Below are 1149733 nucleotides of genomic sequence, written 5' to 3'. Positions count from 1 at the left end.
TTTCCCTTTTCACTTTCATGCATTGGAGAAGGAAATGGCAACCTGCTCCAGTGTTCTTGCCTGGAGAATCCCAGGGACAGGGGAGCCTGGTGGGCTGCCGTCTATGGGGTCACACAGAGTCAGACACGACTGAAGCAACTTAGCAGCAGCAGCAGTATAATTACAGAACTGTTTTTGTCATAACTTTTTAAAGCCAACTGTAGACCTGGGATATGGGATAAAGCAAAGGGAACCCAGGACCCTGCTTTCACTCCTGACAATGGGAAATAAAACAAGATCAGCCTGAAAACATTAGAAAAACCTAATAAGATCATGTGATATTGCCAAAACAATACATGAACAAGAATTGGTACAAACATCAGACAAGAGAAAAATATTGAGAGATACTCCTAAATTGCCAGGCATAGGTTCCTTAAACTAGTATAATTTAAAAAGAAAAGAAAAAGAAAACAATAGTGAGATACCACTGCACACTTATTAGAATGGTTACAATCCAAGAAATTGACATCAATTCCTGCTGAGGATGCTTTCATTTGTTGCTGATGGGATGCAAAATGGTGTAGGCACTTTAAAAACATTTGGGCAGTTTCTCACACAGCTGAATGTGGTTTTACCATATGATCCAGCAATCACACTCCTAGGTGTTTAACTGATTTATAAAAATACACTACCCTTGACATGCAGTATATAACCCTCCACTCCTTCAGTCTCATCAGCACATAGTGACTTCCTCACTTGCACACACTATCGCCACCAGGTGAAAGTCAGTATCAGCAGTGATAAGTCATATTGAAAGTACGTACCGTTCATATGATGTGCTGAAAACGGCACTTGACCTCTGTGATCTTCCTCCCCCAAATTTCTAACTTCACTCTAGTCATGACTTCTCCAGTCACACAGATCTAAGCAGATGGAGTTTTTACAAAATACCTGACCAGTAGTACTCCTCAAAACTCTCAAGGTCATCAAAAACAGTCTGAAAAACAGTCACAACCAAGAAGAGCCAAGGAGACCTGACGTAATGTAGTATCCTAGAAAAGAAAAGCTACATTAGATAAAAACTAACAAAATCCGAATAAAGCATGGGCTTTAGTCATTCAGTTCAGTGGAATACTCATTAATTATATATGCAGTAAGTTCCTCCTCTCTGCTGGCTCTATGTCAATGGCATTCCTTTTCATCAGTTGCTGGACATTATAGATGGATGCTCCAATTTTCTTGTTTTTCCTCTCCTTTTGTTCATGTCTGAGTTTTTCTTCTCTAGGAAACATTTAAAATGTTTCTCTAAGAAAACATTTCGAGCTTATCTTCTAAATTCCTGTTGAATTTTTATTTTGGCTATCATTTTTTAATTTCACAGAGCATTTTGTAGTACCTTCCTGTTTTCATGACTCTTTTTGAAATTATGTATGCCATTTTTGAAATTATGTATGTAATCTTCCTACACTGAAAGATACATAATTTGCTTTTTAAAGGTCATAGAAAATATATTAATGTTGAATTTTTATTTTGTAACAGATGACTTATTAAAGTCCTTTCCAGTACTCTTGCCTGGAAAATCCCATGGACGGAGGAGCCTGGTGGGCTGCAGTCCATGGGGTCCTTAAAAGTTGGACACGACTGAGCGACTTCACTTTCACTTTTTACTTTCATGCACTGGAGAAGGAAATGGCGACCCACTCCAGTGTTCTTGCCTGGAGAGTCCCAGGGGCGGGGGAGCCTGTTGGGCTGCCGTCTATGGGGTCGCACAGAGTCGGACACAACTGAAGCGACTTAGCAGCAGCAGCAGCAGAAGCAGGCCCTAATAATTTTTTAGTTGATTTTTCCTGGATTTTCTAGGTAAGTGAGCTTTTTGTAACAAATAATGATAATTTCATTTCTCACCTTTAAACTAACTTGATCTTGAAGCCAGTAATCATCAATAGTGAATAGTAGCAGGTATTGTTGTTTATTTTAATGAAAATGCCTATAGATAACAATGTTGGCATTTGATATAAGGTAGGTATTTTTAACAGTAAAAAAAATCCTGTTCCATTTGACAATTTTTTTAATTGGCAGTAGGTGTTGAATTTTATCAAATGCCTTTTGCTACCAGTGTTGGTCAAGGGGGCTAACTGCTATCACAAACAATTCTCAAAATTTTAGTAGCTCATACATAGAAAATAGGTAACTAATAAGGACCTACTTACAGCACAGGGAACTCTTACTCAATACTCTGTAATGGCCTATATGGGAAAAGAATCTAAAAAGTGAGTGCTGAGCCTCTTCAGTCGTGTCTGACTCTTTGTGACCCTATGGACTGTAGCCCGCCAGGCTCCTCTGTCCGTGGGGATGGATACATGTATAAATGATTCATGTGGCTATACACCTGAAACTAACACAACACTGCAAATCAACTATACTCCAATGATTTTTATTTTAAATTTAGTATTCTAAAATCTGTTACCACACTTCCCTGGTGGCTCAGATGGTAAAATGTCTGCCTGCAATGCAGGAGACCTGGATTCGACTCCTGGGTTGGGAAGCTGCCCTGGAGAAGGAGATGGCAACCCACTCCAGTATTCTTGCCTGGAAAAATCCCCTGAATGGAGGAGCCTGGTAGGCTACAGTCCATGGGGTCACAAAGAATTGGACAAGACTGAGCGACTTCATTACTTCATTACCACTCACATGACAAATGCAGATGTTCTTGAGTTAGTCTGCCAAGTGAGTCCTCAAGCACCCATCATTTCTGTCTGGTTTCTCTACTGTCTGTTAGGGCTTCAGATTCTCCTCCAGATTTCTCTGCACCCCGCCAGCAGGTGGAGGCAGAGTGAGAAAGAGCAACCACCTGCACACAGGAAAATATGGCTTGAGCAGGGAGTTGGCTTGCTTCACTTTCAGCTACATTCCATTTGACAGAACTCAGGCACAGATCCATACCTAACTCCAAAGGAGGCTGAGAAATGTGGTCCAGGTGTGCATCTGAGAGGGTGAAGAAACAGCCTCAATGAGCAACTCAACAGCAATGTTTTAGTCTACAATTGTGATATAGTCAGCACTTTTCCTAATATAAGATTTCCTTTCATGCTTTGAATAACTAATTGATCTTAAACACTTTCTATATCCACCTATGTTCTAAATGATGTCTGAACCATGGGCATAATGTTTGTAATCAGTAAGCTTGAATTTTTTTAAGTATTCATTTTTAATAACAAACTTTAAAACCATCTTCTTAATTCAAAAGAAAAAAGCAGTTTCTCTTTTTCATGGGACCAGCATCTCCGATGTAAAAAGAGCCTGCTATTTCAGAGTAAGTGACATAAATTTTTTTTAATCTTTATTGAATTTATTATAATATTGCTTCTGTTTTATGTTTTGGATTTTTTGGCCATGAGTCATATGGGATCTTAGCTCCCCAACCCAGGAATCAAACCCACACCCCCTGCCTTGGAAGGCGAAGTCTTAACCATTGGACCACCAGGGCAGTCCCAGTGGTGTTAATTTTTATAAGAATTTACATAACCTTTTTTAAACAAGAAAGTTGACCTAAATTACATACTATATTTACATTTACAATAATGAAGTTGGCGTGAGCCATGTGCAGCTAAATTCAACTGCAGTTAAGATATGATAAAGCAGCATTTATCACTATGAAAATCAGCCACAAATCCTGAACAGAACTTGGTGGAATGCCATCTTTCAAAAAGACAGACACTGTTGGGATCCATCGTGGCTATTCGTGGTACTGAAAGAATCTTCCCTAGACTTTCGTAGAAAAACTAGACCAAAAACAGCTTGTAATTGCCACCCATCATCAAAGTCACAGTTTTAGTGCCTCTTTACTTCTCAGAAGTGTACCACTGGTGGGTGTTTCCCACCAGTACTGCTGGAAAGTTTAAACCTTGCCAAGGCAGTTAAACACCAGTACTCAGGAAATGAAAGATGTAATTTTTTAATAACCGCAGGAGCTCTGCTGTTACTTTTCTGCCTGAATATTATCATCTTTAATACCTTACTGCTCACATGTCAAAGACTTAAAATTCCAGATGCTAAAGGTTTTAACAGTGACCACTGGGACTTACCATGTGCAGAAGAATCACATTTTCATTAACTCACAATGGCAATGAATCAACAAAGAGGAAAGAGAAGAAAAGATTAAAGGGCTAATATAAGGAAAGATTCCTCAAAGTCCCTTGCGCAGCAAGGAGATCAAACCAGTCCATCCTAAAGGAAATCAACCCTGAAAATGTATCGGGAGAACTGATGCTGAAGCTGAAACTCCAATTCTTTGGCCATCTGATGTGAAGAGCCGGTTTATTGGGAAAGACCCTGATGCTGGGAAAGATTGAGGGCAGGAGGAGAAGGGGGTGACAGAGGATGTGATGGTTGGATGGCATCATTGATTCAATGGACATGAGTTTGAGTAAACTTCAGGAGATAGTGAAGGACAGGGGAGTCTGGCGTGCTGCAGTCCATGGGGTTGCAGAGTCAGACATGACTTAGAACAACAATAAACAGCTCATACAGCTCAGCATCAGGAAACCAAACAGCCCAATCAAAAAATGGGCAGAAGACTTAGACATTTCTCCAAAGAAGACATACAGAAGAGTAGCTTTGAAATGTATACACTACCATATGTAAAATAATTAGCCAGTGGGAATTTGCTGTATGACACAGGGAGCTCAAATCTGGTGCTCTGTGACAACATGGGGGTGGCGGGGATGATGGGGTGGGAGGTGGAAGGTGGGAGGGAAGTTCAGGAGGGAGGAAACATATGTATACCTACGGCTGATTCATGCTGATGTATGGCAGAAACCAACACAACATTGTAAAACAATTATCCTCCAATTAAAATAAATTGAAAAGATTAAAGGGCTAATCCCAAAGTTCAGAAGACACTGGGACCCAGAGCTAAACAGTAATGAAAATGGCATAGTAAGTTTGTCATGAACATAACCAGAGGAGCAGAAACCAACCGAAACAATATGAAAGAAAGATGATAAAAGAAAAGGAAGGCAGAGGAACTTCCCTGGCAGTCCAGTAGTTAGGTAAGACTTCACCTTCCAATGCAGGGGGTTCAGGTTTTATCCCTGCTCAGGGAACTAAGATACCATATGACTTGGGCCAAAAAACCAAAGCATAAAACGAAAACAATACTGTGACAAATTCAATAAAGACATAAAAAATATATTTTTAAAGAAGATACAAAAAGAAGGCAGAACTGGAACTAGAAATTGAAAAGAAAAGGTAATTGCTAGATGAATACATTTAGCAGCCAAATCGGAGGTTTTTCTTTTCCATCCCAAGAAGAAAATAAGGGAAAATTAGGAAAATGTTCTAAGAATACATTTTCTAATTCTCCACCACAAAAGGAGGAGGTGAGAGGGGGATGAAGCTGAATTATTTCCTTGGGGGCCTCTTCTAGGATCGAATTAGTTTCACCGTCAGGAAATGTATGAATCTGAATATATAGAGACTCCAGATTTTATGTAGGAAAAGTCACCGACAAAGTACTAGCTCCCCTGGTGGTTCCAGTCTTTCTGAACAGCCGGTCTACTGCCTGAATGAAAACTGGAAGCTCCAGAGCCTGTAAACCAAGCTGACCATTGGCAAAACCCCTTGCTGGCATTTCTAGCCTCTCAGCTGCCACTTCTGTCAGTGCAGAGTCCAAGTGAAAAAGAATAGCATGCTGTGTTTCTAGAGCTGACCTTGTTGGCAGGCTGTGAGCAAATAAAAATTACAGTAAAACAAAACAGGAGGACTGTGTTTCCTCGACTGACAGTCATCACTGCCTCTTTGTCACTAGTTCTGAGACTCCAGGTAGGGCTTTCCAGGCTGGCCTTGCAGACGCTGAAGAAGTCCACAGGTTTTCTTTAGGAAAGCACAGACCAGGAGAGGTGCGTGCTGTTGCTGCTGCTGCCAAGTCACTTTAGTTGTGTCCGACTCTGTGCGACTCCATAGAGGGCAGCCCACCAGGTTCCCCCGTCCCTGGGATTCTCCAGGCAAGAACACTGGAGTGGGTTGCCATTTCCTTCTCCAGTGCATGAAAGTGAAAAGTGAAAGTGAAGTCACTCAGCCGTGTCTGACTCTTCGCGACCCCATGGACTGCAGCCTACCAGGCTCCTCCATCCATGGGATTTTCCAGGCAAGAGTACTGGAGTGGGGTGCCATTGCCTTCTCCGAGAGGTGCGTGCAGCACATCCCAAACCGAGGAGTTACCAGTCAGGGTTCTTGGAGTCCTTAATCAATAGAAATGGCTAACAGGCAAGACAAGAAGTTCAGACAAGCCTTTATCAAGACACACCCTGCAGCACCAGCGAGGGGAAAACAAGCAATAGGTGCTCCTGATTGCTCCCTGAGTCGGGTGAGAGTGGGGGCAGATTGGCCGGTTGGCCTGGAGTGGCTTAAGTGGTCTGGGTGGTGCTGTGTGCAGAGATCACAGTGCAGTCCTCTGCTTTTGCTCCCAACAGCTCAGATGCAGCAGCTGAGTTTTGACGCTTTGTATTTTATTGTTCACTATTTGCCCCATCTGCGCATGTACCGGGCTTCCCTGGAGGCTCAGTGGTAAAGAATCTGCCTGCAATGCAGGAGACGTGGGTTCAATCCTTGGGTCAGGAAGATCCCCTGAAGAAGGAAATGGCAACCCACTCTGGTATTCTTGCCTGGAAAATCCCATGGACAGAGGAGCCTCCAGGTAACTGGGAGCGGCAGTCTATCCAGGTCCCAAGGAGCTGGACACAACTTAGCGACTGACCACCATGTGCATGCACGTGGTCATTTGTAGTCCATTATAGCTTCTTTGTGGGGCTTCCCAGGTGGCTCAGTTGATAAAGAACTTGCCTGCAGTGCAGGAGACACAGGAGATATGGGTTCGATTCCTAGGTGGGGAAGATCCCCTAGAGGAGGGCACAGCAACCCGCTCCAGTATTCTTGCCTGAAGAATCACATGGACAGAGGAGCCTGGCAGGCTACAGCTCATGCAGGTGCAAGGAGTTGGAGACGACTGAAGTGACTGTGCACACAGGCGTAGCTTCTTCGTAATCCATTGCTCAAGGAGACGTTCCTTCCGGTGCAAGCATTGCAGCAAAGGGTCCTGGGTTTCAGCCTGTCTCAGGGGGAGGGTACCTTAGGGACTGTGGAGGCAGGGCCCAGCCTGGCTACCCTGGATGCCCTGAAGAGACTGAAGATGAAGCAAGCTCCTGTCCTCTGAGTCAGCAAGTATACAGCCTGGCGGAAGAGACTGACTCTGCACAGGCAAGAGGTAAGAACATTTGAAGAATTAGCAGTTAGTTACAAGGCATGAAATCTAAATACATTGACATGGAAGTCTTCCAATATAATGCTCAACACAAAAAAGCAAGTGGCAAAACTATACTTCCAGGATATCACCATGTGTGTAAACAACTGTCACCCCACAGGACAGTCTATATATTTCCTCTTGTTATACTGACATGTATCTAAATACATAAGGGTACCACGCATGTGAACAACTCTCACCTCACAGGATGATGCTCTATGTTTTCTACAGTTACATAATCAGGGGCTCTGGAAAATGTGATAATATTTTCTGTGGAGGGGATCAGCATCATAGGTGATGATCAAAGCAGACTTGAACCTGATCTATAATGTTTAAGGGCTTCCCAGGTGGTGCTAGTGGTAAGAAGAACCCACTTGCCAATGCAGGAGACGTAAGAGACGTGGGTTCGATCCCTTGGTTGGGAAGATTCCCCTGGAGAAGGCAAAAGCAACCCACCCCAGTATTATTGCCTAGAGAATCCCATGGACAGAGGAGCCTGGGGGCAACGGTCCATAGGAACACAAGGATGTGACTGAAGTGACTTAGCACATGTGTAATGTTTACATTTTTATAAGGAATACCTATTAATAGATCACCTAGTATAAGCATTAATTTTTTAATAGAAGATCTACCAAGCACGTGTCTAGCTAATGATGACACAGTGGGTCCAGCCACATCTGGCTGCAAGGGTCTTCGTGTCACTGATGTGCATGCCTGGGGGCAGGGGAGGGGCAGCCCACACCACCGAGACCTGGAAAGGCCACCAGCTCATCTGGTTTAGGCTCCGTTTGCTTCCTCCCTCCTGTGCTTCTCTGTGTCCCTGAAACAGTCTTCTATTTGGCTGGCAATCAGTACAGGGGCTTGAGTGTCCATGGACACAGAGAGTGTCCATGCTTCAGTCCCTTCTCCAAACCCTGCTTGCATCCCCACAAATAAAGCTTAGGCCTGCTGACTTAACCCAGCACTGGGAGATGGAGGATGTCCAAGGACTAGCCACACAGGATGTGATACGGGAGACATGAGCAAAGGAGGAGAGGCTGCCATAGGCTGGATTCAGCTGAACGAGCACAATGGCAAATCCTTTCTCTCCACCGCCCCTCCACCCCTCACCCCCATACACAGACACCCTGCCTCGAGTGCCCCAGCAGAGGGTAGTTCCACATACCATTTGTTTCTGTGTTCATGAATTTCAGGTTGAAAAGCTAGTCAATAGTGAAAGCTAAAGTCTGGGATCTGAAGGTCCGGGTGAATCTGAAGTGTATGTGACTTTCTGATGAAGGTGGACCCCTGCTTTTCTCTAGCGACTTTGCCCCGTGTGTTCACCCATCCCTTAAAGCCTGGCATGCTGCAGTCCATGGGGTCGCAAAGAGTCAGATGTGATTTAGCGACTGAATAACAACACAGAGCCACGCAGTCGGCCCAGGCTCCTGAGGCAGAAAAGTGTTCTAAGCGGCCAAGCGAGGGAAAGAGGCAGGGAGAGGGCCAGAGGTGGCCACTTCCCCCACATTCCCCTAGGCTCTGTTGCCTCATGGAAGGGATCTGGAAATGTCAAGAGCTCCTAGTAATAACAGCAGATAATATTCACTGTCCTGGGTGCTAGTATTATAATGAGAAACAAGAGACAAACCCCTGCTCCATATCCCAGGGGGGCGTAAGGCTACACGCAAGTAACTGAATAAACAAACAAGGTAAATTCAGACAGTGATAAGTAAGCTTTATACTAGAATATTAGTCAATGGTGTTAATTGAAGTATCTTTTATAACAGAAGGCTTCCCTCATAGCTTAGTCGGTAAAGAATCCACCTGCAATGCAGGAGACCCCAGTTCGATTCCTGGGTTGGGAAGATCCACTGGAGAAGGGAAAGGCTTCCCACTCCAGTATTCCTGGGCTTCCCTTGTGGCTCAGCTGGTAAAGAATCCACCTGCAATGCGGGGGACCTGGGTTCGATCCTTGGGTAGGGAAGATCCCCTGGAGCAGGGAAAGGCTACCCACCCCAGTATTCTGGCCTGGAGAATTCCATGGACTGTATAGTCCACGGGGTCACAAAGAGTCGGACACGACTCAGCAACTTTCACTTTCACTTCACTTATAACAGAAACTTAGGTGTCTACAAATATGCAACTGGTTATATAATTCATTCCATTCAATGGACTATGTGAAAATATTATAGAGAACAAAGTGGAACTCTAAGTATTCATAGGAAAAGAAGTCCAGGAAATATCACAGGTGAAGAAAACAGATTATAGGAAATATGTGTATTTTCAACACCACTAAGCAACTAATTTAATTCTGACACCCTCTATTAGGAGATGGAAACAGGTTAAGGGTTCAGTCCCAGACTACTGCCTCCCACCTTCAGGTGCTAGTCAGAAGTCCAGGTGGTCACTTCCAACATACCAGCTATAGATTGGAGGTTCCCCTGATCCCTCCTCAGGCTCAACTGATTTGCTGAAGTAGCTCAAGAACTCCAATAAACATTTACTTACATTTAAAATGTCCTCTGGGGAAGGAAACGGCAACCTACTCCAATATTCTTGCCTGGGAAATCCCATGGACAGAGGAGCCTGGTTGGCTACAGTCCATGGGTTTGCAAAAGAGTTGGACATGAGTTAGCAACTAAACAATGATAATATTAATATAATAATTTATATTATCATAAAGGATTCAGAAGAGTGGCCACAGGGAGCAATACAATATATAGAGTGAGGTATGTGGGAAAGGGTAGTGAGGCTTCCAGACTCTCTGAGCAACCATTCTTCCAGCATCTGCCTGTTCACAAACCTGTAAGTTCTCCAAATCCCATCCTTTTGTGATTTTATGAAGGCTTTATTATGTAGTCAGGACTGATTAAATCACTGGTCACCAGTGACCTCCAACGGAGGCCGGGGATGGGACTAAAACATCCAGCCCGCTAATCTTATGGTTGGTTCCCTTGGCAATCAGCCCCTATACTTAGGTACTTTCTAAAAGTCCCCTCTTTAGCGTAAACTCAGATGTGGTTGAAAGGAGTTTGTTATGAACATTAAGACACCTTTATTGCTCTTATCACTTTGGGAAATCCTAGGGCTTTAGGGGTTCTGGGTCCAAAATGGGGACAAATACCAAATATACACTTCTTAGTAAAAGTCACAATATCATATGTGTATACAATTATCCTATTTAGTTTATTTTTTAATTATTTTTTAAAATATAAATTTATTTATTTTAATTGGAGGTTAATTACTTTACAATATTGTATTGGTTTTGCCATACATCAATATATTCACATCTGTTGTATGTGTTTAACGACTAATGGAACTAGGGCAACAGGTGGACACCCCTGAGGGAGGAAGGTGTCTCTGACGACTCAGCCAGGTCAAAAACGTTTCCACACTTACTGGCTCCCAGCGGCATCAGGGCTGAAGGTTCAAGTCTCCAGGGCGGTGCTGGCCGTGCGAGGCTGCTGGTCGGTAGGGCGGCCCCAGTGAAACGCCCCACCTTTGGCTCCCTGACCCCTCCCTCCACTGGGGAGCAACCCTGTTCTCCGTTCCACGCCTAGACTGAGCATCTCGAGGTCACCTCTGTACCTCTGTCCATCTCACACATGTGGCCCCCACCCTGTACCCACCCAAGCCACCCACCACAGGGCAAGGACCAGGCCAGAGCCAGGATGAGATCTCCAAAGCAATTGGATGGCAGACCATCCCTCACCACCCAGACACCAGCAGTTGTTGCCTTGTGGTTGCAGAAAAAAAAAAAAAGTTATTTTAAAGGAGTGAGATTTTGGTGAGGGTTAATAATAAACTTTGACTTTCTGCTTCAGACACTGTATTGTCTGATTTCAAAATGAGCATATGGTATCTCCCACCCACCTGCAAGATTGGTGAGGGGGTGCTCCAGTTGGTAAGAAACAATAGCCAGTTTTGCTAACTCATATTACCTGTTTAACTACTTTGGCATTTCAGGTAAATAAAGGTATATTGTATTTTAAGATGTACATGAATACAAAAACAAGCAGCTTTATGAATTTCACTATCTTCAATATTATTCTAGCACTTTCCAAATTACTACTCACCATATATATATTTTGGAGAAGGAAATGGCAACCCACTCCAGTATTCTTGCCTGGAGAATCCCAGGGACAGAGGAGCCTAGTGGGCTGCCTTCTATGGCGTTGCACAGAGTCAGACCCAACTGAAGCGACTTAGCAGCAGCAGCAGCAGCATATATATATATATTTATTTTTTTCCAATTTTGTAAAAGACACAATATGCTTGTTTCTACATGCATAAAAATTCCCAATAGCGTGTAAATTTTAATGCATTCCATGTGTAATATTACTGTATAAAATATACAGTTGGTCGGTTTTACTTCCTACTGTAACTTGTTTTAGAACTTGACTTGAGTGATCCATGTCTCTGGATAGAGATTATTAGAAATAATTGGCATGTTTTAGTCCTATCCTGAATTCAAAGTTAAATATTTCAAGATGGCTTTGGTCAGCCAAGCCTGATGGCTGGTATGCAGACATGAGCAAATCACTAAGAAAAACAATTAAAACCCTGACTTTGGATATTCAGCTTGGAGACCAGAGTATCTGTTGAATGTATTAACCATGACTCATAACCACATGAGTTAAATATATTGAGGAATTAAATGTTTAGCTCATAGTTCAGCTTGTGCTGAGGTCTAGAATTACTGTAACTCCAACAGAAAATTGGAATTGAAATAGATACACTGGACTTGACTCCTAACTTCAAGGCCAAGAGTTTGCTAATAATGCACCCTGTTGGGTTGACCCTGGAGGGGAGCCTCCCTGTCTCCCTCTGCCTTCTGTTTCCCAGGATTCTGTCAGGCAGAAGGGGGAAAAGTTCTTTGCAGCAGCCCATGGTATAACTTGGATTCTTGCTCCTCATGCAAAGTCCAAAAACCTCAGAACAAAAGGAGTCCTGGTGACAAATTATAAGGAGAGGGAAATCTTTTACTTTTTCACCGTGTTGGGGAATCCCCTGGAGTCCCCCAGGGTGTGCGTCTGGGGCCCCTTCACTGGTGGAGGCAGCTCCCTGGCATACTCGTCTGCCGGCACACTCTCATCTGCTCTCAGCACATTCCTGGCCTTGGGGGTCATCCCTCTGCAGTGGGAACACCCCAGAGTTCCAGCCTCCAGGGCCAAATCCTGCTCTTTGGAAAAGCGCTGATACACTCACTCGTTATTGTTGTTTAGTCACTAAGTAGTCTCTGACTCTGCGACCCCGTGGACTGTAGCCCACCTGGCTCCTCTGTCCATGGGATTCTCCAGGCAAGAATACAGGCAAGAAACTAATACAATTATGTAAAGTTTAAAAATAAAATAAAATTTAAAACAAACAAACAAACAAACAAAAAATAAAGTAAGGAAAGTAAAAAAAAAAAAAAAAGAATACTGGAGTGGGTTGCCATTTCCTTCTCCAGGGGATCTTCCTGACCCAGGGATCAAACCCAGGTCTCCTGCATTGCTGGCAGATTCTTTACAGCTGAGCCACCAGGGAAGCCCCATACTCATTCAGCCTAAATTATAAATGTTAATGGGGAGTAATCTCTGATAAATGGATAAACAAACCATGCAATTTTGCTCAGTGATAAGAAGAAGCAAACTACTGATTTTGTAATAATAGGTGGATCTCAAAAATATGCTCAGCAAAGGCAGCCAGAGCCATGAGTTTACAAAGAGCACACTGTCTGAAGGGGGTGCCTATGAGGCTAGGCCTGCTAAGGAGTCAAGTGCTGTGCTACAGGCATTTCTAGCCTCTCCCTGCAGACGTGTGGGGTGTGCCCTCTACTCAGGCTTTATCCGAAGTTCTGAGGAAAAGGGAAGAGTCGTCTTTACCATCCTGTTTTACATAGCTGTAGGCTTCCCTGGTGGCTTAGATGGTAAAGAATCTGCCTGCAATGCAGGAGACCTGGGTTCCATCCCTGGGTTGGGAAGATCCCCTGGAGAAGAGAATGGCAATCCACTCCAGTATTCTTGCCTGGGAAATCCCATGGACAGAGGAGCCGGGTGGGCTACAGTCCATCAGGTCGCAAAGAGCTGGACACGACTTAACGACTAAATCCCAACCACATACATACTTGCATCTTCAACCAGAAGCTGTTGGCCACCAACCCAGCATTCATTCCTCCACCCATTTTCATTACCAACTACCCCTCCTTACTTACATAGCAAGTCTATTCTACTTGGAGATTCTTCTTGAAGTGCTGAAGTCTGTGGTTATCAACTTCCCCTTGTTAAAGATTATTTTAAGGTTGAGTATGTAACCACCCCAGTCTTCTGGTCAATGAGATGTAAAAGGGCTGGAAGCTCCTGGAAAATATTCTCTTCCTCCTAAAAAGGGGATATCACAAGAGTATGTCCTTTGCTTCCTCTTGACATCGTTGCATCCAGCAGGGACGCTTGGACCAGCTGTCTCCCCTCGGTGAGTAATGACATGAGAACAAAGCCAAAACCCTGAGTAGAAGAACAGAAAGATGGAAAAAAACCTGAACCCTTGATGATGTAGTTGAGTCACATGAAACAGCCCTTGCAAAAGAAATTTCCTTATTAAGCCACACAATTTTCTGTTACTTGCTGCTAAAAGCATCTTGACTGATGTAAGAGTCAACTCCTTGGGGGTGATACATAGCCCCCAACATAGAGTGCTTGTCACACTAAAGACATTCAATAAATGTTTATTGAAATATTATAAGAATATATATGTCAGACCTCTGACGATCTCCACTGGAGTTATGTCATTCCACCCAATATGACTCAGTTTGAGCTTGTTTATACTGCAGAACGAGTTGCAAAGTAAGAGGACATAGCAGGGTTTATGTGGAGTGAGCTCATCAGGGCATCAGTCATGATCAGGAGTCAGCGGGGAAGGCAGCAGTAACCAGCTGTCTGGGGGGATGTGGTTTACGTCTACAGGGACTTCAACCTTCAGTATGAAATCCTGGGAAAGTCTGCTATAAACATGGTGAAATGATGGCAGAGCAGAATAGTTAGTGATAAGCTGAAAGCTTATTCTAGTCTGAGGTCTGGTGAGAACAAACAGAATGGATACAGAGCCTTAGATGAGAGATTTAAAGCTGTTGGCTCTGCCCTACATTCCTTGCTCTTTTCTGCATTCTTAGAGCAGTGCCACTCCATACAGATCTGCTTTGCCTATTGCTGTAGCCAAAGTGATTTTTGCAGTGGAGGAAATGGCAAGTCTAGGAAGCCTTTGTTCAAACAGTGACCTAGAGCCATAATTTCATGGGGACCTTAATCAACACTGTACTAGTCTACCCAATCATACCCAATTAAAAAAAAAAGCAGACTTTTAAAAGAACAGTTTTAAGTTCACAGCAAAGTTGAACAGAAGGTACAGAGGCTTCCTGCATACCACCTGCCCCACATGTGTATAGGTTTTCCCATTGTCACCGCCACTCGCCAGAATGGTACATTTGTTACAACTAGTGAACCTACATGGTTGCACCATTCTCACTCAAAACCCCATACTTCAATTTAGGGTTCATTCTTGGTGTTGTACATTTTATGGGTTTTAACAAATAATGTCATGTATCCACCATTTTAGTATTATACAGAATAGTTTCACTGCCCTGCTCAATCCTCTGTGCTCAGCCTGTTCACCCTTCCCTCCTCCTCTAACCCTACCATTCCTGGAAACCACGGATCTTTTTACTGTTTCCATAGTTTTGCCTTTTCTGGAATGTTATTTACTTGGAATCACCCACTGAAGAGCATTATTGATGCTTCCAAGTTTTGGAAATTATGAATAAAGCTGCTATAAGTATCTATGTGCAGGATTTTGTATGGACATCAAGCTTCAACTCATTTAAATTTGTATAAATACCAAGGAACATGATTGCTTGATCACATGCTAAGACTCTGTTTAGTTTTCTAAGAAAAAACATTATCTTCCAAAATGACTGAACTATTTCGCATTTCCATCAGTAATGCATGAGAGTCCTAAGGCTCCACATCCTCATGAACACTTGGTGTTGTCAGAGTTCTGGATCTTGACCATTTTAATAAGTATGTAGTGGTCTCTTTCTGTTGTTTTAGTCTGCAGTTCTCTGATGATGTAAGATGTGAACATCTTTTCATATACTTATTTGTTATCTATACAGCTTTGGTGAGAATCTTTTGCCCATTTAAAATCTTTTCCTCAATTTAAAATTGGGATATTTGTTTTCTCATTGTTGGGCCAAATTTAAGCATTACTTTGGTGACAGATTTCAAAACAAACTGATCCTCATCCATCTGTTTTGCTTACTCTGCAACTCACAGGAAGGCAAAGTCAGAATTTCAGTTCGATATAATACACATTATTTAACATCTACTATGTGCCCACACACATTGTTTTAAGCACTGTGGAAGATACAAATACATGTCAGATACAGTCCTTGCCATCTTGGAAATCTTCAGGGAAATCAAAAATATGGAAGCTAAAATAACTAGACAACACTGAAGGTATAAAAGATTAATTGCCAAATGTGTGTTATCCCAAGTACTTACTGTGGACTTTTTTATCTAATTAAAAATCAAATTTTCTACTTTCATACATTTAAAATACATTTTATGAAAGGTGATGATCAATTGAGATGGTACTTTACTGAGAACTATTACTCTATAAACTTATAAACTGCATATACATATCATTTTTACTGGTGTACTGAACTACAAGAAAACAGAATAGAAGAAGGAATGAAGCAATCATCTGATACCTCTTTCAGAAAGACAAATTGGTGGAGAAGTTCTATAAAGTGGAAAAAACATCACAAGGATTCATAGTTTCTTATTGGGTTTGGAAATAAAAACCACATCATCAGTGGGGGGAAAAAAAGACTAGTGTGGAAACAATCAACCAGAGAACCACAGTACAATGGTAATTATTATAGCAGAAGCATGATAACCATCTTTGATAGCAATTTGGAAACCAATGCCTCATAACTGAGTTTCTACCAATGGACCAGCCCTTCCAGAATATGGAAACTGTAATCAGCCAAAGAAAGAATACAAGCATCAGGAAAGGGCCTAAGTTTCATCTGAGGCTTTATCAAGAGACAGCAAAATCCCTGTGGAAGAAGATTTGACCAAAAAGTTCTCACTCGTTGGTGACATTTACCAGATTTACACAGGCTCTTTGGAAAGTGCTCCCCCTCCACCACCACCAATGCTCATCCTAGGAAGAAAAGGCACATTCCATTGAGATTAGAACTGCTGCAGAGGCGGAAAGCAAATATTACAGACAAGACGTTGAATAAGCAGAGCAAGCTTCTTGGATTTTGCATAAAACACTCATAAAAATGGATCTTCTCAGGAACTTTCCACTGCAACCATGGTGAGTTGGTGCTATTTCCCTAAAAATTGATCTGGTTTTCTGATTAGCCTTTGTGTACTAGAAACATTACCAGTTCAAGAAAAGAGTAGGTACCATGAATTTATATCTATGAATGGAACTTGGTGATACATCCTTTGAACTTAAGGGTTTACTTACTCTGGTCTTTTGTCCTAAGACTATGCACTTGAACTGCAAGGGGCTCAAATTTGATCCCTGGCCAGGGAACTAAGATCCCACATGCTATGCCGTGACAAAAAAGACAAGATAAAAACAAACAAGCAAAAAACCTGTAATCCAGGAATCTCCCGTTTCCAAAAGACATCCAGAAATGAAATGACTGATTGTAGGTTGGATAAGTAAACCAAGGACTTTCCAAAGGTTGACAGGAAGGGGGAAATGGTAACTGTGAGGATTTCATTTTATCTTATTTTGTGGCAGATACTCTCAGGTCTATCCAACAGTCAACCAACTATGCCTGCCACTCACCCTTCTTCCTTACTAATAGAACCCAAATATTGTTCCCTGTCCTCCAAAAAGCCATATTATTTAGGGGGGGCACAATCTCTTTCTAGCCCCAAGGAGTTAATGTCTCTTGCCAAAGACACTTGTTTTAGATAACATGCATGTGAGACAATCCTGGCCAATGAGACTGGAAGGAAGTCTACAGGGAGGAGTCCAGAAAGCATGTTGTTACCCTTAAAAGGGAATGCATAATGGTCATTCCACATTTTTGCCTCTGGAAGAATGCTAATCTGCCGGGGTCCAGCCCCAGCTGATCCAGGGTATTCGAAGGAGAGACGGCGTAGGCGAAGGTCAGGGAACAACTGCTTAATTAAACGTTAATTAAGGATATAAAGAGTAATAGAATGAGGATAGCTCAGTAGGAAAATTCAGTGGAGAAAAGAGGCTGAGTAGCTTGGTTTACGCGGGGGACCAATAAAACTTCAAGACAAGAAGTTTGCACCACTTACGTAGGCCACAGGCGTCCTTCCGTTCTCCCGAAGGAGAGGAGACACTGAGGCCTCCCCGGTCGGATCTTAGAAGCCCAGGCATAATTAGTAAGCTTGGTGGGTTCTGCGCTCCAGATGGAGACTCAACCAGAGTGAGAGAGAGAGAGACATGGGGAGACCAGTCTTTCGAGGAACTGATCCCAATTCTTTATTTTCCATGGTCTACTTTTATACACTGAGATGTTATGCAAAAGTCACGCGGGGTCAGCAGTCCTGACTTTTATCAAGGTCAGGTGCTTCATACAAATGTATACAGAGGTCTTAGGGGTGTTACATCATCTTCTGGCCAGGGGGCCTGCTGACAATTTACGACCCTCTCCTTGTGACAGCGGTCAGTCAACCAGGACACTTATTTCTCCAGGGGTGATTATTCTTAAAACAGATGCCACCCAAATAAAGTTACATTCCTATAGGGTGAGGGTGTAGTGGGTTTTAGTTAAGGAAAGAATTTACTTAACCTAAGGTCTAACGTGATTTATATCAAAGGTTAATACTTATTTCTTCTATATATTCATTAATGTGTATAAGGGCAGGGGATGTGGAGACTTAGCAGTAAACATTGGCTCAACAAATGAAAAACCCTTCACCAATACGATTTTCTAATCAGCCCATTATACTTATACTAATAATTTTCTAACTTTTCTAAAGAACCTGTTTTTAGAAGGTTTAAAGCATCTCGTGCCTCTCACGGTTGGGAGGCTGTGAGCAATCACATGTGGCCGGACAAGCCTGTCAGGCAGGCTAGAGAACCTTCAGAGGAGTTTGTAGGTTAAAACATTCCTATCACACCCAGGAATTTACTGGAGCTCTAAGTTAACTCCTTCTCCGAAAGAGGTGGTGGGGGACAGCCCCCCGTAAAGTCAGAGGTGTAGGTGAGAGCACAAAGTAGTAAAGTAGGCAGGCTCTGGTTATGGGGGTAGATGCTCAAGGATTTCCAGGGGGACTCCTGAGGCTCGATCCCGCCTTTGCGTATGTCGAGCCTCCTTCCTCATGACCTTTGCCATGGGCGGAGTGCCTCACGCCGGCCCCCAACACTAATCTATATTTGGTTATTCAACTGATACATCTTCATTGCCCAGCATGTGTCCTGAAATCTAAAGTCTATCTGTCCTTGAACTGGAAGGGACCAGCTTTTAAAATGTAGGTGAGTTTCAAAAACACAATCTAATAAAGTCATGTACTTTAGAAATAGAGTGGGAATGTAAAGGAAATAGCAGACCAGAAGTAAGGGCTGGATCTCCAGTTAGACAGTTCTGAAAGCCTAGTTCGGTGGAGAGGTTGGAGGCAGGGGAATTTCTATTTCTGGAATGTAGTCTTGGTCTTCCATATCAAGTGCAATTGCCCTATGCAAACCAACCCCAGAAAGAAGGTCTCACAGAGGTACCACTGCACCTTCTATCACACCTCTGCTCCTGCCTACTCACACCCAGGAGACCCTGATGTCTCTTGCAATGCAAGCATCATCCTCAGTGATGACTTCCACTCTTAGCATTTCCTGGAACTTACTCTCAAGGAAATTTACACCAGCCTCTTGGTACAATAGACCAAGGTTCTTCTCTCACTTTTGTGACAGCCCTTCGTATTTTTGCATCTCGTCTGCTCTTAGCCACAAAGCTCTGATTTTCAAATGTTCCTTCTTTGAGGTGGTTCCTAAATCCCCTTACAATCATGCTCACACTATATAGAAACATTCCTGTGCTATATTTGCCAATATTCCTCTAAAAATACTGGGTTGGTCTAAAAGTTTGCGTTTTTGTGTAACATCTTAGGAAATACTGAACAAACCTTTTGGCCAACCCAATATGTTGCCTAGAAGAGAATACAGTGCTCCAGCAAGTCTTTCACCATGGAGGACATGTATATCTGTCAATGAATTTGTTTCTTATAGTGGCTATAATGCCATTAAGTTTAGCTCACCTGGTAAAGAATCCGCCTGCAAGGTAGGAGACCCCAGTTTGATTCCTGGGTTGTGAAGATCCCATGGAGAAGGGATAGGCTACTGATTACAGTATTCTTGGGCTTCTCAGGTGGCTCAGCTGGTAAAGAATCTGCCTATAATGAGGGAGACCTGGGTTCAGTCCCTGGGTTGGGAAGATCCCCTGGAGAAGGGAACAACTACCCACTCTAGTATTCTGGCCTGGAGAATTACATGGACAGAGGAGTCTGGCAGGCTACAATCCATGGAGTTGCAAAGAGTCGGACACAACTGAGTGACTTTTACTTTCACTTTCAAGGTTACCTTGGTAGTTCAGTTGGTAAAGAACCTGCCTACCCTGCAGGAGATCCATGTTCAACCCCTGGATTGGGAATATCCCCTGGAGAAGGCAATGGCAACCCACTCCAGTATTCTTGCCTGGAAAAATCCCATGGATGGAGGAGCCTGGCAGCCTATAGTCTATGGTGTCACAAGTGTTGGACATGACTTAGCAACAAAACCACCACCATAGCAGCCATATCATCCTGGCCTTGGCTAATTGTGAGATATGAAGCCATATAATTGTAATCAGAACAGAAATTCAGGACATCACTTTGCCTGCATGCATGAATACGAGCTGGGGAAGCAAGGTAACTGGGAGATCGCCAGGAATCTGATATTCCAAACACAACTTTGACATGTCATCAGACACTTCATAAAGGATTACCAAGAAGTAGATGCAGAGATGTGGCCTGGCTCTCAGAAGAAGTCTACCTAAACAGAAGGAGTAGAAAGGACTAGGGCACTAGTACAAATTTCCTGAGATACTCAAGGGAGCAATCCCTTAAAAATTAAGGTCCATGCCAAACACCCCAGTTACCTAATGAAGAGATTTCACAAAGAAACCCTGGGGGGGGGGTCCAGCTTCCAGGCATTTCTTATCACTCCTGGTATGGGGGTCACACACAGCTAGTGGCAGCATCTAATTGGTGGATTTAAGATCCAAAAGAAGGGATCAATAGACGTTTCTATCTGTTTAGTGAGTAAGTGAGACTTTTTTCTTTGGCCACACAGGCATGGCATGCAGGCTCTTACTTCCCCACCCAGGGATCAAACCCTCATCCCCTGCAGTAGAAGCACAGAGTCTTAACCACTGGACCAAGAGAAAAGTCCCTAAGTGAGACTTTTTATTTTCTCTTATTATTCAGTATCAGATGTACAGTTCTTCTGTACAGTTTTTTGGTTTTCACTTAGTATTGCTCAGTCATGTCCGACTCTTTGCAACACCATGGACTGTAGCCTGCCAGGCTCCTCTGCCCATGGAATTCTCCGAGCAAGAATACTGGAGTGGGTAGCCATTCCCTTTTCCAGGGGATCTTCCCGACCCTGGGATCAAATCTGGGTCTCCTGCATTGCAGGCAGGTTCTTTACTGTGTGACCCACCAGGGCAGGTACAACATCTACCCTGCTCCCCTCACCCCTAGACCTAACCTCCCTGTTCTTTTTCTCAGAAACTGCTACAAGTCAGATCTTTCCCATCTGGCTTTAGTGCAAGCAGCTTCAGCTATCTTTTCTAGCTTTGGGTCATCTACACATTTCAAACAGAATCCATGAATAAATGGGGAGGGCACTGTCCATAAAAATAGGAATCATTAATCTACCTGAGTTAGAAGGAAACGTGGTTAAGAGGATATTATTGACAATAGTAAGAATTCTGTAGTTGTGGTGATTCTGCTAATACTGCCAAAGATTATCAATGTTGCCAAAGGGTTATTTTCAAATCATGGTAAGAAGCCTAGGAAGAAAGTTTGCCTAGATTTAATTTTAAAATTCTACACAGTGGGTAGCAAGTCTTATAACAACTAACTTCTATTAAATATGTTATAACTGACAATACATTATTCCAAATTGTGTTTTTTCTTTGGACATTTGTATTTTGTACCCAAACTTCTTGATCTCTTTCTCTCTCCTGTCACCAGTCAATTTCCATCTTATCACTGTTTAGCATCCTCTATTGGCAACTTTAGGGACAGATCAAACTGTATTCAGCTTGCTTTGTCATTTGGTAAAAACTCTGATAGTTAAGGAAAGAGATGAATATTAATGGCTTATTTCTATTTAATTACCGGCTATGGTCTGACTTTATATCAACAAAGCAATTATATCTGTAGTTGTCAGGAGACCTGGAGAAAAAAAACAACAACCAGAAACCACATTTTAGCTGATGGAGTTTGAGATCTATGGAGGGAGACAGGAGACCTGGATGTATTTTGTAAACCTAAATGTTTAAGATGTAATTCCAAATATCCTGCTTACTTTGGCTTTCTTTTATCATAAAACAGGCAGTTCTTTGTGCCTTGAAAGAGACACAGGCTGCAAAGAGTCATCTGAACTGCCCAGAAATGTCTTTAATCTTGACCATTTTCAAACACAGATTTCCATGGTGGAGAATTTTCTGAGGAATTCGTACAATGCAGAGTCTGTTCGGAGGATGCTGATTTCAAAACCTCTGTACACAGGGCATAACGAAGAGGAAAAGAAAACACATAACTTCCGGTAACTTAAGAAAAAGGAAGAAAATTGGACGGGAATGAAAGACTACCCAAGTAGAAAGCATGTGGCAGGCTCTGACTCAGAATAACTGAAATGTTAACTCGAAATGTAATTTAACCTCCTCTGGGCTAACACAGAGCAGTGCTTGCCCTCAAGCAGTGCAAAGGATGCCAGCTTCTAGTTATATCAGTTCAGTTCATTTCAGTTCAGTCACTCAGTCGTGTCCGACTCTTTGCAACCCCATGAATCGCAGCACGCCAGGCCTCCCTGTCCATCACCAACTCCTGGAGTTCACTCAGACTCACGTCCATTGAGTCAGTAATGCCATCCAGCCATCTCATCCTCTGTTGTCCCCTTCTCCTCCTGCCCACAATCCCTCCCATCATAAGAGTCTTTTCCAATGAGTCAACTCGTTACACACATTTGCACAAATAAAACAGGATGCATGTAAAATGTACTTGCCATGATCACAGGCAAGGGACTCTTTCTCCTCTTTCATCAGTGACTTTTAGGTTCTATAATTTTCCATCAACTTTTATTCTTTTAGAAATATAAAAATTCCAGTCACTCATGAGCTGGTAAAGGAAGTGTGTATTTAATGTCTATCAGTGCAAGATGTGGGTAGATGAACCATTTAATACTGATCTGAACAGTTTGGTAATCAAGGGATTTAGGAATGCAGATGAAGCCACTGCATTGCTGGATTTTTTGCTGTGTTTGCACATGCGAACATGCCATGCCAGTGGAGGAAGGAATTTAGCCCCTGTTTCAAGACATCACTGCTGTTTGCCCTCTGTACCACTGTTTGTGCTTCCCCTGCCCTGGTCTATATCCCAGGAGGGTGGCCTCTGCAGGATGTTTCCAGGCTCCTCTCTGCTTCCCAGATAGCATTGACATCACTGCTTATCGATAAATTTCTTTCTTCCTTCCTTATCCCTTCCTTCTTTCCCTACCTTTCTCTCTTTTTCTTCCTTCCTTCCTTTCTTTTTTCCTCTAGCTGCATTTAGTCCCTCAGAGACTGGAGGATGGCAAGAGGGGAGAAGCCAGGTACTGATCATCTTTCCTCTCTGGTACTGGCTTTGTCTCTTTCTTGGCTCGAGCTTCCAATGGACAAGCCCAGTACAATTCCAGCTTTGACTGGGCACCTACGTTCTCTCCAGCTTAGGGGTGGTAGCAGCTTACAGCTATGGCCAGTTTGGGCTGGCTTCACTGTCCCCTGTTGAGCTTCTAGACTTTGTGGTCAGTTTCCTACATTAAATTCCTTTTCTTTCAAATACTGAGAGTGGTTTCTGTTTCCTAATTGGATCCTGAGTGGTAGAACTGTTTTGTGGGTTGTGTAATCTATTAAATCATGGTTTCCTTTAATTGTATACATAATCTCCTTTTTTTTTTTAAGATTTAGGTATTTATGTATTTTTTGGTTGTGCTGGGTCTTCCTTGCTGCAGTCAGGCTTTCTCTGGTGTGGGTGCGTGGGCTTCTCAGGGCGGCGGCTTGCCTTGTTGGGCAGCACTGGGTCTAGGCACGCTAGCTTCAGCTGTTGCAGCCTGCAGGCTTCAGGAGGTGGTTCACGAGCCCTGAAGCACTGGTTCAGTAGTTGTGGCATGCTGGCTTAGTTGCTCTGCGGAACGTGGGATCCTCCGAGACCAGAGATTGAACCCGTGTCCCTTGAACTGCAAGGCAGATTCTTAACCATTCAACTACCAGGGAAGCCCCCAAATCCCCTACTTTTATAATAAGATAATAACAGCTAATGTGGGAGAAGAAAATGGCAACCCGCTCCAGTATTCTTGCCTGGGAAATCCCATGGACACAGAAGACTGGCGGGGGTTGGACACGATTTAAGGGCTAAACAACAACAACAATGGCAGTTCTAGTCAATATGTAGGAACAAAAAGTTGTAAGGAATTGGGGATTGGGGTTAAAACAAAAATCCTATTGTTTACAGATGTGATTGTCTATTTAGAAAAACCAAAATAAACTGCAGGCGAATATTTAAAGAAAGATAATAGCTAAAGTGTATTGAGCACCTTATAAGTACCAGGTAAAAGTACCTAGTAAGGATCTCAGCAGAGGATAGTTACAGTTCTGCCTCCAGCTTCCCTTGACCATGCTACACTCCCTCAGAGGTACAAGCACCAGTTACCCATGACCTCCTTGGTGGTCCAAATACTATGAACTCAGTGTTCCAACCAGAAGTCTAAGAACCAGCTGTGCACCCCTGAGATGGGGTTGCTGCTTCCTCCAAGCTCTAGCTTCTAGGACCTCCCCCAGAGACTCCTGTTTTGGATTCCAGCCCTAGGGGTGGTAGCTGCTTCCTTCAGTCTGGTTTACCTCCAAGGCCTGGCTTTCCAATATCTAGGTGACCAATCTCCTGTATTAAACCTCCTGTGGTTGAAATATCTAGTATGGTTTATGCTATCCTGTCTAGACCTTGACTGATAACTAAGTTCTTCTACCTCAATTCCAGTAAATGTCCCATTGATTCTAAAAAATTGGCACGTTTAGACCATTTATTTCTATATTTATTTCGACTATACTGTTTATGAGTGCTTATTAATATCACCACTTTTCTTTTTTTCTGCTCTTTAGAAGAAAATACAAAAAACAAGTAAAATAATTGCACAAATAATGTTACAAAGATAGAAATGCTGCTGAAATGAAAAACTTGACTGTCAGGGAGTGATCATGTGATACTTTGAAATGCTTATCATCAACTGATGCATCAAAGATACACCTGGCATGCAAAGGGTGATGGAGAGATATGTGAATGCTTAACCAGTTTAAAAGCTGAGAATTGCCTGTATTTGTTTTCCTACAAAAGAAGTATAGAACTCTGTTGGCTGACTCCAACCTCTAGTGTAATTAGACTACTTTTTTTTTTAAGATTTTTTTTTGATGTGGACCATTTTTAAAGTCTTTTTTTGACATTGTTGTGACATTGCTTCTGTTTTTTGTTTTGGTTTTTGGCCATGAGGCATGTGGGATAGCAGGTCCCTGACCAGGGACTGAACCCTCACCCCATGCATTGGAAGGAAAGTCCCAACCACTGGTGCACCAGGGAAGTCCCTGGAATACTTTCATTGGCCTTTCTGACCTTGCCACCCACCAGGCTGGTTGCTTTCTATAAGTGCAACTGAACAGGACCCTATTGGGCTTTCCCTAGGTGGGCCCTTCCCCCATATCCTCTGCTGTAGCTCCTTTCTGAAGTACTCAGATAATAATATCTGATGCAGAGTTTTTCAGATGCTAAAAACCACCACCAAATAGAAGAAATTAACTACTTGATGATAACAAATACATAGCCCCTGACCTACTGGCACCTAAGAACTGATAATGTTCGTAAACCACTCTGTTACCTAAACATCAACCAACCAGAGAATTGTGCATGAGCTGACCACATATCCTGGAAAACCCCTCCTCACCTGGCCTTTATAAAGGCTTTGCTGAAACCCTTCAGGGAGTTCAGGGAGGTTGGGGGTATGAGCTACCTTTCTCCTTGCTTGCTGCTGCTGCTGCTGCTAAGTCGCATCAGTCGTGTCCAACTCTGTGCGACCCCAGAGACGGCAGCCCACCAGGCTCCCCCGTCCCTGGGATTCTCCAGGCAAGAACACTGGAGTGGGTTGCCATTTTCTTCTCCAATGCATGAAAGTGAAAAGTGAAAGTGAAGTCGCTCAGTCATGTCCGACTCTTAGCGACCCCATGGACTGCAGCCCACCAGGTTCCTCCGTCCATGGGATTTTCCAGGCAAGAGTACTGGAGTGGGTTGCCATTGCCTTCTCCTTGCTTTGCCCTACAATAAACCTTTCTTCTTTCCAAACTCCACATTTCAGTATTGTCTGGCCTCACTGTGCATCAGGCACAAGAACTTGCTTTTGGTAGCATAAGGAGGCAAGTGATAAAAGTCAAAAGCTGCCAGCTATAGCCAGTTGATACATGTGGTAGAGAGAAATCTGAAATGACCACTAAGATTTCTGTCCTATGGTATATAATCCCCTCTCCTTGAGTATGAGCTAAACTGGGAATATGATGGATTTCACTCCCTTGTTACATTATATGGCAGAAGGGATTTTGCAGGTAGAATTAAGTTCCCTAATCATTTTACTTTGACTTACTCAAAAGGGAGATTATCCTGGGCAAGCATGACTTAATTGTGTGAGCCCTTAAAAAAGACTGTACCTTTCTTGAAGTCAGAGATTCAAAGTGTGACAGAGGATCTGTGAAATGGGGCCATATGACATAGACCTGACACTGGCCTCTAGAAGCTGAGAATGATCCCCAGATAACAGACAACAAGGAAGCAGGGACCTCAGTCCTATAACCACAAGGAAATGAGTTCTGCCAACAACTTAAGGAAGCTTGGATGTGTATCTCTCCCCAGCCAAGCTTCCAGATAGGGACTCACTCAGCTGACACCTTGACTTCAGCTTTCTATGATGACTTCAGCTTTGTACGATGCTAACTTGTGCTGGACTCCTGACCCACAAAAATGGGAGGTAATAAAATTTGTGTTAAGTCACTAAGATTGTGGCAATTTGTTACACGGTAATGTAACAATAATATAATCAGTGAGGAGGTGTAGATTCCCTTTGCAACAGCAGCAAAATACATAACAGCCAGAATGAGGAATATATAAGACCTATATAAAGAAAAAGTTTACCTATGCATAAATGAGGATTTGGAAAAACAGGGAGCTATATTATGTCTCTAAATGGGAAGATTAAACATTTTAAAGATGTCACTCTTAAAGGAGTTTTTATGACAGATAAGAAATGCATTAATAGTTCAATAGAAAAATATTTGAACAGAAAATATGTAGACATTTGGAAATCTTTGGGAAGGATCACTCTGGAAATAGCACCTAGGACTCTGAACTAATCCAGAATCCCCAACTGGAGCTAAAACCTATTAAGTTAGAATGGACCTAAGTTTTAAACCAAGAAAACTCAAATTTCAGAGGTAGCAAGATAAATGACTTTGCAAACCCATGGAGTTATAGGGTCTGGGAGATCAGATATGTGAGAGCTGTAAAGCACTTATACATTATTACAGATTATCTTTGAAAAATAGACAATGATATCTGGTTTACTTGTCTTACAGTGTAACTTAATTAGCTATGTGTAGATTAAAAAAGCATAGATGTTGGAACTTCCCTGGTGGTCCAGCGGTTACGACTTCACCTTCCAATGCAAGGGGTGTGGGTTTGGTCCCTAGTCAAGAAGCTAAGATCCACATGCCTCATGGCCAAAAAAACCAAAGCATAAAATAGAAGCAATATTGTAAGAAGTTCAATAAAGACTTTAAAAATGATCCACATCCCAAAAAAATCTTTAGAAAAAGAATGCATGGATGTTAATACAGTATTAGCTAATTGCTGAAGCCCCAATCTTGACCTCAGATTTACACAGAGAGGGGCCATCTGAAGTCACTGGGTAGTAGTGACAGCAGCAAGAACTGTGCTTGAACAGAAGACAGATTCTCTGGTGTTGCCCACCTCTCCTCTGCAGCCTGTGGACTGCTGCCACTACACTGGTTTGGCTACATAAGGGCATCACCTTTACACGGGGCTGGTTTCATGGGTAAACAACCCATGTGGCTGCACTGAGAAGGATCCCATGCCTAGTGGATTGCTCTGTTACCACTATCTTGAAATTCTTAATACTTTTTTAACAAAGGACCCTGCATTTTCAGTTTGTACTGGGCCCCACACAGGCAGCCAGTCCTGGCTTTAGAACCCATTTGGATGTTTGCTTCTTCCGACGAACAGGAATGGAACTTACCTGAGATTAGTCACTGGCCCAAGATGAGCAATCCTAGAACAGCCCTGAGCTGCTCCTCTGCTAGACTGTTCCTTCTCGTTAATATCCATCTGTTGAGCCCACCATAACTTCCCAGAATCTGGCTGGGTATGTAAAGAGAATCCTGCTGCTGAATCTGACCTCAGTAGCATCACCATTCTGTTGGAAACTTCCACATTGCTATTATTGGTATAGCAACACTTCTGTCCTGCCTAACTCCAGCCAGAGGTGAGGAAAGTTGCTCATACTCCAGCCTGATCCTAGCTGGTGGGTGACCAGGGTATCTGAGGATGCTTTCTTCCAGAATGCACAGAGGACAGAAAAGGTTAGAAAAAGATAATTATCAATGAGAAGTCAAGAGTGACTTCTACCACTGAATGTTGCTTAGCCTCCTGAACCTCAGTTTTCTCATCTGTGAATGGGGCAAGCAGTTGTTGTTCTGTTGCCAAGTTGTGTCCAACTCTTCGTGACCTCAAGGACTGCAGCACACCAGGCTTCTCTATCCCTCACCATTTCCCTGAGCTTGCCCAAGTTCATGTCCGTTGAATCAGTGATGCCATCTGACCATCTCATCCTCTGTCGCCCTCTTCTCCTGCCTTCAATCTTTCCCAGCATCAGGGTCTTTCCAATTCCACAGGCTTGCCAAGAGGACAGAGTGTGTGTGTGAAAGACTATTTGGTTCCTGGAGTTTTGCAAGTTTTACCACTCATTATGAAGCAGGGGTTCTTAATTTTTGAGTCATGGGTCCCTGGGATGATGTATTCAGAGGTAGTAGGATCAATGCTTTGAATCCGATGATACCTATGATTCCTTCTCATCTCCCTTATCCCCCCCACCCCGCCCTCAAATGTCATCTCCTAAAAAAGAACTTGTCCATGGTGCCGGGGTTTGATCCAGGTGTTCCTGGACCCAATGTTTCTACAATGTTCAGTTAAGCCGTGCCATCTCCACGCTGTCCTCAAAGCCTCCACCTGTGGGTTCGCTAACCTCTGCAACACCGCCCTCCCCCGCCACCTCCCCCGGCTCCGCCGGCCACTGATTCACGCGGTCTGCACAGCCCCGCGAGGGTCCCGGCGGGCGGGGCGGCCGCAGGACTGGGCGGGCTCGGCTGTCGGCCCGCCCCACTTCGGGATCGGGGTGGGGGCTCCGACCTATTACTGGATGGAAACTCTGGTGTCCGGAGGGGCGGGAGGGAGAGGGGGGGAAAGAGGGAAGCGTGCGAGTGAAAGGCGCATTCATGCAACCGGCGGTGGTGGCCTCGGAGCGCGGCGGGGCCAGACTGTGATCACGTCGTCCGGGCTCCCGGGTCTCTCCTCTCCAGCTCCGTGCGTCCCGGGGCCGCCGTGCGCCATGCGCCCCCAGGGCCCCGCCGCCTCCCCGCGGCGGCTCCTCGGCCTCCTGCTGCTCCTGCTGCTGCAGCTGTGGGCGCCGTCGAGCGCCTCCGACACCCCCAAAGGGAAGCAAAAGGCTCTGCTCCGGCAGAGGGAGGTGGTGGACCTGGTGAGTCGGGTGGAGGGGACAGAGCCGCGGAGCAGGGCCAGGGAAGGGGGTGGGGGTCTTGCGTGCCCCTGGGGGGTCCCGCTTTGTCTGAGTCTGCGGGTAAGAAAGGACCCGGGCTCTGCGGATGGTGGAGTCCTGGAACTCGCAAGGGAGACTGATCTGAGAGGGCCATCGTGGACCTCAGATGCGCCGTGGGTTGGGTGGGACGCCGGGAGTACAAGGAGTCGCCCAATAATTTCTGACCTCTGCGCCGCTCCCCCTCGGCCCCCGCCCCTAGGGACGGAGAGGGTTTGGGCTACAATGAGAGTAGAATAAGGAGCTTGGGAGGTTAGAACGTAGGCCAAGGAGCTGTCAGCGAGACCTTGGATTCGCTAATCCCCTGGGTGGGCCTGGGCCAGGGACTTGCAACGTGTCCTTTGTTGGGGCTGGTGGCCACGTCTGCCAGCAGGATAGAATAACAACCCTCACCCAGTATCGGTCCAACTCTTTGTAACTTGATGATAGTGAGTCATGTTGGGTCATCTTCCTAGGGAGTATGTGCTGCAATTTACTTTGTCACAGCTGGGCCAGGAATAGCTCAGAGGGTTTATAAATGAAGGGGCCCAGCACTAGCCCTCCAAGGACCCATTTCGTTGTTGTATTTAGGCAGATGGGCAGTCAGTCCTTCCAGACAAGCTGGGTCTTCAGGTGCCAACAGGTAGGAGCATGACAACTGAACGGAGGGATCAGACAGTTTCCAGGAAAGCAATAAATAGCCCAAGTTCTTTCTTTCTTTGGTGGCCCCCATGGCATGCTGTATCCTAGTTCCCTGACCAAGGATGAACTCATGTGCCCTGCACTGGAAGTGGGGAATCTTAACCACCGGACTGCCAGGGAAGTCACCCAAGTGATTTCTGAGGGGCTAATCTATGGGCAGGTCTGTTTGCTTAAAGCTCTTTCCTTCTAAAAGTCAGCAAACCCATTGGAGGGCAGAGTGGTTTTCTGCCCTTGTAGCAAGAAGGATCCTTTCAAAACTATCACATTCCTTGGCATATAATAAACTTCAGTCATTGAGCAAATATGGGTTATACAATCACTGCAGGACATAAAAGGGGCATTTAAAAAAATTTTTTTAAATAAAAACAAACTGTTTTGAATTTTTTAAGTTGCCATTGTAAACTGAGCTAATAAACCAAGCTCCCTGGCAGCTAGTTCTATGCCAGATTCAAAAGCTCAGGAAAAAAATTCCTGCCCTTCCACACTGCACTTTTTGGTGATGTACTATGTAATTTTCCTCCACAAAGCAGACTATGTGTTCAGGGCTATAGTTCTATTTTGAGTGTCTAAATTGTTTTAAACTGTACCAAATAATGTGGTTCATGTGCAGTCTGCATTTTACGAGTCTGTAGTTATGATACACAAAATACCCTTTTTCCCCATAAAGCTAGCAATTTTTTCCCCTTTCCCTCCAAGGATTTACAGAACCTGAGGTTTCCCACAACTCTCGCCCGACTTGGAAAAGTTTATTGTGCAGCCAGGCTCAGGTGCATCCTGTAGATTGGATTTGGTTTTGCTGGGGGAAAAGAATCCTCGCAGTCATTAAGGTTTCAACCGATTCTATAAAGCAGCTTCTTTGTACAGGGTCTTTCAAAGCCTTCCTTTCAAGCGTCCAGCAAGCTCTGCCCCCTGGTGGCCAGTGAAAGAAACAGGGATTCATTCCGCAGACCTTAGTGGAAGCCCTGCCTGGTACCAATCATGTGCTGGGTTAGCATTTCAAAATGAAAGAAGACAGATTAATACCTGTGGAACCGAATTCAGTAAAATTATGCGGTCTCTAAATGCAGTTTTTTAGATTAAAAAGGTGAATAGAAATTCTCAACCATAGCACAGTTGACTTTTGGAGCCAGGTGATTCTTTGTTGTGGGTACAGTGCTGTGCATCTGGCATGCTTAGCAACATCCCTACCACCTTGGGCTTCCCTGAAAGCTCAGTTGGTAAAGAATCTGCCTGCAATGCAGGAGAACCTGGTTCGATTCCTGGGTCAGAAAGATCCCCCGGAGAAGAGATAGGCTACCCACACCGGTTTTCTTGGGCTTCCCTGGTGGTTCAGCTGGTAAAGATTCCTCCTGCAATGCAGGAGACCTGGGTTTGATCCCTGGTTTGGGAAGATCCCCTGGAGAAGGGAAAGGCCACCCACTCCAGTATTCTGGCCTGGAGAATTCCATGGACTGTATAGTTCATGGGGTAGAAAACAGTCCAACACAACTGAGCAACTTTCACTACCAAGTGCCAACAGCAATCCCTCCTTCCCAAGTTGTGACAACCAAAAATGTCTTCAGACATTGCCAGGTAGCCTCTGTTATCCAAGTATCCAATTTTGTCCCCCGCTGAGAATTTATATATAGAAAAATAAGATGTGTAACATCTTGCTCTCAGGGAAATAATAGTGAAAAAAATTTTTTTTAAAAATACCAGAGATGTTATTATTTCTCCCTTCCCACTTGAAATCTGTGTCTGAATATTGCATATATCTGCTACTGAAAGTAGCATATCTACTAAATGAAAATTAAAGTATATCTACTAAATTAATCTACAAAATAAGATTAAAGTATATCTATGAAAAAAGTGAAAATTAAGCATAAAATAAACCAAACTATAATGTTTTGTACTTTGGCATGTCTTCAGATACTTTTACAATTTTGTTAAATACATTTCTTATTTCTCTGGCAGCAAATACATAGAAGTGTCTCTTTTTTTTTGTTTAAAGTCAGGAAAATATCAGTAGTTGAAGTCACAAAAATCATTTAGCAAAGTAAAATTCAAATTGGTGATGTGAGGAGATTGATCAGCAAACATTAGATAATAAGGACCTTTTCCAGGTAGTATCATTACTGACTTTTTAAAAGCATGTTTATTTATTTGGCTGTACTGGGTCTTAGTTGCCATATACAGGATCTTCCATCTTTGTTTTGGCATATGAAATCTTTCGTTTCGGCATATGGAATCTAGTTCTCTGACCAAGAATCAAACCCGGGTCCCCTGCATTGGAAGCTCGGAGTCTTAGCCACTGGACCACCAGGGAAGTGCCTGAATTTTATAATATGACCATATCCAATCCTGGATGCTAAAATTCAAAAATAAGATTTGAAGTTATTTTAATATGTAAGGAATCTTGATTTTTTTGTTGTTGTTCTCACTGGACAATAGATTTATACAGAATAATAGTATCAGATCATTTATACAAATAGGGATTGTTAAAGTAAAATTTTAAATAAATTGGGTTTGGGGCTTGAAGGGTCTAATAAATGGAGCAATTCAGGGATAGGCATGGGAATTAGGCAGATGGAGATGCAGTTTTACCACTGATGCAACTGTTGTGTGGCTTATGGCTTACGTGTGTTAGCTGGCAAGTTTGCTAATGCTCTCTTCCCCAGGTCTGGTGCCCTGGGCAACTGCCTCACACGGTCTTGGGGGAATAATAAGAAAAATCATGGCTGCAAAATATAATATTTACTGTGTGCCAGGCACTGCTCTAGCACATTTTATGTATCATCTCACTTAAATCTCCTACAGGGTAGGAATCTTTATTATTTTCCCCTGCATTTTAGATAAGGAAACAGACGTTGAAGTGTTGAATGACTTGTCCTATCTCACATAGCTTGTAAGTGGTGGAGCCAAGATTAAAATCCAGAGAATATGACTCTAGAATCCATCGCTTAACCTCTATATCATATTACTGCACCACTCCCCAAGAGAAAGAGAGAGAATCATAGCACTGAAGAGTTTGATAGGGGCTTCCCTGGTGGCTCAGTGGTAAAGAATCCGCCTGCCAATGCAGGAGACACAGGTTCGATCCCTGATCAGAGAAGATCCCACATGCTGCAGAGCAACTAAGCCTGTGCACAACTGTTGAGTCTGTGCTCCAGAGCCTGGAAACCACAACTACCGAGCCTATGAGCCACACATACTGAAGCCTGTGCGCCTAGAGCTGGTGCTCCGCAACAAGAGAAGCCACTGCAATGAGAAACCTGGGCGCCTTAACTAGAGAGTAGTCCCCACTCGCTGCAACTAGAGAAGAGCTGGCACAGCAGTGAAGACCCAACACAACCATACATAAATAAATCAAGTTACTGAAAAAAAATTTTGATAGATTACTGTTCCCCTCTAAAGACTAATGGACACTTGCAATGAAGTCACTTACTCCTACTCCTTGGCAGGGTGGGCTAGGTGGATTTGGAGGCCAGAAGTGTTCCCCTAGTGACACTTCCTCCACATGAAAATAAGAGAAGAAGAAGGTTTGCTTATCCAGCTTAGAGACATTGCCAGTATGAAATAAATATTGAGTTAAGATATTATTTTATAATTATATCTCTAAGAATTTATCTTAGGGAAATAATTCCAAAAAAGAATAAAGCTATGTAGATAAAGATTTTCATTATGATAGAACTAATAGAAATAGCAATCCCAAACTAGTGCAATGTTTGCATAAAACTGTAGTTCTGAAATCTAAGTCCCTTTACAATATATAGGGTTAGAAAAATAAGCGTTATATCAAATTATGTTCACTTTGGAATACAGCCATTTAAAAATTATGTATACTTTTAATGAGCAGTTGGAGAAGGAAATGGTAACCCGATCCAGTATTCTTGCCTGGGAAATCCTGTGGCCTGGTAGGGTACAGTCCATGGGGTCACAAAACAGTTGGCCACGACTTAGTGACTAAGACAACATGACAATGAGCAGGAGGGAAAAGCAGACAAATGAAAACATTTTCTCTTCTTTTTTGTTTGATTGTGTGTGTGTGTGTGTGTGTGTGTGTGTGTAAAGTCTGTGCAAAAAAAAAAAAAAAAGAATAGGAAAGACATTCCATTATTTTAGGAATAACTTTAAAAATCAGTTCTTTATGTATATGGGACTTCCCTGGTGGTCCTATGGTTAAGACTCTGAGCTTCCAATGCTACAGGTGCAGGTTTGATCCCTGGTCAGGGAACTAAAACCACATACACACACACACACACACACACACACACACACATATTGACTTATCTGGAACATTGGCAACTGGTTCCGGCTGAAGGGATTCTTGACTCCTAGGGCTCAAAATAAATGCAGTTCTAATCAGACTGAGTCTTTGAATCTTAGGTGGTGAGAGATTTTCCCTCTTTCTTTTTTCTGCTGCAGTACAATGGCATGTGCTTACAAGGGCCTGCAGGGGTGCCTGGGCGAGACGGGAGCCCCGGGGCCAATGGCATCCCTGGTACCCCTGGGATCCCAGGTCGAGATGGATTCAAAGGAGAGAAGGGGGAATGCCTGAGGGAAGTCTTCGAGGAGTCCTGGACGCCTAACTACAAGCAGTGTTCATGGAGTTCCCTGAATTATGGCATAGATCTTGGAAAAATTGCTGTAAGTCTAGTCTGAATTATTTTAAAGTTGAAATAAAACTTAAAGGTTTTCATAGTTGAGTGATCATTTTAGGTGAGATTTTATTTTTCCTAAAAGACAAAAAATATTAAGGAATGGGTACCATGTCACTTTCAACTTAGAATTAATGAAAAAATTGACAACTTCAGAATTAATTGTATAAAAGTATTTCTAAGACAAACATGTCACTGAATTATTTCAACCCTAAGAACACTTAAAATAACTTACTCTTTTTTTTTTTTTTTTTAATGGAAACTGTCTGTGTTGGACAGTAAGTAACTTTCCAATCTTGTCCTAAAGTGAATTTAAATTAATTCAAGGAATTCTGCTATGGTTCCAGACATAAAGGTGGAAAGAAATCTCCAAGAAATTCCTGCATGATTGGAATTATCTAGAGGTGGGAAGTCCAGTGGTATTTGTCCTTAATCTGGGTAGCAGACGCAGCTTAAAATTCTTTGGCCTGGGAGTAGAATGGACCAGAGATGTACTACAATGATCATTTAAAATTATTCTGCAATATTTAGGGAGAATAATTACTTTGTTTGGTGTTTGCTTCCAAAGTAACTGGCAAGTCCCTTGGATGGCGTAGAGTTGAACCTGGTGCCATTTCAAGCCTCTTTCTTCTTTTGCTGATCAACTCTATACATGGTTCCATATCCACAATATTTTATTCCTTGATATTAACCACTACTACCATCAGGCAAATAGAAGAAGTTTTATTTCCCAAAAACTCTCAGGTTCTAAGTAGCAACCTGTATATTATCCTTGCTCCTCATCTCAGCTCTTTAATATCTGCTCTGTTACTTATAAAAATGTTTGAAATGGTCTCGATTGGATTTCTGTGTCATAGAATATCTGTTTAGCTTTCATAGTTTAGGGACTATGACCAGTTATACGTTCATATATGATTTCTTAGAAAGCATTTTGTTAAAGTGTTGCCTACTTCTTTAAACACTTGACATTATAGATTGGTTGCTTTTTTATAGTTCATCAAAATTAAAAACTTTCCCTATGGACTCTGAATTATTAATATGCTTCCAGTTTCTTTTTGGTGGTCAGAATGGGTTTGGGAGCCTTTTGCAAGTAAAAGATAGTAGCACCATGAGTCAGTAGGCAAATTTTGCAAAGACCAATTAGAGGAAAAAACCCTGGGTCTTATCATTGTGTCAAAGAGTTAAAGACTGAAAACCCCGCCTGCAGTTTACTCCTGATACTGTTTTCTAGTGCTTGAAAAGAAACAGGTCAGAGTAATATTTTGGGCAGTGCTAGTCTAGAATGTAAGGGAGAAGGCAATGGCACCCCACTCCAGTACTCTTGACTGGAAAATCTCATGGATGGAGGAGCCTGGTAGGCTGCAGTCCATGGGGTTGAGAAGAGTCGGACACGACTGAGTGACTTCACTTTCACTTTTCACTTTCATGCCTTGGAGAAGGAAATGGCAACTCACTCCAGTGTTCTTGCCTGGAGAATCCCAGGGATGGGGGACCCTGGTGGGCTGCTGTCTATGGGGTCACACAAAGTCAGACACGACTGAAGCGACTTAGCAGCAGCAGCAGCAGCAGCAGCAGTCTAGAATGTAAGTTCCATGATGGCATGGATTCCATTTTGTTTACTGCTGTAATCTGAAAGCATCCAAAATATAGGAAATAATTTTGGAAGAAAAGGAAAAGTAAATATATAGATTGGTTTAGTCTAAAATTCTGAAAACTGGCTGTTTTTGTAAAACTGAGAGATACCCTCAATGGAGTGAATAATTCTAAGAAAGCCATAATTCAATTTTCTTAGAGTTTCTAATATCAGTGTCTCTTACCATCTTGCAAAGAACTGGTTTCCCTCTGTAAAAGCTAAGTTTTTTAGATGTACTTTGGGGAAAAGAATAGTTGAATAAAATTCACAATACAGTTTGAAAGCATCTTTTATATTTAAAATGAAAATGCTAATTAAACCCTATTTCTGTGTTTGCGATAGGAATGTACATTCACAAAGATGCGTTCGAACAGTGCCCTAAGAGTTTTGTTCAGCGGCTCACTTCGGTTAAAATGCAGAAGTGCATGCTGTCAGCGTTGGTACTTCACGTTCAATGGAGCTGAGTGCTCAGGACCTCTTCCTATTGAAGCCATAATTTATTTGGACCAAGGAAGCCCTGAATTGAATTCAACAATTAATATTCATCGCACTTCTTCTGGTACGTAGAATAGTGATGTTGCACGATGTGCCTCAGATCTTCAGAGAGCAAAGATCAGTTCTGAGTCCACTGTGATGGTAGGTCATCACAGGTTTTCTGTGTATAGTTCTCCACCCTGGTTGCACTTCAGAATTTCCTGTAGATCTTTTACAAAAATATGTGGATGCCTGAATCCCATCTCTGATCAACTGCATCAGAATCTCATGGTTAGAACCCAGCTGCTGTATTTTTTTCTAAAAAGATCACAAGGTTGAAAATCACTGAGTTAGATGAAATGGCAAAATAGCCAGTATTGCCATAGAGCAGTGGTTTTCAACCTTGTCTCTACCTTGTGTTCAGCTGGGGAACTTTGAAAAATCGCCGTGCCTGGGTACCACTCTTCTATAGAGTCTGACTTAATAGGTCTGGTTGCATCCTAGGTGGCGGGACTTCCCAAGTCTCTCCTGGTTATCCTAATGTCCTCCAAGGTTGAGAACCACTGGCATAGATTGATAAAGAGGCTGATTTCTCTGCCTTGTTCTTTAAAATAGTAGGCACAGTCTGCTGCATTTGTAAGAGAGAACTTTTCTATATTGTTTCTGTATTCGCTGCTTGCTTCTACTGGTATGAGAGAAGGGACATTCAGTTAAACCAGTGGTTACTTAGGCTCTTTAAAACAAAAACAAAAACAAAAAAAACCTTGCACTTCGCTGGTGGTCCAGTGGTTAAAATGCCATGCTTCTTCTGCAGAGGGCACAGGTTCCATCCTTGGTTGGGAAGATCCCATATGCCTCTCGGCACAACCAAAAAAACCAAACAGATAAACAAAAAAAATGTAAAACTGTTGGGGTTTTTATGTTTTTTTGTGGGGGGAGGGTTGATTTGTTTCGTTGTATTTTAAGGTTCATTGATAGAGTTTAGAAGCCAGGAAAAAGCAGAAGGGGGAGAAAACTACCCGTTAGGTTGGTGCAAACGTAATTACAGTTTTGGATGGTGAATTTTAAATCATTATAGCTAGACTCAGACACTTCTTTATTAATCAAAATAGGGACCATTATAATCAACACATTTTTGCCAAGGAGAAACAAGTTTGTTTATCCTTTAGTGTAAAAATCTGTGCTTTGAGATTTGATGAACTCTTGGAAAGCATTTTTTGCCTCTTGCTGGTTGTGGAAGTGTTTACTCTGCAAAAATTCTAGATGCTTGAAGAAGTGGTAGTAGATTGGCAAGAGGTCAGGTAAATACGGCAGATGAGGCAAAACTTTGCAGCCCAATTCATCCAACTTTTGCAGTGGCGGTTGTGCAATGTGCAATCAGGCATTGTCGTGGAGAAGAACTGTGCCCGTTCTGTTGACCAGTGCCAGCTGCAGGCGTTGTAGTTTTCAGCGCATCTCATCAATTCTCGGGCTTCCCAGGTGGCTCAAATGGTAAAGAATCTGCCTGCAATGCAGGAGACCTAGGTTTGATCCCTGGGTTGGGAAGATTCCCTGGAGAAAGGCATGGCAACCCACTCCAGTATTCTTGCCTGGAGAACTCCATGGACAGAGGGGCCAGATGGGCTACAGTCCACAGGGTCGCAAAGAGTCAGACATGACTGATTGACTAACGCTTTCACTTTCATCAAGCACACTTCTCAGAGGTAATGGTTTCCCCAGGATTCAGAAAGCTGTAGTGGGTCAGACCAGCAGCAAACTACCAAATAGTGACCATGACCTCTTCTGTAGTGCAAGTTTGGCTTTGTGAAGTGTTTTGGAGCTTTTTCTTGGTCCAACCACTGAGCTGGCCATTGCCACTTGTCATATACAATTCACTTTTCCTCCCACATCACAATCTGATTGAGAAATGGTTCATTGTTGTTGCATAGAATAAGAGAAGATGACACTTCAAAAGTGACAATGTTTTAAATTTTTGGTTAGCTCATGAGGCACCCACTTATCAACCTTTTTCACCCTTCCAATTTGCTTCAAATGCCGAACAACCATAGAGTGGTCGACATTGAGTTGAGCTTGGCAACTTCTTGGGAAGCTGTAAGAGGATCATCAAAGCTGGTCATGGTCAACTTCCGATGGCTGGCCACTGCACTCCTCATCTTCAAGGCTCTCATCTCCTTTGCAAAACTTCTTAAACCACCACTGCACTGTGTGATCATTAGCAGTTCCTGGGCCAAATGCATTGTTGATATTGCAAGTTGTCACTGCTGCTTTATGACCGATTTTGAACTTGAATAAGAAAATCACTCGAACTTGATTTTTGTCTAACATCACTTCCATAATCTAAAATACATAAGATACACTACAAGTAATAAGTGATTGGAGAAGGCAATGGCACCCCACTCCAGTACTGTTGCCCAGAAAATCCCATGGATGGAGGAGCCTGGTGTGCTGCAGTCCATGGGGTTGCTAAGAGTCAGACACAACTGAGTGACTTCACTTTCACTTTTCACTTTCATGCATTGGAGAAGGAAATGGCAACCCATTCCAGTGTTATTGCCTGGAGAATCCCATGGACAGAGAAGCCTGGTAGGCTGCAGTCCATGGGGTTGCACAGAGTCGGACACGACTGAAGCGACTTGGCAGCAGGCAGCAATAAGTGATTACTCTACGTTCAGAAAATTAAGATCATGGCATCCAGTCCCATCACCTCATAGCAAATAGATGAGGAAACAAGGGAAACAGTGAGAGGCTTTATTTTTGGAGGCTCCAAAATCACTGCAGATGGTGACTGCAACCGTGAAATTAAAAGACGCTTGCTCCTTGGAAGAAAAACTATGACCAACTAAGACAGCATATTAAAAAGCAGAGACATTACTTTGCCAACAAAAGTCGTCTAGTCAAGCTAGGGTTTTTTCAGTAGTCATCTATGGATATGAGAGTTGGACTATAAAGAAAGCTGAGTGCTAAAGAATTTATGCTTTTGAACTGTGGTATTGGAGAAAGCTCTTGAGAGTCCCTTGGACAGCAAGGAGATCCAACTAGTCCATCCTAAAGGAAATCAGTCCTGAATATTCACTACAAGGACTGATGCTGAAGCTGAAACTCTAGTACTTTGGCCACCTGATGCAAAGTGACTCATTGGAAAAGACCGTGATGCTGGGAAAGATTGAAGGAAGGAGGAGAAGGGGATGACAAAGGTTGAGATGGTTAGATGGCATCACCAGCTCAATGGACATGAATTTTGAGTAAGCTCCGGGAGTTGGTGATGAACAGGAAAGCCTGGCGTGCTGCAGTCCATGGGGTCGCAAAGAGTTGGATATGATTAAGCAACTGAACTGAAGAATGTCATTAGCAAAAGCGCATAAAGTAAGAAGTGCACATTAAAATGATGTCTAACATAACCACATTTATTTAAGAATGTATTCCAATATCTAATGGCAAAGTTCAACAATGCAAAACCACAACTACTTTTGCATCAACCTAATATTAATGTCATCACTGAGATACACCACTATCAGTATTTGGCTGCCAGCTCTTTTGCTTTCTTGAGTTGTTGTGTGTATGTGGTGTGTGTGTGTGTGTGTTTGTGGCAGGTGAGGTGTGGGAGTGACCTACCTTAACAGCACGTACTAGGGGAATCACAAGGTGTATATATCACTAGCTTCATTTCCCAAATTTCTTGAAAAAATTTCTCTCTATCTTATACTTTAGAATGGAGAGGGAAGAGAAGAGATACCCTCACTGCTAATCAGAAGAAATATTTCAGCATTCTTAGGGACTCAAGCCAGATGATCCCCAAAATTAATAGAGCACATTTATTGCTAAGGAATCAAGGGCATTCCTTCCATTTTCTTCTTCAAATCCACACAATATCCTCAAGACATAAAGAAGATATTTTAACCTCTTCTCTTTGCACATAGAGAAGGCCCAGGGAAAGAAAGTACCCTGAATAGGAGAATCAGTGTCCTGGTGAATGGAAACCAAGCCGTGCTCTCATCTCCCAAGACCAGGTTTGATCAGAATGAAAAGCCTCTTCACTAAGTTCTGTGCTGTAAAGGAAGACGTGCTTTCCATCTGAGAAGCAGTCACTAAAATTTTAAAAATTGTAGTATAAAATCTAAAATTTGATTAGAAAGTTGGTATGTGTTTAAATAGTAGTCGAATGCATCTAGAGATTATCAGACTCAGTGAAGACAAATACCATCAGATATCTCTAATATGTGGACTCTAAAACATGGCACAAATGACTCTATCTACAAAACAGAAAGCGACTCGCCAACATAGAGGACTGACTTTTGGTTGCCAAGGGGGAGGAAAGGACTGGGAATGTGGGATTAGCAGATGTAAACTATTATATATAGGATGGATAAACAACAAGCTCCTACTGGATAGCACAGGAAACTATATTCAGTATCTTATGATAAACCATAATGGAAAAGAATGTGAAAAAAAGAATGTGTATAACTGAGTCACTTTGCTGTACTGCAGAGACTGGCCCAGCACTGTAATTTAACTATACTTAAATTTTAAAGATTAAATTATAAAGTTCAAAAGATAAGTTGTAAAGTAACTATGCTCCAATAAAAGTTAATAAAAAATGAAATCCATACAAATAAAAAAAATAAAATAGTTTATATAAGCAACTTACTTTCTATTATATTATCTTTAAAGTTTTTATGTTAATATCTTTCTATAATGGAAGCCCTCAGGCCTAGGAACTGTCACCTATACATACACACACTTCATAAATTATTTAATATAGCATTTACCAGCCACGTTGTAGAAACTCATTTGGTATGATCACTGGGTAAAATGTCAGAAGTAATTTGTTATTCATAACAAATTTTGTCTTAAGATGAATTAAAGGTTGCCTCAATAGTGGATTCACTTTCCTTGCACACTGATACTCTCTTGAGAGAAAGAAAAGGAATACACTTATATTTTGCACATCAGAGGATGAGATTAAGCCTTAAACATTAAGCCTTAAATATCCCATCAGAGTTTAGGATATCATCTTACCTGGATCTAGGAGGAAAACAGGTTGAGAACCTTTAATTCAACATCTTCTAGGTGCTTAATAAGCTATTACTACCTTATTACAGCAAAAAATGTTCATTTGTTCAAAAAACATTATTTTATTTGTTAAAGACCATGAAGTGACCATTTGACTCTCCCTGTGTGAGGATGATGCCAGACCCAACCTTGTCTGACCTGTGGAGGGAAGTGAACACATTTCTAGGCCACGGGTATTGCGGGCACACACAGCTTAGTTCTTCCAACTTGGAAAGGGTCTTGAACCAGAGACAGGTACCTGGATTCAGTGGGACTTGCCTTCAATTCACTGATGTCACAGCTGGTAGAAGCAGATTGTTTCAGGCCTGCATCCCTGGGCTCAGCTCGAATATACTAACCTCAACCAGATAGGAAGATGATCCAGTCACAGGCGATCATCCCCACCCTACTTATGTGGCAGTACCTGTTTTCTTAAAGAATCCGCCAACCTGTGGTTCCTTTTTGCCCTGACACAGACATCAGAGGGGTATAACTTTTGCCTATTAAAATGAACAGTAGGGGGAATATTTTTTTAATGTTGGAGAAGAGGCTTGATAAGATGGAATGCAGGTTATATATATATATTAGTATGTCAAAGTCTGGAGGACCTGTGAAAAGGCACATGTTTATAAAGCAAAAAACAAAACACAGAGGAAAAACAGGATTTAGTTAGCTTGTTTTTTCACTGTGGAGGAATTTCTATGTAAAATGGGATTCCAGGTTGAAGGACTAGTATAATGATTATGCTAGGATTTCTTTTGACATTATGGAAGTCCTTTCTTCTACTTAGTACTATCAAGTATATATAGGAAAGGGCTCTCTTTATTTTTTTTAACTCTTAAAATGAGACATTATTTTAATTACTTAAAATTTGATCTTTTATAAGATGTTTTCAGTTTGGTCTGCTGATAGAAAATTAAAATATGGAGGCTTCAAGTATAACAACTTGTCTCAAATGGTTACATAAATTACTGATTCAGCTTATAATCAGAATTGTATTTTCATTTTCCAGTGCTCTTTTCTTCAGATGGAAAGGTCTTTCTTTAAAAAAAAAAAAAAAGCTTACATATCGCATCAACATCTTTTTTTTTTTTTAAAGAAAATACAACTTTGTTTAATTTTTTATATATATATATTTTGTGGGGGGGGTGCTGAATTGAGTGTTGGTTGTGGGACACAGGATCTTCCTTTGCGTCATGTGAGATCTTTTTTTTTTTTTTCACATTTTTCAAAGGAATTTATTAAGAAACGGGGGGGAGGGGAGGAATATAAAGTACACAATCAAAGGAATCAGAGTTTACAACATAGCTTCTTCAGGCCAGTGGCAACTAAGAAATATTTGCTGAGCCGACACCAAGGGTACGGAGGCCCCAATTCCATTTTCAATCCCATCTCTCTTGGCTGCTAACCCAATCAGCTTGAAACTTCCTCCAAAGAGAAGTCAGATTGCCTTCCCAAACCTCCCCAAACTACTTCCCAATTGCCTTTACAGCCCTTCTCTGCCTGGTCCCAGATTCCTCACCTAGGCTTTGGGTGAGGTCAGCCAGACCCTGCTGAGCCTTCTCCACTCTTCTAGTCACTCTAAATCTATTTCTGTTCCCATCTGGATTCATGTAATTGAACTATATTCATGAACCAGTTGGGCTGGCTTGATCTGCTGCCTTTGGTCAAGTTACCTATTTTTCTAAGCCTACATCTGAACCTGATCCTTCTGTGGGGAACAACTTCTTGAGCAGTGTCTCTCACAGCTCCCTGCCCCGGTTAGTCCAAGGCTACTTTCTCCCCCAGACAGAACTCTGCACCTGCGTCCAACCTCCCACTTAACTTCCAGGTGGCTTTAGTTCTCAGCTAACCCTCCTGGGTGGTGGTGTAGTCGCTAAGTTGTGTCTTAGCGACTTGAGGCCTCATGGACTGTAGCCCACCAGGCTCCTCTGTCCATGGGATTCCCTGGGCAAGAATACTGGAGTGGGTTGCCGTTGCCTTCTCCCATGTGAGATCTTTTGTTGAGGTGCACAGACTCTCTAGTCACGGCATGGGCTCCAGAGCACGCGGGCTTCAGTAGCTGCGGTGCAGCAGTTTACTTACCCTGGGGCTTGTGGGACCTTAGTTCCTTAGTGAAGGATCGAATCCACATCTCCTGCATTGCAAGATGGACTCTTAACCATTGGACCACCAGGGAAGTTCCCTTGGTGCAGTGGTTCAGACTTGGTGCTTTCACTCCTAGTGGCTAGGGCTAAGATCCCACAAGCCGCATGGTGTGGCCAAAAGAAAAAAAATAAATGTAGGCTTCCTTTATTTAGTCATAAATAAATTACTTTTTTTGTTTTAGGTCATCTCCATAAGTAAACAAATTCTACTTTTATGGCTGAAACCTCAAAGAAAATTTCCTGTGAGCTTATACCATAGAATGGATATGTATATGTCTTTTTTTTTTTTAATTTTTAAAAGTTTACTTATTATTTTGGCTATGCTGGGTCTTTGTTGCTGTGTGGGCTTTTCTCTAGTAATGGTGCGTGGGCTTCTCATTGTGCAGGCTTCTCTTGTTACAGATCACAGGCTCTCGGGACATGGGCCTCAGTTGCAGCACACGGGCTCACTAGTTGCGGCTTGTGAGCTTAGGTGCTCTGTGACACATGGGATCTTCCCAGATGAGGGATCGAACCCGTGTCTCCTGCATTGGCAGGCAGATTCTTCACCACTGAGCTCTCAGGAAAGCCCTGGATACGTCAGACATGACTGAGCAACTTCACTTTCACTTTTCACTTTCATGTATCGGAGAAGGAAATGGCAACCCACTCCAGTGTTCTTGCCTGGAGAATCCCAGAGACGGGGGAGCCTGGTGGGCTGCCGTCTCTGGGGTCGCACAGAGTCGGACACAACTGAAGCAACTTAGCAGCAGCAACAGCAGCAGCATATATATTTAAATACTTATGAGCTAGGAAAATGAGAACTTATCTTTATAAGACCCTTATTAAATATTAGCATTTTAAATTTACTGTACATTAACTTGCTTTAATCACTGGTATGCTAAAATGATAAAATTGAGCTGAAAGTTTTTGCCTTTTTATTCCAAAGAGGTTTGTAACTCTCATCTTTGTTTTGCAGTGGAAGGACTCTGTGAAGGCATTGGTGCTGGACTAGTGGACATTGCTATCTGGGTTGGTACTTGCTCAGATTACCCGAAAGGAGATGCCTCCACAGGGTGGAATTCGGTGTCTCGCATCATTATTGAAGAGCTTCCAAAATAAATCCTTTCATTTTTGTTCCCTACCTCTTTTTTATTATACCTTTGAATGGTTTGTTTTAGTGACACCTTATATAATTTTTATGTGTACACTGTTGTTGTTGTTCAGTGGCTAAGTCATGTCCAACTCTTTGCCACCCCCTGGACTGCAGCACTCCAGACTTCCCTGCCCTTTATTATCTCCCGGAGTTTGCTCAGCGTCATGTCCATTGAGTCGGTGATGCTGTCTAACCATCTCATCCTCTGCCTGTACTTTTCCTTTTGCCTGCACTTCTGAGTGAAGGAACATGACTAAATGTGTTTACAGACCAAAGTGTGATTTCACACTGTTTTTAGATCCAGTATTATTCGTTTTCGTTCAATCAAAATTATAGTTTTGAGATTTTGTAGTTGATTAAAATACTTTCTTCATTTTCCCTTTCCCTGAACCTGTAATTTGAAATGTTATTATGGTCTTCATTTCTTTCCTGTTGTCTTAGTATAGCACTTTTTAAAATATAAAAGCTACCCGTCTTTGTACAAGTTGTAAATGTTCAGAATTGTTTTATATCTGTGAAATAAAACTTATTTCAAACAACCTTGCTATCTTTAATGTAATTGCTACTAAAAGGAGGGTTTCTGGTACTTTATATCTGGAAAGTTGAGGATAAGCCTGACTTTGTATTTATCCAATTAACAATCTTATTTTCAATTTAGTACATGTATAGTACTGTTCCATATTTTAAGAGATTCAAAAAGAAAGGAGCATTTATGTGCCAGGAAATATGTTAATACTAGCACCTTAGAAATCTTTATTTAACAAAGAGTAAAGGGCTCTGGCGATGACCATCAATGACCGGTAACATTCCAAAATAAGAGAAAGGCTATGTGCCCCCTAAGGAATGCACGTAGCGCCACCCAGGAAGTTGTTTTGCAAAGAAAAAATCAAGCCTGGACCTGATTTAGCCTCCAGATATAACCATTAAATTTTAGGAAATACAGGGGATAGAAGAATATGTTAATTGACATGTCAGCCAATCAGGCCTATGGAAAACTTGAAAGACAGCTGGGTTTCTTCAATATATTGCAACAAAAGAGAAAAAGAAAAACAACATGGATTGAAAGAGATTTGAGAGATACTAACTCATTTCAATGTTTGGACTTTATTTGGCTACTTGGGATAGTCATTTCATGGTGTAAAATAGTATTGTGGTTATTTTAAAATAGCATTTATCATTTAGAGATACTGAAATATTCAAGATAAAGGGATATGATGTCTGGAATTTGCTTCAGAATGACCTTGAAAGGAAGAGTGGGTGACAGGAGGTCTAGATGAAATAACGTTGAAGATAGGTAGAAGTTGACCAAGGTGGGTAAAAATTGTGACTGATGGAGACTGGGATTAAGGACATTTTGAGTGGAGACCAGAACATTAATTAAGATCTCTTTGAATTGGCACAGATTGTGAAGACATTTGTATCCCATGTGAATGCCCACCAAAGGACACCCACTGCAGAGGAGGCTCTTAATGACAAGGTGGACAAAATAACTCGCTGCGGATGTGAGTCGGCTTCTTTCCCCAGCGCTCCAGTGCTTGTTCAATAGACCATAAACAGAGAGGCTGTGGTGGCAAGGATGGAGGTGACGTATGGATTCGACAACATGGAATTTCCCATATTGAGGCTGGCCTGGTTAGTGTCAGTGCTGGGTGCCTAATGGGGCAACAGCAGAGTCCAAAATAAGCCCGTAATATGGCATCATTCCCAGAGGGGACAAGCCAGTCACCTAAGTGCAGGCAGATTACACTGGACTTCCATCATGGAGGGGCAGAGATTCAGTCTCATGGAAATATATATTCTGGATACAGACTGACCTTCCCCGCTAGCACTACCATCCGTGGACTCACAAGAATGCCTTATCTACCATCTTACCTTCTGCACAGCATTGTTTCTGATCAAGAAACTTCATATCACAGCAAAGAAGTGCAGCGATGGGGCTTGCCCCATGGAATTAACTGGTCTTACCACATCCCCCCACCACCTGGAAGTGACTGGCCTAAACAAAAGGAGGAATGGCTTACTGAGGTCTCATTATGGTACCCGTTGGTAGACAGCATCCTGCAAGAATGGGGTTCTGTCTTATAGGTGCAGTGTATTCTTTGGATCAGAAAGGTGTTCTCGCTCCTACAGCCAGAATGCAAGCAGCAGTAGTGGGAGTGGCTTCTCTCACTGTTACATCTAATAACCCATTTGCAGGCTTTTTGCTTCCTGTCCTGATAACTTTGAGCTCTGCTGGTCTGGAGATCTTAGTATCCAATAAGGGTAAGCTTCCACAGGGGACATAATAACAGTTCCGCTGAATTAGAAGATGAGAAAGTGTTAGTCACTCAGTCGTGCCCAACTTTCTTAAGACCCCATGAACTGTATAGCCTGCCAGGCTCTTCTGTCCATGGAACTCTCCAGGCAAGAATACTGGAATGGGTTGCCATTCCCTTCTCCAGGGGATCTTCTGGACTCAGGGATCAAATCCAATTGGTCTCCTGCATTGCAGACAGATTCTTTACCCTCTGAGCCATCAGGGAAGATGAGACTGTGTATTTAAAATAACAGAAAATGTGTTTATCCCATGGCTTCTATTGATCAAGGACCTAGGTACAGGTTAGCTGAGTCCTCTGCTCAGGGTGTCACCACTCTGAAATCAAATTGTTGACTTAGGCTGCAGTCTCATCTGGGGCTCAGGGTCCTCTTCACAGCTCACATGGTTGTTAGCAGAATTCAGGGCCTTGCAGCTGAGTGATTTATGTCCCTGTGTTCTTGCTGCTGCCTGAGGACAACTCTCAGCACCTGAGGTCAGTCTCAGGGCCTTGCCATGTTCTACATTTTTTGGATTGTTGTGTTTGCATTTGTCTCCAGGTATTTTTTCCTCTTTAATGTCTTCAATGACCTATTGGTTACTCAGTAGCATACTGCTTAGCTTCCAGGTGTTTGTGTTTGGGGTTGGTTTTTTTTCCTTGTAGTTGATTTCCAGGCTCATAGCCTTGGGGTCAGAAAAGATGCTTGCTATGAAGTATGGTCAGGCCACTCAAGATGGCTGTTCTCTGGCTGTCTGTACAGTCTCTGCTCAACCGGTTCCTGCTTTACTTGCATGACTCTTCAATCCTCTTAATTATAGGGCTTAATTAGTAACTGCCCAGGTGCTTGCTCTCTGCCCCATCTGCTGGTTTCCTTGGTAATTGATGAGCCAATCTGACGTCATTTCCCCCTATAACTAGTAGCCTCTTTCTCCCTGGAGTAGCGAGGATGGCTGCCAGCTAGCAGTCCTGTCTGCCATCTGCCATACACAGCGGTGGTCTAGGACCTTCCTTCAGACTGTAAGCTGCTCTGTCCAGTAAGTCACTGATGTCTCTGCTGCCCTCTAATGATGAGGAAACCCCCAGGAGCTGAGATTAGGACACAAGGATGGGGGAAAAGAAGGCTGTGGGGGCGATTCCGAGGAGGCCATCCAGTAGCATGCGGGGCCCTGTGGCAGCTGTGTGCCACGAGAGATATCTTTTTCTTCTATCATGTTGATAATATCCTGTTTAACCTCAGTTTTTTTCCAATTTGAAAGTAGCAGCCCTGTGCTCTTTGGTTCATCTGACTGCACAGGGGTGGCTGGTGAATACAGACAAAATGCAAGGGCCTGGATTATCTACAAAATTCAAGGACACTTCCAACCTACCACCCCTAAACAATTACAGACACAGGCTTTAGGGCTTTTGATTCAGAGACAGATCTGTGAGTTGAACATGGCCAGTTACCCGGAAAGGTTTGGTTGGAGCCTATAGCAACCGCAAAATAGCAAGAGTGCCCTTGGGCTTCTGGTTCCAGGTACAGCGTGATTGAACAACAGCTATATGCAGTCTATGATGTATTACAACAGGTGGGAGACATTACCAAAAAAATACTTGATTCTTTGAGTGACACAAAAAACCACTATTCATTTATGTGCGACATATAGGGTCCCCATGGACATCAATAGTGACCAAGGAATCTACTTAATTCTTGTGAAGTTCAGGAGTGAAAGCGAAAATGAAGGTGCTCAGTCATGCCCAACTCTTTGCGACCCTGTGGACTGTAGCCCACCAGGCTCCTCCGTCCATGGGATTCTCCAGGCAAGAATACTGAGATTCTCTAGGCAAGAAGTTCAGGAATGGGCCATTATAAATGACATACATGGGCATTTGCACCTGCCTTTCAATTCCACTGCTGCTGGGCTATGAATAGACTACTTAAACAATAGTTGAGATGGGAAACTCACTCCCAGCACGTGGGCACATCCCAGGAGCAATCATCTCAGTGCCAAGGCCATGTTAATCCAAAGACAAACAGTCAATACCACTCAGGTTCAACTGTTGATCACTGAAGAACTGTTGACAACTATAGGTCAGGGCAATAACTCAGTTTTGCCTTTGCCACAGGATCTACGCCCAGAGGAACAGATTATAAATAGCCCTTGGGACTGGCAGATAAGTCCCTGGTGATTTGGGTTTACAACCTTGTTGGAATCAGAAAGGGACTTATACCTGTCCTCTACCTGGTCCCACCTGGAAAAAGGCACTATTATACTAACTCTGTGATCTGGTCTGTTACACTGCCTCTTCAGTATTTGACACTGGTTAGTGGAAACAGTGTCAGACTTTATTTTTGGGGGCTCCAAAATCACTGCAGATGGCGATTGCAGCCATGAAATTAAAAGACGCTTACTCCTTGGAAGGAAAGTTATGACCAACCTAGATAGCATATTCAAAAGCAGAGACATTACTTTGCCAACAAAGGTCTGTCTAGTCAAGGCTATGGTTTTTCCAGTGGTCATGTATGGATGTGAGAGTTGGACTTTGAAGAAAGCTGAGCACCGAAGAATTGATGCTTTTGAACTGTGGTGTTGGAGAAGACTCTTGAGAGTCCCTTGGACTGCAAGGAGATCCAACAAGTCCATTCTAAAGGAGGTCAGTCCTGGGTGTCCTTTGGAAGGAATGATGCTAAAGCTGAAACTCCAGTACTTTGGCCACCTCGTGTGAAGAGTTGACTCATTGGAAAAGACCCTGATGTTGGGAGGGATTGGGGGCAGGAGGAGAAGGGGATGACAGAGGATGAGATGGCTGGATGGCATCACCGACTTGATGGACATGAGTTTGGGTGAACTATGGGAGTTGGTGATAGACAGGGAGGCCTGGCGTGCTGCAATTCATGGGGTCGCAAAGAGTCGGACATGACTGAGTGAACTGAACTGAACTGAACTGATGGGCACTAAACATAGGCAGGTGGTACAGTATTGCAGGCCAGGACAAAACCCTTAGGCAGGGGTGCCGTTATCTCAGAATGGTGTTACTGCTTGTATTTGCTTAGTAGTTAGTAGTTGTGATCTTCTTGTATTGGGCCTGTTAAACATCTTGCAACTCATCCTACTCTGAGTGAAGGGAATCTGTTTGTGAACTGGGTGACCATGATGGCCTCACCACAAAATGAGGTGATTGGTGAGTCTACAGCAAAAGGAGCTATTGTCGACCTCAGAAGTTCCCCGAAAAATTGACTTGATAAGCACCTGACTCCAAAGCTTGCCTGCCTCTTGGATGGTCTGTATGGCATTTCTGGTATTTGGTTGCAATGCACCTCTATCTACCTATCCTCAGGGATATTGCAGAAGAGGGATGGGCTGAGATTATAAGGGTCATACACGTATGGGTGGAATGTATGACTAGGCAATTCAGGATGGCTGTTTGCTGTCTGTACATCTCCTCCTCAACCAGGCCCTGCTTCACTCATATGACTATTCAATCCTCTTAATTATAGGGCTTAATAGTAGTTGCCTACTTGCTTGCTCCCTGTCCCAGCTCTGGTTTCCCTGGTAATTGATGAGTCAGTCTGACATTAATTCCCCCTATAAATGGTAGTCTCCTTCTTCCCCGAGTAGCAAAGACTGCTGCCACATCCTGTCTGCTGTCTGCCACACACAGTGAGGTGCTGCTCCTGGACCTTGCTTCAGATGTGTAAGATCCTCTATCAAATAAGACACTGATGACTCTTGCTACCTTGAGGCTCTTTCTTCAGTCCTGAGGCTGGGCAACTGCAAGACTTGCAGGCCTGCAGGGTACAACCCAATGTGTGATTTAAATCTTCAATTTAGTGGGACTTGTTTTGTGGTCTAGCATGTGATATATCCTAGAGGATAGAACTTTTGTTTTTGGAAAACTTGCCTGGTTAGATAGATTGGATCCACCCATGATAATATCCCTTTGGATTATAGTTGACTGATTAGGGACCCTAATTACACCTGCAAAATTCTCTTTGCTATATTGTTATATAATCATGGAGATGATATCCAACTGTATTTACAGGACCCTACAATGTTCAAAAGGAAATTATACTGGTGTTTACCCTGGGGTCAGGAATTGTGGGGTCCCTCTTAGAATTTTGCATACCACATATGGTCACCTGACCCTTTTACATGCCTTATACCACGAACCAAAAGGTGAAAAAGGCTAATTTAACTGTAATGATCCCAAGTATCAAAGGAAATTGGTTGCTACTATAATGGAAGCAAGGAGGACTTTGTCTGGAACCCAGGAGATTTTCTGAGGTTCCTCTCAGTACTTCCATGCCCACAGTGAAGGTCAATGAAAAGCTACCGGAACTGAAAAAAGAAAGGCAGGGTAATTGAGGAGTCAGACCCTTCAGAAGGGAAGGATAGAATCATTCTCCCTGGTAAAGAATCTAGAGCTGTGGGTTCTGGCTGGGGGCAAGAAAAACAGGGAATAAGCAGGTGAAGTGGAAGCTGTAGACATCAACTCTGACGCCATGAACAATTACAGAAACCAGGAAGGGTAACTGCATATTTTCTGTTATTTGTATGTGCTTGTATATTCTAACCCTCTTCTACTTCCCATTTTAATTTTATATAAAACTAGGTGGAGGTCAACTTTAAAATGTAGTCTTTAGTGGAACCAAGACTGAGATTGAAGCATAATTAATATAGGCAGCAGTGAATTCACTGACCATTGGGGTTTTGGGTCTTACTTGGGTGAAGGGCAGGGAGGGCAAGAATTTCACTTATTACAGGGTTAACTGTTTCTTGCTAAAAATGTAGTTAATTGTTGTGCAGGTATTGAAACAGGTGTAGAATGGTGCATATGAAAGTTGAAGAGTCAAAGGGATCGACTGAACTGGTTATAAGCTTAAGCTTCCTAGCTCTAAATTCTTTCTCCAGTTGCACATCCAGAATGTGCAGTCCTTCAGCTATCTTGCAGCCCCAGCCCAGGAGGCCTGGTGATCACCTTGCTAAGAGTCTTGTAAGAGGCACACCACATGCTTCTGGCCTCAGGCTGTAGCAACCTTCTGTCTCCCATTGCACACACTCCCAAGCATGACTCCTGACTTTCTTGCCCACTACAGGGTTGTTCCTGAGACCTTTCCAAGGCGGACAATGCCTGCTCTGGTTTACCACCTGCAGAAACATCTTGGCTTCCTCAGCAACCAGTTCACATTCCTTGGCTTGCCTGTGCCCTCAGTGATCACTGTTTATCAGATGATTCTAAACAAGTTCTGACACAGGCAACCTGGCAAACTCTCACCACCTAGTGTCATCTGCAAATACACATTTTCCAATGAAAAAAATTCAACTAACGAGTAAGTTTAAAAAGGAATTCCATTTGAGGCAAACTGAGGATTCTAACCCAGAAAGCAAATTCTTAGAAAGCTCTGAGAACTGTCCCACCGGTTAGAAGTTGAAGGCATAGATACACATTTTTGAGACAAAGAATTGTACATCAAAATGACATGCTGATATTTTACATAAAATTCATGAAGGACATATAGTCTGGGTAAGCACAAACGAAGTGAGCAGCAAGTCACCATGACCCCCAGCAGAGCTGGAAAAGAACATTATTCTTTGGAGAAGTTACCTTGCTCGGGACTTCCCTGGCAGTCCAGTGGTTACGACTTTGTGCTTCCAGGGCAAGGGGCACTGTTTCAATCATTGGATAAGGAACTAAGATTCTACATGCTGTGTGACACAGCCAACAATTTTTTTTTTTTTTTTTTAAGTTACATTGTTAGTGTCAGAAGAAAGAAGAAAAAATTGATCTTTAGGGTCGAGCAGGCATTCCTGTCTTTGAGCAGGTCTGGTTAATGTGTAATGAAGGCCTGAACAGGATTTTGGGTTTAATGTTTTTTGTCCTGCCTTTAAATTTGATTCCATCAGAGGTATGAGTGCCAGAGAGCTTCCAAGCTTGGAACTTGTCAAGGACAAATGGATATGTTGTGTCTTTTCCATAAATATTAGTAAAAACTGTGATGACCCAAGGACAAAAGAGCAGATAAAACCAAGGAGGGTCTTGGAATGCAGGAACGGGAAAACTAGACCCTTATCGTCCTTCCCTCCCCCATGTTGTAAGGTCCTCCTGAGCAGTATAACCTGTCTCCCCTCCTACGCCATAGGGAGAAGGTATTTGCCTTACTCTCCCCCCAGCACCTAGTATTCGTGCCTCATCCAATCAGCAAATGACCCGCAAGACCCCTATCCCACTCCTTTACGCTGGGTATAAAAGTGGACTAAGGACCCCTGTTCAACCTCAGTTCTCCCCTGAGCTGGCCTGCTATTCTAACAGCGTCTCCTGTTCTGAAAAAACTTTACTTCCCTCTCATCCTGTCTCTTGTCTGGAAATTCTTTTCCAACCTGTGCACGGACCATGACAGAAAGGAGTTAGCCATATACCCAGGTGACATTGATTTGTTCCATTTGTCAGAAACCCAATTTGAGTCTAACCTGTTTTGTTATATTGTTGTACCTGATTCTGAAATTTCGGAATGGGAATGTGGGGTCTTTTTACTGAGTCCAAGCTCACTCTGCTTGCTACACAACAGGCCAATGAACCCAAGACTTGAGGTGTTGAGGCAAGGAAGAGACTTTAATTGGGGAGCTGGCAGACCTAGAAGATGGCAGGCTAGTGCCTCAAAATAACCATCTAACTGGGGTGTGGATGCCAGGTTCTTTTATAGATCAGAGAGAAAGAAGCAATGAGGAACTAAAGTCAAAAGGCAGAATAGGAGGGAGAGGCAGTGGGGAAGTAAAGTGAAAGGGTCTTCAGTCTTGCAAAACATCCCCAAGAGAATGGTCAGCCTTTGGAAGGGGTGTGTTAATCTCTTCTATTCACAGGTTCAGTTCAGTTCAGTTGCTCAGTCATGTCCGACTCTTTGCGACCTCATGAATCGCAGCACGCCAGGCCTCCCTGTCCATCAACAACTCCCGGAGTTCACTCAGACTCACGTTCATCGAGTCAGTGATGCCATCCAGCCATCTCATCCTCTGTCGTCCCTTTCTCCTCCTGCCCCCAATCCCTCCCAGAATCAGAGTCTTTTCCAATGAGTCAGTTCTTCGCATAAGGTGGCCAAAGTACTGGAGTTTCAGCTTTAGCATCAGTCCTTCCAAAGAAATCCCAGGGTCATCTCCTTCAGAATGGACTGGTTGGATCTCCTTGCAGGCCAAGGGACTCTCAAGAGTCTTCTCCAACACCACAGTTCAAAAGCATCAATTCTTCGGCGCTCAACCTTCTTCACAGTCCAACTCTCACATCCATACATGACCACTGGAAAAACCATAGCCTTGACTAGACGGACCTTTGTTGGCAGAGTAATGTCTCTGCTTTTCGATGGTGTGATCACTCATCTAGAGCCAGACATCCTGGAATGTGAAGTCAAGTGGGCCTTAGAAAGCATCACTATGAACAAAGCTAGTGGAGGTGATGGAATTCCAGTTGAGCTATTTCAAATCCTGAAAGATGATGCTGTGAAAGTGCTGCACTCAATATGCCAGCAAATTTGGAAAACTCAGCAGTGGCCACAGGACTGGAAAAAGTCAGTTTTCATTCCAATCCCAAAGAAAGGCAATGCCAAAGAATGCTCAAACTACTGCACAATTGCACTCATCTCACATGCTAGTAAAGTAATGCTCAAAATTCTCTAAGCCAGGCTTCAGCAATACATGAACCGTGAACTTCCTGATGTTCAAGCTGGCTTTAGAAAAGGCAGAGGAACCAGAGATCAAATTGCCAACATCCGCTGGATCATGGAAAAAGCAAGAGAGTTCCAGAAAAACATCTATTTCTGCTTTATTGACTATGTCAAAGCCTTTGACTGTGTGGATCACAATAAACTGTGGAAAATTCTGAAAGAGATGGGAATATCAGACCACCTGACCTGCCTCTTGAGAAATTTGTATGCAGGTCAGGAAGCAACAGTTAGAACTGGACATGGAACAACAGACTGGTTCCAAATAGGAAAAGGAGCCGTCAAGGCTGTATATTGTCACCCTGCTTATTTAACTTATATGTAGAGTACATCATGAGAAACGCTGGGCTGGAAGAAGCACAAGCTTGAATCAAGATTGCTGGGAGAAATCTCAATAACCTCAGATATGCAGATGACACCACCCTTATGGCAGAAAGTGAAGAGGAACTAAAAAGTCTCTTGATGAAAGTGAGAGAGGAGAGTGAAAAAGTTGGCTTAAAGCTCAACATTCAGAAAACGAAGATCATGGCATCTGGCCCCATCACTTCATGGCAAATAGATGGGGAAACAGTGGAAACAGTGTCAGACTTTATTTTTTTGGGCTCCAAAACCACTGCAGATGGTGACTGCAGCCATGAAATTAAAAGATGCTTACTCCTTGGAAGGAAAGTTATGACCAACCTAGATAGCATATTCAAAAGCAGAGACATTACATTACTATTCACAGGTGGGCAGGGACAAATTATCTTTCCAGGAGCTGAACAAAGGCACTTTAGTTTACAGTCAAGCAGAATGGCAGGGTCCTCCAGACAAGCCATTGAGTATAATTACAATGACAAATGTGATGAAAAGCAAGTCAAAGTAACAGTTTGAAACGGGGAGTCAGAATTGGCTTTCTCCCTGTAACAGTCTCTGTAAGTATCTCTCTGTGTTGTAGATACATGCTATTGTCAAAATTAATTTTTAAAAGAGCTCTATTTAATTGACTTAAAGGAAATTAAATGCTTATATAAATACTTGGAAAAATAAATGAAACTGGTCAGAATGAACTTCAGGTTCATATGATCTGGAAAATATTCAGTACTGAATTAATATTTGATTAAGTTAGCTTAAGCTTGTTGGTTTGATTAATAAAGACATGTCTTTAGAGTCATCAATATTAAATATACTTTTACTGTACCTTGGTTTACTAGAAATCAAATAAAACCTTATTACTGTTACAAAATTTGTTAGCAAGAAAAATAACAATAACTTTTAAGTAAATAGAGGTAAATGAGATAAGAACTTTACGTAAACTCTTAAGGAATATCTGATTTAGGAATGTCTACTCTAAAGACAGTATCTCCAGATTTTGGTAACCTGAAACAAAACTAAGTTAAACCATGAAAATTCCTTCACTGTCTGGGTCATTATAAGTAGGATGAAATACTGTGCCATTAATTGCTGGGCAGGTCTAAGTTCACCTACTTTTGTCTTATGAGAAACTAAAGTTGTTTGGGCTTATTAGATACATGTTTTTGTACCACATTGTGGAAAGAAATTCTAAGGAAGATGTATGTTTCTAAAATACAGTCATAAATGCCAATCAGGAAACGCTGGTATGACAGTTTATAATTACTTGCTTCTTGGATTTTGCTAGAGACTAAGGTTTAAGGTAAAGAATTATAAGGGAAACATTTCAGTATGCAAGGAAAGTAGGACGCGTGTTTTCAGCCAAGAAGGTAAGAGGAACAGAAATACATTTTGTTTAAAAAAAAAAAAGTGGTTTTGTTATAGAGCTGGTTGTTTCTAAATGGATACATCAAGTTGTCAAAGATTTGTGGAAACGAACACTAAGAGGTTTGTACATGGTCAGGACTGGCTTAGGTAATATTGAACTTCATTAAAAAAATCTTCAAAGTGGCACAAAACCTGAATTTGATTATCTAAGAGGATAAAGTTTTCTTAAGATTTTGGATTGTTTTTGGTAATAGATTGTGAGTTTCTTCGTGTTTAAATGATCTGTATTTGCCAGTGAGATCTTTTATTGTCACCTTGGTTGTGAATACGTATTCATTTTATTTAGTGACCTGTGTTTCTATTTGACCAAGTGTTTTAAAACTTCTTGATATTTTTGACAGAATTCCCAAAGATAAAATCCTAAATGAGGCTCATGTGACCTCCAGCTAACTTTGAAGTTTTACAAAGGGTTCCTGGAACACATCAAAATCTGTTTTCTCTCCATCTCAGAGAGGAATATTAAACTAATTAGGCTTATTTGGTATGTCAAATTACATGGAAAGCATTGTCAAATAAGTAGTGATAAAACTTCTTAGACTGTATTCTATGGGTAAATGTTATTAATGTCAAGAGAGTGTATAATTTCCTTGGTTCTGTCCTGCCGCAGCAAAAATTTGAAGCGATGAACAGACCAGTGTTACAGCTTTGTTTTACTTGGCAAACAAAGGAAAATATATCCTCGAGGTGTGAGGGTGGGCCAACCCAAAATACGCGAAGAGAAGAGAAGCCCCCGGCTCAATTTTGGCTCCTGTTCTTACATGTTTTTCCTCCTACCCCTGAGCCTGCCCTCTGTAAACTGGGCTAGCCAGGAGGTTCTCACTCTGCTCCTCGGATTTTCTTTTGTTCCATTTTCATGGGCTTTTCCTTTGTCTTTTAGCCACCACCATTCTGGACTCCCTTTTCCTATTCTAACTACCTAACCTTCCTCCCTCAAGAGATGGGAGGCCCAATTCTTTGGGAACAGGGCCGTTGAGGTCTCTCTGGCTACTTCCTGCTGAACTGGGACGGCGAGGGGTATTGGGCCTCCCCCTCTTGCTAGTCTCAAGCCTCAGAGTCCTTATAGTGGTGTATGCTCCATCTAAGGGTGAGTGATATTTTCCATGGTTGGGTGTAGTTTTATATATCCTTTTTGAACCGGCACGGCATGTTGTATCTTGTTGACCTGGGCAGAGACAAAACAGGTTAGACAATTGATAATACACAAAGCAATCATAAGCAGCATCAATACGGTGATGACAGGGATTAGTAGGGGCATTAGCCAACTACAAATTCCCTCTCGCCAGAAGAAGGATTTCCTCAAAGAGAGATTGTAGCCACTCCGAGAACTCTCCAGCTCGTTCTTTGAAATCCTGTAGGATCTGAATGTTTTTCTTGAGGACTGTGAGACTTTCTTTAACTTGGCTGGAGGTATTTACCCTGAAACAACACGTCTCATTCAAGATGGCTCAAGTCCCTCCTTGTTCAGGGATTAGGAGATCTATCTCCTGGCTATTTTGGAGTAGAACCCCTGCCAAGCTGTGTTGCCTCTTTAGAGCTGTCCTGAGAAATCTTATCCCCAGAAACTTAATTTTGAGGGTGTTCATTAGAATGGCACTCATTTGTAGTTCTGAATAGGTACCCAAGATCTCCCAGGGGCTCCCAGGTGTATTGAGTGTCCTCTTATGTTTTCTTCCATGGCTTGACTCATGAGTAGAGAATCCAGGAGTTGTGTCCTGGAACCCTGACTGCTGTGGGGGTAGAGAGTATTACAGGTTAGGGGCCTTTCCATGTGGGCTGGAATGGAGCCTTTTGACCCATCTTTCCAGACTCTAATTAGGACTTGAGTCCCTGGAGCATACAGTGGTGGCTCTTTAGAATATTTGGGGTCCAGTTGACACCCCACAAGTGTATACTGTGTTGGAATTGCCCAATGACCATGGTATAAGACCAGAGGATCTGAACCTCTGGATCTAGGAAGAGGTCATTGACATAAACAAAGGTCTCCCATATAGCATCTCATAAGGACTAAGACCAACCTGTTCCTTAGAGGCAATATGGGTGTGGAGGAGAGTTATTGGTAAAACCTCCTTTCATCCCAGGGAGGTCTCTGGGGTTATCTTTTTTATCGCTGATTTTAAGAATTGGTTGGCTCTTTCCACTTTTCCTGAAGACTGAGGCCTCCAGGCACAATGGAGATAATAAGTAATGCCCAATGCTTTAGAGACCCCTTGGGTGACCTTAGAAGTAAATCATGTCCCATTGTCATTTTGTAATGACCTGGGCAGACCAAATCTCAGAATGATTTCATGGAGCAGTTTTTTTTTTTTTTACCTCCTCAGCTTTCTCAGTCCGGTGGGAAAGCCTTTAATCCATCCTGTGAATGTATCTATCATGACTAATAGGTATTTATACCCTTGAGAAACTGGCATCAGGGTGAAGTCCATCTGCCAGACCTCTTCTGGGTAGGTCCCATGTCATTGGATGTGCTGGGCCAGCTGGGGTCTTTGAGCTCCTTGGGGGTTAACTGGCAAGTGGGACAAGAGGAGACCACTTGCCTTATAGTCGTTTGGAGGCCTGTTTCTCTGAAGGACCTTTCTAGTAATCTTTGGAGGGCCTTCTCCCCTAAATGAGTGGTGGCATGTAAGGAGTTAACCAACTTTCATTGGAGGTTCCAGGCAGAAAAAGGAGTCCCTCCTTTTGGAACCACCCTATATCATCTTCTTGAAAGCCCTCACTCTTAGCTTTAAGAGTCTCACCTTCAGTATAAGAAGGAGTTTTGGGCAAATTAGTCTGTGGAACTAAGGTGGCAACCCCCTTTAGGGCATTGTTCTGTAATTCTGCTCTCTTAGCTGCCTGATCAGCTGCTTGGTTCCTTTGTGCCACTTCCATGCTTCCTTTTTGGTGTCCTTTATAGTGGGAGACTGAAACCTCAGCGAGCAGATGGACAACCTCCAAGAGCCTAAGGATTTGATTACCATATTTGATTGGGGACCCTCAGGTGGTCAAGTGGCCTCTTTCTTTCCAAATAGCAGCATGTGAATGTAGCACCAGAAAGGCACATTTGGAATCAGTGTAAATGGCTACTTTTTTTCCTTTTCCCAGCTCTAAAGCTCGAGCCAGGGCTAAAAGCTCGGCTAATTGGGCTGAAGTAACTGGTGGCAAAGGTTTAGCCTCTATGGTCTCAAAATTGGGAGACTCTTGCATATCCAGCTCTTCTTTTTCCATCCAAGACAAACCTGCTTCCATCAATGTACCAAATTTCCTCAGGATTGGTCAGAGGATCTTCTGACAGTCCCTTTCAGGGTTTTGTCCGTGGTCCAAGGTTTCTAGGCAAGAGTGAAAGGAGAGAGAGCCTTTGGGGGTAGGCAGGAGGGTAGCTGAGTTAAGAACCTCACAAGGGGATATAGTCAGGCCTGGATTTTCCATCAGCACTACTTGGTATCTGAGGATTCTTTGATCAGACGTCCATAAATGGCCTCTCCCATTCAGGAGTTGTTTTACTTGATGGCTGGTAAAAATAGCTTGCCCCCAAGAGAGAGTTTTAAAGCATCTTTTATCAGGACTGCAATAGCTGCAAGATTTCAAAGGCAGAGAGAGATCCCTTCTCAATAAGCAAGTAGGACACTCAGGAACCACTAGAAACTGATGGGAAAATATTTGTCCATTGCAGCAACAAAGAAGTGATCAGGTGAATCTTTTTGTAATTGTTTTTCCTGTAGCACTCAGAATGGTACAGGTTTGGGGGGAGAAGGCTCTGGACCAGGAGGTCAGGACAGGGTAGGTGTCAACCAAGAAATTCTCAGACTTACCTGCCACATCCAGTTGCACCCTTGGCTCCAGCCCTGTAATGGTCATCTGTGATAGGCGGGCTGGTGGAGCGGGCTGCTTCAGTCCTGTTGAATCATCATGAGGGAAGGCTTGGCGCTTGACCTTGAGGCTCTTGGGTCCCTAGGGCAGAGTGCCGCCCAATGTCCCAACCGTTGGCATTTGTAGGAAGCTGTTTTAAGAGACTTGCCATAGTTTGGACACTCTTAGGCCCAATGTCCCACCTGTCTACAGATTAGGCATTTGCCTCATGCCTTGTCCTTCAAGGACTCGGGGTTTGCCATAGGGCTTCCCTGGAGGGCGGCCAGCATCTGGGCATGGCTTGTCTCTTTCCTTTTCTCCTTTTCCTGGGCATTGGCTTTCCTCTCCTGTTCTCTGTTATAAAAGGTATTGGTGGCTATTTGGACCATTTCATCTAAAGAGGCAGCAGGGTCCTGCTGCCGTAGCTGTTGTAACTTTATTGTGATGTATAATGCACATTGGGACACGAATTTGTCCTTTAAAATCACTTGTCCCTTGTAAGAGTCTAAGTCCAGATTGGTTAACTTTTGGAGGGCCTCTTTTAGACTTTCCAGAAAGGCAATAGGGTTCTCCTCGCACTCCTAAGTTATTGCTGAGACCAGGCACAGTCCCACAATTAATAAGCTTCTTTCTATTTCCATGGGTGCACTTCCTTAGGGGTGAGTCTTTCCGAAGCTTATCCTACCCAGTATTGTTGCAGCCTGAGAGCCAGGCATCCCTGGGTCAGGATGCGGATCCCCATGCGGGTCGAGACATGATAACCTGCTGGAGATCGAATCCCTGGCAGGTCGAGGCATGTCGGCCTCCTGAGAATTGGGTCCCTGGGCAAGTCGAGGCATGTCGACCTCCTGGCACCCCTGGACTGTCGGATCCCCAAGCAGGCTGAGGCGTGGCAACCTCCCAAGGACCAGACCCCTAAGCGGGTCGAGGCAGGTTAACCTCCTGGGACCCCCGGATTGGAGTTGGCATCCCCAAGGTCTCCAGTGTGACCAGTGCTGGGTAGGATTAAGGGGTTGTAATCTTAACTCATTGCTGGCTTGTCCACCAGGGATAGGAATAGATATCATGATGTAAAGCAATGCAGGTCTGTGCCTTGAGACTGGGAACCTGGTGAAACAGCCATAAGACTTATCCCCTTATTGCTCTAAGGGAATGTAAGTCACTGATTTCTTCCCCTAGTCTTTCATAAGGGCAGTTTAGGGTGGCTCCAATGGTAAACATTTCATTGTCATAGACCCAGTCTAGGTACTAACAGAAGTAATGACAAAGGAGTGGGTTATCTGGTCCTGTTTGGGGCATTAGGAGTATTTTAATAAGCAGGGTGGAACAATGTTGCCTACAAGGGGGCAGGGCCCTGGTTGTAGGAGTTAGTAAGTGGCTTAAGAACAAATTGATAAGAGGCAACAAACCAGATGTTCACAAAAGTGGAGTGGAGATTTAATCTGGGGGTATGTTTGTAACTTTAGGAGAAGGGTGGTAACTGTTTGGGCCCAAATGGCCTGCAGGGCTACTCCCAAAGTGGCAAACATTATCCCCAGAAGCCCAACTGCCCTTGGAAGGGATGCCACCAACAGATGACTTCTAGCAGGCATTGTGTGCCTGTCCCCCACACTATTGGGTCCACTGAGAGGTGCTGTTGTCGCACATGTTGTAGGAAACATGGAAGATGAAGGCCTGAATATCTGGAGAGATTGGATATTACATAGTATTTCTCACCCAAGGGCCAGCTATTTTCTGGTTGTCCCTCCAGAAGATTGTAGAGGCAACATTGTGGGCCTGGAGGGGGCTCAGGAAAAGATCATGAAACAGGAGGGAAGGGGGCAGGGCACAACTTTTGAAAGAATGACATAGCCCAAGGGCATAACATAAACTGATTAAAATCAAATGGGTCCAAGATGACAAGTCAAATTCAACTAAACCTTGATCCTCAATCTGCAAGCTAAATGACACACCCAGAGGTGCCAGGACAGTTCCAAGTCACTGTCAAAAGATGGAGGAGTGGGTGGTTCCCCAATGGAATGATCTTCCCACCAATTAGCATATGAAATCACCCAGCCCTCAAAAACTAACATCATATTCCATGGCCTCTCCTCTGTGATGGCCCACACTCTTGGCATGTGCTTCTCTCTGAATTTGAACCAATTCACCTCTTACCTATTGCTGTCTCTCTCACTGATTTTTTTGCAATGAGACATCAAGAGTTTGAGCTTCATTAGGTCCTGAAACCAGGCACTTTGGGTTTTGGCCAGGCTCAAGTCCCAGTAGAGAGGAGCTGAAGGACAGGAGGAAAAAGCAGTGGGAAAATGTGCTGAGGAATCCCCTTCATAACCTGCTGGCTGCTGCTGCTAAGTCGCTTCGGTTGTGTCTGACTCTGTGCGACCCCATAGACAGCAGCCCACCAGGCTCTGCCAATCTGGGATTCCCAAGGCAAGAATACTGGAGTGGGTTGCCATTTCCTTCTCCAATGCATGAAAGTGAAAAGTGAAAGTGAAGTCGCTCAGTCGTGTCTGACTCTTCGCCACCCCATAGACTGCAGCCCACCAAGCTCCTCCATACATGGGATTCTCCAGGCAAGAGTACTGGAGTGGGTTGCCATTGTCTTCTCTGTCATAACCTGCTGGAAAAACTGCTAAATACCTGACCTGTGCTCACAGTTTTCACTGGCCTGATCCTTGGCACAAAGAAGATTAAGGACAGAAGAACCCCTACCCTCATGGGCAACAGTTACTAAGGCAGGGCAGATAGTAGAGCCTTTGGGACACCCTGGGGCACCCACTGCCACTTATCTGTTCACAGGTTCGAGGAAACAAGGAATGAGATATTGTAAAGGAATTAAGATTTTGTTAGCCACACGTCTTTCCAGCCATAGGTGCAAGAACTTCCTACCCCAACCGGAGGTCTCCTGGAATCTGAGACTGAGCCGTGTGAGCGTTCTGCTGAGTTTGTTTCTGCTGTCCTGCTTTCTTGCACGCTGGGCTTCTTGTCACTTCCGCCGTGCTGGGTGTTCTTCGCATCCAGCTTCCACCACAGGAGCTTTCATTCTGCTGTGCTTGGTCTCTGTCTTGTGGGGGCAGAGCTGAGGTTGTTTCAGCCAGGTTAAATCCCAGTCACAGCACTGTATCGGCGGAGTGTGTAATTTCCTTGGTTCTGTCTCACCGCAGCAAAGATTTGAAGTGATGGACAGACCAGTGTTACAGCTCCATTTTACTTGGCAAACAAAGGAAAATATATCTTTGAGGCGTGAGGGCAGGCCGACCCAAAAGATGCGAAGAGAAGAGAAGCAACCCCCCACCTCCCTCAATTTTGGCTCCTCTTTTTATGTTTTTTCTCCTCCCCGTGAGCCTGCCCTATGTAAACTGGGCTAGCCAGGAGGGCTGTTTGTTTCACCTGAGGTCCTCGCTCCGCCCTTGGACCTTCATTTATTTTCACAGGCTTTTCCCTTTGTCTTTTAGCCACCGCCATTCTGGATTCCTTTTTCCTATTCTACCTACCTAACATTAATACACCAGAGAAGGCAAAGGCACCCCACTCCAGTACTCTTGCCTGGAAAATCCCATGGATGGAGGAGCCTGGTGGGCTACAGTCCATGGGGTCACTAAGAGTCGGACACGACTGAGCGACTTCCCTTTCACTCTTCGCTTTCATGCATTGGAGAAGGAAATGGCAACCCACTCCAGTGTTCTTGCCTTGAGAATCCCAGGGACAGGGAAGCCTGGTTGGGCTGCTGTCTATGGGGTCGCACAGAGTTGGACACGACTGAAGTGACTTAGCAGCAGCAGCAGCAACATTAATACACATACTCTAGAAATCATATGGAATTCCTAAAATTCTGATAGGTCCTAGTAAATGACTGTCAGTCATTTTAGTAATTATCTTAAGTTGTTGTATGTCACAGCAGTAACCAAGTTTTTCAATTGCATTATAATCATATGTTTAACCTTGACTTTTAAAGTCTTTTGTCATTTATAGACAGTTATCATTGTACTTTGCTTTTTGCAAAAAAATGTTTTATCCTTAAAGAAAATTCACAAAGTACTTCTTGACAAGTACACATTTCTGATTAATATTCATATCATACTGCTGAACTGGGTAAGAAAGAATTCTAATGAAAATGGATGGCTTCATGTAACTGTTAACAGAAAATAAAGGTCAAGGATTAGTCACATAGGACTGGGTGAACTGAGTATGGTTATAATTTTTGTCTGAAATATTACTGCTGACACACCTTTGGAATGGCTTTCCTAACCTTGAGGTTTTTAAAGCTCAGTCTGAGAGTCTTCACGACAGGTTCCAGCATAGCCAATTTAGAAGTCTCCGTAGTCAATTAGCCAGACTTATTTTATGAACAAGTCAATTTCAATCTGGCTATATTTGGTAGAAGTGAGGGTACCTTTAGAAAAAAAAATTGTTTCAGTGAACACTGAATTCTAGTTTTGTTAATTGAGGTCTGTGTTTACTAAGGTGACTAAGACTCACCTTCCAGATAATGCCTTGTAAAGTTTAGTCATTAAAAAGACCCTCTGTTTCCAAAGTTTATCACAGTAATCTAACTTTGGAAGAAATCAATAATGCACCATGACCTGCAACCAGATTATGCATACTGGAAGAGACAGACAAAGGACTTGGCCACTTTTGAAGGGACCTTATAAGGTCTCTGCTGAATGAACTGCAACTCCTGTTTCCAACACTTGACTTAGATAAGACTAGCACTACCAGACCAGTTTGAGAAGATATCTGAAGTAGACAGCTAACCCCAAATGTCAGCGAAGGCCTGTATACTGACTACTCTGACAACTGCCCACAATTTTGCTAATGAGCCAACTGTATTTCTTGGGCTCAACCACATGCAAGTTTCAAATATCAACTCAAGTGCTGGATTTGTGGACAATTAACTACATCCAGTATTCCCAGGTTGCCTTGAAGGATTTCTCTTCTCCAAAATGGTCCCTAAACATTTTAAAATTAATTCTAGCACTGTGCAATCTAAAGTTACCACCAATACCACTAAGTGATACCATCTTATTTGTTAACTCATCTTATGACCCATGAAGTGTCAAATTTTTGTTCTGAACCATCTTCTTACTTCAAGTTTAGGGAAAATACTAGGAAAATGATTTGATTCAGGAGGATTTTGGCTTAAATCTTTGCTGATGATATTGCCATCACTATCGATTTAGCTTCTGGAACTTGTATGTTGATATTTTCCTGCCTTTCAAGCTGTGTCACCTACTTATACTAAAATAATGCCCAAATGACTTGAAATTCTAGACCACGTCTGCAGTTCTCTATAAAATCATGCATATATACAACACACATGTGAGGAAAGTGGGCTTAAAAGGCTTACGGGGCAACTTAGAATTAAATGTCAGTTCTTGCCAAACATCCTGCTAGTACAGTTCCCCGGAAAGGAGAGAATCGGGTGATTAGAACTTGACATGGAGGGACATGACAGACCCTAGGACAGGCAAGCAGTGACCCTGGTTTTGAGTGACCAAACAGTTGATCACCTAATACTTTCTAGTGGAAAGATTACTTCGCAGTTTCCCCCCATGGATCATTAAATTTCCTGTTTTATGGCAATACAAGAAAAATTTAAACAATTTTTTCTCTGCCCTTTGGTAGCCTCTGTCCCCTCTACTGTGCATTGTGTATCTGCATTATGCATCCACCAAACTTCCTCATCAGCAGAACTACCTGCTCAACCATAAAGAGAAACATTCTCTTAGCATCGCCAAGACAGCTCCTTAAAAGATAACATTCCTTCTTGATCTTATAAGGGGCCATGATGATGCTTAGATCTGGATTGTATAAACTGTCAATAATACATCACTTAAGGAACAGCTCTGTCTCAACAAGCTTCCAAAACTGTGCCTTTACTTCACTGTGAGAGCTTTCTGATATGCTCCTCCTGGGTTTAATCCTCAAATTTGACTCAAATAACAGTTTCCATTTCTTAGATTGACTTGTTTTCATACATTGACGTATCATAGTGACTTGCTTCCTCACTTATGTCAATGTTTCAAATACTACCTCCTCAAAGAGACCTTTCCCGACCTCAACCGGCCTACGTGACATAGCAATGCTATTCCCACTATTCCTTAGTTACTTCTAGCATTTAATATCTGAAGTTATATTATGCATATTTTGATCACTCACAAAAATGAGCGTTCCCTAAAGGCAGGAATGTTGTGCAGCTCACTCACTGCTCCATCCTCATGTGCGGCAGCATACATGGATGGCACAGAGCAGCAAGGGATGCTGTAACCGTTGTTCGAGGGGAATAAATGCTCAGAACTCTTGCAGGGTTTGTAGAAATCTTCCATGTTCTTAATCTAGAACTGTAGTTATTTAATGCTGATTCATCCTGCAAGTCTGTATGCCCTTAGAGAACAGGAATTATGCCTTATTAATTTAGGGAGGCATTCAAATGACACTACCTCTAAAATCCCAAATGCCAACCCAACTTGTCTTTCCGTACAGGGACCACTATCAGGATTTTATATGAATTATAGTTTAATTCAAAAGTAGGAAAATATATCACATTTATAATGCATTTCTCTGCATATAACAAAGTAAATACAACTAAGTACTGATCATTTCATCTTTATTTTTAAAAGCCATTTTTAAAATATAAAAAATAGACCTCTTTTCCAAGAGCCATTTAAATATGGCTTTGAAAACCACAATATTTACAACAAATAGATGGTAGTGCAAAAAAGCATTCATATGTAAATAAAAATTACTTACTGGAGTAGCTAATAGGCCACCTTATATAGATACTAGATGATTGAGGGTATATTTCTTGACATTTGGATCATTCTGGCATCCTTTTGGGGCAGAGGCCTTTATATTTATAGACAATTACAATAACTCAAAATCAAGAATGGCCTTTAGAGTAATCTGTATTTAAACCTGATTCTGAGCAACCAATGTAGATTGATCAATTATTTGGGATCTGAAACCACATATCTGAAATCTGAAGTGAAAGTTATAACTTTTTGTTTTCAGTTTGTCAACAAATATACCCCTAATCATCTAGTATCTATATAAGTTTATCTATTAGCTACTGATTTATGGTCAGGAAGGCTAAATAACGGCTGATACTGCTGGATTTTGTTCTGATTTTATAAATAAAAAAGACAGTAAGTATCTATGCCAAAAAATAATAGTGGGATCCAGGATTACATTTTAAATTATGAAACCAGCCTCTGGGAAAAAAGTAGTGATGGAATGACAACACATGTCAGATATTTCTCAAAGTAAAAGAAGTATATAACTTCTTGAATTTTTCAAACTTCAAATGCATTCCAGCTGAATTAAAACTAAAGCACATTTATGGAGGATTTTTTTTTCCCCCCACCAATCTTTCCCAATTCAAAAATGGTCAGGATTTGGGGAATATCTTTCACAGTAAATCTTTAACGTTTAATTTACTCTTCAAATATCAATGACATCTTTTAAGAGGCCATTTTCTTGCTATTGCACAGAGGTTGATTTTTAAAGCCAATCCAGGCAGATGAGTTCAGAAAAAGCAGTGCATTCTTCAAATCCATGCAGCAAATGCTGCAAATCAGCTTCTACTTGGACAATGAAATGGAGAAAATTTGCGAAATTCTCCACTTGGTGTCAATTTTACTGTTATGTTGCTGGCAGCCATTTCAGGGAGAGGTAGCCAAGTCCCATACCCATGGGGAAGGCAAAAGCAGAAAAACATAGTGAAGACTGAGCTGTTCTGACTTCTAATGATTATACACCAAGTTTGATTATGAGCCATGTTGCTGTGCAGTAATCTTCTGAGTTTTATGTCTCAAATACAAAGGAGCATGTTGCTGCCTTGGGCAGATGTACTGTAATTATCTTCTCTTAGTTTATGTCGTCTTTTCTAAGGCCAAGTAAAAAATGTGAGACATTTTCATATACCACAAAGGTAATACAGCAGGCTGGAGTCACTCGAATCAAATTGGGGGCAATCCCTTTGTAAAATCCACTGATGCCTTCTTTCCTTTAGAGAGAGAGGAAAAAAAAATATATATATATACACACACACACACACACACACACACACACACACACACACACACACTTAATTTCCTACAGAACTAGTCTGAAGACACAGAAGTTTAGCAGACAGTGCACAGAGCCAGCATTCAAACCTCTGGGATTTGAGTTCATGTTTTCAATGTCCTGAAGTAACAGTTTATGAACCATTCGTAGGGCTTACATGCCTTTTGTGGGAATGAGGAAGAGAGGGCAGGGACACCTCAAAATGAACTAAAAAGCACTTTAATCATAACCATCTTCCAGATGCCTTTAAATGTATGAACATATAGGAGTATTAACTGATCTAACACAAGCATTAAACATTTCATAAATAAATGCTCAGTTCAGTTCAGTTGCTCAGTCGTGTCTGACTCTTTGCGACCCTATGAATCGCAGCATGCCAGGCCTCACTGTCCATCACCAACTCCCGGAGTTCACTCAAACTCACGTCCATCGAGGTGGTGATGCCATCCAGCCACCTCATCCTCTGTTGCCCCCTTTTCCTCCTGCCCCCAATTCCTCCCAGCTTTGGCTCCATCCCTTCATTCTTTCTGGAGTTATTTCTCTACCAATCTCCAGTAGCATATTGGGCACCTACCAACCTGGGGAGTTCCTCTTTCAGTATCCTATCATTTTGCCTTTTCATACTGTTCATGGGGTTCTCAAGGCAAGAATACTGAAGTGGTTTGCCATTCCCTTCTCCAGTGGACCACATTCTGTCAGACCTCTCTACCATGCCCTCCTGTCTTGGGTGGCCCCACAGGGCATGGCTTAATTTCACTGAGTTAGACAAGGCTGTGGTCCTAGTGTGATTAGATTGACTAGTTTTCTGCGATTATGGTTTCAGTGTGTCTGCCCTCTGATGCCCTCTTGCAACACCTACCATCTTACTTGGGTTTCTCTTACCTTGGACGTGGGGTATCTAGACAATACTAAATACAGCACACACAAAAATAAAACTTTATTTCCTTCATGCCTACAGTTGGAATACAGCCTTGAAACTTTTCACTTAGGTTCTCAATACAGATTTACTGAAGTGAACTGAATTGAAATGCTGAATATTCTGTTCTGACCTTTTAGAATTAAAAAGAAACATGGGGATGTCTACCTAAAACAGTTTAAGGATCCCCATACCGAAGAACAAGCGTCTGTTCCACATACAGAAACAAGTTACTTGCAAAAGTCCTGATACCAGTAGAGATGTGGGGCCTTCTTAATTATATTAAATTAGGTTTTTTTATGACTCCCTATGCTCAATGCCATCCAAATAGTTTAAAACACCTAAAATTTAATTTGTCAAAGCACTTTCACATATCTCATTTGATTTTTATAAACAACTCTGTTAACACAGAAATTCAAATTTTACAAATGAAGTCAAGTCTCATGTAGTAAATGGGATATGTTCAGGAAGGAGCCATCAGCCATGTCTTCATCACAGACATGGTCTTTGCTATAAAACTAACGTCAGTTGGATAGTTTAAGATTTATAAGGTACCTCCTAAGAGCCATTCTAACATACACGTGCTCTTACCTCCATGTCTTTGTCATTACATCCAATACACCATTGTAAAACATATGCTGATCTTGCAGACGAGCTCTTATAACCTGGTAAGGGTATGTTGCTGCCACAGCAAATATTTTGGATAGTGCTGCAACCGATATATATTCTACTGTGCTCTAAAATGACAATATAAGACATTTTTTTTTTTTAGATGGAACTTCTTTAAAAATAAAGATGGGAAAACACTGAAGTGGATCCGTAAGTGAAAATTGGTTTCCTCTCTTAACACAAACTCTGTTTTTAACATTTATCTGCTCTATTTTTAACATTTATGTGTCATTAGCCTATAAAGTATTTAGCTATAAATTAAATTAGTGGCTGAGTTGGTACTCATTATCATAGCAATACTACTAAGCATGATAAAATTTCCATCTATTAAATGCCCATAAAAGTAAATACCATTTTTTTTTTTTTCAAATTCATCTTACCAATTGTGCTTCTGGTAATCTATTGATATGTTGGTTGTATTTCAACTTCAATAATTCATATGCCATAAACTGAAGGGCACCATGTGATGTTCCAAACAACCCTGGAATAAACCCCTAAAAAAGATAAAGAAAAAAAGGCTAGACTAACCAAGTTCTCAAAGGACCACAGCTTACGGGGAGGGGAGTAAGGAACGGGTGACCTCAATGTGTGACTTAGAGAAATGGTTATTCAAAGTTTTAGACAGTGCTTCTCACCCACCAGTGTCATGATACTGCTTTTGGTAATGAGGACAATGGTTTAAAGTACAATTTCAATGCAGACTTCAGTTTTCATAAATTGTTCTTTGCCCAAATTTGGCTTCTTCTCAGGACTGACTACAGGTCATTATGACCAACCTAGATAGCATATTCAAAAGCAGAGACATTACTTTGCCAACAAAGGTCCATCTAGTCAAGGCTATGGTTTTTCCAGTGGTCATGTATGGATGTGAGAGTTGGACTGTGAAGAAAGCTGAGCACCGAATTGATGCTTTTGAAGTGTGGTGTTGTAGAAGACTCTTGAGAGTCCCTTGGACTGCAAGGAGATCCAACCAGTCCATCCTAAAGGAGATCAGTCCTGAGTATTCATTGAAAGGACTGATGCTGAAGCTGAAACTCCAATACTTTGGCCACCTGATGCGAAGGACTGACTCATTGGAAAAGACCCTGATGCTGGGAGGGATTGAGGGGAGAAGGAGAAGGGGACAACAGAGGATGAGATGGCTGGATGCATCACCGACTCGATGGACATGAGTTTGGGTAAACTCTGGAAGTTGGTGATGGACAGGGCGACCTGGCATGCTGCGATTCATGGGGTCGCAAAGAGTCGGACGTGACTTAGTGACTGAACAGACTGACAGGTCATTCAGAACTCAGACAACAGAGCCAAGGGAAATTACAATTGTCAGCTATTAGAAATATGTTGATGATAATTTATTACCTTATACAATCCACGCACACCTTCATACTTATATATTTTCACAAGTGTATCAAACATTCCTTTATACTGCCGCTGTGAAGCATTAACAACACTATCATACTGTAACATGAGGCGAGTTTTTGTTACCCATAATGGGTTGGTGATGCAGAGGGTCATGGCTCCTGAAATCAGATTTAAATACTATTATTACTCAGCATACAGGTACTTTCTCACTTCTGACAATCCGAATTAAGAACAGTCTGTTTATATAAAGAATGGGGGATGCTTGGGGGTGGTACCTACAACTGTAAGATGTGGTCTCTGAGGCACAGACCTAGGGTTAACAAATGGATAGACATAGTTTTTGGTGGTCTTAAAAAGTCCTCCATGTAGTTAGAAGTAAATTTAAAAGGAGATAAAATGTAAAACACTCCCTTTGAGAGGTGTGAGGACAACAAAGATGTCCTGGCTCCTAAACCAGGTGTGGAGAACGGATGGAGGTCCTGGGAAGCAGAGGCTGATGAAGAGATAGAGACGCTTAAGAGGAGGACACAGTACAAGCCAGAGGGACTGAAGACTGGGGAAAAGGACCAGGAAACCAGCATCTCAGCCATCTGTCCATGTGTACACATATACCCACCTCAACTGCATCACAGTCTTCCTCAAACCCACTCAAAGTAGCCTCTATACCTCAAAAATTAAATAACTACCTAAAGACAAAAGTAATATTTACATTCTTTACAGAAAGTGACAAGTTTATAAATAAATAAATAATCTGGTTTAGTTTCTCATTTGCTGCATTTCCTAAGTAGTTTTTTATTCAACAAATATTGAGTCCTATGTGACTTAGGTCTCTGACAGCAGTTAGGTATTCAAAAATGAGCAAGATAATTCTTGCCTTAAAAAATCAATCAGTAAATGAGGGAGGGAGGTTCAAGAGGGAGGGGACGTATGTATACCTATGGCTGATTCAAGTTGAGGTTTGGCAGAAACCAACAAAATTCTGTAAAGCAATTACCCTTCAATTAAAAAATAAATCTAAAATTTTGAAATTTTAGTAAACATTCAGTAAACATTAAGAAACCAGGGTGGGGAAATTTCCTGGTGGTCCAGTGATTAGGACTCAGCGCTTTTACACCTGGTGGGGGAACTAAGCGCTCACAAACTGCATGGCATGACATGATGTTCCTACTCCCCCCGCCAAACCCCCCCAAAACCACCAAGAGAACAAGGTGTCAACACAGGACTTATAAGTCCTACTTTGTTTTAAGACCACCCATTCATTAACCCTGTGCCTAAGGGACCACATCTTACAGTTGTAGGTACAACCCCTGAGCACCCCCATGAGTCTGAATATTATACATACATGAGGCAATTAAACAAGGCTACTAAATTGTTTAATTTGAAGATTGAAATCATACTTTAATTGAAGAACACTATATCAAATCATCTTAAATCAGAGTCATAAGCACTCTAAATGTTATATCCTTTGTGATAAGTAAAATTCTTGAAATCTACTCAGGGTATCCATCAGTATACCTGCCTTCTAAGAAATTTCATGTGATAACTGATTAGCATAGTTAGAGGAGCATATTTAAACTCAGATGTTCACAGGAAAAAAGGCAAATATAGAACAAAAGTGAACACCAAGTTGAAAGCTGATGTTTTATATTTCACACACCGCCTTACCAGCTTCAGCAGCTGAGATGAGATATTCTGTTGCCTCTAACCGTTCAGCTCTGCCTTCTGTCTTATATGACTTGATGGCATTGTAACTGGAAGAATAAAACAAAAACACCTGGATAAATATTTGAATGGGAGTCACAAAGCAGGAAATACCATTTTCAACTGTGGGTAATTTAACAATATCCAAAAAGTAGAAGTCAATGCATAATCCAACTACAAAATTAGACCTTTCTCAAATAATGGGTTTACTGGAAGACTACACCATCTCTCCCCCCAAATATGGAAGGCTGGCAATACATATGTAAAATATTTTCACCACACACTCAACTGTTAATCATAACAAAAGAAAACACAGATGATATCATGAGAGATTCAGAAATTACTACTGATCAGAGAAGGCTCTGTGGAGGAGGCAGCACTGAGCCAGGTATGGGGAAACAGGAGCACGAGTAAAGTGATGGGAAGACCTGGTTAGTTGAGCCACACTTGAATGAAACACTGACATTTCTGCTTTACTTGGCAGAAAACAGCCACAAAATACTTCTGAGTTAAGGGAGTTATCAATCTCCTTTTTTCTCTAACTCCAATTTCCATCTTCTTCCAGGAAGACAACTTCAACTAAATAAATCTTTTCAAACTTGACCAATCCATTTCGTCATAAAACAAGTATATTGTTTTATTATATGATGATTTCAACACATTAAACCTTACATGGCTTGCCCTTACAAACTGTTTAAAGAATCCACACAACTCTAAAGTTATTAACACAATAAATTTTATACATACAGTTTCACCCATCTAAGCATTCCTTACAACTGAAAATAAGAAAAATATTTAAACAATATTAAGGCTGGTTTTTATTTTGCTTTCACTTACAAAACATTTTAAGGTTGGTTTGGATACTGCCATAAGATTATAAGAGATCAAGTAAACTACAGGACACAAAAGAGGAAAAGGCAAATATACCAGGAGAAACAGTGGAAACAGTGGCTAACTTGATTTTCTGGGGCTCCAAAATCACTGCAGATGGTGACTGCAGCCATGAGACAAAAATATGCTTGCTCCTTGGAAGAAAAGTTATGACCAACCTAGACAGCATGTTAAAAAGCAGAGACATTACTTTGCCAACAAAGGTCCGTCTAGTCAAGGCTATGGTTTTTCCAGTAGGCATGTATGGATGTGAGAAAGCTGAGCACCAAACAATTGATGCTTTCGAACTGTGGTGCTGGAGAAGTCTCCTGAGAGTCCCTTGGACTGCAAGGAGATCCAACCAGTCCATCCTAAAGGAAATCAGTCCTGAATGTTCATTGGAAGGACTGATGTTGAAGCTGAAACTCTAATGCTTTGGCCACCTGATGCGAAGAGTTGACTCATTTGAAAAGACCCTGATGCTGGGAAAGATTGAAGGCGAGAGGAGAAGGAGATGACAGAGGATGAGATGGTTGGATGGCATCATTGACTAAATGGACATGAGTTTGAGTGAACTCCGGGAGTTGGTGATGGACAGGGAGGCCCGGCGTGCTGCAGTTCACGGGATCAGAAAGAGTTGGACATAACTGAGCGACTGAACTGAACTGATGTTTCCCTAAAATGCCATGTATTAAACAAAAGCCTCCCCATTCATGGATTCAGTTTCAAACATCAGAGGCAAGCTCAGGGCAGCACACGCTCCTCCACCGCAGGGTTATAACGCTTTGTTTCCTCACCCTTGAACACTCAGTAACTTGAATGTGGCTGCCACAGGCAGTGCCTGTGGCTTCTTCAGTAAGCATCCACTGGCAGGTATAACAAATCGTGACGCCAATAAAGGAGTGAGGAAATGAACGAGCTCTGAAGATGAAGGAGCAGGTCAAACAGGAGATAAGAAGAAACATGCCTCAAGACTCTTTCAGTCATGCACTGGTTTTGACTTTCTTTTCCCAAAGTGCTGTCCTGTGATACATGTTCTGATGAGGGCTCCAAGATCTGTCCACTTCTGCTCTTTCAACTTCAGTATGAATCACATGTATTTTGGGAAGCCACCTTCCTGATTCATTTCACAGAAATGGTTTCTGGAAGAGTGTCCATCTCATCCTTTTACCTTCTTCCTATTAAGAACTTTTTCCCAAACCAAATGCCTCTGATAAATGATTAAAGCCTACAGAAAATGAGACTAATAAGGCATTCTATGCTTCCTAACTCTTGAAGTCAGAGAAACCGCTTAAATGATCATTTTGCTTCACCAACAGATTTTTAAAAAAATAATTAAAAACAAAAATTCCTTTTTATTTACAACTGTAAAATCTCCCAGAGCTACTCACAAAAAAAAGTAGAGTCCCCAGGATAAACCTGCACCCCACACATTTGGGGTTACTCCTTGGTAAAGTCCCCGTAGTCCATCAAGTTTCCAAATGGTGGTCAAGCAATGCAAAATTCCTTTATATTTTGGTCTCAATTCCAATCCGTCACTCACTGCAGTAAAGGATACACAGAGTTAGGTGGAAGCAAAGTTCTAGCTCTGAATTATAAACATATGTCACACAACCAGTCATATAAAGGAGGTAAATTCAAAAGAAAATCATTTTTTGTTGATAAAATTATTTTCCAGGATTTGACATTTTAAAACTAATACATTCATATATTTATCCAAGTTTTAAGTGCTTAGTATGCTCTCAATAAAAGCTTGGATAAAAATATGCGCAGTGATAAAGAAAGAAAATATAGAGAATGGAACAAATGTTTCTGGAAATTCTCTTGCCACCATCCCCACCAACACACACATCAACAGAAGAGAAAGTAGAAAATCTCATCCATTCTTTTCTCTCAAAAGTTCTAAATTAATAAAACATGATAGGGTAAAACAAAAACTAAGTGATACAATATACATTCTATGTTTTTTAAATAAGAATTCCATAAGAATGTTTTGGAAGTTTAAAAGATAACACTTATTTTAAGTAACTTCTGTTTTATGAAAGATTCCACAAACCAAGAAGAGATTGAAAAGAGTAATACAGACCTAATATATCTAATTTACAAAAAAGGATTCACAAATAAGAAAACGACAAACAGTCCCTAAAACTTTTATGGGCAAATTACATAAACTGCTGATTCACAGAAAATTACACACGGTTAAATGGAATAGAATGGACAGGCCAGAAATAAACCCACCCGCTTATGGCCAATTAATTTGTGACAAAGGAGGCAAGAACGTACAATGGAGAAGACAGTCCCCTCATAAGTGTGCTGGGAAAACTGGATAGCTACGTGCAAAAGAATGGAATTAGAACATTCGCTAACACCATGTACGAAATAAACTGAAAATGGATTAAAGACCTAAATTTAAGAATGGATACCATAAAACTCTTTAAGAGGGAAACATAGGCAGAACACTCTTTGACATAAATTGCAGCAAAATCTTTTTGGATCCACCTCCTACAGTAATAAAATAAAAACAAAAATAAACAAAGAGGACCTAATTATACTCGAAAGCTTTTGGATCTGGCAATCTCATTCCTTGGCAAGTATCTGGAGAAAACTCTCATTCAAAAAGATAAATGCACCTCAATGTTCACTGCAGCACGATTTACAAGAGCCAAGACACAGAAGCAACTTAAATGTCCAATGACAGATGAATGGATAAAGATAATGATATATATATACATGCAAAGAGTCAGACATGACTGTGCAACCGAGCACACACACACACACACAGATATACATACACACAATGGAATAATACAGAAGAACGAAATGATGTCATTTGCAGCAATATGGATGGACCTATCATACTAACTGAAGTCAAAGACAAATACCATATGATATTGCTCACATGTGGAATCTAGAAAAATGATACAAACCAACTTATTTACAAAACAGAAATAGACTCAGACTTGGAAAACAAACTTGTGGTTACCAAAGGGGAAAGGTGAGGGTAAGGGGTAAATTAGAAAGCTAGGATTAACATACACATACTACTGTATATAAAATAATCAACAAGGACCTAAGGGTGGAGCACAGGGAACTCTACTCAATACTCTTTAATAACCTATATAGAAAAAGAATAGATACATGCATATGTATGTAACTGAATCACTTTACTGTGCACCTGAAACACAATGTTGTAAATGAACTATATTCAATATAAAATAAAAAAATTTAAAAAAGAATATCACACATACAACATGAGAAATTAAGCAAATATTTTATAAATGGAGTATAACCTCTAAAAACTGTGAATTACTATGTTGTACACCTGTAATATATAATATTGTATTCGATAAAAAAGCACTGAGTTTTCAACCTCACCAATAAAATACAAATTAGACAAGGTAGATTTTTCTCATTTTTTACCTTCAGAATTAAAAGAGCTTTATGATTTGTTATAGCGAAATTTTCATGGCCTTTTTGAGAGAAGTTTAACACTATCTAGTAAGACGCTTACTCCTTGGAAGGAAAGTTATGACCAACCTAGATAGCATATTAAAAAACAAAGACATTACTTTGTCAATAAAGGTCCATCTAGTCAAGGCTACGGTTTTTCCAGTAGGCATGTATGGATGTGAAAGTTGGACTATAAAGAAAGCTGAGCACAGAAGAATTGATGCTTTTGAACCGTGGTGTTGGAGAAGACTTGAGAGTCCCCTGGACTGCAAGGAGATCCAACCAGTCCATCCTAAAGGAGATCAGTCCTGGGTGTTCATTGGAAGGACTGATGCTGAAGCTGAAACTCCAATACTTTGGCCACCTGATGCGAAGAGCTGACTCATTTGAAAAGACCATGATGCTGGGAAAGATTGAGGGCAGAAGGAGAAGGGGACGACAGGATGAGATGGTTGGATGGCATCACTGACTCAATGGACATGGGTTTGGGTAAACTTCGGGAGTTGGTGATGGACAGGGAGGCCTGGCATTTTGCGGTTCATGAGGTCGCAAAGAGTCAGAGACTACTGAGCAACTAAACTGAACTGACTGAATAAAAATTCAAATGCAATTATTCCTTGACTTAGAAGTTCCATTACAAATATATCCTATTTAAATATGGCCCCAAATTTACAAAGATACACATACAACGAGGTTCACTGAAGCATCTTCTGTGATTGCAAAAGTGAAAGTAATTTCAATATCCCAAAACAGGGAAATGTTTAGATAAATTATGATATATTTATACTGTGGACTACTCTAAGTATTCAGAAAGATTGACAGCTATAAAAGGAACAGACTGAAACACTGCATATGGTTAATAGTAGCTATCTGCAGAGAACGAGACTGGCTATGAGTAGTTACAGGGGAAGAATGATAACGACAATTCAACAATACAAATTTGACGATGTAAAGTAAACAATAATGACGTACCTTTTGTAATAAAATAAAACAAAGCAGGTCTAGGGAAAACTTTTTAACTTATTTCTGTTACCCTTCACCCAAGAACATTTTCAGATGCTTCACATCTCCAATAGAAGTACTTTTTAAAACCTTCTTCATGTAATAAGTATTAAATTAGCATACAATTGGGCTTCCCTGATAGCTCAGTTGGTAAAGAATCCGCCTGCAATGCAGGAGACCCTGGTTCGATTCCTGGGTTGGGAAGAACCACTGGAGAAGGGATAGGCTACTCACTCCAGTATTCTTGGGCCTCCCTTGTGGCTCAGCTGGTAAGGAATCTGCCTGCAATGTGGGAGACCTGGGTTTGATCCCTGGGTTGGGAAGATTTCCCTGGAGAAGGAAAAGCTTCCCTGGTGGCTCAGATGGTAAAGCATCTGCCTGCAATGTGGGCGACCTAGGTTCGATAACTGGGTTGGGAAGATCCCCTGGAGAAGGAAATGGCAATCCACTCCAGTATCCTTGCCTGGAGAATTCTATGAACAGAGGGGCCAGATGGGCTACAGTCCATGGGGTTGCAAAGAGTCGGACACGACTGAGTAACTTCACTTTCACTTTCAGCATACAATCACTAAAAATGGTGTTTAAAAAAGCAAAACATGTATGCTGCAGAACATTTACAAAATATAGGAAGGCATGTGCTCAGTCACTAGGTCGTGGTCAACTCTTTGCGACCCCATAGACTATAGCCTGCCAGGCTCCTCTGTCCATGGAATTTTCCAGGCAAGAATACTGGAGCGGGTTGCCATTTCCTTCTCCAACAGGAAGGCGTAAAGAAAATAAAAACCACGCACAATGCCACCACTCCAAGATGACTGCCCTTATTGTACTCTATTTTCTCCCTTTCTTTTGTCTGTGGATATAAATGCCAGTCCTCTACCTCTAGACCAGACCCTTTTGTTGATCTTCAAATCTACATAAATAATGCAACTAACAAACATTGCAGCTTGAACAAATCCAAAACTGAACTAGTTTTCTCCACCCCTTTTGAAGATGCTCTTATTCACTACTCTGTGTTAGTCAATAAACAGGGATTCTCTGGTAGCTCAAACAGTAAAGAATCTGCCTGCAATGCAGGAGACCCTGGTTTGATCCCTGAGTCGGGAAGATCCCTTGGAGAAGAGAATGGTATTCTCCACTCCAGTATTCTTGCCTGGAGAATCCACGGACAGAGGAGCTTGGCAGGCTACAGTCCATGGGGTCTCAAAAGTTGGACCCGGCTTAGCAACTAACACATCATCTATACAGATGCTCAAGACAGAAACCTTGAGACTCCTCCTTTCACAACCTCTTACCAATTAAGACACCCTGTTGATTCTACATCCCAAGTCTTTCCTGGACCCGTCCATGTCTCTCAGTTCACACTGCCGTTGCCCATTTAGAACACCATCACTAGCAACAGAAATTAAATTAGCTTTCTCATCTCCAGTTTTGCTGCCTCACCCCACTAGTTGCACTGCAGGTTGAGAAAGCTTTCTAGAAATGTGCATTTCAGTAAGTCACTTATTTATTATATTTAAAACTATTCTACACCCCAAACAATAAAGAACATTATTCATTAACACATTACATAAGACCCTCCATTACTCTTCTGCCACAAGCCCCAGTCTCCTCTTCATTCTCTCTCTCTGTTCAACAAAGCTGCCTTAGGGAACTTACTGCATAGTACTTGGCTCACTGAAACCTACACTTCAAAAATACTTGATGAAAATTGCTAGAATGTTCAACAGTTTTCAGTTCGTACACAGCCTCTGACCTTAAAACTTTGGCACAGGCTATTGATGGTCTGCTACAAAAACTCTCTTCCTACCTATTCCTTTACACAGGTAACTCTGATTCCTCTCTCAGGTCTCAGTTTAACAATCATTTCCTTTGGGGAGCCCTTCATTCCCTCTAGATGTGGTTTCCCATGGCATACCATACATTCCCTACCATAATAAAATACTCTTTGTTGCAATAATTTGTGGGATTGTTTGTTTTGTTCAATTATCCTGGCTTCTCATTGCTCTGTGAGAGCAGAGACTACTTTTTCATTGCAATATGGACACTCCAATCATAGTGCTTTGTATAATGTAGGCTCTCAAAATATACGTGCTCAACTGATATAGCCTAAACGTCTTCCATTTCCTTTCCAGAACCAGAGTCCACTCTTCTCTACCATGTTCTGCCCTAGAAGTCTGATGTTGCCTCTAGCTTCTAGTTGAGTTGGGTTGGTGGTGAGCCCAGGCAGATGAAAGGGAAAGAAGAGAGCAGATGCAGATATTAATATTTATTCTTGCAGAGGTTGCCTTTGGTAGGCTGCATTCTTCTACTGAAGGTCACAGTTCCTCTCAAGGTGGCCCTCTCTCAATGACTCTCCCTGTCCTGGGGTCCTTCAGGTGACAACAGCCCAAACTGTTTCTAGTCCCAAAATACTGCATTATTCCTTGTGGTTTTCCTATAAAATGCGTTGTTTTTGTTCAGTTCCTAAGTCATTCTCTTTGCGACCCCATGGTTGCAAGGTTTCCCTGTCCTCCACTATTTCCTGGAGTTTGCTCAAATTTATGTTCATTGAGTTGGTGATACAATCCAACCATCTTATCCTCTGCCACCCTCTTCTCCTTTTGCCTTCAATCTTTCTCAGCATCAGGGTCTTTTCCAGTGAGTCAGCTCTTCCCATCAGGTAGCCAAAGTATTGGAACTTCAGCATCAGTCCTCCCAATGAATATTCAGGGTTGATTCCTTTAGGATTGACTTGTTTGATCTCCTTGCAGTCCAAGGGACTCTCAAGAGTCTTCTCCAGCACCACAATTTGAAGGCATCAATTCTTTGATGCTGTCTTTTTTATGGTTCAACTTTCATATTTGTACATGTCTACTGGAAAAACCATAGGTTTGACTATACAGACCTTTGTCAGCCAAGTGATGTCTCTGCTTTTTAATACACTGTCTAGGTTTGTCATAGTTTTTCTTCCAAGCAGAATCTTTTAATTTCATGGTTGCAGACACCATCCACAGTGATTTTGCCATGAAATGATGGAACCAGATGCCATGATTTTAGTTTTTTGAATGTTGAGTGTTAAGCCAGCCTCTTCACTTTCCTCTTTCACCTTCGTCAAGAGCCTCTGTCATTCCTTTTTGCTTTCTGCCATTAGGGTGGTAGTGTCTGCATATCTGAGGTTATTGATATTTCTCCCTGCAGTCTTGATTCCAGTTTGTGATTCATCCAGTCTGGCATTTTGCATGATGTTCTTTCCATATAAGTTAAATAAATAGGGTGAGAACATACAACCTTGTCCTACTAACCTGCTTCCATCTTTGTAAACAGTCCTTTTGCTGCGCTCAATATGCCAGCAAATGTGGAAACTCAGCAGGAGCCACAGGACTGGAAAAGCTCAGTTTTCATTCCAATCCTAAAGAAGGGCAATGCTGAAGAATTTTCAAACTACTGGGCAATTGCACTCATTTCCCATGTTAGTAAGGTTATGCTCAAAATCCTTCAAGCTAGGCTTTAGCAGTATGTGTATCAAGAACTTCCAGATGTACAGCTGGATTTAGAAAAGGCAGAGGAATCAAAGATCAAACTGCCAACATTCACTGGATCATAAAGAAACCAAAGGAATTTCAGAAAAATATCAAGTTTTGCTTCACTGACTACGCTAAAGCCTTTGACTGTGTGGATCACAACAAACTGGAGAATTTATCGAGAGACAGGAATACCAGACCACCTTACCTGTCTCCTGAGAAACCTGTATTTGGGTCAAGAAGCAACAATTAGAACCTTACATAGAACAACTGACTGGTTCAAAACTGGGAAATGAGTACAACAAGGCTGTATATTGTCACAGTCAATATATATACAGTCAACAAGGCTGTATACTTATTTAAGTTATATGCAGAGTACATCATGTGTAATGATGGGCTGGATGAAGCACAAGCTGGAATCAAGATTGCTGGGAGAAATATCAACAACCTTCGACATACAGATGATACCACTCTAACGGCAGAAAACGAAGAGGAACTAAAGAACCTCTTGATGAGAGTGAAAGGGGAGAGTGAAAGGCTGGCTTAAAACTCAACATTCAAAAAAGTAAGATTATGGCATCCGGTCCCATCACTTCAAGGCAAATAGAAGAGGAAAAGGTAGAAGCAGTGACAGATTTTCTTTTCTAGGGCTCCAAAGTCACTGTGGATGGTGTCTATAGCCATGATATTGGAAGATGCTTGCTTCTTGGAAGGAAAGCTGTGACAAACCTAGACAGCATATTAAAAAGCAGAGACAGCACTTGTCCAACAAAGGTCCATATAATCAAACCTATGGTTTTCCCAGCAGTCATGTATGGATGTGAGAGTTGGACCATAAAGAAAGCTGAACACTGAAGAATTGATGCATTTGAATTGTGGTGTTGGAGAAGACTCTTGAGAGTCCCTTGGACTGCAAGGAGATCAACCAGTCAATCCTAAAGGAAATCAACTTTGAATATTCATCCGAAGGACTCCAACACTTTGGCCACCTGATGTGAATAGCAGGTTCATTGGAAAAGACCCTGATGTTGGGAAAGATTGAAAGGAAAAGGAGAAGAGGGTTGCAAAAGATGGGATAGTTACAGGATCACTGACTCAATGGACATGAACTTGAGCAAACTTCGGGAAACAGTGAAGGACAGGGAAGCCTGCAGTGCTGCAGTCCATGGGGTCGCAAAGAGTCAGATATGACTTAGCCACTGAACAACAACAATGCTCCAAGAGCTATCCTATTTTGAATGTGTCTTCTGTTTCCTACAGGGAAATGGAATGAAAGAGAATGCCAGATTTATAATACTGATTATGTTTTTATAAAATAAATATATGGTAAAATAGGATTTCCAAAAGATCCCCCCGTTCTCCCCCCAAAAAGATTTCTAAAGCCTTTCAAAACTAAGATCTGAACAACGATATGATGGTGCTGCCTCTCACAGATATCCCATCATTCGTACAAACAGTCCTCTGGCTGACATGTGAATTGTTTTTGTCTCTTCGCTATTATCAAAAGGTCTCTAAAGAATATTCTTGTCAACAATTTGCACAAATCCTTTTATACTTAGAAGGGGGAATTAGAAGGGGTTAAAGGGTATAAATTTAAGGTTACAAATTTCACACTGAAAACTGTCCCCCCAGAAAATTTATACAAATTACAGTCCACTAGTCAAATCCAGGCATGCCTAGTTCAGTGTGCCCTTGCCACTACTTTTGTGCATACTGCAGCCTGGCAAAGAGACACTATATACCAATGCCAGGCAAAGGGGGAAAGCCAGTTTCTTTCATCATTAACCTAACAATGTTACACCATGAAGTGAGATAAAGTACACTAGGCTTTGTTAGAAGACCCAGGTTTTGATATTTAACTTCCCTCATTAGCTACCTGGTGTTTTCTTCCTGAGCTTTAGAATCCTCAGCTAAAGCTTTAGCATTCTTAGGCCACAGGACTGGAAAAGGTCAGTTTTCATTCCAATCCCAAAGAAAGGCAATGCCAAAGAATGCTCAAACTACCGCACAATTGCACTCATCTCACACGCTAGTAAAGTAATGCTCAAAATTCTCCAAGCCAGGCTTCAGCAATATGTGAAGCATGAACTTCCTGATGTTCAAGCTGGTTTTAGAAAAGGCAGAGGAACCAGAGATCAAATTGCCAACATCCGCTGGATCATGGAAAAAGCAAGAGAGTTCCAGAAAAACATCTATTTCTGCTTTCTTGACTATGCCAAAGCCTTTGACTGTGTGGATCACAATAAACTGTGGAAAATTCTGAAAGAGATGGGAATACCAGACCACCTGATCTGCCTCTTGAGAAATTTGTATGCAGGTCAGGAAGCAACAGTTAGAAATGGACATGGAACAACAGACTGGTTCCAAATAGGAAAAGGAGTTCGTCAAGGCTGTATATTGTCACCCTGCTTATTTAACTTATATGCAGAGTACATCATGAGAAACGCTGGACTGGAAGAAACACAAGCTGGAATCAAGATTGCCGGGAGAAATATCAATAACCTCAGATATGCAGATGACACCACCCTTATGGCAGAAAGTGAAGAGGAACTCAAAAGCCTCTTGATGAAAGTGAAAGTGGAGAGTGAAAAAGTTGGCTTAAAGCTCAACATTCAGAAAACGAAGATCATGGCATCCAGTCCCATCACTTCATGGGAAATAGATGGGGAAACAGTGGAAACAGCGTCAGACTTTCTTTTTTTGGGATCCAAAATCACTGCAGATGGTGACTGCAGCCATGAAATTAAAAGATGCTTACTCCTTGGAAGGAAAGTTATGACCAACCTAGATAGCATATTCAAAAGCAGAGACATTACTTTGCCACAAATGTTCGTCTAGTCAAGGCTATGGTTTTTCCTGTGGTCATGCATGGATGTGAGAGTTGGACTGTGAAGAAGGCTGAGTGCCAAAGAATTGATGCTTCTGAACTGTGGTGTTGGAGAAGACTGTTGAGAGTCCCTTGGACTGCAAGGAGATCCAGCCAGTCCATTCTGAAGGAGCTCAGCCCTGGGATTTCTTTGGAAGGAATGATGCCAAAGCTGAAACTCCAGTACTTTGGCCACCTCATGCAAAGAGTTGACTCATTGGAAAAGACTCTGATGCTGGGAGGGATTGGGGGTAGGAGGAGAAGGGGATGACAGAGGATGAGATGGCCAGATGGCATCACTGACTCGATGGATGTGAGTCTGGGTGAACCCTGGGAGTTGGTGATGGACAGGGAGGCCTGGTGTGCTGCAATTCATGGGGTCTCAAAGAGTCGGACACGACTGAGCGACTGAACTTTAGCATCCTCTTTTATAAAAAAGTGGGAATAAATATTCCCTACCTCGCAGGTTGTTGTGAGTTTTATAAAAGATAAGTTTAAAGGGATGTAGCTGAGTAACTAGTTCTCAAGAAATGTTTTACTGTATACTTTATAATCTTTCTGGTGGTTCCCTTGGATTTCATGGCTCTCATTTTCCTGTATTAAATGCCTTCTAAGTAAGTTTTCCTTTCAATAAGCTCACAACACAATTTTTCTTTTGAGATTAAAAAAAACAAAACAAAAAGAAATCACACAAATTGATTGATTCATATATGAACCAATGATTCCTTTGTTTTGAGAAGTCATTTAATCCTAGAAATAGAGTATGAAGTATCTCAATAATAGGCAACATCATTCTGTACCCTATACTTCATTAATACTATAACCTTATCTACTTTATCATATATTTAGGATCAAATCTTTAATTTTGAAAAATATTCCTTTATTCACAGATAATTTTTTGTTAAAAAAAAAATTTAAGAAAACAATGTATTGATTCCTTATCATTGCCAGGCAAAGAAGGAATATAAGCCTAAGTAGGACACAAACTCTGACTCTGAGGAGGATATAATTCTCAAGGCAAAATGGACAATCTCATGACAAACTCATAAGCACTGTGGTACACCTATGAAGAGCTATAAGAATAAGGAAGAACCATGATCACCACTGTATATAGGAGCACCTGGAGAGAAGCAGGAGGGTGACAGGGAAAGTGAGGGAGAAGATAAAGGGGAGAGTCCTGAAGATGATTAGAAACTTCCCTTTGGGAAATGGAGAGAAAATTTCTCTCTAGACAAGTAGACAGCTCATACAAATACATGAAGCATCACAGCACCTGGCGTTGTTGGGGAGAATCCTGGACATAGTACAGCTGAAGCACACAGCTCTTAGAGGGAAAGGATGGTAGGAAATGAGCTTATGAAGAAGGACAAGGGCCTCTTTAAGGACAGAACTGCATCCTTCCTCTAGTTCATATATTGAAGCCCTAACCCCCAATGTGAGTGTACTTGAGATAGGGCCTCAGTTCAATTCAGTCACTCAGTCGTGTCCAACTCTTTGCGACCCCATGAATTGCAGCACACCAGGCCTCCCTGTCCATCACCAACTCCCGGAGTTCACCCAGACTCACGTCCATTGAGTCAGTGATGCCATCCAGCCATCTCATCCTCTGTCATCCCCTTCTCCTCCTGCCCCCAATCCCTCCCAGCATCAGAGTCTTTTCCAATGAGTCAACTCTTTGCATGAGGTGCCCAAAGTACTGGACTTTCAGCTTTGGCATCATTCCTTCCAAAGAAATCCCAGGGCTGAGCTCCTTCAGAATGGACTGGTTGGATCTCCTTGCAGTCCAAGGGACTCTCAAGAGTCTTCTCCAACACCACAGTTCAAAAGCATCAATTCTTCGGCACTCAGCCTTCTTCACAGTCCAACTCTCACATCCATACATGACCACAGGAAAAACCATAGCCTTGACTAGAGGGACCTTTGTTGGCAAAGTAATGTCTCTGCTTTTGAATATGCTATCTAGGTTGGTCATAACTTTCCTTCCAAGGAGTAAGCATCTTTTAATTTCATGGCTGCAGTCACCATCTGCAGTGATTCTGGAGCCCAAAAAAATAAAGTCTGACACTGTTTCCCTATCTATTTCCCATGAAGTGATGGGACCGGATGCCATGATCTTCGTTTTCTGAATGTTGAGCTTTAAGCCAACTTTTTCACTCTCCACTTTCACTTTCATTAAGAGGCTTTTGAGTTCCTCTTCACTTTCTGCCATAAGGGTGGTGTCATCTGCATATCTGAGGTTATTGATATTTCTCCCGGCAATCTTGATTCCAGCTTGTGTTTCTTCCAGAACAGCGTTTCTCATGATGTACTCTGCATATAAGTTAAATAAGCAGGGTGACAATATACAGCTTTGACGTACTCCTTTTCCAATTTGGAACCAGTCTGTTGTTCCATGTCCAGTTCTAACTGTTGCTTCCTAACCTGCATACAGATTTCTCAAGAGGCAGGTCAGGTGGTCTGATATTCCCATTTCTTTCAGGATTTTCCACAGTTTATTGTGATCCACACAGTCAAAGGCTTTGGCATAGTCAAGAAAGCAGAAATAGATGTTTTTCTGGAACTCTCTTGCTTTTTCCATGATCCAGCGGATGTTGGCAATTTGATCTCTGGTTCCTCTGCCTTTTCTAAAACCAGCTTGAACATCAGGAAGTTCACGCTTCACATATTGCTGAAGCCTGGCTTGGAGAATTTTGAGCATTACTTTACTAGCGTGTGAGATGAGTGCAATTGTGCGGTAGTTTGAGCATTCTTTGGCATTGCCTTTCTTTGGGATTGGAATGAAAACTGACCTTTTCCAGTCCTGTGGCCACTGCTGAGCTGTCCAAATTTGCTGACATATTGAGTGCAGCACTTTCACAGCATCTTCTTTCAGGATTTGAAAGAGCTCAACTGGAATTCCATCACCTCTTCTAGCTTTGTTCGTAGTGATGCTTTCTAAGGCCCACTTGACTTCACATTCCAGGATGTCTGGCTCTAGGTCAGTGATCACACCATCGTGATTATCTGGGTCATGAAGATCTTTTTTGTACAGTTCTTCTGTGTATTCTTGCCACCTCTTCTTAATATCTTCTGCTTCTGTTAGGTCCATACCATTTGTGTCCTTTATCGAGCCCATCTTTGCATGAAATGTTCCTTTGGTATCTCTGATTTTCTTGAAGAGATCTCTAGTCTTTCCCATTGTGTTGTTTTCCTCTATTTCTTTGCATTGATCGCTGAAGAAGGCTTTCTTATCTCTTCTTGCTATTCTTTGGAACTCTGCATTCAGATGCTTATATCTTTCCTTTGCTCCTTTGCTTTTTCCTTCTCTTTTCACAGCTATTTGTAAGGTCTCCCCAGACAGCCATTTTGGTTTTTTGCATTTCTTTTCCACGGGGATGGTCTTGATCTCTGTCTCCCGTACAATGTCATGAACCTCATTCCATAGTTCATCAGGCACTCTATCTATCAGATCTAGGCCCTTAAATCTATTTCTCAATTCCACTGTATAATCATAAGGGATTTGATTTAGGTCATACCTGTATGGTCTAGTGGTTTTCCCTACTTTCTTTAATTTAAGTCTGAATTTGGCAATAAGGAGTTTATGGTCTGAGCCACAGTCAGCTCCTGGTCTTGTTTTTGCTGACTGTATAGAGCTTCTCCATCTTTGACTGCAAAGAATATAATCAATCTGATTTTGGTGTTGACCATCTGGTGATGTCCATGTGTAGAGTCTTCTCTTGTGTTGCTGGAAGACAGTGTTTGTTATGATCAGTGCATTTTTTTGGCAAAACTCTATTAATAGTCTTTGCCCTGCTTCATTCCGTATTCCAAGGCCAAATTTGCCTGTTACTTCAGGTGTTTCTTGACTTCCTACTTTTGCATTCCAGTCCCCTATAATGAAAAGGACATCTTTTTTGGGTGTTAGTTCCAAAAGGTCTTGTAAGTCTTTATAGAACTGTTCAACTTCAGCTTCTTCAGCGTTACTGGTTGGGGCATAGACTTGGATTACTGTGATATTGGATGGTTTGCCTTGGAAACGAACAGAGATCATTTTGTCGTTTTTGATATTGCATCCAAGTACTGCATTTCGGACTCTCTTGTTGACCATGATGGCTACTCCATTTCTTCTGAGGGATTCCTGCCCGCAGTAGTAGATACAATGGTCATCTGAGTTAAATTCACCCATTCCAGTACATTTTAGTTCACTGATTCCTAGAATGTCGACATTCACTCTTGCCATCTCCTATTTGACCACTTCCAATTTGCCTTGATTCATGGACCTGACATTCCAGGTTCCTATGCAATATTGCTCTTTACAGCATCGGACCTTGCTTCTATCACCAGTCACATCCACAGCTGGGTATTGTTTTTGCTTTGGCTCCATCCCTTCTTTCTTTCTGGAGTTATTTCTCCACTGATCTCCAGTAGCATATTGGGCACCTACTGACCTGGGGAGTTCCTCCTTCAGTATCCTATCATTTTGCCTTTTCATACTGTTCATGGGGTTCTCAAGGCAAGAATACTGAAGTGGTTTGCCATTGCCTTCTCCAGTGGACCACATTCTGTCAGATCTCTCCACCATGACCCGCCCATCTTGGGTTGCCCCACGGGCATGGCTTAGTTTCATTGAGTTAGACAAGGCTGTGGTCCTTTAAGGATAGGGCCTATAGGGAGGTAATTAAGATTAAATGGGATCTTAAGGGCGGGACCCTAATTCAGTAGCACTGGTGTCCTTATAAAGAGGAGGACACAGAAGGAATGCATATGCACAAGAAAAGGTCCTGTGAGGACATAGTCAAAAGGCAGTCATTTGCAAGCCCAGGATAAAGGCTCCACCTGTAAACCACCCCTGCTGGTCCCTTGATCTTGGACTTCAAGCCCCCAGAACTAGAAGAAAATCAGTTTCTGTGGTTTAAGCCACTCTGCCTGTGGTATTTTGTTATGGTAGCCCTAGCAGACTAATACAGGATAATTGTGAACATTCCTGAAAATCACGAAAGAACATTTGCCTATGATCAAATCTATGATCAAAGTCCCATATTTCTCAAACTTGGGTTCAGATGTGCCTAAGATAATCAAATATGTGTTTAGAAAGGAGAGCCTGGTACCCTGGGGGGAATGCATTTGAAGGTGGAAAACCTGGAAGCAAGAAAACAAGAGACAACTGCACAGTTACTGAGAAGAAGAGGGTCTGAATTTGGGCCTCTCTAAAGTTGAATTACAATTGCTATATAAATAAAATACAGTGAATATTTTGGCCTAAATGGCCTCGTAATTGTCTCAAAAACACTTGCCACTGAGAATTTTGTAGTTACATCTAAATACTTCCTGCGTAACTGTTACAGTGGCCTATGAAAGTACTAAAAGATGCCAACAGACACAATCGTGTGCGTGTGCACTCAGTCGTGTGTGATTTTTTGTGACCCCATGGACTGTAGTCCACCAGGCTCCTCTGTCCACGGAATTTTCCAGGCAAGAAATACTGGAGTGGGTTGCCATGTCCTACTCTAGGGGATCTTTCTGACCCAAGAGTCAAACCCAGGTCTCCTGCATTCCAGGGGGATTCTTTACCAACTGTGTCACAAGGGAAGCCCAACAGACATAACTGGAAGACAGAAAAGTTTGCTGAGCAAGAGGGAGCCCAGACAGGGGACACTAATTTTAACTACCCTATTACAACCTGTTTCAGTTGTTGCATGCTAGTTTTATCCCTCCTTTCCTCTGTCACACTGAAGAGCTGGTCCCTCTTAATAAATAAAACCAATCCCCTCTACTTGTACTCTATCTCAGCATTTTGAAAGCTGGGTCCAGAAACTGATTGAGCAGATTATTAAAAAAAAACCCAAAAAAACGAACAAAACAAAAACCACCACCACCAAGAGACTGGAGTAGAAGACAATATAAGTGATATCACAAGCAGTAAGAGTAAGTATTGCTTTATGAAACTTGTTTCAGTAATATGTGTGTGCTCGCATCAGATAGCAAAGATAAAAATTTATTTCCCAGAGACTCACAGATTTAGAAAATGAACTTATGGTTGCTGGGGGGAAGGGATAGTTAGGGACTTTGGGAAGGTCACGTACACACTGCTATATTTCAAATGGATAACCAACAAGGACCTACTGTATAGCACATGGAACTCTGCTCAATGTTACATGCCAGCCTGGATGGGAGGGGCATTTAGAGGAGAATGGATATGTATAAGTATGGCTGAGTCCCTTCACTGTTCACCCAAACTACCATAACACTGTTCATCAGCTATACCCCAAAAGAAAATAAAAAGTTTTGGGGAAAAAAAGAAAAAAAAAGTTCCTACTGAGGGTTGTGGCCAGAAAAGTTTGAGAGAGACTGCTCTAGATTCTCTTTGCTTAGAACCCCTTCGAAATCTCACTAATTATCTTCTTGCCTCCATCTCGAATCTCTTCTTCATATTTAGTTTTTTCCCAACAAAATAAAAACTAAATATCTCATCTCCTGAGTGTCTCCTTTCAGATCCCAGTGCCTCCCTGTCAGTCAAGCTTCTGGAAGAGAAAACTACAATCTCAGCTTGGACTTTCTCACCTCCATTGCTTCTCAATCCACTGGAGGCTGGTTTGGCCTCCACCTGCTACTGCAGTTTAAAGACCTCCATGTGCACTTTGGGATTTCTCTCTTTTTATCCCTTGACCAGTATCTGACATAGTTACCTAAAACATATTTCTTTGGGCTAGTTCCACTCTCTTCTGATTTTTCTCTTACTTCTTTGGCCGTTAAATTTTCTTGCAGTTTCCTTCTCTTCTACCCATCCTTTAAAAGCTGGTTTTTAGGCACTCTTTCCACTCAACAGGGGTAGTCTCTCAATCACTAAGTAGTTTCAATTTCTACCTTCATGCTTTGGTATCTACAACTCCAGTTATGATCTCAAACTGTTTTTGAACTGTGGTGCTGAATACTCTTGAGAGTCCCTTGGAGAGCAAGGAGATTAAACCAGTTAATCCTAAAGGAAATCAGTCCTGAATATTCATTGGAAGGACTAATGCTGAAGCTGAAGCTCCAATACTTTAGCCACCTGATGAGAAGAACTGACCCACTGGAAAAGAAAGACCCTGATGCTGGGAAAGATTGAAGGCAGGAGGAGAAGGGGGTGACAGAGGATGAGATGGTTGGATGGCATCACCAACTTGATGGACATGAGTTTGAGCAAACTCTGGGAGATGGTGAAGGACAGGGAAACCTGGCGTGCTGCAATCCATGGGGTCAAAAAGAGTCAGACATGACTTAGCAACTGAACAACAGTCCTGATCTCATTCCTAACATCCATTTTTACATGGCATAAAAGATGTGTCAATCTGGAAGCTTAACTTTCTGGAATCATTTCATTTCAACCTCTAGCATTTTACCCTTTAGATATACCAAACTACCCATTTAGGGTTTCAGTCTAACAGCAAAAGCTATGGAATCAGACTTCCTGAGTTTGAATCCCTATTTCAACACTTTGTAACCCCAAGTAAGTTACTACATTACTCTGTGCCTGAGTTTTCTCATGCACAAAATGGAGAAAAATAACAGAAACTAACTCTCATAAAAGAGAGAATTAAGTGAGTTAATACATATAAAGCAAGTCTTAAAAGCATGCCTGGCACATGGCAAGCAATCAGTAAGTTATTATTTATGCTATCAGGTCCTGCAATACCATATACATACAAAACTTGACTGTATGCTATTCTCATTAAGGGCGCTCTACATTTAGGTTCCTTAGATTAACCTACACATTATTAGGATTTCAGGTTAATTTAGAAAATTACTATTTTTACTTCACATTCTTTGTTGAGGCACCCACTCAACATTCTTGATGGCTTAAAATGATATCTTGAAGTAATAAGGGGCCTCAATAATCACCTCAAGTGACCTTTCTGCCCAACACGAGAATGTTTTCTAGCCACTGTCATCCAACGGCTGAACCACTGGCATTCACTGCCAGTGTCACGTCTGAGCACCACCCACTTTGCCAGGCCAAAAGCTGCTTCTCTGTAATTTCCACCCAACCTCTGCCTTTCAGATTACCTGCAATAAGGCACCCTTTCTCACATGGCAGTTCTCTAAATACCTTACGTCCCTCCCATGTCCTAAGTTAAACTAGTTCCTTTAGTTATTTCTCACAAGAAATGATTTCTACTCCTTCCACTATTGTGGACACCTCTGAATTCCAATTTGCACCTGAACTCATTGAAATATTGCAGGTTTGGTTTAATGGTCAAGACTAACATCCCCATCACCAGGTATTGTAATTCTATTAAAAGGGCTTACTTTAATGAAAGCATTAAAAATCCTAGCATTAATGCTAGTGGCCGGTCAACTATATAACATTTTGATTTCAGTTATCCATCTTCCTAAGTTTTCTTTTCTATCACCATTTCACAGCCACACTGGGGGTTTCTTGTAACACAGTCCTGCTTCAACTCCTAGATCTTTAATTTTGTCCTCCTATCTTGATTACCTTAACTGTCACTTCAGTCCTACTGGTCTCCTAATATGCTCTCCATTTAATTAATATTACCAATATTCTCAGGTACAAGAATCCCCTTTTCTCAGGCATAGTCTGCACCACAGCAGATTGTCTTAAACTCACCAGGCCAAGCACTCTAAAATGATCATCTCAACCATCACCTCTTTTGCTCTTACATAAAATTGAGAAATACCAGAGTCATATAGGTCTGCACCTGCAGCCAAATCCAGAATTTCTGCCTTCATGTTCAAGTCACAGTATACCAGGAATTCCTGGGGTAAGGCTTAAGGGCCAGAGGGTTTTGAGTTAGACCTAATTCAGATCTAGATGCAAATCTCAGATAACTTACGACTTGGGCACGTTAGTCAACTCCAATTATCCTCATCTGTGTATCGGGAATAATAAATTCACAGCGTTGTTCACAGTAGTAAATGATCTAATGCAAGAAAAGTTCTTAGTTCATTGCTCTTATTGCAAGTAAACACTCAATGAATGTTCCTTGTTGTCGTATGTCTTATTTGTGCATGTATGGAACTCCATGGAAATTACATGTCTTTGTGGGTTCTCTTCTAGGGAGAACCCTCCATAATTTTCACTAATTTTCATTGGCTTCTTATCTCCTCTCCAGCTGTCAAAATTTTAGTCCTTCTCTGGTGAACCTCAAGACTAATCAGACTTTTACACATACAGAAAAATATGGCCATCATCAATCTATAACTTTCTTAACAGTCTACGACTACTCCTGTTTTGGTAATTGGATTTATTCCATTTTGACCTTAATTTTATGTTGTCTACAGTTACTTTTTATTTGACTGAGTTTCAAGACTAAAATTTGGAGAAGGCAAGGGAAACCCACTTCAGTACTTTTGCCTGGAAAATCCCATGAATGGAGGAGCCTGGTAGGCTGCAGTCCATGGGGTCGCCAAGAGTTGGACACGATTGAGCGACTTCACTTTCACTTTTCACTTTCATGCACTGGAGAAGGAAATGGCAACCCACTCCAGTGTTCTTGCCTGGAGAATCTGAGGGACGGTGGAGCCTGGTGGGCTGCCATCTATGGGATCGCACAGAGTCAAACACGACTGAAGCGATTTAGCAGCAGCAACAGCAGCAAGCCTAAAATTACAATGTAAGTTTCCTGAGGGCAAGAACTTTATTTAGGTGCTTCTATAACCTATACAAATGTTAAAAGGCTAAGATTTAAGTGAACAGAAGACAATCTCCTAACTCTATGAGATAAACCACTTCTGCAGATCTAATTCTCAAGGTAGACCTTAACTTGTAGTAATTAAATAGAGCAGGACTGTCTAGTCTTTCCCTTCCTCCAACTCCATTCCCCACCAGCCTTCTATCTGTAGAAAAACTTTAGTCAAATAAGTTTAATCGAAAAAGTGAGAAAATAAAGAAGCAAAGGACAACAGGACCAAATACTAATAGTGTATCACTAAGCAAAGTCAAGGACCTTTCATTCCTCTTCAAGGGCTATAGATAATATTCTGAGCTATATCCTTTAAGCAGTATTATCTAACCTAAATCAAATCCCTTATGATTATACAGTGGAAGTGAGAAATAGATTTAAGGGCCTAGATTGGATAGATAGACTGCCTGATGAACTATGGAATGAGGTTCATGACATTGTACAGGAGACAGGGATCAAGACCATCCCCATGGAAAAGAAATGCAAAAAACCAAAATGGCTGTCTGGGGAGGCCTTAAAAATAGCTGTGAAAAGAGAAGGAAAAAGCAAAGGAGCAAAGGAAAGATATAAGCATCTGAATGCAGAGTCCAAAGAATAGCAAGAAGAGATAAGAAAGCCTTCCTCAGGGATCATTGCAAAGAAATAGAGGAAAACAACAGAATGGGAAAGACTAGAGATCTCTTCAAGGAAATTAGAGACACCGAGGGAACATTTCATGCAAAGATGGGCTCGATAAAGGACAGAAAAGGTATGGACCTAACAGAAGCAGAAGATATTAAGAAGAGGTGGCAAGAATACACAGAAGAACTGTACAAAAAAGATCTTCACGACCCAGATAATCACGATGGTGTGATCACTGACCTAGAGCCAGACATCCTGGAATGTGAAGTCAAGTGGGCCTTAGAAAGCATCACTACGAACAAAGCTAGAAGAGGTGATGGAATTCCAGTTGAGCTCTTTCAAATCCTGAAAGATGATGCTGTGAAAGTGCTGCACTCAATATGCCAGCAAATTTGGAAAACTCAGCAGTGGCCACAGGACTGGAAAAGGTCAGTTTTCATTCCAATCCCAAAGAAAGGCAATGCCAAAGAATGTTCAAACTACTGCACAATTGCACTCATCTCACACGCTAGTAAAGTAATGCTCAAAATTCTCCAAGCCAGGCTTCAGCAATATGTGAACCGTGAACTTCCTGATGTTCAAGCTGGTTTTAGAAAAGGCAGAGGAACCAGAGATCAAATTGCCAACATCCGCTGGATCATGGAAAAAGCAAGAGAGTTCCAGAAAAACATCTATTTCTGCTTTATTGACTATGCCAAAGCCTTTGACTGTGTGGATCACAATAAACTGTGGAAAATTCTGAAAGAGATGGGAATACCAGACAACCTGATCTGCCTATTGAGAATTCTGTATGCAGGTTAGGAAGCAACAGTTAGAACTGGACATGGAACAATAGACTGGTTCCAAATAGGAAAAGGAGTACGTCAAGGCTGTATATTGTCACCCTGCTTATTTAACTCATATGCAGAGTACTTCATGAGAAACATTGGACTGGAAGAAACACAAGCTGGAATCAAGATTGCCGGGAGAAATCTCAATAACCTCAGATATGCAGATGACACCACCCTTAGGGCAGAAAGTGAAGAGGAACTCAAAAGCCTCTTGATGAAAGTGAAAGTGGAGAGTGAAAAAGTTGGCTTAAAGCTCAACATTCAGAAAACGAAGATCATGGCATATGGTCCCAACACTTCATGGGAAATAGATGGGGAAACAGTGGAAACAGTGTCAGACTTTATTTTTTGGGGCTCCAAAATCACTGTAGATGGTGACTACAGCCATGAAATTAAAAGACGCTTACTCCTTGGAAGGAAAGTTATGACCAACCTAGATAGCATATTCAAAAGCAGAGACGTTACCTTGCCAACAAAGGTTCGTCTAGTCAAGGCTATGGTTTTTCCTGTGGTCATGTATGGATGTGAGAGTTGGACTGTGAAGAAGGCTGAGTGCCGAAGAATTGATGCTTTTGAACTGTGGTGTTGGAGAAGACTGTTGAGAGTCCCTTGGACTGCAAGGAGATCCAACCAGTCCATTCTGAAGGAGCTCAGCCCTGGGATTTCTTTGGAAGGAATGATGCCAAAGCTGAAAGTCCAGTATTTTGACCACCTCATGCGAAGAGTTGACTCATTGGAAAAGACTCTAATGCTGGGAAGGATTGGGGGCAGGAGGAGAAGGGGACGACAGAGGATGAGATGGCTGGATGGCATCACTGACTGGATGGACGTGAGTCTGGGTGAACTCCGGGAGTTGGTGATGGACAGGGAGGCCTGGTGTGCTGCGATTCATGGGATCGCAAAGAGTTGGACACGACTGAGCGACTGGACTGAACTGAACTGAACTGATAGATACTGAAGCACCCAGCTTGGTGGCAGAAGATAATTACATGATGACCAAAATTGTAGCCATGACATTAGCTGCCACAACTGGCCTCAAAGAAATGAGAACAAATGGACCCTTGAACTGAAGACTAGCTGTACTTAAAACAATCAAGATTATGCTGCATGACCAATTTCAACAAGATTGGCTGGCTGCCTGTGCTGTTTTTACATGTAACCCACTTCCTCCACCTATAAACGTCCCTTTCCCACTGATTGTCAATTGCAGGGAGGGAATTCAGCCTTGGGACATGAGTCTGCCCCTGCCCCCAGTTCAAACCTCCAAAATAAAGCAAAGTTTCCTTTCTATCAACTTTGCCTCTTTATTTGCTTTTGAGCCGAGAGTAGCTGGACCCCACTTTCAGTAAGAGAACTGAAATGCCAGAAAATAGTTTGCAAATAAAGTTATGAAAGACATTTTTTGAAGCTATCTTTTTCAGAATTTTATGTTGAGTTTAACTTTTAAATTATTTTCTTAATTTCCATACAGTTAATTCACTTAGTGCACTTAATTCAATAAAGCTAAATAAAAACCTGTACTATTTCGATTCTAGCTACTTATTCCTTCACAAGGACCAGTACCATACTACACACGACAACAACAAACTTTCAAGAGAATTCTGTACCAACCCCATTCCTAGCAAAGGGATTCCTCCCTACTCCAGGATTTCCCTCACAGCCCAGGGGGCAAACACGTGTCTATTCTAAGATTTCCAAGTACAGGTTTCCCGGCTATGCTAAAGTAAAGCATGAAAGCGTTAATATAGGCCAAAAGTGCATAATGTGAAGGAGCAATTACCTTAACACGCACTTTGCTAAAGGATGCACAAAATAAATCCAGATAAAGCACAGATGCTCACAGAAGCAGTTCAAAGCTATGATTGACGCTGAGATGTTGAGTGTAGTTTCCGGGAGAGGAGCTGGCGGTGCCATTCGTGCTGCTGGCGGTGCACGCTGCCTCTCAAGGGCTTGGTGCAAAACAAACGCTGAACTTGCTATTCTCCATTTTCGCCTTCTTTTTGTAATGGCGAAAATCCTTTTCGATTCTTGGCGATTTGAGGGTGAGCGGGAAAAGGCTTACTAATGAAAGCCTTTCCTAAAAGCTAGGTGGTGTGAAGTGAACTTTCGAAAGGCTGGGGGTGGGGGTGGGGGGTGGCGGGTACTTGTATCTCCAAGGGTGAACGATTTGCACGTGTGAGGTTTTAAGCCCTGAAATGTGATCAATCCTTTCTTATTTTATAAAGCATGCTTTTGAGTTCCACGTTCTATACCAATGAGGACCTTTCTCACACTTTTATATCCATTCTCCTCATCCCTCAGTACCGGGGGAAAGGGGACGCCGGCAGCCAGACCACTTAAACCAGACTCCCTTTCCTCAAATCTGGCCCCACGGGAGCCCGGGCAAACAGTATTCTTCAGCTCTCGCCTCGCCTGCAGTACGCAAGAGGCAGGTGAGGACGAAGCCCTCCCTCTGCGTCTTTATCACTCGGTTCGGGGTGACCGCAAGGAGAAGCCCAGGGTCTGACTGGTCTCTTACCGGCGAAGCGGATCTTCACGAGGTCAAGCGGGTGCAGCGCGAGGTTGGAAAGGACCCCGCCGCTCACGCCCGCCACCAGAGTCTCGTAGCGGACGTGGCGGAATATTGTGCTGCTCCACGCCGACAAGCCGGACGCCGACTGGCCCTGGCCTGTCATGGGCTCAGGGTCCGCTGATACCGCGGGCGTGGGACGAGATGCAGTGGCCGCCACCGTGGCGACAGTCGCCGCGCTGGAGCAGAAACCGCAGGGCACGAGGCCACTTCCGGCACCCGCGCGTGGAGTCACACTCGCGAAGGCGAGGGTGAAGCCGAGAGACCTAGGCGCACAAGTGACTGACTAGAGAAGCGCCGCCGCACGTAAAGCGGACAAGGGAGAGTGGGCAGCGGAGCGGGGCGCCTCGGGGAGCCTCGGCCAAGGCCCCGCCCCGCCTCGCCCACCTCCGCGGCTGGGCTTTGGCTGAACTGCGTGGATCTGAGAACACAGATGAAGCACCGCCCCCGGCCAACCTTTGTCCGCACGACTACGGAGCGCCGCAGAGCCCACCTGAAGCCGGTTTCCGCTCCGCGGAAGTCACGTGACAGGAAGTAGTCGGGAAGAAGCGGAAGTGGCATGTGTTGGTGGGGAAGGCGGATGTGGTGGCGGTAACTGGGGCCGGGAGAGAAAGGGTTGTGAGATCCCTGGAGAACTGGCAGCAAGATGAAGGTGAAGATGCTGAGTCGGAACCCCGACCACTATGTCCGCGAAACCAAATTGGACTTACAGCGAGGTGAGACAAGTTAGACAGCCTTGGATCCGGCCTGGGCTCCACCGAGTAAAGCTGGTCCGGGAGGGGAGGCTGGTATTCCACTCTCGTTGTTTACCTGTTTTCTTTCGCTAAGGCTCTTGGTTTATAAAGCGCTTCTGGCTCTTCAAATCCCTTTCCTCATAACTTTTGTCTAGTGGTCAGTGGCAAGTTAGTTATATGGGGAAATGATTCCGTCTACACCGCTTTCAGCTGCTGCTCTCTGATGGTTCTCAGGGTCCTGTTGGGGGGAACGTGGACTTGAATGAGCCAAACTCGTGGATTGTGAAGGAATTAACAATTAAGCAAACATCTTTAAACCTCTCCTTGTTATTCTCTAACTTTCGATAACTTTGCTGCTTAAAGTTATGTACTTCGGGATGTGGGAACAGACAAAGGTGACACTTAAAGCCGTCAGTTTTCTCTTAAAAACTCTTGTGGAGAAGTTTAGTGGGGGAATGACTAAAATGAAATTAATGGGTTTTATCTGTACTGGTCTGTTCCCCCATTAACTTGCTGACTACTTAATGAATTATAGGTAAGTGACCAAGCATGTGTGAATAAACTATTCTAAGTGAAGCGAATAACAAGTGCAAAGGCCTTAAGGCAGGAATAAACTTAAGGCATAAGAGAAGGGCCATATCTTTAGAGTTTGAGGTAGGGGTGAGCCATAGAAGGGGAGGCTGGAACAATATTTCCGTATGATTGAGTCATATAGCTTATCAGTATATATTGTGAGCAGTGCTAACTAAATGGTCTCTGCTCACAAGATGTTTACGGGTTAAGTATCAAAACAACAGTGTTCTTAAAATGCAAAGTAGATTATGTCACTCGGACTTGACATCATCGCTACTCCTTGAACTTGGTCCCATCTTCCTCTCTTCTTTCATGGGTGACTACTTTTCCCACAGCTAGTGTACATGTGCTTTTGTTAGTCTGTGCATTTCAGGCATGCAATGGCACACACCTCTACCCAGTTACTGTCCCTTGCAGATTTCCCCCCATCCTGTACACATATAGGCACTCTCCTATGCTTCTGTTTCATATTTTTATACTAATATCAGAGTGTTTATTACATTGTCTCATTTTTATTGTGACTATCAGTCTTTTTTTTTTTAAAATCAGATTGAGCTTGCAGAGAGTGGCCCAGTTGTGTTTGTTTCTATGGCCCCTGTGTTTAGACAGCACCTGGCACCTAGTAGTTGCGTTATTAATGTCTGAATGAAGGAATGGGTAACTGGTTGGTCATAGATTTTTTTGTTTAAGTGGTCTTTGTAAATTTTGTGCAGTATTCAAATACTTATTTGAGTATTCTGACTCATAGATCTGGGGTGTGGGCATCAGGGAATCTGTAAAACTCTGTTGGTAATATAGCTGATAACATACAAATGTATAAGAACAACATACATAAATATGTACCATGAGTTTGTTTGCTCTGATGTCCTGAGTGCTTGTGGTATATGGGAGGTGTTCCATATATCTTTGTTGAATGTTTATTGTTGACCACATCGAATTTAGAGGTGGGCATAATTATGGGTATTTGGAAAAATTTATAGAAGATACACGATTTAAGCTAAATTTTTTTTAAAGGATGTGTACGGTTCACATGGGTTTCCCAGGTGGTTTGGAGGGTAAAGAATCTGCCAGCAGTGTGGGAGACCCATGTTCAATTCCTGGGCCAGGAAGGTCCCCTGGAGAAGGGAAAGGCAACCCAGTGGAGAATTCCATGAGCAGAGGAGCCTGACAGGCTACAGTCCATGGGGTCCCAAAGAGTCGGACCCAGCTGAGCGACTAACACGCACACACAAAATCAAACACTGAAAATGCTCAATAAATAGTATAATCATCATCACAACATTGTATACTTATCAGTACAGTGATCAGCACTGGAGATTATTAGTGTTCCCTGCCCAGTAAGGGGGTTTCCCAGATGGCGTTAGTGATAAAGAACCCATCTGCCAGTGCAGGAGATGCAAGATATATGGGTTCGATCCCCGGATCAGGAGGATCCCCTGCCTAGAGATTCCCATGGACAGAGGAGCCTGGTGGGCTATGTTCAATGGATTGCACAGAGTCAGACACGACTTAAGCAACTTAGCATGCATACACACACCCAGTAAGGAGCTTAAGAGGTCAGTTGAGCAAATGTTCATGATGCACTTGTTTTGTGCTCGGTATAAGAAATGTAATGAAGAATGTAGTGGAAGCCCTGCAGGTGAAGGCTTATAACCCAGTTGAAGAGCGTAGTAGGACATAGAAAAGGAAAAGTTGTGTGTGTGTGTGTGTGTGTATAGAGTCTAGTTATTTTGCAAGATGTATGTGTTGTATCACTTTCTGTTCATTTTGGAAAGGTTCTGGACAAAAGGTCTTCAATGTTTTTAGTTTTAGTCCTCTGCATTGTCAGTGTCCCTAATAAAGACTTATTGAATAATATATTGAATGATTAGCTGAGGAATACCACAGGAGGTATTAAATGTGAATTATTTTATTAAGAGGAATCATTCTTATTTCAGTTCCAAGAAACTATGATCCTACCTTACATCCTTTTGAGGTCCCACGAGAATATATAAGAGCTTTAAATGCTACCAAACTGGAACGGGTATTTGCAAAACCATTCCTTGCCTCCCTGGATGGTCACCGAGATGGAGTCAATTGCTTGGCAAAGAATCCAAAGAGCCTGGCTACTGTCCTTTCTGGGGCATGTGATGGAGAGGCAAGTATCACTAAACACTGACATTTTAAACTAAAAATAGTTATGTTGCAAATATTCTTCCTTTAATTGTGAGTTACTGTGGGTTTTAATTGGTTTGATTTCATTTTTCTATGTCCTGTTTTCTTTTAATTCTCAAGACTAAATTTTCTTTGAATCAGCAACTTCAGTAGTTTCTTATCTAAACCTAAGAAATTAAAAATGTAGTCGCTTTTGGCTGTTTGACAGTAAGTAATAAGGCATGTTTACAATACAGATATTTAGCTGAGTTTTTTCACAGGGTATGTTATTAACAATTCAACACAATTATTTCCCACTCTGCCAAGGAAAGAAAAGCTTTAAAGCACTTTTACACTAGAATCAACAGAGTATTTAAGAGATTCGGTTTTCTGCTTGTTGATGTTCGTATCCATAGACATTGCATATTTTTTTTTCCAATGTGCCCAACAGACATTCTGTGAAATTAAAAAAAAAAATTATTTATTTATTTATTCTGTCTTTGGCTCTACTGGGTCTTTGTTGCTGCGTGTGGGCTTTCTCTAGTTGCCACGGGTGGGGAAGGGGGCTACTGTTTGTGGTGCTGGGGCTTCTTGCTGCAGTGGCTCCTCCTGTTGCAGAGCATGGGCTGTAGGGTTCACGGGCTTCTGTAGTTGCTCTGTGCCGTGTGGGATCCTCCCTGACTAGGGTTGAATCCGTGTCCTCTGCATTGGTAGGCAGAACCCCAACCATTGGACCACCAGGAAGGTTCAGCATTGCATTATTTTGATCTAGAGGATTTTGTTTTTAGCCCTCTGGTAGAGTGATTTACAGCCTTTTCAGTGTTGAACTTATTTTTCTTGGAATGTAATACTTCTGTGCCTGAACATTTTTTATTTATACTTCACTGAAATTTCCTAGTATGTTTTATTATAGGTTAAAATTTGGAACTTGACCAAACGAAAATGTATTCGTACGATACAAGCACATGAAGGTTTTGTACGAGGAATATGTACCCGCTTTTGTGGGACGTCTTTTTTTAGTGTAAGTATAATACAGTTAAGTCATTAACTCTTTACAACATGTGTAGAACTAATCTAATTGAATATTTTATGAGTTCATTTATGTGATCCAAGGCCCTTTCTGATTTTCACAATGCAAAATAACATTAAAACTCAGATAAGTCTTGGTTTTCTTTATGTAATCCAGCCTTTCCCATACTTTAAAATTTATTTATACCTAACTACATATTACATGTGTGCGTGCTAAGTCGTTTCAGTCATTTCTGACTGTTTGCGACCCAATGGACTGTAGCCAGCCTGGTTCCTCTGTCCATGGAATTCTCCAGGCAGCAATAGTGGAGTGGGTTGCCATTCCCTCCTCCGGGGACCTTCCTGACCCAGGGATTGGACTCACGTCTCTAAGGTCTCCTGCATCGGCAGGCGGGCTCTTCACTAGTGTCACCTGGGAAGCCCAAATACATGTTACTGAACTAATATTCTATAGAACAGTTAGAAGTGAGATTAAAACAAGATGAGTCATTTGTACTTCCTTTGTCGGTTAGCAATAAGTCATTGAAGGATTTTTGTGTATGATAAAATATACCTAACATAAAATTTACCATTCTAGCCATTTTTAAGGGTACATTTCAGTGGCATTAAGTACATTCACATCATTGTAAATCCATCACCACTATCCATCTCCAGGACTGTTTCACCTTCCAAACTGATACGGTGTAACTGTTAAACACTGTAACTCCACATCTCTCACCCTTACCTCCTACCCTTGAGTAATTTACCTTGTAATTACTGTTGTGCTTTATGTCCCTGTATGTCCCTATGTGTCTGATAATTTCAGTTAATATAATGTCCTTAAGGCTTATCCATTTTGTACCATGTGTCAGAATTTCTTTGCTTTTTAAGACTAATGCTCCATTGTGTGTATATACCACATTTTGTCTATTCACTCATCCATTAATGGATGTTTTGGTTATTTCTACCTTTGGCCTTTGCAAATAATCTACTGTGGTGTGCAGACATTGAAAGTTCATTGAAAGCTTTTAATAGGAAAATGACGGAGTCTGAGTTGAGCTTTGAGAGGATTAATTTGACAGCTTTGAGTGATCAGTTTGGAGGCAGTTTTAATAGTCTGCATAAGCAATAATAGAGTCAACTCTGGAGAGTGAAAGCAATTGAAAGTAGTTGTTAGGTTTAACAACATTTTTATTTTTAGAATTAGGAACTGTTTTATTGCAGTGTAGCTGACATACAGCACCACATTAGTTTAAAGTGTACAGCACAGTGGTTCTATGCATCCTGAAGTGATCACCACAGTGAGCTTCCTGAACATTCATCATCTCATATAGATACAAAATTAAAGAAATAGAGAGAAAGTTTTTTTTCTTGTGATAGGAACTCTTAGGATTTAGTCTCAGCGGTTTTCCTATGTTACATACAATCATGTTAATTTTATTTGTCATGTTGTACATTACGTCCCTAGTACTTGTTTGTCTCATAACTAGACGTCTGCACCTTTGACTGCCTTCTTCCAATACCCACTGCCCCAACCCCACACCTGTGGTAATCACAAATACCGTCTTTTTTTCTGTAAGTTTGTTTTTTTGTTTTAGAAGTATAATTGATCTACAATACTGGGTTGGTTCTTTGTGCGCAACATAGTGATAATATTTCTGTGCATTTCAAAGTGATCACCACAATAAGTCTAGTTGCAATATGTCACCATACATAGATATCCATAGTTTTTGACTATATACTCCACTCTGTACACATACTTTGCAGCTAGAAGTTCATACCTTCTAATCTCCCTCACTTATTTCTCTCATCTCCCCACTACTCTCCCTGCTGGAAACCACCTATTTGTTCTCTATATTGACAATTCTGTTTGTATTTTGTAATGTTTATTCATTTGTTTTTTAGAGTCCACATGTAAGTGAAATCATACAGTGTTTATCTTTTTCTGACTTACTTCACTTAGCGTTATACCCTCTAGGTCCATCAGTGTTCTTTCAAATGGTAAGATTTCATTCTTTTTTCAAGGCTGAGTAATATTCCATTATGTTTATAGAACACATTTTTTTTATCCATTCATTTGTTGTTAAGCACTTAGGTTGCTTCCCTATCTTGGCTGTTGTTACTAATGCTGCAGTGAGTATAGGGGTGCACATATCTTTATATCTTTTCTAATTAGTGCTTTTGTTTTCTTCCAATTAATACATAGGAGTTGAATTGCTGGATCATATGGTAGTTCTATTTTTAATGTTTTGAGGAACCTCCATACTGTTTTCCATGGTGGCTCTACCAGTTTACATCCACCAGCAGTGCACAGAGGTTCCCTATCTCCACATCCTCACCAACACTTGTTACTTGTTGGCTTTGATAATGATAGCTTACCATGAATCGTGTCCGATTCGTGATCTCCGAAGATTTAGCTTCAGGACCAGGGACCAGGCTTGATCACTCAAGCCTTGATTACTTTGTATAGCAGAGTTTTACTAAAGTGAAAAAGGGACAGAGAAAGCTTCTGACACGGACACAGAAGGGGGCCAGAGAGCACCCTCGCTCACTAGTCTATGCAAGGCCTTATATACTTTTACCAGACCTCCTCCTACAACATACATCTTAAATTAACAAGATTAGAACAAACAATAGAAAGATGTTACCAGACCCACTCCCATAGATTTCAAGATGACAGGATTAGTCAGAAGATTCTTAAGAAGGAGAAACATCCTGGAGCAAGATATATTGTTATATTACTAAGACAAAGCAATGTGGGAAAAAAAATTTGTCCTTTTCTCCTTCTTGAGATCCCCAGACCCCTTTCTCCTCCTAAAGGACTCTGGACTCCTTCCTCTTCCTTGGGGACCCTGTACTTCTTATCAACCTACCTAGGAATTGACTCTCTCAATAATAACCATTCTCCATTCTGACAGGTATAAGGTGATACCTCATTGTGGTTTTGATTTGCATTTCCCTGATGAACAGTAAAGTTGGGCATCTTTTCATGTACCTATTTGGCATCTATGTGTCATTGAAAAAAATGTGTATTCAGAGCCTCTGCCTATTTTTTGAGTTTTTTTGATGTTGAGTTGTATGAGTTCTTTGTATACTTGGATATTAATCCGTTATTGTATATATTGTTTGCAGATATCTTGTTTTTTTTACTTTGTTGATAGTTTTTTTATGCTGTGCAAAGGCTTTTTAGTTTGATGGAATCCCGTTTGTTTTCCTCGCTTGAGGAAACATATTCAAAAGAATTGAGTAAAATCGATGTTTACGTGACATCTTGAACATATCTGCCATGTCCCAAAGTCTGAATTACCGAAGTTTGTTTCCTTAGCTTTCATTTGGGCTAAGGTGCCAGCAGTTCTGCCCACCATTTCTTTCACCATCTCTGTAACTGTCAGGGCCAGTGAAAAGGCAAGCAATGCCTATACTAACATTATGAAAATAATATTATCCTAATGGACTCCTGAAAAATTCTCAGGATCCTTCAGAAGTCTACATTTTACAGTTTGGAAACCTCTGCCTTAATATTGATAGTTTCTAGAGTTTTGAGTCATACAAAGAAAGACTTTTCTCGTGCCAAGATTATAAAAATGCCTTGTCTCTAGTATCTTTATGGATTTTGTTGCATGTTTTACATTTAAAGTTATCTGGAATTATATTTTTATATCAGGTGTCACATTGGTTCATACTTTTTAAATGACTAACCTGATCTCACAATACCATTTTATTGTAATTCATTTTTCTTTCTAATTTGAAATGTCATCCTTATTACAACATGCAGCTTTTACCATCTTTATGATGTAATATTATTTCTACCCTTAACTCTTGTTTTGCTCTATTCATCCTATTTTATTTTAAATTTTATGCGTTTTATATGTTTATCACAAATCTTTAACAAGGTGGGACATAAATGAATCAATAAATACTTTACTGGAAGAATGTGGTATATGTTATTTTTTAAACTAAAGATGTTTATAATTTGATGTATGTGTTGGCAAGCTTACCGTTTATAACTGTTCTTCATTATCATTGTAAATATTTCTAGGTTGGTGATGACAAAACTGTGAAGCAATGGAAAATGGACGGGCCAAGCTGTGGAGAGGAGGAGGAGCCATTGCATACAATATTAGGAAAGGTACAAAAATAAATTGACCCATACTTGGGCTACTAAAATTCTTCTCTTTTACCTACAATTATTTCATAGTTTCAATTTCATAAAAAGGTGTAAGAAATCAGACAGTTTAGGCTGCAATACTTTACCTGTTTTAAGCAATAGTTAATGCAATCAAAGGGTCTTTGCAGTTAAAGAATGTGAACAGTTCTTTGGTGTTCGTTTGCAATAGGGTTCTGTTTCTATTTTTAGTTAGAGGAGGCAGTGAAACATTTCCTATAGCAAGAACATGGGTGGAAATCTATAAAATAAAAGGTCAGAAAAAAGTAGTGCTTCAGCTTCTCATTTATATCATGGATCTTTCCCAGAGCTCAGCATTTACTTGAAAGTATTCTTTAGGAAATTAATACATTTAATAGTGTGCTTTCTATATAAATCTTATTTACATTTTTTAACAGCATTCTGCAAATCACTTGATATAGTTTAGTTATAACTTTAAGTTATAGCTTAATAATTTGGATCATTTGCTCTACCTATGTTTTTTAATCCTTATGTTTTGATACTAAGGGAAATTCTAAAATTAGAATTAATCTTTAAATATTTCATCTTTAAAATTTTTTTGTCATTTTAGTATTTAGTATATATTTAGATTCTGCTCTTCAGGCTTCAAGAAGTTCTAAATTTTTTTTTTTTTTTTTTTAATGAGAGGTTTGGCCCATGATCAGGACTTTGCTGAATTCTAATGGTCGATCTAAATGTTCTTGAAGGATGTGGAGGTGGTATATTAGTGTGAAATGGAAATAGTTTGCAGATGGTAAAAAATTAGTAATTCCTGAAAGAAAATTTGTTTCATTGTTGTAAAATGTCTTTTTGCTAGGAGTTCCAAAGATTTTTGAAATATTTAGTGTTACCCCTTCGCTGGGGTACTGGGGGTTAATTCTTACTGTGCAGAAGTTTGTAGAGACTTGAATAGAAATAATTCTAAATCTGCAGATGCTGATAAGAGTTCTTAAAAGCTTAAAGTATTGGCTAAATAGTGGCCTTTAATTTGCTTTCCAAACATTTTTTACTGTCTAGTACAAAGGTAGATTTTAATCTGGCCCTGAATAGATGAGTCACATATTTTAAGTAAATAATACCAAATTTATGAGATTTTATTGCTTTTGACAACCTTAGCATCCACACTTGCTAATTTTGTTTCTCTCTCCAAATTTTGATACGGTTGTTTGTATCTGTGTTTCTTTCCTGGGACTCAGTATTTCATATGTTAAATGTGGAATTAAGTTTTTTAGAAATTGCCTTTTGTGTTTCAGTAGTTGATTCCAAGATCCTTCAATACCCAGTAAGATTTAAAGATTACTTCTGTGCTGTGTGTTCAAACTTAATTAAATACATCCCATGTTAACATTTTTCTTTATTCCCAGAATGTATGATAAGGAACATCACTTCTTATGGTAGAATTTTCTCCTTTAATTAAGGGCTTTAAAGAAATTTCTTAGTGAACAGGGATTTTCTTAAGCACATGAGAGTGTAGAGAAATATATTTTAAGATATTATTCTGTAGAGTTGAAGTACCAATGAAAAGACTCATCTGTAACAACCTCTCTGCTTCTAAAGACAGTGTATACAGGAATTGATCATCACTGGAGAGAAGCTGTTTTTGCCACATGTGGACAGCAAGTAGACATTTGGGATGAACAAAGAACCAGTCCTATATGTTCAATGACTTGGGGATTTGACAGTATAAGCAGTGTTAAATTTAACCCAATTGAGGTAATGCTCCTTTTTGAAATATGTTCTGCTTATTGTTTCTTTATTATCATATAATTTCAACTCTATTCAGGAAGAACTTGAATGTGTGATCCAGGAATTTTCTGAATTTTAGTGGTGGTCTCCCATTTGGTCTGAGTTCCACTTTCTTTGGTCAGGTCTCGACATGCTTGACCACAGTTTAGCCCCGGACACTGGTGTTCAGCATTGTGAGAGGCAGTGTATGCGTGTGCTTGTGGGGGTAGAACTCAAGCACACACGGTCCTAAGAAACTTTGAGTTTTATTTGTACCCTCAGCACTCATGTTCCACAAAGTGAAAGTCGCTCAGTCATGTCCGACTCTTTGGGACCCCATGACTATACATGACTATATACAGTCAACAGAATTCTCCAGGCCAGAATATTGGAGTAGGTAGCCTTTCCCTTCTCCAAGGGATCTTCCCAACCCAGGAATCGAACCCAGGTCTCCCGCATTGAAGGTGGATTTTTTACCAGCTGAACCACAAGGGAAGCCCCATGTTCCACAGATTACCTTAAAAAAAAAAAAGTTAATTCTTCTTAACTCTCTTGGAGGTCAGAAGAAGAAGTGTTGAGCATTGTTTTCTTTAATTATTTGTACATTACAAGGGCATCAGTGCTTCCAAATAATATGCGTGGTTATTTTTCTACTACATGATAATTCGTTATAATTCTATTTTTCTTCGCTCAGAAGACTAAATTGTGATTCCTAATTCTTTCCAGATCTAAGGGAAGAGTTAGAGATTAGCCTACTTATTTTTTATTTAGGTCCAAACTTGGTAACGGAGGCTGCCCTGAAGGCTAAGCCAGCTCCTGGACTCCAGGCCTTCCCCTGGGCTTTTTCTGAATGCATAATAACTGATAAACTCACTGTCGAGAAGACTCAGTCGACATGCCTTTTCCTGAAGGAAGAAAAGGAAATCACTGTGTATGAGCTGGTTTTAGAAGTTATCAGGAGATTATCTTGTTAGGTGGTCCCAGAGAAAATTCTCATCTGCAAGTTTTGCATTTACGAGACTCTAATTGACAAAAGGAGGAATAAAAGGTTGAGTCAAAGTAGCAGGGTATAAGACTGAGTGAGGGGCTTCCTTGGTGGCTCAGTGGTAAAGAGTCCACCTGCCAGTGCAGGAGACATGGGTTCAATCCCTGATCCAGGAAGATCCCACATGCCAGAAAGTGCTCTGGAGGCTGGGAGCCTCAACTACTGAAGCCCACGCACCCTAGAGCCTGTGCTCACAACAAGAGAAGCCACCGCAATGAAAAGCCCCTGCTCACCACAACTGGAGAAAACCCTGCATAACAAAGAAGACCCAGCACAGCCAAAAATAAACAAATGAAATTATAAAAATAAAAGTATTTTTAAAAAAGAGTGAGATGCTGTAGTATGATGTGAACTTGGCTTTGAAGTCCTGCTGAGAAATCAGTCAAAGGATACCCCCTTCCTTCAGCCCACATGGGTAAACACACTTCTGGGAGAGGCTGCAGGGTTAGAGCAGGGGTTAGCAAGATACAGTCTGTGAGGCCACTGCCTGTTTCTGGTTTTTAAGTTTTTTCTGGAACACAGCTGTGCCCTTTTGCTCATGTATTGTTTGTAACTGAGTTTGCACTACAAAGTAGAGTTGAATAAACTGCAGAAACCATATGGCCCTACAAAGCCTAAACTATGTCCCCTATCGCCCTTTACAGAAAAAGTTTGCCGATTGCTGGGACAGAATATCTGTCTGTTTTGTCTGTATCTTCCTCACGCCACCCTCCATCTCCCTTCCCTGGGTTCCCCTTGATTGGCGAAATGAGCCTTGTAGACCAGGCCACAGTGCCACTGGGCAGAAGCAGGCTACAAACACAGGTGACCTGTGAGAAGATTTAATCTCTTACCTTGCTGCAGACCTAGGCTTGAACTGTATTTCCTGCCAGTACGCCTTTGTGTTGACCTTTCACAAGTCATAATTTTTCTCTTTATTTGTCTATTTTTAAAATGAGATTAATTATGTCTTCCAGTGTACTTCTTAGGTTTGTTGCAAGTGTCAAATGTGATAATATATGTGAATATTTTTAAAAGGTGCTACCCAAGTTTAAGATGGTGGTGGTATGCTATTAAAAAAAAAACAAAACAGAAGGAACAGGTACTGATTTCCTCCCTAGTGGGTAAATGAGATCTTTTGTTTCTCTGTTTTGGTGAACACCTGTGTCAGTAGAGCTGATGGCCAATCCTAAAATCATAATTAATGATTAGTGATGACCTGGCAACCATGTTTCTCAAATTAGCCTGTATAAAAACTCTTATTTGTTCAGCTAGGTGTGTATGTGTGTTTTATTAACCATATGACCTTGACTTGGTGGTAAAAGCAAATGGTGTGGATGTCTCTTACCCTGACCCTTTATTAAACTTAATGGGGAGGGCATGTTGCTGTGAACAAATGGAGTATATTTGTCTCCTCTAATCATCACTAATTAATTTTCTGTAAAAATATTGAAGCTGAGGGTTCTGATAAAGCCAAAAGTTTATTCTGAGAATTGCTACACTTTACAGCATTAAAATCAGCTTTCCTTCTTGGTAGAATTTTTTGCTTTGCTCAAATTCAAGTCTTTACTTTTTGAAAACAGTACCTGGTCAGACCTTAGAGTGAAATAATGAGAAACTAAGAAAGGTTGAGAGGAGTCATTCAGTAGGGGAAAAGCTCAGAGAGGAAGCAGTTTAAAAAGAGTATACACAAATGTGGCTATATAGCAGTGTAGTAAGTAACTCTTCTGGTTCCTCTTATGCTTGCGGTGGGAATAATATAAGTAGAAGACAGGAGTTACATCAGGAACGATGGGTGAGGAGGAACGGTGCTACAAGGGGTGGGATTTGGGATTCCATTGGAAGGTGGAGAGCTTATTTTCACTTAATACCAAGAATCATGTAACCACTTGACACATTTATAATTGACTTACAAATAAATATTTGAAACATCTTGAAACCACAGTTGGACAAAAGGACAGGCCTAGTTTATACAGGGTTAATAACCTTGAGGAAATGTCTGACTGTTAATAAAGCAATAATTTATACAGTTGACCCTCCAAATCCATGGGTTCTGCATCTGTGGTTACAGAAGGCATTTTTATATGATACTTAATATTGCCGCCCAGTGTAGTAAAATTAATATATTTCCACATTGCAATGCTTACTGCTATAACTCTGGAAAAACCATTACCTCTAAATAGCATAAGCCATAGAATTATTCATACTTTTTGATTAGGGTGATGCCACTACTAAAATCTTACCCTTAGGAAAAGAAGATCTAAATGTATTCAAATGTTTACTGAAGTGTTATTTATAATATGGAAGAACAGGAAACAGGTCTAAGTGAAGAAGGGGTAAGTAAAATATATTGTTATAAAATAGAATGCAGAATACCTACAGTATCATCTCAGGCATCTAAAATACAGGCATGGGCATTTAATCATGAAAATCTTTGGCTTTGGTTGCCAAGATTATGAGTGATTTGTTGTACCCTCTTACAATGGACTTTAGTGTTACAACTTTGTATCTTAAAGGTAATTAAATCATTTGTTCAGGAATGGACATGGTTTGCTGCCAAACCTGGCTTTTAACTGATAATTGTTACACTTATTTTTAGACATTTCTCTTGGGAAGTTGTGCTTCTGACAGGAATATAGTACTATATGATATGAGACAAGCTACTCCTCTGAAAAAGGTGAGTTTCAATTTGTCTTTTACTTTATACAGTTGTTAATGCATCCTTTTGTGAATCGAGTGACTGAAAATACAGAGCAAATGTTTTTTCAGAATTAAAAAAAAATTCTTTTTAATAGAGATGTTCTTAGAACCCAAGTGGTCGTAATGGCATTCCCTCAGTTCCCTGTTGCTCTTTAGAGACCCGTCAATTTCCAGGAGTTACTCTATTCTAGTCTTCCGTTTTCCATACTGCCAGAATATTGTAGACATCTAGTTTGTACTCACTGAATTGGAAGTTCTTAAGTATTGCATCCTATTAGTCAGGCCCTGTGATTATCATAGTGACACACACATGGTATTTTATTCCAGAAAGTTTTATAACATTCACATAATCACTTTATTTGTTAAGTTACACACCAGTGGGTACCAGTTTGACATTTTATTTAGACAGGCACTATCCTGTTCAAGGTGTCAGATTTCCCAGCAGTTCTGAAGCAGTCATTCCAGGACTTAGGTATCAGAGTTAATGAAACCTTAAGCTGATTATAAAGAGGGAGGGAATATTATTAGTAAAGAGACAAGTGCCATTATAAGTAAACGAGTATACAGTTGATTGCAAGTGCTGGAATTGAGAGAGTACCAGAAGAGCTATGCCTTGTTAATGGACTTCAGGTCTGTTATCTTAGACATCTCTGTGCCATACCTAACAGAGATGCTTTTCATATTTTTGTTGTTACCAAATCATTTTTATAACATGTAATAAATTCAGAAATATTAGAAGTAGAATATATTGATTGACATTTGAGCTAGATAAGTAGAATAATCTTTCCAAATTTCACTCACCCATGTCATATGGTGGGAATAACATGCATGAACTTTGGTGTTAAGACTTTAAGCAGGTAACTTAATCTGTGTTTCTTGTGTGAAATGGTGATATTAATAACTGCCTCACAGCCCAGTGGTAAGAATAAATTAAGCATTTAGCAGAATGTTACCATGGAAGTGCTAGTTTTTGTTTATTTGGTTTTTGTCTTTTTTATTGGGGTGTAGTTGCTTTACAATGTTGTGATGGTTTCTGTTATGCAAGTGAAGCAGCTGAGTGTGTACATACATCCCCTCCATCTTGGACCTCCGTCCGAATTCCTTTCATCCCACCCACCCAGGTCGTCACAGAGCACCACGCTGAGCTCCCTGCTCTGTGCAGCAGGCGTTCCCACTTAGCTGTCTGTCTTACACATGGTAGTGCGTGTATATGTCAGTCTCCATCTCCTACTTGATTCCACCCCTGCACCAAAGGACTAGTTTAATGAAGAGCAGTTTCTGCCACTTTCAACCCTACCTTCTCAGTTGTTAATAATATATTATACTTTACTACTTTGGGGTTGAACTTTTCTTACATATGTCTCATTTTCCCAACTACACTATAAGCTTTTTGAGGTCAAGGGGCCATTTATTAAGCATTTTTATATTTTTCAGTATTTAGCACTGCCTGTGTGTTCAGGAAATTAATTATTGATTTTCTTTTCCTATTGCACTGAGCCAAATTCTGTGCAAATGATAGGTGTTTACTGAAGTATTTGCTTAAATCAGTGAAAAATGAAGAAAAGGAAATGAAGTAGGAATTTATCCATTTTAGAGGGACTTAATTTCATAGTAATGGGTTAGTGTATGTTTCTCAGGTCATCTTAGATATGAGAACAAATACAATTTGCTGGAACCCTATGGAAGCATTCATTTTTACTGCAGCAAACGAGGATTACAAGTAAGTTTCCCTTTTCTTATAACTTAATTTCTATCAGAAGTGACTCAACTGTATATGTCTTATTAATGAAATATATTTTCCTAGGTAGTATTCTTTCATACACATTAGAAAATTACCATTTGTTTTGCTTAAAATTAAAAAAAAAAAAAAAAAAGATTTCCCAAAATAGAGAAGTGCTTCTTAAAAAGTATTCTTAGTTTTCAAAATGATATGGATCAGGGACAATAAAACTTTGATCTGTGGACTCAATGCTGTCTGCTACCTGTCTCTGTAAAGTTTTATTGCAATATAGTCACATTTATTTATTTTTCACTTTTTAAACTTTTTATTTTGTATTGGCGTATAGCTGATTGGCAGTGTTGTGATAGTTTCAGGTGAGCAGCAAAGGGACTCAGCCATACATCTTCATGCATCCATTCTTCCCCAAGCTCCCCTCCCATCCAGGCTGCCACATAACATTGAGCAGACTTCTATATGCTATACAGTAGTACATTTCTCTTTTTCTGACTCACGTCACTCAGTATGACAATCTCTAGGTCATCCGTAGACACATCTATTTACGTATGGAATATGGCTGCTTTTGTGCTATAATGCCTGAGTTGAGTAGTTGGAACAGAGCCCGTATGACCCACAAAGCCAAAAATGTTGATTATTCGGCCCTTTACAGAAAAAGTTGGCTAATCCCTGACATTGACCATATATCAGTAAATAATGACTGATTCATACATGTTTTAAGAACCTAAAAATGTCTGCCTGCAAAATGTGTAGGCAGGTGATTGTTATTCATATTGTCATGTTATTCACCACCACTAATTACTTCAGTAAGACAAAAGGAAAAACTGAAGTTTCAGTCTTTACCTTAATATTTACAGATACATTTATCTGTGACTCTTTGTAAAGGAGTAACTTAGCAGCCTTATGTTCTTGACCTGGATGGAATTTTATGATTTCTTATATACTGCTTTAAAACTTGCTGAAGCATTTGACATTAGCTCACTTTATCTTTTCAATATCCCTATAAAGTGAATAAGACATGTATGTTATTCCCTTCTTATAGATAAGGGTATTGATGTAGGGAGTTTAATCTCCTAATGAGGAAAGAACATCTTATTCATATTTTTTTATCCAAGCATTTATTGTAGTGCTATGTATATGATGGATTCTTAATACATGTTTTTTTGTAGAAGGTGGAAATTTGTCATTGGATTGAACTTTAGATCTTCTGTATTTAAATTCTTTGTTCTTTCCACTACTGTTAGATAAGAAAGCATAAATTAGCTCAGAAATAGGATTCATTACATGATGCTTTAGTGGCATTAAACTAAAAGCATCAATTACGACTTTTCTGTACTAAAACGAAGCTCTCATCAACTCAAACCACTTAATTGAAGTTCTTTTAGCCTTTATTAGTATTTGAAATTAAATGCCCTTGTTCCAGTTAAAAGCAATAAAAAAAAGTCCTGCTGACCAATCTTACTAACATTTCTAAAGTTTGCTCTAATTAGTTATTTGGGGAAAATAATCTTTTTTTCAGAGTATCTTTAGAATTTCTCAATTTTTGCCTTGGAAATAATTATATATGGAAGCTGAAACAAGAGTACATCACTTGTAAGAAGTGACTGTTAGAGTACCGTAATTGCTCTTACTTGAATGTGATTTTGCTGTGTAAAATATCTTTTAACATTTTATTTCTTTTCTTGCCCTTTAAATAATCCTGTTGTGATTTAGAAATCCAAGTTCAAGTGTAGACCCAACCAGTAACTATTGTAAAAATTTAGACAAGTCATGTAAACTAGTCTATACCATAGTTTCATCAGGTAATAGGGTTGAACTGTGTTATTGCTGAAGAATACTGTGACTTGAAACTTTATTTACAAAAACATTTTGCATCTAGATGGGTTGATTTGCTTGGAATTCTAATAAGTTCTTAAAATTAAAACAATTTACTAAAAAAAAAAGAAAAGAAAAAAAACCACAAAGATTTTGCTAAAAACAAGCCTGGTTGAAAACCACTGCTCTGGATAGGGAATATACAGCAGTTGTCAGCTCAGAAATTTAACTTCAGTGATCAGTATCACCTTGATTGACAATCCTGTGTTATGTTTGAAGATCATAAAAGAAAGCAATGACTCATCTCTTGATGAGAATTTCATGGTTATTTGAAAATTGTTACCTTTAGCATCAGTGACTTTTTCTAATAATGGTATTAGAAAATAATCTTTATGAAGTTTTTTTTTTGAATTTTTGTTTTTAAGTAATCTTCAGTTCAGTTCAGTTCAGTTCAGTCGCTCAGTCGTGTCCGACTCTTTGTGACCCCATGAATTGTAGCATGCCAGGCCTCCCTGTCCATCACCATCTCCTGGAGTTCACTCAAACTCACGTTCATCGAGTCGGTGATGCCATCCAGCCATTTCATCCTCTGTCGTCCCCTTCTGCTCCTGCCCACAATCCCTCCCAGCATCAGAGTCTTTTCCGATGAGTCAACTCTTCACAAGAGGTGGCCAAAGTACTGGAGTTTCAGCCTTAGCATCATTCCTTCCAAAGAAATCCCAGGGCTGATCTCCTTCAGAATGGACTGGTTGGATCTCCTTGCAGTCCAAGGGACTCTCAAGAGTCTTCTCCAACACCGCAGTTCAAAAGCATCAATTCTTTGGTGCTCAGCTTTCTTCACAGTCCAACTCTCACATCCATACATGACCACTGGAAAGGCTTACTGAAAAGTTACAAAAAAGGTACCTGTAAGACAATTTTCCCAAATGTTAATATCTTAGGTCACCATAGTCTAGTTAGCAAAACCAAGAAATTAACATTGGTACAATATTGTAAACTGCAGACTGTATTCCATCACCTGTCTTTCCACTAGTGTTCTTTTACTGTTGCAGGATCCTACATTGTATTTGCATTTGATTACCATGTCTGCTCACTGACTTTCTCAGTCTTCCCTTTTCTGTTATGACCTTAGTACTTTTGAGAAGGACTTCCTTGTCAGTTATATTGTAGACTGCCTTTAACTTGGGTTAACTGGTGTTTTCTCATTATTTCATTGAGATTATGCATCTTTGGCAAGAATATCACAAAATTGATATCCCCTTCTTGGTGCATCAAACCAGGAGTACATAATGTCGGTACATCTTATTACTAGTAATGTTGACCTTCATCACTTAGTTAAGGTGGTGTCTACCAGCTTTCCCCACTAAAGTTACTATTTTCTTCTTCTGTAATTAATACATATCTGTGGGGAGATAGTTTAAAATTTTGTGGATATCTTGTTTCTCCTTAAACTTTTCCCCTTGCTAATATTTGCATCTGGAAGTATTTTGATGTTAGAAACTTGGTTACAGTAATTCTGTATTACTACTCTCCATCATTTATGTTGGTTCATTTTAAGCACTGTTCTTCTAGCTGTCAATTAAAAAATTTAAACCTCGAAAATCATGAAGTCATTGTTCTTGCCAATTGTGCACGAAGTATAGTTTTCTAATTTTAGTACACCCTTTGAAAAGCTGTGCTTGCTCTCATGTATCACTGATAGAGTATAAATTAGTGTGATTTCATTGGAAGTGATTTATCAACTCAAAAACCTTAAAAATGTTCATGCCTTTGAACTTAATTCTAATTTTAGGAATTTGTCCCATTAAATATCAAAAGTTAAAACATGGGAAACTTTACTAACAAATAGATTTAAATATAAATTTAAACAGATTATTAATTATTTTAACTCATTTACATATGAAAACATTAAAATATGTTCAGATATTAATAAATGCTCATAATATGCTACATGAAATATCAATATAGAGCTTTATACAGTAATATGTTAATTGTATTAAGAGGCATATAATTAAATAGCATGGTTAAAAGAAACATTTACACTGTGCTGACTTTCTCTGGGTAGTGAAATTAAATACAAGTTTTGTACTCTTCATGGTTTTGGAGTTTGCACATTTTCTACAATGAGATTTCTGTTTGTAAGGATTAAAGTGTGTAAGTATATAATCTTAAGGAATAATAAAACTGTTGATATTTTTCCCTATCCCTTATCTGCCATGTGAAGAATTGAGCTATGTATTTAGATGTGCTTTATTTATTAGCTAGCCCTCTTAAGTTCAGTAATGTCTCTTAGTACTGCATGTGCATTTTTTAATAGAAACTTGTATCAAATAATTAAAAACTCTTTTACAGCTTGTATACTTTCGATATGCGTGCCCTGGACACTCCTGTAATGGTGCATATGGATCATGTATCTGCAGTGCTTGATGTGGATTACTCTCCCACTGGGAGAGAGTTTGTGTCAGCTAGTTTTGATAAATCTATTCGAATCTTTCCTGTGGACAAAAGTAGAAGCAGGTATGTTACTACCAGTAAACATTTGTTTCTGTTTGACTTTTTTTCCCTGCCTAGATCATCATGTATCTTTTTCTAAAGGTTATTTGGTGGACAGAGAAGCCAGTGGACTCCAGTCCATGGGGGTCACAAAGAGTCTGACATGACTGAGTGACTTAACACACACTGGTTTTGTGTATATGATGGGACTCACACTCAGGTGTTGTGGGCTGCCACCTTCTGCATCATCTGTCAGCAAAAACATCGGCCTACAGGGCAGATTCTTAGGATATTCAGTTCAGTTCAGTCGCTCAGTCGTGTCCGACTCTTTGCGACCCCATGAATTGCAGCATGCCAGGCCTCCCTGTCCATCACCAACTCCCGGAGTTTATTCAGACTCATGTCCATTGAGTCAGTGATGCCATCCAGCCATCTCATCCTCTCGTCCCCTTCTTCTCCTACCTTCAGTCCCTCCCAGCATCAGAGTCTTTTTAGCTTTATATAATTTATTGATGTGAAATCTTTGCCTTAGGGCAAAACCTTTTGAGTGTTTTATACTAATTTTTTTAAATAAAGGCTTTTTTTTTTTTTTAGGGGAATTTTAGGTTTACAACAAAATTGAGAGGAAAGTTGAGTTCCCATATATTCCCAGCTTCTACGCATGCAGAGCCTGTTCCATTATCAACATTCCAAATAGGGTGGTATTTTTGTTACCTCACCAAAATGTAGGATGAACCTACACTGACCCATCGTAATCACCCCAAATCCATAGTTTACCTTAGAATTCACTCTTTGGATCACACATTCTATGGGTTTGGATAAATGTATAATGACATATATCCATCATGATAATATGCAGAGTATTTTCACTGCCATGAGATAGAGTAAACTTTAAAAAAGATTTTAATTTGATAAGGAAGAACTTAAAGTTTCCCCTAATACAGTTTAAGAGCAGTTAATAATACCTTATATTTGCTCTCATACACTAAGGCAAAAATGAAAAAGAGAAAAATTACGGTTTAAATGGTCAGGACAAGTGTCCCTCCATCCTCATCTAGACACAAGCTCTGGAATGACCAGGAGACGGGAGATCGGAACACTCAGCTGTCCTGTGCTCTGTGTGTGTCACTGTTTGTGTACAGTGAATGTAACTAGTGTTTAAGGTGTTCTGTTTCATACAGCTTGGCCCTCTGCTGCACACATTACTGAATGTAGTGTATATACTTGTACCACCGTGTTATATTATTTCACATGTTATTGTATTGAGGTAGTTTATAGTAAACTGGCATTTAAAGGTTTTCAGGAATACTTTTTGACTGCATTTGAGTTTTTGCCGACTTTAAAAACTAACTCGTGTAAGACACAGCCCCTTATATTAGTATGCTGTGATTTACAGAGCATTTTCTGCATATTCAAGGCAAATCCAAGTAAACTAGACGATATCTTCCCATAAAAATGATAAAGGATTATGGTGGTGTCACTCACTCTTGAAGATACAACCACCTCCATTTTGATTCAGTAAAAGTAGGAACATTAGAATTTAAAAAGAACGTATATTCTCTCTAAAATACTATACATATGTACACATATGTCATGTCATGATATATGACATATATATGTCATATATACACATATGTCATGTCCATCTATCTTGCGACCCCATGGACTGTAGCCCGCCAGGCTTTTCTGTCCATGGAATTTCCCAGGCAAGAATACTGGAGTGGGTTGCCATTTCCTTCTCCAGGGGATCTTCCCAACCCAGGAATCAAACCCACATCTCCTGCATCTCTTGCATTACAGGTGAACTCTTTACTGCTGAGCCACTAGGGAAGCAAGTTTGGGAGAGCAACCACCCAACATACACAAGACATGTGTGCATATACATTTATATGTATACTTGCTTGGATGACCTCGTCTTGATTCAGTGTTGGAGAAAATGCACATGGTGAAAGATAACAGAATGATTGGAAGCCATAGAAAAGGAAAGGAGAAAACTAAGCAGAATCAGGGAAAAGAAAGACCAGAGAACCTGTATACTGAGGCTGGAAGGTGAAGATCTGTGCTAGAGAACAGCAGCGTGGAGCTGGTGAAACAGTTTCCCCAGCTTGGTAAAGACTGATTAGCAGTCTTTATGGGACCCTTCCTTCACTTAAAGCTAGAGAAAGAGCATTCAGTTTGGTGTTGTAACTATAACAGGGTGAATAAATTTCACCATTTAAGTGCAGTGATGAGAATTTTGATCGTTACTCTTAATGATAACTAACCTAGCGTCTACAGTGTTGAAGGGGTCTGATCTTCCTGAGCAAGTGATGCTTGTTTTTGCAGGCACATCCTCCTGACTCAGGACTCTTGCAGGTGCCTAGCCTGTATCTGCATCACCCTGAAAGTGACAGCCTCCTTAGAGTATACACTGTAGGCACCTCATTTGCCTCACCCTTGTCCCAGCCTTGTGTTCACAACCACAAGATCTTGCCCACAGAGCCTCTTCAGGGTCACACAGCTCCATACGTTTTTTGGTCATAGCCAATCTGCTTGTTTAACTCTTTGGTGTTTTTTCATGTGATGGTTGTATCTTTCTCTTCTCTAACTTGAGGAAGCCATATTAATTCCTAAACTTTTTCATATCATCATGAATTGCTAGCAGATAGATAACTGTCGTCGTCATCATCGTGTGTATGATTAAAAAGGTATTTGAATCAAAAGTATACTGAGTGGGTGTTCTGGTGACTTTGATCCTGGACTCTGGGGTTGGTTCCTATGTGACTGTTGAAACTAACTTGATACTCTTTAGTAATTCATGATACTCTTGTTGGTAATGGTAATTGTTCAGTTAGGCCCAAGGCAAGGCTGATAGTTTCTATTTTTCTCACTTCTCTGGAAAAAAAATCAAGAGATTGTGGTCCTCCATCATTCTTGACACCAGGACCTCCAGAGGTATTAAGTAGGACATTTCTAACATGATGCATAAGCAGACATAAGGATCAAAGGAGGAGTACAAGAAATGGGAAGTTTAGGCACCCGTGATGCCAAGAGCCCCATAGCTGAGTTCAAACTGATTATTCTAAAACCAGCATGGGCAATTAAATGCAAGTCTGGTTAAAATCTCAGATTATTCCAAAATTGTATGAAGTGAGTTCTTATATCCCATTTCTAGGAATTGTCTCTTGATGTTTTTTGAAGATTTTGTAATCACAGTTTAATACATGTTACTTCCTGTTGGTTTTAGTTATAAACCATATAAACAATATTCTTTCTGACCATTACTGTCATCTGCTGGAAAGCTGCTTCTGGTTTGTTTCCATGGTCTGCTCTAGTTTCCTATCATTACAAAAACATCAAATAATACAGGCAGTGCTTTGAATGATCTGTATTTTTAAAAATATTTTCCTTTCAAAGAACTTAAAGTCACTGAAATATATTTTTAAAGTAAATTTTCACCACAGCCAAAAAATAAAAATAAATCTTTTTTAAAAAAATAAATTTTGAGTAGGTTTTCAAAAACTACAGTTAAATCAATATTTGAAGGTAACTTCTATGGATTTTATTCAGTATTTACTAGCAAACAAGTAAATTCAGTTGCATTCACATGGAACAGTTCTTTTAGCTTGACTGTGTATGTAAAGAATTTAAGTTTTTAAATTATTTATCTCCACAAATAGCATAATTTATAGTGAACTTTATGTATCTGTTCTATGTACAAGCATAAACATATCTAGATATTAAACTCTGTAGTTTACCATTAAGGAGGATTCTCAGTTGGCCAAGTAACTGTCCACTGGATTTGTCTGGTCTAATATCAGTACATGAACTGATGTAATATATGCAGGTTATTTTTAGTGGTTACCAAAGCCTAATTGAATTTCCTGATATTTAAATTCAGTATATTGCTATGGGGAAATGGGGTCTTAAATAGGTAGAGGTTGTAAGAATTGAGTCTTGTAGAAGCAGAGCATTGAGAGAAGAAAAAGCAGTCTGTCTGATCTACTTTTTCTTTCAATAGTATGTTCGTTCTAACCATCCTCTCTTTTAGAATTGTGTCATATGGTTTATCTACATATTCATTCAAGAGCTCAAAATGCATCCGTTAGAAATAGCGTAATAGACCACTTTTCTGAGTGCACTTCAGAAATGTCTTTACAGATAACAAAATCTATTGATTCCATCATCCTACGTGTTTTCTTTTACTGTGCAGAACTGGCTGAGTGTGTTTCCTTTGTAGTCTGCATTCTGAATCACTTAATCCAGATAAGGAAGTTTTACTTTTCCAGGAGTCTCATGTTTTAATTTTTTCTGACCTTGTCTTTTACTTGCTTTTTAATGCTTTGCTTAACACTTCCTAATATAGTATCTTCTGTGAATTCACTTAGCATGTTTCACACCTTTCCAAATAGGTATGATATTTGACATCTCCATTTACTAAATGATCCTTACCTCAACTCATCACTTCTGTAGCCCTCTCTTTCTTGTCACATATGTAAGTCATCCACTCTCACTTTAATTAATTACACTTTTTCAACAATTTGACCAAAACAGAAATCAGACATTAGGATCAGCATATCAGGATATGTTCTTTGAATGCCGTTGAGTATTTTTTTCCCAGTGAAATGAAACCCAAAGAAGTGTGGTGGTTGATCTTATAGTTATTCCAGCTTCAGTGTATTTTATTTGTGTTATATGCCCACAGTTATTTTGTGATCTTTTCTGGATATCTAGTTTTGCTTGGTTTGTTTATATTTATTTTTCTTACTGGATTATAACTTCTCTGGGGGCAGGACTTTTTAATATGTTCCGCAGCTCTTAGCATAGAATCTTAGCAGTATGGTTCAATAAAAATACATTTGCTGCTAAGTCACTTCAGTCATGTCTGACTCTGTGCGACCCCATAGACGGCAGCCCACCAGGCTCCCCCGTCCCTGGGATTCTCCAGGCAAGAACACTGGAGTGGGTTGCCATTTCCTTCTCCAAAAAAATACATTTAAGTGTATTTTAATTTCTCTTTTATACTCTTTCAGGACTCAAAAAATGTTACCCTGATACTTGATAGGTAGTTGGTTAAAGAAAATCTGTACCAGATTCCTAAATGTTTTAACTTAGTTCCTCTTCTGTAGGGAAGTCTATCACACAAAGAGAATGCAGCATGTTATCTGTGTAAAATGGACTGCTGACAGCAAGTACATTATGTGTGGATCTGATGAAATGAACATTCGTCTATGGAAAGCTAATGCTTCTGAAAAGTTGGGTGTGGTAAGAGATCCTATTTTCTTTCATTATCACGCAACTTGTTTATAGTGTTATTGAATATCATTCTATTATAAAGAGAATTTATTTCAAGTGCTTTAGTTGTGATGAAAGGAAACAGACAAGGGTGTATCGACGTTTACGTTTTTCATGTCACAGGCACCTTCAGAGTTCTTTGTTTTTGTTTTTGCTGTTGGCCACACTGCATGACTTGTGGGCTCTTAGTTCCCCGACCAGGGGTTGAACCTGGATCCCCCAGCAGTGCAAATGCTACGTCCTAACACTGGACCACCAGAGAACTCCCCCACAGGGCTTTGTTAATTCAAATGTTTGATTGCATTTGAGCCTTCTTGTTTCTTTGTATTTTCCTTGAGGTAGGGAGAGAAGATGTAGGGACTAGAGGCTTAGAACTTGGAATATGTATTCTGTCAAAGGAATAGTAATCAGGCAAATCAAAGGCTGCAAGCCTCTGTGGGGTATTAATATTTTAATATCAAAGACACAGTGAAACACTTAAAAAAATGCACAGCTTCAGACTTAAGCAAGATTTCATGAAAATATAACAAATATTACTGTTGACTAGCAACCTCTGGGTTGTGAGTTAAGGTTGATTTCTGTTCTTAATGTTTTTCTAAATGTCTCATGTTTTCTGTAAGAAATATACAGGGTGTTTATATCTGAAGCAAATAGTAAGTTTAATAAGGAAAGGTTAAGTGTGGTTTATTTTCTACTTAGCCCTGGAAGGAAAAGCAAGATATGAAAATAAGTAATTAAAGATAAGTTTATTTTAGGTTTAATGATTATTAAAGTACTACACTATGCCTAGGTTTATGTTCATCATTAAATATTCCTCTAAATCATACCATCCTTAACAACTGTTAGACAAAGGCTGGTTATTATGTCATCACTTTTGTTTCTGTTTCAATAATTTTTACAGAAAAAATTTTTGAGTGATTCATTAAGTGCTTTTTCGGTGTTACGTGGACCCGCTCAGTGGTCCACAGATCCTAACTCCCTAGGCACTGCTCTTTTGCACTTGGTGGCATCCATCCATCAATACATTGTAGGCACCCTGACTAAAAGGAAATAGCAGAGCTGGTATCAATAACATAACCTTATAATGAGTACAGTTTAATATAACTGTACAGTTACATTAGTAATTTTGGTTACATGTCATAAATGTTGATAGTTTTTTGGGGAAACGGTTCTTCCTAACTCTGTTGTACTGAAGCAAAAAGAACACATCCTTCGTGAAAACATCAAAATGTATTTTTTTTTCAGCTTACATCACGAGAAAAAGCAGCCACAGATTATAACCAGAAGTTAAAGGAGAAATTTCAACATCATCCTCATATAAAACGTATCTCTCGTCACCGACATCTACCAAAATCTATCTACAGCCAGATTCAGGAACAGCGCATCATGAAAGAAGCTCGTCGACGAAAGTATGTTTTGGAGCATTTGTGTCTTTCTCAGTACCGTTTTCTAGCTCTCCCCTCACATCCCACCAAAACCAAACAAAAAATGTGCCCGTCAAAGGAATAGTTTATGTGCTGTTATACATCAGAGGTGGTTTTGAATACTCCTCTGGGCTTTTTCCTGATAAAAGGGGAAGCTATGATTATCTAACACAGAATTTTCATTACCTATCTTTGGGAATATGTTTAAAGGGCAAACAATGTCAAAGACATACATATCAAAATTAGAAAAGGCTCTACTCACACTAAAGAAACTATTGTAAATAGTGTAAAAAAATGATTTCCAGTGTAGCTGGAATTGAGGTAATGTGTATTTTCTAGCTTAAAGACTGGCAAGAATATTTGTTAGATAAGAATTTATCAAAAAAAAAAAAAAAGAATTTATCTAATATGCTTGCTTCATCATAGCATTTGGAATCTAGCATTTTGGCTCTGAAGCAAAAGTTTCCACCATCACCATCATTTCCCCTGTAGAATATTCTTCTCTGTGCAATCCTTGAATTCATGTAATATATTATAGAAATTCTAAGAAAGAGTTGTTTTTTTTAATTAGGCAATGCAAATTGTTATTTTGTTATGTTGGATAGATGTTGGAGTTGAGTCAGTTTTAAACATTTTAATAACTTGGAGCAGATACTGTTGCCCGGAAAATCCCATGGATGGAGGAGCCTGGTAGGCTGCAGTCCATGGGGTCGCTAAGAGTCAGACACGACTGAGCGACTTCACTTTCACTTTCCACTTTCATGCATTGAAGAAGGAAATGGCAACCCACTCCAGTGTTCTTGCCTGGAGAATCCCAGGGACGGGGGAGCCTGGTGGGCTGCAGTCCATGGGGTCACACAGAGTTGGACACAACTGAAGCGACTTAGCAGTTGCAGCAGGTTTTTAAACTTAGTAAAGGACACTGATGTAGTAAGAGAAGAAGCCAGTAAGTTAACAAAAGTTGATTTCTAAGTGAAAATTGCTCAGTCGTGTCTGACTCTTTGCGACCCCATGGACCATACAGTCCATGGAATTCTCCAGGCCAGAATTTTGGAGTGGGTAGCCAGTCCATTCTTCAGAACTACTTCTTACCTACTCTGGTGAAAACTTTTTTCCAGTGGGTAGTTTTCTGGTGAAAGAAAATGCCATGTAATTTTTCTGAGAAAGTTTTCTTTGGTTAAAGTGACTTCTCATAAACTTAAAATTTGTGTATTTTGTTTAATTTCTAGGGAACTGAATCGTATCAAACATAGCAAGCCTGGATCTGTGCAGATGGTGTCAGAGAAGAATAAACACGTAGTGGCAGTTGTGAAATAACATTTGGTGTTCTTACCAAGACTAATGTATGATTATTTGTTACATGTTGATTCGTGAACTCTATAAATAAAAGTACTGCCCCTCTTATAACAGCAAATGTTTTAGTTATATGTGTAAAGCTTAATTGTTGCACATTTTTGCTGTCTTGAAAACTTATCTTTAAAGGTGATAAGACTATCCAACATGTTATCCTTGATCTTCTTTCTTCATTGAAGAATACAGAATTTACAAACTAACTTATTTTTTGCTGTTAGAAATTACAGATGTACTTTCACTTTGACCTGTTATTTTAGACACTCTACATTTGAATTTACATCTAAGACCAAACATCTCTTTTGTTACCTTTAATGTTACTTTGGATAATTATTGCAGTGATTCTTCCTAGGATTCCATATGACACATAGAAGAATTTTGTCTGAACTTTTCTCAGTTGAACTTCTTTTTTGTGTTTTATTTACATTGGGCTTTTTGAGACTGTATAGATGATTAGCCTACATTTATATAACTTTTATAAATAATAATTATAACTTACAAACAAGATTATAAAATATCCTTTTTCTCAGCATTATAACTTTGTTCCATTTCTGCTAAATCATTTATTTTTAATCTCAGTAATCATAAATAGCTCTGTGTGACATAGATTGGGGTTTTTTTTAAAACCCATCATCAGCTTAGTATTATAAATACATACAAAACTAATTTTTAGGAAATTATGTTTAAAAGAAATTAAAAATCCAAAGGAAAAAATATGTTAAGAATACTTGTAGTAAAAATATTTAAAATACAGAAGCGATGATAAATATCAAAATCTGGAAAGTGAGAGCAGGATTCAGTCAGGGTGGGATACACGGGAGATTTTAACTCTTGATAAGGTTTCTTTCTTCAGCTGTGTGTACATTCTATTTTTTATGCTTTCTTGGCTATTTTAAATATTTCATCGTGTTTTTCTCAAAGCTGATAAAGACATCACCCATCTATCTTTTAATCCTTTGGAGGTATTGTAGGACTCAAAATGCTTGATTTATAAGGTGAACCAAGTTCTCTTGTACATCTTCCTCTGCTGTTAGTTTGGGTGTGGTTTCAAAGAAAATACACTGATCCATAAACATGAGCTTCTGTGTCAATTTGAATCCATCAAGAAGCAGGTGCCTACGGAAGACATGTGAGAGATTTCCTGGAGGGGACTGTCTTTGAAGGATAAAGAGGAGAAGTGGGAAGAGGCAGGTAGAGACTTCCATCTGTACTGTAGGCTTGACCTTTGGGGCAGGAGAGCAGGAAGGCAGGAGGACCCTTCCCTGACGTGGAGCCTCAGACTACAAAGGTTGGACCAGGTTGTTGGGGTGTTCTTGAGCGCAAATTGCTTGTCAGACGAGTCCCACGTTGTGCGAGACTGGTTCAGTGCTGCTGCCCCCTCTGGGCCCGGCCAGTGGCAGGGAGCAGCCCCAGGGGAGCCTGGCCATGCAGCAAATGCAGTGGTGAGTCCAGAGGGGTGGCAGCAAGGACCCCTCAGCTGGGACTCAATCAGCTGTGCTTCCTGCAACCAGTTCTCTCAAAGGAATTGCAAACAACATTTCTGTAGCTGTACCTCTTGCACCACACAGACCCACTTCTTGCAGGATTGGGGAGCAACTCCATGACTTGAGGAATTGAAGAGGATCATCAATGTTCCCTGTCACTGAAGGGCAATGACTGGTATTCACCCTGTCTTCCATCATCCATTTTAAATATTTCTCATCCACAGGTATTACTTTAGCAGAATTTGGTGACTTACCTAATCTTGTGACCCAAACCTTCATTCCCGAGGGGTCCAAACCTTTGTTGATCGTACCCTTATCAGGCTGGGGTTGTTACACATATCTGTTTACAGTTGCAGTGGAGCAAGGGAATACCAGTAGGCACAAAATGGGTCACCTGTGTTCTGCACAAGTTCTCCCATTCCCCACCCCCACCACTACCTCCTGCTGATAAAGCCAGTGACCTCTGCCAGGAGGGTGACTGCTTTTCTAGCTTGTTGGTCCCTGGACATAAGTACAAAGTACGTTGGTGACAATGACATGTAATTCAGTAGGACTTTTGCTGTGTACCCTACTAAGAGTGTGCCCCCTTTTGGTGACCAGTACTTCTGACTCTGAAAAGCCCAGTTTCAGGAATGGTAACCGGAGTCCTCCAGTGAGTCACTGGAAGTGATGGTAATTGGAACCATCACATGTATCCTCTCATCTTGTGAGTTAATGCATATACTGCATCCCGAAGGATGGCACCCTGTCCTTTGCGCATGTTGCCTCTGAGCTGGTGCTGTGTCTTTAGTAGGCCACTCCAGGGATCTGTGAGATGGCATATTTCTGGATTGCCTTTATGTGATAACGATCAATGGGTACTGTGGTTGGGCACACTCTCACTTCTTTACTGGATGTCAAGGAGTACCCTCATTGGATGCTCATCTGTTTTGCCTAAAGGACATCATGCTTCTTTACTGAAATAGATCCCCTGATAAAAGCTATTGGGGGGTGGGGGACTTCTCTGGTGGTCCAGTGGTTAAGAATCCATCTCTCAATGCAGAGGATATGGGTGCAATCCCTGGTCCAGGAAGGTCCCACATGCCACGAGGCAACTAAGCCTGTGCGCCACAACTACTGAGCCTGAGTTCTGGATCCCACAAGCTGCAGCTCCTGAAGCCTGCACACCTAGAGAGCCTGTGCACCGCAAGAGAAGCCACCGCTGTAAGAATCCCACACACCACAGCTAGAGAGTAGCCCTCACTCAGCAAATAGAGAAAAGCCCTTGTGCAGCAACAAAGACCCAGCACAGCCAAAAATAAATATATAAACAATTAAGGAAAATTGTATTGGGGTGGGATTGATGCCTGAGAATTAGGCATTCCATTAATATCCAAATAGAGGTGCTGGCTGAGACATGAGCTCTGGTATCTGGGGATATCAAAACAGATGTCCCTGTGAAGTTGAGTTGCTAGCCCTTCTAGAATCAAAAGGATCCAGTGTAGTAAAGTTGACACCAAGTGGCCTGTTGTTCTCCTAAAGGAATAGTGCCATATTGGGGGCATCACATCTCTGTTGCCGACAGATTGAATAGAAACACAATAGCTAGATCAGCTTTGGTAAGGGGGAGTTAATCTGTTGGGCTCATTCAGAGCCTGTCTTTGCCACAGGCCATTCCATCCACAGGCCCATTGTACCTCTTCGAGGCTGGCCATTATCAAGTGATGGAATCATTTTATCTACTTGGTTGTTTTTGTGCCACCTCTATGGTGGATGCTTTCTTGTGGACATTAACAGGTTATACAAACATTTATTCTTTATGCCCACATCTTCATCCATCCACATACTTGTACCACAAACCATGTCTCTGATCTTCAAGCTGTTTGTTACTCTTCTACACCCTCACCAAAGGGCCAGCCAAAGACCACTGCCCAGGAATCTCCCCTAAGTCCACTTCTACATAAAGCTACAACCAGGTGCTTGTTCCTAGATCTGCCCATTGGGAAGATTTTTCCCTCACTACTCTCTTTCAAGGCCCACCCCTTTATATGTCTCTAATACAGCCACCTTCACCAACAAAGATCCATATAGTCAAAGCTCTGGTTTTTTTCAGTAGTCATGTACAGATGTGAAAGGTAGACCATAACGAAGGCCAAGCACTGAAGAATTAATGCTTTCAAGCTGTGGTGCTGGAGAAGATTCTTGAGAATCCCTTGGACAGCAAGGAGATCAAACCAGTCAATCCTAAAGGAAATCAACCCTGAATATTCATTGGAAGGACTGACGCTGAAGCTCTAATACTTTGGCCACCTGATGTGAAGGGGTGACCCATTAGAAAAGACCGTGATGCTGGGAAAGATTGAAGGCAGGAGGAGAAGGGGTGACAGAGGACAAAATGGTTGGATGTCGTCACCAACTCAATAGACATGGGTTTGAGTGGACTCTGGGAGATGGTGAAGGACAGGGAAGCCTGGCATGGTGCAGTCCATGGGGTTGCAAAGAGTCAGACAGGGCTGAGCAACTGAACAACAACAGCAAGATTTACCTTGGTTGGGAGGATGGGGTGGAATTAAAGAAGTTTTTACTTGTTTTTCCTTACTGTCTTAGCTCTTACCTATAGGACAAGATTCAATATGGTGCTTACTCCACTATATCATTCCCATTTATGCATTTGAGAACTGAGGAAATGACAACTGGGTAAGTCCATGGACTTAAAACTTACCCAGTCTATAACGTATAGACTTACCCAGACTTGTAACTTACCCAGATTTTAGATAGATCTCTACTTATTAAGTGGCCCTCATGAGCTGCCATGCTAACAGGGTCATGATGACTCTAGGTCTTCGGGAATCCAACTCTGGATCCCATAGTCCTTGCAATATCTCGGTATTCCCCCTTTCTCACGGTTCCCTGAATAAATGGTCAGAGGCCCTTTGGGGGAACCATTGCTGCATACACTTGCAGTGGTTTTGCAAGGTCCTTCCTCTGAGGGACTCAGCCACCTCTCCAGTCTCTGATTCCAGATATGAAAATTAGCTCAGGTCTGGCAACAGCAAGAGATTGCATTTCTTATTGTGACTCCTCCTGGGCCCCTACTCCACCCTACTCCTCCAGTCTTGCCCTTTTCTGGTTGTGGATGTCAAGGAGTACCCTCATTGGATGCTCATCTGTTTTGCCTAAAGGACATCATGCTTTGTTTTCACAATTCCCTGCAGATTAAGACTCTTTGCCTGTCCCTCAGCCTTGCTGATCAGTATAGTCACCTGGCTTCTAATGCTGAAGCACCACCCCCTGACCTCTGTTATTGGTAAATATTTGAGGGCAAGGGTTTGGATACCACAGATATTTTAAATTGTATTTCTTCATTTATGTTTGGCTGCCCTGGGTCTTCATTGCTCCTCATGGACTTCCTCTAGTTGCAGCTGGTAGGGACTACCCTCTAGTTGCGGTGTTTGGGCTTCTCACTGCGGTGGCTGCTCTTGTTGCAGAGCACGGGCTCAGTAGCTGCGGCTCATGGGCTCTAGAGTGCAAGGTCAGTAGTTGTGGCTCACAGGCTCAGTTTCCCCCACGGCAAGTGAAATCTTCCTGGACTAGGGACTGAACCTGTGTCCCCTGCATTGGCAGGCAGGTTCTTAACCACTGGACCATCAAGGAAGTTCCAACACCAAAGATTTTAATGAGCCCAGTTCTGGCCTGAAGAGGAGCATTTTGGTGATTTAGTACTCCTCTCACCAGCACTTTCCTGTTGACCTTGGTGAATGGTGTGTCTTCTAGGCTTTCCCATGGTACATCAGGTCATCTTTTAGCCTAACATATCCATCCAGCATGCCAAGTTCCTTCAGCTCTTTGTTTCTTCCTTTATAGGCTACCAAAACAATACAAGTGTTTCCACTTTGCTCAACATCAGCGATCACTTTCTCTAGGCTTCTAAGAGTCATACCTGTTGGCTCCATCTCTTGCATCCTTGCCAGGGTGCTAAATCCCATGACAAAAGAAAGTGCCCTTAGTTAAATGCATTATTCCTTTTTCAGTGTTATGTTCCTGTCCCCTTAATCAAGTATCCTCAGAATCCAATCCCAGCAGCACTTGCCTTGCTCCTGCCAGTGTACACTAGCTAATTCTCACAGCTCCTTTGGCGTGGAATCCCTAGAAAAGAAATGCTGGAATGTAACTGTAGTTGTTGGGCTGGTAGCATGCAGTGTAGATGGAATGATCTCCATACCTGCTGTGTGGCAGGGGAGAAGCTTATACAGTATCTTCCCATATGGGGAAGTGCTAGCTCCTGCTAGAGTGGACCACCACTCCAGCCTCTAGGGATTCAAGGAGGTTCAATTCAGTCGCTCAGTCACGTCCAACTCTTTGCGACCCCATTTACTGCAGCACGCCAGGCTTCCCTATCCTTCACCAACTCCCGGAGCTTGCTCAAACTCATGTCCATTGAGTCGGTGATGCCATCCAACCATCTCATCCTCTGTTGTCGCCTTCTCCTCCTGCCTTCAATCTTTCCCAGCATCAGGGTCTTTTACAATAAGTCAGTTCTTTGCATCAGGTGGCTAAAGTATTGGAGTTTCAGCTTCAGCATCAGTTCTTCCAACGAATATTCAGAGTTGATTTCCTTTAGGGTTGACTGGTTTGATCTCCTTGCAGTCCAAAGGACTCTCAAGGGTCTTCTCCAACACCACAGTTCAAAAGCATCAGGGAGGTTTGCAGTGCCCAAATCCTTGTGACATCATTAGAGCACCCCATATTTCAAGGTCCTGTTTTTTTTTTTTTTCTCTACCTGAGTCTTGTCCTCAGCATAACAGACCTACATTGATGGACCATTTAAACGTCCCAGGGGCTCTACAACTCTCATTATCAAATCCTTTGTCTGCTTCTCTGCTTTGTCTACACTTTCACTGCAGAAGCTGAGGGCCTCTTTGGAAGCTAGCAAAGACTCGGGTCTCTGGCTCTCATATTTACATATAATTGTCAATGGTCCTCATTATTGCCCTGCAGGGCATCAGTACAATTTAATAGCTGGTGACTCTGCTATTCTTACAGACTTTATGCCCCTCATATCTTTCAGATGGCTTGACTCATCACACTTGCAATGGTAGTTTCTTCTATCAGGATATTTTTCTAGGTCATCACCACTGAAATCGTCAACAGTTGGGCCACTCAGGATAGTTTTTATCAGCCAGGCAGTGAGCCTACTTCCAAATTCCATCTTATTGCCTATGTATTTTCTTGAATGGCTCCCAGTATCACCTGGTTCTGTTCAAGTTCTCTGAGAAACAGGTGCCAATCAAGGTTAAACAAGCAAGAGATCTATGGGAGGGAACTGTGTGTGAAGGTGAAGGAGCAGTAGGCAGTGAGAGCCTTCTACCTGTATGGAAGACTTGACACATGGGACAGGAGACAGAAAGAAGGTCTGGGTAGGAAGCGCCTCGGACTGCAAGGCAGCTTTAGGAAGGCTTTAGCCAGGCCAAAGGAGAGTCCTTTAGCCAAAGTTTTCTTCAGAGAAGCCCTGAGTCGGAGAGGACAGGCTAAGACCCCTGCTATACTCAGTCACTGAAACAGCTCAGGAAAGTATAGCTTGACAGAAGCCTGGTGGTAGATCCAGGGGGTTGCAGCTGGGGTTCTTAGAAAACGATGCTCGCCACTGCCAATTCTCTTGAAGGAAATCCTAGTGGTACATTTCCATGGCTGCCATAGCCACCTACTTTCATTTTCGTTGTCATGATTTACTATCAACTTGTATTGCCATATAGGAAATATCAGATCATTGCTAAGTGCATATTTAATATTTTTACTTATCCTGAAATTAAGTAAAAGTGCAATTCATTTGCAAAATGCTATTTAAATATTGGTCTTAAGTGGTATTCACTTAAGTGATATTAATTTAATATTGACCTTAAGTGATATTAACTGTTATGGGATTGGAATTGACTGTAGAGAAAGGAGCCAAGCTCAACACTTAGCACTTGGCACATAGTGGGTGCTCAGTCAGTGCTGTGGACATGACAGAAACCCAGACTTGTGTTCTTGGTAGAATATTTGCTGATGATTTTAGTTATATATTTTCATGACTTAACTCTTTTTCCTTAATGCCTTTGTCCTCCATAAGCCTGGGAATGCAGAATGTCCCTATTTAAGAAGAATGCTGCCCTAAAATATATTTTGTCCTAAAATGTTAAAAAGTATTGTCCACAAGCATGAATAAAAAACATATGGCTCAATTTTTTGATGGTTTTAATATCAAAAAATATATTTGATAAAACAAACAGTTGATTAAATTCAAGCCACCGAACTATGTGTTGTGGCAGTGTTAGTCACTCAGTTGTGTCTGACTCTTCTTGACCCCATAAACTGTAGCCGCTTGGCTCCTCTGTCCATGGAATTCTCCAGGCAAAAATCCTGGAGTGGGAAGCCATTCCCTTCTCCACAACTGGTTAAATTATAACCGGTTAAATTAATTTTAACAAAAATATTCAAGCTATTTTTTCACCCTTATCACACCTCAATTTGAATGAAATAATTGATTCAAATAATTGAAAATATATACATGAACAAAAATGGAGTCAAATATTTAAAGTTAGCCCAAATAGATGTTTAAAAAGTGCCTTTCTGATGTCATTGTTCTGTGGAAGAGTAATCACTATAACTGAAGCAGAACCCAGCCATGATTCCTACTAGAGAAGGAAGTGGCAACCCACTCCAGTATTCTTACCTGGAAAATCCCATGGACAGAGGAGCCTGGCAGGTTACAGTCCACGACTTAGCGACTAAACCACCAGCATCATGATTCTTAAGGGAAAGGGGATGAGAGTGTTTATATCAGGTCACATAGATAAGAAACAAAGTCCTAGTATTCCCTTCTGTTTGATTTCTTTTTAACCACAATATATTTTTTCTTAAATTTTACAAAAAAAAAGGAGGACTACAGATTTTTTTTTTTCTTTTTGGATGTGCAAGGGTCTTCAATAGTGGAAAACTACTGGTGCAAGTTTCTGTCCTATCAACAAGCCATTTGACCACTTTGGAGTTTCTATATTTGCCATCATTCTCTCTCATTTTTACTTTGGGGGGGTGTAAAGAGGAAAAATGGACATGAATGATCACAGAGCTTATTGTCAAGTATGATGATAGAGTTCTCAACTTAAAGTGAAAGAGAGATGTTGATAAAATGAATGAAAAGGAGAAGCATTTTTTAAAGTATATAAAGTTATTATAAATATTATATATATATATTATACTTGGTACATATATTGCAAGTACCCAGGATAACTCTGGCACTGAAACTTCAGTTCAGTTCAGTTCAGTTCAGTTGCTCAGTCGTGTCCAACTCTTTGCGACCTCATGAAATCGCAGCACGCCAGGCCTCCCTGTCCATCACCAACTCCCAGGGTTCACCCAGACTCACTTCCATCGAGTCAGTGATGCCATCCAGCCATCTCATCCTCTGTCATCCCCTTCTTCTCCTGCTCCCAATCCCTCACAGCATCAGTCTTTTCCAATGAGTCAACTTTTCGTATGAGGTGGCCAAAGTACTGGAGTTTCAGCTTTAGCATCAGTCCTTCCAAAGAACACCCAGGACTGATGTCCTTTAGGATGACTGGTTGGACCTCCTTACAGTCCAAGAGACTCTCAAGAGTCTTCTCCAACACCACAGTTCAAAAGCATCAACTCTTTAGTACTCAGCTTTCTTCACAGTCCAACTCTCACATCCATACATGACCACTGGAAAAACCATAGGCTTGACTAGACGGACCTTTGTTGGCAAAGTAATATCTCTGCTTTTTAATATGCTATCTAGGTTGGTCATAACTTTCCTTCCAAGGAGTAAGGGTCTTTTAATTTCATGGCTGCAGTCACCATCTGCAGTGATTTTGGAGCCCAAAAAACTAAGTCTGACACTTTCCACCGTTTCCCCATCTATTTCCCATGAAGTGATGGGACCAGATCCCATGATCTTCGTTTTCTGAATGTTGAGCTTTAAGCCAACTTTTTCACTCTCCTCTTTCACTTTCATCAAGAGGCTTTTGAGTTCCTCTTCACTTTGTGCCATAAGGGTGGTGTCATCTGCATATCTGAAGTGATTGATATTTCTCCCGGCAATCTTGATGCCAGCTGTGCTTCCTCCAGCCCGGCGTTTCTCACGATGTACTCTGTGTATAAGTTAAATAAGCAGGGTGACAATATACAGCCTTGACGTACTCCTTTTCCTATTTGGAACCAGTCTGTTGTTCCATATCCAGTTCTAGCTGTTGCTTCCTGACCTGCATATAGGTTTCTCAAGAGGCAGGTCAGGTTGTCTGGCATTCCCATCTCTTTCAGAATTTTCCACAGTTTATTGTGATCCACACAGTCAAAGGCTTTGGCATAGTCAATAACAGAAACAGATGTTTTTCTGGAACTCTCTTGCTTTTTTGATGATCCAGCGGATGTTAGCAATTTGATCTCATGTTCCTCTGCCTTTTCTAAAACCAGCTTGAACATCTGGAAGTTCACAGTTCATGTATTGCTGAAGCCTGGCTTGGAGAATTTGGAGCATTACTTTACTAGCGTGTGAGATGAGTGCAATTGTGCGGTAGTTTGAGCATTCTTTGGAATTGCCTTTCTTTGGGATTGGAATGAAAACGGACCTTTTCCAGTCCTGTGGCCACTGCTGAGCTTTCCAGATTTGCTGGCATATTGAGTGCAGCACTTTCACAGCATCATCTTTCAGGATTTGAAATAGCTCAACTGGAATTCCATCACCTCCACTAGCTTTGTTCATAGTGATGCTTTCTAAGACCCACTTGACTTCACATTCCAGGATGTCTGGCTCTAGGTCAGTGATCACACCATCATGATTATCTGGGTCGTGAAGCTCTTTTTCGTACAGTTCTTCTGTGTATTCTTGCCACCTCTTCTTAATACCTTCTGCTTCTGTTAGGTCCATACCATTTCTGTCCTTTATCGAGCCCATCTTTGCATGAAATGTTCCCTTGGTATCTCTGATTTTCTTGAAGAGATCTCTAGTCTTTCCCATTCTGTTGTTTTCCTCTATTTCTTTGCATTGATTGCTGAGGAAGGCTTTTCTTATCTCTCCTTGCTATTCCTTGGAACTCTGCATTCAGATGCTTATATCTTTCCTTTTCATTTCTCTTTTCACAGCTATTTGTAAGGCCCCCTCAGACAACCATTTTGATTTTTTGCGTTTCTTTTCCATGGAGATGGTCTTGATCCCTGTCTCCTGTACAATGTCACGAACCTCCGTCCACAGTTCATCAGGCACTCTATCAGATCTACAAAACTTACTTTTTTTCCTCAAAAATGTTAAAGGAGAATCTGGATTCACAGCTCCCAATCAGCTGGGAGTAAGACCTTTTACATCTTGTCCTGTGGTTCTCAACTAGGGGCAGTTGTATTGCCCTGGGGACATTTGAGAATGTGTGGAAACATTTTTTACTGTTAAAACCAACTGGGTAGGGCTAGAAGATTGTAATAGGAGCAGGTGCCCGGGGCAGAGGGAAACAGTCTCCCTCAACCATTGGGCTGTGTCACAGTGGGCCCCTCCCCCAAGCAAGTGACCAATGGGAGCAACTGTCAACCAGCAACCGTTAGTGGTCCTGTTCAGCCATTGGTTGGAACGGCAGTGGGCCCCTCCCCCTCCCCTTCATCTGTATAAAAGTAACTGAGAAATTCAGAGTCGAGCAAAGACAGTTTTTTGAAATACTAGAGTGTCATCTTCTCCATCTGCTAATTTTCCGATTAAAGTTGTTATTCCTTACTCCAACAACTCATCTCCCACTTTACTGGCCTGTCATGTGGCGAGCAGAGGGAGCTTGGGCTTGGTAACATTGTCACTGGCATCTGGTGAGTAGAAGCCTGAGAGGGAAGCTGCTAATATCCTACAATGCGTAAAGCAGCATCACCATGAGGAAGAATTATCTGGTCCAAAAACGTCAATAGTGCCACTGTCAAGAGACTCTGCTTCATATTTAGCCAAGCTGCTATAGAAATTCCAATGGAGACCCTTACTTTATATATACATAATTTTATTTATTTACCTATGGCTGTACTGGGTCTTCGTTGCTGTGTAGGCTTTTCTCTAGTTGTGGTGAACTGGGGCTGCTCTCTGGCCCCGGTGGTGGTGCTTGGCTTCTCACTGCCATGGCTTCTCTTGTTGCAGAGCACAGCCTCTAGGTGCGAAGGCTTCAGTAGTTGTGGTTCCCTGGCTCTAGAGAATGAGCTCAGTAGTTGTGGCACAGGCTTAGTTGCTCTGAGACATGTGGGATCTTCTAGAATCAGGAACTGAACCTGTGTCTCCTGCATTGGCAGGCAGATTCTTCACCAGGGAAGCCCAGATTCTTCTTTCTTTTTTTTTTAATCAAAATTCAAAACTGCAAATGTTTAACAGCTTATAATTCATTAAGAAAAAAAAAGATTCCAGGCAGGAAAGAGCCTAACGTGAAAGCGTGTCTCCCCTTACTGCCTCCCCAGAGTAACCAGTTTCAATCATTGAGGCCAACTTTCAAGTGATTTATAAAACTGAGTAGAATGGTAGCTTGCTTAACTTTTTTTCCCATTCTTGTTCACCACTTGTTTCGGGTCTTTCTCTTTGTTGTTTTTTTTGTCCTGCTTGAGTTTGGGCTGGTCTAAAATCTGGTTGCATCTGAGCCCAGTGAACATCAGAGTATATACCACCTAAAAAATGCAACACCCGTAGTGTGCTGTTTGTCTGGCACCTTGTCAGGGCGCTAGGTACTGTTGACTTGAAGGCAAGCACCACCTGCTGAGTCACTGGCACGACCTCCTGATACAACCCGTGGTTTCCATAGTGACATCTCAGGGAATAGCTCTTAAGAGAACCTGACTGGTTAGAGATATGATCGATTTCCTTTAATTTGAGCTTTTTACTAATCTAGAAACGGGAGCATGATTTTGACCATAATAACTTTTCCAGTCAAAATCTTTTGGAGTAAAAGGCACAGAGATGTTTGAAAAGTGAGGTAATCAGGATAGAACACTGAGGGAGAAAATAAGAATGGTGGTGATATGAAAGTGTTCCTTAAGAAGATAGAGAAATGTTAGTAAATGCAAAGGATTTACAGTAGCCCACTAGGAAAGAAGTGAAAGTGAAGTCACCCAGTCGTGTCCAACTCTTAGCGACCCCATGGACTGCAGCCTACCAGGCTCCTCCATCCATGGGATTTTCCAGGCAAGAGTACTGGAGTGGGGTGCCATTGCCTTCTCCAAAGGAGAAGAAAGGTTGCATCAACTGCCTTGTTATTATTTCTTACCACTTAGTCACTGGCAGGACAATTTTCTCTGATAGAGCCAGAGGACGCAGATTGTTCTTGAATGTATTTTTTTAAAAATAATCTCCACTCATTATCTTGTTTTCAGAAAAAAGAAAGGGAAAAGAACAATTTCCCTTCCTTGCCACCCACTTAACAAAGTGAACATAGAACAGTCTTTCTGTCTTTTCTTTCTTTCCTTCCTCCTCCCTCCTTTCTTTCTCTCTTCCACCTCCCCCATTTCCTCCTTCTCCTTCATTTTCTTCTACAGTTTTACAATTATGGAACAGATTATGGAGAATTTTTTATAACTAGTGTGACATCTACGTACTAAGGAGACTTGAGGACTGGTTATGGTCAAGGGATAATCAAGAAATCAGGCATCTTAAGCTCTTAGAGAACATTCATGGTCAGTTTGGATGTTTGAGTAATGAATCTAAAATTGATTGCTACTCAGTGAACATGGATGATTTATACAGGATCTTAAAGCCCCATGTCAGAAGGTACTAAATAAATATTTGATTATTTGGAGAAAATAATTTGAAAATGTTTAATTGACCAGTGTTGTTCAGTTTTTTGGTATTATAATATTCATAATAGTGCTAATAGTATATACATTTAAAAATAAATGTTACATTTACTTTGATCCTGTCCCATAAAGTTACTGAACAGCTAGAGTTAAATCAGGGCCAAGAACTCATTCATTGAACAAATGAATGAATGACCATTCTCTCAGAGTCAGCATTTATTCCAGCAAAGGAAGTGTGTGTTTTTAAGTTCCTTCACACTTGGGTCTCTTCACAAGCACTGAAGCTAATATCCCCAAACGAACTCATTATTTTACTCCAACTCCCAAATTTCACCTCCTTTTTAATTCCCTATTTCTGAATGGCACATCACCCACAGAGATATCCAGACAGAAACCTAGGTGGAAGGAAGCAAACTTTGTAATTAATAATAATTGGAATGGTAATAATAGCTGCTAATGTTTATGGAACACTCACAACATTGCAAATGCCTTGCATGCTTTTAAATTAATTTACTTTCAATTCTCCTAAGAACCCCCCAGAAGAAGGCCATCAGGAGGAGCACAATCTTAAAGGACATGTACATGAAAACAAATCACTGCAGTACATTTTGATGCCTGTAGGATACTATGGCAGCTCCCAAGAGGAAGGGCCTAATTTCCTGCTGGAGATGAAGAAGCCTCCAGAGGTGAACAAGGACCATCCAGTGCTGCTAGTTCTGGCATGTTGCCTAGTGAGTAGAAACACAGCAGGGCTGTTTTCAAAATAAATCTGTCGTTCCTCATTCAGATATATCACTATGAAGGAAAGCAACTGTTACAGCAATGCTATGTTACCAACAATTCATTACCTAGGGCTAATATATAAGGTTTGGGTTAATATTCTCCAGGAAGATAAGAGAGTTAGGGATAGGCATTTGACTAGGCACTAAAGATTAAGGATCAGAAAGCCCAAAAGCATATTGGTTGGGGGGGAGGGTCTTAGGACACAGGACAGAAAAGGCAAGCGGTAGGGAAAGATAAAGGTTGGTGTGAGCAGTGGAGGTGCTGAGCCAGAACAGGGTGCTCCGCAGGCTTGGGTGGATGGCCCGGGCAAGCTCAGCAGCCAGAACAGGGTGCTCTGCAGGTCTGGGTGGATGGCCCGGGCAAGCTCAGCCAGTGGCAAATGCCTACACATGCAGCTGTGTGCTCAAAGGATGAGGGAGCAGGCTGGCTGCAGGGAAAAGGGAAGACGTCTTCTGATCTTTATACCCATAATTCATCCAAACAAAGGAGGGGGGCAGTTTTACTTTTAGGGTCAGCTTTAAAAATAGGCCTAAATGATTTTGTGGTTCCCCTCCTCTGCCCCACTTAAAAAACAAAAACAAAAACAAAAAAACCTCTTTATTGTAATTAAACACAAAGACTGAAAATACAGGGATTGTCTAATACATCGGTTTAAACACACTGTAGTTTTGTTGTAGATTGAGGGTAATGTTGTTACAAGACACAGTATTTTCCCCAAGGCAGTTCAAGAAATTCGTGGGAAGGAATCTTGCAGAAACCCAAGGATAAGACCCCAATACAGCTGAGTCAGAGGCCAGGGCTCTGGAGCTGGGCGCTGGAGAGCCACAAGGAAATGGGACTCCTTCAGCGTCTGCCCCGTCTGTTCCCTACCAGCTGCCTTATCATTGCTTGTAATTTCTGCTCTTTTGTAACTTCAACTCTTTAAGTCCACAAATGGCTTCCCTGGCCTGATCCAACATGGCTTTTCAATGACCCATCAATTGGCTCCTTACCCAAGTCTCTCAACTTCAGTTCTCAAGAGAGGAAAACGCCTTAGTTGGAATCACTTACTTGGGGGCAGAGTCCTTTGTTGCAGAGTCACATCAGAGACCCTGGTCAGCAGATCTTGCCCTTGACCACTCTCGCAGCGTGGGTTAGAGGTGGGACAGCTTCAGAATGAGCTCTGGGGAGGTGAGTCCCTCAGATGCTTAAGACCATTCACTTACTTACTTATTGAAACAAATAGCAATCAGTATTTTGCAATAATATCAGCAATCATATCAAAATAAACCATATCAGTATTTTGATATGGGTGAGGAGGTGAAGAAAATAGGAGGTGAAGAAAATAAGAAGGACTTGGGAGTGTACAGTGTGGGACAGGTCACTCCTGAGTTGATATAAGGGCACAGAAAGAGGAGATTGATGTCTGCCTCAACTGACTTTGACTGCCTCTGCTTTCTTAGCCCCTTGACTCCAGGTCTCCTGGTGCTCCCCCGAACACATCCCAGTCTTGCGTTTGCTGCTTCTAACTGAGATAGGAAATACAAGGAAGGCTTCAAAGTCAGTTAGACTCTCTAAGACCCTCAATGTCTCCCTGGGTTTGGATGTAGACCCCAGTCCTTTCTCCTTGTGGCTTTACCCTGAGTCCCAGTGGTAAGTACTGCCATGGAACTCTAACTAGTTCCTATTAAACTGGCCTCCCATATGGCTGAATCCTGCAAGCTGGGCCCCACTCATGGGCAAAATAGACATTGGTAGGTGTCCTCTCTGGCTCCTACATTGAACACCATTTGGAAACCCTCCCTCTGTGCTCTGACCAACTATGAAAGAGCCCCTGAATTCTTCTCAAGCTTGCTAAACCACAGCATCTCTGAGAGCACTACAGCATTACCAGCACCTAGAGCCCCTGTGTTGTCAGGTCAGACCTTCTTACTGCTCAGGTCCCAGCAGGTCTCGCACCAGAGAACAAACTTTCCCAACTTCAGAATTACCTCAAAGGAGATTTTATCTTCACCTTAACAGGGATAAAATAGAAACTCTGTACAGAGGTGTTGTTGTCCTGCTAACACATTCGGGAAACCTTGCTTTGCATGATTTCTGAAGCTTTTTGTTGGCTTTAACACCTTGAATTTCCTTATGAAGAAACAGTTCCCTAAGGATTCCTTAATCAAAAATCACAGTTTTGTGAAAAAGTTCCCTTCAACAATTAGAATTGGTAGAGAATTTAAGCTGAAATATTGAGTTTGGCAGGATGGTAATATACATTCCTCAGCTATTTTTCTCATCATCTGTAATTTTAATTAAAAAATTCATCCGGACTTACATGTGTTATCACTGTACATAGAATCCCAAATATGAAAGTTTCAAGCTCAAATATAATAACTAACTAGAGCAAACACATTTGAGTCATTTCAATTCTATAAGGAACTAGGTCAGAAATTAATTTATAAAAAGCACTCTTGTTAATTAGATTCCTTCCAGGTGAAATGTGAAGCTTTGAATAGCATTATCCATTCTGATTTATAATTAATGGGCTCAATTTCTATTGTAGAGAAGAAATTTCCTATTCATCCATCAAGGATTTTCAAAACACTACTATTCATTTTATGAAGAAAAAATGTGAAATGTTCCCTATAGATGAAATATATATTTGAAAGTAATTTTATTAATCATGTTTTACTTAGAGTATATAGGGTAGAGAATTAATTACACAAATCTGTTTATATTGCATAATACCAATTAGGCCTATAGTTTGTGATTATAGGTAAAATGCTTTATCCTCCCTGAGATTCCGTCATATCCTATGTAAAATGGGTATATAAAATGATATACCTATAGCTTCAGAGTGCTGAGGGTTTCTAAGGAGACAATGCAGCATGGAGGCAATGGCAATCTTGACAAAGAATTGTGTTTCAAGATCTAAGAATCCAAGTCAAAGGTAAACATGGGTGGTGTTTGTTATTTGAGTCAGCCAGTGGCTGACCCTTAGGCAAAACGTCTTTGGTGCTCTTACAAACACTTGTGAAATCCTTGGCTGAAATTTGGCATTTTCATTAAAATAACACTTTAGTAAATTACCAGAAGCAGAGTACAGGGTGTCCTGTTTGTGGCTGCCGGGTATCTACTCTGACGAAATCCACACTGTGTGATTATTGAAAGCGATGGAGCCAGGCATTTCCTCTCCCCATTCCCTTATGGGAAAAGCCAATTGGATGCTCCTGATCAGTGCTTTCAATTTGAGGCTAGTGAAGCTATTATACAGGGGCAGTTTTGAATTCACACGTGGAGGTGCATCTAGCAGCAGCCTAGGGCAAAAATGGCAGTCATGTCCACTGAGATATCACAAATAGACCTTTCTTGCAGTGGGATTTTGGCCTGGTTCCTGCTCCCTGACTTTTTCCGGCTCCTCTCAAATTTCCAAGCTTGGAGTCTAGCCCTCCCATCCAATCTGTAACCTATCCTCTATCTTTCCAACAAAATTCCTTTTCTGCTGAAGTTAGCAATAGTCAGTTTCAAGAACAAGCATATAGCTTTTGGCTAATTAATTTAATAAGAGATTGCCTTTTGGTTGTTACATTAGGAATGATTCTAATTTATTAGTTTTCCTTAAGTAAATCTTGCCTTTTGGAGAATTAATTTTCTTAAAAAAACAACAATGACAACTATGAAACAGTTGAGTGAGAACCTTACAAGGAACGGGAAGCCCTGTATTGATTTGGGGGTATGTTGCATATGAACAGCCTCCTCTTCTGACGTTTTTTTCAATTGTGCTGGATCTTCATTGCTGATCAGGCTTTTCTCTAGTTGCAGAAAGCAGAGTCTACTCTAGTTGTGGTGTGCAAGCTTCCCATTGTGGTAGCTGCTCTTGTTGAAGAGCACAGGCTCTAGAGTTCTCAGGCTCAGTAGTTGCTTTTCCCAGGCTCAACAGTTGTGGTACAAGGGCTTAGTTGCTCTGAGGCATGTGGGATCCTCCCGGACCAAGGAATGAACCCATGTCTCCTGCATCAGCAGGCGGATTCTTCACCACTGAGCCACCAGAGAAGCCCTCCTCTTCTGATTTCAATGGGGATTTTTTTTCCCCCCTATTGGGGATGTATTTTTCCTTCTCTTTTCATTTGTAACTCTGCTTCCCTAGTGGCTCAGACGGTAAAGAATTCGCCTGCAATGCAGGATACCTGGGTTTGATCCCTGGGTTGGGAAGAACCCCTAGAAGAGGACTTTGCAACCCACCCCAGTATACTTGCCTGGAGAATCCCCATGGACAGAGGAGAATGCTGGGCTACAGTCCATGGGGTTGCAAAAGAGTTGGACATGAGTTAGTGACTAAACAATAATATTAATATAATAATTTATATTATCATAAAGGATTCAGATGAGCAGCCTCATGAATCAATACAATATATAGAGTGAGGTATATGGGAAGGGTAGTGAGCTTTCCAAACATGACTGAGCGACTAAGCACAGCACCTCTTGCTTTTGATGCCTTTGAACTGTGGTGCTGGAGAAGACTCTTGAGAGTCCCTTGGCAGCAAGGAGATCAAACCAGCTGATCCTAAAGAAAATCAACCCTGAATATTCATTGGAAGGACTGATGCTGAAACTGAAGTTCCAATACTCTGGCCACCCGATGGGAAGAGCCGACTCATTGGAAAAGACTGAAAGATTGAAGGCAGAAGCAGAAGGGGATGACAGAGGATGAGATGGTTGGATGGCATCAACGACTCAATGGACATGAGTTTAAGCAAACTCCAGGAGATGGTGAAGGACAGAGAAGCCTGGCGTGCTGCAGTCCATGGGGTCACAAAGAGTCAGACATTACTGAGCAATTGAACAACAACTTGCTTTTCTCAAGACTATTTTTTCTCATTGCTCAATCACTGCCCTACTCCGCATTCCTGCCAGTGATCCACAGATTTACCCCAGATAGTCCAGGGAGAGAGATTCCATAGAGAGAATGAGCATAAAGGAATTTCTGGCAGCATCTGGGAAGGAGAGAAGGGGCAGGAAGGAAAGTCTATCACATTTACCTTTACTAAATTTCACTCTCTTGCATTCCCTGGGCAGTTTCTGCTTTTCACTCTTGGGGTAGGGAAATGAGAAAGGGGTAAATGTAGAAGAGTAAAGAAAACCTTCTTGTTGTCATCACTCCTATTCTCAGCCCTTTATTTCCAACTAGACTGCGAAGACCTTTGTATTGTTCATTATTGATTTCTCAGCGCATAAATAAAATCTAACAGATGCTTTTTGGAGCTTGTTGAATAAATGTGATGGATCTCTTGGACATGATTTATATAGATTCTTATTCTAGCTGTAGCAAGCAAGTAGCAAGTGAAAGTCGCTCAGTTGTATCCAACTCTTTGTGACCCCATGGATTATACAAAGAGTCAGACACGACTGAGTGACTGAACTGATCTGGACTATACAATCCATGGAATTCTCCAGGCCAGAATACTGGAGTGGGTAGCCTTTCCCTTCTCCAGGGGATCTTCCCAACTTAGGGATTGAACCCAGGTCTCCCTCATTGCAGGTGGATTCTTTACCCACTGAGCCACAAGTGAAGCTCAAGAATACTGGAGTGGGTAGCTATCCCTTCTCCAGTGGATCTTCCCAACCCAGGAATCAAATCATGGTCTCCTGCAATGCAGACAGATTCTTTACCAACTGAGCTATCAGGGAAGCCCTGATATTCTATTCTTGCTGTATTAAGGCTTAAAATAACTTTTTACAAGCTGGTTTGGGAACTCATTCACGATTTATAACTTGTTCTATTAGAAATTGTTTTCCAAGGTTCAAATGTAGTCTTATAAATAAACTTTTGTAAGGGAATTTCAGGTAAAATAGACACTGCTCTTTCAGTGCCGATGTTGGCAGTGATGGTCTAGTAAGTAAAAGAGATTTCAGCTCAAAGTTTATCCCTGGGTTGGGAAGATCTCCTGGAGAAGGGAATGGCAACCCACTCCAGTATTCTTGCCCCACCCCCCAGAAAAAGGGGCTCAAATAAAATATTAACAGGATCTTGTGAACTGTGAATTTCCAGATGTTCAAGCTGGTTTTAGAAAAGGCAGAGGAACCAGAGGCCAAATTGCCAACATCTGCTGGATCATAGAAAAAGCAAGAGAGTTCCAGAAAACATCTATTTCTGCTTTATTGACTATGCCAAAGGCTTTGACTGTGTGGATCACAATAAACTGTGGAAAATTCTGAAAGAGATGGGAATACCAGACTACCTGACCTGCCTCTTGAGAAATCTGTACGCAGGTCAGGAAGCAACAGTTAGAACTGGACATGGAACAACAGACTGGCTCCAAATAGGAAAAGGAGTACGTCAAGACTGTATATTGTCACCCTGCTTCTAACTTCTATGCAGAGTACATCATGAGAAATGCTGGGCTGGAAGAAGCACAAGCTTGAATCAAGATTGCTGGGAGAAATATCAATAACCTCAGATATGCAGATGACACCACCCTTATGGCAGAAAGTGAAAAGGAACTAAAAAGCCTCTTGATGAAGGTGAAAGAGGAGAGTGAAAAAGTTGGCTTAAAACCCAACATTCAGAAAACGAAGATCATGGCATCTGGTCCCATCACTTCATGGGAAATAGATGGGGAAACAGTGGAAACAGTGTCAGACTTTATTTTTTGGGGCTCCAAAATCACTGCAGATGGTGACTGCAGCCATGAAATTAAAAGACGCTTACTCCTTGGAGGAAAAGTTATGACCAACCTAGATAGCATATTCAAAAGCAGAGACATTACTTTGCCAACAAAGGTCTGTCTAGTCAAGGCTATGGTTTTTCCAGTGGTCATGTATGGATGTGAGACTTGGACTGTGAAGAAGGCTGAGTGCCGAAGGATTGATGCTTTTGAAGTGTGGTGTTGGAGAAGACTGTTGAGAGTCCCTTGGACTGCAAGGAGATCCAACCAGTCCATTCTGAAAGAGATCATCCCTGGGATTTCTTTGGAAGGAATGATGCTAAAGCTGAAACTCCAGTACTTTGGCCACCTCATGCCAAGAGTTGACTCATTGGAAAAGACTCTGATGCTGGGAGGGATTGGGGGCAGGAGGAGAAGGGGACGACAGAGGATGAGATGGCTGGATGGCATCACTGACTCTGTGTCTGACGTGAGTCTGAGTGAACTCCGGGAGCTGGTGATGGACAGGGAGGCCTGGTGTGCTGTGATTCATGGGGTCGCAAAGAGTCAGAGAGGACTGAGCAACTGAACTGAACTGAACTGAATATATGAATTGGCTAATGACTTCTCTCCATTTAAAAATACCTGCTCAAATTCTACCTTTATCAGTATATCTGCACCAGGGAGCTAAAGTGAATTTTAGTAAAATATTTAGAAGTATTTTGGAAATGGCCAAGAAGCTTTAGGAACCTTCCCACCCAGACTTCTCTTCCTATTGTCATCCTAGGCATCAATCCTTGCCTTCTCCCCCACCTGTCATACCATCATCTACATGCAACCTCCGGCTTCTTCCATCTGCTCTGCAACTTGGTAGCATTGCTCACTATTACCCAAATGTTAGATTTCTACCTTTGGATGTCTCTGGCTCTTCCATATTTTTTCATTAGTGATTAAGTCCTTAATATCTTCTAATTATATTTGAGTCTTTTCTCTCCTCTGCATCTCCCCTGTCAACATCCCAATCTAGCCTACCACCAAACTTCACTCAAAGTACAATTAGGAAGCAGTGGCTCCCTAATAGGCCTTTTTACATAAATTTCTCCTTCTTTTAACTTGTTCTCTACTGTTTGGCCAAAGTAATCTTTTCAAAAAGCAAATTTCACCATGATTCTCCTACATTTAAAAACCTTTCTGTAGCTGACTATTGCCATTAGAATAAAGTCCAACGTTCTCAGCATGGTCTGCTCTCTCAACCAACATCACATCGCCATCTCATGCCAAACTCCTCCATCTCTGTGTTCAGACAACTGATCTTCTCTCAGTTCTTTGATCACATTGAGCTTTATCCTGCCTCAAAATGTCCACAAACTTTTTCTTCTATCCTAAGGGCTTGTCCCAAATTCTTCAGATTTTCTCAAGCACCATTTCCTCAGAGAAAACTTTCTGGACCCCACAAGTCAGGAAGGCCTCTCATTATGAAATCTCTGAGAGCTTCTCTAACTGAGTGCTCAAGAGTGGTGTAGACCATGCTTGTTTTATCCTCAGCTGTATTCTCAGCTCCCTGACTTCTCTACTTTGTTGCATCCTTCAAAACCCCCATCTTCCTTATATCCCAAGTAGATGTTATCTCTTCCATTCTTTTCTCATTAGGACTTTCTCTAAGCAAAATGTATCCAAAAGTTATCCAACAGTTCTGAGAGTCAATGAGAGAGGTCTCTAATCAACCTATTTCAACAAGCAATTTCTCAATAAGAGAAATAATAGTGCAGTATTAAGATCATGGTCCCTCAAGTTAGAATGCTGCTGCTGCTGCTAAGTCACTTCAGTCATGTCCGATTCTGTGTGACCCCATAGACAGCAGCCCACCAGGCTCCCCAGTCCCCAGGATTCTCCAGGCAAGAACACTGGAGTGGGTTGCCATTTCCTTCTCCAATGCATGAAAGTGAAAAGTGAAAGTGAATACTTGGGTTCAAATTCCTGACTTTGCCAATCCACAAGGATTATAACCTTGGGTAAATTACTCAACCTCTAGCTCTGACTGAGTTTCTTCATCTGTAAAGTGGTAGGGATGTTGGGAGAATTAAATGAAATAACATCTGTCAAAAAAGTGCCTAGTATGTAACACATACTGCACATGTATTAGCTATTATCACTTCTTAAACATGGACTCTATACTACATTAGATTAGCAAAGTTAACCCTTTGAAGGTAGGGTTTATATTGGTCTTTTTTTTTTTTTTAAAGATTTATTTATTTGTTTTTGGCTAAATTGTTTTGGCACACCAGCTAAGCTGCCTTGAGGTATGTGGGATCTTCCCCGACCAGGGATTGAACCTGTGTCCCCTGCATTGGTAGGCAGATTCTTAACCACTGGACCACAAGGGGAACCTGTGGTCTTGTTTACTTTGGTTTTCCCAATCACGAGCACAGTACCTAGCACTAAGCAGTTGTCCGTTAAATACTTACAGCATGAAATCAAGAATGACTGAATGAATGATCGTAATTTGTTAGACAATCATGGGCTTCCCAGGTGGCACGGTAGTAAAGAATATGCCTGCCAGTTTAGGAAATGCAGGGCATGTGGTTTGATCCCTGAGTCAGGAAGATCTCCTGGAGAAGGAAATGGCAAACCACTCCAGTATTCTTGCCTGGGAAACTCCATGGACAGAGGAGCCTGGCGGGCTACAGTCCATGGGGTCACAAAAGAGGGGCATGACTGAATGACTAAACGACAACAACAAAGTATGAAAAATATTTATCCCAGTGCCCAGCACTCTTAGCTCGCCATTTACGGGCTAGCTATTATTAGTCTCCAAGTCTGGAAGCTAGTGGGTCTGACTCTTTTTTTCTCTTGTTTCCAGTATTTGAGTCTCCCTTCTGCATCTTTGGCTGTCCTTCTTTATTATGGAATTTGCCACAAGATGATTTTCTGTCTTCTTCTGATTGTTGTAAAAAAAGGTCAGCAGACTCTTGTGCCTTCAATAGTAGCCAACGCTTCCCCTGTCTGGAGCTTACTCCATTCCTACGGATATTGGAAAGATAAATGGGGATGATTAGGATGTTCTTTCCAAACATAAAGCATTGGACTATAAGAGTTCGTCAAAGGGAATTAATATAACCAGATATCTGGAGAAGAACTTTATGAAGACCCTGTGTATCTCTAACCTTAATATCTGAGATTGTAGATATGATAGAAATCTGTAAATAGCATGTAAAAGCAAATTTATTGAAGTCTGAGACAACTGCATTACCCAGCTGTTCGCAGTGTGTTCTTTCTTCAGACACTGAGATAAATGAAGAAAAAAAAAGGTTGCCACAGAGATAGTTAAAGTATGCCCTTTGGCTAGCAGATTAGAAGTGCATTTGAGCCTTGGAGAAGAGAATGTATTTTGCCTTTGAGTGACATTTACAGATTATTTATATCACAGTTGCCACCCAAGTTATTAAAGCTCAAATGCACTTTATGAAGACTTTTGTTCTTTTGCTAAAACTTATTTTAACACTTACATTCAAACCTTAAAGCTACTATCTTTTTGCCTCAGAAAATGTATTTTTTAAAGTTCCTCACCCTAAGATAGTATTAAACTCTTCCTTGAAATCTATTCTACCACACAGTTGGCTTCATTTTCTTTGAGGCTCATATTTTATTTTTGAATCATTTGTCAGAGGCAATATGTAGTATCACAAAGGACACACCCGCACAGGAAATGCCTATGAAACATGGAAAGCCCACTTAATGATAACTCATAGTAATCAGTTAGCAGAAAAATTTGTGGATGATAATATTCAGATCCTTATGCAGCCATTTAATCTGTTCTTCAAAATTAAGAAAGTAATTACAATCCATAGCTGGGAAAATCTGCCAGTTGATGCAAGCATTTGCTTCAGGGAGACAATTCGTCAAGGTTAAGCTTATTTTGCCTGGTTGGGTAAGATAGGTTCTGTGGATAACAAAGAGGAAGCTGAATTTTTTGGTAAATTCAATGAATTTTATGTCATCGTAAATCTGACCACTGTTCCCTGAAATATTGCTGCATAAATCCATTTTTAAAGTGTGATAACTTAAAAGAGATTTGTATTCCCTAGGGAAATAATAATTTCCCTCTTTTCCTGGCATTGGGTATTCAGTCACGACCTTCTTTTGCCCAGGCCAAGGTTTAGGTAATTGCTTCTTCTTTTCCCTATGCTGGTGGTGATTATTTATAATCTCTGTGTGTGTGTGTGTGTGTAAGTGTATGTGTTTAATTGGGCATTTACAGGGAGGAAAAATAGTAGAGACAAAATACTTTGCTAAAATACCCTGAATTCCAGATCTTAAATTTCTGAATTTGGTGAGTAAATTGTTTCTCATCTCTCCATCATCCCCAGTCTCCACTGTCTTTCTCTTAAGTATAGGAAAACCAAATGAGTCAATATGCATGAAGATCTTTTATGACCTTAAAAGGAAGGCCACAAACTACTTAAGGTAGAATATGTTTTCTTTTTTTCTGAAATGAAGTGGAAATTTAAGCAACCTCACACCTTCCTAGATTAAAACAGTTGGAAGAGGAGTCGTACAGTGTCCACATTCTTGTTTATTACCCATAAAATCAGTTATTTTATTTCCTCACCTAAGAATCTTTTTAGTGTTTGTACAAGAAAAAGTTTGGCAAACAGTAAGATACAACCAGCCTAAATCCCACTCCCCTCCTCTTCTTCATTCCCAACTCTCTATTGGAGAGGTTAGAAATGCAAAATATTTTTTTTCTACTGGTCTTACACTTGCAGCTGGCCATGTGACCCATTCTGGCCAACATGGCCTAAACAAGGATCTACTATGAGGCTTCCAGGAAAGCTTTTCCTTTCTAAAAATAGAGAAATTTGGTTGATGCCACCTTGTTCCTTCCCACCCTCATCCATCTTTCTTTTATGTTTTAAATGTGACTGTGGTATCTGTTACTGTGGTAGACATATTATGAGTCCAAAGTGTAAGGTTCAAAGTGTGAGGCTAAGTATGAGGGAACAAAAGATAGAAAAGGCCAAGGTATCTGATGACATCATTCAGCAGGAGATCTGACCTCTTGTCTTCTAATTCTAGAGACAAATACATCCCTACTGGTTTAAGCCACTGTTAATTTGATTTTCTGAATACTTACAGCCAAAAAAACATACTAACTGATGCAAGACTTGGTTTGAGTTTCAATCTAAGCATCCCCTACCCCACACCAAAGGATAAACTATTTATTTCCTGGCTATTTTGGGTGATATTGTTCCATCTGTAGTAATCATCATTATAAGCTTCTTTTTTTTAAATTTGGTAAGTAAACTAGACTCTTACAAATGGTGGAAGAGAGGCAATAGTTTAGTGCTATGGAAACATTATGCTATGTTATGGAAACATTATTTTATGTTATGGCAAAAAGATAGGACACTGAAAGATGAACTCCCCTTGATAGGTGCCCAATATGCTACTGGAGAACAGTGGAGAAATAACTCCAGAAAGAATGAAGAGACAGAGTCAAAGCAAAAACAATACTCAGTTGTGGATGTGATTCATGATGGAAGTAAAGTCCAATGCTATAAAGAGCAATACTGCATACAAACCTGAAATGTTAGGTCCATGAATCAAGGTAAATTGAAAGTGGTCAAATAGGAGATGGCAAGAGTGAACATTGACATTTTAGGAATCAGTGAACTAAAATGGACTGGAATGGGTGAATTTAACTCAGATGACCATTATATCTACTGCTGTAGGCAAGAATCCCTTAGAAGAAATGGGGTAGCCCTCATTTCTTCTAAAAGTCCGAAATGCAGTACTTGGATGCAACCTCAAAAACGATAGAATGATCTCTGTTCTTTTCCAAGGCAAACCATTCAATATCACAGTAATCCAAGTCTATGCCCCGACCAGTAATGCTGAAGAAGCTGAAGTTGAATGGTTCTATGAAGACCTACAAAACCTTCTAGAACTAACGCCCAAAAAAGATGTCCTTTTCATTATAGGGGACTGGAATGCAAAAGTAGGAAGTCAAGAGATAGCTGGAGTAACAGCCAAATTTGGCCTCAGAGTACAAAATGAAGCAGGGCAAAGGCTAACAGAGTTTTGCCAAGAAAATGCATTGGTCATAGAAAACACATTCTTTCAACAATACAAGAGAAGATTCTACACATGGACATCACCAGATGGTCAATACTGAAATCAGATTGATTATATTCTTTGTAGCTGAAGATGGAGAAGCTCTATACAGTCGAGAAAAACAAGACCAGGAGCTGACTGTGGCTCAGATCATGAACCCCTTATTGCCAAATTCAGACTTACATTGAAGAAAGTAGGGAAAACCAATAGACCTTTCAGGTATGACCTAAATCAAATACCTTACAATTATAGTGGAAGTGACAAATAGATTCAAGGGATTAGATCTGATAGACAGAGTGCCTGAAGTAATGAAACTATGGACGGAGGTTCATGATACTGTACAGGAGGCAGTGATCAAGACCATCCCCAAGAAAGAGAAATGCAAAAAGGCAAAATGGTTGTCTGAGGAGGCCTTACAAATAGCTGTGAAAAGAAGGGAAGCAAAAAGTAAAGGAGAAAGGAAAGATATACCCATTTGAATGCAGAGTTCCAAAGAATAGCAAGAAGAGATAAGAAAGCCTTCCTCAGTGATCAATGGAAAGGAATAGAGGAAAACAACAGAATGGGAAAGACTAGAGATCTCTTCAAGAAAATTAGAGATACCAAGGATGGGCACAATAAAGGACAGAAATGGTATGGACCTAACAGAAGCAGAAGGTATTAATAAGAGGTGGCAAGAATACACAGAACTATACAAAAAAGATCTTCATGTCCAAGATAATCACGATGGTGTGATCACTCACCTAGAGTAAGACATCCTGGAATGCGAAGTCAAGTTGGCCTTAGGAAGCATCGCTACGAACAAAGCTAGTGGAGGTGATGGAATTCCAGTTGAGCTATTTCAAATCCTGAGAGATGATGCTGTGAAATTGCTGCACTCAATATGCCAGCAGATTTGGAAAACTCAGCAGTGGCCATAGGATTGGAAAGGGTCAGTTTTCATTCCAATCCCAAAGAAAGACAATGCCAAAGAATGCTCAAACTACTGCACAATTGCACTCATCTCACATGCTAGCAAAGTAATGCTCAAAAATCTCAAAGCCAGGCTTCAACAGTACATGAACCATGAACTTCCAGATATTCAAGCTGGATTTAGAAAAGGCAGAGGAACCAGAGATCAAATTGCCAACATTTCTTGGATCATTGAAAAAACAAGAGAGTTCCAGAAAAACATCTACTTCTGTTATGCCAAAGCTTTTGACTGTGTGGATCACAACAAACTGGAAAATTCTTCAAGAGATGGAAATACCAGGCCACTTTACTTGCCTCCTGAGAAATCTGTATGCAGGTCAAGAAGTAACAGTTAGAGCTGGACATGGAACAACAGACTGGTTCCAAATTGGGAAAGGAGCGCTTCAAGGCTGTATATTGACACCCTGCTTATTTAACTTATATGCAGAGTATATCATGTGAAATGCCAGGCTGGATGAAGCACAAGCTGGAATCAAGTTTGCCGGGAGAAATGTCAATAACCTCAGATATACAGATGACACCACCCTTATGACAGAAAGTGAAGAGGAGCTAAAGAGCCTCTTGATGAAAGTGAAAGAGGAGAATGAAAAAGTTGGCTTGAAACTCAACATTCAAAAAATTAAGATCATGGCATCTGGTCCCATCACTTAATGGCAAATAGATGGGGAAACAATGCAAACAGTGAGCGACTTTATTTTTGGGCTCCAAAATCACTGCAGTCATGAAATTAAAAGACGCTTGCTCCTTGGAAGAAAGGTATGACCAACTAAAACAGCATATTAAAAAGCAGGGACATTACTTTACCAACAAAGGTCGGTCTTGTCAAGGCTATGGCTTTTCCAGTAGTCATGTGGATGTGAGAGTTGGACTATAAAGAAAGCTGAGCACTGAAGTAGTGATGCTTTTGAACTGTGGTGTTGGAGAAGACTCTTGAGAGTCCCTTGGACTGCAAGGAGATCCAACCAGTCCATCCTAAAGGAAATCAGTCCTGAATATTCATTGGAAGGACTGATGTTGAAGCTGAAACTCCAATACTTTGGCCACCTGATGCAAAGAACTGACTCATTTGAAAAGACCCTGATGCTGGGAAAGATTGAAGGTGGGAAGAGAATGGGATGACAGAGGATGAGATGGTTGGATGATATCACCGACTCGATAAACATGAGTTTGAGTAAGCTCCGGGAGCTGGTGATGGACAGGGAAGCCTGGAGTGCTGCAGTCCATGGGGTCACAAAGAGTCGGATATGACTGAGCGACTGAACTGACTGATGGAAACATTAGCACATTATCAAGATGTACATGTAACACAGTTCAAAAATCATTCTTAGGGTGATAATAACTTTTAACTAGTTTGGGAAATGAGGCCAGGTACAGAAAAGAGCAAATTTAAAGTTAATCCCTTTAAATCAGAGGTTCAGTTGGCTCATTTAAGGCATTCCTTTGTGTGTAAGTTAATGAAACTGACTTTATAGAATAGAAATCCCTGTTAGGATTATTAGCTTTTCTGCCCCAATTCTGTATACCTGGGAATAGAACCTGCTGTCTTGGCAGACTCACCTGTTTTTGGTCGAGTGATGTACATAACTCTTCTAAAGCACTCCTCTTGATTCTCCTTGGCTCTAATTAGCACTCCTCAGAATAGTGGATATACTTCTATAGTTTCTAAGCTGTCAGCTGCCCTGCCACGGATCTATCAGCTTCATCACTTAACACTATCAATTTCCCCAGGATCTCCTAGTCACTTTGGTCAGCCAGTCACGTTCAAATTGATGTCACTTGTTCTGAATCAATTCTTTATCAGCTATGGGGAAACAACACTAAATAATTTATACTGCTATTTAACAGATATCAGCTAAACTTTGAGCATACACACTCATAAAAAGGATTCCCCTGAAAAGATAGATTTTTATGATACTTTGAAAAATTATTTCAATTCAATGAACTGTATATGTCAGCAGAAATTATGGAAATAAGAATGCTGCATTCTGTTGATTCTGGCTTCAAATTTGCATGTCAGATCATTAAGTAATAATCATCAATGGCTTTTGTTTTAAACTGAGGTTAAATCCACATAACATCAAAACAACCAGTTTGAAGTGTACAATTCTGGCAGTTAGTATATTCGCAATGTTGCGCAGTCACTACCTCTATCAAGTTCCAAAAGGTTTTCATCACCCTAAAAAAAAAAAGGGACTTTCCTGGTGGTCCAGTGGTTAAGAATCTGCCTTCCAGTGCAGGGGACATGGGTTTGGTGCTTCATCTGGGGAGATTTCACATGCTGTGGGGCAACTAAGCCCATGTACCACAACTGCTGAAGCCTGTGAGCCCTAGAGCCTGTGCTGTGCAACTAGGGAGTAGCCCCTGCTCATGCCAACTCGTGAAAGCCCGAGCACAGCAATGAAGACCCAGTGCAGACATAAATAAATTTAAACAAAAATAAATTAATTTAAAAAATCCTATTAAAAAAACAGAAAGAAAACCCATGCTCATTAATAGTCATTTACCATTACCTCTCTTCAGCCTGAGGTAAGCACCAATATGCTTTTTGTCTTTATGGATTTTCCTATTCTGGGTATTTAATATAAATGGAATCATACAATATATGACCTTCTGTGTCTGGCTTCTTTCACCTAGCAACATGTTTCTGAGGTTTATCTACATCATAGCATGCACCAGTGCTTTATTTCTCTTATGGCTGAATAGTATTTCACTGTATTCATGTACTACATTTTGTTTATCCATTTATTCATCAATAACTTCCCTTGTGGCTCAGCTGGTAAAGAATCTGCCTGCAATGTGGGAGACCTGGGTTCGATCCCTTGTTTGGGAAGATCCCTTGGAGAAGGGAAAGGCTACCCACTCCAGTATTCTGGCCTGGAGAATTCCATGGACTGTATAGTCCACGGGATCGCAAAGAGTCGGCCACGACTGAGCGACTTTCACTTTCACTGCCACTTTCGGGCTATTGTGAATAGTACTGCCGTAGACATTTAAGTAAAAGCATCTATTTGGGTACCTGCATTAAATCCTTTTGACTACATACCTTGGAGTTGACCTGCTGGCATATGGTACCCTACCTGGGCATATGGTAATTTTATGTTTAGCTTTTTGAGGAGCTACCACATGATTTTCCACAGCAGCTGCCAATTTCAGAAATTATAGAATTTATATCTACCCAGATGTCAGCATTGGCTATTTGCTCCAACTTCTTTTCTTAGTGGTAAATCCAATTGGGAGACAAAATGTTGGTGTGACATCTTGGCAGAAATAAAGTAATGATGTGTGTTGTGGGTCCAGGTAGGAAGGATCTTTACCTGTTCCTCATAGTACGAGGGTGCATGCGTGCCTGCTAAGTCACTTCAGTCATGTCCAACTCCTTGAGACCCTATGGACTGTAGGCCTCCAGGCTCCTCTGTCCATGGGGATTCTCCAGACAAGAATACTGGGGTGGGTTGCCATGCCTCCTCCAGAGGCTCTTCCCCACCCAGGGATGGAACCCGCATCTCTTGCATCTCCTGCTTTGACAGGAGGGTTCCCACCACTAGTGCCACCTGGAAGCCCCCAAGGATACTTGAATATAAATATTTTCTCCAAAGAGAGTCTGTCTCTCAACAGGTACACTGTTCATTCCCATCCACAGCTTTTCTTTTTGGTGGGTTGTAGCTTGAATAAAAGCATACTTAGTGTATCGAAGAGCAACAGCTCTATCTGCCTCTCAGCTGATGTACAGTCCCTTCCATACCAGGGGAGAGATTTCTCTTCTATCAACTTAAAGCCCTCTTACAAATGGCTACCCCATGCCTTACACTTTGAGCAATCTGGTGGTTTCAATAATTTAAAAATAAACCCCTGAGCCACTCGTTAACTGGAGGAAATTAATGATATTATATTTTTCCTCTATTTTTTCCCCTCTCAAAAGGCAACGAACTTGAAGAAAAAGTGACTCATAAAGTGCATTTAGTACTTCCTTTCTTACACACTAAACCACATCACTGTAGACAAGCAAAATACATATATCTTAGGGTTTCTCAGAATAGGATCTGTGATCACCAGTTGTACACAAGTTGATTTCAGCTGTTGCATGGATGAAGAACTTTTATTTTTAAGGTTATATATTTATGCTAATGTATGTTAGAAAACGATACAACTAGCTTATCAAACTCATGGGGCTACAGATACTATTGCTTAGGATGAAGCTAAAGTGAGAAAAAACTGTTTTAAGAATTACATGAAACAATGTACAAATGGTATGAGGATATGGCAAAGATGATAAAGGTAGGGCCCAAAGGCTAAAATTTTGAGACCCTGAATATATTGATTGTATTAAGTAACAAAGTTTTTGCAGCATTTATGCAATGTCTTGATATCTTATTTAATACTTCCAACTAATCACATGCTATTCCCTATCTTATATGTTGGTTCTAAATACTCACCCCTCAATTGCTTGACATCACAAAGTATCAACTTCATGGGGAAAAAATGCTTACTATGGCAAGTTCTACATGGGATGTCTTCTTCCAATTTTTCTCTTCATTCAGGCATTTAGATTCAGCTGTTATCTACAAATGCACTCCCTTGTGATTATGCCTCATCCTTACTTTCTCTTATCAGTAGGTCAACCTTGCCTTTTTCCTAGTCTTTCTTTCTTTTCATCCACTCCTGAGCTGCCTGTCCCTTAAAACTTCCATTTAGCAATTTATTTTCCTATCCGGCACTAAATGTACATTAGTCTCCCCATTCATGACATTCTTATCCACTCCTCTTCCTAGTTCTCTCTGCCTCCTGCAACACATGGTGAAAATAATAACAACAAAAATAGTTAGATGTAATTACTGCTATTTTTATAAAATTAAGTGTAGCTTGCCCCTGCTCTATTCTAGGTATCTTCTAACTAAATAATTGACATTGGTCCCCTCAAGTCAAGTGTCCTGCCATCAGGGGATCCTGGGTAAAACTAATATCAGTTTGCTCTCTGGTCTTCCTTTCCTAAGGTCTAAGGCAGACTTCCAATCCTCCTGTTATGACAGCACAATAGAAATCTGAGGCATTTGACAATATCACTGGGTGGACTACAGTTTGTTTTTTGTTTTTTTTTTTTGAGAAATCCAAAGAATTTCTTAATTGAACTAAGAAACAATGGCTCCATCTGGGACATCGTATTAAATCAGTGAAAGTGTGTCATTTCTGCAGATACAGGCCTATCCAAATTTTTTTCTGTTTATCAGAAGCTAACCTTCCCTTGATCACATCCCCAAATTCTGGAGCTGTATTTTATATGGGACTTAATGAATTACTATACTCTCCCTTGTGGTTCCTAAGCATCTCTGCATCGTGATCCTAGTCCATGCCCGATGATAGAGTCTTCCCTTCTTAATCAGATGCCCAAATGTAAAGCAATCTTGACTTAGCAGGTTTTTTATAATTAAAGTTGTGACTAAAAAAACATAACCCTTCCCCAGTGAAGGTGTAGATTTAAGGATATGGTTCAGTTCAGTTCAGTTGCTCAATCGTGTCTGACTCTTTGCAACCCCATTCACTGCAGCATGCGAGGCTTCCCTGTCCATCACCAACTCCTGGATCTTGCTCAAACACGTGTCCATTGAGTTGGTGATGCCATCCAACCATTTCATCCTCTGTTTTCCCCTTTTCCTCCTGCCTTCAATCTTTCCCAGCATCAGGATCCTTTCCAATAAGTCAGTTCTTTGCATTAAGTGGCCAAAGTATTGGAGTTTCAGCTTCAACATCAGTCCTTCCAATGAATATTCAGGACTGATTTCCTTTCGGATGGACTGGTTGGATCTTCTTGCAGTCCAAGGGACTCTCAAGAGTCTTCTCCAACACCACAGTTCAAAAGCATCAATTCTTCGGCTCTCAGCTTTCTTTATAGTCCAACTCTCACATCCATACATGATTACTGGAAAAACCATAGCCTTGACTGGATGGACCTTTGCTGGCAAAGTAAGGTCTCTGTTTTTTAATATGCTGTCTTTTTGGTCATAACTTTCCTTCCAAGGAGTAAGCGTCTTTTAATTTCATGGCCACAGTCACCATCTGCAGTGATTTTGGAGCCCAAGAAAAGAGAATCTGTCACTGTTTCCATGTTTCCCCATCTATTTGCCAAGAAGTGATGTGACTGGATGCCATGACCTTAGTTTTTTGAATGTTGAGTTTCAAGCCAACTTTTTCATTCTTCTCTTTTACTTTCATCAAGGGGCTTTTCAATTCCTCTTCATTTTCTACCATAAGGGTGGTGTCATCTCCATATCTGAGGTTATTGTTATTTTTCCCGTGAATCTTGATTCCAGCTTGTGCTTCATCCACCCTGGTATTTAGCATGATAAGTTAAATAAGCAGGGTGACAATATACAGCCTTGATGCACTCCTTTCCCAATTTGGAAACAGTCTGTTGTCCCATGTCCAGTTCTAACTGTTGCTTCCTGACCTGCATATAGATTTCTCAGGAGGTAGGTAAGGTGGTCTGGTATTCCCATCTCTTGAAGAATTTTCCAGTTTGTTGTGATCCACACAGTCAAAAGGCTTTGGCGTACTCAATAAAACAGATGGAGATGTTTTTATGGAACTAGAGAAGGGAATGGAAGACCACTTCAGTATTCTTGCCTTGAGAACTCCATGAACAATATGAAAAGAATATGGCACTCTTATCCATATGGGAGAAAGAATAATTGAAATGTAAATGGGTTTTATGTTTTATCAAGAAGGATAGGATGAAGATTCTGTTATAACTATAAGAGGAAAAGATGGAAAAATGAAAGGTAGAAGTTACTTAGACACACTTGGGGAAAGTTCTCACTTGGGGAAAGAAGCATGGGAAACCAAAGTGGAAATAGTAGGTTATAAGGCTGCCAGGAGAGTCCACAGGGAGAAATATATTAGCTTTATACAGATACGTTATCTAGAAAAGGCTTGGAAAGATGGAGAAGCAGCTTCAGTCACATCACCTGAATAGGCCTAGGGCTTTTGAGATGAGAAATTTGATAAAGAGATTTAGGATAGACTCTAAAGAGAACTGTTCAAGTCATATCCTGAAGTTGCAGAGGGAACGCTGTTTTCAGTTGTGACCAAGGGCAGTGCCTAGTGGCCAGAACAGAGCTGAATCACCAACTGACCTGGCAATGAATTTTGAATAACAGTTAAAACTGGATTTAATGAGTTAAGAAGTATCAAACTGGTTTAAGTAGCCAGACTGTACTCCGATCACTCTGGATAATTTATATACTGAAATTTCACTGCAGAACCAAGCCATGCTGAAATCTAAGTGACTGACTGTCCTGAGCTAACAAGACCCAGAAAGGAGGGGAAATTAGAGACTTAATTAATCAATTAAAGGAACAGCCACAGTCCATATGACAGGTGGCGATGCTGAAACTTACCTGTCAGGGAATTCTAGGATAATACTTTCTAGGGGTTATTCTGATATATTTTTGTCCCAAGAATAAAAAGGATTATTTGGAAATATGAGGTCTTTCTAGTTACCTTCAAATCATGCTGTGTCTAGTCTTGAGAATGAACTGAATGGATCAAAATGCATCTTTTTCCCCCAATGCACACCAAAATCCAATGTGTAACTGCAGCATAAGTGAAAAGTTTTAAATATATTTTCCTTCAAATCAAATTTTCCCCGCATCTGAGGTTAAACCAAAGAAACATAGGTCCCCATTCTTTATTCTCTTTCTTTCTACCATAATTTTTCTGTTCTTCCCTACAGGTAGAGGTTCATGTAGCCATTTAGGTTTGGTGAGCAATGGTATGTTTTTGATTGCTTATACTTCAAGTATACTTCAAGTGACTTTTAAAAAAAAATTATTTTTAATTGGAGGAAATTGCTTTACAATGTTGTGTTGGTTTCTGCCATACAACAATATGAATCAGTCATAGGTATACGTATATGCCTTCCCCCTTGAGTCGCAACCACCTCTCTAGGTTGTCCCAGAGCACTGGGTTGAGCTCCATGTGTTACACAGCAACTTCCCACTAGCTATCTGTCTTACACATGGTAATGCGTATGTTTCAGTGCTATTCTCTCAATTCGTCCCACTCTCTCTTTCCCCATCTGTGTCCACAAGTGGGTTCTCTACAGTCTTCATGTGACTTTTAAACTGTTTTGTCAGTTGTATGGTTAAACTCCAAATACATTTTTCTTTGAGTTCATCTTCCCCCAAGACCAATTCTATTTTAAAATACAGGTTTTGTTTGTTTTTAAAACAAAGCTGTTAATTGAAGCCAGTGGTTAACGTAGGCACAAAATTTTGATTTTAGAATGTAGAAAAGATTTGGAACTTTATTATGACCAAGTGACTTGGGTGGTAGAAACAGCTCTCTAAGTGAACAAAAGAAAACAGGGCATATGACACTATGCTATCTCAGAAATGGGAGACTGGTATCTGTGTCAAGTGTCAGTAAAAGATGGCGTCTGGTCCAGAGACAGCCATCAACCAGATAAAGCAAACCTGAGAACACTCCCACGCTCTTATTTGGTGCCCTGCCCCCACGCACTGCAGTGGGATGAAAACCCAGGGGGCAGTCAGACAAGGGAGGAAGAGATGGTTCACATTGCAGGTAATAAGACAAGAATTTCATAAACATACACTTGGCACAAGAAGTGCAGGTAGAAATTGACATGTAAGTCTAAGGGAACAAGTGGAGTGGGTAGGGGTGATGGATAAGGCTTTTGCTGAGAAGGGAACAGCTACATAGAAAAGCTGCCACACTTTGGTCTCAACTGCTTCTCAGTCTTGATTTCACACTGCTTCTTCCCATCATGGTTTTAACAACCACCAACTTTCATTATAGAGCATTATTGAAGAAAAAAAAATAGAGTCACAGTATAGCTGATACCTAAAACCTTCATCTCCAAGGAAAACTGAGAATTCATGTCCCTCTCCTGCCTCCTCCAATTTCCTTCCCAAACACAAACACACGTGTGTACATGATGTTCAAGCTGTTTAGTCCTCTGTGACTTCTTTTTCCCCCACCATGGTGTCACTGATGCTCATTTGTAAATGTTTCCTGTCCCTATAGAATGGCCCCATTCAGACACCATGTATTCTCCACTACCTGTATATTGATACAATCAGTGCGAATTCATGGAGAAGAACCTGCAGGTGGCTGTGATCTCCCTTGGTGTCTGCAGCTTCGAGGGGCTCTAAATTCTCTCACTAGCCCACACTAGACTTTAGGGATTCCCTAAAAAAAAAAAAAATTATCTGTAGCCTTCTTACCTGCTTGTGCTGTACCTGGAGTTATTTCCTTTTGTGCTCTGCCACAAGTGAGCCAATGTTCTCAGCTTCTCTCTCCTTGGAAGTTTCTGTCTTTCTTTGGATTTCAGTGTACTTTTTTTTGCCCTATGATATCAGTTGTTTGATGGGCTGAAGAAAAGGAATGATTATGTTTATTACCCTGTTTTCTCTTTTCTTTTTATTAAGGTGGAAATAATATTCTTTTCAGCTCTCTGTCCTAGATAGAAGTGGAATTATGTTTCCTTTTAAATATAGTTTATTTGGGCTGATGGCAGGATAATATGCAGATATTCCTAAAAAGTAATTACAAATGTTAGACACACAACATGAAAATTCAGATGTCACCTGTAGATGTGGTCATCAAAATGGATAGAATAGATGATATTTTAGGGGAAGAATAAACTGGTAAAAAAAAAAAAGCTAATAGAGACAAAATTAAATAATTGAACTTACTGTAAAAAGAATGTTTGTGTATCTGTGTGTATTTGACAGGAAGTGGATGGTTGAACAAAATAATAATTATGCTTTCTTTATAGACTACTACCATTCCAGTTTTATATTTGTTTCCTGCTATTTGAGCCTTTTAGTTAAGTAGAACTATTCCTAGAAAATCATCTCCAAGTTTTTCCTCTCTTCCTTCTTAGCTAGTTTATATTGATACATCCTGGCTTTATCAGCAAAAAAAGAACACACTAATTCTTTTATTTTTTTCATTCAAATTTCATTAATTATTTAAAGTGGTGCCGCTCCAAATAGCTAAAGACTAACAAGAAAACCTAATGGTGATTCATTAATTTCCTCCACCAGAGTCACATCTCAGCCCAAGGGCTCATGATGGCAGCAGCAGGAGGTTAATTCTGGAAACACAGGCTGCTTGCCCAAGAATTGTTAGTTTCACTGCTCTGCTCTTCTGAGTGGGGAACTCCCACTGTTCGCATACACAGAATGATAGATAAGAATTAGGCTTTCTAATTGGGAATTAATTTGGGCAAAATTAAGGATGATGTAGGTAGGGTGGATTAGGTTGAAATGACACCCCCTTCCCCAACAAAGCCCTTAAAATATACACACATATACACACACACTAGATAACAAAGCCAGTATCCACCCTCAAAAACAAGGTAAATCACCAAATATCTGCAGTATCCTACTAGTTTCCCAGAAATAGTAACATAGTATGAAAATTAAAGTAATTACTTTAATCCAGACTCAGGTCTGGACTCTGAGTCTAAATACTGGCTGCATCACTCGCTAGCTATATAACCTTGAAAAGTTATTTGATCTCCTCAAGTTTCAGTTTCCTCTCATATTATATAGCAGTTAATAAGTACAACAAACACGTGTCAAATACTTGCTATGTACAGAATATTTACTCATTTATTCAGTTATTTTTTATTTTGAGAGTGCACAGAGTTATCTATTTAGACAACAAAGTATCTGTAAATATTTATTTTTTGTTTTAACGAATTGGAAGAAAGATCAGAAGACAGTACTCTGACGTAAGCACCAAAAGGGATGAAAAAGAGAGAAAAAGATAAATGGAACACAGAGAATAGGTTTAACTTGCATAGCTGGAGTCCTAAGAGATAAGAGAGAGAGTTTATTATTGCCAGTCCCTGCTCGAAGTACTTTACAGACATAACTAATTAAATCCTCATAAAAGCTGTTTAAGTTAGGTACTCTTCTGGCCACATTCATTTTACAGAGGAGGAAACCTTGTCCAGGGCCACTTTGCTCCTAAGTGATGGAGCTGAGATGTAAACTCAAATAGCCTGGCGTCAGAGTCCACACTCAAAACCAGTCCAAATTGGAGGACATTATATGTATTAACTCATGAAATGCTCACCCAAAACCCTGTGAGATAAGTCCTATCATTATCCTCATTCTGTGGGTGAGAAAGTTTAGGTAATTTGCCCATGATGACACAGCCAGCTGGGCTTCCCCAGTGGCTCAGCAGTAAAGAATCTGCCTGAAGTGCAGGAGATGTGGGAGACACAGGTTCTATCCCTGGCTTGGGAGGATCTCCTGGAGGAGGGCATGGCAACCCACTCCAGTATTCTTGCTGGGAAAAATTCCATGGACAGAGGAGCTAGGTGGGCTACAGTCCATGGGGTTGTAATGTGTTGGACATGACTAAGCAACTGAGCACGCACACAAGACACAGCCAGTCAATGACAGGGCCAGGATACAATCCCAGGCAAGCCTGCCTCTAAAGCCCTCAGCCAAAATCATCATGCAACATCCCCTCTCGCAACAGTACCTACATCAGAGCATTCTTGTGAGAATTAAATGGTATACAATATTTAAAGCACTTAGCCCATTGCCTGGTACACAGTAAGATGATGTTCCTACTACCAGTCCTATTTACTGGTTGTCCTCTGATGGCTGGTAGCACAAGGAAAAATTGCAGTGAGGTAGGAATAGCAGGAATGTATAGAACCGTATCTGATATGATCCCCTGCACTCTTGGGCTCACTGTGTAAGAAGAGGGTCTTTGCTGGAGAATCTTTGTATCCCTCTTCATTTGCTTCCAAGGCCAAACTACAACGGAGCAGGTGACCTGATCCCAGAAAAACTGCAGGAAAAGGGGAAGGCCCATAAATATTCTGCTGGGCGTTTTAAAATTTGATAGAATTCCAATCTATCTTAATTGATGGCAAGGTAACATAGAATACCATGTCCCCCTTCCCAAATGATGCCAAGGTATTTATAACACTAAGAGGTTTTATATAATCTTTACTCTGTGCCACCTACTTTTCTAAGTGAATATGTATTAATTTACATATTCCTTAGAAGAGCCTTATGAGGTGAGTGCTACTATTCTGTCCATTTTGTAGATGAGGAAACTGAGGCCCAGTTCCCAAGACCACGCAGTCAATAAGTGATAGAGCTGAAATTTGAATCCAGTTTGGGTCAAGAATCCAAGCTCTTTTGTTTCTCTCACATCAGTACTAGATTTAACATTCTTTCCACATTGCTAACAAAGTGGAAATGAAAGGTTAAATATATAATTTAAAATACAAAGAGGGCATTTTTTATGAAGTTTTGGAGTCCTCCCAAATTAAGGATGCTTTCCATCTTTTTTCATTAATTACATTCTAATTCTTTTACCTTGAAGGCTTTCAACCCTTCACCAAAGGTGAAACTCTTGATAAAATGTTCTGGATCCCTTTGGGAGGGTTTGCTTGGTTATGAGGTGCTTGGGTGTTGTCCTGTTTTTTTTTTTTTTTCCCCAAGCTGCACAGCTTTTGGAATCTTAGTTCCTTGACCAGGAACTGAACCTGGGCCATGGCAGTAAAAGCAGTGAGTGCTAACCAGTGGACTGCCAGGCAATTCCCCTACCTCCGCCTTTTATTACTTTTCCTAGGGTAGAAATTGTTGGCACATACTAGCAACCAATGACAACCTCATTTTCCTTTATTTGGAATCCTAAGAGATCTATTTCTCCTAATCAATTTGTGAAGAAATATAATGGCACCCCATTCCAGTACTCTTGCCTGGAAAATCCCATGGACGGAGGAGCCTGGTAGGCTGCAGTCCACGGGGTCGCACAGAGTCGGACACGACTGAGCGACTTCACTTTCACTTTTCACTTTCAAGCATTGGAGAAGGAAATGGCAACCCACTCCAGTGTTCTTGCCTGGAGAATCCCAGGGACGGGGAAGCCTGGTGGGCTGCCGTCTATGGGGTCGCACAGAGTCGGACACGACTGAAGTGACTTAGCAGCATATATAATATAATACATACTGTATATTATATATTGTAGGGCTCACATGTTTCTCTTCCTTGGTGCAGATATACAGCTTATTCTTTTTTTGGAAGCAACACAGAAAAATTTACTCTATGTTGCTAAATAGCAGTAGACAATCGTCATGGTCCGCTGATCCCATTTGCTTCTCATGAGAAGAACAAAGGTCTGTGAGGAATTTGCCCACTCCTGTAGGAGGTTTTCCTGAGGGTTTTATGTAACCACATGTTTTGCTTGTTGACTGCTCAGTGGTACTGGATTGAACAATCTAGGCTGAAATGTAACACAGAGATAATCCATTTTTCAAACTCATTGCCAGTTCAGAATATTTCTATAGATTAGATTTTATAATACAAACTGTAAATATAAATGTATACTATTTTGTAGAATTTTAAGAGATATTCATGAAGGACTTGAAAATTAAGGACAGTATAATGCCAAAACTTTCTCTTTGGATAGTTGTGGTTATTTACTAATGTGAATTTGTTAATACTACGTCTGATGCTAATGGTAAATTCTCTGAAGGTAAGGTTTTTATTTTGTAGCCCATAGTGAGCCTAATATAATAATTTGGATGTACTAGGTACTTCATTTATATTTGTTGGACACGTGGTGATTAAATAAATATAAATACAGATAGATAGATAGATCCTCTTGCTTCTGCTTCTCTGGAGAGCTCTAACTGATACACACCCTCATACTCAGGTCCAAGGTGGCATCTATATTTCAGCAGCAGCATGCAGAAGGGCCTGTAGGAAGAGCCAAGGGCAGGCTCCAGGTTTCTCTTGAGAGGTTCCCAGAAACTGCCAACAAGGACATTCCCACTTACATTCCATTAGCCAGAGCTTAGCCACACAAGCCACATGAACTATAAACAGGGCTGGAAAATGTCATCTTTATGTATGCCTAGCTAAATGTTCTAATACTAAGTAAGCAAGGAAAATGGATATGGGGTTCAATTAACAATTTCTCCTGTTACCAAACCAAACTCGGGTCCACTTGCCTGAGCACGGTGAAGTCAATCTACTGACCTGGGGTTGTGAGGAAGGGAAGTACAGTGCTTCCTGCAGGGCGCCAAGCAAGGAGTTCAGGACAACCTGTGCTCAGAAAGCCCAAACTCCCCAGTAAGGTTCAGGAGAGCATTTTTAAAGCCCAAGTGAGGAAGGAGGTTTGCAGAGTGTGTGATCGGGTTGTGCACAATGCTCTGATCAGTCATTGGTGAGGTAATAGAGTAATGTCACAGGGGTTAATATTATCAGTACTTAGGCTCTAGGAGGTCATCAGGTAGTTAATATCTTCCATTTGGTGTGAGTTTTCAGCCTGTAAAACAACTCAAGAAATGTGCATTAGATGCTGTCATCCAGGTACTTCAGAGACTAAATTTGTTTTTAAAAATGAAATTTTACTTCTCTCAATGTAATTTTAAAGAGTTAAATAATAATGAATTCTTGGGTGAGAGGTTAAATTATTGTAACAAAGATAATGCTGAATACAAAGGCTCAAGTAAAATAGAAATTTATTTTTCTGTCATTTACAGTCTAAGAGGGTGGGTAGCTCTGTTTCAGAGTCATCCGGGGACCCTTCTACCATGTTACTCCCAAATCCTCCTGAAGTATTTTTCTTTTCTGCATGGTTGAAACTGGCTCACCACCAAGTCTGAAGGAAGAGGAAGCAAGGAACACCGAGCAGCTTCCTTTTAAGGACATAAATTCGAAGGAGCCTCCCCTCTCTTTTCATATCCACTGGCCACGTTAGCTGAAAGGGGAGCTGGGAAAGAGTGTTTAACTAAATATTCATGTGTCCAGCAAAAATTCAGGAGGTTCTATTACACAAGAAAAAGGAGAAGAATGAATATTAGCAACGATCGGCGGCTCTGTCCCAGGTGCCTGAGGCCTTCCTCCAATGCCTGGTGGCTCTCAGCTATCCATTTCTAAGAATGAGGCACTGGGGCCTGACTGGAAGACTGAGCTGTGGTAGTGAGCAGTACGTGGGCAGACTTAAGCTTCACTGTTGGTTCACTTGACAGCTTTTTCCTTGTATGTGTTAAACTTCTAAATGTCAATATTTGTAAGGCTTTTCTCTGGGGCTGATCAGTTTTTCCAGAAAATAGTCTTCCAGTTCTGCCTAAGGACGGATGTATTGGTTTCCTTAGGGCTATAGTAACAAATTACCACAAAGTGGGTGGCTTAAAACTGTGGAAATCCGTTCTCTCACAGTTCTGGAAATTGAAAGTCAGAATTCAAGTGTCAGACTTCCTGGTGATCCAGTGGTTAAGACTCCATGCTTCTACTGCAGGGGGCACAAGTTCAAACCCTGGCTGGGAAAGTTCTGCGTGCCCTGCTGTGCAGTCAAAAAAAAAAAAAATCAAGGTGCTGTCAGGGCCATGCTCTGAAGGCTCTAGCGAAGACTCCTTCCTTACCTCTTCTTGCTTTTCAAATAAACTTTTTTCCCCTATCAAAGTAATTTAAAGTACTAAATAGTACTGAATTAGTAGGTGAGAGGCTAAGTTATTTTAACAGATATCCCCCAATACAAGGCTTAAGGATTAGCCATTGTGTTTGATGGCTCCCACTGGAAGGACTTTATTTTGGGGGGGCTCCAAAATCACTGCAGATGGTGACTGTGGCCATGAAATTAAAAGATGCTTACTCCTTGGAAGGAAAGTTATGACCAACAAGACAGCATATTAAAAAACAGAAACATTACTTTGCCAACAAAGGTCCATCCAGTCAAGGCTATGGTTTTTCCAGTAATCATGCATGGATGTGAGAACTGGACTATAAAGAAAGCTGAGAGCCAAAGAATTGATGCTTTTGAACTGTGGTGTTGGAGAAGACTCTTGAGAGTCCCCTGGACTGCAAGGAGATCCAACCAGTCCATCCTAAAGGAGATCAGTCCTGAATATTCATTGGAAGGACTGATGTTGAAGCTGAAACTCCAATACTTTGGCCACCTGATGCAAAGAACTGACTTATTGGAAAGGACCCTGATGCTGGGAAAGATTGAAGGCAGGAGGAGAAGGGGACGACAGAGGTTGAGATGGCTGGATGGTATCACCAACTCAATGGACACGAGTTTGAGCAAGCTCCGGGAGTTGGTGATGGACAGGGAAGCCTGGCATGCCGCAGTGAATGGGGTCACAAAGAGTCTGACACGACTGAGCGACTGAACTGAACTGACTGATTGGAAGGACTGATGTTGAAGCTGAAACTCCAACGCTTTGGCCACCTGATGTGAAGAACTGACTCCTTGGAAAATACCCTGAAGCTGGGAAAGATTGAAGGCAGGAGGAGAAGGGGGCAACAGAGGATGAGATGGTTGGATGGCATCGCTGACTCTATGGACATGAGTTTGAGTAAACTCCGGGAGTTGGTGATGGACAGGGAAGCCTGGCATGCTGCAGTCCATGGGGTTGCAAAGAGTTGGACACGACTGAGTGACTGAACTGAAATGACTTGATGGCTCCCAGAAATCTTTGATTGATGGCTCCTGGCAATCTTTGGAATTCCTTGATTTGTAACTGTATCACTTCAGTCTCTGCCTCCATCTTCACTTGGTCTTCTTCTTTTTAAAAAATATTTACTTATTTATTCAACCATGTCAGGTCTTAGTTGTGGCATGTGGGATTTTTTGTTGTGGCCCATGGACTCTCTAGTGGTGCGTGGGCTTAGTTGCTCTACGGTATGTGGGACCTTACTTCCCTGACTAGGGATCAAACTCAAGTTTACTGCATTGCAAGGCAGATTCTTAACCACTGGACCACCAGGGAAGCCCCTTCACTTGGTCTTCTGTGCATGTGTCCCTACGTGTCCTCTCCTCTTATAAGGACACCAATCACTGAATTTAGAGCCCACCCTAATATAGTATGGCATCGTCTTAATTACCTCTGCAAAGACCCTATTTCTAAATAAGGTCACATTTTAAGGTTCTGGGTGTACATAAATTTTTTTGAGGACACATTTCAATCAACTATAAGGTATTGGTGCCTATTTTCCTGGAACTAGGGGAGGGCAAGGGGGTCCATTAGATTTGCTTAGTCTCTTCTGTTAGCCCTTTGTTTTCCTACTTCACCCCTAAGCCTGGACAAAAGTCAGAGCCTCTTTGGTTCGGGGTCCCCATATAGCAGTGGTATCTGGATGGAAGTGTTTGGGAATATGGTATGGGTGGAGGATGGGGGGTAGTGGATGTGGAGTCATAAATTACATGGGGTTTTCAACTTCAATTTCAACTTTCCTAGGGAACCTAGGACGTCTAATCATTTTCTGTCCAGATTTTTCAACCAATCCTCCTTTCAGCCCCAAACTTTACTCTGCCATTTGTTTTATCTTGGACAATCAAGGAGAAGCCTTTCCATGGTTCTAGGGTTGAATCTCCTTCATTCTCTTTAATACCTTCCCTTCCTGAAGCTCTTCCTCCACCAACTTCACCCCCAGCAAGCACTTGGGTGTTGGCCTAATCCACACTGCAAAGTCTGTTAACACTTCTTCTTTCTTCCCCATGGTTAGGCAGACGTTCAAATTATATTAAAAGATAAAAGAAAGGTTGAGTTTGTGTGGGCTCATGAGAATCACATGAGATATTTTGTCTGAAAACACTAGGCATATGATTGTCATACAGAAAGAATTTGAAAGATATTACTTGAACCTGAATTTCTTACAAAAGGGATGTTTGCAGAGCAAATTATTATGTCTTAATTATCTTTTCTGTAAATCTAGATGTTCATATGTTGAATTTGTATCAAGCAGGCTAATATTTAAAAATTTGCCTCTTTCATTTAGAAATATTCTCATAAAAATGTATAAATATGTTTTAAGGAATCTTTAATTTAGAATAATAGGGCCAGATAAATTTTATAATATTAATTTGTTTTTAAATGAATGATTACTTTTAATATGACATGTGATAACTATAACATTGGAAAAATATATTGCCTGAAGATTTTCATATGCAAGGGAGTGTTGGCCTAGTCATGAAGTCATGTCTGACTCTTGTGACCCCAAGGACTGTAGCCTGCCAGGCTCCTCTGTCCATGGGATTTTCTAAGCAAGAATACTGGAGTGGGTTGCTATTTCATTCTCCGGGGGATCATCCCAACCCAGTGATCAAACCCAGGTCCCGTGAATTGCAGGCAGATTCTTTATCGACTGAGCCACCAGGGAAGCCTTAGCACTAAAAAGTTGTTCAGTATATTAAAGATTCTTAAGGAATCAACAGATTTATAATTCTAGTTAATGTGTTTATACAAATGTACTAATATTTAGAAGATGATACTACTTTAAAACTTTTAAAATAAATTAATTAAAATCTCAGAATATGCTAGTTAGGAAAGAAAGATATTAGTAGTAATTAGTGTAGTCATTTGAAACTTTTCCATCAAATTCTCAGTTTTACTTATGATAATACTTGATAAAAGAAAAAAGTTACTTCATATAAATTACAAGTCAATTTAGCCTTTAATTAGGAAAATACTTAGTACTTAGATACTTTGTTTTCCTCTTTTGTACACAATTCAACATTTCTATTCACATCTTTTCTTTAAAGAAAAGTCTGATAGCAAATCATTTAACTTGGGGAGTGTATTCATCTCTCCTACTGCTTCCCCCCACTTAGGCCAGAGAATACTGTCATTCAACCATATGATATAAATCTCAAAAAAGTCTGAGCGATTATGGGTTTGTTAATCACTAGACCATTCAGGTATGACCTAAATCAAATCCCTTATGATTATACAGTGGAAGTGAGAAGTAGATTTAAGGGACTAGATCTGATAAACAGGGTGCCTGATGAACTATGGACGGAGGTTCGTGACACTGTACAGGAGACAGGGATCAAGACCATCCCCAAGGAAAAGAAATGCAAAAAAGCAAAATGGCTGTCTGGGGAGGCCTTACAAATAGCTGTGAAAAGAAGAGAAGCGAAAAGCAAAGGAGAAAAGGAAAGATATACCTATTTGAATGCAGAGTTCCAAAGAATAGCAAGGAGAGATTAAAAAAAGCCTTCCTCAGCGATCAATGAAAAAGAACAGAGGAAAACAACAGAATGGGAAAGACTAGAGATCTCTTCAAGAAAATTAGAGATACCAAGGGAACTTTTCATGCAAAGATGGGCACGATAAAGGACAGAAATGGTATGGACCTAACAGAAGCAGAAGATATTAAGAAGAGATGGCAAGAATACACAGAAGAACTGTACAAAAAAGATGTTCACGACCCAGATAATCACCATAGTGTGATCACTCCCACTCACCTAGAGCCAGACATCCTGGAATGTGAAGTCAAGTGGGCCTTAGAAAGCATCACTACGAACAAAGCTAGTGGAGGTGATGGAATTCCAGTTGAACTATTCCAAATCCTGAAAGCTGATGCTGTGAAAGTGCTGCACTCAATATGCCAGCAAATTTGGACAGCTCAGCAGTGGCCACAGGACTAGAAAAGGTCAGTTTTCATTCCAATCCCAAAGAAAGGCAATGCCAAAGAAGGCTCAAACTACTGCACAATTGCACTCATCTTACACACTAGTAAAGTAATGCTCAAAATTCTTCAAGCCAGGCTTCAGCAATACGTGAACCGTGAACTTCCAGATGTTCAAGCTGGTTTTAGAAAAGGCAGAGGAACATGAGATCAAATTGTCAACATCTGCTGGATCATCGAAAAAGCAAGGGAGTTCCAGAAAAACATCTATTTCTGTTATTGACTATGCCAAAGCCTTTGACTGTGTGGATCACAATAAACTGTGGAAAATTCTGAAAGAGATGGGAATACCAGACCACCTGACCTGCCTCTTGAGAAACCTGTATGCAGGTCAGGAAGAAACAGAACTGGACATAGAACAACAGACTGGTTCCAAATAGGAAAAGTAGTACGTCAAGGCTGTATATTGTCACCCTGCTTATTTAACTTCTATGCAGAGTATATCATGAGAAATGCTGGGCTGGATGAAGCACAAGCTGGAATCAAGATTGCCGGGAGAAATACCAATAACCTCAGATATGCAGATGACACCACCCTTATGGCAGAAAGTAAAGAGGAACTAAAGAGCCTCTTGATGAAAGTGAAAGAGGAGAGTGAAAAGTTGGCTTAAAGCTCAACATTCAGAAAACTAAGATCATGGCATCTGGTCCCATCACTTCATGGGAAATAGATGGGGAAACAGTGGACACAGTGGCTGACTAGATTTTTTGGGGCTCCAAAATCACTGCAGATGGTGATTGCAGCCATGAAATTAAAAGACAAATACTCCTTGGAAGGAAAGTTACAACCAACCTAGACAGCATATTAAAACACAGAGACATTACTTTGTCCACAAAGGTCTGTCTAGTCAAGGCTATGGTTTTTCTAGTAGTCATGTATGGATGTGAGAGTTGGACTATAAAGAAAGCTGAGCGCCAAAGAATTGATGCTTTTGAACTGTGGTATTGGAGAAGACTCTTGAGAGTCCCTTGAACTGCAAGGAGATCCAACCAGTCCATCCTAAAGGAGATCAGTCCTGGGTGTTCATTGGAAGGACCGATGTTGAAGCTGAAACTCCAATACTTTGGCCACCTGATGCAAGAGCTGACTCATTGGAAAAGACCCTGATGTTGGGAAAGATTGAGGGCAGGAGGAGAAGGGGAAAACAGAGGATGAGATGGTTGGATGGCATCACTGACTCAATGGACATGCGTTTGGGTAGACTCCAGCAGTTGGTGATGGACAGGGAGGCCTGGCATGCTGCGATTCATGGGGTCGCAAAGAATAGGACACGACTGAGCGACTGAACTGAATTGAACTGAACCCTATATATTGGGGCTCCAGGTTTCATAAGACAACAGCAAGGATAGACTAGCTGCTGAGGGGATTTAGTTCCATGCTGGGACCTGACAACCTTGCCTATACCCACATAGGCCACACAAGACTGAAGAAGATTGAACATCAGCAATCCTGGCAGAGGTCTTGTGATTTTCCCAGAACATAGGAGCATGGGAGGTTTGTGAATTGTTTCTATATGGCCATTTCCTATTCATTCCTATCTCCAGGGAGAGTGTCATGAAAACATTTCCTGGTTCTGATGAGGTATGAGGCTTTCTGCCTTATCCCAACCCCCACCCCTTACTTAGGGCACAGCCACAGCCTGTAAAACTGCTTAGTTGCAAGGTAGCATTGGCTTCTCAGCAACACGGTGTCCCATCATTTGCGTGGCAGTCATCTGGCCTTTTATGTTTTGGTGTTGCCATGAACAAGGTCCATGGGGAGCTGGCACCTTTATATACTCTTTCTTTTGCAGTCTATGTAAGTCATAAATGGTCTGAATCTAATAAAAAGGCTTATTGTTTCTTTTCTGGCTGGTTAGTCAGATCTTGTTTTGTGCTCGACAGTAATAAAATAGCTAATAACACAGTTTGCTAACCTGTATATATATATGTATGTGTGTGTGTGTATATATATATATACACACACATCATAAATATGTCAGGAAAGATGGATTATCTAATAAATCATTTTTGAACAATTGGCTCTTTAGAAAAAACGTATATTTCATTTCATACAGTGCCCCCTTCCCCAATTCATATAGATAAAATAGTTAACCAAAGAAAAGAGAAAGAAATGAAACCATGATAATTCCAATGAGAAAATGGATAAATTCTTGAAAATACTTTTAAAAATGAGAAGGCATTTACTATGGTACAAAGTACAGACTACATAGCTCAAGAATGCTGATATAGTTGACAACATAAAAAATTGAAATGGTAATATGAGAAAAATACCATAAATATATTTAAAAGAAAAAAGGCAAACTGGAAAACACATTCGCAACACATAAGACAGAAAAAGACCAGTTTCCATCATATGCAAGAATGTTGAAAAATCAGTAAGAAAAAGACAAAAAGGGAGTGGCAAAGACATTTTGCAGTAACTCTCCACAAATGACCTATAAACACTTGTTAGTCATAATTAAAGAAAAGCAGGTGGACATTACTTTTCAAATACTGGACTGGCATCGATTACAGTGCCCAGTACTGCCAAGGGTGTAGGAAATAAACACTCCTGCACAGTTGGTGGGAGCAGAAGTTTGTGTGATCTTTTTTAGAAGACAGCGTTGGCAATTATTAAAAAAGGTAGCAAGGAATTCTCTGGTGGTCCAGTGGTTAGGACTCTGTGCTTTAACTGCCTGGGCCTGAGTTTGATTCCTGGTTAGGGAACTAAGATCCTATGAGCTGTGTGGTGCAGCCAAAAAAAGAGAGTAACATATGTTTACCATTTCACCTAGAAACTTGCTTTCTAAGGTATTCTTGCATGAGTACACAAAAATGTGCAAAAAGAATGTTTATAACATTCTTTAAACTATAACATTATTATAACAAGGTTTAAATAGTAGCTCTGTTTATAATAGCAAGAAAACTGGAAATAACTTTAATACCCATCAGTAGGGCATTGGTTCAATAAATTATGGAGCTTTGATATAAATGGAAAACTGAAAAATATTAAGAATGATGGAAACGTACAGTACTAACATGGAAAGAGTTCCAAGATATACTTTTAAATAAAAATGTAAATTGGCAGAACAGTATGTAAATTATGATCTCATTTGCCTTAAGTACATATTGTACATGCATAGATATATTCTGAATGATTTTGGAAGAAACTGTTAATAACGGCTACCTATGTAAAGTGAAACTGGGGACAGGATGGCTGGTGATAAAAAGGAAAACTTGAATTTTCTTTTTGCTATGAGTATAGCAAAATAGCTTTTAATAAACTTTTAAGAAATCTTGCTCCTTGGAAGAAAAGCTATGACCAACCCAGACAGCATATTAAAAAGCAGAGACATTACTTTACTGACATAAGTCCATCTAGTCAAAGTTATGGTTTTTCCAGTAGTCATGTATGGATGTGAGAATTGGACTATAAAGAGAGTTGAGTGCCGAAGAACTGATGCTTTTGAACTGTGGTGTTGGAGAAGGCTCTTGAGAATCCCTTGTGTTGCAAAGAGATCAAACCAATCCATCCTAAAGGAAATCAGTCCTGAATAGTCATTGGAAGAACTGATGCTGAAGCTGAAACTCCAATACTTTGGCCACTGATGTGAAGAACTGACTCACTGGAAAAGACCCTGATGCTGGGAAAGATTGAAGGCAGGAGGAGAAGGGAATGAGAGGATGAGATGGTTGGATGGACATGAATTTGAGCAAGCTCCGGGAGTAGGTGATGGACAGGGAAGCCTGGCATGCTGCAGTCCATGGGATCACAAAGAGTCGGACATGACTAAGTGACTGAACTGAACTGAAAAAGTTATTTAATGTAAATGGTAAAAACTTATACCACACAAATACTGAATACATTTCTGCTGCTGCTGCTGCTAAGTTGCTTCAGTTGTGTCCAACTCTGTATGACCCTATAGACGGCAGCCCACCCGGCTCCCCCGTCCCTGGGATTCTCCAGACAAGAACACTGGAGTGGGTTGCCATTTCCTTCTCCAATGCATGAGAGTAAAAAGTGAAAGTGAAGTCGCTCAGTCATGTCTAACTCCTAGTGACCCCATGGACTGCAGCCTACCAGGCTCCTCCGCCCATGGGATTTTCCAGGCAAGAGTACTGGAGTGGGTTGCCATTGCCTTCTCCGAAATACGTTTCTAAACTGGTACAAATTCCTAAAAAAAATTTTCCTAAATTATAATCTTCAAACTTCAATTTCAACTTTTCTGTGAGTCAAAGCATTAGGAAGAAACAAAGGCCCAACTCATTTTATACACTATTGGAGAAAAAAGGAATTAAAAACATGACTTTAATTAGCTTACAATCTTCCTAGTAAAGCATTAAAAAAAAAAAAAGAAATATTTGTTTTCACTAACTCTAAGGATAGAATGATTTCAGGAAAAGGATGAATCTGTGTTGTAAGAGCCAGAGTACCTGAAAAAGGCCTCATTCTGGCAGTGGGATTTGAACTGAACTTTAAAAATGAGACAATTTAGTGAAGAGGGTAGTAGCAAGGTCATTTCAGCAATACACTGGCACTTGCACAGGCGTTAAGGCAAGAATGGGCTTGGCATTGTGTGGGAAGCGCTTAGATAAATGTCCCTGTCTGAAATGAGTATATGTTTTAGGCAGTACTGGGAAGTAAAATTTATGCAAGCAGGGTAAATTTGGATTTTGGAGGGCTCTTATTTCTCAGAAAGAGGAGCATGGCCCTGATATCCTAGGCAACGTAGATTCTTGAGACAATGAGTAGCAACATGATGAAAATAATTAGGAATATCAATCTGCTGGCCTTTTCTAAGACAGATTGAAGTAGGGTGAAGTGGCAGTGGAGAAAGAAAGAAAAAAGTAAAAGTAGAGAAAATGGTTAAAGAAGAAGGATTTAGTGATAGTACAGACATAAAGGACCCAGTGGAGGAATCAAAGGTAGTTTTCATTTCTAGTCTGTAAAAGTCTAGGCTTGCGAGCCTAGAAAAATTTATTAAAATGCTCTAGATGACATTGTCAACTGATGTATTGAAACTAATGAGGATCATATTTCTCCGTCCTTTTTGTACCTCTTGAGTATAATTTCTTCCCTTCAAATTCAGGAATATATAGACAAACGTTTTTTTCCCCAGACATTTCTTATGTCATTTCCCCCTCAGTTATATTTGTAAAGATCTGACCCACAATTCCTCTTGATCTCAGCGTTACTTCTTTTTACTCCTCTTAACTTTCCTCTAACTGAATGTTATATCTTCTTTTTCTATCTCTCAATATTATTTCAACTCTGTAAAATCTCATACTCTCAATCATTACTACATATTTGAAGCCACTGGGGACTTATTTTTGTACCAGCCTAGCACAGCATCATGTGGAGTAGAAAGCAATCATCAGGCATGATGGGGATCTATAATTAAATGATGGTGATGGTACTAGTCTTGTTTTGCTGAGATTTTCTTCACAATTTTTGCTACTTCCTCCTCTTAGAGAAATGTCATGAGTTAAGAGTACTTAACTCATGCTTAAGAATTATCTTATAAAATATTATAAAAATATTATATGTCATGTCACAACCATTTTCTTATAAAAGCTAAAACACAAAACCTGAAGTTCTTTCAGTGAAAATTCTGGAAGGAAAATATCTAGGAGAAGCCAAGGAAATGATCCTAATTATTTCACCTCCATTTTCATCTTCCCTTGGGAAGATTTGTGCTGTCCCACTTTGAATTATGCTGGGTACCTAACTCGAGTCCAAATGTGAACAATATTTCCTTCCTTGGTTCTCCACAGGACAGAAGAAATAAGTGGTCATGTTGAAAACTTCACTAAATATTAAGATAGAACAAAAACTCGGGGAAAAAAGCAAAAAAAAAAAAAACAAAACAAAACAAAAAAAAAACTACCTCAAGTGTAAAAGATGTTTTTTATTATGAGGTAATTCTAACTACAGGCTTCCCTCATACTCAGTTGGTAAAGAACCCACCTGCAATGCAGGAGACCCCGGTTTGAGTCCTGGGTGGGAAAGATCCCCTGGAGAAGGGATAGGCTACCCACTCCAGTATTCTTGGGCTTCCCTTGTGGCTCATCTAGTAAAGAATCTGCCTGCAATGTAGGAGACCTGGGTTCAATCCCTGGGTTGGGAAGATCCCCTGGAGAAGGGAAAGGCTACCCACTCCAGTATTCTGGCCTGGAGAATTCCATGGACTGTATAGGTAATTATAACCATACAGCAAGCTTACAGGATTAGATCAGTTTTGCAAGCACAGTTCCCTTCTCTTTCATCTCCCTGCCTCCATATGACAAGGCAACTCATTTACCCTCACAAGAGAGCTCTTCTCATGACATACTGACTCATTCTTGGACTAAGGTTTAGGAGACTGGTTTAAATGTCTCAGACTAATTAAGGTCTTCTCACACAGTTCAAGTTTTTAGCCTGAGGTGTATACCTTATCTGTAGGGGATTCTTGGAATTCATACAATATCTAAACTTTTCTGGCTGAGGTTAACAGATCTGCCAACTTCTAGAACATTCTGTGAGGAGTGATCTAAAGGGTTATCATCATCACAATATGACTTTAATCATATCACTATAACACATACACACTAACAAAAGAATAGTCCTTTCATAGAAACACACAGGGATGAAGAATGAAAATAAATATCAGCAATCCTGTAGCAGAAAATTAAGACCTTCTATATTCAGTGTTAGAAAAGAATTTAATCATTTTTTTTCTTTTTCTAAAAAAATAAAATTAAATGAAAAAGTACATTAAAACTAAATGAAGGTGAGTTAGAATTTGATAATGTGGTTATCACTAACCAGATATATATATATATTTTTTTGTTGTTTTCAAATTTATTATAGATTTATTTCACATAAAAACAGTTTTAGTTTAGAATTTTTGTATTTTATCTAAAATGATCTTGGAAGTTATGGTGATCACCTCGATTGATTTGATGGCTATCATTAAATCATAATAAGTAAAGCAGAATAAGATTCATAACCATTTCTGGACTTTGATGGCAAATTAGACTCTTAAGCATAAACTTCTATTTTCTTCTTTTTAAAGAAGATTTTTAAAATGTGGCCCAGGTTGTCTCGAGTAATTATTTGGTTTATGACAGATAGTCCAAAAATTATTTCACATTAATGTATGTTTCTGAAAGTATGGAACTTACAAGTATAGTAATATTTTTCAAATTTCAATTATTGTTTGCAGGATACATCTATATATTTTAATATACATATATATGTTTAATACATATAATGTATATATGTACTTTCAATGCCTTTTCTCTTGAAAATTTATGTAAAGAATATATATTGTAAGCCACTGGTTCGTAATAACTTGAAGAGAGTATAATCTACAAAAATATTGAATTGCTATGTTGTACACCTGACATTGCTGCTGCTGCTGCTAAGTCGCTTCAGTCATGACTGACTCCGTGTGACCCCATGGACTGCAGCCCACCAGGCTACTCCGTCCCTGGGATTCTCCAGGCAAGAACACTGGAGTGGGTTGCCATTTCCTTCTCCAATGCATGAAAATGGAAAGTGAAAGTGAAGTCGCTCAGTCGTGTCCGACTCTTAGCGACCCCATGGACTGCAGCCTACCAGGCTCCTCCATCCATGGGATTTTCTGGGCAACAGTACTGGAGTGGGGTGCCATTGTCTTCTCCTAACCAGATATATTGACACACTTTTTCCCCCCAATATTTATGTTGACAATAAAGATTAAAAGTAAAAGGAAAAAAAATTCAGCTTTTTTTTTTCAACTTTTGGCCACACTGAGGATCTTTTGTTGGCCAGCGGGGATCTTAGTTTTCTGCTCAGGAGTAGAACCCTCACCTGCTGCAGTGGAAGCTCAGAGTCTTAACCACTGGACCTCCAGGGAAGTCCAAAAATCTCAACATTTTAATTGAGGAAAATCACATTCTTATGCTTAGATATTTTTCTTTCAAGTGTCAATATTTTAAGTCAAAACACTGCCTATCTACTGTTGGTTTATTAGCAGAGCTTATTGATTTTTAATTAGATTCAATAAGCATTCAATGGTGTAGAAGGCACTATGCTAGAGAATTTGGTGAATAATAAGAATAAGGCATTTCACATACCTGCAGGCATTCAAAATTCAGTGGGGAAGACAGAACAACTTTGGAACTATTACCTAAAAATCAGTACTTATTTGCATACTTATTGCTTACTGAAACTGTTTTTAGAAATGAGTTTTTTCCTTTAACATATTATTAATAATTCTTACCTCTATACTTTGCTATGTTGCTCCGGTGAATTTAACATTATAAAGAGCCTTTATTTTATTTAGCATTATTAGGAATATACTTAGTAGAAAGAAAGCATTAGGTGAATGCTAATGGTCTCAATTTATAAATAAAAGATTGTATCATCATTAAACAGCTGGATTTGCTTTCTTCTTTTGAAATGCAATGATCCAAGGAGAATTTTTCTTAATATTTCAGATCAGTCATATTTAAATCAAAAAGTGTGAATTAAAAATTAAAATACCAGCCAGCTGCAGATCTACAAGCAACAGTTGTACTGTGAAGCCTTTATTATTAGAGACATTAGATACTCAAATTTCAAGTCATAACATTTCAATATAACATAATGTGTGGTTTCCATTAATAAAATATTTTGTATAGAAATAGCAAAATATTTTTATACAAAGCAGTGGGTCTGTCATCACTTCCATCTGCAAAAGATGAAGATTGTCAATAATAAGTCCTGTTTGCAAGCACATCTTAGGTTCTAATGGTTAGGGAAGCAATAAAGAGTTCAAGGGAGCCGTTATGAAGTAAATGAATAGAATATGTTTTCTCAGATGCTCAGATGTGAGGAGAAACACTTCACAAGATCCAAAGGGATAAAAAACTTAAATTGAGATTGTCAAGACTAAGAAGGCACTTGTGGAGGCACAAATTTATTTGATGATTAAATATGATCATCAAACACAGCTATTAGAAAATCTGCAAGTAGAAATGGGATTCTGTGGGCTCCTGTCTTGGGGAGTGAAACCGCCTGAGTTATTTTACCCCAGGATCCATTACCTAAGTTGTGCCTCTCCCCTAGACCAGTTCTAAGAGCTGTGATATTCTTTTTTACCCACTCCACTTCTTTCAATGACCTAGTTCCACTTTCCAAATATATAGCACTGATTCCCCACCATTCAACTATTTTATCCTTTACTCAGTGCTCTCTGTATGTGCTTAGTGCTTGAGTAGGGATATAATGTCCCTGATTTCAAGGAACTAATAATCCACTGAGGGAGGCAAGACATATACATAGTATAAAGCAAGTCAAAGCAGCGTTTATAAAAACTGACATTTTCAAAGAGATAGTATTTTTTTTTTCAGTTTACAAGATAATTTTTACTGAAATCATGGCATTGCAGCCTGTCAAAAATTTTGTGAAGGAAGAACTATTACTTCTAGTTTAGAAACCAGGACACTGAATCACAGAGAAGCCAATGCCTGTGTCTAGGGCAACACTGTGAATTAATACAAGAGACAGTCTTTAATTGGGCCTTAGGGATGGTGGAGTGGACATTCTTGGCTTCATACCAGTCTTCATTACTTGCTTTCTCACTATTAAGAGAATTCAGACTTGAGCTTGGATAATAGCTTTTACCATAAACTCTAGTATTTGGGGGGAACCTGATCCCATCTCAAGCTTTAGGAAGATCTATGGTGGTTTAAGCTAATGGTTGGCACATTCCATTTTTCCTGGTCATATTATTGTTCTGTTGGGGCTGAGGTTGGTGGGGTAAGAAGAGACTATGAACCAGTCTGGTTGAATTTTAGGACTCTTATTTGTAATGCTGGGAAGAATTTCTCTCTTCCACAAACAACAGGAATAAATCAGACTATATCCCAATAATTCTTATGCCATCAGTTCTTTCTGATTCTATTTCCCCCACTTTTTGTGGCTGCAGTAAAAATTAAATTGACCTTCATGCCATTGTTTTCTTCCTTATGCTTTCTCTAATGTGATTTTTTTTTTCCTGTGAATCTGAAACCTCATTTGCCCACTTTCAAAGTTTTTTCTTATCAAGAAAAAAATGACTTGGAATGTAAGGATTTAAAAAATAAGTTGATATAAATGAGAACCAAAAACTAATCTTCTTTTTCTGGTGACACAGTAAACATTGTTTCTTTCCCCAACACTTATTTCTGTCTTCCTCTTTTATATGGCAGCCATGTGGTTTGAGTGGACCAAGCTTCTTGCTACAATGATGAATTCAGATTAGTCAGACTTAAGTCATCAGAGCAGTCATGGACTGCCCTGGCCACAGGGATGAATGAGAATTGCTCTAATCAGTGCACAATTTAGAACTTCTATTGAAAGAATATGGGAGCAGACTAGCTTAGATATGAAAGTGAAAAAGTGAGAGTGTTAGTCGCTCGGCCGTGTCTGACTTTTTGCAACCCCATAGACTGTAGCCCTCCAGACTCTTCTGTTCATGGAATTCTTCAGGCAAGAATACTGGAGTGGGTTGCCATTCCCTTCTTCAGGGGATCTTCCCACCCAAGGATCGAACCGGGGCTCCCGCATTACAGGCAGGTTTTTACTGTCTGAGTCACCAGCGAAGCCCCAGCTTAGATATAAAAAGGCCCTGATTATTTTTGTCAGCTATGTCAGTGAAAGTAATCATTGTTAAAATTAAGTCAACAGCATGGATAGATTCAGAATGAAATTGAGTCCTTGATAAAAGAAAATAGCTAGACTGTTAGACCCATCAATTCTGAAATCACATACACTTCTGGCTTTTCTGGTTAAATGAGCCAATAAGTTTCTTTATTTATCAGTTTGTGTTGAATTTGTTTGTATACATAACAGAAAGCATATCTTGAGGTAAAGCATTCTTTCTCCATTGATAAGCTTATAGTTGTTATGGGGAAAAGTCCTGGAACTTTCCCAGTGGCTCATCGGGTAAAGAATCCACCTGCAGTGAAAGAGACACAGGAGACTTGGGTTTGATCCCTGGGTTGGACAGATCCTTTGGAAGAGGAAAACGACAACTCACTCCAATGTTTTTGACTGGGAAATCCCATGGACAGAGGAGTCTGGTGGGCTACAGTTCAAAGGGTCACAAAGAGTTGGATATGACTATATGTTAAGCACAGACTCTATCTTTAAACATCAATACTCAGTTTTTTATTCTTGACTAAATTAATCATGGCAATTGCATAAGGTTTTGAAACTTAGTCTTAAACTTATTTACTGTTTACATATGGGGAATAATGTATTTGTTATCATTCTCACAGACTTACTTACAAATTAGCTCATTTTCTCAAGGGTGCTATGATCTTGAGACATCTTCTGGGAGTTCCAAATTTTGGTGTTGTTTCTCAAAGGAAAACGATGTTGTTGAGTCTGCCAAGATGTCTTCACCTTCAATATGGTTTTTAAATGTTCCCCTTTCTTAATTCATTGTCACATTTAAAAAGTACTGAATAATCTTTCAAGAAGGAGAGGATACATTCTAAAAGAAAGAAATAATAGAGATAATGGGATGTTTTTCATAATGTTGACTCCTTAGACTACAGATGCCTAGCTGAGCCTCTGTTAGTGCTGTGCAATAGAAATTTCTTCTGAGTTGAAAATGTTCTATATTGATGCTGTGCAAAATGGTAGCCATTAGCTATGTACAGCACTTGAAATGTGTTTAGTGTAATTAAAGAAATGAATTTTTAAAAAAGTTTTATTGAAATTTAGATGATTTACAACATGTTACTTTCAAGTGTACAGCAAAGTCATTTAGTTATATATATATACGTGTGTGTGTATGTGTGTATATATATATATATATATCCTTTTAAAGATTATTTTCCATTATAGGTTATTACAAGATAAAGAGTATAGTTCCTTGTGCTATATAGTAGGTCCTTGTTATTTATCTATTTTATATATAGTAGTTATATATTTTAATTCCAAATTTCTAATTTATCCCTTCTTGCCTTTCCCCTTTGGTAACCATAAGTTTGTTTTGTCTGTGAATCTGTTTCTGTTTTATAAATCAGTTCATTTGTATCATTTTTTAGATTCCATCTATAAGCAGATACATTTGCCTTTCTCTGACTTACTTCACTTAGTATGATAATCTCTAGGTCATCCATGTTGTTGGAAATGGCTGAGTAACATTCCATTGTGTATATATACCACATCTTCTTTATTCATTCATCTGTTGATGGACATGTAGGTTGCTTCCATGTCTTAGCCATTATAAATAGTGGTGCTGTGAACACTGGGGTGCATGTATCTTTCTGAATTATACTTTTCTCCAGATATGCCTAGGAGTGGGATCACTGGATCATATGAGGAATTTAATTTTCTTATTTTGGCTGTGTCGTGCTGCATGTGGGATCTTAGTTCAACCAGGGATCCAGCCTTCACCCCCTGCATCGGGAGCTTGGGGTCTTAACCACTGGACTGTCAGGGAAGTCCCCCAAAACTGAATTTTTTATGTTACTTAATTTTAAGTACTGTAACAATAAATTAATAAAAATTTAAATAGTCACCTGTGGGTAGTGTGGTTATGGCTGGTAACTACCACATTAGACAACATAGCTCTAGATCAACCTTAGACTATTAAAGAGTTAAACAGGAAAATGGCAAAAGATTGTTGTAGCAAAACAAGTATATTTTTTTTGGGGGGGCAATTCTACATGGCTTGTGGGACCTTAGTTCCCTGACCAGGAATCAAACCCATGCCCCCTACAATGGAATCCGAGTCCTAACCACTGGACCGCTAGGGGATTCTCAAAACAAGTGTACTTTTACAGGGTTTTCTTATCTTTGAGATGCAGTTCAACATTGATCTAATGAGATTTTATTCATTTAAATAAATTAATTGATGAGAGTTAATAGCTTCCCAATTTTTCTTCTGACTACCATACTTATTTTTCTTCATTTCCTACATTTTTACAGGGTGCGTCCTGCTCAGTTCCCCCTGGGGATCTTCCCGACCCAGGGATCGATCCCGCATCTCCTGCATTGTAGGCAGATTTTTTTATTGCTGAGCCACCAGGGAAGACCTTTATAGAGTAACAGTTTTTAAAAACAACCTCACCACATCACATCTCTGCTTTAGAATACCCTTCATGCTCAAAATAGATCAGCAGTATAGGAGGCGTTGCTCGGAGCTCATTGGAAATGCAGAATCTGTCTCCACCCAAACTAACTGAATTAGAATCTGCATTTTAATGAAATATATAGAGATGATTTATATGCACATTCAAGTTTGAGAAGCACTGTTGCAGGATGAAGTCCAAACTCTTTAACATATCTTAGAGGTTCTGGTCTAGCTCAGTTTCTGGTATCATCTCCAGCAACTGCCCCTTCCCAATCTCTTAAAACCCATATTCAATCTTGTACAAAATGATTTGCAGTTCTGGGTATTCATCTTTGCTCTGCTGCATAACAAACTTTCTTTCTGGTCTTCAATACCCATTAAAAGTTTTCTTTCCATGGTTTCTCATAAGAGTTAGGTATATCTGTACTTTGCATAATTTTATAGATACCTTTCTGACAGCATGTATCAATGGATTATAAATATTTGCATGTCTATCATACTACACTGTGAACTTTTTGAGGTAGACATTTTATTTTTCATATAGTTACGCTATTCTCAATAGTTCCTGATCCATGCTTGCTGTTTGAATGATGTTCCAGAAGTGAGCATTAGATAATAGCAATATTTCATAGAATGACTACATTTGAAAGGTAGAAAAGATTCCTTGTAGAGAAATTTTATTTTACAAGAGAGAAACTGAGGCCCCAAAGTTGAATGACTTTCTCCAAGTTATTAGCATGGTGACATTTTTCTCTGTAAATATTAATAGCACGTGTGTGTACATGCTAAGTTGCTTCAGTCCTGTCTGACTCTTTGTGACCCTATGGACTGTAGCCTGCTAGGCTCCTCTGTCCATGGGATTCTCCAGGCAAGAATACTGTAGTGGGTTGCCATGCCCTCCGTTAGGGAATCTTCCTGACCCAGGGATAGAACCCGTGTCTCTTATGTCTCTTGCATTGGCAGGCAGGTTCTTTACCTCTAGCGCCACTTGGGAAACCCATACATTAATAGTAGGCACCTCATAAAATATCCAGCCAATAAACATGATAAACTGATTTTTCTCTCTCTGGGTTTTGGATGAACTAAATTTCCCTTGACTAAAGGTAAAGACTCTAACAAACTTGGATTATTCTGTATCTCTTCTGCTAATCTTTTCCTCACCTTTCCCTTGTGGGAAATGACAGGACTCTTTTCTCTCTTTCAGTTTAGTGTTATATGACGCTAATCAGGAAGAAAGTGAAGTAATTAGGGATGCAGTACCATTAGTACACAGCTGATAGTAAGCTTTGCATCTCCTTTCATCAGATCTAAGATGAGGTTTCTTGAATTTCAGTGTCTGGTGGAGTAAAGGACATGGACGAAAGCAGTTGGACCAGGTACCATCTTGATAAGACCAAAGCAATTCTCGTAGGCAGAGGGAGACATTTGAAGTATACAGTAGTCAGTTCATGTTGCAAAAGATAAACCCACCCTTTGTCTTTGAGAGCCACAATATTGTAGGAAATCTTGGATTACAGGCTATTTCTACCTCATTAGATTTTGGCCAGACTTCTAGAGTCCCTTCTTAACCTGCTCTCAAATAAAAACGGTTATCTTTTTTTCTAGTTGGGAAGATTCCTAAAACTTATCTTCTTGTACAGTATTTCAGCCTATATTGATGAGTTCTGTATCAATTTATTACGCTTGTCTTACAAATCCTAGGCAGCTTCATTCGTTTAGTCATGATTCTTTGTTAAAAGAAGGGCTCCATTTTCCTGGTATTCCTTTTAGCTATTTCTGGATTCCAGCTTGGGTTAAAAAAAAAAACAAAACAACTTGTCCGAGGGGAGAACATTAATATTAGTATTAACCAAAGTGATTTACTTAAAAAAAAAATTTACTCTTTTGTAATGGAGAACACAGTAACTCTACTTCAACCAAATTTATTAAATGTCTAGCATATACTATGGTATCACAGGATGGTTATGACATAGACCTGGGGAATACTGTTTGAATTTTATTTACATATTGTCCAACTGAGATATTACACTAATATAGCATGATCATAAAATTTGGGGTGAAAACTGGGATACTTTGAAATGAGTAGCAACAACTAAACAACATGGAAAAGAAATGCAAAAAAGCAAAATGGCTGTCTGGGGAGGCCTTAAAAATAGCTGTGAAAAGAAGAGAAGTGAAAAGCAAAGGAGAAAAGGAAAGATATAAGCATCTGAATGCAGAGTTCCAAAAAATAGCAAGGAGAGATAAGAAAGCCTTCCTCAGCGATCAATGCAAAGAAATAGAGGAAAACAACAGAATGAGAAAGACTAGAGATCTCTTCAAGAAAATCAGAGATACCAAGGGAACATCTCATGCAAAGATGGGCTCAATAAAGGACAGAAATGGTATGGACCTAACAGAAGCAGGATGTATTAAGAAGAGGTGGCAGGAATACACAGAAGAACTGTACAAAAACGATCTTCAGGATCAAGATAATCATGATGGTGTGATCAGTCACCTAGAGCCAGACATCCTGGAATGTGAAGTCAAATGGGCCTTAGGAAGCATCACTACGAACAAAGCTAGTGGAGGTGATGGAATTCCAGTTGAGCTCTTTCAAATCCTGAAAGATGATGCTGTGAAAGTGCTGCACTCAATATGTCAGCAAATTTGGACAGCTCAGCAGTGGCCACAGGACTGGAAAAGGTCAGTTTTCATTCCAATTCCAAAGAAAGGCAATGCCAAAGAATGTTCAAACTACTGCACAATTGCACTCATCTCACATGCTAGTAAAGTAATGCTCAAAATTCTCCAAGCCAGGCTTCAGCAATACGTGAACTGTGAACTTCCAGATGTTCAAGCTGGTTTTAGAAAAGGCAGAGGAACCCGAGATCAAATTGCCAACATCTGCTGGATCATCGAAAAAGCAAGGGAGTTCCAGAAAAACATCTATTTCTGTTATTGACTATACCAAAGCCTTTGACTATGTGGAGCACAATAAACTGTGGAAAATTCTGAAAGAGATGGGAATACCAGACTATCTGACCTGCTCTTGAGAAACCTATATGCAGGTCAGGAAGCAACAGCTAGAACTGGACATGGAACAAGACTGGTTCCAAATAGGAAAAGTAGTACATCAAGGCTGTATATTGTCACCCTGCTTGTTTAACTTCTATGCAGAATACATAATGAGAAACGCTGGGCTGAAAGAACCACAAGCTGGAATCAAGATTGCCGGGAGAAATATCAATAACCTCAGATATGCAGATGACACCACCCTTATGGCAGAAAGTGAAGAGGAACTAAAAAGCCTCTTGATGAAAGTGAAAGAGGAGAGTGAAAAGTTGGCTTAAAGCTCAACATTCAGAAAACGAAGATCATGGCATCTGGTCCCATCACTTCATGGCAAACAGATGGGGAAACAGTGGAAACAGTGTCAGACTTTATTTTTTTGGGCTCCCAAATCACTGCAGATGGTGACTGCAGCCATGAAATTAAAAGACGCTTACTCCTTGGAAGGAAAGTTATGACCAACCTAGATAGTATATTCAAAAGCAGAGACATTACTTTGCCAACAAAGGTCCGTCTAGTCAAGGCTATGTTTTTCCAGTGGTCATGTATGGATGTGAGAGCTGTGCTGTGAAGAAAGCTGAGCGCCGAAGAATTGATGCTTTTGAACTGTGGTGTTGGAGAAGCCTCTTGAGAGTCCCTTGGACTGCAAGGAGATCCAACCAGACCATCCTAAAGGAGATCAGTCCTGGGTGTTCATTGGAAGGACTGATGCTGAAGCTGAAACTCCAATACTTTGGCGACCTCATGCGAAGAGCTGACTTATTGGAAAAGACCCTGATGCTGCCAGGGATTGGGGGCAGGAGGAAAAGGGGACGACAGAGGATGAGATGGCTGGATGGCATCACCGACTTGACGGACATGAATTGGGTAAATTCCGGGAGTTGGTCATAGACAGGGAGGCCTGGCATGCTGCGATTCATGGGGTCGCAAAGAGTCAAACATGACTGAGCTACTGAACTGAACTGAACTGAGCAACAACTAATACCTACATCTGATCAACAGATTAAACAAGGACCACAATGGCACCCCACTCCAGTACTCTTGCCTGGAGGATCCCACAGATGGAGGAGCCTGGAGGGGTGCAGTCCATGGGGTCGCTGAGGGTTGGACACGACTGAGCGACTTCACCTTCACTTTTCACTTTCATACATTGGAGAAGGAAATGGCAACCCACTCCAGTGTTCTTGCCTGGAGAGTCCCAGGGACGGGGGAGCCTGGTAGGCTGCTGTCTATGGGGTCGCATAGAGTCGGTCACGACTGAAGCGACTTAGGAGCAGCAGGAGCATCCTGGGCAAACTAGAACATTAAGAAAACATTAGTTTCTGTTGTAAATTTTTTTGGCATTTTAAATATTACAGTTACTAGGGACTGCTGCTGCTGCTAAGTCACTTCAGTCGTGTCCGACTCTGTGTGACCCCCATAGACGGCAGCCCACCAGGCTCCCCCGTCCCTGGGATTCTCCAGGCAAGAACACTGGAGTGGGTTGCCATTTCCTTCTCCAATGCATGAAAGTGAAAAGTGAAAGTGAAGGCGCTCAGTCGTATCTGACTCTTAGCGACCCCATGGACTGCAGCCTACCAGGCTCCTCCATCCATGGGATTTTCCAGGCAAGAACACTGGAGTGGGGTGCCACTGCTTTCTCCTACTGGGGACTAGCTTGGGTTAAATATAACTATGCCTATTGTATGTCAGACACTATAGTAAAGTGTACTGAGATTTTGGGCTTTCCCTGGTGGTGCAGCGGTAAAAGAAAACCCATCTGTCAATGCAGGAGACGTAAGACGCTGGTTCGATCCTTGGGTCAGGAAGATCCCCTGGAAATCTTCCTGGAAATGGCAACTCACTCCAGTATTCATGCCTGGAGAATTCCATGGACAGAGGAGCCTGGCGGGCTAGTCCATTGAGTCACAGAGTCAGACACAACTTAGCGTTGACTTGCACATGCACGTACGCACGCACACACACATACACACACAAATTTTAGTCAGGGAAATGGAATATATACATACCGCTATAATAAACAATTGTGTATAGAGGCATAAATACTGGATTGAAAGTCAGACTGAAAATTTGCCTTAAAATTCAATCTCTTCCTTTGATTGAATCCCTAAACCTCTCAGGCTGTTTCCTTACCTATAAAATGTAATGATACTTATTCTTCGTACGCTGGTAGAAGAAGGTGGTAATAAAATGTGAAAGCACTAACATAGTATCTATTCATCAAATAACAAATGCTTGATAAAGGATTATCTGATTTTGTTGATTTTCTAGTTTAGTGAAGGCAGCTAGAGTGGAAGATAGAGATGTCTTTAGAAAGAAAATATTTCTAAAAACGTTTATTTTAAAGAATTTTATTTTTTACTATATTTCATGGCCAGTTTTGCCCCATTCGCACCTCCATCCATATTATTTTGAAGCAAATCTGATATCACACAGTTTCATCTATAGGTATTTTAGTATGTGTCACTAAGGATTCTTTACTTTTCTAACATCATCACTTTATCATTATTAACCAAATAAAGCAACAATGATTCTCCATTATTATCAGGTGCCTCGTTACTGTCCAAATTGCCTGGTCTTTCATAAAAGTTTTCCACTCATTTTAAGTTTCATTTAAAGTATAGATCCCCTCTTCACCTCTTTTTAATTTTTTTCCTTGAAATTTATTTTCTGTAAAAAAAACTTGGTTTTGGGGAATTCCTTGGTGGTCCAATGGTTTGGACTCCACGTTTCCACTACTGGGAACTGGGTTTGATTCCTGGTCTAAGAACTAGGATTCCACAAGTCTCTCAGTTCAGTTCAGTTCAGTTCAGTCGGTCAGTCATGTCCGACTCTTTGCAACCCCATGAATCACAGCACGCCAGGCCTCCCTGTCCATCACCAACTCCCAGAGTTCACTCAGACTTATGTCCATCGAATCAGTGATGCCATCCAGCCATCTCATCCTCTATTGTCCCCTTCTCCTCCTGCCCACAATCCCTCCCAGCATCAGAGTCTTTTCCAATGAGTCAACTCTTTGCATGAGGTGGCCAAAGTACTGGAGTTTCAGCTTCAGCATCATTCCCTCCAAAGAAATCCCAGGGCTGATCTCCTTCAGAACGGACTGGTTGGATCTCCTTGCAGTCCAAGGGACTCTCAAGAGTCCTCTCCAACACCACAGTTCAAAGGCATCAATTCTTCGGTGCTCAGCCTTCTTCACAGTCCAACTCTCACATCCATACATGACCACAGGAAAAACCATAGCCTTGACTAGATGTGGCAAAAAAAAAAAAAAAAAAAAAAACCAAACAAACCCCAAATCTGGGTTTTGCCCTATAAAATATTCTGTAGAGTATTCTACAGAGTGCAATCCCCTGGTGCAGTTTACTCGCAGAATAAATTTTATTTGACTCTAATACAAGTCTTATTTAAGTAAGTTTTGTTATTAACATGCACATTTGTATGTCTTATATGGTAACTCATACATTGGGTCTACTTGCAATTTTCAAAGACTCCCATGGCATTACTACAATGTGCCTGAGTGGGATAGAAGTACCGTGCTTACGAGAGCAGAGATTAGAATTGAGATACTTCATTGTTAATTCTGGTTCCATCACTCACTAGTTATTTGAAATACACCCCCCTTTGTAGGTTTCTAAAATGGGGTTAATATCTGAGTTGGTCATTGTTAGGATTAGGTAAGTGAAGAGCTTAGCATGCTATCTGACACACGGGATGGCTCTTAAGTGCTATTAATATTGTTTACAATGAGGAAAGTAAAATTTGGCCTTGAATTTAAAATGAGGTTGGGGAGATGAGACAGATACCAAAACCTAAATAGGTATAAATAAATATAGTCAAGGGATACAAAAACCTAAACAGGTATAAATAAATATAGTCAAAGGGATCATGGAAACTGAGATATGGAACTTGATGGAGAAATAGCTTTGAGAAGGGATTCACTCACTTTTATTCTATGTCTGCTATTCTGCATAATGCTCTCAGCACACTTGTTCAGTCCTCAGAACTACACTGTGAGGAGACACTCCTTACAAGGTCATGTGTGAGAAGACCGAGGCTCCAGGAGATCAGTCTTGCTCCAGGTCACCAGTTAGTAGGGGACCTTGGTATAGTTTAATATGTTCCTCTGCTCTATTTCCTATAAATTGGTTGATGTATTTAGAAGGTGTTGTAAATTTAGGTTTGATTTTTTTTTTGGTGGGGGGCAAACAACTTCTACACATAGTTGTATAATTTTTCTATCAGGAAGCACATAATGCCTGGTTGATTATCTTTTATGACGTTAGCAGCTGTTGCTATTTAATTGATATTTAATGCTTAGCTATATTTGTTCATTAAGGGTTTTGTGTTTATTTCTGATCTCATAAAATTCACTTGTTTTTTCACTTCTGAAAGTGGTCAGAGTTGTAATTAAGATGAAGATGTAATTAAGAAAGTATTTACATTAATTATGTCTATATGGCCCAACCTCCAATACTGTCCTATATCACTTTAAAGATGTGCTTATTGATTGCTAGGAGGGAATAAAAATAGAAATAACTTTATAATGCTATAAATGAAAGATGATTAGAATATGATTTCCCTTTTTTAATATAAATGGCTCTATGGGTTTTATGACATAATAATTAAGAAATAACTTCCTATATTGCTAGATGCACAAAAAAGTAATTAATAAGCTTATCTACACCAACATCCTCTAAATTTTTCATTACTTCTTGGCTTCAATTCTAATAATTAAACTGTTCTAATCTCTAGCTTATTTTCTAGGAACAAGCAATATATTCTTTCCCCGATGCTGTGCTCTTTTGTTATCACTAATATAATACTGTTATTTTGATTTAAAATGACAGTATGGTCCTACAGTCATAGCTAAGCACTTTGAGTTATTTTTCCAATAATGCTGATTAACTTTTGATGAACCAGTCATATCCTTCCACCCAGTTCCTGGTCAAGAAATAACATGTTGTCATCTGACAACTGGCAAAGATTAACAGTCAGCTGTGGCCACTGCACTGACTGACTCACCCAGGGATTTAAACCACGACCTTGGCCTCATTATCATGCTGTTATAATCTACTGAGCAACATAGCCAGAAAAATAAATTCTGAAGACAGGAAGTAAAAAATTCTGCTATTTGTGTCTCCATGCCTAAATCACTGCACATCTGTGTCCTTTCAGTAATTCTATTAGCAGGTGTTTTGGATATGCATGAAGAAGTGAAGGCAGGATATTCTGAAAATCAAAGCTGATCATGTCAGTTCTCTGAATAAAGAAACCTCCACTCTCTATCTAATGACTATAGGATAAGTTCAAATTCTTCAGCAGAGCACATAAGGTTATAGCATAATGTTGCCACTGCCTATTCTTCCAGCTTTATCTCTTGCTGCAACTCTCTGCCTCATTCTCCAGCAACAGTGATTTTTCTCATTATTTTGTGATTGCTCATGTAATTGTGCATATATTTATCAAGAGTTTGTAATAAATGAGACAGTCTGATAGGCCCTGGGGAAACTGGAGTGAAAGGCATATTCCTTGCCCTTAAGCATTCATGGCCTAGTTGATGAGCCAGACAGGGAGATAAATGGGTCCAGCCCTGTGTGACATGTGCTATCTGTGAGTAAGGTAGTACAGTGCTAAGAGAGCCTGGGGCAAACAGGAGGAAGCACAAAAAAGGAAGGGATGAGCACACGGTGGAGAAGACAAGTTACTGACAGAGAGGACGGTTATGGCAGACGGAGCAGAAAGGGTGGTTCAAGTTGGGGGAATATAAAAGAAAGTCCTACAGATGAGAAACTTTTTATGTTCAATAAAGTACAAGTCAGTTGTCATGGCTGAAGAGAGGTGTGTGTTGGTAAGCTGAGTTGCAGATAAGGCTACGGAGGTAGGCAGTAGTGGAATCCTAAAGACTTTAGATCTTATTTCTTTCCACCTATGTTTCTTCCTTTCGAAGCTGCTTTTTCCTTTTCTTGGACTTCCCAGGTGACCCAGGGGTGAAGAATCCACCAGCCAATGCAGGAGACACAGGAGACATGGGTTAGATCCCTGGGTCGGGAAGATTCCCTTGAGTAGGAAATGGATAACCCAAAATCAGTATGCTTGCCTGGAGAATTCCAGAGAAGGGGCAGAGAAGTGGGCAGAGAAGGCTGGTGTGCTACAGTTCATGTGATCACAGAAAAGTCAGACATGGCTGAGTATGCACTCATTTCCTTTTCTCCCACCCAACTTAAACCAATCATGACAAGATTCTCTCCCCAGAAATTAACTCAAAGAGTATTTATTTGTTGGAATACCTACTACATGTGATGTACTGTTCTAGGTCCATATGCTACATTAGTAAAAATCTTACTTTGTTCACGTGCTTAAATATTCTTGTGCGGGAAGTTAAAGATTAATGATAAACATAAAAAGCGGGGGTATTATTCAACTTGGAGTAAAAGTCGGAGAGTGGCAAATGTCATGGAAAAATCAGGGTAAGGTAAAGGAGACTAGAGTGACCAGGAAGCAGGTGAAGCAGGCTGGAATATTAAACAGGATGGATAACTGAGCAGAAATGTGCAGAAGGGGAGTAGGCTGTGTGAATATCGGGGTGAACAGTATTTTGGGCAGAAGGAACAGCCAGAGGAAAGCCTAACAAGAGACTAGTAGATGAGGTCAGAGAGGTTATGTGGGACTTGCAGGACATTTAAGGGGTTTAATTCTGACTGAGTCAACTAGGGATCCACCACAGGATTTTGACCAGTAGAGTGATATGATTTGACTAGTATTTTAGGAGGCGTTGTCTTTATGCTGTGTTGAGAAAAGACTGAAAGCCGCAAGGACAGAAGCAGGGAGATCTGTTAGGAGAAACTGAGGGCTGCAATGATTCTAAGCATTGTGAGGCAGCCAGATTTGTTAGGAGAGTACTACTGCTACTGCTAAGTCACTTCAGTTGTGTCCGACTTTGTGGGACCCCATAGACGGCAGCCCACCAGGCTCCCCCATCTCTGGGATTCTCCAGGCAAGAATACTGGAGTGGGTTGCCATTTCCTTCTCCAATGCATGAAAGTGAAAAGTGAAAGTGAAGTCACTCAGTCGTGTCTAACTCTTAGCGACCCCATGGACTGCAGCCTACCAGGCTCCTCCATCCATGGGATTTTCCGGGCAACAGTACTGGAGTGGGGTGCCATTGCCTTCTCTGGCAGAGTACTGAGTCCTCAGTAAATTTTACTGATTATTATAGTTTTGATTTTAGTTTAGATATGCCTCCTATAACTTATTTAGTAGATTACAAGTAATTAGCCCTCGTTGTTATTGTTTAGTCACTAAGTTGTGTCCGCCTTAGTGAACCATAGTTCGCCAGGGTCCTCCGTCCATGGGATTTTTCAGGGAAGAATAATGGACTGGGTTGCCATTTGCTTCTCCAGGGAATCTTTCTTACCCAGCAATCAAACTCATGTCTCCTGCATTGGCAGGCAGATTCTTAACCACTGAGCCACCATGGAAGCCCTAATTAGCCCTTCAGTTCAGTTCAGTCTCTCAGTCGTGTCCGACTCTTTGCGACCCTATGAATCACAGCACGCCAGGCCTCCCTGCCCATCACCAACTCCTGGAGTTCACTCAGACTCATGTCCATCGAGTCAGTGATGCCATCCAGCCATCTCATCCTCTGTTGTCCCCTTCTCCTCCTGCCCCCAATCCCTCCCAGCATCAGAGTCTTTTCCAATGAGTCAACTCTTCGCATGAGGTGGCCAAAGTACTGGAGTTTCAGCTTTAGCATCATTCCTTCCAAAGAAATCCCAGGGCTGATCTCCTTCAGAATGGACTGGTTGGATCTTCTTGCAGTCCAAGGGACTCTCAAGAGTCTTCTCCAACACCACAGTTCAAAAACATCGATTCTTTGGCACTCAACCTTCTTCACAGTCCAACTCTCACATCCATACATGACCACAGGAAAAACCATAGCCTTGACTAGACGAACCTTTGTTGGCAAAGTAATGTCTCTGCTTTTGAGTATGCTATCTAGGATGGACATAACTTTCCTTCCAAGGAGTAAGCGTCTTTTAATTTCATGGCTGCAGTCACCATCTGCAGTGATTTTGGAGCCCAGAAAAATAAAGTCTGACACTGTTTCCACTGTTTCCCCATCTGTTTGCCATGAAGTGATGGGACTGGATGTCATGATCTTCATTTTCTGAATCCATACGCTTATGCAAAACTCAAAGTCCACAGGCTTACAGGCTTCACAAACTTATGCTCCTATAGGAACTAAAGAAAGGATTTGCATTTCTGAGTTAGTTTGTGGCCTGTCAAGAAGACCTTGAGAACTCAATGAAGGACGAAGATGAACATGGAGAGTTACTCCTAAAACTAAGTAAGAACAATTCACTTTCAACTCAACTTCAAATGTGTTCATATATTTGAGGGACACGCTTAAGTAAAACATAATGCCTTACAAGATATAATGAGATGAGATAAACGTTTTAGGTTAAATACTAAACCAGAACAAACAAAACAAAACAGAGATCAAAAGACAAGAGAATCTTTGGAAGGTGTTTTAGTTCTCAGCATACCAATCTTACTTTAACTTGGGTCTACTGCTTTGAAAAGTAGCCCATTTCAAATTCTATGGGATTCTGTATGTTATATAAATACTGTGACAAATTTTTATTTTCAAAAGGTGTATGAATCAGAGTGGAAGATGATTTTAAGATACCTCCACTGCTAAGCATTCCCTTTAATAGGAAAAACACATGTAGTTGTTTGTAGTAAAGAAATGTAAAAAGGAAATACACTTCTGCTTTATCTAATCCTATAAGAAATCAGGTGTCCCCGTGATACCAGCTTATGCACATTGAGTTTTATATGCTGGCATTATCTCTAGGCAGGTGAGAGGTAGGAGGGGTTCTGGGAGACACAACTGCAGGCACTCAGCATACTTTGTGACTGGTAGAAAACAGTGCGTGGCCCAAGGTGTGACTCTGCTATAAGATAAGCCAAGTTGTTCAGTTTGGACAACCTCTTCTAAGTTCACATTTTATGTACTCCGGGTAGTCTGTTTCTCGGAGAAGGCAATGGCACCCCACCCCAGTACTCTTGTCTGGAAAATCCCATGGATGGAGGAGCCTGGTAGGCTGCAGTCCATGGGGTTGCTAAGAGTTGGACACGACTGAGCGACTTCACTTTCACTTTTCACTTTCCTGCATTGGAGGAGGAAATGGCAACCCACTCCAGTGTTCTTGCCTGGAGAATCCCAGGGACGGGGGAGCCTGGTGGGCTGCCGTCTATGGGGTCGCACAGAGTCGGACACGACTGAAGCAACTTAGCAGTCTGTTTCTACTTGGGTTGATAGCTGGCTGGGGAATGGAGGTGGTGGTGCTTCAAATCTGGCTCAGAAATAGGTGAATAAGGTAGAGTGTTCCACCCATCCTTTTTGGTTTTAGCTCTGTTCTCCTTTCTTTTAAAGGAGCTTTTAGTGTATTTTAGTGGCAGTGAGGTAAAGGTCATAGATATGTGTATTTACTGTTACCTGTCATTGCATATTAGTGAAAAGGAAAGTGTGGATGTTATTTAAAAACTCAATATTCCAATTTTAGGTAAAAAAATCAGTCTCACTAGAAGTGTTCTTTTTGTTTTCCACTTCCCAGTTTCTCCTCCATTATCTTTTATTGTAATGCACTTAGTATAGTTTCCAACCTTTGCTATGTTTTAGTCACTTAGGAATTTTCAAAATATACTCTTGACCAGAGTCCTTACGCCAGAGACTGATTCATTTGATCTAGGGTTAGCCTCAGGTGATATTTTAAAAAAGGGCAGCTAGGGTTTAAAATTGCCATGGTTTCAAACAGGAGTAAAAGTATCTAGGTTCTAGTTGCAGTGCTGCCATTTACTAGCTGGCTGACCTTAGTCCTCTAGTTCCCATAAAATGATGAGGGTGGATTAGAGATATATAATAATCCCCTAATTCTACAACAAAATCACATAAATTTGGATTCATATGATCTCACCAAACTAACTCCAAAGAGATGAAAACTGAATTACTTGGGGGTGTGAGAGCTTGATTTGAAGTAGGTGAGTAATATAAATAAATGAGTAAATAAATAAATAAAAGCACTTAAGTAAACTTTTCCCTTACAAGGTGTGGGAGAAAAGAAACAGAAGACATTGATGCTTAGAAATCACAAGAGACTTCCAAGGCAGCTTTGTGTATTCCCAGGTCTCTTAAATTGGGAGCTAGTCAGATGCTACCCGGGGAACGGAGAGCGGGAGGAGGAGAGAGTTTGCTACACACCAAGAAGATAAATATAATACAAGTCCCCAAGGCCTTACACTACTCATCAGACGATAATCTGGCCTGGTGCTAAACAAAGCTAGCGTGGAAGGCGGGGTAGGGGTGTGTACGTATACGTAGATACACACACACGTACACGCACCCCACCTCAGTCATCCACTGCGCTTGCCAAGAGCAGGCAGAAGGGGTGATCCCTGGCAACCAGTCCCCCTGGCCTCAACTCTACCCCTCTCCACTAGCTCCCAGTCCCGCCCCACTCCACCCTACCCAGAGGGTTGTCAGAGCAGGGCTCAGCCCTACCCAAAACACAGGGCAGCGGCGGCCACTGCCATTCTCCAGGAGCTGGTTTTCTGTTCACTCTCAACCTCTTCCATCTTACCCGTCCCTGTGCTTGGAAAACCAGACTCTCCCACTAACCCTATCCCCTGGCTTCCCTGCCACTACTCTCTAGATAAGGCCCGCCAAAGAGGGCCAAACAGAACGAAGCCCTTGGCCCAAGCACGGGCTGATCTCATTCTCCGACCGATCCTTAGTCCTTCGCCTTCACATTTACAGCCTCCGGTCTCCTCCTCATCCGCACACCTTTCCCAGACAAACCCTAACTCTCCCAGTGTCACCTCCCACTTCTCCAGCCTCTCCTGCGCTTTCTTCGCCATGAGGATCCCCCGAGGAACCAATCCGCCCCAACACTTACAGTCTCCCTCCTTCCAGGACTCCGCCCTTGGCAGCTCAAGAGCCCCTCCAAGCGCTCATACTTTTCCCCCTCCAGCCTGACACCTTGCGCGCCGCCAGCCCCCCGCCCCGCCCGCTCCCGCCCCATTCCGGGTTCAAAACCTCTGCGAGCCCTCACTCCCGGATCTCACTCAGTCTCCGGATCCGACACGCCCGTCGCCGGTCCCTGCGCTTCTGGTTCTCTACCTCTCCAGCTGACCCACAGGGCTCTCCATCCACCTCGATTCTTAACTCTTCCCTCTCTCCCGACGCCGGCTCTCAAGCTCCCCTCTCCACACCCCCGCCCTTGAAACTCCCGCTCTCCTCCTCCGCCCAGCTCACTCTCTTCTCTTCCTTCCCTCCCTCCCACCCTCCCCAACCTCTCCCCGCCCGGCCCCAGTCCACTGATCGCCTTGGGGAGGGTGGGCGCCGCCCGCCGGGCATCCGCGGTGTTCGGGCCTCCACGGCTGGGAGGTGACGCGGGCCCCGCGGGAGGAGCCGGGGAGGCGGAGGAGGCGCGGGCGGCGGCACCGAGCGGCGGCGGCAGCAGCAGCGGCGGCGTAGGGAGCGGGCCCTCCGCACCCACTCCACGGACCACAGGGGCGGTGGCAGCTTGAGGGACTCCAGACGGGCGCGTTGATGTGGAAGGACCCGCGGCCGACCCTGCTGCGCGTCGGAGGTCGCTGGGATCCGGGCGCTGGCAGCCGCGAAGCACCGGCCTCGGGACTGTCCGCCACTAGCCCTTGTCATCCCTTCTCCGCTTTCGCTTCCCCGCTCTAGCCCGGAGGGGTGGTCTTCAAGGCTACCCGCCCCGCCCCCCGGCCCTCTCCTCGTCGTTTCTGGAGGGGGGGGTCCTCCCTCCGCGGAGCCGGGAGCCCAGTGACGCGTCGGCCGGTGGGACGGCTCGGCAGCTTCTCTGGGAAATTCGCCCCTGCTTCCTCACTCTCCCCTGCGCTCCCGCCTCGGCGCCCCTCTTGGCTCGCGGGACGCTGCCTCCCCGGCACTCGGAGCGAGTACCCGGGACTCCCCCCAGGGGGCTGGGTCGCAGCCACCCCTGTCTCCGCTCCCGAGCGGCGCGCGCGGGGCCCCCCGCCTCCGCCGCGGCCGGACACCCTTGCGCCCCGGGCCGGCGCGCCGCCCTCCCGCCCGCTCCTTCCAGTCACCCCACCCTTATCGCTGTCCCCGCCACCTTACTCCACCACTCTCCCCGCGCCGCTCCGCGCCCTCCGCGGCCCGGCCCGGCCTCCCGCTCCTCTTCTTGCCCCAACAGCTCACTTGCCAGCCCTTCGCCACCCGGGGAAAAAGAAACATTTCTCGGAGCGCACTCTTCAGCCCTGCCTTCCCCCGACCCCGCCGCGCTCGCCCTCCCCTCCCCTTCCCCCCTCCCTTTTCCATCTTGGGGGAGGGGGGCCGTCGCCTGGGATTGAAGGCCATTGATTTGTATGTATTTGTCCCGGCGCCGGAGGCTGCCCCAGCCGCCCGCGCGGGTGCCGCCGCCGCCGCCGGTGGAGTTGCCTCCCGGCTTCCCTAGGGTGGTTGGACTTCACCAAACATGTCGGCTCCTGTCGGGCCGCGGGGTCGCCCGGCTCCCACCCCGGCGGGCTCTCAGCCGCCTCTGCAGCCCGAGATGCCCGACCTCAGCCACCTCACGGAGGAGGAGAGGAAAATCATCCTGGCCGTCATGGATCGGCAGAAGAAAGAAGAGGAGAAGGAGCAGTCGGTGCTGAAGTAAGGATCTGACTCCATCTTCCCGCCTCCCTCCCTCCCTGCCCTCCGCCGTCCCCCCCACCTCGGTCGCTGCCCTGCGGCCGCCGGCGCGCCCGGGGATCGCCGCCCTCCCTTCCCGCTGGCGGCGCCTGGGCCACGAGGGTTGCGACCACCGCCGGCCGCCGGGGCTAGCTTGCTTGGGCTGTCAGAGCGCAGGGGTGTGTGTGTCGGGGAGGGAGAGCGCCGAGGCCGGCAGTGGCGAGCCTGTGGGCGTTGTAATCCCCCCCCGGCGTCCTTCCGGCTTGCCCGCCGGGCCAGTTAGGCTGCGGGCCCTGGCGGGGCTATGGGCTGAACGCTCTCTCCGCGCGTCCCTGGTCGCTTCCCGCCGCCCCCGCGCGGAGGCAGTGACTGGGGCGAGGAATCCAATATGGCCGTGCACAGGTGCTCCCCGGGCCGGGACCCGGGCGGAGGCGCGCCGGCCGGGGAGGAGGGCGCCGCCGGGGGGCCCCTGGGCCCCGCCTCCGCGGGGCGCTTCTGCCCCCCCCCACCTCCTCCACTGCGGGAAGAGCAGCGCTGCCCACTGTCGCCCCGGGCAGGAGGGCGGCGGTGCGGGCGAGGGGGGCCTGTAATAAGCGCTGTCGTGTCTCGGGTGGGTGTGCGGTCGCCGCCATCTTCCAGCCCCTCCCCCTCGGCGGGTGTGTAACACCCTGCTCTCTGCCACTCTTCTTATTTGCAACTAGTAAATCTGCTTATTCTCGAAGAGGCTCCGAAAGGACTCCAGTTCCTCCCGTCACTGCAGCTTGGGATGCTCCCTACCTTGTTAAGTTCTGCTCCTCGTGCTCGTAGTCTAGGCAGCGGGATCTTGCGGAGGGTGGGACAGTGAAAGCAGCACCCAGGCACCCAACACAGTTTAGTGACGGTGTAACTTCAGCACCAGGGAACTGTCCAGAGAGAGAGCGAGAGATCTGTAGGCGTTTGAGATTCCTTTTCTTGTCAGTCTAGCAAAGAAATGTGTTTCAGCAGGTTTGCTTTTAAATGTTTTACGGTTCTTTGACTTCTCTGTTACTACGTGAAGGAGATTGTGCAGAGCATGTGCAACCTTTTTTTAAAAAATATTTTTCCAGCTCAATTCTTTCATTTTTTTGCTAGAAATGCATTATTCATTAAGATTGATTTGTACAGTTGATATACCAAATATGCGACAATTCTTTCGTGTCGCCTATTTCTAAATTATGCTTTTCCCATATTCTCCACAGAAACACATAGTTGAAAGTGTAGAGAGTTCCTCTGGGACGGAACTAACACACTGGCCTCTAATCATGTAAATTCCAAAAAACAGGTAGTTGAATTCAGTATTCTTTAGCACTTAACAAAGAAACAATTCTCTCCACACATATATATTTCCATATTTTAATGAAAAATACTACTTTAAATTATATAGCAAACTTATCAAATATCTTTACATGTCCAAGAAAAATACTAGTTCTCAAAAAATACTGAAGGACTAAGAGCAAATGTGCTTCTAACATACAAACTGAAATAAAGAATTGCTTCTTCAAAACTAATTTCTGGGTTTGAATAGTTGTTTGGCAATGTGACTTACTAGTAGGCTTGGGAAATGAAAAAATAGTAAGAGATTTAAGTAGCTTGTTTCAACTAGTAAAAAATAAAACAATTATTTTACAGAGCTTTTTGAGCATACTTCTAACTTTTGCTTAACTTTACTAACAATGTCAAGCTTTTGATGACTTAGAGTTTGATATTTGGATATATGAATCTGTATTTTCTTATAATGTTATAAGTATTGCCAAAATGATGCTCAAATTAAATGTGGTTTTATTTGTTTGACTCATATTTAACTGTAGGAAGTTAACTGTTAACTCATATTTAACAGTTTTTATTTATTTATGGCATGCAGAATTATGGTATTTATTGGCTAGTTCACTGTAGTTCCAAATCTATTTATTGTTCCAATACATAGAAACTTAAATGAACTTTTGAGTACTAAATTAAGAATTTCTTAAGGTGAACTATATGTTATATTAGGAGAACGTGAAAGGGTTTTTTCAGATAGGTACGTGTGAGTATTTTACTTTCCTGTGTAAACCTACATACTGTGTAAATGCATATAAAGTTTGTGCATTCATATTTGCATAGTTTAGGTAGAAACAAGCATTCTCTAAGAACATAGTCATACAGTCTATGAAATTATATTGATGAAAAATCTGTTTGTGTTTATGTAAAATATCTATTTGCATCTTTACCTAACTTAGACTTGGAAGGAGTCATACCTCAAAATGATATACATGGTTTCAGAATTATTTTTGTATTCATTTTAACAAGAAACTTTTTGGAGTTAAATTATAATATATTTGAAACTTTAATTTTTAATGTTCTTTAAAAATACTTTTGCAGAAACCAACATAATATTGTAAAGCAATTACCCTTCTATTAAAAGTAAATAAAAACTACTTTTGGCTTTCATAATAAAATAAGATTAGACAAAGAAGATTAGGAAAAGAATAGACTTTATAATAGAATGATAAAAATGAGACATTGTTTTGAAAATTTTGACAATTTACTAATATTTTCAATATTGGCTATTAAGTTACAAATGCTATTTATAAGAAAAAAATAGTACTAATATTCTTCAATGATTGCTATTTGCCATTAAATTTTAGGGGCCATTTGCTTGGTCATGACTATACTTTGTTTCTCTTTAGTGATGTCTGTTTAATTGCATGTTAACATTTATTCTGAGAGAAGGTCATGGGCAGAGAGAAATAAACTGAAATTGAAATTAATGTCTGCTGCCTTTTAACAGCTATGCTAAAAAATGAGTTTGCTGTGTGAAAAATTGAAACCATTAGATGAAAATATTTTTGCATGGGCTGTGAGTTTAAATATTCATATTAAGTACTCATACAAAGCAGAATGTGGATACCCAAGGGCATCATAAGATGATGTACTAGATTACAAGAAGAAAATAATTAAAACTTATATTTACATTTTTGTCTGTGTTTGAAAAAGACAGAAATTAAGTTTTATTGGTACTTAATATATAGATTGACAATGTGAAGATGCATATAAGTAAATATACATATTTTAAGAAGTTAATGCCTGACATATATTTAGTGAGAAAGGTGAGTGATCAAAACTGATTGAGACCATTGCAGTAAATTCTCTTCTAAGGAGCGTGGATAATTAAAATATTTATATTTAATCATTAGCAGTTTCTTCATGGCCTAGGTGAATATTCACATATTCTGGAAGTCTTTGGTCATCATCAAATGTTACAGTTTTACATATGAGTGAGATATTAGGACTTTGGAAGCATTTTTATATCCAATAGATCCTTCAATGGATCAACAATTACTGTTTTTTAATCCTTACATGAATGCCTTTAACAGTTTTAGTTTGGATAACTCAGTGTATCAGTAAAATCTATAATATTCTTTTATTGATTAAAGTTTTAAAGCCTTGTCTTTCAAGACTGTAAACTTCTTGAGGGCAGGAATAAAAATGTACTCCTCTTTGGAGTCTCTGTTTTGTAGTGTCCTTAACACCTGCACATGGTAGGTATCTAGTAAGCAATGTTGATTTAACTTCGAGTAATGTTCATTAACAAGTAGTTTACCAAACTTGTTGGAAAAATGAAATTTTTTGGACAAAGTGTGTAATTTATTTAAAATTTATATTTTCCAGTGAGTTTTTGTTCTTGTTACTATTTTTTGTTTGTTTTGGGTGTGATGTGAAAAAAATTGATGAGTAAAGTAAACCCACTGATATCAATAGAAAAGTATTTTCAGTAAATATTTATTGAGCTTTCTGCTATCCTTGTATCATAGTCTTTTAGATGAGATGTTTTTGAAACAAATTAGAAATTATGTGTTTCTTGCCATGTAAATTATCTTTTCATCCACAGTTTAGATTTTCTGTTAATGTCAAAGGGATAATTTGCTCCTCTAATAAAAGAAAATGATAAATAAAAATTTGCATGATAGATCAAGGTAATGATTTAGATTATATTTAAAACATAGGTAAGAAGTTTTATATTTTTTAATATTTCAATTTTAAAGTACTTTCTAAAGTCAGTTTATAAACTTCTTTACTTAATAGGTAATATATACATATGGTACAAAATTTTTAGCTACCTATTTTCCCTTTCCAGAGGCAACTCCTATTGCCAGCTTGTTTTATACTCTTTCAGAAATATTCTGTGCTTAAGAGTAGATATGTGTGTATATCAAATATTGTGTGTCTATATATGTATATATATGTATATACACATGTATGGACTTATATGTATAAACATAAAAGGTACAAATATGTCTTGCAGTTTAATTTTTAGGAGATCAATTCCACACCCATGAATATATAACTCCCTAATTCATTTTAGGGATATGTTAGGGATATTAAGCTCAGATATGCAGATGACACCACCCTTATGGCAGAAAATGAAGAGGAACTAAAAAGCCTCTTGATGAAAGTGAAAGAGGAGAGTGAAAAAGTTGGCTTAAAGCTCAACATTCAGAAAACTAAGATCATGGCATCTGGTCCCATCACTTCATGGGAAATAGATGGGGAAACAGTGGAAACAGTGTCAGACTTTCTTTTTTGGGGCTCCAAAATCACTGCAGATGGTGACTGCAGCCATGAAATTAAAAGACCCTTATTCCTTGGAAGGAAAGTTATGACCAACCTAGATAGTATATTGAAAAGCAGAGATATTACTTTGCCAACAAAGGTCCGTCTAGTCAAGGCTATGGTATTTCCAGTGGTCATGTATGGATGTGAGAGTTGGACTGTGAAGAAAGCTGAGTGCCGAAGAATTGATGTTTTTGAACTGTGGTGTTGGAGAAGACTCTTGAGAGTCTGTTGGACTGCAAGGAGATCCAACTAGTCCATCCTAAAGGAGATCAGTCTTGGGTGTTCATTGGAAGGACTGATGCTGAAGCTGAAACTCCAATACTTTGGCCACTTCATGTGAAGAGTTGACTCATTGGAAAAGACCCTGATGCCGGGAGGGATTGAGGGCAGGAGAAGAAGGGGACAACAGAGGATGAGATGGCTGGATGGCGTCACCGACTCGATGGACATGAGTTTGAGTGAACCCTGGGAGTTGGTGATGGACAGGGAGGCCTGGCGTGCTGTGATTCATGGGGTCGCAAATAGTCAGATACGACTGAGCGACTGAACTGAATTCATTTTAATGGCTGTATGTGTGCATGTGGGTACATGCTAAGTCGCTTCAGTCATGTCCCACTCTTTGCAACCCTATAGATGTAGCCCGCCACACTCCTCTGTCCATGGGATTCTCCAGGCAAGAGTAGTGGAGTGGGTTGCCATGCCCTCCCTTCTCCAGGGGATCTTCCCAATCCAGGGATCAAACCCGAGTCTCTTACATCTCTTGCATTTGTACATATGTCATTTTCCATATGCATGAATTTGTCTCGAATAAATTCCTAGAAATGAGATTGTTTGATCAAAAGGTCATAAAGTGTAACCTTTATATTTTTATAATATATACAATAAAAAATTTAAATTTTATTATTGTCACATTTACTTTCATAAAGGAAGTATGCATAAGTGACAAATGCTAGGGAGATTTTCATATATCCTTGCTAACTCAGTATGTGGTAGTCTTGCCAATAGTTTTGGTGGAAAATATGCCATTCTAAAATTTAATTGCAGTTTTCTTATTATCAGTGAGGTTGAGAGCTGTTTACATTTGTTTAGAGCCTTTTGTATTTCTTTTTCTGTTGGTCATTTTCAGTGATTTGTGGAAGCTCTTTATTTATCATTTGTTTTATGACCTTGTTTATGCCTTTTTTTTTACTAGTCAAGATTTTAAAAAATGTATTTAAATTTATTATTATTATGATTGCCTTTGGGTTTTGTGATATGCTTAGAATGATCTTCCTCTTTCTGATATTTAAAATACCATATTTTTTCTTACAGCTAAATGAAATTTTAAGTGTGGCATGTCATCTAAATTATGTAATTTAATCATGAAGACTTAAATAAAAATCATTGTTGTACATGCAGTAACCATGGTCATTGCCAAAAATTGAAACTCTGTAGTTTCTAAGGATTCAAAATGCATTTTAAAACATTGCCATTTTATGAGAAAATACCTGATAAATTTTTCATATATATTCTATATTTTAAAGTAATTAGGACAATTAAATAGTATCTTCTTGTTGACAATATATATTGATAAAAATTGATTGTACAGTATTATGAAGAGGGAGGTAGTGGAGGCAAGTGTGATAGGCCAGATGAATTTTGACTTGAAACCTTACTTTACTAATTAATAACTGTAAGGTCTTGCTTACGTTAATAAGCTCTCTGAGGCCATGTTTCCTCATCTGTATCGTCTGAGTAATAACACCTGTCCTGAAGGATTGTTGTAATCAATATATACCAGGTGTCCTGGCACAAGTAGGTATGCAATAAATAATTGCTACTAACTGACTATAGATAGGGGTCTCTAAACCTTAATTCTATAGCACTCTTGGACGAAATCTGTCCCCCTGCCCTTTCTTTTGAGAGATGCTTTTTTCTGCCTACTAGGAAGTCAAAATATGCCTGGAGGACTTTTAGCTGACTTCATTCTTTGTCAAGGGCTTCCCTGGTAGCTCAGTTGGTAAAGAATCGGCCTGCAGTGCTGGAGACCTTGGTTTGGTTTCTGGGTTGGGAAGATCCCTTGGAGAAGGGATAGGCAACCCATTGCGGTATTCATGGGCTTCCCTGGTGGCTCAGATGGTAAAGAATCTGCCTGCAGGATTTGATCCCTGGTTGGGAAGATCCCCTGGAGGAAGGCATGGCAACCCACTCCAGTATTCTTGCCTGGAGAATCCCCATGGACAGAGAAGCCTGGTGGGCTACAGTCCATCAGGTCCAAAGATTTGGACATAACTGAGAGACTAAGTACACACATTCTTTGTCTAGAAAGCTAGGGACAAGGAGAGGGAAGGTGAATTGGAAGCAGTTTCCCTAACAGAAACCATTATTAAAGAGCCTGATAACTAAGGTGGTGGTGGTGTTCAGTCACTCAGTTGTGTCTGATTATTTGAGACCCAATGGACTGCAGCACACCAGGCTTCCCTATCCTTCACCATCTCCCAGAGTTTGCTCAAACTCATGTCCATCGAGTTGATGATGCCATCCACCATCTCATCCTCTGTCGTCCCCTTCTCCTCCTGCCTTCAATCTTTTCCAGCATCAAGGTATTTTCTAATGAGTTGACTCTTCTTCACATCAGGTGGCCACAATATTGGAGCTTCAGCTTCAGCATCAGTCTTTCCAATGAATATTCAGGATTGATTTCCTTTAGGATGGACTGGTTTGATCTCCTTGTAGTTCAAGGGACTCTCAAGAGTCTTTTCCAACACCACAGTTCAAAAGCATCAGTTCTTCAGTGCTCAGTGTTCTTTATGGTCCAATTCTCACATCCATACATGACTACTGGAAAAACCATAGCTTTGACTAGACGGACCTTTGTTGGCAAAGTAATGTCTCTGCTTTTTAATATGCTATCTAGGTTGGTCATAACTTTTCTTTTTTTTAACTATTACACAATATTTATTATATATGTTGGATTTAACTAGAACAAATTTTCTTTTTTATATATCTTCTTACATCACTTCCAATGAACTTTTGGAAATGTGAATGTATTTTAGGAAAATATAGAAAGGAGATTAGCCTTGGAAATGATATGTTACAGTTGAAGATTCTCTTTCTTTTTATATGAGCTTACTGAATTACTGCAGAATTTCAAAAAGTGTTTTATTATGAAAGGGAGATAATTTTTGTTGGATTTTGTGATAGGAAATTCTAGAAATATGATTAGAGGTAGGGTTATTAGAAAGGGAAAAGTTGAGAATGGGTTTTGACCCAGGAGTGATATAATATTGTTTCACCTACTTTCTGTCTAAAATTGTTACCAAAAAACTGGTGGACAACTAGATAGTATAAATTAGTCTAAGAATGAATGACTTTTATATACATGCATCTCAAAAGCTCTAATTTATATTTTCCATACAACATAATGCTAGCTAAATGCTTTTTTAAGGCATTTAGAATTGAGAATTTTATAGGGTTTATATATTATAAACATTTAATATTTTTGTGTAACACACATATAGGTTCTGCTAAACAGAGATGCTGGATAAATGCTCCTTTATGCACAGGAAGAGGATGGAATTCTCTATGCCCTTTAGTGTTTTTTCTTCCAAGAAAACTTACGTTCATCTGGAGGGAGAAATAACAGTTTCACATATCCTACAACTAGGCTTCTGGGATGCTAACACTGGGAAAAAAGGATACACTAAATAATATAGCTAGGTAGCAATATAATCACAATGGTGTTTATTGATACTTAGTACTTTGGTATTGTTCAGCTGACAGATGGAGATGATGCTCACAGTCCTCTTGTTTTGTTGGCGTATGAGGTGTCTATTACAGTAGTTGCTGTAGTGGCTTGCTTCTCGGGCACATACATGAACCTCTGTTTCATCACACATCACTCACACATAATTCCTTTTGACCCAAAGCTGAAATAGTTAATGCTTTTATTAACACAATTTTTTTTTTTCTGTCGAAGTGAATTTTGTTGTGGAGGTAGCTAGGTGTTCCTCAAAGATTTATATTCCTTTTTCATAGAGTTTCTGTGCAGTAGCTGTCTAGTCCTACCTTTTCCATCTCCCCTTGTATCTAGATGAGTTCATGTAATTAAGTTCTGGCTGATGACTCTTTGCAACACTATGGGCTGTAGCCTGCCAGGCTCCTCTGTCCATGGGGATTCTCCTGGCAAGAATACTGAAGTGGGTTGCCATGCCCTTCTCCAGGGGATCTTCCCAACTCAGGGATTGAACTTGCATCTCTTGCATCTCCTGCATCAGTAGCCAGATTCTTTACCAGTAGTGCCACCTGGGTACTGAATTTTATTATCACAAGTTGACCTCTCTTCAACGATTGTCTGGTCTAAGCTAACCAAAGTCTTAACGCAGCCATTGATTCTTGAATGCAGAATTTATCAGGACATGTCTTTTCCATCCTCTTGGTGACAAGTTGCTGGCTGTACCCCAACTGAGGATTTGTTGTTGAAGGTTTGAGAAAATGCTTACACTGTACCTTAACAGAGATAGTTGCTCAGGGAGTTAAAATAGCATATAGACTTATGATGAGACAGAAGAATTCACAATGCTAAGGATCCATTTTAGAACAAATTGAAGCTTCATGTTAAAAGTTTTGCAGGTTGAAGGCTGTCTCCAAACTGAAGTGTAGGAAGAGTTATAGAACTGGGAGTTGAATGTTGTTGAATTTTATCATTGCATGTTACATATTTCCCCATTCACCATTCCAGATCTACTCACTTTCCCCCACTTTGCTGAATACTATAGGAGCTGACTTCTATGGATTGCACCAGCAGGTCTCCTTGTTCTTAGACTTCCAGTTGGTTTCTGTTGATGTGAGACATTGGCAGATTGTATGGAAGGAGAATGACATCAGGTTATTTGTTCCCAAGTTTCCTCCATGCTAGTCTGGTGGCCCTCTTAGTACAGCTATTTTCTTCCATTTCTGGAAATTGCTTTCCTGTGTTGCTAGCTGTCATGCTGCACCATCTCTTGTTGGTTTCCTTAAATCCTGCTCACATCTTTGTAAAACAGTACCTTTATTAAGCTCTCCTTAGTTACTCAGTTTATGCCATCTGTTTCCTGTCAGGACCCAGACTGATACACTGTAGATCAGTAAAAATTTATTTGGATTATGAATGTGAATGAATCATGACTTTAGGCATTCACAACCCACCTCCTTCTATATAATCATAGTAATCTTTTTACAAATCCTTCTCTGTATCATGTCCTTTGATTATGCACATCCTCTTGCTCTTTTCCCGATGTGCTGTTTTGTGTCCAGCTCCATTGCTGTGAAGACATACATCTCTTTGATGTATTTCCACTAGTTGGGTGTCTCTCCTTTCAATTTTCGTATCATTCTGTAAACAATTTTTATAATGTTTCTGATATTCAATATTAGTTACTAATCTCTATGTTCTTCTTAGTATAACTGGTTTCTTTGATGTCAGGGACCAAGTTTTAATCATCTTTTTATGCCTAGTATAGTACCAGGGGCATAGTTGTCAGTCAATAAACATTTGTTAATACAGCTTGGTGGTCATGGTAGTCATTCTAACTTCCTCACCCTTCCTCAGCCCTCAAATATAATCAGTTACCAAATCCTATCTTTATTTTCTCCAAAATATCTTTGAAATCTGTTTCTCTTCATCTTCATTGTCACTGCATTGTTTCATGCCTTTATTGTCTTTTCCTTAATCATTTCTAAACAAGGATCTTTAGTTGAGGCTCGCTTCCTCTAGTCCAGCCTCTCTGTAATAGTACTACACTCTGACACAGTTTAATTTTAATATCCTTAGTATTCTTTAGTGCCTTCCCATTGCACTTATGATATTGTCCAAACTTCTAGGTATATCATGGAAGTCCCTTTGTAGTGCTTTATCAGTGTTAAATCCTGGTGATCTTTCATGGGCACTATCTGTTTTAATTGTATTGAAGTAAGTTCCCTGTTCTTTTTTTTCATCTTCTGTTGTAGTTTGGCATATACTGTTCTCTTTGACTAGAAAGCCCTAACCGCTTTTCTCTGGCTAAGTCCTATTGATTCTTAACTGAGATTCATCTCAGGTTTCCAACTTTTAGAAACTGGGTTAGATGACTCTTTGTGCTCATATAACTCTTATTATATACTTTTATTATACTCTTACTACCTTAATACTCAACAGCCAACATTTGTTGAATGCTTACTGTGCTATTTTATATATTCGTTATCTGATTCAACCACTACAACCATCTTATGAGATAGTTATTACTTTCCCAGTTTTACAGATGAAAAAAAATGAAGACTTAAGTTGGATGCTCAGAGTTTTCAGTAGGGAGCTAAGATGTAAGCCCAAGCAGACATATTCCACCAGAATTTGTACTTAGAATCCACCTGCAATACAGGAGACTCGGGTTCGATCCCTGGGTCGGGAAGACCTCCTGGATAAGGGAATGGCTCCCCACTCCAGTATTCTTGCCTGCGAAACCCAATGACTGAGGAGCCTGGCAGGCTACAGTCCATGGGGTCGGTCACAAAGAGTCGGACACAACCGAGGGACTAAGCACAGCACAGCATGATAGATTAAGCCACCTTTTGCTGATGTTCTAGTAGATACTTGTTTTGCTATAGTGTCAAGTATGTCTTTATTTGAAATAGTAGTTAGCATTTTAGAAAATTCTACCTCCCTCAAAAAAGATTTCTCTGGGCAATAATAGTGGTGGTATTGCAGGGGTAGGCAGCCTTGGGGACAAAGCATCTTTGTTAAGACCAGGTTCACTGTCTAGAATATGAGATGCTAAAGTTAATTTCTAGGTGATAACAAATATAAAGAATATTAGCATAAAGAGTATTAATATATGGCCAGTGACCACTCTTCAAACATGTTAACAAGAACAAGGTAAAGTGAAAGTGAAGTCGCTCAGTTGTGTCCGACTCTTTGCGACCCCATTTGAGACAAAAAGTGAACCAGAAAGTGCGTGTAATAGCTGTTTAATTTCATTCTATGGCTAAGATTACCTTCAATCGAAAAGACTTTACCTTTACCTCATGTTTAAATCTTAAAAAAAAATTTCCCCCTTTTTTTGTAATTTTGTTTTTATGGTAAAATTCCAATATATTTTTGTTGATATGATAGTGAGAGCCTAGAGTACCCCTAGAAATGTGTTGCTACACCATTGGTTGTCTTAGCTGAGATCTGAAAAGTAATGTGTAAACCTGAGGAAAGAGAAGTGCAAATTTGGGAGTTAAGATTAGTGTTCAGTTTTTTTCTTAAGCCTATTCCATATAGGGTTTTCTTTGAATTTGAATGTATCTCTACACTGGAAGCAGGAGTTGAAGGAGGGAATGAACATTTCTTTAGTGTCCATTTATGTGCTAGGATCCAGGTTACAAAGCTTATGAGTAATAGAATACAGATCTATGCCTAGATCTTTTTAACTACAAAACCCAATCTCTTTCTATCACATTGCTGTTGCATCTGGTATGGAAAATAGTTAGCCTAGTGCAGAAGCACTTGAATTCTGGAGTCAGTCAAGCTTAAGTTTGAATCCCAGCTCTGTTACTTGATAGTGGTGTACCTTACTGTCTTTATCTGTAAAATGGGGATAATACCTACTTCATAAGCTGTTATGAGGATTGAGTTTACATTTGTAAAGCCCTTGGAAGAGTTCTTAGCACATAGTAAACATCATGTATTTGTTAAATAAATAATTTAGCTGAAAGAAGGAAGCATTGGTAACTACTTTATCAATCTACTTTATCTTCAATGAATATTTTTATGAAAGGGGCTTCCCTCGTGGCCCAGAAGGTAAAGAATCGCCTGCAGTACAGGAGACCTGGGTTCCATCCCTGGATGGGGAAGATCCCTTGGAGAAGGGAATGGCTACCCACTCCAGTATTCTTGCCTGGGAATCAACCTACCTTATTTTCAGTAAATACTTTTATGAACGTCCAATATTTTAATACCTGTTGAAAAGACATTGCTACTTTCTTTAATAAAGTGTGACCAAGATCTTCCAAGGTTATAAATAGTGTCCCTTGTATTAGTTTTCTGCTACTAACAAACTTACTGGCTTAAAACAACACAAGTTTATTATCATACAGTTCTGTAAGTCAGAAGTCTGACATAGGTCTTACTGCATAGAATCAAAAGAACTGGCTATATTTCTTTCTGGAAGCTACCTAGGGTGGGGGTGAAGGTGGGGGGGGGTGGCGGTTGGGGGCTGAGGTGGGAGGGAATGTTTTCTTGCTCCTTTGGGCTGTTGAAAGAATTCAGTTCCTTGAAGTTAAACGACTGAGAGTCCCATTTCCTTCAGCTATGAGCCAGATGCTGTTTTGACCTCCTAGAGACCTCTTCTCTAGTCTTGCTCATAGCTTCCTACATCTCAGAACCAGCAATGGAGCATTGAATTCTTGTCATGATGCCATCTTTCTGACCCTTCTTCTGTCACTGCCACTCTTTCTGTCCACAGCTGGGAGAGATTTTTCACTTTTAAGAATTCCTATGATTAGATTGGGCCCACCCAGATAGTCCAGAATAATCTTCCTATCTTAGTCACATCTCAAAAATCTCTTACCATGCAAGGATACATATATTCACCTTCCTGGGATTAGAAAATGAACTTCTTTGTGGTCAGTATTCTCCTTATACTTCTTTAGTAAGTGCCACTAGATATAAGTTTGGATATATGTCTTTTATAAAGGAGACATTGAGCTACTCATTTAAAAAAATGTATTTTGTATTAGAGACATACATTCTAGAATATCTCTGAAATAATATTTTATAATTTTACTTTTCCATAGGTTTATATTACTTTATTGCCCTCAAATTACTGCCAACGTGGTCTTCACTTTTCATTTGTTTCCTCCTGAATTAAAATACTGGTCTAATGGGAAGTGGGGTCGGGGGCAAGCAGTGAGAATTGTTTTTGGCTCTGCACATAAGAAACACTTAAGCACTCTTCCTGAGTAGTCTTTTTAGTTAATAATTGGATTTATTTTTATAGATTGAGGAATATGTAATTTTGCCATAAGACTAACATAGTGAAGAGTATTGAAACCTTTCCAAATGCAATATTTTCATTATCTGATTTTAAAAGACTCAGTATAAACTGATTTAAAAAGACTCAGTATAAACTTTTTATTGTAGTATGAATAAATAAAGATTTAAATTTAATCTTTTGACAGGAATATAATTTTCATTGACAAGTTTGGTTGAAGAACTATTTCTTACCCCACAATAAATGTGCTTTCATATATTATTTTTATTTCTTATAATTTTTAGCCAATAAGTCTGATTTAACGAACGCATGTAGTATTTGAAAGTGAAAGTGAAAGTAGCTTAGTCCTGGCCAACTCTTTGCAACCCCATGGACTATACAGAGTCCATGGAATTCTCCAGGTCAGAATACTGGAGTGGGTAGCCTTTCCCTCCTCCAGGGGATCTTCCCAACCCAGGGATAGAACCCAGGTCTCCTGAATTGCAGGTGGATTCTTTATCAGCTGAGTCACAAGGGAAGTATTTAGTATTTAGTATGATTTACTACAGATGGTGACTGCAGCCATGAAATTAAAAGACGCTTACTCCTTGGAAGGAAAGTTATGATCAACCTAGATAGCATATTCAAAAGCAGAGACATTACTTTGCCAACAAAGGTTCGTCTAGTCAAGGCTATGGTTTTTCCTGTGGTCATGTATGGATGTGAGAGTTGGACTGTGAAGAAGGCTGAGCGCCGAAGAATTGATGCTTTTGAACTGTGGTGTTGGAGAAGACTCTTGAGAGTCCCTTGGACTGCAAGGAGGTCCAACCAGTCCATTCTGAAGGAGATCAGCCCTGGGATTTCTTTGGAAGGAACGATGCTAAAGCTGAAACTCCAGTACTTGGGCCACCTCGTGTGAAGAGTTGACTCATTGGAAAAGACTCTGATGCTGGGAGGGATTGGGGGCAGGAGGAGAAGGGGATGACAGAGGATGATGGCTGGATGGCATCACTGACTAGATGGACGTGAGTCTGAGTGAACTCCGGGAGTCGGTGATGGACAGGGAGGCCTGGCGTGCTGCGATTCATGGGGTCGCAGAGTCGGACACAACTGAGTGACTGATCTGATCTGATCTGATGATTTAAATTCTATATCAGTGGTCAAAATACAATTAATTGCTTTAACTTTGATACATAAAATATTAAAAAGAGCTATGAAATAGCTAGAAAAAGAAAATAACCAAAGTTATCCTTCAAAACTACTAATACAAATTCATGTTACAGCATGAGTTTTATATGTTGGAGTAGACTAGATATCACAGTCCAATCGGAAAACAGAAACTGCAGTAATAATTTGAATAGGGAAATTTTAATATAAAGGATTATTAACTTGTAACAGAGAGCAGCCACCTTCTTTAGAGCTGAGGCTGAATACTCAAGGAAAGAACAAACTTGGACGAGGCCCTTTCCCCCATGGCTAAGGCTGAAATTCAGCCCTTGTTAGAAGGTGTGACGATGTCCCATTGAGCTGCTACCAGCTGGGACAGGCAGGAAATCATCTGTGGGGGTGTCGGTAGGGCTGCTGAGAGGTTGGCTAATGGGCTTAGCCAAAGTCACTGGGAAACCACCTATAGGGTGTCTGTGAGACTTATTGGGATATTGCCTACTGAGATGCTATTGAAATTTCTGAATCAGTTCCTGCTGGGTGCTGGTGAAACGTGTTGCGTGCTGGTGAGAGTGAGTGCCCCGAGTGAGTGCCGCTGGGTATCCTGTAAGCTCCTGACAGCCAAGCATCGCAGGGAAAACAACAGAATTCCGGAATCCAGAAAGAGAAGCCCCTTCTTCCTTTTGCTCCAGCTCCCTCTACTGACGAAGCTTAAAATTGCGCCAACTGGTAAAGGAGAAACGGTTGTAGAGTCCGGATTCAGTATTACTAAGTAGGACGAAGAAAGATGGATTAGGAGCTAAGAGGCAATACATTGATAAATTAACAGTAGGCTTTGCTGTCCTCAAATTTCAGTAGCTTAAAACAATACAAGTTTCTTTTTCATGTTGTATGTTTTTATCTGGGTTGCTTGGGGTCTTTACCCCGTGTCATTCTCATTCTGGAACACAGGCTGATGATGGAGAAGATGTATGGAACGTTGAGAGCAGATGAAGAGAGGAACTAGTGAATTGCAGATTGTCTCTTAAAGTTTCCTCTCAGAAATATATATGTAACTGCTGTTCACATTTCACTGGCCATAATAAGTTACATGATCATGCCTAATTCGGTAGAAAAGTGTAGTCCTACCATGGTTAGAAGGAGAATCTGAAGTATTTGTTCAAAAATATAACTACCACAGAATTGACAGGATTGGTATTAGAAAGTTTGTCAATTCCTAGGATAATTATAATTCTCTTTTAAAATTGTTTAATTTGTTATGTAGTGTTTAGGAATTTTAGTGAAAAATAATATCAACATTAAAATTGATGGTGCTCTTAACTTCTGGAAGAGTGACCCCAAATCTGACAATGTCTTTACTCCTTTGTGTACAATAGGGTGAAACATTAATATTTAAGCAGCAGGAAATATATTTTTTGAAGATTAGATACAGACTTTGTTTTTTAATTTTTTCATTAAAATTTTTATATTAACTTATGCTTACATGATATTATGTGAACTGTGAGATGTGTCTTTTTATGCAGAGAAAGGTTTCTTTTTTCATTTGTGGTCTGTCTTGGATAGGGGATAAAACAAGACTTAGGTGTCTGGATTAGAGTCCTGGCTCCACCATTTACAAGCTATGTTATCTTGACGAAGTCACTTCAGCTCCTTAAACTCTGGAAATGGAGATTGAAAACACACATCCCAAATTCCTTAGCTGAATTCCGTGGTGCCAGATGTGGTTTAGAGTTCAGGTATTTTGAATTCTATTTTGGGGCTTCCACTGTGGCTCAGCGGCAAAGAATCTGTGTGCAATGCAGGAAATGCAGGTTTGATTCCTGGGTCCGAAAGAGTCCCTAGAGAAGGAAATGGCAACCTACTTCAGTGTTCTTGCCTGGGAAACTCCATGGACAGAGGAGCCTGGTGGGCTATAGTCCTTGGGGTCGCACAAGAGTCGGGCATGACTGAGCAACTAAATAATAACAACAACAACCCTTTTTTTGGTTTTAGAAACATAAAGGTGCAACCACAGAAGTATGTAACTCTCAGTGCATCAGGACAGCAGCCCCTAAGCAAGTGCAGTTATGTTTCTCTAGTGAAACATGTGAATATTTATAAGTAGGTTAAATAGAGATTACATAAAGCCTCGTGCTATTAATAATTCATTTAGATCAAGAATTTTGTCCCAAACTTGCAAAAAAAGTTCTGTTTTCAGAGCTTTTGGGTTTTGGAATCATGGGTAAGGAATTAGGGTTTGTGGTATCTTTCTGACAGGGTTACGCTGACACTGTAAATGAAAGTGCCCACGAGCCATAAATTGCTATAACATGTTGATTGTCATAACTACAGTGGCCGGCTGATGTGCTCATTGTCACCAGCCATTTAGAATATTCCTATATTGATAGGTGCATGGAAGCTAGTTGGCAGGGGTCAGTTGTAAAGGACCTTGTATGAAGGACTGGTGTTCAGCTGTTATGTACTGGTAACAGAGACCCTAGTTATTAAAATATTGAATCACTTTCGTGCATATTGGTGCCTTTTATTGAGAGAATGTTACGTTGTGCAGTGCAGTCTGTAAGCATGGTGTGGATTAACACGGTCCTTGGAAGGCCCATAGTGACTGGAGCTGGAACTTTGGAGCCTGCCTAGTGTGTTCCCTGTTGCTGGAGGTCATGGGGCAGGCTGCAGTGCAGGTGGTTTCTGTGGCACCATTTTTTGGGGGAGGGGTCCTGTGACACGGGTTTCATGCGCTGTGGGAAGCACTAGCCTCTGTAGGCTGTGTGACAGTGACATACAGGCAGCAGGCCCAGCTGCCTTACAGCTTCAGCAAAGTGCAGGAGCAGCGACTGGTGACCGTCGTTTTAATGAGCAAGATGTTGGGAAAAGCTTAGTATAGTTCCCAATATCAAATCATGGCCGCTTTAGACAGGTTAAATCAGCACTTGTAAAATTTAACAAATGGTTTGGAAACTGTTAAAATGACTAGTGTATAATGTTGCTATAGCTCTTATTACAGTAGTCCCCTTTAATCAGCTGTGGATATGTTCCCCAGCCCCCAGTGGAAGTCTGAAACTGTGGATAGTGCTAAACCCTATATATACTATGTTTTTTCCTGTATTATATAGTTTCTATATTATAAAGTTGAATTTATAAATTAGGCACAATAAGAGATTAACAATAACTAATAATAAAATAGAACATACAACATTATACTGTAATAAAGGTTATGTGAATGTGCTCTGTCAAAATTCTCTATAAATTTAACACTTTTTCCGTCTTATGCATATGGCCGAAACTTTTGAAGTTTGAGGTACGACAGCAAAACTAGCGCAAATTTCTTTCTCCTTCTTCACAATTTCACAGAGAATTTGATCTCACAGTAGATCTTAGCAACTTCAACCTACTGTTTTTTCTTTTATTATTAAGTTAAGAACTTTCACCATTTCACATAAAGAAACCCTTTATGGCTTCTCTTTGGCACTTACAAATTACCAGTATCACTACTCTTGTGCTCTGGGGACATTATTAAGTAAAATTAGGGTTATTTTGAACAGAAGCACTGTGAGAGTTGATCTGATAACCATGCAGGCTACCAAGTGACAAATTGGCAGAGTGAGCTTGGCAAAGGGATGATTCACATCCTGGATGGGACAGAGCAGGACAGTTTGAGATTTCATCATGCAGTTCGGAACGGTACACAGTTTAAAACTTACAAATTGTTTGTTTTGAAATAAACATTTTCCATTTAATATTTTTGGACTGCTGTTGACCGTGTATCACTGAAACTGCAGTAAGCGAAACTGCAGATAAGGAGGGACTACTATAACACAGCAGAATTCTATACAGTTTATTTGGAAAAAAGAAATTTATTTTTAATGTTAATTTATATATTGACACATATTTTATGTGGTTGTTTCAGTTGTTAAATATTTAGAACCATCTATACGTTATGCTTGGAGAAGGCAATGGCACCCCACTCCAGTACTCTTGCCTGGAAAATCCCATGGATGGAGGAGCCTGGTAGGCTGCAGTCCGTGGGGTCGCTAAAAGTTGGACACCACTGAGCGACTTCACTTTCACTTTTCACTTTGCTGCATTGGAGAAGGAAATGGCAACCCACTCCAGTGTTCTTGCCCAGTGTTCTTGCCTGGAGAATCCTAGGGACGGGGGAGCCTGGTTGGCTGCCGTCTATGGGGTCGCACAGAGTTGTACACGACTGACGTGACTTAGCAGCAGCAATAGCAGCAGCATACGTTATGCTTTGTTAAGAAATTTGAATTTGTCTCACTGGCGCATTTAGTTTAAGATTTGGAAATAAGAGCACAGTAGTGCTTGTATGTCTGTACATTCTATTGGTTTACTGTCAGAAGATCCAGCTAGTGTGAGAATTCTCACCAGTGTATTTCCACTGGTATTGCTATTGTCTTGTATTCTGGGATCTTATGGTTCTTTTTTTTTTTTGATCTTATGGTTCTATCCTGGATTTCTTCTCTGTATAGTTCCAGAGTACTGTCTTAAAAATAAAATTTAAATCATTCATCTCCTAGTCTAAACTAGGATGAATTCTTTAGGCTTCCTCCTTCTTTGGATAAAATCTAGACTCCTTCCTTTTGTATACAAGTTCCTTCACAGTCTCTGCCTAAGCCTTCTTTCCAGCTCACTGTCCGCCTTTCCCTTTCATAGATCTTTCTTTTAGCTACAACATTTTCACTCTTCCTGGAACACTGAAGTAGGGAAAGGGGGACCCTATTATAAGGGGGACGAGTATGAAATATATAATTTAGTGAGTTAATATACATACTGTGTATATTAAATATTTGAAATTGGGGATGATTCAGTGGTGCCTTCATTTAAAAAGTTTTGCTAAAACCATCTTTTGAAGGGACCACTCAGATACCGCTAAGGATGTAAAACTTTCATTACTCATTTTCTTCAACTTCAATAGAAATCTTATGGAATTATTTTGGAACACATGCTTCCAATCTGCCACCAGATTTTGCAGCAGGAATTTATATAACCATGCCATAGCTCAAACTGTCTCACAATTTACCATATGTTTCAATATTTCCAATGTTTTCAAACACTCTCCTCTTTCCCACCCTTTCTAGTTCACATTTCTCAGCTCTGTCCCAGCTTTACCCTGTAATTCTCATTCATTTCTGTGATTCATGAAAAATCTTTGTTTTATAGCCTTCCAGTTTAGAATCAATTCTCTATTGTTCCTCGTTTCCTGGACCCTTTTCTAGGCTATTAACATAAGCGATGCTTTATCCTCAGAACTCTTGATTCCTGATCTATGTTCAGCAGTCTAATCTCAGTTCTTCAGAGCTTGCCACTTGTCTTTTACTTCTGTTGAAAGTAATCAGAGTCAGAAACATTATGATTTAGAGCTGAGCTGGTTCCTTTAATAATATAGGATGGAATTCTAGTAAAAATTTCTCTTGCGGATCCTGTTTTTATCTGGCTAGAATTTAGGGGAAATTATGTACTCTAATTCAATTCAGATAGCTCATATAAGTAGCTGGATTTTTATGACTGAAAATATGGATTTTTCTGCTTATTTTAATTCTATGTTCCCTTAGCTGGTTTCAAGGAGTTATGTCAGCAGTGTAAAGAGGAGGCTTTGGCATTAGTCAGCTCTGGGTCATATCCTAGTTTGCCAGGTACTAGTTGTGGTTCAGTTGCACAGTTGTGTCCGACTCTTCACAACTCCATGGACTGCAGCATGCCAGGTCTCCCGTCCCTCACATCTCCCCAAATTTTGGGAATTTGAGTTTGCCCAAATTCATGTCCATTGCATCAGTGATGCCATCTAGTCATCTCGTCGTCTGACACCCTCTTCTCCTTCTGCCCTCAATCCTTCCCAGCATCAGGGTCTTTTCCAGTGAGTTGGCTGTTCGCATCAGGTGACCAAAATACTGGACCTTCAGCTTCAATATCAGTCCTTCCAATGAGAGTATTCAGGGTTGACTTCCCTGAAGATTGACTGGTTTAATCTTGTTGCTGTTCAGGGGACTCTCAAGAGTCTTCTCCAACACCACAGTTTGAAGGTATCAATTCTTCTGCAGTCTGCCTTCTTTATGGTTCAGCTCTCACAACCATACGTGACTGCTGGACAGACCATAGCTTTGACTGTATGGGCCTTTGTCGGCAAAGTGACGTCTTTTGCTTTTCAACACACTGTCTGGGTTTGTCATGGCTTTCCTGCCAAGAAGCAGTCGTCTCCTGATTTCATGGCTGCAGTCACCATCTGCAGTGGTTTTAGAGCCCAAGAAGAAGAAATCTGTCACTGCTTCCACCTTTCCCCTTCTATTTGCCATGAAGTGATGATGTGGCTGGACGCCATGATCTTAGTTTTTTTAAATATTTAGTTTTAAGCTGGTTTTTCATTCTCCTCCCTCACCCTCATCAAGAGGCTCTTTAGTTCCTCTTCACTTTCTGTCGTTAGAGTGGTATTATCCGCATATCTGAGGTTGTTGATGTTTCTCCTGCCAGTCTTGATTCCAGCTTGTAACTCATCCAGCCTGGAGTTTCTCATGATGTGCTCAGCGTGTAAGTTAAATAAACAGGGTGACAACAGATAACCTTGTTATACTCCTTTCTCAATCCTGAACCAGTCAGTTGTTCCATACAGGATTCAAACTATTGCTTCTTGACCTGCATACAGTGTGACTTTAGGCAATTCACTTAATCTCCTTGTCTCTCTGTTGCTTTAACTGTAAATTGAGGACAATAATGCCTGTTTCATAGGGTTGTGGTGAGATGCAAGTTTAATGTACCTGGTACACTGAAAATTTATGATAAACATTAATAGGGAATAATAGGCACCATGCTCTTTAGATTACTTTTTCTGCTACCAATCTTGTGCTTGCCATTCCTGTATGAAATTATATTTGTTTATATGAAGGTCAGTTTTGAGGTTAGAAGATGAGACTAGGGTGAGAGGAAGTGAGAAGGACATAGGTGAAATTCATCTGGGCATTTGTCCTTGAACATTTTCTTCACTAAAGGAATTTTTAGATTGTTTGAGTATAACAAATTACCTTTATGAGTCTGAAAGGTGGTTTAAAAATTTTTTTAATATAAATTTATTTATTTTAATTGGAGGCTAGTTACTTTATAATATTGTATTGGTTTTGCCATGCATTGACATGAATCCACCACGGGTGTACATGTGTTCCCCATCCTGAACCCTCCTCCCACTTCCCTCCCCATACCATCCCTCTGGGTTGTCCCAGTGCACCAGCCCCAAGCATCTTGTATCATGCATCAAACCTGGACTGGCAATTCATTCCACATATGACATTATACATGTTTCAATGCCATTCTCCCAAGCCATCCCACCCTCACCCTCTCCCACAGAGTCCAAAAGACTGTTCTATACATCTGTGTCTCTTTTGCTTTCTTGCATACAGGGTTATCGTTACCATCTTTCTAAATTCCATATATATGCATTAGTATACTGTATTGGTGTTTTTCTTTCTGGCTTACTTCACTCTGTATAATAGGCTCCAGTTTCATCCACCTCATTAGAACTGATTCAAATGTATTCTTTTTAATGGCTGAGTAATACTCCATTGTGTATATGTACCACAGCTTTCTTATCCATTCATCTGCTGATGGACATCTAGGTTCCTTCCATGTCCTGGCTATTGTAAACAGTGCTGCGATGAACATTGGGGTACACGTGTCTCTTTCCCTTCTGGTTTCCTCGGTGTGTATGCCCAGCAGTGGGATTGCTGGATCATAAGGCAGTTCTATTTCCAGTTTTTTAAGGAATCTCCACACTGTTCTCCATAGTGGCTGTACTAGTTTGCATTCCCACCAACAGTGTAAGAGGGTTCCCTTTTCTCCACACCCTCTCCAGAATTTATTGCTTGTAGACTTTTGGATAGCAGCCATTCTGACTGGCATGAAATGGTACCTCATTGTGGTTTTAATTTGCATTTCTCTGATAATGAGTGATATTGAGCATCTTTTACAAATAAGTAACATGCTGAAAATAGTTAATCAGAATCCTTAGCTTTTCTCTACTTGCCATTAGTAACCCGATATTTATATCTTAAAATCTTTTTATAACTAAAAAGTAATAGAATTTAAACAATTGCTTTTTAAATTCTGCAGTTTATCCAAATCTAAGCCCTCTACGGAATTAATTTGTGGTTTGACAAGTATGTATTTCGAAGCTGTTAATAACTTTTTCAAATTGATCAAAATAGTAGTATTCCTAAATTTATATCAATTCTCTTTGACCATCCTAGGTGCTGAAATCACCATCTTTTAAATATATTCACCTAGATCACTGATTATGTTCTATACAAATAAAAATTTAGGGACTTCCCTGGTGGTCCAGTGACTAAAACTCTGCACTCCCAATGCAAGGGGCCTGGGTTCAATTTCTGGTCAGAGAAACTAGATTCCACAGGCTGCAACTAAGAGTTCACACGCTGCAACTAAAGATCTTACATGATGTAACTAAGACCTGGTGAAGCCAAATAAATATTTTAAAACTTTAGAGACTATTTGTTTTATCTCAGTTTTAATTATAAAGCATAATAATAATAAACATTTTTGAAAAAAGGCAAAATTTTGTATATTCTCACTGCCCTCTACAATTGTTCATTTTTTATATATTCTTTTATCATATTTTTCATTTATACGCATAATATGTTTTACATATATGCAGTTATGGTGAATGTGCAATTCCTTTAAAATTTTATTTTTGGTTTCACTGGGTCTTCGTTGCTATGCACGGGCCTTCTCTAGTTGCGGAGAGCCGGGGTTATTCTTTGTTGTGGTGTGTGGACTTCTCGTTGCGGTAGCTTCTCTTATTGCAGAGCACAGGCTCTAGGTGCGTGCGCTTTAGTACCTGTGGCGTGTGGGCCCAGTAGTTGTGGTGTGTTGCTCTAGGGTGTGGCATGGGCTTCAGTAGCTGTGGTGCAGGGGCTTAGTTGCTCTGAGGCATGTGAAATCTTCCCAGACGAGGGATGGAACTCATGTCCCTTGGATTGGCAGGCAGATTCCTACCCACTGTGCCACCAGGGATGTCCTGCATGTGTAATTTTATATTCTACTTAGTACTTGCTTATAAATGTTTTTTACTTAATAGGGTATCATAAATGTTTCTCCACTTGGGAATGACTTCTTTGAGCATTTACTGCTGTCCTATTCTTTAACCTTCTCCATCTATATGTAGAAAAAGAGTAATCAATCATATTTTCTCATATGGCAAATAATAAAAAAGAACCTTAAAAATTCCAAATGGCTAATAATAAAGTTATAAGCTTAAGCAGATACGTATTTATAGGTTAAGCCAGTTATAGTTATGAGTATGAGAAGACTGAGGGCAAGAATTTGTATGATAGATAACTCTATTCCTTTTTGAGGTTAGTTAGCATAGTACCTAGCACATAGTAGGTGTTCAGTAATAAGGTAATGAAGGAGCTAAAGATGCTTTGTTTAGTTTGGGGTTTCAAGGTACTGGTAGAATGTATGAAGGGGTACAGTGACAGGGAATTTTATAGTAGTATTAGAATATTCTAAAAGCTGACCCTGAAGGTGAACCAGAATTAATCGTTTTGGTGTAGCCAGAAATGAGGGGGTGTGTGTGTATGTGTATGGGAGAGACAGAAAGACAACATACATACATAGATACATATGGGGGAAGCTCATGAGAAATGGTTTACTCTTCACCATAGAGGAGTAAGTATGAATCTCATGAATCTTCAGTATCCATTCTATGTTAATGGATTTCTTGCTGAACTATACAGGTTCCATCAATTTTGGATTAAACATTAACTTACTTCTCACCTATTATTTGTCTAGAAAACATGTGATTGACCTTGATTTCTATCCACTTTTCTGGATGAGGGGAACTTAGGGTGCATAGGAGGGTCTTGCCCGAGGACTGATAGGGATTTTGTGATTTTGTGCATGCATGCGTATGTGGGTGTGATGAGTTAGGATTGAGTCATTCTGTGACTGTTGGTGATTTTCCTTATCTCTGTGCTGAATAAGTTAAGTGGATAAGTTGAGGATGGACCAGTAGGCAGGAGCCAGGCAGAGATAAGACATGACAAAGAGTTCAGTTGTATTCTAAATAGAATGACAATTTAAGTGGATGGAGTTGAGTGGTATGATGTGGGGGAAGTGGTGGTGGAGAGTGTTTTAGAGCTGGGTAAGAGAAGTAGCCGAAAAGACCTTGATGCTGGGAAAGGTTAAAGGCAGGAGAAAGGGATGACAGAGGATGGGATGGTTGGAATGGCATCACTGACTTAATGGACATGAGTTTGAGCAAACTCCAGGAGATGGTGAAGGACAGGGAAGCCTGGCGTGCTGCAGTCCATGGGGTCACAAAGAGTCAGACATGACTGAGTGATTGAACAACAACAAGAGAAGTAGCATACTTCTCTCCCAAGCAGGAGTTCCGTTTGGAACAAATGTAAAGTTTGATTGTGATCTCAACTGATTTTTTTTTCAACTTTTCAGATGAGTTAAAATATTAACATTGCCTTATCACTATCTTCTAAAATATACACTGAGTTTTTCTGGTTTATTATGTGATAATGATGATGCATTTGAAATGAAACATGAACTTAAAGCTATGAATCATAATTTCTATTTTAATTACAGTTGTTACTTGGCTTAAGTTTTTTGGGCTAAGATGATGTTACTTACTCAAGTGGTGAGTTGTGGTACTGTTTATAGAAAATATTTTTTAGGTATTGACAATTGTAATTATAATAAAAATTGGATTCTAATAAAGAGTTATGTTTTCTAGAAAGTTATTGGGTTTTACTTGTACTGTTGATTATTTAAATTTAAATGTTCCACCTTTTTTTTGCCCTGAGTGTCATTATATTAATGACATAAATATTATTGATATACTTAAGGAATAGGTCCAGAAGAAAGAAAAAAAAAATGAAGAGAGAGGATAGAGAAATGGAATGAATGAATGAATGAGAAAGAGAAAGCATGGCCAAAAAAACTAAAAAATGGAGTAATAGAAAAAGAGGCCCATGCCACTGAAAATTGTGCAACTAGGAAAACAAATCTGCTGTAAATATTTCAAATGAAAGGAATTTAATATAGAGAATTAATTACCAAAGTATTGGCAAGGTTGAAGAAACAAAAAATGAATAATGATTTTACCAAAAGATCAGCAACTGCAGGAAGTCAATACCATTTCTAGGGCTAGGAGAGAAAGAAAGAAAATGATGTTATGTAGAGCTCACATGTACTGAAGTGCTAAGATTGTTGAAGTACCATTGCTACCCTTGGGAGCTGCTGCTGCTTTGCAGGAAGCCCAGGAACTTGTGCTTCTAATGATGTTTGAAAACCTGTAAAGTCTGTTGATGATGCAGGACTCACCAAAGAGGATGCTGGAGCCTGCAATCACCCACTACTACCCTTACCAGAACTGCATTTCTGTTGTAGTAGTCAGCATTTGCATGATAGTTATCTGGTGCTGCTACTGCTTCTGGAGCCGGAGCCCATGATCAGACTTTTGCTGAGGATCTGAGACTACTGCTGATGCCTCTGCAGGAACTAGAAACAGAAGGAAGAAAGTAAAATGGTTTATTTTCTCCTGCCATCTGCTTTTCACCAGTGTTTCCCAGTGGTAGAACTTGATTGGAAACCAGCTATTAAGGAAATGTAGTCTGCAGTCTTCTAGCCCCTAGAAGTACAGAAGGGAATGGAAAAGCAGGAATGAAGCTGAGAACCAACAAAGAACTGGCATAGAGAGAAGTTATAGGATATTGATTCTTTAGTCATAAGAGAAAAGAATCCTTTTTGCAACTTTTCTGAGTAATGTCAAGATCCTTTTTTTCTAGTTGAAAGAAGTTATAGGGATGGTAGAAAACCTTTGAAAGTAAGAGAGTTTTCCATTGAGATTTCAATTAGAGTATTTTAATTTCAAGAACAAAAAAAAGTTCCTGGAAAAGATAGAAATTGGGGTAGCTATGGATCTGGATAGACGCTAATGGATGCCTCTTCAAGGTGTTACTTGCTTTTTGTATGGACTGGCTTTTTTGTGTATGGTTCACATTACCAGTAGAGAAGCAGACTGGCCTACCTTTGGTTGGCTACCCACCATTGGTCAGAGGATGACATGATACCTTGACTGACAGCTACATCAGGATTATTTGATTGTTGAAGGGTAGTTTATTAAAGGAATTTTGAGCTGTTAGAGGAGAATGAATACTCAGCAGGTAAAACCACAAGATAACTATTAGCTGGGGCTTGTTTGCATTAGTCATAGGTAGCTTGAGACAATAGTCAAGGTTCTTGAGCACTTAATATACAATAGGCACTCTGATCTCCTTTGATAATATATTTGAGGACATTGTCATTATTATCCTCATTTTACAGATGAGAGAAATTGAGAGGTGCACTTCTGGTGATGGTGGATTAGGCAATTTGGACTAACTCTCCCACTGAGAATAACTAGAAAAGCTGGATCAAATATAAAAAATCATCTGTTTGAAGGTATCAGAGAGCTAACACATCAGTGAAGACTGTGGGGACAAGATCCTAGAGAAGAAGGAAGTCCAAAGAGGTGAGCGAGGCATGTGAGACTTTTTCCCCTTAGGAGAAACTTATGTTTCAGGTAGAGGTGGCTGAACATCTGAGAAGCTGAGAAGAGTTTTCAACATGCTCATAGGGTGGACTAAGGGAGCAACAGTTTGAGTCCAGGGTCCACCAAGAGGGGAGATTTCCTGCTAAATCATCCATGCTTTGGTTTGGGACCCTGAAGGGCCATGCCTTAGGAGTAAGGGTGAGTCAGAAATAGAATGATCTACTAATAAAATAAAATCTAATTTAGAACCATCCATGTCATTGATTAGATTAAATATTTCCAGGATTATAGGTGATTGTAGCCATTTGTTATAAGAAAAATGAATCTTCTCTGAAGGAAGATAACATCATCCTAAGCCTCAAATAATTTCTGTAACTTGCATAAAATGTCTTGGCATGCATACAAAAAATAACTGGTCATACAGGAGACAGGATATATGACTGCAAGTCAGAGAAACAAAGATCATAGCAACAGACTCACAGGGATTCAGATAATGGAGTTCTCAGGCAATAGATCAAGCAGACAAAAAATTAATAGTAACCTAGAACATGTGAACAAAATGATTAATGTGCTATACCTTTTGACATATTAGAACACTGCACCCAACAGCTGTAGAGTGCATACTCTTTTCAAATTCACTGCTGCTGCTGCTAAGTCGTGTCAGTCATGTCCGACTCTGTGTGATGCCACATAGATGGCAGCCGACCAGGCTCTGCCATCCCTGGGATTCTCCAGGCAAGAACACTGGAGTGGGTTGCCATTTCCTTCTCTAATGCAAGAAAGTGAAAAGTGAAAGTGAAGTTGCTCAGTCATGTCCAACTCAGTGACCCCATGGACTGAAGCCTACCAGGCTCCTCCGTCCGTGGGATTTTCCAGGCAATAGTACTGGAGTGGGTTGCCATTGCCTTCTCTGTTCAAATGCACATGGAATACCAAAATTGGCTATATGCTGGATCATAAGGGCTTCCTTGGTGGCTCAGCAGGAAAGAATCCACCTGTAATGCAGGAGACCCTGGTTTGATTCCTGGGTCTGGAAGATCTGGAGAAGGGATAGGCTACCCACTGCAGTATTCTTGGGCTTCCCTTGTGGCTCAGCTGGTAAAGAATCTGCCTGCAATGTGGGAGACCTGGGTTCGATCCCTGGGTTGGGAATATCTCCTGGAGGAAGGAACAGCTACCTACTCCAGTATTCTGGCCTGGAGAATTCCATGGACTGTATAGTCCATAGGGTTGCAAAGAGTTGGATATGACTGAGCAACTTTCACTTTACTTTCACTGGATCATAAAGCAATTCCCAAAAAAATCAGACAGTTTAAATATACAAGGTATGTTCTCTGATCACAGTGCTGGAAATCAATAACAAAAAGATAATTAGAAAAATCCCTTATATTAGAAATAAACAAATCCACTTTCAGAAAATTCAAGGATTAAAGAAAAATAAAAATAAACATTTAAAGATATTTTACCTGAATGATAACACAACTTGTCAAAATTTGTATGATGCAGTGAGGGTACTTTGAAGGTAATTAATAGCTTTAAGGGCATATATTATGAAATAAGAATGTTTGAACATTTATCATCTAAGCATTTATCTCAAGAAAACAGAATCCCCAGCAAATTAAACCCAAAGAAAGCAAATTAAGAAAAGAATAAAGATTAGAAAGAAATCATTGAAAGGAAAAGGAAACCTAAAATAGAGAAGATCCACAAATAAAAAGTTAATAAAACTTTTAAAGACAGTATCATGGATATCACTGTTAAAACAAGGAAAGAGAGAGAAGGCAGAACTAACCAATATCAGAAATGCAAAAGGGTGCATCACTATAGACGCTATGGACATTAAGTAATTAAAGGATATTATGATCAACCTTATGACAGTACAGTTAATATTAATTCGTATGGTCAAATTCTTAGATTAAAAACAATTTACTAAAAGCTTACTAAAATTACTAAAAGAAGATAATTTTTAATGAAATTGAATATGTAATTAAAGGACTTTCTCACAAGGAAAACTTCAAAATGAGATGACTTACTAGACATTTAAGAAGGAAATAATAGTTAAAACTCAGAAAATAGAAAAAATGAGAATAATTAAAAAATTCATTTTATGAGGTAAGCAAAACTTTGATACCCAAGCCTGACATTACTATCAGATCAGATCAGATCAGATCAGTCGCTCAGTCGTGTCCGACTCTTTGTGACCCCATGAATCGCAGCATGCCAGGCCTCCCTGTCCATCACCAACTCCCGGAGTTCACCCAGACTCACGTCCATCGAGTCAGTGATGCCATCCAGCCATCTCATCCTCTGTCGTCCCCTTCTCCTCCTGCCCCCAATCCCTCCCAGCATCAGAGTCTTTTCCAATGAGTCAACTCTTCGCATGAGGTGGCCAAAGTACTGGAGTTTCAGCTTTAGCATCATTCCTTCCAAAGAAATCTCAGGGCTGATCTCCTTCAGAATGGACTGGTTGGATCTTCTTGCAGTCCAAGGGACTCTCAAGAGTCCTCTCCAACACCACAGTTCAAAAGCATCAATTCTTCGGCGCTCAGCCTTCTTCACAGTCCAACTCTCACATCCATACATGACCATAGGAAAAACCATAGCCTTGACTAGACGAACCTTTGTTGGCAAAGTAGTCTCTGCTTTTGAATATGCTATCTAGGCTGGTCATAACTTTCCTTCCAAGGAGTAAGCGTCTTTTAATTTCATGGCTGCAGTCACCATCTGCAGTGATTTTGGAGCCCCAAAAAATAAAGTCTGACACTGTTTCCACTGTTTCCCCATCTATTTCCCATGAAGTGATGGGACCAGATCCCATGATCTTCGTTTTCTGAATGTTGAGCTTTAAGCCAACTTTTTCACTCTCCACTTTCACTTTCATCAAGAGGCTTTTGAGTTCCTCTTCACTTTCTGCCATAAGGGTGGTGTCATCTGCCTATCTGAGGTTATTGATATTTCTCCCGGCAATCTTGATTCCAGCTTGTGTTTCTTCCAGTCCATTGTTTCTCATGATGTACTCTGCATATGAGTTAAATAAACAGGGTGACAATATACAGCCTTGACGAACTCCTTTTCCTATTTGGAACCAGTCTGTTGTTCCATGTTCAGTTCTAACTGTTGCTTCCTGACCTGCATACAAATTTCTCAAGAGGCAGATCAGGTGGTCTGGTATTCCCATCTCTTTACTATAAAGGAGTATTATAAAATATTATAGTCTAAACTTTTCTTAGGAATGTAAGTCCATAAATTATATAAAAATGAAATCTATCAAGAAATAAAAAAGATAATGGAACATGATTAGATTGTACATGTTCTGGGAATATAAGGTTGAAAATCAAAGTGATTCACAGCTTTAGCAGAATAAAGAAGAAAAATACTGATAATGTCACTAGATGTTGAAAATATATTTAACAAGATACATTATGCATTTTTGATAAAAAGTCTTAGAAAATTAGTAATTTATAGGAACATTATTAATCTGATAAAAATATTACAAAGATTCTGAAGCAGATATCCTACTTATGTTAATATGCTGCAACATTCTCTTTGAGATAGGGAATGGAAAAAGGATGCCCACTCTCACCACTTCTGTTGAGTCCTAACTAGTACAATAAGGTAAGAAAAAGAAATACATTGTATAGGGATGGGGAAGGAAAAAAACAACAACAACCCTGGAGTTGTTAGTATGGAGAGAATTAAAAAAACAACTAAAAATATACTTTTAGAATTAATAAGGATTTTAGTAAGATTTCTGGATACAAAGTTAATAGATAGGAATCAAGTATATTTCTATATAAAAACAGCACCAGAAAATAAATCTAAGATATGATGATTTATGGGCTTCCCTGATAGCTCAGATGGTAAAGAGTCTTCCTGTAATGAAGGTGAACTGGGTTTGATCCCTGGTTTGGCAAGATCCACTGGAGAAAGGAATTATAACCCACTCCAGTATTCTTGCCTGGAGAATTCAATGGACAGAGGATCTGGGCAAGCTACAGTCCGTGGGATCGAAGAGTTGGACATGATTGAGTGACTAACACACACACACACACACACACATACACACACACACACACACACACACACACAGTGCTAGTGGTAAAGAACCCACCTGCCAATGCAGGAGACATAAGAGATACAGGTTTGATCCCTGGGTTGGGAAGATCCCCTGGAGAAGGGCATGGCAACCCACTCCAATATTCTTGCCTGGAGAATTCCAGGGACAGAGGAGCCTGATGGAGCCCTCTGGGGTCCATGGCGTTGCAAAGAATCGGACATGACTGAAGCAATTTAGCATAGATTACTGTATGATATGCATTATATCAGATACTTTATCTAATGACCTATTTTTTTACATTCATTAGTACAGTTGCTCAAATGGGATCTTAAGAAGTTCTTTTATTCTGGTAAAGCACCTACTTTATTTAAGTATTCTATTAAATAACAATATATTTAATCCAAAGGGATTGTGCATTTTTACATTTCTACTTATGTTACTATAATGAGTCTCAGATACTTAAGATATTTGCTCTGATTTGTTTATTACATGGGCTTCCCTTGTGGCTCAGCTGGTGAAGAATCCACCTGCCATGCGGAAGACCTGAGTTCGATCCCTGGGTGGAGAAGATACCCTAGAGAAAGGAAAGCTACCCATTCCAGTATTCTGGCCTGGAGAATTCCATGGACTATGTAGTCCATAGGGTTGCAAAGAGTCGGATATGACTGAGCGACTTTCACTTCACTTCACTTCGTTTATGATGTAGTTTTCTGTTTTATTTATTATGTAGTTTGAACTCATTATTGTTTGATAGATAAATGAATAATACCGACTTAGACTGGCAATGATACCGCTAGTGGCAAATGTAAGCATGATTATTGTAAGTTACACTTCTGGTTAGCCAAACTTGATTTACTTGCATACTGGAAAGACAGCTTTTATACCTTTATATAGGAAATAGTAAAGAGTTTACACAGTCTCCTTTGAGAATTGTAGTTGTAAATAAAGAATACAAGTGACGCTTGTGCTTTAGGAATCGGGTCATCTGGGCTCTAGTCCCACCTCTTCCCTCCATTAGTTCTGTGGCCTTTTACACCTTCATTTGTAAATTTAAGAAGCTGGGTTAGATTATCTCTGTGATGTTTTCTTCACTTCTAATATGCTATAATTCTATTAGTAGAAACTTGTTTAGTTTTTACCTGCTTCTTGCATTATGGAGCCAATGAATTTTACTTTAGATTTTTTTGATGATTGAAATGTAACTTTTAAGAGTACATGTCCAATTTCTGTTAATTATTGGAGCATTCTGTGTTCTATGGTTATGACTTTAAAAATTGTATCTGCTACAGAAGATACTTTAGTATCACTACTTCATGTCATTTAAATTGTTTAAAAACTGTAAGAAAAAAAATGATCATGCTTTGAACAGCAGGACATTTACTATAATGTTGATTTGCTTTATTGGATTCAGATAAACAACACTGGCTTTATTTATTTATTTTTAAAAACATTATGTATTTGGCTGTGCTGGGCCTTCTGCAGTTGCTGTGAGCTGGGGCTACTTTCTAGTTGCAGTGCACAAGTGTCTCTTTGCAGTGGTTTCTCTTGTTGCAGAATATGGGCTCTAGGTGCATGGCTTCAGTAGCGGTGGACTGCTGGCTTAGTTATCCCGCAGCATGTGGAATCTTCCTGGACATAGGATTGAACCTGTGTTCCCTGCATTGGCAGGTGGATTTTTTACCAGTGAGCCACCAGGGAAGCCCCTGGTTTTAGAAGCAGACAAAGCTGGTATGGAATATTTCTTCTGCCATCTATTAGTTTGGCCTTTAATAAGTTATTTACCCTGAGGAACTGTAATTTAAAGTAAAAATATCTACCCAGGGCTGGAAGAATTAAGTGATAAACTGTATCAACTGCCAAATACAGTGTGTAGCCACAGTATTTACAGTTAATAATTATTTATTTTGTCTTCTGTTCTCTCCGCAATGCCCCAGGGGCTCTCTACCTGAGGTTACATAAAGACGAGAAATATTTAGAAATGACACACTATGCAATGTTCAATAAGGTTAATTTAGGTATATATATATAGTCAAACACAATAATGCACAGATAAAACTATTGTGTGCTCCTAGTGTTAATTTGCAATTATTCTTCATTGAGTTATGGAGAAGTGCTCAGCCAGGTGTGGCTGAAGGAAATTGCTTTATTACGGTGCCAGTCAGATTGTCTTCTTTCATATTTTGGCTCTTTATTGTCCAGAAATATGATCCTCTGTTTCGTTCAAATTATACCACAAACTTCATGATTCATTATGTCTAAAATGTGGTCCTAGGAGTGAAGGAAAAAGTTCTCTAGGACTTTCTGATTTTTCAATCTCTCCATAGATGGGTTTTGGCTAGAGGTTAGCAAAGTACTGCCATAAGCTAAATCTGCTTCACTCATTTTGTATGACCTATGAGTTAAGAATGCTTTTTACATTTTTCAGTGTTTAAAAAAACTTAAAAGAAGAATATTTTATGGCTCATGGAAAACCGTGTATGGAATTCAGATTCCAGTCTTTATAATTAAAGTTCCTTTGGAACACAAGCATGCTAATCTGTTTGTCTTGTCTATGGACGTTTTGCACTGTAACGCCAAAGTTAAGTAGTTGGGACAGTGATTAAATGAGTGCTATGTGTCCTGCTATATTTTGATGTTTGCTGCTGCTGCTAAGTTGCTTCAGTTGTGTCCAACTCTGTACGACCCCATAGACGGCAGCCCACGAGGCTCCCCTGTCCCTGGGATTCTCCAGGCAAGAACACTGGACTGGGTTGCCATTTCCTTCTCCAATGCAGGGCAGTGAAAAGTGAAAGTGAAGTTGCTCAGTCGTGTGCGACTCTTAGCGAGCCCATGGACTGCAGCCCACCAGGCTCCTCTGTCCATGCGATTTTCCAGGCAAGAGTCCTGGAGTGGAGTGCCATTTTGATGTTTAGTTGTATTTATTTTTTACTTAACCAGTGCATATGCATCTTGTCAAAACAAGAAGAGATGAGAAATATAGACTTCAAATGTTGTACTCTTAAAGCCTAGTAGAGTGTGGATTATTTTGTTATCAAGTTAGATGACAAAACATTGTGTTTATTATGTATTGAATATATGTATGCTAAAAGAATACAATATATAAGAGATATTACCTTACTAACCACCTATCACAATCATGCTAGCTAGAGAAAATTAGAAAATTTTAAAAATGAAAATGAGTCTTGAATCAAAAAGTTTCTGAATGACTAATTCGTTAGCCAATCCATTTACCATGGTGATTTAATTAAATAACATTTGATTGCAGCAACTGAAAAAAATGTACCCAGAGAAAATAAACTTGTTTAAGACTGTTAACCCTTTCGATGAGAACAGATTGTCAGAGTTGAGTGCATTAGCAGCAACATCTTATGGTCAATTGAAAAACAAGGCAAACAATTTTGAATCGTTTTTCTTGGCCCATGCGAAGTTGACAGGTGTTACTGGTACTGCTCTGCTGTTTATTTGAGAAGTCAGTACTGTTTGTGTTGCAGGAAGAGGGACTGCTTCTAGGGCCCAAGAGGGGCTCGTGTTTAACTTGGAAATGAATTGTCCAGGGAGGCATGTGCTGACAAAGCAAGGGACTTGGGAAGGTGCACCCGAGCGGAGAGCAGCAGGGTAAGGAACCCAGGAGGACTGCTCTGCCACAGGGCTCCCAGTCTTGGGTTTAAGGTAATAGGGTTAGTTTCTGGGTTGTCTTCACATGCTAGCAAAGTAATGGTCAAAATGTTTCAAGCTAGACTTCAGCAGTACATGAACCAAGAACTTCCAGATGTACAAGCTGGATTTAGAAAAGGCAGAAGAATGAGAGATCAAATTGCCAACATCCATTGGATTGTAGAAAAAGCAAGGGAATTCCAAAAAAAAATCTATTTTTTTCTTCATCGACTATGCTAAAGCCTGTGATTGTGTGGATCACAGCAAACTGTGGAAAAATCTTAGAGATGGAAATACCACACCACTTTACATGCCTTCTAAGAGACCTGTATGCAGGTCAAGAAGCAACTGTTAGAAATGGGCATGGAACAACAAATGGACTGGTTCAAAGTTGGGAAAGAAGTATGACAAGGCTGTATATTGTCACCCTGCTTATTTAACTTATATTCAGAGTACATCATGAGAAATGCAGGGCTGGATGAATCACAAGCTGGAATCAAGATTTGCTGAGAGAAATATCAGCAACCTCAGATATCCAGATGATACCACTAATGGCAGAAAGGGAAGAGGAACTAAAGAGCCTCTTGCTGAGGGTGAAAGAGGAGAGTGAAAAAGCTGGCTTAAAACTCAATAACAATTCAAAAAATTTAAGATCATGGCATCTGGTCCCATCACTTCATGGCAAATAGATGGGGAAACAGTGGAAATAGTGATAGACTTTAATTTTCTTGGGCTCCAAAATTACTGCAGGTGGTCACTGCAGGTGGTGACTGCAGCTAAAAAATTGAAAGATGCTTGCTCCTTGGAAGAAAAGCTATGATAAACCTAGACAGCCTAAAAAGCAGAGACATTACTTTGCTGACAAAAGTCTGTATAATCAAAGCTATGGTTTTTCTAGTAGTCATGCATGGATGTGAGAGTTGGACCATAAAGAAGGCTGAGCACCAAAGAATTGATGGTTTTGAACTGTGGTTCTGGAAGAGACTCTGAGAGTCCCTTGGACTGCAAGGAGGTTAAACCAGTCAGTCCTAAAGGAATTGAACTCTGAATATGCATTGCAAGGAGTGATGCTGAAGCTGAAGTTCCAAAACTTTGGCCACCTGATGTGTAGAGCTGTCTCATTGGAAAAGACCCTGATGCTGGGAAAGGTTGAGGGTGTGAGGAGAAGGGGACGACACAGGATGATATGGTTGGATGGCATGAATGACTCAATGGACATGAGTTTGAGTAAACTCCAGGAGGTAGTGATGGACGGGGAAACCTGGTGTGCTGCAGTCCATGGAGTTGCAAAGAGTTGGACACGACTGAGTGACTGAACAACAACAACTGGGCTAATCATTCTGACTCGGGATCTTTCCTGGTGTCCTGTGCATCTCTCAGCCAAAGTGAATTTCAATGAAAAAGATTCTGGGAGGTTTGTAGGATCATATGGATTGGTGTCTCCTCTCTCCTTTTGACCTTCATGAATTCTTCCAGTTGGTGGCAGCTTATTAGTTCCAAATTCCTTTCTAGGACCTCCTGTCATGCAAGTGGCTACTGTCTTGCCTGGCCAGGATGGGCGGTTTCAGTTAGTGTTTAATGTTTGAAGGGATTGAAGAATAAACCTATATGAACAGTCAATGTGGTGAACAGCAAGAGACAACAGTTTAAAAAAAAATGACAAAACATGAATTCTGTATCATCTGAAGTGAAATCTGCTAAGATGTGTTAAAAATGATGATGATAAAAATATATATAGATAGAAAAAGGCTAAGTTGGACACATTTACACAGACTGAAAATAGAAGTTGTTTAAAGCCCAGGTTATTTACTGTATTATTTGTGAGTGAGTACTTGGCAGAAAATATTTAAATCATCATGGATTATTGAATCAGTGTCAACAGTAAACTTCATTCTGTCTTGTGCATATAAACATTAGTTCTGTGCATTTTTGTCAGCAATAGAAACTGACTATCATGACTTACTCCATTACACAGAAGTTTAATGGCCCAGAAGTGCTAACATTTTATTATGATGTTTTGAACTCGGGCTTACACTTGAACTGTGTCTGCATGAGATAACACCCTTAACCACTGTTATTGAACACTGAATGGCTTTGGAAATTTGCTTTTGCTGCAGAGTTAATAAAGTTTCTGAGTTCAGTCTATAATTACAAGGCAGAACTGTGCTTATATGTGGAACTTATACTATGGTAAAGTCATTTCAATGACAACTAATATTTATCACAAATAATTTCAGTTGCTTTATATGCTTCCAAAGTTAAAACAAGTATGTTGTCAAAAGTCAAAGCAAATATCAAACTCTTCATTCCCATACAAGTTTTTTGGTGGATCTGTTTTCTCAGGTCAAACTTTGGTGCCAACAGTACTTTTCTGGCTTTGATGCAAATGCAAAAAATTTACATATTTAAAGCTTCTTTTTTGTTGTTGTTGTTGTTCAGTCGTTCAGTCCTGTCTGATTCTTTGCAACCCCATGGACTGCAGCAAGCCAGGCTTCCCTGTCCTTCACCATCTCCCAGAGCTTGGTCAAACTCATGTCCATTGAGTTGGTGATGTCATCCAACCATCTCATCCTCTATCGTCCCCTTCTCCTCCTGACCTCAATCTTTCCCAGCATCAGGGTCTTTTCCAATGAGTAGGTGCTTCGCATCAGATGGCCAGAGTATTGGAGCTTCAGCCTCAGCATCAGTGCCTCCAGTGAATATTCAGGATTGATTTCCTTTCGAATGCACTGCTTTGCTCTTGCAGTCCAAGGGATTCTCAATAGTCTTCTCCAACACCATATTTCAAAAGCATCAATTCTTCAGTGCTCAGCCTTCTTTACGTTCTAACTCTCACATCCATACAGGACTACTGGAAAACTTCATTTAACTATACAATTGAAGAGCTATCACTCAACCTTAATCTGCAATGTAATGACATGCTAAATGGCAAATGTCAAGAGAAGAAGCTAATTCAGTTTCCTGTGTCCTTTTAGTGATGAATGTAGTCAATTAAGTCATATTCTCATGGATTGATGTCAGTACTTGATATTTCTTATCTGTGTGAAAGACATTTTTAACATGAAATACTTAAAATTGTATTACAGATCTAACACACACACATATTACAGATCAGCATTAGCAGAAGAACATTTTCTATTGATTTGGATGATCTGGAGTACTAACTCTGAATCCCAACTAAAGTGTTGTTGTTTAGTTTCGAGTTGTGCTGGAATCTTTTGTGACTCCATGGACTGTGCTCCTCTGTCCAAGGGATTTCCCAGGCAAGAATACTGGAGTGAGCTGCCATTTTCTTCTCTAGGGGATCTTCCCAACCCAGGGATTGAACCTGCATCTCCTGCATTGGCAGGTGAATTCTTTACCACTGAGCCACCAGGGGAGCTCAAATTAAAGTGTTATTCTCCCCTAGAAGAATTCCATATATTCTCATTAATAGACCTGTATTATTGCACTCAACTGTTTGAATTTTGTCAATAAGGATACTTGGAAATGTGTTTATTCTTTTGTTATGTTTGTAGTATGTATGATCCCCAGTTTTGTCTTTTGACCCCAGAGCCTAAAATATTTACTATCTGGCCCTTTAAAGAAAAAGTTTGCTGACTTTTGATTTAGACTGATAAATATCAGTAGATACGAATCTGAAATCTGTACATTGTGTTGGTTTTCTTCTTTGGGTAATCAAGAGGAATTTTAAATTTGAAATACCCAGTTTACTGTTGCCTCTTTCTGGCTAAAAGAATTTTCTTGAGGTAACTTTGAATGTAAATTGTTATTTACAACTACAGAATATAATTATATATGGTTGGTTTCAACATTATCACATCCTTGTTTGTGTATTTTACAAAGTGTGGACTAACCAGAAACGACTGTAAACTATGGACAGAACTAGGACAACCGTCTTCATCATCAGTTCTGAAAGTCAGAGCTCCTTTCTCCCGATGACACTTTATCCTCTCAGTGTGAGAATTAGCTCTAGTAGAGATTAGGCTAGTAGGAGTAGAGCAGGTGTGGAGGAGTAGTATAAGTACTTTTTCCCTCCCTTGTTACACAACCTATCAGTTCACCTTTAATTACATATAAATAGTTTAGCAATGAGCTGCCCTGCTAGAAAAGCTTTATCTACACCATATTCTAAGTTTTGACTCTGATATTAGAAACTACCAACAGCCCTGTTCATAAATGTGTTATCATTCCATAAATGGCATATCAGGCTCAGATACATCTCCAGCATTTCAATATTATGTTTAACACCATCATTGAGGTGATCACAGCCAAAAGAACTGCTTTGAATGCCTGCAGAGCTTTGCCAGAATTCTATATTAGCTTTTGACTAGTTTCCAAGAGCCAGTGGTAAACCTTGGCCATCTGGTCTGCTTCTGCACTTTCAGTTCTTGCCAAAAGGTGAGGCAAAAATTTGGTGCATTTTGATGGGTGATAGGGTTAGCAAGGGGTGATGAGTTAGGCTTTTCGGTAGTTAAATGTGACAGGATGACTAGGGTTCAACTTTGACAATCTTTTTTTTTTTTCCTTTTTTTAACTTTTTATTTTGTATCAGGGTATATAGCTTATTAACAGTGTTGTGATAGTTTATGGTGAACAGCGAAGGGACTCAGCCATATGTATAGATGTATCCATTCTCCCCTAAACTTCCCTCCCATCCAGGCTGCCACATAACATTGAGCAGACTTCCATGTGTTATACAGTAGGTCCTTGTTGATTATCCATTTTAAATATAGTAGTGTGTACATGTCCATCCCCGACTCCCTAACTATCCCTTTTCCCCATTCTTCCCCCTGGCAACCATAAGTTCATTCTTTAAGTCTATGAGAACTTTGACAGTCTTCTGCATGCTCTAATCTTAGAGTGAAAGAGAGAATATGAAAAGGCTTAAGAAGCAAAGTTAAGGAAGGACTGAAATTTATAACGTGGCAGACACTGTGCTGGTGCTTTACATGTATCATTTTATGAAATTACAGCAAAAAATCTGGGAGTGAGATACTACCATGCAAGTTTTATAGATGAAACTCAGAGATCAAGTAATTTAAAGCAGTAACTATTAATAGTAGATTAGAACTTAGTCCATCTGTCTTAAGTACTTGACTCTTATGATACAGTTGTGACAAGTAGATACTATAGCAGGAGAAATAGCCAGAAATCAAACAGCAGTTTGGTACATCTCTGACTTCAGCTTCATCACATATTGTTTCACTGGGAAGTCCAGTTGTGTTTGATCCAAACTTTTTTCCTGGAAATGGAACTGCAGAGAATATTTTGACTCTATTTCGGTTGTTAAACTCTAGGAGGACAGTCTTTTGACTTTGCCTTAGTAGAAACACATAAGGGCACTTATGTGGGTATGGGATTGAAGAGAGCTTTTACATAAGAAAAAATTTAAAGTTTGTTTATGTGTTTTTGTAGACGTGCTATATGTGTGAGGTTTAAGCAGTCTCCAGGCATCTAAGGAAAAGCAATAAGAAAGAATTAATGAGATAGTATTAATATAGTATGTATAAATTGTGGAATAATCTCAAGATATGCACTAGTCAGACTGACTGTGTAATGTCTATTTTTGAATTGTAAAGGTTAGAAAAGATAAAAGGAAATCAACCAAAGGAAAGTCTCAGATGTTAATAGGCTGTAAAACAAAAACAGTTGATTAATTAATTCACTGATCTATTCATCTTTTATCTCCACCAAGCAACAGCATCTTTGTCAGGTGCTGGGGAATACAAAAATGAACAAGACATGGACTTTGTCATAATCTTACTCATGGTTTTCTCATTCTTGAAATTAGTTTATAATACTTAACTTTAAAAGATTTTTGTGTGAGTTTTGCATAAGATAATATATTAAAATTCTTATAAAGCACTTGGTCACATAATAGTCAATTAAAAACATAGTTCTAGCAAAGGAGACCAAGAAGTCAACAGTGATTATAATTATAATATGTATTGATTTAATCTCTTGGATTTGGATCCAATTACCAAATTCCAGTTACCTTCAAATTACGTAATTTCTTTAGCCTCAGCTTTCTCATATGAAATGGGGCTGATAGTACTTAACTTAATAGGGTAGTATTTAACATGCCTGATCTGGTAGACAGTAAAGGGGCTGTCTAATTGTAATTTTTAATACCTTAGTATCGATACTTGGTAGTAGCCTGCTGCTGCTGCTGCTGCTAAGTCGCTTCAGTCGTGTCCGACTCTGTGTGACCCCATAGATGGCAGCCCACCAGGCTCCCCCATCCCTGGGATTCTCCAGGCAAGAACACTGGAGTGGGTTGCCATTTCCTTCTCCAATGCATGAAAGTGAAAAGTGAAAGTGAAGGCGCTCAGTCGTGTCTGACTCTTCGCGGCCCCATGGACTGCAGCCCACCAGGCTCCTCCGTCCATGGGATTTTCTAGGCAAAAGTACTGGAGTGGGGTGCCATTGCCTTCTCTGTGGTAGTAGCCTAATGGTCCCCAATTTCTGCTTGATTATAGTCTTTCCCCTGGTCTCTTTCTTTAACTTTTCAACTAATGGTGACATTCAAGTGTTAGTCTCCTGTGGCATTTTTTTTCCCATCAAATGGTGGGGATGGGAGATGTTTAGCTGTACAGAAGTAACCCTGTGGCAGTCTGGTGTTATATTTTGGTTATTTGCCAAAAAAGAAAGATAACTGTAGAAGTTTATGGCCAGTGAAGTCAGTTTCTCTTTTACAGAGAATATGTGAAATTAGCCTTATTGTATTTCTTTAAAGCAGGAAAAATAGTTATTCTTATTTTACAGATGAAGAAACAGACTTAAATTAGCTAGGTGACATCCAGTGTCATTCTGGGAGAGCCAGGGCTTGATCAAAGTTTTTTGAGTTTATATATGCTTCTCCTTCATGGGAAATTTATGTATTAGCTCAGCCAGCACATGCTATGTCCAAATCAAGTTACTTATAAAACTCAATATTCTGCATATTATCTTATTTCCTTTATGTTGTTGACAGTTCATTACCCAGCAATTAGACATGTTCTCAATATTTCTGTGTTTGTTTCCTTCATACACCATACTTGTATTTCTGAAGGAAAAAGATGTTATTGATAAAAGTTTAGGTGAACAACAACAACAAAAAAACTTGCCTAATAAACAGTGAGACTTCTAAGCAGGATTTCCTGCTCTCATTCATCATAACCTTATAGTATTTAGCAGTAGTTTAGTTTTTGTGGGCAGGTCTAGGGACTAAAAGATACTTCTATGGGAATATGAATTCTAGGTTACAAACAATTTAAGAAAGATAATTTTGGAGTATAATCCATTTGAAGACTGGAGACTGTCTGTACAAATAGAGTTTGGATCAGTGATACAGGAAATACAAATTAAGATAGAAGCCTTACCTTTCCCTGGTGAGAATAAAATGAGATAATATACATAAAGTACCTAACATAGTGCTTTCCTCTGTCCTTCTTGTAGATTCTTAAAAAATGATAACACCTTTCTTCTTTTTACCCATAATTCTGATCCTTAATGATTACCTCCACTACTTTTATATAATCTCCATTATGTCTCCTGACTAGGACAGAATAACCTTATCTTTTTAATTTATTTATATAATATGTTTTATTTTTTCTTTTTAAAAAAAATTATTGGAGTAAAGTTGATTTGCAGTGTTGTGTTTCAGGTGTAGATAACTGGTAAGGACCTCCTATATAGCACAGAGAAGGCAATGGCAACCCACTCCAGTGTTCTTGCCTGGAGAATCCCAGGGACGGGGGAGCCTGGTGGGCTGCCGTCTATGGGGTCGCACAGAGTCGGACACAACTGAAACTACTTAGCAGCAGTAGCAGCATATAGCACAGAGAACAACCTTATCTTAACACCAGGCTGCTTGACAGTATGTTGTCAAAAGCTTTTCAAGGCTCTTCTTAACTGCCAGCATCTAATGGTCCATTTGTTTTGACCATTTCCTTATTTGTCTTTCTTGACAAAAATGTCTATAAGTATTCCTTCTGATTTTCTTATTCTTCCCCAACTTTAGGCAAAATAAAAATAGTAAACATAGTAATATATTGGTGTTAAATGTGATATTTTAAAGCATCATGGTTTGTATATAACTTAGCAAATATTTATATTCTAGGTATTGTTCTAGAACTATGGGACACTGTAATGGACGAAGCCATCACATAAACCCTTCAATAATTTCTCCCTTTGTGGACTTTATATTCTATACCAATATTATTTCCTTAAGTAATGACAGTACCAATTTTCTGACTATACATTTTTGCTTTTTTCAACACTCAGTTATAATTCAGACCTAACAGGCCACAATTTTTAGAAGTATATATAAGTCAAGCATAACAAAATAGTTTGTATTTGCATGTATAGTGTATTTAGGTATTGTAGAAAGAGTACTGGAAGTGGGTTATCTGTGCTCTAGTTCTCTCTTCTGACTAAATGTACAGCTTGGGCAGGTTATATCAACTCCTCCAACCAAGTGTAAAATTGGATTGTCTCTAAGATTCCTTCAGCTCTAAAAAATTTCTGTGATTCTAAAATTTTAATAAAGGTATATACAAAGAATAGCTTCTCTTTGGAATGTGTTATTGTTCTAATGATACTATCATCTCATTGAGGATCCAGGATTCAATCTTACTCTTTGTAAGTTAAAATTGTATCAACTACACCAGCTATACTGAATGAGAAGCAAAGAGACTAGGTAAAAAGGCTACTGATAAACCAAAATCCTTATATCTTTGAAGTTTGTATACTTCAACATCTCTACTTACAATTTTTCCATCCTGGTTATAGGTAAGGATTTAACCAAAGATATAATCATGGAACATTATCTTTTATGATAAATACCCAAGAACCTCAATATTGGTTAAATAAATTTGGTAAAAGCATATAGAGCAAAAAAAGGTTTGGTAGAGAAGCACGATTTTAAAATGATGCTACATTCTTTAGCTTTTAGGTTTAAAGAAATCCCTTTCTCTGTTGCTGGCCATACTGCATGTTTTCAAGAACAGGTGAGTGTGAATAGAAATTTTAAAAAACCAACCCCATATTACCTAGCATAGTACTAAGTGCATAAAAGATATTCGATAAGTACTTACTGATATTGAGTCAGTGGATTGTCTATGAACGGTCTGAGATTTTTCTCTAGTTACAAGTTAGCCTGCTACAGTTTCACGGATGCTGGTAGAAAATATGACACTCTGGGTCAGAGAGGAAGGACAGTTATTACTTATAGTGATAGCAGTAGCTAGACTGTGATCATTTGTGCCAGTCTCTGAACTCCTGTTCTCACAAGGTGGTATAAAGAGGGCCAGATAATATGGGAATTATAGGAGAGGAACTCTGAGCCTTGGAACCTCCAGTTTTTTATTCTGTGGAGTAAGCATGCTTTTCCTTTGCTCTGGAAGGAGACGTTCTTTTCTTCTCAGGCTGTAACGGTATCTGCCCTTGTCTTTCGAGGCAGATCTTATCTTCCAGTTCCATTTTCTGTACAGACATCCTTGAGAAGCTAGTACAAGAGAATGAGAAGTCAGTGCCTCTGCTCAAGAGACAGGCTGAAAAGAGGGACTCATGGAGAACTGTCTCTCAGCATAAATTCTATACTAGAATTATTGTTATATAAAAGGATAAAAAGGCACATTCACGAGACAGCAAAAGAGACACTGATGTATAGAACAGTCTTATGGACTCTGTGGGAGAGGGAGAGGGTGGGAAGATTTGGGAGAATGGCATTGAAACATGTAAAATATCATGTATGAAATGAGTTGCCAGTCCAGGTTCGATGCACGATACTGGATGCTTGGGGCTGGTGCACTGGGACGACCCAGAGGGATGGAATGGGGAGGGAGGAGGGAGGAGGGTTCAGGATGGGGAACACATGTGTACCTGTGGCAGATTCATTTTGATATTTGGCAAATCTAATACAGTTATGTTAAGTTTAAAAATTAAAAAAAAAAAAAGGCACATTCAGATTTCATCTCTATCTCTATTCACTAGAGATACTAGAAATACTAGAAACTGATAAACATATGACCTTTATATAGAAATCTACAGAAAAGAGTACACTCTGAAATTAGTATTTAAGTAAGTTCTTGAATGTTGTTGAATGCACATATCAAACATTTGATTATATTTACATTTTGAATCAAGGGAGGTGGAAAGGTAGCTTATATAATAATTCAAGTGATTTACATATAAAGTAATGAGATTGCATGTCACTGGGGATTTAGAGAGTGTTCAAAAACACAAGCTGAACATATCGTACAATCATGAAATTTAAGATGTTTTAAATTAAAAAACTTATTCAAGACTTTCATTCACTTTTTCAAATACCTCAATGAAACGATACCCCAGATGCTATGTTTATGTTCTTTTGAGGTTCTGTTAATGAATATAGATATAACTCTGTGAAACATTGGCATTGGTTAGCAGTTTGACTAGTATTGCTTGCAAACAAACCAATAAAAACAACAACAACAACAAAACTCTGCATATCAAAGACCAATGAAAACAAACCAGCAACCAAAATTACTGTCTGTATCTTTAAATTCTTAAATGTGTTTTGGAATTTGTTTGACAAAGTTAGGTTGGTTTTAAAATTTAGCACAGTGACTCAGTTGCAGCTGTTCCAAATAATTGGTCATGAGCTTTTTATACTATGTAGCTTAATTTAACAGAGCACAGCTTCCTGCCGTTTTTTTCTTCTCTGTGATCCAGAATCTGAAATATACACATTTTAAGGCATTATGTCAGTTGTTCATATTTAAGAATAACAATCTAGAATAGGCTTTATGAAGAGCAGTTTTTATGCACTTTTAATTTTAGATACTTTCATCTAGATAGATAGAAAATAGGAATTCCAGTATATTTTTAGAATAAGAAACCTGTGCTCATTGTGTCAATTTAGAAAAGTTAGGCATAAAAGAAGTAATGCTTACACTTACCGACAGCTACTTCAACATTTGGTATATGACCCAATCACTACATTTCTTTTAAAATTTTTTTCTTTTTTCTTTTTTTAAATTAAGTTATTTATTTTATTTTTTTGGCTGTGCAAGGTCTTAGTTGCAGCATGTGAGATCTAGTTCCCTGACCAGGAATCGAACCTGGCCCCCCCTGCATTGGGAGCTTGGAGTCTTAGCCACTGGTCCACCAGGGAAGTCCCTAAGTTATTTTTTAATTGAAGGTTAATTGCTTTACAGAATTTTGTTGTTTTCTGTCAAACATCAACATGAATCAGCCATAGGTATACGTATGTTCCTTCCCTCTTGAACCTCCTTCCCATCTCCCTCCCAATCCCACTCCTCTAGGTTGTTACAGAGCCCCTGTTTGACTTTCCTGAGTCATACAGCAAATTCCCATTGACTGTTTTACGTATGGTAATGTAAGTTTCCATGTTACTCTCTCCATACATCTCACCCTCTACTCCCCCCTCCCCTGCCCCCGTGTCCATAAGTCTGTCCTCTATGTCTATTTCTCCATTGCTGCCCTGCAAATAAATTCATCAATACCATCTTTCTAGATTCCATATATATTCATTAGTTTATAATATTTATCTTTGTCTTTCTGACTTACATCACTCTGTATAATATGCTCTGCGTTCATCCACCTCATTAGAACTGACTCAAATGCATTCCTTCATGGCTGAGTAATATTCCATTGTGTATATGTACCACAGCTTCTTTATCCATTTATCTGTCGATGGGCATCTAAGTTGCTTCCAGGTTCTAGCTATTGTAAATAGTGCTGCAATGAACATTGGGGTACATGTGTCTCTTTAAATTTTGGTTTCCTCAGGGTATATGCCTAGGGGTGAGATTGCTGGATCATATGGTGGTTTTATTCCTAGATTTTTTAAAGAATTTCCATACTGTCGTCCATAGTGGCTGTATCAATTTACATTCCCACCAATAATGCAAGAGGGTTCCCTTTTCTCCACACCCTCTCCAGCATTTATTATTTGTGGACTTTTTGATGATGGCCATTCTGACTGGCAGTCACTACATCTTGACATCTGATTTATTACTTTTGTAATATATTACTGTTATGGAAGTCAATAAGTACATAAACAAAGTCCTGATCCAGTAAGAAACATTTCCCTTAAAAAAAAAAATCCCAAACAATGTACTTCCTTACTCACATTATCAGCAACAGAAATACAAACACAGCAACCAAACAAAAAGGTGTGCCCCTAATATATCTTGACTTAATAAATATTAGCTATTTGACAGCCATAAAAATGAATTAGCCGTGTCCTGACTGGGTTACTCAGGATCTTTATGTAGGCAGATCTTCGTGTCTTCCCCGGCACTGTTTTTGTGTCCTCAAAGCAGTGTTTATGTCTGTTGCACATTCTTGGTCCTAATTCTGCTGTATGGAGAAGGAACATAGCATTTGTAATACATGCATTAAAGTTAATCTCTCTGTTCAACTCTTAGCTCATGTATATTTATTTGAAATATGATTATAGGGAAAAATGAACTGGTTTTTAAATAAATATCAGATCCTATACCTTTGAACGAATATATATTCCTTTAAAGTGACCATCTTGGGAGACTATAGGTTTATTCCAACTATTCTGTCATTACTGTTCACAATTGTAAGGGATTAGACCTGGGCCTCTTTCGTAAGAGTGAAACCAAGAAAGACAGAATGAAAGAACAGAAAGAGTAAGAGTGAAGCAAGAGAGTCCCACTGTTGGGTGACGAAGTACCATCTTCCTGTTTTCAGCCAAACTTTTAGAGAAGCTTTGTACTGGGCATGCTGACTGGGTCCTGTTTGGACTCTTAACTGAGACTTGATGGACATATGGACTAAAGACATGTATGTGTATAGAAGTTGATTATATCTGATCAAGATTTATATTTAGCATAGGAGTACATAGACAGCATATTAAAAAGAAGAGACTACTTTGCTGACAAAGGTCCGTCTAGTCAAAGCTATGGTTTTTCCAGTAGTTTGCATGGATGTGAGAGTTGGAGCATAAAGAAAGATGAGCGCTGGAGAATTGATGCTTTTGAACTGTGGTGTTGGAGAAGACTCTTGAGAGTCCCTTGGACTGCAGGGAGATCAAACCAGTCAATCTTAAAGGAAATAAATTCTGAATATTCATTGGAAGTACTGATGCTGAAGCTCCAATACTTTGGCCACCTGATGTGAAGAACTGCCTCCTTAGAAAAGACCCTGATGCTGGGAAATATTGAAGGCAGGAGAAGAAGGGGAATGACAGAGGATGAGTTGGTTGGATGGCATCATCGACTTGACGGACATGAGTTTGAGCAAACTCCGGGAGATGGTGAAGGATAGGGAAGCCTGGTGTGCTGCAGTCCATTGGGTCTCAAATAGTCAGACATCACTGACTTGATGTACATGAGTTTGAGTAAGCTCTGGGAGTTGGTGAGGGACAGGGAAGCCTGGTGAGCAACTGAACCGATAGGAATACATAGCATCAGTGCACTGATTAGGGACAGACTAGTCTAGATACATTTTCACAAAGTTGTCTTCCAGCAACTCTCTTTAGTTCCAGTGGTTTTTGTTAGGAGTAGCGTGCTAAAGTGAAAGAGGGAGAGAGAAGGAAATCTTGATTCTGATTTTGTGACATTATTTAGTTTTTCAGCAAAATATTTTGACACTTTACAATTGTATTAGTAAGATGGCATGCTAAGTTGCTTCAGTCGTGCCCACTCTTTGCTGCCCTATGGACTGTAGTCCCCCAGGCTCTTCTGTCTATGGGATTTTCCAGGCAAGAATACTAGAGTCGGTTGACATTTTCTTCTCCGGCAGATCTTCCCGACCAAGGGATTGAACCTGTGTCTCTTGCATCTCCTGCATCAGTAGGTGGATTCTTTACCATTAGCACCACCTGGGAATTCCACTTTACTGCTGCTGCTACTGCTAAGTCGCTTCAGTCGTGTCCAACTCTGTGCGACCCCATAGACGGCAGCCCACCAGGCTCCCCCGTCCCTGGGATTCTCCAGGCAAGAACACTGGAGTGGGTTGCCATTTCCTTCTCCAATGCATGAAAGTGAAAAGTGAAAGTGAAGTCGCTCAGTCGTGTCCGACTCTTAGCGACCCCATGGACTGCAGCCTACCAGGCTCCTCCACCCATGGGACTTTCCAGGCAAGAGTACTGGAGTGGGGTGCCATCGCCTTCTCCGCTGTACTTAACTCTAAAAAATAGAACATTGAGAAGACTAAAATGTAGATTTTACTAAGGGTGAAAAATCATCAAGATTGGTGCTATAATCTTTTAGAGTGTCAGAAAGCAAGAAAAGGGTTCTCTTTTCCAAGTCTTTCAGGGACAAACAAACTTTTATCATTCTCTTTAAATTTTCACCTCCCTTCCCATACTCTTCACTCTCAATTGGGACCTGACTTCGTACTTCATTGGGAAAATGGAGTTCATAACACATGAACTCTCTCATTTTTATAATTCTATTAAATGTTTGCTTGTATATATTTACCTATATTTATATTTTGTGGTGAACATTTGTTTGTTGTTTCCCCCAGGATATATTCCTATTTCTCCTAACCATCCTATGTTTCCTAATCTTACAGTTTAGGATTTGATTACTCTGGAATAAGATTTAGGGAATGTTCAAGAGCAGTGGTGATCTTGTTCTATATCCTTGTTCTGTATGTTGTTTTGATTATTCCTATTTTATACTAACCCTTCATTTTTGGGGCTAATTCTTAGTTCTCTCTGTCTGCCTCTCTCTCTCCAGCTTTATTGCAATATAACGCACATATACAAATCATTCTTTCAAAGTGTACAATTCAGTATTTTTTAGTATATTCACAGTTGAGCCATCACCATGGTCTAATTATAGAACATTTTTGTTCTCCTAATAGGATCCCTGTACCTACTGGCCCTCATTCAGCACTTGCCCCTTCCTAAGGGGGCACTTGCTGTTCATGGATTTTCCTGTTTGGACATTTTGTATAAATAGAATCATACAATATGTTGTTTTTGTGACTGGTTTCTTTAACTTAGTGTAACTTTTTCAAGGGTCATCCATGCTGTAACATATATCAATACATCATTTCTCTTTTTCCCCTATTGGGGTGAAACACACATAGCAAAATCTACCATTTTAATAATTTTAAAGTACACAATTCATTGGCATGTAGTACAGTCATGATGTTGTATAACTGTCACAGCTATCTAGTTCCAGAACATTTTCATCACATAAAAAGAAAAACCCTGTATCTGTTAAAGCCTCACCCCATCACCCCCTCCCCCAGCCACTAGTTTGACAACCACTAAACTGCTGGAGAAGGAAATGGCAACCCACTCCAGTGTTCTTGCCTGGAGAATCCCAGGGACGGGGGAGCCTGGTGGGCTGCCGTCTATGGGGTCACACAGAGTCGGACACGACTGAAGCGACTTAGCAGCAGCAGTAAACTGCTCTTTGGATTTGCCTGTTCTGGGTATTTCATATAAATTGAATCATATAAGATGAAGTCTTTTGTGTTTGATTTTTTGTAAAATTAATTTTATTGAAGTATAGTTGAATTACAAGGTGTCAATTTCTGCTGTATAGCCAAGTGATTCATGGGTATATATATAATATATATATTCTTTTTCATATTCTTTTCCATTATGGCTTATCACAGGATATTGAATATAGTTCCCTGATAGTTCAGTAGCAGCTTGCTGTTTATCCATTCTATATGTAATAGTTTACATCTCCTAACCCAAAACTCCTGATCCATTCCTCCTGCCTTGGCAACAACAAGTCTGTTCTGCATGTCTGTGAGTCTGTGTTTCATAGATAAGTTCATTTGTGGCATATTTTAGATTCCACATACAAGTGATATCATATGGTATTTGTCTTTCTTTTTATGATTTACTTTATCATTTTTTTTTATCTGTGGAGATTTTATTTATTTTATTTTTTAACTTTACAATATTGTATTGGTTTTGCCATATATCAAAATGAATCCGCCACAGGTATACATGATTAGTGTGATCCTCTTCAGGTCTATCCATGTTGCTGCAAATGACATTATTTCATTCTTTTTTATGGCCGAGTAGTGTTCCATTGGAAAAGACCCTGGTGCTGGGAAAGATTGAAGGCAAAAGGAGAAGAGGCACCAGGGGGTGAGTTGGTTAGATAGCATCATTGACGCAATGCACATGAATTGCAGCAAACTCTGAGAGGTAGTGAAGGACAGGGAGGCCTGGGGTGCTGCAGTCCACGGGGCCACAAAGAGTCAGACGTGACTTAGTGGCTGAACAACAACAGTGTTCCATTGTGCACACACACCACATCTTCTTTATCCATTCACGTACACCACACATGCACACACACCACACATGCACACACACCACACCTTCTTTATCCATTCATCTGTTGATGGACATTTAGATTGTTTTCATGTTGTGGCTAATGTAAATTGTGCTGCAGTAAACATTGGGATGCTTATATCTTTTCAAATTACAGTTTTCTGTGGATATGTGCCCAGGATTGGAATTTCAGGGTCATATGGCAGTTCATTTTAGTTTTTTGAGAATCCTTCATATTCTTTTCCACATTGGCTGCACCAACTTACATTACCAACAACAGTGTAGGAGGATTCCCTCGTCTCCACATCCTCTCCAACATTTATTTATTGACTTTTTAATGATGACTGTTCTGTGTATATGAGCTGGTACCTTATTGTAGTTTTGATTTGCACTTCTCTAATAATTACCAGTAAGCATCTTTTCATGTGCCTGCTGACTATATGTATGTCTTCTCTAGAGAAATGTTTATTTAGATTCGCCCATTTTTAAATCAAGTTGTTTTTTTTTGGTTATTGAGTTGTATGAGCTATTTGTATATTTTGGAAGTTAAGCCCTTGTTGGTGACATCATCTACAAATATTCTAGTGCATAGGTTGTCTTCTCATTTTGTTTATGGTTCCCTTTGCTGTACAAAATATGTCTGGCTTCTTTTATTTAGCTTAATGTTTTTAAACTACATAAAATAATAATGTTTAATAATTAATTATTTTTTAATAATGTTTTCAAAATCCACCCATGTCATATTTATATTTTATTTTCTTTACATGCGGAGAATAGTCCAGTTAATTGGTATACTAAATTTTATTTATCCATTTCATTTTTTTATTAACATTTAAAAAGTTCAAGTATATTTGACTTAAAATATTATATATTACTTTCAGATATATAACATGGTGATTAGTATTTTTGTACTTCACAAAATGATCACCATGATAAGTCTAGTTACTATCTGTTACCATACAAAATTATTACAATGTTATTGACTGTATTCACTATGCTGTATAATACATCTATGTGACTTATTTGTTTAATAACTAGAAGTTTGAACCTCTTAATCTCCCTTACCTATTTCATCCATCTCTTCCCACTCCCCTACCTCACCCCCCCACCCCCCTGCCCCTGGCAACTGCAAGTTTGATCTCATTTTCTGTAGGCAGCACTTTTTCTATTTTTTTTTAAGTTTGAATTTTTTTATTTTTCAAACAATTAAAATTTTTTCTATTGTTTTTCTTTCTTTAAAAAAATTACTTATTCATTTATTTTTGGCTGTGGTAGATCTTCACTGCCTTGAGCAGGATTTCTCCAGTTGCACAGAGCGGGGGCTACTCTTTGTTGCCGTGCACGGGCTTCTCACTGCTGTGGCTTCTCTGTTGCAGAGCCCAGGCTCTAGGTGTGTGGGCTTCCACAGGCCCAGTAGTGGCAGCACGTGTGCCCGAGAGTGTGTGGGCTTCAGTAGTTGCAGCGTGCAGGTGTGGTAGTTGTGGCTTTAGGTCTCTAGAGCATGGGTTCAGTAGTTATTTTGCATGCGTTTAGTTGCTCCACTGCTTGTGGGATCTTCCCAGAGCAGGGATCCAACCTGTATCCCCTGCTTTGGCAGGCACATTCATATCCACTGCACCACCAGGGAAGTCTCTGTGCTCTGTACTCAGTTGTGTCCAACTCTTTGCGACCTCATGGTCTGTAGCCCACCAGGGGCCCCCGTCCATGGGATTTTCCAGGCAAGAATACTGAAATGGGTTGCCATTTCCTCCTTAAGGGGATGTTTCCCACCCAGAGATCGAACCCATATGTCCGTCCTGCATTGCAGGCAGGTGCTTTCCCACTAGCACCACCTGGGAAACCCTAGGGAGGTACTCTATTCTTTTTCAAATTCTTTTCTCCCTGCTTTTAAAAATCCATTCAGCCATTATTGGTCTTTTAATTGGTGTGTTTAGTCTATTTAAAGTAATTATTGGTGCGACTTTGCAGCAGCAGCAGCATGTACTTACTGGAGTCTTCCCAGGTGGCGCTAGTGGTAAAGAACCTGCCTGCCAATGGAGGAGGTGCTGGAGACACCAGTTTGATCCCAGGGTTGGGAAGATCCCCTGAAATGGCAATCCACTCCAGTATTCTTGCCTGGAGAATCCCATGAACAGAGGAACGTAGCTGGCTACTGTCATAGAGTCTCAAAGAGTTGGAATTGACTGAAGTGACTTAGCATGCATGCATGCATATACTTGTCATTTTAGTGACTAATGATGATGAGTATCTTTTCATGTACTAATTGGCCATTTAAAATAATCTTTTTCATAAAAATACTTATTCAAAGTCTTTGCTCACTTTTAAATCAAGTTATCTTTTTATTATCAAGTTTTATTAATTAAAAAATGGTTGTATATTTTGCATACAAGTGCCTTATTAGATTTGTTATTTGCAAATATTTTCTCCCAATCTGTGGATTGTTTATCTACTTCATTGATGCTGTCCCACTGATATACAGACGTCTTTAATGTTGATGTAGTTCAATTTATCTTTTTTTTTTTTTTTTTAAATCTTTACTTTTAGTGAAATATCCATGAAATGCTGCTTAACCTAGGGTCATGAAAATTTGTGTGTCTTTTTTTTTCTTTCTGAGTTTTATTGTTTTATCTCTAACATTTCGGTCTTTTTATCCATTTTGAGTTAATTTTATCATGTGAGGTAGGTATCTTCTTCTGCATGTGGATATACAGTTTTTCCAGCACCATTTGTACACCATGGGGATAAAGTGGAAACAATGTCAAATTTCATTTGGGCTCCAAAATCAAAGTGTACGGTGACCTCAGCCATGAAATTGAAAGACACTTGCTCCTTAAGCAGAGGCATCACTTTGCTGACAAAGGTCTGTCTAGTCAAAGCTATGGTTTTTCCAGTGGTCATGTATGGATGTGAGAGTTGGACCATAACAAAGGCTAAACATAGCAATGAAGAAGATGCTTTCGAACTGTGCTGGTGAAGACTCTTGAGAGCCTCTTGGACAGCAAGGAGGTCAAACCAGTCAATCCTAAAGGAAATCAACCTTGAATATTCATTGAAAGGACTGATGCTGAAGCTGAAGTTCCAGTATCGTGGCCACCTGATGTGAGGAGCCAACTCATTGGAAAAGACCCTGATGCTGGGAAAGATTAAAGGCTGGAAGAGAAGGGGGTGACAGGATGAGATGATTGGATGGCATCATTGACTCAATGGACATGAATTTGAGCAAACTCCAGGAGATCAGGAAGGATTGGGAAGCCTGACATGCTTCAGTCCATGAGATCACAAAGAGTAGGGCATGACTTTGAGACTGAACAACAACAACAACAACAACAGATAACAAATATTACCACCCAGTTATATTCAGCTTTTTACTATCTGGGTATGTGGAATAATGATGCTTTCCTTTTGTGTGTTTGTTCCTATGTGTGTTTGTGTATATACACTGTAGCAACAAATAATTAAAACCCAAGTATTTGATGTGTATGTTTGTGTACATTTTCATTCACTTTGTGATTTCTAGACATAAAATGTTTTAATAGTCAGTACTTTTTTCTTTGAATTAGAAAAATTGTTAGTTTAAGGGAAAAAAATTATTGCAAGTCTAGGAAGTGGTTGGATCCATGGCTTCAAAGAAATGTGTTTTCTCTTCTCCTGTATTCTCTTGGTTCTGCTTCCTTTTTTTAGTTGGCTTCAAAATTTTTTTTTCTATATGGCAGAGGCTGATTTCTGGTGTATACAAGGCATGTTGTCTAAACTTAGCAATCTTACAATTTGTTTATAACGCTGATAACAAAAGTAATAACAATAGTAATAATAATGTCATTAGTAGTTAATATTAACATTTATTGAATTATTTTTGTATGCCAATTACTATACTAAGTTCTTTATGTGTTTCACAGTATTTATTCTTCATAATAGCTCTGTGTTGTTGTTGTTGTTTAGTTACTAAGTTGTGTTTGAACTCTTGTGACCCACCATGGACTGTAGCCCACCAGGCTCCTCTGTCCATGGGGTTTCCCAGGCAAGAATACTAGAGGGGGTTGCCATTTTTTTCTCCATTTTTTTCCCTCTCTTCCCTTCCCTTCCCTACCCAGGGATAAAACCTGCATCTTCTTCATTGACAGGCTGATTCTATACAACTGAGCCATCAGGGAAGTCCAATAACTCTGTGAGGAAAGTATTATTTATAAATATGAGGAAATTAAGAGACAGACCAGTGTAGTAACTTGTTTAATCATTCAGCTAGTCAAGTGAAATCCAGGCAGACTGTATGTGCTTACTACTATGCTATACTGTCTGCCCAGTATCAACTCATGGGAAAACTCATTGTCTTTGCATTTGTAATGTGCCCATTCTCAGACCAATCACTCTGCGTAAAGAAATAATGATCCCATGTTTACTCAGAACTGAGTTATCTTCCTAGCCTATTGACAGCCTTATTAGAACCACATAGGGTAGGGGAGGGTGGTTCCCTAAGGAAAGGGATCTGGGACGTATTAAAAAAACACGTGTCCACTAAACAAATATTTTATTAACCGTGCTGCTTAGCAACAGAGAGCTCCATATTAAACATTGGAAGTTGCAACTGCAACTGTCAGAGGCCAACAGTATTGTCAGTTTTGATTACGGACTTCTTAAATGTGTTGTGTTTTTTTGAGACTATTTGCTAGTGGTAGGTTGTTTACACTGTTAAATTATGAAAATCTTAGACTAGTGAAAATTTTAAAATAAACCACAAAATACTTTATTTTGTATTTTGTACAGCTTTAAAATCTGTATTTTAAAATAAATTTGATTTATAATAACTTTGTTTTGGATGGAGAAAAGGAAAATGAAGCAGATAAAATTTGGACAAAAGATAGTTTTCAAAATATTATTTATACTTTAAAAAATATTGAAATTCAGTCTAGATAAGATCAAGCTTGTTTAAGCAAGTGACTAGAATAAGAAAATTGAGACAAGATTTGTCTTTTGCCTTTACACAGAACTTTTCTTAGATATTTGTATTATTTTCAACTAGTATGTCAATATTGTCTTTATGTGTTTCAGGATTCTGTATCTTTTCCATGAATTTCCTCAATTGGTCATTGATTCCAGTAAGCTGTTTTTTTTTTTTTTTCCTTCCTTATGAAAAAGACTTTCCTCTGGCTAGTGTATGTAGACTTCATTCTTTTGTGAAGTCAGCTGTTCACTTTTATTGTAATCTGTTTGGAACTATTGAAGAGATAGCACTTTTGGATGCTATTCAAGGAAAAATTGCATATTTGTCCTACGCTTCCCCTGTTTATTAAGTATAGAGATACTTGAACCAAAGGTATTTCTAAAAACCATAATAATTCTGGTGTGGAATGCTTTTATTATTCTTACAGGACTCAATCTTTAGACCATGCATCCCTACACCAGTCTTTCCTTATATATTTTTCATTGAAACTTGTCTCATAAAAACAGGTATCACTTAGTTGTAATGTTGTTCATAGCCTTATCCTGAACTCCTTGGCCCAGTTTATTATGATTGAATTGTTCCTATTTCAAGAGATTCATTTTCTTTTTTATTTCCTTACTTTACTCCTCTGATGTGTAACTACTTTGATAATATCGTTAATGTTTGTATTCACTGCAATTTTATTCTCTTTTTATAAGATGTCTTTGATTACCCTGTAAAAATATGTTTTTTTGTCCTGCCTGGTTCCTGGGATTTCCTGGTACTTGGCCTGGTGTATACATTTACTTGAGCTTCAGTACTTAGCTTGTTACCAGGAGGTCCTTACTTTGGAATATAAATGAATTGTTTACCTTCGGAGACTTATTTTTATGCACACTTTGTTGTTGCTGTTTAGTTGCTCAGACGAGTCCAAATCTTTTGTGACCCCATGGACTGTGACCCACCAGGCTGCTTTGTCCATGGGATTTCCCAGGGAATAATACTAGAATGGGTTGTCATTTCCTTCTCCAGGGAATCTTCCTGACCCAGGGATCGAACCTGTATCTCCTGCACTGGCCAGTGGATTCTTTACCACTGAGCCACCAGGGAAGCCTGTATGTATACTCAGTGTACACTAAATGTACACTTAGTGTTTAGGATCTTCAGAGTAAACAAAGGAGATAGAAATTTTTAGTCCCTGCTCCAAAGTACTTTTTAATCTAGGCTTTTTAGCCATTTTACAGTGAATGCTTATGATAGCAAATCATGTCAGTATTGTAGCTTTTAAAGCTTTTTATAAGTAAGGATAATAATAATAATAATAAATGTGACAATACCAAGTGTTGCAAGGATATCAAATAACAGCAGTTCAGATACAAATTTTGGAAATTTAAATGAGTTCAGCTGCTTTGGAAAAACATAGAAAATATGTGCTAAACATGGACATGTGGTATCCCATGACCTACGTATATATAGAACAGAAATGAGTGTGTAACTATACTAAAAGAAAAGGCAAGAGCATCCATAGCAGCATTGTATGTAATGTTCCTATGTTAGTCTGCTATTGCGGCTGTAACAAATTACCACCAACTTAGTGGCTTTTTAAAGCAACACAATTTTATTTTAGAGTTCTTGATGCCAGGAGTTCAGAATGGGTCTCACTGAGCTAAACTCAAGGTGTTGTCAGGTTTCTTCTTTTTGGAGCTTCTAGAGAAGAATCCCTTTCCATTACCTTTCTAGCTTTTACAGGCTATCCTCATTCCTTGGTTTGTAATCTCATATTGTGTTGCCTTTTCTCCTTTTGCTCTTGTTGTCACATCATCTTCTCTGACTGTTTTGCATCTTTCTTATAAAGACCCTGCTGATTACATTTAGCTTGCACAGATAGTCTAGGAATATGTTCTCATCTCAAGATCCTTAACTTAAACAAACCAGGAAAGTTCCTTTTCCCACATAAGATTATATACTCACAGAGTCTGAGAATTAGAATGTGGACATCTTGAAAGGTCATTATTTGGCCTACTGCAGTCCCCAAACTGGAAACACTTAAATGTTCATTGAGAATAGAATGGATAAATGCACAGTAGTATATTCATAAAATTGTATGCCAAACAGTAATGCAGATGAAAGAACTAATACTAAAGCCCAAAATGTGGCTAAATCTTTCACAAACATAGTGTTTATAAAAGAATCCAGATATAAAAATACATACATATATACATATATGTATATATATATATATATAGTGGTTCTCTTTATATAAAATTCAAAGGAAGGCAGAAAGAACCTATAGCTATTGAAGTCAGCAAAGTGGTTAACTCTGGAAAGTGTTAACAACAGAGAGCACAAAGAGACCCTTTGGAGTGCTGGCAATAATCTACTTTATGATTTTCATTCGGATCACATGGGTGTAATCACTGTGCAAAACTTAATTGACTTGTACACATATGATTTATGCACTTTCATATTATATTCCAGTAAAGGAACTCTGCTATGACTACACTTTATAAGTGTTTGTTTAGGGGAATTACCAATTCTTTTTCAGTCAACTTTATGGAGGTAAATGTCACTGATGAGGGGGCAAGAGAAGTGAGTTATAGAGAGTAGGGAAATGAAATTAGTTGAAATGATGTTTAGGAAGAGAACATAGTTATGATACAAGTAGAAAAACCAATTTTGGTGGCATTGTGGCAGAATAACTAGAGAAGGAATCTCGGGTTGGATTACTGAGGAAATAGATTCTGAGACAGAGATTTGTCTGCAGGAGTTTACTGGAGAGTGCTCTTGGTAATCCTGGACAGGGAATGAAAGAAGCAGAACTAAGTAGAGGAAGAATTTGAAATGTGATGCCATTGTAACAAGGTCCTTAACTGAGTCCAAGGTTGTTCTGGAGGTGAAATGGCTCTTCAGAGTTGCCCTGACTTGAGACAAAGTTGCTGGATGTTTGTATGTCCTTATCCATGTGTCTTTGGATGTGAGTTGCTCTTGGTTAACTTGGGTGAGGAAGTTAACTTCAACTGAGGGAAGTTTCTGGGGAGGCATTTCATTGTAAGCTGTCAACAGACAATACTCTTGAATGTATTAGCGTGTTGCCTGCTGAGGAGGCACCTGAATAGTAGTGTACCACAGCGTCTACTACAAAGAGGTACAGAATCTGCTTGATTAAAGGCATGTTTGACAGTACTCATGAAATATAAGCATTAAAAAAGCCAAATAACAATAAGAGGGAACAAGAGAAATTATGTAATGAAAATAGACCTGGAATTGACTAAATTTCAAAAGTCAAGTATAGTGAAGAAATGGACATGTGTTGGTATCTTTTATTGTGATTTGGATAGTGAAGGGAAAATTTGAATCCTAAAATTGTAAAAGGAGCACCCAAGTATCTAAAGCAAATGTAAAAAGACCTGAAGAGAGAAATAGACATCAATACAGTAATAGTAGGGGACTTTAGTTCCCTGCTTTTAATAATAGATCATCCAGACAGAAAAATAAATAATGAAACTTTGGACTTAAATTACACATTAGACCAGATGAACCTAACAGACATTTACAGAACATTCTATCCAATAGCAGCAGAATACACAGTCTTTTCATGAGATGGTCTCCAGGATAGATTGTATGTTAGGCCACAAAACAAGTCTTAATAAATTTAAGAAGATTAAAATCATATTGAGCATCTTTTCCAACCACAATAGTGTGAGACTAAAATCAGTTATCAGAAGAAAACTGGAAAACTTATGAATTGTGGTGATTAAACAATATGTTATTGAACAACAAATGGGTCAAAAAAGAAATTAAAAGGAAAATTGAGAAATATCTTGAACAAAAGTAGAAATATGACATATAAAAACTTAAAGAATATAGCAAAAGCATTTCTAAGAGGGAAGTTCATTGTGATAAATGCCTATCTCAAGAAACAAGTCTCAAACAACTTAACATTACACCTCCAGGAATTTTAGAAGAGGGAGAGCAAATATAGACCAAAGTTCGTAGAAGGAAGGAAATAACAAAGATCAGACAAGAGCTAAAATAGAGACTAAGAGACAATAGAGAAGATCAGTAAAACTGGGCTGTTGCTTAAGATTAAAAAAGACAAATCTTTAGCTGGATTCACCAATTAAAAAAGAGAAAAGACTTGAATAAATAAAATTAGAAATGAAAGTGAAGATGTTACAGCTGATACCACAGAAATACAATGTATCATAAGAGACTGTTATGAGCAGTTATATTAGACAACCTACAAGAAATGAAAAAATTTTTAGAAAGTACAACTTTCTGAGACTGAATCATGAAGACAGAAAATTTGAACAGACTTATTACTAGGGAGGAGATTGAGTCAGTGGTCAAACATCTCACAGCAAACAAAAATCTAGGACCAGATGTCTTCACTGATGAATTATACCAAAATTTAAAGAATTAATACTGCTGCTAAGTCACTTCAGTCGTGTCCGACTCCATGCGACCCCATAGTCGGTAGCCCACCAGGCTCCCCTGTCCCTGGGATTCTCCAGGCAAGAACACTGGAGTGGGTTGCCATTTCCTTCTCCAATGCACGAAAGTGAAAAGTGAAAGTGAAGTAGCTCAGTTGTGTCCGACTCTTAGCAAGAACACTGGAGTGGGTTGCCATTTCCTTCTCCAATGCGTGAAAGTGAAGTTGCTCAGTTGTGTCCGATTCTTAGCAACCCCATGGACTGCAGCCTACCAGGCTCCTCTGTCCATGGGATTTTCCAGGCAAAAGTACTACTAATCCTTCTCAAATTCTTTTAAAAATTGAAGAAACTTCCAAATTGAAAGTACTTCAAATCTCATTGTATATGACCCGCGTTATTACCCTAGTACCAAAACCAGACAAGGACACTACAGGAAACACAGGCCATTATGAGTGATGAACATAGATGCAAAAATCCTCAACAGAAGTAGCATGCCAAATTAAACAGTATATTACAAGTGTCATACACCATGATGAAGTGGGATTTATTCATGGAATGGGAGGATGGTTCAACACATGGAAGCCAAATAAATGTGATTCACCACATTAACAAAATGAAGAATAAGAATCATATTATCATCTCATTGTATGTAAGAAAAGCATTTGATGACATTTAACATCCATTTATAATAAAAACTACCTACAAACTATGTAGAGAGGGAGGATATCTTAATATAATCAAGGTCATATTTGACAAGCCTACAGCTAACATCATACTGTTGGTGAAAAGCTAAAAGCTTTTCCTTTATGATCAGGAATAAGACATGGATGCTGGGCTTCTCTAGTGGTCTAGTGGTTGGGAATCTTCTTGCCAATGTGGGGGACATGGGTTCGATCCCTGATCTGGGAGGACCCCACATGCCATGGAGCAACTAGACCCACATGCTGCAACTACTTAGCTCACACATCTAGAGCCTGTGCTCTGAAACAAGAGAAGCCACCACAGTGAGAAACCCTTGCACCACAATGAAGGGTAGCCCCTGCTCACCACAATAGAGAAAGCCCATGTGTAGCAATGAGGACCCAGTGCAGCTAAAGCAAAACAGAATAAAATAAATCTTAAAAAAAAAAAAGGCATGGGTGCTAACTCTCACACATTTATTTAACATAGTACTAGAAGTCCTAGCCAGAGCAATTTGACAAACAAAAGGTATCCACATCAGAAAGTAAGAAAGAAGTAAAATTGTTACTATTTGAATATGACATGATACTCTATATAGAAAACCATGAAAATCCACCAAAAAGCTGTTAGAATTAATCAGTGAAATTGCTGGATACATTATCAATACACAAAAATCAGTTGTGTTTCTATACACTAATAATGAAATAGGAAAAGAAATTAAGAAAACAGCCCCACTTACAATTACCTCAAAAAGAATAAAATTGGATTACATTTAACCAAACGTGAAATATCTGTATACTGAAAACGATAAGATATTGCTGAAAGAAGTTGAATACAAACACATATAAATAGGAGGATATTCTGTGCTCATGGGCTGGAAAAATTAATGTTAAATGTCTGTACTACCCAGAGCCATCTATAGATTCACATCAAATATCAAATGACATTTTCCTCAGAAATATAACAATTCTAACATTTGTATGGAACCATAAAAACAGCCAAAGCGATACTGAGAAAGAACAAAGTTGGATGCATCACATGTCCTGATTTCAAACTATATTACAAAGCTGTAGTAATAAAAAGAGTATGGTATTGGCATAAAAACAGACACATAAATCAATGAAACAGAAGAGAGAGCCAAGAATAAACCCATGCATATATATTGTCAATTAATTTATGACAAAGGAGCCAAAAATGTGTGATGGGGAAAGGATAGTCTGTTCAGTAAATGATGTTGGAAAAAAGGACAGCCACATGCAAAAGAATGAAATTAGTCATCTCTCTTCTAGTGTTTACAGCAACTCAAAATGGCTTAAATGTAAAATATGAAGCCATAAAACTCCAAGAAGAAAACATAGGAGGTAAGCTCCTTGACGTCGGTCTTGACATTGATTTTTTGTTTGGATATGAAACCAAAAACATAATGACAAATGCAAAAATAAACAAGTTGGGACTATGTCAAACTAAAAAGCTTCTGCACAGCAAAAGAAAACAGTTAACAAGATGGAAAGGCAACCTATGAAACAGAAGAAAATATTTGAAATGATATAATGGATTAAGTGTTAATATCCAAAATATTAAAGAACTCATACAACTCAATAGCAAAAATGCAAACAATCCAGTTTAAAAATGGGCAGAAGAATTGAATAGACATTTTTCCTGAGAAGGTATACGAATGACCTACAGGTCCATGAAAAGATGTTCAATGTTGCTAATCATCAGGGAAGTAATAAATGAAAACCATAATGGGATATCAACTGATTATCTGTTAAAACAGCTATCATCAAAAAGACAAGAGATAACAGACATTGACATGAATGTGTAGGAAAGGGAACTCTTGGCACTGTTAGTGGGAATGTAATTTGGTACAGCCACTCTACAAAACAGCATGGGGGTTCTTCAGAAACTTCAAAAACTAAAACTAGAACCATTTATGATTCAGCAGTTCCACTCCTGGATATATAGGCAAAGGACATGAAAACAGGGTATCAGTGAGATATCTGCACTGACAATTTAAAAAAGTTTAGTTTTATTAGAGCACCGTTGGTTTACAGTGTTGTGTTAGTTTCAGGTGTACAGCAGAGTGATTCAGTTATACAAATACATATATTTATTCTTTTTTAGATTCATTTCTCATATAGGTTATTCTAGAATATTAAGTAGAGTTTCCTGTGTTTTAAAGTAAGTCATTGCTGGTTATCTATCTTATATATAGTAGTGTGTGTATGTTCATCCAAATCTCCTGACTTATTTCTCCACCCTATTGCTTCCCCTTTGATAACCGTAAGTTTGTTTCTGACCTGTAAATCTTATTTTGTTTTGTAAATAAGTTCATTTCTTTTTTTTTTTAAGTTAGATTCCACATAGGAGTGATATCATATGATACTTCTCTTTTGTCTGTCTGACTTATTTCACTTAATATGATAATCTGTAGGTCCACCCATGTTGCTGCCAATGACAGTATTTCATTCTTTTTTTTTTTTTTTGTTAACTGTTGTTATTGTTATTCAGTTGCTAAATCATGTCATACTCTTTGCGACCCCTCAACTGCAGCATGCTAGGCTCCTCTGTCCTCCACTATCTCTTGGAGTTTGCTCAAATTTATGTCCATTGAGTCAATCATGGTACCTAGCCATCTCATCCTCTGCCGCCTCCTTCTCCTCCTGCCTTCAATCTTTCCCAGCATCAGGTCTTTTCCAGTGAGCCAGTTCTTCGCATCAGGTGGCCAAAATATTGGAGTTTCAGCTTCAGCATCAGTCTGAATATTCACGACTGATTTCCTTTAGGATGGACTGGTTGGATCTCCTTGCAGTCCAAGGGATTCTCAAGAGTCTTCTCTAACACCACAGTTCAAAAGCATCAGTTCTTCGGCACTCAGCTTTCTTTATAATCCAACTCTCACATCCATACATGACTACTGGAAAAACCATAGCTTTGACTAGATGGACCTTTGTTGGCAAAGTAATGTCTCTGCTTTTGAATATGCTGTCCAGGTTTGTCACAGCACTTTTTCTAAGGAACAAGCATCTTTTAATTTCATGGCTGCAGGCACCATCTGTAGTGATTTTGGAGCCCAAGAAAATTAAAGTCTGTCACTTTTTCCATTGTTTTCCCATCTATTTGCCATGAAGTGATGGGACCGGATGCCATGATCTTAGTTTTTTGAATGTTGAGTTTCAAGCCAGTTTTTTCACTCTCCTCTTTTACCCTCACCAAGAGGCTCTTAGTTCCTCTTCACTTTCTGCCATCAGAATAGTAGGTATCATGTGCATATCTGAGGTTGTTGATATTTCTCCTGGCAATCTTGATTCCAGCTTGTGACTCCTGCAGCCCAGCATTTAGCATGATGTACTCTGCATGTAAGTTAAATAAGCAGGTTGACATATGTAGCCCAATTTTGAACCAGTCAGTTTTTCCATGTCCCATTCCAACTGTTGCTTCTTGAGCTGCATACAGGTTTCCCAGGAGACAGGTAAGGTGGTCTAGTACTCCTTCAAGTATTCTTAATCTCTTGAAGAATTTTCCACAGTGTGAGCCAGCACCACACCCCTTCCTCTCCTTCCTCTCTCCCTCCTTCCCTTCCCTTCATCATGGATGACCAGTGTAGATGACTCCAGCAGCAACTGGGCTCAAGTGGTGAAGAAGCCGTAGCCAGTGATCCAAGGACGGTGAAACCTCAGAGCCCACAGGGCAGGGGGGAGGTCCAGGCCATGGAGATTAACTTTTACTTCTTTTGATGAAAATTTTTCCTTTGGTAGTACTTGTATTATTGTGCTGTTATTTTTTTGTACTCCATTGTATCAAAGATCCTGAACAGAGTGGATGTTCACAAGTGAGGGAAATTTTACTCTACTGTGGGAATGCTGTCTTCAGATCTTTGATGGAGGCCAACTCATTCAAGGGCAATATTGTTCATGTTTAACTACATCACTGTGGTTAATGTAAATAGATTTAGGAAGTAAATGCAGGCCAGAGGTGTTGTGATTAGAGGAGAGGGAGGTGACATCAGCAGCAAATTCTTTGGGTATTCCCTTAAGAATGAAATAATCTTTTTTTTCCTATGGCTGAATAACATTCCAATGTATATATGTGCCACATCTTCTTTATCCATTCCTCTGTTGATGGGTATTTAGGTTGCTTCCATGCCTTGGCTATAGTAAATAGTGCTGCAATAAACATTGAAGTCTGCATTCCCAATTTCATTGCATGATTATTCACAGTGACCAAGATATGGACACAACCTGTGTGTCCATCGGTGGATGGATGGATAAAGAAGATCGACTTTACTCACACACACATACACACAGGTAGTGGAGTGGGAAATCCTGCCTTTTGTGATGACATGAATGGACCTTGAGGGCAGTATGCTAAGTGAAATAAGTCATACAGATAAGGTAGTGATTGTATGCTATCACTTATATATGAAATCTAAAAAGCCAAGCTCAAGTAGAATGGTCATTACCTGGGGGTGTACATATTGGGGAAATGTTCAAGAGTACAAACTTACAACTAAAAGTCCATTGACAGATGAATAGGTAAAGAAATTGTGGTACATATACACAATGGAATATTTATTATTCAGCCACAAAAAGGAACACATTTGAGTCAGTTCTAATGAGGTGGATGAACCTAGAGCCTATTATACAGAGTGAAATAAGTCAGAAAGACAGAGATAAATATCATATATTAACACATGTATATGGAATCTAGAAAGATGGTACTGATAAATTTATTTGCAGGGAAGTAATGGAGAAATCTATTGCAGAAACCTATATGCAGGTCAGGAAGCAACAGTTAGAACTAGACATGGAACAACAGACTGGTTCCAAATAGGAAAAGGAATACGTCAAGGCTGTATATTGTCACCCTGCTTATTTAACTTATATCCAGAGTACATCATGAGAAACACTGGGTTGGAAGAAGCACAAGCTGGAATCAAGATTGCTGGGAGAAATATCAATAACCTCAGATATGCAAATGACACCACCCTTATGGCAGAAAGTGAAGAAGAACTAAAGAGCCTCTTGATGAAAGTGAAAGAGGAGAGTGAAAAAGTTGGCTTAAAGCTCAACATTCAGAAAACGAAGATCATGGGATCTGGTCCCATCACTTCATGGGAAATAGATGGGGAAACAGTGGAAACAGTGTCAGACTTTATTTTTGGGGGCTCCAAAATCACTGCAGATGGTGATTGCAGCCATGAAATTAAAAGATGCTTACTCCTTGGAAGGAAAGTTATGACCAACCTAGATAGCATATTCAAAAGCAGAGACGTTACTTTGCCAACAAAGGTCCGTCTAGTCAAGGCTATGGTTTTTTCCTGTGGTCATATATGGATGTGAGAGTTGGACTGTGAAGAAAGCTGAGTGCCGAAGAATTAATTGATGCTTTTGAACTGTGGTGTTGGAGAAGACTCTTGAGAGTCCCTTGGACTGCAAGGAGATTCAACCAGTCCATTCTAAAGGAGATTAGTCCTGGGTGTTCATTGGAAAGAATGATGCTAAAGCTTAAACTCCAGTACTTTGGCCACCTCATGTGAAGAGTTGACTCATTGGAAAAGACCCTGAAGCTAGGAAGGATTGGGGGCAGGAGGAGAAGGGGACGACAGAGGATGAGATGGCTGGATGGCATCACCAACTCGATGGACATGAGTTTGGGTAAACTCTGGGAGCTGGTAATGGACAGAGTGGCCTGGCGTGCTGCGATTCATGGGGTCGCAAAGAGTCAGACACGACTGAGCGACTGAACTGAACTGAATGGAGAAACAGACATAGAGAACAGATGAACAGAGAATGTCCATAGAGAATGGACATGGGGAGGGGGTGAGATGTATGGAGAGAGTAGGAAACTTACATTGCCATATGTAAAATATATAGCCAATGGGAATTTGCTATATGTCTCAGGGAACTCAAGCAGGGCTCTGTATCAACCTAGGCATTGCGGGGGTGGGGGGCAGGTGGTTGGCGAGGGAGATAGAAAGGAGGTTCAAAAGGGAGAGGACATATGTGCATCTATGGCTGATTCATGTTGATGTTTGACAGAAAACAACAAAACTCTGTAAAGCAATTATCTTTCAATTAAAAAATAAATAAATCATAAAATAAATTATATTTATTATGTTTTATATATAAATTATATTTATAGAAATAAATTATAAAAAAAGATGAGTAAGTTCTGGAGACCCAATGCACATCATAGTGATTATGGTCAACAATGCTATATCATATGCTTCAAAGTTGCTAACAGACTGGATCTCAATTGTTCTCACCACACATACACATAAAAGATAATTATGTGATGTGATAAAGTTGTTAGCTGATGTTAAGTTTGTGCTCAGTATACAAATGCAGTATATAAATGTATCAAATCAACATGTTTTATTTCTTAAACTTTCATAATGTTATATGCCAAATATATTTCAATAAAGAACCCAAACCAAATACACAAATAAAAATAGTGAAGTGGTTATTTTTTGGTAACCTATTTCCTACTACAGATTATTTCTAATATTTCTTTCTTATAAACCTGTGGCAGTGCTCGTACATTCTTGGATTGTAGGGTATTTGCAACTTTCCCTCCTTTAAGTTTTTCTAAATTGCTCTTCTGACTTTTTTTTAAATTGAATTTATTTTTATGTCTTTCTTTCTTTGATAAAAACTTTTTGCTTGTAAAAGTTTTTGTAACTTCCTGTATGTGTGTGTGTGCTCAGTCGTGTCTGACTCTGTGGCCCCAAGACTGTGTAGCCTGCTGGTCTCCTCTGTCCTTGGAATTTTCCAGGCAAGAATACTGGAGTGCGGTGCCATTTCCTACTCCGGGGGTCTTCCCGACCCAGGGATCAGTCCTGCATCTCTTGTGACTCTGCATTGGCAGGTGGATTCTTTACCAATAGATCCATCTGGGGAGTCCCCTTTATACCTTTCTGTTTAAATGTCAGTTGATTAGGGACAGTTTCTACATTTTAAAATTGTTAATATTATTAGTGCTATAGGAATTTTATTTTGTGAGTCTTAATTATCTAAATTTGGTATTTGTTTTTATTCTGTTAGCGTGTTACTGAAATTTGACTGTGAATTAATTCTTTGCCAGTTAATTTAAGTTAAAGTGTTAGTCGTTCAGTCGCGTCTGTGTCTGACTCTTTGTAACCTCATGGACTATAGCCTACCAGGCTTCTCTACCCATGGAATTCTCCAGGCAAGAATAGTGGAGTGGGTAGCCATTCCCTTCTCCAGGCGATCTTCCTGAGCCAGGGATCGAACCTGGATCTTCTGCATTGCAGGTACATTTTTTACTGTCTGAGGGATTTCATTTAGTTGTTCATTAGTTAATATGATAGCTAATACCACTTAGGCCTTTTATAAAATTTGTTTTTGGAACATTTGCCTAATGATAAACTTGAATGAATAGATTTTGGTGAATTGTACTAGGCGGTGATTTAGTTTTTCTCATAAGTATAAATGTCTGATTGATTCTGTTTAAGTTAAATCTGACCTCAATTTAAACTTTCCCTTAATTTGTTACAAAGTTACTGATTCTTATTCTTTTCTAAAAAAATAAAAAAAATCCAGTTATTTATCAAAGATACAACTTAAGTATTGGCAAATAGTGATAAGTTTGTAGCAATTGCATCACTAATTTATTGAATTATCTTGCAAATAGTTTTTTTATTAGTAAAGACTAAGAATAAGATAAATAAAAATTAGCTCCTTGTCATATGAATCTTAGACCTTCCCTGTTGGCTCAGTGGTAAAGAATCTGCCTGCAGTGCAGGAGACCAGGGTTCGATCCCAGTTTGGGAAGATCCCCTGGAGACGGGCATGGCAACCCACTCCAGTACTCTTGCCTAGAGAATTCCATGGACAAAAGAGCCTGGTGTCTACTGTCTGTAGGGTGGTGTCTATAGGGTGGCACAGTGTCGGCCACGACTGAAGCGACTAAGCAGCAGCAGCATATGAATCTTAATGTATTTTTCCAGCAAAACAGAATAGGTATTTTCATAGCATAGTTGTATGCATGAAGTATTAAAGAAACTAGGAAACTGGGTTTGTAAGGAATTATAAAACAATGTGGCAGAAATTAAATTTGATTCTAAATTCTGGCAGTTGAAACTTATCAAGTAGATAAAGAACATATGCTTATTTACTCGAGTAAGCATTTTAATTAAAATAGGTCAAAATTATTGGTAGGAAAGAAATGCTAATTAATAGAGCATAATAAACCAAGACCATATTTTTTGACTACACTGAATTTTAGCTGCATGGAAAGTTCTAGTTCTCTGATAGCCTGAGAGAACACATGTAGTAGCACATTCCATGCTTTTCTGCTCTCATGCATGAGGCAGCCAAATGCCATCAGCCTTTTTTCCTTTCTGGCATAACACATTATTTTCTGTTGGCCTTGTTTCCACTTGTGTGCCTGTTTTTGCTTTCCCTTCTGGCTCTGGCTCCATTTAGCCTCCTGCTTCAGGTTCTACTTGTTTTCCTGGCTCTGGCTGTGTTTATCTTCTATTCTTTGCTTCCTTTGTCTGCCCAGTGGGTCCCACACCTCCTGCCTCTCAGCCTACTTAATGTTTATTTCCTTTTTCTCTGCCTAAAGCTTATGTCTACCTTATGGCCCTAGTAAGGCCTCCTCTTGTGACTTACCCTCCTTTGCACTCCTGCACACATAGAATTGCAATGATTTCAACCTGTAGGAGGACCCAACAACCTATCATATCTGCATGTATGTTAGGTGATTATAAAGGCACCCTCATGTTATTTGGTTGTTTTTGAATCTTAACTTGCTCTCCTAAATAAACTCTGGGGATATTCTGAAGGTCATGAGGAACTCAGAAGAAATGGATTTGGCCTGAAGTTATAAGATATAATCAACTGTAGTTGCTATTGTTGTTTAGTTGCTAGGTTGTGTCTGACTCTGCGACCCCATGGACTGTTGCCCGCCAGGCTTCTCTGTCCATGGGATTTCCCAGGCAAGAATTCTGGAGTGGGTTGCCATTTCCTTCTCCAGGGGATCTTCCTGACCCAGGGATCAAATTGGCATCTCCTGCCTTGGCAGGCAGATTCTTTACCACTGAGCCACCAGGGTAGCTAGAAGAGTGTTTTTCAAACTGTGGGTCATAAAATCAATGTCTTGGAAGTACAACTAGCAATTAAATAGGACTTCCCTGGTGGTCCAGGGGTTAAGAATCTGCCTGCCCAATGCAGGGGACATGGGTTCCATCCATGGTCTGGGAGGGTTCCACGTGCTGTGGGGCAGCTAAGCCCGTGTGCCATGACTACTGAACCTGCATCCTAGAGCCCAAGAGCAGCAACTGCTGAAGCCTGTGTGCCCTAGAGTCTGTGTTCTGCAACAAGAGAAGCAACTGCCTTGAGAAACTCGCTCATTGCAACTTGAGAAAGCCCATGCACAGCAACAAAGACCCAGTGCAGCCAAAAATAAAAATAAATAAAATAATAAAACAAATAGTAAATTGAAAAAATAGACAATATAATTATGTATTACACTTAGGAAATATTGTGTTAAGGAATTATATGCACTTATATAACCGTATATGCTTTGCTGTGCTTAGTCGCTCAGTTGTGTCCAACTCTTTGTGACCTCATGAACTGTAGCCCGCCAGGTTCCTCTGTCCATGGGCATTCTCCAGGCAAGAATACTGGAGCAAGTTGTCATGCCCTTTTTCAGGGGTTCTTCTCAACCCAGGGTTCGAACCCAGGTCTTCTGCATTGCAGGTGGATTCTTTACTATCTGAACTACCATGAAAGCCTAAGAATACTGGATTGGGTAGCCTATCCATTCTCCAAGGGATCTTCCTGACCCAGGAATTGAACAGGGGTTCCTGCATTGAAGGCGGATTCTTTACCATCTGAGCTATCAGGGAAGCCCCATAAATGTGTATACTATATGCAAAATGTATTTCTTACTGTCATGTTAAAAGTTTTTTGAATGCCATTGAGTAGACAATTTACTTTGGTCTGGCTGCTTTCCGATTATACTTATTCAAAGAGGTCAATCCATATAGTTGTGATCAACTTTACAAGAATATATATAAAAAGACTTGAAAGAGTGGATTTGAACTAAATTAGTTTTACAGTAGAAGCCCTTGAATTCTATCACAAACTTTTGCTTGAGCCCTAGAACAACATTACTGTCTCTGAGATGCCTGATTCAGCATTTAATTTGGTGACACCACCATGGAAGCTGGGATTCCAAAGTAATTTAGCAGCATGCGGGTATTTAAAGCTCTGTTGCAGCTCCTTTGATCCTGTGCTACATTTGGAAGTGACTAGGTTAAGAAAAGTATGCTGAAAGATGTGCAGATATTGAAGTCCTATTCACCTTCCTATTCATAGCCTTACAAAATTAGATTCATTGAGGTAATGATTTTTTTTTGTCAGAAAAATATGCGGTAGAGGATTGTGTCCTGTGTTAGGACCAGAAATTTGGCTGACTCAAGTGGCAGCAAATTTCCAACAAATAAGAACAAATAGTGTCAGAAACAAAACTTTATCCCCATGCTCTGTCCTGGACTAGGATGTAATTTGTCACCTGCCTGAAAAAGGAGTGTTCTTTGACCCTTACACTATCACAGGAACGTGATTTTAAGCTGCAAGTCCTATTTTCAAAAAATTTCAAATCAAGAGCATTTCTTCCATAGTTTAAGGTACAGAAATCTGGAGTTTCAGCTAAATACTTGCTTAAAACCTTAAGATAGAGCTTCTTTTAAAAAAAGAAAACAGTCTTAATGCTGACCACAGGTAGTTCTGTGGCCTGCTTTTATACTGAAATAGGATATCCAAGATGGAACTCTTAGATGTGGAAAGATTTAAAGTAATTTATCTAGTATAACCTCACATATTGTACTTATATGTACATGTAATAATCAATATGGACTTCCCTAGTGGCTCATTGGTAAAGAATCTTCCTGCCAGTGCTGGAGATGTGGGTTCAATCCTCTGGGTCCAGAAGATTCCCTGGAGAAGGAAATGGCAACCCACTCCAGTATTCGTGCCTGGGAAATCCCTTAGATAGAGGAGTCTAACAGGGTTGCAAGAGTTGGAAACAATTTAGTGACTAAGCAGCAACAACAATAAATATATTAATATATCTTTATATATTAATATATTATATAAATTATATATTTATATATATAAATAATATATATTAATAATTAATATATCTAGTATTTCAGTTGAGTGATTTTTGTGTGTGGGCCATACTTTCTTATTTCTTTGCATATCTCATATTTTTTTAATTAGAGTATAATTGCTTTACAATGCTGTGTTAGTTTCTGCTGTACAACCAAGTGAATCAGCTATATGTATACATAGATGCCCTCCCTCTTGGACCTCCCACCCCGCCCCCCACCCCTTACCCTACCTCTCTAGGTCATCACAGAGCACTGAGGTGAGTTTCCTGTACTTTATAGCAAGTTCCCACCAGCTATCTGTTTTACAAATGGTAATATATATATATGTCAATCCTAATCTCCTAATTTGTCCCACCCTCCCCTTACTCCCCTGTGTGCTGATGTCCATTCTCTACTTCTTCATCACTATTTCACAAGTTTTTGATGAAAACTGACCATAATATATTGCGGCAGATTCAGAAATTAGATTCTCCCCCTTCCTCAGGGTTTGTTTTTTCCTGTTTACTGTTGTTTGTTTGTTTGATGACTTTTCTGAACTAATTCTGTAAAGTCTGTTTTCTGCGTTATGGATGATTACTGACGTCCCTACTTGATTAACTTGTGTGTGCTGTACTCAGTGGTATCTTACTCTTTGCAACCCCGTGGACTGTAGCCCACCAGGCTCCTCTGTCCATGGGCTTTCCCAGGCAAGAATACTGGAGTGGATTGCCATTTCCTTCTCCAGGGGATCTTCCAGACCCAGGGATTGAACCCATGTCTCTTTCATCTCCTGCCTTGTCAGGTGGATTCTTTACCATTGTGTCACTTGTGAAGCCACTTGGTTGGCTTGGTGGTCAGCTAATGACTGGACAGAGATTTGTGACAGAAAAATCCCCAGTGTTTGCTAAGGGTCTCTTGTGGTTGTTGAGGTGTGCCATTAACATTCAGCCCAGCAGGTTGGCAACTCTGCCTTTGCCTGCACTTTCTGCTTGCATTGTCCCAAAGAGCAGCCAAAAGTGAGAGCTTAGAGCCTTCTCCAGTCTTTCCTGAGCTCAAGCACAGGCCTATGCACATGTATGGCCTTCTAGAGTCCCTGGAATATGTTAGAACTTTTGAAGCCCCTGTGAACATATCATTCCTTTTGAACTTTCTGGTTAGCCTATTATTTGCTCCAGTTGTCACACATTGCTTCTAATTGATTTTGACAGAATCCTCCAGGGAAAAGGCTTTTTTTTTTTGTATGGGGCCAGCTCCAAGTCAGGTACAATAAAGACAGCCTTGCAAATGGGGTCTTCCATGGTACCACCCGACAGGTCAAATAATGACACTTCTCTGGAAAGGAAGCTTTGAAGGCCTTCCAACCCTATTCTGCCCCTTCTTCCATGTTGTTGTTGTTGTTGTTTGTTTGCTTATTTTAGCATGTACTTAACCTGTTTAGGTTCAGTATATGTACCTCCTGGCCCACTTTTTTTGGATTATGGTTAAAATGTCAGTTTAGTTTCTGAAACCTTTCCAGTGTTCTTCTGGTTTGCCTTACTGATACGTTATCCAGAGGTCAATGTGGAACTTGGGTGGTTCTCAAAGTGTTTGCTGTGTTAATTTTGGTTAACTTTATGCAGTGGCTGTACAAAGATCTGGCCAGGGCTTCCTATGCTGATTTAGAAAATCCCTTCCTCTAATCCCTTCCTCTTGACAGTCTTTCCTCCAGTCTCCACTTGGGAGGGAAGTGGAGACTTTACATCATATATATAAAGGAGTTTGTTTTTTCCTGTTTACTGTTGTTTGTTTGTTTGATGACTTTTCTGAACTAATTCTGTAAAGTCTGTTTTCTGCGTTATGGATGATTACTGACGTCCCTACTTGATTAACTTTTTGGTTAATTAATGATATAAAGGAGAGGGCTCTTACCTCTCTGCAATAGCCAGAGCAGGAAGAAAGGTGTACTGTTTCATTGTTGCAAAGCAAGGATACAAGACAAGTCAGAGCCTGTAGCTGGGGAGAGGTACTGTTTCATTATTATAGGATGAGGCTAGAAGACTGGACTCTTCTCACAATCCCCACAACTGGGGAGGGGTACCGTGGAGATACCAGACATGATCTCTGCCACGGTAGTGCTTAGTAGAGAGTGGAGAGATGTAGTCTGTCTTTTTTTTTTTTGGTGCTACTTGCCTGGAGTAGGGCAGATTCTGTAAATGTTTGTTCTGCGGGACTGCTTTTCCCCTGATCCTTTGACTAGAGGTATCAGACTTTCTTGGGACTTTTTGTTGTTACTGTTGTGCCTGCTGCTGTTTCTGGTTGTGAGTCTCTTTAGTGCTCATGTTACGATATACAGGACACGAGTCTGGGGGGAAAGGCCTCGGGTATCTTATTCCTAGAGAGTTTTCCTTGAATCTCAAGGTCCTTATCCAGTCCATGTTCTTTTCTTTGTCTACTAGGGTCTTCTTCAGTTGCTTTTTGAATTTTATTGGGAGTTCACAAATTGTAATTAGTAGGACAAATAGTATGGCATGTGTTTATTCCATTTTGTCTGGAGTTAGGCATAGTTTCTTTTTTGTTCTTTTTTTAAAGCTTTATTTTATAATGGAGTATAGCTCATTAACAATGTTATGATAGTTTCAGGTGAACAGCAAGGGGACCCAGATCAGATCAGATCAGATCAGTTGCTTAGTCGTGTCCGACTCTTTGCGACCCCATGAATCGCAGCACACCAGGCCTCCCTGTCCATCACCAACTCCCGGAGTTCACTCAGACTCACGTCCATCGAGTCAGGGATGCCATCCAGCCATCTCATCCTCTGTCATCCCCTTCTCCTCCTGCCCCCAATCCCTCCCAGCATCAGAGTCTTTTCCAATGAGTCAACTCTTCGCATGAGGTGGCCAAAGTACTGGAGTTTCAGCTTTAGCATCATTCCTTCCAAAGAAATCCCAGGGCTGATCTCCTTCAGAATGGACTGGTTGGATCTCCTTGCAGTCCAAGGGACTCTCAAGAGTCTTCTCCAACACCACACTTCAAAAGCATCAATTCTTCGGCGCTCAGCCTTCTTCACAGTCCAACCCTCACATCCATCCATGACCATAGGAAAAACCATAGCCTTGACTAGACGAACCTTTGTTGGCAAAGTAATGTCTCTGCTTTTGAATATGCTATCTAGGTTGGTCATAACTTTCCTTCCAAGGAGTAAGCGTCTTTTAATTTCATGGCTGCAGTCACCATCTGCAGTGATTTTGGAGCCCAGAAAAATAAAGTCAGACACTGTTTCCATTGTTTCCCCATCTATTTCCCATGAAGTGATGGGACCGGATGCTCAGCCACACATAAATGTGAATCCATTCTCTCCAAAACTCCCCTCCCATCCAGGCTGCCACATATGATTGAGCAGGGTTCCGGGCACTACATAGCAGGACCTCGTTGGTTACCCATTTTAGATGCAGTGGTGTGTACATGTCGGTCCCAGCCTCCCAGCTGTCTGTTTCCCTCACCCTTACCCCCGTGCTTCCCTCCTGGCAACCATAAGTGTGTTCTCTAAGCCTGTGCGTCTGTTTCTGTTTTGTACACAAGTTCATTTGTATCTTCTTTTTAGATTCTGCATGTCAGGGATATTTCTCCTTCTTTGTCTGACTTAATTAACTCAGTATGACAATCTAGGTCCATCTATGTTGCTGCAAGTGGCATTATTTCATTCTTTTTCATGGCTGAGTAATAGTCCTTTGTATGTATGTATCACATCTTCTTTTTCCATTCCTCTGTTGATGGACACTTAGGTTGCTTCCCTGTCCTGGCTATTGTAAACAGTGCTGCAATGAGCATTGCAATGGATGTATCCTTTTGGACCATGTTTTTCTCTGGATTTATGCCCAGGAGTGGGATTGCAGGGTCATATGGTAACTTTATTTTGAGTTTTTAAAGGAACTTCTATACTGTTCTCCATACTGTCTTTTTGTTCTTTTTATCTTTTGTTTTCTGACCATATTTGTTTTCCCTAGTGCATTTCCATGTGCTATGTAATTTGCAATAATATTGGATTCATTACAAAGAAGTCACAGATAATACTGGATTGTGAAATTGTTAAATGGATCTAGTTAATATATATCCAATCTCTCTAACTTTGCAGAGCCAGTACCCATGAAAAGAGTTGCAAATTGAGTACCCAGTTATATAAAAAAAGCAGGTGCATTTAGGTTTTTCAAAGGCACTGCTGCTGCTGCTGCTGCTAAGTCACTTCAGTCATGTCTGACTCTGTGCGACCCCCTAGACGGCAGCCCACCAGGCTCCTCCATCCATAGGATTCTCCAGGCAAGAGTACTGGAGTGGGGTGCCATTGCCTTCTCCATTCAAAGGCAGTAGATTAGCATACATTTAAAGCTTTATCTAAACTTGAAGCATAAAAAGTATAATTACTTTCTACTCTGAATAAAATGGCCTTACCTCAGTACTGTTTTCTATTTTGATTTGACTGTGTTGTCTTACAGTAAACAAGAAGTCAGTTGTTCATCATTGTAAAATTGACAACTTTTTTTTTGATGAACTGCTGAAAGACATCAGTATTTTTTATATTATAGTGATATATACTTTCTTGAATATTAATCAGCTGTATTGTCTTTATTTGAAACAGCTATTTTGAATGTTTTTAAACTTGTTTGTAGTTTTGTATATTGTGTGCATACCACATAATTATAATAATTTTTAGCCGATGTTCAGATTTTTGCAGTTGCACTCCTTTATTTGCTTTTATTAATAGACTACTTTGTTATTATTATTTTCTTTCTTGTCTTCTGCTAGTGTATTCTTCAATGACTACCCTATTAAGTTTCTATACAGATCAAAGAAAAATGGGCAGGAGTAAATGACTGTAATCAGTTGGTAACAGAAAAGGGTGACAGCTTTATAATCATGCTTTATTATGAATTGATTATCTCAGTCTATGAATCAAAATTCAAGTATTATACTTTAAAAATTATCTTAATAAAAATATTTGAAAGAGATACCTCTTAGGGGTTAACCCATACATTTAAATCTATCCCCTTTCTGATAATGTACTACTAAAAGTATTAAAATATAGGGAAATTAATATTTCACTCATTCCTTTAATCTTTATTTAGCACTTATTATATACTAGACATTGTGTTAGGTTTTAGAGTCACAAAATGACTAGGACATGGTCCCTATTCTTTTTCTTTTTTTAAAAAAATTATTTTTTATTTTGGCTGTGCTGGGTCTTTTCTGCAGCACACAGGCTCTTCATTGCATCTCACAGGCTTCTATTCTTGTGGAGCATGGGCTTAGTTGCCCTGTGGCATGTGAGCTCTTAGTTCTACCACCAAAGGTCGAACCTGTGTTCCTTGCATTGGAAGGTGGATTCTTAACTGCTGAAATGAGTTCATACCCTATTGAGGAATATAAATATTTCAACAAGAAGCTCTAGTAATGTGTATCCATATGTATATATATTGTTGTTGTTCAGTTGCTAAGTTGTGTCCCACTCTTTGTGACCCCATGAACTGCAGTACTCCAGGCTTCCCTGTCCTTCACCATCTCCTGGAGTTTGCTTAAATGCATATCCATTGAATCAGTGATGGCATCCAACCATCTCATCCTCTGTCACCCCCTTCTCCTCTTGCCTTCAATCTTTCCAGTCATCAGAGTCTTTTCCAGTGAGTCCTCTCTTCATATCAGGTGGCCAAAGTTTTGGAACTTCAGCTTCATCATCAATCCTTCCAATGAATGTTCAGGGTTGATTTCCTTCAGGATTGACTGGTTTGATCTCCTTGCTGTCCAAGGGACTTTGAAGAGTCTTCTCTGGCACAACAGTTCGAAAGCATCATTTCTTTGGCACTAAGCCTTCTTTATTCATCACCGTTATGATTATACAGTGGAAATGATGAAAAATGTATATATATATATATTTATAAAATAGTGTTAATATATAACATATAAAATGTATGTATGTACATACATAAATGTGTATGAATAGAATCATTATACAAGGCCAGCAGATATATACAATATATTTATATATTTTATCAATGTACACCTATACATCTGACACCTATAAATATTAATGTCAGACCTGTGTACACACAATAAATACTTCAAGTGTTAACTGAATTAGCATAGATAATATTTAGTTATTTTGCCTTTTGTTAAAAGTCATTATACCCATTAGCAAAACTGTGATCTTGAAGATACCATTTAAAGTATATGATCATTAGTTTTCAATATAGATTGGGCTTTGTTAGAAAGAATTAAATTAAAGCATGGGAGAACATTTTAATAAACTTTAAGGTACTATGTTAGTTAATATAAAGAATCCTATCCTTTACCTTGTATATGAATACAAAGGCAGAAAAGCAAAGTGTCCTACTTTAAATCCGTTTTCTCAGTTTCTGCCTTTGCAGTACTCTGATCTAGAGTATAACTGTTAAACTAGAATTTGAGTTCTTTGAGTAGCATCTATTTTAGTTCTAGACAGTAAGTAGTTCTAGACAGTAAGTCATCTCTTAGGCACTAAGGATAGAGTAGTAATCAAAACAGATGAAGACAAAATACATCATTATCTGTCATGGTTACTACTTTATCCTTACTGCCTAGAACTATGCTTGATATAACAGGTGCTTGAAAAATATTTGTTGATTGACAGCTTTGTTTTGTAGTTAGAAGGTTTCATTATGCTCTGAAACAAACAAAATCACTCAGCCCTTTACATACTCATCACCTTATCCCTCAAAACACTTATATATGTTTATAGCAGAAGGAACAGGAAAAGTAGCCAAGTTGGAAACAGAAAACAATTATATACAAAGGTGTGATGAAGCATAAACTCAAGTCCTATAGGTGTTGCGTTAAAATCCTGTACTTCCCTTGGCCCCTTCACATTCCTCCCCCTAAGAGGACACAGTGTTTTTCTATATATTTCTATATATTTTATTTATTTCTGTGTGGATATGTAGGTATAAATGTATATTGCTTAAAAGTTCGAAAATAAAGAAAAGTATAAAGACAAAAACTGCTCATAAGACTCATCTTCAAAATGAGGATAATAATAGTATCTCTTTTAGAGTTAAGAGAGTAAATGAATTAGTATTTGTAAATTACTTAGAACAGTGCCTGGTACATATGAATCACTATGTAGTTGTTTGTGTACTAAAATAGAATAAAATCCTACAAGTGGATGACTTCCTCTATTCAGATTACTTCCTCTATTATATTACATACACATATACACCAGAGGCTAGATTATTCCTTTAAGAATTTCTAATAATGAACTCTGTTAAATAAAGCAGAAAAATATTCTTCCTCTTGTTATTCTGAGAGTACATGGCATCAATCAGTTTTCAAATACAATTGGGTTTCCCTTTTTTTAATTGATTTATGAGTTCTTTGAATATTCTAGACATTATTACCTTTTTAATGTTGCAGATACTTTCCCTCAGTATGTTACCTTCCTGTTATAGTAGGTGTTCCATGATATCCTTCATTTGACAGATATCTTTAATTTTTATAATGTCAAATAAATAATTTTTTACTTTGCTGTCGTATTAAGAAATCTTTATTCACTGCAAGATGTTAATGACATGTTTTTCTTTACTTTCTTATGTTAGTTTTATAGTTTTATCTCTCTCATTTAGTACTTTATAACCAATTTGAATTTTTTTTTTTTCTTTTTAGTGTGAAGCAGGACTTGTCAAGTTACAGTCCGCTGGCTCAAATCTGACTGAATTCTTGTACAGCCCACAGATAAACACTGGCTTTCTATTTTTAAATGTTTTTAAAAAATCAAAGATTAATAATACTTTGAGATATGTGAAAAGTATATGAAATTCAGTTTTCACTATTTCAGAAGTAAAGCTTTGTTGGAACACAGCCCTGTTCTTTCGTCTATGTATTGTCTGTGGCTGCTGAAGTGGCAGCAGTGGGTGGTTGCAGCAGGGACTGTATAACCTGCAGAACATAAAACGTTGACTCTCTGGCCCTGCAGAATAATTTGCCCACCCCTGGCGTAAAGATACACATAATTTCGCTTTTCCTCTTACAGTGAGTTAGTTTCTGTGATATCATCAATGAAAATGTTACATGTTTTTCTCCTATTCATTTGTGATACTACCTATTCTATGGATTTTGTTTGTTTTAATTAGTATGGCTTTTGTTAAGTTTTAGCCATTTAAACTGCAGGAGTCCTTAAAAGCAGGCTACTTTTTACAATCAGCATCAACTGTGTGTATTAAATTGGTAAGTTAAATAGATTTAACTGATCAATGTTTTCCTATTTGTGATCTTTTTTTCTTAGGCACTGAGAAAAGTGCCTCTTATACCCTGTGCTGAAAGTCATCAGATGATGTTTATTTAATGTGATAAATCAGCCTAGAGGTCTGAACTTAGTGACCTTCTTCTGTCCCTTCCTTTTTTCTTTTTTAAATAAAAATTCTTAGGTGTATATCAAGGAAGGGAGCCAACATTTATTGAGAGTCCATTGTGGCACTCAATGTAATGCATGTTTTTATAATATCCCAAATATATAGAAACGTTTAGAGAATAATAAACATGCAATTTTGCCCATTGTTTTACTTAATCCTAACTACCACTCTGTGAGGTTGTTTGCTATTCAGTCACCAAGACATATCTAATTCTTTGCAACCCCATGGGCTTTATTTAGCACACCAGGCTCCTCTGTCCTCCACTATCTCCTGGAGTTTGCTCAGATTCATATCCATTGAGTTGGTTATGCCATCCAACCATCTCATCCTCTGTTGTCCCCTTTTCCTTTGCCTTCAGTCTTTCCCAGCATCAGGGTCTTCTCCAGAGTTGGCTATTTGCATCAGGTGGCCAAAGTATTGGAGTTTCAGTTCCATCATCAACCCTTCCAGTGAATATTCAGGGTTGATTTCCTTTAGGATTGACTGGTTTGATCTCCTTGCAGTCCAAGGGGCTCTCAGGAGTCTTCTCCAGTACCACAATTCAAAAGCAGAAATTCTTTGGAGCTTAGCCTTCTTTATGGTCCAACTCTCACATGACTAATGGAAAACCATAGCTCTGACTATACAGACCTTTGTCAGCAAAGTGCTTTTTAGCATGCTATCTAGGTTTGTCATAGCTTTCCTTCCAAGGAGCAAGTGTCTTAATTTCGTGGCTACAATCACTGTCCTCAGTAATTTGGGAACCCAAGAAAATAAAATCTGTCACTGTTTCTACTTTTTCCTATCTATTTACTATGAAGTGATGAGACTGGATGCCATGATCTTAGTTTTTTGAATGTTGAGTTTCAAGCCAGCTTTTTCACTCTCCTCTTTCACCCTCATCAAGAGGCTCTTTAGATCCTCATCACTTTCTGTCATTGGGGTGTTGTCATCTACATACCTGAGGTTGTTGATATTCCTCCTGGCAATCTTGATTCCAGCTTGTGTTTCATCCAGCTCAGCATTTTGCAGGGTGTATTTTGCATGCAAGTTAAATATATAGTGACTATATATAGTTGTCTTACTCCTTTCCCAATTTTGAACCAGTCAGTTGCTCCGTGTCCTGTTCTGTTGCTTCTTGACCTGCATACACGTTTCTCAGGAGACAGGTAAGGGAGTCTGCTACTCCCATCCCTTCAGGAATTTACCACAGTTTGTTGTGATCCACGCAATCAAAGGCTGTAGTGTAGCCAGTGAAGCAGCAGGAGATGTTTTTCTGGAACTCCCTTGCTTTCTCCATGATGCAGTGAATGTTGGCAATTTGATCTCTGGTTCCTCTTCTTTTTCTAAACCCAGCTTGTACATCTGAAAGTTCTTGGTTCACATACTGCTGAGCTTGAAGCCTAGCTTGATTTTGAGCATAAGCTTGCTAGCATGTGAAATGAGCATAGCTGTACAGTAGTTTGAATATTCTTAAGGTAGCTAGCTATTTAGTTCCCATTTCTACAAGTGGGCTCCCCTTGTGGCTCAGCTGGTAAAGAATCCACCTGCAATGTGGGAGACCTGGGTTTGATCCCTGGGTTGGGAAGATCCCCTGGAGAAGGGAAAGGCTACGCACTCCAGTATTCTGGCCTGGAGAATTCCATGAACTGTATAGTCCATGGAGTCGCAAAGAGTTGCACATGAAGGAGCGACTTTCACTGTTTTCTACAAGTAGATTATAAAATGGTTAAGTAACTTCCAGGTACTGAACATTGGAGCTGCTATTCAAACTTCAGTGTGCTTGACTCGAAAGGCCATACTGTTCCATATAAAAACTGAAAAAGTAAATTGGGATATCATGTTATTAACCTCCAGAATGTCAAATCAATATGTTTATCATCTCATTGTCTTTGAGAGCATATTGTGAATGGGATCAGACACTTAGTGTCTTTATTTATTCCTTTTAAGTTTTTTTTTTTTAAGTTTCATTATTTTAAGTCCTCTCATATGTTGTAACAGCAGGTTCCTTTGTCAGCCATCCTGTTCAGAATAAATAAACTGTGCTATGCCAACATGATTTATTGCTCCTGCTTCCTTTCTTTATGTTTTGGGTAATTTTATCATAAAACGATATAAAGTGTTTTAGACGTGTGCAAATGCCTGAGTGACTAGAGCAGGTCACCTGGCTGCTTGGCTACCTGCCCGTGGACAGTGTTTCATTTGATAGCAGAGAGGGCAGGAGAACAAATTAGGATTCTCTAATAGGACTGGTGTACTGAATCCTATCACCATTTCTCCTCTAACCATCTCCACGGAGCATTTACAGAAGGTTTCAGGGGGCCAGAGCACAAATACATATGATTTATTTATGTTCTTTGAGCAAATCTAAGTCACTGTGATGAAGGCAGGAAGAACCTGTTTAACAAGTGCCCTTGCTGAACAGGTGGTGCTAACTGTGCATCCCTTTCCTTGGGTACTTTCAAGCTGGGTTATGTATCTGTGTGTCAGATTGCTTCATCTGTAAACAACCTATAAACACAGGGTACACTGGATGCTTTCTTTTTTAAACCAGGTAATATCTTAAAAATACCATATATATATTATTATGAGAAAATTATTAATACATTAGAGAAAATTTGGGAAATAGAAGCAGGAAGAGTAAAATCACCTGCAATCTTGCCATCTAATAAGAATATTGATATTTTGTGCTTTTCTTTAAAAAAAATCTTATGCATTAAAAACCAAAAAACTTAGAGCTAATCTTCCAGATAATATCTTAACATCTCTTTTAGACCCAAGGATATATGACTTATCATGATGATGCCAAGGATTTTCAAAACGTGTATGTTTGAGTCATGGACTAATTTATTGCTTTGTCCAGTCTGAATTATTAATTCTTGTAATTTGCTGTAGAAAAAGAGTTTTCATTTTTTATGAATTACCTGGTTTTCTCAGTTACAGAAGTAATGACATTACTTGTGAGCAATTTTTAGAGTTTTGAGAAGTGTATTTTTCTCTATAAATCTCTAAAAATTAATGGTAGTTTAAAAAAATGTTTGATTTTTTTTACCATATATTTTATATTGTTTCTCTGTATACAGCTGTTAAATTATATCATTAGGGGATCAATTATTTTTGGTTTCCCTGATAGCACTGCTAATTAAGTTGTCCTCATATTCTGTTATGTAATTTAGGTAGCTAGAGAGCCATTTTAAGTTTCATTTTTGCTACCATATAAATATGATCATAATGTACATAGAAGTCTCAACTATGCATCTATTAATCCTGATATTTTTGAATATTTATTATGTACTTAGCATTGTTTAAAATTCTTGGGTTCCAGAGATAAATAAAACATAATTTCTGCAAGTGTCTTACATAAAATTATTAGGACTTAATATGCTACATTTATTCAATAGTTTTGAATATATTGGTTTACTATTTAATTGATTTATTTTTAATACATATATATAATATAATAAAATGCAATATAGTACAAAAGTTCTGAAATATACCATGAAAAGTTTCTTTTCCAAAACTTTTTCTCATTTATCTGTTGTTCTCTCCTAAGAGAATATATTCATAGAAATGAAATGTAAATATTTTAAAGGCAGAGATAATTTTAAAATTTTGACTTTAGTTTTGAAAAGGATCAGATCAGATCAGTCGCTCAGTCGTGTCCAACTCTTTGTGACCCCATGAATCACAGCACGCCAGGCCTCCCTGTCCATCACCAACTCCCAGAGTTCACCCAGACTCACATCCATCAAGTCAGTGATGCCATCCAGCCATCTCATCCTCTGTTGTCCCCTTCTCCTCTTGCCCCCAATCCCTCTCAGCATCAGAGTCTTTTCCAATGAGTCAACTCTTCGCATGAGGTGGCCAAAGTACTGGAGTTTCAGCTTTAGCATCATTCCTTCCAAAGAAATCCCAGGGCTGATCTCCTTCAGAAAGTTCAGTTTAAAAAAGTGTACTTTTGTTTATTACATTACCACTGTGTGCCAGATACTTTCCAAATATCTTATTTAATCCTTTATCTAGTCTTGTCACAATTTTATTAATTAAAAATGGAGGGTCAATGAAATAAAATAAGTTGATCATGATCTCATGAATACCAGGTAATATAGCTAAGAAATAAGAACTGCTGCTGCTGCTGCTAAGTCGCTTTAGTCATGTCTGACTTCGCGACTGCATGTATTGCAGCCTACCAGGCTCCTCCATCCATGGGATTTTCCAGGCAAGAGTACTAGAGTGGGGTGCCATTGCCTTCTCCAAGAAATAGGAACTACTTTCATCTAAATTCTCCTGACCCCTTCTCTTTGTTCATCAGTTATCTTACACAAATTAATGCTTTGGAATTTCAATTGCATTTACATTAAAAGATTATCATTGTTTTTCCCTCAGAAACGGTCAAGAAATAGATTTTTACCCTAAACTGATAGTGATAAATGAGTAACTAGTGAAAGAAATTTGGGAAAAGATGTATGAAAAAAAGATCATAGTTTTTAAATGACCCAATATTTCATTGTTCATGTTAATATAAAAGAGGAAATAAAAATCATCTTATCTTAAATTTACATTCTATTATGGATTCATTGTTGTCTACATATTTAAATTTAAAAAAATTTTAAGTTTGCACTCCTTGAGCAAATACTATGTGGCAGTGAGGGAACATCTTTTGGTGTCGGGGGAGAACAATTTGGCATTGAAAAGTGGTCACATATATAATCCAGACTGATTGTGTAAACGTTTCTCCACTAAACTTAGTATGGAAAGGACTTCAGCATTCATTTACGATCACTCGTTTGACTAACAGCTTGACAAATGTTCCCTTCCATTATTCATAAGCAGAGTGGCTCATTCTTACAGACAAAGGTAGTAACAGCCAAGGTTCTGGAACCATCATTTCTAAAACACTGATCTGCTTGCTGTAACATGCAAAAAAAAAAAAAAAAAGGTCCATTTATAAAAGTATACAAATATTAAAATATTTGGCATTATATGGAAAGTTATGTGGTTATTAATGGAAATATTCATATTTTCCCCCTGAATAAGTCTGGATATTTACATAGATCTTATGGCAGAAAGGTGCCTGACCTGTTTTGGGAACTGAAAGAAAGCCAAAGTGACTGAAGTATGAATTCAATGGGATCCAGAACAGATGTGGGCAGGTGGTGTGTCAGCTTTAAATACTGATGGAAGAGGCAGAGGCAGAGGCAACTGCTACGTTTTTGGTCTCTCTTCTGTCTTACTTCATTTTGTTTACATTTATGTCAGAGAGTAGAAGTCTTTTGTTATTTGGTTTCTTTTCTTTGATCCTTCTCCCTTTTTTGTAATTCTGATATTATAAATACTTGGTGGATTAATTTTATTTCACTATCTTGTCATAAGATCCTTAGCCCCCTCTTTCTTTAGGCGTTGGTTCCCTTCTAAGATTTGGGAAATAGCTGGGCTGCTTCCTTGAACTAGATTTCCCAGAGCAGGATCTTCCAGACCTAATGCTAGAGGACATATGCTTGGCTGCTAGTGCCATGTTGGTAAGCTAGAGTTTTAACATTCATTTTATAAGATTTTACTGACCTTCTCTGTGTCAGTGTTTGTTCTTGCTCTCATCTCTGCTTGGTATCCACTAGATTAATCACTCTCTGTTTTACCCTCTCCAGAGAAGACGCTGCTAAACTTCTGCTGAGGTTGGGGAGAGGCATGGGTTGAGTGAGGGAATCTGGGTCCTGATCTTGTTCTTAAGAGACTTCATTTTAGTCCCAATTTTAACTCTCTACTTCTAGAGATACCCAGTGCAGCCAATTTTTGTGCCTAAACGGGTCCCACGATATTAATTTGCTCCTTTGCTTTCTTCACTGCTGCCTTAAGTTTCAGCTTTTGGGGCCTGCTGAAGTCGGTTACCAGTTGTCTGCCTGCTTTGCAACTCATGAATTTTGCTACCATTGGATCTGCTGGGGCCTAGGGCAGGCTGCCTCAAAATATGCCTCCAGGCATAATGATTATTATAAAGTGACTTGAGAAACAGCAGGTAAAAAAAAAAATGATATTAAAAAAATCCTCTGAGCTTCTCTTTCTGGCTCAAAGGAGGAAATAACCTCCCTTGAGAAGGTGTCTTTCCTATAGCAGGAGACTAGAAAGCATCTTTATTATCAGTGGTTAGGGAATTCAAGGCTAAGAGAGCTGTATAAACAAATTTGTTTACATCTTCATGAGCCTGCAACTCCAAACACAAGTCGTTTTGTTTTATTAAACCTTCACAAATAATTGTTTCTTTGTTTAAGAATGATAAATAGCTTGCTTTTGTTACTTCAGAGCAACCATTTCTATGGGACTTTCATGCATAGGCATTAAATAGTTTTTTCCTCCTATTAATCTGTCTTATATTTAATTATTAGAGCAGCCCAAAGAACTTAAAAGGCGTACTGGGAAAATTTCCTCCTCCCTGAAAGATCTGAACCCATTCCATTGATAAACAAGCAAACAAACACTATTATTTTTTTCTTTGGGGTAGTTTTTGGAACAGAATGAAACCAAATACGTTTGTTCATAACTTCATTCTTGGTTAATCTATTAACTTGAGCATAATAGCTCTGGCTTATTAGTTACATTCTATCTATCTATCTATCATCATCTGTATTCCTCTCTCCCTCCTTTTTTCGTTCTCTCTATTGTGTATCTACTTGTTTTAGCAGTTTCCGAGATGACTGTGCTTACGTTTTCAGTTATAATTGCTGATTTTTCTGTTTATTCTTTGATGTATTTGGATGGATACATATATGAGTAAGATGCCTATGTCTTCTTTTGTTGTTTCTTATGTAGATTAAGTAGTTTTTTGTCCCCTTAACTGTTTGGTCAGCTATCAGTCAGGGTCCAGTCAGGAGATAACAGATGTTTCAAAAGGGAAGTTTTCATATACCAAGTGAACTATATATAGGGAAAAGTGTTCAGTTCAGTTCAGTTCAGTCACTCAGTTGTGTCCAACTCTTTGTGACCCCATGAATCGCAGCACGCCAGGCCTCCCTGTCCATCACCAACTCCCAGAGTTCACTCAAACTCAGGTCCATCAAGTTGGTGATGCCATCCAGCCATCTCATCCTCTGTCGTCCCCTTCTCCTCCTGCCCCCAATCCCTCCAAGCATCAGAGCCTTTTCCAATGAGTCAGCTCTTCGCATGAGGTAGCCAAAGTATTGGAGTTTCAGCTTCAGCATCAGTCCTTCCAAAGAACACCCAGGGCTGATCTCTTTTAGAATGGACTGGTTGGATCTCCTTGCAGTCCAAGGGACTCTCAAGGGTCTTCTCCAACACCACAGTTCAAAAGCATCAATTCTTTGGTGCTCAGCTTTCTTCACAGTCTAACTCTCACATCCATACATGACTGCTGGAAAAAACCATAAACAGGGATAAAAGAGAACAGCCTAGGATTGAAGGAGTGCTCAAGGAAAGAATAAACTTGGAAGCCAGGGTCTCTCCTCAAGGCTGGGATCCAGAGCTTGTTGGAGAGGGTGGAGTTGTAGTGCATTGGATAGTGGAAGGGATTTATTAGATTGCCCTAGGCCAGAGCTGGCCCACTGTCAGTAGGGAGAATGGTGGGAGGAGAAGCACAGGCCAGGGTTGGTGGGCTGAAAGCTTTCCACTGAGGTGTGGGCAGGATGAGGGGTGGGCAGGATGAGGGGTGGGCAGGATGAGGTGTGGGCAGGATGAGGGGTGGGCAGGATGAGGGGTGGGCAGGCTACCACGGGCCAGCACAGTTGTAGGGAGGAAACCCTCCATTGGAGGCTATTGGGAGCGAAACTGCATGCTGGGCTATTGATGAAATTCACCAAAAATCTGCTTTACAGAAAGTGCTGTTGCACTTTCTGGAAAGGGGGCTGGGGTACTGGCTGACTTCCTGGAGAGCTGCAAGGAAGTCCCTTGTGGAATGTGCTATTGAATCTTATGGAAAACGGAATAAATACCCTCAGAACTCACTGGATATCTTTTCTTGGGGTTTCTGCTGAACTCACCACTGAGAAGCCAGTTGGGGTTCCTCTGGATCTTATTGAGAAACTGCCTGTTTAATGTGCTGACTGCTAGTTTTGTTCTTAGCATGTTTGCTGTTATCTTGAGACCCATAGTCATGCTTGCTTACACATCCAAACACATTGCAGAACTTTGCTATTCTTTGCAAGCATAAACAGACAGTGGAAAGAAAAGGAAATGCATAGTAAAATAAGTGCAAGTTAAAATTACAATAAAATTGGTAAAAATTAAGAAGTTGTATACATTGTCTTGTTGAGGATGTGGGAATGAGCATTCTCATGTGCTGTTAGTGGAAATACAAATTAATACAGCTTTAGGGAGGGCGATTTGGAATACTGAACAAAATTTGAAGTGTTCTGCAATTCCACCTCAAAGGACTTATCTTACAGGTGAAAGTGAAAGTTGCTCAGTCGTGTCCGACTCTTTGTGACCCCATGGACTGTACAGTCCATACAGTCCATGGAATTTTCCAAGCCATAATACTGGAGTGGGTAGGCATTCCCTTCTCCCGGGGATCTTCCCAACCCAGGGATCGAACCCAGGTTTCCCACATTGCAGGCGAATTCTTTACCAGATGAGCCACAAGGGAAGCCCAGTCTTACAGGTATTTTGCACGTATGCAATGTGACATGTACAAAAGAATGTTTGTAATAGCAAAAGATCAGTTATCATCTAGTTAAATAAATTATGACATATCTCTACAAAGTAATAGTGAATTTATTAATATAAATGTGATAATTCTATATGCATCAATATAGAAAAAAATCCAAGATATACAAGGAAGAGATAAAATTAAGGTACAGACCATTTGTGTAAAACCCTATGTCTATATATAATAACTGTCACAATATGCAGAAGAAAATGTTGCTAACAAGAACATGAAGCAGGAGGAAAGGCAACAGAAAGCACACATTTTGAAAAACCAGGAAGGTTCAAGTTCTTTCTCTTCCAGTCTTGTAATCTCCAACTAGCACTTCCTAGTGGCAGAGCCTAACATGGGGCCAGCTGACAAAGCAGAAGTGGGTGGTGGAGATAGCCCAGCATCAGAATCAGAGTCAAGTGTAGAGGGTAGGTTTGGAGCTGGGAAATAATAACTCAGTAACTGGCACATCTTATCTGTTTCAGAACTCTGATCAGATGGTACATGTTCTCTAGTGTGTTCTGCTTTTTAGATTGTAGGCCATCGTAGTTTTCTTTTCTTGAATTGACTGTTTCAGAGTGATAATGCTGGCTTTACAATACGAGATGGAAAGTGTTCACTTCTGTTTTGAGAGATGTATGATTTTATGAAAGATGAATATCTGTGAAAAACAAATATTTATTCCTTAAATTTTTAAGAGAATTCAACATCGAAGCCATATAGGCTTGGAGTTTTCTTTATTGGAGGGTATTTCCGCACCCACCCCCAAATTTTCATTTTGAAGTAATTTTTGATTTTACAGAAAAGTTGCAAAAATGGTATAGAGAATTCTTGTATCCCTTTCACCTAACTTTCTGCAGTGTTAACAGTTTATATAACCTTGATGTATTTATCAAAGCAAAGAAAAAAGTACTGGTAACTAAACAATAGGCTTTACTAGAATTTTACCATTTTTCTTGTTAATGGTTTTATTCCAGGATCCAATCTAGGATACAGATTTCCATTTAGTTGTCATGTCTCTTAAGGGGTCTTCCAATTTCTGACAATTTCTCAGTCAATTTTTGTTTTCCTGATTTTCACTTTTCAAGGAGTACTGACTAGATAGTTTATAGAATGTTATTCAATTTTTTTTTGATGTTTTATTATATTAGACTGGGATTATGAATTTTGGGAAGAATTCCATGGTGGTTTTACATTATATTGAGGGTTAATTTTGACCTCATGGTTAGAGTGATGTCTGTCAAGTTTCTCCACTATAAAGTTACTTTTTTTTCCATTTCCATTTTCTTTGTTAGAAGTAAGTCATTAATTCTAGTCCCCATTTGGTGGGAGAGGTTAAGCCCCACCATTTTTGATAGAGGAATATCATAAGAGTTTGTGGACATATATTACAACCATTGGAGAAGGAAATGGCAGTCCACGGGGTTGCAAAGAGTCAGACATGACTGAGCAACTTCACTTTCACTTTCATTACGACCATGGTAATAAATATTTTGGGGCTATTTTGAGGCTATGCAAATATTTTCTTTCTACTTTAAGTTTTGACCACTATATTATTTGCAGCAGTGATTACTACAGTATTCTAATGGTGATTTTCTATTTGCCTTGTACTTTTTACATTTATTATTTGGAATTCTTCTGTAAGGAAGATATGTCCCTTCTCTATTCATATCAATGTGTGTTTGTGTGCATGCCTGGTTGCTCAATTGTGTCCGACTCTGTGACCCTTTGGACTGTAGCTGGCCGGGCTCCTCTATTCATGGGATGATCCCAGCAAGAAAATTGGAGTGGGTTGCCATTTCTTCCTCCAGGGGATCTTCCTGACTCAGGGATCGAACCCATGTCTCTTATGTCTCCTGCATTGCTAGGCGGATTCTTTACCCAGTGAGCTGTTGTGGAAGCCCATATGTGTTCATGGATATCTATTTTTGAGGGGTTATGGTCTCCCCAGGTGGTATAGTTGGTAAAGAATTAGCCTGCCAATGCAAGGGTTGCCATAGATGCGGGTTCCATCCCTGGGTCGGGAAGATCCCCTAGAGGAGGAAATAGCAACCCACTCCAGTATTCTTGCCCAGGACTTTCCATGGGTACAGAAACCTACAGTCCATGGGATTGCAAAGAGTTGGACATGACTTAGCAACTAAATAACAACAATAATCATCAATATTATTATTTATTTTGTTCTCAAATTGTTACAGCTTTGGCCAGTTGGGAGCTCTTTCCAGTTGACTTTTATGTCTTGTTAATATGGTCAATTTCTTTTTCTTTCATTCTGGCATTACAAGACAGTCTATGTTCAATCATATTTTTCCTTTGTAACCCCACATTAGCCATTTCTTCAAGTGGTCTTAGTTTCTTTGGTTGGAAGATGGCATGTATTAGGTTGGTGCAAAAGTAATCGAAGTTTTGCATTGTTGAACTTTGCTATCTGATATTGGAATACATTCTTAAATGAATGTGGCTATGTTATACATCATTTTAATGCATATTTCTTGCTCTATGTTTTTTGTTAATGACTTATTACTTGCTGTGTATTTTATGTTTATTTTAGGCTAGGGAAATGATGTTAGACAAAAAGCCAATGTGAGGGATTTTCTTATTTGAGTTCAAAATGGGTCATAAAGCAGGGTAGACAACTTGGAACATAAGCAGTGGATTTGGCCCAGGAACTGCTAGTGAATGTATGGCACACGTTGGCTCAAGAAGTTTTGCAAAGGAGATGAGAGCCTTGAAGATGAGGGGTGCAGTGGCCAACCATTGGAAGTTGACAACAACCAGTTGAGAGGATCATTGAAGCTGATCCTCATACAACTACACAAGAAGTTACCCAAGAACTCAGGGTCAACCATTCTATGGTCAGCTGGCATTTGAAGCAAATTGGAAAGGTGAAAAAGCTTGATAAGTGGGTGCCTCATGAGTTGACGGCAAATCAAAATAATTGTCATTTTGAAGTGTTGTCTTCTCATTCTGTGCAACAACAAACCATTTCTTGATTGGATTGTGGCCTGTGATGAAAAGTGGATTTTATATGACAACCAACAATGACCAGCTCAGTGACTGGACCGAGAAGAAGCTCCAGAGCACTTCCTAAAGCCAAAATTGCACCCAAAAAAAGGGTCATGGTCACTGTCTGGTGGTCTGCTGCCCCTCCGATCCATTACAGCTCTGAATCCTGGCGAAACCGTTACGTCTGAGAATTGGGCTCAGCAAGTCGGTGAGATGCGGTGAAGACTGCACCAGCTGCAGCAGTTCCGGTTGACAGGGAGAGCCCAGTTCTCCTCCATGACAACGCTCCACTGCGCGCCACACAGCCAGCGCTTCAGAAGGTGGGCTACGAAGGCTCCTGTTCTGACTAATAAAGGTGTGTTTGAGCCTACTTATAATGATTTAAAATTCATGATCCAAAACCGCAATCACGTTTGTACCAACCTAATACAAATGAAGATCAAATGAAGATATGTCTGTCCATTGGCATACATCATTTTATTCTGCTTCACTTTACTGTGTTTGCAGATAGTGAGTTTTTTACAAACTGAAGGTTTGTGGCAGCTCTACCTTGAGGAAGTCTATTGATGCCAGGTTTGCCAACTACATTTGCTCACTTCATGTCTCCTTGTCAGATTTTGATAATTCATGCACTATTACAAACTCTTCACTAGCAAAAAGATTATGACTATGACTTGCTGAAAGCTCGGATGGTGGTTAGCATTGTTTGGAAATCAAGTATTTTTAAATTAAGGTATGTACATTGTTTTTTTAGATATAATGCTGCTGCTGCTAAGTCATTTCAGTCATGTCCAACTCTCTGCAACCCCATAGACGGCAGCCCACCAGGCTCCCCCATCCCTGGGATTCTCCAGGCAAGAACACTGGAGTGGGTTGCCATTTCCTTCTCTAGTGCATGAAAGTGAAAAGTGAAAAGTGAAAGTGAAGTCGCTCAGTCGTGTCCGACTCTTAGCGACCCCATGGACTGCAGCCTATCAGGCTCCTCCATCCATGGGATTTTCCAGGCAAGAGTACTGGAGCGGGGTGCCATTGCCTTCTCTGAGATATAATGCTATCAGACACTTAATAGACTATAGGAAAGTATAAATGGATGTTTATATGCACTAGAAGACCAAAAATTTTGTGACTTGCTTTATTGGGATATTTGCTTTATTGTGGTGGTCTGGAACAAATCCAAAACCTCTCTTTCTCTCTTTCCTTGTATCTACCTACTTATTATTCATCACTTTTACCTATAATACATAAATATACATGACTACATAAATATACGTACATAAATATACATAATATCTTTGACTATCATAATATCATGTAGTCATAATATCATGACTACATAAATATACATACATAAATATACATAATATTTTTGACTCTAACCCAGCAGGGCTGACTCTAAACCCAGCAGGGTGGGCAGGGTCCATTCTAGCCTCCTTTCTTTGCTTATTTGTAACTTCTTTCCCTGACGGTGAAAAATCTGGTACTTATTAGTAACGATTTATTTACTTATTGTTCAACCCTGGCTTACCTGTGCAATAGAATCAGAATTGCTAACCTGTGCAGTGTGAAACAAATTTGCCAGTTAGACTACAGTATTTATGTATAGTTCTTTTTAGGCTTTAGTGTTAGAGTTTTCTAAACTTTTCTTTCCTAATGTTAATTAGGTTAGCAACTTTCCCCACCCATCCTTGTCAGTGAGGTTATGTTATACATTTTCCATGCAAAAATTCACTTGTCATAGTCTTCATTCCATCCTAGGATTCTCCTGTCCTTGTTGGCTTTTTAAAAATTTGCATACATTAAGATTTACTCTTTGTCATGTTTTTGTTGGTTTTGTGATTTTTTTTCCCTGTGAGTTTTGACAACTATATATTGTCATGTATCCAGCCACACAGTATTATACTGAACAGTTTCAACAGTTATCCTAAAAATTCCCTTGTGTGACCTCTTTGTTGCTAACTCCTCCTGGATCTTAAGGGAAAAGCTTTTAATTTCTCATCATTCAGTCTGAAGTTAGCTCTAAGTTTTGTTGTTGTTGTTGTTATCAAATTGAGGACATTTCCTCAATTTCTTGTGTTGAGAGTTTTATCATGGATGGTTCTTGAATTTTGTCAGATGCCTTTTCTGTACCTCTTGATGTAGTCATATGATTTTTATTCTTTAGCCTGATGATGCAATTGATTACATGGACTGATTTTCAAATACTGAGCTAGCATACCTGGGTTAAATCCAGCCTGGTCATGCTATACAATTGTTTTTATACACTGTTGGATTCAATTTGCTAGTATGTAGTTGAACATACATTCATTGGTGTTCATGAGAGATGTTCATCATAAATTTCATTTCTTTTAATGTCTTTGCCTGGTTTTCATAAGAAGGTGATGCTGCTATAGAGAATGAGTTTAGAAGTGTTCCCTGGGCTTCCTTTTCTGGGAGAATGTAGAGGATTGGTACCATTTCCTCTTTAAATGGTAGAATTCACTGACGGAACTGTCTAGACCTTGATGATTTCTGTTTTGTATGGTTATTAGCTACTGATTCGATTTCTTTAATAGATGTAGACCTATTCAGATTATCTGTTTCTCCTTGTGTGAACTTTTGTAGATTATATTTTCTAAGAAAATGGTCCAGTTCAGAAAGTTATTAAATTTTTGGGCATATAATTGTTCTTAATATTTTTAGATCAGTAATGATAGGCTGCCTTTCATTTCTGATATTAGTAATTTGTGTCCTCTTTTTCTTGACTAGCTCTAGGAGTTTATAATTTTATTGTTCTTTATAAACAGGCAACTTTTGGTTTTGTTGATTTTTGTCTGTTGCTTTCCTATTTTAAATTTCACTGGTGATTCCTCTAATTTTTATTATTTCTTTTCTTCTTGTGTTAGACTTAATTTGCTTCCCCACCCTGCTTTCCTAGGGTGGAAGTTAGTTTTATGGATTTAGATCTTTCTTTTTTCCCTAGCATATGCATTTAGTAATAGGAATTTTCATCTAAGCACATATTTAACTGCTTCTTGCAAATCTTGATACATTTTCATTTTCACTTTAGTTCATAAAATTTCAAATTTCTCTTGATAATTCATTGACCTTTGCATTATTTAGAAGTGTGTTAGTTTCTAGACATTTTGATTTCCCACTACAGTTCTGTTTTTTATTTCTAGTTTAATTTGATTGTGAACTCAGAACATACTATGTATGACTTATGTTCTTTTAAGTTTGTTGAATAGTGTATTATGGTTTAGTATGTGGTCTGTCTTGGCGAACATCCCACTGAGCTTGAGAACAGTATGTATTCTGCTATTGGATGAAGTATTATAGAATGTCAATTACATCTATTCTATTGATGATGCTCTTCAGTTCTGCTATATCCTTGCTCATTTTCTGCCTACTGGATCTGTCAATTACTGATTGAAGTGTAACATCTTTAACTATAATAGTGGATTTGTATATTTCTTGTGCCTCTTGTATTTTGACATTCTGTGGTTAGGTTCTGCAAATTAAGGGTTATTTTGTGTTCTTGGGAAACTCACTTCTTTATCATTATGGAGTGCCCCTCTTTATCTCTGATAATTTTCATTGCTCTGATGGTGACTTTGTCTGAAATTAATGTAGATTCTCCAGCTTTCTTTTTATTACTGTTAGAATGGTTTATCTTTCTTCATTCCTTACTGTGTCTACTTCAAGTGGTTTCTTATAGAAAACACATTGTTGACACTCTTTTTTTTGTTTGTTTTTGGTTAATCTACTTTGACAGTTTCTTTTAATTGGTGAATTTAGATCATCCACATTTAAAATTATTATTGATATAATTGGGTTAATAGCTATCATATTTGTAATAGTTCCAATCATTGCCTTTGTTCTTTTGTTTACTTTTTTGGTCTTCCACTATTTCTCTCCAGTCTCTGGTTTGAGTTCAGCATCTTACATGATTTGATTCCATTTTCTTTCCTCACTTAACATATGAATTATGCTTCTTTTTTAAAAAAATAATGTTTTTTAATGGTTGTTGGAGAGCTTGCTACTGATTCATAAATTAACAACTCATCCAAGCCTACTTTCAGATAACACCATACCACCTCAGGGGTAGTACAAATACTTTATAAAAGTGTATTCCTAATTTTTCCCTCTTGTACCTTAAAAATTGGTATTAGTCATTTCACTTATCCTTAAGCTATAGTCATTAAAAACTGTGTTACTACTATTATTTTGAACAAACTTCTGTTAGATCAATTAAGAATAAGAAAAATAAAATATTTTTTTTTTACCCTCATTTATTCCTTTGGCAACCCACTCCAGTATTCTTGCCTTGAGAATCCCAGGGACGGGGGAGTCTGGTGGGCTGCCGTCTCTGGGGTCACACAGAGTTGGACACGACTGAAGCGACTTAGCAGCAGCAGCAGCATTCCTTGCGAAGAGTTGGGCATGATTGAACGACTTCCCTTCCACTTTTCACTTTCATGCATTGGAGAAGGAAATGGCAACCCACTCCAGTGTTCTTGCCTGGAGAATCCCGGGGATGGGGGAGCCTGGTGGGCTGCTGTCTATGGGGTCGCACAGAGTCAGACACGACTGAAGCGACTTACCAGAAGCAGCAGCATTCCTTCACTAATGCTCTTCCTATATTTTATATAGATGTTAGTTTCCAACTTAGATCATTTTCTTCTCCCCTTTTTACATTCTTTGAAAGGCAGGTAAACTAATGACAAATTACCTAATTTTTTCCTTGTCTGAGTAGGTATATTTTTTGATTAGTTTTGAAGAATAATTTCATTGCACACAGAATTCGAGGTTAGTGGATCATTTTTTCTTTCAACTCTTCAAATATTTTATTCCACTTTCTTCTTTCTTGCTTGGTTTTTAAAAAGAAGTCCAAAGTAATTCTTATGTTTATTTCTCTGTAGATAAGATGTTTACTTTCCTTCCAGCTTCTCAGAATTTCCTCTTTGTCTTTGGTTTTCTGCAGTTTGAGTAGCATTTGTCTAGGTGTATATATATATATATTTTTTTTTTACTATTGATCATGCTTAGTATTCCTCATGCTTCCTAGGTCTATGGCTTGGAACCTGTCATTAATTTTGGAAAATTCTCAGTCTTTGTTACTTCAAGTATTTCTTCTGTCCCTTTCTTTCTTCTCCTTCTGACATTCCCATTTCATGTATATTATACCTGTTTTTAATTATCCCATAGTTTGTGGACATTCTGTTCCATCTTTTTCTTTTCTTTGTCTTTCAGTTTTAGAAGTTTTTATTGGCATATTTTCAAGCTCATTTATTCTTTTTCAGCTGAGTGTAGTCTACTGATGAGTCTATCACAAGCATTCTTCATTCCTATTACAGTGTCACTAATTTCTAGAAATTCCTTTTCATTCTTTCTTAAGCAGTTTATTTCTTTGCTCACACTACTCATCTGTTCTTTTTTTAAACTTCTTATTTATTTATTTTTAATTAGAGAATAATTGCTTTACAATATTGTGTTGGCTTCTGCATGAATCAGGCATAAGGATACACATGTCCCTCCCTCTTGAACCTCTCCCCCACCCTCACCCCATCCTGCCCCTCTTGGTTGTCATACAGTACCATGTTGAGGATATATTTGCAAATGAAGCAATTGAAGAGGGATTAATCTCTAAAATATACAAACAGCTCATGTAGCTCAATTTCAGAAACAACCCCATCAAAAGATGGGTGGAAGATCAAAATAGACATTTCTCCAAAGAAGACATACAGATGGCTGACAAATACATGAAAATATGCTCAACATTGCTCATTATTAGAGAAATGCAAATCAAAACTATAATGACCTTCCACCTCAAATCAGTCAGAATGAGCATCATCAAAAAATCTGCAAACAATAAATGCTGGAGAGGGTGTGGAGAAAAGGGAAACTTCTTACACTATTGGTGGGAATCTGAAGTCATACAGCCCCTGTGGAGAACATTATGGAGGGTCCTTAAAAAATAGAACTACCATATGACCCAGAAATCCTGTGCCTGGGCATATATCTGGAGAAAGTGAAAGTGTTAGTCACTTAGTCATGTCTGACTCCTTGTGACCCCATGGACTGTAGCCTGCCAGGCTCCTCTGTCCATGGGATTCTCCAGGCAAGAATACTGGAGTGCTTTACCATAGGAAATCTTACCAACCCAGGGATCAAACCTGGGTCTCCTGCATTGCAGGTGGATTCTTTACCATCTGAGCCACCAGAGAAGCCCCTTATCTTGAGAAAACCATAATTTGAAAAGACACATGCACCCCAATGTTCACTGAAGCACTATTTCCAAAAGCCAGAACATGGAAGCAACCTGCTGTTCACCAACAGATGAATGGATGAAGTTGTGATACCTATATACAATGGAATATTACTCAGCCATAAAAAGGAATGAAATTGTGCCATCTGCAGAGATGTGGATGGACCTAGATCATACAGAGTGAAGTCAGAAAGAGAAAACTATTATATGTTGCTTGTATTGTAATCTAGGTAAATAATACAGATGAACTTATTTGCAAAGCAGAAATTGACACATAGATGTAGAGAACAAGCTAAAGTAGGTTCTTTTCTTGCCTGGAGAATCCCATGGAACATTATGGAGGGTCCTTAAAAAATAGAACTACCAACAACCCAGCAATCCCATGCCTGGGCATATATCTGGAGAGGTATTTCTTGTTGTTGTTTTTTTTTAATGTAATTGTTTATATCTAGAAGTTTCTTGCTTAGCACTGCTTTAGCTGCATCTAATAAAATTTGGTACATTTGTTTTGTTTTGTTTTCATTTGTCTCTGAGTATTTTCTAATTTTCCTTGTATTTTCTTTTGCTCATTGTTTTAAAGTATATGTTCATTAATTTCTAAAAATTTATGATTTCTCTAGGTTTCCTTTTGTTTTCAATTTCTCACTTGATCCTCTTGTATTTTCAGGCAGTTCAGTTCAATTGCTCAGTCGTGTCCAACTCTTTGTGACCCCATGGACTGCAGCACACCAGGCTTCCCTGTCCATCACCAACTCCCGGAGCTTACTTAAACTCATGTCCATTGAGTCGGTGATGCCATCCAACCATCTCATCCTCTGTCGTCCCCTTCTCCTCCTGCCTTCACTCTTTCCCAGCATCAGGGTCTTTTCCAGTGAGTGAGTTCTTTGCATCAGGTGGCCAAAGTATTGGAGTTTCAGCGTCAGCATCAGTCCTTCCAAAGAATATTCAGGACTGATTTCCTTTAGGATGGACTGGTTGGATCTCCTTGCTGTCCAAGGGACTCACAAGAGTCTTCTCCAACACCACAGTTCAAAAGCATCAGTTCTTTGGTGCTCAGCTTTCTTTATAGTCCAACTCTCACATCCATACATGACTACTGGAAAAATCATAGCTTTGACTAGATGGACCTTTGTTGGCAAAGTAATGTCTCTTTTTTAGTATGCTGTCTAGGTTGGTCATAACTTTTCTTCCAAGGAGCAAGCGTTTTTTAATTTCATGGCTGCAATCACCATCTGCAGTGATTTTGAAGCCCAATAAAATAAAGTCTATCACTGTTTCCATTGTTTCCCCATCTATTTGCCATGAAGTGATGGGATTGGACACCATGATCTTAGTTTTCTGAATGTTGAGTTTTAAACCAAGTTTTTCACTCTCCTCTTTCACTTTCATCAAGAGGCACTTTAGTTCTTCACTTTCTGCTGTAAGGGTGGTTCCATCTGCATATCTGAGGATATTTCTTATATTTTAGAAGATACTTTATATGATTTCTCTATTTTAAAGTCTACTGAGACTTAATTAGTGGCCTGACATGTGGTCTTTCCTGGAAAATGCCCCATTTCCACTTGAGAAGAATGTGTTTGATTTTCTTTTTGGGTGTAATAGTCTATATATGTTTGTTTGATTTAGTTGGTTTATTGTGTCTTGGTGTGGGTCTCTTTGATTTCATCTTATATGGAATATGTTGATCTTCTTGAATGTTTATATTGATGTATTTTATCAAATATGGGAAACTTTTAGCCGTTATTTCAGCAAATATTCTCTCTCTCTTCTTCTGGAATTCCTGCAACAAACCTATGTTGGTCTACTTAATGGTGTCCCATAGTTCCCTTAGACTCTCTTTTCTTCAATCTGTTTTCTTTCTGTTCTTCAGATTCAGTGCATTTTATTGTTACATTTTCAAGTTTGCTGATTATTTCTTTTCCCTCTTGAAATCTGCCTTTGCATTCTTCTAGTGAAGTTTTCATGTCACTTTTTGTACTTTTTTTTGGGAAGGGGGAAATTTGTCTGGTCTAAAATTTGATACAAGGCAGATTGACAGGAGAAAAAAAATTTGTTTGCACAGAGGTCACATAGAAATGAAACCCTTAAAGTGACCAAGTCAGGCTGTTTATATATTCATTTTACACAAAGACAGTTATTTTTGACAAGTTAACATAAGGGCTTTACTTGTAGTGGCAGACCAATGAAGAAGTCACACAGATTTTTTCATACAGCTTTCTTTTGCCTTGAATGCCCTAATTCTGTTGATGAGTATGTTTTCTGTACTTTGGGTATGGGGGAATACCTTCATACTGGAGATTTCTTTCTTACTTTTGGGGGAAAGAGAATGATCAGAGTATTATTTTTCTCTCAGTATCACTTTTTTCTCATTGTTTGTCAAGTAGCTTTAATTCAAAATAATCTATATGCCATTGTGCATGTCTTGGGGCAGCCTGCTCTCAGTCAGGAAACTGGTCGTATTAATATAAATATGTGGTAAGTCTGGAAATCATATTTCCCCCTTCACTCATTTTTGTTACTTTCTGTTATTGTTTTTATTTAATTTTATTCTTTTTTGTTGTAGGCTGTGTCTTTCTGAGGATCAGGCTTGTGTTATAAACTTGAGATCTTCTCAGTCTTTTCTGAATTTGCCCCTTTCACTGGACAAGTGTAGTGACTTTCTGTTTTTTCTCATGTATGCAGATACTTTAAGTTTCTTTAAAGTCTGGCTCCCAAAGCAGGGAGGAATTGAAAAATGAAAGTTGTGGGGAAAATGCACTGGTCCTTTATTTTTTATTTTTTTTAATTTTATTTTATTTTTAAACTTTACAATATTGTATTGGTTTTGCCAAACATCAAAATGAATCCGCCACAGGTATACATGTGTTCCCCATCCTGAACCCTCCTCCCTCCCCATACCATCCCTCTGGGTCGTCCCAGTGCACCAGCCCCAAGCATCCAGTATCATGCATCGAACCTGGACTGGCGACTCGTTCCATATATGATATTATATGTATTTCAATGCCATTCTCCCAAATCATCCCACCCTCTCCCTCTCCCACAGAGTCCAAAAGACTGTTCTATACATCAGTGTCTCTTTTGCTGTCTCGTATACAGGGTTATTGTTATCATCTTTCTAAATTCCATATATATGCGTTAGTATACTGTATTGGTGTTTTTCTTTCTGGCTTACTTCACTCTGTAAGGATTGTTCAAGAGAGTAGAGAGCTCTGGGAGTATTTCAAAAAAATATTTTTCCCCCGCTCCTGCTGCTGGATGCTGGAGGAAGTTTTTCTCTGATCTTCACAGTGAGCAGCTGGTAGGGTTTTGTGGAAGTATGGTGGTATGCCTAAAACTTGGACTCCTTGGAATTTTAAACTTTTTATCTAGTCCGAGGAGAGTCTCTAATGGTTGGTCAATTATGTTAAAAGTCTTCCAAAAGACACTGGCCCCGTGTGTGGGCCTCTGCTCCTGGGCTTGTACTGTTGGTAAACACTGATAGCCTGTCCCCATTTGTCTGTTTTTCTAGTTTTCAGTTTGCCCACTCCAAAATTGTTTGAGTTAAGAAGAGTTGTTGATTTTCAATCTGTTCAGCATTTTTACTTGTAAGGATGGGAGTGATGATTTCCAAGCTATTTATATATTTTATTGGAAACTGGAAGCCCCTCATAGTTTCTGGAATGCAGGAATGTAGGAGTTTATTGTTAATAATGTTAAGGTACTGTCCAAGACATATATAATTACTTTTCCATATTATCTCAGCATGAATTTTAAGTGTGGTCAGATACTCTTGAGGTTTGATTTCATCTAATATATTGGACAAAAGAAGGATAATTTTATATTCTTGATTGTATTTAAAGATGATAAATATTTATACTGCTATGCTTGTGATACATATTTTATTTGGGAAGCTGATGCAAATGTTTATATATTTCACATATATTTTACAAAGCCCATAAACAATTTCTGAATTGGTAATTTACATTTTTATGTCTGTTAATTATTTCAACTTACATTTTAAAATTAGAAACTGATTTATAATTAATGTAAATTTATGATAAAAACATTTATCACTAATTAAGAGCAAATATGATTTCTTGTAGAGAATCACCTAGGATGTCTTCAGATATCTTCTCCTCTTTCATGAACTTATTTTAATGTTTTTGTTTTTAACATACATATTATTTGGTGAAGGATAATCTTGAATTGTTCTCCATTTTGATAAGCTGGTTTGGTAAATTTTTTATATAGGACCTATTTTGTTCTAAAACATTAAGAGATTTTTATGTCTTATTCTCAAAGAAATACAATGATAAGTTTTCTAGATAGATTGTCACTATAGTTTGCTTGTATTTGTTTGCTTATATATTTGGTGCTAAATATAATCCTTTATTAATATTCCGTTATATCTCTATTTAAATACTAAATGATGTTGCCTTAGATCTAGGCTAAAACTGTTGTACTTTTTGAAGTTTATGCAGAGAACAGAAGATATTCTTTTTAGTTAATATAGAGATATATAAATACCAATTATATTCATTGAGACACAAAAATGTATAAGGGTATACCCTTTCATTAAATCATTAGATCATTTAAAATAAAAACACACTGGAAAAAATCAGTTTAATTTTAAAAAAGAATTTAATTTACAGTGTTAATATAGTTTCCTAATGAAAGTCCTCGATTCTGGGGATCCATTTTAGTTACCAATCCTTAGTCTTTCTTTGGGTAAGTAAAACTAATCAACTGATCACTTATCACAGGTTTACCTCTCAGGACCAGTCCCAGGCAAAGTGTGGGAACCACATTTCAGAGGCATCCCTATCCTTGTGTTTTAGCTTTCTCTACTTTTAAATGTCCAGCTAAACAGTGAAGCACTGAGTTGATTACAGGGTAAATGCATTTTCAGTCTTTTATAGTTTTATGAATAATTTACTTTAGCTTATGAATATTTTAAATTTAATACACATAATTATCTTAGTAACTATTTTTAAGTATATTGGATGCATAACTCCCCAACTTCTTTATCTGCTCCTTTGTGAAGTAAATAAATCCATTTGGAAGGCTTTAAAAATACATTTATAAAACTTTACATTTTATTTAAAACATTTATACCTTTACTTCAATTATATTAAGGAAGAAATTTTAAAATAAAGAGGAAATCTGTTCATCTTCAGTAGACCAAATGTAACTATTTACTATAATACTTTAAATGCTTCAGTTTCAATATTAATACAAGTATGCAGAAAACTTGAGGACAAATCATGGAACCATTAAGACAGCAGAAGAATTTTAATATTAGCCCTCTAATAAAACAAACGATTCAACTTCTCCTTTTGTGTCATATTAATTCAAATTCAAATATATGGCATAATTCAAATATATGGTATAATTCAAATATATGGCAAAGCATTAAGCTTTTCTATGTAACACACCTCATTTTTCATTTTTATCTGACCACAGATCTGTAGATAGAAATTTCTTCCTAGTACAGTGCACTCAGTTGTGCAAACTTATCTTTTTAGGGTCAAAGAAGAACACAAACCACAGACGACACAGTAAGTAAACGTATTGAAGAGTTCAGTAGGCTTGACTTCTGTAGCTTTGCCCCATTCTGCTTCCTGCGCCTTGGATGGTATTAGCTCACACTAATACTGGAGAGGCTGCAGCTAGTGTGTCTCTGCTTTCTGACCCTCTGGCTTGTAAGAGAGCTGCTGCAGCTTCTTAACTTCATCCACACACTGACTAGATGTAGTTTTTTGCTGCCTGCTTGTGGACTGATTAAGTGTTCAAACTTAATTTCCCTATATTCTGACTGCCTGGATGATGACTGAAGCTCATATTTCCATTGGCTGTAGCTTCTGTGCCTGTGTATTTTTATTAGTATGGATAAGAAAACATTTTCCTACAGTTGTTTTATTCATTTGGTTATTCAGTCACATTATTTGCTTATTTAAACAGGTGGTTTCCCTTTAGTGGGATCACTGAACTGGTAAATAACGTTCTTCAGCCCCAGCAAAAACAACAAAATGAAAAGGAGCCCCAGACGTAAGTAAGCTGATCTGTACAGACTAAATATTATCTCTGATAGCATAACATACTGAAGAGTAGGTATTAAAATACAGCCCTCGAAACAGCATTCCTCAGAAATGTTGTTAGGTAACAATGGTAAACATTGTTAGGTTATGAAGATGATATTTTCACCTTTTATGCTTCATATTCCATGGAAATATTAAAAGAAAACAGGGTAATTTATAGGGTAGTAAGAATAAAGAGGTAATTCTCTCCCCAACTTTAATATAAATTACATTATGTGTATTTATCCAGTAAAATATTATCCCAATAATGCAATATATTCCAAAGCATGTTTCTTTAAAAAATAATTCCTGAAGATATAAGATGTATTTACCCCCTCCCCCCACCCACAGCCCCTGATTCAATCTTCGTTCAAGTTTATACAGGTGTTTTTTTTTTTAAAGGCTAGGAGAATTTCTTTATTGTAATACTTCTGACTGTCTAAATATGCTACAAAGGTGTTAGTTAGAATATATAATCTTAACTAAATTTCTGTGACTACTAAGTCCTGTTTTCACTGAACATTTCATTAGATTATGAAACATAATTTGGGAAATGCAGCAATTTATTCTCACATTGGTCTGAAACATTAAAATATGTCAATTCCATTTATTTCAGTTATTTCTAGATTGAAACACATTCTTTAAAAAGTTGTTCATACTTGTATCTTTTTAACTTTGTGCAAGAAATATTATTTATGTTGTAAAGTGGAAGTTACTCGGAGAATGTGAGAAAGATTGCGTAGATATAAGTTCCACTCTCCCCATGATAATTGCCATCTTACTCAGAAATGCTGTTACCAGTCAGCCTTTGTGCTTTCCAAAAGTAGGAATTATGTTTGTGGAGAAGATGGTTTGGTTGTAGGAATGGGCAGGTTGAAAGTGACACACGCTCTAGGAGAGAACAAGAATAGCTACCAGGAACCTTAAGATGAAACATTCAGAAAAACATTAATATTTTTGCCTTTAATCCAAACTAGAAGGTAATGTCTTTTTGTTTTGCTATTGTTGAGGGTAACCCCTCATCCATTTTGTGTTCTCTTGTATGCATTTTATTTTAGCTTTTGTCAGTGTTTCAGTTTCAGTTGAAGTAGAAAACTGTATTGTGATATGCTCCTCCTAATAGTTGATAATGTAGATGTATAGTTGAGACTGTTGCTATATTTAAGCCAGTTGAAATCAAGACCCGTGTTTGTCTTGTCTACATTTTATCTTTGACATCTAGCAGAGTGCCTGACCCACAGTAAGAACTCAGTAAATGTGTCTTCACAACTGATTTTATGTTTTATCCTCTTATAAGAATAATATGTTCCAAGGGATAGAAATAATTTCTTTAATCAGCAAGAATAGTGTTAAAATTGCACAAAATATTATTGTTTTGCTCATTTTTCTCTAAGGCACTGAAACATGGTAACAGAGTAAAATCAATAGCAAAGTATAATTAGATGCAACTTTGTCTCAATTTAAAATGATGTCAGTTATGTATCTTCTTTGTATGTTTTAGAAAATAATAAAGATTAAATTACATTATTTAGTAGATTACAGTAGATATTAAATAAATTAGATATTTTGTTAGTAAACTTAAGAAGTGATTTCTAATTACTGAAACAAAATAACATTTGATTGGCATAAGCAAAGATCAAGGCATATTTGAAATGAAATAGCTTTATTTCAAAATAAAAATAATACAATTTGCTTTGATTTTTGGCTAGGAATATTTTAGGAGAAGAGACTAGTACTTTGTGATGTTTTAAAAATTAATTTTATATTAATAAATATTATTTCCATTAAAGTTTTTTGGACAACTAATTCATTTTCCTTGTTCTGTGACCTATACAGTTTAAAAAAATCAGAACTAATAGGTTCTCTTACATCTCTTCATCTTACAGTCTTATTGTGCTAAAGATTTCTGATACATAAGTTTTTAGTAGCTTTCCTTTTATCTTTCTGATCTACAGATGAGGGTTTCTTCTGAATCTTCTTTAATTCATCTTCTTTTCAATCAGAGTCTAGGATTTCTTATTTCCAAATCATCTCAAGGTTTCTCTCTTTGACTACCATTTGAGTGGGATAGCATCCAATCTGCTTGTTCACTTATCTATTAAATTATTTTGGAGCATTGTATTCTAGGTATTTATTTTAATTTATAAATGTCAGAAAGTACAACTTATGCTTTTCATATTTTGTATAAACATTTCACAGTAGAATAAGTAAGTATTCTCTCAGTATTGAAAATCTAATATTTCCTGAATAGTAATTTCATTTTAATGAATTCCTGTAAATCCCATGATGTGATTATTTAAAAGTTTAATGATGTAGGTTCTTTGAAGTCCATAATTTTGAAGCTTGTTTATTTCATAGATGTTTTTAAAAAATGTAACAGGAATGTAATTTTGAATTTTGAATATAATTTTGATTTGGGTATTTCATGTGAAAATGTAGGTATAAGTATAATAATGTATCCAACTTTGACTTTCCATAAATATTAAAGTATAGATAATGGATTGAGCTGATTTTCAGTTGTCAGTTCATTCAGCCTTTGCAGAAATTGCCTAATATACAAATTAAGTAATTTTAAATTCTTTTCTTTCTTTCACTACTTTTTTGGTTTAACATCAAAATGTAATTGTCTGTAAGGCAATGTAATATACATTATATGTAGAGTGTAAAACAAGTCTTTGAATAATTAAAAAGGGTATACTCGGAAAAAATATAAATGATTTTTAATGCAACTGTTATTTTAACTTGGTGCTCCCAATATGTAACTTAGTATCAAAGATACAAATAAACTAACCAATTGGATTAGTTTGACTTTGAACCATCGTGTTTTATTCAGATTGTGACATGTTAAATAATAAATGTACTTTTGAAATAGTAGGGAAAAAAAATGGTAAGGGGAAGAATTTTTTAAGCTTAGGGAACATGACAGGTGAAAGTTTTAGTAGTGAAGGGTTTGAGAGACACAAAGAAGACTAGTGTGGCTGGAATATAGTGGACAAGAGGGAATGCGAGACCAGGTGTAGAACTCAGACAGGGCAGTGTTCTTCTGGAGAGTGAGAAGGAGTTTAGATCTGAATCACAGTATAAAGGGAACATACTGAACAACTTTAGACATCAGAGTGATATGATTTAATTTATGTATAAAAATCAATCTGGCTGTTCTATGGATAGCGTGCGTGAGGATGGAGGTTCAGAGAGTAGCGAGGAGGCTTTTGTGAAGGACTTGGCTAGAGATTATGATGGCTTGGACCAGGTTGATTACACTGAAGAGGGAGGGAAGTGGATTGAGGGTATATTTGGGGATTGAAATGATGTAATTTGTTAGTGGAGTAGATTTAGAGGAAGTTAGTAAGGAAGATGAAAGAACCAAAGAGGACTGCCAGATTTCTGACTGGAAGAATTTATTGGGTGGTGATACCATTTACTATGATCAAAAAGCAGAAAGGGTGAACTGGTTAGAAGTAGAACTTAAAGCTGAAGTTTTAAATTTTAAAAGTCTAAGACGCTAATAAGTCAACCAACTTTAAAGGAACGATATGGATTAACTGGAGATAAAACTTCTGGAGTTGTCAGTATGGTGTATAAAGCTTGAAGAGTAGAGAAGATGACCCAGTGAGAGAGTGTGTGATGAAGAGCAGATAAGAATGTCCAAAACTGATGAGCCCAAAACAATTCAGGTTACTAGGAATCCAGGGATAAAAGGACTATGGTTCCTGCTCTGAAAGGTTTGACCTTCAAACATGCTGATAAGTAATGAAAAACAATATTGTGGAGACTTCTGGTTTCCTCCTTGATATACAAAGAATTTGGAAGCTGTCACTCCTATCCTTACAAGAAAAGAGCTGGATAAATGGAACAAACTGAAAATCAACTCTTCTTTGATCTATCAGAAAAGTGAGGTCACGGGACAAATCAGTGCCCTGACAACTGAAAGGAGAGGTAAATAGAGAGAATTTCTAGGAGTAGAACCCACTGGGGCCAAGAACTGGTAGGAAGTTGTTGAAATACGGAAAGCTGAGTGTAGAATAACTTAGGAGTTAAAGATTCCTGGAAGTCCAGCCTTTAGGGAGCCCCCACCCTAGATTTATGAGTTTTACTTCCATGAAAGTAAAAGTGAAAGTTGCTCAGTTGTGTCTGACTCTTTGTGAGTCTGTGGACTATACAGTCCCTGGAGTTCTCCAGGCCAGAATACTTCTTCCAGGCCACTCCTTCTTCAGGGAATCTTCCCAACCTAGGAATGGAACCCATTGCATTGCAGGCGGATTCTTTACCAGCTGAGCCACCAGGGAAGCCCAAGAAAGTGAAAGATGCTCCCTTTCTTTGTGAGTCCGTGGACTGTATAGTCCATGGGATTCTCCAGGCCAGAATACTGGAGTGGGTAGCTGTTCCTTCTCCAGGGAATCTTCCCAACCCAGGGATCGAACCCAGCTCTCCTGCATTGCAGGTGGATTCTTTACCAGCTGAGCCACCAGGGAAGCCATCCATGAACTCTACCAAATTCTCAAGCTCAGTGAAAAATTCTCTCTTACTTCCAGCAATGGACGGGATAAGCAACCATTTTTGACATATTCCAAGAGATTTTCATTCTGAAAGGAAACTACTTAACCAGAGCCCAACCAACATGAGAGTAGAGAAATAACCTAATTACAGTCCTCTCTAACCTTCCTATTTCTCCCAAAGGGAAAAAAAAGCTGAGAAGCATTTGTGACAGTCATAGACCAGGGGCAGTAGCCCCTGAAAAATTTAAGACTTACTTATGGGATTCTAGAATTCTTCTCTTCCCCGTGGCAGTTTAGCAATCCAGGCTGCTTCCGTCTTGTTGGCAAGCCAATTAGAACTCATAGCTATTAGGTTTGCTGCATCTGAGCAAGAGAGAGAAGGGAGAACTCACATTCATTCTTAATTATGTAAAACAGGAAGTGAGGTAGGTTACCTTTACTCACAGTTCATTGCCCAAAGCTTGTTACAAGGCTCTTAACTAACTGCAAGGAAGTCTAGAAGGTCCATGTCCTCATGAAGAGAGGCGACTCTATTTATAGTGAGCACTAGTAACATCGACAGCTTCCCAGGTGGCTAAGTGGGTAAAGAACCCACCTGCAATGCAGGAAACACAAGTTTGATACCTGGGTCAGGAAGATCCCCTGGAGGAAGAAATGCCAACCTACTCCAGTATTCTTGCCTGGAGAATCCCATGGACAGAGGAGCTTGGGGGGCTATAGTCCATGGGGTTGCAAAAGAGTCAGCCACAATTAAAGTGATTGAACCCACACAGTAATATCAACTGCAGTTAGGTTTCGTTTGATTCTCATTTATTGCAATGAGGTGTTAATTTCTGGATGCCAAACAACTTGCCAAAAGAATGCTGCTGTAGCAAAGATAACTCCAGTCCCCACTCTTAGTTCTCTTGGTTCTTCTGAAACTGCTGTAATGACTTGAGATCAAGGTCTGATTTGTACAGTACTGAAAGTTAAGGTTAATAATGTGAAGAAAATTCAAATACAGAAGTATCCTCTCACAGAAAGGAAATTAATGGTATATGGTGTTTCAAGGAGTACCCCTACAATTTTGTCAGTGGGATTACAAGGAGATCTTTTTGCATTCTCCTAGGTGGCAGGACCCTGGCGGGCTACAGCCCCCGGGGTCGCAAAGAGTCAGACAGCTGAGGCTGCACATGTGCAGGTGGCAGTGAAAGGAGATTAAAAAGGGTTAACAGTGAAAGTATATGAAAGCATACTGAGAACATTAGAGATTCCAAGGAACAATAATAAATAAGATAGTTAACAAAATAATTTTTAAAGGAGGAACAGAGATACTAGAAAATCATTCTTCTGTTCTTGGATGGAAGCTGTCTACTTTGGTGTGTTATCTGCTTGATCCAAGAGTTGGTTAGCTCTTTCTCTTCAAAGACTATTTCTGGGAGATTCTTAAGACTCTTTTATTTAAGGTCTCCTGACAGAGCAGATTTCCAACAGTTCATGCAAAATTGTTTGTGTCTTTTTAGTTGTGAAACGTGAGTCAAAGGATCAACATTTTTGAGGCTTTTGCTGAAGTGCTAATTGTTAATGTGACTTATTATACAGTCTTTTCCATCATAACACTGAGGTAGTTTTTCTCTCCTTTCTCTTTAGAAGACGAAATCTGTAGATTTCATGTCATAGAGTGTCCCTTAGAAGGAGAAGGCAATGGCAACCCACTCCAGTACTCTTGCCTGGCAAATCCCATGGACGGAGGAGCCTGGTAGGCTGCAGTCCATGGGTCCCTAGGAGTCAGACACGACTGAACGACTTCACTTTCACTTTTCACTTTCATGCATTGGAGAAGGAAATGGCAACCCACTCCAGTGTTCTTGCCTGGGGAATCCCAGGGACAGCGGAGCCTGGTGGGCTTCCGTCTATGGGGTCGCACAGAGTCGGACACGACTGAAGTGACTTAGCAGTAGAAGGATGTTTTGGAAATCCTGCTTATACCTTTTGTTGATAAGACTAAGTGTATAACCTGATCCCTTTGCTTAATCATGTTAACTTGCAGTAGGGCTGATTTTAGGGTCAAAAGTGAAATTTCTTAATGTGTGGGCAGCTTATTATTAAGTTATATAAGAAAGCTGATGGACCTGCCTCAAAATTGATTTTATTCTTTGGAAGGCTAATGACAATGGAAATTGAAGGGTCACTGAAAGTATTGTTAATTTTACTTAAAAACCTGGAGAAGGCAATGGCAAACCACTCCAGTACTCTCCCCATGGATGGGGAGCCTGGTGGGCTATGGTCTGTGGGGTCCCAAAGAGTCAGACACAACTGAGTGACTTCACTTTCACTTAATTAAAAAAATTCTACTTGTATTTTTTTGAAGATTGAGGATGATATGGACAAAGATGTTTTCTTGTAAGCTATTGATGCTTGACTGATCAAAGCAGTTGATCGAACTTGTGACATAGTGAAAGCAGTTTCTCCACATAAATATGTTTCCAGGTCCAGCATAGATATTCTTCAACCTGAGTGGTCTAAAATTGACTACATCTGTCATGTACCTTAGGTTAGAACCACCTTAAATTCCTTTTGGCTCCAAAAAAAAAAAAGAGAGATCAATAAATAAAGAAAAATGGTGATGATAGATCACTTGTTCAGACAGTGCATTTAGAAAAATTGATAAAAGTATCAAAGTGCTTATTGCCAAGTAAAGTTTTTATTAAAACATAGTATATGTAGTGATAAGTGCACAGTTTGAAAATATATAGCTCACTGAATTGCCAGACAGTGAATATATCTGGAAACCATCACTGAATGCAAAAAGAAGAACATTGCCATACTTCCAGGATCTCTTTCTCATGCTCTCTTCCACAGAGGGCTCTCTCTCACCCCTGGGAGTGACTTTTTAACTTGAATTTTTTTAACACCACATAATATTTTGCGTATTTATATTTAGACTTCAAACAAATAGAATCATGTGGTATATTGTGTCTATAATATTTTGTTTAATGTGTTTGTGAGATCCATTCATATGATTGCATCTAGTTGTATTTCATTCATTCTCATGACTGTATGGCACTCTAGTATTTGGATATACTACAATTTATTTTTTACTATTTCTGTGCAGTGGGATTGTTTCCAATTTTTGGCTGTGAGTAGTGCTGTGATATCGGAGAAGGCAATGGCACCCCGCTCCAGTACTCTTGCCTGGAAAATCCCATGGACAGAGGAGCCTGGTAGGCTGCAGTCCATGGGGTCGCTAAGAGTCGGACATGACTGAGCGACTTCACTTTCACTTTTCACTTTCATGCATTGGAGAAGGAAATGGCACCCCACTCCAGTGTTCTTGCCTGGAGAATCCCAGAGATGGGGGAGCCTGGTGGGCTGCCGTCTCTGGGGTCACACAGAGTCGGACACGACTGAAGCGACTTAGCAGCAGCAGCAGTGCTGTGATATATGTTCAGATGCCATTATTTCTCATATTATTTGGAAAATTTTTCAGTTATTTGGAACAGTGAAGTACTTCAGCTATTTAAAAATATTTTCAAACATTAAATCTAGTTACTATGTCCGGGTCCCTAGTTTCCCACTTATTTATTTGATAATACTGTAGGTACTGTTTCTGTCCATGCCCTAGTGCTTGATGTTTCAGTGCCTCTGCCTCTGACCAAGAAAGAGAGAGAGACATTCCAGGCAGAGGAGCAGGATGGTATGATCAGATCTGTATTTTAGAAACACATTACATTTGTAATAGTCGCTTAGGCAGCTATTTAGAAATTCAGAGGAGAGACTTGGTATGTGACTGGGATGGCCAGCTGTATGACATATGTTTTTATTCTTTTATAATAATAATAATTATTATTTTATTATTATTATTACTCTTAGCTGATTATGAAAGCAGTAACTTTCATACTTTTTTTAAAAAGCTTGCATTCATAAAAAATATATATTTTGCACTATAACCCAGTATATACATACCTACATACATATATATGTAATAGAAATAAGATTTATAAGAAATCGTGCACTCTTTCCAATGTTTTGATCTAGTTCATTAAACTGTGAGTCCTGGCTTGCTAAATTTATTTTATGTCCTTGTATTGGGTTGCACTCTGCTGTTTGAAAAACACTCTGTAATGTGTGTGACTGCATTTAATGGTTACATTCTATAACTGTATGCCATGAGCTTATAGAAAGCACAACTTAAAACTCATCATCTGATGAAAGTCAGTGTTACACAAATCATGAACCCCACCCCCCAAAAAGATGAATGGGAAAACAACAACAGCAACAAAAATCTATGTGACTGGGCATAAAATTACCAGGAACGGCAGGATTACTGGGAACTAACAGATTGAATAATGTCTGTTTCTTAAAGAACTCAGAATGAAGAAATTACTTTTGAAAACACTGAATTCAGTGAGCTGCTTTGGTGAGGGTGGAGAAAATAGACACGAAAAATTTGGATGAAATAGCTTTTTGAATTAAAGTGGAAAAAACTATTTCTAAATTGATATATTATTGCATATGTCTTTAAATATTTGTAAGAAAAGTTTTAAATTAAATATGAGTATTATCTTTGACTCTTTGTATCAGGGATCTACAAAATATGACCTGTAGGTCAAATCCTGTCCATTGCCTATTTCTGTAAATAAACTTTTATTGGAACACAGTCAAGCTCATGTCTTTGTTTGCTTTTCTGTGACTATTCTCACATCTGTTTGGCAAAGTTGAGTAGCTGTGACAGATCCACAAGGCCTACAATATCTACTATCTGGGAATTACATATTTACCATTATATTTATATTTATAAGCTTAAATATATGTTTATATTCCTAAGATCTTTTATACCTTTCATTATATTTGGAGTTTGGATTCTAACAATGTTGTTTTGGAGTACGAACAAACCAAAAACCAATGAAACAAAATATAGACTCTATAAATAGACCATTGCACATGTAGGAACTAAATATATGATAGACTGCTATTACAAATCAGTGGACGAAAGGATGGGCTATTTAATGGTACTGGGAAAATAGAGTCTCTATGTGAAAAAGATTGAAATTAAATTCTTGCATTACATTACATATAAAAATAAACTTTAGATCAATTAAAAGCCTAAATGTGAGAGGCAAAATTATAAAGCTCCTAGAAGAAATTATAGAATTTTTTTGTGACTGACTTAGGGGTAAGTAAGAATTTTTTTTATAGCCGGCCACCAAAACCACAAACCATACAGGGAGAAACTGATGTATTGGAATGCATCAAAATTAAAGAATTGTGCTTAACAAAGAATTAGAAGTTATTTGTCAGACTAGAACTTTTGCTACGCTCAATTTATAAAGAATTAGCATACAGGCTATACAAAGTTCTTCTACAAACAAGCAAAACAAACAAAAAAAGTCCCCCAGGAAATCCAGTAGAGTTTTGGTAAAGGATGGCATGAGTAGGTAGTTTATAGGTGGGACAGTCCAACTGGCTGAACTTCATTAGGAGTCAGAAAAACATAAACTTAAAAAAATAAAACATTTCATATACCCAAGCTGTAAAATTTTGTTAAGTTGAATAATATCACATATCGGCAAGGATAAGAGGAAACTGGAACCGTCATACCCTGTTTGCAGGTGTGCTGAGTTAAGCCATTTGAGAAGGAAGTTTAGAAGTATTTACTGAACTTGAGTATATCTATTATATTCCTGCATACATTCCTTAGAGAAAAACATGTATGTGTTTGTAAATATGTCATTACAGAAATATTATAACTTATTGGAAATACTGGGTTGGCCAAAAAGTTCATTCATCTGTGAGATGTTATGGAAAAACCCAAACGAACTTTTTGACTGACACATGTTACAGAGCAGCAGTCCCCGTCATTTTTTGGTACTAGGGACTGGTTTTGTGGAAGACAATTTCTCCATGAACTGGGAAGTGGGGGGATGGTTTTGCGAGATTCAAGCACATTACATTTATTGTGCACTTTATTTCTATTTTGTGGCTGCTGCTGCTTCTAAGTCGCTTCAGTCGTGTCCGACTGTGCGACCCCATAGACGGCAGCCCACTAGGCTCCCCTGTCCCTGGGATTCTCCAGGCAAGAACACTGGAGTGGGTTGCCATTTCCTTCTCCAATGCATGAAAGTGAAAAGTTGAAAGTGAAGTCGCTCAGTCGTGCCCGACTCTTAGCGACCCCATGGACTGCAGCCTACCAGGTTCCTCCGTCCATGGGATTTTCCAGGCAAGAGTACTGGAGTGGGGTGCCATTGCCTTCTCTGTATTTTGTGGCAGTCTCATGATATTCTCCCTGGAGAAGGAAATGGCAGTCCACTCCAGTCTTCTTGCCTGGAAAATCCCGTGGATGGAGGAGCCTGGCAGGCTACAGTGCACGAGGTCTCAAAGAGTCGGACACACCTGAGCAACTTCACTTCACTCATGATTTTCTACCTTGAATGTTGGGTTCCAGTTCATGCTCCTATGCGAGTCTAATGCCACCTCTGGTCTGATAGGAGGTAGAGTTCAGACAGTAATGCGACCGATGGGGAGCGCTGTAAATTCATGTTTGTTTCACGTGTACAGCACAGTGATTCAGTTATACATGTTAAGTCTATTCTTTTCCAGAATAAAGTGCTAACTTTTAAAAAACAAGGGATGAATAAAATGTAAATAAGGAAAATTATATATCCATTCAAGTGTGAACTTCTAGTGGTTAGCACTCTGATTCTGCAGCTGAATTTTGATCTGGCTTTACTTACTAGCAGTGTGACTGTAAGCAAAAATAGCCTCTCTGTAGAACAGGAATAATAGAATATTTATAATAATATCTATCTATCTGATACAAAATAAGCCACAGACACATTGGCTATAGTCTATTTAGATTTTACTAGAAAAATTTAAAGACTGGTTCCTGAGGGAAAGGAAGTCACATTGGGGAAGGGGAAAACAATTAATTAAAATGGGAGCCAAGCATGAATCAGCGAAGCAACCTCATGATCAACTCTATTTTGGATACCTAAAGTTTAAAAAGAGAGAAAGAAAAAAAAAGGCATGTGTTGCAATCTATTCTGGGAGGAGGCAGGAGGATGTATAAAATGCATCCTGTAATGAGATGCACCATAGTGAGTCTAAAGGATGAGTAGCTTTAGCAGAAAGAAGGGAAAGAAACAGTGCAAAAAAATGAGGTTGAAGAGGTGAATGTGTGGGCGAACATTCAAGACTTTGTAACAGACTTCATAAGAAGTTTTTTCTTTTTCTTGAAAGCAGTCAGAAGCCATTAGAGTTTTTTAAGCAGTGAGATGACAAGATAATTTTTCTGTAGTATGCAGAAGGGGAGAAGTATGAATGTGAGTAGCCTAGCTGGGAGGCTAGGTGGGCATTGATGATAACAAGGCCTATGGTATTGAGCATGGATATAGAGACAAGTGGAAGGATTTAGGACACATTTAAGAAGTAAAATTGAAAGGACTTCATGATAGATTAATTATGCATTTGAAGGATAAAGGTGTTTCTAGAATAATTCTATATTTCAGGGCTGCATGATTAAATGGTGTCACAATTTATTGAAATAGGAAAAACTGGGAGGGAATTTGGCTTAATAGGAAAATTACAAGTTCACTTTGATATGCACTGAAATTCAAGTGGCGTCGAGACTTCCCAATACAGATGTGAAGTAGGCAATTGAATATTGAAGCTCAGAGGAAAAGTCTGAACTGAGGATTTACATTTATATGTAGGAGGAAAGTGAAGTCAGGCATGGGTAACACTGCCTAAGTAGACACAGAATGAAAAGAGAAGAGAGGCCTGAATCTTGACCTTCAAAGGAAAAAGAGCATGAAAGGCTAGAGAAACAAGGAGAAAACCGGAAAAATATAATGAAGGCCAAGTGGGCAGTGAACATAATTTCAAGTACTGTTGAGAACCCAGTAAGATGGAGACTAAAAAAATTTGTCCGTTAGTTTTAGGTACAGGGAGGCTGTTGGTAAACTTTGTGAGGATTAAGAAGTAGACTGGAAACCAGATTAGGTTGGTTGAAGATGACTGGGATGAGGAAGCAGAGATACAATTTGGTCTATGTATAAATGGGAAGGGGAAAAATGATCTCTTTGGCAAGGAACATGATTGAGCTCTTGAATCTGCTTGTACACCATCACTTCTACATATTGTAGTTTCTCATTTTATAGGACTGGAAGGATGACTACAAAAAAAAAAAAAAATCTCTGTAAAGTCCTCTCTTACCTCCTCAAACTATTGTAGATTAGTCCTGTCTGAACTTTTCACTTCTCTCTCTCTCTGCTCCCTACAGCAGGAAAGATTTGATCCCATCCCACAGCCCCAATAATGCTCCAGTGTCAGGGACTGTTACAGTTCTTATTGTGAGAGCGATTTCAATAGCTCTCATCTAGCACTTTGGGATACATAATCACTGATTTCTCTACTTATGTTACTGGCCTTCTCCCTATGTGTGAAAACTGGGGTTTCTATTTCCCTGGAGGCCCTACGTAGCACAGTTTGCTTCTACTTTTTGCTTCTACGAAAAGATTTCTACTTTTGTTCCAGTGTAACTTGACTTGGTAACTTGCCTAGTACTCCAGTGCCTCTAGAACTAAAACAGCATTTGCTCTAATTTTCTTCTTCTTTCTCTTTCTCCCAGAGAGGTTCAGCCATTTACTGAGCGATCATGCCAGAGATCATAAGTGTATAAACAGGTATACAGTAGAAATGTATAGTCACCTCACACGTAGAAAGATGATTCTTCCAAATGGTGGGAGAAGCTCTGATGCAGAGCTCATTCATGGTCCACTTAAAATCATGCTTGTTCTTGTACACGTTTTATGAACTTTGGTCTCTTGTAGTGATGCTTATTTTGTGTTACTAGAGATTCACTTAAACCTGGTGAAAGACCATCAGGGAAAAATAGTATGTTACCTGAAGTTATAGGAAAAAAAAACTGGCATAGCTGTTTGAATTTATTAATATTTGGTATGAAACTGGAAATATGCTTTTGTGGTTGCAGAGATAAAAGGACTTACATGGCTCTATTTTTAATTTACCTACTGACTTTAGGTTGGGGGCTTCCCATCTTATGCAGTGGTAAAGAATCCACCTGCCAATGCAAGAGGTGCAAGAGATGTGGGTCCAATCCCTGGGTCAGGAAGATACCCTGGATTAGGAAATGGCAACCTGCTACTGTATTCTTGCCTGGAAATTCCATGGACAGAGAAGCCTGGCAGGCTACAGTCCATGGGGTTGCAGAGTTGGACATAACTGAGCTACCGAGCGCACACACTGATTATAGGTTAGCACTTTGAAACTGACTGTTTTTTAAAAGTCAAACTTATTTAAGGTTATATTTATTACCAGTAAAATTCATTCCTTTGAGGCATACACTTCAGTAAATTCTAGAAAACATACACAGTAATATCTACCACCATAATCAAGACATAGGTTATTTTTCTCACCCCAAATGTTCCTTGCATCCATTTGTAGTCAGTCCCCTTGCTCTACTCCACTCCCTAGCAACCATTGATCTGATGTCTGTCCTTATAATTTTGTTTTTTTCTGTTACATAAATTAAATCATATCATATAAAATTGGACAATCTGTGATCCACAGGCCACATCTGGCCCACTACTTGTTTTTGTATAACCAGTGAATTACGAATGGCTTTTACATTTAAAAAATGTTGAAAAAAATTGTTTTTTTAATAATAATATTTTGAGATTATAAAAATGACATGAAATTCAAGATTCAGCATCCATAAATAATATTTTATTGGAGCATAGCTATATCCATTCATTTACGTATTGTCGTTGGCAGGTTTCTGGTTCACGCTTTTTAAATTGTGTTGAAGGTCTAGAGCCTATACCTTGCCTAACCTAGCTAAGAAGTCTTTGTTGAACCCAAGGCCACACTTTTCTTCAATGTTTTCGTTTACAAGTTTTATACTTTTAGTCATTGTATTTAGTTCTGTAATCTATTGTTTACAGTTTTGTAATACATTGAGTTAATTTTCATATAGGTATGAGGTATGGGTTGAGGTTTATTTTTTTACACAATGGATTTCCAATGACTATTTTTACACATGGATTTTCTGTTGTTTTAAAGGACTATACTTTATTGTTGAGTTACCTAGGCATCTTTTTAAAAAAGTAGTGACCATTTAAGTATTGGACTGTTCTGGACTCTGTTTTACTGTATGTGTTTATGCTTTACCAATATTTGATTACTTCTGTAGTTTTTATGGTAAGTCTTGAAATTAGGTAGTGTGAGTTCTTCAGTCGTTTTCTTTTTCAAAATGTGTTGCCTAATTGGAGAGTTTTGCTTTTCCATACAAATTTTAGATTTAGCTTGTCAATTTGTTTAAAGAATTCTTGCTGAGATTGTGATTTGAGATGACATTGAATCAATTTATAAAGAATTGATATCTTAATAGTACTGAAGCTTCTCATGATGAATATAGACTATTTCTCCTATTAATTAGATCTCTTTTAATTTTTAGTATTTTATAGTTCTTACCAAAGAAAGTCTGCTTATATTTTGCTAGATTAATACCTTAGACTTTTATTTCATTTTGATGCCATTTGCATACTACTTTAAAAAATTTTGATTTCCAACTGTCTATTGCTAGTATACAAAAAGGCAATTGTTTTTGTATATCGAGCATGTATCTTGTGACTTTGCTGCTGCTGCTGCTGCTGCTGCTGCTAAGTCGCTTCAGTCGTGTCCGACTCTGCAACTCCACAGACTGCAGCCCACCAGGCTCCCCCATCCCTGGGATTCTCCAGGCGAGAACACTGGAGTGGGTTGCATTACCTTCTCCAATGCATGAAAGTGAAAAGTAGAAGTGAAGTCGCTCAGCGACCCCATGGACTACAGCCTACCAGGCTCCTCCGTCCATGGGATTTTCCAGGCAAGAGTACTGGAGTGGGTTGCCATTGCCTTCTCTGTATGACCTTGCTAGACTCATCTATTATAGGAGTTTTTTTTTAATAGTTTCTTTGGGACTTTATACATAGACAATTATGCCATCTGCTCAGTTTAAAAATATTCCTTTCCAACCTCTATGGTTTAATTTTTATTGTTTTTCTTGCTTTAATGCATTAGCTAGGATTTCCAGTCTGGTGTTGATTAGGAGTAGTGAGAGACACCACCTTGCTTTGTTCTTGATTTTAGGGGGAAAGCACTCAGTATTTCAAATACAATATGATGTTAGCTGTAGACCCTTTTGTGGATACTGTTATTGAGTTAAGGAAGTTTCTGTCTATTCCTAGTTTGCTGATTTAGGCACTTTCTCAGCATATTTTGACATAATCATATGTTCTTTCCCTTTGTTGTTGTTATTAGTTGCTAAGTCATGTCCGGCTCTTTGCAACCCTATGAACTGTGACCCGCCAGGCTCCTCTAGCAGAATGGGATTTCCCAGGCAAGAATACGGGAGTTCCCAGCAAGAATACTGGAGTGGGTTGCCATTTCCTTCAGAGGATCTTCCTGACCCAGGGATCAAACCTGCGTCTCCTGCATTGCAGGCGAATGTTTAACCGCTGAGCCGCTGGGGTGTGAAATCACTTGTCAGGTCAGGGGCTCAGATAGGTCTGGATGGTGTTGGTATCTTTAGGGCTGTTTTCAGATTTCTCTAACAGAGAGCTCTTGCTGCTTTTTGCTTGGGGTGAATGCAGGCGTACTGTAAGTTTGTTTGTTTTTGTTTGTTTTGCTAAGCCTTCAGCTGTTCTTACCCACTTACATCACAGAGGGAGAGGGCCTCTCTCCATGTTCTTGCCCATTCCCCGGCAGCAGAATACTGGTGCTTATTTCTTGATACTGGGCTTGTGATAGGGTTGGGGTGTTCTGTTGTGTGTTTTCCATCTTCCATCTTTGACAGGCTCTGTCTACGAGGGCCTCAGGCCTCCTGCTCAGAGTACTTATTCCCTTTTCCCAAGTAAGGAAGTTGGCTTGGTGTCTCTGAATGGTTTAGGGCAGGAGTTTCTACCTCCCCCTTTGTGATAAAAGCCTTTGATCTGTGGGTAAGCTCTTGGCTGAAGATGATTTCCTGTCCCTCCTTCATGAAAAGAGGGGTTTTCCCCTCCCAAGCTTTTCCCTAGCTGCAGTAGATCTTTGCCTTTGTCCTGGGGATGACAGAGTTTACTGCCTTTTCCTGTGGCTTACAGCTTTGGCTTTTTTAGGAGAAATAGTCTGGGGAATTCCTGTGTTGTAGTAGCCACTAGTCAGTCACTTCTGTTATATTTGTACATATGCACCCCCAAAAGGTTCTTTTTGTTCTTATGTCCTGCTCTCATTGTTCCTCATGAATAACCAGTACAGGTATGTGGAACAGTGCTTGTGATCCTGGGCCCATAGCTATTCCAAATTGTCATGTTAGCCCTCACTTCACTAAAATTTTAGTGAATTTCCTGTAACTGTCTGGTGGCCACCTCTTTCTCCTGTGCTCTGCCAAAGGTGGAATAGTGTGTCCCGTTGTTCTTTGGAAGGGTTTGTCTTGGAGTTAAGATTATTTGCTTGTCTTATAACCCTCAACTCTCTAATGGGATCAAGAGAAGTTATGCTCTTGTAGATTATTTAGCCTTTTGTCCTTTTTAGGATGAGAGTGACATTATTTGCAGCTTTGTAAATCCTAAACATTAGTTCTGACTAGGAACTTTGATTTGTAAATCAAAATTATAGTTTTAATCATTTGAAACCATCTTGTATAAAGATAATAGTAAAAGTTTTATCACTATTTATTTTTAACTAGAATCAGGAAAGGCCTTACTTTTATTTCTACTGCCTAATTTGGTAGACTCCTAATATTTCAAGTGTCTTTGCAGCCAGCTTATGTCCAGACTGTTGAATAGATTTGGATAGTTAGTGAGACCACTCATCCAATGTTTTCCTCTCTGTTTTGATTCTTAATTGCATTCCAGTTGAGGTTCTGTCTCGGTGATTTGAAGTTGATAGGTTTTGGTTTCCCTGTGCAAGTCATATCGCTCAGTCTATTTCTGAAGCTAAACTCTTGAAAAAGTAACATTATAAATATTTCATGGTATATGATTGAAAACATTGCAGATAGTTGGTAGACATTTTACAATCACCTTTCAAAGAAGTATGTTAATTGTACTGTTTATCAAATTAGCATGTATATCAGAAGTTAGAACTAGTTACACTTTTACGATGTTGTGCACCATAAAAGATGTTATTATCAACAGAAAGTTTAAATTTTTATTCTTTATTCTTACATGGATTTTTCAGATATAAAATTGTGTCCACAGATTGTGGTAATTATTACTATTTTTTGAGACCATCAGGAAACCAAATTTTTCTTGTCTGTTTTCTCTGCAGAAAACTTCATCAGCAGTTTGAAATGTATAAGGAGCAGGTAAAGAAGATGGGTGAAGAATCACAGCAGCAGCAAGAACAGAAGGGTGATGCTCCAACCTGTGGCATCTGCCACAAAACCAAGTTTGCTGACGGATGTGGCCATAACTGTTCATATTGCCAAACCAAGTTTTGTGCTCGCTGTGGAGGTCGAGTGTCGTTACGCTCAAACAAGGTACAGGATGAAAGCTGAACTTCATAATTCTCTCATACTTAAGCTCATCGTGAATAAAATAGACAACTGAAATTAACATTCAGGTTAATCAATGAACAGAAACCTTCCCTAGTGTCTTCAGTTCAGATAAAAGAATTAAAAAAACTTTCCTCTGAATTAAAAAGCTATTTATCTCATTGTTTTTGTTCTTTAGCTTATGATCTTTTAGACTCATAGGATCTTAGACTTCCAAACATGAAGAGAATTTAGAGATCATTTGGCCTAATTCCTTATTTTATAGATGTAGATAACTCAGATCCAGAAGCACCAGGGTTCATTCTTAGAGTCACACAGCTGGTTAGTGTTTGAGTTCTGTCACAGCGTTTTCGATTACCTCACATGATTTTATCAGCTTGGTGGATCTGCTCTTCTTTTGGCCTATATTTCCTTTCTTTCTGAAGGAGGCTCTTTCTGGCTTTGAGATTCTATGTTTCATAATTTTATAGCTTTCGAGGCTACAATACCCTTTATGTTTGTTTTAACATTAATGAAAAAAACATTAGAATGTGGAATTTAAAGAAAAAATGTTAAGGCTGTGTTTCACACCTGTTTTAGATTTTTGTAGTTTATCCATCCACTTTAGGGAATATATTAAAATTTCCCAAAGAATGCTATGCTGAAATTAGCAAAAGAAGTGCTTTAAATGGTCTCAATTAGTTCTTTATAATTTGCATTTATCTCCTTCTTAGTAGGAGATATTTATCAATCAGTTCTTAGGGAGCTTAAAAATATGAAGCTGATGCTTTACATACATTACTTAGACATAATGGGAATTTGTTACCCTTTGTGATTTAATTTCTCCATTTTCTCATTGCTTCCCTTTTCTCATTCTTTTGTTTTACCCAGAACTAATAACTTTTCTTTATCTTTCTCCCTGGTTACCTGATTATTTTTCTTCTCCTTGACTAGTTGTGTTGGCTAGAAACTTTAGTATAATTTTGAGTGGAAGTGATGAGAAGAGACATTCCTATTTTGTTCTCATCTTGTGGAGAAAGCATTCACTATTAAGTATTATGTTAGCTGTCAGCTCTTCATAAATGTTGCTAAAAGTTTTTGTTTGTTTGTCTACCTTAAGAATAGATGTTGAATTTTGTCAAATACTTTTTCTCCGTCTATTGTGATTGATTATATGTTTTTGCTTTCTTTGTTAATATGGTGAACTACTTTGATTGATTTTGAAGTGTTAAACCAACTCTGTATTCCTGGAATAAATCCATTTGGTTATGATGGATTATATCTTTTACATGTTAATGAGTTAGATTAGATAAAATTATGTTTACAGTTTTTGCTTTTGTGTTTATGAAGGTTAATATCTGTAGCTTTCTTTTCTTGTGATGTTTGTCTTTGAGTTTGGCATTAGAGTAATGCTGACCGGATAAAATGAATTGGGCAGTATTTCTTTCTCTCCAGTATTTTAGTAGAGTTTCTGTAGAGTTGGTATCATTTATCCTTTAATGTTTTATAGATTTTACCAGTGAAGCCATCTGGGCAAACGGTTCTATTTTGGGGGGAAAGTTTTTAAGTACAGTTTCAATTTAGTAGATATAGGATTATTCAGGTTATCTGGTTTTTTTTCTTGAATGAGCTTTGGTAATTTGTATCTTTCAAAGAATTTGTTTAGTTCCTCGTACGTTGTTGACTTTATTAGTATCATATATTCCATTATCATTCTTTTAATGTCTGTATAATTTGTAGTGATGCTGCCTCTTGCATTCCTGATATTGGCAATTTGTATCTTCTCTCTTTTTCCCTCTTCAGACTGACAGATACTGACCTATTTTATTGATATTATCAAAGAACCAGTTTTTTGTTTTATTGATTTTTAAATTGTTGATTTCTTCTTTGATCTTTATTATTTGTTTTCTGCTGCTCACTGTGGGTTTAATTGTCTCTTCTTTCTTCTGGTTTCATAAGGTGGAAGCTGAGGTTATTGCTTTGAGATGTTCCTTCTTTTCTAATACAGGCCTCATGTGCTATTAATTTCCCCTAAGTACTGCTTCAGTAGCGTCTCTCAAATTCTAATATGTTGTCTTTTCATTTTCATGCAGTTGAAAAATTTTCTAATTTTACTTTTCTTTTTTAACTTATGAATAACTTAGAAGTATGTTATTTATTTTTTAAATATTTGAGGTGGAAGTTTCTAGAGATCTTTCTGTTCATGATTTTTAATTTCATTCTGTTGTGGTCCCAAATATACTTCATATGCCTTGAGTCCTTTGAAATGTACTGATACTTATTTTATGGCCCAGACTGTGCTTTATTTTGACAAATGTTCCATGTGTTTTGAAAAGAGTGTATACTCTGTTATTTTTTGACAGTGGTTTTAAATGTTCAGTAGGTCAAATTGTTTAATAGAGTTGTTCAACTCTACTAAATCCTTGTTTATTTTCCACATTGTTTTTTCTACCAATTATTAAAAGATGGGTATTCAAATATGTAACTCTCAGTTTTATCAACTTTGACTTTATATATTTTAAAGTTCTGTTTTTAGTTGCATAAGCAGTTGGGATCATTACATCCTATTAAATAATTGGCCCCTTTATAATTGTTAATGGAGAAGGCAATGGCAACCCACTCCAATACTCTTGCTTGGAAAATCCCATGGACGGAGGAGCCTGGTAGGCTGCAGTCCATGGGGTCACTAAGAGTCGGACACGACTGAGCGACTTCCCTTTCACTTTTCACTTTCATGCATCGGAGAAGGAAATGGCAACCCATTCCAGTGTTCTTGCCTGGAGAATCCCAGGGACGGGGGAGCCTGGCGGGCTGCCGTCTATGGGGTCGCACAGAGTCGGACACGACTGAAGTGACTTAGCACAGCATCAATTCAGTTCAGTTCAGTTCAGTTCAGTTCAGTCGCTCAGTCGTGTCCGACTCTGCGACCCCATGAATCGCAGCATGCCAGGCCTCCCTGTCCATCACCAACTCCCGGAGTTCACCCAGACTCACGTCCATTGAGTCAGTGATGCCATCCAGCCATCTCATCCTCTGTCGTCCCCTTCTCCTCCTGCCCCCAAACCCTCCCAGCATCAGAGTCTTTTCCAATGAGTCAACTCTTCCTATGAGGTGGCCAAAGTACTGGCGTTTCAGCTTTAGCATCATTCCTTCCAAAGAAATCCCAGGGCTGATCTCCTTCAGAATGGACTGGTTGGATTTCTTGCAGTCCAAGGGACTTTCAAGAGTCTTCTCCAACACCACAGTTCAAAAGCATCAATTCTTTGGCGCTCAGCCTTCTTCACAGTCCAACTCTCACATCCATACATGACCACTGGAAAAACCATAGCCTTGACTAGATGAACCTTTGTTGGCAAAGTAATGTCTCTGCTTTTGAATATGCTATCTAGGTTGGTCATAACTTTCCTTCCAAGGAGTAAGCATCTTTTAATTTCATGGCTGCAATCACCATCTGCAGTGATTTTGGAGCCCAAAAAAATAAAGTCTGACACTGTTTCCACTGTTTCCCCATCTATTTGCCATGAAGTGATGGGACCGGATGCGATGATCTTCGTTTTCTGAATGTTGAGCTTTAAGCCAACTTTTTCACTCTCCACTTTCACTTTCATCAAGAGGCTTTTTAGTTCCTCTTCACTTTCTGCCATAAGGGTGGTGCATAGCATAGCATAATTGTTAAATGACTTTCTTTATTCTTGGAAATATTCTTGGCTCTGAAATATTGTATTTTATCTGATCTTTCTGTAACCATTCCAACTTTGTATTGGGTAGTAGTAACATTGTTTATGTTTTTTCTTCTTGCCCAAGTGAGACTAAGCTTAAATCCCAGTTTTGTTATTTACTAGTTCTGTGATCTAGTATAAGATACTTAGTCTCTCTGCCTCAGCTTCTTCACCTGTAATAATAGTACCTATTTTACAAGGCTATTGTGAAGACAAAATGAGTTAATATTTGTGCAACACTTAGACATGTACCTGGCACATGCACTGAGTGCTTTTAAAGTGTTTTGCAGTAATTTCTATAGTATTGCTTCTTACCTAACAGGGATGTAGGGTCCCATGAAAGAACCTTTCACATATGTTTTCTTATTCAATTAAATGATCATATTTTATATTGGGTTAGTGTGTTCCTTGTTGCATACCTAAACTGATTCCGTCATTATGAATATATATGTAAAATATATAAGGTAATTCAAATCTTTAATCTTTGAAATGACCATTTAGTCTTTTTTTTTACATTTCTTTTTTTTAATTTAATTTTATTTTTTAACTTTACAATATTGTTTTGGTTTTGCCATATATCAAAATGAATCTGCCACAGGTATACATGTGTTCCCCATGATTCAATTGAAGATTCATTTGTAGTCATTTTAAAATATCCAGATTTTCTATTTGTTTAAAATTAAACTACTACTCCACAGCTGGTTTTTATTTTTCACATGAGATTTTAATGTCTTAAGGACCTTGATAATATTTCATATTTATACATTACCTTTGTTTTTCAAGCAACTCAATTCTAGTTTGATTAAAATCACTTTGGACAAATACAGTGAAACTTTAAATTGTGTTACTAAAATCTGATTAGAAGAGATTGCTAGTCCTTTTTTTTGAACTTTTTTTCCTTGGAGGCTTGCCAGTTCAAAGAGAAGAGGTATTTTGTTGATATTGGGTCATTATCCTTACTTTTCCTTTTTCCTTTAACAATTTCCTTGGGAGATTTTATTCATTTTCATAGCTTCAGATTCTATTATTTGCTGATGATTTACAGATGTGATTTCACTAGCTGGATTATTCTTTTGAGCTACAAGTCTATCTATGTAGCTTCCTGCTGAAAATCTATGCTTAGATGAATTAATAGTCACCTCATATTCACCTTATCTATACTTGCATTCATTATTTTCCACCAAATCTGCTTCTCATGTGTTTTTTTCTTTCAAGGAATTGCCTTCTTATTCTCCTGGTTGCTCAAACCAAGCTTTGGGAGTGCTTCTCTCTTTCTTCCTCAATCAGGTCTTAAGGGGCCATACTTCTCCGTATCTCCTAAACCAGTTTACTTCTTCTCTTGCTACTAATATGGTTCATACCACTATCACATATGTTTCTTACCTGAAGTATTGCAACAGCTTCCTAACTGTTCTTTCTGCTTCTAGACTTTTCTTCTTCCAGTCTGTCTGCACATTTTAGCAAAGTAAACACTTTATAAAATAGTAGCAATGTTGTGCCTTATTTATAAATTACATTGTAGATTTTGTGTTGACTTTTTATCCTTATTGGAAGATAGTAAAGATACAATGGTAGAGTAATATTTCATATGTGTATGATAGCTAAATTTTCCACGTATATGTTATAGCTAAAATTTAACCTGTATTATCTGTTAAGAGGGATTGAGTGTGTGCCAGTTTGCTTTAGTCGTGTCCAACTCTTTGTGACCCTGTGGACTGTAGCCCCCCAGGCTACTCTGTCCATGGAATTCTCCAGGCAAGAATACTGGAGGGGGTTGCCATGCCCTCCTCCAGGGGATCTTCCTGACCCAGAGATTGAGCTTGCATCTCTTATGTCTCTTGCATTGGCAGGTGGGTTCTTTACTACTAGTGCTACCTGGGAAGCTCTAAGAGGGATTAACTATTAGCAAATTCATTTATTAGACTTCATGTTTTTTTTCTTTTTTAAAACAATTTCTGCAGTGTGAGTTATTTTATGAAAGTATTATGCTTCTAAGCTTTTGCCAGATTATTAATATAGTTAACTGTGAAGACTTTAGTTCATACACATCAGTTATAATTTAGTCATTCCCAGCTGTGCTGTGCTTAGTCGCCCAGTCATGTCTGACTCTTTGCTACCCCATGGGCTGTAGCCCCCTGCAGGCTTCTCTGTCCCTGAGGATTCTCCAGGTAAGAATACTGGAGTGGGTTGCCATGCCCTCCTTGAGGGGTCTTCCCAACCCAGGGGTCATTCCCAGCTAACTTGTATCCAAATATGCCAGGCACGTTTGAGCTTTTGTACTTTTTACATATTCCATGTTCTTTGCATAAAATGTTCTCCCTCACTGGTCTTGCCAACATTCTCTTTATTACTTTAGAGGCCTACTTACATCTCAGAAGCTTTCAATTTTTTTTTCTTCCAAGTTCTGTTATCTCATCAGTCATTTGTGTTTCCGTAGTGTCTTATTCTTCACTTGCTTTCAGGCATCTTTCTGTTCTGCAGGGATTTGTTCAGTTCCCTCTCAATACATTTAGTTCCTTGATGGCAAGAACTGTCTTACTCACTTTTCATGTTTCATAAATCTAGTATAGTACCTGATACACATATGTGAGTGCTCCATAAATGATTTTTGTTAAACTAAATGGTCACCAGTAGTTTTCCTTGCCTGCATACAATTGCTTTTCTTTTTACAATAGCTTTTATATGACCTGTAGTTTTAACATTTGTAACAAATTAATCAGTCAAGATCATAATACAGAGGATGCATCTTATCCCTTCTACACAATATCCTGTGTTTTAATCAGCTAGAATATCAGATATAGAACTGTGTGTCAGGCACTCTGTATGGAGAGCTTTTCATATTGTTTAATTCTGAGGAAACTGTATAAAGTAAATATTAATTTCCTATTTTGCAGATAAGAAAGTAAAGGTCTAGAGAGTTTAAGAAAATTGCATAAGGTATACAACTAGAAATGTTTCAGAGAAACGATGATGCCTAAAAAGACATGATTTTAATTTTTAATTTATATAACTTATTATAATATATCAGGTCATTATTATTACATTATGAAGTATTATGATCATTATTTATGTTTAATTAAAGATGAATGTAATAATTTTAAACTTTACCCTATTTAAATATGTTCTCTTGAACAAATCATGCATCTTATTTATTTATTTAATATTCATTTCTATTATGGTTTATTACAGGATATTGAGTATAGTCCCATGTGCTATACACTAGGACCTTGTTGTTTACCCATTCTATATAAGTTTTCATCTGCCAATCCCAAACTCCCAGTCCATCCTTCCTTCATCTCCCCTACCCCTTGGAAACCACAAATCTGTTCTCTGTGTCTGTTTTTTGTATTGTAGATAAGTTCATTGTGTCATATTTTAGATTCTACATATAAGTGATATCATATGGTATTTGTCTCTTTCTGGCTTTCTTTACTTAGTATGATAATCTCTAGGTCCATGCATGTTGCTACAAATGGCATTATTGCTTTTTTTTTAATGACTGAGTAGTATTTCATTGTATATATGAACCACATCTTTTTAAATTTTTATTTTATTGAAGTATAGCTTATTTATCGTGTGGTATTAGTTTCAGGTGTACAGCTAAGGGGTTCAGTTATACACATAGTCATTCTTTTTTATATTCTTTCCTTAAAACTCAGGTATCTTACATATTATTTTATTGTCTACATTTATAATGTTAGGAAACTATGACCCCAAATTACCAATTGTGATCAATAATATTTTATCTTTAATGACTATTTCTACTTATTTTTTCTTTTAAGTTATAAAGTTTAGAAGGCTTAAATTAATGGGACAAATAACTTTTAGAAGTAATATGAATAATTCATGTAGAATTATATTTTGTCAGTTTTTGATAGTATATGATGAAATTAAACATTGATACTGTGTTTTATTATCTTTGTACATAAAAGCTTTTTTCCTTAACGTTTTTTAGTTTTTTCCTTTGAGTTAATTGAGTGTTCAATTAAGATTTTATTTGTGGAAAGAACATTCTCCTTTTTCTGATGTTTGGGTATTTACTTGCTTTTGTAGAAACTGTTCTCTTTGTATGTCTTAATATATTCTAGTATATAGCGTGCTCTTGCTTGAAATGTATGGAAAAGTTTTTCCTCTTAATGTTTATATTTTGGTCAAAATGTAGTTTAAAATTTTCCAGAATTTTAATTTCATTGTCTTAAAAAGTTTGTTTTAAGAATGGAATTAATTATTTATTTTTTGTTTTGTCTTTTCTGTCCTTTCTAACTTGCTTTCGTGGATATTCACACCAGGAGGACAAAGTGGTTAGAGTCTTTTTTCTGTCTAATATTATTTTTTTCTTATTGTTATTAATGCTAATTTAATTTTATAGTTATATTTAATTTATTTACTCAAGTGTTTAGTTACAGTTGTAGTGCATGATAATTGCTAAACAGTAAGATATATTTTAAGTATGCTATCTGAGTTTACTGAAAGACATTTAGTTTATTATATTATAGATGACAATTTGATTATTTTACTTGATTCTTAAAGAAGCTTGCCTCTTTAGAATTTAGTATTTTTTAAAGGAAATGTGTTTTTATAACATTTATAATATTTCTCATTGTGATAAGAATTCCTTTAATCTTATTATATCCCCTAAACTGATCATTGTACTGGTCAGAATTTTTAAAATAAGTTTCTGAGTTAGTATAAAGATTCAGTTTTTGTAATAATGAGTCACAATAACATTGAACATGGGTTTTCCGAAGTATATAATCATAGTTAAGTATTTAATATATTTTAATTTTTCTCAAAATATGTTTTAGAGATTGGTAAAATGCTTATTTTTTATCCTCATGTTAAATATTATATATAACTATAATTTACAAATCCTAAGAAATATAAAATTTGATAATAGATTATAATAATCTGCTGATGTCTATCTTTTAGAAGTCTGATTTGAATTTGGAACTGCTCTGGAGCCTGGTGACTTCCTGCAAACACAGATAGAATCTTTCTGTTCTGATTCTTTATGATGAATCAGACTAAAACTTGAAGTCTTTTCAAGTTTCCCAAATTCAAATTGGCATAAAACCCAAAGGGAATATCCTTTAGCTGAGGTCTTCTAAATAGTGCCTTCTTTCTTGTCATTTGGAGCCTCTTCATTCTCTTCAGTCTTCAGTTACTAGGTTGGAGATAATGTAGAAATTGGCAAATACTGATGTGAGTTTAGAATATGAACCCTCTGAGCAAAAGAAAAGATACCGTGACTACCCAGATGGTATAGTCTTTAACCCAGAGCAGGTCCTCTAAAAAACTTGCCAGCTTTCTACCAGTCACTGTATTATTTGACTCTCACATAGTACAATTCAGGCAATTCAAAGCCTTTTAGAGTCTCTGCTGCAACTTTTGTGTCTAGAGTTAACACAGGGTACATAATGGTTTGATTATTGTCTGTAGTTTTCACAATGAATTCTGACACCTATCCCAGTAATGAGACATATAGTAGTAGTTCAGCTATAGAAATTATTTTCATGTACTGACACAATTTCATAATGTAACAGTCTATATTTTAAGCCATGGATTGACTAACAGATAAAACAATACTAATTTTACGTGGATTTGGAGCATTGCGGTTAAAATTTAACAAGTCTTTCTGTGATATTCTTTTTGCACTGGTGTTCAATAGAACTTTCACCAGTGATGAAAATATTTTATGTCTTTACTGTAATACTATAGGTGCTAGTCACATGCAGCCATTGAACACTTGATTTGTGGCCAGTGTGACTAAGGAATTGAATTTTCAATTTTATTTAATTTTAATCAAATTTGAAGAGTTGTATGTGGCTAGTGGCTAAAGAGAGCCCAAGTCTGGATAGCAAGCACTGTCTGACTATTAAACCTCTAAGGCAGTTGCCTGCACTCAGAATAGCAGTATGATGTGTGTACTGTCAGTGGAGATGTAACTGGACAGAACACAGAAGGGTAAGTGTCATTGCCAACCTCATATATAGTCAAAAAGGATAATGGACAAGGGACATCCTCCCAAAGGGTAGAACCAGGGCATATGATGATAATAAGTGTAATAGTCAATGGAGAACTTAGATACCAGGTAGAAAAACCAAGGAAATTAAGGTGTTGTTTTTGTAGGGATTACTGTGTGCTACAGACAATCAGCCATGGGTATATTTCTCATTCTTCCTGCTTTTGAATGAGAGTTTTTGTTGCAGTTATATCATTTTGATTTGGATGTGCTGAGAACAGATAACTTGGCTTTCATTGTATCCTGCTGCTGCTGCTACTGCTAAATTGCTTCAGTCGTGTCCGACTCTGTGTGACTCCATAGACGGCCTCCTACCAGGCTCCTCTGTCCCTGGGATTCTCCAGGCAAGAACACTGGAGTGGGTTGCCATTTCCTTCTCCAATGCACGAAAGTGAAAAGTGAAAGTGAAGTCGCTCAGTTGTGTCCGACTCTTAGTGACCCCATGGACTGCAGCCTACCAGGCTCCTCCGTCCATGGGATTTTCCAGGCAAGAGTACTGGAGTGGGGTGCCATTGCCTTCTCATTGTATACAGTGATTTATAATTATCAGTTGTTTATAATAATCTGCACTTGACTGTATACAAAGATTTGTTCTGCTTCACAGATCCTACGTTCAGAGCTAGGTTTTATAACTAAGTGAGAGTTGGGAATTCTCTCCCTTGGGTGGGGGATACGTTACATGTAAAATATATGCATGGAAATTGTGAGTAGTTGAAAGCAGACTGTTCTAGACCCTGTTCAATCACTATCCGAACAGACATTTTAAAAAATATCTTTTAATTTCATGGCTGCAATCACCATCCGCAGAAAAATAAAGTCAGTCACTGTTTCCACTGTTTCCCCATCTATTTGCCATGAAGTGATGGGACCAGATGCCATGATCTTCATTTTCTGAATGTTGAGCTTTAAGTCAACTTTTTCACTCTCCTCTTTCACTTTCATCAAGAGGTTTTTTAGTTCCTCTTCACTTTCTGCCATAGATCAGTCACTCAGTCGTGTCCGACTTTTTGCGACCCCATGAATCACAGCACGCCAGGCCTCCCTGTCCATCACCAACTTCCGGAGTTCACTGAGACTCACGTCCATCGAGTCAGTGATGCCATCCATCCATCTCATCCTCTGTTGTCCCCTTCTCCTCCTGCCCCCAATCCCTCCCAGCATCAGAGTCTTTTCCAATAAGTCAACTCTTCGCATGATGTGGCCAAAGTACTGGAGTTTCAGCTTTTAGCATCATTCCTTCCAAAGAAATCCCAGGGCTGATCTCCTTCAGAATGGACTGGTTGGATCTCCTTGCAGTCCAAGGGACTCTCAAGAGTCTCCTCCAACACCACAGTTCAAAAGCAACAATTCTTTGGTGCTCAGCCTTCTTCACAGTCCAACTCTCACATCCATACATGAGGTGTCATCTGCATATCTGAGGTTATTGATATTTCTCCCGGCAATCTTGATTCCAGCTTGTGGTTCTTCCAGCCCAGCGTTTCTCATGATGTACTCTGCTGCTAAGTCGCTTCAGTCGTGTCTGACTCTGTGCGACCCCATAGACGGCGGCCCACCAGGCTCCCCCGTCCCTGGGATTCTCCAGGCAAGAACACTGGAGTGGGTTGCCATTTCCTTCTCCAGTGCATGAAAGGGAAAAGTGAAAATGAAGTCGGTCAGTCGTGTCCGACTTCGCACCCCATGGTCTGCAGCCTAACAGACTCCTCTGTCGATGGGATTTTCCAGGCAAGAGTACTGGAGTGGGGTGCCATTGCCTTCTCCAGATGTACTCTGCATATAAGTTAAATAAGCAGGGTGAAAATATATAGCCTTGACGGACTCCTTTTCCTATTTGGAACCAGTCTGTTGTTCCATGTCCAGTTCTAACTGTTGCTTCCTGACCTGCATACAGGTTTCTCAAGAGGCAGGTCAGGTGGTCTGGTATTCCCATCTCTTTCAGAATTTTCCACAGTTTATTGTGATCCACACAGTCAAAGGCTTTGGCATAGTCAATAAAGCAGAAATAGATGTTTTTCTGGAACCTCTCTTGCTTTTTTGATATCCAGCGGATGTTGGCAATTTGATCTCTGGTTCCTCTGCTTTTTCTAAAACCAGCTTGAACATCTGGAAATTCACGGTTCACGTATTGCTGCGGTTATTTTAAAACATGTTGCTTTATTTTCAAGTATTTGAATAATTTTTAGAGACCTAATTGAGTTCTAATTTAGTGCCATTGTAGTGAGAGAACAGCTCTGTGAATTTTAGACCCTTTAGGATTTACTGAGACAATGTGTGTCTTTTTTGGTGAATGTTCCATGTTTACTGGAGAAGCATGTGATTTCAGAGGACCTCAATCTATGGGTATCTTTTGCAGCCATTATTGGTGGTATTCTCTCAAGCAGTTAATTTGTTTTTCTTCCAATTTGTAAGATTGGAATTTTTTTGTAAAATTTCTGTCCTGTCATCAGTTTTTGTGATAATTTCTTGGTTTGTGGGTTCCTGGATCATGCTGCAGATTACAAACCTATGTGAGGTGCAGGCAATTGTTTTGAATTCTTAGGGGAGACTTTTTTTGTTTGTCCATTGTATAAGCAGAGACTTCATACTTCCTTGTGTTTTCCCTTGTCAGTAGATGAAATATTTGTAGTTTACTTTTTCACTGAAGATACAGTTTTCAGTATCTTGGATTGTACATCATCATAAATTCAATTCTTTGGCCTATATATGCCGAGGTTTTTATTCATTTTTTTTTAATCATTGTGTTCTCCATGCATAGGCTTTAACATTTTAAACTACAGAATGTCAGTTTTAAGCATACCACTCTGGTCCTCAAGCTCCCAGTTTCCTAGTCCCTCAGTTCTTTTCCCCATAGACAGTTGGCTACCACTTTTTTCTGTACGTTCTAACACATACTATGTAGACATGCGGTTTTCACACAACTGTTCTGTACCTTAATTTTATCTCTTACTTGTTTATCTTGGATTTTTCTACATTGGTGTATATAGAATTATTACATTTATATTAACAAGCTCATGATTCCTTTGGTTATGTCACAATTTAAATAATCAAATTATAGCTACTCTTTTGCTGGTATAAACATATTTTTGTACATGTCACATTGCATATGTGCCAGTGTACTATAGGATACGTTCCTTCACATGGAATTGTAGAGCATTTCAAAAATTTGTTCTGTATTCCACACTGCCCTCTCTAAAGTGGTATTAATTTCTGTTTCCACTAACGCCTGTGAGAATGCCCGTTTCCACATCCTTGATAATACAGTGTATCCAGCTTTTTAATCTTCCCAATTTTATTATAATTTTAATTTACATTTACTATGAGTGATGTTGAGCATCTTTTCATGTTTAGAAAACATTTGTGTTTTCTTTTTACTGCCTGTTCATGCTTTCAAAGAAGAGCAAGGCTCTGCAACGTGTTTAGCTTCTGAAATCATCAAAAGTACTTTTATTATTATTATGTATTCATATCGAAGCAAGTTTCTTTATAAAAACACTGGATGTTTCACTCTTTTTAAATATAAGGTTGAAGACCAAGGGGGCCAGAATAAGAGAAAAAAAGACAATTCCTCTCTGTTTTAAAAAATTCTATGATAACTTTCCATGTTTATTTTTCCTCATGACTATTTAAAAATAATTTGTCTAGCAAGCTCTTTGCAAAAGTATCTCTTAAATAAGTGCAATTTATGGACTGTTACTGTTAGCCATTTTAAGTGTTTTATGCCTTCCTGCCTTTATTTTTAAATTGTTTCAAATATTTCTAAAAACTTAAAGTATATACAATGTATACAAGATGGGATTTATATTTTTAAAGATTAAAGACACATTCAGTAGTACATCTGAAAGCTCTTTTCTTCTTTGATACTAAATGTCAGGAAAAATAAGGGAGGGTGAAACTCATGATGGGAAATAGTATATAGGAAAATCTCACTTGAATCAACACATTTGATTTTAGTCTAATTAGTTCAAATAATGGGTATTTATAACTAATAAGGCATTTACTAAGTCCCTTTAATAAAAATCCTATTCCTTTAGTAAAGGGAGACTTTAGTTCTGATTTCATATTTTTTCTAATCATGTTGCGGCTTGTATTGTTCTTATTCTTTACTGTTTCTTTGCTCATTTGTAATATATATATATTTTTAATGAGTCCTTTTTATGTTAAATAATGTAATTGTTTATGACATGCTGTACATCTCAGTTGTTGCTTTTTCTTTAATGTTTAATTACCTTGTAGTTAACTATATCTTGTTTTTTAGAATATATGTTTTATATCATACATCATAGTTACAGTTTAAATACAAAATTCCAAAAGCAAATTTTCCCATATTCTATCATGGCTTTTCTTGTTGGGGAGAGGTATTCAGTTTTTTTTTTTTTTTTTTTTTTTTTTTTTTCAAATGTTTAAAGATTTCATTTTAAAATGTCATAATTGAGCTTTCCATTATTTTGACTTACCAAAGAACTGTTAGATAAATGTTTTATTTTTAATTGCCTAAATTTGCATTCTATACCACAATAAAATGAAATTGAAAGGCCTATATTTCTGTAATATGTATATTTGTTTTTTTTTTTTTTTTTTTTTTTTATTTATTTATTTTTTTTTAATTTTATTTTATTTTTAAACTTTACATAACTGTATAGGACTTTGGCTTTACTCAGAATTCATTTTGGTGTAGGTTATATGGTATGGATCAACTTTATTTCTTATTGTGACTTATTTGTCATAATGATATTTATTGCATGATTCATTTTTTATTCACTAATATGCATAGCTACCTTTTTCACATATGGAATTCCCATAAACATTATGGTCCATTTCTGGTCTCTTTAATTTACATATTGATTTTTCTATTCTTGAGCCAGGACCAAGTAAAACATAGTTTAATGACTGTACCTTTTTAAAAATATGTTACTAATAGCTTGTAGTACTGGTCCAGTGGCATATTAGTGAGTCGTGGGCGTGGACCACCCTGGCTACAGACAATATGAGGTGGGGGAAGTGTCTGCAGAGAATATTAAAAAAGTAATAAAACTAACAACAATTGGCCTGCTTATGATTAATCTCCGTATTCAGGCAATTCTAAACCACTTGATACTAAAATACTCTTTCCCTTTGGAGCAGATTACATCACATTCCTAACTCCCTTCCACTGGAGCTGGTTTCCTCACTTTGCTCTTCTTTTCTTTTTAAAAATTTATTGGCTATTCTCTATTATCTCTCTCTCTCTCTCTTTTTTTTTTTAAAAGTAAGTGTAACTTGCAATCATATGCACAGGATTTAAGTATAGTTTGATGAATTTCAAGAAGTATGTATATTCCAATGTAACCATTGCACTCACAAAGATATATACTGTTTCTATTCTCTTGGGAAGTTTACCCACTCCGTCCCACAGTAGGCAGTCGCCTTCCTGACCATATCTATTACCGTAGATAGCCTGGCTTGTTCTTGAACTTCATATAAATAGAATCTTATAGCATGTGCTCTCTTCTTTTTCTCAACTCAGAGTCTAGAGATTAATGCATGTCATTGCCTGTAGCAATTGTTTGTTTTCATTGTGTGAATTGTGTAGATACACCATAATATATCTATCCACTCTCCTGTTGAGGACATGTGGATTTTCTCCTTTTCTTGGCTATGATAAATAAAGCTGCTATAAATTTTTGTGTTATGGGTCTTTTTCCGGGCATTTATTTTTTATTTCTCTTTGATAAACACCTTGAAGTAAAATTTCTGGGAAAGAATGTTAGATATTTGTTTAAATTTTATTACAGACAGTTTTCCAGAGTTAATGTGCAATTTTACACTTCTATCAGCAATATAAGAAAGTTCTAGTTTCTCTACAACCTTACCAGTGTTTGCTGTCATTTCATTGAAGTTATTCTAGTGAGTATGAAATAGTTTGGCTTTTATTTCCATTTCCCTAGTGTCCAATGATTGAGCATCATTAGTGTCTATTGGCCATTCATACTACTTCCCTTGTGAAATGTTTGCTTAATTACCTGTTTGAAAAGTTCTTTTTTGTCTTTTTATTATTGATTTGCAGACATTTTCCTTATATATGTTCTGAATATAAGTATCATATATATATGTATTGAGAATTTCTGCAGTCTGTGGCTTGCCTTTTCATTTCATAATGGTATATTTTTGAGAATGGAAAATTTTTAAATTGAATTATAGTGGATTGGGGCTTCCCAGGTGGCGCTAGTGGTAAAGAATATGCCTGCCGGTGCAGGAGATGGCAAGAGATGGGAGTTTGATCCCTGGGATGGTTAGATCCCCTTCAGTAGGAAATGGCAATACCATTCCAGTATTCTTGCCTGGAAAATTCCATGGACAGAGGAGCCTGTCAGGCTTAGTCAGTTGGGCTGCAGATAGTCGGACACGACTGAGTGACTAAGCATACACATAAGTGATTAACAGTGTTGTGTTAGTGTCAGGTATGCAGCAAAGTGATTTCAGTTTTTATACTTCAGATTCTGTTCCATTCTAGGTTATTATTTTGAATATAGTTCCCTCTGCTATATAGTAGGTTCTTATTGTTTATCTTTTTTATATAGTAGTATATATCTATCAGTCCCAAACTCTTAATCCCTCCCCTCCCCTTTACCCCTTTTTGTAACTGTAAGTTTGTTTTCTATGTCTGCTAGTCTCTTTCTATTTGGTAATTAAGTTCATTTGCATCATTTTTTAAGATCTCAAGAATAGCTGATATATCATGATAATTTGTCTATCTCTGTCTGACTTAACTTCTCTTAGTATTATTATTTCTAGGTCCATTCATGTTGCTGCAAATGACATTATTTCAGAGAATAGGAAGTTTTAATTTTTATGAAGTTGAAGTTACTAACCTTTTTTTCATGATTAGTGATTTTTGCAGTCTAAGGTATCTTTGCCTATCCCAAAGTTGCAAAGGTATGCCCTTGGCTATATTTGCTTATTTATTTTTCTGTCTACATGTTAGAATTAATTTGTTTAGTCTTAAATAAATCATATAGGGTTTTTTTTTTTATTGAGACCACATTTAATTATGGAAAAACTAGGAAAGAATTGTAATTTTTATGGTATTGTCTTCATATTCAAAATTAGAATATGATTTTTGATTTGTCTTCTCATATATCTGTCAGTAGCATTACTTATATTAATTTTGATATTTCTCAATAATTTATTTTAGAATTATAAATGAAATATTTTAGTCCTTTTAAAACTTATTTTTACCCAGTAATATATTGATCTTTGTATGTATGCACTCACCTTTCTAAATTATATTTTTATTAGAATTTTTTAGTTGTTTCTTTTGAGTTTTAACATTCTAAAACCATATGACCTGAAAATAATAATAACTTAACTCTTTTCTCATTTATTTCTCTTTTTATAACTGTATTAACCAGAACCTTGAAAACAATCTTAAATAAAAATATATTCACATTTATGATTATAATAATATATATAACTTGTCATTTGTTGTTTTTTAAAATTGTATAATTACTTTCAAATTACCCTCCTGCCCCCACTGCATGTTTTCCATTTCTGGTGGAGAGTTTTTCCAGTTTTGTTTGGAGGTTTCTTAAAGATTACTTCATGGTTTTTAAGGGTTATAAACCATCTAACTCTTTCTTATCTTTTGCTACCTTTTGGCTAGCGTCAGTTCTAAGAATAGCCATTGAGACATGCTGGTTATAAGATTTTTTGGCCACTTAATGAGGAAGTGGTTAAGATAGGGTTTGATGTATGAGGATAAAAAAGCAGATTTTTTAAACCTGATGTAAAATTTATACAAAGACCAAAGGGGATATTGAAAAGAAGTCATGAAATATTTTCATATTGATTTTGTTTCTATTTAGGATTTGTTTTCTTCATCTAGTGATATTGTCCCATGATTTTCTCCTTTAATCTGTTATGTGCTAAGTTACTTCAGTGTGCTGCTCTTTGCAACTCTATGCACTGCCTGCCAGGCTCCTGTGTTCATGGGATTCTCCAGGCAAGAAGACTGGAGTGGGTTGCCATTTCCTCCTCCAGGGGATTTTCCCGACCCAGGGATCAAACCCGCATCCTTTAGTCTCCTGCATTGGCAGGTGGATTCTTTACCACTAGCACCACCTGGGAAGCCCTAGTCTGTTATGTAGTAAACCAAAATTCTTGATTTTCATAAGAGCTTTGCATCCTTAGGACAAAATTCACTTGGTTATGATATATTTAAAAAATTATATATCTGCATTTGGATTTTATTTGCTAGTAATTTGTTAAGGATTTCTCCTGTTTGTCGAAAATATTGGTGTATAATTTTCTGTTCTTCTATGTTCTTTTCTGGTTTTGGTTTTAAGGTTATGATGACCTCATAAAATAAATGGTTTTATTTCTCCCTTATTTTTCCAAAAGAGTTTGTATTATTTCTTTCCTGAGCACATGATAGAGTTCACCAATGAGTCCGACTAAGTGTAGAGTTCTCTGCAGAAGTTCTAAATTATGTGTTCTATTTTTAAAAGATATATAGAGCTATTGAGATTATTTCTTGTTGTGTGTTTTATTTCTGATGGAATTTGTCCATCTTATCAAACTTGTTGAATTTATTGCCACTGAACTATTTGTTGGGCTTCCACAATGGCTCAGTGGGTAAATAATCCACATGCAATGTAGGAGACACAGGAGACATGGGTTCGATTCCTGTGTCAGATAGATCCCCTGGAGAAGGAAAAAGCAACCCACTGCAGTATTCTTGCTTGAAAATTCCCACAGACAGAGTAATGTGATGGGCTACAGTCCAAAGGGTCAAAAAGAGTCAGACACCACTGAGCAGCTAAGCCTAGCAAGCTGTTATATGTACTTGTTATCCATTAATGTTGATATGATCTTTAGAGATATCACTTTTCATGCTTGAGAGTGATAATTTTCATTTTCTCTCTCTCTGTTTCTGTTTGTTTCCACAATGAGCCATGTAGTGATGAATCAATTTTGGTTTTACTTATTTTTTGTTTTGTTTACTATTCATTCAGTTTTCTATTTTTATCTTCATTTCCTTTCTTGTACTTGCTTTGGGTTTGTTTTGTTTCCTTTTCTAGCATCTTAAAGTAGAAACATACCTTATTAATTTTATACTGTTCTTTTCTAACACAGGCATTTAAAACCATATATCTCTTACTAAAAACTGCTTTAGCACCTACGTTTTGATATGCATGCTTACATTTTGTCATCAGATAAAATATTAAATATTTTTTCCTTTTTAATTTTTAATTGGATCTTTCAGTTCAGTTCAGTTCAGTCGCTCAGTTGTGTCTGACTCTTTGTGACCCCATGAACCGCAGCACGCCAGGCCTCCCTGTCCATCACCAACTCCCGGAGTTTACTCAAACTCATGTCCATCGAGTTGGTGATGCCATCCAACCATCTCATCCTATGTCATCCCTTTCTCCTCCTGCCCTCAATCTTTCCCAGCATCAGGGTCTTTTCAAATGAGTCAGTTCTTTGCATCAGGTGGCCAAAGTATTGGAGTTTCAGCTTCAACATCAGTGCTTCCAATGAACACCCAGGACTGATCTTTAGGATGGACTGGTTGGATCTCCTTGCAGTCCAAGGGACTCTCAAGAGTCTTCTCCAACACCACAGTTCAAAATCATCAATTCTTCGGCGCTCAGCTTTCTTTATAGTCCAACTCTCACATCCATACATGACCACTGGAAAAACCATAGCCTTGACTAGATGGACCTTTGTTGGCAAAGTAATGTCTCTGCTTTTGAATGTACTATCTAGGTTGGTCATAACTTTCCTTCCAAGGAGTAAGCGTCTTTTAATTTCATGGCTGCAATCACCATCTGCAGTGATTTTGGAGACCAGAAAAATAAAGTCTGACACTGTTTCCACTGTTTACCCATCTATTTGCCATGAAGTGATGGGACCGGATGCCATCATCTTAGTTTTCTGAATATTGAGCTTTAAGCCAACTTTTTCACTCTCCTCTTTCACTTTCATCAAGAGGCTCTTTAGTTCTTCTTCACTTTCTGCCATAAGGGTGGTGTCATCTGCATATCTGAGGTTATTGATATTTCTCCCGACAATCTTGATTCCAGCTTGTGCTTCCTCCAGCCCAGCATTTCTCATGATTTACTCTGCATATAAATTAAATAAGCAGGGTGACACTATACAATCCAGCCTTGATGTACTCCTTTTCCTATTTGGAACCAGTCTGTTGTTCCATGTCCAGTTCTAACTGTTGCTTCCTGACCTGCATACAGGTTTCTCAAGAGGCAGGTCAGGTGGTCTGGTATTCCCATCTCTTTCAGAATTTTCCAGTTTATTGTGATCACACAGTCAAAGGCTTTGGTATAGTCAATAAAGCAGAAATAGATGTTTTTCTGGAACTCTCTTGCTTTTTCTATGATCCAGCGGATGTTGGCAATTTGATCTCTGGTTCCTCTGCTTTTTCTAAAACCAGCTTAAACATCTGGAAATTCACGGTTCATGTATTGCTGGGGTTATTTTAAAACATGTTGCTTTATTTTTAGGTATTTGAGTAATTTTTAGATACCTAATTGAGTTCTAATTTAGTGCCATTGTAGTGAGAGAACAGCTCTACGAATTTTAGACCCTTTAGGATTTACTGAGACAATGTGTGTCTTTTTTGGTGAATATTCCATGTTTACTGGAGAAGCATGTGATTTCAGAGGACCTCAATCTATGGCTATCTTTTGCAGCCATTGTTGGTGGTGTATCTCTCAAGCTGTTAATTTGTTTTTCTTCCAATTTGTAAGATTGGAATTTTTTTGTAAAATTTCTGTCCTGGCATCAGTTTTTGTGATAATTTCTTGGTTTGTGGGTTCCTGGATCATGCTGCAGATTACAAACCTATGTGAGGTGCAGGCAATTGTTTTGAATTCTTAGGGGAGACTTTTTTTGTTTGACCATTGTATAAGCAGAGACTTCATACTTCCTTGTGTTTTCCCTTGTCAGTACTAAAATATTTGTAGTTTACTTTTTCACTGAAGATACAGTTTTCAGTATCTTGGATTATACATCATCATAAATTCAATTCTTTGGCCTATATATGCCCAGGTTTTTATTCATTTTTTTTTTAATCCTTATGTTTTCCATGCATAGGCCTTAACATTTTAAACTACAAAATGTCAGTTTTAAGCATACCACTCTGGTTTGTAAACCCATTGTCTTTTTTGGCATATTGCCTTTTCCTACTTTGTGAGCCTACCTTTGTGTGCTAAGTTGCTTCACTTGTGTCTGACTCTTTGAAACTCTATGGACTGTAGCCCGCCAGGCTCCTCTGTCCATGGAATTCTCCAGGCAAGAATACTGGAGTGGATTGCCACATCCTCCTCCAGGGGATCATCCTGACTCAGGGACTGAACCTGAGTCTTTTATGTCTCCAGCATTGGCAGGTGTTTTCTTTACCACTGGTACCACCTGCGAAGCCCAAGCTTACCTATCAACCCTTTGTAACTCTTTACAATCCCATGGACTGTAGCTTACCAGGTTTCTCTGTCCATGGAATTTTCCAGGCAAGAGTACTGGAGTGGGTTGTCATTTCCTTTTCCAGGAGAACTTCCCAACCAGGGGATTGAACCCTGGTCTCCCACATGGCAGGCAGACACTTTACCCACTGAGCCACCAGGGAAACCCAGGCTTACCTTTCTGGTTAAAATAATTTGTGTTTTTGTTGTATATTATTTTCAGATTTTTTTCTGAATCATTTTCATATTTTTATGTCCATTGTGCTTGTTTTAAGTATGAATTTTGACTTGAGTTCCTTGTGGTGGTTAGACTATTTTTAGAGTCTTAATATCTATTTTGTTTTGATAATCTAGTTTTTTGTTTTTTTACATCAAAGACTTGTTACTCATAAAACCACATTTAAAAGAAGAGAACGTGTTTCTAGATTCCATATATATCATGTGTAAAATATATAGCTGCTGAGAAGTTGCTATAGAACTCAGGGAGCCCAGTCTGGTGTTCTGTGAGAAACTAGAGGGGTAGGACATGAGGAGGGGAGGGAGGCTCTGAGGGAGGCGATACATGTATAATTATGGCTGACTCATGTTGTTGTATGGCAGAAACCAACACAACATTGCAAAGCCGTTTTCCTCCTATTAAAAAATAAATTAAAAAAATAAAAGAAGAGACAGGTGAGAACCAAATAGCTTATTCCATTTTGTCACTGGTGTTGAAAGATCTGGCCAGAACAGACCTAGCTTTGAAATTACCCTTGTTGGGAGTCTATTCATTGAGAAAAGCGATATATTCAAGTTCTTTAGCAAAGCACAGAAACACCAAAGTCTATTCTGGTATTGAAGAGAATATGGCTTTGATCTCTTTTAGCCTTTACCTTGGATTAATTGGGGCTTCCCTGGTGGCTCAGCTGGTAATGTATCCTCCTGCAATGCAGGAGACCTGGGTTCGATCCCTGGGTTGGGAAGATCCCCTGGAGAATGTAACGGCTACCCACTCCAGTATTCTGACCTGGAGAATTCTGTAGACTGTATAGTCCATGGAATTGCGAAGAGTCGGACAAGACTGCGTGACTTTCACTTTCACTTTTCACTTTTGGATTCATTTTGACTTATGATGAGCAGTTATGGATTGATGGGAATAAATTTAAGAAACCTCTTTTTCTTTAGTGTTGCTCAAGGTTTGGCTCAGTTTTCGTTCTTGATTGATTTTAATTTGAGAATTGGTTTTTATATGGAAACAACATTTTGGTATACTTTTGGGAGAACTTAGCAGATTCTTTGATGCATAATACAATGGCCTAAAATTGAGTTTTATCACTAAAACTGACTTCTATGAAGGTTTTTTTCTTTTCCTTTGTGTTATACTCAGGGTGATATTTAACTAGAACAGAATGTTATAAGCCTTTGTGAACAGGAGTGTATAATGAATTACCAGGTTTGTTTTCCTTAGATTACTCCTCCATTTTACCTTTAGGATTAGCTGAATGTAAACCAAACTCGAATGATAAGAGAGTGGACTATGGGACACTCCAGTGGTTTTAAATATCATCTGTATTCTAATATCTTAGCCTAGCCTGGCTGCTGTAACAAAATATCATAGATTAGGCTGCTTCTAAGCAACAGGAGTTTGTTTCTCACAGTTCTGGAGGCTGGAAAGTCCAAGGTCAATGTTAGCAGATTCTGTGTCTGGTGAGGACCCACTTTCTGGTTGTTAGATAGTGTCTTTTCTCTGTGTACCATGTGATGGGAGAAATGAGCAATCCTCTGGGACCTCTTTTAAGAGCACAAATCCCATCCCGAGGGCTCTGCCGTTAACACTTGGTCACCTTCCAAAGGCCTCATGTCTTAATGCCATCACCTTGGGGGTGAGGATTTCAACTCACAAATTCTGAGGAAACACAGATATTCAGTCCATAGCAATTAATTTTTTCTGAATGTATATAGTCTAGTCCTGACCTGGACTCTTGAATCATATATCCAACTCTATTTGACAACTCTCTCTCTCTTCTTCCTTTCTCCAACCCAGTCTCCATATATGCTAGGGTGATCTTTTTCAAAACATGCAACCAGATTATGTCATTCTTCTGCTTAAATCCCTTCAGTGCTTTCTCACAGTTTCTTTCTGGGGCACACAGGGAAGGTAATTCATGATCTGGCTTTAATATCTTATCATACTATTTCTTCCCTCATTGCTTTTTATCCCAGGTATTTCTGTCCCTGAAATCACAAAGCTTTTTCCCACCTGTAGACATTTACATATGCTGTTGCTTCCACCTGGAGCGCATTTCACCAGCTTTTCACATGAAAGGCTCACCTTATCTTTGGTATCAGTTCACTGCCATCACTTCAGAGAGGCCTTCTCTGACCTACCCTTTGGAGGGTTTTACTCCCATTCAAGACCACTTTCTCTCTATCATATCAGTAATCGATTCTCCAAAGTAGAGGTGTATAGTTACCTTGTTTATATGTTTGTTTAGTTGTTTATTGTTTTCTTCCCCAGTAGACTGTAAGCCCCATAAGAAAAGAACTCTGACTTCTTTATCACTTTTTCTCTAGTAAGCAGAATAGGATGTGGCACATAGTAGGAGGTAATCAATAACTTTGTGAATCTGTGAATAACTAAGTGATTGAATGAAATAGATATTTTCTGATACCACTAAATTTTCTCTTCCCTCAACCCAAAATGAGCAGATGAAATAATAAAAAAGACATAAAATGAGATAATTATTCTATTATTTTAAAGAAATAACAGCATCATAAAGCCATTGAAGTGGACAGATTTTTAAATTTCAATTACTTTGATTTAAGCTCCAGTATTATTTCACATTTTAAATGTGTATATATTTAATATGGCATCAGGCATATCAAGTGAGCCCAGAGGAGACTACTGGCTGCATCAGGCCCAGTGACGACTCTTCTGTTAACATCAGTTTTTCAATTTTTGGTTCAGTCATTTGCTGTTAAGAGAAATGAGACAATAAAAGTGAACAGTTCAATTAGATATTGTGACTATGAGCTCTTTATTGTGTTTATCTCACTCCTCAGTATCGTTCTAAGGGATTTTTAAAATCTGTGTCTTGGGGACTGATAGTCTCCAGCAACAAAATACAGTGCTTTCCTTTCCTTGAGTCTGCTCATAGATTAGGTCTCTAAGTTCCATTGTCATGTATCTTAGGGTCTGTTCGGTTTTTGAGGGTTGCTCTTTTTATATTGCATGGAGACACTGGATTAAAATAGTCATCAATGAGAAAGGTTTGTTCTGGTCTGAGAAAGGTTTGTTCTGGTCTGGAGCCGTCTAGCCCACCAGAGTGTAATCAACCTGGGAGCTGACCAAATTGGATCTCTAAGAATAGCTCTGCGTTCACTCCAGGCAGCCACAGAGTAACTGAACTGGGCTTTGAGTGAATAGGTAGTGATTCCTCAGGGACTTGTGTCTGGGGATGTGCATTGGGTTATTTTTAGTTATTTACCATGAAAGAATTTGCTGAGTTGTTTGTGTGTGTGCCTTTTAAAAATGCCAGCACATTTTGCTTCTGGGAGTTGCTGCTAAGTCACTTCAGTTGTGTCTGACTCTGTGCGACCCCATAGACAGCAGCCCACCAGGCTCCCCTGTCCCTGGGATTCTCCAGGCAAGAACACTGGAGTGGGTTGCCATTTCCTTCTCCAATGCATGAAAGTGAAAAGTGAAAGTGAAGTTGCTCAGAAGTGTCCGACTCTTGGGGGTATGCTTATTTAGTTGAAGATGGCACCAGGTGAGGCTAGTGTTAATCTAATAGTGTTGAATTAGAATTTATTGTGATGTTGAAAAGGCAGGGAAATGGCCAGCTCAAAGTTAGATAATTTCACTAGGAATGCACCAAAAGTAACCCATACAAGAGCCAGACAGAGCTTATGAAAACCTAAGGACTACTGATTTGATTAAATATATTTAGTTTGAGGAGAGGACGAGGTCAAGAGAAAGCTAGTAATTGCTACTGGGATTTATGTGCAATGGTGAATAAGACCTTTCATAAATAGAATTTTTTTTCCTGGTTCTGTCCCTCTCTTTTAAAAAACATTTTTTTTTTTAAACTGTGGTAAAACACACAAACAAAATTTACCATCTTAACCATTTCAAAATGTACAGTTTAGTGGTATTAAATATACTCATAATGTACAATCATAGACATCATTCAACTCTTTTTACTTTTTAAAACAGTAATTCTGTATGTATTGAACAATAACTCCTCTCACCCTACAACCCTTGGCAATCACAATTCTGCTTTCTGTCTGTGATTTTGAGCACTCTTAAGTATCTCATGTAAGTGGAATCATATAATATTTGTCTTTTTGTGATTGGCTTATTTCATTTAGCATAATGTCATCAAAGTTCAACTGTATTATAGCATATGTCAGAACTTTCTTCCTTTTTAAGGCTATATAATATTCCCCTGTATACACCACATTTTGCTTATCCACTCATTTGTTAATGAACCCTTGAATTGTATCACATTTTAGCTATTGTGAGTAAAGCTTCTATGAACCTGGGTGTACAAATATCTCCTCAGGCCTTGCTTTCCATTCTTATGGGCATATCCCCAGAAGCGGAATTGCTGATCATCTGATAATTCTATCTGTAATTTTTGTAGGAACTGGCATACTGTTTTTCATATGGTCTGTACCGTTTTATATCTCAGCCAACAGTGCACAAACGTTCCAGTTTCTCCACATCCGTATCAACTGTGGCCATTTTCTGTTTCTAATGGGTTTGAGTGGTATCACACAAGAGTTTTGATTTGCATTTCTCTAGTGATTAATGACGCTGAGCATGTTTTCCTGTGCTTGTTGGACATTTGTATATCTTCTTTGGAGAAATGTTTATTCAAGTCCTTTCCCTACTTTGAATTGGTTTTTTGTTGTTGTTGACTTTCAGGAGTCCTCTGTAGATTCTGTATATTAATCACTCATCAGATAAATGATTTGCAAATGTTTTCTCCCATTCTGGGATTCCCTTTTTACTCTGTTTTTTTGATGGACAAAATCTTAAATTTTAATGAAGTCCTATTTGTCTTTTTTTCTTTCATAGCTTGTTTTTTGATGTCATATCCAAAAATCATTGTCAGATCGAAGGTTGTGCAGGTTTGCTGTATGTTGTAGTCTAAGAAGCTTACAATTTTAGATCTTATATTCAGGTTTTTGTTTGATTTTATTTAATTTTTGCATGTGGCATTAACTAAGGGTCCAACATCATTCTTTTGCATGTGGATGTCCAATTTCCTTAGCACTGTTTGTTGAAAAGAATGTACTATTCTTGTGGCAGGGTCTTGGCACTCTTGTCAAAAACCATTCGACTATATATGTAAGAGTTTATTTCTGGGCTCTCTATTCTATTCATTGATCTATGTCTGTCTTTATTGCCAGTATTGCACTATTAGACTAATAGCCTTGTAGTAATGTTTGTAATCAGAAAGTATGAGTCCTCCAGTTTAGTTCTTTTTCAAGATTGTTCTGGCTATTCAGGGACCCTTGAGATTCTATAAGAATTTTAAGAAGGGCTCTTGTGTTTCTGCAAAAAATGTTATCAGGATTTTGTTAGAAATCGCATTGACTCTGTAGGCCTCTTTGGGGAGTATTGGGATATTTATCTGTATTTTTCTTTTCTTTGTCTGACTTTGGCATCATGGTGCATGAGTGCTCAGTTGCTTCAGTCATGTCTGACTCTTTGTGATCCTATGGACTGTAGCTCGCCAGGCTCCTCTGTCCATGGGAGTCTCCAGGCAAGAATACTGGAGTGGGTTGCCATGCCTTCCTCCAAGGAACTTTCCAACCCAAGGATCAAACCTGGGTTTCCTGGGTCTTCTGCATCACAGGTGGATTATTTACCACCGAGGCACCGGGGAAGCCTAGTATCATGGTATTGGTGGCCTTAAAGAACGAGTCAGGATATGTTCTTTCTTCCTCAGGGAAGTTTGACATCTTAATAATATTAAGTCTTCTAATCCATAACATGGGATGTGTTCCATTTATTTATGTCTTATTTAATTTCTGTCAACAATATTCTGTAGTTTTCATTGTGTAAGATGTTCACACCATTGGTTAGTTCCTAATAATAAAAATATTTTTTGGATAAAATCATTATATTGGAATTATTTTTGTAATTTTTTTTTCAACCATTCATTGTTAATGCATGGGAATGGAATTGATTTTTGCGTGTTGACTTTGTATCCTGCTACTTTGCTGAAATCATTTATTAGTTCTAAGAGGTTTTGTGTGTGTGTGTGTGTGTATGTGTGTGTGTGTGTGTGTGTGTGTGTGAAATCTTTAGCATTTTCCACATAAAAGATTACATCACCTGTGAACAGAGATAGTATTACTTTTTCCTTTCCAATTTGATTGCCTTTTATTTCTCTTTCTTGCTTAATTGCTCTGGATAGAACCTTCAGTACTATGATGAATAGAAGTGATGAGAGTGAACATTATTGCCTTGTTCCTGATCTTAGGAGAAAAGCTTTCAGTCTTTCACCATTGAGTATAATGTTCACTGTGATATTTTCACATAGGACTTTTATTATGTTGAGGTAATTTCTATTCCTTGTTCACTGTTTTTTTTTTTAATCATGAAAGGATCTCATCATTTTGTCAAATGCTTTTTTCTACATCATTTTCAATAATCATATGTTTTTCCCCCCTCATTCTGTTAATGTGTGTATTGCATTGATTGTTTTTCACATGTTGAATCATTCTTATATTCCAGGAATGAACTCTGCTTAATTATAGCGTATAATCCTTTTAAAATGCTGTGGAATTTGGTTTGCTAGTATAATATTTTGCAGAGGATTTTTTTCATCAATGTTCATAAGAGATATTACTTTATAGGTTTTTTTCTTATTATGTCTTTGTTGTCAGGGTAATGATGGCTTTAAGTTAAGTGAGTGAGAAAGTGTTCCCTCCTTTTAAATTTTTTGGAAAAGTTTGAAAAGAATTGGCATTAATTTTTAAAGTATTTGATAGAATTCAGTATTAAAGCCATCTGCTCCAGGGCTTTTATTTGTTGTGATATTTTTGATTACTGATTAAATCTCCTTACTCATTATAGGCCTATTAAGATTGTCTGTTTTTTCTTGATCCTTTATTTTGTTAGATACATTTTTAGGGACTTGACTATTTTATCTGTGTTGTCTAATTTGTTGACAGACAATTGTTCATATTACTCTCTCAATCATTTTTATTTCTGTAGAATCAGTAGCAATGTCCCTACTTTCATTTATGATTTTAATAATTTGAGACCTCTCTCTTTTTAAAGAGATACTCTTTAATGTGTCTATTTTACACATTATTTTCTCTGTCTAGTGTCCCCTTCTCTATTTTGTCCATTTAAGAAATTCACCTAGTTTCTTCCAAATCCAGCCTAGATGTTTCTTCTTTCATTGGGAAAGATCCAGATGCTGGGAAAGATTGAGGGCAAGAGGAGAAGGGGGCGACAGAGGAGGAGAGGATTGGATGGCATCACTGGCTCACTGGGCATGAGTTCAAGCAAACTGAGGGAGATGGTGAAGGACAGGGAAGCCTCGCGTGCTGCAGTCCACGGGGTCGCAAAGAGCTGGACACGACTTAGTGACTGAACAGCAACAGTAGGGTTTTTTAAAAGTTCTTGTTCAGTATCTTCTGAATGTTATTATTACTGTCCTTATCAGATTTTACTATAATTTATTCATTTATCTATATCTCTTGCTTGTTGGTTTCCTGAGGGCAAAGATTACATTTTGTTAATTTCTTTATCATAAGCATTTAATATAATTACTAAGAGGAAATCTTACAGTTGATAGTCAAATTATTTTACAATTAGCAGACCTTTTGACATGAATGAGTCAGAATATATAACTGACTAATCAAAATAGATAATGACATTTATTCCATATTTTCATATACTGGCTGTGTATTCATTCTGGGTGCTTAGTCAGTGCCCACAGAGTGAATGAATGATGAATGGGCAAAACCTTTTTTCCTTTTCCTCCCCTTTTATGTAGTCATTCTGTATGATTGTTGTTCCTCCTGTACTATTAAATGACATTGCTAATCTTCCCTAATACTGCTTTAAAATTAATAGAAGAAAGAAGCTAAGATAAATAATTTTCTTTACTTCTATGGAAAACATTATAATCTCTCAATTTCTTATTTTTCTTTGTATGTATTTATTTTTTAAATTATTGTGCTCTATAGTAGCTGTGAACATGACTTGGCAACTAAATACCAGTAGGATCATAGGAGCTGTGAGGGAAAGAGTTTTAATGTTTCCATCCTTATTTTAACTCAAACATGATTAAGGTCTTCTTACACAATTAAGAAACAGAATAAATATATAATTGCCTCATCAAGCCTAATGGATAGCCAACTCTGTGGGTGAAAGAATGGCCTCACTTGAGCCTGAGACTTTTCTAAGAACTGGGAGATGTCAGGAATGAAAGGTAATTTTAGAAAGCTAAGTTATTTTCTGATTTATACATAAACTTGTTATTTTGTCTCTGCACTAAATATTACCACCAAAATTCATTTTATATGGATTCAGTTTGATTTTTTATATATTTTTATAGTAACAAATTCTTCCTTTCTAGTGGCAGAGTTATTAATAAAGATGAACATTCATTTAAGTGTATTCTGTATTATATTAAAAATGGTGTTAATACCAAGTCTGTTTTTTCAAATTGCACACCATGTGTACATCTTAAAAGATAAAAAAAGAATATGGTCTTGAAAAACTGTCTCTAAAGATAACTATATGTATTGAATCATTTTCCAGTGGTTTTCATTAAAAATGAAAGATGTATGTCCATTCTTAGAGTTCCTAAATATTATAGCTGTTGTAATCTATACTAGCACCGCCATTATGCCTTTATTAATACATACATGTACCAGTTGATAAGCATTGGTAGGTGAGAGCATTAGAGAAACAGTTTTTCTTTAATTGAGAATTTTTTGCTGTGCATTTAAAACATACTCCAGAATTTAAAATTCCCAAACAGTATGCAGGTATTCCTTAATAGAAAGAGTAGACTAAATTTACTTGTATTTAAGGATACCTAAATATGCAGTATATCAACAATACTTACTTAGAAGCTACTAATGACCAGGTTCTGTGCTCAGGATTATACAGCTGGATAAGACTCAGTCTTTCTTCCTCATGAGCTCAATTATCTGTGTATATCTATATCTATATATGTTTTCAAATATAGAAAACAGAGCTTCAAATAGTAATTTGCCCAGAATCCCCCTACCAAGATAAGGGCCAGACTTAGGAGTTCCCTAATGCTTATCCTTTTATTGGCTCTCTCAGAATTATCTGGGGAAGCTTTAAAATAAAATTACACATTTCTATGCACACTGGACTGACCGAATCAGAATATCTGAGTAATCCCCAGAATATTTATTTTTATAATATTACTCAGATGATTCTAATGCATAATCAAGATTCAGTTCAGTTCAGTTTAGTTGCTCAGTCATGTCTGACTCTTTGTGACCCCATGAATCGCAGCATGCCAGGCCTCCTTGTCCATTACCAACTCCCGGAGTTTACCCAAACTCATGTCCATCGAGTCGATGATGCCATCCAGCCATCTCATCCTCTGTCGTCCCCTTCTCCTCCTGCCCCCAATCCCTCCCAGACACCACTAATTTATGAGACTCTAAATGACCTCAGATATGCAGATGATGCTTCACCAATGTCAGAAAGTGAAGAGCAACTAAAGAGCCCCTTGATGAGAGTGAAAGAGGAAAGTGAAAAAGCTGACTTGAAACTCAACTTTAAAGAAACTAAGATCATGGCAGGTAGTCCCATCACTTCATGGCAAAAAGAAGGGGAAAAAATGGAAGCACTAACAGATTTTATTTTCTTGGGCTCCCAAATCACTACGGATGGTGACTGCAGCCATGAAATTACAAGACACCTGCTCCTTGGAAGTAAAACTATGTCAAACCTAGACAGAGTATTAAAAAGCAGAGAACATCACTCTGCCAACAAAGGTCAAAGCTATGATTTTTCTAGTAGTCATGTATGGATGTGAGAGTTGGATCATAAAGAAGACTGAGTGCCAAAGAACTGATGCTTTAGAAAGGTGGTGCTGGAGAATACTCTTGAGAGTCCCTTGGACTGCAAGGAAATCAAACCAGTCAATCCTAAAGGAAATCAACCCTGAATATTCATTGGAAAGACTGTTGCTAAAGCCAAAGCTCCAATACTTTGGCCACCTGATGCGAGGAGCCGACTCATTGGAAAAGACCATGATGCTTGAAAAGATTGAAGGCAAGTAGAGAAGGGGTTTCAAAGGATGAGATGATTAGATAGCATCACCAATTCAATGGACATGAACTTAAACAAACTCCAGGAGATAGTGGAGTATTAAGGAGCCTGGTGTGCTACAGTCCATGGTGGTCGCCAAGAGTTGGATGTGACTCAGCAGCCAAACAACAACAAACATCATGCCTTTTAAAACCTGAAGCACTGCCTTCCTGTCAGTGTTAATGTACTCAGAAATCAGTATGTCATGAATTCTAGATTTTCAAAGATAGAATATATGTGAAGAATAAAATTGTGTACAGATAACCTCTGGATTGATTAAACCTTTAAGCAAGGATGATTTATAAATATGAACCTTGTTTCTGGCTCAGAGAGCCTGTATGCTCTTTGTACCTTAATTCAGAATGTTTGGGAAATGATTGAATTAGTTTTTTGTTATTGTTGTTATTGTTAAAAATGTCAAGTTTGCATTCTGTTGGTGTTCAGGATTATGTAGCTTTTCATTTCTTGTCATAATAATCACTACTCAGATTTGGGGCCAGTGAAGGGAAGGAGGGGAAGAATATATATTCTTTACATGCCAAGTTGGAACTCAAAATATATTTTGTTGAAGAAGCAATTTTATAAGTGGTGATTAAATAGAATCTTACTGGGCATTACTGCATAAATCATACTGACTTAACCTAGATGCCTGCTGGCTTCTTGGCAGTCAGCTGGTGGGGAAGAGTAAAAAGGCCTCAACTGGCAAGGCCTGGCTCATAAGGGTTTGTTGTAGAGGATGATCACCTGTAGCCTACAGGACTCTGCTCAGAAAATACTGTGCACTTTAGCTCAATATAAAATGACTATGATCACTATGGATTGGAGAATTGATTAGTCTGAAATTTGGGAGTGGAGGAGGTTGAATATTACAAGCAGTAGCTGAAATTGTAGTTCAGACATTGATCTCGAAATGTGTTTATTTCAAGTCTCCAACTTAATTTTTAAAAACTTTTTACCTCATCACATGTATTTTAAGATGACATCTAACATTTTCATTGTGTGTTTAAATGGTTGCGGAGTATAGTTTTCTAGCATGTTATTGATAGTAATACCTACACTTTATAGTAAAGCTGTTATAGCTTCTTAAAAAATACATGTAATACTTTTAAAATAGTGCATGTTTGACAATTTCCATTATTCTTAAAAATCAAACAATGAATAAACTCATTTTCAACAACAGAAAGTTTTTCTTTCTTGTTTATCCTTGAAAATGTATTTACATTCCACTTCACTCATAATAGTTTATCCTCATGTAATATATTTTCCACTAGAGATCCTTAAAAAAATCACCTTTTATACTTTGTTCCAATAAAAAATATATATTAAATATATGTTTAAAATACTTCAGTGACCATAAGGCTTAAAGTTTTAAAAAATTTTTGATAGGGTTTAATTATGATAATTAATAATAGAAATATAATAAACTTATAAAATGATTTTAAATTATATATCAGGTGACCACTTATTTAGTCTATTATTAAGCTATTTTAATAATATTTATTAAATATTTTAATATTCTTGAATTTATTGAATATTCAATAAGTAATTGACTATTTATTATTATTACTTTTTAATTTAGAGACATCTTATTTAAACCAGTATACTAAAAATAATTTGGAAAATATTAACTTTAGTACCTCCAATTTTAATTTATAGTGATAAAATCATTTTGCCTTTCCATGTGTTTTAAATTATTTTTATAAATATCTTAGAACTGCATATTTAGCTTCACTTCAGTTCAGTCACGTAGTCGTGTCCGATTCTTTGTGACCCCATGGACTGCAGCACGCCAGGCCTTCCTGTCCATCACCAACTTCTGGAGCTTGCTCAAACTCATATCCATCGAGTTTAGCTTAGTTTATAGAAAATATGGAACATGTGAACTAATAGGTGGAGCTAGTCCATGTCATCAAATCAACTAGGAAAATGAAAATTTCTGAAAAAGTCTCACATTATTTTCCAGTTAAAAATATGTTAATACACATTCTTTAATAATAATAATGTGGTTTCTTAAGTGTGACAGAAGCTGTGTATGTTGCTGTTCAGTTGCTAAGTCACGTCCGACTCTTTGTGAGCTGATGGACGGCAGCATGCCAGGCTCCTCTGTCCTCCCACTATCTCCCAGAGTTGCTCAAATTCAGGTCTGGGCCACATTTATTTGTGCCACTTTAAAAAGATGTGAATATTACATATTAATATTATGGTAATAATATTTCCCATTTTAATGATAGCATCTGATACACAAAGACTCAGCTTTTGGGAACAGTTTCTTTATGAATAGATTGTTCTCAATAAAGAGTTTAAAGTATAGGTATTATCCATAAAGCTATTTCTTGGGGTTGCTCACTGAATCAACTCTATTCACAGAGGTCCTACAATGCCAACAAAGTTGTTTGGATCCTACGATCCAAACAACCTGAATGTTGGTACTCACAGTTTTGAAATCTCTTCACCAGCTGATTCCTGGGCAAGTTGCTGTGTGTTATAATTTCTTCAGTTATGTTGTTTTCAGTAAAACTGTGAGTGATTGGAGACATCTATAAATTAATCAGCATGTAAGTAATATCTTCTCTCGACCACAGTTATTGTTACAGTCTGCTGAACAATGCCACCTGCAAATTTATGACATCTACAAAGTATGGTGATATCTGTAAAGGTCTAATGAAATTGTGCTGATGGACTTACCAGCTATCATCTTTTTAGCCATTTACTTGTAGAGCAAAATAGCAACTTCTTTTGTCATATAGGATCTTCTAGTTTTAATATTGTTGCTTCTGTGAGCAATATTGATTTGTAAAAGTTTTCCAAAGTCAGTCTTGATTTCTGCTTGTAAATTGCTAATACTTTGAGTATTCTTCTTATATTAATAGCTTTCTTTAAGGTTTGAATGTTTTGCGAGTAAAAAGGATGTGTACAAGAGTGATGGGTTCATGCCATTGCTTTATAGTACTGTCTCAAGAGCAGAGTCTTTCTTTGTCTTTCTGGAGTATGCATTCTTTTACATTGTGGAGTCACTTTCCCAGAAGGGGTATATTAATATATCTGAGAGCATCTTTTTTGTATATTCCCATACCTCCTTTCTTAACTCTGTATGGATTTTAACAAATTGCAAGTTATTAAATGGCATTAGTTTATTGTTGGGTAGTTTATCACTAACAGGCTTTATAAGGAATGGTCTGCTTTATTAGCAATTAAAATATTTTTATAAAGAACATTGCTATTTAAAAATGATAATGTAGTTGCTTCTTACCCTTAAATTATATTTTTTAGTATTATTGCAATAAGAATTAGATTCTTTTCTATGGCTTTTTTCGAAGTTCAGCCAGTACCTTCTTTAGTCATAGTTGTGTACTTGTAGCGTCCCTAATGTTCTCTGAACATAGAAGAAAACTCTGCACATGTCAGCTAGTATTGGCATTAGCTGTTGACACATCTCTGTTTATATCAATATCTCTTCTGCATGTATATTACTTGTATCATGCATTTATTACAGGAAGTAGCCACATATTTCTTTCTTCTCAAGCTATCTGTCAGTTATCTACAATAAATACAGATTTATTGAGAAACTAGATTAAGAAAATCATGATTTCATGAAGAAAAAGATTTGCTCATCTGAAGTTTTTATTCCATCGAGGTGATGCTAGTGTTGATGTGAAAATTTTCTCTTAAAATTGGTAACTCCAGATTATTGGTATGACAAAAAAATCACATTACAGTATAGTTTATTTACAACTTATTCACTTAACAAGATCAGTAACAATATGACATAACTGAACTGAGTCTCATTTCTTTCATCTTCTGTAAACACGATCTATATTTCTGGATTATTTGTCTTTTGGTTCTGTTGATATTTCAGAGTCTTTGCATACTTTTATATTGCAAATGTATACTACTTTATACCCTAAGGAAGTATTGGAGAAAGCACAGTTCTATTTGGTCAGAGGTATCTAAAACTTTTCCTTTAAGTATAACCTTTGCTGAGGGTTTTTGATATATAATTTTTACCAACCTAGGGAAATGCCCTTTTATTCCTACTTTGACTATCAAGTTAAAGGAATACTAGTTTTTCAAGGAGTTAATTTAATATTCCTGATTTTCCAAGTTACTTTAAACCATAAACAGGTGTTGAATTATTAAATGCTTTTCTTCATTGATTGAGATAAGATTTTTCTTCTTTACTCTTTTTTATTGATTGCACAACTAGATTTTCTGGTATTGTACTATCCTTACATCCCTGGATTTAAATTGTGGTTGATAGCGATATAACGTGTTTTTGTCTTAGATTTTGTTTTTTAAGTTTTAGTTTATGTTTTCACCCTGTATATATGTGAATGAAGTTCACCTGTGGTTTTCTTGTTTTTTGTCATAATTACTTTTGCTTCAGAAAATGAGCTATATGACTTTTGTTCTTTTCTAAAATTAATTTTATGAAATAATTTATATCATAAATTGTAGAATTAATGGTCCTTTAAAAGTTTGGTGGAACTCGCCTGTAAAATTGTAGCAGTTGCTCTAGGTACCCTACTCAAAAGCCTTCAGCCACCCCAGATGACACCTACAAATGGTACCTGAACAAACCAAAAGCTTCCTGCATCTCTCTGCCTCAGGACATTTCATGACCAAAGAAATAGGCTTAACGTGAAGGAGAGGCAGAGAAGTGCCAGTGAGCTGACTGATAAATACCCCAGGCTCCTTGCCCTTAGTGGGATGATTTTAAGAGAGTTCCATCAAGACCAAGCTCCATTTGCCTCCAGAAATAACCTACTCTTTAATCGACTGTTTATTGGCTATTTTTCCATGTTGCACTTCCCTTCTCTGTCACTGTACTTCCTGGTATCCTTTTTCAAGTAAACAAACTACTTTGCATTCAAATCTTTGGCTTGGGATCTGATTGTGGGAGAAACCCCAAACAGGAAACACCATCTTAGCCTGAGATTTTCTGTAGAAGAGGTATTAACCATTTGTTAATTGAGATATAATTCATATAACATTCACCACTTTCAAGTGGCTTTTAGTATATCCACAGTGTTGTGCACCTATCACCATTACCTAATTCCAGAACATTTTCATCACCCTGAAAAGAAACCTTGTGTCCATTAGCAATCATTCCATTCACTGTACACCCAAGCACCCAGTAATCCACTCTTTTTTCCCTCTAGAAATTTGCCTATTCTGGACATTGTGTATAAATGGATTTAGACAATATGTGGCCCTTTGTGTCTGGCTTCTTTCACTTAGTATACTGCTTTTAAGGTGTCTTTGCTATAGCAAGAATCAGTACTTCATTCCTCTTATGGCTTAATAACATTCCATTGTGTGGCTATATCACATGTTATATATTTGCTCACCAACTGCAGGACATCTAAGTTGTTCATACTTTTTGACTATTGTAAATAATGTTGTTAGGACCATATGCTTTCAAGTTATGTGAACATATATTTCCAATTATCTTGGGTATTGCTTAGTAATGGAATTGCTAGGTCATATGGTAATTCTATTTTTTAATTTTTAAAGAACTGCCAAACTGTTTTCCACAGTGACTTTATATGACACTTTATATGTGTACCAGGAATGTACAGAGGTTAGAATATCTCTGTCTCTTCACCGGCACTTATTATTTTCTTTTTTAAAAACCATTGTATCTACCCTAGGGACTGTGCAGTTCTTTTGAGTTGATCTGCTGCCACCACTGTCCACTGTAGATGCGGCTGAAATCAGATGTGAGCCAAGGAGTATCCAAACCACCTGCAACATAGACTTAGGATGGACTTCATACCAAAAAATATAGTGTCCTAGGTCATAAGAGACCCGGGGTTTGAATTCTGGTTGTATTACTTATTGGCTATACGACCTTGTCTCTGTGACTTAACTTTTGCATTTTTCAGTTTCTTCATCCATTACCAAAGATTAAATGAGGTAATAGCAAGAATTAGAAGAGTGCCTAGAACAGAGGGAGAACTCAGGAAGTTTTGTTGTTGTTATTGTTGCTGTTAGTAGCAGTGACATTGGTGGTGGTGGTGTTAGTAGCAGTCGTACCAGGGTATTAGCTAAAGCCTAGAGTTTGACTCAAAGTCCAGTCTGTGCAAAGTGTGGTCTGCGGATCAGCAGAAGCAACATCACCTGGGAGACTGTTGAAAATTCAGAATCCCTGCCTCTCTGCCCCCAGACTTAGAAATTGGAATCTGCATTTTAACAAGATCCCAGGTGATTGGAATGCACATTACAGTTTGAGAAGCATTGGTCTATTACATCATTTTGCCATTCTCAACTTAACCACTGCCGTTCCGACAATTTTGTTTTTCATTTTTATAACAGCTTTTTTGCAGAACAGTTGTACAAAAACTGCACATGTTTAATGTATACAGTTTGATGGCTTTGAACTTATGCATATAGCCATGTAATCATCACCACAATCCAGGTGATAAACATATCCATCACCTCCAAAATGAACAGATACATGCACATCATTCAATGTGATCTCTCTTTCACCCCCAATAAAAAACCTAGTAATATTCTGAAATCTGTTGGGTTAGATCTAAACGAGGACATTGATTTAACAAGTCTGAATCCCCTAAGGTAAGCTATACATATTTTACTTTCATTTAAATATCTAAGGAATTTTAATACATATAAAATAATCTTCACATACTTGTACATTTTGACTTATAAGAAAATATAAATTTCATAATAGTACTCATATTTGGAAAATTCTTAAATGCTATTTAATTTTTTCTTAAAGACAATTTCTTGAGATTCATGGTATTTGGATTATAGAAATTTTTTAGGCAAACAGATTTTAAAGAAAGTAAGGTATAACTATTGTATCCTTACCATTAATACATTACTTCACTCACTTATTGAATATCTCTTGGTATTTTACAGGTGATTGGGATATAGCAGTGAACTAAAATAGACAAACATCTCTTACCTTTCTGGGGAGTATATTCTAATTAGGAGATGTACATAACAAATAAGATAAATATTAGAAGGTGTATGTGCCCTGGAGAAAATGAAAATCTAGATGCTTAATTTTGGATGATGTTGGAATATTGATTTGAATGGCCTTTGACAAATGACAGTTGAGCAGCAACTTAAAAAACTTGAAAAAATGATGGAGCTAGCATTGCAGATATTTAGGGGAAAAGCAGTTTAGACTTACCTAATAGTGGATACAGAGGTCCTGTGATAGGGGCATGCTTGACATGTTGGATAAATAGGAGGGAAGTTCGTGGGGCTGAACAGAGCAAGTGGGTGAGAATAGTGAGACACAAAGACCCAAGTGGGTGAGATGAGACTGCAGAGGACCTTCTGGATCATTGTAAGGACTTTGGCATTTATTCTGAGCAAAATGGGGAGTGTGAAAAGGTTCTGACAAAAAAAGTGACATGGCATGCTTCAAAACATTTTGAAGGGTTTGCTTTGATGGTTTTGTTGGGATAGGTTAATGAGAGTGAGAGAAGAATAGCATCTAGGAGACCACTTTTGAGGATATTTAAGTAATTTAGGCCTCTGGAAAAGGAAATGGCAACCCACTCCAGTATTCTTGTGTGGAGAATTCCATGGGCAGAGGAGCCTGATGGGATTGCAAAGTTCATGGGGTCTCAAAGATTCAGACATGACTGAGTGACTAACACTAGCAAAAATAATTTAGGCTGGCAGTGGTGGTGACTTAGAGTGGTTGTGGTGAAGATGATGAGATGTCATCTCTGTAGATATATTTTAAAAGAAGAATTTAAAAGATTTTATGGTGGAATGTATGTGGGATATAAAAGAAAAAGATTATTCCAACGTTTTTGGCCCCAGGTAAACCAGGAGGATGGGGAATTGCCATTAACCACTCTGAGTAAAACTGTGAATGCAGTAGTTTGGAGGTAAAGGTCTGGAATTCAGTTTTGACCTTTGAGATGAATCAAGATACAGATGCACTGAAGCTAGATAAAAGTCAGTGCTTTTAATTTTGCACTGTGATAGTGTTATGATACAGTTTAGCTTTCATAGAATAGTAGATCTCCCTTGGGTGGGCTGAGTTGAACTTGCCTCACATTGAACTGTGCTTTGAAGTAGATCAGATGACTGTATGATTAGTGATGCGCTCTTCTTGATGAAGGTGAAAGAGGACAGTGAAAAAGTTGGCTTAAAGCTCAACATTCAGAAAACGAAGATCATGGCATCTGGTCCCATCACTTCATGGGAAATAGATGGGGAAACAGTGGAAACAGCGTCAGGCTTTATTTTTTGGGCTCCAAAATCACTGCAGATGGTGACTGCAGCCATGAAATTAAAAGACTCCTTGGAAGGAAAGTTATGACCAACCTAGATAGCATATTCAAAAGCAGAGACATTACTTTGCCAGCAAAGATCTGTCTAGTCAAGACTATGGTTTTTCCAGTAGTCATGTATGGATGTGAGAGTTGGACTGTGAAGAAGGCTGAGCGCCGAAGAATTGATGCTTTTGAACTGTGGTGTTGGAGAAGACTCTTGAGAGTCCCTTGGACTGCAAGGAGATCCAACCAGTCCATTCTGAAGGAGATCAGCCCTGGGTGTTCATTGGAGGGACTGATGCTGAAGCTGAAACTCCAATACTTTTGGCCACCTCATGCAAAGAGTTGACTCATTGGAAGAGACCCTGATGCTGGGAGGGATTGGGGCAGGAGGAGAAGGGGACGACAGAGGATGAGATGGCTGCATGGCATCACCAACTCGATGGATGTGAGTTTGAGTGAATTCCGGGAGTTGGTGATGGACAGGGAGGCCTGGCGTGCTGCGATTCATGGGGTTGCAAAGAGTTGGATACGACTGAGCTCCTGAACTGAACTGCCTTTTAGCAGTTACAGGAGCTAGAAGGACAGTTTGCAAAAGGAAGTCCATATAGCAGTGCGTGGCTTCTGGCAGTTTACTGCAAGGATCTCAAATTGTTTTATCCATTCAAATTTTAAGCAATTATTAGTGAGAATGTGAGAAACTAGTAAATGAAACTTTATACTTTGAACTCTTTTCTCTGAATTAATGCCTCTTCCTTAAAAATTTCTGTTTCACTAGAGTGTTCTAGTAATTTCCATATCGCCATATTTTGTTAGTGTTTTGTTACTGTTTCCTCTAGTTTTCGAAGAAGGTGATGGCACCCCACTCCAGTACTCCTGCTTGGAAAATCCCATGGATGGAGGAGCCTGGAAGGCTGCAGTCCATGGGGTCGCTGAGGGTCGGATACAACTGAGCGACTTCACTTTCACTTTTCACTTTCATGCATTGGAGAAGGAAATGGCAACCCACTCCAGTGTTCTTGCCTGGAGAATCCCAGGGACAGGGGAGCCTGGTGGGCTGCCGTCTATGGGTCACACAGAGTCGGACACGACTGAAGTGACTTAGCAGCAGCAGCAGCCTCTAGTTATAGACCTCCAATTCTTTTCAGTTTAGATAAAGCATCATTTTGTAATCTTCATATAATTATGTTCTGACCTCTCCCTTTTATAAGATGTTCTCTTCAGAAAGTTGTTCTGTTCTCCATTTTAAGTGAAACCTATGCTTTCTATTTTAAGAAAAATTAAGCTTGCTTTCCATCAATTTAAGCCATAATTTGGGGCTTTCCAAGTAGCTCAGTGGATAAGAGTCTGCCTGCAATGAAGGAGATTCAGAAGACTCGGGTTCAATTCCTGGGTGGAGAAGATCCACTGGAGGAGGGCATGGTAACCCACTCCAGTGTTCTTGCCTGGAGAATCCCATGGACAGAGGAGCCTGGCAGGTTCCATGGTTGCAAAGAGTTGGACATGACTGAAGTGACTGAGCTCACATCAAGTCATTTACTTTAAATTTATTGAAATGATTTTATAGTTCTATAATTTATACAGCATAACTTTTAAGTTCTACATGTTGGAAAAGAAAACTGTCAACTGATGTTTATATTTATTCTCTTGAATTTTTGAGTAAGTTAAGATGCAATGGAAAATAATGATTCTAATTAATACCATCACATTTTATAATGTATAATAATGATACTCTTTCAACTTATTTTTAATTTTATGAAAGTTACTATATTTTTAACTGAAACATTTTATTTTTAGGGAAAAATTACATTAACAGTGTAGTGATAATATAAAACTAGCAGTTTAGATTGAACAAAGTGCTATAGCGCAGACTAGTGGGTAAACTTAATAATTGCAGAAATGTTCACTTCCCTTAAACTTGCTGGATATGCCTACTGTTTTAAGAGTTGTCTTTTCTTTAAAACACACAGACACACACACACACACACTTAGAGAAATTCAAACTTAAAATGCGATTCTGAATTAAGGTAAGATTTAAAGGTCAAATATTTATTATGAAGGCTGCTGCTGCTAAGTCGCTTCAGTCGTGTCCGACTCTGTGCGACCCCACAGAGGGCAGCCTACCAGGCTCCCTGGTCCCTGGGATTCTCCAGGCAAGAACACTGGAGTGGGTTGCCATTTCCTTCTCCAATTATGAAGGCAGTAGCTACCTATTCTGATAATAAGCAATACACAATTAAATTCTCCTCAATGACTAGTTTACTTTGAAACCATTTTTCTAGTTTTTTGATAAAATTTAATTTAGAACAGAGAGTTTATAAAGTGAATCAGGTGCTTTGATGGAAAGAAAATAAAAGCAAAACTACAAAATATGTAATTTTGTTTATATATTTGGCTAATTGGTACCTTTTTACATAAACCTAACTTCTTTATTCACATCATTCCACAAAAAACAAAACAAAACCCTGAAAGTAAGCTGTACTGTATTTTAAAAACTGTATTTGTATGAAAACTCAATGATTAGTTCTCGGTTAACTAATATATTTATTTTAATCTTAATTGGTTTCTAGTCTGACACCTGGTTACATACTCCTCTATCTCCTACCACTTTTCTCTTTTCTCTCTTTTTTCATTTTGAAATATTTCAAACATGTCAAGAAGTTTAGAGACTACCAAACAAGTTATACAAATCTTAAAATGTTCCCATGTTTTGTATTTTTTTTCTGAGAGAGCATAATTATCTTGAGTACTTATTATTCCATAAGTTTTTATTTGTATAGTTTATAAACACTGCTTATACCTAAACACTGCTAAACCATATAAAGCATTGTTTTACAAGGTTTTAAACTTTATATTATGGATCATACAGTATATATTTTTCTGAAACTTTATCTACTTTGAGATTTAGATCCACCTACATCTTCTAATTCGTTCATTTTGATTGCTGAATATAATTCTTCTGCATGAATATGCTAGATGTGGGTTCAGTCCCTGGATTGGGAAGATCCCCTGGAGTAGGAAATGTCAACCTGCTCAAGTATTCTTGCCCGGAAAATTCCATGGACAGAGGAACCTGGTGGGCTACAGTCCGTGGGGTCAGTCAGACATGACTGAGTGAGCATTTGCACACATCCTTATAAGAGGAGGATTACACACATAGAGAGAAGGTGATGTGAGGATGTAGCAGAGAGAGATCTGAAGATGCTGTCCTTACAGAATGGATTCATGTGACCACAAGCCAAAGAATGCTGATAGCCATCAGAAGCTGAATGCCAGAAAAGGCAAAGCATTGATTTTCCCTAGAGTCTCTTGAATGAGCAAGGCCCTGTTGATACCTTGATGTTGGTCCATTGATGCTGAATTTGAATTCAGACTTCTGGTTCTTCAGAACTCTGAGAGAATGTATTTCTAGTTTGTGTTAATTTGTGACAGCAGCCATATGAGGCTAATTTACTGCTCTTTTCTGATTTTTGCCGTTAAAATCTTTTTAGTCTTATAAATTGCACTGGGGAAGTTACCTTTTTTCTCCTTTCTATAATAGTTCAAAAAAGTTTGTGATCACTTTTTCAGTGTTTGGTAGGCATCAAATGTTAAAACCATCTAGACCCCATTTCTTTTTTGGTGAGATGATTTTTTTTTAAGTTTTCACTGTAGTTTTTTCCTTTTCTTTCTCTCCTCCTCTTTCCCTCCCTTTTGCCTTTCCCCTGAGCTTATGTTTTCCTTATTTGTGATTGCCTTCATGCAGTGTCTGGTCGTTCCAATGCAGAACCAGGTCTTTAGAAGTGAGCTGGGATCTTGTTTCCATCTTGATATTTAGTGATATTGCAAATTAACATATTAGTGGTATTTTTAATTAATGGTCTTGCAAATTCTTATATAGAAACCAAGGTCATGGTTGGCTTTGTTCAGGGTCTTGTTACAAGACTGTGTCCCATCTGTTTGAGCTCACAGCTGTGTGTGATCTGTAGGTTGAGGCAGTTTTCTATAGTGTTTTCCAGCTTCTTTTATTAATGAATCCTCTGGGCATCAAGAATTGAATCTTGACTCCAAGTTTTCATTTTACAAGGAGCATATTTAGTTCATTCATCCTAAAGAGCTCCGTTCTCAGCCATTGGTGCCTGCTTTTTGGCTGGGGGCACAGTGGCACTAAGGCTTTAGCTCTGCTCCTACCTTCATTTTGTTTTAATTTTACTTAGTTTATTTCTACTTTTTATAAGCTAAAATTGTGGGTGCAGAAACAAAAATCTTTCTATACAAGCAGTATCTATTTTAGCAGAAAAATGTTAAAAGTTAAGATTTATATCATGCCATGAAACAAAGTAATATATAAAAATGAGAGTTTAAGGAAAGTAGAAAGAGGCTTAAAAGTTTAAGTTTAGGCAGAGTGGTCGAGGTTACCATAGTTTTTAGTTCTCTATAATAATTTCCCTGAGGTTTTAGGGATAAGTTAAAATTTCATTTTTTCAGCAATTGTGTGTTTTGTATTGATAAAAGTACAGATACCTAAAATGTTTAATAATATTGACTGCATGGCAATACAATAAATGTATTTTCAACTTAATTGTCTTTCATTTTCACTTTATTTCCTGTCTTTTAAAAGAGTAGATTCCTTTTCTGTGCTCTGCAGCCTCCCACCCTGCCCAGAGTAGAGGAACCAGCCATTTTATCAGAAACTAGAAGTTCCCAGTTCTTCTTTCTCTAGGTGTGGTTCTGGTTCATACTTTGCACTTTGGCGAATATTGATCTTTGACCATAACTGACAGTATTCAGATCACAGAGAAATAGGTATAGTATATTCGAAGTGCCTCTTGGTTTAGATTATTTTATCAGTAAGCTGGCTTCTTTTGGGAAGCTTTGGAATGGTGAAGGGGGACGCCACAGTCCTAAGTCCAAGCCTGAGGGTTCTTGGGGAGAGTGTCAGGTACACAGAAAAGGTACACAGTTAAGGAAGAGTCTGCCGCTTCTATCCCTGTACATGATGAGGAAGAAGAACGGCAGTAGGAAGGCACAAATGATCAGAGTAATGTTCTAGTCTGTTCTTTCTAGTCTTTGACTCAGGATGAGGATGCTTATTAGTTAAGTCAAAGGGCAACTTTTACCCTTACTAATATTCGACATTCTTGGAAGAGATATCTTTCTGGATGTCCTTCCAGCATTAGCTTTCCAGAACTATCTTCAGTTCCAGGGTGGCATGGAGGACACAGAAGTAGCTGCATGTCCCTGCTGTGATACTCCCCCAATGGTGAGGGATGAGGGATGTGGCCACTTTTCAGTAGAGACTGCAGTACAGCTACCTTGGGCCATGACTGAATGGAGACTTGTTCAGAGACTAGGAGGAGTCAACAGAGCCTTGGGAGCTAAAGTGAGATCAAGTCAACAATGCAGCGCAGTCCTGTCTGAATAGAGTAGAAGAACCAGACTATGAGTTAGATGAGCTGCAGATTTTAGCAGCAGAAGCTCCACGGGACACCCAGATGCTTTCTTGGAAAACAGCAGGGGAAGGGGTAGAAATGTAAAGCATAGAGAATTTAGCCAAAGGAGCTATTTATCAAGCTAAAATTGAGTACATAGTTTTAAAAGAAATCTGGCTAATCTGCTGTTGAGGAAAATCAGATAAATAATTAGAGAAGAAACAAGCTATGTTTCTTTGTGAGTAATTTTTCAAAGCCATTATCAATAGCCAACTAAGACTTGGAGATGTTCCAAGTAAAAATTTCTTCTGTACTGCTGCTGTCTCCTGAGGGACTTAATGAAGACACCGCTGAACTCCCCTTTATCAGCTGACAAATATGATTGTATATTAGCTAGAGATGCCATGCTTGTGGTTCATGGGGAATTTGGCAAAGTCTGGCTGCTTGTCTTGGGGTATCAGATGGAAGAAATTTTCTGATACTTGTTTTGTAATCTATAAGCCCATTACATTGAAATTACATTGATCTCTTAATTCCTTAAGGAACATGTTTGAAAAACTTTCATCCTCTTAAAATATGGTCTGGTACTCCCTTGCCAGTTGTACCATGACAGCGCTAGGGAAGGTTCATGTAGGTTAGTAGCCTGCAGTGCCACTGAACTCTACCTTCTGAGGGACAGAAACACCACAGATGTAATCATGGGAGCAGTAGGGTAATGCTGTAATTGACTTTTCTGGATTTCCAGGCCTCTTGCAGATCTCTGCGTTCTTTTTTTCCCCAAATGCAGCCTGGGCCTGGGGAGAGGAAACATCAGGGATTTTTGGTGTGATTGTATTCCTTTTGTAGCATTTCTCATAATAGTAATCTAAAGAATATTTGTGTGGTCATTTGCAATTATTTGTCTTCCTTACTATACTTTAAACTCCACAGCAAAATCTATGTCTGCTGAGCTGTATTTGCCAGCTCTTAGGGTAGTGTCTGGCATACACTAGCCATTTAGTGAATACTGAGTGAATGAATAAATAATGAATGAATTAGTGTTAGTAGTTACTTGCACATCTATAAATAAATTAGAATTTTATGGTCTGAATTAATTTTATGGTAAATTATAGCTACATCGAAGTTTATCTTTTAATGCTAAATGTATAATCTTTTAGGAGATTATATTAGATACATTATATCCAGTGATGTACTGATAAATGCTAACCACAGGCTTTCTGTAAGAAAATGTCCTGGTTGGTGGTATTTTCCAATTTTCATAGTCTATAAAAACGTCCACAATGGCTGCTTTCAAGTAACTCAGGTTACTTCATCGATTGCAGAATTGAGAAGAAATGTGCGCAAGCTGTTCTTAAGACTCAGTGAAAGTTGGCTCCAGATCAACGTTGAAGCACATTTTTATGCCTTTTTAGTAATGCATTGTTCATATAAAGAGTATGCTGGTGACACATTCAGTAGAACATGTGCTTTAGAAAGATTTTGAATTAGTCAACTGCAAATGATAAACTTAGGAAGTTTCTGTAGCTCAACATAATAGAATTTTATTTCTCACAGTGTGAAGTCCACACTGCTGTCTGTGGCTGACCATCAGAGACTCCCTTCCAAGTAGTCATTCAGATTCCCAGCCTCCTTCTATTTTTTAATGGATCCTTTATCCCCCAGGGCCTTGAATGAAGAGCTTGATCATAGCATATGAGAGTTTTGAATGGTCATGAAATGGCACACATCATTTTGCTTGTAATCCATTGGCCAGAACATAATAATGGCCATCTCTACAAGGGAGATTGGGAAATGTAATTTTCTAAGAGACAAAGGAAATAAATTTAATAGCTAGTTAGATACGACTGAGCGACTTCACTTTCACTTTTCACTTTCATGCATTGGAGAAGGAAATGGCAACCCACTCCAGTGGTCTTGCCTGGAGAATCCCAGGGATGGGGAAGCCTGGCGGGCTGCCGTCTATGGGGTCGCACAGAGTCGGACACGACTGAAGCGACTTAGCAGCAGCAGCAGCAGCTTCCACAGTTTTCTAGTCATGTGATAGGGTCAAACCAATCAATTTAACACTGTATTTCTGACAAATGCACACATTGATAAGCATTATAGGTTAGTGGTAGAGCCTAGTCTGATTAGACTGGAGTTTAGTAAATTCTTTTATCCTGTGCAAAGTTAGCTGGTTTTATCAACTTTGCCTTGGTCTCATTAGCATCAGTGTCTAAGCAGTAATCCTTCATTTCTCTGGAATACTCTATTACTTATTATCCCTATTTAGATGAAAATAAGAGTTTTCAGAGGTTTACATTCCTTTAAGTTGTTGTGTGCAGTTAACATAGTTTTGTTTGTGACTATGAAGTTTAGCTATTACATTTACCATTTTTATGGTTTTGAAGAGATATTTCTATTTTCCTTAGTTTTTTCCCTTTTTAACCCCAACAAGGATGTTTTGGAATGGAACATATGGTAATAAGGGACAAATTTGGGTCACTAGTATTTCACCTCTTATATTGGTATATTACTTTGAAAATATTAGCATATTTAGAACTGAAAGTAATAATACCTTATAATTTTGAATCCTCTGTGTCTTTGTATTCTCAGGGCCTAGAATTTTTTTTTTTTTTTTTGATAAATGATGACCAGCCAAACTAATAAGCTTTAACCTTGGTGATTTATGAGCATATATATTTCTAAGATTTTTAAAAGCATTTATCATAAGGTACATTTGCTGGTTAACTTAACTGGCTAAAGGATTCCACTAACAAAAGTGCTGTTATTTTATCCCAAATTAGTTAATTTTTTTCCACAGACACAGAATTCAGCTCTAATAGACATCAATTGTTTCATAGCCAGTTAGTGAAAATTCACTTCACAGCACATATATGTGTTTATAAGATGTTGTTCAGTATCAGCAATTGATGAGTTGCAGTGTATGTAAAGGGCTTTAAGTGAAATTGTCAGTCTGTATTAATTTAAGTGAGTGGATTTAGGCTTTCTGATCCTTAAAGATTAATAGATTCTTAATCCGAAAGTAGGAGGAGATAGTGAGAGAAGGGTAACTGGGTGTTAGGATATGAGGATTACTAGAGGCCAGCAGTTTAGGAAGGAACATAAGATCTAGTCAGAATTCCCTGGTGGCTCAGACGGTAAGGAATCCACCTGTAAAGGGGGGAAACCTGGGTTTGATCCCTGGGTTCGGAAGATTCCCTAGGGAGGACATGGCAACCCACTCCAATGTTCTTGCCTGGAGAATCTGTGGACAGAGGAGCCTGGTGGGCTATAGTCTATGGAGTTGCAAAGAGTCGGACACGACTAAGCGATTAAGCACAGCACAATGTGGATAGCCCAAAGAGGATGGGAAAGTATTAATACATAGTGTCTTTAATAGAAATCAGACAGCATCCTTCACACCTTGCAGTCATTTATTTTATGTATTAATATCCACTGAGTGTTAACAAATAAGGAAAACTAAGCTCATAGTGCTTCTAGTTCTTCTTTTTTTTTTTTTTTTCATTTTGCGCTGCCTGGAAATGATACTGTTCGTACAATGAGTTAACTTAAATTTATAAATTTGTACGAATAGTGTCATACATTTACCTAGTTCACTGGGTAGGGCTGGTTAAGGCCTCCTCTAGCCTACCCCAGTCATTCTGAGGAACACACTTGTAACTCACTGAACACACTGAGTTAGGAATTGCTGCCCTGACGGCTCTCTTAACTTTACCAAACACTAGAATCACCTGTAGGATTTGGCAAATAAATAAAAGAAAATAACATATTTCTGCGTTCTTTCCCAGTTTCTGATTCAGTAGGTCTGGGGTGTAGCCTGAAAAGGTGCACTTCTAAAGTTTCCAGGTGATACTTAGGCTGCTGTTCTAGGGATACTCTTGAAACTCTCTGGAAGAGCTTAAGTAACCTGCTTACCTTGTGACAAATAATGAAGCAGCAGTAAGTTGTTTCTGCAAATAATCATGATTAGATAGTTGTCTGTCTCACAAACTCTCATTTCTGTTTCATTATCAATTACCAGGTGCAAAAGTATGTTATTCTTCAATATTCTGAGTGTGACTTAGTCTAGATAACTTCATATCATAAAATCATATAGATGTACTATCACGGTTAACATGAATCATAATTTTTTTTAAAAAAGCAGAAAAATTCAAATTTAATTTTTAATGTTATTTTCTGGTTCTATATTTAGTTGCTTTCACTTTTAAAAGAGATCTGCAGTACCTACATTTGTCACAAGATGGCATTTAAAGGCTGAAGATTTTAGTTGAAATTTGATTTTTGAGACTATTGATGAGTTAGATGTAGAATGTTTCATATTATTCAAACCAAAAGAAATTTGAACTATGATGTATTTTTTAAAATTTGAGTGAGATTTTGATATTTTAATATAAAAAATGCTTTCTTATTACAAAAATTAGATAGTAACAAAAATTATGGTATTGACGATTAATTCTTTCGGAAATGATGAAACATGAATCTTAGTGTAATAGCATAAAAATTTTATTACATTACATTACATCCCCCAGAAAGATTTCAAATGATTTCAAGTTAGCAAAAATTTAGAAGGTCTTACTGTTCTATAATGTATAAAGTCTTATTATGCAAATAGGGTTTCCCAGGTGGCTCAGTGGTACTCCTTCTGCCAATGCAAGGAACACAGGAGAACTGGTTTGATCCCTGGGTTGGAAAGATCCCCTGGAGTAGGAAATGGCAACCCACTCCAGTATTTTTGCCTGGAAAATCTCATGGACAGAGGAACCTGGTGGGCTATAGTCCATAGGGTTGAAAGAATTGGGCACGACTGAGCAACTGACTGAGCAAATAGATTCAAGGGATTAGATCTGATGGACAGAGTGCCTGATGAACTATGGATGGAGGTTTGTGACACTGTACAGGAGGCAGGAATCAAGACCGTCCCCAAGGAAAAGAAATGCAAAAAGGCAAAATGGTTGTCTGAGGAGGCCTCACAAATAGCTGTTAATAGAAGAGAAGCGAAAGGCAAAGGAGAAAAGGAAAGATATATCCATTCAAATGCAGAGTTCCAAAGAATAGGAAGGAAAGATAAGAAAGCCTTCCTCAGCGATCAATACAAAGAAATAGAGGAAAACAATACAATGGGAAAGACTAGAGACCTCTTCAAGAAAATTAGAGATACCAAGGGAACATTTCATGCAAAGATGGGCACAATAAAGGACAGAAATGGTATGGATGTAACAGAAGCAGAAGATATTAAGAAGAGGTGGCAAGAATACACAGAAGAACTATACAAAAAGATCCTCATGACCCAGATAATCATGATGGTGTGATCACTCACCTAGAGCCAGATATCCTGGAATATGAAGTCAAGTGGGCCCTAGAAAGCATCACTACAAAGCTAGTGGAGGTGATGGAATTTTCTATTTCAAATCCTCAGAGATGATGCTGTGAAAGTGCTGCACTCAATATACCAGCAAATTTGGAAAACTCAGCAGTGGCCACAGGACTGGAAAAGGCCAGTTTTCATTCCAATCCCAAAGAAAGGCAATGCCAAAGAATGCTCAAACTACTGCACAGTTGCACTCGTCTCACACACAAGTAAAGTAATGCTCAAAATTCTCCAAGCCAGACTTCAACAGTATGTGAACTGTGAACTACCAGATGTTCAAGCTGATTTTAGAAAAGGCAGAGGAACCAGAGATCAAATTGCCAACATCCGCTGGATCATCGAAAAATCAAGAGTTCCAGAAAAACATCTGCTCTATTGACAATGCCAAAGCCTTTGACTGTGTGGACCACAACAAACTCTGGAAAATTCTTAAGGAGATGGGACTACCAGACCACCTGACCTCTTGAGAAATCTCTATGCAGGTCAGGAAACAACAGTTAGAATTGGACATGGAACAACAGTCTGGTTCCAAATAGGGAGAGCAGTACGTCAAGGCTGTATGTTGTCACCCTGCTTATTTAACTTATATGCAGAGTACATCATGAGAAACACTGAGCTGGATGAAGCACAAGCTGCAATCAAGATTGCTGGGAGAAATATCAGTAACCTCAGATATGCAGATGACACCACCCTTATGGCAGAAAGCAAAGAAGAACTAAAGAGCCTCTTGATGAAGGTGAAAGAGGAGAGTGAAAAAGTTGGCTTAAAACTCAACATTCAGAAAACTAAGATCATGGCATCCGGTCCCATCACTTCATGGCAAATTGATAGGGAAACAGTGGAAACAGTGGCAGACTTTACTTTCTTGGGCTCCAAAATCACTGCAGATGGTGACTGCAGCCATGAAATTAAAAGATGCTTACTCATTGGGAGAAAAGTTATGACCAACCTAGACAGGATGTTAAAAAGTAGCGACTTTAGTTTGCCAACAAATGTCCGTCTAGTCAAAGCTATGGTTTTTCCAGTAGTCATGCATGGATGTGAAAGTTGGACTATAAAGAAAGCTGTGCACCGAAGAATTGATGCTTTTGAAATGTGGTGTTGGAGAAGACTCTTGAGAGTCCCTTGGACTGCAAGGAGATCCAACCAGTTGATCCTAAAAGAAATCAGTCCTGAATATTCATTGGAAAGACTGATGCTAAAGCTGAAACTCCAATTCTTTGGCCACCTGATGCAAAGAGCTGATTCATTTGAAAAGACCCTGATGCTGGGAAAGATTGAAGGCAGGAGGAGAAGGGGACGACAGAGGATGAGACGGTTGGATGGCATCACTGACTCAATCACTGACAGGGGGGTCTGGTGTGCTGCAGGCCATGGAGTCACATAGAGTCAGACACGACTGAGTGACTGAACTGAACTGAGCATGCAGGCATGCACATTATGCAAATAGAAGATATAGATTTTGCCTCCAGTGAGCTTTGAATGTAGTTGGAGAAACATGAAGAGAAATGTATATCCAGTTTGAAGAGAGAACAAAATAAAAATGATCAAGTACAGTGTTGTTTGATATAGACTGTACAAACAGTGTGAACTGAAATAATGGGCAATGAAGCAAAAATTTTAAATTGCATTTTACAAAAGCATCCTTGTATCAGTTGAAAACAGCATGTTGAATTTTTCTTTTACTGTGATTATCTATATTATTATAATTGATTCAAACCAAGGAGAAATGTTTAGCCATCTGGAGAGCCTTAGGATTCAGTATTTGACATAAATATAACATTAAAATCACTCGATTTTTTTTTGATTAATTGAAAAACATTTTTCAGAAGAAGATAAAAGTTTATCTGCCCATACAGATGTTAGTTTTAAAATTCTTTGATTCCTGGAGTCTGAAAAACGCATCTATTAAAAAATCAAGAGTAGGATGATGGTTACCAGGGGATGGGAGGGAGAAAAGGGAATTTGCTGTTTAATGGATATAGACTTTGAATTTTACAAGACACACAAATTTTGGAGATCTGTTTCACAACAATATAAATATACCTAATACTACTGAACTGTGCAGTTAAAAATGGTTAAATTGTGCATTTTATGTGAAGTGTCCTAGTAAAATTATGAAAGTGTTAGGTTTCTATTAATCAGCAATATTCCTAAGCTTTATTTTAGCCATTAAGAGCTACTCAAAAGAAATAAAAGCCCCTCAAGAAGCTGTAATATATTTGGTGATAAAAGATTAACCTATTATTAGTAGGTAACCTACTGAAAGTCCAACATAAACCAGGCATTGTGCCATGGTGCCAGACATTTTATATAAATTATTTCAATCCTCAAAACAACAACAGGAAAATGAATATTACTATCCCTATTTCTTATTTTATCTTAAGGGAACTAAGTTTTATAAAAATGAAGGTTCAGTACCTTGTTGAACTTTGAATTTAGTTGGAGAAAAATGAAGAGTAATGTATATCCAATTTGAAGAGAGAACAAAATAAAAATGGTTGCCAAGGTTCCTTGGAGTTGGTATTAAATCCAATTTTTTCTAGCTTCAAAATCCATTTTCTCTGTATTTTATTATGCCTCTAATTTAAATAAAAAGCAATTAAAGAATACAAAGAAACAAATAGTAATTATACGTTCTAGTTTGGTATTTTTACTGCCAGTAAATATTGTCTATTTCATTATAGTTATTTTGACAGAGTTAAAAGATACGTGATTTAATTAACAATAGTAGTTAATCCGGATTATGTTTTGACTTTAGAAAGAATGACCATACATACATATATATATATATACATATATATATTAGCTTGAGTTGTTGTCTCTCTTTTTACTTGCTTTTAACTTTGGAAACACTAATTTCTTTTCCCTGTATATTCACGTGCAGGTTATGTGGGTATGTAATTTGTGCCGAAAACAACAAGAAATCCTCACTAAATCAGGAGCATGGTTTTATAATAGTGGATCTAATACACCACAGCAACCTGATCAAAAGGTTCTCCAAGGACTGCGGAATGAGGAGGCGCCTCAGGAGAAGAAAGCAAAACTGCATGAGCAGGCCCAGTTCCAAGGACCCTCAGGTGACTTATCTGTACCTGCAGTGGAGAAAAGTCGATCTCATGGGCTCACAAGACAGGATTCTATTAAAAATGGGTCAGGAGTGAAGCACCAAATTGCCAGTGACGTAGCTTCAGACAGGTAAACATTTTGCTTAATCTTTAGGTAAATATTATTTTTAAACTTCATTCCAAACAGAAATAAAAATACACGACATGTTTAGGCAACAAATGAGTTGTCTAAATATAATGTAAATGTCCATATGTTTTATAGAAATGCTGAAAGTGATGTTAGGACTTGAGCGCTTGTATGTTTGAACAGTCTTAGATTTGATGAGGGAGTGTCAGATTGTTCCAGAATAAAGAAGTGAAATGAAACAGGGAGCGTTGGTAGGAGGTTATGATCCCAGGAAAGACAAATGGGCATAAGAGCAATGGGAATGAAGGAAATGGTTTTTAAGACACTTTGGAGAGTTTGGATTGATGGGACCAACTGGAAGAGGAATTGAGAGAATGGGGAAGATTAATTACTTTTCCAAAGGTTCTACCTCAGGTTGAAGCATGAAGTGGTTTTCCAGCTGATGAAAGGGTTTCATAGTTTGATTTTCCCATTGACTAACTCTGTTATTAACTCTTTGGCTCAGTTCAATGGGCTTCTCTATGTTCAAAGTGTTAGACTTTTAAAAATAGTTTATGAGTCTTAGATTTCCTAATTTTGGAAGGGGGAGATGAAAAATTTTGTTGGGAAGATTATTTTTCTATACCATATTGCTCTGTTTGAACTGACAATTTAAAAAAATCTAGTTTACACTGTTTGTTATCTGGAAGTGGCAGATGCATTTACATGTGAACAACTATAAAATCATACATTTGTTGAAACACAAATCTAAGCTGTGCTCACAGGATGGTCGGTTCAGAGTGTTACTAAAATGCAAGTCTGTGTGCCCCACGCACGTGAGGCCAAATGGTACCAAAGCTCCGGAGTCTGGAACAGAGAAAGATGTATTGCGATGCCATGAGAGGAGACAGGTGGCTCACATCCTCAGAACCCCAAAAGCTTTCACCAAAGCCCTTCATAGGAAAGGTGAGGGAGGGGTGTAGTTAGCGTCAGATCCTTTGTTCTTGAGGTCAGGTCATGGTTGGGTAAGAATATTCCCGCAAACCTCCACCAAAACAAATGATATTCTCTGTTCTGACAAGAAAAGGCAAGGTCCCGAGTCTCAACTTCTGCTCTGTGAGGTCCAGGCCCTGGCTAAGAGAAGGGGGCTGGTTACCCTGCCCAGGAGTGTTCACATCCAGCACCCGGTCTGGGTCCTCCTACTGGGGTCCGGGCCTGGCAGATGAGGCTGGCAGTGCTCTCAGGACTGGGTCCCCAGACCCTGCGTGGCCGTCATCACTGAGGGAACCCGGTGCCCAGGACTGCAGGCTTTTCATTTAAACTGGAGAGAATCATTTGTGGCAAATGCCAGTCAGATTAATTCCCAGCTCACAACAATTGCCCTTCTTTGAGAATAGCCCCAACCACAGAGGTGGACCTGAAGTAATGGTGTACAGTGTTCTTATAACTTAACCCCGACCTCTGGCCACCTCCTAGGGGTAGACAACTGATCAAGCTGTACCAGTTTTTGAAACTTGAATGGACAGACTGAAGCTGTTACCTTAATGACAGTATCCACATACTCAGGTGCTGAGAGGCCTCCATGGACTGTGACTCATGGAGACTGCCCCTGCCATTTGGTAAAGGCCTGGGCCCAGCCACTGGGCAGACTTGGCAGGGGCTCTGGAACTTTGCAGGGCACAGTCCTTAGCCTGTCCCAGGCCACCCCAGCTCACCTGCTGGTCCCCAGGCCAGAGACCCAGGAGGACCTGGACCAAAGGGCACAACCCACCTCTCACTGCCCTTTCTGCCTGGAGGATCACTGGAGTCTGATTGTTGGCAGAGGGGACCTCTAGCCACTGCTCTAAGGGTCTTGTGCTAATGGTCACACGCTGGCCAGGTAAGAGTGGTGTGCTAAGGGCTGCCTGCCCACACTGCCCCCATTACAATTTGAAGGCAAGGAACAAATCTCTCCTTTAAAGTTAACATCAGATTCTGCTCAGTAGGAGTTTCTTAGTAACAGAATCTGACTTACATTTTGTGATGTAGATCCCCCTCCAACTTGAGGACACCTGCTGCCGCTGCTTAGTCACTTCAGTTGTGTCTGACTCTGTGCGACCCAATGGACTGTAGCCCACCAGGCTCCTCTATCCACGGGATTCTCCAGGCAAGGATACTGGAGTGGGTTGTCATTTCCGTCTCCAGGGGATCTTCCTGACCCAGGGATTGGACAGCTGACCCCCGCCCATTTTCACAGTGACAGCTCTTAACTATCTTTCTGCAGAGCCTGGACTTTGGCCGCTGGCCTGAGGTCTGACCCAATGTAGGATGGTGATGCCCTCCAACCTCTGTCTGCCACCCCGTCAGTCTTCTCTGGCTGGACACCCTGCCAGGTGCCAGGAATGGAAAAGCTCAGGCTCAAAATCCAAAAGAGGGGAGCGTTGGCTGAGAACTGGAGGGCTGTGATCCTCCATGTCTGTGGGGTGGGGAAGGTGCTCAGCTGAGGCGGAAGAACCCAAGCTAGGCTGGTTACCAGCAAGACCTGTCCCCTGCTGTCCATGACCCTCCAGGCTCATGGCTGTTTGGAGTCTGGCCATCTCGACTCCTCTGCTGGCTCTCAGAGCCTTGCCTGCTGCTAGCAGACATGCCCCTGGAAGAGTGCCCTCAGCCCCATCACCCATGCCCCTTCTGTGTCCAGCTTAGCTGAGGCACACCTGCATCTATTCCATGAGCACTCAATTATAACAGGTAAGGTAACTATGAGTCACTTTGTTGTTGGTGTTCAGTCACTAAGTCATGTCTAACTCTTTGTGAACTCATGGACTATAGCCCACCAGGCTCCTCTGTCCATGGGATTTCCTAGGCAGGAATACTGAAATGGGCTGCCGTTTCCTTTTCCAGGAGGAGTCACTTTAGAAGATGCCTGAAGCCATCACCCTGGTGATGCTATGTCTTAGGAAAATAATGAAGTGATGGCTGTGCTGGTTGTTTGAAAACTAGCAGAAGTGAAACAGACAGTGTAAATCCTATCTTGGGCCAAACAGTGGTGATTTCATGGCTGGCATGCTGTGAACACGTCTCAGCGCAAAATCTCAGGAACTCAGGAATTTTAAGCTTAGAGGACCATCTTAGATTGAGGACCACCTTAAGGACACAAAAATTTAAGAGCAGGTAGTTTTATATGTAAGGCAATCCAAGGCATTGCCTGTAGGGATGTGAGAAATGATCCAGTTAAGGAAGGAATACAATATTGGATGCATTCAAGACCTTAACCTCTTAGCAATTGTGTCTCAATCTTACTGGTACTTTTGGGAAGCAAAGTATCATTTCCTCAGAGTTATCCCATGCAATGGGTAAGGAGGCTGGGGATATTTATCCATAACTTTCCTTTGTTGTTGGATTAAGACTATTTCTGGTGGGTATTAACTCTCTGGAACTCATTGCTCAAGCATATTCCTGTGCCAGAGAAAACAGTCAGGCAGAATATTACAAATACAGTAAGAAAGCATCACTATTTAGGGAACAGTGAAGGAATAAGGCAATGTGGGTTGAGACAGCAGCCGTGTCTGCTACACAAGGACTTCATGAATCAGGAAAAATTGTGAAATGGCAAGTATAATGATCAAAGTATATGAACTTTGATGAAAAAAATAGATAATAACCAATGGAGCTAGGATTTTAAATGAATAAATGGTAATAAAATGGATAATGGAAGCAGACTCCTTCAAAAACTCGATAGCTGAATGAGATAGTTTCCTTTGGACTCTAGAAAGTTAGGTTTAGGAAGAAAAAAGGAAATATTAGAAGCCTGGATCACATAATAGATTATTAAGCTTTGGAGTGCATATTGTTAAGAGGTTATGGATGTTAAAAATAAACCCAACAAATTTATGAGTAATTACTTCACCATTGTAGGGAAATTAGAAGCATATCTCTAATCTATGAAGAAGGTGGTAAAAACAAATATATTTCTTTCAATATTATCCCTTGATGCTTCTTTCACTGACAAAGGACTAGCCCAAATGAACAGTAGAATTCTGACACATTATGGGGAAGCATAATTCAGAATTATGAATGTTGAAAGCTCAACATTCAGAAAACTAAGATCAAGGCATCTAGTCCCATCACTTCATGGGAAATAGATGGGGAAAGAGTGGATGACTTTATTTTTTTGGGCTCCAAAATCACTGCAGATGGTGATTGCAGCCATGAAATTAAAAGACGCTTACTCCTTGGAAGGAAAGTTATGACCAACCTTGATAGCATGTTAAAAAGCAGAGATATTACTTTGCCAACAAAGGTCCATCTAGTCAAGGCTGTGGTTTTTCCAGTGGTCATGTATGGATGTGAGAGCTGGACTGTGAAGAAAGCTGAGCACTGAAGAATTGATGCTTTTGAACTGTGGTGTTGGAGAAGACTCTTGAGAGTCCTTTGCACTGCAAGCAGATCCAACCAGTCCATCCTAAAGGAGACCAGTCCTGGGTATTCGTTGGAAGGACTGATGCTGAGGCTGAAATTCCAATACTTTGGCCACCTCATGAGAAGAGTTGACTCATTGGAAAAGACCCTGATGCTGGCAGGAATTAGGGGCAGGAGGAGAAGGGGACAACAGAGGAGGAGATGGCTGGATGGCATCACCAACTCGATGCACATGAGTTTGGGTGAACCCTGGGAGTTGGTGATGGACAGGGAGGCCTGGCATGCTGCAATTCATGGGGTCACAAAGAGTCGGACACGACTGAACGACTGAACTGATTGACTGACAGTTGTGATTGGAGTGACTGGAGTTATAAATACCCTCTCTCAATAACTGATAAAACCAGTAGGCAGAAAATCATCAAAGATATAGTAGACTTGAAAAACAGTATCAATCAACCTGACCTAATTGATATTTACAGAACAATCCACCAAACAACAATAGAATATTCATTCTTATTAGTGGTACAAAGAATAGTAAGAAGATAGACCGTATTCTATCCTTTAAACAAGTCTCATTGTGCTGAAACAGTGAATATCCATTTAAAAATGAAAATTGAAGCTAGCTTTTTTACCATAAAAATAACCAAAAATGGATCATAGCTATAATAATAAAAATTAGAAGTATAAAACTTATCAAAGAAAATGTAGAAGAAAATCATTGTGACCTTGCTTTGGGCTAAAACTATAAAGCTTCTAGGAAGAACCAGAGGAGGCTATCTTCATGATATAGGCAAAGATTCCATAGATAAACACAGAAAGTGCTAACCATAAAAGACAAAACAATGACAAAACTAGACATCATCAAAATAAAAACTTTGTTCATTAAAAGATACTAAGAAAATGTATAACCAAATTAAACTTTAAGAAATTTCCAGAGAAAATATTTGCAATACATGTAGCTTAAAAAGAAATATAAAGAGCACTTACCTTTAAATAATATAAATAAGGGACTTCCTTGCTAGTCCAGAGGCTAAGACTCCAATCTCCCAATGTAGGTTATCTGGGTTCAGTCCCAGGTTGGGGAACTAGATCCCACATGCTGCGATTAAGAGTCACATGCTACAACTGAGAGGCCAGGCACAGCCCAATTAAAAAACAAAACAAAAGCCCTAAAAGCGCAAAAAGTATTTTCTTCACAACAGAAATGCACAAATGGCTGCTAACCTGATAAAGCTACAAGGAGAATGTCCTGTCTTTATTTATTTGAAAGATGCAAAACAAGGTGACAATGAGACACTTTTGATGCACTCACTTGGAAAAGCTACAATTTTAAAACAAAAACGAAAACTATGATATCATTTAACATCTGTGAGGATTTGGAGCAATTGGATCTCAAATACTTTGCTGGTGAGAGTATACTTCCTATACTTCATTTACTCTGCTGGTGATAGTAAATGCTTTCTGTTTTCAGTTGAATTAAACTTGAACCATTGTCAAGTTTCTTTCATTTAAGAGACATAAATAGAATTGCAATATATGCCAGTTTGCCCAGGACAGTCCAGTTTGCACCTGCTCTCCTGGCAGCCTGCATAGGTTGGCTTTTATCCTGGATTTTTTTATATGAAATATTTCATTGAGTTGCCTTATAAACTGGCTTGAGTTTGATAGGTCTCGACCTTATACTTTTAGCTTCTGACATGATTTAATTCTGTGTGGAACACATGTGCAGTTAACAAAGTTCTGATCTGAAATACAGCCACCAACAGTCTATCTTTTCCCCAACTTTTCAGACATAAGATAGTTAACATTCCTCTTTCAAGGACAGGATGTAAGCGCTTGTGGACAAAATGAAGTGTGGTTGAAAGGTGGTGGTGGGAGAAGTATTTAATATCACTGTCCCACTTACCCTGTGGTTATAAACCAACTTTCTCATGGCTCATTCTTTGGCATTTGAGATGCAGACATCAAAGTTTGCGTAGTCTTTGGAAAATTTAGATTATAGTTTGGATGTTTTTTATATAGTGGTATTGTCATTTATTGTAGACTTTAAATGTGTAAATGTTTATATATTTTATTATTTGGTAATTTAAAAAGCTTTTGCAATGAGTATTTCATCAGCAAGGTGCTAAAAATTGAAACTGTGTTTTAACTGACTGTGTATAACCCACACAAAATTTTTGTTTCACTTGCCATCCACTAGGGGGCTCATAGTCACCGAATACATCACTGCAGAAAACAAAATATCTGGTGAAAAAGCAACATCTATTTCAAAAATTAGTATAGTTATTTTAAGAAGAACCGAAAATCACAGAATAATACATATATAGATGGTATAGTTTACATGTCATTTTGAGAAACATTTACATGAAATGACTGCTTTAAAATTAATTTTACTTATTTTGAATTCCAAGTTTCTTTGTGCTCAAAAAGTAAATTACTGGCTTCATTAACATAAGAATGCCATTGCACTGGTAAGTGTTGACCTTTTAAAAAGAATTTTGAAAGTGGTGGTTATCAAGTATAAGACACTGAAAGTTCTCCCTACAAAAAGTAAGGGAGGAAACGAACAAACTAAACAGATTTCACGATGTAAGAGTCAGGTATCTTCCTCATCAGTGTAATCCTAGCGCCTTACACAGTAACTGAAACCGTGTGTTTAGTGAAGGGCTTCTCTGGTGGCTCAGTGGTGAAGAATCCACCTGTCTTGCCCCTAGATGGAAGTTTGATCCCTGGGATGGGAAGATCCCCTGGAGAAGGAAATGGTAACCCACTCCAGTATACTTGCCTGGAAATCCCCACGAACAGAGAAGCCTGGTGAGCTACAGTCAGTGGGGTTGCAGAGTTGTACATGACTTAGTGACTGAACAATCAATATCAATGTGCTCAGGGAACAGTTACTGAAAACCTGAATGAATGGAATAATAAAATAGCTTAAGGAAAAAGAAGGCTGATCTATAAGGGCATGGGGATGTCTGACAGAACCCCAGGAAAAGAATGAGGATAAACTTTATGAAAAATTGGAGTTATGGATTCAAATTCTACAAACTCTTATCTCACTGTCTTTTCTCTATTTCTCATCCTAACTGTTCTTTCTTGTGTCTTTCCAAAATGGTTTTTTACTATTCAGCTGTTCTGTGTGGTAGGAAAGACGACCATCAATAGAAATTTGTTGAACAAATGAATGAAGGGAATATTGTAGTAGCCTACATATTGAAAACCAGTATATTATCATAATTTTACATAATGCTTGGGGATTTATATGGTAAGTTAACTTAAAGAAAAGTGATGTAGAGAGATTGAGTAGTTAGGAAACAAAACTTTGCTATGAAAATGCAGTTACAAAGTGTAAGATAACGCATAGTTGAACTGGGATTTATGCTACTTAGGCTTGAGATAGAGCATGAAGTATAAATTCTTGCCATTTGAAACCTATTAAAATGCCTCAACATTTAACTATATAATGGTACATATATAAGAGTATTTTAGGAGGGGCTGTGTGCATTTTGTTCTGACATTCAGTATCAAAATTGATCTTGCCAGTGGCCCATAAAAATATTACCCGGTCTAAAAGGATATAAATAGCATTTTATGTTTCAGGTCTCTTAAACTGGCTGCAAAATCAAGAGCAACTTCTGAACTCATTCATAGCATATACTTCTTAGTGAAGTTAGATTAAATTTATTTTTAATTTATCAGCAAGTGTTAGAAATTATTTTCTCCTAAATGACCTAGTATTATTCTAGGTTCATTGAATTATTCTATAGAGATAGCTTTGATAGCTATTTGAAAAATATGTATGCTAATTAAAATACAGTTTATAATCAGCCACACTTTTTATGTGAATCTTGTTTTGGACTCATGATTTTTGAGTAAATCTGAAAACTTCTGAGGTCATAGGGAAAGACTGTCTTATGCTTCAAAGTGTATTTCTTCTGTGTGTTATGTCCCAGTTCTATATACCTACTCCATATTCTAGCCACTCAGTTTCTTTTTCTTCTACAAACACTGGTGCTATTTTTGTATGCATTTCTATACTTATTCTCTGCAAATACAATAATATATTCTTCATATATAAATACATACATACATTATTTTACATATAAAATATATGTATATATATTATATATGTGTATATATTTATGGGATTCCCTGGTGGCTCAGTGGTAAAGAATCCGCCTACCAATGCAGGAGATATGGCTGCAATCCCTGATTCAGGAAGATCTCCTGGAGAAGGAAATTGTGACCCACTCCAGTATTCTTGCCTGGGAAATCCCATGGACAGAGTAACCTGGTTGGCTACAGTCCACAGGGTCACAAAAGAGTTGGATACACTAAACAACAACGACAATATATGTTTTTTCCTTTAAAATGATAGCATATATATAGTATTCTATTTCTCTTTTTTCATTTAATAACATATGTTTACCAATACATAAATGACTGTGCTTCATTATTACTTTTTGGCTTTGCCTCATGGCTTGCAGGGTCTTAGTTCCCCAACCAGGGACTGAACCTGGACCCCAGCATTGGAAGCATGGAGTCCTAACCACTGGACTGCCAGGGAATTCCCATTTCACCATTATTTTTAATGGATGTGTCAAAATTATTTAGTTCCTAATGATGGAAACTTAGGTTATTGCCAAAATTTTTTAGTTTACAAACACTGTTGTAATAAATAATCTTATAAATATGTGGATACACATATATGTGTATATATAAAATCTTGTATAAGAGTAAATCTGTAAGGTAAATTCCCAAGTGGAATAACTTGGTCAAAAAATATGTGCAGTTTAAACTTTTTTTTTTGGCATTGGCAAATTGTTTACTATAGAGAATGTACCAATTTATACTTCGGTTCACAATTATTCAGTTCAGTTCAGTCGCTTAGTCGTGTCCGACTCTTTGCGACCCCATGAATCGCAGCATGCCAGGCCTGCCTGTCCATCACCAACTCCCAGAGTTCACTCAGACTCACGTCCATTGAGTCAGTGATGCCATCCAGCCATCTCATCCTCTGTCGTCCCCTTTTCCTCCTGCCCCCAATCCCTCCCAGCATCAGAGTCTTTTCCAATGAGTCAACTCTTTGCATGAGGTGGCCGAAGTATGGGAGTTTCAGCTTTAGCATCATTCCTTCCAAAGAAATCCCAGGGCTGATCTCCTTCAGAATGGACTGGTTGGGTCTCCTTGCAGTCCAAGGGACTCTCAAGAGTCTTCTCCAACACCACAGTTCAAAAGCATCAATTCTTCGGTGCTCAGCCTTCTTCACAGTCCAACTTTCACATCCATACATGACCACTGGAAAACCCTCAGCCTTGACTAGATGGACCTTTGTTGGCAAAGTAATGTCTCTGCTTTTCAATATGCTGTCTAGGTTGGTCATAACTTTTCTTCCAAAGAGTAAGCGTCTTTTAATTTCATGGCTTCAGTCACCATCTGCAGTGATTTTGGAGTCCCCCAAAGTAAAGTCTGACCCTGTTTCCACTCTTTCCCTATCTATATCCCATGAAGTGATGGGACCAGATGCCATGATCGTCATTTTCTGAATGTTGAGCTTTAAGCCAACTTTTTCACTCTCCACTTTCACTTTCATCAAGAGGCTTTTGAGTTCCTCTTCACTTTCTGCCATAAGGGTGGTGTCATCTGCATATCTGAGGTTATTGATATTTCTCCTGGCACTCTTGATTCAAGCTTGTGCTTCTTCCAGCCCAGCATTTCTGATGATGTACCCTGCATATAAGTTAAATAAGCAGGGTGACAATATACAGCCTTGACATACTCTTTTTCCTATTTGGAACCAGTCTGTTGTTCCATGTCCAGTTCTAACTGTTGCTTCCTGACCTGCATACAGGTTTCTCAAGAGGCAGGTCAGGTGGTCTGATATTCCCATCTCTTTCAGAATTTTCCTCAGTTTATTGTGATCCACACAGTCAAAGGCTTTGGCATAGTCAATAAACAGAAATAGATGTTTTTCTGGAACTCTCTTCCTTTTTCCATGATCCAGTGGATGTGGGCAATTTGATCTCTGGTTCCTCTGCCTTTTCTAAAACCAGCTTGAACATCTGGAAGGTCATGGTTCACGTATTGCTGAAGCCTGGCTTGGAGAATTTTGAGCATTACTTTACTAGCGTGTGAGATGAGTGTAATTGTGTGTTAGTTTGAGTATTCTTTGACATTGCCTTTCTTTGGGATTGGAATGAAAACTGACCTTTTAGTCCTGTGGCCACTGCTGAGTTTTCCAAATTTGCTGGCATATTGAGTGCAGCAATTTCACAGCATCATCTTCAGGATTTGGAATAGCTCCACTGGAATTCCATCACCTCCACTAGCTTTGTTCGTAGTGATGCTTTCTAAGGCCCACTTGACTTCACATTCCAGGATGCCTGGCTCTAGGTCAGTGATCACACCATCGTGATTATCTGGGTCATGAAGATCTTTTTTGTACAGTTCTTCTGCGTATTCTTGCCACCTCTTCTTAATATCTTCTGCTTCTGTTAGGTCCATACCATTTGTGTCCTTTATCGAGCCCATCTTTGCATGAAATGTTCCTTTGGTATCTCTGATTTTCTTGAAGCGATCTCTAGTCTTTCCCATTCTGTTGTTTTCCTCTATTTCTTTGCATTGATCGCTGAGGAAGGCTTTCTTATCTCTTCTTGCTATTCTTTGGAAGTCTGCATTCAAATGGGTATATCTTTCCTTTTCTCCTTTGCTTTTTGCTTCTCTTCTTTTCACAGCTGTTTGTAAGGCCTCCCCAGACAGCCATTTTGCTTTTTTACATTTCTTTTCCATGGGGATGGTCTTGATCCCTGTCTCCTATACAATGTCACGAACCTCAGTCCATAGCTCATCAGGCACTCTATCAGATCTAGGCCCTTAAATCTATTTCTCACTTCCACTGTATAATCATAAGGGATTTGGTTTAGGTCATACCTGAATGGTCTAGTGGTTTTCCCTACTTTCTTTAGTTTAAGTCTGAATTTGGCAATAAGGAGTTCATGATCTGAGCCACAGTCAGCTCCTGGTCTTGTTTTTGTTGACTGTATACAGCTTCTCCATCTTGGGCTGCAAAGAATATAATCAGTCTGATTTCGGTGTTGACCATCTGGTGATGTCCATGTGTAGAGTCTTCTCTTGTGTTGTTGGAAGAGGGTGTTTGTTATGACCAGTGCATTTTCTTGGCAAATCTCTATTAGTCTTTGCCCTGCTTCATTCCGTATACCAAGGCCAAATTTGCCTGTTACTCCAGGTGTTTCTTGACTTCCTACTTTTGCATTCCAGTCCCCTATAATGAAAAGGACATCTCTTTTGGGTGTTAGTTCTAAAAGGTCTTGTAGGTCTTCATAGACCCGTTCAGCTTCTTCAGTGTTACTTGTTGGGGCATAGGCTTGGATCACAATTATTAGGAATCTTATTTTCTAATTCTTTAGCCAGTACAATGTTATAGAACTTTGACCTTTACCAGTCTGACTTATGAAAAATGATAGTGCATTATAATAAACATATGCAGAAGTGCTCAACTGGATCCAGGTATAGGTTATTCTGGATCCTTGGCTCAGAGTCTCACTAGGCTGCAGGTAAAGTGTTGACTGGGGTTGTAGGTCCTCTGCTGCTCAGGGACCTTTTCCAGCCTCACTAACTGTTGGCAGAATTAGGTGTTAGACTGAGGCCCTCAACTCTTAAAGGCTACCCATTGTTCCCCTTGATGGCTCAGACGGTTAAGAATCTGCCCGCAATATGAGAGACTCAGGTTTGATCCCTGGTTTGGGGAGAGCCCCTGGAGAAGGGAATGGCTACCTACTCCAGTATTCTGGCCCGGAGAATCTCAGGGACAGAGGAGCCTGGCGGGCTGTAGTCCATGGAGTTGCAAGGAGGCTGACATGACTGAGTGACTAACACTTTGACTATTCCCTGCCATTTGTCCTTCCCTGTAGCATGACAGTTTTTCTTTACACCAACAGAAAGCCTATGCTGCTCTGAAACTCTCTGACTTCTCTCTCTGACCTCTGTAAACTCTCAGGCCCACCTTCCATAATTCTCTTTTTGATTAACTTAGAATAGGCTGAGTAGGTACTTCATATACAAAGAATCACCTTCCTTTTGTCATATGATGTAGCCTGATCACTGGAGTAAAATCCCATCATATTCACAGGTTCTGTCTGCTCTCAAGGGCAGGGGATAACAAGGTATGTACACTGGGTCGTGGGAATCTCAGGGGTTATTTTGGAATTCTGCTTTCCTTAGATTGCTTAGTATTTTTTCCCAGTTTGTTATCTTATGATTATGCCTATGTTTCTCTTTTTTGTATAAACATAAATGCATCTTATACTGAAGAGTATTTTTCTTATATGAGTCTCTATATTTAAACAAACAGAGATATAATTCACTTGTAAAAAATTCACCCCTTCAGAGTATAAAACTCAGTGGATTTTAATATATTAATGAATTTGTGCAACCTTTAATGCTGTCTAATTCCAGAACATTTCCATCATCCTCAAAAGAAACTCTGAACCCATGAACAGTCAATCCCATCCTCCCCTGCCATCAGCTCCCTGACACCACTGATCTACTTTAGATCTCTGTGGTTTTGCCTGTTCTGGACATTTCATAAAAAGAATCAATATGTGGCCTTTCGTGTGTGGCTTCTTTTACTTAGCATAATGTTTTCAAGATGCATGTCGAAGGACGCATTGGTGGTTTGTTCATTTTATGACTGAGTGTGGATATACCATATTTTGCTTTTCCCTTCATCAGTTGATGGACATTTGAATTATTTCCACTTTTTTGTCTATTATGAAAAATACTGTAACGCAAGTTTTTGTGTGGACATACGTTTCAATTCTTGTGTTTGTCTTTTTGATTATAGTCATCTTAGTGTGAAGTTTTGCCTCATCGTGGTTTTGATTTGCATTTCCCAATTCATGATGTTGATCATCTTTCCTTGTGCTTATTGGCTATTTATATATTTTTAATGGAGAAGTGTCTAATCCTTTGTTGTGGCCCTCATCTCACTAAGATTAAAAATTATCAGGATGATTTCCTCTAAAGCTATTATGATTTTATTTTTACACTGTGAAATAGTGACCTGTCTGAAATGTATTAAAGTATGATGTGAGATGCAGATCCATCCTGACTTTTTTTCACATGATTACTCCTTTGACTTCTATATTTATTTTAAATAATTTGTCCTTTCCACTGATTTGAGATGTCATTTTACCATATATTTAATTATATCTTAGAGTGTAGATATTCTATACTGTTCTATTGATAAGTCTGTTCAAAGCATATATCTAGTTTTAAAAAGCCATTTTATTCCTTAAACAATCCACACTATTATTTGTTGAAAGCAACACGAACTTTAGTAATACTATTAATTTCATAGTTACTTAACTGTCTTATGGAGTATTTAGACTATGGAGTGACTGAATTATGAAGTGGTGAAGTCCTGGAGAATTGGAAGGTTATGTTTTTGCCAATAATACTTCTTCCAGTTAACATATAATTTGAATGCATTAGTGGCCATACTAAAACATGAGGAGAGAAATAGTAGTTATGATAGAAATGAATAATGAAAGATCCTTTCCTTGGAAATGCTATTGCTGGAAATGCTATTGATAAACCACATGACAAGTAATTTGAATGATTACAAATTAATCTGTTTTTATTATTTTTGCCACCAGATGGCGCAGGTACTTCTCAAAAGCAAATCTAATTCTGCGATCACTCCACCTGAACTAGATAAATAGCTGGTTATAGACTAATTCTGGGCTTCCCTGGTGGCTCCGTTGGTAAAGAATCCGTCTGTAATGCAGGAGATGTGGGTTCGATCCCTGGGTTGGGATGATTCTGGAGGAGGGCATGGCAACCCACTCCAGTATACTTACCTGGAGAATCCCCATGGACAGAGGAGCCTGGGGGCTACAGTCCATGTGGTTGCAAAGAGTCGCATAGGACTGATCAACTTTCACTTTGGACACTTTGGACTTTTGATAGGCTAATATGAGGATTAAGTTGGCATTTGAGATTGTGAGATATAGGACTTCTTGCATATCATTGCCTTTCATATTCGAATATGATGTTTATTTCCAAAATGTTTATCTTCTGTTCTGAGGTCTTCATCTACCAGACTTGTATTTTCAACTGCAGGTTGTACAGTCTGAGCTTTTGTTCCACAGATACTTTCACAATCAGTGTTTTTAATTTGTGTCTATTCCCTCCCAAAGTAGCAGCTTCTTTGTCATTCCCTTATCCTGCTGGTTTTACCACCAGGCATCCTCTGACCGAGTTAAGATACTTAGATACTACTTCCTAATCCTCTCCCTGTTGATTTTCATATTCAATGACTATTTATAAAGGTTTTGGTCAATTCCACCTTTGTTACTACTCTGTTTAGGTATTACCTGTGTCTTGCTTTCTTTCTGACTTCCTGCTTCTCAGTTTATTTGCTTTTTTTAACATATTCTACTTTATTTTCAGAATTGTGTTTTTGAAATATAACTGTGATAAAGTCATTCATTTACTCACTGTTGATGCCTTCCATTTTGTACTTAGAGCTTCAATCCTTAGTTTTCTAAAGGAAACCAGCATTTATTGAATACCTACTCTGTTCTGTGCTGTGTGAAAAAATTTAAGGCGTTGAATTCTAATTTCCATGATGATGTTGTAAGGTGGGGTTTAAGAGATCCCTTTTTTACTGCAGTGATTTCTCAAGATTACAAAATTAGAAGTAAAATTTAAATTGAAACTATTTTTTTTTTCTGACTAAAAACCCTATCATTCTAATTTCTGAGGCTCACTATCATCTGTCTTTTTTAACCTCATCTCTCACCACTTTTTTCTCTCCCCCCACAACCTACAGCTGCAGTAGATAACTAATGAATTTTTAAAAATCCTTCATTATTAAAATTCTAAGTATTTGCTCATGCTATTCCTCTTTACCTAGAATTCTGTTCCCATTGGGTTTACAGTAATTCAACAGATATTTATTGGAATGTTAATTATGTGAGATATAGATTTCTAGGTGCTGAGGGTATAGAAATGAACAAAATAAAATCTGTCATGGAGATTGCTTTTCAGCTGGGGAAGACAAAGGAGTAAGAATAACTAATATCAATACATCGGAGAGCAATATAGCTTGAGGCCTGTTCATTCGACTTCATGGGCTGTGCGGAGAAGAACACTAGAGGGCGCCATTCACTTATTTGTGAGTGGCACAACCTGTAGCTGGCACCTCCCAGGCCGGGATGACAAGTGCTATGGAGAGAATTAATACTGGGGAGGAAGGAAGGGGATTTTTTGGGGCGGAGAGGGGGAGGTGGGTGGGGATAAGGTTAACAATTTTTAATTAGAAGTGAGGGAATGCCCTATATTGAGTTAAGACTTTAGGGAGATGACTAAGTTAAGTCATGTGGATATCTGGGGGAAGAAGACTCCAGGCAGAAAAATAGCAAGGGCCAAGATAGCTCAGTTGGAGAAGGAAATGGCAATCCACTCCAGTGTTCTTGCCTGGAGAATCCCAGGGGCGGGAAAGTCTGGTGGGCTGCCGTCTATGGGGTCACACAGAGTCGGACACGATTGAAGCGACTTAGCAGCAGCAGCAGCAGCAGCAGCAAGATAGCTCAGTGGTAAAGAATCCTCTTGCAATGCAGGAAATCACGGTTTGATTTCTGGGTCGGGAAGATCCCCTGGAGAAGGGAAAGGCTACCCACTCCAGTACCCTGGCCTAGAAAATCCCTTGGAGTCCATGGGGTCACAAAGCGTTAGACACAACTGAGCGACTTTCACTTTCAAAATGGTTAATTTAAGTAAGGGTATTATCTTGGTGTAACTGCCTAAATGTTACTTTTTCTTCAAAGTTCAACCCCCGTCTCTACTTACATGAGCGTGCATGTGTGCTCAGCTGTTTAGTCATGGCCAACTCTTTGCGACCCCATTGACTGTAGCCTGCCAGGCTCCCCAGGACATGGGATTTTCCAGGCAAGAATAGTGGAGTGGGTTGCCATTTCTTCCCGCAGGGAATCTTCCCCACCCAGGGATCGAACTCGGTTTTCCTGCATCTTCTACTTCGGCAGGGGGGTTCTTTACCATTGAGCCAGCTGGGAGACCCTACTTACATGAAGCCTTCTCTTATTTTTTTTTTTTCCAGTAAGAATTATATTTTTCTTGTACCTTTATATATATGTTGTATGTTTGGTACCTTTATATGTGTGTGTATACATAGACACATATATGTATACACATATATACATCTATTCTTTATATATTTGAGTTCTTGCCACTGTCTCATCTTCAGTGTACTTATCAGTGTTTCCTTCCCTCTTACCTAACTTTGAACAATTTGAGGGCATATTTTCTTTTATATCTTTGTGTCCATACATGTCTAGCTTAGGTTCTAGAAATCATAGGCATTCATTGAATATTAGTTGAATAGGAATGAAGTAAAATAAATTGAATCACTAAAAAGACAAGCAAATAGTTATCTTTTCCATAACTTTTATGTGCTGCAATTATCCTGTGTTTACAAAATTAAATTTACTCACAGAATCCAGTACTGTATTCTCCTCTGTCTCTTAGATCCCCCTGTTTATGGTAATGTTTCTGTAAAAGCATGTTAATCTGTATAAGAGAACTAACTCTTGGTTTGATACGTAATATTGATTTCCAGAATTTTATTGTTTTCTAGATACCTGCAACGGTGATGGGCAATTTTAAGTGCTTTAATATATTTTAAAAGAAGTTCTATGTCTGTTTGCTTTGACCTGTCACATTTTAGCTTCACTTTAGAGAATTTGATTTAATATATTGCTGTTTTCCACGTTCTTCAACATATTTTTGAGTAGGGTGACCTATGTCCCAGTTTATCAGGGCCTATCCTGGCTTATACCTTTTATTCCAGCATAATTATTAAGAATATCCATTTCAGTCTCAAAAGTATCCTTGTGTGGAGGATAAATTACACGATCTCCTATTCTTGGAGGATTTCTGTGTGGTAACTGTTGAAAACACTGTGTAGTACTTAGACTTATGGAAAGTTCCCCATGGAACTATATTGCAGCAAACACTACTTCGAGAGCTTAGCCTACACTATTTATTGAGTATATACTTTATTCATAGCACTAGTTTATATGGAGAAATACAAAGATAGAAGATGCACTGTGCCATAAGAATTTATTATCTAATAAGTATATTAGAATTCATGATGTAGTCATATAATCATAACTATTTGAAACTGGTAAAAACAAAATATTACTTAGAAATACATGGAACTAGAGAATTAAGTGAATAAATCTAAATGATGGAACCAAATATGGCAGCTTAGGGGAGGTTTTGTAGATTTATTAGAGCTTCAACAGAATTTTAATGAAGGAATTTTAAAGACAAGATAACAGCATGATGTAAAAATAGTGGGAAAACAATTTTGTGTAATGTATGTATTCCTAGGTCATCAGTGTCTCTTCTGCCACTCTTTGTTTTATTTGGTCCTCAGATGTAGTGAGTTTTGTTAATCATTTTTATCAGTTTATTGCACTTCAGTCATCTGTGTAAGGCTTCTATTGTGTATTTCTACCTAAATATGTATCTTTGACTAATAAAAAAAATTGTTTCATTGTGTATGTATGTGTTTTAAATTCCATAAATGAAATGGTGCTTTAGAGCTTGTATTTTAAAAGATTGATTCATGTAGGAATGCTGTACCATACTCTGAGGTAGACAGAATGGTGATCTCCAAATACATTCACCTTCTGATCCCTGGGAGCCTGTGAATATGTTAGTCTACATGGCAAAAGGGACTTTGCAGATACAATTAAGGTTATGGACTTTAAAATGAGGAGGTTATCCCGGATTATCTAGGTGGGTCCAGACTAATCCTGTGAGTTCCTAGAACTGGAGAACCTCTCCTTACCAGGTCAAAGAGAAATGATGGATGTACGGAAAGAGATTCAAAGCAGAAAACAGATTGACTGGCCATTGTTGGGTTTGGTGATGGAACAGAAGGACCATGAGTTAATTCAGCCACCTCTAGAAGGTGGGAACTACCTTCAGTTTACAGCCAGGGAGAAAAGGTGACCTTATTTCTACAACCCAAGGAACTGAAATCTGCCAACAACATTGTTGAGTGAAAAATAGATTTTTTTTCTAGAGCCTCCAAAAGGAACTCAGCTAGCACCTTGAAGTTTAACCCAGTGAGGCCTCTAGGAGACTTCTGATCTACAGAAGTGTAAGATGATAAACTAATGTTTTAAACTGCTAAATTTGTGGTAGCTTGTTAGGGCAGCAACAGCCATATTTGTGAAATTATGTTAGTGATGGGCAATGTGGGCTATGTGAAAACTCCTTATTACTACTAACAGTGAACCAATGAAAATCCTTGTAACATGTCTCCTTGTAGACCTATACCTATAGTCTGTATAACTAAATGTGGAGTTAACGTGACATAGGGTATGTGTAGGGGCTTTCCAGGTGGCACCTAGGGGTAAAGAACCTGCCTGCCAAGGTAGGAGATGCCAGAGACCCAGATTTGATCCCTGGGTCAGGAAGATCCCCTGGAGGATGGCATGGCAACCCCGACTCCAGTAGTTTTGCCTGGAGAATCCCATGGACTAGGAGCCTAGCAGGCTACAGTCCTTCGGGTCCCACAGAGTTGAACATGACTGAAGCAGCTTAGCATGCATGCACAGTGTGTATAACTTATGTCATGCTTCTGTTCTCAGTAATGATGCTATCCATACTTCTACCTGCAGTGCTGGAAGGTTTGTTATTCCCCTATCATTACTAATACTTAATATTATTCAGACTTTGGCTTTTTGCCAGTTTGGTGGATATTAAAGAATACTTGGGTTTTTATTTGCATTTACTAGTTTCATAGAGTGAAGCATTTCTTCATTTTTTCACTTGCTAGCTATTGGATTGATATTACTCTGAATTGTTTTTTTATTTATTTCATTTGCCCATTTGAAAAAAAAAATAGCCCCCTATCATTTTTGTCTACAGTCTCTTTGTAGAAGAGACATTCTTATTTGATGTAGTAAAGTGTATTGCTTTTTTACTTTACACTTTGAGGTTTTTAGTCATGATTAACAAGTCAGACCTCACTCAAGAGCCTAAAAATATACTTTTACAGTTTGTAGTGTTGGCCTTTAGTTCTGCCTTTTCATACATGTCTTTAATCAACCTGGAGTTCACGTGCAGATGTGGTAAAGTATGAATTCAAGTTTATTTTTCCCAGATAGTGAGTCGGTGTTACCAACAGCTGCTGTTAAGCAGTTTGTTTGCACACCGCTGGTGTTCGGTACTTCTGTTTCTAGCGTGTGCCTGACTGTAGTTTGGCCATTTCTGAGTTCCCTATTCTGAACTATTGGTCTAACTGTCTATCTTGTGATAGTACCACGCTCTTATAAACATGCTTTGACTTTTTTTTTTAAATAGATGATTATGTCACTTGTTAAAAAGACATCTTTATTTCTTACTTTTCAACTTGTAAGCTATTTATTTCCATCTTTTGTAGTGTTTGGCTAGTGCCTCCACGACAGTGTTAAATAGATATGGTCAGAGTAACATCTTTGTCTCATTTCCAGTCTCAGGGTGAATCCTTTGAGTCTTTCACAATCAAATGATGTTAATTGTAGGTTTTTCCATAGATGTCCTTTATGAAATTGAGGAAATTCTATTCTACTATTAGTTGGCTGAGAATTTTCTTTTTTATTATGAATAACTGTGGAATTTTGTCAGTTACTTTTTTTCTGCCTCTATTGAGATGATAATATGATTTTTCTTTTTTGGTTTGTTTGTAGAATGAAATGACACTGATTGTTTTCAAATGTACCAACCTTGTATTCCTGGGGATACTGCTTTTCCTCATGATGGTGTTACTCTATTTATTTATTGCTGAACGTGACTTACTAATATTTTATTAGATAATTTTTTATTTATGAAGGATATTGGTATTTAGTGTTCTTTCCTAAAACATCATTGATTTAAAATCAGGGGAATGTTGGCCTCAGAAGATGAGTTACAATGTGCTTTTCTGTCTTCAATCTTCTGCAAATTTGTATAGAAAGAACTTTGTGTAGAGTTTGTGTAGAACTCTCATTATTTCTTCTCTAAATGTTTGGTTTGTCTTTGATGCAGGGGCTAGGGGCTTTTGTGTGGCTAGATTTTTAACCTATGAAAGCTATTGAAGAAAGATACTTCTTCAATAGCTATAGAACTATTCAGGTTTCTTATTCTTGAGCATATGGATATTTTTACCATATAGTTTTATAAGCCATAGCAGCTGTATTCATTATGGGACTGTCTCACTAATCATTTGAAAATCATTCTGTCTTCCTTTTAGAAGATAGAATTCTGTCTACAGAATAAGGCATTTTGATACGATACTTCTTTCCACTTTAACCTTTTCCATTCTCTGTACTGATCTATGCCTTAGAATTTTATTTTATTCCAATTTCAACTCACTTTTATATCTGCTGGTATCTTTGGGATAATTTCGGTCACTATTCATTCCTCTGTGTCTCTGGATGGATTTGGTGGCTTTTTTACATTTTTGTGTATTTTCACATTTTTGTGTGAATTTTGTGTAATTCGATCATAATTACTTTGCCTTATAAAAGTTTTGCTTTTTAGTCTACAGTGTTTCACTCTTCTTATTCGAAGTCTAGGGAGGTTGTTATTCACTTCCTTTAAAGTAGACTTGACTATATTTGTCACTTTTGAAATAGTTACTCTTCAGTCATACTTCAAATATTATAAATGAATATCCATTCTCCTTATCAGTGGCATTTAATTAACTGAGACTCTGTACTTATTACTTACTATTTCTTGAAAGTGTCGATAAATTTATTTTTTAACAAGTTTCTTTTGAGTGCCTTTTATTCATTTGTAAAATATAGTTCTGTTTCGGTTTTTATAATATCAAGAAAAATGCTTTATTAGTAAAATTAGGAGAGGAAAGCTAAGAGGGCATTAAGATGGGGGTGATTTCTTGGCTATTGGTGGTAGTTTTGTTAGCCAGCAGCACTTTTTTTTATGCTCTTGCTGAGAAAACAGTCAGTTAAAACCAAAATGACAATTTTTGAGACTTTTTAAAAATTCCAACAATAACATGTATCTTGAATACTTAGGTTACTCATGCATTACACATATAAAATTTAATAAATTTTAATAAAGTTTTAATTATTATCAGCATAAGTGTTCATATAACATTTTTACAGATAAATTGGCAGTAGACGTGTATGTGTAGTCTCCACGGTCAACTGTGGGGGTATATTGCTTCTAGTCTGACTTTTAAGGCAATATTAATGTCATATACTTATTTACTTCTAGGGGCTCACCATATCCCCCCTTGCCCTTTGGCTCTCCTGATACATACAAGTGAAGCTGTTCTGATGTTGGTCAAGGATGTGATAGATATGGGCTACAAAATTGAACTGCGATATTGAGGTGGGATTGGTAAACGTAAAAGTGTCTCTTAGATCTTTTAGTAAAGTGAGTAAAGTGGTAATCAATGAAAGTGCTTGAGGTATTAATAAGTGCCTACTTTAATTTTTTTTCAGTATTTTCATCTCTTATAGCTGATGTGATAAGACAGGCCTGAGATGAAACAATTGGGAAGTACCCTTTGCTAGATCAAAGGAGAAGAAAAGGGTGAGAATAAGGAGCCAGTCATTAGGTTTGTCTTATCTAGTACTGAAGCTTCAGGAGCAAGAGTAGTCTTTTTAAGGCTCATATAAAGTCTAGCATCTCACTAGAGTTAAAAAATAGGGATTTGGAGTCCAAGCTTTAAATGAAGATAAAGATACATCTTCCTATTTGTTATATTTATTTGTTCAAGGATATGGGCATCTAAATTCATCAGTCCTTAATAACATGAATAATAGTAATCAGCCTCATGGTTGGGCCTTTGAATTTTTTTATACTCATTTACATTGAAATATATGTGCTCATATTGTTTACAGTCCTGCATTTTACTATAGACGAATGGTCCCTGTTCCAGTTATACATAGGACCCCCTATTTTTATCTACTCATAAAGGTTGCTCCTACAGTTCCCTGAAATGTGAAAGTATGAGATTGGATGGGGACTATTTAAACATTTGTAAAAATAAATGATTATTCAAATTTTCAAGCTAAATGATATGGAAAGCTAAATATCTTGAATCATTTACTCAATTATATACTCAAAAATTTACTCAAAAATTTCATTTTATATTGGGATCATAGGTACTGCCTGTTTGTTTTAAAATTAAAACAGTGCTTGCAGAGAGTAAATTTTCTTATCTGTGTGTTGAATATAAGAGGCAGCAAATACAAGAGGCAACTTAGATTAAAGCAATGGTTCTCAAACATTTTGATATTGAGATCTCGTTATAATCTTAAACATGGTTGAGGACCTCAGAGAGCTTGTTTATATGGATTAATTTATTGATATTTATCATATTGGAAATAAAAACAAAAAATTCGAATATACCTTTGCTGCTGCTGCTGCTAAGTCGCTTCAGTTGTGTCCGACTCCGTGTGACCCCATAGACAGCAGCCATCCCTGGGATTCTCCGGGCAAGAACACTGCAGTGGGTTGCCATTTCCTTCTCTATTGCGTGAAAGTGAAAAGTGAAAGTGAAGTCGCTCAGTCATGTCCAATTCCTAGCGACCCCATGGACTGAAGCCCACCAGCCTCCTCTGTCATGGGATTTTCCAGGCGAGTACTGGAGTGGGGTGCTGTTGCTTTCTCCGAGAATATACCTTTATTAAATAATTTAAAAATAACAATAAGCCCACTGCATGTTGACTAACCATATCGAGTAGATAGAATTCTAAGTTGAGTTGTAGTGAGTTTTACCCTTCCTTTGGGTATGTATGGAACTTGTGACTTGTTTCTATCTGGTAGAGTATGACAAGAATGATGAGATAGTCACTTCTGTGTTACATTACATTGTGTGAGACTCTGTCTTAGACTGAAGTCAGAGATTCTTCTGCTTGCTTTAAAAAGTAAGGTACCATGTTGTGAAAGGGCTGTGAGAGGATCACATGGCAGGGATCTGTGGCGGAGTCTCTGAGAGCATCCTCTGTCTGATGCATGCGTGTGTTCAGTCGCCCAGTTGTGTCTATTTGTGGCCCTATGGACTGCAGCCCGCCAGGCTTCTCTGTCCATGGGATTTTCCTGGCAAGAATTCTGGAACGCGTAGCCATTTCCTTCTCCAGGGGGTCTTCCCAATCCAGGGATTGAACCCACACCTCCTGCACCGCAGGCAAATTCTTTACCGATCAGCCACCAGGGAAGTCCTCCTATCTGATAGCCAGCAGGAAAATGGGGCCTCATTCTTAGAGCCACAAAGGACTTAACTCTGCCAACAATCACATGAACCTGGAAAGGGACCCTGAGCTTCAGAAGAAACGTGGCCTGACCATCACCTTGAGTACACCCTTTAAATCATGCTGGGCTTCCCTGGTGGCTCAGCTGGTAAAGAATCCGCCTGCAATGTGGGAGACCTGGGTTCAATCCCTGGGTTGGGAAGATCCCTTGGAGAAGGGAAAGGCTACCCACTCCAGTATTCTAGCCTAGAGAATTCCATGAACTGTATAGTCCATGGGGTTGCAAAGAGTTGGATACGACTGAGCGACTTTCACTTTTACTTCAATCATGCTGGAATTCCTGTCCTAAAACAAAGTGTGAGATAATAAATATGTGTTTTGTTAATAAGCCACCACCAAGATTGTGATGATGTGTTTTGCAGTAATATGCAATAACTATTTCAATATTTTAAATGAAAGTATAAATAAAAGCTAGTGTTTCAAGTATTGCAAAAAGAAAAGAAAAATTTAGTGAGAAAATTGGTGTTATTTTGCATTTTTTCATATCCCTTTAGTGTCTGATTTAGTGGAAGACAGCTGGACACTTTTATCTCCTTGTGTATTCATTATCTTTAGATACCACATATAATGTAGCCTCTGGAAAACCCCACTGTACACCCATGAGAGAATGAAAGTCCAAAAGGCAAATAATATTTTGGTATTATTATGAATATAGTTTGGCTCTGCAGATTCTCTGAAGGAGTCTTGGGTACATCCCCTGAGGTCACTAGAGCGCTGCAATTTTGAAAATTGCTAGACTATAATTGCTAGACTAAAGGTAGTCTCCCACCTTATCACCAACAGAGTATTTAATTGTGTATTGACAGGATTGTAGAAGATAACTCAAACTCTGTTACCTTGCCTATTTTTTGTTTGATTTCTGTTTTTGTCCTTGAGTTTGTCTATGCTTTGATTGTCATGATAAGCAAATGCAAAAGATCTTTGCTGAGTTTACTTTCTAAGAGGAATGGTGGGGCTAAGTTTAATATACAGTGAGTTGGGATAGAGGTTTTTCTTGAAATAATTCTGGCATCTTTTGACTGTAGGCTTGATTTGCAGAGTTGCTGCAGCCATTGAGAAATTTGGTTTAAAACTCAGCAACAGTTTTCAAAATGTATTTTTTAATTTGTAAGAAATTTATAGAAATTTTAATCTTTAATTATGCATATTCATTTTTGTATGCATGCTGTATTTAATAATGGCACTAGTGTGTATTTCTCTTAAGGGGTTTTGTTTTAATTTTGTGCAATCTCTTTTATCCAAAGAATGAATTAGTCTCATGCATCTCAAGATAGCTCAATACATGATAAATTGCTGTTGTCCTAAGATTTGAAATACAGTTTGCTGTTAGGAGCATTAATACAGAATCATGTGGATTTCTTCCTTAGTAATCTGTGGCTATTCTAGTTTTTTTAAACTAATAATGCAACAAAAATAGATAATGTAGAGAATCAAAATTGTTATTACCTATAACCAGCTATTTCTGTTTCTGTGATATATACCCAAGAGATGCTTGTATATATTATTTGACACAGTTGGAAGTCTTGTGGTATGATTTGGAGCTCTTTGTCTGGAAAGGTCTTTCAAGGTTGGTTTGAAGGTTATTGGTGGAACAGTTCTCACTGTGCTTGCCTAATTACACAGTGCTTGAACTGGAAAATTAAACTTAAGGGTGACCTCCCCTCTCTACTGATGCGGCCCTCATCCACTTCTTTCTTTTATTATGTTTCCACCCGAGCATTTTTGTTTGTTTGTTTGTCTGTTTCTTAGATGTTAGTTCTTAACTTGTTTTTTCTCAGAAATATTTTCAAATTCTTATTGAGTTTTCTATTTATCTAATCTTTAAAACTATTTTAGTTTTCCTTTTCTCTGTGTGAGAGTTGGTTAGTGTTCATAGAGCAGGATTGACAAATTTTAGTTACATCCATCTGGAAAAGTGTAACATTTTTTCATACAACCAAGACTGCAAGGCTGCAGAATATATGAACTCAAGATTGTTGTGATGTAAAATAACTTTTTCACTTTAGTGGTATAGATCTGAAATTCATTTGTATAAATTATTTGACATGGTTGAAAGTTTTGAGGTTGATTTATTATTTTTGTGTGGAAAGTGCTAAGACTCCCATTTCTTCTGGTTGACTTTGCTTAATAAAAATTAGAGTCATGTGAATAAGGAGACTTAGGAAAATTTGATTTTTTTTCATTGTGGTGTTTCCCCCTCTGCCTAAATATATTTTGATCCAGTGCTTAAGTGCACCTTAGTGTTTTGTTCTCTCAAAAACAAATATGAGGTTTGGTGGTTATGTTTATGTCTAAGGCCTAAATTGGTCTTTTGCTTGTATTTTCTTATTACCTTTTCTTTTTTGCATTCTGGGAACACTTATAAGTTATAAAAGTAGCTTACATTTTAAACGAGAGCATCCATAGGAGTTTCTGAATAACAGTGACATGGTGGTACTGTGTAAGGAGTAAGAGGTGACTGCCCACTCTAACTCTCACCAACACTAGGACAAAAAAAAAAAAGCATCTCCCTTTCTGTCAAGTGAGGAAGTTTAGATCTTGTTGTAAATGTAATAGGATACCATTGCAGGCTTTAAATATGGGAGTAGTGTGATATTATTTATATTTTCATAGGGTCATTTTGTTATGTAAGAATGGTTTGTAGGAGACAAGTATTAATACAGAGAGAAATTAGGCTATCGAGGTAGTCTAGGAGAGAGATGTTGGTGACTCGAGCTAGAATTATAGCAACAAGATGGATGTTGCTGGACTTGTGTTCCGTTTTGAATATGGAGTTGACACAATCTACTACTGATAGATTGAATATATGTGGTGGAATGTGAAAGAAAAAGATTAAGGAAAACTCCTAGTAGTGTTGTTCCAAGAAGGGAAAAACTGAGGAATTCTGTTTGGCCATGTTATGTTTGAGATGACTTTCTGACTTCCATTTGTTGATGTCAAGTTGATGGACACATGAATTTGGAGTTTGGAGTTTTAGGACACATGAGTTTAAAGTTCTCAGTAAAGGTAAGGGCAAGGTATAATGTGTATAAGATATTTAAAGCCATGGGATCTAAGTCACTTAGGAAGAGCAATTAGATTAAAGAACAGAAGCAACCTACAACATATTTCACAATAGAGCCTTGGACAGTTCCAATATTTAGAGATTGAAGGAGGGTAGTAAGAGTCAGCAAAATAGGCTGAGAAAAAAAAATGCCACCAAGAAGAGGAAAATAAGGCGAATATGTCTCAGGAGCAAAGAGTAAAGATAGTTTAAGAACTATGGATGGCATAGCATCAGTGTCAAATGCTAGAGTGAAGCTGTGTTAAGAAAAGAACAGAATTGTTTTGGAATATGGCAACATGGAAGTCAGCGATGAGAGCCATCTCAGTGGCGTATTAGTGATGGAAACTCTGTTGTTATAGATTGAGAAGAGAATGTGAAATGAGGAGGTAGACACAGCAACTGTTGACAACTTTTTCAAAACATTTTGCTGAGAAGAGGAGCATAAAAATGGGGCAGTGGCTAGAACAGAATATGACATCAAGGGAGGTCCTTTCAAGATAGGGAGTAATATATTAATCCAATCCCTGGTGACTTACTTCACACATAAAGTAAATATTATTCATTGTCATTACAAATATTATTCAAGGAGAGTGAAAAAACTGGTTTGAAACTCAACATTAAAAAAACACGGCATCCAGTTCCATCATTTCAGGGCAAATAGAAGAGGGAAAAGTGAAAGCAGTGAAAGATTTTTTTTCTCCCCCCTTGGGCTCCAAAATCACTGCAGACTGTGACTGCAGCCATGAAATTGAAAGACACTTGCTCCTTGGAAGGAAAGCTATGACAAACCTCGAGAGCATATTAAAAAGTAGAGACATCACTTTGCTGACAAAAGTCTGTATAGTGAAAGCTATGGTTTTTCAAGTAGTCACGTATGAATGTGAGACTCGGACCATAAAGAAGGTGAGCACCTAAGAATTGATGCCTTCAAATTGTGGTGCTAGAGAAGACTCTTGAGTGTCTTGCACTACAAGGAGATCAAACCAGTCAATCCTAAAAGAAATCAACTTTGAATATTCATTGGATATTCAGCTGAAGCTCCAGTACTTTGGCTACCTGATGCCAAGAGCCGACTCATTGGAAAAGACCCGGATGCTGGGAAAGATGGAAGGCAAAAGGAGAAGGGAGTGTAAGAGGATGAGATGGTTAGATAGCATTACCTACTCACCAACTCAATGGACATGAATTTGAGCAAACTCCGGGATATAGTGGAGGACAGAGGAGACTGGCATGTTGCAGTCCATGGGGTTGCAAAGGGTCGATACAACTTAGCTGCTGAACAAAAACAACAAAAATTACTAGAGCAAGAGGGTTCTAAAATAGAGTTAATAATAAGTAAGCTAGATATTTTAGGAAGGAGTTAGTAAGAAAAAAGGAAGCTAGGTGGAAAATTGCTAGAATAGCTCTTTGTTATGTTATATTTTAGTTTCTTTTCTACTTTCAAATTTGGTGCTTAAACAGATTCACTCATAAGTAGCTCTAGTTTCTCTGATTAGTATTGATTTCTGTCCATTTCTAAGGACCAGGCATATCTAACTAGATTTTTTAGTTGGTAGAATTGGATCAAAATACATGTAGATTTGCATTTATTTGCACAGAGTCTCCTGCTTTGGCTGAACAAAGACTAAACATTTTGTTTGCTTACCTTCTTCCAAGGTAGGAAAGAGGACTTACGAAGGAAGCTTAGGGATGTCTGCTTACAGTCCATTTTCATAGCTAGGCCTGGGTGCTATAGAGCAAGTGATTTCAGGTAAAAGAGCTGTTTTGTAATGTCTGTTTTTACAATGTCACCCCTTGTAATGAAGCACAGCATAACAAGGGGTGACTCTTCCAATTCCAGGTGACAGAATATATAATACAGAGTCAGTCATATCCTTCTTCTTAAAATGTTGTCTTTTATTGACTTAGAGGCCACCACGCTTTCCTGATTTCCTCCCACCTCTGTGGCTTCTCTTCATCTTTATCCTTTATGCTTCTTCTATATCTGATGACAGTGTGGAACTTAGTTTCCTGGTGCACTGTCTTACACTTTTTTTTTAAACCATTTTGAACTTTCTCTGGGTGATCTCATCTGCTTGCTTGGTTGAAATCATTACTAACATGCTGATGCTTCCTGAATTTATATCTTTGGCTGAGAACTCTTTTCTGAACTCTGGAGTGACATATCCAATTGCTTACGTATTTGTCTTTCTAGCTATCTTACATGCTCCTTAAATTCAGCAACTCATCATTTTCCCCTTTCCTTTCCCTCAATCTGCTTCTCCTTTAGCATTCTCTGCCTTAGGAAATGTTAAGACTGCTTGATTACTTAAGAAAGATATCTGAGAGTCATTTTTGATGCCTCTCTTGACCTTCATACACCCCCTCCCACTCCTGTGGCAAATTGTCATTGTGTCTTGTTGATTTAACATCTACTTTTTGTCTTCCTGTGTCTCCATTTTACTGCTATATTTAATTCAAGCCAACTATTATCTTGCTTTGGCTACTTTATTAGCTTTCTAATTGATGTTCTTGCATCCACATGTGGTGAGAGAATTTTTTGGTGTATTTATGATGTCTCCAACTCCTCCTTTATTTCATGAAATAATGAGTAGAAGGAAACTGTATGAAAGAAATGAAGTGTGTACATTCAATATCAATATGTTATCTTCCATCATGATGGAAAAGAATAAAAAAAGAAAGAAAAGAATTGTGGATGGGAACTCTTGGAGGCCAGTATTATTGCACAGTATTTCATTGTCCCCCTTATTTTGCTAAAACACATTTATAGTTGTGCCAGTGATTATCATTTTTCATTTTCATATGATGACAATATGCAGTCAGCATTTCTTTCATGAAGAATCTATGGATACTTGGAATTTACTAGGTAGTAGAGTGCCTTATGGAGGCAGTTTGCAAAATTAGGTTGAGTGCTTGGAGTCCCAAGGCTATCATCGTTTCTGTACTGTGGTTCCCAGACAGTGGAGCTATTAGAAGTGGAGTTGGACCTTATTCATATGGATCTTGCTCCCTGAAGTTGTAGTGTTGCTTCCAGTTATTCTCTTGATGGTTATCAAGGGAATATTTACTCAGAATGAGCAGTCCTAATACTGAAAGGACTTACCAGATTGTATTTTCTGAGATCTTGGTTCTCTTTCCTCTAACAGATAGACCTTTTGGGTGTCAGAGCAGACAATCACTCTGGGTGTTTTCATCCTGGAGTTTAAATCTAGAATTGGTTACCCTGTAGCCTAATTCTTGAATCTGATAGGAAACGTATTCCTGTTGTTGCCAGATTATAAGTGTGGAGACTCCTCTGGTAAGCGCTTCTTTGAACTGTTGAAGCGGCCCTGAAGTCCTTCTCCTAACTCTGCAACTTGGTTACAGCGCAGTGGTGTTAGCCTTATAGATTTGGCCTAGACAGAGGGATCAGGGAGATGAGAATGATGGTGGGACTTCATACATTTGTGGATGCTTTCACTGTTTTTCGTTTCCTTTCTGAATTAGATGGTAGAAACTGTTGAGTCTGTTCTGCTGCAGTGATCAAAACTAGGGAGATTGGATACAGAGTTTAAGCTCCGGGAAGAGTTACAGAATTTTTTTTTTCGTATGTCAGAAAACAACTGAAAACAACACTATCAACACATTTTAAAAAGCTGATTATGAAAACTGCTGTAGGTATTTTGAACTAAACTCCTTTCTGATTTTTGTGTGAAATCTTTAGACTTTTGTACTTATTTAGATCCGGGCTACTCTTCCTCTGTTTCTTTCCTGGATGTACTATATGGCCCACCCTAAGTTGAAGCAGAGGCCAGTTTACATTTATTGAATGTCTTTTCTTTCCTTTTTTTTGTTAGAAATTTCATCTTTTTCCTATTTCTTTGCTTATTTGTTATCCCTTAGGTAAATGGTTTCATGGTCTTGCCTTAGGGACATATTTACAATGCAGGACTTTTATTTGCAAAGCATATAAAGACACCTTGTTCTCTGGACCATCTTTCTTATAAGCCTTAGATTTTTATCAGATGCTTCAGAAAGTCAATGGACCAAGAATATTACAATAGAAGAGATAGTGCAGTTGTTATAATTATATAGATAGAACTACAGATCTATATTTTAAGAAAATGAAAGATTCTTTTAATGTTTCAGGGATTTTTCTTATGGATTATACATACTATATAACATAATTTCACTAGCTGATTAGTAATATTTAGATGTTTTCATGTGTGTGTAGCATTTTAATAGAAATACTTTGGTACTCTTAAACATTAAAAATAAATCCAGACATGTTTGGAACTAGACATCTTTAGAACATAAAATTTAAATATGCCGTAAGTGTTTGTGCCTTAGACACATGCACTGTTAAGAAGAGTATAATTTCCTAATTTTTACTAATTCACCTAATTTTTGAGTTTGCATTAAACTTCTTAAGATGTCTCACTTATTGACACTAGAAATTTGTAAACCAAGATTCTTAAATATTAATAATTTTAAGACTTATACTTCAAATATTTTTGAAGATAATGTAAATAAGTTAGTGCTAAATTTTGTTTTCTCATTCATTTGTATTTTCTTAGTACTAATTAAGCAGTTTTACTGATTACAGAATTTTAAGAACTTATTGATAAAGAAGAAAACAGATACCACTGCTAATTTGTTATTGTTTAATCACTAAGTTGTGTCTGACTCTGGGAACTCATGGACTGTAACCTCCCAGGCTCCTCTATCCATAGGATTTCCCAGGCAGACTAATGGAGTGGGTTGCCATTTCTTTCTCCAGGGGATCTTCCTGACCCAGAGATGGATATAGCCAATCATGTGAAAACTAATAATCTAGTATTTGATTTACTTGAGCATTGCTAAGCAAAAGTTTATGGGCTGCTGCTGCTGCTAAGTCGCTTCAGTTGCGTCTGACTCTGTACAACCCCATAGACGGCAGCCCACCAGGCTCTGCCACCCCTGGGATTCTCCAGGCAGGAAGACAGCATCATAATATATTATGGTTAAAGATTTCACTGTAATTGTAGAATTCTCCATGTTACATAGTTTACATTTTGGTCTTTCTTGTGGATAGCACACCAAAAGCTACAGAATAATGGAAAACAATTCTGTGATATTTTCACCCAGAAGTAGTCAATATCAACATTTCATTGTTTATTCTCCTAGTGTTCTCTCAGAGTTTGAGCATTTTAAAAGTTTTTGCCAAATACTATTTAATATTTCTCAAAAGGTTCTATCAGTATACAGTCCTGACAATAAATGCAGTTTATTTACGTGGCCATTCTCTGACTTTCTAGCCAATACTTTGCCAATTTAATAGGCAAAATAAATTATGTTATCATTTTTATTTGAAAATTTGAGATTGCTTAAAAAAGGTTTAACTTTTTAGTGTTGATTGACTTTTTTCCTGTCATCTTTAATGAAATTGCCTGTGCTGCTTAAAGTTTCTTAACATCTTCTGTGGGAACTCTAGCTAACACTATTATTTCCATTGAGGAGCTAAATTTTTTAATAGAATGGCCACAGAGAAAACAATTGCTACCAGCTACACCATTTGTGACTGTTAATGCCTCTGCAGGACTAGATGTAAGTATGGAACTGACCTTACTTGAAGGACACTGTGAATTTATCTCATTTTTGCAGAAAAGGGCAAGCATAAGCGTTTTATCCCTTCAACATCTAATGAACAGAGATACAGAACTTTGCACAAAGAAATCCTATAAATATTTGTTGCATAAATAAATATGATGAATAAAAGATACCTAATGCTATTGTTGGGCTTCCCTGGTGGCTCAGTGGTAAAGAATCTGCCTGCAATGCAGGAGCCCCTGAGCTGGTTTGATCCCTGAGCTGGGACGATCCCCTGAAGGTGGGCATGGCAATCCACTCCAGTACTCTTTACCTGGAGAATTCCATGGACAGAAGAACCTGGCGGGCTACAGTCCATAGAGTCGCACAGAGTCGGACACGACTGAAGTGACTAAGCAGCAGCAGCAGGAACGTCATTGTTAGAATCTTGGTTCCAATAATTTGATTCCTTAGTTCACAGTGAGGTTACTCCCACATACAGCATACTTTACAGTTTATAAAATACATTTGTTTTGATATAATAATACCCTAAGTAAGTGATGTAGTTTATTTTACATTTGAAGAAACATAGCTCAGATACATAAAGTGAACATCCTGAGGTTTTATGGCTAGGTAGTGTTGGAGTCAGTAGTTAAATCCAGGCCATTTGACTTCAAGTGTTATGTTCCTCTGTCCTTATGGAAGCCTCTGATATTTTATATTACTTGTGAGCCTTCAGTATATAGAAAATTTAAAACAAATATTAGCTATAAACACTCTTTATAATATTTAGGATATTTATAACAAATTACAAGGTCCATCCAATGCACAATGTTTTTGGTTGCGAATATTGGTTGTTCTTGTATTTATGAACCTTATAACATGATATGGCAGGCCAAAACAAAAAAACAAACACAGAAACTAACAACCAAATTAAGCCCTGAGCAGTTTCCTGTACTAATTTGTGATGTGACTAAAACATAAAATTTATAAAATTTAGGCTTCTTACTTATTAAACATCTACTCCCTACTAGGCATTGTGGTAGACAGATAAAACAAACGTGTGTCTTAATCTCATGGAACTGAGAGTGAAAGACTTTTTTCAAGTAAATATATAGTTATGCTTTTATCAAATGCTGTGAAGAAAAAGTATACGGTACCATGATAGTGGATAAGGGGGGACCTAATCTAGGGTAAAGAAAGTCTTCTTGAGAAAGTGACATTTGAGCCCCTCAGGATGAGTGTGAGAAGGTGAAAGGTGATAGTGAGGTAGGGAAGTGGGAGAAATCTCTTCTGGAATGCTGAAGAAACTGTGAGGAAGCCGACCAGTACTGCGCGGAATACGGTGACAGCTGGAAAACAAGGCTCCGAGGAAGGCAGCTGCTATATTATTTACTTCGAAGAAGCCATTTTGAGGCTCATTCCAGTAGTCTTTCTATTGCTTAGACCATTTTTGAAACTTGCTGTGAGCTTGCCTTAAGACTTAATTTTGAAACACAAAAGAAAAATTTTTTTAACGACAGATTATTTTGCAGTTTAGTCACCTTCTTATTTAATAGACTTGCTTTGAAATGGCTTTGGATTATTTATAAGAATTTAAAAAAATATTTAATGTACTTTTCTTATGCTAGGTCTTCATTTTTACACATGGGCTTTCTATAGTTGTGGTGAGTGAGCTTCTCATTGCTGGGGCTTCTTTGGCTCTAGGCCTCTGGGCTTCAGTATTTGCAGCACACAGGCTCAGTAGCTGTGGTGCCTGGGCTTGGTTGTTCCATGGCATGTGGAATATTCCCGGAAGAGGGAATGAACCTGTGTACCCTAAATTGGTAGGTGGATTCTCATCCACTGTACCACCAGGGACGTCTCCTGTTTATAAAAATTGAGTCTACCCACAAGGCGTTGGGTATATATATGTGTTTGTGTATATATATGTGTGTGTGTGTGTGTGTATGGATGGATATATCACAGATACTATAAGTTTCAGAAATTAAGAACTTAAAAATGTATATTTCCATTTATAAAAATTGACCTTTCATAGATGTAAAAATCAACTTGTAGTCAAAGGCTTAACAATTTGAAGCACATCAGGTTGCTTCTGTCTGAGTTAAATGGAAGAAACCCACTTAAAATTATTTGTGAATTTTAACAATTTGCATTGTTTACTTTGAAATATACTTGATTGCATCACTGGGAAATAGGTTTCTTATTCATGTATTGAGGCTGATTTATTTACAAATGGGCTTCCCTGGTGGCTCAGATGGTAAAGAATCTGCCTGCGATGCAGGAAACTTGGGTTTGATCCCTGGGTCAGGAAGATTCCTGGAGGAAGGCATGGCTACCCACTCCAGTATTCTTGCCTGGAGAATCCCCATGGACAGAGGAGCCTGGTGGGCTACAGTCTTTGGGGTCGCAAAGAGTCATAGTTGACTGAATGACTAACACTTTCACTTATTTTTTATTTACAAATACAAGTGTGTATGTGTGGGTACCCATGTGTGCACATGTATAGAAGATAGAATAAGAGGCAAGAAGCATATGAAATGGAGCCCAAAGTAAAGACCTTCATTCAAATACTCTTTTACAAGCTGTGTGATTTTTAATCCCTTAATACCTTAGTTTCTTTTCATCCATCAAATAGTAGCAATGATCACTTGTTCATAATGTTTTCTAAATATTAAAAAATTTAGAAGTATTAATACCTAATAAGCCAAAAATAGTTTATGATTATTATATGTGTATGTATTTCATAAGCATATTAGTGTATACCTATTAAAATCTAAAATAATAAGCAAAATAGGAGCACTCTTAAAGAAAGTGAAGTCGCTCAGTTGTGTCCAACTCTTTGTGACCCCATGGACAGTAGCCTACCAGGCTCCTTCATCCATGAGATTTTCCAAGCAAGAATACTGGAGTGGGTTGCCATTTCCTTCTCCAGGAGATCTTCCTGACCCAGGGATTGAACCCAGGTCTTCCGCATTGTAGGCAGACACTTTACCGTGTGAGCCACCAGAGAAGTCCTTATACCAGACCTCTCTTAGTTGAGGACAAACCCATTATTGAAGATCTTAATTTATTAAAAAAGTAAATTAGTTGTTTAAAAATTTATATTATTACATGTTTACTTTTTATCTTTTAAAATTTTAGTATTGTTTCTTTTATGTTGTTATTTTGTGACATGTTTATTCGCATCAAAAAGAATTCACTAGTTTATAAAAAAGTTTTAATGTATTTAAGTAGGCACTTAAGTGCTTATTTATTGATAGTGGTATGTGTATGGAAGGGGATAGAAGAAGTTAAGGCTAAAAGTTGAGAGAAAAGGGGCTAAAAAAGATGTATTTGTTAAAGAAATGTCATGATTTAGGAGCAATTAAAGATCAATTAAATATATTGATCATCCTATAAGTGAGTTGATTTTTAAAATTTGGTTTACACACTACTTATAGAGCATCTTTTGTAGAAAGATGAATGATCCTGCATGTAGAGTAACTTAAGATTTTAGTTAAATCAGAGTTACTCATTTAGAATGGATGGTGATCTGTGGTCCTCTAAGACCATTGGCGCCTTCAGGAAATATCCTTCTAAAAAATACTGTGACCACCATTATTGGAATAAATAATAGTTGATAAAGTCTCTCTAGCCTTAGCTGTATTTTTTTGATTTGTGGGCAAGTTCATATTTTATGTGTGCTGTTTCAGTTTTAATTGGTAAGGTACAATTTTTTTCTAGCATTACTTGAATAATCATGTAGATCATACTATGTATGGGCTTCCCTGGTGGCTCAGATGGTAAAGAATCTGCCTGCAATGAGAGAGACCCAGGTTTAACCTTTGGATTGGTAAGATCCCCTGGAGAAGGGAATGGTAACCCACTCCAGTTTTTATTGCCTGGAGAATCCCCATGGACAGAGGAGCCTGGTGGGCTATACCGTCCATGGGGTCGCAAAGAATTGGAAATGACTGAGTGACTAACACTTTCATACTATGTATGGCCTTTAAAAAGGGCCCAGCTGAACATTATTCACTTTCCTTTAAAAATAAGTAGATGAAGACATTCTAAAATTAAATAGGAAATTAAGACAGCTAAGTACATGTTTTCCAAATGTCTCTTTCGAAGTATGGCATTACAAATGCAGGCAATAAAACCCCTATTGTCTGTTATATTTTTATTTTGTGATATCAAAAGAAGGATCAGCTGCTTATTTTTTTAATGTTTTGGCCCTATGCAGTAGCCTATACACTAATGAGACCTATATACTCTGTTGCTGGAGTTATTCATTTTTCAGGGAAAGGGAAAAGGGTTGGGGAATGTATAATTTCTTCCCCTCTTACCCAGTAGTAACATTGGGAAGATACCTTGGCCCATTTTTATTACTTCTGAGATTTTATTGCTGGCAGCCAGATGTGCTGAAACTCCTGACGACAGCATCTATTCATTGCGTGTTTTTAATAGGCTTAGAGAAATATGAGTAGAGTACATGAAAGCAGCTCAGCTTCACACTTCAGCTGGGAATGCCCAAAAAGCTTACTGCTGTTTAGAATTCTTGCTACAGTCAGGAGAAAGCCGAAAGCCGCACGGGTACTGAATCTTCTACGACTGAATTAGAAGAATAATGACTGTACAATTAACTATCAACCTCTGCTCATTTAAGCACAGTTTTTACAGAGCTCAGGAGAAATATGGAACTTGATTGGCATGTTTTTATTTGATGGTGTCTGCAAATAGATGACTTTAAAGACAGGTGGTAAGGAAAAATAAGAGAAGGGAAAAAAAAAAAAGGAAGGAAAATGCAATTTGAGACATTGCGCCAGGTCTGCAATTCTGTTTTATCTCATTTTCATGGGGTTTTCTCATCCCCACCAAATATTTTACAAAATGAGCTTTTTGGACAAACGCTGAACAATGCAAGGTGAGTAAAACTAAACTATATTTTCTTTTAGAATTGATATTTTCAGAATAAGAATCTTAAGACTGTAAAATTGTTCTGTATTGAAATATTAGTATTATAAGGGTGTCATCTTTTTAGTCTTAAACATAAAATTTTATGTAGTTCTTCACTGATTTTTAAAAGGAAAATAAGCTTACTTCAAAGCACAAAAACATCTTAAATTTAACTAGCTTGACCTCTGAAATATAATACAGGCTGTTTCATGATTTCATTTTCTAATAAATAAAATGATTAATTTAAAATGTCTGGTAGGTTTTTTCCTTTGTGATCACGGCAGTGATCGCACTGCATGTGTGAGGATGGGGCTATCTAATCATATGTGATTTGTTGGAAAATGTGAATTAGCAGTCATGCATGCTTTTTGTAAGACATGCAGAAGACGTTTTCTAGTTTCAAGACATTTCTCTATGCAGGGTAGATCAATAATCACTTTAAAACAAGCTATGTTATGGAACTGCTAATAATGCTTTGTATGAGATCGGCTAGTTTGGAAGGATGCTTTGTTATAAATTCCTATTGCTTTTTCAACTTGCTCTTTTTCGGTGTGTGTGTATGTGTGTATGGTGAAGGTTGTTAAATCACGGACATATGTTTTAGATGGTTTCTCTGGCTTTCACTGTAACAGTTAGCTTATTAAAGAATGCTTTTGAAATGCAGTTTTATCACGCAGTTTTCCCCTCATTTAAGTTGTTTGCCTTTTGAGTATTACTGATGTTATATACCTTGTTTAAGAAAGACCCCATTTTAACTAAATATGTGTAGAGAAAGACTGAGAAAGAAATACTGTGAACATGATAATGTACTGAAACCTTCTGGAAATTGAGGGGGAACTAAGAGTGCATAGAATATTGAATGATTTTTGCTGGTCTCTCTAGGATCTCTGAACAGTGTGAGGCAGGCTATTTTAGGATTAAAAAAAAACCTATTACCCAGTATTTGTATTAACTTAGCGGGTGAAAGGAAGCTTTTAGAATTTATTGAAAATTAAAATGTTTACTGATGATAAATTTATCTATGACCTTTTCATGAAATATGGAATAACATCCGTTTTTTATAAAATTTCACTTCTTTCCACCTACTGTTCTGTTAAATTAACTAATTTGATTTTTTTTTTTTTACATTTAGTTTTTGGACTAATTAAAAATATATGAGTTATGAAATTCTGTGATATTCTAAAAGAGGCTGTCTATATTTTAAGATACTTTTTTTTTTTAGTTTAGAAATACATTGCTTGAGTTTCTGTAATGATAAAAATAATCTGTATTGCATTTTACATTTATGTAAAAGAGGCAGCATGGCTTTCTTAAGATTTCCATGATCTGAAGCTATCAGACTTTTAGGATGGGTGCTTATCCTTTATACATCTTTTCCTTGTTTGATTTCGGTTTCTTTTTTTGTAATACCAAAAACTTATGTGTTTATTAATGTTAGGACTGAGTACACATTCACTTTAGAAGTTGTGCTCTTAACAGCATGGTATGGAATTTGTTTTTAAAATAAATGTTAGTAGTTTTAAAATTTGAAAAAAATCTATTTCTTGAGGGAATTCTGTGTATCCTTACTAAGATTCTTTTGCTTGGCTTCAAGTTTCTATTTTAACGGGCATGTTCATAATTGCAATGCTTTCATTATTAAAATACCTGGAGTTTTAGGTTGCTGCAGTTAAATATCAAATTGTGAAGTTTCTAATGCTTCTGTGAGATCAGCCTTATTTAACTTTAAAAATATTTTATCTAAAAGTATCTGAAACTACCAGTTAGTAAATGAAGAATTTATTCTGTCTTAGGAGGAATAAATCCCCTGTCCTTATATATCTTTAACTTGTTAGTCTTAAGAAAACATGACATTTTTTACCTGTCAATCTATTGATCTTCATAAACTACTTGATTTACTTTTAGTAAGCAAAACCAGTTATGCAAATAGTTATTATTTAAGAAATATGATAGATGAAAATGAGTTTATATGAGCTTGTAGTTAGTATCTCCACATATTTTAATGTTTTGGTTTCTTTGTGTTTGAATCAGATACAGTAGTCTTTTAAAATTCTTACTTTGCTTAAACATTAAATCAGAAAGTAAGATGTAGAATAAAAAATCATCCTTGAAGAAAAATTTATAGAACTAAGATGATTTGAGTATGTCATCAGACGTACTCTTACAACAACTTTAAAAATGTATCTAAATAATAGGCCTTTCAGCTTTGTGGACTGGACATAATAATGATCTTAAAGTTGAAGCATCAATTCTATAAGTATCACTCTGGAAAGAATAGTGTTGGTTGTTATTACATGAATAATTATTGTTTAAAGGTATTAATTGAAATGGAATATTCAGTTATTGTATTGTGACATTAAGTATGATCTTTAAAGTGACAGAAACATAACATCATAGGTATAAACAATCACATTATATTTTATTCTGAATTACTTTCCAGGAGAAATTACTAGAATAGTACAACACGTCAATTGTAGACAATCTATTATTGAAAGAGGACTCTTTCAAATAGTTTTCTTGAGGCTTTTTCTAGGTAACTAATCTTGTCCCTAAATCTGCAGCTTAACTTTCATCAGATTTTCAGGTGCTAGGGCAGATTACCTCTATGACATATAGGCAATAAAAGGTTAAAAAATTAAAATCTTCCATAATAATTACTCCAAAAGCATTTTCAGGTTCAGCTTGTCAAAGAAGTGAAGATTTTCAATACAGATCAATATATGATGTATCATAAGTCACTAAACCAGAGATATGTATAGATTGATAAAATACTGTGTTATCTAATGAATATTTGAAATTTCTTTTGTTTGAAAATAATCAAAATATTTTAGATGGACTTTTTATTGGAAACGATATAATATAGCTCTTACATTTTAAACGGAAACTTCTTATGTGACTCTCCTATCTTGTGCTTCTTAAGTACCATTTTTGTACGTAAAAGAGGTGGCAGAGTACCATCTTCTTTTATAATTAAAATAACAAAACCAAAGGTCCAACAAGAAAAATAAAAATCTGTGTCTGCATCTGATGTAAATCAACTTGATAGGTTTTGATGAAATGACACTTTCATTTATATTCTTATTATCAAAATTTCTTACCCTAAACTCATTTTCCCCCAAATTAAATGACTTGATCAGGATACAAAGATAATTCCTTTTGTTACCAGCAACAAAATTCTGAAGTACTAAGTTCATTATGGAATCTAAATTTGTGATCTTATCTTTAGAAGCAAACAAAAATGTTGGGATGCTAGAAGGTGTATTTTTAACAGTGTTCAGTGCCTTGAGTAATCATTTGCTTTGAGCAGTATTTAAACAACATGATAATGATGATTATCTTTTGTAATACAATTTGCGGAGAAAATGTACTTAATATTTTCTAAGTTTTGCTTTTTCTGATTTTTAGTAATATTTCTTGTTCTTTTCCTCCAAACCTTGTAATTCTTTCTCTGTCACTTAATGTATGTCAGTGAGTTTGCTGTGCCGGCTGGCCACACAGGGGCATAATAGGGCTGTAATTTATTCAGAATGGATATTAAAGACACACACTCTCTCTCTCCTTTCCATCTGTATATAATGAGCTATGCACAGGCTTTAATATTTAAAAGTAAAATTTAAAAAACCTAGTAGATCAAAGAAGATTCAGATTTGTTGACATTTTCAATTACAAGTAAGGTTCCCGTATGATCAGATTTGGCTGGGCTGGCCTCCATTTATGCCTGCTGTCTCCCACTGATTATTGTCACTACTGCTTTTCCTCTCAAAAGTATTGTCATTTGACAATAAATTACAGATCCACTCTAATTATAAAACTGAAATGTAAAGCTTGAATTCACCTAGTGTAAATGAGCTCTTTTCCTCCAAAACATTCAGTTCAGTTCAGTTCAGTTCAGTTGCTCAGTCATGTCCGACTCTTTGCAACCCCATGGACTGCAGCACCCCAGGCTTCCCTGTCCATCACCAACTCCCAAAGCTTGCTCAAACTCACGTCCATCGAGTTGGTGATGCCATCCAACCATCTCATCCTCTGTCATCCCCTTCTCCTCCTGCCTTCAATCTTTCCCAGCATCAGGGTCTTTTCCAGTGAGTCAGTTCTTTGCATCAGGTGGCCAAAGTACTGGAGTTTCAGCTTCAACATCAGTCCTTCCAATGTATATTCAGGATTGATTTCCTTTAGGATGGACTGGTTGGATCTCCTTAGAGTTCAAGAGACTCCCAAGAGTCTTCTCCGGAGTCCCCAAAAATAAAGTTTCTTGCTGTTTCCATTGTTTCTCCATCTATTTGCCTTGAACTGATGGGACCGGATGCCATGATCTTAGTTTTCCGAATGCTGAGTTTTAAGCCAACTTTTTCTCTTCTCTTTCACTTTCATCAAGAGGCTCTTGAGTTCTTCTTTACTTTCTGCCATAAGAGTGGTGTCATCTGCGTATATGAGGTTATTGATATTTCACCTGGCAATCTTGATTCCAGCTTGTGCTTCATCCAGCCCGGCATTTTCACATGATGTACTCTGCATGTAGCCCGCCAGGCTGCCCTGTCCATGGTGATTCCCCAGGCAAGAATACTGAAGTGGATTGCCATGCCCTCTTCCAGGGGATCTTCCCAACTCAGGGATTGGACCTGAGTCTTTTAGGTCTCCTGCACTGGCAGGTGAGTTCTTTACCACTAGCACCACTTGGGAAGCCCTCTAAAACATTAATATTATCTTAAATAAAATTTGATTTTGCAATGTAAATATTTAATTGTTTCATCTAGTAGTATTTTTGGTTAGAAGTGTTTAGACCTTTATATAGCTTTTTACTATTGCTTTGGTTTGTAATGAAGCCATCAATTTGTGCTCAGAATTTTTGGCACAGACACCTGTTTTTCATCTTGGCACATTAACCACTACTTTGACATAGAAAGAACAGCAGTCTTAGTTTTCATAGTTCTGGGAGTACAGTGTGCTCAGTATGCATTGTTTTTAGTTGGTATGATCACAGCACATCAGTTTTTCATGACAGGAAGAGTGTTTCATGAACAGTCTATATTCTGAAAGATAAAGCACCCAAGAGGTGGATACGAATGTACATATGTGAATACACAAACATACACACATATCTATATCTATGCTGCTGCTGCTGCTGCTGCTGCTAAGTCGCTTCAGTTGTGTCCGACTCTGTGCGACCCCATAGATGGCAGCCCACCAGGCTCCCCGTAGTTGCTAAGTCATGTCCAACTCTTTTGTGACCCCATGGACTGTAGGCCACCGGGCTCCTTTGTCCATGGGATTTCCTGGGCAAGAATACTGTAATAGGTTGCCATTTCCTTCTCCAGGGTATATTCCTGACCCAGGGATCAAACCCATCTCTCCTGCTTTGCAGGTAGATTCTTTACTGCTGAGCCACCAGGGAAACTCCAGAGCGTATCTATAAACCTTGTTAAATATATAATAATTATTATAATGCTAATAGTTATATTACAGAAATAAAAGCTTATCTTAACAACTCTCTGTATTTCGAATCAGAATGTCTTTTGATTTCTAGATGTGTATGACTAATAATTTTACTGGAATATTTACTGTGAATCATAGCCATATGCCAAAATTATGATTATGGATACTTGATCTGATACTGATATACAGTCACTAAGTACTATTTTCTCTATTCAAAGAACTTTTATTTATAATGTTACTTTTGTTGATGACTGACAAGTAAAAGTTAGCTATACTTTTTTATTATCACCTTTTATATGATTGTAAGGAATCTTATAAAACTCGAAGAAGCTAATTACTGGTAAATTCATTTTGTTTAATTCACTGACTAGAAAAATGAATTCATTTCGTATATGCTATGGACCCTTCACATCCACTTATGAATTACTGACAAAGATTCATGTCCCCAAGAAAAGAATTCCTAAGGCTGATCTAGGAATTTAGCTTCTGCATTTGAGAAGTTTTAAGGATCTCAGAGGGCTTCCCTTGTGGCTCAGTTGATAAAGAATCTGCCTGCAACGTGGGAGGCCTGGGATTGATCTGAGTTGAAATGTTTGTGAGCAGTTCTTTTGGGGCAAAATTTAAAAAGTTATTACAAGTTAAAATTGTGGTATCTTCAACTATGAGGGCTCTTTGTCTAGTGTTTTTTAAGTCATGATTTTTGTATGTCTTTTGATTTTAGCTGAGAACATTTCCTTTAAAATCTAACTCAGTATGTAAAATAGTTAAAAGTAGAGCAGCTCTGGTTTAGAAATTGGGACATGGGACCCAAATTAGGCTCTAGGAAATGACAGTTTTCAGCTGCTTACTTAAACTCAGGACTTCTCAGTTAAGTTCCTTTAAACTTTCCATTTCATTGCATGACCTTTGACATGTCAGATATAGAGATAAAGGAAATTGGCAAGGAGAGCTGCCGTGTCTAGTCAGCAGGTGATTTGTGCCTGACTGTTCTACATATATTGGGGTAGCTTTATGTTGTGTAGTGTTGAACACAGGGATTGTGTTCATATCTTGGGTCTGCTACTTACCGACCATGTGATATTGGGGTAATCACTATAGGGTGAGCCTCTTGAATTAGATATCTTTTTTGGGTGTTAGTTCTAAAAGGTCTTGTAGGTCTTCATAGAACGGTTCAACTTCACCTTCTCCAGTGTTACTGGTTGGGGCATAGACTTGGATTACTGTGATATTGAATGGTTTGCCTTGGAAACGAACAGAGATCATTCTGTCGTTTTTGAGATTGCATCCAAGTACTGCATTTCAGACTCTTTTGTTGACCATGATGGCTACTCCATTTCTTCTGAGGGATTCCTGCCCGCAGTAGTAGATATAATGGTCATCTGAGTTAAATTCACCCATTCCAGTCCATTTCAGTTCGCTGATTCCTAGAATGTCGACATTCACTCTTGCCATCTCTTGTTTGACCACTTCCAATTTGCCTTGATTCATGGACCTGACATTCCAGGTTCCTATGCAATATTGCCCTTTACAGCATTGGACCTTGCTTCTACCACCAGTCACATCCACAGCTGGGTATTGTTTTTGCTTTGGCTCCATCCCTTCATTCTTTCTGGAGTTATTTCTCCAGTGATCTCCAGTAGCATATTGGGCACCTACTGACCTGGGGAGTTCCTCTTTCAGTATCCTATCATTTTGCCTTTTCATACTGTTCATGGGGTTCTCAAGGCAAGAATACTGAAGTGGTTTGCCATTCTCTTCTCCAGTGGACCACATTCTGTCAGATCTCTCCACCATGACCCGCCCATCTTGGGTTGCCCCATGGGCATGGTTTAGTTTCATTGAGTTAGACAAGGCTGTGGTCCTAGTGTGATTACATCGACTAGTTTCCTGTGAGTATGGTTTCAGTGTGTCTGTCCTCTGATGCCCTCTTGCAACACCTACCGTCTTACTTGGGTTTCTCTTACCTTGGGCATGGGGTATCTCTTCACGGCTGCTCCAGCAAAGCGCAGCCAGTGCTTACCTTGGACAAGGGGTATCTCCTCACCGCTGCCCTTCCTGACCTTCAATGTGGGATTGCTCCTCTAGGCCCTCCTGTGCCCATGCAGCCATGGCGTGGGTTGGTCCTCCTGGCCACTGCCTCTGGCCTCGGGCTTAGGGAGGTGGGGTTGCTCCTCCTGGCCGCAGCCCCTGGCCTCGGGTGTGGGGGTATGGGGTAGCTCCTCCCTACCGCTGCCTCTGGCCTCGGGCTTAGGGGTGGGTATCTCCTCTCGGCCACCCCCCCAACCTCAGACGTGGGGTAGCCCCTCTCGGCCGTTCTTGCGCCCTCGCAGCCTGGCACTCTCAGCCGCTGCCCCTGACCTCCGACGTGGGGTAGCTCCTCTCGGCCACGCTTCAGCGCGCCCGTCGCAGCCGCCTGTGCTTTAGCGCGCCCGTCGCAGCCGCCTGCGCTTCAGCGCCTGCCCGTCTGGTCAACACCGAAATCAGATTTATTATATTCTTTGCAGCCAAAGATGGAGAAGCTCTATACAGTCAACAAAAACAAGACCAGGAGCTGACTGTGGCTCAGACCATGAACTCCTTACTGCCAAATTCAGACTTAAATAGAAGGAAGTAGGGAAAACCACTAGACCATTCAGGTATGACCTAAATCAAATCCCTTATGATTATACAGTGGAAGTGAGAAATAGATTTAAGGGCCTAGATCTGATAGATAGAGTGCCTGATGAGCTATGGACTGAGGTTTGTGACATTGTACAGGAGACAGGGATCAAGACCATCCCCATGGAAAAGAAATGCAAAAAAGCAAAATGGCTGTCTGAGGAGGCCTTACAAATAGCTGTGAAAAGAAGAGAAGCGAAAAGCAAAGGAGAAAAGGAAAGATATAAACATCTGAATGCAGAGTTCCAAAGAATAGCAAGAAGAGATAAGAAAGCCTTCCTCAGCGATCAATGCAAAGAAATAGAGGAAAACAACAGAATGGGAAAGACTAGAGATCGCTTCAAGAAAATCAGAGATACCAAAGGAACATTTCATGCAAAGATGGGCTCGATAAAGGACAGAAATGGTATGGACCTAACAGAAGCAGAAGATATTAAGAAGACATGGCGAGAATACACGGAAGAACTGTACAAAAAAGATCTTCACGACCCAGATAATCACGATGGTGTGATCACTGACCTAGGGCCAGACATCCTGGTATGTGAAGTCAAGTGGGCCTTAGAAAGCATCACTATGAACAAAGCTAGTGTAGGTGATAGAATTCCAGTTGAGCTATTCCAAATCCTGAAAGATGATGCTGTGAAAGTGCTGCACTCAATATGCCAGCAAATTTGGAAAACTCAGCAGTGGCCACAGGACTAAAAGGTCAGTTTTCATTCCAATCCCAAAGAAAGGCAATTCCAAAGAATGCTCAAACTACCGCACAATTGCACTCATCTCACACGCTAGTAAAATAATGCTTAAAATTCTCCAAGCCAGGCTTCAACAATATGTGAACCGTGAACTTCCTGATGTTCAAGCTGGTTTTAGAAAAGGCAGAGGAACCAGAGATCAAATTGCCAACATCCGCTGGATCATTGAAAAAGCAAGAGAGTTCCAGGAAAACATCTATTTCTGTTTTATTGACTATGCCAAAGCCTTTGACTGTGTGGATCACAATAAACTGTGGAAAATTCTGAAAGAGATGGGAATACCAGACCACCTGATCTGCCTCTTGAGAAATTTGTATGCAGGTCAGGAATCAACAGTTAGAACTGGACATGGAACAACAGACTGGTTCCAAATAGGAAAAGGAGTACATCAAGGCTGTATATTGTCACCCTGCTTATTTAACTTATATGCAGAGTACATCATGAGAAACACTGGACTGGAAGAAGCACGAGCTTGAATCAAGATTGCCGGGAGAAATCTCAATAACCTCAGATATGCAGATGACACCACCCTTATGGCAGAAAGTGAAGAGGAACTCAAAAGCCTCTTGATGAAAGTGAAAGTGGAGAGTGAAAAAGTTGGCTTAAAGCTCAACATTCAGAAAACTAAGATCATGGCATCCGGTCCCATCACTTCATGGGAAATAGATGGGGAAACAGTGGAAACAGTGTCAGACTTTATTTTTCTGGGCTCCAAAATCACTACAGATGGTGACTGCAGCCATGACATTAAAAGACGCTTACTCTTTGGAAGGAAAGTTATGACCAACCTAGATAGCATATTCAAAAGCAGAGACATTACTTTGCCACAAATGTTCATCTAGTCAAGGCTATGGTTTTTCCTGTGGTCATGTATGGATGTGAGAGTTGGACTGTGAAGAAGGCTGAACGCCGAAGAATTGATGCTTTTGAACTGTGGTGTTGGAGAAGACTCTTGAGAGTCCCTTGGACTGCAGGGAGATCCAACCAGTCCATTCTGAAGGAGATCAGCCCTGGGATTTCTTTGGAAGGAATGATGCTAAAGCTGAAACTCCAGTACTTTGGCCACCTCATGTGAAGAGTTGACTCATTGGAAAAGACTCTGATGCTGGAAGGAATTGGGGGCAAGAGGAGAAGGGGACGACAGAGGATGAGATGACTGGATGGCATCACTGACTCGATGGACATGAGCCTGAGTGAACTCTGGAAGTTGGTGATGGACAGAGAGGCCTGGTGTGCTGCGATTCATGGGGTCGCAAAGAATCGGACACAACTGAGTGACTGATCTGATTTGATCTGATCTTGAATTAGAGGCTATATATTTATTAATCTCTGAATTCCCACACTTACATCTCCCATGATTCATTACAGTCAACACTGACTCCTTTCAGCCTCCAGAACCAAGTATTGATCTGATTATTTTTTTTTTAGTATAGATTGTTTTGTCTGTTCTAGAACTTCATGTAATTGAAACCATGTAGGTGATACACTTTTATGAAAGACTTTTGATTAGCATAATTTAAAAAATTCACTCATGTGCATATATGATTAGTTTTCCCTTTTCTTATGAGTAGTTTCCTATTTTATGAATATTTTATACTCATGTTAATCTTCTTGTGGACATACATTTTAATTTCTGTTGGATAAATATCTAGAAGAGAAATTATTGGGTCTTTGGAGAGGTGTATATTTAGTTTTATTATGCCAGATCATTTTTTAAAAATAATTAAACTCTCACCAAATATGTTTGAGAGTTTTGATGGCTCCTCACACTTTCTGATGTTTGTTGATATATGTCTTTTAATTGTTTGTCATTGTGATGAATTTATAATAGCAACTCCTTTGGTAGTATTTGCCTGGTGACTAACAATGTCACTTTTTCATATACCCATTGGTCATTTGTATATCTTCCTTTGTGAAGTGTCTGTTCAATTTTTAAAAATTAGGTTGTTTTTATTTTTATTAATGAGTTGCAAAAATTCTTTATCTATTCTAGATATCAGTCATTTGTCAGACATATGCTTTGTGAATATATTTCCCAGTCTGTGGTTTGCCTGTTTATTTTCTTAATAATCCCTTTAGATGAGCAGAAGTTTTAATTTTGATAAAAATAGAATTTACCGATTTTTTTACTTATGGTTTTTCTTTTCTTTGTGCTAACGGTTCGCCAATCCCTAAGTTGTCAGACTATCCTCCTATATATCTTCCAGAAGGTTTAGAGTTTTAGCTTTTCAGTTTAGGTATACAGTCCATTGAACATTATTTTTTGTGTGACTGGTGGGAGGTAGGGGTCAAGATTCGTAATTGGGGGAGGTAGGGGTCAAGATTAGTAATTTTCCTGGTTGTTATTCAGTGTTTTACCACAATTTGCTAAAAATACTTAAAGATTTTGTACTCTCTGTTGGATTGCTTTGTCACCTTTGTAGATATTGGATATTCTAGGCCGTTTGCATTTTCATATGTATTTTACAATCAATTTGTTAATTTTGATTTAAAAGTTTGCTAGGATTGAGTCTGGGATTGCATTGTATTTCTGTACATTGGTTAGGGAGAATTAACATCTAAAAACATTAATTTTTCCTATTGGATGTTTCTTCATTTATTTAGATCAGCTAAGAATGTTTTGTAGTTTTAAGCGTAGAGATCTTGAATGACTATTTTTTTCATAAGAATGTAAAGTATTTGATCATACTATAAATAGAATTATTTTTAAAATTTCAGTTTCTAGTTGTTTTCAACTTCTACGTAAATTTATTTTCAGTGTTAACCTTGTATCTTTTGACCTTGCCAAATTTACTTATTAGTTGTGATAATTATTTTAGGTTCATTACAATATCCTATGTAAACATTCATGTCATCTGTAGATAGATGTAGTTCTACTTCATATCCAGTATTTATGCTTTTTGTTTCTTTTTCTTCTTTTATAGGACAGATAGTACAGTATTAAATAGAAGTTGTGATAGCCCATTTGTTTATTAACAGTTTTTAGAAAGGTATAAATTTCATAATTTTCCTTTATTGTTTTTAATATCTATGGAATTGATACCGATAACCTTTCTTTTATTTTTGATATTGATATTTTTTAATTCATGAACTTCCTCTTGTTTGTTTGATTGGTTTATTTTTAAATTTTAAGCTCTGTTCATTTTCTCTCCTGTTTGTGTCAATTGTTTCACTAAGTGATTTTTTTTTTTTTTTTAGTGTACTGACAAAAGTTTTTATTTATTTAATTGAAGGATAATTGTTTTACAATATTGCATTGGTTTTTACACAAAGCTTTTTACATTAATGGCCACAAAGCACACAAGGCTACTCAACTCTGCTAAACTTTCTTTCTTTTTTTTTTTAATTTAATTTAATTTTATTTTTTAACTTTACAATACTGTATTGGTTTTGCCATATATCAAAATGAATCTGCCACAGGTATACATGTGTTCCCCATCCTGAACCCTCCTCCCCTCCTCCCTCACCATACCATCCCTCTGGGTCATCCCAGTGCACCAGCCCCAAGCATCCAGTATCATGCATCGAACCTGGACTGGCGACTCATTTCATATATGATATTATACATGTTTCAATGCCATTCTCCCAAATCATCCCACCCTCTCCCTCTCCCACAGAGTCCAAAAGACTGTTCTATACATCTGTGTCTCTTTTGCTGTCTCATATACAGGTTTATTGTTACCATCTTTCCAAATTCCATATATATGCATTAGTATACCATATTGGTGTTTTTCTTTCTGGCTTACTTCACTCTGTATAATAGGCTCCAGTTTCATCTCCCTCATTAGAACTGACTCAAATGCATTCTTTTTAATGGCTGATTGTGTATATGTACCACAACTTTCTTATCCATTCATCTGCTGATGGACATCTAGGTTGCTTCCATGTCCTGGCTATTATAAACAGTGCTGCGATGAACATTGGGGTACACGTGTCTCTTTCAATTCTGGTTTCCTCGGTGTGTATGCCCAGCAGTGGGATTGCTGGATCATAAGGCAGTTCTATTCCCAGTTTTTTAAGGAATCTCCACACTGTTCTCCATAGTGGCTGTACTAGTTTGCATTCCCACCAACAGTGTAAGAGGGTTCCCTTTTCTCCACACCCTCTCCAGCATTTATTGCTTGTAGACTTTTGGATCGCAGCCATTCTGACTGATGTGAAATGGTACCTCATAGTGGTTTTGATTTGCATTTCTCTGATAATGAGTGATGTTGAGCATCTTTTCATGTGTTTGTTAGCCATCTGTATGTCTTCTTTGGAAAAATGACTGTTTAGTTCTTTGGCCCATTTTTTGATTGGGTCATTTATTTTTCTGGAATTGAGCTGTAGGAGTTGCTTGTATATTTTTGAGATTAGTTGTTTGTCAGTTGCTTCATTTGCTATTATTTTCTCCCATTCTGTAAGTGATGTTTTTATCTTAACTTTCTTTTCAATTATTTGTATTTTAAACTATTTAGAAATTATCCCAGATATTGTGTAATTAAAATTTTTCTCTTTTTCAGATTATGTAATTTTTGAGTTCATGGGATCTTTCTTTCATAATCTCTATCTGATTACATGCTCATCTAGTGGATTTTTAATTTCAGAAATTTTATTTTTCATTCTAAAACTTCCATTTGGTTGTTTTGAATAGTCATCATTTCTCTGTTGAGATCCCCTATCTTTTCACTCATTATGAGCATATTATCATTAATTTCTTTACTACAGTTACTGTGGTCGCTTTCAGACCCCTTTCTGCTAACTGTAGCATCTGGGTTAGCTCTCGGTCTCTCTTGATGGTTTTTTTCTCTTGAGTAAGAATCATGATTTTCTATTCTTTAATTTATCGAATAAATTTTAGTTGTATCTTGGACATGTTTAACAATACTTTCTAGATAGAGACTCTGAAATCTGTTCTGAGTGCTGATTATTTTTAAAGCAAGTTAACTTGGCAGAACTTGAGCTACAGACTTTATTTCCCCTAAGGTACAACAGCTGAATTTTGGCTTAATTATTTTAATTTTAACTGAACTGTTTGAATTCTTCCTGTGCATACATGAGATTTGGACAGTGTTTATTATTCATGGAATGTAATTTTTTCTTTTTGTAGCTTTCTTTTGTCATTCTGTCCTCACTTTCTAAATGCTCTATTTGCTCAAACTCTTCTCATTTTCAAGCTAAAACTGAGTTTTCTAATATAGATTTAGCCTTTAGGTATTGATTAGATTTGACTAAAAGCCATAAAAATGGGAAACTCATCCAGTGTCATTCTCTCCTTCCAAATGTCAGTTGCACCCCAGTGTCTCTCTTCTTTTTGTTACTATCTAGGGCCTTCAAGTAGCTTTTGTTCACATTTTGCCCAGAACACATTATTTGTGGGATGGTTCATTTGATGGCAGCTGTTTGGCCATTATCAAAAGAGGTATCTGTTCTTTAGTATTTTTAATTGTATTTGTGAAGTGCTATCTTGGCAGAAATTATATCTATAGATTCTTCCATAACTTCATCTTCATGCTCTATAATTTGTTGTGCTTTTCCAAATATCATTGGCTAATGACTGATTAGGAATCTCATATATTAATTAAATTATGATAAGAATATCTAGAGAATATGTAACTTTTAAATTTTTCAAAATTAATTTTATTTTTTTTAATTATTTTTATTGGAGTATAGTTGATTTATAGTGTTATGTTAGTTTCTGCTGTACTGCAAAGTGAATCAGTTATGCATATACATACATGCACTCTTCTTTAGGTTCTATTCCCATATAGGTCATTATAGAGTATTGAGTGGTGTTCCCTGGAAATTAATTTTAGTAATATATTTTATTTAACTCAGTCTATCCAAAAACAAAAGGAGAAGGGGACAGCAGAGGGTGAGATGGTTAGACAGCATCACAGATTCAATGGACATGAATTTGAGTAAACTCTAGGAGATAGTGGAGGACTGAGGAGCCTGGCATGCTGCAGTCCATGAGCTCACAGAGAGCTGGACACAACTTAGCAACTGAACAACAACAATCCAAAGTATTGCCATTTCAACACATAATGGATGTAAAACAATAAATGAGCTATTTTAGATTATGGCTTTTTTGGTAAAAAGTCTTCAAAATCTGGTGTGTAATTCATACTTGCAGAGCAGCTTGATTTATACCAGCTACGTTTCAGAGCTTGGCAGCTATGACTGGTGGCTTAGTCTTTTTTTACTACTGTCCAGGCATGTGTGCTCAGTCCTGTCTGAGTCTTTGTGACCCCATGGACTGCAGCCTGCCAGGCTCCTCTGTCCATGGAATTATCCCCACAAGAATATTGGAGTGGATTGCCATTTTCTCCTCCACAGGATCTTCCCGACCCAGGGATCCAACCTACAACTCCTGCAGCTCCTGCATTGGCAAGCAGATTCTTTACCACTGAGTCACCTGGGAAGCCCACTTTACTGCTGTGAAAGTGGAAGTATTATTTGCTCAGTAGTATCCCTCTCTTTGTGACCCCGTGGACTGTAGCCCATCAGGCCCCTCTGTCCATGGAATTCTCCAGGCAAGATTACTGGAGTGGGTAGCCAGTCCCTTCTCCAGGAGGTCTTTCTGACCCAGGGAATAAACCTGAGTCTCCTTCATTGCAGGCAGATTCCTCACTGTCTGAGCCAACAGGGAAGCCCTTCCTTACTACTGTACTTGATCCATAAGAGCAGTGTATGCATAGGCTTTCTTGGTAGAAAACTTAAGATTGATATAACTGGTCTAACAGGCCAGAAAGAGAAATTGAGAAATTGTCTGATTGGATGACACAAAACTCATCATATTTATTCTTTATCTTTTAGTTGGATGAGCATCCATTTCAAAGATATTTTCCCTAGGGAATTTTTAAAGGAAATTTGATAATGTTTGTGATGACAATAAGTAGGCTAAAGATGAAGTTCATCTTTGTGAGAGTAGTCACCAATTGCTTCTTCAACTGGTGTCAATCACAATATAAAAAATAAAAACTATGTGATGAAAATTTGATAATGATTTGTAATTATGGCCTATTTTTTAAATTGATAATTTTTCCAGTATCACAGTGCATTTTTTGCATGAACATTTTTGTGAACATTACTTCTTTGGATCTGCTGAGTTATAGCTTAACTTTGAAACAACTTGGTGAACATAGAAGTGGCATACATTACCTTTTCTGAAGAAAGTGAAAAGTTTTCTTTTCTTTTTTATTAAACTGTTTGCAAAAAATATAAATCTGACAATGAAATAAGCTTAGAGCAATATGTATTTCAAAGACAATTACCATATTTTCCATGAAGTTCACAGAGCTTGAAAATACTCATTATATCCTTTACCATTGCAACAAATATGTAGATGAGCAATTTTAATGAAAAAGGCTACCACAATTTGATTATACTATCCAAAGATTATATGGAATTCTTCACTTGCATGAGTATATGAATCTTTTTTTCTCTCATTCAGTCAGTTCAGTCGCTCAGTTGTGTCCGACTCTTTGCGACCCCATGAATCGCAGCACTCCAGGGCTCCCTGTCCATCACCAACTCCCAGAGTTCACTCAAACTCACGTCCATTGAGTTGGTGATGCCATCCAGCCATCTCATCCTCTGTCGTCCTCTTTTCCTCCTGCCCACAATCCTTGCCAGCATCAGAGTCTTCTCCAATGAGTCAACTCCTCACATGAGGTGGCCAAAGTACTGGAGTTTCAGCTTTAGCATCATTCCTTCCAAAGAACACCCAGGGCTGATCTCCTTTAGGATAGATTGGTTGGATCTCCTTGCAGTCCAAGGGACTCTCAGGAGTCTTCTCCAACACCACAGTTCAAAAACATCAATTCTTTGGTGCTCAGCCTTCTTCACAGTCCAGCTCTCACATCCATACATGACCACTGGAAAAACCATAGCCTTGACTAGATGGACGTTTGTTGGCAAAGTAATGTCTCTGCTTTTCAATATGCTGTCTAGGTTGGTCATAACTTTTCTTCCAAGGAGTAAGCATCTTTTAATTTCATGGCTGCAGTCACCATCTGCAGTGATTTTGGAGCCCAGAAAAATAAAGTCTGACACTGTTTCCACTGTTTCCCCATCTATTTCCCATGAAGTGATGGGACCGGATGCCATGATCTTCGTTTTCTGAATGTTGAGCTTTAAGCCAACTTTTTCACTCTCCTCTTTCACTTTCATCAAGAGGCTTTTTAGTTCCTCTTCACTTTCTGTCATAAGGGTGGTGTCATCTGCATATCTGAGATTACTGATATTTCTCCCGGCAATCTTGATTCCAGCTTGTGTTTCTTCCAGTCCAGCATTTCTCATGATGTACTCTGCATAGAAGTTAAATAAGCAGGGTGACAATATACAAAGCTAGTGAAGGTGATGGAATTCCAGTTGAGCTATTTCTTTCATTAGTTATTAGTTATTTTTATTCATGTTGGCTTATGTAAAGAAAGTTCATTACTATATAAAACACTTAATATCAGTATTAATTTTATATTACCACAAGCTTAGTAAGTTAAAACAATACCCACTTATTAACTGTAGCTCTGTATGTTGGAAATCTAGGTGAGTTCTGGCTTCTCTACTTAGGGTTTCACAAGGTTGACTGAAGATATTGGCTAGCCTGGGCTCTTATATGGAAGATCATGGGAAGAATCTACTTCCAAGTTCATTAAGTTTGTTGGCAGAACCCAGTTCTTTGTGTTGTGGACTTGAGATCATTATTTCCTTGCTGGCTGTCAGCTGGGAGCTACTGTCAGCCTGTAGAGGCTTTTTATGCTCCTTAGTTAGTAGTTTTGTCCATTTCTATTTTGAAATTTTTGTTATTTAATAATCTGCAAAAATTGAGATATAATTGAAAAAATATTGTATTAGTTGTAGATATACAATACAATGATTGGATATATTTATGTATTGCAAAATGATTACCAAATAAGTTTTGTTAGCATCCATCTCCACAACAGTTGCAATTTTTTAAATTGTGTGATGAGATTTACTTTCTTAGCAACTCTTAAATATAAAATACAGTTTTGTTAACTATAGTTTCCATGCTGTATATTACATCCTCAGGACTTATTTATTTTGTAACCGGAGCTTGTTATCTTTTGAATCTCTTGCCTTCTCTCCCCTGTTCCCACAGACCTCAACTGGCACCAACCCATTTCCTTTCATATCTATGAATTTTAGATTCCACACATGAGATACACAGCATTTGTATTTCTCTATCTGAATATTTCATTTAGCATAATGCCCACAAGGTCCATCCCTGTTGTTGCCAATGGCAGAATTTCCTTCTTTAAAGGCTAAATAATATTGCATGGTGTATATATTGGACATTTTCCTTATCTATCCATCTATGGATACTTAGGTTTTTTCTGTGTCATGGCTGTTGTAAATAATGCTGCAGTGAATGTGGGGTTGCATATATATCCTTTTAAGTTGGTATTTTCATTTACTTTGCATAAGTACTTGGAAGTGGAATTGCTGATTCATATAGTAGTTCTGTTTTTAGTTTTTTGAGGCTCCTTTATGTTGTTTTCCACAGTGGCTGAAGTAATTTACATTCCCATGAACAATGTAGAAAAAGATTCCTTCTTTTCCAATTTTATGTCATCACTTTTTATTTCCTGTCTTTTGGATAATAGGTATTCTAATCGGTGTGAGGTAATATCTCATTGTGGTTTCCATTTGCATATCCTGATGACTGGTGATGTTGGGCACCTTTTCATGGACCTGTTGGTCATTTGTTGTCATCTTTGAAAAATGTCTATTTAGATCTTCTGTCCATTTTTTTAATTGGATTTTTTTTGCATTGAATAGTATGAGTTCTTTGTATACTTTGCATATTGACCTCTTTTCAGACATATGAGTTGCAAGTATTTTCTTTCACTACCTTCTCGTTTTTCCTGATAATTTCCTTTGCTGTACAGAAGGTTTTTAGCTTTATGTAATCCCACTTGTTTACTTTTGCTTTTTTCTCCTTTGCTTTTATTGTCAAATTCAAATAAATCATTGTCAAAATCGATGTCAAGGAGCTTATTCCCTGTGATTTTTTTCTATTAGTTTTATGGGTTCATGTCCTACATTCATGTCATCAGTCCATTTGGAGTTGGTTTCTGTGTATCATGTAAGAGAGTGGTTGAGTTTCATTCTTTTGCGTGTGGCTGTCTAGTCTTTCTAGCACCATTTATTGAAGAGACTATCATTTTTCCATTGTATAGCAGACTCCTTTGCCATAAATTAATTGACCACATGTGTGTGAGTTTATTTCTGGGCTTTCTATTTGGTTCCTTTGAATTAAATATCTAGTTCATACCAGTATTATACTGTTTGGATTACCATAGCTTTATAATATAGTTTGAAATTGAAGTGTGATGCCTCCTGCTTTATTCCTCCTCAAGTTTGCTTTGGCTGTTTGAGGTCTTTTGTGGTTCCATACTAATTTTAGGAATGTTTCTTCTCCTTCTGTGAGAAGTGCCATTGGAATTTTTATATAAATTGCATTGAATCTGTAGATTGCTATAGGTAACATGGAAATTTTAGCTATATTAATGCTTCTATCCCATAAGCATCAACTGTCTTTCCATTTATTTGTGTATACTTCAATTTTTTCTTTGTTATTCAGTTTCTTTCATCATTGTTTTATTTTTATTAATTTTTTTCATCATTAAGAATATTTATGTATTGAAATGAATAAATATTTATTAATGTAAAACATATTTGTGATTAAAAGTATTAAACAGAACCAATAGTCTCAAGATAAAAATAATAGACCCCTTGATCACCTTCTCTGTACCCCAGCCCCATTCTTCAGAGGTCAGTCACTTTTAAACTTCTATTTAGCTGTTTCTTCTGGCCCTTACCTCCATGCTTCTAGAGAATATACTTATACCATTATTTCTTTTATTTTTTTTTAATTTTTACTTTTTATTTATTTGGCTGCACTGGGTCTCAGTTGCAGCACACAAGTGCCTTGTGGCCTCTGAGATCTTTCGGTGTAGTGCACGGGCTCTAGATCCCAGGCTCAGTAGTTACAGTGTGCAAGCTTGGTTGCCCAGTGGCCTGTGGGCTCTTAGTTCCCCTACCAAGGATCAAACCACATCCCCTGTATTTGAAGGCAGATTCTTAACCACTGGACCAGCAGGGAAGTCCCTCATTATTTCTGTTTTTTTAAAAAATTAATTTATTTTAATTGGAGGCTAATTACTTACAATATTGTAGTGGTTTTTGCCATACACTGACATGAATCAGCCATGGGTTTGCATGTGTTCATCATTGTTTTATAGTTTTCAGTGTATAGGCCTTTCATCTTCTTGATCAGATTTTTTTCCTAGGTATTTTGTTTTTGGATGCAGTTGTTAATGGGGTTGTTCTCTTAATTTCTCTTCCTTATATTAATAGTTTGTTGTTTGTGTATACAAGTGTTGCTGATTTTTGTATATTGATTTTCTTTCCTGCAACTTTACTGAATTTGTTTTTTAGTTCTAACACTATTTTTGATAGGGCTTTATATATATATATATATATATATATATATATATATATATATATATATATCAGATCAGTCGCTCAGTCGTGTCCGACTCTTTGCGACCCCATGAATCACAGCACGCCAGGCCTCCCTGTCCATCACCAACTCCCAGAGTTCACTCAGACTCATGTCCATTGAGTCAGTGATGCCATCCAGCCATCTCATCCTCTGTCGTCCCCTTCTCCTCTTGCCCCCAATCCCTCCCAGCATCAGAGTCTTTTCCAATGAGTCAACTCTTCACATGAGGTGGCCAAAGTACTGGAGTTTCAGCTTTAGCATCATTCCTTCCAAAGAAATCCCAGGGCTGATCTCCTTCAGAATGGACTGGTTAGATCTCCTTGCAGTCCAAGGGACTCTCAAGAGTCCTCTCCAACACCACAGTTCAAAAGCATCAATTCTTCAGTGTTCAGCCTTCTTCACAGTCCAGCTCTCACATCCATACATGACCAGAGGAAAAACCATAGCCTTGACTAGACGAACCTTTGTTGGCAAAGTAATGTCTCTGCTTTTGAATATGCTATCTAGGTTGGTCATAACTTTTCTTCCAAGGAGTAAGCATCTTTTAATGTCATGGCTGCAGTCACCATCTGTAGTGATTTTGGAGCCCAGAAAAATAAAGTCTGACACTGTTTCCACTGTTTCCCCATCTATTTCCCATGAAGTGATGGGACCAGATGCCATGATCTTCGTTTTCTGAAGCTTTAAGCCAACTTTTTCACTCTCCACTTTCACTTTCATCAAGAGGCTTTTGAGTTCCTCTTCACTTTCTGCCATAAGGGTGGTGTCATCTGCATATCTGAGGTTATTGAGATTTCTCCCGGCAATCTTGATTCCAGCTTGTGTTTCTTCCAGTCCAACATTTCTCATGATGTACTCTGCATATAAGTTAAATAAACAGGGTGACAATATACAGCCTTGACGAACTCCTTTTCCTATTTGGAACCAGTTGTAGCCCACCAGGCTCCTTTGTCCATGGGATTCTCCAGGCAAGAATACTGGAGTAGGTTGCCCTTCCCCTCTCCAGAGGATCTTCCTAACCCAGGGACTAAACCTGTGTCTCCGGCATTGCAAGCAGATTCTTTACCATATGAGCTAAGGGAGTTCCTGTATGTATACACACACACACACACACACACACATACATATATATGATATCATGTCATCTACAAATAAAGACAGTTGTACTTCTTTCTTTCTGCTTTGTATTCCTTCCATATCTTTTTCTTGACTAATTACTCTGACTAGGACTTATAGTACTATGTTGAACTTACAGTGCTACATTGAACAAAAGTGGCAAGGAGGAGCACGTTGTCTTCTTCCTGATCTTTGAGTATAATATTAGCTGTCAGCTTGTCATACATAGCCTTTGTTATATTGATGTATGTTTTCTTTGAACTTTGTTGAGAGTTTTTTTCATGAATAAGTGTTGTATTTTGTCAAATGCATTTTCTATGTCTATTAGAATGATCAAATTTTATCCTTCATTTTGTTAATTGGTGTACCATCAGTTTTGTTGAATGGTGTATCACTTTGATCATGGTATATGTTTTTTTTTTAATATATTGAAGTCATTCGCTAATTTTTTTGAGGATTTTTGCATGTTTGTTCAGCAGGTATATGACCTGTTATTTATTTTTCTTATTGTCTTACATTTTCTATATCCTTACTAATTGTCTTTCTTTTAACACTGAATGTTAAAACTTCCAACCATGATTGGATATTTGTCTGTTTCTTATAGTCCTATGTCATTTTTTTTGCTTTATGTATTTTATTTTTCTATTATTGGATATATTAGCACTTAGAGTTATCATTTTTTAAAGAATATATCTATTGCTGTGAAATCTTCGTCTTTAACTCAGGTAATATTTTCCTTGCATTATATTTTACCTGCTATTATTGTAGCTGCATTGACTTTTTAAAATTAATTTATTTTTTTATTGAAGGATAATTGCTTTACAGAATTTTGTTATTTTCTATCAAACCTCAGCATGAATCAGCCATAGGTATACTCATTGACTTTTTTATGGTGAGTATGTGTGTGGAATATCCTTTCCCATTCTCTTAACCTATTGGATTCCTTATATTTAGAGTGTATGTGTGTGAGATAGAGAGACAGAGAGGCAGAGCAACAGCATATGATTTTTCTCCAGTCTCATTTTTTTTTTATTGGAATGCTTTCCATTTACATTTCATATAATTACTTATGTAGTTAGACTTAATCTATCAGCTAGCTATTTTATATTTCTTCCATTTTTTCTTCCTTTTCTTTTTTAAAAATCCTTTTGTTTGATTTATTAATTAATTTTTGGTATTCCATAGTATCTCCTTTAATATGTTTTAAACTATAACTTTTTAGAAGTGTTACTCTTGGAATTATACTGTGCATTCTTAATTTATAATTCTACCATGAATTAATATTAGAATCTTATAATTAAATAATTTCATTTTTACCTCCATTGTACTTTTGCTGTTGTCATTATATATCTTACCATACACAGGAATTAGAAACATTACTGTACATTCTAAATTTTCATCCAGTTATCAACATTTTTGGTTTTTAAAAAGAATTTTTTTTTATAATTACTCACATATTTTCTATTTTTGGTTATCTTCATTCTTCTCTCCATATTTGGGCCTCTTTCTGTTATCATTTCAGTTCCAGCTTCTGTTAGTATTCATGTTGTATGGTTGATCTTCTTTCAGCCTTTGTAGTTTAAAAAAGTCTTTATTCTTGCCTTCATTTGTTGGAAGGGTGCTTAATTACAGATTAGATATAGATTTAGGTGAACTTTTTCTTTCTCTCTTAAGATACATCGTTCTTAACATATGTCATTCTTAGGCTTCATATGGCATATCTTTGGACTTGTCATTCAGTTGTCTTCCGGCTTTCAATGTTCATGGAAAGAAGTCAGCTGTGATTTCATTTTTTTTTTTTTCTTATAGGTATTGTGTCCTTTTTCTCTGGTTGCTTTTAAGATAGCTCTTTGCCTTTTGCTTTTAGTAGTTTGACATATTTAGATGTGTTTTTCTTTATATTTTCATGGTTCACTGAGTTGCTTGGATGTATGAAATGATTTGTTACCAATTTAAAAAAAAATTGGTCATTATCTCTTTTAATATTTCCTCTTCTCCATCTGTTCCCCTTTTTCCTCTGTGATTCCAAAAATATATGTGTTTGAATGTTTGATACTGCCCCACCAACCTTGCATGCTTTTCTGTTTTCTTTTTTCTCTTTCTGTGTCTTTACTTTAATCTGTTCACTCTTTGCTGTTTTTATCCACTCTACTGTTGAGCATGTGTAATGTACTCTATACTTCTCTTATTGCAGTTTCAGTTCTAGAATTGACACTTTTTCCCCCCAAGCTTTAATCAATCTGCTGAACATTCCCTCTCTGTTTACCTACTGTATCCACCTCCCCACTAAATTCATTTTGACATATTCCCTGTAGGTATTTTGAGCTTCTTGTCCATGTTTAGAACTCCTTCTCTTGACTTTTTGTTCCCTTTATTATGGATTCATTTTATTCCCTCTTTTCACATTGATTAATACTTCATTGTATGCTGAACATTGTAAATGATTCATTGCAGAGATTCTATATTATGTTTTCATTAAAGAATTTACTTAAAAAAACATCTTGTCAGGCAGGTAAATCAAAGTGGGTCACCAAGGTTGGTTTTTGGGTTTGTTTGAACAGAGCATGCATGCTCAGGTGCTTCAGTTGTGTCTGACTCTTTGTGACCCTGTGGATTGTAGCCTGCCAGGCTTCTCATCAGTGGGATTCTCTGGGAAAGAATACTGGAGTGGGTTGCTGTGCCCTCCTCCAGGGGATCTTCTCAACCCAGGGATTGAACCTGGGCCTCCTGCATTGTAAATGGATTTGTTACTGCTGAGCCATCAGGTAAACGTTGTTTGTACTCATTCCTTTTTTGTCATGGGGTACTGCTCTTACTTCTTCTCTGATAGCTCAGTTGGTAAAGAATCCGCCTGCAATGCATGAGACCCCAGTTCGATTCCTGGCTTGGGAAGATCCCCTGGAGAAGGGATAGGCTACCCACTCCAGTATTCTTGGACTTGCCTTGTGGCTCATCTGGTAAAGAATCTGCCTGCAATGCAGGAGACCTGGGTTTGATCCCTGGTTTGGGAAGATCCCCTGGAGAAGGGAAAGGCTACCCACTCCAGTATTCTAACCTGGAGAATTCCGTGGACTGTATAGTCCATGGGGTCACAAAGAGTCGGACACGACTGAGCGACTTTCACTTCACTTCACTACTCTTACTTCTAGGGCATGGTTTCTTGCTCTTGATGCCTGAATTTTCTGGTGTCTCAACTGAAAACCTTGGATTTTTTGCAAATATCTCTCTAAGCCTACTTAATCAGTGGCTTTTGAAATTTCTCTTGATCTCTTAGCCTTCAATAGGTGCTACAGAATTCCTGCTTAAAGTAAGTCCAGTTAGGATTTGGGTAGGTCAGTCAGTTCAGCCACTCAGTCATGTCTGATTCTTTGTGACCCCATGGACTGCAGCATGCCAGGCCTCCGTGTCCATCACTAACTCCTGGAGCTTGCTCAAACTCATGTCCATCGAGTCGATCCAACCATCTCATCCTCTGTCATCCCCTTCTCCTCCTGCCTTCCATCTTTCCCAGCATCAGGGGCTTTTCCAATGAGTCAGTTCTTAGCATCAGGTGGCCAAAGTATTGGAGCTTCAGCTTCAGCATGAGTCCTTCCAATGAATATTCAGGACTGGTTTCCTTTAGGATGGACTGGTTTGATTTCTTTGCAGCCCAAGGGACTCTCAAGAGTCTTCTCCAACACCACAGTTCAAAAACTTCAGTTCTTCGGCACCCAGCTTTCTTTATGGTCCAACTCTCACATCCATACATGACCACTGGAAAAACCATAGCTTTGACTAGACTGACCTTTGTTGGTAAAGTAATGTCTCTGCTTTTTAATATTCTGTCTAGGTTGGTCATAGCTTTTCTTCCAAGGAGCAAGCATTTTTTAATTTCATGGCTGCAGTCATCATCTGCAGTGATTTTGGAGCTCAAGAAAACAAAGTCTGTCACTGTTTCCATTGTTTCTCCATCTATTTGCCATGAAGTGATGGGACTGGATGCCATGATCTTCGTTTTGTGAATGTTGAGTTTTAAGCACCCTATTTCACTCTCCTCTTTCACTTTCATCAAGAGGCTCTTTAGTTCCTCTTCACTTTCTGCCATAAAGGTGGTGTCATCTGCGTATCTGAGGTTATTGATATTTCTTCTGGCAATCTTGATTCCAGCTTGTACTTCATCCAGCCCGGCATTTTGCCTGATGTACTCTGCATATAAGTTAAATAAACAGGGTGATAATATACAGCCTTCACGTACTCCTTTCCCAATTTGGGTAGGAGCCTGAGTAAAAACTGTATTTCTGGAGTTTTTGCTCTTAGCTCTCTTCTCTGTAGTAACCTACATCACAAGTTGCCACTGCATTAGCAAGCCTGAGTTCCCTACTTTTAACACCAGATCGTTTCATATGCCTAGTAAATCTTGTGCTTTCTGCCTGGTCTTCCAATTCTTCATGCTATAGTTATGAAATTGTTTCCAGGCAGAAATCTAGAGTGAAGCTGATGTTAAATGGTGGTTGTTTCTTAAGAATTTCAATCTGTGTCATGCACTAAATTGATTGTGTCATCCCTTCTGCTCAGTTTTGCAGTTTATGGCAAGAAGGAAAACTTTATACTTGCTACTTGGGAATCTTTTAATTATTTTATAATAATTTAATAAGCACCTGTGAACCTTCCATGTCAAACAAGATATGGAACCTTGGCAGTAATTTAAATCGAATTATTTCTTTATCTCGTCCCATTTCCTTGACTCCTTCAGTTTGAGGCAGTTATTATACTGAACTCACATTCATCATTCCTTAGGTTTCTTTTTTATATAGGTTTCATAAATATCCATAGATAGATAAATACGTACCTGTTCTTAAACAGCACTAGTGTCCTTTATATAAAATTCTTCTGTTTTTTTTCATGTAATTTTACATTTCATCATAATTCTATGTGTTGTGGTAGTTCATTTACTTTGCCTACTGTGTGATAGTCCATAGTATTACTATATCACACTTTTTAATTCACTCTTCCACTGATGTGTATTTGGATTGTTTCTAAATTTTTACTATTGTGAAAAATGATGCTGTGACCATCTCTTGTTTTATGTATGTAGGAATTTCTCTTAGATGTATTCCATTTTTGTGTTCAACTTGAAGACATAATACCAAAGTGTTTTCTAACAAGTTTTTTAGGCAGTAATAGTTCAATGAATTCATAAGTGGAAATGAAACAATTCAAGAGTAAAACCTTAATAGAAAAAACTGAGCATTTTTTAAACATAGCTGTCTCCAGGAGGTGTGCTTGGTAATTAGAGGAAAATAATCATAGAATCAATATATTTCAAATGAGTGCTCATACCAGAAGTTTTCTTCCTCCCTTTCTCTAGTCCATCCTTCCTATCCCCCCTCTTCCTTCTTCCTTCCCCTTTCTTCTTTCTTTTTTCCCACCAAAGCAAGGTGTAAGACTCCCTCAGTGAGCTAGGACATCTGAAATAGGCAGGAGGAGCAGGTGTAGAGCAGGCCTTAACACCAGGTCTAGCATTTGTATAGAGAAAAGCTTCCAGATTGCTGAGAAAAACTGTGTTGTCAATAGTGATATTAAACTAGGCTCTCGGGGGCATACCTAGGTCTTTAATGCTGTCATCTGGGAATTATTTGTTTATTCTCAGTTAATTAGTTCTCGCAATTTCCCTCTCTCTACACATGTCTATTGGAAAATTAATTTCATCTTGATTTTTATCTTATTTTTATATGAAACAATAAATGAGAAATCTATAAAGCTTGTTTCCACATTTGAAATTGTTGTTTTATTAATACCTCTGGAAAATGTTTTTTTCCCCCTTTTTTCTCTCTGGTACCTGATGTTACTTTAGAATTATCTTTTTTATTTGGATGTTTATTGTGAAGCACTGAAAAAGCTAGACTTGTTAGTTTTCAGTCAGTGTGCATCCCCATTCTTAGCAGTAAGATGTAAGCAAGTGAGTCAGTGGAGGATTCTCAGTCCTCCCAGCCTGGTGGTGCACGGTCTCATTGCCTCTGGTGTAGAAATGCAGGTGAGCCTTGTTAAGCCATCTTCCTCCATCCAATCTTACAGACGGTTTGAATGTTTCTTAGCATCTGTTTAAAATTCTCAAACTGCTTTCTCCAAATTTATTTGAATCCCATTTGTGGTTACACTTGATTATACATCTGTAGACATTTGAGGATTGGCATTAAGAAATAACTTTGTCTTATCCAATACTTACATTACTTCTAGTGTAGCTATAATTGAACTGAAAAATAAATAAAAACAAACCTAAAAATGTATGAGATTAGAGTATTCAAAGAAAGAGCTTAACTTCATTTTGTGTGGGTTCATAAAATCTTGCACATAAAGCAATACCCTAGTTTTCTATTGATTTCCTTTATACTTTAAGTGATTTATTAATAGAATAATACTTTCTGACTTCCTTCACCCATGTCAAGTGAAAAAAGAACATTTATGTGCTTTTTGTTTTTGTTATACAAATAAGAAAAAAATCATAGAAAAAACAAATGAGGAAAAGATACCAAAATATTAACAGCAAATGCTTTGGGTTTTACAATTTAAATTTTAACTTAAAAATAATCAAGGTTACAATGAATTTTATGAAAATTGAATGAGCTAAAATATGGAAACATTTAGAACATGGCCTGGCAAATAATAAACACTGTGTAAGTAATAATAATAATAATGGTGCCTGCCTGCTAAGTTGCTTCAGTTATGTCCGACTCTTTGCCACTCTATGGACTGTAGCCCACCAGGCTCCTCTGTACTGGAATGAGTTGCCATTTCCTTCTCCAGGGATCTTTGCAACCCAGGCATCAAACCTGGTCTCTTAGGTCTCCTGCATTGGCAGATGAGTTATCACTAGCACCACCTGGAAAGCCCAATAATAATAATGGTAATTAATTGCTATTAATTACACCTTTTTCTGTATGCAGGATTTCACTCTGAAAGATTCCCTGAAGTCCAATTACGAGGTCAAACTCTATCATCTTTTCTAAGACTCCTATTATTGCCAAATTGCTTTCCTAAAAAAGGTTAAACTAACTACATTTCCACAATGAACACACAAAATTGCTTTTCATAATTGGCATTGGCTGCTTTCATGTTATCTTATTTTTAACTTTATTAGTTATTAAATTTTGAAATACTTAAAAAAAAAAGAAACACCACCTCATGTACAATCTGTATTGTATTAGTTTCCTAGGGTAGCCATAACAAAGTACTGCAGATGGTACCGAGTGGCTTAAACAACAGACATTTTTTTTCTCATACTTCTGGAGGCTAGAAGTCCAAGATCAAGGTGTGTATAGGTTTGGTTTCTTCTGAGGCCTCCGTGCTTGGCTTGCAGATGGGTCACTTTCCTTCTGTGAGCTCATATGGTCTTTCCTCTGTGAGCATGCATCCCTAGTGTCTCTTGGTGTGTTCAGATTTCTTTGAAAAGAACTCCAGCCAGATTAGATTAGGATACTATTCCTGATTCAGATGTTTGTTCTATGGCATGCACCCATTGCTGCTAGCTTGTTGGTAGCAGAAGGAAACATAATGGTTGGTTAAGTAAAAGAGAAGTAAGTAGATAATTTGGATCTGAATATACAGACTGCAACATAAAACAAATGCAGGAAAGAGCAGGAGAGGTCATAGTCAGAAAGGAATTCATAGCCTTTGCAAGGATATTTGATAGTCATTTATGCTATGAGTTAGAATTTATGCTATGAGTTAGAAAAAGAGGAGTTATCTTGGTGCAAATTGTCTAGGAACAGAGCCTGACAGGAATGCAGGTTATATACACTTTTCTGAGTGAGTGCTTTTTAGGAGAGAACTATAAGGGAATGAGTGAAGCAGGATGGGGCAGAGCTAGTCAAAGATGTGGTTTCAGGTTAAGTCTGTCCACTGGGGTGGGAGTCCCTTGAGCATGAGTCATTCCTCAGCGTTGTTCCTCCGGTCCGTGTTCTCTTCTCCTAGTCCCTCACTGGTTTAGTGCTATCTCTTGGATGAGGGTACCCTCCTGGGTGAGATGGCTGTCATCATTTGGGGACAGTTCTTTTGTGAAAAAAGGTAGCTGTGAGCAATTAGCAGCCAACACTCAAAGCAGCTGGAAAATGGGTGTACTGGCCTGACAAAGGGCATTTGGACAGGCCACCAACGACGTGTACTCTATTGTAACCCTTGCACCATCTGGAGACAGTTGCCTCTGATAATTAAGTTTACTCCATTCAGGTACAGGTCCACCAGGGTTCTGTGTTCACAATTTCGGTAACAATTTATAGGAGGACTCACTCTCTCTCCTACCACTGCAGTTGACTCTGTGACCATAATTGATACTTACCACCTCCCCTTCCCACCACCCCTGCCCCCTTTGTTTTAGTCTAAGTGACCTGCCTGGTATGTAGACTGACCTTCATAGTAAGTATAGTGGTACTTGCTGTGGCACTTGGACAGGAAAGGCAAACCCATACCTGAATGCCCGTCTATGCCTTTTTCAACAAATTATAGGCCCTTATAGGGTGTAAGAGAAGGCAGTGGCACCCCACTCCAGCACTCTTGCCTAGAAAATCCCATGGATGGAGGAGCCTGGTGGGCTGCAGTCCATGGGGTCACTAAGAGTCAGACACGACTGAGTGACTTCACTTTCACTTTTCACTTTCATGCATTGGAGAAGGAAATGGCAACCCACTCCAGTGTTCTTGCCTGGAGAATCCCAGGGACAGGGGAGCCTGGTGGGCTGCCATCTATGGGGTCGCACGGAGTCGGACACGACTGAAGCAACTTAGCAGCAGCAGCATAGGGAGTAAAGTATCCAGTGCAGCCAATTTATTACCCAATGTCCAGTTGTTCTCTTTGAAGAATGGAATCATATCACAGGTGCTCTGTCCTTGACAGGTCAGACATTCAGCAGGTGGAGTGGCTTTATCAACCATGGTAAAAATAGAACGCATGTATAGCTTACAAATCTGCCACCATGGTTTTATTTCACTTATGGAGGTAGGTGGGGTTGGTGAGAATACAGGCTGGGCCAATTCACTGGTCTACTTTTTAAAACATTTTGTACTTTAGTTTTGGTTGTGCTGGGTCTTCGTTGCTGCATGGCTTTTCTCTAGTTGTGCCGAGTGGGGAGTACCCTCTAGTTGCAGTGCATGGGCTTCTCATTGTGGTGGCTTCTCTTGTGGCAGAGCAAGGGCTCTAGGGTGTGTGGGCTTCAGTAGTTGCAATGCGTAGCCTCAGTAATGGTGGCTCCCGAACTCTCGAGCACAGAGCCACAGTTGTGGTGCATGGGCTTAGTTGCTCTGTGTCATGTGGTATCTTCCTGGGTCTGGGGTCAAACCCTGTGTCCTGCATTGATAGATGATTTCTTTTTACCACTGAGCCACCAGGGAAGCCCTCTCCTTGGTTACTTAATGCCTCTTTTGTAGCAGATGTAAAGATACCTTTAATGCACTCTCATAGTTCTATCCACAGGTTTCTTTATTGGAACTTCTTGTCTTACATGTTTCAGTCTTGCTTCTATTCTGGCCCCTAACCTATCAGCTAAGCTATTCACCACTATCCATCAGTCCATATGTTTTTTCCTCATCACACAAAGTGGATAAGGTCTGTCTGTTGAGAGGATTTCCCCTTATCAATGCCTTTCAGGGCCAACCTTGAATCTGAGGCCCAGCAGCACTCCATTTTTAGCTTATACTCACATACTGAGCTGACCCATTCATTATCCAGTGCCAGCCTTATTCTTTCCTCTTCAGCTGAATGTAAGTGAGCATGAACTTCAGAGGAAGCACTGATGTAAGAGCGTTAAGTGACTTGGTAGCCTGGGCCACCTCTCTGGGCCACTTACTCATGCCCTCCGCACCTGCTCAACCCTAATCCTAGGGGAATTGCTTTCATTTTATTGTGGGATGCTGCTGCGCCTGTCTGACCTTATGGTTTGCTAGTCTCTTAGTGGGCTTTTCTGGATGTATGGTCATTTGATATCTCAAGATCAGATGTTCTGTCTGCTCCAGGACCCGGTAGTATGACAGAAGCCATCTTTTTAACTCTGCTTTGATAGCCTGGGCTTGTTCTAGAATCCTGTGGGTTTGTGTTGCAGTTCTCCTGTTGGGACTTTCCAGAGACTCCACATGGCTTCTTTTTCTACCACAGATATCTCTCTACCATGCACTCTATGGGGTGGTATAGCAGCCTGGATCCACTGCAAGTCTCTTTTTTTTTGCTCTCGACCTACTCACAATACGCAGCCCCCTGTTTTCTCAGGGGAAAAGCAGTATTCTCAAGTACAGAATATGCTACCTACAAAACTGATAAAATTTGTCTAACAAATTTTAGACATTTTTTTCTTAGTGTTCAGAGGTCTAAGGTGCAATCAACATTCCTTTATGTTATAGATGTTCTGGAGTGTTCCATAACCCTGAAATCCTAAAAACTTAAGCTTTTGAGGTGTCTCTCTTACTTCCTCTTCTGGAATGCATGTGAATTACTATCAAGTTGCTGTTTTGGTGCACTTAACAGACTATTATCAAAATAGTTGGCCAAAGTGATTCTTTGAAACATGTATTTAGTTAGTAAGTTTCCTTCTGACTATATATATCAGAGAATAGGAAAATTAACATTTATTTAGGGTAAGTCTGAATGTATACAGTGGTTTGGCCTATGTGAATGTAAATTGCTTCAAATCTTCCTTTCTGATGGTGGAAAATTACTTTAACCAAATGAATAACAACATATCACTTACTCAATACTGTGTTAATCAATTCTAGTAGAAACACCATGGTTGGCACAGCAGTTGAATCTGGGGGTTACTGCTTGGTTATGTTTATAGTAGTATATCATCATCTCCCATGGTCTATTTGGATTGGCAAAGGCCAGACTGGTGAATTAAGTGGGCATGTTATAGGAGTCATAATATGCCACCATTTAAGTCTTTGAGAATGGTCCTAGTCACTGACATTTCCCTCAAAATGCAAATTGGTTCTCATTTACCATCTTGACGGTGGCTGTGAGGTAACAGGAGCTCTCCAGGTTAAAAATATCAATGTTATGCTTCTGCCAACTGCTGAATATGTCATCCATTCTGATTTTTATACATTTGGAAATCAGGTAAATAACCCATGGGTCCACTGTGAGATAGACATGGGCTGGGACTCCATGTATTATTGACACTACTCACCCCTTCTCTAACTGGTGGTGGTGGGGTTACGATGGTGCTTTAGATCCCTAGATGTCAGCATCCACATGGATCATTCCCATGCTTTCCACTGATACTAGGGAGCCCAGTTTTCAACAGCATCTTCTGCTTTTAGCCTGCGGCTGCAGACAACAGTTGCCTCACCAGTGTATTTTTGTACCAACTTGGTGAGTCCTCTGAGTTCTCCTGAGGAACATAGCCAGTACATTTTTCAGTCTTCTGTAGCTAAACTATTCCATCATACACACTTCACTAAGTTTTTTGATACCTCCTTCAACAATTTTCTAGGGCAGTGCTGGCATCTCTATTTCATTTAATGCGGATCATCACTTTTAAGCTTTCAGGAGCAATCTAGTTGCATATTAATAGCATCTGCTGTGGCCATTGCCAGAGTTAAAAATCCTGTCTTATCTAAATTCTCTTATCTAGCTTTATATTTTTTACCCTCTTTGACCTAGCACTTTTAGGATTCACTGCCAGTCATACTCTCCCAGCTCCTATTGGTATGTGTTGGCTAGGTTCTGTTTGGGGGTATAATCTCTGTTTATCCTTCACAAAGCCAGTACTGTCTCAATTGGGTTTTATTAAGATTTGACCCTTTTTGATCAGGTGGCAGATTCTGAGGGAAACCAGCACAGTGTTGGGAGGCCTGTATATCCCTTGAGCCCTCTTCATAGTCTTCAATCAAGGGGGTCATCTGTCTTTGAATAAGTTGAGGTGGGGACAGTGGGTCACTTCCATAGCTCTAAAGGATTCAGGGAATGAGTTTCAGTGATCTCTAGTTTATCTCCTTAGGGAGTCCCATCTCAAGTCTCATGTTTCTGTTGCTCCTCACTTTGACATGGAAAAGGCTGAGATTTTAGCTTTTTCTGAAATTCTTTCATTCTTATAATTAAATTCTGAACTAGTCTTCGGCTCTTTCATCTGGCTTTAAGGGAAGAGGACCCTTTAAATGAGGCTAGGGAGGCCCTTTGACTCTCACACTTTGCTTTATATTGGTGACTGGCTGCCCTGAGCTTGTCATTTTCAAATTTTCAGTGCATCTGTCTGGCATTCAGTAATAGCCATCCAATTTCAGTCTTTATAGTTAGTTTTTCTCATATTCTTTAAATGACTGAGATATTACACAATTGAATGTATCCCTTTCTACCTATAATCCAATGCAGTTTACTGCAGATGAAAATCTTTACAACTTCATCACCACTGCATGTCAAGGACCATCAGTGTTCCACTTATACCAGTAAGAGGTTACTCATTTCCAGTTAGCTAGTGAGTGAGTCAACTCCAGATCTTTCTTAGAGTCTGTCTCCTAGACTGACCCGTGGTGTTTATTGTCCCATGTATGTTAGTTGCTCAGTCATGTCTGACTCTTTGCAACTCCATATATGGTAGCCTGCCAGGATCCTCTGTCCATGGAATTATCCAGGGAAGAATACTGCAGTGGGTTGCCATTTTCTTCTCCAGGGGATCTTTCTGACCCAGGGATCAAACCCGGGTCTCCTGCATTGCAGGCAGATGCTTTACTGTTTGAGTCACCAGGGAAGCCCATTTATTATTTAGGTCAAGTTCATTAGAAGCAGAGCCTGAGACAGGGATTTCTGTGCGCAGGATTTGTTGAAGATCTGTTCTTCAGGAACAACCTTTAAGGAAGTGATAGAAGCAGGCTAGGGAAGGGGAAACAGCTGAAGAGGGATGGTCAGCTGAAGTGGTCTCTAGCAAAGCCTCGTCTTGGCTGAGTGTAGCCTAGCCTGGGTATGTGTATGTATGGGAAGGTGTATGTTTGGGGGCTTAAATCTTGAGTTAATCGTAAGACAGTGTTTTCTCCTTTGAGGCAAGAGTGGTAGACTTTGGCATCCCCATCTCAGTAGGGCACTGGCTCTGGGCCATACCTGGGATGGAAATGTCAGCACTATGTTCCAGAGAAGGTGACTCCTGTTAGTTGAGGAGGACAGTTTGCTGAAGTGGGGAATGCATGTCTTTATAGCTCTGGGGAAAGGATTCATCAGCCTGGTGAAGAGGGCTGGGAAGGACCATGACAGTCAGTGCCTGCCACAAGGAAAAAGAAAAATGACATGCACTTCTTGGGATAAAGAGACTTAAGGACTGATGTTAGTGTTTTATCCTTTTACATAGAATTGGCTGTTTTGGCTGTTTTATATGTATATAGCATAGAGTAGCGCGGAGAAGGCAATGGCACCCCACTCCAGTACTTTTGCCTGGAAAATCCCATGGATGGAGGAGCCTGGTGGGCTGCAGTCCATGGGGTCGCTAAGAGTCGGACACGACTGAGCGACTTCACTTTCACTTTTCACTTGCATGCATTGGAGAAGGAAATGGCAACCCACTCCAGTGTTCTTGCCTGGAGAAGCCCAGGGACGGGGGAGCCTGGTGGGCTGCCGTCTATGGGGTCGTGCAGAGTCAGACATGACTGAAGCAACTTAGCAGTAGCAGCATAGAGTAGTGAGTGACAAAAAGTGTTGAAAACAAAAAATTATCTAAATATGTGTTTACATATAACTTGAGTAAAGAGAATGAATGTAGAAAAAGTCAAATATTGAATGAATTTCGTACTGCAAGGATAGCAATATTTTAAAATTGGGAAACTTTTCAAAATCTTAACTAGTAAGTTGCTAACATTTTTTTTCTTTTCACTCACTTTTCCAGAAATTTTTCTTATACTTAAAGATACCATTAGTGATAGGATACTCACTATTTAAGTGTAGTTATTTTATCACATCACTACATATGAAAAATCTCCAACATGTGCACTGTTGGAGATATACCAAAAAAAAAAATACCAAATAAAATACTATCCTGTTTTAATAAAGCATTTTAATGAACTGGGTATTGGTATTTATTTTTTAAATGTGATATAAACTTGGCATTGATAATAAGTTGACAACCAACTTCTCTTTCCCTGACACTCTGAAGTCCCTAAGTCACTGACAGCTCAGTAATTTCCTCTGGTGTGTGTGCCATTTGGAGTCCTGTTACAGAGGCTGCTATCTTGGAGGAAGGATCATCTTCCTGGGTTGCTCCCTGGTGTCTCTTTAGTTCTCCAGTGAATGGCAGAGACCAAATGCTCTGGATTTTGGTTGAGGGTTAAGAAACTGGAGGTACCCTCATTGTGATCTTTTTATATTTAATAGCCACATATTCTTTCTGCATGACTATGACGTACTAATTTTACTTTGCACTTGTATCTCCTGTTAACGGCTCTAAAGGGAGCAGAGCTAAGAAAAGTAGGCTTGGGGTTTAGTAGGTAAGTCATGTATTTTTAATATGAATGATTGAAATATATTGGATCTGCCCTGTTGCACATGATCTTCCTATCTGGAAGTATATTTAGAATCCTGTGTTTTTTTCTTACTCAGTATCTACTACTGGATAAGATAACTAATTCTTGAGTATAAAGTATGTCAATTATATAATTTTCTATATTAAATCTTTGATGTCTTTGAGTGGGGCAAGGTACTGGCAACTTTTAGATAAACATTAAAGAACATCCTAGGTATTTATTCACTTTGTCAGAGTTTTGGAAAATCAATTTTAAACTCTCATTGTACTTTATAGTTTCATATTCTAAATTGTCTATTGTCACACCTGATGTGAGTTTTTACATTCAGACCTGAAGGGCACAGTGCTTAGTGAATAACTCTTTTTATATCATTTAAAGTTTTCTTCGTTATGAAGCAATATGGTAGATCAAAAGGAAGATAAAAAGTGCAGGCACAGTCAAGTAGGTGCATATCAATTTTCTTATTATTTTTTTGAACCAGGGACGTTGTTAAAATGCTTGTGAATTTTCTACTGGTATATTCTTGGTAAAAATTATGGGCTATTTGTTATTATGTTTTTCTAGTTATCTGTAAAGTTTCCCTGTATTTTGATAATTTAAAAATGTTTGTAATATCCATAAAATCTGAAAAGTCTGATAATGTTATGAGAAAGAATCCTTGAAATGAGTGGAATTAAAAAAAATCAAAGAAAAAGAATGTAAAAAAAAAAGTTGTTTTCTATGTAGATAAAACAATGAGCTTTCACATATGTGACTAACCATTGTGTATGTATTTTTTCTTTTTCTTCATATTCGGAAAATAGTCTAACTTCACTCTCTTACAGTTGCTACCTGCAGGCCAATTGTATATGTATATGTGTGTATGTGATATATGTAACACACACACATGCACATGTCCAGCCCAAAAGCTGAAGATTAAAAAGATAAATAAAGCCAAAGAGATTATAGTGATGTCAAAAATGGGATTGAATATATGTTATGATTTCGTTTTCTGTTTGTATTATTGATTGTATTATAAGGGTAAATAATACATGAATGTAATTATACTTTTAGAAAAATAATTAAATATTTTATTATTCAGCACTGCAAAGAGCCAATGAAAGGTCAGAGACATCTGGGTTGTATTGTAGCTCCCTATCTTTTCCTGTATAGATGCTGCGAGTGATATTCAGGCAGATGGATATTTAGAGCAATCTTCCACTGCAGTTTCTATATCCTTACTCTAAGATAGGATAGATACTAATGACTGTTTCCCCCTGAATTATTGGAGAGTGAAGAGGCTACTTTGACAGTTAAGACTGTGGTTGCAACTGGCAGCAAGACCAGGATCTGTTTTTGTATATTTTTTCTTATGACATAGCAGCTAGTTTGCCTGAGTGGAATCAGCACCAATAGAATTAAGAAACACAACTAGTGACAAACAGAACACAGTATGGATGTAATAGCCCTGGACTCACAGAGAACTGGACTAATTTTAGCAGTTTAGTTATCAATGAAATAAACACATAAAAAGTTTTTCTTTATCTGAATTTACTGGGAACAAGTTTGCCTGGCAATTTGAAAAGAAGGGATGAAACTGGACACAAGAAAGGAGAAAGTTGAAGACCTTTTATAGTTTTCAGGATGTATCTAAAAACATTCATTTTTATTTTTAAAAATATTTTAATTTTATTGGAATATATTTGATTTGCAGTGTTATCTTAGTTTCAGGTGTACAGCAAAGTGATTCAGTTATACATATACATATATTCATTCCTTTTAAGACTTTTTTCTCATAAAGGTTATCACAGACTATTGAGTAGAGTTTCCTGTGCTATACAGTAGGTCCTTGTTAGTTGTTTACCTTATATATAGTAGTGAAATACTCATTTTTAAATGACCAAAACACCAATTGCTCTCATGGTAAATATAGCTTATATCTAATACTAGCTACACTAAACATCAATTAAGTATTTCCATTAACTGAGTTACCAGCTTTAAGTTGGTGGCAAACTATAGGTCACACAGGTCTCTGTAAAAAACTTTCCAAAGAACTATGAGCTGAGGTTTTTTTCCCCTTTAGATATTCATGTAATAGGTAGAGACATTCAGTATTGCTACAGTAAACTTTGAGGTTTTTCCCCTCCAAATCTGCAGAATCTTTTCTTAGAAAATTTGATAACAGGTCACAGACTACTTTATACTTTTATATAAAATTTTGCTCAGGGAAATTCATGATTCTGTTACCAAACTTGAATAGAAAAGAAATCAAGAGTTATTAATAGCCAAATTCAAGTTTTCAAATATACGCTGCATTTAATGAAGACTCTGAGGACATGTCCAGTGCCTCAGTGTCTTTCACTGAGCCATTTTCTTATTTTAAAATGGAACTGTACACTTCTGGCTTGTTGAAATGCTTCTTCCAATCAGTGGTGTATAACCATGCTCACTCTCTTCATATTTGTGATTACTGTTAAGCAACTTCTTGCTCATATGTATTATAATAAAATCCTTTTTTCAACATTTAACTCAGTATTTAATATCATGCTTATTTTAAAGGTCTTCATTTAACAGTTTTTTGAGCTATGAAGGGATATATGGTTTGGGATATTTTGGTTTTATTTTTAAATGTATGTTTATATGAGGTTGTGTATTTTAACATTTAGTTTCATCTCACAGTGTTACATGATCATCAGTTTCCCACCTAGCTATGAATATTTACTATTTCAATTTTTACTATAATATGATTATTGTTGTATTCTATTCAGTTTATTATTTTTAGAATTACATTTATTTGGGAAATCAAAGTAATAGTCAACAGATCATGAGCATAAAGATACTCTTTGTGATCTTACTAAGTGTCCACTGTAGCTCTTTAGTTACTCTGTTCCTCTGCTATATATTCTTTTCTACTGTGGAACCTACAGAATGAAAAGCTCATCTTTTCGTTGTAGCTTTGGACAGCCTTGACTCAGTTCTAGACAAAGAGAGCCTAGTCTACTGGTGCAGCCACTCTGGCTTCTCCCTTTTTTGTTCCTGGCATATGAAAAAAGTACCTGAGGTGCAGGATCCAAAGTCCAGGGTTGTGGAGCAATATGTTATGGAGAGTTTGGTGCTTTGTCGGCATCGTTTAGTGCTGTACCAGCCCTGGACTGGCTTCTTGATGTGCCAGAAAGACAAATACCTCTCCTGTTAAAAATGCTGCTTGATGGATTTTTGGGAATTTGTAGCCAAATGTAATCTTAACTGATTATTAGATTAGCTTTTAGAGATGAGCTTCAAAATATGTATGTTGCTGCTGAAAAAGGCATGAGACATTGCCATGGGCTAGACCTGTGTAACCTTTTTATGTATAACCTCAGAAAACATTGTGATACAGTGAACACTATTTTATTAACATCTTTAATTCCAGTCATGTCTAGTACAATGCTTGGTGGCAGTAATTAATAAAGATATGTATAAAGGAATGAAACTTTGAGTGAAACAATATATAAATTGGGTATTGCCTACAATAAATTTTATTAATATGTTATTTCTGATTTTAACATTAAGAATATATTTGCCTTAAAAGCTTTTATACAGATTAGACTCTACATTAATTTATTGAATGAAATTATTTTATACACTAAAAAACTAGTGTTAAGAAAGTGACTTTACAGACTTGCTAATGAAATTACTAAAATACTCCTGCTTTAAGATAGACAGCTTATTTTATTGCACTGGTATTTTATCAGAAGAATTACAGCTGAAAATTTTTAATTTTTGGTCTGTATTGAGAAAATTGATGGTTGAAAGCTGAAAATTGAAAGTTGATGGTCTGTATTGAGAAAAAGAAGGCCCTGTTGAATGATTAAGAATCTGTTACCATCACAAAATCTACCAATTTCTACAAAAGAGTCTTTTGTTGAACTCTACCAATTTCAAAAAAAGACTGTGAAATGTAGTACTTGGGTGCAATCTCAAAAATGACAGAATAATCTCTGTTCGTTTCCAAGGCAAACCATTCAATATCTATGCCCCAACCACTAATGCTGAAGAAGCTAAAGTTGAACGGTCCTATGAGGACTTACGAGACTTTATAGAACTAACGCCCAAAAAAGATGTCCTTTTCATTATAGGGGACTGGAATGCAAAAGTAGGAAGTCAAGAGATATCTGGAGTAACAGGCAAATTTGACCTTGGAGTACAAAATGAAGCAGAGCAAAGTCTAACAGAGTTTTGCCAAGAGAACACACTGGTCATAGCAAACACCCACTTCCAACAACACAAGAGAAGACTCTACACATCAACATCACCAGATGGTCAACACCGAAATCAGATTGATTATATTCTTTGCAGCAGCCAAAGATCGAGAAGCTTTATACAGTCAGCAAAAACAAGACCGGGAGCTGACTGTGGCTCAGATCATGAACTCCTTATTGCCAAATTCAGACTTAAATTTAAGACAGTAGGGAAGACCACTAGACCATTCAGATATGACCTAAATCAAATCCCTTACAATTATACAGTGGAAGTGAGAAATAGATTCAAGGGATTAGATCTGAAGTGCCTGATGAACTATGGATGGAGGTTTGTGGCATTGTACAGGAGACAGGGATTAAGAACATTCCCAAGAAAAAAAATGACAAAAAACAAAATGGCTGTCTGAGGAGGCCTTACAAATAGCTGTGAAAAGAAGAGAAGTGAAAAGGAAAGGAGAAAAAGAAAGATATACCCATTTGAACGCAGAGTTCCAAAGATTAGTAAGGAGAGATAAGAAAGCCTTCCTCCGCGATCAATGCAAAGAAATAGAGGAAAACAATAGAATGGGAAAGACTAGAGATTTCTTCAAGAAAATTAGAGATACCAAGGGAACACCTTATGCAAAGATGAGCACAATAAAAGACAGAAATGGTATGGACCTAACAGAAGCAGAAGATATTAAGAAAAGGTGGCAAGAATACACAGAAAAATACAAAAAAGATCTTCATGACCCAGATGACCACGATGGTGTGATCATTCACCTAGAGTCAGACATCCTGGAATGTGAAGTCAAGTGGGCCTTAGGAAGCATCACTACGAACAAAGCTAGTGGATGGAGGTGATGGAATTCCAGCTGAGCTATTTCATGTCCTAAAAGATGATGCTGTAAAAGTGCTGCACTCAATATGCCAGCAAATTTGGAAAACTCAGCAGTGGCCACAGGATTGGAAAAGGTCAGTTTTCATTCCAATCCCAAAGAAAGGCAATGCCAAAGAATGCTCAAACTACTGCACAATTGCACTCATGCCACACACTAGCAAAGTAACGCTCAAAATTCTCCAAGCCAGGTTTCAATAGTATGTGAACTGTGAACTTCCACATGTTCAGGCTAGTTTTTGAAAAGGCAGAGGAACTGGAGATCAAATCGCCAACATCTGCTGGATCATCAAAAAAGCAAGAAATTTCCAGAAAAACATCTACTTCTCTTCTATTGACAATGCCAAAGCCTTTGACTGTGTGGATCACATCAAACTGTGGAAAATTCTTAAAGAGTATTTCATTTAGATTTCAGGAAATCTTGAGAGTCCCTTGGACAGCAAGGAGATCCAACCTGTCCATCCTAAAGGAAATCAATCCTGAGTATTCAGCGGAAGGACTGATACTGAAGCTGAAACTCCAATACTTTGGCCACCTCATGCGAAGAACTGACTCATTTGAAAAGACCTTAATGCTGGGAACAATTGAAGGTAGGAGGAGAAGGGGACAACAGAGGAAGAGATGGTTGGATGGCATCACTGACTCATTGGGCATGAGTTTGGGTAGGCTCCGGGAGTTGGTGATGGATAGGGAAGCCTGGAGTTCTGCAGTTCATGGGGTTGCAAAGAGTCAGACACTAGTGAATGACAGAACGGAATTGAGTCAATGCAGAAAAACTAAGAAGGAAATTTTCTGAGGATTTATTAGGAGGGGTTAAATCTAGTCTTAAAATTTGAAGAATCACAAAATTGTATATTATATTCAGTTATCACATGTGTGAAGTGAAGTGAAGTGAAAGTCACTCAGTCGTGTCTGACTCTTTGCGACCCCATGGACTATACATTCCAAGGAATTCTTCAGGCCAAAATGCTGGAGTCGGTAGCTGTTCCCATCCCCAGGGGATCTTCCCAACCCAGGGATCGAACTCAGGTCTCCCGCACTGCAGGTGGATTCTTAACCAGCTGAGCCACGAGGGAAGCCCTATTGGATGCGGACGCAGGTTCTAAGTTGCTTCAGTCATGTCTGACTCTTTGTTACCCCATGGACTGTAGCCCATCAGGCTCCCTGTCCATGGGATTCTGCAGGCAAGAATACTAGAGTGGCTTGCCTCTCCCTCCTCCAGGGGATCTTCCTGACCCAGTGATCGAACTTGTGTCTCTTAGGTCTCCTGAATTGGCACCATGGCTTCTTTACCACTAGCACCACCTGGGAAGCCCATATTCAGTTGTTAGTGCTGTTAAAATCCTTTTAATAAAGATTTGTATTAGGAAAATAACATTTGTACATTATATATGTATCAGTTCAGTTCAGTCGCTCAGTTGTGTCCAACTCTTTGAGACCCCATGAATCGCAGCACGCCAGGCCTCCCTGTCCATCACCAACTCCCGGAGTTCACTCAGACTCACGTCCATGGAGACAGTGATGCCATCCAGCCATCTCATCCTCTGTCGTCCCCTTCTCCTCCTTCCCCCAATCCCTGCCAGCATCAGAGTCTTTTCCAATGAGTCAACTCTTCGCATGGGGTGGCCAAAGTACTGGAATTTCAGCTTTAGCATCATTCCTTCCAAAGAAATCCCAGGGCCGATCTCCTTCAGAATGGACTGGTTGGAACTATTAACGAATAGTTTAAAATTCTGGGAGAGTACATTAGAAAAACCCAAATAGTATAATTACTCTTTTTATATTTGTAATGTTATGTTTTGGCTTTTTTTCCAAAAAACCAAAACATCCAAGACTCTATTAATTTTAGCATAGCCAGGAAAATATTAGTTTATAAAAATACCAACCTCCTACCCATAGTAGGAAGTTTAGAAACCCTTGAACACATGAAAGTTGCTGCTGACATTATTATTTACCAAGTACTATAGTTAATGTTAATTAACTAACTTTTTAAAGTTTGTGTTATGTATTTAAAAATTTGGTATTCATTTTGGTAGCTGTCATTGGATCTTGTGTGCCTTTGTGTGTGTGCTGTGTGTGTGTGCTCAGTGGTGGCTGACTCTGGAGTATAGCCTGCCAGGTTCCTCCTGTCCATGGGATTTCTCAGGCAAGATTACTGGAGTGGGTTGCCGATTCCTCCTCCAGGGGATGTTCCTGACCCAGGGATTGAATTTGCATCTCCTGTGTCTCCTGCTTGGCATGTGGGTTCCCTACCACTGAGCAACCTGGGAAGCCTCCTGTGGACATTTATTCAATCGTAAAGGAAAATGCTCATTAAATTTTAAATAGTAAAGTAAAAATGTGACCTTTCCAACTTGTTTTAATGTTGATATATAGAAAAGCATTGAATTATTCGCTGGGCTAACCTTAACTCAGAACCTAATTACCTAAAGTTATCGTGGTGTATTTCTCCTAAACGAGTAGTAAAAATCCTATAACATTGCATTTAGTATTATAGGATCATTATTTACAACAACAGAGTATATACAATGTTATAGGATTGCAAAAAGTAGAACTAGAAGGGATCTTCACTTTCTAGTTTGAATTATGGATCTTACAGAGAAAGGAAATAGAGGCTCCTTAGAGGATATTTTTGTCACTTATACATGTATATAAATGGATTCAATTGAGTGGTTATTTATTTATTTATTTTTACATTTTATTTATTTATTTATTTAAATTTTATTTTATTTTTAAACTTTACAAAATTGTATTAGTTTCACCAAATATCAAAATGAATCCGCCACAGGTATACATGTGTTCCCCATCCTGATCCCTCCTCCCTCCTCCCTCCCCATACCATCCCTCTGGTACAATTGAAATAGGTAATTGTGGCTTGAAGAAAATTTCAATATTGAATAAGCTCAAATAAGTACTAAAAATGATAGCTTGTGATAACATGAGACACTGAAGTGAATCTTTTTCTGTTGCTTTGGAATTAGAGACTGAACCTAATGTGTGAACACAAAGTATTAAATACCCCATCTTTAAACAACAATCTTGCCTATAATTGGGACCCAGTTCTTCTCTCAGAGTTTTCAATAGTAGATAAACTGGCAGCTACCTTCAGTCATCACCCCCAGGGGAATCTTCACGTTCTGTAGTAAGAGACTAGGGAGAAGGAAGGAGGAAGAAACTAATGCAAATAATCAGTCTGGAGCCTAGAGAGGAGTACAGAGACCTTCTCCTTCCCTTCCTACTACTTTGGGAAAGAATATACTATCCTTTGTGCTTCCTAGGTGGCGCTAGTGGTAAAGAACCTGCATGCCAGGGCAGAAGACATAAGAGACACGGGTTTGATCCCTGGTCAAATATACCCTGGAGGAAGGCATGGCAGTTCACCCCAGTATTCTTGGAGAATCCTATGGACTGAGGAGCCTGGCGGGCTACAGTCCATAGGATCGCAAAGAGTCGGACACCGCTGAAGCAACTTAGCAGACATGCGTACTATCCTTCTCTACCAAAAACCAAGTGAAGGGAATCTCTGAATTACTTGTAGTGATTAGAGGTTCTCATCAGGAGGGGGATGGTAACATTCTATTCTTTGGTTAGCTAAGTATTTAGGTAGTAGAGTTATTGATTTAACTAACCTGTGTCTGTTTCAACAGAGGAAAAGGTAATTGGAAAGAGAGTGGAAGTAGGGGATTTGTAGTCAGAGAACAGCCTGTATTTCCCTAGAAGGGAATATGTAAGAGTATTTATTCATGATTGGCAAGGTTATATAGCAGTAATGAACAGCTCTTAAAATCTCAATGTTTAATATAAAAATGTTTACTTCTTGGTCTTGTATAATACGGTGTCTGTAAGTTCAGTTCAGTCACTCAATTGTGTCTGACTCTTTGTGACCCCAAGCAGCACGCTAGGCTTCCCTATCCATCACCAACTCTCAGAGCTTGCTCAAACTCATGTCCATTGAGTCGGTGATGCTATGCAACCATCTCATCCTCTGTTGTCTTCTCTTCCAGCCTTCAGTCTTTCCCAGCATCAGGGTCTTTTCAAATGAGTCAGTTCTTTGCATCAGGTGGCCAAAGTATTGGAGTTTCAGCTTCAGCATCAGTCCTTTGAGTGAATATTCAGGACTGATATCCTTTAGGATGGACTGGTTGGATCCCCTTGTAGTCCAAGGGACTCTCAAGAGTCTTCTGCAATACCACAGTTGAAAGCATCAATTCTTTGGTGCTCAGCTTTCATTATAGTCCACTCTCACATCCATACATGACCACTGGAAAAACCATAGCTTTGACTAGCCAGACCTTTGTTGGCAAAGTAATGTCTCTGCTTTTTAATATGCTGTCTAGTTTGGTCTTAGCTTTACTTCCAAGGAGCTGCTGCTGCTGCTGCTGCTAAGTCGCTTCAGTCATGTCTGACTCTGCGACCCCGTGGACGCAGCCCACCAGGCTCCCCCGTCCCTGGGATTCTCCAGGCAAGAATGCTGGAGTGGGTTGCCATTTCCTTCTCCAATGCATGAAAGTGAAAAGTGAAAGTGAAGTTGCTCAGTCATGTCTGACTCTTTAGTGACCCATGGACTGCAGCCCACCAGGCTCCTCCATCCATGGGATTTTCCAGGCAAGAGTACTGGAGTGGGGTGCCACTGCCTTCTCCGATGTCTTTTAATTTCAAGGCTGCAGTCACCATCTGCAGTGATTTTGGAGCCCCCCAAAATAAAGTCAGCCACTGTTTCCACTGTTTCCCCATCTATTTGCCATGAAGTGATGGGACTGGATGCCATGATCTTTGTTTTTGAATGTTGACTTTGGTCTGGTTTTAGTGTAGTATGGTGCAGTGCGGTACTATGGCTAAGGGTAATTTTCCAGAGGAGTTTCTTCACATGTGATTCAGCCATACCAGTTCTGTAATCCTGCAGCTGTATTATCTAGTATCTGTGGGCAGAGGGAGAGATGCTGGAGAATTGTGCATGAACTTTTTTTTAAACCACCTCAGCCCAGAAGTGGAACACATTCTCTCAGTGCTCACTGGATGGGATCAATCACTTGGCCACTCCCACTGGATAAGGGACATGAGAAGTCTTCTGTGTAGTCAGAAGGGGAGGATACTTCGGTATCCCAGGACCCTGGTAGTAGGTACCACAACGAATTTCCCATAGGTCAAATCAACATCGTTAAAGGTGACTTTCCTTGAGCTATTCTAGATGTCATTATGGAATGAGGAAGGAAGATTCAACAGAAGAGGGTTGAATGCAGAGATTGGAGAAAAATATTAACATTTTCATAGTATACCCTGGGAAGCTGAGATAGCTCACTAAATTGCACATGTGAGGAAATGGAGTGTCTTAAGAGTACGGGTTCTAGTGTGAAATAAACTGGGTTCAAATTCAGGCTTTATTGATCCTTTATTGTTTTCTTTTACTTAATCTCTCTGAGTTTCACTTTCCTTATTTTCACCAGGTTATTGTAATAGAACTTTATTCATAGAGGTGTTATAGGTAAATGAAAGGGTATAGTAAATTCCTGTACCATTTAGTATTTAAGTATTCAATAAATGTTAATGGCTGTCATGGTGGTTAGATCTTTAGGGGCTAAAGGAAAGAGTAACTAAGTGTAGTTTAGGTATAGAGTAAAAGATGTCAGAAAATATGTTTCACAAATTCTGAAAGATTCAACATTTCTTTTAGGTTCAAGTAGAGATAAAAAGTTTGTTTTTTATACTATGTGATCTCTGCATTCCCAGTAAACAGAAACATCCAAAAATAATGCCTTTCATATACTGTGTGCCAAGTATTGTGACTGAATACATTTTGTCTCATTTAATCTTTTTTGTATTTCTTATTCCCATCAGTAGATCAGGAAACTGCTAATACAGAGCTAGGTTTAAAATAGATATTGCCTGTTATTTTGTTAAAATGTGACCAGATTTTCATTCTTTATAAGTAGTTATGAATTTAGTATATAGTTCTAATGTGGAATAAGACATTAAAAAATCTAGCATATAACATTTCATGCATCATCATTATTAATTTGTCCTATATATGAAACATTTAACTGCAAGTGCTTAAATTTTTAAGTCAAATCCACTGGTTTTTAGTTTTATTTGTTACTTTTCCCAGCTATTTAGTTGACTCTAAGAGTGACGATTTCCCTCATACCTTTCATGTATGAGGGGTGTTCACATACAGCATAGTGTTTAGGCAGAAGCCCTGGAGCCTGAATTGTTATCCATTAACCAAACCCAACCAAGAACACATCTTTAGTCAAGCAAAGTTGGTTGTTATTATTTGCTGCAGCAGGGAAAACCACATGCCTTGTCAAACTGTGGGCTATGTTTGCCAGAAGGGGTTAAGGGAAGCTTGTTACAGGATTTGCACTTGTATTAGGTGGTTTGGGAGAGGAGGTGGAATGAACAGAACCTTACTTAGCACTGCTACTGGAGAAGAAACAGAGTCATTTTGCATTTAGGGGAGGGGAATGTTTGCCCATTTTCATTACACAGTGCGTTTGCTTTTATCTGTGTTCAGACCTGATTATGGAGTGGTATTGTTTTTGCTTTGTTCCATAATAGTAACAGAAAGTGCTTATCTGATGGTAATGTTCTATGAAATTTTTTTCATTTACTGGGAGCATATAAGAGCCTAACCAATAGCAACTAGGCCAGCTACAAGCTGATAGCTATAAGGGCAGCCTTTTCTTTTACTGGTTTTAAATTCTTCCTGTACCCTTTCCTAGCTGTGTGGTTTTAGGCAAAGTTAAATTACTTTGTGATTATTAGTTAACCTATCAGAAAAATGGGGTAATGATAAGAGTGCTTCGTTCACAGGATTGTTTTGAAAGTGGATACATGTAAAATTATCTGGTACAGTCAATGCTCAGTTTACCTAAGCAGCCACCACCACCACATAATGATAAAATCAGTAATTTATAATACCCTCCAGGCTTCCCTGGTGGTTCAGATGGTAAAGAATCCACCTGCAATGCAGGAGACCTGGGTTCGATCCCTGGGTTGGGAAAATCCCCTGGAGGAGGGCATGGCAACCCACTCCAGTATTCTTGCTTGGAGAATCCCTATGGAACAGAGGAGCCTGGCTGGCTACAGTCTATGATGTTGCAAAGACTAAGCACATAATACTCTTCACCACACACATTAAGTTATGGCATAACATATTCAAGCACTCATATATGCACTATAAAAATAGAATCTACCAGTAGACAAAAATACTCATGTTGGATAGTTAGGATATCTTCTCTTTTGTTCAGTGATGGAGGAACACTGCCAGATTCATTTATGAAACACATTTATTCATTGGACAATAGAATATATATTTTCTTACAAACATTTTCCTTTTCCTGTGCTCTAAATCTTATTTATTCAATCCCTAAAGGAAGAAGAGAAGGCAATGGCAACCCACTCCAGTACTCTTGCCTGGAAAATCCCATGGACTGAGGAACCTGGTAGGCTGCAGTCCATGGGGTTGCACAGAGTCGGACACGAATGAAGCGACTTAGCAGTAGCAGTAGCAGCAAAGGAATAAAACTGATAGCCAGCTTTTGTTTCTCTCTCTTTTTTTTACCTCCTGCATAGAATCTGTCAAAAACTTTCACAATTTAACCTCCTAAATATATTTTTTCATTTCCTTCCATTACTTTATTAAGGGCCCCATAATTTCTTACCAGAATCAGTGGAATAATGCAGTTGATCTCCCTACCACTAGACTTACTCCTCTCCCTTGGTTTAACCAGATTACTGGTTGAGTTAACTCACTAACAGAAAACATCTGATGACCTCTTCTTTGCCTATGGTATATGAGCCTTCTAAATCTTCACCCAGCTTTTATTTCTGGCCCCCGTGTCACTGCCAAGTTTGATTCCAGCTTTATGTTTCTATGTAATTCTTTTCTGTATTTTAGTTTTCGTGCCATCTAAAATTATTAGTGCCAAGAATTACGATAAATAATTCCAATAAATAAAATGATGTAAAGGGATTTTATATACTATTCAAATCTAGAATAATGAAAAAAACAAGCATACTTCTTTATTTTGGGTATCTCAAGATGTAGATTCTGTTCTATAATATAGTGCCATCTAATGATAACCACTTTCAGTTTTCTCTGTATAACTCGTGAATCGAAAGTCGCTCAGTCATGTCTGATTCTTTGTCACCCCATGGACTGCAGCCCACAAGGCTCCTCTGTTCACAGGATTCTCCAGGCAAGAATCCTGGACTAGGTTACCATGCCCTCCTTCAGAGGATCTTCCCAATTCAGGGATCAATAACTCAGGGAACTTTAAATGCTCCTTGACACCCTCTTTCCCTGTCTCTGTCATTATACTGACGATTGGATCTTTGGAATCATGCTTGCTAAGGTTTTTTAAAGCTCCAACATGTTTTGACTTTATAAATACACTTAAACTCTGACACAACATGCAACTCAAAGAGAATAGTGTAGGATCAGGAGTGGAATGCACTTTCAAAGAATTGCAAAGATTTTCAGGTATCATTAAGTTAAAACCTGAGGAATTTGTTACCCTATTTTCAGTTCTTTTGAAATCTAAAATTAACTCTATAATAATCTATAACCGAGAGAGAATTGTTTTATTCTCCTTTGTTCTCTTACTTTCTCAAACAGTGACTGAACTCCTGCTAAATGTCAGGCTCTCTATTAGGTATTCTTTGCACTAATGAAGTCTCATATGAATCATGATAGCTCTTTGGCTAACCAATCCACTTTTTTCTAGGTTCTTGTTTAGCTGAGCAGTGGGGTATAACCAGTGATGTGCTGGTAAATATTGGACAATCAGCTTTCCAAAGGAAAAAATAAAGAAATCCTGATTTGCAGCATTTGCTAATTTTCATGATGTAAACATTGCCAACATGGCTGATTTTAAATTGCCAGTGTGACATCACTCAACAGAGTGGGGAGGAGATGTTTACAGTGGGCTCTTGGCTCCAGGGCCATGCTGGATAATGAATTAACATCTGCACTGTACTAGTCTGCTTCTTTCATTTGAAATCACCCTCCCCTTGGCTTATATGCATTACATAACCTGCACCTATTTTTTTTCCCTAGACCTTCTCATCTCTGGGAGCCTCTGATTTACTTTATTTTCTACTGAAATAGCAGCCAGGTTGCTAATGACCAGTTATCTTAGACTTCTCGCTGGAAGCAAATCTTTCTCTGACCTCAGCATTGTATTTAGCTATATGTAACACTTATAACTACAACATTTAAATACACGAGTTTATGTTTTTCTCATGTAAAAACAAATCTGGAAATAGACTGCTCAAGGAAATCAAAAGAGACCTAAGCATTTATTTTTTCTGTTCGTTTCCCTTTTCTTGCTCATTGCTCTACTACCTGCAGTGTGTGGCTCTCAAACTTATGATTAAAGAGGACTGTTGAATTATAGGAAGTAGGACCACTTTCCAGTCATAACGGAGGAAGGACAAAGTATTAATATGAAAGGTGCATGACAGTTGGGTCTATCTCTTACTTAGGAATAAATAGCTTTGATAGAAGCTGTACTTAGTAAACTTCTATCTAAATATTATTTGCCTGAATTATGTCATATAACCACCTCTAGCCATAAAAGCCCCTGAAAAATAATTTTTTTATTCTAAGCACACTGTTGATCTGAATAAAACTTTGATTCTATTTGTAGGAAAGAAAAGACACAACCAACTTTGTCTGCCATATTCTCTTTTGCCTTTAGTCCTGGTTCACCTCTATGAACTCTGTAAAGCTAAATCTCTACTGCTGTCTCATTGACTTACAGTTTAAGCAAAGTGTCTTTTGAACCCTACATCATGAAGTCCTATGTTTAATAGAGCTGCTTTAAGGTAACACAGTTCTAGACTTAATGTTCTAGGGTTTGTGTAGGTCAATTTTCCAATTTCAGCTTTATCAGTAATAGAAATAAGATGCCATTTGCTGTCTACTACCTCTTTTATGTATTTCTGAATTAGCTTTAAAGTTGGGTGGGAGATAGTTTCTTGTGAATTACTTTTTTAAAAAAAAAGTAGTTTGTTACCATCACTTGAGACATGTGGAATGTAATTTGTTTTTATTGCTTTCTAGCCTTAAATAGAATCAGTCTACTGTCATAATTATCAAATGAAATTTAATATCAAACATCCAGTCTTGTGGTTTTTGATCCCAGTAAAGATTTTGATCTCATTAGATGGCTGTTTTTAGTGTAAAGCTACTTTAAAGAAACAACATGACTATAGAATACAAGTCCCAGTGTGCTTGTTTTTCAAAAAGGAAAAACCAATTTCCATAGAAACAGAGTTCATAAACATCATGACAGCTGATGAGAAAGTAGTAAACAGATTTTAGAGTCTGTATTCAGAGAAGGCAATGGCAACCCATTCCAGTACTCTCGCCTGGAAAATCCCATGGACTAAGGAGCCTGGTAGGCTGCAGTCCCTCGGGTCGCTAAGAGTTGGACACCACTGAGCAACTTCACTTCCACTTTTCACTTTCATGCATTGGAGAAGGAAATGGCAACCCACTCCAGTGTTCTTGCCTTGAGAATCCCAGGGACAGCGGAGCCTGGTAGGCTGCCGTCTATGGGGTCACACAGTGTCGGACACGACTGAAGCAACTTAGCAGCAGCAGCAGCAGCAGCAGCAGCAGAGTCTGTATTAGAGATTGTGTGCCAACCAAGAAGATTTCAGTTGCAAGTAATAGAAAACTCAACTGTGACTGGCTTAAAAAATAAAAAAGAGTTTATTGGTTTACCAGAATCAAAGCTCCAGAGGCCCATGTTGCTTCAAGTGAGGATTGATCCTGAATATCATAGAATATGACTTAGGTTGTAATTTCCTTCTTTTCGTTTTTAATTTTTTTCTTCTAGTTTTGTTAAGATATAATTGACATACAGTTTAAGGTGTACAACAATAGTGATTTCACTTACATACATCATGAAATGATTATCACAGTAAATTTAGTGACCATTCATCATCTCATAAATACAAAATTAAAGAAGTATAAAAAATATCTTTCCTGTGTGAGAACTCTTAGGATGTACTCTCTTAACAACTTTCACATATACAGCAGTGTTAATTATCATTTTGTTCATTACATCCCTAGTACTTATTTATCTTACAACTCTACGTTCATAACTTTTTTGAAGGCATGTAACTCATTTTTATTATTAAAAAAAATTTTTAAGTACCTATGCAAGGCTTGAATACATCTTCAAATCTCTATGATCTTTCATCTTCTACCAGAATCAGGTCCAGACTTGTGGGCCTGAAGCTTACCAAATTTGTGTGACCCTCTTAAAGAAAAGAAATCAAAATCACAAATTCAAAATTAGGTGCAAACGTCAATATTTACTTAGAAAGGGAAAATAAATCATAGAAATCACAAATTTGAAAGGCTGACAAATATCATAGACATGGTAAAATCCAGAAAAATTAGCACATTTTAAATAATTGTCTGACATTTTCTTTAATCATTGAAGTCTTTAATTTTTGACTTGCCTTCTTCCAATTCCACATCCCTCATTTCTGGTAACCACAAATCTCATCTTTTTTTCTCTGGGTTTATTGTTTTGATTTTGAAGTATAATTGGTCTACAACATTGTGTTAGTTCGTTCTTTCTATTTTTAATTGTCACTAGGTGGATATTGACTCCATTTTGGGAAGACTTCCCCAACTCACCCCAAGTTGACTTCAGTAGCTCTGAGAGTTATGTGACTTCTCAATCACAAAACAGGAAATCTGTGTCACCACTGACAGTGAAATGTCCTTAAGAATAATGGCAATTGGTCCAGCTTAGGTCATTGTGCTGATCATTATAACAGGAATAGTGCATGCAGGGATGGTCTTTGCTAACCATGGCTCATCCCTAGGGCATGTGAGGCCGGTTCAGTTCAAACCAGACTACAAAGCTGAGAATGGAGGAGACATTTCTTCCTTTCTCAAGAAAGAAGAGAAGTAGATGACAGAGGGCTAGCGACAGTTATCATCACAGTTGTTAGCAGAGTGCATTTTCTATTCATTCAGAAGAATTTAAGTGACCTAAAAATTCACCTATTTTTAACTTGTTACCTAACACATTTTTAGAGACAAGGCATAAATAAAAGGCTATGCAACTAATTTCACTGTGTGGTATTATTTTCTACTAGTTACTTTTAACATCGCTAAAGAAACTTTGCTATAAAAGTGGTAAAATACATGATTTATCTGGATTCCTGCATTCAAAAGGAAGGCCTAACTCCAGTGTCTACTCTGGTGACTCATCATTTGCATGGTTTATCTCTCTATTAATGTGGTATTTAAAAGAGGATATCATGTTTTAAATATTATAAAACCACAGAACAACACTTGTTAAAATTTGACAGCCTTCCTTCATAACTCAGTCCCACCAGTGGCATCCATCACACTCTGTCTCATCTTCTTTGGGGCCTAGCATCAGCAAACATCATACTTTTTTTTCTCCTGTCTGTATTATATCACTGATAGGGAATTTGTAAAAGAGTGTGGGGGAGGGGACAGCTGATAAGAGGCTAAGAGAGATTTATGAAGGGAAAATTACTTCAAGTAAAGAAACAGAATTATTAAAAAGAAGATCTTCTTTACCTCCTTTGTAAAATTTCCTTATATTTTACATCATGTTTTAGTATTAAACTCATGTAAATATATGGGTTTGGGATAGACTTTCTGAGACTGGGAATGGAGTGAAAAGAATGGTAACCCAAGAAAAATTATATTTTACTTTCAACCTCTTTTGAAGACAATCTGCTAAAGATTGCACTTGACAGTCTTTTATTCATCTTGAAGAATTAAGAAATCAAGAGTATGTATATTCCAGAGAATACATTGCATATGTAAACAGTGGTGCTGATTGAAGCATGAGTTGAAGCAGTGCAATATTTAATATAGATAACTGAGGATCCCAAAGTATCATGCTAGATGCAGATGTTAGGTGCTATTTTCTCTGTTTGAGAAAGAGCATTCTTTAACTGGATGATAAATCCAGTTTCTTTAATAAATCTAATTGAGTCAGATCTGGAAGTGCAGATCATGTAGAAGTATTTTGTGTAAGTTTTTTCAGCTTTCTATCAAGATATACAACATGCTATAAGGGTATTTATTTGGTACATAAAATCACAGGAATCATATAGGAAAAATTCTGTTATCACAAATGCTGTGTAATGAAGTTTCCCACATTTAGATACAGTATATTTTGTTTATTTGGTTTTGATTTGTCATGGCAGTTGCTCCAAACAGTATGTATTGATTTGGTTGTCAGGAATTCTCTTCCAAGAAGAATCTTGTTCAGAAAGTGCTTTCTTTGTACCTGAAATATTCTAAAATAATATGAGTGAGTGGTATTCTCATGCAGATTAGTGGCAGGCTAATGGACAGAACTAGCTCTGTTTCTCTATTTTCAAATATTCTTTTTCTTCTACTATCAAGAAACAGATTTTCTTTAACTCCTCGCCTTTCCCTATTTCACCAATGCAGTTTTCTCTACATCTCTGAAAGATCACTTAAATTCTTAAATCACTCTTAAAAAGTCAACAAAATTGGACAAAAACATCCAGTAGTTGGGAGAGTGAAGAGGTCAGTATTCTCAAAACTCCTTCAATCAAGGCACATATTTGCTTGTTCACCTGAAAGTAATGTTTTGAGTACTTTGTCAGTGTATTTTTCAAGTTAAAATACAAAAAGGAAAACAAATGGTGTGAGTTTTGTCTAATCCTATTAAGTTTTTATTGTAGCTAAGTTGGGCAAGTTGGGTGAATGACATTTATGTTTAATCATAGTGTAAAAAATACTTTGCTTCTGTAGCTTTCTTTACTTATTCAATAAATATTTATTGAGCTGCTGCTGCTACTGCTGCTAAGTCATTTCAGTCGTGTCCGACTCTGTGCGACACCATAGACAGCAGCCTACCAGGCTCTTCTGTCCATGGGATTCTCCAGGCAAGAACACTGAAGTGGGTTGCCATTTCCTCCTCCAATGCATGAAAGTGAAAAGTCAAAGTGAAGTCACTCAGTCGTGTCCGACTCCTAGCGACCCCATGGACTGCAGCCCACCAGGCTCCTCCGTCCATGGGATTTTCCAAGCAAGAGTACTGGAGTGGGGTGCCATTGCCTTCTCCAATTTATTGAGCACATACTGGCAATGGCACCCCATTCCAGTACTCTTGCCTGGAAAATCCCACGGATGGAGGAGGCTGGTGTGTTGCAGTCCATGGGGTCGCTAAGAGTCGGACACGACTGAGCGACTTCACTTTCACTTTTCACTTTACTGCATTGGAGAAGGAAATGGCAACCCACTCCAGTGTTCTTGCCTGGAGAATCCCAGGGACGGGGGAGCCTGGTGGGCTTTTGTCTCTGGGGTCGCACAGAGTCGGACACGACTGAGCGACTTAGCAGCAGCAACAGTAGGCCAGTTATTTGGGAATAAAGTGACCAAATAACAAAAAACTGGAAAATTCTTAAAGAGATGGGTATATTAGACCACCTTACCTGCCTTCTGAGAAACCTCTATGCAGTTCAAGAAGCAACAGTTAGAACTGGACATGGAACAATGGACTGGTTCAAAATTGGGAAAGGAGTACATCAAGGCTGTATTTTGTCACCCTGCTTATTTGATTTATATGCAAGTACATCATGCGAAATGCTGGGCTGGATGAAGCACAAGCTGGAATCAAGGTTGCCAGAAGAATTATCTATAACCTCAGATATGCAGATAACACCACCATAATTGCAGAAAGTGAAGAGACCTCTTGACGAAGGTGAAAGAGGAGAGTAGAAAAAGCTGGCTTAAAACTCAACATTGAAAAAACTAAGATCATGACATCTGGTCCCATCACTTCATGGCAAATAGATGGGGAAACAGTGGAAACAGTGACAGACTTTATTTTCTTGGGCCCCAAAATCACTGCAGATGATGACTGCAGTCATAAAATTAAAAGATGCTTCTTCCTTGGAAGAAAAGCTGTGATAAATCTAGACAACATATTAAAAAGCAGAGACATCACTTTGCTGACAAAGGTCCATATAGTTAAAGCTATGGTTTTTCCAGTAGTCATGTACAGATGTGAGAGTTGGACCATAAAGAAGGCTGAGTGCCAAAGACTTGATGCTTTCGACTTGTGGTGCTGGAGAAGACTCTTGAGAGTCTCTTGGACAGCAGGGAGATCAAACTAGTGAATCCTAGAGGAAATTAACCCTGAATATTCATTGGAAGGACTGTTGCTAAAGCTGAAGCTGCAATACTTTGGCCACCTGTTGTGAAGAGCTGACTCATTGGAAAAAGCCCTGATGCTGGGCAAGATTGAAGGTAAAAGGAGAAGTGGGCCTCAGAGGATGAGATGGTTGGATGGCATCCGTTGGATGTCCATTGACTCAATGGACATGGGTTTGATCAAAGTCCAGGAGATAGTGAAAGACAGGGAAGCCTGGCCTTCTGCAATACATGGGGTCGCAAAGAGTTGGACACAACTAAGTTACTGAACAACAACGACAACAAAGTAACCAAAATGGTGATCCATGCCTGTGAAACTTATGCAAGAAGAAACAAACAGTAAACATGATAAATAAAAAATATATCAAGGACAAATTTATGGTTACTGGGGATAAGAGGGCAGGAGGGATAAATTGGAAGATTGTGATTGATGTATATACATTACTATATATAGAATAGATAGCTATTAATAATTAGAACCTACTGTATAACACTGTATAACTCGATACACTATAATGGCCTATAAGGGAAAAGAATCTAAAGAGTAGATATATGAATAATTGATTCACTTTGAGATATATACCTGAAACTAACACAACATTGTAAATCAGCTAGACTCCAATACAAATTTTTTAAAATATCATAATAAGAAGGTGAGATATGTTATGAAAAAGGTTAAAAAGTAAAGCAGGTTAAAGGGATTGGGATTTGGAAGGTGAGGGGTAGAGATGGAGATTGAAGTATTCAATAGGGTGACCAGGGGAAGCCTTCTTGAGACCAGGTTTCACTCTGAGAAAGTGAGATATGAGAGAAGAATTAAAAGAAGCTTTTTACTGACTAGAAGACTAGATGTCTCCGCTGATTTCTGGAGAAACAGCATTTTAGGCAGAGCAATGATCTTAAGTGAAAACGTACAGGGAAGCCAGCATGGCTGGATCTGAGTGAGCCGGGGCAAGCAGCTGGGGAGGAGGACAAGGAGCAATGGGTGCTGGATCCTATAGGCATGGTAAGCAAAATGGGAAGTTGTTGAAGAGTTTTAAGCATGTTAATGATATGATCTGAGGTACATTATTGCTGCTGTGCTAAGAGAGAGCTGAAGGGATATTGTAGAAGTAAGGAGACCACTCAGGAACTTTTCTAGTAATTCACATGAGAAATACTGGTGAAACCAGGCTTGTACTCGTGGAGCTGGTGAGAAGTGTTTGGGTTCTGAATATATTCAGAAAGTAGATCCAGCAGAATTTCCTCATGGATTGGGTGAACAGCTGGAAGGAAAGAATTACCCTTAATGGAAACAGAAAATGCCGTTCTTCCACTTATCTGAATTTTCCATATTTTAAAACACTGTATGGTTTTTTTTCTCAGTAAGGAATTAAGCATTTAAGATGAAAATTAATTATACATATGATTGATTTGCAGATAAACAGCATTTCTTTTTGAATTTGATGTATACTTCTAGATATGTTTGTTTCATTTTATAGGAAGATATTTCTCTTTTTTGTCTAAGTGTAATTACAGGCCTTAACCAAAAATCTTTTGTCCCTTTGGAGCAAATAGAAATAGGGGGAGAGAACAAGTATATGAAACCAATAGTTGAAGTTCAATAAAGGGACAGTAGCATTAAAAGAATATAAAGTTATCAGTAAAAAATAAAATGAAGTAACTCTAGAGACTTTTCTGTGATTATGGAAGGTAGTTGGTGGGTTAACTTATTTATTCTTTTTAAAATTTTCTGTTTTCCTATCTTGCTCATTGTACTTCTTTATATTGATTCCAATGAATCTTTATTTATTGTCAGATTGTTTTAAGGCTGCCATAGACGTAGATAGAGCATCTTCAGTTCAGTTCACTATTGGAGTTTCAGCTTCAGCATCAGTCCTTCCAATGAATATTCAGGACTGATTCCTTTAGGATCAACTGGTTGGATCTCTTGCAGTCCAAGTGACTCTCAAGCGTCTCCTCCAACACCACGGTTCAAAAGCATCTATTCTTCGATGCTCAGCTTTCTTTATAGTCCAACTCTCACATCCATACATGACTACTGGAAAAACCATAACTTTGATTAGACAGACCTTTGTTGGCAAAGTAATGTCTCTGCTTTTGAATATGCTGTCTAGGTTGGTCATAGCTTTTCTTCCAAGGAGCAAGCGTCTATAATTTCATGACTGCAGTCACCATCTGCAGTGATTTTGGAGCCCAAGAAAATAAAGTCTGTCACCTTTTCCACTGTTTCCCCATCTATTTGCCATGAAGTGATGGGAGTGGATGCCATAGTTTTCTGAATGTTGAGCTTTAAGCCAACTTTTTCACTCTCCTCTTTCACTTTCATCAAGAGGCTCTTTAGTTCTTCTTCACTTTCTGCCATAAGGGGGGTGTCATTTGCGTATCTGAGGCTATTGATATTTCTCCCAGCAATCTTGATTCCAGCCTGTGCTTCATCCAGCCCAACATTTCACATGATGTACTCTGCATATAAGTTAAATAAGCAGGGTGACAGTATACAGCCTTGACGTACTCCTTTCCCATTTTGGAACCAGTCCATTGTTCCATGTCCAGTTCTAACTGTTGCTTCTTGACCTGCATACAGATTTCTCAAGAGGCAGGTCAGGTGGTCTGGTATTCCCATCTTTTTAAGAATTTTCCACAGTTTATTGTGATCCACACAGTCAAAGGCTTTGTTGTAGTCAATAAAGCAAAAGTAGATTTTTTTTTTCTGGAACTCTCTTGCTTTTGTGATGCTCTAGCGGATGTTGGCAATGTGATCTCTGGTTCCTCTGCCTTTTCTTAATCTAGCTTGGACATCTGGAATCGCACAGTTTATGTACTGTTGAATCCTGGCTTGGAGAATTTTGGTCATTACTTTGCTCGCGTGTGGGATGAGTGCAATTGTGCAGTAGTTTGAGCATTCTTTGGCATTGCCTTTCTTTGGGATTGGAATGAAAACTGACCTTTTCCAGTCCTGTGGCCACTGCTGAGTTTTCCAGATTTCCTGGCGTATTGAGTGCAGCACTTTCACAGCATCATCTTTTAGGATTTGAAATAGCTCAACTGGAATTCCATCACCTCCAATAGCTTTGTTCATAGTGATGCTTCCTAAGGCCCTCTTGACTTCACATTCCAGGATATCTGGCTCTAGGTGAGTGATCACACACCATCGTGATTATCTGGGTCATGAAGATCTTTTTTGTATCCTTCTTCTGTGTATTCTTGCCACCTCTTCTTAGTATCTTCTGCTTCTGTTAGGTCCGTACCATTTCTCTCCTTTATTGTACCCATCTTTGCATGAAATGTTCCCTTGTATCTCTAATTTTCTTGAAGAGAAAATTACTACTGGTTTAAATTACCTTCTAGTATAGAATGGTGCTTAGTCTTCATGTATTTTTGACATGGTAATTTTGGGAAAGATAGTGGAGTGGGGCAGGCAATGGCACCCCACTCCAGTACTCTCGCCTGGAAAATCCCATGGATGGAGGAGCCTGGTGGGCTACAGTCCATGGGGTCGCTAAGAGTCGGACACGACTGAGCGACTTCACTTTCACTTTTCACTTCCATGCATTGGAGAAGGAAATGGCAACCCGCTCCAGTATTCTTGCCTGGAGAATCCCAGGGACGGAGGAGCCTGGTGGGCTGCCATCTATGGGGTCGCACAGAGTCGGACACGACTGAAGTGACTTAGCAGTAGCAGCAGCAGCAGTGGAGTGGGGCATGGCCCAAATATGTAACTATTAGGTAGCATCATTTGTGCATCATTTTCTAGAGATTTACATACAAGGTCTTCATTTTTCAAATATAAGTTGAAAATATTGTTATGGATAAAATAAAATTAAGCTGGTATCTAATTCCTAGAGTCTTTTTCTTATTTTGTACTTCTGAAGTGGTCAGTGGATACTAAAATCATAATAATCCCATGAAAACTGTTTAAACCCCAAATTGGACCTTCATAAATTTGAATGTATAGGTACTTACCTAGGGAATAATTGAGAAAAAACAGTCGAAGTAAAGAGTTAAAAAAGACAATATCACTGTCAAAGGGTTGGGAAGAAGAAATTGGAGACCTGGAACATTCTTTAGAGAGTAAAAGGAAAGCAGCAGTGATGTTAGAAATGATACATATGATAGTCTGAGATGGACAAATGAGAGAAGCAGGGTTGATAGGAGAGAGAAGAAGGGCAGCAGACTGTGCGTTGCAGTTGGGAAAATACTGCCAAGAGATCACTGAGGGGTTAAAAGTGAATGGAAGGAAAAGGAAAGAAGAGAGTTTGCTATCCATCAGCTGTGATGTTGTTTCTGAAATCTTCTGGAGTTAACTGCTTGGAAGAGTCAAATATTGTATGGAATTGTTTTTGTTCCAAACAATTGTTCCAAACAAATATTGTATGGAACTGTGGGGTCTAAGTGGTTGAATTTTATTATTGGTTTATATTCCTGTGAAAATGAATTAACTTGAATTTTTATTTCCTTTCTGTTTGATAACCTACAAATCTTCATTAGGAATCTTGGGGGGTAAAAATGACTTTGTCTGTCTCTACTCCTCCCCTCCCCTGCAGTGTTATGACATATTCCTAAACCCTCATTTAAACTTAAAATACTGGAGACGAAAACACAACACACTCCCTACTCTACAAATGCTGACTTTTTCTCAGTTTTATATGTTTATTTGGAATCACTTAAATATAATTCTCAAAAGGATAATATTAACATCTAGGTATTTGGCTTTTGGTAGAAAGAAATCCATGGTGTTATCTTTTTTTTTTTCTTTCTTTTTTTTAGTTTTTTGAATGACTAAATAGAGGCACTGAAGTGCTAAAAGTGAGCAAAGCTTGATTTAAACTGAGTGTCTAACCAAATTCTTAGCTCATGGAGCACATTTTTTAAATTAATTTTTTATAGAAACTGCTACTTTCTCTTTCATTACGCCTTTAGGGGAGCACTCTATTTTCATGAAGATTAAGAAACTTCTTACTGAATAATTGAAAAGAAATGACGGAGTAGTCCTGTTAAACCATCACCATCTTTTACTATCCCTCTACATTTCATCATGACAGCAGTGTGGTAGACTTATCAACGGCAAACGCAATGAATCCTGTTATTTTAGAAATACTGTAACTCATATAGGAGAGCATGGTTTATGATTTCTGAATCTGTCTGTTTTCAGTATAGTGCCCAGAAATGCCTTGGATGTAGGATGCATTTAGTTTTCAGTATTGTGAGGCACTAATCAGCTAAGTACCATAATCCTTCTTACAGAGTACATTCTTACTTGACCTGAGCTATATACAGCCACATAGTAACGACATAAAAGAATAACCTTTTTCTTAACAGGCCTATCACTAGAGGATTTTATGACTCCATCTGCGAATGAGTTTTGTTTTATGTGTAACTTTTTAGTAATTGGGTTTTTAAATATAATGATTGTAAGCAAATAGAGACTTTCAAATCATCTGATTAAGGATGGCTCCAATGATTTTGCCCGAGCTAGAAGGATTAAATGAAAGCACTCCCTGGAACAGTGTTGATGTATTTTTGTCAACATGATGCTTCATGCTCGACAGATGTGCATTGGTTGAGCGAAAGGTAAAACTATAAAAAATGTGTTGAATACTGTGAAATGTAAAAAAAGATTGATTTTTTTCTTGTTTTATGATGAATATAAATTGTTTGATTTGTTAAAATTCCTTTTTTGTAGGAATTATAGGGATAGAACCTACATATTTTATGTTTTACAGGATTGTATGCATCTGTTAAATCCTTGATTTAATGTGCCTTACCAGCTTCAAATTTTGGAATTTTATTACAGTGTTATGTTTAAACTATATGGTTAGCACCGTGTAGTTCAATTAAGGAAGTATCATTTCAATTTATTTTAGCATTATCATGCTGTATTTAGCTTCTAAAGTTGGAGACTTTTTCAGATTATTGACTCTTCAAATATAATTTCTATTCTTATGCTAATATAGTGATAATTATTCAGTAATCTCTACTAAAAACATGAGTAAGAGATTTTCATATAGGTAGTATTAATTGTAATAATACAGATTTGCATTTAGAGAAATTAGTAACTTTCAAGTTCTTCATTCTTCTCTCAATGTCACTATGATTCTTAAAAATTCCATAGGTTTTCAGAATTGAAATTTATAAATATTAAAGGTTAAGTTTTTTGTATAATCTTTCACTGTTCTTATGAATGTTTTCAAATGTTTACTGGATTACATTTTCAGCCACTTCATGATTTTATATATAGTAAGTATTGTAGGTAGTATAGTAACACAAACCACATAGGATGCTAAAGGGTATAAATATTAAAATAGAAACTAATGTTAAAAGCATCATGAATTAATATACAGTATATAAATTGAGCTACCTCTGGGATATTCTTGAAAGTGGCTTTATTTGAGGAAAAATCTTTTTATTTGGAGTTTTACTATTAGTCAATATGATTTGTAGACATGGAATTTTAAAGAGACTAATTAGAGTTTCTTGCTCAAACTATTATGCCTAGCATTTATAATGAAGTATCAGGTGTGAATGTATAGCTCGAATATTTAGAGATAGATTGACTCGTTAGTTCAGATGACAAAAATTATAAGCAGTGAACAAAGAATGCTGCTGATTAAAGTAGATTTAAGATATTTCTGCACGTGATTTTCTATAAACTAGTTACAGTTAAATTGCTTGTGTGCTCGGTCACGTCTGGCGCTTTGCCACTCCGTGGACTGTAGCCCACCAGGCTCGTCTATCCGTGGAATTTTCTGTAAGAATACTGGAGTGGGTTGCCATTTCCTTCTCCAAGTTCTAATTAAGACCACTATAATATGGTGAAAGAGAAAGTAATTGTATCAACTTAAGTTTCAATTAAGAGAAGTAAGATGAACAGATATTAGGTAAATACAGAGTAATATAAATAGATATTGATATTGTTATATATTAAAAATAGAGACTGATGCATAGTAGTGAAAATTAAAACACTGCATGATGTCACAAATACATTTTATTCTAAAAAAGTCATAATACTGGATTGTGCCTTTTAATTTTTCAGGGCCTTTGAAGGAAGAAGTGAAATATAACATCTTAGATGAATTGTTGCTTTCTTCTGAATTAAAATTTATGGGTTAAATACTGTTAAATGCTTTATGATTGTCTAGAGAAGTGTACAAGTTATCACTATATTCTTTTTCCTATTCAGTGTTTGCCACCTGATAATAATAAATGCTAAGGCCGGCTTACAAAGGCCAGTAGTGAAGGCAGAGTTAAGAGGTACAGTAGTTACATTTTCATGGATTTTCTTCAGTCCCTGAAAAAATATAGTGTCTGAGAAATATAGCAATTTTAATTTAAGGAAAGTATATATGAAATAATTCTAATGATATAATTGGTAAAAATTGTTTTGACAGAGTATTTGGATATTTTGGAATATCTGATAGCAGATTCATTGTTTGGTAAGAATATTCTTAGAGTATCTTGCCCTGCTTCTAGCATGGCTTTAATACTCTCAGGTACTCTGCCTCAAAGCATATTTTTAACAATCCAATTCCATGTTAAGTAACTGACAATAGTCAGCCCAATTTCAGAAATCATGACCAATGTTCAAGTTTTACTTAAATAGTATGAAAAATCAACATCCACAGTGTGATTCACATGCTTCAGGCAAATTTCATAATCTCTAGAACAAAGTAATTGTTGGCTTTAATATTGAATTCAGTTTTCCTAAGGTATGATTTTTAAAAACACTTAAATAGCTAGCTAAGTGACTTAGCAGCAGCAGCAAGGTGAATTCTGTAATGAATAAGTATTCTTATCAATACAACAGAATATATATTTCCTGGATTATAAAGTTTCACTGTATTCACTTTATACCCTTCTTACTTTCAGAAATTTAAGTTAACTCCTCAAGGGAATAAAATATTCCTTTTTCCTTCCTGTCTCTGTCCCGTAATAACCATAATGATGTTAAATATATTACTAGAAATTCCTCATTTCCAAAGAGATCTTGTTCTAAATGTTTAATTCTAAAGGGATTGGCACTCAAAATACATTTTTGCCAAAGAAATCATTTTATAGACAATAGTCTAAAGTCCAACAACAAAAGCAAAATTAACATATAATAATTAACATATAATTACTGCCTTGGGAGTAGTAGGGGAAAGAGAAGATCTAGACTGTTTTAGCATATCAGTGGATTTGTGTACTGAAGAAGAGAGCAAGCCATGAAAAGCAGAGATAACCTAAGAGCCAATTATTCAATCAGTTATTTCATTCAGCAGATTGAGCACCTATTATGTGCCACCCTCCTTAGATCCACGGTGCCTGTCTTCTTGAAATATAACATTTAAGCAGTATTATAGATATTTCTGGATAGAAATGGGTAAGATTACCTAGAGGAGTGCAGTAAATGTGTTTATGTGCTTACTGTCTTCCCCACTAGAAAGAACTTCTTGAGGGCAGACATATTATGTGCCTTTTCTCTGTTGTATTTCCAGCAACCAGCATCATAACTGGCCCATAGTCAGCACTAAATAAATATTTATTGAGTGATTGAACAAATAATGGAGATATAAAAGTATGTTAAAATTTAAGGTTTAGTGGATAGTACTTAAAATTAGGTAATTTAAAGTAGAATGAGTAGTATTATGCTGGGGAAATATGATCAGTACTGAATGCTAATTAAGTAATTATGAATGGAATGAATAGTATTTTGTGCTGGAGAAACACAAATTTCTATTCAATACACACTTAATTGTAATAAAATTAAAACTTAGTTAAGTACTCTTTAAATGAAACTTTAAAAATTCTTTTCTTATTTTTAGAGACAGATATATTTATTAACTTAGGTTGGAACAATTTGTTATTTAAACACTGAAATGTATTTGAATTCCATAAAGTCTGCATTTAATGGAGGTCAGATGGTCAGTTTGAGAAAGAGCTTATTTAATTGCTTATTCTTTAGAGTTCCCTAGAGAAATTTTCATTTATCTCAGTGTATATATTTGTAGTGTAGTAAGTAGATAAGTAGCTAGATAATGAGATGTGAATATTTTAAAAATTGGCACTAGTAAGTTACTTACATCTTGATAAGACTATCATTATTTTTTGCAATGCTTTAAACTTTTATTTAGGCATATTAACTTGATGAAGTTGTGGTACTGATATAAGATCATAATCTTAAGAAATGGAAGAGGATTTTAGAATCACTCAGCTTCTTGTAACAAAGGGTCATCTAATCATTTCTGTATTCCTAATTTATATTATAGTACATGGCATTAAGTTTTTATCTAATACATACTTGTTAAAATAATATTTGAGTTAAGGTGTATAATACATGGCATTAAGTTTTTATCTAATACATACTTGTTAAAATAATATTTGAGTTAATGTGTATAATCTGTATCTCTCACTTTAAAGTACATGCTCAAAGATTAAATGTCTGTAAAGGTTTGAGTAACTGGTTAATAGTAAAAATAGGACTAAGAAACCCAGGTCCCTTAACTCCAGTGTTCTTTTCATGATACATTGCTCCCATTCTAGTATATTTTTTCTTTATTCATATGTATAAAAATGACAAAAAGAAAATGAATTATGCATAATAGACACATAAATAGGATATTATGTAAGTTAATGCTGTATAATTTGAGTGCGCTGTTTTGATTGTATATTTTAAACTGTTGGAGTCTGGTGTTATGTAAATCACAAACCTAAAAGATTTGTGATTAAGTCCTAAATGTTTTATATGTAAGCGAATGTCCTTTTTTTTTTTTTTTAAAGTACATACACTTGCTTAACAATAAAACATTTAAGGCAACAGGCCAGCTCCTTCATTTACTATAGTACTTTTCCCTTTATGGTTCTAGGTTAGAGTCAACCCTAGCAATGCACATGTATGAGGTTTGAAAAGTAGAAGAGATGATAGAAACCATTATTGTCAAGCAGAGCTGCTGGCAGGCAGATGGCCAGATGTGAAAGTTTTAGTGGCTCCTGGGTTAAGCTTCTGTTAGTTGACTACCCTAATGTGGTAATCAGCTGAGATAATTGGTGGCAAATTCCCGAAGACTTTTGGAATTCACTGAAGTTTCCTAAGAGCCGTTTCCTGTCCTTGGTTCTCCAGGCTGAAAACAACATTAACATCTCTGACCTTCATTAGTTAGCAGGATCAGCGATTGTGTAGTTTTGATTTCTGTATTGAAACCCTGACTCTCTGGAAAACCTAGAGTGACTTTTGTTTTTATTAACAGACTCTAACTGATACATTGATGGACTGCATTCCTGATATGGGGGGTTGGTTATAGAAAAGAGATTTTTAGAGGAGAATGATAATTTTGTTATGTTGAGTCATTCCACATGTATCCTTTCTCTGCTCTTTCTTTTGGATCAAAAAATATTATCTAAGAAATTCTCAACTGAGCTCTCTAATCTTTGTCGTCTTTAACTGCAACTGACCCCACCCTTTCACGCGTCCTGGCAAAATCTCTATAACAGTTATTCTAAACCTTTCCTGACATCTTCATGATTCCAGTTCCGTTGCTTCTCATGTCTAGTGATTGCTGTTATTTGAGTTTGTGCCAGAGAAGAGGACAGTATGAACATTTTGTTGACAAAGAGTTATTTGTGTGATTGCAAGGTCTACCAGCTTGAATGGCGTTAGAGGGGCAGGTTGAAAACTGAATGAACAACTGTTTCTCTGAGGCTGTAAGGACATATAGATACAGAAGACAGAAGTGTCATGGAGCCAGCCTTAATTTAATGAAGATGGAATGAACGTAGCAAATCTTTCTGATTTCTTTTTGAAATGAATAAATTATCATAGTTGGTATTTATTTACACTGCTTATCTCAAGTTAAGGCAGTAAAGGGTTGGAAATATAATGATAAGATGAAGATTTAGATGAACCAGTACTAGCATGATCTAGGCAGATAATGAGTGAAAAATGACTTTTAAGAGTCAACTTTTTAGTAAAAAAATGTTTACTAAACTATTGACCAAACAACTAAAGATCAATCAGTTTAGCTTCATCATGTTTCCAAGTAACTATGAAATCAAAGTATCAGGAATAGAGAGAAAAGAAGATGAAATTTTTCTAAGCTTCTGAATAACAATTGGGAGATAGCGTAAGGGTATTGAGCCAAGCAAAAAAGTTAGAAAAAAGGCTATTTTGTAGCAGCAAGATGAAATGTTGATTATTTGATTTGGGGGCATATATATATTCTATACGGGGTATGCCACTGAAGAAGCATATTAAAAGTACCTTTTAAATTTCCTATTTGGACTGAATAAAATGAGTATCAGTAAAACTTTTGTTATGGCATGACTTCAAAATTAAAAAAAAAGAAGCAAAAGAACTATTTGAATTTATCCATCCAACCTTCCAGTGAATCAGTAAAATGTGAAATTGCTTAAATTCTGCTCTTTTTATCATTCTTTTTCTTTGGTTATTTAGGAAAAGAAGTCCATCAGTGTCCAGAGATCAGAACAGAAGATACGACCAAAGGGAAGAAAGAGAAGAATATTCACAGTATGCTACTTCGGACAGCGCAATGCCTAGATCTCCATCAGATTATGCTGATAGGAGGTCTCAACGTGAACCTCAGTTTTATGAAGAGTCTGATCATATAAATTATAGGGACTCCAACAGGAGAAGTCATAGACATTCCAAAGAATATATTGTAGATGACGAGGATGTGGAGAGTAGAGATGAATATGAAAGACAGAGGAGAGAGGAGGAATACCAGGCGCGCTATCGAAGTGATCCGAATTTGGCCCGTTATCCAGTCAAGCCACAGCCCTATGAAGAACAAATGCGTATCCATGCTGAAGTGTCACGAGCCAGGCATGAGAGAAGGCACAGTGATGTTTCTTTGGCAAATGCTGAACTGGAAGACTCCAGGATTTCTATGCTAAGGATGGAACGACCATCAAGGCAAAGGTCTATATCTGAACGTAGAGCTGCCATGGAAAATCAGCGATCTTATTCAATGGAAAGAACTCGAGAGGCTCAGGGACCAAGTTCTTATCCACAAAGGACCACAAACCATAGTCCTCCTACCCCCCGGAGGAGTCCAATACCCATTGATAGACCAGACGTAAGACGTACTGACTCACTAAGGAAACAACACCACCTAGATCCTAGTTCTGCTGTAAGGAAAACGAAGCGGGAAAAAATGGAAACAATGTTAAGGAATGATTCTCTCAGTTCTGACCAGTCAGAGTCAGTGAGACCTCCACCACCAAAGCCTCATAAATCAAAGAAAGGAGGTAAAATGCGCCAGGTTTCACTGAGCAGTTCAGAGGAGGAATTAGCTTCTACACCTGAATATACCAGTTGCGATGATGTTGAGATTGAAAGTGAGAGTGTGAGTGAAAAAGGTAAGCACTATATTCTAATCATACATTTGCCTGTAATTGATAAGAGTTTTTCTTTTAGGCTGTATTTCTGAGTAGTCCTTTAATAGGTATTACAACCTTTGTTTTTAAGTTCTTTAATGGTGCTCATTATGTAAATAAAATTTGAAGTTATAAAAAGTGAATTTCTTTGGTAATTAATTTTCATAGAAGAAAAGTCTACTGATTTTTTGAAATTAGTTTTTGTTTCTGAAAATGTTCTTGCATCACTTGATGGCAAATTTTAAAATGCCTGTTAGCTATAGTTGTAAAAATAACATCTTTTGTGTTTCCTTTTAAAAGGAACAGTATGTTTATTACAGAACATCTGAAAAATTGCTCAGTATAAAGAATTAAATACAAGCTATTCTTGGTCCTTTCTGCCAAATATAGCTATTGCTAACATTTTGTTGTATTCCCTCTTCCAGTTCATATATATTTTGCATATTTACAAAATTGGTATCATACTATTTAATTTTGTATTCTGATTTTTTTCAGTTGATCGTGTATCATTAGCTTTTCTCTAAGCCTTCAGATGTTCTTCAGAAATGTTTTAAATGACTGCATTAGTGTTCTATCATAAGGAAGAACCACAAACTAACTATTCATCTACTTGGTATCGTTGCAGTTGCTTCCAATTGCTAGTGTAAATGATATTATAATGGCTATCTTTGTACATAATTTTTTGCCTGTTTTCTGAGTATTTCACAGATACCTATTTGTGCTTTGAATCTTTTAAGCTTTTAATTCAGATTAGCAGCCTGCTCTCCAGAAAGATTATAACACTCCGTTCCGTCAGACGTGCTTGAGTTTTCGGTCTTAATGCTCCAAATTTTTGCCATTTGAATAGACCACAAAAAATACTATCTTATTGTCATTTTATTTTGGTTGTGAAGATGAATGTTTTGCTATATTGTTCTATGAATTGTCTGTTCTTTCCTTTTATTGCTTCTGCCCGAGATCCTATTGCATGTTAATTGGTTTTGCTGTTGTTGATTGATGAGATATTTTTAAATGGTTAGAATTTTACTCATTTGTCTGTCATATATTCCAAATATATTTCCCATTTTGATGTTGAGCTAGTAATTTTCTTTGGTCATTTGGAAATACTGAATTTAGTATAGCTAACTCTGCATATTTCATGATTTTTTTCCATCCTTTTATCCCTAGAAACTCTTTATTTATCACCAAATCAGTTAAATATTTAACTGTATACGCCTCATGTTTTTATTATTTCATTTTTAAAAAAACTTTGACTTTTCAATCTTTCTGAAATTTGTTTTAAAGAAAGTGAAAGAAAGTGTTAGTTACTCAGTCGGGTCCCACTCTGTGATTCCATGGACTGTAGCCCACCAGGCTCCTCTGTCCATGGAAATTTCCAGGCAAGAATACTGGAGTGGGTTGCCATGCCCTTCTGTAGATGATCTTCCCGACCCAGGAATCAAACCCAGGTCTCCTGCTTTGCAGGCAGATTCTTTACCATCTGAGCCACTTAGATGGTAAAATAATTGCTTAAATTGCTTAACATAATTACTTATAATTATTTAAAATAGTTACTTAGAAATATAAATGAAAGGTGGTTTCCAATCTGATCTGAAAACAGAAAATGTGATTTTAAAATAACTAATAAGAAATATGAGAGGCCTACATGAAGGAAGCTATTCAACTTCACTGAGCACCGTAAAAGAAGATGTGAGTAGAGATTCATTTTATGTTCCTTATTGGGAAGTCTAAATACTATAAAGATGCATGTTCTTTTCAAACAATTGTTGGGGGTAGTAACATTCTAGTCATAACCCAGTTGGTTGCCTGGAGTATCCTATTTCTAAAGTCAATCTGAAAGTTGTAGAGGAGAAAAAAAACAGCTCGTTTTGTTTCTGTCTGTGTTTTAGTTTCTTGTGTGAATTAGGCTGATAAAAGATTAATAAGAGAAAAACAAGTTTATTAAACATCATGTGCATTTTGCATACATATGCTCACTCAGCTATAAGAAACTCAAAGAAGTGTTTAGAATTTAGGTTCATATAGCATCTTAACAAAGAACAATACAGTTTTTAAAGAGATGACAGAAGAAAGGCAAGAGACTTCTTGAGTTTCTAGAGCTGCCAATTGTGGGAAGGTAAATTTGGAGGGGGAATCCAGTGGAAGATAAGGGCTAGCTAGTAAACTTTGTTATGCATATTCTTCTGGAGCCATCTCTGGGCTGATACCGAGTAATGAAATAATGTCCTTTCTGGTATAGAGAGCAGAGGGGAACAGCTTTATGAATTTATGTCCTGCTTTTAGGCCTATGTGGGTAGGACAGGGAACTTTCCTTATATCTGCTTCTTCTCAATTATCTTCAGCTCAAAATAATCCTTATGCCAGGGTTGGCATGTGAATGTATGGCAAAAACCACCACAATATTGTAAAGTAATTAGTCTCCAATTAAAAAAAAAAAAGAAACAAAAAAACAAATGAGAGATGCAGAATGCATTACAAACTGAAGGCAAAGATGTAAGTTATCTCTTGGGGAAAATGAATATACAGTGAAAAAAATCAAGTTAAAGCCTTATTTCATAGAAGTTGCATTTAAGTGATAAATGATAGGAAAATTGTGTTTATGAAAATATGAAAGTCTATAAAGAGAAGTTGTAGATCTTAATTTTATCATAGATCATATAGAAAATTTATTTCCCAGAAAATACATTACTTCCTAAGGTATATCTAATTATCATTATTTTGGTTACATTCCATATTTGCCTGAATGTATCACAATACCTAAGAAAAATAAGTTTTGTTATCTATAGTAGTTTGGTTTAGATTCTGTTATTTACTTATATTATTTTTTGCTAACTCAGTGCCTTTACTTTTACCACATAGATGGAAAAAGCAAAACAAATGCACCAGTCCAATTCTTGAAAGCTTTTTATATGTAATATTCTTCTAAGGGCTTATGCTTTGTTTCAGGATTTTGAAGTATACACTTATAAATATCTCACATAAATATAAAGCTATGTATGAGTTAAACTCAAATCCTATGTAATACTGCTTAAGCATGAGAAGAAACTATACTCATTCATATCACTTTTTTCTCCTAACTTGAAGTAGTAGAACACTTTTAGATGGTCTTTTTCATATACCTAATAATTTGTTTCAGAGTATGATTTCTGCCAACATGTTCTTCCAGTGGGCAATCATAATTTAATTCAGCTTTGGAGGAGGAAATTAAATAAAATAACCTTTTCCCATTTGACATTATCTCCAATATGAGGAGAAATTGTAGCTGTTGAGAAACTAGAATAATGTGGGAAAGATTGAATTGTGTTGTATCTTGACTTTTCAGCATTAGCCTTTTATTATTATTTTTGGAAAAAGTGTCAATGAGGCTAGTACAATTCCCATACCCAAATGTGACAACCCAAAGTATCTCCAGACATTGCCAGTTATTCCTTGTGGGATATTTGTGGGATATCCTCCATCCCTAGGCCTTCCTGTTATTCTCCTTCCCTTCTTCCTTTCAGAATCCATTGAGAGAGTCATGACTGGTATTAAAAAAAAAAAGGGAAACCAGAATAGGACAGAGTAGAAAATATCAAAGTGAACTGCACATCTGTAAAGTATTATTTTAGTGTTGCATGTGTTCTTTAGGCTCACAGTGTAAAGTATATATTTTTACTGTGGATCATGGCCAAGAATGTTTTAAAGCTACCTTTTTATTAGGATTTTGTGACTCACTTATCATAGTATTTCCTGCCTCTCCCATCTCTTCTACCAGACTTACCTGGGAAAAGGTCTAAGAATAGTGTTCAGTGGCTAATTGATGTATTGTGGACATAATATGTTTTCTTATTTGATATATTTTAATCTTAATGTTATAATATTAAAATGTTTAATAATAAAAGATGTTTATCAGTTTTCATAATCAGTAACAAGACAAAAATATAATTACAATTGCAAGCCATAATGGAAACATGATTAACCTAACAAAACAAACAAAATAATTACATACAATTTGAGGGGTCAAGCAGAGTGCTGTGATAAGTGGAAGTGCATAGATGCACACTTTTTTATTTCCTCAGCCAGTCTATGTCTTTTGATTGGTGCATGGAACCTATTTGCCTTTAAGGTAATTATCAATATATGTGATCCTATTACTGTTTTCTTAATTGTTTTGGGTTTATTTTCTGTAGGTAGAGCTTTTCCTTCTCTTCTTTTCTGCCTAGAGAAGTTCCTTGAGCATTTATTGTAAAGCTGGTTTGGTGATGCTGATTTCTGTTAGCTTTTGCTTGTCTGGAAAGCTTTTGATTTCACCATCAGATCTGAAAGAGAGTCTTACTGGGTAGAGTATTCTTGGTTATAGGTTTTTCTCTTTCATCACTTTACATATGTCATGCCATTCCCTTCTGGCTTATAGAGTTTCTGTTGAGAAATCAGCTGATAGCCTGATGGGAGTTCCCTTGTATGTTATTTGTCATTTTTCCCTTGTTGCTTTTAATATTTTATCTCTGTCTTTAATTTTTATCAGTTTGATTACTGTGTGTCTTGGTAGATTCTTCCTTGGGTTTATCCTACCTGGGAATCTGTGCTTCCTGGACTTGGTTGATTATTTCCTTTCCTATTTTACTGAAGTTTTCAGCTAACTCTTCAAATGTTTTCTCAGGTCCTTTCTCTCTCTCTTCTTCTGGGACTCCTATAATTCAATATTCATGCATTTAATGCTGTTCCAGAGGTCTCTCAGGCTGTCTCCATGTCTTTTCATTCTTTTTTCTATATTCTGTTCTGAGGCAGTGATTTCCACCATTCTGTCTCCCAGGTCATTTATCTGTGCTTCTCCCTTGGTTATTCTGCTGTGGATTCCTTCTAGTGTAGTATTCATCACTGTTTCTTCTTTAGTTCTTGTAGATCTTTGGTAAACATTTCTTGTATCTTCTCAATCTTTGCCTCCATTCTTTTTCTGAGATCCTGAATCATGTTCACTATCATTATTCTGAATTCTTTTTCTGGAAGGTTGACTCAATTCAGTTTAGTCACTCAGTTGTGTCTGACTCTTTGCGATTCCATGGACTGTAGCACGCCAAGCTTTCCTGTCCATCACGAACTCCTGGAGCTTGCTCAAACTCATGTCCATTGAGTTGGTCATGCCATCCAACTATCTCTGTCACCTTCTCCTACTGTTTTCAATCTTTCCCAGCATCAGGATTTTTTTCTAATGAGTCAGTTCTTTGCATCAGGTGGCCAAAGTATTGGAGTTTCAGCTTCAGCATCAGTCCTTCCAATGAACACCCAGGACTGATCTCCTTTAGGATGGACTGGTTGGATCTTCTTGCAGTCCAAGGGACTCTCCAGAGTCTTCTCCAACACCACAGTTCAAAAGCATCACTTCTTTGTGCTCAGCTTTCTTTATGGTCCAACTCTAACATCCATACATGACTACTGGAAAAACCATAGCTTTGACTATGTAGACCTTTGTCGCTAAAGTAATGTCTTGGAAGGTTGCCTGTCTCCACTTCATTTAGTTTTTTTTCTGGGGTTTTATCTTGTCCCTTCATTTGGGTCACAACTTTCTGCTTTCATCCCAATTAACTTTCTGTAATGTGGTTTCATTTTATTCGCTGTGGGATTGTGGTTCTTTTTGCTTCTTCTGTCTGCCCTCTGATGAAGGAGTCTAAGAGGCTTGTGTAAGCTTCCTGATGGGAGGGACTGGTGGTGGGGAAAACTGGGTTCTACTCTGGTGGGCAGGGCCTTGCTCAGTAAAGCTTTAATCTAATTACCTGCTGATGGGTGCAGTTGTGCTCCCTCCTTGGTAGTTTTATGTCCTGAGGCAAGCCAGCCCTGGGCTCTGTGGTCAGATTAATGGCAATCTCCAAGGGTGTTTACACCAAAGGGGACCTTTCTAGGCAGTTGCTGGCAGTCCTCTCATCCCTGCAGCAAGCCCCTGCTGGCCCACGCCATCACAGGCGACCCTCCAACACTAGCAGGTAGTTTGGCTCAGTTTCCTGTGGAGTCACTGCTCCTTTTCTCTAAGACTTGGTATGCACAAGGTTTTGTTTGTGCCCTCCACAACTGGAGTCCCTGTTTCCCTCAGTCCTGTGGAAGTGTTGTAATCAAATCCCGCTGGGCTTCAAGGTCAGATTCCCTGAAGATTCCCAGTCCCTTTGTCAGGTCCCCAGGTGGGAAGCCTGAAGTGGTTTTCCAAACCTTCACAACAGTAGGAGAACTTCTTTGGTATTATTGTTCTCCAGTTTATGGGTCAGCCACTCGGCGGGTATGGGATTTGCTTTTTTTTTAAATTACATGTTGTCAACCATTTGTCCAGTTGCAGAGAAGACATGCAGTTTGATCTTTTATCTAAGATCAATTGTGGAGAGTTTTAGTTTTCCCTGTCTTCCAGGTCCTGATCTGACTGATTTTGTTTGACTGTTGTAGGTCTCTTGTTTCTGTGTAAATTCTTGAGAGACTGGGGTAGTAAATGCAAGAAAAATGCATATGGCAGTTTCCTGAACAATAAATTGTGAAATATTTGATGTCGTTAGAATCTTTAAGGTGACACAGCTGCTTCCTTTTATTTATTTTTGGGAGAGAGTGTATGTAGATATGAAGGTGGGGTAATTTACAGAACAGACCAGAATAGGAGGAAGGGAAGACAGACTGCAAACCTCCAGATAGAAATAGGTGTTTTAAAATATTAAAGGCAAACCCCCAAAGATACCAACTTTATATATTTATATCTGAGTTTAGATGTCAGTATCCATTGTGAAATTTATCCCCCTGTATCATCTCAAGTTTCTTACAATTTTTAAGTAATTAATTTACTGTATGTCTTTATAAAGAAAAGAGACTATTGAAATGATAGGCAATATACATTAGAAATTTGAGGAAAATCTTGACTTATGGTATTTGAGACTAATTAAACATGAAGGGAATTGTTAACTATGTGAACTAAATTTTTCTTTTTAATAAGGTCTAGTAATGGGGAGATTTAAAAATCTTCAGTTAGGTGTTTATTACTAACACTTTCACAAGTAAAATTTTTTAGATTTATTACTTTGTTTTATATTCACTCAATCTACTGGTAAAATAATTTTATGCTAAGTAATTATTCCAATTGTAACATGAGTCTTAGAACTTCACTACGGAATTTAAAAAAAATCAATCACATCAAAGATATAGGTATATAATTATTCTGTTATATTGTGCAGCATTATACAATTGTTTCATTGTCTTTTCTAAAAGTATACTTTTTATGAGCTGATAAATCAAGTTGCAAATACATATTATGAAGGTGATTTCTGACTTGAAATTATGTAACATAAATATAAGCTGTTTAAGAGGCTAAACTGACTCAAAGTTAATTTGTGAAGTGACTAGACAGAAGGTAGATTTACAACTAGGATAAAGGAGAGTTTTTTGTTTCTTGATAAATTGCAACATGTAAAATGTTTAAGATAGTAATTCCTTCTAGTTGTAAAAATATTTTCTTGTTAATTATGGATATAACAGTATATTAAACATTTGCCTAAAGAAAAAGGATTATGTTTAATGGAAAACTTAGTATCCAAGAAATATGTCAGGTATATATATTAAGGGAAAATTTTCTTCAAATTTCAGTTTGTGGGATATTTGAAAGGGTGTTTAGCTAGTTGAATGAAAAATTAACAGCAAATTAAATTATTGACTAGTTGTTGAAATTAGTTTGGTAAATAGTAAAGGGTAACATTTAATTTATAATGAAGTCTCTGTTAAATTGAACTAGAATATAGTAGATAGTGCCTAGATATTTCTATTTAGTATGGCTTTAAAATTTTAATGATGAAATTCATTCAATGGATAGAAAAATACAAAATTTTGGAAAAGACATTGCTCTTAACTGGTAAGAAGATACCAGAGCAAATACCCTAATGGTGTTACAAATGCTGTACAAACCAATTTTGCTTGACTTACAAAGGGTTGAAATAGCAGAAAAGTTGCATCTATTTCAGTATTTTAAGAAGTATACAGTAGATTCATTCATTCATCCTTTATATCATTAAACCAAAATATATTAAATAGCAATGATTTAGAGTATTAGAGTATGAAACATGAACTATGAAAGCGTTGTTTTATCACCCTAGAATTGCAGCTTTGTGGAACAGGAGTAAGAGCTTGTGATCCAAATGACTGCATTTATGCTAACCGACTCATCCAAGAAAATTGTACATTGGATTGGCTTCTGTTTTTGTTAGTGTGTGCTTGAAGCTGTCTGTTTTCCTTTGGAGGATTTATCTATAGGAAGGGCTTCTTGAGAAATTATTTGGGATATGGGTAGCTGTGTTTCAGAGCAAAATGACAGTTCAAATTATTGCCATTCTTAACCCCATTCTTCCTTGTACTGATTCTCTGTCTCTTTTTGTAAAGCTTAGTGTGATTAAGATCTCTTTCAGGAGCAAATAAAGTGAGCCTGACACAATCAGCATGGAATCCTAGAGTACAAGACTTGTTTTTTTCAGCAGAGGATCTAATGAAATATAAGGAAAAGTTTCATTACATAGGAATCTAAGATGCTCCTGATACTTATCTTTTGTTCAAATCTTGAAATATATATTTATCTTAATTAATTCATGGAATAGATTGTTGAATTAAATAGTAAGATGTATGAAAATTGTGAACGTTAATGAATGACCAAAATGATAAGAACAAGTTGTGATATATATGGTGATATGTATGTTATGATATGTAAGATGAAAAGCATCAAAAAAAGAAAACAGAAAGAGAATACAAGGCTGCTAAAACTCTAGGTTTAGAATAAATGAATATGAATGGAGTATATTTCAGTCTCTTCAAACCAAATGCATTTTAGATATGATTATATTTTACAAAATAAACATATTCAGAAATATGTGTGTGCATGTGTGATGTGCACACAGTGTCAAAAGAGTCACCAGTTCAGTCGAGTTTCTTACAGATGATTGTAAAAGCCACTTTATTTCAGCATATCCTATTCTATATATGTTGAGAGTTTTTTAAAGAAAAAAGTAATTTCCAGTGGGACCATTCCGCTTTGCTTTTTTATTAAGGATATCTAGGTTTTAACCAGAAATTTGTGCCTTGTATTTTATTCTTTGAGACAATGAAAGGGGCCTGAGTCTCTAAATTTTACTGAGGAAACAGGAAATAAGTGTTTCTAATTGTAAACTTTATGTATTTTCTCAAAGGAGTAATGTTATTCAGTTCAGTTCAGTTCAGTTCAGTCGCTCAGTCATGTCCGACTCTTAGCGACCCTGTGAACCGCAGCACGCCAGGCCTCCCTGTACATCACCAACTCCTGGAGTTTACTCAAACTCATGTCCATTGAGTTGGTGATGCCATCCAATTATCTAATCCTCTGTCATCCCCTTCTCCTCCTGCCCTCAATCTTTCCCAGCATCAGGGTCTTTTCCAATGAGTCAGTTCTTCGCATCAGGTGGCCAAAGTATTGGAGTTTCAGCTTCAGCATCAGTCCTTCCAATGAACACCCAGGACTGATCTCCTTTAGGATGGACTGGTTGGATCTTCTTGCAGTCCAAGGGACTCTCCAGAGTCTTCTCCAACACCACAGTTCAAAAGCATAAGTTCTTTGCACTCAGCTTTCTTTATGGTCCAGCTCTAACATCCATACATGACTACTGGAAAAACCATAGCCTTGACTAGATGGATCTTTGTTGACAAAGTAATGTCTCTGCTTCTTAATATGCTGTCTAGGTTGGTCACAACTTTCCTTCCAAGGAGTAAGCATCTTTCAATTTCATGGCTGCAGTCACCATCTGCAGTGATTTTGGAGCCCCCCAAAATAAAACCATCCACTGTTTCCCCATCTATTTCCCATGAAGTGATGGGACCAGATGCCATGACCTTAGTTTTCTGAATGTTGAGCTTTAAGCCAACTTTTTCACTCTCCTCTTTCACTTTTATCAAGAGGCTCTTTAGTTCCTCTTCACTTTCTGCCATAAGGGTGGTGTCATTTGCATATCTGAGGTTTTTGATATTTCTCCTGGCAATCTTGATTCCAGCTTGTGCTTCTTCCAGCCCAGTGTTTCTCATGATGTACTCTGCATATAAGTTAAATAAGCAGGGTGACAGTATACAGCCTTGACATACTCCTTTTCCTATTTGGAACCAGTCTGTTGTTTCATGTCCATCCTAACTTTTACTTCCTGACCTGCATACAGATTTCTCAAGAGGCAGGTCAGGTGGTCTGGTATTCCCATCTCTTTCAGAATTTTCCACAGTTTATTGTGATCCACACAGTCAAAGGCTTTGGCATAGTCAATAAAGCAGAAATAGATGTTTTTCTGGAACTCTCTTGCTTTTTCCATGATCCAGGGGATGTTGGCCATTTGATCTCTGGTTCCTCTGCCTTTTCTAAAACCAGCTTGAACATCTGGTAGTTCACAGTTCACGTATTGCTGAAGCCTGGCTTGGAGAATTTTGAGCATTACTTTACTCACATGTGGAATGAGTGCAATTGTGCAGTAGTTTGAGCATTCTTTGGCATTGCCTTTCTTTGGGATTGGAATGAAAACTGACTTTTTCCAGTCCTGTGGCCACTGCTGAGTTTTCCAAATTTGCTGGCATATTGAGTGCAGCACTTTCACAGCATCATCTTTTAGGATTTGAAATAGCTCTGCTGGAATTCCATCACTTCCATTAGCTTTGTTCATAATGATGCTTCCTAAGGCCCACTTGACTTCACATTCCTGGATGTCTGACTCTAGGTGAGTGATCACACCATCGTGATTATCTGGGTCGTGAAGATCTTTTTTGTACAATGCTTCTGTGTATGACAATAAATTATCTTTTTATTTGCTTGATTCAGCAAATTTAAGGAACCACTTCCAGCCACTAAGTTAGGTACTTGGATCCTGTGGCGTAAAAGGCATATGACTATTTTGCTTTTGTTTTAATCTGGGAAATTTTTAAAATTTCACCTTTATTTTTGCAGAATAATTTCTTTGGATATAGAATTCCTGGTTGACAAAATCTCTCCCCCTCTTTGAGTGCTTTGTATGTCATTGAATTTTTTTCTGGTGATAATAGTTTTACCTTCTTTTTGGTCACTCCTGTGTCTGCATAGTCTAATTGTCAGCTAGAGATTTGAACAGAAATTTTGCTCAATATAGTCAGCTTTTAAGGCTTTCACTCTCTGCTAATCAATCTGTATGTGTGTGTATGGGGACATATTCAGAGTTCAGCCAGTTTTCAAGTCACTTGCTTGGATTTTGCTTTCTACTAGAATCTCTCCAGATCTACCCAGAACATGGTATAATTTCCTTATCAGTGTGATATGTGTGGATTTTATCAAGCTTTTTTCTGTGATTGTCTTATTTCCAGGGTCTCCCTATCTGCCATTCACCTTATATACGACTGCAGTCTTAACCTAATAAAGCTGCTGGTTCTCTTGTTGTTTCCTATTGGGTTTACTTCTTTTAGCAGACAGAGCCACGACTTTTTATCCCACCCCAAAACAAGGTGCAAAGCTGCTGGTAACAAAGCTGCTGATTTTCCCAGCCAGCCTTACACTGCTAAAGCTATTGATCCTTTGTGTGTATGTGTGCTCATTTGGGTTCGACTCTGAGACCCCATGGACTGTAGCCTTCCAGACTCCTCTGTCCATGGGATTCTCCAGGCAAAAATACTGAAGTGGGTTGCCATTTCCTCCTCCAGTGGATCTTCCTGACCCAGAGGTCATAACACTGTCTCTTGCGTCTCCTGCATTGACCTGCAGATTCTTTACTACTGGACCACCTGGGCAAATATTCTATACCGGAAGGCGGCTGTGGGGGCAACCCTAGGCGAGAAGGCTTCTGTTATTATCTGAAACTGTAACATTTTTTTCAAGTTTTTAATGAGCCTTTGATTTCCATAGCCATGCATTTGTTGTTTTTGACAATTTCATCCTGGCTTCTACTTGAATTTTTGTGAGGGAACTAGTAGACACTTCAAGCCACTAAGCCAGAAGTTCCCCCTGCCCGTTTTCATGATTTTGTGATCTGGAATTCAGGCAGGGTTCAACTACATAATTTTCTTCTTCATAGAGTGCTATGTGGAATAAAGTAAAAAAAGCTGTAATAATTTTTTGTATGGCAACAGATGGTAACTAGACTTACTGTGTTGATTATTTTGTAATGTATAAAAATATTGAATCTCTAAGTTGTACACCTAAAATTCATACAGTATTGCAAGTCAATTATACTTTAATAAAATACAAAATGAAATAAAATTGGAACTTAATGTGTTAAAAAATAAGGGTGAATCATCTTACATCCTTATTTTTTATTTAATCTTTACCAGTTAGGGAGGGTGTTTTCAGAGACTTCCAGTAGGCTTATAATGACGGTTCTTAATCCCACAGGCCAAGGAATCTTAGTTCTTCCAGAGGCCAGATCTGTCCATTTGGGGACTGCTATAGTGACCCCTGTTGTTGTTGTTTGGTTGCTAAGTCATGTCCGACTCACTGCGACCCCATGGGCTGTAGCCCAACAGGTTCCTCTGTCCGTGGGATTTCCCAGGCAAGAATACTACAGTGGTTACCATTTCCTGCTTCAAGGAATCTTCCCAACACACAGATTGAACCCATGTCTCCTGCACTGGCAGCCGGTACCACTGTTAGAACTTGATAAATTAGTAACAATACCTGTGAGGAAATAAGGGCAGGAAGATAATGGAAGAGAAATTAAACTCTGAGCAGGTAAACCTTCTCCAAACCCACTGGAGTTTGAAGCGGGTGTAGATCTGTAAGGATGACCTAGTTGAGGCAGGAGCCAGGAGGGCTCCACATAGCTGCCCCCTGGGGAGGGACCCTAACTTCTTACATAAAGGACTCTGCCATGAGCACTGAATATGCAACACTTGGGGCAGTTTGAGGAGTGAGTGCAGTTCTGAGGGGTTCATATGGATGAAATTCAAAAACATTCAATAAGATTTTGTTCTGAGTATTGTCCCCTTGTTTTTAGGAGAGGGATATAACAATTTTAAGCATCCTGTACTCAAATAACCTTTGGAAACTGAGGGAAACTTTTCTAGAAGCCTTCTCTGTATACTTCATATGTTTTGGGGCCATAATTGTTACTCACGCAGTTCCCAGTTAATCATTGACAGTAGTGCTGAAATTATCAAGATTGGCTTAAGTTCCCAGTTCTAAGGGGACAGAAAGTGATTGTTGGATAGAGGGCCAATTATGCCCGCCAAAAGTATTTATTGTAAGGGTTATAATAGTGCAAAACTGGAAAAAAAAAAAAAAAGCCAGCTGTCCAGAAATAAAGTGCTGGAGTTGTTTGGTACCAACTTGTGAGAGCCAATTGTTTGCATCTCTTCCCACATTCAATGACATAGTATTGGTAGGTCAAAATTGGCTTAAGTGAAAGTATTTGCTTTATGGAAATAGACAGACGTTACAAAACAAGTCTTGTTTTCACCCTGGGAAGCAGGTTGTTAAATTGAATTACCATATCACTGAAATCTATTTGAAATTTGGATAATTACGGAGACTGTGGTAACAAAGAATACTATCCAGGCAATAATGTAAACTTCTGTAAACAGAAGCTGAATTGAAAGTTATGTCTGCTATGTTAAAATGACATATGCATGTAGAACTAGAAAGAAATAAGGGTAAATTAAAAGTTTGGGGGAATAGTTTGTAAAAAAAAAATATAATGTAGAATTTTAATAATAATAATGGATTAAAATCTGATTCAAATATTTGCAAATATATAAAATAATAATGCTTTTTAGGTATGCTTAGTAAATTGTTGTTTTTGTTGTTGTTCATTCGCTGAGGTCATGTCTGACTCTTTGTGACCCCATGATCTCCTTGCTGTCCAAGGGACTCTTCATATGAAATATGCTTCAATATGAAAAAAATGTATTTCATGCCTGTTGTGTGCCTGTTGCTGTGCTCAGTGCTGTGTGTAAGATAATACAGTAGGACTCTGCTCAAGAGATAAGCATGTAAGCAAATGAGGAATATTGTATGATATATATGAAATAATTAAATATGAGATATTGATATAATTTAGAGAAGGAAGAGATAATTCTAACTTGACTTATTAGGAAGGACTTTACAAAGGAGTTGCTATGTGCATTGAGTTTTGAAAGTTGAATAGAATTTTCCAGCAGAACAAAGAAGGTATTGGTTGGGGACAGGTGGTCATTCTACACATTCGACTTCACCCATTATGTCAGTAAAAACAGTTTTTATGGAGCACTTACTATTTGCTAGACATTACTTGTGGAGAAGGCAATGGCACCCCACTCCAGTACTTTTGCCTAGAAACTCCCATGGATGGAGGAGCCTGGTGGGCTGCAGTCCATGGGATCGCTAGAGTCGGACACGACTGAGCGACTTCACTTTCACTTTTCACTTTCATGCATTGGAGAAGAAAATGGCAACCCACTCCAGTGTTCTTGCCTGGAGAATCCCAGGGACGGGGGAGCCTGGTGGGCTGCCGTCTATGGGGTCGCACAGAGTCGGACACGACTGAAGTGACTTAGCAGCAGCAGCAGCAGACATTACTTGACACTGGAGGGGGGAAAAGATGAAAAAAGCCATTTCCTTACCTTAAGAAATTCATAAGACTTTGAAGAGCTAGTGTGGTTGATGGATTTATTAATTATCCTTTTTTTTTTTTTTTTTTTTAAATAGAGAAGCAATGTGGTATAGTGGAACAGTGAGTTGAAAATACACACACCCATTTCTTTTCCAGGCTTTTCCAGTGATCCCATTGTAATCATAGAAAGGTTATTTGATTTTCTGGTCTTTTATTTCCTCTTAAAAATAAAGAAAATAGACTCAGTGTTTTAAAAACTATGCCAAATAGAGCACCAGATTTGTGTGGTAGTGTTTCCGGAACTGCTAAAGAGGATCAGAGGGCACTTGCACATGGGTGAGCATCTGGGATCTCTGAGTTTGTTTCGACCAGATTATGCTCTTAGTCACTTTTGTATTTGGCAGTTCTGTTAGAAAGAGACTCTACTGCATAAAGAAGTGTGAAAATGGTGACCTGATATTTCAGTTCATCAGCTAATTTATTCAACTAATTTTTATGCTCCAGGCACTTCTACATATGCCAGAGGCTACAACAGTTAAACAAAAAAATAGGCAGATTACCTGAGGTTGAAAATAGTAAGAGGCCAGATCATGTAGGGCTTTGTATATCATTTCAAGAACCTTGGCTTTCATTCTAACTGAGCTGAAAAGCCAAATGACTTGATCTGATTTACCTTTTGAGGATTACTCTTGATGCTGTATTGGAAACAGAGTTGAGAAGAGCAAAGATGAATTTAAGGAGACCAGTTAGGTGGTTACGGAGAAGGCAATAGCACCCCACTCCAGTACTCTTGCCTGGAAAATCCCATGGACAGAGGAGCCTGGTAGGCTGTAGTCCATGGGGTCGCGAAGAGTTGGATACGACTGAGTGACTTTGCTTTCACTTTTCACTTTCATGCATTGGAGAAGGAAGTGGCAACCCACTCCAGTGTTCTTGCCTGGAGAATCCCAGGGACGGGGGAGCCTGGTGGGCTGCTGTCTATGGGGTCGCACAGAGTCAGACACGACTTAGCAGTAGCAGTAGGTGGTTAATCCAATTGCTAATGAGAGGTGATGGCTGTTCATACCAATGTGGTAGTAGTGGAAGTGAAGAGAGGTAGTCAGATTTTGGATGTATTTTGGAAGTACAGCCACCAGAGTTTTCTGGCAGTTTAGAGGTGGGTGTGACAGTAAGAAAGGAGTAAGTTACGATTACTTCAGAGATCTTTGCCTAAGTAAGTTGAAGGAAAGAGTTGCCATTAATTAACATAAGGAAATTACAGCAGACAGTTTTGGGGGGATGGGCAGGGAGGATCAGCTGTCCAGTTTCATACATATTAAACTTGATTTTCCTATTATGTATCTAATGGAGATGGTGATAACCTAGTATATATTCTAATCTGGAATTAGATTTGGGGTACATTGATTTGGAGATCATCAGTGTATGTATGATGGGCTTTCCTGGTGGCTCAGCTGGTAAAGAATCCACCTACAATGCAGACCAAACCGGGTTCAATCCCTGGGTCGGGTCATAATGCTTTCTTTTGGTAGCTATATTGCTCTCCTTTCCTTCTCATTTAACACATTAAATGAGATTTGCATTAATAAGATGCAAGTTAAAATTATTCTAATTTAAAATTTACTCTATCAGAAACTTGGTGGCTTTCAAGTTCATATTTACCACTTTACAATTTCTGTTGTTCAGGGGTCTCAGCATGGCTTCACTAAGTATTTTTCTTAGGGTCTCAAGCTCCAATCAGGTTGCTGGCTGGGCTGTGTTCCTAGAGGCTTGATGAAGGGAGAATCTAACTTCAGATTCAATGAGATTCATTGGCAAAATTAATTTCTTTGTGACTGGATGCCACTTGAAGTTCCCAGATGGTGCCCATGGTTACTAAAGGTTGCCTGCTATTCCTTGCCATGTGGGTTTTTCATCATGACTGCTTACTTCACTGAATAGGCAAAGGGAGTCTTAGAGCAAGTTGACTCTTTAGGCAGATATTTTACTGATATCATAAGAGTGAAATACCACCACTTAGCCATTCCACCACCTTGATGAGGAGCAAGTCACAGATCCTGTACAAAGACATGAGGTGGGGATTATGGGCACCACCTTAGACTCAGTTCTCCACACTCACCCAATAGTTGTCTCTGAGGTAACTCCATGCAGCATGAAAACCATTGCCTTCAATAATATCCTCTATGTATAACTTTTTTTTTTAACTTGGGCTATTGTTGTTCAGTCGCTCAGTCATTGTCTGACTCTTTGTGACCCCATGGACTGTGGCACACCAGGCTTCCCTGTGCTTCACCATCTCCCAGAGCTTGCTCAAACTCATGTCCATTGAGTTGGTGATGCCATCCAACCATTTCATCCTCTGTCGTCCCCTTCTCCTCCTGCCTTCAATCTTGCCCAGCATCAGGGTCTTTTCTAATGAGTTGGTTCTTCACATCAGGAGGCCAAAATTTTCAAGCTTCAGCTTCAGCATCAGTCCTAATGAATGTTCAGGATTGATTTCCTTTAGGCTTGATCTTGCAGTCCAAGGGACTCTCGAGAGTCTTCTCCAACACCACAGTTCAAAAGCATCCGTTCTTCGACGTCAGCCTTTATGGTCCAACTCTCAAACCCATACGCAACTACTGGAAAAACCATAGCTTTGACTGGATGGACCTTTGTTAGCAAAGTATGTCTCTTACTTTTAATACGCTGTCTAGTTTTGTCAAAGCTTTTCTTCCAAGGAGCAAGTGTCGTTTTAATTTCGTGGCTGCAGTCACCATCTTCAGTGATTTTGGAGCCCGAGAAAGTGAAGTCCTTCATTGTTTCCATTGTTTCCCATCTATTTGCCATGAAGTGATGGGACCAGATGCCATTATCTTCGTTTTTTGAATGTTGAGTTTTAAGCCAGCTTTTTCACTCTCCCATTTCACCTTCTTCAAGAGGCTCTTTAGTTCCTCTTCACTTTCTGCCATAAGGGTGATGTTATCTGCATATCTGAGGTTATTGATATTTCTCCTGGCAACCTTGATTCCAGCTTGTGCTTCATCCAGCCCAGCAAAATTTAATATGATGTATTCTGCATATGAGTTAAATAAACAGGGTGAAAATATACGGCCTTGTAATATATATAGCCTTGTAATAACTTGGGCTATTAGTCTCCCTTAATAAGGACAATTTTGCTTGACTTGAAGGACTTCAGTCTTACCAATTTTAATGGCTATCTTGGGGAAAATGACCCTCCAGGATGGTTTCAGCATTATGGATCAAAATATAGTTCTTGTAACACTTGTCCTGTGAGAAAAGTTAGTGTTCCAATTAAGTCTGCAGAAGCTGTGTGTTAACATAATTCTTGTAAAGAAGTATATTGTCATTACTATAGGGAAAATTCTGCACTCAAAACATCTATTTAATTAAATTTGATCCAGAGTTTTCTAAGCTTATTTGACTAAAGGACCTGTATATCACTCAAGCCTATTAACATTTACAGAAGCAGTGTTTCTTGTTGGAAAATGCCAACACAGATAGCCTGACAAGCTGAGGAAGAAAGTAAAATAACAAGAAGAAAAATGAGAGGAAAAATAAAAGGGCCATAGATAAATTTCCCTTTCTATTTAGAATGAAAGTTATGGTTATTTTACTTTCATAATGATAAAGATGGTTATGATATCATCAACACTGGGATGACTCTATAATTTGCCAAGCATTTTCACAGTCATTATCTTACTTAAGCCTCTCAACAATCTGTAAGATGTCACAATTAATCTCTTTTTATACAAATGAGTAAATGAGGCCTAATGTATTGTGTGACTTGCCCAAGTCATTAAATTAATAAGGAGTGGAGCCAATAGTTTAATGTAGGTTTTGTGGCTCCAGCTATAAAACTCTTTCTGTTACAACATGCTGTGATTTTATAAACATGATTAAGTTAAAATGAAGATGTTGAAGATTACCTTTGTATAGTATGTGATTTAATTGAAAACATTTATTAACTTAAGCAAATGAAAAACTGTGACATAAAACAGTTTATAAGCTCTTGTATTCATTTAATGACTGTAGGAAAAATATTACAAATAGGACATCTGAACTGTTTTCCTCTGTGCATCAAACACACACACAACACAAACATGTACTATTGGGTTAGTTTATGTTTTGCAGTAGAGATATTTGAAGGAGAAAATCTTAGCATAGCAATATGAATCTTTTGATTCGTTTTCATCAGGTTTTATATTTAAACATATTTCGGTTCAGTTCAGTCGCTCAGTCGTGTCCGACTCTTTGCGACCCCATGAATTGCAGCACGCCAGGCCTCCCTGTCCATCACCAACTCCCAGAGTTCACCCAAACTCATGTCCATGGAGTTGGTGATGCCATCCAGCCATCTCATCCTCTGTCATCCCCTTCTCCTCCTGCCCCCAATCCCTCCCAGCATCAGAGTCATTTGAGTCAACTCTTTGCATGAGGTGGCCAAAGTATTGGAATTTCAGCTTTAGCATCAATCCTTCCAAAGAACCCTCTTATACTGTTGGTGGGAATGCAAACTAGTACAGCCACTATGGAGAACAGTGTGAAGATTCTTTAAAAAACTGGAAATAGAACTGCCTTATGATCCAGCAATCCCACTGCTGGGCATACACACCGAGGAAACCAGAATTGAAAGAGACACGTGTACCCCAATGCTCATCGCAGCACTGTTTATAATAGCCAGGACATGGAAGCAACCTAGATGTCCATCAGCAGATGAATGGATAAGAAAGCTATGGTACATATACACAATGGAGTATTACTCAGCCATTGAAAAGAATACATTTCAATCAGTTCTAATGAGGTGGATGAAACTGGAGCTGATTATACAGAGTGAAGTAAGCCAGAAAGAAAAACACCAATACAGTTTACTAACACATATATATGGAATTTAGAAAGATGATAACGATAACCCTGTATGCGAGACAGCAAAGAGACACAGATGTATAGAACAGTCTTTTGGACTCTGTGGGAGAGGGGTGGGGGGATGATTTGGTTTCTCCCGGCAGTCTTGATTCCAGCTTGTGCTTCTTCCAGCCCAGCGTTTCTCATGATCTACTCTGAATCATTGACTATTGAGAGTTCAGTAAGACTTAGTTCTCTTTTTAAATTTTTATTTATTTTTTTGTTGCACTGGGTCTTTGTTGCTACCCGTGGTCTTTCTCTAGTTAAGGCCGCTGGGGGGGTACTGTAATTGTTGTGTGTGGGCTGCTCATCGCGTGGCTTCGCTCGTTGCGGAGCGCTGGCTCTAGGGGGCGTGGCCTTCAGTAGTTGCAGCTCGTGGGCTCTGAAGTGCAGGCCCGGTAGTCGTGGCACCTGTGCCTTGTGGCTCTGGGGCGTGTGTAATCTTCCTGGATCGAGCCCGTGTTCCCTGCATTGGCGGGTGAATTCTTATCTGCTGTACCACCGGGAAAGTCCTAGTGCTCTTTTAATGTAACTTTCTAAAGCCCTGATTCCTCTTCTAAATCATGCTGACATGTGGTACTCCAGCTTTTCTTTAAATTCTGCCAGTGATGGAATTATCAATACCTATGAAGGCAGCAACACATTATTTTTAACTTTTAATTTTGAAATAATTATAGATATGCAGAAAGTTGCAAAGGCAGTGCATAGAGATCCCATGTGCCCTTTACCTAGTTTTCCCCAAAGGTTACATTTTATATAATGATACTGTGCATAGAATATCAAAAGCAGGAAAGTGACATTGGAACAATGTGTTTGTATAGGTTTGTGACATCTTATCACATACATGGATTCATGTAAGCACTACTGTTATAAAGATACAGAGCTACTATACCATCAGAGAGATCTTCCTTATGCTGCCCCTTTACAGTAACACCTTCCTCCCTCCCCCTCCTAGCCCTACCCTGTGCTGACCACTAGTTCATTCTCCAGTTTTATTATTTATATTATATAAATGAAATCATGTGATATGTGATTGTTTTTCACTCAGCATATTGCTCTTGAGGTGCATCTGTGTTGTATGTATCAATAGTTTTTTCCTCTTTATTACTGAGTAAAATTCCATGGTATAGTTATACCACAATTATTTTTTAAAATATAAATTTATTTATTTTAACTGGAGGCTAATTACTTCACAATACTGTAGTGGTTCCACCATACATTGACATGGCCATTTGCCTATTAAAGGACATTTTGCTTGTTTCCACTTTTTCACTATTACAAATAGAGATATTCTTTTTCATGAAATTTCTCTTCATATAAAGCACTTTGCCTTTTGCCTTTGAGTACTATATGATTTTAGCTGTAAGTTTTTGGTTGATGTCCTTTATTTATTTGAGCAAGTTCTCCTCATTTCTTGTTTTCTGTTTTTCTTATTCTGATTTTTTTTTCCTTCATCAATTAATAGGATCACGATTTTTTTTTTAAACTTATATGACAGCTCACACTGATTTTTAATATTCACCTGGCCTTGCATGCCAGCAATAAGTCCCATTTGGTCAGAGTGTTTAAATATTTTTATATATTGCTGAATTACATTTGCTAATATTCTACTAAGGATTTATCTATATTCATGAGGGGATTGGTCTGCATTTTTCTTGTTTGCCTTTTTTTTTTTTTTCTGTTTTGTCTGTTTTTATTTTCTTTTTCTTGCTATCTATAGGTTATTTGAACTTTTTTAAAAATTGCATTTTAATTCATCTGTAGTGTTTTTCATTGTATTTCTTTGCAAAGAATTTTATTTAGTTGTTGCTGTAGGTACTATGCGGCTTCCGTGGTGGCTCAACTGGTAAAGAATCTGCATATTACGTATGTGTAACTTATATCCTGCTGCTGTTGACATTTTACTAGTCAGAGAGAAAAGTGGAAGCCTTACATACTTTAATTTCTTTTACCTTTCCCTTCTTATAATGTAATTATCTTACCTATTTCTTCTATGTGTGTTGAAACGCATATCAGATGATGTATACTTCTTGTTTCAAACATCAACATAATTTGGAAAACTAAAGAGGAGGGTAGCCTATTGTATTTACCCATAGTTTTACTTACCGTGTTCTTTATTCCTTCTTGATATTGTCAGGTTCCTTCTTTTTGTTTTGTTTTAGTTTCCACAGCTTCCTTTAGCCATTCTTTTAGGGTAAGTTTGCTGGTGACACATTCTCTTCATTTTCTTTTGTCTGAGGATGTCTTTATTTCTCATTCATTTCTGAAAGATATTTTCACCATGTTTTGTGTTCAGAGTTGACAGTTCTTTTATTTCAACAATTGAAAAACGCTGTGGCATTTCTTTCCGGCCTTCAAGGTTTCTGATGAGAAAATTTATCACTGTCTTTGGAATTGTTTTTCCCTTTTATATAAGGTGTTGTTTCTTTCTTGCTGGTTTCCAAAAAAAAAAAAAAAAAAACCAAAACAGTTTGTTTTTAATTTCTAGTTTGTTTATGATGTATCTCTGCACAAATTTCTTTGCATATTTCTTGTTTGGAGGCTTATGGAGTTTCTTGAATTAGTAGGTTTACATGTTTTGCAAATTTGGGAAATTTTCATTCATTGTTTCTTTTTTTTTTTTTTTAATTTTATTTTATTTTTAAACTTTACATAACTGTATTAGTTTTGCCAAATATCAAAATGAATCCACCACAGGTATACATGTGTTCCCCATCCTGAACCCTCTTCCCTCCTCCCTCCCCATTCCATCCCTCTGGGTCGTCCCAGTGCACCAGCCCCAAGCATCCACTATCGTGCATCGAACTTGGACTGGCAACTCATTTCATACATGATATTTTACATGTTTCAATGCCATTCTCCCAAATCTTCCCACCCTCTCCCTCTCCCACAGAGTCCATAAGACTGTTCTATACATCAGTGTCTCTTTTGCTGTCTCGTACACAGGGTTATTGTTACCATCTTTCTAAATTCCATATATATGCGTTAGTATACTGTATTTGTGTTTTTCTTTCTGGCTTACTTCACTCTGTATAACAGGCTCCAGTTTCATCCACCTCATTAGAACTGATTCAAATGTATTCTTTTTAATGGCTGAATAATACTCCATTGTGTATATGTACCACAGCTTTCTTATCCATTCATCTGCTGATGGACATCTAGGTTGCTTCCATGTCCTGGCTATTATAAACAGTGCTGCGATGAACATTGGGGTACTCGTGTCTCTTTCCCTTCTGGTTTCCTCAGTGTGTATGCCCAGCAGTGGGATTGCTGGATCATAAGGCAGGTCTATTTCCAGTTTTTTAAGGAATCTCCATACTGTTCTCCATAGTGGCTGTACTAGTTTGCATTCCCACCAACAGTGTAAGAGGGTTCCCTTTTCTCCACACCCTCTCCAGCATTTATTGCTTATAGACTTTTGGATCGCAGCCATTCTGACTGGCGTGAAATGGTACCTCATTGTGGTTTTGATTTGCATTTCTCTGATAATGAGTGATGTTGAACATCTTTTCATGTGTTTGTTAGCCATCTGTATGTCTTCTTTGGAGAAATGTCTATTTAGTTCTTTGGCCCATTTTTTGATTGGGTCATTTATTTTTCTGGAGTTGAGCTGTAGGAGTTGCTTGTATATTTTTGAGATTAGTTGTTTGTCAGTTGCTTCATTTGCTATTATCTTCTCCCATTCTGAAGGCTGTCTTTTCACCTTGCTAATAGTTTCCTTTGATGTGCAGAAGCTTTTAAGGTTAATTAGGTCCCATTTGTTTATTTTTGCTTTTATTTCCAATATTCTGGGAGGTGGGTCATAGAGGATCCTGCTGTGATGTATGTCGGAGAGTGTTTTGCCTATGTTCTCCTCTAGGAGTTTTATAGTTTCTGGTCTTACGTTTAGATCTTTAATCCATTTTGAGTTTATTTTTGTGTATGGTGTTAGAAAGTGTTCTAGTTTCATTCTTTTACAAGTGGTTGACCAGAGTTCCCAGCACCACTTGTTAAAGAGATTGTCTTTAATCCATTGTATATTCTTGCCTCCTTTGTCAAAGATAAGGTGTCCATATGTGCGTGGATTTATCTCTGGGCTTTCTATTTTGTTCCATTGATCTATATTTCTGTCTTTGTGCCAGTACCATACTGTCTTGATAACTGTGGCTTTGTAGTATACTTTCCAACTCCATCTTTCTCCTCCCATGGAACTATGATGGCATGAATCATTCATTATTTTAATTATGTGATTATAAACCCTGAAGTCCCTGTAGCTCTGTTTATTTTATTTTTTACTCTACTATTTTCTCTCTGTTTTTCAGATTGTGTAATTTCTGTTCTATTTTCAAGTTCATTGTTGTTCCTCTGTCCTTTCCATTCTGCTGTTGAATCCATCCGTTTGATTTTTAAATTTCAGTCATTTTTTAAAACATTCTAAAATTTCCACTTGGTCCTCTTGTCTTCCATGTCTTGTTCTAGAGCTAGAAAGTTAAACAGTACATTTTTGTACTGCTACTAAAGGAAGGACATTTTATTATCTTAGTTCTGCCCTTTGAAGCTAAATAAAATAAGAATAGTAAGTGATAAGTATTATTATCTAAATATTAGCAGTCCTGAGGATTATTTTCTATATGTTTTGCACTGATAACCTTATTTAATTCTTAAAGTAACACTAATATTTACTCATGTAAGAAATGTTTACTGATGGCTTGCCATTTGTGACAATTTTGGGTTTTTTGTAGTCACATATTTTCAGTTTAGCTTCAAATGGTTACATGGCTGATTTCTTGGAAAAACTGTTTCTGCAGTTTCGGTAGTCTGTAGGCACAGGGGAAGAAGTGAGACTGCAAGCTGAATTCTCACATCTTCACATAAACCGGTCAAAAATGATTATTTATGATGTCCATCTTTATTCCAATTCAGAGATTTATCAGTGCTTTATTGTGGAACAATAATGTATTTTGAAAGAGTTACAAGTTTTCTGAGATTCAGATATGCTCAGGGTTTTGGGTAGCTGTAAACTCTTTGTCTATTTGTGCCATGAAAAGGATTGGGAAGCACTTCTCTAGTTTACAGGTTGAAGAATGGGTTCTTTTTCTGTACCAGTTGAACTTTGGGCATGTTAGAAAGTACAGCTTTATCATTCTTTACAAATAAACTTCTCAAAAAAAATTGTCTCCTGTTGTTCTCTAACAGTGAGATCATAATCACCTGGTGGACTGTTAAAACAAAGGCTACAGAATTTCTTATTAAAACACCTACAGAATTTCTGATTAAATCTAGGTGGTACCCAAGAATTTGCATTTTTAACAAGTCCCTGGGCAATGTTGATTATGTTATTTTAAGGATTTTGTGAACCAGTCATCTACACAGAATTTTTCTACTTCATCTTTCTTTGATTCTTCAGTTACTTCAGTTTGGTTTCAATTTCATCCTTCTATCCAGAGTGCTTTTTCTTTTTTTTTTTTCCAGAGTGCTTTTTCTAACATCCTTCCTGGTATTAATGTTGCCAAATCAAATGCATAATTTTCAGTTCCTTATCTTACCTGACATGTAGAAATCATTTTATTGCTGTTTTCTCCTCCTGTTTAAGAAACTCAGTTTTTATTTGGTCTGGAGACCTCTGTCTCTGCCTCCCTCCTCTTTTCTATCTTTGCATGGTCTTTCTCAGTCTCTCTCATTCCTTTATCTCGAATCAAACTCCATTAGAATTCATTCTGGGTCCTCTTCATATCTTATTTTACCCTCTCTTCCTAAATGATCTAGTTATTCCTAGATCAAATGATCTAATAATTCCCAATTTATGTCTCCAGCTCAGATTTTCCCTTTAAGCTTTATTATAATTTAACTGAGTTCCTGAATGACTTATAGGTGTTTGGAATAATACCTAAGATGCATATTTTATCATTTTAATGTGTTTGAATCTTACAGATTCCATTAAATAAAATAACTGTTTTCTCTCCCTTCACTAAAAAGTGCTTCTCCTTCTCATAAATGGTCTTTACTTCCATGTAGTTATTAATGTCAGAAACCTGAGGGTTATCCTTGATGCTTGTCTTGCTTAACACTCTCATTTATACCCCTAAAGCATCTCTCAGTTTCCTCTTTACTTACCATGTCTGGTACCATCACCTGTGTTCAAGTCATAATCACCGGTTGTGAGTTATTACAACTGTCTTTTAACTCATGGTGTCTTCCAACCCAATCACTCTTTAGTACTTAGATTCATCTTTTTAAAATGTAAATCAGATCATGTCACCATCTCGCTTAAAATCCGTCAGTTACTGAAATTCATAATCTTTAATGTGGTGTGAAGAAGGGCTCTCTAAGCTGATTTGTGTTGCCTCTGCAGTCTCAGCACCACAGTCTCCCTCATTCTTTTTGGTTCAGACACACTGGTGTTCCATCGGTGTTTTGTGCAGTGCCATCTTGTTACTTTTTCCTGGAATGCTTTCCTCCGCTTTCCATCTGCCTGTATCTTTATCTGTCCTTTATAGGTCACATATTTCTGTTCTCAAACATCACTTCTTTAGAGGTGTTTGCTGACCCCAAAATCTAAATTAACTGTTATTATACTCTTTCAGTGTTTTGCACATCCTATATGACACTGATGATTTATTTATGTTTATCTCCATTCTGCTGAATGTCTCATTGTTTTACCCCTTACCTTAAGGTTTAGCACAATGCACAGCAATATGAAGGTGTTTAGTAAATATTTTTAAATAAATGAAAATATGAATAGAGCTTAACAAGATGTGCACATATAGATGAAAAAATTCTTTTCCAAAGGTAAGACAAATAAGGAGCACATAAGTTTGAGAAATGGATATTTATTGTGAGTTGCCAATTACATAAATTATCTGAAAAATTATTTGAGTATAAAATTTATTTTTAGGAGAATGTGATTTCTAAAAAAAAAACTTGAAAAATTGCTTCAAAATAATATCAAGTAATTCATGATATTTAAGGGAAGTTTATATTTACTAACAGAAGTTGAGTGAACCTCTTTTGTCATTTTCATATAGATTTAATCTTTTGTGTAACCAATTCTTTTTTTTAATCAAAATTTTTAGGAGGTTTCAGCATTAAAGAATATCATACTATATTCCAGAAACATTTAATTACTTAATTTTTTATTATAGTGGTCATTAGCAATCCACTGTTTAATTTTTAAAATGCATCTTAATCTTTGGAGGACAAACTCATGTCTGTAGGCCAGCATCAAAAAAATAGCATGAGTAACAGACATTGCTGAACGTCTTTTTCTTTTTTTCAGAATATATAATTTTTTTCCTTTATATTCCTGTTTATTAGTAGCTGTTTCTCTTCTTTCAGCAGTTTTGTTCTGTAGGATTTGTCTAGAGTACATAAGTATTCTGCATTCTATAAGTTTACTCACTTGAAATCTTAGCTTTCTCTTGGTATATATAGTGAGTGCTTACAGATAAAGTAGTTGAAACTAGAGGGGATCACACAGTTTAAAATGTTGATTATGTCTTTGTCTGCCCTTTCTTTCGCCGTCTCCTTTACTTCCCTCTTTTGTCTGTCTGACTCACAGGAGACGTGGATCACAACTGGTTGGACCATACGTCTTGGCATAGCAGTGAGGCATCCCCAATGTCTTTGGTGAGACATGTGGGGCCTTACTATCTAATTTCTGTATCATTTCACTTTTCCTTTTGGATTTACACCTTTGCATGTTTTCTTTTTGTATCTTTTTTTTTTTTTTTTTTATCCCACACCTGTAGGGGACAGTCAAAAGGGAAAAAGAAAAACTAGTGAGCAGGCAGTTTTGTCGGACTCTAACACCAGGTCTGAGAGACAAAAGAAAATGATGTACTTTGGAGGCCACTCTTTGGAAGAGGATTTGGAATGGTCTGAGCCTCAGATTAAGGACTCTGGGGTAGATACGTGTAGTAGCACAACCCTTAATGAGGAGCATAGCCATAGTGATAAGGTACTGAGATCGTGGAGCCTGCCTTTTAACCTGCTCATTTGGTCTTCGTTTGCTCTCTGTCACTCATTCAAACAGAACATAATAAAAGGACAGGGCATTTCAGGGGTCAATATAGCATTTCTTAAGGTGCAGAAAAGAAAAACAAAACCAAAACAAACCGATCAACCAAAATACTTCTTGCTTGCTTTGCTGTTTTTGTTGTTTGACGGCATACCAAAAAATAAGTAAATGAAAATAAAAATTAGGAACAATGGAATGTTTTGTTTATGGTCGCTTGAAAGAACTTGGTAATGTTATTATAAACCACAAATATAAAGAATTTATTTTTGGATTGGCTTATTTGACTGCTTGCATATATTTTCCTTGGGATGAAAATTAAATTATTAACAGTTGGAATCCCAGGTAAAAGGGAGATAATTGGGTCTGTTTGCACAGAAAAGTTGTTTTTCTTTTTTCCCTTTCACTGTCATTTTGCTCTTTTGTTTTATTGTCATAGCATTTTAATGTAGTGTCAATTAGTATTAGAGCCATTGCCATCTGCTTTGGTATTTATTGTTTGCTTTTAGTATAGTGAAACTTTTGAAATCTTTTTATCATATAGATGTGATTTACTGGAACTTGTCTTTTGCCTGCTAAATTTTGCATGAAGATGTGCATGTTAACTTTTAGATAACTGTGGAACTGTGATTACACAAATCATTTACTTTGTTATTTGACATATAACATATAGTGGAATTGTGTCATGATTTAGAAAAGGCTTGAGAAAAACTAATATTTTCAAGGTTGTTGAACAGTGTTTAACAGTACCATTGAATTATCAAATAGTTCAGAAACCTGAAAGAGTCAAGAAATCTCCCAAAAATGAGCAATGTAATCTATCCTCATGTTTGAATTGGACCTGTTTCTCCCATGTACATTCATTTGGAAAGTTACCTAGCCCTGTTTATTTTTAATAATTTTTATCTAGAAACCTATTTCAAGAAAACCCTCTTCAGTTTTCTATTTTAATGTAGCTTGACCTTTTAACTTTTACTGTAATAAAGTCTTTCAAAGTCTTCCAGAAGTGTTTGAAGATTAAATTCTCATTTTTAAATGAATCCAATTGCATAGAATTAGAGTCTCTTTTCTGCCTATGGTTTTTTAATCTTTAGTATGTAGATAATTAAACTAGAGTCTGCATATATTTTTAAGGTTTATCAGTTTTTTTAGAACTATATAACTTCATTGTTGTGTCAGATCATGTTAGAATTTGAAGTAACTGATTTTTTGAAAAAACTTGAGATATTAAATAAGATTATAAGCATAATCTTATCATCTTATTAAATTTTTGATCAATGTTTTGACTGAAAGCTGATTTGTGTAATCATAACACTTTGGAAATTGCAAGTTTGGCTAGATTGTACAATAAAGGGTCATTTGTCATAAAAGAACATTAATTTTTGTGTTTATTGATGCAATATATCAGCACCCTGTGACGTGGCAGCCATCTAAAGATGGAGATCGTTTAATTGGTCGCATTTTATTAAATAAGCGTTTAAAAGATGGAAGTGTACCTCGAGATTCAGGAGCAATGCTTGGCTTGAAGGTATGTGATGAAATATGTGAGATGCTCTATATTCCTTATAGATTTATCAGAAAAGCAAAAGATATAATAACTCTATACCAACTTAGTGTTTTTTTACATTTTCAAGAATTCCTAAATATTTGCACTCATTTTTCAAAAACTTTTCATTTCCAAGTGTTATTTAAGAAGTTGCCATTATTTTACAATAATACATATTTATTTAATTTTGGACAATAGAACTTGAATTATATACTTGAATTCTAAATACAGTGCTCAAGGTTATTTTACCTATAGTTGTCCTTCAAGTCTATGTATGTGTTTATATTCTATTAAAATGATAGCTTTGTTCAATTATTAAATGTGCAAATGTGGGAAATATAACATATGTATTACATAGGAATATAATTTGTATTAGCGTAGCAAAATATGTATGTGTTTGTATGTGTGTGTGTGAGAGAGAGAGAGAGAGAGAAAGAGAATAATGTTTGAAGTCTAAAAACTCAGAAATACTTATGTTAGGGGATTTAATGTAAATGCTGATTTGTATTTTACTGTAAAATACCAGACAATTATTTAAGTACACCAGAGAAGGCTCTGTTGATTTTTTGTGTATCTGTAAGGTGAATTAAAAACTGAAATGTGAAGAGAGTTTTAGAATTGAGTCATTGCTACAGAAGTAGTTGTATAGAATCCAGGAAGAGATATTTGAAAATTTTGATTGTAAATAAAATTGTGCATCATTTATTGGGTGGTTGCCATGTGGCTGGTACTCATCTGAACACTTTATCATTTTACTGACTCTCAGACAAGAAATAAGCTTAGCAAGGTGTTGTAACTTGCTCATAGTCTCAAAGAAGGTGATGAAGGTGAGAATTAAATCCAGATCTGCCCAGTGTAGAGTTAGAACTGCAGTATAGTATAGAGGTCGGGATGCCTTGGCTTGACTTCTATTTATAGCAGTTACTAGCTATGTGACATTAGGCAACTAAACTTCTCTTAGCCTCAGACCCTTCATCTGTACAGTGGAGATAATAATACTGAGAATTATTATCTGGTAAGATTAAATAAAGCAATATACAAACATTTAGTACTGTGCCTGGCACTCTGAGATTTCAATAATAATAATTATAGTCAGTATAACTATTATTAAAATTTATGAAGTCAAGAAAATTTTAATATCTTAACATAGGGATTTCAACCCATATTATCTATACATGTAATTTTCAGAACCAAACATTTGAATAATTAGTTAATGTTAACTGAACTGCCACTGAGTGTTATTCACTGCAATTGGGGAATAAATAAATGGAGTAAGATAAATCAATAATTTTTAAATTCTGTGTCATTCAGTCAATTGAGAAGAGGGAAAAAAATCTATTCTAGTCAATGAAATTAGTTACTATTTTTTGCATAACTTGCTACAAAGTTGATATATTGATTGATTGGCAGTTCTGAGAATCAAAGCATTAATTTAGGAGACTAGTCTTACAGCTACACATATGATTCCACTGCATTAATGATAACCTTTGTTTATTTTCTTTTTCTGAAACATATGTGTTAATAGAAACAGAAAAATTGGGAGGCAGATGGTCTAAAGTTTACATTAATTTGGATGAGATTAAGTAAATTTTGTAATTTTCTCAGGAAAAATCCATCATCGTCATGCATGTTATCAATGTGCCCCAAAGATTACCAACTAATAAAATTTTTAGAAGATATCATAATTATAGTAAAAGTAACAAAATATGTAGTATGATACTTGACATCTATAACTAGAAATTTGTAGTTAGAAATGTTAATGTAATTATATGTAATTATGTAGTATTGTGTAGTAACATATTTTTAGAAATGGCAAAAGTAAGAATTCTGTAATAAAGGCAGAAATTATAAATTGTTTCTAAGGTATGCAGCATTTTCAACAAATAATTGCTTAAATTGTAAAATATTTGGAGTATGTAAAGAGTCTGCCCTTGACGTATACACAGTTCCTAATAATAACACTATATTATTTAAAAATTATTTTAACATATTAAATTATAGTTTCAAAACTTGCAAATTATCTAGTTATTTTTTACTTGAATCTTCAACTGTGTTCAATTGAACAATATGCCTGTTTTAACATTTTATTCTTTTAAACAGGTTGTAGGAGGAAAGATGACTGAATCAGGTCGGCTCTGTGCATTTATAACCAAAGTTAAAAAAGGAAGTTTAGCTGATACTGTAGGACATCTTAGACCAGGTAGGTTTCAATTTTTGGTTATTTACACTTAAACTGTTAAACTTCAGTTCAGTTCAGTTCAGTTCAGTTCAGTTCAGTTGCTCAGTCATGTCTGACTCTCTGCAACCCCATGAATCGCAGCACTCCAGGCCTCCCTGTCCATCACCAACTCCTGGAGTTTACTCAGACTCACGTCCATCGAGTCAGTGATGCCATCCAGCCATCTCATCCTCCGTCATCCCCTTCTCCTCCTGCCCCTAATCCCTCCCAGTATCAGAGTCTTTTCCAATGAGTCAACTCTTCGCATGAGGTGGCCAAAGTACTGGAGTTTCAGCTTTAGTATCATTCCTTCCAAAGAACACCTAGGACTGATCTCCTTTAGAATGGACTGATTGGATCTCCTTGCAGTCCAAGGGACTCTCAAGAGTCTTTTCCAACATAAACAGTTTAAAAGCATCAATTCTTTGGCGCTCAGCTTTCTTCACAGTCCAACTCTCACATCCATACATGACTACTGGAAAAACCATAGCCTTGACTAGACAGACCTTTGTTATGAAAAAGTTGTCTCATTTAGAAGTGACTTCACTGGTAACCAAAAGTTCATTTAACTTAAATATTAATTTTTATTCATCAATGCAAAGTTGTAACTATTAGTTCTTGAGTCACAGTAGATAAAAAGATTTTTATATTTACTGATCTTATTTTTTTGTTGATGGCTATTCCTAGTCTGTATCTCAGATTAGCGTAATTTGTTTCCCATAAGCCTTATTTCTTTTGAAGCACTTACAGTATAGTTTAGAAAGCAAATTTCAAGGATAAATATGTTTTTCCTGAAATGTGTCACTCCTTATGTCTATGATAATGATTACTATTGAAGAGATCCTTGAATGCCTTGGAGAGGATTCAGTGAATGGTCAGTGTTAAACTTTTCATAAAAGAGATTAGACAAGTGCTCAACTACATATATATTGAGAATCATAGAATACAGAGTTATACATTTTTCAAAGAGGCAACTGATCTTGATAGTTTCTAGAATTGTAATTTCTATTAAGAAATCACAGACAAGAGTGATGTCACCAAGTTGGAGACGTAGGTTGTTCCCAACTTGCTTCCCCTTGCAGGAACAACTAACAACTATTCAGGGACAGGACACTATTGAAAACAATTCCAGAAATCACAGAGATGACTTTTATGTTATTTTTTCCTCTGGCCTTTCGTTGTCCTTTTGTGTGAAATTTACTCATCATCCCAGTCACCATATTTTATGCCATTGGAGCTGTTCTCAGTATGTTTCTTATTCCATAATGGTGCTTGTGTTCTACAAAATTGATTGCAGTTTGAGATTGCATTTGTTTCGAGTGCATTTTGTGAAGTTAGGTTTTCTTTCTAAGATTATCATTGCTGACACACACCACAGGTGATGAAGTACTAGAATGGAATGGAAGACTATTACAAGGAGCCACATTTGAAGAAGTATATAACATCATCCTGGAATCCAAACCTGAACCACAGGTGGAGCTTGTTGTTTCAAGGCCTATTGGGTGAGTTGATCTGAATACTTTCAGTTCAGTTCAGTTCAGTTTAGTCGCCCAGTTGTGTCCGACTCTTTGCGACCCCATGAATTGCAGCACGCCAGGCCTCCCTGTCCATCACCAACTCCCGGAGTTCACCCAAACCCATGTCCATCAAGTCGGTGATGCCATCCACCCATCTCATCCTCTGTCGTTCCCTTTTCCTCCTGCCCCCAATCCCTTCCAGCATCAGAGTCTTTTCCAATGAGTCAACTCTTCGCATGAGGTGGCCAAAGTACTGGAGTTTCAGCTTTAGCATCATTCCTTCCAAAGAACACCCAGGACTGATCTCCTTTAGAATGGACTGGTTGCATCTCCTTGCTGAATACTTTACACATGTGTAAATTTGACTGTGTGTGCATGCTCAGTCATTCAGTTGCGTGTGACTCTTGTGACCCTAAGAACTGTAGCTCACCAGGCTCCGCTGTCCATGGGATTTTCCACGCAAGAATACTAGAGTAGGTTTCCATTTCCTCCTCCAGGGTATCTTCTCTACCCAGAGATCAAACACCTATCTCCTGCGCTGGCAGGTGAATTCTTTACTACTGCACCAACTGGGAAGTCATTAAGTTGACTACTATTAAACAATTTGTAATATGTAATTCAATAATATCTGATTGCTTTATAAAGCTAAATTTTTTGAGGACAGTGCTTTTTTCTCCTTTACTAAAAACACCTTATCAAAAATGACATCTTTTTATCTGATCATGCTAGAATATATAGTTAATTGCAAAGGAAGAAAATTTAGGTGTTTATAATTTTTCTTAGAGCTTCCCTGATAGCTCAGTTGGTAAAGAATCCGCCTGCAATGTAGGAGACCCCAGTTCGATTCCTGGGTTGGGACGATCCCCTGGAGAGGGGATAGGCTACCCACTCCAGTATTCTTGGGCTTCCCTTCTTGTTCAGCTGGTAAAAAAATCTGCCTGCACTGCGGGAGACCTGGGTTCAATTCCTCGGTTGGGAATATCCCAGAGAAGGGAAAGACTACTCATTCCAGAATTCTAGCCTAGAGAATTCCATGGACTGTATTTTTTTTTTTAATATTTAGGATAATTTTTATTATCTTAGTAACTCAGTAGATAGCTAAAGGATTAGCAGGAGGGGACTATAGTAACAGTTATTCTCAAAAGAAGTTTCATAATCTGTGGTTCTGTACATTGCACGAGAATCAGCTATATTCTATGCATTTTATGTTTTTTTCCAAAATGGAGATTTAATATAAAAAAAAGAGATAGGTTAAGGGCACACTATTTCTAGATGGAGGCAACCACTTAAGGAAAAATGAACATCTTTAAGTTAACAGATAAAAAGTAAGCAAACGTCAATTACTCTTTGACTTTTTTAAAATTGGCAATAAATATAACCCTTTTAAATAATTATTTTATTATTATTAATCATTTTATTATTTTATTATTACTTTAAATATAATCCTTTTTAATCTAGTGAATAATTATGTTTGCTTTTTAATTATGTTAGAATTACTCATGAAAAACCACAGCAGTATTTCCTTTACAGAAGCTTGTATTCTAAGCCAATGTAAAAGAGAAACCTATAACTTAAAAAAGCAATAGAAAATATATAAACTGACAGTGAATTATTAAATGCATGTCTGGTGTAAAAGTATTCCAGGGTAGAAACTGGAAAATTTTTCTTCTTATAGAATACTAATGCCTAGTTTTAAGTCATTTATATGAGTTTTTCATGATGAAATTGCTTCATGAAGGAAATTTTCATGAAGGAAATTACTTCAATTGGTAACTTAATTTTCAAAATGTTCCTTTCAAAAGTAATGAATCTATCACATGAAATTATATCTGTTTTTTATTTTGTCTTTTCATAGTTTTGCTATATGGTTAAACTGTTACCTTAGGATATTAATCAAATGTGTTTCTTGGTATTAAGGAATTCTCCAATTACATTTTTGTTTAATATTTAAGTATTATTGATGCAACTTTTTGGATGAGCTTAGCCATTAATGTGTATCATCCTTGGCAAACCTCAAACAAAAATGTACATACTTTAGGTGTAAATGCAATACAGAGCAATTATGTTAAGTCCAATAAAAACATGTTTACTTTTTTCTTAGTAGAATTATTATGTTTAAAAAAATTTCAGTCACAATCCAAATATTTTAATTTTTATTTTGGTGATATTTTATTTGAATTTCAATGTTACCGATTTGAACAAAAGCAGGTACAATGTAAAGAGTAGAGTATAATTAAAATATATCTCTAAAACTTACCTTGTTTTGAGTATAGAAATTTTTTGAATGGAAAATTGTATAGTAAAACACATAGGAAATGAATTATATATTTTCATAAATCTGCTCCAAATGCATGTAATTTTTCACTTATTAAAGTAGTAGGAGTCAGCCCCGAGAACTTTGATTAGCAATAAAGTGCTACAACTTTTTTCTCCTTATTTATATAATGCTTCTATCATACACAGTTTTGTTCATTTTGCATTGTCCTGTTATAATATAGATTGATAATTGTCATAATAACAGTTCCTAGTACTTTTTAAACAATTTCTTGTGTTTTTTTTCTTTTTCTGTCATTTCAGAGATATACCTAGAATACCTGACAGCACACACACACAACTGGAGTCCAGTAAGTTTCATTTATTTTAGGAGAAAATGTCATTAATAAAGTCATTCATCATCTGAGTCAAATGAACTCTTTATTAATACAAAGTAAGAAATATAATTATAGTACTGTTATCAAGTCTGCAGTTATATAAAGATGGAAGATTTAGTATTATTTCATGTTATTGTGGAAAAAAGTACAAAAGTCTATATCTTAAGATGATTTTTTTAAACTACACTGTCTTAACTACCATGTATTTTTTAGATAGCTGTATTTAGGTATATTACTATAAACTGAAGATATTTAAAATGCACAGTTAGGTAAGTTCACTACTCAAAATTTCACCCTCTCTCCAAATTTCACCTAATTTTAAAATTTACTACTTTGTAACCTAATCTTCAGTAAATGTGGGGAATCTTGAGGAGAATCTAGTGAATAATTACATGTATATTCTTATTTATATTTTCAGAAAATGGGTAATAGTTCTGATTTAACAAAGTAGTAATGGAACAATAGACATTTAAGTTGAAATAACATTAAATATATAGACATTTTAAATTACTTGTGTTTGAGTGCTACTTTCAGATATTAAGCAAACAAATTTTTTCCAATGAATTAAGTTCATTGACTGATTAATAGGCATGTTGTGAAGGAAGAGAGGAGGGTTGCAGTCTGAAATATGTTGATCGGGATAGACCACATTGAGATGGAAGAGTTGGAGCAAGATTGGACAGAGTGGCAATCTCAGGAAAAAGCTTTTCTGGTACAGTGGGCAGAGGTTCAGTGGTGCTAAGCCAGGAAAGCCTAAGATGCATTTAAGAAAAAGCAAAAAGACTGTTGTGGCTGCAAGAGTGAGCAAAGGGAAGAACGGCGGGAGGGAGGACAGGAAGGTCACAGGCAGCCAAACTACAGAGACTTTACGAGGCGCTGTAAAGAATTTGGCTTTCACTCTAAGGGAAATCAGGAGCTATATGGGATGTTTTTGGGGAGAAACATGTTTTACAGTCTGGGTGCTGTGTTGAAAATAGAGTAAGCAGAATGAAAGCAGAGAGAGAGTGCGAAGGCTATTTCAGTATTTGAGTGGTGAGCCAACGGTAACTTAGACCATGGTGGCTGCAATGAAGGTCGTGAAAAGTGACTGGATTCTTTATACACATGACAATTAACAGTATACTATTAAAATAGATGGGTTTTTTTTACATTTATATTATGAGTATAAATTTAAAAAAAAACTTTACCAGAGAGGTCAAGTCATTTTGGAATGGCTTTAGCTCTATATTTTAAAATTTGATTATATGATAGATTTGCTTTAGTACCTTTGGCTGATTGCTAAATTATTTTATCCAAAATAATATTATGATCACATAAAATTATAAGTGCTAGCATAATAATAATTATCATTATATATAATAATATCATCATCATCACTCCTATTCTGGATGCCTGGAACTGTGCTAGATATTGTTACTTATACTAATTTTCACAGCAGTCTATGATGTAGGTAAAATTTTTATTCACTTACATCACCCAGATATTATATAAGCAGTATGGAATCCTTTATCTTATTGTAGCTATTTGAAAAACCCCTAGGCTACAATTCCAAAATTGTTTCTGTTAGGGCAGGGGTCCTTTCTCAAATAAGATTGAATCCTGTTTGCTTTAGAAGTTGAAGAGTAGCTTTCTCCAAGGCCTATTTCTTAACCTCTATTTTTAGTTCCTCAGCAAGTTTTTCTCTTCATATAATTTTAATTGCCACATGACTCCAAAGTTACATTATCAAAATGATCTATCATTGTCCCTACAGCCCTGGATATTTAAAGAATATTGAAGAATATGTTCTAAGTGTCTGTCTTCCTGTTACTTGAAGCTTAGCTTATTTCTTAATATAAAGGCAGTATTCTTTCCACTTCTAAATGCTATGAAGGTATCACCATTACTTCTGATCCCAAGGCTTACCGTTTCCCCCTTCATTTTACACTATATTCTCTCTGGAAGTGAATACTATCCACTTAGGACCCCAATTAGAGTGACAGTTTGCATTTTAATTTCTAACACTAATATCTACTCAACATTTGGTCCCATCTGCATGTCTGTTACCTGCTTTACATTTCCCCTTGGATGTCTTTGTGGTGTCACAGGGTCACTGTGACAGGTTCCAAATTAACTTCTCCAACCATTCCTTTACACACAGAACTTCTCCAGAGTTCTGCATCCAGGGAATATCTGCTCTGTCCTGTGCAGAGAACAAGACATAGGGCACCATATCTGGTTATAACTCTTGAAATCTTAATGTCCCCCCCTTTTCCTTAATCTGGCATATCTAATTAATGAGTCCTCATTTTCTAATTTTGTGACATTGCCTCAATTCTTTCTTTTCAGTCCATTTTCCAATCATTCCTATTCTTTTATATTTTGTTGAATTCCACTTATTCTTAACTATTTTTCATCTCGCTCAATTCAGACACTTTAAATGAATGGTAAAGACATCGTCCTCAAATGCAGTTTTTATTACCTAACTCATAAAAATTTAGCATGGATATTTTATTAGTGCCAAATTTTGCAGCCCAGAATTCCAGGCATTTAATTCTGTTAGTATCTCATTAGCCCCATTTTATTCACTTTGCAATTTGTTCATTCCTTTCCATACAAATACATTCATACATGTAACTTCTAGGTATTGAAGTTCTGCTTTTCCTGATCTCCTATATCTTTTTCTCATAGCTCCTCACTTTCTTTTTACCTATATAATTTATTATATTCTTCCAGATATGGTTAGAAACCACTGCTGAAAACTTTTCACAGTTAACATTCTAGTAATTACGTTTTTAGCATTACAAGTTTAGACCATGTTTGAGTTGCTTTATTGATTTAGGTTTTGGCTTGGGTTTTTCCTTCTTAAGTTTCTATTTTTAAAATTTCCTAGTATATTATTGTATAATATCGCTCAGTCGTGTCTGACTCTTTGCGACCCCATGGACGGTAGCCTACCAGGCTCCAGGTCCATGGGATTTTCCAGGCAAGAATACTGAAGTGGGCTGCCATTTCCTTCTCCAGGGGATCTTCCCAACCCAGGGGTTGAACCCAGGTCTCCTGCATTGCAGACAGACGCTTTACTGTCTGAGCCACTAGGGAAGCCCATAGTATATTATTGTAAGATATGAGTTTAGAACACAGAACAGATGAAGTAACTAGGTTCTGAGGTCTGTCTCTACTATAATTGGCACAGAAAATGGTTCACCCTTGGTCTTTCAAGAATCCCTAAGCTGCACTTACGCTTTTAAAGAAACCCTTTAAGTATATTTAGAACATTGTGGCTAAGAAAAAGGTCTACATAATGGAATTTTGTAGGTGTTAAAAATAACTTAAGATATATTGTAAAGATTATTAAATACTAATGAAGAGTCACTGTTGTTATTCTTTATGTATAATTGACATTTCAGGTTCTAGCTCATTCGAATCTCAAAAAATGGATCGTCCTTCTATTTCTGTTACATCTCCCATGAGTCCTGGCATGTTGAGGGATGTTCCACAGTTCTTATCTGGACAACTTTCAGTATGTATTCACTAGACTAATTTCTCTTTTTGGGATAGCAAGTAGTATTTTTACTAGATGATGCCATTTTTTTGTGAACCAAGTCCTATTTAGAATATAATTGTGCTTTTTACCATCAACTTTGTCATTCTTAGTAATTTTAATTAATTTAAATTCAATTATAATTATCTAACAGAATACTTTCTTTATTAGAGCTACATTTTTCTGGAATTTGGTGAGAATTAGAATTTGTAATGCTATCTAAAACCTTTTTCAGTAAGTAATATTATTCCAAAATTCAAGGTCATGATTTTCACTCAGCTAAGAAAATTGGGAAATATATAATAGATTACTGAGTATATCATGTGGATTTCATATTAAGTGACCCCTAATTTGAATATTTTATAATAAAAGTTAAAAATTAAGTTATCCTTCATATACCCATATTAGAAGAGCTTTGCAAATTCAGGCCCTCACATTTTATTAATTTCTAAAGTTGTCATTCTGTTTTAAACCATTTAAAAATATTAAAATTTATCCACTTATATTATAGAAACAAACAGATTAATATTGATACTAATTCTGATGAGTTACTAACCTGAAATTTTATGAGTATTAAGAACTCTTTAATTCTCAAAATTCAGACATTGAATTTTGGATAATCGTTACTGTTCTAGTTAAAACAAAACTATTCTTGGTCTAATTTAAAAGCAATTTCTAGCTTTATTAAATTAGGTACAGATTTTGTCCTTTTATTTTCTGGGGGAAGGAGAAGTATTTTATTTTTCTTAAGAGTTTCCATTAATTAGATGAAGATACAGGAAATATAAGCAGAAATAACAGTAAAAGTCATTAGGCACATCTGTTCTGAGACTACTTTGATCACAAATATGAGAATAACAATATGAAATACTATTAGGAGATTGTAAATGTCTTACTAAAATGGATTTCTTCTTATTATTTTCTTTTCCTTTCTCTTTCATAAACAGAGTGAACTTTTTCATTTGAGGACAGTGGTGTTTTTTCCATTTTCACAATAAGTAGCATCTTTCTACTTATTCTCTCACATACATTGACAGCACAGATGTTGACATTTATGGTTATAAGTGTATGTGTATTTTTTTCCACCATTTTAGAAAGTGTTAGTAAATGTTAGCTTTTAATTTTTAATCATGGCTTCCCTTAGATAGCTTCGTGTATAAGTAAAGCACTGGGTGGCTGATGATGCCAGTATATATTAAATCTGTGTGTGTGAGTGTGTGTGTGTGTGTGTGTGTGTGTGTATTTAGTTAGCTTCAGTTGGAGAATGAGGGAGTGAAAGTTAGACTCCCATAATAAGTACGTACCACTTTGTTGCTGCCTCTTTTGAAATCTCAAGTTTATATTAGAAATTGAACTAGGAACAGAGGGTTCATAGTGTGGGCATTTAGACAGATTTCAAATTCAACTACTTTTCCTCATGGTTCAAAGTGAATTTGGTAGAAAGGTAAGACTGTTAAATATTTGGGGAAAACATAAACTTAAATGTATATAGTACTTGTGTTTGTAAGTGATGGTTTAAAATCTATATAATTGTAATTTAACACGTGTTCCATTTTATCATTTTTTATGACCTAGAAGAAGTGTGTTCCAGCAAGATAATGTTTATAAATATGATATATATTTCTTTTAGTAAATCGAGAAAGCACAGATAAATAAAAAATTAAAATCACCTATATTCTTGCCACCAAAGCATAATCATTCACATACATATAAAATTTTAAACAGAACTATAATAAATCTGTGTATACTATTTTAAAACTTGCTTTTTTTACTTAATGTATCATATACATTTTCTTTTAATTAAAAAAAAATCATCCTAAAATGATTTTAATTCCTATTTAATACCCCATTTAAACTTAATTTGCTATTATAGGATATCTTGCTTGTTTCTAATTTATAGTATTTTAAATAATGATGCCATGGAAATCCTTGAATACAAATCTTGCATATTTTGTTAGGACAAAATTCTTTTGTCAGGATAATTTTTGTCTGGATATAAAATTACAATGTGAAAGAAAAAAAGTTTAAGATTCTTGAAATCTTTTGCCAAAACTTTCCTCCAACATATTTTTGCCAAATTAAACTACAGTTATCAATTCAAGTAATATATGTGAAGATCTATCCCCTTGTCAGTTATAATACTAGCAGCTGAGAGAATACAGCAGAGGATTTTACCTTCATGAAACTTAATTTTGCCTTCATTCTATTCATGCAGCAAAACTAAGCAAGATACCCTTTTGGATATAGTATTTTCCTTTATATTTAACCCCATTTCTGCCAACTGGAGACAACTTTTGGTTTGCTCTAATGATGCAGAGGTTGGGAAAACATTTGTCCACGGAAATGGCAACCCACTCCAGTAGTCTTGCCTGGAGAATCCCATAGACGCAGGAGCCTGGTGGGCTGCAGTCCATGGGGTCGCTAAGAGTCGGACATGACTGAGCGACTTCACTTCCACTTTTCACTTTCATGCATTGGAGAAGGAAACGGCAACCCACTCCAGTACTCTTGCCTGGAAAATCCCATGGACGCAGGAGCCTGGTGGGCTGCCGTCTACGGGGTCGCACAGAGTCGGACACGACTGAAGCGACTTAGCAGCAGCAGCAGATCATCCTTCAGGAAAACACCCAGGAAGTCATAAGTCAACATTATGTTTCCTATATTCTTCTGTTCTACTTTTGGGTATTTTTGATTTTCAATGAGATTTTACCTGGGTCCATAACTCACTTATAAAATTATGACATTGTTAATGTCTGCTAATATAATATCTGACAAGATAATTTGTATATTATGTGAGCTTTTCTTCCTAATATATTTATGTCTGTTCATGGACTGGTATTTTCTCAAATATATTTATATATATATATATATATATATATATATATATAAAACACATTGTTTAAACTTTAATACACAAGGCTATTGTTGATGAATTTAAAACTATTATTCCATTTATTTCTTCATGCTTGACTTGTACTGCTAGCTTGCTATTATTCTCAAGCATAACTATGAAAGTGCCATTAATGTGTTTGGTGAGAAAATCTGTATGAGCTTAGGTTTATGACACCTGGACTGTATGTTAGTCTTTTCAGTGTCTGAAATCCCTTATTTTGATCCTTTTTTAAATTTGTGGTCTTCCATAATTTAGCAGTTTCCTTGTTTGAAGGATTGCTTCTGTAATTGTCTCAATATTTTAAAATTAATTTCAGCCTTTGACTAGTTTTTTGATAGAGTGTTTAATTAAGATATAGCCTTTAACTATTTCAAAAGTGAGAAGTGACTCAGAATTTTATCTCTAGGAACACACTAATTCTTATTGACAATCATTATTTTACTTCAGAGTCTGTGGCTAACTAATAGCTGCAATGTTTTTCCCTAAGTTACTTTGTTTTAATATTTTTCTGACTCCATTTTTAGTGATGAGCTTGTAAATATTGTACATATCCATTTTATGCCCATTTAAAGGGACTAAGTAGCTGAAGAATAGGTATGTATTCTTTATATCTACTTAGAAATTCAATAGCTGTTTTCAAATTTTCTATAAATGAAAATTTTTTCTTTGAGCTTTCATCTTTTATATTTCTTTGTTACACCCTTGTTATTTTAGAAGTATTATGTAAGAAGAATGTCCTGAAGTTGGTAGTGCAGAATGAAGTATGAAGGGACATTAAAAATGCAAAATAAATCATAGTGTGCAAAGTCAAATTCTTCATTTGTATGAAACTGAATTGTTACAGACATTATCAGACATTTCATGCTTAAAATAAATGAATTCGTATTAATCACAAATTGCAATGACATGCATAATACTTCACCATTTTTTGATGAAATATCCAGAATCTATATAGAGAGAAAGCAGCTTAGTAGTTGCCAGAAACTGGGGCAATGGGGAAATGGTGAGCGATTACTTGATAGATACAGAATGTGATGAATCATGACTCTTCTGATGTGATGAAAAAGTTTTGAAACCTGAAGAAGGTGGCGGTGCACAGCATTGTGGATTCTCTAAATGCCACTGAATCGTTCACTTTATTTATTTTTTTTTAATTTAAATTTATTTATTTTAATTGGAGGCTAATTACTTTACAATATTGTATTGGTTTTGCCATACATCAACACTTTAAAATGGTTAATGGCATGTTATTTTAATCTCATCTCAATTTAAAATAATCTGACAAAACAAAATACATTTACATAGCCAAGTTTAATGTATAAGCTTATGGGTAAAGGTTAAGTTTAAATTGGCATAGATTTTAGACAGTTGATTTAAAAAATCTATGAGTTGCTCATTTGAGGTCATTTTGGAAGATGGAAAAATGTTGACCTTAAAGGATTACTTTATTTCAAAGGACTATTTCTTTGAAAGTAAATGTTTTAGTTTTGAAGTAATATTTACTTGCAAAAATCTTTCATTACCTTGGTATTTTTGGTCAACAACAGGTAGGACAGTTGGGAAGGCAAAAAAAGTAAGATATATTTCTAAATTGAGTGTATTGTTAGTCCTTTTCTTCAGCATGCCTAGCTAATCTCTGTGAATTTCAAACATCCCTTACCCTTTGGCTGGAGAATTATCCGTTTAAGGTTATGCAGACAGATAACCAGGAACATACTCCATATCTAAACGTTCCTTTCTTCCTTTGGAAATGTCTCCTCATGAAAGAGAAGACAACTGAGATTTGAGACTGTCTTGGTTTTCGGAGATAAAGATGACTCAAATGGCTGAATGAAAGTCTGCTTTAAAGATTCACTTTCCTTTGGGTTTTAGATTATGTCTTAAACTATCATCAGGTTTTTGTCTGATGATGGCTGCATTGGACAGCAGTCTTCCTAGTACTTATTATCTGTTTCCGTATAGCAGTGGAAACGTCTGAAACATTTAACTGTTCACAACTGTTAATTAAACGAGAGACATGCATGAAAAATGTGAGAGATGGGATGGAATCTTGGTGAAAGAACAAAAAGTAAATGCCCTGATATCCATTTCCAAACCCAGAAACTTGAATCTGATTTTGTTCCTCTTGTAACTGTTGGCACGTCTTAATAGAGGCACAATGTCCCAGTGGCTGTGGTATCTTTGGGAAGCTGTTTCAAAATGAAAAAAAAAAAAAAAAAAAAAGCTAGAAGAGAAAAGAAATTTGATTTTACTCTATGAATTTGAAAGAGTGTTTTAACCAGAATTGAGCTTTATTATTTACCTTTAAAACTGTCTTACTTTTTGAGATTGGACAAGTCTGTCTAGGCTTTTTTTTTAATGTCTCTGTTTCCTCATCTACATACTGGAGATAACATCAACTACTTCTAGCGTTGTTTTAGGCAATAAACTTGCAATAAACTGTTATTGAAAGCTTGAAAATATATAAAGAATTGTATAAATAAAAAGAAAAATATTATTGTCATTAATAAGCGTGATTAGCTCTAAATAGTGTTATCTCAGGTGGTACATAGTAAATGTCTGAAAATAATGGTTAAATACTAGTTCCTAGTGTAGATTCTTAAAGTATGAAGCAACGAATTAATCCAGTGTGTTCCAGCACACTTTTATCTTTCTGTGTTTATTCTTTTAAGAAATGATAAAGCTGACTTGGCTAATATTTTTTAGACTTTTTTTCAGCCATATTCCTTTGGAAAGTTATATAATTACTTCTATAGATGACTTTTCACTAATAATTCTTTAATGTATTTTTATCTAACTTCTTCCTGGACCATGTTTTTTTCTATGTAGTGTGTTTAAGGCTGATATCTGAAATATCTTGACTCTCGTATTTTATGTTTACATTCATTCTTTCAGAATATATGAGCCCGATTATATTGTTTTACATTCAGTCTTAATTCCTGTTATGTTGATACATTAAAACTTCTCAGATTTTATATGGTTCTTAATCTGTTTTATAATTTGGGGAAAATTATTCATTATGTTGAAGTACTTAATTTAGATATATATTGTCATGGAAAAATGGATTTAAGGGATAGTTGTATGTGTTTTTTACTTTTGGTCTTTTAGTTCCAGCGTGTTGTCCTTTTTGGTTTTGTTTTATTGCTTTTTTCTTTAATTTTGCTTACCAGAGCCAAAGCCTTAGTAGAAGAACAACGCCTTTTGTTCCTAGGGTTCAGGTAAAGGCCTTGTCTGCCTGATAGAATCTAAAATTGTGTTTTAACCCTTATTTGTATGTTTTTGGAAAATGCATAGTAGGAAAACTTTATTTGGTATGTTGCTCCAAACCATATTATTGACTTCCAAATCATTTTATGAGCCAGCTTGTAAAATTCTGCATGGGGATTAAAATACAATAAAAATTTAAAGAGACAATCTTTGTTGGTGATTTTATATGGACTGAATACTAAAACTCATAAGTTTCAGGTTGGCATTTAATGTAGATTCCACTTATATCTGTAATATTGACACAAATAGCTGATTTTATACTGTTGACATTTTTATTACACTAAGGTTACTGTCTCTTTAAATCATTCATTATAGCACTTAACATCTACATTCACTTGCATTTTCCAAGCAATTACTCCTTGAGGAGACTGGCAAATAAATTTGTACCTTATCTAAAATATGAATTTTCTGCATATTATATATAAAGTTCAACTTTTGAAAACTATATGACTTTGATAGAACAAAATCACAATCCAAGTAAAATGTGTTGGGTTTATTTTGTTTACATTGTGTAATTATAATTCCATTTGCTTTTACTGCAATACTTGGGTACAAGTTCTTTGCCACTTTTCATTAGGAAACCCCTATATGGAAAAGTAATGTTAATATAGTGTTTTTTAAAAAAGTAGTATTATGCTTTCCTTGCTTTGCTGCATGGGTTTTTTTGTTGTTGTTGTTATTATTATCGGTTTTCAATAATGCTAATTTAAATTAAAAAAATTGAAGCTGTTCTAGTTAACACTATCTAGTGTAAAATATTTACTTAGACTGCTCAGAGTCTGCTTGGGAAACTTAAAAGTGGCACATGAAAATTGTATTAAAGCAAGTAAAATGATATCAATATTTTTATTAATGAAAATGATGTAAAATAAATATATCATATTTAGAACTGTGGAAATATATTTGTTTTATTTTGAGAAATCAACAGATATATTCAAACCATTCATTTAAAAAGCACATTTAGGAATGTGACTAATAATCTAGCAAATAAAATAATTTTGTTTTGATACTGTGAGCTGGATATCTATTAAAAACTTCAATGCAAGTCCCATAATATAAAATGAAAATTAGGGCTATTGATCAAATGCCCAGTTTGACAGTTTATTAAAACATATAATTTTCATCAAAAAATCAGTGCAAAGTGTGCCTGTTTCATATCTATATTATTTTAATATGTATATATTTATAAAGTATAATTTAATAAACTATAAAGTATTAATGTGAAAATATGAAAGCTAGTACCTAATATCTGTTTGTGTGAGGAATGAATATTATTAATAAATGATATTTTTGGTTTTCCATGGCATAAGAAAATCTAAAAATAATACTATTTAGCAAGCATTTGAAATATATATCTTGAGATTTAGGTGTAATGATTTTAAAAGAGCAAAAATACTGCCTGTGGAGATGACAACAAAGGTTTAGAGTTAATCCCTAAAAAAGTACTCACAGAAATCAGTAATTTGCTCCAATAATTAATTATGAACTTAGTCTAACAATACTTATTATTTTTCTTTGTTATTTAAATGCACTGTTTATTGGAAAACAATTTTGTAGCCTTTCAGAAGTTTTTTTCTTTTTTGAAGTGTCTAATATTGATGTCATGATGCTCCAAGAAGGATTTTTAACCTCATGGAAAATAAAGCCATAGCTCTTATTGCTATAGAAAATAAAGAATATAGAAAGTTAGTGTGATTTGGTCACAAACTTAGAGGAACTTCGAATCTTTCTGACATCTGTTTCATCTCATGTATGAAACACTTGTATTTCCTACTTTTTTCTTCCCACTCATATCTTTTGCCTGAATGTCTCTTTTTTCCATCTATTCTCATCTATATCTTTGTTTTTTTTTTCTTTTTTTAATAGTAATTTCTAAAAATTTTATATTGGAGTATAGTTTAGAATGTTCCAGTTAATTTCAGGTGCTGAACTCTTTTTTTTTTAACTTAAATATCAGATGTTTTTTTCCAGGTTGTTGCTTCCCTAGTCTAATGCAGTGGTTCTCAAGCTTTAATGGAAATGAGAATCACCTGAGGATTTGTTAAAATGCAAATTTTCTGGGCCCCATTCTGGTTCTGTAGCTGAAAGGTGGGCCACAGGAATTTGTAACTTTTAAACAGATGAGTCAGATAATACTGTGGCAGGAGTTTCATGAACCACAGTTTGAAAACCACTTGACTAGGGTCTGTACTTAGCAAGTCAATTCAAAAAACTTTTTGTTGTAGAGCCTCAAGATAATAATACCTACATTAAATATAAGGACTTAATATAAAGAGTAGTATTACCATTTGTAAAATTTAAACATTTCTAATAATTATTCTTATAAGAGGACTAATTTCATTTAACCAAAAAAAAGTGTATAAATAATTTTATATACTTTTCTGGGCCCTTAGTCTTCTGACTCAAAATTCTTGCTTGGCCTCTCATCTCTTAGGATATGAAGTGAGGGACTCAAGAACACCATGTTAAAATTGGAACTGAACTGCTAACGTATCATATATATATTTATCTGTATATTTTTTTTATGTGGATGGTCTTATGTATATAGCCTAGAGCTTGGCCCAGCCCTGACTGTCTGCTTTGGAGCGGAGAGGAAAGGACTGACATGAGATATGTATTTGTCTTCCAAGCTGCTGCAAACATTGTGCATCCAAATTAAAAGGAAAAAATCAAACCATTGAAAATAAAATATGCATATTATGTAAACAAAACTTTTCCCCAAGCTCCAAATTTCCAATTCAGTTTCAGTTTGAAGATAGTGGCCAGGGATGTGCTAAATTCTGAACCAAATGGAAATGAGGATCATAGTCATCATCGCTAGGTGTGGGAGTGGGAGCTGTGTGTGGGAGGTGACAGTCGTTAAGTCTAATGAATTCAACAGCTGGATGTGAAGATCTAATCCCTCATTATGGCACAGGCAAATTATTCTAATTTTCTCATCTTGAATTATAAAATATACCCTTTTATTCTAAGGATGAATACATTTGCTTCACAAATGAAAAAGAGACTATGTATAAAAAACTTTAAAAGATGAATTTATTATAGTTTTAAATACAAATTTAAGCAGTCTGTTTACAAGTCTTCTAGTAATTCCTAGTTACTTATAATCTTTGAAAGATCTTTGCTGTGATATAACATAAAACATTTGCTGAAAATATTCCCATGAATGCCATATGAGCAACTTATCTGTTCAGTTCATTTTGAGCACTTATTCTGAACTCAGTATTGTAGGGGAACCAAAATGAACTACAGTGATTCCTGCATAAATGTAGACAGAGAAGAATCCTATATAAAGTCCTTATTATAGCAATGTAATTATGTGCATGTTAATAAACTATCAAATTAGATTATAAAAATTTCAAGAGATTTGTCAAAGTAAAATATCTGAATTAAACTCTCCATTCATTGAAGTTATTATAGCATATCCTTTTAAGTTAACTGCAATTTACTAAGTGAAGTTTATATTCTGTGCTAATATCAGGATAAGAGAATGGGCCAAAGGTTGGGAATGTAAGCATTCTGTTATATTAGTAAATGGTTAAGCTGATAAATAAATATTTTTGCTTTTCAGATAAAACTGTGGTTTGACAAGGTTGGTCACCAATTAATAGTTACAATTTTGGGAGCAAAAGACCTCCCTTCCAGGGAAGATGGAAGGCCAAGGAATCCTTATGTTAAAATTTACTTTCTTCCAGACAGAAGGTAAGGATATGAAACAAAAGTAAATATTCTTGAAAACAGTTGAGAAATGTTAATAGCAGGGTGTGTTTTGATTTTGTGTCATTTATTTTTAAATATCATACCAGTTAGATACTTATAAAGTTTAACATAGGCATAATGATTCCTAGGAATCAAAACAGTGACAGTAAATACTTTGAGATTGTTTTTAAACCCATTTCAAATGTTTATAATATAGATGATTTTATTCTATATCAATTTTATATTGTGTGGATTGCTTCTTAAAGTATGTTTTTACTTATAAAATTCATTAAGAATTGTGCACCATTAAATCAAATACATTTTAAACAAACTACAGAGACAAAAAGCTGGAAATGGTACTAAAGGATATTCATCATGTTCCTCTACAATTTCTACTTTCTCTTACGAATATATTATTTCTCTACATTCTATAAAATTAATGAACATGCTTTATATTTAATTACCCATATCATCAAGGAATCTCTACCACTGGGCCAAGATTTAGCTTCCTAAAGTGTCATTTACTTTGTGTCCATGCTGATCAGTATGCATGTTATTAATCTACCCTGATTTAAATAGAGAAACCAGGATAGAGAAATAGCTTGTCAAAAATCATCTAATCATTCTTAATTTCAAACACATGCCAAGTGAAAGAAATTATTCAATAAACATCATGAAAAAGGAAAAAAGTAGTACACTAATTTCCCTTCCCTAGCTGTTCTGCATCCCTGGTTTCTAGGGCTGGTCTGATCATTTTTCTCAGGATGGAAGTGGCCAGGTACAGATGTGATTTTAAACATATTTGTATACTTCTGCACACTCTCTTATTTGGTTTAACTTAAAGTCATCAGTATTGATGCCACACTATCATCTGAAGAATAGCCTCAACAAAGAAAATAACAAGTAGGCAGTTAACAAAGGCCTTACACTTTGATACCTATTTTGGAAAAAAAATTAGTAAAACAAATTATTCAGAAAATATGTGAGGTTGCCACAGCCTCCTAAACTATTAGAAACTGTCTGCTGTATGATTTTATCTTATAAAGTTTACTTAGAGAAGATTGTTCTGTAACAACTTAGATTGTCTTTTGGGGAGGGATACACTTTGAACTGCAAGGGAAGATGAGGATATGCAATAGCTAAAATGGTAAATCCAACTTAAAACTTCAGTTGGATGACAGATGTCACAGCCATATTATCTACCATCTCACAGGGAGGCCACGTTACTTTGCTTCTAAGAGTGCAGTGAGTTTACTAGTCTAAGCATCCTTAGATTGCCATCATAAAAACTTGCAGAAAATTGTGCATTCCCACATATGCTTTTAAGCAAGCACATAACAAGTCATAGCTCAGTTGGTAAAGAATCCGCCTGCAATGCAGGAGAACCCGGTTCGATTCCTGGGTCGGGAAGATCCACTGGAGAAGGGATAGGCTACCCAATCCAATATTCTTCACCTTCCCTTGTGGCTCAGCTGGTAAAGAATCTGCCTGTGATGTGGGAGACCTGGGTTCAATCCCTGGGTTGGGAAGATCCCCTGAAGAAAGGAAAGGCCACCCACTCCAGTATTCTGGCCTGGAGAATTCCATGGACATAGTCCGTGAGGTTGCAAGAGTCAGACACGACTTTCACTTCACTTCAACATGTTTCTGTTTATTCAGAGCTCTGAAGAAAAATGCTTGTTTTTGAAGATGATAAAAGTCTCTCAGATTATTTGTTTTTTTTTGTTGATTGTTTAGTTTTAGTTTATTTTTCATGCCTCTCCCCACTTTCTGAGCAGACAGAGCTCAGATGGATGAGAAAGTTCCTTTAAAGACTCCTTTGTATTCCCCAATATAGAATTTTTATCTTTTCTCAACAGCAAAAAATTGAGAAAGTTTTGAAATTTTTTCTCAGATTATCTCTCAGCTGAGTTTTCTTGTCAGATATCAGGAATTTGAAGAATATTTAGGCAAGTTTGTTGCTCACTTTATTAATAGAGTTGTGTCAGGATTTTATCCGTAGTGGAAAACAGAATTCTCTGGTTAACTCACATAGCTACTTTATCATCTCAACCTTTTTTATTCTGTTGACGTAAGTTTTTACACATGAATAAAGGACTGTGCTTTTAGTTTGAATTATTTGTTTTTTGGAAGAAAAGCCACAGGTCGTAGGAAGCAGTATAAACCATTCTTGGATTAGATGGCAAGGTTCCATCTAAATATTTTCTTTCTGATGTTGGTGGAAGGAATTTTTATTTCTGACAGGGTGTTATAATTCATTCTTTTATGGATAGAATATAAAGTAGATGCTTTATAAATATTTGTTAAAGTTTTGGAAGGAGGAAGTGACAGTCATAAATCATAGTCCTTGTCATTATTTCTCTATTATTTAGTTGTTCTAATTTACAGCGCCACTTCTTTTTCATAAATTTGAATGGAGATAAGATTTCCTACATGGGTTTCCAAAGTTATTTTCCTAGGGAAACCATAGAAATTAATAAAGACACATTGCTTTTAAATGGCCACATTAAATACATGCTTTTGATTCATTAAGTCAAATCTCTTGCATCCCCTGTGTTGGCAGGAGGATTCTTTACCACTCACACCGTGGGAAGCCCTTGTATTAAACAGCAAGCTCTGCTTTCAGCTAGGAGGAGTCACAAAGACTCCCTCATTTAGAGGCACTCTATCCCTTCTTAGTTCAAACTGCTTCCTGTTTCCCAATACTCTTAGAAGTGTGCTGTGCTGAAAGAATTTGAAGAAGTTAATACAGTTCTACTTTCTGTTCATTGGCACTTCTCACTTCAAATAGCCTCTTCTGATAGCTTAACATTGCTTTCCTTGATGATTTTCTTTGTTCCTATTCAGCCATTGATCCTCCCTAATAAGCTAGAGTAGTGATCTCCAAAAAGAATGGATGTACCCAGGGAATGTATCAAACAATTCATTGGAGTTCAGAAAGAAATGTTTGTATTTTTATTTTCATCTATTTTTGATTCCTATTTTTGTATATTTACCAATGAATGCAATATATTAGTATAACAGTATAGTAATACATGCATATAATTTATAAATATATGTGTGTATAATGGAATGCATAATCAAAAACATTAATTTGATAGAAATATGCAGCAGAAAAAAGTACGAAAGCCTCTGAACTGGAAGTTCTGTCCATCAGGATGGCCAACTTGCATTTCCAGCCCAGACTATAGCGGCTACCTCACACAGAAATAGTTTTACTATGTTTATAAAGACCTATAAATGTCAAATGAGCAAGTGTGTATATATAAGAAAATAATTTGAGAATATGTAATTACAATTGCTCATTGCTTAACTGCATGGAGATAAAGACATGAACATAACAATTTATTAGATTTATTGTACAAAGAATTTCTATAGTTTAACTGAATAGTATATTGGTTGCAAATACTGTGTATAGAATTTGCATATGTATAAATATTAAAAGTAATAGTGTATGTAGCCAATAGGTTGATTTCCATTTTAAAGGTTTCTAGTAGGGCACTGTGTTAAAAAAAATGAGAGTTAAAGATTCTTTAGTCTGGTTTTATTTAGAATTTGTGAAAGACTGTTTTTAATTATTTATCATGGAAAATTTTCATATTTATTGTAATAGTCTGTTATTAAATCAAAGTTACATAATGATGTGCCTTATACATTTCAATAGTAATTTTGAAGATTACAATATTTTTAATATATGACAAATTTATGGGAAAACTTCACTTCTTTACTGCGAAATTTTAAATTAATACATTTTAGGGAAAAAGTTAAAATGAAGGTTTATGTAAGTTCATATATTCTTGTTTTCTTCATAGTGACAAAAACAAGAGAAGAACTAAAACAGTGAAGAAAACTTTGGAGCCCAAATGGAACCAAACATTCATTTATTCTCCAGTCCACCGAAGAGAATTTCGGGAACGAATGCTGGAGATTACCCTTTGGGATCAAGCTCGAGTTCGAGAGGAAGAAAGTGAATTTTTAGGAGAGGTATCTGGAACTATTTTAAAGCTTAGACTATTCATGTTATCTGGAATACTTTTGCTTATATGACTATCAGTAAAATATTATATTTTGAATACCTGAGAAAGTAAACATAATTTAACAGAATGAATTTAGCTGCTGTTTTAAGAAAAAAACTTATTGATGCTTTTATAGTATTTGTATATCGTTTTAGTTTACTAAACCAGTTGTACCAATAGTAATTCAATCATTTATCCATGGATAAATGGATAAATTTAGGGACTGAGGTTTCAAAGGCAGACTCTCTTTAAAGAATTTATAATCCACTAGAATACATATAAGAGAATGAACAATTATAACATAGCATGACAGATGTTCTATGGGAAAGTGCAGTAGGAATACAAAATTGCTGTGCAGGGAAGGGGAAGTAGGTGGTCCAGGGAAGGCTCCACAAAGAAACTAGAATTTAGCAAAGTCAGAGGGAATACAGGATACTAGAGTTATGGGGTTCTTGGACAACTGCATTGAAATTTGAAAGGAATGTGGTAAGAAATTAGACTTGAAAGCTAAACTGACGTCTGATTGTATCCATTCATGTATCATATTAAGAGGCTGGATTTTATCCTGTAGATAATGGGAACAAATGACAGGTTGGAAAGAGCATGACTTAATTTCCTTTATACTTGAGAAAATATTTCTATGTGAAAGGTAAAGGATAAATTGAAGGGAACAGATGAGAGGCAATTCTCCCACCATTAACATACTAAGATAACTGCTTTCAGCTTTTTTCAGCATGGTTGATTTTCCTGAGTGAATTAAATGGTAATATCATGGGTAAAACAACAATCCATAGAAATATTGAACTGAATGTTGTTAGCTAAGGAATCAAAGAGTTGGAAAGAAGGGGAGCATAATTGCTAGAATCAGAGACTAGCTTCTGCTCCCTGGTTGTGCATTCCTGACATTGCTACTTCCTGACTTTGGTACTTGAGCAAGTTATTTAATATATTTGTGCTTTAGTTTCCTCTTCAGTAGAGTGAGAAGGGCTAGAGTGAGGATTAAATGTGTGTGTGTGTGTGTGTGTGTGTGTGTGTGTAACCATTTAAAACACATGCCTATAATTTTGAAAATGACTAGGGACAGTTTAGGAAGAATGAAGAATACCTTAGTTGTTTTACGTTTTTACCTCCCATAGCTATATAGTGATTTATTATTATATAACAGTTCTCATATCCTTAGACACAGACCTTGTCGTATTTGCATGACTTTGAAAGATAATAAAAAGAATCATTTATTTCTATGGACTGACTTCCTTTTCAAATTTATTACATATTCGTGTTATAATATGTGATGACGTGATGTGGTTGTGTGCTTAGTTGTGTCCGACTCTTTGCAACTCCATAGACTGGTAGCCCGCCAGTCTCCTCTGTCCATGAAATTTTCCAGGCAAGAATTCTGGAGCGGGTTCCATTTCCTATTCCAAGGGAATCTTCCCAACCAAGGGATTGAACCCATGTCTCATGTATCTCCTGCATTGCAGGCAGATTCTTTACTGCTGAGCCACTTAAAAATCCATATTTTTTTCTTTCCTGTTTTGAATCCTTAGTATCATGATACATTAAACCAAGTTCTAAGTAAGACAGTCTTTGATTTATATTGCATCTCTTTCACTTACCAGCAATGCAGACTTAAACAAGTTTTTTAATCTTTTTCAACCTTGGTATGCTTATCTGTAAAAAGTTGACTAATAAGACCAACCTAGTAGTTTTTACCCAAGAATTAAGATAATGTATGACATGGTTCTTAACACACAGTAAGCATTTCTAATTTGTTTTTATATCCCTGTTTCAGAATTTGTAAAGATTAAGCTAATGAATGTAAGTGAAATGCTTTTTAAACCATAAAACAGTATACATATATTAGTTATAATTACCGACATTTAGTAATAAGTTCTCTTTCAGTTCAGTTCAGTTGCTTAGTCATCCTATTCTTTGCAACCCCATGGACTGCAACATGTCAGGCCTCCCTGTCCATCACCAGCTCCCAGAGTTTACCCAAACTCATGTCCATTGAGTCGGTGATGCCGTCCAAACATCTCATCAATGTCATATTTAACAGCCTCTAGTAGAGGGTCTGCTACAGCCTCCAGTAGTTCGAAGATCTACAAATAAATGTCTTAGGTATATAAAGCTATTAAATCAATAAGTTATAAATATTTATATATTTAACTAGTGTCAAGCATATGGGCAATTCTATTGCATAACCTTGCTTTTGACCTAACAACATTACTATTATAATGAAATCATTTAAGAGAATTTCTATATTATTGTCCTATGACAATTCTTTGTCTCTTGGCTTTGTAGATTTTAATTGAATTAGAAACAGCATTATTAGATGATGAGCCACATTGGTACAAACTTCAGACTCATGATGTTTCTTCATTGCCACTTCCCCATCCTTCACCATATATGCCACGACGACAACTCCATGGAGAGAGCCCAACACGGAGGCTGCAAAGTAAGTTTTCAGTAAAATTTTTCATAAATTTATTGAAACATCTTGAATGATATATATGACAGAGAATTTAAGGATACCATTATGGGTATTAACAGGTATCTATTAGTGTTTTCACAGCTGTTTTTAAAGCTTTTAAACTGATACACTTAACTGAATGCATGTTGTATTCACGCATCGCAGCATGACACACTGCGCTTCACTGTGTTAAAACTTCACCGTGTTTTAACTTTGCCTCTTAGAATCTAAAATATAGAAATGAAATAGTTAGTGTAGTAGAATTTGGTCATGTAGCTGTAGATATCTGAAATTATGATTTCTACCTTCATTAAGCCAAATATTTTAGGAATATGTAGGATAAAAGTATAGCATAGTGGTTGAAACCATGTCTATGAACATTACTCAGATAAACTTTAAGTTTTAATTCTCTCGTTTAACTATTGTATGACTTGAGGTAGGTCATCTCTCTCTGTTTCACTTTCTTCACTTAGAAAATGGGAATAATATGTCACAGGACAGTTCTAAGAGTTAATGTCAGAAGTACAAACTGATATTATTGTTGTTGTTAACAGCGTTTGCATTTTATCCTGAATTATGCACAGTCCAAACTATAAAATAGATTATTCAGAGAATCTTAAAGGAAACTTAGAAATATTTTCTGCATTGAAGATGGAAAATGGCATTGTTGGTTTGTTGATCTTGCAGCTCAAGTTTATTTGTTTTTTTCTGATGAATCTTTGTGATAGGTGAAGTGGATGCTTTTTGCTTTGGATAGTATTCATGGAGCCATCGCATTTCAGGTTTAGCAACTTTTTTGTCAAGTAATGGAGAACTGATTGAGATTAACTAAATTTCAGAAGTACAAATTTATAAGCATAAATGCTGTGTCATCATGACATCAATCGTGGTAAAGACACTTGACCATATAACAAATAACTTGTATAAATGAATCACAGCCTTTTTGATGCATAGAGGGCTAAATTACATATCAGAAGGTTGTTTGTTGAGTAGAGAATTAGAGCAAAGCATTGACTTTATGGAATAATTAGTCATAGGAAAGCATAGAGATGTGTATTAACTTCTTTTTAAAATGCTCTAATTACTGAAATTTTATTTCCATTAGATACAACCTCTTACCCTTGGAGGGGATTAATTTAACACTACTTTTGCAGCACTCACTTTTCTCAGATCCCCCCGGAGTGAACACCCACACCTTTATTTGCAGTTGTCATCACAACATTGTTTGTTGTAACTACATTATCATGAAATTTATGTTGACTAAATTTAGAGTGTCTGCTCTTTCTGACCCTGTAATCTACTCAGTACATTGTCTCTAAATCACAATGTAGGATGATGAGTTATACATGAAGGTTGCTAGTATAATTCATTTTGTACTAACTCCTGTAGATTAGGTTTATAGGCTATTAATGCTAGCTTCTATTGCCCTTTCTTGCAGCACTGGCCCCTTCTCTCTTTACTCGAGTTGTTATTGCAATAAAGAGTAGGTTTGATGACTCTTAGTATCTGAAACTCTTAAATCTATGAATAATTTTAATTTTTTCCCTCCCTAGCTAAGAATAGTGTATGTGAGGTATGATAATAGAAGACTTTCTAGTTATCTGTATAAATCATGGATATTCTTGAAAGTAATTTAATCAATTTTGCAGATATTAATATTTTCCATCCTTACAATGGCTCTTCTGTTGAGTAATCATTAATAATATTAAATTAACCCCTGGGTGAAATAATAACTCCATGTTGTACTGTATGAGTCTCGCCACTATCAATTAACTTCTAATAAAATTAATTTTCAATATTTGAATATATGACTGAATTTGGTGTTTTACATTAAAATTTTATTATAATTTACTAGCAATGTGTAGGCATAAAGATTGGTAAAAATGGTGTGTTAAAGGAAGATTAGGAGATAATACTCAGGGGTAGTCAGAAAGTTAAAGATATTACCATTGGCTAAGTATATGTTGCTCATCAATGACAGGTTCAAGTTAGGGTATTAGTAAGTAAGTATATTAATTATTTTAAGATTTTATTGATGAATAGAACCTCCTTTAGGTTTTTTCTCCATGGAAAGGTTTATATGGAAATTATTTACAAGTATGTTTAAATTGTCAAAGATCATATGATTAACTTATTTGAGGGAACATACATGTATGAATGGGCTTCCCAGGTGGCTCAGTGGATAAAGAATCTGCCTGTAATGATCGAGACACAGGAGAGATGGGTTCGATTCTTGGGTTGGGAAGATGCTCTGGAGGAGGGCATGGCAACTTGCTCCAGTATTCTTGCCTGGAGAATCATATGGACAGAGGAGCCTGGCAGGCTATAGTCCATAGGGTCACATGGAGTCTGACACAACTGAAGGGACTGAGCACGCATGCACATATGTATGAATAACTAGCCATCAAAAATGTATAATAACCCCTTATTTATTCCCTACATCCATATAATAAAAGTTTTGGTAATTCAATCTCTGAAGCTTATGAATAGCATTCTGAAGCTATTAGTTTATTAAATGTACCTGGACATTTGTTGTTATTTAAAGTGAATAAATGGTAATGTTGGGATTCTGTTCTTTCCTCTGATGATTTTCTATTTTAAATTTGTAGATTCAGATTATTCAAAGCAGTATCTCATTAAGAAGATATTAGTAATTTATCATTTAATAATATATTTTTAAAAATCTGAAAGCTCTTCTAAAAATAATTGTGTCGTGCATTTGTAGTTAGTTTAAATAGTCTGAAAAAATGTTTTTGAGATGCTGTCCAGACAACTTTGATTGTAAGCTTTAAGTGATTTCACAAATGATTGGTGAAAGTATTTGAAATAGATGACCTTTTATACCAGTATCCCTGCATGTTGCAAAATAAGAATGTTGTGTTTTAGAAAATTTATAGCAATGGTTACATGCTTGTTGTTCAAAAGTCTAATGAAAGTAGGCTGTCAGGAGTCAAAACTTTAATGATAAGGAATTAACATTTCTTACAACACTTTTTCTTCAGGCTACTGTTGAGCACTCCCTTCACAGACATTGTTATTTTGATAACACCAAAGAATGGGGAAGAGAGCAGTAGATATTTCAAAGAGTGATTAACTAAGCATCTTTAAAAATATGTCAGCAAGACTGAAGCTACAAGCTCAAATAATTAAAATGCATCAATAGAGAAATGAGGTTGGCAAAATAGCTCACATACTCACATTATTTTATTTTTGATTCATTGATGAGAAACTATTCATAACTTTCTTGAAACATAAAGAGATTGGAAAATATATTTTGATATTTACATTTTATTGTTATATTCTTTACTCTTATTTATTTAAAGTTTTATAGTATCTTAAGGTAAAAATCTTCCTTTACTTATTTATTTCTTGAGAAATAACATCTTATAACAAATAACATTATTAACATCTTATTCTCATCACAATTTGAACCATAAAGATCCAATCAGAGTTTTCTTTAATTTGGTACTTCATTCTTATTTTTCTCTCATAATAACCAGATTCTTCTCTTTGATGTCTCAAATGTTAAACCTCTTTCACTCTTTAAAGAAGAAAACATTATATCTACCATAGTTTTATTTACCTTCATGACCACAAGTCTTCATGGAAAAGTGAATGCAAACAAATCATAGAGCTAGAACTAAAACGATACTGTTGAAAGGTATTAGATAAAAGAGACATGACCTTATAATTAAAGTTTTTCAGGATTCCAACTATTTTGGGGGCATTGGGGTCAATATTTCTTTCAGTTCTGCACCCAGTTGCCTCCCTGCTCTCCTTTTTGGATGGGGTTACATATATAAAATCTTTTGACAGTTTTTCTTAGGTTGCTGAGTCTATGCTGTTGTTGTTTTATAATTTTTTCCTCTCTTCCTCAGTTTTGATTATTTTTATTTACTTATCTTCAAGTTGACTGATATTTCGTTCTACAGTGTTCAATTTTCCAGAAAAAAAAATTCTGTGAATTATCTTATTAAATACATTATATTTTTCATTTTAAATTTTACATTTGGTTTTCTTAGATGTTACTGTATTTTTCCTGTTCCCCTTGTTTTATTATATGTGTATATGTATGTACAAACAAATGTGTGTGGACAGATGTGTGCTTGCTTAGTCTCTAAGTCATGTCAGACTCTTTGCAGCCCCTTGGACTGTAGCCCACCAGGCTCCTCTGTCCATGGGATTTCCCAGGCAAGGATACTGGAGCAGTATGGATACTGCTGAAGGCCCTTTCCTTCTCCAGGGGATCTTCCCCACCCAGGGATGGAACCTGCATCTCCTGCATTGGCAGGCAGATTCTTTACCACTGAGCCACCTGTGAAGCCCATGTGTAGGTGTATGTCGATATATTAAAGAATTTATAGGATTATATTATATATACACATATGTGGATATAAATACATAAGTGATATAATATATAATTTATATCTATATGTATAATACTATAAATTCTTTAAGCTATCTATTAGTTCAGTCGCTTAGTCGTGTCTGACTCTTTGCGACCCCATGAATCACAGCACGCCAGGCCTCCCTGTCGATCACCAACTCCCAGAGTTTACCCAAACTCATATCCATTGAGTCGGTAATGCCATCCAGCCATCAAGCTCTATATAGTATTTATTTTAAAGTATACTAATTCCAACATCTTAGTCTTATGTGGGCTTATTAATATTTTTCTTTCTTTCTTTGCCTAGGGATCACATTCTGTATGTTTTATATATCTACTAATGTTTTGTGTACTGGACATTGTGTTTAATATACTTTAGAGACTGAATTTTGAAGAATATTGTGTTTTATTTTAGCAGACAGTGAAATTACTAAAGTATCACTTAAAATCAATTGAAGATGTGTTTCATTTTTATTTTTGTTAACTCTAGACAGAGTTCAAAATTTGGCCAAAACCTATAATTAATAGGATTTAAACTCCAAACTCCATTTCCTATACATCAGGGCGTTGCTGAAATCTTGCAGACCGTTTAGCCTTTCGACTGTGGCTTTCTGCTAGGTTTCTTCTTGTTTTTCTCTCTGCAGTTTATAATTTTAGGCAAGAATTTTGGGGACCATTAAGTGTAAGTTTTTGGTCTCCCCCTTCTCTGGCTCCCTCCATTCCAGGATTTCTGTACAATCACAGCTGCTCTCACAATTCTGAATTCTGATCTCTGGCTTCTCAGCCTTGTAAGACTGAAGTATTTTGCTGATCTGTAATTTCTCTGCAGTGAACCTTATGGGGAAGGCCATTAAGAGAAAACTGGTTAAATAGGTCCTTTTCTTGGGCTTCCCTGTAGCTCAGCTGGTAAAGAATCCTCCTGCAATGCAGAAGACCCCAGTTCGATCCCTGGGTTGGAAAGATCCCCTGGAGAAGGGATAGGCTACCCACTCAAGTATTCTGGCCTGGAGAATTCCATGAACTATACTCCATGGGGTCACAAAGAGTTGGACACGGCTGAGTAACTTTCACTTTCTTTCTTTTATTTCAAGGCTCATATTGCCAATTTCTGCCTGAGTTTGTTCTCTGCTATCTTTGAATAGTTTTGTATTAAAATATTTTTCCAGAATTTAGAATTATTACTGACAGAGTTAGTTTGATATAAGCTACCCAATTATTCTAAGAAGCAAAACTCTACATTTTTATTTTTAATTCGAGGATAATTGCTTTAAAATGTTGTGTCGGTTTCTGCCATACATAAACATGAATCAGCGACAGGTATACATATGTCCCCTCCTTCTTGAACCTCCTTCCCATCTCCCACCCCATCCCACCCCTCTAGGTTGTCACAGAACTTCCTGTTAGCTATCTGTTTTACACATGGTAATATATATATTTCAGTGCTACTCTCTCAATTCGTCCTACCTTCCCTTTCCTCCACTGTGTCCATAAATCTAGAACTCTACCTCTTTATGTAGACTTTTTACTGATGTATAGAATTCATATAGAAACATGTGTAAATTGTAAATATACTCATGGATCAATTTTGACTAAGAAGCCACAGCATGTAACTAACATCCACATCAAGAAATAAAATATCATCTGCATCTTTCCAGCCTCTCTTCTGCTCTCTTCCAGTAATTATTCTCACTGTCAAGATAACATATGACAGAATACTTTCACTTATTTTTAATTTCATATAAATGGAATACTCACACATATATGAATTTTGTAGAAACGAGATTACACAATGTATTTATATATTGTATCACATATATAGTATGTGACTTTTTCCATTACCACTATGTTGTATGAGTCATAAATATTGTTGCATATAACTGAAGTTGTTTATCATTTTCATTGCCATATGCAATTTATTTCTATAAGTATACACCAATATATCTTATTTTTAGGTTGGTTATGAAAGCTATTTGTCTAAGTGAATTTTTATGCTTTGGTCAGAGGTAATAACTATACAAAGGAATTGCTTATCTTGGCTTTAAAGTGTGATTTAAACTATTTACAAATTTTGATACACTATTGTTTATTAGCAGCCTTCTAAGAAGGTTATAATGTGAAGGTATTTAGTTAAAATCACTAGTTTGGGGAATTAAATTGTTTATTTAATTAAAAAAGCCTACAATTGATTGACAGTTTGCTTTCAGATTTTGACTGTTCCTGAGAGTGCTTATTGCACATGCCTTTTGGTAATCACATGTGTTCATTTTTGCTCTGGATATACCTAGTAATAGAGTAGGTAGGTAAGAGGCTGTACATATATTCAATTGCTGTAGATACTGTGTTACAGTTTCCCCAAACTATCCAAATGTATACTTCTTACAGCAGTGAATGAGGGTTTGAGTTTTCCTATATGCTTACTTTATATTTGGTATTTTTAGTTCTTTTCATTCACTCATTCAGGTGGGTGTGTAGTATTACCTCACTGTGGCTATAATTTGCATTTCTCTAATAGCCTTTTCTTAGGTTAATTGACTATTTAGATATCTTCTTTTATGGAGAATATAGTCAAATTTCTTGCTCATTTTTCTTTGGGATTATTTATATTTATATTACATTTATATTTCTTGATATTTTCATAAGATTTTTATGCTACTTTTGGAGATTCTGGAAGTTCTATTTAATACCTGGTTGAATGAAAAGTTTTAATCATGAATGGATTTGAATTATATCAGTTTTTTTCTGTGTATGTGGATATAAATATATGATATATAGTCTTGTTCTACTAATTGGTAAATTGTATTGATTTTAAATGTTAAAGTTATCTTGCATTCCTTTAATAAACCCAAGTATCTCATGATGCATTATCATTTTATCTGTCTCTGGATTCAGTTTGTTAATATGTGTAGAATTTTTGCATCTGTATTCCTGACAGAGAGAGAAGGGAGAAGAGTTTTCTTTCTTTTTATAACAACTTATTTGCTTTTGTTATCCATATTCTGCTGCTGGGTTCATACAAAATATTAGGAAATTTTACTTCTTTTTTTATTTGATGTCTTTCATTTTCCTTTTTTGTAATGTCCTTGTTGAGCTTTTATTTCAGCGCTTCTCTGGCTTCATAAATTCTTCCTCATTTTCTGTTGCTTGAAAGAATGTGTATATTATTGGTATTTTTTTCCTGCACATGTTTAGAAGTATTCACCATTTATGTTACCAGGGTTGGCAATTTCTTTGTAGGTGCTGAATTACATTTTCAGTTTCTGTACTAGATTTAAAACTATTCAAAATTTTATGTTTTCTTGTGTCAGGTTTGTTAGGTTGGATTCTTCTTGGAATTTGAATATTTCTCCAATTTTGAAAAAAAAATTTGCATTAAATTTGTTCATAATAGCATCTTATTGTCTATTTAATGTCTATTTAGAGTTTGTAGTCATGTCCTCTTTTCCCTTATATTGGTAATTTGTTCCTTTTCCTTTTATTGTTCTTGGTCAGATTTGCTGATGCACTATCAATTCTACTAGTCTTTCAAACAGTAAACTTTTTGTTTGTTTACTTTTTAGGCTGTATATTTCTTTTCTTTTCCGTTTTTTTTTTTCCTATTTACTGCTGCTAAGTCACTTCAATCGTGTCCGACTCTGTGTGATCCCATAGACGGCAGCCCACCAGGCTCCCCCGTCCCTGGGATTCTCCAGGCAAGAACACTGGAGTGGGTTGCCATTGCTGTCTCCAGTGCGTGAAAGTGAAAAGTGAAAGTGAAGTTGCTCAGTCGTGTCTGACTCTTAGCAACCCCATGGACTGCAGCCTACCAGGCTCCTCTGTCCATAGGATTTTCCAGGCAAGAGTACAGGAGTGGGGTGCCACTGCCTTCTCCGTTTTCCTACTTAAGTTCTCCTTAATAGGAAACTTTTCCTTTAAGTTTCATTTGTTTCTCATCATCTCTTCAGAAGGATACATAGATAATTTTTAATGTGGTGTGATATTATTGTACTTTCATTTACCTGTAGATTTTTTAGGAATATATTGTTAAATTTTCAAACTTTAGGGATTTTCTAGGATTTTGTAAAACATTGAAATTGAGCATAATAACCATCTTGTAGGAGTATTCACTTTGAATAATTTCAGTCTTTAACATTAACTGTTTGCTTTATGGTGTAGTATGTAATCAATTTTGGTAATTGTTCTTTAAAAGAATGTTTATCTTGTCATAGTTTGGTATGTGTTCAACATATGTTGTTTATTGGGTTTATTAACTTCATTTTTCAAATATTCTGGGTTTTTTTTCTTGATTTTTCATCTGATTACTTCATCAGTTATTGAGAGGTATATTAAAACCCCCACCCGTGATTTGTCACTATTTGTTATATATATTTTCAGGATATGTTATTAGGTGCCTACAAAACTAGAATTGTTATATTTTTTTCCTAATAGACTGATAATTGTATCATTACATAATGCCTCTCTTAGGAATACTTTTTCCTTAAGATATGCTTTGATGTTACTCTTGCTGCAGCTGCTTTTTTTTTTTTTTTTGGTACGGTATAACTTTCTCAATCCTTTTATTTTCAGCTCTCTGTATACTTGTATTTAAGATTTGTCTATTGAAAACAATGTAAACTTTATTTTCTAAAATCCATCTGGAAAAATTTATCTTTTATTGGGATAATTTATAAATTAACATGTAATTTCTTATAAATTTTGCTTAATATTTTATACATCATTTAATTTCTATTTGTCTTTTTTCTCCCTTCTTACTTTCTTTCAAGATCCACATTATTTTAATGACATCAACAAATAGTCACCTGTTATGCTTATGGTGCTTGACATTGTGATTGATCCAAAGATACATAATACCTAAGTAGCAAGCAAAACCATTATTTACAAACTTGTCTGTGAAATACACTTTTAAAAAAAATTTATTTAATCTGACTCTTAGGTTCCCATTTTTGTAGTCAAATAGCAGTCATTCCTTCTTCTTACCTACTCTCAACTCTCAACCGAGGTTCTAGAAAACCCTAAAAAAGGACAACATTCAGGAAAAACCTACTAATTTTTATTCCTTTGAGTTCACTGGTGTGTCCCAGTGTGCACTGGTTTCTGAAACCAGGTCTACACATAGAAATTGTTACTAATGCTGATTGCTATGGTGCTTAGCATCCAACTTCTGAGGTACTTCATGTAGCTACTATCCTGGAATCCTAAAATATTACTGGACTCTGGAGAAGTCTTAGAGCCTGGGTTCCTATTATATACAAGGCTCTTTAACCATTGTCTCCTTACAGATTCTGCCAAATCTTGTCCTTTAGCGGCATTTGCCTTCTTTTTAGCCATCTACACTCCTCTTTGTTTCCGTCTTTTAGCATAATCTCATTAGTAAGCCTGTAGTATCTTCATCTCTCATAGCTTTCCATCCTGAAAGATATATGTCCCTAATTCAAAGAAACACAAAAGTCTATAATAAAACATAATTTCTATCCCTGTATGTGGTCATGCAATAATTAATTTCTAACTTTGTATAATTTTTAAAATCATATATAAGAAGGAGGGTTATACAATTAAAACTGTAAGCTTTTGTGGAGTGGTGTAGTAATTTAGGAATATGAGAATAGTGCAAGTTGTGATGAGCATTTTAGCTATATATGAAAGATTAAGTAGAATTTTAATAAATGGAGGTAAGGGAAGTGAACTGTACGTTTGGGAAAGTAGAGACATAAGGAAATTTATTATGATGAGACTTACTGCAGAAAGCATTGTGTACCAGGCTAAGGATTAGGAGGTTTTAATTTTTAAATAGAACCTGAGGGTAGAAGAATGAAAGGAATAGCATCTTAACATGATTTATTACTTCTCCTGATGTGCTACAACAAGGGGAAAATGTGCTTTGAGGGGAGGGGATTCTCTTCATTGTATTGTATAAACAAATGTCTATCTTGCTTATAAATGTAGATGTGTATTTTGGAATTAGAGGAAGTTAAATGTAGTAAATATTAGAGAAAGCAGTAAATTGCAGTGAAAAAATTAGGGGGAAATGGCTTTCCTTTATTTGTCTATTTATTATGAAAATATCTGCAATAAAAATGTAAGCTTTAATTAGTATCTTGCAATATTTTTACATCTAATCTGTTTTCCTTATTTGAAAACCTTTTTTATAAATTGTGATTCTTAAAATAATGAACATAAATTTTAATTTTAAAAAGACAGAGGAGCTATATCCTTGACAGAAAACACTCATATTCACTCTCTGAAATCATTTAAAATATTAGGTATTTTACAATATTTGTGAAGAAAGAGCTGGAGTTTGAAAACTTTAGTGTCTTTTGTTCTGTATTGACTATAGTAATGCCCTTTATACAGTTTTAAGAAATAGTATAATCCTTTGATTATTTGTCTTAAACTTGTAAAATGCTTCATTCTAAATACTAACAGTGAAAACTTACATTGAATTCTTCCAAACTCTATGAGGCCACTATCACCCTGATACCAAAACCAGACAAAGACAACACAAAACAAGAAAACTACAGGCCAATATCACTGATGAACGTAGATGCAAAAATCCTCAACAAAATTTTAGCAAACAGAATTCAGCAGCACGTCAAAAAGTTCATACACCATGACCAAGTTGGGTTTATTCCAGGGTGCAAGGATTCTTCAATATATGCAAATCAATGTGATACACCATATTAACAAATTGAAAGATAAAAACCATATGATGATCTCAATAGATGCAGAAAAAGCCTTTGACAAAATTCAGCACCCATTTTTGATTAAAACTCTTCAAAAGATGGGCATAGAAAGAACCTACCTCAACATAGTATAAAGGCCCTATGTGATAAGTCTACAGCAAACATTCTCAATGGTGAAAAACTGAAAGCATTCCCCCTAAGATTAGGAACAAGACAAGGGTGTCTACTTTAACCACTATTATTTAATGTGGTTCTGAAAGTCCTAGCTACAGGAATCAGAGAAGTAAAAGAAATAAAAGGAATCCAGATCAGGAAAGAAGAAGTAAAGCTCTCACTGTTTGCAGATGACGTGATACTATACACAGAAAACCATAAAGATAGTATCAGAAAATTACTAGAGCTAATCAGTAAATTTAGCAAAGTTGCAGGATACAAAATCAATACACAGAAATCACTTGCATTTCTATAAACTAAAAATGAATTAAGCCTTATACTTCTTGGTAGTTGGACTGATTATTTCATTGTTCTTTTCTTCCCAAGGGCATATTTATTAGACCAATAGTAATAAAAAGAGAAAATCACATAAGACCATCTCTGAGTGGTATGTAATTGAAATAATGATATAAATGACTTAACAAACTATGAGGGGTCCTCTTAACAACAGAGTGCTTTACAGAAAATTCTCAAATACCTTTGAAATAAAGAAGGGCATAGTAAACCTGGTGGCTCGGACTGTAAAGAATTTGCCTGCAAAGCAGGTGACCCGGGTTCAATCCCTGGGTCTGGAAGATTCCCTGGAGAAGGGAATGGCAACCCACCCCAGTATTCTTGCCTGGAGAATTCCATGGACAGAGGAGCCTGGTAGGCTACAGTCCACCAGGTTGCAAAGAGTTTGACAAGACTGAGCAATTTTCACTTTCACTTTAGTAAACTTAGATCAGTTCAATCTGTCATTAACCCATAAAGTCCAGATCATTCAAGATGGAGAAAGGATATGAAATTATACTTTCATCATAATGTTCTTGAGAAAAAAGGCATTATATATTATCAATGCAGGTACTCTCAGTTTTATCAAGGACGCATTGTTACATCTGGACACTGTTCCCAAGAACAAAATTTTCTGATTCAAAGTTACCTTTGAAGAACACAGACAGCAGAATGACATGAAGAAGGGAGAACATTCCAAAAATATATTTTTATTTTTTACTAAACATTTCAAAAATATTTTTTAGTAAATATATATCCATTATAAATACTAGGGTTTGGATATATTAATATGATTTTGCCTATGGCAAATAAGTATGGTTATAAACATCATCATTCTAAATATTTGATAAACAGTATTTGATGTGATACTGATATCTACAGAGAATTTTAAAACCAGTGAAAATGTTAATTGTATCAGCATGTGAAATAGTTTTTTGATATAGATATTTAGTTAGATTTACAATTATGTTCAATGTTTTAAGGAAATATTATATAACAATTCATATTACAATTTAAAATTTTATTTGTTGTTGTTATTCATTCGCTAAATCGTGTCCAACTCTGCAATCCCATGGACTGCAGAACGCTAGGCATACACTGTAGCAATTAAATCTTTTATAAAGTAACATGTTATTTTTATTTATTAACTCTTATGATTTTCCTGCAATTTTTTGCTGCATGCTTTGTGATTACCTCTTTATATGACAATTTTGAAATATCAGCTATTTACTTGTGATATGTTTTTGTACAGTTTTTAAAATACTGCTTTTTCTTCGGCCTTTTTTCTTGTTTAGAAAATTGTTGCAATTTTATCTCTTCTTCTTTTCTTTGTCTTTCTTTTTTGGATAAAAATTGCTGTTACTCTCAGAGTTGTCTTTTTCCTTTGTGGTATAATAAGAATTTTAAACATCTTGAAGAATCTTTTATAAGTCTTTTTACTTTGTTTACCATAGTAATGTCCTCTGGGATTATTTCTTCCGATTATATTTTAATTTCAGTATGGTCAACAATTCTTTTCCTGTAGTATGCTGGACATAGAGCCAATTGTATATTCATCTCTTCCCTTCACATACAGTGACTTTGGTAGCTTGAAACTGGCTGTATGGGAGTTTTTACATTATGGAAATAGGCATGTGTTACAAGGCTTTTTTTCCACCAGAGAGATAGTTGTCTAACCTTTACCAGCACACCACTGCCTTATATGGTATTCTACAGTTAATTTCAGGATTAAAGAAATTTGAAATGTTAAGGGATTGGGAAACATAAATATTTAACCAAGCTGGTATATGAAAGTAATAGAAGGAAACTGAGAGAAGATTATCATAAACTAGGATTTTTTAAAAAACCCAACACAAACTTTAATTCATATGAGAAACACTATTAATCCATCTGGTTTCAAACTTACAAAATTTATGTTGAATATAGTCTTTCTTTTTTGAAAATGTTGTAATAGTGTTTCTAAAATGAATTAGAGTTTGTGTTGATTTTTTTTAAAATCCTAGTTTAATCGACTTGATTCAGTTTTTTGTTCATTTATGAAAATATGCCCTTGACAAAATGTTAATACACTTAAATTATTTAACTATTTAACTAATACACTTAAATTATTTAACTGTTTTCTGATTTCCACAATTTTATATTTATGTTTTATGAAATTCCTTTATAATGTCCAGAATAAAGTTTTTTTTTTTCTCAAAATACTATATATAATTCCAGCAATGTATACATTACCAATGGGACAGATTAATCATGGATAGTACTGGATAATGTACTACTTCTCTATCTGTTAAGTAAAGTTTAGAATTGTCATTCACATTAAAATTTTTAATTAAACATTAGAAACTAATTCCATAACAACTAGAGAACCTATTATTTTGTCCTCCTATGATTCATTGACTTTCAGCTAACAACATAGATGTGTTAAGATAAATATTTACTTTTTTCCAGATAATATGGCATTTTTTCACTAATTAGTATTTTGGGGGCATGTTAGTTCATAGACTCCTTTAATATTCAGATGATAATTTACTCTTCTTTTAAATGTAAAAACAATTTGTTAATATTATGCTACATTTTGAAACTTGGTAAATATTTAGAAATAGATGAATCTAACTAAATTTGTATTCTGCTAACTTAACTGTGAGAAGGCAATGGCAACCCACTCCAGTACTTTTGCCTGGAAAAATCCCATGGACGGAGGAGCCTGGTAGGCTGCAGTCCATGGGGTCACTAAGAGTTGGACACGACTGAGCGACTTCACGTTCACTTTTCACTTTCATGCATTGGAGAAGGAAATGGCAACCCACTCCAGTGTTGTTGCCTGGAGAATCCCAGGGACGGGGGAGCCTGGTGGGCTGCCGTCTATGGGGTCGCACAGAGTCGGACACAACTGAAGCAACTTAGCAGCAGCAACTTAACTGTGATGATTTCTATGAATTATATTTTTTATTGAATGAGAATGTCAAAGTAGCTTGTTCTTTACAATTTTTCAGTTTTCTTTGTACAAAAAGAAATCAGTTTTAAGATATACTTTTTCCAAAATCAGAAATTCCAAAATTAATAATGTTTCTCTATTATCTCTTCAATTTAAGTTTATTAGTTCTTCTTGTGTGCCAAATTTCTGTATGTAACAGTTATGTCTTACATTTAATGGTATGTTATATGGCCATATAATATAAAATAGAATTGATAATCATTAGTATGCAGAGCAGGCCTATTATTAATTTTTTTATTTTATGTACCTTCTCTAATTTGTGCTTCTCTCTTAGCCTCTAATAGTTTCATGTGTTCAAAGTTCCTACTAAAATTTATAATTCAAATTTTTACTAATTTAGATATGATGTGTCTTCCTTCATTATTTTATTCTGATTAGTATGGCCTTTAAATTTTTTAATGAAAATGTTAAATGATAGTCTGTAGTGTGAAGCAGAAATTAGATTTTAATATCCCTTTTGCATATAAAGAATTTTAAATTTATTTTGACATTTTAATTTTTTTCCAGATAAAGCCTTATGTTCATATAATTCAGGTAAATTTTAGCATGCACAGTGTTTAATGCATGAATTCATATGCACAGTTTAATTGGTTTGTTGTTTTGTGCTTTGTCTGGCTATTGTGCATATGTAAAATTACTAAACAAAATGTCACTAGCTTTCTTTTTCTACCTATAGAGCTTTTCCAGTATCTCCCATGTTGACATCTTTATTATTTGGTATTAAAAACCTTTTGTTGAAATGTAGTGATTTGTGATTTTAGTGTGTCTGCTCTTGTCTCATTTAGTATGGTATTATTTCATCAATGAAGTATGTTTTAGTGTATTATTGTGTTATCCTGTGCACTATTTCAGAACTTTTGAATATATACGGATGCAATTTGCTATATTTTTGATTTATGAAGGAATAGTGTTAAATGTTCTAAGTATGTTAAATTAAAATATAATTAAAACTGCAATGTTTGCTGTAGTTTCCATCATTTTAGCCATTTTTTCATATCTTTTAAGGAAAACTTAATAGATTTAGGTTTTTATGACTTTTAAATTCATACATGCACAGAGTGTATACCAAGCTATTTAAACTAATGGTAAGTTTTTTAACTGATTACTGAGCTTTTCTTGGTTTTTAACAACTTTAATAAGGTTAACATTTTAAATTTAGTCTAATGAACTTGTATGTTTAAAAAATTAACTTCTTAAGTAAGATTAGAAAAAAAGTTATTTAAAACCACAGGAATAGTGAACTGAATTTTCAGTCCCTAAATGAAAACGAGGTAAACGAAGAAGGACTTACTGTTTACAACCAGAATCGAGTAAAAGGGGCTGTACTTTTTCCCACCTTAAAACAACAAAAATGAACGAGTACAAGAAAAAACTGTTTGACACTGGGCATCAGGCTACTGCTAAGAGAACCCTAAGAACTACTGAGAGAACTCAGATGAGCTGAACCCTATAATTGCCCTTGCCTGATTCTGTTTAAGAGAATTTCCTGCACACACCATAGGGTGAGGAGCCCAGATGGAACCTACAGATTCCCTGAGTTAGGGCGATGGAGCTGAATTCAGGGAGAGAGACTACTGGAAAGGAGAGAACTATGCAGAAAGGTAACGCAAAGATCCACAGAAGATCCCTCTCAAGTGTTCAGACGAGTTTGATGAATGAATGAATGGAGGAATCTACCCAATGCTGGGGAAAGAACCACCCAAAATGACTAGAGGTAACAATACCTGAGAATAGGGTCTTTTTTTTTTTCCCAGTAAGTCTGGAAACATCAAGTTTCACAGGACATTGTGTTGAGTATGCAGAAATGTCTGACCTCAGTAGTGAAGAATAGTTAGCCATAGAACATGGTATAACATTAAAAAATTTTTTAAAGCACAAACTGAAAGGAACGAAGTGTTTCTATGAAAACTCCATGTAGAAGAAAGCTTAAGAATATTTAAAGGAATATAAAAGCATCCAACACACAATGTAAAATTCACAGTGGCTGGCATCCAGTTAAAAATTACCAGGCATGTAGAAAAGGAAAAAAGAATCATTAAAAGGACATAAATGAACCAAAATTAAATAAGAGCTATAACAATTCAGTTCAGTCGCTCAGTTGTGTCCGACTCTTTGCAACCCCATGAACTGCAGCACACCAAGCTTCCCTGTCCATCACCAACTCCTAGAGCTTACTCAAACTCATATCCATCGAATCAGTGATGCCATCCGACCATCTCATCCTCTGTCATCCCCTTTTCCTCCTGCCTTCAGTCTTTACGAGCATCAAGGTCTTTACCAGCATCAAGGTCTTTTCAAATGAGTCCGTTCTTCACATCAGATGGCCAAAGTATTGGAGTTTCAGCTTCAGCATCAGTTCTTCCAATGACTATTCAGGACTGATTTCCTTTAGGATGGACTGGCTGGATCTCCTTGCAGTCCAAGGGACTCTAAAGAGTCTTCCCCAGCTCCACAGTTCAAAAGCATCAATTCTTCGGCACTCAGCCTTCTTTATGGTCCAGCTCTCACATCTGTACATGACTACTGGAAACGCCATAGTTTTGACAATATGGACCTTTGAAGCTATCTAATACACAGATAATTTAAGTCCCTAAGTCCCTACAGGAGAGGAGATGGGGAAGCACAAAGATATTTGAAGAAATAATGGCTGATCAATTGCCCAATTTGATGGAAACCCATAATCCAACATATCCAGGAATGTCACTGAACTCCAAGCACAAGAAACATAAATAATATACCAAGGCACCTTAAAATTATGTTCTTTAAAACTAATCACAAATAGAAAATCTTATAGCATTGAGAGAAAATAAACTCAACACATAACTGAGAACTAAAGGTAAGGATGACTGCAGATTTTTCATAGGAAACAGTGTGAATACTCAAAGAAAAAATATCAATCTAGAATGCATGCCCATTCATATTTCCTACAAAACTGAAAGCAAAATAAAATCTTTTCAAATGCACAACTGCTGAAAGAGCTCATCACCAGAAGACTTGTACCATAACAAATGTTAAAGAAAGCCCTTTAATCCTTCTACAATCAAAAAGAAGAAGAATGATACCAGACAGAGATACAGAATATGAATGTATATAAAAGAAAGAGGAATATCAGAAATGGTAACTTCATGGATAAATATATAAGATTTTTTTCTTGTTTAAATATGTTTAATTGACTATTCAAACAAATAGCAATACAGTATAGGGTTTGCTGCTGCTAAGTTGCTTCAGTCGTGTCCGACTCTGTGCGACCCCATAGACGGCAGCCCACCAGGCTCCTCCATCCCTGGGATTCTCTAGGCAAGAACACTTGAGTGGGAATGCCATTTCCTTCTCAAATGAATGAAAGTGAAAAGTGAAAGTGAAGTCGCTCAGTCGTGTCCGACTCTTAGCGACCCCATGGACTGCAGCCTACCAGCCTCCTCCATCCATGGGATTTTCCAAACAAGAATACCGGAGTGGGTTGCCATTGCCTTCTCCAGTACATACGAAATACATGACAATAGCAGCAGAAAGGTAAAAAGAGGAGCAATAGAAGTGTATGACTGTAGTGTTTTTATGGATTACTGAGTGTATGTATTGAATGTAGATTGTAATAAGTTAAATATGTGTACTGTAAGCTCTCAAACCACAAAATAAAGTGTAAGTGCTAATAAGCCGGGATAGAAGAGAAAAATGAAGCCAGAAAATTAACCATTTCATCCAGAAGAATACAGAAAAAAAAGGAAAATGGAACAAAGGGACAAATAGAAAATAAATAGTAAGTTGATAATATAAGCCAATAAAGTCAATGATCACATTAAGTGTAAATAGTAAAAATACCCCAATAAAAAGGCAGAGATTGGATTTTAATACCCAGCCATATGCTGCCTACAAGAAACCCATTATAAATATAAAACACAAGGAGTTTTAGTGAAAAGGATAGGAAAGATATAGCATGCTAATATAAATTAAAACAAATATGAATTACCTATATTATATTAGACAAATTAGATTTTAGAGCAAATATATTACCAGGGATAATGTTTATTTTATAATAATAAAAGGGTAAACTGATCAAGAGATAATACCAATTCTCAACATTTAAACATGTAATAATAAAGCTTCACGTTACTTAGAGAAAATTTATAGAGACTGTTAGACTAGATTAATTTTTAAAAAACAAAAAAGGAATTAACTATTGTTTTTGAATAGCTCAACAAAATTGACCAAGAAAAATGACACAGATTACTGAAATGCTTTCGAAATCACTACTAATTTAACCGAATTTAAAGGGAATACTCTGGGGAATCACATAGGAATATAATGAACACTTTTATGCTATGAAATTAAACAACCTAGATGAAATGGGAAAATTTGTAGATTCATAAATTACAGAAACAGATTTAAAAATATGAATAAATGTATAACATATAAAGAAGTTGAATCAGTAATGAAGATTTCCCCACAAATAAAAGCCTAGGCTTCGTGACTTTACCAGTGATAAACATGATGAATTCTATGGTTCATGTAAAAATAAATACCAATACGACTCAAACCCTTTGAGAAAAATAAAAAAGGAATTATTTTCCAATTAATTCCATTCGGTCAATATTATCCTGATACCAAAGTCAGACAAATATGTCACAGAAAATCTAGAAGTCAAGATCCATGAACGTAACAAGAAATCCTCAACAAAATATTAGTAAATCAAATCCAGCAATGTTATACACTATAACTGAGAAGGATTTATCCTAGTAATGCAAAGTTGGTTTACTAACTAAAAATCAATTCACCATATTAATAGAAAAAAGGACAAAAAGCATATAATCTTATGAAAAGATGAAGTAGCTATGACAAAATCCAACACCCACTCATGAAAAAAGCTATCAGTGAAGTTGGAATAGAGGAGAACTTCCTCAATTTGATATAGTGAACCTACAAAAACTTATAGCTGACACCATTTTTAATTGAAAAAGACTGAATGCTTTTCCCCTAACAAAGCAAGGATGTCTCCTCTTAGCATTTCTATTCAGCAATGGACTGGAGACTCTAGTTAAAGTAGTGAAGCAAGAAAAATAAATAAAAGACATTCAAAATGGGATGGAAGAAGTGAAATTGTTTTTATTCACAAACAACATGATGCTGTATATAGAAAATTGTAAAGAATCCATAGAAAGCTACGGAAGCTAATAAACAATGTCAGCAAGGTTCCTAGATAATTGGACAATATCTTAACTCAATTGTATCTTTTATACTAGCCATTAACATTTTGTAAAGGAAATTTAGCATATTTTTATTCATTTTAAAATAAATAAATTAAAATACTTGTGAATATATTTCAAAAATAAGTGCAAACTTGCATACTAAAGAAGTCACAGAAATTGTTGAAAAATTAATGGATAATTTACATAAATTGAGAGATATTTCACATTCATGGATTCTAAGACTCAATATTATTAAGATGGCAGTTTTCCTGAGTTTGAGTTTTAGATTCAATGTAACCCATATCAAAATCTAAGCAGGACATTTTTTGCTTAAATTAGCAAGCTGATTTTTTTTTTCCCTTAGGAATAAATTTTTTTAAATTTTATTTTATTTAACTTTACAAAATTATATTGGTTTTGCCATATATCAAAATGAATCTGCCACAGGTATACATGTGTTCCCCATCCTGAACCCTCCTCCCTCCTCCCTCCCCATACCATCCCTCTGGGTCCTCCTGGTGCACCAGCCCCAAGCATCCAGTATCGTACATCGAAGCTGGACTGGCGACTCGTTTCATATATGATATTATACACATTTCAATGCCATTCTCCCAAATCATCCCACCCTCTCCCTCTCCCACAGACTCCAAAAGACTGTTCTATACATCAGTGTCTCTTTTGCTATCTCGTATACAGGGCTATTGTTACCATCTTTCTAAATTCCATATATATGCATTAGTATACTGTATTGGTGTTTTTCTTTCTGGCTTACTTCACTCTGTATAATGATCTTAAAATTTATATAGACACTCAAAAGATCCTGAACAGCCAAAACAAATATAAATTTGGAAATCTTATATAAAGCTTCAGTAATAATAATAGTATGGTGCTGGCCCAATGATAAACTACAAATAAATGTGATCTAATTTAGAATTTAAAAATAAGCCCTTATATTTATGGTCAACTGATTTTCAACAGAGTGCAAAGGAAGCCCAGTGAGAAAAGTATTATCTTTATAACTAACAGTGCAGGAACAATCAAATATCCATATGTTAAAAGATTATTTTAGAACTTATCTCACACCATCCACAAAAATCAACTTAAAAATGTATCAAAGACCTGACTATAAGCTAAGACTATAAAACTCTTAATAAAAAACATAGGAGAGATCTATATTACCTTAGACTAGGCAGAGATGTCTTTAATACAATACCAAAAACAAAATCAATAAAAGAATGAGAAATAAATTTGACTTCATAAAATTTTAAAATGTTTTGTTTCAAGACACCATTAAGAAGGTAAAAAAGGTGAGCCACTCCGAAGTATTTTGGAGAAAACACTTGCAAATCATATGTCTGACAAAGAACTTGCACCCACAATATATAAACAAAACTTAAAATTCAATAACAAGACAAATAATGCAATCAAAAAGTGGGCAAAAAAATATGTATTGTGTTTTCATGGAAGAAGATGTACAGATGACAAATAAGCACATGAAAAGATGCCCCAAATCATTATTTGCTAGTGAAATATAGTTTTTAACCACATGAAATTATAAATTCATACCAACTAGAATCAGTAAAATACAAAAGAAGAATAATAACAAATTTGGCAAGGATATTGAGAAGTTGAAACCCTAATGTATTTACCGCTAGAAATATGAAATGGTATAGTTCTTTGGAAAAGAGTTTGATGGTTTATTAAAAAAAAAATAAATTTACCATATAACCTAGCAACTCACTGACAGGCAGGTGACATGAAAATGAATATCCACTCAAAGACTTGTACATGAGTGTATAGCATTATTCATAATGGACAAAAAGTAGTATTCATACAGCAGATTACTATAAATAACAGGGGAAAAGTACTAATACATGTAACAATGTGGTTGAATTTATAAAACAATTATGCTAAATCAAGTGCCAGGTACAAAAGGTCAGGTGATTTTAAAAATGAACCCCTATCCACGTTTCACACCATTATAAGGTTTACTCAGAATAGATCAACGTAAACCTTAGAATTATGGAACTCCCAGGTGGTGCAGTGGTAAAGAATCTGCTTGCCAATGCAGGATCCCTGGGTCACGAAGATTCCCTGGAGAAGAAAATGGTGACTCACTCCAGTATTCTTGCCTGGAAAATTCCATGGACAGAGGAGCCTGGTGGGCTACAGTCTATGGGGTCAAAAGGAGTCAGACATGACTGAGCATACACACACACACAAACCTTAAAAGTATAAAACTCCTAGGAAGAACCTTTGTCACCTTTGGTTAGTCAGAGATATCTTAGGACCCCCCAAAATTGTGTTCCATTAAGTAAGAAACTAATGAATTGGATTTCCTCAAAGTAAAAAAAGGTTTTGTCTTTTTTCTTTAAAGGATACTGTTAAGATAATGAAGTATTTGCAAATCATAAAATTGAAGAATCTGAGTAGAATCATTTGCCAGAGGCCACAAAGTGGAGCTAGGGAAAAGTAGAGAAGTTCACCCAGTAGGGGGTCCCAAAGTTTATGGTTGGTCATAGGTCAGGTTGGAAAGAAAGCATGCATGAAAACCAGGTTAATCAAAGAAAACTAGAACCTATGAGGACAATTAGAAGCAGTGTCTGTCTCTAACGATGATCTTGTGGGTGACTGAAGAAGCCGGTGTCTTTTGTGTGCAACTGAGCTTGACACAGGCCTTCAGGAAGTGGCAGAAGCCAAAGGAGCCAAAGAAGCCGTAGGAGCCTAAGGAGCTGACTTGGTTGTCACACCTATTATAAAAATCAGAAAAAATTGAAATGAGAAGTTAAAAAAACAAAGTTATAGTAACAACCTCCCAGAAATTTGAACTACACAGTTAACCAACTTGAATTAATAGAACATATTCTCAACAAATAGAGAACATAAATGCTTTTCATCTACAGATTAAACATGTAAAATTTTGCTATTTTACATGTTTTTTTTTTTACTGATTTTAATTAATATATTCATAGGGTATAAATTCAAAAGTGTGTATAGTAAAAAAAAAATCTATTGCCCTTATTTTTTCAAACATCTAGTTCTCTTTTCCTGAATGAACCATTGTTACCAGTATCTGTATTTTTGCAGAGATGTTCTATGCATACACAAACAAATACATATATAGGTAATTATTTTTTCTAACATATTCTGTGCACTTTGCTTTTTTATTTTTAATCTTTATTCTTTTAGTATTACTATTGAAATCCTAACATGGGCCCTTAACAAAGTAATACTAACATTGCTACCTTTTTTCCTAACCAAATCAAAACTTTAAAAATCAATCTGATTCACAGCCACACTCCTACCATTTAAAACATTACTGCCAGGATTTTACCTCTGCTTCTACATTAGAAATTATTATAATTACTGACATTTTGTTAATTCAGAGTTTATTTCTATTTTTTAAAACTCTCTCTGCTCTCCTTTTTTTCATCCCTTTCTTCTGGGATTAATTTCTCTATTTTTAGGTACACATGTTTTAAGAAGTTCTTTCAATGAAGAACTGGAAACAGGCTTTGATTCTCTGCATGTATTTTTGTTTATTCATTCCTGGTGGAAAGATTCGCTTTATATAAAATTCGAGAATGATTTTTGTTTTCTTTTAGCCCGCTTAGAATGTTACTCTGACAACTCCTGGTTTCCAACTTTGCAGAAAAATCTCTCCATTTATTTAAATTTTCTTTAATTTTTAGCAGTTGTTCTGAGCTGAATTGTGTTCCCCAAATATGTTCTTAAAAGTCCTAACCAGTACCTTCAGCTGTGACTTTATGGGGAAATAGAGTCTTTACAGAGGTAATCAAGTTTTCCTGAGGCCACAAGGGCAAACCCTAATCAAATACAGTTGGTGACCCTATAAAAAGGGGAAATTTGGACATGGAGACAGACATGCACAGAGGAAGACAATCTGAAGACATTCAGGGAGAAAATGACCGTGTGACTGGAGTGATGGAGCTACAAGTGAAAGAACGCCAAAGCTTGGGAGAACACGAGAAGCCAGAAGAAACAGGAAGTATTCCTCCCTAGGAAGAGACTGAGCACATCAGAATAAGCATGGCCCTGCTGACACCCTGATTTTGGACTTCTACCCTCCAGAACTGTGAGACAATAAATTTCTGTTGTTTGGAACTTCACAGTGTTCGGTACTGTGTTACAGCAGCAATATGAAACTAATTCAGCCGTGTGCTGTGGTGTGGGCCATACGTGCTTTATACATTTCATGTTAAATGTATTCCTAAATATTTCATGTGTTTGGATATTTTTGTAAATGATAGTGGTTTTGAAAACAAGTTTCTAATTTTTCATTGTTCATTTTTGTATGTTGACTATGTATCCTAGAGTTTTGCTAAATTCATTGATTAATCAGTCTTAATAACTTTTTTATAGTTTCCTTAAGATTTTTAATTTACATGATCATGTTACATCTTGCTTTCTAGTCTGTATGCCTTTCATTTATTTCCCTTGTATTTTACTAGTACAATATTGAATCGAAGGGGATTGTAGTGGACATCACTGGCTTGTTCTTTCTTGTAGGGGGAATGCGTTCTGTATTTAATAATTAAGGGTTATGTTAGCTGCAGGTTTTTTGTAAACACCTCTTATCAGTTTCAAGAAGTTTCCTTCTTACTAGTTTCCTGAGACATTTTGTCATAATGGAGGTTAAACTTTTTTAAATGATTATTTATGTCTATTAAAATAATTAAAACTTGCATATATAAAAGAAACAGCTTCAGTAACCATTAATTAGAGCTAGAGAGAAAAATCAACAAATTTACAACCATTAAAAGAAAGTGCAGTATAATTCTCTCTCAACCATTTATTGGTCAAGGAAACAAAAATTTAGGGACAATACAAAATAAACCACGGAATTAACAAATTTATCTCATGGTTAAAGAACTCTGAACCTAACATTTAACAAATTCATATTCCTCTCTTATATACAAGAAACATTTTAAAGAATTATTAATATACTATTCAATAATTCATTTTTTGACAGATTTCAAAGAATTGATATGATTTAGGCTAATCAACTATGTCAATTTTTAAAGAAAGAGATATATTATACCCATACCCTTGATAAATTTTAAAAATAGACACATACTATAAAGAACATTTTTTTCAAAATCTGTTATATCTGCATCTGCCATGGATAAATCAGTCAATAGTGTCTTAAATTTAATCTAATACGGAAATATCTTCTAGACCCATGAAGAAAATTTAATGCATATTTACATACAAATATTTGTGTGATGCAAAGAAGTACTCAGGGGAATGCTTACATTAACAAAGTGTTCAAAGCTTGATAATTATAATGTACTCATCCAGTTTTTTAGGAAAAAGAATCAGTTCAGTTCAGTTGCTCAGTCTTGTCCGACTCTGCCTCTACATGGACTGCAGCACATCAGGCTTCCCTGTCCATCACCAACTTCTGGAGCTTGCTCAAACTCATGTTCATCAAGTCAGTGATGCCATCCAACCATCTTGTCCTCTGTCATAAAAATCCAAGGAAAGAAGGCCTTAAAGTAAGAGCAAAAATCAATAAAACAAGAAACAAATTTCTAGTTAGGATTATGAAGCCCAAAATTTAATTCTTTAAGTGAATTACAAAATAAACCTCTGATGAAATTTATGGCAGATTAAAAAGAAGGTACAGTTAGTATTCAAATGATAATATGATTGATATATCAGAAAATACATTAAAAAATAAAATTAGAAATGTTGTAGCAAACAGTTTGAAAACTTAAAGTGAAGAAATTCTTTTAAAATATATGATTTACTACACCTTGAATTAATACATCATTCTACATCTACTACAAAATGGAATTAGTAATTTAAAATATTCCCACAAAGGAATGGTAATTTTATAGATAAGTTCTATCAAAATTTCAAAGAAGAGAATTTTTTAATCTACAGATTAATCTCCCAGAGATTAAAATAGGACTAGTTTTCTATATTTAGTTGGGCTAGTGTAACTTTGATTTTAAGCTGAAAGGTTAGTACAAGGAAGGAAATGGGCCAGAATCAATTGTAAATAAAAATTGAAAATCGTTTATGAAATATCACTGAACTTACAAGATTTTCCTCAATCTGATAGGATGTAAATTCAGCAGATATCACTTTTAATGGAGAAATATTAGAAAAATTCTATTTAAAATCAGAATTAGAAAGAAATGTAAAAGTTCTTTTTCTTTCCAGTATTGAACTTACTAGCATAGAAAGACAAGAAAAAGGGAAAAGGCTTTAGGACTGGAAAGAAAGATTGTCTCCATAAGAAAATACTAACAAAACCATTAAAAATAAGGGGGGAGGGATATCTGAGGTGGCTCAGTGGTAAAGAATCTGCCTGCCCATGCAGGAGATGTGTGTTCGACCCATGGGTTGGAAAGATCCCCTGGAGGAGGAAATGGCAACCTACTCCAGTATTCTTGCTGGAAAAACCTCATGGACAGAGGAGCCTGGTGGGCTACAGTCCATGTGGTCACAGAGTCGGACATGACTCAGCCGCTGAGCATGCACGCGTGGTTAGTGCGCTAGTACTACAAGGAAAAAAGAGACTTGAACGAGTTGGCTGATTATCATTCTTTTACAATAAAACTGCATTTCTGTTTATGAGCAATTAGGTTAGAAAACATCATTTTAACAGTACTTCTAAAATCAATAGAAATGATAAGATACAAAGGATAAATCCAACAAAAAAGGAAAATTTGAATGACCAAAGTTAAAAAATTTCAGAGAGATCCTAAAGGCAGCTTGAATGAAGAGAATGCCATATTCATAGCTTGTAAAACAATGCTGTAAAATGTGTCATTTCTCCCTGATTGATGTTTCAATGTATTTATCAAGTCAAAATCCCAATAGAATGTTTGTTGTGCAGTTTGATAACCTGAATCTAAAATTTAAATGGAAGAGCAAAGAGTGAAGGAGAAAGATCAAAGATATGAATAATTAGAAGAATTATTTGCATTTCAATATATAACATTGTAATAACAAAGACAGTGAGTTATTGGTTTATAGATAATCAGCTTGTACAAGGAAAACAAGTAGAGAACCAAACAAGTCCTAGCAGATAGAATACATTTATTTATAACAGAAGAAGTAACATTTCAGATCATTGTGGAAAGAGGATGATTAAATAAACAATGCTGAGATATGTGTTATCCATATTGAAAAAGTGAATTTGCATCCATATCTCCTGTCATTCACAAACTCATTTCAAGATGGACAAGGATATAAATGCACAAAGCAACATTTTTAAACTTTCAGAAGGAAATAAGAGTATCTCTGTACTTGTATATAAGCTCAGAAAATTTCTTAAAGGAGACCCTGAAAACAGTTTTAGGAGAAAAGATTGATATATTCAGTGCCATTAAACTTAAGTACTTGAATTCATCAGAATATGAAAAGACAAGATCCACATAGAGAGAACATAACTGCAATATATTTAACTTCTGTAGGACTAATATCAAAATAAATCAAGACTTCCTTCAGGAAAGTGATCAAGAGTTGAAAGGAAGTAGCATTTACAAGCCACGTGTATGCCCTACCTCCGACTCCTACCCCCACTGTCGCACACACACAGGACAACACACAAAGGCTAATAAAATGAGCTTCATTCTTATGTTGGTGTCATTCTTATCTTACATCAGAGGCAGATCTGATCCTTGACCAAGACAAAAATCATGTAATCTTTATGCTCTATGCTGAACCAGTAGCATTAAAATAATCATTGCTTTTTCCTTGATCATTTACAAGGTGAAATCTTACTATCAGCTGAGCAATTCTTAACTCTCTCCTCCATAGCCTCATCTGTGTTATCCTTCCTTTCTCATAAGTTTATTTACAATGTCTGTCTTGATTCTATAACTCCTTTTGTGACCATTCTGTTGAGATGTTGTCAGATAACTGTGGTTTCCATATTACCCAGTGCTATAAGACCCTCTGTAGAAGGACATGGCAACCCACTCCAGTGTTCTTGCCTGGGAAGTCCCATGGAAAGAGGAGCCTAGCGGGCTACAGTCCATGGGGTCACAAAAGAATCGGACATGTCTTAGCGACAGAGCAACAATAAGAGCCTCAGATTCAATTGTGTCTAAAACGTTATGACATATGGATTTGTAAGGAAAATAGTGGTAAGTTACTTCAGTGGGACCACATGACCAAAAAAGATAGGTATTTTCTACCTAACCATTAAAAGGAGAAAAACAAGAACTGCCGTTCCTATAAAAAAAAAAAGACTCTTCCTCTCCCAAGAGGGCAGGGATTACAACAAACAAGCAAAATATAGAGAGAGCATATTTCTAGGGGGCAGTTGCAGATGTTGGAAGACATTCCTTGAAAGGAATTGCATCAGTGACTGAACAGTTTAATTATTGCTATTTTACACAACATGAGCTTTCAGTGTTTTATAAACCTTACAGGAAAGCATTTATTTTCTGCTAAGAGTTTCGTCTATGTAATGAGTAACGTGTTGTGTAAGTAGACAGACAAAACAAGTCCTCTTGACATAGAAACACTGTCTTCATTTGTCATTAAATATTTTCTGATACCAAGAAAAAAAAAGAAGTGGTTTAGTAAAAGATTCTCAGAAAAGATTACAAAATTATAATGTTTTTATTTGTATATGTGATATATGTCATAGTTAAGTGCAAGGGCAATCTGCTTTAGCCATTTAGTCAATCAAACTCTCCTTAATTCAGTTTAATGTGATTTTTGCCATAGCATGATTAACTTTTAAAGTTTTGTTACAGATTTGTAAGGAAAATACATGCAAGACTATTGATTTATAATAATTATTATTATTCTGTCTTAGGTTGTTTCTTAGAAAATATAACACAGTTCACAATGCATAAGTTAGTTTGTGGATGATTTATTTCTCATATCTTTCTTAAAGCAACAGAGAAACAACTAAAGTAATAGTAAAGGAAGGATGTTTAAGATATCTTAAATTATTCTTCCTCTCCATAAACGTGAAAAATAAAGAATTGGGTATATTTAATTCATTAGTCATGCATATTAGAAAAAGACACATGAATGTCTTTGACTATAACATTGTTTGTATTTAGAAATTTGCCTAGATTTAAGTGCATTTGTCTAAAAGCATCTAAAACTGATTGAGCTATTTTTGACTTGGCTTTTCATTCAATAGATTTTTATCAATTAGCATGAAATCACTAACATATTATTTAATGTTTAATAGTATTTCAAACTTTAATCCTTCTAGGAACTTTATCTTACACTTTTAAAAATAATATCCTCACATAATGAAATATATGTGAAAATGAGGGTTTGTGAGTTTATGATGACTTTTCTTCTTGTTTTTTATTCTCAAGTGTTCTCCTCAAAATCCTTTCATTCACTTTTTAGGTTGGTGAGGATTTTTCTTTTCCTTAAATGATCAGCGATTTTAATTATTGCTCTTGTTTGCTTCATAGGATCAAAGAGAATAAGTGATAGTGAGGTCTCTGATTATGACTGTGATGATGGAATTGGTGTAGTATCAGGTAAGACTTTTATAGTAATAAGAAGGAAGTATAATCATTATTTACCAATGAACATGTAAATAGATAAATATGAGTTACAAAGAACTATCCTGTTTATCTCCCACCCCCAAAACAGCCTTACGGCAGTTTAAACTGAATGATTCCAGTTGCTGGAATGCCTGTATGGATTGTTAGATTGAATATTCTTACTGAAAGATGTCTCATAAGTACTTACCAATTTTCTATTTTTAAATTAGTAAATAATAAGGATTTCATTCTAAGTTTGAGAAGTTACTGTATAACTAAAGCTTCTTTGTATTTCACTAACAATGTGGAAAAAATTTTTTACAATCACAAACAGCCACATGTATCAAATATTTGAATGCACTTTTTAAAAATTTTGTACATTGTTGTTAAGTATCAGGTACAGCTGCATTTTGAAATTGTGATATTGTAGTTTTAAAATGTTGCCTCACTTATGGCTAGAAATTTGTCTGATGATTTAATAATTTAGCTAAGTAGCTATTTTTAATAAATTTTGGAAATGTTTTTAAATGTAATATACTCTATTATAAAAATGTTTGATTCTCATCTGCTTAAAGGTTAATTAGCCTAGCAAATTTCATAAGCATATCCAATTTTATCATGAACAAAATATTTATGTTCTGTTGTACGTAAGATGTGCTACAATTGCATCAGTGACTGATAATTTTTTTTGGACAAATTTTGATAGAGTATGAGTCAGTTTGCTTGCTTTCAGTGTACTGCATTTAAAAAACTCAATACAATCCTTTTAGCCTTTATTTTTTGCACTAAGGTGAATAATATATTAATTCACTAAGACTACAAAAATATTTTTCATGTTTTATCATTTGTGAATTGAATCTTAATAAAGTCATATTTCTCATGATACCTTGCTTGGAGATTGTTAGCATTTTCCCCTACTTGTATTCTATTCATTTATTAATTGACTTTTCAACTTCTTCTCTTTATTAAATATCTAGCCACATCAGATTTTTTACCCAAATATTTTTCTTCAGGTCATTAAAGCTCTTTGTCTTGATATCATTTGGGGCATATCTCAGTTCTTTTATTTTCTACTTCCAGGATGACAAAAAAAGATTGTTATTTTTTTTCCATTTTATTAAAGAATATATCTTTTGAAAAAAAAGTTTTCAGGAATCATTCATTATTTGGGTTACTACTTTCTGGAATAATCTTTGCTATTGCAGAATATTATTTAGCAAGCCTACACAATACAAAGTGTTTATCCTGGGCTCGTTATTGTTTACCGCCATAAAACATCATTGTTTCTTGTCTCAGTATTATTAACTTTTTTTGCTATATGGTGATTCATTCAATAATCCATTGAGGGAAAAAAAATACTGCTGTATAATATCCTCTGTGTTGCTATTTTGAAATCAAGTGTAATTTTTGAGATAACTTCAAATACTTGGAATCAAAGTTTAAATGTTTACTTCAAGTGATTTTCAGAATGCTTTCTAATATTGTTTATTTCTTAAAGAAATATCTATATAGACTATAGAAATTGGGCTTCCCAGGTTGCTCAGTGGGTAAAGAACCAACTTGGCCCACGCAGAAGGCACAGGAGACTCAGGTTTGATCCCTGGTTTGGGAAGATCACCTGAAGCAAGGCATGGCCACCCACTCCAGTATTCTTGCCTGAAAGTAAAAGTTAGTCACACAGTCATGTCCGACTCTTTGCAGTCCCATGGACTGTAGCCTGCCCGGCTCCTCTGTCCATGAATTCTCCAGGCAAGAATACTGGAGTGGATTGCCATTTCCTTCTCCTGGGTATCTTCCCGAACCAGGGATTGAACCTGGGTCTCCTGCATTACAGATTCTTTACCAACTGAGCCAACTTTACCATTCTGGCCTGGAAAATCCCATAGATAGAGGAGCCTGGTGGGCTACAGTTCATGGGGTTGCAAAGAGTTGGACACGAGTTAAGCAACTGAACATGCATGCACTATACAAAGTAGGAACTTTTTGTCAGGTTAATTATTCTAAATATTTATAGTTGTTGAGAACTATTTGAAGCTCTTCTGGTCAATGAAGAGATGAAAATGTTTTTAGAATAAGCTTAATTCTTTTTGAAGATTACTAACTGTGTAAAAAAGTGAGCATAGTAGCTGTCTAAATATTTGAATATTTGTCATTCCTTCTCAATTTGTGTTTATAAAATATTATTTTATGTTAGCATTGTGCTTTATTCATTGTGCTTTACATTTACTATATTTAAAGCCTTTCACTAACATTTTATGTTTTTCAGTAAATTACAAAATACTAAAAATCTTAGTGTGTGGATAACTGTAATCTTAATATTTCCACCTTTAGATTATCGACACAATGGTCGAGATCTTCAAAGCTCAACATTGTCAGTGCCAGAACAAGTAATGTCATCAAACCACTGTTCGCCATCAGGGTCTCCACACCGAGTAGATGTTATAGGAAGGACTAGATCTTGGTCACCCAGTGTCCCTCCTCCACAGAGGTAAGACAGCATAACATTTTATAGGATGATATTATAAGCCTATTTATCTTAAAATATTATTAGAAATTTATAAAGATAGGTTCTTACAGAAAAAAGTTATTTAGGGAAAAACATATGTGCTAGTCAATAGCCTATATAATGAGAGTAATACAAAATATGGGCTACTTTGTAACTTTGGATGACTTAAATATGATTTTATTATAAGTTCATAGTCATAAAGAAGATACAAATTCCAGTCTCATATATATATTGAGCAGATCTAGTTAGACCCAACTAATTGTACTCATGAATGATATTGACATTTTAAGAAATAGGAAAGAATAAACATTTGTTGGAGCAATACAATTAAGAACAATCATGAGAAGACTAAAAGGAAATGCATGAGCAGTGGGAAGAATTGCTTGGAAATCTACAATTCCAGGTCTTATATTTAGAGGAAAACTCTAATCAATCCAGTTAAGTTAAAGAAATGCTTATTGGAGTAAGAACCATGGAAATAATGTTTCTGAATCAATCCAATTAAGTTATAGAAAGGCTTACTAGAGTAAGAACCAAGGAAATAATGTTTCTGAACAGGAAATATGTGCATAATTTCACATTTTATATACTTGCAACGTTTAAGGCAATTTGAACCCTTAGAATGACAATCTTAGAACACTTTTTTTAAATGAGTAATTGAGTTAGTTTTAGACATTTAGACTTAGAATTTTAGGTTGTCATCTTAATTTTATACATGGCATTAGACTGTCCAAGAGAACAAGATTTATTATATTTATAAATTTAACTTATTTAATTATAAGGATATTAAGTACTTAAATGTTTATTTAGACAATTAATTAAAGAGAAAAGTTAATATATTAAACTCATAAACATAGTTTAAAACATTTGAAGATTTAGGTAAGTTTGTAAATGGGACTAAAATTATTAAAAAGTCTTCTGAAAAGTAACTGTTTAAATGTGGTAGACTTATCAGTAGAATAAAAAGATTTGTAATCTGAAATTTAAAGTGCAAGAGAGAATAAGATTTTAAATTTGTAGTTTTAGTAAATTAAGCCCTTTCTCATTAAAAAAAAAGAATTCTTGACTTATCAAAGAATGAATATTTGAACACACCTGTAGAAAATAGGCATGGATTTTAGATTAGATTCACCTGCACTTAACAGAAAGCCTGTAGTAGCAGGAGCTTGTGTAGAAGGTTTATTCCATCATGGAAAAGAATGTGCTTAGTCACTCAGTCATGTCCAACTCTTAGGACCCCATAGACTATAGTCTGCCAGGCTCCTCTGTCTATGGGATACTCCAGGCAAGAATACTGGAGGAGGTTGCCATTCCCTCCTCCAGGGGATCTTCCCAACCCAGGAACTGAACCCAGGTCTCCTGCATTTCAGGCAGACTCTTTACCAACTGAGCTACAAGGGAAGCCTGTAAGATTAGTAAACAGCCCAGGCCAAGAATGGTAGCTTAAAAAAATAGTCAGTGATCGGTTATAAAAATATCAGTTTAGATTAAAAAAAAAAAAAACTATTATTATCCCTAAAATAAAATGGCCAATATATTGTCTATAAGCAACATTCTGAACTCATTTTCTCCACACAAATCTATACTTCCTCCTATATTTCATATTTTATTATCACTACTATACACCTGGGCTGCTGCTGCTGCTGCTAAGTCGCTTCAGTCGTGTCCAACTCTGTGCGACCCCGTAGACAGCAGCCCACCAGACTCCCCCGTCCATGGGATTTTCCAGGCAAGAATACTGGGGTGAGTTGCCATTGCCTTATCCCATACACGTGGGGGTCATCCATTAATAGTTTTCATAATCCCTATCTTCGTTCCCATTGATATTGCCTTAATTTTATGCCGGACCTCTTATGGCTTCCTGTGTGGCACTAGTGGGTACTGCCTACCGATGTAGGAGATGTAGGAGGGGTAAGAGATCCGGCTTCCATCTCTGGCTCGGGAAGATCCCCTGGAGGAAGAAATGGCAACCCACTCCAATATTTTTGCTTGGAAAATCCCATGGACAGAGGAGCCTGGAGGGCTACAGTCCATGCGGTCACAAAGAGTTGGACAGGACTGAAGCAATTTAGCAGGCACATACCTGTTACAGCAGCAATCTCCTAACTTTATTGTCAATCTCCAGGTGAAATTTATAGATTTAGCCAGAAGTGCAATTAGTTAAAACAAAGCAAAAATCTTGAGGCTGACATTACAGTGATCTTTTGTCTTTTTCTACTGTCTTTATTAAAAAACTTTATTTTTTAGTATAATATATGATTATGGTTTATTAAGATATTTAATGGATCTTGCTATTTCAGTCGAAATGTGGAGCAGGGACTTCGAGGGACACGCTCTGCTATAGGACATTATAATACAATTAGCCGAATGGATAGACACCGTGTCATGGATGACCATTATTCTCCAGACAGAGACAGGTAAATTTAATCAAATACTGTGAGACCATATTATAATTGCTGCCTACAGGAAGAAAGATTGCCATAAAATGTTTTCATCCTGAACTTGGGTATTTCTTATCTTAGTTTTTGAAACCATGTGCTTCGTTTACAACATCTACATTAATTCTTATGGCTATCACATCATTTTAAAAAGTTAAAGAAACAAAAAACAACCTTTTGTTTGCTAAGAAAAAAAATTCATTTTGCTCTTACAGTTTTGGTACTTTGTTAAATCAAGCCAGTTAAGTTAGTGAACTTGCACATGAAATTATAATGACAATCATAAGGAAAACAGGATGTTTTATTATTTTTACTTTATCATAACAAATTATTATATTGAAAAATACTTTCATGAGACTGTAGATTTAAAGTCTTTTACATTCATCTGGTAAATCAGTGTGACTTTTTATATATAGTCATGTTGAGACAAGTCTGGTTTGTTTAAACAGACAGAAAAACTGATTCATGAAGAGGTTTTTCCTCATGGCTTTCAGTAAACCTTTTAAACAGCTTAAAGAATTATACTTGTTGACTGCTGTGCTTGGAAGACTTCTCTGAATTTTCTCTATTAAATGTGATATACTTAGGCATGTTTCAGTACATACATTAATTACTAATAATTTTTTAACAAGCTAATTGATTAATCCTCTAGTACATTATTTGATTACATATGAAATGAAAAATGCTATGGTATTTCCCCAAAACTACCAAGTGGGTTTAAGATAAGGATTAGAATAGAAAGCTTAATTTGCTGTTCAGAGAATATTATGATGAAATAACAAGGGAACTCAGAAGTCTCTTTATATGCATCCTAAACTGATTTTAGTAAAAACACTGGGGGGAAGGGTAGAGATTCAATCAATTGATATGAAATTTTTTTGTCAATACTTATAAATTGTTTTGTCCAAATCTAGTCTAAATCTAACAGTTCATGCTTATAACATTGTGTTGGAGTACACTTTTCCAAAAGAAATATAGGGAATATCTTAGTCTTCAATAGTGTCAATCAACTATTGTCTTTTGTGTCTGAGATCTAAGAAGAAATAGGAAGTGAATAAATTAATATCTTAGTGTCAAATGAAAGTTAGTGTAGTGTTTTATTTATTTTTAATTTATTTGACTTTTTCATAGGGGTTTGTATTTTTAAAGTAATTATAGGCATGTTACCTACAAAAATGGATACTTATCAAGTACAATAATCGTGAAAAAGGTAACTCTATTAGAATGATTAGGAGTGTATCATATTAGGATGGATGAATGAGTTTTTCATTACCTAGTAGAAATTTTTAAAAATTGATAATATCTTGAAACTTTTCATGTAGTGACTCATAAACTCCTTGTTCATATTGAAGGCATGTTAAGCAGATGATCAGGGAGGAAAGTCTGAAATGACTTTTAATCCTCCAAGTTTATGTAAAATGAACTAGATATGTTCTCCGAAGGCCATATGGTCTGGGCCAAATCTTGCAGGGAAGAACAGAGTAAAATTGACCTCCAGAATTATAAACAAAAATAGTCACTGTCATGACAAGCACATAATATTTTACTGATATTTTGAGACAAAGAGCCCTAAGTTTAATGACCTGAAAGGTGCTATTCAATCCTTGGTATTAGTTAATATTTGAATTAGTCATAATTGAAATGTCATATTTTATTGTTTACTTTATAACATTATGAATCTTTTAATTTGGCAAAAACGTTCAAGTAATTCAGAGATTTTGTGGGGAAATTGATCCACATGATTTCATTTCTGTTTTTGAGTCTTATACATTACCAGATCATAATTACTCTTCATTGTGAGCTGCTTTAAATCCTTTTAGAAATAAATAAAATGGAATTTCATTTAAAAAGGCCTATAAAACCATTTCTATCTTAATTTTGAGTATTTTTGCAATCATTATTCATTAACATGAGGAATCAAAAATGAAAAGCATGGTATTATCCATGAATATCGTCTATCACATTATTAAACAATGAGTTCTTAATTTCTGTTTTATCCTAATATTCTAAAAGATTTTACATAATAGAATGCATATGAAGGCATTGTTATTTTTATGTACTATTTATAATAGATGGTAAAAATACTCTAAACCTCCTACAGTGAATTTTCATGAACTGTATTTTATAGAATTGATAAATAATACTGTTGATTTAAAAGCCTAAAAAATAATTTCCTTTGAGATGATAGGTAAAATTTAGTTATTTTGAGTAGTGCATTAATCTTGCTTGTCAGTAAGAATTGACACACTGGACTAGAATATTTCATGAAATGTATTCTTTTTCATGGGATTTGGAACCAAATGGCATTGGGCTTGAATTTAGAATTTTTTTACTACTTAATCCCTGTGTATCTTTGATTTGATTTCCTTATCTACTTGACTTCCTTATCTATAAAATTAGAATATTAATACCAACTTTATAGGGTTGTTGGATAGATTAAGTGAAACAGTGCCACCAATTGAATGGTATGTACTCAGAAAAAGTACCTCTTAACATTTTAAAAGGATCTTTTAGCTTATAAATAATTTACATTTTAATGTGCTCATCAATTAAGCAGAGAAAAGAGAAGTCAGTCAATTCAGTTGTTTTTTTAAAGTGGCTTGTAGAGGATGTAGGATATGTGTTGGACCTTGAAAAATGAGCATGTTTATTTAGGCAACAACAAAAGATACAGAGGCAGAATATACATATATTATCAGAAAGACCCAGTAAGAAGGATGAAAGACTAGGCGCATACTAGAAAATTGTGAATAAAGATAATAGCTTAAAAAAAAAAAAGATAATGGCTTTTACATCGGCCATGTTGGGTGATAAATGATACAACCCCATGGACTGTGGCTTGCCAGGCTGCTCTGTCCATGAAATTCTCCAGGCTAGAATATGGTATGGGTAGCCATTCCCTTCTCCATGGGATATTCCTGACCCAAGGATGGAACCCCAGTCTCTCACATTGTGGGCGGGTTCTTTATTGTCTGAGCCACCAGGGAAGCCCCAATAAATGATACTATATGACATCAATTTATATACGTCTTTGGGCTTCCCAGGTGGTGCTAGTAGTAGAAAACCCGTCTTCCAACACAGGAGACATAAGAGACATGTTTGATCCCTGCGTTAGGAAGATCCCCTGAAGGAGGATATGGCAACCCACTCCTGTATTCTTGCCTGGAGAGCCCCGTGGACAGAGGAGCCTGTTGAACTACAGTCCCTAGCATCACAGAGTCAGACACGACTGAAGCGATTTAAACATGCACACACACACTTGTTTAAACTTACATGGTGTAAGAAAGAGATATCCTTTTCTTATAGATTATATACGAAGAATTATACATAGAATTTTGATTGGATCTTTATTTCTCTGCACATCTCATTTTATTAGTACTAGTCAAATTCCTTTTCTCTTTTGAAAAGAAAGAAGGTTTATTAAAAGTAATTCAGAAACTTCCATACAGCGATATTAAATAAAAATGATTAATGTAATAGTCATCTTCATCTTCATTCCTCCTACTTTTTTGTATCATTATTTCTCTGGTAAATCCTGATAACTACTACAACTAAGAACATCATTTTCTGGAGCAAACTATGTGACTTTAGTATTAGAAATCATTTCAAGAGCTTATTTATTATAGGAGTTAATTTACTACTAGAATAAGTATAGAGTACTAGATGCTATTTCTATAATATGTCATAGATATCTTACAGTACACATTTTTTATGTCTATCATAGAGACTGAAATATATTAGTTGCATTTAATTCCATAGAGTATACTTTCAGCCTAATAAGGAAGAAAAATAATACTGGCAGAATATATATTACTTCATAAACTTTTTTCTTCTGTTCATTCAATTAATGCATTTATATTCTATAATATTTTATAAAACAGGGCATATTTGCCCTATTATATGAATTTCTGAAATACTTCAAATACATGCTGTTTCACTATTCTTTAACAGGCTGTCAGCTACCAGAAACTACCAAACCATTTCAGTTATCAGCTTTGAGAGAAATACATCTCTGAAAGTTTGAAAACATAGAGAAAGTAAATGAAAAAGAAAACTCATCCTACAAATTAATGCAACTTTTTATTTATTATATTTCAGGATTAAAGTTTTACTTTTTAAATCATAGTATACTTTAGGAACTATAAAGTATCAAAATAGTGACAATGTTAAAGACAGTTTGGTATTAAATTGAGATTGTTGGAAATTTAGCTTTCAAAATCCACATATTACTTAAGAATGAGATTTTTATCTCCTTTTTTTTACAGTCCTTTTTGTGTAGCTGGTAGTTCCTAAAAGGGAACATGGGGTTGCAAAGCATCGGACATGACTGAGCGACTGAACTGAACTGAAATGAAAAGGGAATATTCAGGCTAATGAAATACAATGGAAGGATAATTCATTATAAATATAGTTTTGTTTTATCTTCAAAAATTAAATTTCTTAGTAAGAATCAAAGTGTGTAAGGAAATTAGATCAATAATCTTTTTTAGTTCTTTGGATAGTCAAATTTTTTATCAGGATTTGAGAATCTATAAGTTCCTTTATTAATCTTTTTTTAAAATTTAGTCACATTTTGTGGCAATGGGTTAATTTCCAAAATATACAAGCAGCTCATACAACTTAATACCAGAAAAACAAACAACCCAATCAAAAAGTGGGCAAAAACCTAAGCAGACATTTCTCCAAAGACGACACACAGATGGCTGGTAAACACATGAAAAGATGCTCAACATCGCTCAGACTAGAGAAATGCAAATCAAAACTACAATGAGATATCACCTCACACCAGTCAGAATGGCCATCATCAAAAAAATCTACAAACAATAAATGCTGGAGAGGGTGTGGAGAAAAGGGAACCTTCTTGCACTGTTGGGGGGTAATGTAAACTGATGCAGCCACTATGGAAAACAGTATGGAGATTCCTTAAAAAACTAGAAATAAAACCAATGGAATTGCTGCATTGACCCACTAATCCCCCTCCTAGGCATATACCCTGAGGAAACCAAAATTGAAAAAGACACATGTACCCCAATATTCATTGCGAACATGGAAGCAACCTAGACGTCCATAGACAGATGAATGGATAAAGAAGCAGTGGTACATATATACAGTGGTATATTACTCAGCCATAAAAAGGAACACAGTTCAGTTAGTTCTAAGCCTATTATACAGAGTGAAGAAAGTCAGAAAGATAAAAACAGATATTGTATATCAATGCATATATATTGAATCTAGAAAGACAGTACTGTTTAACCTATTTGTAGAGCAGCAAGGGAGACACAGACATAGAGAACAGACTTATGGACATGAGTGTGGTGGGAGGAAGGAGAGGGTGGAATGTATGAAGAGCATAACATGGAAATATGTACATTACCATATGTAAAATTTATAGCCAATGGAAATTTGCTGTGTGACTCAGGTAACTCAAACTGGGGTTCTGTAACAACCTAGAGGGGTAGGAGGGAGGTTCAAAAGGCAGGGAACATAGGTATACCTATGGTTGATTCATAATGATGTTTGGCAAAAACCAACACAATATTGTAGAGCAATTATCCTTCAATTAAAAATAAATAAATGTAATTTTTTTTAAAGAAGTAAAGGGGGTTAGACTGAAAAAAAAATTGAGTCATGTTTTGGTTTCCTGTTTTATTCTTTTGCAATGAGTTCAAGTTCTGCTCAATTTTTTAAAAATTTCAAACAAATTGGATTAAATGCAATATTTAAAATAACTTACTTTAACTCCTTATTTATATTTAGGACATTATTTATTGCATAGATTTTATACTGTCCATTAATTTGGGGAGAAAAGTAAGCATGCTTTAAAGGATAAGTATAAATAAAATGTTTTTAAATTTCTCTAAGTGGATGCAGCAAATGATTCTGTATCTTAGGTGAATTTTAGGGGACTTACTAAAATAGTATGGTTAATTTCTGTAATATTCACAGATGCATTTTTATACTATTACTCCAAGGGGAGTCATGACCAGATTATGTTAAGAGGTATAACATGTCTATGGAAAAGCATATAGTCACTGTTCTCCCGAGAAACAGAATTGTTAGGCTGGATAGAGAGAGATTGATAATAGATAGATAGATAAATATATAGATAGGTGATAGATAGATTTATTATGAGGAATTGGCTCACATGATCATACAAGCTGAAAAGGTCTACCATCTGCTGTCTGCATGCTGGAGACCTGTGAAATGGTGGTATAATTCGGTCATACAAGGCCTGAGAACCGGGTGAGCCAGTGGTGCCTTAATGAAGCTCAGTCAGAGGGCCAGAGAGCTATGAGACGTCAAGCTCAGGCCTGATGTCCACCCACACTGGGGTGGGCAGTGCACTGATTCCACTGAATCAAATGAGAATCTCATCCTGGGACACATTTACATACATTCCCAGAAATAATGTTTAAGGTGAGCACCCCTTGGCCAGTTAAGTTGATACATAAAATTGACCATCACAAAAAGGGAAATAAAAAAAACTGTCACATGATGATGATGATTCCTGTATAGTGTTTTCTTTGGCTTTACAGAGATGAAATTAATTATAAGCTTCTCAAGGAAAATATTAAAAGTTGGGTGATTATATATATATATATATATGAATATGAAAATTTTAACAGCTTTGAATTTTACACATTTTTGTTACCCTTAAGTAATTTTCAGAGACAGTCTATTCCTTTTTAATGCAGTAAATCCCAACATCACTACTTTTGGGTATTCTTTCTACTCTTTGTAAAGCCAGAAAAATCTTTTTGATACTGTTTTCCTTATTTCTTATACTGCATAGGTTTTTAATCTTTTGTTTACAGTTCTAGAGAGTTTCTGGGATTATGAATGACTGCTATCTTTAAACAGTAGGTTCCACATTAAAAGATCATAATTCTGCTTTACTTTTGAGTTCAACTCAAAATATATTTATTGAGTGGGTTAGGCGTTCTGCACAAAGATTTAGAGTAGGTATTATCCTGGTCTAGATAAGCACGTGATCCAATTGATTATACCAAGTAATTATGCAATATAGTAACTAGTTATAAAATGTAAAAGACCATGAGGCCTAAGCATAATAGTATTAGAACAGATTGGAGAGGAAACGACTTGCTTGAATCTATTGGAAAGAGCTTCTAAGAGAAGTTGGACTTTAAAAATTAGTAGAATTTTGAAAGGCAATGAAGTGGAGACAGAGAGGGAATGATGGACAGGACATTCTTGGCAGAGTGTAGAGCATGAGTGTTGAGCATGAACTTAGTCTGAAAGTCAGGAAAGTATGGAATATATTTAGACAATCTTAGTCTGCTGAACCTAGATAAAAAGTCATGGTATGGGAAAAGAGAAGTAATAGGAGATGAAGATTGAATGTAGCTTAGAAATGATGAAAGTGAAAGCGGAGAGTGAAAAAGTTGGCTTAAAGTTCAACATTCAGAAAATGAAGATCATGGCATCTGGTCCCATCACTTCATGGGAAATAGATGGGGAAACAGTGGAAACAGTGTCAGACTTGATCTTTTTGGGCTCCAAAATCACTGCAGATGGTGACTGCAGCCATGAAATTAAAAGACGCTTGCTCCTTGAAAGAAAAGCTATGACCAACCTAGATAGCATATTGAAAAGCAGAGACATTACTTTGCCAACAAAGGTTCGTCTAGTCAAGGCTATGGTTTTTCCAGTGGTCATGTGTGGATGTGAGAGTTGGACTGTGAAGAAGGCTGAGTGCCGAAGAATTGATGCTTTTGAACTGTGGTGTTGGAGAAGACTCTTGAGAGTCCCTTGGACTGCAAGGAGATCCAACCAGTCCATTCTGAAGGAGATCAGCCCTGGGATTTCTTTGGAAGGAATGATGCTAAAGCTGAAACTCCAGTACTTTGGCCGCCTCATGTGAAGAGTTGACTCATTGGAAAAGACTGTGATGCTGGGAGGGATTGGGGGCAGGAGGAGAAGGGGACGACAGAGGATGAGATGGCTGGATGGCATCACTGACTCAATGGACATGAGTCTCAGTGAATTCCGGGAGTTGGTGATGGACAGGGAGGTCTGGCGTGCTGCGATTCATGGGGTCGCAAAGAGTCAGACACGACTGAGTGACTGAACTGAACTGATAGTGGCAGTAAAAAAGGAAAACAAGGGATAAACCTGAGTTATTTAGGCATTAGAATGAGCAATGGTTATAAATCAATTGAATGTAGAAAATAGGGAAAATGGATAAGTTAAATTTTGAGACTTTATAGCTTGGTTTATTAAATATTTAAATTCTCAGTTGAAACTGAGATTACAAGAAAACAAATAGCTGAAGTGTTATATTAAATTCAAAAGAGGATTAAAGAATTATAGTTAACTACTAGGAGGCCCTTTAAAATGATAGGGTTCTAGATTCTAAAGATACGTGAAGGACTCCTCTTGTAGGTAAGGATGAGGCCAAATGGGCAGGATCTAGGCTTCTTCCTCCCTCTGTAGACAGTGCCATTCTGATTTTATTGGATTCCTCAATATTGGTTTGACATGAATTTTGTATGAAAAAACAAATGGTCTTCTGCTTAAAAAGAACATTGGAAAGCTACTTCTCCAGCTATCTTACTTACAGTTGCAGCCCCAGATGTTCAAATTGGCCAATGTCTTACACATCTCACAATTAGCATGTGTTTTTCTGAAATGCTTACATGACACTCAAGCAGCCATGTGGAGATCTCAGGAAGCTGCTGGAAATGTGAAACCCAAAGAAAAATCAAGGTTAAACCAAAGTGAGAATTTACACTATAAAAACAAATAGTATTATCCAGAAAGAATGTGTTTGAGTATGAAGAAAGTCAAGGAAAAATCTTGGGAAACCACTGCCTCTGAGGAATAAAAGAAAGGGAATCAATAAGTGAAATGGATAAGGAAACAGTTAGTAGGCAGGAGAGTGGGCCAATGTGTATATGTTATGAGCCTGTGTTTTGGCTAAAGGAAGCCCTGAGTTTAAAAGCCAGTTGTGCTCCTTACTTTACAGCTGTGTGCAAGCCCTCACAACCAGTTTTCTCTGACTGTGGGAACACTAGACCCTATCTCGAAGGGTTGTTACAAGTAGTGAGACATAGACAAAACTTTAATGGAGTATGTGGCACATAGTTAAGTGTTAATAGACACTATTAAAGAATCCGCCTGCCAATGGAAGAGACTCAAGAGACAAGGGTTTGATCCCTGGGTTGGGAAGATCCCCTGGAAGACGAAATGCAACCCACTCCAGTATTCTTGCCTGGAAATTTCCATGGACAGAGCAGCCTGGCGGGCTACAGTCCATAGGGTAGCAAAGAGTCAGACAGGACTGAGCTCACACACAAATTTGTAATAGCCTGACAGAATAGTGTTTCAAAAACCAAGAGAGTGTCAAGAAATAGAGGTTGAAAATCCGTGTCTAAAGCCATAGATAAATGGAGCATAATGAAGATCAAGAAGAAATTAAAGGGTTTTTTAGAATTTCACAGATAAAACTCACACAATACCTTGAAGAGAATAGTAGAGGCAGAAGTCAAATTACAGTAAACTTTAAGCATGACTGAAAAGTGAGAAACTGATAGCAAGAATTGTAGATACATCTAAAAGACGTTTTATGATGAAAAAAGACAGAGAGAGGAAGGCAAAGTTATTGAAGTTTTTATTTTGAGAATTAAATGTGATTGTGGAAGGGAAGGCATGAGACAAAAATGAATGAAGCAAGGCCATATGGGAAGTAGGATTACAAGTAGAGGAATTTCTTCCTTTTTCGGAGAAGAATAGGACAAGTGAAGATACAAATGTATATGTCCTCTTTAGAGATGTTGAGAGAGATCAAGGTGGGTTTCCATTTTTTACTGAAGCATAATGATAATCTGCCAAAATTAAGTGTTTTGACATGAAACATTAAAAAAATTTTTTTAATTATATTAGTGCTATGGAAATAAGAGAATCAGCTACAGAGGGGTAAAAATGAAAATGTACTGCTTTGATGGCTTATGGTAAGTCATGAGGCATGAAGTGCAGCAGAATCAATAGCATGTAATAAACAGTGACTGGAAAATGGAATAGCATCCAATACATTTAAAAAATAAAATTAATATTCAAATAAACTAATTTCAAATAATTAGTATTCAAAATAAAGTAATATTAAAATAAAGCAATATTCAAATGAAGTATTCAGTTTGTTCCCTACTAAATGCAATTTTATAAACTCTTTTAGTTACTTTTAATTAGTAATGATTGTAAAAGAAATCATTGCCTTATGAAATCCCCTAAGTGTGATAACTATTAGAAATTATCTCTTTTAATATTTTCTTCTCAAGCTTTCTGGTTATTTTATTATTTTTCTTTCCCTGCCTTTCCTCCCCCAAAATGAGGAAGCGTCTATATTATAATACATTTTATAGATGATGCTGAAGATGTTTGTGGTAATCGATAAGGTTTTATTTTTAAATATTATTTGTTTAAATCTCAATTCGTTACATTCTGTTGTGTTTTGTTTTAGAATATTTAGACCATTTTAACCTTTAGCACTGCCGTATTACAATGGACATTGGGAAGAAGGAGCAAACTTCCAGTAATGACTTTCATTTGCTTTGCTTGCTCTCTGCTTATCTTTTTTGAATCTCACTTTTAAAAATTAAACGATACTGTCTTCATTTCTTTCCTGAGTCTCATTTATATTCTTGTTTCTGCCATGCTTGCAGTCATTTTCTTACTCTACCTCGCTCCAGATACAGTCAGAGCATTGACCATCATCACAGGGATGGCAGGTATTTTTTTCTTACAATTGAGTCTGTTTGTAGAATTGCATGTGCCTGTCTATTGATATTAACTCACTTCTATTTTATATATATATATGTTTGTAGTTATTGATGAAATATTATCCTTGTAAAAAAGTAGAAAATAAGGCATATATAAACAATTTAATTGTATTGGGCTAGGATCATCCCTGTGATGATTCTAAAAATGTAATTCACCAGAAATTACTTTTGAATCATTACATGGAAAAGCAGAATAACAATATTTGTAAAGATTAATACAGTTGACAGCTCATCTTCCTCTGGAGAGTTCATAATCAGATATTCAGACAGCACTAGTTGATAACAACCCACTTCTACCTCCCTCCAAATCAGCCTTTGAAAAGTGCTTAGATTGAACAGAGGTTTATGAGGCTGAACTCAGGTTTACAGTTACTTTATCAAGGGTTTCTGTGATCTACTCATTTGTTATAGTAGATGAATCTGGATCCCTGGAGAATACTGGGTTTGTGAGAAAATCCTTGTTCTTTTCTACTCTCCCACCATTCTCCTTGTATTGAAGAAAAATATAAATTACCTGGCATTTAACAGAAAGGAGGATTACCTCTCTAGTTATTCCCAGAAGGAAATCTAGCAGGGAAAGAAGGTCTCTAAAGCTTGCAGTTTCTCAAGGCTAAACATAGCTGTAGGGATTTGAGCCAGTTCAGTGACACATTTTGAGGCCCTGTAGGCAGAGAAAAGAACAGCAATGATAATGTGGTTGTGGGTTCAGCTATACAGATAAGGAATTAATGTGCTGTACTCACTCTCACTATAGTTTCAGAGTGATTTGGGTTCTTTGTGGCCACTTTTATCCTATTAGTTTAGTTAATTGAGAGTTGATAATGAAAGAGCTTAGAAAAAATAATTGAAACTAGTGGGTAAATACCTAAGATTGAATTCATTTAGACAAATATGGAAGGAAACATAAGAGATAGTATCAACAGTAAATTCCTAATAACTCAAGTTTTGTGATGTCTTTCTGTACGTGTATCTGAAATTTAGTGCCTTCAGTTTACTATACGGCAGTGGTTATTGCTATGTTTTATTTTCTTTACATTTCTTAGTCTCTTTTTCTATTATTTTGTATTTTGTATTTTATAGTCTCTTTTTCTATTATTTTGCTTCAATACTAAATAACTTTTGTTTTTTTATTGTTAGTGTTTGTCATCTTTCTTATTGCTGTATATTACTTTCAAAGTCTTTTTTGGTTGCAGTGATTATACATTTACCTTACAAAAATGTGAAAAATAGTTATATACCTATTCTTATAATTGGATAAGACCTTTTTTAAGGTGGGTGGCATGAATGAGATATTATTGACTATAGACTTCTTATGCCGGTATCTTTCCACTTAAGCATAAATTAAAATCATGCATCACATTAGTTTTTTATGCCCTATGTTTTCCTTAGTTATCAATAAGTAGATTGCTTCATATTATTTATTCTTTCAGTGAACCAACATAGATAGAGCCAGTCCTTGAACAGCTCTAGGTTGATTATCAATTTCATATTCTTACTCAGTTTCTCAACCTCAGCCTAGCTGGGCTATTTTGAAAGAGAGATTTCTGAATTGTCTTTTGTACCATAATTTAGTTTGTGGTCAGGGCACAAAATATCACTGATGTTTATATTAAAGGAAAACACAGGAAAATCAGTTTTATAAAACAAATTATCAAATAACTTACTCTAAGATTTGTTGTCACTTAAATGATTCAAATTTGTGAGTCTAGTGTATACTTACTATGGAAAAATTGGATGGACATTGTAAGAATGCAGTTCTTTAGTTGCTTTCAATAATATTATCTTTTATTACTACTAGTTTGATTCATACAAAAGCATGTCAGCGTGTTTCAAAGCATAGTAGTAAAATAAACATTTAGGAATCTACTACCCATACCAAGAACCAGAATATATAGTTAATATTCCTTCATCTACCTCTAGGCTTCTTGCCTATTGCATTCCTATTGTATTCCACAGAAATAGTAAATACTGTATTGAATTTTCAGCTGAACATTTCCTTCATTTTTTTTTTTAAGTGACTTTGATCATTGATTTCTCTCTGCTAACTTTCTGAGTTACTTAGTTCTTCTGATTACCACTTTAGTTCACTATGAGATTCTGGGGATTATTGAAGATACAAAAACTCATCTAGTCAGCTATCCCTTCTCCTTTATTTAATACCATAATGTTTAATGCATCTTGTTTAACCCCTGTACCTTTGTACATATTGCAGCTGAACACAGCCATGCATTTCCCTTACATGTTGATATCATCTGTTGACTTCTTGATAATACTATTTTATTTACTGAAGATTTTAGCATGTGGCTTTAGTCTTCCTCTTTATCATAATTCCTGCCATGTACCTGAATGATGTTGTGTGTGTGTGCACTCAGTCATGTCCAACACTTCTCAACCCCATGGACTGTAGTCCGCCAGGCTTCTCTGTCCTTGAGATTCTCCAGGCAAGAATACTGGAGTAGTTTTCCATTTCCTTCTCCTGGCAATGTTAGCATTCACCTGAATGATCTATTTAACACCCACTCACTTCCTTGAGTATCTCAGATTGGAGTTAGTGAGCTTTACTCTCAGTTCTGCTTTAGTTACTTACTCCCATGGCCATGCTCTGAATATTATCATCACTTGAAACTGTTCTACCTTTGAAATTTTTTAATTAATTTTTTATATAACTTTTAAAGATTACTTTCCATTTATAGTTATTGCAAATGCTTCACTCTTGTACAATAACTACACATGGTTCTTTCTTATTCTTTAACTGAGTTACTTTTAACTCACTGATGCTTTTATCCACTCTGTTTTTATCCACCCTTTACCTTTCCCAATTTGCCTCCAGTTTACTTACATATTTGGAGGTTGAATCCATTCTTGGAAACATCCTCAGTTCGGTTCCCTTGCTTCATTGTTCTTCTTTTACATTTTTGACGAAGTCCAAGTCTGGAGTAATCTCTTTCTCTTGACAAATGGTTTTGATCTAAATTATCCAAGTTCTCTCTAATTACCTACTGAAGAAAAAAAAATGACTGAACATTCAAAGGAAAAGTGACCTCTTTATTGAGGATTGTGAAATGAATAAAAAGAAATTGGCACCAACTTTCTAAGCATTCAGTTTCCCAGTCTATATTTCAAGGTGGCATTTACTGTCATGGTCTGGGAATTCCCCTTCTGTGAATAAATATGTGTTAATAGTTCCAAGTGGACCATTGTTTGGCTGTATAAAATCTGGAATTTTCTGAATGGGATAAATGTATAATAGTTAACTCAACATGGCATCCTCAATATGTGAAGAATCAGAACCATTGGCCTCTCTACTTCATATTTGTAAAATAAGATGATATGTATGCTGTCTCTTCAGAGAGGGCGATGGCACCCCACTCCAGTACTCTTGCCTGGAAAATCCCATGGACGGAGGAGCCTGCTAGGCTGCAGCCCATGGGGTCGTGAAGAGTCGGACACGACTGAGTGACTTCACTTTCACTTTTCACTTTCATGCATTGGAGAAGGAAATGGCAACCCACTCCAGTGTTCTTGCCTGGAGAATCCCAGGGACGGCGGAGCCTGGTGGGCTGCCATCTCTGGGGTCGCACAGAGTCGGACACGACTGAAGCGACTTAGCAGCAGCAGCAGCAGCATGCTGTCTCTTTGAAACAGATCAATAGAAGCTTAATGTTTGCTAAACTTCTTTTATATTACTTCAGGGAACAAATATTTAACTAATATTAGGGATCAAGACTTTTTTCCTCTGGACAAGTTACACTGACCAGGGCAAAATTATCTTTGATCATTGCATATTTTAAAACACATTCAAAATTTAAACAAACATATTTGGAATGGATATCATGTTACCTTTTACTAATATCCCTCTAAGATATATCCTTTATTTCAATTAATATATCTTTTATATTTTAAAATCTATCCTCATATCTTACTTTCCCCCCAAGTATTTATCTTTACTTAAAGCTATACATGGGGTTTCCCAGGTGGTGCAAGTGGTAAAGAACCCACCTGCCAATGCAGGAGATGTAAGAGATGCAAGTTCAACCCCTGGACTGGGAAGATCCCCTGGAGGAGGGCATGGCAATGCACTCCAGTATTCTTGCCTAGAGACTCCCATGGACAGGAGAACCTGGTGGGCTACGGTCCATGGAGTCACAAAGAGTCAGAGTCAGACATGACTGAAGTGATTTAGCATGCACACATGCAAAGCTACATAGCATATTAAGGAATTACTAACATTGATGGTGGACATGGCATTTTGCATAAAGATGTGATGGAGGAGATGATAGGTGGGCTATATCTTAAAGGAAGAATTAGAAATATTTAGGTAGAGTAAGGTAGGATCTTGGTGAAACTTAAGAAATGTATGAGCAAAGTTGGGCTTCCCAGGTGGTGCTAGTGGTAAAGAACCTGCCTGCCAGTGCAGGAGACAAAAGAGACAGATTCGATCCCTGGGTTGGGAAGATCCCCTGGAGGAGGGCATGGAAACCCACTCCAGTATTCTTGCATGGAGAATCCCATGGACAGAGGAGCCTGGCGGGCTACAGTCCATAGAGTTGCAAAGGGTCGGACACGACTGAAGTGATTTAGCATGCATGCATGCATCGGCAAAGTTACTGGAGTAATAAACACTGTGTTTTAGTGCTGTTGGAGCGTTCATTGCAAGGCAGGGAATAGCAAGGGATGAATCTGTAATGATAAAGATAGTCCCGATTATGAATAATCTTGTATCCTCTGTTAAGGAACTTAAATCTAAGACTGTGATAGAAGCGCTTTGAAGAGTTTTAGTTTCGGGATGCCTGTAGTACATTTATTCACTCTAGAGACTATGGGGATAGTTGATGAGAGAAATGTGTATGAAAAAGAAAAACACATACTGAGGTATTTGCCTTGGTCTAGGAAATGGCAACCCACTCCAGTGTTCTTGCCTGGAGAATCCCAGGGATGGGGAAGCCTGGTGGGCTGCCATCTATGGGGTCGCACAGAGTCGGACACGACTGAAGCGACTTAGCAGCAGCAGCAGCAGCAGGACAACAAAAGCTCTTTGAGGGTCTGAACTAAGTAAGGTAGTGGCTGGAGAGATAAATGATGAGAGCCAATCAATTAAATTCAATATTACCTGGTAAATAATCAGATTTGGATGTTGAGGGGAAGCCACGAGTCAAGAAACATTCCAGTTTTATGGGCTGAGTAACTGGGTGCATGTGGTACCTTAACAGAGATGGGGGAATTGTTAGGAGAGGAATCAGTTTAGTTGAGAGACAAGTTCGGTTTTAGAATTATTGAGAAGGCTGGGGGAAGCTTTTAGCAAGAAGTAAATTAAATAATTTTAAAGCTTAAAGAAGTTTAGGCTATGTATAATCATTTAGGAGTAAATTTACTACTCGTGGAAAGTAGCTACAAAAATGAAAGTGAAATCAGCCAGAGATACTACCCATCAAATGAAGGCCCAGGAGTTTTCCTCTGCCGTGGAAAATTGACAGAGAAAGAGAAGCTTCTGAAGGACATAGTAATGGAAGAATAGAAAAGTAAGAAGAACAGAGCTTAAAAAAATAATTTGAAGAAGGAAGAGATAATATCAACAGTAAAAATAAATGAAAGTAAAGGTATATGAAAAATACCATTAGATTTGTCAAGGAAGAACTCACTGATGATTCCAACTCATGCGATTTTAGAAAGATGATGAGAGGAGAAAAGCAGATTGCAGGGCCTGAGGCATGATTGGGGGATAATAAATACATCATGTGATTGGAAGATAATAAATACATCAAAGGAATGTGGAGAAATATTGGGTAGGGACATATGATGTCAGACTAGGTTTCTTTCTTTCAGAGTAAGAAATACATCTTATGTTTATAGGCTTGGAGGAAAAAATCCTATAGGGGAAAAAATAGGTTGAAAAAAGGGAAAAAGAAAGGATGACTAGAAGAAAAGTCTTAGAGCAGCGGGTGGGGCTAACCACACAGATGGAGTTTCTAAATATAAAAAGTTCTTATTTACCATTGAGACAGGAGGGAAATAGATGACAGAGTTGGAACTAAGTAAATTTTTAAAGGATGTTAATCGAAGGTAATTATATTTGATAACCTCAATTTTGTTGTTGCTGTAATTAAGATTATATAGTTATTTTTGAGACAAATTCCTGAGGATTCCCAAAGGTTGAATATGATGCTTAATGGAAAATGAGAAAGTTTTAATAGTCATTGTATAAAAACTGATGGGAACTGATTAAATATAAGTAGAAAAATTGTTAATGATACCACCACAGCAGATGTTAGAAACTATGAATTTGCAAAGTGCTAATGCTCAAACTACCCCACAATTGCACTCATCTCACACGCTAGTAAAGTAATGCTCAAAATTCTCCAAGCCAGGCTTCAGCAATACGTGAACCGTGAACTTCCAGATGTTCAAGCTGGTTTTAGAAAAGGCAGAGGAACCAGAGATCAAATTGCCAACATCCGCTGGATCATCGAAAAAGCAAGAGAGTTCCAGGAGAACATCTACTTCTGCTTTATTGACTATGCCAAAGCCTAGGATCACAATCAACTGTGGAAAATTCTGAAAGACATGGGAATACCAGACCACCTGACCTGCCTCTTGAGAAACCTCTATGCAGGTCAGGAAGCAACAGTTAGAACTGGACATGGAACAACAGACTGGTTCCAAATAGGAAAAGGAGTACGTCAAGGCTGTATACTGTCACCCTGCTTATTTTACTTTGTTATACACAGAGTACATCATGAGAAACGCTGGGCTGGAAGAAGCACAAGCTGGAATCAAAATTGCCGGGAGAAATATCAATAACCTCAGATATGCAGATGAAAACCACCCTTATGGCAGAAAGTGAAGAGGAACTAAAAAGCCTCTTGATGAAAGTGAAAGAGGAGAGTGAAAAAGTTGGCTTAAAGCTCAACATTTAGAAAATGAAGATCATGGCATCTGGTCCCATCACTTCATGGGAAATAGATGGCGAAACAGTGGAAACAGTGTCAGACTTTATTTTTCTGGGCTCCAAAATCACTGCAGATGGTGACTGCAGCCATAAAATTAAAAGACTCTTACTCCTTGGAAGGAAAGTTATGACCAACCTAGATAGCATATTCAAAAGCAGAGACATTACTTTGCCAACAAAAGTCCGTCTAGTCAAGGCTATGGTTTTTCCAGTGGTCATGTATGGATGTGAGAGTTGGACTGTGAAGAAAGCTGAGCACCGAAGAATTGATGCTTTTGAACTGTGGTGTTGGAGAAGACTCTTGAGAGTCTCTTGGACTGCAAGGAGATCCAACCAGTCCATTCTGAAGGAGATCAGCCCTGGGATTTCTTTGGAAGGAATGATGCTAAAGCTGAAACTCCAGTACTTTGGCCACCTCATGTGAAGAGTTGACTCATTGGAAAAGACTCTGATGCTGGGAAGGGTTGGGGGCAGGAGGAGAAGGGGACGACAGAGGATGAGATGGGTGGATGACATCACTGACTCGATGGACATGAGTCTGAGTGAACTCCGGGAGTTGGTGATGGACAGGGAGGCCTGGCGTGCTGCGATTCATGGGGTCACAAAGAGTCGGACACAACTGAGCGACTGAACTGAACTGAACTGAACCCGTATGAATGCATGCTTTGCTTAAGAAATATCCAGTTGCCTAAATATAGAAAAATCATTATGGCATTGAACCAATTTTAGGGTTTTGATGACTGTTTGGAAGATTTGGGATAGAAGGGAATCTGTTGTTATAGAAATGGTTCAGATGATCAATCATAGAGTCTAAGGTGGGTAAGGAAGGAAGAAAAGTAAAGAGGTACTGTATTCTGACAGAAATTGGTAGGTTTATGGAATGAAGTGTCAAATGGAGATCAAGAAAACTGGAAGTGAGATTATAAAACACCTGAAATAATTAATGATTGTCATCAGTTTGATATTAGAGTTTCGTATTTTAAGGTTTGACTAGTTACACTGAATTCTAAGATTCACCATATTTCCCCAGAAAGGAGTGCTGATGCAGGGGAAAAGTGAGGATTATTGACGTTTCAGAGTTATGGTTCAAGATTATTGAACAATTTCCTGCATGTACATTGAAATCTCCTGGAATCACCATGAAATTTAGCTAAAGAAAATGGCTGATAAAAATTCCCCAAATAATCAATGACTAAGGGATATTGACTGGAAGTTGATAGTTATTAGGGACCTGAGTTAATAATGGATCTTACAGCCAAGTGGCATCCTTGATAGAAATAAGGACATGTATGTTACAGTGGAAGAACATCGCCAGAGTGTCTCCAGGGAGCCAATCTCTCCTGAATCCATGGACTATGAAATGTGAAAGAATAAGTAGCTTCTGCAGGTGAGAGTTACCCTGGAAGGAGAGTCTGAAGGGTTGAGCTAAGTGCTATTTGAGATAGGGATATGCAGAAACTATTCTGCAGAAAAGCTGATGACATAAGGAAGTTAGTTAACAATAGATGAAGATTCTTGAAAATACAGCTAAGAGAATAAAGAAAATTAAAATGGTACGGAAGATAATAGAGGAAATGAAGAATTTAGAGAGAAGAAGCTGTCAAGGGACAACTGGGCTTTCTCTGTACTTGATACTAAGAATTATACAAATAAGATGCTTAAATAGAAGTGATATACCCGAGACATCTAAATGTATCCTAAGTTGTTTTGGTGCCAGAATGGAGTAAGGTTCTGGGAAGGGTCTGACCTGGGGCTAGAGTAGTACTGTGAGATGCCATCATGTTTGGAGAGAGGCAGCGAGTGGTCTTATCTTAAGGTATTTGGGGTCATGATGAGGACCCAAGTCAGAGAAAGCATTCTCACAAAGCTCAAAAAAGGGCTTCCCTGGTGACTCAGAAAGTAAAGAATCTGCCTGCAGTGCAAGAGACCCATGTTGAATCCCTAGATTGGAAAGATCCCCTGGAGAAGAGAATGGCTACCCACTCCAGTTTTTTTGGCTGGAGCATTATATGAACAGAGGAGCTTGGTGGGCTATAGTCCATGGGGTCACAGAGAGTCAAACATGACTGAACGGGTAACACTTTAACACTTTTTCTCACAAAACTAGTGGAGTCACAGGAGGATGAGATTCTTGTGTGAAATACAGAGTGTTTTCCCGCAGATGCCCTGAGAAGTAGTACTGAGAACCCTTAATGAATTTGATCAAATCCAAGTAATTCACACTTCCTGAGCTACCTCCTCATCTTTTTGCCATAATTTCTTTGCATTGTTACCAACCTTCTCCTTTCCTCTTAGAAGCCTGTCTAAGAGGAACGTGATCTTCTATTACATTACAAGTAATCTATTTGTGTTTCTGACTATAACTTAATTCTTAATTAAGTTAAGAATTCTTAATTTCTCTGAAATTTCCTTCTGTTAATTATGTCTTATTTCTCTTACATTTCAGTCTTTCTTATTTTACTCATTTTGTTTTTCCTCAAATTGTTGTTAAAGAGACATGTTGATATCTCCTTAATAGTATCTTCTTTCTAACCTGCCACACCTTCAAGCTCCCTAGAGAATGGTTGATTTCTCTCTCTTACTTAGGTCATGTTTCTTGACTATGTATTTTCACATATGCTTTCCCCGCTTCTTCATCAGCTGCTGCTGCTAAGTAGCTTCAGTCGTGTCCAACTCTGTGGGACCCCATAGACAGCAGCCCACCAGGCTCCCCTGTCCCTGGGATTCTCCAGGCAAGAACACTGGAGTGGGTTGCCATTTCCTTCTCCAATGCATGACAGTGAAAAGTGAAAAGGAAGTCTCTCAGTCATGTCCGACTCTTCGTGATCCCACGGACTGCAGCCCACCAGGCTCCTCCATCCATGGGATTTTCCAGGCAAGAGTACTGGAGTGGGGTGCCTTCACCTTCTCCGCTTCATCAGCTACTAAGCTTTAACCCTCTACAGTTTGACATCTATTTCCAGCAATTTGTTTTAAATGATTTTCTCCATGGTTATCATTTGCTGTATCTTTTTACACTTTTATCCTTGTTATGTCCTTGTGTCTGCCATTATTAATCTTTTTAGCCTCTCTAATACAGTAACTCTCCTGATTCTCATTCTACCCCTTGACTGCTCTTCTGTTTCCTTCACTTTATTCCTACTTCTCACGTTCTCAACTTCTTGACCGTATGTTATCCTACATTCTGTCATCTTTATGACTTTGTCCAGAACTTCTAATACCTAGTATAATGCCTGGCACATGACATGCATACAATAAATACCTTTAAAAGAATTAGTGAATCAATGAACAGTGAAGTATTAATACAATACAGTGACTTCTCAAACTATCAGATTTCTTTATCTGACATATCTATAGAAGAGTATCGTTGCAACACTTCACAAATTTAGGTCCAAACCTAAAGTTAGGCTCCTTCTTCTCAAGAATTCTTCTATTTCTGTTACTATATCATCATTTCATTTTAGAAGCTGGGAATATCAGCTTCTTTCTTTAGTTTATTCATTTCTTTCACTTAATTCATATGGCGATTTGCCAAGCATTATATGTAGGGAAAACTCTATCCTTGCTTTCAAAGAAGTTAATAGGCTTTAGAACCAAGAAAGAGCAATTCAAATTCCATCTCAAAAAATAACAAATTGTGTGACTTTTATCAAGTTTCTGTGAGCTTTAGTTTGCTTATTTCAAAAATGTGAGAGATTGACCCACTGTCAAGCAGCAGCAGCAGCAGCAAGAAACAAAGCAATCAACAGAGTCAAACTCAGAGATACACAGATGTTGGGAATATAAGGCAGGGAATTTAAAATAATAATTTCTGAGATTCCTTCTAGCCCTAAAATTATGTTTGTATAATTCCATACATTGTACATTGTGATTTATTTTTCTCATCCATGCCTTCTTCTCTGTTTCCAACCTTTTTCTACAAGTCAGCCTCTTCCTACTCTAATTTATTCCGTATGTTACCCCTGAAGACATCTTCTTAATTCATTACTTAAACATTACCTTTGTTCAGAACTTTTTGGTCTGTCATTGAAAATTAAACCATATCTTAACCTTTTAACTAGACATTTAAGATCTGTATAAACTAACTTCAAACTTTCCAACATTTTGCCATATTCTAATTTCTATAATTTCTGACATTTCCATTTGATTAGTTTTTCCTGTCCAACCAGATTTATTGACCATAAGAAAATTCTATATACAAAGTCATCTAGACCTGTTGCTTCAAAGCAAAATCTTTTTTGTATTAATATTTTGATAGGTCATCCCATACAATGTTGAAAGGTGCTTACTCTAAAGCTAATAGAAAAATGTTCAATGCATATGAAATGAAAGGCCTAACTACTGAAGTTTAAAAACTCTTTAAGATAATTAACAAAGGCAGTCTGTAGTCCTGTGATAGGCTGCTGGAGAACTGATTGATACAAAACATCAGAAGGTCATTTTGTGCAACACCATTGTGACGCTGATGTTTTCTGGATAATGATACTCCCATTGTCTGATCCTAGACACACCACAGGAATACCAGTGGGGTCAGAGGTGAGCTTAGCTGCTTGCTGGGCTAGGCTGCTTATCTGACTAGGTTTCACAGCAAGCCAGGTTAAATCTTTGTGAATCTGTGAGCAGGACTCCATCAATGGATAGATCCTTCACTGTGCCCTTCAAGTGCTACTCCAAAGTCACCTCCAACTGCCCACTGTCTGCCAGGCCCAGGACCCCACAGCACATCACATCCTTTTTCACCACAGGCCTACCATTTGATTTCTTACAGTCTTCATCTATCTGCTGATATTTCTCTAGCTTTTCATGCAAGAGATATTCTCCATCTTTTCTAAGATAGTCTTTAGTACACCAGTCATACAATATTTTAAATTCCCTGCCTGATAGTCCCAACATCTGTGGATATCTGAGTTTGACTCAATTGATGGCTTTGTTTCTTGACAGTGGGCCTTGTTTTTCTTGCTTGTTGGTGTCTCCAGTAATTTTTTTTTGACTGTTAGACATCATATCATCATTCATGACTGAGGAAGAGGATTATGCTTGAAAATGTGCACACCTCTTGTTCTGTGTGTGTGTCTGTGTATTTGGGAGGGGATGAATCAGTCTTCTAATCACTATTCTATGTGATTTGAACTAACATTATGAAGTAGCAGTGAAGGGCGGCAGGCACCAGTGTATATGAGGAACTTCCACTATCCGTGTAAAACTAGCAAAACAAAAGTAATGCTAGTGAATTGTTCAAAGCTGACCAATGAATCTGTTGAACACGGCACTCAGATATTCTTGAGTAAGGACTATGCCTTATCACGTTTACTCCTATCAAACAATATCAATTCATAATTTGGTTCTTCAGAGATACAACTTTAGTTCAGTTCAGTTGCTCAGTTGTGTCCGACCCTTTGTGACCCCTGTGGATTGCAGCACACCTCGTGTCTGACTCCTTGTGACCTCCATGGACTGCAGCACACCAGGCCTCCCGTCCATCACCAACTCCTGGAGCCTGTTCAAGCTCATGTCCATTGAGTCAGTGATGCCATCCAACCATCTCATCCTCTGCTGTCCCCTTCTCCTCCCACCTTCAATCTTTCCCAACATCAGGATCTTTTCAGATGAGTCAGTTCTTCGAATCAGGTGGTCAAAGTATTGGAGTTTCAGCTTTAGCATCAGTCCTTCCAATGAATTCAGGACTGATTTCCTTTAGGATGGACTGATTGGATATCCTTGCAGTCCAAGGGAGTCTTCTCCAACACCACAGTTCAAAACATCAATTCTTCAGTGCTCAGCTTTCTTTATAGTCCAACTTTCAAGACCCACTTTCCCCCTCAGTCAGTCTCTGCCATCAGGAAGCTTCCATAAGCCTCTTATCCTTCTCCATCAGTGGGCAAACAGACTGAAAACCACAATCACAGAAAACTAACCAATCTTATCACATGGACCACAGCCTTGTCTAACTCAATGAAGCTATGAGCCATGCCATGTAGGGCCACCCAAGATGGACAGGTCATGGAGAGTTCTGACAAAACGTGGTCCACTGGAGAAAGGAATGGTAAACCACTTCAGTATTCTTGCTTTGAAAACCCCATGAACAGTATGAAAACTGAAAAATATAGGACACTGAAAGATGAACTCCCCAGGTCAGTAGGTACCCAGTATGCTACTGGAGATCAGTGGAAAAATAACTCCAGAAAGAAAGAAGAGAGGGAGCCAAAGCAAAAACAGCACCCAGTTGTGGATGTGACCGGTGATGGAAGTAAAGTCCAATGCTATAAAGAACAAGATTGCTTAGGAACATGGAATGATAGGTCCACGAATCAAAGCAAATTGGAAGTAGTCAAACGGGAGATGGCAAGAGTGAACATCAACATTTTAGGAATCAGTGAACTAAAATGGACTGGAATGGGTGAATTTAACTCAGATGACCATTATACATCTTTAAGAAGTTTGTTATTTTTATGGAATCTTTGAGGACCTAGGAAAGGAAACCATAGGGCTATTACCTTGACAGAATAGCTTGAATTTCTTACAGTTGACAAAACACTTTAAATACTTCACCATCCACTGAAAATAAAATTATTTAGTAAAATAAGAATATTGTAGATGGAACGTGATAATCTCTCAAGACTTTAAAAATACATATTTTAAAGATGTATTAATTCACTGTATGTTTAATTGTTCCTGAGTAAATAACCTTGCTTATTTGTGGTTTTGTTTCTGTTGTTTTTTAAAGTAAAAATTAAGTGACAGTGAGAATTATAACTATGAATACTTATTTAAATACTCAAAACGTCCTCAAACATTTATATTTTATGTTTTTGCGTGTGCATGTTTACTAATATATCTTTATTGTTCAGTATGGTATTTGTCCCTAATTTTCTTAACAAAATTGTGATAATCTTTTCTTCTTGCTATTTACAATAATGACTGTTTTATGATAATACTTCTGTAGATAAAGGACCATTTTATTTTTATGATAAAAATAAGTTTATGAGTAATAGTAAAAATGGCAACCCACTCCAGTACTCTTGCCTGGAAAATCCCATGGATGGAGGAGCCTGGTGGGCTGCAGTCCATGGGGTCGCTAAGAGTCAAGACACGACTGAGCGACTTCACTTTCACTTTTCACTTTCATGCATTGGAGAAGGAAATGGCAACCCACTCCAGTGTTCTTGCCTGGAGAATCCCAGGGACAGGGGAGCCTGGTGGGCTGCCATCTATGGGGTCACACAGAGTCGGATACGACTGAAGTGATTTAGCAGCAGCAGCAACGTGTTTTTCTACATTAAAGTGTCTTGTTTTTTTCCCCATCAATATGTGTATTATTACCATTTTTACATGTTAGATTGTTATAGAGTTGGCTGACTCTAGATATTACTGTTATTTTTTTATAGCCTCGTCTACTTTTAACTAACATACAAATTTAATGTTTAATTGAACAGAAATGTTCTGGTTTAAAAAAATCTATCATGTCCAAGGAAAATTAATCTATCTTCCACCAAAATAATAAAATATTTCTATTTGTACACATGATACAAATATTCAGAAATATTCATTTATTACCATGGTATTTTGTGTCTTCCAATTCTCTTAACTCTGGGAGCAATGCTAAAATATATAAACTGGGTTTTAAAAGGTTAAACTTATATGTCGCACAATATGATGTACCAGAAAATTATACAGTTTAGTTATATAATTGCTTTAAATTACTTGATATATTTTACAGCATGTAACATATTAATTACCCTATATCTCATTTTTAAATTCTACAATGTGCTTGTTTCTTCCTTCAATTATGTAGTTAATGCTTAGAAAATCTCTACACATTGAAGGTATTTAATGAAAAGTATAATGCTGCTGCTGCTAATCAGCTTGCTATATTATGTAATACAGATTTATGAAAGTCATTTCTTGCTCCAAATCTGAGATTATACTTTTTGTCCTTCGGAGATATCTCCAAGTTTTTTTTAATTTAGGATTTTGACCTTATAAAGGAATTATTTCCTTATAAAGAAGAAAAATAATTCCTAAATAGCTTTACTTTGTGCAAGTCTATGAGAAAGAAACCCTATTACATTTACTTACCACATCTTTACAATATAAATATAAAATAAATCTGTCTGATTTAACATAGATTCTAAGGCCTGAGTTATGTCCTAAGACAATTTTCATTGATATCTGAACAATACTTTGAAGCATCGTGCAGGTTGTTTTTCATTGTTTTAGTAATCTTGGTATTTTTTTGTTGTACTTAAGAGATAGTCTACATCGAGTTTATGTTGATCTGAAATTCAATCATTGCAATGGTTGAATATAAATGAAAGAAAATGCTCACTGGCCTATGCTTCTTTGCAACACTGCATATCTCCATATACTTGGAGACTAGGAGAAATAAGTGACAAAGATGGTGAAATAAGTAGACAGCTGTGCCAAATACTTGAAAATTTAAAAAAATTTTCAAGAGCAACTATATGAGTGGGAAAATGATTGAAAATGGACAACTTTTCTAGATAATTATAAAATTATTTTCCCCTTAGAAATCAAAATCTGCACATACTATTAAATGATTTTAAAGCTGACTTGATACACTACAAGGTCTTGTTACAATACTGTCAGTCAACAGAATTAGCTTCAGTTGTGGAGGATCCTGTGCAAATGCTTGCAGTGTAGAATAGTAGTCACTAAATAAGCAGAACTATATCTGTATCTATCCAGGTAAATGGCACATAGAAACTCTAAGAAACTCTAAACTATTTTAAGCATATATACCAGAAAATGTAAACTAAAAATAGAGTTATGACAGATATTAAATCACTTTTATAAGATAATCAAATTATTAACCTAAGAAAAATTTAAATTTACGGGTGAGAGTTTCCTGGTGTTTTATACGGCTTGCTTTTGGGCAATCTTGTAAAATCTGTGTCTACCCTTTTTCAAATAATATTTTGAAATGCAGAAAGTAAAATAAATAGGTAGGGTTAGAAAGGAAACTATTTATATGGAAATACAGACCCCAAATTCAGAAACCCAGGCAGGCACTAAAATACTTTATGCCTTGCAAATGGTCATTTAACATGATGGCAAATCATCTAGCTACAATGCAGGAGACCCGGGTTTGATCCCTGGGTCAGGAGGATCCTCTGGAGGAGGCAATGGCAGCCCACTCTGGCACTGCTGCTGGAGAACCCCGTGGACACAGGAGCCTGGTGGGCTACAGGCAGTGGAGTCGCAGAGAGTCGGACACGACTGAGCGACTTCACTTTCACTATCACCATAAAAGGAAAACTCACTAAGAATTTAGGTGAAAGTTGTCAAGTTTTATATCTCAATCCCTTAGAAAACCTACTATGAAAGTGGGAATTATATATGAGACTTAAGCATTGCTGCTTTCAGTTTTCTCAGCAATAATCTTAGTTCTCACCTAGTAAGACGTATTTTTAGCCATTTGTGGAAATAGAAGCCTGTCTTGACCTTCTCCTGTGTTATCAAAGTTTAAAATATGATGATTTTCCCCTTCTCTTAATTGTGGTGGAGCATGTCAATACATTTCTAACTTCTACCATAGTTCTTTTCATGTTTCACTTATTAAACATTTTTATTTTTTATGGAAATCATAATTCATACTTTTGATGAATATGGTGAGAAAAATATAAGTAAAATTTAAAACATTGACTATAGCTTCAAACAACTTTTTACTAAAGAGATTTTTTTTTAAGGCATATTTCCTAAAGAGTGACTTCTTTATTAATATTTTAAAGGTAATAGTATTCTTTTAAGGACATGGAATGTAGCAACACATTTGAAATAATTCTCTAGATTTCACTCACAGTTATATATTTCAATTATTAAAATATAGTGTCAAAGATGTGAAATTGTATATTCTAATATTTCACTTTCCACTTGGAAAAATTGCCTAATGGAATCAGAATAAATCAGATTTTGCATAACACATGTTATTTAATGAAATAAATTATTGTTATTTTAAGATAATAAGAAATACGAAAATAATGTAAAGATTGGTATCTTCAAAACTAGGTTTAAGGAATCTAAGATATATATTAATATATATTTAGGCTTCCAAGGTGGCACTAGTGATAAAGAACCTACCTGCCAGTGCAGAAGACATAAAAACCATGAGTTCGATCCCTGGATCAGGAAGATCCCCTGGAGTAGGGCATGGCAACCCACTCCAGTATTCTTGCCTGGAGAATCCCATGGACAGAGAAGCCTGGCAGGCTACAGTCCAAGGGTCACAAAGAGTCGGACATGACTGAACCGGATTAGCATGCATGCAGTATATAAATGTATTGTGTTGAAGATATACAAAGATATGTATACTAACAACATTTAATAGACATTGAGCATTTTTATTTCTAAAGAGAAATGTTCTCTCTAAAATAGTCTTTCAGGAAGAAAAAATAGAATTATGATTTCTTACCCTGTCAAATTGCCTTTTCATTTCTCTCTTTGATAAGTAACTGAATATTGTGTATGTATTTACACAGCTTTTTTGACATATTTGGATACACTTATAAAAATACTAAACTTATCCTAAGAAATCAATCATATTATAGTACATGAACATAAAAATAGTTTAAAAATCTTTTGCCTTCATGTTACCATATGAATATAAAGTGTAAGATAATCACAAAATATGTTATAGAGTAAATCTATTATTCAGTTCCTAAAGTCATAAGTCTAAATATCTAAGTGAAAGTTGCTCAGTCATGTCCGACTCTTTGCGACCCTATGGACTGACTATATAGTCCATGGAATTCTTCAGGCCAGAATACTGTAGTGGGTAACCTTTCCCTTCTCCAGGAGATCTTCCCAACCCAGGGATTGAACCCAGGTCTCCTGCATTGCAGGTGGATTATTTACCAGCTGAACCACAAAGGAAGCCCAAGAATACTGGAGTGGGTAACCTATGCCTTCTCCAGCAGATCTTCCTGACCCAGGAATCAAACTGGGGTCTCCTGCATTGCAGGCAGATTCTTTACCAATTGAGCTGTCAGGGAAGCCTAATCTAATATCTGCTGGTCCAAAATTGTATGCCATGTAATGAATTACATTTGGAAAATTGTGTCCTTTATATTATTTTTCTTTAAGGACTTGCAGTTTTCATTATCAAAAATAAGATCGAGAGAATTTGTAGGTAAAGTGGAAGTTGTTAGTACATTAGTCTTGAGGGATACTAAAGCTTTCTTTGGTGTTTATAATATATAAGCATTTCCAGTACTGTTGTTACAACTATATGGGGAGGTAATAGTTTCTTTGAGGTATACTTTGGAGTTCTAGAATCAAAACTACTGTTTTGGGGGCTATTCTGCAGATCATGGGGTGATCTTAGGAAACATTTACAAATTGCATGTTGGATGTAAAAGCATTATGCTAGACTCCAGGGATACAAAAATTAGTGCTGATAGCTTGCTTAAGTATACTTCTTTAAAGAAGGATTAAATTTTGATGTTGGATTTATTTCTCATCAAAGAAATCACATTGTTTCAGACTGTTATTATTTCAGTCAATTAATGCTCATTCTGAATTGCATTGGTTGGCATTGTTAAAGTGTGAAGAGAGAAACGATATAGAATGATTGATTTACCCGTTTCCTGAAGAATGATTTTTCTTGTGGACTATGACTTTGAATATGGCTACAGACTGCAAAGTTGCACTGTTTTCTCATAACATTTGGATTCAGTCATTTGAACGTTCAGATGTATCAGTATACTACAATTGTGCTGAAAGCCTTTTTAAATTTTAGTTGGTATGCTGTTTATTAGTATAAACAGCCTTAGCAGCTTGAGAATTAGTGCCTTTATGGTTGTCTTTACTCTTTTACAAATGTTGGGAAGTCATTGAATTCTTTCTGAATAGAATACTTCACATATTTCACATGTTCCATTTTGGGAATTCATTTTGGAAAACAGATCATGTTGTTTTGATTATAACAGAGCAACTCCTATTATCTTCACTGGGAATTGCTATTAAAGGCAGATGTTGGTTCCTTAGGAATTCTTATGGAGTTTAGTGAGAATTAACGCAGCATATGTTGGGGAAGAGAACTTTTTTTTCCATACTCAATAATCTTAAACAATTACCTTTTTCAAAATCAGTTTGATGCATCATAACAAAATAGCAGAAAGGCACTAAAGATCAACTGAGCTGCTTTTTGACTAACGTTTCAGGGATTGTGAAGCAGCAGATAGACAGCCATATCACAGATCCAGATCAACAGAACAGCGGCCTCTCCTAGAGCGGACCACCACCCGCTCCAGATCCACTGAACGTCCTGATACAAACCTCATGAGGTCGATGCCTTCATTAATGACTGGAAGATCTGCCCCTCCTTCACCTGCCTTATCGAGGTGAAAGATAAATCAATCAGACTAACTTCCCCTTTGCCCCACCAGCACACCATTTTATTTTCCCAGCAGCTAAATGGTCTCTTCTGTCATCCTTGGCTGATCACTAATAACAATCGACACTAACCTTTTCAGTGTAAGCACACTATTTATATTCCGTGGATATAATAGTGTGTGGCTACCATTGTAATTTGTTTATTAACTGTCCTGACCACATTTGTTTTGTGATTTCTCATTTATCAGGAGTCCTGGGTATTCCCCACATAACACACCTCATGGCTATCATGTTCTTCTCCTACAGAATGAGAAATTGTTCGTGTCCATTAGACATCACTTTTGGATAATCATCCTAATGACAGTAGTTAAAACTAGATTTTTAGTTTCTTTCTATCACTATTAATATGTATTAACCAATATCTTCTTTAGCTGAATTTTGAATTATTCAGGGATTTACTTGTAGTTTCATGAGATAATTTCTAATAAAGGGATATCTAATATAAGCCTGAGTAAAAATCTCTTAGGATCAAGGGAGGGAGGTTAGTGTTAAAGAGTTTGAAATCTGGTAGAAAGAAATATGAAGCATTATCTTTTATTTTTTGAGCTGTAGGCTTCTCTCCTTGCTTTCATATGGATAGAATTTCAGTTTACATTAATAATTCCATGGATTTTACTGTAAGACTTTGTGTGCATGTATCTGTGTATGTATGCATATTACATAACAGTATAAACATCTTCTGCTATTTAGATAATCATTCAAATATCCATATTTTGTCCTACTTTTCCTAACCTTTTAATCAGCAGCTAAACCTCCTTTAAAATTGCACCATACAGCTATCATATGAACCAAATATATTAAAAATATTTAACTCATTCTATTGAAAATGAATATTAATGATGTATCTTGTAGGTCTCATCCTCGTACTGGGTCTGTCCAAACAAGCCCATCAAGTACTCCAGTGGCAGGACGAAGGGGCCGACAACTCCCACAGCTTCCACCAAAGGGAACATTGGAGAGAAGTAAGTTTTATTTCTAATTGTGTCATATAGGATATACACATGGAAGCTAAGGTGAATCAAGATTTTTTCTTTACTACCTTTGTATTAGCTTTCTTCTTTTGTTAATTGAATACCTTAGCTGCATTTTTAGTAGTTATATTTGCAAATACATTTATAAATATTCTATATTTTGCATTTAAAATCTATAATATTTGGAGGCAACCTATCATCATTGCTCTTGCACATTTTTCAAATTTTAATAAATGCGTTTTAAGAAATAAATTTAATGATCTTAAATAAGCAGTTGGATGATATTTCTTTGCTACAACTAAGTTTATGTAATTGTTGATAGTTACATAAAGTTTATTAGTAACTAGCCAAATCAATTTTCACACACTGCAAAGGACTGGTTAGCTGATGCACAACAATGGTGATCCTTCTCAAAACTGGAGTGCCAGAAAAAGGTAATCATGAATATACAAAGAAAGATGCATGTTGTACTGATATTTTTAATACTTTCAAATTTTTGCATAAGAAAACCCTATTTGCTTATACACAGATGAACATACTCCCCCAAAGGTCTATAAAGTCTTGGATAAAGGACCTCTAAAAGCATGGCTGATAGAATATAATGATTTTTAATGTCATTTTTTTAAATGGTCCCTTTATTTGGTAATGGGATGTGCATTGCCAAAACCAACAAACCAACAAACATATTTAAGTCACCATTTAACTTCTCTTTAATAGATGATACATTCTGTGCCTTTGGAAATTTCTGTTGTTTTTAACCCCTGTGCTTTGGTTCCCTTTTTTTGTTTTGTTTTTATTTTGTTTTTCCTAGACAATGGAGTCAAGGAGATAGAACCTTATGAAGGTCTGTACATAAAGGAGGGTTTGTTTTGTGCTGATAGCCTTTTTGGGGGGCTATGTGAGCAAAAATAAACCCAACTGCAATTGATGTTCCTTCACTGTATAGACTTTTATTACAGTAAAATTATTTTGTTTTATGATTCTGATAAAGTGTTCAATTTTTGTTTTACTTTAAAAATATACAAAGGAGTTAAATTTCTTTGATTCAGTCAAGTAAGAATACAAAGAATTTAGCTTCTTTTCAATCACAAGGTAAATTTTGCTTTTTTTTAAAATTTGCTTTGACATAAAATTTTATATTTTGTGTAAGACTTTAACCAAAGATGTCAATTGCAGTCTGTGTTTATGTCATTGAGGATATACACCTAGTCTAGTTATAATTATCATCATATATTTTATTTTGTGTTTATGATGATTTTTAAATTATTTAATTTTGGCTTTCTAGAAAAGGAAGTTTTTTTAATTAGATAGTGATTGTGCTTCATATTTCCTGCATCATTTTTTATGTTATAGCAAGACTGTTTATAGTATAATAAAGTTAAATATGTACCATTTTGTTATCCATGCTACATTATGACTCAAGAGGAAAAATATTGAGTCTTGCTATATGGAATGTCATACATTTACCAAGACAATAAAAATTCCTCTGCTGATTATAGAATTCTGCAGATGATGTTGTAACTTTGAAGAACTGTCAGCTATTTTATTTACTGGTGAATCTCCAGCACGTAGAATAATGCCTGGCACATTATAGGCGCTCAATAAATATTTGTTGAATGAATGCATGTAATATTTATTAACAAATTGGAAAGCTACTTCAAATAGTATAGCAAGTACCATTAAAATAAACTTGTCATTCTATATATGTTTATAGTAAAACTCACGTTTCTATAACCTATTGGTAACACTTTTTTAAGTGTATTGCATTTGGGCAGCAGTACTTTTATTGCCTTACAGAACTCAAACCAGGCTGTATTCTTGTTAGTTGCAGTTGAATGATTTATCAACTCCTATTTTGTGGTCCTTTTTATTTGCTATGTACTATGAACTATAATTTTAAACAGCTCAGCACTATTGTGATGGTTATACAGCCTGATGAAAAGATTTTAGCAGCATTACTACAGTTCTCTATTATTTATATAAAAATAGGAGTATATAGTTTTAAAAGTACCTTCCATAAGGGAAGTTCTATAATACATATGGAATATTTGTCTCCTCTCCCCACAAATTTTAAAGATAGAGTTTTGGCATCATCTGTTGTCGTATGAAGTCAGAAACACAGTTTATGCCATAATTTTTTCTAAATTCAATTTTTATATCTTTAGTAGCAATATTCTTTTGAAATATGAGTGCTCCATTCTTTGTAATAATAAATATACCAGAAAACTAACATTAGAGCTGATACTTGACATTTTTAATGAGCTTGTCAACAAACATTCCATTTACTGTCTGACTTTTGCTGTATAGAATGTATTTAAAACTGCAGTTTTCCTTTAATGTCCACAATTGTGACTTTTCCATTTTTATAAATGAAAGAGAGCAAAAAAACTTCTTTTATTCTTTCCAGTATAAATTAAAATGCTTTGGAGAGGGTTTGGTTTTTTGTTTTGCTTAAGAGTGTGGATGATTATAGCAATGTTTTCATAAATATTAATATGAAGATTCCAGCAAATACATGATTGTATCATTTAGTTTAGCTTTAATGGCTATATATATTCTACTTTTCTAACTGAAGGTAAAGGTATAATGCAAAATTGACTATTGATTAATGGTCTAAATTAAATTATGTTTGGATTATCTCTTTAAAAGTTGTCAGACATTATAATTCAGTGACTCTTTTAGAATCAAATTAATGGCATGTTTATCTTCTGATTCTGTTCAATAGCTGAAAAATGAGAATATCCTACTTTAATTCCTTTTGACTTGGAATGTATTTATCTATTAATTAAATTAATTAAAAGCCTTATATGTGTTGGTCTTGACAGTGGTACAATATTAGTTAAAATCTAAGAGAGAAAATGGAAACAATATAAAGAAAGTACAATGTACTAAATCCTGTAAGACATTATTATTTTTAATTTCCCCCAACTTTGATGTACTGCAATTTATAAAAATAAGAACGAGTTTATAATGTTATTTTTTTGTTTCTCTAGAAGAAAAGTTATATTATTTTTCTAAGAATATATCGTTTACAGATGAAGTATTTTGTCTTTCTCACAGTTGTTATGTATTACAGATGTTTATGGGCCACAATTTCTTTTACAAATCGAAGTTATCATAAAAGGAGACAGTATGATAACTTATTCACAGTATACTTACTTGTTTCCCTAACATGTCAGAAACTTGTTAAAAAATAATCTATTCAATTCCTTATAATCACTCATTGTATCATGAATAATTTGAAAGTTTTTGTTTTATTTTATTGAGGAGTAACAAATGTACGTGTCTGGTCTTATCCTTTTCTTTACTTGTGCATATACAGAAGTTAATGAAGAAACTAGACATGTGGAAGAGCAGGGGGGAGAAAAGCAGGGTGAAGAGGTCAAAGCAGGTCTGTCTGTGTGTTTAAAATAAATAATCAAACGTTGTAGAAGTATGACTTTTCTATTTCATGTAAGACTTTAGGCTTCAGATTTATAATCTGGAATAGAGAACAGATTGTTCAGTCCTAATTTTAAAATAATTACTTAATTTTATTGATGGAGAGATATTACATGAGCTAAGTAACTTATCAGAATATTTAATTTACCTGTTTGAACATTCTCCTTGTTGTTTAAATCAAAGTGAAATTATAGGCAATGCATCTGACCATGGTTTATACTTATCCTTTACCCCAGCTTTACATTCAGTTCATGCAGTACCTACTGAAACACTGTATTTTGCCATGTGTTTCACTGAGTACAGATACATTGAAGTCCTAGATTCTCCTCTCAACAAGTTTGATTTTTTAGAGGTAAATTACAAGTAAATTTGGGAAAAATATAAATTTAAAAATTTTAGTTCTTGAAACTTTTAGAAACCATCATAATTTATCCATAAAATTTTCTCTACTATAAGGTCAGGGACTCCCCTGGTGATCCAGTCATTAAGAATCTGCCTTGCAATGTAGGGCATGTGGGTTTGATGCCTGCTTGGGGAACTAAGATCCCACATGCCATGGGGCAACTAAGCCAAATGAAAAAAAAAAAAGAACAATTAACTGTAGGTTCCTCTTCATCCCAGCTCAGTATTGCTCTAATATTTATTGACAATCCTAATTTCTCTTCAAAGAGTCCTCCTTCTACATGGAATGAAGACACTTCATTTTGGTATTTTTAAGCCCCAATTATGTTTACATATCATAATTTTTGCTTTATCAAAATGTTTATGAAAGGATTTAACTCAGCAGTATATTGTGATCATGAATAGTAGTGTGGACTCTACGTGCCTTTTGTTCTCTCCTTTATCTTGTGAGCAAGCAGTGCCACTCTGCATATTGTGCACAAGATACGTTCTCACGGGTGCATTCTTACAGTAGTGATTGTAGTCTAAGGCAGAAAACCCCTGAAGCTGCAACTGCTAATTTTTAGTCATGATTTTTAATGTTATAAAGATGAGAAAAATTATCAGTGTAGATCTGGTCATGAAAACAAAGGCAAGTTTAGATTCATAGATATAGAAAAGTGTAAGTATGTCTGTTCTGAACATATCAGATCCTAACTACTAGAATGTAACACATCTTCCATTTTCCTGAAGTGCTTTAGGAATAACTTTTTTTAGAGAATACTGTAAGAATGAGCTTCATTTTAATTCAGCTGTATAGTTAAAGTTTCCCTGCTTGCCCATTGCTATATTTCTGAAACTAGTCCATACAAATACTGAAAGTCTTTCAATACCATTCAAGAATTGGTGTTTGCAGTAAAGTCATTGTTTGGGATATCATTAGTTTGGAGACATCAGCAGTAGTTCATTTTACTTTTATTTATTTTCAACTTAATTATAAAGAAGCCCATTCATGGAGCCAGTTTGTCACCTATGCTTGATTCTCAAAATCAACTTAATTAGTAAATTATATTCGTTCTTAAATTAGAATAAACCATAACTGTAATCTTCCTAACTTATAAAATGACTTGTTATTCTTCATTTTATTTTTATTATAGGCTAGGAAGGGTATACTTGACTCTTTAGCTCAGTACTGCCAGGTGTCATATTTAGTGCATGGGTTTGTTTCTCTAGTGTGTGATATCATCTTTTGTGGTATGCTTGATTTTATTTGGGTTGTTAATGACCTTAATTATTCACTGTTGTCTGTTTTCAATGTTATAAAGACAATGAGGGAGAAACACCAAATCCACCTAATAATGGAAAAAAAGGCAAGTCTAATATGAAGTTAATAGTGCATTAATATATGTTAAGTATCCTGTACTGACATTTGTGATGTGCATGAATGTGCTTTCTTTACTTAAATAAGTTCAACAATATTAAATAAATTTATAATATTTGTAGATTTTTCACAGTTTTAAAACTAAAATTTGTAGCTTTTCAATCTTACATGTAAAGGTTCTAGTCACAATGGTTATTGGGACCTCAGTCACTCACATTCATTATTAATTTTATCGTTTATACAAAAGCCCTCTTGACTGCAAAACCTCACTGTTGTGATGTAGACCAATCCTACTCATGATATAGTTGGACCTAGAAAGAGTTATTGATAAAAATTTGAAAAATGAAAACTCTGTATATTTTACTTAAGACTAACTCTCATTTTTATTTAGTTTAATCTTTTCATCTTCTACTTATAATTAAGGTCTAGGTGTCTAATATTTCTTATTGGCATTTCTTTTGGGAGAGACAAATTTAGTGTTTATTTTGAATCTCATATTAAAGTTCACGAGTAAGGTTAAGGTAGGAGGTTGTTTTTTTAATTGCCTAAAGCATGTTTGTGGATCAGTGCAATTTATATAAATTTAAGTGTTGTTACTTTGTTCTTTTACTTATATAGAAAGAGAAAACAGTGAATTTTAACTAATGAAATACTTTATCCAGGCTTTTTTGTTTGTTTCCTGACCTCTAATTGACTGTGAATATTGTTTGTTTTTATATATTAATTTTTATTTTATGTTGGAGTATAGTTGATTCCAGGTATAGTGAATTCCAGCTGTAACTGTGTGTTAGAAATGCTCAAGCATTGAGTTCCTCATGCTTGAGGAATGATCCTCTGAGGATGGTCCACTTTCACCATTCTCTCTTCTGATTTAGTATGGAAAGGGAAGAAATAATGAAGCTAACTTTATTCTATCTCTTGGTGTGAAGGGCCTACATATCATTTTGGAATAGACATAGTATACATTGCCCTTCAATTATCGAGATATATGATCAGCCAGAGCTTCTCCATTAACCCTATATTAAAATCAAATTCTTTGGTTCATGAAATTGGTTTCAATTTTTCAAATAATTATTTACCTAAAGGAAATCCTTTTTAATACATTGCTCTTTATACCTCCAGTGAGTTAAAATGAGACAGCTCATTCCATAGCATCATACTACAAAACTCAAAGAACAAAAGAATAGGCAGGTTTCTAGTTTTTTTCAATTGTCATTCTTCCTACAAAGGATTTTATGCATTATTTCTACAAATAATAAAACTATTATATTCCAGTCTCCTTTTGGGAGTGCTGGAGATATACTAGTGTACACATAAAACAAGGTACCTGCCTCATTGTCCTTATATTTATTAGGGGAAGCAAGTGATAAATAAAATAATGTATCATATAATTTCAGATACTGACATTTACAAAGAAAAAATAAATCAGGATAATGGAATAGGTAGTATTCAAGAGAGTAGGGTAAATGATAATTTTTTCTGAGAAGTATGTCATATTTGAGCAGAGACTTGAATTACCATGTGAAGGTCTAGGTGAGAAAAGTGTATCTGGCAGAGGGAACAGCAAGCATGGAGGGTCTGTATGGGAGCAAGTTTGACTTGTTCAAGGAACAGTAAAGAGGACAGGTGAGCACTACAGAGTGAGAAAGGTGGAGAATGATGGTAGGTGTGGTCAGAAAGGCTGGGGAGGTGACCCATATGTGACCTATTGATCAGTGTTAGGACTTTGCTTTTCACCAAATGAAAAAGAAAGATTTTTATTAAAGTGACACAAGAACTGTTTCTTTTTAAAAAAAAAAAACATTCAGTTTGATTGTTAGGTTGAAAATAACCTGAAAGAATCAAGATTAGAAACAAGGAGAGCTACTAGGAGGCATTCCTAATAACCCAGGAAAGAGAGTAGCTAACTTAGACCAAAGTAATAGGAGTCGTTGCATTCTGGATAGATGTGCAAAGATAGAACCAACAGAGTTACCTGACAGGGTGAGAGAGATGCAGTGATAACATCCAAGTGTTGGCCTGAAGTAATTGGAAGGATATGGAGTTTCTATTAACTGGTAGAAGGAAAAACCTGAGAAAAGTAGATTGGTGCTCAATTTTAGATATAAGATAAAGATGTTGTTAGACATGTAAAATATGATGTCAAATAGGCAGTTTGAAATATGTTCTGGATTTTAGAGATTCGGACTATAGTTATAGATTTAGGAGTTACCCTTATAAAGAGAGACTTAAAACCATGATGCCCTTGAGATCATGAGAGATCACAAGTGTAGACAGCTAAAAGAAGTCTGAGGACTATGAACTGAACTATTCTTATTTAGAAGTTGAAAGGATGAAGAAACAAGAAACTCAGAAAGAGTAGGAGGAGACGTAGAGGGGAAGCCATGGATTCTAGTGTCCTAAGTGCAAATAAAGTACTTGAAGCAGAGAATTATCAAGAAGGTAAAATCACTAGATTTAGCAAACAGGCGACCGTTGTGTTAACCTTTTTTTAGAGAAGTTTTGGTGGAGTTGTAAGGGGTAAATGGCCAATCGTTGTTGTTTAGTTCCTAGGTCATGTCCAGCCCTTTTGCGATCCCATGGTCTGTAGCCCACCCCACCTCTATCCATAGGATTCTCCAGGCAAGAATAGTGGAGTAGGTTGCCGTGTCCTCCTCCAGGGGATCTTGCCAACCCAGGGATCAAACCTGCCTCTCTTATGTCTCCTGCATTGGCAGCCAGGTTCTTTACCGTTAGTACCACCTGGGAAGCTCCCTGCATTGGCAGGTGGAATCTTTACCTCTGAGCCAAAAGGCTGATTAGAGTGGATTAAAAGAAAGAAATGGAGGTTGTTTGCCTGGAAAATCCCATGGACAGAGGAGCCTGGTGGGCTACAGTCTATGGGGTTGCAAGAGTCAGACCCGATTTTGCAACTAAACTACCACCACATAGACAGCTTTGGCTATAAAAGGAAGAAAGGAAATAAAAATCTGGACTAACGGCAAAGGTCAGGGGAACAAGCAAGAATACATGAAAGATATGTGGGAAACTTTGTGCTCATTCTTTGACTTGTAAATCTAGATCAGCTAATTTGTTCTCTAGAGTCATCTGCCTATAGTTTGCCAAGATATGTATCAGTATTCTGTAGCTTTGTTCCTAGATCTAGAATCAAGACTTAGATTTGGAAGGAGCCTTATAAATCTGATAAAAACAGCTTTGCTTCACTGATAAAAGAGCAGAATCTAGAGGATTAGCTTTCTTCAGTCCACATAGGAGCAGATTTCTAGTCCTGACTCCCTGTGTTATACATGTACATACCATGCCTTTTCAGATGAATGGCATTTTCCTTGCATGTGTTTCGACCATGTGTGTATTAGATATTAGTTAAGTTCAACTCAGCCAATAGCTGCTATTTCCAATTTGTTGTACTAGGCAGTCATTGAGAATGCAATGATCAATAAGATACATTCCCTGCTTTGGGGAGCTCCCAATAATAATTTAATGATAAGAACAAATAAAACATAGTTGATAAATTTATAACATATTACTTACATAGAGTCTCTTAAGATTGTGATACATACAGAGGAAGTAAGTTGTGAAGTGTTCTGGGCATGTTTTCATGCCGAAATATTTTCCCACTGCTTGTGATAGTACTTCATATTCTGATATTCTTTAATGGCTTAATTATTTTAATACTATAAAACAGAATTTCTAGAACACTGAAATGTAAATTTTCCTGAGGGGACTAATCTGAGTTATTACTACATAGAAATTTCAAAGGAAACAAGTTAGAGCTTGTGAATGGAGAAAGTCAAGTATGGGGACAGAGCTGCTGGAAAATGTGGATGAGAATTTGGTACCTTGGGAGGGTGATCATGATAAACTCTACCCTGAAGTAGCATTTTGTGAATGGGCTTCCCTCACAGCTCAATTGATAAAGAATCCGCCTGCAGTGCAGGAGACCCCAGTTCGATTCCTGGGTTGGGAAGATCCGCTGGAGAAGAGATAGGCTACCCACTCCAGTATTCTTGGGTTTCCCTTGTGGCTCAGCTGGTAAAGAATCTGCCCACAATGCAGGAGACCTGGCTTTAATCCCTGAGTTGGAAAGACCCCCTGGAGAAGGGAAAGGCTACCCACTCCAGTATTCTGGCCTGGAGAATTCCATGGACTATACACAGTCCATGGGGTTGAAAAGAGTCGGACATGACTGAGTGACTTTCACTTTCACTTTCTACTCTAAAAAACATTCCTTGCTATGTAAATATGCTATAAATTAACTTCTCAAATAATTTAGTTTATTTAAATTGCTTACAGTAATACTTGTCACATAGTAAGTACTATTATTTCTTGCTATAATCTTGTGTTTTCAGCAAGAATCTGAAAATTTGGGTTTCACGTGAAACTAAACCTGATTATGATCATCACTCTGAACCAATTATTTTATGTATATTATTTAGTATTTTTGAGGAAAATAGTAACCCTGATGCTGTTCTTGGTCACGTAATTTGCATAAGCAACAATACAAGGAGGAAAGAAACTACCTGAATTGCAGAATGCATTGGTGCATATTGTGCAGCATTTGTACATGTTTCAATCCACATGTAAAGCTCAACATGCAAATATCTAGAATACTTTTCTCTAAGTTAAAATTGCTTAAACCATTTGGACTTTTCCAGTTTCATAATGTTTAGAGATCTCCACTGGAAGTCAATACATCAGGTTTTAAACTCATTTCTACTCTTAAGCGTATGACCTCTGACAAAGCTTTTGTTGTAATTTCTCTGAACCTCAGTTTCCTCTTCTGTAAATAAACTAACCTGTAAGGATCTTTAACAGAGACTAAGTGTTTTGGAGATGTGGCTAAAAAATTGTTAGTCTCAAATAGTTTTTACCGAATTTATTGTTTATGATGTTATTAGTGTTTGTCAATTGTGTCTGTTTTGGGAAACTTAATGGCCATATCCTACTATTGTCCATTAGTGAGCCATTCACTGTGGGATTATAAACTAAACTCTACCACACTGCCTTCACAAGTCAAGTCCTAAAGATACACAATGAGACGTAAGGAAAAATATTTCGTTCCTTTGAGTCTCAATGTATAGTTGCCTACATCATTTCATATATAGAGAACCATATAAATAAGAAAGGAAGACAGGAAGGAAGGATGGGAAAAAGAGGGGAAAAATACAGGTTTCAAAGGAATCAAAAATAATAAAATAACTTTTACAGTCTTCATAATGGATGCTTGCCTCTATAAGTATTCAAAGAATCAGATAGCGTTTAGGGTGACGGTGTGGACAGGCTTCGTTTTGCTGGCTCTCTGTATTCTCACAAATGCTTCTAGAGTAAAGAGTGTACCAATACCCATGTCTTAATTTCCAAATTTGCATAATATCTAGATAGGAATAGATTTTATAGTGGCATTGGTATATATTTCCTAAAGATAGCATTCCCTGCTAACTTAGATGAATAACACTTTGACAAAAAATAAAATGGGAGAGACTGAGGGATACTTTATAATAGCAAGGAATTTATCATATATTTCACTCAATTACATCTGTTTTATAGAATAATAGCTTGGTGACAGTGAACAAGATGGATTTGAAAGACTGAGGACTTGTGACTGTTTAGGGTATTTCAGTAGGCAACTATATGGTGACCTCTATTACTTAACTTGTAAACAAATATGTTCTAATTTCTTTTCCTAATCTTTCCTTTCCTTCATGGTAGCCATTCTTCCTTATTTTTCTTTGCTTCCCCTTTTGCTCATTTTATTTCTTTTAGACTACCAAAGCCCCAATTAATTAATCTAATATGGGAGAGAACCCCTCCTACCTCACACCTTTCTGCAAACTTCAGCCATTTTTCAAAACACACCATTTTTGGCTTCGTAAATACAAACAGCCATCTTCTGTTTGTTTTTGAAAATAGCATAATCTTAGGAAGGTGATACAGTGCTACAGAAGATCACAAGTTTTGGAACCTTGGTTCAGGGCCTGCCTTTATAGTGGGCCAACTTTGTGACTCTAGGTCCTTAAGTCAAGTTAGTTCATCTGAGAAAAGCAAATCTTAGCATATCCCAATATGCTATTTTGAGAATAATCTTTTATCCCCAATATGCTGTGTTGAAAATCAAATGAGGTAAATCCTGTGAAATTGTTTGTGAACCTGGGCAACTATTTAGTTCTTATCCTTATTAATCAGTTCTTTGTTTTCTTACCTGTAGAAAACACCTGATAAAAGGTCCTTTCTGTAGTTTATAGGATCAGATATGATGCTGTATGTGAAAGTACATTGAAACGCATAGTATCATAAATATACAGTCTTTTAACATAGGGATTTGTGCTCTTTAAATTGTCTTTGATATAGTATTGTACTAGCTGGAATATAGGTATTCTGTAGACATGTAGGATTTTAAAATATCACTTAAGAATATCTCATAGTTTAATTTTCATGAGTATATTGTTTCTTCAAATTATCTAATAGTTATTAAGTCAGTCTTTAGGCTTCCCCATCTACAAATTAAATTCATAACTGAATGTTTACTTGATGCAATTATCCCACTAGAAAAAAATATTTTCTCTACTTGATTGGGTTTCTAGTTTGCAGCTGAGCAATGGGACATTCTTTCGAACTCATACTTATCAACTAATTTGCTTTATGCATCTCTGATTTTTCACCTCTACTTTTGGTAGTAGATGTACAATATCATGGGTTACTACTTTGTACTTAAATCTTAAGATCTTTATTATTTAACATTAAGAAAACTATTTTTTAAATTACCACAATAATCATTCAATAGAAAAGACTATCTTTAAGGGGCTGCATGCTTAGCACTTTTTTGCTGTTTTTCTTTAATGTAACTAAAACACTTTTCAAACAATTTGAACATTTTCCTGAAATTTTCCATAGTTTATTCTTAATGACATTAACTATTTCATTTTAATTATATGACCAATAAATTCAAAGAGGGCTAGGTATGGTTAATACTTCACATTGTTTCTGGAGTGATGAATTAATTATTTGGTAGTCAGTTCTGTGCTTTTTATGACTAGTTCTGTTTTAAATAGACATTTGAGTTTCAACATAGGGTTTGATAATAGTCACATTTAGAACTTCTAGAAAATCTTCTAGATTCAATGTCTTAATTTTATCGTCTCTGGTGTAAGTACTCTCACACAAAATCTCGACTAATCAGTAATAAGAAGCCAGAGCAACTCTATAAATTTAGAGCTGGCATTTACCTTAGAACTTCCTTACTGCGAAGGTAACAGATTAGAGGCAGAGGGGCTATAAAACTTGTCTAAGGTTATACACCTAGTTAATGGCAGAAATGTTCCTAAAAGCCACCTTAGTCCAGTTACATATCTGTTATCTCCTTTATCAATCATTGATAGCCTTGATCTAAATCTTCTTTCATTGTTGTATTGTCTGGTATTTATAAATGGATGGTTATGAGATTTTTTTTTTGTTACTGTCATGTAATAGATTTTTAACTAAAATGTTTATCAACTCAAAAAAGTGTTTAAAAACTAACTCTGTTTTGTGTTAGGATATTTTCCTTCACACTTCAGAATATGCTTTCTACCAATATATAGAAAGGTTGAACCATTTTCAAAACAAGCTATTTCTACTTCTACACACTGTCTAACTTCAGAAGATAACATATCATTCTTTTTTGGAACATCACAAACTCTACCAAATGGTGAAATTTGAAATAGCTTTTTAAATGACAAATGTATAGGATTTTAGAAAATTTGATTTTAGAATCAACTCTTTATTGCTTATGAAATCTTATATATTGATAGATAACCAAAAGTGCTGGTCATTCAAAATCAAGAAATATTATATTATAAATGAGTTTATTATTTTCCCCAACATAGGGAAATTAGTCTGTTGTTTTTGTGTTACCACAGATTAATTTTGACTAAGGAGAGATCATTTCTTTGTTTTTTTAACTAAAGAGGATTTAACTAGAGTCTTGAAATTTATCAGAAAATTTATTCTTTAAAGCTTTTAAGATTTCTCTTTCCACTAACAGTTGATTCAAACATGGTGTCTTTATCCAGATTGTTTACCATTTGGGAATGCTGTTTTGCATCTTTACCAGATTATTTATCAATTAGAAAATCAGGGGGGTCAAAGTACAAATTAAATACTCTCAAAGCAAGAAGTTTATTTCCTGCTGATTTATGTTTGACCAGAATGAAATGCCTTTATTAAATAGCATTTACATATTTCAGGTCTAGGAACTGAAAAACCCTTATGCTTAATGCAGTCAATTCTAGCAATATAAGTAAATAAAGATAGTAGTGTATCCAAAAATCATATATATTTGATGTTGCAATATAGCATTTTTTTTTTCATTTTTGACAGTGCTTTTTATCTTCCTGGTTATATTTTGCTTAGCTTAATATTATAAAATAGGTTAGTATTTCATTCCAGTATTCCTTTATTTATGGCCAAAGGTGAATAAGTACCAGAGGATCCTTTACGGCATGGTGAAACTTCCTGGGGATTAAAATGTCCTTAGATGGTAACTGTCTACTTGACTTATAGCTTTAGAAACATGTGAATAAAAAGAAAAGCAAGTGTATACTTAAGTGTTTGTGAGTGCTACTATGAGATTAAGATCAAAGAATGACCAGTGAATCTTTTGAAACATGATCTACAAGGCCCAACATGATCTGTACTCCCTCCACTTCCCTTTTCATTGGAGAAGGCAATGGCACCCCACTCCAGTACTCTTGCCTGGAAAATCCCATGGATGGAGGAGCCTGGAAGGCTGCAGTCCATGGGGTCGCTGAGGGTCGGACACGACTGAGTGACTTCACTTTCGCTTTCTGTGATTTTCCATTTTCTCTTCACTGTACTCCAGCCAGGAGACCTCTGTGCTTTCCTAGAGCATATCAGACATTCTTCTACTTCAGGACATTTGTGTGTGCTATTCTTCTACCTGTAATGCCCTCCCTTAATAATCATAGGCATAACTCCCTTACTTCCTTAAGTTCCTCACTCAAAACCTTCTTTCTTAATCAGAATTTCCATGACTAACTATTCAAATTTGCATCACACCTTGCACAGTTCCTTTATTTCTTACCTACTTCATGTTTGTCTTCTTAGCACTTACCAGTATCTAAGTCACAACATATTTTACTCATTTATCTTGTTTATAATTTATTTCTCCCACTAGAATATAAGTTTTATGAGGCCATGGATTTTTGTCTTTTGTTGTTGTTGTTATATCACCAATGGCTAAACATGCCTGGATTATAGTAGGCGCTGAATAAATATTTTTTGAATGAATGAATGTTATACTACAAATAATTCCAAATGATTTTAGATAAGCCAGATAATGCATATTCAATGATATGTGCTATATCCATTCAACCTAATATTCATTTTTTATTAAGATACTAATTTTTATTAAGATAATATTCCATAGCACACGTATTTATCTGTTGTTTAATGAAAGTACTAAATACGGTAGTAAATAAATCACCATTTTATCTTATTGTATATTAAATGTAACAGATTTTCTCTTGATTTGTATGAAAATCTCTGTATTTTAGTTCCATATAAACATTTCATTTACCACACTAATGTTTAGCAAAATGTTTATTTATAACATAAATTAATATTATTCAATATTGATTAAAAAAACTTTTTTGATATATCACTGAAATCATTTTCTTCATACATTCAATAATCTTTTATTGAAAATAAAATTTAGAATTTCCTGAAAGTAAACTGAAGTGCTTTGGTTGAAATCTATAAAACAATTTTAAATGTCATATGTCTATATTTAAAACATTAACTGCATACTACTGAGAGTTTATGGAACTTTACAGGAAAAATAATTTTTTAAAATTAGATCCCTGAAGTATTTGTCTAGCAAACTCTGATTATATTTTTTGATTTATATTAGAAGTTACATGGGAAGACCAGCAGGAAAAGGTGAATGGTATAATAAGTGATGACAAAGCATTGCCGACAAAGAAACGCCAGTCTGAGCCAGGTTTGTCAGGATTTGGAAAACAGCTGAAAGCATGAGGCTATAAGCATTGCATTTCATGCTTTTTAAACATGTGTGTGCTGTTGGGCCTCTTTTTTCTCACTTTGGTGTGAACGTTAGCGTGTGTAGAGCTTGTTTAGATTAGAATGGTGAAAACAATTCAAGATTTATTTAGAAAACTAGTTACACATGTTTTGGAAAAAGCAATTATTTTATTATTAAGATTATTTCTTTAGGGAAAAGGTGACTAACTTAAGCACAAATAATAACATATATTTGGTTGTTTAGACTCAAATTAAATGAAAAGTGCTTACATCCCTTTAAAAGTTCCCTAGAAAGCTCAGTATATATATTTTTTAAGTTTGTCTTTGTAGGCCATTCCTTATATTTAGTTGCAAATGCTATTGAGGTATTATATCAATTGGTAATGATTTACTTACAACTTCTGGAGCTAAAATTATTGCAACCAAAACAAGACAGAATGATAGCATAGTATGTGAATTCAATAGTCTCTTCAAGCCATTAATTCTACCAGTAAATTGAAATGAAGTGATTTTATTTTCTTCTTTCTTTCTTCTCTTTTTCTGGGGAGATATGATTAAGTAGGAGAGGACAAAAACTTGAACCAGAAGCAAAAGAAAGAGATGCAAAGTGCAGAGACAAGTCAACTGAATAATCAACACTACTTTTAATCAGTAATTGGATGAGAGCACAATGAAAATTTCATTCAAAATTTAAGAATGCTAATGGTGTTTTATAATACTATCATCTTTAAAAATTATGTTTATAGTAACAAGGTTAATGTATTTTTATGCAGAAGTTCAGTTTGTGTTAAATCTCTGAAACCCGTAGTTTAAAATATGTCAATATAGGGGCTTCCCTGCGGCCCAGTGTTTAGGACTCCGCCTGTTCACTTTCACTTTCACTCACTCCACAGAGGGTCTGGGTTCCATCCCTGTTAGGGAACTAAGATCCTGCAAGCCACAGATGTGGCTTAAAATAAAATATCAATATATAAATAAAACTAATTTATTAATAAGTATTCATTGCTATGCTGTTGTATGCCTGACATTATGGTAAGCACTCAGTTCCTGGGGTAGACAAGAGAGATGCAGCAATTGCCCTCAAAGAGCTTACATTCTGGCAATAATACATAAGTTAAAAATAATTATACTAAGGATTTAGTTGTTATAATTGTGATAGTGCTATTAAGGAGAATAGGATGTGTTGAGAAGTCTTGTGTTACATAAGTCTGGCGAGCAAGGATAAAAATGTGTGCTGTGTGCTCACTCAATTGTGTCCGACTCTGTGACTGTAGCCCACCAAGCGCCTCTGTCCATGGAATTTTTTAGGTAAGAATACAAAGTGAGTTGCCATTTCCTCCTCCAGGGGATCTTCCCAACCCAGGGATGGAATCCTTGTCTCCTGCATTTCTGCATTGGCAGGCAGGTACTTGACCACTGAGCCACCCGGAAAGCCCATAAGGAAAAAATGCCTTTGTGCAAAAGGCTTAATCTGTGAATTCTCTGTTAGTGAAAAAATTAAATTCTAAAAATTAAAAAAAAAAAACTGAAACCATATTGAGAATTTAAATATATTCATAAAGTTGTAAGAAAAATATCTTACACTTTTTTTCAAATCTTCAATTAAGAATCACTTGTTTCATCTAAGAATCACCAAAATATTGATATATGGCAGAGACCAACACAGCATTGTAAATCATTATCCTTCAATTTAAAATAAATATGTAAATAATCAGTGTATTTGGAAAATAACAAGTAGCTTAATATATTTCAGAAGACTTTAAAAAATAAAGTATAAAATTGGTTTTATGTTATGATTTATATTATGATTTATGTTATGATTTTCTTATGATTTTTTAACAAACATTATTAGTGTAAAAATATCTTCTTGTTGTGTTGTGTGATATGATTATCCTTGGTCATAAACTATTATTTATTTCTCTCGCTTGCCATCATGTTTAATGACATGAATACCCTTGTGGCCATATATTATTTATGTAAATAAATTACATTGAATATTAAAATCATGAAAAGATGCAGTATTTGGCCAAATATATTTTTAAGCCTCACAAATGAAAATTCTTAAATTTCCTTTAGATATTTTTAATTTGTGTATTCTCATATATTGCATATATTTTTATTACTTAAGCCTTTAATTAAGTATAAGCTATGTATGCAGTAGAGAAAAATTAATGTAGTTAGAGTGCCTTAATGTCATGGTTTAAAATGTTTATAGATTTTCCTACCTTGGCAATTGTGCATTTTCCTATACACTGGGAAATTCCTGGGAATTCAAACCCTAAATGTCATGAGTAAGTATGCAATATGCTAAGGCAGTAAATACTATGTTAAATTCTATTTTTAATAAATATTTTTGTTTCTAAAAGAAAGGTAGAATATGTTGAGAGTATTTTTAATGATTGAAACTTTGGAATGATAGGAGAACAGTGGGCTGATTATCAGGTGGGCCTAATTGCATTTCAATAGCCTGTTTATTAGCTGGACTTCACAGAAGACCTCTTTGGATTCATTCTTTATTTTATATTTAAATATATCTACCATATTAATTATCAGTAATTATGATCAGTGTTTACTATATAATTTTTATTCATTAAAATCTAAGAGATCATCTTCCATTAATAGTCAAGGTTTTTAATCAAAGGATTATTATAGTAAACTTGTGGCATTAGAAAAAATTTGTAAAGGCTTGAACCCAGACCTGAGATGCATTGTTGGCTATGTATCAATCACATTTATTGTTATTTTTTTCTTTTGCTATCTTATGAAAATTTATACAAGAACAACACTAGGAATTTTGCATTTTAAGGATGTATACTAACAATTAAAACACTGCTTGAAATTTTTATTTTAAATATGACTATGGATCTGGAGTGCTAAATGGCATGATACAGACTAGAAAATGGGTTAACAAAACTTAGATGAACTTTAAGTAATATGGGTTAGTATCTGCTTCTTTTAAGAAAAATACATCTCTGAACTAGGTTGTTCTGAGAGAAATATCAGCAAATGGGTGATTTATTTTCAGTATTTCTAACTTAACTAACAGCAATATAGATGAAAATCCCTGGGAAAGATAATGACATTTATTGAATTAGTATCTTTGATGTGATCATAAAATTCAAGAATTTTATAAATGATTTTAAAACCTAAGTTTTATGTTTAATCTTCAGAGTAAATCATTAAATATCTTCTTCATGTAGAATGCGTCATAGATTTTGGGTAGGCCATAAAGTTAACAAACCATTCTTAATGCTAATCAAGGACATGCGAGCATGTAAAATCTGTTTATTTTCTCAATAAACAATCCGATTCTAGACTAGACTACTATACCTACAAAAATGTACTGTTTTTAAATGATGAAAACAAAGTTAATGTGTTGAAATTTATTATTTTCACTTTGTGAGTTATCTGTTCTTCTAGTAATTAGCGTAGTATATGGCAAAAGAGCATAGTTTTACATAAAATATTTTATCTCATATTTTACTTAAACTCAAAAGTAGTCTGGTGCAAAAGCTAACTTCAGTTATACTAAATGAATGTTTTAGACTGATAAAATTTCTCTTTCTCCAGAATAAAAAACTCTTGGACTTAAATAGTTCAGAATCTACAATATTTTGAGATGTAATTATAAATGATTTCTGATTCATGTGATGATTAATTGATAACTATAAAAAAAAGATTGTCCACCTTGATTTGTCTTTTTCTAAGTGGAAGGTATGCTGTAGCTAGGAAAATCTACAATTGACTTAGCTACTTTTTGTACAATTACCGTGAAACGTGACAGGGCTACTTACCTTGCTGTATCTTATCTGTAAATAAATGCTTATGATTTCCTGGAAAAGTGAGGGCAATGAAGCACTTTCCTGGGTGACTGTATGATTATACAATTTTTTGGAAATTGAGAATATTCAAAGTAACAAGTTATGTTTTACTACTTGCTGTAATATTTTCTGTTCATAAGCCCCTAGTTTTAGCATTGTATGATTTAATGTATTAACCTTTAACTTTTTCCAAAATAGAGTTTCCATATTGTATTTTTTATGGATCTGCAACTATGGTGAAGGCAGGGATTTTTTTTACTCAGTTCAACCTTTGGAGTTATGCTTTATAAAATTTATCGTGAGGCAAACTAAATATTCAAAAGTGTGTTATGTTAGTGAATTTCATACTTAAAATTTTTCCTTGATTATTTTGATATTTATACTTTTGTTTTCTTTCATTCTTGAATACTCTAACCTTTCTTAAAAGTAGAAACAATATATTTCAGACTAAATCAATATTTTAATTTAGTCTTTAATTAGATGCTAGTCTAATCCATCTTATCTGGGAAAAAGAATCAAGGTTGTATTCTTGGTTAGTATTAACAGGTTGGTAATTTCTAATTATTTCTGGATTGTTTTAGAATGAATATACTTTATTTGGGCAGGAGAATGTGATATAAAACTAAGTAGATATTTTATAGAACGCAAATCAACTGATGGGAATTTTAGAATTAAGTACTCCTGATACCTTCAGATGTAAATACAGCCTTGTTAACAGGGATATTCTCCTGGAATAATGTGAGATTTCATGATTTATGAGTTTACTTGCTCATTTAAAGTTGGTTCCATTTTCATTAAACATACAGATAAATTTATAAGGCCAAGCCTGTACTTAAGTGACTTTATTTTTTATGATAAGTAGCATGCTATAGTTTGGAAATCAATTATTTTAAACTCCTTCAATAAGTACTCTAAGCATGTTTTTCTTCTGCATTTAAAATTGCGTTACAAGTAAGACTCTAAGGATAGAATCAGAAAAAAACTGGCGCAGCTAGGAATAAGAAACAAGACATTTAAAAGATAAATATTTTTGTTAACTTTAAAAATATGTTAATATTTCAAAAGATCATGCTTCACTTATTCCAAGAGGTAGGTAGAAACTTTTGTAAATATTCAATAATCTGAAGGTTGTTGCAAAATTGTGGAAAGTAATAACTAGTTTAGAAAATAAATTTGAATCACTTAGATTGAGGAGTTTTTCAACAAGATTTTTGTCACAGTAGGGAAATTTTAATTTGAAATCTGTAAACTTTGATAAACATTTTGATTTTTTATTCTAGATGTTTCCTGATCTTTATATTGTTGAGCTACCTACTAAGTAGATGCTTTGCTTAGGCTTTATTTTGAAAAATATCTCTCCTTCCCTCAAAGGAAACATTCTAAGGCTCTATGACCTTTAAAAAACCCTCATGCATGCATGCTTTGTCACTTCTGACTCTTTGCAACCCCATGGACTATAGCCCCCCCAGGCTCTGCTATTCATAGAATTTTCCAGCAAAAATACTGGATTAAAAAAAAATAAAAAATAATGCCATTTCCTCCTCCAGGAAAAAGCCCTCATACTTATTATTAACTTTTAATTACATGCAAGTTCTAATATACACTTAAAGTCTTAAGGTTGTAAGTGTATATTTTATCTATATCTATCTAGATCTATCTGTTTAATCACAACTAGCTATAGTGTGACAGTAATAGATCCCTAAGAGAGGGTATACTTTTACTGTCTTTAATCTCTCTAGCTGGTTATTGGTTAAATGAAGTGGTAGAAAGATTTCTGATTAGAATTGCCATTAACAGCACTGAAGGTTTGTCACAAGTAAGGATTAAAGGAAAAGTAGAGAGACAGGAAAAGTGAAGGGAGTACTTTTAGCTTCTTGAAGGTTCATGAAAGCCTGTAATTTATTATAATAATATATGTGAAATAAGTTTTTATAGCTATTGCCATTGAAATATGACACAGCTGTTTAAAGGATATAGAGTATAAGCATCTCTTTGCAAAAGTGGATATTCTAATACAAACAGTATATAATTAAAGCTACAACCACAAAGAAGACAGGAAAGCCAAACATTTTAAAAAATATATTTGGTATAATTGAAAGCTATTCATTGAAATTTTATGATTTAAATTAATATTTGTTCTTCTAATTAAAGTTAAGTGATTTTTATGTAAGATTAAGATCTATTTATTAAGTGATCATGTTGACATAAGTAATGGAAAAATGATTTAATAGGCACTTTCAGTTCATAGTGAGGTCATTGTTAAAATCTTTCAATTTCATCCTTTTCTATAGTATAAATTTTGTAGTATTTTCTCAAAACAATTAAATTGGTGGTGCTAAGTATTACCATATTCTTCACAAGAGTAAAAAGCATTGGTAAATTACTTGCTAGTTAGTTGTACCATGTACCTCTTTTTAAAAGCATCTAGTTAATACTATGTAATAAAATATCCAGTTCAGGTGTTACCATGAAAAAAATTAATTTTTTCTTAATTGACTTTTTATTTCACATGTTTTTATTGGGTCATATAGCATCTAGTAGAAAGAAAATTGATCTGTAATCGGAGACCTGTGTTCTATTTCTGGTTCTGGCCTTGAGCTTATTTTATGACCTTGGGTAAGTCACTCAAAGTCTGTATGCTTCAGTTATTCTCTATAATAAATTAATAAATGGGTTAGAAAGAATTTTGAATGTTTTGAATCCATACAACATGAGAAATATTGCTTTAATGCCACTATAAAATACTCAAAATACAGGAAAATGCTAGGTAGCAAAAGAAGCTCCACTTATTTATGTTGCTTTTATGTTTTCTGCAAAAAAAAAAATATTTTTAGAGGTGGAATATACTTAGGCGGTTATTTTGTCCAGTTCATACTAATTTCATTTTAACGTGTGTGTAAACTGCTTTAGTAGTGTGGTAAATATGTATGTAGGGAAGTTTTTACTATAGGACACGATGCAAAATATGATATTAATATATCTCAGCATTAACCTATTGTATTACTATAGCTCATATTTTCCTATTTTATCTACTTTGAGAAATGGGTGGACTGGGATGCAGAAGAAACTATGGTATATAGCATGTTAATTTATGAGTGTATTTCAGAGGATAATACTTTTCTATTGGTTGATCCTATTGGCAAAGTCTAGTTTGTATTATAATTGTGATGAGATTTACTGTCTACTTTTGATTGGATTAAAGTGTACTTGCATAGTAATCAAAATGACATTAAGTTTCAAAATGTGTAATTTTTTTTCAGATCTCTAGAATTCATACCAGGATTTCTCTTCTCTCTTAAAACATAAAACTTTGGTTACCTCAGTACTTCTTTCCTAGTGGAAAATTTTCATTTTCTCACTATTCAGAAAGAGATAAATTTGTTATAGGAATGCTTTCTCTCAAGAGTTATAATTTCAGTATATCAATATTCCAAATATATTTTGATAAAACACGTTTTTCTATAAATCACTCAAAAACCATGATACAAGTATTACAGAAATGAGTGTGGTGTTTTGATTTAAGAATTTGTATCACCTGATTTGAAGCTAAGAAAGTAATTAAAATAGGCCATTTTGATTTTGTGTTATAATGTTTATCTGTATCAGTCATACTAACTCTTTAATATCTTTGAAAAAAATTTGTCTTAGAATGCTCAGTTTACCATACATTTCCTGCTTCAACACTGTATAAAATGTCTTCTGAACTTTTCCACTATCAATGGATAAAGAAGTGTTTCCTAAACACGTGCCATATTTGCTATAGGAGGTGTTGGATTTGGATGGGCAAATTTCTATGCGAACATCAATGATCTGTTCTGTGATGTCTGTAAGAATTTTCTGAATAAATAAGCCTTATAAGGGAATATGATCAAAGAAAATTTATAGTAATTGAATATTAACTTGAATTATTAATATTTAAATAAAGCCTTTTATTTCAGCTCGTCTGTTAAAATGAGTTTTATTATATTTGTTACTGCAGCATATTTTTATAATAATATGTTGTACTGAAGTATTGTGAATTATTGGCCTAATGGTCATACTTTATTTTCATATATGTACTGACAAATTTAGGAAACTTGAAGGGCATAGAAATAAACTATTTTTATTGTTCTTTTTGAAGATTATTCAATTAAATTGTTTCCTTTCAATGATAACTAAAAATTCTAAAAGCATTTTCACAGATCTGAAATGGACTTAGTAATGTCTTAAACAATATGGCCTTACAAGTACTGTTGTCTTTACTAATGATATCTTTCTTCAGCATCACTGTTCAGGAGTGGCTGTCCATAAATAACTATCAACATTTGAATCCTCTTTATTTCTATACTAACTTTACTTTTCTGATTCTGCTAATCCATAGTAGCTTAACCAGTTCACCATCAGCTCTTCTGTATTTTTTTTTTTCTTTTAATATGGTATGTATTTGATTATATCTTCCCTACAACTGTGCACAGGATTCTTTCTCAAAATGATTTGAGGCCCTTTCCTTCAGTGTCACTTTTTACCTTTTGAGTACATCCACTCACACCCATCTCCTTTGTCTATGTCTGTCCATTACACGATGTGATCACAGAAGACGTGGACGCCACAAGGAGAAGACATGCAGGTCTGTCTCTTCTACTGTTTTCTTTGTTATTTTTCATTTATCTAACTTGTCTTAGAAATTTTTTTTTTATTATATTTTACTTATTTTCTAATTTTTCATTCTTTTCCTATATTAACAAAATGTTAAATCTGCAGGCATTTTTATTTTAGGTAGTTGTATATTCAACTTTTAGCAGCAACTGCTCCAATTAGATGAATAAACATGAAATGATTAATTTTATGTCATAGAAGTATATATATACATTTTTTCCATAACTGGGTAACTAACTCCAGATTTAAATATATGTATGTTTATGTATAGTCAGGTAGGTTAAATTAACAAATTAATCATACTTCAATTTGTTTTAGGCTTAAAACTTATTTTTAACTTTTTAATACATAATTCTAAAAGTATTTTATTTCTATCTTGAGTTCAGCAGTGTGTTAGAACATGGAAAATCATTAAAGACCTAATACATGCCCTAAACAAGCTGTCGGTATCACAGAGGAGTTAAAATATGTGGGTAACATGCTATGTGGATGTGCTAAAATGGATGACTCAACAATATGTTCTACAAAGGAATAAAGTCAAATAAAATTTGGTTCGAATAGATGGCCAAAGTTTCATGAAAGAAGTTTCATGAAAAAAGTAAACATTTATTCAACACTCATTTATTGAGTACTCGCTGTGTGGTACTCTTCTAGGTGCTGGAAATCACAGGGCACACAAAATAGCCCCTTTCCTTGTGGACTTTTTCTAGTATGAGTCTAACAAATAAGCGTAATAGTATTATAGGTGCTATGAAAAATATATACATATAATTTATATGTATATGTAGACTACAGTGGAATCACAAAGGATAGTGTTATCATTTCCCCCTGAGAAGTGTGGGTATTAGTTCAAGAAAGGCTTCATGGAAGCAATGATCCTTGAGTTGAATATTGAAAGCGAGGAATATGTTGATCTTATGTGTACAGAATATATCAGGCAGAGGAAACAATATGGCGGAATGGCTTCAGATTTGTTTAGACAAAAGTAGGCAGAGGAGGGTTTCTGAAGTTTGTGTAAGTTATTGAAACATATAAAGCAACAGAGGAACACAATCAGATATTTGCTTCTAGAGAGACTACCTGGAGGCTTGGTAAAAAAATGGACTGGAACTATATAAGCAGAAATACCATTTATGAGGATACTGCATAAATCAATTGAGAGATCAAAATTGGCTGAATTAAGGTACCAGTAGAGGCAGTTGATTCATGAGAAGTTATTTAAAGATGTAGAATTTATAAGACTTAGTTATCAATTGGACATTATTGTTGTAAGGAAAAGAAAAAAATAAGATAATAATCTTGGGTGACTGAAATGTTTAGATAGGTGATGGTATAATTTATCTTACAGGGAATATGAATTGAACAAAAATTTAGGGTGCAAAATAAAAAGTTCAGTTTGAGGATGGGTTAGTTTGAGGTTTCTCTGGAATATTCATCTAATATCTGTGTTTGGATGTATGGGTCTGGAGCTCTGGAGAGAAGTCTGAGCTAAATTATTTCAATTATAGTATTCTAAGCATGAAAATGGTTCCTTTTTCGTTTTGTTTATCTGGTTATTCTGAATATTGCTCATTGCTATGTATTATTTCAAATTTGCTCTTCAATCCTTATTATGTTTGCTTGGCATATGTACCATATTTTCAGTGCTATGAGCTTACATTTGACATTTTGTTCTACTTGTGTTGTATCCTAAAATGGTAAGAGAAGTAACATTCACTGTAGGGGAAGTTTGACATAAGTGTATATGTGTTTACATCTAAATGTACATATAAACTGTTTTTGAAATTTCCCCAAGTTTTCAATTTATTACCAATCATTTTATTTACATATTTTATCCATTTTATAGATAGTTTCTGTTCTTGGTTACATCCTGTATTTAATGGACATAATATTATTAACAAAAAACTAAGACACAGGCACTCAAGATTGCTCAATCCTGGGGAGTTCCCTGGCAGTTCAGTAGTTAAGACTCAGCACTTTGACTGATAAGGGCACGATTTCAGTCCCTAGTGGAGGACCTAAGATCATGAAAGCCATGTGGCGTGGGACAAAAAAAATTATTTTACAAGATTGATTAGTTATGGGAAAACGTAACTCTAGTTACTACAGTGAAATTTTACAAAAAATGTAAATCACTCAGTTCATAATGAGGCACATGATGTCAACTCTGTTTCAGTACTGTGTTAGACAGCTCAGATGTTATGAGAGACACGGTAACTTTGAGGAATATTTTATGTAAGTTTAAGCTTAACATTTTATTAAGTAATATTGTGATTTTTAACCAAAAAGTCTTGAATGAAATATATGTATATGGACATATATAAAAAATCGCATCATGTATGAAAACTACTACAGATAGAGTATAATACTTAGACTTAGTTCTTTAAAGCCTATAAATATTCAACTATAAGGTAATAGAGTTAGGAAAGTTCTTGGAGCTTGAAACAAAAATACCAAACATAGGATAAACGGGTCTTGAGTATTTCTTCCTTGTGTGCATAGTATGGAAGAAACTGGAAAGATTATTAGATAGAAGTCAAGAGATTTAGTTTTAGTCCTATTTTTGCTAGTAAGCTGTGATTACAGACATAATTTAATGTCTTTGGGTTTCAGCTGTTTCATATTTAAAATGGGGGTTAGCATGCATTGTTTTTAAGTTTAAAACTTAATCCTGATTGTAAGATGTTACTGCTAAATTTTCAAAACAGTTTTCATGCACTGTTAATACTATGATATTCAATTTTGCCTAGACCAAGTTGGTCACTTTAATTCTCTTTCATAAAAATATTGATATGGGGGAAATAGTGTTCCTGTAAGAAATAGTCTGAGAGGAAGTATTAGAGCAAAGACTGTGGTACTAGGCTGCCTGATCAGTTTCACCCCTTATTTGATATGTGATCCTGAGAAAGTTGCTATCAGATACCTCACCTATAAAATGGAGATAATAACATTACTGTGTCAAAGTGCTTTCATAATGATGAAATTAGTTAATATACACTATGTAAAGCACCTAAAAACTGTCTTTTACATAGTAAGTACTATGTAAGTGAAACTGTTATTTTATTATTATATAACATATTAAAAAGCAATTTTTATTTTAGATCAACTATATTGAAGCCCATGCATTTTGATGTGTAGACATTCTTTTTATGATATGATAGAATGATAGCATTAATTCTTTTTGTTGTATTCATTGCAAAAGTCTTATTACTAGTTTGTGGCTACCAGTTTAGGAGCTTGTTGTCATACAGACTTGCACATCAGGACTGCTATACCAGAAATGAATTTTATCATTTCTGAGGCAAGAGAGTTGGATTGAAACAGCAAGAACATTGAACCCATATGGGTCTGAATTCTAACCCAAGTCTGTCACTCACTAGAGATGTGACTTCGGGCTGCTTGCTTATACTTCCTATTAAGCAAAATGAACTGCATGTGATGAAGGAGTTAATTATGTTTGATGAAAGCATGAAGAGTTTCTCTCTGGAGGGAGAATGCCTTTCTAAGAATAAAAGCAATGAAAAAATTTAAAAAGAGAGATCTGACTAAAATGTGTCAGGTATTAACTTCAAAATATCAAAATCAGCATAAACAAATTAAAAGGCAGACAACAAATTGTGAAACATATTTGCAGCAACTCAGTATAAAGAGCCTTAACATCTGAATCACTTTGAAACAAATAGTATCAATTGTAATATAAATTGTATATTCCAAAAAGCTCTAATAGAAAAATGGGCAAAAGACATATACAGAAACTTTACTAAACAGGAAATTTATTGATCAATAAATATATAAAAATATTTTATTTCTTTTATAACCACTAGGGAGAGTGTGGTAAAAGAGTGGTAGCATAGTTTAATATAATCTTTCTAAAAAGCAGTTTTTTTTCAGTAAAAACCAAGAGCCTTAAAATTTTCATAGATTTTTACCTGGCAGAAATAGATTCAGAAAAAAGGCATATATTCAGATAACTTTCTTCCTCTTTGCTTATTTAAAGTTATATGTTTAATATCTATAAAAATATTGTAATATAAATGGATTGGTATGAGCAGTAAATAGGTTTCATATAAAAGAGAATAAGTTAGCATGAATATATTAAGAGATAATTTCCAAGGGAATGTAAATTAGGTTATAATTGAACTGGAGAGAAGAATGTTACTTGACAGATAATAGTTTCTTTTATCAGTCTGCTTGAAATGTTGAGGGCTGGGGGATGAGAAATGAGGGGAGGGATGAAGAAGGGAACTGATCATGGGAAAGCCAAAGTTTAATGGACAGCAAAATGACAATAAATAGAAATATTGGAGATGGTTCGATAGCATCACCAACTCAGTGGACCTGAATGTGAGCACACTCCGGGACTTGGTGATGGACAGGGAAGCCTGGTGTGCTGCAGTCCAAGGGGTCTCAAAGAGTCAGACGTGACTTAACAACTGAAGAGCAACAACAATTGGATTAATCAATTATGTGACACAGCTGACAGGAAGAACCTAGTCACAGGTTATAAGGTCACGCTGAATGTAAAGGACGTTGATAGGCCAGTTCAAAGTATAGGAAAGAGAACCAGAAGGAATCTCTAAAAAGAAGATTACAGATTAAAAATTACCATATCGCAGTCTAAGGTTGGCTCGTAGGGAAATAGCCTGAAGAAGCATTGCCAAAAAAGGAAATTAGCCAAGAGGAGATGTAGCTAGAAAAGAAAAAGGAGACGTTTTTAAAGGGAGAACATTGGGAAAAGAGAAAAGAATTAAACGAGCTGAGAGTGGTGTGTTGAAAGAGAGAGTCATTTCATGACTAAATATTTCAGATTATAAGTTTTAGAAAACAGACCAAATCAGTCATCTAACAAATTTTCTAATTAAAAAAAAAAACATCCTACCACAAACTGCTGTGCTGATTGTTGTTTAGTTGCTAAGTCATGTCCAACTCTGAGACAAGTGTGAACTGCAGCACACCAGGCCTCCCTGCCCTTCACCGTCTCCCGGAGCTCGCTCAAACTCACGCCCATTGAGTCGGTGATGCCATCCAACCATCTCACCCTCTTGTCACCCCCTTCTCCTCCTGCCTTCAGTCTTCCCCAGCATCAGGGTCTTTTCCAGTGAGTCGGCTGTTCACATCAGGTGGCCAAAGTATTGGAGCTTCAGCTTCAGCATCAGTCCTTCCAATGAATATTCAGGGTTGATTTCCTTTAGAATTGACTGGTTCAGTCTCCTTGCTGTACATGATTAGAACACATGTAAAGCTGTTAGCACAATTCCTAGCACTTACAGAGTATTACTATCATTGTTAAGAACTTAATTTTGCCAGAACATTAAGTATCAAGTTCTAGAAGACACAATTTTACCTGTTATTTTTAAAAGCATTGTTATGTTTCATTTTCTGTGCCTTGATCAAATAAAATTTTAGTCTAAATCTATTGGAGAAAAATTATAAGCTTAGTCTAAAATTATAAGCTTAGTCTGAAATCTGACTAGTCTGAAATCAGTGGTTATCTGGGCCGGCAGGGGGAGGAGTGATGACACAGCAACACCAGGGAGCTTTTTAGGGGAACAGATACACGCTGTAGCTCGATTGTGGCGAGGCTGCTTGACTATATACATGTATCAAATGTCATATACTTTTGCACCTATATAGTGTGAATATTAATTTTTATAAATTATGCCTCCATACATCTGACTTTTAAAATTATTGCAAATACACAAAATTAACATGAATCTTAATATATTACTCAAATACTACCAAATATATGCTAATAGGAAATTTTACTTTATCTAACACATCTCAAGCAATTAAGAGCCAAGTTCCCTCCCAAAACAGGGCATGTTAATGGACAAGGTTGACCTATGACTTCAGAGAGAAGAGATGACTACAGTGGATGAGCTGGGAAACAGAGGAAGGACTATAAAGCTTTGCGTCTAATGCAGTAATCAGTTAACCAAGAAAGATGGAGAACAAGCAAGGCAGTTAGCAAATAGAGTCTGTATATTTTAGACATTTATTGATAACTAAAGGAAGAGGAGACGTGAGAAGTAACTTTAATTTGTTTTGGACAAACTGTGTTTTAGGTGCTGAAGGGGATTTTAGGTGTATTTAGAAAACACCAAAAATGTGAGCCTTAGGGTTACAGGGAAGGTAGGAACTAAAGGGAGGAATACTCATAATTGAAGCAATGGTTGAAACTATGGATTTAGACAAATCACTCAAGTATGAATAAAAAAGAAAGTTATAATAACATTTTAGGAAATGCATTTATGTCAATGATGGGCTGAAAAAGATGAACTAACAAAGTCATCTGAGAGTGAACAAGAGGAGTATCAGAAAAATGTGGAGCCAAACTGATGGAGAGAATATCAAGAATAGTGTAGTATAGTGTGGTAACACCAAGTGCTGCAGTGAGCCCAGTAGAATGGTGCCGAGGAATGATCACTGGATTTGGCAAACGTGACCTTTGAGGGAACTTTTGAGACCTAAGTTTGACAATATCAGACTTACCTTAGCTACAGTATTCAATGAAATTTTTCTTTGAGTAAAGTCATCATGAAATAAGAGGAAACAAGCAGTAACCAAATAATGTTGCACTTGACTCAGTATCGTAGGCAGTAAGAGACTCTATATTTGGGTAGTCTAACTTGACAGCTCAAATATATAAGGCTCACTTGTACAGCACAAATGCTCACATCATATAAAAATCCATTGTTTTTATACTAGATGCTGTGGGTCCCATGGTGATGAATAACTGATGACTAGGAAGTTAATTCCACATATTGCAGATTTTACTCTTGGGAGACCCAGTATAAAAACTAGCTCAGACAAGGGGATTGGGAGGGTTTGGACTTGGCATAGTTGCAAAACTAGGACTCAGTGATCAGTCACTGTGGTATAAGTTATTTTAATCCATAACTGAGTTTCTCACGCTTTGTAGGTACTATTTTTATTTCTAGTATATAAACTGAAAAATTCAGGTATAAATCTATTAAATAACTAACTCTTAATCATTTGAATCTGGAATTTAAGCTGAAGCATTCAGATTTGGTGCCAGAGTCCATGTCTTCAGCCTCCGGAAATGGGGGCTTTATTGGTGACAAGGTAGAGATTGAAGGGAGGTGGGGTGAGGGATACTGTGCGGAGAACAACATGAAAGAACAAGGCTAGAGGTCTAGGAAGAAGAAAGCAGGAAGAGGGTTCAGGAAGGGAGATCTAATGTCTGTGGAGACCAACCAAATCCAGTTTGCAGTTTTATTTAGGATCCTCAGTGCAACTGATATTCCCATGTGTAATTTGGAAAGTTGAATGAAATTCAGTTTAGTCTCTAACATAGGTTAATCTCTACTGGTGCCTCTTCATTCTTTCTGAGAGTGATCTCAGCTAACTTTAATTCTCTTTCTTCTCAGCACTAAACAGGAATATTTCATAAAATGTCCCTATTCATGAAGGCATTTAAGATACATTTCTTTAAATACTGTATGACGTTACTCTGTATAGTCATTCTTGCACCATTGACCAATAATAATCATTATTAGCACCTTTGGAGAAAGAATACAGCTTGATGTCCCAGCATGGGTACTATTTAAAATCTACATATCTAAATATTTCAATCAAGGGCATATAGATTTAGGTGTTATTAATTTCCAAACTAATATACATAAGAAAAATTACATAGGTCTCTTTTCCAGCATAGATCTTATCCCAGTTTTTATATGATGAACACTTTTATATGTTTATGATTTTCAAATTAACACAATATTTCTAAGTATATTTAAATTTCTATATGTTTCTAAGCAAACAAATGTAAAGATGTATTTAAATTTCTTTATTATACTCCTTTCAAGCCTTCTGTGCTATCCTTCGATATATGTGAATGGATGTAGTTGAAGTATATTTTAAGGATATGTTAATTAGGCTCCAGATGTCAGACACAGTGTGGTCTATGATAATTATGTCATACCAAAACACAGTAAGATGGGGACAAGACAGACTCATGGTAGTGTTATGACTTTACTACCCTGTGGGTTATCTCATCTATAATGTAGATTTTAGCTATAATGAAAAGTCAGAACATTCCAAAGTGCTTAACATGTATAACGTATACCTTATTAACCTAATGAATCTGACTCATGTTTTTATCATTTATCAGTGGTTATTATACTTTTTGTTAAAAGCAATTGTAATGATAATCATTACATTCCTTCTTTGAGGGACTTACATGTTAAAATTTAGTTTATCCTCTAAAATATATCTTGTGTTTTGAAAGATAAAGGAATTGACTAACAAGTTTAAAGTAACTAAGTTATTAGATTACTAACTAACATTTCCCCCTAAACATGTCAATGTACACTGTAGAAAATGTTACATTTTAGCTAGTCTGAAAGATTCTTCTAGATTAGATTGCCCTTATGATCTTTTTTTTTCTGTACAAAATTTTTGGTTTAATGAGCTTTTCAATTCTTTCTCTTTCCCAGCCTCCCTCCATCCCCCTTTTTTGCCTTTCTCCTTCCCTCCTTTATTCCTTCACCTCATTCCTCTCCCTGCTACTATATACACACACACACACACACACACACACACACACAGATTCAGTAAAGGAAATTTTAATGAATGCAATGCCAGGGCAAAGAGAGCAAGAATTTTTAGAACACTTTACATTTTCTACATTGATGAAATAGGTATTACAATATAAAAGAACAAGCACTTAAATATTATTTGACTTCAGAATTAACCAATCAGAGAGCTATATAGCTGAAAGGATCGTAAAGACTATCTGATCCAAAATTATTTATTTTACAGATGGTGAATTTTATGCCCAGAAAGGTGAAATGAAGTGCTGACAGTTATAAGGCTTGAGAAATTAAGTCTTGAACCCTAGCCTTGGCTCTTAACTTTTTTTTTTTAATTTAGTTTTATTTTATTTTTAAACTTTACACTATTGTATTGGTTTTGCCAAATATCGAAATGAATCCGCCACAGGTATACATGTGTTCCCCATCATGAATCCTCCTCCCTCCTCCCTCCCCATACCATCCCTCTGGGTCGTCCCAGTGCACCAGCTCCAAGCATCCAGTATCGTGCATCGAACCTGGACTGGCGACTCATTCCATATATGTTATTATACGTATTTCAGTGCCATTCTCCCAAATCATCCCACCGTCTTCCTCTCCCACAGAGTCCCAAAGACTGTTCTATACATCAGTGTCTCTTTTGCTGTCTTGTATACAGGGTTATTGTTATCATCTTTCTAAATTCCATATATATGCGTTAGTATACTGTATTTGTGTTTTTCTTTCTGGCTTACTTCACTCTGTATAATAGGCTCCAGTTTCATCCACCTCATTAGAACTGATTCAAATGTATTCTTTTTAATGGCTGAGTAATACTCCATTGTGTATATGTACCACTGCTTTCTTATCCATTCATCTGCTGATGGACATCTAGGTTGCTTCCATGTCCTGGCTATTATAAACAGTGCTGCGATGAACATTGGGGTACACATGTCTCTTTCAATTCTGGTTTCCTCAGTGTGTGTGCCCAGCAGTGGGATTCTGGGTCATAACGCAGTTCTATTTCCAGTTTCTTAAGGAATCGTCACACTGTTCTCCATAGTGGCTGTATTAGTTTGCATTCCCACCAACAGTGTAAGAGGGTTCCCTTTTCTCTACACCCTCTCCAGCATTTATTGCTTGTAGAGTTTTGGATCGCAGCCATTCTGACTGACGTGAAATGGTACCTCATAGTGGTTTTGATTTGCATTTCTCTGATAATGAGTGATGTTGAACATCTTTTCATGTGTTTGTTAGCCATCTGTATGTCTTCTTTGGAGAAATGTCTATTTCGTTCTTTGGCCCATTTTTTGATTGGGTCATTTATTTTTCTGGAATTGAGCTGTAGGAGTTGCTTGTATATTTTTGAGATTAGTTGTTTGTCAGTTGCTTCATTTGCTATTATTTTCTCCCATTCTGAAGGCTGTCTTTTCACCTTGCTTATAGTTTCCTTTGTTATGCAGAAGCTTTTAAGTTTAATTAGGTCCCATTTGTTTATTTTTGTTTTTATTTCCAATATTCTGGGAGGTGGGTCATAGAGGATCCTGCTGTGATGTATGTAGGAGAGTGTTTTGCCTATGTTCTCCTCTAGGAGACTTATAGGCTCTTAACTTTTAAACTAGTGCTGTTTTTAAGATTTTTTTCAATCCCATATAACACAAACAAACTCGTTACCCTAAATCTGGGTAGTTCCAAACCTTATCAACACTGTGGTGATTACCTCCACTGAACTCTCCATGGTCAAAACCCTGATCTACCCTGATTCCAAGTACATCCTGATTTTACACGTTGAAACATAAAATGGTGCTAAAATCCAAGTCCTCTGAATAATAAAATCTCAGTAAGTCTGTTCACTGAATTTAAATGTTGAAAATAGACATACTGTATTTCCTGAGCTCACTAGACCACTCCTTATCACATATGTCCTAAAGTGGTTTGAATATCAGTTTCTTTTGACTACAGTGAAAGGAGTCTTTGAAATTTGTCTAGAGCATCTCCTCTGAAGTATCATTTAATGAATATGGTAGATAGTTAATAGAGAAACAGCATACAGATACACGGAGTAACAGGTAACCTAAATATCTAACACAGATCTTTAAAGTTGAGAACGTAATTCAAGAGACGATAGCCCATAACTATGAACCTCACAGTAGAACAACAATTATATAAGTTTCTAGGATTCTTATGTTTCATTTAATTCCATATGTTACTTTTAGGCACTTACAAAGTTCAGTTTTCCTTCATTTCTAGGAGCCAAGATCATTTTATAAGTAAATGCAATATAAGCGAAACCAAATCATACTTTCTTTCGTTGCAAATGTGTTATTTCCTAGTGACAACAGTAGAGAAATCCTCAAAATTGATTGACTTGGAAATAACTGTTTCTCAAAACTCATGTATCTTAGTTGTATAGTTAAGATTATGTTTGTTTACACTTCAAAATAAAATGCTTCCATTTGCCCCAGTACTAGGACAGAATAATTTGGTACATAATTTATAATTTTTTCACAGTATTTATTTCCAAATCTTTTCTCAGTTTAACTTGTTCCAATATTTCTTAATTCTCTGCATTACATTTATTTTAATAAATAATTTGGCTAATAAAAGTGTACTTTTTATGAGGCTGTAGTATAAATGTTTTAATTTAAAAAATGAGAAAATTCATTACAGACAAAAACAAAAACTTAAGTTTACTTTAAACTGATTATGAAGAAATCATTTTAAAGTAAACTTAAGTTTTTGTTGCACAGTTTCTTAGGCCCTACACTTGAAAAAAACATGGAAAATTTAAGAACATGCCAAATCACTTTTTGTATTAATATACATAAAAATTGGAAAGATGTGCACTTTATTACATTTGGAAGTATTTCTTATTTTGTACCACTTTTAATCAGTACACCCACATACTTTTATTTAACAAGACTGTATGTCCCTAAGATAAATAATTAATGATTGCACATTTGTATTTTAAAAATTATTTAATATTTATTTCAAAAAAACTTTATCAAATCATGACAAAATATTTTCAAACTGAATAATTTGTCTTTGTTCACATAAATATTATATTTTGTGTGTTCTTTAATAATATTTTTTTCTGTATATTGTATGATCATTGTGGAAACTTTATAAACTATATATAACACAAATAAGCCAAAAGCACTAACTTCTGGTAACCAATGATAACTGTTAACTACTCTGATGTGTAAATCTTAAATCTTTTTCAGTCCATCTCTTTGTCTTTTGTGTCAGTTAGGTGCATATATATTTTTATGAGTATATGTTTTTTAAAATTACTAACTGTAGTACAATATCCATCATTTAAGATTTCATATTATCTTTTATATAATTTATATAGGTGAAGGGATGTACACACTATTCACATAATTTTTTGTGAATGTATAATATTCTGTAGACATGCCATAAATGCATGTACTTATTCCCCTGTTTTGAACATTTGGAGTTTCTTTTCCCCAGTCTTTAAAATTATCAAACAATAGTGCAATGAAGATGTATGTATATCTTTGTACATTGATTTATTTCTTTAAGAAAGATCCTGTGAAGTGAAATTTCAGGTTCAAAAATTTAGGAGCTTGCTTTTAATATTTATACATAAGGTACTTTGGAAAACACTCATATAAATGACCATGAATTTTTTTGTCAGCAGCTAGTTTATTACTATCAATCTGAAATGTATTTTTTTCTGTTACTAGATTATTGAAAAAGTACTTAAAATATTCAATAAAATTAAAGAGAATACTTTCTTTTTGAACTGCACCTCCTTTGAAAATAAAATTATAACATAACAAAATATTACATATTCTCATTTATCTCATGAGTCATTTTAACAATTTCTATTCTTACTCCTCTGACTTTTGAAAAACATCATTAAGTTGTTTTTAGAGTCTACCTACTGAATCTAGAAAATAAATACACAAATAGCTGTGCTTTTTCTTGTGTCATTGTTACCTTAGAGTGAGAAAACAGCTGCACGCACTGATTATATCTTTTTTTATTGCTCTTAATTTGGTACATGCCTAAATGGTAATTGCAGCATTTAGAGAGTCCATGAATTTGGCCTTTTTAACTTTGTTCATTTGAAATATGTTGTTTCTATCACTGTCGTCATTGTTGTCTGTAAGCTACTTTTGTTTGGTTGTTCCTCTTCCACACTGTTGGTATTTAAATGGTCTTTGACTCCCATGGGGTTTTCCAGGTGGAGCTAGTGGTAAAGAACCTGCCTGCCCTTCTTTGTTTCTGTTTGTATTTCATTTTTTGCTTCTCTTCTTCCTTGTTGATTTCATTTATTCCTAACCAGATTTTAATGCCTCATAATAAAATATGAATTGAAAATTGAAAACAAAAAAAGAACCTGCCTGCCAATGCAGGAGACATAAGAGATGCACGTTCAATCCCTGGGTCAGAAGATCCCCTGGAGGAGGACATGGCAACCCACTCCAGTATTCTTGACTAGAGAATCCCCATGGACAGAGGAGCTTGGCAGGCTATAGTTCATAGGGTCACAAAAAGTCCGACATCACTAAAGCGACTTAGCACAGCACAGCACAGACTTCCTTGATGTTGTAATCATAGGTTCTCTAATTTATTTTCTTGGTTTTTCTTTCTTTGAGCTTTGCTGTTGGACTTAAAAGAGTTTTCCCTCTTAAGATCCCCAGATTTAAGTATTTTATTTAAGAATACATGATGGGTCCCTGAGTCAGGAGTCCTGCAATATTCTGACCACTACTTAGCTTAATTATGAATTGCTTTATTGCCAGACTTATGTCCTTACTTCAAAGAAGTATGATGTGTGAGGCTGCTTTGGGACACCAACAGCCGTGTGTGTGTGCCTGCACACTTGGAAAAGCAAATTTAAAACTATTGTTTGCACTGCACTGCAGAAATCACTAGGCTTCCCTTGTAGCTCAGTTGGTAAAGAATTTGCCTGCAGTGCAGGAGACCCGGGTTCAATCCCTGAATTGGGAAGATCCCCTGGAGAAGGAAATGGCAACCCACTCCAGTATCCTTGCCTGGAAAATCTCATGAACAGAGGAGCCTGGCGGGGTGCAGTCCATGGGGACGGAAAGAGTCGGGCGCTACTGAGCGACTAACACTTACTTACAGAAATCACTGAAGAGGTACTGTAAATATAGAAACCTAAGCAACCACTGTCTTGCTGCTGGTTAATCTGGTCATATTCAATACATCGCTGATTACAAAATCCGCCTATAACTTTAACTTTTTAAACTTAATTGCCATACCAATATTATAAATATGACTTTTTAACTTTTTGGGAAAATACAATCTTTTTAAGTTAAAAGTAACCACAACAATCAGTTTACTGGTTTAAGAATACGTATGCTTCTTAGATGGTTTATATTATTAAGACATTGAAACAAGAAGTATTTTCTCAGTGTACTTAATAATTTATAACCAAGAATTTGACACAATTTGAATATTACTGTGTAATATCTTTAATAATTTTTAATAAATAGAAACATATGCGAACTTTTGTTGAATTGGGTTTGTCCAGGAAGACTGATATTCTTATTAACCTTTTAATTTACTTTTGTTATAATTTGAAAATATATTGGTATTTGATCTGATATTGAACATTACAATGACTAAGTTTTTTAGTGTACTCAAATTACAAAATCATATCAAACCACTAAGATGTCTTCTGCAAATAAGCATAGTGTCATCACATATAAGAATATGACTCAATGATTACTAGATAAATTTACCTTCTAAACTTATGAACCAGCCTTTCCCAAAATGTATTTTTGAGACTATTTCAGCAAGATATTTCTTGATAATAGATGGGAAAGTGAGATATCTGCAATCAAATGATTAGTCATTATTACAGAATATTCAGGACCTTGTATATGCAAATTTTAGGGTAGATTTGAAGGAGAGAAAGGAAATGGAGAAAAATCTGCCTTATCATGTTAATTTACTTTTAATGTACTTTGGAGAGTACAGCCTTGGACATTAAAGTTGATAAATTACATATTCTATTCCCTAACCAGATAGTAAGCAACTCTTCAACTTGCATGCGTGCATTGTGTGCTAAGTCGCTTCAGTCATGTCTGACTCCTTGCAGTCCCATGGACTGTAGCCTGCCAGGTTCCTCTGTATGCGGGATTCTCCAGGCAAGAATACTGGAGTGGGTTGCCATGCGCTCTCCAGGGGATCTTCCCAACCCAAAGATCAAACCAGTGTCTCTTATGTCTCCTGCATTGGCAAATGGATTCTTTACCACTAGCACCAGCTGAGAATTCCTCTACTTGCATAGATTCTTCCATATGGTTTTTCATTTATGGGAAAAAGAAAAAATACTGAGTTTGATTGAAAAAATCCTGGTATTTAAAAAAATGATTTCTGAATTATTTTCCATAGCGAAAATGAACAACAAAAAATTATCTTGTTGATGAAGAATCCCTTATAGTAGTTCTCTTTACTCAGGATACTTTCTTCTCTAAGGATATTATTATCTGTGGAGTGTTTTCTTTAAGAAAATAGCTTGATAAAAATGTGGAAAAGAAGTGGAAGACTTCAAATACTATTGGAGAGAGGCACTGTTTTTCTTACAGACTAGGTTCCTGGGAGAATTTTAAGTTAAAAGTATATTTACCCAAGTTTGTTTACTGTGTATTCACTAAAATGGTCCCTTGAGATTTCGTTGGTTAAGACTCTAACAAAGTAAAAATAAACAAATTATGTAAATAAATAAATACCAGAGCCTAGCCAGAAAAAAGGAATAAAAGGAAAGAGACTCTAATGAATTTTTCCAATTTAAGGACTATACAGATGATGATTGGAAAGATTTGTTTGAGATCAGAATTTAGTTGATATATTTAAATATTTGTATTACTCTATTTGCATCTTTGTTTTCTTTTAGTGAAAACAGATTAATATCCTTCTTAGATTCCCTCAGTGATCTGTTAAATGTATATGATATTCCATAAACCTGATTCTACAAAATCTTGAAACCATTACTAAGGAAAAAAGCTCTTCATCGCAAAATTACCAAAATGCTTCAATGCAGGGTTCAGCAAGCTGTGGCCATGGACCAAATTCAGCCCATTGCCTATTTTGTAAATAAAGTTTTATTGGAATATACATATACATTTTGTGTATATAAAATATATATGTTGTCTACATCTGCATTCATATTACAATGTCAGAGGTGCAGCAGAGACCACATGGTCTGCAAAGTCTAAGATGTTTACTGTTGAGCTCTTTACAGAAAAAGCTTCCCAACACCTGTCAGTATATATCCCGTAATTATCCAGTAATCAGGAAGGATTTACTGTCATGTCATAGGAGGTTGATGTCCAGAAAATAGTCTTGATATTAGAAAATGCATATATGTATATGTGTATGTGTATATATATATGTGTGTATATATATTTATATATATGTGTATAAAATGTGTTTAAACCTTGTCTATTGTTGCTATTTGTATTTAAAATACTATTTTGCCACTATAATGTCAAAAAATTCAAAGAACCTTCCCAAATACATGAAGCTAGTATTTTTTTAGCACACAATTTTTTGAAGCTTGGATGGCTTTTTCATTCCCTTGACTTTGGAGAAATAAACCTATTTATCTGAGACTATCTCTTGAGGTACAAACAATTCCAATATTGTATTTTAATAAATAATAGACATTTATACCTGACCATATTTAACACATATCATGGAAGCACTCACTTCATTTTGTGTATCACTCAATTTATATTAATATATTTTTATTCCCCATTTTATAATTTGGTACAGAATAACTCAGATCATTATTAAAATTTGACTCACACTGATTAAATGATTTCAATTTGCACTTTTACTTAGAGGTCATGTAATCTAAACTCTGTACATTCTTTTAGTCAAGATTTTCTTAATACTTTTTGAAACATTTTCTTCCCTTTGTATGTTAGTTTAGTTATCAATTTTTACGTACAAATTTTGCTTGCAATTATCAAATATACGGTGAGGTTTTTTCCAGGATGAGTATTAAAATGCCTATTTTTTAATAGTCACAATATGGTCCATATGTCTTTAGTACAGTTTTAAAGTTATGATCTTAAGCAAGGAGTACATGTGTGTGCATGTTTACAGTCTTACCTAGACTCAGTGTTTGTGAATTTACCTAGCAACATTTTATTGGAGAAAACCACTTGAACCTACTAAACTATGATTATTTTTCCCAGTTTGTAGATTTGTAGCATACAACTGAGATTTTGTTTTTCCATTATGCATATTAATGAGAAATGTTTTTTCATTTCTCATGTTTGCTTTTTCATGTTTGCTAAGATTTGTTCACTGAATTTAGTTCTTGTTCTAACCAAAGTTTTTAAAAACCCTCTTGATATCTATAGTTGATGTGTTTTGAGGAAGCACCTTTTACAGACAGCATTAGTCTCATCTTGTAATAAGCTTACCATCTCAAATTTTCTCCTCACATTCTTTTTTCCCCTGAAATGATTTCAGTAATACTTTGTGCCTTTATTGGCATGGTTTGTTTTCAAGAGTATTACTCCAAGTGCTTCTTTCTTCATTCTAGCTCTAGAAAATCCATGTTCCAAAGATCCTGATAGCTACATTCACATAGATGCTGGCACAACCTGCTTTGATACATGGGCTGATTTTTTGATAACTTAAAATGCAATTGTACAATCGTGTTTCAAACTATTAGACTTGCAACCTCTTTCCAGTAAATAATTTCAATCTTGATGCATTAATTACAGACCAAAAATCTTATAAAATTACTGTTATCATGTTTATGTGCTGTCAAATATATTCTCCTGGACATACATTTACCAGAAAGTATTATCTATCTAATGAAGATATGTTTTCTTCTGTTTAAAACTTTTTACTCTTTATTCAGATTTAATTATTTTACATATTTAATAATCCTGCTTTTATTCACCAAATTGCATACTTAAATAAATCTTAAAAATAGTATGACATTTAATTTGTACTACTACCTTGAGTGAAAGTGGTATATCAGCCTACCATTTTTTTTTTTTTTTGGTACATCCTGTAAGTAGGGCTCAGAAATAAGAACTGAACATTAATTTTATGGGTTTTTTTCTACTCGATAGGTGCTATGGATATAGAGGAGAGAAATCGCCAAATGAAAATTAACAAATACAAACAGGTAGCCGGATCAGATCCCAGACTGGAACAAGATTACCATGCAAAGGCAAGACATTTTTCTTTTTAAAAGTTGTGAAATAATCAATCATATGAAACCGTTAGATTCTCAAACTGCTGAAGGCAGATTAGTCAGAAATGAACATATAGTGCAATGGCCCCATGATATTATTAAATGCTAACATTTATAATGTGTTTGTATACCAACTTTTAGGTAAAGATTTGCCTTAATTTTTGAAAAAAATCATTGTATAATATAGGAGGTTAAGGAAATGGAACTCTTAAATGATCTAAAGAACAAATCTTTTAGAAATTTTCATTTTATAAAACCTACAAAGGCCCTAACACTCTCTAAAATGTATAGGAAGAACTTCTATTTTCATCTTATGGTTTTCCTACATATAGAGGTTTTTATTTATAGTATTTTAATTCGATCTGATTTTTAATAAGTTTTTGAAACAAAATACATACTCATGGGATGTTGTAAGGAATTCAACAAGTTTTTTAGTGAGAATCTTTTTGAACCACTTTTTGGTAATAAACTGAGGTATGAAGTCTTCCAAGATAGGAAAAAAAGTATTCTTTTTATTGTTCGTGTTCTTCATTGCCTTTATATTTTCAAAACATTTTTAGGTTTATCATATTATCATTCCCAAAGTCATGAAAAGACTTTGCTCTAATGTACCTATTTAAGATTTAACAAAAAGATGAAACTAGCAAAGCTTATTCATAACATTTAGTTATTATGTACTCTCATAATTACAGTCATGTAATATTTGTGGTCTGTTTATCTGGTTGGGTCTGTTTTATCCTTACCTTCTGAAACTTCAGTTTCTCTCAATTATACCCCATTCTTCAGTAAAAATAAGATTTATTAAGTAAAGCATAACTGACTATGCTGGATATGTGTATATGGTAGGCAGCATACATTTTTAGTTTCTCTGTTATATGACCTAGAGGAGACAGATATTCTTACATCAACATTATGTTCCAAACCAGCAATCTCTTTTCCAAATTACGTGAATATTGACCGATGTGGTGAATACAAGATTGTTCATCACAGCGTTCTGTCGTCCTGGAAATGGCACAGGGCTAAAGCCAAGAGAAAGGTAAATTTAAGACCAACAAAAAATAGCCTTGCCTTTGCTTTGCAGGCCCTAAACTTCTAAAAATTTTCCTCTAAAATGAAAATATGAATAACTTCAAATAGGTTCGGTAAATTTCATAGAAAATAGATTTGTAATGATACAACATTTCAGATACATCTCTAACCTTTTGAGCTTGATATCAGAACTGATTTCTATGCCCTTCCAGGTACTTTTAAAAATATATCTGTCTAGGGCTAAATCAGAGAAGGCAATGGCAACCCACTCCAGCAGTCTTGCCTGGAAAATCCCATGGACGGAGGAGCCTGGTAGGCTGCAGTCCATGGGGTCGCTGGGAGTCGGATACGACTGAGCGACTTCACTTTCACTTTTCACTTTCATGCATTGGAGAAGGAAATGGCAACCCACTCCAGTGTTCTTGCCTGGAGAATCCCAGGGACGGGGGAGCCTGGTGGGCTGCCGTCTTTGGGGTCACACAGAGTCAAACATGACTGAAGTGACTTAGCAGCAGCAGCAGCAGGGCTAAATAGGCATAATCTCTTGTGGCATCTGCTATGCCTAATCTCTCATTTAGTCATCTTGTATAATCTAAAAATCAGACATGAAGTCCTGATAAAATAGGATATTAAAGCTTCCATAAACATAGCATAACACATTTGTTTCATTTGTTTGTTTATATCCTACTGTACTTCAGGAAGGAATGTAGGTGATTTTTAAAATACATATAATACTATTGTCAATGAAGAAATGAGTTTCAAGGGAAAATGAAGTCAAGACGCAACAAGGTAATACCAGAAGTAAAGCTTGTGAACAAAATGCATAGTGTGAGATGCTTTATGCCTGCTACGTGTGGGCTTATATTCTGACTGTGAGCTTCCTCACAAGCCTCAAAGGCAGAAAGAGAAACTGGATCACTCAGAGGATTTACATTGTTCATACAATAAGTTCCTGAGAAGCAATGCCAATGATTCTTGTTACGGATACCTGACAAATTTATTACAAGAGAATGAACCAAAGGAATACTGTAAGTGTGGCTCAAAATTTATTTTTAGAAAACCAAGTTTTGATTACATTCCAGTTCATAAATTAATGCTTGAGACCTCAAAGTTTTATAACTTTGACACCAGTTATTTTAGGTTAGAGAAGATTTAAGTCTTGGCAAAGACTAATTATCCTAAGCAACATAATTTCCTATGTGCTAAGGCAGTGGTTTTCAAACTGTAGCTCCAGACCAGTAGCATCAACGTCACTTCAGAATTTTTGGAAATGCAGTTATCTGGCCTGCTCCCAAACTGCTGCTGCTGCTGCTAAGTCGCTTCAGTCGTGTCCAACTCTGTGTGACCCCATAGATGGCTTAAACAAAACTCTAGGAGTGAGGTTCTTGTGTTTTAGCAAACCTGCGAAGTGATTCTGATGTGGACTATAGTTTGAGCATCACTGCTCTAAGACAGGCTGCTTATAGAATTTACTTCTAGGTAACTGACTTCCTCTTTTAGGGTTTTATTCAGAAGACAATGATGAATGATGTCACTTAAAAATGGAGCCTTCCTTTGAGAATAAGTGATCTGATCTTTACAAGCCCTCTTCCAGTTTCTAACAAATCCTACCTATTGAATGTCAAATACTTAGAAATCTGTTTTCAATTGCTGGAGTTATGCATTCAGCCTAACCAAAAAGGCAATCAAATCATTAAGATTTAAAAAAAATCCAAAACACAACTCTATTTTGTTCCACTCTGAATTTCCTGATGTGGAACTGTCTTTGCTGGATCATCTGTCTGCCTATCATCCCTACTTTGGACTACCTCCCTCATGGATGAAAGAGAAAATTGCAGAGGATTCTTTTTCAGTCAAGTGCATGTATAGACTTAGTTATTATTCATTTCCATACTACCAATTCCTTATATTAAAATTTTCAACAACATCCCTCTCTTTTTAACTAGGGATATTTACCCTATATTACCATTCTTTTCTTCCTTGTTTGATTAGCAAGTACCAGCTAAATATTTGCTGCGGACCTATGTGCTTCAATATATTGGGATTCCCTGATAGCTCAGCTGGTAAAGAATCCACCTGCAATGCAGGAGACCCTAGTTCAATTCCTAGGTTGGGAAGATCCCCTGGAGAAGGGATAGGCTACCCACTCCAGTATTCTTTTCAATATATTAACTCATTCTTGAAAAAATCATATAATAAGAAAGGGAACTAAGCCATAGATAGAAAGATTAAGTAATCTACACCCATTCACATTAAATCATGGAAAGTATTATTTGTAGCTAACCTCGTTTTCAATTTTGAGATAACAGATTAAGTTCAAAAGCCATGGAGCATGTGCTGTACCTCTGAGCTATATTCCTGAAATTCTAGTGAAGCTATGAAGAAGTTTTGATGGGATATAATTGTTAACGAAGTTTTTTAAAAAACTATATATTTCATGTTTTAAATGGCATTGCCTTCCTGAATTTCTCAAGTGTTCTGCACTGATAGTTGTAAACAAGTATTACTAATTTATAAAATATCTCCTTAGTAATTCACTTTGAAAGTACCTGTAGAACAGTGCCTTAAAGTTACTGTCTTTCTAAGTATATTTTAAATATATTAGGAAAATTGTAAGTAGACATCCTATATTTAATAAGAGCTAATTAATTAATTAAATATTTAATCAAATCCAGGTGCAGACATGATTCCTATTTAATCAGTGGATGAATTCTCAGGGCTTTCCCCCTCAAAACAGAATTTAACTATGCAGCCAGCCTGTGCACCCTTTCATGCCTATTACATTCTCTTTATCCCAGCTTAAATGTGATTCACCTATTCTACTCTCAAATAAATTTAAGGATCAACTTAAAACCAACATTCTCTGCTCCCCATTGGTTTAGAAGAATGTGATTTATTAGATTTAACAATGTGAGTTATACTTCAGCATAAGCCAACTACCTTTCCATGAGTAATATGATTACAATAATTAGCAATAATTGATAAACAGTGTGTATCAGATCAGATCAGATCAGTCACTCAGTTGTGTCTGACTCTTTGCGACACCGTGAATCACAGCACGCCAGGCCTCCCTGTCCATCACCAACTCTCGGAGTTCACTCAGACTCATGTCCATCGAGTGAGTGATGCCATCCAGCCATCTCATCCTCTGTTGTCCCCTTCTCCTCTTGCCTCCAATCCCTCCCAGCATCAGAGTCTTTTCCAATGAGTCAACTCTTCGCATGAGGTGGCCAAAGTACTGGAGTTTCAGCTTTAGCATCATTTCTTGCAAAGAAATCCCAGAGCTGATCTCCTTCAGAATGGACTGGCTGGATCTCCTTGCAGTCCAAGGGACTCTCAAGAGTCTTCTCCAACACCACAGTTCAAAAGCATCAATTCTTTGGCGCTCAGCCTTCTTCACAGTCCAACTCTCACATCCATACATGACCACAGGAAAAACCATAGCCTTGACCAGACGAACCTTTGTTGGCAAAGTAATGTCTCTGCTTTTGAATATGGCTAATTTAAAAAGCAAACATCATATACTTAAATAAATATTATAAAATTTTTCAAAAATTGATATGGAGAATTTTATAATATTTATTTAAGTATGTGATGTTTGCTTTTTAAATAGCCATATTTAGTGTTTTTAAGTGAACTCAGAGGATTTTTTTTAAAGGGTAGTCCATAAGATTTCAACAGGGAAACTATAGTTTATTGATACTGTGTCTATTTGGAAATCAAATTTTATTTCCTGTAGAAAAAAATGCTCTCTTTTGGAGCTAATGTTCTCACGAAATTATCACAAAAGTATCTTATCCCTATTTTAGCAACTAAAATTTTCTTTTTTGGTGTTTATCTCTCTAAAATTAAGTAATATAGTCAATAAATTTCCCAGAATTTTTCAGATGCGAACCAGAAGTTCATATTAATCCATTTAGTGTTCTGGGATCAGGGTACAATGGAGCAAAGAAAGGAAAAAAGTTTTTATCCTTCTTTGTATGTACCTAATGGGGCACTTGACACCTCTTCTCCCAGGCTTCTTGTCTTTTAAAGATACTTTCACTAATTTCAGGTCTTCCCTGGTGGCTCAGTCGGTAAAGAGTCTGCCTGCAGTGTGGGAGACCTGGGTTCAATCCCTGGGTCGGAAAGAGCCCCTGGAGAAGGGAATGGCTATCCACTCCAGTATTCTCACCTGGAGAATTCCATGGACAGAGGAGCCTTGTGGGCTACAGCCCATGGGGTCACAAAGAGTCGGACACAACTGAGTGACTAACACTTTCACTGGTTTCAAAGAGGCATATTAGGAAGAAAGCAAGCCCATGAAAGTAATTTACATTACAATATGAACTACATAGCACAGAGATAGTTTCTTTAAAAAAAAAAAATCTATAAATACAAATAAACCTCACAAGATGAAGTTGTAGGCAGTATCAATATAAAAAATTCAGACAGTTTAAGGCAAAATATTTTTGGCAAATAAATTGCCATTGTTAACTAAGCTGTTCCCTTTATTAGACCTTATTCTCTTCTCAACACTGAAAATACACATTCAAGGCCAGCCTTAAATGTTTTAATTTGACTTTCAACACACAAACAGTTGGGACTCCAGAAAAGGGGAGATAGGTAGGAGCTGGTAAGGAGAGGCATATATGTGATTCTTGTATGTTTGTTGTGTGTGAGTCAGGAGTACTTCAAGACTCTAGTATCAAAATGAGGTCAGTGTCCAAGATGAGAACCCAGCCTGGAGTTAAGCAAATTCCGCCTGGGTGACTTTGGGTAGTTTAACCTCCTCTTCTCAGTTTCTTTATTAAATAAGCTTTGAGATCTATTTCTTATCTATTTTATATGTTGATGATTAGGAGGAAATAAGATAATGTATATATATGGTTTAGCTTTTAGCAAACTGCTTAATAAATGGTAAAGATATTTGTTGTTATTATTTTATAATAACAACAAATATTTCGTAGACACCAGATGTGAATATGATAATGTCAAAAGGAAATGGTAAAGAAATAATTGAACTAATGAAAAGGATTTTAGTGTAACTCATATCATTGAATGTTCCCTTTATTCTCAAATAGATTAAAGCAGCAGAGATCCCCCCAAAAAATAAAATTTAAGGAGAAATAATTTATGAATCTTCAAAGGATATAATAGGTAAAAAGAGCACAGAACATATGATGAGAAATTACAGACTAAATTACTGAAATTCAGAAATGATGTTATCAAGGTTGACTTTGAATGAGCCTGACTGGTTCTTGGAAAGTTGATTAATGGGTGAAATATGGCTATAGGTATTTTAAAAGAAATACTCTGTAACAGCAGTGACATAAATGGATCTGAAAACTGAAAAACCAACTTTATAAAAAGTAAATTTTAAAATGTAGATAGCCTTATATAAATCCCTAAGATGATATATGAAAATACATATATTTATTGAAGGTGAAGAAATGGAAGATATAATTTTATAGCAGTGATTAAAATAAAATGATAGGGAACTTTTCTTTATGGATAAACGGAAAAGTTGAGTTTCTGGTAGCACACAACACCGGCCAACAATAGTATAATTGATCTGGGCTGGGTGCCCACTGGAAGAAGAGCTGCTGCATCACTGATTCTTAAGCTACACAGAGAACCTGATATTTGTATGAAACAGACACCATTGTACCAGCATTAGATGGAATCATCTGATACATAGAGCAAGAGAACTCTATTTAAGAGCGATTTTAGTAACCCAGTCTCTACTCTGTGAGGTCCTCAAGGAATAGGTGAAGGTGTCTTACAGGAAGTAATGAAGTATCCTTTCTTGGAATAAGCTGTACAACCGTTTTATAAACGGAAGTAGGATTCACATTAAAAAAAAAAAAAAAAACCTGCTAGGCTTAGTCTAGCCAGATGTCCAGCAAAATGGTTTCATTTTTTTAAAAATCAGAATTAAGATCACCTACTTAAAGTTTCCATCCCAAACTAGGTCAAGAAATCTTATCACTTACTGATGAAGATGTCAGGGAAAATGCTAGTGGCTGCACCTGGATTTCTTCACTAAAACATACCGTTTCTCTAAATGTCTATTCTACTTTGTCAATTTTCTCTAGTTGTGCTCATTTCTGCATAACCTTGCAATGAGTTAGCTTCACACTCGTTAGCAAAATTACCACAGGGTGCTAATAATAACCTACCTCAAAGGGTTGTTTTCAAGATTGAATCTGTATGTATGACTCTTAAGCCTTTCCCTTCTCCAGGGGATCTTCCCAACCCAGGGGTCAAACCCCAGGTCTCCTGTATTATAGGCAGATTCTTTACCAGCTGAGCCGCAAGGGAAACCCTAAGGAAAAAGGAAATGTTAGCTATAGTATGATGATGGTGGGATGATGATGATGATGGTGATAGGGAAGAAAGAGAAAAAGAGACATCATTTTCAACAAATACCTTGCTCTTACCCAGGTCTATATTTATTGCCATCAACAATATACTAGATATAGATTAGTATATCTTTAAAATAATCCCCAAAAATATGGGAGTAGGAACGAAGGAAAAGTGTAAAAATTAATAATAATCTAAAAAGCATAAAAAGTGATTTGGGTTCTCTCATTCTTATCAGGTTAGTTAACTTTTGATCTGCCTCAAATTATTATTCTTGTCATGTCTACTCTTTAGCCAGCTGGAATGTACTTCAACTTTAAAAATAGAGAGATAAAATTACATTTATAGATAATTTGATTCTGTGTATATGTCTATACATACACACACATCCTTAAAGCTCTGAGCCAAAGGAAAATTTCTCTCTTCCATATTTTAACTGATGGAAGTAACAACTATTTATTTCTTCCTCATCTTATAGGTACCAATATACCTCACTTTATCTAACAGACCTACAGTTAAAAACTTAATAGTAGAAATTTAGAAATTGTATATTTTTATCTGTGAATAATCTTTGAATGTAAAATTTTCTAACTATAAGTTTCTTTTTTCTTTACATCTTATGTTAATTTGCTAGGGCTGCCATAACAAAATGTCAGGACTAGGTTGTTTAAACAACAGAAATTAAATTTCTTACAGTCTGGAGACTAGAAGTCCAAGATTAAAGTATTGGCAGGTTTGATTTCTTTCAAGTTATTTCTCTTTGGGTTGGGGATGGCCACCCTCTTGCTACGTCCTCATAGGGTCATGCCTTTGTTGTGTCTATGTTCCAGTCATATTGGATTAAGGCCTACCAGTGTGACCTCATTTTACCTTAATCACTTATTTAAAGTCTTTATCTCCAAAACAGTCACATTCTGAGATACCAGAAGTTAGCACTACAACATATGAAGTTTGAGGATATGCAGTTTAGTTACAATATATCTCTACAAAGTAGTTAATAATATTTAGTTTATTACCTTAATGCATTATGAAAGCATATTTTATTGTAATGTAAATATGGGTTTTTAGGCAACAAACTATAGCTATTTTGTTTCAGACTTTTTGATTTCTTAAAATTGTGTTCACTGTTCTCTGTTTTTCCAACTACCTTCTCACATCCTAGGATATGAAATATTCTGTGTTTGCAAGTTCATTTTAAAAATTATTTTCCTTTGGTTATAAGACCACATTTAAATTTTAGATGTTTTCTGAGGCAGACATTTAAACATGTGTCCTCTTTCTTTGCATTTTATTTGTGAATTGCTACCCCCTATTGTATAATCACATGTCAGGCCAGGAAAACCACATGTCAGTTCAGGAAGTATAAAATAGATTTTTTTTTTAATTATGAAGAAGTCATTTGAGATGAGTAGAACCAACTTATGTGTTAAAGAACACTACAGGATTACAGAAAGAACTGTAATTTATTTCTCCCTTTTTTAGTAAATATAGAAAGAATTTTAAATAAATTGCATCTGGCTACTTGCTGGTAAAAGGGTCAACCTGTGGACAATAGCTGCTGTTGCCAAGAGCATAATTTCTTTCAGTATATTTCCAAAGAACACGAGAGGGAAACATTTTTCTTTTACCTTCAGCAAAAATAGAAATGTATGCCTTTGCTTTCATAAGTCCTGCAGGTTGCTGGCTTGGGAACACCTAGGACGCCCTACAGGGGATTCACGGGATAAAGATACAGTCACCAAGGGGTGAGAGACCTTGCTCTATAGAATCAAGGAGGATACGGGAAATAAGGAAAAAAGGAAATGTTACAAATAGGGCAAAAACATTCTTTCCAACTCAAATTTCATATAATTTAAAAGGATATAGTCATATAAAAATTACAAGTAGAAGAATATTCAAAACAACAGAGATATGAAAACATATAAACCTTGTGAACCAACCATGGCATTTATCACTTCTTAAAATACATATATCCTGTCTTATATAGTGCTTTTTTCGCACCTTTTTATTAAACTATACACTTCTTGAGAATAGATATATAGTTTACTCATCTTTGTAGACTCTCCATGGAAAAGCAGGGACAAGAAACACATTTCTGGAGAGAGTGTGGGTAGGTTATTACCTAAGAGTTAAAAACAAATTTTCTAATGGATATATGGTTATTGGTTTCTGTCTGGAGTTAATCATAGAAAAAGAATACTCAGAAAAATTTGGAAGACTAGGGTTCTAATTTTGATTCTACCAGTTATGCGCTAAGACGTTGGATAAATTGCCCAAGAGTTCTTCACAACCCAGCTTTTTCCTTCATACAAATTGAGGGAACCTTGTTATCTGTAAATGTACTTTGGAGGCTGCATAGAAAAAAAATCATTAGGTATTAACACATGGGTTTTAGGCAACTTCCTCACTAACTAAGCAAATCATTTAATCTCATAGCCTAATCTTCAAAATTAGATTTGGACTAGATTTTTTTATATTTCATTTTCTTTATCTACTGTTGTCTCCTTTATTGATTCAGTAATCTCTGATCAGTGTCAGGCTCTTTACTTAATGTATTCTCACAAATGATTGAAAATTTTAACTAACTTATGGTGTAATAATTATGATTTAGAGAATAAATTTATGTGTATAATGTTTTTATCTCATATTTCACATGAAATAAATTATAACTAAGTTAGAAGTGAGACTTAAAACATTTACTCAGTTAAGGCACTCAGTCAGCTAGGGCAGCATGCAGTCCTCCATATCTCTAATATCAGTTTAATTTGGCTAATTATAATTTGAACAGATCTATAATTTTATTATGTAAAAACTTTCTTCATGAGCACAAAAATTAGTTGTAATTTTTCATCAGTTGTGAGGATTACAGATATTATTTATTAGCAAAATTAATTTACTAATGTTTTCCTAAGCATAGAATTTTGATAATTTCTATTTCATCACTTTTGAAGATAATAAAATAATACTCCAGTCTAAAAATAATGTAGCTAACCTCAGAATGTAACTGATATGAGAGAAGGAACTTTTAGCTGGTGATAATTTTATGAGGTAGAAATATTATATGTAAAAGTATACAGAATTCACCCTGGCATGTGGGAATGCCCATAATGGTAGCTATTCTTGTTATTTATTACAACAAATGAGATGGGAGTAATAACAAAAATCTAACAGTTGAACTCCATTCTGATGGATAAAACATTACCCACCAGTTTAATATAACTTTTGTACTAACAAAGAAAATGTCTGTGATTTTATGATTGTCCCTTTTCAGGTCATTTTCATGACTAGGCATATTCACCCCCCAAGGTTAACAGTCTTCAGGGTCCAGTCACATTAGAACAAGTTATTTCTTAAGCCCATTTTCAGTTTTTGCCCAAAAAAACCAAAATTATCTGGATTTTCAATGGAATGTGAAGGTGTTATTTCAATATGACATAAAATATGTTTGTGTGATTTTTTATTATTTAAAAATTGTACTTGTTTAAAATTCATCCAAGTATAGTTATAAGTACATAAATTATAAGTGTTGTAGTATTTCCATGCTGGCTTTGTATTCTGATTTTACATATCATTTTACATAGTTTTCAAAATTTCAGGAAAGAAAATCTTTATTTTAAAGTATATACTTAAAGAAGAAAACAGTATGTGAATTTTTTTAAGTGGTTCGATTCTGAATATGCTTGCCTTGTATCCTATTAAATGTGAAATTGTAGCTCGCAAATTTTTTTTTTAATGAAAATAGAAGATCTATTACTAACAAGTTTTATGAGCTTAGTCAATTCATTTGACTTCTTGGTCTCTAAATTTTCTCATCTATAAAATAAGGAAAGTATATTACATCTTCTCTGAGGTCACTTTCAGCTTTAAAAATTGTTATTTTTTTTTAATGAATCAGTGATGTGTGAATAACTAAAAGTATGTTTTTAATATCAAATACCTTTCTTGGGCTTTTTTTTTTAAAGTGTGGTTGTGTAAGTCCTCTTTTTTATGTCTGAACATATCTTGTGATCTCAAGGGACATTTAGTAACTTTCTCTTTCCTGTTACTAAACTGCATACCTGGGGTGTTTCTAAAGCTGGTCAGCTATAAGTCTGAATTCTGGTTTTGCAACATTAAAAGAAAAAATTATCAGAGAAACAAGTAAATAATAATTTTTTTAAAAAATCAAGTGAACCAAGTGGACCAAGTGAAGGAGGCAGGAATAATGGAAGGAAGGGAAAAAGGAAGGAAAAAATGAAAAACAGGAGAGAGAGGATGAAACAAATAGAGGGTGGGAGAAAAGGCAGGGGCATGTGTGCATGCTCAGTCACTCAGTCGTGTCTGACCCTCTGTGACCCCTTTGGACTATAGCCCTCCAAGCTCCTCTGTCCATGGGATTTTCCAGGCAAGAATACTAGCGTGGGTTGCCATTTTCTTCTCCAAAGGCAAAGGCAGGCAGGGGTAGTCCTTCCCATCTAAGGTTTCATAATCAAATCAGGGAATCACATGTACATAAGTATTACTCATAGAAAATAGGTTATATTAAGTAATATAATAAAAGTAAACCATGCAAAAGAAGAATAAAAAGAGAAATATTCATTTGGCTTAAAGAAATCTGGGAATACATTACAGAATAATATATGAGGTGAAGGACAGACATGTCCTTATGCAAACTTATAACATAAAAGCATATGAACATTGACCCAGAGGGATGGTATGGGGAGGGAGGTGGGAAGGGGGTTCAGGATGGGGAACACGTGTACACCCATAGCAGATTCATGTTGATGTACGGCAAAACCAATACAATATTGTAAAGTAAAAAAAAAATTAATTAAAAAAAAAGCATATGAACACAAGCTATATTTAAGGAACAGCTAATAGTTCTTTAGAATAGTAATATTAAACAAAATGGGATACATATTGGAAGGTAAGAATGGAAAAATTGCTTGGGACCAGATTGTGGAGAGCTTTAAATCTCTCAGTTAAGAATCTAGAATGTTCTCCTTTACAATTATGGTCTTTGAAGATTTTTGAAAAAGTCACAAATATGAACAAATTTGTGTTTTTTGCATATAACTCTGATGGTATAATTACAACAGATTTGAAAAGGATCCATTTAAGTCCTTGTTAAGGAGTCCCAGTCAGAGGCTATTGGTATAGACGAAGCTAGACATAATTGTTATTCCTTCCCATGTTTGATTGTTGACTCCATCCAAAATTATCTTCATCCAGACCCAAGTGATCCTTCACTATCTTCTCACAGAAAAAAATACGTGTAGTGGGTCTCTTCCAGATTTTCAACAGAATGCAATTATATCTGCCCTATGCCTAAATTTGATGAGCCCCTGGAGAAGGAAATTGCAACCCACTCCAGTATTCTTGCCTGGAGAATCCCATGGACGGAGGAGCCTGGGGGACTACAGTCCACGGGGCTACAGTCCACAAAGAGTCGGACACGACTGAGCGACTTCACTCACTCACACACTCATGCCTAAATTTGATGAGTCAAGGCAATTATCAAGCCCTTTTAGCTTTTTCAGTGCTATTCAGTCAATTACTTAGTCTGAGTCTCTTAAAATGAAAATACCTTGAATTACTTTATTACTTACTTTTTTTTCTTTTATAGTTGATTTACAGTGTTATGTTAGTTTCCGCTGTGTAGCAAAGTGGGTGAGTTATATATACACATATATACACTTTTTTAAAGATTCTGTTCCCATATAGATCATTACAGAGTATTAAATAGAGTTTCTTGTATTATTCAATTGGCTATTAGTTATATATTCTATATAGTTGTGTTTGTATGTGTATCCCAGTTTCCCAATTTATGCCTCCCACTTCCCTCCCTGATAGGACCTAATTAATATTTGAAAGGGAGCCCTGCTTCATATCTTCAATCCATTACTTTTTAAAAATTTTTCTTCCTGCTACAGATTCCCAGGATCATTATCCTACTGCTAAATTCTCATGTCTTATTTCTGTTACAACTTTTGGGATGTTACAGATTACAGTATCTGTAATATCTATATCCTGTGTCCTAATAAAATACATAAATATTCTGCAAAAAATTATATAATGAGTCATGTAATATTTAAAGATATTTACAAAGGACAGATATCAGAAATTCTGATGGCTAAGAAGTTTCCTTATGATTATTTATTAATTCTAGCTAGATCTTACAAGCTTCTAATCTGAGGACCTGGAGAAGCATTGAGTCAGATACATTACCATATGTAAAATAGATAGCCAGTGGGAATTTGCTGTATGATGCAGGGAGCTCAAACCTGGTGCTGGGACAACCTAGAGGAGTTGAAGGTGGGGAGGGAGGTTCAAGGCATGGGAGGAGACATATGTATACCTATGGCTGATTCATGTGGCAGAAACCAATTCAACATTATAAAGCAATTATCCTCCAATTAAAAATAAACAAATTTTTTGAAAAGACAAGGATCCATTCATAAGCCCCAAGTAGCTAAATATCAAGACATTCGTTTGCATTAAATGACTGGTATTTCTTGATTTATTAGAATGGGGAATTTTGGACAAAGAGAAGTCAAAGATAACTCACTAGATTTCTAGGTTTTAGTTGGTTATTGAGCCTATTAAATAATAGAGGGAATATACAAGATACAAGAAAAGCTGGTTAGGGGTGAAAGGGAATAAATTTGGTTTTGGCCACATTGAATTTGATGTACCTACAAAACAATATATGGGAAATGTCCTGTTAGCATCTGGAAATACAAGTCTGAAGCCTGGGAGAGAAGTGAAAGGTAAAAGATAAAGATTTTTAATCATTGCTGCTGCTACTGTAAGTCGCTTCAGTCGTGTCCGACTCTGTGCGACCCCATAGACGGCAGCCTACCAGGCTCCACCGCCCCTGGGATTCTCCAGGCAAGAACACTGGAGTGGGTTGCCATTTCCTTCTCCAATGCATGAAAGTGAAAAGAGAAAGTGAAGTCGCTCAGTCGTGTCCCACTCCTAGCAACTCCATGGACTGCAGCCTACCAGGCTCCTCCGCCCATGGGCTTTTCCAGGCAAGAGTACTGGAGTGGGGTGCCATTACCTGAGTAGATAATAGATTATATCATTCTGTGGGAATATATATAGTGAAAAGAAAAGAAGGCTGAAGATTGACGTTTTTCGGAAAGTGTAATTTAAAATCAAGTAAGAGAAAGTAAAGCCAGCAAAAGAGATTAAGAATGAATAGAGAGATAGGGGAGAAGCCATGAGTGACATTGTTTGAGAAGCCGTTATGGAAAAGCTTCAGGAAGAGAGAGGACTGGACTTTAACAGCATTAGATGTAATAACAAAATCAAAAAGAAAACTAAAGAGACACTACTGGCTGGTAATTAGGATATTTTTGATATCTGTTTTTTTTTGTTTTTGTTTTTTTTAAATTTTATTTTATTTTTAGACTTTACATAACTGTATTAGTTTTGCCAAATATCAAAATGAATCCGCCACAGGTAACAGTTCTAATAAATAATAGGTTAGAATGGAGGAAGAGTTATGGATCCTGAGAAAGAAAATGGTAAATGCATTTGTTAAAGGCAAAAGCACAAGCTCTACAGCCACATAAGATTTCTAAACCTGGATTTCATCGCAGAACTAGCATTTCCATCTCTGAAAATTGTGAGGAATCAATGAAAGTAAATACAGGCTGAGGTTTCTCAAGGAAACACTGCTTCCTAACAGATACAGGATTCTCACAGAGCCAAGTCTTTGGGAAGGTCATCATGACTACTAGTATTAATTCTTCCTCTACAAATTCTCCAAGAAACTTATCAGTTTCCTTCAGACCAAGAGTAGTGGCTCTTTAGTAAGTCTTGGCCTCCAAGCTAATGGCTACTCTGTCCACAACTGCGTTTCTTTACCTTAAGCTATTCTTATTCCATCTTTCACAAGATGAGCAATTTGCAGATATGGTATCTTATTGTCCTTAACTTCTTATCTCCTATCATGTCTTTGAGAGTCCTACAAAGTGCATTTATTTCTAGACCCCCACCCCTGGTGGTATGCACCAACCTCTCATTCAGTGACCACTTGGTTGGTAACTTGAGATCAGTCATGCTTGCTACGTCACTTCAGTCGTGTCTGACTCTGTGACCCCATGGACTGTACCCTCCAGGCCCCTCTGCCCATAGGATTCTCCAGGCAAGAATACTGAAGTGGGTTGCCGGTCCCTTCTCCAAGGGATCTTCCTGACCCAGGGATCAAACACAGGGTTAAGTCTCCTGCATTGTCAGGCAGGTTCTTAACCACTAGCACCACCTGGGGAAATCAGCCATAGTGGGAGTATTTGTTCTTCAGAAATCAGCCAACTCTGTAGATCAGAATTTTTCCCTTTTGGATAGCTGATTGTTAAACATGTATCAGCACACCACTTCCTATCCGTACCCATGACAGAGAATGAAAGGATTAACTGCCTAAACTCTATTCAGCTCTCATTACAGTAGTTTATACTCTGACTTGGGCTTCCCTGGTGGCTCAGATAGTAAAGAATCTGCCTGCAATGCAGAAGACCCGGGTTCGATCCCTGGGTCAGGAAGATCCCCTGGAGGAGGACATGGCAACCCACTCCAGGATTCTTGCCTGGAGAATCCCATGGACAAAGGAGCCTGGTGGGCTACAGTACACGGGGATGCAAAGAGTCGGACGTGACTGAGCAACTAACACTTTGACTTTTTCACTTTATACTCCAATTTGATACTTTAACCTGGAGACAGTACCTCAGGATATAGCCCAGATAAAACAACCATTCCACTCACTTCTATTCATTAAAAATTCATTAAGTTCCTAGTTAGGCATTACTGATCTAGATAATGGGAATACTAAAATAAATATGACAATAATTCTCCTCAAGGAATTTATAATCTAGCAAGAAAAAATGATAGGTAGAAGGTAGATAGATAGGAAAGAGACAGAGACATGGAGAAACAGAAACATGATAAAAGTGTAAGAAAGGCATGAATGAAGTAGTTTAGGAGCACTCAACGCAATGATCAATTCTCTTGAAAGAAATTAAGAGTTTTCTAGCTGGGATTTCATTTGCAGGGTACTGTTTACTGCCGGGGTCCAGCCCCGGTGGATCCAGGGAATTCGAAGCAGGGATGGCGTCGGCGAGGATCAGGAAACAATTGCTTAATTAAATGTTAATTAAGGATATAAAGAGTAATAGAATAAGAATAGCTCAGTGAGAAAATTTAGTGGAGAAAAGAGGCTGAATAATTCAGCCAGAAGGTGAGAGAAAGAAAGACATGGGGAGACCAAGTTTTGGTGAACAAGGCCCGCACTTTATTTTCCAAAGTAGTTTTTATACCTTAAGTTATGCATAGAGGATAATGGGGGAAGGGGTAGAGTCATGCAGTAAGCCAGGCTTTCTTCCTGCAAACATATCATATGCAAAAGTTAGGTGATTTGCATCATCTTCTGGCCCGGAGGCCTGTTAACATTTTAAAACCCTTTCTTCAGAAAACTTATTTTTCTCTAAAGGTGATTAGTCAGGTGCCACCCTCCAAAAGCATTAGATAAAGTTGCATTCCTACAGGGCAAACGTGTGGTGGTCTATAACAAGAAAAAGAATTAACTCAAGGGTCCAAGGTTATAAACATTAAAGCTACTACTTACGCCAATTATATTAATCAATACACTGCCAGGGACACAGCAGGTAAGGGATATGGAAACTTAGCAGCAAACATTGGCCCAACAAATGAAAAACCCTTACCAATACAATTTCTAATCAATCTTTTAACTGCTCAAAGGAATCTGTATTTAGACAGTTTAGAACATCTCATGCCTCTCACAGTTGGGAGGCTCTGAACAATCATATGTGGCCGGAAAAACCTATTCAGGCAGGCTAGAGGACTTCCAAAGGAGTTTGTAGGTTGAAATACTATCACACTCAGGAACTTTATTAACTGGAGCTGTAAGTTAACTCTTTTTTTCAGAGAGAGGTAGTGGGGGACAGCCCCCCGTAAAGTCAGAGGTGTAGGTGAGAGCACAAAGCAGAAAGTAGGCAGACTCTGGTTTTGAGGGTAGATGCTCGAGAATTTCCAGGGGGACTCCTGAGGCTCGATCCCGCCTTTGTGTATGCCCTGCTCATGACCTTTGCCACCGGCAGAGCTCCTGCTTCTGGCAGTTTACAAAGTTAAATCTTAAATTATTGCTCAGTTTTCTCTGGCCCTTCCTCATTGTCTTCTCCCTCCAAAGCAGAGGATTTATCACACATACCTTCTTTAGGAGTCCTATCTAAACCAAATGATCTATTGACTGATTTTTGCACAGTGCAGCATTCAAATCAGACAATGATGAGAACTTTGGACAGAAAAAAGAACATCTAGAAATAGTTCCTTAAAAAGAGAGTACCTACAGGTGTGGTACTAACAAAAGCATCCACTCTGTTTGAATTATTACATGAAATGAAAATAAGGTGATGCAAATAAGAGCATCTTTTTGCTCTTGTGATTGCTTAATTTACCACAGTGCCAAGAGTTCCTCTACTCTGTTCCTGTGTCCTCTAGATCCCCCGACCAGTATCAAGAGCCCTGCCTACAACTTCAGCTTCTCTCTTCTCTTTCACAGATTTTGTTTGCCCCAATTTTTCCCTACCATTTGACCTATTCATGTTTTATCTCTGAATATGATATGAATATTCCTCCAAATACTTCTTGATGATCTAAAACATTTTTCTTCAAGCTTGGACTTTATTGCTTCCCAGTATTTTGCCATAACCAATTCTCAGACTAGCGTTTTAGACAACAGATTATTGTTTTATGGTGAGATTCAATAAACTGAAGACAAGCAATGCTTCAGGAACTCTCATAGAAGTTCGTATACAAAGCTCAAATGCTAGGAGTTGCTGAGATGCTGCAGAGAAATCAAACAAGGAAATTACTAATTTAAGAACTTGAATATACTGGAGAAAATGAAAATTTCATCTTAGAAATTTGAGGGTTTTTTCCTCAGGAATATTATTATAAAAATTTGATAATAACTTTCCTTGCAGTAGAGCTCTGCTGATACTCTGTTTCTTCTCACTGATTTAGATAATAGGGAGAACATTAACTTTTCCAGGCCACTTAAGAACTCTAGAGTCTGGAACATCCTGGAGAATAATAATTTCCTGTAGATTTTTCTAGTTTATGATCTGCTTAATAGTACTGTACAAAACATCAAAATGTTGTCAGGAAAAGCTTCTTCACTGTAGTCCAAGACTTTAATGATCTCCAGTCAGCACAGTTTTCAGCTGAGATCCTGTAATCCTATGCAGTAAACCTTCTTTGTTTTCGTTCCATTAAAGATAATGATGAGCACGTCATCTATTTTTCATCTGTCAGCTGTAAACTAATACATGCTAATCATTTAAAACATTATTTATTGTATAGTGCCAAAGCAATACCAACCATTTCCTAAAGGAACTTATTCACATTCATAACTCATTACCTTGGTGTAATAATTTGGCTGCTTCTGTCTCACTTTTAAATTATATAAATTATATAACTTTTATTTATCATACTTTTGGAAAAGCAAAAAGATTGGATGACTTTAAAAGTAAACTCCCGTGGTAGGTCAATTATTACTTTGATTTGGGTGTTTTGGGGAATTGTATACATGAAGATGTTATATTCTAAATATATTAAAAATATGTCCTTCTAAAGTTTTACTTATAAATTTTTTTCTATTATTTCTTACTTTCCAAATTTCTTATTCTGTTTATCATGTGTCTATTTGTAATAGAAACCTGAGCTATATCCCATAGGTGAACCTACTTAGTTACTAGAAATATAGAAATGCATTTGGTGCAAGCCTCTTTGAGGCAGCAAAGTCATCATCAAACTTGACCTCTTAGCTAATTTGTAGTCTTTCTTTACTTAAACTAATCCATTCAGTGTTTTTTTATTTAGACCTGCTGCTTTAGGTGCTGGAAGTGAACAACTGCTGTGTGCTAAGCATGCTATTGGGTATTTTGATAATGTTATTATCCCTCACAAGAACTCCTAAAATGAGATTTATCCTTATTTTACTGGTGAAAAAAACTAAACCTTAGATTTTAAATGAAATCTTTGACTCTTAGGTGCTAAGAGAGTTACAAAGATAAGGAGGATATTATTCTGGCTTTTCAGAGCTCATATTCTAATAGAAGGTTTGAAAATTAAATATGAATAGACACACATACCTATAACAAAAGGTAGCTTGTGATGAATTATATAAAGGCATAAAACTATAGTGTGTGGAATCTTATCTTTCTTTAAATTTTGCTTATCCAAAATTTTAGTTCAGCAAACTAGATTATCTGAGAGGTCTTAGCCAAAGATATGTGCTGTGTATACCATATGTGTTTAAAATAATTTTTTTCAAGCCTTTGGCTGGCCCGTCTGTACCTATGAATCATAACATCAGGATCAAAACCCTTGATGACCCAAAGAGACAAAGGCTAGAAGATGCAAAGTCAGAATCCTAACTACTAAAATACAAAAGTCAAATAAGTTGAGAATCCGTAGTTCCCTGTGAGGTGATAGGATATAAGTGAACCCAGCCAAATGTGAAAGATGGGGCCTGAGGACATACCAAGAGTCAGTCAGAACGTTTGATTTAATATTTCATCTGCTGTATAAATATGTTTTCTGAAATGAATCTCTTATACATAGAAATAGTTATATTTTTGTTGTAGCTTAGAGCAGTTTTAAGATAATAAACTTCCTGTTGGGTATTTTACCTGATAATTCTTTTGGTAAATATATTCCTGGAATTGGTACTAAGCCAGTATTTAGCTGCTCTGTAATCATCATCATCATCATTGTCATCATCTATCATCTATTAAACACTTCTTAGGTGTTCAGTGTTGTGCTAAGTGCTGTATGTGCATTATCTTATTTCATCCTTCCAGCGAACCTGGGAATTGGGTATGATTGTTCTCCATATTTTAACAGATAAAAAGCTGGAACTCATAGATGCAATTGGCCCAAGATCACACACCTAATAATTTATGTAACCAGGATTCATACCGGTGATTCAGTGTCATTGCAGAGCATGTGCTTTTAATAGTTATACCTTAATACTTCCTGAGTTAAAAGTTATGGCTTATCATTTGAATTTAGATAATATAATAATCCCATAAGTAAAAACAAAAAAATTGCTTTTCTATTCAATGATAAATTATTTTTAAAGATATAAATAGCAATATGCGCCTCTTTTTTAATTATAAATTAAAAGAATGAGAAAGTAAAGTTCCACCAATATAATATAGTATCTATTGAACAATTAAATAATGTTGAAAAGTTTCTTTGTCCATTTTTAATATATATGAAGTATCCCAAAAATATATAAATAAAATGAAATACTTCCATTTGAGGTCAAATTTACTTTTAATAAATTTCATGGAAAAAAATCCATATATGTGTGTATCCAGCATTATCTATGCTAGCCAGTATATACTAGTTATTTGTGTGTGGATGTGTGTGTATATTTATTTATTTATTTATTTATGTTTAATACACTGGCTTACATAGATAATGTTGGATCCATCCATTGAAATGTTATTCTGGGCAATGATGAAAACATTGTCATTTAAAGTAAATTGTTTTCATTATTTTAAAATGACTTTAGTTTGAAAAAAGAATATCATGGACTGAATGTTCTCTAAATAAATGCATTGTAAATAAATAGACTTTCTTTTAAAATCAAATATAATAGTTCTATTTACATAGATATTTCTTGGGAAAAAGACAATGATTTTTTAAATAATTTTACTGTATTTTTTTATAATCAAGAATTCCAACAAAGTCAAAAGTTAGAGTGGATTTAGAAAGGCCATATTTTACCTAATTTATATATTTCAGATAAAGAATTTGATTATAACATTTTATGGACCTTCAAAATAATTCTTATATTTTACATTTAGAAATGGATCAGTTATTAACTCAAAAATATATAACAGAATACTGGGAGAGATGAGGGGGTTGAGGGGGAGAAACAGATCGGTTGAATTGATCTAATTAATTTAGATTTAAATTTAAATTAATTTATTTATGCTATATACTATTGCCATTCAACTTGCTTTACCAAAATATTTTTATCTAGCTAATATTTTCAGTGAATTATTACTTATATAGGATTATTTATTAGGTAATGATTATTCAAGTCACAGTAATGGTTTGCATAAGATAATCATCATTGTAATGATTTGTTAAATTTGCCAGTATATGTGGCTTAAAAATTCTCCATTAAGAAATTCACCAGGTAAGAATTTTTACCATTATGTTTAAGTGGATATTAACAAAGAAAAATCCATTAGCAGACAGTCTCTTAGCCCAATAATATCCATCAGGTAGTAATGATATAGTAATAATACTGGCTGCATTATTTTATATTATGCCATATACCAGGCATGTATTATTTCTGATTTTCAAAACAGTGCCGCAAGGAACAAAACAATGCTGCAAGGAAGACATTATTTTTCCTATTATTTTATAAACAGGATTTTAAAGGTGAAATAATTTGCTCAAGTTTACCCAGCTAGTAATAGTTTTCCTTACTCCAGGTTTTCAAGACTTCAAAATCTATCCTTTTTTTACATTCCATATGTCATTAACATAAAGCCTCTATGATGGTTTTCAGTTTACCAGAATATTTGAACACCCTGTACCCTGGCTGTGCCAGATAATCATCTGATTATTTCAATTCCAGGAAGTTTTAATTATCATAAATAATAATGACTTTTTCTAGTATTTCTAGGATTCATCAAAATTCCAGCAACCACTCAGAAATTAAACTTTCTCTTTTCTCTTGGCCTTTCTTTAAAAAGTTAGTGTTTTAATAATTAGATTTTGTATTACCTCTAGGTTTTCACTGAAGCATATGGATTTAAGAAAATTTATGCTACTAAAATTGGTTTTCATAAGTTACAGTGGCAACTTCATCATGCTTTTAAAAAAATTTTATGCAAAAATTAAAAAAAATTTGCTTCCTAATATTAAGCCAAATATTTATTTCTCAGATTTTGCCTAAATGTTCTTCCCTGAGGCCATTGCTCTTGTGAAGCTGTTTTAATGGCCTTCATTGGGGTGTGGTGAAAAAGCTCTAATTGACTTTACTGAAAACAAGGGTTTCATATAAATTGAATTTTTCTTTTAGGATAATTGCCATTCACTTTTGTTTTATATGCAACTGAGTGGGGTTTTGCAGTATCCTCTGTGGACAATTAAAGTGCTGAAATAGGAGAAGCGAATAATTGCTTTGTGTGGTAATACTGACAACTTCTGCGTGTTTGTCAATCTGTGTTAACAGTATCGATCGGGATGGGATCCTCATAGAGGGGCAGATAATATTTCCACTAAATCTTCGGACAGTGACGTAAGTGATATATCTGCGGTTTCCAGGACTAGTAGTGCTTCTCGTTTCAGCAGCACAAGCTACATGTCTGTCCAATCAGAACGGCCAAGAGGAAACAAGAAAATCAGGTGAGTAGGGGGACTTTAAGAAGGAAATTCTAAATATGTTTTAGAATATCTTTATTTTTCTTTGGATAAATGTAAAATCCTTTCCTTCTAAATGGTTAATATATATCATGAAGACAATAAACAACTTCTGTGATTACTTTTTATTATATTTTGGTCTACATTTCATACTTTTTTACACAGAAAAGTTTTATCGAACTTATAATAATTTTCTTGCTAGATTATTTGAAATAGTATCATTAGCTATTTTTCATGTTTATTATTGAAAAAGTAATTCTGTTGTTGTATTTTTACTGAGATTAAAGGGATGGTTAAATGAAGACTTGAATGTTTTTAATATTCTAAGGAATATGAAAAATCATATTGGAAGGTGATGAATACATTTCAATGATTAAGAAAACACAACATTACTTTTTGTGGAGGATGCTCTCTTGTCCTCCTGAAACTTTTATAAATGTATGGAAGTTTCTCCAAAAAATTTATAAATGTATTTTAGTATAATTTTCATTTATCACCTCATCTATAGACTTTATGGGCATCTAAGCTAAATTAGTTTTTTTTTTTTTTTAACTCCTATTGGATCAAAACAAAACAAAAATCAGTAATGGGGAGACCACAACTTTTTTTCCAGGCAACTTTGTAACAGGAAAACACAACTTAAAAAAGCAATTTTGGTTTAACTGTTGCTTACATAGTGCTTCTCTGTTATACACTGGAAAAAAAGTTTTCAATGCTTAAAAGATGTAATTTTTACCTATGTTTTAGTAATTTTCATTACTTTTCTATTTAATTTTGTATGTATTTTTTTTCTTAACATTTTCTTTCTTTTTTGTGTTTATTTGCATGCCTTCAATTTGTGTTGCTTTCGAAAGGCCAAAGGGACTAGAAGAGGGAGGGAAAGAAGGGGATAAGCATGAAGAGATAGTTCATGCGGAGGAAGAGGTAAAGGAAGAAAGAACTAATGAGAAAGAGAAAGGGAAAGACATTACAAACATATGTAATAAGGAGAAAAACAGAGAATCAGGAGATGAGGAAAAAACACCAGATATACCTGAGCAAGGGAAAGAAAAAGAACAGTGGAATAAAGAGGATTTGCAAAAGCAATTCTCACAAGATGATGACAGGTAAAATTTGCTTATTTTTATAGACATTTCCCATTAGTTATGTCCTTTCTCTTAATCCTATTTTGCCATTTGCATTGGGTTTATTTTCTTGCATTTTATCTATTTAGCTTCTAATACAACCAATTAATGTGTTGACAAGTTACTATCAAACATTAATTTATTAACCAGTCTTCAATTTGTATACACTAGCTCTCAGTATGATTTAATTGGGTTTTTTAATCCTTTTTGACTAGGTAAATCTAAAGTAAATTTCCCTTTCCATTTTTTTTTAGCATGAAATACTGTATATCTTCCCAATTTGTAGAGTCAAAAATCTTTAAAATGTGCTTCTGAAGGGGCTGGGAAAGTGTGGCCTGCTCTACAAGAAATACTATATACTAGAAATGAACTTTTAAAGCGAGTGGCAAAATAGGTAGCAAAATGTAAGCTTTATTCTGTCCTCGAATAAAAAAGCAAGTCCTTTATCTTATAGTTTTCTGGTGGGTTCTAGTGCAGTTTTAATTCCTGAGAAAGATTGTGAAGAACAGTGTTCTTTGATCCTTTAAAAAGAAAGGATAGAGGCCTCAGGGCTTGTTAGAAGGCAAACATATTGGGTTAGAAATTCATTCAGCTGGAAAACTGCCAGAGAAGGAACTTTGAACAGAGGATAAATGGAAAAAACATAACAGCAAGGCATAAAGCCAAGTGGGTTTTCTTTTTCATGATGTGATGCATTAATAAGTATGAATCCATCTTCACAGTGCTGTACTGAAAGTCACATCAGCCCAAGCACACACAGACTTCATCTCTCTGCCTGAGGAGATGAGCTTTCCCTAGCTACATTTCTCTGAGACTAAGAGTGGCAAAGCATGCACGGTTTGGAGGAATTTGGTTTTCTAGTAGCCAGTTCAGAATTTGATTTTGTATTCTTATGAAGTTGGCATAATAAGCACACCCAATTACAAGCCAAATTTTGCTTTATTATATATAAATTCAATCTCAATTTATGCCTTACTCAAAATTAATGAGAAGATAATCATCATAAATGTTTACCCCCTTGGTATACAATTCAGTGGTCTAATTCTATGACACTTCACTTTTTGTCTCAGTTTGCTATATTTAACTATCTGTGGTCTATGAAGGTTTCTATGTAACAGACACAAAACCTAAAAGTTAGTTTTAAGTTAGGCATATTTTGTGATTCCAATCTGAACTAGTAATTTCAAGTCTATTTTCTTTGTTTACATTGCTTTATTAATGAAGACTATTTTTCTGACTTATTTGGCATAGGGTCATTTCATCATTAATTCACAGAGAATAGTTTTCGAAAATTTCCTTAGAAAGAGACATAGAGTTTCCTTTCTTTAAAAAGCAGAGCAAAATGTGGGCCTCTAATGTGTTTTCCTTTCTTTAAATAGTGTAAAGCAGAACATATGAGCCCCTTGGTGTGTGCCAAAGTCTATGTTAGCATATCTGGCTTGGTGGGTAGAAGTTTGGAGGTTATATTTTTAAGTTCTTGATTTTTAATAATTTCTTCACCATTTTCTTCTTGATAAAAGCACATTATTTTATACAGGAAAGAAAAGGATGGTATACTCCTAGCAAGGAGTCTTTTAAGGCGCTGTACTCTGCTTAAATATAACTATGTAATACTTGCAGAACTGAAAACTACACAGGGCCAGGCTGATGTCTTTCAGTTCAGTTCAGTTCAGTTCAGTCATTCAGTCGTGTCTGACTCATCGCGACCGCGTGAATCGCAGCACGCCAGGCCTCCCTGTCCATCACCAACTCCCGGAGTTCACTGAGACTCATGTCCATCGAGTCAGTGATGCCATCCAGCCATCTCATCCTCTGTCGTCCCCTTCTCCTCCTGCCCCCAGTCCCTCCCAGCTGATGTCTTTAGGGAACATATATTCTATAAGATGGCAAAAAGTATCAACTGCAGTTATTTGTGAGAAAATGTTGGTGCCACTAATTAATTTTTGCAGTGTAAGGTCCTGAATTAGCTTTCACATCTCAGAATAAAATGAGCAATCTTTATTCCGAGAGAAAATATGTCTGAGTACTGCTAGTAACATTTTGTTTTGGTAGTTGATGAACATAATCATGGATTATTTAAATGACAAAAACAATTTAATATGCTTGTGCAACATTATTGAAAGTACTCTTATTCTATAGTACACCATTGATATTTACTTGTAATCCAAGTTTTGTAAAAGAAAAATTCTTTTCTGAATTCAGAGTTTAATATCTATAGCAATGCTGGTATATTTAAAATTAACACAATAACTGCAATGAACCAAATCCATTATAGTTGCTATTTTCATTATAGTGATTGGATCTCATTGTGTGATACAAAATTATATTGTTTGTGTTATAGTTACCGTATTAAAGTCTTTTGAATGTACAAGTAGAAAATGAATAGCAAAAAGTAAACTTTTTAAAAGTCCATTAAATATTTGAATATAATATTTTTCAAAGTAGCTTATAAATAATACATTTGTATTTAGCTATTTGTATTTCCACACAGGTAGATTGGTCTGGTTAAATATCCATCTATCATTAATGATTGTCTAGTAATCATTTCTTGGAGAAGGCAATGGCACCCCACTCCAGTACTATTGCCTGGAAAATCCCATGGATGGAAGAGCCTGGTAGGCTGCAGTCCATGGGGTCGCGAAGAGTCGGACACGACTGAGCGACCTCACTTTCACTTTTCCCTTTCATGCATTGGAGAAGGACATGGCAACCCACTCCAGTGTTCTTGCCTGGAGAATCCCAGGGATGGGGGAGCCTGGTGGGCCGCCGTCTATGGGGTTGCACAGAGTCGGACACGACTGAAGCGACTTAGCAGCAGCAGCAGTAATCATTTCTAGAAAATCTGATTTACCATTTAAAATATTTTTCTCCCATCTGTGTACCTGGATATGCTTTAAATTTTATAGCTATCTACATTTGCTGATTATGTACCATATATATATGTGGTAGGCTATCCCAGAAAAAAGTTTTCAGAGGTAATGAAAAATCATTCAATGAACCAATGTTTATTTACAAAATTTCTCAGGCAGTGTACTTTGAGCTGGGGATAAAAGTGAAATCAAGCAGTTCTAAATTTCTAAGTCTGAATGTCAAGCAATTTCTCAGCCTTGTGTGGATGGATATTTAAGGATAGCTCCATATCCAAAAAAATTTCATCAAGAAGCATAAATATATTCACAAGGATATTTGATGAAAGAATTTGGCATAAGAAGTGGAGATCTTAAGTAAATCTGCAGTGGAAGATAAAAAAATAAATATTGAAAAGTACAGTATTGTCAAAACTAACAACACTGATAGCTTTGTGATCAAATTACTTATCCATCCCTCCAGATTCTGTTCTGGGCATATAAGACCAAAGAAAAAATAATTCAAGAAACTCGTTTATCTACAAATTTGTGTAGATAGCCGAATAAGATATCCTGAACCTCAACAGATTGCCTGCTCCTCAGATCTTCTCATATTTTTGTATTACTCAGCTTTGTTTGAATACAAATGATATAGTTTATAGTTGTGTAAAAACTTTATGGCTTCATTATTGTAAAACGGATTCAAGGTCTTAGGTAAAAATGAAACATTCACACAAAGATTCATGTTTTAATGAAGACTACACAGAAAACCTTGAAAATTTGTGTTTATCTGATATTTAGCAAATTTTTATGCTTTACATGCTTACAGAAGAGTCATTTTAAATGATCATTTATAAGACCAAAATATAAATTAAAAGTTTCAAAAATAAAAGAAAATGAATTCTCAGGCGTGTCTATAAGTGGTATGTATATTTTCTCTTTCTGAAAAAAATGTTTTTGAGGTAGGAAAAGTTTTCAAAGGAAAAAGATGGCATCAGTTCAAAATATTCATGAATAACTGTTTTTAAGAGTCTTAAACCATGAGTTTAAGACTTAACTTAACTTAACTCTATATGAGTTTGAGTGAACTCCGGGAGTTGGTGATGGACAGGGAGGCCTGGCGTGCTGCAATTCATGGGGTCGCAAAGAGTTGAACACGACTGAGCGACTGAACTGATCTGAACTGAAACCATCTAAATTATCTAGCAAAAAAAAGTTCTTATAGTCTTTAAAAGGGCAAGCAGAATAATTGTTAATGAAATATTTACTACTGCTAACTTATAGATCAGAGTTAAAATGTGATAACACATTTTCCTGACTATGTGATATAACTTGATGTTACCACATATTTACTCATATTATATAGACCTTTAAAGGGGAAACAGTATGTTTTATGAAAATAATTATAGATTAGGAATCTAAAATACTTATTTTCTCATTCTGATTCTGTTACGTGTCCCTAGCCACTTTGCCTGGCTTTTTTCACTTGTCAAATAAATGAATGAATGATTCACACTCCTTCTCGTTTAGATGAGTGTAATACACAGCAAAGGGAAAGGAAGCATCTTCTGTTATACTAATGATTTGTCTTTATCACGAATTCCAGGAATAATTGGCTAATTACCAGTAAAACAAACAGCTCAACATACGTTTCTCTCACCTAGCAGATGATTCCAAATTTAGGTGACTTTTGTAATACTTCATTGATCAGGTTGAGTTTTTGTTGTTTTCTGGAAGTATGTCTCAGTGCTAACTCTCCCAGAGGGCATACTGATGGATTATGCTGTTCAGCTGATGGATTGTTGATGGCTTGTGTTTTCCTCTTCTCATTGAAGCTATAGTTAATACCACTGAAAATCTTACACACCCAAGCAACATCTATTCTGTTTTATGATTGTGCATGAAAAGGGAACGTAAAAAACAAAACAACAACAAAAAAACGCTTGATTATGTCTTTTAGAATTTTTAAGGCCCAGGAATTTGCATTTTAAAAACAATCCCTCCCCACCACGTGATTATGATGTATCCTTCCTCTCTTTTGGGTTGGTTACATTTCCTCATGAATGCTGAGATAAGCTTGTCAATTTCAAAGGGAAAAAAAGCAGCTAGGATTTTGACTGGGATTGTTTAATTAGAGCAATTTAGGGATTATTGCCATCTTAGAAAATGTTGTCTTCTCATCCATGAGCACAAAGATGTTCCCTTATGTTACTTTCTTTCAATGATGTTTCATTGTTTTCAGGATACATACCTTGTACTACTTTTGTTAAATTTATTCCAAATATTTTATTTTTGAAGTGAAATTGTTATTAAATTCATTTGTGCCTAATCATTGCTAGTATATAGAAACACAGTTTATTTTTATAACTTGATCTTGAAACCTACAACCATGCTATATTCACTTATTAGCTCTAAAAGTTTTTAGTTAATACCTTAGGATGTTCTATATGAGGTCATGTCATCTATGACTAAAGATAATTTTATGTCTTCCTTTCTGATCTGAATGCCTTTTTTCTCTTTGTCTTGTCAAATTGACCTGGCTGAAACCATCACTGCAATATTAAATAGAAATGCTCATGGAATGTTTTGAAAAGAAAGAGCCACATAGAATTACACATTAGCACTAAAAGCATTTCTGAGGGCATTGTCTCCTGTGCCATCATCCATTTTAGAAAAGTCCGTGTAAAACTTTATTTTAAAATTGTGAGTAGCTGTCTTTAAGAATAGATGTGTCTGTGCCACTGAAAAAGAATGTAGCCCATTGTATGTTTTCTTTATCTAGTCTATCAGGAAGTTCAAGTTCATGGCCAAAGACATGATAATTCTAATCAGTTTCTTGAACTACATTGTATTAAAATCATTACCTATGACTGACATTTTTACTTTTCCTCTTTTTTGAGACTCTGCTTCCTTATACCTGTTTTATTACAATTGTGTTATATAACTTTGTTCTAAAAAACTGTCTCAAATTGTATATGCTGCTAAATCATAAGAGCTTTCATATTGCATCTAGCCTTTCAACCTTAAGAATTCAGCCCTATTATATTCTCTTCTTGAAATGTTTTTTCCTCTGCACTCTTGTGATTGTACACTTCTTTAGGTTTCTATCCATCGTTCTGATCACTTCTGTCTTCTTTGGGAGCGTTCTCTTTGCCCCTTGATTATTTCCAGACTCCCATACTAGGCTGTCTTTCCTTTGCGTGTTCTATCTTGATGGTGCTTTCTATTCTGTGACTTTCAGTAGCATCTATGTATTCAGTTCACTTCAGTTCAGTTCAGTCGCTCAGTCGTGTCCGACTCTTTGCGACCCCATGAATCGCAGCAAACCAGGCCTCCCTGTCCATCACCAACTCCCGGAGTTCATTCACACTCACGTCCATCGAGTCAGTGATGCCATCCAGCCATCTCATCCTCTGTTGTCCCCTTCTCCTCCTTCCCTCAATCCCTCCCACCATCAGAGTCTTTTCCAATGAGTCAACTCTTCACATGAGGTGGCCAAAGTACTGGAATTTCAGCTTTAGCATCATTCCTTCCAAAGAAATCCGAGAGCTGATCTCCTTTAGAATGGACTGGTTGGATTGATGGCTTGCAAATCTGTATTTCCAACCCAGGTCTCTTTCTTATTTATCTGTCAGATCTTTTCAGTCCTCTTCTGGCCATCTTCTTATCTGTCCTGGGGATGTACCAAAGTCAGCATGTATAATTGAATTCATCATACCTCTCACAGAACAGGTGACCACATTTAGTAACCCACTCCCCATTTGTACTCTCGATATGTGGCAGCAGCATCCTCACACGTGCCTCAACCAGGAACCTGAGCATCACCCTTTACTAGTTCTTTCCCTGAGCACAATTCCCTCCCTCCAGTCACCATGTCTTATTGATCCTAAAACTTAATTATCTCTGAAGTATTCCATTTCTCCCTAACTCTATATCTACTTCCATGATCTACACTACTATCTCTTATGGAGATTAGTTCAGTAGATTAGTTTAATAGAAAAATCTTATCTTTTAAAAATGATAGCCTTTAAATCTGAGCTCGTTATGCTAATAGCATAAAAAATGAGTAGTCAAATTCTTTGAAGTTGTTTATCTGTGAATTGTATACTCTTAAAGGATGAATTTTATGGTATGTGAATATATGTTAAAAATGGTCAGATGGCTTCTGAAAAAAAAAAGAGAGATCTGTGTTTCTTCTTCAGTAGATATTATGAGTATAGTGATGATAAAATGCAGGTGATACTTCGTTTAGGGTTAAGTTTGTTGAGCATGTCTCGTTTTCTATTCCAATACTCCTTAAAAGCTACTTTTCCATAAAATCTTCATCTCTCTCTTTTTTAAATTCTTGTATACATTTTTAATATCACCAGAATACTGAAGTTGAATGAAATACAGGTTTATTCTCAAGAAAAGGTGATAATTTTCTTTTTCATTTTTTTTTTTGCAGCCTCAAATTTATCCTTTTCACATAAATTTAGTTGTTAGCCTAAAACTCTGAAATAATTCTCTCCTCTCTGTGTCTCTCTCTGTCTCTGTATCTATCTCTAGATAGATACATAGATAGATTCCTCAGTTAATAAGTAAATAAGCTATTTTCATAAAAATTTAGGAAAATTTCTTTGTGTGGGAATCTGAGCATGCTGTGATTTCCCAGTCTCTGTTTTGGGTCACCAAAAGGGAGAAATCTGATATTTGAACATGTATGTGGTCTGAAGAGAAAGGGCGTTTGAAGAGAGGAAAGGCACTGGTTCTAGAGTAAGAACCTGGAGGTGGAGGAGGGGCTTGGTTCAGAAGCAAAGGTGGACTCTGGGTTGGCTCAAACCAGAAAAAAAGACAGATAATAAAATAGATCAGTTATTAGACAGGGAGTTGGGAAGTTGGTTGTCACTGCCTGTTGGCCCTAATGTTCTCAAACACATAAGAAGCGAGAATATAAGGGTTTGGAATGAATTTGAGATTTAATTTGAAGATTTGGAATAATCACTGAAGAAAACAGGAGAAAGTAGCTTACCAAAGACAAATTTAAAAGTTGATGAATAGTTCTGCAGATCTAGAGGTTGGAGACCAGCAATTGCAAGACACACCAGCGTGGGAGAGTAGTGTGATCATTCCTAGCAGCACTGAACCCATCCAAGTGTGGAAACACAATTCAGATTGTAGCATTTGTGGAGGAGTGGGAGTTTTGATGGATGGAGTTGCTGGGAGAATAGCAGTGGAAAGCAACTGAGGGTGCTTGTGTAAATGTCAGTGTTAGACAAGGAGGAGGAAAAGTCCATATGGGAACTTAGAGACTAGGAAAATATAGAGAAAATCCAAGAATTAGAACGCTAGGTCTTGTAGTCAAAAAGGAAGTTTAGGGTGTTGGGCAGGTAGAGCATGTTGTTGAAACTTAAGATCTTGTGGTGGAGCTATTTTCACTAATGGACAAACTCTAAGACATAAGCATTTGGAGTGAGTAGGAGAGTGGGTGAAAAGAATAAAAGTGAAGGTAACAAGATATGTGAGTTTTGGAATTACAAAGCCATTTGATAGGTCTTCTTGATGAATACTTATATTTGATATGGCTATGAGAATTGGGGAATTGAAAAGAAAACTAAGCCAGCTCAAAAACTTCAGTGAATGAGTCAGTGACCACGAGGTCATCAGATGACAGAAACAAAGGGAAAAATACGGTTGGTATATGTCAGCATAGCCAGAAGTCAAAAGAAAAGAAAGTTTAACAAAGAAAGTTTAACTTTAAAGTAGAAGAGAAATATATTGTTTAAGTAGCCAGTAGATAGAAATATGACAACCTATGAAGAAGGGTAGGTATTTCTCACTAGAGCAGATTTCAGCGGAAGCAGAGGCTCAAGAAAGCACCAGGTTTCCGTTCAGATGGTAATGAAAAGGGCCAGGAACAGGCGGTAAGGGCGGAGCTTTGTAACAGTACCACCGGGCTTTTGCTTTGTTGCCGGTGTCACCATATTTTCCAAGTGGTCTTCACAGCTGACTCATAAAGAGTTATACTCAATACCACATCTCAGTACTTGGATATGAAATTGGAGATCTGTGTTAATTAAAATTTACTCCCACATCTTACATAAATTTTAAGAGGCACACAATTTAATTGACTTTGTACTATATAATCATTTTTAGCAATTTCTGTTAATTTGTATTTCTGTGTGGTGACTGGTTACTCTATCCTATTATCACATGGGAAATCTTATCCAGAGATTCTTACCTGGATTCATTTTTACTGATGAATTAATTTCATTCTGGTTAGTATAGCAATTTAGGGTTCTATACACTTAAAATAATCATTGACATTCATTTACATATTAAACTTTTATTTTCTGGCATCACCACTATTGATTATAGGTAAATAATGTTTATATAGACTTGTCTCCTGTAATGGATTCAACTCATTTTTATTTCTACCATTTTTAACTTTATTTCTAAAATATTACCCACACAGGCTGTATGTTAGTAAAATAAATTTAGTGTGAAAGTAGAGAAATAATTAAACTGAAATGATTTCTAGCATACAAAATAATAGCATTAGAAAAGACTGCTGCAGTACTTTCTGTCGTATTCAATATTTATTTTTACAAGCCAAAAGGACGATTAATCCACAACTGTTATTCTAAATCAAATGCAACAGTCTAACCAATGACTCCTAATAGAACCACAAATATACCTCAGGATGAACAATTTTAACATATAGAAGTTATATTTTTATAGAAATAACAAAAAGAAGATCAAGTTTGAAGTCGAAGGATTCCCATGTTGAGTGTCACTGTTAGATGCCAGTTTATCAGTATGGGGTGGAACGGTATAGTAAGACTTCATTTCAGATTCTGATTTTCCATATAGAAAGGATGAATCTAATCTTAAGGAAGCAAAATTCAAAAAAAGAAAATCCACAAACACCTGGTCTGAGACCTTAGAACCTTAATGACAAAATCGGAATCTTTAATGTTTTGTGTTATCTTTACTTCAGCTTTTCACTCTCACTCTTACTCGTCTCTTTAAAGGCTCTTGCTTTAATTCCTTTTTGTGTATGCTCACATTGCTTCTGATGTCTGAAGCGCAGTTTCTTTCTCTTTCTGAGTAAAGTACCTGCTCATCCTTTAACACCCAAGTCAAGTACTGCTGCTGCTGCTAAGTCGCTTCAGTCTGTCCTACTCTGCGCGAGCCCATAGACGGCAGCCCACCAGGCTCCCCCGTCCCTGGGATTCTCTAGGCAAGAACACTGGAGTGGGTTGCCATTTCCTTCTCCAATGCATGCAAGTGAAAAGTGAAAGTGAAGTCGCTCAGTCGTGTCCGACTCTTAGTGACCCCGTGGACTGCAGCCCACCAGGCTCCTCCATCCATGGGATTTTCCAGGCAAGAGTACTGGAGTGGGGTGCCATTGCCTTCTCCGAAGTCAAGTACAGATTCACCCAAGAGACACCATCTCTCCTCTTCCTTCATGATTTATCTAATATTCTTTTACAGTAACAGTTTCTCTTGGGTGCTCATTTTCCTGCCCTGTGAAATAGTTAATTATGTATCCACTTAATCTACGATTGTTGACCATTAGTTACCACTTAAGGATATGTATTTATTATTTTTATCTCTTTGCTGTCTTAGTTCTCAAAATCTACAATCCTTCACACATAGTAGACACTCAAAAAAGTTTTAGGATGAATGTATGAATAAATGAGATTGTAATAAAGCAGTGAGTTTTGAGGTGTAAAGAGCTGCTATCACAGTGCTCTGGCATGTTCAGTATCCAACATGCTCATCTCTCTCTTTGACAAAAATGACCAAGAAATCACTTTTTTTCTTCAGTGGAAAGAAACTTACTTCTTTCAGAAATCAGTGGAGTTTTTTACCTTGGAGGAGTTTGTTTTATGATACATGTGTATTCTAGTGTGAAAAGATTTAGTTGGTGGGTTGGTTTACTGATTTGATATATGATGAATGAGAATCATTATTTTGTATATATGGTTCAGTTCAGTTCAGTCACTTAGTCATATCCGACTCTTTGCAACCCCACAGACTGCAGCACGCCAGGCTTACCAGCTCCCGGAGCTTACTCAAACTCATGCCCATAGAGTCAGTGATGCCATCCAACCATCTCATCTTCTGTCATCCCTTTCTCCTCCCACCTTCAATCTTTCCCAGCATCAGGGTCTTTTCCAATGAGTCAGTTCTTCACATCAGGTGGCCGAAATATTGGTTTCAGCTTCAGAATCAGTCCTTCCAATGAATATTCAGGACTGATTTCCTTTAGGATGGACTGGTTGGATCTCCTTGCAGTCCAAGGGACTCTCAAGAGTCTTCTCCAACACCACAGTTCAAAAGCATCAGTTCTTCGGCACTCAGCTTTCTTAATAGTCCAACTCTCACATCCATACGTGACTACTGGAAAAACCATAACTTTGACCAGATGGACCTTTGTCAGCAAAGTAATGTCTCTGCTTTTTAATATGCTGTCTAGGTTGGTCATAGCTTTTCTTCCACGGAGCTGGCGTCTTTTAATTTCATGACTGCATTCACCATCTGAAGTTACTTTGGAGCCCAAGAAAATAGAGTCTCTCACTGTTTCCATTGTTTCCCCATCTATTTGCCATGAAGTGATGGGACTGGATGCCATGATCTTAGTTTTCTGAATTTTGAGTTTTAAGCCAGATTTTTCACCCTTCTCTTTCACTTTCATCAAGAGGCTCTTTAGTTCTTCTTCGCTTTCTGCCATAAGGGTGGTGTCATCTGCATATCTGAAGTTATTGATATTTTTCCAGGCAATCTTGATTCCAGCTTGTGCTTCATCCATCCTGGGTAGCCTTTCCCTTCTCCAGGGAATCTTCCCAACCCAGGACTCAAACTCAGGTCTCTCGCATTGCAGGCAGATCCTTGACCAGCTGAGCCACCAGGGAAGCCCTTTTATATATACAAATCCTGTATAAAGTCTAACAAGAATGGGGGAAGACAGACATGAAAAGAAAATAAAAGCATTCATTAGATGGTATTTAAAGATTAGAAAAACTTATACCAATTTAATGTGTCCCAAAAAATAGTGTAAAGTGAATTCTAAAATCCTATTGAAAGGTGCAAAGATGAGAGAAATGACTATCATCTGGGGATCTCAAAAATAAGAAACTTATAAATTAGTCTTCTGAGACTTTCTATCAAAATAATTGGAATGAATGATATGTAGCACTTAATACTGAAGTTATTTAAAGGCAACTACATATTTCAGGACACTAAGAGTTAACCAACTTCAGTTCAGTCGCTCAGTCGTGTCCAACTCTCTGCGACCCCATGAACTGCAGCACACACACCAGGACTCCCTGTCCATTACCAACTCCCGAATCCACCCAAACCCATGTCCATTGAGTTGGTGATGCCATCCAACCATCTCATCCTCTGTCGTCCCCTTCTCTTCCTGCCCTCAATCTTTCCCAGCATCAGAATCTTTTCAAATGAGTCAGCTCTTTGCATCAGGTGGCCAAAGTATTGGAGTTTCAGCTTCAACATCAGTCCTACTAATGAACACCGAAGACTGATCTCCTTTAGGATGGACTGGTTAGATATCCTTGCAGTCCAAGGGACTCTCAAGAGTCTTCTCCAACACCACAGTTCAAAAGCATCAATTCTTCAGCACTCAGCTTTCTTCACAGTCCAACTCTCACATCCATACATAACCACTGGAAAAACCATAGCCTTGGCTAGATGGACCTTTGTTGACAAAGTAATGTCTCTGCTTTTGAATATGCGATCTAGGTTGGTCGTAACTTTCCTTCCAAGGAGTAAGCATCTTTTAATTTCATGGCTGCAGTCACCATCAGCAGTGATTTTGGAGCCCAGAAAAATAAAGTCAGCCACTGTTTCCACTGTTTCCCCATCTATTTGCCATGAAGTGATGATACCGGATTCCATTATCTTAGTTTTCTGAATGTTGAGCTTTAAGCCAACTTTTTCAAATTAAGTTAACCAACTTAATTTTACTATTTCTGTTTATCATGGAGTATGAGTGCACATTCCATGGTGCACCTGTCGTGTGCAGAGACTTAGCCTTCCAGTCTGGCACACTGGGGATTCAGATGGCTTGCTTTCCAAAGTTGTGAATAAGAACTTGGTGCCATGTTACACTGACTCACAGTAAGCATATCACTTATCGTCATCCAGAATTTATTTTTGGTATTATAATAAGCAATAATAAAGTCCTCCAAAAATATACATGAGAGATAATATAGAATGATGATTAAAACTTAGCTCTTTATTCAGACAAAACTGTATTGAATCCTAGTTCTTCCAGTTCCTAATAATGTAAACTTGGGCAAGAAAAAAACACTTTCTTCACCCATATACTGGGGGTAATAATAATAATATTCTTTCAGGGTTGCCATCAAAATTCAATGGAATTATGTCCTTAAAGCTTTTGACACCATTCCTGGCACATGACAAGAAGTTGTTTTATAATAGGGGTTGAAAAAGAAAAGGATAGGAGATGAAAAGTAAGTTTATAAAATCTCACTTTTTTTTAGCTTTTATATCTGCATATTTCATAGCAACTTTTCTATAACACTTTGCCAGATGACAATTCAAAATAAGGTAGATCGTTCTTATGCTTTGTACAGGAGAAAATAATTTCTGAAATATAGAAAAGATTTTATTAAATTTCACAAAGTAATGTAGTAGAGATTCTAGAAAATTTTTATGAGGTATGTTTCATAGTTTGACCTTTAATGGTCTTGGAATTTAAATTATTTCATTCCTTAAATTGTCTTCATTTATTTGGCACATATTTTTGAACACCTTCTATACGTCAGTTGTTGTTCAGTCCCTAGGTCGTGTCTGACTCTTTGTGACCCCATGGACTGCAACACACCAGGCTCCCCTGTCCTTCATCATCTCCCAGAGTTTGCTCAAATTCATATCCATTGAGTCAGTGATGCTATCTAACCATCTCATCCTCTGCTGCCCCCTTCTCTTTTTGCCTTCAATCTTTCCCACCAGCAGGGTCTTTTCCAATGAGTCTTTACATCAAGTGGCCAAAGTATTGGAGCTTTAGCTTCAGTATCAGTCCTTCCAATGAATATTCTGGGTTGATTTCCTTTAAGATTGACTGGAGTTTGATCTCCCTGCTGTCCAAGACACTAAAGAGTCTTGTCCAGCACCACAATTCAAAAGCATCAATTCTTCGGCACTCAGCCTTCTTTATGGTCTAACTCTCACATCCATACATGACTACTGGAAAAACCACAGCTTTGACTATACAGATGTTTGTCAGCAAAATGATGTCTCTGCTTTTTAATATGCTGTCTAGGTTTGTCATAGCTTTCCTTCCAAGGAGTAAGCATTTTTAAATTTCGTGACTGCAGTCACCATCTGCAGTGATTTTGGAGACCAAGAAAAGAAAATCTGTCACTGCTTCTACTTTTCCCCCTTCTATTTTCTATGAAGTGAAGGGACTGGATGCCATGATCTTAATTTTTTTTCATGTTGAGAATCACGCCAGCTTTTTCACTGTCCTTTTTCACCCTCATCAAGAGGGTCTTTAGTTCCTCTTCATTTTCTGCCCTTAGAGTGGTATCATGTGCATCTCTATCTTGGATTCTGTGCTAAAATACTGAATAACAAGACCTGATTCTTTCCCTCAAAGAGATAGAGAAATAAATAAATGATTACAATATAGAGTAAAAGTGTAAAAAGTAATTTTAATATGTGGTTTGATAATACTTCCCTTTAGTAAAACATTTAGAATAAGTGAACTGAGGCAGAAGTGACAAGTGACTCTTTTCAACATTATCCAAGATAGGGAAACAGTCTCAGAAGAAAATCCAGTTTTTTTTTTATTTAAACTAATTAATTTTTATTTTATTTTTAATTTTTATTGGAAGATAATTGCTTTACAATACTGTGCTGGTTTCTGCCATACATCAACATGAGTCAGCCATAGGTATACATATGTCCCCTGCATTTTGAACCTCCCTCCCATCTCCTCCCCACCCCATCCCCCCTCTGTAGGTTTTCACAGAGCAGTGGGTTGAGCTCCCTGTGTCACACAGCAAATTCCCTTGGCTATCTGTTTTACATATGATAATGCATACGTTTCCATGCTACTCTCTCAGTTCATCCCACCTATCCCTCCCGTGCTGTGTCCACGGGTCTGTTCTCTCTGTCTCCGTCTCCATTGCTGCCCTGCAAATAGGTTCATCAGAACCATCTTTCTAGATGCCATACACATGCGTTCGTATACAATATTTGTCTTTCTCTTTGTGACTTACTTCACTCTGTATAATAGGCTCTAGGCTCATATACCTCATTAGAACTGACTCGAATGCGTTCTTTTTTTTTTTAATGCGTTCTTTTTTAAAGCTGAGTTACATCCCATTGTATATATGTACCACAATTTCCCTATCTATTCATCTGTCGATGGACATCTAGTTAATAAGCAAAATAACACCAAGTTACGTGGACCTGTTGTCTATAATACTATAAAGCCCATAACAGATACAAAAGGAAGTTCTGTAATAGATTTTAAGTGTGAAAGAGTGGAGCTAATTATAGAATGCTAAATAAGTATATATAAATGATGTTGCCAATGTGAAAAATTGTATTTTGTTATTTTATAAATGACTAGATTAAGGGGAAAGTAAATTAAGCTTTATTGCAATTGCTAGAAATTGAAAAGAGTTAAATCCTAAAAATGATTTTTAATAAAAGCAGCTCTTTAAAATGCAGAATTAAATAAGTATTCTTGATTGCTTTAGGGTTCATGTGGAATACAGTGAGATAGGCTAAATTTGATACTTGTAGTAATTTTTGGAATTTAGGAGATACTGTTTAATTTACCTGGCTACCCAGGTGGCGCTAGTGGTAAAGAACCTGCCTGCCAATGCAGGAGACAGAGATTCTAGTTCTATCCCTGGAGGGGATGCCCTGGAAGAGGGCATGGGAACCCACTCCAGTATTCTTGCCTGGAGAAATTCATGGACAGAGGAGCCTGGTGGGCTACAGGTCATGGAGTCTCAAAGAATCAGACATGACTAAGTGACTTAGCACACACATTTAATTTACCTTGAAAGAAAATGATTTCAATTTTGATTTTAACTCTGATCAAATGTGTGTCTAAAACAAAATGTACATAGCATATTTATTATTATTTATATAGATAGATAAGATTTCTTTAAAAGAAAAAGACTAATCTTTCTAACAGGTATAAACCTGGTCTAACAGGTATAAACAGGGATCATAATATACATTTCAGATTTAATTTTTAAATGATAAAGACCTTTTCATAATCACTCTAAGTATAATAAAGTATTGCATGAACTTGGAATTAACTCAGTTAATTCAATAACTGAGTAACATCAATAACTATGCTTTGGTAATCTGCAGCTTTGCCTTCTTTCTTCCTTTTTCTTTTTTTTTTTAATCTAGTAACTCAACTATTTATTTACACAAGTTTAATTCAGCTTCATCCAAAGTTCATCACACTGTAATATTAATGTTTAAATTATACAAATGATATATGTGAGCATACAGTGTGTAAATTGGCATATTTTCTGTATTTTATGGATATAATCTAATACCTTCAAACAAGTTTACAGTTTTAGGGTAATGGAATTTTAATTTTTTCTAGGAATATACACTTTTGAAAGAAAATTTATCTCTGAGAACTTCCAGAGAGTAACTATGAGCAAAATAATATTTACATTTTCTATTAACTGGTTATGTGGAATATTATCTTCTGCTTTAATCAACAAAACCCAGTACTTAAGTTTTGGGGAAATTCTGTCTTCTCTTTTATACTGAATTCTGAAATTTCTATATAGTGTTATCAAATTTCTGGCTCCATGCAGGCTGTCTAATGTGTATACACATTTAAATATCTAAATGTTTAATTTAAGGGAATTGTTGCATTATTGAATTAATTTCCTACTGGGACATTTGTATTATGACTACAGATTATTTAGAATCATAAAAAGAGCACAGTCGAAATGGATTGCAGTTCTGTACAGAATATGCTAATTACATATATTCTTGCCTGGAGAATCCCAGGGATGGGGGAGCCTGGTGGGCTGCCGTCTATGGGGTCGCACAGAGTCGGACACGACTGAAGTGACTTAGCAGCAGCAGCTATATATATATAACTGATATATATATATATCAGTTAAAAGTGAAGTGAAAGTGAAAGTGAAGTCGTGTCCAACTCTGTGCTACCCCATGGACTGTAGCCTACCAGGTTCCTCTATCCATGGGATTTTCCAGGCAAGAATACTGGAGTGGGTTGCCATTTCCTTCTCCAGGAGATCTTCCCGACCCAGGGATTGAACCCAGGTCTCCCACATTGTAGGCAGACGCTTTACTGGCTGAGCCACCAGGAAAGCATATATCAGTTAAACTACTTGGCAAAATGCACTTAAGTTTGAAGAGTAAAATTTTCAAATAAGTTCTAAATGCCCCAGTGTTCACTTATTCACTCGAGTAAGATTGTCTAAATGTTAATTGTAAAAACCTATTTTTAAGTTAAAAATTATGGTATGTTATTCATTTTTATTTTGTTCTAAATTTGATTTCTCAGTGTTCTCTCTGAAACAGAATTTATAATACAAATAAAGCATGTCTATTCTGGCAATCAGTTTCTACGTGATTAACGTCTGCATCAAGTGCTCCCAGTTTGAAGCTGAGTAAGGGCAATTTAACCATTCTTGCCTGTCATATTGCTTCAGTCTTTCTCAAAATAAAACAATTGGTGACTGAAAAATTACAGTGACTTAGAGTCCGCTAAAGTGGCATACTGGTATCTTTGCTTAAACAGCAAAAGCCAATGCATATAAGGACAGATATTTTGATTGAGACTGATATTCTGTCATGTTTAATAAAAGACTAGTTTGGGACTCATTTTTACTTAACCATAGTAAAGCACTTCTATTTTTAACAAATGGGAAGCGCATTGTGATAAGTAGAGTTAGTGAGATTAATCTTGATAGTGGGGGCGAGACTGTTTGCTGCGCTTGGGGTTTCTAACCAGGAGCACATGGAGTTCCAGGGTCCACTTCCCTGAAGCCTGTGATGATGGAGGGATGATCTTGCACCCCAGTGTAGGGAGCAAAGGGAAAGGAAAAAGGAGAAACCTCAGTATTCACATATTTAGTAACTATGACTGTTGAAAGCAAAGTTCGGAAGTTTAAAAGGTTAGTATTTTTTAACAGATGGAGAGTAAAACTTCGAATTATTAAAAGTAAGGCATGAAATTGGCTTGAAGCTAATTGGAGAGTGGATTTGCATGTTTCTGTTTGGATTCACACGTATAGTCTGTCAAAAGAAAATAAGAAACAATCCAGTTATTGTCACTGAAATAAATATCAACTTCATGTTTAACTTTAGTTTTTAAAGCTATAGTAATAAAAATAAGGCATTAAGTATACCACTTTCAGATTATTTTAAACTATTTCCTCTGCAGACATTTAAATTTCCTGTGGTCTCAGGCAGTAAATTTCCTATTACCCTATATAATTCCTGAATAGTGTAGTTAACGATCAAAAAATTACCCTTTTCCTTTCAGGATGCCAAGAAACATGAATCTAAAGAAAGTTTCTTGTACTGCTGAGTAAAGAAAAGAAAATATTATTTACCAAATGACTATATTTTGATACCTTAATTTTCAATTTGTTAAGGCCTTTGCATTGTTGTCACATTGTTTTTATATAATGTTATCTCACGAAACTGTTCAATAAATGAGAGTGAATTAGAATGACATTTTTAAGCAAAGAAAATATTGTATTTTGAATATAGGAGTGACTAGACTTTTGCCATTTGAAAAAATACATTTAATTGCATGTTATAAAATGTTTATTTTATAATGCTAACCTTCATTCAACTGTGTATTTCTTTTATAAAAATTTCATTTATGTTTATTTATTTATTTCTGGCCGTGCTGGGTCTTCGTTGCTGCATGGAGGCTTTCTCTAGTTGTGGTGAGCAGTGGCTGCTCTTGGTTGCGGCGCGGGCTCCTCATTGCGGTGGCTTCTCTTGCTGAGCACGGGCTCTCGGTGCATGGGTGTCAGCAGTTGCAGCACACGGGCTCGGTAGTTGTGATGCGCGGGCTTAGTTGCCCCGTGGTACATGGGATCTTCTCAGACCAAGGATCGAACACATGTCTCCTGCACTGGCAGGTGATTCTTAACCACTGGACCACCAGGGAAGCACCTGTGTATTTCTTGATTTTACTTAATATAGGATCATAGGAAAGGAAGGGGCCTTGTGATGTTTCAATAACTCTAAAAAGTTTTTATTCTAATTATTATAAGCAATAATTTTGAAAAATCTGAGTCACAAAAAAATCATCTCTGTCCTACAGATTAGTGAGGAATGCCACCCAGATCATTCTACTTGGGCAACATTTCTCCTATTTAAAAAATAAAAACCTCTAGAAATAAAACTTTAGTTTTAAAGTAGTGCTTTAGAATTGAAGAGTATGACAGGTATTATTTACACTAAATTTCTTATTATAGAAATGAAAGAGGACAGTAAACTGAGACATAATAGTAGCTAATTTAAAAAAATAACATTTGATATGCAAACTAGACCTTTCTGTTATTTCTTAAATACATTTCATATAGGAATAGGATATAGCCAAATGTAAAATACTGGTAGATTACAAAAAAAAATTGCATAGGATGGTTAACTTTTTTTTAAACCAGTTTTAATATATAGGTCTAAGGTTTCTTCATAGTAACTTAAAATTATTTTCAAAGCTCAAAATATAAATGGTCAAATATTAAAAGCTTTCTGTGGTTAAAATTATTTTAACTCCAGGAACATAAGAAAATAGTAAGGTCAAAAATTTAATAAGACACAGAATATATAAAGTAAAATTAGCTAATTTTCAAATAAAGTATTTATACATAAATACATGAAAAAAAATTCCAAAGTTGATTTTTCCTTTTGTGTGGAATTATCAACCAAATTGGGCTTCCTTGGTGGCTCAGTCAGTGAAGAATTCGCCTGCAATGTAGAAGACCGCCTACTATGCAGGAGACCAGGGTTTGATCCCTGGGTCAGGAAGATCCCCTGAGGAAGGAAATGGCAAACCACTCCAGTATTCATGCCTGAGAAATCCCATGGAGAGAGGTGCCTAACGGGCTACAGTCCATGGGGTGGCAAAGAGTCAGATAAGACTTAGTGATTAAACCACCACCATCAGCCAAATGAAGCTTGTACAATCATACCAACTGCTGAACCAAAAATACTGTTTTATTTTTCTCAAAATTTAAAATCAACCAGAGTAAAAATATTTTATGATATACAGTCATATCCATACATGAAAGAAAAACAAGCATTTCAAACCAAAATGATTCTTAAGTGTATGCTAATTTAACACAAAGAGGCATCTAACATGACTCCAGGCATATGAAGAACTGATTAAAGATAAGGCAGATGTTTAGTTGAAGAGAAGTGAAGTCGCTCAGTGTCCGACTCTTTTCGATCCCATGGACTGTAGCCTACCAGGCTCCTCCGTTCCTGGGATTCTCCAGGCAGGAATACTTGAGTGGGTTGCCATTTCCTTCTCTAGGAGATCTTCCCAACCCAGGGATTGAACCTGGGTCTCCCATATTGCAGGCAGATGCTTTACCATCTGAGCCACCAGGGAAGTCCTTTAGTTAGATGGCTCCAAAAATGTGAGTAACTTGAGCTGGAGAAATCCAGTAATCCAGTCTGCTTGCTGATAGACTTAGGAATTTAACCATAAAATTCTCTCTAATCTAAAGGGCAAAACTACCTAAATAAGATATTTTATAAGATTACTTTTTGTTAGCCTACACCAGAGTTTCTTTGTGGTTTTTGTACAGTCACTGCATTAGATCACCAGAGAAACTTTAAAATGCGAGTTCTGGTTCTCTTGCTAGAAATAATATATTAAAATCTCCAGGACTAGGCTGCAGATTGTATTCCTGAAAAGCTCTTTCAGGTGGTCCTGGCAAAAAACTAAAATATAAGAACTACTCATCTAATTCATCTGGAAATTGTGTACTTCATATGCTTTTTCCATTGAACAGTATCATTCAAGAACAAAATTTACTGCTTGCCTTGTTGTTTGGCTCGCTTGAAGGATCTTCAAGTTTCTGGAATTATCCCCAAAAGCCTTGCCAAAAGAGAAGCAGATTGTCTAAGCTGCAGGAAAAGAAATTGAAAAGATTGCAAAGATTACAGTCAGCATTCTGTGATTTGTCAGCTTGACCCATGGAGAACAAGGAACACTGACTAACTGGTCATGTCTATAAATGCTTTGTCATTGAATATGAAAACCAAGAAGTGACAGGAAAAGAGATTGAATTAAAGATAGTGGTGAGTAGCTGCAGGCGCAGTGCAGAGGCAGTGGAAGACGGTCAGCAGCAGACACCCAGAGGGGAGAATTGGCAGCAAAGGAAAGACTGAAATTCAAACATTCCTTAAAATTGGTTTGTGCTCCCCTGGATAAAGGACCTGTTATGCACATGTATAAATCAAGACAAGGAGACTAATCACCTTTGAGTGACTAAGTTGAAAACAAAGTGTCTCTACTTCTGGTCAAGTAGAAAGTCTAAACACTTTTAAATGCCAATTGACTGAGCGATGTGTATTTTAAGAAGGTGAGCTTCTTCTCTTCAAGAGAGGCAGCACAAGCTCTAGGGTTATACTGCCTTTGTTTGAGCTGTGATTCCTCATCTTCCTCAAGGTTTATGACTTCGCAGTCTTCTCTTCTTTAATTGGGATAATAATAGTACTTACATCATAGATCCTTTAAGAGGTTTAAATTACTTGATATGTATAAAACAGTGCATAGCACGTAAGTGGTTGTTGTTATCATTATTATTATTCAAACTAAGAGACAGAATTATGTAAATTGAGTAAAATGTCAGCAGTCAAAGCCTTCAAAGGATGTTGTGGCATTGCAAATAATGCATCTATTAACACAGGAAATCTCCTGAACAATCTTAGAGAGTAAAGATATTATTATAATGTATAAGTATGGCCAACTTCCACCATGACAGTAAACCAAGTGTCTCCAGTTTGAAAACAAATAAGAATTTATTATCTTTTTTTAAATGTACATTAATCCCAGTGTCAGAAAATTATAATCCTAGACCTTCCAAAATGTCACAGATTTAACCATTGAAAAATGAAAATCTTTCATATCTGTGAGGAAAAGCATTCACAGCTCCAAAATATTTGATGAATAAATGAATGGCTGTTGATCTTGAGGGTCTCTTCCAACTTTGTGAGAAGTGAAATTTTAATAGACTCATCTTTGCTGGCCCTCTTTGTATTAAAAATTTCTTTTCCTCAGAAGCAAAGTTTAGTGTTTCTGTGCTTGAAATTAGGAAGTAGACTAGTGAAATTATTTCAGTATTAAATACTAGTAAAATACTAGTAAATACTAGTAAAACTAGTATTTTTCTAATAAAAACCAACTTCTAGGGAGTTCCCTGCTGGTCCAGTGGTTAGGACTTGTCACATTCACTGCTGTGGCCTAGTTCCAATCCCTGGTCAGGGAACTAAGATCCCACAGGCTGTGCGTCACAGCCAAAAAAAAAAAAAAAAAAGCCAACTTTTGTATTCTCTTGACCCCTGCAGATCCAGAAATTCCTTTCTCTCTAGTAGGGAGAAATTGGAATTTTCTTTGGTCAGTTTTCCTTATGTCTTAACTGTAAGTGGTAAAATGCAAGTCCATTCTAACTTTTACTTACTGAAAAATAATAGAAGTATGGAAGCCGCGAAATTACTGTCAGAATGTAAAATAAAAGACTGACCAAACCAATAAATAAATAAGTTAATGCATAAATGGAAAATAATGTTTGACTGGTTCTTCTACATTTTTGCAACTTCAGTGAAACATAATTTCCAAAATCACTTGTGTGTTTCCACTCTTTGATGGCTAGAAATTGTGCCAGTCAATCAAGTCAAGTGATGGCTATAAATTGATTTTAGAAGAAGCTCTGAGGCTTTATTGGTGGGTACATCAGACCTGCAGTAGAATACAGTTCTGAGGCAAATGGTCTCTAGAACCAGGTAAACTTGGGTTTTAATTAAAACTACTCATCAACTTGTCAGCATGAGCAAGTTACTTCCCAAATAATCAAGTTTCTTTATCAGCAACATGGGGATAATTTCCTACCTTAAAGTTCAATATGAGTGTGAAGTGAGATAAAATATACATGAGGTGCTTAACACAATGGTTAGCATGGAGTAAGCATTCAATATATTAGATGTTAGAAGCTGTTGTTTTTGAAGTAGTATGAGAAGGATATTTTGACTGGAACTAAAAATCCAAAACACTTTGATGACATTAGTGAAAATATGATTTTTTTAAAGCAGTAAACATCCTGTGATAAAGTTGCCTTCATCTTTGATTTTATATACCAACACTTCCTCCAGAGATAAGGGATCAAAGAACAAGTACAAATTTTCAAATCTATTTGCATTACTAGTGAAGCTAGTGCCTATTCAGCCCTAAATTCCAAATTATCTGAAACATAGAATAATAACTGATATTTATAATTATTATCCCAGTCATCAAGAACAAGTTAAATTATTTCAGTGGCTTTTGTAAAAGGTAGGAAAATAGATGGTTAGTCCTAAGTCATGTCCAACTATTTTGTGACCCCATGGATTGTAGCCCACCAAGCTCCTCTGTCCATGGGATTCTTCAAGCAAGAATACTGAAATGAGTTGCCATTTCCTTCTCCAGGGAATCTTCCCGCCCCAGGAATTGAACCCGCATCTCCTGCATTGCAGATTCTTTACCCATGAGCCACTTGGGAGGCCCCATATAGTATCATATATACATATATATATATATATAATTTTAGTTGTGTTGTCTCTTTGTAACATTCACTTCTTTCAGATTAATTTTATCTATAAATATGTCTGTTCTTGGCTAATATTGCCAAAGTATTGCCTCTTAAAGTTGTACTTGTTTTCATTTAAATTATAGTTACTTCAGAAGTCACCTAAGGATTTCTAAAAGTGGAATAAACGAGGTAAAAACCATTAATTCAACACAGATCTTCTGAGTATCCTACTCAGTGCCCAGTGCTTGTAAGTTCTCACTGAATATTAGAAAGAATGGATAAGTGAGTGAAAGAATAATGTGTGTGGGATACAGCATAATGTGTAAGAGTGAAAGTTGTGGAATCAGACAGTTGGATGGGAATCCTGGCTCCACTACTTACTATCTTGCCTGTGCGTAGACCTTGGACAACTTACTTAGCCTCTCAGTGCCCAGTTTTCTCATCTATAAAATTGTAATAATAACAGTTTCCTCATTGGATTGTTTGAAGATCAAGTAAATGAAAAATAACAAATCATGTATAACAGAGACACATACTAAGAACTGATCATTATTTCCTAAAATGCTAGAATAAAAAAGAAATATTAACTATAACTTTAAAGGTAAAACTTATACGTGAAATGCCATTATTTAAAGTCATGTACTACTAATTTAAAATTTCTAGGAATAAAGACTAGCTTGATAATTCAGTTGTAGTCAACTGATACAGACTCTGCCCATATCTATCATATGCAGGCCTTTCTTTCACAGGTTGGAAAAGGGGGGAGAGTCTGAATCCAGTCTACAGTAACTCTAACACATTGCTACATCAGGTCACATCTTAGACTACCTAGCCCAAGAGTCTATAAGCCACAGAAAATATTCATAAATTGAAAAGGTATTTAGCCACTCTGTTTAAAACAAGTGAAACAGGGAAGGTCTTCTGAGTCTAATGAAATGACAACACATTGGTTGTACCTGGGAAGATCCCCAGCTGCGGCAGTTTTAGGAGTGGGAATGGTCTAGCACCAAATTTACTTTCTCTACACTTACCATCTGATCAGAAGGATCATGCAGCTAACACAGGTAAGAATGTGTTTATTCTGTTTTGTGAAGAGTATTTGGAAGTTCCTCTGTGCTGGTGAGTTGGATATTGGAGTATCAATTTCCAAGGACATTTCTAAGAGTAATTGGCTTTTCAAAATGTTACCAAAAGGTTACATTTTAAATACTCAAGTATAAGTCATTTATTTTCTAATCTTTGAGGAATTAAGATATAAAAATAAGCTTTCTCTGACATAACAGTGGTACTATTTAGTCAACTGTGCCCTCTCTCATTAAAATTGTTTATTTGATAATACTAGGCTAAGTAGCATTTTAGCAGAGTGGCTAAATGTCTTATTAGAGTGTTTTCACCTGTTTTAAATAGCCTAGCTAAATGTCTTCAGTTTGTAAAAGAAAAAATGTATTTGTTGTTTTTAAAGTCTTGAGCTCCATGGGCTAAAATGTAATCTGATGTAGCAATTCTGAGTTACTCCATTCTAGATCCAAATACAATTTCTTCCTTAGGTTATGCCTTACATCCCTACTTTAAAAAGCAACCGAGTAGCAAAACAAAACAGTCTAGACTAGATTCTTTTTAATGCTTTGAATATCTGCACGTTGTTGAAGATGTAACCTGAATATAATGGAAGGCACAAGGATTATTTTAAGTTGGAGAAAGAAGGAAGCTTCTCCAAATTAGTGCAATGCTTTCGGTATCAGCGTAGAAGCATAAATGGGTGCAGCATCCAGTAACTGCATGGTCGACATGGGACGGGGGACTATTGTGAAGTTTACAGATGGACAGAGGAGATCAGTAGCATTCCTTAACTTATTATCTGAAATTCTTTGTTATTTAGTGTCTTTAGGATTTACTTGATACAGACTTGATATACCCTACTTGCCTAGGGTATGAGAGTGAAAGTGTTAGTCACTCAGTCATGTCCTACTCTTTGTGACCCCATGGACTGTACCCACCAGGCTCCTCTGTCCATGGAATTCTCCAAGCAAGAACACGAGTGGGTTGCCATTTGTTTCCCCAGAGGATCTTCCCAACCTAATGATCGAACCTGGGCCTCCTGCACTGCAGTCAGATTCTTTACCGTCTGAGCCACCAGGGAAGCCCTGTTGCCTAGGGTATATGTTGTCTTTCTGCTTCACTTAGCACACTGGATTTTAGAACAGATATTGTGTCTTAATTTTCTTTATAATTGCCATAGTATTGACTCCATTGTTTTGTACATAGTATATATACAAATTAATTAACTTCTATTTCTAAAACATTTATTATGAAGTTTTGTTTTATCATGAGCAAATATTTATTGAGCACCAAAATGACTTATGAAAATTACTATATGCAGCTTAAAATTAGTATTTAATTATCCCTACATTACTAGAAGCATTCATTCATATCATGAATTTATTGAATTCACTTATTCAATTAATTCTTTTTTTTAGAGCTATTTTGTGCCAAGCATCAGGTCCAGGGCTGCTGAAATACACTGAAAAATAAACTGAGTTCCATTAGAACAAAGCAAACAATAGTGATATAATTTATATAATGGAGATATAAAAGTCTGAGAAAACACTATAATTGGCATCAAAAGTCCATAATGTAAATGTAATGTTGCCATATTATTAGGTTTATGAAATCATGGACATCCTTGATTCTCCAACTTAAGCAATTTGGTGAATAGTTATACACTTTACTGAAACAGGGAAGACTGAAGGAGAAAAGTATTGCAAAAAAAAAAAGATTAAGTTCAGTTTGCATGCGCGTGCATGCTTAGTCACTTCAGTCATGTCCAACTCTGCAACCCCATGGACTGCGGCCTCCAGGCTCCTCTGTCCATGGGATTCTCCAGCCAAGAATACTGGAGTATTGGGATGCTGGGATGCCATGCCCTCCAGGGGCTCTTTCCAACTCAGGGATCAAACCTGCATCTCTTATGTCTCCTGCCTTGGCAAGCAGGCTCTTTACCCCTAGCGCCACCTGGGAAGTCCTAAGTCCAGGTTGGGACACATCAAATTTGTGATGTTCTGTGCAAAAAGTAGGTGTAGGTAGGTAATCCATAAGTTCAGAAAAGTAGCTTAGTTAGCTAACTTATTTAGAGATGAGTGGTATATATATGTGTATATGTATATATGTATGTGAGTGAGTGAGTGACAGTCACTCAGTCGTATCTGACTCTTTGCGACCCATGGACTGTAACTGCCAGGCTCCTCTCTCCATGGAGAGCTTGAGGCAAGAATATTGGAGTGGGTTGCCATGCCCTTCTCCAGGGGATCTTCCCAACACAGGGATCAAACATGTATCTCCCGCATTGCAGGCAGATTCTTTACCATCTGAGACACCAGGGAAGCCCATATATGTATGTATGTAATATGTGTGTGTGTGTATGTATATATATATATGGATAAATCTTGGTGTGTATGTATTATTTTTAAGGTAAGATCATTTCTTCTGATGGTTCTGTTTCCTCTGTGAAGTTTAAGGAAAAGTTATCTGCTGAGAGGAAAGCAAAAGGAGGGAGATTTGAGTAGCAGAAAGGCTACTAAGATTTTGCTGGAACCTGACTATGCCATTTTAAACCAGTCATCTAGAGCAGCAGCATCTAATAAAAATGTGGCTATTGTGGAGAGTGGGGAGCAGGGGTGTAGAGTAACTTGAGGCTGGTGACAGTGGATTATAGTAGAACCAATATGTCCTAATGAATTTTGGTTTTTTTCAACAGTGCTCAGCTGTTGAGGGAGAAGGCAATGGTAACCCACTCCAGTACTCTTGCCTGGAAAACTCCATGGATGGAGGAGCCTAGTGGGCTGCAGTCCCTGGGGGCTCTAAGAGTCGGACACGACTGAGCGACTTCATTTTCACTTTTCACTTCCATGCACTGGAGAAGGCAATGGCAACCCACTCCAGTGTTCTTGCCTGGAGAAACCCAGGGACGGGGGAGCCTGGTGGGCTGCTGTCTGTGGGGTCGCACAGAGTCGGACACGACTGAAGCGACTTAACAGCAGCAGCAGCAGCAGCAGCTGTTGAGAGGTAGGCACAGAAGAAGCAAATGGTAGGACTTATCAAAACGTTCTGCCAGTTGGATGCTACATGAGGAGGGATACTTAAAAAGTTGAGAGTATTTGCAAAAGAGTGATTGAAATGATGGGCTATAGTGTCAAGTTAAATGTTAAATAAAGATGAGGGGGTTGATAATTGGAGAAAAAAATGAAATCAAAGGTCTTACATTATTAAAAAATGAGGATAGCTGATAAAATGAGCTAGAAAGAAAGTAGATATAAAAACCTCTTTGCAACTTTCTGAATATGGTTGGGGTATTATTTTCCCCATTTTACATAAGAGGGCAACTGAGGCACAAACTATTTTGACAACTCAGTTATAGCATAAGTCATGCACTGCATCTTGAATATGAGTCTCCTAATAAACTAAATTGACTTCCCAGTAGATAGTTATTTTTCTTACTAGATATGCAGATCATAGATACTCTTTGTTCAAGGAAAGGAATCATTACACTTAACAGCGTTGAAATACATATGTCCAAATAAGTATCAAAATAGAAAAATAGATTGTTCATTTTTAGGGCATGTGTCTGCTTCATCTTTTTAATATTTACTTGTTAAATATTCATTTACTGCTTTATATTTTCACTTTCAAATGAATTTTGTTTTGAGTGTCATTATATAGTTGGGGGTTCCCAAGTGGCTCCAGTGCAGGAGATATAAGAGATGCAGGTTTGATCCCTGGGTTTGGAAGATTCCCTGGAGGACAGCATGGCAACCCACTCCAGTATTCTTGCCTGGAGAATCCCATGGACAGAGGAGTCTGGCAGGCTGCGGTCCATAGGGTCGCAAAGAGTTGGACACAACTTGAAGCCATTTAGTATGCACAGATATTATAGTTGTTAATTTTAGTATTAAGCTTAATATTTTGTATATGATAGCATTTAATTACCTTTATAAAGTTTTTCATTAGTTCACTCTATTCACAGCACAACAGTAATTAATATCAAAAGGAAATAATGCTTTACATAGGAAAATACATCTTATATCAAATATTTTCGCTGGACTCTGTATATGCCATTTAAATCAGTCATCTAGAGCAGCAGCATCTAAGAAAAATATAATGTAAGCCCAAATTTCTAAGTTTAAATATTTGCATAGACATTAAAAAATTAAAAGGAGGAGGTAAAATTAATCATATATTTTATTTAATCCAGTATGTCCAAAATATTCTTATATCAAATTTTAACCTATATAAAAATATTAATAGGCTTCCCTGGTGGCTCAGTCGTTAAAAGAATCTACCTGCAATGCAGGAAACCTGGGTCAGGAAGATCCCCTGGAGGAGGGCATGGCACCCCACTCCAGTATTCTTGCCTGGAGAATCCCCATAGACAAAAGAACCTGGCAGGCTACAGTGCACGGGGTAGCAAAGAGACAAACACGACTGAGCGACTGAGCACACACAAAAAGATCAATACATATTTTATTCTTTTGGAGAGTGTACTAAGGCTTCTAAACCTTGTGTATATTACAGTGTGCAATGTATCCAGTGTGTTTGACACAGTGCATCACAGTCTGGAGGAGGCACATTTCAAGTGTTCATGAGCTCCATGTGCCAGTGCCAGTAGTACTGGGCAGTGCAGACCCAGAGGCTTCAGAAAGGAGAGTTCAACAAAATAACACAAAGTTAAGCTCTGTGTTTCTCCTAAGAGAGCAGCTTAAGAAATCTTGGTAAGGAAAAATACTTATTTGTAAGAAAAATAGTTTTATAAAAAGTAAATAAGCTCAAACTGCTACAAAGTTCTGGTCTCTTTTAGTATTAACAATCCTTTTACCATAGTCTTATTTACCATAATTTTTTTCATTAAACTTTTTATATGTGCCTATTTGTAAATATATATATATATATATATATATACACACACACACACATATGGCATAATTGTGTTTATTTATATAAATTTGACTTTAATGGACTAATGTAAATCTTGGGCAATTTAATAGTTTCATTGTGTATTACTCTATAGCACAATCATGCAAAAATTCTGAAGATTTATAATTTCTATTTGTGGAACATAAGAATTTTTAAATGTAAGGATTTAATCCTATAGTAGTAGTGAAAGTCGCTCAGCCATGTCCAACTCTGCGACACCATGGACTGTAGCCCTCCAGGCTCCTCTGTCCATGGGATTCTCCAGGCAATAATACTGGAGTGGGTTGCTATTCCCGTCTCCAGGGGATCTTCCCAACCCAGGGATCGAACCCGGCTCTCCTGCATTGCAGGCAGATTCTTTACCATCTGAACCACAAGGGAAGCCTTTAATTCTATAGAATGGAATAAATGATGCATTTTAAATTTACATTTTTACATTTAAAATTTAGAGTTTCTACTTAATGGCAATTAACGACATTTTTGGTTTCAACATTTAAAATCAAAATCATATTATAAATATTCAGTGCAACATAAAACTCAAACACATCAGCTTTTTATATGCTTCTAATTGAATACTATAAGAAATGTTAAGGTGAAAAAATACTCTGTATTTGCATTTGTATGTGCAATTCATTATTCACCATCCAAACATGATTTTAAGAGAAGTAACAGGTTATGTTCATTAAAGAAAAAGAACTTATACTAGATAAATAGCCACGAAAGCATAAGCAGCCTATAAATACACTGCAGGAGAAGTATGTTTGAGACAACATTTACAACTTGCTTAAATTCTATTCACATTTATTATTTCATTATGGTGAATAGATATTTATTATCTAAGTTATTTTCTAGCCTTTGGCTTCTCAAAATCAATAGAAAATGGGAGTGTATTAGTTTCATAAAGTAGCTAACCACAGTGGAAGTCATAATATCCTTAAATTAATTTTTGTTGTCAGTTTTCAACACAAACCTGAGAAGAAAATAGTCTAATGTTCCATGTGAGCACTTTTGGCACAAATGTGCCCAGGTTACATCGTAGATTCTTGGACATTATTTTGAAACCTGAGCTTTAGCAGTGAATAAAAGAAATAAAGTTCTTGCCCCATGTAGCTTCAAGTGGAAGGGTATATAATAAATGCCCCATGTAGCTTCAAGTGGAAGGGTATATAATAAAAAGAAGAGAAAAAGCTCAGAACAAGTTAAGAAGTAAACGCAAGGTCATGAACTATTAAATGATAGAAATAGGGTAGAAATCTATGTCTGACTTTGAACCTAAATGTATGTTTCATCTCTTTAATTTTACCAGATTTTTATCAGATTTTGTTGCCTTGAATAAATCACTAATATTGTTGAAGTACAAGTACCTAAGAATCAAGTATAAAACTTTTCCTATGAGAGACCATGACCTAAGCTTAAGAGAATCTGAGAAGTAGAACTCCCTCATTACCCCAGTATGAAGAATTAGGCCTATTTTAAGTATAATTTGCTTTTCTTTGAAGCTTGTTGAACAGTAACTCTTTAAAATAACTTATTTTTGGCAAACGAAATGTAGAAAAACCTAAAAAATCATTTTGTTGATTAGTCCAACTAAAGGAAATTTATAAAATACTGATACTTAGAGAACCATAGATTTAGTTTTGACACTCTCACTGTATATTTTAATTTGTTTGTTCATTGGGGCCAAAGATGCAATACTTAATGCCTCACATTTATGTTAGATATCCTAAACATTAAAGCATACTTTAGCTCAGGAAAATTTAGCTTCTTTTTAAAAATAATACTTCATGGTTTAATCATGTTAGTCTTTGTCTTTCAAATTGCTCATAATAGAAGGAAAACTTTAAAAACCATGCACTAGACTAAAAAATGCTGACAGCCTTAAAAGACTAGCGTTGTGTGTACCAAGACATCATTCCAGAACAGAAATTCACAATCTTTGTAGAACTGACTGACTTGAAATCTGAGAAGAAAAGATAAGTTTAGATTTCTAACAATCTGAAGGCTTTCCTCTAAATGGCTCCAAGGAAGATTCAGTATATATGACCCAGGGCATTTTGTCAAAATATTACTGTCATTATAATCACTGAAACAGACTACAATCTTTCTGTTCTTCATGAGTTCTGAGTGACATGTAAAAGGCAAGCTTATACTTGGGTAATGATGACTGGAACATTGTCTACATGCACAAACACAAGCTAAGCAAATATACTAAATTAAATCATGTATTTGCACATTTTTACATGAAAATTTTCTGTAGGATGAACAAAGGGATAATCTCAGACATTTCAAGACATTAGATGTATTAACACTGTATTAACACTGTATTTATTCAAAGGGAAATTACCAGTATTCATTTAATGAGACAACAAAAGTATATTTTAATGACAAAGAATTACTTATTATAGAAAGTATTTTGTTTTCCACATGAAATGCCTAAATTCGATTTAAAATATGCAAGTTAAGTCTTAACCTAATTCCATGCTATACTTACAAAGTAATTTACACATTAAAGCTTCTGAGAGTTTTGCTTCATATCCCCTCTATAAGTTTGTTTTTCTAAATTTATTAAATAGGGCTATAAATCATGGTCCTTGACAAGAAGTGTATATACATACACATACATATTGTTCTTTGTTCTGTGTGATGGTCAGTCAGGTATGGCCACAAGAGGGGACACAGGAGGACACAGGAGGGACTCAGGAAAACAAAGTTTGTAATAAACTTTGTCCCATGAAAAAGGAGGCAACCATGCAGAGCAACAGGGAAGGTCAGGAGACAGAAGGGGCAGGAGTGAGAGAAAAATCAAGGCCAGAAACTTTGTTGGGGCAAGAAAGATAAGAAGGGGCAGAATAAAGTTTAAGATTGGCTAATCTGAATAATTTCTGCAAGCTGGGCTTTGGGTTATAGGGGTGGTCTCTAGTTGCCTGGTGCAGGCCATGGGATGGTTCAGGGCAAAGAGCCTCTTGATGAAGGTGGAGAGAATGAAAAAGCTGTCGTCTTAAAGCTCAACATTCAAAAAACTAAGACCATGGAATCTGGTCCCATCACTTCATGGCAAATAGATGGGGAACAATAGAAACAAAGACAGACTATTTTCTTGGCTCCTAAATCACAGCAGATGGTGACTGCAGCCATGAAATTAAAAGACGCTTGCTCCTTGGAAGGAAAACTATGACAAACCTAGACAGCATATTAAAAAGCAGAGACATTACTTTGTTGACAAAGGTCTGTCTAGTCAAAGCTATGGTTTTTTCCAGTAGTCATGTCTGGATGTGAGAGTTGGACCATAATGAAGGCTCAGTGCTGAAGAATTGATGCTTTCGAGCTGTGGTGCTGGAAAAGACTCTCGAGAGTCCCTTAGACAGCAAGATCCAACCAGTCCATCCTAAAGGAAATCAACACTAAGTATTCATTGGAAGGATTGATGCTGAAGCTGAAACTCCAATACTTTGGCCACCTTATGTGAAGAGCTGACTCATTGGAAAAGACCCTGATGCTGAGAAAGATTGAAGGCAGGAAGAGAAGGGGACAACAGAGGATAAGATGGTTGGATGGCATCACTGATTCAATGGACATGGGTTTGGGTGGACTCTGGGAGTTGGTGATGGACAGGAAGGCCTGGCGTGCTGCGGTTCATGGGGTCGCAAAGAGTCAGACACGACTGAGCGACTGAACTGAACTGAACATAATCAATACACATATGCACATACACACTCTGTTTAGACCTTAATTGTTTAATATCCACTAAAATTGAACTAAGACATACAAAAAAATTTCACCTGGAGCTTTGCTGTTTAGATATTTTTAAATATCGGTAATCATTGGCCTTTTGGTACATTCTGTTGATGAACAAGCTCCTTGTTTTTTTGACCTCTAAGCCCAGAACCCTAGGGCTTCCCTGGTGGCTTAGCGGTAAAAGAATCCACCTGTAATTCAGGAGACCTGGGTTCAATTCCTGGGTTGGGAAGATCCTCTGGAGGTAACCCGCTTTATTATTGCCTGGAGAATCCCATGGACAGAAGAGCCTGGCAGGCTATAGAACAGTAGGGTTGCAAAGAATCGGACACGACTGAAGCGACTGAACAGGCTCGCACCAGAACCCTAATTTTGTTGCAGGCAAGCAAACCTGATAACTAACGAGAGCACTGTCTCAGGAAGCTCAGTGTGCTCCTCCTCTTCACTGACATTTCCACGTCTAATGGCCCAGTCTCCTGAGCCCTGCTCTCTGTGAAAAAGGCTAACTTTTCTGAGAAGAAAGCCCTTACTACCGCAACAAGGCAAAGCTCACTAGGAGAATAATGTAATATATGTTGCTGTGGTTGATGTTAAGTCGTACAAATGTATATATATTATATAATGTGTATATATATATATATATATATATAATGCCACAGATCCCAAGAACTTGGAACATGGAAGTTATTTCTGGTTCTTTACAAATCTTTTTACCTGACTCCCACACATGCTCAGAAAGATAAAAGGGCAAGAAACAACTTCTTTGTCTCAGTTATTGTCAGACAAGTATAAGGAAAATGTAGACAATTTCCAACAAGGCATCCTTGTTTCTAAATATAAAGGTATAATGTATAGGTAATGTATATTTTGGGCTTCCCTGGTGGCTCAGAAGTAAAGAATCCACCTGCAATGCGGGAGACCTGGATTTGATTCCTGGATTGGGAAGATCCCTTAGAGGAGGCCATGGCAACCCACTCCAGTATTCTTATCTGTAGAGTCCCCATGGACAGAGGAGCCTGGTGGGCTGGCTGTAGTCCATGAGGTCACAAAGAGTTGGACGTGACTGAGCAACTAAACACGATGTATATATGGCCTCTTGAAAATAATTCTAGAATGAGTTTCTTTCTTTTTTTTAATCCTTTGGGACTCCAGAAATTCTGGTAGATTCTTCTATTCTTCTACTAGAAAATCTGGTAGATTCTTCTTGAAACATTAATTTTAATTAGATATAAGAATTTATAGATAGTAATTAAATTTCATCAAGATGTAGGTTTAAAGTATGTTCTCAGTCTCTGAAATGTTGCAATGTGATTATACAAAGTAGATTTTTTTAACTTGAATTTGATTTGCAATCAAGTTTTCAAAAGAAAAAAATCAGAGTATCCACTATTTTTCAAAATATGGAACGAATGTCTTTTGTACTCTAAAGTCTGAGGAATTAATATTCTTAATTTATAACCATTTATACATTCTGGCCTAGAGAATTCTATGGACTATATATAGTCCATGGGGTTGGAAATAGTCAGACACAACTGAGCGACTTCACTTCACTTCATACATTTTTATACATTTTGAAACTCAATATTTAGTGATTTTTGTATAGGTTAGTTATAGTCCAAGAATGCTTTCATATTATAGTTTAGCTTTCAGTGCTATTTTTAGCAGCATAATGTGAATTTTTATGTACTGTAATCATTTCAATAGTGCAGCATATTCATCATTTGTTAAATACAAAACTTGATACACTGATTATAGAGCTGCATGATTAGCAAGAATAAATCAAATTCTCACTTTTTTTCACAAAATTTTAACTCTTAGTGTTCCTTTGACATTAGTAAGAATGGTGAAAAATGTAAATTTATCCTTGAAGTAATAGGTCAGTGAGTGTCCCTTCTGATAATTTATCATGGAGCTTTTCTTTTTCCTGTTATTGAGAAGTATCATGTAATGATGTGGTTAACAACAACAACAACAACAAAATTAACATGAAAATAAGCCAGAGGGAAGTCTACTTCTGCCTAAAAGATTTATATATAGAAATAATGAGGTTAGCTGAAAAGTTCAGATGAAATAATAGAAAAGTTCTTTACCAACTGAGCTATGAGGGAAGCCCAATAGAAAAATTAAAGGAGATTTTATATATATGGTGAGTTGATGGATTAGAATTATGAAATTTATTCTGAAAACTTGTGAAGTGAGACATGTTTTTGCTTAAAATATATATATCAAGGAAAATTGTGGGGAACAATAGGCAAAGCTGAATTAAAAAAAAAAAAGAACCATGAAAATTTGAAAGAGATTAATTTAAAAAACCACTTCAACGGAGGCATTACGGTCATAAAAATCCAGAGTTTAAAAGTACCTTAACAATGATCTTTAACCTCATTTGCTAAGTTAGGAAAAAGAGGACCAATGAGTAAAAGAAACATTTCTGGTAAACTATTAGCCATGTAGTTTTGGATCTAGAAATTGTGGTAAGACAGTTTTAACAGATACACAGATGAATTCCTGTTATTCCCCTTTAGTAGAATTCCTCACAGCATAAAAATTTAATGTTCTAAATCAAAAATTCATGTTTTAAACTCATGTATTTCTCCATCTTGAAGGAATTTCAATAGCTGCTTTCTTAAGAGTCATTTGTGTCCTCCACACCTCTAAATCTGTAGCTTTCCTTAAATGTTCCTGGTAATTAACTCCGTATCATTTGACTACCACAACTTTCCTGAACCTTATTCTTGTCTTCTGTGGAATTTGACTCTATACTATTTTTCTTATTTCTGAGAATGCATCTCTATTCACCTCAGTCACTCTTCTTTTCCTAATCTTTAAATATAAGTAATCCTTGGACTATCTTTTCAATCTTTTTCATTTTGCTCTCTCTACCCTCTTTGGAGAAGGCGATGGCACCCCACTCCAGTACTCTTGCCTGGAAAATCCCATGGACGGAGGAGCCTGGTAGGCTGCAGTCCATGGGGTTGCGAAGTCAGACACGACTGAGCAACTTCACTTTCACTTTTCACTTTCATGCATTGGAGAAGGAAATGGCAACCCACTCCAGTGTTCTTGCCTGGAGAATCCCAAGGACAGGGGAACCTGGTGGGCTGCCGTCTATGGGGTCGCACAGAGTCAGACACGACTGACGCGACTTAGCAGCAGCAGCTACCCTCTTAGCCTGCCTTCCTTCTTGCATGTCTCAGTTGTTCAGTCATGTCTGACTCTTTGCAACCCCATGTACTGCAGCCTACCAGGCTCCTCTGTCCATGGAATTTTCCAGCCAAGGATACTGGAGTGGGTTTCCATTTCCTCCTCCAAGAAGGATGGAAAGGCGACTCAACTGAGCAACTTCACTTTCACTTTCAAGAATGCAAAGACCATTTCCATCCTTTTCAGGCCATCCTAATTTCATCTGTCCTCTCCTGTTCAGCAAATACTTGGTTCTTTCTGTTTAGCCCTGACTGTTCCCTTGAGCACTTGGCCTGAGTGTACCGCCTGCTCCTACTGAACCTCAATTCAGTTCAGTTTAGTTCATTCTCTCAGTTGTGTCCGACTCTTTGCGACCCCATGGACTGCAGCATGCCAGGCCTCCCTGTCCATCACCAACTCCCGGAGTCCACTCAAACTCATGTCCGTTAGGTCAGTTATGCTGTCCAACCACCTCATCCTCTGTTGTCCCCTTCTCCTCATGCCTTCAATCTTTCCCAGCATCAGAGTCTTTTCAAATGAGTCAGCTCTTCACATCAGGTGGACAGAGTATTGGAGTTTCAGCTTCATCATCAGTCTTTCCAATGAACATTTGGGACGGATTTCCTTTAGGATGGACTGGTTGGATCTTCTTGCAGTCCAAGGGACTCTCCAGAGCCTTCTCCAACACCACAGTTCAAAAGCATCAATTCTTTGGTGCTCAGCTTTCTTTGTAGTCCAACACTCACATCCAGATATGACTACTGAAAAAACCATAGCCTTGACAAGATGGACCTTTGTTGGCAAAGTCATGTCTCTGCTTTTTAATATGCTGTCCAGTTTGGTCATAACTTTCCTTCCAAAGAGTAAGCGTCTTTTAATTTCATGGCTGCAATCACCATCTGCAGTGATTTTGGAGCCCCCAAAATAAAGTCAGCTACTGTTTCCACTGTTTCTCCATCTATTTGCCATGAAGTGATGGAACCAGATGTCATGATCTTAGTTTTCTGAATGTTGAGCTTTAAGCCAGCTTTTTCACTCTCCTCTTTCACTTTCATCAAGAGGCTCTTTAGTTCTTCCACTGAACCTCTCCATCAGGAAATTCCACTGGTCCAGTGTTGATTATCGTTTCGTAAATCAGTACCACTTGGCAAACACTATACTCTCTAAGGGCCTCCATTTTCTCTTCTTTAAGAGAATTGAAAGTGAAAATGTTAGTCTCTCAGTTATTCCTGAGTCTTTGCAACCCCATGGACTGTACCTCTGTCTATGGAATTTCCCAGGCAAGAATACTGGAATGGGTTGGCATTGCTTTCTCCAGGGGATCTTCCCGACCCAGGGACCAAACCTGGATCTCCTGCATTGTTGGCAGATTCTTTACCTCCTGAGCCACCACGAAAGTCCTCTTTAAGACAATTACATGAGTTAATTCATAGAAAGCACTTGGAATATAATAAATGCTTATCAATTTGAGCTATGAGTATATCTTATTCTTAGGTCCAGATACTAAGCTATATAGATGGTTCCTTCTAGATAACTTTTACGTTAGCTTTGTTTTCTATTAGTAGTAGCAATGGAGTAGCCTAAGTTCCTATTTCCTTTCCCAGAACTATTGCTGCTGCTGCTAAGTCGCTTCAGTCATGTCAGACTCTGTGCAACCCCATAGACGGCAGCCCACCAGGCTCCCACGTCCCTGGGATTCTCCAGACAAGAACACTGGAGTGGGTTGCGATTTCCTTCTCCAATGCATGAAAGTGAAAAGTGAAAGTGAAGTCGCTCAGTCATGTCCGACTCCTAGCAACCCCGTGGACTGCAGCCTACCAGGCTCGTCCATCCATGGGATTTGCTAGACTATAAACTCCTAATTGATTTTTTCATAGGCAGTCTCTCCTGACTTTGCTATTCAAGACATATTAAATTGTGCTGCTGTTATAAACAACCTTGAATTCTTAGTTGCATAATCAACAAAAATTATAGTCACTCAGGGGCTCGGTCCGATAGAGGCTCTGTCTTTCACAGTCCCAGCAGCAGAGGGAAAGGGAAGTTGGAGTTGAACACCACCATTCAAATGCTTCTGCCCAAAAGTGATAGGACTCATGTCCACTCATTCCAAATGAGCAAGGATCAGCTCTTTAATCAGCAAGGCACTGCTTCCTATCCTGAGATCCAAGACTTAGGAACATTAAACACAGTTTCATTACTAATGATATAGTCAAGGAAGATGTTTTGACTAAAAAACAATCTTTTGATTAGCTAAATATTCCTCCCTAACTCTAGACATCAACTTTGTAGCATAGACAAATACACACACTCAAGTACACTTAGATAATATACTGATACATTATAGTGCATTGATAGAATGTATTTATATACAGTACCTGAATTATTGTTAAAAATACCAAATGTTCAAATTCTGGTCATCTCCAGGAATCAAAGAATTAGCATGAGGAACTCAGTTTTTTTATACTCTTCAGAGAGAGATCTTTTCTTGATCATCTAACTTAATTAAGGTTTAATGACATTAGAACTGGTCATTGGACTCTTAATTCTAAACGTTCTCATGCAGCCATATTTGCATTTTACATGCTGATATATCTATGAGTACATTAATTAAAAGAGCCTATGTCATATCATTCTTGTATCCCTGCATTTGTGGGAATATATATGCAATAAACATTTGAATAAATGGTTACTATTTCACTAGCCTAAAATTGTAGATGGTCATTTGAGTAAATGAAATATTGTCTATTAAATTATAATGTAGGATCATAATCATTTTGAATTCCACATTTTAGGAAGGAAATAATATTTAATACAGAAAAAATATTTGATGAGGTGAAGAGCAGGGTTTTAGCAGGGTTTGTTCTCCTCCTTTCCCCCTCCCCACAAGGTATATGCCAGAAAGAAATGGCACTCCAAAGCCAGATATCCACTCAGTGACTCACAACGGGTGCAGTCGAGTCTGAGTTGTAGTGATGGGTATTCAGTTAGCTCTTGGCACATGCCTCCAAGAATACAAGAAAGAGAATTAAGGCTTTCAAGGTTGCATAATGGTTGGGATTTTGGCTCATCTCTGTGGGGTTTTTTTTCCTACTCTATCATTATTCCTGTTGTCTTCTAACTTTTACGTCCTCCTAGCCTTCTCTAGCGGAGAAGGCAATGGCACCCAACTCCAGTACTCTTGCCTGGAAAATCCATGGACGGAGGAGTCTGGTAGGCTGCAGTCCATGGGGTCGCTAAGAGTTGGACACGACTGAGTGACTTCACTTTCACCTTTCACTTTCATGAACTGGAGAAGGAGATGGCAACCCACTCCAGTGTTCTTGCCTGGAGAATCCCAGGGATGGGGGAGCCTGGTAGGCTGCCGTCTATGGGGTCACACAGAGTCGGACATGACTAAAGTGATTTAGCAGCAGCAGCCTTCTCTAGCACCACTTACTAGCCTAAGATGTTATAAATAGTCCCATTCCAGTGTCTTTTCTGCCCCTGCACTGCAGTTCTCATATTCCATTCTGGGAGCTGGTAGGCCCTCTCTACTTCATTCATAACAATTCTGAGTCACTCCAGTCTCTAATTCCTTGGGCAGGTTCTCTCCTAATCACCTTCCCACCTCTCAATATGATGAAATATTTTTTCATGACTGTGTATTTTATTTACAATGTTACTCTTACGTTTGTACTCTCACAAACTCAAGAGTTTATCTTTGTCCTGTGTTTGCTTGTTATCTTAACAGCCGAACTACTTAGTTGTACTCATTTAAACCTGTTAATGAATAGTTTTGTCTATAAATATTTTGTTTAATCAGTAACTGCTATAATCCCTTAAATATGCTAATTAAGTCTTTGGAGACTATTTATAAGTATTTCACCGCCTTTCATTCAGTTCAGTTCAGTCGCTCAGTCGTGTCCGACTCTTTGCGACCCCATGAATCGCAGCACGCCAGGCCTCCCTGTCCATCACCAACTCCTGGAGTTCACTTAGACTCAGGTCCATCGAGTCAGTGATGCCATCCAGCCATCTCATCCTCTGTCGTCCCATTCTCCTCCTGCCCCCAATCCCTCCCAGAATCAGAGTCTTTTCCAATGAATCAACTCTTCGCATGAGGTGGCCAAAGTACTGGAGTTTCAGCTTTAGCATCATTCCTTCCAAAGAAATCCTTTCTCCTAATTATAGATGATACGAGATTTGCCCTTTAAAAAATCTTTCAGGATACAACTTTAAACAACTATAGTTAATTGCTTGTACTGACAAGTAAATTGCTTGTACTGACAATTTTTCACATTTCAAGACTACTACATATATAAACTTTTTCATTATTTTCCAATGCCAAAAATGAGAAATATGCATAAAACCATATTCAGAATGTGGAAACACTGTTTCTTTCTGGAATTGAGCATCCTGTATCAGTGCCCAATATTAATGTGTAGTAATCTCATGGAATTAGCTTGAAAGCCATGCTGTACCTTTAGCCTATGGAATGAACTATGCAAATTGAGTTGTTTTAGTCCTGCATTGCTTTTTTCATTTGTCTGATTGTTTTAATTTTTTTTTTTTCTGGTTACCGATAAGTTTTATGTTCATTTTGGAAAAAACAAAATAGAAAAAAAAGAACATTTTTAAAAAGCATAATACCAACCAGAGAAAATTAAAACCACTTTACACTGTTCACAGTACATCCTTTAGATTTCTTTCTGTATACACTTGTATGTCCTTTCCAAAGAACATAAACATCTGAAACATATTTTATTTTTCTTTATATTCCCTTTATTCCTGTAGTGCAGGTAGCTAGTAAGTCAACTATGAATCTAGGTTTCCTGAACTACCCAGTTTAGAAAGAGATGTTTATTTCTATTTATATGAATTTCTTTTCTTTTCTGTTTGTGACTCTGTGTCACTCTGGGATTTGAATTTGCTTGTGTGCCCTAGTGGTAGAGTGAATCCATATTTGGTATGTGCGCCAGCCAAAGCTAAACTGCAGATATCTGCTTTCTCACCCTTTCTCCCATATCAAGAACATATTTTATGTTAATAAATATTTATTTACAACAGCATTTTCAAAGGTATATTCTATTTTATTGATGAACATGACTTATTTAAACATCCTCTACCATTGGACATTTCTGGGGGTTTTGCCTTTGTGTGTGTATGTGTTTTACTATTACAGTCAATTCTGCAGTAAATAGTATTCTTGCTAAATCTATGATCATTACTGTTTTCCCTTAGGGTAAATCCTGAAAGTAAAAGTGATAGGTTAAAGGATAGGCATGTTTTTTTAACGCTTTTGATACATTTTGTCATGGTGCCTTTCAGAGATACATCACTGATACTCCCACCAGCAACATTGGTAATTTACCTTGTTACCAGACCGTTACAGATGTTCTCTTTTAAAATAATAATATAATGATAGGGTCTGTGTTTTCTTAACCACTAAGTATTCCAAATGATCACCCATGTTTACAGATTCTTTACTACGAAATATGCTATAAGTAAAGAGTCACAAGACTTTTAATATGTTGGTTGATAGCTTGTTTGCTTGCGGTATTGTTTGCGTATAGTTTAAGGTGATGGCCAAGTGAGGAAAGTAAAAGAAAGCAACAGTGACACCCTAGACTCAGTTACCCTCCCTTCAAAACGTGGCAATGAAGAGCAACTACACAAACTCATCCTGATGATCTCTGTTTTAAGGGGATGAGAAGTAGATCCATCATACAAAACCATTAATAACCCTTCTTGTAGATAATGCATTATCAAAGGTGTTAGATTGAAGAGAAGTACATTTCTTTAAAACCAAATAATCAGTAAAACATTTATCTATAAACTTGTTTATCTTTTCAGTTAGTATTTTATATCCTGATTGGTTTTGGCTAAGTTCTTTATGCCCTAATATCCAACCATGAGAATTAAAATGCAAAAGTCACAAGGTATAATATTTTGAGAGTGTATCTTTAACTTTCTTGGTAGGTAGTAGTAGGTGGTTCTTTTAGAAAAGTATGCTTGGGATAAAAGTTCCTACAAAACAAGAGTACTAGTTATTGTGACTATGGAACATATATTATTTTGAAAGCCTTAGTCTTGACTGAACTTTGACTTTTCTAGACTATGCCATGCCTTTTCTGATGATAGCATACCATAAAATCATGTTGTATTTCTATGTTCATTTGCCCAGAATCCATGAAACAAGATATACTCTGGGAGCAAAGTGTTTCATCATTAAAGGGGACCTTATAGATATTCCAGTTCAACAGGTTTAATTGATGCTAATGGATGATGATGGTGGTAGCGGTGGTGGAGATAATAATAAGAAGGAGGAAGAGAATAATTTTTGGGGTTCTTATGTGTCTCCTACTCTGCTTAGTGCTTTACTTAAGTTTTCTCATTTATTAAATGAAGAAGTTAAGTTCCAGAAAGGGAAACAACTCTCCTAAGATTAGTCAGTAAAGCCAAAATTCAAATCCAGATTTCCCGACTCTCAGTGTAGTCCACCCTGCATATAGCCACGTAACGCTGGCTATATGAAAACCATTTTAGACATTTGACTCTCCGAAGTCTTCAAATTTACAATCATAAAGATTATTTTTTGATGCTCTTAAGTATTTACATATATATGTTGAAGGGCTTTAGCCTTATTTTATGTATTGTCTATATTCCCTAATTGCTGTCATTTCTATTTATTGAATTTTTATTTTAATATTATGTCTATTCTTTAAGAAGGTACAGTGAAATATTCTCTTCTAAATGAGGACCCTGAGGATCAAGTAGAAGCAATAAACTTTCTGAAGGAAGTCAGTTAAATAGAAATAAAGCTGGAATTGAAGCCCCCATCTGTTGCCTCCAAACTCTTTCTACTTTATTCTATAGTTGCTTATTGAAAAATAGCAAAATCAAACAAACTTGAAAATGATTAGTTTGTGTCACCATAGAAGTGTATACACTGTCTCCTCTCTTGCTATCTCTTGGTCTGTTTATGCCTCATTTCTTCTTGAAACTAATATGAATGATAAAATAGTCCACTTTACTGTCTTTTTAAAAAATTCACACTGAGTCTTTTCCCTCTTAAATACTTGGAGAAAATGAACATAGGTTAATACCTAAACTAACGTGTTAGGTATTCCCTGGCAGCCCAGTGGTTAGGACTCCATGCCAGGGATGCCCAGGTTTGGTTCCTAGTCCTTACTTTTCAGTAAATATTACTCTAGATAGAGGAAAAAAACCGTTTAAAAATTATTGCCTTCTGACCATATTGTAAGCTGCTAAGTCGCTTCAGTCATGTCTGATTCTGTGCGACCCCATAGACGGCAGCCCACCAGGCTCCGCCATTCCTGGGATTCTCCAGGCAAGAACACTGGAGTGGGTTGCCATTTCCTTCTCCAATGCATGCAAGTGAAAAGTGAAAGTGAAGTTGCTCAGTCGTGTCCAACTCTTAGCAACCCCATGGACTGCAGCCCACTAGGCTCCTCCATCCATGGGATTTTCCAGGCAAGAGCACTGGAGTGGGGTACTTCTCCATTGCCTTCTCTGGACCATATTGTATGGAAAACTGCTGACTTTTCTTTCTTTCAAATGAATACAAGAGGAAAATCTTTCCTTCATTTTTGGAATATAGACATATCAATAAATATGAAAATGTAAAGTGAAATAAATTATTTTTAATTCAAAACTAATGAAAACATCAATCCTTGTTAGAAAATTTAACAAGGTTTAGAAAAATCTTATTAATAAGATGAGAAAATTAAACAGCCACTCAGCAGTAGATGCTGTCATTTTTGCCATTTTTTTGTAAAATTTCCCCAGTCATCAAATTTCTCTTTGATGGCTGTAGTAAAGCAAATTAGAGAAGAATGGTTTGGAAACTTCTTTTTTTTGTTGTTTTTTGTTATATGACTGCCTTAAAGCATATTGCACTTGTAAGACAGCATATTCTCTTAAATGAGCCCACTTATTTTTCACAAATCTTTTTTTCTCCCCACTGTGGCCATGCAAACCAGTGTCTTCTTTGAAAGCAGAAATGAAAATATGTCTGATTTTGGATACTTATGTTAAGGTTGGCCCTGAATAGTAAAACCCATTCAAGACCATGGTGTTTGAAAAATTTTAAATCCTAAAAACATGCCCCATTAATGATATAATTGAATTACACTCCAGATGTTTCATCTAAAATACCTTTTTCTGTCTTTTCCTTTTTGCTCTTGCCATCACTTTTAACAATCCATGGGCCTACAGTGTCTTTACATCCAAAATGCAAAGCAGACAAATGGGCATCTCAGGGAAGACCATGACCAAAAGCACCAGCATCAGCGGAGACATGTGCTCGCTGGAGAAGAATGATGGCAGCCAGTCGGACACCGCAGTGGGTGCCTTGGGCACCAGCAGCAAAAAGCGACGTTCTAGCATTGGGGCCAAAATGGTAGCTATCGTTGGTCTTTCCCGGAAGAGCCGCAGTGCTTCTCAGCTCAGCCAAACGGGTAGGCATTTTTATGTTACTGTTGACTTCCTAATTGAGTTGTAATTAAAACACATAATCCTTTCTTTTACTCATTCAGCCTCAGTAATGTGTGGATGATGACAAGTACCAGAAGGAAAGGGGCGTTTTAAACTAGTGGACCTTTCTGAAAATATAACCATGACTTTGTTTTTCAGTGATGAGCAAACCTGCTTGGAAGTGAACCTTGGTTACTGTTCTTGACATGCGCTTCACGTCTTTTCTCCTCAAGGAGCTCAGCTGTGGTCCCCCTGATTTGTTTCTGGTCTTTTGCAAAGGTGCTCTGATCTGTGAGATATTTGCTTTTCTTTAGGTTCCTCAAGTTGGAACCCACCAAGTTAATTTCCACTCCCAGCAAGTTACCATGATGAAGATGACACCACATATTTTGTGTGAATAATATACTTCTTTTATTGCTGACAGCCTAACTTCTTTTTCAGTTTGTAAGCAGCATTTACCAGTTGTATCAATTTCTTCACTGCAGTTTTTACTTTCCTGGTTAACATTTCAAGCAGCAATATTCTCCAGCTGCAGGGGTGGAGGAATTTTCTGCTGATGGGGAAGATATTCAAAGCTTTGCTATTTGAAAATTCAGTCTCTAAATCACATCTGCAAAAATAAATTAGATACCACCCTCCTAACTCAGAGAAGCCACTGTTAGCAATTAAGAATTTATTTGTGAGTCAAAGCAATGTCTTTTTTCAAATGGGTGTTGATAATTAAACATTCAGTCCCTGGTATCTGGGAAATAATAGCATATCTTCTACTTAACACACAAACAAAAGCATGTAATATGGTGTTTCTTTTACAGCAAATAAATTATAGGCAAATGGATTAAATCTCATTTATGTCTGGTACAGAGAAGTCAGGGCATAAATCTGCAACACAGAAGAATTTAAGGGTACGTTAGTTCCTGGACCCGCCTAATCTTATTAATACAAACTATACCAGTGACTCTGGAAATTTGAGCCTTATATAATAATATTATATTGAAATAAGATTTTGATGGCTTTCCTATATCCTGGTTGTAACTTACTATGTTTACTGTGATTATGTTAGAATTTTTATTTAATGTTTAATTTTTAATTTATGTTTAATGTTAATTTAGAGTTTAATTTTTTACATAGTGTTTTAAAATGTTATTTTGTGTTTTAATATAGAATTAGGGATTTAATGTATGGACAGAGAGATCATATCTAAATGACTTTTTTAATTGCTAATATTTATACATACATAATTAACTGTGTTGTGCTAAAATGATAGATGTTGGCCTTTTGAAGTTGAGAGGTTTCTTTCTCTAGCAGTTAGAACTTTATTGCATTTTTCTATTTAAAACTTACATTTGTAAACCTAAAACTGCTCTAAAGTCTATTAATTGTTTTAAATGAAGAACCTAAAATAGACTCTAATCAGACTACAAGCTAGAGAATATGTGGTGTTAAACTAAATAATTAATTCTGTTCATTTGGGGGTTTTGGATAAATATTGAACACTTATTGTGTGCCGGGCAAATTGAGAACACAGATGATTCAGTAATCATTTATAACCTGAATTGCTTATACTCTAGTAGAAGATATATACTTAAACAGATTACTTCAAAATCCTGTGTCAGGGACTTCCCTGTGGCCCAGTGGTTAAGACTGTCTTCCCATACAGAATGTGCAGTGTTGATCCCTGGCCAAGGAACTAAGATCCCACATACCTTAAGGCCAGTCAGTCACACAATTTAGTGATGGGTTTGATGTGGGGAGGTGAAGGAGAGAAGATTCTAAGGTGATTCTCATGTTTCTGGCTTGCATCCATGGATGGATGGTTATAGTGCTATTAATGGATATTGGAAGCATAAAAGGAGTAGGTTGGGAAAAGAAGGGTGAGTCCTTCAATTTAGGACACTTTGAATCTGAGATATCTATGTAATATCCAAGTAGAAATGTCTAGAACATATTTAAATACATACTTCTAAGGCTCATGTCAAAACCAGAGATATAAATGTGAGAATCATAAATTTTAGAGGTTGCTTGAAACCATGAACATGGGTGAGATTGCCCAAAAAGAACACTACAGATAAAAGAGCAGTAGATGAAGAAAATACTTTGTGCAAGATTAATTTTTTAGAATTGGACAGAGAAAGAGGAGCCAGTGAAGACCAAGGAAATATTACCATGAAGAAAGAACAAATACTGTTAAGAGAGCAGTGTCACAGAAACTAAGAATGTAGAAGATTTGAAGAGAAAATGGTCAGTATTTCTCAATGATCAATTTCATTCTTTGTAGTTTGGGCATTAATATCCCATATATCTTTCCTTGACAGTATTTTATTTAATGATAGAGCTCTGTTGACCATACACTGATTTGGTTTTTATCTTCAGAAACACTGTGATACTGGCAGATTTTAAAAATGTAGTTTTTCCTTGTTATATCCTTATAGCCCCTTTTTACATATATAGCATAGCAGAAAATAATGTGTTTCTTTTTGTTATGGTCTTCATTGGTATTCAGTGACATTGTAATGGTTAAAATTTTTATCATCTTAAAATGTGTAATTATTCCTATCTGCACACTGTATAGCTTTGACCTGTATTGACAATAGAATTCAGAGTATCTCTCACTTTAAAGCCCAAGTTTAACTGTAGAATAGCCAACAGAGATAGTTTCGTAATTATTGAACTCCAAACTTTCATTGGGTTTCTAAATTCTGTATTTATGTGTATATGTTTCAAGTAAGATTTTTATGTTGTCTTTTCTTTAAAAATACAGTAATAAGCTCTAACAGTGTTTAAAACTTAAATCTTCAAATTTATTGCCTAAACTTTGATCATATGATAGCATTATCTAAAACAATGAATGGATTTGTGATGCTGGATCTTACATTAGATCCTTTGTTTTGATTTTCCTGGCCTCTGCATGGAAATCTGCATGTATTTAAGTTGTAGAGTTATCACTTAATGAATGATATGTCACACATAATGCCTTCAGCTTCTTAAAATGATATTTATCATCATAAAAGTAAATATCGTTTTACCAGTATGAATTTTCAAGACGAGATAAAGACTACTTGCTTGACTTCTGAAGAGTAGAAGGCTCAGCAAAATAGTATCTTTCTAAAGAATGTTGAAATTATTCTGAATTATATCAGCAATCATACATAAATAATAATTGGTGAAGGGGAAACCATTTAGAGATATATTGGTTAATACACATAGTAGCTAACTCATATCTCTCTTTTATCCCCATGCTATTTTGTGTCCTTTGACTGCTAAATGGAAACTCGCCATTTTTAAAACTTAAATATATCTTGCTAAACATCACAACCCTGTAGAAAGTGCATGGAGTGAATAAGGAGACTTGGATGCTATTGCTTACCCTGGGTTATATAAGATATCAAATATGGCCTCTTAAAAAAACCTACCCAACATATCTGAGTCATAGAATGTTCATCTGACATATGGAACTAACACCTGCTGTCCTAACAGGGTTTTTATAAGATCATACTTTAAATGTATAAGAAAGTGCTTTCAGCACTTAAAAATCACTTTGCAGATGTAAGCTATCAGTAGCAAATTCAGCCTCATATGGGGAATCAGGAATTCTATTTTAGACATGTTGATTTTGAGATGCCCATTAAACATCTAAGTACAGTTATATGTTTAATTAGATATGCAACTGTAGTCTAGTAGGTCAAGCTAAACATGTAATTTGGGAGTAATCAGCAGGTAATATTTAAAGCTGTGGCACTAGATAATATTGCTTAGTGTAATTTGAATCAAGAAGAAAACTATAATAAAAACAGAGCCATGTTATATACCAACATTTAGAAGTCAGGAAGAGAGTCCATTAAACGAAACTAAAGAGAGAGCAGCCATTAAAGAAAATGAAAAAGAAGAATATGGTATCTTAGAAACCAAAGGAAGGAAATATTTTAAGGAAGATGATCATCTCTGTCAAGTGCTTCTGGTAATTCAGATAAGGTGAAGACTGGGAGTTGACCATTGGATTTCACATGATGGAGGAATTTGGCAAACCTTGACAAACCTTGCAATGGTGGACAAAGCCTGATTTAAGCAGGTTAACAAAAATGAGAGAGGAGGTAGAGACTGTGAGAATAATTTCCAGAATAAAAGTTATAACACGTGGACTTCCCTGACCTGCCAATGGGTTCAGGAGGATTCCACATGCTGCCAGGCACCTGAGCCTGTGTGCAGCAACTGCTGAGCCCTTGCTGCACAGCAAGAGAAACCACCTCAGTGGGAAGCCCACACACCTCGACAAAGAGTAGACCCTGCTCTCAGCAATGAGAGGACGCCTGCACACAGCAGCAGAGACCTAGTGCAGCCAAAAATAAAATGAGTGAATAGAATCAATTAAAAATAAACAAATGCGACTGATCCTTTAAAGCAATTTCTAACACCTAATACTTATGGAGCACTTTCACGTGCTAGGCAGTTTTGGGGGGCACTTTACATGTAAGTCATCTAAGTCACACAACAATGTTATGAAGAAAGAATTAATTACTATTACCCTCATTTTACAGATGAGGAAACTAATGTAGGCAAAAAGAGTAAGTTCCCCAAGTTTACTCAACTAGTGAGGGTCAAAGTTGGAATTGAAATGCAGGCAGTATATTCATTCTTCATTCTTAATTATTCTGTTATAGTCTAGACTAGCACCATTCAACAGAACTGTTAGCATTGTTGGCAAGTTCTGCATCTGCTTTATCCAATACAACGTGTGGCTCTTGAGCACTTTCTATGTGGCTTCTGTGACTAACTAATACATTTTAAATTTGTATAATTTTAATTTAAGTAGGCACATATGACTGATGCTACTGTATTGGTGCAAATAAAAACAATTTCTAGAATTTTGATTTAAAAAAAGAAAATAAAAAAATAGGACTATAGCTTGGAAGAAATAGAGTCAAAGAAGAGTTTTTGCTTTTTTAATAACAGAGGGGATACTTCTGGGGAATACTGAATAGGTGAGAGGGTTTCAGATCCAGAGCTGAAGCAGAGATCAGCTGTTATCACCTGTGGCCACTCAGGGATCTCAACTTTTTTCATCTTGTAGTAATTTCTAAGCTCATGTAGTACTTTTTATTTCCTCTAATTGTAACATTTAGTAATTGTAATCATTTGTATATTTGTTTATCTCTTGGCTAGACTATTTTTTTTTTCTTATTTTGTACCTCCTTCTCAGTGTCTGCTCATATCAAATAAACTGATCTCCAATGAAAGGCCCACATACTTCTTTGGAGTTCATGATGAAGTTCTCTGAAGAATGGAATGAAAATGGTGGAACTTATTTTTGTCTTTTAGCCTAAAAGACAGAAAAAGAAATTAAGCACTGCCATACTTAATATACATAGAAGGCAATGGCACCCCACTCCAGTACTCTTGCCTGGAAAATCCCATGGATGGAGGAGACTGGTGGGCTACAGTCCATGGGGTTGCTAAGAGTCAGACACGACTGAGCGACTTCACTTTCACTTTTCACTTTTATGCATTGGAGATGGAAATGGCAACCCACTCCAGTGTTCTTGCCTTGAGAATCCCAGGGACAGGGAAGCCTGGTTGGGCTGCTGTCTATGGGGTCGCACAGAGTCGGACACGACTGAAGTGACTTAGCAGCAGCAGCGGCAGCATACTTAATATATGGCTTTACCCTAGTTTTCTCAGTTGGTCTGAGTGTCAGTCAGGTGTCATATGCCTTTTTGGAGGTGTTAGTTCCATTATCCCTGAGAAAGTGGGCAAGAGGCTTACAGAGATTGCAAGAGGCTTGCAATGAAACTGAATTTAGTGTAATACCAACACTGCAACTACACGAAAAAGGTAGACCTGAAAATTCTAACCTTATGTCAAGCTTTACATTAGGTGCGGATGAAGTAAATACAGTGACACTCTAAGATCTGACAAGTCCCTTAAAATTCTAAGTTCTCAGGAAAATTAATAAAATACAGATTATAGCCACTATTATTAATGATGAACTTTACATTTATACTTTATATGATCTATGGTGTTTCTTTGTGAAGTTTCTTTTTCAACTATGACATTATTAAAACTAAGTATGAGAAAACTGAATTCGGAACCAGACCCTCAAATTGCTCTGTTTATTAGCTAACATAATGCCAGCTGCTTTAAAATATAAACTGTGAAAATTTAGTACAAAAGAAGTTTATTCATTGAGCAGATACCAGTCCAAATATCAGTTATTCCAGTGGGCAGTGGCCTGCCCTGTGGTCATTCAGAGTTTGAGGCTCTTTTCATCTCGTGGCTCTGCCCTCTTGTAGGGCCTTGGAGCTCTGTGTATTCAGCCAGCACGTGGGAGAGTGTTTATGAGCAAGAATTGGAAATAGTGAGATCACTTCTGCTTGTATTTCATTGGCTGCAACTCAGTCACAAGATATTGGAAAACGGGAGGTTAGGAAATGTAGTCCAGGGAGTGCTCAGGAAAAAGAGGAAACAGTTTTGTAAGCAAACCAGTATTTTTAAAAACTAAAATGAATATTACTTCAAACATTTTTCTTGAGAGCATAAAGTATTAATTTGCCATTTGAATAATGATTTACAAATATTTATTGCACTGTAATGTTTTTAAAATATTTGTATATTATTTTATGTATTCAAAAAGTAAATATGTTTATAATTTTTTACTGAAATGGACGTAATATTTTAAAGATTTTAAACAACTTGTCTAGTATGTAATTCCAAAAGACTTAAAACTACTGTTCTCAGTTCAATTCAGTCGCTCAGTCATGTCTGACTCCTTGCGACCCCATCAACCACAGTATGCCAGGCCTCCCTGTCTATCACCAACTCCCAGAGTCCACCCAAACCCATCTCCATCAAGTTGGTGATGCCATCCAACCATCTCATCTTCTGTCATCCCCTTCTCCTCCTGCCCTCAATCTTTCCCAGCATCAGGGTCTATTCCAATGAGTCAGCTCTTCACATCAGGTGGCCAAAGTATTGGAGTTTCAGCTTCAATATCAGTCCTTCCAATGAACACCCATGACTGATCTCCTTTAGGATGGACTGGTTGGACCTCCTTGCAGTTTAAGGGACTCTTAAGAGTCTTCTCCAACACCACAGTTCAAAAGCATTAATTCTTCAGTGCTCAGCCTTCTTTATAGTCCAACTCTCACATCCATACATGACCACTGGAAAAACCATAGTCTTGACTAGACGAACCTTTGTTGGCAAAGTAATGTCTCTGCTTTTTAATATGCTGTCTAAGTTGGTCATAACTTTCCTTCCAAGGAGCAAGCGTCTTTTAATTTCATGGGTGCAATCACCATCTGCAGTGATTTTGGAGCCCAGAAAAATAAAGTCAGCCACTGTGTCCACTGTTTCCCCATCTATTTCCCATGAAGTGATGGGACCGGATGCCATGATCTTCGTTTTCTGAATGTTGAGCTTTAAGCCAACTTTTTCACTCTCCTCTTTCACTTTCATCAAGAGGCTCTTTAGTTCTTCTTCACTTTCTGCCATAAGGGTGGTGTCATTTGCATATCTGAGGTTATGGATATCTCTCCCGGCAATCTTGATTCGAGCTTGTGCTTCCTCCAGCCCAACGTTTCTCATGATGTACTCTGTTCTAGTATATAATAATTCTAAGTGAATGTTTGCTAAATTCACAAGTCTATTAAGAGATAACTTTGTAATAATGAAGAATAATGTAGATGTTAAATAGTAGTACTGTCTCCTTATGTCATTAGAAATCCCAAACTAACACTAAAGGATACATAACATGTTAAGCTAACAAAGAATGTGACTTTAACACTAAATTTAGGCATATTTCTCACCACTGAAATTATAATAATGCTTTAGCACTTATAATTCTACGAGCCATTATTAATTAAAAGTCATGTCACTATTTGTCATTTGCTAATAAGCTTAAGTGGTTCAAATGTTACAGATGAGGCAAACAAAGTATTTCTTATAAGTGAAAGCTGTTATTAGCATAAGTTATGTTAAAGTACTTCTGTAGCAAAGTAGGATCAACAAGTGGCTGCGGAAGAGCAATTTTATTGTTACTGAAATTAATTTAACATACCTTAAATTTAAACTGAATTTCATATCTTTTTAAAATTTGTTTTGTTTTTTTTTAATTTTTATTTTATTTTTAAACTTTACATAACTGTATTAGTTTTTCCAAATATCAAATTGAAGCGTATTTGCTTTACAACGCTGTGTTGGTTTCTGCCGTACAACATCGTGAATCAGCCACAAGTATATATATGTCCCCTCCCTCTTGAGCCTCCCTCCCACCCCACACCCATCCCATCCCTCTAGGTTGTCAGAGAGCACAGGGTTGAGCTCTCTGTTAGACAGCAACTTCCCACTAGCTATCTGTTGTATATGTTTAAATGCTACTCTCCCAATACGTCCCACCCTCTCCCCTCACTGTGTCCACAATCTGTTCTCTATGTCTGTGTCTCTATCCCTGCCCTGCAGATAGGTTCAGCAGTACCATTTGTTCTACAAAATTTAATTTTCAGTTTTTTTGCATGAGCAATCGCTTAGTCATATCTGACTCTTTGAGACTCCATGGACTGTAGCCTACAAGGCTTCTGTGGGTGGGGCTTCTCCAGGCAAGAATTCTGGAGTGGGTTGCTTTGCCTTCCACCAGGGGATCTTCCAAACCCAGGTCTCCCACATTGCAGGTGGGTTCTTTACCATCTGAGCCACTAGGGAAGCCCAAGAATACTGGGAGTGGGTAGCCTGTTCCTTCTCCAGGAGATCTTCCTGACCCAGGAATTGAACCAGGGTCTCCTGCATTGCAGGAGGATTCTTTACCAGCTGAGCTACCAGGGAAGCCCAATGGTGGTAAAATATACATAACATAGAATTTACCATTGACCACTTAACCATTTTTAAATGGCATTAAATTCAGTGACATTAATACCTTCATACTGCTTTGCTACCATTATCACCATCCATCTCCAGAACTCTTTTAATCTTGTAAAACTGAAATAATTCCCTATTTGCTTTTTCCCCCAGCTTCTGACAATCACCATTCTATTTTCTGTCTCTGTGAACTTGATGACTTTAGGTACATAATATAAGTGGAATTGTATAGTGTTTGTCCTTCTGTGACTGGCTTATTTCACTTTGCATAATGTCCTTCAAGTTCAACCATGTTGTAGCATATGTCAGAATTACCTTCCTTTTTAAGGCTGGATAATATTCCATTGTATGTATGTATACATACTTGTATACATACAATTTTTTTTTCACAGAAAACTAGTCAATCTAATCACACTGGGACCACAGCCTTGTCTAACTCAATGAAACTAAGCCATGCCCATGGGGCAACCCAAGATGGGTGGGTCATGGTGGAGAGACCTGACAGAATGTGGTCCACTGGAGAAGGGAATGGCAAACCACTTCAGTATTCTTGCCTTGAGAACCCCATGAACAGTATAAAAAGGCAAAATGATAGGATACTGAAAGAGAAACTCCCCAGGTCAGTAGGTGCCCAATATGCTACTGGAGATCAGTGGAGAAATAACTCCAGAAAGAATGAAGGGATGGAGCCAAAGCAAAAAGAATACCCAGCTGTGGATGTGACTGGTGATAGAAGCAAGGTCTGATGCTGTAAAGAGCAATATTGCATAGGAACCTGGAATGTCAGGTCCATGAATCAAGGCAAATCGGAAGTGGTCAAACAAGAGATGGCAAGAGTGAATGTCAACATTCTAGGAATCAGCGAACTTAAATGGACTGGAATGGGTGAATTTAACTCAGATGACCATTATATCTACTACTGCAGGCAGAAATCCCTCAGAAGAAATGGAGTAGCCATCATGGTCAACAAAAGAGTTCAAAAGCAGTACTTGGATGCAATCTCAAAAATGACAGAATGATCTCTGTTCGTTTCCAAGGCAAATCATTCAGTATCACAGTAATCCAGGTCTATGCCCCAACCAATAATGCTGAAGAAGCTGAAGTTGAACGGTTCTATGAAGACCTACAAGACCTTTTAGAACTAACACCCAAAAAAGATGTCCTTTTCATTATAGGGGACTGGAATGCAAAAGTAGGAAGTCAAGAAACACCTGGAGTAACAGGCAAATTTGGCCTTGGAATATGGAATGAAGCAGGGCAAAGACTAATAGAGTTTTGCCAAGAAAATACACTGGCCATAACAAACACCCTCTTCCAACAACACAAGAGAAGACTCTATACATGGACATCATCAGATGGTCAACACTGAAATCAAATTGATTATATTCTTTGCAGCCAAAGATGGAGAAGCTTTATACAGTCAGCAAAAACAAGACCAGGAGGTGACTGTGCTCAGACCATGAACTCCTTATTGCCAAATTCAGACTTAAATTGAAGAAAGTAGGGAAAACCACTAGACCATTCAGGTATGACCTAAATCAAATCCCTTATGACTATACAGTGGAAGTGAGAAATAGACTTAAGGGCCTAGATCTGATAGATAGAGCGCCTGATGAACTATGGAATGAGGTTCGTGACACTGTACAGGAGACAGAGATCAAGACCATCCCCATGGAAAAGAAATGCAAAAAAGCAAAATGGCTGTCTGGGGAGGCCTTACAAATAGCTGTGAAAAGAAGAGAAGTGAAAAGCAAAGGAGAAAAGGAAAGATATAAACATCTGAATGCAGAGTTCCAAAGAACAGCAAGAAGAGATAAGAAAGACTTCTTCAGCGATCAATGCAAAGAAATAGAGGAAAACAACAGAATAGGAAAGACTAGAGATCTCTTCAAGAAAATCAGAGACATCAAAGGAACATTTCATGCAAAGATGGGCTCGATAAAGGACAGAAATGGTATGGACCTAACAGAAGCAGAAGATATTAAGAAGAGATGGCAAGAATACACAGAACTGTACAAAAGAGACCTTCACGACCCAGATAATCACGATGATGTGATCACTGACCTAGAGCCAGACATCCTGGAATGTGAAGTCAAGTGGGCCTTAGAAAGCATCACTATGAACAAAGCTAGTGGAGGTGATAGGATTCCAGTTGAGCTATTCCAAATCCTGAAAGATGATGCTGTGAAAGTGCTGCACTCAATATGCCAGCAAATTTGGAAAACTCAGCAGTGGCCACAGGACTGGAAAAGGTCAGTTTTCATTCCAATCCCAAAGAAAAGCAATGCCAAAGAATGTTCAAACTGCCACACAATTGCACTCATCTCACACGCTAGTAAAGTAATGCTCAAAATTCTTCAAGCCAGGCTTCAGCAATATGTGAACCATGAACTTTCTGATGTTCAAGCTGGTTTTAGAAAAGGCAGAGGAACCAGAGATCAAATTGCCAACATCCTCTGGATCATGGAAAAAGTGAGAGAGTTCCAGAAAAGCATCTATTTCTGCTTTATTGACTATGCCAAAGCCTTTGACTTTGTGGATCACAATAAACTGTGGGAAATTCTGAGAGATGGGAATACCAGATCACCTGATCTGCCTCTTGGGAAATTTGTATGCAGGTCAGGAAGCAACAGTTAGAACTGGACATGGAACAACAGACTGGTTCCAAATAGGAAAAGGAGTATGTCAAGTCTGTATATTGTCACCCTGTTTATTTAACTTCTATGCAGAGTACCTCATGAGAAACGCTGGACTAGAAGAAACACAAGCTGGAATCAAGATTGCCGGGAGAAATATCAATAACCTCAGATATGCAGATGACACCACCCTTATGGCAGAAAGTGAAGAGGAACTCAAAAGCCTCTTGATGAAAGTGAAAGAGGAGAGTGAAAAAGTTGGCTTAAAGCTCAACATTCAGAAAATGAAGATCATGGCATCCGGTCCCATCACTTCGTGGGAAATAGATGGAGAAACAGTGGAAACAGTGTCAGACTTTATTTTTCTGGGCTCCAAAATCACTGGAGATGGTGATTGCACCCATGAAATTAAAAGACGCTTACTCCTTGGAAGGAAAGTTATGTCCAACCTAGATAGCATATTCAAAAGCAGAGACATTACTTTGCCAACAAAGTTTCGTCTAGTCAAGGCTATGGTTTTTCCTGTGGTCATGTGTGGATGTGAGAGTTGGATTGTGAAGAAGGCTGAGCACTGAAGAATTGATGCTTTTGAACTGTGGTGTTGGAGAAGACTCTTGAGAGTCCCTTGGACTACAAGGAGATCCAACCAGTCCATTCTAAAGGAGATCAGTCCTGGGATTTCTTTGGAAGGACTGATGCTAAAGCTGAAACTCCAGTACTTTGGCCACCTCATGCGAAGAGTTGACTCATTGGAAAAGACTGATGCTGGGAGGGATTGGGGGCAAGAGGAAAAGGGGACGACAGAGGATGAGATGGCTGGATGGCATAACTGACTCGATGGACGTGAGTCTCAGTGAACTCCCGGAGTTGGTGATGGACAGGGAGGCCTGGCGTGCTGTGATTCATGGGGTCACAAAGAGTCGGACACGACTGAGCGACTGATCTGATTTGATGTATTTATACCACGTTTTGTTTATCCAGTCACTGTCAAAGGACATTCGAGTTGTTTCTCCCTTTTAGCCATTGCGTGAACATGGGGATGCAAATATGTATTCCAGACCCTGCTTTCAGTTCCTTTGGCCTATGCCCAGAAATGGAATTGCTGGATCATATGCTAAATCTATTTTTAATTTTTTAAGGAGCCGTCATATTGTTTTCCATAGCAACTACACCTTTTATATCACCACCATTGATACACAGGGGTTCCATTTTCTCTACATCCTTATTAACACTTGTTATTTTTTGATAATAGCCATTCTAATGGGTCTGAAGTAGTCTCTCACTGTAGTTTAGATTTCTATTTCCCTAATGATTAGTGATATTCAGCATCTTTTCATGAGCTTATTGACTACTTATATATCTTCTTTGTAGAAATGTCCATTTGCGTCCTTTGCCCATTTTCTTTTTTTTAAATCAAAGAATAATTGACATATAACATTATATTAGTTTCAAGTGCACAACATGAAAATTCAGTCTTTTTGTATGTTGTGAGATTATCACTACAAAAGTCTAGTTAACATCTATCACCTTATATAGTTACAGAATTTTTTTCCTGGAGTGAGAATTTTTAAGAGTTAATCTCTTCCAAAACTATGTTAAATAATAGTGGTGAGAGTGGGCACCCTTTTCTTGTTCCTGATTTTAGAGGAAATGCTTTCAGTTTTTCACCATTAAGAATGTTTTCTATGGGTTTGTTCTATATGGCTTTTATTATATTGGTGTATAGTCCTTCTATGCCTACTTTCTGAAGAGTTTTTATCATAAATGGGTGTTGAATTTTGTCAAAAGTTTTCTCTGTATCTGTTGAGATGATCATATGGTTTTTTTATCTTTCAGTTTGTTAATATGGTGTATCACATTGATTGATTTGCATATGTTGAAGAATCCTTGCATCCCTGGGAAAAAGCCCATTTGATCATGATATATGATCCTTTTAATTTGTTATTGGATTCTGTTTGCTAGAATTTTGTTGAGGATTTTTGCATCTGTGTTCATCAGTGATAGTGATATTGGTGTGTAATTTTCTTATTTTGTGGTATCCTTGTCCGCTTTTGATATCAGGGTAATGGTGGCCTCATAGAATGGATTTGGGAGTTTTCCTTCCTCTGCAAGTTACTGAAAGAGTTTGAGCAGGATATATGTTAACTCTTCTCTAAACTTTTGGTAGAATTTGCTTGTGAAGCCATCTGGCCCTGAAATTTTGTTTGTTGGAAGATTTTTGATTACTGTTTCAATTTCCATGTTTGTGATTGGTCTGTTCATGTTTTCTGTTTCTTCCTGGTTCCATTTTGCAAGGTTATACTTTTGTAAGAATTTGTCCATTTCTTCCAGATTGTCCAATTTATTGACATATAGTTGCTCATAGGCGTCCTTATGATCCTTTGTATTTCTGTGTTGTCTGTTGTAACTTCTTCTTCATTTCTTATTTTATTGATTTGAATCTTCTCCCTTTTTTCTTGATGAGTCTAGTTAACAGTTTGTCAATTTTATCTTCTCAAAGAATCAGCTTTTAGTTTTATTGATCTTTGCTATTGTCTCCTTCATTTCTTTTTCATTTATTTCTGCTCTGATCACTCATTATTAGAGAAATGCAAATCAAAGCTACAATGATGTATCATTTCATACCAGTCAGAATGGCCATCATCAAAAAGTTCACAAACAATAAATGCTGGAGAGGGTCTGCAGAAAAGGGAACCCTCTTGCACTGTTGGTGGGAATGCAAATTGATACAATCACTATGGAGAACAGTATGGAAATTCCTTAAAAAGCTAGGAATAAAACTACCATATGGCCCACAATCCCACTACTGGGCCTATACCCTAAGGAAACCATAACTGAAAAAGACACATGTACCCTAATGTTCATTGCAGCTAGGACATGGAAGCAACCTAGATGTCCATTGACAGATGAATGGATAAAGAAGGTGTGGTACATATACACAGTAGGATAATTCTCCCTTATAAAAAGGAATGCATTTGAGTCAGTTCTAATGAGGTGGTCTAACCTAGAACCTATTATACAAAGTGAAGTAAGTCAGAAAGAGAAAGACAAATATCATATATTAATGCATATATATGGAATCTAGAAAGATGGTGTTGATGAACCTATCTATAGGGCAGAGATAGAGATGCAGACAGAGAGAACAGGCTTTTGGTTACAGCCCAAAAGAGAGGTGGGATGATTTAAGAGAGTAGCATAGAAACCTACACATTAACATATGTAGCCAGGCAGGGGGAATTTGCTGTATGACACAGGGAACCCAATCTCTAATTGGACTATTTTGTTTTAATGGCAGAAAAATATAAGCCTGTTTTTAGATTCTTAAGTCACTTGTGTATTAATAACATTTTGTATATAACTTATTTAAATTTCTCTGAATCCCATTGGATTGTAAATCCTTTATGGTAGGCACCCATCTCATTCATTTTTGTATCTATGGTACCTAAGATAACAGTTGATATCTAGTAACTACTCAGTACATGTTTGAATGAATGAATGAATGATTTAGTACATTTTTGTTATAAATATTAATAAAATAACTTAAAACTATGTTGCTCCAGATGTTAAACTATTGCAGTGAAGTTTTTAAAGCTACAAATAATCATTAAATATATGTGAAATATTTCTTATTTCTCATCTCACATTCTAGTGTTTTGTTATTATTTATGGAAAGAATAGCAGAATTTGTGAAAGATATTAGGGAACTATCCATTTACATCTATAAATGAAAATTATCTTGCATTATCCCTTTCCAAGCATAAATATTATACTCTTAATCAAATTATTAAAAATTTGCTAATGAATTCTATGGTATTTTAATAATTTCCTTAAACCACAGACATTACTGTACATTTGTTATGCTACTTACTGTTTCCATTAAGTAAATATTTTTATCACTCTTTGCAAGGAAGGCATCTTAGTGGGCACTGTGAAAGATAAAACTTCACAAAGTGGAGTCCCTATTCTCTCATAGCTTTTTTATTTGTTCTTAAAATCTGTTGAAAAAAAATGAGTTGTAAGCCTGAATAAATATAAGACAAGTTGGAACATGATAAAGACAAGCAAGAGGTACAAAGAATATTCTATAATGGCATGTAGCAGAATGGAGAAAAAGATTTTAAAGTTTTAGATACTGGATCCCATCTCTGCTACTTGGGCATGTCACTTATCCTCTTTAAACCTCTACTTCCTCAGCTGTATAGATAGTGGAATCTATCTTCCTACCTCATGAAGTTGTTATAAGCACTTATGAAAGCACTTAAAATGTTGTCCAACAAGTTCTCAATAAGTGGAGGCTGCAGCTGTTAATATTATTAACATTAGTTTAGCTGTTATTATTAATATTATTATATTACCATTAGTGTAGCCATGGAAACAATTACTTTCAACATTGAGGCCAAATAACAGTTGATCTGAGCCTTAAATTTTTAATGTTGTCTAAACTAGTGAAGATGCTGAAATAAACAGATACATTTCAGACAAGGTCAATATTAGACCCAGAGCTATGAAAATGCAGTTTTTGTATGAGCAGAGCAAATAGTAGTTGATACAGTGGGAGATTACATGAGCGATATAGATTGGGGCAAGATTACAAAAAACTTAAAGCCAAGCGAAAGAGTTTAAACCATACAGTTGGCAGTAGGGAGCTATTGCAGGGTTTGAAGCAGGGTCATGACAATCAGGGGCTTCCCTGGTAGCTCAGCTGGTAAAGAATCCGCCTGCAATGTAGGAGACCCCTGTTCAATTCCTGGGTAGGAAGATCCCCTGGAGAATGGATAGGCTACCCACTCCAGTATTCTCAGGCTTCCCTGGCAGCTCAGATGGTAAAGAATCCGCCTGCACTGAGGGAGACCTGGGTTTGATCCCTGGGTTGGGAAGATCACGTGGAGGAGGGCATGACAACTCCGTATGTTCTTGCCTAGAGAATCCCCATGGACAGAGATGCCTGGTGGGCTACAGTCCATGGGATCACAGAGTCAGACACCACTGAGCAACTAAGCACAGCACAGCATGACAGTCAGCTGAAAAGATTTTGTCAGTAAAGACTTGAGATCAAAAATAAGAGACAGTTTTATTAGTTTAGAGCAGAGATGATACAGGCCTAATTAGTGGTGTATTAGTTTGTGTTGCTACCTTAAGAAATTACCACAAATGAACGTAGCTACCTAAAAGAGTGGAAATTTACCATTCTGTCAGAAGGCTAGGTTAGCTGGGCTGATTTCTTTGCTGTGTGTCTTACAAGACCAAAATCAAGGTATCACCAATATTGGGCTTTCATTTAAAGGCTCAGGAGAAGATTGTTTTTCTAAGTTCATTCAGGTTGTTGGCAGAATCTAGTTCCTTTCCATTGTAAGACTAAGGTTTCCATTTTCTTTGGCGCTTGACCCCCTTCCTTGTCGAGACAGCAACATACACTGAATCTTTCCTGTGCCTCTTACCTCTCTGCATACCCATTCAGCTGCATCTGCTGCCAGATGAAGTTCTCTGCTTTTAAAAGCTCATGTAATTAGACTGAGCCTATTTAGATGATCCAGGACATCTCTCTGTTTTAAGCTCCTTAACCTTAATTACATCCTCAGGGTGCCTTTTGCAATATAATGTGACGTGTTTCTAGGTTCCAGAGGACAGTGCATGGACATCTTTAGGGGTGATTTTTCCTATGATGATGATGGAGGGAGACAGGTACGTGGGGAGATTCAAGAAATACTGCAAATATTTTTAAATTATTATTTACATCCTATGTGCTTCCTGAGAGTTGATGCAAAAGGGAAATAAAAGTTAATTTTCACAATTTATACTATCTGACCAAAGAACACATACCAGTTATTAAAGATGTCAGCCTTTTTCCCAATAGAAAATCAAGAAAAGTCTGTCTATCATTTAAAAAGTGTAATTAGCAATAGCATAGTTTGATCATGTTAATTTTCACAACCTGAGATGTATAATTTATCATCTCATTTCACATACTAGAAAACTGAGACTTACAATTTGCATGGAGAACAGAGATAGTCCAAAGCCGGCACTCTTATATGGCCCTACTGCTGCTAACATAATGTTTTTATAAGTAGTTCTTTTCATATTATTGCTGCTGCTGCTGGTAAGTCGCTTCAGTTGTGTCCGACTCTGTGTGACCTCATAGACGGCAGCCCAGCAGGCTCCCCTGTCCCTGGGATTCTCCAGGCAAGAACACTGGAGTGGGTTGCGATTTCCTTCTCCAATGCATGAAAGTGAAAAGTGAAAGTGAAGTCGCTCAGTCGTGTCTGACTCTTAGCGACCCCATGGACTGCAGCCTACCAGGCTCCTCCGTCCATGGGATTTTCCAGTCAAGAGTACTGGAGTGGGGTGCCATTGCCTTCTCCGTTTCATTAGGGGGAGGGAAAAGTTCTCTTCACAATAAAGGTTTCTCAAGGAACTACTTTAATTTAATATAGGTTTTATTTAATGTAATTGGACATAATTTTAAGATGTAAATAGCCAAATAATTAGATTGTACATCCTAGTAATCAGTAAAGGCCTAGTAAACAGCTAAACCATAATGAGTCTAATTGTAAGCTGAGCAGCACATATCAAGAAAGAGAAATCTTTTAATTTTATTAAAATTAAGTGCTTTACAGTTTTTGAACACAGAGTATAAACAGTATTAAAATATAATTTAAAGTAGAGGCCATTTTTAATGAAATTCCCACACACCCTGAATAGATCTGTGGAGCTACAATGTGCTTTTCCTTCAGTGGGTCCTGTTCCTGTTTCCCACCTGGAAGACTTCCAAAGAGACAGTTGCAGGTATTTGTTAGAAATGTACTACAGCTCTAAGCTAAGCAGTGTAAAATTCTACTAGGCGTAAGGATCATTTGTTTTTGCAACATGTGAAAGAAGGTAGGAGTGTTGACTCGTTGTCCCCTTGGACTTTTAAAGCTCTTTGCTGTAACAGACATAAAAAATTGTTTTTCATTAAAAAAAAATGGTTTTCATTATAGAATGAAAAACACGAAGACAGAATCCATATTTCCTCTCTGATGCTGCTCTAAGACAAATCCTTCTAACTTTTTATTGTATGACTTTCTTTAAAACTGACACTCCTATTTCACTGCCTTATAATATCTTAACATATTGTTATTTAATAAATATGCATTAAAATTCTCTATGGCAGACAGCAGAGTTATATGAATAACTGGGATCCTTCTCACATGGTATTCATGTTCCAGTGGGAAAGACAAGACTTAACAAAATAATAATTAGTCAAAATTACAAAGTTTCCTTGATGGAAAAGTACCATGCAACATGAAAGTGTATCATGGGAGATGCTAACTTAGTCTGGCTCATCTTTACCTCCACCCTGGCTCTTGCACATAGTAGGGCTTCAACAAATGCCCATTGAATGATACGCACATATGTACAGGGCCCTTCTGTCTTTGTGTATGGTTTATTCAGCCATCTCTGCATCTATAAATATGGCCCACAAATAATCTCCATATGGCAAAGAAGGCGAGGGTGGGATGATTAGAGAGAACAGCACTGAAACACGTATATTACCATATGTGAAATAGAGGACCAGTGCAAGTTCGACGCATGAAACAGGGCACTCAAAGCTGGTGCAGTAGGACAACGCAGAAGGATGAGATGGGCGGGGAGGTGGGAGGCGGGGTTTGGGACGGGGAGGCACATGTACACCTGTGACTGAGTCATGTCAATGTGTGGCAAAACCCACCACGATACTGTGAAATAATTAGTCTCCAATGAAAATGAATAAATTAACTTTTTTTTAATTGAAAGCCAAATGACCAAAGCCAAATTGAAAAGTGATATGAATTCAGCTGTATAAGATCTGAATTTGTATCTGTGTATATTCTGAGGGAGAGAGGCAATAGATTCCAGTTTAACCTAGATATATGCTTGGACTTAAAACAGTGGATAAATGGATCCAGTATAAATCTCTTATGCATTAAAGTTTGGTACTGACATAAGAATGTAAATTCTGTATTTTTTAGTCCAAAGAGTGATTTGGTCTGGGTTTGAGTTTTTATCTTGTTCTAATATGTGAAAAACTCGTTGCTTTTTATTTCAAGCTTCTTGATGGCTTACAAAATGAGATTGGGACAGTAGCTAATAATGGAGTCTGAGATGAGGGAGGAAATATACTGATGAGGAAATTGATGGTGAGGCAGCAAAAAGTAAGAAAAAGTAGAGATGTGTAGAACACGGAAATAATCGCAGAAAACCATAGAAAACCTGCAGTGGGAGGTGCTCGTAACTGAGTCATTCAGCACTTTTCATCCAAACTTTCCTTTCCAAAGGAAAGATAGTAGCCAATGGTAGAACAGCAACCACAAGCCTCCCCTTGTGTCTTCCTCCTTCCTCTGCCAGTGGTCATTTCTCCTAAAACCAGAGCTATCTGTGTCAAAGGGAAGATGTGTGACCAGAGGTTTCTGACTTGCTGTCAACCAGGCTGACTTCTTCACTTAACTGGTCAGTTGTAAAATTATCTTATAGGAAATGACAATTTGCTAGTTTCACTTCAATACGCTGAAATAGATTCCCTAAAAAAATACAAACAGTATTTAAGAATCTATGTTCATTTGACTTCTTTCATTTTGAAAATTTCTCCCCCCAAAATAAGGACAGTGAAATCCTTTTGCACAGATGAAAATACCTGTGTTTTAGAAACAAAATGATAGATGTTCTGAACAGTGAGAGAGACGGCATACCGTATAACTAAGTAGCTATAACTCTCTGTTTAAAAGTCCATTTCTTATTTCCAACTGAAATAGAAAGCTGAGGTTTATTTTCTTCATCAAGGAATTATAATATTTCTTCCAAATCATACAGTGCAGTGTCCAATTTTAAACCTACTTAGGGCTCTCTCTTTGAATCATGTTCTGGAATTTAAACCCACTTACAATCAAATGTTTTTTGTTTTATTCTATATTTTATAGTGATGAAGACCAAGTGCTTCACATTCTCTATATAGTTGAATAATATTTCATGTATTTAGATATGATTTAACCTTCTTATTCTCAGTTATACATCTTTTAACTTCAGTAAAATTTCTTCGCTGACTCTGAGTAATGGACTATTTGTCTTTTTAATCCTTTCAAGCATATTTAGTATGCTTGAATAATATACCTGGAGGTGTATTTATTCTGCATTTATCTTAATGACTAGAAACTTAAGCTGGAAAAAGTTATACAGATGTTATATAAAAATATGGCTTTTTTGGGTTTTATTATGGAATATTTGTGTGACTTTAAAATCTATCATGACTATTCACTTTGAATAAGAGAATTGTAAGAGTTCATTTAATTTTAATCTGCTTTATCTTTTTGGTCTTTTATGATTGCTAATCCTTTCTTTATCTGTTCTTGGTATAATTTGATTTTTGTTCTTATCAGAGTCCCCATTAAGTTTCATTCTGTTTCCAATGAGACATTTTAGTATCCTAAGGTCAGTTAAAATTCCATTGCATTTATCTATTGCCTAAAATTTTAAATAGACTATTAAACTAGTGCTAAACTTTGACTTTTTAAAAGCGTTACATGTTTAAAATATTCAGTCAATATAATTAACTGTGTTTCTGATAAAATAAGAGTGTTGTGCAGGTATTATGAACAACTAAATATTACACAAAGTATAAAAATTATATAAATCACAGCTATATCCTCAAAAAGCTTTAGATCTATTAGGGAAGATATGTTATATAACATTTCAGTAGCAAAAAATACTGTAAGATTTCAGATAGATCACTTCTGACTGGAGTGAAATTTTGGATGACTTCTTGAAAGATTTATAATTTGAGCCAGAATTTAAAGATGAATGAAATTATATAGGAGTGCATATCAAGTCTAGAAACATTTAGTAGTATAAGTTCAGGAAAACAGAGTATGCATCAGAGAAACATCAGTGATCTAATTTGATGCAAGCATTGGTTTTTAAACTTTTTTTCTAAGCAGTTGGAGCCCTTTAATATTTGCAAGAGTCAGGCAATGTAATCTGTAAGGGTGTTCAGAGATGAATATGACATGCTCAAGGAACGAAGCTATGATCAGGGCGCCTGAAGCATAGAGTAAAAGAGATAGAGTTGAGATGTGAGGATGGAGAGTTGAGCAGAGGACAGATCATGGAATATCTTAAAAATCATGTTCAGGAAATTGAATTTTATCCTAAACCTATTGACAGATTTGCTAAAGGGAGACTAGAGGTGGGGAGAAGCTGCTGGAGAACTTTACAGTGACTTTTCAGGGCAGGTAATGGCCTGGGCCACCAGGGAGTAATGGGGAGGGAGGATGTGAATGGATGTGACTAGAGCTCCAACACTTTGGCCACGTGATACAAAGAGCAGACTCATTGGAAAAGACTTTGATGCTGGAAAAGATTGAGGACAGGAGGAGAAGGGGGAGACAGAGGATGAGATGGTTGGAGGCATCACCAACTCTATGGCCATGAGTTTAGTAAACTCCAGGAGATAGTGAAGGACAGGGAAGCCTGAGGTGTTGCAGTTCATAGAGTTGCAAAGAGATGGACATGACTTTAGTGACTGAACAATAGGACTAGATGGTAGTTAGAGGTGAAGATGTAAGAATAATCAAAGCGAATATCTGAAAATCTGACTTGAGCAATTGGATAGACAGCTGTTTTGCAATTTTTGAGATAGACAATGAGAACCATGAGGTTACTTTGACAAATATAATTCTGTAATAGTACTTACTATTTGCCAGGCACTGTGCTAAGAGCTTCATGGGCTTCCCTGGTGATTCAGATGGTAAAGAATCTGCCTGCAATGCAAGAGACCAGGATTCGATCCCTAGGTTGGGAAGATCCCTTGGAGAAGAGAATGGCAACCCACTCCAGTATTCTTGCCCGGAGAATCCCATGGACAAAGGAGTCTGGTGGGGTACAGTCCATTGGGTCGCAAAGAGTCAGACATGACTGAACAACTAAGAAGGCATGCATGCATATGCTAAGAGCTTCATTCACACTATCTTCAATGCGTTATCTGTTAATCATCTTTAATACATTACCTAATTTAATCCTCAATAAATATTAGCTTTTAAAGAAAGCCAGATCATCAGGACTTTAAAGAGGAAATGAGTGGTAAAATCTGGAGGTACCAGCTATAAGGAAGCAAAGGGGGAAAATTTCTAGTTCAGAGGCTGGCAAACTATAGACCACAGGTCAAGTTTGGCCATGCTGCTTTTTTCTTGATAAATAATTTTTTTCATTCAATATAAAGTTTTTTTTGGAATACAACCAAGTTCACTTATTTATGTATTATCCATGGTTACTTTGTGCTATAGCCGCTCAGCTGAGTGGTTGCCAGAGAAAATCATATGATCCAAAAAGCCATCTGGTCCTTTACTGGGAAGGTTGACCAAGCCCTTTTCTAGTTTTGTTACAGGTGGGGATCCAAGTATAATTTTACTCTCCAAGATGAGAAAAGTCTTTATATTTGGACATAAAGGGAAGGCTGGAGAAGGAAATGGCAACCCACTCCAGTATTCTTGCCTGGGAAATTCCATGGACAGAGGAGCCTAATGGGCTACAGGGTTGCAAAGGTCAGACACGATTGCACACACACACCCAAAACATAAGGGGAAGGGAGTAATTGAAGACAAAAGAGGAAATGACTAAGTGTAGAAGGAGACTCCCCAACATTTTTATTGGATAGTTTTAAAATCTCAAGTATAAAAAGACTTTAAATATAACAGTTGAGCCAATTTTATTTTTCCTGCTTAATTTTTAGTTCTTTTGAACTCTGAAAAGAGTTCTCTACTCTAGCAAAGCTGATCACTCCAGGATTATCCAGTCAAGAAACAGTGCTCCATTGTTGTGAGAGAAAGGGGTTTTCTGCTAAAATAGCCTCAAAATATTATCATTGTCCATACATTTACCATCCAGCATATTTATTGTGTGCTCTGCATATTGGGCTTCCCAGGTGGCGCTAGTCGTAAAGAATCTGGCTGCCAATGCAGGACACATAAGAGATGCTGGTTCAATCCCTGGGTTGGGAAGATCCCATGGAGTAGGAAATGGCAACCCACCACTCCAGTATTCTTGCCTGGAAAATCCTGTGGACAGAGGGTCCTGGCAGGCTACAGTCCATAGGGTCACAAGGAGTCAGACATAACTGAAGCGACTTAGCAACTTGGGAACTTGGCAACAACTGCATAAATCAGCAACTGTGCTGCTTACCACCTCTGCCTCTGGTTCACTGAACAGTGCTTTCTTTAACTTCTGATCTTCTCGTTTTGTTTTTTGGACTAATACAGCATATGCATTTAATATTGTAAAACAAATATAACAAATTCAGTACTCACATGTTAAAAGAAAAATCCTTTGCAGTGGATAACAAAAATCCTTTGTTATCATTTCTCCACTTTGTCCAGAATGCTGTTTGGAAGATCTTGTTTCTTACCCTGTAACCTAGAATTATTCCCTCTGGATTTTGGCAGCGTTTGAGAAAAATGACATGATCATAGCAGTTAACTATGCCTTTTCCAGATATGTGCAGTTTGGGAAGTTCTGTTCTTTGTGGATAATTGTAGGTTAATGTTGACCACTCTTGTTTATCTTAATGAACATCAGATTATGAAAATGAAGTAATAGTATGTTTTACTATGAATTTGATCATGAGTTTATATATTGTTGTGAAACAAAATTGTTTTAATGAGAAAATAAGTACAAGCTCTTGCTTTCCTAAAATCTTTACTGCTATAGCTTCTGTGAATTTTTAAAAATTGAATCTGATTCTAGGGCTCTTAAATTTTGCATTATCTATTACAGATAATGGGTAACATCAAAGGAATATTTTAGCCATTACAAAAATGTTTGACAAAAAGGAATTGACTATGTGAAATTTAAAGCAGGCCTTGTGATGGTTGATAATAGGTTCCTGAAATCTTTTTGTGGGGATGAAGGTTGAATGGCAAGTTGAAAGAGTCTGGGCTTAAAAAGGCACATAGGGCTAGAAAAAAAAGTTTAGGAATAATGTTAATATATCATCCTTTTGATATCTGTTTGTTTACTGTCAAATTCATTGAAGAGAAAATGCTTTTATTCTTAAGCCAAGTGAAACAGAGCTAGGAGAAGCAGCAAGAAAGTAACAGACATTTACTGGAATACCAACCATTTTCCAACATTAACTCTTTTGATCCCCATAGTTACTTTTTGAAGTGGGGATTATAGTCCCTACCTCTCATTTTTTATATGAGGAAACTGAAAGAGGCAATAAAAACAATGGTGAGGGAGATAGAGGGGAAGGAGAGGAACAATGCCTTGTCCAAGTCATATTCAAAATTGTGAAGCAGGAGAATTTTCACTGATGGTCTCTACTTTCTATTCTCTTTGAATGGACTCCCTTCCTTTCTCTAGCTGACCCCCCCCCCTTAATTATTTCCAGGTTCTTTCACTTTTTTATTTTTTTATGGAAATAATTGACTACTCATTCTAATTAGGATATAAAATAATAGTTCAGAATGCTTAAAAGCCATTTACAAGTATTTGTGTATTCAGAATTGGAAAGTCTTAAACCAAAATAGTGAAGCTGTGATGGTGAGAGTTCAGGCATCAACAAGCAGAGAGAAAAGTTTGAGGAGGCAAAGAGTCGTGTTTTATCTCCAAAATCACCCCTAAGATGATTATACAACCTCCTTTCTTTTCCATACCCAAGTTCAACTTTGAAGAGCTGCCTTTGTTGTTAAGCAGGAGATATGTTATCTGCTAAAATATTACGGTTTTACCATAACAACTTTTCAGTAACTTTTAAGTTGCAGTAACAAACACAGAGACTTCTCTATCCACATTATCAGAAATTCAATCTCTCTAAGGTACAATAAACTTACTATATCTCAGTATGGGTATTGAAGAACAGAGATACGAGGAAAAAGAACAAGTAGAGAATAGTGTGCCATCGTTAGTCATGTAAAGCTTTCACACCGGGAAGCCTTTCCTTAAAGCTTGAAGAAATAGCAGCATCTGAAGCATCACTGAGCAGACCCGGTAATCTCTATAGATCCAGGTTCTGACACAGTTTCTAGAGGCAGCCAGTCACTAATGTATGTTCTCTTCTTTCCCCTGAAAGGGAAATAGAACTGAGCCCAAGCTGCATATTCCTCTTTGTCACGGGACAGGCATAAAATCCATTGCTATGTTCCAAAACCAGTTCAGCTTCTCAGGATGATAAATTCATTCTCACTGTCATCTTGTTCTGAGATAGGAAATGTACCAGTATCACGAGTCCTGGGCCCCACAGTGTCACATCTGTTACTCTAACTTGCTTACAGCTGTGCTGTCTGCGTGTGCTCCCTCCCTGCTGGCTTCTTGGCTGGTTGATTCATGTCCTTACCTGCATCTCCAGCTCTGGCTTCTTTTCCTGTCTTGCATTCTAAACTCTTCCAAAGAACTAAGGTAGTAGGTAGATTCCTTAAGCATTTTTCTTCTGATTGTAATAACATGCCAAATCAAGGACAATTTTGAAATTTTCTCTGATTGAACTATAACACTAACCACCTACCACCACCATCGTCATATTTGCCATATATTCCATTACACCAGTCCTGGCCTGGCTTTGTAACATAATGGGAGCTTAACTCTGGCTTTAATTCTGCTGCCTCAAGCTATTGGCTTGTTTATTCTCTCCTCTTTGATGTAAAAGTTTAGAAACTATTTCCGTAGTGAAAGTAAGGTTTCACCATAGCTGTGGAGAGGCAAGGTAAGGCATAATGAAGAGATACATAAGCATTAGATGATAATTTTATTTTTAAACAAATTTATCAAATTATTAAATGATAGTCATATTACATGCACCATACTTTCTCAATATTTCTGAACCATATAGAAGTTATATATACTTTTCAACTAATAACTAAAGGGCAGAAAGCATGTGGTTTTATGTATTCCTTTTATCTTATCATTAGTAACCAACCTAGATAGCATATTCAAAAGCAGAGACATTACTTTGCCAACAAAGATCCGTCTAGTCAAGGCTATGGTTTTTCCTGTGGTCATGTATGGATGTGAGAGTTGGACTGTGAAGAAGGCTGAGTGCAGAAGAATTGATGCGTTTGAACTGTGGTGTTGGAGAAGACTCTTGAGAGTCCCTTGGACTGCAAGGAGATCCAACCAGTCCATTCTGAAGGAGATCAGCCCTGGGATTTCTTTGGAAGGAATGATGCTAAAGCTGAAACTCCAGTACTTTGGCCACCTCATGCAAAGAGTTGACTCATTGGAAAAGACTCTGATTCTGGGAGGGATTGGGGGCAGGAGGAGAAGGGGACGACAGAGGATGAGATGGCTGGATGGCATCACTGACTCGATGGACGTGAGTCTGGGTGAATTCCGGGTGTTGGTGATGGACAGGGAGGCCTGGTGTGCTGCGATTCATGGGGTCGCAAAGAGTCGGACACGACTGAGCGACTGATGTGATCTGATCTGATCTGAACCTTTACACATATTTGCTTAACTACAAGTAGTACGGTTATTTAGTGTATGTAAGAAATATCACAAATTCAACAAGTGAATTTATATTGATATATGAAAGGCCAATATCCACATGGGCATAGAAAGACTGTATGAGTTAGCCAACTATAATATGTTTATTCGTGAGATCCTTTCGTGATTATGAAACTAAAGCTAAAAAAATGTGACTTTCTCAAGGTTGCACAATGATATTAATAACAAAACAAAGATCAAAACTAGTTGTTTAATAATGTGATCATGTTGCCTTTTTTACTAGGAAAAATTCTGTTTAAATCCATAGCTATTGTCTATATAGTAGCTATTTTCAGAAGGAGTACATCAAAATGGCAAGTTTATATAACATATGTACTATCTTTACTTTTTTCAGAACTAAATTGAAACTTTGTTTAATATCACAAGTTTATGCTCAATTTATAGCTTTTACATGTCAATCAAGATGAACTGCTTCTGAAAACGTTTCCTAACATAAATGATTGTAAAGGTAAAATAACAATGCTTAAAGGACATCTCTTCAAATGAGTTACCAGGCAAAGAAGGAAGAACCACACACTGAATACACATATAAGGTTGTAACAGACTGAGGCAAGGCAGTGTTTGGTAGTTGTGTCTCCATGATGCATTTCTCTCTGGTCCTTGCTTTCTTGGTTCCAGACTTAAAGGAAGATATAAAAACTACAGATAGGAACTCTAGTGATGGATGGGATCTCCCGCATGGAAGCAGGCAAGAAACTGAGATGGTCTAGAGTCTGGAAGATTATATTAGTTTTATGTTGCTACCATAACAAATTACCATGAATTTAGAGGCTTAAAACAGCACAAATTTATTCTCAAATATGTTCTTTCGTTAGGGTCCAGGTACAATGTGGCTCAGCTGGTTACCTGCTTTAGAGTCTGACAAGACCGAAATCAAGGTGTTCACAGGACTTTTCTTTCTGCTGGCTCTGGAAGTGAATCCTCTTTCAGCCTCATTTCTTTCATGGTTCTTTAGTTGTTGGCAAAATTTCATTCCAAGCAGCTGTGGGACCAAAGTCCCCATTTCTTTGCTGGCTGTCAGATGGGGTCATGCTCAACTTTGGAGGCAGTCTGCATTCCTCGGTTAGCGAAGAGCTGCTTCCACTGTCAAAGCCAACAGCAGCTGGTCCGGTTCATATCAGGTTCCGAGTCTCTCTGACCTCTCCTTCTGCCCCATCGCTCCTTCACGTCCCTTCTTTGATATAATTCTATGACTCTTCTGCCTTTCTCTTCTTTTAAGAGCTCACTTAATTCCACTGGGTTCATGCGGGCGATCCCGGACAATTTCCTAGTTTTAACCTCAGCACCTAGGCTAATATTTGATTAAAAAACCACAGGGTAGGAATTTTAGTGGGACATCTTTAAAATTCTGCTTACCACAGAACCCTGGAAACAGAGAGTCATATTTTATAAAGGCAATTATCTAGTTTTATGTTAAAATCTACATTTAGTTGTTGATATTACAGGCATTTGTGAAGTCATATTTAACTGTTCCAATCCTCTCTACTATGTCTCAGAGTTAAGAAAAAGATGAACACTCAATCATACATACTTTAAACAGGGTTGGCAGAGGTTCAGTGTGGTGGTGGGCAGTAGCAGTTAGCAGGAAAATCTCAAAGACGCTCTTCAGTACTAAGAGAAACTGTGCTCAAAATGTGCCTCTCCCTGTGGAAATCTTACAATATTGCTGGTTTGGGGAAACTGGGGTTTTATTTTAAGGGCACTAGTGTCTTTGCAGGGAATACCATGATAAATGGTGTGATAATTATTAGACATTTACCCAAATAGGCTTTCTTAGTTGTTGAACCATAGTCCTGATATGACTAATGGCCTTCCTATTTTTTTTTTTTTTTTTTTTTTTTTTTTAATTTTATTTTATTTTTAAACTTTACATAACTGTATTAGATTTGCCAAATATCAAAATGAATCCGCCACAGGTATACATGTGTTCCCCATCCTGAACCCTCCTCCCTCCTCCCTCCCCATTCCATCCCTCTGGGTCGTCCCAGTGCACCAGCCCCAAGCATCCAGTATCGTGCATCGAACCTGGACTGGCAACTCATTTCATACATGATATTTACATGTTTCAATGCCATTCTCCCAAATCTTCCCACCCTCTCCCTCTCCCACAGAGTCCATAAGACTGTTCTATACATCAGTGTCTCTTTTGCTGTCTCGTACACAGGGTTATTGTTACCATCTTTCTAAATTCCATATATATGTGTTAGTATACTGTATTGGTGTTTTTCTTTCTGGCTTACTTCACTCTGTATAATAGGCTCCAGTTTCATCCACCTCATTAGAACTGATTCAAATGTATTCTTTTTAATGGCTGAATAATACTCCATTGTGTATATGTACCACAGCTTTCTTATCCATTCATCTGCTGATGGACATCTAGGTTGCTTCCATGTCCTGGCTATTATAAACAGTGCTGCGATGAACATTGGGGTACTCGTGTCTCTTTCCCTTCTGGTTTTCTCAGTGTGTATGCCCAGCAGTGGGATTGCTGGATCATAAGGCATGTCTATTTCCAGTTTTTTAAGGAATCTCCACACTGTTCTCCATAGTGGCTGCACTAGTTTGCATTCCCACCAACAGTGTAAGAGGGTTCCCTTTTGTCCAGACGGCTTCACAGCTGAATTCTACCAAAAATTTAGAGAAGAGCTAACACCTATCCTGCTCAAACTCTTCCAGAAAATTGCAGAGGATGGTAAACTTCCAAACTCATTCTATGAGGCCACCATCACCCTAATACCAAAACCTGACAAAGATCCCACAAAAAAATGGCCTTCCTATTTTTGCTGTTGTGTCATTAGACCTAGGGAGGCTGGGCATAACAATAAAAACAGCTCAGGTTAATCTATACAAAAAGCAAAGTAGATGTCTCCTACTAATTAAGAATCAGAATCTTCTTGGTTACCTTTTTATTTCAAAGACAACAGACCTATATTTTAATAGTTTGGTAATACTGAGTGTATATGCAACCTCAATGTGATGAGATAACTGGATTTTTATTATATAATGGTAAGCTTCTGGCAATTACTCAGTTCATGCTTGTGTTTAATATTTATTGAAGTGGATTCTAAGAAGATGTTTTCTGGATTTGTACTGATAAATTTCTCCTATAATCTGACTAGCCTTTATTAATAATAATGTAAAGGAGAGTCAATTTTCACCTCATAAAATAAAATATAGTATTTTATTCAGAATTTTTTGTAACCAGTAATTACTTATTACACAAAACTTTCTATTTTGTTGTTAAGTAAACTGAGCCATTGAAGTAAGTTGATAGGCTAGGAAAATGTAATAAATAATATTATTTATAATAATAATAAAATAATAGCAAGTTATCTTCAAATTGTAAATCTTTGATGAATATACATCTACTAAGTATAATCATCACCTTGTCTGTCCAGGAAAACATGCATCAAAGGTATTTATTTTTCTGTGTTTTTATTTTTTTTTTTAAAATGCTTTTCCTTTTTAAGAAACAAAATAATACAAACACCTCTAACAGAAAGTAAAAGTTGCTTCCTCACTTAACCACATCCTTCCCTTTGATCTCAAAAGATAAACACTGTTAATAATTTGTTGGATAATCTAATCATCTGAACTTTCATCTGTTTATACTTTAGTATACATTCTCCAGGTTCTATTGCAATTTGCTTTGGGTTATTCACTTAAAAATGTATTTTGGAATCTTCATACATCATTGTGTATAGATTTCTCTTATCTTTCAGGGAGTTCTATTAAATACTCTTTTACCTCATAGATTTAACATCATGACCTACTGAGGGACATTTAGGCTTTTTCTATACTGTGCTACAGTGAACATCCTTATACAGATCCAACCTATGTCTAACTTCAGTTCAGTCGCTCAGTCGTGTCTGACTCTTTGCGACCCCATGAACTGCAGCACGCCAGGCCTCCCTGTCCATCACCGACTCCTGGAGTCTCCAAACCCATGTCCATTGAGTCAGTGGTGCCATCCAACCATCTCATCCTCTGTCATCCCCTCAATCTTTCCTAGCATCAGGGTCTTTTCAAATGAGTCAGATCTTCGCATCAGGTGGACAGAGTATTGGAGTTTCAGCTTCAACATCAGTCCTTCCAATAAACACCCAGGACTGATCTCCTTTAGAATGGACTGGTTGGATCTCCTTGCAGTCCAAGGGACTCTCAAGAGTCTTCTCCAACACCACAGTTCAAAAGCATCAATTCTTCAGCGCTCGGCTTTCTTCACAGTCCAACTCTCACATCCATACATGACAACTGGAAAAACCATAGCCTTGACTAGACGGACCTTTGTTGACAAAGTGATGTCTCTGCTTTTTAATATGCTGTTTAACTTATCTGTAGGGTGATTCCTGCAAGTAGAATAACATGCTAAAAGGGTGTGCTCATTAATTTTGGAAATTACTTGCCATAAGAATTGCACTATTTATATCCTGTCCAAGAGAATATGAGAGAGCTCGTTTTTGCCCATTCTTGGTCATACTAGGGTTTATTTTTTTACATTTGCTACTTTAGCATAAATTTTCATTTTTATTTTATTCAGTATTCAATAAACACTGAATGCATTCTTTGACTATTGGTGATATAACAAATATTTCAGTGTACTTATTGGTTTATTTACCATTTTTATTTCTTTTTTCCTATGAAATATTTGTTCATAGTTTTTTTGCCCATTTTCCTAGTTCTGTGCCATCATATTTAGTAAACCCTTTTCCTCTCCAATACTGTAAAAATATCATTATATTTTTATTCTCAGATGTTTGTATAAAGTTTTTATGAATTTAAATCTTTGATGCCTCTGGAATTTCTTTTGTAGACAGTAAAAAATTAGAAATCTACATTTTTTTTCCCAAATAGCTGGACCTAGGTAATTCATTGAATAATCCAAACTTTATTTCTGTTAAATCCTTCCCCACCCTTTTTTCCTTTATATGTATCAAATTGTCCTTTTTTATTTTTCCTGGATTATTTTCTACTCTGTTCTATCAATGTTAGTAGTTAAAATAGTATCATAATGTTTTCAATACTATTCTAGCTTTTTAATTCATTTTACTAACTTGTAGGGCAAGACTACAATTATTATTCATTTTCAATATTCTCTTGTCTAAACGCCCATGTTTTCTGTACTTGGTAAACTGTCACGTTAAAGTTGCCTCAAAATTTAGGCTAATTTGGGGCAAACCGACATATTTATAATGTTGATTCTTCCTATTTAGACTCATAAGATGTCCTTCCATTGATTCAGGGCTTCTTTTTAAGTCCTTCAGTAACATTACATAATTTTCATCATTTAGCTTCTGGACATAACTTGTTAATATTATTCATAGGCATTTTGTAGCTTATATCACTGTTGTAAATACCATGGCTTTTTTCTATTACATTTCCTAACTGGTTATTTTGGTATTCTTCTGTTAAAATTATTGGTTTAAATAGTGATTTAAATCTTGTATCAGGCCACCTAATGAACTCTGCTTAATTTTAATACTCTTTTATCATATACTTAGTTCTTAGTTAATACTTAATTCTACTAGTTTTTTCTTCAGGTTTCCTAAATACAACCTCAGATCTTCTGAAAATTATTATCTCCTCCAGGTGCACTTTCAAGGTGCATCTGCTTAGGTCTATCACAGATTAATTGGAGCACTGACTTAAGATATGTTCAGAAATTATTTTGCATTTGTTCCCTGATACTCTAGAAAATAGACCAATATGACTCTGCTTTTTTAAAAGAGGAGGGAATAGAAAAAACTGTGTTTTTTCCTTTCCAACCCAGGCTTACATAACTCATGTTGTCAAAAAAGAAAGCAAAATTCAGTTTTCCTTTGTACTGTATCCTGTGTAACTCTTTGAAGCATAAACTTTTATCTATGATTCACTGCTTTTTAAGGTCATTGCACTGTTTAATGTATTGATATGACATTGGGTCTTTTGCCAATATAAGATCTATTTCCAGCTATTAATATTTTCAGAGACATGAAAAAGTAAATTTTAATAGTGAATTAACAAAGTGACAGGAACAAGGGAAAAAGTAATCCAAAGCATATTTAATAAAGGTTTCTATGCTTGTGGCATTCTAACTTTGTTTATTTAAATGTGTTACTGGTTTAAAATGGATAATATCAGGCATGAAAATGGAAAATGTTTTCACCCAAAGTAGCATTTCCTGAATTGTATACCACAGAACAGTCGGTCTCTGGATGAAAAGAGATGTTAAGCAGAAAAATAGGGCTTTGTGGTCAAATAAGTTTAGAAAATGTGGGTTAAACAGTTTTAATATGTTTTTTCCCTTTGCTATGTTTATGTACTTTGTGACTTTTATAAAGAAAGGATATGTAACTTCTCTCTGACTCACTTTGACCAACCCTTTGTGTATAAAGCATATCTTGGAATACTGTGGAAAATACCTGAACATCCCCAAATTTAAATTCCAACATATGTTTCTAAGAAAACATAGAGATGGAAGAAGTAGAGGACAAACTTTTCTTTGATTATCTAGTTGTAGATCTCTGGTTACATCTTTTCATTAAGTTGATGACTAAGGACTAAAACAGTCTTCTCAGCTGTTTTATGTGTCTCTCCATTCTTTTCACTGAACCATGAAGAGACCGCAGAACTAGCTGCATTGATAAGTGAGATGAGAGGTGTAGTAGGAGGAAGAAAGATGCAATGAATGATAGAGAAAAAGAATTGTGTGAAGTACAGGTACAGTGATCTAACTGGGAATGATTTGGTCTAAAGTGGCACCTAATCTAATGGGCTTCCCAGGTGGAACTAGTGTAAAGAACTCTCCTGCCAATGCAGGAGACGTAAGAGACACAGGTTCAATCCCTGGGTCGGAAAGATCCACTAGAGGAGGGCATGGCAACCCATTCCTGTATTCTTGCCTGGAGAATCCCATAGACAGTGGAGCCTGGCAGGCTACGGTCCATAGGGTCACAAAGAGTTGGACACGACTGAAGCAATGAAGCATGCATGCAAACACCACCACTCTTACAATAACCAAGTTAATGATGTGTAAGAGAGTTAAATCTACAGTCTGTATCTGATATATATATCTCTCATTAATTATATGTATTTTTACCACTGGAGGACTTTCGGGGAAAGCAGTAAGCAGTCTAAGTTCTGACGGTACAGATATCTCCCTAAGTCTAGAGTAGAGCTAAAAACTATGAAAACAGCATTTTTTTTTTTTTTTGTAAAGCTTCCTATAACACTCAATAGAAGTCTTACATTATGGGAATCTTTAAGGAGAAAAATATTGTTACCTTTTTATTTCTATTTTTGTTTTTTATTTTTTTAATTTATTTTTTAGTTGAAGGATAATTGCTTTACAGAATTTTGTTGTTTTCTGTCAAACCTCAACATGAATCAGCCATAGGTATACATAAGTCCCCTCCCTCTTGAACCTCCCTCCCACCTCCCTCCTGATCCCACCCCTCTAGGTTGATCCAGAGCCCCTGTTTGGGTTCCCTGAGACCTACAGCAAATTCCCATTGTCTATTTTGCATAATGTATGTTTCCATGTTACTCTCTTCATACGTCTCTCCCTCTCCTCCCCTCTCCCCATGTCCATACATCTGTTCTCTATGTCTGTTTCTCCATAGTTGCCCTGCAAATAGATTCTTCAGTACCATCTCCCTGGATTCCATATATATACGATATTTATCTTTCTCTTTCTGACTTCACTCTGCATAATAGACTCCAGGTTCATCCACCTCATTAGAACTGTCTCAAATGCATTCCTTTTATGGCTGAGTAATATTCCATTGTGTATGTGTACCACAACTTCTTTATCCATTCATCTACTGATGGACATCTAGGTTGCTTACATGTTCTAGCTATTGTAAATAGTACTGCAACAAACATTGGGATACATGTGTCTTTTTCAATTTTGGTTTCCTCAGGGTTTAGTTAGGATTGAAGTATCTTGCTTTTGGTATGGGCTCATCTAAGATTATGAAAACGTGGAAAGTTTCCCAAAGGGAGGGATGGAAGGAAGGAAGAAAAGGGGAAAGAGGGAAACTTTTAAAATGTGCTATTTATGTCATAACCTGTATTCTATCTCACTATGTAGATAACAGTATATAATGTGATTTTTTAAAAAACAGGTTCTCTCTGTACCATGGACAAAAAAGATAACAGTGCTATGACATGAAATTTAGATAGACAGTATTTCTGATGGCCTGTGTTTTCTCAAGGTTATCACATCTACACTATCCTTAGATTGCTTGTACTGAATTAGGTTATATGCTTCTCATGTGCAAAGATTTTATCGTCTTTAGAAACTATTATTCTTAAAGCATCTATACTCAACCTTGTTTGTAATTATTTTTTATATAATTTGAGTTACTCGTCACCCAGCAAGAAAACTGCCAGAAATAAAATACGACTTATTATAATTTTTTACCTATCTCATGATATCTAAGCTGGTATTTTTTTTGATAGTATGACAGATATGTCTTACTTGATGAGTCATAAATGCTATTTCTAATAGTATCAGTATGAAAGTACACACTGACTGTGGGCCTAAGCCTCTATGATTTCTCTTCAATATCTAGGTTTGGAACTGTTTGCAGATTTTCAATGTTCTTGTAGTTGCTACTGAATGGCTTTTTATTTTATTTTATTTTGGTTAATCCTAAAAGGTTCAGTAAAAATTAAGATAAAGTGCTATACTTCATAGGAAATTTTTAGCAAATCAAAGATAGATTTTGGAAGTAATCAAGAACAAGTCAGTTGAGACTCATCTACCTCTTCTGTAAAGTACTATGTTTAAGAAACTTTTTCGTTGAGAGGCATGTACATACATAGCATGGTAAGAAGTCAGATTCTCACAAAAGTTCATAATAGAGAAGAAAAAAAGAAAATTCATGAGCTGTGGTCAAATAGTTTTTTGTTTTACTTCTGCCATTTTGTGTGTACCTAAAGTACTGGTTAGCATCTGTTCTGAGTGATAAGTTGTAAAGTATTTTTAGCTTTAACCCTGGTTTGTGTAAAGTCTAATCACCTTATATATGCATATGAATAAATGAAAATGTATTTTATGCATATTAAAATGAATATTTATTTCTTTAATGCATATTAATAAATGAAAATATGTTTAAATTTCTCCAGTTAACATTTACATTTCACACCAGGAACTTAATTTCAACTCAGTAACTCCTGAGAATAAAGCATAAAATCTTGCTTAAGCTGGTAATTAATTACATTTCATTGTAAACAAAAATAATTCATTAAACTTTTATGTTTTTCCTTCCTGCTAGTAATGGGTTATACATAAATTTTTTTAGTATCCCTGATCTCTGTAACCTTTCAAGGCTGTCATTTTAAGTTTTTTAAATTTTCTGATTAGAATTAGAATGTCTAAATAATATATAGGTGTTATTTCCGGAGGTCCTAAGGTCGTCTTTCTTTCTATGTTTGCTTAGATCAGTATTATCTGTAGCCCAAAATCCTGACCAAATGCACTAATGCAAATAGTGCATTAATTGCATTATTATTGGCACCCCACTCCAGTACTCTTGCTTGGAAAATCCCATGGACAGAGGAGCCTGTTAGGCTGCAATCCATGGGGTCGCTAAGAGTCGGACACGACTGAGCAACTTCACTTTCACTTTTCACTTTCATGCATTGGAGAAGGAAATGGCAACCCACTCCAGTGTTCTTGCCTGGAGAATCCCAGGGATGGGGGAGCCTGGTGGGCTGCCGTCTATGGGGTCGCACAGAGTTGGACACGACTGAAGTGACTTAGCATAGCATAGCATACTTAGAGAGAGCCTTCAGCTATGAGATATAAATAGACATTAAAGCGATTTATCATTAAAACCCTAAATGTAATCAACATCTAAAAGTTAAACATAAGGACATGGATTTCTCCCTTACTAAAGATCTCCTTAGTTATATTTCTACTACTCTTTACTCTCAGGGATCTAATTTCTAGCATTTCCAGGGTTGAAAGTAGAAGAAGAAGAAAAAGTTGGGGTGGTAATAATTCTCTTTGTCTATAGAACTGACTACCAATGTTACTCTAGTCTCAGAGCTCTAAGGGCTCTTTGTGGCCCTTCATGTTCATAGTCAAACCTCTGGCCCTCTGTGTTAATACTTTCCATCAGCTACATATGTGTGTTTTTTAGACCTCACCTACTCAACAGTTTGCTGAGTTGTAGCGCAGGAAGCTTCTCCGCATAAGGCCAGATAGTTTTCATTATCTATATTACAGAATGTTTGATACCCCATCTCCTTGTCCTTTTACTTATTATAGGATCAAGTCAGAGTCAAAAAAGAAAGGTCTTGTAGCCTCAGAAGGCCATACCCCTAGCATGACTCCAGCAATCAACTAGTTTTTCCGAAGTACAGAAAAGAATATGATTAAAAGGAAAATATATCTTGAAGGAAAATAGAGGGAAGAACTATTTTCACAAAAGGTTTGAGAAAAAGAAAGGATGAGAAGACAGTAGTGACAGACTGAGAAATAGAACAAAGCCATAGTCTCAGGTCTTAAGTTATAGGATTTTAACATGCTTTCTCTTACAAGAAGTCAAATGTTTGCCTTTGGAGAAAGGATAATCCATGCAAAAGTCATTATATGACTCTTGCCTTTTCAAACTTCATAGATTTCATGAGGCCAACTCTATGCAGAATTCTGCAGGCCACCTCTGCAGAAATTTAAGTGTAGAAAATATATGTTCTTGTAAATTCCAAAAGAATTCAAAATGTAGACACATGGTACTGTGGTTTGTTATTCCTCTCCACTGTGACAATTTCTATTCATTGCTTATAATATGAACAATATAATGATGATAATATATAGTGTGTTTAAGAATAAATCTCAAAGAACACAGTGATGTGACAGGAAAATAGTTTCCTGCTGCTAGTGAAATATCAATGCAGAGTTAAAACAGCCTTAAAAAATAAAGCTGTAGGTGAAACTGAAACTTTTCAAAGCTAGAATCTTTTGTTCTATCACTATGTTCAAACCTAGCATAGAGAATTAACTTTATTTTTATTTAGATATGTACCTACTTGAAAACTGAATCTTTTGCTTTCAACATTAAAAGAAAAACACCATGTACTTCGTAAAGTTTTATGTGGGGGCATGAAATCCATTTTGTTTGGCTGAAGGTTTTCCTTTCATTCTTGTATTTTGATTGAATTATTTTAAATGATTTTGTGAGGAATAAAGGAAGTGAAGTGTAATCAGACTTCAGGTGTATTTTTTACTACTTAGAAATCATGAAATTCTGTGAAAGGTAAGGCCAGACATATTCTTTAAGTATTCACTTTGATAACATTTATCAGTCTTGAATCCAGCACACTTCCCTTAACAGTGAATAACTTTCAATATCACACACAGTTCTTTGTCAGAAATTCTTAGTAGGGGTTGAAATGATACAGAAGGGTTTTTTTTAAAACCTTTTTTATTGTGAAATAATTATGGAAATTGAAAAATAATGTATAGTGTCTCATATATCCTTCATCCAGCTTCCCCTGGTGGTAATATCTTCAATAAATATAGTATAATATCAAAATTAGGAAATCTAAATTGGTACAATAGCATTAAACTTCAGACATTAGATGTGATAAGTGAACGTGAGGGGGAATCTAGAAAGTTTTCCATATTTGAGATGTCTGAATGCTTTAGTAGCTGTTGTAGTCCACTCAGGCTGCTGTAGCAAATACCATAGGCGGGGTGGCTTAAACAAGAGAAATTTGTTTCTCGCAGTTTTGGAGGCGGAGAAGTCCCAAGATCAAGGTGCCAGCTGATTTGATTCTCCAAGAGCTCACTTCCTGGCTTGCAGACTGCTACCTACCCACTATGTCCTCCAATGCTTGGGAGAGAGAGAAAAAGCACTTTCTGTTGTCCCTTCTTATAAGGGCATTAACTCCATCGTGAGGGCCCCACTCTCATCTAAACCTAATTACCTCCCAAAGGCCCCATCTCTCCGTATTTTCACACTGGAGGGTTGGTGCTTCAACATATGAATCTAAGGGAGGGACACAATTTAGTCTATAGCATAGTAGAAACATTTATCAAAATAGGGAATGAAGGCAAGAAGAGAAATACAATTTACATCTTGGGAATGATGAGTTTTGAAATTCCTATGGAAAAACCTAGGAGGCAGTTGATACACCAGTTAGGGGATTGGGTTGGGTTGCATATATAGTATGAAGGATTTAGGAGTCATCAAAAATGATCATTTATAGGATGGATATTGGCAGAGCCTAGCACATCTGTTCGGAGAAGGCAATGGCACCCTACTCCAGTACTCTTGCCTGGAAAAATCCCATGGACGGAGGAGCCTGTTAGGCTGCAGTCCATGGGGTCATGAAGAGTTGGACACGACTGACTTCACTTTCACTTTTCACTTTCATGCATTGGAGAAGGAAATGGCAACCCACTCCAGTGTTCTTGCCTGGAGAGTCCCAAGGACGGGGGAGCCTGGTGGGCTGCTGTCTATGGGGTTGCACAGAGTTGGACACAACTGAAGCGACTTAGCAGCAGCAGCAGCAACACATCTGTTCAATAGAACAATGCTTCAGTCATTTCAGTTCAGTTCAGTCGCTCAGTCGTGTCCGACTTTCTGCAACCCCATGAATTGCAGCACGGCCAGGCTTCCCTGTCCATCACCATCTCCCAGAGTTCACTCAAACTCACATCCATCGAGTCAGTAATGCCATCTAGCCGTCTCATCTTCTGTTGTCCCCTTTTCCTCCTGCCCCCAACCCCTCCCAGCATCAGAGTCTTTTCCAATGAGTCAACTCTTTGCATGAGGTGGTCAAAGTACTGGAGTTTCAGCTTTAGCATCATTCCTTCCAAAGAACACCCAGGGCTGATCTCCTTTCAGATGGACTGGTTGGATCTCCTTGCAGTCCAAGAGACTCTCAGGAGTCTTCTCCAACACCACAGTTCAAAAGCATCAATTCTTTGGCACTCAGCTTTCTTCACAGCCCAACTCTCACATCCATACATGACCAATGGAAAAACTTAGCAGCAGCAGCAACACATGTGTTCAATAGAACAATGCTTACTGGTTGCTAATGAAAGTTACAGAAAGGGGACTTCAACTTGGGTGCCATTTGTCAGGGACAGTTTTATGAAAGATACAGGACTTTGAGTTGTTTAGAGAGGGTATGTGTCTCCATGTGTGTATAGTCATCTAAGTATGTAGTTATCTATTTTTTTTTTTTAATCTGGAGCTATCCTGAGCTAAAAACCCTTCAATATTCTCAGTATTCATTTCAGGTTAATTTTTGTATTCAATTCACAAAGAGTAAATAATAAACATATCTAGTATCCATTATGTGCCAGGCATTATAGAAATGTAAATAAAATTTATATATTTCCCATGCATGAAACACTCAAAATCTATCACATGAGATATATTATGTGCTCAATCTGAGAGGTGTGAAATAATTAAAATCTCAGTGGATATTGTGGAGAAATATCATATCCAAATGAGAATTTGCAATGTTTGCCTGAGAAAAGGCTCACAATGTGTAAATTTTTTAAAAGGGCATAAAATTATAGAGCATGATTCAGTTTTCATTAAATTTAATTATAGATAACAATAATAATATACCAAAATATAGTTTCCTTCATTCAGGTAGTGAAAGTATGAAGGTTATTTTTCACTAGGCTTTTCAGTATTTTCCAGGTTTTCTACAATAAACAAATCATATTTTAAAATTAAGCATTCTTTTACAGTCTTAAAGGAGAAAGAAAAAGAACAGTTGTATAGGATTGCTAGTGAGCATAACTAGTCTTGGGAATTACAAATATTGGCCTTTCTTAAGTATTCCTCTTTTGGTTTGCCCATGTCTACAAATTGCTCAGTCTTCCTTAACTTTAGTTGCTTTCTAAATTAAATTATATTTTTGTCTTTCAAAGGGTTAACTGCGAATCAGCTTTTTTATAATTATTTTAAGAACAGTAAACAACCAGAATTTTTATAAGTTATTCTACAGGATAGCTATTTCTATGAAAATCAAAGAAAGGAAAGGAAGCCTCCAGTATGTTTTCAGAAGTAGAAATGGGAGAAAGGAACTGGAAAAGAACATCTTCCCTCTTAAAACTTTTGGCATTAGAGAAACATTCCAGCGTGTACATGCTTAGGTCTTGATGGGGGATAAATTGTTGGGCTTTTGTCACAAGGTCATTGGTCCATCTTCCTGACCTGGGGATGGCAGTATTGTGTACTCCCTAAGGGTGTTCCCGTTACCTCTGATACCCGCTTATTGTTGAACTGGACCTATTTTTTCCCTAGTGGTCCAAAGGAATGAAATCATAACATTCTTTGATTTCTAGCATAAACTCTGGAAAGTCCTGGCTAAATGTCAACATGAAAAGCAAGAAATGTATGTTCTATGTGTATATATATATCCACATATATAAGTAATACTAATAATAGGTGCAAAATTATAATTCAAGGTAGTATATTTTTATTAATTATTAAATTATGAAACAAGCCATTTAAAATTAATTTATTTTAATTGGAGAATAATTGTTTTGCAATATTATGATTATTTTTGCCATATATCAACATGAATCGGCCACAGGTATACATGTGTGTCCCCCATCCTGAACTCCCCTCCCCACCCTGTCCCTCTGGGCATCCCGGAGCAGCAGCTTTGGGTCCCTGCTTCATAACAAGCAAGTTTTTAATATGAATCTCCCTTTGAAGACAAATAAAAGACTCATTCATGACTTTGCTTTAGAGATCATACAATGCCAGAACTGGAAGTTACCATCTAATCCAACTACCCATTTGTTGCTTGAATCTTCTCTTATCAGTTTCCTGGGTCATTTGTACTATGCTAACCACATCCAGGGACAGGGAATTCACTACTTAAAGTTAAGGCTACGTACTTCGTCTTTCCAAGAGCTTTGTGACTTGTTTTTTACTTGCCGTGGCTTCCAACCATTGGTCTAGTTCTACTCGTCAGACTCATGTAACTCTCATATGATGGTTTTCCATATTTTCAAAGACAGTTCTGATATCCTGCCTGTTTCCTTTTCAGTCTTTCTCCTTTTCGCCTTTACTATTCAAGTCTCCAAGTACTTTGATTCTACTCCTCCAAGTGAGTTTCAAGTTTGCCTATATTTCTCAAGTTTAGCACTGAAGAGTGTAAGTTTCTGAGTGTGCAGCGGCTACACTGATGCACGTGACAATGATGCCGTCCTCTTCTCTATAGATTGGAGACTATGCAGGTATTTTGGCAGCCTAGTAGCACGCTGACTTTTGGGGCATCTAGTTAACAGTCCTACCATCTCATAGATTATTTCAAACCACCAAAAATGCATCAAGAAAGAAGCAGTTGCTGTTATCAGATTTTGTGTTGTTCTAGAGAGTTGCAGTGATTTTAGAAGCCTATACCTCAGGTATCTCACTTTCTCAAATATTTGAGAAATGTTACATTTAATCTTTCTTTCTCCTGCTTGTGAGCATGTTTTAATCTCTTTTCTGCAATCTCTTTTCTGGGGTGGGAAAGAGTAGGAAAGGTGGTAGTATATAGAATCAAGCAGAAGATATGCAATCAATTCTTAATTATGACTTCTAAAAACCAGAGTAGACAAAGAGTTTGTTACCTGAAACATTCTGCTTTTTTTTGGAGTCTCTCTTTTAGCAGGATCTAATTTTCATTATTTGATACTAAACAAATTAACCTGTAAAGTGAAATGTAGTCTGTATTCCTATAGGATTTGTGGTGGCCTTCTCAAGACAGTGGCAATCAATCCTATGATTTCAAGTCTTACTCTTGTAAGACTTGGCTTCTGCCTTTGCAATGACTAGGCTTCTGCACAGAATATACCTGTTTGTAAATTTCCATTATTATGAATCAGCACACTCTACCTAACAGATATTTTTTGTGGCGAAATAAGTCCTCTTCTCGGAGAAGGCAATGGCACCCCACCCCAGTACTCTTGCCTGGAAATTCCCATGGACGGAGTAGCCTGGTAGGCTGCAGTCCATGGGGTCGCTGAGAGTCAGACACGACTGAGCGACTTCACTTTCACTTTCCACTTTCATGCATTGGAGAAGGAAATGGCAACCCACTCCAGTGTTCTTGCCTGGAGAATCCCAGGGACGGGGGAGCCTGGTGGGCTGCAGTCCCTGGGGTCGCACAGAGTCGGACACCACTGGGGCGACTTAGCAGCAGCAGCAGCAGCAAGTCCTCTTCTAATTACCTATTTCATGTGTATAGTCTCATGTGTGCTGCTCAGTCGCGGAGTCGTGTCTGACTCTTTGCCAGCCTGTGCTGCTACTCCTTGCAGCCTAAGACAGACTCCTCTGTCCATGGGATTCTCCAGGCAAGAATACTGGAGTGGGTTGCTATTTCCTCCTCCAGGGGATCTTCCCAACCCAGGTATCGAACCCACATCTCCTGCATTGGCAGGTGGATTCTTTACCACTGAGCCACCTAGGAATCCCATATATCAATCTCAGGACCCTGGCTTTTCAGATCAGTAAAGAGCTGATCTAGTTAAGTGAGGCACTATGCATACTAGAGTGAGTTCTGTGCTTTTCCAAGAAAGAATTGAGCCTAAGACCACAATATAGAGAGATTTGAAAGGAAGCGTATGAAAGTCACACATGACTTAAAAGCCAAAAGAGATTATTTAGATGCTTTAGCAGTTCCAAAGAAACTATTATCTAAGTACAAATTATCTTGCATTAATTAGTATTTAACCTATAATATTTGACTCTTTTTAATCAGTTTATAAGCAATCAAATGGTGCATTGCAGTCTTGTTACTTTAGAGCTGATCAGCATAGCCCTATGAGAGACTTTTATTTAAGTAAATTATCTTACATCTTAGAAATGGAAAATGTGTTCATTTCCCAATAAGAGTAGTTATCCTAGAAAAATGTTTGTTCCCAGAGGAATTAAGCCTAATGAAAATTTTCACTATAATATGTATGAGCCAAAAAAATACAGTTTTACTATAAAAGAGAAGCTAGGATATTGAAGCAGTTAAAAGATTGTTTGGAAAGTTTATTCATAGATAAGACTTCCTTCAATTGCAGGTAGTGGTGAATGGGCATTTATGAATTCTGGTGGAAAAATCAAGGATCAACAATACCTGCGCTGAAAGGATAGGGTCATTTGTTCTGTCCTTTATAATATCTCTTTGGCAGTACATTATTTGGTTATAAGTAAAATACATTGTACATACATACTTGTAGGTCAAGTGTGATTCTGAATCAGGTTGTAATGTTATTTTACATGCTCAAGGAAAACTCAATGAGAAATTCCAATATAAAAGAACATAAAAATCCTGTTTTGATAGGAAAATTATAACATGCATGCTTTAAATTTTAAAAGAGAAAGGCATTTCTTGCCATTTGAACAGTAGCATCTCTTTACGTTGCTGACATTAAAAAAAAGCTGAAGATAAAAATCTTTATTCTCTCCATTTTAAATGTATTACCTAATATGAAAGTGGTTCAGCCAGTGCCACATATGAGTATTATTGAAAATAAAACTGCTGCTCTATCCACTTCACCTGAATGAAATCTAAGAACTTTTCTTTCTTGACATGAAGCCTGAAATTTAACACTGAAAAGATCTATGTGAAAATTTTTTTCAAGATTTTAAGTTCAGCTTTTGGCTTTCTTTCTCTTATTATAACATGGGTCAGTCAACATAATATTATGCATTCATTCATTCCTTCAACAAATATTCCTTGAATACCTACTGTGTGCAAGCATAGTACTGGGTACTGAGCAGGAATGAGACACACACATGGCACCAAGCAGCATGTGGATTAAGACCTGGCTATAAAGACATGTAACCTATTCTCATGCTGTGGACTAGCTGAAAGGAGGCAACACAAGGAAACACTGAGAAACAGGGTGGAGAAGGGTCATACACGTCCATGCTGAGAGAAGGGTTTTTCTCTCCTCTCTCTCTCTCTTTACTGAATGCCCTCTGACCCCTATTCTCCTTCCTCCGTCTGTTAGAATGGCTGTTTTAATGTGTACCTTCAATGTATGTATGTGCTCTTATAAAATGTGCATTATTGTTTTATAGACACATATATGTGTTTGTGCATTTTAAATTTGCATTCCCTCTTATCTTTTCTCATTGAGCATTATGGTTTTCAGAGCACCTGTGTGTACATTTATTCCTATATTTCTAATTGCTGTGTAGTACTTCATGGTATGCATTTACCACATTTTTCCTCTCTGTTCTTCCAATGCTGGACATCCAGATAGACTCCAACTCCTGCCACCACAAATAACATGAGATGAATATCCTCATATATGTCTCCTTATGAGCCTGGGTGAGAACTTCTTTTACATATATCTATATATACCCAGAACTAGATTTATCAAATTATTCAGTGTGTGTTTAATTAACTTGGCCAGGTTCTGCCAGCTTTTTCACCAGATCTCCTGCCCTAGTCTACTTTCCAAACAGTAATGAATAAAAGTCTCTATATCCCAACATTCATGCCAACAATTGGCATTACTTCCTGATTTTTAATATGCTAATACAAGTATTTCTGATATTACTGTGAGTGATGATTAGCATTAGTGATACTGGCAATGAGTGATTTCTCATTGTTGTATTAACTTGCTTTTCTCTCGTAACTAATGAGTTTGCAAATCTCTTTATGCACATCAATCTTTTTGTTTGCTCTTACATGAATTGTCTGTTTCTAACTTATGCTCTTTTTTTTGGTTGGGATTGTAATCTTTATCATTTTGGTTTTCAAGAATATCTGATATTAATTCCATTTTTAGTGTAAGATATTACAAAAATTTTCTCCCAATCTATCATCTGGAAGATTTTTTTCATTATGAATATGATGGGGTAAAATCTGGAAGACTCTAGAACCCCTCAAATCTAGACTCTTAACCATTAGGTAGTATAGGCATAGGGCCTAAAGCCTATGAGGATGTTTAAATTGTCTTTTTCAATAGCTACAGTATTTCCCATACTGCTTAGATTAAATTCCCATAACAGATAGCAATATTTTAAGAGCTTTCTTTTTTCATATTACCAAAATGCTCCTGTATTCTACCTTTGTATTTATTTGTTACAGATGATTCCCTGTAATCTTCAGACACTGTGGTTCCAAAATTCACATTTTGGAGCAAGCAAGCTTTCTGCAAAAATCTGCCATAGTTTACCAAAATTATGAGCAGTTAATATTTCACAAACGTTATTGTGTGTTATTTATACTTGTATGATTATATACTTTTTCAAAATCTTCATGGTGTTTTGTAATCAATGATAATTTTTTCTCAAAAAATTTTTATTTTAAGACTGAATGTAAAAATAAATGTAAAAAGGTGTTTCTTAAGCTATTGCTATATATAAAATACTATGATAGACATAAAGTAAGGACATGAGGGTAAGTGGAAATAAATTCAAATACATAAAACATAACAGTGTTCCTCTTAAAGTTCAGCTGGGCAAATTCACTCATTCATTAGCAAAAATCATTTATTGAATGCCTATTACATAGCACAAAAAAGTGTCTAACCCGTCATAGGTATTCAATAAGTACTTGAGTGAGTGAATGAACATAATTATTGCTTTTAATATTGTGTAGCAGAGATAGATTCCAGATACTGTGGAATCTCAGAGGAGCATTTGCTTCCTCAGAAGATTAGAACTTGTTCCCTGGGAAATACCTGAACATATAAGTAGCTTGCCATAAAATGTCTAGGTAAAGAGAAAAGGTAGGAGGAAGGTATTTCAGGGATCCTACCTTCATATACACGGGGGAGGTAAGAAATAGCCTGGAGTGTGCAGGGCAGCTCACCCAGTCCAGTACTGCTGGAGCTGGGAGTGAGAGGCAGGAAGAAGCAAGAGATAAAGGAGAGTAGGTGTGCCATTTAGGCCAAGGGAAGGGAAAGCTCTGAAAAGCTTTTCAGCTAAGCGTTGACATGGACTAACTTGCTGTTTAAATAATATCATCTGGCTTCATAAAAAAATAGATTGAAAAGTACTTAGCGTGAGGAGAGAACAGCAAATTGTGGGCATGCATGCTCAGTCATGTCCAACTCTTTGTGACCCCAGGGACTGTAGTCCGCCAGGGTCCTCTGTCCACGGGATTCTCCACCCAAGAATACTGGAGTTGGTAGCCGTTTCCTTCTCCAGGGGATCTTCCTGACCCAGGGGTCAAACCCACATCTCCTGTGGCTCTTGAACTGGCAGGCAGACTCTTTTACCACTGAGATACCTGGCAAGTCCAGAACAACAAATTAGGAGTCTTTTATATAACAGGTCTTCCCTGGTGGCTCAGACGATAAAGCGTCTGCCTGCAATGTGGGAGACCCGGGTTCAATCCCTGGGTTGGGAAGATTCCCTGGAGAAGGAAATGGCAACCCACTCCAGTACTCTTGCCTGGAAAATTCCATGGACCGAGGAGCCTGGTAGGCTACAGTCCATGGGGTCACAAAGACTTGGACACGACTGAGCCACTTTGCTTCACTTGGGATGAAGAAGAATTTGTTTCATATTATAGATATTTAGGTCTGAAATAGGACTTGATGATTGATTGGAGATGGGTGGGGGTGTGAAGAAAAGGGAAAAGTCAAAGTTGATCCCACTTTTCTGCCTGAGGGACTGAGTGAATGAATGGTCCTGTCCCCAGCTAAGAGAAGGAACACAGAATTAGAAAGTTAGACAGAGGAGAGGTGTTTGGGGATGTTCTGTTATATCTCTAGAACTTTCAAGTAAAGATATGCAGTAGGTGGTTGAAAAAGAAAAAATTCAACAATGCAGGTAGACTGTGATAAGCACCCAAAGAGTGAATGAGATAAAGGGATTTCAGAGTAGGAAGGCATTACTATGGACCAGGGGATTCAGAGAGCTGATGGAATAAAACTGAATCCTGACAGATTGGCAGTGTATATAAGCAGAGAGGCAGGAGAGCATTCTGACCAGCACACAGTAGTGGCTTTAACAGGCTCTGACTTTACAAGGCTGCTGGAACCTGGGAGGAAAGAGACTTGAACTGGCTGGTCCTGGAGATGCTGAAGAGCTGGATCCTCTTCCTGAGCACCCTGACTCACAGTCCAAAGAGTGCTTGCTAAAAAAGGGAAGTGAACCTGGGACCCACTTGGCAAAAGGAAGGGGGGAGGGGCACAACAGGAGAAATTACCTGGAGATTGCAATAGTCAGAGTTGGATTAGAAGCTCTGTCATGATGCTGAGCATCTAGAGGCTAAGGGAATAAGGAATCCAGTAGCTTCCAGGTCTGAGATAAAGGAATAGTCAGAGGAGCATCTAGCTCTGGCACAGCATACAGGAGCCTTTGGATAAGCAGATGAATTCCACACACTACCATCAGTCCCACAGGAAAGAAAATAAGAAATGAGAAGCAGAGGTATGCTGGGGGCTCACTAAATAGAATAGCAAAGTTTGATAAACTGTATGTATCTGGAAAATGAGTAAAATTAGAATGTTCTTTTGGTTGGAAGCCCTGAATTTCAAGATTGGTAGAATACATTTTGTCCTATCAACTCACTGAGGGTTGGTTCGTTATTTTTCTTAATAAGATACTTGTTAATAAATATATTTTTAGGAAAATCAACCCGGTAAAAATGTTCAGAATGGATTAAAAGAGAGGGACTGGAAGCAGGAATGCCAATGAATGGATTATGAAAGATCCAGACACAAGTAAGAAGGGCTGGGGCCAGGGCATAGGAACAGAAAGCTGAAAAGAAGAAATGCTTACTGTATCTGCTTTTAAATCTGAGTTGGTACCAGCATTTATAGTTGATTTATCTCAGCCAATGTGCACTGAAACAAAGTTTTAATCGTAGCATAAGAATTGATTTTTTAAATGATTTCAAGAACATAATTAGATATATTTTTTTGCCCATATATATAGATATAAATATATTCATGATATAGATTTAAGATCAAAAATATATACTTAAATTTATGAGAATTTCAAAACAGATGGATAGATCAGTGCATTCCAACTCTAATTTAGTAATAACACTCAGGGTTTCTGTATTCTTTTAGAACTATCACAAATTTTTCAAAATAGTCTCAAAATAAACTTTAACTCACTTCAATTTGATATATGTCATTAATGACGTCTAGGAGAAGGAGATGGCTGTGAAAGCAAGTGAACAACTGAGGGGTATAAAGAATTCAACATCACGCATGTAAGTGATGATATTGAATTAAGACATTGTAGAAATGCAAGAGTTTACATTTCTATTATACTTAATTAACTAGGTAGAAAATGACACAGTTAATTTTTAATGTATTCAGTGCTTAAAAAATTAGCTTGGCTTCTAGTACTGAATACCTCAGATGATGAAAGTAAGAAACGTATGTTCACTTTTGATTTGCTTCCTAATAAAAGATGTTTTCAGGGCATCCATTTACTTTGGTGGATTGGATAAGTTATAATTGCATTTGGTAGAGCATTTTAAATATTAAAAAAAATTTAATTTGTAAGTAACGATTTGGAATGCTAATGAAAAAAATCAATTTCAAGAGCCACATCCACAGTAATAGTCGTCAGATGACTCGTTCACATTCGCCACAGGAGCTGGTATTAGCAGTTTTAATTTTAACCCTTTTCTTTAACGTAACGAAATAAGAATTAGAGCATGTCTGTTAGTAATGAACAGCTCCTTTACCAGAATTTATATAAATAGTGTCCTTAGAAGCAAATCAGTGTGCTGGGCCTTGATCGTTGTGGTAGGAATTCAAATAATATCATCAATAAAGTACAATTTCTGCCCTTAACAAACTTAAAAGTCTTATGTATATAAAAATTGTAGTGACGAGTGTGTGAGTTTTTTGGCAAGTGTGTTTTTTTAAGAGACTGTGTAAATAATTTACCTTTGTTTAAGTTGAGCAAAATATACAATTGTTAAAACAGCAGGAGTAATTAGAAAATACCATTTGATTTATGGAAATTCACTTTACAGTTAAACTTTTAAGATACAAAGAGACCTGGCTCATTGGGACATCAAAATTGTACAAAGGGTTTAAAAAATTTAGAATAGATCTAAATAATGTTAAGTAAAACTTAACTTTTTAGAAAACAAATGAAAGCTTTTGAAAACACTGCAAAGCTAAAGATTATAGGGGACTTAATTTATCTCAAGGGATATTATATTACTTTGCTAGGACTGCCATAATAAAATACTACAGATGACATGACTTAAACAACAGACTTTTATTTTCTCATAATTTTGAAGACTGGAAGTACTTTCTTCTTGACTTGTAGAGGGCAGCCTCTTGCTGCCTATTCACGTGGTCCTTTCTCAGTGCACACACATCCCTGTGTCAATGTGTGTGTCCAAATTTCTTCTTATAAGAACACCATTCATACTGGATTAGGTTTGACTGCTTCATTACAGCCTCATTTTAACATAATCACCTCTCTAAAGACCTTATCTCCAAATGCAATTACATGCTGACCTACTAGGGGCAGGATGTCAACACATGAGTTTTTTGGGAACACAGTTCAGCTGTAACACCTGTGTAGTGCTATTATGTATAAGAGATATGAATCACAATACTTTTTCTTCAATTTACTAGGACCAAGGTTGGTATGAAATGTAAGGGATAGTGTCTCTAAGACTTCCATGACCCTGGAGGTACAGGAGATTGGGAAGCATCTTTTCAAATATTGAGAAATATAACTGGTGTAGTGAAATAAAATGATGCTTGCTCCTTGGAAGAAAAACTATGACAAACCTAGACAGTGTATTAAAAAGCAGAGACATCACTTTGCCAACAAAGGTCTGTATAGTCAAAGCTATGGTTTTTCCAGTAGTCATGTACGGATGTGAGAGTTGGACTGTAAAGAAGGCTGAGTGCCAAAGAATTGATGCTTTTGAACTGTGGTCTGGAGAAGACTCTTGAGAGTCCCTTGAACAAGCAAGGAGATCAAATCAGTCCATCCTAAAGGAAATCAGTACTGAATATTCATTGGAAGGGCTAATGCTGAAGCTCCAATCAACTGATGCAAAGAGCCAACTCATTAGAAAAGACCATGATGCTGGGAAAGACTGAGGGCAGGAGGAGAAGAGGGCAGCAGAGGATGAGATGGATGGCATCACTGACTCAATGAACATGAGTTTGAGCAAGCTCCCGGGGTTGGTGATGAACAGGGAAGCCTGGCATGCTGAAGTCCATGGGGTGGCAAAGAGTCAGACACAACTTAAGCAAATGAACAACAGCAACAAAATAATTGATTGCTTCATGTCAAGTTGTACTTGCAGACAGAAATTATACAAGAACCTTCTGAAGATATTTTCAGATCTTAAAGTTAACTGTCATTCTTCCCAGTCCCCTAAATACAAAATTATTTATCAGGTCTAAACACTATAAAAAAAAATTGTGATAGTAACACACAGTATTATTATCCAGTTCTTTTGCCAAAAACAAATTAATTTTGAGAATGGAAGTTTACACAGTTTTAATAGCACAAAATTTCATTATGTAATGTATATGTTATTATATTCAAAATAATTATATTAGAAAAGGTGTGTGAGAGGGTTTTTAAATAGTAAATTTCTTAAACTGTTATCATGTCTTATAAATATATTGTGACCCAAAGGCAGAAAGCTATTTAAATGATCAGATAGGTTCTAAGTTAAGAGAGCAACTTTCAACCATGCAATATCAATTGAATTTTCAATACAAGTTGTACAAGTTTTTTTCATGCAACTAGGAGCTATACTCTTAATTACAGGAAATAAATGATTGAAAGAATTCATCTGTTAGGAACTACTTCTGAAGCATTCAGTTCAGACTTCGCCTTTTTGGTTTGGTGATTTATAATAGAGAATAGCTATCACTGCTTCTCACTGAGTAAGGGAAGACACAAAACCAACAGTTTGAATCTTTTGAATTGCCACTTCCCACGTCTTTGAGGTTCTTCATACTCAGTACAGCAGGAGTAGTTGATGCGTAAGACCCTCTGCCTTTCACTCCACCCACAAGAAAGTGGTGGATAAAACATAGCAGAATCATTTGGGGACATAAATTTATCCTGAATCCATCTGGCCACTTGAATAAAATAAAATCTGAGCAGTTTTCACATGTGGACTTACATTAAAATATAAATAAATGTACTGTACCATGTTCCGTATTGTGGACCTGTCTCTGTATGTATGTAATGTTAGGGTGAAATTCTGAATTTCTGTAAATGCTTGTGACACTTTAATAATCTTTGTGATGTTCACATCATAGTCATGTGGAAATGCAAACTACATGATACACTTATATCCTGAAAGTGGAATGAATCACCTTGAGATGACTGCTTTGTCAGGCTCGGTTGAATCAAAAACCCATCTTGTCTGACACAATGCTGTTAGGTTAATGTGTTATATTTCTGTGTGCCATTCTCCCTCTGCTTCAGAGGAGTGCGTCATAGAGGTTGGTGGTAAATTTCTTAGGTAGTATTAATGAAATTTGAATATATTGAAAAATATATGTACAGATAGTTCTTTAACATACAAATGCCTGTCTGAAAAACAAGCCTCAACCTCCACTGGTAGAACACTTCTAGAACACCTGATGTTTTTTAAAAAATTATTTGACCTTGGTTCACTTTTAGGGGGAAGAGAAAAGCTGTAACAAAGCTGATACTCAATAGAACTGTGCCCAGAGAAAAATCTCAGGAAAGGCTTGTTTATCTGTGAGAAAACATACCAGTTCTTTCCTGGGTTTGCCTAGGTATTTTTAAAAATCACTTATAGCACTGCCTGAAGTTTCACCAATTAGTTTAGCATTTGTTTGAAAATGAAAATATCTCTGAAAGACAAATGTATTTCACCAGTTCCTTTTAATCTTAAAACCAGCCTGAAGTTTGCAATGCGTCAGGAATAGAAGTCTTAATTGGAAGAGCAGAAATATGGAGCTTATGATTTGGAATTTATGAACTTTGTTGTTATTGTTGTTCAGTCGCTAAGTTGTGTCCAACTCTTTGCAGCCCCATGGACTGCAGCACGCCAGGCTTCCCTGCCCTTCAGTGTTTCCCAGAGTGTGCTCAAATTCACGTCCATGGAGTCGGTGATGCTATCTAACCATCCCGTCCTCTGCTTCATGCTCACTGTTAGTTGAGATGATTCTCACAACAACCTACAAGGACATTATTATTATATCTCATTTACAGATGAGAAAACCGAAGCATAGAGAGTTTAAGTGATTCTCTGTCGTCATACAGCTAGGAACTGGAAGAACTAGGAAACCCTGCTGCTGCTTCTGCTGCTAAGTTGCTTCAGTTGTGTCCGACTCTGTGTGATCCCATAGACAGCAGCCCACCAGGCTCCCCCGTCCCTGGGATTCTCCAGGCAAGAACACTGGAGTGGGTTTCCATTTCCTTCTCCAGTGCATGGAAGTGAAAAGTGAAAGTGAAGTCGCTCAGTCGTGTCTGACTCTTCATGACCCCATGGACTGCAGCCTACCAGGCTCCTCCATCCATGGGATTTTCCAGGCAAGAGTACTGGAGTGGGGTGCCATTGCCTTCTCTGAGGATATATACCGAAGCCTGTTTAATTGCAGAGTTCACACCGTTAACCACTGTGCCCTCATGTCTCCTGAGTAAGGAGTGGATGTAGTGTACAAAGGGGGAAGGAGGGTGGAGACTCAGTGCTCTATGGAACAAAACAGAAAGTAAAATTTCAAATTATTAAAGCTGGAGGCAGGGGGGCTCTGTGACCATCTCTATTAAACAGTGTAAAGAAGTATATAAAGGTATATAGACATTATCTAACCTCTTTTTAGGAAAGAAATTAAGGGACAGAGAGATTCAATGACTTGCCTAAAATTACACATTTCTTAAAGAGATAACTTAATTGTAGTTTCAGAATAAAAATCAGGCTTCGTTTTGACATGAGACTTGAAATGTCTGCCAAGTGCCTAAAAGAAGGGATGATGACTCTACACTGCAGAGTTTCAGGAGCTGGGCCCGCATGGCCATTAGTGCTAGACCAAATCATCTTTCCCTCGTGGGTAACCATCCTCTTCATCCAGCTGCAGGGCTAGCACAGAGGGAATGGCAGGTTTTATTGGAGGGGACAAGAGAGATGAAATTTAAAAATTTGTAATGTTAAAATTCATTCTAATGAATTCCTAATAGCTATATAGATGGGATCAAATAATATAATTATATTATTAAATTATGAAATGTTAAGTATTAATATGCAATATTTGATGGCCTATATCATGGTCCTGAGGTTCTGAGCCTACTGCCACTGTTTTTTATTGTAAGAATGGGGTACTTTCTCATCAGTAATAGCAGTTCACTGCATAAATGAGTCACATGTTCTTCAGGGAAGCAGGTGCAAATTTCAAAATCCTCTTCCAACAAGTTATTGTTGTGTTAAGTAATCACCAAGCTGAGATATAGCTGTGAAGAATTCCTGGCCAGAGACACAGTGCATTTCATGAGACCTGGGGAAATGTTTGGTAGGAATTGACTAACCTTTACATAGCTCCCTTTACACTGAAGTATAAGAAACAAGGAGGAAAAGGTCTATTTTAAATTGCAGAATACTTTCTGTAGTGGGTATCACTATAACGAAACAAGAAAAATCACTATAGGGAAAGATACTCAGTGATTTTTGGAGTAAATAACAGAAACCAGGCACCACATGGATGTCTTACTGGGTAATAAATAAAACCATTCGATATGAAGAAGTTAATAGAATGCTCGAGGGAGGTCAGGCTATATGTTCGTGTTTTATGTAATTGCAGTGAAAGACATTGATGTGTTTTTAGAAGGGTAGTGATGTGACCCAACATAATTTTAAAAAGATAATCCTGGCTGCTTTATGAATAATATCTGGATGGTAAGAGTGAAAGTGGCTTGCAATAGGATTAGTGAAATGGGTGGATATGAGGTCTATTTTAAAGATAGAATCAATAGAATTTGGTGATGATTGGATGAGAGAGACATACAGTATGGGAAAGTAAGGAATAAAACAGGATGTCCAAATTTCTGGTTTGAGCAACCATTTGGCTGATGTCAATTTATTTAGAGAGGAATGATAAGAAAAGAAGCAAGTATAATGAGAGAAGGTGGCCCAGGATGTGTTAAAGATGTTAAAGGTAGAAATTTGATAGAGAAGATGAAGTCAGCCATGAGGGTTAATGAGGAGATGCAAGGGAAATGAGAGTAAAATTCTAAGAATATAATGGAATTCAAGAGAAGATAATGCTTTCAGACCAGAAGAGTGGTAGAATGCTGCTCTTAGATTTTTTGATTCATTATATTTTTGTTAGTTTAGTTTATTCTTTCTGAGTCACTTGTGCCTCCACAGTTTAATGCTTGTGCATATGTGTATGTGTGTGCATGTGTGTGTGTGATAACCAAAGTAATTTATTCTCAGATTTCCCCTTTGGTTCTGTGTTCTTGTTGTGCTGGGTGCTATGCTTTGTTGCTCAGTCGTGTCTGACTTTTTGTGACCCCATGGACTGTAGCCCGCCAGGCTCCTCTGTCCATGGGATTTTCCAGGCAAGAATATTGGAGTGGGTTGCCATGCCCTCCTCCAGGGGATCTTCCCAACTCAGGGATCGAACCCAGGTCTCCCACATTGCAGGCAGATTCTTTACCATCTGAGCCACCAGGGAAGCCCATGTTCTTGTTGAATACTGTGCTTTTCCAAACTTGTATTTTAGAATGTGGTAGTACTATAATTTTTAAACTTAATGTCTTATGATCTTGAAAGTGTAGCATTACTCTAGTCAAAACAGGAGTACTTAAGCTGTCTTTGTTTTGCTTTGGTGCTCATATGTTAAAAGCTTTTGAGCTGCATACACATGTTCCAAATACATGCTAGTCTATGATGTCAGTCTTTATTTTTAATTGTATAGCATTACTTGACCTATTTCCTTAGCGTTTCTATATTTATCAGTTGAAAAATAATAAATGAGTGAAATGAGTAGCTTTAATCAATAGTTAGTAAATGATACTGTTTACTACTTTAAATGCTTAGCACTGTGCATGCATGTGGTGGCAGTGAATAGATGAAACAGTTTAATACTGTTTAATATCAAATGGTTGAGTAGTCAATTAGTTCTACAATGGCACCCCACTCCAGTACTCTTGCCTGGAAAATCCCATGGATGGAGGAGCCTGGAAGGCTGTGGTCCATGGGGTCGCTGAGGGTCGGACACGACTGAGCGACTTCACTTTCACTTTTCACTTTCATGCATTGGAGAAGGAAATGGCAACCCACTTCAGTGTTCTTGCCTGAAGAATCCCAGGGACGGGGGAGCCTGGTGGGCTGCTATCTATGGGGTCACACGGAGTCGGACACGACTGAAGTGACTTAGCAGCAGCAGGCTCTTTTCTATAGATTATCTTTTAATAGGAACATATTCATTAACCCTTGACATACATTTTTGTGACCAATTATTCATGTGCAGAAATGTAAACAAAGTTTTAAACCTATAGTTGAACTGTCCAGGCATCACCAGATCCTATCACTAATGGATTTGTAACCTTTTATCTTCCTTATGCTTTAGCACATATGAAATAGGGACTAGCCCTGACAAGTTACATGGATATGTTTTAGACATGAATGTATAGATTTTGGAAAACAATACTTGAGAGAAAGTCACTGTATGAAAGAAAAGTATTATGCATTAGACAAACGTAATATGGAGAACTTGGGGAAAACTATACCATGGGGAATTAATGTCAGAAGCTGAGCATTTGGAACTGCATATGGAGTTTTCAGTAAACTAAAGTAGTTATTCCATTTCTTGGATTGTCCCTTAAAAACTGGAACAAGTTATTTTCTTTTATACTAGATGATGTTAGTAACCTCAAGGAGTATATAGGGGCTTGCTCCCTCTAAAATGACTCTGAAAGGATGAGTTCTAGTAAGTGTTTAACATGAAACTTATTAAAATTCTAAGCAGTAGTCTGCAAATGGAACACAAACAATGAATGGAGGCCAGTACAAGTAAGACATTTACAGGATAAGTTTTTATAGAGATTCTTATAGTAGTTTTGACACACCATCAACAATTGTTTCATTGTCGTTAATTTCTTAAACTGGCGCACACTCAGCAGAACATTACAGAAAACATAATTTAGAGAATTTCTCTTATAATTATTGTGATCATTATAGTGAGAAATACATGTTGATAATAGAGTCTCATAGAGCTGTTTAGTCTCCAATGTTGTTTTACACTTTTCTCAACATACTCCACTATGGAAAAAAATTATGATCTTTCTCTCTCATGAGACCTCGTATCAAAAGGAGTACTGTAATGTATGGAGGCCAAAAGAACCTTCATTCATAGGGGGACATTACCTTCCTGTCATTTATGTCAGAAGTTCGTCCACAGAGAGGCGTAAGCAAAGGAGACACAGTGTGGTAAGTCTGGGGTAATCACAGGGTCAGAGTAATAATGAGAGAGGTTGAGAGTAAAGCTGGGATAAGACTATGGATGGAGGTGGGCCTCAGACCTAAGAGTAAGGGGGTGATTGGAGCTCTGGTTCTGCAGGGTACAGGAGCAGACTGTGGCTTACAATGTTGACAAAGGGCTGTTCACTCCTGCTGTGACTTTCTATTTACTTCCCAGTACTAGAGTTCTTCTAGTAGAACTCTAGTCTCCAGAAGACAAGCACCTTCTAAGTGGTTATAGAAGCCAGAAAACGTACCCTTTGTCAGCTGATCTTAACCTATAATCTGAAATTGAGGACAAAAATAAATCATTTTTAATAAATGAAATTAGAAATAGTAGTCAAAATGTTATATGTGTTTAAAATTGCAGTTACCTTGAATTGTGATAAAATATGTAATAATTACATTTTTTAAGATCACTGTCCTTGAAAATGTATCTTGGTGTTTATTCAGATGCAGTACAAGATTTATTAAGACATAAAGTTTGTATTTTTGCCTCATCCAGAGAAGCCATAAAATGCTGCCTTCATAGTGTGAAATACAGTATTACTTGAAATGAAATTAATAGTTTACAACAGTGAATTATGAAGCAATGCCTTTTTTCTAGATGTTAGATCAAATGACAGATAATCACACACAAAAAGTAATGCAGAACAGAAAATAAAGGAACTCAGAAATTCTTCACCACTTTTTCTATGCTCAAATGCTGATAAATAGTGGCTAGACTACAAATAAACATTTCTGGAAAGGCTTTTTGAATGGTGTTGCCAGTTTAAATATATATGTGTATATATGCATGCATGTGTGCTGAGTAGCTTCTGTGGTGTCCAACTCTTTGTGATCCTATGGACCATAGCTCGCTGGGTGCCTCTGTCCTTGGGATTCTCCAGGCAAGGATACTGGAGTGGGTTGCCATGCCCTCCTCCAAGGGATCTTCCCAACCCAGGGATCGAACCGACATCTCTTACTTCTCCCGCATTGGCAGTTGGGTTCTTTACAACTGGCGCCACCTGGGAAGCCCCATATGTGTGTGTAAATAGATGCATATTTAATTGTTGTTTAGGCTGTTAATCGAGACTTTTTGGGTCCTCTCTGGAAGTCTTTTCTCAATTTGGTGTCAAGTATGGGAAAGGAGGTTGAGATCTGAAACAGTACTCTGTTAGGTTGAGTTACAGAAAGAGTTGCCAAGCAGAAGAATCCAAGTTATAAAGCAGTGGTCAAGGAATCACAGAATATTCCTGTAACTAGAACACATACTGATTTGCCTCCTTATAGTTACTTGTATCTCAGAGAATTTCTGTATGACACCACAAACTGACCTCTTCCTGAGGCCTCTGTCTTGTTAGATCTGAGCTTCTCACCTTATTTGGGGAGTATAACTAAAGCATATTAGATGGTACCATTTTGAATTGGATTTTAGGAGGAAAACATATTTCATCTGTATTGTTACTTCCTATTATGAAGTTTCATATCAACAAGACAGACAAACTGTTACTTTCAAGGTGTCTGTAATACTGAGTGCCTTAAATGGGAGTCAGCTGATGATGAGTTGCTTAGTTTGGTACCCACGTCGGCCACTTTGCACACAGTCTGAACTGTTTACCTAATGTACTAGAGCTCCAAATAGAACTTCCTTCAGGCAGCAATTCACTTATGCCCAATCTAGGTGATGTTTGACCTGGATCTGTATACCATGAATGTTTTTCATGGGCTTTTTTTTTTTTTTGCAATATACTATTTAAAATCCTGCAATTTTTATTGCTTTAAGAGAATCTTCATCTTCTTTACTGCCTTTGATTTTTAACAACTTTAAGTAACTTTGTTATAAATTTTATGCCTTAATATATAATGAAAAACCAAATGCCTATTTAAAAGTCAACCAGACAGTTAAGCCAAATTTCTATGAAAGATGTTCCATTTTCCATTTTTATGTCAGCATGGTATCACCAGTTAAAGCAGTGTATAACCGCTGATATACAATCAATGTACAATTCAGTTAAACTGCATGGTAATCAGAAGCCTTTTCTCGTATGTATGTTGAAATAAATAAGGGAAGCTTTAGCTAATAAAGAAAAAGAAGAAACATGAACAAACAGGAATTAGACTTCATTGTGATTAAGAGACTCCCTCTATTTTCCATGCATACCTAATTTATTCTCATCACACTGTGGTTAAGAAATAAATGAGTACTGAGTAAGTGAATAGTGAATGAATGAATAATAAATGAATAAAGCCATTGAAATGCACAGTTTATAAATATTGTATAGTTATTGGCATTGGACCTGAAATGTACATAAAATTCTTAAATCTTGCTGTGTATTTGTGCAGAATGTTTATACCCACAAAATCTCGATGCTGTTGATCTCATAATGATATGAGAAGTAGCTAAATGATGTTCATCTAGAATTTCAAGGGGTTTATAAGAAATATTTCTTCTTTTCTCTAAAATGTTTGAGAATGTTACTATGAAAACTGTTTAAATTTATCACAAAGCCAGAGCATTGGTTGGAATAATGAAGAGAATACTGGCACAGGAAGTTTCTCAAACTTGGAAACCATTGTCTTAAAGGACTGTGTACACACACGCACACATATATGTATGGACTCTGAGAACTGGGGTTTTTTAATTAAATTTTTATTTTATATTGGAAGGTAGTTGATTTACAGGGGCTTCCCCTATGGCTCAGATGGTAAAACGTCTGCCTGCAATGTGGGAGGCCCGGGTTCGATTCCTGGGTTGATTTACAATGTTGTATTGGTTTCAGGTGTACAGCAAAGTGATTCAGGTATACCTGTATCTATTATTTTTCAGATTCTTGTCCCATATAGGTTAGTCCATAGTACTGAGTAGAGTTCCCTGTGCTGTAGAGTAGGTCCTTGTTGGTTATCTATTTTATAAATAGTAGTGTGTCTATGTTAATCCCAAACTCCTAATTTTGGGAAACTCCCTCATCCTTTCCCTTTGGTAATACCGTTTGTTTTCTAAGTCTATGAATCTGTTTCTGTTTTGTAAATAAGTTCATTTATATAATTTTTTAGATTTCACATGTAAGTGGTATCAGATGATATTGTCTTACTCTCTTTGACTTAATTCGCTCAGTATGTTGATTTCTAGGTTTACCTGTGTTGCTTCAAGTGGCATCATTTCATTCTTTTCTGTTATTCCCTCGTATGTATATACTACTACCCATTCCCCGTCAATGGACATTCAGGTTGTTTCCATGTCTTGGTTCTTGTAAACAGTGCTTCAGTGGACACTTAGATACACGTATCTTTTTGAATTATGGTTTTCTCCAAATACATGCCCAAGAGTAGGATTGATGGTTCACATGTTAGTTTTTTAAGGAACCTCTATATTATTCTCCATAGTGGCTGCACTGATTTGCTTTCTCTTCAATAGTGTCATTAGGTTCCCTTCTCTCCACACCCTCTCCGGTATTTGTTGTTTGTAGACTTTTTGATGATGGCCATTCTGACTGGTTGGAGAAGGAAATGGCAAGCCACTCCAGTATTCTTGCCTAGAGAATCCCGTGGACAGAGGGGCCTTGTGGGCTGCTGTCCATAGGGTCGCACAGAGTCAGGCACAACTGAAGCTACTAAGCAGCAGCAGCAGCAGCAACAGCATTCTGACCGGTATGATGTGATACCTCACTGTAGTTCTGATTTGCATTTCTCTAATACTTAATGATGTTGAATATCTTTTCATGTGCTTTTTGGCCATCTGTATGTCTTGTTTGGAGAAATGTCTTAGATCTTACCTATTACTTAGATCTTCTGCCTATTTTTTTTTATTGGATTGTTTGTTTTCTTGATACTGGAAGTGCATGAGCTGTTTGTATATTTTGGAGATTAATCCCTTGTCAGTCACATTGTTTGCAAGTATTTTGAGAGTTAGTTTTGAGTAAAACAAACCAAAATATATCCACAAATATTCCTATTTAGTATAGGATTATTTGCGGTCATAGAGAGGAATGGTCCAGCATGGCAAAGGTAATTGAAATCTATTGTGAAGACTGAGGTAGAGATGAATTTCTATATTATCAAGAGCAAAGGTGTTATCAAGAATAAAAAGGTTAGTTTAGTCTGCAATGTGGCTTTGTACCTATTCTGAGTAATTCCTATCTCTTTTAACAACCAGCAATTTCTGGGATGACTGAATACACCAAATAGTGATGAAGTAACAATAAGAATTCTATTTCTGTGTCTTTTTAGCATATGCATTTCTGGGCCTTAGTACTTGTTTTTCCCCCTACTTTCCAGAATGACTTACTTCCTCTTTCCTATCCTTTATTAGTAGTTTGCATTCTCATCATCATTGCCTACATCATTTCTAGCATAGAAAAGAGCAAGGCTGCCAACGGCACAACTGTGTTCCCAGTTGAACTAATCCTTGGTCTAGACACTATGTAACTACTTCACATAATAACCTCTTTATGCATTCACTTCAGTGACCAAGCTTCTATTTCAGGAATAAGCTAATTTAACACTCTTTAAAATTTTGGTGATTTTTTTTTTTGGAGAAACTATTATAAAAAATGATACATATAATAAATGTATACAATAATAAATATATAAAATAAATGACATGTAACTTTCTGGTCCTGTTAGAATTGAGTGGAAATACATATGTTGTTGTTGTTGTCTTCGTAGCTAAGTGGTGTCCAACTCTTTGCAACCCCATGCAATGTAGCACACCAGGGTCCTCTGTCCTCCACTATCTCCTGGAGTTTGCTCAAATTCATGTCCATTGAGTTGGTGATACTATACAACCATCTCATTCTCTGCTGCCCTTTTTTTTGCCTTCAGTCTTTCCGAGCAGCGGGGTCTTTTCCATTGAGTTGGTTCTTTGCATCAGGTAACCAAAGTATTGGAGCTCCCATTTCAGCAACAGTTCTTTCAATGAATATTCAGGGTTGATATGGCTATGTGATATTAATATGTTTTGATTAAAAGAGCAAATATGGATTTAATATTATTATATTGTTAGAAGAAACATTATAGCTTTAAATATATTTTTTCAGTATTTATTTTGAACCAAATAATTTACTACATAGTTCATTTTGTATCTATCATCTCTGTTTCATATGTTTCATCTGTATTTATGTATATGTGAGACACCTGTGATATAGTATATAGGGCATTGAACCTCAATATTATTGAGCATTAACTCATCTTTAAAGAAATAATGACACTCAGGATTAATGTAAGAATTAAGTGGCATAATTGGTGTGATGTTTCATATTCATCAAATAGAATGTTATGATATCACATGCAAGCTATATCAATCTATATATCTTTTCTTCAAAAATATAATTTTCATATATATTGGTGGTATTTTTTTCAAGGCCAGAATTTGCTTTTAGAAAGTGATTAGTATATAAATTTGTGACTCACTTTTTCTCTGATTATCTTTGGATGAGTAAGAAAGTTATAAGTATGCTGTCACTTCAGTCGTGTCTGACTCTGTGTGACCGCATAGACGGCAGCCCACCAGGCTCCCCCGTCCCTGGGATTCTCCAGGCAAGAACACTGGAGTGGGTTGCCATTTCCTTCTCCAATGCATGAAAGTGAAAAATGAAAGTGAAGTCGCTCAGTCATATCCGATTCTTAGTGACCCCATGGACTGCAGCCTACCAGGCTCCTCCGTCCATAGGATTTCCCAAGCAAGAGTACTGGAGTGGGGTGCCATTGCCTTCTCCAAGATTATAATGATTCTGAAATTAGGTTTAGTTTACATAATGAAACAAAATAGTAGCCCATCATTTGAAAACTACATCCAAAGCCATTTGAATGTCCTTTCTGGTATGGAGGAAATGACATTTCCAATCTTTTATCAATAGTTAACTTTTTATGTAAATTTTAAATTTCTTTGGTATGTTGGTAGTACATATTATCGGAATGGAATAAGGAATAGTAAATCAACTTTTAAAAACATAGAAACCAGAAATATTATTTATATATTTATTATATACGAAAACATTGAAGCATAGGACCAGAAAAGAGGAATTGTGAATGTTCTCAATAAGTTCCATATATTCCACATGTTATCATTCAAGACTAGAGGTCCCTGGCCATTATTGTCTCTCTCTGATACTTGTGTGCAGATGGTCTTCTTTCTCCTTGATGCTTCCTTCCCTGAAATAAGGTGCTTTCCTTCTTTTTTCTTTATACTTCCTGTTTCTCCTTGTGTCATTCTTCTCTGACTTACTTATATCTCTCAAATCCCAACTATAGGAAAAATTATCAAAAAGCTTCCCAGGACAACTTTGTTCTGAATCTGCACGAGAGAAGTGATGCTCATGAAGAAACAGATGCATCTGGGCTATTCCAAACTAAACTCTTCTTGGCCCATTCGTTGTTCAGTCGCTCAGTCCTGTCTGACTCTTTGCAACCCCATGGACTGTTACACCAGGCTTTCCTATCCTTCACTATCTTCTGGAGTTTCCTCAGACTCATGTGCATCAAGTTGGTGATTCCATCCAGCCATCTCTTCCTCTGTGGTCCCCTTCTCCTCCTACTTTCTATCTTTCCTAGCATCAGGGTCTTTTCCAATGAGTCAGCTCTTTGCATCAGGTGGCCTAAATATTGGAGCTTCAGCTTCAGCATTTGGAGCATAAGGCCAGGTTATTAATGTAGAGAAGGCAGGACCCAAGCAACTGTGGCGTGACCACTGATCCAGGTCTTAGATTTCCTATCACTATGGTGTCACTGGTAGGAACCCAAGATAACCCCCTTCCTAAATGACTTTCAACTCTCATTATGATGTCCTGGATACCAAAATAAAGCTTTTCCACCCTTGGCCAATTTATTTTCCTAGGATTTTCCTACTTAGTCCCTCTTCCTTGAAACATTTCTCTTGATGACAACTTAGTAAACACATGTAAACACACAAACACACAGAAATGCACACATATTCATGACCTAATACTGCTGTTGTTACAAAAACTGCATTGTATTAGTTACTGCGCTCTAATTTTATTTTTTAGAATGGGGCTCATTCTAATAGTAAGTTATTTTTGTTATTCACCAAAAATTGGTGACCCACAGTTTTAAAAAACGCATTAGATGACTTCCAATAGTCCTTTCAGTTTTCAAAATGCTATGACTCTCTATTCTTCTAATGAAAATTTCATTTATTAAAAACATTTCTATCTCTGAATAAAAGCAATAAGGTGTGAGAAAATACTCAGAGTTCCTAGTTCTATCAATGTTCTGTTGAAACACTGGTATTTTAGGAAGGTGAATAATGAATAGGAAATTGAACTAAGAGAGTAGCAGGAAGGACAAAAAAAGTCTATCAGAAAAACAGAAGCAAGAAACCTGGATGATCCTAAGTCTGCGTGCTGTGCTTAGTTGCTCAGTCATGTCTGACTCTGTGACCCTATGGACTGTAGCTCACTGGGCTCTTCTGTCCACGGGGAATCTCCAGGCAAGAATGCTGGAGTGGGTTGCTATTCCCGTCTCCAGGGGATCTTCCCAACCCAGGGATCGACCCAGGTCTCCCGCATTGCAGGTGGGTTCTTTACCATCTGAGCCACCAGGGAAGCCCGATCCTAAGTCTAAGCAACAAAAAGTTGTTATGTGATAGCACTCTTAGTTGTCCTGGAAGCTTCCTAATTTTTAGAAAGATTTGAGAGGGTTATTATGTGAGTGCATTGTTTTGTACTGTCTAAATTGTGATGTGCTATAGCCAAAGTTGTTTGCATACCCCTGTGTAATCTGTCCCTTCTCTGTCTCATCTCTCTGACCTCCATTCCTTCCTACTCACTCCACTCCAGCCACCCTGGCCTCTTTGCTATTCTGTGGACACATGAGGACATTATATCTTAGGGAGCTTGTCCTGGAGGCTCTTTGCCTCAAACTAACCCTCTCCCTCGCATATACAAATGGCTTACTTTCTCAGCTTCTTTATACCTCTATTCAGATGTCACTTTGTCAATGATATCCACCCTGACAACTATTGTTTGAATTGCTGTCCTATACCCCTTATTTTTTGCTATTTTCACTTATCCCCCCCCTTAAACACTATATAATTTACTGATTTGTGTGTGTGTGTCTTTCCCCCCCTACGTGATTATAAGCTCTATGAGAGCAAGGATTTCTATCTGCTTGGATCACCATATGCCCTCAGTATTGACAAAGGTACCTGACATACACTAGGAGCTCAATTACTATTAATTGAATGAGTGTTTGTATTTACCTGGCGACTCAGACTGTAAAGCGCCTGTCTACAATGTGGGAGACCCGGGTTCGATCCCTGGGTTGGGAAGATCCCCTGGAGAAGGAAATGGCAATCCACTCCAGGACTATTGCTTGGAAAATCCCATGGACAGAGGAGCCTGGTAGGCTACAGCCCATGGGGTCGCAAAGAGTCGGACATGACTGAGTGACTTTACTTGTCTTTCCCAGTATATCAAGCAAAGAACTTGTACATATGTAGTAATCAGGAAATACTTATGGTATGAAAGAACCATTTTAGATTGCATAATTTACATTTTACAAACACTTTTGAAATCCCCTAAAACATACAGCCAGCAATCAAGCTGTGACACGGTTAGGTCTGGAATCACCATTGTTCCCTGACTTCCCACCTGCCTATGTGGGGAAACTGAGAGGTCAAGGGGCTTGTCTAAGGTTACAAAAAGGAGGACAGTCTTTTGCCTTCTACGGTTGAGTGACTTCACTTTCACTTTTTCCTTTCATGCTTTGGAGAAGGAAATGGCAACCCACTCCAGTATTCTTGCCTGGAGAATCCTGGGGAAAGGGGAGCCTGGTGGGCTGCTGTCTGTGGGGTTGCACAGAGTCAGCCACAACTGAAGTGACTTAACAGCAGCAACAGCAAAATGGAATTACGGTTGCTCTATTTTCTGGAATAGAGATCTGCGATTTGCAGAATGGGATGTTATTTCACTTACAAACTGTTGTGTTCTGTATGTCTGTGTTGCTTCCAGGTTTATGTTAAGAGGATGTTACCTTTGAAAGCCTAACAGTGCTCATTTTCATTCTTAGCAACAATAGGTAACACATTAATTTGGGGGGAAAAAGCATTAAAAATTCTTAAAATTAAAGCAAAATTGGTAAACATCACAGTCCATTTTTTTGTGTTGATGCTTTTTCAGGCTTTTGATTTTTTTTTTTTAAACCTTTTTTACCTTCTGTTGACTTTTTATCTTTTTAATAAAGAAGATAAAGGAGAAAGCTAATTGTAGGCTTTTATGGAACCTGTTGAAAATTGGGGAGCCTTTGTTTTATGATTTGGAGAAAATTTCAGTATTCCCTGTCTATGCTTGAGGAGCGTTAATAAATTTTAAGTGAGACCGAGGAGAGGGAAAGTGACTACCAAAAATTTGAGATAATACCCATCTGCGATGCCTAACCTATTGTCTCTAATTAACGACCCTTCTCTGGCTTTCATCACGCGGTTGGGGGCGGGGAGGGGGGAGAGAAGCGGAAACAGCTGGAGCTACAGGAGGTCGCAGTTGTCCTGAACCTGAGGTGCGCGCTCCAAGCCTCCAGCCCTCCGAGGTGCTGCAGCCGCCGCCGCCGCCTCCCCCTCCGGCTGCTGATTGGCGGGGACCTCAGCATCAGCAGCATCTCCCGGAGAGGGGAGGGCGCCAAGACTGACTCGCAGCCACAGCCTCCGGGAACCTCAGCTCCCTCCTGGCGAGACCTCGGACTTTCCCATCGAGGAACCGCGTCCCCGCTCGCCACTGCCTGGATCCCTTCCTTTTACCCGCCCCCCCGCCCCCCCAAAAAGTGGAGGCCCCCGGAAGCCAAGAAAGCCACGTCTGGTCCGGACCAGGTCAGGGAGGCAGGGGTCAGTTCCCTGGGGTCCCGCGGCACCATCGCGGCCCTCGAAGCGCTGCGGTCGCCGCGCCCCAGCCGCCAAGACGCCTCGTATCTTGTACCGCGGGAAGAGCGGGTCTTCGTCCAAGATGGGCCGGCAGGGCTTAGGGGGCGCCGGCGCCGCGGGGCGCTCCATGCAGCGCTCGCAGAGCCGGAGCAGCCTCTCCGCCTCCTTCGAGGCACTGGCCGGCTACTTTCCCTGTATGAACTCCCTGGAGGAAGAAGGTGAGGCTGTAGTTGGGGTTTCAGCCTGTACATCTCCCGTCTCGAGAAGTCGGTGGTTGGAGGGTTGGCAGGGTTTGGAGAACTCCAAGTAGCAGTGTTCCTACCCTCTCCTCTCGGGTCTGTGACTGGGGCCAGAGACCCCCAGAGCGCCGGCTGGCCGAGGAGTTCTGTTGATTGGTGGTTTGGAGGGCTCCACAGGCGCTGACTTGGTTTTCCTAATGAAGTTGACTTCAACAGTGCATGAGAGTTGGATGAGGATGGGGTGGGTGGCAAGGTGGCGCTACTGGGTGCACCCCACTTGGTCTTGTTTCCGTTTCCTCCCGCCGTCTTGGTATTAGCATTTGATTTCAAGGACAGAAATAATCAAAAAGTAAAGGGAAAAGCAGTAGCAGAGCTTTGAAACACGATCCGAATGAGGAGAGGGGGTAATACAATGGACCGGTCAAAGGTTGACAGTACAAAAGGCTGGTCTGTGCTGTGGGCACTTGAACTTTGTTGGCAGGCACAATACTCTGACCATTGGTTGTCAATCTCTGGTGTTTGAGTGATGCCATTTTAATTGAGATAATGAGAAAGACAGCTGAAGGGGACTCAACTTTTAAACTTTTCACCAAGTGACGTGAAGTCCTTCATAAAGTTTTCAATAACACAACATAGGTTTTCTTTGTGAAAAACTTTCCTATAAGATTTAACAACTAATACTAGAAACATAATTTGTAAATCAAAGTAAGAATTGGCTGCTAAATAATAGTGCCCCAACATTTGAAATGCCGTTTATCAATTTATTGATAAGCTAGTTGTAAACTGTTCATCTTTGCACATACATATACCAGGGTAGATCTGTTATCATCATCATATTACCTCTATTTTAGGATTTACTTTGCTTTTATTCTGTGACAATCAATGACTTCTTATTTGTAAATCTGCAGTGAGCCCTGATTTGAAGGAAATTACCTGCTCTGAGAACAGGTAGAAATAATTTTTTTCCATTTTTCCCAGTGGAGGACAGGAGGTGGAAAATGGCTGATTAAAAATACATCTGAAAATTGTTTTTCAGAATAACTTGCTAGTTATTGCTGTCTAGGTTTCTTCTAGCTTTTTGTTGCAGTATCAGTTTTCATTAGATTAATACAGGTTTAATGGTATGGTACTACGTCTCTATATAAATGTAACTTTTAATTTTCATACTAATCTTTTACTGTTATTATACATTTATGTTTGACTTGTTTTCTGTTATTAAATGATTAACATTTCAGGAGATATAAACAAGTCAAGAAATTAGAAAATCAAATTGGGTAAAAGGAATGATCATAATTGTAGCTAAAACTTTCAGTATTTGTTATTAGCCAGGCACTATTCTAGAAACCTGACATTCACGTACTCTTTTAGGCCCACAGCAGTCTTATGAGACAGAGCTTTTATAATCCCCAGTTAACAAATGAGGAAACCTAGGCAGAGAGATTAAGAACTTGCCGAAGGTCACCCAGATAGAAGGTAATAGTCAGCATATAAACCCAGTCAATCACACAACCTGTTTACCCAAACTAAGCTATACGAGTTTATTATTTGCATACACTTGGCCACAATCACATACCTAGTAAGTGTTGAAACTAGAACTCAAATCTAGGTGTATGTAGAGATACATATTTAAATAAGACACATTGTTATAAACTCATTTCTCAATTTGAATTTTTACACCAAGTCTTCAGTCTTGACTTTGTTTCAGGTAAGCTATCATCATTCTTTCTTAAGTGGTAGCTACAATTATTGGATTAACAAAATACCATCCTAATAGCCATTTTGAGACAAAAAATAAACTTATGTAAATGAAAATTTTTCTAAATTTTAAGTACATTGACTTAACCTTGACTCTTGGAGACTAATCCCAAAGGAAATTCCTACATCTACACATGGGAAATTGGAACAGATTTCTGTCCTATAATATGGTTTCTTGAGTTGCCAAGACAAAATGTTCCATAAGGAAGCCAACATTTTTAAAATGAAACATATAGTTCTGTACAAGTAACCAGAGAGGAGGCACTCCCCATAAATTAGAGGTCTTTCCACTGGGTTATAGTCATTTTACCGCCAAGAGAAGAAATCCTAACTTTCTTCTTTGATTCTGCTATACTCCTACCACCCTTGAAAGTGCTGAGATTGTTGAGGGTTTTTCAATATGCCCTGAAGAGTTATAAAAGTTAGAAATCACTGGCCTGGAGTGGTGCTTCTCTGTAATTTTTTTCACTTGAGACACCCCCACAGGACACATATAATTCATGTGGATAACATACTCTTATAAGCTTACTCAGGACCAAGTTATTATAGTCATAACTGTGAAACCATACTAATTTATAAAGAAAATTCATCACAACAGATGATTTTCAAAAGAGAGCAGTAGTCTGCCAGCCAGTGTGATTTAACCAAAGTAATCATCCCTGGGTTGGAAAGATCCCCTGGAGAAGGGAATGGCTACCCACTCTTGTATTATTACCTGGAGAATTCCATGGGCAGAGGAGCCTGGCGGGCTACAGTCCTTGGGATCACAAAGAGTCAGATATGACTGAATGACTAACATTTTCACTTCTTTCAGTTGATCAGTTCAGTAGTCAGTCTGATTTTAAAGCTAGTCTCTCTTTTTTCTTTTTTTTTTTTTTTGGTCTTTTCAAAAATAGTGCAACAGCTAACTGATCTCAAATGTACTCTGCCTTCCAATTCCATATTCTCATTTCTCTCTTGGACAGCACATCCAGGCATTATTATTTTACACAAGAAGTGCTGAGACGTTTAGTGAGAGACTATATTCTATTTACTCATTCATTCATTCAGAAATATTTCCTGAGGCTCTGAGATGTGTTAGTCACTGTGGTAGTCCCTAATTAGCTGAATATGCTTCCTATCTTCTTAGAACTCAGTCTAGTGGAGAGAGATATTAATAGGAAATAGCTATGTAATTAAAACCGTGACAGGGCCTAGGAAGGTGAAGTACAGAGTGCAATAAGAAGATGATAAGAAAGCCTAACTGAGGACTCACAGAAAGGGTAGCCTGAGAAATGAGGGTTAAACAAGGGTTCAGACATCAGTGATAGCTCTCAGTGCCTCTTACATACCTTTGAGAGCAGTTTGCCCAGAGTCCACAGCCGGTAAGTGGAGTTGGGATCAAAACCCATAATCTGGCTCTGAAGTTTATAATCCCAACTATTCTGTGTATTGTTCTTCATTATTTTACTGCATTTCCTTGCAACGTGCTATATTTTGAAAATCAAGTACAACCATTATGGTGGTTACCATTCATTGAGCACCTTCTCCTTTGCCTCATTCCTTTGATTTCATGATAATTCTTCAAGGAACTTATTATTATTATCAATTTATACATGTGAAAACTGAGACTGAATAGTTAAGGAACTTGGCCACAGATTATAAATCTCAATAGGGTTGACTTGAGTGAGGAGGAAAGGGTCATTAGTATAAGCAAAATAAAATAAGATTGTCGACTGGTCTTTGTAACAATTTTTTTTGTATGCTTTCCTTTTTCCTTTTTTTTTTTTTTTTGCTTCTTTGTCCCTGGATATACTCCAGATAACTATTCTCCAAATCTCTGAATAGTTTTATTTTAAATAAAAGTAATGATAATAGCATATACTTGTTATTTAACTATTTCTAAATTATGTTTATTTATCATTGAACTCTCTGAGTTAAGTATTAGCATCATTATGTAAGCCCCTTGGCCCCAACATTGAGTCTACCACTCCAATATAGGATGTTACTGTTTGTAGAATTTTTAAGCATTATAATAATTTTGAGAAAGAAGAAACCATTGAAATGGTTACCAATCCGTGTAGGAGAAGCAAGTCTCCCACCCATAGATCCAGGGGCAATGGTTATGGTCATGTAATGTAGGGAAATGGCGTATATCCTAATATTTTTAGATCTGGCTTTTCAAGATATCTTAGGGTTACTTGTTTACATACATATAGTATGTGACAAATTTGATTTGCTTGATTTTGTGGCCTTCTTCCTTCTTTGTTTAAAATTTGACTTGGCAATCCTACAGAAGGAGAGATCCTATCAACTTAATACTATTTAACAGAATAAATAAATTTATTAAATTTCTTTTACATGCCACTGTTTTGAAAGTTAAGTTACAGGAAAACCATCTAAGAAATAAGAATAGTTTAAAAATCACCAGAAGAACTGAGGAAAGTGTCTTTGCATGTGACAGTGAAGCTATGAGGAATTAATATAAAAGGAACTAAATAGACTGTATTCAGAAGACCTGTTTAATTATCCTCCACTCTTAAAGAGGCTGTACAATCAGTAAAAGACATTATTTTATTCTAATCCTTAAGTGATATATTTATTTTTTAATTTTATTTTTTATTAAAGTATAGTTGATTTACAGTGTTGTGTTAATTTCTGCTGTACAGCAAAGTGATTCAGTTATACATATATACATTCTCTTTAATATTCTTTTCTATTATGGTTTAATCACAGGATGTTGAATATAGTTCCCTGTGTACCTAATTCTTAATAAGCAGTCCCATTTGATTAAAATGGAGCTTAGCACTTTACTCAAGCTCCATTGGAACAAAAAATTATTCATACACTTAAATATAATCCTCCTAAATACAAACATCATGTCTAGCACTGTAGGTATTCCACTATTAATAACAACAGTATATAGTTCTACCATTCTTTTCAAGCTGAATATCAGTGTAACTGACTGCTAGCCACTATATTTACACTGTTTTAAAATTATGATGTGTGATCTAGACTTATTAAAATTCACTGTTCATAGCTTTTGTGTATTTTCACAATGCCAGTGTTGGGGACAGGACACGAATAGACAGTACTAGTCCTAATACATATCTTTTCTTAGAGGATACTATACATATAATATCCCCTAGATTGTGATTGGTTCTATATAGTAAATCACTTCTTACATGAGTCCACAGCATATTCAACAATAGCACAGTTTTTATATTAGATTTATGTTTTGGCTTATTGTTACTGAGTTGTGTCTGACTAAGGTCACACTAAGTTGTGTCTGACTCTTTGTGACCCCATGGACTAAAGTGAGGCAAAAGACTTTGGAATTTAAAAAGGTAAATCAAAGAACAGTTCCCTCAAAATGCTTATCAAATATTGCATTTTAATCAAAAATTAAAAATCTGTCACTGCCAAGTGTCCAAATAATACCCTTAAAGTAATTTAAATTTAATACAAAAGTGAAGTTAAACCTCAATTTGCTATGATCCTTGAGCAGGTTCACTAAATTCAAAGCTAGAAAATGGGGACAAGCTTCCCTATTGAGACATGGTGTGTGTAATGACTTATAAAAGAAACCCATGAGAAAGTCGTAGTGGCAGCTTCCCAATGCTGCCAAGAACGAAGGTCAAGTGCTCTATGCTGGTCTTCATAGGTCCATATTATTGATCAGAGAAGATCATTCTGAATAATCTATCAGATATGGCAGTGATGTTTATTTGGGGAGGAAGGGATTTACCTAATGCTATACACACACACACACACACACACACACACACACACATATATATATATCAAGGTGATATATATATATATATAGTATGTATAATACTATTTGACCAGTTGAAAAAGCTAACACAAAAATGATAATATCAGTTCTAGTTTTGAAGAATCATTAAGGTTTAGATTATGCCTAATTAGACTAAAATGAAAGGGACATTTATTTTAGCTATTTCAGTGACCACTTGTTCTCTTATTATTCCTATAAGTCAAAGGCCAGGAAGGTAACATACATCAGTGAAGTAGGCCAGATACTATACAAAAGGGAAAATGCAGGGACTCTGAAAAGCTGGAGAAAGCGTATCCATCCAAAAACGAATGGTGAATACTCAGTTCTAGCTAATTGATGCCAAGTTGAATATCAGCCCAGGGTTGGCAATTTATTCTTCTCTTTTCCCGAAGAGAAGCTATAAATCTGACAGTTTACTTAAATCCTTTACATTTTAAAATGTTGGTGCCTAAGTGAAAAAATTTAAACAATAATTGAGCCAACATTGACCACGTGTAGCTTAACTGTGTGCCCCCAGTTGGGACCTTCTACAAAGGAAATGCTGCCTTCTCAGCTTTCCTCAGTCTTTTCTTCCTTCCCATTTTCATTGTTACCTTGATAGTTTAGGACTGTATTGGTCCATCTTTGAAATCATGTGAATCTCCCAACCTGCTCTCTTCCATTTCTTGATCTCCCCACTCAAATCTAACTTCATTGTTCCCAGATCAATTTTCTTAAACATCATCTTAATCTTGCATTACTCCTTCTACAAAAACTTTAGTAGATTCCTATCTCCTACTAAATAAAACCTTTAGCCTGACATTCAAAATCTTTCACAATCTGGTTCTTACCTACAGTTTAGCTCCCCTACCTTCCAAAGCCCTGTAGTAGCCCAGTGATTTGGTAAAACTAAGTTTTTTGGTTCTTCCTGTCAAAATTCAGTAAGTCTGGAGCAATGATATCTGATCAGCAGAACCTTGGCCATTTGCTCATGTCCTCATTGACAGGCAGGTTGAGAAAATGACAGGTGAAAGTATTAGCTTATACAGTTAAAGGATGGGTTGTTTCTCAGACACAGGAAGAAGGTTCAAATGCTGGTGAGCCCAAAACACTAACAAATATCCACCTAATGATATGATTACCAGTGGGGGACAAAAACTATTAAGCTCAGCCTAATTACCTATTTTTAATTTTTTAAAATACTAGCTTGTTATTTGGTAATTTTCCTCTTTGTTCAATAAGATAAACAGACAGGAATGGTAAAAGAAATCTATGGAAGAAACCTAAGGTGAAGTGTATGGCTTTTAACTTTTCCAGCAGAGTGAGCCACCAGATATCTGTGGACATTCTAATTTTACATATAGAACATAGATAATCTCTAAGAAAGACAACCTTAAACTGTAATCCACTTACCTGCAGGTTGAAGTCTAGGATCTTTGAGTGATGTATAGTCCTCTCCCTCATAAACACATATGGCTTTTCATGTTATACTGCTGCTGCTGCTAAGTCACTTCAGTCAGGTCCAACTCTGTGTGACCCCATAGACGGAAGCCCACCAGGCTCCCCCGTCCTTGGGATTCTCCAGGCAAGAACACTGGAGTGGGGTGCCATTTCCTTCTCCAATGCGTGAAAGTGAAAAGTGAAAGGGAAGTCGCTCAGTCGTGTCCAACTCTTAGCGACCCTATGGACTGCAGCCCACCAGGCTCCTCCGTCCATGGGATTTTCCAGGCAAGAGTACTGGAGTGGGGTGCCATTGCCTTCTCCGTTTCATGTTATAGTGACCTGTAAACTGTAAGATGTATTATCTGCCTCCAGTACATCCTGTTTAAATGGTAGCAACAGGATAGCCAAAGTAAACATTTTAATTTCTAAAGGAGAGAATAAGAAACACAAAGCAATCAGTCATCCACAGGAATTTTCAAATCCCATTTGGAGGGAATGGTCAAGATTGAGAGTAGAATACATTTCTTGGTTTACATATCTGGGACCCTGGTTTCTGTTTTCAGAAAGTGTTTCTTTGTCCTTTATTCTTTATGGCCACAAAGGTTTGCATTAGAGAGAACGTATAGCCCACTTGTCTCTAGTACAGATTAGGAAAAAAAGTAGTTACCTTTTGTATTATAAATGGACTGGTAATTATTTTTTTCTATACAGATCCTTCAGAAATTCAGAAGGCTGTTTGATTCCAGACAGTTTCAAGTGTAAGTGACTCTAACCAAACACCTCATTGGACAAAGATTTTAGCCTCAAGATCCTGTTATAGTTTCCAGCCTCTGTGCCCTGCCCACTTCTTTTGTTCTCAACTTAATGGCAACTGCCTTGGTATCATTTGAAAACAGTGGGTTTGCATGAAGAACTGCTACTGCTAAGTCACTTCAGTCGTGTCCGACTCTGTGTGACCCCATAGACGGCAGCCCACCAGGCTCCCCTGTCCAGAAAGCAACCCCTAAATCCAGTTTGGCCAGCAGGCTCTCCTTCCTATGGCAGGACTCCACTTACTTATATATAGTTTTCTCCCTTTAAGTTTAGGATAATTTCACATTATTCCAGTCATTTTTCAAAGAAGGATTTGTATAACATTTTACAGTTTTCAAAACACTTTCACATAGATTACAGTATCCAATCCTTATTTATCACTATTCATTAAATACCACTGCATTTCATTTATTCTGTGACATAGGCTAAATCTGATCTCAAGTTTGCATATGATCAAATAAAAACTTGAACACATATCATCTGATTCTAAAATGGCATGCTCTTCTCACCACAAAATGCTGCCTCAAAATAGCTGACTTGAGAGTTAAGACGAGGTTGATGATATTTCATGTCCATTCTTCAGAGAGAAACAGGCACAAAAATATCAGTGGACTGATGTGTGACCAAGGACAGACCTGTCAGCTAAAAAAAGCAAGGGGAGCAATTTTCTAAATAAATTTCATTTGTCATAATAGCAACATCAGATAGTGGGAACAAGAAGGTACCATAGAAATGACAACTCCCAAAAGAGTAAGAGTTAGAGTTATCATTTCTTCAATGTGTTAGGAATACCAAAGTGGTAAGCCTCCACTTTTATGGGAAAAAAATAGAATGATCTTACTGCAGAAGAGTCATAGGCTTGGTTTTATTTCTTGCTAAAATCAGGATTAATGATTATTAACAATATTAACAAGTGGGAGCTGAGTGTTCTGATTCTCTGAGGTCATCTCTTCGTTTTATAAGAAAGCATAAACTGTCTTCCAAAGTGTCTGTTCCAGTTTGCAATGAATGAGAGTTCCTGTTGCTCCATTTCCTCAGCAGCATTTGGCGTTGTCAGTATTCTAAATTCCGGCCATTCTAATCCTAGTGTCTCGGATGGTAAAGAACCCACCTGCAATGCATGAGATCCAGGTTCAATCCTTGGGTCAGGAAGATCCTCTGAAGAAGGGAATGGGTACCCACTCCAACATTCATGCCTGGAAAATCCCATAGACAGAGGAGCTTGGCAGGCTACAGTCCAAGGGATTGCAAAGAGTCAGACACAACTGAGCAATTAACACACACACAATAGGTGTGTCCTGGTATCTCATTGTTGTTTTAATGTGCATTTCCCTGATGACATGATCTAGAACACGTTTTCATATGATTATTTGCCATAATAACCTGTACCCTGTCTTCTTTGGTGAGGTGTCAGGCTGTTTGGCCCATCTTATAATCAGGTTGTATGTTTTCTTATTGTTGTGTTTTAAGAGTTCTCTCTATACTTTGGATAATAGTCCATTATTAGATATGTCTTTTGCAACTATTTCTTTCAGCCTGTGGCTTATCTTCTCATTCTCCTGGCAGAGTGTTTTGCAAGGCAAAACTTTTTAATTTTAATGAAATCCAACTTATCAATTCTTTATTTCATGGATCATGCTATTGTTGTATCTAAAAAGTCATCACCATACCCAAAGTCATCTAGGCTTTCTCCCATGTTATCTTCTAGGAGATTTATAGTTTCGCATTTTACATTTAGGCTTGTGATACATTTTAAGTTAATTTTTGTAAAGGGTTTAAGGTATGTGTCTAGTTTTGTTTTTTTGCATGTGGACATCCAGTTGTACTTCTGGCTGCATCGTTCAAGAGACTGTCTCTGTCCCATTGTTTTCGAATCCTTTGCTCCTTTGTCGAATATCAGTTGACTATATTTATGTGGGTCTATTTGGGGGCTGTATATTCTGTTCTATTGATCCATTACTGTAACACAATAGTAAGTCTTGAAGTTGGATAGTGTCAGTCCTCCAACTTTATTCTTTGAGTCTTTTGCCTCTGCATGTAAACTTTATAGTCAGTTTGTCAGGATCTCAAAATAACTTGCTAGGATTTTGATTGGGATTGCATTCAGTCTGCCGATCGAGTTGCGAAGACCTGACATTTCAACAATACTACGTCTTCCTATCCAGGAATATGAAATATCCCTCCATTTATTTAGTTGTTCTTTGATGTTATCCATCAGCGTTTTGTAGTTTTCCTCATATGGATCGTGTACATATTTTGTTAGCTATTATACCTAAGTATTCCATTTTTTGGATGCTAATGTAAATGGTACTATATTTTTAATTTCAAATTCCACTTGTGCATTGCTGGCATATAGGAAAGCAGTTGACTTAAATATTAAGCTTGTATTTGGCACCCTTGCTACAGTCACTTACTAGTTCCAGGAGTTTTTATGTCCATTCTTTTCAGATTTTCTACATAGACAATCATGCCATCTGTGAACAAAAACAGTTTTATTTCTTCATTCTCTATCTATATACCTTTTATTTCCTTTTATTCTTTTACGGTATTAGCTAGAGCTCCCAGTATGATGCTGAAAGGAATAGTAAGAAGGAAAATTCTTGCTTTGTATCTGATCTTAGTATGAAAGCTCAAGTTTCTCACTATTAAGTAAGATGTTAGTTGTAAGCTTTTTGTAGCTACTCCTTATCAAGTTGAGGAAGCTCTCTGCTATTCCTAGTTATTGAGAGGTTTTTATGATGAATAGGTGCTGGATTTTGTTGAATCCTTTTTCAGCATCTATTGATATCATGTGATTTTTATTCTAACCTGTTGATATGATGGATTACCTTAACTGATTTTTGAAAATTGAACCAGCATTGCATAATTGACATAAATCCCTCTTCATCGTGGTGTACATTTTTTCACACATTATTGTATTTGAAGCTTCTGTTGGCCCTAAAGTTACATGGGCCAGTTTTGCTCACATTTCATTGCCCAAGAAAGTCACATGACCACACTGAACTTCATAAGTGGGAGAAATGTGAATATATTTTAACAGCCCTAATGTCTACCATAACTGTGACCTCTACTTGTAGCTTACTGTATTAAAGCTATTAATATTTAACTTTCATAATAGTTGTGACAAAGCTGATGAAATGAATGAATTTGTGTTAAACTCTGAAACAATTTTGAAAATCAATGGTTAATTTCTATTAATTTCTATTTATTTTAGTTGTTAATTCAAATCCTGGATTAGCCCAAAAGAAATTGTCAGATATTTGTCCCTATTTTGCTTAGACTTTCAGAGACTTGAATTATGTTTATTATAGTAAGAAGCCCTAACAAACATAAATATAAGTGCACAAGCTTTTATACACCATATAGTAATCTACTTAGGAATATCCATATATTGAGGTCTTGCTGGACAAAGTGGGTAAATAAGCCAACCTCTTTCACATCCTGATATATCTACCAATGTGAAGTTACTAAACAGTAGCCAGCCAGAGTGCTGGAGGCAACTTGAAATTTTGAGAAATTAGAGAAGTTATTAATAAAAGACAGCTAAAGTGCAATTTGAAATCATTGCTGGTTTTTAAATATAAAAATCTTTTATTAAAGAGAAAGTAGCTACTCTGAACCTCAACTTGCTCATTGCTATAGAAAGGGAGTACATAAAATTACAAAGATACAGTGGATCCCTATAATAGCTTTTGAAATTCTATAAATCAGTAATTTTAGAAATTCTCATGTTTTAATGCATTTTTTAAATCTCTAGATGAAATGCAAAGGGATTCTCTAAATTATACTTGCAAAATATTTCAATAAAATATGTAAATAGGCTTATTAACTCTTGTGGTCAAAACCAAAAATTAAAGTCATTTTTCAGGATCTACCAATCTATCTTCAACCTGTTTCCATAAATCATTTTCCATATTAACATCAGGAAAATCCTGACTCTAAAATAAGTTGTCTGCCAAAAGGGGTGAGATTTTCCAGGTAAGAGGAAGCAGGAATGGGTTCTGTGGACACAGGATTTGGAAAGTCACTCTGAGATTGTTAGGCATTTGACTGTTAGCCTCCTTCTGGGGCTTGGGAGAGTTTTAAAATCTGCAGCAGAAAGGACTTTTTGATTTTTGTTGTCAAGTCACCAGAAAGTGTTTCCTGGTTTTCAGCTATTATTAGGGGAAACTGAAACTTTGTTTGTTTATTTAATCAAGTGGTTTTCTTTGAATTCAGAGGGTACCAAGCAATTGAGTCAGTAGACTACATAAAGAAGAATAACAGGGACATCTCCTGTGTTGCTTTCTGCTTGTGATGTTTTGTACTTCAAGAATTTGATTTTTACCTGCAGGTACCTTCTCCAAATACACTGTATTAAAATACCCAACACTAGAGTGAATGGTTTAAGAGCTCTACAGCAACATAATCTGGACCTTAGTTTTATAGTTTTCTACCTGAGTATTTTTAAACATCTTTTTAACTCCCACACACATATCATATATATGTATATGATAGTTGTGCAGTGTATATATGTATATATACATACAAATGCGTGCTTAATTATGTCCAACTCTTTGCCACCCAATGGACTGTAACACCAGGCCCCTCTGTCCCTGGAATTCTTCAGGCAAGAATACTGGAGTGGGAAGCCATTCCCTTCTCCAGAGGATAATGTTATTAATACTGGGGCTTCCCTGGTGGCTCAGAGGGCAAAGAATCTGCCTGCAATGCAGGAGACCAGGGTTCAATCCCAAGGTCAGGAAGATCCCCTAGAGAAGGGAATGGCTACCCACTCCAGTATCTTGCCTGGAGAATTCCAGGGACAGAGGGGTCAGGCGGGCTACGGTCCATGGGGTTGCAAAGAGACGGACATGACAAAGTACACATTCGTACATATTTTTACATATGTTTTAAAATATATTTTTTTCCTTATTATGGCTGTTGAGTTCTTACAAATAATTTCCATTGGTTTACTCCTGTGGTCACAACATGTTATTTTTATACATATCCCATTAAAAAAATGATCTAAAGAATTACATTTTGTTGCTTAACAACTACTACAAATTTAGCAGCTTAAAACAGTACCCATTTGCTAGTTCACTGTTCTGTAGGACACGTCTGGCCCGGCTGGGTTCCTGCCCAGGACATCACATGGCTGATGTTAGGGTGTTGGCTGGGCTGAGTATTGGCAGAGAACAGACTCTTGCAGGTGTTGGCCTGAGGTCTCCATTTTCTTTTTGCCTTTCAGCTAGGCATTGCTAAAGGCTACTCTCAGGTCCTTCCCACATGGTCCCCTCCATCTTCGAGACACAAAGGTACACTGAATCCTTCTTGTATTTCAAATCACCCTGGTTGACTCTTCTGGAACCAGCCAGAGATGGCACTCTGCTTTCAAAATGTTCATGTGGATATGTTAGGCCCACTGAGATAAGCTCCTTGTCTTTAGGTCAACTGGCTAGTAACCTTACTTACATTTGCAAAATCCCTTTGCCACGTAAGGTAGCTCAATCACAGGAGTCATCTTAGAATTCTGCCTAATATACTTTATATAGACATTCTCTGTTATATAGATTTTTAGGTTGAATAACATGATAAAGCATTTGAAACATTAAATGTGATTCATCATAATGAATTGTATTTAGGTTAAATTACTTCTGTTGTGAATGTATTGTAAAGGATTTGCAGTATTGAAAAATACATTTATTTTTAAAATAAGTCTATGAATGTATCAGATAAAAGTACATTTGGAAGACATATTTTAAAAAGCTATTATAAATGCATAGCATATGCCTAGAATTCTTTGATTCCATCAAACGACAGTGAATAGCCTTCTCTTCAGTGTATGCTGTTAATCATGGTCATGGTCATAAATGAATGATAGAAACTCAGACTTCAGAGCTAAGAGATCAGAGATTATCTGTCCCCCTCCCCCTCCTCTTTTTTTCATAAATGAGGAATCTGAGACTCAGAAGGGGGATAATGACTCAGAGAAGACCATAGAGCCAGCTAGTCGGTGGTAGAGATTGGCCTGGAAAACATGTTTTCTAATTTCCTGTCTAGAAGCCCATATATATACTTATGAAAAGTTAAAGTGTTAGTTGCTCAGTTGTGTCCAACTCTTTGTGATCCCATGGACTGTAGCCTGCCAAGCTCCTCTGTCCATGGAACTCTCCGGTCAAGAATACTGGAGTGGGTAGCCACTCCCTACTCCAGGGGATCTTCCCGACCCAGGGATCAAACCTGATTTCCTGCATTGCAGGCAGATTCTTTACCCTCTGAGCCACCAGGGAAGCCTCAGTATTAATGACAGTATCATTCAGTTCAGTCACTTAGTCGTGTCCGACTCTTTGCGACCCCATGAACCACAGCACGCTAGGCCTCCCAGTCCATCACCAATTCCCGGAGTCCACCCAAACCTATGTCCATTGAGTCGGTGATGCCATCCAACCATCTCATCCTCTGTCCTCCCCTTCTTCTCCTGCCCTCAATCTTTCCCAGCATCAGGGTCTTTTCAAATGAGTCAGCTCTTCGCATCAGGTGGCCAAAGTATTGGAATTTCAGCTTCAACATCAGTCCTTCCAATGAATACCCAGGACTGATCTCATTTAGGATGGACTGGTTGGATCTCCTTGCAGTCCAAGGGATTTTCAAGAGTCTTCTCCAATACCACAGTTCAAAAGCATCAATTCTTTGGCACTCAGCTTTCTTTATAGTCCAACTCTCACATCCATACATGACCACTGGAAAAACCATAGCCTTGGCTAGACGGACCTTTGTTGACAAAGTAATGTCTCTGCTTTTTAATATGCTATCTAGATTGGTCATAACTTTCCTTCCAAGGAGTAAATGTCTTTTAATTTCATGGCTGCAGTCACCATCTGCAGTGATTTTGAAGCCCCAAAAAACTAAAGTCAGCCACTGTTTCCCCATCTATTTCCCATGAAGTGATGGGACCGGATGCCATGATCTTAGTTTTCTAAATGTGGAGTTTTAAGCCAACTTGTTCACTCTCCTCTTTCACTTTCATCAAGAGGCTCTTTAGTTCTTCACTTTCTGCCATAAGGGTGGTATCATCTGCATATCTGAGGTTATTGATATTTCTCCCAGCAATCTTGATTCCAACTTGTGCTTCCTCCAGCCCAGCATTTTTCATGATGTACTCTGCATATCAGTTCAGTTCAGTTCAGTCACTCAGTCGTGTCCGACTCTTTGTGACCCTGTGAATCACAGCACGTCAGGCCTCCCCGTCCATCACCAACTCCTGGAGTTCACTTAAACTCATGTCCATCGAGTCACTGATGCCATCCACCCATCTCATCCTCTGTCGTCCCCTTCTCTTCCTGCCCCCAATCCCTCCCAGCATCAGAGTCTTTTCCAATGAGTCAACTCTTCGCATGAGGTGGCCAAAGAATTGGAGTTCCAGCTTCAAAATCAGTCCTTCCAATGAACACCCAGGACTGATCTTTAGAGTGGACTGGTTGGATCTCCTTGCAGTCCAAGGGACTCTCAAGAGTCTTATCCAACGCCACAGTTCAAAAGCATCAATTCTTCGGTGCTCAGCTTTCTTCACAGTCCAACTCTCACATCCATACATGACCACAGGAAAAACCATAGCCTTGACTAGACGAACCTTTGTTGACAAAGTAATGTCTCTTCCTTTTAATATGCTATCTAGGTTGGTCATAACTTTCCTTCCAAGGAGTAAGTGTCTTTTAATTTCATGGCTGCAATCACCATCTGCAGTGATTTTGGAGCCCAAAAAAATAAAGTCTGATACTCTTTCCTCTGTCCCCATCTATTCCCCATGAAGTGATGGGACCAGATGCCCTGATCTTATTAGTTTTCTGAATGTTGAGCTTTAAGCCAACTTTTTTACTCTCCTCTTTCACTTTCAGGAGGCTTTTTAAGTTCCTCTTCACTTTCTGCCATAAAGGTGGTGTCATCTGCATATCTGAGATTATTGATATTTCTCCCGGCAGCCTTGATTTCAGCTTGTGCTTCTTTCAGCCCAGCATTTCTCATGATGTACTCTGCATAGAAAGTTAAATAAGCAGGGTGACAATGTACAGCCTTGATGAACTCCTTTTCCTATTTGGAACCAGTCTGTTGTTCCATGTCCAGTTCTAACTGTTGCTTCCTGACCTTCATATAGGTTTCTCAAGAGACAGGTCAGGTGCTCTGGTATTCCCATCTCTTTCAGAATTTTCCACAGTTTATTGTGATCCACACAGTCAAAGGCTTTGGCATAGTCAATAAAGCAGAAATAGATGTTTTTCTGGAACTCTCTTGCTTTTTCGATGATCCAGCGGATGTTGGCAATTTGATCTCTGGTTCCTCTGCCTTATCTAAAACCAGCTTGAACATCTGAAAGTTCACAGTTCACATTTTGCTGAAGCCTAGCTTGGAGAATTTTGAGCATTACTTTACTGGTGTGTGAGATGAGTGCAATTGTGCGGTAGTTTGAGCATTATTTGGCATTGCCATTCTTTGGGACTGGAATGAAAACTGACCTTTTCCAGTCCTGTGGCCACTAAGTATCATTAATTGAAGATTTTCTATATAGCAGGCACTATCCTAAGCATTTTAAATGTATTTTTCTTAACCCTCACAAATTCTAGAGGTAGGCATTATTATTATCATTGCCATGTAAAGTTTAAGAAAGCTGAGTCACAGAAAAACTAGCTTGCTTCATGTCAGCCAGCTGGTACATGATAATGTAAGGATTCTAAGGGATTCAGAGAAGCAGTTGTGTACTGGGGCCCAACCTCTTCACTGTGCTCTGCTCTTTCCATCCCGGCAGTTGCTTCTAGTAGGGCCTTCCATATATTACAGCTCAGTATCCTCTCCCTGAACAGCGCTACAGGCTACTCATCAGTTATATTCTGACAACAAATCAGGGAATAGCAGAGAACTGGGAGTCAGGAAACTGTGTATAAACTCTGGTTCGGTTGGTTATTTTCTGTATGGCTTCAGGGAATTTTGTCACAGCTGGGACCCTGGGATACTGTATGTGTAAAATGGGGATTGTGAAAATTCTAAAGAGGACACGTTAAAAGCAATCTGTAAACAAGAGGATTACATGCTTATTGTACTGTTATTTTTTGTCAAATGGTGGCTAATTCTCTTTACCCTATAATAGCAGGTTTTCAAGTTACTTTTGCTGTGATGAGTCAGGCATTAAATGAAAAATAGTAGATTTTTAACACTGCAAAGGCTGTGTTCTGAGGCCTTTAGGAAATCATGTTTTCTGTGCATACCCTCATTCTGAATTTTCAGATGTCACTGAAGTTGTATGTCTCAGTTGGTGGTGATTTTTCATTCAGGCATTCTTCACCGGAAGCGAATAGTGCAGCTTCCACAGAGGGGCCAGGACTCCCTCACACCAGCTCAGCACCTTTCATGATTCCTCATACCTGTACAAAGTTTTACTACTCTTTTGATTAATTTAAGTTGTGTTGATTTCTGCTGTATAGCAAAGTGAATCAGTTATATATACTATACATATATCCACTCTTTTTTAGATTCTTTTCCCTGTCATAGGTCATTACAGAGTATTGAGTAGAGTTCCCTGTGCTATACAGTAGGTCCTTATTAATTATCTATTTTATATATAATAGTGTGTATATGTCAGTCCCAGTCTCCCAACTTATCCCTCCCCCTCTTCCTCCTTGGTAATGACTCTATTTCTGTTTGTAAATAAGTTCATTTGTACCATTTTTTAAGATTCCACATATAAGTGATATGATATTTGTCTTTGACTTAACTTCACTCAATTTAATGTGGCCATTCTGAGAATCACTCTCAAATAAAATCATAAATATTGAGTGTATGACTGTCAAGATCTACTCTTCATCCCCATCCTTTTTGTTGTTGTTGTTAACATTTCATTCTTTGTTTTATGAATATGCATATTTTTTGCTATACTGTTTGAAAGTAAGTTGCAAACAATGTAAGACTTGAGATCTAAATACTTCAGCATGTATCTCCTAATGATAAGGAAATTTTATATAATATATGCCATTATCTACCTAGGAAAATTAACAATTTTATTATCCTATCTAATATCCAATTCATATTCAGATTTCCCCTACTTGTCCTAAAATTCCTTTTAGTATATTGCTTTTAAGGTTTCTTTTTTTTTTTTAAGAAACCAAAGTATACTCATAGCATTTAATGGTTACATCCTGTGATATTTTTAAATCTGGGACAATTTTCCCACCTTGTTAGTTTTCATGATATTAATTTTAAGTGATTCTTGAACAAAATCCCATGTTCTGGGTTTACCTGGTTTTGTGTGTGTGTATCATTTATCTTGTTATTCTCTCCTATTTCTGAAAACTTAGAAGATTGTTACAAAGACCTGATTAGAAACAGGTTGTATATTTTTGTCCAGATCAACCTGATAGGTGCTACAGTGATTGCCACACTATCAGTGCTACTAAGTTGGCTCCCGTGATTAAGATGGCAATAGCCAGGTTTCCCCATGTTAAAATACGTATTCTCCTGTAGTGATTAGAACTAATTTGTAGGATGATTTTTTTGGCTTATGTTAATATTCTTTTATTTAATGGCATTAGCATCCATTGATATGTCTTATTTGAATTATTCCGTTGGAGGTTGCAAATGAGTAATTTTAACATTTTATCATTTTGTACACATATTAACTAATCATTTCTCTGGAAGGATGTGCTTTCCCTCACCTATGGACGGTGATGTATCTCCTCTGAATAGTTCATATCAGTACAACATGTTTTAACTATCAATTATCTAAAATATCAGCCTCAGTTGTAGATCACTCTACATATCTACTGATCTGTGGATCTGAGATCAGTCATTACATGTTTTATATGTACTTATTAAAGCATTTTGATGTACATTAAAGTTGGAAGTAGAGAACAGATGAAATTTAAAGCAGTGTTTCAAAATGGTGAGTGTATATTTCAAGAGGTTTGATGGAAAGGATTTCCACAAGTCATTGGCAATATCACCAAGTATTTATTGATCTAAAAGGAAGTTATTAATACCAGGCAATAAAAGAGTTTACCATCTCCCAAAATACTGATCATATGTATGGTCGATGTGGATAAATAGTGAGGCCTGACAGGGAGTGAATTAATATAAGTATTTTGAGCCATCCCCCTGTTGCTGCAGCTTTAGCTGAGTCTGCTGAGTCTCTCAGCTCCACATTCTAACCTGTAAGGTCTCTAACAATTGGGGCTGTTTCTTGGATCATAATCTGCCCAAATTTTAAGCCCATCTCAAATCCCACCCTCTCTGTGAGCAGGAGCTCCTTCCTCCTGTCCTCTGCAGATGGCAGTTTGTACGTCTGTCACATCTGCGGTCTTGACTCTGCTTCTTTCCTATTTGGCCTCCTACTGGGCTTCCATAAGCAAACCTCCTAGTCAGACTGTTAAAGATCCTTAAGAACATGACTTGGTGGTGATTGTACTTTAGTTACTAGGTTGTGTCTGGCTCTTTTGAGACACCTTGAACTGTAGCCCACCAGGCTCCTCTGTCCATGGGATTCTCCAGGCCAGAATACTGGAGTGGGTAGCCATTTCCTTCCCCAGGGCATCTTCCCAACCCAGGGATCAAACCTGGGTCTCTGTGAATTCTTTACCAACTGAGCCACCTGGGAAGCCCTAAGAACATGACTATCCATGACCAAAAGCTCAAAAGCTCTTTTTTCACTTGGGAATGCTGGGTTTTTCATTCCCTATGAGAATCTCTCTGAAAACTGCCAAGAGATGTGAAAAGTGTTTTCAGGCAGGGCTGTCTCCTTAGTGTAGCTTTCTTTTTACTTTCTAATATTCATCACTCTACAAAAACAAGTTTTTCTATGAAAGTTGAAGGTAGAATTGAGGATTACTCACCACCTATTCTTTGGAAATAATGTGAAGGCCTACTTCTTTGACTATGACAAAAAGAAAGAAAAAAGAAAAAGACAGGCATAAATTAAATCTTGATTTAAATATTACAATGAAAACAAAGCTTATTTTATTTTACATAGTTTGAACCTTTTTGTTCCTTTTGTTACCTATTTGAACACTGTTTTAAATGGAAATAAAACAATGGTATTTTGTGTTTCTTGACAATTTTTTAGAAAATTTTCATCCCACTCAAGACAAGATTTGAAATACCTTTTCTGTCTCCTTCATAAAAGCACTTTAGATTTATGCAGTTTTTTTTTTTCTTTCATCTGAGAACCTCAGTGCATTGGCTGCTGCATTTGTTACCTGATGGTGATGACAGAACTATCACCTCTTTTGTTTTCTGTCTTTGCAGAAACCGGAGGTAAAAAGCTACGGAGCACTGTCCAGAGAAGTACAGAAACAGGCTTGGCTGTGGAAATGAGGAACTGGATGACTCGACAAGCGAGCCGAGAATCTACCGACGGCAGCATGAACAGCTACAGCTCAGAAGGAAAGTGAGTGATGCTGGCCGAGCAGTGGTCTCCTCCACGCCTCGCTGCAGTCTTCCTTCTCTCCCTGTCTCTCTCTGCTTTCACAGAAGCTAACTCGCATGCTCCAGGGCACAGCTTTAACCTTCACTGGCTGATTTGCTGTGAAGAAAACTTTTGCTTACCTGCCACTGAGAAATGTGACATGCTTGGCTTTTTATATCAATGGACATAGGTTTGGGGATAAAGTGTTTCACTTTAAAGGCAAGATACTAAAATATAGCTGTCACAAATGGAAGTTTGCCCTACCTTGAAATGATACATAAAAACACAGCAACACTGTAAGTTCCAATGCCCATGCCACATGTACAATGCTAATTTTGAAAATCGTTGCTCTAACAGTTATCACTAAAAAATATAGAAAACTGATACATGCTTAGTTCCATCCAGTAACAGTTTGGATAAATGTAACAACAAAAAAGAAACGCCACAAACTTTGCTGAGCCTTTCCTTTATGTAATTATCATGTAGCTTTCCCTTGACTCCACTGTGTCTGAGGTATTTTTAAGGCTTTCGTAATGATTGTACAGCCCTGTCACCCACGAATTAACAGTAATTAGCAACTGCAGAGCTGTAGATAGATATGTAAAGGACATTAATAGAGGAAAGGGGGGTTTAGTGACCTCATCTGTCATCACTATGGAAGCAGCAGATGCTTAGGGAACATAGTGTGTAGTTAAGTTCACAAATGTGTGGCCATGGGAGCAGCTGGCAGAGCGTTGATGATATTGCCTTAGGAATCATTTGCGTAGCATAGTTATGTAAATACAAGAGATGTATATGGTTTTCATACATCTATAAATAAGGTTATATGTGATATTTATGGAAGCATTAAAAATGTTCAGATTATATATTTGGGAATTAAGCTTGGGGGAAGAAACAGATTTGACATTAATAAAGGAAGTCTTAAAAGAGATGGAGAATCAAGTAAAAAGAAATGTGCATGAGCACTCACCACTGCAAAGCGCTGTGTTAGATACTGTTAGGGATTTTAAACGTTTGAACGATGACCCCCGCACTCCAGGTGCTTATTGTCTTATTGGAGAAATGGGGTTAATACGCATAAATTCACTCAACAGGTATTTCCGTACCTTCTAATGTTCTAGGTGCTTCACCATGAGTTGGGGATATAAATCACACAAGGGGGCAAAACTCAGTTGTTGGTTTGACATAGGCTTTAGAATCATATAGGCTTAAATGCTAATCTGTTTTTGGTGCTATACAAATTTGGGCAAGTTATGTAATTTTTTAAGATTCATTTATTTATTTGATTTTTTATCATTCATTTATTTTATTCATTAGTTGAGTTTAATAAGTACATACAGTATTGCAGGCATGGTTCTAGTGCTGGAGATATAGTAGTAAACACAGAAGGAAAAAACCCTACCCTCATCAAACTCACAGTCTAACAGATAAGATGGACAATAAACTAGAAAACGTATTTAAGTGCATATATAAAAAAATCTAGTAAAATATATAATAGACTGGGTGGTGTAAGTGCTAAAGAGATAAAGGTAGGAAGAGAGATGGTAGGTTAAGGATAGGGTTTTATGAAGGACAGACAGGGAAAGGGGGCACATCTGAGTAAAAATCTGAAGGAAGTTAGTGAGCATGTAGGTATATGAACAACATTTCAGGCTGCAGCAGGGCTGAGGCAGGAGCTTGCCTGGCAACCACAATGGGAAGGGCATCCCTGGGGAGTGAGGCAGAAGTGGTAAGAAATTAGAGATATGGTGGGCAGGGGTGGACGGCTGGTGTTGTCTTTACATATCATTGCAAGGACTTTGCTTTACTCAGATTGGGATGAGAAACCAATGCAGGACAGTGAGCAGACACCTGACATTATCTGACTTCAGCTCTAACAGATCAGTCTGGTTGCTGTGGGAGTGGAGAGTAGAAGTGGCAACAGGGGGATCGTTCAGAAGGCTGTTGCAGCAACACAGAAGGAGAAAATGATCCTGGGACCTGAATGGTAGCATTAGCGAGGTCAGCTTCTGGAGGTATTGACAGGAGAACCAATAAGATTCAATAATGCATTTGATGTGAATGTGAGAGAAAGAGTGTGTATTGGTTTGTTGCGCTGCGCTCAGTCGTGTCTGACTCTTTGCAACCCCATGGACTGTAGCGCGCTAGGCTCCTCTGTCCACGGGATTCTCCAGCAAGAATACTGGAGTGAGCTGCCATGCCCTCCTCCAGGGGATCTTCCGACCCAAGGATTGAACCTGTGTCTCTTGAGACTCCTCCATTGCAGGCAGATTCTTTACCCACTGAGCTATCTAGGAAGTTTGTTAGGGCTACTGTTAAAAAAAATAAAAAGAAACAAAACACAGAAATAATACCACTTAAACAACAGAAATTTATTTTCTCATAGGTTTGGAGGATGAAAGTCTTAAGATCAAGATGTCAACAAGTTTAGCTTCTCCTGAGACCTCTCTTCTTCTTGGCCCCTAAATGGCCACTTTTTCACAAGGTCCTCACATGGTATTTCCCCTCTGCATATGTACCCCTGGCGTTTCTTCTAAGGACACCATCATATTAGCTTAGGGCCCCACCGTTATGACCTCATTTAACCTTCTGCTAAGTCACTTCAGTCGTGTCCGACTCTGTGCGACCCCTGAGACGGCAGCCCACCAGGCTCCCCCGTCCCTGGGATTCTCCAGGCAAGAATACTGGAGTGGGCTGCCATTTCCTTCTCCAATGCATGAAAGTGAAAAGTGAAAGTGAAGTCGCTCAGTCATGTCCAACTCTGAGTGACCCCATAGACTGCAGCCCACCAGGCTCCTCCGTCCATGGGATTTTCCAGGCAAGAGTACTGGAGTGGGGTGCCATTGCCTTCTCCTCATTTAACCTTCAGATCAGATCAGATCAGATCAGTCGCTCAGTCATGTCTGACTCTTTGCGACCCCATGAATCACAGCACGCCAGGCCTCCCTGTCTATCACCAACTCCTGGAGTTCACTGAGACTCACGTCCATCGAGTCAGTGATGCCATCCAGCCATCTCATCCTCTGTCGTCCCCTTCTCCTCCTGCCCCCAATCCCTCCCAGCATCAGAGTCTTTTCCAATGAGTCAACTCTTCGCATGAGGTGGCCAAAGTACTGGAGGTTCAGCTTTAGCATCATTCCTTCCAAAGAAATCCCAGGGCTGATCTCCTTCAGAATGGACTGGTTGGATCTCCTTGCAGTCCAAGGGACTCTCAAGAGTCTTCTCCAACACCACAGTTCAAAAGCATCAATTCTTCTGCACTCAGCCTTCTTCACAGTCCAACTCTCACATCCATACATGACCACAGGAAAAACCATAGCCTTGACTAGACGAACCTTTGTTGGCAAAGTAATGTCTCTGCTTTTGAATATGCTATCTAAGTTGGTCATAACTTTCCTTCCAAGGAGTAAGCATCTTTTAATTTCATGGCTGCAGTCACCATCTGTAGTGATTTTGGAGCCCAGAAAACCTTAACCATCCTTTAAAGTTTCTACCTTCAAATACAGTCATAACTGGGAATTATAGCTTTAGCAGTCTGTCCAAAGGAAAAGACAATTGCAAGGCTGAGCAATTGAAAGAATGAAGTTGCCATTTAAGATAGGAATCCTCTTGAGAAGAACAGAGTTTGGTTTTCTGTTTGTTTGGGGGTTGAAAGTCAGTGTGGGACAAGTTGAGTTTTGATTGCCTGTTAGACATTCAAGCAGGTAAGTAGAGCAGTTAGAATACAGGTCTGGGACCCAAGGGAGAAGCCCAAGCTGGAGATGTCAGTCAAGGTAATGTCACTACAGACAATGTTTAAAACCTTGAGATAGGATGAGATTGCCAAGGGAATTGGGACATACAGGGAAGAGGTCAAAGGATTGAGTGGCTATATTTAGTGGTAGAACTAGCAAAGGAAACAGTGAAATAGCTGCAGAAGAAAACCAGAAGACTACAGAGTTCAGGAAGCAAAGTGTTTCAAGTGAGAGGGAATGATCATTTGGATCAAATGAGACCAATATGTTCAATTAGACAAGTACAGAGTATTAACAATCAAGATTTACTACTCTAGTTATTAGGTAACCTTTATCAGAGAAGTTTTGGTGGAGTAGAGAAAAACAAAGCTTGGAAGAGAGCAAGGGAAAACTGATTACAGTTTCACTAGAGAATGAGAGGAAAGAAATTGAAGATAGGGACTTCCTTGGCAGCCCGGTGGTTGACATCGAGTTTCCAAAGCAGGAGGCACGGGTTTGATCTCTGGTCGGGAACTAAGATCCCACATGCCTGTGCAGTGCGGCAGGAAAAAAAAAAAAAAAAGAAGTTAAAGAAAGTGAAAAGATTGTACATAGAGACATCTCTTTCAAGAAATTCCAGGGAGAGAAATGAGATTGTAGCTGAAGGGGAAAGGGTGTTGGGAAAGGGATTTTTTATTTCTTTAAGGAGGAAGAAATAGTGTGTTTGGGTATTGATGGCAGTAATCTGAAGGCTTTCTTCACTGATGAAAATGGATTAAATAACAGACTGTCTCATAATGCAGCTGAGAGATTCAGTATGCTCATGCCAGTCACAGAATAAGTGCTCAGCGTGTAGGAGTTCTGTACGTAGAACTCACAGCTCGTGCCCTCCAGACACGAGAAAGGCACACAGACAGAAGTGTGCGCACAGTGCAGGACTCGGGCTGCTGGAGGAGAAGGAGGGCCGTGGGGGTGCAGGGGGCGCTCGGGATCCAGTTAATATGTGACAAAATGGCGATACCAACTTCTCCTGCCACAGGCAAGGGGTTAGATGGAAACAGGAGTGGAGGGTAACACAAAATAATCCTCTGTGTTTGCTTTTAGTCTGATCTTCCCTGGTGTCCGCTTGGCCTCGGATAGCCAATTCAGTGATTTTCTGGATGGCCTTGGCCCTGCCCAGCTAGTGGGGCGCCAAACTCTGGCCACACCCGCCATGGGTAAGAATTTCTGTCATGTGATTCGCTGTTTCCCTTTTAGCTTATTGAAAAATCACATTCCCCAATTTCATAAGATCTTTAGGAGTATTATCCGGAATGAGTATCTTTAACAACATAACCTTCAACTTTTTCCATTTTAATTTATATGCTTTTTAAAGTAAGATATCACTGATACATTTTAAAATATATTTGAATGTAGGAAACTACATGGGAAATGAGCCAACAAGGCTAAACCAAGATCTTTGACACAAGCATTTTTCCATCTGCTTTTGTGTGTTAAGGCCTGTTTGTTTCTTCCTCACTCGCTATTAGGTGACATTCAGGTAGGAATGATGGACAAAAAGGGACAGCTGGAGGTGGAAATAATTCGGGCCCGTGGCCTTGTTGTGAAACCAGGTTCCAAGACACTGCCAGGTAAGAACAAGAGAGATTTCTTCTGTTACTGTTCATCATCTACACTTTTCAATTCAGAGACTTTGTTTTTGAAGAGGTGCTGAAAACTTTGTTTTTAGATAATCAAGGGTACTGATAAATGAGTCAGTTATCTGTAGTAGTTTGCGTTTCTCCTGAGTGAGCACCAGTCAGGGTCATCTGGTGGGGAGAAGTCATTAGCTAATAAGCACATATGTGGTAGAAACCCTACAAAATAAAAACTATCACACTTATGTACATGTTGCACAAAATGAATTACCTAAGAAGTTCTTGTTAGCTGATATTTTGTGTTATTCTGTTTATCTGAGCTTCAAAATTCTCCTTAGAAATCCTTAGAGTTCTGGAATTAGAATAAATATAGGTACATATAGGTCCCCAAAATAGCATAAACCCATAGATGAAGGACATTCTAGCTAGAAGACTCTTACTTCCTGGAGTGTATAGAGAGGCACCATTATAAGTTTTTATTGCAATCTCACATTTTGTACCAAAATATTATAATCTAAGGTGCTTAGAGCCATAGGGAATGCCAAAGATTCCAGATGCCTGGTGCAGAGATGTAGACAACTTCAGACCTGATGTACAGAACAATACTGAAACTTGGTTTCTCACCTCAGCACCTCCACTGAACGAATTGTAATTTTGAATCTCTAACCTAGAAAGTTCATGTTGTTACCCAGTGTTGCCTATTGTACAACTTTGCAGTGCTGAGTAAGACAGTTGTGTTCATAAAGGTCTCAGAGTTTAGTCACCTGATTGCTAGAAAGAATACCGCAATTTGTACATGCATGAAAATGCTTTTATAAAGAGTCTGTCAGAAAAATATCAATCCATGGTATTTATAATTAGTTGCCTCTTTCCAGATAATTTGAACATATTACATCAAATCCCACCCTTGTCTTGTACCCACACCATCAATAAATAAGCCCTTTTGAGTGATAAATGCTCCATGGGGACAGGTAAAACAGTATGATTTTGAGAACGTTTAACTAGATTTATGAATTGACACATGAAAAACTGAGTGAGACCTCTTTCTTGGATATTGTTAGAGAGTTCTCTTTTAAAAGCAGTATATAAAACCAGTTGATGGCAAAACAGTAATCAACTCAGAGGCTGTGTTAACTGCCTAAAACTACCTGAATGACTGATATCTAATCTATTGTTATCTAATTTATCTATTGTTTATCTCATAATTTTGACATAATGTGGAAAGGCCAGTGATTTTTTGATTGCTGGCTCTTTTAACCAGTGACTAAGCTGTGGCAGGTGTCATCCACAAGTTGGGTGTTCTGTAACCATAGCTCATCACTTAACTCTCCTGTGTTTTCTTTCCCAAGCACCATACGTAAAGGTGTATCTATTAGATAATGGAGTCTGCATAGCCAAAAAGAAAACAAAAGTGGCAAGAAAAACGCTGGAACCCCTTTACCAGCAACTATTATCTTTTGAAGAAAGTCCCCAAGGAAAGGTTTTACAGGTATTTATTGACTTGTATATTCCTTACCTAAGAAGGTGTCTTCATGGAGTCAAACATTCTCTTCCAATCCTCCCCCCAGCTGAAATTCTTGGGAAACTTCCAAGCAGTGGCCAGCGCTATAAAGCTGTACACTCTAGGGAACTATGCTGAATGTAATAAACCATAATGGAAAAAAAATAGGAAAAAAAGCCAACACAGTTTCCTTTAAAGTCAACTATAGACTTGTAAACCCCCATCACACATCAGCTCTTATCTTCCTTAATGGCTTAGGATCCTAATACTCCTGTAGAGTTTTCCGACTGTACCTTTGAATTCCAGTAAAGATAACTATCCCAGTAATTAAATACAACTACATAACTCGATGTTTGATGTCAGCACATTGTATGAAAGTTGCTCAGTCGTATCTGACTCTTTGCGACCCTGTGGACTGACTATACAGTCTATGGAATTGTCCAGGCCAGAATACTGGAGTGGGTAGCCATTCCCTTCTCCAGGGGATCTTCCCAACTCAGGGATCAAATCCAGGTCCCCTGCATTACAGGCATATTCTTTACCAGCTGAGCCACCAGGAAGCCCAAGAATACTGGAGTGGGTAGCTTATCCCTTCTCCAAAGGATCTTCCCGACCCAGGAATTGAACCGGGGTCTTCTGCATTGCAGGTGGATTTTTTGCCAACTGAGCTTTCATTAATTGATTGTATTTTGGTTTACAAGCTCTTACATACATGATTGTACTGACATTGCTCTTTTAATTTTGCCAACAGATCATTGTCTGGGGAGACTATGGCCGCATGGATCACAAATCCTTTATGGGAGTGGCCCAGATACTTTTAGATGAACTGGAGCTATCCAACATGGTGATCGGCTGGTTCAAACTCTTCCCCCCTTCCTCCCTAGTAGATCCAACCTTGGCCCCTCTGACAAGAAGAGCTTCCCAATCATCTCTGGAAAGTTCAACTGGACCTTCTTACTCTCGTTCATAGCAGCTGTAAAACTGTTGTCATAGCAACCAGCGTTACAAAAAAAAAAATCACAGGTCGCAAACCCTGGTAACACTGCATGCTTAATGTTGTGTCTTCTGAGCCTGTTCCTAGGGATACAAAGCGATCCTGTGTTCTCAGAGGAAGTTGCACACATTGTGCCCTAAAGGAGGCCCTCAGGTGAAGGAGCGGAGCTATGAAGAACTATCAGGTTTGGAGTTCAGTAACACTCGAGTTTTGGTCCAATCTGAAGCCATGGATTAATATCAAAGAATCAGTCAGTTTCATGCAACAAAAGCCCTTTTCAATGGCACCTTTATATTTTTATTGTTCCTTTTTCTTCATTTCTCTGACCCCCAAAATCCTGTGATGCCACAGAAATGGAGCTATCCAGCCATTAAGCCATGTTATAAGTGAAGGACTGCGTCCTGGGAAGCATCAGGTGAAAAGCAAGAGACCAAAGATGAGGTCTAGGACAGAACGTCAGCCCTCCCCCGGACTGGACAGGAGCAGCCGGTCCAAGTGACGACGTGAGCAGTGGCAGACCTCAGAGCTCCAGCAGGCATGTCATTCACTAATGCCAAGTTGTGTTGGTCTCTGAAAAACAAAATTCTGTGGCTACACTGTACTGAATGAAATTAAACTTTTTTTTTTGCATGGACAGATTAGCTGAATATTTAAATTATTTTCTTGGGGCTGCAACTTGCAAAAAAAAAAATTCAGCCATTTTTGACAATTTATATTATTTTTAAAAATAAATTTCACTAGTGCATGGTTTTAAAAAAGGGAGAGAATGCAGCAGGGTGATACAAAGACACACCATGTTTATTCTTTAATCACAGTCTGTGTTTTGGCAGACATTGCAGAAGAAAATACTTTCTAGAAAATACTTAAAATTCTCTTTATGTGACAAATAAGTATAATATATTCAATTTATTTCCATGGTAAATATACAAATCTTACAAAGTTCAACATGTGCAAATTATTCACATCTTTCTTCCTTTCTCTCACTTTTCGTCTTCTCCCTCTTTTAATCTTTTTATTTTCTTTCTCCCTACTAGAGTGAACATTATGCTAAAAAAAAAAAATGACAAGTTTTTTGACCTAATACTCTCTTAATACCCCATGTTCGATTCAGAGCTATAGATACATCTGAATTTCTCAAAGAGGGAAAAAACTATTTAAGAGCTTTCTTTATTTCAAGCATGTTGAAAAGGATTTTGCAACATGACTTGGGAGTACATTAAAGTAAGTCAGCATGTGTTTGATAAAGAAGATATTTGAACTTTTGCAATTTATTGTACAGTGCATGGTAATTTTATTTTCACCTTCCAAGTTCAGTTTACAGGAAAATCCTAAAATCATGTGGCCATTGTAATGTCTAATAAATTTGTTTTTAGCACCAGCATTATTCATACAGGGGTTAAAGTATTATTTCTAGAAGGTTTTAGGTTTTGTTTTTAATTAATTAAAAGCAATTTCTTTAGCCAATTTCCATTTACTATATGACTAGAAGCACTGCTAAAAATTTGGAGCCCTGAAAGACAGGGCAGTTTATTAATTCATTTTTCTGTAGTAAAACTCAATTTTTCACAAATTATATTTCTAAAGAAACACAGCAAACATAAATTTGCAACAGATAATTTTAAAGCTCCGATTTTTAGGTAATTCAAAGAAAGTCAATCTGCCTGTTAACAGTTCTTTGATGCCATCACCAAAAGTCTACACACAAATGCCCTAAAATCAAACCCCTGCCTTTGGTTTTACAGACAGTTATTACCATTGGGTGGTGCTGCAAGGTCAAATTTCTCTTAAGTTCCCCTATTTAGAGGAAAAGTCACCGAGTAATGTAATAAGCCACCCATAGTTTCTATTTCTTTCTGTACACTTTGATAACATGTTCTTATAGATTGATTTTAACTTCTAGCAACAACTTTTGAAATCTACATACATACCATTTGTTTAAGTTAATGCCATGCACAAAAATTGCTCTTTTGTGTTCCTTTTAAATTCAATGCTGACCATTAAAAACTATCATGCTTGATATGGTGCAAAAGTTAAAAATGAGTATCACTAAAAATGCCTTCTCTTTATGTGGTGCAATATGAAATACACCGAGACTGTGTCTTGACATTCTGAGACCTACGATGGACCCAGGTAAAGTTGTGAAATAAATGAATAAAACTATTGAAATAATTTAGACACTTGTGTACCAGCAACAATTGATTTAATAGACCTATAGCGTCTATACTATCCCTTAGAATAAACGTTTAACATTTTCCTGATACTAAGATGCAGTCGCATAATCTATATAAATTATTTCTAATTTTAATAAGAAGGACATGACTGTATGGAATATTTGTACATACCTGTCATTATGCAGTATTTATTTTAAAGTTGGTGGTTTTTTTTTTTTTTAATTTTCACATGTCTGCACCTCAACTTGTGACCTAGTCATGTAAATAGCATTATGCCAGTGACCATTGCTGCCCTGTACATAATATGTTTTAAAAGTAAAGGGAATTCCAGTTGGAAAAAAATAAAAAGGGCAGATTAGTCCTGTGATGAACACCAACTAATGTAAAACTCAAATTCATTCTGGTGATGGTATTTAACACTTTAAATAAAACATTTTCTTTACAGACGTTGTATGCATGGCCTTCTGACTTCTCTTCTCCCCACGCATCCCCAAACCCACTGCAGCTCTTTCCCTGAACCCACACATCACTTAGAGACACTGAAATCATCTTCTTCTGCCTCTCCGTAACAGAAGCAGACCGATGGTCTTGGCAGGTAGCCCTCAGCAGAGCACTTCTTTTAAAAGCCAAAGGATTTCAGCTCACATCATTAAATTTGTTGCTTTTCAAAAGGTCATTCCACATTGAGGTGCTTTCTGATGAAGTGACTTGGCAACTCCCAAATTTAAATGAATGAGGTTTCTGAGTCAGTGTGGCCTCCACTGACAGCAGGGTCAGAATCATGTACAAGCTCTGCCATTCCCTGGGTGGAGATGACAAGGTGACAGTTGGCTCTATGCTGTGTTTCCACTGATGTGTCAGTCCAGCTTCGTGGGAGACCAGAGTGGGGTGCATTTTCAGTTGGGGAATTATACGTGGTAACCTGACATATGGTGGTTTAGTCCCTAAGTCATGTCCAACTTTTGCGACCCCATGGACTGTTGCCCACCAGCCTCCTCTGTCCATGGGATTTCCCAGGCAAAAATACTGGAGTGGGTTGCCATTTCCTTCTCCAGGGGATTTTCCAGACCCCGGAATCAACCCAGGTCTCCTGCATTGCAGGTGGATTCTTTACCGACTCAGCTATGACTGACATATAACAACCAGTCCAGAGACTCGCTTCTGTCACATATGAATGGAAGAGAGGGTCTCTCCATACCTTCTAGGCTGATTCATCAAACTGCAAAATGAGTTTGATTAATTAGAATGGGCTTCCGTGGGGGCTCAGATGGTAAAGAATCTGCCTGCAATGCAGGAGACCTGAATTCAGTCTCTGAGTTGGGAAGATCCCTTGGAGAAGGAAATGGTAATCCAGTCCAGTATTCTTTCCTGGAGAATCCCGTAGATGTAGGAGCCTGGAGGGCTACAGTCCATGGGCGTCTCAAAGAGTCAGCTATGACTGAGCGGCTCACGCATGCACTTGATAAATAAGAAATCCAACTGCAATCCAAACTTAGTCCTCTCGCCATCCTCTGAACCAGCCATTTCTTCCATTTCCAAGGAACCCCAGTCCCCCATACCTAGCCCAAAATATCTTTTCATTAATATATACTCTCTGCTCTAGTGAGCTATTTCTTTGCTATTCATACACTCCTATTCTAAAACTCTCCTTGCCTTTTTTATATGCCCTCTCCTGAAAAGCCCTTCTACTTTCTCAAAAGTGATCCATGTTAGTCCCTCCCTGCAATTCCCAGCTGAAGACTGAGTTCTGTAGCAGTTCCAAACTAAACCCTAAACACATGGATGCTCTTGGCACCAACACCTTCATTTTCCCAGTAACTCTAGACACCAAGGGTTCAAAAGCAATGATAAAGTACTTCATGATCACCATCACGAGAGAACTGGCCAAGAAATCACCAAGCTGTCCGCCTGAGCCGACTTAACCTTGGACATAAAAACACATTCTCTGAATGTTTGTCTCACTCACACAGTCTCTAACATCCATGCACGAATGAATAGAAGTTCACACATCCACCTTTGGTTTATGAAATGTGTATTGAGAAGCAGTGTGTAAGAGGGAACAAAAACAATTTGTGACACTCAAATTCTTTGTATGATGTGACTTAAGTCACTGAGTCTCTCTGGCAATCAGTTCTTTATCTGGGGAAGGGGAGGGTGTGAGAACTGACTCCCATAATTATGCGCTTCCCTGATGCCTCAGATGGTAAAGAATTCGCCTGCCACGTGGGAGACCTGGATTCAATCCCTGGTCGGACACGACTGAGTGACTTTCACAAGCAGTTTGAGTTAGGTATTATTCCATCATTAAATCTACACTTTGACTATTTTATAAGCTCCTTCAAGAAAGAGACCATACCTCTTTTCTCCCCTGTTTTATATACTCAATGCCAAAAACAATGCTGTACACAAAGATGCTTCATAAATATCTGCCAAGTTAATGACTATTTAGTCCAGCTATTTTGAGACACGATTTTAGGCATTATAGTAAACATAAAAAGCATGGCCCTGTCCTCATGAAACTTTCATTCTAATAAAGAAGACACACATTGGGTGAAAAATTACAAATAAGATAACTTTCCCAGGGCAAAAAAGCTATGGGAATATACAGCAGTGTTTTAACCAGTTGAGAGAGTCAAGGAAGGCTGCTGCTGCTGCTAAGTCGCCTCAGTCGTGTCTGACTCTGTGCGACCCCACAGATGGCAGCCCACCAGGCTCCCCCGTCCCTGGGATTCTCCAGGCTAGAACACTGGAATGGGTTGCCATTTCCTTCTCCAATGCCTGAAAGTGAAAAGTGAAAGTGAAGTCGCTCAGTCGTGTCCGACTCTTCGCGATCCCATGGACTGCAGCCTACCAGGCTCCTCTGTCCATGGGATTTTCCAGGCCAGAGTACTGGAGTGGGGTGCCATTGCCTTCTCCGCAAGGAAGGCTAGTATCTATAAAAATGGACAGGAGTTAAACACAAGGTAATGGTGGCACTGGAGGGTGGGAGTTGGATGAATATTCCAGGCAGAGAACAGCAGCTAAGAAACTTGAGAGAAGGAACTGCAGCTCTACCATTTTCTTTACACAGTGTGGCTAAAGCAAAGGTGAGTTCAAAAGACATGCATACGAGTGAACAAATGAATAAATGAGTGAATGCAGATTCCTACAGCCTATTTCTGAACCACTGAGAGTTTTGTTGAGAAGAATAACCTAAATTTGATGTGAGAACTATTTGTAAATGACATCATCTATAAGGGCTAATCCTCTATTTGCGTGCATGCATGCTTAGTCATTTCCTTCTCCATTTCCTTCTCCAAAAGGAAATGGCAACCCACTCCAGTAGTCTTGCCTGGAGAATCCCAGGGCCAGAGGAGCCTGGTGGGCTGCCTTCTATGGGGTCGCACAGAGTCGGACACGACTGAAGCGACTTAGCAGCAGCAGCAGCATGCTTAGTCATGTCCGACTCTTTGCAATCCCATGGACTGTAGCCTGCCAGGTTCCTCTGTCCATGGAATTTTCCAGGCAAGAATACTGGAGTGGGTTGCCATTTCCTACCCAGGAATCCTCTATTTAATTGTGTTTAAAATAATTCTCAGAATGCACGGTCCTAATTCCATTCAGTTGTTAAACTTTGAATATAGGAAACATAGCCTATAGTTCTGTACCCAGCATAGGACCTAGCTCAGCACTAAGCGATTACAGGTCTCAGATACTCAGCCGTAACAGTGAATATCCCTTTCCAATATTCCTGGAAAGATTGCTGTTATCAATATGAATAATTCCTGAGTCCTTAAATTTCTGTTAATAGTCTGCATATGGTTGAATCAGAAAGACTAAACCTGTCATGTTCTTAATGCCTGAGCACCAGCTCCCTGTAATTGTGCTTTTGGAGTAGGGTGTCATTTTGTTCAGTATGCCTCCTTTTCTGCTCCATCCACAGAGTTCCCAAGAGATCTGCCATTTCCTAACTAATCCCATTCTCCTGGTTTCAACTGATGGTGGTATAGAGGGTGCAGACTCCTAAAATGGGTCAGTATATACCCTTGCCTGTGAAGATTTGTTATTTTTGTCTTGTTTTGCCTTGACACCAAAGAGGCAGCTCATCTCCCATGACAGAGATTTCATGGAAAAAAAGACCAAGCGCTATCAGTGGCTATGTTTTCTGTTATATGATGGAAATTGCATTGATAGAAAAGAAAGTCAGCAAAGCTAAGTGGAGGCATGAATTGAAGAGAGTCCTGCAGGTTCCATGTTCCTCATTCCATTATGGTTGAAGACTGGCTGCATCTTTGCTCTTCCAAGAAAGCCCATCCATTCTAGCTGTTGATTAGTTGGGTGTCTGCTATTCGAAGTCATTAGTCCTAATTAATACATTTGACCAAGGACAAGGCTAATGGAATCATAGAATCTTGAGGGAGTCTTCGAGAACAATCTCATATAAGAGGTGGCCATCCAACCTCTGCTTGGCAGGTGCCTGGAGAGAGAAACTCGGCAAAGCAACCCATTCCATAGTCTCTGACAGTTAGACTATCCCTCCTAAACACCTAGCCTAAATCTCCCTTTTGGAATTTTATACTTCCTGGGCTCACTGTTAGCAAGTTCGAGCTCCTACTGTTCGTCACACGACAGGCCAATAAATAGACAAGTTGTTGGGGCAAGGATTAGCAACTTTATTCAAAAACCAGTAACTGAGAAGGTGGTGAACTTGTTTTCTGAAGAACCATCTTCCTGAGTTAGAACTCAGGTTTCTTTTATAGTAAAAGGGGAGAGAGTAAAGTCAAACACTTCCTAGTTCCCATCAACCTTCAAAGGGGATGTGTCAATTTCTTCCTGCCTGCAGTTGTCCACAGGTGGGAGGATGTTTCCTGAGTTAAACAAAGGTTCTTTAGCTTAACGTTCATTACCTGAGAGGCAAGGTTCCTAGAGTTGGGCCATTAGTGAAGTGAAATCGCTCAGTCGTGTCCGACTCTTTGCAACCCCATGGACTGTAGCCCACCAGGCCCCTCAGTCCATGGAATTTTCCAGGCAAGAGTACTGGAGTGGGTTGCCATTTCCTTCTCCAGGGGATCTTCCCAACCCAGGGATCGAACCCGGGTATCCTGCACAGCAGGCAGACGCTTTACCGTCTGAGCCACCAGGGAAGTAAGTTGGGCCGTTATGTATAATTTAAACGTATAGGCAATGTCCTTTTATCAATTAACTTGTAATAGAATATAAAATTTCTCTCCTATCACAACTTCTCACTGTCAGTGTCCACTCCACCATCTGGTGGGAAAAGGACAGATACTGCTCTGGCTACTTCCAGAGGTTAACGAATATTCCTTAAAATCTTTATCAGTCCTCTTTTTAATACAGCTATCTGAACCTCATGAAACCCCTTAGTAATTTTTTGTCTAATTTGTAATTGAACTTAGGGGTTTTGATTCCAGTTCACAATACATATACTAAATTCCTGTGCTATTTATATTTGAGCAAAATTAAATTGGTTGACCCTTCTCCAGCTACAATGATATCACTCCAGTTGCATAGGCAGACGTGTTGGTGGCAGACTCACAAACAGAGATTAGTACAGTGCCCAAAGTTTTAGCAACTGCTAGGTCTTTTAAATCATCTATAGATTCTCTCGCCTGGCCAGACACCTGGAATGGCCAACCATTCAACATTTCAAAGAGGCTTAATTTAAGCCTACTTCTGGGAACCACCCAGAAGGCACTGATCTATAGCAGGGCAATTGGCAAGGCCTCCAGTTCAGTTCAGTCACGCAGTCATGTCCGACTCTTTGAGAGCCCATGGACTGCAGCACACCAGGCTTCCCTGTCCTTCACCAACTCCTGGACAGAGTGTACTCAAACTCATGTCCATCTTATCTCAAATTGGTATTCATTCTCTCAGTTTTTCCTGTTGATTGTGGTCTCCAGGATATATATGCTCAGTCGTGTCCAACTCTTTGCGACCCCATGGACTGTAGCCTATCAGGCTCCTCCGTCCATGGGATTTTCCAGGCAACAGTGCTAGAGTGGATTGCCATTTCCTTCTCCAAGGGATCTTCCCAACCCAGGAATCGATCCCAGGTCTCCCACATTGCAGGCAGACGCTTTACTGTCTGAGCCACCAGGGAAGCCTTATGTAATTCCTATACCTTAATCCAAATCAGGGGAGAATTGCCTTAAAAAGGCCTTCAACTAATTAAAAGATACTGATTTTTAAACTTATGACTTAAAACTGCCACACACAAAATAGTCCACAAAACATTCTCCGTTTTCTGACAGTTTTACAATCCATTGTTGTCATTAACCAGTCCTTTACTATGAAATTTAAATGACCAATTGAGACCAACAGTTCTGAGAATGTTCTTCCAGCACTGATTAAGCCTGGGGTGGCAGGTATAGTATTTATTTAGCCTTCTGAACTTTCCAGGCAGACTTGGTGCCCTTGCCAGCTCTACCCATACTCCTGTCCACTGCTTAAATGACACCCACAGCCACCATCTTCCTCATGTCACCACCACCAAAGTGGTCCAAGAAGAAGAGTGTAGTCAGAGAAGTTCTCGGCACACATGGGCTTGCTAGGAACCACATCAACGATGGCAGCATCACCAGATTTCAAGAACTTGGTGCCGTCTTCCAGCTTTTTCCCAGGATGATGATCAATCTTCTACTTCAGCCGAGCAAACTTGCAGCTGATTCCCCACTGTCGTTTACCTGGGGCTCTGGGTGTGGGGAAATAGCCCAAGTCCAAGGGAGGCCCTGGACCTCTTCATTCATCAAGTGTTCCTCTCTTTCTAGGAGGTGAGAGGCTCTGTCTTTTACTGTCTTTCTTATGTTTCAGCCTAGGGCAATTTGTTTGCTAATGTTCTTCCTCCTTAGGGTAAGCACATTGCTCCTTCCCCAATCATGGCTTACCTCTCTTCAGGTTACTGTCCTTCAGGAAATTCCAATGTCACTGCCAAAAACAAGTGTTTTGTTTGCATCATCTTTCTTCCGTTGTTGTTCGCTATTGAACACACTAAAGGCAACATCTCCCAATTAAGAATTCTTCATTCCAAATGTATCATCTAGTGTTTGCAGCATTCTCCTGATATTTGAGACACTTTTCCCCGAGTGAAAAAAAAAAGTCAAATTTACCATTATAATATTTTCAGGGGCTTCAGGATCCACATTAGTATGATGTCTGTAGGCCTGATACATCCTTTACAAAAATTCGGAGAAGTCTTCATTTGTTTGGCTAAATTTCTTGACTTCTGTTTAATCTCTTTTGCTTTCCTTCCCCTGCCTTGCCAAGATGTACTAATAAGCAGTACTCCAGGAGGGCACTACTGATGGGGCAGATGGTAAAGAATCTGCCTGCAATGCAGGACACCCAGGTTTGATCCCTGGGTCAGGAAAATCCCCTGGAGAAGGGAGTGGCAACCTACTCCAGTACTCTTGCCTGGAGAATCCCAAAGACAGAGGATCCGGGCAGACTACAGTCCATGGGGTCGCAAAGAGTCTGACACGACTGAGCGACTAACACTTTCACTTTTCAAGGGCATTCTTTCCTCACTGAGGTCCCAATTTGTTTCAGATGTGAGTACTGCCCAATGGGCTTCAGGTGTAAAAAGATCCTCTCTCTAAAGGAAGGTTGTGATCTTTCCAGTTAAAGAAGTCTGAAAAAGCTAGTTGTCTGGTCATTTGCATTTAGCCCCCTTTGAGACAACAGCAGGGAAAGTTGCCCTGCTCTGGAAGTGGCTCCTGACTCAAATTGAGTGCCATGTCCTGTCCTAGATGGTATCGCCATACTAGAATAAGTCCCTGCACCCCAGAAACTAACCCAGGATTTTCTAATTGGTCCCCAGAAGGAGGAGAAGTCCAGAGCCCCAGTGTGAGCATTTGGGCCTAGAAAAGAATGAAAAGTGGGAGAAGGGATGCATAGATTGGCCTAACGGCCAGAGCAGCTGGGCAGGGTAACTCAGCCGGAGTTGAGGTCTGAAGAAGCATATCTTCACTTCATTCCCTCCCTTTTCTTATTTTCCCTGAAGTACTTATTTTCCCACAAGTGCTTGCACACGAAGGATTTTATCATTCTTCCCTACTTCTTCACAAAATAGCTACAGAGTCATCAAAAGCCACTGTAAAGCCATAAAGAGTAACTGATCATCTCTAACCATTAGCAGAATGCTTTTTTCATCCCAACCAAGATTACAGTACAATTGAAAAGAAATTTGGTTACTGTTGTGATGTACAAAATCCAACAGATTTACTAATCAAAAAATGGGCCAAAGAACTAAACAGACATTTCTCCAAAGAAGAAATACAGATGGCTAACAAACATATGAAAAAATGCTCAACGTCACTCATTATTAGAGAAATGCAAATCAAAACCACAATGAGGTACCATTTCACGCCAGTCAGAATGGCTGCTATCCAAAAATCCGCAAGCAATAAATGCTGGAGAGGGTGTAGGGAAAAGAGAACCCTTTTACACTGTTGGTGGGACTGCAAACTAGTACAGCCACTATGGAGAACAGTGTGGAGATTCCTTAAAAAACTGGAAATAGAACTGCCTTATGACCCAGCAATCCCACTGCTGGGCATACACACTGAGGAAACCAGAAGGGAAAGAGACACGTGTACCCCAATGTTCATCGCAGCACTGTTTATAATAGCCAGGACATGGAAGCAACCTAGATGTCCATCAACAGATGAATGGATAAGAAAGCGGTGATACATATACACAATGGAGTATTACTCAGCCATTAAAAAGAATACATTTGAATCAGTTCTAATGAGGTGGATGAAACTGGAGCCTATTATACAGAGTGAAGTAAGCCAGAAAGAAAAACACCAATACAGTATACTAATGCATATATATGGAATTTAGAAAGATGGTAACAATAACCCTGTATGCGAGACAGCAAAAGAGACACAGATGTATAGAACAGTCTTTTGGACTCTGTGGGAGAGGGAGAGGGTGGGATGATTTGGGAGAATGGCATTGAAACATGTATAATATAATATAAGAAACGAATTGCCAGTCCAGGTTTGATGCAGGATACAGGATGCTTGGGGCTGGTGCACTGGGATGACCCAGAGGGAGGATACGGGGAGGGTGGAAGGAGGGGGGTTCAGGATGGGGAACACGTGTACACCCGTGGCGGATTCATGTTGATGTATGGCAAAACCAATACAATATTGTAAAGTTATTAGCCTCTAATTAAAATAAATAAATTTAAATTAAAAAAATAAAATAAAATAAAATTATGAATGATACCATTTACCAGGATACACCAGAATTTTAGGAGTTATAATTTCTAGAATGTGTACATTAATAATGTTTACCCATATGATACAATCTAAGAAGTTTTATCACTACTTACTTGACAATGCTTCCCACTCAATTTAACATACTAAAAAAGCCTAAGTAATGTTCCTCTCGAGAGAAAAGAAATAATTTGAGGTGTTCCAGGGGCCCTTTGGAAAACCTCAAAGTTAGCTAGAGGTCAAATAAACTTTATTTATAATTTAATTTTGGGGAAGTCTGTCAAAATATCAAAAGTTTTAACCAATGATAATAAAAGATCTCAATGACAAACGCAGATAAGTTAAACAATGAAACTCACAATTACCAAAAGCAGTTCAGTATTTTAAGAAGACTTTGTCCTCTTAGAGAACCAGATTCAGGAGGAGCTTTAATCAAAATGGTGGAGAAGGACATGGAAGCTATCTCCCTCCTACAAATACATCAAAAATAATCTATAAATGGAACAGTTCTCACAGAGCACCTACAGAACACTAGCAGAAGACCTCAAATACCCGAAAGGACAAGAAAGTTCCCACAGAACTGGGTAGGACAAAAGGGGGAAAAAAAGAGGAAGTGAGATAGGACCTGTGCCCCTGGGAGGGAGCTGAAAAAGCGGAAATGTCCCTGCTCCCCGGGAAGCCCCTTCACTGGCAGGGAGAGCAGTCGGGACAGAGAAGGGGGCTTCAGAGGCTCAGAGGAGAGTGCAATGATTGGTTTGTGGCAGGCAGAACAGAGGGTGACCTGCATAGACGGCCGGTCATGCCCCTACCCTTGGCATCCCAGCCTGAGATACATGTTTGCTGGGGTGATTGGAGGCTGGAACCGGGGGTTTACAGGACAGACCTGTGGGGAGGACTGGGATTGGTGGCACAGAGACAGCCTGAAGGAGCTGGAGCGTGGTGCGGCCACAACTGGGAGTATTTGTGGAAGAAGCCAGGCCCTCGATAAAAGCAAAGCACCATTGTTAAGTGGAGAGTGAAGGTAGGGGCAGGAGCCCCCCAGCAGCCTCTTTCTCTACCTGCCAGCCTCCATGGCCTCCAGGAGGATGCACCCCAGCCACGGCCTGCGCCAGTGCCCCTGCCCCAGCCACCACCCGGGCGGCCCCAGATGCTAGCAGGCTGTCCATGCACAGAGGTGGGGCTGCAATCACACCTGAGCCCCAAGGCCAGGTGACTTAGGAAGTAGGGCTGAAATCTCTCCTCACGACTGCATGAGCCGTTATTTCATGCTTTTGCCACTGGCTTTGTAAATTCAGTGTCTGCAGGACATCCCAATGGACAATAGGCGCTTCCACAGCTGAGATGAATCTGGCTGCTGTGGGCCACATCGGGGCAGGGCCAGGCTTGGGTTAAACTGCCTCCATAGCTCCCACAGAAGGTCAAAGTGCATGACTACTGTGGTCCTGAAACTGGACTTCAGTGCATCTATGCTGGTGGCCTCATGAAAACAATGCCTGGCGGACACCAGGGCCAATGCCGGCATTCCTAAGGCGGAGGGAGGGCTGCGGGCAGTGCGTCTTTGTGAGCCCATAGAATGATGAAAGGTGACAACAGAGCACACCCACTGCTGAGCAGCTAGGCAGAGGCCTACTCAGGCGCTGCCTTCTCAGTGGGAGCATTCCACTCCTACCTGCCTATCACTACAGAGCTCGGAAACTCAACTCAAAAATGAATCTCAAGAGACTACTTACTGCAAGCAACTGTATGTCAATAAAGTGGACAATCTCGAGGAAAGGGACAAATTCTTAGAAAGTTACAATCTCCCAAGGCTGAACCAAGAAGAAATAGAAAATAGGAACAGATCAAGAACAAGTACTGAAATTGAAACTGTGATTTTAAAACTCCCAACAAACAAAAGTCCAGGACCAGAAGACTTCACAGGCAAATTCTATCAAACATTTAGAGAAGAGTTAACAACCAAACGTTTCAAACTATTTCATAAATTTGCAGAGGAAGGAACACTCCCAAACTCATTCTATGAAGCCCCATCACTCTGATACCAAAATCAGAAAAAAAAAAAAAAACACACACACACAAAAAGAAAATTACAGCTCAATATCACTGATGAACATAGATGCAAAAAATCCTCAACACAATATAGCAAACCAAATTCAATATTCCATTAAAAGGATCATACACCATGATCAAGTGGACTTTATCCCAAGGACAAGGATTTTTCAGTATCTACAAATCAATCAGTATAGCACACCATATTGACGAATTGAAGAATAAACCCAAATGGTTATCTCAATAGATGCAGAAAAAACTTCTGACAAAATCCAAAACCCATTTATGATTAAAAAAAAAAACTCTCCAGGATGCAAGTATAGAGGTAACATCGTTCAGTTCAGTTCAGTCACTCAGTCGTGTCCAACTCTTTGCAACCCCATGAATCACAGCACGCCAGGCCTCCCTGTCCATCATCAACTCCCGGAGTTCACTGAGACTCACATCCATCGAGTCAGTGATGCCATCCAGCCATCTCATCCTCTGTTGTCCCCTTCTCCTCCTGCCCCCAATCCCTTCCAGCATCAGAGTCTTTTCCAATGAGTCAACTCTTTGCATCAGGTGGCCAAAGTACTGGAGTTTCAGCTTTAGCATCATTCCTTCCAAAGAAATCCTAGGGCTGATCTCCTTCAGAATGGACTGGTTGGATCTCCTTGCAGTCCAAGGGACTCTCAAGAGTCTTCTCCAGCACCACAGTTCAAAGGCATCAATTCTTCGGCGCTCAGCCTTCTTCACAGTCCAACTCTCACATCCATACATGACCACTGGAAAAACCATAGCCTTGACTAGATGAACCTTTGTTGGCAAAGTACTGTCTCTGTTTTTGAATATGCTGTCTAGGTTGGTCATAACTTTCCTTCCAAGGAGTAAGCGTCTTTTGATTTCATGGCTGCAGTCACCATCTGTAGTGATTTTGGAGCCCCCCAAAATAAAGTCTGACACTGTTTCCCCTGTTTCCCCATCTATTTCCCATGAAGTGATGGGACCGTATGCCATGATCTTCGTTTTCTGAATGTTGAGCTTTAAGCCAACTTTTTCACTCTCCACTTTCACCTTCATCAAGAGGCTTTTTAGTTCCTTTTCACTTTCTGCCATAAGGGTGGTGTCATCTGCATATCTGAGGTTATTGATATTTCTCCCGGCAATCTTGATTTCAACTTGTGCTTCTTCCAGTCCAGCATTTCTCATGATGTACTCTGCATATAAGTTAAATAAGCAGGGTGACAATATACAGACTTGACGTACTCCTTTTCATATTTGGAACCAGTCTGTTGTTCCATGTCCAGTTCTAACTGTTGCTTCCTGACCTGCATACAAATTTCTCAAGAGGCACGTCAGGTGGTCTGGTATTCCCATCTCTTTCAGAATTTTCCAGAGTTTATTGTGATCCACACAGTCAAAGGCTTTGGCATAGTCAATAAAGCAGAAATAGATGTTTTTCTGGAACTCTCTTGCTTTTTCTATACCTCAATATAATGAAGGCCATATATAGCAAACTCACAGCAAACATCATGCTCAACAGTGAAAAACTAAAAGCATTTCCTCTAAAATCAGGAATAAGGACTTTCCAGGTGGTCCAGTGGTTAAGACTCCATGCTGCCAATGCAAGGGGCATAGGTTTGATCTTTGGTCAGGAAGTTCCACAAGCCATATGGGGACGCCAAAAAATAAATAAAATCAGAAAAGGGACAAAAGTGCCCACTCTTGCCATTTTGATTCAACATAGTCCTAGCCACAGCAATCAGAAAAGAAAAAGAAATAAAAGAAATCCAAATTGGAAAAGAAGTAAAACTGTCGCTGTAGATGATATGAATATATACTCAGACAATCCTAATGAAGGTACCAGAAAACTACTAGATCTCATCAATGCATTTGGTAAAGTTGCAGGATGCAAAATTAATATACAGAAATTGGTTGCATTTCTATATGCTAATAATGAAAGAAAGAGAAATTAAGGGAACAATCTCACTTACTATTGCATTAAAAATAATAAAATACCTAGGAATAAATCTACCTAGATAGGCAAAAGACCCATACTCCAAAAACTATAAGATGCTGATGAAAAAATTGAAGAACACACAAATAAATGGAAAGAAAGATATATCAAGTTCTTAGATTGGAAGAATTAATATTGTCAAAATGACTATACTACCCAAGGCAATCTACAGATTCAATGCAATCCCTACCAAATTACCAATAACATTTTTCACAGAACTAGAACAAAAAGAACTTAAGTTTTTAAAAAAATGTATATATATTTTTTTAAAACCTTAAAATTTGTATGGAAACACAAAAGACCCCTAATAAACAAAGCAATCTTGAGGAAGAAAAATGAAGCAGGAGGAATCAGGTTCCCTAACTTCGGAATATACTAAAAGCTTCAGCCATCAAAACAGTATGGTACTGGCACAAAGACAGAAATCTAGATCAATGGAACAGGGTAGAAAGTCCTGAGATAAACCCACACACCTATAATCAATTAATCTATGACAAAAGAGCAAGAATACACAATGGAGAAAAGACAGTCTCTTCAATAAGTAATACTGGAAAAACTTAACAGCTACACAAAAAAGAACTAAATTAGAACTTTCTCTAATACCATAAACAAAAATAAACTCAAAATGGATTAAAAAAAGACTGGATACTATAAAACTCTTAAGAAGAAAACATAAGCACAACAGCCTTCGACATAAATCAGAGCAATATTTCTTTGGACCTAGTTCCTAGAGTAAAGTAAATAAACACAAAAATAAACAAACAGGACCTAATTAAACTTTTTGCACAAAAGAAACCATAAAAGAGGAAAAGATAACTCATAGTGGGAAAAAAATGTTTTCAAACGGTGCAAACAAGGAATTAATATCCAAAATATACAAACAGCTCATGCAACTCTGTGCCAAAAAAAAAAAAAAAAAAAAAGCCAAAAAAACCCAATTAAAAAAAAAAATGGGCAGAAAATCTAAAGACATTTCTCCAAAGACACAAACAGATGGTCAAAAGCACATTAAAAAAATTAGAGAAATGCAAACCCAAACTACAATGAGGCATCACCTCACACCAGTCAGAATGGCCATCATCAAAAAGTCTACAAACAATAAATGCTGGAAACAGTGTGGAGAGAAGGGCACCCTCCTACATTGTTGGTGGGAATGTAAATTGGAACACCACTAAGGAGAACAGTATGAAGTTTCCTTTAAAAACTAAAAATAGAGCTACCATGTGATCCAGTAATCGTACTCCTGAGCACATATCCAGAAAAAAAATCATAATTCAAAGTGAATACATGCACCCCGGTACTCACTGCAGCACTATTTACAATAGCCAGGACACAGAAGCAACCTCAGTGTCCATCGGCAGAGGAGCGGGTAGAGACGATGTAGTACACACATACAATGAAATACCACTCAGACATGAAAAATGAAACAATGCCATTTCAGCAACATGCACCTAGAGATTATCATACGAAATCCAACAGAGAAAGACAATATCATATGACACCACTTACATGTGGAATCTTAAAAATGATACAAATGAACTTATTTATAAAACAGAAACAGACTCAGACTTTAAATACAAACTTTGGTTACCAATGGGGAAAGGTGGGGGAAAGGGATAAATTAGAAGTTTGGGATTAACATATTCACACTACTGTATATAAAATAGATAATCAACAAGGACTTATTGCATACCACAAGGAACTCTACTCAATACTCTGTAGTAACCTAAATGGGACAAGAATCTGAAAAAGAAGAGATACATGTATAACTGAATCACTTTGCTGTACATCTGAAACACAACATTGGAAATCAACTCCATTCCAATATAAAATTTAAAAAAAACAAAAACTTTTAAGCTAACTGCAATTACTGCCAAGGCAGTGAAAACTAAGCAACCAACCAAGCAAAAACACCCCAACCATACAAAGAGTAGAGTCCAAATTGCTGCAATGAAGAACAAAAAAATTCATCTATTCATAGATGAATAGATCAGAAGTTTTAATAGAGGTATACTTTATACTTCTCCACCTTCTTTTCCAAATCTACATATTTTGACTCTTGAAAAAAATGTCACTGTAGATTTTTACTGATGCAGATCATTTATTCCAAGCCCTTAAGATTGTCTCCCAGAAAGCACCAAAATTTGAGCATTTGGGAAGTATGATATAAACTAGTAGTAAATATAAAAACATGAGTTGATTGCCCCAAGCACTCTGATACAAAATGAGTTTATAAACTGCATTAGGTTCTTCCCCATATTTTTCTTGTATGCATATGTGTACTTGACAGGGGTTTCCCAGGTTCCTCAGCAGTATAAAATCCACCTGCAATGCAGAAGATACAGGCTCGATCCCTAAGGCAAGAAGATCCCCTGGAGAAGGAAATGGCAACCCACTCCAATATTCTTGCCAGGAGAATCCCCATGGACAGAGAAGGCTGGCAGGCCACAGTCCATGAGGTCACAGAAGTGTTGGACATGACTGAACGACTGAGCACGTGCACTTGACAGAGTCAATGAAACATGTCTTTTCCTAGCAGCAAGGGAGCTTGGAATGAGTTTATGGAATCCTCTTTGGGCATGCTCATCGGTTAATGAGCATCTTTCTCTAAAGATGTTGGCTGCAGAGAGAATTAATGAGAGGAAGAAAGATGAGCAGAGAGACAGATCTATAACCTTTCATTTTACAGATGACAAAATAAAGATAAGGACTGCAATTGAAATACAGGTTTTCTGCTATGTTAATGCACTAGAATGATTGATATTATGATTACCCTTTTTGTTAGCTGTGTATTGGAGAGTTCTCATAATATTTTTGTATGAATATGAAAGCAAACAGATATGGACTTCATGAAAAGGGCTAATGTTGACTATTTTCATTTTAAACATATTTACATTGAAAAAAATGTATTTATGTATCCTCTAGATGTGAAGAGAAAACCTAAAATGAGGCGATCAGAAACACAATCTCTTGGGTCAATGCTGCTAAGTCACTTCAGTCGTGTCCGACTCTATGCGACCCCATAGACGGCAGTCACCAGGCTCCCCCATCCCTGGGATTCTCCAGGCAAGAACACCAGAGTGGGTTGCCATTTCCTTCTCCAAGGCATGAAAGTGAAAAGTGAAAGTGAAGTCACTCAGTCGTGTCCAACTCTTAGCGACCCCATGGACTGCAGCCTACCAGGCTCCTCCGTCCATGGGATTTTCCAGGCAAGAGTACTGGAGTGGGGTGCCATTGCCTTCTCCGTCTTGGGTCAATACCAGTACACAAAATGCACCACAGGAGACTAGGATTCTGAGGATGCTTTAATCAAATTGCTGGGGTGGAGGTCAAAGGGGAAATACTAAATATATTTTCATAATGAAGAACATACAGAGATTATGTCAATATTTTAAAGAATTTCCCATTAGCTAGGGAAAATCTTTTTCCCATTTCTACTGGGAAAAAAAATTGGAGTTCAAGCAAAGTTTGGATTGTAAAATATGAGATATAAGATTGATATACATTAATAGCATTTTTAAAATTTACACAACTAACTTTATACCAAATAGAAGATAATATTGTATACCATATAAACATTATGTATCTTATAAATATTGTATATCATATAAATATATATTCATGTCTTATTTTTATATCTTATTGTTTGCCTTTAACATATGTTGTTATTTTCATAAAACATAAGCATTTTAATAGCTATTTTGTCATATAAAGGGGCAAAGTCATCTTAAAAAAAGTTCATTTATGATTTGACATTGAATGTCAAAGGAAATGCAAGGCATGATACACTGATGCTGAGATGTTTATTAATCTATTTTTGAAAATGAACTAGTTTTGTGTTTACATTTTATAAACTAAAATAAATATATATAAGTGAAGTGAAGTGAAATCACTCAGTCATGTCCAACTCTTTGCGACCCCATGGACAGTAGCCTGCACCAGGCTCCTCCGTCCATGGGATTCTCTAAGCAAGAGTACTGGAGTGGGTTGCCATTTCCTTCTCCAGGGAATCTTCCCAACCCAGGGATCGAACCCAGGTCTCCCACATCGATAGACAGACGCTTTACCATCTGAGCCACCAGGGGACCTAAATATATATAAAGTAACCAATAAAAACAAACAACAACAAAAAAAAACACAGGACACCATAGTTTCCATTCCAAAGTTTCACTCTGAATCGAGTACGACAATGAAAAACCTATCAGTTACTAAAGAAGCGGAATTAAAATTGGGTTTCTGACAGATGGGACAAATCAAAGTCACCTTTCTGAATGACTAAACCCTTTTGAGTAATATCTGTGGAAAAGATACTTCTATTTCTATTTGTAGCTTTTGGTGATTTTAGGAACCAAGTGGAACCTTTCTCTTCTTCCTGGGAGTGTCCCACTCTTGGACAAGAGCAGCCAAGTTTATTATTTTTTTTCTGTTCCTTTCCTCCATTTGACATTAGTAAAAGTTGTAAATATCACAACTGATTTGGCTGTAAGTGGAGAAACAATAAAGGACAAACAGACAATCCTAAATAAAACCTCGTTTGGTCTTGGGATTTTACACATACCAACACTGCAGGAGACCATAAACTACACAATTAACATAGCAAGCTTAGCAGCACATGGTGCACAGGGTGCCAAGACAACCCTGCTTAAACCCCTCGTGGAGATCCTCTTACCCATGGGCTCATAGCTGCAAATCAGATCACTTATCCAAAAAGTGCCCCAGAGGACTTTAGGTATAGCCGAAACAGTCCCCATTTTTAAAGATGGAAATTCAAGACACACAAAACACAAATCTTGTACATAAAATGCTAGCCTCCAAAGAGATAAACGAACCGGTTCACAAATCGGGTAGAAATCCAACAACTATTTCCTCTCTCCAACAGGACACCCCACTCAAATGTAAAACAAATTGGCTTATACTAGCGAAAAAAACACCCCAAACATAAAGTTCCCAGCTGTACACACGGGAGTGACTTACCCTGCTGAATGGAGCTTGTCAGCAACCAAATGATTCCTTGCTCCAAGTGTCAAGCATGGGAGAAGTCACTGCTATTTTGGGGAATTTTGGAGTGAAGATCCTCACAACAAGTGGTCCCAGCAGCTGCTAGGGCCATAACTGAAAATTTTCCAATCCCTGCTGGCCATTCAGCCTCTGCTTGACAAGTGACTGGAGACAGCAACTCAGCAATGCAGCCCATCACATAGTCTCTAACAGTTAGACTCCCCTTTCTAATACCTAGCCTAAATCTCTCTTCTGGAATTTTAAACCTGCTGGGCTTCAGTGTTACCAAGTCCAAGCTCATACTGCCTGCCATATGACAGACCGAGCTGTTGGGGCAAGGAATAGTGACTTGATTCAGAGAGTCAGCAGACCAGCAAGATGGTGAACCTATGCCCTCAACAACCATCTTGCCTGAGTTAGAACTTAGGCTTCTTTTATTGAGGCTAGTGGTAAAGAACCCACCTCCCAAGACAGACATAAAGAGACTCGGGTTTGATCCCTGGGTCTAAAAGATCCCCTGGAGGAGGGCACAGCAACCCACTCTGGTATTTTTGCCTGGAGAATCCCATGGACAGAGAAGCCTGGTGGGCTAGAGTCCATAGGGTCACAAAGAGTTGGAAACAACTAAAGCAATTTAGCACACACACATACTAAAAGGGGAGGGTGTAAAGTCAAGCACTTCTAGTTTTCGTCAGCCTCTGCAGGGAATGTGTTAATTTCTTCCTCCCTGCAGTCATTCACAGGTGGGCCTGGTCGGATGTTTCTTGTGAGCAAAACAAAGCTTTTCAGCTTAAAGCTGATTACCTGGGGAGGCAGGGTTCCCAGAGATGGGCCATTAGGTATAATTTAAGCTTATAGGCAACATCCCTTTGGTGATTAACCTGTGATAGAATACAAAGTTTCTTTCCTATTGTATTAGCATTATCTTCCAGAACTACAGGCTTCCCTGGTGGCTCAGCAGTAAAGAATTTGCCTGCAAGGCAGGAGCCCCAGGAGATTTCTGGGTCGTGAAGATCCCCCAGAGGAAGGCATGCAATCTACTCCAGTATTCTGGCCTGGAGAATCCCACAGACATAGGAGCCTGGAGGGCTACAGTCTATGGGGTCACAGAGTCAGACACAACTGAAGTGACTCAGCATGCATGCATGCTAGAACTATATAACCAAGGGCTGACTTCTATTCCACACGATAGAATATTTTAAGTTAGCTATTGTAATTTTCCCAAGCTCTTAGAAAGCAGCATAACGAGTTGGCTAAAAGTACACATTCTAGATAAGAATTTTGTTGTTCTTAAGTTGCTGAGTCATGCTGCTGCTGCTGCTAAGTCGCTTCAGTCGTGTTCGACTCTGTGTGACCCCATAGACGGCAGCCCACCAGGCTCCCCCGTCCCTGGGATTCTCCAGGCAAGAACACTGGAGTGGGTTGCCATTTCCTTCTCCAATGCATGAAAGTAAAAAGTGAAAGTGAAGTCGCTCAATCGTGTCGGACTCATAGCAACCCCATGGACTGCAGCCCACTAGGCTCCTCTGTCCATGGGATTTTCCAGGCAAGAGTACTAGAGTGGGGTGCCATTGCCTTCTCCGTGCTGAGTCATGTCTGACTCTTTTGCAGCCCCATGGACTGTAACCCACCAGGCTCCTCTGTCCATGGGATTTCTCAGGCAAGAATACTGCGGTGGGTTGCCATGTCCTTCTCCAGGGGATCTTTCCAGACCATATCTCCTGTATTGCAGGTGGATTCTTTACCACTCAGCCACTAGGGAAGCCACTCGAGATAAGAATGCTTGGATTCAAATATATGCTCCTTCACTTCCTGTTATATAACCTCGAGTGAGCTGCTAGCTTCTCAAGTCTGCTTTATCAGCTAATAAATGGGGAAACAAGGATAATGGTACCCAGCTCCCAAAGTATTTGAGAGGATTAAATGAGATAACAGATATTAATTCTACACAGTAAGTACTCAGTAAGTATTAACCATTCTGTGGTGATGGTGATTAGAATTATCACTACCACTATTTACTCCTCTCTCCCAGGCACTTCTAATCCTTTCAGCCATTTCTCATTGACTAGAAATCAATGCTTGTCCTTTAAAATGGTCTCTAGAATTAAACAGAGGATCCCAAATGGATACTGGACCAACAGTATGGATACTATACTATGGCCTCTACTTGTATAAACACAGCTTATAATTCTCTTGCTTTTCTATGCAGCCACCTCACACAGCTCTTTCAGACTGGACTCGAGGTCAACCAACTCTCCCAGGCCCTCCTTCAGTGAACAGCTTCCTCATTCTGTCCTTGTGGAATTTTGTTTCTGGCCAACCACAGAAGCCACATTCTTTATTTATTTATGACCGTGCTGGGTCTTCATTGCTGTGCCCGAGCTTTCTCTAATTGTAGCAAGTGGAGGTGATGGGACCAGATGCTGTAATCTTTCTTCCCTAACCAGAGATTGAACCCTGTCACCTGCATTGGCAGGCAGATTCTTAACCACTGGACCACCAAGGAAGTCCCTAAAAGTTCATTCCCGATAAGTTATTTTTTCTTATTGGGTTTGTTGAATATTCCAGGCTAACTTTAGCATAAACTCTGAATTATTAAGAATATCAAATGTATCTTCTTTCACTGCCTGCTCCGGGTTACCTGAAAATTTGATAAAGGTGTTTCCTCTGTTTTTTTCCATTATTAAATGTTGACTAAAATAGGGTCAAGATCAAAGCTTTGACCCTCTACTGATAATATTGCTGGATATTAATAGTTATTAACATGTAATACATTATAGTTGATGAAAGTGAATGTGTTAGTCACTCAATCATGTCCAGTTCTTTGTGACACCATGGACTGTAGCTGCCAAGCTCCTCTGTCCTTAGGATTCTCCAGGCAAAAATACTGGAATGAGTTGCCATTCCCTTCTCCAGGGGATCTTCCTGACCCAGGGATTGAACCTGGGTCTCTCACATTGCAGGCAGATTCTTTATTTACTGTCTGAGCCATAAGATGTCTTTAATATATGTAATCTAACAATCCTTGTGAAGTAAATCGTGTTATTATCTTTATTTTGCAGATAAGAAAACTACAGCTCAGGGAGTTTAAATAATGTGAACAAAGTTTCCCATCTGATAAGGAGTATGCTGTGCTGTGCTGTGCTTAGTCACTCAGTCATGTCCAACTCTTTGGGACCCCATGGACTGTAGCCTGCCAGACTCTGTCCATGGAATTTTCCAGGCAAGAATACTGGGGTGGAATATCCCTTTTCCAGGGGATCCTCCTGATCCAGGGATCGAACCGGGGTCTTCTGCATTACAGGTAGATTCTTTACCAGATGAGCTACCAGGAAAGCCCTGCTGCTGCTGCTAAGTCTGTGTGACCCCATAGACGGCAGCCACCAGGCTCCCCCATCCCTGGGATTCTCCAGGCAAGAACACTGGAGTGGGTTGCCATTTCCTTCTCCAATGCAGGAAAGTGAAAAATAAAAGGGAAATCGCTCAGTCGTGTCTGATTCTTCATGACCCCATAGACTGCAGCCTACCAGGCTCCTCCATCCATGGGATTTTCCAGGCAAGAGGACTGGAGTGGGGTGCCACCGTGGTATATCCAGATGCAAACCTCTGGGGTCCTCTAACAGCATAGTTGTTCAATCAATTATGAGACCACGTCACCTTACCATCATCCACCATGCATCTTCCCTCTTTATCCTCAGGCAATCCACAGAGCCATTCTCAAATGACTTGCTGAAATACAGATTTACTACTTTTATTATATGTGCTTCCTACTGCAAGGTGCTAGCAAAGCGCAGGGGTGGGAGGGGAGATGGGGTAGGAGGAGGGGATTGCTGGTTATAGTACCTACTTCTCTGAGTTATTATTTGAGTCTGATGAGAACGTAGATATGGGCTTGGCGTGAACTAGGTACTCACTAATGGCAGCTCTTTTCCTTACCATGGGCATCGGCTCCTGTTCTTCAGCTGTTTTTGTTTTTCTGTTTTGTCCTGCCATTTCCCATTAAAGATTCTTCTTGCAGTCTCAGACAAAAAAAACAAGAGAGAATTAGAAAATGCTTTCATATATTTCCACCATTACCTCTGAGCAGTGGGTCTTTGAAAACTCCTTGTCCCCAGTGCCCTAAAATGCCGGGGTCCAGCCCCGGTGGATCCAGGGAATTCGAAGGGGAGACGGCATCGGCGATCAGGAAACAACAGCTTATTTAAATGTTAATTAAAGATATAAAGAGTGGTTAAATAAGGATAGCTCAGTGAGAAAATTTAGTGGAGAAAAGAGACTGAATAATTCAGCCAGAAGGTGAGAGAAAGAACGACATGGGGAGACCAAGCTTCGGTGAACAAGGCCCGCACTTTATTTTCCAAAGTAGTTTTTATACCTTAAGTTATGCATAGAGGATAATGGGGGAAGGGGTAGAGTCATGCAGTAAGCCAGGCTTTCTTCCTGCAAACTTATCATATGCAAAAGTTTAGGTGATTTGCATCATCTTCTGGCCCAGAGGCCTGTTAACATTTTAAGAAACTTATTTTTCTCTAAAGGTGATTATTCTAAAGTCAGGCGCCACCCTCCAAAAGCATTAGATAAAGTTGCATTCCTATAGGGCAAACGTGTGGTGGTCTATAACAAGAAAAAGAATTAACTCAAGGGTCCAAGTTTACAAACATTAAAGCTACTATTTACACCAATTATATTAATCAATACACTGCCAGGGACACAGTAGGTAAGGAATATGGAAACTTAGCAGCAAACATTGGCCCAACAAGTGAAAAACCCTTCACCAATACAATTTCTAATCAATCTTTTAACTGCTCAAAGGAATCTGTATTTAGACAGTTTAGAACATCTCATGCCTCTCACAGTTGGGAGGCTCTGAACAATCACATGTGGCCGGAAAAACCTCTATTCAGGCAGGCTAGAGGACTTCCAAAGGAGTTTGTAGGTTGAAACACTATCACACCCAGGAACTTTATTAACTGGAGCTGTAAGTTAACTCTTTTTTCAGAGAGAGGTAGTGGGGGACAGCCCCCCATAAAGTCAGAGGTGTAGGTGAGAGCACAAAGCAGAAAGTAGGCAGACTCTGGTTTTGGGGGTAGATGCTAGAGAATTTCCAGGGGGACTCCTGAGGCTCAATCCCGCCTTTGTGTATGCCGAGCCTCCTTCCTCATGATCTTTGCCATGGGCGGAGTTCCTCACGCTGGCTCCCGGCACTAAAAGAGCCATTTTTGTTACCATCAGCATTTTTCCCAGTTCACTATATTCCAGCCCCTGCCACCCTTCCCACAGATACTCGCCCAGATGCCCCTTGCCTCATTGATGGACACCTGCCTCTTCTTTTTCTCATCAGAGCTCATCAGTGGCATCTCTCTGTAATTAGACTTTTCACTTAAATGTTTGGTTTATATATTTCTGTTTTGCCTGCCTTTCCCTTTTTTCTTTTTGGGATATTAGGATGATTTGTTTTTCCTTGGTTTTTGCATGCTTCTTTGGCCATTACCACACCTGCCAGGGAATCATCCTTATATCCTTTGAATCTTTCAACACATCAGTTAAAAGCTCTAGGGCACTGTCTGATCATGACCAGTATCTTCCTTCCTCACTGTGAACTATGAAAGGAAATAGTGACTTACTCCCAAGAGTGTAAATGACTAGCTTCTACTCAACAAACTAGTTTTGGGTTTTTTGTTTGTTTCTGTGTTTTAGAATTGCATTCTATTGGCTGGTTCCCAGTTCTGCCACTTACTTAGTGTTCGTCCTTGACAATATCATTTATATTCTGAGTCTCAGTTCCCACTGCTGCAAAATGGAAATAGTAAAGCTATCCAATGCTTTGGCTTGTCATAAGGATTAAATGAGAGTACGTATGTAGAACACACAGCACCGTGCAAGTATAAAATAAGGGCTTGCAAATTTCAACTATTATCAGTTCAATTCAGTCACTCAGTCGCAACTCTTTGTGACCCCATGGACTGCAGCATGCCAGGCTTCCCTGTCCGTCACCAACTTAACTATTGTGAGTGTAAGCAATTAATTAAAATGTCTTGAAAATTGTTTCATTCTTAGCTGGTCAGTCTCACTGAAGTTACAAGTGCTCCTAAGGAGACAAATAGGTCTGTCTGGAAATTCAGGGCACTAACTGCTGGATTTGGAGGTAGTTCTGCTGAGCTAACAGCGGACTTTGTCCAATTGCCTCCTGGAAATGAAGGTTCTCCCAGTGGATTCAGCAGCCCACTGTCAGGGCTGCACGCAAGAAAGATGACAGTGAGAAATCTCAAGCAGGAAGGTAGCTCAGGGCCTTCTCAGAGGGGAGCAGCTGGGCAGGCAGAGCTGGGCAGTCATCCAAAAGCTAGGACTTTAAAAATACCCTGGGAGAGTTCACTCCATATGGGCTGGCTCTGTGTGTCCCAGAGCATCGGCAATGGGAGGCAAAGTCCTGGCTCTTGGAAGATAACTCTAGATCGGAGCAGGGCGACCTCAGGATCCCTGTGGGCAGATCCTCACTTTCCTGCTCATGCAGCTTCTCTGGATGCTTCTTAAGCAAGAAGTAGGTCAGGCTCTTTTCTGGGTCTCACCTCCAGAGTCTGGGCTCCCCTCTGTCATAAGTCTGGCTGATGGGCTGCCATGGACTAAAGATTTCTTGGGTGACTACTCACGAACATCAGGATCCCTGAAGACTCCAGTGGGGCCCTGATGATAACAGCCAGGAAGCTTATGTAAGTTGCTTGTGACATAGTAAACAAAACTAACCAAACAGAAATCAAAGCAGCCCCTCAAATCCCCAAGGATGTGGGGACATGGGGGCCAGAGGAAGGACTGGTTGATCCTGAATGTTCTGAGTTCTGAGAAGTGCTGAGCACTCAAGGTTGACCATGCAGTCAACCTTCAGGTACAAACTTGGTGCCTCAAGACTGTTAGAGAAATAATTCCAAACTCACAAAACCGAAGATCTAGTTCTTCAGGAGGAGTAAAGGGCACAGTCAGGTGGGGAAATACAGGTGTCCTCCACTTGGTACCACTTCACCTGTAGGAAAAACCTACATTGGTACTCTTTTCACTTTTAGTGAAAGCAAAAATAGTGTTCAGCATGTGATTGCAGTGCCCTCATACAATGGCACCCCACTCCAGTACTCTTGCCTGGAAAATCCCATGGATGGAGGAGCCTGGTAGGCTGCAGTCCATGGGGTTGCTAAGAGTCAGGCTCGACTGAGTGACTTCACTTTCACTTTTCACTTTCATGCAGTGAAGAAGGAAACGGCAACCCACTCCAGTGTTCTTGCCTGGAGAATCCCAGGGACGGGGGAGCCTGGTGGGCTGCCCTCTATGGGATCGCACAGAGTCGGACACGACTGAAGCGACTTAGCAGCAGCAGCCCTCATATAGTCAGTGGGCTTCCCTGATAGCTCAGTTTGGTAAAGAATCTGCCTGCAATGCAGGAGACCCTAGTTTGATTCCTGGATTGGGAAGATCCACTGAAGCAGGGATAGACTACCCACTCCAGTATTCTTGGGCTTCCCTTGTGGCTCAGCTGGTAAGGAATCCGCCTATAATACAGGAGACCTGGGTTCAATTCCTGAGTTGGGAAGATCCTGTGCAGAAGGGAAAGGCTACCCACTCCAGTTTTCTGGCCTTGAGAATTCCCTGGTACAGTCCATGGGGTTGAAAACAACTGAGCGACTTTCACTTTCACTTCTAGAGTCAGTAAGCACACCAAGCAGCAAGAGCGACCCTGCCAAGCTCCTTCCCCAGGAACTGCACTCACCATCTCAGCATCAAGCTGCCACAGCTTTGAACTGTGTCTGTGAGCACCTTGCTTTACCTCCATTTATTCTGTGCATCCCTTAGCAAGACAGGTCCTAAGGTAATCGCTTCTTTGCTTTAAGTCATTTTACAGCTTATAAGATTTCATAGGAATGCTTTACTTTGTGATGGTGGCAGAAACTTCTATTTTGAAAGCTTTCCTGGAAGGCCTGCCCAAGACTTCCAGTCTTGGCAGGGGTAAGTATTCAATATTTACCCATTAAGTGCTATGTTAGCTGAAGGATTGTTGCACGTGCTCTTTATCATTTTGAGGATGCTTCCTTTTATCCTTAATTTGCTGAGGGTTTTTGTCGTAAATGGATGTTAAATTTTGTCAGATGCCTTTTTCCTTCAACTGAGATAGGTCTGTGCTTTTTTTTCTCCTACGTTCTGTTAATATAATGAATTACTCTGGTAGAAACAGAATAGAACTCAAGGGTCTAAGAAGCACTGAGACATCAGCAAGCAGTGGTCCTGGTGGGAGACTAAAGATTGTAAAAACTTCTCAGTTCTTAGATTCCCAGTGGTAAAACTTTCCCCTGATTGCCACTGGTTCTTGTCTCCACTACACAACTGGGTCTTCTTAACAGTGACAACTCTAGAGAACATACTGCAAGACAGTGCATTCTCTTGATTTTACTTCTTAAAAAATATACATTAAATTCTGTTCAGGTACCTGCAATGCCATGGTGAATCAGATACCATTCCAGGCTGCAAAGCGATACTCTAAAATGCCCCAAATGTCTTCTATGTCTATATGTCAGTTGCTAGATAAGATATATATTAGACAGGTGCATACAGAGGAAGAACTAGTTAATTTTCTTTAGGAAGGTTGCATAAAGGAGATGAGCTTTTCTGTTTACTGTTCACTTTTCTGTTTCAGTGTACTCATCTGTAAACAGAGGCATAGAAAGCCCACTTCTGGGCTTTGGGGGTTTAAATGACAAAAGAAATGACCACATTCAACATAGCTCAGTATATAATAAGTGCTCAACCAAAGTTACTTCCTATATTAATTAGAGATTGTGCTCTGTCATAGGTAACAGAGTCCCCAGTAAAAGGAGCCGTAAAATACAGGCCTATTTTTTTCTTCAAGGTTACTTCCTGGTTACAAAATGGTAGCTACAGCTCCTGCCATTAGAACTACACTGTGGGAATTCTGTGTTTTGTTTTGTAGAACTTTAAGATATCATTCCATTGCCTTCCAGCATCCATTATCTGTGATGAGAAGTCAGCCATTATTTGTACTCTTCTTTCTGATTTTTAAACACATTTTAAAAAATATGACTGCTTTAAAGCTTTTCTCTTCATTTTTGGTGTTCAGTGGTTTGATTACATTCTACCTAGATGTGCTTCTTTTTATATTTAAATTACTGCTAAGTCACTGGTAAAGTCTTTGGGTCACATCAGACGTGTCTCATTCTATGGTAGGCGGGTCCGTTTCAGTTTTGAGTTTAGTCTTAGAGCCTGACTCTCCTCCTTAAGTCATCATTTTTCTGGAATAACAACTGAATGTGCGAATTACTCAAGGAGAAGTCTCCACTCTGGCTGATCTACAATTCAACATCTCCCAGCATCATCTCTCAGCTAATCTCCTCAAAATATTTGATCTCTAAAGTCTAGCCTTTCTGTACACAGTAGTGTCCTCAGCCAAGGAACTGAGGTGAATTAACATGCTGACTTCTAAGGTCACCTCTCTGTACAGATTCCTTTTCTCAGGTATCCTGTCCAAAAATTGCAGCTGCTTCAGCAGCCCAGAATGCTGCTCCTTGACTCCTTAGCTCAGCAGGATGACAGCTGTGCTTGGTCTGCACCTCCTTATGCTGAGCCAGGAAAGTATCCCCAGACAGAAAGCCAGCGTGCCCATGAATTTCTTCCTCTCAAGCTCACTGAGTGTTGTTTCATACCTGTAAAGCATTGCTTCATATATAGTGTTCAGTTTTATAGTTGTTTTTAGAAGGAAGTTAAGTCCAGCATTACTTCTATGACTAGAAGCAGAAATCTGCAGCTAAAATGTTATTTATTGATTTTAATGGTAGTACTATTAATAATAGCACAATAACATCAACTCTTTTGGAGCTCCCTGGTGGCACAGTGGATAAGAAGTTGCCTGCCAATGCAGGGGACACAGGTTCAATCCCTGGTCCGGGAAGAGTACATATGCTATGGAGCAACTAACCTTTGCAACTGAGAAGCCTATGTACTGCAAGAAAGAGTAGCCTCCATTCTTTGCAACTAGAGAAAGTCTGTGCAAAGCAACCAAGATCCAGTGCAGCCAAAAATAAAAAAATAAAAATAAAATTTAAAAAATCAACACTTTTGTGTTTTATAAGGATAAGTATGTAAACTAATTGTAAATTGATAGCATATAAAGAATTACATTAGCTGATTGAACCTTTCTCTAACTCTTCCTTATACCTCAAGAAGCAACTACAATCCTGTATTTCTGGTTGTCATCTTTATGTATGTCCTTATACTTTTTCTATTTATTACCATATCCTCAAACAGAAGAATGGATAAGTGACTGGAATACTTAAATGTTGCAACAGAGGGATGCTTTGGAGAGAATATAGAAGTTGTATCAGAGAGAAAGATTCTAGAGATAAGAAGATGAACTAGAAGGTTGTTGAAATGGTCCATGCAATGTCAGTGAGGCAGGGGTTAGGGCAAGAGGAATAGATAAGCAGTCTCAAGGGCCAGTTGTAAGAAAGGAACAAAATATTTAACTCAGAGCTTGAATTTTAAGTACAGGCATTATTTAAATATTTAGAAGCATAGTTTCCAAATTAAATGCCCTAATAAGCATTTAATGAGTGTCTACTATGTGCCAGGCACTGTGCTGAGCTCTGAGGTTATGCTATTGAGCATTAAAATCCCTATAATTTCTGCTTATATTGATCCTTTTGCTCTGACCAAAGTCCATTTGAAAGGGACAGATCTAACAGCTCTTTTTCAGCCTGACATTCAGCAGGTATGCAGTGGCATGGCCAAGCCAGGTGTTTACAGTCAGTGCTCATTCTAATTGGTTGGCATCTTTTCTAATATGTTGATTCTCCATTTTGATTGGTTTAGGTCTACACAGTACAAGTTATCAAGTAAGTATCTGACTCTCACCAAAAATGACCAATAATGCGGGACCCAAAAGACAAGTTGATCCTGTCATACTCTTTCTCTCAAAAGAAAAACACTGAAAGAATTAACCCTACAACCCACAATTGTGGAGCACAAAAAACATGATTAAACAGAGGAAGTTGAGAGTGGGATTTTTAAAAAGCAAACATATGAGACTGCAATTGCATCACAGTCATGGTGTGGTATTGCAGCTCTTCCAGAATACTTTGACCAAACTTAAACTCAGAGCCATCAGCCAGCTACAGACTGCGTGAGGCTCCACCCTGTTTCAGATCTCCTCTTCTGAGCTATCCAAAGGACCTCCTACTCACTTCACCTGATTGCTCACAGTAATTTCCTCCCCCCAATTTAAGCTGCTTTGAATGAGTCTCTATTTAACCCGAGAGACAAGCTAAAACTGTGACATAATGTACAATTCAGATTATCTGTTAGGCTGTGATGTCAGTATTTTCATCAAAAATCTTCATATGAAAAAAAAATGTTCATAAGAATACTTTGATTAAGCACACACATACACATAAACTGTGTCAGTGCAGAAATAGGCCTAATATATTAAGAACAGATAATCTAAAACCCAGAGACATCTTTTACCCTGCTAGTAATGAACTTTACTCAGTTCTCTTGACTTGAGATCTTAACACATGGTATAGAGCAGTGCTTCTCAAACTTGAGTGTCCATCTAACAGGAAGACTTTGTTAAAATACAAATGTCTAGACCCCATTGACAGAGTTCCTGACTTGGTAGGTCTCAGAATGGGCTCAAGAATCTGCATTTCTAACAAGGATCCATGTGCTGCTGGTGCTACTGGTCTGGAGACTACACTTCAAAGAGCCACTGATGTGGAGAGTTCACAAAGCAAGTTCATGTTCATGGTTGTCTGTATTTGTGTTTCTCACCTTTAGCGAGTCACGAGCTCTGTGGTCACTCATTACTTTACAATGCATGTCACCCATATTCCCAGGGTTAGATGGGTATGGTGAAAAGCTGATATCCAAGAGCAAGAAGAAGGCTATAAAGGAGTCATTTCAGTAATAAGATTTTTTTTTTTCCTATAAACAAGTGACAGCAGGGAGATTTGAGGGTTTCCAGTTACTTCTCCAGTACTTACTGTGCTATAAATAAACAGCCTTAAGTATACAGTTGGGATCTGACAGTATTTCTTTAATAAACCACACTGGGAAAAGCTAATGATGGTGAGCCACAGATGTTTCTAATATTTAGGTGGTCATTACCACCAGCAATACTTCTCTAATTCACATCAAATGAAATTTCATAGCCCAGCGATGGCCCATTTTTGTATTAGATGCAGACCCAAAAAGACAACAGTAATAACACTGATTATTGCTTAGACTCGATACAGCTCTCCATTTTGTCAAATTGTGAAGTTCCCACATGCATTCTCTTTGCTTAGTCACACAACTTTTCTGTGAATTGAGGTCATGTCCTGGAGCTTCTTCACTCAACTAGTGTTTATGGAAAAACAACAAAAGTTAGGAACTGTGCTCTGTGGGGAAGTCAAAGGTGTTCAGGATTTGGGGAGTTCAAAGAGGAAAGGTTACCGTAGGAGAGCTGAGAATCCTGCAGAAATTACTGTGACAGTAAGAAGTTGAGCAAAGCAAGTACCTGAGGGTTCAGAAGAGAGTAGAGTCACTGTTGGTTGGAGGGATCAGAGAAGATTCTATGAAGAAAATGGCATCTCAGCAGAATTTTGAAGATGGATTTGGGTTTCAACAGACATGTGGAAAGAAAAGCAAGGGCAGGGAATTAATTCTAAGTGTACCAGAGGCAAACTAGCTCGGAGTGTATTTCATTTATAGTGAGTTAAGTGGTTTATTGCTAATGTAAGATCCATGCAAAGGAGTAGTCAGAGAGCAGATTAGAGGTGAGAAAAAAGGGGGTCTAAATGCTAGACCAAGAACTGAGAGTTGATTCAGTAGACAGTGGTGGCATGTTGAAGTTTTTGAACAAAGGAATACAATCTGGATATTTACTTTTATCATATTCATGAATAGCCAATGATACAGGGAAAAGAGTTGATTATTAAGTAAAGAGAATGGAAACAGTGAGATGGACTGATCCAGTAGTATGCCTGTCTAGCGTGGACCCTGCTGTGTACTAGCCAAGGTTAAGACCCAGGAGGGCCCAATGGGAACAACACAGCAGGGTGTAAATAAAAGATGGACAACATGTGGCAACTGACTGTATAAGTTTAAGTTTTGAGAAGTGTATTGGTGCCATTAGCCAAAAAAGAAAAGTCAGGGAAGAAGGATGTTTCAGAGTTGGGGAAGAAAATGATGAATATAAATACAGATATTTTAGGTGTATATTTCTCTAAGTAAAGCAGATAGAAATCTTGAAGGCAGTTGGAGAAGTGGGCACTGAGCTTCCGCAAAAAGTCAGACTGAGTTGTTGTATTAGTCAGGATAGGCCAGGTTATGTTGCTATAAGAAGCAGCACTAAAAATGCCAGTGACTTGAAACAATAGTGCTTATTTATAACACACACTCCATGGCCACTGCAATTCAGCAGGGAGTCTCTGTTCACCCTAATTACTCAGGGATGTGGTTTCATGGTGGCTTCATTTTAGGGTGTTCTCAGTGGTCACAGAGACTGGGCAAGGGGAACACAGACAATCAGGAGCCAGTTCAGAACACTGCTGCCTGGAAGTGACATGCGCCTTTCTTTCCTTCACGTTTCATTGGCAAAAGTGAGTCCCATGATCATCCTTGGGCTCAGGAGAATGCAGAAAGACAACCATCCATGTGCTAGAGTAAAAGAAATGCCATCTGTGAACTGCTATTCTGACTCCTGTACCTATTATCCACAACTGAGACCTGTGATGAAGACAGAGTAGTAGATACAACCTACGATGTAAAGAGGAAAGAGAGTGGGAAACAAAGCCGTAAGGACAGAAGGTAAAGGAGCACTCAGGAAGAACAGATACACAGCAGGCAAAATAAAAACACAGAGAAGAGCAAGGGCTCAGTTTACCAGGGCTACCATGAGAAGCATCACAAGATGGCTATGCGTGCATGCTCAGTTACTTGTGTCCGACTCTTTGAGACTCTAAGGACTGTAGCCCACCAGGCTCCTCTGTCCATGGGATTCTCCAGACAAGAATACTGGAGTGGGTTGCCATGTCCTCCTCCAGGGGATCTTCCTGACCAGGGGATCGAACCCGAGTCTGCCTGCATCTCCTGCATTACAGGCAGATTCTTTACCCACTGAGCCACCTGAGAAACCCTTGCAAGAAATGTCCTCAGTGCCAAATCTGAAGATTACTCAAATAAGCAGAGGCCATCGAAAGGCTGCTGAGTCTGACCATGAAGGAGACATAGGTGACCTTCAAGAGATCTGCTTTACAGAGCAGTGGGGCCAGATATGAAGCCAGACTGAGGAAGGAGTTATCAAAAGTGGAGACAAAGCACTGAGCTGCGGGGGGAAAAAAAAGGAAAGGAAATAAGATGTTCGCTTGAGGTAGCAGCAAAATCAAAGCTGCTTTGCTAAATGGAGTCTGACAGGTTTTCATTTGTTCATTCAGCAAATGTTTATTGAACGTTTACTCTTGCCAAACACTGTTTTAGGAGCTGGGGAGAGAGTGAGTAAGATAAGTTTTCTGTTCCCACGAAGCTTATCTTCTAGTGGAGGCAGGCGTCCGATAAACAAGTGAGCAGAGGAATGAATGAGTGAAAGAGATAACTTCCAATTATATTTAGTTCTGATAAAATTAAATAAATTATATCTAGTTCTTCCTTTCCTTCAAAAAGGAAGTCTCAGGGTGGGTGGGGAGTCTGGGCTGAAGGGTATGTCCTAGACTAGACAGGAAAGGACTCTCAGAAGGGGGTGACATATAAGCTGAATTTTCCAGGCAAGAATTCTGGAGTGGGTTGCCATGCCCTTCTCCAGGGGATCTTCCTAACCCAGGAATCAAACTCAAGTCACCCACATTGCAGGTATATTCTTTACCATCTGAGCCACCAGGGAAGCCCCAAAGGGCAAGAAGCATCAGTCAAGGAAAGATTTGGAGCCAGAGTGCTCCGTGGCAAGCAGAATCTCTGAAAGAGGGGCTTCCCTGGTGGCCCAGTGGTTAAGAATCCATCTTGCAGGAGACATGGGTTCGATCCCTGGTCAGGGAACTAAGATCCACGTGCCTCAGAGCAACTAAGTCCATGTGCCACAACTGGAGAGTCCACGCAACACAACAAAAGATCCCACATGATGCAAGGAAGATCCTGTGTGCCACAACTAAGACCAGACTCAACCAAATAAATAAAAAAACCACTTAAATAAAAAAAAGAATCTCTGAAGCTGAGATCAATTTCTCATTAAAAAAAAAACAAACAGGTATTAGAAGAAACATTTTAAGTAGCTGGCTGTGTGTGTATGTGTTTGTGTGTGTGTGTGTGTGTGTTTGCGTGGAAGTGTCTCTAGCAAATGAAGGTCAAATATTTGTATAAAGTCAATCTTTCTCGCATGTGACCATGGGCAGAGGGCAGACTTTCCTGGGCCTGCTCTGGGTGTTGTTTTTGTTTTTTTTTTTAAAAGAAGCTTAAACGATACTGCTGAACAATATGACCAGCCCCAGTGGTCTTAGGAGAGCAGCCATCATGGCCATGATGCTCTGAATTAAGACAAGGAGGATGTCCAATTTTCCACCTTCCTGCTCCAACAGGCTGGGCACAAGGTCCTCATTAGCAGAGAAGGATGCCTGTTGGTCTGCATGGGCCTGTATCCTCCCAACTTAGACCACAGCCACGCTCCTCCTGTCCCAGGGTCCTGCTGTCCCAGGAAATGTCCCGGGCAAATTCAGAGGGCTCTGACCTAGGGCATGAGGTCCATTCTGTTGTCTTCAGCATATTTTTCTTGCTCCCCTCAGAGCTGATATGCAGGGTCAGCATCTTCAGGGCCAGCTGTGTTGCTCCTGTGCTTGGGCAGAAAGCCTGCTGCTGTTGGGTGACTGACACTAGATCTGGCTATGAGAGGAGAGGTCAGACTCAGGCTTGTGCCGAGACGGCGGAGGGTGTTTTGTATCTTCTGCTCAGTGAGCACGATGTGTACTCACAGCTCTAATGCCCTGTGACAGATGGAGTCCTGCATGAGCCTCACGCTTGGCTGGTCACTCCTGCAGAGAGAAGAGTCAGTGGGGAAGTTGCTCCCAGAGAATTTATTTCCACGGGTCTGAAAAGCTATGGGGTTCTGGGAGCATTTGATGATTGAGGGAGATCATCATGTTCGCAGCTTTTCAGCTCCCTCCCAGACAACCTAAACTAATATGTGAGAACAGTGAAAATTGGTTTCAAGGGAAACAATTCAGTTCAGTTCAGTTGCTCAGTTGTGTCCGACTCTTTGTGACCCCATGGACTGCAGCAAGCCAGGCCTCCCTGTCCATCACCAACTCCCAGAGCTTGCTCAATCTCACGTCCATCGAGTTGGCGATGCCATCCAACCATCTCATCTTCTGTCATCCCCTTCTCCTCCTACCTTCAATCTTTCCCAGCATCAGGGTGCTTGCCAATGAGTCAGTTCTTCGCATCAGGTGGCCAAAGTATTGGAGCTTCAGCTTCAGCATCAGTCCTTCCAATGAATATTCAGGACTGATCTCCTTTAGGATGGACTGGTTGGATCTCCTTGCAGTCCAAGGGACTCTGAAGAGTCTTCTCCAACATCACAGTTCAAAGCATCAATTCTTCAGCACTCAGCTTTCTTTATGGTCCAACTCTCACATCCATACATGACCACTGGAATACTCAGGGTCAATGGCCTTGACGGCCCCTCCTTACCTCTTTTCCATCTTCTTGGATCCATAAGGCTAGCAAAGCATTGCCTCTAGGAAGCATCTTCTGACCTTTAAACCATGAAGTTCTCTCTTGTCTCAGATCTGATGCTACCTACTATTTCAATTCCATTCAACCTAAAGTTACTTACCTACTACTTTGTTCCAGGCAAGTGAGAATGACAGTGACACCATCCTACCCTGTCGGGGACTTGGAGGGGATACAGGAATTCATTAGATCACTCATAGTGCATTAATATATACTGCTTTAGAGTGTTTATTCAACTCAGCTGCATGTGTATATATTTATATACATAGATATAGATATTGATATACAGTTGGTTTTTCCATAAGACTAAGATCCAACCAGTCCATTCTGAAGAAGATCAGCCCTGGGATTTCTTTGGAAGGAATGATGCTAAAGCTGAAACTCCAGTACTTTGGCCACCTCATGCGAAGAGTTGACTCATTGGAAAAGACTCTGATGCTGGGAGGGATTGGGGGCAGGAGGAGAAGGGGACGACAGAGGATGAGATGGCTGGGTGGCATCACTGACTCGATGGACGTGAGTCTGAGTGAACTCCGGGAGCTGGTGATGGACAGGGAGGCCTGGAGTGCTGCGATTCATGGGGTCACTGAGAGTCGGACACGACTGAGTGACTGAACTGAACTGAAGCATTTTGAGCAGAGGGGCTGTTATCTTGTATGATCATTCACAATGTTCAGGGTATAAAGCAAATGTATAATAATTCCTTTAGAAACTGGAAGGAAATGAATTTGAAGCAGTAGAGTCCTATAGTCAGAGTATCTTTTGGAAGAAAAACAGCAAGTTACTCGTGTTTGTTACAACTAAACATCCATGGTTGGTTTCATCTGCATTTTTTCTACTTGAAAATAACCCCACCACTTATGCAGTGAGGACAGAACAGATTCTTGCTGCTGACCTCAGGATTATACAATAGGCTGATCGTTCCCAGGCTTATCTTTTCAAGGCAGCCAAATAGGCCAGTAAGGAGCAATGAGGGATATTCATAAAGGGAAAAAAATCAAGCTGGATCCTTACACCATCCACAAAAATAAATTCCAGATAGATTAAAGATTAAGGTGTAAAAAGAAAACCTAGATAATTAGAGTATCTCTTTGTAATCCTGAGATAAGAAAGGCCTTTCTAAACAAGAAAAACCAAAACCCAAAAAACTCTGGAGGCATAAAGAAAAAGATGGACAGATTTGAGCCTATAAAATTAAAAACCTCTCTGGTAAAAAAAATAAAAAGGTCTTAAAAAAAAAAAGTCACCAAGTTGGAGAATATTATCCAAATAGATGGAAATCAGTAAGAGAGGTGAATTTTTAAAAAGATAACCTAACATGGATTTGGGTGGTTTCTGGGAGTTGGTGATGGACAGGGAGGTCTGGAGTGCGGTGGTTCATGGGGTCGCAAAGAGTCGGACACGACCAAGCAACTGAACTGAACTGAACCTAAAAAAAAAAAGATTTAAAAATGACATAGGAACTTCCCTGATGATCCAGGGGCTACGACTCTGTGTTCCCAATGCAGGGAGCCAGGGTTCAGTCCCTGAGCAGGGAACTACTAATAGATTCCATAAGCCACAACTAAAAAGATCCCCCACACTGCAGGAAGATTGAACAGTGAACAGGGAAAAAAAGAGGAATGAGTTTGTTTTTCTTTCCTTTTCCTGAGAACAAAGAAGATAAAGAGAACAAGAAGCAGGCCTGAACATTTCTGTTATGTTTACTTTTAACTGCTCCTAACATGGCACCCCACTCCAGTACTCTTGCTTGGAAAATCCCATGGACGGAGGCGCCTGGAAGGCTGCAGTCCATGGGGTCGCTGAGCGTCGGACACGACTGAGCGACTTCCCTTTCACTTTTCACTTTCATGCATTGGAGAGGGAAATGGCAATCCACTCCAGTGTTCTTGCCTGGAGAATCCCAGGGACGGGGGAGCCTGGTGGGCTGCCCTCTATGGGGTCACACAGAGTCGGACACGACTGCAGTGACTTAGCAGCAGCAGCAGCAGCAACATGTATGTAACTGTTTGCTTTTCTGCCCCCTAACTCTGCAGGAATTACACTTCACACCTATTTTCCTTTGACTCTATGTTAAATACATCCCCTATCTGGTGTTTACCCTTATAACATCCCTCCTCTCATAGTTAGTAGTTACACATCAGAAAGAAGACCACAGAGCAACCAAGCTGCCAGACCCAATTTCTGGGTTACTGACGCCAGCCTATTACTGTCTGTGAAACAATCCTAGAAGAAGAAATCAAAATTCTAACACCTTTGTTCCTCGTCATAGACTCCTGACTACAAGCCCTTATCTTATGTAAGCCCCTAGACTCCTCATGGAGGAGAAGGCAATGGCAACCCACCCACTCCAGTACTCCTGCCTGGAAAATCCCATGGACGGAGGTGCCTGGTGGGCTGCAGTCCATGGGGTCTCTAGGAGTCGGACATGACTGAGCGACTTCCCTTTCACTTTTCACTTTCATGCATTGGAGAAGGAAATGGCAACCCACTCCAGTGTTCTTGCCTGGAGAATCCCAGGGACGGGGAAGCCTGGTGGGCTGCTGTCTATGGGGTCACACAGAGTCAGACATGACTGAAGCAGCTTAGCAGCAGCAGCAGCAGACTCCTCATGGAGGCAGGGAGCACAGTTCTTGAGGCAGGAGTCTATGATGTTCCCCTCTCCACTGGTTGAGAATTAAAGCCACCTTTCTACTTCCTCCAAACTGTCTCCGTACTTTTTATTCAGCTTCAGTGAGCAGAGAAAGCCAAGATTTTGGCCAGAAATAAACCAAGTGTGATAACCAAGACCCAGCGCAGCCAAATAAATAAACTTTTTTAAAAAGTAAAGTAAAAGATAAAAATGAAATAAACAGAGAATTCATAGAAGTTTACAAATGGCCAGTAAGGTTTATCTTTTTGTCTTTCAAGGTAAGCCTGTGCTTTTATTGCTGTTAGTCTGTTTGTGTCTCCATCTTGGTAAAATTCATTTTGTAATATGATTTCACAAAACATAGCACCATTCTCCGATTAAAATCTTTCAGAAAGAATTTTATTTTTTTGAGGTATTTTACCTCTTTGCAGTCATCTAGAATCCAGGTTTCCTCTTTATGACCTAGAAAAAGAAAGGAAAAGTTCACCAGGGTTTCAGCTTTGAGATGCCACATAGGGAAGATAAAAGTCCTGGACCATCATCACCATAACAGAACCTCCTATTCATTGCCAACAGTGAAGGCTCTTTGATTGTCACAGGGATGCAGTCTTCTCAACAGAGATGAGCTGCATGTGTGTTCCTTTGGGGCTCGGAGTAAACAAAGAGTTTATTTCAGCACCAGCGATGGCTTAGACCTGTCTCATTCAAAGGCAAGCTGACTTCAGATCGCACATAAAGATGCCCTTGTATCCCCAGGCGCTGGAGGCCTTAGCACACTGCTTTCTCATCGTCTGACCCCATTCCAGGGACAGCCAATTCTGTAGTCATGTGCTGCCTTGGTCACTTGGGCACACAGATCCAAGGAAGAACTAGAGAAATATGACTATATATCTGTGAAAAAGACTGTCAGGATTGTTGAGAAGAGAGATTCTGAGAACTGGAGACCAACTTTGAGAGAAACAGGAACAATGGCAGCTCAGATAATGAGCTGCGAAGGTAAACGTGCCCCTTTTCCTAAGTGTGATTGAAAGCAGAGCCAAGGAGTGGATTAAGAAGTATTGGGTTAAGAAGTCACGTACCTGAGGTTGCTAACATCACCTTTCTTTTACTTTCCTGTCAGGGCTCAAGTGCTGGCAAAGTCAGGAGCAGTGAGGGGCGGGAGGTAGGTAGGGGGTAGGGAGAGAAACTGCCCTGCCATCCTCCCAGCCTTTCTCTCCCCTCCCTCGAGTGAAAATCATGACATCCAAAAATTATTGCTGGCATGTTTGGAATTCTTAATGAAAGTTCTTTATTCTTATTTACCTTAAAACGTGCCAAATGCTAAAACAGGTATCCCACTGGTGTTCCTACATCATGAGCGTAAATATATGGGACAAAGTATTGTTTCTCTTATTTTGCTGTTGCTGCCCTAGTATGAATAAACCCATCCTTTTTTCCTTCTCCTTCCGTATCCTCTTCAGCATAACATTAATAACCACTCAATTGTATTCTTTCATAAACATGTACATATGCTATATGTTATTCAAATATGTACATATAATGTAAATGATAAATGATAAATATACTTTAGGGGCTGTTTTATAATAAATATAAGGTATATACATTATGTATGATTTAGAGAGTATTGTGATGGTGGCCAGGTACAAAACTGCAGGAATTCAGGAAGGTAAGTCAGCACAATAGAGAAGCAAGAACACCCTAGGGGCAGTGGTCTAGAACAGGGGTCCCCAACCTCTAGGATCTAATGCCTGATGATCTAAGGTGGAGCCAGTATAATAATAATAGAAATAAAGTGCACAATAAATGCAATGCACTTGAATCATCCTGAAACCATCCCCTGCCCCACCTCCCCCAATCCGTGGAAAAACTGTCTTCCATGGAACCAGTCCCTGAAGCCAAAAAGTTGGGGACCACCGATCTAGAACATCAGTGTTCAGAGGGATGGAATTCAAAGCTAGGAGGCAGATCAAAACCCATCACAGGTATTTATAGGTTTTTAAAAGAGTTATACCCACTGAGGAAGAGGAAGTTAGAAAAACAAAACCCTTCATGGCACTCAGAGAAAGACAACAGGGACAATTGTCTATCTCAGACCGAGACAAGTAACCTCCTCTCCCAAGCCAAGTATTGTCACTTAAGGTGATTCTTGTCTGTAGCCCCTCCATTTGGCATAAGCGAACATAGTCACACTCTCAACCCAGGCCTTAAGTGTCATTGATAGACTTATAGCATATACATATTTTTACAAAGGAAAAAAAATCACAAAACAGAAAATGAAGCAATATTTTATGAATAAATCAGTATTAAAAATAAAGACCAGAATGACAAAGACTTCAGGTATTTGGATTATCAAATGTAGAATACAATATGTTTAAAGAAACAAAGTAGGAGTTAAAAATACTAAAAAGGAGAGCAGACAATCAGTGATAATATTCAGATAAAACTTGAAAAATATCCAGATAGAACTTATAGGAGTAAAGACTACTATAAATGAAATATAAAATACTAATCAATGGGCTAAACAGCAGTATAGACATAGCTGAAGAGAGAACTGGTGAGCTGGAAGATAGGTCTAAGTAAATTACACTGTAGGACAGGTGTCAAAAGAGACAGACACTATGAAATAATGGATAAGAGCATTTAAGATAGAGTAAAATGCCAATGTACATCTCATGAGAGTTATAGGAGAAGAGGACAAAAAGAACTGATGAGAAGCAGAATTCTAAAGCAATTGAGCATGCACCTCACCAATGTAAAATGTAATAATAGGGGAAACTGGGTGTGGGGTAGATGTACCACTTTCTATCTTTACACTATCTATGTGCTTCTATAAACCTAAAATTGTTTTAAAATAAAAAATTTATTAGCACGTTTTTGTGGTTCAGTTGCTCAGCTATGTTCAGCTCTTGCAACCCCATGGACTGCAGCACAACAGGCTTCCCTGTCCATTACTATCTTCCAGAGTTTGCTCAGACTCATGTATATTGAGGTGATGATGCCATCCAACCATTTCATCATCTGTTGTCCCCTTCTCCTCCTGCCTTCAATCTTCCCCAGCATCAGGCTCTTTTCCAATGATTTGACTCTTCACATCAGGTAGCCAAAGTATTGGAGCTTCAGCTTCAGCATCAGTCCTTCCAGGGAATATTCAGGGTTGATTTCCTTTAGGATTGACTGGTTGGATCTCCTTGCTGTCCAAGGGACTCTCAAGAGTCTTCTCAAGCACCACTGTTCAAAAGCATCAATTCTTCAGTGTTCAGTCTTGCTTACTGTTTAGCTCTCACATCCATATATGACTACTGGAAAAACCATAGCTTCGAGCAGATGGACCTTTGCTGGCAAAGTGATGTCTCTGTTTTTTAATATGCTGTCTAGGTTTGTCATAGCTTTTCTTCCAAGGAGCAAGCATCTTTTAATCTCATGGCTGCAGTCGCCATCTGCAGTGATTTTGGAGCCCAAGAAACTAAAGTCTGTCACTGCTTCCATTTCTTCTCCATCTATTTGCCATGAAGTGATAGGACCAGATGACATGATCTTAGTTTTTTGCTTAGATTAGCACGTTTCCTCCCCCATGAAAAAGAGAGAGAGACAAATTCATTTTCCAAATACTATGAAAGACACAAATCCTCAGATTCAGGAATTCCTATGACTTCCAAGCAGAATAACTAAAAAGAAGGAGGACAAAAGAAGGCACTTGGACACATCATAGCAAAACTGCAGAAATCAGAGGCAATGATGTCTTTAGGACAGCCACAGTGAGAAAGGAAAGATAACCACAAACAAGGGATAATTAGAGTGACAGCTGACTTAGCAGCAGCAATGGAAGTTAGAAAATAGTAAGAAAGTATCTTCAAAACGCTAAGATAAGACAGCTGTCATGCTAGATATACTTCGCAGAACTACTTCTCAAGAGCAAGGGCAAAATAAAGACATTTTTAGATAAACACTGAGGAAGTTGGCCTCCAAACTCTTACTAATTGTAATTCTAAAATCTATACTGTAAAGAGAGAGAGAAAGAATCCTCGATAGATTTGAGATACAAGAAAAAAGGGTAAGTAAAATTTTTTTTTAATTCCAAATTTGGAAAAATCTAACCTTGATGTTATGAAAAATAATATCTAAATTGTGAGGGCAAGAAACAAGCTAATGCTCCCTCTGAAAACATTAAGGGAATCCTTCTGTGTTCTTCCCAGCATTTGGTAGTTTACTGACAATATTTGGCATTCCTTAGCTCATAGATTTGAAGAAGGCAATGGCAACCCACTCCAGTACTCTTGCCTGGAAAATCCCATGGACGGAGGAGCCTGGTGGGCTGCAGTCCATGGGGTTGCTAAGAGTCAGACACGACTGAGCGACTTCACTTTCACTTTTCACTTTCGTGTGCTGGAGAAGGAAATGGCAACCCACTCCAGTATTCTTGCCTGGAGAATCCCAGGGGCTGCGGAGCCTGTTGGGCTGCCGTCTGTGGGGTTGCACAGAGTTGGACATGACTGAAGCGACTTAGCAGCAGCAGCAGCAACAGCTCATAGATTGGATTCCCAGGTGGCACAGTGGTAAAGAACCTGCCTGCCACTGCAGGAGACTCAGGTTCAATCCCTGGGTCAGGAAGATCCCCTGGAGGAGGAAATGCAACCCACTCCAGTATTCTTGCCCTGAAAATCCCATTACAGAGGAGTATGGCAAGTTATAGTCCATGGGGTCACAGAGTTGTTCACGACTGAGTAACTGAGTACACTCAAAGATCACTCCTTCTGCTGCTACGTCACTTTAGTCGTGTCCAACTCTGTGCAACCCCAGAGATGGCAGCCCACCAGGCTCCCCTGTCCCTGGGATTCTCCAGGCAAGAACAGTGGAGTGGGTTGCCATTTCCTTCTCCAATGCATAAAAGTGAAAGTGAAGTCGCTCAGTCGTGTCCAACTCTTAGTGACCCCATGGACTGCAGCCCACCAGGCTCCTCTGTCCATGGGATTTTCCAGGCAAGAGTACTGGAGTGGGTTGCCACTGCCTTCTCCCTCTAATCCTCCATATTTTCATCGTTTTCCTTCTCTGTGTGTCTCTGTGTTCAAATTTCCCCTTTTATAAGGACACCAGTCAAATTTGATTCAGACCCATCCTAATAACCTCATTTAAACTTGATTACCAAATAAGATCACATTCTGGAGTTGTAGAGGATAGGATTTCAAGATATTTAGTTGTGGGGGCAGGGGCAGTAGGAACAAATCAACCCATAAAATAATCCCAGTTCTAACTGGTGGTTTTAAACTCCAGACCTCACCCTTGATTCTAATTGCTACTGTATCTTTCCTTTTCATCTCCCATCCTTTCAAACAAACCTCCCAGGCCAGTGGTGCCCAGCATGGTTTCATGTTCCTATACTGCTTATTATGGGCTAAAGTATGTCCTCACTAAATTCACATGTTGAATCCTAACCCTCAATACTCCTGAATGTGAAGTCACTCAGTCGTGTCCGACTCTTTGCGACCCCATGGACTGTAGCCTACCAGGTTCCTCTGTCCATGGGATTTTCCAGGTAATAGTACTGGAGTGGATTGCCATTTCCTTCTCCAAGCAATACTCCTTAAGATGACTGCATTTAGAGACAGAAGAGCCTTTAGAGAAGTGATTAAGTTAAAATGAAGTCAATAATGAGGTAGGAATTGCTAGGCAGTCAGTGTAGGACTCTGAGACCTTGATCTGTTTTCAATTAGCCTAAAAGTATACCCTTTGTCCCAAATTCCTGGAGTGTGCCCTTGGTCTGATAAATAATTAGCACTCATATCCAGGGAAGGGCAGTAATTAACTTCTGTTCCATATGCCTGAGGGAAAAACAACTGGTGATCATTAATCTTAAGCCCATACTTCTGGTCCACTGAAACATGGCCAGGGGGCACAGAAAAGAGTGGTGACTTAATCTGAGGAGGAAAAGAAGCCAAAAGGATATTAAGCATATTGACCTTTAAACTGATTGGTTAAATATGACATATTTTAAGGACAGGAGCCAACCAAAATTGTACAGATTAATCGTGGTAAAGATATAGAGCTGCTGTAATTCCCACCTTTTGGGGGACTGTTTACCCCCTTTCAGTGTCTGTGCTGAGAAGTTCGTACTTTCCCTCTCTTTAATAAATCCTATTCATTTGCTACTGTGAGTGTTTGTGTGTTCTTGAAGTTCGTTCTTCGGCTCTGAGAACAAGAACTCGGATTCCCATTTCAATAGGATGGGTTATAATCCAATGTGACTGATGTCTTTATGAAATGAGGGAGCTTGGAGACACAGAGAAACACCAGAGAGGTGCACACACAGAGGAAAGACCTTGCAAGGACACCATGAGAAGGTGGCCATCTGCGAGCCAAGGTCGGAGGCCTCAGAAGAAGCCAACCTGGTGCTACCTTGATCCTCAGCTTCTGGTCTCCTGAACTGAAAAAATAAATTTCTGCTGTTAAACCCATGGAGCTGTGGTGTATTGTTATGCAGCCTGAGCTGACTGATCTGCTGCTCAAAGCCCCTTCTGTCTGTATTTGGCAGTGCCCCTGAGCACTGTCCTCAGGCCTCACCCCCTCCTGCCCTCTATGGGCTGTTTCTTGACTTACAGCTCTAAAAGTCATGTGAAGTCCATGTTGCTGTCTTCTCAGTTTAGGTAGCAGGCATGGGCAACCATCTGGTGATGTCCATGTATAGAGTCTTCTCCTGTATTGTTGGAAGAAGGTGTTTGTTATGACCAGTGCATTTTCTTGGCAAAACTCTATTAGTCTTTGCCCTGCTTCATTCCGTATTCCAAGGCCAAATTTGCCTGTTACTTCAGGTGTTTCTTGACTTCCTACTTTTGCATTCCAGTCCTCTATAATGAAAAGGACATCTTTTTTGGGTGTTAGTTCTAAAAGGTCTTGTAGGTCTTCATAGAACCATTCAACTTCAGCTTCTTCAGCATTACTGGTTGGGGCATAGACCTGGATTACTGTGATACTGAATGGTTTGCCTTGGAAACGAACAGAGATCATTCTGTCGTTTTTGAGATTGCATCCAAGTACTGCATTTTGGACTCTTTTGTTGACCATAATGGCTACTCCATTTCTTCTGAGGGATTCCTGCCTGCAGTAGTGGATATAATGGTCATCTGAGTTAAATTCACCCATTCCAGTCCATTTTAGTTTGCTGATTCCTAGAATGTCGACATTCACTCTTGCCATCTCTTGTTTGACCACTTCCAATTTGCCTTGATTCATGGACCTGACATTCCAGGTTCCTATGCAATATTGCTCTTTACAGCATCGGACCTTGCTTCTATCACCAGTCACATCCACAGCTGGGTATTCTTTTTGCTTTGGCTCCATCCCTTCATTCTTTCTGGAGTTATTCCTCCACTGATCTCCAGTAGCATATTGGGCACCTACTGACCTGGGGAGTTCCTCCTTCAGTATCCTATCATTTTGCCTTTTCATACTGTTCATGGGGTTCTCAAGGCAAGAATACTGAAGTGGTTTGCCATTCCCTTCTCCAGTGGACCACATTCTGTCAACACAAGAGAGGACTCTATACATGGACATCACCAGATGGTCAACACCAAAATCAGATTGATTATATTCTTTGCAGCCAAAGATGGAGAAGCTCTATACAGTCAGCAAAAACAAGACCAGGAGCTGACTGTAGCTCAGACCATGAACTCCTTATTGCCAAATTCAGACTTAAATTGAAGAAAGTAGGGAAAACCACTAGACCATTCAGGTATGACCTAAATCAAATCCCTTATGATTATACAGTGGAAGTGAGAAATAGATTTAAGGGCCTAGATCTGATAGAGTGCCTGATGAGCTATGGACTGAGGTTCATGACATTGTACAGGAGACAGGGATCAAGACCATCCCCATGGAAAAGAAATGCAAAAAAGCAAAATGGCTGTCTGGGGAGGCCTTACAAATAGCTGTGAAAAGAAGAGAAGCGAAAAGCAAAGGAGAAAAGGAAAGATATAAGCATCTGAATGCAGAGTTCCAAAGAATAGCAAGAAGAGATAAGAAAGCCTTCTTCAGCAATCAATGCAAAGAAATAGAGGAAAACAACAGAATGGGAAAGACTAGAGATCTCTTCAAGAAAATCAGAGATACCAAAGGAACATTTCATGCAAAAATGGGCTCGATAAAGGATAGAAATGGTATGGATCTAACAGAAGTAGAAGATACTAAGAGGAGATGGCAAGAATACACAGAAGAACTGTACAAAAAGATCTTCACGACCCAGATAATCATGATGGTGTGATCACTGACCTAGAGCCAGACATCCTGGAATGTGAAGTCAAGTGGGCCTTAGAAAGCATCACTATGAACAAAGTTAGTGGAGGTGATGGAATTCCAGTTGAGCTATTCCAAATCCTGAAAGATGATGCTGTGAAAGTGCTGCACTCAATATGCCAGCAAATTTGGAAAACTCAGTAGTGGCCACAGGACTGGAAAAGGTCAGTTTTCATTCCAAACCCAGAGAAAGGCAATGCCAAAGAATGCTCAAACTACTGCACAATTGCACTCATCTCACACGCTAGTAAAGTAATGCTTAAAATTCTCCAAGCCAGGCTTCAGCAATATGTGAACCATGAACTTCCTGATGTTCAAGCTGGCTTTAGAAAAGACAGAGGAACCAGAGATCAAATTGCCAACATCTGCTGGATCATGGAAAAAAGCAAGAGAGTTCCAGAAAAACATCTATTTCTGCTTTATTGACTATGCCAAAGCCTTTGACTGTGTGGATCACAATAAACTGTGGAAAATTCTGAAAGAGATGGGAATACCAGACCACCTGATCTGCCTCTTGAGAAATTTGTATGCAGGTCAGGAAGCAACAGTTAGAACTGGACATGGAACAACAGACTGGTTCCAAATAGGAAAAGGAATACGTCAAGGCTGTATATTGTCACCCTGCTTATTTAACTTATATGCAGAGTACATCATGAGAAATGCTGGACTGGAAGAAACACAAGCTGGAATCAAGATTGCCGGGAGAAATATCAATAACCTCAGATATGCAGATGACACCACCCTTATGGCAGAAAGTGAAGAGGAACTCAAAAGCCTCTTGATGAAGGTGAAAGTCGAGAGTGAAAAAGTTGGCTTAAAGCTCAACATTCAGAAAACGAAGATCATGGCATCCGGTCCCACCACTTCATGGGAAATAGATGGGGAAACAGTGGAAACAGTGTCAGACTTTATTTTTCTGGGCTCCAAAATCACTGCAGATGGTGACTGCAGCCATGAAATTAAAAGACACTTACTCCTTGGAAGGAAAGTTATGACCAACCTAGATAGCATATTGAAAAGCAGAGACATTACTTTGCCAACAAAGGTTCGTCTAGTTAAGGCTATGTTATGGTTTTTCCTGTGGTCATGTATGGATGTGAGAGTTGGACTGTGAAGAAGGCTGAGCACTGAAGAATTGATGCTTTTGAACTGTGGTGTTGGAGAAGACTCTTGAGAGTCCCTTGGACTGCAAGGAGATCCAACCAGTCCATTCTGAAGGAGATCAGCCCTGGGATTTCTTTGGAAGGAATGATGCTAAAGCTGAAACTCCAGTACTTTGGCCACCTCATGCGAAGAGTTGACTCATTGGAAAAGACTCTGATGCTGGGAGGGATTGGGGGCAGGAGGAGAAGGGGACGACAGAGGATGAGATGCCTGGATGGCATCACTGACTCGATGGACGTGAGTCTGAGTGAACTCCGGGAGTTGGTGATGGACAGGGAGGTCTGGCGTGCTGTGATTCATGGGGTCGCAAAGAGTCGGACACGACTGAGTGACTGATCTGATCTGATCTGATCTGATGGGCAGCCATGAAGTTTGTTATGTTCCCAACACTGCCTAGCATAGCCACAGGATCTGTGGCTGTGATGTGGGGCGATGGGAACAGAAGGGAAGATGAATTCCAGCAGCTGGTCTGAGACTATGGGAGCCAAGAATGCAAAAGAGGATCATATGAACATCAAGCAGCTTGCGGAAGAAAAGCTTGATTTAAGCGTTCCATTGAGACTTGAAACTACTGTTTATTTTTGTAGATCCAGTGATGGAGAAAGGAGAAAGCCAGCTCCCGTAGCCTCTTCTACCTCCACATGGTCATCAGGCTCTGGACCTTTCCCTCCTGGAATTTCCCCTGGAAGCAGCTTCCTTTACTTTGTAGATATCTAGATGTTCCCATACCCCATGGGGCTCTCCTTCCTCATCTGGTTCTCCACTTGTTTCCTGGTCTCTCTTGCATAACAGGAGTTAATGCAGCAAAGAGCCTTCAGTGTTGAACAATTCACCATTCTGGGCTCTGGACACAGCTCTGTGGACACAGCTGCAGTTGAGGTTGACATCTTGTGCTCTGGAGACTGAAGATAAGCAAACAAGAAAACTATCAGGGAGTTACGTGCTGAGAAATAAAATGGGAAAATGAGACCGCAATTGATCAGGGATGGCTTTAGATAGGGTGGCCTTGAGTGCAACTCTTGGGATTCAAGAGCAATTGACAATTTGTGATTGACAACAGTTTTACTTAGGCTCTGAAAGTTCAAGATACACCACAGAGTTTTGCCCTCTTGTTTCTAAGTTACAAAAAAGTAAATAAGTTTGTTTATCTATACCAGACAGAAGGTATAACCAGACCTGGTTAAAAAATGAATAAAAAGTTCTCCCAGGTCCCATTTCCTTTGTCTATTTAAAGAGGATTTTTAGCCATCAGGAAATTTTCTTATCAGACCTTTGATAAGGAAAAGGGATATCCTAAAAGGCTGTTGAGTTCAGTTCACTCCCTCAGTCATGTCGGACTCTTTGAGACACCACGGACTGCATCACATCAGGCCTCCCTGTCCATCACCAACTCCCGGAGTTTACCCAAACCCATGTCCAGTGAGTCAGTGATGCCATCCAACCATTTCATCCTCTGTTGTCCCCTTCTCCTCCCGCCTTCAATCTTTCCCAGCAACAGGGTCTTTTCAAATGAGTCAGCTCTTCGCATCAGGTGGACAGAGTATTGGAGTTTCAGCTTCAGCATCAGTCCTTCCAATAAACACTCAGGACTGATCTCCTTTAGGATGGACTGGTTAGATCTCCTTGCAGTCCAAGGGACTCTCAAGAGTCTTCTCCAACACCACAGTTCAAAAGCATCAATTCTTCTGTGCTCAGCTTTCTTTATAGTCCAACTCTCACATCCATACATGATCACTGGAAAAACCATAGCCTTGGCTAGACGAACCTTTGTTGACAAAGCAATGTCTGTGCTTTTTAATATGCTATCTAGGTTGGTCATAACTTTCCTTCCAAGGAGTAAATGTCTTTTAATTTCATGGCTGCAGTCCCTATCTGCAGTGATTTTGGAACCCCCCAAAAAATAAAGTCTGCCACTGTTTCCATTGTTTCCCTTCTATTTGCCATGAAGTGATGGGACCGGATGCCATGATCTTCGTTTTCTGAATGTTGAGCTTTAAGCCAACTTTTTCACTCTCCTCTTTCACTTTCATCAAGAGGCTCTTTAGTTTTTCCTCACTTTCTGCCATAAGGGAGCTGTCATCTGCATATCTGAGGTTACTGATTTCTCCCGGCAATCTTGATTCCAGCTTGTGCTTCTTCCAGCCCAGCGTTTCTCATGATGTACTCTGCATATAAGTTAAATAAGCAGGGTGACAATATACAGCCTTGACGTACCCCATTTCCTATTTGGAACCAGTCTGTTGTTCCATGTCCAGTTCTAAATGTTGCTTCCTGACTTGCATACAGATTTCTCAGGAGGCAGGTCAGATGATCTGATATTCCCATCTCTTGAAGAGATGTGTGATCCACACAGTCAAAGGCTTTGGCATAGTCAATAAAACAAAAATAGATGTTTTTCTGGAACTCTCTTGATTTTTTGATGATCCAGCAGATGTGGGCAATTTGATCTCAGGTTCCTCTGTCTTTTCTAAAACAAGCTTGAACATCTGGAAGTTCACAGTTCATATATTGTTTAAGCTTGGCTTGGAGAATTTTGAGCATTACTTTACTAGCATGTGAGATGAGTGCATTTGTGGGGTAGTCTGAGCATTCTTTAGCATTGCCTTTCTTTGGGATTGGAATGAAAACTGACCTTTTCTAGTCCTGTGGCCACTGCTGAATTTTCCAATTTGCTGGTATATTGAGTGCAGCACTTTCACAGCATCATCTTTTAGGATTTGAAATAACTCAACTGGAATTCCATCACCTCCACTGGCTTTGTTGGTGGTGATATTTCCTAAGGCCCTCTTGACTTCACACTCCAGGATGTCTGGCTCTAGGTGAATGATCACACCATCATGATCATCTGGATCATGAAAATCTTTTTTGTACAGTTCTTCTGTGTATTCTTGCCACCTCTTCTTAACATCTTCTGCTTCTGTTAGATCCATATCATTTCTGTCCTTTATTGAGCCCATCTTTGCATGAAGTGTTCCCTGGTATCTCTAATTTTCTTGAAGAGATCTCTAGTCTTTCCTATTGTATTGTTTTCCTCTATTTCTTTGCACTGATTATTGAAGGAGGCTTTCTTATCTCTCCTTGCTATTCTTTGGAACTCTGCATTCAAATGATTATATCTTTCCTTTTCTCCTTTGTTTTTCACTTCTTTTCTTTTCACAGCTATTTGCAAGACCTCCTCAGACAGCCATTTTGCTTTTTTGCATTTCTTTTTCTTAATGATCTTGATCCTTGTCTCCTGTACAATGTCACGAACCTCCATCCATAGTTCATCAGGCACTCTGTCTATCAGATCTAGTCCCTTAAATCTATTTCCTACTTCTCCTGTATAATCATAAGCGATTTGATACCTAGGAACATAAACCAGGAGATACATATTTAACCTATGCTGGTAACTTCTTGTGGAGAAGGCTATGGCACCCCACTCCAGTACTCTTGCCTGGAAAACCCCGTGGATGGAGGCGCCTGATAGGTAACTTTTTGAATTCCAAGACATGCAAGGACATTTAAAAGTGACTTGGGTTGCAGGGTACTTCTCTAGTGGTTCAGTAGCTAAGATTCTGAGCTCCCAATGCAGGAGGCCTGGGTCTAATTAATTACTTTTTTAAAGTCACTTGGAATCCCCAAGCCAGGTACTGTCCCTTAGGCCCCAGCACTAAGTCCAGGGAACCCTTTCAGATGGGTACACCTTTGCCAAGGGACCAAGTGCAAGGGAATGGAGCATCCCAAGTCTTGGAGGCACACCCCATGGGGCTCTGTGGCAGCACTTGGTGGGAAGAGCTAGGGATCCAGATGGGGAGCCTAGGTGGTGCCAGGAGCAGCTGGAGCCTCAAGGCCTTCACCCAGCCCCCGTCCCAAAATGGCAGGAAAGAGGGTTTGGCTCCTACCATTGATGTGTTGATATTCATTCCAGGGCCAACACACTGACCTTCAGCTCAGGAAGTGGCTTCTTGGTCAGTTGCTGCTTTGGAGGGCCCTGCCAAGATTTGAAATGAAGCAGCAGTTCTTGTAACATCCAGCCATAAATCTAAATACTTTTTTTTTTTAACTGTAACAAAATAGTGAGATAACTTGACATTTTGCATGATTAAATTTAGAACAGATTATAGAAATTGAATACCCACGTCATAAGCTGCTTCATTTAAGCACAACGCACATACCCGGGCTCAGCTTCATGCGATTTGAATTTCGAGAGTGCTTCTTCTCTGGCCAAAATTTTTACATCTCAAGGTAATTAATGAATTTCAGCTTGAGGATGAAGCTGCCTGATCTCCACTTCTGGCCTCACTTGGCCAAGCAAAGGTGTCCCTCTAGACCTCAGGGAACTCCTCTCTGAGATCTCACGGTGTGGTATGCCCACACTGTGTAGTGTGTATACATGATATGGTGTGTACATATGGTGTAGTATACAATGCCCAGTTCTTGTGCCCACAGGTAATAATCCCCAAACACACTATCTGTGTTTGGGATGATGTAAGGAGATCTATGAGATTATGTTATGAATCTATGGCTAATAATGGCTACTAATGATAGATACCACTCACTGAGTACTTCCCATATGCCGGCCACTGTTGGAAGCATGCTTTGTTTTTCTTAATTGTCCTAATTCTCATTACTCATTTTACCAACGAGGCAGCTAAAGCCCAGAGAGGTTAAGTAATTTGCTGAAGCTCACACAGCTCTAAGCGGGGAGCCAGGATGCAAACCCAGGCATCGGTGTGCACCCCATGCCTTCCATCCTTTGGGTATCAGCCCTGAGATCTCTCCACCATCAATGACAAGGAGAGATGAGAATGAGATGGTGTTAGGGAATGATGCTGACCCAGAGATGGCTCCTCATGGGTGTGGTTGTCTCTGGGCCTGTCCCAGAGCTGGGGGCAGAGAGAGAGAGAGAGGTGTCTGGAGACAAGAGGGATGAATATAATGGATTAATATAATCCAAAATGGTTGATCCAATTTAGAAAAAAAAAAAAAAAGTCCTTCCCCATGACGTCAAGTAAGGTGCAGTGTTTTAAAAATTCACTTTCAAGAAAACTGCTGCAGACCTTAGAAAAATGAATCCAATAGAAGAAGAAGGGGGAAAATATACAATGGAAGTCCAGTGGTTTGAATATGAATATTCAGGGTTAAAACATCTTTTCCCCTTGAAACACAACCTCCTATTCACCTTGGTGGAAGGTGAATGGAAGGTGGAAGACACACCTCCTGTTACGTTAGGTGTGTCTCAACTCTCACTCCAAAGGCTGGCAGGGCTTAGGCAGGACCATCTGTGCCAATGAGGTTTCTTCCAAAGGCCTGATTATGATTTTCCAGGAGATACACCCTTAAAGAGGAATGCCTTCACTTCTGCTTGCTGTCTCCCTGCCTGCCTAAATGCGTGCCTGCCTGATACTCTATAGACAGAACAGTGGGAGGTGGGTTATTGGGTTGTCGGAAAAACCATTTCCTTTTCATAGGACACAGCTGTAGAATCCAGGAAGTACAGAGATTCAGCCAGAAATGTTTGCAGGCTTTGCCTGAGGGCAAAACTTGCAGACCAAAGAAAAAGGCTTTATCAAAACCACTGGGTCTAGTCTTTCCAACCTGGTCTTTTTTTTTTTTTTCTCCTCGAAAGTGGTTAGAACGAATTCACCTTGCTTTTGGTGGGTTTTCTTGTGGATATTTGTTTGGACTTGATTGCATTCATACATATGCTTCCCAGTAGTTTCAACTCTGTGACCTAAGTTAGATCAAATTGATAAATATGTAAAAGACAGGTACTGTGAAGATAAGGAAATGGGAGAGGGTGGGCTTCAAAGAGAATTATGAGAATCTCGGACTTCAGAGGCTTCCATTCAAATGAAGTCATCATCTAATATTTAAATAGATTCATTTAAATAAATGCATAAAGTACAACACTGTCATTCCTGTTGACAGTTATTAATTCCAGTTAAGTAAGACTGAATTAGAGATATTATTATTGGGCTTCCCCAATAGCTCAGTTGGTAAAGAATCCACCTGCAATGCAGGAGACCTGGGTTCGATCCCTGGGTTGGGAAGATCCCCTGAAGAAGGGAAAGGCTACCCACTCCAGTATTCTTGGGCTTCCCTTATGGCTCAGCTGGTGAAGAATCCACCTGCAATGCAGGAGACCTGGGTTCGATCTCTGGGTTGGGCAGATCCCCTGAAGAAGGGAAAGGCTACCCACTCCAGTATTCTGGCCTGGAGAATTCCATGGACTCTACAGTCCATAGGGTCACAAATAGTTGGACATGACTGAGTGACTTTCACTTTCCAGAGATATTATTATTATTAATAATAATGTATTATTTCTGCCATGGAATTGATGGTGGTTTAGTCACTAAGTTGCATATGACTCCTATGACACCATGCGCTGTAGCTCATAAGACTCCTCTGTCCAGAGGCTTTACCAACTGAGCCAACAGGAAAGCCCACAATAATGGCGAACGACACCATTTATCAAGCACCTATTATGTGCTTGGTGACATTATCCTCTGGGAGGTACTGTCCCTATTTAGATGACAGAAAGCAGCTGTGAGGCGCCAAGGTCACAAAGTAGTGGCAGGCCCACCACAGGTCTGAGTCTGGAATCTGTGTTTGTGAGGCCCCAGGTGAAGAAGACAAAGCACGCATAGGTGACAAGTCGTGACTTACTCATGCGTGGGGGCAAAACTTGCTAGTGAATAAATCAAAACAGTAAAGGAGGTGGTCTGAGGACTTAGGTGTGAGCTCTTTCTTCAATTTCCTCACTTTAGGAATATTCTATAATAATTCTTTGTACCCCACTTTCTTCGTTTCTTCCAGTTTTCATACTACCAACCAGTCCATGGGCATGTTGGATGGAAAACAGAGGTGGAAGGCCTTTGTTAACTCCTCCTAGCTTATACAAATACCGCAGACACTAATGATGTCCATTTTAACTGCTGGTGAAGCAAGGCATAACAATGGCTGAGTTGAGAAACAGTGCTTCTAGGAGGTGGTATAAAACAGCATCAGATTCAACCTTTATATCCTGCAAACAAAACCTGTATCTTGTTCCTTGGACTGGTGGCTCCTTGGGTCCTCCAATGCCCTGTCCTGGCAGCAAGAGCCATCCCATGAACTCTCAGCAGAAATCACTGAGCCCCGGGAATAAAACTGCTGTTTCTGGCTAAATGGTGCAAAGCTCTATTTTCCCCCATCGCTTCCTCCTTTAAATCACAGGGAATGACAGTGAGACTTACCTGACCCATAGAACAAAATTCATCTGTGTGCAGAAAGAGATTCAGAGAGAAACCATCTTGCTTGCCTGCCCCCCTTACTGACAGGGGGCCCAGATCACGGTGGGAAGATGTATAAAGTGTAATGCTGGAGCTTCAGAGCCAGTGTGGCTGCCAATGACCCCTGACACTCTCAGCCTCACTTCCCAGCACGGACCCCTGAGGGCAGGGCTGGAGTGACCACCCACGTCCATTCCTCTCTGCTTAACTGGCCCACAACCGTGGCTGAGCCCCAGGGCCTGTGGTGCTGTCCCATTTCATAAGGCATGCACCTTGTCAAAGAATTCCAAAGAAATCTCTCAGCTGTCTTTCTGAAGAGATATTAAGTACCTATGTGCCTCAAGCCATGCACATCACAGCCTGGCAGCCCTGATGAATGTGCCAGGGTTACAAAGTACACTGAGTGTATTGAGTACTTCCTCTGCACCTGGCTCTGTGCTCGGTCCTTTTCCAGTCCCCCCTCCTGTTCCCCCAGGTAGCCAGAAACCAAAGGATATCCTTATCTTGCAGGGAAGCAATTTCAGGCTCAAAGAGGTAAAGGGCAGGCCAAGTGGACAGAGCTGGGATTCAAACCCACGCCTATTTTTCTGTTGACCTTTTTTCCAGATCAGCAAGGTCAAGGCTGGGATTGATCAACCAGCCGGCAACCTTGTAAGAAAGGCCAAGAGCAGCTGACCCTGACATCATTGAATCAGTGGATCAACTTGATCAGCTACCTTGCCAAAGACTTTTTGGTGTGTGCAACAAATATATATTTCTTTGTGTAAACCTCTGTAAGTCTAATTTTCTGTCCCTTGCAGCCCAGCATACTCTTGGCTGATGCAGGTCCTAATAGGCAAGAATGAACAGTAGCATACCTTGTGATGGCCTGGTCATGTTGCATCTATTGATTCAGTTCAGTTCAGTTCAGTCGCTCAGTCGTGTCCAACTCTTTGCGACCCCATGAATCGCAGCACGCCCGGCCTCCCTGTCCATCACCAACTCCCGGAGTTCACTCAGACTCACGTCCATCGAGTCAGTGATGCCATCCAGCCATCTCATCCTCTGTCGTCCCCTTCTAGTCTATTGATTAGTAAGTACCAAAATATGAATTCATGCATTTACCAGGAATTAAGCTCTTAGATGTGACTATGAAACTCTTGGAAATGACTACTAGACTCAGATAAGTATGGTGTTTCATTTCCCAAACTAAAATGTGTGAAGGGCAGATCAAGGACCAAGCACAGAATGTGAACTAAAATGGATGGACCTCCAGGAAGTACAGTTGTCAGGGGCTGTGGTTCCTTGCTGTGATCCCAAGAGATATTTGCCAGGGGGTGCCAAGAGATGTGGGAAGGTGGGCCTCACACCTCCTTGCTCCTCCACCCTTTTGTTTAACAGTTGGGTGTATAACTGGCAATTTAACGCAGGGGCCAAGAGTGTAGCCTTCAGATTGTCTGGGTTTACATCTGAGTTATGGATATAATTCCAATCATGAAACTTACTCTCCATATGACTCTGGATGAGTTATTTAAACCTCTGAACCTCTACTTCATCTCTAAACTGGGCTAATAATGCTTCATTCATGGCATTGTGACGAAGCTTGAATGAGATGCCCATGAGTTTAACTCAGCACCTAGCATATGGCATATAATTGCTAATGTTGGTTACTATCTGAGTCTTCAGCGAGAGCAGGTGACTATTTGTCCAGGGTGCTTTTCTTGACCTTTTAGCATCATGCCTCCCAGCTCCACTGCTCCCTTCAGGAGTCTGGCAGTGCCGGCCATTAGGCTCCTAGCTGTTAACTCCCCTTGAGATCAGAGAAGCAGGTGGTTGGGGATGGAAGGCAGTCAGAACCTTGGCCAACTCGCCAGTTGAAGGTTCTGGCCAATGACCTTGACTTTGGCAGCACTAACTCTTTTATACCTGACAAGGCAAGCTACCAAGTATCAGGTCAAGATAAGAACAGGGGTGCAAGGAGAGAGCCAGCCCGTGAAATAGGAATGAGGGGCTTAGGTCAGAGACGCCTTGGGGGTCCCTTTCAGCCTATATTTTGATATTGGCATAAAACTGCATGCAATAAATTTAAGTCTAAGTGAGACAACGTGGTTTCCCACCCCCAGCTGACCTAAGTCTGGGCAATCTTCTGTTAGGAGAACAAGCCATAAATCTCCCCGTGGACGCGAGTGCTGGGCACGCAATACACTCGGCTGTCGTCCTTGTGCCCAGAAAGAGTTGATGGATCCTTCCCCTCACATTTATTTCAGCGCACTAGAATTTCAACAAGACAGAAATAGAAGACAGAAAGGTTGGTCCTGTCAAAAGCCCTTAATATAATTATGAGAGTCCAACCTCTGCATTCCCACCTCCAGGAATAATTCGGGTGCAAGAGGCCGGGAACTGCACGGAGGTGGGGGCAGAGAGGGCCGCGGGCTGAGGACGCGGTGATTAGTGTAATGGCTGCTGCTTCTCCGCAGGAGGACGTTGGGATGCCGCAGGTTCATAAAAGCCCCACTTAGAGCTCAGCTCATCCCAGGCAGCCATTAGTGGCTCTAATAGCTTCAGCTGATGTGTTATGGCCGTCCCACCCCCACTGCCTTCACTGAAGGTTGGTTCTGTAGAGCTATGCCCTCCTCACCCCACCACGCCCACAGTTGTCTGCAGAAGGTGGCCGGGCCACGTAGGCAGGCCCGGCCCCGAGCATCGGGCGACCAATCAGAAAACAGAGTCCCGTTTCCCTTGTACATTTGCTTTATGTTTAATTTTCTCTCTGAAAGGCAATCTGGAATGGAAAAAAAAAAAAAAAAAAGGAAAACTAACAGTTCCCAAAGTCCATTAGAGCTTTCTCTTCTCCAACTTAATTTCCATTCTAATGCTTACGTAGCTCCAAATTCGGAGTGAGGCATCCATTATTCTAACTGCTGCTATTCTTCCCCAGGCCTTGCGGTTTGTTAGGAGCCTGTGCATCTCCATTGAGGGGTATGGAGCAGAATAACAGGGCTCAGGGTCAATGTAAGGGCACAGGAGGGGCCCAACATCCGGGGGAAGCTGCACTCCATGGATGCTTTCCTCCCGGCCCCAGAAGGAGGCTTCCTTTAGCTCTGCTGCCTGCCACTTGGGCTCTGGAGCGGCCTTTCTGCACTGGTACAGAGCCCTGTGCTCTGTACACAGAACAGACTTGGGTCCCCAAGACGAGCTCCTCCATGAATCTGCACTTGGCCTCTGTTGACCATGGTGCTCACTGCGTCTTTAAGAGGCACCTTGGTTTAGTCCTTAAAAGCACCTTCTCAAACCAAGCTGGATTGCTTGGGTTTGAATCTCAGAACTGCCACTTACCAGCTATGTGACCTTGGGCAAGTTCTTTAACTTCTCTGTTAACTTCTCAGTTTCATCATCTATAGATCGAGTACCAATGGTACAAGGCTGCTGTTGACATTCAATGAATTTGTTGTTGTTCAGTTGCTAAGTTGTGTCTGCCTCTTTGCTTGGGGCCGACCCCACGAACTGCCTGCAGCATGCCAGGCTTCCCTGTCCTTCACTATCTCCCAGAGTGTGATCAAACTCATGTCCATTGAGTCAGTGATGCCATTCAACCATCTTATCTCCTGCTGTCCCCTTCTCCTCCTGCCCTCAATCTTTCCCAGCATCAGGGTCTTTTCCAGTGAGTCGGCTCTTCACATCAGGTGACCAAAATATTGGAGCTTCAGCTTCAGCATCAGTCCTTCCAATGAATATTCAGAGTTGATGTCCTTTAGGATTGATGGATTTGATCTCCTTGCTGTCCAAGGGACTCTCAAGAGTCTTCTCCAAAAATGAGTTTATAATAGATACAAATTGCTTGCAGGAGTGTGGGATGCAGAGCCTGTCCGCAGTGGTGTCTAGTTACTACTGTTACTAAGCTCTCCTGGGGCTTGTCTGGATGCATAGGCTGTAGCTGCAGTTCCCAGAATGCCCAGCAGGGTGTGCCCTGCATCTCAGCAGCACAGCGTGTGAGGGGGGCAGCCATCGCTGCTGCGTCCGCTGGATGCTTTGTACCCACATACTGGATTATCTTGGACCAATGGGTGCTTCCATTCCTTCACAGGTTCCAGCCTTATCCCTTCAAACTACTTGGCCTGGTGACTCCTGGAACATGACTTATTTGAGCAGGGCAGGCAGGCAGGCAGGAAATCACAGGAATTTTCTCATCCTCGGAGGGTTTCAGTTTCTGGGCAAGGCCACTCCACAAGCCAGAGGCATTTTAGGGGCTCACATGGACATTGGCTCGACTCCCCGGGGACACGCTTGACTGCAAGGCCCTTTGGGGTGATGACCCTTTTACCAGGGGGCTACTCTGTGCCATTCTAGGCTGTGGAGTGTTGAGTGATGCCGTTAATTCCTCCAACAAACCTCTGAAAACAGAAGTAAGGCTGTTTCATAACCTCCAGAGTTTGGAGACACTCCAGGAGCGAGAAGCTGGCCTACTTTAAAGGTCTCAGAGAAGGAAGCACCCAGCTGCTCCAGACACAGAATGAGCTGCCACCTTCAGGCCAAGCGTGGAGGACAGAGCCTCTTCCTGAAATGCCTGGCCACCAGTTCCGCCCTTATGGAACCAGACGCCTCACTGATCTGTGCCCCTGCCCAATGGCCAGGGCCACCAGCCTCACCCCAGAGCCTGAGCCCTGGGACTGCCCAGTGGCCTCGCTTGTGGGCGTGTGTGGATCAATCCTCTGTCCCCACCACATGAGGTCCCAGGCAGGAGGACGTGCAGCTGTCCCTGTCAGCCCGTCCCCATCCCCACTGGCATTTTCCTAACGTTTTCGTGGCACTTCGCTGGCTGCCCAAGTTGGCTGCTCTACAGTGTAGAAATGCCAACTGGAAGTCTGCAGGCACGTCAGTGCTCCAGGCTGCACTTGGCTTCTAGCAAGCTGAAGTGGGTCTGGTGAACCCCAGGAGTGTGGGTCTCTTGAGGGCTGTGCTCAGCCTTGGTGTGATCCGAAATCCACGTCTGCAACCTGACTCCCAGCCCCACATAGGGCCTCTCATGGCTTGGACTCCTCCGTCAAAGAGGCCAGGCCCTGTGTCTGCCTGGTCAGTCTCTGGTTGTATCGCCTGGAGAATGGCTGTTTTAGGCTGTCTTTCCCTCCATCAGGAGTTTACTAGCACTGCTCCCAGACCGATCTAAGGAATTGCCAGAGGCTTTGGTGTTGGTCACTTCCCAGCTACAACCTCCTCAGGTCCTGGCTTTCCTGAGAGTCTTACTTGCCATTATCAGCAAAGGTCAAGGATCTGGGCCCCAAAGTCATGAGCCTGCCCTTCTGGAGCCTTCTCTGCCCCTGTTAAGAGACTGATCTTCCTGAGGCCCCTGAGGAAGGGTGAGGTAAGAGGACAGAGACTGACTTTGGGGCCTGATCTGGGCTCAAGAACTGGGATGCTGAGCAGCCCTGTGCAATGGATAATTCTAGCCCTCAGAAGGCTCCCCACACAGTAAGGAGAGTGACAGCTATGTGAGCAGGTGATGACCCAGGAGCCCCCAGTCCAGGCCACTGCATACACTCAGTGCTCCTCTGATGCCTGTGAAATGATTTCCTATTATGCCTGTGACAGCCAGGCTGCTGGTGAGCTTGAGCTTCTGCTGAAAGGATGCTGGACTTGTTTGAATTTGGGATAAAGGGTGGGTAATGGCCATGAACCTGGATACCTCCTGAAAAAGCAAAGAAAAAAAATTATCCAGAGCTCCCTGGAGCAGAAAAGCAAGACATTGAAGAGTATTGGCAAAGAAAGTGAAGGGGAGATAGAAAGAGAGCCACACGTAATGATTTTTTTTTTTTCCCCAAAGATGGCTTACCTTCAGGCAACTTCTGGATTGTGGAGTCTCCTGACCACCCACCTTCTGTAGCTCTGGCCCCTCACTTTGCACTTCATGGCCTTGCTGTTTTCAGGGACAACTGATTCCCTGTGCTGATCCTTGAGACTGCAAACACTTCCATGTGTTGGGAGGGTGGTTGCCAGAAAGATGTGGTTTGTTCAAGGCATTCTGAAGCTTCTAAAGAACGAGAATTCTATGGAAGAATTGGGAAGGGGCAGGCAGGACTTTCAGCTAACAAGGCTCCTGGGGCACCTTGGAATCCCACCATAGGCCTTTCTGCTGGCCCACTTGGTGACCAGGAAAAAAAAGCGAGAAGATGAACAAAGATGTGTGTGACTGAAAGATTGGGCTGTTGAATGCATGGATTCATCCTCTTGGATCTTGGGAGGAGGTGTGCTGGCTGAAAGAGAGGTTAGTCCCACAGAGAAGCCTGGTCTACCACACATCTGTCCTGTTGTAGGGCCTATAGTGCCTCTCCCAAGGTTGCAGAAAGGCAGGGAAGTCTCAAGGAAGAAGATGCATGAGATGGACAGGCATGCAGAGCAGCAGGCAGGGCTGCAGGGGACGCTGAGCCAGTAGTACGCCCTGGCTCCTTCCTGTTCTGGGGAAGCCTCCCAAAGATCAAGCACTGCCTACCCCAGTTCTGTCCCATGAGAACATCCCAAATCAAATCACAGAAGAGGATGCTGGTGCATTTCCTATGCTACACTCATAAAGTAGGCAATTTCCCTGAAACCTGAACTTCCATCACCCGTGATATTTGATTTAATTATTCATAACCTCCATCAGTAACTACTGATTTCCAAGGCAATAAATGAAGATGCCCAAGGCTCTGGTGAAGAAGGTGGGGCATGCATTGAGCCCGGCCAGAGAGGTGCTGAGCCACCACGCGCCACTTCCCCGCTTAGTACTCAGAGCACAAGTCCCTTCCATCAGTTATTTCTGGCCTTATCTTATCGATCCTTTTAATAGCAGGCAGTAACAATTTATTAGCAATTTTCCAGAGTCTCTGCCTCCTGGCTAGATTTTTTTCCATCCTGAGAGCTGAAGTAATATTTCTTCTAAATCTAGCTCTCTTCAGGGCACTAAGGGAGGCCAGTCTGAGTGAGTCAGGGATGCTACAGAGAAGGAAAAATTAAGACATTTCCATCTTCCTACTGCTTATTGATAAATAGCTTGGTGGTTTCAATTGAACAACTGTATTGGGGAAGAGGTCGGGAGGGGGAGGCCCGGGGGAGGATACAGAGAGCAGATGAGAACAAGCCATCTTTGATTTCCTTTTACTTAATTTTGTTTGTACTTTTTTAATTTTTAAAATTTAATACAGTTTTAAAAGGTTACTTTCCACTTCCAGTTATTACAAAATATTGGCTGTGTTTTTGGTGTTGTACAGTGCATCCTTGAGCCTATCTGATACCCACTGCCCACCCCTATGTTGCCCCCACCTCCCCAGTAACCTCTGGTTTGTTCTTTCTATCTGTGAGCAGTTTGATTTTTTTCAGATGGGACTAGAAGGACAGCGCAGGTCGAGGTAGGCTGGAGTTCCTGCAGCCTAGCCTCCCTGTCCTGCTCTCGTGACCCAGACTTCTGGTGTCTCAGTTTTATCCACGACCAAACCTAAAGAAAGAAGAAGCCACTTCCCTAACTCACAACCCACGAGTTGATTCATGACCCCTCTCCTTCCGGGGAATGAAGAACTAACTGCTGGGAAGGCACAGGCGGCCTTGCGCCCTAGGGAGGGTCCAACTGGGAAAAGAAGGAGCCCCAGTTCCTGTGGGAAGAAGGAGAAATTTGGCCATGGGGAGGGGGCCTGAGCAACCCTTCTGGCTTCTCAGTTGCCCACCCACCCTAGCCAGGAAGCAATCAGGACTGGATTGGACAGGTGCCTAAGGGCATGTAAATTTCAAGTGTTTATCCCCTTGATGGCTGGCAGGAACAAGACCGAGAGAAGGCCAGGGACTAAGAAGGTCCCACAGTCGGACCTATGCTGAGGCATTTGGGCCAGAGCTGCCTTTGAAACCAGAAGGACTGCTTCCCAGAGTAGGGACACTGGTCAGAGATGCTCTCCTTGCACCAGGAGGGCTGTGTTCTGTTGCCCTCTGGTCCTCTGCCCATCACCCCACAGAAAGTAGGTCCCGGGGCTGATCCACATCCCAGCCACCAGCTGCCCGCACGTTCCCAGTGCCAGCCCTTGCACCAACTGTCCACTAGATTCTCTAATTTGCACAATAATAGACATCACTGTGCTCAAAGCAAAACAGAGGCTCAGAATGGTAAGTGACTTGTCCAAGAGCACACAGCAAGTAACTGGCTTCAAATGCAAGTCAATCTGCTTTATTGTTTACTTATTTTTACAGTGTATTTAGTGTTATTGACATATACTTATGTAAATATATTTCTATAATTAACAAAGCTTTATTTGTAAAATTGTGTAAGATATTAAATGATTTTATGGTTGACAACTTTCATTATTGTTGAGGTTTTGTGTCTTTGTTTTTCAAATAGTAGTGAATTTGACTCAAAATTCAAAATATACCAAAGGAATGAGGTAAAAAGTCCCCACACCTCAGTCTTTGTCCTTCAGCCACCCAGGTTCCTTCTCTCTTCAGGAGCAATCATGGTTAATGTGTTCCTTGTGTATCTTTTCAGAGACAGCGGGATAGATAAAAATAATATGCCTATTCTTTTTACCCCTATTTATACAAATGGTGCATACCATATCATTCTGCTCCTCATTTTTTTTCCAATCAGTATTTCTTGGAGATCATTCCACTTCAGTGCATAAAGAGGTGGCACATTTTCTATTTATGGATCCATGATATGAAGATGACATATTAAATTCAACTATGTTTTAATCTCAAGAGGCAAATGCTTCTCCACTCTGCTATTTTATGTATTTATGTTAAAAGTTCCTCTTCTCTCTGAGTGAACTTTCCATTTTGAGCCCAGATCTTCTGGGTCTAGGGTAAATTTCCAGTGCTGAAGAGCTGGTTGGTTCTTGCTGGAGAATAACCAGAAGGAGGTGATGGATGCCAGGGTTGACCCTGCCTGAGTGCTGTTTGCAGAGTCTCTGCCCAGCTTCAGTCTGGCTTGCTCTACAGATTGTAGTCCTGACCTTCTGCAGGGAAGGCTCCTCAGCTCCTCCCATGGGACTGGGTTCATTGCTGTCTCCATCTGGGAATTATCCTGCTATATGCAGAAACCAGGTTTTCAGAAGTCAGTGAGCTTCAAGACTGAAAGTCTTATGAGTTCAGGGAAAAGATATTGGGAAATAAACATAAAGTTCGATGTCACTCAAGAGCCATTTATTTCATGATTTCTCAGTAATAGGGATTATGAAATAACAGAATTTTTAAAAATAGGGTTTATTTTTTTAGAATGGTTTTAGGTTTACAGCAAAACTATTTTCCATTTTTTGAATGGAAAATACAGAGAGTTTCCCTATACCCTCTGCCTTCAAATGTGCACAGCCTCCCCCACTAACAACATTCTCCACCAGAGGAGAAAATTTGTTATAATCAATAATGAACCTACATTCATACATCATGATCACTCAAAGTCCATAGTTTTCATTATAAATTACTCTTGGTGTTGTACGTTCAGTGGGTTTGAACATATTGACATATATCTACCATTGTAGTATCACATAGCTTCATTGTTCTAAAAATTCTTTGTGCTCCACCTACTCATGCCTCCCTCCTCTTTAACCCCTGGCAGTCACTGATCTTTTACTGTCTCCATAGTTTTGCCTTTTCCAGAATGTCATATAGTTGGCATCATACAATATGTAGCCTTTTCAGAGTGGCTTCTTTCAGTTAGTAGTGTGTATTTGAGCTTCACTCATGCCTTTTCACGGAGAAGGCAGTGGCACCCCACTCCAGTACTCTTGCCTGGAAAATCCCATGAATGGAGGAATCTGGTAGGCTGCAGTCCATGGGGTCATGAAGAGTCGGACACGACTGAGCAACTTCACTTTCACTTTTCACTTTCATCCATTGGAGCAGGAAATGGCAACCCACTCCAGTGTTCTTGCCTGGAGAATCCCAGGGATGGGGCAGCCTGGTGGGCTGCCGTCTATGGGGTCGCACAGAGTTGGACACGACTGAAGCAACTTAGCAGCAGCAGCAGCAGCAGCATGCCTTTTTATGGCTAAATAGTTTATTTCTTCTTAACACTGAATATTCTATTGTCTAGATGTACCACAGGTTTTCTATCTGTTCACCTACTGAAGGACATCTTGGTTGACTCCAGGTTTTTGGCAATTATGAATTAAGCTGCTGCAAACATCCTTGTGCAGGTGTTTGTGTGGACTTAGGTTTTTAACATCTTTGGGTAAATACCAAGGATTGTGTTTGCTGGATTATATGGTAGGAGTATGTCTAATTTTGTAAAAAACTGCCAAGCTGCTCCCTAATGTAGCTTTACCATTTTGCACTCCCATCAGCAATAAGTGAGAGTTGGTAGAATAGAATTTTAAAGCTGAAAATGACACTAGAGATCATCTGGTTTTATCCTGCCACATTGCAAATGAAAAACAGAAGCATAGAGTGTCTTGCTTGGCGGTCAGTGGCAGAGGTATCTGCAATGACTGGAACAGTGATCTTAGCGTTTCTCACCCTGGCTGCTGGACGTTATGCCACCAGGCAGTTTCTGTGGCTGAGGAAGCAAATACCAAGCAGCTTCTCAATGTGAGCTCAGGGCATTCATTAGTAATTCTACCAATGACCACTGTAAGACATCATTACAGCCAAATGTTAGTAAAAACACTCTGTGATTTTGACAGATTCTGCTATTTGACAAAATGAGTAGTGTGGTGGTTCTTAATAAATGATAGCATAATGGAAACATCAAAAAAAATAAACAAGTACGCAACCCTGGTGGGTGAGCTGTTTTCCTCGCAAGAGCTCTCTCTTTGTACTAAAATTCTCATTTCATGTGTTTGAGCTTTCCATCAGATTGGGAATGCCTTGAAGTCAAAGATGATACCTTATTCCTTTTATAGCAGGGGTCCCCAACGCTAGGGCCATGGACCAATCTGTGGCCTGGTAGGAACTGGGCCACATAACAGGAGGTGAGTGGTGGAAGGTGAGGGACGCCAAAACCATCCCCTCCTCCCATCTGTGGAAGAAGGTCTTCCATGAAACCAGTCCCTGGTGTCAAAAGAGTTGGGGACCAAGGATCAAACCCCTGTCTGCTGCATTGCCAGGCAGATTCTTTACCACTGTACCACCAGGGAAGTCCAAAACATCAAAATACAGTTCATTATTTTTCACAGAGTGTGAGGTGGCATTCCATCATTACACACCTCGTAAATCTTGTTATTTTCACTTTGGTGTCCCTTTACAAGGTGGTCTCTTATACAGTTGTATCACCTACAGGATAGACAGATCACCATGTTACTAGGCTCCCCTGGCTGTGGCTGGAGCCCAGGTCAGCAATGAGGCTGAGAAGAGGGACAGAAGTGGGCTCTGGAGATCTCAAGAGTTGTGAGAGGAGTTTGAAATGTGACCTGTACCAATAGGGACCATATACCCGTGTTAGAAAAAATGTGTTGTAATGGCCAGAGGAACAGAATAGAAAGTTCTGAAATAAATATATGTTTTCTCCTATGAATTTCTTATATGATGAAGCTGACATTTCTAATCAGTAGAGAATTATGGATTGATTATTTAGTAAAGAATATTGAGCTAACTGGTGAACCATTTGGATAAAAAGCAATATTAGATCCTGTGATAGAATAATGCCTCCCGCCCTGGAGTTGTGTGTCCTAATTCCTGGAAGTTGTGTGTGTGTTGCTTTACAATGGCAAACAGATACGACTGAATCATGGGTTTTGAAATTGGAGGATTATACTGGTTTATCCAGGAAGGGCCGGTGGAGTCACAAGGGTTGTAAAGGGAGGCAGAAGGCTCAAAATGAAAGAACAAATGTAAGGATGGGAGCAGAGTTTGGCATGATGTGATTCCTGGCTTTGCAGATCAAGCCAGACACTGGCCAAAGAATGTGGGCAGACTCTAGACGATTGGAAAAGCAAGAACAGATTCTTCCCTGGGACCTCTAGAGAGAAAAACAGCACTTCTGACACCTTGATTTCAATCCCCTAAAACCCATTTCAGACTTCTGACCTCCAGGATTACAAGGGAATACATTTCTATTGTTTTAAGCCACTAGGTTTGTGGCCATTTGCTACATCTGTAGAAAACTAGTATGAGTATCCAGTTTATAACTTGTCAAATAATATTAGATAGATTAAATATTTAAATAGGCAAACCATACAAACACACCTTGTCGGGAGAGTAGAATTTTATAATTATGGCCTCAGTGACAAAGAGTGGTAGCATTTTAAAAATCTCTCCACCAGAAAATTACTAGAACTAATCAATGACTATAGTAAAGTTGCAGGATGTAAAATCAACACACAGAAATCCCTTGCATTCCTATACACTAATAATGAGAAAATAGAAAGAGAAATTAAGGAAACAATTCCATTCACCATTGCAATGGAAAGAATAAAATATTTAGGAATATAGCTACCTAAAGAAACAAAAGACCTATATATAGAAAACTATAAAACACTGGTGAAAGAAATCAAAGAGGACACTAATAGATGGAGAAATATACCATGTTCATGGATTGGAAGAATCAATATAGTGAAAATGAGTATACTACCCAAAGCAATTTATAGATTCAATGCAATCCCTATCAAGCTACCAACGGTATTCTTCACAGAGGTAGAACAAATAATTTCACAATTTGTATGGAAAACCTTTTGTACAATTGTACAAAAAACCTCGAATAGCCAAAGCTATCTTGAGAAAGAAGAATGGAACTGGAGGAATCAACCTGCCTGACTTCAGGCTCTACTACAAAGCCACAGTCATCAAGACAGTATGGTACTGGCACAAAGACAGAAATATAGACCAATGGAACAAAATAGAAAGCCCAGAGATAAATCCACACACATATGGACACCTTATCTTTGACAAAGAAGGCAAGAATATACAATGGATTAAAGACAATCTAACAAGTGGTGCTGGGAAAACTGGTCAACCACTTGTAAAAGAATGAAACTAGAACAGTTTCTAACACCATACACAAAAATAAACTCAAAATGGATTAAAGATCTAAATGTAAGATCAGAGACTATAAAACTCCTAGAGGAGAACATAGGCAAAACACTCTCTGACATACATCACAGCAGGATCCTCTATGACCCACCTCCCAGAATATTGGAAATAAAAGTAAAAATAAAACAAATGGGACCTAATTAAACTTAAAAGCCTCTGCACAACAAAGGAAACTATAAGCAAGGTGAAAAGACAGCCTTCAGAATGGGAGAAAATAATAGCAAATGAAGCAACAGACAAACAACTAATCTCAAAAATATACAAGCATCTCCTATAGCTCAATTCCAGAAAAATAAATGACCCAATCAAAAAATGGGCCAAAGAACTAAATAGACATTTCTCCAAAGAAGACATACAGATGGCTAACAAACACATGAAAAGATGTTCAACATCACTCATTATCAGAGAAATGCAAATCAAAACCACAATGAGGTACCATTTCACGCCAGTCAGAATGGCTGCGATCCAAAAGTCTACAAACAATAAATGCTGGAGAGGGTGTGGAGAAAAGGGAACCCTCTTACACTGTTGGTGCAAATGCAAACTAGTACAGCCACTATGGAGAACAGTGTGGAGATTCCTTAAAAAACTGGAAATAGAACCGCCTTATGACCCAGCAATCCCACTGCTGGGCATACACACCGAGGAAACCAGAATTGAAAGAGACACGTGGACCCCAATGTTCATCGCAGCACTGTTTATAATAGCCAGGACATGGAAGCAACCTAGATGTCCATCAGCAGATGAATGGATAAGAAAGCTGTGATACATATACACAATGGAGTATTACTCAGCCATTAAAAAGAATACATTTGAATCAGCTCTAAAGAGGTGGATGAAACTGGAGCCTATTATACAGAGTGAAGTAAGCCAGAAAGAAAAACACCAATACAGTATACTAATGCATATGGAATTTAGAAAGATGGTAACAATAACCCTGTGTATGAGACAGCAAAAGAGACACTGATGTATAGAACAGTCTTTTGGACTCTGTGGGAGAGGGAGAGGGTGGGATGATTTGGGAGAATTGCATTGAAATATGTATAATATCATATATGAAACGAATTGCCAGTCCAGGTTCTATGCATGATACTGGATGCTTGGGGCTGGTGCACTGGGATGACCCAGAGGGATGGTATGGGGAGGGAGGAGGGAGGAGGGTTCAGGATGGGGAACACGTGTATACCTGTGGCAGATTCATTTTGATATATGGCAAAACCAATACAATATTGTAAAGTTAAATTAAATAAAATTAAAAAAAAATAAAAATCTCTATATATTAAAAGATAAACCTGCAAATGAAATTAAGATGCAAATTGCAAACTGGAAAAACATTTGAAATGTATAAAATGAACAGACAATTACTTTGAATGGTAAAGTTAAGGGTGATTTTCTATAAGCAATGTGCATATTTTTTAAAGAAGATTCATATTTTAACAGAAAGAAATTGTTTTTGTGGCAGTTGTATTAAAAATAAATTAGAAACAGGCATGGGTACTTCACCAAAGATAGATATAGGAATGGCAAACAAGTTCATGAAAAGATGCTCACATCATGAGTCACTAGACAAATGCAAATTAAAACTACAGTGATACACCACTGGGTTTTCTTTTTCATTTAACCAGTGGGTTAAATGAAAAAGACTGACCATACTAAATGCTAGTGAGGCCATGAAGCCACTGGACCCCTCATGCTCTGCTGGAGAGGGTGTAAAATGGTGCAACCACTTTAGAAAACTTGAAAGATAGACACACACCTACCATATGATCCATTCATACCACTCCTAGGTATCTTCCCAAAAGAAATGAAAGCATGTGCCCATCCAAAGACTTATTTTCACAAGTTCATAGCAGTTTTATTTTTAATAGCCTCCAAGTGGAAACTGCCTGTGTCCATCAATCAGTTTATGGATAAACAAACTAGTGTGTCCATTCAGTGGAATACTACTCAGCAATAAAAAGGAATGAACTATTGGTATCTGCAACAACATGGAGAAACGTCAGAATAATTACACTGTGTGAAAAAAGATAAAAAAATAAAGACTACATATGGTGTAGTTCCATCTATAAAATTATAGAAAATACAAACTATAGTGATAGAAAGCAGATCCGTGGTGGCCTAGGAATGGGCTGGAGTGGGGAGGGGAAGGCGGGAGGGTTCACAGGCGGCACCAGGAAACTTCCGAGGCAGTGGGTGTGTTCACTATCCTGACTGTGACGATGCTTTCATAGGCGTCCCCACACATCAGAACTAACCAAATTATGTAGTTTAAATATGTGCAGTTTGTGGTATGTCCATTATACCTCAATAAAGTAGTAGTTAAAAGTGACTTGACCTTGGAAAGTGATGAAAAAACTTAAGTATATAATACTAAGTGAGGAAAAAACCTAATCTGAAAAATGACCTATTATGTGATTATAGCTATATGACATTGTGGAAAGGCAAAACTTTATGGAGACAATAGAAAGAACTGTGGTCGCCAAAGGTTTGCAGGGAGAGAGGGATTAGCAGGTAGAACACAGAGAATTTTGGGGGCAGTGAAACTATCCTATCTGACTGAGTGTTCACTGTTATTGTAGACACATGTGTCCAAACCCATTGAATGTAGGACCCAAGAGTGATTTATAATTCACCCTACAGGCTCTGGGTGGTTATGACGTGTCAGTGTAGATTCATCAATTGTAACACATTTTCCATTCTGGTGTGGGATGTTGATGGTGGAGGTGGTCAGGGGTATGTGGGACCGGGTGTAGAGGAGAAATCTCTGCACTGTCTGCTCAGCTTTGCTGTAAACCTACAACTGCCCTAAAAAGTAAAGTTTACTTTTTAAAAACTGGCTTGAACAACTGGGATATGTTTGGGCTCTCATATCAGGGCTCTGGGAGCAGAGGGGGTCGAGAGTTTGTTCAGGGGCTGCAGATGCTATTGACGACACAGATTCCTCCTATCTTTGGCTCTGTCTCCCCTCATGTTATGACAATGGATGCAACTTTTCAAGATGTCACGTGCAGGCCCAGCCACGTCTAGTAAAGATGAACTTACTTCTTCTTTCATACATCTTCTTAAGAGAGAGGAAAACTCTCCTGTGAGCTCCTCACAGATTTCTCCTAGGGTCCCCTTGGCTGAGGTGGGGGGTCCCATATCCAGGGTCTGACTGTGCGGAGTCAGGGAAAGGGAAGGGGGAGTGTTTTCCCATGGGCATCCGTCTGGGCTCCACTGGCACCTCCAGGGCACTGTGGCTCTGCTGGTTCCCTTCCCACTTCTCCAACTGCAGCACTCAGCCTCATGCTCCTCTTGCTGGCTCTCTCTTACTCCACCCTCTACCCCCGAGAGGGTTGCTCATCCAGGTTCCTGCAGGTCTTTCTATATAACATCGTTGTCCTTCTGTCTAGACTGCCTTACGCCTGCATCTGTCTTAATGGCCAGATGTGAGCTTTTAACATCATGCCTCTTTCATCAGGGGAGTCCCAGGTCCCAGCCCAGTTACCCTTGAAAAAGCGAATTTGAATAGAAGAAAAAGCAGATGGAGCCAGAAAAGGTCCCGCAGAGGACATATAAGGCAAAGGTGGGGGTGGGAAGTGGGGGCCGAGGAACAGCATCCTTACAGAAGTGAGTACTAAATGCTGAAAGACTCCAGTATTGAAACAGCAGAGATGATTGAGATCTGGTATTAGAAAGGACATCATTGGGATAAGCGCAGAAAAAATAGACCTGGGAATATCACTGTGAAATGAAAAGGAGAGAGTTTTAGAGCCGAGATAGTGCAGCTGGCCACATGAGACAGAATTCTGTTTATTCAACATATGGAACTTATTACCTCAATAGGTTGTTCAGGAGAGACTGCCACAATTTTTAAGAGGTTAAAAACTACTAAACGAACAAACTGACTGCACTTGTCCATGCCAGACCCTGCAGCCTCACAAAACATTCTCTTTCTGCAGAGGGATCCCTGGGCTGGATGACTCACATGAGTCTCAAGTGAACCCTGGAGTTCACTTGATGAGTTCATGACTCATCCAAAAGAAAACCACCTCTGTGGGGCAGACATTCCCGATGCGGGAGAAAGAACAGGAGATGATCCTGACTCTAGGACTGTACAGTCATTTCAGCAGTGACTGACTGTTACATCCCAACCAGAATTCTAGAGATGCCCTGGAAGTTCAGGCCCCAGTCTTAGCTGGCTGGTGGCCAGTTGGCCCCAGCATTGAAATCAGATGGTTTCTGCATATCAATACCATTGCTGTTCTGAAGCCATTTATCTGAGGAGTACAGACACTCTCGAAGAGTCCAGCCCACTAACTGCAGACTCAAAGCCACTGAAGAACATATGAGCTGAATCAGGTTGAACTACCTAGCTAAGCATAGCTTTTCTATTCTTTAAGTTCAATGGATGCACCAGGAAGAAATTTTGCAGCAACAGCTGAATCTTATCCACCTGCATTCCAGGCCCCCAACCTCAAGTTGCATCCAGTTTTAGGAGTCTCTAAGGTCTAAACCCAGATGGCCGTTTTCTCCCACTCCTAGCTTGGGCATTGCCAGGCAGCTCTCCAAACTATGCTCCCAGGCTCCCTGTGATGGCCCCTGGGGGCTGGGGTCCTCCCCCTCCTCCCAGGGCTTTTTCCAGCACCTGCTCTCACATTTGCTCTGCTCAAGCCAGCAACCTCTGTTTCTTCCCCTCCTCCTTGAACAGAAGGCCCCCTCTTCTCCTTCCCCAAGAGGGCTGAGACCACCCTCATCAGCTTTCTTCCTTTTCCCCACATCTGATCTCCTTGGTGAGCTTGATATGCTGAATTTTCTCTGTTTTTCCAAAAACCAAAATCATTGCCTCTCTACTACTGCCCTCACCTCTCTGGTTCCATTCCTAACACTACATGATGACCTTCGGCTTGCCCCTCCCCTCTTCACCTCTGGCTCCTGCCCCCACCCCTTCTACTGAAGGGCCATTTCTGAGACCTCAAGGTCTTCCTGCCCTCCTAGTCTCCAGCCATCTTCCGATTCTCCCTTCCCTGATGCATCCCTGTCTTGGAGCCCCTACATCGCTTCTGGATTACCCAATCAGGCATTCGCACTGCGGTCTGGACCTTCTTGTTTGAATGAAAACATCTTGCCTCGATGGCTGTCGTTTCCTTCAGGAATAAGTCGGCCCCCTGACATGATGGGCTGTCAAGGATGTGGCCCTAGTGGGCTTGCCTGCATCATTTGTGGCCGTTTGTCCCTACCGTCTTCCACCTCAGTCCCATCCGGAGTTTCGGCAATCCTCTCATTGGTCTTCCTGCATTTGCAGGTGCCATCTCCTCTGTCTGGAATGCCTCCCTTCCCACTGCACTCACCTCTCCTCCTCGATGCAGGCAGCCATGTTCCTAAAGCTTTCCCTAGTGTATTCTATGAGCTTAATGACTCAGCAGCAGCCCCAGCCTCTTGAGTACCAGGAAGGTACCATGTAACCCAACACACAACAAACAGAGATCCTCACTCTGCTTCCATATGCTTGGGTGCTACCCTGAAAGCATGTGTGTGTGTGTGTGGGTGTGTGTGTGCGTGCACACATGCATGCACACACGCACATACTCAGTTGTTCAGTCATGTCCAACTTTTGTGACCCCATGGACTGTAGCTCACTAGGCTCCTTTGTCATGGGATTTCCCAGGCAAGAATACTGGAGTGAGTTGCCATTTCCTTCTCCAGGGGATCCTTCCAACTCAGGGATCAAACCCACATCTCTTGCATCTCCTGCATTGGCAGGAGGATTCTTTGTCACTGTGGCACTTGAGAAGCCCACCTAACCTGCAAGCCTGTGTCTGGCTGCCGGGGTCCAGCCCCGGTGGATCCAGGGAATTCGAAGTGGGGACGGCGTCAGCGAACTGGATACAATAGCTTTAATTAAATATTAATTAGAGATTCTATTTCTGCTTTATTGACTATGACAAAGCCTTTGACTGTGTGGATCACAATAAACTGTGGAAAATTCTGAAACAGATGGGAATACCAGACCACCTAATCTGCCTCTTGAGAAATTTGTATGCAGGTCAGGAAGCAACAGTTAGTACTGGACATGGAACAAAAAACTGGTTCCAAATAGGAAAAGGAGTATATCAAGGCTGTATATTGTCACCCTGCTTATTTAACTTCTATGAAGAGTACATCATGAGAAACGCTGGACTGGAAGAAGCACAAGCTGGAATCAAGATTGCTGGGAGAAATATCAATAACCTCAGATATGTAGATGACACCGCCCTTACGGCAGAAAGTGAAGAGGAACTAAAAAGCCTCTTGATGAAAGTGAAAGTGGAGAGTGAAAAAGTTGGCTTAAAGCTCAACATTCAGAAAACGAAAATCATGGCATCCAGTCCCATCACTTCATGGGAAATAGATGGGGAAACAGTGGAAACAGTGTCAGACTTTATTTTTCTGGGCTCCAAAATCACTACAGATGGTGACTGCAACCATGAAATTAAAAGACGCTTACTCCTTGGAAGGAAAGTTATGACAAACCTAGAGAGCGTATTCAAAAGCAGAGACATTACTTTGCCAACAAAGGTTCGTCTAGTCAAGGCTATGGTTTTTCCTGTGGTCATGTATGGATGTGAGAGTTGGACTGTGAAGAAAGCTGAGCACCAAAGAATTGATGCTTTTGAACTGTGGTGTTGGAGAAGACTCTTGAGAGTCCCTTGGACTGCAAGGAGATCCAACCAGTCCATTCTGAAGGAGATCAGCCCTAGGATTTCTTTGGAAGGAATGATGCTAAAGCTGAAACTCCAGTACTTTGGCCACCTCATGTGAAGAGTTGACTCATTGGAAAAGACTCTGATGCTGGGAGGGATTGGGGTCAGGACGAGAAGGGGATGACAGAGGATGAGATGGCTGGATGGCATCACTAACTCGATGGATGTGAGTCTGAGTGAACTCCAGGAGTTGGTGATGGACAGGGAGGCCTGGCATGCTGCTATTCATGGGGTCACAAAGAGTCGGACACGACTGAGCGACTGATCTGATCTGATCTGATCTTAGAGATATAAAGAGTAATAGAATAAGGATAGCTCAGCAGGAAAATTCAGCAGAGAAAAGAGGCTGAATAACTTGGTTTATGTGGAAAGCTAATAAAATTCCAAAATAAGGATTTTGCATCACCTACGTAGGCCACAGGCATCCTCCCGTTCTCCCGAATGAAAGGAGACACTAAGGCCTCCCCCGTCAGATCTTAGAAGCCCAGGCATAATTAGTAGGCTTGACAAGCCTCCACATTCCAGATGGGAATTCAGCCAGAAGGTGAGAGAAAGAACGACATGGGGAGACCAAGTTTCGGTGAACAAGGCCCGCACTTTATTTTTCCAAAGTAGTTTTCATACCTTAAGTTATGCATAGAGGATAACGGGGGAAGGTCAGCAGTCCTTGATCCTTATCGAAGCCAGGCTTTCAAACTTATCATACACAAAATTTAGGTGATTTACATCATCTTCTGGCCAGGGGGCCTGTCAACATTTTAAGATCCTTTCTCCAAAAAATTTATTTTTCTCTAAAGGTGATTATTCTAAAGTCAGGTGCCACCCTCCAAAAGCATTAGATAAAGTTGCATTCCTATAGGGCAAAGGTGTGGTGGGCTATAACAAGAAAAGAATTAACTCAAGAGTCCAAGGTTACAAACATTAAAGCTACTACTTACATTCCTATACACCAATTATATTAATCAATACACTCCCAGGGACACAGTAGGTAAGGGATATGGAAACTTAGCAGCAAACATTGGCCCAACAAGTGAAAAACCCTTCACCAATACAATTTCTAATCAATCTTTTAACTGCTCAAAGGAATCTGTATTTAGACAGTTTAGAACATCTCATGCCTCTCACGGTTGGGAGGCTGTGAACAATCACATGTGGCCGGAAGAGCCTGTTCAGGCAGGCTGGAGGACTTCCAAAGGAGTTTGTAGATTGAAACACTCTTGTAATGCCCAGGAACTTTATTAACTGGAGCTATAAGTTAACTCTTTTTCAGAGAGAGGTGGTGGGGGACAGCCCCCCATAAAGTCAGAGGTGTAGGTGAGAGCACAAAGCAGTAAAGTAGGCAGACTCTGGTTTTGGGGGTAGATGCTCGAGAATTTCCAGGGGGACTCCTAAGGCTTGAGCCCGCCTTTGCGTATGCTGAGCCTCCTTCCTCATGACCTTTGCCACGGGCAGAGTTCCTCACACTGGCTCCCAGCATCTGGCTAACTCTTAGCTCTGTCTTTCTGCCTCATGTCCCCTCCTGCGCCCAGGCCCACATTCCTGCCTGTTCAGAGGATGGATATTTCCATCTGGTCATCTGTCTGGGACCTTGTTTGTCCAGCCACATTCCTTAGGAACCAGTGCTTCCATGCTCTACCTGGCTTAGGTGGGAAGCTCTGATCATCACTGATTCCTTTTTTTCCCTCTCCCCCAGATACCAAATTCATTCACCTTTTACAATCTAAACAAGTGAACAAGCAGAGCCCTATGTTTTTGTCTTGCCTTAGTATTACTCAATCTGGTTGTGATGATTCATTTTCTGTTTCAATTTGACTAGGCCACAGTACCTAGATATTGGGTCAAACGTGAATATAGACATTACTCCGAAGATGTTTTTTAAGACTAGATGGGCAATGAAGTCAGTAGACTGTGAGCAAAGCAGATTATCCTCTTGGATGTGGGTGGGCCTTGTCCAATCAGTTGAAGATCTTAGGAGAGAAAAGACTGAGGTCCTCCAAGGAAGAAAGAATTCAGCCTGCAACCCACCTTTGGACCCCAGCTGCAACATTACTCTTCCTTGGCTCTCCAGCCTGCTTGCCCACCCTGCTGACTTTAGAGGTGCCAGCTCCACAATCATGTGAGTCAGTTCCTCAAAATAAACCTTTCTCTTTCCACACACACACACAGCCTATTGGTTCAGTTTTTCTGGAGAACCCTGACTAATACACTGTCCTACCTCCTAACTCAGCTCCCTGTTCCTGCGTTCACTCACTCCCCTCCAACCCTCTCCAGTGAGGCTCACTGGCTTTTTGTAATATTAATTTACTCACAAAATTTGCTGAATCCCCTATTGCTTATTGATGGACAGCTGTGTTTCCCAAACATCAGATGTTTGTGTATCTTCACTGAACTTGACATAAGTTTTCAATGTCCCAGCTATACAGTTACTTGTTTTAGATTTTCCTTTGCATGGACCCTTCTCAGAAATGCTTGCATTTTGACCGGAATGTGTGCATTTTTAAGATAAAAGTTCTTACAGGTATATTGTGGGTTTTGGTGAATAGGAGAAGAGCACTTTTGTGGAAGGGTTTTGGGCTTTGCTAATTCCTTGCAACTCCACAAGCTGGTTCTCTTGAATTGAAGCTAAATGTCTATGATGCGAAGTCCCAGCAAGATGGAGACATATGACACAGATTTCTACAGCGTCTTGGGTCATTCAAAACAGAGGCGGCTCTTTCTTGCCTCTTCATCTGTGGATGGGAGTGGGGATGGCGAAAGTTTGGTCCCCTCTCTGGGGTAGGGATGGAGGTAGGGAGTATGAGTAATGAAAGAAGAGGAAGAAGGCAAGAGACCATCCAAGTTTCACAACTCACTCCCTGGTGTTTGAAAATACCCTATTTTATTATTTTCTAGAACTGATTTCTGCAACATCTATTCCGAGGAAAACACTGGAAAGAAATAAGTAGTTCCTTTGCATCAGTTAACCCCTTTGTTAATGTTAAATCACTTAGTCACTTCTGTGGGGAATTAAAGAGGTTGATTCATGGTGATGTGACCCTCCTGTTACTTCTGCTTCCTTTTTCCCTCTTGTATATCAAGACTCAGAGCCCTTGGGAAGGGCCTTGCTGCACCCAGAGGAGAACCTGAGAGGAACCTGTAAGTAAACTTTCAGAATAATCTTGATTTTGAAATTGCTTTTTTTTTTTTTAAGAAAAAATTAAATATTAGAAAATTGGAATAAACAGATGAGACCAGAGGAAACTTGAAGTCCCTGTTTCTATCCCTGACAGTTTACCCATGAACAGAAATGGCAGAAAGAAAGCTTTTGTTAACAATGGTCTGAGGGATCTGAATCCCTCATCTCAGGGAGGACAGGAGCTTGAGCATCTTCTTAACAGAACAGCTGCATGGACTTGCGCTACCCCGGGCTTTTGAAGAATTGATCTTTTAGCCAAGGCTCGGGTCCGGAAGAGGAACAGGACTGGCTGTGAAAAGGCTGCCAGGCCTCACAGACAATGCCAAGCCAGACTGAATTGTTCTGTAGATGCTGCTCGGTTTATCCTGATAGCTTTCATTAATCTTTCCTTTCTTGTGTGAAGGTTGCTTTCAGAGAGGAAGGTGTTCACTGGCTTTCCCAAGGCAAGAGCGATGAAAACAAAATGATGAGGAACTCATTCCACCTCTCGGCGCTGCTCGAGCTATTTTGGCAGGCTCAGAGAACAGTGTGTTCCCAACCAATTTATGAAGTTTGCAAGAGTTTGAAAAAAAAGAAAGGACAAGAAACGCTCCATTCTCCTCATGTCCCCTCTAGGGGCTCCTGCGCGGCTGCAGAATGCCAGCGCCCAGGGCCAGCTCGGCCGCTCTCCTTTGCCTTCCTTCCCGAGACTGTGGGCTAGAGGAGCCTTAGAACTGAGCTTCTCAGCCAGCCCAAGTCACCTCTGCGGTCCCCAGCGAGGTCAGGGGAGCAGGCCAGGCCACAGGTCTGCTGTCTCCCAGCCTCACGCTCTTTTTCTATGCCTCCTCTGTCCTTTCTCCAGATTGTCTCTAGAATGAGACTCCCACCAAGCCCTGAAGTCAGTGAGAGGCTGACCAGTGTAGATTAGGATTCCGCAGGGGATTAGCAGAATGGGCTGGAGGAGAGAGAAAGTGCATCAGCAGCAGGCCTGGTGGGCAGGCGCCATTGGAGCTGGTCTCCCTTACTGGAGATGTTGTGATGTCAGGCCAGGCGAGTGCTCCCCACGCGGGGAAGGAGGGGAGAAACAGGACAACGCTGAGGTGCTCGTCCTCTGGATCTTTCCCCAAAGAAGGCTGCATTGGTTTCTCTGGCACTTGCAAAAGCAGAGAGCCTGTGCGTTTCTGTGTGTCAGCCCCAGAACAGCACTCGTGACGTGTATGCATCTTCAATGCCCTTCCATCCAGAAGGCTCCCAGGGTGGGCCACTTCAGAGGCCTTAATGGTTTTTGTCATGGCCGTTGATTGGGCCTCATATCTGAAACAATGATGCATACTTTGCACCTCTTGAGTTAATCTGGGCCCAAAAGAATCACAGGACAACAGTGAAATGTTCATCTCCCTGACACCCCAACAAAGTGGATAAACAGAGCTCTGGGGCTAGGGGCTGGGAGCTGGGAGCCCATGCCCTCCATGCCAGGGCTTTTGCTGCGACCCCTGACATATACCCCCTGGGAAAGACCATCGAATCCACTGAGAATGTACCTTTGCGCTAGTGGTTGCTGGCGTGTGCAGGTTGATGGAGGAGCCTGGCTGCTTCTGTTTCCCATGGCAACGGTTCAGCTCTGCATGGAAGCAGGTAATTGTGGGTTCAGGCTGTGTACACAGACCGCACATTCTGCATGGCTCCCTGCTTGGACCAAGTGCTTCTCATCACTGCCCCTGCTTCTTAACTTGTTCCCTCCTACCTGGTGGCTCAGAGAGTAAAGAATCTGCCTATAATGCGGGACGTAATGGGTTCGATCCCTGAGTTGGAAAAATCCCTTGGAGAAGGGTATGGTAACCCATTCCAGTATTCTTGCCTGGAGAATCCCCGTTGACAGAGGAGCCTGGTGGGCTATAGTCCATAAGGTCGCAAAGAGTGGGACCTGACTGAGTGACGACTAAGCACAGCAACCCAGCCACACAAAATGACTTTCATCCCGTGAAAGAGAGATGGGTCCTCAGCGATAGTCTCCTGTGGACCACAGCTATGGGTTCCTGGCCTCAGGGTGTGGTGAAACTGGAGTTTAGGGGTAAAGGCAGAAAAGTGGTCATTATTCTTGGGATATTGCTGTTGGTAAAAGCAAAGAACAGGAACATGGTCCTGGGGAGACACTGAGTCAGGAGATAAACATTGTTGCTGTTACGATACAGGGGAACCACAGGTTAAAGGGATCGGGTGAGACTTTTAGGTGCTGCTGAAGAAGCAATGGGGGCAGGGGGCTCAATTCTGTAGCATAAGAGAAGGGAATAAAATAGGGCTGGAGATCTTTGGGCGGAAATAAATATTCCCAAGGCGTAAAGAAAAACCTTTATGCATGACACTGGAATCTGGCCTACAGCATGATTTTTAAAAATGTCTCAGGGGATAAAAAGAGAGAAGGGCAATTCAGATGATGGGAGAACAAGCAGGATAAGAGGAGGAGGAAGGCAGAGCAGAGAGAGGAGGAGGAAGTCAGGTGCAGATTCCCCAAAGGCCAAGGATTGCAAACTGATGACCAGTGTCCAAAAGCATTGTCAGACTATTTAAAAATAAATTGAGCTAACTTAAAAAAAAAGAAAAAGAAAAACTCAGGAGATGTTACCCAAAGGAAATGAGATTTCTGGCTTCTCTTGAAAAAAATCAGAAAATCTGGCTACACGGGGTCTGTGTACAACCTCGAAGAAAACCTGCTGGGGTGGGACTACTGCTCTGGCAACTTCAACTGGGGCGTGGGCATCATAACTCCCCAAGACCCACTGCCCCACACCTCTGCCCACCCCAGGAAGTCTCTATATCCTGGTTTCCTTCACTCTTTATGGTGCCTGTCTGACACCTGCAGGCATTTGAAAACTTCAGTGCTGCCCACGGGGCCCTAATGCCCTAACTCAGGGGAAAACCCCGACCCTGACCTCCAGCCCAACAGAGAAGGCGGGGCCAACACTGAATGCAGCTCTCATCCCCTTACCCTGGGAGAACAAGTGCCTTGGAGCCTGGACCTCAGACCAGGATGGGCCTGACTCCTGGCTGGAAATCCGTTGTCAGCTCTGGAGCATTCAGCTAGTCTGTGCTGGCAGAGAAGGCAGAGGACACCCAATGTAGATGACAAGGCAAGGAGCGCATATGCCTGCGTTGTTGAATATGCATTTCATGATGCGTGAGTGATTGGGGTTTTGGGGATTTGGGGTTTAAGTTCAAACAGACTTAGAAACTACTCTTTGAGGATCATGTGAAAGAGAACCTGAGAAGCTTGCCTATCCTGAATCCTCAGTACCACTTAAACACGAGATAGAATTCTGTTTCTTCTGCTTGTTCACTGTGTGACTTTAGGCAAGTTATTCAGCCTCTCTGAGCCTGAGTTGTCTCATCCAAACCATATCGATATAATTATACATAGCTGCTGTGAAGATTGGGAATAATGTATTTCAGATGCCATAACAGTGGCCAGACTCTCGGTAACAACCTGAGCACTATTAATATTATCTATTATTATTACTATTTTGCTTGTTCCTCTTTTCTATTTATTTATTTAGTAATAGCTGAAGGCAAATTTGGTATGTGGGAAATGTGATACTCTGTTGCTTAGGAACACTGGTAGGGATTTTAAAATGGGCTTCATGAAGAGTCAGAAATGAGATGTTGATGGAATGGGAAATGTGCCACCCTGTGGCAGGAAACTGGGGTCTGCCTCCCACCTCTGCTTCCAGCATTGGAATGGCCTTGGCAAGTCCAGCAGCCTCTCTGGATTTTCATTTGCTCATCTGTGGAAACCAGCTGGCCAGGTGTTAGTCATCTAGAGCTGTGTTGTTCAGTACACAGACACCAGCCACGTGAGACTATTTAAATTTAAATGAATTAAAACTAAAGTTAGGAATGCAACTTCTCAGTTGCACTAGTTCTAGGTCAAGTGCTCAGTCGTCACGTAGGGCCAGTGCTGACCACGTCAGACAGCTCAGATACGGAATATCTCCATCGTCACTCAAGGTGCTGTCGGACAGTGCTGAATTCTAGAGACTGCGACCCAATGTCCGGTCCTCAGATCAGCAGCATCAGCACCATCCAAGACTTGTTAGAAATGTGGACTCAGGTGCCATTCTAGACGTTTGGATCAAAATCTGTGTTTTGACACGAATCCCCCAGCAATAACATACTCAAGTTTAAGAAACTCTGACCTATAAGATTTCTTCCAGCTCTAAAAATAAAGTTAAAAAATCTGGTATCTGCCTGAAAAAGTCTTTGAGAAAAAAATAAGCAACTGGCTTGTCCAAATCCTGATTCCCTGTTTTGTTTTGTTTTGTTTTGTTTTTCTAAAAAGAAAGGATTGGGGCCATTGGAAGAAAGATGAACAGAATGACTGTACCTCTGCAGGACCAGAGGATAGAAATGAACAGACGTCTATTAATAAAGGCACCGTGTCAAATGTCAGTCCTGGGAAGGCGGAGCAGTCCAGCTCCTGCCTCTGAACCTCCCATCCAAGGCATTCAAGCCTTGCCTAAAGAGCTTCAGAGAACAGAGGTTCAATTTTCTGTGGCAGCAAAGAAACAAGAAACGGATTGCATTTACTGGATACCTTATCTCCAGGGCATCTTAACCTGCTTGTGAAAGCTCCCCTCCTTAAACCTCACCAGGAAGGAGCTCAGGCATGTCTTCTATTCAAGTAGGGAAAATGAGGAAGAGAGATTGGTGAAGAAATCAAGGCCACATTCAACAGTGATGGGAAGGGCGGAGTGGAAGACCAGTCCTGGGCTTGTGATCCAAAGTTCTCCCCTGTGGCTTGAGATATTAATATAAAATAGGAGGGGAGGCATATGGTCTCTTGCTGCAGAAAGTTTTGGTGTCTTTTGGTGACGTGCTGTTTTCAACCCTAAAACAAATGGGAATAATATTAGATCTGTTGCTTGTTAAGAAAACATGTGCCTCTTACAAGACAAAATTGCAGGCATATATCTTATATAATTGTTATTAGATTTTATTGGCAAATGTTAAAATTTTAATGGATCCATAAATCTGTTTCTCACTTGCAGAGAAATCTCTTTATTAAGAACAAACTGTACAAGGATAAAGGCAAGAGAAGGGGAAAACAATCTAAAATATGCATTATTAATTTTTTAGGAAGCAAGCAACAGGGTACCTCGTAAAGGATATTAGAAAACATAAAACAGCTGGGATTTGTGATTTGCTGTAGAGAAAAATCTGCTGATTTGGGAAACATGCTTACAGGGACAACTGTGCTGTGCTGTGCTTAGTCGCTCAGTCGTGTCCGGCTCTTTGCCACCCCATGGGCTACAGCCCACCAGGCTCCTCTGTCCATGGGGATTCTCCAGGAAAGAACACTGAGTGGGTTGCTATACCCTCCTCCAGCAGATCTTCCCAACCCAGGGATGGAACCCAGGTCACCTGCATTGCAGGCAGATTCTTTATTGTCTGAGCCACCAGGGAAGCCCAAAGGGTCAACTATTTTGATGCAAAAAAAAAAAATTAGCAGTTAGAAATGGGTTTGTGATATACAAACAATGTCTTAAAGAATCACTTACAGGAAGTGTGATGAGTTTCCAGCAGATGGAGTGAACTGAGCACCCTGTCACACAACAGAGCCCAGAGCCGTAGAATCTGGGCATGATTCAGGGGGACAGGGAGATATGACCTGAATCTCACTGTGCCACCTGCTCTGTGTGGTCGCTGACACATTTCAGGAAGCACTCTGGGCCTCAGCGTCCATTATGTGAAATGCAAAGAACATCTGTCCCCAGAAGCTTCAGAGAGGATGCAGAAAGGCTATTTGTAAAGTGCCCCTAGGACACAAAAGGCAATTAATACCCATTAGTGCACCAATTACTCACATAATGGTTTGAGGTCAAATCCAAAGCCGTAAAAAAGAAGGCACCTCCCAATGGCACTGGGGCTGGGCGTTGTGTGAACTCCCCACCTGCTCACTGCTGGCTGATCAAGTCCTCCCACCCGGCAGTGAAGTAGGGCTGACTCACACTGGCAAGGCTGGGGACGGTTCAGGAGCACAGGGGCCATACAAGATTTCTGAGGGTCAGAGAGGTGTGGGTATGGAGTTGGTGCATGGAAGCACTCAAAGTGTGTGTGTTAGTCATTCGTCGTGTCTGACTCTTTGTGATCCCATGGACTGCCGCCTGCCAGGCTCTTCTGAAGTCTATGGGATTCTCCAGGCAAGAATATTGGAGTGGGTTGTCATTCCCTTCTCCAGGTCATCTTCCCAACCCAGGGATCAAACCCAGGTCTCCTGCATTGCAGATTGATTCTTTACCATCTGAGCCACCAGGGAAGCATGGGATCACTCAGTTCAGTTCAGTTCAGTCACTCAGTCGTGTCCAACTCTTTGAGACCCCATGGACTGCAGCATGCCAGGCCTCCCTGTCCATCACCAGCTCCCAGAATTTACTCAAACTCATGTTCATTGAGTCGGTGATGCCATCCAACCATCTCATTCTCTGTCATCCCCTTCTCCTCCCACCTTCAATCTTTCCTAGCATCAGGGTCTTTTCAAATGAGTTGGTTCTTCGCATGAGGTAGCCAAAGTATTGGAGTTTCAGCTTCAGCATCAGTCCTCCAGCCTCCAAACTGGCATGAACTGAGCAACCTGAAATGAGGAAATGAGTCTCTTTCTGGGTTCAGGTAGAATGGGGTTAATGTAGGACAGAAATGAGATGGGGAAATAGGCAGGTTAGGAACAAGCCTGTGGAAATTTCTCCAGCAATAATATAGAGGGCTTGCAGCTCTTGGCATGTAATCTGAATGGGAAAGTTCATTGTTGCTGTTGCTGCTGCTAAGTCGCTTCAGTTGTGTCCGACTCTGTGTGACCCCATAGACGGCTGCCCACCAGACTTCCCTGTCCCTGGGATTCTCCAGGCAAGAACACTGGAGTGGGTTGCCATTTCCTTCTCCAATACATGAAAGTGAAAAGTGAAAGTGAAGTTGCTCAGTCGTGTCCGACTCTTAGCGACCCCATGGACTGCAGCCTACCAGGCTCCTCCGCCGTGGGGTTTTCCAGGCAAGAGTACTGGAGTGGGGTGCCATTTTTCACTGCCAGCCTCCAAACCAACCTCCAGTTCTGAAAGGAAGCAAGCTTAGGGGAAAAAGAACTCTGTTCTTTTGTTGGTTGCCCTTCTAATGACCATTTACTCCCATCCCCTTTCCTCCAGATGGAGTTAGAACACCCTCGTGGGGAGGATCTTGAATCCCTGCTAAGGCCAGTCCCACATGGTAATGCCCCTTCTTCAACACAATGTCTCCCCATTTCTCTTCTCTGTGCAGAACTTTCGCATTCAGATTACTTGCCAAGAGCTGAAAGGCCTCTATATTATTGCTGGAGAAATTTCCACAGGTTTGTTCCTAACCTGCCTATTTCCCCATCTCATTTCTATCCTACATTAACAACATTCTGCCTGAACCCAGAAAGAAAGTCATTTCCTCATTTCACATGCCCTCCAGCCAATGCGCAGACACTTTTCTCACGTGGTGAGTGTAATTCACTGGCTGGAACGATATTAAGCTACTCCATAAATCCAGCCCCACAATAGTTGATGTGAGAAGGGATTTATTTGAGAGGGTTTAATAATTGATCAATGTCTTCATTAAAATTCCATACATACAGTATAATGCTCATTAGATATTTTCATGTCAATCAAGAGAGCTCAAATTTATTTTATACTGTTCCAAGTGAAACCCAAGGCTCTCTGAGTGCCTCATGGACCTAAATCTGCATGACTGTCAGGGCAGTAGCAACCCCTTAGCACCTTCATTTTATTATGCCAAATCTGGGAAAAAAGAAAAGATGATTAACTCAGTGACAAATTATTCTCATTTTCCTTATAAGAGTCTCAGGAGAGAGCTGCACTTGGAGGGTGAGAGCTAGGGAGGGAAGACACAGTGTCACAGAGATGGCTACATCAGTCTCAGTCCAATGCCACGTTTGAATTTGGATGCCTTCAGTTTGCTCTTTTTTGTAAAATTAGAGCACAAGAAAATAGATGATTATCTGAAAGTGATCTTACTTCAAGCAGTTTGTGGAAACTGCAGCCTGTCCATCAACCTAAGGTTGGTTTCAATTAATAAGACCCACGGCACAGTCCCACTGCTCTTAGCAGTGAACAATCACTGCCTAACAAAGCAGCGCAAAATTCGGGGCCTGAGAGTAAACCAGCATTTCTTATTATTGTTCAAGTATCTGCGACCAGCTGGTGGCTGAGGACTGGCTATGTGATATGTGATGTGTGGTATGTGATATGCGATACCCTGCTTCACATATCAGGCACTGGCTATTGGCTGAGTTGATGGAACAGACTGGTCATGTGCCTCTTGTCATTCAGCAGTCCAACCTGTATAACAGGCAGAATGACCCCCTACCCCGAGCCCCAACCAAAGATGTCCATGTCCTAATGCCTAGAACCTGTGGCTATGTTATCTTTCGTGGCAAAAGAGATTCTACATGTGTGCTTGAGTTAACGATCTTGAGATGGAGGGATTATCCTGGATTATCTGGGTGGCCCCGGTATAGTGACAGGGGTCCTTACAAGAGGAAGGCAAGAGGATCAGAGTCCTGAGAGAAGATATAAGGATGGAAGCAGAGGTCGGAGAGAAAAGAGGATGAATCATCGCTCTCTCTGAGATGGAGGAGAGTCCAAGAGCCAAGGAATATAGGCAGCATTATACATTGGAAAAGGCAATGGAATGAATTTTCCCCTGGAAACTCCAGCCTTCTGGACCAGTTTTAGACTTCTGACATTTAGAACTGTTATGAGAATAAATATGTGTTGCTATAAACCATTAAGTCTGTGGAAATTTGCTATAGCAGTAATAGAGGCAAAGTCGGACACGACTGAGCGACTGAACTGAACTGAACTGAACACCTGGACTTGTTAACAAGGGCTTCCCTGGTGGCTCAGACAGTGAAGAATCTGCCTACAATGCAGGAGACCCAGGTTCAATCCTTGGATTGGGAAGATCCCCTGGAGAAGGGAATGGCAACCCATCCACTCCAGTATTCTTGCCTGGAGAATTCCATGGACAGAGGAGCCTGGCGGCTATAGTCCATGGAGTCACAAAGGATCAGACATGATTGAGCAACTGACACTTTCACACTTTCATAAGCCCCTAGCTGTGGAAATTTGCTTTAACAGTAATAGAGGCTAATACACTTGGACTTGTTAACAAGTTCGTAGCAGGGTTCCAAGAGAAGCAGCAGGGAATCATAAACTCAGAAGAGACACACTCACTTCTGCCACATTCTGCTGGCCAGCGCTTGTCACAAAGCCATCCAGAACTCAAGGGCTAGAGAAATAAACACCACCACTGGATTCTATTTCTCTCACCTCTTGATGGGAGAAGCAGTAAAGTCACCTTGCAAGGAGGCGTTGAAACTGAGCAGTACTCTGCAGGGCCTTCCCAGGAACCAACCCCATGTGCCCCAGCTCTGTAGAAGAGCTTCACCCTCATAGACCTTCTCCAGGTTCAAAGAGAAAATTTAATAAGAAAAGTGAGAAACTACAGAAACAAAGGAAGTCAAGCAAAACAAAATAATGAGTTTAGCCATAAAACAAAGTCAGGGCCCTTTAGTTCCTCCTCACAGGCTATAGATAATATTCAGCACCATATCCTTGAGTTGTTTTGTAGACATCAAAACCTCCATCAGGTGAAAGAAGTTAACTGCAGGCTGACCACATCAGGTGGACCTCAGACTTGTTGGAACCAGGTTGATGATGCTCATTCCCAGAATGTCACACTCACCACCAAGCAATCAAGAGCTACATGAGCTGATCAAGCACCTGAAAGCCTCTCCCCCATCTTGCCTTTAACAGCCCTTCCCCAAAAGCCATTGGGGAGTTGTGGCCTTTTTTTTAAAAATCACGTTTTTTATTGAGGTTCAGCAAAGCATTGGACACGACTGAGCGACTGACAGTTCAGTCACTCAGTCATGTCTGATTCTTTGTGACCCCATGGACTGCAGCACGCCAGGCCTCCCTGTCCATCACCAACTTACCCAAACTCATGTCCATTGAGACAGTGATGCCATCCAACCATCTCATCCTCTTGTCATCCCCTTCTCCTCCTGCCTTCAATCTTTCCCATCATCAGGGTCTTTTCACATGAGTCAACTCTTCGAATCAGGTGGCCAAAGTATTGGAGTTTCAGCTTCAACATCAGTCCTTCCAATGAATATTCAGGACTGATTTCCTTTAGGATGGACTGGTTGGATCTCCTTGTAGTCCAAGGGACTCTCAAGAGTCTTCTCCAACTGACTGACTGTTAATTTATAATGTTGAGTTAGTTTTAGGTATGTAGCAAAGCGATTAAGTTATATATATATATATATATATATATATATATATATGTATATACATAATTTAATGGCAACCCACTCTAGTATTCTTGCCTGGGAAATCCTATAGACAGAGGAGCCTGGCAGGATAGGGTCCTTGGGGTCACAAAGAGTCAGACACAACTGAAAACGCACATATATATATATATATATATATATTCTGTTTCAGATTCTTTTCCCTAGGGTATTACAGAGTCATGGAATACAGTTAATTGTGCTATATAGTAGGTCTGTATTTTTTATCTATTTTTACACATGAAGTGTGTATATGTTAATCATAAACTATTAATTTATCTCTCCTTCACCCCTCACCCCATGATCCCATTTGGTAACCATGTTTGTCTTCTGTGTCTGTGAGTCTATTTCTGGTTCATAAATAAGCTCATTTATATCAAGTTTGGGTCTTTTGAACACAAGCTGCCCATTCTCCTGCTTGGCCCCACACTGGGGACTGTGGGATAAAGTCTGTACTTCCCTTCCCCACAATCTGGTGCCAGTAGTTAGCTTTACTGCGTTCAGGCGAGTGGACCCAATTTAAGTTCGAAAATAGTGTGGAGACTGAGAAGGGTAAAGAATTATGGCCATTCTCTTTGCAATCAGTCTATCACCGTGCCCTTTGCAAAGTGACAGAGGACACTTAAAAGCAGCATCTGACCCTGGTTTCTTTTTCATTTCCAGGAACACGGAGCATGGGTGTCTGGACCTCAGGCAGCAACATCTTCTTAAGCCTCTGGGGGACATATGTGTCTCCAAGAAGCCCTGGATGGATGGCCTTTGCCCAGCAGGTGGGCGTCTGCTGTTTTGTCGCTTTCATTTCCGTGGGCCTCCTCTCTGGGGCCTTCTACTGGTTCCTGTCCTCACTCACCGTCTTCATCACCTCCTGGATGGCCACGTGCGTTCTGCTGTGCTGCTCCAAGCACGCACGGTGTTTCATTCTGCTGTTCTTCCTCTCATGCGGCCTGCGTGAAGGCAGGAACGCTTTGATTGCTGCGGGCACAGGGGTGGTCATCTTTGGACACGTGGAAAATATCTTTCACAACTTTAAAGGGCTCCTGGACAGTATGACCTGCAACCTGAGGGCAAAGAGCTTTGCCATCCATTTCCCACTTTTGAAAAAATATATCGAAGCAATTCGGTGGGTGTACGGCCTTGTCACTCACCTGAGTCTATTTGATGATCTTGTGTCCTGGAACCAGACCCTGGAGGTCTCTCTTTTCAGTCCCAGCCAAGCCCTGGAGGCTCAGCTCAACGACACTACGGACAAAGCCCTGGGTGTCTTGTACCAGATGGTGACGGCGACGGAGGTGCTGTGCTCCCTGGGGCGGCAGCTCCTTGCCCTTACAGGGCTGCTGCTGGTGCTGCTTGGCACTGGCCTCTTCATGAAGCGATTCTTGGACCCTTGTGGCTGGAAGTTTGAGAACATCTACCTCACCAGGCACTTTGTTCAGCTGGACGAAAGGGAGAGGCATGAACAGAGGCCCTGTGTCCTCCCGCTGAATAAGCAGGAAAGGAAGAAGTATGTCATCATCCCGTCTTTCTGGCTGACTCCTAAAGACAGGAGGAACCTGGGCCTGTTTTTCCTCCCGGTTCTTACCCACCTCTATATCTGGCTGCTGTTTGCAGCCATAGATTATCTGCTGTACTCGCTCATTTTCTCCATGAGCAAACACTTCCAAAGCCTGCCAGGGCTCGAGGTGCGCTTGAAACTGCACAGACAGGTAGGTGCTCACAGGCCCATCTCACCTGGTATCCTCGCTGTTTGCTGTCTCTTTGCAAAAGATCGTGAACATCCCAAGGAAGGGCAGTGTTTTATTTCCTTTCTGGATCCCCAGGGCCTGGCATGGAGCCTGGAATGTAGGAAGAGCCCCAAACAAGTTGGTTAAACTGAGTTGAAACCCCAGTGTTATATGATAACGTTCTGAACGTCTTTGATCACTGCGTTAGTTTCCTGGGGCAGCCGTGTCCCAACAAAAAAGACCATGGTTTTTGTTCATCCCACCTTTCCTCTTTTCCATTTTTTCCCTGTGGCAGTTTATGATTACGTGGACATTTCAGGGAGGGGGCTTCCCTTGCCACTTCCCAGGTACAGTGGTAAAGAATCCAACTACCATTGCAGGAGATGCAAGAGACTTGGGTTCAATCCCTGGGTTGGGAAGATTCCCTAAGGTAGGAAATGGCAACCTACTCCAGTATCCTTGGGTGGAATATCTGCCATGGACAGAGGAGCATCAAGGGCTACAGTCCACGGGGTCACAAAGAGTCAGACACAACAGCCCATTCTGGACATTTCAGAGGATCTGCATGCTGTCAGATACTTGTCTTACTTGTTTTTAAACCCAGTCAGTGTGGAACTGAGCTAGGTGGGATGTGCACTTGTGTGTCTCGTGTATGTGTCTGTGGGCATGTGCACACACAATGTGTATAGCTGTATGTGTTTGCACATGCGTGTGTGTAGGGAAGTCATGCATGCTGGGTGGTGTGCACTGGCCTGGGCTGGTGAAAACACGGTCCACTGTTTCCATGTGTCGGACTTTCTTTCCTCTTTATGGAGCTACAGGAGGTTGTGCCTCTGCTGGGGGAAATCTCAGAGGGGAAGGACAGAAGGGGACCTGGAAACCCTCCTCTGAAACCCCACTTCCTCCTGCAGTGTCCACACTCTCCCTCCCTTTTCTCCTGGTCTGCAGGTGCTGTCTGGCCCCTGTCCCTCCCACTCCTGGGTTGCTTCTCAGAGTTGATTACTCTGAGCATTCCCTTCCCCTGAAGACTTCAGTTAATTACAAGAACCCCCTATTGCTCAAGATATCTGGAGCAGAGTGGATAATGGAAGCAGCGTGTCAGATGGAAGCCAAATAAGATTTTTCAGGCTGGCTGGATCCTGGGGGGCAGCTGGTAAAAGAACCCCTCCTTTCCTCCCCCACAGCCCATCCCCTTCCTATAGTCCCTTTTTTAACCAGCTCCTCTCTTTCTTTCTCTTTTTGCTCCTCTCTCATCTGTTTCTCTCTCAGCCAAAACCCATGCCTGGTTTGTGAATTCTCACTGTTTTAAACGGGGGTTGGGTGGGGAGACGGCGGTGGGAGAGGGAAGCAATCTATGCCTTTTGAAAAAGGCCCAGAAACTTCCCAGTGACAGCGTCCTGACAAATACATTTTTGGGTGTTGTTGAGGGGGTCCTGGGGATGCAAAGATGTCTCAAGCGTGAGGGCTACCATCAAGCAGCTCATGATCTGGCGGGGGGAGGCCGACTCGGACACTCACAAGGACAGCAGAGCAGTGGGCACTGGGACAGATGTGAGTATGAGACTGCTGTTCCGGCTCCTCTCAGACTCTGCTGCGGAACCTGGCAGACCATGCCTCCAGCGGCCGGCTTCCACGTGACTGTCAATGCCTCTCTTATTCCTGAATGTCCTTGGAGATTTCTGGTCCCTCTGTTGGGGCAGATTTGCAAAGCAGTCAAGCAAGAGGAGAAGGCAATGGCAACCCACTCCAGTACTCTTGCCTGGAAAATCGCATGGACGGAGGAGCCTGGTAGGCTGCAGTCCATGGGGTCGTGAAGAGTCGGACAAGACTGAGAGATTTCACTTTCACTTTTCACTTTCATGCATTGGAGAAGGAAATGGCAACCCACTCCAGTGTTCTTGCCTAGAGAATCTCAGGGACGGGGAGCCTGGTGGGCTGCCATCTATGGGGTCGCACAGAGTCAGACACAACTGAAGCGACTTAGCAGCAGCAGCAGTAAGCAAGAGGAGAAACACTGGCTCAAGGTTCCTCCCACTTTCATATGATTTATTTAAAGAAGAAAGGTGGGAGATGATGTGACTAGACCTGGCTGGGTGGCTGGGCACTGTAAGAAAAAGTAGCTACTAGGTTGCTACTTATTGAGCACCTACTGTGTGCCCAACACCATTCTGCATTAACTTTTTAGGACTGTCTGCTACCTGAGTGAATCTTTTCGTTTGTGACTCGATGCCGTTCTGGCAAATTGTTTACTTGGGAGAGGCAAGCGCATTTTAAAACATTGGAATACCATTTAATACATTGCTCTGTATTTTGAGAGTTTGTCTTCCACACTACCCTCTATCAAGCCCTTATGAAAGTGTTGACTCAATCCTGATTCCCAACTGCAAAATCCCCAGTTAGATTCCTAAACTAAATAACTTCTTTCCAGACCAGACACCCGCTGCTTTTTTATTGCAGGATTTCTCATCACTGACTCAATCAATGTGTTTGTTTCTTCAACGGTATTAAAAAGAGTGCATGCCTTTGCTCTGGGGACTGAAAACTCTCTACTTAATCTCAGGCAAACTGTCTTTTTTAAAAAAGAGAAAAGGAGAGACAACAAGAAGGCTTTCTCTTGCCTAGCTACAGTGCTAGGGAAATTGCAGATTGGACTTGACATTTGTGTTAAAGTCCCAGGATTGGGGTTTTCAGATTTTTCACTGGTATTGGGGTGAATCCAAGGTGCACGGTGTTCTCTGGGCGTGGTTGGGTTCTTTTCAGAAGTCATTGCCGGCTTTTGGGCCCCAGGGCTCTGGGGCGCTGGGGTGATAATAACTTACTAAGTATTCCAGTCTATAAGGTTAATGCTCCATCCCCAAGGTGCTTAATTTACACTGGGAGTAGTTTATTCATGGGCAGGATCTGGTCCATTAATTCCTGTTTTACCAAATTGGAAAACAGATCCACTGAGAGATGATGTGACTTTCTCAGGTCAGGGGAAAAGTAAGAGCTGAATCAGCACACATGTCTCCTGCTGGTGGCTTGTCTGGGTGGCCCAATGTCATCTGCCCTCTGGGTCAGTTTGATGAGGGCAGCTGGTTTATTCTGTTGCCTTCAAGCAGGAAGGAATGCACCCCTCCTAGCATCCAAGAGAGATGAGAAATTGTCCTATTTCGAGACCTCTATAAATAGGATTTTAGAACCACTTTCAGTAAATATACTCTTTTTAGTATCCTTGCATCAAGAATAATTCTACCCCATCCCCGCCACTTCAAGCTCTAGAAGGGTGACTGAGAACATAATTCAATGCCTCCACATCTTTATGACCTTGTGGTCTGCTGACGGGGTATTTGTCAAGATGCAGAGTCTATGACTAGGTCTTGATGGGGTCTGCTACAAAAAAAAATCTCTTCCAGTTGAGCTAAAACCATCTTTCATGAATCCCACATCCTCTGAAGTATAGAAACAGGTGTTCCATACGTGGGTGGTCGAAATTATTAGAAGAGGACTTCCCTGGTGGTCTGGGCTTCCTTGGTGGCTCAGATGGTGAAGAATCTGCCTGCAGTGCAGGAGACCCGGGTTTGATCGCTGGTTTGCTAAGATCCCCTGGAGAAGGGAATGACTACCCACTCCAGTATTCTGGCCTGGAGAATTCCATGGACAAAGGAGCCTGGCAGGCTACATAGTCCAAGGAACGCAAAGAGTCAGACATGACTGAGTGACTTTCACTTTTTTCTTTTCCCTGGTGGTCCAGTGGTTAAGAATCTGCCTGCCAGTGCAGGGGACATGGGTTTGATCCCTGGTCTGGAAGATCCCACATGCAGCAGAGCAATTAAGCCCATGGGTGTGCCACAGCTACTGAAACCTCAGTGCCCTAAAGCCTGTGCTCTGCAACAAGAGAAGCCACCACGATGAGAAGCCCAGGCATCGCAACTAGAGAGTAGCCCCAATTTGCCACAACTAGAGAAAGCCAGTGTGCAGCAATAAAAACCCAGTGCAGCCAAAACTAAAATAAATAAATTATTTTAAAATCCTTTCAAACATTAGTAGGAGAAGGATTTGCTGAAGCGAACAAATTTCTCTGCTTTCTTCTCGGAGCATTCAACAGTCTCGTGGGCATCATTTCTCTCTAAAGACGACACAGAGCAAACAAACTTACCTGATATCCTTCTCTCAAGGAAATCGATATTTCCCCAAATCCACTTTGCAAAACACTGCAGTAGCTACAACGAAAACTCCTCCCTTCTTTACTCCAATCGTTGCACATAAAAGGAGTTGGAATAGCTCCTTCCACCAAAGCTCCCTGCCTGTTTTAAGATGAATGCTACCTGCTGCAGAGCAGTACAGAGAAAAGACTAGGGCAGGGTATGAAAATGGCATGGATCTTGATGTTTTTATTCTTTCATTTTAGGAACAAGGGACTCAAGATATCATCCATGCTTCTTCCTTTAATATATCTCTGTTTGAACCGACCTGCATCCCTAAACCGAAGCTCCTTCTATCTAAGACCTGGATTCCTCTCAGCATCATTCTTGTAATACTAGTGACTCTAGGACTGCTGTCCTCCGTCCTGATGCAACTTAAAATCCTGGTGTCAGCATCCTTCTACCCAAGCGTGCAGAGGGAGCGCATGCAATACCTCCACGCGAAGATACTGAAGAAAAGATCAAAGCGGCCAGTGGGAGAAGTAAAAGGGAAACTGAGCCTGTACTTTACAAAGGTAAAGCTGAAATGGGGGTGTGACCTGTAACTAGGGAAATTTTGAGCTTCAAGGGCAAATGGAATTTCAAAGCACTCTTTCAAGTTTACGTTAAGGCTTATATCCCCAGCAACAGGTGGGGAGACCCTGGGGGTGAGGGGGTGAAGATGGGGAACAGATATACATGGCTAGGTCCAGAAGATTCTACAATAATGCTGGTCGTGCCAGAAGATTCTGCAAGAATAATCGTTCAAAACGCTGATTCCAAGTGAGTTTTTCAGTCTTATCGAAGAGAAGCTACTGGGAAGGCCTCCTCTAATGGCTACTAAAGGATAATGCCCAGAGTCATTTTACCAGAGTAAGTAAAGAACAGCAGGGAAGTATCTGCTACAACCTGGTGAACTCCAAAGAATTTGCTCATTGTCCAGCATTAAAAGACATAGGGACTGTTCTTGTAGTCCAGTGGCTAAGACTCCAAGCTTCCAATGCAGGGGACCCGAGTTTGATTCCTGGTTAGGGACCTAGGTCTTACCTGCTGCAATTAAGACCTGGTGCGGCCGCATAAATAAACATTGAAGTTTTTTAAAAATATATGATGATATTTATATGATATACGTATATTTATACATATGTATGATGACATAATGACTTTCACACACATATAAAATGAATGTTTGTCAAAGACTTTATTCAACTTATTAATTAAAAAGGGAACAGTAAGAAATTCCAACCAATTCAAAGAACAATTTAAATCACACACATATATACAAACCACTGAGAAGACCAAAATTAATTTGCTTAATAGATGCAAAACTGGCTTGTTCCAACAGGGTGAATGGGAGGATGAGTTGTATCCTACTGGGTGAAATTCATTTGCATAACTGTGGACAAGAATAATTTGCATTGTTGCCATCAGCCATCTACAACTTACAGAATCGGAAAATATTTCATAGACAATGAAAGACCAAGACAATCCTTAAGGATAAGCTTTTCTGGCCATTTTCAAAGTCTTTTGAAAAGTTTATGTCAGTGGCAGCTGAAATAATTCTAATGCTCATTCATCCAACTTTGTGTCTTTTCAGATTCATTTCTGGCTTCCAGTCTTGAAAATGATTGGGAAGAAACAAATGGACATTGCCAATGAAGACAACCCAGAAGAGACCCCACACAGCTCTTCATCTACCCTGTGCCAGCAGTCCTTCTCAAGTCTACAGATGGCAGCCCTTCCTCATCCCCAGCAAGAGAGAACTGCACAGCAGGATCCTTCAGCAGCTTAAGTTTGCAGGGTCAAGCTACTTTTTCCATAAAGGGCTCCCAGGTAAACGGTTAAGCTGTCTGTCTCACAGACCAGGCACGTGGTCTGGGCTGTGTCTCAGTGTAACAGGACTATAACCCAGGCCCTTCAGGGATGAGTCTCAGCATAGATTAATATTCAAAGGAAAAAATTAGAAAAAATAAAAATCTCTACTATAGACTCAACAAGTGAATATCAAGGAGAAATACATGTATGATGCCAGGAAAATATCTTTCAGTGCTTCTGTCCCTTCTCTGCCCTCCTTAATATCCTTCATGGTTATTTCCTATTCTCACAACTGTCTGTCTGCCTCCTGCAGCCTTACTCAAGAACTTTTTCCAAAACCCGTCTCCAGCAGCTCCCAATTTCTTCCCACCATCTCCTCTCTCCTACCCTCTACTTTCCTGGATCTCTTTGGTTTTTCCTCTTTTACCAAATTCTCTAGCCACATTTATTTAGAGAACACATTTATTAACATCATATGAAAGACTGGTTACAATGTTCACCTTGGGCCTCTTTTTCACGATACTGAACATACACCGTAGAGCACAGAGACATACTTCCCCTGTAATACCTAAGAAAAAAAAATACTGATTCTGTTTTCTCTATAGTGTCCGAGTAGGAAAGAAATACACATCAAATGTTTTAAAACTTTTCATTTTGAAAATTTTTCAGACTTACAAAAGAGTTGCAAAATAGTACCACATTCCACCTACCCATCACCCCTCATCTCTGAAAGTTACCATCTTATATAACTGCAGCACAATTGTAGCCAGGTAATAGCATTTGGAAAATGCAGAATCTACAAAACTCATTGGATTTTCACCAATTGTCCCACTAATATCCCACTAATGTCCCAAGGACTGGTCCTTGATCCAGTCCAGCCTCACGCATTGTATGTGTTTGTCATAGTTCCTTACTCTTGTCTGATCGGGGACAGTTCCTTTCTTTTTATTTCATGACCTTGACACTTCTGAAGAGTGCTGCCAGTTATTTTGTGAAATGTTCTTTGATTTGGGTTTGTCCGATGTTTCCTAGTAAGGGAACCCCGGAGACGTATTTTTTGGCAACGGTACTGCAGAAGTGCTGACATGCTCGTCTCAATGCACGAGATCGGGGTAGGTCATGTTGACATGCCTCGTTACTGGTGAGGCAACCTTTCTTTGCTTAATTAAGATGGGGTCCGCAGATTCTTCCACTGTTGAAGTCGCTATTTTCCCTTTGTAATGAGTAAGTATGTCCTGAGGAAATCCTTCGAGACTGGGCAAACATCCTGTTTCTCATCATACATTTACCCTTTAGTTTTTGCATTCAAGGAGGCAAAACAGTGCCAGCCAAATAGTGATTTTCTACTTTCATAATATCTTCTACATTTTTAAATTGAAATTCTACATTATCCCTAGAAAGAAACTTTTTTTTTCAAAGACAACTTTCATTTTGGGCACTGGAGTGGGCATTTTACACATATGATCTCATTTATGTTTCATGATAATCCTGTGAGGTTGGTAGTATTATTTCTATCTTCTCGATGGGAAACTTACCCTCAGAAACCCTGACTTATCTTGCCTAGGATGGGGTCTTGGCTTCCGCATGTTTTAAGTTCCCAGATGATTCTAACAGTCAGCCAGCGCTGAGAACCATCATTCCAGGAAGTTTTACATTGCAGTTCTTTAAATACAGGTCGTCAATGGTGAAATTTCTCTAGCAGAAGGAGCCTACATTAGAATTCCGTCTGAGTCAGCATTTGCCAAAGTGTGTTCCTCAAACCACTAATCCCTTAGTTGTTTCATAAAAGAGATAAATGATGTTAATAAATCCATATCAGCTGCCTTCCAACCTTGAAGATCCATAAAGCATGTTGGCATAATTTTTAAGAATTAAAAGAAACCCTATAATCATAGATCTTTGAGAAACCCTATAATAAAGGAATATCATATAATTTTGTTTCACCCCAAATTTTCTCAAATTATTAAACTTTGGTACAATTTTAATTGTAATAACTATTAATAGCACATAGGACCAGCTCTAGAGCCCAAACTCTGATAAGTGCTGATTTAATTAGCATAACTTTTTGACCAAAGAAGACCTGTGGTGAAGATAAATTTGTAGTTTTGGATTTTATAAATATTCTAATGATTTTATGCTTTACTGTATTTTCTAAACAAATATACATATTAATAAATTGATACGATATGTGATTTTTTTTACTCATTTGGCACTTATTTCTCCTACAGAAGGGATCTGCCCCACATTAACTAAGGCAAAAAATCAACTGCTAAAGTTAGAATACACTCATACACAAAATAAATGGCCTAAACATAAGACATGATACCATAAAATTCTTAGAAGAGATCATAGGCAAAGCATTCTCTGACATAAATTGTACCAATGTTTTCTTAGGTCAGTCTCCCAAGGCAATAGAAATAAAAACAAGAATAAACGAATGAGACCTAATCAAATTTACAAGCTTTTGCATGGCAAAGGAAACGATAAACAAAACAAAAAGCCTACAGAATGAGAAAAAATATTTGTAAATGACAAGGACTTGATTTCCAAACAGTTCATACAACTCAACAACAAAAACAACAAAAAACCAAACAACACAGTCAAAAAATGGGCAGAAGACCCGAATAGACATTTCTCCAAAGAAGAAATACAGATGGCCAGTAGACACATGAAAAGATGCTCAATATTGTTGATTAGAGAAATGCAAATCAGAACTACAATAAGGTACCACCTCACACAGTTCAGAATAGTCATCATGAAAAACTCTACAAATAACAAATGCTGGAAAGGGTGTGGAGAAAAGGTAACCCTCCTGCCCTGTTGCTGGAAATGAAAGTTGATGCTGCTGCTATGGAAAATAGTATGGAGGTTCCTCAGAAAACTAAAAATAGAATTACCACATGATCTAGCAATCCCACTCCCAGGCATATATACAGACAAAACTATAATTCAAGATATATGCACCCTTATGTTCATAGCAGCACTGCTTACAGTTGCCAGGACATGGAAGCAACCTAAATGTCCATCCACAGAGGAATGGATAAAGAAGATGTGGTGCCTATATATCAGCACAATGGAATACTACTCAGCCATAAAAAATACAAAATAATGCCATCTGCAGTAATGTGGATGCAATTAGAGATTACCATACTGTGTGAAGTAAGTCAGAAAGAGAAAGACAAATACAATATGGTATCACTCTTATGTAGAATCTAAAATATGACTCAAATGAACCTATCTATAAAACAGAAGCAGACTCAAGGACAGATAGAACAGATTTGTGGTTGCCAAGGGAGAGGGCGTTGGGGAGGGGAGGAGTGGGAGATGGGAGTAACAGATGTAAGCTCTTCTATATAGAATGGATAAGCAAGGTCCTGCTGTACAGCACAGGCCTCCCAGGTGGCCAAGTGCTAAAGAACCCTCCTGCCATTGCAGCTTAGACGTAAGAGACGCGGCTTTGATCTCTGAGTCAGGAAGATCCCCTGGAGGAGGACGTGGCAACCCACTCCAGTATTCTCGCCTGGAGAATCCCATGGACAGAGGAGCCTGGCGGGCTGCAGTCCAAAGGATTGCAGAGTTGGACAGGACTGAAGAGACTTAGCACACAAGCACTGTATGGCAAAGAGAAGTATATTCGGTATTCTATGCTGAACCATAGTGGGGAAGAATATTTTAAAAATAATGTGTATATATCACAGAATCACTTTGCTCCATGACAGAAAAGAACACATTATAAATCAATTATACTTTAATGAAAAATTAAAAATACTACTACTACTACTCAATTTTTAGAGAAAATTGGATCCTCCGCCTTTCTAAATTCTATTAATTAACTAGCTTACTTATTTACCTAAAAATATCACCTTTATCCACAGCAAAAATTTGAACAGGGCACATAGAAGGTGCTGGGGATGCCCAGATAACTCACCTTTGTCCCTGCCTCTGGGATGCTTTCAGTCTAGTCAGGAAGACAGACGTATGCTTAGACAATAAATAATAATATGTGGTAGCTTTTGCTAAGTCCCGAGGGCATGGAGCAGGCAGTGCCTTCAGGGAGCAATGGCCTGTTTCTCTGCCCTCGTCTGAATGCTCTAAACTGAATGCTCTGTTTACCCCTCTCCTCTAGGAGAAGGGCACTAGAGGCTTTGGTAAAGGGGTCTTAATTTCCTTGAAACTAAATTACCTTTGTTGTTTCTAATGGACCATGACTTTGAACAGTTCGCCAGACACCTGCAGAATGTCCTGCTGTTATTATCTGTTAGGCATGCTTGCCCTTATTCTGAAGAGCTTGTCCGTACTGGAAGGACAGACAGGCAAAGAGGTGCTGGTCACCAAAGGCAATTTTCATCTTGAAAACAAGATTCAGACTTGCTTATTAGGGCCAATCTAATGTAGGACATAAAATGCTTATTAAATTTCAGCTTATCCACTTTAGATTTAAATGAATGGTCAGTTAAATTTCTGAAGACATCTATTGTGAAGTGCGCTCTCTTAATCTTGTAGAGGCAGAAAGGTATTGCCCTAAGTAATTTAATACAGCTCCCTTTCACCTCTAATTTTAATGGCTTATAAACTGTATCACGTGGTCTAAATCACTCTTTCTCATGAATCTGCACTTGGTCATATTTTGCTATAAGTGTCATTATGATGCCCTCATTGACTCCATATTTGTTGTCAGTTGTGTTTCTCTTTGACAATAAGATACAAAAATTCTAAAAATCCTCATACTAATACATTTCTTTTACTGTCATACTGAGGATGTTAAATATTGTTTTTCCTCTTAGATTCTGTATCTGCTGCTTTTTCGGTTAGAACCTAGTCAATCCGAATTATAATATGGGATATGTTTACATCTTCCCGTATCATACATTTTTGTCTTAATTCACTTAAGAGAAAGAAATAAAAATATCTAATGCCTAAGGAAGCAAGCACTAACTCTTTCACCCAGTCAGTAATACTGACAAAGACCACTGAGGTCCATTATTATTATTGTTGCATTTAAGGCAAAATAAGTTTTAATGATATGGTTAACTCATTTACTTTAATTACTCTGATAAAAATGATTAGAGTCACCAATCCTTCACACTGCCTCCAAGTAAAGACAGTTAATTGTTCTCTTAAAGATGTTGCTGCTGCTGCCGCTAAGTCGCTTCAGTCGTGTCCGACTCTGTGCGACCCCATAGACAGCAGCCCAACAGGCTCCCCAGTCCCTGGGATTCTCCAGGCAAGAACACTGGAGTGGGTTGCCATTTCCTTTTCCAATGCATGACAGTGAAAAGTGAAAGTGAAGTCGCTCAGTCGTGTCCGACTCTTAGCGACCCCATGGACAGCAGCCTACCAGGCTCCTCCATCCATGGGATTTTCCAGGCAAGAGTACTGGAGTGGGTTGCCATTGCCTTCTCTGCTTAAAGATGTTGGGTACTACTTAAAAGAAACCTTTCATGTTACCCTAAGACCATAATCATTAAGCCTTATGATAACATAAGATATAGTGGTGTGCATTTATAGAAGTTCATACACCATATATAAATTCATCAAACTTCATACACCAGAGAATTTATTAGGTCAGCTTTTTAAATAATTGCTTTCAAGAATGCCCAGTATCTTTCTATATTTATAAAATTGCTTACAAAAATTAAACTTGTCTTAAAATCTAAGCAAATTTGTTTAAAAGTAATTATTGTAAAGATTTATTACTACTATCAAAGTATTTGGCAAAGTTAGACAGGGAAACTCAAAAGATTAAAAAGCAGCTTTGAAAAGATTCTCATGTAATTATGGTAAATGCATGCAAAACTTTTGAAATTGGAACTTTGTACTTTTAAATAAAATGACAAGCTAATTGCTTGTTCTTTATAATATATCATGGTTTGGAACCACTATATCTGTGAAGTTTAGTAAGCTTGAATTGAAGAGGTGAATATAAAATATCTATTTTGACAAGCACCAGTTAGCAAAGTCAGTCCAGGAACTATTGCAGGAGAGCACAAGAAAAAAAGGAGGGTAATCCAGGATATTCGTAAATTTATCACTGACATACACATTAGAAACTAATGCTGTGTTTAGTAAGCACATGCATAACTTTTTAAGAGAGGTGGGTTTTTTTGACTGAACAAATATAGTATTTTTAAATCACCATATAAGAAAACAAAAGTCATTACAGATTCTGAAAATAAACTGGACAGATTAGAGAGTGGCATGAATGAAAAAGTCAATGATTGCTGGTGAGATTGTAGAAGATTATTTTTCATATTTAGAGTTCTCATTTCATGCAAAGATGGGCACAATAAAGACAGAAATGGCAAGGATCTAACAGAAGAAGAAGAGATTAAGAAGAGGTGGCAAGAGTACACAGAAGAACTATATAAAAAAGGTCTTAGTAGTCTGGATAACCATGGTGATGTGGTCACTCACCTAAAATCAGACATCCTGGACTGTGAAGTCAAGTCGGCAGTAGGAAGCATTCTACAAACGAAGGTAGTGGAGGTGATGGAATTCCAGTTGAGCTATTCCAAATCCTGAAAGATGATGTTGTTAAAGTGCTGCATTCAATATGCCAGCAAATTTGGAAAACTCAGCAGTGGCCACTGGACTGGAAAGGTCAGTTTTAATTCCAATCCCAAAGAAAGGCAATGCCAAAGAATGTTCAAATTACCGTACAATTGTACTCATTTCACATGCTAGCAAAATTATGCTCAAAATTCTACAAGCTAGGCTTCAGCAGAACCAAGAACTTCCAGATAAATAAGCTGGATTTAGAAAAGGCAGAGGAACTGAAGATTGAATTGCCAACATTTGCTGGATCATAGGAAAACAAGGGAATTCCATAAAAGCGTCTACTTCTGCTTCATTGACTAAGGTAAAGCCTTTGACTGAGTAGATCACAGAAAACTGTGGAAATTTCTTAGAGATTGGAATACCAGACCACTTTACCTGCCTCCTGAGAAACCTGTATGCAGAACAAGAAGCAATAGTTAGAATTGGACATGGAACAATGGACTGGTTAAAAAGTGGGAAAGAAGTATGTCAAGGCTGTATATTGTCACCGTGCTTATTTAACTAGTATGCAGAGTATCTCATGTGAAATGCTGGGCTGGATGACTCACAAGATGAAGTCAAGACTGCTGGGAGAAATATCAACAACCTCAGATATGCAGATGATATCACTTTGATGGCAGAAAGTGAAGAGGAACTAAAGGGCCTCTTGATGATGGTGAAAGAGGAGAGTGAAAAAGCTGGCTTAAAACTCAGCATTCAAAAATGAAGATCATGGCGTCCAGTCCCATTACTTCATGGCAAATAGATGGGGAAAAAGTGAAAACAGTCTCAGGTTTCACTCTCTTTGGCTCCAAAATCACAGCAGTTGGTGACTGCAGCCACGAAATTGAAAGATGCTGCTTGTTGGAAGAAAAGCTATGACAAACATAGACAGTGTATTAAAAAGCAGAGACATCACTTTGCTGGCAAAGGTCTGTATAGTCAAAGCTATGGTTTTTCCAGTAGTCATGTATGGATGTGAGAGTTGGACTATAAAGAAAGCTGAGGGCCGAAGAATTGATGATTTCAAACTGTCATGCTGGAGAAGACTCTTGAATGGCCCTTGCACAGCAAGGAGATCAAACCAGTCAATCCCAAAGGAAATCAACCTTGAATATTCATTGGAAGGACTGACACTAAAGCCGAAGCTCCAATACTTTGGCCACCTGATGCAAAGAGCTGATTCATTGGAAAAGACCCTGAGGCTGGGAAAGATTGAGGGCAAGAGGAGAAAGGAGTGACAGAGGATGAGAAGTCTGGATAGCATCAGTGACTCAATGGAGATGAATTTGAGCAAACTCGGAGATAATGAAGGACAGGGAGGCCTGGTGTGCTGCAGTTCATGGGGTTACGAAGAGTAGGATACAACTTAGTGACTGAACAACAACAACGTATCATGTGGTGGTATGTGATTAAGAAGCCAGACTGTCAGGCAGCAACTTTAAAGCATGTAAGTCTATACCAGTGCTACAGGACTGCAAAGGTATGTCTCCCTGGCCATCATCTTGAGGTGTCCCCTGGGCAGCAACCCCCCAAACTGGGGCTCTAGATGACCATATGCACTTCCATCTGGGAGATATCCACAAGCTACAGTGAGGCAGTGGGAGGGCACAGAGATGCTTTGCACTAGCCTACCTGCCCTGAGAGCACATCTGCATTCACAGGGCCTTACAGGTGGCCCTGTCCTTCCAGTCAAAGCTCCAGGACCAGCCAAGAAGCCACCCGGACAGAGAGCCTCGTGCGGGACTCGGGGGAGCACCTCAGATCACCACCTGTGCACTGCCCCGGGTGGCTACCAACCAAGAACCATCTCGCAGACTGCCACAGTGCCCTGGGATCCAGGCATGCAAGCCTGGCTGCCTATCAGAGCCAGGCAATCAAGAAGTGGCCCCTGGACAGCAGCTGCAAAGACTGAGAGCCAGATGCCTATAAAAGTTCCACTGGGGGAATCCCAGGGTCCAGAGGTGATGGGCAGAGAGCCAAGACAGTGGCCATCAGACCCCTAACTTCCCCCCTCAGAGTGCCAGCAGGCCCCCAAATACGTGTCAGATCAGATGCCTGCCCCCAGGCCAACTCCAAGATCAGCACATGGGCTTCTCTCTCACAAAGTCCAAGCACTCTGTCTCTGCCCTACACACCCTGAGCTTTCAGGCTGGTGCATCCCAGGACAGGAACCCTTTAAGAGCCCACCTCCCTATAGCCTCGTGGGGCTTGTGGACAGAGCCTTATTGGTTTTCAAAGTTAGATGTCTTGGCAGCCCATCTCTTAGATACAGATCTTAAAAGTGGAGGCTTTCCACTGTGAAGTTTAAACCCTTTGTTCCTCAGTGAGAAGCCATCTCTTCAGATCTATGATTCTTTAGGAGACTGCAGTCTCCTGGAGAGAATCACCGATAACCTACCACCCAAGTTTCAGCATCTGATTTGTTTGTTCTTTCACGGTTGATCAATGAATCATAAAGAACAACAGATGCACTTGGATCGTAAGTATGATCCATTTGATGAAAGAGGGAAAAGATAGCATTTGGTCAAAATAAATGTTTTCTCCACAGACACAAAGAAACAATCAGAATAGTTATTATATTCTAAATGTCATAATTTCATAAGGTTTAAAGTAAGGCTGCAACATCAGTTGGCTGAAAATGGAAAGTCTGGCTTTTTCAAAGCAAACAGTGCACTCACTCTAAATGTAATATATTAATTAGAGAATGAAAGAAATTGATCAAAATTCTTTTTCTAAAAGGAAACCATTGTAGTGACTGCCCAAAAAGAATAAGAGCCCTATGCCTTGCAAGTAGAAATGCTAATGCATATCAGAAATAAATAATCGTATCAGAAAATAAATAACCCACTGTTTTAAAATATGATACAATGTTGAATTAGAAATTATAGGATCTGACTTCTAATTTTGGCTCCGCTACGAGCTAGCTCAGCCAAGGCACTTCCATTTCTAGAGTCAGTTCAGTCCTCATAAATCATATGTGCATGCTAAGTTGCTTCAGTTGTGTCCAACTTTGAATGACCCTAGGGACTGTAGCCCACCAGGCTTCTCTGTCCATGGGATTCTCCAGGCAAAAATACTGGAGTGGGTTGCCATGCCCTCCTCCAAGGGATCTTTCCAACCCAGGGATCAAACCCACTTCTCTTACGTCCTCTGCATTGGCAGGCAGGTTCTTTACCACCAGCCCCACCTGGGAAGCCCCTCAGAGATCATCAGATCAGATCAGTCGCTCAGTCGTGTCCGACTCTTTGCTACCCCATGAATCACAGCACGCCAGGCCTCCCTGTCCATCACCAACTCCCGGACCTCACTCAGACTCACATCCATCGAGTCAGTGATGCCATCCAGCCATCTCATCCTCTCTCGTCCCCTTCTCGTCCTGACCCCAATCCATCCCAGCATCAGAGTCTTTTCCAATGAGTCAACTCTTCACATGAGGTGGCCAAAGTACTGGAGGTTCAGCTTTAGCATCATTCCTTCCAAAGAAATCCCAGGGCTGATCTCCTTCAGAATGGACTGGTTGGATCTCCTTGCAGTCCAAAGGACTCTCAAGAGTCTTCTCCAACACCACAGTTCAAAAGCATCAATTCTTCGGCACTCAGCCTTCTTCACAGTCCAACTCTCACATCCATACATGACCACAGGAAAAACCATAGCCTTGACTAGACGAAACTTTGTTGGCAAAGTAATGTCTCTGCTTTTGAATATGGCATCTAGGTTGGTCATAACTTTTCTTCCAAGGAGTAAGCATCATTTAATTTCATGGCTACAGTCACCATCTGTAGTGATTTTGGAGCCCAGAAAAATAAAGTCTGACACTGTTTCCACTGTTTCCCCATCTATTTCCCATGAAGTGATGGGACCGGATGCCATGATCTTCGTTTTCTGAATGTTGAGCTTTAAGCCAACTTTTTCACTCTCCACTTTCACTTTCATCAAGAGGCTTTTGAGTTCCTCTTCCCTTTCTGCCATAAGGGTGGTGTCATCTGCATATCTGAGATTATTGATATTTCTCCCGGCAGTCTTGATTCCATCTTGTGTTTCTTCCAGTCCAGCATTTCTCATGATGTACTCTGCATAGAAGTTAAATAAACAGGGTGACAATATACAGCCTTGACGAACTCCTTTTCCTATTTGGAACCAGTCTGTTGTTCCATGTCCAGTTCTAACTGTTGCTTCCTGACCTGCATACAAATTTCTCAAGAGGCAGATCAGGTGGTCTGGTATTCCCATCTCTTTCAGAATTTTCCACAGTTTATTGTGATCCACACAGTCAAAGGCTTTGGCATAGTCAGAGATCATGGTAGCTATTATTCTCTGAGCCCTTACTAGATCCCAGACATTGTTTGGGGTATATAATTTCCATTAATCCTCACCAAAATCTCAAGTGGGAAGTTCTGATGCTGTTGCTGTTTCATAGATGAAAAAGCTAAGGCATAGACAGGCTAAGTAAATTGTATGTTTATTAAGCGATATCTGATCACAGTTACTTTTTACCATGCTGCATTCTATAGCCTGGTTTTGATCTGTCAATTCCCAGCTCAGAGATTTGGATCACAAATCCTGGGGAGTTAACATTCTCCTCCCCAAGCATTGGGAAGATCCCCAGGAGAAGGGAATGGCTACTCACTCCAGTATTCTTGCCTGGAGAATTCCATAGACAGAGGAGCTTGCCAGGCTACAGTCCATGGGATCTCAAAGAGTCAGACACAACTAGGCGACTTACGCACACCAGGCATTTGTTGTTGGCTGTTCAGTCGCTCAGTCATGTCTGACTCTCTGTGACCCCATGGACGGCGGCACACCAGGCTCCCCTGTCCTTTGCTATCTCTAGAGTGTGCTCAAATTTTTTCATGTCCATTGAGTCAGGGATACCATTTAACCATCTCATCCTCTACGGCCCTCTTCTTTTGCCTTCAATATTCCCTAGCATCAGGGTCTTTTCCAATGAGTCGGCTCCAGGCATTTGAGCTCCCCTCCAGTCTGATCCTAGCCTATTTCCTCACCTTATTCCTCAACCCCCCTCTGCCCCAACCCTCCCTTTAGTCAAAAAGCTCTTCCCACCTGGCTTGGGAAGAGTCACCTGCATTCCACCTTCATACCTTCGAGCTTTTGGACCTCCCCACCTGTAAAGCACTCTCCAGTCTTTGCTCCTCCTTCACTTCCTCCTATCCTTCAAGTCCCACTACCTCAGGAAGTGAGCACAGTGGGAAGAGCATGGGAGGGAGTTATGAGAATGCGACCCACCCTTCACAACCTCTGTGTGGGAACTAGGAAATGTCATCTAATCTCTCTGGGCTCCAATTTCTTGATTAACTGAATGCTGGACTCCTGAAATTTGCAAACGTATCAACTAATATTCCTTTAAGCAGTAAACCTCCCTTCCTCTAATTCATTCTTTTTTTAAAAAAAAGTTATATTTTTGTATTGTGTCAAAATATACGTAACATAAAACTTGCCATTTTAACAGTTTTTAGATGAACAATTCAATGCCAACATTGGATTTTTTAAATTGAAGTATAGTTGATTTATGATATTGTGTTAGTCTCATGTATACAACAAAATGATTCAGGTTTTTTTCAGGTTAATTCCATTATAGGTTATTATAATGGAATGTTGAATATAATTCTGTTGTTGGATATAATTCAGATGTTGCATATAATTCTATAATTCTATGCTACACAGTAGGTCCTTGTTGTTTATCTGTTTTATATCTAGTAGCTTGTATTCCAAATTCACTCTTTAAATCACTGATTCCCAACCCAACAAACACAGAGTTGCCCTGCTTGAAACTGAGGCAAGTGACCTGAAGCCAGCTTTCCTTTCTCTCCACAGTTTCTGCAGCACTAGCAGAATCTGAGGCAGGAGATACCAGACTAACTTTAGTCATTCATGCATAGCCTTCCCCAGTTTTTATCATATTAGCATAATTCATGTTCTATCATGTACTTACATGTGCTTTAAATCAACCCAGCGTTTTTTATTAAATAAGCTTATTTTAAAAGGAAAATTTATAATATCATTGCAAACAGAAAAACAGTATCCCCTTCTGTAAATAGAAGGTAACATACATAAACATCATATATAATATTTATTGTATAGGAGATCAGCCCTGGGATTTCTTTGGAAGGAATGATGCTAAAGCTGAAACTCTAGTACTTTGGCCACCTCATGCAAAGAGTTGACTCATTGGAAAAGACTCTGATGCTGGGAGGGATTGGGGGCAGGAGGAGAAGGGGACGAGAGAGGATGAGATGGCTGGATGGCATCACTGACTCGATGGAGTCTGAGTGAGCTCCGGGAGTTGGTGATGGACAGGGAGGCCTGGTGTGCTGCAATTCATGGGGTCGCAAAGAGTCGGACACGAATGAGTGACTGATCTGATCTGATCTGATACACTTACATATATATTAATACACTCAATATGTCTATACATATATGTGTGTGTGTGTGTGTGTGTGTATATATATATATATATATATATATATATATATACACACACACCCCATACAGATATACACAGAGACTCATATACATACTTTGAGAGCAAACCAACATTATTACATTAACTTCTAGCCAACATCCACCCACCACAGCCTGCAGCCCACTTTCTCTTTGTGTTAGCAGCTTGGAGCCCCCATACCTCGGGGTTACCCCACTGAGGGGTGAGAGCCTGGGGTATTTATAAATCAAGTCCTGCCAGTTGTTGATTGTGGGCTGGTGCTACTTCTGGGTGGTGTGTATCCCCTGGCACATCTGATTTCCCTCAGTTATGGAAAAAGCTCCCAGGCAAAGAGATGCAGAGACTGGCCGCTGGGGGTCTGCTTGAGCATGAGGAAGTGGTGAGTCCGGGGAGGCAGAAGGAATCCGGTCCCCACAGCATCTCCGGCAGTGCCATCTCCCCTTCAGTACAGGAGAAGGAGAAGGGCTGCTTTCCGTGATGGCTCAGGTCTCTGCTGATGTTCAAGGGCCTCCATTGTCATGACGTGGTTCTCATCCATAAAGCACTGAGAACCCTTTGCTTTTGTTCCTGACTCCTTTTCTCTAATAAAATATCTGTTCCTGGTGTGGGGATATTTATACCACAAGATAATAGTTTTTCTGAAAAACCAGCATTCTTCCCCAGGTAATCTACTGAAAAACAGTCGTCACTATACTTTGGAATATGAGAAAGTCATGGGACCATTAATTCAGCTTAAGTAAATGAATGGTTTCTCCTTGAATGTCTGCCTCATTCAGCCATGAAATCCTAGACAACTCCCAGAAAGCTGTGGCCCAGAACACTTCAATCCCACTCAGAAGACTATTTATAAGGATGCCCCGTGTGCAGTAGTCTTTAACAGTTTTTCCCCCCCTTCTCGAATGTTCTCTAGCATAGATGGCATTTATGCAATTCAGAGAAAGGTGTCTCAACAGGATTAGTCAGCAGCCAGTCCTCTGACGCAGCTTCTGTGATCTAGTTAAAAATAGGAAAAGAGGATGTTTTGCATAAGTCATCACCATTGTGCAGTATGGGAGAACTGACCACTTTTTTTTTTTTTTTTTTTGGTTTCCACATCCTGCTACTTCATCTAAAAATAGATGAAAATTCTGTCCCTGAATCTTTGGACAAGACCTTAGCTTCTGTGACCTAGGTTCTCTGGTCCTCACTGTCCCATGGTTCCTTTGTAGGCTTCCCTTCACCCCTGCTATTAACAATCCCAGTTCTGGCCTTGCACTTGGGCTCGGGCTCAGGGCCCCCACTTTTCCTCCCCTCCTAGGGCTGGCAGTCTCCACGGCAGGCAGGGACCAGGTTGAGAATCTGTAGGGAAGCCGACCAGGTGGAGGGGCACTCCAATGTGCGCCCACCTCATCCAAACAGAGGGCAGCTCTTCCTTCTTTATGCCAGGTCAGCTGACTTGCCCAGATCTGCTAGACACACAGAGCTTAGGGAAGCTCACTATTACTTTAAAGCCTTTAAAAACTTTTAAATTAATTTTTATTGGAGTACAGTTGCTTTACAATGTTGTGTTCAGTTCTCCTGTTCAGTAAAATGAATCAACTGTACATATACATACATTTGCTCTGTTTAGGATCTCTTTCCCATTTAGGGAATTACCCCTTGTATGGTATATACAGTATGCAGAACCAACACTTTTAAAGATATCTCTTACTGGGTCATAGCTTAGGTGCACATTTAGGATAAACTTTACATTATCCTCTGATGCATTCTACTGCTAAATTCAGATATGAAGAAGTTAGGAGAAATCAGAATTGAAATTTTTTTCTTTTTTTTTAAATTTAAGTATAGCTGATTCATAATGCTGTGTTAATTTTGGGCATAAAGCAAAGTGATTCATATATATATATATATATTCTTTTCCCATGTCAGTTATTGAAAAATATTGAGTTCCTTGTGCCAAACAGTAGGTCCTTCAGAATTGAATTTTTGATGTACAGCCAGAGGAAAGTTGCTCTATGGAACTTGGAATTGTATCTTAGCCACAATAAATGGTCTGCTACATAGAGGCTCATTGGGAGTTGAAGAAAAGCTCTAGATGAAAGATCCCAGCAATCCACTGAGCTGAGGGACCTTATAAGCGAGAGACACCAAGTGTAGCGATCCATCTGTTATCTTACAGGAAGGCAAGGAGTGGTGAAAGGCCCCAAGCGAGGAACAGGACGAGCTGCTGGACCAAGGACAAGCCCATCCACACTGGCAACATGTGGCAGGTGTGTGGTAGACAGTTCTCCTTGCAGATGTAAAAATCCACCTTGGAAAAGAAAAGATCATGTGATCCTGAACCACCATTAGTGGGCCTCCTCTGAGTGTTTCTTAATATAGGTGACAGCTGAGAAAGAGACTGAGGTCGAGACACGTGCTACGAGGGGACTGAGATGGATTCTAAGAACAGATTGGCTAGATCCATCTTCATTAAAGTGATGAAACCAGGTCGGGAGCCTTAAGACACAAATGGGCCAGTCTAATAAAAATGACACAATAAAATGAAATTAAATGTGCACTGTGAGTGGATAAGAATCCACCTGCCAGTGCAGGGGACATGGGCTCAATCCCTGGTCCAGGAAGATTCCACATGCTGGGGTGGGTGTGGGGAGGGAACTAAGCCCCTGAGCCTCAACTCTTGAAGCCCACACACCTAGAACCCATGCTCCACAATGAGAGGAGCCAATGCAACGAGAAGCTGGAGCACCGCAACGAGAAGCTGGAGCACTGCAACTAGAAGCTGGAGCACCGCAACTAGAGAAGGCCTGCACACAGCAACAAAGACCCAGCATGGCCAAAAATAGGTAGAAGTGGTCTTACATTAAAAAAATATATACATAAATTTTTAAAAAAATGGACCTTCTCAGGTACAAAAGGGAAAAACATTACATGCACTGTGACTTTTGTACCTCCTTTTTCTTGGAATGGTGTTCAGATTTTCATCAGTGCCAAGGGTGAGGTCGCTGCGGTCTGCCCATGGCAATGACCAGCAGGAGGAAGAGTCTGCCGATGTAGGTGAGAGTTTGAGAGCCATATGTTACTTCAGGAACCAAATGCTTTTCCTGGAGACTCTTTCCAGGGCTTTACAATACACATGGAGAAAAAAAGTTTTGAAAGGAATCAATGAACATGGCTGGCTGACAAGGGAACTTGTTTCTTGGCAAAGACGTTGTCGAGAAAATTTTTATTTCTAGTGGGAAAAAAGAAATCATGCCATAATGTGTTTAAATGCAGTTTTTAAAGTTAATTTTCTGAGAAGACAATGTTCCCTTAATGTAAGACATTCTATATCAGGACAGGATGTAAACACACCGGGAACTGCCAGGGTTAGACATCTGAAAAGGATACAGCAATGCTTGGTAATGAGAGGCAGGCGAGCGTGGCATCATGAAGGAGCAAGTTGCCATGGAGACAAGCCACTGAGTGGAACGTGGCCATCTCGAGCACACACACCATGTGAAGGGAAGGGAAGGAGACATGCTAGATGGTCAGGAGTTCTCAGGAGGGATCACAGGGTGGTTCCACATGAACTATGTGGCACTAGAAGGAGAGCCAGACGCTGCCCGAAGCCACCAGAGAGGGGAATAAAATTCATGGTTTTTTGGGTGTTTTGAACTTGACTTTACTCATTTGTCTTTCATTCGTTGGTTCATTCCAACAGACATTGATCAAGTCTAAAGGCCAGGCACTATGCGGGGTGGGTGAGGCTACAGGGAGGAAGCAGTGGTTCCAGGTCACAAGGAGCCTGCAGTCTCTGGATGAGCAAGACCTAAACACTGTCCTCATGTCCTGTTCCTGGGAATCCAGCCTTTCTGTGCCTGGCGGCTGTGGTCCTAACCCAGGGTGTCTGCCAAGCTTCCTTCCAGATCCAGTAGCATCCTTGCCACCCCGCCTAGGATTCCAGCTCCTTCTGAACTGATCTTCTTGGCTTCCAACTCCATCCTTACATCAGACCTTTGTACTTCCTGGCAGCCTTTTGGGCTCAGATATCCACGAGCTTGTCCTAACCTCTTCCCTCCCATGGCCTCCTGTTGAGCTTTCTCAGAACTTGCCTGCAGTGTCCAACTCATTTCATTGTCCTGATTCTCCCAGCTCAGTACATCTTCTCCATGAGTTCTTGAATGCCGTCCTAGCCTCCACTTGCCATGCCTCTTTTGGGATCTGGCTTTTGCATGTGGCACTCAATAGGGATGGTACAATGACTCATAGTAAATGCTCACATTATAAGCTCTTCCCTAACCCCAATTGTTCTGCATATCAGTGAACTATACCTCCAGCTTCCTCCAGTGGGACCCAGCAACACCTCCTCCTTCTCTGTGCCCTGTTAAACTTGTTCAGTTCTCAGTTATTTTCTCCTTTTCTTAGCACCCTCCCCTCAAAAGTGCCCTTCTGTTATGACAGTGATCTCACCAGTTTATTTTTAAGTCTCCTATGGCCTTTACAATCTCTCTCATTCTGAGTCTTTTTTTTTTTTTTTTTACTCAGATGGTAAAGAATACACCTGTAATGCCGGATACTGGGTTCAATCCCTGGTTGGGAAGATCCTCTGGAGAAGGAAAAGGCAACCAACTCCAGTATTCTTGCCTAGAGAATCCCTATGGACAGAGGAGCCTGGCCAGATACAAGTCCATGGGGTCACAAAGAATCAGACATGACTGAGGGACTAACACTTTCACTTTTCAACTTCTAGAATAACTGACGTTTTGTCCTGAAATTGAGTTAATAATCATATTATCCTCATTACATTCATACTGTTTAATTGTCCACAAGCTTCACTCAGCTCAACACAATAAAGTAAGCAGGGCAGATATTGCCATTTCCATTTATGGATCAAGAAATTGAGATTCAAAGAGACTTGCCCCAGACCGCACACTGTGATGAAAGCTGTCCTTTCACCCCAAATCCTGGGCTCCTTGTCCATGTCAGGTGCCCTCTGGTGCATGAGGCACAACTTTTGGGGCTCTGAATCTTTGCCTTCACCACCCCCACTCCCCACAAATTATTCTAAGAATCTTTCCTTCTTAGTGTTAAACCATTGTCCTCCAACGAATTTCAATAAAGAGAAATACCTTCAATTTTTCCTCTTTAATTAGATCCATGACATAAAGGTAGATTCTAGGATTCAGAAACTTTCATTTTTCTTTTGTTGCCTATAAGAAGGTGGAGGAGGAGGAGAAAAGGGAGGAGGAGAAGAAAAAAATAAAAAAACACAGGAAGAAAATCCTTTTTTTTTGACAACTCCTTCAAAATCCCAACACTACTGGCATAGTATCCACTCCTAAGAATCTTAGTAGCTTTTTGACTCCTTTCCCTACAACAGTTTCATTATAAGCTCCCTGAGGGCTGTGTCTACATCTTCTTAATGCACTGTAAACCTCTCTCCCTCTCAGCAGACCTACACCCAGTAAATATTGATTGGAGGGGGTGCAGCGTGTTCTTTTAGAAAAGAGAAAGCAAGCGGTCTTGTTACTAAAATTCCCCAGACGAGAGAATGCTTTATGGCGAGTTGACGGCGAGCTGGCCATAAGGTGTAAAGCAACTCAGAGAATTGTAAACCACTTAAGAAAAGAACACAGGCCCTGAGAGAAGGGGGAGTGGAGAATAAATAATTCCCAAATGTCTGTCTGCAAAGCTGTGAGTGGAGCCTGGACAGCTCCCAGGGTGCTGATGGGAGGAAATGCCCCTGGAGGGGGTGGGGTGGGCACTCACTCAGCCCTGTGGGGGCTGTACCTGGTCAAGATGGAGACTTGACCATCAGAGTCTCACTAGGTGAGAATGGGATGGGCATAAACACGAGGTATGGGGGAGTTCCAATGGTGGTCTAGACACCTAACAGTGATGCTGAAAACTCTTTGTCTGTGAACCTGTACCTTAATCAAATCTTAGAAAGTAATAGCGTTATTGTTGGCCAGGGAAAGGGGAACACAACGGTCTCATGCCTCAAAAACTGTGTGTCCCGACTCAGGAGGATGTGGTGCGGAGTTTTATAGCAATGGTTCAAGGGTGGAGTTGCTAATAAGGGTCAGGGTGTGTGCAGGGCCCACACTCCTTTAATCTGGCTCGGGTGGTCTCCTCCCTTGTCTCTGCATCCCCCCCTTCCCTGATGAGCAACAGTTCCAATCTGCCCTTTGCAACTCAAGAAAGGTCATGGGGGCTGGAATCTATTCCCTATAAACAAGAAACAGGGAGCACAGAAAGGCTTCTATAGGCCCAGGAGCCCTAGAGGGTCCTGCATGGTTTCAATAAGGGCTTAAAAAAATATTACATTAATGGTCAATCGAGCATGTTTATAGAAATCATTAAAGAAAATGCCGAAGATTCCATGTTCTTGTGGAGACTACATCCTATTCTAAGATGAAGAGCAATGCTTGAAAAAGCCCTGTTAATGCTTCCTAACTCCAACAGCTTGTTATGGAGACCTCCGTTGGCTCATAGAGCCACAATGGCCTGTCCCCAGTGAACCTCCATGGCGGATGGCCCTGGATGAGCTGACCTCTGATCTTGCCATACTGTTCCTTTTCCTAGAACATACTTCTTTTTCTCCTCTGCCAAGTATGACTGTCTTCATCAACAGGATTTAAAATCCTTTTCTTTCAGCGAATCTTTCCAGACTCAGACATTTTCCTTTAAATTGTCTCAGCCACAGTACTTTAATTTTTGTTCACCAAGCCCATTGTGAAGGTCTGCCTTGAGTAAAACATTGTACTGGTGTTGTTTGGGGCACAAGCTGTTAAGAAACCGTCCCTGCCCTTGAGGAACTTACAATTACAAAGCAGTTGCAAATACTTTGAACAGTAAATATAACATAGCTATTTTATCATGCTAGATTATTGTATAGACTAAAGTAAAAAGTGGGCAAATATATTTCACAACTGGTCATTTTTAATTTTATAAACTTCCCTAATATCCTACGGATAGCTCCTGAGATAAATGCCTTCCTGACCCCTGAACACAAATAATGGTTTGCTCTTCTGTTCATCTTCATTTGTGAATTATTTCTCTTTTCTGCCTCCATCATCATCATCTTCTTTGTCTTCTTTTCCTGAGATGAATTCATTGAGCACTTCTTTGTGCTACTCACTGTACATTTGAGGGATGGTAGCACCCAAAACTGAGGGACTTGGGGGGACTTCCCTGGTGGTCCAGTAGCTAGGACTCTGAGTTCCCAATGCAGGGGGCCCAGCTTGGATCCCTGGTCAGTGAACTAGACCCACATGCTACAACTGAGGATCCCACATGCTGCAACTAAGACAGGCTCAGCCAAATAAATAAATATTAAACAACAACAAACAAAAACTGAGGGGTTTGGTTTGTGTTCTATAAGCAGTAGGCATTTAATAGTAAATGATAGACCCACTGCCTTTTTCTTTCTTTTAACATGTCTACAGATACTGTCCAAAAAGAAGGAGAGGGAGAAACTGGGCTTGATACAAAGAAATCTAATTAATCTATTTATGCTTTAGGGGGGTTCAACAGCAGGTAAATGAGAAACAAGGCAAATAAAAGAGTAAAAACAGGTGGGGGGGGGGGGCAAAGAGGACAGAAGTCACCTTCCATATCATCTCAATTAGTCCCTTCAAAAGCTCCCCAAGTGAGGAAGTATTAACTGTTTCCTCTTTACCAATGGGGAAACAGACTCAGGAAGGTCAAGTATCTAGATCGTCTGGTTCAAATCCAGCTCTGTGACTTTAAAGCCTGTGACAGGCCCACAACCTCTCCCCCACAGGATACTGCCTCCCCTACGGTGGACAGGCAGAGGGGAAGAGAAAATGAGAAGCAGGTCCCAGGTGGAGCCGCAGATGCCGGCCCTGGGATCTGCTGGACCTGCAGGTGTCATTGAGAGCCAGGCTCTGCTCATCCTCCATGTTTCCTCTTGTAGCTCTGCTGATTTCTCAGCTGGTCCAGGCCTTAGGGCCTGCATGCCCGCTGACCTCAGAGTTCTCTCCAGGCCCGTGCTATTCCCTCACCCTGCACCCATTCACTCTGCCCTTCCAGTCTTGGCTTCCATGCTCCTCCAGCTGTCAAAGGATCTGGCACTCCTGAGCCTGGTGAGCTTCCCCAAAGAAAGGAACAGTCGAGACTTTGGCAGTCTCTGGGCAGTGTGCTGTTTATTAATTCATCATATTCCTATTAGCAGTGGTCCTAGCTAGCCTGTGCTGACCGCACAGTATGGGCTTTGTGATCCTCACAGCATCCATGTGCATTAGGAAGATGCTATTATTTCCATCTTATAAATGAAGGAACTGACGCTTAGTAAGATCAATTAAACTGCATGATGAAAAGGAGCTCAATCTCATTAGCACTCAAGAAAATGCAAATTAAATCTCCAATAAGATAACTTTGACAGGATAAGATAACTTTGTCGATTGGCAAAGCTAGTAAGTTGGGAAATATCTAAAGTTGGTGAGAATCTGGAGGAACAGAAACCCTTAGCCTGTTATGGAGGGCATAAGTTTCCACGATGAAGAAGAGTTTGCCAGTATCTAACTAACAGTCTTGCTCAAGGCATTCACCTTAGAGAAACGTCCAGTGAACACAAGGAAATCGGTACAAAAATGCTTAGAGCTTGATATTTGGCAAATCTAATACAGTTATGTAAAGTTTAAAAATAAAATAAAATTAAAAAAAAAATGCTTAGAGCAGTGTTGTTTGTAGTAGCAAGATAATGGAAACAGCCTAAATGTCTATCAATAGGAATGTGGATGAGTAGACTGTGGGGTGCAGTTATACTAGGAAATACTGGATAGCGATAAAATGGATAATAGCTAGCGCTAGACCTATCAGAACAAATAACTTCCAAATATGTGAACCAAACAGTACATACTAAAAAAAAAAAAAAGCTAGAAAAGACCTATACATCCTATATAATGTTTTTTTTTTTTAATTTTGGCTGAGCAACATGTGTGATCTTATTCCCCAATTAGGAATTGAACTCATACCCCCTGCATTGGCAGCACAGAGTCTTCACCACTGGACCACCAGGGAAGTCCCTATAATGCTTTTATGAAATTTAACTACATACAAAACAATGCTTAGAGATACGTACATATATAGCAAAGATATAAAAGTTGTACATGGGACTAAAACACCAGATTCAGGACATTGGTTACCTTCAGGGAGGAAGGGGAAATGAATAGAGAGGTACACGGGCCTCTTCAGCTGTAAACTTTTCTTTTTTAAACAGATAATAGGTAAATAAATGTGATTATGTCAATTTTTTTTTTGATTTTGTATGTTTTGATAAATTCATGTTGTATTTTAATTTTAAAAACCACTTAAGTCCTCAAACTAGGAAACAGAAGTTTAGATCCCATACTTTTGCATCCCAGTATATCATGCTGTTTATCAGAGGAAGTAGTGAATATTGAAAAAAAAAAAAAAAGCTACTAATTCCGTCTAGTCTTTGGACAAGACTTGAGAATGTAACTGTTTAGTGAGTAAGGGACCCTTATTTTGTGTACCAGAAGCAATCCTGAAAAACATGGCATTGTTTTTCCATCGCCTTATGTCATTATTTAGAACTATAAACATTATCATGACAAAATCTAATAAGAGCATCAAAGGGATCCTGACATTCATTTCAAATTATTTTGTTGATGCAGATCCTATGGTTATTTCATTCTCCTAAGGAAATCCATCAAATACTAGCAATGAATCAGTATTCTTCATTTAAAGCCCTCCCTGGTCCCTCAGGTGGTAAAGAACCTGCCTGCCATTGCAGGAGATGCAAGAGACTCAGGTTCCATTCCTGGGTTGGGAAGATCCTCTGGAGGAGGAAACAAAACCCACTCCAGTATTCTTGCCTGGAAATTGCATGGACAGAGGAGCTTGGAGGGCTACAGTCCATGGGGTTGCCAAGAGTCAGACATGACAGCGACTGAATCAATCACCACCACCACACTAAAATACTCCATAAAATTTATCCTTATTTTGTTGAAAGTTCACACTAACTTTATCAGTATCAATCTAGGAACTTAGCAGGAACTCCTTCATGTCCTCCAATAATGATCCATCAAATGCCCAACGGTTGACACTCTGGTAGATGCTGGGGAAGTAACAGTGGACCAGACGGTCCTTCCCTGAACAAGTGTTCAGTTTCCTGGAGGAGGCTGACAGGTAAAACAGGTAGCTATGGTATTATGGGATCAGGTACAGGGTGGCCCTGATATGGAGGGTCAGAAAGTGGACCTAACCCTACCATGTTGGGTCTGGGGAAGTCTCTGAGTGAGGGTGATATTTAAGCTGAATTCTAAAAGATGAGTGAAAATTGGCTTCTAGATGAGAAAATAACAATACTTTCTTTTCAGAGAATTTGATCATCGTATTGTCCAGTTTTTTATTGTCATCCAACATGGAGAAGAAAAGTGGTAAGATATTTTAAGGTATCTTTCACCCGAGGAAAAAAAACCCTGTGATTCTTCTGTAGATGTATTGTTGTTGTTGTTCAGTCACTAAGTAGTGTCTGACTATTTGCAACCCCATGGATTGCAGCACACCAGCCTCCTCTGTCCTCCACTATCTCCCAAAGTTTGCTCAAATTCATGTCCACTGAGTCAGTGATACTATCTAACCACCTCATCCTCTGCCACCCCCTTCTTCTTTTGCCTTCAATCTTTCCCAGCATTAGGATTTTTTCCAATGAGTAGATTCTTCGCATCAAGAGGCCAAAGTATTGGAACCTGAGCTTCAGCATCAGTCCTTCCAATGAATGTTCAGGGTTGATTTCCTTTAGGATCGACTAGTTTGATCTCCTTGCAGTCCAGGGGACTCTCTCAAGAGTCTTCTCCAGCACCCCAAATCAAAAGTATCCATTCTTACTGGTTTGGCCAAAAAGTTCATTCAGCTTCGGCTGTAAGGTTTTACTAACAACCTGAACAAACTTTTTGGCCAACCCAATAGTTCATCATCCTTTTGTTGTGTAGTCAAGATAAATGACAGTTTGAGTAAACTGGATTCCCCCTTCGTGGATCACAGCCTGCTGTGGCGAAGGGGCTTGTATAACTCAATGAGGCTATGAGCCATGCCAAGCAGGGCCACCCAAGACTGAACAGGTCATAGGGAAGAGTTCTGACAAAACGTGAGCCACTGGAGAAGGAAACAGCAACACACTCTAGTATTCTTGCCTGGAGAACCCCATGGACAGTATGAAAGGCAAAAAGATACGATGCTGGAAGACGAGCCCCTGGGTCAGAAGGTGTCCAATATGCTACTACGGGAGAGCAGAGAATGATTACTAATTTCAAGATAGGCTTCAGCAGTAAGTGAACCAAGAATTTGCAAATGTCTGAGCTAGCTTTTGAAAAGGCAGAGGAACCAGAGATCAATTGTTAATGTTTGTTGGATCATGGAGAAAGAAAGGGAATTTCAGAAAAATATCTACTTCTGCTTCACTGATTACGTTAAAGCCTTTGACTCTGTGGATCACAAAAAACTGTGGAAAACTCTTAAAGAGCTGGGAGTACCAGACCACCTTACCTGTCTCCTAAGAAACCTGTACTCAGATCAAAAAGAAACAGAACCTTACATGGAATAACTGCTTGGTTCAAAATTGGGAAAGGAGTCCATCAAGGCTGTATATTTAATTTACATGCAGTGTACATCATACAAAATGTGAGCCTGGATGAATCCCAAGGTGAAATCAAGATACCTCAAGAAACTTCAGATATGCAGATGATACCACTTTAATGACAGAAAGTGAAGAGAAACTAAAGAGCCTCTTGAGGGTGAAAGAGAAGAGTGAAACAGCTGGCTTAAAACCCAACATTCAAAACACTAAGATCATGGCATAAAGTCCCATCGCTCTATGACAAATAGAAGGGGAAAAAGTGGAAGCAGTGACAGATTTTATTTACTTGCACTACAAAATCTCTTTGGTGGATGGTGACTGCAGCCATGAAATTAAAAGATGCTTGCTCCTTGGAAGAAAAGCTATGACAAACCTAGACAACATATTAAAAAGCAGAAGTACTACTTTGCCGACAAAGATCCATATTATCAAAGCTGTGTTTTCCCAGTAGTCATGTACAGATGTGAGAGTTGGACCATAAAGAAGGCTGAGCACTGAAGAATTGATGCTTTCGGATTGTGGTGCTGGAGAAGACTCTTGAGAGTCTCTTGGACTGCAAGATCAAACCAGTCAATCCTAAAGGAAATCAATCCTGAATATTCATTGGAAGGACTGATGCTGAAGCTGAAGCTCCAGTACTTTGGCCACCTGATGCAAAGAGCTGACTCATTTGAAAAGAAGGCTGTATATTGTCACCCAGCTTATTTAACTTATATGCAGAGTACATCATGAGAAATGCTGGGCTGGAAGAAGCACAAGCTGGAATCAAGATTGCCGGGAGAAATATCAATAACCTCAGATACGCAGATGACACCACCCTTATGGCAGAAAGTGAAGAGGAACTCAAAAGCCTCTTGATGAAGGTGAAAGAGGAGAGTGAAAAAGTTGGCTTAAAACTCAACATTCAGAAAACGAAGATCATGGCATCTGGTCCCATCACTTCATGGGAAATAGATGGGGAAACAGTGGAAACAGTGTCAGACTTTATTTTTTTGGGCTCCAAAATCACTGCAGATGGTGACTGCAGCCATGAAATTAAAAGATGCTTACTCCTTGGAAGAAAAATTATGACCAACCTAGACAGCATATTCAAAAGCAGAGACATTACTTTGCCAACAAAGGTTCATCTAGTCAAGGCTATGGTTTTTCCTGTGGTCATGTATGGATGTGAGAGTTGGACTACGAAGAAAGCTGAGTGCTGAAGAATTGATGCTTTTGAACTGTGGTGTTGGAGAAGACTCTTGAGAGTCCCTTGGACTGCAAGGAGATCCAACCAGTCCGTTCTGAAGGAGATCAGCCCTGGGATTTCTTTGGAAGGAATGATGCTAAAGCTGAAACTCCAGTACTTTGGCCAGCTCATGCGAAGAGTTGACTCATTGGAAAAGACTCTGATGCTGGGAGGGATTGGGGTCAGGAGGAGAAGGGGATGACAGAGGATGAGATGGCTGGATGGCATCACTGACTTGATGGATGTGAGTCTGAGTGAACTCCGGGAGTTGGTGATGGACAGGGAAACCTGGCGTGCTGCTATTCATGGGGTCGCAAAGAGTCGGACACAACTGAGCGACTGAACTGACCTGAACTGAACTGATGCTGGGGAAAATTGAAGGCAAAAGGACAAGGGGCAGCAGAGGTTGAGATGGTTCTCTGGGTTAGATAGCATCACCAACTCAATGGACACAAATTTGAGCAAACTCTGGGAGATAGAGAAGGACAGAGGAGCCTGATGTGCTGTAGTCCATGGGGTTCCAAAGAATTGCACATGACTCAGCAACTGAACAACAGCACAAAACTGGATTTCTACCACCCTTTCTCAAAAGTGTGAATACATCCCACATCTAAGTGAGTAAGTTGGGGCAGATTTGCCTGCCGTGAGAACATAAGTGCCTGGATTTTACGACATGATTTTAAAATCCCTCTTGGCCTATTTACCCAGGGGAAGAAATATAAGCTCAGCTTCTCTGCATACATGAAGGATCACAGCATAGACCAGGAAGCATGGGGAGGGAAGGTTTCATTGTAGCATCTTTCAGCCACACCGATTCCATTTAATGCCCTCAAATCCTGTGTTCATTGGTGTGATTGGATAATTTGCGTTGGAGGTATTCTAAGGTTGAGTATTCTATTTGATTACATGGGGTTTGCTGAGAGATCTGATTTCCAAGAGTTTAGAAGCAGATGTCTCTCAAGAAATTATGCTTTTGAATCAAAACCAACCTCCCAGACTCCCAATCCCATTAGTTAGAAGAAGATACACATGACTGGATAACAGGATATAAAATGAAGATCTAAATGTTTATTAATTATACTAAAGATCTAAATGCTTGTGAATTACAATAGAATGTAAAATCACAGAGTTAGCTATTTTCAAATAAATGTAGTCATTATAAAACTTTAAACAGGAAAGTGATTTTTAAAAATTCAAAGAAAGAAATCTGGTACAAGCAAAGATGACATTTTAAAGTATCGTCAATGAATTTTCACACTGACTTTTTATCTCACAATAACATTCATTTATATCTTCAATCTTACACAGCAACAAAGTCACAGTAAGAAAGACAGCAATTGCTTCTGAAAGGAAATCAAAGAAGCCTAGAGAGATTATTTTTTCAAAAGGATCTTAGGGAGTTGAAATAAGGCTTGCTTCTCCATGGGCTGACAGCATTTAACTGGGATGGGAACAGCAGCATCCTTTTCTCTGATTTTACCTTTGAACAGAATAAAAGGAAATGAGTGTAACATTCTCCCTCACAAAGAGATGCAGAACCGAAGCCTAACCCCCAAGAAATGTTATAATCAAAGTAAACACCAATCTTGCTCCTACAAATGCTGGTAATAGCATGTTACGCCATTCAACAGAATGTCTTCCTCTTGCTAATCTTCCTCTGAACTTTTAACACAATTTTCTTGGATTGGAAGAATAATTCCAATCATCAGGAAATGACAACAAAGCTGGAACTGTTGGCTGCACAGCATTATTAAAGACTTAACAACATTCAAATGAAAGAGAACATGGCTGGGAGTACACAGCACCCCATCACAGTCTCAGGGTTTATGCCAGGAAGCACAGGTTAGCATAATGTGCAAACCAGCAATGCCTAACTGGATTTGTATGTAAAATGAATCCTTTGACAGACAGTGTCCCTAATTAACACAAACATTTCTCCCTGTCCATCATGTCAACCTCTTCTGTAATCTTTTGCTGATGTGACATGTTGCAAATCTGAAAATATATTACACAATAAAAAGAAAAAAAAACATGGAGGCTAGTGAAGTTGCAAAACAAAACATGTAGATTTCATGAAGTCAATAGAAATGATGTTAGAGAAATGTTTAAATCACAGCAAAGCCCAACCAAATAGGTACCTGGCAGAGCAGGACCAGAAAACAACTGAAAAAATAATAATAATTAAAAAAAAAAAAACAAGAAAAAGAAAATTGACAAATATGATGATCATAGGTGCTTGAAGAGGACAGATTTGAATGCAAAAAGAGAAAACTGATGAAGCACTCAAATGTTTTTTTTTAATGACCATATCTGTAATATTATTCTAAAACTAAGTGTGAAATAAAGCTTATCATATACTATCAAATAATTTTCCTGAAAAATTACACCTAAAGCAACATTCGATTCATTTTTCACTCATTCTAGCTTCTAGAAATGGTTGCCTTTACAATACGAAGATTCATTACTTCCAGATAAAGTCCTAATCAGTTTATACATTTTGACTATAAACTTGCACTCTTGGTATTAAGTAGTAGCAACTTTCCTCAACAGCAGGGCCCTCTGTGTTACCAGCCTCTTGCTTATATCTGGTTTTCCAAGCCTCTGTACAATGTTCCCTAACACCTCAGAGAATAAATCTCCAGCTAGCTCAAGGCCTTCTTCAACTTGGGAGGCTCACCCAGGTGTTCTGTGTCGAGGTCTTTTTTCAATCTGTCCTTTGGCCAAACTATCCTTGAATCTTAAGTCACTTGGAAGTCTTTGACCTTGATCTTGGACTCTTCAACCATTCAGGAAAAAAAAGATAGGCTAAGGTCATATGTTGGAGAAGGCAATGGCATCCCACTCCAGTACTCTTGCCTGGAAAATCCCATGGACGGAGGAGCCTGGTAGGCTGCAGTCCATGGGGTCGCTAAGAGTTGGACACGACTGAGCGACTTCACTTTCACTTTTCACTTTCATGCACTGGAGAAGGAAATGGCAACCCACTCCAGTGTTCTTGCCTAGAGAATCCCAGGGACGGGGGAGCCTGATGGGCTGCCGTCTATGGGGTCACACAGAGTTAGACACGACTGAAGTGACTTAGCAGCAGCAAGGTCATATGTTGTGCTGCAGGAAACCTTGCTGTGCCCACCGTCCCTTACCCACAGCACGTGGCTCAGGGCTGGGCCTGCTTCCTGGTCCCATGTGTGGAGTCTTCTCTGGATGTCAATGTGATGACTTCTCCTTTATAGGGTTCACGCTTCACGGGGGTAGGTGTGCAAGTCTGAAAGAGAGCATTTCATTTTTCTCTTGCGGTTTATTGACTTTTTGAATTCAAAGCTAAGTTCTGCTATCTAAATGAACTGTGAGATCAAAAACGAGGCAGTGAATTTATCATGTGCCTCGTACTCTTTACCCTTTCACAGAAATTCCCAGCGATCACAGGTACCTGTATCACCCCACTTTCTCTGGATGGGATTAAACTGCATCAGACAAAGGCCCAGGGAACACTTGCTAACACCATTCTTTCCACCGCAACTTTCTCTGGGACCTCTACCATACCCTCCCAAGCTGGGTTCTATAACCACCGTACAGGCTTATCAAACATTCTATCTTTTCCCGTGGCTTCAATCCCAGGTGTCTGTGTCCCCAGGGTTCTTTGTTGTACATGTCTTAAGACTTTCAGCATTTTGCTGCAGATTCTAGCAATCTGTGTGTACGTTTCCTCATTTTCCTGATCGTCTCTGCTTGTAACGGGCCTTCCACAGAATTTCCCATCTGGATCTACACCTCTCTGCTGGCCAACTGGGTAGCAGGACCCTGGATTCAGCCAGAGTTACTTCAGTGTTTGACCAGAGTTTTGAAATCAGGACTATCTAAACAAAGGGATTCATAAGAAGTAAATTATATTCTTCATCAGTGTGGAAACAAATTCCCTGACAGGTCAGGTGAATTGTAAACCACCATCATTAAGGGCATGGGCTCTGGAGCCAGCTTGCCTGGGCACGTTACTTAACACTGTGCTTCAGCTGTAAACTGAGGATGGTAACAGCACTTAATTTATAAGTTGGTTATGAGAATTACATGTTGAGAGGATTAAATATATGTAAATAAAGCATTTAGAATAATGCCAAGTGTATAATAAGCTCTTAACAAATAAATACGTATGTGTGTATGTATGTGTGTACGTTTGTCTTATTTTTACCATCAAAACTAATATCTGATAGTGATCAACAGTGTGGGCTTTAGAGAAAGGCAGGTCTAAGTCTGAATAATAGCTTTGCCATTTACTGGCTACAGGAAACTAGCAAGTTAATAAGCCCCTCTGAGCCTACTTACTCACCTATGAAATGGAGGGAATAAAACCCACATCCCAGGCACATGAGATTTCCCAGATACAAAGCTTTTTCTTCATTCATTCAGTAGATATTTATTGAGCACACACGAGCCCCAGGCACAGAGGATAAAGCAGAGAACAAGATGGAGACCATCCCTACTGCTGCAGAATTTGAAGCAAGCTGATCACTCAGTGAATAGGAAGACCCCTGCCCTCTGCACACAAGTCCATGCCTCTGTCCATTTCCTGTGTCCGATGGGATGCTTTGCTGAACCTCCATTTCGGCTCACCGTCAGCTAAGTCCCTTCCTTCACCCTGGATCCTGTCATCACCTTGAACATCGACATGGAGAAATGAAACATCAACCTCTCATGGCTGCCACCCAGCCCCTGGACATCGTGGTTACTTGGAGCCCATCAACACCTGAAACTTTACACTCACGTAATTCCCCACTCTCTGATCACAATCTCCCTTTCAGGTCTTAAGTCTCCAGGTTTTTCCTTCTCCTGGTTGACTTTCCAAGCCCAGCAGTATGTATAAAAACCTAAGACATGCAGCACAACCTGCAACATGCGTGTGCTCACTCCTGTCCGACCCTTGGCTCCTCTCTGCATGGGATTTTCCAGGCAAGAGTACTGGAGTGGGCTGCCATTTCCTTCTCCAGGGGATCTTCCTGACCCAGGGATTGAATTTGAGAGTCCTGTGTCTCCTGCATTGCAGGCAGGTTCTTTACCCCTTAGTCACTGGGGAAGCACACTTGAAACTAAAGTGACCATAAATTTACCATCTAAACTGGGACATTCTGAGCGCGTAAAGGGTACTAAACATAATGAACAGGCATAATCCAGGACCATCCAAGCAAACCAGGATTTGTTTCCACCTTCCTTCAACCTTTCTCTTACCGACAATCTAAAGTCTCACGTCTTTCTCTTTTCTAGTCGTTATTCGCACTTGGCAAAACCCGTGGCATATTTCAGTTCAATCATCAGCTTTTTCACAGCCCTTGAAGAAAATGACATCGGTGGGCAGATAATCCGTGTCACCTGCCTTTGTGCTGTGTATTCCTCATCAGCTCCCCCTCCCACCTCCCTGTTCCCACAACAGTTCCTTTGAAACCTTTCTGTCTGTGGTTTTCATCTGTACTTTTTGGTCTCTCCTGGACTCCTTAGGGACACACTGGTGATTTAAATGGGGCTGTCAAGCCTGGGCCCTACCATCCTCATTCAGGAGAGGGCTTGTTCCACAAGCTGGCTGGTCCCTTGAAAGATCCTTTCCCTGGACCTAACTGCAGGCTCAGGGATGACTCAAACCAGGTGAATCAGCATCCTTCCTAACATCTTTCTGCCAGGAACATGTCTTCTCCCACTGTGGCATGCCCACCCTCTTTTTTACCTAAATATCTGCAATGGCCCTTCAGTAACTCAGCCCAGACAATCGTCAGCCCAGGAAGCTTTAACTCTCCCTGCCACATCAGAGTATCTTGCCTACCACTTTCTGTTTTTGTGTAATAGTCTGCCTCCTCCGGCAGACTCAGGGACAGTGTATTGCTCTGTTTCTCCATAATGAGTTCTCAGTAAATAGTTGACAAGTCCCTACCGAGGGTGGAGGGTGTTGGTGGGAAGAGATCCCTCATCTGAACTTCTCTCTTCTTTGCATCTGTTGTCCTGGCCAGGGCTGACTCAGTTTCCCTCATCTTCTTTTGTTCTGCTTCACCATTGAGCTGCTCCCCAGGTTGCACTTGCCCTTTGCACTTGTCTTAAGACCGTTTTCCAGCTGCTCAGTCACTGTACTAGCAATGCCACGAGGCCCCTCTCAGCCTGGGTGGTCACTCTGATCACAGTGACCATCCAACAGCTCTGACCCGACTGGCCAGGTGTCATTTGCACATAGCTTCCCTCTGCATCTGCCGTTGAGGCTCAGGATGGGCAGGGACCAGTTTCCCACCAGAATGGCCATGGCCAACGGGCACCTTGGGCACAGACTGACCCTCTTTGGGGAGTTTTCTGCCACCCCACACTTCACAGCCTTTCCCTTTATAGACAAGTGGACAGGAATCAAAGACAAGTTCTGATCTCAAGCCTTGAAGTCCTTTCAACCTTTTCATCTTTTCTTATCCTCGGACATGGTTACATAATCTCTTTTAATGCTAGACCCAGGTCTTGTTCATCTTTGTACTGTTTATCGCCCGGGGCACTGTACTCTGTGTACACTTTAGAACCTCAGTGATGTTCACTGTGATGAAATGGAAAGGTGACGGTGCTGGTGCTGCAGAATGTGAAGCTGCCCCCGCGTTATTCCAGAGTTCAGTTGTCCATTTGTTTTCTAAGTAGACTGACACTGCAGCTCTCAGGAAAAGCAGTCATGTGGCTTATCTCTGGTGACAAACGGCAAATCTCCATCTCAGCCTGGACATGGGCACTGGCATCTGGCATGCCCTCAGAGGCTGTCCTAGGGGTGTCCTGGAGACTGTCCTAGGGGCACCAGCATCTGGCATAATTTCAGAGGCTGTCCTAGGAGTGGGAATCAAAATCAAGCAGGTTTCTTTCCCAGGTATCCAGGATGAGTACAGTGATGACAGGGACTCCATCCCAAGTCTCCCAACTAAGGGCACACCTATTACTTAGAGGATGTTAATGCAGCATAAAGCTCACAGAAAGGCCAGGATGAAGCATCAGAGGCTTCTGGGTTGAATAAAGGAAGTAGGTCTCTTCTCTTCTCTTCTTGTGTTCTCTTGGCTTTCTTCCAGCCTCACCCGTCAGCTTTCTTCAGCTCTCTTGCTGGCTCTTACCCTCCTCTCCTCAACTTCTGAAGGTTGACAGCCCCAGAGCTCTTTCTCAAGGTCGCTTTCTTCTCTGGTGGCCTCAGACTTGTGGTTTTAAATCTTATGTATGCCAGGATTTCTGAATCTTATGTCCAGCCCCAATCTGTCCCAAATCCCAGACTCCTTTATCCAAATGGCTAATGACCTCCTCACAGGGAGGCGTAACTAGCATCTCAAACAGAATGAGAACTTAAGCAGCAACAAACTATAGCTGAAACTCAAGTTGGATTACAGTTCTTTGAGCCCAGGAACTACTATCTCAGTTGCACCTGTATCCCCAGCAGATGGAAGATGAAATAACGCCTGGGGCTTAATAAACATTTGTTAAGTGAAAGATTTCTTGACTGCAGGACTTTTTTTTAGAACTTTGTAGATGATATCGGGTGATAGAATCACTTGAGGGTAGCATTATCTACGATCATTTGACAGCTTTCTCAAGGAGCACCTCAAGAGATTAGGGTTCTGAACGTACACCTTTGGGAGACTGACCTGGGTGGTGGCATCTTTCCCCCCTAGTACAGGCTGGTCAAAATTAGATGATCAGCCCAGGCCAGCAGTTCTTCCTGTCTTGATGTGTTCACAACCAAATAGAAGGGCTTGATAGTAAAACAGTGTGAAAGGCTATCCTAAGTAATACAGGAAACACAGATGGCACCTCACCCAGCAGGGTGCTGGTGGTTTACTCACATAGATGAGAGTTCAGTTTGGGTTCACAGTATTTGATGATGATTGTTACTATGATGAGTTAATAGAAATACAGAAAAGAATTATATCACAATATGCAGTGCTAGAATAAATATTAATTGTAATCATTATACCTGCATAACTGCATTTTGGTTAGCTGATCAGGGAAAAGAGGAAACTTAAAGTTGATAGAAAATTTAACTGTATTGTCTGCAGAGAGTGGAATGCTAAGATGCTAGATTTTCTGACGAGCAAGACCATAGAAAAGAATCTTGAATTCCATGGAGTTCCTAAGACAATGCTGATCATGGAGGCTAAGATATTAAAATAGTAATAAAGACAACAGAAATTTCAAATACCAAAAGCAGACGCTGACCTAACACCAAGCAGTTCCTTTGTTCCTTTGGAACAGTGACTGAGGATAAAATCCACGCCTGGCTGGTGAATTTAGATAGGTACTCAGTACCTTGTGAATGCCGAGGCTCTCAGAGGTCCTTATGGAACTGAGCTTGCCAAGGGATGGTGAATCACTAGACTCAATAGAGGTGATCTATAACAATGAAAATTTGCATTTTGATAATGCTTTATAATCCACCAAATGTTTCTATTTAATGTTCAAAATACTCTGTGAGCTATTTCTCCAGAACAACATGAACACCGAATTGGTTTTCAGCAAATATTTACTGAGTGTTGAATGGTTAGATGAAATATGAAAAAAAAGCATTTAGAAAGTCGCTGTATACAGTGATGTGCTGGTAAATGTTGACAACCCACCTTCCCTTTCTCTTGTCACTCCTAAAGCCCTGACTTAATGCACATGCCTCTTTCTGTCCTGTAAATGCTCCCACCATGGCTGATTTCAAGCTACCAAACTAACATCACTGAATGAGGAGCGGGGATGGGATACATACATGTGGCTCCAATATACAGCTCACCTTTTGTAAGTGTAAGTAAGAAGAGATCTACTTACTTTATTCATTACTAGCCATTCATCTGGGAAAATTAGAATTATATGGCAGTTGATGATGACTTCAATTACTAATATTTTCCTTGAGCTACCACATTGAGAAAGACATTGAAAAACTTTCATTTAAGAAATGGAGGACACCCATTTCAAAGATTAGATCAGCCATTCACTCAATTTTATCGTATCTAAATGGCAAATTATGTGTATAGATGCAAAGGTACAGCCAGTTTAAAAGCTTGGGCAGCAGTATTCTGAAACCATGCATGACTCCATGCAGCTATTCCTGCTTCTTCAGAAAATGCAACATGACTCTTATTTTACAAAAGAGATTGGGTTGCTTACTACTGAGAAAAGAGAAAAGGGGATGATCAGAAGAATGTCTATACTTCCAAGTTTTGGTAAAAAAATGTAACACTCTAAACACACAAAAAGTCTAGAAATAATAAACCATTTGAGTCTACAGAGCTAGCTTTTGAGGGGGGGGTGAAGAATGAATCACATGTAAATTGATTTTGTTCTTTCAAAATGTTCTTGAACATCTCAGTTGCTGTTACAGCGGTCTCCATATGCATCATTGGTTGAATGCACAGATAGAAAGGGACAACAGTAGAAGGGACTAGAACATCTGTGGATTTTGGTATCTGCCGATTCTGAGAACAAAACCCCTACAGATACCAGGGAACGATGTACTTTTTTTCTTCCTTTTTTATTTTTGTTTTCCTGAATCCCCCAGTACTCTTCCATATGTGACTTTATATATTGAATTGAAATATATATTTTATTATTATGTTTATCAAATCAAATTTGATATTTCATCTCCTGATCTAATTTTTTTCCCTTAAGGATCCACTGTTTAAATGTTAAAGTAACAATTTCCTGAAGCTGTCAAACTACATTAAAATGTCATTTCTCTCCTTTGGACTTCCTCAGAATATCTGTTAACAGTGACAGCTGCACAGCGTGATACTAAGTTTTTTATTAAGTCATAAAATCATCGATAGGAATCACGTTTACAGATAACCCCACTGCTTGGGACAAGGCACAGACAATCTTCTGTGCAAATTAGTCTAAATTCCTGTCCATAGCCTCTGAAACTATAGTCCTTGTTCCTTCCATTTGCAATTCGTCTATTTATCACACACCTACTAGATAGCAAGTATTGGGCATAAACAAAGTAAGTTCTTCAAAGAACTAACATTCTAGCCAGGAGACCAGCTGAGTTCTGGGACTGAGAAACCCTGGCATTTCTCTACAAGCTGTGCTTTGGGGTCCAGAGTGGCGAGTGATTCATGTTCTTGGGAAGGATAACAGGTGAGCAGGAGAAGTGGTGTGCGCACTTCCTGTTTGCCTTCAAACTCTTATCCTCACTCACAAAGAAGTCTGAACATTTTAAATGAAAACCAAGGGAAGAGCTCTCATTATCTCATGTGAATATAAAATCTAGGATTCTTAACGGCTCTTTTTCTTACCTTCAGTATGATGTTTCTTCTATAAAATTATCTTTGCCTAATGGAGATTTTTAAAAAAGATCTGAAACATCTCCACACAATCTTCAAACCTCTTTTTCTCCACTTTATTTGATACTTTCTCCACATTAACACTTTTAAAAATAATGGATTCCCCATGATTTGGGTTTCACAATTATGTTTTTTCTTGTTCTATTGAAATCCCATGGTATAGTGAGAATCTGGAAGGCATTACCACAAACCCTGGCTCTTATGATTCCTCACTGCTTAGCCCAGGGAAATTTTACCTAATTTTGCTAAGAGTCAGTTTTCTACTCTGTAAAACAGGGATGATACTCTCTCACATGGCTTGCTGTGCAGATTAAGTAAAATAAAAACTATTAATTACACCAAGTACAGTGCCTGACAGATCATAAGTACTCAGAACAAAATATTATAATGACAACTATTACTTATTGTAAAAGCAATCATGGACTAAAATACCTTCAAAGTTTAGATCAGAAGAAAATATTAAGAAACTAACTCACAAAACTGATAGTGAACTCTGAATAAAATGACGCTGACATTAATTTTGCCAACAAAACACCCAACAATTGAAATAGAGAACTGATAAAGCCAATCATGTGGTGATCTTGGCTGCCTCAAACATTTTCCCAACAGGAGGAAGACTTAGGCAAAGTCAGTCTTTTAAATACAGTCTATCAGGAAACCTGGGTTCAATCTCTGGGTCAGGAAGATTCCCTGGAGAAGGAAATGGCAACCCACTCCAATATTCTTGCCTGGAACATTCCACAGACAGAGGAGCCTGGTGAACTACAGTCCATGGGGTCACAAAGAGTCCGACATGACAGGGAGAGACTAATATGAGGTGTTCTCAGTTAGTCTAGAATCCTTGCTGGTGAGCAGCAGGTACTGACAGCCAGGAGCTGCTTCACCCTGTATTACAGTGTTACGTAACTTACCACCAAATGTGGCTCAGACGGTAAAGAATCCACTTGCAATATAGGAGACCTGGGTTTGATCCCTGGGTTGGGAAGATGCCCTGGAGAGGGGAATGGCTACCCACTCTAGTATTCTTGCCTGGAAAATTCCATGGACAGAGGAGCCTGGCAGGCTACAGTCCATGGGGTCGCAAAGAGTCCAACGTGACTGAGAGACTAAGCCTTTCACTTTTTGTGTTGGATCTACCACTTCTAAGTCTACGTCTTTCTGTTTATTCCTTGTATTACTTCTACAAGTGTCATGAATGGACTAGCTTCCCTCAATGTCTCTAATTATTTTTTCCCAAACCTAGTACAGAATAATTTACCTCCCATTAACTTTGGCCACCTCATGTGAAGACTTGACTCATTGGAAAAGACTCTGATGCTGGGAGGGATTGGGGGCAGGAGGAGAAGGGGACAACAGAGGATGAGATGGTTGGATGGCATCACTGACTCGATGGACATGAGTTTGAGTGAACTCCGGGAGTTGGTGATGGACAGGGAGGCCTGGCGTGCTGCCATTCATGGGGTCGCAGAGTCAGACACGACTGAGCGACTGAACTGAACTGAACTGAACTCACTTTAACGGCTTCCCTTGTAGCTCAGTACGTAAAGAATCTGCCTGCAGTGCAGGAGACCCGGGTTTGATCCCTGGGTTGGGAAGATCCCCTGGAGAAGGAAATGGCAACCCACACCAGTATCCTTGCCTGGAAAATCTCAAGGACAGAGGAGCCTGATGGGCTACAGTCCATGGGGTCGCAGAAAGTCGGGCATGACTGAGCGACTAACACTTACTTACTTAACTCACTTAAGTCAACCTTTATGTTTTACAGTATGTGGTTTATTGCTTAAGCACATAGCTTTTGGAGTCAGACAACCAGAGTTTATGTTTTGGTCCCGCCATATATGACCTGTATGACATTACGAACTTTATTTCCTGAAGCTTCAGTTTCCTAATATTTAAAGTGGGGAAAATAATAAATACTCCCTCACTCACAGGGTTGTTACAGTGACAAGATCCCCTAGCACTGTGCTTTGCCTCAGTAAGAGCTCAGTAAATGTTAGTATTGCTGTAATTTACCATATGATATTTAGAAATACATGGAAACCTTATAGTTTCTACCTACCTGTCACCTGTCAGTGTCAACATTTACAAATTAACAAAATAAATGGCAACCTTAAATATTTTGACTGGAATACAGTAGATGAAGAATTGTAACATTCTGAGAATTTACAGCATTCCAGAGTACTTGTTTACTAAATCAAAGCTTTAGGAAGTGATTTTTAAAAAAGGAGAAGAAAGGATGAATCTTATTTATAACAAAGTCTGAGAATCCACAAGCAAAAACATTTCACAAGACATTAGGGAAGAAATCAAAGAGACTACAAGATCCAAACGAAATGAATCAGAAAACAGCTAGAGAACTTTGGAAAAAGAGAAATATATTTTAAAATGTAAAAAGACAAGGAAGCCTTAGAACTAATCCAAGGGTTATAAACTGTAATGGTTATGTGGTCAGGCTGGGAACATTAATGAGTGAAGCCTGCAGATGAAAGTCATAAAGGCTGCCTCTGCAGGGCTCCGTCACCCTGCTCTAGCCTATTCTTACCCCGTGAGATTGAGGGCACTGGTTGCCTTCCATCACTTCCAAACCAGCCATTTAGATGATTTTAATCTGAAATTTTTGATATGTTAGTGTCTTTAGTGAAATGAATTTTTAAAATTGTTGAAAACACTGCATGACCTAAATAAACAGACGTGAAAATGCAAGACATAGTAAAAGAACATACCTTTTAATACCTCTCTTATAACAACAGGATTATTACAAAGACTTTATTATAAATTCAGTCATCAAAGGAGGAAAACAGACAGAACTGATATTTATAGACCTCCCACTAGTGCCTTATATTTTAAAATCTCACTTGACTCTTACAGTCTCCTGGGGAGAAAACACTATCCTCGTTTTCGAGATGAGGAAGCAGCCCAGGGACAACAGAGAAGCTTGGCCACACAGCGAGGAAATGTGAAGTCAAGGTAGAATTCATATTTACTTGACCCCAAACCCTGCCGTGAATGCACCTTGAACGTGAAAGTGAAAGTCGCTCAGTCGTGTGCGACTCTTTGTGACCCCATGGATTATACAGTCCATGGAATTCTCCAGGCCAGAATACTGGGGTGGGTAGCCTTTACCTTCGCCAGGGGATCTTCCCAACCCAGGGATCGAACCCAGGTCTCCCACATTGCGGGTGGATTTTTTACCAGCTTAGCCACAAGGGAAGCCCAAGAATACCGGAGTTAGTAGCCTATCCCCTCTCCAGCAGATCTTCCTGACCCAGAAATCGAACGGGGGTCTCCTGCATTGCAGCCTGATTCTTTACCAACTGAGCTATCAGGGAAGCCAGGATGCACCTTGCAGACCTTCAACTACAGGGAACGTAGTTTCTCAAGGGGCAGTTGTTGAGCTTGAACTTCATTCATTTTTGTTCGTAGGGGAGGCCACGCCTCCCACTGCTGCTCCCAGCCAATGACAGCACGCCACGTAGCTGGACATAGGAACGGGCTCACGGGCTGTCTGTAGGTTGCTCAATCTTGGTTAGTCTGCATGAGATGGTATTCTAGGATGCTTCTCACGCTATTTTTTCTCCCTCTCTCATTCCTTGGGGCTGGGCTTGAGTTGCAGTCTGATGGCTCTCCGCAGTCTTTCCCACTTTCCCTCCCATTTTTCTCTCAGGTGTAAAACGGTGGCACTTTTATCTTTCTGGATGGCTACTTGTGAGACGAGCCTGACTAACAGCAATTGCCAAAAGGCCCATAGCGGCCCTGAATTTGTCTAGGAAAACCCGACTTGGTCCATTAGGAAACCCTGAATAGGCACTAATCTGCAAAGGAAAATGCATCCATCCAGTAATGATTTTTTCTTTGAAAGCTCTATTTATCCTTAACTTTTTCTGACATCCCAGGAATATGTTACCCCACTGTATGTGATTAATACCAGCACCAACATCCAGGAGCATGTGACAGTCCAGCCCGTGGTAACAGCCTCTGCAGGCCCAAACTCACCTGGTCTCGTTGCTTGATCCGTTTGTAAATATATTCAGCAAACGGTTTACGAGGAATAAACTTCCCATCTCCTGCAGAGACACTGAAAACTCCAGCTTCGTATACCACTTTGCCTCTTGAAATAGTCACCACGGGCACCCCATGGCAAACCATGCCCTCGAAGATGTTGAAGTTGACAGCCTGATGATGAGTTTTTGCCGAAATGGTCCTGATGTAAAAACAAAGATTCTCCTGATCATGCCTGGCTCACTTGACAAGTATGAAATATTAAAAGAATGGCTTAGAAGAAAATTTAGCAACTCTATTAAGCCATAGCTTTATTACTGGAACAAGTGACTTTAAGAATAGAGCATAGCATTAATATTTCATTACAAAGTAATTACATTTTCTGAGAGAAAAACCCAGTAGATCACTCTTTATGGTGATTAAAGAGGTGGAGTGGGTGGAAGAAGGGCATTGTCTCTCATGTTTATGATTTTAAGTTATTTTTATGTATATGTTTAAAGAACAAAATACTAATTATAAAATATTTCAAATAGATGAGTCTGATGAACATGCTGACCCAATACCCAACTCTACAGAATTTTAACTTTTTGCAGACACAGTTGAGGCTTCCTCAATACCTCTCCCCAAATTCCATTCCATTCCCAGAGGCAATAGTTAATGGGTAGCTTTCAAGGAAAATCATATCTTGAATTTCTTTCCCTTGTCTGTGGCAAAACTGGAAATTTGAGCACAATATAAATAACAAAATATGTTAACATATATAATCCCTTAGCATATTTTGTCACGTGTTTGCATATTCATCAGCTGTCTCAGCAGTTTATTAATACTTCTCAATCATATACAATATGACTTCCAGGCTGGATATTTGGAAATGCTGGGTGTCTCCTTTCCCTAAATCACATTAAATGGAAAATGAAAAAGAAAATCTGGCAGCAGTGGACCATACAAGCATAACCTGAAGTTTCTACAAGTGCTTGCTCTCAGGAATGGATTAAAGAAGTGATTCGTTTAAAAAAATCCCAAGGTTAGGTCGAAGGAATAGCAGTTTACAGCTCCCCTGCAGTCCTAATCTGGAGGGTGAGAGCTGGGAAGCTTCACAGAGCCACCTCCAGTGGAAATGAATGGGACAACACTGGCCTGGTCTTGGGTTCCAGAACCCCGTACCCAACTACTTGTTGGGTTTCTACTCCTTAACACATCCAAACAAATTCTTGATTTTCCATGATGACTACAGTCCACACACTTGAATTTGCTCCTGTCTTGAATTTCTCATCTCAATAAACACTACCTCCAACCATGTTTCCTCAGTCCTTAACCATCATCAAGCCTATTGATTCCACCTCTTCCCCCAAAAATCTCAAACCTGCCCACTTCTCTCCCACTCTGTTGTCCCACTGAGTCATGTCAGTGACACCACGACCATCTCTCATCTGGACAACCTCAACCCCTCTTCATGTTTCCACTCTATTTTTTTTTTAGCATTTTGTCTGTACTATGCTGCATGTCTGGAGAAGGAAATGGCAACCCACTCCAGTGTTCTTGCCTGGAGAATCCCAGGGACGGGGAGCCTGATGGGCTGCCATCTATGGGGTCGCACAGAGTCAGATATGACTGAAGCGACTTAGCAGCAGCAGCATGCTGCATGTGGGATGGTTCCCTGACCAGGGATAGAATCCAGGGCATCTGCAGCGAAACCACCAAATCCTAACCACTAGGCCACCAGAGAGCTCCCTCCATGTTTCAACTCTTACCCTTCTGCACTCCTCACCACTCCCCACAAAGCTGCTCAAATGATTTTTTTTTTATTGAGTATCAGATCAGGTCACATTTCTGCTTGAAACCCTCACTAGCTCCAGTCTGTTCCCCAAAAGCCAAATAACTCTTTAAAAAGCCCAGATGATAATAACCCCCAAAAAGAATGTGCTCCCAATGAGAAATATCAGCATGGAAAAGAAAAAGAGGAGCTTCCTTATGCCAGGTGGATACTTTATGACATCCTATTTCATCTTTATAGCACTGCTTCAAGATAGAGTATTTTCTACACTTGACAAGTAAATAAATTGAGATTTAGAGAGATTATATAACTTGTCAAAAGACCTATGACTACTTTGATGAAACTGCAACCTTTTTATATTTTTAAAATTAACTACAATAAATTTACTTTTTTAGTGGTAGTTCTGTGAATTTTGACACCTGGATAGAAGTTTTATCCTCACAACACTCTGGACACAAAACAGTCCCATCACCTCCCATAACTCACACCATTCCTGTGTAGTCACAACTTCCCCTCCCCCATAACTCTTGGAAAACCCTGATCTATTCTCTGTTACTGTAGCTGTCTCTTTTCAAGAATGGCATATAAATGGAATCATTGAGTAGGTAACCTTTTGAATCTGACTTCTTTCATTTGGCATAACTATTTTGAGATTTACCCAAGTTGTTGCGTGAATCAGGAGTTCATTTCTTTTTAATTGCTATGCAGTATTCCTTTGCATGGGCTTCCCAGGTGGCACTAGTGGTAAAGAAACCCCTCCGAATGCAGGAGACTGAAGAAATGTGGGTTTGATCCCTGGGTCAGGAAGATTCCCTGGAAGAGGGCATGGCAACGCACTCCAGTATTCTTGCCTGGAGAATCCCATGGACAGAGGAGCCTGGCAGACTATGGTCCATAGGGTAGCAAAGAGTCAGACACGACTGAAGCAACTTAGCATGCACACATGCATGCACGCATTCCATTGTACAGATGCACTACCGAGTGTTTGTCCATTCACCTTCTGAAGGTCATTTTGGTTGTTTCCAACTTTTGATGATTATGAATACAGATGTTATAAAGATTCATGTACATATTTGTTGTGAACTCTTCTCTACTATATGTTCCCATGATTGGCATTGCTGGGTCATATGGCCAGTGTATACCGCCAAAAAACAGCTTTCAGTATCCTTAGGAATCAACTTACTCATATAGAGAAATATTAAAAGATCACTAATGATTGGCAGGTGGGTACAAATACAACAACAATAATTTCAAACACTAAGGAGCGGGGAAGAGTACTGGTCAAATAGCAAGTGATGTCATTAACGTAAGGAAATGAACAAAATAGTTAAAGGGTTAGTAGATATAGAATGAGTTATGAATAAGTTATGAGTTGGTGATAAAAGACACAGACTTAAAGAAAATAAATCTAGGAAACAATATAAAGGAGATTTAGACCTTCAGGCTACAGTGACTTTTTTATGACCATCACAGTCTCTCTGATAGAGCCATAGTCTGGTACTGGGTTCCTGCTTTTCACAGTTACGCTGATGGCAGAAGCTCTTGGGCTTATATTGTAGTATGTTACATAAGCATGTCTAGACTGATGCATTAGTAAGGCTGCTGTATAGAGAAAATAAAATGCATAGTAATTCATACTGAAATGGTTATTTACATACAAGATTGGGAGGCAAGAAAGAGAAAACCCTAAGTTATAAAACTTTTTTTCTCTAAGCAGAAAGTTAAGAGTTACAGATGCTGTTAGGAAAATAATCCAACAGAAGAAATAAGTTCTATACACAAAAATTGCCATTACAATATCTAAACTATTGAAAAACTGAAGCATAACAATTTTCCAATGATTACTCAGTGGAATATGGCATATCAATGAAAGACTAGAATTAAGAATACACTGGGAAAGAAAAGAAAATGATAATTATATAATTATCATTTAAATTATATAATTTAAATGGAAAAAGTTGGGTTTTCCTAACTTCCCAGAAAGCATGGGTGAACACATATGCATGTGGACAAATGCAAAGGAAATATACAAGGCAAAGTGCTTGTGTGGCCTAGGAAAAACAAATATGCAAAAAACAAGTAAATATGAAAGCAAAAGATCTGTGGCAGCAAAATATCAAATCAGATTTCTCTGCCTCAGCCAAAATAAAGGTCATGGTTTTGACTTTCTCGGTGTTGGGGTTAGCAAGAGAAAGAGGGCAATTAGGCAACATCTAAGTGATGCTCTATAAGGCATTATGTAAATGAGGTCCAATTAACACAAAATGTAAATTCTTGGCATTATCACCAGCAGCAAAACTCTGTGCTTCCACTCTCACATTGGAAGGTGTCTGACAGGGTGTCATTCCTCACCCCACTTTTCCTTCCCGCTGAGCTGCGAGTCTCCAGTTCCTTCTGTGCTTTCACACTTCTGAATCTTCTCTTTCCCTGGGTGCCCTTCTCACTGCTCACATCTGCCCTCTCCCTGCCCCTGCCATGCCAACTTCTTTTACCTTCCACTAACTAGATTCTGCTCAAAAATCCTGGTCCCATGTCAGTTATATCTCAAAAAAGCTGAAAAAGAAAAGAAGAGAAATGAAATGAAAAGAAACAAAAGGAAAGGAAAGAAAAGGAAAGGAAAGAAAAAAGAATACTGGTCCCTCTAGAAGCTAACCCTGATGACCCAGGGTGAAACTTGGCATTTTCCTCTGTGGTTTAGCATTATCTAAATCAGTTACTATGTTTTGTATGTTTTGGAAATAGAATGCTGACTTAAATGGAATGTAAACATCCAGTCCTACAGTTCTGTTGTGCACTTAACATTTCTGAACTGTACCAGCTCATTAGTAATAAATAAGTAAACATTGTTACAATTATCATTCTTAGTTGTATTGTATCCAGTTATGTGAAACATTTGTTTATCAATACCTAACAATACTTGGCAATACCAACATTGTCAACATGATCAAGTCCATAGATAAGTATCCATGTCCTGGATAACAAGGCTGAAATACAGCTGTGTAAGAGCTTGCCCAACCCACTCCAGTGTTCTTGCCTTGAGAATCCCAGGGATGGGGGAGCTTGGTGGGCTGCCGTCTATGGGGTTGCACAGAGTCAGACACGACTGAAGCAACTTAGCAGCAGCAGCAGCAAGAGCTTGCCCAGTTTGATATTGAGGCAACCTCTGAGAGGCTGGAATCACTGCCTCTTTTTGAGTAAACTGGTATATCTGTAACCCCATCATAAGAAGATTTTAAAACTTGTGGTACATTTTCAATATTTGTTTTAAACAAAAAAATACAGCACAGTATCATCACAAGGTTTATAAAATTATTACAAAATGTATTTAAAATCTACTTATTACCAGTGCAGTATGGGAGATGCTTCCCTCATAGCTCAGTTGGTAAAGAATCTGCCTGCAGTGCAGGACATCCATGTTCAATTCCTGAGTTGGAAAGATCCCTTGGAGAGGGAAATGGCAACCCACTCCAGTATTCTTGAAAACCCACTCCAGTATTCTTGACTGGAGAATTCCAAGGACAGAGGAGCCTGGCGGTCTACAGTTCATGGGGTCACAAGAGTTGGACACAACTTAGCAACTAAACTACCACCATGAAAGATGTGGTCCACTGATGGAATAAGCACAAGTTCAAAGTCACACAATTGCTTTTGTAAGGACGCTTGTCCCTTTGAACATGCTTCCTCCAAGGCAGAGGCCTTCTGCTCTAAGGCAGAAGCCACAACACACTTCTCAGATGCCTTTGCAGCTGACCCCGTCATGTGACCTGGCCTCCTCCAAAATGGTGCCCCCGCACCAGTCTTTGCATGGCAAGCTGGTGGCTCAGGAAGCAGGTGCCTCAGAATCCATGTTGGTGAAGGTAGAGATGGATCAATCCTATTTTTCAGGCCAGTTGTGACAGAGGTTTAGCACTAGGGTTCAAGCCCTGCTTCAGTCAAACCATCCATGGTAACTGAGCCCAGGGACAGCCCTGGGGCTCTCCACTATCCTGTGGGAGACCTGGGGCATGGGTCCCAGCTACGCATCCTCTCAGCCTGGTCTTCTGGCCCTCCTGGAGATTCTTTGAGCCACCAGTTTTTTTAACACGTTCCTCTTTTGTTTAACCACCTCGCTTAGAGTTCTTTTGCTTGCAGCTGAAGAACCCTGCCTGATACACTTTTTTCTTTTAGCCATCCTAGAAGAAAACAAGAACAACATGCCCGGGCTCTGACTAAAAGGGATTCAGTCTTTGGGCTAACACGTCATCATCCTAAGGTTCAGCAACACTGGGAGACAAACTGCAGCAGGTGACAAATGGGAGCTCTGCAGCGTATTTCAGCCGCACGTGGTCCTATTCCGAGAGATGCAGTGTAGCAAGCACTGTAGTTCTGACCCTTGACATTCACTCTCCCTTCCTCTGGTTTCAGCCACCTCCAACTTTTCTTTAAGAAAACTCTCTCAGGAATTCCCTCGTGGTTCAGTGGTTAGGACTCCAAGTGTGTCCACTGCAGGGGTGGTGGGTTCAATCCCTGGTCAGAGAACTAAGATTCTGCATGCTGTGGCCAAAGGAAAAAGAAAAAAAAGAAACGTCTCTCCCCCATTGGAGTTAATCTGGCAAGATGGCTACACATGGTGCCCTATTCTTCCGTGGCTAAGAGATGGGAAAACTCAATGTTTCCCGAGAATTTGAATCTTTGGCAGGATGACAAAATAAACAAATAAATAAAAGTGATTGGAGGGTACATCCCCGAACACAGATCAACTTCTGCTACAGTCTGTCCATAGTTGTTCTGGGCTCTGCTCTTTCAAAGCCTGGCCCATAGACTATTCCTTTGATTTATGAGCTCCCCATGACCTTACCATAGACCATTTTTACTCACCTGAGTGTAAGTTACTTACTCTGGTTTTTGCAGCCAAAGACCCTGACTGATAAAGACTTTGGCCTTTGGGGAGTAATTCCTGTAATGAAAAGCCCACGATGTCTGAGGCACAGTTCAAAAGGTCTATTACTCAAAAAGAAATCAGAAGCTACTTTCCACCAAATCTGTCCACAGAATAGATGTGAATGTGCGGTGATGCTCTGATTCCATTCATAAGTCAAACCAAAGAGCTGTGAAATTCATCATCAAACATTTTTTCAACTTAATGATATGCAAGCCAGCTCAGGAGAGGAATAATTATAAGAAATACCTTCTTTTTGATTATCAATTGGATGGCTAGGCTCTTGGTCTGTCCGGGTGGTGACAGGAAAGATAAGAATGATTAAAGCCTTCTCATCTGGGAAGTGAGGCTGGGTTCCTGGACCATCGACTCTTCATTAGCAGATTCTCCATGGTAACCCTGCCCCAAGGGAAAAGCTGCTCTCTGTCAAACGAGCTTTCAGCCTGTATCAAACAGGCACGTCTCTCTGCAGAGGGGTGTCAAGGTTGTCTTAGCGAGTCCCAATTATACACATCTCCAAGGCTTGAGCTGACAGGAAAGCAGAAGCCCTGAAGATAACATTAAGCTGTTTTTCAACTGAGTCAATAACTTTGATACCACTGACATCACAGCCACAGAAAAACATTCTGTCCCTTTGCAAATAGCTTCCTATCAGAAAGCTGCGTGCTCCTACAGATGAGAAAATCACTGAAGCAAAGCCTGTGGGAGATGGCAACACTGTCCATGTGCTTTCAGAGAACACTGGGGAGAGGACAAGAATTCCTGAGAATAACTGTGGGTCTTCCTGACCCCAGAGAAGTCACTTGTGTAGGTGTTTTCTTATAGTTTCTCCAACTGAGCTACTTCGTCCATGGCATGAACAGATTCTTACCATGAGAACCAAAAGTAAGTTAAAAGAATCGTCTCAGGTCTATTAGTGGCTTCTTCAAAAATATAGCTTATTTCAAAAAAAGGGAGGGGGTGGGAGGAATTGGGAGTTTGGGATTGATATATATATATATATATATATATATATACTATTGACACTATGGACAATATAGATAACGAATGAGAACGTGCTGGATAGCATAGGGAACTCTACTCAATGTACTGCGGTGACCTGAATGGGAAGGAAATCCAAAAGGGAGATGATATTCGTACATGTACGGCTGATTCATTTTGCTGTGCAGTAGAAACGAACACAACATTGTAATCAACTATACTCCAATAAAAATTAATTAAAAAAATATATATAGCTCATCTGTCTACACTGTTCTGACACCTTCTATATTGAACATGAAGGGATATTAACCATTTAAAGCTTCCCAAGAAGAACCAAAGAGCCTCTTGATGAAAGTCAAAGAGGAGAGTGAAAAAGTTGGCTTAAAACTCAACATTCAGAAAACGAAGATCATGGCATCTTGTCCCCATCACTTCATGGCAAATAGATGGGGAAACAGTGGAAACAGTTGGCAGACTTTATTTTTTTGGGCTCCAAAATCACTGCAGATGGTGACTGTAGCCATGAAATTAAACGATGCTTGCTCCCTGGAAGAAAAGTTATGACCAACCTAGACAGCATATTAAAAGGCAGAGACATTACTTTGCCAACAAAGGTCCATCTATCTAGTCAAAGCTACGGTTTTTCCAGTAGTCATGTATGGATGTGCGAGTTGGACTATAAAGAGGGCTGAGCGCCGAAGAATTGATGCTTTTGAACTGTGGTGTTGGAGAAGACTCTTGAGAGTCCCTTGGACTGCAAGGAGTCCATCCTAAAGGAAATCAGTTCTGAATATTCATTAGAAGGACTGATGCTGAAGCTGAAACTCCAATACTTTGGCCACCTCATGCGAAGAGCTGACTCATTTGAAAAGACCCTGATGCTGGGAAAGATTGAAGGTGGGAGGAGAAGGGGACGACAGAGGATGAGATGGTTGGATGGCATCACCGACGCAATGGGCATGAGTTTGAGTAAGCTCTGGGAGTTGGTGAAGGACAGGGAAGCCTGGCATGCTGCAGTCCATGGGGTCGCAAAGAGTCGGACACGAATGAGCGACTAAACTGACTGACTGAACAACACTATGAGGTAGATACTATTTTTTCTCCCATGCAATAGACAAGGATGATGACACAAAAAGGTGAATAACTCATGCTCTGTTACACAGCTTGTAAGTTCGTGTAGCTCACATGAGATAAGAAGCTGGACTCTTAACCACTAGAAATGTAGCCCCTTGAAAGCTCTATGAGAAGTTACTTGCAAAGCATGCAATCAGTGAAAACATTCTTCCTCCACCAGGAAACAAATGGGAAGCAGCTTGTCCCATACTTCCTGATGTTTCTTAAGTCTGTTTTCTGTTTAGCCACAAGAGGTTTAGGATGCTATTCCTTAAACTGAGATTGGTCATTCTCCAGGTGATCACAGTGGAAGATTTTTTTTTTTTTAATGTGTGTTCCAACTGTCCATTTCAAACTACTTCTCTATCAATTTCTTAGATGTGACAAGTTATATAAATGGGGAGCAAAGCAGTCACTTCTCTGGAAATGCTAAATGGTGCTGCTTCAAGTGCATTCTCATTATTAAGCAAAGTTGCTGCTCACTGCACCCATCAATCTTCCATCCTCTCTGCAGACTTCTGCACCGCCTCCCACAGAAGAGAAAATGGGAATTGCTTCAGCCACGTTATTAAATCTAAATTGGACAATCACTTGGAACTCTATCGGTGCTCCATGGATGACAAAACATTCAATGCAGAATCATAAAAATGCTGCCTAAACATTGACTTACAGAAATAAACTGATCAGGTAAGCCAGCTATTTCGTCCTTGGAGTTATATTCTACAGGTCATGGATAGTGGTAAAGACTGCAGTTAGATACACTGGATTTAGACTCTAGAAAGTTGACCTTGGGCTTCCCTGGTGGCTCAAATGGTAAAGAGTCTGCCTACAATTCGGGAGAGATCTGGGTTTGATCACTGGGCTGGGAAGATTCCCCTGGAGAAGGAAATGGCAACCCACTCCAGTATTCTTGCCTGGAGAATCCCATGGACAGAGGAGCCTGGCGGGTTACAGTCCATGGTGTCGCAAAGAGTCAGACACAACTGAGTGACTAATAAATACAACAACAAGTTGACCTTGGAAGGAGGTACCGCATCTTTCACCCCCTGTGCCTCACACAGCACTGAGCAAACAGAAGGCACTTTGCATACATATTTGTTTATCTGAAAATAAGTTATTAGCTAATTTTGACATTACTACTTAACATAAATATTTCATGTTTTATATAGTAGTTTTCAGAAAATGGGGAACTAAAAATAATTTAGTGTCTCAAAGGAAGAGGAGTTGAATGTGAATCAGCAAAAGTTTAGCATGATTCTAGGATGCATGTCCCATGAATGGTAAACAGGTAAGTGCTTATTGCTGAGGTTTGATTGTTAGCTTTCAGAAGGCTTGGCTGTGGGCTCAACATATTGGTTCTGAGTTAGAAATAACTTTCTGGGGTGGGGGGGTGGACTTGGCCTTGTAATTACATTGTTACCTTTCCTGGGAAGCTGCCTTGCTCCTGGCAAGATGACACTGATACCCTAACTATGGGGGCAACTTGGACAGAAAAAGACGTGGTTTTTCTACACAGAAATTCATGCTCTCTCAGTCACTACAGCCATGTCCGACTGTTTGTGACCCTATGGACTATAGCCTTCCAGGCTCCTCAGTCCATGGGATTCTCTAAGCAAGAGTACCGGAGTAGGTTGTCATGCTCTCCTCCAGGGGATTGTCCCCACCCAGGGATCAAACCTGCATCTCCTGCATTATGGGTGGATTCTTTATAGCTGAGTCACTGGGGAAGCTGTGTAGGTTTTCCACACAGCAATACTCTAGGTCAAATTCACATAATATCCTTCCTGAAAATCAGAATAGGCTAGGTCCTTAAGATTATGTTCAGCTCTAATAACATATTTTAGGAATAAAAAAAGGTTTACTGGAATATAAAGGGAAGACAGTAGGGTTCTTAATAAAGGGATGGAAAAAGAGAACGCTGGATAACAGAAATGTCAGAGGGACTTCGCAACATTTTTTTTGGAAGGAAAAAGATGACTTATTTTCCCTCCATCCCTGCTGAAGCTAATAAAAAGAGGTAGTAAGCAGAAATGCTGGCAGATGGAATGTGGTATGACACTGGAAGATAACTTCTTGACAACCAGGAGTGAGATGTGTTAGTGAAGAAGAGCAAAGTCTACAGCCAGGAAAGAGATCCATGGACGTGGCTGCCAGTGAACTGTGTGAAGAAGCCAGAGGGAATTTCCAGCTCCACAAACCTAAGAATGGACCCCTGGCCGCCAGCATTCCTGAGGCAAATAGAATGTTGCATGATTCCATTTCCAAGTCCCTTCAAACAGGGGCCCTCAGAAACTCCAAAACTGTCATCTGCTTATAATAACCATAACCAAAATACTTAGGATTTACTCTGTCATAGGCATTGAAAGCATTATCTCATTTAATCCTTGCAGTAAGCCTATGATATTGATATATTATCATTATGCCCATTTTACGGATGAGAAAACTGAGGTCAAAAGAGGTTAAATTCTCCAGGACACAGCTAGCATGTGGCAAAGCTAGACCTTGAACTTCAGTCTGTGAAGTAAAAAGGCTTCCATGTAATGATGAAAAGCAGCTTGATTTAATGGCAATGCAGGTTCTACACATTCTTTCAGAAGTAGCCTGAGACTATCGGTCGTTAACTATGCAAAGTGCTATGCTTATGTATGTCTGCCATGGCTAGCAAGTCTTCCCTCATGCTGACTGCTCAAACACCATCAATCAGCTTTGAATGGATGGAGTCACTGATGATCCAAGTATCTAAAGGGAATTTCCTTAAAATTTTTTAGACATGAATTGTGAATAACAAAGTAACATTTCCCTATCACTTTTTTGATTCTATCTAAAGGCTGTGCTGTGGAATAATACCCCACAAGAGCCACTCAGATACCAGAGGCTTCCCCGGTGTCGTGGTGTGAACCAGAGTCCCAGGTGTCCAGAGAAGGTGCTGACCTTGGATGTTTAAGAAGAGTTTGTAATCTCCCAAAACCCTAAATCAGGGCTTGGAAAACTATCAGAGGTTGCAGGCCAGATCAGGCCCACAACCTGTGTTTGTAAATAACGTTTACTAGCACATAGCCTGGAGAAGGCAATGGCACCCCACTCCAGTACTCTTGTCTGGAAAATCCCATGGATGGAGCAGCCTGGTAGGCTGCAGTCCATGGAGTCGCTAAGAGTCGGACACGACTGAGCAACTTCACTTTCACTTTTCACTTTCTTGCATTGGAGAAGGAAATGGCAACCCACTCCAGTGTTCTTGCCTGGAGAATCCCAGGGACGCGGGAGCCTGGTGGGCTGCCGTCTATGGGGTCGCACAGAGTCGGACACGACTGAAGCGACTTAGCAGCAGCAGCAGCACATAGCCATGTTCACTCAGTTATATATTACTTGTGGCTGCTTTTGTATCACAATGGCAGAGTTGAATGGTAGCAACAGACGTAGCAACAATAGTAGCAACCATAAAACAGCAGGTTTTATGGCCCATAAAACCTAAAATATTTTTTCTCTGGCCCTTTACAAAAGGAGAGTTCACTGACCTCTGCTCTAAATGCTGCTGCTGCTGATGTTAAGTCGCTTCAGTCGTGTCCGACTCTGTGCAACCCCATAGATGGCAGCCCACCAGGCTCCTCCGTCCCTGGGAGTCTCCAGGCAAGAACACTGGAGTGGGTTGTCATTTCCTTCTCCAATGCATGAAAGTGAAAAGTGAAAGTGAAGTTGCTCAGTCGTGTTGGACTCTTCACGACCCCATGGACTGTAGCCTACCAGGCTCCTCCGTCCTTGGGATTTTCCAGGCAAGAGTACTGGAGTGGGTTGCCATTTCCTTCTCCAGCTCTAAATGCATCCAGTAGCAAAAAGAAACAAACAAACAAATAAAAAAGACCTAAAATCTGGACAAGGGATAGAGATGCAGAAAGAAAAAATGGAAGGACAGGGGAGAAAGAGAGAGAGGAAAGAAAAGGGGTAAAGAAAATAATAATAATAATAATTTTAAAAGTGCAAAGGAGGACAAAATACTTGTGGGCAGAAGGGGACTCAACTGTGACCATCCAGCAAATTCCAGGTGTGATCAGTGTCCATTAAACTATATTCCAGTTTCCTCCATGTGCACTGCCTTATCTCATTTCGCAACAGCCCAGATTATTATCTCTGTTGAACAGTTGAGAACACCGAGACTGAGAGAGGTTGAGAAACTTGCTTGAGTCACACAGGAAGTACATATGGCAGGGCAGGAAATAAACACCGGCAAACTGACCCCTCTCCTTCTCCACCCTCCATCATCACACCCCACCATCCATGAGCACCCCCTGCCCCAAGGATGAGAGCATCACAATCTTCACTCATTGACAAAGTTACTAGAACACTTGGACTTTGAACAGTGAGTATCTACCTTCCATCTGGGCAAGAACGTTGGTGACAGTTAATCATCTATTTCCGTCCGGGTGCACCGGAGCGTTTCATTGCCCCTCCAAAAATAGAGCATTTTGGAGGAATGAGCACAACCCCAAAGTCCCAATTAGCAATACAGTAGTCTAGTTTCCACTTGACCGGACCTAAAAGGCAGCTGCTTCAAGGGAGCACTGTCGGGTCAAAGGAGCAGGCGCCGGGGCTAATCGTGGTCACGGCAGCATCACCTCTGTCCTCCTCGAGCAGGCGAGGCTCAGAATCCAAGGTGGTGATGCTGAAAAGCTGCGCAAAGTGCTGTGGGAGAAACTGACAGCGCTTGAGCCCGCCACCGAGCCGCCTCAGGGCAGCTCACCCATAATGAAGCAGCGAAGGCAGCGGCGGCCGGACAAGCGCTCTGCCACTTCAGAGAGACGGGCAGAAACCCGCTGACTTGAGCAAACTGGGGTAACAACTGCCAACAGGGTGCTTACAGCCCTGGGAACTGTTGCGGAGAATGCACCTGTATTAATGCCCTGACTCCACATATAATATTTGACTAGGGGATTGATAATCAGGCCCATTTGGCGACGAGGAAATTGAAGCAAACCAAGGTTAAGTAACGCACCCCAGGTTTCACCATCTGTAAGTGGAGAAGCCAAATTATAAACCTGAGAGGTCTGAGTGCAGGGAGGTCTGAATCCAGAGACCACGTCTTAACTTCTATGCTGCAGGCGCGCCTTCCTTCCCTGCCCTCTAGGGAGGCTGTCACTTTGCAGTGTCAAAGCGATGAGACACAAGCCAACCAGGTCTGCTCTGAATCCCAGCTCTGCCCTTTTCAGCCGTGTGTCTGAAGCTAATGAATAACATCTCTGAACCTCTCAGTGTTTTTATCTTAAAACAGACACCCGCAGTGATCATGGCATCTAGGCTTTAGAGGGTGGAAGTGAAGCAGCAACCAGTTTGCAGGTCAAATGATCTACCACCTCATCTCCAGGGGTGAGAAGCCCCCCTGGGTTCTCCTGCTCTGTCTTCATCAGCCTCCATCAGCTACTCTGACTCCAGGCTCCTCTGTCCACAAGATTTTCCAGGCAAGAATACTCAAGTGGGTTGCCACATCCCTTTCCAGGGAATCTTCCCAACCCAGGGATCGAATGCTTATCGCCTCCATTGCAGGCAGCTTCTTTACCACTGAGCCACTAGGGAAGTCCATGTATGTATATATACATGTGAGCACATATCTATTGCTCATACACATGTATACATGCATGTGTGTATACATCTGTATCTATATCTATATTTTCAGGTGGTTCCATTTCTCTGTTTGAACCCTGACTGATATATCCTAGATGGACTACTTCTGGGATCTTTTCTTACAGGGCTCTCTCTCACTTGTCTTTTGCTTTGACATTTTCACTTGATTTTCTTACAGTCACTTATAGCACCTCAGTGGCTTAGGAGCCATGGTCAAGCCAGGTATGATGAACATGACAATGATAAATAACATTCCGTTGCAGCTTCTATTTACTGCTTGCTTATTTGTCAAACCCTATGCCAGCATCTTTACATGCATTATTTTATTTAATCCTCACAATCCAATGGGAGCAGGGTTTTTAAAATACTTATCTTGTAAATGAATAAACTGAGGCTCAGGGAAGCTGAGTGACTCACCTAAGATCATAAATAAGAGTCTATGTGCCTCAAACACAAAGCACTTAACCACCATGTACTGCCTCCCACTGTAAGTGATCCATCCAGGAAACAAGTCTGGAGCAAAATGCACATTTTACCCCATGTTCTTCCAGAAACACTAAAGCACCTTAAAAGGAAAACTAATTTGAGGTAGGATAATTAGAGATAAAAACAGAACAGAGAAACTTTAGAAAAGAAGATGGTCCCAGGCACCTGTGGGTAGTTGAATTTAGGTCTATACAGGAGATTAAACTCATTAGCATAAATTTCTGTGCAAAACCTTTCCCCCAAACTAGGCGACCAAAGAATGAATCAATTCTAAGGCATTCTGTCATGTTTTCTTTTAGACCTTGTGAACAGTTTATTCTCATTATTGCCAGAAAACAACAAGTGAGGCATGGGAAGACTAGGAGGCTTGCCATATATTTAGGAATTAGAAATGCTCTTATATAAAAACAAAGCAACAACTTGAGTCTTTTATCATATTGCTGAAAGCCATGCTTGGGTCATTAAACTCTTCTTGTCTCTGGTTTATCACTTAAATAAATGAGGTAGAATTACTAATTAGGCTTACAATGTTACCATAAAGAAAGTTAGGTTCTAAGAAATGAGTTTCCTAAGTCCAGAATGATAAGAATACTATTTCACAGTTCTGATCTGCCAGCTATCCACAACTCCATTTGCTTCCTTCCAGCTTGAGGCGAAAAAGAAAATGAAGTCATCTTGGTGGAACATTGTAGAAAATCTCTATCCATCTATATGTTTATCTCATACTCATTCATTTAACATATATTTATTGATCACTACTCCATGTCATGGACTGTTTTAGGCACTGGGGATACAGCAGCGAATAAAACAGACAAAAATTCCAACCTGAATAAAGCTCACACTCTACTCAAGCCTATTTCTGAATTTGCAAGGACCTCTTTATTGTAAGTATGACTCTAACATATGAACAAGGCCAAGCTTTCAATAATAATAATGTGCATATAGGGCTTTACAGTTTATGCAAAGCACTTTCATGTAACTATAGGTTTTATTTCTCAAAAGAAAACTTGGAGAGTTTTCAAAAAATAAGACAGACCATTTAAATGAAGAGACAAACAATAATATGTTACCAAATGAAAAATATACAAAGCACATGAACGGATATTTCTTTACAAGGAAAAAAAAAGCCCAATGGCTAACAAACATGAAAAAATATTCAACTTCCTTAGTGCTCAAACATATGCAATTTGTAGCTGAAAGGTAAGAATTTTTACCCAAAAAAGTAGCAAAAATCAAAGAAAATAAAAGATTGTGCTCAGAGTTGGTCAGGAACAGTGAGGAGGTAACCACATAGGCAGAGAACCCTTAAATTCATATATTCTTTGATGTAGTGATTCTGCTGTTAGTAATTCAGTCAAAAGAAATAATCAGAAATTTGGATTTAAAACCAAAAAAAAAAAAAAAAAGAGAGAGAGAAAGACTTAAAAACTGTAAAACTATTCCAAGTTATAACTAACATAAAGAAATTATACAGACAGCCTTCTCTGGAGACACTGCCCCATATGGTCAGACAGCCATAGCTGCTTACTACTGCTTTGCAATGTGACATCTAAGGGGTTTTTTCGTGAAAACCACAGGAACAACTGCACTCCAGTGACACGCCAATCACAAACTAAGTGTGCAGAAGAGGATTTGTAAACAGGATTGAAACTATGATTGACAAAACAAACTGGAATTCTGAAACTGTTGTTGATTCTTCTAAGCTTTTTTTTAATTTCCCATAGGTTTTAAAATCATAAAAGTCATTTACTTTTGATACTTCTTTGCTAGTTGAGAAATCTCTTATCACTTTGTATGTGATAATGATAAAGCTATTGCTGTGTTGTGCTTAAATTTCTCAGTCGTGTCCAACTCTTTGTGACTCCATAGACTGTCGCCACCAGGCTCCTCTGTCCCTGAGGATTCTCTAGGTAAGAATACTGGAGTGGATTGCCATGCCCTCCTCCAGGGGATCTCCCCAACCCAGGGACTGAATCCAGGTCTCCCGCATTGCAGGCAGATTCTTTACCATCTGCGCTACCAAGGAAGCCCCATAAAGCTATTAACATGCTTCAAGTTTTCACACATCACGTGAAAGGTATTATCTCCTCCCCCAACAAGCCCCAGAGCTTGGTACTATGATTTGCACATCTACATTATTGTGTTTGAGAGGAAACTGAGACCTGAAGAGGTGAGTAACTCATCTAAGGTCATGTAGCTAGTATCTGAGATTTGAATCTAGTGACCCAGTTTTGCTCTGAATCTCATGACCCTTAACTACTGTGCCACACACCCTTACCTTTTACTTTATAGTAAATATGAAGAGATTTGTTTCAATCTGTCCAATTAGGTTCTAAGCTCATATGGGGAACACATTTCTCCCTCAACTTTGAGTATGATGTCTTGCACCCAGATGGCACTCAATAAATGCTTGGGTCATAAATGAAAAAAGCTGCGGTTGTTTTGAAGTCATTTCTACTTCATTCAATTTTCAGTCTTTCTCCAAGTTGTCAGGAGACTTTTATGTCCCCCAGGGAAAAATATCTTAAATCAATTCCCTTTCCTCCATTCCTTTTCTTTGCCATTACCTTGTTTGAGGCCTTATTCACTCAAGCCAGACTCCACCAATAGCCTTCTGACTGTTCTCCCAGACTCCAACCCCACCTGTACACTCATGACCCTAAAATGCTATTTAATCAAGGTTTTACAACTGATGAGCCCAGATGCAAGATTGAAACTCTGAGATCCCAGGGTGACCAAGTGTGGGCAGAGCTCCTAAGCTAGTCACCTTTGACCAAAAGCATCCTCCCAAGTGACAAGCAGTCCTGGTGTAGGCTCAGGCTTAGGATTTTGTCTGGATGTGAGACTTTCAGCGTTACTGGAAAACTGGCACGGTTCTGGGCAAACCAGGACAAGTTGACTTTGCTATATTCTCCTTCCAGTCTCCAGATCCCCTTCTCTTTACTGCCATGTACTCTACAAATAACCATTTTCTACTTATGCCATGTAAAAATAGGGAGGCACAGATTTAGATCAATTCAGATCCTCACACAAAGACATTCAATAGCTCGTGCTGCCTAAGAGAAAATCTTCTGGACTTAAACCACCACTCAAAGCCCTTGGCACTTTTCAGGACTAATCTTGTCTCCAGCTGCTTGCCCTCTTGACCCCTCTCTGCCCAGCCTCTTCTGTCTCTTGATTGCCTATTGAATTATCTTTTCCATTTTCCCTCATTTCGCCCAGACTTCTTCATCTGGAGGGCTTTACTGCCCCCTGTCTACTCGTCCAGATCCTCCCCGCAAGGATTCAGTTAGTTCTATGCCCTTTCCCAAGCCCATCTCAATCTTCTGTGCTCAACTCAGGACAATTATTTGAACCATCCATTGGTAGGAATCAAGTGCACGAGACCCTGCCCTCTTCTGGAACTGTGCTGACAGGTTATAACTTTCCCCTTCCAAGAGCTCCCTTATCCTTTCCTAGGTTTATATCTTGTCTATCCAACCAGAATGCAGCTTTAGATGGCAGGTGTTACACCTTATATTTATGTCCCCCACAGTGTTTATAAATGCCATTTCTTATACTGAGTGAGCATATAATACATGCATGTTTATAGATAACTGGTCAATACTGTCTTTCTCTCCCACCTCCACTGCATAAAGAATTCAGCAACCCTTCTACACAGATGAATGCTCCAATTTTGTGTGTGAGGCTAAACTGCCTTCTCATTTTTATGCCTCCAGACTCTTAGCTTTTCTTAAATGCCTCGTAGGAGAATAGAACCAAGAGCGTAGTATAAACATTTCCTTCCCTGGTGACCAAAAAAAAAGGACAGAATCATATTGGAGGCGGGGTTGGGAAGGAAGACAGGAAGAAAATATTATCACAGAAATGTAAAGAAACAACCTTTAAGAAATGTTGGAGAGGTGAAGAGGACTCGAAATATAGGAAAAGAGAGAAAAGGTAGAGGGGAAAAGGGCTTCACAGAAAATAAAAAATAAAATTAGCTGTTTGTGTTAGCGTATGGCCAGAGAATGTGCAGAGAGGCCTGGCACAAACAGCAAGCTCTGCCTGGAGGCCCCGCTCCTGTGACCCCCTCCAGAAGACCGCCCTCGGTGGGCACCATGCAGATGATGGGACTTGTGTCCATGCCCGGGGGTGCCCAGATGCCTGATCAGCATGCAGCCCCAATTACAGGACCCAAGGCAGGCACAGGGAACTGATGGAAAATTTCCTTCAGGCAACATAATCTCGGCATAAAAAACAATATTGATCCATTTGCCTTCCAGCCAAAGAGAAATCAAGTTAGACAAAGGAAATTAGGCAGTAGGTTTAATGTGACCCCAACTGCAGCTGCAAAATAAACCTAATGCACCCTGACTCTCCTTACCCAGCGCGCTCTGCTTAGCACTGGCCACTCTTCTGGGAGAGCGCAGAGTTTCTGCAGGCGCAGGAAACCTTTTAAATGGAAAATGTCAACTATCCTCTGGTGTTCAGAGAATCCCCCAGCCACCAGGATGTGCTCGGAAGTGCGATCCCAGAGCACTGGCAGATTTGCAGGGACCTATGTCACTCGCTGGCCAAGCGCACACTTGTCACTGAGGACATTACATGCAATCTGCTTCTCTCCAGCCCAGCGAAGAAGCTGTGATCTTGAAGTCTGGGGCGGCCTGCTCTTCATGAACCTACACATATACATGTGTGTACATATATGAATACAAATTTAATCTCAGTTTATACGTGATGAGAGTGGGGAAATCAGGACCAACATGTACGTTTGCATAAAGTATGTGAGGCTGTAACCAGAGTCCCTGATGAATAGGAAACAGTTATGTGTCTGTGTGCATGTGTCCTGGGTCAATGCTAAGAGGATGAGGGATGAAGTTAGAATAACAAAATAGGTACAGGGCCAGGTCTAAAGGTGGATATTTGTGCGTCATCTGAAGGGACAGGAAATGATCCTGAGTGCAAGTTGTCTAACTCCACTTCCTCCCACCCACACCCCAGCTCCACATTCTGTCCCACTCTGCTGGTGAGGGCTGATCCCTGGAATGTCACACTTGCAGTTCAGAAAACAATAACTGCAGCAAAAAAGCAAAAGCCACCACCTCTCCACTAGCCTTGCCCCTGCTCCCCCTACCCCCAAGTAAAGAGTGGGATTGTGTCTTACTTTTGTCTTCAGCTGCCTATTGTGGTCTTTGACACATGACTCACTGGAAAAGACCCTGATGCTGGGGAAAGATTGAGGGCAGGAGGGGAAGGAAGCGGCAGAGGATGAGATGGTTGGGTGGCATCACCAACTCAATGGACATGAGTTTGAGCAAACTCTGGGAAACAGTGAAGGACAGGGAAGCCTGGCATGCTGCAGTCTATGGGGTCGCAAGGAGTCAGACAGGACTTAGCGACTGAACAACAAAGGGGTCCAATATACCATTCTTAATGACTGAGTAAATGATTGTGGGACAAGATAAAATGCACTATAGACAAATGGAAAGTTCTGTGTTTACTTACAAAGAATCATGCAATTTTATATATTTCTACTGGCAAAAATCTGACAGCATTTGATATAAAACAAATGGATGTCCTATAAAAACTCTCCCAGTGTACCAAAGATGGATACAGTGTCTGAAATAGTGAAAGACTGGAAACAACCTAAACATCCTCCAGCATTGGCACATATATAATCAATCACGCTATACTCATAAAATAGAATATGATACAGCAGTGGAAATGCGTGAAGCACCTACACATTTCAACACAGATGAGTGCCATAGACATAATACATTGTACATATGTGGTACAATTCATATAAAGCCAAAAGTACACAGAATACATATATTGGGTATATACTGTGTTTGGGGATGCACTTATGTATTGCACAAATAGAAAGAAATGCATGGAAGCAATAAACATTAAATCCAGGATTCAAGGTGTTTACTGTGGGAGGGGAGAGATGGCTTTGGGAAGGTTAATATGCAAGTGCTCATTGCATTGTTCTTTGTACCTTTTGTTTATGTTAAATATTGTGTCTTTGAAGGATTATGGACACTGTAAATTACTATCTGCTCAAGTGGACTTAAGAATGTGATACCAAAAACAACCATTCAGTATAATCCTATCATCTTAACATAAATATTAATACCAGAGAAGGCCCTACACAAGTTTCTATATTATTGACTGAATAAATGTGACAAGATATTAAAACTCCATACAATTGCTCATATTTCATATTTTTAATCTACAAATGGCAATTTCATAAGGTATTGGGTCAGCCAAAAGATTAGTTTGGCTTTTACTGTAGAATGTTATGGAAAAAATCGAATGAACCTTTTGGCCACTGCAATATATCCTAGAAAAATGTCATGAAGGTAATGAAGAGTTCTTTGCTGCTAAGTTGCTTCAGTCGTGTCCAACTCTGTGCGACCCCATAGACGGCAGCCCACCAGGCTCCCCTGTCCCTGGGATTCTCTAGGCAAGAACACTGGAGTGGGTTGCCATTTCCTTCTGCAATGCATGAAAGTGAAAAGTGAAAGGGAAGTCGCTCAGTCGTGTCTGACTCCTAGCGACCCCATGGACTGCAGCCTACCAGGCTCCTCCATCCATGGGATTTTCCAGGCAAGAGTACTGGAGTGGGGTGTCATTTCTTTCTCCAGAAGAGTTCTTTACTTAGTTATAAAACCAGTCATCTTCACAAGTTCCTGCTCTGGTGGTATTACAAGCAGAGTCAGATCCAGTTCTGGGACTTGCATCTTTGTAGGATATGGACAGGTGTCTGTCAAGAGAAGGGTGAGCAGAGGTGTGCCCAGGACATTGGGATTCTGCTAATTATGGTCCTCAGGATCCACTGAGGGATCTGAGGATGCTTATCTGGTGATGGTATGACTTATTGGGGCCAATGTCTTTCTTCAAGTGTTTGATTAAATGAATGAATGGACTATTATCTGAGACTGTAGACACATTCCTTGTAGCTTCAGAGGCCAAACATGTTAGGAGCTGGAAGGAGGTACTTTTTAATGCAACCAAGGTAAGAACATCCTAACAATTAAAACCATCCCAGGAAAGACTAAGCTGTTTGGTTAGGTAGTAAGTTCCCTAAAATGAGTAATAATCAAATGGGGCTATAAAGAACTCTGGGGAGTTAACTGGATTTTGAGTTCCAAAGTCTTCTCATACACGATGAGAACCTGTGCTGCTCAAACCTAAGCATCAGAAATCCCTGGAGGGCTTGTGAAAACACAGGTTGCTGGGCTCCACACACAGTTTCTGAGACAGTAGGCCCAGGAGGTACCTGAGAATCTGCATTTCTAGTAAATTCCTGGATGATTCTGATGCTGCTGGTCCAGGGACCACACTTTGAGGACCCCAGATTAAAAAAAAAAAAAAAAGGTACATCAGCTTACATTAAGGTTTGTGTGTGTGGCGGGGAGGGGGGTTGAGTTTTGCTCAGGTCATTAAAAAAGACTGCCTTCCTAAATGACTCACTGCCTCCAAATAGACTTCCACTGTGATCATCTTCCACAGAGAACAATACATTGTTACTGATGTTTTCTCTAAAGGTTTTTGTAGGAAGCTATGGCTCTTTGCTGTGCTTTAAGAACACAAGGACCCCTGGGATTCTTTGCAGGTACTGATAATAAATTTCCTTCCATCCATTTTCACTCTGTCTCCTGACCCCTCCATAACCAAGGGCCCATGTTTTTAAGATAACTAACCAGAATTAGGGGTGAGTCTGTGACCAAAACACAGAATCATTTAACCCATAAAAGAATCCAATCTGGCTTAAGCCACATTCATGGCCAGGCTAGGTCTGGCAATGCTACTGGCCCCTGACTCTGGAATGTATCCTTGTCAAGCACTGCCTTGGGGAAGGAGAAGACAGAAGTGCCAAGGATCTTTCTTTTTTTCCAACTCAGATGGGAAAATGTAAAACCTGGATCTTGAACTTGTTTCAGGAACAGATAAACAAGGCCCAACCAAAAATTTAAAGTCACATTTATTCACTGGCCCAAGACAATTAATATCTGGTTTAGTCACTCAGCAAATAACTACTGAACTTCTATGTATTCCTGGCACTGTTTTGGTACCTAGGGATATAGCTGTAAATAAGACAGGCAAATGCCAAAGACAGAAAAATGTATGATACATGTGTGGTAGGAAGAAAAATATAGCAGGTGCTTAGTTAGAAAAGACTACGCCTTTCATACAACCACCTCCCCTTGGTGCTTATTTTTTGCCCAAATCCTAATGCTTAAAATAAACTGTGCTTACTCTGGCAAGGGCAAACCATCAGTGATAGAATGGGTTACTGTGATCTGTTTCTAAGCTGCTTTTATTTTATAATTTGAAAAAAAAATGCAGTTATTAGTAGTGAAGTCCTTGGAAATCATTTCTAGTTCACTTGAAAGGTTCAGTTGCATAAGAACATGTTTAAATAAACAAACTGGAATAAATAGTAGAGAAAATTTTATCCATATGTAATCAGCAAGCTAGCTTTTCTCACGCATAGTCCAAAACTTTTTTAAAAGCAAATATCTTCTGAAGGTCACAGGGTGGATCTTAGTGGTTTGTTGAAACTGTTTCACTGCAAATAATCTCTTAAAGGAGTCAGCTGTAGGGGCACATGAGTTCTGATTTAATCAGGTTATCTTAGCCAAAATAATCCATCTAAGCATCTTCATTTTAGTCCTTTTTGCTGCAAGTTGCAGGTGTGTAAGAAACACAAGAGATTGAGCTTTCACATGATTTTAGCATAATTTCATGTAATATTAGTACTGTATGGTATATGATCTCATATAATTTTAGTACTGTTTAGTCTGCTTTTGAATCACAATTATAGTTAACACTAGCTCCCACTTATTTAATCAATTGACCATCTACTGCCACTGACTACCTACAACTACTGAGCACCTCCTGCATGCCAGGCACTACATTAATTATGTACGGAGCATTTAATTATGAACATTAATTATGTACAGAGCATTTCAAATAGTTTGTTTTTTATTTGGTTTATTATACCAAGCATTTTATGTACACTATCTTAAACACAGCAATGCTATGAGATTAGACATCATCATCATCCCTATTTTACAAATAAAGAGACTGAAATTCAGAAAAACTAAATAACATTCCCAAGGTCATACCCAGTATGTGGCAGACAGAGAAGGAACGAACCGCCAAGGCTTTCTCTTTACAACCTTGTTCTGCTCCTGCCCCAGCAGGTAGGCTAGATTTTGTGTGGACTAGCAAAAGTCATTTATTCCTCAAGATACTTTGCTACCATTTGCCAGAGAACTGTCATAATTGCTCTATAAATCTATGGTAGATCTACTATGTGGTGGGTGCTTGGATAGCTGTGCAAAAGCAGAGGCTGAGCGACCTTCACCGGATGCCAGGCTGCCCCCGGGAACGTCTGCAAGGCAACCCGGTGAAAAATCATGGCGTAAATCATCCTCGTTTCCCATCGCCCATCTGGTACAAGGGTTGGCCCTCTTCCCTCCACCCACAGGATGTGTGCTGTGATAGTGTGGGTTTGGGGACTAGAGGAGGCGTGAGTTATAAACAGTCTTAGAAACAGGCATTAAAAGCAAAGCCTTCAGGCTGACCAGCATTTACAAGCAGAGACGCGGTAGCTGTGTTTGTGTGTCTGTGAATGTGTGCTAGTATGTGGGCGTGCTGACACTCCTTTTGAGAAGGAAGAACACAGTGTACAAATTAGTTAAATGGTACACAATGTCCAACTTCAAGGGGAAATGCCCAGTAGCTTCCATTAAATAGTCACTGATGACACAGCTGTAATAATCAACCAGTCACCACCCTTTACCAAAGGGCACCTTACTCCCTATTTCTTGTTTTTCCCTGAGTCCCACAATCTCCACTGCCCAAGGGTGAAACCATCATTCTTATCCTGCTTGCTTTCACACACAAGGCCCTCTCTAGATCTAGGAGGGCACTTTCATAAGCTGCAAGTCATTACTCTTCTCTGAATATAGTTAAATTCATTTATCTCTATCTTCAATGAGAAAGGGAAGGAAATTAAGCAGGAAAGACAGCACAATGCCTTCAAGAATGGCATATTCAAGGTCAAAACCTGCAATAATTAGTTTAAAAAATAATACACACAAATAACTGTGAGCAAAGTATGCCTGCTTTGCAAAACACAGTCCAGCCTAGGAGTCTTCATGAAATGTTCCAGTGTACACAATGGGTTAGCTGTGTGTTTGTGTGCTTGAGATTCTGTGAGATACCCTGCAGCTCATAAATACTGAAAAGGGACAGTTGCCATAGTAACTAAGTGCTATTTAATGAATACAGAAGAACAGAAGCTCATAGGATAGTCTTAAATTGTCAGAATGTGAGTTACTGCTGCTGCTATGGGCTTGCAAGTAACTTTCATGCCATCTTCACTAATAAGGTTTTTAACAAGTTGGCCAATTTGACTGGTTTCTGTCTTCACCACGTAATACTGAAAGATTTTGTCTTGACATCACATGAAAATCACTCTGGATCTCGTCCTCCTGATTCTAAGTTCCAAAGATATCCTGCAGAAATGGGCCAAACATTTAGATTGGCAACGTGTCCTTAAATTTGAAGCTCTGACTCAAGTTGTGACGTGTTAGGACACATACCTCTGTCACAAGCAATAGACCCTGGCTCCGTGGGCCGTCATGCTGCATACAGCAGACTCTTTTTCACTTCCAAAAAAGGTGAATGCTCTATATGCACGAAATGCAGTTTGTTTTGATTGTGCAATGACACAGAAGAGCTATTGCACTTGATTTTTGCAGAAATTTTTACAGGCTAGCAACATCTTAGGTAATCTTTCATCAGGATGTCCAAACCGTCTCTATAGACTCCCACTGCCAATCCTGTCTCAACATCCATCATCACATGTCAGATTCCTCACTCTGGAATCATCTGGCTTTTTACAAGTTTAAAAGGAAAAAAAAAGCTTAGTGTACTGCTTTTCTTTCTCATCTCCCTCAGTCACTTTAACGCAACCCATTTTTAAGGTTACAGATTGTGTTGCAAGCATACTTACCTCACATGCCATTAAAAAGTAATGAGAATTAAAAAAAAAAAAAAAAGAAAGGAAAACATCTATGTACCATGAAGCCAAAAATCATTAGCAAGTGCATCCATCCTCCAGGGGCTGGCTTGTTCTTGCATAACCAGCAGCTAGATTGTCCTCGTTGGGGCCCCTAGCTCAGGGCGGGCTGTGCGCTCCCCCTTCAGGCTCTTGGGAGAAATGCACATTGCTCTCATTTGACATAGTCGGGCAATTGCTTTTGCTAAAACCTTTTGGGAAATTTAGAAGGAAAATTCTGTCCAATCTCTAATGGTGTGGTTAGACAGAAAGCTTTCACATCACCAGCCTTCAGATAATAATAAAATCATGTAAAATAAAAAGGGATATGTTGAAAAGAACCTATAGATACATCTATTTGTTCATTTAATTAAATAATGTTTCCCCACTAGATGAGCTCTATTTAAAACTGCCTCTATCTGTAATAAACAAAATTAAAACTGGAAGAGAGGCAGCCCACGGCCTTCTCATCCTTCTGCTCCCTTCCACATCTTGAACCTGTTCTTTCTGCCTTGTAACCCCAAACCTTAACTGCCTCCACCCAGACAGACCCTCCTATCCATGCCTCAGTTTATCTGACCTCCATGTTTAGTCCGACTTTCAGGTCAGGGGCTTCCCTGGTGGCTCAGATGGTAAAGAATCTGCCTGCCACACGGGAGACTAGAGTTTGATCCCTGGGTCAGGAAGATCAGGTCGAAAAGGAAATGGCAATCCACTCCAGTATTCTTGCCTGGAGAATTCCATGGACAGAGGAGTCTGGCAGGCTACAGTCCATGGGATCACAAAGAGTTGGACACGACTGAGCGACTGACACACACTCAGGATTAGACGTCTCGTTTTCTCTCCTCTCTTGATGGTGGGCCTGTAGGTCTTTTGCCAATGACTGCACTAATACAAGAAGGATCTTTCTTTCTCTGAACTTCGGTGGTGCCTTGTTTTTGCCTAGCATGCGATATTCTTAACACATTCCTAGACTGTCAGCTTCCCGAAGGCAGGGCCTGGCTCTTGTATATAACTTTGACCCTCATGCCTGTCTCTCAGCGCCGCTCCTTGCTGAGTGAATGCGTGCATGAACCAGGAAGATAGCTCTCTGTTAACTTAATTTTCTTTTCCTATTATGAGTTGCTTAAAAAGCTAATTGCTTCCCAACCTCAAAATAAAGGGGACACAAGGAAAAGGAGACCTGTAAACCAGTTCTTCCTCCTTTGCTCAGAAAATCCTTTATCCTTTATTCATCTCCGTTCATTCATTCTTTCAACAATTATTTATTGATAACTTGCAGTAAGTTAAGTGTGAGGAAATAATGTTCTCCTCACTTTTCCTCTTATTTTAATCTTTGCTGAAGAAAATCTTTCCCATTTTCCTCACCAACCCTGGGATCAATTGGGGTCTCCTAAATTGCAGGCAGATTGTTTACCGTCTAGCCACCAGGGAAGCCCCTCAAAGACAAGAGAGAAATGAAAACACTCTGCGTGTTGACTGTCCTAATTCCTAGCCATGTGGACAGCCATACGCAGGCCAGTCCCTGTGGATTTTCTCTTTAACCCTTCTCCTGGATATCTATCTCCCGTGGTACCAGCCTTAGGAGTCTCCTTGGTTCTTATAATGTCTGAGAACGACACCAGCTCAGGTGTAAAGCACTGTCTTCCTTAGACAAGTGGACAAAGAAAAACGACCTGAACTCCAGGTTGTGAATAATTCGCTTCCTTTACTTACACATATATTGTTGCTTGGAAGATATTTATAGGCTGTGATTATGTCTCTTTGAGTCATGTTTTTGGACTATATAAATTTAGACCATTCTCTCACCAGTGTTAGCTACCGATTTCTATAACATTCTTTGTCCTTCCTTTCTATTCACTTGTTTCAGAATAATAGCCTATAATGATCCAGATGTTAAGTTCTTATTCTTTTTAAAGATCTATATATTACTTGCTTAATTTCCCTAATTTCTAGCCTAAAATAACTAACTTAAGGTCAAGCCAAAAAGCCTCTGTGCTTTTAAGTTTCTCTCTACCACTTTTTTCATCAGTTCTCTCATATTTCTTATATAATACCTGTCCTTCACTTTATAACAGTAATGATAACAGAAAATTAAATATTTACATTTTTATATATGTGTCTTTTGGGGAAAGGTTATATATTGGCCTTTGATTACTAGTTCTGAGTCTTCTCTCTTGATGTCTGCTTACTGTATATAACTAAAGGCTAAGCGTAATGAAAACCAGCACAGCCTGAGAGCCTGCTGTGTAGGTCTGGTCCTAGGTCATCAATGCTAAGCTGCAGGACCCAGGCATATCATTTAAGGTCTCTGAATGTCCACTGTCTCATCTGTAATGAGATATTGATAATAATTATTATGCCTACTTCAGATGGTTTTTTTTAGAATCACATAAGAAATGCGAAAACGTTCTATAACCTAAGAAAGTGTTACACCAAAATAAGATATGTATTACTATGGTTATTTTACATTTATCTAGTTTGGCTGGTGTCATTCTTTGCAATACTTTTTTATTTTTAGGTGTTCTCAGCTATTTTGCCTGTGGTGATCAGGGAGGCAGATGAACTATTGGGTTCTATTTCTCTGACTCTCAGAATCTTAAAAAAAAAAAAAAAAACTTTTCTTATTTTAATGTCCTTTTGAAACACAGAGAAATGTTATCTTTACTTGGCAGGATGTACTGAAATGATCTAGCTCTCTTTGGATTTCTCTGACTTATATCTTACTTCTCCAACCCTTTAAGAATTTTCTCTAATCCACAGTCAGAATTTTTTGCACTATCATTATTCATCTTTTTCAATGTGAAAACTGCAGAATGTGAGAAATGGAGTTGAATAGGTGGTTGAAGAGGAGACTCCATGAATAATGAATCTGGAAGAATACAGGCATACCTTGGAGAGAGGGCAGGTTTGGTTCCAGAGCACTGGAATAAAGCGATTATCACAATGAAGCAAGTCACATGAATTTTTTTGGTTTCCCAGGGCAAATAAAAGTCATGATCATATTGTAGTCTACTAAGTGTGCAATAGCAGTATGTCTAAAGAAACAGTATGCATACCTTAATGAAAAATTATTTTATTGTTAAAAAAGGCTAACCATCATCTGAGCCTTCAGCAAAGTCCTAATCTTTTGGCTGATGGAGGGTCTTGCTTGGATGTTGATGGCTGCAGGCTGATTAGGATGGTGGTTGCTGAAGGCTTCGGTGGCTGTGGCAACTTCTTTTTTATTATTATTTATTTCTTTTTGGTTGTGTTGGATCTTCACTGCTCTGTGAGGACTTTCTCTAGGCAAACAAGCTTCTTCTTGTGGTGGCTTCTCGTGTTGCACAACATGGGCTCTAGGGCATGCAGGCTTCAGTAGCTGTCCCACAGCTTGTGGAATCTTCCCTGACCAGGTATTGAACCCGTGTCCCCTGCGTTAGATTCTTAACCACTGGACCACAAGAGAAGTCTGGAAATTGTCTTAAAATAAGGCAACAATAAAGTTTGCTGCAATGATTGGCTCTTCCTTTCATTAGAAAAAAAATGTCTCTGCAGCATCATGCAAGACTGTTTGATTGCATTTTACTTACAGCACAACTTTTTTCAAAATTGGAGTTGATCCTCTCAAACCTGGCCTCTGCTTTATCAACTAAGCTTACAGAATATTCTAAATCCTTTGTTGTCATCTCAACACCTTCATAGTAACTTCATCTCAAGAAAGCACTCTCTTTGCTTGCTCATGAGAAACTACTTTCCATCCATGAAATTTTATCATGAGATTGCAGCAATTAATTCATAACCTCAGGCTTCTAATTCTAGTTCTCTTGCTATTTCCACCACATGTACAGTTACTTTCTCCTCTGAAGTCTTGAGTCCCTCAAAGTCATCCATGAGGGTTGGAATCAACTTCTTCCCAACTCCTGTGAATGTTGATATTTTGACCACATCCCATGAATCACAAATGTTCTTAACAGCATCTAGAATGGTGAATCCTTTCCAAAAGGTTTTCAACTGACTTCCGGGATCCATCAGAGGAATCACTATCTAGGGTAACTATAGTCTCACCAAATGTATTGCTTAAACAGTAAGACTTGAAAGTTGGAATTATTCCTGATCCATGGACTGCAGAATGGATGTTGGATTAGCAGGCATGAAAACAGCATGAGTCTCCATCAGAGCTTTTGGGTCACCAGGTGCAGTCATATTTGAAAAGGAATTTTTTTTTTTTTTCTGAGAAGCAGGTCTCATGAGTGGACTTAAAATACTCAGCAAACAGATGTACTGTCATCCAGACTTTGTTGGTCCATTTATAGAGTAGAAGCAGAGTAGGTTTAACATAATTTTTAAGGGCCCTAGGATTTTCAGAAGGTAAACGAGCACTGGCTTCTACTTAAAGTCACCAGCTGCATTAGCCCCTAATAAGAGAGTCAGCCTGTGCTTTGTAGCTTTGAAGTCAGGCACTGACTTCTCACTAGCTATGAAAGTCCTAGGCGGTATCTTCTTCTGATATTAGGAATATATAATGCGTTTTCATTTACACTGACAATCTGTTGTGGGGTGTAACCACCTTCACGAAATATTTTTGCTAGCTTCTCTGGATAACTTGCTGCAGTTTCTACGTCAGCACGTGCTGCCTCACCTTGCACTTTCATGTGATGGAGACAACTTCTTTTCTGAAACCTCATGAACAAATCGTTGCTAACTTCAAACTATGAATAGTCTTCTGCAGTTTCCTCACATCTCTCAGACTTCACAGAATTGAAGAGAGATAAAGCTCTGGATTAGGCTTTGGTTTAAGGGACTGTTATGGCTGGTCTGATCATCTATCCAGACCACTAAAACTTTCTTCATATCAGCAACAAAGCTGTTTCACTTTCTCATCATTCATGTGTTCACTGGAGGAGCACTCTTAATTTCCTTCAGGAACTTATTCTTTGCATTCACCATTTGGCTAGCTGTTTGATGCATGAGGCCTATCTTTCAGCCTATCTCAGCTTTCAGCATGCCTTCCTCACCAAGCTTAATCATTTTGAGCTTCTGATTCAAAGTGAGAGACACGAAACTGTTCCCTTTACTTGAACACTTAGAGGCTGCTATAGGGTTATTAACTGGCTTAATTTCAGTGCCGTTGTGTTACAGGGAATGGGAGGTGCAAGAAGCAGGGGAGATACTAGCGAATGGCCATCGAGTAGAGTAGTGAGAGCACACACAGTATGTGTCAAGTTCATTGTCTTACACGGGCTCAGTTCATCCCCAAACAATTACAACAGCAACATCAAAGATCACTGATCACCATAACTGATACAATAATAATGAAAGAGTTTGAAATATTGCAAGAATTACCAAAATACGAAGCAGAGACACAAACTGAGCAAATACTGTTGGGAAAATGGAGCCAACAGACTTGCTCCAAGCAGGTTTGCCACAATCCCTCAGTTAAAACACGGTGTCTGAAGTCCGATAAAACAGGGTCTGTTTGCATAGACTTTTGTTTACCACCACATAAAACCTTTAAACAAATGTCTCTTTGGTAATAGTAGACGGTCTTACCTATCCCCATTTACACATACACATGTGCATCAACACGCACTTGTGCACACACACGTGCAATGTTAAAGTATGTGGGGTTTTCTCTATTAACAGCTGCAGAGTTTATGAAAAACACGACCAGGATGCAGATGTTGTCTGCATCAACATCCTATCAGGAGAAATTAACAAAGCTTCAGTCTCCACCGAATGCTTTTCTGAGTTGGTAGAATTGGCCAAACCTGCAATACTAACATAGAATTATGGAAATTGGAAACAAAAAGCCGGAGTCTACTGGGAACGACAGGCTCAAGATGAACTGAGCTGGAAAATGTGGGTAACTAAAAGTGACATCCTTTGTGCTGGAATTTTTCTATCTGAAAGCTTGAAAAAGGCTATAATTATTTCGAGTTTTCAATGCAATCCTTTTTAAACTAAGCCTTTCCTTTTCTTCATTGCTCTGTACCTTTCCTCCCTGTGAACTCAGGCGCTTGCCAAGCACTGAATTGGGAAATTCATATTGGTTTTATACACATATGCATTTCCACAGAAGGTAAGCAACACAACTTTTGCATCTTCTATGCCAAAGAGAACAAAAGAATGTTTGTACAGTCAAATCTGTACCCTGTGCTTATAATACCTGAGCCTGCCTAAATAAATCACCTAAGAAGAAATGGCTTATTAAGGCCAATGAATAATTTCTTTGCAAGTTAGTGCTTTTTCTCCATGGAGAAGCCAAGTAATACAAAAACTTAGGCTTACCTTGTGGCTTTTGGGTCCCAAATCACAATGTCAGCATCTGAGCCCACAGCTATTCTTCCTTTTCTTGGATAGAGGTTAAAGATTTTCGCTGCATTTGTGCTGGTAACTGCCACAAACCGGTTTTCATCCATTTTGCCACTGTGCTGTAAAACAATTCAAGGAAGAAAATACATTTCTTTTTCTGATAAATCATAAAACACTAAAAATCTCTTATCAATAAAAGTAGGAGACTTGTATCTCTTAGAACCAAATAGAACCACACCTAATTTTGTATACTGTGAGGCCAAACACATCTGCGAATACTGATAAATCTTAAACAATCATTGTGATAATGATGGGGATGAATGGGGTTAAATATGGAAGCCTGAAAGTAACTTTTCAAAAACCTATCAGCTTAACAAAACATCTGCACAAATTTTTCCCATTCTTCCCAGAATCACAGAGAAAAGAGCTAAATGTTGGTAACAGTACTTCCGATTCTTTTTACTTCCACTACCTACTACATTTACGATCTGGATTATTTACTGCAGACCTAAGATTTATAGATAAGATTTATAAGATAATCATGTAGATATTATATAGAATACTATAGAATTAAAATAAGATAGGCCTATAAATCAGGTGACAACACTTTTAAAAAAAGAAAAATCAACCAAGAGGTTCAGTTTTTACTCTACTAAAATTTACATGAACCAACAGTCATGGACAGTCTGCTGCAAGAGATTTTAATATGGACAAACTTCAGTGGGATGTGATCCTTCGAAAATGATTTTTTTTTAAGTGTTGAGAGTTTATCCCTATACACACTTATATGGCAAGAGCATCCTTAAGGTCTATTTAATTATCAAAGGGTCTTTGCCTCAAAAAAAAAAAAATAAATAAAAATAAAAACTTTAGGAACCGCATCCTGAAAGTAACATTCCCATAAATAAATCATCCTAAAATTTCAGAAAATAACATAGATTCCTGTATGTTATGAAGAAATCTCCAATCACTTTAGATCCACTTATACACCTTAAGATCATGGCATCTGGTCCCATCACTTCATGGTAAATAAATGGGGAAACAGTAGAAACAGTGAGAGACTTTATTTTTGGGGGCTCTAAAATCACTGCAGATGGTGATTGTAGCCATGAAATTAAAAGACGCTTACTCCTTGGAAAGAAAGTTATGACCAACCTAGACAGCATATTAAAAAGCACAGACATTACTTTGTCAACAAAGGTCCATCTAGTCAAGGCTATGGTTTTTCCAGTAGTCATGTATGGATGTGAGAGTTGGACTATAAAGAAAGCTGAGTGCCGAAGAACTTATGCTTTTGAACTGTGGTGTTGGAGAAGACTCTGGAGAGTCCCTTAGACTGCAAGAAGATCTGACCAGTCCATCCTAAAGGAGATCAGTCCTGGGTGTTCATTGGAAGGACTGATGTTGAAGCTCAAACTCCAATACTTTGGCCACCTGATGTGAACTCATTTGAAAAGACCCTGATGCTGGGAAAGACTGAAGGCAGGAGAAGGGGATGACAGAGGATGAGATGGCTGGATGGCATCACTGACTCGATGGACATGGGTTTGGGTGGACTCTGGGAGTTGGTGATGGACAGGGAGGCCTGGCGTGCTGCGGTTCATGGGGTTGCAAAGAGTTGGACATAACTGAGTGACTGAACTAACTAACTAACTAATATGCTTTATATATTATGAAAATCTGCTGTAATGAAGTTACTCGTTGCAGCTAACACAAGTTCAAAATGAAAGGTTAGACTGTTATTATCAAGAAAGTCTAAGCAAAGAGAAAGAGAAGGAAAGCCATCTGGGATGATTAGAGTTAAGGGAGAGGTAAAAGGGGGTGGAAAGGACAAAGGGCAGAAGACAGGGCCGTGGAGATGCTTTGAAGATCCTTACATGTGAATGAATTGTTCAAATATCATCCAAGAAGTAATGCAGGAAATGAAAGGGTTTTAGGGAAGAAAGTAGCATGAGTATACCCTGGTGTTTGAAACTCAGTGGTGGTCCTAGAGTATGGGATAGATTGTAGCAAGCCAGAGAGTGGAGGCAGGGACACCAGCTGTGAGACTACCACAATGGTCCAAACAAGATGTGGGACTCCAAGTAGAATGGTAGAGATGAAGGTGGAAATAAGGAGGCATTTGGAAATAAAATTGACAAGACCTGGTTTTAAAAAAAAAAAAATATTAGAGCTGGCAGTGAGTGGTATATGCAAGGGATTCTGGGTGTAGATGTGATTATTCCTTTTCTTTTCTTTTTTTTTTAATTTTTTTGGCGGTATCATACTTCATGTGGAATCTTTGTTCCCTGACCAGGGATTGAACCCATACCCCCTATATCAGAAGCAAGGAGTCTTAACAACTAGATCACCAAGGAAGTCCAGAGATGTGATTACTACATCATTGAAGGGAGGGGTTCCCTTGAGAAACGGATGAGGATGGCATGACATTGGGGACCTCAGGTCCTACCCAGCAAGTCTTCACTGCTGATCGTTACAACTACACTCGTCAGCCACCTGGATAGGCTCATGTATGAACATTTAGCCATTTGATTATTCTTCATCCTCAGGTAGAAACTTTTAAACTGTGAAATTAAAAGAAAATGTCTGTGCTTTGGATTTATGATTTATGTGACCTCATACAGTAGCTTTTTAACCATAATATTCAAAAGTTCTTTAAAAAGGACATTTATATTTTTATATGAAAAAGGGGTGCAAATGTAATAAAAAACCCTTCATGTCTTTTCAATCATTCCAAGTGTTTATATCAGTGACACATGAGGAACTTGGATTCACAAACATGGAAATCAGATAGAAGGGCTATTACATTTCAAAGTCTTCAAAAACAATCCTCTTGGTACCCGATCTAAACTTATACTCTGATGTCTGCACCATGGCGCAAAGCATCTGCTAAACTATGCAGAGAAGAAAAGTATTTTTTCTTATTATCTGGGGAGATGGCATGGTGGTGGTGATGCGGCAGTATTCCCAGTGGCCACTTCTGCGAAAACAATCCAGAAGCTTCTCATGAAGGCTTCTGGAACTTTGGTCCTAAAATAGACCAGATCCTCACTGAAGAATTCAGCAAAACAAACTGAATTCCGTGACACTCACCACGCCTTTTTCCCATATTATCGACATCCGGTCCTCAACACCATTCACTCCATTGGGAATCTTAGTAAAATCATCCTTCCCAAGAGCTTTCTGGCAGCTGTTGAAAGTACAGTTGTCAGACCCTGTGGTGGTTAGGTCATCGCTGTAAAAGATACACATGAGAGCAGGGTGAGGAGATAGAAAATGCCAGGAGGAAACTACCATACCTTTCTCTGGTCCCCTGACCCCATTCTCAACTGAAACTCAGAAAACCACAATGGAGAATGAGCAGCTTTTCAAGGTTGGAAGGAAGTGGCAAGTGAACTCTTGTACGGTCTATTGCAAAAAGCTCTCTGTTAACTCAGATCTGAGTACCTGTGAATGGGGAATGTCAAATTATCCACGAATGGTGTATTCATCAACAAAAATGATCCTAATGCACCCCCCCATGCCAAAAAGCATCTGTAAATGGTCTGAATGGTCTTTCATGGGGATAACCTGCTCTGAGGGCAGGATTTTGTCTTTTACCTGTGGCTCTTCCCTAGATCATCATCTTTTGTATCTCTACCACAGGCATATCCAGTTCCTGGGTTATATCAGCATGGAAAATACTCAAGAATATTCTGTCTGATAAAAATAGGGCATAAGGAAGAGACCCGGCCCTAAGCAACAAGAGATAGAAAAGACAACAAAAAAAATCAAAGCAGAGGAAAACTTCAGGAAAAATGATCTGATTTCACTGTGGTCGGGAGAGATTTTGACACCACATCATAACGTAATGAAGCCAATACTTTTTGGTCCCCAAGTGCAGGACTCCCCAGGGCCTGTCAGGTCAAGTAGAACAGAAGACTGGGAGGTCAATGGAAGGTCAAGTTGGTATCACACAACCTCCTATACTCAAATCCTTCACATTTTAAGACTTGAAAAACATCTTAATTTGGCAAAACACTTCACAGTCATCTGCTAATTGATTACTTAGCCAACAGATTCATGAGGAAGTCAGGCGTTGAAGGGTCTGGTCGCAGGGGTGGACCCATAACATGATGGGCGGCATGGAGCCATTCTCTATCCCAGTGGTGGGTGCCATCCGTGCCGAGACCTGCTGCGATGGGTTCTCCGTACACCACCTTCCCTGGAAAGTTCAAAGGAAGTGATCAGCACCCCCATTTGCTCTTAAGAGAGCTGATTGACAAACACCTAATATCAGTCTCTCTGTCCTAGCTAAACCATCATGTGCCTTTGTCTTTCACCTCTCCAGTGGCTCTAGATTGAAAACTAAAATCTCCTATTTACTGAGCCTTTACTATGGTCAGTAAAACCTTTACTATGTTAAATGTGCATTGCAGCTTGTGGTAGATGATTGCACCCACTCACCGATACTAGGCTTGGCCTCATGACTTCCTTTGGCCAATTAAATATGAACAGAAGTGCCACGTGCTGCTTCTGGGCAGGAGCTATTAAAGCCACAATGAGTCTTGTCATGAGACCAGTGGAAGCTGCTTCTTCAGGTGTGTCTCAGAATGAAGAGAATATGGAGCAGAGGCAGAGCCAACTGATGATGGATGAATGAAAAACAGATCTCTGCTGCTGTGAGCTATTGATATTTTAGGTTAATTTGTTACGGGAGCATAACCTAGCAAAATCTGGCTGATATATATGCCATTTTAATGTAATCTTCTCAAAAACCCTATCTGGAAAATGCTATTATTATCTCCATTAAAGGAAGAGTCTTGGGCATATATTTAGAGAAAACTAGAATTCAGAAGGATACATGTATTCCCAATGTTCACTGCAGCGACATTAAGGACAGCCAAAGCATAGTAGCGGTATAAGTGTCCACCGGCAAACGAAAGAAGAAAGAAGATGTGGTACATACATACAATGGAACATTACTCAGCCATAGAAAAGAATGAAATTACACCATTTGTAGCAACACGGATGGACCTAGAGATGATCATACTAAGTGAAGTAAACCAGACAGAGAACGACAAATACCATAGGATATTGCTTCTGTGCAGACTCTTAAGAAAAAAGATACAAATGAACTTATTTACAAAACAGAAATAGATACACAGACATAGAAAACTTATGGGTTACCAAAGGAGGGATACATTAGGAGTTTAGGATTAACAAATGCACACTCCCATTGGGTTAGCCAAAAGATTCATTCAGGTTTTTCCTAACAGCTTATGAAAAAACCCGAATGAACCTTTTGGCCAATCCAGTATATATAAAAATTACATAATCACCAGGGACCTACTGTATAACACAGGGAACTATATTTAATATTTTAAAATAACCTAGAAGGGAAAAGAATCTGAAAAAGAATATACATACATACTATATATATGTATGTATGACTAAATTACTTTGCTGTACACTTGAAACTAACACAACATTGTAAATCAACTATATTTCAATAAATAAATAAGTTTTAAAAGGCAAGGCTAAGGCTTGTAGGGTTAAACAACCTCTGTACAGTTAAACTACAACTCAACACAAGTTGGGGGAGGAAGTAGGATCTGAATCCAGGCATTTTCATTCCATCAATCCTAATCTCTGCACTATACTACTCTGATGATAATGACAACGTAGAGCCCAGCCACAAATAGATTGATCATCTTTCCTCACTCTTAAGGTAAAAAAACCTCCTCTAAAAGCTTAACGTTAAATAAAAGAACACTCAGATAATAAAATTGTAGCCAGAAATGCATATTTATAAAATCATGCAAATGAGACTATCAAAAGCACACAATGTTAGAAAAGTTAATAGCGCAGAGTGAATTTAAAATTAAAATCAGGAGCCTATCTCTGATTAGCGTTTGTCAGCACTATAATAGATTCTCTGGCATCCACCTGATCACATCCAAGCTGTCTTGAAGGAGAATACACAGAAGAGAGAGGCTGGCGTCCCAGTTACTTCACTCTGGTTAACCAGATGCCAGACCTTAGTTAAAATCCTGATATATAACTGAAATCAACTGATGTACTCAGAGAGTCCTGACAGTGGATGGCCACCAGATGCCCAAGTCGTGCTGAATTGGAACGTAGCATACTATTATCACACAGATCATTTCTCCCCCAAAAAAGCCATCTTCCTCCAGTGAGCCTAGGAATTTGAAAAACCCTGAAAACAAAGCTGCTTGAAGCCTAACCAACTTTGTGTCTTAACTAACCCAGTATCAAACCACGGTCAATGAAATTTATCCTCGGAGAACTTTCTGTTGTTTAGTCACTAGGTCATGTCTGACTCTTTTGCAACTCCATGGACTATAGCCTGCCAGGCTCCTCTGTACATGGAATTCTCCAGGCAAAAATACTGGAGTGGGTTGCCATTCCCTTCTCCAGGGGATCTTCCTGAACCAGGGATCAAACTCAAATCTCCAGTGTCTCCTGTACTGCACTGCAGGCAGATTCTTTACTGCTGAGCCAGTAGGAAAGCCCCAAACTAAGAGGTAATGCAGTATTTATTGGAGAGATAACAGGACAGACAGGGTATTTTATTTGCAGGTACAAAGAGAACTTCCTAGTCCAAGAGAACTCTTAACGGATAGTTTAGACAATGAGAAACTCAGATACTTGATCTGCAATAACTTTACAAGTTGCCAACTCAGGATTTTTCATGGTGCTTCATCACAGAGGAAAGATTCTTATCACATGTTCTGTTCAATCATTTGGCCCATCAAGGTGGTATGGGAATATAGTTCCAAAAGTTCTACAATTTTAATAGCTCTCTGGAAAAATTAAAAGTGTCAGCATCTACCAGGAGTCTGCCAGGGTTGTTTTGAAACCAGATGACAGGCCATTTCCTTGGAAGGGCTTAGCACCTTTAAAATGTGATATGCCACTTAACAAACTCTCCATTAATAGGGCTATTTTCAACTGACTCCCCATTAAGTATCTTTAAATACTTAAAAAAAGTAAAAATTCCTAATTACTCTTCCCTGTATTTCACAATGGTTCTAAGACACTTTCAAAAGGCTAAACAGCAGGAAAGCAGTGAAAAGAAAACAAGGGGCCTAGGTAATCTATAAAGTGAAAAATTACACTAGATAATTCAGCATAATGTTGGGTTCTGTTATTTGGGGGCCAAAAATAAAGTAGTAATAAAAAATATAACTTATGTATAGCTCTCTGGAGTTTGCAGATGTAGACTGAAGATCATAGACCTTATTTGACCTTCATGGAAACCCAAACACTGGTTTGACAGATAAAGAAACACATTCAGGACTTCGCTGGCTGCCCAGTGGTTAAGGCTTTGCTTTCCAATGCAGGGGGTACAGGTTCGATCCTTGGTCAGGAAGTTAAGATCCCATATGAGTCATGGCCCAAAACCCAAAACATAAAGCAGAAGTAATATTGTAACAAATTTAATAAAGACTTTAAAAATAGACCACATAAAAATTGAAAGAAAAAAAAAATTGACCCCCAATAAGACTAATTCATCCATGACACAGGAGTAAGTGGTACATGAGAATTATAGAACCCTAGTACACTAATAACATACCACACGCAGGCACTATGTTAGTAGGGAGAAGTATTATTTTTCATTTCTTGGTAAAGAGCATATATTTTCAAAAGTCAACCATAAGATCTGTGGACTTGGTTAAGCAATTTTCCAATTTCACTTACTGGTTTGATTTACTATACTTAACAGGTTGGTAATGAAAAGTCTTAGATCTGTTCTCTCTTGATTATATTCGAGACCAGATGGTTTCAACAACCCTTGGGAGATAGTACATCTCCATCACTAATGTCCTCCCACTGCCTCAGCACGCTTCACAGTATGTTGTACCCTGTCTCCCCATGCATGTTCTCTCCTCCTTTCTCCACCCTTTGGCTCAAAACCAACAAAGATTCTGCACTTATGATGCAATCTCCCAGTTGAAGGAGTTCTGCTCTCTGAGAGATTCTTAAGATTTCTAAATAATGAAACATGTCAGATCAACCCAAACTGCCCCCATCCCTGGCCAGACAACACTAATAAAATCACTGTTTATTAAATGCAAGTGAGAAAGCAGATGTTAACATCTTGTCTACATTTGGGAGCTGCATTTAATCAAGTCATGGCATCTTTTAGAAAAGGTTGAAAGATGCAGAAAAGCTGGCATAGGTGCCCAAGAGCGGAAGCATTGGTTACCAAACAGAAGACCAAACACTTCCATGAAAAAAATTTGTCCCAGCTTGAAAGACAGAGTAGAACCTTACTGGACTTCAGATTCAAAACATTACACTTATAAAGAAAAAAAAATAATTGAGAAGGATAATACATAGAAGGGGCATAATAAAGTAGATCACACAGATTTAGATTCAAATTCTGATTTTCTTCATTTTAGTTGGTGACCTTGTGCAAGATGAGTCATTGCTCTTGGTCTCAGTTTTGCTCATCTGCAAAATGGGATTGTAGTGTCCCTTTAGTGTGGCAGTTTGGTGAGGATCAAATAAATTAACATATACGAAAGTACTTGGCATCTTCCTGGGATCCTGGAATCACTTCATGTTATGAGCTGAACTGTGTGCCTTGTCAAAATCCACATGTTAAAGTCCTAACCCCCAGTATCTCAGAATGTGACTGTATTTGGAGATAACGATGCTTTAAAGAGCTAATTAGGTTAAAATGAGGTCATTAGAAGCGAGCACTCATTTAATAAGACTGGGGTTTTTGTGAGAAGAGGAAATATGGACACAGACACACACTGAGGGAACCCAACGTGAAGACACAGCGAAGAGGCAAGCATTACAAGCCGAGGAGAGAGGTCTAGAACATCCTTCCTTCAGTGGCCACAGAAAGGACTGACATCGCCAAGCCACAGGTCTTAAACTTCTAGCCCCCAGAATGGTAAGGAAATTAATTTCTGTTGTTTAAGCCACTCAGTCTGTGGCACTTTATTGCAGCAGCAAACATTAGTTTTCTTATGGTCAATTCTCTCTCTCTCCTTTTTTTTTTTTTTTTTTTTTTAGTGTTTTAAACTGGGCAGTCTTGAATTGGTTTGCAATTAGACATAAGGTAAATCACCATGTTCTAAATTTAAAGGACAAGGAGGGTTCAGATGTTCATGCTCAGGAAATGAAGTCTGAGATTCAAATCCATCTTGACTCAGGCATACATCCATCTTTTCTTAGGAAAAGCACCAGTTACCAAGCATCAGCTCATTGTACTTGTGTAAGTGAGATTTGGTTCACTCTGCTGCTGCTGCTGCTAAGTCGCTTCAGTTGTGTCCGACTCTATGTGACCCCATAGATGGCTGCCCACCACGCTCCCCTGTCCTTGGGATTCTCCAGGCAAGAACACTGGAGTGGGTTGCCATTTCCTTCTCCAATGCATGAAAGTGAAAAGTGAAAGTGAAGTTGCTCAGTCGTGTCCGACTCTTAGCAATCCCATAGACTGCAGCCCACCAGGCTTCTCCGCCCATGGGTTTTTCCAGGCAAGAGTACTGGAGTGGGCTGCCATTGCCTTCTGCAGTGGTTTACTCTACTCAGCACCAAAAAGCAGGGGGCAGCATGAACACACAGGCACAGAGAGGCCTCTGTGTGGCCCTTTCTCCCCCTTAGTCCCCAACACAAGAGGACTATGTGAGGAAAGGAAGGTAGAGTTTAAATAAAATGGAAAATAGGACATCTAAATCTTCCTGGAAGAGAAGTTTGTATTTTACAGCAATAAGCCTGAAAAATAAAGCTTTCTACAAATGTCACACCAAAATCAAATCAAACGAACAACAAAAAAAACTCAACCATAATGTAGCCCAGTTCATTGTAAGCTGCTTGAGAATCAAAATTATCTTAATCATCTTTGCAAATTCAATGCCAAGAGCAGTGTCAAGCATATATTAGGCATCCAATAACTTTATTTTTTATGAAGTATAAACAAAACATTTTATTAAAAAGTTCAAGTGAGAGTCATATTTATACCTGAAAGACATGAATATGGATGTAAAACAGAATTATGCTTTATTAAGACAAATTGAAACAAGTTATATAGAGAAATTAGTATTAAAAATTTCAATCTTTAATTGGTAAACAAATTATAACAGATATACACCAAAGAGAGCATCAAGTAAGTTGCAGAGAGAAATCACCGGCATTCTAAGCAAAGCACCAGAAAAATCCTGAATTCATGTGCATCCATGTTCTACTGGTAGGTGGGAAGGAGAGGTGAGCAATAATTTTTAAATACTATTAATAATCCCATTTGTCAATATGTGGCAAAAAAAGGAACATGGATAACCAAAGCTACTTAAACCAACGTAAAAAGTACCTCTGTCACTGAAGCACATGACATACACAGACGCACATACCATTTAGACAAAGAGTGAACAGTGAGTGAAAGAGATCTGAGAGTAGGCAGATGGGAACTCCTAGACGAGGTACGATTTCAGCTGGTTCACCCAACTTTTTACTGGAGGTATGGAACAACAGAGGGGGAATTCTACTTCTGGAAGAAACACACTCTAGGGGCAGCCTTCTGACCCCCTTGCCTCATTTTTGCACGAGTGGATGGGAACTAGCCTAGATCTAGTTGCTCAGCTTGGATTAACTGAGACTTGAAATAAACACGAAATTGAAATTCCTTGCAAACTGTCAAAGGCAAGTCAAGCTTTCAATGGCGTGCAGGGGAAGCTTTATTCTTTTTCCTATAACCTGCTTTTCACGTTTTATTGCAGGTGCTGAACCCTAAAAGGAAATATCAAGGTATGAACAAAGGGAAACGGCAGGCTTTGAATGAAAGTTGATTCACTGAACATGTATTCCCCTCTCTTCCTTTCCAGCTCACATCAAACGCTGGTGAAGATGTACAACAGATGAACAAAATACAGGGCTGTGCTGAGAACAAAGGAGGGACCATGGCTCACCAGAGGTTATGACAGACTGTAGGAAGACAGAAAGCAGACGGATTGCAGTGCTTATAACGGGAAGTAGTGGCAGCAACAGCCTGAGCTCAAAGGGGCAGAAGGGTCATGACAGACATTCTTCCTGGGGTGGGGAGGGCAGTGAGCGTGGGGAAGGGGATGAGATGGGGCAGTTGGCCCCCGACCCCACCTCTGCCCAAGGAACTAAGCTTCCTGAGGTGGTGCTGATGCTACAGAGTGAAGCCCCAACACCTGAAACCAAAGCTCACCAGTGACCATGCCCCATTTACACTCACTAAGCCCATAGTCTCATTGCCGGTGCTCTCAACTGGGGGCAGAGTTTGCCCAACAGTGGAGGAAGTCCACACCAGCTCCCTGCTCAACCACCTGCAGCGTCCGGTCATAACACGGACAGCCCAGGATCACCAGACACTTGAAAAAACAAACAACATAAAAAGATGGGCCAAGATGTTTAAAAAAATACCACACACACACACTGAAAAATTGACTCAGTAAGAAACAGAGATAATCCAGGAAAAAGTGTTAAGTGCTCAGTCTTGTCCAGCTCTTAGTGACTCCATGACCTGTAGCCCGCCAGGCTCCTCTGTCCATGGGATTCTCTAGGCAAGAATACTGGAGTGGGTTGCCATGCCCTTCTCTGGGGGTCTTTCCGACCCAGGGATCGAACCCATGTCTCTCACGTCTCCAGCCCTGGCAGGTGGCTCCTTTACCACTAGCGCCACCTGGGAAGCCCAGTTATAGAGCCAACTACAAACGCTGGAACTCCCGTCCTCGTAAAGATAATAACGGAACTGACAAAAGTCAGGAGGAGACAGAGAGGGTAATACCGGGACTCTCAGTTTCTTTTCAACCTACTAGATAATAAGGAGATCCCACACAAAAAATTAGCCAAAACACATAAATTTAAGTAACAGTATTTGAAGTGACATTTACTACTAACAAAACTCAGGAGGGTTAGATTTATGTAAGTTAGACTGCTCTTTTTTCACCACTTAGAATCAAGTTATACTGTCAAAAATTAAGTCACTACTTACAAACTTAGGGCTTAGGATTTTGGAGGAAACCAAAAACAACAAAAAATAGATATGGTTAAAAAATTCTAGTTCCAAGACTGAGCTGAGAGAGAGAATGCTTACTTCTTACTTAATACAGTCTTCATCATTTCTATTTCTGGCATTTTTTTTTTCTTTTAACAATGATAAATAACAGAATGCTAGTAACATTTTAAATATGTTTCTAAAAAATGTAAGGCCAATAAGCAAAACCAATCAAATATAAACTTGACATCTGCATTTCCCAACACTGTAACCAATTTCTTCTTGAACAGAGTAAAGAGTAATTAAAAATGTGGACTTAGGGTTGAACAGACTTGAATCCCAGCTTTAGCACTTACTAGTAAAGTGAACTTGGGCTTAATTTACCAAACTTTCCCACTCCTCAATTTCATCAATCACAAAACAGTGAAAAAATTTTGCCTGAAGCATTGTTATGACAATTTGAAAAGATAACGTATGTTAGAGTGTATTAATGAGATAACATATACTAAAACTTGAAACAAGATATATTGAAATATGTGCCAAGTGCATATTAAGCGCTCAACAAACAAAGTTGGTTGTTATAATCGTTCACCCTCAGGTTGCTATCTTCTGGGTATATAGCTGGCAACATAACAATAAAATCCAACATAATGAGAGTGTTGTATTTCTAGGCAACTACAATAGAGACGATTAATAACTGGATCTCTTTTGTGCCTCCGGGAGCAATGATTCTCACATTTAATATGCATATGAATCACCTGGGGTTCTAGTTATAAGGGCACATTCCAACTCAGTGCATCTGGCACGAGGTCCAAGGATCTGCATCTCTAACGAGCTCTCAGGGGATGTCAATGCTGTGTTCCAGGGACCACACCCTGAGTGGCAAGGCCCTGGATGACAGAATGGGCTGGCAAAAGGATTTACTGATAGGAAATCTTCATATTACAAATCTGTAAGGCTGAATCATTCCTTTTTTAAGCAAGACAATGATGAATAGATGTGTATTGCCCTTTTACATTCAGAAATTATGTGAGATAATGAGGACGGAGTAAATGAATCTACTGAAAAAGGCCACTGTGCCCACCAGCTCTTGTCACTCTGTACTCCCCATGGACCTGCCCTCGGATTGGCTGACGCGGTCACCATGTGAATGGCGTGACACTGCTTGGTCACCTGTGAGAGGTTACATGCCAGCGATGGAATAATCTCTCATGCTAGTTTATTCTGGACCTCTACTGCCCCTAACAATTGCACGTTGGAATACCTTCACAAGTGTTATTACAGTACGTCTGACTCAACTAGAGCATTTGGGTTGAGATTTTAAGTATTTCATACTTATAACCACCTTGCAAAGGGATTTAGCAATGTCCAAAAAGCATTTGAACTAGCAGTCCCGTTTCTAGTGAGGCTACCCTGTGGTGGAAGATAGAATAATGATGCCCCAAAGATGTCCGTGACCTAATCTCTACCGCCTGTGAGTATGTTACGTACATGGCAGAGAGACTTCAAAGATCTTAAAGATCTTCAGATAGGGAGAGTATCCTGGATTAAACAGGTGGATTCAATATAATCCAAGGATCCTTAAAGAGAGATCAGAACAAAGGAATGTTCTCCACCCACAACAGCTGGCTGTGAAGAAGAGGAAGGAAGATAGGAACCAAGAAATGTAGGGGGTCTCTAGAAGCTAGAGAAGGAAGGGCATCCCCCTGGAGCCTCCAGAAGGAACACAGCCCTCTGACACCTTGGTTTCAGCCCAGTGTTACCTATTTCAGACTTCCACCCTCCAGAACTATATGACAATAAATTTATACCGTTGTAAGCTATTACACTTGCTATTATGTGTTACAGCAGTAACAGAAGACTACTATTCCTTCCACATATAGAAATAACATATGCATAAGGCCATCACTGTGGATTTATCTGTAACAGCTGAAAATCGGAAACAACTCAAATATCCATCATTAGAGACTAGTTGAAAAATATAGTGGCATGCTTTGCACCTGTAAAAAAGAATGAAGAAGCTCTCCATATCTAACATGAGCTGACCTTTAGGACATATTTTCAAACAGGAAAAAATAAGATAGAGAACACTGTGTATTTTACCTTTCAAGTAGGAGAGAAAGAAAAATAAGACACATATGTTCTTAAAAAAAAAACAAAACACTGCAAGGGTAGCCCAGAAATAAATTAATGAAATAATTAACTATGGGATGTGGGATGAAGCAGCTAGGAAGGAAGCAAGGCATCTCTGAGACTACATCTTTTAATGTATCACTTTGACTTTTGGACCAGGTAAATGTTTTACACATTCAAAATATAAAATTATATTTAAAGTAATATTAAGATATTCATAATTAATTTTAATAATTTTCTACCTATGATTTACATTCTAAAATCTTTCCTAGACTTATTCTGCGGCTCATGGAATTCTATCCCAAATCAAAATACTCAGGATCCAGAAACTGTTTCCTGACAGAACAGTCAAAATCATAGATTGCTTGTGGGTGAAGATTGACCATTTCTGCTGATTTTGCTGTTTCTTAAATCATATTCTTACATTACAGACCTCACTGACAAGCTATAGGACCTGGTACATCACTTACCAGAAAATAGAGAAAACCAATTTCATAGCGCTAGCAACAGCGCCACCTGGTGGCAAAATCTAAAGCTATAACGATTAATAACATTGAAGTAAAGGTTCTTTTTGAAGTGCTGTGTTCTTTAATACTGAAATTACATATGGCAGAAAAAAGCAACCAGAAATGGCTGGTACTAAGATCTTCTTTTCTTATGAATACAGTATTTATTTTGTCTTCCTTCTTTCAAGCCCTGAGCCAACCATCTTCCCCAGGCTGCCTGGAGAAGTACAGGAAAAGGAGACACGGGAGAAAGAACTATGGGAGGTGGAAATGGCTCCTTCACATGGCGAAGAGGATGACAGAGGCCCCCATCAGGCAAAAAGAGCCCCATGGCCTCAGGGCAAAGCCCAGAATGGCGTAGAAGAGCTGCTGCTCTAGAGAAGGGTTCCTCCCATAACCAATGATGAGGCCCCCAAAGGAAAGTAGAAAGTGTTAGTTGCTCAGTTGTGTCCGACTCTTTGCAACCCTATGGACTGCAGCCCACTGGGCTCCTCTATCCATAGAATTCTCCAGGCAAGAATACTGGAGTGGGTTCCTATTCCCTTCTCCAGGGGATCTTCCTGACCTAGGGATCGAACCAGGGTCTCCTGCATTACAAGCAGATTCTTTACCATCTGAGCCCCCCAGGGAAGCCTGAGACTCCCAAACACAGTCCTAATTCCAGTCCTGGAGCCAGCCACCCCTACTGTGGCAGCCCCAGCTGCAATGAACTTGACCACTGTGTCAATGTCCCTTGAAATGGCACTGGTCTGGAACTGTGGCTAGGAATAAGTGAAGTGGTCCGGGAACATGGGGCTGCCGAGCTACTGTGGCCTTCAGCTGTCAGTGTCGCCAGTCTTTTTAGCACCCCTGCAGACAGTGACCGGCTCAATAGTGAAGAGGTTCTCCTGATCAAGGAGGGCATGCCTGCGTGACAAGTCGCTTTAGTTGTGTCCGACTCTTTGCAAGCTTATGGACTGTAGCCACAAGGCTCCTCTCTCCACATCCACGGGATTCTCCAGGTAAGAATCCTGGAGCGGGTTGCCATTTCCTCCTCCAGGGAATCTTCCCGACCCAGGGATTGAACCCCTGTCTCCTGTGTCTCCTGCACTAGCAAGTGGGTTCTTTACCACTGGTGCTACCTGGGAAGCTGATCAGGGAGGGAGTGGAGACAAACTTGGCACAAGTGTACATTTTCAGGGAATGAAGGGCTGTTTCAGGAGAGCTGCTCCCAGTGCAGAGAAGACAGAGCTGGTAGTCAGATCTTATCAACTCCTGTGTGAAACTGAGGTTACTCTTAATTTGATATATTGCATTTAAAAGTGCATTTAGCTTGCCCAAAATTCTTAGTGAAATTCAAGCAGCAAGAAGTAATGTTGGCAAAATTTATCCTAGTGTCAATTATGGATATGCCAAGTCTATTTTCATGGTTTTAAAAATCTACATTATAAAAATGCAGCCAGGATGAATTATACAATTCTTTCTGGTTATCTGGTTTCCTAAAAGTGAGAGAAACCATAACCATCTCCCAGGAGTGTCTAAAGTGTTGAATAAAATATATCTTATTTGTTTTTCATCCTTCCTTTCCCGGTACTGGCCAATGAATGAAATTATTTCCTTCCTTAAGTCTTACCAAAAGCAGATTAATGATTACATAAGACCTGGGTTTGATTCCTGGGTCGGGAAGATCCTCTAGAGAAGGAAATGGCTACCCACTCCAGTATTCTTGCCTGGAGAATCCCATGGACAGAGGAGCCTGAACGGCTACAGTCCACGGGACCACAAGAGTTGGACACGATTACAACTAAACCACCACCACCACATATTAAATTATAGAAGTGAGGCAATTAAACAATTTGGAGTAAAAATACCTTTGTATTAAAAATCTTAAAATAATTATCATAAAAACACTATCTGGATGATTATTTCCATTGTGCCAATGCCCAAGTTGCTATGAGACAGATTAATTTGGTTCAAAAGAAATGTGTTGAGCACCTACTATGTGCCTTGCATGACCCTGATTCAGGTATTGGAAGTGTTAATGGAGGTGCCTAAGAGACAGGAAAGCTTCTTTGAAGTTCACTAGAGAACTGCTCTGACTCTCTGCAACCCTATAAGCTGTAGCCCACCAGGCTCCTCTGTCCATGGGATTCTCCAGGCAAGAATACTGGATTGGGTGGCCATGTCCTCCTCCAGGGGATCTTCCCAGCCCAGTGATGGCACCCACATCTCTTATGTCTCCTGCATTGGCAGGTGGGTTCTTTAGCACTAGTGCCACCTGGAAAGCCCTAGAGAACTGGTGGTTAGTGGTGTGAAGGTTGGAGCTTGTGACTGAAGGAGGGCAAAAACAGACAGACCTGTGCAAGACTGGGAGAAAACAGAAAGGATGCTAATAAAAAGGCAGGAAGAAAAATTATGGAAATGCAAGGACAGCTTTCTCATAGGGGTTGCCATTGTTTCACCTTACTCTTCAGCTAATAGTATTGAGTCGTAAGGAGGGTACAGTTCAGGAATTACCATCTCTCCGGGCATCCGCCACCACCTTTGCCGCAGACTTGCTCATCACGTGCACGACGTAGAGAGGGCAGTTCACGGCGCTGGCTATGGTGATGGCCCTCAGCGTGGCTTCTGCCTCCACCGCTTCTGGACGGCTCAGCTCATGGCCCTCGGGACCTGTTATCCCCAATGCCAACATCTTCTTTGCTCCCTGAAAAGGCAGCAGGAACATACATGGGAGAAAGCTTTGCTAATGACAAATTCCATCGTTATGTGAAATAAATACACTGCCAGCTTTTTATTTTAGATCTGTTTGGCATAAGTGTGTGTGAACGTGTGTGTATACACTGTGTGTTTTTGGTAAAAAATAATCTACGACTCTGATTTGTTACTGTTTAGTCGCTAAGTTGTGTCTGACTCTTTGTGACCCCATGGACTGTAGCCCGCCAGGCTCCTCTGTTCATGAGATTTCCCAGGCAAGAATGCTAAAGTGGGTTGCCATTTCCTTCTCCAGGGGATCTTCCCGACCAAGGGATAGAACACATGTTTCCTGCTTGGCAAGTGGGCTCTTTACTGAGCCATCTGGGAACCCCAGTACTCTGATAGCATGTTGTTAACTTTTCATATACATATTTCACAATTAAATTATTTTGATTGGAAAGGTGAAGAAGATATGAGGTCTGTTCTAATCACAGTCTTGGAAAAGACCCAGGAATCGAACAGGGGTCTCCTGCATTCCAGGTGGATTCTTTACCAGCTGAGCTACCAGCGAAGCCCCTTTGAAAAGAAGTAGTGTCCGTATTTAAGACATTGGTTCAGAACAAACAAAACAAAGTATTCCAGTTCCCCATATTAGATTCTTGATGAAATGACTCATGCTATTATGTAGTTAGTTCTGTTCTTTACCAATTCATACTCTTCACTGCCTTCTCCTCTAACCCACAGAATGATATTAGATCAGTATTTCTCCTCTCCAAAAGTGTTATTTTCTCCTTACAAGAAAGGCAGGAAGTCAAGACAGAGTGTCCAAACTATGTGCCCGGTGTCATACAGCTAGGACGTGGAAGAGTCCAGTTTACACCCCGGTCTGTTTGAGCTTACAGCTCATGCTTTCCTCGTATCATTCCCCCCACCTTCTGGCCATGTGACCGCCCTCTCACAGACTTTAATGGGAACTGAGCCCAGGGAGAGAGAAAGATCAACCAATAGAAAGGATAAGAGACAGCTCTTTAAATCTTACAGATGGTGTACCCTTCAGGCATTAATGATGGAGCTAATATGAGAAATAAATACCATCTAGATTCCTCCAGAGCACATTTTAATACCCAATTTCTGAAAAGAGTGGGGCTTAAAACAGCTACCTAATGCTCTGCCTAAGTCATCAGATTACACTGATGCCCACACTTTGGCATTCTGAACCAGCAGCTTGAGCATAATTTAAATAAAAAAAAAAAGTGCTGGGGACACAAAGAAAAATATCTGTGCTTTTAGAATGAACCTTGTTTGAGATCTAATGGCTGCTCTGAAAAAGGGAACTCCTCCTTCCAGCGCATATACCACCTGCAAAAAACTCAGCAAGGACAGCAAGTAAATGGAGTCAAGTGTTTCCAAGTCACAGAAAATTAGTTCCTGGATTTCCTTTCTTCCAGTCCTTTGAATGAATTTACCTACTTGCGGCCAGTCATCTTCCCCTTAACTCATGGGCAGTTTCCCTTCTGTGGAAGCTCTGAACGGTAATTACCTACCTCTGCAATTAGGTCTCCGTTTTCGGCATGAACTTGAGCGATGGCTCCGATCTCCTTGCACCGAGAGAAGGCCTCGTACAGCTCCACATCCCTCACCATGTACACATCTTTATAAGCCATAAACATCTTGAAGGAGTTCACACCCTTATCCTGGGTGAGGATTTTCATTTCTTCTTTAACCTAAAAGGGGACCACAATCATAGCAAAGTGTCACCCTTTAAAGATGATACCAGCATTCTCCAAAATGCTGCATTCAGAAGAAAATAAAGCAAAATGAGGACCTCAGTTGAACTCCAGAAAAATGTAATTAAGGCCTCGATCGTTCCCCTAAGTCAGACTTTGTCTCAGACTTCATCATCTGATGAACTGCTGTGGCTATGATGCTTTTAAATCATGAAAGAGTTAATAGTACTCCCCCCCAAATACCTCACTTTTACACGTAGATATGAAATTCTCGTTATCTAGAGAAACAGGTACTGAGATGGGAAGAAATTATTCTAGAACATGAAAAGACAACCATTTGGCAGCAACAGAAGCAGTCATGTCTCTGGAAGGAAACAGAGCTAATGTGAAGTAAGGTTTGGGGTCACATCTGAACCCCACAGGATGAGTTAGAAGACAGAGGCGGTGGAAGATGTGCACTGACCCACTGGCAGCTCCTGGAGGTGAAAGATTCTGAACCAGTGGGAAGCCCCAGGAGCCTTCTGGGTTGCCAACTCAAACGTCCTGATCACCAATTCCAGTGTGTGAGTGGGGAGATTGGGGGTTCCTTCATACCACCAAGCAGTTCTCCAGACATCAGCTAGAAGGTATCTTACAACTCAACTCAATTTTAACACTACCTGGAGACTGCCTCATGGTCCACAGGTTAAGAGTTCAGTCTTATGGGGTATCCAGGTTGTCACCTGCACTTCTGACCAACCAGCTATAAATCGGGGGTTCCCAAAGCATCCTCCTCAGGTTCAATCAATCTGCTGGAGTGGTTCACAGAGCTCAGAGAAACATTGTACTTACTGGATCACCAGTTTACTATAAAAGGACATGATAAAGGATACAGACGAACATCAGATGGAAGAGGTCCTTCAAAGGTGAAGGAATGGGGGAAGGGCATGGGGCTTGTGTGTCCTCTGAGAGCACCGCTCTTCCCAAACCTCCACTCGGTCACATCCTTGAAGCTCTCCAAATCCTATCCTTTTAGGTTTCGTGGAGGCTTCATTACATGGGCATGACTGATGAAAGCATTAGCCACAGGCAACTAACCCAACCTCCAGCCCCTCTCCCCGCCTCACAGGTCAGTTGGGGGGGACTGAAATTTTCAACCATCTAATCACACAGTTAGCTCCTGGGTCAATCAGCCCCTGTCCTTGCTGCTGCTGCTGCTAAGTCGCTTCAGTTGTGTTCGACTCCGTGCGACCCCATCGACGGCCTCCTACCAGGCTCCCCCGTCCCTGGGATTCTCCAGGCAAGAACACTGGAGTGGGTTGCCATTTCCTTCTCCAATGCATGAAAGTGAAAAGTGAAAGGGAAGTCACTTAGTCATGTCCGACTCTTAGCGACCTCATGGACTGCAGCCCACCAGGCTCCTCCGTCCATGGGATTTTCCAGGCAAGAGTACTGGAGTGGGGTGCCATTGCCTTCTCCGCCTCTGTCCTTAGGTGGTGTCTAAAAATCACCTCTTTAATTCCTTGTAGCTCAGATGGTAAAGAATACGCCTGCAATGCAGAAGACCTGGGTTCGATCCCTGAGTTGGGAAGATTCCCTGGAGAAGGGAAAGGCTACCCACTCCAGTATTCTGGCCTGGAGAATTCCATGGACTGTATAGTCCATGGGGTCAAAAAGAGTCAGACACGACTGAGCGACTTTCACTTCACTTAACATAATAGACCTTTTCATTGCCCTCATCATGTAGGAAATTCCAAGCGTTTTAGGAGCTCTGTGCCAGAAATGGGGACAAAGACCAGATGTGAATTTCTTCTTATAAGCCATAATATCATACCAATGATAAGAGACAAGATAGGATCAAAACTAGTTTAGTAATTGCCTTTGCAGGTCCATTTCTAGTCTCAACAATGACGAATAACTTCAAAGGAAAAGTCAGAAGATTTGACCAAATAAAACTGCTTCAATTTCTACAAGTTGAAAAATACACACATACACATAAAAAATATACACATATAAATATAACATAAAACAAAAATATATAATAAAACATAAAAAATATGTAACAAGGATAGAATTATTGCTTAGTTAAAAAAAATGTTAGAGTTATTGCTGCTTCTACTTGAAAAATCCTAACATTCTAGATGAAAAATGTTATTTACAGTTCAAACAGTAAATTCAAATGACTAATAAACATGGAAAAAATGTTAACCTTCCTACTCATTAAAATGTGCAAAATAAAACAAAGCAATCTTTTCCTTCTATATCAGCAAAGTTTTAAAAATGACAATATCACATGTTAAGCTACTCACTTCCATCACTGTTTACTCTTTTACTAATTTTTCTCACTTTTCTCCATGGCACTTTATCAGCTGGCATATAATATATTTACCTGTTGACGACCTGCCTCCTCCTCTAGAATTCCACCCCATATGAGGAGCAGCTTTGTACAGTTTGGGCTTCCCAGGTGGCTCTGGGGTAGAGAATCTGTCTTTACCCCAGCAGGAGACACATGAGACGTGGGTTCAATCCCAGGGTGGGGAAGATCCCCTGGAGAAGGCAATGGCAACCCACTCCAGTACTCTTGCCTGGAAAATCCCGTGGACAGAGGAGCCTGGCAAGCTACAGTCCATGGGGTTGCTATGAGTCGGACATGACTGAGCATGCATGTAAGCTAAGCTTGTATAGTTTATCTGTTGCTATATCCTAGAACAGTGCCTGGCCCATAGTGGCCACTCAAAAACTTTCTGTTGGATGAATAATGAATGAAAAGGAGCAGAAAACACCAAAATGTTGAGAGTGAACATCACTGAAATGATGGAATGAGTTTCAAGATGCATTAAGTGACAAGAGCAAGGGTAGAACTTGGTATAATATGCCTCATTTTAAAAAACTTTTTTATAAGTTCTAATTTTCTACCATGAGTCTATTATTTTTATAGTGGGGGAAAAACCGCTTTAGACTGTTAGAAAATTCAAACTACGGGCTTCCCAATTACAACCCACATAGCTCAAGTGAAATACCCATGACTCCCAGAGTAGAAGAGCCTTTCTGCAGATGACCTTGTTAAACATCCCTGTCACCCATATCCATATCTGTGGGTAAGTCCCACTATACGACGGTCAGGCATAGCAGTTTAAGCCTTGCTATTCCAAAAGTGTGGTACCTGAACAGCAACAGCAACATCACCTGGGAGCTTACTAGAAATGCAGAATCTCAGGCTCTGCCCCAGACCTACTGCTATGGGCTGACTGTGTCCCCCTAAATTTATAGGTTGAAATCCTAGCCCCCGGTACCAAATGTGACCTTGTGCATGCATGCTAAGTCACTTCAGTCACATCCAATTCTTTGGGACCCTATGGACTTCTCTGTCCATGGGATTCTCCAGACAAGGATACTAGAGTGTCTTGCCATGCCCTTCTCCTGGGAGTCTTCCCGACTCAGGGATCTCTTATGTCACCTACCTTGGCAGGCAAGTTCTTTACCACTAGTACTACCTGGGAAGCCCAGCACCACCTCGGACTTGAATAAAAAAATTAATAAATAGAAAGTGGCTCAGATGGTGAAGAATCCGCCTGCAGTGCGGAAGACCTGGGTTCGACTGGGTTAGGAAGATCCCCTGGAGAAGGGAACGGCTACCCACTCCAGTATTCTGGCCTGGAGAATTCCCTGGACAAAGGACTCTGGCAGTCCATGGGGTTGCAAAAAGTCGGACACAGCTGAGTGATTTTCACTCATTCAATTAAGTAGAGTCAAGAGACCAGAAGGGGGAGCTCTCATACCTGCATGTCAGCGCAGAAGGGTCCTCTTTCTTGGCAAGGACCAGAACAATGAAAGTCATGGACTCTGTTTACTGGAGCCCTCCCAGCTTCCCCCTCCCCTCTAGGAAAGCCTGCGCCTTCCCTTGCCCTGTGGGGACTTGCACGTGGCTCAACGTGTTGGTAGACCCTGAACTGCAATTCTTCTGCTGATCTCAAATATGCCCATCTTTGCTGGAGAAATATCAGGCAGTCTCCTTGTTTCAGGTCAACATTTGGAAATAGGGCATTTACCAAAGTAATCAATTAAGATGAGGTCACTAGGGTGGACCATAATTCAGTATGATTGGTGTCTTTATAAAAAGGGGTAATTTAGCCACACACACACACACACAGAACATCATGGGAAGACAAAGGCAGAGATTCAGGTGATGTTCCTACAAATCAAAGGATAACCAGAGATTGCCAGCAAACCACCAGAAGTTGGTGAGAGGCTTGAAAGACATTATTCCTGAGCGCTCTCAGAAGGGACCAGCCGCACCAACACCTTGATCTCAGGCTGTGAGGCTCCTGAACTGTGAGACAGTTGTTGCAGCCACCCAGCTTGTAATTCTTGGTTAAAGCAGTCCTAGCAAACTAATACACTCACTGAACATAATCTGCACTTTAACAGGATTCACCAGGTGAATCATTTACATATTAAAATGTGAGAAACACTGGTACGAGCAAGCATCTTCACCTTTGCGCTATCTTATAAAACAAGAGTGAGAGGAAAGGAGGAAGGGAGAAGGGAAGGAAGGAGGGGCCGGAGAGAAGAAGGAAGGCAGGAAGATCTTAAACGCACAACGGAGGTCAGAGGCCTCACTCAGAATGCCGTTTCTGGAAAAAAATTAACTTTTTCTCTGGACTCTAAACCTTGCTACTATGTTTGCTGAACTATCTGGTTACTTGTTTTATATTAACTTAGTGTCTACAACCCAAATTTTGGGAGGAAGTAGGGACATAAGTTACATGGTGACTTCAAATAAAGTCACCCCATGAGCCCTTTCTAGCAAAAAGATTTCTGAATTAAGTCCAATGTGGAAAACATGCTATTGATTTAAATCACAAATAAAGGTTTCTTCCAAAGTACACATACATGTTTTCATGGGGAAAATAAGCATATTTTAACATCTCACAAAACTTTCTTTTCTATCTGAGTCATGTTATCATTTCTGCCATGGTCTAAATAATGAGCAGATACAGAAGACTGTGGAAGTTCAATTTTGAAATTATCTGACCAGGACTTGATATTAACAGAGTACCAGCTTAGTGCACAGCTGGGAGAAGGCCTGGAACACATTCCTGGTCTGTCCCTTCCTTGGTTTCTTTCCAGATATTAAAAACATTTATCTAACTGAAGTCTAATCTGTGGGAAAAGACTGCTTAAAAGTGCCCGGAGATGTTGAAGTTGAAAAGTCAAGTACTTTAAAAAATTGCATTTAAAGTATTTACAATTCATGACTTAAATATTAGGAAAGACTATTGTGAATCAGTATAAGGGATTTATCCTATTATCTTCATATGCTTTTTTTTTTTTTTTTTAGTTTTCTCAATTGATAATACTTCACAGGATTCAAAACTCAAATGGTACAAGAGAGTGTGCAATGAAAAGTCTTCCCTCCAATTGTGAGTTCCCGGAAGCAACCAACATCACTGGTTTCTTATGTTTTGACGTTGCCCGTTCCTTGATCTTTGCACGGAGCAATGATTAAAGGACTAACTAGAAGAAATTGGACCCCTGCATGGTTCACCTGGTCACTCCACCACGTCACCGCCACATGTAGGCTGTAGTCGCAGCAGACTTTGGGGTCAGCCCAGCTTCGCCAGGTGTCAAAGGCCTCAATGAGGGAGTGGCCTTTGTGTGGAATAGCAAAATCCATGATCATGGTGGTGCCTCCTGCCAGGGCAGCCTGAAATCACAAAGAGAGTTTCAACAGGTTAGCCATCAGTTTTCTAGTTGAGTCATTTATCTCCTTGAACAGCATGCATTTATAAGCACTTGGGCAAATTTGACGGGTCCAGGTATTTGCACAAAGATGCTGCCTGTGTAAAAGATCTAGAGAGACATGAATAGATGTTCCATAAAGTAAAGTCTGAAGCATTAAAAGAGCTGGAATGGCTTCTGCAAAAAGAATGACACGTCTGGTGAAATGAAAATGGCTTTGATCCAAAGAAAACAGAGTGGAGGCTGTAAAGAAAAGCCAAAATGGAAAAATGGAGATGATTTAAACATTTTTCTTCTCAAGAGAACTATATTCATCACTGTAAAATCCACTTCATTAGAATCAGCCTCGGGAACTGTATCTCTAACAACACTGGGTTCCATACAGACTCTCAGAAGACTCACGTGATTCCCAGCTGGTCTTTGTTCGGGCAACTCCTGAATCATTCCTTAATCCTCAGCTGTCCCCTCTAATCCATCTCCAGTGCTCTGGCCTTAGTGTCTCCCCTCGGCTTGCTCCTTACACCCCCAGTTTTGCTATTACTTCCTCCAATACAACCCCCTTTATTGCAATTAGAAGGAAATTTCAAAGCACAAGTGTGACCTCTTGACTCCAAGACTTAAAACTGAATGCTTCTCACTGCCCCTGGGATAGCCTTTAACCTTCATGTGGTCTGCAAGGCCCTGAATGATCTGCCTTGAGACTTCTAGTCTCTTTGGCATATACTACGTTACAATATGACTGGATTAAAAACTATTAAGTTATTAAATCAAATGTCTTTGACTAATTATTGACACTGATTTTATTACAAGATGGTTAAGTATGTTTTTAACTGTTGCATTTAAACAATGGTTGAATACTCACATACAGTTGTAAGAGCTGGACCGTAAGGAAGGCAGAATGCCAAAGAAATGATGCCTTCGAACTGTGGTGCTGGAAAAGACTCCTGAAAGTCCCTTGGACAGCAAGGAGATCAAACCAGTCAATCTTAAGGGAGATCAACCCTGAATATTCACTGGAAGGACTGATGCTGAAGCTCCAGTATTTTGGTCATCTGATTCGAACAGATGACTCATTGGAAAAGTCCCTGATGCTGGGAAAGATCAAGGGCAGAAGAAGAAGGCATCAGAGGATGAGACGGCTGGACAGCATCACCGATGCAATGAACATGAACTTGGGCAAACTCCGGGAAATGGTGAGGGACAGGGAGACCTGGCATGCTGCAGTCCATGGGGTTGCAAAGAATCAGACACGACTGGGCAACTGAACAACAACCACAGTTCAAATGATGCAGGTGAAGAAAAACACACAGGCAGAGATATGCTAGTGCGTGGGTTAAGGGCACTGACCACACAGGTTTACTGGTTGCAGGGTACAGCTCACCTTCAACATTACACTCCGAGTAATTCCTTCACTCCCTCACTCCTTCCTTCCTTCCTTTTTAAAATTAAATTTATTTATTATTTATTTTTGGCTGTCTGGGGCTTCATTGCTGCAGGCGGGCTTTCTCTAGTTTTGGAGAGCGGCGGCTGCTCCCTAGCTGTGATGCACAGGCCTCTCATTGCGATGGCTTCTCTCCCTGCAAAGCCCAGGCTCTAGGTGTGCGTGGGCTTCAGTAGTTGGTGGCTCGTGGGCTTAGTGGCCTCTCAGCATGTGGCCTCTTCCCAGACCAAGGATCAAACCTGTATTCCCTGTATCGGCAGGTGGAGTCTTTACCACTGGACCAGTAGGGAAGTTCTCTTTCCTTTGTTAGTTCATTTGTACCTCCTTCCTTGTACAGTATTGCTCTGTATATCAGGTCCTCAGAACTTAGACATCTTGTAACTGAAGTCTGTGTCTTTTGATCAACAGCTCCTATTTCCCCGCCACACCCTCTTCTCAGCCCCTGGCAGCCACTGTTCTACTCTTGGGTTCTCTGAGTTTGGTTTTTTTAGATTCCACATATAAGCGAGTTCATATTATTTCACTCAGCACAATGTCCTCAAGGTCCGTCTCTGTTGTCACAAATGGCAGGATTTCCCTCTTTCTAAATGATATTCCAATGTATATACACAGGTTTCCTTTATCCACTCATTCATAGATGGACACGTAAATTTATTTATATCTTGACTTGTGAATAATCCTGCAATGAACAGGGGAAAGTAGACAGCAGCTTCTTAACCTCCGGGTGCCTCTGATTCCTAACCTGTGAAGTGAGGATTGTACCTAAACCATAGAGTCACTGGGAAGATTAAATTGAGGTGATGTATATAAAGTGCTTAGTATGGTGTTTGGTTCATGGTAAGTGCTTCATAAGCTTCAACTCACAATGAGCCTTTGTGAATTAGGCATTTTCCCACTTTTCATATGTCAGTTGATCTCATCACCAGGAAACAAAGTTACGTGTTGTCATGTTACAACACAGAAGGGAGTGCCACCAGCTTCTCTCCCAGGTATGCCCACATGTCACCTTCCCCTACCCCCCACCCCACAGCCTTCCTCCCCAGACACAGAGTGCTCCCAGGAGTGCTCCCAGGTTCCAGGTTCCATCTCTTTTTTCGTGCTTACTTCAGTGGATTTTTATTTTTTCCTTAAGTCATTTGGTCCCACTCCAACTCTTTCTGCTCTCAAAAATCTCACTATTTATACAGGATTCTGTACTTTTATCTCTATCTTTAGATAACGATTGCTTTATGCATGGTGAAACAATACATATTTGCATTTCTTAAGAAACCCCTATGGGTATAATGAGAGTACCAGAAAAAATTCCTTAGGCTCTGTATTTTTATTTGAATGCAGATTAATCTTCTCACCTTCTTCCTTCTAAAATGTCTTCTCACTGATATCCCTGGAGGATGAAGGGCATTTTTCTAATAGAAAGTGCTGTTAATTAAAGTGTTGAAAGAAAATACCTTTTTCGTGTCTATTGAACTAGAAAATCAAGCTTAAAGAACAATTCTTTCCATATTTAAAGTCTCATCACATGCAGGATGTGGGAAACTAAATACAGTGATGGTGGGAATATAAATAAAATGATGCAGCCACTCTGGACAATAGTTTGGCAGTTTCTCATAGAGTTATCATACGATTTAGCAATTTCACTTCTAGGTATATACCCTAGAGAAATGAAAACACGTCCACACAAAAACTTGTACGCAGATAATCAGAGCAGCATTATTCATAATAATCAAAAAGTGGAAACCACCCAAATGCCCATCTACTATTGAATGAATAAACAAAAGGTGGTGTGTTCATACAGTGAAATATTATTTGGCCATAAAAAGGAATGAGATTCTGATACTTCTGCTACAGCTCGGATGAACCTTGAAAACATGATGCTAAGTGAAAGAAGCCAGTCACAAAAGGTTACATAGCCTATGATCCCATTTACATGAAATGTCCAAAAGGGATAAATCACAGTAGGAAGACCAGTGGTTTCTTGGGGTTAAGGGGGTTGGGGAAAGTTGGGAGGAGAGCTAAAGGGTACTGGGCTTCTTTTGAGGGAGATAAAAATGTTCTAAAATTGTGGTGATGTTTGCACAGCTCTGTGAATGTACTAAAAAACATTAAACTGCACATTCCAAATGAGTAAATATCATTATATATGAATTATATTTTAATAAAATTGTTACCCCCCAGAAGTCTACCCTATGTAAGGTATTTCATGGAGTGAAAGGGGTGGTTACGCACAATGCAATGAAAAATCTTCCCTCCAATTCTGACTTCCAGGAAGCAACGCACATCACCAGTTTCTTGTGTTTAGACATTGCCCATTCCTTGATCTTACACAGAGCAAGGACTAAGCAATTAAATGGAAGAAACTAGACCCCTAGTAGCTCACCTGGTCACTCCCCCATGTGATACACAAATGATCAGACACATGAATAGTCAAACAGTCTAGAGGAGGAGACAGAAATACGAACAAACAATTTAAAAATAATCAGATGGTAATAACAGGTAGCAAGTACACTTTCATAGTAAGCACAGTATCAGATCAGATCAGTCGCTCAGTCGTGTCTGACTTCTTGTGACCCCATGAATCGCAGCACGCCAGGCCTCCCTGTCCATCACCAATTCCCGAAGTTCACCCAGACTCACGTCCATTGAGTCAGTGATGCCATCCAGCCATCTCATCCTTTGTCGTCCCCTTCTCCTCCTGCCCCCAATCCCTCCCAGCATCAGAGTCTTTTCCAATGAGTCAACTCTTCAAATGAAGTGGCCAAAGTACTGGAGTTTCAGTTTCCTTGCAAAGAACACCCAGGACTGATCTCCTTCAGAATGGACTGGTTGGATCTCCTTGCAGTCCAAGGGACTCTCAAGAGTCTTCTCCAACACCACAGTTCAAAAGCAGCAATTCTTCGGCACTCAGCCTTCTTCACAGTCCAACTCTCACAACCATACATGACCACAGGAAAAACCATAGCCTTGACTAGACGAACCTTTGTTGGCAAAGTAATGTCTCTGCTTTTGAATATGCTATCTAGGTTGGTCATAACTTTCCTTCCAAAGAGTAAGCGTCTTTTAATTTCATGGCTGCAGTCACCATCTGTAGAGATTTTGGAGCCCAGAAAAATAAAGTCTGACACTGTTTCCACTGTTTCCCCGTCTATTTCCCATGAAGTGACAGGACCGTATGCCATGATCTTCGTTTTCTGAATGTTGAGCTTTAAGCCAACTTTTTCACTCTCCTCTTTCACTTTCATCAAGAGGCTTTTTAGTTCCTCTTCACTTTCTGCCATCAGGGTGGTGTCATCTGCATATCTGAGGTTATTGATATTTCTCCCAGCAATCTTGATTCCAGCTTGTGCTTCTTCCAGCCCAGCATTTCTCATGATGTACTCTGCATATAAGTTAAATAAACAGGGTGACAATATACAGCCTTGACGAACTCCTTTTCCTATTTGGAACCAGTCTGTTGTTTCATGTCCAGTTCTAACTGTTGCTTCCTGACCTGCATACAAAGACAGATCAGGTGGTCTGGTATTCCCATCTCTTTCAGAATTTTCCACAGTTTATTGTGATCCACACAGTCAAAGGCTTTGGCATAGTCAATAAAGCTGGAACTCTCTTGCTTTTTCCACGATCCAGCACAGTATAGGGATTGTGAAAAGGAAGCTAACGTTGCTAAGCTCCTAGAAAAGATGGGCTTCCCAGGTGGTGTCAAGTGGTAAAGAACCCACCTGCCAATGTAAGAGACATAAGAGACACGGGTTCAACCCCTGGCTTGGGAAGATTTCCCTAGAGGAGGGCATGGCAACCCACTAGTCTTGCCTGGAGAATCCCATGGACAGAGGAGCCTGGTGGGCTACAGTCCACGGAGTCGCAAAGAGTTGGACACAACTGAAATGACTTAGTATGCATACTAGACGAGGTAGAGGGAAAAGACCGCTGGAAAATCCCAAGGGAAACAATCAGAGGAGGCTGGGATTTGAATTAGTATCAGGACATACACTCGAAGCTGCCACTAATGGTAATAAAATCTAACTGGTAGAGACTACTTATTATGTTCCAGGAACTATTCTGATATTCTAAGTGTTTAAACCAACTCAGCAGCTCTGCAGCAGGGCATATCATATATGCCATATATCATATCAAATAACCCCGTTTTAGAGTTGAGGAAACCGAGACCAGCACCATGAAATAACTGCCTAGTTCTCACAGCTAGAGAATAACAAAGGCTAGACTGGACCCAGGGCATTGGGTTCCAGAGCCTGTGCTCTCAGGAACAGCCAAGAGCAGGCAGAAGTTCTGAGAAAAGGGTCTGCGAGGAAGAATCAGCAGAGAGGTGGTAAAGGGCAGAATGTATCTCAAAACAGAAACTGACTCACAGAGAACACAAACTAGTGGTTATTTAAGGAGAGCAGGAACCAGGGAGGGACAGTTAGGGCTGAGAGATACAAACACTATGTATAGAGCAGCAACAAGGATATACTGTACAGTATGGAAAATTACAGCCATTACCTTGTGATAACCTATAATGGAGTGTAATCTGCAGAAGCATTGACTCACTATGCTGTACACCTGTAACTGACATAACACTGTAAATCAACTAAGTGTACTTCAAAAGCAGGGGGAGGTGGGAGGGAGGTTCAGGAGGGAAGGAACATATGTACACGGATGACTGATTCACGTTGATGTATGACAGAAACCAACACAGTATTGTAAAGCAATTATCCTCCAGATAAAAATAAATACACTTGAAAAGATGACCAAGACGTGTGAAGCAATGATTCCCAGAGGAAGGCAGGGCGGTGGAGGCTGCAAGCGTGATGGGGGTCTGGGGTGACTGAGGCGTGGATGAGGGACAGAGGAGGGAAGCCCATCTGGGAGAGAGCATGGGTTCCATGGAGAGCAGCCTGCATGTGAGGTGCTCGGGCACATGTCCACTCTGTTTGTGGACAGAGAAAGACGCAGCCCTGAGACTGAACGACACTCATGAGGAAGAAAGGAGAAAGATGTGGCAGTGACCTTGGAGAGGATGCGCAAGGGGTCCTGAGGTTGGTGGAAATAACCAGAGAGAGAGAGAAGCCACAGCAACACGCTCCAGAACATACCAGCCTTTAGCAAGAGAATAAAATTGGACGGAGTCAGGTCGAAACGTTTTCAGTGGCTGTTTCTGGATGGTATGCTTACGGGTCTTCATTTCCCTCTAGTTAACTTTTATTTTCCATAGTTGCTATATTTTCTACAAAAAAGCCTAACTTTTGAAAGATGAAAAAATAGATTTTACATGGTTTTAGTGTGAGTCAAAGTGTTCAGTCGTGTCCGACTCTTTGTGATTCCATGGACTATAGCCCACCAGGCTCCTCTGTCCATGGAATTCTCCAGGCCAGAATACTGGAGTGGGTAGCCGTTCCCTTCTGCAGGGGATCTTCCTAACCCAGGGACTGAACCCAGGTCTCCCACATTGCAGGAGGATTCTTTACCATCTGAGCCACCAGGGAAGCCTGGTGTATTATATTAAATATAGGTTTTACATAATATGATACAAACTCATATATGCATATATGCCATATACACTAAGTAATGATGAGTCTCTTATGAAACTGAAGATGTGATGGTCAAACAGCCACTTTTATTAAAACTACAGCAAATTAAAATTCCTGGGACTAGCTATAATTTAATCATGAATACATATTTATCACAAATGCTTCACATCCCTAATGAACTGAAAAGGAGCAGACATTTGTCTTTTTTCATTTCTTCTTGTTCTGTTTCTCTTTCCCACTTCCCTCCATTTCCTCAAATCTCAAAATGGGAACAAAGTGCCTGGGAGAGGACAGCCTGGGCCAGAGTCCGGGGCCAGAGTGGGCAATGGATGGAAAACGGAATCTGTCTTTTCCCAAACCACTAGGGCATCATCCATCCATCTGCCACAAGGATCCTAGCTGCTACCCTGGGACCTGGCCAACAGTGGTCGGGCACCATCAGCGTTCCTCCCTGTGTCCCTCAAGCCTCTTTTGGTCTCTCTAGTCACCCAGGGTCCTTTGGCAGCCCAAAGTTATCTCAAATCCCTGAACACGATTTCAGGAGCTGAAATACTCCCTTCTTTCCACAGGGTCCAGGGAGCCATGTGTCACAGCGGCAATTCTGTAATCTCAATTAAAGGGGACACTCAGACGTAGGAAGGAGACCTGTACCTCCTACTAAGTATTTGCCTCTCAAGGAAGAGCTTGTTCAAACACTCAGTCCTGTGTTAAGCAATTTTTTTTTTTTTTTGTCTTCTAAATCCCTTTTAGAAATCCGGTCCCATCACTTCATGGCAAATAGATGGGGAAACAGTGGAAACAGTGTCAGACTTTATTTTTGGGGGCTCCAAAATCACTGCAGATGGTGACTGCAGCCATGAAATTAAAAGACGCTTACTCCTTGGAAGGAAAGTTATTACCAACCTAGACAGCATATTAAAAAGCAGAGACATTACTTTGCCCACAAAGGTCCATCTAGTCAAGGCTATGTTTTTTCCAGTGGTCATGTATGGATGTGAGAGTTGGACTGTGAAGAAGGCTGAGCGCCGAAGAATTGCTGCTTTTGAACTGTGGTGTTGGAGAAGACTCTTGAGAGTCCCTTGGACTGCAAGGAGATCCAACCAGTCCATTCTAAAGGAGATCAGTTCTGGGTGTTCACTGGAAGGACTGATGCTGAAGCTGAAACTCCAGTACTTTGGCCACCTCATGCGAAGAGCTGAATCATCTGAAAAGACCCTGATGCTGGGAGGGATTGGGGGCAGGAGGAGAAGGGGACGACAGAGGATTAGATGGTTGGATGGCATCACCGACTCGATGGACATGGGTTTGGGTGGACTCTGGGAGTTGGTGTTGGACAGGGAGGCCTGGTGTGCTGCGGTTCATGGGGTTGCAAAGAGTCAGACACGACTGAGTGACTGAACTGAACTGAACTGAACTGAAATCCCTTTTATTTATTTATTTTTTAATTTATTTTTTATTGAAGGATAATTGCTTTACAGAATTTTGCTGTTTTCTGTCAAACCTCGACATGAATCAGCCATAGGTATACATATATCCCCTCCCTTTTGAACCTCTTTCCCATCTCCCTCCCCATCCCTCCCCTCTAGGTTGATACAAAGCCCCTGTTTGAGTTTCTTGAGCCATACAGCAAATTCCCATTGGCTATTTTACACATGGTAATGTAAGTTTCCATGTTAGTCTTTCTATACATCTCATCCTCTCCTTCCCTCTCCCCACATCCATAAGTCTATTCTCTATGTCTGTTTGTCCATTGCTGCCCTGTAAATAAATTCTTCAGTACCATTTTTATAGATTCTGTGTATATGCATTAGAATATGGTATTTTCTGACTCACTTCACTCTGTACAATAGGCTCTAGGTTCATCCACCTCATTAAAACTGACTCAAATGCATTCCTTTTTATGGTTGAATAGTATTCCATTGTGTATATGTACCACAATTTCTTTATCCATTCATTTGTCAATGGATATCCAGGTTGCTTCCATGTTCTAGCTATTGTAAATGGTGCTGCAATGAACAATGGGATACATATGTCTCTTTCAATTTTGGTTTCCTCAGGGTAGATACCTAGGAGTGGGATTGCTGGGCCATATGGTGGTTTTATTCCTAGTTTTTTAAGGAATCTCCATACCATCTTCCATAGTGACTGTATCAATTTACATTCCCACCAACAATGCAAGACCATTCCCTTTTCTTCACACCCTCTGCAGCATTTATTGTTTGTAGACTTTTTGATGAGGGCCATTCTGACCGGTGTGAGGTAATATCTCATTGTAGTTTTGATTTGCATTCTCTAATAATGAGTGATATTGAGCATCTTTTCATGTGTTTGTTAGCCATCTGTATGTCTTCCTTAGGGAAATGTCTGTTTAGGTCTTTTCCCACTTTTTGATTGGGTTGTTTGTTTTTCTGGTATTGAGCTGTATGAACCACTTGTATATTTTTTGAAATTAATCCTTTGTCAGTTGTTTCATTTGCTATTATTTTCTTTGATTATCTTGCTTTGATTTATGTCATCGAGTGTTCGGCCTATGTTTTCCTCTAAGAGTTGTATAGTTTCTGATCTTACATTTAGGTCTTTAATCCATTTTGAGTTTATCTTTGTGTATGATGTTAGGAAGTGTTCTAATTTCATTCTTTCACATGTAGCTGTCCAGTTTTCCCAGCACCATTTATTGAAGAGGCTGTTTTCCCCCATTGTATATTCTTTCCTCTTTTGTCAAAAATAAGGTACCCATGGGTGCATGAGCTTATTTCTGGGCTTTCCAACTTGTTTCATTGGTCTATATTTCTGTTTTTGTGCCAGTACCATACAGTCTTGATGACTGTAGCTTTGTAGTATAATCTGAAGTCAGGAAGGTTGATTCCTCCAGCTCCATTCTTCTTTCTCAAGATTGCCTTGGCTACTCAGGGTCTTTTGTGTTTCCATATGAAGTGTGAATTTTTTTGTTCTAGTTCTGTGAAAAATGCCATTGGTAATTTGATAGGGATCACATTAAATCTGTAGATTGTGTTTGATAGTATATTCATTTTCACAATGTTGATTGTTCCTATCCAGGAACATGGAATATCTCTCCATCTGTTTATGTCGTCTTTGATTGCTTTCATTATCTTATAATTTTCTGAGTACAGTTCTTTTGTCTCCTTAGGTAAGTTTATTCCTAGATATTTAATTCTTTTGTTGCAGTGGTGAATGGCACTCATTTCTTAATTTCTCTTTCTGATTTTTCATTGTTAGTACATACAAATGCAAGTGATTTCTCTGTATTGATTTTGTATCCTGCAACTTTGCTAAATTCACTGGTTAGCTCTAGTAATTTTCTGATACTATCCTTAGAGTTTTCAATGTACAGGATCATGTCATCTGCAAACAGTGAGAGCTTTGTTTCTTCTCTTCCAGTCTAGATTCCTTTTATTTCTTTTTCTTCTCTGATTGCTACAGCTAGGACTCCCAGAACTATGTTGAATAATAGTGGCAAAAGTGGACACCCTTGTTTTGTTCCTGATGTTAGGGGGGATTCTTTCAGTTGTCACCATTGAGAATAATGTTTGCTGTAGGCTTATCATATATGGACTTTACTATGTTGAGGTAGGTTCCTTCTATGCCCATTTTTTGACGAGTTTTAATCATAAATGAGTGCTGAATTTTGTTAAAGGCTTTTTATGCATCTATTGAGATTATCATATGGCTTTTATCTTTCAATTTGTTAATATGGTGTATCACACTGATTTGTGTATATTGAAGAATTCTTGCATCCCTGGAATAAACCCAACTTGATCATGGTGTATGAGCTTCTTGATGTGTTGCTGAATTCTGTTTGCTAAAATTTTGTTGAGGATTTTTGCATCTATGTTCATCAGTGATATTGGCCTGTAGTTTTCTTTTTGTGTGTTGTCTTTGTCTTGTTTTGGTATCAAAACTAGATGGTGGCCTTATAGAATGAGTTTGAAAGTGTTCCTTCCTCTGCAATTTTTTGAAAGAGTTTTAGAAGGATAGGCATTAGCGCTTCTCTAAATGTTTGGTAGAATTCTCTTGTGAAGCCATCTGGTCCTGGCTTTTGTTTTTTGGGAGATTTTTGATCACAGCTTCAATTTCAGTGCTTGTAATTGGGTTGTTCATAATTTCTATTTCTTCCTAGTTCACTCTTGGAAGATTGAACTTTTCTAAGAATCTGTCCATATCTTCCAGGTTATCTATTTTATTGCCATATAATTGATCATAATAGTCTCTTATAATCCTTTGTATTTTTGCATTGTCTGTTGTAACCTCTCCTTTTTCATTTCTAATTTTGTTGATTTGATTCTTCTCTCTTTTTTTCTTGTTGAGTCTGGCTAAAGGTTTGTCAATTTTGTTTATCATCTCAAAGAACTAACTTTTAGTTTTATTAATCTTTACCATTGTTTCTTTCACTTCTTTTTCATTTATTTCTGCTTGGATCTTTATGATTTCTTTCCTTCTACTAATTTTGGGGGTTTTGTTGTTGTTGTTCTTCTTCTTTTTCCAGTTGTTTTAGGTGTAAAGTTAGGTTGTCTATTTGGTGCTTTTCTTGCTTCTTGAGGTAGGATTGTATTGCTATAAACTTTCCTCTTAGAACTGCTTTTGCTGCATCCCATAGGTTTTGAGTTGTGTTCTCATTGTCATTATTTCTAGAAATTTTTTGATATCCCTTTTGATTTCCTCAGTAACCTGTTTTTTATTTAGAAATGTGTTGTTTAATCTCCATGTGTTTGTGCTTCTTACAGTTTTTTTCTTGTAATTGATATCTCGTCTCATAGTATTCTGGTCAAGAAGATGCTTGATACGATTTCAATTTTCTTAAATTTACTGAGGTTTGATTTGTGACCCAAGATGTGGTCTATTCTGGAGAATTTTGCATGTGCACTTGAGAAGAAGGTGTATTCTTCTGCATTTGGATGGAATGTCCTGAAGATATCAGTGAGATCCATCTCATCTAAGGTATCATTTAAGGCTTGTGTTTCCATATTAATTTTCTGTTTTGATGATTGGTCCATTGGTGTGAGTGGTGTGTTAAAGTCTCCTACTATTATTGTGTTACTGTCAGTTTCTCCTTTTATGCCTGTTAGTGTTTGTCTTATGTATGGAGGTGTTCCTACATTGGGTGCATGCTGCTGCTGCTAAGTCGCTTCAGTCGTGTCCAACACTGTGCGACCCCAGAGACGGCAGCCCACCAGGCTCCCCCATCCCTGGGATTCTCCAGGCAAGAACACTGGAGTGGGTTGCCATTTCCTTCTCCAATGCATGAAAGTGAAAAGTGAAAGTGAAGTCGCTCAGTTGTGTCTGACTCTTAGCGACCCCATGGACTGCAGCCCACCAGGCTCCACCGTCCATGGGATTTTCCAGGCAAGAGTACTGGAATACCATTGCCTTCTCCCATTGGGTGCATAGATATTTACAATTGTTATGTCTTCCTCTTGGATTGATCCCTTGATCATTATGTAGTGTCCTTCCTTATCTCTTGTAATCTTCTGTTTTAAGGTCTATTTTGTCTGATATGAAAATTGTTACTCCAGCTTTCTTTTGCTTCCCATTTGCATAGAATATATTTTTCCATCCTCTCACTTTCAGTCTATATGTGTCTTGAGGTCTGAAGTGGGTTTCTTGTAGACAGCATATATATGGGTCTTGTTTTTGTATCCCTTCAGCCAGTCTGTTGGAGAAGGAAATGGCAACCCACTCCAGTGTTCTTGCCTGGAAAATCCCAGGGACGGGGGAGCCTGGTGGGCTGCAGTCCATGGGGTCACACAGAGTCGGACACAACTGAAGCGACTTAGCAGCAGCAGCAGCAGAAGCCAGTCTGTGTCTTTTGGTTGAAGCATTTAATCCATTTACATTTAAAGTAACTATTGGTATATATGTTCCTATTGCCACTTTCTTAATTGTTTGGGTTTGATTTTGTAGATCTTTTTTTCTTCTGTTGTATTTCTTGACTATATAAGTCCCTTTAACATTTGTTGTAAAGCTGGTTTGGTGGTACTGAATTCTCTTAACTTTTGTTTGTCTGAAAAGCTTTTTATTTCTTCATCAATTTTGAATGAGATCCTTGCCGGGTACAGAAATCTTGGTGGTAGATTTTTCCCCTTCAGTACTGTAAATATATCCTGCCATTCCCTTCTGGCCTGCAGAGTTTCTGCTGAAAGATAAGCTGTTAAGTGTATGGAGTTTCCCTTGTATGTTACTTGTTGCTTCTCCCTTGCTGCTTTTAGTATTCTTTCTTTGTGTTTAGTCTTTGTTAGTTTGATTAGTATGTGTCTTGGCATGTTTCTCCTTGGGTTTATCCTGTATGGGACTCTTTGTGTCCCTTGGACCTGATTGACTATTTCCTTTTCCATGTGGGAAAATTTTCAACTATAATCTCTTCAAAAATTTTCTCATACCCTTTCTTTTTCTCTTCTTCTTCTGCAACCCCTATAATTTGAATGTTGATGTGTTTGATATGGTCCCAGAGGTCTCTGAGACTATCCTCAACTCTTTTCATTCTTTTTACTTTATTCTGCTCTTCAGAAGTTATTTCCACCATTTTATTTTCCATCTCACTAATTCATTTTTCTGCTTCAGATATTCTGCTATTGATTCCTTCTAGAGTATTTTTAATATCGGTAATTGTGTAGTTTGTCTTTGTATGTTTATTCTTTAATTCTTCTAGGTCTTTTTAAATTGATTCTTACATTTTCTCCATTTTGTTTTCAAGGTTTCAATCATCTTTACTATCATTATTCTGAATTCTTTTTCAGGTAGTTTGCTTATTTAGTCTTCATTTATTTGGACTTCTGTGTTTCTAGTTTGTTACTTCATTTGTGCAGTATTTCTCTGTCTTTTCATTATTTTTTTTAAGCTATTGTGTTTGAGGTCTCCTCTTTTCTGAGGCTTCAAGGAAAGTTGAATTCTTTCCTTGAAGAAAGTTGAGTTCTTTCTTCCTTTTGATTTCTGCTCTCCTATGGTTGGTCCAGTGGTTTGCGTGAGCTTTGTATAGGATAAGATTTGTGCTGGGTTTTTGTTTGTTTGTTTGTTTTTCCTCTGATGGGCAAGGCTGAGTGAGGTGGTAATCCTGTCTGCTGATGATTGGGATTGTATCTTTGTTTTGTTTGTTGTTTAGATGAGGCATCCTGCACAGGGTGCTACTCATGGTTGGGTGATGCCAGGTCTTGTATTCAAGTGGTTTCCTTTGTGTCAGCTCCCACTATTTGATACTCACGATGGGTAGTCTTTTGCTAGTCTAGGGTCTTGGAGTCAGTGCTCTGACTCCAAATGCTCAGGGCTTGATCTCTCCCTAGGATGTCCTCCAACACTGTGCTGATCTCTGGATCTGCTGTGGGACAGATTCTAATCTGGTTCTACTCCTGTGTGTTCTTGCCTCCAATGTCCACAGCTATCAGAGTTAGTGCATTTTCTTTTGTGGGAGCTCTCAATGGCCTTTTATATATTCCATAGACACAGAGTCTGCTTAGTTGATTATGTGGACTTAATTTGCAGCTTGTATAGCTGGTGGGAAGATTTTGGATCTTTTTCCTTAGACACACTGCCCCTGGGTTTCAATTGTGGTTTTATTTCTACCTCTGGGTTTCAATCGAGGTTCTATTTCCACCTCTACATGTGGGTCGTCCCCTGGGGTTTAGCTCCTGAGGCTGCCCTGGAGGGCTTGGGTTTGCCCCTGTGAGGGCAAGGTGTGGAGGTGGTGCAGCTGCTCGTGTCGCAGGGGTTCTGGCAGCACCAGGCACTGAGGGGGTTGGTGGCTAGGATAGCAGGAAATATAGTGCTCTAGAAGGGAATGGCAACCAGTATTGGCCAATATGCTCCAGTATTCTTGCCTGGAGACCCCCCTCTCTGACAGAGAATCCTGGCAGGCCACAGTCTACAGGGTCACAGAGTCAGACACGACCGAAGCGACCCTGTGAGCATAGATGCAAGACTTATTTTTTGCCTGTGGCAGCTCTGCCCCAGTGAGAGTTGAACATTAAGATGGTGCAGCTACTTGGCTTGCAGGGACCCTGGCAGCATCAAGTGTGTAGGGACAGAGACTGCCTCTGCCCTATCAGAGTCTTTTTTCGAGTCTCTTGTAGTTGGCGATCAGAAGGCCTCTTTGGTCAGTTTTTCTCTGTAGCTCCACCTGTTCACTTAGAGGGCACTTAGAGGGCTCTCTTTCCTGGGGAGTGCTGAAGAAGCTGAAATCAAATGGTTCTATGAAGACCTACAAGACTTTTTAGAATTAACACGCAATAAAGGTGTCTTTTTCATTATAGAGGACTGGAATGCAAAAGTAGAAAGTCAAGAGATACCTCGAGTAACAGGCAAATTTGGCCTTGGAGTACAAAATGAAGCAGGGCAAAGGCTAACAGAGTTTTGCCAGAGAATGCACTGGTCGTAGCAAACACCTTCTTCCAACAAAATGAGAAAACACTCTACACATGGACATCACCAGATGGTCAATACCAAAATCAGATTGATTATATTCTTTGCAGCCAAAGATGGAGAAACTCTATACAGTCAGCAAAAACAAGACAGGGAGCTGACTGTGGCTCAGATCAAGAACTCCTTATTGCAAAATTCAGACTTAAATTGAAGAAAGTAGGGAAAAGTACCAGATTACTCAGGTATGACTTAAATCAAATCCCTTATGATTATACAGTGGAAGTGAGAAATAGATTCAAAGGATTAGATTTGACAGATAGTGTCTGAAGAACTATGAATGGAAGTTCATGACATTGTACAGGAGGCAGTGATCAAGACCATTCCCAATAAAAAGAAATGCAAAAAGGCAAAATGGTGGTCTGAAGAGGCCTTACTGAGAAAAGAAAAGAAGCTAAAGGCAAAGGAGAAAGGGAAAGATATACCCATTTGAATGCGGAGTTCAAAGAGTAACAAGGAGAGATAAGAAAGACTTCCTCAGTGATCAATGCAAAGAAATAGAGGAAAACAAGAGAATGGGAAAGACTAGAGATCTCTTCAAGAAAATTAGAGATTCCAAGGGAATATTTCATGCAAAGATGGGCACAATAAAGGACAGAAATGGTATGGACCTAACAGAAGCAGAAGATATTAAGAAGAGGTGGCAAGAATACACAGAAGAACTGTACAAAAAAGATCTTCATGACCCAGATAACCATGATGGTGTGATCACCCACCTAGAGCCAGACATCCTGGAATGCAAAGTCAAGTGGGTCTTAGGAAACTTTACCACGAACAAAGCTAGAGGAGATGATGGAATTCCAGTTGAGCTATTTCAAATCCTAAAAGATGATGCTGTGAAAGTGCTGCGCTCAATATGCCAGCAAATTTGGAAAACCCAGCAGTGGCCACAGGACTGGAAAAGGTCAGTTTTCATTCCAATCCCAAAGAAAGGCAATGCCAAAGAATGCGCAAACTACCGCATAATTGCACTTATCTCACACGCTAGCAAAGTAATGCTCAAAATTCTCCAAGCCACGCTTCAACAGTACATGAACCGTGAACTTACAGATATTCGAGCTGGATTTGGAAAAGGCAGAGGAACGAGAGATAAAATTGCCAGCATCTGTTGGATTATCAAAAAAGCAAGAGAGTTCCAGAAAACCACCTACTTCCGCTTTATTGACTATGCCAAAGCCTTTGACTGTGTGGATCAAAACAAACTTTGGAAAATTCTTCAAGAGACGGGAATACCAGACCACCTGACCTGCCTCTTGAGAAATCTGTGTGCAGGTCAAGAAGCAATAGTTAGAACTGGACATGGAACAACAGACTGGTTCCAAATCAGGAAAGGAGTAAGTCAAGGCTGTATATTGTCACCCTGCTTATTTAACTTATATGCAGAGTACATCATGAGAAATGCCAGGCTGGATGAAGCACAAGCTGGAATTAATATTGCCGGGAGAAATATCAATAACCTCAGATATGCAGATGACACCACCCTTATGGCAGAAAGCAAAGAAGAACTAAAGAGCCTCTTGATGAAAGTGAAAGAGGAAAGTGATAAAGCTGGCTTAAAACTCAACATTTAGAAAACTAAGATCATGGCATCTGGTCCCATCAGTTCATGGCAAATAGATGGGGAAATCAATGGAAACCGTGAAAGACTTTATTTTGGGGGGCTCCAAAATCACTGCAGATGGTGACTGCAGCCATGAAATTAAAAGATGCTTGCTCCTTGGAAGGAAAGCTATGATCAACCTAGATAGCATATTAAAAAGCAGAGACATTACTTTGCCAACAAAGGTTCACCTAGTCAAAGCTATGATTTTTCCAGTAGTCATGTATGGATGTGAGAGTTGGACTATAAAGAAGGCTGAGCGCCGAAGAATTGATGCTGGTGAACTATGGTGTTGGAGAAGACTCTTGAGAGTCCCTTGGACTGCAAGGAGATCCAACCAGTCTATCCTAAAGGAAATCAACCCTGAATATTCATTGGAAGGACTGATGCTGAAGCTGAAGCTCCAATACTTTGGCCACCTGATTTGAAGAACTGACTCACTAGGAAAGACCCTGATGCTGGGAAAGATTGAAGGTGGGAGTAGAAGGGGACAAGAGAAGATGAGATGGTTGGATGGCGTCACTCACTCAATGGACATGAGTTTGAGCAAGTTCTGGGAGTTGGTGATGGACAGGGAAGCCTGGCGTGCTGCAGTTCATGGGGTCGCAAGGAGTTGGACACAACTGAGCAACTGAGCTGAATTGAACTGGTCTGGGGTCCTTCTCTGTTGTTTGGCGTGTCAGGCACATACAGGGCCCCCTCCCTGGCTGGGGTCCTACTCTGTAGATCAGCTCTTAAGGCACTTAAAGGGGCATCCTGGGTGGGGTCCTTCTCTGTAGCTCAGTGTGTCAGGCATTTGATGGGCCAGCCTCCCTATTGTTCAGCTGCTGATGCTGGCGTGTGAGAAGAGAGAGGCTATGGTGGTGGCTCCACCCCTGCCTAGCTTTCCTCCACTGGCATTTCCCACCACGGTCTCCTCCCTCACATCCCCTCAACCTGTCTCTCTGCAGTTAACAGCAGCCCTCACCCTGGGATTGCTCCACAATCCCTCCAGCTCCTAGCTGCTGCACCTTCCGGGAGACCAGTGTTCCTGTCTGGGGTATGTATGGCTGTGGCAGGAGCTGTCTGATTCTCATTCCATTTAGGCTGCCATAGATCAGCTATTTCACTCTCAGCCTTAAATGTTTCTCCTCTGACTCAGACAATTGCCCTGCTGTGGGGCTAGGACCCCTGCTTCAGTTCCCCCATCCGCCGAGGGCAGGTCCAGTCCTGCTAATACTCCTGTTTACCCCCCCCTAGTTCCTTCGTCCTACTGAGTTTTGCGTGGTCCTATATCTTCTTTTCTGCTCGTCAGGTACTCCTGCCTGCTCTCAGCTGATGTTCTGCATGCACTTCTGTGTCTGAAGGCATATCCCTGATGTATCCGTGCAGAGAGATGTACTCCATGTTCACCTACTCCTCCGCCATCTTGTTCTCTGTGCGTTAAGCATCTTATGTACATTAACTCATTGAATGATGCCTTGCTACAGTCCTGAGAGATAGAAATTGCTTTTCTTATTTTACAGTTGAGGATACTGAGGCTCAGAGATGTCAAATGGCTCTCCAGGGTCACACAGTTGGCAATTCTCATTGGGAACACGGAGGAGGCTGCAGCTTTGTCCAGGAGGTCTTACATTCTGCCTACTCTGTGCCTCAACCCCATGCAGGCCTTGTCCCCTTACCCAGTCTTCAATTTAGTATGATGGTTTCCAGCCTATTGTCCCAGTTCATCAGTGAATCTTTACTTGGAGAAATGCATAGGTTGGTAAAATAAATCAACCATTTAGGAAACCCATGACCATACCAAAACAAAACAAATCTCATTGAACTATGAATTGTAAATTCACAAAGGAAATGAAATTTTATTAAGCTCATGTCATGTTCATCATTTTGAGAAATGTCACTGAAATAATGTGCTCCTGAAAGAGTTACAAGGAAAAGCTCTATCTTGATGCTTTTTGCTTCCACACAGCGATCACGGGATAATTAACTTTATCCAGCAAATCAACTCATCAGAACATTGCATTCCTAGCTCATTTTGTAGATTTTCAGTATTCACTGAATTACTTTTAACATCAGTTGCTTTACATTCATTTCACAACATGTTCGCCAGAATCAACATTTGAAGAATAAAGAGAGTTTAGGGGAGGGAAAACCAGGAAAGAGAGAAAATTCCTTTCATATTTTCATACAAAACCTAATTGTTTCCTTTGTACTTATGATGATTGACTTCACCTTTATTTGTCAGTTAGCCAAACAAAATGCATTTACCTCTTCTAATCTTGGCTCATAAATCAGTTCTTTCAGCTCCTAATTACTTTGGCTGTTCTCCCTTGAAAACCTTCTAATTTGTCTAAGACCTTCTCTTAGGGAGAGAAGAGCATGTACTTGCTATCTTATGTGCAAACCTTATTGTTCAGTCTCTAAGTCGTGTCTGACGCTTTGAGACCCCATGGACTGCAGCACACCAGACTCCTCTGTCCTTCACCATCTCCTGGAGTTTGCTCAGATTCATAGCCATTGAGTTAGTGATACTATCTCATTGAGTTAGCGATACTACCTATCTCATCCTCTGCCTCTCTCTTCTCCTTTTGCATTCAGTCTTTCCCAGCATCAGGGTCTTTTCCAAAGAGTTGGCTATTCACATTAGCTAGCCAAAGTATTGGAGCTTCAGCTTCAGCATCAGTCCTTCCAATGAATATTCAGGGTTGATTTCCTTTAGGATTGACTGGTTTGATCTCCTTTCTGTGACTGAACATAAATTGGGATAAACTCTAACCAAGAGTAGGGTTATAATATTACCTAACACAAGATTTTACTTTAGACTGTATTAGACTATAAATAATTATTGAAAGCATCTCAAGTGTTTTCTTTTATGGGCTTGCTGAATTTTCATTTCTAAGCTCATCTTGGAACAAGTGACTTTGTTTCATTAAAATTTATCACAGGACTTGCTCAACCCAAATGAATCAAAAAGAAATCCAACAGGACATTTGAGCCTTACGGAGACAAACACTTGGCTGAATTTTCAACTTTCTCATAGTCACTAAGACTTAGGAAAGCAAATTTCATGATTCCAGTTTATATTCTAACTTCAGAAGCATAACCAGCTTTGTAAAAAGATGTCCTCCACAGGGACTTCCCTGGTGGTCCAGTGGGTGGGAGTCCACCTGCCAGTATGGGTTACATGGGTTTGACCCCTGGTCCTGGAAGATCCCTCATGCTGAGGGGCAACAGAGTCCATGCACTCTAGAGCTGGTGCTCCGCAATAAGAGAAGCCACCATAGTGAGAACCCACGCACCACAACTAGAGAAAGCCCGAACGAAGCAATGATGATCCAGCAAGGCCAAAAATAAAACATAAATAAATGAAATTAAAAATAAATAAAAATACTTTAAAACAAATGTCCCACAGTACCTTGCCATACTCCTTGCCTCCCCAAGTGTGAAATATTAATCACACCATCACCCATCCAACTGGGCAAACCACAGACTCAAGAGGCACCCTTGATGTCTACCTCTCTTCTTCCCTGGTATCACCAAGTCCAATCCATCAGCAAACGTATCCCCTCCCCGACATACACCCTGAGTCACCATACTTCCAGCCCTGCTCAGAGTGCTACCTGCATCTCCTGACCAGACCAGAGCAGTTAGTCTCTGTACTGTCACCTTGTCCCCAGTCATGCTAGCCCCTTTCCATCTTTTATTGACTTCCCTGTGCTGTTAGGATGAAGGAAAACAGTTATCACACAGCTTCATAAAGCTCTGCATGATCTGAGTTCCTTTCCATATCAGAGAGTCAAGTCACCCACATTCTTTTCTCCTTGTCCCTTCTCTAATCCAGTGACTTTTTTTCTTAAGAACTTTTTTTTTTTAAATGTGGACCATTTTTAAAGTCTTTACTGAATTTGTTACAATATTGCTTCTGTTTTATGTTTTGGTTTTTTGACTGTGAGGCATGTGGAATCTTAGCTCCCTGATTAGGGATCAAACCTGCACCCCCTGCATTGAAAGATGAAGTCTTAACCACTGGATTGTCAGGGAAGTCCCCAGTTCCGTGACTCTTAGCCCTGGCTGCCTACTGGCCTGCTTTAGGGAACTTTTATCCCATCCTCCAGAGATTTTTTTTATTTAGTTGATGTAGTTTCATCACCATATGCCTCATGCGTGTTATAGTACATAAATATTCTTTAAATGTTTAAGGGAGAAAGGAAGAGAGACCAATGAATTTCTCCCAGAAATTATGAGGTAGAATAATTAGGATGACTCACTTCTCCAATAGCAAAGTGGGAAAGCTGTGCAGATTGCATATTCATGCACAATTCCATTTCTCAAAAAAATTACTAGCCCTGGCTGTGTTGTTTTCAAGATCCTTCTATGAAATGTTAACATGGAATGTAGACTCTAAGCACATTTGAAAGCTGAATGCTCAGTTTTGTCCCAAGCCTATTACTTCAGATCAGATCAGATCAGTCGCTCAGTCATGTCCGAATCTTTGCGACCCCATGAATAGCAGCACGCCAGGCCTCCCTGTCCATCACCAACTCCCAGAGTTCACTCAGACTCACGTCCATCGAGTCAGTGATGCCATCCAGCCATCTCATCCTCTGTCGTCCCCTTCTCCTCCTGCCCCCAATCCCTCCCAGCATCAGAGTCTTTTCCAATGAGTCAACTCTTTGCATGAGGTGGCCAAAGTACTGGAGTTTCAGCTTTAGCATCATTCCTTCCAAAGAAATCCCAGGGCTGATCTTCAGGATGGACTGGTTGGATCTCCTTGCAGTCCAAGGGACTCTCAAGAGTCTTCTCCAACACCACAGTTCAAAAGCATCAATTCTTCAGCGCTCAGCCTTCTTCACAGTCCAACTCTCACATCCATACATGACCACAGAAAAAACCATAGCCTTGACTAGACGAACCTTTGTTGGCAAAGTAATGTCTCTGCTTTTGAATATGCTATCTAGGTTGGTCATAACCTTTCTTCCAGGGAGTAAGCGTCTTTTAATTTCATGGCTGCAGTCACCATCTGTAGAGATTTTGGAGCCCAGAAAAATAAAGTCTGACACTGTTTCCACTGTTTCCCCATCTATTTCCCATGAAGTGATGGGACTGGATGCCATGATCTTCGTTTTCTGAATGTTGAGCTTTAAGCCAACTTTTTCACCCTCCACTTTCACTTTCATCAAGAGGCTTTTTAGTTCCTCTTCACTTTCTGCCATAAGGGTGGTGTCATCTGCATATCTGAGGTTATTGATATTTCTCCCAGCAATCTTGATTCCAGCTTGTGTTTCTTCCAGCCCAGTGTTTCTCATGATGTACTCTGCATAGAAGTTAAATAAGCAGGGTGACAATATACAGCCTTGATGGACTCCTTTTCTTTTTTGGAACCAGTCTGTTGTTCCATGTCCAGTTCTAACTGTTGCTTCCTGACCTGCATACAAATTTCTCAAGAGGCAGATCAGGTGGTCTGGTATTCCCATCTCTTGAAGAATATTCCACAGTTTATTGTGGTCCACACAGTCAAAGGCTTTGGCATAGTCAATAAAGCACAAATAGATGTTTTTCTGGAACTCTCTTGCTTTTTCCATGATCCAGCAGATGTTGGCAATTTGATCTCTGGTTCCTCTGCCTTTTCTAAAACCAGCTTGAACATCAGGAAGTTCATGTTTCACATATTGCTGAAGCCTGGCTTGGAGAATTTTCAGCATTACTTTACTAGCGTGTGAGATGAGTGCAATTGTGCAGTAGTTTGAGCATTCTTTGGCATTGCCTTGCTTTGGGATTGGAATGAAAACTGACCTTTTCCAGTCCTGTGGCCACTGCTGAGTTACTTAATCAGTATTAAATAGGACTTTTAACAAAACAGAGTTACAGTCTATTTTTATATCTATGCCTCCAATAATTTCCTGTTTTTTTTTTTTTAAGATTATGATTTGCTTTATTTTATTTTAAGCATTTATGGGTAAACAGATCCTCAGGACTCAGAACTCATGACTACTATCACTGTAACACACAATTTTTCTATTGGAGGCAATGAAATGTAACAGAAAAAGTGAGGTGTCCTTCCTCAATTGCTACTTGACATCTGCAAAGAAGAGGACAAAGCAGTGTTGAGAGGAAGGCTCTGGGCAGGTGCTGAAGCTCACTTATCAGAAATGTAGCCCAGTGATGTCAGCAATTATGACTGGTTACTAAGCACAAGGGAAAATGCCAGATTGCAAGTGTTCACTCAAAAACAGTCACACAAAAATCAAGTTAAGCCTACACATCCAAAAGTTCACTGCATATAATTTATTACCACAGCCAGGAAAAATTAGAGCTCCATATACCTCCAGTCTGTCTGCCATTAAGAACAAAGATCATGGTTTCATCTCTATAACCCCAACCACAATGCCTGGCACTTAGGGGGTTTCTAAGAACTATTTGTTGCCTGAATTCATGGAACCTAATTATGAACTTTAAAAATCCATCACTTAAGGTTATTCCATATTAAATGGCAGTGATGAGGTCCAGAATATGCCATTGTGGCATAAAAATCATTTTGAGCTGAAGGCATCTGAGAATAGATGCCTTTTTTTTTTCTCCCTGAACTCCTTTATCTGCCTGAAAGCAGAGCCTTTCAAAAAAGAATTGAATTGTCATAAATCCCCTTCCAGGAAGATGACTCTTACTACCTGAGACTAGAAGCTTGCACCACACTAAATAGATCTTGTCATGAAATATCGTATCTCCATCTATTCTCCTAAGAGCCTGTCAGTCTCTCCTAAAAGCCATTTGTTTTCTCATAGGTGCCCTTCCCATGTTAAGGTGATAGGCGTGCCTGTGCTCAGTCATTTCTGACTCTTTGTGACCTTTTGGACTCTAGCGGGCCATGCCCCTCTGTCCATGGAGGTTTTCAGGCTGGAATACGAGTGAGTTGCCACTTCCTCCTCCCGGTGGTCTTTCCAACCCAGGGATCGAAACTGCATCTCCTGTGTCTCCTGCACTGGCAGATGGATTCTTTACCACTAAGCCATGGGGAAGCCCCAGGGTGATATGGAAGCCCCTAATTCTAACTTGCCTTCTTGAATCACATTTTTCTGTGAACTTGGCCTGAATGTACATGAATTTTAAAAATCTATCTTTTCTCTTTCAAATCTATCTTTTGTCAGTTTATTTTGAGGGGGTGGTTTTAGTCACTAAATCATGTCCGACTCTTGCGATTCCATGGACTGCAGCCCACCAGGCTCCACTGTCTGTGGGATTTTCCAGGCAGAAATACTGGAGTGGTTTGCCTTGGTTTCCTTCTCCAGGGGATCATCCCAACCCAGGGATCAAACTTGGGTCTCCTGTACTGCTGGCAGATTCTTTACTGACTGAGCTACCCACCAAACTAAACATAAGTGGTTAGAGGAAAACTTTTCCTTCCTGATAGCAGTATCAAGGAAACCATGATTCCTGACTACCTCTGTCAGACCCTGAAGACATGCGGTCCAGATAAATGAAGGAGAAAACAAGTGGAAGTGAAAAGCATGCAAAACACAAATATGAAAACTGAAAGAAGGCAAGTCCCAGAGTCTATAAAATTCACTGAAAGGCTTCCTAACACACAACACCCTCAATAGAGCCAAAGCCCTACTTCATACTGAGTGGCTTCAAATTAATCTTTGAGATGGTTTTATTTTTGTTTTCTGATTAGTAAAAAGATTAAATTTGTAATCAGTAAATAGCCACTGATGGAAATCATAGAATTACACACTTTTACAGCTGGAACATGGAAGCTATTAACACAAGAATGTTCAAAGCTCATCCTTGCTCCTGCTGCTAAGTCGCTTCAGTTGTGTCCGACTCTGTGCGACCCCAGAGACGGCAGCCCACCAGGCTTCGCCATCCCTGGGATTCTCCAGGCAAGAACACTGGAGTGGGTTGCCATTTCCTTCTCCAATGCATGAAAGTGAAAAGTGAAAGTGAAGTCGCTCACTCGTTTCCAACTCTTAGCAACCCCATGGACTGCAGCCTACCAGGCTCCTCTGTCCATGGATTTTCCAGGAAAGAGTACTGGAGTGGGGTGCCAATGCTACCAGCAATTAAAGAAATGCTTGTTTAAAAACAGTAAGAAATTTTATGCTTTTCTTATTAAATTAGCATCAATTTTTTAAAAGTCAACATCCACAATTAGCTAGGATGCAATGAAATGAGTATTGCTGCAGAGGTGGGTGGGGACTGGGGCATAAACTGAAAGGCAATCTGGATGTCTGTGTTAGACTCTTTTAAGATGGATCCAATGCTGGCCCAGGCATTTCACCCTGTGGGGTGATTTCCACGTCAATTATCAAGCATCTGAGCAATGAATTATGTTACATTGTTATACACAAGCCAAAAAAAGCTGGATACCACCAAAATGTCCAACACGAACAAGGTGAGAGTGGAGTTGTTAACAGTAGGGGAAAGATAGGAAGAAAAATGGGTCAAGCACTAGAAGAGAAGGATAAATTTGAGGACTTGAAGTCTGAGGTGCTTATGGGACATATTCAGACTGGCAGAAATGGAAGCCTGATGCAGAAGAGATATAAGACCAGAGAGAAAGATCTGGGACTCAGTCTTGGACAAGACAACAGGACACAGAAATCATATTCTCTGACAACAGTGAAGATCCTGGGGAAAGGTTTCATGAATAAGGCTGATTTCAAAGGCACAATTTAGTACAAGGAAAAAAGTTCATCTGTCCCTCCCAGAAAAGAAAAATCTGAAAGGAAAATGTTGAAACTGTAGGCGATCTAGCTATTATTTTTCTTTATACTCTTCTGTATTTTCCTTTTATTTTTTTTTAAAAAGAGCAGTTTCTTCATTCAACTCATATTTATTAAGCGACTATAATTTCCAGCCTTTTCCTGAATGATGAATATATATTTTTCATTACTTAAAAATTTTTTTTAATCGAAGATGTTCTCGCTATTATTGCCTTGTTTTACAGATAAGGAAGCATTGACAACACCAAGAGAGGAACTGACTTGCCTGCACAGCTTCTGAAACCCATCCTGGAGCTCCGAAAGAGAGGCAACAGAAAAAGAGGTTTGGTTTGCAACCAAACTCTCTGAATCACAGCTCTTCTACAAGGTGAGGACACTCTATAAATACAGCCATAAATGTGTGCTTAATCATATACCTTCCACTCCCTTATTATAAGTAATCACCGTCATGGCATTTTACCAATAAGTTCCAGAGCAAAATATAATTTTCTCTCTTGATCATTTTGAGGACTTTTTGTCCTTCACATAAAAGGTATTCTGCATTCTCTCAATTAAAAAAAAAATGATATTTTTGCCAGCCACTGATGCTGCCAGGTTTTTAATGTGAGTCCACCCACTCCAAGCTGTGTCTGAATACAAATATATATATATTTGAAAACTGACTGAGTTCTTTTAATTCACTTTCTTATCACAGGATGTTGTAAAAGCAATCATAATTCCTTCAAGTTTATCTAATTTACAATACCCATTTGAATAAAGAATCCCATTGTCTTTCACAACAGATATTAAATTATTGGAAGACTACTGTATATCTAGTATAGAATAACAAAATGAAATGTGATTTCTTTAAAGCAGAATGCCATTATCATTAGTTATATTGGATGGAAGGCTTTTACCTGTAATTAAGTAAATCAATTATAAGCTTTAAACCTACCTCTGACATGAATTAGATTTCCAACATATGTAACCTTTGGTTGACCTATATTTCAGTTTTTAAATTTGGCTCCATCACAACCTAGTGATCAATACATAGAACACCACAAACAGTATCCCTTCTGTTTGTCAGATATTATAAATGATCAGCCTGGTGCTTGCAGGAAGCACACTTTGGTCTAACCTTTTGGGGCCCATCTCCTGAAAGCATGATATATCATTCTTACTTTATGGCTTTCTGTACTTAAGGTACCCGTTTCTGTACCCTTAGAGATGATGTGGCTATAAATGCAGGTACAAACGTCTCACAAACCCACTCCCTGTGGTGTGTATTTATTTTGACAACCTTAACTGCCTGCAGCACTGGGAAGGTGAAGGGCTACTGTATATCTTAAGGTTGACTTTGCTCTGTCTTTGACAAAAGACATCTCACAGTAACATACCCCTTCCTTATATAGGTAAAGCAGGCGGTCCTGAATTTGAAGAACCACTCTGCCACTTACTAGGTGTGCAACCATGGCCAGGTGACTTACATTTCAGCTTCGTTAATTGCAAAGGGTAGACAGTGGCACCTGGGATTGTTGGAAGACAAAGCACAGCTTAGCAAGGTGCCTAAAACATAGCACAGATCGATGAAGCAAAGGCTGCTCAACAGTACTCATGTCTTTCAAGTTTAGTATAAAATATGACCAGCATTTACAAAAGACTTCTTTGTCCCTATTTCCCCAAACTCAAAACCACCAACCCTGCGTTGGGAATTATCGTGAAGACTCTAGAAAAGAGGACAAAATAACTTCATAATGGCCTTCTTTCAGAACTCAGGCCAATACTTAAATGCTCATGTTTATCTCTATTTACCTGTCTGGTTCCCTGTTACGAAGTCTCATCTGTTTAGGGAGTGGGGGTGGGACGGTGGGTATTTCCTGGGATCCAACCAACCGATTTCAAAGTAAACTTTTGCAACTTTGCCCTTTTGTGAGTACTGTTTAATGTTCAACATGCATTTAGTCTTTGCTCAATCTTTGACCTTATCTCTGACCATATCATTTTCTGCTGCAATTCTAAGCTCATGAAAAACATGTTTTCCTTTAATGTTTTTCCCTGGTGGCTCAGAGGTTAAAGCGTCTGCCTCCAATGCGGGAAACCCAGGTTTGATCCCTGGGTCGGGAAGATCTCCTGGAGAAGGAAATGGTAACCCACTCCAGTATTCTTGCCTGGAGAATCCCATGGACGGAGAAGCCTGGTAGGCTACAGTCCACGGGGTCGCAAAGAGTCGGACATGACTGAGCAACTTCACTATACACTATAAGTGAGAAACACCTAAAGAATCAACCAGTAAGTTCTTTAAATAGTATGCTACAAAAAGCTGTCTTCTAAGTGTGGAAGCATGAAGTGAAGTGAAAGTGCAAGTCGCTCAGTCGTGTCCGACTCTTTGCGACCCCATGGACTATATAGTCCATGCAATTCTCAGGGCCAGAATACTGGAGTGGGTAGCCTTTCCCTTCTTCAGGGGATCTTTCAAACCGAGGTCTCCCACATTGCAGGCGGATTCTTTACCGTAATGGAATTGTAAACCTCTCCAAACTGGAATCCCAGAATGGACAAGAACATGTAGAAAACTGAGAACTACCTCCCTGGATCTTCGGGCATGCACCAATCATCTTGAGAGAGAAGGACCGTCCCTTTCCCACAGCATCCTAACCCTTCTTGGCTGCTTCATCTGGGATGAGAGAAAGGGAAATAATGAAGGGGAATGATGCTAGTGGGCCTGGTGACTGACTGATGATCAGCAACAGCAGCTCCCTATTTGATAAACGGAGGTGTCAATGAAACGCCCTGCCATCAGCAATGCACCGAGTGAATGGTGAGTCCGTGACAACAGAAAGTGCGTGTACGATAACTGAATACAACAGGGTGCATGATTTCTATATACAGGTACACACACTTATACACACATGCACACCACCACCTCAGTTATGTAAAATAAAGCATATGAAAACCATAAAGACATTAAACCAAAACATTGTCACTGAGTGAGAGATTATGGGTAATACTGTTCCTCTCTCTACTTTCCATTTTTTTCCCCCCAACTTTCTACAATCGTGAATTGCTTGGATATCTGAAGAAAATGTATTTTACATGTCAACATAAAGTTGTTGAAGTTTAGCACATTTCACATTTTAGCAAAAGAGAAGTGAATACTCTTCAACAGATACTGATCTTTCCTATAAAAGACCTTGACCATTGTCCTGATAATTAGTAACTAGGAGGAAGCTTTGCAAATGTTGGCGTCAGCAGCCTGCCCCAGACCTGGGTCAGATAGTTCTTTTTTTCTTAAACATTTTGGTCAATCATGGACGATTGGGAACGTAGAGGAAGAGAGGTGTAGAGAGAGTAAAGCTGTTAGAAATCGGTAGGGTAATGAATAAATCCTCATGACTGCTTTGAAACTGCACAGCCTGTATTTGGACTAACGGCCGGATTTGCTTCATACACATCACAGCACGGTCGACGAGAAAGAACCCCTACAGAGAGCTCAGACCTTCAGGATATCACTACTTGCATTTTCCAAGGAGCCAGCTCTCCCACCACAGCCCCAACGGGAGCCTCGAGAAGGGTGCAGGTCAGGCTCCAGCCAAAGTAGCTGCGTGCAGTTTTAACTTCAGGTTCCTGTAAGCTGCCCTGTTCATCTTCTTTTTTTTTTTTTTTCCTTCCGGGAGCTTTGGAGATTCGTTTTAGTTCTTTTCATAGGCTGAGTCTTTAGGCCTTTGTGTCTAGAGAAACCCAGGCCTCCCTCACCTGGGGAGATCTATAATCTGATCCTTCGACCCTGCTGTGAAAGCCGCAGGTGCTCAGTCAGCAAGAATCAGGGTCTGAATTTGGTGTCCCCAGGCAAGCAGGTCGGAGAAGGGATGGGCTCAGGTGGAGAGCTAGCGCTGGGAGACCGTTTCTACAACAGCGTTCTTGGAAACCCTCGTCCGCCTTGCATGAATACTTTTTCTGCTGGCTGGCGGGTGGCAATAAAAATTGTGAATGTCGTGGGCTCATCACCATCACCTGCCATGCGCTGCTAACTTTTGAGTCAAGGCGGTAACCACTGGGTGAATGGATTTTTCATTTGGTTTTGGCTGAGAGCGTCGACTACAAAGAGTCTAAGATATTAAGGAGGGATTTCGGAGTTTCACAGAACACCCAGCGAAAAGGAGGGGTTCGGGGGAGGGGAGTAGAGAAACAAGGGTGAGGGAATAGGTTGCTTTAAACGAATCAGATTACCCAAAGAGAGGATCAGGGGGGTGTCTGGCTCGGCCGAAGCTGAGCTGATTCCCACCCCCCCCCCCCCGCCTCCACCTCGACCCGAGGAGGACCACCCAGAAGAAGGGAGCTCAGCTTGGGGGCCGACATCCTGCGGGGTCGCCCCGGCGCGCTCCTCCGGGTCCGGGGACCGCCGGAGAGGCAGCCGAGAGCTGGGCGGACGTCCAGGGTGTAAGGGAGCGCTGGGGCCGGGTACCTTGGTGCCCAGATGGAAGTCGTCCACGGAGCGCGAGCCCATGAAGGGGAACTGCATGTGTGTGTGCGTGTCGATGCCGCCGGGCAGGACCAGCTTGCCGGCTGCGTCGAGGACCCGCAGCCCGGCTGGCGCGTCCCCGGGCGGCAGCACGTGGCGCCCCACCGCCCGCACCACGCCGTCCTCCACCAGCACGTCGGCCTCCTGCGAGGAGTCGTCGTTGACGACGCACCCCCCGCGGATCAGGAGGAGAGACCGCGCAGCCATGGCGAGGGGCGCGCTCCTCCTCGGTGACTGGGGACAGCCCCAGGGTCCCGCGTCCAGGTTTATCAACTCGGCCGCGGGGCGGGGTAGGGCGGGGAGAAGGGGCGTATCCATCTCCAACCACGCCAACCCTGGGCCGGGCCTGCGCCCAAAGGATGGGGTTGCAACCAAAAGTCAGTGCAACTCAGACTCTGGGCTCTGAATCCTGGTGTATGTGTTGGTCTTGGTCATTAGAAGGGAAACACCTTGAGGGTAGTTTTATTAATTTATTTTTAAAAGTTTATTTATATGAATTTTTATTGGGTACTTCTTTTAATATAAAAGTTATTTATATTAACTCATATAAACATTACTTTGCCAGCAAAGGTCCGTCTAGTCATAGTCATAGTCTGGCTATGGTTTTTCCTGTGGTCATGTATGGATGTGAGAGTTGGACTGTGAAGAAGGCTGAGCGCGGAAGAATTGATGCGTTTGAACTGTGGTGTTGGAGAAGACTCTTGAGAGTCCCTTGGACTGCAAGGAGATCCAACCAGTCCATTCTGAAGGAGATCAGCCCTGGGATTTCTTTGGAAGGAATGATGCTAAAGCTGAAACTCCTGTACTTTGGCCACCTCATGCGAAGAGTTGACTCATTGGAAAAGACCCTGATGCTGGGAGGGATTGGGGGCAGGAGGAGAAGGGGACGACAGAGGATGAGATGACTGGATGGCATCGCTGACTCGATGGACGTGAGTCTGAGTGAACTCCGGGAGTTGGTGATGGACAAGGAGGCCTGGCGTGCTGCGATTCATGGGGTTGCAAAGAGTTGGACACGACTGAGCGACTGAACTGAACTGATATTTATATGAACTTTTATTGGAATGTAAGATATTTACAATGTTGTGTTAGTTTCTGGTCTACAGTGAAGTGAGTGTTATACATGTATCCATACTTTTAGATTCTGTTCCCATATAGGTTATTACACAGTACTGAGTAGAGTTCCCTGTGCGGTACAATAGGTTCTTCTTGGTTGTCTGTTATATATATAATAGTGTGTATATGTTAATCCCAGTCTCCTGATCCTCCCTTCCCACTTTGGTAACTCTGTTACTTTCTGTGAGTCCCTTTCTGTTTTGTTAATAAGTTCATGGCTGCAATCACCATCTGCAGTGATTCTGGAGCCCCAAAAAATAAAGTCTGACACTGTTTCCACTGTTCCCCATCTATTTGCCATGAAGTGATGGGACCAGATGCCATGATCTTAGTTTTCTGAATGTTGAGCTTTAAGCCAACTTTTTCACTCTACTCTTTCACTTTCATCAAGAGGCTTTTGAGTTCCTCTTCACTTTCTGCCATAAGGGTGGTGTCATCTGCATATCTGAGGTTATTGATATTTCTCCCAGCAGTCTTGATTCCAGCTTGTGCTTCTTCCAGCCCAGCATTTCTCATGATGTACTCTGCATATAAGTTAAATAAGCAAGGTGACAATATATAGCCTTGATGTACTCCTTTTCCTATTTGGAACCAGTCTGTTGTTCCATGTCCAGTTCTAACTGTTGCTTTCTGACCTGCATTTAGGTTTCTCAAGAGGCAGGTCAGGTGGTCTAGTATTCCCACCATCACTTCATAGGAAATAGATGGGAAAACAGTGGAAACAGTGTCAGACTCTATTTTTGAGGGCTCCAAAATCACTGCAGATGGTGATTGCAGCCATGAAATTAAAAGACACTTACTCCTTGGAGGAAAGTTATGACCAACCTAGATGGCATATTAAGAAGCAGAGACATTACTTTGCCAACAAAGGTCCATCTAGTCAAGGCTATGGTTTTTCCAGTGGTCATATATGGATGTGAGAGTTGGACTGTGAAGAAAGCTGAGTGCCGAAGAATTGATGGTTTTGAACTGTGGTGTTGGAGAAGACTCTTGAGAGTCCTTTGGACTGCAAGGAGATCCAACCAGTCCCATTCTAAAGGAGATCAGTCCTGGGTGTTCATTGGAAGGACTGATGCTAAAGCTGAAACTCCAGTACTTTGGCCACCTCACACGAAGAGTTGACTCATTGGAAAAGACCCTGATGCTGGGAGGGATTGGGGACAGGAGAAGAAGGGGATGACAGAGGATGAGATGACTGGATGGCATCACTGACTCGATGGACATGAGTTTGAGTGAACTCTGGGAGTTGGTGATGGACAGGGAGGCCTGGCGTGCTGTGATTCATGGGGTCGCAGAGAGTCAGACACGACTGATCGACTGAACTGAACTGAATGAGTTTATTTGTATCATTTTTTTTAGATTCCACATATTAGTGATATCATATGTTTGTCTTTCTCTGACTTCACTCAGTATGACAATCTCTAGATCCATCCATATTGCTGCATTCTTTTTTATGGCTGAGTAATATTCCACTGTATATATGTATATACCACATCTTCTTTATCCATTCTTCTGTGGTGGACATTTAGGTGGCTTCCATGCCCTGGCTGTTGTAAATAGTGTTGCAATGAATTGGGGTACATCTATCTTTTTGAATTATGGTTTTCTCTGGCTGTATGCCCAGGAGTGGGATTGCTGGATCATATGGTAGCTATATTTTTAGTTTTTCAAGGAACCTCCATACTGTTCCCCATAGTGACTGTACCAGTTTACATTCCTACTGAGTGTAGGAATGTAAGGAGGGTTTCCTTTTCATGGAGTGTAGGAGGGTTTCCTTTTCATGGAGGTAGTTTTAAAAGTGAGGGATATTTGTTTTCCTTTATAAGAAAAGGCACTTTGGGGAAAGAAATTCACCTCATCTCTTCTCTTTATGAAAAATGTGTCTGTACCAAAACACAGACAGAGGCAGAAGGAGGGAGGAAGGGAAACAGACAGACATCTCTGCAACAGTGAAAATACCCGTGCCCGGAAGAGCCACTTGATCTGGATTTCGTTTTAAATATTCTTAATTATATGAGTAACAACGATAAATGACATCCTCACCCTCAGGGAACTAAGAGACAACAGTAACACACATACATATTTCAATTTATAACTACATAAACCAGAAGTTTCTACTTTTGAGAGAGGGTAAATATATGAGTTTAGAGGAAAGGGAGAGTTTATTTCTGCCTTGAAAATTAGAGATGGAAGATTCACAAAGAGTATTTGACTTCAGGCATGTGCTGTGCTGTGCTTAGTCGCTCAGTCATGTCTGACTCTTTGTGACTCCATGGGCTGTAGCCCACCAGGTTCCTCTGTCCATGGGGATTCTCCAGTTAAGAATACTAGAGTGGGTTGCCATGCCCTCCTCCAGGGGCTCTTCCCAACCCAGGGATCAAAACCAGGTCTCCCGTGTTGCAGGTGGATTCTTTACCATCTGAGCCACCAGGGAAGCCCAAGAATACTAGAGTGGGTAGCCTATTCCTTCTCTAGGGGATCTTCCTGACCAAGGAATTGAACTGGGACCCTACATTGCAAGCAGACTCTTTACCAGATGAGCTACCAGGGAAGCCTGAACTCTAGCATAGAGGACATGAATGGAGAGAGGAGGAGTGGGGAGAGGGGTGGCTTTCTAGGTGAAGGAACAAGTTAGGTAAAGGCACAGAGGAGATGATGGCAAGCTGAGTCTGACCCCCATGTGGTTAAGCTGAGGGGTTAGGGTTGGACAATCGTGGACCAGCCCTTTCTTCTCAGGGGAGGAGCAGGAAGAGGGGACCAAAGAGGGACAGTCAGAGAGAAGGGAGTTCAAGGAGCCCTGTGTGAGGAAAGACAGCAATGTGGGATTTTTCAAGGGCACCAAGATCAAGTGCCCTTGTAAAGGAAGTGGTGAAGAGTGGTGGATGCACGCTGTTCCGCCGTCTATTCTCATCCTCCTTCTGCTGGTAGTCAGTGGAGTTTCTTTGGCAGGAAGTCCTCCACGTGCATTCTCGGAACACTTGTCTTAGTGGAACTGATGGCCCCTCAGGCTCTGGGACTGATCTACTTACCTCAGTGCTCCCAATCACGGCAGGAAGTCATCGCAGCCATAGTGATGTGCTCAGAGATGACGTGGGTCCCAAGAAGACTAACTTAACTAATCTGCTCAGTGAGAGCAGATCCTAACTTGTTTTTGCTGAGCAGAGGGGAAGCTTTTTCTTTCCTGCTGGACTTGAATCCTGGAGGGAGTCAACTACAACAGGAAGTAGTCCCACGAACAAAGCCAGCACAGACAACAGGAAGGAGAGATGGAGAGGGGCTGCGTTCTCATGACATGCTGGCACTCCTGAAACCAACCGTGTCTGATGACCCCTCTTTCAGACTCTCCAGTGTTTGCTTCAGCGGGTTTCCTTTGGATCTTTTATCATTTTCAACCATGAGCTGACAGAGAACGGGAAGACCCTTCAAGTTTGGGGACTAAGTAGTCACATGTGACCTCGGAGATGGCATTTTTAATAATGGAATGCAAGATTACCTCAGGTCTCAGATTACACAAACCTCAAAATGATTAAAAATTAGGAAACATCAATAAAGTTCCATAGATTTTGGCAGTCAAGCCAGGAACAAGAAACCCAAGAAGGTAATGCAATTTTTATCAAAAGGCCATTGTGGCAAGGTGAAAAGAATGATTATAAATGTAATGAAACTCCATCAAGCTACCGATGTAACAACACTCTAGGAAGATAAGATTGGTTGGTGTCAGGGTGGTTGTGACATCCTTTATGAAACTACTCAGATGAATGATTTCAAAGGTTTCTTTATCTCAGACACTTGATATCACAAAGCGCCCTGTAACACAACCCAAGGCAAACGCTCCACATTTAATTAACTCAAACTTGTATCAGAAAAGGGGGTTTGTAGAATGTCACTGAAGCAGGAGGAAATAGCTCATAGAGAGCCACTGACCGCACAGAAGGGAGGGTGAGTTTAAGGAGAAAAGCCAGCTCGCAGCAGGGGTCTTGCCCCCTTCTGCTCACTGCTGTCCAGATGCCGGACCGGACCGTATCCGCCATCTTGCCTGGTGGAGGCTGAGTCTGAGCCTGTGTTCTCAGAAGGGAAGCTTGTCCTCAGAGACCCCTTACCTCCCTTTTCTCTGCCCTACTCAGCCACTTCCGCACCCAGACCTGTGGGCCCCCAGTGGACAGGAAACAGCAACCCCAGACTTGATGGCGTTGTCACTGGAGGACGGCAGGAAGCAAGATTCCTGCTGTTTTGGCTTCTTCTTGCTGGAGAGTCAGTTTGACTGACTAACATACCAAAGTGTGTCTGAGGAACCATTACTCCTCAGAGGACTCACTTTAAAGGAGGGTTACAAGGATTGTGGATGCTTAACCCAGAGAAACACATTGTTATTCAGTCGCTCAGACGTGTCCGACTCTTTGCGACCCCATGGATGGCAGCAGGCCAGGCCTCCCTGTCCCTCAGCTTCACCTGGAGTTTGTGCAAGTTCAGGTCCATTGAGTCGGTGATGCCATCCAGCCATCTCATCCTCTGTTGTCTCCTTCTTCTCTTGCCCTCAGTCTTTCCAACATCAGGATCTTCTCCAGTGTGTAGGTGAGAGCAGTCGGAAAGGAAGGCCTTCCCAGCTCTGACTGATGGTCCCAAGGGACAGAAAGGCTGAGCAGCAAAGAGTGACTCCCTTCTCTGAGCAGCTCAGGTTTTGGGGGAAACAAACTCTCCAAGGGACAGAAAGGCTGAGCAGCAAAGAGTGACTCCCTTCTCTGAGCAGCTCAGGTTTTGGGGGAAACAAACCCTCCAGGTCCAGGCATATTTAGGTCCTCCACAACCCTGGAGGACCTGAGTTTGCTTTCCCTGTTCTCCTGAGCCATCCTCACTCCTGCTCCAGGCCCCTGTGGCTATGAGGGGGTTTCAGGGCGTTGTTTCCAGTTCGAGGAAAAGTTGTCCATGGGGCAGAAAGAGGAGACGATGAGTGTGTGTGAGCCAGAGTGAACAAGGGGAGAGTGGGGCAGAGCTGGGCGTCTCCAGTATGCCCCCGCTGGGAGCTGTGGGCAGCCTTGGTCACCTGACCCTCACTGGTATCAAAGTCCCTGGCAGAGGAATGAGGTTAAACCTGAATCAGCGATAGAGAGGCGGGTAGGTGGCCTGGAAGGGAATCAGGAGTCTAGTCCAGCTCTGATGCCAGCTTCTGGTGTGAGTCTGGGCAAGTCACTCTCAGGCTCCTCAACTGAAAAATGAGGAGCTAGGTTGACAAGAACTTGTAAGGCTTCCCTGGTGACTCAGACAGTAAAGAATCTGCCTGCAAAGCAGGAGACCCAGGTTCAATCTCTGGGTTGGGAAGATCCCCTGGAGAAGGGAATGGCTACCCACTCTATTATTCTTGCCTGAGAAATCCCATGGACAGAGTAGCCTGGTGGGTTACAGTCCTTGGGGTCACAAAGAATCGGACATGACTGAGCAACTTTCACTACTACTACATGTACTGTTACAGTCCTGTGATTCTGCAAACAGGGACAAGTCGCCCATCCAGAGAGTGCCAGGGATAGGTCTGAGTTCAACTCTTCTCAGGTCGAGGTAAGTGAATCGCAGACCAAGGACCACTTGCCTTCTAGATTTGGGGCTGCTTTATTTTTAATACAGAAATGTTCACTGATGACCCTCTTGAATCTGAATCAGGAAGATCATTTCTTTATCCACCTTTCAGATATCAGCCTGGTGGACGATACCTCTCTATGTCTCGCAGCAGAATATTTGATGATGTTTAAAGCCTGTAGGAATTTATGGAATAGCTAACCAAGATCAACAAACAAGTTCAGTCTTTATAGACATCCGTATGCTCTAGAATTTGCTACTGAACTCCCAGTGAAAAATGTCAGGATAAAAAAGGCACTAAAAATTAATCAGATCTTAGTGATAATAGCTTATTATTCATTGAATATCATCTTTATTTCTAATAGGATTTTTGCATACCATTCCTGAAATGTCTGCCTTAGAAGTACAGTTACAATGGAAGGATTTAATTCATGATAAAGATCAGTATATGTTGAAAACATGTAGTTCAGTGTGTTTCAGATTAATTTTTTCAGGAAAAATTGTTTTAAAGGTTCAAGGAAGCCATAGTTATAAATGAATAATATTATAGTTTTATTATTGTGATATACGTATTTGTTCTTTCTAAAAAGCATGTTGATCTTTTATTTCCCAAAGAGACAGAGACCTCAATAATAACCATATTTACAAAACCCATGTCTTAAAATAAGGCGATGTCAAAAGCCCTTTTTCAACATTGTATGGACATCAGTCAGGTTTTTGCATGTATATTTAAGACTATACTTCAACCGATAGTGTTCGTGTCTTCAGCATGTGTACTTTAATCCAGTGGTGACTTATTCTTTCAGCCTTTGGTAGTAACTGGAATTTGTCTCATACTTTTGGAATTGCTTTGTAAAAGATTTTCATTTCAGAGAGGAGTGTTCACTTTTATCATTTAGCACAGTGATTTAAATGTTGATCATTCCATTCAAGGAGAGTCATAATTTTTAATGGTAAATAGTGGGGTTTTGGTGGCTCAGACGGTAAAGCATCTGCCTACAATGCGGGAGACCCAGGTTTGATCCCTGGGTTGGGAACATCCCCCTGGAGAAGGAAATGGCAACCCACTCCAGTACTCTTGCCTGGAGAATCCCACGGATGGAGGAGCCTGGCAGGGTACAGTCCAGGGGGTCTCAAAGAGTCAGACACGACTGAGCAACCAAACGCACACACCATTTACTCATGTGAGACCAAACTCGAATGCCAAGTTCAAATCCTGGCCACACTTGGGCTTCAGGTTACACAAATAGATGGGCATTGACTCCTACAATCACAAAATTCCTACATCCATCACTCTTTACACCTCTAGCACTTCTGACTGGGGGCTACAAAGCTCATTCAGACTGTTAGCTAAATACTGGGGAGTCATCTGTGTTTCCTCAGATAGCTAATAGCATGAGCTTGAATAAAAAACTCCTTCCTCTAAAAGTTAAGAAACTTGGGGGTTCCAGGTCCAACACACCAATATTGACCTGCCCTGGGGGGAAACTTGCAGGATGTCCCACTAAGATAATCCAGGGTAATCTTTCCATTTCAGTAAATCCTTCACTTGGCCACCTCTGCAAAGTCCCTTTTACCATAGAAAGCAACATTCCAGGGACTAGAAGGACATCTAGGTATCTCTGGGGCCCATAATTCAGCCAATGACAGTGCTTATCATTGTCCCCCTTGAACAAAAAGATGCCACAGCTCAGAGGTTTCTTCTGCCCTTTTGCCAGCAACACTAATATGTACATATAGAAACTCCTGCCCTTTGGACTCACTCATACAGTGCTATGGCTTCCAAGTTATTTTGAGCTTTCTTAGCAAAATATTTTTCAGCAATATAATAATACTTAAGGAAATAAAGGAAGTGCCCCCTTGATTAGAAAGAATATGAGTGTGTGTTAGTTGCTCAGTCGTGTCTGACTCTTTGTGACCCCATGGATTGTACCCTGTCAGGCTCCTCTGTCCATGGGATTCTCCAGGCAAGAACACTGGAGTGGGTTCCCATTTCCTTCTCCAGAGGATCTTCCTGACCCAGGGATTAAAGCTGGGTCTCCTGCATTGCAGGAAGATTCTTTACCGTCTGAGCCACCAGGAAAGAATATAATAAAGTAAGGTTAAAAACCTTGTACTTTGGAGCCAGACTGCTCTAGATTTGAGTTCTGGCTTTATCATCTGTCATCTGTGGATTCTTGGTTAACCTTCTTAATTCTATGCCTCTTGATTTTTTTTTTTTTTTGAATAGTGGTAGCAACCCATAAGGGCTGTATACTTTAAATTAGGTAGTTCATGTAAAGTCTGTAGCATTGTGCTTGTCAGATGTTATTTTTAACCAATGGTTTCATTTCTATTCTAGCATTTTCTTCTTATTAATAGTTTCACTTTAAAAAAGGTTTATTTATTTATTTTTGATTGTGCTGGGTCTCCACTGCTGCTCTGGCTTTCTCTGGTTGTGGCGAGAGGGGGCTACTGTTCCTTGCGATGCTGAGGCTTCTCATTTAGGTGGCTTCTCTTGTTGTAGAACACAGGCTCTCAGGGTGCAGGTTTCAGTAATTGTGGGGCGTGAGCTCAGTCGTTGTGGCACATGGGCTTAGTTGCCCCTCAACATGTGGGATCTTCCCAGACCAGGGATCAAACCCATGTCCCCTGAATTTCGATGTGTATTCTTTACCACTAGACCACCAGAGAAGCCCCATAGTTTTGCTTTTTAAAATGTGAGATCCACAATACTGATCTTGAGGAGAATTTTTTCCAGCTGTATTGAAATATAATTGACATATAACCATTGTATAAGTTTAAGGGCTACACAGAATGATTTGATATATGTACATGTTGCAGAATGTTTACCACAATAAAGTGAGTTAACGCATCAGTCACCTCCCCATTACAGCTTTGTGTATGTGTATATGGTGAGAACATTTAAAATGAACTCTCTTAGCAACTTTCAAGTGCACAGTACAGTATTGTTAACCATGGTCACCGTGCTATAGTTAATGTACATTGTCCCCAGAACCTATTCATCTTATAACTGGAAGTTTGTACCTTTTGACTGTCTTCACGCATTTGCAGCCCTGCTCATGGCAGCCACCCATCTGTTTTCTGTTTCTGTGAGATGCTTCGTTAGATTCTACCTATGAATGATATCATGCAGTGTTTGTCTTTCTCTGACCTGTTTTACTTAGCATAATATCCTCACAGTCCATTCATTGTGTTGCAAATGGCAGGATTTCCTTCTTTTTCATGTCTGAATACAGTTCCATTTGTTGCCGCTTCCCTGGTGGCTCAGACAGTGAAGAATCTGCCTGCAATGTGGGAGACCTGAGTTCAAGCTCTGGGTTGGGAAGATCCCCTGGAGAGGAGAATGGCAACCCATGCCAGTATTCTTGCCTGGAGAATTTCATGGACAGAAGAGTTGGACATGACTGAGAGACTTAAAAAAAAAAAAATTCCATTTGTTGTCCTGTAACAAATAGGCTGCCAGATGTTTCTCTACCAGAGACGGGTTTATTTGGGATCAAAAAGGATTGCAATTTGAGTCTCCAACCATGGTGAGCCACAGGCAAGTCTCACAGGGTAAGGGAAGGAGATTGCTTTTGTAGAGAAGAAAAGGAAGTTGGATTCAGTAAACCAAGAGTCCATGGCTTTTCGCTGGCTGAGTTCTTGACAGGAAAGGAGAGGAGTCTTTACTGCCCCAGGCTCTGCTATCAGCGCAGGATGTGAGAGCTCCCTCTCTGGTTTCCCAACTCTATTTGATTGACGTTACTGCTTATTCATTTTTTATACATTGAGTATATATATGCCACACACACGCACATAAGAGGTCACAAAGAGTCAGACTTAGTATATGACACACACACACATACACATGGGTTACAAAGAGTCAGACTTAGCAGCTGAACAACGATGACAAGTATATGCCAAACTGTTCTATCCATTCGTGTGTTGATGTCTTGACTTCTGTGTCTTGACTATTATAAACAATGCTGCAATGAATACGAGGGTGTAGAAATCACTGTCTTTGAAATTTCATTTTGACAAAGTCTTTTTAAGAAGCAAGAGGAAATAATTTTTAAAAGGTATTTGGACTTTGCTACATAGACCATATAGGGTTTGAATGTTGCACTTCATATATTTATTTTCTTAACAAACAATACAGCATAGAGAGTAAAATCCATCTTTTAAAGTGTACAGTGCTATGAATTCTGAGCGAGACAGGCACTCATGTGACCATGCACCACAATCAAGATAGAAAATATTTCCATCACCCCAAAAAGTTTCCAGCGGCTTCTTTGCTGGTGAGTCCTCTCACCAGCCTTGGCCCCTGGCAACAAGGATCTGCTTTCAGTTCTTTGTATTTTGTTGACTTGAGACTTGAAAACAAAGTAAGCTGCAGGGTATCTTCAGGAAAGTTTACCGTCTTTGGTTCTGCAACTTAGTATAAAACTATTCCTATGCCCTGCTCTTGATGCTGTCAAGGTCTAAAGCTAAAGAAATTCAAGGCGACCCTTACTAGCATTTACCTCAACTTTCTGAGGAATCCTGGGGGGTCCTGGGCGTGACCTCAGTTGCAGCTGAAGCAGGGATAGTAGGTTCTGTTCTGGAGTCCTCAGGACACTGTCTCCAGTTATGTAGATGGACTGATGCTCTGGATGTTGAAGGAATCAGGGTTCAAGGAAGAGCATGAGATATAGAGAGACAATAGTCAAGGGGCAGCTCCTTTTACCCGCACATGTCCCACCCAGGAGAAGGGGCGACAGAGGGTGGGATGGGTGGATGGTATCACTGACTCAATGGACATGGGTTTGAGCCAACTCCAGGAGATGGTGAAAGACAGGGGAGCCTGGTGTGCTGCAGTCCATGCGGTCGCAAAGAGTCGGACATGACTTAGTGACTGAACAACAACGGCAGTCCCGCCCAGGCCCGCGCCCTCTCAAATAGAACCTTTCTGTGTCTGTCCTGTCTGTGCCATCTTGTTTTATACTTTATTTCTCTGATGTAACTGGAAGGGAAATTATGTTGTATGGTGAAATCTCCCTTCTATTAAAACTTTTATTCATCTTAAAGACATCTCAGGAGAAAAGTTACAGTTTTTCTGTGAGAGATATTGAGCAATAGACAACGCAAACAGTGAAAATGTGGTTTAAGGTCAAGGATAATACCAACTACCCATCTGTTGCATAACTGTGTACCTAAGGGCACTAATCTGTGAGTTTCTGGAAAATGAAAACTGCATGGTATTTATCTTTGTATTCCAAGACCTATCACAGACCACAGCGGTGCATAAGGAGTTCACTAACTTCATTTTCACCTTGTCAACATCACATGCAAGACTCTATGCAGGGCTTTTTAGTACTTGGTTTGTGTCAATAAGAATTCAAAGTTCATTTGAGTGTTATGAAAGCAAGTATTCAATTATCTGTTGAAAAATAAATAACTGTAATGCTGAAATAAACCACTAAGGTGGTTTCTTGTAAAGCCCAACTATTTCTTTGCTCTGCTCAGCAATTTGCTATAAATAAACAGTAAGCCACTCCTTCCCAGGTGACTCAGACGAGAAAGAATACACCTGCAATGTGGGAGATCTGTGTTCAATCCCTGGGTTGGGAAGATGTCCTAGAGATGGGAATGGCAACCCATATTCCTGCCTGGAGAATTCATGGACAGAGGAGACTGGTGGTCTACAGTCCATGGGGTCACAAAGAGTCGGACACCACTGAGTGCCCAACACTTTCACTTCTTTCAAGCCATTCCTGGTGACCTTTTATCTCTGTGATGGACAGCTGTTATCCTTTAAAGTTGGAAAGGCAAACAGCTTGTTACTTTGTTCTCTTGAATATGACTAATGCATCCTTGGTGGACATCTGTAATGTACAATTTCATATTACAAAATGATGACTTTCTAGAGTTATCAAATATAGTCTTCACATTAAACCAAGTTTTCACATTATGATTTAAAGAGCGTATAGCTTGAGCATGATTACTGAGTGTACAATACTCTCTCCATGAATATTTATGGACTATTTGTTGAACTTTAACACACTGGGCATGGGGCTAGGCAAGGCCCTTGTATACGACACCTCATCTCTACAGAACTCCAGGAGGTAGGAAATACTACTGCTGTTTTACAGATGTAAAAACTATGGCTCGGAGAGATTCATTGCCAAAGTAATATAGTTAGTTACTCCAATCTCAAAGCCAATGGTACCCCCAACCACTTCATTATACTGCTAAGTAGATGAAGATGATACATTTTGTCTCTAATTTAATAAAAAAACTACTTTTCTGAAAAATAAGGAAGATTATTTGTAGAGTAATAGCTTGTGAGTGCTAAGTCGCTTCAGCTAAGTCTGACTCATTGTGACCCTATGGACTGTAGCCCGCCAGGCTCTTCTGTCCATGGGATTCTCCTGGCAAGAATATTGGAGTGGGTTGCCATGCCCTCCTCCAGGGGATCTTCCTGACCTAGGTATACAGGTGCTATGAGAGAAATATAAATATTCAAATAAAATTTGGTACTGTAGTGAAATGGAGAAAAATTTTTGAAAATTGCTTAATATGCTACCATAATTTTTGAATAGAAATAGCTTCTTTGTATTTCTTTTATTTATACTTGCTCAACACATGTTCTAAGTCCATAGCGTGTAACCATATATTGCTTGGTCTGGGTTCAATGGAAGTTCGTAATTTTGGCCTTTTTTATAATAAAATAAAGAGGTCTATGCTAAAATGTCACTCTTTTGTTTAGTGAATCTACCTTTCATTGAGATACAGCCATGTAATCAAGAAAAACAGGACATATTTCTTACTATATGAAATATGCTCTTAAAACTCTACTAATATACAAAATGCATAATACTCAGTGGAGGGGAGTTTGGGAAAAAAGATCATTTTAATTTGGATAATGAGTCTGTAATAATGACAATTAAAATTTATTTCAACCTTTTATTTCTTTCATTTAATCCTTAAGCATGTATGTTATCCCACTTTCCAGATGATACAATAAGATTTAGTGAGATCAAGTGATTCATTCAGTTCTAAAACATCTAAAGTAGCAGAACCAGGATTCAAACTGTAATGTGTCTGACTCCAAAGCCCATGCTTTCCCATTACACTCTATTATTTTCCCTTAGTAAAGCTTACATGTTCCTTTCTGGGAGGATATTAAGCTTCTTTGGGTTTTAGTCTCTCTTGAGCACATGGGAATATTCCTTCCAAGGCACATATGCAGGTTAAGAAGCAACAGGCAGGACTGAACATACAACAATGGACTGGTTCAAAATTGGGAAAGGAGTACATCAAGGCTGTATATTGTCACCCTGCTTATTTAACTTATATGCAGAGTACATCATGAGAAACGCTGGGCTGGATGAAGCACAAGCTGGAATCAAGATTGCCAGGAGAAATATCAATAACCTCAGATATGCAGATGACACCACCCTAATGGCAGAAAGCAAAGAGGAACTAAAGAGTCTCTTGATGAAAGGGAAAGAGAAGAGTGAAAAAGCTGGCTTGAAACTCAACATTCAAAACCTAAGATCATGGCATCTGGTCCTATCAATTCATGGCAAATAGATGGAGAAAAATTGGAAGCAGCGACAGACTTTCTTTTCTTGGACTCCAGTATCACTGTGGATGGTGACTGCAGTCATGAAGTTAAAAGACACTTGCTTCTTGGAAGAAAACCAATGACAAACCTAGACAGCGTATTAAAAAGCAGAAACATTACTTTGCTGACAAAGGTCCTTACAGTCAAAACTGTGGTTTTTCTAGTAGTCGTGTACAGATATGAGAGTTGGACCACAAAGAAGGCTGAGTGCCAAAGAACTGATGCTTTCAAATTGTGATGTTGGAGAAGACTCTTGAGATTCCCCTGGACAGCAAGCAGATCAAACGAGACAATCCTAAAGGAAATCAACCCTGAATATTCACTGGAAGGACTGATGCTGAAGCTGAAGTTCCGAGACTTTGGCCACCTGATGTAAAGAGCCAACTCACTGGAAAAGACCCTGATGCTGCAAAGATTGAAGGCAAAAGGAGAAGGGGGTGGCAGAGGATGATGTGTTAGATATCTCAGCGACTCAGTGGATATGAATCTGAGCAAACTCTGGGAGACAGTGAAGGATAGGGAAGCCTGGTGTGCTGTAGTCCATGGGGTTGCAAAGAGTTGGGCGTGACTTAGTGACTGAACGATAACAACAAACCATGCATGCCCTAAATTAGGGCAACTTAGTCTTGTCATGTTCTAGCACTGGTTTCCAAAGTTTATTAATTCTCAAGCCACTTTTTTCAAACAAAAGCTTATAGGAAAGTCCAAGATATAAACAGTTGGTGCTGGAAGACATGATCATGTAGCCTCCTTTATTGTTTATGGAGCACTCACACTGCCCTTCACAGTCACTATTCTAACTGGCTTTTACATATATTGTCTCACTTAATCCCTCCCAACCACTGTTGTTATTCTCAACTTAAGAACCTGTGGAGGAGTTAGGAATGTCATTCTCCATGAGTGAGTGAGACTCCTACCACACTTGCTTCATGAACAGGAAGTCAAAGGAGTCAGGCCAAGGCTGGTGCAGTTGCTCAGAGACAAGTGGCCTGTTTTATTCTTTCCCCAAACCCTCAGAAGGTGGCTTCTCTCCTTCTGGATGTTGAGTACACACATTTGCTCCAGTGAGGGGACTGAAAGTGAAGTGAAAGAGTTAGTTGCTTAGTCGTGTCTGATTCTCTGCGACCCCCATGGACTGTAGCCCGCCATGCTCCTCTGTCCATGGGATTCTCCAGGCAAGAATACTGAAGTGGGTTGCCATGCCCGTCTCCAGGGAGGAGGGACCCAGGGATCAAACCTGGGACTCCTGCATTGCAGATTCTCTACCACCTGAGCCATCAGGGAAGCCACTAATGATCCTTTCTACAGGCGACTAAGTGATCTAAAAATTACTGCTGTTCTAGGAGACCCGTGAAGACCCTTCTCCAGATTCAGTCACTATGGCAATTTCCTCAGATCCCAGGCTCAGCACAGTCCTGTCTCTTGGGTCTTGGAACTCCCTTGAACTCATCACAAGTGGGCTGCTACGGTTTCTTTTCCCCTTTTCTTGCTTCCATTCTGATGTTTATTCTGGGTTGCTGGTTCACGTTCATAATCCTGGGGGAAGTGGTTGCCCTCAGAAGCACCCAGGAAGCATATCTTCATGATCTTCAGAAACCATGAATATTTCTGGACTTTTCACATACAAGATCTCATCTAATTCAAGCTTCAGAGATGTTTTCTGTTTAACATTCAATGACAGTAATAGCAAAGATGTAGTCCTTACGATAAGCCAGGCACTGCTTCAAGAGCTTTACATACAGTAATATTCCAAGAGGCCCATCATCCCCATTGATAGATGAAGATCTAAAGTGCAGAGTGATTAAGGGACTTACTGAAGATTGCATGATAGGAAGGAGTAGGGCAGGCAATGTGGCTGTTTTTATCCACAACATTGCCTCTAAAAATAAAAAAATATGTTATAGACTCTTGCGAGTCCATGGACTGTAGCCCGCCAGGCTCCTCTGTTTATGGAATTCTCCAGGCAAGAATACTGGGGTGGGTTGCCATTTCCTTCTCCAGGGGATCTTCCCAACCCAGGAACTGAACCCGGGTCTCCTGCATTGCAGGTGGAATCTTTACTGACTGAGCTATGAAGGAAGCCATAGGTTATAATAACATATAAAAATAAACTTAGTTGAAAAATATTAATAGCATTAACATTCATACTGCCTAAATATGCTTATCTAAATTTGCACCAGTGCTGTGATTTCTCATCCAAATATACTAAGGCTAATTGTTGTATTTCTAATAACCAAGACATGCACGATTAATGTACTTGACATACAACAGAGGAGCTGAGTTAATGTGATATCCTTTTAGCAAATTTTTTTAAAAACATTATTTATTCTTGGCTGCCCTGGGTATTCTGTGCTGCACATGGGCTTTCTCTAGTTGCAGTGAGCAGAGGCTACTCTGGGTGTCGGAGTGTGGCCTTCTCACTCACTGCAGTGGCTTATTTTGGAGCACTGGATTCAGTAGTGGTGGTGTGTGGGCTCAGCAGTTGTGGTGAGTGGGCTTAGTTGCCCTGCAGCATGTGGGATCTTCCTGGACCAGGGATCAGAAGCGTGTCCCTGGCATTGGCAGACTCCCAACCACTGGACCACCAGGGAAGTTCACAAGTGACCCTTACTGGGACTGTAGCACTGTTTTTCTGCTTAAGATATTAATTCTGGCAATTTGGTGTTTCTTACGCATCAGGTACTCTCCTGAGATGGATTACAGATGTCACAAATTCTTGGCTATGTCTACTATGGAGTGGAGTCTATTTGTCTTTCTGTGGAATCTGTGTTGGTTTTAGTGGTTTGTTTGACCAACAGAATACGGTAGAAGTGTTATTTTGGCCCTTCTGAGAGTAGGTCCTAAGAAGCTTGTGCAGACATGTCCATCAGTTCTTACACAGGGGCCCACTTGAGTAAAATGGGTCAAGTTGCGGTCCTTTTCTCCCTGGAATTCAGGAGGAAGGGTGAGGGAATGGCCAAGCAACTTGAGTGGCGAGCAGCAGGCAGGTCACCACAGTATTGCTGGGTCTGTGGTAGAGACTCAATGAACACCTAGTGAATTCACTCTGCTCTTTTTCCCTTTATTCTAAATGTCGTATGCACTTATTTCCAGCTTAACAGTGGATGACAGTGGTAAGCAGTAGTAGCAGCTGAAACCCCAACGTCTTGCTGGAAGACTCCCCTCATCACGCGCTTATGTTCTCAGTCCTAGTGAGTGACATGAGCTCAGGCGGGGCTGCGACCTCTGAGCCTGTGTGACACAGCCCTGTGGTTGCCCCTCTTCCTTCATACCAACAACACTGGAGCTCTGATGGACAGACTGATAAGACAGAGTACAGGGGAGAAGATCTAAATGGTACATGATATACTGAGTAATATCTAATAAAATCTACATCCTGTAAACAGGGAATATACATCAAAAAAAATGATCCTGGATATTAAAAGTTAAGGAAAGATAATAAACTCCCCACAGTAAATATAATACATATAACATTCTCTGATTCTGATGCCAAAAAAAAAAAAAAAAAGAGAATAAAGCAATCAGAAAACAGTACCAATACCCACACCGAATCTGCTATTATTTGGTGAAACAAAAAACAATACATAGCAAAAAAAGGAAAAAAGGCTTCCTTTATATATTTCCTCCTTTTATATTAAGGAGGAAATAAAAACAGAACACCTGGAATATAAAAGTAATGACAACACTAATACACCTAAGTGTTTTGGCCTGTTTAAGCAGTGCTCAGAATTAAGTTATGACCAACCTAGACAGCATATTAAAAAGCAGACATTACTTTGTCAACAAAGGTCCATCTAGTCAGGGCTATGGATTTTCCAGTAGTCATGTATGGATGTGAGAATTGGACTATAAAGAAGGCTGAGTGCAGAAGAATTGATGCTTTTGAACTGTGGTGTTGGAGAAGACTCTTGAGAGTCCCTTGGACTGCAAGGAGATCCAACCAATCCATCATCCTAAAGGAGATCAGTCCTGAGTGTTCACTGGAAGGACTGATGCTGAAGCTGAAACTCCAATACTTTGGCCACCTCATGCGAAGAGCTGAATCATCTGAAAAGACCCTGATGCTGGGAAAGATTGAGGGCAGGAGGAAAAGGGGACAACAGAGGATGAGATGGCTGGATGGCATCATCGACTTAATGGACATGAGTTTGGGTAAACTCTGGTAGTTCGTGATGGACAGGGAGGCCTGGCGTGCTGCAGTTCATGGGGTCGCAAAGAGTTGGACACGACTGAGTGACTGAATTGAACAGAATTAAATCTCATATTAATAATTAAGAAAATATAAAAATGATTAAATTGAATGCTAACAAGGAGTTAAAAAAACAGCAACAAAATAAGGAAAGCAAAAAGTAGGACATTTATTTAAGGAAATCAATTAATTGGAAAACAGAAAAATAATAAAAGAGACACTCAAAGCATGCCACTTGGGGTGAAACAAGCAAACAAAAACAGCAAATTAGGCCAACTACTAGCTATCTTAATTAAGAAAATAAGGGAGCAAGCATAATACATACTCAGGGGAAAGAGCCACACACACAAAAGAGGAAGGGGTAACTCTGCTCACCACTGGGAAATGAACTTGAAAACCTGGACAGTATGGATGGTTGATGGTCCTAGCTAAGACACAGAAACTACACACACCAGTTACCATAAATACCAAAAGAGCTGTTAAAGAGCTATTTGCCAAACATTGACCAGCACCAGGTAATTTCACTGAAATCTTAAGGAAAATTCCAATGTTATGCAAACTGTTCCAGAACTCAGGAGAAAGAAAAATATTTCCAATTTACCAGCATAAAATCAATAACAAAGCTTCTTAAAGGTTGTGCTCAAAGGTGCATACACACACACACATGACTAATTGCACTGATGAATACAGATGCAAATCTAAATAAAATATGGAATAATCTGGAAATACATTGAAAGAGTAATACATATGGTCAAGTAGAGTTTATTTCAGGAATTTAAGGATGGTACAAAATATATTAATAAAATTCATATTAAAAGGTCAAAGGAGAAAAATCATATGATCATCTCCACAGAAAATGAAAAGGCATGTGATAAAATTCAACATGCAACCTTGACTAAGTTTTTTAAAAAACAGGGGTCAACAGATACTCCTTAATATGATTAACTAAATGTATATATCTCAACCCAGTTCATTGTAGCCAATATATTTTAACATTATTCTAGAAATACTAGACAATGCAAGCAAGACATAAAAAGAGGTATACAAACTGGAAGACATGACTGTATAACTGGAAAACACAAAAATATTAAGTGAAGTACTATTAGAAACCATAAGAAAATCAGAGTCTGGTAGCTAAGTAGAAAACATTTTACCTTTTTTAATACTAAAATAAGACTAAATTATAAATCAAAAGGACTTCCTTAATAATGGTAACAAAAATAATAAAATTTCTTAGACCTCTTGAACATTTCAAGATCTCAGTAAAGTAAAACGTGAAGCATCTTCAAAGGAAACAACAAAAAGACTTGAACAAATGGGAGCCATTTTTGGATGGTTTAGACAGAATTTTTAACATGATAATGATGTCAAATTTCCCCAAGCTGATCTATAAAACTGTCAAAAAAAAAAAAGTCCTATGGGTTTGTTTGGTGGAACACAAGGGTTGGTTCTAAAGTTCAACTGGAAGAATAAGCAAGAATATTGGAATACTTAAAAATTACAGTTATTAAAACAGTGGAAGACTGGTACAAAAAAAGAAAGGCAGGTCAGTTGAAGAGAATGGAATGGGAGTCTAGAAACATATCCACACAATATGAAAATCTGTAATATGATAAAAGGGTCATTTGCAAAAGTGAGGAAAGGATAGATTTAATAAACAGTCTTGCAGTAATTAGGTAGTTACCTAGGAAAAAAAAAGTGGAGCCTTAAATTCAGGACAGATCAAGTGTTTAAACGTGAAAAGTCAAAAAACAGAAATACCCAACTTTACTTTTAACCTTCAAACAGTAGTAGATATACCTTGCCTTTGAAAATAAGTGCAGAAGAGAATGCATAGTATGTTACAATTTGTATTATATCATATAGCATTTATAAACATGGATACATTTATGTATGTATATGGTATTTCTGGGGGGTATACAAGAATGTAGTGTTTGTACCTTTTTCTTTGAAAGGGAACTAAAAGATGAGTGTCAGGAGTAGGAGACAGACTTGATTTCTTTAATATTTAAACCAAGAAGATGTATTAGTTAATTTAAACAAAGAAATTAAAAACACATGCCAGAAAACAAAAACAAAAAACCTATACATAATAGTATATAATTAGTAGGACCCAAACAAGGTTAATTTGGTAACCCAAATTCTGACAGTAAAATACTGCATAGGAATTTTAAATGTCTGAAAATAATATAAAAAGAGAACTGCTAGAGTTACTGAATCTTCTAAGATACGTCAATTTTTTCAAAGGCAAAATAATATTCAGATCCTTAGGGATTTTTACCCTTGGGAACTGGTATAAGCTACTACTTTATGATAAGGGAGTTAAGAAAGACTATCTCCCTTTAATTTTTCTTCTAGACATACTGCATATTTCATGGCCTGAATTTGTATACACACCAAATAAAAATAAACAGCAACTTCAAGTTAAAAAGTACCTCAAGGCAATACAAAAAAAGTAATTTTAATTTTTGATACATATTAAAACATTTCAGTCAGTTCTTCCTGACAGCATAACACGACAAATACACAAGACCGCAAACATGCTTTAAAATGACATTCAGCAAAGTATTTAAAATTTAATAAATAGCAATAATCACACACAAATACATTTTTCATACTCAATCATTAAGCTACTAAAACAGACAGCTAAAAAATAAATAAATGGGAACTGACAATAAAAAAATATGCGGGGTTTTGCAATTCACTTTACTTTAAAAAGGGAGGTGATCTGAATGACTTCTTAATTTGCTTTTCATGTAGCATGATCCTCCCCTCATGAATAAAATATATTGAAAAGAATCACTGTCTTACAAGAATGCAGTCTTTAAATACAACAAATAAATATGAAACCAGCAAAGCAACCTCAAGTTGTAATAAAAATGCCCCCTCAACCCCCCAAAAAGCTATGGAAATATAGTCATCATGATAGCAAATAATAGTATTTAAAGTGATAGTGCTTCTGCACTAAACTCATCTGAGACCTTAATATGATTTTTAGTGCAAATCCCTAGGGTCCAATACAAGCATAACCCTGTATCAGGGAAAGACATTACCAGTTGGAACTTATCTTGTACAGTTTTTGTACACATAAAGTTCAAGATTTAATGCATAGTAGAATATCTTCATCTGCTTAATTTGTCCTTAAATAGAGATGAAAAAAAAATGACTTGGGATTTTTACCATTTGGTCTGTACCATATTAGAATATTAAAGTCAACATTAGAAAACCTATAAAAGAGTTTTGTTTTTTGCCATTAATTTATCTAACTATCTAAATTTCACATCATTGCATGTCAAACATGAGAAAAAATTTTAGACAAAGTTTTTTTTTCCCTTTGACAAGCTCATGTTATGATGAAGTACAATAATGCTTAGACAAACGTTATATAAATAAAAATAGATGAGTATAAGGAATTTTTACTTTTTATATCAACAATCTTAACATCTAGTATATTAACTTACAAGATGTGTTGGCAAAAGCATAAAGGGTTTAATTAAAAGAAGGTATTATTCTGAACAAAGAAATATTTTAACATAGGATAGATAAACTGACAGTCAAATGAGTTTCAGCAGCCATATCTCTACTGCTAACCACAGTACCAGAATGAAAACAATTAGAAACAAATGGAAAAACATTACTGAACAATCTGAATACATAATGCATTTTTAGCTGCTAAAATAGTAAACTCTAAAGTTCATAGAGTTACAGTTGTTTAATTTAACCATGCAGGCTAACATATGATAATAAGAAATCACCCTGCATCTTTTTTTTTCTTTTTAAATGAAAACTAGTTTAATTGTAAAGTTACAAAACAATGAATGGATATTGCTCCAACTTGTACCCAAGCTCCCTGATGGGATCCGTACCTAACAAAGTAACAAAGCTTCATCATCACTCGTTTCAGTTTTCAGCGTTGCTTCTAAGCAAGAGTCCGGGATCTGGGCAGTGTGGACGATACCACAGCGCTCACAAGGGCCATCACGACTACTTGGCCTCACTCCAGGATTTGTTCCACTATATGGTTGTCTGAACCCTTGCCCTTGATCGGAGGCAAGATCAAGAAGCGGTCTGGAGCAGTCATTCACATCAAAGTCTGAAGCTCCTTCAGAAACTGGAATTAGCATTTCGACATCATCATCTTCTTCTCTTCCATTTACCCCATTATCAAGCTGTCTCAAAGGGCTCTGGTTCTGATTCGCAGAGCTTGATCGCCCTAATGTAAAACGTACCCAGCGTAGCCCCTGAGTCATTCGACTTAGCGCACTTGTGAGCTGGTGCCGTGCTGGACTCACACTGGGGGGTTCCACGCTGGTCACATCCCGTCCGGTCTCTGTGTGACCCCCTCTGGTGCTCTGAGTGGAGGAACTTCCACTTGCTCCCACCGTTGCTTCTACAGCTGTCGTGGGAGGGACTTTTTGGGGCAAAGGAGCTGCAACCCCACCCGATGCTCCTGCCATATCTCTTCTCTCATTTTCTGTGTCTGTGTCGTCAGACTCCACGGAAAACAGACTTCTGTGAGTATGATTTCTTTCAGGTTCTCTGCTGGTACTCTGGCTAGGGACAACCTCATCTCCATCTGCTGAGACCAGAGCCAATGACCCTGAATGGCGTGACCTTGCAAAATTAAAAATACGATTCCAGATGTTGCTGGATCTGCCTGCCATAGGGAGTCTGATGGAAGTAAATCCAAGCTGAGACCGTACAGCCAGCCTCAGGTTTTCCAAAACAGATGCCTGCCAAAAAAAAAAAAAAAATCTTAAGACAGCTGAAAACAAGGTATTAATAAAACTGTGTTGTGGGTAAAAATTCTATTACTCATTGTTAGGGTCTATGAAAGATAAATTAAATTCTCTCATTAATACAGGTTCATCCCACTCCAGAAACTAACCTATAACTGGAACCACTGTTCACTGTGTTTAAGATTTTCTTGATACTTTATATATGAACTTTAAAATGATAATGTCAATCACAACAGCAATTTTGTTTTAAAACTTCACACAGTAATCCAATCCTAGAAATGTACCAAAGATGAAAATGAAATTATTTGATACTTCTTTAGCTAGAAGCATAGAATAATCTCTACCATAATTCTTTAAATGACTTACAGGAGTGTGAAAACCAGGCTGTTTATCTGTTTGTTTAGAAGAGAACAAATCAGACTTGATTTACAAGGTCAAAACCAAGGATTTGTTGGATGAGTAGATAGATACTGAGAGTTTATTTATATTACCATAAACAGAGGAATTATTATATTTGTAATGCAGCACAGAAAACAGAAAGTCAAAGAAAATAATTTGTTTATAGCACTAGTCAATAGTATCTGAGACATTTAGGTTTCTTCTCAGTCTTAAAAGATTTAAGTCTTATTGTCATGTTAAACATAAATTATAAACTATTCTTTGAAAACTGATGATTTTTAACTAGTGCATTTGGGAGGTGACCATATTGCTCAACTGAAAGAAAAACTTTTTTTGTAGATGAATGACTATCAGAATTATTAAAAAAAAACACAAAAACCCAACAAGCTACTGTTATAAAAATAGTCTTTAAGCTCCATCTAGTGGTTATAAAAAGGAGTAATCAAACTTGGAACAAACACAGCTTTCATCAATCTGGCATTTAGTATTTTTAAAACACAGTATATCCAAGAAACAATGGTAAGTTGATATACTCCCTTTCAAATGAAGATACAGCTTCTATCTGCCAAAATGAATGACTCTTGCCCCTCCTCCTCACAGAAGAAAAGAAGGGAAGAGAATAAGAAAATGTGATAGTATGTTCTCCATCTCTCTCTGTGACTGGTACTGCATTTATTTGTGATTTCCATATAGACTTTTTGAACATAATTCCTGAAATATAATTCACAGAAAGCTAAGAAGCTACTATCATAGGAATATCTCATAGTCTGGCCTTAATAAAGAACAGATTGTCAATAAGAAATCTGAATATCAGCATATATAAATTTAGTATGCCAGTAAGATTTTTCACCAATTATGAATATAAACCAAAAGTGGTTCACATCCCTATGAACTCCACAGATCTGGTTCTCCTCATCTGGCTCAAGTTCTAAGGCTTTGTGTGAGCACTGTCATTAAATCCAGCAAGGAATACAGGCTCTTCAGCTATCCTCCCCTCTTAGGCAGCTGAGATCCACAACGCCTTCAGCACACTTCAAAGCCGACTTTAACAGTACAGTCTGCCACAGTGAGATGAAGTTCTCTACTCATTTCAAAGTCTGTTTAATTAAATGACTGCCCATTCAGTTCTACAAGGGGATCTCATGATTGTTTTAGGAATAATTTCATATACTTCTTCAGTTTATGAAGAAGAAGAAAAGAAAGCATGCCTCAGAAAGGATTGCTATTTTGAATGAGATGGTAATTCAGAAAATAATTCTTTTTAAGAACTAATATAGATACTTGATATTTTATTAACAAAAGTTTTAAACTTGAGAATTTAATTTCATTAACTAAATAAAATCTAGTTTACAAACATGTTTTATTTTAAAACTTTTTTGAATCAAAGTTCTCAGGGTAAATTATAACCCAAGAGGAAAGCTGTTATAGGGAGTTAATGAAACTTTACCCAAAGTGAAGTCTGACCTTTGCCCTTTACTTCTGGGAAGAGATCTCAATCCCTGCAATGTCATCTTTGATGGAAGTGTCATTGTGTGGAGCCTTGGGCCAGCCAGAGAGTAACAGTGTGTTTCAGGTGGAGGCTCTGAGCCACACAAACGTGATGCAGGTGAGGGCTTTCAATCAGCAGAATCAGTCAATCTCTGAAGGGCTAGAGACCAGGATCAGTCACGTGTGCGATGAACTGTGCCTATGTGATGGAGCTCCTATAAAATCCTTGGACACCAGGTTTGGGTGAGCTTCCCTGGATGGCAATGTTTCATGCATACTGCCATTCACTGGTGTTGAGAGACTTACACTGTCCCGACATTACGGGGAAAAGATGATTGGAAGGGTTATGCTTGGTATTCTCCTGAGGCTGATTTAATCTGGGTCCTTTCCCAGCAATAAAAGTTACACCATGGTATGTAACAGCTTTCAATGAGCTCTGAGGCTTTCTAGTGAATTATCAACCTGAGGATGGTTTTCGGGGCCCCTGAACTTACAATTATTATAATTGGTGTTAGAAGTGAGGGCTATCATATGTGGACTATGCTCCTTGTAACTCACAGTTGACTAAACTCTTGAAGGTACCCTCAAGGTATACTGGTGGTGGGTGACAGATGGTAGAGGGGCATGCATGGAATTAACCATTCTCTGAATTCCTACCTAAAAAGAACCCTTCCCCATGGCAGAACCAACAATATATTATGAAAAAGCCACAATGTAGGTTCTTCCTATGTTGCACACAGAATTTTAACCAGTGGAAATTCTGAATTATTTACTTAGCAAATTATATCCAGAGAAATGTTTTAAAACTATAAATTCTCACAAAGATTTCCTAAAAAGACTCAAATAAGGTGACAGATTGCAATCAGAAATCTCATTTATCAAAAAGGAAATGGACTTTCATTTTGAATGGAATTAATCACTGGGCTTTCCTGGTGGCTCAGCTGGGAAAGAAGCCACCTGCAAAGCAGGAGATCTGGGTTCAATCCCTAGGTTGGGAAGATCCCCTGGAGAAGGAAACAGCTACCCACTCAAGTATTCTGGCCTGGAGAATTCCATGGATTATCCATGGAGCTGCGAAGAGTCAGACACGACTGAGCGACTTTCACTTTCAATCACTGGGAAAACAATGTCTAACAATTTTTCTTAATTCTGATACTGGGAACAATTTTTAGAATTATTTCATGATGAATTTACATTTTAAATGTATAAACCTTTATGGCCTTATGAACCCTGGCACAACTTTAAGAATTGAAAAAGAAATTTAAAAAGCAATTGCCAGGAACTACATTCAACATCTTGTAATAACCTATTACGGAAAAAAATATGAAAAAGAATGTACATAACTATGTATATAACTGAATCACTTTGCTGTATACTGGAAACTAAGACAACACTGTAAATAAACTACACTTCAATAAAAAATTGCTAACAAAAATTTAAAGAATTCAGCAACATTAATAAAGAATGACTATATGGGAGGGGAGTTTGGGGGAGAATGGATACATAAATATATATGGTTGAATCCCTCTGCCGTCCACCTGAAACTTTCATAACATTGTTAACTGGGTATACTCCAAATAAACTAAAAAAATTTAAAAAAGAATGAGTCACTATTTAAAGAAAATGATATGGATTTTTAAGCACTGTAAAATTCAGCTGTGAAGAGGTTTTCTCTCAAGGCAGGTAGAGATATTAACTTCATTTCAATGACTTATTTTAATCTTGCATGTTACTAACGTATTTCTAAGCATATCAACTTTAGTATTTATTCTTAAATCTTTGAAATAGTTCAAGTAAAAAATAAGTTGTCAGACTTTACTTTTGAATTTCAGTGTACTAAATTATTCTAAACATTAGGGCTTCCCAGGTGGCGCTAGTGGTAAAGAACCCACTTGGCAATACAGGAAATATGAGAGACATGGGTTCGATTCCTGGGTGGGGAAGATCTCCTGGAGAAGGGTATGGCAACCCTCTCCAATATTCTTGCATGGAGAACCCCATGGACAGAGAAGCCTGGTGGGTTACAGACTATGGGGTCGCAAAGAGTCAGACAAGACTGAGTGACTAAGCACATCCTAAACATTAAAATCGGAGAAGGCAATGGCACCCCACTCCAGTACTCTTGCCTGGAAAATCCCACTGACAGAGGAGCCTGGAAGGCTGCAGTCCATGGGGTCGCTGAGGGTCAGGCACGACTGAGCGACTTCACTTTCACTTTTCACTTTCATGCATTGGAGAAAGAAATGGCAACCCACTCCAGTGTTCTTGCCTGGAGAATCCCAGGGACAGGGGAGCCTAGTGGGCTGCCGTCTATGGGGTCGCACAGAGTCGGACACAACTGAAGTGACTTAGCAGCAGCAGCAAACATTAAAATGCTTAAGAATCACGTAACCAAATAAGAAGTAAAGAATGAAAACTTTACTTTTGAATTTGTTAAAATATAAGGAAACAACTAGAGTAAACCCATGAAAAACATGGGCTTACCCAGCTGCACTTATTTACGGATTTTTTGTCAATGGCAAATACTACAGCACCACACCATCTATGGTTGGTTGAATTTGTGGACACTGAACTCTAGACAGAAGGCTGACTATAGAGTTGTTTAGTTGCTCAGTTATGTCCAGTTCTTTTGTGACCCCATGGATTGTAGCCCACCAGGCTCCTCTGTCCATGGGATTTCTCAGGCAAGAATACTGGAGTGGGTTGCCATTTCCTTCTCCAGGGGATCTTCCCAACCCAGGGATCAAACTGCATCTCCTGCATTGGCAGGTGGATTCTTTACCATTGGGCCACCTGGGAAGCTCAACTATAAAGTTACATGTGAATTTTCACCTGCATGGAGCACTGACGCCCCTAACCCTCACACTGTTCAGGAGTCAACCGTATAATTTCAAATCTTCCATTTATTTAATTCTTGACTCAACTGCAAAAATTCTGACACAATCGAGGGTCCTTCACCATTACATGTAAGTATAGACTTCATTTTAAGAGGTACTGAAACAGAAATCACAAAGTGTAACATACCTGATTAGGTGAACAAACAGGAAAATCTTCAACTGGTGGAATTAAACCCTGAGCAATCAATTGTCCATAAGAGGGAGGAGCTTCTCTTCTTAACAATTCTGCTTCCACTCTGGACAACTGTGTTTCAAATGATCTTTGAGAGAAATAGACGGATGAAAGGAGTTTAAAAAAAAAAAAAGGGCACGCCAAAACAGTAATTCTTTAATTATCAACAATTAAAACAATCTGAATTTTAATATATTTGTTCATTTGTAAAGCAGAATCAGTCAACATTTGGTGAGTATCTATACTACCCTACACTGAGAACACAGAGATGAAGCGGACAGTCCAGCCTCATGTGGTTTTTACACTAGGGGTCTGGATCACTAAGTTTTAATAAATTAAATATCCCTGTAAAAGATAAAACTACTAGATCTTTACCCTTCTGAGATCAGAGGGGCTTGAGGTGAAAGTATTTGAATATTCTTAGAAGATACTTTATTCGTCAAGTCCAACACATTTACTTTTCAGGTAAGGAAAACAGTGAAATGAGTTGCCAAAACCCATTCTGGAATAACCTGTTCTTAAACTCAAGACCTCCGGTCTTCACTGTGCTCTTGTGTGTGTGTGTGTGTGTGTGTGTGTGTGTGTGTGTGTGTGTGCGCGCGCGCGCTAAGTCCTTTCAGTCGTGTCCGACTCTTTGCGACTCTATGGACTGTAATCCTCCACACTCCTCAGTCCATGGGGCTTCTCCAGGCAAGAATACTGGAGTGGGCTGCCATGCCCTCCTCCAGGGGATCTTCCCTACCCAGGGATCAAACCCAGGTCTCTGACATGTCCTGCACTGCAGGTGGGTTCTTTACCACTCTTTATGTTGCTTACTTGGTTTTATGTTGCAATGTAGTAAAACATTTCTGGCCACTTATGCCAAGTAAGAAGCATATGGTTGTTTTGATACTGTGCATCTGTTCTTGGCTGTCTGGTATGTGACTTCTTTGTTGTATGTATTACTTGCAACTCTTCTGGGGCTGATGGTCATGGTCTCCACAGGAGCTTTCTAGAAGACCTCTCTGCCATCAACTTCTCCAGGTCTCTCCTCTGCCACGTGGAAGACGGCTCTCCCTGAGGGCCACCCTTTCACGCTGAACCACTTCTTACTTAACTGAGGTCCTCTGACTTTTATACCACTTTATTTTATAGCTCTTACAGCATTTATATGTTTTGTCATTTAATTCTACCCACCAGTTCCTTCCTTCTAACTGTAAACTGCCTGTGAGATTACTCCTACTCATTGCTCTATTCACCCATATACTGCTTTGAACATAGAAGGCTCTCAAATGTCTGGAATTGTTGAATTAATATTTATAAAAACTCAGGTTAAAGCACCACGACCAAGAATTACAGCTTGCAAAATTCCTATAAAACACGTTAATCTGAAAACACTACAGTCTGCCTTTTCTCACCTCATTAACTCTTAAGTGTTTGTTTTTTTAATGTGCTTATTAACCTTTTGAGTCATATGCTTTTCATAGTAATTTTATAAATCACAGACAATAGGTAGCTCTGTCTCCAATAGTGTAACAAAAATATATTGCTCATCTCCTTAAAAAATGTGTTGTAAATATCTGGGCCATGTTTTTACTGTACAGAGCACGCAACACCATAGCTCTGTCTTGATACTGACCTTCGTTCAAACATTCTCAGAGAATAAAGCTTACAGGTGCACCCCAAGGCAATGACCAGCAGCAGGCCGCAGATGAGGCTCCCGATGACGGCGGCGGTGATGACCCGGGTTGGCACGATCACCGGGCAGTTCTCCTCGTCGCTGCCGTCGCCGCAGTCGTCCTGAGAGTCACACACCCAGCTTTCAAACACACACCGGTTGTTTTTACAATGAAAATTTCCTGGCTGGCAAAAGAAGCAGTTTTTTTCATCGGAGCCATTTGGGCAGTGGTTCTGGTAGTTGCAGCGATCGGAGCGAGGGTAGCAGACGCCATTCCGGGAACACGGGAACTCCTCCTTCTGGCACACGGTACAGTTGATCTCGTCCCGCCCGTTTGGGCAATGCCAGTAGCCATCACAGCGCTGCTGCTCGGTGTAGCAGCCCCAGTTCCCTCCGCAGGGGATCTCCCACGGCAGACAGAAGCCATCTACCTGGTAAGTAGCATTAAAGCCCCTGGCCGCGTTGACTTTATCGGCGCAGAAATGGACCCTTATCTGTCCAGAAGAAGACACTACAGTGAGAGGCGCGTGAGAATCAAAAGCGGTCAACACACGCAGAAGCTTGTGCGGATTCTCCTCTAATCCATCGTATATTTTGACATAATCACCATAACCAGTACCATCAAGTTTAAAGTCTGTGAAGCGTAAGATGACTTTGCGGTGATCACCAGTGTCTATTAACCAGGTGCAATTGCTTCCGGGAGGATAAAAGTCTGGATAATTGGGAGAATTAAAAGTACCATAAAAATATTTTAACCACTGCCCACAAGTGGGCACATCACAGTCGATCTCATCTCCGAGGTCAAGGCAGTCAATGTTGCCATCGCATTTTAAAGACTCGGGAAGGCAGGTGTAGACTTTGGTAAACCGAGACAGACACTGGAACTGGTTGTAAGCACAGGGCTGGAAGGAGGCAGATGTTGGAGGATTCGCTTCTCTGGCACAGATCTCTTCATCAGAACTGTCTCCACATTCATCCATGTTGTTGCATTTCCAGGCTGCTGGTATACACTTTCCATTTCCACAGCGAAACTGGTCACAAGCACAGTTTGGTTCTTCAGATTTCCCTGGGAGGTCAGTGAGAGGAGGGAGATGGAGAGGTAAGGAGGGAAAAAAAACATATTCTTTAAAGGATATGTAACAGCAAGTGGTATTTTTATCGTAAATGTTAATTAGCTCAGGTGATAGCTGGGCTTAAGCAAAAAATTTAATTAATACTGGCTTACTGATTACTCAAAATTTTAATTAAATAATACTTATGATTTGTTCCATGAAGATCTCTACAGCTGACCTAAAGATAAAGGACTGATTCTGTTTTTGCAGAAGCTGCTTTGCTACAGAACATTTAGTAAAGTGATGTAAGATATATGCGCCAGTAGTATATATTGCCTAAGAATTTTAAATACCCTACTGAATAAACATTTTGAAATTAAGAAAAACTCCTCCATAATAATCACCTTTTCAAATCCATTTTAATATTCTTTTCTATTTACTTATATATATTTATGTACATATACGCAATATCTTGCAAGTCCATTAATCTAGACTCAAGAGTATGGGAAAGGAGAGAGAAAAGAACTGAAATGTTCATAGAATTCTAATTGTTTAGTAGACTATCCTAAATATATATCAAGAATGAGATAGGGAAAGAAAACTAAACATTAGCATCCTACAGTCCACACTGATGATGTCAGCCCAAGGCTTTCCTCTCCATCAACAACTTATTTACTGGCAAATAGGTGACAGAAAATGCTTCAGAACAAAGTAATTATTACAAAGATGTGCTTTTAATAAAAAAGAGAAAAAGTAGCATATGTTGCTAAAGGTGACCATGTTAATTTCAGAAAAATATAAAGTTATTTACAGCAAAAATCTACGGGACTCTAATGCTCTGAGTTCTTCGTATTTTTATGATCTGGTCACACTATTCAGATAAAGTTTAAGAACTAGCAAAAGAAGACTTCTGATACTACAAACTATGAAAGTAAAATTGATTGTGTCTTTTCTTTGAAGGTGTAAAGATAATGGTAACACACAAAAATACATTCTGAAATAACATGCAGGATACGGGTGAACACTTGAGGGGAAAAAAGTTCCTTTTAAAATAAATATATTCAAAATATTTAAAACGACTGACTTTAGTGTATAAAATTAACCATTCTATTAGGATTATACAAAATGCCTTTTGGAGACCTAACTCTAGGGCACCTAGAATTTGCCTCGAATTCTGCAATCTCAGCTGTCTTGGTATTTAGTCACAATAAAATGGACGTTGTTTAGAAGGCGAAGGCAAGTCCTGAAGTGATTGAGGAGTTAATTTGATAGAATTCTGTTCCAAACCTTTCTTCTTATATAAAAACACACCTGAAAAGTATGCCAGCCTGAAACCCTTCCTAGAGATACTGTCATCGGAATGGAACCTGATCCAGACGTGGTCTTGGGAAGAAATGTACGGCGGTGGGATTGTGGAACCACAGGCTCTGTAGCTTTCAATATTCTTGTATGTTTCTATTGTCAACCAGTCCAAACTGCATCTTCTGGAGCCTTGAATATCAAAATCCTGAAAACTACAAATAAAAAGTCAGAAAAGGCTGTTGAAAGGAAATTTTGGAAAAAAATTTCATTAAAAAAAAAATCAAAATAACCGAGAACTTTATTATAAGCCTCTAAATATCCACTGATTCTCCTGGCTCTTCTTAGTACACAACTGTATCATCAAAAAATAATAACAATAATACTTCTGTGTTCCTAATATTTATATCTCTTTCCCAGATTCCAGAATAATACTTCTTCATAAGTAACACAAAGTTCCAAAATAATGCTAAAAAAACAGGAGATAGTTGGCACGGCACCTTTTTCTTCTCCCTGTATGTCTTTAAGAAGGACCACTTCTAATTTCTAATACTCTAAATTGTTCTCTGTTTGGACCAGGAACACCACTCCATAATTCAATGAACTGAAGGACACAGAGGAAGTCAGCCTTCCCTTAAGACTGGTTAATCTGCTTGCATAATGAAAAGTTTATAGGTCACATTTTCAGGAGAGCAAATAGCACCAACCTGAGCCAAGTAAAGAAGTTAAAAATGAACAAAGAAAAAACTTCAGTGACAAGTCCCTGAGTTTGGGAATACTTTTCTACATAAATGATTTATAGCCAAATGTTATCTTATAGTTTGTAAAACACGGGCACAAATAAAGGACAGAAAGGGGCTTCCCAAGTGGCTCTGTGGTAAAGAATCCACCTGCCAATGCTGGAGATGCTAGAGACGTGGGTTTGATTCCTGGGTTGAGAAGATCCCCTGGAGGAGGAAATGGCAACCCACTCCACTATTCTTGGCTGGGAAGAACGGACAGAGGAGCCTGATGGGCTGTAGTCCACGTGGTCACAAAAAGTCAGACATGGCTGAGGAACCGAGCATGTACGCAAAGGACAGAACAAATAAGAAGCACATAAAAAATTAGCCAAAAAGTGAGATTCCTTGCCTCTGCCTTAAGCCAAGTGATGATAAAGTTAATTATCCGAGGATTATTACACCAGGCTATTTCCTCTTTAAATATTCTGTGTAACTAGAACAAAGGCTGACACTTTGACTGCTTCCAGTTTTTCACTATTATGAACAATGTTTTAAGGAATTCTCATACATGTTCTCTCCATACACACATAAGCAAGTATTTCTGTAGGATAGCTTTTTCTAGAAGTAGAATTGTTAGAGCCAAGCATACAATTCCACTTTAAAGTTGATGGTGGCATTGAGAAAATGTTTATACCAACTCACAATTCCACTGAATGTGTGTGAAAAAATACCTTATACCCTACAACTCTGGCAAAAGGAAACATTTTATTTCCAAAGATTTGTTTCCAATTAGGTGCATAAAATAAATTTAGCATTGTTCTAGTCTCCATTTCCTTATTTACTGAGATTGAAACACTTTTCCTATGTTTATTAGATATTTCTATTTCTTTTCCTGTGAATCACACTGTTATACCCTTTGTACAGTGAAATGTATTCTTATTCAAGAACTCTTTATAAACATGTGGGGCTTCCCTGGTGGCTTGGACGGTAAACAATCTGCCTGCAATGCAGGAGACTCAGTTTCGATCCTTGGGTTGGGAAGATTCCCTAGAGAAGGTAATGGCTACTCACTCTAGTATTCTTACCTGGAGAATTCCATGGATGGAGGAGCCTGGTGGGCTACAGTCCATGGCGTCATGAAGAATTGGACATAACTGATCAACTATCACTTTCACTTTTAAATGTATCTTTTTGAGGCATGTAGGTTACACAAGATATATATGTACAACCACTCACACCCACATTCTCCCCAGTAGTCGGTGCTACCTGTGGTGCTGAATTTGATGCTAAATTTAGTTGGTGCTAAAAGTATTTTGAATTTCAGCCATTACTGGGCATGAAATGGCATCTCTCATGGTTGTTTTATGTGCATTTCCTGAAAGACCAATGATGTTGAACATCTTTTCATGTGCTTATTGGACATTCTTATATCTTCTTTGAAGTGTCTGTTCAAGTCTCTTGTCCTTTTAAAAAAATTTGAGCTATAAAAATTCTTTGTACATTCTGGATCCAAGTACTTTATTAGATATGTATATTGCTAATATTTTCTCTATCCATGGATTGCTTTCACTTTCTTAATGGTATCTGTTACTTAGACAGGTTTTTTTTGAAGTATGGTTGACTTACAACATTATATTAGTTTCAGGGATACAACACAGTAACTTGATATTTTTATAGCTTATCAGATCAGATCAGATCAGATCAGATCAGTCGCTCAGTTGTGTCCGACTCTTTGCGACCCCATGAATCGCAGCACACCAGGCCTCCCTGTCCATCACCAACTCCCGGAGTTCACTGAGACTCACGTCCATCGAGTCAGTGATGCCATCCAGACATCTCATCCTCTGTCCTCCCCTTCTTCTCTTGCCCCCAATCCCTCCCAGCATCAGAGTCTTTTCCAATGAGTCAACTCTTCACATGAGGTGGCCAAAGTATTGGAGTTTCAGCTTTAGCATCATTCCTTCTAAAGAAATCCCAGGGCTGATCTCCTTCAGAATGGACTGGTTGGATCTCCTTGCAGTCCGAGGGACTCACAAGAGTCTTCTCCAACACCACAGTTCAAAAGCATCTATTCTTTGGCGCTCAGACTTCTTCACAGTCCAACTCTCACATCCATATATGACCACAGGAAAAACCATAGCCTTGACTAGCCCTATACTCCATATAAAATTATTATTACATATTGGCTATATTCTTCTGTGCTGTACATTACATCCTTGTAACTTTTTAATTTTATATATAGTAGTTTGTACCTCAATAGTCCTCCACTTATCTTATCCCTCTCCACTGGTAACCACTAGTTTGTTCTCTGTATTTGTGAGAATGTTTCTGTTTTGTTATATTCACTAATGTGTTTTATTTTTCAGATTCCACATAAACTAAAAATATACAGTATGTGTCTTTCTCTGTCTGACTTATTTCACTAAGCATAATATCCTGTAGGTCTATCCACACTGTTGGAAATAGCAAAATTTCATTCTTTTTTATGGCTGAGAAATATTCCACCACCATACACACACCCCCACATCATTTTTATCTATTTATCTGTATTTCATGTCTTGGCTACTATAAATAATGTTGCTATGAACACTGGGATGCATTTATCTTTTCAAATTATTTTTTTCATTTTCTTTGGGTAAGAAGAGTGGAACTGCAGGGTTGTGTGGTAGTTCTGTTTTTCATTTTTTGAAGAACTTACGTGCTGTTTTCCACAGTGGCTGTGCTGAATGGGAGAAGATATTTGCAAATGACATGTCCAATAAGGGGTTAATTATCCAAACTACACAAAGAACTCATACAACTCAATATCAAAAAAACAACCCAATTAAAGTATGGGCAGAGGATTTGAACAGACATTTTTCCAAAGGAGACATACAGATGGCCAACAGGCATTATGAAAAGATGCTCAACATTTCTAATCATCAGGGAAATGCAACACAAAACCACAATGAAATACCACCTCACATCTGTCAAAGTGGTTATTGTCAAAGCCGTGTTGTTCAAGATGTGGAAAAAAGGGAACCACCTTTGTGCACTGTTGGTGGAACCACATGGAAAACATTATGGAGGTTCCTCAAAAAACTAAAAATAGACCTACCATACAATCTAGCAATTTCACTCCTAGATATTTATGGAAGAAAACAAAACATTAATTAGAAAAGATATATATACCCCTAATGTTTATGGTGGCTTGTGGAATCTCAGTTCCTTGACCAGGGATTGAACCTGGGTCATGGCAGGGAAAGCCTGGAATTCTAACCACTAAGCCACCAGGGAACTCCCAACTTTTAATCAACTAAAATGTTTAAGATTCATGAAATCAGGGACCTGACCTAGAACAAAAGAAATAATCAGTAGTTGTCTCTTCACGTATACACTATGAGGATTTGGTTTTCCAGTATTCATTTAGGGTGCTTAAAATACATTTATAAGGAGAAACAGTTTTCAGTTTTTCTTTTTTTATGCTTTGTAATAGTTTATATAACAGATTGTTTACAAATCTGTGCCTTGTGCTTCTTCACAGTACAGACGACTTAGGGTAGAGATTTTCAATTTCTTCATGCTTTTTGGTTTAATCAGCTTTTCCTAAACTTTGAATTAGTCAATTTTGATAATTTAAATTTTCTTAGAAGTCATTTGCCCTTGAAAGTAAAATTTTTCACCGCAAAGCTTCACATAGTACTTTCAAACAACTGTTTAAATTTTCCTATCTATGGTCTTTAAATTTGTTTGGGTTTTCTTTGTAGGTAAGTGTAATACTGGCAAATAAGAGTTTTACGTCTTCCTTTTCATTTTTTTTATATCACTAATCTCTATTTGTTGGAGTGTTGTATTGATTGAGGGTTCAAGTACAAGCAGTGAAAGTATGTAACCTTGTTTTGGTCCTTTGTGTTAAATTAACTTCAACATTAAAAGTTTGATTTTTAAAATTTTTGAACAGATACCTTTTAGCAAGTTAAGAAAATTTCTTTCTCTGTTTATTTGGTATTGTAAAATTATCTGGGTGTGGAATCTTATTTTGACTGTTGATTTAATTTCTTTAATGACTATTACATTAGTTAGTTTTCTAATTCTTCTTGAATCAATTTGGTAACACACTTTCAGAAAATGATTCACTTCATCTAATTTATAAAAGTATCAATATAAACCATTCACGATATTCCTTTGTGACTTAAAATCTCTATTATTGTATTTATAACTATAGGCATTTTTGTTGTTTTTGTATCTTTTTTTTCCTTCAGTCTTGCCTTGAGATCTGTCTTTGTTTATTTTACTGAGTTTTTCAGAAAACCAGTTTTTGTTTTTTCTGTTTAATTATCTTCTGATAAATACAGATTTTTTTTCTGTTTAATTTTAATTCATTTTTTTCTGTTTAATTATTTTCTGGTCAATAAAGATTACCCTGTAGTTTTTATTCTGAACTCTTGAGAAAATGCTGAGCTAATATATTTTCCACTTTACTCTCCATGCATTTATTTTTAATTCAATGCATTAAAGTTGTAAATTTTTCACTAACTGCTGTTTCATTGTAGTTCAACAGTTTTAATATCTAATATTTTCATTACGGCTATTTAAAAATATTTTGAGTTCCACTGTGCCTTCCATCTTTGGTGCAGTTGTTATTTAGGAATATGTTTCTGAACATATGGGCTTTTTAATTGTTGTTTTCCAATATAATTGTGTTATGGTCAGAGAACACAATCTGAATGATGTAGTCTGGAAATACATTGAGAATTCCTTTGTTATTTAATGTATAATCAATTTTTAAATAAATGTTGCACATGTCATTAAAAGGAATGTGCATTCTCTATCCACTGAGATAGATATAAAAATCACACACATACATGATATATGTGTCTACTGGATCAGTATCAAATTTTCTCTATTTTTACTTACAGTTTTCCTGTTTAAATTCAGATAAATATGTTTACAAACTTCCACTGTAATTGTGGACTAGGAAAACTTGGTCAGATTTGCTTGGTAATTCCCTATAGTTTGCTTTTGCTTGGTTTCAGGCTGCATTATTAGGTACAGAACATCTAACCATGGTTCTATCTTCCACTTGTTATTAATATTTTGTTTTGAAGTCAATTACAACTGATTAACCCTCCTACACTAGCTCTCTTCTGATCAGTATTTCGTAGCTTATCTTTTCCTGTCTTCATTACTTAGATTTTCTGTATTGGTACTCTTTTAGGTATGTTCCTAAAGCCCATTAGAGAAGGATCATACCAGTTAACCGACCAATAAACCTGACTGGATAGTCTATCTTCTAAATGTTAAGCGAGATTTGTTTTTTTTAATTCTATTTGGGGTGGGGATAGGGTTTTCTCATTTTCCTTTTCCTATATTCTCCTATATTAATAGGTTTTTAAAAAAAGTTTCTTTCCCTCTGCTTTGGTCTTTGTTGTTGTTGTTTAGCTGCTATGTCATGTCCCATTCTTTTACAACTCCATGGACTATAGTCTGCCAGGCTTCTCTGTCCATGGGATTTCCCAGGCAAGAATACTGGAACAGGTTGCTAGTCCCTTCTCCAGAGGATCTTTCTGATCCAGGGATGAAACCCACGTCTCCTGCATTGGTAGGTGGATTCTTTACCACTGAGCCACCAGGGACGCTTTGGTCTAATTAAGTCCAACTACAAGTATTCAGTGTTTCTAATCCCCTTTCAAATTCTCAAATTCTGTAGAAAAATCGACAATTTTATTTTCACCCATTTGTAACTGAAATTTAACATTTCATTAACATTGCTTCACTTATGAAAATAAACATACTACGAATAGTTTTTATAATGCTTCTCACACTGTCACCAGTAGAAATCATAGAAAATTTCATATTACATTTCAGTTTTAGTAGATATCTAGAGTAACTACTTACACTCAAAACCACTTTGAAATTATAGTAACTGTTAAAAGCATGGCTTGCTCACTAATTGTTAATAAACATATATGTATTTGCAAAAATATCTGATAGCTGTGTTTCAGGAATAACTGGTTTCTTTTGTAATGCTATGTGTTTTATTCTATACATTTAAAAATATTCTGGGAATGGATTTATAGGTTTCACCAAACTACCAAAGTGCTCATAGCATAAAGAAGGTTAAGGAAAAAAAACTCCAGTATATTAAAGTGTAAAACGTCTATAGTAAATCTGTGTTCCAAGTTGCTTCCCTGGTGGCTGAGATGGCAAAGAATCTGCCGGCAATGCGGGAGATGCAGGTTCAATCCCTGTGAGAAGGGAATGGCTACCCACTCCAGTATTCTTGCCTGGAGAATTCCATGGACAGAGGAGCCTGGTGGGCTATAGTCCATAGGGTCACAAAGAGTCGGACACAATTGAGTGACTAACAGTTTGATTTTGTTGGCTGTTTTGATTAATATTAAATTTTTTCATACATTCTAGAAATTTTGGGGTTGCAAACTTCTGAGGATGATTTTTGGTGCTGTTTTTAATTTTTTTTCCCCTATATTCCCCCACAGCATCTGCTCTGTAACTTCCTGTTTAGGTCTCCTTTCTAAAACCAGCCCTAACGTGGCAGTTCAGAGCAGTATTACAATCGTGTCACAGAATCAGTAAGGGACTTAGTAAAATTCCCATTTATTATGGTATGTCATCCTATCTTTCTAAGCTCTCAGCTCCATGAGAGTTCAAGCAGTGGTTAGTAGAAGTCTTCTTCAGCCTCCTTTCTTAAGCAAAATATCCTGACCCTAGTCCTTGGCTTCAAGCAGGGAACCAGAATCCAATCCTCTGTAGATAAGGTAGACAGAGGATAAGGTGGCCTTTGTGAATTCTAGCAAACTTCCGGGGAAAGGATAAAAATGCTTATAAACTGGTTAAATAGTTTAACCAGTTTTACAAGGAGAGCTCTAAGTATTATTTGTTTATAGCATGTAATTTTAGTTTCTTTTATCTATATTTTAGTTATTTAAACTCAGGTATGCATGTTGATTTTCATTTTACCAAAAAGTTTTAAAACCTGTGTCTAGATAATCATACACCTTTTCTCTGACTTAATATGGTAAATGAATTTAATGTTTCCTAATATTGACTAAATTGTGTGTTTAAATGAACTTCATTTGATCATGGTATAAATTTCTTTTGAACTGTTTTTTAAGATATTACACCAATATTCACAAGTGAAACTTGACTTTCTTTGCATATTATGTCAATATGTTATCTTTTAAAAGTTTGTTATTACCATGATAATGGTTTCAGTAAGAACTAGGACAATTACTAAAATTACTTTCTTATTTTATGAGACTGGCTGTGTAAATGCAAATTTGTGAACTCAGTTCAGAATTTAGGAAATCTTCCTTTAGGTGTGTTGGGCTCACCTCTAATACTCTGCATTTCAATATTGTGCTTGATTTTTAGTGTAGCTTTGTGACATCTCAAGGATCCAACACATGATCAGAACCAGACGGCAGTACTCCATGTCATCTCCTCTGTGCTGGCAAGAATTGCCAAGTTTTACATAACTGAGCTGGTAGGCTGCATATTTAATCTGCAGTTGAAATTTTAGGTTAAAAGAAGAAAAATCTCTAAAAATGCTAGTTTCATGTTTAAAAAATATTTGGAACCCCTATGGTAAAATGTTACTTTGGAAACACATTTGTACTTAAGTCATACTGTAAGTAGCAGAAAACAGACATATTGTTCCGATTCCAGTGTTGGTACAGTTGCAGAAGGGTAACTTTCATGGCACATTCCACCCATGCATCAGGCAAGGGAATCGTACTTCTCACAGAGGAGTGTTACTGCTTCCACCGATGCTCAGCTTCAGTGTTCCAGAAGATATGGCTCAGGGCAGAGAGGAACCAAAGGAAAACATACCATATGTTGCTGTTTTATGGCTTCCACAGAAAAAAGGGGACAGACAACAACTGTGTTCCTCAAGTGACTGGTCCTCATTAGTTAATAAATATAAAAAAGGAAGACAGAAACGATCAAACATAGGCTTAATTTAGAATCCCACTTTTTTGAAAATGTAAAAATGAAGGGATATGTGTCTATGATCTATGAGGTCTCTTTTAAATCTAACGTTCCATGATTCTCATCCATAAAAATGTAAATAATGAAAGACTGTCCAAGATGCCTTTGTAGTACTTCTGTGATAGAAATGGCATTCTTAATTGTGTTATAGTTGTCTGTTTAGGTACACTTTTTTTCTCCCTTTCAGGCAAATTTTTTCCTCTAATAACCCCAATATAATTTCCTTAAGCAAGCAATAACTGCTTCTACTGGGTATTTCCTCCTTAGTATCTTATTCCCACAGTTTTTCTCTACAATTTTAAATGTCTTTAAAATACTCTTAATCTTCCTTATTTATATGTTATTTATTCTTAGGATTTTAAATTTACGGTTATTTTCCCTAGGATTATATTTCATTTTGTATTCTTAACAAATGATCTATTGTCTCACTGCTATGAAAAATGAGCTTTTTCTAGACACAGTATTTATCCATCATTAGCTTACGTCAAGTTTTATACACACATAACATATACAGAGGCATAGTCTACAACCATGTTTTAATTCATTAAGGTAGAGGACTCTACTTTCAAGACCAAGATTATGGGCTAGATATCCAAGTGAATTAGTAAGTCTGTTTATTTGTCTCATTGCCAAAGATTACATTCTTTATTCTAATTAACTATTCTGCAGATATGTAGCTTTTGTTAAAAAATTGCCTAGAAGAATATGGATGGCTCAGCACAAATTCATTATCACCATTAGAAAATATTCTAAACACATGCCCTAATAGAAGGGGAAGAACGGGCCGTTATTCTTCCCCTCAAGACGGTAATGATAAATACAATTTATTTTCTAAAAATCATCTTTTTATACTACTGCATGTTGAATGATGATACTTGGAAAGTGAATTTATATTCTGTAATAAAACATCAAACAATAATACAAGGAGGTATCAAAATTACCTTATAGTAATGATTTCCCCTGGGTTTGCCCTTATGAACCAGCTACAGTTGATTCTGGCAGGATATTCGGAAGGCCAGCCTGGGCTCGTGATTATCCCACTCGGTGCTCGAATCTGTTCTGGAGTTTCTCCACAGGCTGGAAGATAATCAAAGCAATCTTAGAAAACTGTTGTATTTTAAATAAAGCATTAAGTAAATCAGCATTTATTAAAAAGAAACATATCAGATGTCAAATCATATACAATAAATACGGTATGGCCAACCTTAAAAACTTTCATTATTCTAATTAGATTGTTTTCTTTCCTTTTAGTCAAATTATCTTATCCTAATTAAGTATAAAGTCTTGTGGAGGTGTGGAACTTTTCAATTTGGATCTCTGCACACAATTTAAGAGTCAAGACTGCTAGCTTTAGCCATGGAGATCAACTGGTACATCCATCCATCTATCTTTTTCCCAAGATTCACCTTTTAAATTTATTTATTATAACTACCTAAAAATCAGCTTTACTGAACTACTTTTTGGATACTTAAAAAAATCATATAAATATAGTCTTCTGAACAAAATAATTAAAGGAAAGCACATATAAACACAACAGTAAGATGCTGAGTTGTTAAAGTGGGTAGATGATTAGAAAAGAAGCAGCAAAACATTACTTCAAAGTAGTTCTTTAATTCATTCCAGGAATACTTCCAAACTTTATTACAAAGTCATAAATGATTCCTAAATTATTTTAAAAATAAAGGCTTGAAACAGTCAGTGATTAAAGTTATCATTATGTGGTTAGGTATCTAAATATCTTAGAAGAAACGGAGAATAAATTCAAACTACTACCAGCACTTTGCCTGCATGATATTGTCACCCTGCTTATTTAACTTATATACAGAGTACATCATACAAAATGCCGGGCTGGATGAAAAACAAGCTGGAATCAAGATTGCCTGGAGAAATATCAATAACCACAGATAGGCAGATAACACCACACTTACGGAAGAAAACGAAGAACTAGAGAGCCTCTTGATCAAAGTGAAAGAGGAGAGTGAAAAAGTTGGCTTAAAACTCAACATTCGGAAAACGAAGATCATGGCATAAAGTCTCATCACTTCATGACAAATAGATGGGGAAACAATGGAAACAGTGATAGATTTTATTTTGGGGGGCTCCAAAATCACTGCAGATGGTGACTGCAGCCGTGAAATTGAAAGATGCTTCCTCCTGGGAAGAAAAGTTTTGACCAACCTAGATAGCATATTAAAAAGCAGAGACATTACTTTGACAACAAAGGTCCGTCTAGTCAAAGCTATGGTTTTTCCAGTAGCCATGTATGGATTGTGAGAGTTGGACCGTGAAGAAAGCTGAAGGCCGAAGAATTGATGCTTCTGAACTATGGTGTTGGAGAAGACTCTTGAGAGTCCCTTGGACTGCAAGGATATCCAACCAGTCTATCCTAAAGGAAATCAGCCAAATATTCATTGGAAGGACTGATGCTGAAGTTGAAACTCCAATACTTTGGCCACATGATGTGAAGAACTGACTCCCTGGAAAAGACCCTGATGCTGGGAAAGATTGAAGGCAGGAGAGAAGGGGACGACAGGGGATGAGATGGTTGGATGGCATCACTGACGTGAAGGACATGAGTTTGAGCAAGCTCCAGGAGTTGATGATGGACAAGGGAAGCCTGACGTGCTGCAGTCTATGGGGTCACAAAGTACTGGACACGACTGAGCGACTGAACTGAACTGATTCTCCCTTCATTATCTTCAATGCTCACAGTTCACATTTTAACAATCCAGAATTCAGCTAATAATCCCAGAATTTAGTCTCCCTCAAGAGTCACAGGCTAAAAAAAAGAAAAATGCAATGAAGTTTAAACCTTCAATAAAATTTAAAATCTTGGAATCTCTTATTTGATACAACTCTGACAGACCAGACTATCTAATTTTTAAAGTAAGACCAGACAAAAAGGAGCAAATTACAAGTGGGGAAAGTAGCTGCCAAAATGACCATTTTTTTGGTGTGTCTATGTAATAGAGGTTATGGTCTGTTCAATTTAGGTTAAGTATGCTTGCTAAGGAGTAATTTTACAAAGTTTTTATCCATAATGGTCAACATATGGCAAACTATATTGCTCAGAGAGTCAATACTTATTTCAATAGAATTAGCCATTCCCTGCAGAAAACATGCAATCAAGGTTTTAAACCTCTGCAGGTTCATGCCTAATATGCATCTAGTTTGAAATTAGGGTATACTGCCAAAGGGATCTTGTTTTTAATCACTTCTCGAACACAGAGATTCATGGCATGAAAATACAGGTATACAATACATTGATATATATATTAATTAATATATATATAATAATATATATAATAATCTAGCATACATCTTATTGCCCACACACAAAGTTTCCACTTGTTTTTGCTTTCCCCTTACCAAAAAAATACTTTGGTATTTTACAAATAGACTGTATTTATCCAAATGCGATTATATTTGGGGCTTATTAAAACTGAAGTATTAATAAAGCAAGGCAAACCATTCAATATCACAGTAATCCAAGTCTATTCCCCAACTAGTAATGCTGAAGAAGCTGAATGGTTCTATGAAGACCTACAAGACCTTCTAGAACTAACACCCAAAAAAGATGTCCTTTTCATTACAGGGGACTAGAATGCAAAATCAAGAAGTCAAGAGATATCTGGAGTAACAGGCAAATTTGGCCTTGGAGTACAAAATGAAGCGGGGCAAAGGCTATAACAGAGTTTTGCCAAGAGAACGCACTGGTCATAGCAAACACCTTCCAACAACAACAAGAGAAGATTCTAAACATGGACATCACAAGATAGTCAATACCAAAATCAGACTGATTATATTCTTTGCAGCCAAAGATGGAGAAGCTCTACACAGTCGGCAAAAACAAAACTGGGAGCTGATTCTGGCTCAGATCATGAACTCTTTATTGCCCAAATTCAGACTAAACTGAATGGCACCCACCCCATTCCAGTACTCTTGCCTGGAAAATCCCATGGACGGAGGAGCCTGGTAGGCTGCAGGTCCATGGGGTCGCTCCGAGTCGGACACGACTGAGTGACTTCACTTTCACTTTTCACTTTCATGCATTGGAGGAAGAAATGGCAACCCACTCCAGTATTCTTGCCTGGAGAATCCCAGGGATGGAGGAGCCTGGTGGGCTGTCGCCTATGGGGTCACACAGTTGGACACGACTGAAGTGACTTAGCAGCAGCAGCAGGGAAAACCACTAGACCATTCAGGTATGACCTAAATCAAATCCCTTATGATTATACACTGGAAGTGAGAAATAGATTTAAAGGATTAGATTTGATAGAGTGCCTGAAGAACTATGGATGGAGGTTTGTGACACTGTATAAGAGGCAATGATCAAGATCATCCCCAAGAAAAAGAAACGCAAAAAGGCAAAATGGTTGTCTGAGGAGGCCTTACAAACAGCTGAGAAAAGAAGAGAAGTGAAAGGCAAAGGCAAAAAGGAAAGGTATACCCATTTGAATGCAGAGTTCCAAAGAAGAGCGAGGAAAGATAAGAAAGTCTTCCTCAGTGATCAGTGCAATGAAACAGAGGAAAACAACAGAATGGAAAAGACTACTGATCTCTTCAAGAAAATTAAAGATACCAAGCAGAGACATTACTTTGCCAACAAAGGTTCGTCTAGTCAAGGCTATGGTTTTTCCAGTAGTCATGTATGGATATGAGAGTTGGACTGTGAAGAAAGCTGAGTGCCAAAGAATTGATGCTTTTGAACTGTGGTGCTAGAGAAGACTCTTGAGAGTCCCTTGGACTGCAAGCAGATCCAACCAGTCCATTCTGAAGGAGATCAGCCCTGGGATTTCTTTGGAAGGAATGATGCTAAAGCTGAAACTCCAGTACTTTGGTCACCTCATGCGAAGAGTTGACTCATTGGAAAAGACTCTGATGCTGGGAGGGATTGGGGGCAGGAGGAGAAGGGGACAACAGAGCATGAGATGGCTGGATGGCATCACCGACTCGATGGATGTGAGTTTGAGTGAACTCCAAGAGTTGGTGATGGACAGGGAGACCTGGTGTGCTGCAATTCATGGGGTTGCAAAGAGTCGGACACGACTGAGCAACTGAACTGAACTGAAGGGAACATTTTATGCAAAGATGGACACAATAAACGACAGAAATGGTATGGACCTAACAGAAGCAGAAGATATTAAAAGGTGGTAAGAATAGTCAGAACTATACAGAAAAGATCTTCATGACCTAGATAATCATGATCGTGTGATCACTCATCTAGAGCCAGACATCCTTGAATGTGAAGTCAAGTGGGCTTTAGGAAGCATCACTGAGAACAAAGCTAGTGGAGGTGATGGAATTCCAGTTGAGCTATTTCAAATCCTCAAAGATGATGCTGTGAAAGTGCTGCACTCAATATGCCAGCAAATTTGGAAAACTCAGCAGTGGCCACAGGACTGGAAAAGGTCAGTTTTCATTCCAATCCAAAGAAGGCAATGCCAAAGAATGCTCAAACTATTGCACAACTGCACTCATCTCACACGCGAGCAAAGTAATGCTCAAAATTCTCCAAGCCAGGCTTCAACAGTATGGGAACCGTGAACTTCCAGATGTTCAAGTTGGTTTTAGAAAAGCCAGAGGAACCAGAGATCAAATTGCCAACATCCACTGGATCATCAAAAAAGCAAGAGAGTTCCAGAAAAACATCTACTTCTGCTTTATTGACTATGCCAAAGCCTTTGACTGTGTGGATCACAATAAACTGTGGAAAATTCTGAAAGAGATGGCAATACCAGACCACCTGCCTATCTCCTGAGAAATCTGTGTGCAGGTCAAGAAGCAACAGTTAGAACTGGACATGGAACAACAGACTGGTTCCAAATAGGAAAAGGAGTACATCAAGGCTGTGTATTGTCACCCTACTTATTTAACTTATATGCAGAGCACATCATGAGAAATGCTGGGCTGGAGGAAGCACAAGCTGGAATCAAGTTTGCCTGGAGAAATATCAATAACCTCAGACGTGCAGATGACATCACCCTAATGACAGAAAGTGAAGACGAACTAAAGAGCCTCTTGATGAAAGTGAAAGAAGAGAGTGAAAAAGCAGGCTTTAAACTCAACATTCAGAAAACTAAGATCATGGCATCTGGTCCAATCACTTCATGGCAAACAGATGGGGAAAAAATGGAAACAGTGACAGACTTTATTTTTGGAGGCTCCCAAATCACCACAGATGATGACTGCAGCCATGAAATTAAAAGATGCTTACTCCTTGAAAGGAAAGTTATGACCAACCTAGACGGCACATTAAAAAGCAGAGATATTACTTTGCCAACAAAGGTCCGTCTAGTCAAAGTTATGGTTTTTCCAGTAGTCATGAATGGATTGTGAGAGTTGGACTATAAAGAAAGCTGAGCACCCAAGAATTGATGCTTTTTAACTGTGGTGTTGGACAGGACTCTTGAGAGTCCCTTGGATTGCAAGGAGATCCAACCAGTCCATCCTAAAGGAAATCAGTCCAAAATATTCATTGGAAAGACTGATTCTGAAACTCCAATAGTTTGGCTACTTGATGTGAAGAAGTGACTCCTTGGAAAAGACCCTGATGCTGGGTAAGATTGAAGGCGGTAGGAGAAGGGGACGACAGAGAATGAGATATGGCTGGAATGCATCACCGATTCAATGGACGTTGAGTGTGAGCAAGTTCTGGGAGTTAGTGATGGACAGCAAAGTCTGGCGTGCTGCAGTCCATGGGGTCACAAAGAGTAGGACACGACTGAGCAACTGAACTGAACTGACTGAATACTGAAGTGCCAGAATTTTGTTTCCATCCTTGTTCTAATGAGTTATCACCTCAGCAATTAATGAAAAGATGCTCTAAGTCATTTATAAGCCCTTTTTCCTTTCTTCACTCTCTTGCCAAAGCATTTTGTAGCAGTATATTGAAGAAATTCTTAAGTTCATGAAGATACAAACATACAAATAAACTAGCAAAAACTATTATCATGTCTCCCCCAGGATATTGTAAACTGTTCATTTTCATGAAAAGATTCATTTACATTAAAGAGAATAATACAATTTTATGTTAAACTAACACTGTAATGGCATGTAAGTACTCAAATACTTTTCAGCTGATCTAACAGTTCTGGGACACATCCAAAAACCAGGTGGGAATAACCTATGATAAAGCAAATAACTCCTAACCTTTAAATAAACTGAGCTGGAGAGACTAGTTGTAGAGCAAAACAGGAAAGAATTTTATTACATTTTTGTTTTATTAGATTACGCTTAAAAAGTTTTCCCTCAAATACCTGAGAAACCCATAGGTGGTGCTCTTATACCAAAAACTAAAGAAATTATGATCTGGCATGGATGCTCAAAAATACTGTTGTGAATATTTTATTTTCATACAACTGACAAAGGATAGACACAACATTCATAAATAAGAGCAGTTATTTTAATATTAAGTATTTAACATTCTAATTCACTTAATACTTCTATAACATTATTTAATATTTCTACCTGATCACAAATTAAATTTTCTCTCTTAATTGGCTATGAATATATATTTTGATTAAATTTTGCAACATGACTGAGTCTGGCATTTTGTTTTAGATTCAGCCAGTGGCTTTTTACCAACATCTTTATACATATAATACACTGGACATGCAGATTAATATACTCTAGCACAACCACAATTTATCCCTTTCTATATATGAGGAAGAACACATTTAAATGCTCAAAGAATACGACAAACATTAGAAATCAAAAGAAAATTCCCCTCCCTTTTGAGCTTAGAGTTTGCCTATATATACCAGTAGGTTTGGAATCAGAAGACTAAGGTGCCCTCCGTTCTATCTGCCACTATGGGCTTTGCCATGGTATAAATGACTAAACCTTTTAAAGACTTGGTTTCCTCATGTGTTAAAATAAGCAGTTGCTGTTTGAATAATCTCTAAGGCCTATTTCAGCCCTAAATCATGCCCCTCTTTCATCATCATAATATATTTCTACTATATTTCTGATACTTATCAGGATGCATTGGTAAATTTTTTTGTTGCATCACTTTGCATTGTCTCTTTGACCCACTGAGATCACATTTTCATATTCTTACCTTAACCCCATCAAAACTGTGTTAGCAAGCAAAGGCCACCACCAAATCAAACGTCCCCTCACTCTCCATGGTACTTGATCTCTTTAGGCCACCTGACAGTGATCTTTTTCTTCTTGGTCCCGTACTACCTTGACTTTGCTGACATCACTCTTTTAGTTCTCCTAATTCAGACTCTTCTGGGACTGTTCTCAGACTGGATCCTTCTGACTCAGCCAGCTCCTGATATACTGATGTCATGGTTCATTCCAAAGTTTTATGCTCTTCTCTCTCTCTATGGGAGATCTCATTCATGCCTACATCTCCACTTACGATCTACAGTTGACAAGTTAAAAAATCTCTAACCCAGAGACTCTGCATAATCAAAGGTCCACTGGACATCACAAATTCAATATCATCATAACTGTGCGTTTCTCAAATCCTTCTCTTTATTTTAAATTCTGAATTGTTATTATCATAGATATCGTAGATATTTGGGAAAAACAAGTCATTTCACCTAATTCAAGTAAAAAGTAGACTTACTTTAAGAATATCACAGGCAATCTCACTGACTTCTTAAGTGTAGGAAATAAAACTCACAGCAACTAAAACTAGAAATCTCAAAGTCACAACCTGAGGCTGCCTTCTTCACCTCTTAAAAGGCCTGCTCTGTCTCCTATATGTCTGTCCCAATCTTCCAACTGGCTTTCAGAGTCTTCTACTTTTCCATTATTTTTCAGTATCTTATAATGACTTCTCATTCCCAACTTATCATTAACACGTCAGTTTAAGTATCTACCATCAACTGTAATCTCAATGTTTTCTTATTTTGCTATATTTATACTATTGTTCATTTTATATTTTACCCTTTTACATAAAAGATTTGAGGTGACTTACTATCGCAATGAATTTGACAGTACTTTAGCATCTACTTCCTCACTTGTAAATGGGGATTAAAACACTACCTACCACATAACAGTGCTGCAAGAAATAAATACAACTATTTTGGTAAGGAGATTAGCCCACTGTTTGGATTACAGCAACCTGCTGATACATAACATCACATGATAGACCAAAGCAGACTGGTTGGCAGTAATGCCTGGAATGTCACACTGAGATGATTATTAAGGCAGTGGCCAGGCTAAATGTGAAAGAGGGCAGTGATTGTTCATTTAATGTATGCTGGGCACTATCATGTTCTGGAAAGAATGTAAAATTATGCCATAACTGACTGGATATCTGACATGAGTTGGGATATACACTCACAAAATGTTGCTTTAGGGAATGAATTTTTGTTTGTTTGTTTTAAACAAAATTTGCATATAGTTCTGCTAGTTTAAACGTCTTTCTAGATTTTTGACTATACTCCAATCTACAATGTACCCAACCTAATCTTCTTTTACTTCCATTTTTTCTACCCATATCATCTCTATTGCTTACACAGTTATTTTAGCTAATATCTGATTATTTCTTCAATAGAGTTAGTATATATATAACTGGCAAACAGAGAAATCTCATCAGTATAATGCAAAGTTGTGAAAGATCTTATTCCCAGCATGTGAATGATGTCAAGTAACCAGGAGCAGGAGAAAACCCCTAGCAAGTAACTTCTTTTATTGCAAGAAGTGCTTACTTTTACTGTTTTAAAGAACTATACAGAGTGAAGTAAGCCAGAAAGAAACACCAATACAGTATACTAAAGCATATATATGGAATTTAGAAAGATGGAAACGATAACCCTGTATGCGAGACAGCAAAAAAGACACAAATGTATAGAACAGTCTTTTAGACTCTATGGGAGAGGGAAAGGTGGGATGATTTGGGAGAATGGCATTGAAACATGTATAATATGTAAGAAACGAATCACCAGTCCAGGTTCGATGCAGGATACAGGATGCTTGGGGCTGGTGCACTGGGATGACCCAGAGGGATGGTATGGGGAGGGAGGTGTGAGGGGGGTTCAGGATGAGGAACACGTGTACACCCGTGGCGGAGTCATGTTGATGTATGGAAAAACCAATACAATATTGTAAAGTAATTAGCCTCCAATTAAAATAAAAAAAAAAAAAAGAACTGCTAGACTTTCCTCTGTATTAAGACATCTTGGGAGGCAGCAAGTATAGATGGAGATGTGAACACCTTTCCCCACTATCAAAATAAAACAGAACACCTTAATTGATGAAGGGTATCTCTGAATTATGTTTTTAGTTTTGATTAAACTGGTGTCCATTAGAAGAAGCATGTATCTTCAAGGAGGAAGTCTGAACTTCAGAGTATGTGGCTGCAAAGTATGGACTGAGTCTAGGTGTAACTGTCAGGAGATATTTGTCCTGGCATTTGGAGCAACATTTTATTTGTTAGGGCTGTACTTACAGAGTTATGTAGTTGTAAGCAATCTGTACCAAAACTATGTTTCTCATAAGCCCTGTTAGTGTTCAGTTTTGCAGAATATGAGATTTTCCCGCAGCAGACACATGGCATTTGGGCCAAGAATGACTATATTTTAGCCTTTGTTCATTTTGCTTTCTTAATATATCTCTTAATACAACAGAAGAGTCCAAAATGCAGTACCTGGATGCAATCTCAAAAACGACACAATGATCTCTGTTTGTTCCAAGGCAAACCATTCAACATCACGGTACTCCAAGCCTATGCCCCAACCAGTAACGCTGAAGAAGCTGAAGTCGAACGGTTCTATGAAGACCTACAAGATGTTTTAGAACTAACACCCCAAAAAGATGTCCTTTTCATTAGAGGGGACTGGAATGCAAAAATAGGAAGTCAAGAAACACCTGGAGTAACAGGCAAATTTGGCCTTGGAGTACAGAATGAAGAAGAGCAAAGGCTAATAGAGTTTTGCCAAGAGAACGCACTGGTCATAGCAAACACCCTCTTCCAACAACACAAAAGAAGACTACGCATGGACATCACCAGATGGTCAACACCGATATCAGACTGATTATATTCTTTGCAGCCAAAGATGGAGAAGCTCTATACAGTCAGCAAAAACAAGACCAGGAGCTGACTGTGGCTCAGATCATGAACTCCTTATTGCCAAATTCAGACTTAAATTGAAGAAAGTAGGGAAAACCGCTAGACCATTCAGGTATGACCTAAATCAAATCCCTTATGATTATACAGTGGAAGTGAGAAATAGATTTAAGAGACTAGACCTGATAGACAGAGTGCTGATGAACTATGGACTGAGGTTCGTGACATTGTACAGGAGACAGGGATTAAGACCATCCCCATGGAAAAGAAATGCAAAAAAGCGATATGTCTGTCTGAGGAGGCCTTACAAATAGCTGTGAAAAGAAGAGAAGCGAAAAGCAAAGGAGGAAAGGAAAGATATAAGCATCTGAATGCAGAGTTCCAAAGAATAGCAAGGAGAGATAAGAAAGCCTTACTCAGAGATCAATGCCAAGAAGTAGAGGCAAACAACAGAATGGGAAAGATTAGAGATCTCTTCAAGAAAATCAGAGATACCAAGGGAACATTTCATGCAAAGATGGGCACAATAAAGGACAGAAATGGTATGGACCTAACAGAAGCAGAAGATATTAAGAAGAGGTGGCAAGAATACACAGAAGAACTGTACAAAAGAGATCTTCATGACCCAGATAATCACGATGGTGTGATCACTCACCTAGAGCCAGACAGCCTGCAATGTGAAGTCAAGTGGGCCTTAGAAAGTATCACTATGTACAAAGCTAGTGGAGGTGATGGTATTCCAGTTGAGCTGTTTCAAATCCTGAAAGATGATGCTGTGAAAGTGCTGCACTCAATATGCCAGCAAATTTGGAAAACTCAGCAGTGGCCACAGGAGTGAAAAAGGTCAGTTTTCATTCCAATCCCAAAGAAAGGTAATGCCAGAGAATGCTCAAACTACCGCACAATTGCACTCATCTCACATGCTAGGAAAGTAATGCTGAAAATTCTCCAAGCCAGGCTTTAGCAATACGTGAACCGTGAACTTCCAGATGTTCAAGCTGGTTTTAGAAAAGGCAGAGGAACCAGAGATCAAACTGCCAACATCCTCTGGATCATAGAAAAAACAAGAGAATTCCAGAAAAACATCTATTTCTGCTTTATTGACTATGCCAAAGCCTTTGACTGTGCAGATCACAATAAACTGTGGGAAATTCTGAAAGAGATGGGAATACTAGACCACCTGACCTGCCTCTTGAGAAATCTGTATGCAGGTCAGGAAGCAACAGTTAGAACTGGACATGGAACAACAGACTGGTTCCAAATAGGAAAAGGAGTACGTCAAGGCTGCATATTGTCACCCTGCTTATTTAACTTATATCCAGAGTACATTATGAGAAATGCTGGGCTGGAAGAAACACAAGCTGGAATTAATATTGCCAGGAGAAATATCAATAACCTCAGATATGCAGATGATACCACCCTTATGGCAGAAAGTGAAGAGGAACTAAAAAGCCTCTTGATGAAAGTGAAAGAGGAGAGTGAAAAAGTTGGCTTAAAGTTCAACATTCAGAAAGCTAAGATCATGGCATCTGGTCCCATCACTTCATGGCAAATAGATGGGGAAACAGTGGAAACAGTGAGAGTTTATTTTTGGGGGCTCCAAAATCACTGCAGATGGTGACTGCAGCTATGAAATTAAAAGACGCTTGCTCCTTGGAAGGAAAGTTATGACCAACGTAGAATATTGAATATTCAACCTAGAATATTGAAAAGCAGAGACATTACTTTGCCAACAAAAGTCCGTCTAGTCAAGGCTATGGTTTTTCCAGTGGTCATGTATGGATGTGAGATTGGATGTGAAGAAAGCTGAGAGCCAAAGAATTGATGCTTGTGAACTGGGGTGTTGGAGAAGACTCTTGAGAGTCCCTTGGACTGTAAGGAGATCCAACCTGTCCATCCTAAAGGAAATCAGTCCTGGGTGTTCATTGGAAGGACTTATGCTGAAGCTGAAACTCCAGTACTTTGGCCACCTGATGTGTAAAACTGACTCATTTGAAAAGACCCTGATGCTGGGAGGGATTGGGGGCAGGAGGAGAAGGGGACGACAGAGGATGAGATGGCTGGATGGCATCACCGACTCGACAGACATGAGTCTGAATGAACTCCGGGAGTTGGTGATGGACAGGGAGGCCTGGCCTGCTGCGATTCATGGGGTCGCAAAGAGTCAGACGCGACTGAGCGACTGAACTGAACTGAATAATCAGTGTCAAGTTTTTGTTCTCAGAAGAGAAATACCTTAAAAAAAATTTGTTTAATTTACTTTAGTCAGTATCTTCAGATATAAACAAGTATTCAAGTATTTTGGGTGATGATAATATATATCTCTTGTTTTGACAGATTTCCCATAACTCAAAATAGAAGCTCCCAAATTAAGAGTTCCAAATGTTCATTCAAAAAAGTTAGCAACTTTCAACTCCCAGAGCATCTTCTTCATAGAATGCAGTGATTAGAGTAAGTGTTAGTCACTCATTCGTGTCCAACTCTTTGTGATCCCATGGACTGTATGTAGCCCGCCAGGGTCCCCTGTTCATGGGATTTTCCAGGCAAGAATACTGGAGTGAGTTGCCATTTTCTTCTCCAGGGATTGAACCCAGGTCCTGCACCACAGGTAGACTCTTATCATCCGAGCCGCCAGGGAAGCCTCTGGTTATCTGATTAGTTCCCCTAAAGCCTATTTCATTTGGACATTTGGAATGAAAAAAGAAAACAGCATTATCACAATGCTAGTGGTTAAAAGGCATTAAAGGCTAAATTAAAGAATACACTTTTTAATTGATGGCATATGTTTTCAATTAAGAGAAGGAGAATTAACTGAAAAGTGAATAGGTAGAGATTCTTTGATGGCATTCTTAATAAAATTTTGATAATTTCTAGGTTTAAAATACAAAGATCTCACTGTAGAATTGAGAAAACAGGGCAAAACTAACTGAGAAACACTCAAGACTTCTTCATGCTTATTCTGATACTAGTTCAATAATCCCACAGAAAAAGCAGGTAACTATGATTTTAAAATTAGATTTGTATACCATACCTATTATCTTTAAAGTAACCATTTATAGAATAGAAACTGTGCAAACAACCACTATTTTAGAGGCCACATGGGAGAGAAGAGGACGATTTCAAAACATTTTATGGTTTTTAAGACCTGAAAAAGAGAGACACGGAAAGAAATTTACAGTTCTACTTGTAAGGGAAAAAGTACAATTTCCTGTTCCACAGATGAAGAATGGGGTTTCTTTTCAAAACTGACAAGGGTTTTTGGCGCTTTGTGACTAAAGGTGATATGAAATCTTTGTGCCTTTTGTTTTAACAAATTACAAAGCTGAAATTCAAGTAAAAATCAGCTGTGCTTACTGCCACCTTAAGTACATGAGATACATATGAAAAACACAAAAGAAAATGAAAATTAATGTTCTCATGAACACTGAAGCTTTGTAAAAATGAATTATGATTATTAACTGAACTCAAGAAACACATAAATAGTTATGAGAGCATACAAGACGTATTTCTATTCAGTTGCTCAGCCTGTTCAACTCTTTGAGACCCCATGAACTGTAGCCTGCCAGGCTCCTCTGTTCATGGGATTTCCCAGGCAAGAACACTGGAGTACATTGCCATTTCCTTCTCCAGGGGATCTTCTCAACCCAGGGATCGAACCCACTTTTCCTGCATTGGCAGGCGGATTCTTTACCACTGAGCCACCTGGGAAGACCCTGCATACAAGACAATATAGTCCCACATGACATAGTGTGTATTTATAAACAATGTGTCATAAGGCATAGGGTATTATTAAACAGAAACAAAGGCCCACTTTTGGGCCTTATGTATAAGTCAAGTTTGTCTGTTAACAAAGGGTTTCACTGAATAGAAGTGAGAACAATCAGAATAAAGAGCACATTCCAAATTAAAAGAATTCAGTGAATTCTATAGATACTAGCTAAGGCAAGGTATGCTACTGCTACAAGAAGTGATATGATACAAATACTGTGTAACATTACCTTGCTGTATACAACCTGTGGGAAGGCAAACTGGTACAGCAAAGAGATCAGCTAAAAAGCAAGTACAGAAACTCTTGTAAAATTTTACTTGATCAAGTTTCAGTATAAAACAAAAGCACGCTCACTCTATTTCAAAGTATTTATAGTCAACGGTGCTCACTATCATTTGGCCATCTCATTTTTTCAGTGCATAGAGTGCTCCATAAATATTAACTTCATTATGGCTGTTGAATACAAAAGCAATTCCACATGTTGAAAATACAAATAAAAAGGGTTTGATTCCAATGGAAACAAATGAACTTAAAAAAATACCATCTCCAAAGTAAAAAAATTCACAAGCAAATGGTGACTGTTGAATGGTCATGTGTGATGAACCTATGAATGATCCTGAGGTTAATAAGTGAATCATGCAAAACATGGCAGACATGGAAAATTAAAGTGTATAGTTAGATGATTAGCCTGGAAACCAAATGCCAAGTGGTCCACTGTTAATTTAAAAGAAGGGCACCAATTTGAAAAATTACAGTATGGTGAAAAGTGCTAAAGATGAGATTTTTGTCACTCATCAGAAGCTTATGGTTCATAAATTCAAGATCTGTGAATATACTCAAAGTGCGGAGTGTGTGGTCAGGTCTGTAGGTCCCCTGGCTAATGATAATGTTACTGCCCATCAGGTACTTCTTCTTCTCATGTCTTTTCACATTTAATTTTTACTATTATTAGCTCTATTTAACCAATGACTATAAAATGGAGGTACAGAGAAATTAAGTAATTTTCCTAAAGTCACAAAAAATTAAATGTCCAGGCAGTAGGCTATAGAGTGGCACTCTTTACTTTTTAAATATTTATTTATTTTGCTGCACCAGGTATTACATTAGTAGCAGCATGTGGAATTTTTGGTTGCCAGGACATACTACTGCCCACTAGGGAGCTCCCTCTGCCACCTGGAAATATTACCAGGGGATGGGGGGGAAGAGGCCTCAATAGAATTTCAATAAAGATAAAAGTGGTCTCATTTGGTAAAAAAATATGTCTTGGTCCTATATTTACATGGAGAAAAAGGTACAGAATCTATGATAGCACAGATAAAGAGGGTATACTTAAAGTTTCTAAAGACTGATTCCTATCAGCTACAAATCTATACAGGGACTGCAGGCAGAACAAAACTCCAGTCTCTTTGGAATTAAACAGGATTCTAGAAGTTCTTTTAATAATAGTACGTACATATATACATTAACTCCAGGTAAGCTGATTAGGATATGGGGCAGAATAGAAGCAGTAAGGGTAGGCAGTGAATGCTGAGGGAGGTATTTCAAAGGAAAGAGAAGTAGAGAAGAGGAAACCAGAGAAGGCTGGACAACTAATGGAAAGTGGTTGTGTTCTTATAGATTCTTCATATTGGACAAATAGGCAGAGTTTAGAAAGCAAGCATGTCGAGCATGAAGACCATGGATTGCTGAGAACACAGGGCAAGTAACCCGTTGAGTGTCAGAATCTGCAAGATGAATGACATGTAAGTACAAGATGGCCCTTTGGCAGGATGCCCCCTGGAAGGACACAGCTCAGCTTTGCAACTCAATAGGGAACACAGAAGCCCTGGTCAGGAAGAAACTCAGTTTGAAAGTCCACTTCTGCAACTTGACAGGGTTTGTTGCTCACACTTAGCATCTTGATTTTTTGACCTTTGTTGTCCAGACTCCTTTAATACCTGAGCTCTGTCATGATGAAACTCAGAAGAGTCAACATTCTGAGGATGGACTGAGCTGGAAGGAGACAGGTTGGATATAAGTAGTACCCCTTAGAATTACTTTGCATTTCATTCTAATTTTTTCGAGAGGTCAGCAAACTAACCTTTTCCCTTTAGGGAAATAATTACTAGCACTCTAATAGCAATGTTTACTAGTCTAACATGGGAAAGCTTTTTAATTATTTAAAATGTAAGAATCAGTATAAGCAGAAACCTTTATATTAATCTATCACTCACACTTAGGATACTCTCTCATTACTCTTAGACTTGGGAATCACACATACCTTTGAAAGCAGGAACTCCTATACCCAGGATATCCTATATCCAGAATGAATAATAACTGGATATTCATTCCTCTACATTAGAGCAGATACTTAAGAATGGATACAGCAATAAACTTATTCCTATAATTCTTAATGATTTTTTCAAGGACCAAAATATTCACTTGGTCTTTAGCTCTATTCAAGGCATTAACTTCTTGGCTTCTTAAAGGTCACTACTGTCCAGGGCTTCCCAGGTGACTCAGTGATAAAGAATCTGCCTGCAATATGGGAGACCCAGGTTTGATCCCTGGGTTGGGAAGATCCCCTGAAGGGAATGGCAACCCACTCCAGTCTTCTTGCCTGGGAAATCTCATGGACAGAGGAGCCTGGCAGACTATAGTCCATGGCATCGCAAAAGACTTAGCGACTAAACAATAGTGACAACAATGTCCAGAACAAACAAATAATAATCAGGGGTTACATGGCAGTAAAATACATTTTAAAGAGTTAAAATAGGTACAAAATGTGGGAAAATATAGAAGGAAAATTAAAAAGAAAATACAGTCTTCTTAGTTCTAAGAGGGTTACAGCACAATATGAATATAAGATCAGCAGAGTACTCTTAATGGAACTACCTATTTTTATCCTAAAATTTCTAAGGGCAAGAATAATTTTGAATTTTGCTGGCAAAGCATAAGATAAAATGAATACAGAAGATTCAACCTTTTATACCTTTTTAAAAAGGCCGTAAAAGGGCAATTTTTTCCTGGAAGGGTATAAAAACGATTGATACGTTACTCACATTTTCTAAATTTAAGCACTCTAGATGAATAAAATGCTAAGCAAGCTACTACTTGTATTTCCAGAATGGGAAAAACTACTAATTTTTGAAGTTTACTGTGATTCTTGCTGGAAACATAGAAGAAATGCAGGAATTAGCACCAGAGAAAAGATAAACTGGCCCTGAAGTTCACCATTTTATAAGTCATTGCTATCAGCCTTGATACAGTTTTTAGTATAACACATCTTCTGAGAGTATTCCAGTCTTGGTGTCCTCTGTCAAGGGTGACATCCTGAAATAAACCTAATATTCAGATTATGTTTAAGGGAGGAATAAAGAGTTTGACGATATTATATGTTCTGGGTATTATATTTCTATCACTGCAGCTTAAAATTAAATCACCCAACTTGTTTCAATCTGTTTGTTGTTGTTTAGTTGCTAAATCATATCCGACTCTTGCGACCCCATGAACTGCAGCCAGCCAGGCTCCTTTGTCCATGGGATTTCCCAGGCAAGAATACTGGAGTGGGTTGCCATTTTTTTCTCTTCCCGACCCAGGGATCAAAACTGTGTCTCTTTTATTGGCAGTGGATTCTTTACCACTGTGCTATCAGGGAAGTCCCATATGGGTCTGTTAATTAACGCTGCTCATCTGCTAAGTGACTGGCTTTTGCACAACAGATGCACAGTATCTTCAAATCCATGCCTTAGCAAAAGTACAAATAATTAACATGATTTCAGGTCTCCAAAATCCCTGAGGATGGTGACTGCACCCATAAAATTAAAAGAGGCTTGCTCTTTGGAAGGAAAGCCATGACAAACCTAGAGAGCTTATTAAAAAGTAGAGACATCACTTTGCTGACAAAGGTTTGTATAGTCAAAGCTATGGCTTTTCCAGTATTCAAGTAAGGATGCAAGAGTTGGACAATAAAGAAGGCTGAGAGCCAAAGAACTGATGCTTTCAAATTGTGGTGCTGAAGAAGACTCTTGAGAGTTCCTCAGACCACAGGAGATCAAATCAGTCAATCTTATAGGAAATCAACCCTGAATATTCATTGGAAGGACTGATGCTGAAGCTCCAATACTCTGGCCACCTGATACAAAGAGCTGACTCACTGGAAAAGACCCTGATACTGGGAAAGATTGAAGGCAAAAGGAGAAGGAGCCAAATGATGTGATGGTTAGACAGCAACACTAACTCAATGGACATGAATCTGAGCAAACTCTGGGAGAGAGTAGTGGACAGGGAAGCCTGGAGTGCAGCAGTCCAAGAGGTCACAAAGAATCAGACATGACTTAATGAACAACACACTGAATAATTACTGTCAAAGTTTAAAAAAATTATTCTCAAAGTTAACGGAGTAGAAAAGAAAATGTCAAATGTTTGAATGCAACTTGTTTTTTACCTTCAGCAGAGCTGGCCTGCCTGCTTACTTGAGCAGATGATCACGTCTGCCATCTACACACTGCATACTCTGTCACATTACACCCTGTTCTGTCTATGGTACTGCTACATTTAATGTTCTGCTGTTGACTTTATTTATTAAGAACATACAATTATAAGATATAATAATCTTGCTATAAACATAATTGTTCAGTAAACATCTGATATTTATAACACATGAAATGTTATGATTAGGTAAACGCTTCACATAAAATATATTATTGTATAAAAAGTTATAGTAGATTTAATTATGCAGCATATAATATTACATATAAAAGTATATTATATAAACATTATAATACTACCATTATATCTTTGCTAAAATTAACAGGGAATGCTCTACTCCAAAAGCTCAAGTGTTTCAAAAATAAACTCTCTGAAGGCAGGCAATGTTTGTATAGTCATTGTTTATAAACTAAACTAAAGTGGTATTTTTTTGTTTTTGAAATGTACTCTGTTTTGTATTCTCCACTCACTTTCTTCATGTGAAGCACAGTTCCTTGTGTTCATACTAAGTTCTGTTTTTATATTCTGAAATCCTAAAAACTAATGTGGTGTTGTTTCCTGAACTAATTTTTTTTTTGTTTAATGTACTGTCTTGTATTCTCCACTCACTTTCTTCGAAGGACAGTTCCTTGGGTTCACACAAAGTTGTGTTTTTATATTTTGAAATCCTAAAAACTATAAAATTCATAAACTTTCCTTCCCCCTGACATTTGCAACATGAATAAAAGATACTGTATTACTCAAAAGAACTGGTGAAATTCTTTTTCATAAGTTTAGCAAGAGGTCCAGGTATTTAACTGAATAATTAAAAATAACATTAAAATAACAAGAAAGGTACAAAGAACCACTTGTACCTGTTGTTTTATTCATGCAACTTTTCTATATTTAAAAAACAACTGTGAACTGCTATCAAATAACTATAGTTTAAGCTTCATTTCCTTTCAGACTTTTTTTGGGTAAGATCTGAAAATTCTAGGACAATAAAAGTATTACTAAACCAAGATGTTCTTCCAGGGTAACTTCAATATACCATATTGTAGTATTCAACCTAAAACTGGATAAAACTAAAGCTATTTTACTACAGTGCTTCATGCTAGTGTAAAATGTTGCTCAATAATTTGTAAGCAAATGATTGCAACTTAGAAATAATATCTCCTAGGGACTTTCCTGGCAGTCCAGTGATTAAGATTTCCCCTTCCAAGACAGGGGGCATCAATCCCTGGTCAGAGAGCTAAGATTCCAAATGCCTCGCAACCAAAAAATCAAAACATAAGCAATATGTAACAAATTCAATAGACTTTAAAAATGGTCCACATTTTAATTTTTTAAAAAAATTAAAAAAAAAAAAGGAAAATATCTCCTACTTTAAAAGGCCCACAACTAAATTATTAGTTTTAAAAGACTTATAGGATCAGTAGCATGCTAGGCCATTGAGGACAAGAATAGGAACTATAAAACGAAAAACACAAAAACAAGAAAGGGTGATGATTTTAATAAAATAAAAATTCTGACAGAATATAGGAAGAATAACAGGTAACAGCTACTATTTTCTATACTCTGGTAATTCAATTAATATGAATACGTATTAGGAAAGAAACTTCCTAAGTAGATAACTCTCTTTCTCTGCTTTCTGAAACGTCAGCCTTGCCTGAAAAAGATTTGAAGTCAAATATAAAGAAGATTCAAGACTGGGCTAACCTGAGAGCTTTTAGCTACAGATGTTATAAGGTAGGAACATTCAGCAGCTGTATCATTGGTGAACTGGGAATAACTTATTAAATTTCATAAATAAAAACTTTCTAGCTCAGAAAGCACTTGTTCAACATCTGCACCTATTAGCAACCAGAAAGTCTTAAATTTCAGGGTAGTTTCTGCTTAACCATTAAAGAAAGCCAATCTCATTCTTTTATTCTTTGCAATGTCAAAACTCTGAGCCATGAATCTGAAAAGAAGTAAACAGTTACATTTCTGAACAGTCTGGGGAAAATAAAAGGTTGGGACTTTAATAGAAACAAGGTAGGAAACAAGTTAAACAGGAAAGGCATGATTATATGCGGTTTAAGTGCTCTCGTTTCTTGGGGGTAGCTCTGTAAATTAGTACAATCCTTTCTGAAAGCAATCTGTCAAAAGGTTTTCAGAGTCATTAAATTCTTTATGACCTTTGATAGAGTAATTCCAATTCTAGAAATCTATGCCAAAGAAATAATCTCAGAAATTTAAAAAAGGGCTAAATATATATTAAATTGTTCCTTGCAACATAATCCAGACTAGGGAGAACCCACTGGGAAAAAGCCCAATGATATGTTTAAGAACATTACAATATAGCCAGAGGATGGAAACTTTACTATATAGGTATTAAAATAATAACTATGAAAAAAATGTATTCTATACAATGTTAAATAGAAAAGGCAGGACACACAATTACTTATAATCCAAATGCAAATACAATTATTTTTAAAGGTATACACAGAGTACAAATGAAATAAATTATAATATTATTAGTTACTAAGAATACAAGGTTAGTGGGTGATTTTTGTAATCTTTTTGCTCTTTTTCCAATTTTTATAAATATTTAATGTAATTTATATAATGTATTAACAGAATTTGTGAAAACAAAAAAATGATTTGGAAGTAATTAAAAGCAATGAGGACATAATCAAATTACATCTAGAAATATTCTTTTTTTAAAAAATTGAAGTACAGTTGATTTATGATGTTAAGTTTCAGGTGTCCAGCAAAATGATTCAGTTATATATGTATATATGTGTGTGTGTATATATAAATATATATATATATATATTCTTTTCTAAATTCTTTTCCATTATAGGTGAGTGCACCTAGAATTATTCTGATTCAAATACATATAGATTATATAGTAAAATTCAAAGCAGATACATATTAAAAATCAAATATATTTAATATGTATAAATCAATCTGATCTAAAAAATGTTTCATTCTATGTAGGAGATGAACAATAAATTAGCCATTTTACAAACTTAGACATTTAAAAGAGAACAGGAGGCATTTAACTTAGGCATTTTAAAAAAAGAATATTAAAACAGCCTTCCTACTTTCTTATATACAATTAAATTACTTACAATTTCTATGATAAAATTTCATGATTTATGTATGAAATTATGTAAAAAATTCTAAAGAAAGCAAGCATACAAAAAATAACACTTTATCCAATCATTCTTTTCCATTATACAACTGTTAGATGTATACTTTTTGCTAACTCCCATTTTCTCGTGACAATTCCTATAGCATAAGAACCAGCAAAAGGATAAAAACATATCTCTTAGCAAAGATTTGAGGAAAAGGAAGATGAAAATGACCAGAATGCTAGAAATAGAAATAAATTATCTGAGGCCTAAGAACCCAAGCTATATTATTAATCATAAATTACTAATTCCCATAAAAATTCATATGAATAAACAAAACTAAGTACTTAGTACTACTCACAACTAAGTAAAGAAAAATATTAAATCATTTACCTCTCACCAGACATTGTAACTAGGCTTTTTATAAATTCATGATCAACCTTAACGTGGTCATTATTTACCACAGGACTTACTACATTAAGAACATACTACAGGTGCACTTATCGCATGTCTATCTTCTCAATTCTATGGTCAGTTCTTTGAGACAGGAATATTTTTAAAATTAATTTTATTAGAGTATAGTTGTACAGTGTTGTGTTACTTTCTGCTGTATAGCAAAGTGAATCAGCTATATATAAATGTATAGCTGATATATATATGTATCTCCCCTCTTTTTTGGATTTCCTTCCTATTTACCACAGAGCATTGAGTAGAGTTCCATGTGCTATACAGTAGGTTCCCATTAGTTATCTGATTTATACATATTTAGTGTATATGTCAATCCCATTTTCCTAATTCACCCTACCCCTCCTTTCCTGTCCATATGTCCATATGTATCCATATATCCATTTTCTACTTCTGCATCTCTATTTCTGCTTTACAAATAAGTTCACCTGTATCATTTTTCTATATTCCACATATAAACAGTATTATACGATAATTGTTGTTCCTGTTCTGATTTACTTCACTCTATATGACAGTCTCTAAGTCTCTCCACATCTCTGTAAATTGCATCATTTCATTCCTTTTATGGCTGAGTAATATTCAGTAGTATATATGTGCCACATCTTTATACATTCTTCTGTGGATGGACATTTAGGTGGTTTCCATGTCTTGGCTATTGTAAACAGTGCTGCCATGAACACTAAGGTGCATGTATCTTTTGGAATTATGGTTTTCTCCAGGTATATGCCTAGGAGTGGGATTGCTGGGTCACATGGTAGTTCTACTAAACTAAACTACTAAAATAGTTTAAGGACCCTCCATACTTCTCTCCATAGTGGCTGTATCAATTTACATTCCCACCAACAGTGTAAGAGGGTTCCCTTTCCTCTACATCATCTCCAGCATTTACCGTTTGTGAATTTTTTGATGGTGGTCATTCCAAATGGTGTGAGGTGACACCTCACTGTAGTTTTGATTTACATTTCTCTAATAATTGGTGATGCTGAACACCTTTTCATGTGTTTGTTGGCCATCTGTATGTCTTCTTTGAAGAAGTATCTATTTAGGTCTTCTCATTTTTGATTGGGTTGTGTTTTTGATATCAAGCTGCATGAGCTGTTAGAGTAATCCTTTGTTTGTTGCTTCATCTGCAAATATTTTCTCCAGTTCTGAGGGTTGTCTTTTCATTTTGTTTATGGTTTATCTTGCTGTGCAAAGGCTTCTAAGTTTCATTAAATCCGAATTGTTTCTCTTTGTTTTATTACTCTAGGAGGTGGGTCAAAAAAGATCTTGCTGTGATTTATCTCATAGCGTGTTCTGCCTATGTTTTCTTCAAAGAAATTTTTAGTTATCTAGCCTTACATATAGATCTTTAATCCATTTTTGAACTTATTTTTGTGTATGGTGTTAGAGAATGTTCTAATTGCATTCTTTTATATGTACCTGTCCAGTTTCCCAGCACCACTTATTGAAGAGACTGTCTTTTCTCCATTGCATATTCTTGCCTCCTTTGTCACAGATTAGGTGACCATAGATGCGTGGGTTATTTCTGAGCTTTCTATCTTGTTCCACTCATCTATATTTCTGTTTTTGTGCTAGTATCATGCAGCCTTGATTACTGTAGCTTTGTAGTATAGTGTAACGTCAGGGAGCCTGATTGCTCCAGCTCTGTTTTACTTTCTCAAGAGTGCTTCGGCCGGGCTTCCCTGATGGTCCAGTGGCTAAGAATCCACCTTGCAATGAAACGAATACCACCAGTTTGGTCCCTGATCCAGGAAGATCCCACATGCTGCTGTGCAACTGAGCCCATCTGCCACAACTACTGAACCTGTGTACTGCAACTACTGAACCTGTGTGCCTAGAGCCTGCGCTCCACAACAAGCAAGGCCACCACAGTGAGAAGCCCAAGCACTGCCACAAACAGTTCCCGCTGGAAGCAACTAGAGAAAGTCCGAGTGCAGCAACAAGGACCCACCACAGCCAAAATATAAAATAAATCTTTTTTAAAAAAAGGACTGCATTGGCTATTTGAGGTCTTTTGTGTTTCTATACAAATTGTAAAATTTTTGGTCCTAATTCTGTGAAAAACGTCCTTGGTAATTTGACAGGCATAACACTCAATCTGCAGATTGCTTTGGGTAGTATAGTCAATTTCACAATCCAATTCTTCCAATCCAAGAACATGGTATTTTTCTCCATCTGCTTGTGTCATCTTTGATTTCTTTCATGAGTAACTTAGTCTTGAAAGTGAAAGTTGTTCAGTCATGTCCAACTCTTTGAAGATAGCTCTTTTGCCTCCTTAGGTAGGTTTACTCCTAGGTATTTTATTCTTTTTTTTTGTTGCATGGTAAATGGTATAGTTTCCTTAATTTCTCTTTCTGATCTTTCATTGTTAGTGTATAAGGATGTAAGAGATTTCTGAGTATTAATTTTGTATCCTACAACTTTACCAAATTCATTGATGAGCTCTGCTGCTGCTGCTAAGTCGCTTCAGTCGTGTCCGACTCTGTGCGACCCCATAGATGGCAGCCGACCAGGCTCCTCTGTCCCTGGGATTCTCCAGGCAAGAACACTGGAGTGGGTTGCCATTTCCTTCTCCAATGCATGAAAGTGAAAAGTGAAAGTGAAGTCGCTCAGTCTTCTATTGGCATCCTTAGGACTTTTTATGTATAGTATCAGGCCATCTGCAAAAAGTGAGAGTTTTACTTCTTCTTTTCCAACCTGGATTCCTTTTATTTTTCTTCTCTGATTGCTGTTGCTACAAATTCCACAACTATGTTGAATGAAAGTAGTGAGACTGGATATACTTGTCTTGTTCCTGATCTTAGAGGAAATGCTTTCAGTTTTTAACCACTGAGAATGTCTGCTGTGGTTTTGTCATATATGCCCTTTATTATACTGAAGTAGGTTCCCTATATGCTCACTTTCTGGAGAGTTGTTTTTTTTTTTTATCATAAATGGATGATGAATTCTGTCAAAAGCTTTTTCTGCATCTACTGAGAAGAATATATGTTTTTTATTCAATTTGTTAATATGGTGTATCACATTGATTCGTTTGCATACACTGAATAATCCTTGTACTCCTGGGATAAATCCCACTTGATCATTATTATGATCCTTTTAACATGTTGTTAGGTTTGGTTTGCTAGTATTTTGTTAAGGATTTTTGCATCTATGTTTATCAGTGATATTGCCCTGTAATTTTCTTTTTTTGTGGTATCTTTGTCTGGTTTTGGTATCAGGGTGATGGTGGCCTCGTACAATGAGGTTGGGAGTATTTATCCCTCTGCAATTTTTTGGAATTGTTTGAGAAGGATAGGTGTTAGCTCGTCTCTACATGTTTGACAGATTTCACCTATAAAGCCATCTGGTTCTGAACTTTTGTTTCCTGGAAGATTTTTAATCACAGTTTCAATTCCATTACTTGTGACTGCTTATGCCTATGTGTGTGCTCTGTTATGTAGAGCCTTTGTGACCCCATGGACTGTAGCCCACAGGGCTCTTCTGTCCATGGGATTTTTCAGGCAAGAATACAGGACCAGGTTGCCATTTTCTCCTCCAGGGGAATCTTCCTGACCCAGGGATCGAATCCGGGTCTCTTATGTCTCTTGAATTGGCAGGCGGATTCTTTACCAGTATCATCACCTGGGAAGCCCCTACTTGTGATTCGTCTGTTCAGATTTTCCCATCGCTTCATGTTGTCTCTGCAGAGCCAACAGCAGTCCTCTCCCTAGAGTCACTTTCCTAACCCCATGTTTTAGCATTTGGCCGCACCCGCATTGGCAGCTTCTGCTCTCATGCTGGGGTGCCCAGGGTAGATTCTGGAGGAGGCTTTGGCATGGATGGGCCACATGGGCCCCAAGTGTGGTCAAAGGAGACTTTGGTGGTGGTGGCGCTCAGGACCCTGGAACCTGCAAGAGTGGGCAGAGGAGGCCTTGGCTTGAGCAGCACATGAGCCTGCTCAGTTGGGAAGGAATATTTTTACTTACTCCTATCCTTCTTGGCACAAGGTACATATCAGGTGTTTAATACAAGCTGAATGAATTTAATTCATTACAGTTAGGGTGACTGTATATTCCAAATTGTCTAGGATAGTTCTGGTTTGCTTGTGGTATCAGCATATTGAAAACAGTGTACCCTTTTGCTTTCAAAGTGTCCTGATCTGGGTAATAAATTACCTTAAAATACTATAGCACATAAGTTAAAATTCTTAAAAAATGTCATTAAAATTTCCGGAAAGTAAAGAATGAACGAGCTAAGGTGCTAAGCACTGTCGAATAAAGCAGCAGAGGTGAAAAGAGCAGGTGAAGAGCAGAGGCACGCAGCTCCATAGAACACTGAGCCACCTCATCACTTTTGCTGCTTGCTGGTCCCAGGAAAGAGCAAATCCTACATTTAGAGATTCTTCCAAAAGCTAATTTCCCATTTATAAGAGCAATGAAAGGGCTCTCATTTCAACTAGGTATACAAGGAATTCAGAAGGCTTATACTATACCAAGCATTACACCTTCTATAGCTCCATACTGACTAAAGAAAAACTGCAATAAATCTGTACATCCAAAATCACGTTTTGAGAGAGCATCCATTTATATTTTTAATGATATGATTGGGATACACTTCATCTTAATCTTCTCTTTCCACAAAAGAAAGACTTTATAAGACAAACTTTCAGGAAAAACAATAAGCCATTAATAAGGTTTCACTGGACTCTGAAATTAATTTATTGATATATAAATACATTTAATTCAAACACTCATTTTGTTACAGACTGAACTGTGTTACCCCTAAGACTCCTATGTTAAAGTCTGAACTGCCAGTACCTCAGAATGTGGCTGAATTTCGAGACAAGATCTTTAAAGAGGCAACTAAATTAAAATGAAGTCTCATGGGTGGGCCCTATCTAATGTGATGGGTGTTCCAATAAGGAGAGATCAGGACACAGATACACAGAGTGAGGACCATGAGAAGATACAGATAGAAGACAGCCATCTACAAACCAAAGAAAGGGGCCTCAGAAGAAACCAACTCTGCTAACACCTTAATTTTAGATTTTTAGAGAAAATAAACCTATGTTATAAATCCACATAACTCAGCCAACCAATATTTTCAAATATCTAATTCATATTACAAAATCATGCATGGTGGAAAAAAACCCCTTTAAAGGGAAAGAATGGTCATTGGATTTTTGTAAAACAGGGAACAAAAGTTCACTGATGCAGTTTCAGATCCCATTTGCAACTAACCTTTAAGAAACCACCACTTGTTGAGTTCTGGCATTATATCAAAGAAGAATCTTCACAATTATCCGAAAAAAGTTCTGGAAATACTCCTCTCTTTTCAAATTACACATTGGTGTACTGCTGGATTGTCTTCATATTGTCAAACACAGCAAAACGTTACAAAAGGCTGAGTGCACAGATGTCAGAATCCAGGTACTCCTTTATAAGCCAATCTTTAAAAAGTTTGCAAAACTGTAAAGCAATACCATTCTTCTGATGTTCTTGTTTTGGAAAATGCATTTTTAGTAAAATGTTATTGATGTAAAGATGCCATGGATTTACTACTTTCATATGCAAGTAAATGAAGAAGTTTTTAAACAATTTCTCAGTTTTAATTTCCAATACAGTAAATATCAGTAGCTATAGCCTATATAAACATAAGCTCTTTGAAGTCCTTGTTACGGGATGAATTGCATCCTTTCCAAACTCATTTGCTGAAGTCCTAACCCTCAAATGTGACTGTAATTTGGAAGCCAGGCTGTAACTCATAAGGATGGGACCCTAATCCCATAGGACTAGGGTCCTTATAAAGAAGAGGAAGAGACACCAGAGTACCACCTCACTTGCTCCGAGAGCACACACAGGAAATGTCATGTGAGGACACAGTGAGAAGGCACCACCGGCAAGTCAGGAAGAAAGGTCTTATCAGAAAACTACACCACCAGCCCCTGACCTTGGACTTCTAGCCTCTAGACTGTGAGAAACTAAGTATCTATTATTTAAGCCACTCAGCCTATGGTATTTTGTTATGGTAGCTGCCTGAGTAGACTAATACATACAATCCCTGATATTGTTAAAAGTTTACAAGGGGTCCTGAGACCAAAAAATTTGAAAATCACTGAATTAGGTAATAATCATTTGGCTGTGTAAATTAAACATTTGTAAACAATTTCTTACTTCATAGTGACAACTTGGAAAAGTCATCACAATTCTCAGTAGATATCCAAAGTAGAAAAAGGGAGAAAATTAAGGTCAACCCTAAATAAACCTTTTTTAACTTGATATACATAACTGTATAATATTTGAAAGCATATGAAAATGGGGAAACACACTGTAAAATAATTAACATAGGCTGCAAAGGCACCTGTTTTTCACTTTCAGGAAACCAGACCTGTCGATCTGTTTGGCCTGTCACAGGCTAACTCCTTGACGACTTCTTAAGTCTATTAACTTTTTAAATATAAAATCAGATCTAAAACAAAAGAGGAAACCTTCAGTTTTGCTTAATGAGAAAACCACAAAATTGTAAGAAAACATGAAGAAATCAAGAAGTAAACTGACAAACACACCAAGTGCAATTTTTTTAACTACAGAAAACTCATTAAGAATATAGGGAATAATAGTAAACTCTATTTCAGTTTATGTGAAAATCAAAGATTTTGCTCTCCAAGTAACTGTACTTGATAAGGTAAAAATGGTATCAAAGTTGTAGAACTCACCTAAGAATGAAAAAAAAAAATTAATTGAATTACAGTTGATTTACAATGCTGTGTTAATTTTAGGTGATAGATTATTTTCTATTAGTTTATTAAAAGATATTGAATATAGTTCTTTGCCCTTATTATTTATTTGTATATTAAGAATGAACATTTTAATAGTTATGGACCCTTAAGTAATTATTAATTAATAAAAGCATTTAAATGAGTGGGAAAATGCATTTACCTTAGCAAGTTTCTGAATCTCATAGATGCAAAAATGTTGTTGGGGTGCTTTTTAGTAACATATAAATTGTGCATTCAAGTACTACAGTTTCATGTATAGTAGCATTTCATCTAAAACATCAGGCAAAAATGCTAATTTCTAAGGCTCCAATGCTATGAACAGCATTCAAAATTACATTTTAATAAATTTCATTTCATATAACTTTGTATGGAAAGAAAACACAAATTCAACTTGAGCTAACTTTTCTCTTGGTTCAATGTTTGTACAGAAAAATAATTATGCAGTCCGTCTGGAAAAGTATAATCAATCCACAGGCATGCAAGTATCAATTTTATCTGTGAGAATTTCTCCATGTTCCAGTTCTTTCCTTATTACATGCTGCAAAAAGCAGTAATAATTTTTATAGCCAAATATCACTTCATAAGATACCAGGTGGCCTTCAATATTTACCATATAAGTCATGCATGAAATTTAAACATTACAAAAAATGACTTACCAGTTGACACTCCTGAAATATGCACATTTTCAGAATGTTCTGCAAGAGCACCATTTCCTAAAATTAAACATAATGAATAAACTAATTTCCAAGATAAAATTAAAAAAAATTTTTCAGATTCTCCCTCTAACAGAAAAACAGCTACTTAGAGCTACTTATAATATTCAGAAACTAAATTAAAGTCTCATAATAATCTTCAAAACAATACTATAAAGCCCCAAATCATAATCTTAGTAAGAACAACAAAATGTTTTGGAAATCACAAGGTAGTGTAATATAAAGGCCAAATATATAGATGTGATTAATACCAGAAAGAATTTTCTATCAAGTGAACAGTCGAAAGAGAACTTAGTACTATTACTAGAAAAGGGACAATCATAAAGTTTTTAGAACAGCATTTCTCTAAAAGCATGCTTAATCAGTTCACAATGTGCTCATTGCTACAGTCATACATGTTGGTACTTAAAAAAAAAGGTCTTGCATTGCACTGTCTTCTAAATCTGTCAACATTTTCTTATCAACAACTCTAACTGTCTTTAGGGGCTTCCCCTGTGGCTCAAATGGTAAAGAATCCGCCTGCAATGCAGGAGACCTGGGTTCTATCCCTGGGTTGGGAAGATCCCCTGGACAAGGGAAAGGGTACCCACTCCAATATTCTGGCCTGGAGAATTCCATGGACTGTATAATCCATGGGGTCACAAAGAGTTGGACAAGACTGAGCAACTTTCAATCAATCAATCGTCTTTAGAGTAGAGACATAATATTATCCTATTTTGGTAGCCCCTGATTTTCTATACCTCCTACCACAAAGTGGGCACATGGAAGCATTCAAATAACTGAAATTAGTTACCAAGTGTCAGCTAGAAAAATAGTGTTTAAAAAAGACTCCTTTTAAAGTAGAAACTATTTACTACTTTAAATGAGTAAACAGTGTCCCTCAGGTATTATTCTTAAAAATTTAATTTAGCTGTATTATGAAAGATTTCCATCAACCTCTACTTTTCTTGTACAAGTTGCTCATGTTTAGTTCCAAAGTTTTGTCTTTGTCTATGCATTAGGTCAATTTCCAGCTGATAAAGCATTCTCCCTAATGCAGAGCACGTTCAGAGGAAGCTAGGTGGGAGAAACTTCAATGGCAAAAGCAGAATTCTCTTTGCGGGTTCAAAGAGTGAAGATAATAGCAAATATTATAATTAATAGTTTATCTTTTAAACCACCACATTTCTGTGGTTGCTTGATTACTGTTTAGCATCCCCCAAGGCACTAAGAGGGATCTTCACGACCCAGATAATCACGATGTTGTGATCACTCACCTAGGGCCAGACATCCTGGAATGTGAAGTCAAGTGGGCCTTAGAAAGCATCACTATAAACAAAGCTAGTGGAGGTGATAGAATTCCAGTTGAGTTATTTCAAATCCTGGAAGATGATGCTGTGAAAGTGCTAAACTCAATATGCCAGCAAATTTAGAAAACTCAGCAACGGCCACAGGACTGGAAAAGGTCAGTTTTCATTCCAATCCCAAAGAAAGGCAATGCCAAAGAATGCTTAAACTACTGCACAAGTTATGCTCAAAATTCTCCAAACCAGGCTTCAACTATACATGAACTGTGAACTTCCAGATATTCAAGCTAGTTTTAGAAAAGGCAGAGGAACCAGAGATCAAATTGCCAACAACCACTGGATCATTGAAAAAGCAAGACAGTTTCAGAAAAACATCTACTTCTGCTTTACTGACTATGCCAAAGCCTTTGACTGTGTGAATGACAACAAACTGTGGAAAATTCTGAAAGAGATGGGAATACCAGACCACCTGACCTGCCTCTTGAGAAACCTGTATGCAGGTCAGGAAGCAACAGTTCGAACTGGACATGGAACAACAGACTGGCTCCAAATAGTAATAGGAGTATGTCAAGGCTGTATATTGTCACCCTGCTTATTTAACTTATATGCAGAGTACATCATGAGAAATGCTGGGCTGGAAGAAGCACAAGCTGGAATCAAGATTTCTGGGAGAAATATCAATAACCTCAGATATGCAGATGACACCACCCTTATGGCAGAAAGTGAAGAAGAACTAAAGAGCCTCTTGATGAATGTGAAAGAGGAAAGTGAAAAAGTTGGCTTAGAACTCAGCATTCAGAAAACCAAGATCATGGCATCCGGTCCCATCACTTCATGGCAAATAGACGGGGAAACAGTGAGAGACTTTATTTTTTTGGGCTCCAAAATCACGGCAGATGGTGATTGCAGCTATGAAATTAAAAGACGCTTACTCCTTGGAAGGAAAGTTATGACCAACCTAGATGGCATATTCAAGAGCAGAGACATTACTTTGTCAACGAAGGTCTGTCTAGTCAAGGCTATGGTTTTTCCAGTGGTCATGTATGGATGTGAGAGTTGGACTATAAAGAAAGCTGAGCACCGAAGAATTGATACTTTTGAACTGTGGCGTTGGAGAAGACTCTTGAGAGTCCCTTGGACTGCAAGGAAATCTAACCAGTCCATCCTAAAGGAGATCAGTCCTGGGTGTTCACTGGTAGGACTGATTTTGAAGGTGAAACTCCAATACTTTGACTACCTGATGAGAAGAGCTGACTCATTTGAAAAGACCCTGATACTGGGAAAGACTGGGGGCAGGAGGAGAAGGGGACGAGACAGGATGAGATGGTTGGATGGCATCACTGACTCAATGGACATGGGTTTGGGTGGATTCTGGAAGTTGGTGATGGACAGGGAGGCCCGGCGTGCTGCGGTTCATGGGGTCGCAGAGTCGGACATGACTGAGGGACTGAACTGAAGGCACTAAGGATGACAGAACCTGTGTTTGCCTGCCTCACCACTGTATGCACAGTTGCCAGAACAGAGCAGGTGCTCAAAGAGCTAATGAATGAAGGGAGGCCATGGGAGGGCCAAGACAATGAGATGAAATCATGCTAATTAAGCACCTGATACACAGGACTGGAAAAGGTCAGTTTTCATTCCAAGCCCAAAGAAGGGCAATGCCAAAGAATGTTCACACTACCACTGCACTCATTTCACATGCTAGTAAGGTTAAACTAAAAATCTTCAAGCTAGGCCTCAGCAGTACATGAACTGAGAACTTTCAGATGTACAAGCTAGGTTTCAAAGAGGCAGAAGAACCAGAGATCAAATTGCCAACATTTGTTGGATCATGGAGAAAGCAACGGAGTTTCCAGAAAAACATCACTTCTTCTTCATTGACTACACTAAATCCTTTGACTGTGTGGATCACAACAAACTGTGGAGAATTCTTAAAGAGTTGGGAGTAACAGACCACCTTACCTGCCTCCTGAGAAATCTGTATGCAGGTCAAGAAGCAAGTTAGAACCAGACATGGAACAACGGACTGGTTCCAAATTGGGAAAGGAGTACATCGAGGCTGTATATTGTCACCCTGTTATTTAATTTATATGCAGAGTATATCATATGATTTGCTGGGCTAGACAAATCACAAGCTGGAATCAAGACTGTTGGGAGAAATATCAACAATCTCAGATATGCAGATGACACTACTCTAATGACAGAAAGTGCAGACAAAATAAAGTCTCTTAATGAAGGTGAGACTGAAAAAGCTGGCTTAACACTCAACACTCAAAAAACTAAGATCATGGCATCCAATTCTATCATTTCATGGCAAATAGAAGGGGAAAAAGTGGAAGCAGTGACAGATTTTTCTTGGGCTCCCTCACTGCAGATGGTGACTATAATCATGAAATTAAAAGATGTTTTCTCCTTGGAAGGAAAGGCATGACAAACCTAGACAGCATATTAAAAAGCACAGACATCATTTTGCTAACAAAGGTCCAAATAGTCAAAGCTATGGTTTTTCAGTAGTCATGTATGGATATGAGAACTGGACCATAAAGAAGGCTGAGTGCCGAAGAACTGATGCCTTTGAACTGTGGTGCTGGAGAAGACTCTTGAGAGTCCCGTGGACTGCAAGGAGATCAAACCAGTCAATTCTAAAGGAAATCAACCCTGAATATTCACTGGAAGGACTGATGCTAAAGGCCCAATACTTTGGCCATTTGATGCCAAGAGCTGACTCAATGGAAAAGACCCTGATGCTGGGAAAGACTGAAGGCAAAAAGAGAAGGGGGAGCAGATAATTAGATGGTTAAATGGCATCACCAACTCAACGGATGTGAGCTTGAGCAAACTCCAGGAGATAGTGAGGACAGAGGAGCCTGTTATGCTACACTCCACGGGGTTGCAAAGAGTGAGACGTGATTTAGCAAATGAACAATAACAGTGCCAGACACATAGCACTGAACAGAAATTCATTTTTATAGCTATGTAGAATATATTTTAATTATTACTGAAGAATAATAGTGATAAAACAACCTTCTTAGTTCAACTACAGCCTCCAAAATGAAAAGAGATATTATATTTCCCTCCATTAAAAATGATCCAGTAGAAATGGTGGCATAGGTGTGTAAGTTGTATTTAGTACACAAATAAATCGGATCAGTTATTTATATAAGTATTGAACATTAGTACCACAGAAGCCACATTTTTCCCAGCAATATTAAATGATACAGACACAGAAATGAAACTACTAGAAAGCTCCTACATTATTTCTTTAATGTGTACAACTTACGAAAATTGGTAGCATAAACAAAACAGTAAATAAGAAATAGATTCAATAAACAACTAACTACATTTGCTAAAAGTCAGTATAAATTGCCCAAATCTTTGCTATTTACAAGAAGATCAGCAGTACTGGCATTACAGGGAACTTATTAGAAAGGCAGAGTCTCAGGCCCTACCCCAGATTACTGAATGAGAATTTACATTTTAACAAGATCATTCCCCTGCTCCATTGATTTGAACGCACATTAACATTTGAGAGGTAGGGTTTAAACCTTCTACTTCTAAAGTAGCTACAACTCCAAATTAAAGCTGTGTAATCTATGACCCTAAGATTCAAATACCCTTAAAGTAACATATTACATTATCTTCAGAAGAGTTTTAATATTAGATATATTTTATACATTAAATTTTTATTCTAATTCAGTAAACAGAATAAAGACAAGCAGAAAGAAAACAGTAACAATGTAGTATTCAAGACTGTGGGTTCTGGACTAGATTGCCAGGATTCTAACACCAGTTCCAATATTTACTTGCTGTGCAATTTAGGGCAAGTTATGTAACCTCTTTGTGTCTTAATTTCATCTTTAAAACAGACTAGATAATACCTATCTTACAGGGTTTAGGAGAATTCTTTTAGTAGAAAAAAACAGAATTTAATCTATACCCCCATTAGCATGTAAATGAACAAATTAAAAACAGCCTTACAATAAAATATTCAATAAACCAAATTAACTCTATATGTGGTGGTGGTTTAGTCGCTAAGTCATGTCCAACTCTTGCGACTCCATGGACAGTAGCCTGCCAGGCTCCTCTGTCCATGGGATTCTCCAGGCAAGAATATTGAAGCGGGTTGCCATTTCCTTCTCCAGGGGATCTTCAAAACCAGAAATCAAACCTGGGTCTCCTGCATTGCAGGCAGATTCTTAACCAACTGAGCTACAAGGGAAGCCTAATTCTATGTACTCACATGAAACGATACACCCACTAAGTTAAATATGCTTCAGAATAACATTAGAATATGATCTAATTTTAATTTTTATATAGTTAATGCATATGTTTATATAAGCATAAGATATATGAATGCATGTGTGTGTGTATATATATATACACACATACATATATGTATGTGTGTGTGTCTAAGGGTACACAAACTGAAATTAAAGAGGAAGACCTGCTTTGTGTACTTCAGCATTGACCGAATTTACTACAACAGGCACAGATTCCTTTTAAAAAAACTTATTCATATTATCAAAAAAATAGAAGAGAATACATATAGTTCATTTCCCACCATTCTAAATAAACAAATCTTATAAATATTGTATGAAATATTATAATTTCAGAAGTATTATTGATTTTCAAAACCAACATAACAATACTTTTAAGTCATAAAATATGATACTACCAACTTCCTATAAATTTACTCTAATTTAAAAACAATCCTATTTAAAAGCTAAAAAAAGATGATAATTTCTGGTAACATCAAATAACTGTCCCTTTTTTGAGGATTACATTATACTAGATATTTCCTACTCTAAGTATCACATGAAATAAGTGGGCTGCTTAATTGAGGTATACTTGCCATTTTTACAAAAATGCCACTTACAAAACACACGTTATAAGCTGAGAGCACTGACCCAAATTGCTTTGTTAGTACAAAGTTCATTATATTTCCCCTAATGCCCAGCCCCCAACACCCGAGAAGAAAACCCCATACGTATGAGGTTGAACACACACTACCTCCTCATTGCAACTACAGTGCAACCATGCAAGATATTCTCACATAAGTCACCCTTTAAAGTTGCTATATACTGCAATAATACACAGTCTGGTAAACCATTACTTCTATAGCCATACATTGTATGCGTATGTGTGCACATGCTCTGTCATGTCCAACTCTGTGCCATCCCATGGACTGTAGCCCGCCAGGCTCCTCTGTCCATGGAATTTTCCAGAGAAGAATACTGGAGTGGGTTGCCATTTCCTCCTCCAGGGGCTATTCCTGACCCACTGATTGAACTGGTGTCTCTTGCACCTCCTGCATTGGCAGGTGGATTCTTTATTACTGGGCCACCTAGCAACTGACTAATTAGTTAGTGGACCAGCTACTTAGCTAGAACTTCTAGAAAAAGTTTTATTATCACTTAAGGAAATAATTTTTAAGACTTAATTTTTTTTCATTCCTATGTGAACCGTGAACTTCCTGATATTCAAGCTGGTTTTAGAAAAGGCAGAGGAACCAGAGATCAAATTGCCAACATCCGATGGATCATGGAAAAAGCAAGAGAGTTCCAGAAAGGCATCTATTTCTGCTTTATTGACTATGCCAAGCCTTTGACTGTGTGGATCACAATAAACTGTGGAAAATTCTGAAAGAGATGGGAATACCAGACCACCCAATCTGCCTCTTGAGAAATTTGTATGCAGGTCAGGAAGCAACAGTTAGAACTGGACATGGAACAACAGACTGGTTCCAAATAGGAAAAGGAGTTCATCAAGGCTGTATATTGTCACCCTGTTTATTTAACTTATATGCAGAGTACATCATGAGAAACGCTGGACTGGAAGAAACACAAGCTGGAATCAAGACTGCCGGGAGAAATATCAATAACCTCAGATATGCAGATGACACCACCCTTATGGCAGAAAGGGAAGAGGAACTCAAAACCCTCTTGATGAAAATGAAAGTGGAGAGTGAAAAAGTTGGCTTAAAGCTCAACATTCAGAAAACGAAGATCATGGCATACGGTCCCATCACTTCCTGGGAAATAGATGGGGAAACAGTGGAAACAGTGTCAGACTTTATTTTTCTGGGCTCCAAAATCATTACAGATGGTGACTGCAGCCATGAAATTAAAAGGCGCTCACTCCTTGGAAGGAAAGTTATGACCAACCTAGATAGCATATTCAAAAGCAGAGACAGTACTTTGCCAACAAAGCTTCATCTAGTCAAGGCTATGGTTTTTCCAGTGGTCATGTATGGATTGTGAGAGTTGGACTGTGAAGAAGGCTGAGTGCCGAAGAACTGATGCTTTTGAACTGTGGTGTTGGAGAAGACTCTTGAGAGTCCCTTGGACTGCAAGGAGATCCAACCAGTCCATTGTGAAGGAGATCAGCCCTGGGATTTCTTTGGAAGGAATGATGCTAAAGCTGAAACTTCATTACTTTGGCCACCTCATGCGAAGAGCTGATTCATTGGAAAAGATTCTGATGCTGGGAGGGATTGGGGGCAAGAGGAGAAGGGGACGACAGAGGATGAGATGGCTGGATGGCATCACTGACTCAATGGACGTGAGTCTGAGTGAACTCCGGGAGTTGGTGATGGACAGGGAGGCCTGGCATGCTGCGATTCATGGGGTCGCAAAGAGTCGGACACAACTGAGCGACTGATCTGATCTGATTGACCAAATTCCAAAGACAATTGGTCCCACTTATAATTCTTCTTACCAAGGTAAAATATGGTTCTGTAATTTCTGAAATACGAGAGAGAATCTTCTAAAAGAGATATGTACTGTTTTATGAAAAGAGACCACAGGGTGATGAATTTGAGCTCTGGAATCAGACTCTGTGGAATCAAACCTTAGCTTTACTATTTATTTTATTCATGAACCTTAATTACACAATTTCTCCTAAGATTTACTCACCTGCATAAACAGAATATTATCATTTAGAGAATGTCTTAATTTATGGTCTTTCCATCCTTGTTGCTTTGTATCTTTCTTCCTGTTTATTCTTATTCTATTAGGAACTAAAGTTCTTAAAAAAAAATAGCTAATAAATACTGCTAAGATGTGATAGATACATGTCAGACACCTTAAGGGCCTCACAAGGCTTCCCTCAACTTATCCTTAAAAAAAGCAGTTCACTTTAAGGCAAGAAAACCAGCTTATAGCAAGTAATTAGATGGATTAAAAATTCAAATTCAAAGTCATTAAAAAGTTTGTGCTCCTTACTTAAAAAACAAAAAGAATGCGGGCGTGAATATACCTACTTGCAAAAGAAACAGTACTTAATTTCTTAACTTTCAGAATTAAAACCCACCTGCCACAGCTACTCCAATTTGTATGGAAGATCACTGGTTTAAAAGTTAATGAGTAGCAGTTACAAGTCACTTATATGATCAGCATCCTACAATCTTGTTTTCACTGTGCAGTGAGAAGAAGTATGAAACATGAAAATATGTACATACATATTTATATATACATCCAAAGCAAACATCATTTCTATTCTACTTAAAGAAAAATTTCAAAATTGTAAATAGGGCTTACCAAACTCTCCAAAGTATGAGCCTTCCCAACTACTCCAAAAGTTTCCTCTCTTATGATTCACTTTTCCACTCTATCTCTTCTTTCCAGAAATATTAGATTTCACTTAGAAAAGAGTCAGTTGTGTCTTTTGCCTTTGGACTTTAACATATTATTTTTTTAGGAAGGTATCTCCTGATTCCCTCATACTAGGTAGGTCATTCTGTTAACAGGCTCCCATAGTACTGTCTGGAGAGGCAATGGCACCCCACTCCAGTACTGTTGCCTGGAAAATCCCATGGACGGAGGAGCCTGGTAGGCTGCAGTCCATGGGGTCTCGAAGAGTCAGACACGACTGAGCGACTTTACTTTCACTTTTCACTTTCATGCACTGGAGAAGGAAATGGCAACCCACTCCAGTGTTCTTGCCTGGAGAATCCCAGGGACAGGGGAGCTGGCGTCTATGGGGTTGCACAGTCGGACACGACTGAAGCGACTTAGCAGCAGCAGCATAGTACTGTCACTTTCTGAAAACTTATCACACTTGTATTATCTGTGCAGTGTCTAATGTGTGACCTTAATCTAGGTGGGGGAAGGTGGGTGGGTGCTGGGACATAGCTGGGTTTGTTCTGTTTTGTAACCCAGTGACTAGCACAGAACCCAACACACAATAGGAGATACTTGGTCCAAATCTGATCAAATAAACGAATGAACAGTAGGTTGATGATATGTAAGTAAAAGGCATAGTCTTTACCACCAGAGTTAATTATCTATTGAGAAAATAATTTAAAATATATGAAACAGAAGCAAACAATATAAAACCAAAATAAAATTAGCAAGCTTCCTACTCAGGTAGGAAGCTCTGGAGGCTTTTCTACTAAAAATGGGAATGGAAGATAGGAGTACCCACAATATTAGCCATGATATTAACCCAGTGCAATTACACACAAAAAGACAATTATAGGCATAAGGACTGGAAAAGAAGAAGTAAAATGACATCTATCTGTATCTGATATGATTGTATATGTACTTGAAAAACCCAAGACAGTCAAGAGCAAAATTATAAAAAATATGATAAATTAGCAAAGTAGGAAGATATAAAATAAGCATACAAAAATAAAACATCTTTATAGAAACAAGCAACAGCCAGTCAGAAGATAGAGAAGATACAATTTTTAATAGCAACAAAGAAAGATTTTTAAAACCTCAAACACAGCAACTCCTGCTGCTGGTCCTGATGAAGCAACGGATAATGGACCAGCTTTCTCCAGGTAGAAAGCTAATGCAATACAAGAACTCTTTTTGTTTCCCAGAGATCTTTATTTCTCAGAGATCAGTTTTATATTGCCTGCTGTCCCATGTCTGAAAAAGTTGGAAAAAAAATAACAAAAGTTCAGACATGAGACAATAGGCAGTTCTAACCAACAAAAAGAGCAAGAAATCCAAAGTGGACTTACTAATACCATTTTGTTAACTGTTTTCTAGTTTTTTCAATAATTCCTTTGTTCCTTTTTTCTTCTCTTACTTTCTTCTTTGTGATCTGATGATCTTCCGTGGTGGTCTGATAAGCTTTCTCTCTTTTGTGTAGCTACCATAGGTTTTTGCTTTGTGGTTCTTATGAGGCTTAACTATCTTATAACAGTCTATTTTAAGCCGTTAACTTTCAATGCACACCAAAGCTCTACATTTTTACTCCCCCCATTTTATATTTTTGATGTCACAATTTATATCTATTCACCCTGAGTATTCATGATAAATTATTTTAGTCACAGTTACTTTTAATACTTTTGCTTTTAAACCTTCGTACTAGAGTTATAAGTGATTTACTAATCACCAATACAACATTTGAGTATTCTGAATTTAACTATATATTTACCTTTACCAGTGAGATTTATACTATTATCTTTTCTTGTTTCTAATTAGCATCCTTTCAGTTCAACTTGGAGAAGTTCCTTTTAACATTTCTTGTGAGGTGGTAGAGTGGTGAAGTCCTTCAGCTTTTGTTTCTCTGGAAAACTCTTTATCCCTCCTTTAATTCTGAAGAACAACTTTGCAAGGTAAACTATTCGTGGTTGGCAGTTGCTTTTTTTTTTTCTTTCAGCACTCTGAATATAGCATGCTACTCCCTTTTGGCCTGCAAAGTTTCTGCTAATAGTCTTATGAGGATTTGCTTGCATGTAACAAGTTTTGTCTTGCTGCTTTTAAGATTCTCTCTTTCTCTTTTCACAATTTAATAATGTATATATCAGTCTGCTTGATGCTGTCCATAAGTCTCTTAAACTATCTTCACTCCTTTTCAAATTCCTTTTTTGTGTGTGTTATTCATAAAAGATGCAAAAAGCCAACCATGAAGAATTTAAAAGAAGTAGTTGTTTCTAGATAGGATGATTATTGTATTAGATGTTGTTCTCGTACCCAGATGAAATTTTCCTAAATTGTGCAAAGGGTATAAGAGAATTTGTTATGCCCTTGTAGACGTGAATAAACTTGCCTCTGACATTTCTACTACCAATCTGTAAAGAAAATAAGGTACTGGTAACACTGTTCTAACCAGATTCATATGGCTTGTAGATTTCTTTTCCCAGGTATTCTTATATTTTCTATGATCTTCCCTAAAGCCATTATCAGTAACTGCTGGTTTACGGAACTCTCATCCTTCTTACCCCATTTTGGAAAATCAGAACTGCAGTTCTGTTTTCCAATCATCAGATCTTTCTTTCCTTCTCTCATTCCCTGTAAGTATTTTACCACCTAAGTCAGAACTCGTTAAGTCATTTAGAGTCTCTGGATGAACTCCTATAATCTTTGTACCTGTGTCCTTCAAGAAGACTCTCAGATACAATTACTCTTACCCTTTCAGTGTGAAGAGTAGTATATTTGACAGAGAGGACATAAACATCACCAGTATTACACCATCTGTCAAAGTAACAGACTTATATTCTGTTATTCTTTATTCTACAAAGAAATGTTTAAAAGGCTGCTTTGTTGTCCTTGGTATTTTTGCTGAACTCAATCTGTGTTTTCTCTATATTACTAATAATAATGCTTTTACTTTTGGTTATTAAATATCCTTTTTATCTTGGGAACATGTTCTTAATTAGTCAAGTCATTGAGGAATCACTTAATTTCCTCAGTTTTTTCTACCATTCATTCCTTTTTGGGAGTTTGTGATTTCAATAACCAGAAATTTTTGAGATCTTAATAATCTCCCCAGACTTTCTTTCCAGATTTTCATGTTGTGGAGGCACTTTTTTTGGTCTAAATTACTTTAGAGTATTTAGGTCTTAAGCTCTGATTCTGCCTAATCTAATTTTTTTAAAATATTATTTATTTATGGCTGCCCTGGGCCTTCATTGCTGCATGTGGGCTTTCTCTAGTGGTGAGTGGGGGGCTACTCTTTGTTCTGGTGTGTGGGCTTCTCACTGCGGTGGCTTCTCTTACTGCAGAGCGTGGGCTCCAGGATGTGTGGGCTCTAGGGCGCAGGCTCAGCAGTGGTGGTACATGGGCTTAGCTGCCTCATGGCATGTGAGAGCTTCCCAGACCAGGGGTTAAATCCATGTCCCCTGCACTGGCAGGTGGATTCACAACCATTGGACCACCAGGGAAGTCTCCCAATCTCATTTTTTTTTTTTTTAAAGTGATTTTAATAGTCATTTCTACCTGGTCAAATAAGGTATAGAGAAAGTACACTGTTACAGACTGAAATGTGCCCCTCAAAATTAGTATGTTGAAGCCCAAATGCCCAATGTGACTATATTTGGAGATATGGCCTTGAGGGGGATAATTAAGGTTAAAGGAAGTCACAAGGGTGGGGACCTAATCTGATAAGACTGTTTCTTTAAGAAGAGATATCAGATATCTCTTTATTTGTGCAAAGAGAACAGACCATGTGAGGACACAGTGAGATGGACACTGCAAGCCAGGAACAGGAACCTCATCAGAAACCAACCCTGACAGCACCTTGACCTTGGATTTCTAGTGTCCAGAACTGTAAGAAAATAAATTTGTGTTGTTTAAGCTACCCAGTCTCTGGTATTTTGATAAGGCAGTCCAAGCAGACTAATAAACACACTTTTCCCAGGTCATGGCTAAACAAAGATGTTTGTGAATGCCTTAGAAGTGTATAAAAAATTCAGAACATTCTTTTGAAAACAGGCTCCATAGTGTGTAACGAATATCTATAATGAGATGTTTTGTGCAAAAAAAGGTTAAGAAATCGCTTGGAGACAGAGCTTATTTTCCTGCTTTATTTAATTACTGGTATTCTAAAACTATTATTTCTATAGCTTTTTAATTGTAGGCATTCATTATGGATTTAATAGACTTTTATGAACTGGCCTGAACCTACCTGCTACTTAAAATAATAATAATGATCATTTACAACATTATTTTTTATGGAAATAAACATTCTAATTTTCAAAGCACATTAAAAGACATTTGGGAATTCACTGTTTAGGCTTCCTATATTATGTTAGTAAGATTTTACGCTGGAAATATCTTCAAATAAGGGCATGATGAACTATTAGTCAAAGAACAACAAGTTACCTGTATTCAGAGGATGACTCATATCCCTGAAAGAACATGCAAGACAGTTATGAATCCCACTGCTGAGTACCTCAGTGACCATGTTCATGCAGATGGAAATAATCTTTATTGTAAAACAGCTTGAAGCATTGATGTAAGAACTCACAAAACAAACTAGAAAGGGACTCAGTTAAAGATTATATGGGTTCAAAGGTTCCTACCTGTGACTTCTACCTGTGACTTCGGTGTTTCACAAGAGTAAATATGAAGGTTTGAATGGACTCAGAAATCCAGGAAAAACAAGAACCTGTATTTCCAATGAGATTTACTGACATATAGTTCACACAACATGTAATTTATCGTTTAAAGTGTACCATCCATGGTTTTTAAAATTATATTCAAAAAGTTGTGCAACCATCACTATCTCATACCTGAATGTTTCCATCAACCTCAAAGAAAATGTGTACCTATTAACAGTTATTTCTCTTTTTGTTTTCTTCTAGCCGCTACATCAACTAATCTAGTTTTTGTCTCTATGGGGTTTTCCTATTCCAAACATTTCATATAAATGGAACCGTATAATATGTCATCTTATGTGTCTGGTTCCTTTCATCATGCATAACGTTTTCATGGGTAATCCATGTTGTGCCACAAATCAGTAGTTCATTCTTTTTTGTGGCCCAATAGTATTCCATTATATGGATAAATCACATTGGGCTAATCCATTCATCAGCTGGTAGACATCTACTTTTTGTGAATTTTGCTATGGATATATATACAAGCTTGTGTGCAGAAATGTTTTCAATTCTCCTGAGTATATTCATCGAGTGGAATTGCTGGGTCTTTTGGAAAACTCTATGCTTATCTTTCTGAGCAAATGCTGAACTTTTTTCCAAATAGCTGTTCAATTTTACATTCCCAACAGCCATGTGTAATGGTCCCAATTTCCCCATATCCTCAACAATACTTTTTTATTGTCTTTTTATTACAGTTAATTCTGGTGGGTGTGAAGTGGTATCTCACTGTGGTTTCACTTACATTTCCCTAATGAGTAATGATGTTGAGGTTCTTTTCATGTGTTTATTGGGGATGTGAATATATTCTTTGGAAAAACATCTATTCAAATCCTTTGCCCATTTCTCAATTAGCTGAATTGTCTTTTTGTTTTTGTTGAGTTGTGAGAGTTTTTACATATTGTGCATATTAATCCCTTATCAGATATGTGATTCACAAATATTTTCTCCCATTCTGTAGTTTAATTTTCCACTTTCCTGATGTAAAGATGTTTTTTGATGTTGAAATAAGTGTTTGAAGTATAGGTATTTTCTGATTTTGAGACAATCCAATTAGTCTATTTTTGTTGTTGTTGCTAGTGTTCTGGAGTCCTATCCAAGGATCCATTTTGTAATTCAAGATCACATAGATTTAATTCTGTTTATTTCTAAGCATGTCACAGTTTTAGCACTTATATTTGGTCTCTGGTATATTTTGAGTTAACTGTTGTGTACAGTGTAAAAAAAGGGTCACATTCGTTCTTTTGCATGTGGATAACCAGCTGTCTCACAACTGGATGAAAATATTATTTTTCCCCAGTGAATTATCCTGGCACTTGTGTTAAACGTCAGTTGGCTATAAATTATTTACTGCTGGATTTTCAATTCTGTACCATTGATCTAAAATATCTAAAATATATATCCTTATGCTAGTACCACACACTTTTCATTACTGTAGCTTGACACTGTATTGATACTGTAGCTTCTGAAATTGGGAAGTATGAGTATTCCAATTTTGTTCTTTTTTGAGATTATTTTGGCTATTCTGAATCACTTGAATATCTAAATCAATTTATCAATAATTTAATTAATTTATTTGGCCATGACATACAGTTTGTAGAATCTTAGTTCCCCAACCAGGGATTGAACCCAGCCCTCAGCAATGAAAGTACAGAGTCCCGACCAATGGACCAACAGACAATTTCCTCTAAATGAATTTTAAAATCAGCTTGTCAATTCTGTAAAGACAGTTGAAAATTTAATATAGATTGTGTTGAATCTGTAGATCAACTTGGGGAGGATAAAGAATACTAATTCCTAACAATATTAATTCTTCAGATACATAAATATGATGGACATCTTTCCATGTACTTGTTGTTCAATCACTCAGTCGCATCCAATTCTTTGTGACCCCATGGACTGCAACACGCCAGGCTTCCCAGTCCTTCACCATCCCCTGGAGTTTGCTCAAACTCAAGTCATTGAGTCGGGGATGCCAGGCAACTATCTCATCCTCTGTCATCCCCTTCTCCTCCTGTCTTCAATCTTTCTTAGCAAAAGGGTCATTTCCAATGAGTTGGCTCTTCACATCAGGTGGTTTTGGAGCTTCAGCTTCAGCATCAGTCCTTCCAGTGAATACTCAGGATTGATTTCCTTTAGGATGGACTGGTTGGATCTCCTTGCAGTCCAAGGGGCTCTCAAGAGTCTTCTTTAATACCATAGTTCAAAAGCATCAATTCTTGGGCATTCAGCCTTCTTTATGGTTCAACTCTCACATCCATACATGACTACTGGAAAAACCATACCTTTGACTATACGGACCTTGGTCAGCAAACTGATGTTTCTGCTTTTTAATATGCTGTCTAGGTTTGTCATTTCATCCAAGGAGCAAGCACCTTTTAATTTCACAGCTACAGTCACTGTCCACATGATTTTGGAGCCCAAGAAAATAAAGTCTGTCAGTGTTCCCATTGTTTCCCCATCTATTTGCCATGAAGTGATGGGACCAGATCCCATGATCTTCATCTTTTGAATGTTGAATTGGAAGCCAGCTTTTTCACTCTCCTCTTTCATTTTCATCAAAAGGCTCTTTAGTTCCTCTTTGCTTTCTGCCATAAGGGTGGTGTCATCTGCATATCTGAGGTTATTGATATTTTTCCCGGTAATCTTGGTTCCAGCTTGTGCTTTATGCAGCCCAGCATTTCACATGATGAACTCTGTATATAAGTTAAATAAGCAGGGTGACAATATACAGCCTTTACATACTGTTTTCCCCATTTTGAACCCGTCCATTGTTCCATGTCCACTTCTAACTGTTGCTTCTTGATCTGCATACAGATTTCTCAGGAGGCAGGTAAGGTGGTATGGCATTCCCACCTCTTTAAGAATTTTCCAGTTTGCTGTGATCCACACAGTCAAAGGCTTTACACTGTCAGTGGAGCAGAAGTAGATATTCTTCTGGAATTCTCTTGCTTTTTCTATGATCCAAAGTATGTTGGCACTTTGATCTCTGGCTCCTCTGCCTTTTCTAAATTCAGCTTGAACATCTGGCTGTTCTTGGTTCACGTACTCTTGAAGCCTAGCTTAGAGAATTTTGAGCATTAGTTTGCTAGCATGTGAAATGAGTCCAATTATGCAGTAGTTTGAACATTCTCTGGCATTCCCCTTCCTTGGGACTGGAATGAAAAGTGATCTTCTCCATTTACTAGATATTCTTTTATTTTTCCCACAATATTTGGTAGTTTCTGGGTATTAGTTTTACATTTTGTTACATTTATTCTGAAGTATTTTATTCTTGTTCATGCTATTGCTAATCAAATTTTCTTAAGTTGATTTTCAGTTGTTCATTGCTAGTGTGTAAGAATCATTTTCTTATATTCTGCAATCTTGCTGAATTTATTAGCTCTCATGGGCATTTATGAATTCCTTAGGATTTTTATACACAAGTATGTCATATCTATAGACAGAGATAGCTTTACTTCTTCCCTTCTAATTAAGATGCCTTTTTCCCTTGCCTATTTCTCCTGCCTAGAACCTCCAATACGACGATGAACAGAAGTAGTGAGAGAAGATGAACATCTTTGTCTTGCTCCTGGTCTTAGAGAGAATATTTCAGTCTTTTACTGTTAAGTATGATGTTAGCTGTGGGTTTTTCATAAACGCTGTTTTTCAGGCTGAGGAAGTTCCTTTTCATTTCTAATTTTTCTTAGTATTTTTATTATAAAATGATATGGTTAGTGTCAATTGCTTGTGTCTACTGAGATGACTCTGTGATTTTTGTCCTTTATTCTATCAACATGGTATATCACATGGATCGTCCTATGTTGAACCTCACATTCCTGGGAAGAATTCATTTGGTAACAGTTTACAATTCTATTTATACATTACTGGATTTGGTTCACGAGCACTTTGTTAAGAAGACTTTTGCATCTACATAAGTAAGGCAAGTTGGTCTGTAGTTTCCTTTTTCTGGTATCAAGGAAGTACTGGCCTCAAAGAATGACTTGGGATGAGTTTTTAAAGGATATATATACATTCACATACACACTGTGTGCTCCTACTTATGTATTTTACTTGCATTTAAGGAAACAAGTATATTGCTTTTGCTTCTAATTTTTCTTCTTGCTTTACTAAACTTCATATTTTATTACTGAACTATGTAGTTTGTTGATTACATTATAATGCTTCTGCAAAGTGCCTAGTGGTTTGTTTTACTCAAATGATGTATCAGGCACAGTACCCAGACAGATAAATCCAGTACATGGTCACCTTAGTACAGGAGTAAAGTGCAACAAATAAAGGTGTTTTTTTTTTCTTTCTTCCTGATTTTCCAACAGGAAAAATCTTTTGCAATGTGGGGATGGCCTATGAATGGAGTTGGGAAGGGACAAATATAAAATAAAATATTGATAAAAATGTTGGATTTTTGATGTCAACTCTATTTTAATAGTTGATGAAGTTGAAGTATAGACAGAAGGGAAAGGCAGTTATATTTTTAAAAGCAACTTTGTTGAGCATAATTTACACACAAAAGATTCACTAATTACAAAGTATATAGTTTGATGAGTTCTAACAAGCATATATGGTACTGCAATCACTACCACGATCAAGACACACATCTCCATTACCCCAATAGGCTCTCTGGTGAATCCCTTTTCTACACTCTACACCCAGACAATGTATGGTCACAGGCATTTATAAGGTCATCATTTGTAAGTATTAGGCATTGCACTGAACCCAATACACTATGTAACCTTCCTCCTAAAACTTTAAGGATACTGTTATCCCCATATTAAGGATGAGGAAACTGACTCAGCTCAGGTAAACTGTGCAAGTTTCTTTAAACCAGTAGATGGTAGAAAGAGACTCACAGCCAGGACTACCTAATTCCAATGTTAAAAATAGAGTTTTAATTAAAAAATACTGAATTTCTTGACTTCCCTTGAAAAAAAAGTTGTAACCGTCTACAAATATTCATGCATACAAATCTACTGAGCTTGTTTCCTTCAGCAGAAGTATGCATTTTTTTTTTTTAAGATACCCAACAGCCCCATTACTTTCTATTGCCATCTGGCATTGATCCTACACCATCTAAGTTAACTTGTGTTACTTTCTTGGTCTTTGTCAACACTTGAAATTGTGACCTCTGGTGCATTTTGTGAGTCCAAGTTATATGCCTAGAAAAATGTATGTTAAGATACAAAGAAAACCTACTAACAATGATTACTTTACTCCCTTAACTGTAGCCCCAAAGTAGAAAGAAGGGGGGACAGAGATAATTGGCTTTCATTCTTGATACATTTCTACAATGTTTGACTTATTAAAGCATATATTACTTTTGTATTTTAACTCATGTGTATTGATACTATGAACTAAAATGTTACCTTCTGAAAAAAATTAATACAACATAAAATTCTACAGCTATGGTTTCAAGTTTTTTCTTCATAAAAATAATTAAAAACAATTACAGATGGTATCTTTTTTCTTAATACTATTGACAAAACAGTACAAGAACTACCTGAAACATATTCATTGTTCTCTTCCATAGCAACAGGTCACTTTGAAAAATGTTCTTATATATGAGATTCAGTAATGAGAAGATGGATATGTGGCTGCAACTTTTCTTATTCTTGCTGATGTCACTAATAGCACTACGGCATTTAAGCACAGACTAAAGCACACAAATAGAAACAGCGTTGCTTCTGCAATAATAACAAAGATAAATGATTCTTAATGTATTTGTATCAGACTGTAGGAAAAGAGCCTTTTAAAGGAAAATTATACAGGAAGCAGAATTTTAAAACCAGTAACCATCTAAATTTTTAAAGTATACTTTTAACAACATTTAAATCACTAAATTGTTAAAATCATTGGGGATACTATTTGTAGACTTAGGTTTTTCTTGACATTCACCAGCTGTTTTTTTGTTTTTTGTTTTTCCACATCAAATGACCACACTGTTCTTTTTCCTATCTTTATTATTTATGAGGGACCTCCCTAGTGGCTCAGTGGTAAAGAATCCGCCTGCCAATGCAGGAGACATGGGTTCAATCCCTGGGTCAGGAAGATCCCCTGGAGAAGGAAATGGCAACCTACTCCAGTATTCCTGTCTGGGAAATCTCGCGGACAGCTACAACCATAGGGTCGCAGAGTTGGACATGATTTGGCGACTAAAGAACAATTATCTATGAAGGATGAGATGGCATGTGATTTGTTTCTCCTAGCAATGTCTAAAGCCAGAGAACATTTCACTGGGAGGGAAGATTGTTCTCAAGTTTATCAGAGGCTCTATCATGGGATCCAAAGAACCCAAAGGAACAGTTAGTCTAAAAGCAGATAGTGGATCCTGCAATCTCATTAGCCCCATTTCTTTCCTTCCCCTTAAGATCCTGCTCGCTGGTTCATTTGTTTCCTCTTGATTTATTCTCATCCATAAAAGAAAAACTTTTTTTGCCAGTACATCTTCTTGTTTCTTCTTTCCTATCCTGGTCTTTACTTTCTCAGTCAAAAACTCTTTGAAACAGTCTACTTTAATGGAGCTTCCATACCCATCATTTGCTCCTGAACCTGCTAGTTTTTACCCTCAGTGCATGTCTGAAACTCATGTGGCAAAGATTACGAAAGATCTACCTTTCATAATTAAACACAATCCTCAAAAACATCAGCACTGGACCCAGTTTCCTGATACTGGAGAAAATCATGTAATCACAAGGAATTATGTCACAATATAGTCATGGTTTCATCTTAACTGGATATTTATTACTGGAGTATAACTTTATAAAAAAGCTTCATTGAGCTCTATCTCTAATTCGCTCAAAAACTACATTAGTCCTTTATTCTTTCTGAGCCTTCAAACAACTTCCTTGACCAATAAATACTCTTAGTAAATTATCTCCCTAATCCCTCAGAGATCTTTTGACATAGTATCCTTTCCTTTTCTAGAAACTCTTCAGCATGTACGTTTAAAGGTTTGAGTCCTCCACACTGCTCTCTCTCAAAATTTTACCCATAATAAGAATCATTTTCTTGAGGTGCAAATTCTTGACACCAACCTCCCCCAACATTCACTGGACACTTACTGCCAGTCACTGCAGTTGTTGCTTTTCATGTATTATTACTGATCTTTACAGCATCAATGTAAAATAGATACTATGCCATGTTACATGCAGAGAAATCTGGATTCAAAAGAGGTTAAAAGACTTGCTCAAAGCCACACAACTGGTTAGTAGCACTGCCAGGATTTAGGCAGATTTGTCTAGCTCAAAGGCCTTACTCTTAAAATAAAAACAGCAGCAACTAATGAGTTTGGAATATGTGCCAGATGATGGTCTAAGCAATTTCCACGCTTCAGCACATTTAATCTTCATAACCACCCTATGAAGGAGCGGCTATTATTATTTCCATCCTAAAAGTTGTCTTTTAACTTCCCACTAAACAGGAATTCAGTACTACCTTAATATTACCTAGCTATCTCAAACTCACTATGTCTGAGATGGAACTCTTTTTTATCTGCCTTCAATCTTCTTCTCTGGTATTCCTTACCTGGGTGAATGACAACATCTTCCACTTGTCCAGAGAAACCTGGAAGTCAGTCCAGATTTCTTCTTCACCAAATCTGTCTTTCCCTTTGCACTATATAGTCAGTTCTCATGATTCCTTCCTTTCTGTCACTGATACTTCTTTCTAGTTTCACTGCATTAAACCTAAGCTCCACAAGGACAGAAGTGCAGGATAATGCCTGGCTCACAGCAGACATTTGATAAATATTTGCTGAATGTATGAATAAATGAATTAGTTTGCAAGCTTTGTACTTCCAGTCTTGCAGCCTCTGATCCATTCTTCATAGTGCTACTAGAGATCTTTGGAAAAGGCATATCTAACATGAATCTTCAGCTTATAAATCTGTAACTGGTTCAACTCCTTGTATGTATTAAGCAGCCTCTGAGGCCCACTATCATCTGGCTTTTCTGTATCTCTTCACCCTTAACTTTTAATACTCTTGGTCTGCTTTTACTTCATACATATAAATTCTGGTTTCAACACAGGTTAAATATATACAGTTTCGCAAACTGATGTTTTTGAACATGATGCAGTCTCTGCCCAACAGTCCAGCACACTACCACCAGCACACATCAACAGTTTCACTGAAGATTCATATCAGATATGCCTTTTCCAAAAGTATTATAGACTCCTTCAACTCCATTCTGCAAACAGAACTCCATCCATCTCAGGTGAGTTAGGAGTCCTTCTTGATGTTTTCACAGGACATCATCTTGATATTGAACTATGAGCACATCTTACACCCAAAATTTTGAGTGTCCTGAGGCGAAGAAAGTCTTATCCCTCCTTTCTTTCTTCTTTTTCTTTCTTTTTCACTCTCTTTTCTCCCTGCCTTTCTATTCCCCAAAACCTATCTCTTAGTTTCTGACAGAGTGAAATTTCAGTAGCTATTCATTTAAAGAATCAAAATTCCAGATTTTGAAATTAAGCATGGAACACCCCTTGTACAAATAGCCATTTGGTTTTCATGTTGTAGTTTGCTCAGAGAGTAAGAGTAAAGAAGGAAAAGGATGAAGAAATATAGCAGAAGACAGGCATTTTTTTTTTCATTGTGAATGAAGTTAAAAAGAGATGAAAGGAAAGAGAGATTTTGGATGTAACTGTCCACTTGGACAACAGGCTTTAGAAAGCTTTTTCTTATAACTGTACTTCAAAATGGAAAATATTAGCAAATGACTACTCAAAGCTCTTGAGCAGCTTCTGTCTTCAGATTGTAAGGGACTCTATTAGCATTAGCAACTTGCAGGTCGGCAAGAGAGGACATCAAGTCAAAAGCATGATGCTTTTACCATTTTTGATCTCCAATGACTCCTGAGTTCTTAACAGCTTAGAGACCATCAATCTAATAGATATATTTAAAGAATTCTCTTTTTTCCTCTGAGCAAGTGGCTAGCTTCTCACCCACATCTACCAGAGCTCATCTCGTAACTTATCTATTCTTTCACAGAATCTTAAAATAGTAACTTGCAGTTTATCCTGTCAACTAGGCATTTTCCCATAGACGTATCCTATATGAATTGGAAGATTATTCTTTTTAACGTATCTTTAAACAATTATGCAATGTAAATATATCTATTCTTGTTCCTTGGTTACTGATGTCTATAGATATAATGGAATAGGAGAAAATCAAGTTGCACTAATATTGATAAGGATTCCAAGAGATGAGGGAATTTAGAAAAAGACAGGTCAGTAGTCGTTAAAAGCAACCCAGAAGACCATATACTAAAATCTATTATAGAAAGTATATTATAGCATGATGATATGGTAGAAAAGTATATGAGTCTTGATATGAAAGAGTCTTGAGTTTGAATTTGCTTTTGGTACTTCCTTTCTTCTTTTTGGGAAGTATGTTGAAATATATTCCATATATCATTTCACTTCTACTGTGAAGAAGGCTGAGTGCCGAAGAATTGATGCTTTTGAACTGTGGTGTTGGAGAAGACTCTTGAGAGTCCCTTGGACTGCAAGGAGATCCAACCAGTCCATTCTGAAGGAGATCAGCCCTGGGATTTCTTTGGAAGGAATGATGCTAAAGCTGAAACTCCAGTACTTTGGCCACCTCGTGCGAAGAGTTGACTCATTGGAAAAGACTCTGATGCTGGGAGGGATTGGGGGCAGGAGGAGAAGGGGACGACAGAGGATGAGATGGCTGGATGGCATCACTGACTCGATGGACGTGAGTCTGAGTGAACTCCGGGAGTTGGTGATGGACAGGGAGGCCTGGCGTGCTGCGATTCATGGGGTCGCAAAGAGTCGGATACGACTGAGCAACTGATCTGATCTGATACATCAATATGCATTTCTAAAAATATAAACAGTCTCTTACCAACTACCATGCTCTTATTTTAACAAAATTAATAATAATTCTTGGTATCACTGAATACAGCCAGGTCATAATCCGGTTTCCCTGGCTGTCTCATAAATGTATTCTTAATGCTGGCTTATTTCGAGCAGGATCCAAACATCTCCACATTTCATTTGTGAGTGTGTTTCAGTCTCTTAACCCACAGTGATACTCCCTTACTTTCCATGCCACTGACTTGTTACAGAAACCGGATCAGTTGTCCTGCTACAGGCTCATATTCTGTGGTGTCACTTCCTTTTGGTGTCACTTAACTTTGTTCATCTACCTCAAGCGCCAGACAACTTTTTCTGTAAGGAAGGCGAGATGAATATTTTTAGGCTCTGTGGCCATACAGTTTCTGTCACAACTACTCAACTCTGTCACTACAGCAGGAAAGGAGCCGAAGACAAGACTTAAACGCATCAGAGTGGCTGTATTTCAATAAAACATTATGAAAAAAACAAAAACAAAAAACATGCAGTGGCCTGGATTTGGCTCAAAGGCCATAATTTGCTAACCCCTGCTGCAGAAACCTGATTTCACGCAGGTTCAACATTTTTGGCTGGAATTCTCCTTCAGAGAGTGTGCTGTTTGCTTTATATGTACCCCTGCAGCACACTGTCTGCCTACAGACTTCTCATCAGTCTGAGATTAATCAACAGGTCCAGGTAGGGCAGCCTGATGCTTCCACTGTAACGTTCCCACATGATGTTTGTCTAATAGTTGCATTTACTGATGGTCACAGCCTGAATATATTATTTCATTAGGGTGAAAAAATGATTTTCTAATCCTGCCATTCTTCACACATTCATTGGCTCAATTTTTATAAAGAACTTTCCCTCAACGAATGTTATTTGCTTACCCTGAAACACAGTTCATACAGAAAAAAAGGGAGGACGAACGCTTAATTCTTTGCTTATAATTGCTTATTTTCAGAGTATGGAGTTAATGCCCTATTTGTTACCTCTGGTATCTGGTAACTTGTACTGGTGTGTGTCTTATTACGAGTCTGTTGTTATGAACCAAGGAGTTTTCTATATTCAATCAGCTGTCTTTATTACTCTTTTTGATACTTAAGTTCTCTCATCTTTGGTCAATGGAGTATCTTTACATTGGTCCCTGTGTCCTTTTGGCATGAACCACTAACTAGTCTTTGAGAGTTTTCTTGCTTTTTTGATATACAGAACGTCCCAGGCTCATCTCTTGGCATTTTCTGCCCCAGAATGAAATCAGCCACTCTTCCATAATCCCTGGATCCTTTCAGTTAGGAATTATTTACCATGATAGAGTTCTAGTCGTGGTCAATGCTACTCTGCTGTTATTACAATGTTTCACTGATAATAAAAAAATACAATCTTGAATTCATGGGCAGAAGCTTAAAGTAGTATACTCTTTCTGGGAAAACAAACCCTATCTCTAATTGGTTGACTTTAAGAAATTATTTAATTCCTCTATGGCTGAGTTTTCTATAAAATGGAGTTAAAATAGGGTCCATCTTATAGTATTAGTATAAAGATTAAATAATTTTACATCTATGGCATTAAAAGCCATGGTTCAGTCAGTCAGTCAGTTCAGTTGCTCAGTCGTGTCCAATTCTTTGCGACCCCGTGGACTGCAGCATGCCAGGCCTCCCTGTCCATCACCAACTCCCAGAGTTTACTCAAACTCATGCCCATAGAGTCAGTGATGCCATCCAACCATCTCATCCTCTGTCATCCCCTTCTCCTCCTGCCTTCAATCTTTCCCAGCATCAGGGTCTTTTCAATGAGTCAGCTCTTCGCATCAGGTGGCCAAAGTATTGGAGTTTCAGCTTCAACATCAGTCCTTCCAATGAATATTCAGGACTGATTTCCTTTAGGATAGACTGGTTGGATCTCCTTGCAGTCCAAGGGTCTCTCAAGAGTCTTCTCCAACAGCACAGTTCAAAAGCATCAATTCTTCAGTGCTCAGCCATGATTCAGCCATGGTTAGCATATGGTAAAAACTCAGTAACAATCAGGTACTATTTTTAATGAGAACTTTGAAAATACTACAACCTTTGACCCAATAATTCTAGTTTTATGGCTTAACCATTAAGAAAATAATTTAAAGCATGTCAATTACAGTATTTATAAATGTGAACAAAACTGTAAACAATCTAACATTCAACATTAGGGAAATAGTCTATGAAGAAAAAGTGATATGGAAAAGCCCATGATATATGTCAAGTAATACCAATAAACTCATCAGCCAAAGATACCATTTCTGCTAGTCAAGTATGAATGCTGATTTCCTTGCACCCTAAACACATTTTGATTTTTATGTCTTGAACATTTAAACACTTATGATTGAACATTTTGAACACTTAACAGAACACTCTGAATTTTACATATTTACTAAATTAGCATGTGGTATTTATTTGTACTTCTCTGTGAAGTTAATTTTTGTTTCTAATTTTAATAGCCATCCAATTACTATTTCTATAAATTATCTCTTGTCCATCTACTGAGGAAGAAATAAAATTAATATTGTATATAGAAAGTATTTGCATAAGTTATTTAATATGCTCACAACAAACCTTGAGGGTATACAGCATAAAATCCAATAATCCAACATCTTGCCATTTAGAGATCTCAATTAATAGCAAACTTAAATTAATTCAGAAAACACTAACGATCTGGCATCTGTGGCTCATCTATAAGCATCACAAACAGATGAGTTCTAGTAATAAATTTAAAAAAGGAAATATATCAGGAATTAATCAGTTTGTATACAAACTGCATTGAATTTAGGGAAGTCTCAGAGTAGAACTCCAAAGCAGCAGCACAGTGTAAAGGTTAAGAGCACCAACTCTTGAGCCATACTACCTGGGTTCAAATCCAAGCTCTTCTACTTATTAATTATGTGATCTTGCTGAAATACTTCTCTGTGTCTCTGGTTCCTTATATGTGAAATGCAAAAAATAATAGCATCTAAGCTGACAGGGTTGTTATGAGAAGTGAGTGAGTGTATGTGAATACATATACAAATACAGTGTTTAGAATATTGCCTGGTATGCAGTAACTGCTATATGTTTGCTATTGTTACAAATATATACCGAGTTTATAAATCTTTCCCTCCTTGTCTCCTACTAGTTCATATAGCAGAGCTTGCTATTACAATATTGTATTGTTTTGTGACTTTTTCAACATACTCCTACTTTAACTAGCTATGTACAATTTAGTTAATCAAGATACAATTCTTTTTAAAATACTTCTGATGACATGCCAGACACAATATCTAAAAGAAAACTCTAATTTTCAGAAAGAACAAAGCTGGAGGCATCACATTCCCTGATTTCAAACTATATTACAAAGATATATTAATTAAAACAGACACATGGATCAATGGAATGAAATAGAGCCCAGAAATAAACCCATGCATGTACAATCAATTAATTTGCAACAAAAGAGCCAAGAATATACAATGGGAAAAGGACAGTCTCTTCAATCAAGGTGTTGGGAAAACTGAACAGTCACATGCAAAAAAATGAAAATGGACCTCTATCCTTACACTATATGCAAAAATTAATTCAAAATGAATTAAAGATTTGAAGATAAGACCTGAAACCATAAAACTCCTAGAAGAAAATACAGGCACTAAGCTCCTTGACACATCTTGGTGACAATTTTTTTAATCTGGCACCAAAAGGAAAAGTAACAAAAGCAAAAATAAAGAAGTAGGACTATATCAAATAAAAAGCTTCTGCACAGCAAAAGAAATCATCAATAAAATGAAAAAGGAACCTACTGAATGGGAGAAAATATTTGCAAATACATATTTGATATGCTAAGTCACTTCAGTCGTTTCCGACTCTGTGCGACCCCATAGACGGCAGCCCACCAGGCTCCCCCGTCCCTGGGATTCTCCAGGCAAGAACACTGGAGTGGGCTGCCATTTCCTTCTCCAATGCATGAAAGTGAAAAGTGAAAGTGAAGTCACTCAGTCGTGTCCGACTCTTAGCGACCCCATGGATTGCAGCCTAACTTAGAGGCTCCTCCATCCATGGGATTTTCCAAGCAAGAGTTCTGGAGTGGGGTGCCATTGCCTTCTCCGACATATTTGATAAGGTGCCAATATCCAAAATATATAAAAAGCTCAAACAACTCAACAACAACAACAACAACTCCAAACACTCAGATTACAAAATGGGCAAAGAATTTGAGTAGATATTTTATACAGATGGCCAAGAGGTACATGACAAGATACTTAACCTCATTAATCATCAGAGAAATGCAAATAAAAAACATTGAGATATACTGCATACCCATCAGCATTATTATTATCAAAAAGACTAGAAATAACACATGTAGGTGAGAAAGTGGAGAAAGGAATCTCTAGTGTGGTGTTGGTAGAAATGTAATTTAGTGCACACTATGGAAAACAGTATGGAGGTTCCTCAAAAAGTTAAAATTAGAACTACCATATGATCTATTCAATTCCATTTCTGGGCATTTATCTGAAAAAAGTGAAACACTAACTCTAAAATATATATGAACTACTTACTATGTTCACTGCAGTATCTACAATATTCAAGCTATGGAAACATCTAAATATCTATCAATAAATAAATGGATAAAGAAATTGTGATATATATGACAGAATATTATTCAGCAAGAAAAAATGAAATATTGCCTTTAATGAAACATGGGCGGCATCATGTTAAGTGAAAGAGGTCAGACAAAGACAAATACCATATGATATCTCTCGTAAGTGGAATCTAGATACATATGTGTGTGTGTGCATGTGTGTATTTCCAAGCTCACAGATATCAAGAATAAAACCATCAGTATAGATCACATCACAACACTACAGAAGAATCTAATCTCCTGCAACAGTGCTTCTCAAACCTGAATATGAAAGAAATTACCTGGGGATCTTGTTAAAATGGAGAGTCTAATTCAGTATCTAGGGCAGGGCCTGAGATTCTGCATTTATAATAAGCCTCTTAGATGGTACCAATGCAGCTGGTTCAAGAACAATGCTATTGGGGGTCATGAACAAGCTTTAAGGAGTTCTGGAATCACATAATATCACATACGACATTTTCTATGAATATGCATATGTGGATTAGTTTCTAAGAAAAGGACCTACGTACAGTTCTTACCATCTTCTCAGGAGCAGGGGTGCAAGCAGGAGAAGGGGAAAGGTAGACAGTAGAAAGTCTCTACCTTTTGTGGGAGAGTGGAAAAGACAAAAATCAGTTTCACAGCTAACTGAAAAAAAACCCATCATATTATAAACAGGAAAGATGATTTGTAAAGGCAACTATTTTACATACGTATGACCAGACAATTATAACTTTTAAGACTAAGCTGAGGAATTAGACATTTCTATATTATAAACAACTATACTGTAGAAAGTTACAAGTGAGAAGACTAAATTGAAGAATCTTTAAATTCTAGAATAAAAAGACAAAGATAAAAAACGAAAGGACAAAAAAGAAAGCCAGGACACACACAGAAAATATTTTTGAGAGCACATTACTTATAACTTTAAGGCAAATATGGAAATAGAGTTGAAATTATAATATTCTAGGAAAATATGACCTAGTATTTTTAACAAAATTGACTTAAAGAGGTAGAAACTGAAAAAATATATTCTCCAGAAGTACCATGCCCTTATAGTTGCAGAGTACAGTTCTAAAAAGAACTTATAAAAAAAAAATAACTTCTATTATTTAAAATTCTGTTGTAGCTAGCCCCCTACTTAGGTCAGGGAAACAAAAGACTAATTTTTTTAAAAAGTAAACAAAATAAATAAAAAGTGGGAATAAATTATGTATCTTATTTTGAATTCTCTGTAACATACCCACATACTTCAATCAAATCAAGCACTCAGTTCCTTGTTGTAACGCAGTGGGAAAAGTAATGTAGAGCTGAATCCACTTCAGACTGAATTTATGCAATTTTACCTACACTCACTCACATTTTTCACATGGCCTCTAAATACAACCATTTCATCTGGTGCTCAAAAAACTTCTTTACCAGTGCCAGAGAGAAAACTGGATGTTTTGCACTTAAGGAAAGTATGCTATTCAGCACCGAATATTGTAAAACATGTATAGTATACCTGAAGATGATTTCAGGGAGTTTTAAAAGACCTGCACTTTAGACTTACTCACTGACATTAGAACCTAAAGTTTGTGCGGTGATTCTACTAGAGCAGCACAAACAGTAGGCTCTCATTCCATCTTCCACCCTCGGTACCAGCGTGGATACTCTTATAAACATGTGAGGGACACAAGGTCATGGCTTACACAGTTCTTTGGCTATTACCTTTTGAGCAAATAAGTCTGGTCTTAAAGTATAATCATCCCCAACAGACTAGAAGTGCCCCTCTGGCAGAACACAGTGGTCCTATCCCTGGATTTGAGCTCAGTCTTCATTCAGCATCTCCATTTTACTCCACAGACCCCCACCTTCAGGTGGAATTCTTCTTTTTGTGGAACCAGTCCATCTCCACCGAAGTATCTTACTTGCTTCTTTGGTCATAAGGCTCATTCATAAGAAGGGGCTGACCTCTCACAGGCTCATCTCTATTATCTCGCTTAGTGAAACAAAAGTCTATCTGCACTAGGAATGAAAACATTTCTCCTGTCAGCAGAACACGGTTGTTCATTTTTGCTTTCTTATTGTAACTGTAGCTATACAGGTCGTAAACTCTTACTCTTCCTTCCTAATTGCAACTGAAACACCACACTGTTCCTGACAGCTGAAATCAATTTTAAAAGGTGTACTCTGTTATAAGTGGATCTAAAAGAATAGATTAACAGATGTGAAAAAATGAAAAATGGCCAGAGGAGAGAGAAAGTCAGCTTACAGGAGAAAGAAAAGGGGTGGAGGGAGTTAGAAAGTTGGCAGTAACTATAAACTGAGTTCATAGATAAAAACACAAAGCCTTAAAAAATTAGTAAATGTATTCCAGCAGATTAAAAGATAATATACCATTACCAACTTGTCCTGGTCTATCTCATAAATGCAAAAGGAGTTCAACATTGAACTACTTGAACCTCAGTAGTTCACATGAATGTAATTTACTCCATTCATGGATAAACAAATTCATTTATTCAACAAGTACTGTCCTGTATTGTTAGGTATAATTTCTGGTCCTTATAAATAACTTAAGATCATTTCAGAAATAACAACTCTTAAGTGCCAAAATTAAATGTCTATTCCCAGAAACTTATTTTATATAGGAACTCATGTAGTAGCTCCAAGTTGATTAAGAGTTTATCAAAAACCTATAGCAAACATCACACTTAACGTTTTGGAAAAAAGGTGGGGGATGGGAACCATTAACACTAAAGACTGAACAGATCTCAACCACAGAGTAAGGATCTTCTTTGCATCCTGATTCAAACGGTTTCTGAAACTTTATGTTTATATTATAACTAGAGCAATCTACATATATGGCTAGACATGTGTGTGCATGCTCAATTGCTTCAGTCATGTCTGACTCTTTGTGACACTATGGACTATACCCTGCTAGGCTCCTCTGTCCATGAAGATTCTCCAGGCAAGAATACTGGAGTGGGTTGCTATTACCTCCTCCAGGGGATCCTCCCAACCCAGGGATCAAACCAAGTCTCTTATGACTCCTAAACTGTCAGGCAGGTTCTTTACCACTAGCACCACCTGGGAAGACCATATCGCTAGACATGTACTGACAGGAACTGTGAACTTTTTAATTAGTTAGTAGTATTGGGCCTAAGATTTTCACCGAATTTTGTTTTTGGGAGCCTCCACATCTTAGATACATACTGAAATATTATTAAGACTAGATATTTGGGATCTGCTTCGAAATCATTTGGGTTTAGGGAGTAGGTGGAGGAGGGCATAAAACAAGACTGGCCATATAATGATCATTTGTTGAAGCTGGATGTTGGGTATATCAGGTTAATTATACTAGTGCTCTACTTTTGAATACATATGAAATTTTTCAGAGTTTCAAAATTGTTTTTAATTATCAAACACAATGGGGGAAAAATCAAACAAAAACTAAATGCAAACACTAAAGAGAATCTACCTTACCAAAAAATCTTCTATGGATATTATTATATAGCATTACTCTATTTTTTAAGATATTAATAACTTTTATTTGAAATATACATACAAAAATGTACTAACTGCAAGTTTATAGTTCCATGAGTTATGATCTAAAAAACCTGCATCTGTGTAAACCACCATATAGGTCAAGAAATAAATTTAGGCAGCACCCCAGAAGCTTCCTTGGTACCCATCTCAATCACTACCCACCTCTGCCCAACTCCAAGAGGCAACTACTCTCCTACATTAGTCTAACTTCTAACATTGCAATCATACAGGAGCCATAATCGTGTGTTTACCTTCTTTTAATCAACATGTGAAATTAACCCACCCTACCTGCAGCAGTGATTTGGTTCTTTTCCTTCTTTTTAAAACTTTGTTTTTTTCTACTTGTTCTTGTAATGAGAGCAAGCTGTTCTCAAAGTGCAGTCAGTGGACTCTTGGAAATTTTCAAGACCCTTTCAGAGTTTAACAGAACACAGAGAGTTCACTAATTTGATTTCAGATTCCACATTGCAACTAAACTTTAAAAAGCTACTACTTCTCAAGTCTTGGTGCAGCATCAAAGAATATTCACATTTATCTGAAAAAGCTACTAAAATTCTTCTCACACAGTTATCTATGTGAAGCCAGCTATTCTTTCTATACCTCAAGCAAAACATGTCACAACAGACTGACTGCAGAGGCAGACATGAGAAATCAGCTGTCTTCTATTAAGCCAGACATTACAGTGATTTGCAAAAATGTATAGCAACGCCATTCTTCTTATTTAACTTTTTTAGGGGAAATTTTAGTTGTCATTTTACATATTTTTAAATTGTATGCCACTTAAGGTCACACGTAATGGGGTTTCTTTTTCAACTTTATCATATTATTTAAAAACATCTATTTCTGTCATATAAAAATATTCTTTGAGTCCTCAGTAATTGTGGAGCCCTCAGGTGGGATGGAGAACTTCCCTGGTGGCGCAGACGGTAAAATGTCTGCCTACAATGTGGGAGATCTGGGTTCGATCCCTGGGTTGGGAAGATACTCTGGAGAAGGAAATGGCAATCTACTCCAGTATTCTTGCCTGGAAAATCCCACGGATGGGAGCCTGGTAAGCTATAGTCCGTTGGGTCGCAAAGAGTCGGACACGACTGAGCGACTTTACTTACAGGTGGGAGTGGGAGCCAAGAGCAGCAGCAGCAGGGACATCTCCCCTGCCCACCCCATGTTAAAAAATAAAATAATTGTGGAGCCCCAAGTCCGAAAAGTTGAAACTGCTGGTGTACAGTTTTCCCTTATGTGAATATTCTGCATACCATAATTTATTCATCCATTCTATTGCTGATGGACATATGGGCTGTTTCTAGTCTGGAATTAAAACAAGTAAGGATGCTATGAATATCCTCGAACATGTCTTCTGATGCACGTGACATCCTTGAATCTGAGTTTATATCAGGAGCAGAACTGCTGGATCACAGGGCTTGTTTATAATAGATACTGTTTTCAAAGTGGCTATTAAGCATTTGAATGTGGTTAATCTAATTGAGATGAACTATAAGAATAAAATTTACACTAGATTGTAAAGACTTAGTATGAAAAACATAATGCAGAATATCTAATTAATAATTTTGTATCAATTACACATCAAAATATTTTAGATCTATTAAATAAATTATTAACATTGATCTCCTTTTTTTTTTTAATGTTGATACTAGAAAGTTTAAAACCATGTGTATGACTTACACTTGAAGCTCACATGATACATCTGTTAGGCAGTGCTGCTCCAGGGGGAAATACAGAGAAGTAAAACAGGAAAATACCAAATTTGCATATATTAAGAACAATCTGAGAAGCTTAGGTAACGGGCACCTAGTTTGGAGCAACCAGGAGAGATCTCCCAAAGGAGATAACACCAAAAAGCAAGCCGAAGGATAGCAGTAGTCCGTGTAGAGAAGAAAGTGGTGGAGGAAGGCGGATAAAACCAGGCAAAGAGCAGTGTGTGCAAAGGCCAGGAGACAGAGACCCGCGTTCAGTGAGTGCTTAGTATAGCGCAGCAGCAACACCGTGGTGGGGAGGGGCATGGTGGAGGAAGCGACAGGAGACAACAAAGGGAGAATCTGCTGGGTTCTGAAGGGCCTAGTGATGCTCCTATTTTAAGAAAAGGGAACTACTAGTAGGTTTTAAGCAAGAAAGTTATGTAATCATATCCTCACTTTAGAAGAGTCCCTCTTTTTGTGAATAGCACAACTATTCACAATATACCTTCTTGCAGTGGCTGCTCTGTGTGATATGAGTGAATCAGGATAAGACTCAAGACTAGCTGGGACTGTTACAATAATGGAGATTAAAGGATAACGGGTCTCTATGTGAAGAGAACAGCAGTAAAGAGATGTGAACCTTAGGCAAAATCACTGTTCTCAAAGCTTCAGTTTCTTCTAATCATACCCACCTCAGAGTTATTTTGAGTATTTAAACGAGGCATCTTTTTGCAAAGGACTTCTGTATTCTAACTCTCTGTAAAAGGTTTTGGTGTCATTGGAACAGGCAATAAATCCAAGAACCTGAATTCTATTTCAGAATATGCCAGACAAAAAGATTCATGTCTTCTCCAACTTACTAAAACCTAAAAGATAGCTTAACAATCAATGAATTAAGTCAGCTAATTACATTTGAATGGTACATTCCAACTATGACACATCCCACTGTGCTCCATTTAACATGAAAAGATTAGCACCACTTCCCAGCTCTAAAAACTGAAATGGAAGTGTATTCAAGGTAAGTATCAAGTTACTTTTATGCAGTGGTGAAAACATGAATGCACAACAATATCATGTCTTTACCAAAGTAATACTAGCAGGGAAATGAGTTATCAAATATTCAAGAAGAAGAAAACTATTTGGTCTCAGTTATCAAATATTCAAGAACTAACAAACTATTCAGTAGGTTTCATTTATTTTGAAGCTGTGGAACCTTCTAAAGTTATATCTTCTGTAAATAAACTATTCAGTCTAGGGAGGGGAAGGTAAAAGGTAATTTTATTTTTCCAAAAACTCTTAAGTTATCTGATCCACCAATGTATTCTTGACTCTCCTAAGATGAACAACAATCTTTAATTGATCACTTAGTAGAAAGCGTTAAACTTGGGCAAAAAGACCTTGAAATCTAACATTTGTTCTGCCCTTTATTTTCTGCCTGAAACACTTTTAAAACACTGTAGGAAGTTTTGTTCTGTACTTACTTCATCAACAAAAGTGACACTCCTTAGAACTGAGTTCTCCAGAGAAGCCTTCTTAAGCCTCTCCCCTTAACTTTAATCTAAGCCCACTCCCAGGGTCTGTGTTGCACAACTATTCACAATATACCTTCTTGCAGTGGATGTTTTTAGCCTTCTCTTTTCTAGATTAAAAAACAGAAACTTAACTTCCTACGGTCTACACTGATTTACTGAATTATGGAAACAGAAATGACCCTCAACCTCTCAGCTCTTTTTTTCACTCTCACCGGATGATTTCATATTCTGTTAATTCTCCATCATCCTACCTCCAAACCTATGGACCTCTTTCCTCTTTCGGCAGGAGAGAAAGTACCCCTTTCTTCCCTATCAAAAGGCAATCCATACTCTTCCTTCTATCCACCGCTACCACCTCAGTCCAAGCTCCTGTGTCTCTCAGCCAAAACCTATCATCCTTCCTCTGCCCTTGCCTACTTCTCAACAATTCACACAGTGGCAAAAGCGACTGCTTCAAAACATAAATCACATTATGTCACTTAAACTGTGTCAATAAGTTACACTTAAAACAAGCCCAAACTCTCTATGTTGGTTTCCAACACCCTGAGCTCTGGCCTGAGAATCTAGACTCACCTCATCACTCTTACGACCACCGTGTTCCAGCTACTGATTTTGTTTCTTTACCTGAAACACACCAGCTCTTGCACAGCTCTTCCACATCAGCTCTTTTCCAGGTCTGGATCTTTCATGGGTTGTTTCCCTGTGCAAAGCTCTCCTATCCCAATCATAACATGGTTAGCTATCCTTCATGTCTCCTGTTCTCTACAATGAAGCCTTCCTCTAACTGCTCTGTGTCTGTTATTCACTGTCTCTGACCCCTGTTTGCTTTTGTTGAAGAGCACACAAGTTATTCACTAGACTATAAGCTCCACGAGGGCAGAAACGACGTTCACCAGGTTGTCATGTCTTACCTACTGCAAGTAAGTACTCCACGAATATTTGCTAAATGAATGAGTGAAGAGACAGACAGGATTAAGCTTCAGTCTCGGATCTATTGTTTCCTAGTCGTATGAGCTTAGACAAGGCACAACTTCTCTGAGATTCTACTAAAAAAAAAAGAAATAATACCTTGTAGGATTTCTAAATGAGACCTAAGGAAGATTAACGGGCATTGAATGAAGACCAAGCACAGTATCTGAACTTAATTTAGTAGATGTTAGTTTCCTTCCCTTCCTTCTATAGTTTAGAGAATAAGAACTCCCTAAGCTAATTCTGTATTGAAACTAAAGAGACAGACAGACAGACAATCGATCTACATATACATCTACCGTTGCACCTACTTAAAAAGACTAATGACATGCATTTGAACAGACAGACCGGTAACTTGTATTTGTAGGATCTAGTCTTGCGCCTTAGAAAATGAGGATTAAGTGGGATACATCTTACTCACCCCTGTCACAAAGGGCAGGGTGGGGTGAGGAGAAAATGAAGAGAAATTAAGAAACTGGAAGGAAAAGTAATCTGAGAAATTGGAAATTATTGATTCAACCTCAACTCCTAAGCTTAGAACAACCTTCAATTACCTATAAAGACCTGCAGCTGGAACAGGATTAGAACTCATTCTAAAATAAAACATTTTCTATCTAAATCTACATAAATCTTGTCTATATTAAATGTATCTTTACCTTTCATTTCCTTTTTACCTTTCATTCTTTTAACTGTAATTTCACTGATATGACAAAAGAATAAACAACAAAGAAACCCCAAATATAAAAATGCTTCAGAGAAACAAAAACAGTATTAAGCAATTAATTTAGTTTTAGTCAACATTTTATGTAATCAAGCTTGACTTTCTTAGAAGTAACTGGAATCCAGTTTAGATTTTTTTTATTATATTCTAGTTATTTCTACAATCTTTCTAAAATTGGAACTTCTCATCTATCCTTAAACTGGAAATTTATAAAATGCTGCAGAAAGTTTCATAAAATTCACTGGGAAAGACTCACCCATTGGACATAAACTGCAAGATATGTTATGTTCCCACAACATCTAGAACAGCAGTGCGTACAGAAAGAACTTTTGACTACAATGAGCTGAAAATCAGTTTAAAGATAACGTTTTGTCACAAGTCAGTCAGTATACGTCAGGAAGAGTTCTCACTGCTCTCAAAGGTTCTAGGAGCAAGTAACTGAAGACTTAACCACCTACAACTCTTCAAGGCTACCGTAAAATGATATACAAATACAACAAACACTTTAAGTTACATTTTAAGGCTTCTCATAGGGCAGAATTTTACAAACTAAGAATTGTATTCTATAAGTGGGTCCAAGCCAGTAAATGAGGAAAGGAAGCAGGACAGAAGGGAGGTGGAATAGACTAGAAAACATCAGCGAGAATCTCAGGTGGTACCAACAAGTATTATTTCATGCACTTTGTTTTGTTCTGGGAGTAATGCAATATTTTAGGTATTTTATGGTTTTATTTTTATTTTAGGTTTGAGTAGGGGGAAAAAAAGATTAGAAAAAATTGATCTGGGAGACAAAGAGAAGTGGAAAAGGAAAGTAATGGAACTGCCACAGTTACCAAATTATGGCTAGATTGTATTGACCAGGAGACAGTCAGAGAAACCTCCATGCATTCTAACAGTCAGATGTCCCCATGTGAGATATGGAGAAAACACCTTCTCCCCTTACAGGCAGCCTAACAGAGTAAAAAGCCGACTCACTGGAAAAGACTGAAGCTGGGAAAGATAGAAAGCAGAAGAAGAGGGAGACAGAGGATTAGACGGTTGGATGGCATACCAATTCAATGCACATGAGTTTGAGCAAATCTGGGAGATAGTAAAGGACAGGGAAGCCTGGGATGCTGCAGTCCGTGGGGCTGCAAAGAGTTGGACACGACTGAGCGACTGAACAACACAGTGCCCAGCAAAGCTCACAGCTGCCCTCACTAACTGTTCTTATTCCTACAAACTTCCAACGGCAGAGGTCAACCTTTACCTTCTCCTGCCAGGAACATTCAGTGCAGTTAAGATATAGCAGCTCGTGAAGATAATTATCGGTCTTTGAACAACTACTCCTATAAAACATTAACTGTATTCCATATCATAATCAAGAGTTTCAAATGAGGTGTGGGCATTCAGAAAAGTAACTTGGAAGGGAAACAGTCATATACTATTCCACTAAAACAGTCACATTTAATAGTTACAGGGTCCATGAAATTGGTCATGTGAAGAGACTAAACACCAAAATACAGATAATTTTTTAAGGCATTTGAAATGTTTCAAAGATTCATGGCACAACCTGGAGCCATTTACGACTACATTTTAATAGACAAGAAAGAGTCACTCTGTGAAGAGCTAGTATTGGAACTGCCCCAATAGCCAATCCACCTGTATTCCACCCCCGCCCCTCCCAACACACTGGGTCTAAGTTAAGCGTTACTCCAAATATTCAGTTGCATTAACAGAGATTTCTCATTATTTTTGAAGCCACTTTTTGGAAAACACATGTTTTGATGTAGACAAGGGACAGCTCCATAAACTACAGGGTGTATTTGTTCCATAGGCTCAGAACAGGTACTTCTCAGGATGCATCCACTACTCGTCACAATGACTGGACACACAAATAAAACCTCACTACTATATGAACGCACACCCCCTCCCACGCTACTGTTTCAGCTTTTTTCCTCTAATACAAATCCACAGAGGACTGAAGAGACAGAAGAGGACAAAAAGTGTAGCAATAAAGAGATTTTCCCCAACTGCAATGAAGGAGTGAAGGGCTCCTTTAATCTCTGCTCATAGTTTAATGTTCCGCCTGGCTCACTACCTCCTTTTTCTTTATACTTTGAAACTTGCTGTGTAGCTTGGTATATCAACCCTTCGCATAATCACTCGCTAGTTTTATAATCTGATGCCACATTGTTGGAAAAAGGAGCTTCAGTCTTTGCCTACTAACAATTTCTCACTAAACACAAATTCCCCAAACATAAATATCTGATAAGCACCTACTATAAAGTCATTCTTGTGCACCAAGACAAAATTATGGGGTTCACAGCCTCTTATCCCTAGAGGCCAAAAGACTTTTAGTTCAAATACTAATGGCATAGCTTTTAATGAAAGCAGAGCTAAGAGAACCTGTTTGTTTATCCATTTTGATCAGACAACACTGCCTCAATTCTGATTACAGTAGAGGACAAAGCAGGACACTCTTAATCACATTAACGATGCCTCTCTCTTTCTTCTCTCTCCTGGACCATTACACCAAACCTAGTGCAGAACTACACCCACCTTCAGGCTAGAAGAAACACATAATAGCTTATTGATCTCTGGTGTAGACCCAAACCCACAAGTCACCAGGCAAGTAGGGATCACAGCCACTTGATGCAACTAACAATCAAAAGTTTTGCACTGGGTTTTCTGGTCACAAATAAGCACACCATTGGCAATGACCACATCAAATGTGGACCAATTCCCCCCAAACAAAAATAATAATATATTAATCAGCTCAGGGAGCAGCAATGCATTGTGAACCGTACAGGAAAACTACAATTTCTTGGTTGTTAGTAAAGGTCCATTTCAGTTCACTAAATTCTTCATTTCCTGTAATTTCTCAGGTTTTTAAAAGTTACGGTCACATTCAATCCTATAGATAAGTGCTTTCAAAAGAGATAATGCTCCCTTGTAAATTACATGGGTGGAATTAAACGTTTGTGGCAATTTTTAGAAGTAAAATTTATCTAAGAATGGCAACTTTCAATTATTTCCCTCTGAAGAAATCAAACCACAACTGCCCAAAGTAAAGGTTAACGGTGTTCTCTGAAACAACGATTCGGTGTTTTTTAACTGAAGGAACTAAGAACAGTCAAGTCAGAAGTGGAACTCAAAGTCTATTAAGCAATGAATGTTCTTTCCAGTGAATTCCATGTAGCTCTAGTTCTGACCCTTGTGTAATACATAAAGCTTGGTCCTCGCTCATAGCCTCAGCCTTCTCTTAACCTCAAAGGCATATATACGTAATAATAACCCACCGACTGGAATAAAGCAACAGTGACAACATTAGCGGACAACGATAGATGAGACGACAAACGAACCGGGAGTCAGCACAGACATGTACGCCCCAAGAGGGAGAGACTGAGGAAGAGCTGGATGGAAACTATTTTCTGGCCTTCTCCCGCGCGTTGCTCCAGAGTAAGGGGCAGGATCTTGCATGCCCGGGGATCAGCAGAGCCTCGGCCCCCGAGGTGCAGGGATGGGAAGAAAATAGCGGGCTGCTTCACCAGCGAGTTAGGGAAGGCGGGGAGTCGGTGCGGTGGGAATTGCACTGCGGACAGAACTTCCTGGCCCCGGGAGGGTCGAGGGGGGCTGGACCGTCCCGGCCGGCGGCGGGGGGCGACCTCCCTTTCTCTCTACCCCACACCGTACATCTTTGTCGTGTGTAGAGTGTGCAAGGGGCGACGAGTTCCCAAGGAGCCGGCCGCCGGGGCCCTCCAGCCCGGATCGGGAAGTCTGCCCGCCACCCTCGAGCTTCTCGGGGGGTTGGGGGGCTCCCCCCAGCTCCGGGGACGCGCAAGCCGCTCTGCAACACCCCCGAGGGTCTGGAGGCGGACGAGCCGACCCACAGCATCTCCGTGTCGTGGGGGGGGACACCTCTCCCGCTGCATCCACCCCTCGCCGGGTCTTTTGTCCCGTCGGCAGCCGGGTTCTCTAGCCGGCTCCTCGGAGAGCCCCTGTCCTGGAGGCCTCGGGGCTCCGGGTCGCCCTAGCTTTTTTTTTGTCAGAGGGGTTGAGGGGGGGAGCGGAAACGCGGACACTTACCGTACACCCCGGCGAGGAAAAGCAAGACCAGCGCAGACCTCCACCGCGGAGACTCTTTTGTGTTCCAGCGACGGGCCATAACCACGGCAGATGGAGGGAGCGAGGAGGAGGAGGAGGAGGAGCCGGGGCCAGAAGCCGCCGCCGCCGCCGCCGCCGCCGAGCCCCCGGCGGCTCCCTGCGCTCTCCGCGGCGGCGGGAGGGGGAGGGGCCGGGCCGCCGCCGCCCGCGCTCGCTCCCTCCCTCCGGCCCCCTCCTCAGCAGCTCGCCGGCTCCCCCCGCCCCACCTTCCCGGGGTCCGCGCGAGAGCCCTCCGCCTCCGCGGGACAGCCCTCCCGGGGGCAGGGGTAGCCGGCACCGGAGCAAGGCGAGGCGAGGCGAGGCGAGCGGGCGGCAGACGCGCGACTCCGGCCTCGCCTCACGCCGCACAGGCTGGCCCGCGCCCGCCGCCACCCGCCAGACAGCGCGAGCCGGCACCCGCGCCCATCCGTGCGATCGGCGATCCCCTGGCCCGCCTGCCTTGGTCCCCGCCCCTCTCCCCCCGCCGGACTTTCTCCGTCTCCAGGGCCGCGTTCCCCGCGACGGGAGCCGGAGGAGCAAGGCAGCGCCAATCGATGAGTGAGCGCGAGAACGCCGGCCGCCGGGTTCCCCCGGCTGGGGGGAAGGAGTGGGGCTGAGGTGGTGGGGTTGCGGGGGGGCCGGCTTCGGAGCTCCGCCGCCGCCTGAGGCCTCCGGGCAGCTTCACGCGGGGTGGTGTGAGGGCGAGCTGGGAGGCGGGGGGTAGCCGCCTGAGCGAGGAGAGTGGGTGTCCCAGAAGCTGAGAACTTGCGAGTTGCTCTTCCCTACCCCTCCCTACCTCCACTTAATACCGGCGCGGAGCCCGGAGTAGGTGGGTGAAGGTTAGTGCGGGGACCCGGGCCGCCGGGTCGTTGTGGATGCTGCCGGGGACTTGGGGCCGGACGCCCACGCTCAAGGTGCCTGGGAATGAGCTGGGCAAGGCTGGAGTACCGAGCACTTCCAGACTGGTGTGGAAGCGGTGTGACCATCCCGCGGGGGAGTTGGAGCTGGGCCTGGGATGCTCAGCCTGAGCCGACCTTGGGGGCCGGCAAGTGGGAGAGGGGTTCACTAGGCAATCTGTCATTTCCCTGAGCATCTTCCCCCATCCCAACAAGTGTGACTGCATCACCGTAGCACTTTCCACATACATTTGTTGTGACTCTGGCACGTCAGACCTCCCGCCTTGTATTTTTCAAGTGTTTATCTACACGTCTTATCTCCCTTAGTAGATTATCACTGGCCTTTACACGCACTCTCCGGGCTGTTGAAGGAAGACCTACCATGCTCCGTGCTGTC

The 1149733-nt window shown here is 38.6% G+C and overlaps 7 protein-coding genes and 3 long non-coding RNA genes across 22 annotated transcripts; 5 read left to right on the top strand and 5 right to left on the bottom strand.

Moving 5' to 3' along the window:
- Positions 1 to 29178: 29178 nt before the first annotated feature.
- Positions 29179 to 45798, top strand: CTHRC1 (collagen triple helix repeat containing 1). Its single transcript, XM_055546886.1, has 4 exons — positions 29179 to 29395; positions 34556 to 34777; positions 36764 to 36980; positions 45050 to 45798. Exons 1-4 carry the CDS (start codon positions 29246 to 29248, stop codon positions 45190 to 45192), a joined length of 732 nt encoding a protein of 243 aa, XP_055402861.1. The 5' UTR covers positions 29179 to 29245; the 3' UTR covers positions 45193 to 45798.
- Positions 45799 to 48453: 2655 nt separating this feature from the next.
- LOC129626983 (uncharacterized) lies at positions 48454 to 54933 on the top strand. The gene is made up of 3 exons (XR_008702360.1): positions 48454 to 48537; positions 50015 to 50154; positions 52598 to 54933. It is a non-coding gene; the product is annotated as an uncharacterized LOC129626983 (long non-coding RNA).
- A 2686-nt stretch (positions 54934 to 57619) lies between these two features.
- On the bottom strand, positions 57620 to 62136 carry LOC129626985 (uncharacterized). The gene is made up of 3 exons (XR_008702362.1): positions 60778 to 62136; positions 60205 to 60294; positions 57620 to 58151 (listed from the first exon to the last, which is right to left on the bottom strand). It is a non-coding gene; the product is annotated as an uncharacterized LOC129626985 (long non-coding RNA).
- Positions 62137 to 67401: 5265 nt separating this feature from the next.
- SLC25A32 (solute carrier family 25 member 32) lies at positions 67402 to 99368 on the bottom strand. Its single transcript, XM_055546486.1, has 7 exons — positions 98846 to 99368; positions 75788 to 75938; positions 73491 to 73576; positions 71823 to 71983; positions 70844 to 70957; positions 70386 to 70531; positions 67402 to 68816 (listed from the first exon to the last, which is right to left on the bottom strand). Exons 1-7 carry the CDS (start codon positions 99000 to 99002, stop codon positions 68678 to 68680), a joined length of 954 nt encoding a protein of 317 aa, XP_055402461.1. The 5' UTR covers positions 99003 to 99368; the 3' UTR covers positions 67402 to 68677.
- LOC129626984 (uncharacterized) lies at positions 94492 to 98834 on the bottom strand. The gene is made up of 2 exons (XR_008702361.1): positions 98108 to 98834; positions 94492 to 94794 (listed from the first exon to the last, which is right to left on the bottom strand). It is a non-coding gene; the product is annotated as an uncharacterized LOC129626984 (long non-coding RNA).
- A 46-nt stretch (positions 99369 to 99414) lies between the features above and the next one.
- Positions 99415 to 127113, top strand: DCAF13 (DDB1 and CUL4 associated factor 13). Of its 2 annotated transcripts, XM_055546483.1 has the most exons (11): positions 99415 to 99612; positions 102141 to 102340; positions 103250 to 103357; positions 107384 to 107473; positions 109067 to 109222; positions 112858 to 112935; positions 114596 to 114678; positions 118861 to 119025; positions 124110 to 124245; positions 125521 to 125684; positions 126929 to 127113. In XM_055546483.1, the coding sequence occupies exons 1-11, from the start codon at positions 99543 to 99545 to the stop codon at positions 127014 to 127016; spliced, it is 1338 nt and encodes a 445-aa protein (XP_055402458.1). In that variant the 5' UTR covers positions 99415 to 99542; the 3' UTR covers positions 127017 to 127113. The 2 variants fall into 2 exon arrangements, with proteins under 2 accessions (XP_055402458.1, XP_055402460.1); XM_055546485.1 differs by lacking the exons at positions 102141 to 102340; positions 103250 to 103357 and having other exon boundaries at positions 99433 to 99612.
- Positions 127114 to 202825: 75712 nt separating this feature from the next.
- Positions 202826 to 814502, top strand: RIMS2 (regulating synaptic membrane exocytosis 2). 10 transcript variants are annotated; one of them, XM_055546480.1, is made up of 28 exons: positions 202826 to 203077; positions 307307 to 307339; positions 307743 to 307829; positions 325645 to 325855; positions 379280 to 379590; positions 484514 to 485439; positions 512627 to 512835; positions 514301 to 514420; positions 516539 to 516638; positions 518035 to 518158; positions 520751 to 520797; positions 524214 to 524326; positions 534079 to 534209; positions 538019 to 538190; positions 540527 to 540680; positions 569852 to 569920; positions 572258 to 572414; positions 574733 to 574849; positions 604792 to 604971; positions 605876 to 605985; positions 647327 to 647427; positions 670091 to 670263; positions 716158 to 716399; positions 803881 to 804022; positions 808858 to 808970; positions 809283 to 809384; positions 810740 to 810879; positions 811643 to 814502. In XM_055546480.1, the coding sequence occupies exons 1-28, from the start codon at positions 202902 to 202904 to the stop codon at positions 811859 to 811861; spliced, it is 4779 nt and encodes a 1592-aa protein (XP_055402455.1). In that variant the 5' UTR covers positions 202826 to 202901; the 3' UTR covers positions 811862 to 814502. The 10 variants fall into 10 exon arrangements, with proteins under 10 accessions (XP_055402455.1, XP_055402457.1, XP_055402456.1 ...); XM_055546482.1 differs by lacking the exon at positions 604792 to 604971 and having other exon boundaries at positions 202827 to 203077; XM_055546481.1 differs by lacking the exons at positions 307307 to 307339; positions 307743 to 307829 and having other exon boundaries at positions 202827 to 203077.
- Positions 814503 to 902280: 87778 nt separating this feature from the next.
- Positions 902281 to 909403, top strand: DCSTAMP (dendrocyte expressed seven transmembrane protein). 2 transcript variants are annotated; one of them, XM_055546884.1, is made up of 3 exons: positions 902281 to 903309; positions 907718 to 908026; positions 909088 to 909403. In XM_055546884.1, the coding sequence occupies exons 1-3, from the start codon at positions 902281 to 902283 to the stop codon at positions 909280 to 909282; spliced, it is 1533 nt and encodes a 510-aa protein (XP_055402859.1). In that variant the 3' UTR covers positions 909283 to 909403. The 2 variants fall into 2 exon arrangements, with proteins under 2 accessions (XP_055402859.1, XP_055402860.1); XM_055546885.1 differs by lacking the exon at positions 907718 to 908026 and having other exon boundaries at positions 902281 to 903107; positions 909088 to 909112.
- A 26775-nt stretch (positions 909404 to 936178) lies between these two features.
- On the bottom strand, positions 936179 to 1036805 carry DPYS (dihydropyrimidinase). Its single transcript, XM_055546883.1, has 10 exons — positions 1036538 to 1036805; positions 1006208 to 1006366; positions 1000498 to 1000677; positions 998774 to 998963; positions 985709 to 985865; positions 984755 to 984896; positions 981638 to 981780; positions 949418 to 949625; positions 938261 to 938382; positions 936179 to 936600 (listed from the first exon to the last, which is right to left on the bottom strand). Exons 1-9 carry the CDS (start codon positions 1036799 to 1036801, stop codon positions 938275 to 938277), a joined length of 1551 nt encoding a protein of 516 aa, XP_055402858.1. The 5' UTR covers positions 1036802 to 1036805; the 3' UTR covers positions 936179 to 936600; positions 938261 to 938274.
- Positions 1036806 to 1055234: 18429 nt separating this feature from the next.
- LRP12 (LDL receptor related protein 12) lies at positions 1055235 to 1148867 on the bottom strand. Of its 2 annotated transcripts, XM_055546470.1 has the most exons (7): positions 1148384 to 1148867; positions 1107726 to 1107782; positions 1078417 to 1078552; positions 1068774 to 1068976; positions 1066372 to 1067476; positions 1064709 to 1064841; positions 1055235 to 1059791 (listed from the first exon to the last, which is right to left on the bottom strand). In XM_055546470.1, exons 1-7 carry the CDS (start codon positions 1148460 to 1148462, stop codon positions 1058925 to 1058927), a joined length of 2580 nt encoding a protein of 859 aa, XP_055402445.1. In that variant the 5' UTR covers positions 1148463 to 1148867; the 3' UTR covers positions 1055235 to 1058924. The 2 variants fall into 2 exon arrangements, with proteins under 2 accessions (XP_055402445.1, XP_055402446.1); XM_055546471.1 differs by lacking the exon at positions 1107726 to 1107782.
- Positions 1148868 to 1149733: the final 866 nt, after the last annotated feature.

The sequence above is a fragment of the Bubalus kerabau genome, chromosome 14 (genome assembly GCF_029407905.1).
Source record: "Bubalus kerabau isolate K-KA32 ecotype Philippines breed swamp buffalo chromosome 14, PCC_UOA_SB_1v2, whole genome shotgun sequence".
In the NCBI taxonomy this organism is placed as follows: Eukaryota; Metazoa; Chordata; class Mammalia; order Artiodactyla; family Bovidae; genus Bubalus; species Bubalus kerabau.
Note: the sequence above shows the minus strand (reverse complement) of the source record. Positions and strands in the feature narration are given on the sequence as shown.

Bases quoted from the DNA above. Each gene is read 5' to 3' on its own strand.
- CTHRC1 (XM_055546886.1), top strand. From the start codon at position 29,246: ATGCGCCCCCAGGGCCCCGCCGCCTCCCCGCGGCGGCTCCTCGGCCTC. The intron at 34,778-36,763 runs GTAAGTCTAGTC...TGTTTGCGATAG, and splicing joins TAGATCTTGGAAAAATTGCT to GAATGTACATTCACAAAGAT. The intron at 36,981-45,049 runs GTACGTAGAATA...TTTGTTTTGCAG, and splicing joins TATTCATCGCACTTCTTCTG to TGGAAGGACTCTGTGAAGGC.
- SLC25A32 (XM_055546486.1), bottom strand. From the start codon at position 99,002: ATGACAGGCCAGGGCCAGTCGGCGTCCGGCTTGTCGGCGTGGAGCAGC. The intron at 75,939-98,845 runs GTAAGAGACCAG...CCTTTACTGCAG, and splicing joins CGTGAAGATCCGCTTCGCCG to TGAGTGACGGATTGGAATTG. The intron at 68,817-70,385 runs GTAAGAGCACGT...CTCTCTCTAAAG, and splicing joins GTAATGACAAAGACATGGAG to GAAAGAAGGCATCAGTGGAT.
- DPYS (XM_055546883.1), bottom strand. From the start codon at position 1,036,801: ATGGCTGCGCGGTCTCTCCTCCTGATCCGCGGGGGGTGCGTCGTCAAC. The intron at 1,000,678-1,006,207 runs GTGAACCATGCA...GTCCCCTTTTAG, and splicing joins TGACGTGGTGGAGTGACCAG to GTTAAAGAAGAAATGAAAAT. The intron at 949,626-981,637 runs GTAAGCCTAAGT...TTTTTACATCAG, and splicing joins TGGGACCCAAAAGCCACAAG to GACCATTTCGGCAAAAACTC.
- LRP12 (XM_055546470.1), bottom strand. From the start codon at position 1,148,462: ATGGCCCGTCGCTGGAACACAAAAGAGTCTCCGCGGTGGAGGTCTGCG. The intron at 1,064,842-1,066,371 runs GTCAGTATCAAG...TTTCTCTCAAAG, and splicing joins CTGAGAATGTTTGAACGAAG to ATCATTTGAAACACAGTTGT. The intron at 1,059,792-1,064,708 runs GTATGTTACACT...TTTTTTTGGCAG, and splicing joins CTGTTTGTTCACCTAATCAG to GCATCTGTTTTGGAAAACCT.
- RIMS2 (XM_055546480.1), top strand. From the start codon at position 202,902: ATGTCGGCTCCTGTCGGGCCGCGGGGTCGCCCGGCTCCCACCCCGGCG. The intron at 485,440-512,626 runs GTAAGCACTATA...CCACACCTGTAG, and splicing joins TGAGAGTGTGAGTGAAAAAG to GGGACAGTCAAAAGGGAAAA. The intron at 538,191-540,526 runs GTATCTGGAACT...TTGGCTTTGTAG, and splicing joins AAAGTGAATTTTTAGGAGAG to ATTTTAATTGAATTAGAAAC.
- DCAF13 (XM_055546483.1), top strand. From the start codon at position 99,543: ATGAAGGTGAAGATGCTGAGTCGGAACCCCGACCACTATGTCCGCGAA. The intron at 109,223-112,857 runs GTAATGCTCCTT...ACTTATTTTTAG, and splicing joins TTAAATTTAACCCAATTGAG to ACATTTCTCTTGGGAAGTTG. The intron at 125,685-126,928 runs GTATGTTTTGGA...TTTAATTTCTAG, and splicing joins AAAGAAGCTCGTCGACGAAA to GGAACTGAATCGTATCAAAC.
- DCSTAMP (XM_055546884.1), top strand. From the start codon at position 902,281: ATGGGTGTCTGGACCTCAGGCAGCAACATCTTCTTAAGCCTCTGGGGG. The intron at 903,310-907,717 runs GTAGGTGCTCAC...CTTTCATTTTAG, and splicing joins GCTTGAAACTGCACAGACAG to GAACAAGGGACTCAAGATAT. The intron at 908,027-909,087 runs GTAAAGCTGAAA...GTGTCTTTTCAG, and splicing joins TGAGCCTGTACTTTACAAAG to ATTCATTTCTGGCTTCCAGT.